A 997,518-nucleotide genomic window follows, 5' to 3' on the forward strand; every position below is an offset into this window, starting at 1 on the left:
TTCACAGCAGGGATATAAGAAACAGAGAAGATTCACTCTACCTCTAAATCAGCGCCCGACATGCAGGCATGAAATCATAAAGGCGGGACTTCCCTGCTCCTCTCAAAGTCAAACCTCAGCCCAGAAAATGGCTTGGCCACCACCCCTCCCCTGGCTCCTGGGGATGCAGTGGGGGCTGGCGGGGGGAGGCTGAGGTTAGGCCCATGACCAGGGTGGGGGCTGTGCTCTCAGGAAGCCAGCTGCTTGTGGGGTGGGGGTGCAGTGGGAGGGGAAGGTGGGGAGGGGTCAGTCCTCAGACTGCCCAGGCCCAAGACCCTGCACTGGCTCCTTTCAAAGGGGGCACAGTGGTGGTGGTGGGGGAGGGCGTGGATATGACACCCCAGGAGTGAATGGGCCAGGCGCTGGGGGTGACCTGGTCTCTCCAGCATCTGGCCTTCACTCTGGGAACAGGGTTCCATGCAGCTAGTGCCTCATCTTTCGTGTCATCCACACAGCTCACAGAGTTCCTCAGGGCCCCTCCGACCCTGGCCTCCTCCATCCCAGGGAGTCCCAGAGTCCCGCCCAGGTCAGAGCTCCTATGCCCACTCCCCTTCTGGCTCCTGCTGGGGAAGCCACTGGGCTGAGCTGAGCCTGGAGTCGGGGCCAGACGAAGGGCAGAAACACGCTGCGGCTGCAGCCCCAACAAGGACCACGTGGCGCTGAGGTCCCTGGGGGGCGGGCGTCATTCAGGAGAGTCCCCTGTCTCTGCAGTAAAGAAGGTGCTGGCAGGTTGGATAGAAACTTGTGCTTTAATATATCTCTGTGTGTGTGTGTGGGTGTGTGGGTGTGTGCGTGTGTCGAACAACCGTCTCCGGGGCCTCAGTGTTGGGCCTTTGTCCTTGTTCTCTGCTCCTCCTCACGGCCGATGCCGGCCCCCTCCTGGGCAGGCGGCCCTGCCCCTGGGCACCCCGGCTGGCATGGGGTCAGTCTTTGGTACGATGCGGACACTTTGGTGTGCCGGGGGGGCGGGGTGGGGGCAGGCCACGCAGCTCTCATCATCTCTGCAACGCCAAGAGGAAGGTGGCCACAGGCCCCCAGAGCTGTGGGAGGGGCTGGCGGGGGGCTCCACTGCCTGGCATCACCACCACTGTGATGGGAGAGAGAAGGGACACAGGCCGGGGCTCTGGTCAGCTCGGCAGGGCCAGGGAGGAGCAGGCGGGCAGGCAAGCCATGCGAGGGTCGTTCCTCTGCCCCGCTCTGTACACATAGACACACTTGCAAGATGTGAGGTGGGGTTAACTCTGCCTGCTGGGTCCAAATCCTGGCCTGTGGCTCACTAAGGAAGACACAGAGCAATTCATTCGACCTCAGGGACCTCAGCTTCCTCATCTATAAAATGAGTCTAACAGGGAACTTTCCCGGTCACCCAGCAGATCAGACTCCACGCTTCCACCGCAGGAGGCAGGGGTTCGATCCCTGGTTGGGAAACTACGGATCCTACATGCCTTGTGGTGTGGCCAAAAACAGAAAAGAAAATGGGGAATGACAAAAATAAATAAAGTAAAAATAAAATAAAAATAAAATGAGTAGAAGAGCCACCCCAGAGGACTGTGGTGAGGAATGAATGAGACCATACATATACAGGTATCTGCACCTCGCCTGGAATGTAGTAATTTCTTGGTAACCTCGAACTGATATTATTGCAAACACTTGGGCCCCAGTGTGGGAAGGGGTACAGGTTCACACTTGGACACACACATATACATACAGAGAGACGTTCCCAGACACAGATGCTGCTACCGTAAGCTTAGTTCACAGGAGGGTCTGGTCGTCTCACTGTCCACGCAGCCCACAGCCTGAACCAGGGTGGGGCCCGAGGTGGGTACCAAACACACCAGTACCTGTTTCCACAGCTACCAACACATGCACCCCATCACCCCGCCACTTGGAACCCCAATTCAGGCACCAACAACACCTCCCCTGACAAAGGCGCCCCCCCACCCACTTTCTGCCCTGCACCTTTATTGGGATCCATCTGCTTCCTGGGACACTCCCCCTTCTTCAGGGTGACGTCATCTATGGCGATATCCCCCAGGTAGCCTGAGCCTCGGACACCCTCAAAAATAATCTGGAGTGGGATCAGAGAGCAGGGAGCGTGGTGAGGGAGGTTCTGCTCCCAGCCTTTACCCTCTGTCTCCCAGGAAGGTCCCCCCATCCCTGCATGCTTCCCTCCTCAGCTCCCGGGAGCCTGCCCCAGGCCGGGAGAGCTGTAAGCAGAGGCAGGCCCGGGTGACTCACCTGGAAGGGCCCGCTCGGGTTGATGGGCACATGCGCCTGCTGCCACACGTTGCCCTTATTGCCGCTGAGGGACCAAGCATGCGTGTCCAGGGCCCCTTTGCTCCGGGACCGCACCAGGAGGTTGAGGGAGCCTGTGTTGGGCGTGAGGAGAGGTGGCAGTGAGTGGCCACTCTCTGCTTTCCCCATTCACCACCCTCGACTCCCTACCAGGGCCTGCAGCACTGCCCCCACTGGACGGGACCTTCTCCCCACTGCAGACTGGTGAGCATCCTGTCATCCCAGAGGGGACCTCAGCGTGGGACAGAGAGAGGACAGCGGCACGGCTTCCGTTCATCAAGACAATTGGCAAAGTTTCTCTCATGACTTCCCTTACTTCCTAATCAGTAATTCCCCCCCACCCTGGAACACACCCACACACACCCTTCCTCCTCTAGGCAGGAGAGTTGTCCTAGGACACTGGGGCCCAAGTCTGAACACAAAGCAAGATTCCCAAAGCACACAGTGCACACACTTGGTGGTATATGATGCTCCTGCATTGATTTCTGGAGGTAAGTGTGTGCTAAGTTGCTTCAGTTGTGTCTGATTCTTTGCAACCCCAAGGACTCCTCTGTCCATATAATGGTAGATACCAGTCATTATGCTATGCTGAGAACTGGGGAAAATTCTGAAAGAGATGGGAATACCAGACCACCTGACCTGCCTCTTGAGAAATCTGTATGCAGGTCAGGAAGCAACAGTTAGAACTGGACATGGAACAACAGACTGGTTCCAAATAGGAAAAGGAGTTCGTCAAGGCTGTATATTGTCACCCTGTTTATTTAACTTCTATGCAGAGTACATCGTGAGAAACGCTGGACTGGAAGAAACACAAGCTGGAATCAAGATTGCCGGGAGAAATATCAATAACCTCAGATATGCAGATGACACCACCCTTATGGCAGAAAGTGAAGAGGAACTCAAAAGCCTCTTGATGAAAGTGAAAGTGGAGAGTGAAAAAGTTGGCTTAAAGCTCAACATTCAGAAAACGAAGATTATGGCATCCGGTCCCACCACTTCATGGGAAATAGATGGGGAAACAGTGGAAACAGTGTCAGACTTTATTTTTCTGGGCTCCAAAATCACTACAGATGGTGACTGCAGCCATGAAATTAAAGGACGCTTACTCCTTGGAAGGAAAGTTATGACCAACCTAGATAGCATATTCAAAAGCAGAGACATTACTTTGCCAACAAAGGCTCATCTAGTCAAGGCTATGGTTTTTCCTGTGGTCATGTGTGGATGTGAGAGTTGGACTGTGAAGAAGGCTGAGCACCGAAGAATTGATGCTTTTGAACTGTGGTGTTGGAGAAGACTCTTGAGAGTCCCTTGAACCGTAAAGAGATCCAACCAGTCCATTCTGAAGGAGATCAGCCCTGGGTGTTCTTTGGAAGGAATGATGCTAAAGCTGAAACTCCAGTACTTTGGCCACCTCATGCAAAGAGTTGACTCATTGGAAAAGACTCTGATGCTGGGAGGGATTGGGGGCAGGAGGAGAAGGGGATGACAGAGGATGAGATAGCTGGATGGCATCACTGACTCGATGGATATGAGTCTGAGTGAACTCCGGGAGTTGGTGATGGATAGGGAGGCCTGGTGTGCTGCGATTCATAGGGTCGCAAAGAGTCGGACACGACTGAGCGACTGATCTGATCTGATCTGATCTGAGTTGCTTCAGTCATGTCTGACTCTCTGCAACCCCATGGACTGTAGCCCGCCAGGCTCCTCTGTCTGTGGGGATTCTCCAGGCAAGAATACTGGAATGGGTTGCCATTACCTTCTCCAGAGGATCTTCCCAACACATCAATCGAACCCACGTCTCTTATGTCTCCTGGATTGGAAGGTGGGTTCTTTACCACTAGCACCACCAGTGAATCCCCTGATGGTACAGGAACCAAGTTTAAAAATTTAACACTTGAAGGGTGGCAGGTGGGTGAAATGGGTGAAGAAACTAAAAAGGGTTGAACTTCCAATTATAAAATAAGTCCTGGGGATGTAATGTAATGGTGACTACAGTTACTAATACTGTATTGCATATTTGAAAGTTGCCAAGAGAGTAGATCTTAAAAGTTCTCATCGTAAGGAAAAAATATTCTGGTGATGGAATATTAACTAGACTTATTGTAGCAATTATTTTGCAATATACACAAATGTCAAATCATAATGTTGTACATCTGGAACTAATATAATGTCAATTATACCTCAATAAAAATGTAATACTTATGTTTTAAGAGGTGAATAAAGTGAGCGCTTCAAATCCACAACTTCTCTAATATTGATGCTTAGGACAAAGCTAAGAAAAAAGGAGGTGACTTAAAGAAAAGTATTAGTGTATGTGCTACATAGCTGTGGTAAAATGTGAAATTTTGAAGGTATTAACCTAGGGGGTGCTGAGCCCCTCTGCCCACAGACCCAGGGGCCTGGAATTGTGGAGGTGCTAACAGGCACTGGAAAAAGGAAGAGTGGATCCAGCCTTGGCAAGGAGCACCCAGACAAGGGGGTGCCCCTTCACTGGTGCTGCCAGCCTATCTCGAGCCCCCTGTGACATGAAGACCTGGCTCAGAGGGAAGGGGAATCAATCTTAGGTGGCACCTGGTGCCTGGCATTTCCATGGCACTGACCACAGACAATGCCACACCATCTGTGACACCAGATAGACAGACCCCCGGTGGGGGAGGGCCACCAAATGTTACCTGCCTGAGAGCAAAGGAGTTGGCTTGGACCAAGGAGAGTCAGCGAGACACAAGGTCTGGGGACATCTGGTGCCTGGAGCTGCCAGGTGGGGTGGGAGGGGTGGGGAAAGGAGGGACCAGGACAGCAGGAAATGCCCACCCCACCCCAGCAGCAGGTCTGGGCCTGGGGGAGGAACACCCCAAAGATCCCAGGCCTGTGGGGACCCTTGCCAGCAGACAGGGCCCTCAGAGGGCTGCAGCCAGCACCCAGAGGGCTGGGAGGAGCCACACTGGCATAGGCAGGGCCCAAGCCCCAGTGCCTTTTAGTTTTCTCACCAGCCCCCAAGGGGAACTCCCTCTCTTCCCCCTTCTTGGAGATTTTTCTCCTATCCCAATCCCCGAATCCCCAGGGTCTAGCCTCAATCTTCAAACTTTTCCTTCCTCTTTCACCACCCTGTTCCAAGGACTCAAATGGGAGAACCCCACCTTTTCACTGCTCAAACCAAAACTGAAGTTCTGCCCCCTTCCCTGGTCATTCCACCAGCTCCAAGATCTCCCCTCTTCCTGACAGCCTTTCACAGGCTCAGCCAGAGCCCTAAGGGCGCCTGCTCACTATGTTCTTCTTTGTCACCTCCGGAGCTGAACTGAGCTACAGTCTGCAGCCTGGACATAGTCCAGCTTTGCAGACCCTGGGTTTTGCCAGGGTCTGTTCCCACTGCTTGAGATGCCCTCCCCTACTATGTTCCCCTGACCAAATCCTTTTTGTGCTTCAAGGTCTTTCTGAAACACCACCTCTTCCAGGAATTCTTCCCAGGTTGGAGGTGGGAGCCCTCTGTGCTACTTGTGAATTCTGAGGCCTTAAACTGTAGCTCCCCTTGCCCAGAGCACTCCCCACTCTGTGGAGTGGTAGTTACTGGGATTCTCATCTTCTCTCATTTGATTCCACAGGGAAAGCTCCCATCAAACTGCTACCTGCTCTCAGTATTTGAATGCTCAATGAAGAACTTTCTATGACTGTCATCAGGACTGAAAAGGGACTTTCATAGCATCTCAGAGTTAGAAGTTACCTCAGGGGTCATCAAATCCAGGCTCCACTACCTCCCTTTCATTCACTCATTCACCTAATTGAGCAGGCTCTGTTCTGGACACCAGGGACACATCCATGAATAAGACAAAGAACCCTGCTTCCTGGAGCTTATGCTCGTTGGGTGGAAACCACAATAAAGAATATAATACAGGAAAGGGATGGAAAAGTGTTTTACGTGGGGCTGTCAGGGACCTCTCCAAGCAGACCTGAATGATGGGGGAAGAACATTTCAGGTCAGGGAAAACATCACAAGTAAAGGCCTCTAAGGCACGAAGGAACCTGCCTCAAATATAAAAGAAAAGCAAGGAGATCAGTGTGCTTGAGCTGAGTGGAGTCACGGGAGAGCAGCAGAAAATGAGATCAGAGAAGCAGGCAGGGGCGGACCAGGTGTGGGAGGCCTGGAGAAGACAGTGAGGGAAGAGGGCTGAGCGGGGGAGTAACATTACCTGGCACAGGGGTCCCCTCCACAGCACCCCTGCTAGACGCTCCTCCTACCCAGGGACAGAATAGCGGACTCCTTTGCTGGGCAGATCTGGTGCTTATAGCATCTTCCTCAGGTGGAATTCAGGTCTGCCTCCCAGGAGTTTTCAATGATTGGTGTTTGTCCCACCTACTGGGGGACACCTAGCAAGCTCTGGAACACAGACAGCTCCCTCAGGGCTTTCTCTGCTCCCAGGCACCCCAGCTCTTAAAGCTTAATCTCCCAGGGCCTTCCTGTATCCAACATGCTCTTCTTGCCAGCTGGGTTCCCCGTGCTTCTCCTGAGCTGAGGACAAAATGACCACCTGTCTTGGTTTGCCTGGGATGTGGGACTTCTAGTGCTAAAGGTAGGAAAGGCTGGGGCAAACCAGGATTGGTTTGAACTGGTTACTCTAGGTGGGCAATGTGGTCCCGCTCATCCCCACCCCCACCTATCTCACAGGAAGCTTCTCACAAAGTCCAGACTCAGTCACGGATGAACTGGCTTGTGCAGAGAGCCTGGAGGGCTCCAGCGGCTGCAGAAGGTCCCATCCCCCTTATTCTGGTTCATCAGTTTAGCCTGACCCATTGCTTCAGCTGTGGACACTTCACAATGAGCCTTTAGGTCTACACTTGGTTAAAGTCACTTCCCCTGCTGTGAAGCCAAGAAGAACAGTGAAGATTTCTGTGACCTCTTAGGGCATGATTGTCAAGAGGCACAGAACGCAGTATATAAAATGTGGGGAAAAAGGATACATGTGTACTGGCTTCTATACACATAAAGCATTTCTGGAAGTGTGCCGCCCCCCCTCAAATCTAGTACCTTGATTGCCTCTGGAGAGGCACTCTAGGTGGCAGGAGGACTGGGATGGGAAGGGGGCTCTCATTATGTACCTTTTGACTTGTGCAAAAGACATTACCTTTCCCGTAAATATGTAAACAAAGAAAATTAAAATTGTCACTTCCTCAGCAGTCTTCCATAATCAGGTCCCTAGAGTCAGTCAAGTCTCCCTGTTATCAGCTGCATCGACCCCCGTCCTGCTGTTGCAGACACACATCACAGTGGTCGCTAAATTCTACCCGGCGCAACGAGTTATTTCATGTCTGTCTCTCCCACTTGACTGGAGGTGCCAAGAGGATGAGGAACCTGTCCATTCTGTTCTCTGAAGTACCCGAAGCCAGGCACAGAGCAGGACACCTGGAGGTGACGGTTGAACGGACAAGTTCACTGACTAATGTGACGCTCCTACCAGAGCCGTCTCTTCCCGAAGGGCACACTTCTTGGGTTCACGGTTGTGCATAGGAAGTAGGACTTCCCCTCACTGCTCACAAATCAGCTCCCTTCCAACCCTGTGTTTAGGGCTTGGGAGAGTCAGCAGAACTGGGCTGCTGTGTGATCTTGGGCATATGCTTAACCTCTCTGGTTTATATGGTAATACCTCACTCACTCAGTGGCTGTGAGTGTTAATGAGACCACAGATGCAGAGCATCCAGAAAGTCACCTGGCAGGCACTCAATATATGCAGCCTCTTAGCTGACTTCTCCATCCCCTCTAAGACTTCCACCTCATCCTGCTGAAGCCATTTTCTCTGCAGACTCAGGAAGACTTGATTATCTCAAGTCTTATCTTGATTATCTCAGACAAGCTGGTTCTCTGGACCTTCCTCTTGCCCAGATTCTGCTCACACTCTCTACAATCACACTCCCTGTGATCTGGCCGAGTTGGGAAGCCCAGGCCTTAGGCAGACCAGTCCCCAGCTTCCGGTGGACCCCTGCCCCCTCCCAGCAGCAGCACTCACTCGGGCAGGTTCCCTGGTCCTTCAACTCACCGATGTGCTTTCCATACATGTGATAGAAGAAGGAGACACAGTAGAACTTGGCGCTGGCGTTGTACAGGGGACTCACCAACCTCGCACGGTCCCCCAGCTCCCGGGGCCTTGACGTCTCAATGAACATGTAGTAGCCTTCAGAGAAGGGGAGATGTACCAACACTCTCCTCCTCAGCCTTCCCAGTCCCCTTTCCACCTGACTCCTTTCTGCCCTTCTATCACCTATCTGAATCCCAGGTGCCTCACACCACCCCAATCTGTCCTCCCTGCCTCAGCACAGCACAGGACTCTGGGCCAGGACTTGTGAGTTCTTAGCTTTCTGGCTGCTTCTCTTCTTCCCAGTCTAGTAGGTTAGGAGCGTGTCTCCCCTCAGACTGGGGCTCCCTGAGGGCAGGGCTGTGTCTCCCCTCAGACTGGCGCTCCCTGAGGCAGGGCTGTCTCTCCCCTCAGACTGGGGCTCCCAGAGGCAGGGTTGTGTGTCCCCTCAGACTGGGGCTCCCTGAGGGCAGGGCTGTGTCTCCCCTCAGACTGGCGCTCCCTGAGGCAGGGCTGTGTCTCCCCTCAGACTGGGGCTCCCAGAGGCAGGGTTGTGTGTCCCCTCAGACTGGGGCTCCCTGAGGGCAGGGCTGTGTCTAACCTCAGACTGGCGCTCCCTGAGGCGGGCCTGTGTCTCCCCTCAGCCTGGGGTTCCCTGAGGGCAAGGCTGTGTCTCCCCTCAGAGTGGGGCTCTCAGAGGTAAGGCTGTGTCTCCCCTCCACTGGCGCTCCCTGAGGCAGGGCTGTGTCTCCCCTCAGAGTGGGGCTCCCTGAGGCAGGGCTGTGTCTCCCCTCAGAGTGGGGCTCCCTGAGGCAGGGCTGCGTCTCCCCTCAGACTGGCGCTCCCTGTGGGCAGGACTGCGTATCCCCTCAGACTGGCACTCCCTGAGGCAAGGCTGTGTCTCCCCTCAGACTGGAGCTCCTTGAGTATGGGTTGTGTCTCCCCACAGACTGCTGCTCCGTAGGCCAGGGCTGTGTCTCCCCTCAGATTGGCACTCCCTGAGGCAGGGCTGTGTCTCCCCTCAGACTGGCACTCCCTGTGGCAGGGCTGCGTCTCCCCTCAGAGTGGGGCTCCCTAAGGAGGGGCTGTGTCTCCCCTCAGAGTGGGTCTCCCTGAGGCAGGGCTGTGTCTCTCCTAAGACTGGCGCTCCCTGAGGCAGGTCTGTGTCTCCCCTCAGATTGGGGCTCCCTGAGGCAGGACTAAGTCTCCCCTCAGACTGGGGCTCCCTGAGGAGGGGCTGTGTCTCCTCCCCTCAGATTGGGGCTCCTTGAGGCAGGGCTGCGTCTCCCCTCAGACTGGCGCTCCCTGAGGCAGGGCTGTGTCTCCCCTCAGAATCGGGCTCCCTGAGTAGCGGCTGCGTCTCCCCTCAGAGTGGCGCTCTCTGAGTCAGGGCTGCGTCTCCCCTAAGACTGGTGCTCCCTGAGGCAGGGCTGCGTCTCCCCTCAGACTGGTGCTCCCTGAGGCAGGTCTGTCTCCCTTCAGACTGGGGCTCCCTGAGGCAGGTCTGTGTCTCCCCGAGGCAGGGCTGTGTCTCCCCTAAGACTGGCGCTCCCTGAGGCAGGGCTGTCTCCCCTCAGACTGGGGCTCCCTGAGGCAGGGCTGAGTCTCCCCTCAGACTGGCGCTCCCTGTGGCAGGGCTGCGTCTCCCCTCAGACTGGGGCTCCATGAGGAGGGGCTATGTCTTCCCTCAGAGTGGGGCTCCCTGAGGCGGGGCTGCATCTTCCCTAAGACTGGTGCTCCCTGAGGCAGGGCTGCGTCTCCCCTCAGACTGGGGCTTCCTGAGGAGGGGCTCTGTCTCCCCTAAGAATGGGGCTCCCTGAGTAGCGGCTGCGTCTCCCCTCAGACTGGCGCTCCCTGAGGAGGGGCTGTGTCTCCCCTCAGACTGGAGCTCCCTGAGGCAAGGCTGTGTCTCCCCTCAGACTGGAGCTCCTTGAGTATGGGCTGTGTCTCCCCTCAGACTGCTGCTCCGTAGGCCAGGGCTGTGTCTCCCCTCAGACTGGGGCTCCCTGAGGCAGGGCTGTGTCTCCCCTCAGACTGGCGCTCCCTGAGGCAGGACTGTGTCTCCCCTCAGACTGGAGCTCCTTGAGTATGGGCTGTGTCTCCCCTCAGACTGCTGCTCCGTAGGCCAGGGCTGTGTCTCCCTCAGACTGGGGCTCCCTGAGTCAGTGCTGTGTCTCCCCTCAGACTGGGGCTCCCTGAGGCAGGGCTGTGTCTCCTCTCAGACTGACGCTCCCTGAGGCAAGGCTGTGTCTCCCCTCAGACTGGAGCTCCTTGAGTATGGGCTGTGTCTCCCCTCAGACTGCTGCTCCGTAGGCCAGGGCTGTGTCTCCCCTCAGACTGGGGCTCCCTGAGGCAGGGCTGTGTTTCCCCTCAGACTGGCGCTCCCTGTGGCAGGGCTGCGTCTCCCCTCAGACTGGGGCTCCCTGAGGAGGGGCTGTGTCTCCCCTCAGACTGGCGCTCCCTGAGGCAAGGCTGTGTCTCCCCTCAGACTGGAGCTCCTTGAGTATGGGCTGTGTCTCCCCTCAGACTGCTGCTCCATAGGCCAGGGCTGTGTCTCCCTCAGACTGGGGCTCCCTGAGTCAGTGCTGTGTCTCCCCTCAGACTGGCGCTCCCTGAGGCAGGACTGTGTCTCCCTCAGACTGGGGCTCCCTGAGGAGGGGCTGTGTCTCCCCTCAGACTGGGGCTCCCTGAGGAGGGGCTGTGTCTCCCCTCAGACTGGCGCTCCCTGAGGCAGGGCTGCGTCTCCCCTCAGACTGGGGCTCCCTGAGGAGGGGCTGTGTCTCCCCTCAGACTGGCGCTCCCTGAGGCAAGGCTGTGTCTCCCCTCAGACTGGAGCTCCTTGAGTATGGGCTGTGTCTCCCCTCAGACTGCTGCTCCGTAGGCCAGGGCTGTGTCTCCCTCAGACTGGGGCTCCCTGAGGAGGGGCTGTGTCTCCCCTCAGACTGGGGCTCCCTGAGGCAGGGCTGTGTCTCCTCTCAGATTGACGCTCCCTCAGGCAAGGCTGTGTCTCCCCTCAGACTGGAGCTCCTTGAGTATGGGCTGTGTCTCCCCTCAGACTGCTGCTCCGTAGGCCAGGGCTGTGTCTCCCCTCAGACTGGGGCTCCCTGAGGAGGGGCTGTGTCTCCCCTCAGACTGGGGCTCCCTGAGGCAGGGCTGTGTCTCCTCTCAGACTGGCGCTCCCTGAGGCAAGGCTGTGTCTCCGCTCAGACTGGAGCTCCTTGAGTATGGGCTGTGTCTCCCCTCAGACTGCTGCTCCGTAGGCCAGGGCTGTGTCTCCCCTCAGACTGGCGCTCCCTGTGGCAGGGCTGCGTCTCCCCTCAGACTGGGGCTCCCTGAGGAGGGGCTGTGTCTCCCCTCAGAGTGGGGCTCCCTGAGGCAGGGCTGCGTCTCCCCTCAGACTGGCGCTCCCTGAGGCAGGGCTGAGTCTCCCCTCAGACTGGGGCTCCCTGAGGCAGGGCTGTGCCTCCCCTCAGACTGGTGCTCCCTGAGGCAGGTCTGTGTCTCCCCTCAGATTGGGGCTCCGTGAGGCAGGGCTGTGTCTCCCCTAAGACTGGGGCTCCCTGAGTAGGGGCTGTGTCTCCCCTAAGACTGGCACTCCCTGATGCAGGGCTGTGTCTCCCCTCAGACTGGGGATCCCTGAGGCAGGGCTGTGTCTCCCCTAAGACTGGCGCTCCCTGAGGCAGGGCTGTGTCTCTCCTCAGACTGGGGCTCCCCGGCGCTAGACCCCTCCCTGAAGCATCCCTCCATTTGGAGCAGCAGGCCATCTCCTCACCCTCAGGAGTACCACTTATGTCAGTGGGGGGACCAGTGTTGGGGGAGCGCTTGGGGTTCTGGGTCAGAGCATTCTGCCGGGTCCAGTCAAAATTGTCTGTCAGGTCCTGGGTGTAGCCACAGATCTTCTCATCTTCAAAGTGGCAGGTGTTGTCTGCAGTCAGGGCAGGGTGGGGAGGGAGTAAGACAAAGAAGGTCAGCCTGCTCAGGTGCCCTCATCCAGATTTAACTTCCTGGTAACCCCTAGGCAGTTCCCAAACATCCAAGTAGTGGGCCCAGGATCCCAAGGCTCCAGAAACCAGGCAACAGGGCCCCTGACACATCTGTTCCCGGAACAGGACTTCTTAACCTTTTTGGTGCCACACACCCTTCTGATGTCTAATGAAGTTAAGGACCCCATTGCAGATTATTTAGGTGCATAAAATGAAAAGCATAGGGTTACAAAGGAAATCATATTATGCTGAAATACGGTCATCAAAAAACAAATGCATGATATAATAATAAGTGGGCTTCTCTATTATCTAACTAAATCACAAGATCTAGTGTTAAGTCTAAGTACTGTAGTTTTGAAATACTAATGAATGGAAATGATGTTTACAGATAGCTGTAACAACTTTTAGGCGATGTAAAAACACTGGATTTCCACTGGTGACAAAGTCAATCAGGTAATGATTACACCATATTCCTACATGCATCATTGAAGGGGATGTTAAATTTCTGAAAGAAGTTAGGGAAAATAAAGAAGTACTTGTAGGCCCTTCCAGGTTGCAGTTTCATGGGCCCACCCTGATCATTTGGGGGGCAGTCAGTCCAGGGATCTCAGATTAAGGACCCCTGCCCCAGGGAACAGAGAAGGTGGATTAACCTGATCTTTCCATTTTTCTTCTGGGGACAGTGAATGGTGCTAAGTGAGGACAAAAGACCCTGAGTTAGAGATGTCCTCTTGACTCCACCCTCCCTTCAAGCCTTTAAGCCCCAAAATAAATCCCAGATGCAAATATCTCCAAGCCCAGCCCTGCTCCCTCCTGCTTCTCCTGCCAATGGCGGGCCTCCACGCTATTTTCTCTCTGGGTATCTCTTGGGGGTCCCTTCCCCCCTTCCAGGGGAAGCTTTGTGACCCTAAAGGTAAGGAGAAGTAGGCAGGGGTATCTCACCTGACAAATTTGGAGAGCTGATGGCTGAGAAAGCAAGCAGGAAAATCAAGTCAGAACCAAGGTGTGGGGCTGTGTAGAGGGTGCCTGGGCTTAGGACCAGGAAACAGGGTCCCCAGAGCAGGACTGGGGGCCAGAGGCACCTGGCCTGCAGTAACAGAGTAGGACACTGGAGATTGGGGAACCCCAAGCTCAGGAACCATGCGGGAAATATGAGGGGTCCCCTGAGCATGAGATGGGCCCACCTATCCCACCACCACCGCTGCCACCACCACCTACGCTCCGTGTAGTGGATGATGCGGGAGGCCATATCTCCAGCCCCAAAAGTGGTGTAGGGCGTGAGGCGGACCTCGTAGCTGTGGGGCACTCGGAGGTCGGTCAGGATGTACTCCAGGAGCTGCCCCTTCTCCACACGCCGCACCGGGATGGCCTTCACCAGGGCGTTGTGCTGATTCAACTGTAGATACAGGGAGTCCCAGATGCCCAACAGGCCATGCCCTCCACCTGAGCACCTGCCCAGACCCTGGTGTGACTGTGGGGGCAGCATTGAGGAGCAGAAAGAGCAAAGGTCTAACTAGGAAGCCGGGCCCTCAGTTTCCTCATCTGTAAGACAGAGCAGTCACCCCTTCCATGCCCCTCCTCCCAGGCTATCTTGGGGCAATGGTAAAGAATTCACCTGCCAGTGCATGAGATATAAGAGATATTCAATCCCTGGGTTGGGAGGAAGAAATGGCAACCCACTCTAGTATTCTTGCCTGGAGAATCCCATGGACAGAGGAGCCTGGTGCACTACAGTACATGGGGTCGCAAGAGTCAGACACGACTGAGCACACACACATGAACAAGTATTGAACAATTAATGTATGCTAGGCACTGCTCCAAATGCGATGTGATTATTAACTTGTTTAATCCTCAAGATAACCGCCCTATCAGGTGGAATATTATAGCTACCCCCATTTTACAAATGAAGAAACTGAGGCCAAACAGATGTAGCCTGCCCAAATTAATACAGAACTGATGTTTAGCTTAGGCAGTCTGCCCCGGGGTCACACTCTTACCCTCCACCCAACTACCCCTTAGCTGGGTGGAACCGCATGGAACGAGACTGGACACGAGACCAGCAGGGTGGCTCTGGCCCTGCATCCTAGACATCCTGTGGGTGAGACTTAAGCTCCTGCTTTAAGCTTCTGATGTAAGAGGAGACTCTGTGTTTTGTGAGCAGAAATGGCTCTGCTCCCTTCCCCCACATGAACCCAGCAGACTCCTGCCTAATTCCCAGGGCCATGCACAGAGCACTGGTTCAGCGGGGATAAGTCCCTAGAGCCTCCCAGCTCCTGCTGCTGTGTCCAGAATACTGTGGCTCTGGCTCAGAAGAGCCTTCTATAAGAGGGTCAATGTGTCTTCAACCCCTTCCCCTGGCTTGACAAGCACTCCCAGGGCCAGCCTGCACCTGGGCCCCTGTCCCCCTCGGCCCACCTGGCGGACACTGAGTCTGTAGTTGAGCACGGGGTCAACAGCGTCAGGCTCCCTCTGGGTCCACTGCAGCACGTAGGAGTAGTTCTTGGACAGCTTGTGGCTGCGGGTGGGGTTGGGGGTGTCGAAGTAAAACTCCGGGCTGTAGGCTTTGGCTGAGAGGGTGGGGAGTGGGGCACGGGGCCATGAAGGGTGGGTGGTGGGGAGAGACACAGAGAGAGGAGGTATAGGAGAGGGAGACAGAAGAGGATGGGCAGAACAGAGAGCAGGATGGAGGGAGACAAAAACAAGGAATATTGTGAGGAGAGGAGGCGGTGGGAGAAGAGGAGATTGGGGAGAATGGGGTGGGAGGGAAGGTGGAAGAAGGAGGAAAGGGAGATTGGGAATCCAAGAGGTGGCGTTGGTGAGGATGGAGTGGAAAGACCAAGGAAAGGCCAGAAAAGAGAAATATGGAGAGACACAGAGAAGAGATGTTAGAGAAGACACAGGGGAAGAGCAGTGGGGAGAAGACACCAAGAAAGGTCAAGGATTTTGAGGCAGAAGGAAGGGAAGAGAGATAGAGACCAAGAGGTGGGGAGACAAGGAAAGTGTGGGAGAACAGGAGAGAGGGGGGGAGGTGGGAAATGTCACAGGGGCCTCTGGCTGGCAGGGCTGGGTGGGGTGGGGAAGGACTGGGGAGGTGGCCAGTGACCTGTGGTCCCAGCCCCCACTGTTGGGTGAGGAGATCCAGAAAAGAGCTAAAGGGATACCAGGCCAGTCAGGGGCTGTGGGGAGAGCCAGGGTGCTGTAAAATGGGGGACAGGAACATCTGGGCTCTCTTCGGGGCGCTACTTCTGACAGGGAGCTGGCTTTCCCCATAGGAGGTGGAGATGGGGTGATTCGGCAATCCCATCAGCTCCTTTCCTTTACCCTCTGCTCTCACCATGACCTCCAGCCCTTTCTGCCCAGCTGCAGCCTCAAAGTGCCCTCTCGAATGACTTGAAGACATGGGACTGAAAGGGATTTTTGGGCGCCAAGAGGCCGGAACCTCTAGAGTGACAGTTCAGGAACTGTGTGCTGGCTGGCCTAGCGCCACCCTCCATGTTCCAGAGAAGCTGTCGAGCGGGGGCGTCTTCTCCCATCCCCCCAAGCTACGGCTCAGGCCCCTCACACCAGGCCTGCAGTCAGGAACAGATTCCCTATATGCAGCTTCGGGGGCCAAGGACAAAGGAAGAGGGGCTTGAAGAGTGATGGCTGAGATGGGGCAGTACCCAGGGCTTGAGCGGGTGAGTCTAAACCTAATTGATGACCCAGCTGGAAAGATCGCGCTGCGTACTACCCGAACAAGTGTAAGCAGAGAGCTGGAAGGGGCGAAGCCTATGCCTCATACAGGCTGGGCGTGAGCGTGGTGAGAACCGGCAAGGGCTAGTACCCAAGGGCTCTGGAGGCGCAAAGCCTAGGCCTGGTGAAGGCTTTAACAGGAGTGGGGCTGTCAGAGGCCAGGTCTGAATGGGCCTTGAAACGGGAAGGCTAGAGTGGACGTGCGGAGTGGGGAGGGCTGCGAGAAGAGGTCCGGGTTAGATCCAAGAGGCCTGCTACACCTGGCATGGCCGGGCCCTGACAAGGCAGGGGGCCTAAACCCGGTGCACACACCGGGTGCACGTGAGCGGAAGGGGCGGAGCTCCAGGCCGGGAGTGGGCGGGGATGGAAGTGGGCGGGGTCTGGGCCCGAGTGGGCGGGGTCTGGGCCCGGGTGGGCGGGGCTGCTGGGACGCTCACCGGAGACCTGGAAGAGGCAGGCGGCCGAGCCCACATCGTTGGAGACGCTGCACTCGTAGCTGCCACTGCTCTCGCGGGTGACGGCGTCGAGGCGTAGCTCGGAGTGGTCGGGGGCTTCGGCGGCGACGGGGACGGCGGGCGGCGGAGGCAGCAGCTGCCCCTTGAAGCGCCACACAGCCGAGGCGATGCGCTGGGGGCTGCCTCGAAGCAGCGAGCAGCGCAGGAGCACCGGCCGGCCCAGCGCCTGGCGCACGTCCTGGGAGCCGGGCTCCACCTCCGGCGGGACTGGGGGCGGGGGCGGCGGTCAGCGGGGCCTCTCCCCACCGGGTAGGATCTGAAGAGCTGCCCCACGGGGAGGCGACGCATTCACCCCTACGCCCGCGCCCCTCCCCAACCCCCCCAGCCTGGAAGGGTCTCAGGGCAGACACACACGGCGTACTCAACAGCCACACCTCCCGACCTGCAGATGCCTTCTCCTCCCCGCCTTAACTTCCAGCCGAGCTTCCCAGACGGGGCCTCTATTCGTGCCTCAAAGGGTCCCCTCACCCCGTGTGATGAAAAGCAACACAACGTCAGGGTTTAGAGCATGATCCCCGGAGCAAGATGGCTTAGGTTCAAAGCCCAGCTCTGCCTCTAAATAGCTGTGAGATCTTAGGAAAGTTTCTTAATGTCTGTGTGACCCAGTTTCCCTATTTGTAAAAATGGGTGAATAATAGAATCTATACACAGAGCTGTGAAAGACTAGATGAGTTAGTGCATTAAGATACTCAGAACAGTGCTTGACACATGGCAGGTTAACTCTCGGGCTTCCCTGGTGGCTCGGAGAATAAGAATCCGCCTTCAATACAGGAGACCTGGGTTCTATCCCTGGGTTGGGAAGATCCCCTGGAGGAGGGTGTGGCAACCCACTCCAGTATTCCTTCTTGGAGAATCCCTATGGACAGAGGAGCCTGGCGGGCTACAGTCCATGGGGTCGCAAAGAGTCGGACAAGACTGAGCGACTAAGCACACAGCACAGGTTAACTCATCATCACACTGAGGCAGTGTGTTCCCTTGAAGGTCCTTCTTCCTTCAAACTCTCATTTCCACTTGTCAAAATCAGTTCTTTGCTCACTGTGTCCCCGGGAATGAAGATGGGGTACAAGTGCCGCAAGGGTCATGGGCCTCCATGTCCTACAGCGCGGGAGTCAAGGAGGGGTTGGGGTACCAGCAGTTAAGTGGAGGGGTTTGGTCGGACACGGAGGGTGGGGGTGAAGGGGTGAAGGAGACCGGGAGGGACAGCTCGGCGGTAGTCTGGGTGGGGCGGTGGGACTCACACTGGACGTTCAGCTGCACCTGGGCCTCGCGCTGGCGCACGTTGAAGCCATTATAGCGAGCGGTCTGGCAGCGGTAGGTCCCACTCATGTCGCGGCTCACGCGCTCCAGCCGCAGCTTCCCGTCTGGGGTTTCCTCCAGGGGCAGCCCCGATGGCAGCAACGCGGCCTCCTTGTCCACGCGGGACCACAGCACAGGCGGCCGAGGCTTGCCCCGCACTTCGCACTGCAGCTCAGCTGGCGAGCCCTCGCGCACAGTCACCACGGCCCTGCCCTTGGGCACGCTGATCGTGGGTGGCACTGCGGAGCAGGGGAGAGATAGCCAGGTTAGAGCTTCCCCCGACCCCACCCCCTTCCCTCCCGCCGCGTTCGAACCTCCCTTTCCCATCCCAGAGCTCCCACAGATCCTGCAGTTTCTCCAAAGTAGAACTCCCCTCCCCCAAACCCTCTCCACTTCCTGGGCCTCTACCTCTCAAGGTCTCCCAACCTAGAAAGAGTACTGAAGTCGTCCAGGCCGATTCCTTTTATCCCCTAACCCCAACATTACTAAGTTTGGGGGATTCCATTTTTTATTCATTTATTTGGGGGGTGGAGGGGTTCCACTTTTTAAATAGTTCTGCTGAATAGCTTCTCCCTTAATCCCCTCTCCAGCCCATCCGCCCTGCTCTAGTGAAAGCTTCCATCTTCTCTTTCTGGAGTGTTATCACAGATTCGTAGTCGGTCCCCTAGCATCCTCACCCTTCCTTCCAAAGTGATAGACTATCTGGGCTTTTGCAGGACACACAGCCGGAATGAAGACTACTTCCCAGCCTGCCATATGGCTGGCTGTGGTCATGTGACTAAATTCTGGCCAAGGTGGTGAGGAGAGGCTGTGCCTCTCTTCCTCCTTCCTGCAGGCTGGAATGCAGACTAATGGCTGCAGCTGGCACTGCCATTGTGGACAAAGTGGCACATGCTAAGGAGAACAGAATAGCAAGATGAGATGGAGCCTGGGGCTCTGAGGACTTGATGGAGCAGAACTACTATTCCAGCCTGGACTGCTCACTTTTACAAGAAGAAGAAGAAATACATATATAGCTCATTTAAAGCCACTATTATTTAGGCTTTTTCTGTCATTCACAGCCAAACCTAATCCAACTCAACACGTTGCCCAAATGAAGAGTCTTTAAAGACTTCCCGAGAGAGGATATTTGTATACATATAGCTGTGTATATACTGTGTATTCACTTTGCTGTGCAGGAGAAACTAACACAACATTGTAAAGCAATTATACTCCAATTTAAAAAAAAAAGACTTCCATGGGTCCCATCTCATATCACATCAAAAAAGTTAAAATGTCTTCATTAAATATAAATTGTAAATAACTCTACAAGGCAAGTTGAGGTCCAGTTATCTAGTTGGCATAATTTATGCTCTGTAAGCATTTATACATCTATTGACTTTAATTCTGTAGTTTTCTTTTTGCATTTTGGAGCCAATTAATTTATTTTTCCAATTCTACTCCATTTCCATACGTTCTTTAAAAGCTTCCATGCCCTAGGCATCAAGCTTATAGCCAAACGAAGGAAATGGCCCTGTACCCTCATTGATTTCCCTGTTTCTAAAACATCCCAGCTCTCAACCCTGTTATGTCCCACAAGCTAAAGGGCTGTCCCCCCTTTTTGAGGCCATACTGCCCTCAGGTTAAAACTCAAACCCCTTGGCTCTGAAACAAGGCCCTTACCTCTGTCAACCCTCAGCTTCATCTTCCCTTTCCCATCCTGAGTCCCAGCTGTGGGATCCACTTGTAAGGAACATACTTCCTGGATACAGCAAGTCTCCTATACCTTGGGGGCTCCCTGTCCCTCCTCTCCTGGGCTTGTTGCCTACACCTAGCAAATGCTCACATGGAACTTGGCTCCTCTAAGAAGTTGTCTCCCCTGACGACCCCAGGCAGCCTGGTCCTCATCTCATGTCCCCAGGATGCAATGCAGACCCCACGTTTAGCTCCTGAGTCTTCTCTAAGGTTTGTTCTTCCTTTTCCTGCACCTTGCCTGACCCCTCCACAACAGGTCTATCTCTCTGGCTAGGCAGTGAGCTCTGAGAATGAGGCTGTGGTTCATGGCTCGGTTCCCCAGCTCCTCACCCAGGACATGGCTCAGGATTTAAGAAATGGATTTGTGGAATCCGTGGAGCCTAGTTCACTCCCTAAGCCCAGCTCAGGTCTGTCTCCTTCTGGAAGCCTTTCCTGACGCCTCCAGCCTCTGGCTCCTCCCTGTTCAAGTATCAGGATGGGAAGGGCCTCCAAGGCCACCTGGTCCAGTGTCTCATAGAGGAGAGACTGAGGCCCAGAGAGTCAAAGAGGTTTAGCCAAAGTCAGCCAGCAACTCAATGCAAGGTAGTGGGGGCTGGAGATGAGATTCCAGAGACTTTGTCCAGAGTCAGTCCCTCCAAACTCTTTTTCCAAGTGTAAACCTTTCAGGGGTGGCTGAGAGCAAGATCTGAAGTCAGGCTGCCTGGGTTTGAATCCCAGCTCCACCACCAACACTCCTCCAGTTGATGTGTTAAACTCTCTGAGCCTAAGTTTCTTCATCTCTAAAACCTGAAGATGAACCATCTACCCCACATAGTAAATCTTGAACGTGAATGAGATAAATACAAAATCATCAGAACATACAGTGAACACTCACTAAATGTTGGCTATTATTTCATTATTATTTTTTTTATTATTGGTATAAAGACCCAAATTCTCTGCAAAATCTGGCCCCTGCCAACCTCTCCACTCTCATCTGACTCCATTCTCCCAGCCACACTCTCCTTCTTTCAGGGCTCCAAATGGTTCATGGACTTTCCTGCCTCAGTGTCTTTGCACATGCTGATTCCTTGGCCTGCCTTTTTCTTCCACCCTCTTGCTCTCTTGTGCCTACTAAAATCCTGCCCCTCCCTCAGATCTAGATCAAAGCTATCTTAGGAAACTCTTTCCTGACTCTTATGCATCACAGTTTGCAGTGATATCTTTATTTGTGGGATGATCTGAAACACATTTGCTAGTAAGTCCAATGAGGGCAGAACCTGTTTTGCCTACCACTTTACTGCAGTGCCTAGCACAGTGCCTGGCATATAATGCATGTTTAATAAATGCATGCAGCATGAACAAATGGTGTCCTCCTCACTGCAGCCTCCCTTTCTCAAGCTGCTGCCCCCTCCCCTCTGTGGGGCTCTCCAGCCCCTTCCCATCCTCCCTGTTGCCCCACCTCCAGCTGCCCACCTGTCTCAGAGGAGATGTTGACCTCGACACTCAGGTCGGGCACAGGTGCCCCCGGGAAGGAAGCCACGCACAGGTAGGTGCCGTAGTCACTGAAGTGCAGGTCAATGAGCTCTAGGCTGCTGGTGACGGCAGGCAACTCGGGGTCATTGCGAGTCACCAGCAGCCTCTTGGACATGCGTGCTGGCTTGCCATTCTTGAACCACTGGTAGGTCACCTTCTCCTGGGGCACTGCGTCCACGTGGCATGACAGCTTCAGATCCTGGCCCAGCTGTATGTTCTCGCTCTCTTTGATCACATCTGGAGTGATCTGGAATGTGGCATTCTTCATGGCTATGGGTGGAAGGAGAGGAAAGGGTGGCTGGGGCTGGCCCAAAGCCAGGGTTCCCTGTCTCACCATCGCCATCCAGATGCGGCTCCTCGCCTCCAGCTGGCCTTCCTGGAGGTCGGGGTCTACAACCCCATTCCCAGGAGAAACCATCACGTTTTCTGCTTGGAAATTGTTCTGCTTGCTCAGATGTGTTTCCAAAAGTTCAAAAAAAGCTGGCTGTAGAAAAGTCAGTTTTAGTAATCAATACAGCCACAGTTGACCATACACTATGAGAGACCCTGTTCTAAACACCTAAAATGTGTTTCTTCATTTAGCCCACCCCACAGTCTGTGAGGAAGGCATTTTATTGTCCCTGCTTTACAAAGGAGAGAACTGAGGCTCAGACAGTTTAATCCACTTGCTCAAAGAAGTAAATAGCCAATTTATTTACACACACTTCAGTGTGCTCTGAATTCACACTCAGAGCCTATGTTGTTAGCTACTATGCTGCTTTATATTTATTGTTGTTTTAAACCTGGAATATACAAAATTCAAATTTTGGAAGGAAGCACTAGAATATACTACTGGTTATATGTAGAGAATGGGACTGAAGGGGACTGAGGGGAGACTTCTAACTTGCCCTTTTATGCTGTTTAGTTCTTTGCAACAGTTTGTGTCATTAAAAAAAAAAAAGACTAATACAATCATCTTATTGCAATTACATAAAAATACAGAGTTTAGAAAGAAAATGGTGTGGCCTCTTTTAGAAATCTGAATATTGTTTTATGTATGCCAAGAGACAGAATGCTTAATATTAGGTGCTCATTGGCAAGGACTCTATAACAGCCATAAATCAGGACTGGGCTGAGTGAAACAGGCTGTATGTCACCCCAAGAGGTGACCACAAGTATTTGATGTAAATCGCAATCTTATCAAGCCAGGTTAATTTTAAAGGTCAAATGGAATCAGGTGGAGAAAAACAATCTTCTGATGAGAGAAGTACCATCAAAGGGAAAAGTAGTCATTATATAACCACAGTTTGACTATTATCTTTCTCACTACTTAATCAGAATTAAGTAAAAAGTCATAGAGTGCCAGCTTCTTTTTTGTGAGGAGAATCAGGGAGAGACTGGTCAGTGAGAGATGAACAAAGAAGAGTGTTCATTTCATCAGAAGATTCTCAATTGAATTTGACAAAAGCTGTATTTTACTTTCAAATGCTAAAAAGCTGGAAACAAGCCTGGATCTTTAAAAAAAAAAAAACTTTAAAAATAAATTTAAAAACAGTAACCTAAAGCTGTACAAGCAGAAGAATTTAAAGGTTTCTCCTTATAAGAAAAGCAGTAAAATCAAGATCTTATCAAGCAGCTAATGATCATTACTGAGGCTGAAATCTAGTTAGGAAAGTATCTGTACTTCTTTAGATTGTGCTCCAAGTTTTAATCATTTTTACATTTAGTAATCATCTTCATACTTACTGAAATGCTTTGCTAATAAAGATTTACATAGGAAGCATGTGAAAATGTGTTTTATTTTCACTTTGATTCTATTAATCTTGTAGAAACAGTTGTACAGGCAGGAAGTCAGGAAATTTCTGAGACTAGAATGTCCAAATTTAGCCTTAGGCAACCTCAGTTTCCCAATCTAAAAAAATTCAAAGTGATCAACAGCAGCCCTTCCCACATCTTGGCTTGCTGAGGTTATATTTGAAAATGTAGACTGTAAGCTGTAAATAAAACTCTATATATCATATTGTTAATTGGCTATACCCCAATAAAAAGTTAAAAAAAAAAAAAACTTTATACAAATTTTAGTCCTGCCATCTGCTGGCAGACACCTGAATTACAGGGAAACTAAAGTGCCTGGAACCTTCTTCCTCAGCCTCTCCCTCCTACCAAGGAAAAGAAGACAGGCCCCTTTCCCCTTCCAGTTCCTGAGCAACAGGAACCCTGTCTGCTTCCCAAGTTCCCTCCCCCATGCCCCCCCACCCCCAAAGCCACGTACATCGCACCAGGAGGTTGACAGTCTTCTTGGCAGGGTTGCCCACATTGTTGGTAGCTGTGCAGTTGTAGTAGCCAGAGTCTCGGGCCTGCACTGAAGGGATGCTGAGGGTGCCACCCTGGGCCAGGGCACCCAGGGGCAGCGGGCCTGGCCCATGGGACCACTGCAGTTGGGGGAGGGGATCACCACCAGTCAGCAGACACTGTACCGTCACATTCTCCCCAGGGTTCACCACCAGAGTTTCGTTCACAGACAGCTTCAGGGCTGGTGGTGCTGGGAGGACAAGAATGGGGTCTCAGGGGACTGAGGCAGAGCTAGACGTGGGGGAGCAGAGGCAAGGAGAGAAGGCCTCTTGGGGGGGTGGGGGGAGGAGGAAGCAGGCAGGAGGGAGAGGGCACAGACTCGTGGTCAAGTGCCTGGAGTCCTGGCTGAGGACACAGCACAGGCGGGCAAGGGGCGGGGCAGGGAGGGGTCTGTACCCGTGGTGTTGGTGAGCTGGAAGCTGACAGCCTTGTCCGGGATGCCGCACACGTTGCGTACAGATACCTGGCAGCTGTAGCTGGCATAGTCCTGGGGCCGTAGGTTCTTCAGCTTCAGGACCTTGGTCTCCCCCTGGGCAGCGACCACTAGGGTGAGGGGCCTGCTTGGGTCTCCAGGGCTCTCACACACACTCACCAAGCACCAGAGGCTAAAGCAAATTCCTATTCACGACTGAGCCTGGAGTGGATGCCACACTCCCCATACCCTGGCCTTGCATGGGTCCGAGGGTGTCCTGGTACACAATGGCCAGGACCCAGCCTCGGTTTCCCCATTTGAGGAAATGGAAGGGTAAGGCGGGAATCCCGCTCTGTCTCACAATCCATACAAATACAGGGCTGGCCCTGCAGGCCATGGCCACATGTGGAGTCTTGACAGCTAGGAAAGCTGCCTCTGAAAGCTCTCCCCTGAAGGATGGCTTCATCACCATCTCCTGGGATGGCAGGAGACCCTTGGGGAGTGAGTCATCTTTATCCCAACCCCTCCTGTGCCTGCCATGGGTTCCCAAGACCCTGCCAGCCAGCGACAGGTGGGGATGACTTGTCTGCCCCCCAGGGATGCTTTCCTAATTGGCGATGTTCTTAAAGGGCTCTCCTGTCATCACGGCTCCCTGACCTTTCTGTCTTGGTTCTGTCTACCCCAGGCTGTCTGAAGCCCAATCAGAATGCTTGCTTCTGATGTCAGAAGAAAATTGTTGGAGTCAGGGCAGTCCCTGGAACTCCAGGTGGTGAGGCCTCAGCCCCCCTGCACCTCTCCTTTGGGAGGTACAGAAGGAAGAGTGTGGGGTAAGCCATGAGGAGAGCAAGCCAGCTGCCGCCCATTCTGACCTGGGTGTAGAGGGGCTCATAGATGTCAACCCCATTGTCCTGGCTGTGAGACAGGGTGTCGGAGCCCCGCTTCCAGATGAAGCGGGCAGGTGGGTTGGAGTTGACCGTACAGCGCAGGAACACCGTCTTCTCCTGGTAGAAGTTGCCTCTGACATCACTCACTGTCTGGTGCACCGTCAGCACGGGCTCATCCAGGTCTGCAAGGGCACAGTCCCGGTGGAGTCAGAGCTGCATGACCCCTAGGTTGGGGGGGGGGTTGCCTTGAGCCCGTGGCAGCCCTCAGGGAAAGTTAAGCCACCCTCATGGGATGCTTCCAGAGAACTACATGCTCTGCCAGCCCTGCAAGTTTGACCAACCTGTCAGAGACAGGGGACTGAACTTGTGGGTGTCTCAGCTATCCCTCCCCAGGGACCTGCACTGGGGGGCGGTGGGGGCAGGGGGGCTGTCTTCACCTCCTATCACGGGATAGAGGAATAAGCTGAGACTGGAAATCAGGCCATGCCTGCCAGCTCCTTCCCGCTGCAAAAACTTGAGAAATGACCCTTGGCCCCAAGGCTTGGCAGACTCCTGGGTGGCTGATGGGGGATAAAAGAGAGGGCCTGGGGTTTCATTGCTCACCACTCTATCAGGTCCCATCTGGGGGGCAGGGGGTGTATTTAATAGGCAGGTTGATTGTAGGTACTAAGATGGTGGCAGATAGATCGTTGGGCCTGGCCCCACAGCTTCTGGGTACCTAGGTCAGCCTGAATGGGCACAGAGGTGGGTGGTAAGCAGGCAGATAGCCTCCTGGGGTCAAAGGGAATCCATGGAGGGCAGGCAGGGATTGGAGGCTTCTCATTCAGCCAGCAGCGAGGACTGAGGGGTGCCTGGTCCTGCAAATGTTGGGTTAGGGAAGTTTTAGAGCTGCCCTGGGACAAAAGCAGAGATACGAGGTGTGGTGGGAAGGGCACTGGGCCATAGTCAAGAGACCTAGGCAGTGAGCAAGTCACAAGCCTTTGGTCTCAGTTTCTTCATCTGTGGAATGGGTATAATCCAACCTGTCCTGGCCTCCCTGACCACTTTACAGGGATGCTCTAAGGTTCATATTTGATTATGATGGGAATGGGTCTGCTGCTGCTGCTGCTGCTAAGTCACTTCAGTCGTGTCCGACTCTGTGCGACCCCATAAACGGCAGCACACCAGGATCCCCGGTCCCTGAGATTCTCCAGGCAAGAATGCTGGAGTGGGTTGCCATTTCCTTCTCCAAAGCATGAAAGTGAAAAGTGAAAGTGAAGTCGCTCAGTCGTGTCCAACTCTTAGCGACCCCATGGACTGCAGCCCACCAGGCTCCTCTGTCCATGGGATTCTCCAGGCAAGAGTACTGGAGTGGGGTGCCATTACCTTCTCTGGGAATGGGTCAGGGTAGTGCAAATCGAAAGAACATCAAAAATGCCCTTCTGTAACCCGGCAGAGAGTCTCTGCCATTGTTTTCCATGGAGGTGCCACGTCTCCACCCTCCTCCCCACTCCTTCTTCCCAGCCTGAGCCCCCAGGAGCAGGCCCCTGGCTGAGAGGGGACCCGACTCACACTGCACGTCCACCCGGATGGACTTGATGGCTGGTACGCCCACGCCGTTCTCAGCCTTGCAGTAGTAGCGGCCACCCTGCGTGCGCGCAATGCGCTCGATGCGAAGCGTCTCATTGAACACTGACGTCTCCTGGAACTTGTCCGAAGCGCTCCCAGCTGTCTTAGTCCAACGCACCTGGGCCAGCCAGGCAGGACACAATCGGACCCGGCGCGGGGGCTCCCCGCCCACTCCCATACTTTTCCACAAGTGTATGCAGGCTATACACAGGCCTGGGAAGCTAACCCAAACAGCCTCGAAGAAATGCACACTGGAGGTGGGACCTCTCAGTGAAGAGCCTGGGCAATCTAGGAGCAGATGGAGGAGGTTTTTATAAAGTTAGAATGTGCAATTGTTAAGAGAATCGATTTGTGGGCAAGTTACCCAACCTCTCCTGCCTTCCTTTCTGCATCTCTAAAATGGAAATATTACTCCTTTCCTGGGCTTATTGGGAAAACTAAACGAGTATATAGTTAGTGCCTGGAAGAGTAAGACTTTGATTAAATTTTTGTTATCCCATTTTTTTAGCTTAGTGGCATGGGTAGTTTACTTATCTCCTAGTTTCAGACTTCTCATGTATGAAAGAGGTCTATGTGGTAGCCAGCCTCTACCTTGGATGGCCCCCAGTGGTCTCCACCTCCTGATAGTCACACCTTTCTGTAGTTCTCTCCCATTTTGTACCAGGAATGGTCCATGTGACCAACAGAATTTGGCAGGGGTGATGGTGTGTCTCTGATACTCTCATCTCACCACCCTTACTCTACCCTGATAGACTCAGGGGTTACAGAACTTGGGGAAGACTACAGCAGCTTCTGAGCGCTGAAGAATTGATGCTTTTGAACTGTGGTGTTGGAGAAGACTCTTGAGAGTCCCTTGGACTGCAAGGAGATCTAACCAGTCCATTCTAAAGGAGATCAGCCCTGGGTGTTCTTTGGAAGGAATGATGCTGAAGCTGAAACTCCAGTACTTTGGCCACCTCACGCGAAGAGTTGACTCATTGGAAAAGACTCTGATGCTGGGAGGAATTGGGGGCAGGAGGAGAAGGGGACGACAGAGGATGAGATGGCTGGATGGCATCACTGACTCGATGGACGTGAGTTTGAGTGAACTCTGGGAGTTGGTTATGGACAGGGAGGCCTGGTGTGCTGCGATTCATGGGGTCGCAAAGAGTCGGACACGACTGAGCGACTGAACTGAACAGCAGCTTCAGGCCATTCAGACGTTGATCAGAGGGTGTTTTGGAGAAAGAACAAGACCATGAAAAAGATTTTTTTCTTTTTGTACTTGACATTTTGCAGTTTTACCATGATTTACCTAGATGGGGTTTGTTTACAAACTGCTTAGGGCCTGGTTTATCCATCAAAGAATTTATAGCATTCTTCAGTTCTACAAAATTCTCAGCCTTTATCTCTTTAAAGATTGCTGCCTCTAAGTTTTATCTAGTCCTTCTAGAATGCCTTGATTTATGTTATAGCTTCTCATTCTCCCAACTTCCTTTTTACACTTGGCATCCCTGTCTTCTCCAGACTGCACTGTAGCTGATTTGGATCTATTGTCCAATTCACCAGTTTCTTCTTTAGCTACTTCTATGGCTTTGAGGTCAAATTTTTCTAAAGACTGTATCATTTTTTACTTCTAGGATTTCTGTTCGCTTTTTTCCATATCCTTAACTGACCAGTTTATAATCTCCTGTCTTGTGGATCCTATTCCTTCCATTATCTCTTTAAACATTTTAAACATATTTATTTTAAGGATTCCCTCCAGACTGCTCTATGATCTCTGTTTTCTCAGATGTGAGTTGTTCAATTATTTGGGGTCTGTGGACTGGCTCTCCCAGCACTGCATTTTAAGATGTTTTAAAATTTCACCCCATGGGATTGTATTCAGGAGGAATTACTTCAAAAGTCCCACTTGGGCCCTGACATGCCTGTCTGGGGTGTAACTGTACGGCTGCCTACACTCAAGATACATGGATTTACAGGTTCAAACCATTTTTTATATGTTTCGCAGCTTAAGATTGCCTTACCACTTGGACAGTGCAAGATACAGACTGGATTAGGGTTATTCCCTCAAAGGTGACTCTGCACCCACACCCTGAAGCAAAAGTCTGCTCCCTGCTGTGACTCTGGGCTGTGGGGCAGAGATCTGGTCCCCATTCATAGGTGGTATCACTCATATTAAGCTTCCAGTTTTAGGTAGAGGGTCCAGCTCCAGCTCTAGTTATAGATGAGCCTGTGGCCTCAGCTCATACCACCCCTGTGTGTATTAATACTACTGTCTCTGAAGTGAGTATGTCCCTCCAAGGACCAGGTTCTTCAGCTTTTGCTCACTGCCGTTGCTGTAGAGTTCTTCTTCCTTTTGGCCATAGACATTCCCTCTCTCTTGCTGTTAGTTGGCATTAGGGAATTCCAGGAGCACTCATTCCCCCATGTGACCACAAAGCAGGTCATAAGATGGTACTTGCTCCACCCTGAGACTGTGGATGCTCCATGGCAATGGGAACTGCAGCTGTATCCTCAGGACCCATCATAGTACTCGGCACATAGCTGCTGCTGCTGCTGCTAAGTCGCTTCAGTCGTGTCCAACTCTGTGCAACCCCATAGATGGCAGCCCACCAGGCTCCCCTGTCCCTGGGATTCTCCAGGCAAGAATGCTGGAGTGGGTTACCATTTCCTTCTCCAAAGCATGAAAGTGAAAAGTGAAAGTGAAGTTGCTTAGTCATGTCTGACTCTTAGCGACCTCATGGACTGCAGCCTACCAGGCTCCTCCGCCCATGGGATTTTCCAAGCAAGAGTACTGGAGTGGGTTGCCATTGCCTTCTCCTGGCACATAACAGGTGCTCAATATTTATTGCAAGGAAATGAGCAAAAAAGGCACTGGAAGGCATTTCAGAAGAGGTAAAGAGCAGCGGCTAGGGGCTTCCCTGGCAGCCTAGTGGTTAAGACTCCATGCTTCCAGTACAGGGGCACAGGTTGCATCTCTGGTCAGGGAACTCAGATCCCACATGCCACACGGGGTACTCAAAAAAAGAGAGAGAGAAGGTGAGCAGTGGCTACAGCAAGAATGAACAGGGTATTTCTGGACAGGTTCACCGAAGACAGGGTGTGAGGAGGATGGTGGTGGGAGATCAGACAGGACAGGTAGGTGGGGGCTAGACTGTGGGAGGTCTTCCATTCCACCCTCAGGAGCCTGAACTGGGTCTGGTAGGTGATGTGGATCCAGGTGGGCAGGGGAGTGATGTGAGGTAACAGGTCTGAGGGTGGTGACTCTGGGAACAGGGTGCAGGAATGGGTTGGGGGAGGGGATGGGAGGCCAGTCAGTCTACCGCCATAGTCCAAGGGACAGCACAGAAGGTCTGACCTCAAGGGGTAATGAGGAATAGAAGGAGATCCACTCAAGAGACATAAAAAGATAGGCCTCAGAGCCTGGCTGCAGGTGGAGACTGATATGGGGCTGAGTCAAATATGAGCCCAAGGGATTGAACCTAGGTAGCAGGAAGAACAATGAAACTATAAACAGGAATAGAAAACGGGTGCATGGACACACCGTCACACCCATGAATGACTCTTACACGCGATGCACAAGGGGGACACCCACAGGTGGTCGGTGCAGCCTTAGGGAGAGCTTGCTGCTGCTGCTGCTAAGTCGCTTCAGTCATGTCCGACTCTGTGCGACCCCATAGACAGCAGCCCACCAGGCTCCCCCATCCCTGGGATCCTCCAGGCAAGAGCACTGGAGTGGGTTGCCATTTCCTTCTCCAATGCATGAAAGTGAAAAGTCAAAGTGAAGTCGTTCAGTTGTGCCTGACTCTTAGCGACCCCATGGGCTGCAGCCTACCAGGCTCCTCCCTCCATGGGATTTTCCAGGCAAGAGTAACTGGAGTGGGGTGCCATTGCCTTCTCTCTCTTAGGGTTAGGCTTTAGAGAGGACCACCCCTAAAGTCACACCTAGACGAGCAGCATCCTGAAGACTGGCAGCATTGCTTTCACTTCCAAACAAATCCTTAAGAAGAAGCAAGCAATGATGATAGTTTCAGACTAAAACCTTTGGGGATTTCTTGTCCATCTGATTGTCTTAAGGTCAAACCTACTAAAGCTGTCCCTGTTCCCAATATTATCCGCCCCCCGCCCCCCCGCAAAAAAGAACTTTGCAATCACTGTGCTTCCTAGGAGCCAACCAAAACCTTTTCTGCTGCTTTTAAAGGTCACAGCAGCTCACTAGCAAATTCCACCGTCCCTTCAGCCCATCCTCCTACCTCTTCCTGTCAGCTTTCAGTGATAACCAGCCAACACTTCCTGCCTGAAGCATACAGTGGGTCTGGGACAAAATTCACATCTGGCTTTTCCAGATACCCATCTTCTGTGGGGTTTGCATACTGGAAACCTCCTGAAGTAGTGGTTGTATTATGTGTTTTTTGTTTGCTTGTTGTTGTTGTTTGCTTGCAGTTGTGTTATATGTTGTTGGTAACTCCTGGGTCCCCTCAATTGAAAGAGAAAGAGTGCTAAGCCATAGAGAACACTGGTTCTGGGTTCAAATTCTGCTTCCGCCCTCACAAGTGCTGGGTGACCTTGGGAGTTTACCCAACCTCTCTGATCCTTGATTTCCTTATCTTAAAATGGAGGCCCTAATGCCTTCCTCACAGTCTGGCTGTGAGGTTTCAAGGAGGAAACACTGGAGAAAGTACCTAGCACAGTGCTTGGCACACAGTCTGACTTCACACAGTGGCTGAAGGTTTACCTGCGGGAGCATTCGCTCAGCAGGTACAGGGAATGGAGTGGGATGGAAAAGCTGACATTCAGTTGTCAGTGTTTCCAGGTGAGTAAGCCCATGGTCTAGCCCTTCCCCACAGAGTCTATTTTCCAGCCATTTCCCCAGCCCCAGGCTCCTGTCTTCTGCTGACCTGCTACCATCTGCCTCCAATCTCAGGTCCCACTGTCTCTTCTGATCCTGGAGTGGGGCAGGGAGTGAGGAGGCGAGGGCAGGGACACCCACAAGCCAGGGCGGGGGCTTACCTGGGGCCGAGGATGCCCAGTGACGAGGCACTGCAGCACGAGGGTGTCCCCCTCCCGGATGGTGTAGACGCGCTCGCTGATGTTGTCCTCTTTCACCACACACGCCTGGCCCGCGTGCATGATCTGAGCCTGGGCTGGAGCTGGTGGGAGACGGGGAGGTTTAGGTAGGAGACTCGGAGGCCAGAGGAGGTCTAAGGCTCCCTCCTGAGTGTGTCACCCAGAACTCCCCACCATATCCCTCAGAGGCCTCATCCCGTTGAGCTCCTCCTGGGGCCCCTAGGCCAGAACCAGAAGGGTCAAGGACTCAGGAAAGGGGCAATTCCTCCCCATCCCACTGCTCTTGCAAGAGATCTGTGCTCTTTGGGGCTTCCCTGGTGGTCCAGTGGCTAAGACTCTATGATCCCAATGCAGGGGACTGGGGTTTGACCCCTGGTCGGGAAACTGATCCCCCATGCCGCAGCTAAGAGTCCACGTGCTGCAACAAAGATGGAAGATCCCGTGTGCTGCAACTAAGACCCGGCGCAGTCAACAAATAAATTACAATATTTTAAAAAAGAGAGAGAGAGGTGCTTTTCAACGAGCCAAGGATTGTGAGGAGGCTGTGCAAATTGGTTATCACTCAATGAGCATCATGTCTTAGACCCCAGTCGTGGAGGCTGCTCTCCACATCTGGCAGGTGCCTCCATTCCCAGCTTTGGTGTCCGCTGCGAGGCACGCAGAGCTCACCTGCCCCAAGGAATTGCCTTCAGACAGTGAGCACTGCCTGGACCAAACATGCCTAGGAGGTCACCCCTTGCCCAACACCCCCCCCCCAACACACACACCAGTGGCCTGATGGACATGATGCAAAGGCCCAGCTGTGTTGCCTCAAGTGGGGTGACTATGGGTCCGTTCATGCTCCAGAGCCCTTCTGCCCCGACCCCTGGGGACTGGCTGAGACTAAGTCAACAAAACCTCATTGTCACCCAGCTGTTTCTCTCGTCCTCTTTCAATTTGTCCTGGGAGCACTTTCTCAGAAAATCACTTGCCTGAACTCACTCCCACCAACCACTCCAGGCTCAGGTCAGGTTTTAGTGAACCTGACCAAGATATCCCCCAGCCCCACAGACTGCACATCACACCCCTCACCCAAGGCCTGTTATCATTCCCTCATTGCTCGCGGAACCTATGCCAGCCCCCTCTCCCAGGGATAGAAGTCTTCACTGGGGGACCTGGAAGTCCTCCTAAGACTACATGTCCTCCTTGACCCTCTCACCATGCCTGGGGGCTGGGGTCTGGCCAGGGCTGGGGGATCAAAGCTAGAATATGGTTGGGGACCAAAGGGAAAATGATGGGGCCGGAGAAGTTCACAGCCCTCCTTTGGTGTCTCAACCCCACTGTCCTGAAAGCAAACCAGCCCCCAGCCCACCAGTACTTGGGCTCTGGGAAAGAGGGCAAGACCTCAAGTTCAAACATGTCTGCTCACAGACGAGGGTGGACGAGGTGGAGGTAGGAGAGCTAATCCAGGGTTCGAGGAACACAATAGGGTGAAAACTTGAGCCCTTGCCCCAAAGAGGCGCAGGGAGATAAAACCTGTTCATACAATGTGTAACGTCCTCCAGCAAGCATTCCATGATTGACCTACATCCTCCCCGCTTCTGCATCCATCACTTTTCCAGCACAGCAACAAAGCATCAATCTGTGTGACTATCAAACTCAGGATTCTCATCTTTCTGCCTGCCCCACCGTGAGCTTACATTGGTATCCCCAGCCTTGAATACAGCAGGTACTCAGTGAACACTGAATGAATGAATGTATAGGAATATTCCACGGTGAAGGTGCTAAGCATTGTAAAAGAGGTAAAGAAATCCCTAGGAGGTCAGGGGAGAAAGATATCACTGCTGGAGGAAGAATCACAGAAGACTGTGGAAGAGGTAGCTTTTGAACCAGTCCTCAAGGAATAGGGGGACTTCCTGCAGGTTGACAGGGCAGTCTAATATTCCATATTATCCAGGGAAAAACACTAGTGACCTCTGGACCTTCATTCTCTCATCTCTAAGATGAGAGAATGCTACCAACCCTGACAACTCACAAGGGTGGAAATGATGATACGTGCATGCTAAGTTGCCTCAGTCGTGTCCGACTCTTTGTGACCCTGTGGACTGCAGCCAGGCTCTTCTGCCCATGGAATTCTCCAAGCAAGAATACTGGAGCGGGTTGCCATGCCCTCCTCCAGGGGGTCTTCCTGACCCAGGGATCAAACCCACATCTCTTACATCTCCTGCACTGGCAGGTGGGTTCTTTACCACCAGCTTCACCTGGGAAGCCCTCAGGAGTGATGATAACACAGGATAAATGAGAAGTGCTTAGTAGAACTCTGATGTGTTTTTACTGTTGTCACAAGTAGTACCTTAATTAACAGAGTCTCTCCAACCAACAGTGACAGGACAGTCATGAACTAATGACAGAGATAGGTCCACAGAGGCAGCCTGGCCACAGGTCAAGTAGCTAGCAGAGGGTGGGGGCAGGGGAGGGGTGCAACCACTGGGAGTGATGTAGGTTGGGTTTAACCACGAGAGTCTCTGCAAATAGCAGCAGGTTCTGCAAACAGTGGCAGCTGCCACCAACCCAGGGTCTGAGTGTCCAGTCTGGCTGCCCCAGAGCAATGAACCTAGGCTGTGTGACCTGGGGCAAGTCAGACCTCAGGGACCTCAGTTTCCCCACCTGTAGGAGGTGCGTGTACTAGATAACTTCTGACATCTTTTTTCAATTCACACTTTCTATGAATTTTATCAATAGCACGTAGTCCCCATGTAAGGTGCCCCCTGGAATCTGGGGAACAAGTCTGAAACTGTCACCCCCTGAAATGGAAATGCATCAGAAGAGATAGCCATCTGTGGCCAAGGTCCTCAGGAAATCTCATCAGGAAACAACCCACCAATGTATGATGTGTGTGCCAGTTGCTGGTAAGACCAGAGGCTGCCTGAATGTCTGCAAACGGCTTGGGGTGCCTCTCAACAAGGAAGACATCAATTTAACAGGCTCCAGTGGAAGATAAGCTGTAATCTTGGACAACGTGGCTTGCCCATTGCCAGGCAGTGTTGTAATGACAGATGCTTTGGTGACTGATAAGGAATTCTGAAAGTGAGTTAGACAGCTGAACTTTCTCAGGGCCTGGACAGCACAAGTTGGGAAAGATGGGGCCTGACCCGCAGACCCAAGGCTTCTGACTACCTGACAGGTTCGCTTCCTCATTGGCCACGGGGCTATGAGTTGGCATCATGGATAATGACATCATTAAGATTACCCAACTTCCTTTAATGACATTAACCACTAAGACTATCCAACTCTCAAATGGTAGAACCTCTTTGGAAGAGATTTTGGCAGCACCTACACAGGCTAAAGACTGCTGCAGAAGCTGAAGCTCCAATACTTTGGCCACCTGATACAAAGAGCCAACTCATTGGAAAAGACCCTCATGCTGGGAAAGACTGAGGGTGAGAGGAGAAGGGGGTGACAGAGGATGAGATGGTTGGATGGCATCACCAACTCAGTGACATGAGTCTGAGCCAGCTTTGGGAGATAGTGAAGGACAGGGAAGCCCGGTGTGCTGCCATTCATGGTGTTGCAATGAGTCAGATACAACAGAGCAACTGAACAAACAAAACTCAGGTTAAACAAGTATATACCCCATGACACAGGAATCCCATTTCTGGGTATGTACCCAATAGAAATTGGTGCCTATGACAACCAAAAAATAGGTCCAAGAATATTCACAACAGCTTTATTTATTACAACTAAAAACAAGAAACAACCCCCATGTCCATCAAGAGCAACAAGGGTAAAGTAATTCTCACATATTCATACAATGGAATATTACACAGAAGTGAAAAAAGAATTATGGGTAGACACAACAATGCTGTTGAATCTCACAGCACAATTTGAGTGAAAAGAACTCAGACATAAAAGAGGAAACAGTGTATGGTTTCATCTATTTGAAATTCAGAACTAAAAAAAAACAATCTTAGAGTAACAGAGGTCTAAGCCATGGTTGCCCTTGGGTGGAGGTGAGGGATTATTTACTAAGAAGTTACAAGAGAAGCTTCTGGGGAGGAGATGGGATCCCATCGAATGAGACGGAAATATCCATAGTCCTAATCTGAGTGGCTATTATAAGGGTGGATGCACATGTAAAAAGGCACCAAGGTATTTGCTTAAGATTTTACTGTATCACTTTTATTAGATAAAGACAGAGCATCCACCCACCTCCCTTTGATGACATTGTCCACTGAGGTTATCCAGCTTCCTCAATCACCCTCTCCCTTTATTCTAAGCCCTTCTTGATGAGCCGCTTCCCATGACCGACTTCTTCCCAGTGTAGATGTTCCTTCTGGAGCAAGTGTTGGCTAGTTGCAAGGCACCCAGGACTCTTGGGCTTCCCAGGTGGCGTAGTGGTAAAGAACCAAATGCCAATGCAGGAGACATCAGAGACACGGGTTCCATCCCTGGGTCAGGAAGATCCCCTGGAGGAGGAAATGACAACCCCCTCCAGTATTCTTGCCTGGAGAACCCCATGGGCAGAGGAACCTGGCAGGCTGTAGTCTATGGGGTCACAAAGCACAGGACACGGCTGAAGCGACTTAGCACATGCACACACACATAGGCCCCCTTGGCCTAGGCATTCCAATTTGCCCATCACCCCCACTGTTTCATTAACATGAGTCAGCCCCCCCCAACTCCTCTTACCCCCAGGATGGCTAGAACTATGTTTCTGACCCTAAACCAACAGAGATCCCACCAAGTTATAGTCCCCCCCAAAAGGGGTTGTGTCCCACTGAGTCTCAGCCTCTCACTCCACACACCCCCAGAAGGCACTGCCAGCAAACAGCATCTTCTCATTCCAAAGGCAACCAGGCCAGGGCCTGAGTCAAGAGGCACTGTGACATAATCCCTTCATTCAGTCTATCGAACGACAAATGCTTCCAGCTAGCCGCTGCGCTGGGTGCTCAAGAGACTGTCATGAAAAGCAAACAAGGACCAGCTCTGAAAGAGCACTCTTGGGGAGACGGACGGCAAAGAAGGAAACAGAAATGAACAGGATGGTTTCAGAGTGTGGTTATTGCTAGGATGACCCTGAAGTGGGGGGCGGGGTGGGGGGGTCGTGACAAGAGAAACTGGGCGGAGGAGGGGTCTGCTGGAGAGACATGGAAAGAGCAGACAATCTGGGGCTCATTTCTGGCTCTGCTACCCTCTAGCTGGGTGACACCGGGCAAGTTACTTCACCTCTCTGAGCCTCAGTCTCAGGAGCAAGAGATGGGAACAATAATGCCTTCTCCCAGGGCTGGTGTGAGACTTAAATACAATGTATGTAAAATACCTGACCAAACAGTATGTGTTTCTTTCTTTTTTTTTTTTAGTGCAACTGGTCTTAGTTGCAGCACTCAGGATCTTCCATCCTCGCTGTGGCATCCGGGATCTTTAGTTGGAGCATGTGGACTCTTGGTAGTGGCATGTGACTTCTAGTTCCCTGACCAGGGATCAAACCTGGGGCCCCTGCACTGGGAGTGCACAGCCTTAGCCACTGGACCACCAGGGAAATCCCAAACAGTATATGTTCTGTCAAGAAGTGACAGGTCTTGAGATGATTAAACATGACCAAGAGATGGGGACAGGAGACCACCTTCTGTGGCCCACGCTACATCCCAGGGGTGGAGGGACTCGAAGCAGACACTAAACCGTTAGGGATGTCTCACAAATTTGTTCCAAATTCATGTTGAGGGCTGTGAAGGACTTTAGAGAGGTCAGAAAACCAGAGGGGAGGAATGGAGCCCTTTTATACACTCAACTTTCAGAAAGACTTTCAGCAAGTTATCCAAGCCTTAGTTTTTCTCATTTGTAAAATGGGGTTGTTGTGGAAAGGAATAAGGAAGTAAATGTAGGTGAAGTGTTTAAAACTGTTTGGTTCACAGAAGCCCCCAAGCATGCCAGCCAGTGTTATTATTCTGTATGTGATCTGCACTCCTCACAAAACGCCATCTCCCCAGGGCCTGCAAGGGCTTTGCATGAAAGGACGTTGTCTTATCTACCACAGATGGTGAGGCCTGATACATTCCTGGGGTCCATTGTATATTTGCAGGCTCCTGGCCTTATTTCTAAGAGCCAGAAAGGGCATTATTTCTAAAGTCCTATTTAGCCTCCTTTGGTAGAGAAGGAGACTGAGGCCTGGAGAAGGGAGCCCTCTTCCCACTCATGGACACAGGCACTAGCAGAGCTGGGGCTCGAACTCAGGCTTTCTGTCTGCTAGCCTGGAACTCAGTTTGCTGCCCTCCATGGACTCCCCTGCTCCCCCCTTGTATCACCCTGTGGGGGACTGGTGGGGAGCCCTTTGCAATGCAGATTCCCAGGCCCTGTGCAGAACCATCAGCCTGACTCTTCAGAGTCCATATTTGTAACAAACTCCCTGGGAATTTCAGAGGTACTGCTGGATTTGTTTTCTCTCTGAGGCCACTTTGGTAGATAGAAACTAGGACAGGATTTTGGAACCATTTCCCTGCTTTTGGTCTAGGAGACTTTTGCTACAATATTTCACTCTTCTAAGTTTTATCAGCAAATCCCCCCAGGAAAAGAAAATACCTTGTCTCCCAACCTGGGTGCCACACGAGGCTCACAGAGCCCATCGCCAGATAAGGATGCTGTACCTTCTCTCTCCCTCTGAGTCGCAGCACAAAAGAGCACATACTCTTAAAGGCTCTGAAAAGGCCTGCAGTAAACACAGTGGCTGAGTGGTATAAAGAACCTGCCTGCAACGCAGGGGCTGCAGAAGATGCGGGTTCGATTCCTGGGTCTGGAAGATCCCCCGGAGGAGGGCATAACAACCCATTCCAGTATTCTTGCCTGGAGAATCCCATGGACAGAGGAGGCTGGCAGGCTACAGTCCACAGGGTTGCCAAATCAGACCCAACTGAAGCGACTGAGCACACAGGCACACATGCAAACACATCCACATAACTTGGTTTATTCCAGTGCTTTCCATTTGACCATAAAGCCCTTTCTTCACAGAGTATAATGGCTACGGAGTCAAGGAACATGCCCCTCCCCAGGCCCTTGGCTGAGAAGAGCCAAGTAGCATGAAGGCTGTCGCCAATGGGGCCACGTGGTAAGGAGGACCGCTGAGCAGAAATGGCAAGTCCTTGGCAGGTGCTTTCAGCTCACTCCTTCCTTCCTCCAAAAGCATCACCCCAAGTCACAGGTGCGGTAGGGACTGACAGCACCAGGAGGCCCAGCGAGGAAGCCACCAATTCTCAAGGACTCATTTCACGGCAAATTCCAACTTGCCCCCTGGGCTCCTGAAGAGAATTCTCACTGCAACCTGGAAGGGGAATTTCATCAAAGATCCCCATCCCCCATGGGAGAATTTTCTCCCTGGATGTTAGCCAAGGGGGTCGGGGGTTGGGGGGGAGGTGGGCAGATGCTGGCCAAGTGCAGGAGGAGTCAACAGCAGGATGGGGGGCCAAACAAGGCTGACAGACAGCAGTGGGAATGAAACCCCTTGATTAAAAGCCCCATCCATCGCTTTCCTTCAGCTTTCCTCGCCATCCTAAGTTTTATTTATTTATTCTTCCCAAACTTTAAACTGTTTATTTTGTATTGGGGTATAGCCGATTAACTGGAGAAGGCACTGGCAACCCACTCCAGTACTCTTGCCTGGAAAATCCCATGGATGGAGGAGCCTGGTGGGCTACAGTCCATGGGGTCGTGAAGAGTTGGACACGACTGAGTGACTTCACTTTCACTTTTCACTTTCATGCATTGTAGAAGGAAATGGCAACCCACTCCAGTGTTCTTGCCTGGAGAATCCCAGGGACGGGGGAGCCTGGTGGGCTGCAGTCCATGGGGTCGCACAGAGTCGGACACGACTGAAGCGACTTAGCAGCAGCAGCAGCAGCAGCAGCACAGCCGATTAACAGTGCTGTGTTAACAGTTTCAGGTGAACAGTGAAGGGACTCAGCCATACGTACACATGTATCCATTCTCCCCCAAACCCCTCTCCCATCCAGGCTAGCACATAACGTTGAGCAGAGTTCCATGTGCTATACAATAGGTCTCTGTGTAAATAAAAAATATTTACCCATTTTAAATATAGCAGTGTGTACATGATCTTCCCAAAGTCCCTAACTATCCCTTTTCCCCCAGCAACCAGAAGTTCATTTTCTACTGAGTGGAGTAACTCAGAGAAGGAAAAATATCATATGACATCCCTTATATGTGGAATCTAAATATATATATATATATATATATGTATATACACACACACACACACATACAAATGAACTTACCCATCCTAAATTTTAAAAGGTTAATCATGACCGAGTGGGAGCTGGTGTCCTATTCCCTATTCCTGATTTTCATGGAGAGTGTGTCTGCAGGCTGAAGGAAACTTCCAAACAGAGCACAGTGAGGGGAGGACAAGGAGAGAAAAGAAGTGGGAGCCACAGACTTCCCCACCTGAAGCTGGTTCCATCCGCCCCAGTTACTGGCTGGCAGGGCAAGTACCACCACCCTAACCACCTCTCAGATGCATCACCGAGTGTTCCAGGCCAGGCGATATGGAAACAGAATCTGTGCTCTGGTCCTGCCTTCTATCAGATCGTCATTCAACAAACCCTCATAAGTGTGAGGTGCTGAGCTGGGTGCTGGCGAGAGCTCCAACACCCAAATCCTGAACTGGGGAAGTGGACAGTCAAGAAGAGCTGCGATAAAGGCCTGCTGAGAGGCAGACAGGAAGCATGGAGGGAAGGACTGCTGTGGGCTGGGGCTGTGTCTCAGGTGTCCCCCCATCACCATCAAATAACAATAACATCATAACATACACATAATAAGTTACTCTGGGCCAGCACTGTACTGAGTGTTTTATATCTAATTGTTTACTGCTCATAACAAGCCTATTATTGTTCCCATTAATCAGATGAGGAAGCTGAGCCTTAGCAAGGGTAAGTAACTTGCCCAAGGGCATCCTGCTGGTTTGGAGTCCATCGGACTCTCTGACATTTGTGCTAAGCCCTCCACATCTCCAGTTTCCAAGTGCCTGACACAGAGCTGAGGACAGAGTCTCCATGTCACTGGGTGGGCTTGTCCCAGGGCGCATCCTTAGAAACTCTTCCTCCTTCATCCTCCCAGCTCCTGGTACCCACATGTTTATCGATCCCTTTTTGTACATAATGCAAATGGACACTTAATAATTTAGCAGAGTTAACAGTGCTGAAATATTAACAGGCTTTTCCCTTTTAATTAGCTGCTCAGAGAATGGCGGCCGGGGTCTGAAATGAGACTCTCAGGGTAGGCGCTTGGCTGGCTCCGCCTGGGCCTTGTGATGCTACGTGATGCCACGCACCTCTCCCATGGACCACGGGCCATCGAACAAGGACCTCTCAGGGAAATTAACCTTTCTGTGCACTCCACACTGAGGGTTCACCCTGCCCTCTGCACAGACCTGTATGCAGAGCTGGCCAAAGCCTGGCCTCTGGGCCACAGGCCTGGGGCCAGGCCAGCTGGTTTCTCAGGAGTGCTGGGGTCTAGGGGAGGCTCCAATTCCATGCTGGGAAAACCAGTTTGAAGCAGTACCATCTCCTCTGGCCTCACCTCAGTGCCTGTCATCTTGAAGGGAAGCATCATCTCCCCGGCCCTATCCACTGCTGGTCACTCCCCCAGGGCATTAGACATCAGTCCAGGATGCTTTCCTCTCCATCTTCCTTCTTGCTCCCTGACCTCCCAACCCTTCAAACACACACACATCGCCTGTTCATCTGCACTGATTCCTGGATCCCTTCTGTAACATTTCCTGAGCACCTACTGTCCTGCCCTCAGCTCTGGGATGTAGAGCCAATCAGGCACGGCCCCCTCCCCAAAGAACCTCTGCCCCCCGCTTGCTACAGACTCTATTAAAGTCTGCTCTCAGCAACTGGGCTTTTTTGCTTATCAAAACCAAATCCACGTTCAGCCGACCTCCCCTTTGGCTACAAAAATCCCTCCCCAACCCGACTGTATGTATCTCTGACCTCCGGGTCCAAGAGCACCATCACTGAGTGAAGAAAGGCAGCCACAGCTGAAAGATCAGGGCCCAGGCTGCCAGCCTATCACTACGACGGAGCGTGAAGACAAGCGCTGCTCTCACAGTCAGAGGCAGGGCCTGGTATGGCTTGCAGAGTCCGCTATGATGCATAAGGCCTGGATCTATTTTCAAGACCTGATGCTGTCTGCAGAGCTTGCTGCTTCTGGCAGAGCCAGGCGCTCCTGACAACACTCCTCTGCTGAAAGTGGTGGGCAGTCCAGCCACACCCCCATCCCTTGGAAGGTCTGGCACCACTGCACCTACATCCTGGCTCCATCAGAAGGCACACAGGTTTTGAGAGTGTCGGGCTCTGCTCAGAGTCTTCACCAAGTATCAATGGAAGTCTAGTCTGCACAAAACTAATGAACTCTGGATGTCAGGACAGGCCTCTGGGAAAGCCCTCTAAGTGAGGGCTCTGAGATCCCCTGGGGGAACTATAAAAAGACGTTCTCTCTGTGGGCAGGGAGATCAATTCTCAACAACAAGGTGCCCTAGGGCAGTTCTGGGCTTCCCAGGTGTAAAGAACCCGCCTGCCAATGCAGGAGATGTAAGAGATGTAGGTTCGATCCCTGGATCAGGAAGATCCCCTGGAGGAGGGCATGGCAACACACTCCAGTATTGTTGCCTGGGAAGTCCCATGGACAGAAGAGCCTGGCAGGCTATAGTCCATGGGGTCGCACAGAGCTGGACACGACTGAAGAGAGTGAACATGGCACAGCACACAGGGCAATTCTACCCAGTGTAGGCAGGACACTCGGGGAAGAGAAGGCAGAAAGGCCCACACTACAAGTCAGGCGTTGCTTGAGCCAAGGCTGTAAGTGCAAGTCTGAGGGGCTGCCCACAGCCTTGGGCAAGTTATTTAACTTCTCGAAGCCTCAGTCCCTTCATCTGAAATATGGGGATAACACTATATCTCAGCTCTGGCAGAAGTAACTTCTAGGTTGTGAGGATTAAACAAGACAATGTGGATACAGAGCATAACCACCGGTATCTAGTAACTGCTCAATAAATTTCAGTTCCCTTTCCATTTGATCATAGGGCCTGGGACCCTGTTCCAAGGGCCTGCAAGAGGAAAATGTAAAACTGAATGAAGAGTGGGGGGATGCCAAGAGCCATAATCCTGACAGACCAGAATATCAATGTGGACTGAGGACTTCCCTGGTGGTGCAGGGGATAAGAATCCGCCTGCCATTGCAGAGGACACGGGTTCGATCCCTGGTCTGGGAAGATTCTACGTGCCCAGGAGAAACTAAGCCTGCACACCACAGCTACTGAGCCTGTGTGCCTAGAGCCTGTGCTTCACAACAAGAGGAGTCACTGAATGAGAAGCCCATGTACCACAACCAAGAGCAGCCCACGGTCGTCGCACCTAGAGAAGACCCATGCAAAGCAACGAAGATCAAGTGCAGCCAAAAATGAATAAAATTATATTTTAAAAACATGGACTGAAAGAGGTGATCACTGGGAGGAAGGCTCTCCCCAGGAGGATGGCGAGAAAGAGAGGCTACTACCCAACAGGGTAGAGGATGGTTTCAGGCCTCAGGACCTGAGCTTGACTAGCCCAGGGACATGGGACCAGTGGACATGGTGTTTCTTCCGGGGTCTCACTATTCAACACCACAAGGTTTGCAGTCCTGGAGACCCCATCACTGCAGTTCACTTGGCCTTGGGTCCTGGCACTGGGCCAAATTCTGGATATGACCACATTCCCACCTGACAAAACAAAGCTCTTGAACTGATTCCATGGGAGAGGCAGGGCTGGCGTAGACACAGGGGTTCTCCTTCAGGCTGTTGCAATAATTGCTGTGTGACCTGGGGCAAATCATTTAACTCTGTAGTCTCCAGCCCCAGCTTCCTGCCTGTAAAATGGGCATAAGAATCCTCCCTATTGGAAGTATTAAATACAATAAGAATGGAATCCACCAAGCACAGCACGTTGCCAGCACATGCTCTAGATGTACAGTGAGAAGGGAGCAGAATAAAACCAAACTCACACCTCTGAGTGTGTCCACCATCAGAAGGTTCCCCCTAGTCTGAGAGCTGCAGCTTCAGTCGTGGAGCCTGACAGGCCCCTGAGTGACCCTGTTCATTGGAGCCTGAGGCTCAGTCACCAGGGCTCCAGCATACCTGTGACCAGTACTAGGGACACATTCTGGACCAGCACATCCTGGGTGGGACCAGAGACGCACTGCCAGATCCAGGCTCCCAAACCAGAACGCAGAGCCTGGGCTGCCCCTGGGTCAGGGTATGGAGGGAGTGGCAGCTCTGCTAAAGCAAAGAACCCCCAAAGCCCCCTCTGACCCAAAAAGCCCAGTGGCTTCTTCCCACCCCGCGAGCTGAGACCCAAGTCTGAAGCACAGGGCATGGCCTGCAGCCTGACACAGGCCTGGCTGTGGAAGCCGAGGGAGACAAGGGGGCTTGAGGCAGTGGACGGGGGCTGAAGTTGGCATCTGAGGCCCTGGAAGCTCAGAAAGGACGGGATGGTGGCGAGTGGAAACAAGTTCTTTCCAAACAACCTGCAAGAACAGGCTGGAAGCTCCACTCCAGCACTTGGCGTGACTAAACCCCCCAATTCACCATAGAAAACAGAAGCCAATGATATTAGATGCATCGCGTCTTATTAAGTGAGATGACATATCAGAAAGTGCCAGGTAAACTGTAAAGTTCTGTGCAGATCAGGTCTTATTATTTTTAGGTGTTGAAAAGGCCCAAAGAAGCAGGCCATAAGGCACCTATGACACCAGTGAAAATAAATTAAAATGATAAAATCCACTATGGCTGGCCTCTGCACAAGCCCGGCTCAAACTTTTTGTAACACAGCCTGGCAGTGCAAAAGGAGAATCATAAAACTGTTCCTATCTTATGACCTATTAGACAATCTCACTTTGGGGAATAGGCCCCAAGGAAATAATTTAAAAGGAAAAAGTAATTCACATAAGGATATTCACGGCAGAGCTCTTTAGAAGAAGAAGAAATTGGCATCTGCCCAAACACCCAGCACTGGAGAAACAGTGACCAAACTCCAGCACATCGATGCAGGGGGTGCCCTGTGGCCATTAAGCTGACAGGTCTGAGGGCTCAGTCAATACCAGGAGACGTGTGCAGGAGATAAAGTCGTCCAAGAGTGCAGAGTGGACCACTGTTTACTGCTATGTAAAAATATATTGACAGGAATGGGCAGGGAATTTAGAATGAATGGCTCATGTTTGATAGTCATTGGATTCCTTTTCTTTTCCTATGAAGTTGTTTAAGTGGATAATAATAACAGTAACAACTCTGAACACAAAATCAATCTTGCAGCTCGAGAGCAGGTGGGGCGTTAGACCCCAGGACAGGAGGGCAAGGGAGGGAAAGACAGTGTTTCTGGACAGCTTACCATCTCCACTCTGCTGGGGGTAGCACTCTGAGCCCCACCCACCCACCCCAGGCCACTGTGGGTTCCTGGGCATCATCCTACCCGGCTTTGGGGTGAAATTATGGGTGTCACAACCTGACAGCTTGAAACCTCTTCATGCAGCCCTTGCAAAGTTCCTCTGGGCTTGATCTTCACCCCAGCTCAGGAGGAGGGAGGAGGATTAGCTCTAAAGGCTTAAAAACCACGGAGCAGAGATGTAAGGGCCTGATCAACTTTATGCCTCTCTCCACATCCGATGACATCAGGGGACAGCACTTAGTGCCCCTCAGCAACCCCAAGGCCTGGGAGCCAATCCTCACCCCCATCTTGAAAACACACCATCAGCCAGAAACCTGAGACTCAGGGCTACCGTGGTGGTCCGGTGGCAAGACTCTATGCTCCCAATGGAGGGGGCCCAGTTTGATCCCTGGTCAGGAGCTAGATCCCACATGCCACAACTAAAGATCCCACATGCCACAGTGAAGACTGAAGGTCCTGCCTGCTGCAAATAAGACCCAGCACAGCCAAATAGGTAAATTTTAAAAAATAAATAAATAAAGTTTAAAAAAAGGAAGAAACCTGGGAGTCATCCCTGACTTCTCTCCTCCCACACCCTGCATCCAAGCCACCAGCTCAGTCTTCAGAACTGATCCTGAACCCAACCCCTGAAATACCAACCTGGACTGAGCCACCACCACCATCCCCTGCCTGGATTTTTATAACAGAGAGGTTGACTCTGCTTCCTTCCTTGCCTGGTACATCTGTTCTCCACAAGCAGCCAGAGAGATCTCTTTATACTAAGTCTGATCCCATCTCTCCTCTGCTCAAACCCGACCAGGACTCCACTTCAGGTCAAAGCCACAGCATTTTCAGTAGCCTGCTATGCCCCACGTCTGCTCCCACCCACCCCTGTATCTTACTCCCCACTACTGCAGTCACACTGCTCTTTGCTGTTCTTCAAGCAGACCAAGCCCACTTGTGCCTCAGGACCTTTGCACTTGCAGCTGTTACTGGACTGCTCTTCCCTAGATTTCCAGAGCTACCCCATCACTTCCTTCCGCTCTTTTCTGAGTGAGGTCTACCCTGACCACCCTTTTTAAGACAGTATTCCTGCCCCCACCGCCATCACTCTCGGTCCCCTTCCCTGCTTTGTGGGTTCTTCATATGACCCGTCAACACTGGCAGATTAGTCACTGTTCATTCTCTTGTGTCCCTTTCAAAGGACAACACCCCTGGGAGGGAAAGCAGGTTAAATTCCTGCTTTAACAATGGGATGAATAATCTTGTTTTTTTTTTTTCAGGAGTCAATTCCAGAAGCATAAAGTTTGGGAACATATTTTCTTTACATCAGGTATATTTATAAATCAAGAAATATAATACCTCCCCCCCCACCATGCTTAAGTATTCTGATTTTTTTTTTTTCTTTCATCATGGAAGGGTTTCTCTCCTTTTTTGGCTAAAATTTTAGAAACCACATAAGTGGCATGCACCGTAGGATCTGATTATAATGCTGAGCCTCTGAACAACTTATAAATGACTTGAAACCCAGTTGGTTGTGGGGGGAAAGTGAAGGACCTGTGGATGGGGGAGGCCAATTGGCCTCAAGTTCAATCACAGCCAGGAACAGAAAAGTCATTGCCATTAGGAGGCTCCTAGGGGCTAAGGACCGGAGAAGGCAATGGCAACCCACTCCAGTACTCTTGCCTGGAAAATCCCATGGATGGAGGAGCCTGGTAGGTTGCAGTCCATGGGGTCGCAAAGAGTCGGACACTACTGAGTGATTTCACTTTCACTTTTCACTTTCTTGCATTGGAGAAGGCAATGGCAACCCACTCCAGTGTTCTTGCCTGGAGAATCCCAGGGACGGTGGAGCCTGGTGGGCTGCCGTCTATGGGGTTGCACAGAGTTGGACACGACTGAAGCGACTTAGCAGCAGCAGCAGCAGGGGCTAAGGACAGGGGGAGGGGGAAGCTGCCTTTTAGGAGGAAAGCAAGGTCTGGAATGGGCAGCCATGTGGGTGGCGGTAAAGGTACAAAACACAGCTGTCTCCCAAGGCACAGAGTAGCTCAGAGAGAACATCCTTGCTGTCAACATCCCTGAGAGGGAGATGGGAGGAGGGCTGGAATCCTGCCACTCTTTCTCTAGGGCCAGGGTCTCGCTCCCTCTTTCCCTCAGTGCTGTGTCACATGCCTGTATGTAGAACCGCACGTGTCCCCTCCCTGGTGGCAGATCCGTGACTCACCAAGCAGGCCTGAGCAGGCTGGGACGCTGCAGTCACTCACTTTGCAGGGCCTCCTCTGAACAGCCCAGGCACTGGGCTCAGAGTGGCTTTCCACACCTTTCCCCATTTCCTCTTCACCGCAGCCCCCTGAGGTGCATGCTATCATCCTCATTGGCTTGTGCATGGGGGAAACTGAGGTGCTGTGTATAACTGCTGTGCCCAAGACCACACAGCCAGTGAGTGGTTGAGGCTGGACTTGAACCCAGTTCTACTGCAGAACCCTCTGCTATAAGCCTTCATGCCACACTGCGTCCCTACACTCCTACCTGAGCGAGCGAGATGATTATTCATCGACTTTGATATATTTAGTTGCATGCTTCTGAAATTAGACCTTGGTGGTGTCAGGAAGCCTGGCGAGTCATGTGCGACAGCTGACCTCAGAGCAGCGAGTCACTGACACCTCGGTGTGAAGAACTTCTCCACTTACTCTCCTCCCTGGGGCACTGAGGAATGAGGGAAAGAGACAGTGGAGGGTAGGGGTTGCGGGGGAGGCGGGGAACTGCAGGACCACTTGGCTGACCCTTCCCAGAATCCTCCTCTCTGGTTGCCATGGAGCCACCTCTGCAGAGGCCTGGACCCTGGTGGGGATGAGAAGGCAAGGTGCAGTGAAAGAAAGTGATCCAGAAGAAAGAAAGCTAGCCTGTTTGTGGAGTCCCATGGAAAAGCTGGGCGGGGGCAGTGGGGGGGAGCGCTGCAGAGACATCAGTCCTGAGGCCCTCAGTCATTAGGGCCACCCTCAGGAGGAAAGGAGACATCGTTCCCAGGAGAAACTGAAAACGCTGAGCAGGGATGGGTGAGGGAGGCGGCAGAAGAGTCTGCAAGATTGAGGAGAATGAGGGGCAGGAGGAAGCTGGGACCCTGCAAAAACTGGGTGCTTGCCAGTGCCCAGCAAGTAGTTGGTACTTAATAAATGTCAGCCAGAGCTATTGTTATCACAGGTGCTCAAAAGAGACTTCCTAGGTTGGGAAGTAGACCAGTGAGCTCCAGTCTACTCAGTCCAGGAATGAAACGTGAACACTGCTCAGGGCTCCCACAGTGAGGGGCTCTCCGCCCTGCCAGGGAACTCTCCAAGGTGCCAGCTCCCTTCTGAGCCTGAGCAGTTCTGTTCCTAGGAGGATGGCTGGGGAGGGCTTTAGGAGAATAAGAGTCCCCACCCCACCCCACCCTCCACCATTCAACCCAGCTGGGGCCACTGGGTCCATGCGCCCAGCCCAGCCCCCACCCTGGCACAGGCACAGCGGGTGAGCGCACGCCTGGCACAGGCCCCAGTGCCTGGGAGAGAGGCTCCAAGCTGGCGGCTTTGTATTTTGTGAAAATCGAATCCACAACTGAGCTCTCCAGCCGAGCAGGGCCTGCTGGGAAGGCTGGCGGGTCTCTCTTCCCGTCCCCCTTGCTGGGCCCCACCCTCCCCTCTGCAGCCCCCACCTCCTGGCACCATGGGGAGTACCAGCTGCCACCCCAGCTGCCACAGGGGTGCCAAGGGGGATGGCCCAGGGGCCCAACTCTGGCCACCATGCCAAGGCTTGCCCCGCCCCCACCCTGACGCCCCTCCTGCTTGGAATAAATTGAAATACAAATCAGAGGGAAATGCTTCCCTGTTTGAACAAATTGCTACGGATTCCTCCCTGTCTCAGGTCAGGGCTTGCGATGGGGGATATTTTCACTGCCGACTGCTAATAGACTCAGGAGAAGCTGCTGGATCGATGGAGGCCGGGAAAATTAGCCAGGAGCTTCGGGCCAGCCTCGGCCTGTCCCTGCCCCCACTCCAGGCCTCCTAAGAAGGGATGGCAGGCAGTTATAACGCAGGCCAGACAGAGTGCTGGGCTGACGGCTCTAGGAGTCAAGGCAAGGACGAGGGGGGACAAGTCAAGGGGCTGCTGGGGGGACAGTGGGATAAAGGCAGATCCAGAGAATCCCCCAAAGAGGTCTGCAGTGCCCTCCACACACATACATACAGGACTCCCTGCACATAAACCCATGTTCTTGTGTGTATCGCCACACATACGCACACCTTCAGCACATGCATGTCCACGTATATTTATATATGCATGAAAAACACTGATGAAGTGTACATGCCCAGGGGTGAGAGGACTTGGGGAGTGCATTCCAGCTCCTGTTGAAGTTTCCAGTGAGAGCAGTTTACCTCCTGCCAATGGTTTTCCATACACAGATGGACAGACAGACAGACACACACACACACACTGATCTCTACCAGCAACCACAGCTCTCCATCAATCACTCCTTTCACCCCTCAGCCTGGCTCTATAATTCTGCAAGGGGAGCCCAAAGGAGCCACTGCCTTCACTGGTCCCAGCTCCAATGAATGAGCGGAAAGAGACTAGGGGGTGCAGCCCACCCTCGCCTGGACAGCCCCACAGCCCCTGCTCTCAGCTCCCGAGAAAATGAGGGAGGCAATGAGCCAGACAGGGTGTCGGTGCTTCCGGCACTTTAGAGCTTCCCTCAGTGCTGAGCTCTCCCAGCACCGCCCAAGGCCACTGTGCCAGTGGGCAACTCCAGGGGCCACGGCTGTACAGGAAGCTGGGGAAAGGCAGGGGCGGAGGGGAGGACTTGCTTCAGCCTCTGAATGCCCCAGAAGGAGGTGGGGAGGCTTGATCTGGGGAAAGTCTCTTGTGTCTCCTGCCTGCTGCCCTTGGCATGTGAAGCTATGATACACACATACATACTCCTCTCAGTAACCTAGAGCCCAAACCTGACTTGGGAGATAGAAGTGGGAGAAAAGGCTGCATTCACTGGCAGGGAGAACTTGGAGTGACCTTTCACCTCTGACCACTGGTTTCAGTCTCTAAAAGCTGACCAGTTCAGCTAGGTGATCTCTACATTCATTACCTCTGACTTTCCACGATTTCTCAAGCTGGGCTGCCTGTTTGCTGTGTGATTTGAGAACTTCTCTTGCCCTCTCTCAGCCTCAGGTTTCTTTCCTGACAAACGATGACATATGTTCTAAGTTTCCTCCTGGCTCTGATTCTACAGGGCTGTGATTCTAGATCATCTCTTTGTGTTGTGTGCTTAGCACCTAGAACAGTGTCTGGCACACAGGAGGTGCTCAGTAAACATCTGATTAATTAATTAGTTAATCGCAGGTCCCCACTGGCAGTGAAAGACAGAGGGAAATTCACAACAGGACAAAGGTGTTGTTCTGATCCTGCCCCACAGGCCCCAGGACATCCAGGGAAGCAGGTGAGCCTGGCCCACGGGACGAGGTGTGATGCCTGGAGAGGGGAGTAGGCAGAATGCAATCAGCCTTCTTACCCACACTGAATCCTGCCTGCAGAAAAAAGAGGCAGTCTTCTAGTCTCAGAGATCATTCCTATCTCTTTCTTAGTCTTGAATTCAGCAGATGGGAAGCTAATGGTCATGCCTCTGGTAGCATGCCCAAAGGCCCTATAGACTCTTGAGTTGCTGCCCAGTGACCCTCCACCCTGCCCTCCCCCGCTATAAGGTCCCCTCAATCCTTTAGGGAGAGTCTGGATTCTATCAGGAAGGTCTTGGGGAAATCGACGTGCTGGAGGTTCTGTTCCCAGGATCCTAGAAAGCAAATGAGCAGCTCACAGAGCTCATGGCCACAGGAGAGTGTTTTCAGACTGCAACTGGAGATGATTCATACAGAAGACAAGTTCTAAGAACAAAGAGTTCAGCAAAGCAGGCTGGATCTGAAAAAGCAAGACTGATGGCTCAGCCAGGAGGCAGTACAGGCTGTAGGTGCCCCCTGCCAACTGTTGTTGTCCAGTCTCTCAGTTGTGTCTGACACTTTGCTACCCCATGCACTGCAGCACACCATGCTTCCCTGTCCTTCACCATCTCCCAGAGTTTGCTCAAACTCACGTCCATTGAGTCGGTGATGCCATCCAAGCATCTCGTCCTCTGTCACCCATATCCCCTCTTCTGCCGTATTCCCTCCCCTGACCATTGCAGCGCACAATGGCCAGCACCTGCTCCTCTCAGTGTGAGCTTCAGAGCTCACACTGCCAGCGTGTGCATGCGCAGTGGGCCAAGTACCAGGAAATTAACACCCCCTGGGGCAGCCCTCCCAACGACAGATGGAAATTAGTGTGTTCAGGCCCCAGCTCCCACATCCCCACGGTGGGATGACTCTTAAGTGTGTTTTACACAGTGTCCCAGAGGGCGCCAAAGGGACACGGTGGTGACTGGCTTGACAACGCACCTTCCATTGGTTGCTTTATGTCCCTGTCTCTCATCCCCATTCCTCTATCAGAGATTCCTGGGCTCATCTTCCAAATAAACCACCCGCACTTGGCTCCTTGTCTCAGGATCGCTTCTGGGGAACTGAAGCTAAGACTATGAGTCCAAACCAATTATGACCATCATGGTGTCCACTATTAAACCTCTCACATGGCTGTACCTAAGGCTCTCATGTTGCTTAAGACACACACACACACGAACACACACCAAATACCCTACCACGCTCCCTTACCTCACCTGTCTCTTCCTTGGAAACCTCCTTTCCTGAATCCCAAGGCTTCAAGATTTAACTCATGTGATCAACCAACCTGGATCACTGGAAAAAGGCTTGAAAGATGCTTGGCACTCTCAGGGCAACCTTCTGGAAACAGTGAGTGTGTTTCCATCAGCTAACATGAATAATGACTTTAAGATAGAACTTAGGCCATGTGACAGAGATGTGGGGCCTGGTGGAGATTGGTAGCAACCTCCAGCTCATCTACCAAGATGACTGCCTCCTCCACCCACAAGGAGCGGGGCCTCCTAGGGCCTCCCTGACACCTCATTAAAGGACTCTAACATCCAAACAGGAGGCCTGGACTCAGAGCGAGCCCCAGATCCTATAGTCCCAAGGCAGTGAGGCCCAGGAATAAGACATGTAGTTTACAGGGATGAGGGGAGCTTTATTAGTGATGTGGGTATGAACTGGGCTTATAAATGCCATGCAGTCATGTCCTGGCTTTTCCTGAGCCTACAGAATAATAGAGAATAAGAAAGACCCAGCTGGAAAGTCCCTGGACATGACTTTTACCTTCAGTCTTGGCACCTAGTTGCTGTGTGACCTTGACCTCACCTCCTCTGGTCTCAGTCTCTTCCTGCACTGAATCTTTGACATTCCAGTGCCTCTGGGTCACTTAAGACCACTAGCTGGCAGCTGAGCTCTTGCCACACCCTCAAGCTCCATCTCCTGGCCTTCTCTGTGTCTACTGTGTGCCCTTATTCCAGGAAGGCAAGTAAAGCCAGGTCTTGCAACAGCAAAGACCTTCAGCTTGCCTTCTTTTTTTTTTTTTTTAAATTTTTTAAATTAATTTTATTTTATTTTTAAACTTTACATAATTGTATTAGTTTTGCCAAATATCAAAATGAATCCACCACAGGTATACATGTGTTCCCCATGGCTTCTGTCTTTTGCTGGAGATAAACTGGCCTCCCCAAGTGAAAGTCACTCAGTCGTGTCCAACTCTTTGCGGCCCCATGGGCTATACAGTCCGTGGAATTCTCCAGGCCAGAATACTGGAGTGGGTTGCCATTCTCTTCTCCAGGGGATCAAGGGCTCCCCGCATTTTACTGGAACACCAGAGCCAAACCCAGGTAGAGGAAGCCACCAGAATTGAACTCCCTCCTCACCTCTACCCTCCCGATGTCCCTCTCAGAGGTGGGAGAAGTACCTTCATTTAGAGTTTCTTAAGAATTACAGAGGGAAAGTCTCAGAGCCAAGGAGATATTCAAGTTCAGTTCAAAGACCTCAGCTCCTGAATCTTTCATATTTATTTATTTGACTGTGCTAGATCTTTAATTGCAGCATGTGGGATCTACTTCCCTAACCAGGGATCGAAACCAGGCCCCCTGCCTTAGAAGCATGGAATCCCAAGGGACTGGACCACCAAAGGAAGTCACCTGAAATTTTCTGATAAGATGTTATACTACAGCAAGTTGAAAGAAGGTTAGACAATCAGAAGAACTTTCCTACAAAGGACCAGGCATTGAGCAAACAGTGGTGGGGTGGCCCTGGCTCAGGTGGGTGTGGGGCCTACTGAGAGGCAGAAAGATGCGGTAGATCATAGCTTCTAGAAGAGTCCCTCCATTTCTTGCCCCCTTGAATAAGAAGGGTCCACAGAGCTCTCCTGCAGCTGGGACTGAGAGGACCCACCTGCTAGAGGAGAGAGGTACCAACCAGGGGAAATGAACACCCTCACAGAAGGATAAATGAACAGTGCGTTGGGGTGAGGAGGAGGAGATGAGCACTAGCGGATGGGCAGCTGGGCCTCATAGGAATGTCGGGTGGGGGGCGCTAGCAAGCCTCCTCCTTGCCCTGGCTTCATCTTCTCTAAGGTTCCTTTTGGGCATCCTCAGAGCAGCAAGAGCCCCCCACCCGCCCACCCACCTGAACTAGGCTGGCAGGGTCCAGGGAGGTGGGGAGAGGAACAGATGTTCACATCCATCTAAATCTGCTCATTTCAAGAAACACCAGCTGATCCCGAGGTGGGGATTTGTGGTAAAGACTGCTCATTACGTACCCAGCTTTCATTCTCCCCTTCTATCTAAATAAACCCTGACATTCTCTTAGGTGAGAATCCATCTAAAAGGCTGTATTTCTCAGCCTCCCTCCCCCTAGAAGGGCCAGTAAGATGTAAGCAGACATCATTGGGAGGGGGCTCCTGGAAAAGCTGACTCAACTTTTCTGACTGGGTAAATGACTCGCCCTTGTAAGTGTTCCTTCCTTCTTCCTGTCTGGAATGTGTCATGACGGCTGAGCCCTAGCAGCCCTTTGGTGACTTTGAGGCAAAGTGCTCTAAGGCAAGGGTTCCCGAACTTTGCTGCACATCAGAATCACCTGGGGATTTTTTTTTAAATGCTGATCCCTGGTTCTCACTCCCAGACATTCTGATTTATTTGATATATGACCTAAACGCTTTTTTTTTTTTTTTTTTAACATTTCCAGGTAATTCTAATATGCAGGAGGTTTGAGAAGCACCACTGTAAGGAGATCAGAAGAGCAGGATGAAAGGGACCTGGATCTCTAGTGAGCAAGGAGCCACCAGTACAGCCGTGCATAGCCTACTTCTAGACTTAAGAAAGTCGCTTTAATTTGTTTGAGACTCTGTAGTCAGTTCTTTGGTTCTGGCAACAAAATGTGACTCCTTTTTTTTTTTTTTGGCCTCACAGCACAGCATGTGGGATCTTAGTTCTCCAACCAGGTATCAAACCCGCTCCTCCTGTACTGGAAGGCAGAGTCTTAACCACTGGACCGCCAGGGAAGTCTTTAGAATGTGATTCCTAACTGGTATAGGACAAGAGAAGACTCTTGAGAGTCCCTTGGACTGCAAGAAGATCAAACTAGTCAATCCTAAAAGAAATCAATCCTGAATATTCATTGGAAAGACTGCTGCTGAAACTGAAGCTCCAATACTTTGGCCACTGAATAAGAAGAGCTGACTCATTGGAAAAGACCCTGATGCTGGGAAAGATTGAGGGCAGGAGGAGACGGAGATGACAGAGGATGAAATGGCTGGATGGCATCACCGACTCAATGGACATGAGTTTGAGCAAGCTCTGGGAGCTGGTATGCTGCAGTCCACGGGGCTGCAAAGAGTCAGACACAAATGAGTGACTCAACAACAACAACAACAGGACAGAGGGTCCTCATCAGCACCCCATCACCCACAGTACAATCTGGGGAACAAAACAATGGTCAGTTCTTGCCCTCAGGAAGGTCACACTCAGGCAAGCATGAGACTTGGCATTGGGCAGCCTTGAGTTCAAATCCTGACTCCACTACCTGCTAACTGCTGGGCCTTGGGCAAGTCCCTTGAGCTAAGCCTCAGCTTTTCCAACTGTAAGGTGAGGACGCTGGGAAAGACTCCATTCTCCTGCTACACTGTGAGCTCCTGAGGGCAGGTGTCCTTCACTCCTGCAGCCACAGCGCTGACCGCCCCTCCAGATACTCAGCAGATACTCATTCAATATCCGCTTGCTTTACATTGAACTGCTGCAATGTGGTCCAGCTCTGAAATTTTCATTTTCTCTAAAATGAGAAGACAATGAACAAAAAGGCCACATTTCCAAAAGGTAACATAATTTGCCTATTGAAAATCACTGAAAATGACATTCCTGGAGCAGTTTCTTAGGGTCTCTCTAGGTTTGAGACTGGAAAATCCCTGGTCAGAGAAGGGCAAGAGAGTCCAGTCTCCTAGGCTCCTGACCTGGATGCTCCAGTTAGAACCACAAAACTAGAAAGTCCCGTGGTTCATCATTTAAAAAATAGTGAGGTTTTTTTTTTTTTTTTTTTTTTTAAGACCTGAGTGTCCAGATGATCATGGTAGAAACAAAGCTTGGACGGTGACCTGGAAAGCGCAGAGATGCCCTCAGAAAACTCAAGGGAGAAGGCATCTGCTTGGGCCTGACGCATTCAGATGCGCTGTCCACACCAGCTGTGCCCAGGAATCAACTGGAGGGCTCTTCCGACCACAGCTGCCTTGATGCCACCTGCGGAGTTTCTGATTCAGGTCTGGGGGCGGAGCCAGGCATCTGTTGTTGAAAAAGCTCTCCAGGTGGTTCTGACAGGCTGCCCGGGCTGAGAACCACTTCTCTGCACAGCTTCCAACCCTCCAGATTATCAAAGTCAATCTCGTCTGAGTGTCTGGGACTGGAAAGGAACCAAGAAGAGCCTGGGGTGGAATCTCCGAGGCCAGCCCAGCAGCAACTCCAGGCCCACACATGTCACCCTTTCCCCCACAGAGGTCACCTCCCCCTTCCACTGCAGCTCCAGCTTCTCATGGGCAGAAGGCCCAGCCTGGTGAGGGAAACTGGGGTTCCAGCCCTCCCTGGCCTGTGGCCTGCACCTCCTGCTTCCATACGCCGCCCACACCCGGGGCTCCCTACCATCTGCCCACCAGCCCTCTGCTCTCGTGAAACAGAGTCCTCATAGTGCGCCTCGGAGTTTACAAAGTGCTATCCCTCTCGGCTCCTCTGCAATCCCAAGAGGTGGGTGTGCCTGAACCAGCCTTCCAGATAAGGAAGCTGAGCTCAGAAAGGCAAGACGCCTGGGTCAGGGGCCCTCAGTGAGCTGCCCCCTGACCTGCCGACCCAAGTCGTCCCACCTGAGTCCACTCCTCTCTCCTGCCTACTCGTGCTGCTCAAACAGCAACCCGTGAGCCAGCCGCACCGGCATTCCCCAGGAGTTTGTTGGAAATGCATTATCTCTGCTCAGCCTCGGACCCACCGAATCAGAAATCCCCGGGGGGCTCCCACTGGCCCTCGAACACCCCACTCTATGCTTCAGCCGCCTCCCCACCAACCTCCCAGTCCCCAGATGGCCCTTACTCCAGCTCCTCTCCCATCTCAAATGGCCCTTTCTCCCCTGGACTCCATCCCTTCCCTGGCTTTCTGATTCCCGTCCTCTCTCGAGTCTCCTCCTACCTCCCTGGGGCCACCTGGTCTGTCTCCACCTTCTCCTCCCCGGCCCTCCAGGGCACTGGTCTTAGCCCAGTCTCCTCTCTCAGTCTATCCTGTCTTCGTTGGCCATTTTTTAGAAAATGTTTACTGGAGTGTAGTTGCTTTACAGTGTTATGTTAGTTTCTGCTGGACGCTTCCTTGGCAATTTCCTCCCACCTCGTGGTCTCAGTCCACATTGTTGTGTGGACATAAATCCAGATATGCGAGTCCATCTCTCAGAACAGATGTCTCCCTCCTGAGCGAGCACCCCCCACCCACGTCCACCTGCTCCATCAACATCTCTCCCAGACATCCCAGTGCCAGAATCGCATGAAATTCAAAACTGTACCAACACCGTCATTCAAATAAAGCTGTTCCCTGAGGGGACGTCCCTGGAAATCCAGTGGTTAAGACCACCTTCCAGTGCAGGGGGTACGGGTTCCATCCCTGGTAAGGAAGCTAAGATCCCACATGCCTCGGGGCCAAAACACCAAAACATAAAACAGAAGCAATATTGTAACAAATTCAATGAAGACTTAAAAAAAAAAAAAAAAAGAAACTATTCACAGAGGATTTGCTAAGTGCCCAGCACAGTTGGGGCTTCCCAGGTATGGCTCATCACATGCTTATCACAAACCCATCTGACAAGCCGTAAAGCCACAGCTTTGAAAGCAGATGTAATTTCTCAGGCTCCCGCAGCTGGTTCAAACCCGGATTCCTTACCAGAAGTCCCGTTGTTGAACTACTTTACTCCACTGCGCCAAACCTGTCTGACTTCCTGTGGTCTTTGTTCTATCTCATTGCCATTGTGTACCAAGCTTCCCAACTCCAAACAGCTCCTATCCCTTGTCCGAGCTCTGAAACACTGTCAGGACCTAGTGATGGGCAGTCTCACTTCTCGCCTTTTGTAACAGTCTCTACCGGATCCATCCCCCACCCCCATCCCCAACCCCCTACAGTCTAGTCTCTACATGGTGGCCAGAGAGATTCTATTAAAAAGGTGTCAATTCATGTCCCTCCTCTGTTCAAAATCCTCCCAGGGCTCCCACTTCTCTCAGAATAAAACCCAAAGACCTTCTATAGCCTGCATGGCTGCAAACAGTCTGGCCCCATTAACTCTCTAATCCCACCTCCTACTCCCCATGGCTCACTCCACTGCAGCCACACTGGACTCCCCATTGTCACTAAACAGTCCAGGCATGTTTCTACCCCAGGGCCTTTGCACTGGCTATTCTCCTGCCTGGATCACACTTCCTACAGATGTCTGTGGGACTTCCTCCTTCGGGCATTTTCAGGTCTCTGCTCAGGGAGGGGAGACCCACTCCGGGAGCACCCCTACTCCTAATTAATGTATATGAACTTGAACTTGGCTGCTTTGCCCTTTTGTGTAGAATTCATCACCAGAGAATGCATTATATACTTATTCACTGACTTCTTTACTGCCTGTCTCCCTTCAACTTGAACTTCAACTCTAGGACAACAAGAGCGTGTTTCTTTCACCAAATTCACAGGTGCTCCACAAAGAGCCAAACTCAAATGTGTGTCAACTGGCAGCAGTTCTTATACTGACTCCTTCCTGTCCATTCTCACAGTCCCAACCCTGGATCAAGCTCTCATTACAACCTCGCCAGACAACTGCCAGATCTCCTGACCAGTCTTCCTCCTCTTAAGCTTAGCCTCCTCAAAACACACAGCTGCAGGGCTACCCAGCCTAATATGAGCTCCCTGGTCATATTACCCCATTCACCTGCTCAAGACCCTCCCGATACTATCTCCCAAACCCAAGAGTCCAGCCTACTGCCTCTAGGCACAGGTCTTATAATCAGCAAATCTGGGTTCAAGCCCAGCTCTGACACTTGGACAAGTAAACCCACCCTTCTGATCCCTCAGTTTACTCTTTGATAAAATGGGCTGATGAATTACTCTCTCTTAAGGGATTGTAATAAGGATTAAAGCAGACAATACATATTCCTGATCTCATCCTGGGAAGTTAATGTTAGCAATTTTTATTACTTTTCCTTTACTGCTCCAACTCTCACTGCCCTGACTCCCTTTCAACTTACGTTCCAGCCCAAATGAATGACTCACTACTCCCCTCCGCCCCCAACACATACACATCCTCCTTGCCTCTGCCATAATAAGCCGTCCACCTGGGATGCCCTTCTGGCTCCTTACTTCTATTTGTCAAAGCCAGCTCAAATGCCCCCTCCTCTAAAACGCTTTGGAAGTAATTTCCTCTCCCTTGGAATTCCCACAGCCCTTTATCTGCCCTTGCCACATGGCATTTATCAAGATCTTCCAGGAACCACCATCTTGTATGTGATTCATCTCTCCTTCTCTTTGAGGGCAGAGCCTGCATCTTATTTATCTCAGTAGCCCTATCGATGCTCAGAACAGGGCCTTAATCAGGGAGGTACTCAGTAATTTAATGGATAGTGAGAGGCACACCGGGCATTCCAGGTGGCACTAGTGGTTAAGAATCCACCTGCTGATGGATGAGAGAGAGATAGAGATGCAGGTTCGATCCCTGGGTGGGGAAGATCCCCTGGAGGAGGACATGGCAACCCACTCCAGTGTTCTTACTCGGAAACCCCATGGACAGAGAACCCTGGCAGGCTACAGTCCACAGGGTCACAAAGAGTTGGACACGACTGAGCGACTGAGCACACAGGAGATGGACACCATGTTTTCCTACTTCCAAATCAGAAGGCCCACTGGGATTGAGTCTCCAAGCCACTTCCTACCAGCTGTATGACCTTGAGCAAATCCTTACATTCCTACAACCTTGGTTCCCTCATCTACTAAATGGGGACCGTAGGACCCACTGTTCTGACCTCTCAGAATGTTATGGAACCAAAGCAGGCAGAGGTGTGAAAATGCTTGTTAATGCACGTGGCACTTACACACCTATAAGATGTTGTTGTTATAACCAACAATTCTCCCTAAAATATTCATTCCTAGGACTTCCCTGGTAGTCTAGTGGTTAAGAATCTGCCTTGCAATGCAGGGGACACAGGTTCCATCCCTGTCCAGGAAACTAAGATCCCACATGCCGTGAAGCAACTAAGCTCAAACGCTGCAACTACTGAGCACACGCACCACAACAGAAGATCCCATGTGCCACGACGAAGACCTGATGAGGCTAAATGGAAAAAAAGTGCAGTCCTCTTTGCACAAGAAGATGCCCGAAAGAATCATCATCGAATGCAGTGCAAGATGTCAAGTGAGTTTTACTTTCTTCCTTATACTTTTATGTTTTCTCTGATTGTTTTTGCAGAAAACACGTGTTACTCATAGGCATGGGGAAAGGGAGATTGCATTAAGAAAAAAAGGTTCACTCCTTTGAGTTAGGCATTGCTCTTGCCTTCCGTATCAGCATCTAAATGTAACAGGGGCCCTTTAACACCCAGTACCAGTGCCCAGCAGGGTCTTCTGACTGTGGGGAGGAAGATGCAGAAGAGGGGCCATACTCAGGTTCTCAAAGAGGCAGTTCTGCCACAGTATAAGCCCCTGCTCTGCACACAGCCCCAAGGGTCAGGAACCAACCCAGCCAAGCCCCACCAGGAAGCTCTCCTCCAACCCAGGGTGTCGGAAGTGTGGCTCTGACCAAAGGCAAATGCCCTGGATGCTAGGGTGGGAACACCGGAGCTAGTGGGGGCAGTCTGGAGCTTCAGAAGGCCCTACGGAGCCCCCATGGGCCAGAGGCTAAGTAATTAGAATAACTCTCATCCTACTGGGAGGCTTGAGGCCAAGGGAGCCCAGGAAAGGCAAGAAGCAATGTGATGGCCAAGCCCTCCCCCTGCTGGCCACATCTGGAGCGGCAGTGCCAGTGGCACAGGGCAGGGTCCCGGGGCCCCTGGGCCCTTGTCAGGCCCCAGAGTCCAGAGGCAGGCCAGAGTCGGGGAGGGCTCATCCAGGAATGAGAGACCCGAGGTCCCATCTCCCAGTTTCCATGTTTTTGCCTGATGGGGCATTCCTGGCCCAACCTCCGTGAACCCAGCCACCAGGAGATAACAGGTAAGAGTAGGGGAGAGGAAGATGGAAGGGAGCAGGGTCGGGGAGGATATGGGGGAGAGGAGGGCCTCACACTCCTGGCTGTCTCACTCCTCCCAGTCCTGCCCGTGCCTCCTGGGCAGCTGGGGAGAAGCAGTGGCTGCTACCACTGCCCGGATTTCCACTCCCGCCCCCAGGTATTGATTTCCTGCATCATTCATTTGCCGGCCTTGGCGGCTGTGATTAGCTCCCTCCATTCTCCCTGTGGAGCCCCCCGCCCCGTCCCTCCATGTTTCAGCAAAGCAGAGCTAATACCAGGCTCTAAATGAGGCTTTGCCACCCTGGCCCCAGCAGCTCACAGTCAGGTCTGGCCAATTACAAGGAGGCCCTCAGCATGTCCGCAGCCAGCCCCTCGAAGAGGTGCTTTCCCAGCTAATAAACAAACTCCTCCTCTCTAACCACCCCCATTTCCCAGAGCCCTCTTCCAGGCAGGAAGCACAGATTTGCAGCCTGCAGCATAGGGTGGGACGTCGTGTGGATCTTGACCTGAAGGGGGGACTCTCCTGCCTGAAATGAGGCCTAGGAGCCCTCAGACTAGTTGAGGGGCCAACTTAAACTTGGAGGGTGGGAGGTGGGGGTGCAGATAATGCTGACGAAGCAAACAAAACAGCCTGGATTTGTGAACACAAGGTCCTCTTTCTCCCTCATGTAGTTTCCACAATTGAGAAGGAAGAAGGGACAAGAGGCAGGGACCTTCTCAAGGATACTTAGAAAACCCCAAGCCTTCCGCTTGCCCTGGGAGGCCAGAGTTTTCATATGCTATGACTTCCTTCGCCAGCGGGCAGGCAGTTTCAAGGCATGGGGTAGAAATGTCAGTGAAAACTCCCACGGGTGCCCACACCCAGATCAACACCCAGAAGATGGCACTGGGAGACACACCTCCTCAAATTCCCTTTCCACACCCCTCAGAGGAGGGGAAAAACCTGACTTGGTGATAATTCTGTAAGCTATGTTGCTCTTGTCAAATTATTCAACATCTGTCTTCATGTTCCCACAAAAATTAGCATAGGATAGTAGTTTCTGATGACACCTTTAGTGAAATATTTTGACTTCCACCAGTAAGTTGCAAACAACCTGTCTTAAGGATAATGTCAATTCCCACTCCTGCATATTAAATAATCCAGGGGTTTGTTGTGTTTTTGAAAGGGAGAGGAGTCCCACTGACCTGCTGCTGGCTAGAAGTCCAGCAGCTATGGGAGGAAGAGAGGAAGCCAGAGTGGATGAGAGGGTGTTCTCTGATGCTAACCACACACAGGACACTTCTCCCCCATCACCTGGCTACTGTCTTTGCCCCAGAACGAGGTCTCTGTGGCCAGCCCACCTCCCCCTAGCATGCCAGAAAGCAGATTACAAGATACACCCCGGAGCACAACAAACTGGCCCAGGAGATTGGGAGGCGGGAGGGAAGAGGAGACCAGCTCCAAATGCACCATCTGCTCCAGTACTCAGCTGCCGTAGCATCTGTGCTCCCAAGAGCAAAGCCACCTGACCAGACTGAGAGCACCTCCCCAACCCTATTGTGGACAGTGGACCTCAGAGCCAACAAGTGGACACTCTGAGGGAAGCTGGGCATAGAGCTCCAGGCACCTTCTTCCTACCAGCCTCAGCAGAGAGCCACAGCCCAGGCAAGATCCTGATGGCTTTACCTTCCATGTCCTGTTCTTCCTCCCTCTTCTCAGTTCAGCTTCCATGTTAATCTGCCACTCCCTTAGCCACACAGGCTGTGAAGATGCAGGGACTCCCTTGTCCAGGCACACTTTTATCTTTTGTGCCTTGAGTAAAAGCTTCTGCCTCCCCGCTCACTGCCATGGCAGCTAAGGTGCCCTCTGGCTGCCAGCCTAGGACTCCATGACTCACCCTAAGCAGAGACTCTCAAAGAGCCCCCACTACCCCGCTAAAAACCATCCTGGACAGACTTCTAGGGGAGAAAGAATTTCAAGAAGCATTTCCTCAACTTCCTCCCAACAATGGCCCTTCATTCACACAACAAATATTTGCCCGTGCCAGGCACAATGCTGGGTGCCTACATACAGTGATGGATGGGCATGAGTGACCATCTCTCACCCCCACACTCTTACTCTTTTCTCACCTGCTTTGGAGTGGGGGGCGGGGCGCAGAAGAACTAGCTCTCCATACTGTTTCTTAACCCAGACCCAGTGATAGAGTAGTTGTCCCTTCTGCTAGAGCTGGCCAAATTTCCAGCATCGTAGCCTCTTGCCATCCTTCTCCTCACACTAGATCTTCCATTCTCTCCATCCACCCCGATTAAGGCTTTCCACCCTGCAATTCCCCAGAGGCTCCAGACTTCCTTGGAGGTAAACTTTCAAAGGGCAAGTGGAAAGAATGTCACCCAAGAGCTCCAGGTTTGCCCCAGTGCACCAAGCCCACCTTGATTTGCTCTGAGAGCAGCTAGAACCCAGGCACACGAGGGAGTGGAGAAAATACAGTGAAAGGGGGACTTATAAGGCAATGGCTAAATCCTGGCCCCAGAGTCCTATGAGTGAGGGTCCACAGAGACCACTGCCCCACCCCTTGCCCTCATGGCTGGGGTTTCCAGGCTAGGCTCACGAGAGCCTCTTCAAGATGGGTCTCATGCAGCCCTGGAGAAGGGTGAAGAAGCTAGAGGGGATGGAGGAGACGGACGGCCAGGAGATGAGCCTGCCAGATCTGCCCAAGGGCACGGAGAGGGAAGAGCAGCGCAGAGAACAGCAGCAGAGGTGGAGGGCTCCCCATCACTCTCCAGAGCCCCTGGGCGTGGTGAGAAGGCAGAGGCCTTGGCTGGTGCCTCCTGAGGTCACCTCTTAAGGAGGCAGTGAAGCTGTAGGGAAATCTCGAGGAGAAAAAAAGAAACAGGACCCGCTCAGTACACCCGGATATCTTCCCCTGCCCCGGGGAGGCCGAGGCCTCTGGAACCCGCTCAGTGGCCTCCTCTCCACAGCCCAGCCTTTCTCAGTCCCTGCTGCATTCTTCTCTCTTCTTTCCCTTTCTGGCCTATGTAAAGGGCCAGGCAGTAAGAAACACACAAACTAATTAAGAAGCAGAGTTTGGCCAGATGCCTGAGCCAGCCTCCCTGGGGAATTAAACCCAAGCTAGCTAGCTGTGTAGGGCCAGGAAGATGTCACCTCACAGATACCCGCCCCACCCCCCCAGGATACCCCTCCCTCTTGCCAGGCATCCCGAGAAAGAGCCATTTAGCATCTGCACTTGAGGATAGCAACTGAGGGGACAATACCTCAGCTACCACCCCCTCCCCAGAACAGCTCAAACCCTCTCCTGATCCACCCTAAAGAAAGAGAATCATCCCCACCCCAGCTACACCGCATTAAAAAACTGACCCACACAGACCACCCTGCAGTCAGGAGAAGGCACGGTAAGGCCACCGGGCCCCAAAGACTTTTTGTGCTGCGGGTCAAGGCATTACCGGCTGTTAGAACTCAGACGGAGGGTTCCTGAGAGGGATGAGCCCTTGGGACACTGAATGGATGATGCCGGCTCGCAGGATCTTTCCCCCGGAAAACCCATGAGAGAGAAGGGAGAAGCGGGTAACCAGAGTTCCCTTGGCGCCTGAGAGCCGGGCGTGCGGACGCGGGAGCAAAGCTGCGTGGGCAGGAGGCAGAGTTTGGACACGTCACCTGACGGGCGCGTGCAGTGTTTGCTTTCCCGGGGACCGTGGCTGAATGTCTGTGTGCGCGCAGGGAAAAGGAAGGTGGAGCTGGGGTTTTGTAGCTGAGAACCGGGGACGGGAAGAACTAACCGGCTCAGAAGAGGTCCGAGAAGGGATCTTGGCATCTTGGGAGCCGGATCTAGGGGATGCCTGCATCCGCTTGGGCTGTCAAGAAGCGAAGCCCAGCGAGAGAGCTGGGAAGGCGAGCCCGCCGCCGGGCCGCGGAGCTGGCAACCAGGCTCGCCCGCAAGCCGCGCGCAACTCCAGATCGTGCAGCGCTTGGCTTCCACTCCAGAGGCCGAGTTAGGGTGGGACAAGATTTCGGTGCAAGTCGCTTTCTCAGTCCCCAGTGTGCGGTCTGTCAGGGTCTCCGAGGCCAAGTGGATGCTCTTAAGGCTTCCGATTCATTCCCGCCCCAGGCAGGGTTTGGAAAAGTGGATACTACCTCCCCCTGGCATCCCCGGCTTAACGCCAGACCCTACGACCTGCCTCCGTGAGCTGAAGCAGCTAGCTCGATTTCCTCGCGCTCTGGAAAAGGGCGGGGACCCGGGCATCCACTCCAGAGTCCGAGCCGGGGTACCCACCAAACCCGCGCAGCGCGCACTTTGCGCCTCTTGCAAAGTTTCCGCGCGGGGCTGAACCGGCTTTCAGCCGGACGCGGGCTCTTACCGTAGACTCCTTGTCCCCGGCAGTGGAAGGGGATCAGCGCCAGAAGTAGAAGGCAGGTCACCTCCATCTTCACGGCCCGTGCTTCATCCCCGCGAGGCGGCGCAGCCCGAGAGGCAGTGGGGGGCGCATCCGCCGGGGCCCCTCGGTGCCCCTTGCGTCTTCCCCTTCCCCGAGAGGCGACGGAGGGGGCGGCGGCGGAGACCAGGAGACTGAGGAGGCGGCGGCGGCGGCGGCAGCGATCCGGGTTTCTCCTCCGGCGGGGCCGCTGCCCGCGTGGGGACGCAGGGGGCGCTGGCCTGGCCCCGGGTGCCTCGGCGCGCCCGGCGCAGCAGCCAGCGCCCCGGCCCAAGGAGCCCGGCCGCCGAGCCTCTCCGGGTCCCCAGGGCTGTCCTCTCGGGGTTCTGGGTTCCAGGGACCCCTCCGCGGAGGCGGAGGCGCTTGGATCCAACAGGCCACCGACGACTGACAAACTTGTCGTTTCCCCGCCCAGGGGACGCCCCTCCGTGGAGCGGGGGCGGGGAGGCCGGGGCTCGGCTCGGGTTAATCCGCTATCTCCAGTTATGCGGCCGGTGCTGGGGGCTCAATGGCCCGATCCAAGGGGGCCGGGCTAGGCGTCCTCTCGGAGGCGAAAAGCCCGGACTCTGGGCCTCCAGAGCCGGGGAGAAGCGCGCGGGCTGGGCTCAGCCGAGGGGCGAGAGCCACGGGTCCCCGGGTCCGCGAAGTTAGCCGAGCCGCGGAGGAACCCCGGGGAGGAATCGTGCCCCAGCGCCCCGCGGGAATGAAGAGAACAATTCCATCCAAGAGAGGCCCCAGAACGCGGGGAAAGAAGGAAAGTTTGAGTCGTTTGAAAAATATTCGCGCTCTCGCCGAGGCCGGGGCTGCGGCGCTGGAGCCGCTCGCCGCCTCTGCTCGCCGCGCTCCGCTCCCGCCGTCTGGTCGCGGCGGTGGCGCTCCCGGGCTCGGAGCTCTAGGGAGAGCGGGGCTGCGCCGCGCCCCAAGTTGGTCGTCCCCGCCCCCGCCCGGCGGCCTCTGCCGGCGGGGGCCCAAAGCAGGCGGGGCCGGGCCGGGCCGGGCTCCCGGGCGCGGCGGCCGCGGGGCTCCGGGCCGTGGGAGCTCTCGGCTAGCTCGGCAACTTGGGCTTCGCTGTACTGCTTCCCCCCACACCCCGAGCTTTTCATTCCGCGCTCCCCCCCACCCCCCGCCTCCCCCGGTCTGCCCCCACCTCCTCCTTCCTCCCCCTCCCCTCCTCCCTCCTCCTCGCGGCTCCTCGTTCGGTCTCTCGCTCTCCCACCCTTTGTCGCTCGCTCTCCTGTTTGATTCCCCTCCAGTTAAAAAAAGGAGCCAATTAAAGGCAGCCCAGCTAGCCGGGCCCAGCCTCTGTCCAATTTCCTCGCCTCCCCCAGGACCAATTAGAGAAAACAAAACAAGGCTGGGGGAAGCGGACTGCCTTTCTGCCTCTCTCCCTCTCTCTCCCCCCACCCCTTTCTGCCCTTCCCCCCTTCTCTCCCTCTCTCCGCCCCCCCATCCCCCCAGCAGGAAAATGTCAGAAAGCAGAAATGGATCCATCTATCCCGAGGACAGTGGCGAAGGGACGTGGGTTTCGGCGCGGGCTCTGCAGCGCGCTTGCACTCGCTCTCCGCCAGCTCTCGCACACCCAGACCGAGCCGGGTGCACGGATCCCAGTCCTCTCGCTGGACAAGCACGGCCGTTCGCCCCGGGGACTCTAACCTAGCCCGCGGGGCACTGCACACTTTGTAAAATGTTTTGCACTTTTGGGGGGCGGGACCGAAGCGGGGGATCGAAGGGGAAGAACCAGGGCGCCCGCGGCTTTCAGGGTCCTGCAGGCGCGCGAGCCGGTCGCCCGCTGTGTGGGTCTGCAGGGCTGTCTGCGTGGCCCTGGAGTCCCTCCGCCCCCGGCCGAGCCCCGCCCCTTTCCAGGCAGCCGCTGCCTCTCCCCGCGTCCGGCGCGGGGGCCGCCGCGGGAGCCGCTGGCTGAGCCCCGGGGCGAACAGGGCGCGATCAGAGCTCCAGCCCTCGCCGCGCGCGGCCCACAGGTTGCCAACAGGTCTGTCCGCAGGACCCCGCAGCTGAAATTCCCCCAGGCTACCCCCGTTCTCCGCAGCTCGTCCTTCTCCCCGTCCTGCCTCCGCTCAGGACCTCAGGCGCCCCCAAGCGCCCCAGGCGCGCCCTCTCTTCCGGCAGCCTAGCCAGGGGCCGGCTCCGGCTACGTGGTCCCCGCACTCCCGAACTCCACTACCTCAAACCCGCCCTCCGGGAGCAGGGGTGGGTAGAGCGCGCCTCCCAAACGCGGGCAGGGAGAGGCAAAGGCGAGCAAGCGAAGCGGGCGGCCTCCCCCGCACTCCGATCGCTTTCCCCTCCCCGGGTCTGGCTAATCTCACCTGCTCCACCTGTCGCCGTTATTTATCTCGGCGTGTGCGCAAGGGTTGTGTTAGGGCAACCCGTGGGAGCGCAGAAAACCGCAACTAGCAAGAGGTGAGATTACAAACCTTTCTCTTCCCCGACTCCCCGGACCTGTTTAACATCTTGGCTGTGATGGGGGTCCATGACTCGACGCATTTGTCAAAACTGAAAGAACATATACAAGACTTAATTTTTCAGCATGTAAATTAAAAAAAATTTTTTTTAAATAATTAAAGGATAAGTCACCCTCTTTCCCAGACCCATTTCCTGCTGGGTCTCTCCTCTCCTGCCTCTCACTGGAGTACCTGCCCCTGACTTCAGGGGTGTGACGGCAGGACTCAGGCCTCTGGGGAAATTCCAGGCAGCCTAGGAAGGGAGGGGCGGCTGTGCCCACCTCCGCGTTTCCTTCTGTCCATCTCAGGAAGTCTGAGACCACCGGAAGAATCCCCCCCCCCGGTATTTTATTGAAATACAGTTGATTTACAGTGTTGTGTTAATTTCTACTGGACAGCAAACTGGTTCAGTTACACATATATTCTTTTTCATAATCTTTCATGGGAAGAATCTTATTCTGCAGCCCACCTCCACTTGACTGAGCCTCCTTTGGCCTCTCCTTTTTTTCCTCTCCTTGCTTTCCTGTGGGTCTATGGCTGAATAAGAGAAGCCAGACCCACTTAGTGCTGGGCACCCAGCAGATGCCAGCTGAAGATCTGTTAAATGAACCAGTGAATGATTCCCATCATAGACCACAGACCACCGACCTAGGATACCCTCAATGCCGCCATCTTTTCTATTCCCCTCTATCCCCAACCAAAGAGAAAAATCCATTTTCTGCCCCCACAGACATACAGAGTTATCAGGTTCTGTATCTTGCCACCCACCTTCCCCACGAAGTCTGAAAGGAAGTGGTACCAACTGAGGGTGCGATGATAAGTACCTTCTTTTATTATCATCCTCTTCCCATTATTTGAAAATCGTCATCTCCTCCAGGAAGCTCTCAATGAGTGATCACAGTGATTCCTGCCCTCCTTGGCTTTGCCTATTTTAAATTGGATGGGCACTTGTCCATGTCATGGTAAACTGCCTTACTATTTTTCAGTTAGCCAACCCCAAATAGCAGTTAATTGCTCCTTTTTGGCTTTGGGATGCATTATTGGTGGACAAGGAACCCCACTGACTCAGCTAACCATCTCTTGAGTTTACTGTCTCTGAACACCTACCCTGGCCTGGAGGAGAGAGAAGACTCATGACGGGGGAGGGACAAAAAGGAGGGGAGAGTAGAGGACCAAATTCTACCGCGGCTGGGATTGAACATTTGCTGTAGCTAATCCATTGTGAATACTCGGCAGCTAATTGTGTGCAGTGTAAATACCTTGACAGCCTGCTTGTCTGTGCCTATAAATTCAGTCATCTCCTCCCCTAGGTGTGCCTGTCTTTGCTGCCTCTGACAAAGTCCTGGGCCTGACAATGAGAAGCAAATAGGAGAAGGAAAGGAACAGTTGGCTTGGGAGCCATGGGTCCTGAGCTCCAGTCCTAACCTCTCTGGGCCTTAGTTTCTCCAGCTGAAAAGTGAGTAGGATCCACATTTCACAGAGTGGTTGAGAGAAACGAGTAATAATAGTAATGGCTGACACCACATGCCAAGCACCGTTCTAAGCCCTTCATGTGCATTAACTGTTTAATCCTCACAACAACTACGTGAGACAGGACTGTTATTCTCGTAGAATGGCACAGAGAGATCTAGTGATTCACGCACCTGCTAAGTGGCTGAAGTGGACTCTACAGGCTTGCTCTTTCCTAGGTATTTAGTAAATATTTTCACAAGAAGTGTTCCTATTCTCTTCTGGAATAGAGAACAATCCTTCTGCGCCCCAGATCGGGCGCTTGGGGGTGGGGCATGAAAGCTAGACCACTGGACTCGAGGCAACAGTGAAGGAGGCCACTGGACACGAGTTGAGACTGAAGCCACCTGGAGGCCTGGTGGTCAACACCCACTGCCAGCCCTTGGGTTCCACTCATGACATTCTAAGAAAAACTCCATCATTTTGCCCTAGAGAAAGCCCAGCCTATGGGCTCCTGGAGGACTAAGTAGCTGCTGACTGAGGGCGTGCGTGAGAGGCTGGACAACCAGGAGCCCCAGACCTCTGTCAAGCAGCGCAACTTGGGGCTTTTGTTGTGAGAGTGCGTTACTAGAAAGTTCCTGCCTCTCGATTATTCGATCATTGGCTTCTAGCAAGTCAGAGCCTGGAAGAAAAAAGCAGGAGAGACAGCGCAAGAGTCTTTGCAGGGAGAGAGCGTCATCACCTTGCAAGGGAAACCGTCTTGGAAAATCATGCAATGGGAGGTATTGATTCAATCTTAGGGGCAAGCCACTTTCTGGTCAGGTAGGAGAGGGCTGGCTGGGAGGGGCGAGGAATGAGGAGAGTTATGACCCTGCTGAAAGACCAGTTTATTAATTCCCGCTCTAACAAATAGCCAATTAATGGTTCCAGCTGCTAATTAGTAAGCAGTTAACTCCTGTTATAAATCGTGCTGCTCGAGACTAGTACTATTGCAATCCTGCAATGACATCCTTGGAAAGGAGGGACCATAGAGACTTTGGTCACCCACCAGGTCCTGTAGACCCCTCTACTCCCCTCCCCCAGACCCCCAGCAGGCTCTCTGCTCTTGGAGTGCAGGATTCAGAGTAGGGACCCTGTCCACTGTCCACATGTTCATTCATGTAAGATATATTTAATGGTTTTTGCTATGTGGCAGGCACTACAGATTCAACGTGAACAAAACAGGCAAGAACCCCTGCTCTCCTGTAAGTAACATTCTGGTGAAGAGACAGATGATATAGTCTGTCAATAGTATTTATTCTAATTTTTAAAGATTTTTTTGATGTGGGCCATTTTTTAAGTCTTCATTGAATTTGTTACAGCATTGCTTCTGTTTTATGTTTTGCTTTCTCTGCAACCAGCGATCAAGCCCACACACCAATGGAAGGCAAAGTCTTAACCACTGGACTGCCAGAAAAGTCCCGATAGTATTTAGATAGTAAGGGAGATACTAAAGCTAGGAAGAGGAGTAGGAAATGTGAGAGCTGAAATGTTAGCGAGAGTGTCCGCAGAAGACCCCACTGACATCTGAAGACCTTAAAGGGGAGAGGGATCAAGCCGTGCCAGTGTCTGACAGAAGGGCATTGCAGGGAGGGGTGGGGGAAGACGTGCAAAGGCCATGTGGTGACAGGGAGGATTTGGTTGGAGCTGAGTATGTGAAGGGAGAGTAGCAGGAGCGAGATCAGAGAGGTTTAAGGGGACAGATCATTCTAGTTTTGCATTCATTGCGGGATGTTGGATTTTAGTCTGAGCAAGATGGGAGCTATGGCAGGGTTATTAACAAAGGAGTGGCAGGATTTGATTGTAGTGTATCAGGCTTGTTCTGGCTCTGTGTGAGGAATTGATTGAAGTGGGGAGGGTTCCACAGCATCCCTAGCACCTGGCACTGTGCCTGGCACTTAAAGTGAAAGTGAAGTGAAATTGCTCAGTCGTGTCCAACTCTTTGCGACCCGTGGACTGTAGCCCACCAAGCTCCTCCGTCCATGGGATTCTCCAGGCAAGAATATTAGAGTGGGTTGGGTGCTCAATAAGTGCTTATCATATGAACCGGTCAATGAAAATTGATGAGGCTAGACTGTGAGACTAGGAACCGTGATCACTTTTGAAAGGCTAATTTATTCAGATTCTCTTGTAAATTACTTATTTTAATAAGGGTGCCCTCATATTTTAATTGTCCAAGAAATTCTACATCCACTCTCCTTCTTGGTCCTTAAAATGTGAGGTGTGTTACGACTTGTGGCCCCCTCCATTTTACAGATGTGAAAACTGAGGCAAAGAGCCATTTACTGACTGGCTTAACAGTGTGTTACTAAAATACCAGTCCTAGAATGACGGGGTGGGGAGGTGCAAAAGAGACAGGAGTCTCTTCCCTTCTTTCTGGCCACTGTGTCATGACTGCACCCTGCCCCGCTGTGAGATGATCCCTCTCTCATTTCCATGATGAGCTGATGTGCCCTGACTCTAGAGCCTTGTGAGCTGTGTCTGAGACCTGGATGCTACCATTTCCCAAGTGAGGGTCACTTGGGTCGTCCCAAGCTCCTTATGTCCACACTAACGTTAGAACAGGGGACATTTTTGTTTAACTTTTTTGAGCTGACAGTTCAGTGGATCAAAAGTAATTTGGTTTGAAAACACATGGTCTTCCCACTCTGAGGAGGTGTAAGGAGCACTGATTTACCCAGCTCTGCTTCCCCAGCTGGCTGCTGGGTCTGGGAAGCAGGTGAATGGAGTGGAAAAGCCAGGTTCTCTTGAATATTCATTAATTCAATAAATATTTATTAAGTCAGGCATTGTGCCTACATCATACTGAGCATCCTGGTGGAGATGTCCAACAAGAAAAGACCCTCAGGGAGCCCCAGTGTGAGGGGAGACACAGCCCTGCCTCAGGGAGCCCCATCTGAGGGGAGACCCAGCCCTGACTCAGGGATCCCCAGTCTGAGGGGAGACACAGCCCTGCCCTCAGGCCCCTCACAGGCAGTGCGGAGACTGCTGCTACAGGTTCATAGATTCTGGTATAAAAAAGAAGCCAGGACATAGAAACAGCAACAGATAACTGTTGACCGCAATAAAGAACCCACACAGGGTAAGTGTGAATGGGATGGGGAACAAGGACAGCTTGGGCGTGGTTACTCTGACTTCCTGGCTCTACTGCAAGATTGTTACACGCGTCTAAGCCTGGTTGCCTGCAGCTTTCCGAGTTTAAACCTAGAGCAAAGGAAGCAGCTTGGTGCTTTATTTGGGTGTTTCTCCCAACAGAAATGTCTCTCTGGGCTCCTGGGAACCAGGCATGTTTGAAGATGAAACTGTGAAGCTGGCATGCACAAGTCAATGCCCCCTGGAAGGAAAACCCAGTCTCTCTGGGGACCAGGTCCCATCCCCACCTGACTCCGCTGGCCTCTCTAGGGAGACACACCTGGCTCAGGCAGCTGCAGAGGACCTGGAGACCAGCTCCTCCCTGGAAGGCCCCATCTGGCACTACGGTCTCATGGATGTCACCCCCCACCCCAGGCTTAGAATGGCACGTGTGCTGTGAGCTCCAGGGCAGGATGGGGTATCCTGATACTGTGTGAATCACTCACAGCACCCAGTGCAGGACTGAGCAGATGGCAGCCATTCGTCTGCTCATTAAAATGAACTGAGGACTTCCCCGGTGGTCCAGTGGTTAAGAATCCACTTGCCAATGCAGGGGACATGGGTTCGATTCCTGGTCCTGGAAGATTCCACATGCCGAGGGGCAACTAAGTCTGCATGCCAGTTACTGCTTCACAGTGTGAAGCCGGCGCACTCTAGAGCCTGTGCTCCGCAACAAGAGAAGCCACAATAAGTCCATGCACCGCAACTGGAGAGTAGCCACTGGTCGCCGCAACTAGAGAAAAGCCCACACACAGCAACGAAGGCTCAGTGCAGCCAAAACCAGATAAACACAATGAACTAGTTCTGGTTACCCTGACTGCCCAGAACAAAAGTAAGCCCTGGACAAGACCTGAATCTCCAGGATAAGGGAGACCCAAATGATCCAGACAAACAGCAAATATATAAGAAGAAATGTTTGAGTTATGGAGAGGCTGAGGGGAAGCGAATTCTTGGGGAAGGGAAGTAGGCAAGTGAGGGACAGGGCATTCTGGGAAAATCACTGTGCACACAAGTGCTGTGACCCTCCACTGCTGCCTCACTCCCGGATGCCCTCTAGGGGAGGAGGTGTGGGTCAGGTGAGTTTCCTGAAAGGGGGGTGGGGAGGTCTGCCAGGCTGGGGGTGGCTCTCCGTCCTTTGTCCCCAGGGCGCCAGTGCAAGGCGTGTCAAATTTCACTGAGCTGGTTCTTTCTCACCTTCTCCAGCACAGCTCTTTCTCGGAAGCAGGATCAAATGTTCTCAAGCTTGAAAAGACAGGCTGGGATGTGAGGGGAAAGGAGGAAAGGGAGGAGAGGGGTGAAGGGAACTTATGGGAGGAGAGGGGGCCAAGGCTGGGCCTGGGGACTGGACCCGTGATTCTCCCAGGTCCCTTGCAGTTTAAGTTCTCCAGCAAAATTCTTTGTCCTTTAACCATCACCTGTTTTTGAGCCCTGCAAAGTGGTGGGGGAGATGGGGGCGAGGGGAGCAGGAAATCTGGACTGGAACAATTGCAGGCACCCACACAGACAGGACCGCTGTGTGGCATAAACTCCAGGGGGCGCCATTCACATAGAATACGGCAGGAACGGCGCCCACCCCCGCCCCCCGCCCCCCGCCCCCGCCCCCCGCCCCCAGCGTGCGACGTAGTGGCCCCTTTGCAGCTCCATCTGCTCTGACCCGACCCCAGGACAAGCTGATGTCATCTACTCTGTACTTCATCCCCCCGTCCCCGCTCCCCGTCCTTCTCTTCCCATCCCACCCCAGCCCCCAGCCCCTCTGACCCCCAGCACGCCAGGCTTAGCCACCACCCCCCGCCCCCCACCACTCCGATGCGCTAGGGGATGGGAGGAGTCCCAGGACTGGTCCCACATGCCCCTTGTTCCAAATATACGACAAGCCCTGGGGACTCGCTGCCTCTTTGATTAACTCTGGATCTCCTCGGAGAACCGCCACGCCCACCGTCCCGGGGGACTTCAGGAGACACATCTGACCCCTGAGCGAGCGTGGAAAGAAGACCCCAAGGGGCCCTCCCACTCAGCCCTTTGAAGTCAATCTAGCCCCACCTCACACTGTTCATCCTTTAACCCAGGACTTCTCTGAAGGAGTATGTAGACAGTAGCATAGCCATGAAATGCTCAGCCTAAATGCCATTTGCCCTCACATCCGCCCAGTTTTAGGGGGATTTGAGGAACAGAGAGGTTCAGTCATTCCCCCAAGGTCACACAGCTAAAAAGTGGCAAAGCTGGTTTTTCAATCAGAGAATTTGATCCACAGACTGTAGAGTCTATACTCTTCTCCACTACTTGACCCTCCCTCTTACAGAGCTGCTAAACTGCTGCTAAGTCGCTTCAGCCGTGTGTCTGACTCTGTGCGACCCCATAGATGGCAGCCCACCAGGCTCCCCCGTCCCTGGGATTCTCCAGGCAAGAACACTGGAGTGGGTTGCCATTTCCTTCTCCAATGCATGAAAGTGAAAAGTGAAAGTGAAGTCGCTCAGTCGTGTCCGACTCTTAGCGACTCCATGGACTGCAGCCTACCAGGCTCCTCTGTCAGTGGAATTTTCCAGGCAAGAGTACTGGAGTTGGGTGCCACTGCCTTCTCCGCTCTTACAGAGAAGAGGGACCAAAAGCTGACATAATAGAGCTATGCTGGCCAAATACATAGCCAATGTATACTAGTATTTGAGTTTAAATAAAGTCAAATTTCAGATTCAGTTTCTCAGTCACACTAGCCAAGTCTCAAGTGCTCAGCAGTCACACAGAGCCAGTGGCTACCCTTCTGCCCAATGCAGATATAGAACTCTTCTATCGTGGTAGGAGTTTTGTTGACAGCAATGCTCAGGAGTCCAATTTCACCCCATATCTACTGCTTACTGTCTGAGTAAATGTGAGGAAGTTGCTTAACCTCTCTGTGTCCAAAAAATGGTGATAAGAATAGTGCCAAGTTCATAGGACTGCTAAATTAGGGGGATTAAATGAGAAAATGCATATGAAGTGCTCCATACTGTGCCTGACACATGGTGAGCATTCTAAAAATTATTAGTTTTATTTTTAGGAATCCTAGTCCAGTCCTTCATTTAACTAAGTAGGCAACTAAGAACCAGAGAAACGAAGGAATTGATTCAAAGTCACACAGAAAATGTAATGCCGAAAGCTAGAGCTCCTGGTTCTTTTATCATGGCCTAATGACACCACTATAGTAGATGGAGGACTTTCACATATGATGCTCTCCAAAATACTGGGAGGTAGTTAAATGAGGTTTCACCAACCCCATTTTACAGATTAAGAAACTGAGGCACGAGAGGGTAAGGTGGCTTCTTCAGGGTCATGATGCTGTTTAGTAGCAGACTGGGGACTTATTACTTTTCAGCATTCTGCCCCCTGCTCTACTTTGCACTGTCTGTGCAGGTTGACATGTGAGTGTGTGTTTGTGTTTCTCATTTGTTTTCCATTCAGAGCTCAGGGACCTTTGCCACCTATCTATATTCTATAGATAGAGTATAAATTATATAAATAACATTAATATGGTCTCAATTATGTAAAAGCTGTTATACAGACTGAAGATGAGAAGAACAGATAGTTCATTTTAATGATTATTGTAGGTGATGGGATTATGAGTGATTTTTATTTCTGTCTTTGTATGCTTCTATTATTCCTATATCTCTGCAAGCAGTATGTTTATTTTTATAATCAGAAATAAGCAAATGTGATTTTCATATACTTTTTAAAAAATTAAGTTCCTCCAGTGTTTCCCCCATGGTCTCCAGTGCCCTCCAAGCAGTCAGGAGGCCTGACCAGGGGTTGGCTTTGCCTGGCCAGATCCACTAGCAGACGGGAGGCTGGTGGTGTGCCTCTCAGCTCAGTCGCCTTCATCCACAGGCCCACAGGTCCCTCTGCACTGGAGTGGCTTTGAATTTACTCAGCAACATCCACACGCAATAAATGTCATATCGTTTTATTTTTTCAAGTCAAATAAATTCAGCTCCCAAGCCTCCAATTGCCAGAGTGTTGAAAAATCTGCTTTAGTTATGTTTGAGGGGAGTCTCCAAGGTCATAGAAGAATCCGGGACCCAGGGAAGAGGCCTCAGGCCTTGTGGTTGCCATGGTAATTGACTCTTGTTGCCTTGGCTCATGAACCCTAGGCCAGGCCTCAGTCAGCCAGCTGCCCTAGACGTGCTCTGAGAGGTCTCCACAGCAGCCCTCTAAGTGACCACAGAGGACCCTGGAGACCCTCAGGGCCTCCACACTTATCATCCAGCCTGCACAAATATCCCCATCTGGCACTGCAGGCCAGAGGGACACAAGGCCCCAAACAAAAGTCCCCAGATTTTTGTTCCTTCCTGGGCTGGAGAGGCCCTTCTCCCTCCTGGTCACTCACTTTTTCCTCATCCCTTATCTAGTCCACTCTCTTCGCTCCCCCTCAAGAGACTTCCACCTCCTACCCTAACTGGGTGGGGGTGTCCCTGCTGCATTGATAACAAAACCCAAAGCTCCTTGAGGCAAGAAAGCCTGGACTCAGTCTCTGACCTTGGTTCCTTTCTTGGGATGAAGGAGGTGGAAATGTCAGTCATTATTCCAAGCGAAATGGGAAAACAAAATAACATTTCAGTGTAGATCCTGGCTGACCTGTCCCTGCCAGGTCAGACTGAGAATAGAGGAGCATTCATGTGCCAGGGATGTGAAATGGAGTCCAGGAAGTCACACCTCCCCCTCACTGGGACCCAGGCTGGGAGAGGACATGACTAGGGGGAAGCCCAGAAACTGGAGTCAGAGAGACTTAAAGTGCTAGACCCAAAGTGGGTGCTCAGTAAATACTTCCTGTTGTGGACAGGTCCAGTGTGGGCACAGTCCTTCATGCCTCTGAGCCTCATCATCTTTATCAGTAAAATGGGCATCCATTTATTCGACAACTTTGTCATGATTACCAGACAGTGTTCCAGGCACAGAGGTTGTACCTGTGAACATAACAAAAGTCCCTCCCTTTCGTTTAGCTGGGAAGACAACATAACAGTGTTATGTCATATCAGGTCTAGAAGAGCCTGTGGGTGCTCAGCCCATATCCTACTGTGCTAACTTCACTGCCCTCAGGCTGACTTCTGATTGCCTTTGCCCAAGGCCTTTGTGCCTGCCTCCACAGCAGCCAGAAGAGCCAGAAACTCTCAGCTCCGTGGGAGCAGCCCTACGCCAGCGACTCACCGGGCTGTTGCATAAACACTGCGACTCCCTCCCCCTTTCGGGCAGAGTGTCTCCAAGGTGTGTGTCCTGCATTGGCTCCCAGAGTTCCCTGTCGGGGTTGGGGCACAGGTCCCCACAGCTAATAATTACTGCAGCTTTTATTGGCTGTCTTCCCTCCCCTGTGTCACTTCCCCATCCTCCCATGGGTGTTTCCTGGAGTCATTGAATACTACTTGCCCTCAGATCCTTATCTTGGGATCTGCATTCTGCCATCCAGTCCGAGACATCAGATTATGATTGATGCTAGCAAAACAAAATTCAAGTGGGACAAGGGGATGGAGAACAAGGAGAGGTGTCTCTTTGGACAGGGTAGTCAGGGACGGCCCCTCTGTGGAGGTAACATTCAGATCAAGGACCTGAGTGAACAGAGTGGGGATATCCGGCTGCAAGGGTCTTCCAGGCAGAGGGAACAGTGGGTACCAAAGCCCTTCGGTGGAAACAGCTGGGAGCATGGGGATGTTAATGACACCTGCCCATTGGCTCACAGAGGAGGATTCCTTGTGGTTGAGGTGGTTGGTCTGTGTAAAGCCCTGGACACAGATGAACCATCAGGACTTTTTAAGGCCCCTCTCAGGAGCTGGCAAGCTCTCTTCAGGGAATTGCTCGGCCTCCTGGGCTGGCCGGATCCACACCTCCCCCTCTGTGCTCACCCAGCCTCTCTGGCAGGGCTTGGTTTTTCCAATAACTCATTAGTGCGGCTTTTGTCATGACTGAAGAAACAAAAGCCCCAACAAGAAAACCATGTTCAACGGCATTATGGGTTATTTATGAGAGAAAGCAAAGCTGCTTCAGCACTGGGGGAGGCCTGGCGGGGCAGGGGGAAGGCAGGAGGTCCCTTCAGATGGGGAACTGGGGTACTTTGGATTTGCCTGGTGCTGGACACCAGCAGCCCTGCCCAGCACAGAACAACCTCTTCTCTCTTCTCACCTCCCCCTGCCAAAGCCACTGTGAGTCACTGCTGCCCGAGCAACTTGATTCCCATCCACCCACTCATCCAACTCTTCATCCATTTATTTATTTATGTATTCATCGATTCATTCATTCTTTCAAACATGCACCGAGGGCCTACTATGTGCCAGACACTAGCTGATGTCAACATCTCTGGAGCATAGTCATGAATCAGCAATCATGTCCTGGAACCAGCTCACACGAGCTCGCAGCTGAGTGTACACATCTCTTCTCAACTGCTCCTTCCCTAGTGTCATTGCTATAGCTTTGTCAGACACGGTGGGAGTATTTATATCACGAAAATTGGCGTGTAGTACAAGTCAGGGTCTTTCTCCTAGAGAGCTGGTTGTTAAACATTTACTAACCCACCACTGCAGCAGGCCTCAGTATCTTGGGCCACACAGAGCTGAACCCCAAGACCGTACAGCCTAAACCTGGGAAGGACATTGACCCAACGTCCAGTGTAACAGGCCCCCTTAGATTTGTTGGCCTCGGAGCCATACCGGACGCCTACATGGTAGTTTTTGCAACCCGGAGTACCTAGAACAGAGAATTAATTTCTATCACACGAGAGGAGAGGTAAGAAGGTATAATAAAGAAGGTGCCTTTGAGCTGAGCCTTTGGGGATAGGTGAGATGTCAGCTCGAATGAAGGTGTTCAGAATGGTGGGAGCAGTCTGAGCACAGGTTCAGAGGAAGGGCCAGGCAGAATGTGTTCACTCCACTTAAATAAAAATGCCATGGCAGGGAGTTGCTCCCACCTATTACCTTCCCAATCACATAGCAAAAGTGAACTGCTTTCCGGAAGGGAAAATTGATATTGCAAGCACTGAATTGTCAGGGAGAGGCTGCTGGTTGAACACTGGGTACTGAGGGATGAAGACACCCCTCCTCCTTCCCCCTCCATTCCTTCTTAAGGAAGGGTCTGATCTACAGGAAAAAATGTGTACAGTGTGTGGAAGCGGCAGCCAGGAGGCCCCACCAGCCCACCCTCAACACCACCGCCACGTTACCACCTGTGTTCGCCGTGGTCTATAACCCCTCGGTTGGCCTCACTTTTACCACTGGCCCCGTCAGACAGACACACGTGCACAAGGTTGGCTTATAGACATCAGCCTGGATACACAAACAAAGCCAAGTGTCCCCAGTACTCCAGCTCTCTGCATTGTGCGTAAGAGGAAGCTTCTCAAAGATTTGACATTTGCCACCTCCTTACTCTGGGAGATAGCTGAGCCTCCCCCAGGTATGTACACACACATACGTGCAGAAGTAAGTATACATTCAGGACACTGAATATACTGTGTGCTGTGTATGCTTCCTTTGTTGATGCCAAACCATTAGACAGGCATGGAGGAGGCTCCAGTCCATTAGCCTTAACAATGCCCCCTGGACCCAGAGCGCCGTTGGCGGCCCACACCTGGCCCACAAATTCCTGGCCACCCTGCTGACCTCGCCCCACTTGTCTGACAAGGAACTGAACTTCCCACCAGTCCGAGGCAGCCTCCCGCTCATCGTCCCTGGTCTGCTGCCAACTGCGTTCTGGGAGGGGAAGCAGAGCTTGACTGTGCACTGCGTTTGTAGAACACTCCACAGTCCTCAAAACACAGATTCATGTTCTCTCATTTCATCGCGGGAACCCTGGGAGGTGGGGATGAGTGTCTCCAGTCTGCAGGTGAGGAAACTGAGGCTCCAAGTGATTATCCAAAGAGAAGGTAGAAAGAGACCTGAGGTGTTCTGATTCAGGCGTTCATTCCACAGGCGCTCGCTGAGTCCTAGACGCTGTGCTAACCCATGGAGACTGAAAAATGAGTACCAGGGGCTTCCCTCATGGTTTAGTGGTAAAGAATCTGCCTGCCAGTGCAGGAGACATAGGTTCAATCCCTGATCAGGGAAGATCCCACATGCTGAGGAGCATCTAGGCCCATGTGCCACAACTATTGAGCCTGTGCTCTAGAGCCCGGGAGCCACAGCCACTGAGCCCACGTGCCTAGAGCCCGTGCTCCACAACGAGAGAAGCCACCAGTGAGAAGCCTGTGCGCGGCAACTAGAGAGTTGTCCCCATCTGCCACAATAGAGAAAAGCCCTCACAGCATGAAGACCCAGCATGACCAAAAACAAATAAATACGATTATTTTAGAAAATGAGCACCAATAACAATAACAATGGTCAATAATAATAATAACTAAACTTCCTGGAGCACATGAACTCCCTTATCTCATCTTTCACCACAGTCCTTGAGGAGGTTCCACATTTACCCACATCTTTCAGTGGAGGGCCCTCGGCATCGTTCCTGTGCTGAAGGGATTCACAGTGAGCTCTAGGTCCTCTCAAGGTCGGCCCAGGACCCTTGACTCCTCTACAATCACTGAGGCAGAGATTCTTGGGTAAGACGCAGGGATGTGTTGGGAATGCATTGTTGAAAAACATTCCCAGGGCGAGCAGTCTGAGCATTAAAGCGTGGGCACCAGAGGGGCCCCCAGAGGACGCACTTGGCAAGGGAACTTTGGGACAGGTTTGTCAGTGCTCCCTGGGCTCTTGCCCCCCCGACCCCGCCCCGTCTTTATCGCGTTTGTGTGACCGCTGTGGGACTTCATCTAGGCCCCTCCTCAACAGACAGGGTGATATGACGTCAGGGGCGCTGCCCTGGAGTCAGACTGCAGCTTCTTGCCTGTGGACCTTGGACAAGCAAGGTTGTCCTTACCCACTTCAAGTCCCAACCCCCCGTCTGTAAAACAAGGCTGGTAATAGTAATAATAATAGCAGTTTCTTCCAGAACGCTTACTTTGCAAGAGGCACTGTTCTGAACCTCTTCCATGTGTTAACTCACGTAATCTCCGAATGTCCCTGTGGCGTTGGCTGTTAGCCCCGGGCCCAGTGTGCTACATGCGATTAGTAACCGTTAGCTGTTATTAGCTGCATCTTCAGCCTCGGGCTCCCTGAGACTGCCCACCTCTCTGCTTAACTCTGCCAACCCCATTCTTCCTCCTGCATTTCTTCTTTCAGCCAATGGCTCTCCATTTCCACATCACCCAGACAGACCCCTGGGACCAAACCTTCGCACCTCCTTCCCTCTTTAAATCCACATTCAAGTCCTGCAACTTCTGCCTCCTCCACATCTCTCTATCCATCCCCTGCATCCACTTCCTCCTCCCATCACCATCACCACTGCTTCTGCAGTTTGAGCCAGCTCGCTTCTCACCTGGATTATGCCAAAGGCTTCCCTGCTTCCAGCCTACGCACCCTGCAAACCATCATCCTGCTCTGCCGGGGATTTTCGAATTGCAAATCCACTTAAAATCCCTCTGTGACTCACCACAGACCCCAGGATCAAGTGCAGACTCCTTGAGCTTAGCTCACAGCTCTCTGAGGGACCAGGGTCTGACTTCCCACCCTCTGCTCCCCCCACATGCTGCAGCATGGCCCGTCCGCTCATGCCAGTTCATTCCTCTGGCCCTTTGCACCTGCAGTTACCACAGTCTGGAGTGTCCTGCCCATCCTCCTTTGTCTAATGAGTTCCCCACATCCCTAGTGACTCAGGCAACATCTCTTCCCTGTAGTCTTCCTGGATCTCCACTAAGTTCTCCTCCATGCTCCTCAAGTAATACCTTTAATACTTGAAATTATAATGACTATATATGTGTGTTCAACAAACAGATATCACCTTGAGCAGATGGTTAAAATTAGCATTATCCCTGTGGTCAGATGGCCCCAGACTCACCACTTACTGATTAATTTCAGCTCCACCATTTATTAGCTGTGTGATTTGGACAAGTTACTTAACTTCTCTGACTCTCAGCTTTCTTGGCTCCAATATGAAGTTAACCCACCATGTAAAGTAGTTGTGGGAACTGAAATATAGAAGGAAAAGTGTTTAGCACAGGGTCTGGTACAACCCAAGTTCTCAATAAATGGTTAACTATTCTCTATACAGGATGCAAGGCATCCTGGGAAAATGAGCTCTGGTTCCTACTAAGAAGAAGGCAGACATATAAGATATGAAGTCCCAAATAAAGAAAGAAAGTTTAAAGGCAGCTCAGAAGAATAACAAATGTCTACAACAATCCACCTCTTGGCTGCATGAGGTCAACATATACTCTTCTTCTGTTCTTAAACTCATCCACGACCAGGACTACCACCAAAACCTGCTTCTAGATAACAGTATCATTATTCCTCACTAACGAAAACTTACCCTTTTATCCAACAGGGTTCAGTCCAAATTCATATCAGTAATTATATCTGGCTATCTGCGATGTCCATTCTCTTTCAAATTCCATCATTATCCCATGTTGATATTCTATAACCCATTGAACAAATTGCAAATATAACTATCAAAAAATCCCTATGTACATATAATAGGGAATGGGGATGGGAGTTAAAAAAAGAAATTTTATTGAAATAAATTGATACATTCATCACAAAGAGGTGCAGTATGGGTAAAACTATAGTTCTTGTTTCTGCATCTAATCACACGACCATAGTTGGTATTTACCACTTCATCCCATGTCCCTTTTGCCCTTCACAAACACCTCAGTTGGTCAGGGTCATTTATGTAGTGGAACAGTCTTAATTTTTCATCTGAAGAAGGCTGAGCTCTTGATGGTGTTGCCTGTTTGGGGTCACTGTGGTCTTCCATTAACTTTAACGACTTGACCCAGAATTACCAGGAGATACCCCATATACCTCCTTGCCCATTTTTCCCCAGTGGTTATTAAGGTCAAGCACCCCAGTCAACACTATAATCCCCCTTTTAGCATGAGAAACCAAAAGGGCCTGATGAAAAACACACCTTCCAGTTCAATGAAACCATTTTGTCGCCTGCTAGAAATATTCCTATTGCTTCTAAAGTAGCGAAGTCTGGGACTTCTCTCATGGTCCAGTGGATAGGAATCCACCTGTCCATGCAGGGGACATGGGTTGGATCCCTGGTCTGAGAAGATTCCACATGCCACGGGTCAGCTAAACCTGTGCCCACAACTACACAGCTCACGCACTCTTGGGCCCCAGAGCCACAACTACTGAAGCCTGCACATTCTAGAGGCCGTGCTCCACAACGAGAGAAGCCACGGCAGTGAGAAGCCCGGCCCCGTAAGAAGAGCAGTCCCCACTCGCCATATCTAGAGACAGCCGGGGCAAAGCAATGAAGACCCAGAACAGCCAAAATAAATAAATGAAGCAGTGAAGTCTGGAGACATGAGGAACTTGCCCCAGTTCAGCAGGGGAGACAGAGAACTGGGGAGCCCCAGTTCAGCAGGGGAGCCAGCGAGGTGGGGAGTTTTTTTTTACTGAGAGTCCAGCTCTGTTTTTAATGAACTTTTGGGCAACAAAATCCCATCCAAAGGCAGGCATGTCAAGAGTTCATGCTTCTTGGGTAAAGCCCACGTCCCTCAAGCCATGCTGTAGACCTAGTGTTACAGTGCAAGTGTCTTCACTGGATTTCTAGAAATTCTCTTTCTCAAATTCCAAGTCTCAAGAAAAGTCAGTCAAGAAAACTGAAAAATGGGAGAAAGTATTGTAATTCTGTTGTGAGAGTTAAAGCTTCATAATCAACATAGAGATGTGACTGCTTTGAAGGGATCAACTGAAGATGTCAAGTTGAAAGCAAAAGCTGAAAACCCTGATACATGGTGTTGAAGGTTAAGGTCAGTGTTTCTGGGAACTGGGTCAAGAGCTCATAGGTAGGAATTTTACTGTCTAAACTGTCAGTCTTGCTTGTAGCTGTGGCTATTATGTCAGTGTATGTTGGGAGCCCTGTCTGCTGCCAATGGTGAGTCATTCTTACAGATAAAATAAATATTAATAAGTTTATATGTATAGTATATCTTATACAAATCCTCTGAGTGATATTCCAAGAAATAAGCTTTGGAAGCAAAATAAGCCCTTAAATTGGCAATTTGGTATGTGTTGTCCTGTTAACTTTGCTGGCATCTGAATGTTACATTCTTCAAGTACTACCCAGTCACGATCACTGACATTTTCCAGTGCTTGAATATTCGCTGTGGGAGAAATGCAAAGAGAAGAAAATAAGAATGTTGCAGAATTCCCAGACCCCAAATCAGAAGCTGATCTAAAATCTGTATGAGCAAAGGCAATATCAATTTTGGCGGCAAAAAGAAAATCAGGGAAAGCAGACAAAGCATTTTTGTTGTTAAACAAAAAATGAGCTTAGATGAAGCAATGTGAGTCCTAACCATCAAATTGAAGGCAATTTTAGACATTTGCTTGACAATTCCAACAATGTCAGCACAAGAGTTTCTATTTTTTCCTATGTCTGGAATTTTTGTTACAAAATGAAGATCAGGTCAAGTGCTGCCTTGTGGGTTTAAATTTTTTTATTTTTATTTATTCATTTGTAAAGAGTATTAAATTTGTTACAGTATTGTTTCTGTTTTATGTTTAGGTTTTTTGGCCACAACGCATGTGGGATCTTAGCTCCCCCACCAGGGATCCAACCTGCACCCCCTGCATTGGAGGGTGAAGTTTCAACCCCTGGACTGCCAGGGAAGTCCCTAAAAAATTTTAAGAATAAAATTTTTAAAATATTAAATACCTGTATCTTTCCATTTTTAATGACTTTAGACATTAATTTTGTGTTAATGCTCCTTTATGTTAATATTTTCTCTTTCAAATATCTACATTAGGAGGCAGCAAATTTACATGTTATTGAAATACATAGTCTTGTCAAAATATGTTGTTTCAGAGTATGGGAATACCTTGGAGATATTACAGGTATTACAGGTTCCAAATCACCACAATTAAGCAAATATTGCAATAAAGCAAGTCACAAATTATTTTTGCATATGCATTCCCCAATGCATATGAAAGTAATGTTCTTACTGTGCCATAGTCTATTAAATGTGCAATAAATATTAAATGTCTAAAAACAATGTATATACCTTAAGTTAAAACACTTTATTGCTAAAAAATGCCAACATCTTCTGAGGCTTCATCAATTCATAGTAGTATCATCAAAAGATCACTGATCACAGATCCCCATAACAAGTATAATAATGATGAAAAAGCTTGAAATACTGTAAGAATTGCCAAAATGTGACAAAGAGAAAGGAAGTGAACAAATGCTGTTGTAAAAATATCACTGATAGGCTTGCTCGACACAAGCTTGCCACAGATCTTCCTTCAATTTGTAAAAAAAAAAAATCAGTATTTGTGAACAGGACAAACCAACCAAGCAAAGCACAATAAAACAAGGTGTGCAGTAACAGTGTTACAGTAACAGTGAACCACGTGTTTATTTTATGTTTTTGGCTGTGCCACATGGCATGCAGGGTCTTCCGGGACCAGGGATCAAACCTAAGCCCCCTGCAGTGGGAGTGTGGAGTCTTTTGTTTTTTACTTTTAATTTTGTGTTGGGATATAGCCGATTAACAATGTTGCGGTAGTTTCGGGTGAACAGCAGGGGACTCAACTGTACATATACATGTATCCATCCTCCCCTAGATTCCCTCACATAACATGGAACAGAGTTCCAGTAGGTCCTTGCTGGTTATCCATTTTAAGTATAGCAGTGTGTACATCCCATCCCAAACTCCCTAACTATCCCTTTCCTCTGGCAACCATAACTTCGCTTTCTAAGTCTGTGAGTCTCTTTCTGTTTTGTGAGTTCACCTGTGTCATTTCTTTTTAGCCTCCACACATAAGGGACCATACGATATTTCTCCTTCTCTGCCTGACTTACTTCACTCTGTATGGGGAGTGTAGAGTCTTAACCACTGGAGCACCATGGAAGTCCAGCGTTGTTTTTTGTTTTTCTGTTTTTAATAAAAGACCTCTGAAACTTTTAACACAACCCCATTACAGAAAAATGATTCATCATTTATTATTTATGGTCATTCACTTTTAAAAAACACACAAATATAGTATTATAGGAAGTAGAAAATACAGCATGATTTCAGGAATTTCCAAGGATTCTCAGGATTCCAATTCCAAATCCACCAAATTAGTAGCTGTCAGGAATTTGGGGATACTGCAGACCCGTGGACTCTCCCCTGGATGGGATCACTGGATTTACCCAGCCGCAGGGGTTCTGGAGCAAGACTGAGAGGGCAGTTTAACCCCACACCAGTCCCGAGTAGCCTCCAGGGCAGGATGTCAAGTCCACCAGCAGTGACCACCCCTCAGCCTGCAGTGACCTCACACCCAGCACTCCAGCGCCCTCACTAAGCTTGAAACGATGTGAACCCTGGGTCAGCCTGTCTCTTCTCTGGTCCCCAGGAGAAGAGAAAAGTAACATTTACCTTCCTCCTGATTTTGTCCTTTTTAAATGTCAACAGGGGAGGGGAGGGCCCCATTCCTATTTCAGCTCCACATCAGAAGCCCAGCAGAGTCCCTCCCCCGACATCTCTTTATATGGGGTGGGGGAGGGGTGTGAGTCAGGATGCCCCCCTAGGATCCCTGGAAGATCAGGGTGCTTCAGGCGCCAGTAGGGCTTCCCCTATTCGGTGTGGCAAGCTGGGCACCTCTCCTTTGAGCTTCCTGGGATCCAGGAAATGCAGAAGGGGATGAAAGGCACACAAAGATGAGAGTGTCTGGCCCTTTGCCTCAGGGTGGACAGCGCTTCTATCTATTGATGCATCCTGAAGTCCTGAGATTTAATGGTTTAACACAGCGCATCTTTCAAATGTTCACAGCTCTGTGGGTCAGGAATTCAGACAGGTTACATCAGGACAGCTCATCTCCGACCCATGTGATGGTGTCTCCTGGGGCTGGACTGTCCATGGCCTCTTCACTCACGGGTCAAGCAGGGCTCAGAAGACTGCGGGGTGCTTGGAGTGGCTCTACCAGGTCATTTATCTAAGTTCCTTGGTTTTCCTCAATGTAATCCCAGGGGCTCTCTCTCCCTGTGGGACTTTTCCAAGGGACAGTCTTTCCTCAAAGGTGTGCGTGCTTAGTCACTCAGCAGAGCTCGACACTTTTTGACCCTTATGGACTGTAGCCCACCAGGCTCCTCTGTCCAAGGGATTTTTCAGGCAAGAAAACTGGAGTGGGTTGCCATTTCATCCTCCAGGGGATCTTCCCAACCCAGAGATTGAACCTGCATCTCCTGTGTCTCCTGCATTGCAGGTGGATTCTTTATATACTGGCTGAACTTCGTATGTGGTGGTTTAGGTTCACGAAAGTTCAAAAGTGGAAGCTGTCAAGTAGTTGGGTGTTGGCAACTGGCCCTGCAGGAGGAAAAAGAAAAAGGAGACAAGGAAGTTGGGGGGAAGGGGCAAGAAGGATGGAGAGAGGAAGGGAAGGGGGAGGGGGAAGGAGGGGGGAGGGGGAAGGAGGGAGGAAGGGGAGGGGAAGAAGAAAAGAAGAAAGGCTCCTAATTTGTATATAGGATTTGCCAATTTCTATAGGGCAAATATTTTCATCAAGATTAATTTCAGGCTACCAACTTGATGTCAATAAGTTCATAAATTCCTGAAAATTTAACAATAAGCCTTTGCAAGCAGGTACGAGCCAGCTTCAGCACATCAGGGCCATCAGGCCTTCTTAAGGTTTAGGCCCGGAATTGACCCAAATCAGTTCTACCGTATTCTATTGATTAAAGCACATCTCTGGCCAGCCCAGAATCAAATGTGGGAGGGGAGTACACAGGCCATGATTCCTGGAGGAGTGTTTCATTGGGAGCCACCACAGTAACAGATAACAAGGGACAATAATACTGATGACAGCTATTGTTACTTTGTGGCCACGGGTAACAGACGCTCGGGCCAAGCATCTTACACATATTACCTTTTTTCAATTTGATGAGGTAAGTGTTATTAACCCCACTTTAAAGGTGAAGACCCTGAGATCAGAGAGGGTGATATGAGTATGTAACTTCAGATCCTATTTGCCTCCACAGTGAGGCATCTCCTCTGCAGGAGGGTAGAGGCATTGCAGTACTTTTGCCTGGAAAATCCCATGAACGGAGGAGCCTAGTGGGCTGCAGTCCATGGGGTTGCTAGAGTCGGACACAACTGAGCGACTTCACTTTCACTTTTCACTTTCATGCATTGGATAAGGAAATGGCAACCCACTCCAGTGTTCTTGCCTGGAGAATCCCAGGGTCGGGGAAGCCTAGTGGGCTGCCGTCTATGGGGTTGCACAGAGTCGGACACGACTGAAGTGACTTAGCAGCAGCAGCAGCAGAGGCATTGCGGTTTGGGGTTGGCAGTGTGGAGTTCAAGAGTATTGGGAGAGACTTCCCTGGTGGTCCAGTGGTTAAGACTCCACATTCTCACTACTGAGGGCCCAGGTTTGATCCCTGGTCAGGGAACTAAATCCCGAATGCCACAATGAAGATCTTGTGTGCTTCAGCTAAGACCTGGCACAGCCAAATTAAAAAAAAAAAATACTGGAGAGCACGGGAAATCAAATCTTATTAAATGAGCATTCATCAAATCTGGAAACGTGATGGGAAAGGACATGAATGAACATGAAGAGGAAGGGCGCACAGCCATCCAACACTTACAATGTGCAAGGGACACTGATAAGAATTTCATACCTGATCCCATGTGGGAACCTCCATGGTTACCCCCATTTTACCTAGGAGGAAATTGGCCCAGAGGGTTACCTGCCTGGTGTGTTAATCTGCTCAGGTTGCCTAGGAGAATTCCATAGTCCGGGTGGTTAAAACACCAAAATTTATTTTCTCACAATTCTGGAGGCTGAAGTCTAGGATCAAGGTATCAGCTGGGCTGGTTTCTGGTTAGGAGGCCTCTCTTCCTGGCTTGCAGACAGCAGCCTTCACAGTGTAGACTCCCACGGCCTTCCTTCTGTGCACTTGAGGAAAGAGGGAAAAAGAGAGAGAGAGAGACCTGGTGTCTCTTCCCCTGCTTATTAGGACACCAGTTCTATCAGATTAGGGCCCCACCCTTATGACCTCATGTAATCTTTAAAAAAATGTATCTGTTTATTTATTTGACTGGGTCTTAATTGCAGCATGTGGGATCTTTTAGCTGTTTCCATGCAGGATATTTAGTTGAGGCATAGTGGGATCTAGTTCCCTGACCAGGGATCAAACCCAGGCTCTCCTGTTTTGGGAGCTCAGAGTCTTAGCCACCGGACCACCAGGGAAGTCCCAGAACTCATTCAACCTTAAGTACCTCCTAAATGCCCTGTCTCCTAAGGATCCATGGCCCAGAAAAGGTTAAGAACTCCTGTTTAAAGGCAAATAAGTAAGAGGGACTTCTTTGGCGGTCCAATGGTTAGGACTCCATGCTTCCAATCCAGGAGACACAGGTTCAATCCCTGATTGGTGAACAAGGATTCCACATGCTACGGGGTGCAACCGAAAAATGAAAAAAGGCAAGTAAGAAGCGGCACCCTGCTGGCGTGTGGTACCCAAAGAGGGGATACTGGCTGAGAAAAGACACGAGACTGGTTATAGTGAGCACCTGGGTGACAGGTGAGGGTTGAGGACCTAGTTCTTGTCCAGTAACGCCACCCTAGTGGTCCACATCTGTGTCAGGCATCGCAAACCTGACCCAGACCAAGGATTCCGACCTGGTGGTGCCAGCCGGGGAGTGGAGGGGATTGACTCTGAAGGCGAGCCAGTCCATCCTGAATCCCGTGACTGCAGCCCCCGCCCTGTGCCGCTCTTGGCCCCCTTTCCCCACCATGTGTGGGCAGGCTGGGCATCCCGGGAGCCAGGTGCCTGTTGCACCGAGAGGCAATTTATGAACCGTGGGTATTTTGTCTGTTTACTTGAAAGCACAAAAATTTGTCACTTGTGTGGGTAATTTGCTGCTAATTACGAGCTTACAATCTGCAGATAGGAAAATCAGGGCCAACGTGCGCTTCTTGAGGAAGAGGAAAATTACCCCAAGTAGTGTGTAATTATACACTTAGCCGGCACCACGCTCCCAGCCTTCGCCCTTCCCACAGCGGGGCTGACGGTGCAGGGTGAGTTTGCACACATGCCCACTGGGGCTCCCTCCCCAGGAGGGGAGGGCCCTCCTGCTGCTACTGAGGCCCCAGGACACCCCAAGGCGGCTGGGACTCAGCCCTTCCCTCCTCCACCAAGCAAAGAAAGGTGTGGGAAAAGGAGTCAGGCGCCCCCCTCAGGAAGCATCCAGTCTGAGAGGAGAGACACAGCCTCCGTCCTCAGGGGCTCCCAAGTCCACTGGAAAAGGCAGAGGCCAAGACCTCAGGAAGACTCCAGGCTGATGGAAGAGACATAGTTCCTGCCTACAGGGACCCACTCCGATTGGGGGGCACCGAGGCCTGTCCCGCCCCCCCAGGAACTGCTGCTCTGACATCAGGGCAGACGTTGCATCAGGCCTGTTTGAGCCGCACAGCGCTGACCGTTGCACAGGGAGTGTGCTTGCCCTGGGGACTTCTCTGATGAGGAAGGCATAGGCCCTGGCCTTGGGAGCCCCCAGTTTCATGGGGAGACACAGTTGCTGCACTCAGGAAGCCCTTGGTCTGATGGGAGAGACAAGCTCCTGCACGCTGGGTACCTCTCTATTTGATGGGGACACATAGCTCCAACTTTCTGATTTCCTGCTGTCTGAGCTTCTGTCTGTCCTTCTCCATATAAGAGGAACAATTTGACAGTGAGGCTGAGGTTAGCATGCTAATCACCCTGTCCTGCTGTGGAAGTCATGCCTCAGCCCGCAAAGCCTTCCCATAGGTACATCCAGCACCCTCTCCCCCAAAACCCTCACGCTTTTCAATTCCCTCCAGCCATCCCTGATGGTGAGTTGGGTGATCCTAGAAAATCCCTCTCCCTTCCTCTCTTCCTGATCCCTTTTATTTCCTGGCCTAAATCATTCATGACTTGTAATAAAGGCCTCCACTGCCCCGCCCAGGCCCCCGCAGAAAATATTATTTAACAGAAAGGTGACAGTTATGTAATTTAGTCTCTGTCTCCATTATTGATGAATTTGACCATGAAATATTTAGGCTCCTCCGTGTTCTGCTGCTCAGGGTCTGACAGTAACAGTGACACATTCTGGTTTATCCTCATGGAAGATGTGTCAATCAGGAATGCCCTGCCTCATAGACCCAGGGCTACACTCCGCTCAGCACAAACTGCAGCTCTCCACACTCAGGGCTCCACCCAGCACTGACATTAAAGCTTCTTTTGTCCCCCAGGGATCTGCTGTATCACCCCGCCACTGGCAAAGTTATCAGTCCACAGAGGGAGCTGTGAATTCAGTCTGAGATGGAAGAGAAGAGGGACAGAGGGAGGGGGGAGGGAAGAAGGCATTGTGTGTTAGCCGGCTCTGTTTTTACTCTTTTAATTCTCCCACCAACACCATAAGGTAGGTATTATTACAGTTCATTTGCATTTGAGGAAACGGAGGCTCAGAGAGCTTAAGACATTTTCCTGAGGTCACCCAGCTAGCCTCTGGCAGAGCTGAAAGGTGACACTGATCTGCTTTGCAAGCCTCTGTTCTCTCGTCTCCACCAGGATGAAAACAGACTCTGCCAGAAGACAGATGGTGACAGAAGACACGACTTGGGCAACACAACACGTGCGTTCAGTGAGTCCCAGTCCTGGGCTCTTTCTGTTCCAGATCCTAGTTCTTGTCTGGGAATTCCAGATGGAGTGAGAAGACAGGCAAGAAGAGAGAAGAAAGGATTCTCATCCTCAGAGGATTTCCAGCCTGATGGGGGAGACAGTGTCCTTGAGGACTCAACATTATGAGCAGGAAGCCATAGTCGATTCTGCTGGCCCAGGTCGGGGTAGAGCTGCAACTGGGGAAACTGAGGCCTGGGCATCATCTTCCTGCCCTGGAAGCTGGAGAGAAGGACTTTGAGCCTTTTAACATGACACAGCCCTCCAGGCTGCCCTGTAACCCTCTGGGGATGCTGTGTCCCTGAAAATTCACTGAGAAGACCTTCTTCCTCCTGGCTCTGCAGGTTGACTGTCTGTCTGTCTGTCCCCAGATGCTGGTGATTGATGAGCAGTTCTGATGTGATGTTAAAATATGCATTAGGCTAATCGCATGCTAATTAAACAGACAAGGCCATTATGGCTGCTCAGGAGCCCATCTGTGCTCCAGGGTATCCCCGGGTGGCTGGCAGGGCTGGGGGCCTCAAGACACTGAGGATCCAGACTGCAAGGGGATGAATGAGGTGACCTTCAGAGGGAGCTGAAGGGTCATTAGGCTGAAGAGAGCTGGTGAGTGGAACTGGCAGGCGTTTCAATACAAGAGCTTTCTAACCACACGTTATTAAATAAGGGTAATGAGCTCCCTGTTGGTGGAGTTAAGCAAACAGATAAGTAAGGTTTCCTGCTGCATCTGGTGGACAGAAGAATGAGTGAATTCTGTGATTGTTTCCATTTTCAAGATTTGGGCTTCTAGAATATAGGACAAGGCCCTTACCTTCCTAGGGAGAGTCGGGGAGGGGTGCCTAAACAGACAGCAAGGAAGAGTCTGGAGATCTGCTCCTCCCCCATCAAACAAGGACTCATAGTATGTGCCCTGGGGGCCCCAGAGTTCTGGAAGGCAGGATGGGACCCATAGAGACACCCCCACTTCTTAGCCCCTTTGCTGTCCCTGCAGGAGACAGGTTTCTGCTGGGGTCTGGGGATGGGCTCAATTCATTTCATCGTCTGGCGCCTTGTGTGTAAATATTTCATATCCCCATTGAATATTTTGGGATGATTATGAATTCTTGATGTGATAAGAACCTTGGTATGTATGAGATGCAGTCAGCCGCCAGGAGGGGAGGCACAAGGGAGGGCGAATCAGATAAATCATTACACGCTCTGAGCCTAGAGTGAACCAGCAAACACACCTCACTCCCCGGCTATGTGCCAACCACACATCACCCAATTTCCCACCTAGGTACCACGCACAGGCCAACCACACCCTAACACACGTCACACATTCCACCCACATACCACCACATGCCACCACATGCCAATGGCATGTCACCCATACTGCAACCACATGCATGCCATCTACTTTCTTTTTTTTCTTTAATGTTTATTTTATTTACTTGGCTGTACTGGGTCTTAGTTGCAGCACTCATGTTCTTTTAGTTGCAACGTGTGGAATCTTTTAGTTGGGGCATGTAGAATCTAGTTCCCTGACCAGGGATGGAACCCAGGTCCCCTGCGTTGGGAGCTCGGAGTCTTGGCCATGGGCCACCAGGGAAGTCCTACCATCCACTTACTTTCCGATCCTGCTAATCCTCATTGCCATCATCACCATCTCCCATCCACCCAGTGATCATTCCCAGAAGTCCTCCATGGTTCAGCATCTTACATGAGGTCAGAAGGACAGGGATCATGACCTTGCAATAATTACAGCACAGACAGGGGAGACGTCAATTACAAGCCTGCTGCTGCTGCTGCTAAATCTCATCAGTCGTGTCCGACTCTTCTCGACCCATGGACTGCAGCCTACCAGGCTCCTCCGTCCATGAGATTTCCCAGGCAAGAGTACTGGAGTGGGTTGCCATTGCCTTCTCTGAATCACAAGCCTAAACAGTACCAAAACAATTCTTCAGTTCATTTCAATCGCTCAGTCATGTCCAACTCTTTGTAACCCCATGAACTGCAGCACGCCAGGCTTCCCTGTCCATCACCATCTCCCGGAGCTTGCTCAAACTCATGTCCATCAAGTCGTTGATACCATCCAACCATCTCATCCTCTGTCATTCCCTTCTCTTCCTGCCTTCAATCTTTCCCAGCATCAGGGTCTTTTCCAATAAGTCAGTTCTTTGCATCAGGTAGCCAAAGTATTGGAGCTTCAGCTTCAGCCTCAATCCTTCCAATGAATATTCAGGACTGATTTCCTGTGGATTGACCTGTTTGATCTCCTTGCAGAAACAACTCTTAGGCAGTGAAAAGTTCTCATTTTGCTTATGAAACAAAAAGTGTCTCATTTGGTAATTAAAACGTCCAGTCCATTAAGGGGGGAAAAAGGGGGCGGGAGTGCAGATGAAACAAAACTGGCCATGTGCTGAGAACAGCTGAAGCTGAGCAATGGACCATAGGAGTCCATTAGAGAATTTTCTCCACTTGAGGATGTGTTTAAATTTTTCCATGATAAAGTCTTTTTAAAGTCCAGTTTACCTCTTTCCAGAGAGGCACATTCATACAAACTGGAAGGCTCTTCCTAGGCGCCACCCAAGGTGGCCAGCCCCCTGCTGTGAGAAGGGATGGACATGTTTCACTTGCTTCTAGTCTCTCCCCATGAGAGCCCCACTTCCTTCCCCCAATCACCAGGCCACTCTGCCCCACCAAAGTCTGGGGATGAGGGGAGCAGAAAAGGTGTTACTTGCCTGGTACTGTCTTATACTCTAGTGGAGGTCTCCTAGGGCTCAGCTGCCTCCTCCTCACAAGGGGACCTTCATAGGTTCTTTAAAGACACCCCCCTGCTAGCTCACTGCTGGGCTTTCTCACCTGTCATTGTTCCTTGATGTGCATGTGGCACTCTCCAGCTGCCATTTCATCTGCCATCAGTCTCTGGGCATCTGCTGGTCCATTCCTCTGGAAAGACTACAGACCAATCCCAGTTGGCTCCCAGATGCCTTATGGGAAATTCTCAGCATCCTTTGCCCCTACAAATGTGGACTCATCGGCCATCAAAGCAGGTGGCCAGGCATAGCTACTAGGTTCCCCATATGGTGTTCTCTCTGTGTCTGCATCCAAATTTCCCTCTATAAGGATACCAGTTATTGGATTTAGGGACTAGTATTGATCACATCTGCAGAGACCTTACTTCTGAATAAGATCACATTCATGGGTATCCCCAGTATATCTTTTTAGGGAACACAATTCCACCTACAACAACCATCCAGGAGGAGAGGCCTAGTGAGAGTTTGAGAATGTGGGCTTGGAGCTTGGAACTGACGTCTTCCAGGCTGGGACCAAGAGGGAGGGAGGGTCTTATGTGCTGTCCTCCTAACCTCCTGCATGAAGTTCCACAAGAGGTTTTGAAGAAGGAAGTAAAAGAGACGGGAGAGACTCTGTGATAGAACAGATCCAACGGGAGAAATCCTAAGATGGGAATATTGAGGGAGAGGGGACTGAAGAAAGATAAAACTGTCTCCCCAGGGGCCAATGGGGCAGGTGTTCAGGGGGAAAAAAAATCTCATATAGCTCCCCCAACCAAAGCCTGAAAAGTCCACCATTTGGGGCTCTTTGTACCTAGAATATCATCCCCAATAGACTGTAATTTCAGAGTGGGATTGTTAAAATAGTTCCTATAACATGCCAGACACTGTTCTTTTTAAAAATTTTCTCGGAGTGTAGTTGATTTACAATATTGTGTTAGTTTCAAGATTAACAAAGTGAATCACATATATGTGTATATATATCCACTCTTTTAGATCCTTTTCCCATATAGGCCATCACTAAGTGTTGAGTAGAGTCCCCTGCGCTAGACAGTAGGTTCTTATTAGTCATCTATTGTGTAAACGTGTTCACTGTCAGACACTGTTCTAAGTGCTGGGGACGAAGTGGGAAACAAAGCAGATAATATCTCTGTCTTTGGGTACTGATATTCTAGTAGGGCCACATATTAGACTCATGTTTTAATAAAGACTCACCACTCAGTTCACTTTCTGGAGCAACAGAGAGCCCAGAGCAGAGCCCTTAGGTAATGGGACGCAGATCCAGTCGGTTTTGTTCTTGGTGACGAGGCTGTAGCTCAGAAAAGAACCAGGCTGAGATTTGGAAGACTGGCTGGAACACATGAGGAGGTCTTGAGCAAGTGACTTTCTCTCTCCAGGCCTCAGTTTCCTCACTGGTAAAGTGACAGGACTGCAGTAGATAATATGTCAGGTATATTCTAATTCTGAACTTCTCCAGATCTATGAGCCATTTAACAACTTCGGGTCCAGTTCTCTCCTCCCCATCCCTTTTCCAGCTTTTCTCTCCAGGATCACTGCAGATGCCTCCAGAGTTAGATGATCCCTTCTCCCAGATGCCAAGCTCTCTCCACCCTTTAAGAGGTGAGGCCAAGGTGTAGACGGTTCTGAGTCTCTTCTCCCTCTGAAGAAAACTCCTGGGCCTGGGCAGTGCCTCCAGGGAGAAGACAACTCCCCAGATCCTGCCAGTAGGTTCAGATGCAGGCAATCTGCTGGTGACCTGTCTCCAGCCCCTGCTTTATTTGATAAATGAATAGAATCTGTCTCCACCTTCTTGCCCACCCACTCCTCCATCTTCAGGCTGCCCTTTGGGACATCTTCCCCCTTCAAAGTCCAGCTTACTCATTCATTGAAAGATGCTGACGAGAGGAGGAAAACAATAGATCATCTTGCCCAAGCCCTTGTTTTACAGTGAGGAGACCAGAATTCAGAATGGTTGAGTGACCTGATGGAAATCGCTGTCAGTCTGTCTCCAAAGCTCTATGGGCTTGGTCTCAGTTCCAGTTTGATAAGGAAGAGTCTCCCCAGTGTCTGGGGGAACACAGGATGTCCACTTTCCCAGTCCTAGACATTCTGGCTTGTTCCCAAGTCAGGGTAAGGGCCTGGGTGAAGTGACGCTCCTCCCAGCCCAGTCTCTGTTTCATAGGTAAGCAATTCTTTTGACCTGTCTTGAGCATATCCTGGGTCTGTTTTTCAACCCATCCTTCCCCCAACTCTTTTCTATAGCAGGGACTGACCCTGCAGGCTATATTTATCAGGCTCTAGGCCAACGAGTTTCCTGCTCTTTGGGACTTATAGAAGACATTGGTGAGAGATTGGAAGGCAAGAAGAAGGGAAACGCCAGGGAATTTTTGCCCCTTCTCTCTGTGCCTCTGTTGACATCTTTAGCAGCTTTCACATCTCTTTCCAGGCAGCAAGTCCTGCTCAACAGGGCAACTGTGTTTCCCCTGAAGCCTGAGAATAACTTCCTCCCGTCATCTTTACAAACCAGGGATAATAGCAGATCTTGCTCTCACTAACCTCTAAGTCACCTCACCATCTTTTGTTCAGCTTCTCTATTCTTGCACCACTTGTAAAACCAATCCCCTGTATTGAGTTCCTACTGTTTGAAAGTGGCTTCTGCTTTCCTGTTTGGACTCTGATAGCCTTCTGGAGCCACTGACCTGGGGGAGAAGAAAGGGGCCTTTCCACTCAGAGCTCCCTGGGGTCTTCCTGGACTTCCCATCCCGTCACGGTTCATTCATTCACCCAAGCAGCCAGTTACTCAGTTAATGACTATTTGTTGAGTCCCTTCCCTGTATCAGGCTCATGGTTCCTAAACTGTGAGTTAAGGTGCCCTGGGATACCTTGGTGAATTCACAGAAGCACTGTGGGATATTTAAAAATTTCAAAGAAAACACAACATCTATTGTGTAACATACAAGCGACTAGTTTGAATAGTTCTCATTCAACTAAACACTAGATTGTGCTGCAATTCTTTTTACAATGTCATATCTTTGTGAAGCTAGGTTTTCCTCCATGTGAAAATCAGTGTGGAACAGGAACCGAGGAAGGGGCTGGCGTTGTCCAATCTGATGTCAAGGTTTGGGAGGTTGTGTGGTGCCCAACAGGTATACACATCCCACAAGTAAGAAATTGTGGTTAAGAGTAAAGTGAAATCTTTCTTTTTTCTAATGGATGTGTGTTATTTCTTCTAACAGCTGCTAAGTTGTTAGGACATGGATGCTTATTAAGTTGTTTGGATATAACTGCTTAATAAATGGAAGTGTTAACATTTCTTTTCATTTAGGGGAATTGTGAAAAAAAATTAAGACCTTAAGGATACCATGAGTCAAGAAAGTTTGGGATTCATGTCAATGTTTGACAGAAACCAACACAATTCTGTAAAGCAATTATCCTTCAATTAAAAAATGAATAAATTTTAATAAAAGAAAGTTTGGGAAACTCTATTATTAGAGAATAAGGATATCCACACTACAGGATAAGCCAAGGTCCCTTTACAGGAGGTAAAGGGAGATGTACTAACATTCTCTCTCTTGCTCTGAGTGGTGATACATCAAGACTCGAAATTATTGACTGAGACTTAAGATTAGGGCACTTATGGAATATATACCTCAATAATGGTATATAGACCTCTATATGGATATATAGGCCTCAATAAAACCCTGTTCAGATCGGATCAGATCAGATCAGTCGCTCAGTCACGTCCGACTCTTTGCAACCCCATGAATCGCAGCACTCCAGGCCTCCCTGTCCGTCACCAACTCCCGGAGTTCACTCAGACTCACGTCCATCGAGTCAGTAATTCCATCCAGCCATCTCATCCTCTGTCGTCCCCTTCTCCTCTTGCCCCCAGTCCCTCCCAGCATCAGAGTCTTTTCCAATGAGTCAACTCTTTGCATGAGGTGGCCAAAGTACTGGAGTTTCAGCTTTAGCATCATTCCTTCCAAAGAAATCCCAGGGCTGCTCTCCTTCAGAATGGACTGGTTGGATCTCCTTGCAGTCCAAGGGACTCTCAAGAGTCTTCTCCAACACCACAGTTCAAAAGCATCAATTCTTCGGTGCTCAGCCTTCTTCACAGTCCAACTCTCACATCCATACATGACCATACATGACCACAGGAAAAACCATAGCCTTGACTAGATGAGCCTTTGTTGGCAAAGTAATGTCTCTGCTTTTGAATATGCTATCTAGGTTGGTCATAACTTTCCTTCAAACCCATCACAGCCACAAGGTAGTTCCGCAAGTGCACCAGCTGTAGACAGCGATCCCAACAGTGACTAGGCACCGCCAAAGGCCTGAGTCCCCAGGGAGAAAGAACCCGAGATGCTCAAGGGCTTAATTTGGTTGAAACATACTCACCAAGCACCTTCTCTGTCCTACTTGAAACTGGCCATAAGGAGGCTCAAGGATGTAGAACACTCTGCCCCTGCCCCCAGGGGCTCACAGTCTGGGAGGGAAGATAACTCCAGAACTAACTAAGAGATGGCAGAGGGAATTTCTGGTAAGTACTATAGTCAGGGGCCCAGGGAAAAAGTGGTTAATTCCATCTGGGGCTCTGAGAAGGCACTTAAAGGGAGAGGCATTTAAATGGGCCTCTGTCTGATGGCATCAGAGACTTCTAGCTATTCTCCAATATCCTCTCTTTTTCTTCGAGACTAGATTTTTAGCCAGGCACATGATTCAAAATAAAGACTAAATTTCCTATCCTCCCTTGCAGCTGGCCAATGGGAGATGAGTGGAGATGCACTCTAGAAGCCTTCCTTAGAAGCAGTCACACATATCTTTTGCTCTCTTTGCTGCCTAGAACACAGAGGTGATGGCTGGAGCTCTAGCTGTCATCTTAGATCATGAGGATGGGGATTACAGTCTTGGGTTGGCAGTGGCTCCCAAGTTTCTGGATAAAGTGATTGAAGGAGCTGTGGTGCAGGTTGAAGGTTTAGGATCTTCAGATTTTCCTGGGCTCCAATATCATGGCATATGCTGATTGCCACCATGAAATTAAAAGATGCTTGTTCTTTGGAAGAAAGGCTATGACAAACCTTGACAGTGCATTATAAAGCAGAGACATCCCTTTGCTGATTCATATAGTCAAAGCTGTGGTTTTTCCAGTAGTCATGTTCAGATGCAAGAGTTCAACCATAAAGAAGTCTGAGTGCCGAAGGACTGATGCTTTCAAACTGTGGTGTTGGAGAAGACTCTTGAGAGTCCCCTGGACAGCAAGGAGATCAAACCAGTAAATCCTAAAGGAAATAAAGCCTGAATACTCATTGGAAGGACTGATGCTGTAGTTGAAGCTCCAATACTTTGGCCACCTGATGTGAAGTACCGACTCATTGGAAAAGATCCTGATGCTGGGAAAGATTGAGGGCAGGAGGAGAAGGGGATGACAGAGGATGAGATGGTTAAGTGGCTTCATCGACTCAATGGACATGAGTTTGAGCAAACTCTGGGAGATAGTGGAGGACAGGAAATCCTGGCGTGCTGCAGTCCATGGGATCGCAAAGAGTTGGGCATGACTGAGCAACTAAACAGCAAAAATCTAACTTGCAGACAAAGATTCTGACAAATCAGAAAACTGGAATGAGTCGGGGTCCCTGAGAACTTTATGGAGCAGAGCTCCACCTGAACTTCTGCAGGAAAGAGAAATAACACCTATCTTGTTTAAGTCTATTATTACTTCAGGAGTGACTGAACACACACCTGTAATTTGAAGCTAAGCCCAATGTTGACCAATAAAGTAAGGGGAATTCCCTGGTGGTCCAGTGATTAGGACTCAATGCTTTCACTGCTAAGGACATAGGTTCAATCCCTAGTAACGGAATTAAGATCCTACAAGAAAAGTGAATAGGAATAGAATTAGTAAAAATCGGAAATGGGCAGGGAAGGGCCTTACTGGGTGAGGGACAAATGTATGCGAGTGCCTGGTATCTTCTGAGAAAGCTGTCACACCCAGGGTGATGTTTACACGAAACATTCAGGGAAGGGAAGTGTGAGCACAGGGAGTTGAAGGGGAAGAAGTTGGTTGGGAACAACCATGGAGAGCTCACGTATGCCTTCCTGAGCCATCTTTATACTCTGGTTAGGGTTTGGAGGGTGGGTGGGAGATAGAGCAAGATAAGAGACCCTTGTGTTAGGGTTTGGAGGGTGGGTGGGAGATAGAGCAAGATAAGAGACCCTTGTGAGAGGGAGGAGGCTCAGCCCAAGGAGCGGTCAGTGGGGATGATGAGGAGAAGGTAAAAGGAAGAGATATTCAGGGTGGAACCCCCTGGATCCACATGGTTATGGTCTGGGTGTGGCTCCCAAGTTTCTGGATAAAGGGACTGAAAAGGGCTGTAGTGCCGGTTGAAGGTTTGAGATTTGCAAAGGACAAATTAATTTGCAGACGAAGATTCTGACAAATTGATACAGACAAATTGAATTTGAGGTTCCAGAATGAGCATCTAGTGGAAGTGTCCAGGACACAAGAGGAACTGCCGGCCAGGCGTCCTTGGAGAAATATCAGGACGAGGGGTAGGGATATACTGGGGAGTCTGGTTGGTGGCAATAAAAGAGTCGAAGACAAGAGGATTGACGAGATCAGAGCAGGATCCGGGGATTGTGGTGCCAGAAGCGATCTCCACTGGCGATGACATCTCAGAGCAGCAGCTTGTGCTTAAGGGGAAGACAGAGGGAGGATGAGTGGAGGAGAAGGAGTAGCCGCCTAAGAAGTAGGAGGAGAAATGAATGAGTTCAGTGTCAGCAAAATGGAGAGAGAGTTCAAAGAAGGAAATAGATGGACACCAAGCATCAATGTTGTACAAAGGGAGTAGGAAGCCCTGATGGCAGAAAGTGGGACCTACCCACGGTGACATTGTGGAATGGGAGGAAGGGGAGGGGAGCAGTCTCACCTTGAGAAATACAAACACCCCCTGCCATGTGTAATCCATCAAGCTTATTTCCTGCACTCTCTGCAGACTGGCTGAAGTCAGCCACCCTAGCATGGAAAACAGCTTGGTTCTTTAAAAAGAAAACCCGTTTTTGAATTCTTTTGTGGAGTTTAAATTGTTTTCCTAATGCAACTTATCATACAGTCTCACCAATTTGGTAGAGAAATGTTCTAAATGAACATGTTATTTCTCATACTGACAAAAGCTTCTGGGACAGGTGTGCCTTGACAGTGTGTGTGCGGGACAGGGCGTTTACGTGCCAGGAGTGTGAGTCCAGTGCGTGCACACAGGGACATCCCCGTGCTCGGGGTCAGGGCCCCAGGAGGCCAGGCCTGGGAACTGATTTGGACTATCATGCCCCACCATGTGGCAGTGTGTGTCTTGTTAGAGATCATGGCTTAACTCGCTGTGCTCCAGCCAGCCTGCAGGCTCCTAGTGGCCAGGGGCAGCGGTGTCCACCACCTCTTTCCCATTACCCAGTGGTGTGCCTGGGAGCAAATCCAAAACAGAGCATCCACAGCCCCAGCACACAGAGGTCCTCAAGGGACCCCTTGGAGTTCCCCTGACCGGATGCTACGATGCTTACCTCTGAGACAGTTAGAGCCGGTCCTCCAGAGCCTCTGGTTACCTGCCTGCCTCTTTCCCTCAGCTCTTTCAGCCACTAAAGGAGAGCTGGAGAGAGAAGTGTGTACCGGATGAGCCAAGTGGAACATGCAGGGACCTTGGCTCAGCTATAAGGCCACAGCATCCCTCACGATCTCAGTCCCCAGTCACAGCTCCATAGGGGACTCACACGGGAAATGTTTTTAATATTAATTAATTAAATTTATTTGTTTGGCTGTGCCTGGTCTTACATGCAGCATGTGGGATCTTTAGTTGTGGCATGTGAGACCAAGTTCCCTGACCAAGGATGGAACCTGGGTCCTATGCATTGGGAGCGTGGACCGCCAGGAAAGTCCCTCATGGGAAATGTTATTAACAATCACTCCAGCCTCCCCTGCCCCACACCCCCAAAACCTGTCTGAGAGACCCCTTCTCAGCACCCGAAGGCTCTCACACCCCTAGCTCTGCCTTTTGTTTCTCCTCTAGACCCTGCAGATTTAGACAAGATTTGTAATAATAAATCTCCCACTTCTGTAATAATAATTACCAATATCTCTAGAGTGATATGTGTCCTAAGACCATGATGTCCTTAAATCCTTCAACAACCCTGTGAGGATTATTCTCTTACAATCTGCATCTCATTTTGCAGGTGAAATGATACAACGTCTGGGATTGCTTCTAAGATCCTCAGACAAGTACAAGAAGGGAGGGTAGAATAGATAGAGCGAATTTAGAAAAACAGTAAGTTGTAGAACCTGGATACTGTGTACAGAAAAGTTTATTATTGCAACTCCTCTTTATGTTTGTTTGGAAATTGCCGTAATTAAAAGTAAAATTATAAAGAAGCAGAAAGGGCACGTAGTGCATGTTTATTAAAGGTGTTAAGTGTTTGTTATTATCCCATAGGATTAAGTGAGATAATGGATGTAAAGAGCCTAGTACAATTCCTGTGCTCTAGAAAAGGGCAGGCTGGCTATGGTTTGCTATTGCTACTATTATTACTATTACCTAGAGCAGGCCCCTCCTGCCGCCCTGATCCACAGCCTCCCACTTCTGGACAGGATTCCAGTCCTGGCTTCCACACACGAGCTCCATCCCAGAGAGTTCCTCAGCACTGCCGTCGCCCTTGAAACGACCGCCTGGCTGTAAATGACGTGAGTACGTGTGCCCTGTCTCCGGGTGTCCCCGGGAGCCCCGAGTAGCCGGTACATAGGAGACAGGAACCGCATCTCTCCTTCATCCATTCAGCAAACATTTGTGGAGCCAGACGCCGTGGGAACCCACAGCCGGCTCCGGAGGCCGCGGGCCGCCTGGGGGGCGGCGGAGCCCAATGCCATCCTGAGCCTGAGAAGCAGCCGTGACTGCTCAGGGTCGGGGGAGGCCAGGAGACCTGGGGGACCCCAAGTCTGCTCTACAGGCGGTCGGAGGCCCGGACACAGGGAGCGGGGTGGGAGCTCCCCTGCTGGCCCCTCCCAACATCCCAGACGCCCAAGGCTGAGGGCTGCCTCCTCTGGCTCTAATTTTAACCCCAAGGAAGGTGCCAATCGTTCATTTTCAAAGCTGTTTCAAAGTGACTCTGATAAGCAAATTGCTGGCAGCCCTGGTGGGTGATTATTCCTGCATTAATCAGGGGGAAATTATGCCAGTTACTGATTAACTAATTACAGCAATCAGATCGGCTGGGAGAACAGGGCAGAGGAGGAGGCCAAGGTAAACACAGCCTGGGAAAGGTGAAGGAGGCAGTTTGGGGAGGGGGGCAGAGGGCAGAGACACTGGGATCCGCCGGCCTCCTCTGGCCAGCCACCCCTCCCCAGCTGAGCGCCCCTGAGGCTGGGGTTCAACCTCCCCCAGCCCCCCTCCCCCGTGTGGCAGGAGGCGGGTCCTCTCCCAGCTTTTGCCAGTTCCGCATCTGCTGGAGGATGCACTTCTGGCCTTCAGGAGGCCCCTTTCTGGTAAAAGAGGCTGAGGTTTCTATACCTACCTCACCCCGCCCGTCTGAGGGAGGAGACTAGAGTACAGTCAGGAGCTGGCCCCAACACACAGTCTCAGGGAGACTTCTCTGCAGGTCCATTGGTTAGGACTTTGTGCTTCCACTGCAAGGGCCACAGGTTCAATTCCTGGTCGGGGAACTAAGATCCCACAAGACTCCCAGTGTGGCCAAAAAGAAAAAAAATAGGCAGTCTCAGAAGCAGGGAAATGAGCAGCAAAAAAAAAAAAAAAGGGGGGGGTGGTGACGCATGGCAGCAAGAGCTTTGGAACACAGAACCCTGAAGTGTCCTGGTCAGCCCGGTAAAGGGTCACTGCCCAGTGACTCCCCTCCCAAAACCCTGAGAGGAGAAGGACCCCCCTCCTGCCCTCCCAGGACTCAGCCTCAGAGCCCACTAGGCACCTGAGGAGATGCATGGAGAATCCTTCCAGAGTCCCTTTCGCTCACTCCCTGACCTCCTGCCTCCCAAACACTTCCGCTCAGGTTTAGGGTGTGGGTGTGGGCGTGGGGGGTGACCAAAGTTGGGGCCTGGTTCAACAGATTGCCAACTGCCACCTGACTCAGTCCAGAAGGTCTCACTGAATGAGACGCTGATTCTAGACACAGCAGAAGCCAGAGGACAAGGAGGGGCAGACATTTTCTCCTCAAGGCTTCTAGTTACGGGGAGGGGGTGAGAGGCTTGATGCCCTCTGATCACGGGACACTGTGGAGGAGCTGTAGGGTCCCCAGGGACATCACTGCTGAAATGTGTGTGTGTGTGTGTGTGTGTGTGTGTGTGTGTGTGTGTGAAGCTCAGTTAGGGTCATCTACAGGCTGGATTCCCAGGGTTCCCAGGAGTAGACTAGAACCTTGTTCCTCTGCATGGGAAGTGACAGAGGATGAGATGATTGGATGGCATCACTGATTCAATGGACATGAACTTGGGCAAACTCCAGGAGATGGTGAGGGACAGGGAGGCCTGGCGTGCTGCAGTCCAAGGGGTTGCAAAGAGTCAGACACGACTTGGCAACTGAACAACAACCAATGGGAAGCCTCTGTGTGTCCCTTCCCTAGAAAGTGAAAGTGAAAGTGAAAGTGAAAATGAAGTCGCTCAGTCATGTCCAACTCTTTGCAACCCCATAGATTGTAGCCTACCAGTCTCCTCTGTCCATGGGATTTTCCAGGCAACAATACTGGAATGGGTTGCCATTTCCTTCTCCAGAGGATCTTCCCAACCCAGGGATCAAACCCAGGTCTCCTGTATTGTAGGCAGACACTTTACCATCTGAGCAGCCATGGAAGTCCTTCCCTAGAGTTCAGGTGATTTCTCTTCCTGAGGTGGCAGAGCAGGGAATGGGTGCCCAAGGATGGGGGTGAGAGCAGCCAGGTCAGAGGCTATAGGGGTTAGCTGCCAAGGTGGGCATTGGCTGGCACTGGGGGTCATAGGGTAAGAGTCTTGGATATCTGTTTTCTTCAGGGTCGGGAGAACTGCAGGTGCCCCTGTGCCTCATCCCATCCCCAGGAGGGTGACTCAAGGTCCCAGAGGTGGAAGAGAACCAAAGGCAGCAGCAAAGATGCTCTGCCCAGAGAGGTGTGTTCTGAGAAGAGCTGGAGGAGGCTGAGACCACTCGAAGGACACCACACTTCTGTCCTCCTCCTTCTCCCCTTGTTCCTCCAGCTTCCACATCGGGGCTGTGGGAGATTAGGCTGGGGCTGACCTGACCTGACCTGGACCTGGTCGCAGGGCTGGGCAAAGGATGTTAGCAGCATGACTCCTCCCGACTAGAGGAGGGCTAAAGAGAGGAAGAGGGGAGGAGAGAAAGAGTGTGGCCTCAGACATCTGACAGCCAATAATCACCACCATTTGTTGAGTGCCACCAGGTATCATGAACTCCAATTTACAAATGTGGAACTGAGGCTTTAGAGAGAAATTTGTGGGAGTTTCCTGGTGGTTCAGTGGTTTCATGAACTCCAATTTACAAATGTGGAACTGAGGCTTTAGAGAGAAATTTGCAGGAGTTTCCTGGTGGTTCAGTGGTTTAGACATGGCACTCCTAAGGCAGAGATCCCAGGTTCAATCCCTGGTCAGGGAACTAGATCCCACATGCTGCAACTAAAGATCCTGTGTGCTGAAACAAAGATCAAAAATCTCATGTGCTGCAACTGAGACCCAGCACAGTCAAATAGATACATTCTTAAAAGAAAAAAAGAAATTTGCTTCAGTGTTATTACCTGCATCCAGGCAGGCTCCTGGTCTATGACCACTACACAGCATTCCACCCACTCCTGTAAAATGGGGAATGATGGTACTGACCTGACAGGGTTGTTCAGTCACTGAGTTGTATCTGACTCTTTGTGACCCCACGGACTGCAGCACGCCAGGCTTCCCTGTCCTCCACTATCTCTCAGAGTTTGCTCAAACTCATGTCCATTGAGTCAGTGATGCCATCCAACCATCTCATCCTCTGTCGTCCTCTTCTCCTCCTGCTTTCATTCTTTCCCAGCATCAAGATCTTTTCCAATGAGTCAGCTCTTTCCATCAGTTGGCCAGAGTATTGAAACTTCAGCTTCAGCATCAGCCTTTCCAGTGAATATGCAGTATTGATTTCCTTTAGCATTGACTGGTTTGATCTCCTTGCTGTCCAAGGGACTCTCAAGAATCTTCTCCAACACCACAGTTTGAAAGCGTCAATTCTTCATTGCTCAGCCTTCTTTATGGTTCAGTTCTCACATCCATACATGACTGCTGGAAAAACCATAGCTTTGACTATACAGACCTTTGTCAGCAAAGTGATATCTCCGCTTTTTAATATGCTGTCTAGGTTTGTCATAGCTTTTCTTCTAAGAAGCAAGCGTCTTCCAATTTTGTGGCTGCAGTCACCATCCGTAGTGATTTTGGAGCCCAGGAAAATAAGATCTGTCACTGTTTCCACTTTTCCCCCATCTATTCATCATAATGGGAACTGGATGTCATGATTTTAGTTTTTTGAATGTTGAGTTTTAAGCCAGCTTTTTCACTCTCCTCCTTCACCCTCATCAAGAGACTCTTTAGTTCCTCTTCGCTTTCTGCCATTAGAGTGGTATCATTTGCATATCTGAGGCTGTTGATAGGCTGATGTGAATTAAATAAGACAATGCTCATAGAGAGCATCTGGCACATTCCTACTATGTACGTACCTACCATGCAACAGGTGTTAGCATGAGTGCTGGAGGGCACGAACCAATGAGAGACAGTCCTGCCCCTGAGGAGCTCCTGGTCTAAAGGGAAAAGTGAATACAGATGAGATAAACCACCAGAGGCACAGCACCTGCTCTAAAAGAGGCCTGGAGGCAGCAAGGGCGCAGGGAGAGGGGTGACCACCCAGGGCAAGGAGGGAAGGTTTCTAGGAAATGACTTTTGAGTAGCAGCTGTAGAGATGAAACGAGGAGCAGGAAGGGCATTTAGGAAGAGGAACCAGAATGCACAAAGTCACAGATGTGGGGAGTGCTTGGGAGCAGTGGACGTTCCGTGTGGCTGTTGCAACATGCAGGGAGGAGAAAGGAATCTGCTAAGTGTGGCCCAGGCGATGTGAGAGGGCTCTGAATGCCATGCTAAAAGATTTAGAGTTTATGCTAGAATTACAAGAGCCATCAGAGAGGTTTTTAAGAAATATGGTATTGGGATTTCTTATTACAAAAGTAACAAAGTCACTTTTTTGTGTATGTCTGTACTTAATGGCTTGCAGGATCTTAGTTCGTGGCTTGTGCAATCTAATTTCCTGACCAGAGATTGAACTCACACCCCCTGCAGCGGAAGTATGGCATCCTAACCACTGGACTGCCAGGAAATTCCCTAACTCATTTTAAAATAATTCAAACAGATAAAGTAGTAAGCATAGGATGTAAAAAATTAATATTTGACTACTGCCTATGTCTCTTCCCAAACTCCCTTTCTAAAGTAATCAATTTAAAGTTTGTCTCCTTCCCCTGGTCTGAGTCAATTAGTTGTCCCCATACCTATACTCTTCTTCCTAAGAGACTTCTAGCTGGACACATGGCTGCTGCTGCTCCTGCTAAGTCGAATCAGTCGTGTCCGACTCTGTGCGACCCCATAGACCGCAGCCCACAAAGGCTCCCCCATCCCTGGGATTCTCCTGACAAGAACACTGGAGTGGGTTGCCATTTCCTTCTTCCAATGCATGAAAGTGAAAGTGAAGTCACTCAGTCATGTCTGACCCTCAGCGACCCCATGGACTGCAGCCTACCAGGCTCCTCCGTCCATGGGATTTTCCAGGCAAGAGTACTGGAGTGCGGTGCCATTGTCTTCTGACACATGGCTACCTGGGAAGAAAATACATTTCCCAGCCCCCCTTGCAGCTAGGCGTGGCTATGGAACTAGACTCTGGCAACTGGGGTGTAACCAAAATTTAAATGAGACTTTGAGGAAATGACCTTTTAAGGGAAGAGGGCATGCTACTCTGGATGCCTTCCTCCTTCCTGTCGGTTAGGACGTTGAAATAATGGCTGAAGCTAAAGCAGCCATCTTGGGACATGAGGTAACCTCGGGAATGGACACTAATCATGGTGGATAGAAGGAACCTAGATGACCTCATGGAGTAGAACCACCAAACAAGCCCTGAACCACTTGCCTCCGGGCTTTAAGTGAGACAGAAGGAAGCTATCCTGTTTAACACACTGTTGATTTGTGGTCTCTTTTTCTGTCACACGTCATTGAAGCTAATCTTAGTCTGACCCCTCAATGTGCTTTTCCTTTTCTCCCCCCAAAATATAAACATACAAAGATTTTTTTTAAATGGTACCCAAGTGCACATATCACTCTGCAACTTGATTTTCTCTTGAGCAACTTAAAAAACTTATTTTTTGATTTTTGCATTTGGCTGCATCGGGCCTTAGTTTCAGCACAGGAGATCGTCACTGAGTTGTGAGGATCTTTCCTTGCTGCACACACACTCTGTAGCTGTGGTTCCTAGGCTTAGCCGTTGCGGCACACACCGGCTCCAGAGTGTTCAGGCTTCAGTAGCTGTGGCACATGGGCCCTCTAGTTGTGGCACTCAGGCTTAGTTACTCCTTGGCATGTAGGATCTTAGTTCCCCAAACAGGGACCAAACTTGTATCCCCTGTATTGCAAGGCAGATTCTTAACCTCTGGAACACCAGGGAAGTCCCTCATGTGCAACTTTCTAAGTCAACAATTAGGTCAACCTCCTTTTTAACAGTTGTCAGTTGTGTGATATTCCAAAACTGGACCATAATGTATCCAATGATTCTCCTATTAATAGACATTCAGTGTTCCTGTTTGGTTTTTTTTTTTTTTGCTATCATCAGCAATGTCACAGTAGATATCAAGAATAAAATTCTTGTGGGCTACAATTTTGTTTTGTTTCTGTTGGATAAATTCTTCAAAAATTTAAAAAATAGGTTTGAGCCGATGAGGAAGTGTACTGAGCCAAAGATGGAGAAGCTCTATACAGTCAGCAAAAACAAGACCAGGAGCTGACTATGGCTCAGATCATGAACTCCTTATTGCCAAATTCAGACTTAAATTGAAGAAAGTAGGCAAAACCACTAGACCATTCAGGTATGACCTAAATCAAATCCCTTATGATTATACAGTGGAAGTGAGAAATAGATTTAAGGGACTAGATCTGATAGACAAAGTGCCTGATGAACTATGGACGGAGGTTTGTGACATTGTACAGGAGACAGGGATCAAGGCCATCCCCATGGAAAAGAAATGCAAAAAAGCAAAATGGCTGTCTGAGGAGGCCTTACAAATAGCTGTGAAAAGAAGAGAAGTGAAAAGCAAAGGAGAAAAGGAAAGATATAAGCATCTGAATGCAGAGTTCCAAGGAATAGCAAGGAGAGAGCCTGGTGGGCTACAGTCCATGGGGTTGCTAAGAGTGGGACACGACTGAGCGACTTCATTTTCACTTTTCACTTTCCTGCATTGAAGAAGAAAATGGCAACCCACTGCAGTATTCTTGCCTGGAGAATCCCAGGGACAGGGGAGCCTGGTGGGCTGTCATCTATGCGGTTGCACAGAGTCAGACACAACTGAGGCCACTTAGCAACAGCAGCAGCAGACATCTCTTCAAGAAAATTAGAGATACCAAGGGAACATTTCATGCAAAGATGGGCTCAATAAAGGACAGACATGGCATGGACCTAACAGAAGCAGAAGATATTAAGAAGAGGTGGCAAGAATACACAGAACTGTACAAAAAAGATCTTCATGACCCAGATAATCACAATGGTGTGATCATTCACCTACAGCCAGACATCCTGGAATGTGAGGTCAAGTGGGACGCATCACTATGAACAAAGCTAGTGGAGGTGATGGAATTCCAATTGAGCTATTTCAAATCCTGAAAGATGATGCTGTGAAAATGTTGCACTCAATATGCCAGCAAACTTGGAAAATTTAGCAGTGGCCACAGGACTGGAAAAGGTCAGTTTTCATTCCAATCCCAAAGAAAGGCAATGCCAAAGAATGCTCAAACTACCGCACAATTGCACTCACCTCACACGTTAGTAAAATAATGCTCAAAAGACTCCAAGCCAGACTTCAGCAATACGTGAACTGTGAACTTCCTGATGTTCAAGCTGGTTTTAGAAAAGGCAGAGGAACCAGAGATCAAATTGCCAACATCCGCTGGATCATCGAAAAAGCAAGAGAGTTCCAGAAAAATATCTATTTCTGCTTTATTGACTATGTCAAAGCCTTTGACTGTGTGGATCACAATAAACTGTGGAAAATTCTAAAAGAGATGGGAATACCAGACCACCTGACCTGCCTTTTGAGAAACCTATATGCAGGTCAGGAAGCAAGAGTTAGAACTGGACATGGAACAACAGAGTGGTTCTAAATAAGAAAAGGAGTACATCAAGGCTGCATATTGTCACCCTGCTTATTTAACTTATATGCAGAGTACATCATGAGGAACGCTAGGCTGGAAGAAGCACAAGCTGGAATCAAGATTGCCGGGAGAAATATCAATAACCTCAGATATGCAGATGACACCACCCTTATGGCAGGAAGTGAAGAGGAACTAAAAAGCCTCTTGATGAAAGTGAAAGTGTTGAGTGAAGAAGTTGGCTTAAAGCTCAACATTCAGAAAACTAAAATCATGGCATCTGGTCCCATCACTTCATGGGAAATAGATGGGGAAACAGTGTCAGACTTTATTTTGGGGGCTGCAAAATCACTGCAGATGGTGATTGCAGCCATGAAGTTAAAAGATACTCCTTGGAAGGAAAGTTATGACCAACCTAGATAGCATATTGAAAAGCAGAGACATTACTTTGCCAACAAAGGTCCATCTAGTCAAGGCTATGGTTTTTCCAGTGGTCATGTATGGATGTGAGAGTTGGACTGTGAAGAAAGCTGAGCACCGAAGAATTGATGCTTTTGAACTGTGGTGTTGGAGAAGACTCTTGAGAATGCCTTGGACTGCAAGGAAATCCAACCAGTCCATCCTAAAGGAGACCAGTCCTGGGTGTTCATTGGAAGGACTGATGCTGAAGCTGAAACTCCAATACTTTGACCACCTCATACGAAGAGTTGACTCATTGGAAAAGACTCTGATGCTGGGAGGGATTGGGGGCAGGAGGAGAAGGGGACGACAGAGGATGAGACGGCTGGATGGCATCACCGACTTGATGGACATGAGTTTGGGTAAACTCCCAGATAAACTCCAGGAGTTGGTGATGGACAGGGAGGCCTGGCGTGTTGCAGTCCATGGAGCTGCAAAGAGTTGAACACGACTGAGCGACTGAACTGACTGAACTGAACTAACTGAGGCCAGACCTGCTCCTGAGTGCTGAGCCTTGAAGGCAGAATGAGAGGCCTTAACTGGGTGGCTTCCCAATGTAGGAAGGATCTCTTCTTTTCCTCCCCCCTTACCCCCTCCTCCTCTCCCCAAGGTTCTCCTTTCATCAGGATATAAGTAGTTTTACACCATAGGTAGAGAGGAACCTCAGAGAGGAAACCATTTAAACTCACTCAGAAGTGCCAGCCCTTGGAAACAAGGTCATTTTCCCAGAGAAAATTCTGAAAGTGAAGGGGCCATGGTCCCCTAAAGAGGGAATGAAGAAGGCTTGAGATACAGGAAAGGGAGTTCAGGAAGGGATACTGAGGAGTCCAAAGATAAAACCTTATGCAGAAAGCCAGTATACCAAAGCCCAAGGTTTCCAGCCCCTTCCATCATAACTTGCTGTGTGGGGGACTCCCCTGGTGGTCCAGTGGCTAAGACTCCATGGTCCCAACATAGGGAACTAGATACCACACACCACAACTAAGACCCTGGGCAGCCTAATTAATTAATTAAAAAAAGATAACTTGCTGAGTGATCTTGGGCTACCCTCCCACTTCCCTTAGCCTCTGCATGGGTCTTCAGCTGAAAATGGGGCTAAAATATACTGTACACTTTGTTCAGGGTGGGCCTGGTACATGTCTTTCTAACTCAGGGCTCCCTGCCCCCTGCCACCTTCACAGCCACCACCTTATTCTTGCACTGTCTTCTCTTCCATATGGCCCAGAAGAGAGAGGGTGGTGCTCCCAGCCTCATTTTCCCTCCAGTTCAGGTTTGAGGCCATCATCTTTGTTCCCTAGACAGGTAGCAGGGGTGCAGCTCTCGAAAGAAACTTGCGCATTTAATAGCGGGGAGCCCTCTACCTTTCCCCCCGGGGAAGAGCTCTGGTGGGCTGTCAGGACACGATTTAGGACGATTGCTTTCTACCAGGCTCGTTGTTTCATTGCAGCAAATACTTCCTCAGCATTGCTGCAAGACGTCCGCTTGGCAAACCCCAGCAGGCCTCCAGGCCCTGCTCTCAGCCAGTTAAAGAGGCGGGCGGGCGCCACTGATGACCGGCGTAAATCTGAACTCACAATTAAAATCTCTTTAGAGATTGCAGCCAAGTGACTGATGGATAGGACCCCTGGCTCCATCCGTCCCCAGCCACACTCTTCCACCAATACAGATATCGACAGGGCATCATAAAGAGCTTTGCATATCCAGGGCCTTGGAGGCTGGCAGGAGGCATGGTGGGGAAATTCAGGGGAAGGGCTGAACTGAGCTCTGCTCCACAGGGTCCAAGTTGGGGGAGGGTGTTCTGTGCAAATCGCCTCAGATGGGTAGGGAAGGGATTTCCATCCCCTTTTTGTAGCTGAGGCCCAGGCGATGCAAAGCCGGGCTTCCTCAACTTGAATCTTGAAACCATCCCAAACTGTATGTGGGCTCCTGGGGTCACCCCCACCCTTTGCCACTGGTCGTATTTCCAGCTGTCTGACATGCCCTTCTCCCCTCCCTCAACGCCTACTGTAGCAGATGATGTCAGGCCCCACAGCACCTCACCACTTCAGTGCATAACAACTTGACTACCAATGGCCAAAACCTGCATTCCTTTTTTTTTTTTTTTTTTTGCTATGCTGGGTCTTAATTACAGCACTTGGGATCTTTGATCTTCCTTGTAGCATGACAAATCTTTCAGTGTGGCCTGTAGGATCTGGTTCCCAGACCAGGGATTGAACCCGGGCCCTCTGCAGTCTTAGCCATGGGACCACCAGGGAAGTCCCTAGAACCTGCATTTTTTTTTTCACTTGAAGGCTGTCTCTGGTCACCAGAGTCCACTTTGCCAACTGGGCAGGAGGCCAGAAGTGCTGAGGAATTAATGCCTCTCAGGGTGGCTCTCACCAGTGGCTGATGGGAATTGAGCCCAGTTGCCCACAGCGAAAACTTGCTCATTGATATCCCCTATATTGACTCTTCCTTCCAGGTCGCTCTTCCCCACTCCCATACTAGTGTATCTGGTTATTATTGTTTAGTCACTAAGTCATGTCCAACTCTTTGCAACCTGTGGACTGTAGTCCGCTAGGCTCCTTTGTCCGTGGAATTCTCTAGGCAAGAATACCAGAGTGGGTTTCCATTTCCTTCTCCAGAGGATCTTCCTGGACTGGGGATCAAACTTGTGGCTCCTGAATTGGCAGGCAGATTCTTTACCACTGAGCCACCAGGGAAGCCCAGTGCACCCTGGGATCCTTCCAAATTAACTCCTTTCACGCCTTTCCTAATAGCAACCCACTCCAGTATTCTTGCCTAGAGAATCCTGTGGACAGAGGAGCCTGGTGGGCTGCTTTCCATAGGGTCACCCAGAGTCAGACATGACTGAAGCGACTTAGCATGCAAGCGTGCATGCATACTCTTTTCCTTGCCTTAGGGTCTGCTTCTGGGCAAGCTCATATCAAGATATCTACTTATCCTTGGATTCTCAGCCCAACTTGCTCTCCACCCAGGAAGCCTTTCCCATTCCCTCCCTGGGCCTCATCCCACACTTTCAGCCACTGACACAGTACCTCTAACATTTTCTGCCATGTATCAGCGCCCAGATAAGTTTCTCCAGATAGATAGGAACCTCTTGAGGACAGGAACACTGCTTTGTATTATCTTTGTGTTCCCTGAGACTCACAACTGGTACACAAGTGGGACTCAATAGCTGTTTTCTGAATAATTAATTGAATGAATGAGGCAGTGAGTGAATTAAGTGGTCTTGTCAATTAAGCAAATGAGGATAAAGAACTTTCCCTTCCAATGAAAAAAGAAGCAAGAAAGAGCCACGTGAACCAAGAACAACTTAACTTAGCTCTGTTTTGTTTTAAGCAAGGAACATAAAGCATTTTATCGATCTGCCTTTTAAATTAAGAACAGGAAATGTTCGGCCATTCGATAAATAATACATAATGAAAACACTTCGGTTCCAAAATATGGCTAATTAAGGGAGACAAATAGAGAACAAAGGAGGAGGGAGGAGGAGAAATGAGAGACAGGGACGGGGTCAGAGACAGCAGGACAGAAACAGAGACAGAGATAGGGAGACAAAGGCAGACTGCAGTGGTGGTGAATTACAGACAGAGAGGAACCTGAAGCTGGAGGTCACTCAGCTGCTGGGGCCACTACAGAGCCGGGCTGCAGGGGAGATGCCGAAGCAGAGCAAAGACAATTCTTTTTTATAAGAAAATGTATTTATTTATTTGGCTGTGCCAGGTCTTAGTTGAAGCATGTGGAATCTTTTAAGTTGTGATATGGGGGATCTTAGTTCCCAAACCAAGGATTGAAACTGTGCCCCCTGCTGTGGAAGCACTGAGTCTTAACCACTGGACCGCCAGGGAAGTCCCCCTTGACTGATGTTGGGGGCTGCTACGAAGATGATGTTCAGCTGAGCACCAAAGAACTGATACTTTTGAACTGTGGTGTCAGAGAAGACTCTTGAGAGTCCCTTGGACTTCAAGGAGATCCAACTAGTCTCTCCTAAAGGAAATCAGTCCTGAGTATTCATTGGAAGGACTGATGCTGAAGTTGAAGCTCCAATACTTTGGCCACCTGATGTGAAGAACCGACTCATTGGAAAAGACTCTGAAGCTGGGAAAGATTGAAGGCGGGAGGAGAAGGGGACGATAGAGGATGAGATGGTTGGATGGCATCACCAACTCAATGGACATGAGTTTGAGCCAGCTTCTGGAGTCGGTGATGGACAGGGAAGCCTGGCGTGCTTCAGTCCATGGGTTGCAAAGAGTCAGACACAACTGAGCGACTGAACTGAACTGAACTGAACTAAACAAAGATGATGTAGATCTAGAAGGACAGCGCTCTTTCATTTGAGACTTGGAGGGAGAATTCCTCAGGCTGGTCAGAACCACAGGGGATCTGAGATTCTTTGTGATTAGGGATGAGGCCAAATTGGAATGCAGAAACTAAGTCACAGGTGGCTGGTCACCTGCGTTAGTTATTGTAATAACTCAGGCAGAAGAAGCACTTCCTGCCTGCCAGGGTGCACGGGCTATGGGCTTTATGTACCTAAGTGCATTTAAACATTATAACAACTCTGAGATAGTTGGGCTTCCCTGGTGGCTCAGATGGAAAAGAGTCTTCCTACATTGCAAGAGACCTGGGTTGGATCCCTGGGTTGGAAAGATCCCCTGGAGGAGGGCATGGCAACCCACTCCAGTATTCTTGCCTGGAGAATTCCATGGACAGAGGAGCCTGGTGGGCTATATATAGTCCATGGAGTCTTAAAGAGTTGGACATGACAGAGATTAACACATACAAGGTAAGTACTGTTAATATCCCTGTTTCACAGATGAGGAAACTGTGGTTCACCAATGTTAAGTAACTTGCCCAACACATCACAGGTCAAAGAAGTGTCATCTGACTCCAGGGCCTGCTGCCACTTTGAAGCACAGGGAAAGGGACAGGCATTATGGAGGCTCATGAAGAGAGAGGAGATCTCTTACATACTATGACCTCTGAGACACCCAGCCCTGAACTGACTTTTTTCTCTGCTTTCTCTGTGTCCATTTGGTACTTTTTTCCCCTAACTTACAATAACTTTAATTTGCCAGTTGGCCATGGAGGATCTAAAAATCAAAGCATGGTAGGGGAGGAAAGGCTTGAGACCCCTCGATTGAGGGTGTTGGGGGTAGCGGATTGGGAGTCTAGAAAGGTGTCCTCTCTGGGGGTCATCACTCTGTCCCTCCATGCAAGTCCAGCCATGAGACCAGGACTGCACCTGCCTGACCCACAGTCACTGAGACATCCGCCCTCCTCACTCCCAGAGCCTCGGACTCTGCATTCTCCACCCCATACAACTCCTCTCAGCCCTTCAGGTCCTGCTCTGGGTCCTTCAGGGTCTATAGGCTGGGGTGTCCCCCTTTCCTCTCCTCCACCTTCTATCCAGCCCAGAATTAGCTATGCTCATGCCTAGGAGATCAGGGCTCAGGTCAAAGTCCAGGAGCTCAGGACACTACTGTTCTCTTAGCAAAGAAATCAGGGGAGGGGAAAACCTCCTATATGTAGTGACCACCCCCCGCCGGGACCTCATATATCCCAGTCTAGAAAGAATAGTTATGTGGGGGAGAGGAGCGTGAAAGAGGAAGTAAGCAAGTCAGAAAGGGTTTTGTGAGTGAGTTTCTTAATTCCCAACCCCAAACCAACATCAGCCAAACATCCAGGGAAGCCCTCATCTCACAATGCCTGCTCCAGCCACTGCTACACCCATGCACTCCAACTTCAGCCTTTGCCCAGCTTGGGGCCCACACTCCTTCTGTAACCTCCAAGGACCCCAGTGACTTCCTCAAAGAATTTTAATTGCCTGACAAAAGTAATACCAATATTTATAAGGGAACAAACACAGATACCATAAATAAATACATTACTGACTCATTGAATTAATTAGTGTTTAATTACTCGAAATTACCATCAGTTACTACCAATTACTCGAACAACGAATGCATTCTTTCTCCATTACGGATGGCAATTCCCAGGGTGAGATCTAGGGAGCTCAGGCCCCATTAGATCTGACCTGGCCCTTCCCACCCTGCTTCCCTCTTTTAATCTTCCATTTGCTCCTTCATTACATATTTCAGTTCAGTTCAGTCGCTCAGTCATGTCCGACTCTTTGCTTCCCCATGGACTGCAGCACTCCAGGCCTCCCTGTCCATCACCAACTCCCGGAGCTTGCTCAAACTCATCCATTGAGTCGGTGATGCCATCCAACCATCTCATCCTCTGTCGTCCCCTTCTCCTCCCGCCTTCAATCTTTCACAGCATCAGGGTCTTTTTCAATTAGTCGGTTCTTCACATCAGGTGGCCAATGTATTGGAGCTTCAACTTCAGCATCAGTCCTTGCAATGAATATTCAGGACTGATCTCCTTTAGGATTGACTGGTTGGATCTCCTTGTAATGCAAGGGACTCTCAAGAGTCTTCTCCAGCACCACAGTTCATTACATATTCATTGAGCATTTATGACATGGCAGGATTGCATCAGGGGACAAAAAACAGACAAAATTCCTGTCCTCATGGAGCTTACAATCTGTATTTTAGAAGGTGACAAATGGCATATAGAAAAATAAGCAGGGGCAAGGTATGGAGTGCTGGGAGGGATATTTATCATATATGAAAGTATTAGTCACTAAGTCGTGTCCAACTCTTTGAGACCCCATGGACTGTAGCCCACCAGGCTCCTCTGTCCATGGGATTGTCCAGGCAAGAATACTGTAGTGGGTGGCCATTTCCTTCTCCCAACCCAGGGATTGAACCCAGGTCTCCTGCATTGCCAGCAGATTCTTTACCATCTGAACCACAGGGGAAGCCTATATGTATTTATACTTTTAAAATTCTGTTTGGCTGTACCAGGTCCACTTGCAGTGCACAGTATCTCCGTTCTTCATTTTGCCATGCGAGCTCTTAGCTGCGCCATGTGGGATCTAGTTCCCTGACCAGGGGTGGAACCCGGGCTCCCTGTATTGGGAGCATGGAGTCTTAGCCACTGGACCATCCAGGAAGTCCCTGGAAGTGATATTTAGATAGTGTAGTCATGAGTGATGACCTGATCACCTTCCCTTTGCCTCTCCAGACTCGGTCACCACACTTCTCCACTGGGTTCTGCATCCCCTGGACCCCCTGCTCTCTAGCTTCTGTTAAGTCTGGCTGATGGGGAGCCCCACAGATAAGAGGGAAGGGGAGAGTACCCAGGCTGGCTTCATCCCTCCACCAAGGATCTCAGCCCCTAGCAGGTTGCCTTTCCACTCAATCCTTTTTGCATCCTAGAATTTATCAATGTAACAGCTGCCTCCCACCAACAAGACCTCACCACCTGTTGTCTGTCCTCGGGATGTCACAGCCCCTCACTGTTAAGAGCCTAGGGATCCTGCACTATCCTTCATGGTTTCTGAACACCCTGCCCACCTCTTTGTAAACTCTCCTTAAAAGATCTGAATTTGCGTGTGCCATCTGTTTTCTTCTGGGACCTGATGGACAAAGGTGGTTTCAGTGACAAAGTGACATTTGAGCAGAGGTCTGAAGGAGACGAGGGAACACGCCATGTGGATATCTGGGAGGAGACTTTTCCAGGCACAAGAACAGCAAGTGCAACAGCCGGAGACAGGACTGTGCTTGGCATCTCCGTGGCTGGGGCAGAGTGAGCAAGGGGGAGAGCCGTAGAGACAAGTCAGAGGGGAGGCAGGGGTCCAGGTCAGCTACAGTTTGGTCAACATTTTAAGGACTTCAGCTTTTACTCTGAGCAAAACAGGGGCCTTTCCAGCATTCAGAGCTGTGAAGTGACTTGATCGGACAGATGGTTTCAAAGGGTCACTCTAGTGGCTGTCCTGAGAATAGACCATAATGGAATGCGAGACCGACCACTCAGGGGGCTGTAATGGTCAACAGCCCATAATAATGATATTAAGGCAAGAGGCCATGGTGGCTTAGAGCAGGATGGGAGCAGTGGGAGTGGTGAGAAACAGCCACAGTCTAGATGTAGATGTTAAAGTACAGCCAACAGGGTTTGCTGATGGACTGGATGCTGGAAGAATGGAAGTGTGGACCATTCCAAGGTTTTTGGCCTGAGCAAGTGGAAGGATTTACTGAGATGGGAAGACATCAGGAGAAGCAGGTTTGGGAGGGAAGATCCAAGACTCAAAGAGGAACATGACCGTCTAGAATGTGAGCACATGTGCCCCAGGTGTTGGGAGGTCAGCTTGCCACTCCCACCCCAAATCCAGACAGCTTCTCTCCTGTCTTCTTCAACCCCCTTCCCTGGGGAGCTGCTCCTTTTACTCAAACTGAAATTTCAAAGGTGTTTGGGCTTCGCTTTGTCCCTAGCCCAGGACTTCTGCTTCCCATTCCTGGGTGGAGCGCCCAGGTACGGTTGCCTTCTGGAGCAAAGGAAGAAGAAGAAATTTGGGAACCCGGGAGAAGATTCTTGCTTGGGTACCATAGAGGAGGAAGGAGGCTGTTTTCTTCTCCCCACACCTTAGGAAGCTTGTGCCTAAAGACAAATGTGGATTGAGAGTAACCCCAATCTCACTCAGGTCAGAGCAATCAAAATGTAATTGGGTTTGTGAATAACTAATGTTTACACTGATGTTGTCCTAATAGGGCGATGAGACCTGGAGATGTGACTCTGCCATCTCCGCTCAGTGAGACACTTGGGTTTTCATCGAATCTGGGTCAGGAGAGAGATGGAGAGAGAAGCCACTGTCCTGGGCCTGTTGACCAGGAAGGGGAGGTGCGAGAGATTCTCTGGGAAGATGCACAGAGGCTGTCATTTTAGGAATTTGATATCTAGGAGAGCAGTTTCACCCAGGAATAATGTGATTTTTAAAAAATATTTCTTTTCATTTATCTGGCTACACTGGGTCCTAGTTGCAGCATTTGGGATCTTCAGTTGATCAGAATCCTCAGTTGCAGCATCCGAACTCTTAGTTGTGGCATGCGGGATCTAGTTCCCTAACCCGGGAACCCTGCATTGGGAGCGTGGAGTCTTAGCCACTGGGCCACCACGAGGTCCCAGGAATAATGTAACTGTGATTATCATTTTACAGGTCACATATTGAACAACTGTGCATGCATGCTTAGTCTCTCAGTCATGTCCAACTCTTTGCAACCTCATGGACTGCAGCCCACCAGGCTCCTCTGTCCATGGGGTTTTTTTTTCAGGCAAGAATACTGGAGTGGGTTGCCATTTCTTCCTCCAGGGGATCTTTCTGACCCAGGGATCGAACCTGCGTCTTCTGCATCTCCTGCATTTACAGGCGGATTCTTTACCACTGAACCACATAGGAAGCTCCATTGAGCATTTAATATGTGCCAGACATTTCACTGTTAGCCCTACAATAACCTAGTAAGGTGAATTTTACTTTCCTCTCTATACAAACAAGGCTACTGAGGAACAGGGAAGCAAGTGGCTGACTCTATACCTCTCATTTGGTCATGTGCCACAGATGAGTTCAGGTCTGTCTAGAGACAAGTTCCCCTCACATCTACACTGTGACCATAGAACCAGAGAAGCCACACAAGAAGGACATGACTTCTAGGAGCCAGGGAGGTCCCAGAGGGGGCAGAAGTCAAAAGTGGAAATAGAAAGAGCTAAGAAATTTCTAACAACCTTGTTTTTAGAGCCAAGTTGAAGCAGGTAGTGAAGCCAAGCTGGTTATTACCTTCCTGTTGGTGATGATGGTGGTGATGTTGATGGTGGTAATGGTGATAGTGATGGTGGTGATGGTGGTGGTGGTGATGGTGATGGTGGTGATGGTGATGGCAGTGGTGATGGTGATGGTGGTGATGATGGTGATGGTGGTGGTGGTGATGGTGGTGATGGTGACGGTGGTGACGGTGACGGTGGTGATGGTGGTGATGGTGATGGTGGTGCTGGTGATGACGGTGACGGTGGTGACGGTGATGGTGGTGATGGTGGCGGTAGTGATGGTGGTGATGGTGGTGATGGTGTGATGGTGGTGATGGTGGTGATGATGGTGGTGATGGTGATGGTGATGGTGGTGGTGGTGGTGATGGTGGTGGTGGTGGTGGTGGTGATGGTGGTGATGGTGACGGTGGTGGTGGTGGTGGTGATGGTGATGGTGGTGGTGATGGTGATGGTGGTGATGATGGTGATGGTGGTGGTGATGGTGATGGTGGTGATGGTGATGGTGGTGATGATGGTGATGGTGATGGTGGTGGTGATGGTGGTGATGGTGATGGTGATGGTGGTGGTGATGGTGGTGATGGTGATGATGGTGATGATGGTGATGATGGTGGTGATGGTGGTGATGGTGGTGGTGATGGTGATGTTGATGGTGGTGATGGTGGTGATGGTGGTGATGGTGGTGATGGTGGTGATGGTGGTGGTGGTGATGGTAGTGATGGTGATGGTGGTGATGATGGTCATGATGGTGATGATGGTGGTGATAGTGATGATGATGGTGATGGTGGTGATGGTGATGGTGGTAGGGATGCTGGCTGCCTCTGCCCGACAGTGATGTCACCAGCAACAGTGTTAGTTTTACTGGTGGTGGCAGTGCCTGAGGTGGTGGGAGTAGGTGTTGGGATGCTGTTAGAGATGCTATTAGAGCCACCTTAGCTGTGGCAGGGGAAGTGATGTTCCACACTGCGGTCCTGGCCATGATGCTGGAGATGGAGCTCTCCTGGAAAATGGGTTCAGGCTGGCATTGGTGCAGGTGCCTTGCCCCACCCCCACCTCATCCTAGAGTGCCCCTCTGCTCTCCATGAAGGGGACAAGCTCAGGGCCTCCTGTAGAACTAGTTTTATTGCATTCCCTGTTCTGGACAGTGTAAGCAATGGCCCTGCCTCTCCAGAGGGACAAATGTGATAAATAAGCAGAGAGGACAAGCCGGAGGAAGCCGCCCAGCCACCAGAAGTCATCAGTCTCTGTCCAGCCATGTGGCAGGCTTATTACAGAAAGCTCCGGGGCCATCCCAGGTTGCCTGGGCTGGGGCTTGGGAGAGCCCCCATGCAGTGATCCTGTCTCCTGTGGCTCTGCAGCTCGGCTCCTGGACTCACCAATTTCACATTCTCAGCTCTTCTCAGCATACCAGTCTGAGCACACCCAAGACCCTCTTGGGGCATCCAGGGGCTCAGGCTTCTCTTATCCCCTACCCCACTGTGAAAAATCCAGGGAAGCATTTGACAAGGCTTTCCTGATGTCCCTGAAAATAGGGTAGACAAATATGAGCTGGAGGGCAGCCCAGTTAGATGCACTGGGCTGTGACATATCCACAGAGTCCTGAGTTCAAATCCCACCTCAAGTACTTACCAGTCAAGTGACTTTGGCATTTCATTTACCCTCTTCTCATCTATAACATAGAAATGATAATACACACTTTGCTTCATTGGATGAAAATGTGAGAGGACATAGGTAAGGTCCTGATTACAAATGTCATGTCAACATTTATGTGCTTTCTATGAGCGTGGTATAGGTGTTTATATAAATGATCTAATTTAATTCATGTATGGATGCTGTGTGGTTAGTACTATCCTATCCCTATTAACTCCTGGAGGAGGAAATGGCAACCCAGTCTGGTATTCTTACCTGGAAAATTCCATGGACAGAGGAGCCTGGCAGGCTACAGTCCATGGGGTTGTGAAGAGTTGGGCATGACTAAGCACACACACACATCCCCATTTACAGATAAGGAAACTGAACCACAGAGGTGCTAATCAACTTGCCTAATGACATACTGCTAGTAGTGGTGGGACTGGTTTGTGAACTAGGTAATCTGACATCAGAGCCTCTTCACTGCTAGACTGCCTACCTTGTATACATCAGGCACCCAGTAATGCATATTTATTGGGCAGCTATTTTATTAAGCCAGATTCATGAGGTCCTCCCAGCTCTAAGACATAAACAACATTTGCATAGAATATTATATTCAATAAACTGTTTTCTTATTTAACCTCAGGAAACCCTGTGAAATAGGTATTATTATCTTTATTTCCTTGAGAAGGGAATAAATGCTTAGGAAGGCTTAGTGACTTCTCCAACATCACACGTTCAGAAGTGGTAAGGCCAGTGCCCAGGTTCAGGATTTCTGACAAGGAAACTCACAGTCCCCTACTCAGGCTACTGGGCCTGCCCTCTTTTGCCCTGTTTCCTTCAACAGGTGGTCCCAGACACTTGGACCACTTTTCTAGAGCAACAGGGAACCTGATTATGAACATGACAAGTGGACTCACCAGCCCCTCTGTGATGTGGCTTCCCACTAAAGAGACACTCCTTCCCCCTTGGGATCAAATGCACTCATTTGCAAAAATAATTGGCTGAAGTTAAGAGCAGAGTCAGTGCACATCTAGAATACAAAAAAGAAACTACAGAAGATCAATAAGAAAAAGGTGGACAATCCAATAGAAAAATGAGGAAAAGATTTAAACAGAAAAAAAAAAAAAAAGATTTAGACAGGCACTTCACAAGAGGCCATCCAAGTGGCCAATAAACCCATGAAAAGGTGCTCCACACCATTAGTCATCAGGGAAATGCAAATTCAGTAAGATAGCGCTTCATCCCCAGGGAAGGGATAAAATTTAAAAGACTGACAATATCAAATGTTGGTGAGGAGGTTCATCCATTTCTAGTCCCTCAGTCATGTGTATTTCTAGTGGTACAACTACTTTCCTAAACTATTTGGCAAAATCTACAAAATGCATACATCATGACTCAGAGGTTGCACTCCTTGGGGTAGATTAAAATATGAGTACTTATGTGCACCAAATTTTAAACAGTGGAGTGTTCGTGGCAGTGCTACTCACAATAGCCTCCACTAGAGGCAACTCTGATCATCAACAGTAGGATGGATAAATCAACAGTGCTATGTTCGTATAATGGAGCGTTCAGTTCAGTTTAGTTCAGTCACTCAGTCGTGTCCGATTCTTTTCGACCCCATGAATCACAGCACACCAGGCCTCCCTGTCCACCACCAGCTCCCGGAGTTCACTCAAACTCATGTTCATCGAGTCGGTGATGCCATCCAGCCATCTCATCCTCTGTCGTCCCCTTCTCCTCCTGCCCCTAATCCCTCCCAGCATCAGTCTTTTCCAATGAGTCAACTCTTCACATGAGGTGGCCAAAGTATTGGAGTTTCAGCTTCAGCATCAGTCCTTCCAAAGAAATCCCAGGGCTGATCTCCTTCAGAATGGACTGGTTGGATCTCCTTGAAGTCCAAGGGACTCTCAAGAGTCTTCTCCAACACCACAGTTCAAAAGCATCAATTCTTTGGCACTCAGCTTTCTTCACAGTCCAACTCTCACATCCATACATGACTACTGGAAAAACCATAGCCTTGACTAGACGGACCTTTGTTAAGCATCCACAAAATTAATACAGGAAATTCCCTGGTGGTCCAGCAGTTAGGACCCTGCACTCCCACTGCTGGAGGCCCCAGTTTGATCTCTGGTCCGGGAACTAAGATCCCACAAGCTGTGAGGCAGGGGTGGCCAAAAAAAAAAAAAAGGAATAATATGAAGAATCTCACAGATAATGTTGAGCAAAGGAAACCAGGTACAGATGAAAAGATCTTATATGATTCCACTAATATGAAGTTCAAAAATGGGAGAAGCTAATCCATGGTGTTAGAAGTCACAAGATAATTACTCTTAGTAGGGGGGAAAAATGAAAGTCGCTCAGGCGTGTTTGACTCTTTGCAATGCTATGGACTGCAGCCTGCCAGGCTCCTCTGTCCATGGAATTCTCCAGGCCAGAATACTGGAGTGGGTAGCTGTTCCCTTCTCCAGGGTATCTTCCCAACTCAGGGATCGAACCCAGGTCTCCCTCATTGCAGGGGGATTCTTTACTAGCTGAGTCACCAGGGAGGCCCAGGAATACCGGAAGGGGTCGCCTAGGGGGAAGTAACTAGAAACAGAAACGGGGGCCGGGGGCTTCAGGCCTCTGGCATCCTCCCATTCCTTCATCTGGGTGCTGATGACATCATGTGCCCCTTGTGAAAACGTGTCAAACTGTACGCTTATGATTGGCGGTCTTTTCTGAATACACGCTTCAGGAAAAAGTTTTTTTTTTTAAGTGTAGCAACAGTGACTGGAGAACAGTTCCACTCTTCTTTTCTCGACAAGGTTGGCAGCCTGACAGAAAGGAAACTGTGTCAGCCGTGGTGTGTCTGGACGTCGCTGAGGCGCGTGACAAGGCATCTTGTGATGTCCTTGTGAACAAGATGGACACACACGGCTGGGTGACCATGTCGTTGGGTGGATTGAACCGCTGTCCCCAAAGGATGCTAATTAAGGAATCTATGTCCACCTGGAGGGAAACTTCTAGTGCCTCCAGGCTCTGTCCTTGTCCTCAGCGGCCCAGCACTTTTATCAGGGACTGCGATGAAGACATAACAGGCAGGCTTATCACAGTCACAGATGACACGGAGCCGGGAGGGAGACGGGGGCACAACAGAAGCAAGATCCAAAATGATTTTGGCAGCATGGCCGAGTGGAGGAGACATAATAAGATAGAATGAGTCAAGCATCTGTGGGTAGGCCCTCCTGCTATGGGGACCAAAAGCTAACTTCATGGGTACAGGGTGGGGTGGGAGTCGTAACTTTACAGCCGCAGCTCTGTAAGTGGAAGGGTTGGACTCCCCGAGGGCAGGGCCCCTCCTGCTTTCTCTCCAGATCCCCAGGCCCTACCCTGGGGCCTGGTTCAGACAAAGTGCTTAGAAAAGAGCCACCAAATGAATCCTTGAATGAAGGCTGGGGTGGCGCCTGGTTGTGACACGCTGCCCCCCAGGCCACCGGAGGGAATGAACAGTATGCCACTCAGTTCTCGATCCTTTTAAATTAATGTGGGCAAACTGCTACCAGGTCAGACAGAAACCAGAGACCTTTCTGTGAGGAACCATAGAGAGCACTGGCCATGCTGAACTCGCAAGAGAGAAATCTGGGGGTGCAACAATGGGGGTCAGGAGTGAGGATGGTCAGGGTCCTCAAACCCCTACAGGGATGCCCAGCCCCCTAGGGACTCACAGCTCACAGGTGAATTCTCAATGGAGCTGATTTAGTTTCTGCTTCAGGGCCCTTCACTTAAGCCCTTTCAGGACTTCCCCTGGTGGTCCAGTGGTTAAGAATTTGCCTGCCAATGCAGGGGACACAGGTTCAATCCCTGGTCCGGGAAGGTCCCACATGTGGTGGGGCAACTAAGCCAGTGAGCCACAACTCCTGAACCTCAAGCGCCTGAGTCTTTTCAAGAGAAACGACTGCAATGAGGAGCCTGCACATCTCAGCTAGAGAGTAGCCCTCACTCACTGCAGCTAAAGAAAGCCTGCACACAGCAGTAAAGACCCAGCACAGCCAAAAGTAAATAAATAAAATTAAAAACAGGCCCTTCCAAGATCCTCCAAGGGGAGTTCGCAAGCGTTCACATGGTCGCATGGCTTTGTAAAATTTGCAAACATAGAGATTTTAGCTCCCATCAGTTAGGAGCCTTGTCTCTTCCCTCTAAGACTTCACTCTTTATCACAGTATCCCTTGTGTTGACTGGTACTGTGGGCATTTGTGAGACCCAGCGCCGTGGAAGCTAAGTGAGGCACCCACTGTGATCGGGCTTAGTGTACAAGTTCTTTGATTCACAGTCACTCCCATGTGAGTTGCTTTACTGGTAGCTGTTCTGGGGCAAGGATGAATAGTCCTGCCACCCACTGTGTTGACTCGTTTGGCAACAACAAAGGGGCCGGGTCCATCTGAGTGTGTCCTGGATGTCTGGCCCTGGAAGTATTAGGAGAGTGGAGAAGAAATCAAGTGAGAAAGATATGGAGCCAAAAACGAACCAAAACAAAACCCTGCAGGGCGGTCCTTTGAAGCTGACAGTCACTTCCCTGGCCCTAGGACCTCAAACAGGGACCACAGGGCAGAGGGCAGGCTTCATACATGTATGTACAGACTTTGTAACGGAGTTCCAAAAAGAGGAGAGACATTCTTCTCTGTGTCTGCATCTTCTCTGTACCCAGCATTAGCTTGCATGACTTTTGTCTTAAGTGTAGGTGGAACCAACACCCTGTGCCTAGAAGCTGTTTAAGCACAGGCTGGAAACCATCTACAGGGACGCTGTGGGAGGGAGTTCAGGAATCAGATGGGAAGTCTTGCCCTCTCTGACTTCCAGACTCCCAAGTATGAGCCAATTTATTCTGGAGGCCAGTCCCTGGCCAGTACTATTCAAGGCCCGTCATTAATTCTCAAGTGGCTCTTGACCCCATAGAGCATCTCAAATTTTGAGAGCTTTATTTTTAATATTTTTGAAATGGTGATAAAATACACATAATATAAAACTTACCATCTGAGCTACTTTTAAGTGTACAGTTCAGTAGTGTTAACTATATTCACGTTATTGTACAACTGATCTCCAGAATTTCTTCATCTTTCCAAACTGAAACTCTTTTCTCCATTCGTCAACATCTTTCCTGTCCCCTCCCCTCAACACCTGGCACCCACCATCCTATTTTCCATTGCTTTGAGTTAAATTAGTCTTCTTGTTGCTCAGTCGCGCAGCCGTGTCCAACTCTTTATGACCCCATGGACTGCAGCACGCCAGGCTTCCCTGTCCTCCGCTATCTCCCACAGTTCGTTCAAACTCATGTCCATTGACTCAGTGATGCCATCCAACCATCTCATCTTCTGTTGCCCTCTTCTCTTCCTATCTTCAATCTTTTCCAGCATCAGGGTCTTTTCCAATGAGTCGACTCTTCGCATCAGGTGGCCAAAGTATTGGAGCTTCAGCTTCAGCATCAGTCCTTCCAATGAATACTCAGGACTGATCTCCTTTAGGATTGACTGGTTGGATATCCTTGCCATCCAAGGGACTTTCAAGAGTCTTCTCCAACACCACAGTTCAAAAGTACCATGAATTCTTTGGCAGTCAGCCTTCTTTGTAGTCCAACTTACATCCATACATGACCACTGGAAAAACCATAGTTTTGACTATACAGACCTTTGTCAGCAAAGTAATGTCTCTGCTTTTTAATATGCTGTCTAGGTTTGTCATAGCTTTTCTTCCAAGGAGCAAGCATCTTTTAATTTCATGGCTGCAGTCACCATCTGCAGTGATTTTGGAGCCCAAGAAAATAAAGTCTGTCACTGTTTCCATTGTTTCCCTGTCTATTTGTCATGAAGTGATGGGACCGGATGCCATGATTTTAGTTTTATGAATGCTTTTTTAATGAATTTTAAGTCAGCTTTTTCACTCTCTTCTTTTACCTTTATCAAGAGGCTCTTTAGTTCCTCTTTGCTTTCTGCCATAAGGGAGGTATCATCTGCATTCTGAGGTTATTGATACTTCTCCCAGCAATCTTGACTCCAGCTTGTGCTTCATCCAGCCTGGCATTTCACATGATGTACTCTGCATATACGTTAAATAAGTAGGGCAACAATATATAGCCTTGACCTCATATAAGTGAAATCATATAATATTTATCTTTTTGGGACTGTTCAGGACTTTTACTTTTGTATTTTTTACAATGAAGTATAATTTATATCCAACAAAATGCATAAATCTCAAGTATAAAGGTCAGTGACTTTTATCTTAGACACATGTGGGTATCACCACCGCCCAAATGAAAAATATGGCCTTTCCAGTAACACAGAAGGCCCCTGTGCATCCCATCTAATATCTAACCCCACCCCAAGGCAACCGCTCTTCTGACTTCTGCCAAAATTGTTTATAGAAGAATACACACTGAGCTTGGAATTGAAAGGGCAAGTTCTCATCCCCTTATTAATGGTATCACTTTAAGGCAAGTTATTCTGAGCCACAGTTTCCTCAGCTATAAAACAGAGATGCTAATACCTACAACACAGGATGCTGTAGGGAGGGATCAAATAAAATAGCTTATGAGAGAGAGCCCAGAAGAGACTCAGTATGTGTTGGTTGAATATGGATGCCCTCCCCTTATAGTGGTGCCGCTGTAGGGGATGAGAGAAGAGATGGAATGAGGGGAGGAGGTCCTAGGCTACAGAGGTCTGTGAGGAGTTGGTGGCAAGTGTCACCACTGTCAGGAAATTCTAGTCAAATGAGCTGAGCTCTCAGGCACAGATCTGGGGGCACACACCCACAAGCAGACCCGTGTGCAGCCTGCCGGTCTGGACACATTGGACTCTAAGTCTCTCGACACTGAGATGGTGACTGTATTGCTCCTTGTATATCCTCAGTTAAGTGTTCTCCAAAGTAAGTAGGCATCAGGATCGTCAGGAGGGCTGTTGACAACACAGCTTACTGGGCCCCATCCCCAGAGTTTCTATTTTGGGGTCTTGGAACCAGACTTGACAAGTTTTATTTCCCAGATGATGCTGAGACGCCGGCTGGTCCAGAGACCAAACGTCGAGCCCCTCTGGTGTAGTAGAACCTGCTGCACCCGGGCAGGTGCACCATCCTTCAGCTACTATCAACTTTGGCGGCTAATGCGTCTCAGCTGTCCCTTCACTGGAGGCTCATCCTAGGCTGATAGGAAACACCTTGTCCTGGAGGTTACCCAGCTCCGTGGCTAACCGCCAATGACTGTCTGAGAAGGGGCTGAAAAGGGCTGGCCCTCCTCTCAAAGCCAGAGGTAACTCTGCGGTGCCATTTATACTCCAGAGCTCCCTGCCGATCAGACCAAGGTGAGACGTAAGCTGAGACCATGTCTTTAAATCCTGTTACAGACCAAATAGCTGTGTCCCCCCTTCAAACTCATATGTTGAAGACCCAATCCCCAGTGTGAGAGTATTTGAAGGTGGGCCTTTGGGAGGTAATTAGGTATAGATTAGGTCATGAAAGTGGGACCCTCATAATGGGGTTGGTGCCCTTATAAGAAATCCTTCTCTGTCTCCATGAGCATGTACCAAGGAAAGGCTGTGAGAGCACGCAGTGAGAAGGCAGATGTCTGCAAGCCAAGAGGATGGCCCTCGCCAAAACTGAATCGAGGGACTTCCTGGCAGTCCAGTGGCTAACCCTTCACCTTCCAATGCAGGGGGCAAGGGTTTGATCCCTGGTCTGGGAGCTAAGATCCCACATGCCTTGGGGGCAAAAAACCGAAACATAAAACAAAACCAATATTGTAACAAACTCCATAAAGTCTTTTAAAGTGGTTCACATCAAAAACAAACAAACAAAAAAACTGAGGCACTTGGCACTTTGATCTTGGATTCCCAGCTTGCACAAGCATGAGAGATAAATGCCTTGTTTTTAAGCCACCCTGTCTTACTGTTATAGCAGCTCGAGCAGACTGACGGCTCCCTCCTCTACACAGGGTTCCTGACAAGCACCCTCAAAAGAACCATATGTCTCTGAATCCCTGTCTCAGGCTCTGCTTTCAGAGAGTCTGTCTGACCCAAGACACACAGCAGGCGCTTAATAACGTTTGTTGAATGAGTGAACAAGTATGAGGCGCATCGGGCTGGAGAAGATGACCCCTTGCTTCTTCTAGGCCCCTCTCAGACCCGGACACCAGGTCCACGTGGCCGAGGCTGGAGTTGCTGCTGTCTCCATTCACCGTGTTGTGTCCGGGAGATGCTGCCAAGGGCAGCCTTGGGCCTCTGGATGGGTTGATTGATTAATTACTGCCAGCCCCGGGAAGAGAACACAGCCAGCCGCCAGCTCGGAGCTGCTGGCAGGGCTCCAAGCACCCCTCCTGGCTCCTCCTGGCAGGTGAGGTCTTCATTTCCACCAGTTGGCAGGGGCAGGCTGGGGAAGGGACAGGCCTGAACTGGGGTGCAGGTGCATACTCTGGAGTGAGAGGACACAGCGGCCTTTGTTAAAGCCCGGGGATCAGCATTTATTAGCACCACCACCGCTGGAGGATCTCTTGAGGAGAATTAATCCCATTGTCCAGTTAGAGAAACTGAGGCCTAGAGAGACACAGGTTTGATGGGGGCGGGTGGCACCCCAGGCCCTCTGTCTCCTAATGTGGCTTTTGGCCTGCTTTGGAGTGTGGATGATAAGGGGAGGGGGCAGATTTCTAGTAAATTCTCTCCCTTTCTTCCCTCTTACTCTAAATCTTCCCCATCAGCAGGTGCTGTCCCAGCCTGAGACAGACCAGGAAAAAGAGAGAAGCAAATCCTAGGACATGCCCATGTCTACTCCAGAGAGGGGCTTCCCTGATAGCTCAGTTGGTAAAGAATCTGCCTGCAATGCAGGAGACCCCGGTTTGATTCCTGGGTCTGGAAGATCCCAGGGAGAAGGGATAGAGAAGGGATAGGTTACCCACTCCAGTATTCTTGGGCTTCCCTTGTGGCTCAGCTGGTAAAGAATCCGCCTGCAATGTGGGAGACCTAGGTTCGATCCCTGGGTTGGGAAGATCCCTTGGAGAAGGGAAAGGCTCCCCACTCCAGTATTCTAGCCTGGAAAATTACATGGACTGTATAGTCCATGAGGTTGCAAAGAGTCGGACATGACTGAACGACTTTCACGGGGAGGGGCAAGGAATGATAAGGTGCTGTACCTCCAGCTCTGAGTTTCTCCGTGGCTTCCCACTGCCCCCCTTAGCCCCTCACCTCCTATGGCCATTCTATCCAGACTTACCCAGAGGCCTGGACTGAGCCCATAGCTGTTGGGTTGTTAGGAATGGCAGCTGCTTCGGTGGTTGATCACTGTACCCCACACACAGGGGAGCAGGTTTGGGGGCCCTGAGAGGGGAGGGCTCCCACCCACTCTGGGTGGGAGGTTTCCAGGGAGGGCTCTGAGGTCCCTTTGTTAACCCTGCACACAGCTCTGCGGTGCTTACAAGCCTGGCCTTGGACTTTACAAGGCCGCCCACGGGGTGGGGGGTGGAGATGAAAATTCACCTCCCTGTGCTTCGGTTTTCTTATCTCTAAAATGGCAACAGAAATAATTCCTACTTCAGGGTGGTTGGGAAGCACTAACCTGTTAATACGTGTAAAGGGGTCAGAAGAGCGTCTGGCAGGGAGGAGGTACAAGCGTGACTGTCACCCAGTCTCATCAAATCTGAGCTGCCATGGTTTGAATACACCATGACTTTATGTACTGCTGAGAAAACTAAAACACTGCTGACTATAACTGTAGCTTTCACTGCTTGAAAGACGCAACCTGGTCTCAGAAACGTTAGAACTGCGAGGAAAGTGAGCTTCTTAGGAAGATGAAATACGCATTATTCTCACTCTTATTGCTCTCTAACGGAAGCACTTAGCCCCCCACCAGAGGCGCGGCGGGTGCGGAATAAACATTTGCCGAGTGAGTGAATGAGTGACAGGTCAGCCCCCCAGCACCAGCGTCTGGAGGCACGTGGCGCCCGGCGCCGCGAGGGCAGCCCCTCCCCCACCGTCTCCCCACCAGGTTCCCAACTCCCCCCCGGGTGGGGCATGCGTGGCCCAAGACGTCTTCTGTCCCCGCCTCTGCCCCTCGGTCCAAATCCAAACTAACAAACGCCTTGCGTGGCTCCCAACAGTTAACTGGGTAGACTGGCTCTAACGGGCCCTCCCTGGCCACACCCCTCCAAAGCACACACACACACACACCCGTACATGGGATGATTTACATGCTCTGGTGCCCTGGCCCAAATAAATCACAACCCTCTGCGGGACCCTCAAGAATGACCGGTCACAGGAAAGTGCAGCTGGAGGAGTTCCTGGCTCCTGGATTAAATGCTTTGGGGGGCCGGATGGAAGGGATGGAGGGCAGGGTACACTGCACGTGCACCTCTCTCTCCTTCTCTCCAACCTTCTAGAAGGAGAGTCAAATCCCAGCTGACACTAGCAGCCTGACCTTGGGCATATTACTTCTCAGGAACCTCAGTTTTCCCCATCTGTAAAACGGGGGGTGGCAGTAGCAGTTCCCTCCTCCGCGTGGGGAGAGGGTTAAATAGAACAGGCAGAGTCTGGCAGGCAGTGTCCCCTTCCCCTTCCACTCCCCCTCCCGTCACTCCTCCCCCGCCCGCTTCTTTCTCTCTCCCTCAACCCCATTCCAGCCCTGCCCTGTAACCTACTTAACACCAAGACAGATTAATTTTCCTTCCACTGCTAAAATGCACTTGAATCCTGCCTGTGGGAGGGAGGGAGATGGGGCCCAAGGCCAGGTGGAAGCCTGGGGCTGAGGGAGGCTGGACCAGTGAGGGGCCGTCCTCACACAGGGAATCTGCTTTCTGGCCATTCCCACAAAGATTTAATTTGTATCTTAATGGCCCTCAGCCTCCTCCATAAAAGCCCTAAAGTGCCTTTTTATTTAAAAAAAGAAAGAAAGAAAGAAAGTTGCTGATTGTGTCTGCTGCTTCCTAGGGGATGGCAGAGGGCAGGGCAGGGCAGGGGGAAGAAAAGGATGAGCTGGAAGGGTCTGGGGTTGTCTAGATTTTGCTTTCCAGTTCCCCTTGCCTGGACCAGAACCAGGGCACACCAGCTCTGCTGGGTAGTGAGGAGGTGGCTGCTCCTGGTTGATCTGGAGAGCACAGTTATGGTGGGAAATACTGGACACGCTTTCCCTGGGTCCTAGTCTCCTGGGAGCACAGAGCATGCAGGATGCACACATTACACTCAGTGCAACCAACGACCTCCACTGAGCAGAACTCCGGGCTGTATGAAGATCTGGCTGGAGCCCCTGGGGCTCGAGGGAGGAGGAGAAGGAGGAGAGGTTGATATTCACCAATGCTCAGTGGCTCTCACTGGAGGATGGTAATCAGTTCCACCTTCCTCTCTCCTTTTCCTACCCGTCTCCACACAGCACCTGCTCAGCATCTCCTTCAGCCCCCCAGTCATCAGTGAAGACCCTGGTCTCTACCACTTTTGCATCTCTAGCTCCTCTCAGACTCCTTCCTAAAGCTTTTCTGTCTCTCCTGTAGCTGAAAGATCCCTATACCCTCCATTACTGGAGGCAGAGGGGTATGGGAATTGCTAAGGAACCCGGAGTGCGGTATTCACGTCTTCCAGCTGGGAAACACCAATCTTTTTAAACTGTATTTATGTATTTATTTTGTGGCCACATGGCGTGTGGGGTCTTAGTTCTCTTAACAGGGATCAAACCCGCCCCTACTCCTAGCATTGGAAGTTCGGATTCTTAAACAATGGACTGCCAAGGAGGTCCCTGGGAAGCACCAGTCCTAAAAACAGGACCCCTAAGCCTTTGGCTCTTAGTATCAAGATTTCTCTTTTCAACAGTGTTCTAGGCCGATAGGGTCCAGGCAGTTAGTTCCAATGAGGAGGAACAGATGTATCTGTGCAATACAATTCAATATTGATCAAGATAACTTGTAAAGCTGCAGATAAAAAGAAAATAGCAAAGCTCCCAGCTTTCCTTCTGTTGAGGTTTTTTTTGTCTTTGTTTTTAAATTGAAGTATGGTTGATTTACAATGTTATATTAGTTTCAGGTGCACAGCATAGTGATTCCGTATTTTTACAGATTACACTCTATTAAAAGTTATTGCAAGATAATTGCTGTGATTCCCTGTGCTATGCAATACATTCTTGTTGCTTATCCATTTTATACATAGTGGCTTGTATTTCTTAATCCTTTACCCCTAATTTGCTGCTCCCCCTTCTTTTTCCCCTTGGGTAACCACTAGTTTGTTTTCCAGATCTGTGACTCTGCTTCTGTTTTTCATATACATTCGGTTGTATTATTTTTTAGATTCCACAAGTGATATCTTACAGCATTTGTCTTCCTCTGACTTATTTCACTGAGGATAATATTCTCTAGGTCTATCCATGTTGCTGCAAATGGTAGAATTTCATTCTTTTTTTTCTGGCTGTTGAGGTTTTTTTATGTCATCTCACCATGCCAACTTCATTCCACTGGGCACAGATGAATGTGGTTATTAGCCAAATTGAAAAACTGAGGCAGAGGGATAAACACCAGGCAGGAGTCAGTGGATTATTCAACCAAGGATTCAGAAATTCAACCAAACCAAGGTGAGCGAGCCAGCCTTAAGTCCTTCCTCTCTTGCCTCAAATTTTTTTGGCCACACCAGGCAGCATATGGGATCTTAGTTCCCTGCCCTGGGATTGGACCTGTGCCCCCTGCAGTGGGAAGCTCCAGGTCTTAATCACTGGACTATCAGGGAAGTCCCTCCTGCTGCAATTTTCCAACTGATTTTTTTCTACTTTTTCTGTCCAGTTTTTTTTTTTTTTTTGACTGTGTTAGTTGCAGCACGCAGGATTTTTGTTGTGTTATGCAGGATCTTTCCTTGTGGTGTACGGACTCTAGTTGCAGAGGGCAGGCTCAGTTACTCCAAGGCATGTGGGGTCTTAATTCCCAGACCAGGAATCAAACCTGTGTCCCCTACACTAGAAGGCAGATTCTTAACCATTGGACCACCAGGGAAGTCCCTCTGTCCTGTTTTTTAAGTAGAGATTTTAAGTGATTTTTCAAATGGAGAAACTTAAGCAGAGATTGTCTCATCAAATACCACCCCCTTCACCATGGTCCTCTGGAGTTCTGGTCTCTCTGGAGGTTACCTAAATCAGTGATAACAGATGTAAATGCCTACAGGAAGAAGCCAGATGGGAAATATAAACGTACCAATCAAACTAAGTGTAGCACTGCAGGGAGAGGTGAGGTCTGTGGCAAACTGGAGTGCATGAATTTCCATATAGCAATCAAACTCTAAAATAATTAAAGAATATGAATCTTCTGATCGTGTTAATTATATAAACCTTTAGATTAAACAAAGTACTTGAAGGAACACATTTTTCTCTGTTTCTTCCTAAAACACCACCAAATGACAGTTAAAGATATTTTTAAAGCCAAAACCCACACAAAGAAAAAGGAGGAAGAAGAACTGATAGCAGATGAGAGATGTCATTAAAATTTTGGAAGTTGGAAGCCTGGTAGACGGGTGGTAATGGACTTTTACTGTAAAAGCAGCATTTTAAGCCCCTAGATTGGAAGGGGTGGCACCCCACTCCAGTACTCTTACCTGGAGAATCCCATGGATGGAGGAGCCTGGTGGGCTGCACTCCATGGGTCTCGAAGGGTTGGACACGACTGAGCAACTTCACTTTCACTTTTATGCATTGGAGAAGGAAATTGCAGCCCACTCCAGTACTCTTGCCTGGGGAATCCCATGGACGGCAGAGCCTGGTGGGCTGCCGTCTATGGGGTTGCACAGAGTCGGACACGACTGAAGCGACTTAGCAGCAGCAGCATGCCAACAAGAAGCTAGATGATTCTCAAGGTATATGCCCAGTAGTGGGATTGCTGGGTCATATGGTAGTTCTATTTTTAGTTTTTTAAGGAACCTCCATATTGTTCTCCATAGTGACTATATCAATTTAGATTCCCACCCACAGTGCAAAAAGGTTGCCTTTTCTCCACACCCTTTCCAAATTTTATTGTTTGTAGACTTTTTTTATGATGGCCTTTAAGACCAGTGAGAGGAGATACCTTATTGTAGTTTTGATCTGCGTTTCTCTAATAATTAGTGATGTTACGCATCTTTTTATGTGCCTCTTAGCCATCTGTGAAGGCTTCCCTCATAGCTCAGTTGGTAAAGAATCTGCCTGCAATGCAGGTGACCCTGGTTCAATTCCTGGGTCGGGAAGATCCACTGGCAAAGGGATAGGCTACCCATTCAAGTATTCTTGGGCTTCCCTTGTGGCTCAGCAGGTAAAGAATCTGCCTGCAATGTGGGAGAACTGGGTTTGATCCCTGAGTTGGGAAGATCCCCTGGAGAAGGGGAAGGCTCCCCACTCCAGTATTCTGTCCTGGAAAGTTCCATGGACTGTATAGTCCATGAGGTTGCAAAGAGTCGCACATGACTGAGCGACTTTCACGGGGAGGGGCGAGGAACGATAAGGTGCTGTACTATATAGTCCATGGGCTCTCTAAGAGTTGGACACAACTGAGAGACTTTCACTTGTCTGTTTTTGGGCTTCCCTGGTAGGTCAGACAGTAAAGTGTCTGGCTGCAATGCGGGAGACCTGGGTCAGGAAGATTCCCTGGAGAAGGAAATGGCAACCCACTCCAGTACTCTTGCCTGGAAAATTCCATGGATGGAGGAGCCTGGTAGGCTACAGTCCATGGGATCCCAAAGAGTTGGACACGACTGAGCAACTTCACTGGTTGCAAGAAAGTGAGTGAGACTGGTTAGCCATCTGTGTGTCTTCTTTGGAGAAATGTCCATCTAGATCTTCTGCCCATTTTTTGATTGGGTTGTAAAATAGATAATTAGCAGAAACTTGTTGTATAGCACAGGGAGCTCAGTTTGGTCTCTCAGTGGTGACCTAATGGGTGGGATGGGGGGAGAGAGGTCCCAGAGGGAAGGCATATATGTATACATATAACTGATTCACTTTGTTGTACAACAGAAACTCACACAACAATGTAAAGCAACTCTGTTGTTGTGTAGTTGCTCAGTCGTGTCCAGCTCTTTGGGACCCCATGGACTGTAGCCCGCCAGGCTCCTCTATCCATGGGATTTCCCAGGCAAGAATACTGCAGTGGGTTGCCATTTCCTTCTCTAGGGGATCTTCCCAACCCAGGGATTGAACCCACATCTCCTGCATTGGCAGGCAGATAATTTACCACTGAGCCACCTGGGAAGCCCCTCAAAGCAACTATACCCCAATTAAAAAAAAAGAAACTAGATGATTCACACCACAGAACCTAAGCAAGGTTTGAGCATTAAAGATGCCAAATACCACTGAAGGTAGGGGTAAGGAGTGAGGCTGAAAACTGGAAGAGTAGTTTGAAAAGTCTCTAGTAGGAGCAATTAGATCTTCAAGTCTCCTCTCAGACCTTAGTTAATACTGATTCCACCCCAGCAGAAGACTGGCAGCATATTCCCAGGAAAGGTTGAAAGACAAGGCCTCTGGTTTTGGGGATAACAGGCCAGCTGGAAGTAAGGTGCTGGGTAAGTTTCCTAGGGCTGCCATAATGAATTCCCAGAAACAATAGAAACAGTACTTGGCGTCTTCAAACAATAGAAATTTATTCTCTCATGGCTCTGTAGGCCATAAGTATGAAATCAAGATGTTAGCAGGACTGTGTTCCCTCCCAAAGCTCTAGGGGAGAATCCTTCTTGCCTCTTTGAGCTTCTAGAGGCTCCAGGTGTTCCTTGGCTTGTGGCTGCATCAGTCCAATCTCTTCCATGGGCTTCTGGGTGTGTCTCCTTTGTATGTCACTTATACGACTCTTGTCAGTGGGTTTAGAGCCCACCTTAATAGTCCAGGATGACCTTATTTGAAGATTCTTAACTTACTTACATCTCTGAAGTCCTTCTTTCCAAACATATTCACATTAACTGTTTCCAGGAATTATAACACGGGCGTCTTTTGGGGGAGCCATCAAATAACTCACTACAGGTATTTTGCTGGAAAAGATGATAAATGAAAGTCTATATTCTGAACAAGGGGACTCTTGCTCCCCTATTCAGGTCTCAGGATCTTTCCCTCCAGAGGGAAGATTGGAAATCTTTTCTAGAGAAATTCACCAGCTCAAGAGAATATGCTGACACTGGGCTTCTATCTATGAAGCAGCTGGGTCCCCACCTGATCACCCTTCCAGGAGGCCCAGTAGTTGATAGCTTTCCCATGGACCTGTCAAATGATTTCCTGCTGCTGCTGCTGCGTCGCTTCAGTCGTGTCCGACTCTGTGCGACCCCATAGATGGCAGCCCACCAGGCTCCCCTGTCCCTGGGATTCTCCAGGCAAGAACACTGGAGTGGGTTGCCATTTCCTTCTCCAATGCATGAAAGTGAAAAGTGAAAGTGAAGTCGCTCAGTCGTGTCTGACTCTTCGAGACCCCATGGACTGCAGCCTACCAGGCTCCTCTGTCCATGGGATTTTCTAGGCAAGAGTACTGGAGTGGGGTGCCATCGCCTTCTCCGAAATGATTTCCTAGTAACCCACTATTAAATATGAACAGACCACAGGGATCAGCACATGTGTACAAAAAGTCTCTAACCCAAAAGATAGAGACCAAACAGAAAAGCAGAGAAATAGAAATCTGAGGAAACAGAAACCAGGAAACAGATGAAAACTTAATTAAAAAATATATAAAAACAATTGCAGAGAGATAAGAGTATGTTGTATCCATGAAATAAAAATAAAATGCTATAAAAAGAATCATTCAGAAAACAAGTGGTCTTAAAAATTAAAAAATAATTTTAAAGAATAACTGCTTAAATTTAATATAAAAATTTTAAATGAAGTTGTGGAAATCTCCTACAAAGTAGAGAAAAAGAGAAAGAATGAGAAAATGGGAGAGAAAATTTAAGAAAATTCATCAATCAGCTTAGAAGATCCAATGTATGACTTTTAGGAGTATTGGAAAAAGAAAAACAATGTATGGAGTGGGGAAAAGAAACCAAGATATAATGCAAGAAATTTTCTTAGAACTAAAATACATGCTTGAAATCATCCAGAGCAATGACCAGAAAAACCCCTAAAAAAACACCCCATTGTGAAATGTCAAAACATTAGTGCTTAAAAAAGAAATCCTAAAAGCTTCCAGAGAGAAAAAATAGGTCACTTGCAAAGAAAAAGGAATCAGGATGGACTCAGATTTTCAACCCTACCAGTAGAAGCTGGAAGACAATGAATTGATGCATTCTAAATTCTGAGGGACATGGTTTTCTATAAAGAATTGCATGCCCAGCAAAACTATCAACCAACGAGAGGGTAGAATAAAGACATTTTTTAGACATGCAAGATTTCAACATATATATATATATCTTTATATTCCCTAACAGGAGCCTTGAGTCTCCTGATCCTGCTTTTACTTAAAACATTGATATTTGGCTGATGGTATTAGTTTCCTCGGAGAAGGCAATGGCATCCCACTCCAGTACTCTTGCCTGGAAAATCCCATGGGTGGAGGAGCCTGATAGACTGCCTATTGCTGCTGTATCAGAATGCCACAAAACTTAGTGGCTTAAAACAGCAAATTTATTATTTTATATTTCTGTAGGACGGAGTCTGACAGTAGCCTCACTGAGCTAACACCAAGGTGTCAGCAAGACTTCATTCTTTTCTGGAGGCTCCAGGAGAGGATCTGTTTTCTTGCCTTTTCCAGGTGTTAGAGGCTGCCTGCACTCCATGGCTCATAGCCCCATTCTGTCTTCAAAGCCAGCAGAATCCTCATCACATCTCAGTACATCACAGTACATCATGTCACATCAGTCTGACCCTGCATCTGTCACTACGTTTCCTTCCCTGATTCTGGCTCTTCTGCCTCTTTTCCACTTTTAAGGACTCGTGTAACTACATCGGTCCCACCTGGACAATGCAGGATACTCTCCCTATCTTGAGGTCAGCTGATTAACAATCTTAATTCTATTTGCAACCATGTAATTTCCCTTTGCCATATAACTTGACATATTTACAGATTCTGAAAATTAGCACACAGACCTCTGTGGGGGCATGTAGGGGAGGGCAGTGTGGGGCACGTTCTTCTGCATAGCACGATGATGTTTTGTTTTGCATTAATTCTGATTTTTTCATATATTGCGTGAAAATATTTGGGGGTGCTCCTTAAATTTTATGCCTGAGCTGAGGTAGGCAACCTAATCCAACACTCTTTTTTCCTTCTTGCCCACCCCTCCCAGCCTCAGGCCCAGCCCAGCCAAGCAACCTGGGCCTCGGGTGGCCCAGAATCCAGCCAAGTTCTGCAAGTCCTTTCCCAGCGATGCATTTCTCAGCTCCAGTTTTAAGAGATGGGGGCTCAGGTTGCTGAGTCGAAGAAGGAAAGAGAAGTCCTTTGATTCCTCCTGGGCCCCAGGGAGGAGATGGGCCCTAACCACCACACACCTGATCCCCCGCTCGGGGCTGCCGAGATAGCCTTCCAGCCCGCCAGCAGGCAGGGAGGATTGAGGCTGGGGGGGAGGGGGTTGATGGCGGGGGGAGCAGACAGGAGAGCTGAAAGAGGATCTTGGTGCCACCTCAAGGTCAGGGGCGGCCAGCGGTGTCTATGTCGCTGCGGGAGTGGGGACGCTAGAAAGCTGATGCTGCTCACGTCTGGAGAGGCCCTTGGGAGGTGGGGGTCTGATTCTCAGCCTCCTAACAATGTCACAGAGGACACTTCTGGAGAAGGATGGGTTGGGAAGAGAGAAAAAGACTGAGGAAAGGGGGTCTTTGTCCCAAAGATGGGGGCGGACAGGGGAGTGGCCAACAGTGGAGGCACGTGTGTGTAAGAGAGTTCTCAGAATTGGGAGTCCAGGGTGCAGAAGGCAAAGGGCAGGTTTAACAAGCACACACTAACTTCTACAACTATGTGAGCCTGCAGAGCAGTCCTCATGGGAGACTGTGCACTGGAGACCTTACCCTTGCATAGATTTTTCAAGTCCCCAGAGCCCTTCAACATTCTCTTCTGGTTCTCACCACAACCCCAGGAGGCAGGCCAGACAATCCCCATTTAGCAGGTGAGGGAGCTCCATGCAGGGAGTCCTAGCTGCCAACGTGGCTCAGACCCCAGATCTCCCAGGTCCCCCCTCATCACCTCCCTGAGCTCTCTTCCAGGAAAGGAAGGGAGAGTGATGGAGGAAGCGGGGAACGAGAAGGGGTCCCTGGGCCAGATGAGGGACAGATACCATCACTGTCACCCCCAACAGCAACACATCTGGCTCCAGGTGTTACTGTTACAGGATGCGGGAACCCCTTCCAGGGCCCAAGAGTGGGCTCTTGTCTAACACCCAGAAATGAGTTGTCCGAGGAGACACATGCTGACAAAGCAAGAGACTTTACTGGGGAGGGCTCCTGGGCGGAGAGCAGGAGGGTAAGGGAACCCAGGAGAACTGCTCTGCCACATGGCTTGCAGTCTTGGATTTCATGGGGATAGGATTAGTTTGCAGGTTGTCTCTAGCCCATCATTAAGACTCAGGGTCCTTCCTGGTGGCACACACATTGCTCAGCCAGGACAGATGCCAGCAAGAAGGATTCCGGGTGGCGGAAGGACATGTGACATCTCCTTTTGACCTTTCCCAAACTCTTCTGGTTGATGGTGGCTTATTAGTTCCGTGCTCCTTACCACGACCTTCTGTCATAAAATACATCACGCAAATGGTTACTATGGTTCCTGGCCAGGGTGGGCGTTTTCAGTCAGTGTCCTTCCCCTAATGTTACCATGTAGGATGATGTGAACCCCAGCTCTCCTCCTGGAGTCAGCACTCAATGCAGCTGGCATAGGAGCCAGCGGAGGTTGAGGGGGAGATGCCCCGTGGAGATGTCAGGGGATGGGGGTAGACCCCCGTGGGGATGGCAGGGGGTGGGGATAGACCCCCATGGGGATGGCAGGGGGGGTTGGTCCAGCCCCTCCTGCCCTCTGCTCAGAACTGCCTGGTCCCTGCTTGCTACCTACTGAAAAGGGTCAGACTATGGGGTCGAGTGTCACTGATCTCAGGCCCCTGTAGCCCCCACCCCTGGGGTGAAGGTCGGGCTGGTTGCCCCCCCCTCTATACCCCTGGCCTCTCTCCCCACTGGATTCAGGGCCTCTCACTTTCCCAAAGAAAGACCCAGAGGTGGAGCTCCCTGCTCAGGCTGGCCAGCACAGGGGAGCAGGGGGCGGACAGGGTGCCCTCTCGGGGTTCCCCTGGGTGGCTCTCAAGGATGGCCTGACTGGCAACTGCGGGGTTTGTTTTTTCTTTTTGATGAGCTGAGATGATGGAGCAGGTCCTCCCTCCACCCCACCTCCACCCCCACCCCAGGACTGGCTGGGCCCTCTGAACCCATCAAATGAGAACCAGGGACAAATTAAGTGATTGAGGCACAAGGGCATCATAGCAGATTGTCCTTCAAGAGCACAGAGGGACGGTCACTGGGAATAAGTAACAGGTGGGCCAGGAAAGCAGGAGGTGGAGCTCTCCAGGGACCTGGCACAGAGAGGGGGCAGACAGAGACTCAGAGGCTGCAGGGGAAAGGGCAGCGCGAACTCAGAGGGGCAGGGGAGAAGAGATGTTCACACGTCACACATCTCACAGGCCTGGAAAGCGAATGGCAAGGGATGCCCTGGACTCTGAGAGAGTAGGCAGTCTGCGGGGTGAACAGGGATTTCTGAGCCTCTGGCAGCCTGAACCCCTCCCTGGCCCAGGGGGTGGCACAGGAGCGTGCCCAGGAGGGCTGGTGAACTGAGGCGTCAGGGGTCCTGGTCTGGTGGGCCCACCAAGGCCACTCTGCCTGACCCTCCCCTGGGCCCAATCAGAGGCTCAGAGCAGAGAGCTGTCAACTTCCTCAAACGACCCAAGCTGTTGACCCACGACTAATCACTAATCGTTTGCATATTTTGCATATCATTTGCATTCTCCAGGGGTCTGTCATAACCTGCAATCGCTCCCAGAGGCCCCTGGCCCTGTTTCTCGGGTCTCCATTCCCCTCATCCCTGTGTCCCCCATGTTCCCCAAGCCCAGCCCCTCAGACTCCCGGCTCCCAGCCCTGCTCTCTTGTCGGAGATCAGCTAGCACAGGCCATGAGCGGGGGCGTCTCTAAGGCCCCAGGGCACCGCAGGCGTGGCTGGGAGCAGCTGGGGGCACCTTGGAAGGGGGTGGCCGAGACCTGCCTGGTGATTAATCCTCCTGCTAATGGAGGCCTCACTGCCACCAGGGCTTTTAAGGAAACTCAGGGAAGCCCTTTAGCACCATTAGAGCCGCCTCCGAGGTCCTTAGCGGGCTCATTAGCGGCCCTCCACCCTGCAATTAGCAGCCCCTCCTCCGATTAGCTGCAGGAGGGGAAGAAAGCTCCATGGAACCTCTAAGGGCCAAGGCCCTGAGTGGACTGCGGAAGCCTCCACTACCCCACCCCCGCCCCCCACTCATTGAATTCTCTGAAATCCAGCGACACTGCCCCTCCCTCTCTTCCAGAAAACGCATTGCAGCTGAGAAAGATTTGCATTCATCCTGACCTGTCCTAGACTAGGTAAGCAAGGTCCAGAGAGGAAATGAGGCTTGCCCAAGGCCAAACAGGCCTTGGGGCAGGACCGGCTGGAGGCAGGCGTTCAGCCTCCCAGCACTGTGTCCCCAGCCTTGGGTCTCTCTCCTCTGCTTCCTCCCCCATCATCAGGAAAGGCAGCCCGTTCTCTAAGGGCTTTGGAGAGCAGGCAGATCATTGACCTCCTTAGGACCGATCCCTGGGCTGGAGGCCAAATGTGACGATCCCAGGGAGTCTCTTAGCCCAAACACTGAGTTCTTCCATATGCAGGGCAAGAGTAAATGAGGTGACCCAGTTCACTTTCAAAACAGGCTATCCAACCTGCATCCCCTGCATTGCAAGGTGGATTCTTTAACCACTGGACCACCGGCGAAGTCCTATTGCATAGTGGTGTAAGGCACAAGAAGTTTCTCTCTAGGGGAGGAACCATATGCACAGAGAGGCAGTCATGATTCCCCAGAGAATGACTGCCTGGGAGGAAGGGTTGGGCACAGGAGGGGTTTCCTTCTCAGTCTATTCCACAAACAGGAGCATCCATCCTGAGCCAGACCCTCTGCCAGTTTCGAGAGGCACAGAAAGTGAAAGAGACGTGTCTTTACTCTCAGATCAGATGGATGACTGATTTGGAGCAAGTCTTTTCAATTATTCTGAGACTCAGTTTCCCCGTCTGTAAAATGGGAATCATTCCTGGTGCTTTGAGAAGACTGAGAGGCCACAGAGAACTAGGTCTCACAGAGCAGCCAGAGATACTGGTAGAAATGACAGCAAAAGTCCTGACAGCACAGCATCAGCTGTACGAGTGCTCAGCAAATAGTCATCGGTGTTGTCATTATTTGCTGTAATGCTGGTTGCTATGGAGATAGCTTTCTGACCTCAGGATCCCAGGCTGGGAAGTATACACTGCAATCTCCCTTCCCAGATCCCAACAGATTACAAGATAGGGGAAATGGCATTTATTAAGCACCTACTGTGTGCCAGGCACTGCATTGGACACTCTGCATATATTGTTTAATCTTCATGATCTCTAATAGGATTGTTAAAATCCTTCCTCCTTCTCATTTTAGAGATGAGGAAATTGGGGCTCAGAGAAGTCAGGTAACTTGCTCAAAGATTCAGCACCCTCAATTCCAATATGTGGGTAGAGTGGTGGGCAGAGGGGGTTTCCCACGTCCCACTAGGTAGCTCTCTGTGACACCAGCCGGCGTCCTACAATCCAACTCAGTTCTGACACCACCTACTGAGAAACAGCATCAGATCCCGGGGGCTAAGGGCTCAGTCCCACAAAGCTGCCCCCAGCTTCAGATGCCAGTCACCAACCCCGGTTGTTAACTGTGCTTATGACCAACAGGCCACAGATTGGAGGTCCGACAAGTCTGCTCTAGCAGCTCACAGGACTCAGGAAACCCGTTTATCCACTAGACTACTGGCTTATTACAGAGGATATTAAAGGATACAAGCCAACAGCCAGATGAAGTGATACACAGGGTGAGGTCCGGAACCAAAGAACTCATGTCCTCATGGAGTTCGGGGCCCAGTGCAATGGCACCAAGAAGCTTTCTGTTTCCCAACCTGGAAGTTCTCTGAACCCCATTCTTCTGGGGGTTTTATGGAGGATTCATTATCAAGGCATGATTGATTAAATAACTGGCCATTGACTCAACTTCCAGCCCCTCCCCATTCTGCAGAGTTCCAACACTTTATTCACGCGGTTGGCGCCTCTGGCAACCAGCCCTGTGCTCAGGGGCTTTCCAAAGTCACTGAATTAACATAAATTCAGGTGTGGTGGGAAAGGGCTTGTTATGAATAACGCACCTATTTCACCTTGATCAACCCTGAATACTCATTGGAAGGACTGATACTGAAGCTCCAATATTTTGGCCACCTGATGTGAAGAGCTAACTCACTGGAAAAGACCCTGATGCTGAGAAAGATTGAAGGAGGGAGGAGAAGCGGGCAACAGAGGATGAGATGGTTGGATGACATCACCAACTCAGTGGACTTGAGTTTGAGCAAACTCTGGGAGATAATGCAGGACAGGGAAGCCTGGCATGCTGCAGTTCATGTGGACACAAAGAATTGGACATGACTTAGTGACTGAACAGCAACAACAGGTGTGGTGAAAAGGGGCTTGTTATGAATAAGACACCCATTTCACCTTAATGGCTCTGCAGTGATTTAAGAACTGAGGACAAGAGAGCAAATACTAAAACAAAAGATGTTCTTACGCCTCGCATCATTCAGGAAATTCCAAGGGTTTTGAGACCTGTGAGCCAGGAACTGTAGGCAAAAAATATATGTATTTCCTACAAATCACAGCATCACAATTGCCTAAGGTTACACTGCTCTCAATCTGCAGAGCACAACAGATACAAGAATGTTTTATTTTTTATAGCCCCAAATTGAAAGCAATCCAGGTATCCATCAAGAGGGAACAGTTGAGAGAACTGTGGTATATATTCATACAGTGGAGTGCTCCACACCAACAAAAAATAATGAGCTACTACTACAAAGATGACGAACCTCATGGAGGTAATGTGGAGCAAAAGAAGCCAGATACAAAAGGGTATCTACCGGGTCATTCTGTTTACATAAACTTCACTAACAAGCAAAACTAATCTGTGGTGACAGAGGTCACAATAATAGTTACTTCAAAGTGGTAGAGAGCAGAAGTGGGATTGTGGAGTGAAGGGGCTTCTGGGGTGCTGGAAATGTTTCCGATCTTTCCAGCACCCCAGAAGCCCCTTCACTCCACAATGATTGATCCACGTGATTGGTGGTTATAAGGGGATGTGTGTGCCTATATAAAAACTCATTGAGCTGCATCCTTGAAATTGTCCTCCATTTAAAAAAGGAAGAAAATGGATAAATAAGTAGATAATTCAACGTGTAATGTGTACGCCTACTCAGTCACGTCCAACTCTGAGAACCCATGGACTGTACCCGGCCAGGCTCCTCTGTCCATGGAATTTTCCAGGCAAGAATACAGGAGTGGGCTGCCATTTCCTCCTCCAGGGGGGTCTTCCCAACCCACAGCTCCTGAGTCTCCTGCATCAGCAACTGGATTCTTTACCACTGAGACACATTTAAAAAGATGCCAGGTCAAGAGTGGAGTAACCAAGTAAATTCTGGCTTTGCATCCTGCAGGGAGTGGGATGTGGAAGAAGTCCTGAGTCTTTGCATAGACGGAGGAGTGCCTTCATCCTATGTCCCCCCCCAGGACCCCCGCCCTGAGGAAGGTGCCTGACCAGTGCCCGCCCCTCCCCCGCAACTCCATCTGGGAGAGGAAGAGGGAATGAGAAGTAGGAAGAGAAGAAAGTGAGGGGAAACGGCAGGCAGGAGAAAGGGGAAGGTGGGGAAGGGCACATTTCCTCCAAGCCTCCTGTGGTTCTGACTCTCAGCAGAGGAAGTTCAGGGAGACCTTCTGAGCCACCCAGGGAGCAGGCCTGGGGCTGGCAGGAGCCTGGGAGAGAGGAGACGTTTCTGTGCATTCTGATGGGTCTCAAGACCCATCTTCAAAGAGCTTTCGCCCAGAGTGCTGGGTGATATGCCAGTGCACGTCCTAGATGGGGCCGGGAGGCCGGCTGGCTGGCAGATTCCTAGACAGGCAGACTCCGGCCACCCCCGCAGGTGCAGGGAGCCGAGCCAGGGCCCCGCCCCCGGGGCCCGGACTGCAGCCCACCCAGCCCGCCTTCCCTCAGCTCCTTCAGCCTCCTCTGCTGCTTTCCGTCCAGCCGCTGGCTTTTCTTCTGTTTCTGCATTTCCTACCCCTCCTCGGCCCCCGGCCCTGAGCTGTCTCCCCACTTCCCTGTCTCTCTACCTCCCACCTCTCGTCCCAGCGCCCCCCTGCTTCCGCCCCCTAGTCCCTAGGCATGTGGCTCCTCTCTAGCCCAATATAAATAATAGATATTAATTTGTCAGCCAGCGCACGAGCGGTCCAGCCGGCGCAGCAGCAAGCTGAGGAGGAAAGCTGGTTGAATTAATTATTCTTGACTTAAGAAATCGTTCTTTTTATTCCTGAAGGTTAATGGAGTGAGAGTAGCGCCCGGCCGGGCTGCGCTAATGGCGGGCGGCGTGGGCCTGGGGAGGGGAGCGGCCTCGTCTGGTCCTCCGGTAACAAGCAGACCGCCCACCCACTCCCCCAACCCCCAGGCCCATCCCACTCTCTATTTAAAAGGCAAATGAAGCCCTGAGCAGCACTCTCTAGCAGAACCGTCACGCATATGGTTTGGGGACAGGATTTTTCATCAGGAGCACTCCCTCCAGCCCCTAACTACCCCCTCTCTTCAATGCACAGCACCCCCGCACCCGCCCCCAACCAGGAGATGCTCTTACCTTCCCAGGTCAGCTGAAGGCGGATCTGGAAAGCAAGCCACTTTCTGAAGGGAAAAGCACGAAACACTTACCGACCCTGGCTCTGTGCTAGACCCAGGACTCGGGAATTCCCACTGAATCCTTACAACCGCCCTCGGAATGAAGTCTGACAGTCATTCCACTTACCCACCTGAAAACTACTGAGAGCTTAAGCAACTTGTCCAACATGGAAGACCCCTGCAGGAGGGTGGAGGGATAGTGATGGGGTGGGGGAGGGAAGGTATGCATCCAGCAGTACTGGCGGGAAGGCGGGCTTCCAAGGCACATAAATGGACTATTTACAGAGGTATGGGCAGCTTTAAGGTAAACTAATAAGAGGTGAGGAAGCAACCGGGCTGGTTACTATCCCAGGCTTGAAGGGGAAGAGGGAGGGGGCTGTAGCTGTTGGAGCTGGCAGCCCACCCAGCAGGTGCTGCAATCCATGGCCTTGGTGGGGAAATACAGCCGGCCCAAACTGCAACCCAGCAGGGAGAGAGAGGTGCTAAATACCCTGGCCTTTCTCTCCTGCTGCTCTCAGATCGATCACTAGTGCCTCCCATCAACCAAGCTCAACGAGAAGCCAGAGAGCCAAACAGACCAAAAGATACAGATCTGGAGGTCGGTCTTCCAGGTCATAAAAGCAAAGTGGAGAAGAGCACAAGTGGATGGAAGGAGAGAGAGGAGGGAGTTTGGGATGGGAGGTTTTTGCAGGGGCTTCCTGAGAAAGGGGCAACTGGATTCAACCGAGGCTGGGGGGACTAGAGGGGAGAGGAAGGGAGCACCCCCAGACTCGGAAACCCAATTCTGGCCTAATGGGAGCGGCACCCATTCCTGTCTAGTGGGGAGGTAACCAAGTTGGGCATCCTTTGGCTGAGACATCAGTTGGGGAGCCAGGGAAACCCAAACAGAAGTGGGAACCCAAGAAATGGTTGAAAACTCAGCCAGGAGAGAGTGACAGTTCCCTGGAGAATGGGAACCCTCCTGCAAGTTTAGAGGAGGGAAGTAGAAAAGGAGCTCTTTTTCTTTTAATTACGTAAGTTTCAGGTGTACAGCATTATAATCAACACCTGTATGTGCTGCAAAGTGCTCTCCACCACACGTCTAGTTACATCATCACCGTACTGTTGACCACCTTCACCCGCTTGAAAAGGAGCTAATTGAGTGATTCCAGGTGCCGAGCAGACATACTTGAAAAGCGGTGAGGGCCAGCAGAGTCTGGTAGCAGAGAGAGCACACAGTCTGCATTAAAGCATCCAGGTAGGAAGAGATGCTGGGAGGAGAGGGGAGCGGGGCGGAGTTAGGGGGGAACTCAGAAGTCAGTTTGCTCAGCAAGAGGCTGAAGTCATGGCAAGAGCTGGAGGCTCTTTTAATCCACTGCTGTGCCCCCTCCTACATTTGGGAGGAGAGGAAATGTGTCCAGAAAAGGCTGTGATGACCCTGCTGAGCCAGAGAGGTGTTGAGGCCTCCAGGCTGGTGGATGGAGTGCCCAGCCAGGGTCCCTGCTGCTCGGGTGGTCTCTCCTCCCATCCATCTTCCTCCACACAGCAGCCACCGGGATCTTTCCAAAACACCAGCCCGATCATGTCAGTCACGCTTGAATCCCTTCCGTGTTCCCCACTGAACCGAACAAGCCTGGAGCCCTGCCTTGCTCTGTGGCTGACAAGGCAAGCCCGCTGGGGCCCATCTGACCTCTCCAGCCTCCTTCCCCATCCCCGCCGCACCCCCCGCCCCCCACCACGCTGTACTGAATCAGTAAGTGCCCAGTATGTCTTGTGTCCACTCCTTGTACATGTTCCCTCCCCTTAAAATCCCCCTCCCCATATGCCCATCTGGTTAATGCCTGCTCTGTCATAAGATGTCACTTAAGCCTTTCCTGATAATTGTTCGCCTTTCTATTTTAAAACATATTTCTCCCATTATTAAATACACAGAAAAGGTCCTTATCTTTGTCTCCCCCTGACTGTAAACCCCATGAGGGCAGGCACTTTTTGGGGTTTCTATAACCCCACTACCTAATGCAGTTCCTGGCACTTACCAGGTGCTTTGTATATATGGTATCATCCATACACGGGAACGCAGTGCAGCTTTATAAAAGTGAGGAAAGCTTGATACGTGCTCATATAGAATCACCTCTAAGATCCCCTGTGAAATGCTGAACACTGTGTATTTCTATAAAACAGGAACACAGAATATGCATGTATTTATGGGTCTGTACATAATATTTTCAGAAGGAAACTCAAAGAAACTGACAAAGTTGGTTGTGCCTGAGAAGAACATGGGGGCTGGGGAGAGAAGTGCAGAGTTCTCGGCTTTTGGATTTGGGACCTATTCAGTAAAAAACAAAAAAATCATAATTAAAACTAAGAAGTATTAGATATTTAAATAGGTGTCCCAGAAGCCCTGGGGCGTGGGATGCATGCGTTGGTTGGAGCAGCTTGCCGCTGCCACCCACTCTTCCTGGGTTGTTCCCTGGTTGTGCCCTGGGGGTGCCCTGGGTTGTTCCCTGGGGGTGCCCAGGTTGTGCCAGGTACCACCCCAGACCCAAAGAAGGATCCAGAAAGGAAGGTGCAGAGGGCCAGCAGGTGGGTCTTCCCTGAATGAGGAGGGTCTGGGAGAGATTTCTTGGGAGCCCAGGAGCTCGAGGGAAGGGCAAGGAGGTAAGGCCTGGAGTGAGCGTCTCTTTGCCTCCCTGCTCTACTCACCTTCTTTGGCCTCTGCATTTCCACTGAAGATGGAAGAAAGAATGGGCCAGGAAGAACTCTAACAGGAGGGATGAGAGTTAGACAGCAGAGAGAACTTCCCAGAAGGAAAGGGCTGAGTTAGTTCTCTGTCATCCTTAGTCCTCGGGGCTGGCTGGAGGGCAGGCTTTGTGTCTACTCATCTTTTTCCCAGTCAGGTGTATTTTCCCTTGAACCAGGATCAACAGGCTTGATTCTGGATGGTTCTGCATCAGGGTGAGAGCAGTCCGCCCCTCTCCCTCCCCTCCTCTCTGCCTAGAGCTGCTTCACATCCCATCTCTCCGGCCTTAGCCTCCATCACGGGAAATCCTCTTAAAGCAAAAGCCACACCCTGAACTGTCCTGAAAGGGTTTGGCACCAGCCAGGGTAGGAGAGGCCCAGCAGGAGAGCAGGAGGAAAAGAAAAGCAGGGAGGCTTCAGCTCTCTTCTCCCCTGGGGTGGGGGTGAGGGTGGAGGGAAAGTCTGAACTTTTTTTCCTTCTAATTTATTTATTTATTTTTATTTGGCTGCACCAGGTCTTAATTGTGGCACATGGGATCTTTGAGCTTTGTTGCAATGTGGGGGATCTTCGTTTTCAGCTGTGGGATCTAGTTCCCTCACCAAGGGTCGAACCCAGGCCTCCTGCATTGGGAGAGTGAAGTCTTAGCCACTGGATCAGCAGGGAAGTCCCAAGACTGAGCTTTCAAAGCACCCCAGACGCGCCCATAACCAGCCCAGTCTCCACACATCTTCCTATTGGCTGGTCTCAGGCTGACCTGTGCTTTCTCACCAAGCCCCGCCCTCTCTCCGAAAGACCGCCCCCTCCCCAGGATCAAGGATCCCACCCCAACTCCCCATCCTTCTCCAACCAAAGGGAGCCCTCAGTGAGGAGAGAAGAGACGGGGCTCCCACCCAGCTCCCCGCTACTAACTCACCAGGAGACTCAACCGCAACAAGGCCCTCAGTTCTCAGGCTCCACTTCTCAGCAGTAAAATCCAGTAAACTCCAGAGGTTTGAATGAGGTAAAGTATCTGCAAGGGCTTAGGACACTGTCTCTACCTAAGAAGCAGGTCTTTACCGGGATTTACAGGTTATCGGCACTGTTCCTTTAATTTGCTTATTGGGTCAGGAGAGAACCCCAGGGAGCAACCCCACAAACCAAGGGCAAGACCTCCTCAAGTTGATTTAGGGGACAATTAAGGAAAGGCTGCTAGAACAATGGGCAGGCATCTGAGAACAGTGGGTGCCCATCTGTCTCCTCGCTTGAGAGAACTCCTCACCTGCCCAGACTCCTGCCCCTCCCTTAGGCAAAGTGTTCATGTATCCATTTGGGAATCTGGAGAAGTGGCAGGGTATGGGTAACCCCCTGGGATACGTTATTATTTTCTGTGAACTAAGTGGTTTGGGTTTTGTTTTTTCTTTGGCTGTACTGTGTGGCATGTGGGATCTTAGTTCTCCGACCAGGGATCCAACCTGCTCCCCCTGCATTGGAAGCACAGAGTCTTAACCACTGGACCGCCAGGGAAGTCCTGACATTATTTGAGTTCTAATATGTATAAAGTGCATGAACCTTAAGTGTACAGTTCAATTAATTTTTACATATGGATATACTCTTGTAGCGCTTCCCAGATGGCTCTAGTGGTAAAGAACTCGCCTGCCAATGCAGGAGACATAAAAGACGTGGGTTCGATCCCTGGGTCGGGAAGAACCCCTGGAGGAGGGCATGGCAACCCACTTCAGTATTCTTGCCTAGAGAATCCCACGGACAGAGGAGTCTGCTGGGCTACAGTCCATAGGGTCGCAAAGAGTTGGACACGATTGAAGCAACTTAGCACGTTCAGTTCAGTTCAGTTGCTCAGTCGTGTCTGACTCTTTGCGACCCCATGAATTGCAGCACACCAGGCCTCCCTGTCTATCACCAACTCCCGGAGTTCACTCAAACTCACGTGCATCGAGTCAGTGATGCCATCCAGCCATCTCATCCTCTGTCGTCCCCTTCTCCTCCTGCCCCCAATCCCTCCCAGCATCAGAGTCTTTTCCAATGAATCAACTCTTTGCATGAGGTGGCCAAAGTATAGGAGTTTCAGCTTCAGCATCATTCCTTCCAAAGAACACCCAGGACTGATCTCCTTTAGGATGGACTGGTTGGATCTCCTTGCAGTCCAAGGGACTCTCAAGAGTCTTCTCCAACACCACAGTTCAAAAGCATCAATTCTTCGGCGCTCAGCTTTCTTCACAGTCCAACTCTCACATCCATACATGACCACTGGAAAAACCATAGCCTTGACTAGACTTTGTTGGCAAAGTAATGTCTCTGCTTTTGAATATGCTGTCTGGGTTGGTCATAACTTACTCATATAACCACCATCTCCATCAAGATGCAGAACATGTCTAATTCCCAGCACCTCAGAAGGTGCAGACCTCTCCCCATCCAACACCCCTGTAAGGGGGGGTCATTATTACAGTTTCTACTGGCTTAAATTAATCCTGCCCCTTCTCACACTTCATATTAATAGAATCATACAGCATGAGATGTTTTTGGTGCCTGGCTTCCTTTTTTATTGGCTTCCCTTGTGGCTCAGCTGGTAAAGAATCTGCCTGCAATGTGGGTGACCTGGGTTTGATCCCTGGGTTGGGAAGATCCCCTGGAGAAGGGAAAGGCTTCCCACTCCAGTATTCTGGCCTGGAGAATTCCATGGACTGTAGAGTCCATGGGGTCACAAAGAGTTGGACACGACTGAGTGACTTTCACTTTCTTTCTTTTTTTATATTTATCTATTTTTAATTTGAGGATAATTGGTGGTTTAGTTGCTAAGTCATGTCTGACTTTTTGTGCTTCCATGGACTATAGCCCGCCAAGCTCCTCTCTTCGTGGGATTTCCCAGGCAAAAATACTGGAGTGGGTTGCCACTTCCTTTTCCAGGAGATCTTCCTGACCGAGGGATTGAACCTGGGTCTCTTGCATTCCAGGTGGAGTCTTTACTGACTGAGCCACCAGGGAAGCCACCAGGAGGATAACTGCTTTACAATATTTTGTTGGTTTCTGCCATACATCACGGAGAAGGCAACGGCACCCCACTCCAGTACTCTTGCCTGGAAAATCCCATGGATGGAGGAGCCTGGTGGGCTACAGTCCATGGGGTCGCTAAGAGTCGGACACGACTGAGTGACTTCACTTTCACTTTTCACTTTCATGCATTGGAGAAGGAAATGGCAATCCACTCCAGTGTTCTTGCCTGGAGAATCCCAGGGACAGGGGAGCCTGGTGGGCCGCCGTCTATGGGGTTGTACAGAGTCGGATATGACTGAAGCGACTTAGCAGCAGCAGCAGCAGCCATACATCAACGTGAATCAACCATAGGTATACATATGTCCCTTCCCTCTTGAACCTGCCTCCCACCCTATCCCATCATTCAGACCAGTTGTCACAGACACCAGTTTGAGCTCCCTGCATCATACAGCAAATTCCCACTGGTGCCTGGCTTCCTTCACTCCGCATTAGATCTGTGAGCTTCCTGCATGGTGTTGCATGTGGTTATAGCAATTTTTTCTCATTATTGAGTAGTTTCACTGTATACTATTAGCAGCATTATTCTATATATTGTGTGTAAATACATATAATGTATATATATACACATATACAATCACTATTTACTTAAGTTCTTGTTGGTTGGTATTTGTGTTGTTTCCAGTTGTTGGCTATTATGAATGAAGTTGCTCAGAACCATCTTCTGATGAATCCATTAACATTATTTTCAGACACACACTTGACTTTTAAAATAAACAACAATATAACACTTTCCGCTTCCTCCCACTGAGCTGTGCCATGCTGGGATGAGATTGCTGCAAACTCTGCAGAGTGGACGAGTCAGTAGGAGAAGAGGCAGCCTCAGGACCCCCTGGACAGACCTCAGAAACCTTTAACTACAGCCTTGGGTCTTTATGCCACTAGATGAGGCCCTGGCCAAGGTCTGTACCCAGAACCTCGAAGCAGGAAAAAACAGAACAGGTTCTAAAACATGCCTGACTGTGTTGAGCATGGACTTTATGATACATATACCGCATCACGGATGAGGAACCAGAGGTTTGGAGAAATTGAGCAACTTGGGTTCAAACTGTGGCTCTGCCAGCTGTTTGGTTTTAGTGAATTTTAAGTTCTCTGAGCCTTCATTTCCTCACCTGGCTTGGGGAAGGTGGGAATGGGGCTGTCAGGAGAATTAAATAACAGATGTAAATCACCTAACACAGTACTTGGCATCTATAATAATGATTTTTTTTATTGTTTATTTTCTTCTCAAGGTCACACAGCTAATAAACAGGAAAAAAAAATCAAAACCAAAGTTCTTAACGGGAAGGGGAAAGAGTAAAAAGGAATATTTTTTGAGTGCCAAATTAGGAACTGTGACCATCATTTGCATCTCCGCATTCTCATCATTTGCATCTCCGCATTCTCCGTATCCGGCATAATACCCCGCATACAGTGAGCACTCAATGAATGCCTACTGGATGACGGAGTGGAGGAGGGAACAAATAAACCCAGTCATCCACACCCAAATTGCTTTGAAGCCTTTTTTTGGAGGGGCGACCCACTGGGATTTATTGGGATGGAGAAAGTGGCTGGGTGGTCTGCAGGGTGGACAGGTGTCCCTGGCGAGCTCTCACCTCAGCCAGGAAGGATTTTTGGCTGAATGAGGTTGGGTTAGAGACTATGTGTCAGGGAGCAGGTAGAAGGGAAGGTAGAGAAAGAGACACTGGGAGCAGGTGCTTAAGAACAGTAGGCAAACCACATAGGCAATGAACGGGACTCTCAGGGGCCACGTTAGATATGGGGGCTCCGCACGGAGCTGGCTGGCTGGTCAAGGGGTCAGCCAAGGCCCCTGGGAGATAACACAGCCATTCTGTGCCACCCCACCCCAACCCTGTAAAGGCAGGGGCCAGGCAAGCCAGTTTTGCAAAGCATGTGCAGCAAGGCAGGGAAGCTGTACTGGGATTCCTGCTTCCACCTCAAGGAGGTGGGGCTGCTTCTCCCACTCATTTATCCTTTGGGATGACTCGTGGCTGACTTGTCATGAGGTCCGAGGGTTTCAGAGAGGAGGGGCAGCTGCCACCTCGTCCATCTGTGCACGGCCGGGGCTGGCAGCCTAGCAACGCGAGTGTTCCCAGGCTGGCCACAGGGGGGCGAGGGAGAGCCAGTCCCTGGCGTTCAGACCATCTGGGCCATTCCTGGGCCGGGAAGAGCACTGGAGTGGGAGTCTGGGTGGGGGCTGGGTGCGGGACCTCCCTGGGCCTCCTGCAGGCTGGCCATCGTGGGCAAGCCCCTTTCTCCCTCTGTGCCTGAGTAAACTCCAAAACGGGCGTGGTGGGACCTCTCGCCTGAAACCTGGATTGTCTCATTTGTCCTTTGTGTTTATGCCTCAAGTTTGATAAGTCAGGGAAGTTTTCCCAGCTGATTGATGTAGTTAATCACACTCCTAGCTTTGTTCCCCAGAAAGACTTAGAGGAACTGCTTTCCTTGAGATTATGTCTTACAAATCCATCAGGGGTGCAAATTGGGAATAAGAGAATACACAGTGCCAGGCAGACTGTGTGAAATGCTTTGCTTTCAGCCTCTCTGTGAATCCTCATAACCGCCCTTCACGCTGGACTTGAGAACGAGGGGTGTCTTCTCTGATGCTTTACTTTTGTAAAAGCGGTAACTTAACCTGCAGTAAAGCACCCTCACCTTAACTGCACATACAGCTCAACAAATCTTTAGCTGTATGTACACCTGTGGAACCGTCAGCCAGACCTAGATCCAGGCATTCGCAGTGCCCCAGAAGCCTCCTCCATCCCATCTGTCAATAATCCCTACGGGTAACCTCTATTCTGATTGCAAAATAGTATTTTGTTCCCATTACCTAGATGGGGATACTGAGGCTCAGCAATGTAAAGTGACTTGCTCAAAGTCAAGTAGCTGCAAAGAGCACTATATATGTTTTTGAAGGGAGAGTGTGTTTGGAGAGCTTGAAAGAGAATGCGAGCATGCCAGAACCCAACTTCAACACCGTTCAGCGCTGTCCAGCAGGTTCCCATCCTCCTCCCATCCTCCCCGTGAAGTGGCAGCCGGCTTCAGGAAGGGAAGAACTTCGCCTCCACTGACAGAGGCCGCATCTTCGCTCACCCCTCCTTCTCATCCCCACTGGCTCCTGAGTGCCTCACCTTCCCTGGAGGGTCTGCCTGGGAGAACAGAACCGTGTCTCATCCAAAACAGTTTTAAGACTAAACCCTCTACTTGTGAAGTGATTGAGGCTTCATTCCAGGAACAAAATCCAGCAATTTCCTATTAGAGGTTAGTAATCTCTCTCCACCTGGAAAGCTGCAGACTGTCAGTAGGAAAACCGGCCCCCTACTAGATCCTCCCTGGGGTCCTGTCTGGGCTTGAGCTGCAAACTCTGCCCCTTCAGGAAGCGACCCCAGTCCTTCTGGGAGCCTCAGCCCAGAGGAGCATCTGAGAGGATGCTCCGGCCTCTACTGTTGTTGATATTTGCAAGCCCCTCCTGTGAAAGTCCCTGTGGGGCTGACTCAGAAATTTATTTTAATGCACATATTGTTTTAACCTTGACCTCAGAATTCTCCTTATCTCTGATCCCTTACATGCTCTCAGTTCAGTTCAGTTCAGTCGCTCATTCGTGTCTGACTCTTTGCGACCCCATGAATTGCAGCACGCCAGGCCTCCCTGTCCATCACCAACTCCCGGAGTTCACCCAGACTCACGTCCATCGAGTCAGTGATGCCATCCAGCCATCTCATCCTCTGTCGTCCCCTTCTCCTCCTGCCCCCAATCCCTCCCAGCATCAGAGTCTTTTTCAATGAGTCAATTCTTTGCATGAGGTGGCCAAAGTACTGGAGTTTCAGCTTTAGCATCATTCCTTCCAAAGAAATCCCAGGGCTGATCTCCTTCAGAATGGACTGGTTGGATCTCCTTGCAGTCCAAGGGGCTCTCAAGAGCCTTCTCCAACACCACAGTTCAAAAGCATCAATTCTTCGGCGCTCAGCTTTCTTCACAGTCCAACTCTCACATCCATACATGACCACTGGAAAAACCATAGCCTTGACTAGACGGATCTTTGTTGGCAAAGTAATGTCTCTGCTTTTGAATATGCTATCTAGGTTGGTCATAACTTTTCTTCCAAGGAGTAAGCATCTTCTAATTTCATGGCTGCAGTCACCATCTGCAGTGATTTTGGAGCCCCCAAAAATAAAGTCTGTCACTGTTTCCATTGTTTTCCCATCTATTTCCCATGAAGTGATGGGACCAGATATCATGATCTTCATTTTCTGAATGTTGAGTTTTAAGCCAACTTTTTCACTCTCCACTTTCACCTTCATCAAGAGGCTTTTAGTTCCTCTTCACTTTCTGCCATAAGGGTGGTGTCATCTGCATATCTGAGGTTATTGATATTTCTCTGGGCACATGCTCTACTCCCTCCTTAAAGTTTGGTGAACACCTTGCCCTGTCCTTCTGATTGTAAGAAGCAGCACAGTTCACGAAAAGGAATCCTGCGTCTGGTGTTTCACGGAAATGGACTTGAGTTTCAGCCCTGGAAACTTCTCCACTGTGTGACACTGGGTAGATTGCTTAACCTTTGTGTTGCAAAACTGCTGGTGTTACCTCTCTTCATTCATAATCACAAAATCTCCAGCTTTTATTTTTTTATTTTGAAATATTTATTTATTTGACTGCACAGGGTTGGGTCTTAGTTTTGGCAGGCACGCAGGATCTTTTTTTAGTTGAGGCATGCAAACTCTTAGTTGCTGCATGTGGGATCTAGTTTCCTGACCAGGGATTGAACTCAGGCCCCCTGCATTGGGAATGCAGAGTCTTAGCCACTGGACCACCAGGGACGTCTCTAGAACTTCCAACTGTTAGTTCAGCACCTGGCCATCCAGATGACACTTCTCAGCCTTCTTTGTATGCACGTAGGTGACCACATGACTAAGTTATGGCCAATGAGAAATAAACAGAAGTGTCATGTGACAGCTTTGAGGAACCTTCTTTAAAGTCAAACTTTGTTTGCCCTCTTCTTCATTCTCCCTCGTCCATCTTCTAGCTGGAACAAAGAAGTGATGGCTGGAGCTCTAGCCACCATTTTGTACCCTGATAACAAGGGCCACACTAGGAGTGGTGGAGAAGCAAACCCTGAGGACTGTGTGCAGAAGAGCTGCCATTCCAGCCTGGACAGCTCACCTATGGACTTTCATATAAGCTGGAAAAAAAGCTTCTCTCTTGGGGTCTTTGTTACGTAACCTAGTCCTAACTAACATACCTGCTAAGTTTCAGTTTCCTGAGCTGTAAATGAAGATAACAGTTTCTACCTTGAAGATTACTCTGAGGAAGATCAAGGAGGGTAATACAGAAAAAGAGCCTAGTATAGCATAGAAATACTAATTTAATAAAACATACAGTATAAATAGCATATGTAGGATACATAGTATAATAGTAAAAATACACTAAAACGTCCGTCCACACCCTCCACTCTGATGTCTGTACTTACTCAGTACAGTCTGAGCATCCCCTGTGTATCCGACACTGCTCTGGACACTGGAGATTCAGAAATGAAAGCTGCAGTCCCCTCAGGGGACTCCCAGGTCATGAGAAGTCAGATGGATTAACAGACAGTGTGGCCTGTGCTCAGCTGGTAGGATTGTCACCGAGGTGCAGAGGAGAAGCATTGGATGGAGGAGGAGAGCAGACTGAGAAGGGGTGGGGCTGGTGGGGGAGGCTTTCTGGAGGAGGTGATCCTAGAGCTGAACCTCAAAACTGGAGGAGTCATCAGCCCAAAGGAAGGTCTTCTGGGAGAGGATGCCAAGTGTGCACAAACGTGGAGGCGTGGCTGCATGAGTCATATTTATGGAACTTCGGGAAGTCATTAGGACTGGAGCCTGAGTGGGAGGAAGCAGCTGCAAGAGAGGAAGGCCTTGACTGCTGTAAGCGTCTATCTTTTGGCCCCAGGGGCTCGAGTACCTGCATGACCTTGATTAATGACAGGAGACTGAAACTGGAAGTGTGTGTATGTTGGAGTGGGAGGATATCTGTAAACACACACACACGCAAAATAAGATTATACGTGTATAGGAGACTGTGTTTGTTAGCACTCTAGTTATAAGCAACAGAAACTACTTTAAGGAAGGAAGGTGGGATTTATTATTATAGAGACAGAGGCGTGTCTTGTGGAAGCCACTGTTACCATCACAGTTGGGCCCCAGCGTAATGAGGTCTCTGCCCCAAAGGAGCTTAGATTACAGCACCAGCCTCAAGTTGGTTCTGACTCAGGCTCCCTAGAGCTCTCCTTTTCTTCATTTCAAATGCCCAGACAGAGCCTCTGATTGTCAGAGCTCAGGGCAGCTACCATCCCTGATCCAATCTGAAGGGTCAGTGGACAGGGCCATAGTCAACTAACTTGGCCCCTGGAGACCTTGCCTGTGATAAGAGGGAGGAGGGGACAGCCCCACAGGAGTGGTTGAGATGAGAAGGAGGAATCTCAGAGACTAAGATGAGCTCAAGGCGTCCTCATTCTCAATTCAATGTCTTACAACAAATAATAATGGTATAATGATACTCTGTGGCATAATAATGCTGCTAATAGTAGAATAATAATGATAAGGATAGGAACCAGGATATACTGAAGACTTATTCTGTTGCTGGGTGCTATTCTAAGCATTTAAAGTATATTAATTCATTTATTCTTCAAAACAGTAGGTGCTATCATCATGCCCATTTTTTAAAGACTTTTTATTTTATATTGGAGTATAGCTGATTAACAATGTTGTGGTTGTTCCAGGTGGATAGCAAATGGACTCAGCCATACACATACATGTATCCATTCTCCCCAAAACTCCCCTCCCATCCAGGCTGCCACATAACATTGAGCAGAGTTCCCTGTACTATACAGAAGGTCTTGTTGGTAATCCATTTTAAATATAGCATCACACCCATTATACAGATGAGGACACTGAGGTGCAGAGAGCTTTTTTTAAGCCCGCACATTTATAAGCAAGGATTTGCATCCTGGCAGTATGGTGTCAGATTATGCTTTTGTAATCATGGTGGTGTACCTTCTCATCCCTATAACACAGAAGATTCTACTGTGTGTCACAAAGTGTGTGTTTGAGCCCCTTCCCCACATGTGTGTGCACACACGGCACCACTTAGGTGTGTACCATTCTCTATTTGGCTCCCATCCCACAAAGTGCCTGGAATAAAATGCCTCACTCTGGCTGCTTGTGGTCTATATCCCCCTTATACTGGGGCCAAGTGTCCCCAGGCCAAATTTTCCCAAACCTTCGTGCTTTCTCTTCTCTCTGCTATCAGAACTCTTCCCGTGAAAGCATTTGCAACTCATTCTCACAAACACATAAGTGACTGAGAAGAGCGTAAAACACCACCCTATACCGAACAGTCCTTAAAAGCCAGCCCTATGGATGCTTAGACTGGACCACACTCTCTTGCTCTAACATCATCCACAGCTCTCCATTTATTGCAGAACAACACCCAAACACTAGCATTCAAAGCACTGAATCCAAACCATCTGTTCAGCCTTATCTCCTACCGCATACAACCAATGTGTCCATTTTTAAAACATACATAGTTCAAATAAACAGAACTACTTGTCCAGTGTAGCAAGGAAGTGCAGAAGAGAGAGAACTTTGGGAGTTTTTGGAGGAAAAGTGTCCCCAGAGATGGAGAGTGGTGCTGAGAAGTGTTGGCAGAGGGTGGGCTTGGCGAGAAGAACGTGGGCTATGAGAAAGATGGGGAGGTGGAGACAAAGGAGGCTTATCTTTCTCTCCACATGTCCTGCACTCCAAGGCTGGAAACTAGACGTGATGATGATGATAATGATGATGATGAAAGTAAGAGAGCTCCTGTTTATATTCAGTGAAACATCCAGACTCTGTTCTGAGCATGTAGGTATATTGATGCATTTGATCCGCCCCATAACACTATCAAGTAAGCTGCTATTGTCATTTTACAGATGAGGAAACTGAGATCCATGTGGGTAATATATTCAACTCCTCTGGCTCCTCCGATCAGCTCTGGTCTCTGTTAGAGCCCCATTTGACTCTCCCCCTCTCCCAACTCATCTCTTTCTGTCCTTCCTCAGTCAACGATTGCTGTCTGGGCCTCTCCCTCTTCCTCCTGTCCCTGGCTTCTTTCTGTGTCTGTGTGCCGGCCCTCCCCTCATCTGTTTCGTTCGTACACACTCTTCCTGCTCCAATCATTCATCATCCATCAAAAACTAAAAGGGAAACAGGCGCTGTGACCAAGCTCTGCGCCATCGATAACGTGCTGATGCCTCACCCTGCCGGAAGCACAGAGATGCCTGGGGCTGGAAGGGTCAGGGTAGGAGGGCAGGGTCCAGGTGGGCCGAGGGGATCTTCCTTCACCCTGTTGGCCCTGAATGGGCTTTGGTGTGAAAGAGACGTGGATTTACCCTCAGCTCTCCAGGAAAGTTCTGGAAAACCATCTGGATCTGGATTCCTTACAGTCCAGCTCTGTTTCTGGATGTCTTCCTGACTGTGGCAGGGAGACACAGGGTCCGTCAAGTTCCAGGTCCAGGCCTTCTCAGGGTGAGAGCTGGGAGGTGGGGACAGCCCAGCAGGGCTGCAGCAGGAGGGAGCAGGCAGGCAGAGGCTGGAGGAGTCCTGAGTCTGATACAGAGAGAGATTCCACGGGGGAGCTGGAGGAGTCACTGAGGGCGGGCGGCTTCATTGCTTCCCACTGCACTTTAGACCCACTCCTTTCCATCCGTCTTCTGGAGGGCCGGGCATGTGTGTCTATCAATGACGGGGTGACCGAAATAGCTCTTCTATACGCCTGGAAGAGCCGAGGCCGTACTTGGAAGTCACTGCTGTGCTGATGGACCGATGTGAAGGTGTGTGGGTTGCTCACCCTTCTGTCTTGTCAGTGCATTTTTTTTATCATCTGCATTGGGGTCTCCTAGAATAGTCAAGGGCTTCCCAGGTGGTGCTAGTGGTAAAGAACCCGCCTCCCAATGCAGGAGATGTAAGAGACTCGAGTTCGATCCCTGGGTTGGGAAGATCCCCTGGAGGAGGGCATGGCAACCCACTCTAGTATTTTTGCCTGGAGAATCCCATGGACAGAGGAGCCTGGTGGGCTACAGTCCACGGAGTCACAAAGAGTTGGACCCGACGGAAGTGACTTAGTGTGCACGTACACACACACACACACACACACACACACACCATGGTCAAATTAGAGAAAAACTTCAAATCAGCCCAAAGACTTGGCACACATGCAACCAGGTCCAGATCCCCAGGCCTTGGTAAATTAGTGGGTCCAGCAGCCATGGGTGAAATAAACATCCTACAGACATGAAGCTGGCTGGTGGCCATCTTCCAGATAAGGAACGTACTTTTGAACTGTGCCTTTTACTGACTGTCAAAGATTGGAAATTCTGACAGGAACAGACTGTGGCACAAAGTAGAAATGTAGCAAACACGTATGCAGAAATCAGATTTTGATGAAATCCAAGGGTAGGGGATGGGATTTTAATTCTTTTTGTGGTAATAACTACAGTAGGAAGTGGGGAGTCTTCCAGGCTTCCAGACTTATGGGCTCAGGATTTGTCCTGTGATTCTAATTCATTTTCTTTGATTTCCTCTGTTTAAGCTGGAATGCTCTGGGAGGACTTCTTTAGGACTGCATGAAAGCTTTAAGAGATCTATAAATAGAGTTAAAAATCCCAGATTGTTTTCCCACAGCTGGCTAAGTGAGGTGGCAGGACCAGAGTAGACGGGACTTGTCCCTCCTCCCCAACCGCCCGCTCCCCACCCCAGGCATGTTCACTGCCATTGCCTTTGCTATTAGGACTTCTGAACCCTGGAGGTTAAAGCTCCTCTCCCTTCCCAGCTCCCACGGAGCATGGCATGACTTGGGGGTGTGGGGGAGGGGGTGTTGGTGGGGGTGGGAGAGCTTTCCACCAGCCCCCAAATTGCCCCCTCCTGGGCCCCTTACCCCATGGGCAGTTAAGTACTAGGAAGAAATTGAAGAATTCTAACAGTCCAGTCTTTAAAAAGTGTTGGGGGCCTACTTTTTTCTGTTTTGGTTTTTTTTTTTTAGGTTATTGGGGTATAAAGTACAATATCCTCCCCCCCACCCACATTTTACCAGCTTTATTGTGCTATTATTGACATATAACCTATACAAGTTTAAAGTGTACAATGTGATGATTTGAAATGTAAAAATATTGGGAAATGATTTCCACAATGAAAAGTGAAAGTGTTAGTCACTCAGTCGGGTCCGACTCTTTGTGACTCCATGGACTATGTAGCCCACCAGGCTCCTCTGTCTATTCTCCAGGCAAGAATGCTGGAGTGGGTTTCCATTTCCTTCTCCAGGGGATCTTCCTGATCCAGGGATCGAACCTGATCCCTGCATTGCAGGCAGATTCTTTCCTGTCTGAGCCGCCAGGGAAGTTTCCACAATAGTGTTAGTTAACACCTCTATCCCCTCAATAATGAGAATTTTTCACGGTGATAAAATTTAAGTTCTACTCTTTTACCAAATTTCAAGTATATAATACAGTATTATTAATTATTGTCACTATGCTTCACATTAGATTCCCAGAATTTGTTCATTTTATAGGTAGAAGTTTATATCCTTTGATAAATATTTCCCCATTTCTCCCACTCCCCAGCCTCTAGCAACCACATCTTGTTCTTTATTTCTATGAGTTTCTATGAGTTTGGGAATCCTGTCAGTAAGAAATTGCTTCCTTCATGGGATATCCCAAATTTATTGAGAAGTCCTTCACTTGGGGCATCTCCACCAATGGAGAAATTTTGGAGAGAAATTGGTACTCAAGGAAAACCCCTTTGTTGGTTTCTTGGTGGGTAGTCCTTGAGGCTGGGCTGGGTAAACTGGGGACTGGAGTGTGAGGCCGTGGAGAGAGGCTTCTGGATGGACGAGGTCAGGGTTCCTGGTGTTTAGTCCAAAGGTTGGAAGGTCATTTACCACTTCCAGTACAATGTTAATACGCTTTAAGAAACTGAATGGGGAAGCAGGATAGATCAACTCGGTGGAGACTGAAAAGACTCCATAGGACTTTTTTTTTTTTTTTAGGAACAAATGACTTTATTTATTTCTTTGCTTATTCAGTTCAGTTCAGTTCAGTTCAGTTGCTCAGTCGTGTCCGACTCTTTGAGACCCCGTGAATCGCAGCACGCCAGGCCTCCCTGTCCATCACCAACTCCCGGAGTTCACTCAGACTCATGTCCATAGAGTCGGTGATGCCATCCAGCCGTCTCATCCTCTGTCGTCCCCTTCTCCTCCTGCCCCCAATCCCTCCCAGCATCAGGGTCTTTTCCAATGAGTCAACTCTTCGCATGAGGTGGCCAAAGTACTGGAGTTTCAGCTTTAGCATCAGTCCTTCCAAAAAACACCCAGGACTGATCTCCTTTAGGATAGACTGGTTGGATCTCCTTGCAGTCCAAGGGACTCTCAAGAGTCTTCTCTAACACCACAGTTCAAAAGCATCAATTCTTCAGCACTCAGCTTTCTTCACAGTCCAACTCTCACATCCATACATGACCACAGGAAAAAACCATAGCCTTGACTAGACGGACCTTTGTTGGCAAAGTAATGTCTCTGCTTTTGAATATGCTATCTAGGTTGGTCATAACTTTCCTTCCAAGGAGTAAGCGTCTTTTAATTTCATGGCTGCAGTCACCATCTGCAGTGATTTTGGAGCCCCCAAAAAATAAAGTCTGACACTGTTTCCACATCCATTTCCCATAAAGTGATGGGACCAGATGTCATGATCTTCGTTTTCTGAATGTTAAGCTTTAAGCCAACTTTTTCACTCTCCTCTTTCACCTTCATCAAGAGGGTTTTTAGTTCCTCTTCACTGTCTGCCATAAGGGTGGTATCATCTGCATATCTGAGGTTATTGATATTTCTCCCAGCAATCTTGATTCCAGCTTGTGCTTCTTCCAGCCCAGCGTTTCTCATGATATACTCTGCATAGAAGTTAAATAAACAGGGTGACAATATACAGCCTTGACGTACTCCTTTTCCTATTTGGAAGCAGTCTGTTGTTCCATGTCCAGTTCTAACTGTTGCTTCCTGACCTGCATATAGGTTTCTCAAGAGGCAGATCAGGTGGTCTGGTATTCCCATCTCTTGAAGAATTTTCTGAGGTTTATTGTGATCCACACAGTCAAAGGCTTTGGTATAGTCAATAAAGCAGAAATAGATGTTCTTCTGGGACTCTCTTGCTTTTTCGATGATCCAGCGGTTGGCAATTTGATCTCTGGTTCCTCTTCCTTTTCTAAAACCAGCTTGAACATCTGGAAGTTCACGTATTGCTGAAGTCTGGCTTGGAGCATTTTGAGTATTACTTTACTAGCGTGTGAAAGTGAAGTTGCTCAGTCGTGTCCAACTCTTTGTGACCCACGGACTGTAGCCCACCAAGCTCCTCCGTCCATGGGATTCTCCAGGCAAGAATACTGGAGTGGGTTGCCATTTCCTTCTCCAGCGTGTGAGATGAGTGCAATTGTGTAGTAGTTTGAGCATTCTTGGGCATTGCCTTTCTTTGGGATTGGAATGAAAACTGACCTTTTCCAGTCCTGTGGCCACTGCTGAGTTTTCCAAATTTGCTGGCATATTGAGTTCAACGGTTTCACAGCATCATCTTTCAGGATTTGAAATAGCTCAACTGGAATTCCATCACCTCCACTAGCTTTGTTCATAGTGATGCTTCCTAAGGCCCACTTGACTTTACATTCCAGGATGTCTGGCTCTAGGTGAGTGATCACACCATCATGATTATCTGGGTCATGAAGCTCTTTTTGCTTATTAGGCTTATTATTTGCAGCACTTGGGATCTTTAATTGCAGCATTCGAACTCTTAGTGGGATCTAGTTCCCTGACCAGGGATCCAATCCAGGTCCCCGAATTCGGGAGCTAGAGGGTCTTAGCCACTGGACCACCAGGGAAGTCCCGACATCACAGAATTGTGTAGCCCCTCTCCCTCACACTTCCCCCTTCCTTTAGTCCCCCCACTCCCCTCCTTGAGACATTTTTGATTATCACAGCTGGGAGAGTGGCAGCTGCTGGCATCTGGTGGGTAGACACAGGACAAACCCCCACAAATGAATGATCGGTCTTAGAATGTCAACAGTGCTGAGGTTAAGAAACCCCAGTCTAGAGCAACAGGGCCCAGGCTGTGGAGGGGTGAGTAGACCCGGGGATCAAGTCCTGGTGAGGAGGCCATTTGTGGCTCTTAGCTTGATGGGCAAAGAAAAAGCCATTCCACTCTATTCCAAAGATCCAAAAGTTAGAGAGGGTGATGAGGGGCCTTCCAGAACAGGGAGGATGTAGGGGGGACTTGGGTAAGGGGGACACAAAGCTGGTCGCACTGCTGTTGTCTGGGCTTCTCTCCCCACGGCTGATCTCAGGGGCGGCATTACTGGAGCCCATTACAACCCTAACCAGAGACAAATACAGTAGCATTAATTTAATTTTATTTACATTTCAGAGTCATTTAGACTCTGAATACTGAACTGAAGTTGATTGAAAGTGTCCTACAGGATAAGCCCTGAGCTTCCTCAGGCTGCCAGACCTTGATGAATGATGGCAGCGGGTTCTGCCCAGAGCACGGCCCCCCTGGAAGGCTGGGCAGGAGATGGGAGCAAGCAGCGAGGGGGCAGCTCCCTCCCTGGAAGCCAGAGGACCCTGTCCCCTCCCCCTTTTCTGCCTTCAGCCAACTCCTTAAACAGTTTGCCCTTTCTCCTCTCCAGCTCTCCTACGAAGGCCTAGGGTACATTCCTCCCGCAAATCCATCCTTTAATTCAGTTCAACTACAGCAAGCGTTAATTGATCTCTGACACTTGGCTAAATTCTAGGGATCAGAGATGAACAAGTCACCTTGTGGACGTTGGAGTCAGGGCTCAATTTCCAGTTTTATTTCCATTAAGAGCTTTTTGATCAGGGCAAGTTATTTATCCTCTGCGGGTCTCAATTTCTTCATCTTTAAAATGAGACTAAAGCAGGAAAAACCAAAGCGCTATTTAAGAGAAAGCCGATACAGTCTCTTCTACTTCCTGAATAGGAGGTTCTTTCATTCAGGAAAACACTTTGATGAGTCTCCATAGGTGATTTTGGCAGGAAAGACTGGGTGCTCGGCCTGGCCTGTAGGCTAACGGAAACTGTTTTGCATAACAACATGGGGCAGGGGACAGACAATCACATGATGAAGGGACCTGGGAGAACCCACCCAATGACAGAGGGTGGCCAGTGCACTTCTAGGGCTCGTGACACCTACCAGGGAACTTCAGGTTGTTTTCTATCCTGTGTTATAGTTCTCCCAATTGACTCCAAATCTTCAGTAAAAATCAACATCATCATGATGTGTTAGTGGCACTTCGAGGGGATGAAGAAAGACAAGACGGGTGGTGTCCAGTGTGGAGCAGAGTGTTGCAATAAGAAGATAGTGGCCGAGGAGCCCAGGGTCAACATTAAGGGCCACATGAGAGTAGAAATGGAGGGTGACACCCACGGAGTGTGCACTCTAGGTGGTATTGTTCTAGGAACAGGCAACACTCCTCTACGGTGACAAGTCAGAATGGCGGTTAGGGGGTTTTGTTAGTGGTGGTGTTAGGTTTTGTGGGGGACTGGCTAGGATGGGCCTTCTGGGGTACCGGAGATGTTCACTTGATCTGGATGGTGGTTATGCCAGGGTATACATGTGTGTGAGGGGATGTCAATCAAACTGGTCATTTAGGGTTTGTGTACTTTTTTATATGTACATTACACCTCAATAAAAATGAACAAACACTAGAGGACCACCAGACTAACAAGTTACAGAGTTGTGCAATCCTCAATACAGCCTTTCTGCCCATTGGCTTTCATTCCTACCCAGTCTCTGGCAACCACAAATCTACTTTCTTCCTCTATGGATTTGCCTTTTCTGGGCATTTCATATTAATGGAATCATGAATATGTAGACTTCTGCATTTTTCCCTGACCGTAATGTTTTGGACATTCACTCACATTGTAGGAGGTATCAGTGCTTTTTTCCTTTTGCTGCTGAATCATATTCTAATAGAGAGATATATCATTAACCAATTAATGAATATTTGGGTTATTTCCACTTTTTGGCTACTGTTTGGCTATTTGAATATTTTTCTACAAGTCTGTGCAGACATATATTTTTATTTTCTTGGTGGGTAGATTCTAGGAGTAGAATTGCTGCGTTGTATAGTAAACAAATGTTTAGCCTATTAAGAAACTGCCAAACTCTTTTCCAAAGTGGCTGAGCCTTTCTACCTTCCTTTCCGCAATTTATGAGAGTCCCAGTTTTCCTGCATATGCTCCAGGACCTGTTAATGTCTGGCTTTTTGCTTATAGGCATACTAGTGGTTGTGAGTGGTATGTCATTGTGTTTTTCTAAATTATTATTATAAAATATTGGCTATATTCCTTGTGCTGTACAATATATTTTTGCATCTTATTTAATTTTTGAATTTTTTTATTGCACTATAGTTGAGTTACAATGTTGTGTTAGCTTCTGCTATACAGCAAAGTGAATCAGTTATACATAAACACATATCCAGTCTTTTTTAGATTTGCATTTTTCTAATGACTAAGAGATTCAGTGTGGGTGGCTGTGACCGGCGCATTTAGTGCGGGCAGCTACCCCATATCCAACAAGTCCATTCTGAAGGAGATCAGCCCTGGGATTTCTTTGGAAGGAATGATGCTAAAGCTGAAACTCCAGTACTTTGGCCATCTCATGCGAAGAGTTGACTCATTGGAAAAGACTCTGATGTTGGGAGGGATTGGGGGCAGGAGGAGAAGGGGACGACAGAGGATGAAATGGCTGGATGGCATCACTGACTCTATGGATGTGAGTCTGAGTGAACTCCGGGAGTTGGTGATGGACAGAGAGGCCTGGCGTGCTGCGATTCATGGGGTCACAAACAGTTGGACACAACTGAGCGACTGAACTGAACTGAATGACTAAGATGTATATCTCCGCTGGTGAAATGTCTGTTCAAATCCTTTGTCCATTTTTAAATTGGATTGTTTGTCTTTTTATTATTGAGTTTCAAGTATTCTTTATATATTCTAGATTCCAGCTCTTTATTAAATATATGATTTGCAAATATTTTCTCCCAGTCAATGGCTTGTCTTTTCATGTTTCTGATGGTATCTATTTTTTTAAAGGGTTTTTTGATATGGACCATTTAAAAAGTCTTTATTGAAATTGTGAACAGTATTGCTTCTGTTTTATGTTTTGGTTTTTGGCCACAAGGCATGTGGAATCTTAGCTCCCTGACCGGAGGTCTAACCCACACCCACTGCATTGGAAGGCGAAGCCTCAACTATTGGACTGCCAGGGAAGTCACTGATGGTACTTTTTAAAGCACAAGTTTTTCTGGACTTCTCTTAAATGAAGGTGAAATAAATTGCTGTCATGTCTAAGACTATTATTTGGGTTTTACGTTATAAGCAGAAAAATAACACAAGCCTGTTTCCCTTCTCCAGGTAGCATGGCCCATAGGCCCATAGGCAGTGTGTGGAGTATGCCTCAGGAGTATGAAAGAGAAAGTGCAGATTTCTAAGTGGGGCACCAGGCAGGAAGCCTTTTGGGGTAGCTGGCGGTTGAGTTAGGGGGTGAGTCAGAAAGTTCTTCCTTAGATACCTCATCTGTCAGCTGTGTTTTCAGAGGGTTCCTGCTGTCTCAGTGTGGCTAAACTTGGTTCCTTCATCAGCTTATTGTTTCGTTTATTTGGTGGCAGTGGGTCTCAGAATGTGGGATCTAGTCCCCTGACCAAGGACTGAGCCCGGACCCCCCGCACTGGGAATGCGGAATCGTAGCCACTGCACTACCAGGGAAGTCCTCTTTCACCAGTTTTTAGGACACATTTTACCAATCTCTGTATATTGTGGAAAAAATTTGAGGGGTAGACTCCAAACACTTTCCTAGAGGAAGAGCTTATAGCACACAGTTTCATAAACCTCCATTATATCAGATAGTTCTCCCCCAAACTTCCTCTCTGGCTAGGCTCCCAATCTAGAAACCTCTCCCTGCTGCCCTAAGCCAGGATCCTTTTCCTGGCTCTCTTTCCTGGAATCTCTGCAGCAGGACTTTCGCTGCCGAGTGGATCAGTTTGTGCTAGCTGCCACGGCTGAGATCTGACTTCTTCCCTCCCATCACAGACCAGGTCCTAACTCATGGATGATCCATTACTCTGTTCTGGCTTCAGATACCCAGAGTGAATGTGAGGCATCTTCCACCTTCCAGACCTCCTGATATTTAAGGGAGCTCTCAGATGCCAGAGCATCTTTTCCTCCACCTTCGAAACACACCTTTGCGGAATGCCTGCCAGGAACCATGCTCCGTGACAGTGTTTTAACTATATCGCATCATTTAATACTCATAGCAGGTTGTGGTCTCAGTGACCCATTGCGCAGGGGAGGTAACCAACTCCCAGAGGATGAACAGCTCTATCTAGTTCACTGGGCAGTAGAGGATAGAGCCAGGACATCCACCTAGGTCTGTTGAGCCACAGTCAAAAGGCCACAATCTTCTCTTGGCCACTACATAACAACCACCTTTGAAAGTTTCTGTTGTGTCCTGGTCTATATACTCAGAACTATCATTAATTTTCCTAGATCCTTATCATGCCTTTTTGCCAGCCCCCTGGAGCACTCAGCTTGGAGTCCACTAACCTTAACCCTCCTTCCCATTCCATAGCCTAGGGGCTTCCTAAGGCCCCCATCACAAAGGCAGGTTTTGGGGTGCTTTCTTTCTCTGAATCTCTCAAAACCCCTGGAAATATTTTTTTTCATTTTGGGCTCTTTTTTAGGTGAAACATTCACACAGAAAAGTACATAAATCATACATATGTAATTAACGAATCTGAACAAACCGAATGCATCCTTGTAACCAATACCCAAGTCAAGATATGCTATATTACCTATTCCTAGCCCCTAGAAGTCCCTTTAGTGCCTTCTTCCAATAATCACCTGCCCTCTGCAAGGGTAACCATTCTCCTAACCCTGTACAGCATAGATTAGTTATGTCTGATTTTGAGCTTTACATGAATGGAATTATGCATTTTGGAATCAAGTATTTTACGTCTGACTCCTTTTGCTCAACATTAATTTAATATGAATGGTTCCTGTTGTCATGTGTAGCAGTAATTTGTTCACTCTCATTCTGAGAAGATCTGGGAGGAGATGGAAATTAGTTATCATGCACTGTGGAATCAGAGTCACGGTCTCGAGTCCTGAAAGTGAAAGTCGCTCAGTCCTGTCCTACTCTTTGCGACCCCCATGGACTATATAGTCCATGAATCCTCTAGGCCAGAATACTGGAGTGGGTGGCCTTTTCCTTCTCCAGGGGGTCTTCCCAACCCAGAGATCGAACCCAGGTCTTCCACATTGCAGGTGGATTCTTTACCAGCTGAGCCACAAGGGAAGCCCAATAATACTGGAGTGGGTAGCCTATCTCTTGCATCTTCCCGACCAGGAATTGAACTGGGGTCTCCTGCATTGCAGGTGGATTCTTTACCAACTGAGCTATGAGGGAAGCCCTCAAATCTTTACTCTACCACTTAAAAATTAAGTCTTTGGATAGCTAATTTAGCCCCCAATACTTCAGTCTCCTCATCTGCAGGATGAAGAAAATAAAATTTCTCTTGCATGGTAGCTGTAAGGTTTATATTTACCACAATAACCAAGGTACATAAAGCACCTTCCAGAGTTACTTGTAGGTGGAAATTATCCAAAAAAAGGATCACATTATTATTCACCAATGACTTATTTGCTAAATGAACTCTGAGAAGGAAATAGAACAGCGATGGTTTTGAACTCCACACCTGGGTGCACATGCGCACATGCACACCCTACACACCCAAGTTCACACCTGTGTGCACACCTGTGCCTGTGTATATACACAACACACTCCCACTCATATTCTAGCATGAGCAGTATGCAGATTTTTCTTTCCAGCAGCTCTCTAAAGAAAGATACAGCAGATGGGACTGGGTCTGCTGCACCACTGAACAGCCCCCACATCAGAAAGTCATAATCATTGAATCCATCATGCGGTGTGGCCTTGGCTGGGCCACCGTTCCTCATCCTGCCTGATGGGCTGTGGAGGAATGGTCCTCCTCCAGAGCAGGGAGCAGACATGGGTGGGCAGTTGCCAGGCAGTGGAGCCAAGAGAACAGATGGCAGCTGCACAGCCTCCTCCTCGCCCCGTTCCCTGGCTGCAGGGGAGAAGCCCGGGCAGCATGGGTCCAGCGGGCACCTCCCCCCTTCCCTAGGCCGGCCTGCACTCTGTCCTCTTAATGGGCTTTGGAGTAACACAGACCAGGCCACAATCCTGCTCCAGCTCATCACCTGCTAGCTGGGTAACTTTGGATGGATGTGATGAGTAGCCTCTGAGTGCCCTTAACAAACCCTAATTCTCTAATCCTATTGTAACCTTATCTCTGCTCCCTAACTCCTAATCAGAAGGTAACTAGCTTTACTGGATTAATCATAACCTTAGGAAGAAACCCCTGGATAATTTTACCAAATATCAACCCCCCCCCCACAACTACACACACACACACACACACACACACACACGCACACTGTTCCAGCTATGGCAGACACTGCAGGTGTCCCATCTATATCCCTCGGGACAGACCATTTCAGAATGATCCCATTACTGCAGGCCAGGCCAGTCTCTGCACCTCTTTGCCTGAAGGCTTTCTCTGAAAGCTGTTTCTTGTGCTCTGCCAGCACAAGGCTGACTGAAGTGCTATATGTAAATACTCAGCTTCCCCTCCCTCAGATGGGATACCATTAAGGTATGATGGGATACAATTAAGGTGTGATGGGATACCATTAAGGTGTGATAGGATACCACCAAGGTGTGATTTTATCAAGTTTTTGCAGGACTAGTCACTAGTCACTGGGAGAACTCTAGCCACTCCCAGTGATAGCTGCTTGATGACACACCCTTTATTGGCCACTTCACCACCCCTATTAGTATTCTCTGTATCTCCCAATCCTTGTTTCAGGGCCAGCTTTTGTAGGGGGAAAGGAATCCAGTCTAAGACACCAACCTTTGCCTTTCAACCCCATCCTGAACATCTAAGCCTCTTCCCCAATCATAACCATTTACCTAAGCCACCAGTTCTGCTTGGTATTATTCTAAATTCCTTCTCCTGACTACCCAGCCTAGTCCTTCCAATGCTGGCTTTCTCCCTAATTTCAACCTAACAATGAATTCTAAGCCTTTTCCCTAACCACTCCACCTTCCTCAAAGACCTTTGGTTCTTCCCACTGGGTCGTGGAGCCCAGCCTGGTTGCATGTATTGGTCGTCTCTCCTAGATACTGTCTGCGAACTTGAGCGAGGGACTTGATGGGGAACTTCAGGCCAATCTCCAGGGACTGACAGAATTATGCTGCCACTACTTCTGGCTGTTTTTCCACCTCTAGACAGGAAATCAGAAAGGCTGAGGCAGATCCTGGGTGAGTCACCTCAGGGAGCTCAGGACTGGCACCTGAGCGCTAAGGAGCTAGGCTGACCCAAGGAGGCAGAGCTGAGCCTGCCTGAGATGAGCTAGATTTGGGGGCCTGGGGGGATGGGGTTTCCCTCAGTGCTTGCCCCCATCTCCTCCAATTTCCTGTATTTTTCCCTTTCATTTTTCCCTTTAATTCCTTTTCTTTTTAACCTATAAACTAGAGGCCTTAAGAAAGAAGTGTCTGTGTGTTGGCAATTCAAACATTAGCCAAAGTTCATTTGCAGAGTTCCTCTGAATTTTAGACTCCTGAAAATCAAAAGTCTAGATACAGTTAAGAAATAAATAGCAGTGAAATAATTTGTCGTACATATGATAAAAGGTTAATATTCTCAATATCAACAGTAATGTCTTTTTAAAAAAATTTGTGTTTGGATGCAGTGGGTCTTTGTTGCTTTGCTCTGACTTTTTTCTAGTTGCAGTGAGTGGGGGCTACTCTTTTGCAGTGGCTTCTCTTGTGGCGGAGCATGGGCTCTATCTAGAATGTGGGGGCAAAGTAGTTGTGGCTCACGGGCCCTAGAGGACTGGCTCAGTATTTATGGCACATGGACTAAGTTGCTCCATGGCACGTGGGATCTTCCCTGACCAGAGATAGAGCTTGTATCTCCTGCAGTGGCAGGCAGATTCTTATCCACTAGGGGAGTCCCAACATAAATGTTTTAAATAAGAAAAAAAATCCTTGTAGAAAAATTGACCAAGGCTATAAATACATGATGCACACGAAAATAAATCCAGATTCAAATTCAACTATTTTTATATCATATATGATATAAAAATATGATATTAAAAAAATCTGGTCCTCATTAATAACCCAAAAGTGCAAATTAAAACATCCATTGGGTTTTCATTTTTTACCTTTGACCTTGGCAATGATTAGAAAGAGTAATGATATCCCAGTGCTACTGAGGTGCTGGGAAATCTGTCTTCTTACTCACTGTTGGAGGGAATATAAATTGGTTCAGCCTTTCTGGAGGGAAATTGGTCTTCCCTGATGGCTCAGTGGTAAAGAATCTGCTTATCAATGCAGGGGCCATGGGTTTGATCCCTGGTCTAGGAAGATCCCCTGGAGAAGAAAATGGCAACCCACTCCAGTGTCCTTGCCTGGGAAATCCCATGGACAGAGGAGCCTGGAGGGCTACAGTCCATGGCTTTGCAAAGAGTCAGACACGACCTAGCTACTGAAAACAAACAAATGTTAAACAGTATTGCAATTCTTTTTCTAAAAAATTTATCCAAGACATTAATAGGATTATAGGGGAAGATTCCTTGTAAAATTTTTTATAAAAGTAGAAAGCTGGACCTAGCTGTCTTTCAAGATATTTTTTTTTTGTTTGTCTTGGTTTTTGGTGGCCTGGTTCCAAGCGGAGGGTCCCTATCAAGCTCTGGGCTTACATGGGCCCAAGGACACTTTCTATCAGAAGGCAAAGACTGCAAGTCAGGCCAGGGATGGCCCTGGTTCTCCATGAGCTAATCTGAATTTCTATGGCCAGAGGTTAGGGCTTCCTAACAAAGCCTAGTTTGTGTGTGCATCTCTTAAAAGGCCTGGGATCAGGAAAAGTAGGGCCATCAAAGAGAAATTAGGCATGTGAAAAGCTCTCCAGTAATAAATGAGGAAACTGAGGCACAGACAGGCTAAGGAATTCCCTTAGAGGCTCATCTTATAGTTGGTAGGAGGCTGATTCCAACTTAGTCAACTTGATTTTGGAGCCTGTCATTTTAGTGTGATGTTTAATTTTATGTGTCAACCTGACCTGGCCATGGACTGCTCAGATATCTGGTTAAACATTCTGGGTGTGTCTGTGAGGATGTTTCTGGATGAGATTAACATTTGAATCAGTAGAGTGAGTAAGGCAGATTGCCCTCCCCAATGTGGGAGGCTTCATCCAACCTGTTAAAGGCCTGAATAGATCAAAATTTGAGCAAGAGGGAATTTACTCTCTGCCTGATGGTCTCTGAACTGAGACATGAGTTTTCTGTCTTCAGGTTCAGACTGGAACTTAAGCGATTGGCTCTCCAGGTTCTCAGGTCTTTTGACTACAGATCCTGGGATTTCTCAGCCTCTGTAATTGCATGAGCCAACGCCTTATAACAAATCTCTTTTTACATACATGGTAAATATAAATAAATGAATAAATAACAATATATATGATTATACTTCATAGATATAATAAAATCTCACGTATATGGCTATCATATATATTTTTATATATGATTTCATATTATATTAACCATTAGTAGATAGAAGGTGGGTCAGGAAGATCCCTCGGAGTAGAAATGACAACCTGCTCCAGTATTCTTGACTGGAAAATTCCATGGACAGAGGACCCCAGCAGGCTACACACTTCGTGGGGCCGCAGAGTCGGACACGACTGAGTGAGCACACACTCATATATGTATGTACATGTATATACATATATATATATCACATATATCTCTGGAGAACCCTAATACATTTAGCTATAAGACAATACTGCAAAGCTATATGCGTAGATTATAGAAGACGTTCAAGACATATTTCTAAGTTAAAAATAATCAGCTAGAATATGCTATGTGTTGAATGACCCCATTTATATACTCACATATAAATGAAAAGCCTGGAGAGCTATATACCAAACTGTTAACAAAGCATATCTCTGAGGAGGCGGGTGGTATTAGGAAGAACTTTTACTTTTTCATCATTTGAATTTTTTTTCTCCACAAAGGTCAAGTATTTCTGGGAAAAACAATATTCCCATTCTTGAAATTTCAAAGTCAGTAAAAATCAAATTTCACACCAAGACGGGTGTGAGCAGCAGGGAAATCAGCAATTGCTTCATGAGCAAGAGAACAGAGGACGTGAAATGGCAGCATTTTCTCCATTCCTCCCCTCTCCTCCCCATCACACTCTTCATTTTATTTATTTTTAGTTTCCTGAGAAGAGCTGGAGACGGTATGCTTGGTTGCTCTTCTTTTCCCTTGGCTCTGAGAGTTTATCCATGCCAACTGGACCGTAAGTGACTGAAAGAATCAACTGCACATCAGAAAACTTGAGGGCCAGAAGGAAGCTCAGGGAGGGGCTGGCTTAGCAACTTAAAAAAAAAAAAAAAGAAAGAAAAAGTTTTTTTTTTTTTCCCTTTGGAAAACCAAACTCAAGTGAGGCAGGAGAGCAGAAACCAGAATTCTTGCTCTGAGAACATGGTTTGCCATCCCCCCTTCTAATCTAACCTGATCATTTTGCAGAAAGGTGTCAGATCTCCTGCTCTTGGCCAGCTGTACCACAGGCTCCTGAGTCTATACTTGGATTGCGTCCTCCCCGCCGCCCCCCCCCCTCCCCCCCGGGCTTTCAGAGGCCAAGCAGCTCCTGAATTGGGCAACAGGCCATGTTGTGACTGTGGAGGATTTCTGTGTCCTGTGCAGGTGAGAGACTCATCCACTTTCTCTTTCCTGAAAGCCCAAGGATCTTTTTTTAGGATTAATGAAACTGGTTCCCAATCTCCCCAGTGGCTCAGGATATTAAAGAGTTCTCTGTTTCTTGGAGTGGGTCAGGGCCAAGGGATACAAGCAGAAGAGCGAGGGAAAATAAGACAGTGGGAAGGCAAGGAGCCTTGTTAAGCTCTGAGTATTAGGGTTGAGATTAGGTTTACAATCTAGGATTAAATTTTACAGATAATATTAGGATGAGGATAAAGACTGAGGCTAGAATTTGGATTGAACATCAGCACTAATAAGAATGAATGATAATGATGAAAGGGAGTTAAGAGTCATGGGGTAATGATTAGAATCAGAGTTGGAGGACCATCTGTTTTGTCTCAGGTCTCTACTTGTGCCTCCTTTTAGGTTGTGACTTTCAGGGCCAAGGTCTTTGGACTCAGTGTTACCAAGAAAGCAGCTCCTCTGATATTGAAGAACAGGGAAGCATGGTATGCTGCCGTCCACGGGGTCAAAAAGAGCTGGATGTGACTTAGTGACTGAACAACAAGCCCTTCTGAGCCTCTGCCCTTGAATCACATCTTTCATATACAACCTCGGTTGGTACTTCAGGAGCAGCTGAAGCATTAATATTATCCTTTCCTAAACCCTGTGGGCCATGTAGATGGCTCCTTTTGGGCCAATGGTGATTGCAAACTACTCCAAAGAGTCACACTATAGGTTCATTTGGAATGTAATCTACAGTAGAAAATAGTCAAGACAGTTATGACGAAAGCACTTCTGCCAATTACCCCCCACACTTTGGTCCCCTAATTTGATGATGTCCTGAACTTTTAGGTTTTCTCTGAGCTTTCGGCCAATTGAGTGGGCACTTTATAGGAAATGGTTCAAGGGTTCTTCACAAAGAAACTTTGGGAACTAAAAATGAAGAGTTAGCAGCCAGCTAGGAAGATAATACAGAGAAGGCAATGGCAACCCACTCCAGTACTCTTGCCTGGAAAATCCTATGGACGGAGGAGCCCGGTGGGCTGCAGTCCATGGGGTTGCGAAGAGTCGGACACGACTGAGCGACTTCCCTTTCACTTTTCACTTTCATGCATTGGAGAAGGAAATGGCAACCCACTCCAGTGTTCTTGCCTGGAGAATCCCAGGGACGGGGGAGCCTGGTGGGCTGCCATCTATGGGGTCGCACAGAGTTGGACACGACTGAAGCAACTTAGCAGCAGCAGGAAGATAATAGGAGGAAGCAGATGAACACTGGGTCTTATTTCTTACAACTGCTGTGTAACAAAAAAGTTCACTGTGAGCTTCAGTGCCTTCAGGTGATTTGAGTGGTGATGGAGACGTTTCCCCAGGATAGCCTGATTAGGATGCCAATTCATATATGAGTCTCACATTGATAGAACAAATTATTGTGCTTTTGTATTCATTCAACAAATATTTATTGAATGCCAACCAAATATGCCCAGGGCATTATGTATATAGCAGTAAACAGACATGATCTTTGGAGAGGAGACAAATAAATATTTAATTATAAACTGTGAACAGTGCTGCAAAGGAAGAGAGTGCCACAGAAGATAAAAATGGAGTAACATAATTTTAATTGGTGCAGGGTATTAGTGAAGGCTTATTTGAGGGAGTGCCATTTAAATTTAGGCCTGAAATAGTTTAAATAGCAGTTCCTTTGTTGGAAAATTCTTGAACTTGTCCATTGTTCTATACGCTTTTCAATTTCAGGCTGCCCATTTATTCCTGTTTTGGTCTGTGGTAGACACCTTTTGGAATCTTTGCCAAGAATATCACTGATCTTCTTTGAGAACTGTAGGCTACAAGGGTGGGCCTCTAGCAGCCATGTTTGCATTACAAAGTAAAGAGCCCTGACTACATTACGCTCCACTGGCTAAAGGAGACTGTACGAGGAATAGACAATCTGTCATGATTTAGATCAATAAAGTTCTTTCTCCTGGGAAGTGAGGTTTATAGATACTAATTAATCTCTGCAAGTTCTAAATTCTTGGCTATTTCCAATTTCTTTTTTAAAAAATATTTGGCTGCATTGGGTCTTAGTTGCAGCACTTAGGATCTGTGATCTTTGAGGCATACGGATTATTTAGTTGCAGCATGCAGGATCTCGTTTCCTGACCTAGGGATCGAACCCAGGGACCCTGAATTCGGAACACAGAGTCTTAGCCTCTGGACCACCGGGGAAGTCCCAATCTCTGTTAGTTCTTGAAATGAAGATACGTAAGCTTGGACAGCCATGTTCTGGAAGCGAGGATATGTAAACGTGGACAGCCACGTTCTACTATGTTCCCAGAGAAGCAGTGAAGGCAAGTCTGCAAAGAAGCAGCAGCTCTGTAGAGAGAACAACATTTGACCAGGGAGAAAAAGAGATAATGAAGGAATACCTACTGGGCTTCATGCTGGTAAGTTAAATCATTGTTCCAGTCCTTCGTGAGATCTTGTTGCTCTCTGTGCCTTTGGGTTCTGTAAGATTATTTCCTTAATTTTTTTTTCTTTCACAAAGAAGTTTCAGTAGGTTTCTGTACTGGCAGACAAAAGAGCCTTGACTAAGAGTGACTTTTATCAGATTAGCTCTTTCATTCAACAAACACTGATTGAGTTTGCTGCAGTCCCACCGAGACTGGTGGAGCCCACAAGTCTACAGAGCATGCACTAACAGAAAGGTATATATAGAAATAAAACAACAGTATTTGGTAATAAAATTAATCTAGGTAATACCCCACTTGGTTGTCGGTACATTAACAGCAATTTCTAAGAGCTAGTCCTTTTGGAGCTAGGTTTTGTGAGAACACACAGACATATAAATTTCCTAGGCCTATAATGGGGACTATCTGCGCAGAAGAAGGAGGGACCAATTCTGCCTGATCAGAGTACGGGAGACATAGAGGTAATAAATAAATGAAGGGGCAATAGAAGTGTGCTGGGTAACAGAGGAAGGGGCAGAGGGGAGTAGGAGGGACAGAGCCTTAGGAAATGCCTGGTACATACTGGGTACTTAATAAATGCTTGTTAAATTGAATAACTGGCAAACATACAGGTAGACAAGCAGTTTGTAAGATGACAATCATGTTTTACATAAAAATTTCCTTTTGCTTTTAGGTTTTTTTTCCCCCATATACAATAGAAAGTTGTCAAGATGCTAACAGCAAGAGTCCCACTTAATCTCAGTTTGTTAAACTCAAAGGCTGTAAATCTTTCATGAATGTGGCAATTTTATGTCAGTTTAAGTGAAGATTTAAGGAAACACAAGCTCACTGATAGCTAGATGTGCCAAATGACTTCATCCACTCTATAGGCTTTTGACAGAAATATTTATTGAAGTCTTGTGAAAATCCACAAAGTCGAAACTAAATATTAAGCAAAATAAATCACCATTTCATTTGGGGAGTACTTTGGCTTTAAGTGGTTTGATTTTTGCAATAACTGTTTTTATCAGTAAGAGCCTGTTTAGGAGGAATGCTAAACCAAGTGGGATCCTTGCTATTTACGAGATAGGAGGTAGGTGGGCCCCTAAGATCTCTCTTCAGGCCCGCTCACTGATGTCTCTCCCAGATTATTAGAAGTCAGAAGACGGCAACAAGAACCTTAATAAGTCCACAGAGCATGCACAAACAAAACGGGCATTTCATACCAGTGCTGTGAGCGAGGGAGCTCAGTGCTGTCGGACACGACTGAGCAACTTCCTTTCATGCACTGGAGAAGGAAATGGCAACCCACTCCAGTTCTTGCCTGGAGAATCCCAGGGACGGGGGAGCCTGGTGGGCTGCCGTCTATGGGGTCGCACAGAGTCAGACACGACTGAAGCGACTTAGCAGCAGCAGCACTGAACTTAAAATAATTGTGACTATTTAGAAAACTTTAATTGGTGAGGGGCAGGAGGGGACAGCAAGCAACGTCTGTTTACAATAGGGTTTGTGGTTGTTAACTGGCAAGCCCTCCTCCTCTCTGTGCCAGGAAAAGGGGTTCAAGGCCCCTGTGAATGGTCTTCAAGTCCGCCTGTGAACATGCTGAACTGTGAGAAAAGAAAACAAGGGAAAAAAAAAAAAAAAAGACAGGAAGCCTCCCAGGGACTGAGAAGTTCGCCCATAAGGGCCTCAGCTTTGGGTCATTTCTCCAGATCTGGTGGAAATTTGCTCCTTGTTGAAATTAGTCATCAATAATTACCTTCTGCTCACGACTGGCTGAAACTTAGAATGGGTTCAGGATTAAGAGACAATGAGCGCTAAAGGACTCGTTTTTTTAGTGGCTCAAACTTTGTGGTCACTTCCCAAATTTCCATCACTGATTTGGCCATAGTTCCCCTCCGAAAACCAAAATGTCCACTCCAGTAAGAACAGACGCTGTCCTCGCTTCGGCAAAGGGAGTGAACTCGTGTCTCTAAGGCTGGGGACACCGATAGGCATAGAAGAGCACGGAATCTGACCCAGACACTACCCTCTTGCCCCCTCTCCATTGCTGGTGCGGAGGAGAGGAGGGACATTCCCAAAAGTTTACCGCTGCCAAAGGGAGACCAGTTCTCCAGGTGGAACAGGAAGAGTGAGCTTGGGTGTAGGAGACCTAGGAAGAGAGATTTTTTCAGGGGTTAGCAGTTCACTGAGAAATGCCCCCCGACATCTCCCAGGGGCAGGAGAGCAGGGTCCATGCACCTCTCGGCTAGCTGAAGACCCCGACGGCCCCAAGAAGACCGAGCCCCACTTCCGGGTTTGGAAACGCTCCTCCGAGCCCCTCCCCGGTCCGGCTTACGGGGTCTCCGGGCGCATGCGCGATGCTCGGCCGCCGCTCCGGGACCGGCCCAACTTACCCTTAAACAACTAGTCTGCTCCTCCCCCCCTCCGCGCTTGGGGCGTACCACTCCCGTTTCGGGGGAGGCAACGTGCCCCAGAGTACTCAGCAGCGTGCTTTCCCCTTCTTCACGGGGCGGGGGAAGGTTAAGTTTCCCTCAGACCTTAAAAGTCCCGAAGGATACGAAAGCCACCGAGGCCTGTCGTCGAGTGACAGCCCCGCGGTCTCGGCTCTGCCCACGGCCCCGTCCTCTTCCTTTGAGGAGCTGAACAAAGTGGCACGCCCGGCGCCCAGCTGATCAGCTGCCGGGCTCCGGCGGCGGCTCCCCTCACCCCCCCGGGCGAGACCATTGTGTGACTCCTCGGGAGGGGTGCTCAAGGCGGGGAGGGGGCGGAGCGGCCATTGTCCGGTCAGCGCAGCCTCCGGGGGAGGGGAGGGTGTTACGGAGCGAGCGGGGCCGCGGCTTTCACAGCGGCCGCTGCTACGCCGGAGCCGGCGGGGGGGGCCTGAGGTCCTTCCCAGCGCCGCCGCACGGGACATCGCTGTGGCTGGGAGCGGCGGTGGGAACTGCCGAGGGCGCCGGGTCTTCCCTCCTCCCCGCCCCGCGGTCCTCGGTTCACCCGCACGCCCCACCTCCTCAGCTCCCCTCCCTCTTACTCTCCGCGCCTCCTCCCCGGCCTCCCCCCACCCCCACCCCCTGTCTCCGCAGGCCGAGTGGTGCGGCCCGCCTCCAGCTGACCGGCCTGGAATCCCGGCTCGGAGCCCCGGACTCGCGCCCGCCCGCTCCCTTCCCCTCCCCCCGCCCTGAGCCCCCCGACGCCGCCGCCGCCGCCTCCTTCGAGCGGGGCCCAGGCCCAGCCGCTGCCACCGCTGCCGCCGCCGAGCTCCGCCGCCGCCGCCGCCGCCGCCGCCGCCGCCGAGCACCATGGGAGACGCTGGGAGCGAGCGCAGCAAAGCGCCCAGTCTGCCGCCTCGCTGTCCCTGCGGCTTCTGGGGGTGAGTGCCCTGCCGGGTGGGGGCGGGGGCCGGGGCGCGGGCGCCGGAGCTGCCAGGGCAGGCCTCGGGGCCCGGGGAGGCCGGAACCCTCGGGCTGGGCCCAGGCCGGGCCTGCAGGGAGGGGCTCCAGGTTCGGGAGAGCTGGGGGGTGCGGTGGGCCGAGAAGGCCCTGCCTGGGGTGCGCTGCCACCCTCGGGGACTCGCCTGCTGGAGGCTCGGGCCGAAAGGGGCCTCCCGGGCCACGGGTGAGGGGGGCAGGGCCGCGGGAAGGGTGAGGGGGCGGCATTGGCACCTTCGGCTGGAGCTGGGGGTGCCCCCTTTCCTCGGCTTTTGGAGGCCGGTCCTTCCTTCCCTCCTTGGTCTTGAGTTGGTGCCCCCAGGAACCGGGAGGGTATTTCCTCTGACTTTTTCACCTCCCCTCCTCCCTGTCCCCCAGAGACTTGCATCATCACTTCCTAAATTATATCCTAGTCCCATTTGCTTTTAGGAAGCTGTTCACACGTCACCCATTTTAAAAAGTTGAGCCCAGAACCCAGGCTTGGGTAAAGTTACAAGACTCTTGAGGTCTCTCACCTTCATTCAAAACACGTTTCAGAAGATCTGTAAGATTTCCTTGTCAAAAACAAAAAACAAAAAACAACAAACCTCAAGTCAGCTTGACTTAGGAACGTGAGAGCCTGTATGCTTAATTGGCTCAAATTCTCTTCCATTTCTTTTTTTAATGATAGAAATGTTCACCTTGGCCAGCTTATATTATTATTTGGCCATCCTGTGTTAGAGTGAAAATGTATGAGGTGGGAAGTCAACTTTACCACCTGTAATTACAGTTTAAGTTCTTGTTACACTTGGAGTTTTAAGGATTGCCACCCGTTTTACCCGACAGGTGCTTCCATTATAACTCATGACTCTAGGTCTATTGGAAAGAAACTGGAGACCTTGAAAGCCAACTTTTGTGATTTAGCTTTTTTATTTTCCAAAGATTCAGTATATTCGAAGGTGCGTAGAGGCAGTAAGGAAATGATTATTTCTTGTGAGAGCATTTTGGAAAGATGTATTGAAGATATATCTTTACTGTCTTTCAGATCCTAGGGATGATTGAAGTAGAAATTAAGGCTATGATTTTTGGGAGTGCAGAGATAAATTAGAAAGTGGATCTTAATGTAGATTACTGTGGAGTTTGTAATCAAAGGTTATGACCAAAAAAAAAAAAAAATCGATTCTCATTTCCTCATCTTTCTGCCTTTTGTTTCACAGAAATTTCCTGCTGAAAGGATATTAGCGAAAAATAAGTTATGGTATTACCAAAAGTTCTGAAGATGTGAAAATATCTTAGGTTTTGTAGTCTCCCCGTCTTTTTGACTTGAAAATAATAATGGTGTTGTCTGCTAAGTACTTTCATAGGCTGTCTAATTCCCACAAAAATCTAAGTGGGAAGCATTCTCCATATATAGCTGGGGAAACTGAGGCTTTATTTACAGATGGGAAGCTTCCTTTTGCATTCAGGGATTTCAGGGTGGAGCTGGTGAGCTCTTTAGAGTGCTTAGTACCATCACGTTTATGACATCAGTCTGCTGCCCTGGAAAAATCTGGTGTCACAAGCCTCAGATTGTAACTCATAAGAAGACATGTGGCTCAAAGAAAGTAGCTGCCAGTGGCAGCTAATGCCCAGGATGTATCAGGTCTATTTCCTGGCAACACGTTTATGTCCTTGGGACCATTATTATAAGTGGAACCCTTAATAAAAGATCTATGTCAGGACTTAGAAACTGAGCAAGGTTCTGAGTAATGCAAGGCGAGTTTGGTGGTAGAGAGGAATAGTTAGTTACACTCATACCAGACTTGTCCGAGAAGCAACCAGAGCTGCTTTTTTGGTACTTTCATTATGATACTTTTTATGAACTACAGTTTGCCTAATAGGAATTTGTTATTTGTTGTTAAGTCACTAAGTTGTGTCCAACTTTTTTGCAACCCCATGGACTGTATGTAGCCTGCCAGGCTCCTCTGTCCATGGGATTTCCCAGGCAAGAATGCTGGAGTGGGTTGCTGTTTCCTTTTCCAGGGGATCTTCCTGACCCAGGAATCAAACCCTAGTTTCCTGCTTTGCAGATGGATTCTTTATTACTGAACCACCAAGGAAGAACTAACAGGAGTTGGAAAAAAACTAATATATTTATGATGAAAGGTGTTCTTTTTAATGTATAATGTTTTAACCTTTCCTAAACGCATTTGTAGTTTGCACTTTATACGAAAGTATAAGGAAATTGCTGCCTAGATTCCATTATATCATGACTGACTTGGGATATGTTTCCCTTATTTATGGGCTGCATTCATATTAAGTTACATTCATTAAGTAAACTTAGAATGTATTTAGCAAATATTTGAGCGGCTCTGGTACAATAGACAAGAGGAGCACTGGCACTGTTCTCTGGGAGCAAGGGGCATAGAATAGTGAAACAGTAGTTACAGTGAGTGTATTCGGCTTGGTGTAGGGTGCATTAGACACATTGGAAAAGACCCTGATGCTGGGAAAGATTGAAGGCAGGAGGGGAAGGGGACTACAGAGGATGAGATGGTTGGATGGCATCACCGACTCAATGGACATGAGTTTAAGCAAGCTTCGGGAGTTGGTGATGGACAGGGAAGCCTGGCGTGCTACAGTCCATGGGGTTGCAGAGTCAGACAAGACTGAGCAACTGAACTGAGGGTGTATTGGAAGGGGCACCTACTACAGTTGAAGAAGAGATAGAGGAAGCTAGCCTGGAGGGTGTTGCCCAGCCTAGACCTGTAGGAAGATTAAGAGAGAATGGAAATAGAAGAGTGATTTCTTTTAGGTAGAGGGGATAGCATGGGTGAAGGACTGAATGTTAGGGCACTACAAATTTGAGGAGCTGAAAGTTCATTGTAGAGGATTGGTAGATTGTGAAGACAGGTCAGCCGGAAACGTGGCTGAAGTGATGAGAGCAGTTAGTGACACAGGGCTCCATAGGTGATGCTTTAGACTTTGGATTTTTGTCCTGAGTGCACTGGGGAGCTGTCGAAGAACTTTGAGTGGGTTGTGAGGTGACTTCTTTAATGTGAAAGATGATTGGATGATCTTGAGAGTTGCCTGGGTATGTGGGTATGATTGTGTGTGTGAGAGAGAGAATGCGGTGTCTGTGTGTTTGTGGCGTGTTGCCAAGTCCAGAGGTACAGAAGACTGGGGAGAAGGTGTGTCTGTGAGCCAGGGAGAGTGGAGACACGCCACTGAGGAGGCCTCTTGGCTTTTCCCTTCATGAACATGAAGGTGAGGGTGTTGTAAAAACTTTAGTCAGCATTGCACTCTTTGGAAGCCACAGGTCTATAAAGTCAGCTAGCCAGGGCCCACACCCAGCCCTTTGCAGAGGAGCCTCTTAGCAGAATGTTCTGGCATTAACTGACTAAAGCAGTTCCTTTAGGACTGCTCTTCTCTCCAGTGACTTAGGGTGTAGGATTTGCTGCCCAGCATTATCCACTCAGGACACCAGTCAGGTGGGGTTGGTTGAAATAGAGCTTTCAGGTGGGTCTTGTGGTAATGCAGTTAGGAAGGAGAATGCCAGGAGGAGCAGCAGTGCAAATATGTTAGTGCTTGGAACACATTCTGTTTCTAGTTTTGTATTGTGAAATTGTGTGGAGGTAATTAAGTTACTGTGTTACAGAGAGACTGGTGGGAAGCTTTGCTACCTTGCAAACTGTTGAAGGTTTACCTCTTTATAAAATTTGGAAGATGTTTGTGTAGCTCATAAATGTTTTCAGAGTTAATGACCATAAACAATTTTTTCCCTGAAAATTTTTAGTGAAATACAAGCATGAGCATTTTCTTGGCTTATTTTAGGCATTCAGTAATCATGCAGAAATCAGGCTAGTTTATGATTGTCAAATCTGAAATGAAATAGTCAATTGGTGCGTTTTCTTCAGTTGAAATACAGATATATGTAAAAGCACTTTTAAATTATATAGATATAAGTGGTATTTGTTGAAACAGTGTACTGAGGGATATAGAGTCTTCACAAATATTTTCAAAAGTTGTTCAAAGAGTAGACCTAGAATATTATATAAAAAAAAAAGGAAGAAAAGAAGATACTGAGTGTATTATAGGTTAATAGAAAGGATAATAAATTAGGATGGGGAAAGGTGGACTTTTTTCCCCTAATTCTACTTATTAAGTATAAATATCTAATTAAAACTATTGATATTCTGCCTTTACAATTGGAGACAGTCTGAATCACAGTGTTATTTAATGGCAGCTTTGAGAAGTATGGTTTTTTTTTTTTTGTAAGGAAATTTAAAGTATGGTAGATATAAATGATCAGTCAGATATTTAGGGAATAATGGAGTGTTTTAGATACGGGATTTATTTGGTAAGAGTCTCATTGTTTTGATAAAAAGACATTCATGATTTATTTTCTAATGAATCATGTCATAAATTACATGGGTACATTTCTTTAGGGAAATAGATTTTATTAGCGTTTCATGTTTGTGATCTATTCTGTTGAGAGGCATTTTACTTACCAACTAAATCTGCTAAATAATGATGAATTTTAAATAAAGATGGGGTTAGAGCAGAGATCAAGAGTAATCTTAAAAAATAAATTCTGTTGCTGAATTGGTTACTAGTAGAAAGTTGATTCAGCCAAGACACTGACTAGTTAGATTAAACAGAGGTTATTTATTTTTATTATTTCTTTTATGGTCTCTGAGACCAGGCTTTGGGAGTTGGTATAGAACTCTGCTTCTGTCACTCTGTGAGTTATCTGCCAAGTATGCTTGCTCCTGGCAGTGTGTGGCCCTCTCGCTCACATTCATTTTTGATTTTTCAGTTTGTCTTCCACTTGGAACATGTTGCCACGCTTCACCCAGCTTAACCTGGGCTTTTAAATTCCATGTGAACACAGCATGATTCAGTAGTTAATCAGTAGAATGTTCATTCCAGTGATGTCACTAATTATCCATTTGATTAGAAAACCCCTCTTTAAACATTCTCTTAAACACAAAGCAGCTCATTTGTGCAGTTTTATTTATTTTAAATTTTTTTAGGGCTTCTCTGGTGGCTCAGTGGTAGAGAAGCTGCCTGCCATTGCAGGAGATGCAGGTTGGATCCGTGGGTCGGGAAGATCCCCTCGAGAAGGAAATGGCAACCCACTCCAGTATTCTTGCCTGGGAAGTCTCATAGACCTGGTGGGCTATGGTCCGTGGGATTACAAAAGAGTTAGACATGACTTAGCGACTAAGAAACAACAACAGACTTCTTAAAACAAGATTTTATGTTTATAGAGCAGTTCTAGGTTCAGAGCAAAACTGAGAGTAAGGTACAGAGATTTCCCATATACCCCTTGCTCCATCCATGCACAGCCTCCCTTGTTATCAGCGTCTCCACCACAGTGGTGTGCTTATAACAGTGATGAATCTACTTCGACAAGTCTTTGTCACCAAAGTCCATGGTGTATGCTACAGTTCACTCTTGGTGGTGTACGGTTTATGGGTTTGGATGACTGTATAGTGACATGTGTCTATTATAGTGTATAGAGTAGTTTTCACTACTGTAAGGATCCTCTGTGCTCTACCTGTTCATTGCTCCCTCCTGCCATCCCCTGTCAACCACTCATCTTTTTACTTTCTCTGTAGTTTTGCCTTTTATAGATGTCATATAGTTGGAATCATGCAGTAGGTAGCCTTCTCAGGTTGGTTTCTTTCACTTAAAATATGTATTTAGGTTCTTCATGTCTTTTTGTGGCTTGATAGCTCTTTTTTTTTTTTTTTTTTTTTTACAGCACTTAAAAGGTTCGATTGTCTGGAGGTATCAGTTTATCCATTCACCTACTGAAGGACATCTTGGTTACTTTTAAGTGTTGACAATTACAGATATAGCTGCTATCAGTATCCGCGTGCAGGTTTTTGTGGACATCAGTTTTCAGCTCCTTTGGGTAAATGTCAGGGAGTCACGCAGTTTTACTCTGCATCTTTTGAATTTTGTGTGCATCTGAAGATGGAAAATGATTTAAATGAAGTATCGTGTGTGTGTGTGCGCGCTCACATGTGCTCATTTATGTCTGACTGTTTGTGATGCTGTGGACTGTGGTCCACCAGGCGGCTCTCTTCATAGGATTTTCCTGAATAATCCTGAATACTGGAGTAGGTTGCCATTTTCTCCTCTAGGAGATCTTCCCAACCCAGGGATTGAACCTTTGTCTCTTGCGTTTCCAACATTGGCAAGCAAATTCTTTACCACTGCACCACTTCGGAAGCCCGTTTACTGTCAGTATGTTTATCTATCTGTTTGCCCCATTTTCCTGAATACATTTAAGGTATCCAGAAAATACAAAATTTGCCCTTTGATGTGATAGATGGATCACAGGGAGATAATTTTTTTTTTTTTTTTTTTAATGAAACCATGGTCTTTGTTTACATTGTTTTGAGTCAATGGCTTTTTAGAGTTAGATCCAGTTAACAATATAGGACATAATGCTTTTTTTGGTATAATCCTTTTCTCCTCCCCATTCACTACTCTCACTTCGCCCGTCCCCCCCCCCCCCGCCCGCCCAAAAAGGCAGACCCAATTTTTTGTCTGGTGAAAAGTTTTGACTAAAAATCTCTTTCATAGTCCTTAATTGGGTATTAAAGTTAACATTAGCTTTCATAAATTAACCAGAAACTAGAAAAATCAGAGGGCTAAGAATTCTTTGAATATATAGAGTTCTTTAAAAAAAAAAAAAACCCTGTGTATTAAATATTTATGGAGGGCAGAGTATGAAGAGGGTGAGAGCTAATATTATTTGAATTTATTAGGTCATGAGGAGGTTGTGTCTGTGCAAACTGATGCAAAGTTTTGAGCTACCACAATAATTAATGATCAAGATTGAAGTTAAACATTCTTTTTCTTTTTGAAGAAAGGTTAAGTTCAGTATCTCAACAAACCCACATGTAGGAAGTTGGCCAGTCACAACTCAAAACTTTTATTAATATAATTTTAATGAGACACTTAAATTGTTCAGATTCAGCCTTGTTGTGGGACATTGTGCCAGAGTGGTTTGCAAAAGAAAGCCTTCATTCCACCTGGGTGGATGACTGATATCATTCTGTTCTGCTAGGGGGTTTGATAAACAGGCTGATCCTGCTTTGGGCTGGGTCCCTAGGTAACAAAATTATGTTGTTGAATGAGATAATAAGGAAGAAATTTTCTGTGTGTTTAATGCAGAAGGGAAGTTAAAGAGCTTCATTTGAAGTTTTTAATAATCAGAATCTAAGACTGTATTCTAGAATTGTGTGTCCAGGATGGTAGCCACTAGCTACATATAGCTATTAAAATTCATACTAATTAAAATTAAATAAAAATTCAATTTTCAGTTATACTAGCTGTATTTTAAGTAATATTTTTCAATAACTGGTGGTTACCCCATTGGGGAACACAAATACGGAACACTTTATCCTCCTGAAAAGTTCTGTTGGATAATGTTCTTCTAGAATGTTGGCGTGAGAGGCAGCCAGGATTTTCAAGCCTGTTGTCTTTTGTTCTAGTTTTATTAAGATAAAACTAGAACTTTATTAAGATAAACTTGACTTTCAAGTGTATTTACTTGTGAGTTCTTTAGATCCGTGTTTTCTCTCATATTCTAAGAATGTGAGGCTTGTTTAATTTAGCTCTTTTTCTTTTTCCAGCTCTAACATATTTTATTTCTAAAGGGAGAAGCACTGCTATTGTTAATTCAGATTAACAAAGGAAGTGCTCCTTTGATCATTTTTGGGAATTAAAATTTCAGTATAAGTTAGTCTATAATTTGAACTTTTTTTTCATGTTAGCTTTTGGGTCAGTCATCTTTGCCCCTTTCTTACCTTTATTAAACTGGCAACCTCAGAGGCCTATGCAGGGAGATGTTGGACTAATAGAGAATCTTTTTTTTTTCTCTTTAATGAGAATTTTTGAAGGTATGCACTTTGGACTGTGACTTTCACAAGTGTGAATCTCATATGATAGCTTTTGATATGTGATCAGAGATAAATGCATTCGATTTTCTGATAAATTCAAGCCTCTATATTCAGAGGAAGGTGGAATGTGTATTGGATTATCCAGCAGCATTGGGCAAACCCACGCAGTGGACTGAGGAAATGGCACAAGATGAATGAAAATGTCATGTCATCCCTTGAGGCCCGGGACAGAGCTGGACATCTGAAATTATGGCTGCAGCTGTTCACCAGAGGAAGGGAGAATGCAGTAGGAAGAAGATGTAGTACTAGCTAACTGCATCTGTTCATTCTACTGTACCAAGTGTCCTGTATCAGAAGACAGGTGCAGTTTTTTACTAGGGCAGAAGAATGTTCTGGGAAAGATCATGGACCGCAACTGTGACCAGTCCGGTGTGGGGAGAAGGGAAGCAGGGGCAGACCACGCCGCAGAACCTCGGCAGTGGACAGGCTCTGTGTAGCCTCACTGCTGCCTCATTGAAGTCCTGGTAAAGAGTGAGGTTGGTGGTGGTGTACTTGGGACTTTTTGGGGAATACCTGTTCTAATTTCTTGCTGCTTAAGTGGAGTGATGTGAAGTAACAGTTATTCATGTCTTATCTGTCTCCTGGACTCACACACACCGGTAAGTTGAAGTGCATTTATATAAATAATCACACTCTTTTAGCCACACTTTTGGAAGAAGTATTTTAACCATTCAAAAGTATCGCATATACTCTTCCTGCAGTCAAGTTCTTGGGCCAGACGTGGTTTTCTTACATGTTTGTGCTGGTAACATTCCTGAACACAGTGTGGGAAGGTTCCTCTAGATTAATGGATACCTAACGGGAAGAATGGGGCAGGACTTTGGAGACTATGAATTGGGTGGGGGCTTTGCATATCAGTTAAATGGCACCCCACTCCAGTACTCTCGCCTGGAAAATCCCATGGACAGAGGAGCCTGGTAGGCTACAGTCCATGGGGTTGCAAAGAGTCAGACAAGACTGAGCGACTTCACTTTCACTTTCCATACTTTGACAGTCTCTGCCTATTTCAGGTCATTTTTTTTCAATTTCAACCCTTTTTGGAATATCTTATATAGATAGATGTGCTGGCAAAGTTCTCCTGAATTTTTTTCAGCATAATGAATGAGGCAAAATAGATGGAATAATATAATCATTCTTAACTGTGCAGGTGTGTATTAACCTGCAAGAAATAATAAACTGGAGGTGGGAAAAAGTGTGGTGTATTTCAGTGTATGTTTTTAGATTTAAGATTTTTTTGGTGTCTGTCCTAGCAATGGATGGACTGTATTCCTTTTCTTCAGATGTCATTGAAATCCAGAAAACCAGGTTTTTCAAGTCATTATGTTTGCATATAAAACTTTGCATGTTATACATTTTTATCTATTTTGCCTTTCCCTTTTAGTATAACACAAAACTGCTACTCACCTCTAAAAATAAAGGTGTTTTTTTGCATGTTGATCCACACAGATCCTTGCTTAGAGGACCTTTTGGTTTATTCCTTTGTTGATTGGGGGGACATAGTCATGTACTCTCTGAGGCCTATATTCCCTGGATCTGTATAGATCACTGTTAATTAGCTTTACCTGTTGTCCATGTCGCTCCTTCTCCCACCCCGCAGTACTGTAGCACTTTCAAGATGTGTTTAAACTGTGCATTTTATTTGTAAAGCTAATCTTTGTTTTTGCCAAATGTGGGACAGGATCTAATGGAACAGTTGCTGTAACTTAAAGTGATAAAGATACAGTCTTATAAAAGTGTGGAGTGTTACATGGTGTACTCTAAGAGTCTCTTTGGGGGTTTGCAATCTGAATAATATCAGTATGTATTAATTTAGAAAATGATAGCCACAGAAAATTTTTTCTGTGGAAGTGTGTCCTTAAAGGCTGTATTTTTTTTCCTCTTTGGTTTTAAACTGTCTGGTGACTAGATATTTAGGATTCCATAGTTGAATGGTCCCCAGGTTTCCCCGAATAGTTTTCATTGTGGATAAATTACTTACATTGTATGTGTATTTGGTTGGAGTTAGGGACAGGAAGAATGGATTGTTCTGGTTTTGTGTTTAACTTTGGGATGCAGAAAACTCACTGGACAGATCTGTATCAGACACTGATTTGGAGGTGGGTTGGAAGAGTAAGGACACACAGAGTGGTCGGGGGGACTGGCTTGCAAGGGGATGAGGATGGGGAATATGTTAATCAGGAGTGAAGATGCTTTGTGGTCACCGACTTCTAGTCAAAATATGAGGTGACCACATTTGTAAGGTGTTGAGAAACTAATGTGAACAGGTGGTGTGGGTGAGATTCAAGAAAACATTCTGTTTTTTCTTCCAAGTGTAGGGTGTGAGTCCCTAGGGGTCTTACAGGAAAGTGCTAAAGATCATAGGATGAGAGCTGTAGTGCAAATTCCAAACTAAAGTTAGTGGAAGTGGCAGCCGCTTTCAGCAGGATTGGTGTTCCATCTGTTAGAACTCTATCTTCTGCGAAGCCTCACAGTACCTTCTCAAAGGCGAGTACTTCGTGGTGTCTCTGCCTCAGGCCTTCGAGAGTCTGCTTTCTCTTATTATTGGTGTTGCCACAACCAAGTTCATGCCTTGGAGGTATTTTTCTTTTTCCTTTTCAACCTCAAGCCCGATGAGGAGAGTTCGATGTTTTGCTCATCTCCTGCTTTATTTGCTGTTCTTGGGGGAAGAAAATCACAGCCCTTCTATTTGAAAAGATTTTTCAAGAATATACATGGGGGAAATTACATTAAATTTTAAAGAATTGTAGTGTTGGTTGGGAGATAACACATTTTTTATTTGCTAAGAGGCCAAGGAAGGGCTCCTCTCTCATCCAGCCTGTTTGTTGTTTTGTCACTAAGTCGTGTCTGACTTTTGCTATCCCATGGACTGTAGCCCGCCAGGCTCCTCAGTCCATGGAATTTCCTAGGCAAGAGTACTGGAGTGCATTGCCATTTCCTTCTCCAGGGGATGTTCCTGTGCCAGGGGTCAAACCAGTGTCTCCTGCATTGGCAGGCGATGTTTTACCACTTAGCCACTGGGGAAGCCTTCATCCAACCTAGGCCCTTCCAAAATGCCTCCAAAGATGAAGGGCATGCTGATCTCTTATCTTCAGAAAACATCTGAGCTCAGTGGCTGGGTATGGCTTTGAAATCAAAGACCTGGTTTGAAAATTTGAGTTTATAACTTTCTGCTTGATTTTGGGTGGTTTACCTCTTTGCCTCTTTTTGTTTAAAAAAGAATATCCCAGAGTTGCTTTGATGTTTAGTGAACTAATGCCTGTCAAGCCCTTTGGCACAGTGCCCGACCAGGGTAGTTACATTTATTAAGGGCTAACTTCTCAGCCTTGAATGAAGGAGCATTGGTGGCAGATTAATAGATGCAGAACTGTCTTGCTTCAGCTGGCAGTTTGCATTTATGGTAATCTCCAGACCAGTTCCACATCGTTAGTTGATGAGGTTTCTGACTGGGCTTAAGCTGGTTTGGCCGTTTTCCAGAGCCTTGTTCAGCAAGCATTGTTAAGTACTCTATTGTGTGTCTTGAGCTCTGCTAGGCATGTTATACCCTGTTCTGGCTTCCACTCTAAGAAAGCTCACAGTGTGGAAGGGGTGGCAGACGGTAAATGAGCAAAACACCCTGCAGAAGGTGCTGTGGAGATGGTCACAGAGCCGTGAGAACATTGACGGCATCTTTCCAGGCCTGGGAGCGGCATGGCCAGGAGGGCTTCCCTGAGGAGGTGGTGCTTCAGCTGGCAGCGGAGGATGAGCAGGGGTTAACCACAGGGAGAGGGGAGGAAGGGCTGTCCAGGCAGGGGGAGCAGCTTAGGCAAAGACAGGGAGGAGTGAGAAAGCATACTGAACTCAGAGCATTGCTGAGTCAGTTCAGGATGTTAGCTGCATCTATGGAGGAAGGCAAGATGAAGCTGAGGGGATGAGCAGGGGCCACGCGGGAACTTACTTGATTGTCGGGCTGTTCGATTTAGATTCTATCCTGAAAGCCATTGGTACCATGTTTAAGGATTTTAAGTATGGATGGCAGATGATATTTATGTTTCAAAAAATTTACCCTGACCACAGTGTGGAGGAGAATTGGAGGGTATAAGCATTGAAGCAGAATCTAGTTAGAACACTTAAGCCTTTTTGGGCTGTGGATCTCTTTGGCAATCTGGTGGAGCCTGCAGACCCCTTTTTGGGATAAAGCATAAAGTAAAACATGATGATCACAAAGGAAACCAGTCAGATCTAAATGCACTTCTACCTGTGGACTAGAGAGTCTGTGAACCCTAGATAAAGTAACTCGGAGTGGATGCTCTAGTAGCGGAGCTGCAAATGAATGTGGGCCAAAAACGGGGTATTTGGGCTGTGATAACAAAATGCCATAGACTGGGTGGCTTGTAAACAACAGTTTATTTCTTGCAGTCCTGGAAGCTGGGAGTTCAAGACCACAGCATGGGTGGATTTGGTGTCTGATGAGAGCCACCTTCCTCATTATTGCTGTCTTCTCATTATAACCTTCCATGGTGGAAGGGATGAGGGACTTCTCTCCAGCTGCTTTTAAAAGGGTATTGATCCCTGATCTAAGCAGAGCCCTCATGATCCAGTTGCTTCCCAAAGGCCTCACCTCCAGACACCATCACACTGGACATTAGGATTCAACATGTGAATGCTAGGGAGGCACAAACATTTCACTCCATAGCACTGGGGCAGTGAGGACTGAAGAGCAGGGCTTGAGTGTAAGAGCAGAGGCAGATTGGTTGGGGGGCATGGAAAGGAAAAGAGAGGCAGCAAGACTTCTGACATGGGCAGTTGGGTAAAAGATGGTCAGTCACATACAGTGGGTATAGAAGTTCTGCCTGCACACTTGTTAGCTTTTGAAAGGTCGTTTGTGAGTCCATTTGTTTGTAAGTCCAGTGTGAAATGGTAGAAGCAGCCTCTAATGTAGCTCTCAGTTGTGTGTGAAGTCTGGTTTGGTAGAAGAAAGTTTATACTTTGGAATTTCTTAAGTTGAAGTGATTCCATCTGAAAGATGATGAACAGGTTGTGGGAAAGGCATGATTAACTTTAGAAATATTGAGTATGCGTTTTGATGAATTAGCATGTCAGTATATTTTTATCACATTTTAAAAATTGAGGTATAGTTGATATATCACATTAGTTTCAGGTGTACAACATTATATTTGCTCTTTGTAGATACTGCAGAATGATCCCACAGTAGCTCTAGTTAATACCCATCACCATACATAGTTACAAAATTATTTTTCTTGTGATGAGAACTTTTAAGGTCTACCTTTTGGCAAATAAATACACAAATTTCAAATAAATACATAATACAATATTACTAACTGTAGTCACCCATGACATTCATTTTATAACTGGAAGTTTGTACCTTTTGACCCCCTCGCTCATTTCGCCACCTCTCACCTCCTGCTACCACCAACTGCCAATCTGTTCTGTACATGTTACCTTTTTTACCCCTAAAGATTCCACATGTAAGTAAGAGCATACAGTATTTATTTGTATTTTTCTATCTGACTTATTTTCATTTAGTATGATGCCCTCAGGGTCCATCCATGTTGTTGTAAGTGGCAAGATTTCATTCTTTGTATGCGTGTGCATGTATTTATTCGTCAGTGGATGAGTGAACAAAGAAAATGTGTGTGTGTGTATGACAACTTAGGTTGTTTCTGTGGCTTGGCTATTGTAAGTAATACTGCAGTGAACATGGAGTGCATATCTTTTTGAATTACTGTTTTCATTCTCTTTAGATAAATACCTAGAAGTGGGAATGCTAGATCATATGGCAGATCAATTTTTTAATTTCTTGAGGAAGCCCTGTACTGTTTTCCGTAACAGTTACACCAATTTACATTCTCACCAACAGTGTACAAGGGTTCCCTTTCCTCCGTGTCCTTGCCAGCATTTGATAGTTCTTGTCTTGGTGACAGTAGCGGTTCTGAGTGGTGTGACGCGCTACCACACTGTGGTTTTGATTTGCTTTTCCCTGATGATTAGTGATGTAGAGCGTCTTTTCATGTTCCTGTTGGCTATCTGTATGTCGTCTTTGGAAAAATGTTCACATCTTTTTAATTGGATTGTGTTTTTGGTATTGAGTCATGAGTCCTTTATATATTTTGGGTGTTAACTTCTTATCAGATATATGATTTACAAATATTTTCTCCCATTTGTAAAGTGCCTTTTCATTTTGTTACTGATTTCCTTTGCTATGTAGAAGAGGCTTTTTAGTTTGATAGTCCCACTTATTTATGTTTTCCTTTTTTTATACCTTTTTAAAGTGTAAATATTTTATTGAAGTATAACATTCATAGTGAAAAATGCATAAGTCTTAAGTGTCTAGTGAAATGAATTTTCACAAAGTGAATATTCACAGATATTCACAAAGTGAATGTAACCAGGGCTTGTATCAAGAAATAACATTCCTGCCCCTAAGAAGCCTTTCTTCTGCCCTTCCAGTCACTGCCCCTCCTCAGGGATAATCACTATCCTGACTTCTAAAGCTATAGATTAATTTTTTTATTCTTAAATCTTTTTCTACTTTTTTTTTTCTTTTTACTGAGGCCGAACTTTGTTTATGGCACACATTTTAAGTGTACACTTTGATGAATTAAAAAAGTTATTTTTTAGAGCAGCTTAGATTCAAAGCAAAGTTGAGCAGGAGATACAGAGAGCTCCTCTATTTCCTTTGTCCCCACACATGCTTGGCCTCTCTCACTGTCAGCATCCCCGTTAGTGGTCTTCTGGTCACTGTCAGTGAAGGTACGTTGACACAATCATTGTCAAAGTCCACAGCTGCTGTTAGGGTTCTCTCCTGGTGGTTTTACATTCTGTGGGTTTTGGCAGGTGTATGATGATATGTATGCATCTTTATAGTAGCGTATAGGACGGTTTCACTGTCCAGAAAATCCTCCGTGTTATGCCTGTTCATTTCTCTATCCTCTAGCAATTGTTAATCTTTTTATTGTCTCCATAGTTTGACTTTTTCCAAAATGTCATGTACTAGTTGGAATCATGCAGTTAATAGTCTTTTTAGATTGACTTCTTTCACTTAAGAATATGCTTGAAAGCTCATTTCTCTTTAGCAAAATGATATTCCATTGTTTGATGTATGAGTTTTATCCACTTATCCATTTATCCACTGAAGGACATCTTGATTGCTTCCAAGTCTTGGCATTTATAAATAAAGCTGCTAATCAACATTTGTGTGCAAGGTTTTATGTAGACATACGTTTTCTAATTGGTGAATGCCAAGGAGTGTGATTGCTGGAATGTTTGATAAGAATATGTTTAGTTTGAATGTTTAGTTTGGAAGGAACTGCCCAACTGTTTTTCCAAAGTGGTTGTACCATTTTGCTTTCCCATCAGGGGTGAATAGGAGGTTCTGTTGCTACATATCCTTCCTGGCATTTGATGTCATTGTTTTGGATTTTGGCCATTCTAAGAGGTGTATTTTGGTATCTTGTTCTAATTTGCAATTCCCTTGTGACAAATGATGTTGAGCGTCTTTTCAGATGCTTACTTTTCATCTGTAATCTTCTTTGGTGAGGTGTCTGTGTGGGTCTCATGCCTGGGTTTTGTATAACCGCTGCCTGCCCAGACTGACATAGGCTCACATGCTGGCACCCCAGCAGGAGTCTCCTTGTGTCCTACCCTAGTTGATAACTCCAACTTTGATTAGTTTTGTCTGTGTTTGAATGTTATGTAAGTGGAATCATATGGAATTTACTTTTTTGTGTTTGGCTTCTTTCCCTCAGCATTGTAACTCTGAAATTCATCTACATTTGTGTAAGAGAGGCAGTGATTTTTCACTGCTTTGTGGTGCTCGATTGTATGCTCACGTAACTTACCTGTTGTACTTTTTAGAGTTTTTTGGTGGGTGTAGGGTACTCTGGATAATGCTGCTGTGAACATTCTTGCACATATCTTTTGGTGGATATAGGCACGCGTTTCTTTGGCTTTTTCACCCAGAAGTAGAGTTGTTGGGTTACAAGATGTTTGTTTAAATTAGTAGGTACTGCCAGTTTTCTGAAGTGATTGTGTCAGTTTACACTACTGTCACCTGATGAGAATTTTGGTTATTTCACATCTTCATCAATACTTTGTTTTGATACAGTCTTCATCAATACTTGATATTGTAAAGAGACATCAATACTGTCTCTTTCTACTTAGTTGTGTAGGGTTGCAGCAATGTGATTTTAACTTGCATTTTCCTCATGACTGATGAAATTGAGTATCTTTCTTTGTTGGCCATTTGGCTAAAACTTGTTATGAAGTGTCCATTCAGACCTTTTGTTCGTTTTTTTTTTTTTTTTTAATTGTGTTGTCTAATTTTTCTTCTTCATTTATAGAGGTTCTTTATGTATTCTGGATACAAGCCCTTTTTCAGATAGCATGTAAAGATATCTATAGTTTTATAGTATCTTTTAATTGCTTTTTTTTTAATTTGAAAAAGAATGTGTACATACAGTAAAAAATTTGAACAACAGAGATGAATATGCAGTGAAAGGGCTGTCTCCTTCCTACACCATATTCTTAGTCCCACTTTCTGGCAAGAATCATGGTTAAGTTTCTTGAGTATCCTTCCAGAAGTTTCCTGTGCATACACTACATTTACCCCCTTTTTTCCCCCTACCACTAATAAGAGTAGTGAAGTGCATGCTATTCTTTACCTTGCCTTTTTTACTTAATATATCTTAGCGTTCTCCCCAAAACAGCATATGCATTTCAAATTGCTTCTTTAAATGGCAACAGAGTATTCCAGTAGATGGATAGAGTCTGTTTTTAGCCAGGCTATCTAATCACTTCTTGGTTTGTATTATTATTATTTCTGTTACTACTACTCCTACTGCTGCTGCTACTAAGTCACTTCAATCATGTCTGACTCTGTGCGACCCCATAGATGTCAGCCCACCAGGCTCCTCCGTCCATGGGATTCTCCAGGCGAGAGTACTGGAGTGGGGTGCCATTGCCTTCTCCCACTACTCCTACTGCCACTCTACAAAAATGGTATCAGGTATATTGAATTTTAGGACTTATGGACCATCCCAATGTGGAAATGCCTTAGGTGTTCAAAATTTAGGGCTGCGCCATTTAGGGTGACATGAGTGCATAGATCATAGCTAAAGCCAGTAGAGCAATTAGGATCACACAGGAAGTGCTGTTAGACCAGTGGTTCTTCAAGTACAAATGGGGTTGTCAGAATTGTTCTGGGAGTCTTTTCTAAAAATCACATCACTGCTGCTTCTCCCAGCTCCAGTTTAGTGGATCTAAGGTGGGATTTGTGCAATTCATTCTTGCCTTTTTTTCTTATCCCTTGACTGTTACCCCATCCTAAAGGAAATCAGTCCTGAATATTCATTGGAAGGACTGATGCTGAAGCTGAAACTCCCAATACTTTGGTCACCTGATGCAAAGAACTGACTCATTTGAAAAGACCCTGATGCTGGGAAAGATTGAAGGCAGGTGGAGAAGGGGACGACAGAGGATGAGACGGTTGGATGACATCACCGACTCAATGTAAACTCTGGGAGATGGTGATGGACAGGGAGGCCTGGGGTTTAGCAGACATGGGGTCGCAAAGAGTCAGACACGACTGAGCAACTGAATTGTTACCCTGTGTATCATTTTCCTTTTGAGATCCAATTGTATAGAATGAGACGACAGCTGAGGATGGAACCCTGAGATACACAAGTAGAATAGGTGGAGCTTGGGAAGGGGGATGGATGGACAGAGAAGTCAGGTCAGTATAGGTTCTCTGAAACCAAGAGACGGGATGGTGCAATGAGGAAGTGGCAGGAGAGTCATGCTGCAGAGAGTGTCCAGTAAGAGGATGATTGGGACTTCTCTGCTGCTTAAGAGTGCTAGAAGAATTTAAGTAATGCCTTTTTAGTCACATTGTTCATCTCAGCAGTATTCTTGCCCAGCGTGGTACTAAGGTACTTTTTGTGGAAAATTGCTGTAATTACGTTCCACGTGTACCCAAAATTAACAGCTTCTGTTAATGATCCAAGAAGCCTGTAATCCTGAATTAAGAAACTTTTCTTGCATCTGTTTATAATTTTGGTTTCTTTTAATTCTCTTCCAGTAATAATTTGTTTTTAGGTTATATTTAAAAAAAACAAAGCTTGAACTTCTAACGTCTTAGACTTTAAGAGGTACTTTGATTTGTCCTTGTAGTCTCTAGGTTCTGGTGGACAAGATGGCACTCATTTCATCTGTCTTGATATTTTACTTAATTTTATAGATTTTAATCCTCCTTACTCAACTTTGGTTTTTCTAGAAGATCTATTTAGTCTTCACTTTCATCCCTTTAAATACTCAGATATGTTTTCTGAAGTTGTTCCAATTATATGTTGTATTTTTGAAGTACATCTGTGTTGTTGAAGACACTGGATCCCATATGTGGGGATGGTGTAGAAAGAAACTGTGTGGGAGGTGATAAAATTTGTTTCTTAAAAATAAAGTTCAGTATATATATTTAGGAAAAATTAGGTGAGATATGAAGTAATGTGTGGGGTGTACTTCTTGGTTTATACTGATTTATACTCTTTTATTCATGGTTACGGTTGTATGGGTTGGTATGACCCAGAAGAGAGTACGTATTAGTCCATACATAGTGTGATTTAGAATTAAGGTTGAGTTGCATTTTTCAGGTATTATGAAAATCTGATTTTGCTGCATGTTATTTGGTATTAAGGCTTCTGTTTATTTAGCTATAAGACTGCTGTATTATGATTTTGAGGAATTATAAGCATTTCAGCACTTGAATTCTGTGATCAAGGACAGTTGGGTCATTGAATTTTTAGGTGAGCTCTTATAAAATTGCATACTGCCCTGTTAATTATTTACTGGAAGAGAATTAAAAGTAAATATGTTGATGTTAAATATGTGTCAATGGTAAATACACAAAGATACACTTTAAATTTATTTAAAATTATGTGAGTGAGTGAAAGTTGCTCGGTCATGTCTGACTCTTTGTGACCCCATGGACTATATAGTCCATGCAATTCTCCAGGCCAGAATACTGGAGTGTGAAGCCTTTCCCTTCTTCAGGAGATCTTCCCAACCCAGGAATCGAACCGGGGTCTTCTGCATTGCAGTCAGATTCTTAACCAGCTGAGCTACCAGGGAAGCCCTTAAAATTATGTGGATATAGTGTAATAATCTCATAAGTATATTGGCAACTTGTTGCTGCATTTTAGAATTACCAGGCTGAAGCCCTTTTGACTTCCTGCTGCTTTACATCGTGGAGACTGACAGGGAGGTCCAGTCATTGCCTGGATCTGCAGACAAGGTGGGCTTGCGCACTGTTTTAACCCAGAAAGATTAGAAAGGTGGTGCTTGATCTCTTGGCTTAGAATTTGATGCATGTATGAAGTGCTGCTGCTGCTATTTGTTTCAGCTAAAACCTCGAGATTAGCATTTTCTGGTTATGAAAGAGATTGAAAATTTTTGAATATGGCCTTAATATTACATTATTAAATGTAGAAAGTAAGTTTCAATTGCTTTATCATTTTTTTTTTGCTTAATTTTTTTATATTGAGGTAATTCACATACTGTAAAATTCATCCTACTTGGTCTTAGTGTATAATCCTTTTTATTTGTTGCTGGATTTGGTTTGCTAGAATTTTATTGAAGGTTTTTGTGACTATATGAGTTTTTGGTCTCTAGTTTTCTTTTGCTGTGATATCTTTGGTTCTGGTATCAGGATAATACTGGGCTCATAGATAGAGTTGGGATGTGGTCCCTCCTCTTCCATTTTTCTGGGAAGAGTGAAGAATTTGTGTTCATTCTTTAAATATTTGGTAAATTCATCAGTGAATGTGTTTGTGCTTGGGCTTTTCTTTGTGGAAAGTTTTAAAATTTGTCGTTGGTGTTGTTTTAGTCCTTGAGTCATGCGTAACTCTTTGTGGCCCGGTGGACTGTAGCCTGCCAGGCTCCTCTGTCCATGGGATTTCCCAGGCAAGAATACTGGAGTGGGTTGCCATTTCCTTTTCCAGGGGATCTTCCTGGCCCAGGGATCGAATCCATGTCTCCTGCATTGGCAGGTGAATTCTTTACCATTGAGCCCCTCAGGAAGCCCAATAATTTGGTTTTTCTCTGTTTTTTTTTGGTCAGTCCAGCTAAAAGTTTGTCAGTTTTGTTGATCTTTTCAAAGAACCAACTTTTGATTTCATTTATTTTCTCTATTGTTTTCTCTTTTTTAAATGGCATTATTTTCTGGTTATCTTTATTATTTTCTTCTGCTTTCTTTGGGCTTCCCTTGTGGCTCATCTGGTAAAGAATCTGCCTGCAATGTGGGAGACCTGGGTTCGATTCCTGGGTTGGGATGATCCCCTGGAGAAGGGAAAAGGTACCCATTTCAGTATTCTGGCCTGGAGAATTTCATGGACTTTGTAGTCCATGGGGTTGCAAAGAGTCGGATGTGACTTTCACTTTCTGCTTTCTTTAGATTTAGTTTGCTCTTTTTCTCATGTTTTAAAGTGGAATGTTAGTTTGATTTGAGATCTTTTTTAATACAGATATGGACAGGTATAAATTTCCCTCTTAGCACTGTCATAACTGCATTCTATAAATTTTGTATATTGTTTTCATCTCAGTATTTTCTAATTTCTTTTTATTTCAGTTTTTTTTGTTTTAGGTATTAGCTCAAATATGCATTAATACTGGAAGCAGTTAAGAATTGCTGCCATTTACAGGATAACTGTCACTCTATATGTATTATTTCCCTAATCCTCATAGGAATTGTGTCGTTGGTGAAATACTGGTGGTTTCTTGTTTTATAGACAAGGAAACTGAAGTTTAGTCAGTTAACCGAGGGTTTTTTTTTTTTTTTCCTGTTTTTAAATTTATTTTTAATTGGAGGATAATTGCTTTACAATGTTGTGTTGGTTTCTGCTGTTCAGCAGCATGAATCTGCCAAAAGTGTACCTACGTCGGCTCCCTCTTGAGCCTCCCCCGCCCCCCACCCCTCAGGCTGTCCCAGAGCACCATGCTGAGCCCCCTGTGTGACACAGCAGCCTCCCACTAGCTGTATGGTGACATGCATGTTTTATGCTCTCTCTGAGTGTGCCCCACCCTCTCCTTCCCAAGTCTGTTCTCTATTCCTGCCTTACAGATCGGTTTGTCAGTACCATTTTTCTAGATTCCATATATATGTGTTAATATACAATATTTTTTTTTTCTCTTCCTGACTTATTTAATTCTATATCACAAGCTCTAGGTTCATCCACCTCATTGGAACTGACTCAGATTTCGTTCCTTTTTATGGCTGAGTAATATTTTATTGTGTATATGTACCACAAGTTCTTAATCTATTCATCTGTCGATGGACATCTAGGTTGCTTTCTAGGTTGCTTTCATGTCCTGGCTATTGTAAATAGTACTACAGTGAACACTGTGGTACATGTCATTTTGAAATTATGGTTTTATTAGGGTATATGCCCAGTAGTGGGATTGCTGGGTTAGTTTTCCAAGATTTTGCATACCAAATCAGAGGCTTGACTCTCTTCAGAGCTTGTATTCTCATTATGCTACACTTTTACTCTAAACTGCTTGGAAATAGTGATGATTCCTGTAAAAAGAAGGTTAGATATATTTTCATAATATATAGGCAGTAGCAAGTAGCTGGACTGTATTTAGTACTTCTCATCTTCTATTCACACAGGAGTTCTCACCCTTTCTTTCATTTAAACATTTGAAATTCAGACTTCCCCTCCCACATGTTGCAAGGACTTTGGCTGGACTTGGCTTTTAAATATTTGTTTTGTGGTAGCTCTGCTGAATCAAAAAAGTAGCTTTAAATGATATTTTAAAACTATTTATCTGCTGCTTCTGGTATGAAAGATAACTTGTGTCCACAGTTTTAAGTCTTCTTTTAGGTGGGCCATTGCTGTGCTGGAGAGCAAATGTTTAAATATTTTCATCTTTTTTTTTTCTGTACAGTTGAATTGCTTCTGGGACAAAGAAGAGCCTTTGTTGACCCTTTGAAAAGTTGGCTCAAGGATTTAGTATGCATTTCGTACTTCTTCCCAGATTTCTGTTATTACATGGTTGTATAAAGGATACATTTTTGTATCTTTTGTAATTTATAATGGTGCTGAGCACATTATAACTAATCAGTAAATAACGAATGATGAAGGCCTTGGGATAAACTTTAATCAGCCCCTTTTTCTTTTTGTTTCTTTTGTCTACAGGGCATGTGGTGATTATAAACTTTGAGCCTAGAATTTTAGGCTTAAACTACTTTTAAATGAAACTTAGTTTTTTCCCTTCAATCACTATTTTAAAAAAAGAGAGAAATTATACTTTTAAGTATATCTCAGTTTTCTGCAGATGACCCTGTCTTCAAGTATGGTACTGTTTCTCATTAGAATGAGTAATCTTTTTTGTTTGTTTTTTTGCAGATTACATTCATTATGGTTTATTATTGGGTTGGCTAAAAAGTTCATTTGGGTTTTTCTGTAAGATGTTATGGAAAAACAAACCCAAACAAACTTTTTGGCCAACCCAGTATAAGATATTGTTATAATTCCCTGTACTGTCCAGTAAATCCTTAATGCTTATCTATTTCAAGTATAAAATACTTGTTAGTCCCATATCCCTAATTTGTTCTTCTCCCCGTCCCTCTCCCTGTTTGTTGTTTTCTGTGTCTTGTGAATCTCTTTTGTATATTGATTCATTTGTATTATTTTTTTAGATTCCACATGTAAGTGATATACAGCGTTTATTTGTCTTTTTCTGTCTGACTTATTTGACTTATTTCACTGAGCATTATATTCTCTAGGTTCATCCATGTTGCTGCAAATGTCAGGTTTTTTTTTATGGCCAAGTACGATTCCACCACACATCTGCATATATATATATATTTATGTATTTGTTTTTGGTTGCACTGGGTCTTCGCTGGTGCACGTGGGCTTTCTCTAGTTGTGGTGACCTGGGGCTCCTCGTTGTGGTGGTTCCTCTCGATGTAGATAGAGCACAGTCCGGGCACGTGGGCTTCAGTAGTTGCGGCATGTGGGCTTGGTGGACTTAGTATAAGCATGTGGGCCTAGCGGCCCATGGGCGCTAGCGCATCGGCTCAGGAGTTATGGCGCACAGGCTTTGTTGCTGTGCAGCCTGGAGTCCTCCCAGAGCGGGGATTGAACCCATGTCCCCTGCTTTGGCAGATGAGTTCTTACCCACTGTGCCACCAGAGAGGCCCCTATGTTGTATCTTCTTAAACTAGTCTTCTATTGATGGGCACTTGGGGTGCATCCATGTCTTGGCAACTGTAGATGGTCCTGCTGTGAACATTGGGGTGCATGTGTCTTCTAAAATTAAACTTTTCTTTTCCCCCCAAAATATACCTGGGAGTGAGATTGCTGGATCATGTGGTAGCTGTGCTTTGTAGTTTTTAAGGCACCTCTGAACTGTTTTCCACCATGACTGCACCGATCTACATTCCCACCAGCAGTGTATGAGAGTTCCCTTTTCTCCACATCCTCTCCAGCATTTATTATTTGTAGACTTTTTGATGATAGCCTGAAATGAATAATCTTAAAGTTTTGCTGAATCTGTTGAGTAACTGTAGGGATTGAGGAGAAATTTTCAAAATCACAGTGAGGTCTTGATTAAATCCTTAGGTGCTGCTGCTGGTCTTCATGGGGAATCTGTCTGCAATGGTCAAGATAATTTATTTGGTGATAACTGCTTGAATTAGGGCTTTTAAATTGCTTAGTAGTGTTGTGAACCTTGGGTTTGCCAGAGGTAGCGCTGACTGAGAGAGTGCCACTGAGCCATTTTATGACAGTGTGTCTCCCCTGTTACTTTGTGTACTTGAACGTGGGTGATACAAAAGGACCTGTCGTACGGGGGTAGTAGTTCGTAGTTCTTGACTCATACAGATATCTGTGAGTCAGCACTAATTACTGGGGGTCACGTGTTTGTGCTGGAAAGTTCTCTTAAGTGACCCTATTCCTGTTGAAGTAATCTTTCCTTATTTGTCCAACAGTAAGTGACATTGTGAAATCATAATAACTTTTTAAAATACTTTAATGTATGTTACCTCATTTATCCTCACAAGCCTGTTGTGGGCAGGACAATAACCTGAATTTTACAGCTGAGAAACCAGATGGCTGCTTCAGGCATGATTATCTTCACAGGACTGGTGTTAAAATTTTGAGATATTGCTAACTGTGGCCTGGTCCTTTGCTTCCAAAGGACGAAACTCTTATATTGAAGGTTTCCTAAGACTTTGGGGGCCATAATTATGCTAACCAAACTCATGAAGCCAGTTGATTAGAAAAATCAGAGATAAGAGGAAGATTAATTACATTAATAAAACAGAACCAGTTGACTACAATCTTTTGAGGTTATACTACATCTGTGACTATAATGCTTTTATAAGTTTGCCTCAGTTCAGAGCATTACTTTTGTGAATTCAAGGTACTTGAATTTATAGTCATTCTCCTCCCCCTCTTCTGTCCCTGGGAAAATTTTTTTCCTACTGTAGATCAGTTTTGCCTGATTTGGAGATCATATAAACGGATTTGGGTGATATGTATTCTTTTTGTAAGGCTTCCCTGACTCAGTATAGTGGTTTTGATATTCATCAGTAGTCTGTTCCTTTTATTATTGTGTGCTTTTTAATATTTTCTATTGTGTGAGTATACCACTGTTTTGTTCCTCTGTTCTCCTGTTTATAGATACCCTAATTTGCTTTTTAAATTTTAACAACAATAACACAAAAGTCGCTTATCAGCATGCCTTCTTACCTAACATCAGGTAATGGACAACAATTGATTGTGATTTTCTTAGATAGCTTTATATTTCAGCCTTGTTTTCTAGTTTCTTTGATTTGATTTTAGATATGGTACGTGAGATACCTTAGCCCTTTGAGCACCCCAGTTGCAAACCATCTCATGTGTTATGTATTGATTTCTACTTGGGGATGATTTTTTAAATCTTAATGCCTTTAGCCCACTGTGTACTGACTATTAAGGTGATTTACTTTTTAAACAAAAGTGTGCCTGTTTTCATTTATGGTCCAGTTTTGTAAAATCTTGCCTGTCTCCCCGAAGCCAAAGGCAACACTGAGAGCTAATATGAGAGTTTTGTTTTGGGAATTTTGTGGCCCACTGTATTTCTGTTCAGAGACCATGTTTGCCTAATGACTTGACATTTGAGCCTGTTTTTTCAGTTACTTGACATTTCCCTCATTAAAAAACCTTTACTATATCCAACAATCTTTGGTAAATGAGACCCCTTTTCCTTTTCTTTTCTGAATCAGACATCTCATGGTTCTTTAACATTTTCAGAACTCTAATAATTTTTCTACCATCTATGTGGAACCTTGTAGTTTTTAGGGGGAAAAAAAAAGGGATTGGAACATATCTCAGAAGTCAATAGATGTATGAGTAATGCTGGGTATAGAAGATCATTTCTTAACTTTGCATATATTATACTACTTGAAAAATAGTGCTCCATGATTCTTCTCCATCTCTTGCTCTTCCACTTGCTCTGTATTATTAATGTATTTAGTATGGGTGATCCTTGGTCATTTTTACTAAGCTTTTTTTAATATCTAAATTTGCCAAACTTGTACTTACATTTTTCTTTGTTAATCAAGTTTTTATAGAACTCTTATTTATCAGTTCATGTTATATCTTGATTTATGTATTCTGTGATTTCCTCTGAGGGATGGAAACTGACTTGTAGTATTAGGGTTTAGTAAGTGGAATAACTTGAATCTGAGATCATAGGACTCTAATAAATAATGTTTTGGAAGAAAAAGTTGGTAGCTGGAACTTGCTAAACCTTTGGTTCTGTTCTTTAAGGGAATCTGCCATAAACTGAGGGTTGGGACAGGCCCTTGGAAAGTCTTCTAGACAACAGTGAGTCTTAAACACTTAATGATACATCAGAGAAGAACCTAGCAAAACCCTGTGATAATTTAGAAAGCTTGTAGCTTTTCTTGTGTTGATTTCCTTCCCACTTTGGTTGTTTACATGACATTAATAATTGGAAGTAGAACAAAATGTTCTGAATTTCATCTTTCTTATATATGCTTCCTGATGGAGTTTCTTAGAAGCAAGGAATTGGTCTAAAGAGAATAGGTTAGAGATCTGGACAGTTTATGAAAACTTAGATATTCAAGGGAGGAATTATTTTCCTTTTTTGTTAGCCCCTCATCTCTCTGATTTGACTTTTTGCCAGTCTTTTTCACATGTGTTTAGCCATCTTGGTAATTTTCTTCAGGTGAGGAGTGTGGCAGAGGCCTCAGGAAGAGAACACTATGGAAAATGGTTTGCAAGGAAGCCTAGCACAGTTGCTGGAGGCATGGGAGGAGGTTCTGAAACAGTTGTCTTTTTACCTAGTACCCTTCAAAGCTTGAAAGAAGGAAGTCAAAACAGCCTCCAGTCTTGAGCCCTCCCTTGGCTGAGCGCTGTGTTGGCTGGTGCGTGTGTGCAGTCTTCACTTGTGTCCAGCGATGCACCTGCGTGTACTGTGGCCTGCCAGGTTCCTCTGTTCATGGGATTTTCAAGGCGAGAATACCGGAGTGGGATGCCGATTACTTCTCCAGGGGATCTTCCAGATCCAGGGATTGAACCCTTGTGTCTTGTGTCTCCTGCATTGGCAGGCAGATTCTTTACCACTGCGCCACCTGGGAAGCCCGTGCTAAATGGTAGTGCCACGCTGTTCAGAGACATGTGGCTGGTGGGATGAGAGAGAGACACAGAGAAAGCATAGGTTTCCATTTGGGGGCTGCCACAATCTTTCATTCTGTGAAAGCCTAGCTAAGAATAGTATTTGCCATCATCTTAGTGCAACAAAAAGGCATTTAAAAGTTGTTAGGGCTACAGTGGTTTCGTTTCTTCAAAGGAAATATCTTTTTAAATATTTAAAAGTATTATCTGCTTATTTGAAGCAATTCAGAATTGTATATAGCATAAAGTGAAAATGGTCTCTTACCCACCTCCTTTCTAAATCCTACTTTCGGGAGATGACTTCTTCTTGGTATCTCAACCTTCCAGACCTCCTTTCTAAATCCTACTTTCGGGAGATGACTTCTTCTTGGTATCTCAACCTTCCAGACCAGAGGGTTCTTTTTGGTGTAAAGAGTCAATGCATCACTTGGGTATACTCATGGAGTTTGATTTTTATAACCTTTTCAAGTAACTTGACTGACACTAGGTCATTCTGGTTTCTTAGGAGGAATTAGGGCACTTCGGTTGTCTTTTTTATGCTCTGAGAGTTGACAGGATATTCTTTTAGAAACCTGTCCGATAAGTTGTAACTCCTTTATTTCCTTTTATAAGTGAAGCAGTATTTTGGTTGCAGTGTGGTGAAAGCCCCAGTTATCTTAGCAAATTACTCTAAAACTTAGGGCCTTAAAAAACAATTTATGATTATTTCTAGGAGTTGACAGGCTCAGCTTGGAAAGGGGCATAGCATCACTTCTGTTACCTCTGTAATGGTCAAAGCAGTTTTACAGAGCCTGCCCAGGTTCAAGGGAGTGGGGTGGGGAATGGCCTTCTCCGTCAGAGGCCTAGCAGAAAGTTGGGCAGTCTTTAATCTTCCACTAGTGGTGTGACTGACGCAGTGGCAGTCTTGAGAGGGAGAGGTGACAATGAGAGAATATTGTTTTCATCACTCACTAGCCTTCTGGGTTAAAATTTACCATGCTCAGGCATAGCTTCAAGGTAAATTTATTTTATTGTTCTTGGTAAAGGAGAAGAAAACATCAATGAAATTAGTTTATAGGCAAGGTTTTTAATGATGTAAGAAAGAAGATGAACTCCAGAGGGAGCAGGCAAGGTTTCCCACTCCCCCCTGCTCTCAAGGAAGCACACAAAACTCTTAAGAGTTAACTTGCCTTACTGCTTTTTCTTACTGAGAACTCTGGTAGCTTGCAGAATTTAAGGAGATGGTCTTTGAAGCAGATTGATACATTGAATGTGTCATCAAGGGGGCTTCCCAGGTGGTGCTAGTAGTAAAGAACCTGCCTGTGAATACAGGAGACGTAAGCGATGTAGGTTTGATCCCTGGGTTGGGAAGATCCCCTGGAGAAGGAAATGGCAGCCCACTTCAGTATTCGCGCCTGGAGAATCCGATGGACGGGGGAGACTGGCAGGCTACAGTCCATGGGGTTGCAGAGTTGGACACGACTGAAGTGACTTAACACAAATATGCACATGTCATCAAGAGAGCCAGGTATGCCAGTCTCCACCTCCTCAGAGATTTGCTAGACGAGACATCCCTTCCCTGTAACTTGGTGCCCCATACACATATCCTCTTAGATCATGTTTGTAAAGTGCTTTGGGAAGTGATTAAGTGGGTTGAAGCTAGCTAGCATGGTTTATAATTTTCCCAACCCTTTAGCTTAAAATGAGCCCTTTGCTTATCCTTCAAGATACTTGCTTTTCAGAGATTTAATGGGAGGATTTTTGTCTTCCGATTAGATTTTAAAAATGAAACTGTCCTTTTGGAATTTTAGAACTTGAACTGTCCTGCCTTCTTGAGTGTGTGGAGTGTTGTCTTACCTCTGCGTGTGCTTTTGCAGTTCCCTCTGTACAGTCTCTCTCCCATCACCTACCTGGGGCCTTATTATATACCCGTGAAACTTTTTCTTATCTTACAGTATTCATGTTGGTTTATTTGTTCCTCTTAGAGCACTAACTGACCATGTCTTCGTGTTTGAGTTTATTCTAAACTGAGTGCCGAGACCATCTCAGTCATCTTTATTGCCCTCACAGAGCCTCTCTTGCTTAAATTTAATGTGTTGAATGAAGTACAACTAGATGCACAGTATTCCTCTAAACCTGCGGCTTGGCAGAAACTAGCACTGGAGGGTGGTTTTAAAAAAAAGTGGAAAGAGAGAATATGAAGAAAGCCATTGAGCACCTAATAATGGCAACTGGTATTTCTGTAGCACTGTGTAGTACACAAGACTCTTCGCTTAAGTGTGGTTATGTACTTTTGACTCTAGGAGGGTTGCAAATATTTCCTCTCCTTAACAGATGAGTAAAGGGAGTCTGGAACTTGCTCAGGCTCACTCCTCTAGAAAGAGGTGGAGCTAGAACTCAAGTCTAGTTATGTAAGTGTCTGAGGCAATCCTGTAGTTTTTGCTTGTGATTTTAAATCAGGTAGGTTCTGCTTTCCGAAGAAACAGTATCTGAAGATACAAAATATATTGAAAGATGATCATTGAATTCTGGGCTTTCCTATTTCTGGCAATATATTAACCAGCGATTTCTTTTTTTTTCTTTCTGGCTATGCTGTGCAGAATGTGGAATCTTAGTCCCCTGACTAGGGATTGACCCTGTGACCCCTGCAGTGGAAGCGTGGAGTCTTAACCACTGGACCTCCAAGGAAGTCCCTACTAACCAGAGATTTAATTTGTAGTAGTTTGATTTATATTATCCAGTGCAATATGGATCTTCCCTGGTGGCTCAGACGGTAAAACGTCTGCCTGCAATGCAGATAGACCCGGCTTCAATCCCTGGGTCGGGAAGATCCCCTGGAGAAGGAAATGGCAACCTACTCCAGTATTCTTGGCCTGGAGAATCCCATGGACGGAGGAGCGTGGTTGTAAAGAGTCGGACAGGACTGAGTAACTTCATATACTGGATATGAAAGTTGCTGTTTATATTTCTTGTATTTTGAGACTTTGCACAATTTAAAAGTTACTCTTCTTAAAGTTATTTGTCTAAGTTAACAACTGCTAACAAAATCTGACCAGTTAGTTTCATACTAGACAGAGTATTATTGTACTACATAGAGCACTGTAGACACATGAAAAATGATTTGAGTGGCATTTTTTCAATTCTCTGTAGTATGGTGTGTAATTAGTACCATTCTGCATGCATAAGAGAGATGTTAATCTTTTATATACAAAGGATGGTTTAGGGAATAGGTTGACAAACTGCTGCTCAGCTACATCTAGCCAAAGAACTAAAATCTTTTATAAGAATCATTTTATGTTTTATGCTTATTGCAAAGAGAATAGTATTTCTGTGAATATTACATGAAATTCAAATTCAGTGTCCATAAATAGTTTCATTGGAACAGTCACCCTCGTTCATTTACTTAACTGTTGACAGCTGCTTTCAAGCTCCACTGGCAGAATTGGGTAGTTGTGACAGAGACCATGTGGTCTGACAGACCTAAAATATTTACAGAAAAGGTTTGCCAGCCTGTGCCTTAGGGCATTAGTGCTTAATTCTGTCTTGCGGAACCTCAGTTGAGAAAGGGTGAGCTTAGGAATGAAGACACCTGTTCGACTGCTGCAGTATTTAAGAGTATTTGTATTTAAGAGGAGGAGTATGTGTATCACAGCTGTTTTGAGAATTTGATCCTTTTTTTGCACTGGAGTGATATCCTTTGTCCCTTGGCTCTGACAGTTACAGCCTGGATTGGGCACCCAGGTTTTATTTTGTTCTAACGTGCTGAGTTTGACTTATCCATTGTATTTGACACTTTGAAAAGCACTTTTTTTAATGGCTTTCATTGAGATTTGCTTTTGAGAAGCTACTAATTGGCAGTTCCAAACTGGACAGATTGAGGCCAGGTAAAGCCTGTAGGTGCCTGTCAGGCAGCAGTGAAGTTAAAAATCAGCTGCTGTCAACACTAGGGAATTTTCCTATCATTTTCATTTTTTGAGTAAATGAAGGATTGTTAGATTTCTGAAGTTGCAGCACTGAATGGGGAAACCGGGTAGTTTGCCTCTGTGGAGTTCCCTTTGTTTCTGTAGCCTAATCATGAACTACTCTCTGCTAACTTCTTTCTGGCTTTGGTTAGAAATCATTTTTCTGGTAAGTTTTTAATTAGGAAATGCAGAAATAGAACTGCTTGAGTTGTCATAACTTGAACTTGCTGTGGAACTTTTAAACTGGAGAGGGTGCCAATGAAGACTTATTTGAAAAAATAGGGGAGGGATATGTTTCCTGCTTAAATTAATACTATTGGTTTTGAATTATATGAAGCTGAAGACAGTTATAGACGGGGCTAATAAGGACTATTGAGGAGAAAGCTATCGAATTCTTCCTTTAAACTTCTATTTTGTATGGAACTTTCGTTAACTTACATCTAATTTTGACAAGTGAGGTTCTTCAACGTCATGTTTTCCTGTAGAAGTAGATCTTTAAATAAAAAATCAACACCAAAGTTTGACAGAAATCTTAAAACATATCAGTGAATACTGTTTTATTATTCAGGTGCTATGCTGCGCTTCGATGCTCAGTCGTACCTAACTCTTTGCAGCCTCATGGACTGTAGCCTTCCAGGCTTCTCTGTCCGTGGGGATTGTCCAGGCAAGAATACTGGAGGATGTTGCCATGGCCTCCTCCAGGGGATCTTCCTGACCCAAGGGAGACCCTTGGGTGTCTCAGACCCTTCCTGACCTTGGTTTCCTGCATTGTAGGCAGATTCTTGGCTGTCTGAGCTACCAGGGGAGCCCAGTCATTCTGTGACTTGAACAGGAAAGCACTGAGAAGTGCTGTGATCAGGGTTTGAACCTGCTTGGGGAGACCCCGTAGGATCTTGAGTCCAAGGCCTTAACCACTTGACCATCACAGCTCTCTGTGCACGTTGCTTAATTAAGATTACTTTGGTTATAAGAACTTTGGTTCTTACATATATATGAGTTGGTTGTATAACTTTGGTTAATACTAAACCATTAACACGATTTTAGTAAGGGGGAAGTTTATTTTAAGGCCATTCACTCAGTTCATTCAGTAAACATTTATTGAGTCAGATAGTCTGTGTCAGGCACTGTTCTAGATATTCAAGAATACAGGGAAATCTCAACATTAATCAGAGAGCAAGCACCATTGTGTACCTAATAAACCTAGATTCAAGGAGGTGCTGAGGATCTTAATGGTAGGTTGTATCAGTCACATGAAAGACTTGTTGAAATGCAGACGAAGAATTTGCATTTCTGACAAGTTCCCTGGTGACGTGCATGCTGATGTTCCTCTGGGGACCACACTTTGATAACTTTAATAAGTTCTTAGAGGGATTATCTAATTGATTCACCTCTGACAACATATGAATGTTGTCTAATTCCGTGTCTGATATCCATCCTTCATCTAAACAGGAATTTTTCTGGAGGGCAGTTACTCTTGAAGGACACGATGGCAGATACAGGCTGTGAACCGTGTCCAGTGAAATACAGGACCAACTGGCAGGTTGTGTGTTACAGTCATCTGTTCTTCTCCTTTTTCCTACCTGTCCGTTCTTAGTCTTTGTTAAACTTGTGGTTTTCTTTACAGAGTCTGAGTCAGTTTTGGAAGTTCTTTTGAAAGGGAGAGTGTATGATGTTCCAGCTTTTACCCTTTTCTCTCTTGAGGTTTAACACAAAGAGAAACACATGTTAACTTCTCCCTTTATGTCCAGAAGAGTCAGAACTTCACAGCCAGGAGGATTTTGGGGGGTGGGTAATGGTGGTAGTGGGGTGAATTTTTTTTAAACTTTTTGGAAAAAGTTGGAGACTTTCAAGCTATTGAAGTATGTAGTACAGATCTGAAGTAGGATTGGGGTAGTAGGAAGTAGATAAGATAGAGTAGAAGAAACACAAAGAGATGAAAAATGTGTTAATGGAAAAGAAACTTTAAGAATTAATGTCCTTGTAATTTTCCTGAAAAAACACATGCTATAAGGACTGTCACGGCAGAGGTGAAACACAGTGCTGAAATAAAACAGCCAGCACGATGGACCAGAACGTCCAGGAAGAAGCCATTTGTGGCCTGAATGTGAATTATTTTAGGGTGATTGGAAAGGTTTTAGATAGGGAAATAAAGGTACCCAGTGAAGATTGTACTTAGGGGTAGTTTTGCCAGGAATTTAAAAAAAAGAGAAAAAGTCATTTCTTAGACTGGTTCTTTCCAAAGTGCTACTACCGTGTTATTCAGTCTTCACAAATAAATTGGATGTGTCTTATTTCTCCCCTTTTCACTGAGGGTGAAATTTAGTAGAGATTTAACTTGCTTAAATAAAACCTAGGTTACTGAGTTCAATGAGTTTAGACTTTAAAACCCAAATCTTACTTGTTATCTTTTTCCTTGGAAATGAGGTTCTTTTACTGTTTTCCCAGTCTTAGTTATACCTATGTAGCCAGAAGCCAGAGTCATCTTTGACCTTTATACCTCCTCCATTATTCACCAAACTGATCTTCTGCCTATATCTTATATTTTTCTCTCCCTCTTTACCATCACTGCCACAGTAGGTCAGGCAGCCTCTGCCTCCTGTTTGGCCTGTTGTGTTTAAATGGAACTTCTTACTGGGTTCTGGGCTTTCTGTCATTTCATTAATTTATGATCTTTGGAAAACAGACCTGTTAATGTCATTTACGCACCAAAAGAACAGGATGAATGCTTACTCTTTGAAATGAAATTCAGAAACTCTGTAGTCTGACTTCAGACTATACTGTTTTACCTAACCACCTAATTTTATCCACATATACTTTGCATAGGAGAAGGCAATGGCACCCACTCCAGTACTCTTGCCTGGAAAATCCCATGGACAGAGGAGCCTGGTAGGCTGCAGTCCATGGGGTCACTAAGAGTCAGACACGACTGAGCGACTTCATTTTCACTTTTCACTTTCATGCTTTGGAGAAGGAAATGGCAACCCACTCCAGTGTACTTGCTTGGAGAATCCCAGGGACAGGGGAGTCTGGTGGGCTGCTGTCTATGGGGTCGCACGGAGTCGGACATGACTGAAGCGACTTAGCAGCAGCATACTTTACATAAGCCACATAAAACTAATTGTTCCTTCCTTATAATAATCTCTGATCTCAAAGCGTTGTAGTATAATTATAAATGGATTTCATAATAACCCTGAATCTTAAAATAGAGTTAAATTTTATGTGGTATTTTTATATTTTTGCTTAAGAGGGCAGGGCAGTATATAAAATAAAGATAACTGCCCAAGACAGTTAAAACTGGGGGCATGGGGAACCACAACTTGGTACTTACAAGGATAGGTTTTCAGCTGTTAGGAAAAATTGGCTTCTTAGACTCCTCAGGTACTCAGGGATCTGACCAGTTAATGTTTTACCGTAGTTGCCCGGTTCCTGCTTTGGTTCCTTTTGTAGCTTAATATATTTTTTGCTTTGTTTGGGACTTGTTGGTTAAACATGAATTCTTTAAAGCAGTACAGAAACAAGAGAAAAGATTATAGCATATATAGTATGTGTTACATCTAAAATGTCCAGTTTAGGCATCAAAAATAATTTTGTGATAATTTCTAAAGAATCATTAGAAATATTTCTAAGCATTCCTTAATAAGATTGCAAGCCCAATTTAACATGGTTCTTAAACTTATCTTCTGCTGCTGCTAAGTCGCTTCAGTCGTGTCTCACTCTGTGTGACCCCATAGATGGCAGCCCACCAGGCTCCCCCTTCCCTGGGATTCTCCAGGCAAGAACACTGGAGTGGGTTGCCATGTCCTCCTCCAATGTATGAAAGTGAAAAGAAAAGTGAAGTCACTGAGTCTTGTCTGACTCTTAGCGACCCCATGGACTGCGGCCCACCAGGCTCCTCTGTCCATGGGATTTTCCAGGCAAGAGTGCTGGAGTGGGATGCCATTGCCTTCTCCATGACTTATCTTCTAGCTCTTGACAAAACCAGAATCAGGCTATGTGATCTTAGCAAGTTATGTGACTTCCCTGAGACTCAGTTTCCTTATCTCATAAAAGGGCTTAGACTAGGTAAGTGGTTCTTCACGGGTGGTGGGGAGGTTGAATTTGTCCCCTGGAGGACATGTGACAGTGTCTGGAGATATTTTTAGTTGTTATCACTTAGTGGAGAAGAGGTGCTAATGACATCAAGTGGGTAGAAGCCAAGAATACTGCTAAACATCCTACAGTATATAGGACACTCTGCAAAGCAAAGGATTGCCTGGAAGTGGTCCCGTTTTAGTCTGTTCAGTTCTGTACTGTACTGTTTGCTTGAGATCTTCTTTTCAAATTGGTCCCATATACCTCCAGATCAAAACCACGCTCCTTTCCTTTTTTAACCCAGTGTGGTATCTTTATTACCTCACGGACCTATCTTGCTTTCCAAACTCCTTGCCTTCTCATTTTCTCTCTTCCTGGAATGTCTTACTGCCTCCTACTTGTCATATAAGGTTGATCCATGAATAACATGGGTTTGAATTGCTCAGATCTGTTTATATGTGGATTTTTTTTTTTAGTAGTAAATACTACAATATTACATAAACTCTGGTTGATTGAATCTGCAGATGCAGATGATTGACTATAAGTTATATATAGATTTTTGATGGCATGAAGAGTTAGTGCCCCTGACCCCATATTGTTCCAGGGTCAGCTGCAGGTATACCGTCTCTAAAGATATAATTTTTGTATTCCCTTAACATTTGGTGTTAATTTAAACTAAGTCATAGTTCTTTAATTTCACATGTTCTTTGTGTACTGTATTTCTAAACTTTTAAGTTTCTCAGAGGGTGTCCTCTCTCTGCTTTTAATCTTTTCTCCACTGTAGATATCTTTGATGATTTGGTTCTTTTCAAACCTTGGTGGGCTTAGAAAAAAAAAGCGTAGAAGAGTTGTGAGAAGTTGATTGTGATTGGTGCACTTCTAGGTCATAATGTCTGTTTTGGTGTGGTCTGAATATTTCACTTCATTTTATGTGATCAGAAATGCTCCAGCTTAGAATTAAGGGATTTAGTGTGAGTTGGTTCATTCATATCACTCTAAATTTAACACCTGAAAGTGAGGCTTACATTGGTAAGATCGGTGTGAAGAGGGCACTGGGTAAGGTTGCATCATGGGAGACCAGGCTTGAGGTGGAGTTCCATAACAGGTGGGCACAGGGGTCACATGAGAGCAGGGATGGGGAGGGGGCACACACTAAAGGGCCATCTGAAGATGACAAGGCAAACTGCCTGTTTAAAAAATGTGCCGAGGAGTGTTCCTGAGCTTCAAAAAAAAGCTGGATTTTTTAAAACTTCTGTTTCTTGCTATTGTATAGCTTGACCCTGGATTTTGATACCTAGGTCAGTAATCCTATCACTGCTGCTTCTGCTGCTGCTGCTAAGTCGCTTCAGTCGTGTCCGACTCTGTGCGACCCCATAGAGGGAAGCCCACCAGGCTCCCCCGTCCCTGGGATTCTCCAGGCAAGAACACTGGAGTGGGTTGCCATTTCCTTCTCCAATGCGTGAAAGTGAACTTGCTCAGTCATGTCTGACTCTTAGTGACCCCATGGACTGCAGCCTACCAGGCTCCTCCGCCCATGAGATTTTCTAGGCAAGAGTACCGGAGTGGGGTGCCATTGCCTTCTCCAATCTATTACTAGAATTCAGTAATAATATGGTTAAATAATCTTTCTGGGATAATCTAGGAGCTTTAACCATACTTACAACTTTGCTTTTAAGGGAAAGTGAGGAGTTCTGAGTTCCAAACATTAGTTTTGTACTCCGGAAGGGAACTTATGGTATATAAAATTTGCTTAAACAGTACATTTTATAAGTCTGTTCTGTTTCCAAGTTTTTGCTTGTGAGCAGTGTCATATATACAAGAAGTAGGAAGAAAATACTAAAACCTCTAAGACTCTAAACTGTACTGTTAGAAACTTGGATAAGTAAGTAGATTGCGTAAAAATTCCTGCCAAAATAAATTATTGAGGGGAAAAACAAATATTATAACGCCTATTGTATTTTTGATTACAAAAGTAATATATGTTCAGGATAGAAAATTCAAGCACACAAAAATAAGGCTTTTATCTTGCTTTGCCATTTATGGTGGCCTAACCCCACTATAAGTCCACCAGACAGGGAGAAATCAACATGCAAAATATTTTTCTGAATGTGCCATCTTTAGGGGAGACATAAGTTCAGGTAAACAGCGCATATATTGATTCAATTTAAAAATATAATGGAGGGACATATTAGGGCATGATTATATTAGATTGGTGCAAACATAATTGTGGTTTTGGACTGTGAATTTTAAATCATTATGACTAGGCTCAAACACACCTTTATTCATCAAAATAGGAATCATTGCAATCAACACATTTTTTGCCAATGAGAAATGTTTGTTTATTCTGTAGCCTAAAAATCCATGCTTTGAGATTCACCGAACTCTTGGAAAGCATTTTCTGCCTCCTGCTGGTTGTGGAAGCGTTTTACCTACAAAAGTTGTTGAAATGCTTAAAGAAGTGGTAGTCTGTTGGTCAGGTGAATATGGTGGATGAGGCAAAACTTGGTAGCCCCGTCCTTTCAGCTTTGGCAGTGTTGGTTGTATGATGTGTAGTCGAGCATTGTCATGGAGACTTGGGCCCGTTCTGTTGACCACTGCTGACTGCAGGTGTTGCAGTTTTTGGTGCATCTCATCGATTTGCTGAGCCTACTTCTCAGATGTAATGGTGGCGTCAGGATTCAGAAAGCTGTAGTGTATCAGACAGGCAGCAGACCACTAAACAGTGACCATGACCTTTTTTTGGCGGAAGTTTGGCTTTGGGAAGTGCTTTGGAGCTGCTTCTCAGTCCAACCACTGAGCTGGTTTTTGCCAGTTGTATAAAGTCAACTTTTTATCATACATCACAATCCTATCAAGAAGTGGTTCATTATTGTTGTGTAGAATTAGAGAAGATGACACTTAAGAATGATGATTTTTTTGATTTTTTGGTCAGCTCATGAGGCACCCCAGAGAAGGCGATGGCACCCCACTCCATTATTCTTGCCTCGAAAATCCAATGGGCGGAGGAGCCTGGTGGGCTGCAGTCCATGGAGTCTCGAAGAGTCGGGCACAACTGAGCGACTTCACTTTCACTTTTCACTTTCCTGCATTGGAGAAGGAAATGGCAACCCACTCCAGTGTTCTTGCCTGGAGAATCCCAGGGACGGGGGAGCCTGGTGGGCTTCTGTCTGTGGGGTCACACAGAGTCGGACACGACTGAAGTGACTTAGCAGCAGCAGTAGCATGAGGCATCCATGTACTGAGCTTTTTCATCTTTCCAATTTGCTTCAAATGCCGAATGACTGTAGAATAGTCTACGTTGAGTTCTTCAGCAGCTTCTCGTGTAGTTTTAAGAGGGTCAGCTTTGACAGTTGCTCTCAATCAGTCATTGCAAGCTTCTAATGGCCGGCCGCTACACTCCTCATCTTCAAGGCTCTCATCTCCTTGGCAGAACTTCTTGAACCACCACTGTACTGTACCTTCGTTAGCAGTTTCTGGGCCAAACATGTCTTTGTAGCGAGTTGTCTCTGCTGCTTTATGACCCATTTTGAACTTGAATTCAAAAAAAACTGCTGGAATTTGATTTTTGTCTAACATCATTTCCATAGACTAAAATAAATATAAACAGCAAGTAATAAGTCAGTAACAAAAAATAAAACAAGAAATGCTCATTAAAATGATGTATAACATAACCATATTTAAGAATGTATTCCAGTATCAAACAGCAAAGTTCAACAATTCAAAACCTCAGTTACTTTTGTACCAACCTAATATAGTAGTTAATAGAGGATTCTGGAATCAACTTTTCTGTTACAATCCTGACTGATCTTGGGCAATGTCTGTGTTCTCATGTATAAAATACAGGTATTGCTAATATTAATAATGAGACTTCATAGATTAAGATTAAATTGCAAAAAATTTTATTTCTTATTTCTCCTTTTCACTTGGGAAGAATGGGCTGGCTTAAAATTGTATTAATTATGGTGGTTTGTGCTGATCTGAAGCTTCTGCAGTTCCATATGTTTTGGTCCAAAAAAGGTAAACCAATACATTTAGGAATAAGAGCAGTTGAGAAGGCAAGCGGTTAGAAGTTTGAGGTTCACAAGAGAGATACAGTAGTTCTTTGGTGAGGCATTTAGGATCTTGATTGTGATGTGAATGCTTATTCTTTCTTCCAAGTTTTGGGTGATCCTCTCTGATATCAACTTTTTCTTATACCTGTTGTCTATATGTCTTGTTTGGAAAAATGTACTCAGTTCCTCTACTCATTTTTTAGTTGGATTGTTTGCTTTTTTGCTGTTATGAGTTCTTTATATGTTTTAGATATTAACCCTTATTAGATACATGATTTGTAAACGTTTTCTCCCATTTGTAGGTTGCCTTTTCAGTCTATTGATTTCTTTGGCTGTGCAGATGTTTTTTAATTTACTTTCTACTTGTTTAATGTTTTGCTTTTGGTGTCAGATCCAACACATCGTTGTCAAAGCTCATGTCGTGGAGCTTATCTACTGTTTTCTTCTTGGAGTTATATGGTTTCAAGTTCTGTGTTGGGAGTTGTTAATCCATCTTGAGTTGGTTTTCTGCACCTGTTGATATGATCATACGGTTTTTAATCTTTCATTTTGTTGTTTGTGTCGCACTGATTGATGAGTGGATATTGAAACATCCTTGCATCCTTGGACTAAATCCCACTTAATTGTGGTGTATGATCCTTTTAATAATAGTGTTGAATTTGATTTGCTAATTTTTTTTTTTTAAAGAATTTTTGCATCTATGTCATTAGGGATACTGGTTTATAGTTCTCTTGTACTCTTCTTGCCTGGTTTTGTTATCAGGTGATGCTGGCTTTATAAAAAGAATTTATAAGTATTCGCTCCACTTCTTTTTTTTTTGGAAGGGTTTGAGAAGGATTGGTATTAATTCTTTTGAAAATGTTTGGTAGAATTCACAAGTGAAGCCATCTGTGCCTGGACTTTTGTTTGTTGGAAAGATTTTGATTACTGATGCTGCAGTCCATGGGGTTGCAAAGAGTTGGATGCAACTGAGCAACTGAATAGTTTTTTTTTTTTTTTACCAGTAATTGGTTTGTTCAGCCTTTTCTGTCTTCATGACTCATTTTGTTAGGTTGTGTGTGTCTAAGAATTTATTTTTTCTAGTTGCCCAGTGTGTTGGCATATAATTGTTCATGTATCTATTACTAAAAAATATTTTTGTGTCTATGGAAGCAGGTTAATCACATTTCCAATACCATGTTCTAGCCCTTGCTTTAGAAAGACATCATTTTGTGATGCAAAGAGTTACGCCTTTGGAACGAGAAAGTCCTAAGTTTACATCTTTTCCCCACCACTTGTTAGCTTTGTAAGACAGACTCTCTCTACATCTTAATTTTTTTCATTGTAAAGTAAGCATGTTTCCTGCATTTCAGAAAGGTTGTGTTAGGGATCAAATATGATAACATATATGGAAGTACTTTTTAAGTAGAACAAAGAAAATTTAGGTATTACATTTTGTATACATTATTGTATTGTAATACAATATTGTATTACATTACAGTATTACATTTTGTCTGTCTCAGTCCTTTTTTAAAAATTAAAAAAATATTCTATGTTAATTTTTTTGGCTGTGTGGGGTCTTTGTTGCTGTACAGACTCCTCTCATTGCGGCGTGTGGTCTTCTCACTGTGGTGGGCTCTCTTGTCGTGTAGCATGCACCCTCGAGCGCGTGGGCTCTGTTGTTTCAGCTCCTGGGCTCTTGAACACAGGCTCAGTAGTTGTGCATGGGCTTAGTTGCGCTGGGGCATGAGGGATCCTCCCCGATCAGGGATGTCTCCTGCATTGGCAGACGGATTCTTTACCACTGAGCCACCAGGGAAGCCCTGTCTCAGCCCTTTTTAATAAAGACAATCATGACTCACTTTTGCCTAGAGCAGGTTTTATCTGAGTAGTCTGTGTTTGGCAATTTGAACTTAACTTTCAGTGTTTCCTCTTGTTGTAAGTTCTTCTCCATATCGTTTGTAACTGTGCTTGTCTAATTGTCAACAGATACTGTGATGCTCCTTAAACTGCATCTCAGAAATATATAATCTAGGGCCCTAGCTATTTTCTGATGAATTTTATGGTCACAGACTAAAGATGAGGTTTGCTTTTGGGGAGGGTCCCAAAAGATGAAGCTTTGGGATGAACAGCAGATGAAGACTAAATTGATAAATGGTCACTGAGATTATGTACAGTCCACGGGGTCGCAAAGAGTCAGACACGACTGAGCGACTTTCACTGCTGGGATTATGAGGCTGGCCTTGTACTTCAGTCAGTTTGGGTCATGTTTCAGAAAGTAGCAACTTTTCTCCACTGTCATTTGACTTTTGATTAATACTGATTTTTCTGGCTTCAAAAAGATGTGTGTTTACATTTTATTTGTTTGGAATGTACCTCTATATCCCAAAAGAAGTTGAGGTGAGTAGTGACAGTTTGATGGAGTATTTCCATTTATATGATGTGAAAATAATATTATAAAATATTATAAATACATGGGCACTGGTGACTCTTGTGATTAATATTCAGAAGTTTAATTAGATTTTCCACAGTTTAAAAATTTGTTAGCCTTATTATTTGACTAGTTAATGAGCTTCCTCTTCCCCTGCTGGCTGACTCTTTAGAAATACAATGAATTAGGGGAAAACAGAATGCTAATTCTGAGCTGAGAATATCTGTTAAATTTTATACTCTTTGTAGAAGTGGCTAATGTTAGAGGTATCATTTGGGTAAGGAATTGATTGTATTATGTCTTTCCTTGTTTGTAACTTGTTCTAGTGTTAATGCTCAGGGGGATACTCATTTAGCATTTCTTCTAAAAAGGTAGACTAGATGTTAGTTATAGCATGTGTCGTAAATTTTCTTTTTTGTGTTCTCAAAAGCCAACTCAGCTACCTTTTCTGACCAGAACGACTTGTGGTTTATGTGCCTTTAATTGGTTGTTTATTTATATGGCATTTATTTACTGAATATTGCTTTGTATCTGTTAAAGCCCCAGTAGGCGTTGAGGTGAACATAAGATGAGATGATACTCCATGAAAGCTTGGAGCTTTTTCTCTGCTTGAGATCTATACTGTATGCTTTTGAAATATTAAAATCTGGAGCAGTGTCTCATTAAATAGAATGATGAATGCTACTAGGTATTAAATACATTTGAATATTAAAGATTAGGAAGGCTGTTGTTGTGTTAAAGATAAGGCAGGCATCAGAATGACTTAAAAGATTCTGAAGAATGGATATAGTTCAGATAGCAGAAGCGGGGATGTGAAGGACAGACCTTCCATGACAAGAGGCTTGAGTAGGATGTTAGCGTGATTTATTTGGGGTACAGTGGAAGGCACCACCCCAGCATCTTTACACTTTCAGTTGATTTAATCCTTAGGTTAATCCTCTGATGTAGTATGATTCTGTATTTCACAGAAAGAAGTAAGAAAGACTTACAGGGGTTAAAACTATTGTTAACATCTCCATTTACAAGTCATGAAAGTGCTAGGTTTTTATTCTGCATATGTCTGGGTGCAGATAAAAACCTGTGCTCCTCTGGCTATAACTAAAGAGAGAGCTGGAAAAGGGTCATGGAGCCTAGGTATTATGTGTGATTTTCACATTCCAGAATTTACTTACAAATACTTCTTAGTAGGCATTAAGTATGGGTAACGAGCTTTATTTTAAAATTTCACTGTTTTTAGTGCTTGCTAAAATTTTGACCTGTTGGTAGTAGGGACAGAAAATATGTTCCGTGTGTTCTGCTCTGCACACATGGTCTTTCCCCGCCAGGGGGTTGGTAGAAATGGGAAAATTGAAACATGGCACTGCTTCCTGTATAGTCTGGATCTGGTCTCAGTATTGTTTTTTAAAAATGCACTCAAGAAGGGAATGACATAAAATTTTGTGAGTTAAATTTTATTCTTTAAGTTATACTTTGTCTTTTTAACAGTGATCTGTTTGGTGTTATTGTTGAAAAGCTTTAGTTTTCACAGCTTTTCCATCTGGTTTAACCAAATTGATTTGTCAAACATATTTTCAAATGGTTACTCATGGCTTTGATTATAAAAACTGCCTAACTCTAAGGCTAGACATCCACCTATTTTGCAAGACAAGCCAGACAGTTCCATACAAGTGGCCTTTGGACCATTTGTTGACGTCCATCAGGTCAAATCGTTTTTGTCCAAAATGGGTGGATGGATTGGGTTGATAGCATACACTAAGCTGCTTGAGTGTGGGGCATTCTCGTATCATTGAGGACTTAGAGACATTTATTCTTTCCCAAGAGGTCATTTAAGGGTAAAGGTTTTATCAAGTTTATATGGCTGATGAAGCATACCATGATTAATTAAGATTAGTGACAACTTTAAAGCTGTTTTTGAATTTAAATAAAAAATTAAATGGGACTTTTGCTTTGAGGCCTGACTCTATCTACATAAAGGGAAATTGCCTGTATGCTGCTGCTGCTGCTAAAGTGAATACAAATGGTTGCGTTCACTTATGTAGGCAATTTCTCTATGTTCTTACCAGATAACTTTCTCCATAATTGCACACTTATCTGGGGATCTAAGAGAAGCAATATGATAGTTTCTTAATTAAACATGAGAACTGTTAAATAGTTACCATGATTCTACATGGGAAGGTTTATAGATTTTCCTTCAGGATTCTTATTCCCTGTGGGATGTGATGAAGAATGGTTAGGAGAAGGGATATAGCATATTGTCAAGGGTATTATATCTGTGTGGAACAGCCTTTAAAAAAAAAAACCTGAGATATAATTGATATAATGATTTAATATATGTTTATGTTGTGAAATGATCACTGCAGTAAACTCCCCATCCATTAGCAAACATAGTTACAATAATTTTTTTCCCCTTGTGATGAGATCTTCAAGATCTATTCTCTTAGCAGCTTTTGAAGTATACAGTACAGTATAGTTATCTGTAGTCTGCATGCTGTACATTACATCCCCAGGACTTATCTTAAACTGGAAGTTTATACCTTTTAACCACCTTCACCACCTATTTCATCTGCTGCCCACCCCCTCCTCTGGCAACCACTAGTCTCTTCTTCCTATCTGAGTTTTTTTTTTTTTTTTTAAGTTTCCACATATAAGTGATGTCATAAAGTATTTATCTTTCTCTCTCTGACGTATTTCACTTAGCATAATGCCCTTAAGGCCAATACGTGGTGTGTCAAATAACAGATGTGCCTTCTTTCTCATGGCTGAATAATATTCCATTGTATTTATAAAACCCTTCCTATATCTGTTCATCCATTTATACAGATTTAGGTTGTTTCCATGTCCTGGTAATTATTAATAATGCTGCAGTGAATGTGGGGGTGCAGATACCTTTGTAAGATAGTTATTTTATTTCCTTCAGATGGATACCCAGAAGTGGAATTGCCATTTCACATGGTAGTTCAATTTTTGATTTTTTGAGTCACCTCCATACTGTTTGCACAGTGGCTGCACCAGTTCACATTAGCACCAACGATGCACACTGGTGGAACAGCCTTTTTGGTGTGAAGACCAATTCAAGAAAATTAAAAACACACATATGTACAATAAGACTTCTCAGCATTTTCATATATGTATATAATTTTTTTCTCTGTTGAAATTATGTTTTTTAAACCCAGGTAATAAAACTATATCTGTAATTGCAAATAAGGATTGTCTTAGGGTTTTTTTTTTAACTGAAGAATTTCCCTTTTTGATGAAAATTTAGAAACTTATGTGTTTGACATGAATTTTAAAATACCTGTAGTGGTTTATCTTTACAGATTTTAAGTGAAATGGAACTTTATGTCTTGGGGATGTGGTTTGAACAGTTTGAGTGAAGAAAGTAAATTGGCCTCATAATTCAGTTCAGAATTTAAAGGTTCTGAGGAGACAGGAGTTGCCATTGGGAATGGAAAGCAAGATTGAATAGGAATGGCTCACAGATAATGTGGTTTATCGTGTTTGAGGGTGGCTCAGATGGTAAAGCATCTGCCTGCAATGCGGGAGACCCAGGTTTGATCCCTAGGTCCGGAAGATTCCCTGGAGAAGGAAATGGCAACCCACTCCAGTATTTTTGCCTGGAAAATTCCATGGATGGAGGAGCCTGGTGGGCTACAGTCCATGGGGTCGCAAAGAGTCAGACACGACCGAGTGACTTCACTTAATGGGTGCAAAAATGTCTTCTCTGTGCAGACTATGAAACTGGGAGTTGGGTTTTCATCCTTAAGTCTTCCTGAATCTTTGACTGCTTTACTCAATTTCTGGTCTGTGCCTTAGTGCCAAAAATCTCTAGTGGCTGCTCCTACCTGCTCTTAACTTTCACCTTGAGACAGCAGCAGCTCTGCTAACCCCATGCTGATAGTGGGACAGTTGATTGGAATTACTCAGCTAGAGGTGAACTTTACAAAAAATGTTTGTTAGAAGGTGATTGGTTGGGGTTATCATTCTTTGAACATGTGAAATTTCTTCTTGAAATTAGACTTGGGGGTGATATTGTGAAGATAGGAATATTAGCCTGTAGTTTGCTCAGTGGTGTTACATGATGTTGTACTTGTTGTTCAGTTGCTAAGTTGTGTCCACCTCTGCAGCCCTGTGAACTGTGGCAGGTCTGGCTTCCCTGTCCTTTAGTGTCTCCCAGAGTTTGCTTACACTCATGTCTGTTGAGTTGGTGATGCCATCCAACTATTAATCCTCTTTCGCCCCTTTCTCCTCCTGCTCTCAATCTTTTCCAGTATTTAAGGTCTTTTATCAATTAGTTAGTCGGCACTTTGCATCACGTGGCCAAAGTATTGGAACTTCAGCTTCAACATCAATCCTTCCGATGAGTATTCAAGTGGTACTTGAGGGAGTTTGAAATTAATTTGATAACTTCTCCTTTCTTTTTTCTTAGATAATTAATAAGAAAAAATTATATTTTAAAAGAGCTTTTTATTTTTAAAGACAGTATTTGAACATTTCTGAATTCTTGTTGAAATTAAAGTGTGAAGTTATTGGCTTATCCATAAAGTAATCATGACAAAGCTGTTTTGTTGATTTCTTGATTAAAAATTTAGGTCACCCACTGGTTTTTATAGGACACTCCCAAAGATTGTTAAAGGAGACATTTTGAGTACAGGCGTGTCTGAGATGCTGGTGTAGTCCACTTCGTAGTGCATTTCTGGTGACCTTTGAATTTTCTGTTACTTGGAGAAGAGGGGTCTTTATTTTTATTTCAGTCACAATAAACTCAGTGAGAGATACCTCATGGTCACTGACTGTCAACAGTAGTAAGATCAGATAAGAAATTCACCTGCGCCTTTTAGGAACTTGTGTATAAAGGGCACTGTGTTACCATGAAACACTTGGGCTCTTTTATAAGGCCCTGGGGTGTTCACACAGAAGAGGACTCCTGTGGAGGAGGAGAAGGCTAATTTGTGGAGAAGGCTTATTTTATCTTAATTGTTTAATGTTTTTCCTAGACAGATGACTTGAAGTCAGATGTTCACCTTTAGGGAATACAAGAAGATACATAGCAATGACTGGTCTGTAGGCAGCGGGGTGGTAGTTCTATCTTTGCTTTGGTAGTTTTGTGGACAGGTTATTTGAAGACACTTGAGTTTCCCTGTGTACTTTGAAGTGAAGTGCATGTTGTGCAGTAAAGAAGCAAATCCAACCTCACTGTGGAACTTGCTGGCTGTGGGTGTTTCACAGATGGAAAGATGTTAAGACAGCATTCATATTTTCCTGCATGAAAAATTCATTTGAAACAGAAACTCAGAAGTAGCCATGTCACTTTGGATTCTTTGTTATGGAACTGTGGGCCTCAGCTTCCAGCTGACAGCTGTTAAGGCATGGACAAGTAGCGGATTAAAAATATAAATTCAGATAAGGCTTTGAATTAACCAGTTTATCTGTTGCATTTTAGACCTTTTAAAGAAAAATACTAGAGACAGTTCATTGGGTACTTTTCTTTTTGTGGCACAGCCATTTGAGAAAAGGGAATTTTAGGTTCTTTTTATTGTGAGCTTAACATTTTTTCGTTCCATGTTAGTGTTACTTACCCTGTTTTATCAACTAATGAACTATAATGGCTGTTTGAATAGGTTACTCTTTGCTGTAATCACCTAGACAAGATGGCATACTATAGTTGAAAAGTACTTTTAGTCAAAGACTGGATTCTAGTACTGGCTTTCTTACTTGGGTATATGATTTAACTTTTCGGATCCAGAGTTGCTATTAATACCAGTTGGGAGGATAATAGCTCCCTACTTAAAAAAGAATTTTTTTTTTTTTTAAAGTAGGGTTTTTGGAGGACCATTGAAGATAAATAAGCATATATAAATGTTGAATATTGCTACTGAGGTTAGCACTTCTTGGAAGTTAAGTATGTGAGTTTGTCTTGGATGCCTTTATTGCCATTTTCTTTAATTATTGATTTTCTGTGAGTTTTTTCTGCACACATGCGTATTGACTTTTGTCAAATGATTTTTCTGTATCTGTTGAAATGATCATATGATTTTCCTTTATTCTGTTAGTGTGGTGTAAAGATTTGGCTTCTGCTGTGATGACTGAGGTTTTCCCAGGTGGCGCTGGTGGTAAGATCCTGTCTACTAAATGCAGGAGACTTAAGAGAGATGGGTTCAGTCTCGGGGTCGGGAAGGTCCGCTGGAGGAGGGCATGGCAACCTACTCCAGTATTCTAGTCTGGAGAATCCCGTGGACAGAGGAGCCTAGTGAGCTATAGTCCATGGGGTTGCAAAGAGTCAAGACACAACTGAAGCGACTTAACCGTAGGTGATAGTTGGATAGAGAGACAGACAAAGAAATAATGGTAATATCTATGACAATTGAGGACTGCAAAGGATGCAGTGGGATTGTAGAGAGGGAAGTAATGAAAGCAACCTGATGAAGTCAGGAAGGCTTTCAGAGGAACTCCGCTAAGGTCGGAGGTTTGGCATTTGAGAGGGAAAGGAAGGAGAGGGGAGTGCCACATCCTCGCAGAGGGTGCGGCCAGTGCAGCTGGAGTGTGAGATCCCTATTCAGGTTGGTAGCCGGAGATGAGGCTCCTGTGCAGAGGCAGTGTTACGAAGCTTCCATTCTGTCACAGTTTCTGTATTGTATGTGCGTGTGGGGAGTCACCAAACAGTTTTGAGAAAATTAGAGGGGCATTGTTAGGTTTTTGTGATAAAGAGATCTCTTCTGCATTGAGTACTGTGGATGATGATGAGTTATTTGTTTAATGTTAAAAAAAAAAAAAAAACATTTCTGGGATAAACCTCATTTGGTAATGTGTCATATTTTTAATATATTGATGAATTCTGTTAGTATATTGGTAATAATTTTTGCAAATATGCTCGTGAAGAGTATTTATCCATAGTTTTCTTTATCTGGTTTTGTTGACCTTAAAATGAGTTGGTAAATGTTACTTCTGTTTTCTGAGAAGAGTTTGTGTTCATTGGCCTTACTCCTTCAGTATTAGAGAATTAGCCAGTAAAACCATCTGGGCCTGTGGTTTCTTTTGGAGAATTCATTTGATAAGGAATTCAGTTTCTTTGATAGAATGAGGGCTTTAGAATATTTTAGTCTACATTATGTCCATTTTTAAAAGTTGTATTTCTCACGGAACTTGTGCTTTTCATCTTAGTTGATTTATTGGTATAAAGTTGTTCATTGTACTTATTATTCAGTTAATATATATAAAGTCTACAGTGATATTGCCTCTTTCATTTCTGATATTGGTAAATAGGTGTTTATCAGTTTTGCTAATCTTTTTGAAAAAAATCTAATCTTCTTTTATTTTCTTTGTTTTTCAGCTATGCTGGTTTTTGCTCCTTCCTTTATTTCTTTAGGTTTTCTTTGCTGTTTTTTACTTTCTTAGGAGTGTTTCTTAAATTTGGGCGTTTAAAAGTATAACTTTTTCTCACAGTACTGCTTTAGCAAAATGCCACAAATTTTGGTATATTGTATTTTTATTTTGAGTTGGGTCAGAGTATTTTCTAATTTCATTTGTGTGTTTTTTTTAAAATCCATAGATTATTCAGAAGTGTGTTGGGATGGGTGAATATATATTTTGTAGTTGTTGAGTATAGTATTCTGTAAATGTCAGTCAGTTCAAGGGTATTGGTAGTGTTTTTGGACCTTTTGTATTATTGGTTTTGTTTATCAGTTGCTGAGAGGAGTATTAAAATCTCCAACTATGTGGATTTGTCTTTCTATTATTAAAATTCTGCAGGTTTTTACTTTATATATTTTGAAATCTTAGTATTAGGCCCATATATGTTTATTCTTGTCACTTTTTCCCTGATGAATTGACCTTTTTATCTTTATGAAATGTCCCTCTTTTCTCTGGTAATAAAGTTCACTTTCCTCTGAAAGGAATGTAGCCACTTGAGCCTTATGTTGTTTTACTTACTTGGCTTATTCTTTAGCGTCCTTTTACTTTCAACTTTTTTGATCCTTAGTATTTAAAGTATGTCTCTTGTAGACAGCATGCATTTAGTTCTTGTTTTTAAAAATGCATTTGTTCAATATCTGCCTTTTAACTAGAGTGCTTATTCCATTAACATTTAATGTAATTGCTGATATGATTGGATTTAGGTCTACTGTTTTAATATTTGTTTTGTTTGTTCCAACTCTTTTGTTCCTTCCAACTCTTTTGTTCCTTTCTTTATTTTTCCCTGTTTCTTGAACATTTTTAGAATTTTAGTTTATTGGCATGTTTGCTATGTCTTTATTTTCTGGAGGTATAATTCACATAGCAATACAATACACATCACCAATTTCAAGTATTTAGTGCACTGTTTTTTTAGTATATTCACAGGTTTGTACAGCTGTTACCACAATTTAATTCTAAGACAGTTTTGCTACCCCTGGGAGAAATGATATACTTGTTAACAGTCGCTCCCTATTTCCACCCACCCCTTGCCCTCACTCTAAGCAACTGCTAATCTTAATTCTGTCTGTAGATTTTGCCATTCCTACCTTTTCATATAAATGGAATTATAAAGTATATGGTCTTTTACATCTGGCTGCTTTCCCTTAACAGAATGTTTGCAAGGTTCAGCCATGCTATGTACTAGTACTCATTCCTTTTTGTTGAAGAATTTTGTCCATTATGTGGTTTATGCTACTTTTTATTTATCATAGATCAGTTTATTTTTTTGGCAGTTAGTAACTAATGCTTCTGTGAACGTTTGAATAGAAGTTTTGTGTGGATGTGTGTGGCTTCTTGAGGAATTGCCAAATTCCTTTCTAAACTGGCCATATCATTGTTCATTTCAGGCAGCAGTGTGTGATGGTTCCAGTTTTTCTGCATCGTTATCAGCATTTGGTATTATTTGCCTTTATGATTATAACCATCATAGCAGCTATCTCATTGTGTTTTGTTTTCTAATAGCTAATGATGTTGAACATCTTTTCACTTGTTTATTGGCCATTTGTATATCTTTTTGGAGGAATGTCTGTTCTTTACACATTTTAAAATTGGATTATTTGTCTTATTGAGTTGTAAGACTTTCTTGTATGTTCTGGATAAAAGTACCTTTGCAGATATATGATTTCCAAAAGTTTTTTTTTAATCATGTGAGTTGTCTTTTCACTATATTGATTGTATGCAACATAAAAGTCTTAAGTTTTGATGGACCTAATTTATCTTTTGCTTGTGCTTTTTGGTGTCATATTTAAGAAACCATTGCTTAATCAATGGTCATAGGATTTGTACCTAAGTTTTCTTCTGAGAGTATTATTAAATTTTTAATTCATATTTAGGTCTGTGATTAATTTTTGGGGGTTTTGTGTGTGGTGTTTTTTTTGTTCATTGAGATGATCATATGGGTTTTTGTCTTTTATTGTATTAACATGGTATATTACATTCATTGATTTTAAGTGTTAAAACTTGCTGTCCTTGGATAAATCTCAGTTTGTCCGAGTGTGAATGCTTTTTTTGTGTATTTGGTTTGCATTTTGTTGAAGATTTCAATGTTTGTAGTCATAGGAATACTGGGCTGTAGTTTTTTTTGTGTGTGTGTATGTGATGTCTTTATCTGATTTTGTCTCAGGGTAGTGCTGCCTCAGTGTAAGTTGTACTGTGTTCCCTCTTCCATTTTGGGAGAAAAGTCTGTGAAGAATTGGTCTTAATTTTCCTTTAAATGTTTTGTAGAATTCACCAGTGAGGCAGTCAGGACCTGGCTTTTCTTTTTGGGAAAGAATTGAATCTTTTCCCTGTAGATCTGTTCAGATTTTCTGTTTTTTCTTGAGATGGTTTTGGTAGTTTCTTTCTTTCTAGGAATTTGTTCATTTTACCTAAATTACCTACCTTGTTGGCATAGTTTTTTCTAAGTTACTATTCCTTTATGATTGGTTTTATTTCTGAAAGATGGGCAGTGATGTCTCCCTTTGATTCCTGATTTTAGTATTTGATTTTTCTCTCTTCTTGGTCAGTTTAGGAAAAGACATTAAAAAATATTTTCAAGGTATCACCTTTATTTCATTTTTTTTTCCTCCTGCTGTTTTTCTTCTTCATTGGTTTTTGCTCTGATCTTAACTTTTTTTCCCTTTCACTTGCTTTGGGCCTCATTTTGTTTCTTTTTCTAGAGTTTAAAATGAAAATTAGATTATAGAATTGACATTTTAAAAAAAAGTTTTAGTTAGTTACAGATACCAGTTTCCTTATGGATTTGCTCTAGCTGTATCCCAGAAGCTTTAATATGTTAGGTTTTCATTTTCATTGTTCTCAAAAATATTCTAAATTTCCTTCATTAATTCTTTGACCCATTAGTTATTAGCTGTATGCTACTTAATATTTTAAAAAGTCACATATGATTAAGGACATTAAGAGAAAATAATCTTACATTTACCCACAGAGTTACCATTTCCTGTGTTTTTCATTTCTTTTTGAAGATTAGAGATTCTGTCTTGTATCATTTGCCTTCTGCTAAGTGAACTAACTTCCTTTAGCATTTGTTCTTGGTATGCTGGTGATGCATTCTCTTTGTTTTTCCCTAATATTTTTATTTTGTCTTCATTCTGAAGGATATTTCTGCTGAATATAGAATTCTGGGTTGTCAGATATTTTATCCTTTTAGCATTTAAAAGATCCTTCCACTGTCTTTTGGCCTCCACTTTTTTTTTTTTTTGTCAGCAGTAATTCATATTTTTGTGATTTATCATTTTTCTTTGGCTATTTTAATGTTTTATTTTTGCTTACTGACAGATATATTTACATATTTTCTTTGTATTCTCTCTGCATGTGGTTCATTGAACTCCCAGAATCTATAGATTTCCATCTTATACTCCATTTGGGAAATTTTCAGCCATTATGTTTTCAGATACTTTTTTTGGTCCATTCTTTCTCTCTTCTGATTACAGAAGTCTAGTTATACCTGTGGCATAGATAACTGTTCACTTTTCTTTTTTGATTTTTCCTCTCTATTCAGATTGGGTAATTGCTATTGATTCTGAAGTGTGCTGACTATTCTGTCTTTAGTCTGTATCCAATGAATATTTTTGTTTCAGATATTTTATTTTTCATTTTAAAATTTACATTTTTTGAAATAGTTTCTACCTCTACTTAGGTTTCCTATTTGTTGTGAGCATATCTTCCTCTTTAATTCTTATTTATGGTCACAGTAGCTGCTTTTAAAATTCTTGTCTAATGTGTAGTGTTATGTTAGTCGCTCAGTCTTATCCAACTCTGCAATCCCATAGACCGAAGCCCGCCAGGCTCCTCTGTCCATGGGATTCTCCAGGCAGGAATACTGGAGTGGGTTGCCATTACCCCAGTGTTTATCACAGCACTGTTTACAATAGCTATGGCATGGAAGCAGCCTAGATTTCCATCAGCAGATGCATGGATAAGGAGGTTGTGGTACATATATACAATGGAATATTACTCAGCTATAAAGAAGAACTTACTTGAGTCAGTTTTAATGAGGTGGATGAAACTGGAGCCTATTATACAGAGTGAAGTAAGTCAGAAAGAGAAACACCAGTACAGCATATTAATGTGTATATATGGAATTTAAAAGAATGGTAATGACAATCCTATATGCAAGACAGCAAAAGAGACACAGATGTAAAGAACAGACCTTTGGACTATGGGTTGGGGAACACAGGTGCACCTGTGACTGATTCATGTCAGTGTATGGCAGAACTACCATAATATTGTAGAGAAATTGTCCTCCAATTAAATAAATTAATTAAAATAAATTCTTGTCTATAAAGGAAATGACCTCAGATTGGAGTAGACCAACGGTGCATGACAATTAAAGGCCCTGTGGGTTCTTGGGTTAGATGCTAGGTCCAAAAAAGAACATTAGTGGATTGATTGACAGAATGCACATAGGTTTGTAAATGAATAGTTTTGTGGCAGCTCAGATGGTTAAGAATATGCCTGCAATGCAGGAGGGCCGGGTTTGATCCCTGGGTCGGGCAGATCCCCTGGAGAAAGAAATGGCAATCCACTCCAGTATTCTTTCTTGGAGAATTCCATGGACAGAGGAGCCTGATGAGCTATAGTCCACAAGGTTGCAGAGAGTTGGACAGGACTAATCAACTAACACACATTAATTTACTGCTTGCTATAGTTGGATAAGGGCTTCCCTGATGGCTCAGATGGTAAAGAATCCTCCTGCAGTGTGGGAGACCTGCGTTTGGTCCCTGGGTGGGGAAGATCCCCTGGAGGAGGGCATGGCAACTCATCCCAGTGTTCTTGCCTGGAGAATCCCCATTGTCAGAGGAGCCTGGCGGGCTACAGTCCATGGGATCATGAAGAGTTGGACGTGACTGAGCGACTCAGCACAGCACAGCACATAACTGTATAACAGTTATGTAAGATGTTAACACTATAAACGTTGGTAAAGGTAGTTTAAACAATTCTTCTTTACTAATTATAGTATCCATGTTATGTTGATGTTGGTCTCCATTGGTTGTCTTCTGTGGAGTGTGTTTCCCTCTTTGAATTGTAGTAATTTGGAATTGCATCCTGGACATTACCAATTCATTGTAGAAATTCTGAATCCTTTTTGTACCTCCAAAGAATATTGCTTCTGCTTTAATAGAATGGCATTGAACTACAAATTATCCACACTTGTGGTTGACTGCTCAGTCGTGTCCGACTCCTAGCGACCCCATGGACTGCAGCCCACCAGTTTCTAGTCTTATCTGGGATGTTTGTAGTCTGTTCCATACATACATATTTCAGGGTTCAGTCAGAGATTATGTGTTTATATAATAAACATATATAACCAGGTTTATATGTAGACTCCAGACCTCTCCCTATGTGGCTTTTCTCCTTTCCTTGATTTCACCCTCAGTTTCTACCTGGTGGGGTCACTCTGAGCTCTGTCCTCTGGTTCTTCATTCCAGTGAAGGCACTGGAAGCACTTTTTATGTTTTGTCCAGAGTTTATAGTTGTCTTTGGGAGAGTTAGTCCAGTGGGAGCATGTTTACTTCCAGCAATCTTAGGAAGCAGCTTCTCAATTGGAACCTAAGTTTTTGGTTAACCATTTTCTTGAGGTATGATATATCATACAACACAGTGTACCAGTCATAACTCTATAGCCCAGTATGCCTTTACAAATCGGACATGACTTAATGGAGCGAAATAGAGCATTCCCATCACCTTTGAAGTCCCTTTCATGCCTTTCTTCCCAACCATTCCCACCTGCCTCTCCTAAGTAGCCACTCCTGGGAATTCCTGGGTTGTTCAGTAGTTAGAACTGGCACTTTCACTGCTGGAACCTGGGTTCGATCCCTTGTTGGGGAAGTTAAGATTTTGCAAGCTATATGGCACAGGCAAAAAATGTCGTTATTTGTATATCTTGCTTTTTGTCATAATGTTTGTTATTTTATTCCATATTGTGTGTAGGAGTAAATTCATTCTCACTGCTGCAAAGTATTTCAGTATGTGAATATGATAATTCATTTATCCCTTCAGCTATTAATGGGCATTTGGGGGAGGGGAGTTCAGGATGGGGAACACATGTACACCCATGGCTGATTCATGTCAATGTATGGCAAAAACCACTACAATACTGTAAAGTAATTAGCCTCCAATTAAAATTAAAAAAAAAAGGGCATTTGTATTATTTCCATTTTGGGTCTATTTCAAAAAAGTGATGCTTGAAGATTCTTTTACATGTCTTTTGGTATACATGTGTATACAGATGGTAGCAAGTAATTGAATTATCGGATCATAGGGTATGTGACCTTTTTGTTCAACTATGGTAGGTTGTTGTTCAGTTGCTTAAGTTCTGTCTGACTCTGTGACCCCATGGACTGCAGCACCCCAGGCTCCCCCTGTCCTTCACTGTCTCCCGGAATTTGCTCAGTTTCATGTCCACTGAGTCATTGATGCTATCTAATCATCTCATCCTATGCTGCCAAACAGTTGATTATAGCTGCTGCTGCTGCTAAGTCGATTCAGTCGTGTCCGACTCTGTGCGACCCCATAGACGGCAGCCCGCCAGGCTCCCCCGTCCCTGGGATTCTCCAGGCAAGAACAGTGGAGTGGGTTGCCATTTCCTTCTCCAATGCATGAAAGTGAAAAGTGAAAGTGAAGTCACTCAGTCGTGTCCGACTCCTAGCGACCCCATGGACTGCAGCCCACCAGGCTCCTCCGTCCATGGGATTTTCCAGGCAAGAGTACTGGAGTGGGGTGCCATTGCCTTCTCCGGTTGATTATAGCAGTAGTACATAATTAATTTTTTTTGAATGAATTAATATTAGGGAGTTTTAGCTTTTATGAAATTGAAACTAAACTGCAGACACAATTTATCATTCTTTCCATGTGCTAGCCCCCCTAGTATTTGAACGATAAATTGGTAGCTTGATAATAAAAGACAGATACAGCCTTAATTAATATAAAACACTTGTTTGCTTGCTCAATCTTAACTGAGTTTTAGTGGGATCATTTATGTAGTTATGCTTCTTGGGTCTGTTATTAACAGTCATATTGAGGTTATTTTATTTAGTCATATTTATCTAATCTTATTAGTTACATAAATCTGCTAACATTGATGGATTTCTCAGGTTCATGGTACAGGAATATGTAAGTTATTGCCCTTAAAATTGTTTGTTACAACTTGTGTGTGGTAAAATTTTATAACCTTTATATGTTTATTTTACAGCTTAAAGAAGTACATACACTTATCCATCACTTAATCTATGCATAGTAGCCTTGAAAAGTGGGTGTGATGTAACTAGTTTTTGGAAAAACAGGAAAGTGAAGGGCAGCTGAGAGAAAGATGGAAAATGATAACATCTTGATCTTCCTGGGTGCATCTACACTGTACGATGTGATGCTTTGTGCCACAAAAGTTATCTCAGATTGGGAAACTTCCTAGAAAGGGCTGGAGAGTATTTTAGTCCATATACTCTCTGTTGCAGATACTCAGCTCTGCCATTGCAGTGCAAAAGCAGTTGTAGGCAGTGTTTAAGTGAAGAAGTGTGACTGTGTTCCAGTGAAACACTGAAATGTGACATTGTATAATTTTCATATGTTGCAGAATAACATTCTTAGATTTCCCTCCCTCCCCAAATGCTTGAAATGAAAAAAACAAACAAACAAAAAAAAACACCAAACCATTTGTACTGGTCTGCTAGGGCTGCTGTAACAAATCACCAGAAACTGGATGGCTTAGACAACAGAACTTGGGTGTCTCAGGGAGGAGAGGATCTGTTCTGGCCTGTCTCCTTGGCTTGTAGATGGTTATCTCTCCCTGTGCCACTTCACATCCTCCCAGGTCCACTGTGTTAGGGCCTACCTTTATGACCTCATTTTAACTCCATTGCCTCTGTGAAGGCCCTATACCCAAATAAGATCACATTCTGAGATATTGGAGGTTAAGATTTCAGTGTGTCTTTTCTTGAGGAGGGGGGTGATACAATTCAGTTTATGACATCATTCTTAGTTGTGGGTCATCAAAAGATAAATGGTGGGCTGAACTTGGCCAACTGGCTGCCCTGTTGGTCCTTGGCTTATCTGCTTGGGGCAGAGTTTTACCTGTGGGATTTTCCAGCCCGTCTTTGGGTGAGATGGCTAATCTAGTGAACTCAGGCTACTAGAGGAGCAGTCATCAGTTTCATCTTTGACTATGAAGGACAGCAGTTTATAGGGATATACTGGAGTATGGGATTATATCTTCTTACACATATTTAGAGTTCAGGGTCAAATTATCATTTTAGTATTTTTAATTTTAGAAGGAATAAATCCTGTCCCTGCCCCCATCCCTGCCCCTGTCCCCTGCTTCTCCTTTGGAGATGCTCCTGTGAGGTGGTTCAGAGCTATTATGTAGTAGACTGTGGCTTAGAGCATTTGAAATAGTTGCTTAGTGTTCTGTGGAGGTACTTTTTAATGGCTTTTGTAAACATTTGGTAAGAATTTTATTTTAAACATAAACTCAGTTTTAATATGTCAGTTACCACGAATGCATTAATTGTTGCACTTACGTTGTCATTTTTGAGTGGATCTTGTCATCTGTGTTTAAAGCACATCCCTTATGGCTCAGCTGGTAGAGAATCCGCCTGCAGTGTAGGAGACCTGGGTTCGATCCTTGGGTTGGGAAGATCCCCTGGAGAAAGGAAAGGCTCCCCACTCCAGTATTCTGGCCTGGAGAATTCCATGGACTGTATAGTCCACGGGGTCGCAAAGAGTCGGACATGACTGTGCGACTTTCACTTTCAGGGCTCTGAGGTGACCTGTTTAAAATAAAAACTGATCTGTTATCATTAGCAATTTAAGTGTTTGGGTCAGTATTTTCTTGATTGCTGTCTATATAGTCTTGTTTGTATAGTATTTTAATATCAGTATATGATCCTTATAATCCTTGATTTCAGTGTATGTTCATTGTTTGTGGGTTTTTTTTTTTTTTACAGTAGTTAACTTTATAGTATATGAAGGCTTTACATTTGAATTTAGAAAATATTTTTACCTTTATAGAAGACTTTTTTTTTCAGTTTTATATTCATGTTCTTTGTAAAATGTCATTTGAAGAAGTTTTTTATTTCTTGAATATTTGGAAATTTGCCGGCTTAGCATGTGTAACCTAATGGGAAAAGGTGAGATGGAAGATAAAGGAAATTGATTATTTTAAATTGGGTTAATACAAAGATGGGGAAGGCACAGCAGAAACGAAATCAGTTCAGGTTATCAGTTATCCAGATTTTGTTTTCATTTCCCTGACAGCTTTTAGAATCCTCTGGGTGCTGATTTGTTTCTTCCTTTAACTTTAGTAGAATACCATTCTTTATTATTTCTTGGTATAAGCTATTAAGTAGAGTTGCTAGTAACTCCCGAGTAGGTGAAGGACTTCTTGTCTATGTCTTAGTGGTATGAGAAGGCATCTCTGTCAGTATTACGGCAGAACAGGTAGCTCTAGAAAGGTTTTTTTAATTATTTTTATTTTTTAAAAGATTTATTTGTTTGGCTGCTCTGGGTCTCTGTTGCTGCATGCGGGCTTCTCCAGTGGCAGCGAGCAGGGGCCACTCTTCGTTGGGGTGTGCGGGCTTCTCGTGGTGGTGGAACATGAGCTCTGGACGCGTAGTTGCCTTGAGGCATGTGGGATCTTCCCAGACTGGGGATGGAACCCATGTTTCCTGCATTGGCAGGAGGATTCTTAACCACTGGACCACCAGGGAAGCCCTAGAAAGGTTTTATTTATTTTTTAAAGTTTATGTTTAATTGAAGGATAATTGCTTTCCAATATTGCTTTGGTTTCTGCTATACATCAACATGAATCAGTCATAGGTAAACATATGTCCCCTTCCTCTTGAACCTCCCTCCCACCTCCCACCACTTCCCACCCCTCTAGGTTGTTACCTGGAAAGGTTTTAAAATAGACACTTCTCTGTTATGATAAGCTATGGAAGAAAATACAGAAAAGGAAGGGTCTTATCCCTGTTGTATGTCAAAGACTGTATTTTTAGAATATGTTCTTATTGTAACAGTTCTTATATTTGTTTAATGCACATTAAAACAGTGTGGTTCTTTTGAGGTGATAAGTAGATAGTTAATTTTATCTTTGGTCAGTCTCTCATATTAACCTTTGCTGCTGCTGCTAAGTCGCTTCAGTCGTGTCCAACTCTGTGTGACCCCACAGATGTCAGCCCACCAGGCTCCCCCGTCCCTGGGATTCTCCAGGCAAGAACACTGGAGTGGGTTGCCATTTCCTTCTCCAATGCAGGAAAGTGAAGTCGCTCAGTCGTGTCTGACCCTTAGCGACCCCATGGACTGCAGCCTACCAGGCTCCTCCATCCATGGGATTTTCTAGGCAAGAGTACTGGAGTAGGGTGCCATTTCCTTCTCCCATATTAACCTCTAAAGGTCTGTAAAAAACAGTGGTTAGTTACAATGTGTGCCTGATGTGTGCCTGTTTAAGATAGAGGCAAAGGGCATTTTGGAGTGTAGTAGAAAGAGAAATGAGCCTCTTATGCACAAATTCATGCAAAAATATTATTGTGGTAGAGTGCCATCTCCTTTGGCCTGGAATGGTTGTTGCACGATCTTTTGAACTTGTTTCTGAGATTAAAATGCACACACATATAAATTGGCTTATTGAAGTAGGTTACTGTGGATATTTAGTTATTTATGCATATTTATTAAATTCCTTTTCTTTGAAGAAATTCCTGCTTCATTGTGGGAACTCTCAAAATGTACTAATTAATTCTGTGCCTGCAGCAATCATATCCTTGAGTGACACATGGATCTTGGGTTTTAATGTTGTATATTTATACAAGCACTTCATGCATGTGGAAGGAAGGTAGAGAGTTTTGTATAGGTATTCAATGGTATATATATTTTAATGACATTCTTGACAATATGTCATCCTTTCTCCAATGGGAATAAATACAGTGATGATTTTTATTGTTTACCCTGAGCATGGACAAATCATATCACTTCTCATTTGGAAGCATTGCTTCATTGATGCTTTTCCCATGCTTGTGGAGGTAAAAATTCTTTAGTGTAATGTTCTTATTTAATATTTAATACGAGTCCCAGATTGCCACGGGAATTGATTATTTCCTTTGTTTCTAGTTGTGTAGATATTTTTTTGAAGCTGAGAGAAGTAAAGGAAGCAACTTCAAGCTGTTACGTTTGGGAGAATTAGTTGAGTTTCTCACAAGTGTTTGTACTGATCTGATTAGTCAGATTTCTTGGAGTGGCAAGGGAGAGAGACTTTATAATCAGAGGTGGAATGAGAAGTAAAAAGAGGAATTTTCTTCATTCACTGCATAAGTAGTACTTAGTCCCCATTGTTCCTGATAAGGTTCTTAAACAGCTAGGGTACTGTTTCCTTTTTGCTTCAGGACAGCTAGCTGCTCCAAATAACCGTTTCTCAGTCCATTGAAGTAATCCTACAAACAAGGTTTGATTGTATTGATTTAACATTGTGAGTGGAGCAGACATCCTTGCTGGTCACAATTGGGGTCAGGAACTTGGAAGGGAAACCCCTCACATCCAACCCTTTTGTGGTTGACTATCAGCCTAAGTAAACATGCTGTTCATCATTCAACCTCATGATGTGTGTAATTGCTGGCCTTATATTCTAGCAAACTGCGCCTTGGAGCGGGGATTGGATAGAATGACAGAGAGAATGGGTTGGGACCATCTTGCTCAGATTATCTTTATTTGAGGTAGGATGCTTCACAGATCTTTGGTCCAGCAAGAACACGTTTCTGCTCTACCTCTTAATTTTCATTTCCGGATGCAAAAGTGATTTTTTTAGGGGTTGTATGGGAGATGGAAATTTAGAAAGTGGGGAGGATTGAATGGAACCATCTTTATTTGATACCCTCATGGATTTGCATACTAGAGTTAATTATTTCTTGTAGATATTCAGGACAGCTTTTTCTGTCTGTAATTAGCAAATATGTACGTATCTCCCTGTATCAGAACACTCAACTAAATGGATTAACTGCATAATCAAAGGTAGTTAAATATGTGGGTCTGGAACTTTGTTTTGCCTGTATTTAGCAAGTATTTTAACAGCATTTAGCTGACTGAATGAAGTGGATGAATAAACATGCTTTTTGTCTAAATGCGGATAGTACTAAATTCATTATTGGTAGACGATATTGTGTATATAATAGATCCTTTTGAATCTGAGTTTGGGTATGAAAAACTAAATGACACTTGTTACCGGATATATTTGATTTAGTTCTTTGAACTAATTTTAAACTATACCTCAAAGATGTTGATTTGGAATTTTTTGAGGGTGTTGTATAACCGGCCATGCATGGGTACAGACCATTAGTGCTAGCTCCTGACTGTATTATAAGGATTAAAAGCAAACCTTTGCATGTGATGTTTTATATATTTGGCTTAAAAAAAAACCCAGAAGCTTTTAGAGGTTGTGAGATATGGGTCGTTTTTATTGGGTAAGAGTTAGGTCAATAAAGCATTTACCAACATGAAATGTTTTTTTCCTCCCCTTTCTTGGTATTAACAGAAAGGTGAATGGACAACATAGCTATTAAAGGATTTAATTTAAAAAAATGTAGCAGCAAAACCACACACTCTGGCTGTCCATGTTACTTTAAGCTTCGTATTTCAAAACTATATTCAAGCTTTGGATATAAACTTCCCAGTAGCTGAGTGGTATTAACCAGTGCTTTTCTTCTTTGCTTTATCCTATTGTGTCAGCAGGGATGCTGCAGCAGTTCTTTTTGATCTGAAAACAACTTTGTTCTGGAACTGAAAAAGAAAAATGTCCTAATCTGCTGCTAAAATTTTACCTGACAGAGAGGTCAGTCAGACAATGGACTAACTTGCTGAGGGAGTTCAGAGAGGATCTTTCACTGGAGATGTTCCAGAGTTGGCTAGAATGAGCCACTTGGAACTGAAGATCAAGCTGGAAAAATCCTCCAGGATGAGATAACTCCTCTGAACTAAAATTTTTAAAGGAATTAAAAACGTCTGTATTAAAAGTTTTGAGAAAAAATTGCTGAAAATAATTTGTTCAGAGTTTAGTTTTTCAGATACGTTTTAAGCTCTGCAAACATCTGTCATAAAAGATATATTCATTAATGGAAAGTGTTTTTAAAAAGGTATATAGTTTTAGATCATAAATTGCTGTTTCATCTTAAATGCTTTTAAAAGTTCCTTGTTAGATCCCCTACTTTTGTGCGCTAGTGTGTCATAAGAGGTAGCCTGCAGGGGTGGGCTGGGATTATGAGGGCTAAATTATTACAGAGCTGGGTGGTGGCTGGCCAGACTGTCAGAGTCATTATTAATGTCCTGTAAAGTGATGCCAGAGACCTAGATTTGGTTGCTTGTTGTATCTTTCTGCTTAGGCCAGCAACAGGTACCGGGAGGGAGGCTGTTAGCTCTGGGGCAGGCTAGATCTTTTCCTCCTCCACAGGTTCCCCCGTTCACTAATATGAAAGGAAAACAGCTGGGCTGCTGGGGTTTTGCTGTTGTCCAATCTCCTTAGCCAAAAGGTACCCACGATATAGGGTTTTGAACATAGCAATGACCCCTAAGGGGTAAAAATAAGAATTTTAAGTCTTTTGAATTTTCATTGAGATTTTGTTCCTAGTTTCTTGGGGTTTGAAAGAAGAGATTCTGTGTTGAGAGAGCAAGGACTTTAGGGCTGGGGGTTAAGACAGGAGTGGGGTTGAAGACTGTATTTAGAATTTCAACAGATGTAGTTTAAAAAAATTATTCCTCTGGATGCTGGTATATGGTTACATAAGTTCAAAAAATGTCCCTGGATAAATTACATTAACATTTCAGGTCATTGGGGTACAAGTGGTGTATGTCAGTACAGTTTTGTTCTTTTTGCTTCCTAATAGCCAATTTAATTTCACTGGTGATGGAGTAATGTGCCCAGTGTTAATTTTCCAGCTTCTCTAAAGCATGGCTAGTGCAAAGATAGTGTCCTTTTCAATGGTAAGTCAGTTGTGTGTTTAGGTCACTGAACATGGGGCTGGGAGGTGGGTATTTTGATGTAGGGCCAGTGTTAACAAAAGTGTTCCTCCTTGTGTTTCCTCTGCAATAGAAAGGAACAACCATGAACTTAGGTTAATAACACTGAATTAGTTAAAAATGTTAAAAGCTGTTTGTACTGGCAGTGGTTTCTTGTTTCCTGTTGTTATGGGATGGCCAGATTAAGCATTTAACCATAGATTATTCAGATTCTGTTCACTGAGAGACAGTGATCAAATCAGATACTTGATACAGCCCTCTTAATCTATTCCTGTCCCTTTGCCCAAGGAGGGAATACTTGTTAAGGTTCAGTTCAGTTCAGTCACTCAGTCGTGTCTGACTCTTTGCGACCCCATGAATTGCAGCACGCCAGGCCTCCCTGTCCATCACCAATTCCCGGAGTTCACCCAAACTCATGTGCATCGAGTTGGTGATGCCATCCACCCATCTCATCCTCTGTTGTCCCCTTCTCCTCCTGCCCCCAATCCCTCCCAGTGTCAGAGTCTTTTCCAGTGAGTCAACTCTTCGCATGAGGTGGCCAGAGTATTGGAGTTTCAGCCTCAGCATCAGTCCTTCCAGTGAACACCCACGACTGGTCTCCTTTAAGATGGACAGGTTGGATCTCCTTGCAGTCCAAGGGACTCTCAAGAGTCTTCTCCAACACCACAGTTCAAAAGCATCAATTCTTCGGCACTCAGGTTTCTTCACATTCCAACTCTCACATCCATACATGACCACTGGAAAACCATAGCCTTGACTAGACGGATCTTTGTTGGCAAAGTAATATCTCTGCTTTTGAATATGCTATCTAGGTTGGTCATAACTTTCCTTCCAAGGAGTAAGCGTCTTTTAACTTCATGGCTGCAGTCACCATCTGCAGTGATTTTGGAGCCCAAAAAAATAATGGGTGATTCAGCGTCACCCAACTGAATCTGTTTGTTGCAGCTGATGAACCTATGCTGACACCTCATACATACCCCAAACCCATAGTTTATGTTAGCGTTCACTCTTGGTGTGGTACTTCCTGTGGGTTTGGACAAATGTAACAACATCTGTTCATCACTATAATTTACAGAGTATTTTCATTGCCCTAAAATTGTATGTGCTCTGCCTTTTTATCCCATTCTCTACCTCAGCCCCTGGGAACTCCACATCCTTTTGCTGTCCCATAGTTTTGAGTTTTCTAGAATGTCATATAGTTGGAATCATACAAATTAGAGTCTTTTCAGGTTGGATTGAGCCACCAGGGAAGCCCCTTTCACTTCATAGTACTCCTTTAAGGTTTCTCCCTGTCTTTTCATGGTATGATAACTCATTTCTTTTTATTTCTGAACAAAATTGGATTGTTTGAGATGTTGAAAAAATGTCTTACAAGTCTAAAGAATATGCTGAAATTCAACCTTGAGTACCACAACCAAACTAGACAACAAACTGATGCTGGGTTTTAATTGAGGAGTAATATGATATTAGACAGGTCCCTTAAGCATTTCTGGGCCTCTCTTCCTTCCTTCCACAAGGAAGTCTAAGGTCAGATTTAGACTTGACCTGTTTAAGTACAAGCCTAGTTGCTTTGATAGGCTGAATCCTGAAACAATTCATATTGGGCAGGACTAGTGATTGCTGAAATTGGAGGAAACTTTTCATTATCATAGCATGGAATGAAAGTGAAAGTGTCAGTCGCCCAGTCGTGTCCGAGTCCTTGTGACCCCGTGGACTGTAGCCCGCCAGGGTTCTCTGTCTGTGGAACTTTCTAGGCAGGAATACTGGAGTGGATTGCCATTCCCTTCTCCAGGGGATCGTCCCGACTTAGGGGTTGAACCTTGTCTCGGCATTGCAGGTGGATTCTTTACTGTCTGAGCCACCAGGAACTCATAGCATGGAAAGGACCCACCATTCCACACTGATCTCTTCAGCAAACGTTTGCTCAGTTAAAGAGTTTACCTTGGCTTGGTATTTGTTTGTATGAATATCCATGTATGTGCTGCAAGTAATTCCTTGTTATAGCAGTTATAATCAAGAAGCTATTGGCCTTAGATTATGCTTCTATTCTTTTATCTGGTAATTTATTCTAACATTGAAAATTATAAAGCATAAAGAAAGTTTTAATGAAGTAGAAAGTGTGGTGATTTGGTGAAATGAACCCCTTTTATTTTTCTTTTAGGCTTCATTCTTAGTATAGATTTTGTTCTTGGATTTGAAAGCAGTGAAACTGCAGAGTAATGGGAGTAATTCTTTTGAAAAAAATGTACATCAGAGCTACTTCATAGTTTAAAAGAAAAGCATTTATTGTTATTGTCATGTGTTAATCTGTATTAAATATGTAATCATCATGACTTTCTTCTTTAAAATAAAAATCATTAGTACTTTGTACCAACTAAAGCATTTGCTGAATATCAGGATTATTAAAAGAAATAATCTATCTTTTAAACAAGTTAACCTCAGTGTATATTATGAGAAAGTCATAACCAAATTGGAATGTATGGTGTTGGGAATGAACTTGTAAAAAAAAAAAAAAAAAAACCCTTAAATTGTACTCTCTGATGAAAGAATCTTGTCTGTGGTTTAGACTCCCTCTCAATAACATTAAAAGCCTTAAATAAAACTGTGCATGCTATTCTATGTGTTTTGAAATATTAGTAAATAACTTAGATTTGCCAGTTTTATGCACAATTACAACATGTATAAAGCTGACTTTTGACAGTATTTTTGCAGTTTCTGCTTTTATAAAGTCTTCATATGTTGCTCCTAGCTGTGTGTGTTTATCTTCTCACTGCTCCTGCCATTGCTGTAATATGCTTCATATGTGCCTGATGAGTGTGAGATCTTTATTCTAACCTTTTTCTACAAGATAAATATTCACTTCTATGTGCATTCCAAAGAATAGCATGAAGAGATAAGAAAGCCTTCTTCAGCGATCAGTGCAAAGAAATAGAGGAAAACAACAGAATGGGAAAGACTAGGGATCTCTTCAAGAAAATCAGAGATACCAAAGGAATATTTCATGCAAAGATGAGCTCGACAAAGGACAGAAATGGTATGGACCTAACAGAAGCAGAAGATATTAAGAAGAGATGGCAAGAATACACAGAAGAACTGTACAAAAAAGATCTTTACGACCCAGATAATCACGATGGTATGATCACTGACCTCCTCGAATGTGACAGACATCCTGGAATGTGAAGTCAAGTGGGCCTTAGAAAGCATCACTATGAACAAAGCTAGTGGAGGTGATGGAATTCCAGTTGAGCTATTCCAAATCCTAAAAGATGATGCTGTGAAAGTGCTGCACTCAATATGCCAGCAAATTTGGAAAACTCAGCAGTGACCACAGGACTGGAAAAGGTCAGTTTTCATTCCAATCCCAAAGAAAGGCTATGCCAAAGAATGCTCAAACTACCACACAATTGCACTCATCTCACATGCTAGTAAAATAATGCTCAAAATTCTCCAAGCCAGGCTTCAGCAATATGTGAACTGTGAACTTCCTGATGTTCAGGCTGGTTTTAGAAAAGGCAGAGGAAGCAGAGATCAAATTGCCAACATATGCTGGATCGTGGAAAAAGCAAGAGAGCTCCAGAAAAACATCTATTTCTGCTTTATTGACTATGCCAAAGCCTTTGACTGTGTGGATCACAATAAACTGTGGAAAATTCTGAAAGAGATGGGAATACCAGACCACCTGATCTGCCTCTTGAGAAATGTGTATGCAGGTCAGGAAGCAACAGTTAGAACCAGACATGGAACAACAGACTGGTTCCAAATAGGAAAAGAAGTTCGTCAAGGTTGTATATTGTCACCCTGTTTATTTAACTTATATGCAGAGTACATCATGAGAAACGCTGGACTGGAAGAAACACAAGCTAGAATGAAGATTGCCGGGAGAAATATGAATAACCTCACATATGCAGATGACACCACCCTTATGGCAGAAAGTGAAGAGGAACTCAAAGCTTCTTGATGAAAGTGAAAGTGGAGAGTGAAAAAGTTGGCTTAAAGCTCAACATTCAGAAAATGAAGATCATGGCATCCGGTCCCACCACTTCATGGGAAATAGATGGGGAAACAGTGTAAACAGTGTCAGACTTTATTTTTCTGGGCTCCAAAATCACTACAGATGGTGACTGCAGCCATGAAATTAAAAGATGCTTACTCCTTGGAAGGAAAGTTATGACCAACCTAGATAGCATATTCAAAAGCAGAGACATTACTTTGCCAACAAAGGTCCATCTAGTCAAGGCTATGGTTTTTCCTGTGATCATGTATGGACGTGAGAGTTGGACTGTGAAGAAAGCTGAGCGCCGAAGAATTGATGCTTTTGAACTGTGGTGTTGGAGAAGACTCTTGAGAGTCCCTTGGACTGCAAGGAGATCCCACCAGTCCATTCTGAAGGAGATCAGCCCTGGGATTTCTTTGGAAGGAATGATGCTGAAGCTAAAACTCCAGTACTTTGGCCAACTCATGCGAAGAGTTGACTCATTGGAAAAGACTCTGATGCTGGGAGGGATTGGGGGCAGGAGGAGAAGGGGACGACAGAGGATGAGATGGCTGGATGGCATCACTGACTTGATGGACGTGAGTCTGGGTGAACTCTGGGAGTTGGTGATGGACAGAGGCCTGGTGTGCTGCGATTCATGGGGTCGCAAAGAGTCGGACACGACTGAGCTTCTGATCTGATCTGATCTGATCTGATGTGGATTACACCCCCACCCTTGGAGTGGGAAAGAGTATCTTGTTGATAGTTCAAGTCCAAGGCAGTTTGAATGTACAGTTGTTATTTAGTTTTGTTTCTGTGTAGATTGCTATCTGTTTGGTACTGGGTGCAGATTCCATGATTTTTGCCAAAAATATGGTTGCCTTGTTTAGTATTAAGCATTTAATCATTGAGTTAATCTAAGGCTGTTAAGATGTTTGTTAATGTACACATAATTTCAGGACAAGCTCTATTAGCTATTGATTACAGAATCTGGCATATTTTTTGAGAAATTAACATATAGCCTTTTGAAAAACAAATGGCCTTGACAAAGCATCGTAATGTCATACCATCTCATGTACAGTTGGGCTTTTCTTTGGGCTTAGATTTCTACTTTTATGTTCTCTTATCATTTTTGACTTTCCTAAGAGGCATTCACAGACTCTTCTTCCTGTGTGTTTTCTAATGTGTGCATTGTGTGCTCATTCACCCAGTCACGTCCAACTCTTTTGCAACCCCATGGACTGTATGTAGCTCACCAGGCTTCTCTGTCCACGGAATTTTCCAGGCAAGAATACTGGAGTCGGGTGCCATTTCCTCCTCCAGGGGATCTTCCAGAACCAGCGATCAAACTATCTCTTGTGTCTCCTGCATTGGCAGGTGGATTCTTTATCACTAGTGCCACCTGGGAAACCCGTTTTCCTGGTTTGTTTAATGGAAAAAGACTGTAGGGTGGAACCATAAGTTTTTTTTATTAATGGTGTTACATCTTCCTGGTATAAGTAGTTTCCTAAGTCTCCAGCTATAAATTTTTCATATGTGCAGCTTTTTTATCTCAGAGTATGATTAAAAATTTTTGTAGATTGTGATTTGGAAAAGTTGTAATAGGTGAGTAAAAAAAAGTTTTCCATTGTGCATTAACTTTTTTTTAAAACAAGACTGACTGGCAAGTTTGAATGTCACATAGCTCAGTCTGTGAACCTGTAATTGATCAGCTCAGCTGAGCTCTGGACTAGTTTAATGAAGTCAGATAATATTATATTCTAAAGAGAATTAACATCTGAAATGTAGCTGCATAATTATGGCATCAGGAATGCATAATGATTCAATCATTTATGCTTTATTCTTTTAGAGATTAGTTTTTTCATGTCATTTGGATTGTATGTGCATTGAATTTTCTTACATGACTTCCCTTTTGCACAGTGCTCTAGGATTCTTAGAAATGATGATTAGATGAGAGACCAAAGTGCTATTCTCCAGATCATGTTCATTTCTATTTTTGTTTAATTTCACTTGGTAAGTTTTATTTGCAGAAAGGTTGCTTTTAAAATGAAATGATGGGACCAGATGCCATGATCTTAGTTTTCTGAATGTTGAGTTTTAAGCCAACTTTTTCACTCTCCTCTTTCACTTTTATCAAGAGGCTCTTTAGTTCTTTACTTTCTGCCATGAGTGTGGTGTCATCTGCATATCTGAGGTTATTGAGATTTCTCCCAGCGATCTTGATTCCAGCTTGTGCTTCATCCAGTCCAGCATTTCTCATGATGTACTCTGCATGTAAGTTAAATAAGCAGGGTGATAATATACAGCCTTGACGTACTCCTTCATGGCATCACTTCACATCCCATCACTTCATGGCAAATAGATGGCGAAACAGTGGAAACTGTGACAGACTTTATTTTTTTGGGCTCCAAAATCACAGCAGATGGTGACTTCAGGCATGAAATTAAAAGATGCTTGCTCCTTGAAAGAAAAGTTATGACCAACCTAGACAGCATATTGAAAAGCAGAGACATTACTTTGCCAGCAAAGGTCCATCTAGTCAAAGCAAAGTTTTTTTCAAGTAGTCATGTATGGATGTGAAATTTGGACTATAAAGAAAGCTGAGCACCGAAGAGTTGATGCTTTTGAACTGTGGTGCTGGAGAAGATTCTTGAGAGTCCCTTGGACTGCAAGGAGATCCAACCAGTCCATCCTAAAGGAGATCAGTCCTGAATATTCATTGGAAGGACTGATGTTGAAGTTGAAACTCCAGTACTTTGGCCACCTGATGGCAAGAACTGACTCACTTGAAAAGACCCTGATGCTGAGAAAAATTGAAGGCGGGAGGAGAAGGGGATGATAGAGGATGAAGATAGTTGGATGGCATCACCGACTCAATGGAGATGAGTTTGAGTAAACTCTGGGAGTTGGTGATGGACAGGGAACCCTGCTGTGCTGCAGTCCATGGGTCGCAAAGAGTTGGACACAACTGAGGAACTGAACTGAACTGCTTTTAAAATGTGTGAGAATATAAGAGGACTTGTCTAGACTACTTTCTCTTGGATAATGCTAAGTCCCCCAATGTTTTTGGCCCCTAGTGACTTAAATACCCCAAAGAAATGACTTAAATGTTTTTCTACTATGTGATGGGCCAGTTTTTTTTTTTTCTTCAAAATTTCAATTTATTGCAGAGCTATATTTCATAAAATTGGGAGAATTAAAATTGCTAAAAAGTTTCTGAAAGCTTGCTCTCAACTTCTGTACTTTTCTCATTGTGGGCTAGTAACACACACTTTGTAGTCTGATGGTAATCTGTGGACCATCCTTTGAGTAGTGGGCTTAAACGCACAGACATTTGTTATTTCACTTAAGCGGTCTGGAGTCAGTGGTTCCAGGGTAGAGTCAGCAGCTCTGCAGTGTGCTTGTCCTAACCACTATGGTTATAAAATGCCTACTGTAGCCGCAAGGATCCCCCTTCACATGGAGACATTTGAAGAAGCAATGGAGGAGGAAGAGAAGGAATTTCTCCTTCTTCTCTGTCTTTTATATAATTAGAGAATAAAGCTTTGCCAAGTTAACTTCTCTGCCACCTCCCACCTCCAGAAACTTTCCTTTATGTCTCATTTGCCAGAACTGAGTTACATGGCCACATCTACACCATTTGTTGGCAGAGAGGAGCAATGGATGCCATACAGTCCTGAACCAGTCTTGATTTCTCCCCTGGTGCTATGGCTGGGGCCACAGGGAAAAAAAAGCAGATTTTGTGAGTTAGGAGGAAGGAGGTATGATTGGGTATGCTACTAGTAGTATCTGCCATTCTGAGGAGAGAGAGGTCAGCCTGAGAGTCAGGCATTGAATTTAATAGCTTACTTGTTGTGTTATAGTTAACAAAGGCATAGGAAGGTGAGAGGAAAGTAATAAATGCCCCTGAGACCCAGTGTCCTTGATACTGGGTTATGGGGCCCTCTTGGTGAGTCTGGAATTTGCTATGGGCATTGCTGCTGTAAAATACTTACCTACTGCCTAGAGTGTGTTTGATTTGAGCATGATTCAGTAACCAACAAGACTTGAAATAATAGAAAATGTATTTTTGTTTGTTGATCTAACCTTTATTGTATAATTATTTTTATTGTTTTCAAGTATATATTTCATTTTTAGAAGCTTCACAGTATATATTTTAAACAGTGATTTATTTTGATGATTTTTTTTTTCTGATTACTTATGGAGTTGTGTTAGAAAAGTGAAAAGATTTGGCATGTTAATACATGTTCCATTCATCATCTTTAGGATACCTCTCATGATACTTCATGTGAACAACCAGGCTTTGTAATTTGTTATGTTACTGCTTGCATTTAGCACTCATTCTTATTTTTAGATAAGACAGAAACAGGAATTTAAAAAAATAACATGTACCTGCTAGCTGTAGCTGCTCATAATAGCAAGAATCGCTTTAGTTCCTTCTGTATTCTATCCGAGCTAAACACATACAAGCTTTGCTTTTCTAGAGTCATAATAATTAATAATTTTGAGTGAGAAATTTATGCATATGAGTTATGCATATGTTCCCAGTTAACAGCTGTTTAATGAATATGTTCTGCCTTTGAAGACCGTGAGTCTAAGAGCCAGGAACTCTTGGTTCTCCTTCTGACTCTGTTGTTGACTACTTACATGATGTGCATCCTCTGTCGCTTCATTTGTGTCCGACTTTTTGATCCTGTGGACTGTAACCTGCCAGGCTCGTCTGTCCATGTGATCCTGCAGGCACGAATACTGGAGTGGATTGCCATGCCCTCCTTGAGGGGATTTTTCCGACTCAGGGATTGAACACGTGTCTCCTGGTCTCCTGCAGTACAGGTGGATTCTTTACCACTGAGCCACCGGGGAAGCCCACTTACATGATGTGAAGAAGGCATTTCCCTATTTGAGAGATGGTTGCCTTTTCTGTAACATCTATTCTGTTACATTCTCTCATTGGCCTGTTGTGTGGAATGGATTAGATTATGAATACTCTAATAAAAGATTTCATAAATGTAGTTGACATGTATTATTATCATTAATAGTGAATTTCATGGAGTAATCAGATAGTTAAAAGGTACCCAGAGTACCAGAAGTATGGCCGAAGGAACACTATCAGATTAATTTTTGATAATTTGCAAAGCAGTATCATTTACCAGTTTAAGATATGCATAGTCATGGTATTCTTGAGTTCTTGATAATCCGAGAATATAAGCATCACCATATAGAATAGCAGAAGTTATTCTAAATTCAGTTTTTTCTTTGAAACAGTTTAAACTATTTTGATAGTTCCTCCCACCATAGAACCTTAAAAGTAACCAGCGTAATACCTTAAATGTAAACCTAGGAGTGACTTTAGTCAAATGGCAGAGCAGGCAGCTTTGAGTGCTTGTCCCTCTGCAGAAGCACTGAAAAGCAAGCAGAAACTTGTCAGAGCTTCCTTTGTCAGCATCTGGAGAGCAGCCAGAGAGGGTACAGTAACCAAGCAGACATTTTCATCTCCGCAAAGCAGACTGCGTGTGTGTTAGCTATCACCTCCCTAGCAACCCAGCCTTCCCCCTTCCCTCCCAGCCCTCAGCAACCACTAATCTGCTTTCTGCCTCTATAGATTTTCCTCTTCTGGATAGTTCATAGAAATGAAATAAGATGAAGCAGGGGCTTTTGTGACTGGCTTCTTTCACTTAATACACTGTTCACAGAGTCTGTCCGTATAATGACATGCATTTTTGTGGCCAGCTATTCCATTTTATGGATATACTGTGTTTTGTTTATCTTCAGCTTTCATTTTTTTTGTGTGTGAAATTAAATGTACATAGCATACATGTGTAAAATTTTACACCGCTGACGGGTACATCTCAGTGAACTGTCACATAGTGAATTCCTGTGTACCCGCTGGCCAGAACACAAAATAGGATCCCTCTGCATCCTAGAGGCACTTTGTACCTCAAGTCTGACTTCTTTCGGTCAGTATTGGCAGATGTATGCACATTGCTGGGTGTAGTTTTAATTCATCCATTTTCATTACTATATTTTATTCCATTCTAGGAGTGTGCCAATATATTCATCCATTCTGCTGTTGATAGACCTTTGGGTTGTTCACTGTGAACATTTGTGTACATATCCTACAGTGTACCTGAGCATGTGTTTCTCCTGGGTATATAACTTGGAGTGTTTAAGACATAGATTTCTATACTTGTCTATTTTAATAGATGACTTTTTCAGAAGTGTACAGATGAGTTTCTGATTGTTTCACATTCTTGCCAATACTTCGTATTGTGGTTCTTTTTAATAATTATCCATGCTCTTGATATTCTCATGTTATTGTAGTTTTAACTTAAAATTCCTTGATTACTGCATTTTCATATTTTAAAAATATTTTCTTGGCCCTTGTCCCTTTTTTTTTTGGTTTGTCTTTTGCTCATTGATTTGTTGGAGTTCTTATACATTATGCATATTAGCACTAAGTTATGTGTGCTACAGATAGGTTTTCTTAATTTGTAGTTTAATTTTTTATTTGGTTGGGTCTTTCAGTGATGAGATATTCTTAACTTGGATGTATACCAGTGGAGTAATTCTGTATGGTTAGTGCTTTGGGCATTCTGAGAAATCTTCAGAGCACATGAAAACACTTTTCTTAGACTAACCATTTAGGAGCCATGCTGTTTTGCCTTTTATAGTTGAGTTGTAGTCCACCTGAATTTAATTTCTATGTATGAAGTGAGGTAGGTATTTCAAGAATCTGCCGCACTGTCTTCTAAAGTGACTGTGCCTTGTTACATTCTCACCAGCCCTGATGCTCCACAGCTTGCCAGCATTTGGTGGTGTCAGTGTTTTGGATTTTAGCCGTTGTAGTGGATATGGTAATGGGGTCTTACTGTCACTGTAATTGCATTTCCCTAATTACATATAATGTTCTTTGTGTATTTTGAATAATAGTTCTTTATCAGATATAGAAATACATATCTTAAATATCAGGTTTATTAATATGTCTTTTGCAAACATTTTCTTTCAGCCTATGGCTCATCTCATTTTTTTTTTTTGATATTTTTGCATTTTAATATGGGAGAATGCAAAAAATAAGAATAGAATTATAAATCACCTTTGTAATTGTGATGTAGGGTTTCCCAGGTGGCACAGTGTTTAAGAATCCGCCTACCAAGAGAGGAGATGAGAGAGATGTGGGTTTGATCCTTGGATCAGGAAGATCTCCTGGAGTAGGAAAATAGCAACCTGCTCTATTAGTCTTGCCTGGAGGATCCCATGGACAGAGGAGCCTGGTGGGCTACAGTCTGTGGGGTTGCAAAGAGTCAGACATGACAGCACACGCACACACTCATGATGTAGCTCCAGCAGTTACCAACTTGCATTCAATTTTATTTAACGTGTATCTCTTCAGTTCAGTCACTCAGTTGAGTCTGACTTTTTGCGACCCCATGGACTGCAACACGCCAGGCTTCCTGGTCCATCACCAACTCCCAGAGCTCGCTCAAACTCAGTGTTCATTGAGTTGGTGATGCCATCCAACGATCTCATCCTCTGTCATCCCTTTCTCCTCCTGTCTTCAGTCTTTCCCAGAAGTCTTTTCCAGTGAGTCCATTCTTCACATCAGGTGGCCAAAGGATTGGAGTTTCAGCTTCAGCATCAGTCCTTCCAATGAATATTCAGAACTGTTTCCTTTAGGAGGACTGGTTGGATCTCCTTGCAGTCCAAGGGACTCTCAAGAGTCTTCTCCAACACCACAGTTCAAAAGCTTCAATTCTTTGGCACCCAGCTTTCTTTATGGTCTAACTCTCATATCCATACATGACGACTGGAAAAACCATAGCTTTAACTAGATGGACCTTTGCTGGCAAAGAAATGTCTTTGCTTTTCAATATGCTGTCTAGGTTGGTCATAGCTTTTCTTCCAAGGAGCAAGTGTCTTTTAATTTCATGGCTGCAGTCACCATCTGCAGTGATTTTGGAGCCTAAGAAAATAAAGTCTGTCACTGTTTCTATTGTTTCCTCATCTATTTGCCATGAGTGATGGGACTGGATGCCATGATCTTATTTTTTTGAATGTTGAGTTTTAAGCCAGCTTTTTCACTCTCCTCTTTCACTTTCATGAAGAGGCTGTTTAGTTCCTCTTCACTTTCTGCCATAAGGGTGGTGTCATCTGCTTATCTGAGGTTATTGATATTTCTCCCGGCAATCTTGATTCCAGCTTGTGCTTTGTCCAACCCGGCATTTTGCATTATGTTCTCTGTGTATAAGTTAAATAAGCTGTGACATATACAGCTTTGATGTACTCCTTTTCCAATTTGGAACCAGTCTGTTGTTCTGTGTCTGGTTCTAACTGTTGCTTCCTGACCTGCATACAGATTTCTTAGGAGGCAGGTCAGGTGGTCTGGTATTCCCATCTCTTGAAGAATTTTCCACAGTTTGTTGTGATCCATACAGTGAAAGGCTTTAGCGTAGTCAGTAAAGAGAAGTAGACATTTTTCTGGAATTCTCTTGCTTTTTCGATGATCCAGTGGGTGTTGGCAATTTGATCTATGGTTCCTCTGCCTTTTCTAAATCCAGCTTGAACATCTGGAAGTTCACGTATTGTTGAAGCCTGGGTTGGAGAATTTTAAGCATTACTTTTAGCGTGTGAGATGAGTGCAATTGTGTGGTAGTTTGTGCATTCTTTGGCACTGCCTTTCTTTGGGATTGGAATGAAAACTGACCTTTTCCAGTCCTGTGGCCACTGCTGCGTTTTCCAAATTTATTGGCATATTGAGTGCAGCATTTTAACAGCATCATCTTTTAGGATTTGGAATAGCTCAACTGGAATTCCATCACCTCCACTAGCTTTGTTCGTAGTGATGCTTCCTAAGGCCCACTTGATTTCACACTCCAGGACATCTGGCTCTAGGTGAGTGATCACACCATCACGGTTATCTGGGTCATGAAGGTCTTTTTTTGTATAGTTCTGTGTATTCTTGCCACCTCTTAATATCTTCTGCTTCTCTTGGGTCCATACCATTTTTGTCCTTTATTGTGCCCATCTTTGCATGAAATGTTCCCTTGGCATCTCTAATTTTCTTGAAGAGATTTCTAGTCTTTCCCATTCTGTTGTTTTCCTCTATTTCTTTGCATTGATCACTTAGGAAGGCTATCTTGTTATTTGTTGGAATTCTCCTTTGCCTTTCGCTTGTCTTCTTTTCTCAGCTATTTTTAGACCTCCTCAGACAACCTTTTTGCCTTTCTGTTTCTTGGGGATGGTCTTGAACACTGCCTCCTGTACAATGTCATGAACCTCCATCCACAGTTCTTCAGGCACTGTATCAGATCTAATCCCTTGAATCTATTTGTCACTTCCACTGTATAGTTGTAAGGGATTTGATTTAGGTCATCCCTGAATGGTCTGGTGGTTTTCCACTAGACCAGTAGGACTTTTCCACTTTCTTCAATTTAAGCCTGAATTTGGCAATAAGGAGTTCATGATCTGAGCCACAGTCAGCTCCTGGTCTTGTTCTTGCTGACTGTATAGAGCTTCTGGTAAGAATATAATCAGTCTGATTTTGTTATCGAACATCTGGTGATGTCCATGTGTAGAGTCGTCTCTTGTGTTGTTGGAAGAGGATTTTTGCTGTGACCAGGGTATTCTCTTGGCAAAACTCTGTTAGTCTTTGCCCTGTTTCATTTTGTACTCCAAGGCCAAACTTGCCTGTTACTACAGTTAACTCTTGACTTCCTACTTCACATTCCAGTCCCCTATGATGAAAGACATTTTTGGGGTCTTAGTTCTAGAAGGTCTTGTAGGTCTTCATAGAACCATTCAACTTCAGCTTCTTCGGCATTAATGGTTGGGGCATAGACTTGGGTTACTGTGATACTGAATGGTTTGCCTTGGAAACAGAGATCATCATGTCATTTCTGAGATTCCACCCAAGCACTGCATTTTGGACTCTTCTGTTGATTGTGAGGGCTACTGCATTTCTCCTAATTTATTTTTGCCCATAGTAGAAATGTAGTGGTCATCTGAATTAAATTCGCCTATTGCAGTCCATTTTAGTTTACTGATTCCTAAAATGTCAGTGTTCACTTTTGCCATCTCCTGTTTGACCACTTCCAATTTACCTTGATTCGTGGACTGTTCTATTCCAGGTTCCTAAGCAATATTGCTGTTTACAGCATCGGACTTTACTTCCGTCACCAGTCACATCCACAGCTGGGTAGTGTTTTCACTTTGGCTGAGCCTCTTCATTCTTTCTGGAGTTTTGTCTCCACTCTTCTTCAGTAGCATATTGGGGACCTACTGACCTGTGGAGTTCATCTTTCAGTGTCATATCTTTTGCCTTTTCATACTGTTCATGGGGTTCTCAAGGCAAGCATACTGAAATGATTTGCCATTCCCTTCTCCAGGGGATCTTCCTGACCCAGGGATTGAAGCTGTGTCTCCCACATTGCAGGTGGACTCTGTATCTGGGTTTACATAATTTAAAGTATGTAAATTAATACTTGAAATAAGCGAGTCAAATGAGATTGATCTAATCTTAACCATTATGCCTGATGGACATAGAAATGCCTATTATCTTTGCATATTTTGAATAAAATTTCTTTCTAATTTTATTCTGCGGTTTCCCCCTCCGTTTGAAAAAAAGAAAACTAATATTCATGTCATAAAAATTCAGACAGTTTCAAATGATTTACGGTGAGAAGTAAATCATTTTACCCTTGTTCAGTTCCTTTATCCTATGGCAGCTTCTTATCAGCCTTTTTGGATGGTGGGTGGGCATCCTTCTGTATTGTGTAGAGCCTGACAGTGGCACATTTACACAGTACGTGTTTGGGTGTGTGCTGCTTCCTGTGGTGCATCTTATAGGTTGTTCCATGTCACTGGATAGAATTATGTCATTCTTTTGGATAGTTCCACATTAGTCTCAAGAAATACAGTACACTTTAGTTTCTTCATAGATATTCAGGTTTTTTTCCAGTCTTATTTTTATTATTATTACTATTTTTTCGGTGAACAAGGCCCGCACTTTATTTTCCAAAGTAGTTTTTATACCTTAAATTATGCATAGAGGATAATGGGGGAAGGGGTAGAGTCAGCAGTAAGCCAGGCTTTCTTCCTGCAAACTTATCATATGCAAAAGTTTAGGTGATTTACATCATCTTCTGGCCCAGAGGCCTGTCAACATTTTAAGATCCCTTTTTCAGAAAACTTATTTTTCTCTAAAGATGATTGTTCTAAAGTCAGGCGCCACCCTCCGAAAGCATTAGATAAAGTTGCATTCCTATAGGGCAAAGGTGTGGTGGGCTGTAACAAGAAAAGAATTAACTCAAGGGTCCAAGGTTACAAACATTAAAGCTACTACTTAATTCCTATACACCAATTATATTAATCAGTACACTCTCAGGGACACAGTAGGTAAGGGATATGGAAACTTAGCAGCAAACATGGCCCAACAAGTGAAAAACCCTTCACCAATACAATTTCTAATCAATCTTTTAACTGCTCAAAGGGATCTGTATTTAGACAGTTTAGAACATCTCATGCCTCTCACAGTTGGGAGGCTCTGAACAATCACATGTGGCCAGAAGAACCTATTCAGGCAGGCTAGAGGACTTCCAAAGGAGTTTGTAGGTTGAAACACCCTTGGCACGCCCAGGAACTTTATTAACTGGAGCTGTAAGTTAACTCTTTTTCAGAGAGAGGTGGTGGGGGACAACCCCCCGTAAAGTCAGAGGTATAGGTGAGAGCACAAAGCAGTAAAGTAGGCAGACTCTGGTTTTGAGGGTAGATGCTCGAGAATTTCCAGGGGGACTCCTGAGGCTCGATCCTGCCTCTGCGTATGCCGAGCCTCCTTCCTCATGACCTTTGCCATGGGCGGAGTTCTTCATGCTGGCTCCCGGCATCTCCCCCTTTTTTATTTCTTAAAACAGCCAGATGCAGCTCAGTCGCGAGCTTCTGAATGTTCTGCCGAAGAATCCTTCGAATTAGCCTGTTCCGGGTGCCACTCGCCAGGGTCCAGCCCCGGTGGATCCAGGGAATTCAAAGCGGGATCAGGAAACAATAGCTTATTTAAATGTTAATTAAAGATATAAAGAGTGATCAAATAAGGATAGCTCAGTGAGGAAATTCAGTGAAGAAAAGAGGCTGAATAACTTGGTTTACGTGGAAAGCTAATAAAATTCCAAAATAAGGAATTTGCGTCACCTACATAGGCCGCAGGCGTCCTCCCGTTCTCCCGAAGGAGAGGAGACACTAAGGCCTCCCTGGTCAGATCTTAGAAGCCCAGACATAATTAGTAGGCTTGACGAGCCTCCACACTCCAGATGGAAATTCAGCCAGAAGGTGAGAGAAAGAACAACATGGGGAGACCAAGTTTCGGTGAACAAGGCCCCTCCAGTCTTATTTTAACTATTTATTTAGTCATTTATTTACTTGAAACAATGCTGCAGAAAACCTTGTAATTCATTTCTTACTGAAAATGTGTGAAGATTTCTTCCCATGCTTATCCTTGATACTTAAAATGTATTTATACTTTGTTCTGAATAAATTGCATAGCTGACTGCCTTTTTGGTGCTTCTGAGATGCAAATTGCCATTTAAAAATTTTACTCACTTAGATAGGCTTTTAGAAGATACCTGTTTTCAGGAAAATCTCAGGGGAAAGTAATCTTCCAAGTAGAGTTTACGTAAAATCCTTTTATCTAGAAAGTCAATGTAAAATTTATAATCTCAAATAATAGGCAGTATTGAATGTTTGCAGTTTTACTCTTAAATTGATTTAACTCCCTAAGAAGAGTATATATACTATTCCTGTGCTTTTTTTTTTTTCCATTTGTGTTTTGTAGGGACTGGATAATCTGTTTGTTAGTAGTGTCTGTGATAATAGGATTATTAACTCATTGAGCAGACTTATTCCGTGCAGTATTCCATGCTTTGGAAATACAGCGGTAAACACAATTCTACATGGAACTTTTATTTTTGTTGCAAGTGGTGGTGAGAGAAGAATAAAGTAATTAAACGTACAGTAGTAAATAATGAGTATATACTGATAAACCCATTGTGATTAGTACTAGAGAGAAGAATAAAACATGTAGGCAGACTAGAGACTCCTGAGGTTTGGGGCACATGGGTTATATTGTAAAATAGGATGTGCCTCAGAGAAGGTCTGCAGGGCTGTCTTGGGTTTCTTTTACAAAAATCTGAAGCACTCACAGGTCCTTGGGTTGGTTACTGGACAGACCTACTAGCTAGGGCCTTTAACAAAATTGCAGAAGATTAAAGTGACTTTAATCTGTGATGCTATACATCAAACCAATTAACTTGTAACACTGATGCTGTTGAAGGTTTGTCTTGATTAGTTTGTTTTTTTGTCCTTGGTAAATCTGACTTTTTGACTTTAGCATTTATACTTCTAAATTTGGCAGGTAAGGTTAATCCCTGCTGAAGGTAAAAGTAGAATCAGTTTGGAATCTTAATGTGAGGTATGTTATTAAAAGAATTTAACAACATCAGTAAAAATTCTAAAGCAAAATTTTGTTTTTTAATATTTGTTGGACCCTTCTAATGTCCTTGTCTGATGCATTTGTGTTTGTATTTCCGGTAGCTATAATCATTAATTGGATCCCATTTACTAAACATGTTGTTACAGTATGAACTTACAATTTGTTCATCATAGATGGTTTTAATTACAGCTAGTTGTCTTCAGAGTAATGTAAAGTTGGAAAATTGGCAAAATATATTAACCAGTATCAGTAGTAATTTGGAATGAGTGCTTCTCTAAAAAGTGTTCATTTTTAAAAGTTGGTTTGATCACTGATCTCCAGTTTTAGAGGGTCTTTATTTGTACATAATGAGAACTTTTTAGAAAACCATTCTTAAAAGTCTGATATTTATTGAATAGAGTTGTATCAGAAATATAATTAGCTATATAGTTGAAAAACCTTGTAATTTAAAGTGTAAATATTTAAGCTTTCAAGTTAGATTCAGTAACAAGAAACCAACTGAAATACTAAAACAGTCTTTTTCCTTGTTTGAAGCATGAAGTATTCTGGCAGGCTTTCAGACTAATAAAACAGTTTCCAGAGATTGGATGAAATTGTTAGTTTCTCACTAATGTACCAATCTTCTCGATTACCAAAATTGTTTTCTGCGAACTCTCTGATTCAGGGACTGATCATCTTGTGAATTAAATTGCCTTCAGACTTCTATCTACTATACAGTGTAACATTTCTTGGTATTGATGCCTACCTCTTACTTAAAGAATTTTCCCCTTTAATTTGCAGGATCAGAGGGAGTTGAGAGTAGGTAAAATCACGTTAGGTCAGTAGTAGCTATGGTTCTTGAGTGGGAAAGATAAAAGACAGTTTAACAATTGATGAGGATTTAAAAACTATCCATTGATTTTAATATAAATGGCAGCATACTCTGGTAGCATGAATAGTATAACTAGGTAGAACTGATAAAGTTTTAAAACTTACAATTTGTTCATCAGAAATATGCTTGCTTTTTAGAAATAGTTTTCCATATAAGTTGGAATTTGTGCTCTTTACCTTCTAGCTGCTATTACCAAACAGTAATCCCTTTGTGAGGTATGTGGTTTTTGTTCTGTGGATAGTCCCAGAGGGCTTTATGAGAAAATTCTGAAATAAAGGGCCAAGTTAACTAGGAAAAAAAAAAAAAAACAAAAAAACCCAACCCCCCCCTGCCCAAACAAACCAAAAACAAACTCTTGGCCTACTTGGAAGGGAATAAACAACTATGGGCTATGGTTTTTGCTTTTCTGGAATGCCAAATTTCAGCTCAGAGCAAATTCTTCAGCAGAGCAATAAACCTTTGAAAATTGCTTTATAATGGAAATGCTGACAGACCATTAACTATAGTGGTGCGCATGCACTGCTCTGACATACATAAGGTTGTCCCAAGGTGCTCAGTACAGTAAACCATGCTGAGCAGTGTGCATCCTGTGGACACCTGTATGTGGGTGTATGTGGTTTGTTACGTTTATGCTGTCTAATTATTAATGGAGAAGCTCAAACATATCACCTTTGACATGCAGGAGAAGTACCATTTTAGAAAGAAAGTGGTTTAGGCTCTGCTCATGCTGATAGCTCATTTTATATTTGCCACACTGGAAAAGGCCCAGGGTAAATTTAACATGATGCATTTAATCACCATTCCAATTACAGTGCCACTGAAGCAGATCAATGTTTTCTTACTACCAATTCATTGGAACTTCTAGGTCATAAAGTATCATTATTTGGCGTATTGGAAAGTCTCAGCCCAATGGAAATGTGGATTCTGGAATTTTTCCAATTGCTTTGAAATAATATCGGAGGCTGCTTGGATGTACATTTTCCCCATGTAGAATGAAAATGGGAATTTAAAGGGATTGATAAGACAAAGTGAGAATCCTATAATGCCCCAGGGAAAGATGAAGCAGAATATTCACATCTAAAAGTAAAATAAGGAAAATGATGAAAAGGGATGGATACTTCCATAGCAGCCTGCTTAATGACTGATATCCCTGCTAATAATAAGTGTTACAAGAATTTGTCTTGTTCTTGGCTAGATTTGTAAGCACCTAAGCACAGTACTTGGCCTATAATGTGGGTGTCAGTAAATATTTATTAGATTTATTTGTATTTGTTTATTTGAAAGCTACTTGAGGCTAGATCGTCAGGCACCTTGCTAAATGGTATAAAGGTTAATGATATATGTATGTGTACATTTGTATACATATAAATACATAATAGACATAATGCATATACATATATGTGCAGCTAGAATTAATCCATAAAAGATTTCTTAAAGGCATTTCTGGGTACACTTTGATATGTTCAGTACCATGAATTAATGCAAAGATTCAAGTGTATTTGGACAGAATTATGTTGCCTGACATGTAAGTGTACAGTAAAGAGATCTGATATCATAGCTAGATTACAAATGTCAGGTGCTCCTGTGCTCTAAAGTCAGTGCTGATTGGACCATGCCTGTTTGCTTTGTTCTGTTTGACTAAAAATATTTTTTTTCCCCATTTGTTTGTGGCAGTTCTGAAATTTGGCTTTCTGCTGGGGTAGGCTTTTACAAAAACATAAGGATGTTAAGGTATTAGCTCAAAGATTTTTGATCCACTGGGTCTGGGTAGAGACTGGGAATATATATTATAAAGAAATTTCCTTTCCTTGTATGCTTATATATAGCTGACCTCCCACAACACTTCATGGTGAACTTCAAAATGAGTGGTGACAATTCTTGGACCATTTGAGTTCTCTGGAAACAATAACCAGCACAGTAATTAAAGTCTTGGTTCTATTCTGGTGGAAAGATGCTAGCGTATGTCATATTGAAGATCGTTTAGGATTAGTGTTGACTTTCTGTCTGTATATTTTTCCAGAAAGCTACCATCAGGACAGTTTGGGGAAGGATGTGATTTTCTTTTTTTCCTGTGGCATTATTCATAGAGATGTATTACCAGAAATACCTTACTTCTGTGCTTTAGAGATCATTTTATTCCCTTCCTTTATCTTTGAGTTAACCTTATAAATGTTAAAGTTTGAATTCCAGTTTTGTCTGTTATTCATTGTTATCTCATTCTCTGAGCCTTCATTTCTTATATATAAAATGGGGGTAATAATATTTACCTACTTTATAGGTTTTTTAGGATTAAAATATATAAAAAATACCTACTAGCATGTGTCTTGCCTTTAGTAAGCGATCAACAAATGTTAGATTTTATGGCATACCTGTTGTATGACCTATCTGTGTAACTCGCTCAGTCATGTCCAACTCTTTGCAACCCCGTGGACTGTAGCCCGCCAGGCTCCTCTGTCCATGGGATTTCCCAGACAAGATAACAAGTGGGTTGCCATTTCCTTCTCCAGGGAATCTTCCTGACCCAAAGATTGAACCTGTGTCTCCTGCATTGGAGGCAGATTCTGTACTGTCTGAGATACCAGGGAAGCCGTATGGGATCTGTGGTATACAGAAAGGCCAAAAGAAGTAGAAAAATTATGATAGTCTAAATTCAAAAATATGCTGTATACCCATAAGCACAGTTATTAAAAAATGTAAAATAATTGTAAAATATATATAACACAAACTTCATCTTTTTAACCATTTAAAAGTGTATAATTTAGTGGCATTTAGTACATTCACAGTGTTGTACAGTCATCGTTACTTTTTATTTCTAGAACATTTTCATCATCATCCCAAAAGGAAACCTGCTCCCATTAAGGGGTCACTCTCTATTTCCCCCTCTTCCCAGCCACTGGCCATCATTAATATGCTTTCTGCCTCTGTGGATTTGCCTATTTTATATAACTTCATATGAATTTGGAATCATACAATTTGTGGCACTTTGTCTCTACTTCTTTCACTTTGTATGTTTTTATTTTTATTATTTTTTAAATTTAAATTTATTTATTTTAATTGGAAGCTAATTACTTTACAATATTGTATTGGTTTTGCCATACATCAACATGAATCCACCACAGTCACTTTGTAATCTGTCTTCTAGCATGCATCTTCATTTCTTTTTATAGCTGAATAATAGTCTATTGTGTGGTTATATACCATCATTTGTGTATCCATTCATCAACCGATGGACATTTGTGTTCTGAACCTTCTAGTGGTTGTGACTACTGCTGAGACAGACATACATGTGCAAGGTTTTGTTTGAACACTTTTTCACAGTTCTTTTTGGTACTTGCTAATGAATAGAATTCCTGGTTCATATGGTAATTCCGTGTCTTAATTAAGGAACCACCAGCCTGTTTTCCACAGTGGCTGTACCAGCTTACATCTTACTAGCAGTGCTTGAGGATGAGGCTTTCAGTTTTTCCACACCCTGGTCAAAACTTTTTAGAAATTATGACCATCCTAATAGATATTAAGTGTGTCCCATTATGATTTTGTTGTTGTTGTTAGACTTTTAAAAAAATTAATTTTAGGTGCACAACAATGACTTGATTTGTATACATTGCAAAATGATCATCACAAGTCTAGTTAACATCTGTCACTTTACACAGTTGGCAAAAAAAAAAATTTTTTTTTCTTGTGGTGAGAACTTTTAAGATCTACTCAGTTGGCAACTTTGAAATATGTGATGTATTATTGTTAACTATAGTTGGCATGCGATTCATTACATCCTCATGACTTAAATGGAAGTTTTTACCTTGGGCCCCTTTCACTTATTTGTCCCTCACCTCTGGCAACCACCATTCTGTTCTCTGTGTCTATGAGCCCAAGTTTTTGGTTTTTAAAAATTCTACGTGTAAGTGAGATCATATGGTATTTATCTTTTTTTTTTTTTTTCTGACTTATTTCACTTAGCATACCCCGAAGTTCCTTCCATCCATATTGTTGCAAATGGCATGGTTTCATTCTTTTTTATGGCTGAGTAATATATTCCATTTTGTGTGTGTGTGTGTGTGTGTGTGTGTGTGTGTGTGTCACATCGTTTTTTATTCATTCATCCATTGATGGAAGCTTAGGTTGTTGACTTCTGTAAATAGCTGCAGTGAACATGGGAATGCATTTATCTTTTTGAATTAGCCTTTCTGTTTTCTTCAGATAAATACTTCAGAAATGAAATTGCTGGGTCCTATGGTAGGTCAGTTTTTTAATTTTATGAGGAAACTCCACACTGTTACCTGTAGTGGTTGCAACCAATTTATATTTCTGCCCACACTGTACAAAGTTCCTGTTTCTCCACATCCTCACAAATACTTATTTGTTGTCTCTGTGATAATAGCCATTCTAGCAAGTATAAAATAGTGACTCATTGTGGTTTAATTTGCATTTCCTTGATGTTTAGTGATGTGGAGTATTTTTTCCATGTACCCATTTCCATCTGTATGTGTTCCTTGGATAAATGTCTATTCAGATCTTTTGCCTGTTTTAAAATCAGATTTTTAATAAAATAATGAGTTATATGAATGAGCTGTTTATATAACCCATTTGTTTATTCTTCCTTTGTTGCGTTTGGTGTCAGATTGCAGAAAATCATTGCCAAGATCTATATTCCTACCTATGTTTTGTTCTAGGAATTTTAAGGTTTCAGTACTTACATGCAAGTCTTTTCTAATATATCCACTTTGCCCACTTGGTTGAGAATTTTTATCATTGGTGGCTGCTGAATTTTGTTAAGTGCTTTTTCTGCCTCTGCTGAAATGATCATATGATGTTTGTAGTTCGTGTTGTTAAAACTGTGTATCATGTTGAGTTGCAGATCTTAAACCATCCTTGCATTATAGAGTAAATCCCAATTGGTCATGGTGTATGATCCTTTTAATGTATTGTTGAATTTGGTTTGCTAGTATTTTGTTGAGCCTTTTTGCATCTGTGTTCATAAGGGAAGCTGGCCTGTAGTTCTGTTTTATTGTGGTGTGTCCTTGTTTGCTTTGGTAGTAGAGTAATGCTGGCCTTCTAAAATGAGTTTGGAAGCATTCCCTTTTCTTAATATTTTTTTGTTAAGGGTCTGAGGAGGATTGGTATTTGGTAGAACTCACTAGTGAAGCTGTTTAGTCCTGTACTTTTGTTTGTTGGGAGGGTTTTGATGACTGAGTCAACTTCATTCCTAGTAATTAATGTATTCATGTCTTCTGTTTCTCATGATTTAGTCTTGATAGGTTGTGTGTTTCTTGGAATTTATGCATTTGTTTAGGTTGTCAAATTTGTTGGTATCATGGTTTTGGTTTGCATTTTGCTAACAACTAAGTGAAATTAAGCGTCTTTTTGGTGTGATTATTGGTTATTTGTTTTATCTTCTGTGGAGAAATGTCTCTTTTTTTTTTTATTCCTCTCCCCTCTGTTTTTGGCTGTGCTCTGCATTGTAGGATTCTAGTTGCCTGACCAGGGTTTGAACCTGGGCCTTCGGCAGTGAAAGTACAGGCTCCCAACCACTGGACCACCAGGAAATTCCCTCCTTTGCCTGTATTGTAATTGGTTTATTTGTCTTTTTGTTGTTGAAGCCAGAGTCTTTTGATTATAAAATTGATTTATACACTGTCATTTGGTTGGGGACCTTATTTGGAAATGGAACAGTAAGTGGTTGGAGTTCTTTTAAACGTTTTATTGAATGTTTTATTTTTAATAGAAATGTAACTAGTTTTATTATATAGCTTAGCTTGATGTTTTGCTCCCTGCCTCCGGTCTACACTAGCAGATAACTGGATTTATTCATCTCCACATTGTTAATTGTTTTACCTTGTTTTTTTTTTTTTTGATTATAGATTGTTTCTTTCTCAACTTTTTTGTTAATATAGTAATAAAATAATAAAAATCAGGTATAATTTACCTACCATGAAATTCACCCATTGTACAGTTTGATGATTTTTAGTAAATTTACAGAGTTCTACCACCATTATTACCACAGTACAATTTTAGAACATTTCCATCACCCTGAAAAGTTTCCTTAGGATTATTGGTGGTAAATTTCTTTGCCAGCTTCCAGGCAGCTGATCGGTTTTGTGTTTCTGTAGATGTATCTTTTCTTATATTTCACATAAATGGCATCATAACATATAGAACACTAGCTTTTTTTCCACTGAGATGACTGTTTTCAAGGTTCATCCATGCTGTAGCATGTATCCATAGTGTGTTCCTCCTCCTTGTAGAATAGTAGCCCGTTCTGTGGTTAATACCACATTTGTTCATCCGTTCATTCATTGCTGGGCATTTGGCTTGGTTTAGTTTCTGGCTGTCACGGATAGCAAAGATTCATGTACAAGGCTTTGTGTAGACATCCTTCTTCAACTTTTTATTTTGAAAAATTCCAACCCCACAGAAAGGCTGAAATAAGTGGTATACTGAATGTCTATATACTCTTTGCCTAGATTCAGTAATTTTTAATATTCGCTATCATCTTTACCTCTTTCTATAAATATACCTTTTCAAACCATTTGCAGATGTTGTGACAGTTCGCCTCTTAAATATTTCAACATGGATCTTATGGGATGAGGGCACACATTCTAACTGCAGTGTCATTTTTAGACTGAAAAAAATTAGTAAGAATTTTGTAATATCAGCTATTTTATATACATGTTAAAGTTTTCCCAGTTGTTCCAGAAATGCCCTTTAGAGCGTATGTAACCCCTCCTTTTTTCTTTTTCCCCCTAATCTAGGATCCAAAAATGATTTTCTAGATGTTTTGATAGTTGTTTCTCTCTCTTTTTTTTTTAGTCTCTTAGTCTAGAATAGTTCCTCTTTCTCTCTTTGCTTTTCATGTCAGTGAGATTTAGAAGAATATAGACCAGTTATCCCACCTTTTAACTTTCTCTCATTGCTTTTTCATGATTTAAGTTAAACATTTTTGGCAAGGATTCCTAATAGGTGAGGTTGTGTACTTTTTTATATACCAGTGATTAAATAAAGTGAGTTGAAGTAGAGAATCATAAAAACACCTAATATAATCTAAAATGAAAGTGTACATTGCATCAAGAAAAACAATGTCAGGCTATCTCCTTATTTGTGTAGCTAAATTTGGTCACTTGGTTAAGGTATTGACGGTTGAGATTCTAAAGGCATGACTTTTTACATTTAGTGAGTTACTGGTAGGATGAAACTTTGAGACCATGTTCAGAGTCCTTCAACTTTCAAGACAATGTTCAACTTGTTTTTTAATAACCTTTTACCTAGTGGCTTCAGCACCCATTGCTTGAAGTAGTTACTACATTGATGAGGGGGGTGGCTATTGCATAGAATGCTTTAAAAAAATACCTTCATTAGCTGTATCATGGAAAAATATTTTGCTTTGCCTTCCTTAGATTTCTGTGCTTGGATAAACATATTCCAGATGTCTGCTTGACGTGTGATATTGTTTATACTTACAGTTTCAAAGAACAATTTTCTGTGTTAGTATCTAAGGTATGGAGGTGAATTTTATAAACATAAAATTTTGTTTTTGATATTTTATTGCAGTTTAATACTCAGTAGTATAGTAGAGAAATTAATGAAATCCAGAAAACAGATCTAAATATTTATGAATGTTCAGATTTCATTTATAGTTCATGTCTTTCTCTTCTCTTTCTCTTTTTAAGATTTTTGTAGTTCTGTCTTTTGTATTCCTGAAACTCCTTGTGTTATGGCACTGATTAATCATGGGTAAGATCTCAGAATGTTACATATAATCCTGTGAATATTTTTCTTTTCCTGGGAAAAGAAAATGTGATATGTTGATAATATCAGTAGTTAATATGAAGCCATTTACTCTGTCATTGCGTTTTGTGACTGGCTCCACAACATGGAAAATGTATACCAGAAATCCCTTATTTTAATAAAATTGATGAGTAAGTGGAGATGTTTTAAAGCACAGAATTCTGGAAAAAAAGCTTAGATGTGTTCAATTTAAAATGTGTGTATGTGTGTGTTTGGGTGGTAGGCTTAAGATACTTTCTTTGCATATCAGTCAACTAATTTGAGAGCCATACATGTTTTCTTGTGTCTGCCACACAAATAATAAATGTGCTGTCTGCGATAGCTTGGCTTATTGCTTCTGGAACTGGCCTCCTGGGCTGAAACACTCACTCTGCGTCTTTATAGCATGTGCACTTAAGCAGGTTGCTCAACTTCTCTGCGCCTCAGTTTTCTCATGTGAAAAATGCCAACGATAAAAGCAATGTGTTAATAATTGTAAAGTATATGCTAGCATAAAATGGTTAAGTCATTTAATCTTGCGGGTGACTGGCACATGAATGCCTAAATAAATGTTTGCTAGTTAATTAACATCCAGTCTTAATGTTATTAATGGGGTGAGAATCTAAAGACATTTGTGAAGCAATTTAAAAGTACCTTTTAGATTTGTATGATTTGTTCCTTAGTCTTTGAGTTGTCTTGCTAATGCCTAATCTGGCAGCATCCTTCTTTCTTTCTTTTTAAAATTAGCAACCTGTCTTTTAATCAATTTAAAGTATTCAACATAGATTTATAGAAATAATGGTTTCTTGTTGCACTTACTCATTTAGGTAGTAACTAAATAATGTGGTCACAGCAACAGGTCAAAAAGGTGTAATCAATCATAAGACATAAACAGATTTGGGGAAATAATAACTGGTTCTTCATTAACATTCAGCTCAAATGATAGGAGTGGAAATAAGCCTCTATATTGGAAAATAACTCCACTGGCTGAGAGAGCATTTGGCAACTGACATTGGGCATATTTGTTTGTCTTATGGATGGTCTTGGCTTCCCTGATAGCTCAGTTGGTAAAGAATCCACCTGCAATACAGGAGATCCTGGTTTGATTCCTGGGTCGGGAAGACCCACTGGAGAAGGGATAGGCTACCCACCAGTGTTCTTGGGCTTCCCTAGTGGCTCAGCTGGTAAAGAATTTGCCTGCAGTGTGGGAGACCTGGGTTCAATCCCTGGGTTGGGAAGATCCCCTGGAGAAGGGAAAGGCTACCTACTCCAGTATTCTGGCCTGGAGAATTCCATAGACTATAGTTCATGGGGTCGCAAAGAGTTGGACACGACTGAGCGACTTTCACGCAACTGAGTGCAGATGGTGCTGCTGCAGACTCACCGTTGTAGGGCACCCACTATAGGCCCTCTGTTACCTGTTTTCTGCCAGGTTACAGCCTTTCATCTTGGTTTTCTTGTGGTGGTTTAGGTAGCGTTTTGTTTGTGAGAAGTGGCAGAGTTGTCTGGCCAGGCAGATAGACTGACTCATGATTACAAAGTTCTTCTTGAACAGTTTAGCCCTGCCTCAGCACAGGTTCTCAGCCCTGGGAGGGAAGCTGTGTACTCTTAAGTTGAATTCTGTCAGATGGATCTTGAGCTCCATATGTTTCCAGCAGAGTCTTAGGTGGAGGTGCACAATATGCTCATTAAATTTGTGAATGGCATCAAGTTGGGTGGGATAGGTCATTCAGTAGACAACTGGATTAAAATTCAGAATATCTGGTATTTTTGAAAAGTTGATGAATATGCATAATATGGCATTTAAGAGGATTAAGGCAAGATAATTTTCTTAAGGAAAGTAAACAGCTATGGAAATACAGTATGGAAGTAGGATTGGGTTTATACCAGTGGTAGCACAAAACAGTCCCAAGGTGATAAGAAAACCAGTTAATAAATATGAGTCAATGATACCTTTGCATTTAAAACCATTGATGACAAGTCATGTAATTGGAATGGCGCTTAAAGAAATCACAGGTTCTTTCCTTCACCATATTTAGTATTTGACTGTCAGATTAGATCAGATCAGATCAGTCGCTCAGTCGTGTCCGACTCTTTGCGACCCCATGAATCGCAGCACGCCAGGCCTCCCTGTCCAACACCAACTCCCGGAGTTCACTCAGACTCATGTCCATCGAGTCAGTGATGCCATCCAGCCATCTCATCCTCTGTCGTCCCCTTCTCCTCCTGCCCCCAATCCCTCCCAGCATCAGAGTCTTTTCCAATGAGTCAACTCTTCGCATGAGGGGGCCAAAGTACTGGAGTTTCAGCTTTAGCATCAGTCCTTCCAAAGAAATCCCAGGGCTGATCTCCTTCAGAATGGGCTGGTTGGATCTCCTTGCAGTCCAAGGGACTCTCAAGAGTCTTCTCCAACACCACAGTTCAAAAGCATCAATTCTTCAGCACTCAGCCTTCTTCACAGTCCAACTCTCACATCCATACATGACCACAGGAAAAACCATAGCCTTGACTAGACGGACCTTTGTTGGCAAAGTAATGCCTCTGCTTTTGAATATGCTGTCTAGGTTGGTCATAACTTTCCTTCCAAGGGGTACACGTCTTTTAATTTCATGGCTGCAGTCACCATCTGCTGTGATTTTGGAGCCCAGAAAAATAAAGTCTGACACTGTTTCCACTGTTTCCCCATCTATTTCCCATGAAGTGATGGGACCGGATGCCATGATCTTTGTTTTCTTTTCTTTTTTTTCTAATTTTATTTTTAAACTTTACATAATTGTATTAGTTTTGCCAAATATCAAAATGAATCCATCACAGGTATACATGTGTTCCCCATCCCGAACCCTCCTCCCTCCTCCCTCCCCATACCATCCCTCTGGGCCGTCCCAGTGCACCAGCCCCAAGCATCCAGCATCGTGCATCGAACCTGGACTGGCAACTCGTTTCCTACATGATATTTTACATGTTTCAATGCCATTCTCCCAAATCTTCCCACCCTCTCCCTCTCCCACAGAGTCCATAAGACTGTTCTATACATCAGTGTCTCTTTTGCTGTCTCGTACACCGGGTTATTGTTACCATCTTTCTAAATTCCATATATATGCGTTAGTATACTGTATTTATGTTTTTCCTTCTGGCTTACTTCACTCTGTATAATAGGCTCCAGTTTCATCCACCTCATTAGAACTGATTCAAATGTATTCTTTTTAATGGTTGAGTAATACTCCATTGTGTATATGTACCACAGCTTTCTTATCCATTCATCTGCTGATGGACATCTAGGTTGCTTCCATGTCTTGGCTAGTATAAACAGTGCTGCGATGAACATTGGGGTACACGTGTCTCTTTCCCTTCTGGTTTCCTCAGTGTGTATGCCCAGCAGTGGGATAAGCCAACTTTTTCACTCTCCACTTTCACTTGCATCAAGAGGCTTTTTAGTTCCTCTTCACTTTGACTGTCATGGTGCATTAAAGAAAGATCTTAGGGAAGATGTTTCAGAGTGAGAAAACTGAAAAATTAGGAAATAGTCCCTGTCAGAAGGTTTTAGTAGGTATTTAGCTTAGAAATAGTGGAGAGTTTAGTAATTCTCTTATGAAATTATATTGTTGTTGCTGTTGTTTAGTTGCTAAGTCGTGTCTGACTCTTTTTGACTCCGTGGACTGTAGCCTGTCAGGCCCGTGTCCATGGGATTCTCCAGGCAAGAACACTGGAGTGGTTTGCCATTTTCTCCTCTGGGGATTTTCCCAACCCAGGGGTTAAATTCTAGTCCCCTGCATTGCAGGCGGAATCTTTACCAGTGAACCTCCACTAGATTATATATGGTTGTATTATTGTGTGATCATAGATTCATAAAATGGCAGAAACCAGTTTCACTTTTTTTTTTTGGCTGTGTCGGGTCTTAGTTGGAGCACAGGGAATGTCTGTTCCCTTATACAGATCTTTCTGTGTGGCACGGGGACTTTCTAGTTGTGGCGTGCTCCACATGCTCCGAGTCATGGGGTATCTTAGTTCCCTAAAGCAGGGATGGAACTCATGTCCCTTGCATTGCAAGCTGGGTTCTTAACCACTGGACCACCAGGAAAGTACGCCTGTTTTGTTTTAATGGACGAGAAAACAGAAAGCTGAGGTCGTACATTCAAGACAGGCCCTTTCCGCTCAGTCACTGCGCTTAGCACTTAGCTCTTTGGCAGCCTGTGTTTTCACCCTGATGACAAGATTATTAAGGCATTTACAATGGTGGGAAAGTTATGAAGTAAGGCATTAGATATTAATGATTTTGAGGTTTGGACCGCAGTGAAATATGACACAAAAAGTAGAAATGAAATCTCTTGTGGTCATAGAACAGGGATACTTTAAGTCTTACTAAAGCCAAGGCAGAAAAGATACACTCTTGAGTTTCCTTCTAGCTCTTTCTCTTTTTCTGCTGGAGATTATGACTGCTCAGGGTGATTAAATGGAGAATTTTCTTTTGCAGGATTTAGGCAGTCTTTGCAGTGAATGACTAAAATCGCCAAGAATGGAAATTTAAACTTTGAAATTTATTCCTTTTCCATGAGCAGTGGGCTCAGCACGAGAGCTGTTTCTCTCTTGCTGTCACCTTTCATCCATTTCTCACCTACATTCGTGGTTGGTGGGATCCCAACCTTTTCATCTACCCCGCTTCCCCACCCCACCCCGAAAATATCTTGGCAGACTGATGTAATATATGAGATGTTTAGAATTTGAACAAATCAAGTACAAATGACATTTATTTTTTAATGTCAGTGACATTAACTGGATATTAATTTTTTGTGTTTGTGTTTTGCTGGATATTACTTTCCCTTCCTCCATATTTAATAGTTTTAAACATGAGTTTTAAAGGAATGACATGAACCACAATGTTTCATCTTGTAGATGTCATTTCACCTGGATGTTTTCCAGGGTTAGAAGCACCTTAGGTTTTTGTTTCTTAACCATAGAGCTGCTGGTGCCAGCTTGTTTCACCTTGAGGCTTGGCTGGTAGCTGTCATCTCCCACGTTTATGACTCATTTTCTGACAAAGAAAGATCTAATAATGACGTGTTAGGTTTACTTTCCATCTTTTAGTAAAATTACCCTACGTTTGATCTGATTTTCCATAAATACGGATAAGTGAATATTCTGGTTAAAAGCCTAAGTTATCTTAATAATAAGAGCAGATAAGTGCACACTTAGCCAGGATGAAACAGAAGTGTTTGTTACTTGGGTAATAATTCTTTAATAGTTTTTATATAATGGTGATTGCAAAGATGAGAGAAAATGCAAGGGTCAGTTTTTTTTTTTTTTTCTAGAGGAAGTAGTTCTTTAGTAAATTTCTAACCCATTACAGAAGTTTGATAGCCAGTTAATTGTTTTAATCACTGTTCAGGTGAAGACACTGACTTCTCTAAGTGTAGTGTCTCATAATCCTCAACTATTTGCAGCAGCAGCATGGCTAGCCAGGAGAAAAGGTAAGGGCAAGGGATACCTCATTGTTCTCTCTCTTAAATTGTCTGTTTTCAGTAATTCTCAGGTATTGTTTTCTATAGCAAATGGTTGGGAAATCCCTGTATTGTTTTCCAAGCAACACAAAGAAATTCCTTATGTAATGAACCAGTTGTTGTTTCATCGCTAAATTGTATCCGACTCTTTGCAACCCCATGGACTGTAGTCCGCCAGGCTCCTCTGTCCATGGGATTTCCCAGGCAAGAATACGGGAGTGGGTTGCCATTTCCTTCTCCAGGAGATCTTCTTGACCCAGGGGATTGAACCTGTGTCTCCTGCATTGGCAGGCAGATTCTATACCACTGAGCCACCTTGAAAGCCCCAATAAACCAGCAGTAGTAATAATGTAGTGTAGAATTAAAAAATCGTCTTTTAACCAGTAATACTTTATTGAACTATAATTTATTTGTAGTAAAACTCAGTCTTATGTGTATAATCTAATGGATTTCGACCAGTGTATACACTTACATAGTCACCACCTAGATCAAGATACAGAACATTTGCATCACTCCAGAAAGTATGCTCCATTGATGTACAATTGTAAAAAACTTAAATGGGTGTAAATTACTTAAGAGAAATGTTTAATAATCAACTCGTATGCAATTTCTTTAGGTAAGTGGATAACAGTGAACTTAGTTTCCCACCCCCCCACTATTTTCTTTACTGCAAAAGTGAATTATGCACGGCATTGCTGCTGCTGCTGCTGCTGCTAAGTCACTTCAGTCGTGTCCGACTCTGTGTGACCCCATGGATGGCAGCCCACCAGGCTCCCCCGTCCCTGGGATTCTCCAGGCAAGAACACTGGAGTGGGCTGCCATTTCCTTCTCCAATGCAGGAAAGTGAAGAGTGAAAGTGAAGTTGCTCAGTCATGTCCAACTCTTCTCGATCCCATGGACTGCAGCCCACCAGGCTCCTCCATCCATGGGGTTTTCCAGGCAAGAGTACTGGAGTGGGGTGCCATTGCCTTCTCCGATGCACAGCATTAGTTTTATTCTAATACAGAGTTTGAATTTCCTAAAATAGTACATATATTTGCATATGAAGAGATCCAGATATAAGACATTCCTCCATCTTCTTAATAAGAACAATAGGAGCTTTGATCACCATAAATACTGGCATTTTTAGGAGCATAGATAAAATAATTAAAATATTAAATAATTAATATTAAAATTAATTTCACATATATAATTTAAAAATCTTTTAACTTTTTCATTTTCAGAAAATTTAGATTTACATGTAGTTTTAAAAAATAAAATAACGATCTCATATATTCTTCTCTCAGTTTATACCAGTAGTAACTGTACATGCATATTTAAGAATAGGCTATACTAACAAATTATAGGTATTTGAATATATTCCTAATACACATTTAAAATACTACTTTCCCACGCTCATGAAACATGAATGCTCCACATCTTCACAGCTATGAATGTCTTTAATATTTATTCACTAAAAACATATTTAAGGTTAATTGGCCACAGTTTCCCACTTATTTACTTCCTTACAAGTTGTTTGAGGTTGAGCATTAAAAAAACTGTAAATGTTGCTCTCTGGAAGTTGTATCTGAAGCCACAAGAATTCATCCATATAACATTAGGAGAATTGCCATCATTTTGGTGTTATTTGTGATCTTCCTAACTTTCCAAAGTTTTTTTATTGCATTACTTTCTAAATGATTTTCAGAGGCCTTTTTCAGTGATAGCTGAATGATTACCTCTTGTAATCATGACCTCACAATCCAGAAATAAGTATTTACTCTGTGTTTAAAACTATGTTTTACTTCCTTTGGAAACTTATTTGGTGCAGTAACTTTGACAAAGCATCCAGCATAGTGTTGTGTGACATTTTTCCAGACTTCAGTGTTTATACTCAGAGATGAGAACTTCACTGACTTGCCCTTTTCACAGACTCTGACTGGATGGATATTGCTGGGAGTTTGGTTCCATTGGCAGGGTCTTCCTGTTTTGAAATCCCAAATGCCGTTCCTCTGGGCATGACTAGCATGCCTAGAGTTTTCACTTCCAGGTTTTGGGGAAGCTTTTTCTTTTTTTCCCTTTCTACCCTGTTTGTATTTAATTTAAAATTATTTGTGCTAACCTCAAACGTAAGGATTTAATTTTGAAGCAATTCCTGTTTCTTGAAAGATAATTTTAGGAATGAAAACCTTTCTGTTTGTATGGGCATATATGGTAAGACAGCTATAGCCACTGTATACAGTGAGTGTTAGAATTGATAGTGTCTTGTGTGGAAAAATTATTTGGCATTTGTATTCAGTTCATTGTATCGTTTTCCTCCTGCTCGTGTACATGGGTTTGTTGTTGTTCAGTTGCTAAGTCATGTCTGACTCTCTGACCCCATGGACTACAGCACTCTAGGCTTCCCTGTCTTTCATCATGTTCTGCAGTTTGCTTAAACTCGTTGAGTCGATGATGCCATCCAACCGTCTCATCCTCTGTTGCCCTCTTCTCGTCCTGCCCTCAATCTTCCCAGCATCAGGGTCTTTTCCAGTGAGTCCACTCTTCACATCAGGTGGCCAAAGTATTGGAGCTTCAGCTTCAGCATCAGTCCTTCCAATGAATAGTTAGAGTTGATTTCATTTAGAATTGACTTGTTTGATCTCCTTGCTGTCTAAGGGACTCTCCAGAGTCTTCTCAAGAACCACAATTCAAAACCATCAATTCTTCAGCACTCAGCTTATGTCCAGCTCTTACATTCATACATGACTACTGGAAAAACCATAACGTTGACTATATGGACCTTTGTCAGCAAGGTGATGTATCTGCTTTCAAATACGCCGTCTAACTTTGTCATGGCCTTCCTTTCAAGGAGTAAGCAGCTTTTAATTTTGTGACTGCAGTCACAAGGGGTTTATTTACATGTTTTAATATTTATTCTTCTTCTTACTAGTTTATTGATAAGCATGCCTCATCTTGTTTTACCTTTTAGTAATGTGTACAGGGTTACAGATGATAATGTTACTTATTTTACATCTGTATATCTTTTTAGTGTAGGGGTTCAAACACAGAAAACAGAGACCTATGCTATATGTCCTTCTTGTCCTTGAATCTGGGTATAAAATATTAAGACACGGTTCGTTACAATACTACCTGGAATCTAAATTATTAGATTGAAATTAGCTTTTAAAGTTGTTGTTGTTTAGTTGCTCGGTTCAGTCCAACTGTTTGTGACCCCATGGACTGTAACCAGGCTCCTCTGTCCATGGGATTTCCCAGGAAAGAATACTGGAGTGTGGGTTGCCATTTCCTTCTCCAGGTAGCATGACTGATATTGCTACATTCTGGGAACGAATCCCACGTAGTAACAACTAAATTTTTTCCTTTGTAATACCCCCTTGAAAACTTTGCATGCATTGTCTGAATGATATTTAGAGTGATGTATAACAATTCAGACAGGCTGGATGCACTGTTGAAAGCCTGGTTTGTCATTCTGCTAGGATGTCATCTGATTGAACTGGCCTTTTTCTTGTTTGCCTGGGGTGAGCAAAGAGTATAGCTTTAGTAGAGCTGTTCGCTGCTTTCTAGCTGTTGTAGGAAATTACGACTTTTCTGGCTGTAAGTGTATGAGGTGGCATGCAGATTGTTACTAGTCTTCAATCATCTAATCTTACTTCTGAGGCGACTGGAATGATGTTTAGAGTGGAGAAGGCATTGTGGTTTGTTTTTTCCGTCTTTGCATGTATACACACATCCTTGCCCAACTCTCCTCCTTTCCCTGTCTTCTCCTCCTTCCTTTGGATTATTAAAGAGATTGAATTAGGAAATGTGACTAGTTGGTTTTTGCAGATTGGTTTTCTTCATTAAGAAAGAAATCCCTTTGTCGTCTAGAGTTTTTACAAATGTTATGATCCATGTCTAACCTAGAGAAATACAGAGATGTTAGGCTGGAACAGCTTGGCATATTTACGTGCTGATACTTTTGTGTTTCCTTTTGACTCGTCTCTGTTTTTATTGTGCCTCAGTTTCTTCCTCACTGACACAGCGTCAGGGTTGCTTTTATTTCCACATTTGTGTTGCAGTATTTCAGGGGGGCCTGGTGTGTGTGTGTTCCTGCTTGGTGAGAGAGGGTGTTGTATGAATGTCAAGAAAACAGTATTGTAAATAAAATGTTTTTAGAATTCTCAGTTATTAGGAATGTTCTTCTAATTCCTTGAGACAAATTAGCTAGAAGGTTCATTTATTTTTCATTAAAAAAAATTACTATCTTTCAAATTTAGGTTTTTTTATTTCAAAAGAAAACACATGATTAAAGCAAGATAACCATTTCTCCCATCAAACAAAGATTTGAAATTAATTACTTAATGTTGGTAAGAGTACATGGGAAAAAATGTACTTTCAGATGCTTTTGATGAAAGTATAAATTGGTAGAACTTATCTGGGAAGTAATTTGGCAGTATTTACCAAATCATACTTTTTCATCTCAGTAATGTCCTTCTCAGAGTCAGTTTTAAGAAAGTTATTCAGTCAAAGACTTGTGATGGAAGATTTATGTCTAAAAATGCTCATTATAGCAACATTTATAATAGAAATCTAGAAAAAAGATTAAATATTCAACAGTAAGAAAGTGACTAAATTATACTATTAGTATATAATGAACTGTTACAGAGCAGCAAGAATGTTTTTGAAGAATGGAAATAAAAAATGAAATTTGCTTATTGTATTATATATTTTTTGTGAATTATTTGATGTATGCAAGATAAAATATGCAGTGTGTATATGTTATAAAAACATATATGAGCATACCACACAACTTTACCAATACTGTTAAATATAAGTTCTTATTACATATATCTATCCATAAAGATAAGAAGGAATGATTTCAGAATGTTACTCTTATGTTTGGGGGAAGGATTATCAGTGATCTTTGGCATTTTGCTTAAATGCTTCTGTTCTCTTTCTAAATTTTGTACAAGAGATATGTATTTTCAAAACCAGAAATATCACTAAACAGTATTTATTGAAAGAAGAAAACAGTTTAAGCTGGATTCTTTGCAACTTTATCTCATGGGAAGAAAACTTCTGAAAGTGTCTGCCACCTGTTAACCTCATGAGTGACAGATCATGCCAGGTACACAGTGTGGCATTAGCTACCATTTATAGGCATTACAGTGTGACAACTCCTGAGAGACCACAGGCTGACAGCTGTAGGAATTGTGGATGCCCTGTCTTCTAGGAGGTTTTACAGACCTTCTAGGAGGTCTTCTATGACTTTTACAAAATATATTTAAAATTTTTCTTAGATTTTTTTATGGTTCATACCTTCAAGAGAGGATTCATTTTTTCCCCACTTACCAAGTATTTATTGGATGCCTGTTACGTACCAAACAAGAGTGCCCAAGAGGGTCTTTGCTCTTACGACACTTACATTCTGGTGTTGAAGGAGAGTCAGTGCACAACAGACCGGTGATGAGGTATCAAAGAAGGGTGTGTTGTGAAGAAAACAAGAAGCTGACTAATGTAAATTGGGTGGTCAGTTGAAACCTACTGAGGAGGTTCGAACTAGGACCCGAGTGAAGAAGAAAGACGCAATCTTACAGTGATTAAGGGTAGAGGGGACAGCGTGGGCAGGAGCTCTACATTGATTTCTAGGAACAGATAAAAAGGCGAGTGTAACTGAAGTGTGGTAGGTGAGACGAGCGAAATGTAAGGAAGGAAGAGGAGAGGTGGGCGGAGACAGGTCGTGAGGGGCTAAGGCTTTCGTAAGAAGTTTGAATTTTACACTAAATGCAATAGGAAATTATTGGATGGAATTAAGAAAGAAAATAGCACAACTTAGCTTTTAAATAAAAGATTGCTTTGGCTGCTGTGTAGAAAATCATCGTCAAGGGTGACGCATGGGCCTGGGGAGACCACTGGAAAGTCATTTACTGTGGCTAGGTGAGAGCGTGGTGGTCACGGTGGAAGCACTGGTGAAGGAGAGAAGTTGACAAATTTAAGTCTGTTTGGAAATAGAGCTGGTGGATCTTGCTCAGTATTGTGTATGAGAGACTGCAGAAAAGAGGGAAATCAAAGTTGATGTTTAGATTTTTGACTTGAGCAACTGGGTAGAAGATGTTGCCATTTATAAAGGTGGACAAAAAGGGACAGGCAAATTTAGGGGGAACGTTGAATGTTCTAGTTTGAAATGTTGTGTCTGAGCTACATGTAAAGATGTCACATAAGCAATTGGATGTATGACTTTGGAAGAAGGTGAAGAGGTTTGGGACAAATGTATACATTTGTGAGTCTTCAGTGTATAGCATTTAAAGCCATGGGACTATGTGAGATCACTAAGTTGGAAGTAGGACTGAGTCCTGGGACCTCCACACAAAGGCCTTGACAGTGGAGGAGCCAGTGAAGGTGGCTGAGAGGTAGCTGTTATGTGGGAGGGAAATGGGGTGGCGGGTAGTGGGTAGATTAGATCTGGGACCTGAGTGACAAGAAGACAAAAGTAGAGTTTCGAGAAGGATGGATTTGGTTAATGATGCTGAGAGAGAAGGGAGTAAGATGATGTCAGGGTCATAACCCTGTGTATCAGTTTTCTGGGGCTGCTCTAACAAATTAACCACAAATCTGATGGCTTGAAACAATAGAAATATGTTCTCCTAAGTTTCTGAAGCCTAGTAAGCCCCAAATCTGGCAGAACTGCCTGCCTTCTGGGCGGCTTTAGGGAAAAACCCATTCCTTGTCTCTTTCTACTTCCAGTGGCTGCTCCAGCATCCCTAGCTTTGTGACCACATTCCTCCAGGCTCTGCCTCCATCTTCACTTTGCCTTCTCCTCACTGTGTTTTTCCAAACTTTCTTGCCTGTCACAAAAGCATTTCTAATCCATTCATTCAGGGCCCACTGCGATAATACAGAGTAAACTCAAAATCTTTAGCTTAATTTTTGTGCAAAGACCTTTCCCCAATAAAATGAATTCCATGGATTGTAAATTTCAGGGATTAAGATTTGACATCTTCAAATTTGGTTTTAGAAACATGGTAGCCATTGGATATCTCAGTAAGAGCAGTTTCTTTGGAGCAGTGGAGACTTAAGAATCAGATTGGTACAAACATAACTGGGCCCTTTTTGTTGATCAATGCCAGCTGCAGATGTTGCAGTTTTTGGTGCATCTCATCAATTTGCTGAGCATACTTCTCAGATGTAATGGTTTCACCAAGATTCAGAAAGCTGTAGTGGATCAGATGGGCAGCAGACCATCAAACAATGACCATGACCTTTTTTGGGGTGCAAGTTTGGCTTTGGGAAGTGCTTTGAAGCTTCTTGGTTCAGCCACTGAGTAGGTTATTGCTGGTTGTCATATAGAATCCACTTATTGTTGCATATGACAATCCAACCAAGAAATGGTTTGTTATTGTTGCATAAAAAAGAGAAGAGGTCACTTCAAAACGATGATGTTTTTAATTTTTGTTCAGCTCAAGAGGCACCCACTTATTGAGCTTTTTCATCTTTCCAGTTTGCTTCAAATGCTGAATGACCATAGAATGGTCAACATTGAGTTCCTTGACAACTTCTCATGTAGTTGTAAGAGGATCAGCTTTGATGATGGCTCTCAGTTGGTCTTTGTCAACTTACGATGGCTGCCACTACACTCTTCGTCTTCAAGATTCTCATCTCCTTTGCAAAACTTCTTGAACCACCACTGCACTGTACGTTCATTAGCAGTTCCTGGGCCAGATATGCTGTTGATGTTACGGGTTGTATCCACTGCTTTACAACCCATTTTGAACTCAGGAAAATAGCTTGAATTTGCTTTTTGTCTAACATCATTTCTAAACTCTAAATATAAACAACTAATGTCATTCAGTTCAGTTCAGTCGCTCAGTCATGTCTGACTCTTTGCGACCCCATGAATCGCAGCACGCCAGGCCTCCCTGTCCATCACCAACTCCCGGAGATCACTCAGACTCACGTCCATCGAGTCAGTGATGCCATCCAGCCATCTCATCCTCTGTCGTCCCCTTCTCCTCCTGCCCCCAATCCCTCCCAGCATCAGAGTCTTTTCCAATGAGTCAACTCTTCGCATGAGGTGGCCAAAGTACTGGAGTTTCAGCTTCAGCATCATTCCTTCCAAAGAAATCCCAGGGCTGATCTCTTTTAGAACGGACTGGTTGGATCTCCTTGCAGTCCAAGGGACTCTAAAGAGTCTTTTCTAACACCACAGTTCAAAAGCATCTTCGGCGCTCAGCTTTCTTCACAGTCCAACTCTCACATCCATACATGACCACTGGAAAAACCATAGCCTTGACTAGGTGGACTTTTGTTGGCAAAGTAATGTCTCTGCTTTTGAATATGCTATCTAGGTTGGTCATAACTTTCCTTCCAAGGAGTAAGCGTCTTTTAAATTTCATGGCTGCAGTCACCATCTGCAGTGATTTTGGAGCTCCCCAAAATAAAGTCTGACACTGTTTCCACATCTATTTCCCATGAAGTGACGGGACCAGATGCCATGATCTTAGTTTTCTGAACGTTGAGCTGTAAGCCAACTTTTTCACTCTCTTCTTTCACTTTCATCAAGAGGCTTTTTAGTTCCTCTTCACTTTCTGCCTTAAGGGTGGTGTCATCTGCATGTCTGAGGTTATTGATATTTCTCCCAGCAATCTTGATTCCAGCTTGAGCTTCTTCCAGCCCAGCATTTCTCATGATGTACTCTGCATATAAGTTGAATAAGCAGGGTGACAATATGCAGCCTTGACGTACTCCTTTTCCTACTTGGAACCTGTCTGTTCCATGTCCAGTTCTAACTGTTGCTTCCTGACCTGCATATAGGTTTCTCAAGAGGCAGGTCAGATGGTCTGGTATTCCCATCTCTTTCAGAATTTTCCACAGTTTATTGTGATCCACACAGTCAAAGGCTTTGGCATAGTCAATAAAGCGGAAGTAGATGTTTTTCTGGAACTCTCTTGCTTTTTCGATGATCCAGCAGATGTTGGCAATTTGATCTCTGATTCCTCTGCCGTTTCTAAAACCAGCTTGAACATCTGGAAGTTCACGGTTCATGTACTGCTGAAGCCTGGCTTGGAGAATTTTGAGCATTATTTTACTAGCGTGTGAGATGAGTGCAATTGTGTGGTAGTTTGAGCATTCTTTGGCATTGCCTTTCTTTGGGATTGGAATGAAAACGGACCTTTTCCAGTCGTGTGGCCACTGCTGAGTTTTCCAAATTTGCTGCCATATTGAGTGCAGCACTTTCACAGCATCATGTTTCAGGATTTGGAATAGCTCAACTGGAATTCCATCACCTCCACTAGCTTTGATCGTAGTGATGCTTTCTAAGGTCCACTTGACTTAACATTCCAGGATGTCTGGCTCTAGGTGAGTGATCACACCATCATGATTATCTGGGTTGTAAAGATCTATTTTGTATAGTTCTTCTGTGTATTCTTGCTACGTCTTCTTAATATCTTCTGCTTCTGTTAGGTCCATACCATTTCTGTCCTTTTTCGAGCCCATCTTTGCATGAAATGTTCCTTTGGTATCTCTGATTTTCTTGAAGAGATCCCTAGTCTTTTCCATTCTGATGTTTTCCTCTATTTCTTTGCATTGATTGCTGAGGAAAGCTTTCTTATCTCTCCTTGCTATTCTTTGGAACTCTGCATTCAGATGCTTATATCTTTCCTTTCCCCCTTTGCTTTTCGCTTCTCTTCTTTTCACAGCTATTTGTAAGGCCTCCCCAGACAGCCATTTTGCTTTTTTGCATTTCTTTTCCATGGGAATGGTCTTGATCCCTGTCTCCTGTACAGTGTCATGAACCTCAGTCCATAGTTCATCAGGCACTCTGTCTATCAGATCTAGGCCCTTAAATGTATTTCTCACTTCCACTGTATAATCATAAGGGATTTGATTTAGGTCATACCTGAATGGTCTAGTGGTTTTCCCTACTTTCTTCAATTTGAGTCTGAATTTGGCCATAAGGAGTTCATGATCTGAGCCACAGTCAGCTCCCGGTCTTGTTTTTGCTGACTGTATAGAGCTTCTCCATCTTTGCCTGCAAAGAATATAATCAATCTGATTTCGGTGTTGACCATTTGGTGATGTCCATGTGTAGAGTCTTCTCTTGTGTTGTTGTTATTAGCAAAGAAAAAATCAAGTGAGAAATGTGCATTAAAATGATTTATGACATAACCACACTTGTTTAAGAATGTACTCCAATATCAAATGGCAAATTTCAACAATGCAAAAACTGCAGTTACCCTTGCACCGCCCAGTATCTCTCTTTCATACTTGCTGCCACATAGAGTACTTGTAGTAGTCTGTCCAAGACTGTGCAGGATGATCACACTATGTTTTTTGGTAGTTGTATATGTGTGATTTGCTTCAAGTTTAATGTGTCAACCATGAAAAAGGAGCAAGAGTCTCAGAAGCCTCTGCCAGTTTTTTCAAGTTCACTGTTGCTGACATATGGGATCCAAGTTGGCATTACCAGTAGGTATTAATTCTGTGGCCAAAATCTGGGTTTTTTTCAGATTTTAGACATCTCTGTTTTGATTAATAATATCAGTATCTGTGTTATTTCTTTCATAGCCTGATTGATAACTGTGTTGCTGAAAAGTTCCTACTTAGAAAGTAGAATGGATATAATATATGGCTATAGTGGGTATATATGCATCGGCCATCTGAAGTGGATATAATGCATCAAGTATCTGAAGAGAGATAAGGGCAAGAGGGAAAAAATGCTGCATTGCCATTTTTTCTTACCAGCTGGTGAAACACAGACGTGAAAACTGGCACCCTTGATTCCTGGTGCCCTCACTTCTTCTCTCAGGCTCTCCGTGCTTCCTGCTGGATCCTGGGGAGCAGCAGAGGATGAACAGTTACCTCTGTCTCTCTGTGGCACCGGAGGGGCAAGAGACAGTGATCACATCAGGAGGAGACCTTCCTCCTGGGGATCGTTCTGTCAACAAAGAAATTCCTTCATCCTCAGTTCTTCCTTGGGTTGGAACAGAAATGACTGGCAGCCTTGGGTTGCTTTCCTGTGTATTTTATGTGTATTTGGAGAGGAGGGCAGAAGTTTTGCTTCCTCCAGGTTAAGGGCTTTACTTTTTCCGTGTGCTGCCTTGATTACCATAGATTAAATCTTCAGGTGTAGGACCATTCTCCCCAATGTCTAGAGTATGTTCCTCTTAGCTTCTGTACTGAGGCAGGGGCCCTAGTTCAGCATGATGAAAAGAACACAGGCTTTGGAATTAGATCAGGTTCATCTACTTAAGAGTGCTGTAAACCTAGGAAAGTTATATACCCTCTTGGCACTTCAGTTTGCTCTTTGATAAAAATAAGGTTAAAGGAATTTGGTGTTATGCTTAACCATGTGGTAGACATGTAATAAATGTTAGATGTCACTGTTAACAAATCTCTTTGTCCATTTTTAAAAAATTTTTATTCATTTTATCAATACTGAAAACTTTCTTACCACCTTTGATGTCTTCATATTATTCCATGGGGTTGCAGAGAGTCGGACACACCTGAGTGCCTAACCGCTGTCTACATAGCATCTCTTCTGGGATAGAGAACTCTAGTGACCTCTTCCTGCCTCCTTTCACGCCCCGTCTCCTCATTTTATCACTCTGTGATAATTACTGACAGATCTTGGGTCTCAGTATATTAGAAGACAGTCATGATCATCAGGGAATACTTCCTGAGGGAGGCTTTCATTAATTGTAAAGTTTACTGAGGAGGGCAAAAGATGGTTGCCATATTCCATGTGTATGAGTGGCTCTGGATAAAGGCTCAGATATTGGAAGGGGAATTGCTGAGGAATGAGGCTGTAGAAGGTCAGTTTACTCAACCAAGAGTATTCTAGAAGGTTTTTGTAGTTCGTATGGCCTTTGGAGTTAGCTCAGACCCTAGGTCAGAAGCTTCCTCTGCAGTCATTTCCCCAGCGATGTGCCCGTGGGCAAGCTACTCCCCTCTTAAATGGGGATGAGACTGTATGGCTTTGATTTCTAAGACCATTCAGTTTAATAACTCCTTGGAGGACATGGTGGAAACATTTCCTCTTTAAATTATTTATCACTTGTAGCCAGTTCTGTGATGTTTCCTGGTTGTAGAAATGTTAATGGGACTTTTTAAAAAAGTGCATTTTAGAAACAAAGCAGTGTGGTAATACTCAGTCTTGGGATGCTGGGAGGATTAATAAGATCGTGTATGTTAAGTGCCCATCCCAATTTAGTATTCAGTGAAGTGTAGTTATTATTAACAGATGAAAGGACATGAAAAATAATTTGATTGGGAACATCTGTAAAAAGAATTTTAAATGACAAGGTCATAATGTGACCAGGATCTGAAATTGGACTAGAATGAGGGGAAAGAAGACAAAAGTAATATTATAGAGGTAATCAAGTGTGTACATCAGGAGCAAGTTTTACCTCTTTACAGATAAAATTTTCCCTTTTTTGATGAGTTTGTGATACGTGTTCCATTATAAACACAGGGAATGTGGCAATTGTGGGATAAATTCATTCTTTTATTATGTTATGGGCCTTTTACAGTATTCCTGAACTTGCCACCATATAAGCTGCTAGTCACAAAAAATAACATATTGGCTAACTCATAGATTACAAAGGTGTGCTTTATATTGTTATTTTATTTTTGTCTTGTTTTTGTTTTGTTGTGGGGTAGGGGTGGCTGGCTGGCTAGGGATTTCTCATTAGTTTATTAGTTTAGTTCCTTGGCCAGGAAGATCTTGGCTTAGGTTTCAAACATCTTTATGTTTTGATTAGAGTGATAACTGAAGTTTTAGCTCTTCTTTCTTTTCTTTCTTTTTTTTTGCCCCAGGTCCAGCAAGACTATGAACCTCTGTTCCAAATGCTTTGCTGGTAAGTGCAGAAAAAGGGTTTTCAATTTATTTTTATTTTTCTTCTTTCGGTTTTCAAGACGGTCTAAATTATTTTAAGGCTGTCTATCTTTTGGGTTTATGCGTGGGTTTTTATTTTCTTTGCTTGTGTGTGAAAGTAGTTTCTCTTCACCAAGTTGCTTTATATATTTGTTTAGAACTGTTGAAAAAGTCTTCCCTGAGTGAAATGGAATCTTATGTGTACTTGTCTCAAACAAACTTTCCTCAGTTTACGGTTGTTGGGCTATAGTGGGATTGTAAACACTCATGTTATAGAGGGGTTTTATATATACATATATATATATATATATGTATATATTCATCTTTGATGTTGACTTGAATGACTAATGGTGAAGGTTGCTTTTACCAATGAGAATACAAGAGAAAGAATATTTTCATGTTGGAGTCAGAAAGAGAATAATGCTGAATTGGCTTTTCAAATTCAGACCCTCATCGAAATCACCTTGGGTAAGTCACTTAACCTCTTTGGGCATTAGATTAATCATTTGTAACATGAAGGGCTTAGGCTTGATGTTTGCCAAGGGCCGTTTCCACCCCCTAAATGCTGATTGATTGACTCCTTGATTTATGACTCCTTCATGAAGTTAGTGGGCTTCCCTCTTAGCACAGTTGGTAAAGAATCTGTCTGCAATGTAGGAGACCCTGGTTTGGGAAGATCCGTTGGAGAAGGGATAGGCTACCCACTCCACTGTTCTTGGGCTTCACTGGTGACTCAACTGATAAAGAATCCACCTGCAGTGCGGGAGACCTGGGTTTGATCCCTGGGTTGGGAAGGTCCCCTGGAGAAGGGAATAGCTACCCACTTCAGTATTCTGGCCTAGAGAATTCCATGGACTAGTCAGTCCTTAGGGTCACACAGAATCGGACACGACTGAGTGACTTTCACTTTCACGAAGTTAAAACTTTAAGATTGTTTGTTTGTTTTTTAAGAACTCCACATCTAATGATCTTATGTAAGTCTTTATTAATTGGGATATGTTTACCTTTCATTATTACCTTTTTAATTACTTTTATTATTTTGTCAAAGACAAACCAGCACACAAGTTAGGTTAAGGACAGATTTTAATCAGTAACACACTGCTGTAGTAGGGAAGAGGGGACTTGTCTAGAGGGAACTGGGCATTTTAAAGGGAGAATGAGGGAGTAGGGGAGGGATTGCTAGCTTGTCTCAGGATGATCAGGGGAGTAGAAAAATCACAAAGGGCTGGTTAGTATAAATGATGATTAGCCTGGCTGTGTGTGTTAGTTGACAGTTATTGAAGTGAGGATTTTATCCTCCTACGGAGAGGAAGTGAGAGATTGAAGCCCTATTCTTCCCAGTGAGTACAGTTAGAGAAATGGCTTTCATGTCCTTGAGAAGGACACTACTGAGTGATTGAGTTTTAGTAGATGCACATACATCTCAAAGGGGGATGAAGGAAGCATTCACATTTTAAGCCATTTTAAGTAAATGCTGTAGGATAGGGTAGTCAGGGGCCTATGGTTAGCTTTTGGCTAGAACAGATCTTAAATTGTTTTGGCAGCTTTGAGCTTTCGCAGAGAGGCACTTTAATAAGAGGGACTAGGACCATCCTCGGGATGGGTCCTTGAGCTGTTAAAAACTGTATTAGTGGTTATTTACATCTATTAGCATAGGGGGATATGAGTATATGAAATCATTTGTGTTGATACTCTAGTTTTTATGGGCCAAGGTTGAAGCATGGTTGAGGAGAGGACAGACCCTGGCTGGAATTTGGTTGAGGAGAGAATCTTTGTCAGTATTCATCTTCTATTCACTGTGCTGTTGGACAAAGAAATAATCATAGTGTGATCTTTAGACCATTATGCCTAAACTAGGGGATAGGTTGGATGGAGTTGGGAAGGTTGGGAAAGTTGGCAGTTTGTTTCTGTTAAAAGTCTGGAACTTGTCAAATTCTTTAGGTTTTTAAAAGGAAAAGGTACTGGTAAGGTACCTTTTATTCAATTTTTAACGGAATCTCTGCCATGGTAAGTGAATGTGTTCTGCTTTTCTTGCTCTGCTTATCTGCAATAACAAATATGAAGAAATGCTTTCTCACTGGTGAGAGTTTATGGCTCAGATGGTAAATAATCGGCGTGCAATGCAGGAGACCCAGGTTCAGTCCTTGGGTTGGGAAGATCCCCTTCAGAAGGGAATGGCTACCCACTCCAGTCTTCTTGCCTGGGGAATTCCATGGACAGGAGCCTGACCAGCTGCAGTCCATGGGGTTACAGAGTGAGATATGACTGAGAGACCTAACACTTCCATGTTTTCATTTGTAGTAAAGATAGAGTAGCAGTGAGACAACATGTATGTTGTGTGTCTTTCTCCATGTAAAACTAGTTCCCCCATGTGATTCAGTGAAGTGTAGCTGGGGGGAAAGTCAGGTACCTTGAGTCAGGTGGTTCACGTCCAGTACTCAAAGAACTGTCTCATGCCCCTAAATAAATATAAAATTTAAAGATTATCAGTGAAAATAGTTCAGCCATGTTTCTTTGGATTTGTTACAGTTTTATTTTCTATGGTTGTCATTATTTTTTGAATCTCTGGTGGTCTGTGTCCATTTACACTTTGTACAGCTTTGTTATTTTTGCTTTTAAAAATATTGAGAATATTTTCAAGTGTGTAATGAAAATATTCTCTCTTTTCTTCTTTATCTCTACCCCTCTGCTCCTGATTTCCCCAACCTCATTTGAAAGGAATGACTCATAAACAACATCTTGCTTGCTGAAGCAGCATTTGGTGTTCTTTTTGAAATTCAGAAGAAAAAAGATCATTGAACTTTAAAGATAAAGTGGTGGATTTTGTTGGTGTATGAAGATAAAGTATAGAAATGCATTATTGCAGCAAAGGCATGAAATGTGCAAGACAGCATGAAGATTACTTTGTCCAAAAGCCTCTGTGATTTTAAGTAGTCTTTTAAAGTGTATCTTACTGGAGCCTATTATACAGAGTGAAGTAAGCCAGAAGGAAAAACACCAATACAGTATACTAACGCATATATATGGAATTTAGAAAGATGGTAACGATAACCCTGTATACGAGACAGCAAAAGAGACACTGATGTATAGAACAGTCTTATGGACTCTGTGGGAGAGGGAGAGGGTGGGAAGATTTGGGAGAATGGCATTGAAACATGAAAAAAAAAAAAAAAAAAACTTTCTCCTCAGTTTGTTGAAATACGTGAAATGATATCAAAGAATTTCATAAGATGAATTTCATAAGCCATACAAATGTTATTTTATGAATAAATGTATTCTGGTAAATTAAAAAAAAAATAAAGTGTATCTTAAAGTGTATATATACTTTAAAAGGTGGAAAAGTTGCTTTAAACATAGCTGTTGTGTACCATTAGGTTAGTTAAAGAGATTTTTCAAGATTCATTTTCAAAGCTATGGTGGGAAAGTGAGTTTGTTACAACATATTTGCATTAAATTGAATAAAATGAGTAAAAACATGTTTAAAGTCTTGTCTAGTTTTAACTTTTTCTACCCCCTTTATGTTACCTGCCATACTCTTGTTTTTCATTAAACATTTCATATTGGCTTTTTGTATGGCTTTACTTAACAAATCAGTAAATATTTATAATAGAAAGCAAAAAATTTCTTGACATGCTACTGATAGTTATATTAGGATGATATAAACATTTTATTGGTTGAAACACTACTTTTTAATGCAGTTTTTCAAACTGTATTGTGGATCATTAGTGGGTATAGAAATCAATTTAGCATTTAAAATTTGAGTACAATGGAAAACAGTCTGGGTGCATCACAGATATCAAGGGTAAGATATTATTTGTGAAATTTCTGAGATACATAAATGAAAATAATGTGCAGTGGGTTGTGATATAAATATATGTTACAATGGAGTATGGTTTAAAAAGTTTAAAGCCACTGAATTGCAGAAATTCATTGGAAAGTCATTGAGTTACTGGAGATCTCATTCTCTTTGGAAAATAGGGCATATTTCCCTTCTATCTTTAGACAAGGTGTTAACCAGCTGATTTCTTATGATCTTGGTTTGCTCTGAGCTCTTGACTAACTTGGACTATGTAATTTTCTATGTGGAAGCATGAACTGATCCCAATTTCCTTGAGCTGTGTTAGGGTATACAGAAGGTGGTCTTGCCTCTTAAAACTATAGAAATGCCTGGGGTGTTACTTCTGTTTGAGTGCAAACTCATTTTATGAATTTTTGAGTTTTAGATACCAACTGATCTAGACTTTTAGGGACATTTAGTATCAAATTCACAACGACCTCCCGTACTACTGTATTGAAGCTCAGCTATCATTAAAGCAATGCTTTTCACATAATGAGTTTGCTGAAAAAAATATGTATGTCAGAAATATCAAACAGGATGATCACAAGTGGGGGAGGCAGAGATTTTAATGACCTGACTGAAGTAACTCATCTCTACCATCCTCGGAAATGCTTGCTGTGGGGGACGGAGGAGTCTGGTAACCAGAGAGTAGCTGTGATCCATGGACCGTTATACGTTACAAGGGAGTGAGCCTGAAGATAGTTTCCAAGGGGTGGGAAATTGTTTCAGTAGATTCTTTGATGACAGATGCTTATCAGAAGACAAACTTAACAAGTGCTGAGTGTAAAAAGAACCAGTTTATTCTTAAAGACCTTTAGATTGCATATATGTGGTTTTTAATAATTTTTAGCAATTTCTTAAAAAAGAAAAAGGACCCTAATATGTCTATTTATTGACTGACAAAAGTACTTCATTGCAAAATCAAAGTAAGCGGGTTCTTCTAAACTGCAGACATGATTTTGAACATATTGTTCCATTTAAGCCTAACTTTTAAGAAACTTGCTATTCCGTGATTCACATAAAATTGGAAAAATAAGGGAGGGATGATTAATCACAGTGTGGGAAGTTGTTTTCTAACCCTTTAAGAATTGTGAGTGTATATGCTAAGTTGCTTCAGTTGTATCCGACTCTTTGCAACTGCATGGACTGTATCTGGCCAGTCTCCTCTGTCCGTGGCATTCTCCAGGCAAGAATACTTGCTTGGGTTGCCATGCCCTCCTCCAGGGGATCTTCTTGACCCAGTGATCATATCTCCTGTTCCTGCATCACAGGCAGATTCTTTACTGCTGAGCCATTAGGGAAGCCCATTTTATAGAATATTTCCTTTAAAAAGTAATACTTTTAGTGCATTACTACGTCAGTTTCCACGTGTCTTGTCAGTTGAAGATTAAAGGAGATAAATCATCTCAACTTGTAATGGTTAATTTAATTTTCTGAAAATTAGTTTCAGTGTAATTTTCAGATATATATTTCTTAGTGGAAAGATAGTTAAGCATACTTTTGCTTCGTAATTAGTTGTGTCTGTGCCTTGTTAGTGGTGAAGAACATTGTGATAAAGAAAGAAAATGATACATGTCATGTAGGAAGCATGTTCTACTATGACTCTAGAGATAACTGGACTTGATTTCAAAGGAATCTGTTTTCAGGTCCCTATTCACATGAATAAGCATAGATGTTGCGTTATGGTATTTAACATTGGAGAAAAATGTGATTATCAATGAATATATTTGTTAGTAGTCTTTGTCAGCTGGGAGAAAATTATTAACTTAGCATCGTAATATCCTATTCACTTTATTTCTTGATATTGTTTTACTTATTGTTTTAAATTTAAAGTGGACTTTGGAAAGAGGCTTTAAGGGATTGAAATAGCTAGTATTAAAGTAAGGTTCCTTTTTCCTCACTGCTGCATAAGTTGTATCCAGTCTGAAAATTACCAAGCTTGTTCATTGCTGTCTAATCTTCTGTATAAATCCAAAGTGATTAGAGTTTCATAATTTACCATGCCATTAGCTTGTGGTTTTTTTTTTCTCTTTTAAAAATAACATAGGGACATTATTTAAATGCTGATTGAAGTATGTGTTGTATACTGTTTTAAAATATATGTATTTAGTTGCATGGGATAAAGCTGAGTGGAGGTTATGTGAAAAATTTAATTTTGGTAGTCTCAAAGTAAGTATTTGCGGGAGTTTTAATTAATTTCGACTTTGTTGAGACTTTTATTATTAAGTAATTGCAAAAATTAGAAATTTTTAAAAGTTAAGTGCATTCTCCTTATGTCCGACAGACTCCAGAAGTGGTTAGTTTCTTTCTGGAATGAGCAAAATAAAGTTGGCTGTAGCTAGCAGCAGAGGGCGGAGAAGGCAATGGCACCCCACTCCAGTACTCTTGCCTGGAGAATCCACGGATGGAGGAGCCTGGTTGGCTGCAGTCCATGGGGTGGCTAAGAGTTGGACACGACTGAGTGACTTCACTTTCACTTTCTACTTTCATGCATTGGAGAAGGAAATGGCAACCTACTCCAGTATTCTTGCCTGGAGAATCCCAGGGACAGGGAAGCCTGGTGGGCTTCGGTCTATGGGGTCGCACAGAGTTGGACATGACTGAAGCAACTTAGCAGCAGCAGCAGCAGCAGAGAGAATCTCAGTGTTGACATCCAGGGTAAATGATCCAGCAGTGGTGGGCATGAGATGGGGAGTGGTAGTTAAGCCAAATGCAAGCAGTTTTCCTTGAGGTGACTTGAATTTCAAGAAACTTTTCAGAACAGGGCAATAATAAGCAAACAGTTTCCTCATGAATCTGGGACTCTTACTGCTTTGGAGTTACACTCTAAATTCTTTTCTGCTTCCATTTCCTGTTAGAAGTGTAGAGTAGAAGTGGCCTGATTCTAGTCACTTTTGAAAGGAAGAATGGTATCAGTAGGTTACAGCTGAGTTTTGAGGATGTATAGTAAGAGGAACTTAGTGAATCTGAACATTTTAAGCACTTCTTGTAATGCATGTTCCCTTTTAGAAATTGTGGGAACCCTGTATCCATCAGTAAAATAGAATAAAGAAAACACCCACTCTGAGTATTTTATAGGATGGTGGAATTTGAGGAGGATAGTAGAATCTGTATGCTTGTCATAGGTCGATTTTTCAAATCACCTTTTCCCAGAAGAGAGGCAACTGCTGCTCTTAAAATGAAGCATTTGAATAGGGTATTTATGTTTTTGTAATTCTGTTAACTTGGTTACTGTTAACTTGGTTATTCTTTGATTTCTTTAAAGCCAAAAATCCAAGAAAGATTACTCAAGTATAACACACACATTGTCATGTATTTGTTAGTTCAGTTCAGTTGCTCAGTCGTGTCTGACTCTATTTGACCCCATGGACTGCAGCACTCCAGGCCTCCCTGTCTATCACCAGCTCCCAGAGTTTACTCAAACTCATGTCCATCAAGTCAGTGATGCCATCCAGCCATCTCATCCTCTGTCGTCCCCTTCTCCTCCTGCCCCCAATCCCTCCCAGCATCAGTGTCTTTTCCAGTGAGTCAACTCTTCGCATGAGGTGGCCAAGGTACTGGAGTTTCAGCTTTAGCATCATTCCTTCCAAAGAAATCCCAGGGCTGATCTCCTTCAGAATGGACTGGATGGATCTCCTTGCAGTCCAAGGGACTCTCAAGAGTCTTCTCCAACACCACAGTTCAAAAGCATCAATTCTTTGGCACTCAGCTTTCTTCACAGCAACAATTTTAGAGCCTCCCAAAATAAAGTCTGTCACTGTTTCCCCATCTATTTGCCATGAAGTGATGGGACCAGATACCATGATCTTAGTTTTCTAAATGTTGAGCTTTAAGCCAACTTTTTCACTCTCCTCTTTCTCTTTCATCAAGAAGCTCTTTAGTTCTTCTTTGCTTTCTGCTGTAAGGGTAGTGTCATCTGCATATCTGAGGTTATTGATATTTCTCCTGGCAAACCTGATTCCAGCTTATGCTTCATCTAGTCCAGCTTTTCTGATGATTAACTCTGCATGTAAGTTAAATAAGCAGGGTGCCAGTATACAGCCTTGACGTACTCCTTTTCCTGTTTGGAACCAGTGTGTTGTTCCATGTCCAGTTCTAACTGTTGCTTCTTGACCTGCATACAGATTTCTCAGGAGGCAGGTCAGGTGGTCTGGTATTCTCATCTCTTGAAGAATTTTCCACAGTTTGTGGTGATCCACATAGTTAAAGGCTTTGGCGTAGTCAATAAAGCATAAGTAGATGTTTTTCTGGAACTCTCTTGCTTTTTCAGTGATCCAGGGGATGTTGGCAGTTTGATCTCTGGTTCCTCTGCCTTTTCTAAATCCAGCTTGAACATCTGGAAGTTCACGGTTCATGTACTGTTAAAGCCTGGCTTGAAGAATTTTGAGCATTACTTTGCTAGTCTGTGAGATGAGTGCAATTGTGTGGTAGTTTGGGCATTCTGTGGCATTGCCTTTCTTTGGGATTGGAATGAAAACTGACCTTTTCCAGTCCTATGACCACTGCGAGCTTTCCCAATTTGCTGGCATATTGAGTGCAGCACTTTCACAGCATCATCTTTCAGGATTTGAAATAGCTCAACTGGAATTCCATCACCTCCACTAGCTTTGTTTGTAGTGATGCTTCCAAGGCCCACTTGACTTCACATTCCAGGATGTCTGGCTCTAGGAGGGTGATCACACCATCATGGATATCTGGGTCATGAAGATCTTTTTGTATAGTTCTTCTTTGTATTCTTGCCACCTCTTGTTATAACATCTTCTGCTTCTGTTAGGTCCATACCATTTCTGTCCTTTATTGAGCCCATCTTTGCATGAAAAGTTCCCGTGATATCTCTGATTAATCTTGAAGAGATCTCTAGTCTTGCCCATTCTATTGTTTTCCTCTTATTTCTTTGTATTGATCGCTGAGGAAGGCTTTACCTCTCCTTGCTGTTCTTTGGAACTCTGCATTCAAGTGGGTTTATCTTTCCTTTTCTCCTTTGCCTTTTGCTTCTCTTCTCTTCATAGCTGTTTGTACGGCCTCCTCAGATAACCATTTTGCCTTTTTGCATTTCTTTTTGAGGATGGTCTTGATCACTGCCTCCTGTACAATATCATGAACCTCCGTCCGTCGTTCTTCAGGCACTCTGTCAGATCTAATCCCTTGAATGTATTTGTCACTTCCACTGTATAATCATAAGGGATTTGATTTAGGTCATGCCTGAATGGTCTAGTGGTTTTCCCTACTTTCTTCGATTTAAGCCTGAATTTGGCAATGAAGGGTTCATGATCTGAGCCACAGTCAGCTCCTGGTCTTGTTCTTGCTGACTGTATAGAACTTCTCCATCTTTGGCTGCAAAGAATATAATCAGTCTGATTTCAGTGTTGACCATCTGGTTATGTCCATGTGTAGAGTCTTCTCTTGTGTTGTTGGAAGAGGGTGTTTGCTATGACCAGTGCATTCTCCTGGCAAAAGTCTGTTAGCCTGCTTCATTTTGTATTTGTTAGAGAGAGACAGTTTAGCTCATCAGATTCTCTGAATCATTTTCTGTCCATTGGTGTGTATCTGTCTGGTATGGATGTCTGAAATTCAGAATATTGTAAAGTAGTAATAAACGTCCACAAGCTAACCTAGAATTAGTAAACATTTTGTAGGTTTTTTTTTTTTTGCTTTATAACATATCTTACAAGGGAACTAAAATCTTACAGTTTTCTTTTACCATAGTTATTCTTTATACTTTTTACTATGAATAGGTATTTATATAAACAATGTGTGATTCTGTTTTTGATATGTAAAAGTGGTTTGTTACACTACTTACCCCGCAACTTGCATTTATTATTATCCTTGGCCATGTGGAATGTGGGGTCTTAGTTCCCTGACCAGGGATTGAACCTTCACTCCTGGCTTTGGAAGCATGGTGTCTTAACTACTGGACCACCAGGGAAGTTCCTGTATTTTTCAAAACGCTTTTCCAAAGTAATCATTTTGACACATGTTGCTCTGGTTCATGTTAACTGTTACAATCTATTATCATGAAAGTCTTAGTTTCCAGGAACAGTCTTAGTTTATGATTTTTGTTTCTTAATTTCCTGGAACAGTCTTAGTTTATGATTTTTTTAATCAGTGAAATTAGTATTATCCCTTTGTACTTCACCGTGCCCCAGTTTGGTTGATAAATCATTGGTCACCTTCATTGAACTCTGCTGCAGTTTATCTAGTCCTCTGCCGATGGACAGACATGTAAGTTGATTTTCAACTACTGTTTTTATACCACGGTTGTCATGACCTCATGTTCTCGCTTTCTCTCTGTTTTAACACTTGCTTGACTGTGTAACACTGTATCTGTATTAGAAACCCTATCTTTGTGATGTGGCTTCCTTGCTCTCAATTGAAAGCAAGGCAGAGGCAGCAGATCCTTAACTGATTAGCAAGGCCAAACCCTGGCAGCCTTTTCTCACCTCTTAGTCTACAGCAGTTTGCTGTCTTACTAATAAGCATTTTAAAATTGTGTGGTTAATTATTACGCTGCTGCTGCTGCTGCTAAGTCGCTTCAGTTGTGTCCGACTCTGTGCGACCCCATAGACAGCAGCCAACCAGGCTCCCCTGTCCCTGGGATTCTTCAGGCAAGAACACTGGAGGGGGTTGCCATTTCCTTCTCCAATGCAGGAAAGTGAAAAGTGAAAGTCAGGTTGCTCAGTCGTGTCCGACTCTTAGCGACCCCATGGACTGCAGCCTACCAGGCTCCTCCGTCCATGGGATTTTCCAGGCAAGAGTACTGGAGTGGGGTAATTATTAACCTAGTCAAGATAAATTGAAGATGATCTTGTTATGGAAATTATGTCAAAAATAGTTGTTGCATTTCTAATGGGAAACAAAATGCTCAGTGCTTTAAGTAGCAGAAAGACAACTTATTTTAGGCCTATGTAGAAAAATTGTGAGCGTGTGTCATTGTTTTAGATAAAGAGGAAGAAATTTAATAGTCACCGAGTGTTTTGAGATAGTTTGGCTCCGTTTCTTGAACTTGGTTCTGCCCACGTTATCAGTCTAAAGCTGTGGTTTCTAATGGTGATATTGCACAAGGTAGTTGGAATTTCTACTAAGATTTGTTTTTATCGTTCTTTAAAAATTGCTGGTTTTTATAATGTATACACTCTTACTGGTATCAGTTTCCTAAAGTTGCTATAATTACTACACATTTGGTGGCTTAAAACAACAGAAGTTTGTTCTCTCAGAGTTTTGGAGGCCAGAAGTCTGAAATCAAGATGTCAGCCACAGGGCTGGAGCCTCTGAGAGAGAACCTCTTTCTTGCCTCTTCTAGCTTCCGGTTGCTGCCAACCCTCCTTGGCTTGTTAGATGCCTTACTCCAGTCTGCCTTTATTTACAGATGGCTTTCTCACCAGTGTGTGTCTGTCTTGTCTGAGGATGAGTGTCATTGGATTTAGGGCCCCACCCTTACTTGGGATGATCTTATATAAAAAATCCTTAATTATGTTTGCAAAGATCCTATTTCCAAATAAGATTACATTCACTGGTTCCAGGTGGACCTTTTTTTTTTGGGAGGGGGAGGGGGATTGTGAAGGGGGCACACCATTTAACTGGGGCTTCCCGTGTGGCTCAGTGGTAAAGAATCTGCCTGCAGTGCAGGAGATGCCAGAGGTGTGGGTTCGATCCCTGGGTCAAGAAGATCCCCTGGAGTAGGAAATGGCAACCTGCTCTAGTATTCTTGCCTGGGGAATTCCATGGACAGAGGAGCCTGGTAGGCTACAATCCATGGAGTTGCAAAGAGTTGGACATGATTGAGCCAACTGAGTACACATACCATTTAATCCACTGTAGGAGTATATAACTATTTTTAAAACAAAAAGACCTATAAGAGGTGTATACTTAAATTCTGTACTGATGGGCACCTTTGTGAAAGAGGCTTGGAGACCCCCCAGTTCTGAGATCTGCTTTGCTTAGATCTGGTTGACTCCTTTTCATATAATAAAGTCGGCCCTCTATGACATGAAAAGTGATGAATTCAGTGCTAATGCTTCATGGTTTCAGACAAATGCAGACTAAATAAAAATGATCACTCAGTTTTATGGGCTTCTTTTAGATTTGGTGGGCACATGGGTAACTCTCAGGTAGACTCAGAAAGCACCGTGACACTTCTGTGCTTCGCTCGTCTTAACCCCATGTGCTGCAGGCACTTGGAGTAGTTCTGAGTCTGGTTGTTTCCTTTGTGCTTGAATTAGAGGGTAATCATAAGGTTGCTTTTTGATCTTTTCTTGGTTATACTTAATTCTTAGTCCGTAGAAGGCATGGTGGGAAACAAGATAGAGCATTAGTTTCAGACCATTAATGTATAACTAAAATATGATCTTTAACGATACAAAATTTTATAGCATTAAAAATACCCCAACTGCTCAAACTGGTTCTTAGTGTATCAAGTAGAACTGACTATATGTTAATAGTCTTAAATATTAGTCGCCAAGTCATGTGTGACTCTCTTGCAACCCAGTGGACTGTAGCCCTCCAGGCTCCTCTGTCCATGGGATTTTCCAGGCAAGAATACTAGAGTGGGTTGCCATTTCTTTTTCCAGGGCATCTTCTTGACTCAGGGATTGAACCTGTGTCTCTTGCATTGCAGGTGGATTCTTTACCACTGAGCCACCTGGGAAGCAGTCTTAACTATTACCAAAGTTTTAAATTTCTTAATTTACTGTTAAACTAAATATTGGCTATAGAGGAGAAAAAAAAATACATTCAGCTAAGACTTCTGGTTTGGAGAAAACCAACAAGGGTACATAATCTTAAGAGAATGCCAGAAAAGGATACTTAAAATAGCAATGAAATAAGAATTACTGTTTGTAAAATAAGATGGAGGCAGTGCATGGACAACTTTGTCTGTTTTTAATAAGGCAGCAGAATCCCGAAAAGAAGTAATTGCAGTAGTAATAGCTAACATTTTTGCAGCCCTTTTATATTACAAAGCCGTCTTGTACAGTATTATCCCATTTGAACTTCACAGCCTTGGCGATTTTGTATCTCCATATTACAGATAAAGACACGGCAGCTCTGATGGATTAAATAATGTTCCAAAAATTAAACAAATCTTAAAGCAGAGAACTGAAATTTGATTTTAGGTGTTTACACACCAGTCCCTGTCTTGCACCACTATTTGAGTTGTCAGCAGTGAAGGCAGCTGGTGTAGACAGGGTTGTACTGTGAACACTCTGCAAGAATGTAGCTGTTGGATTGTTTTGCATTTTAGATTAAGGTTAGACACTTTTCCTGTTCTCTTTTCCTTTAGTTCAGTTGCATTTTGTCTTTCGATCTCAAGGGAAAACTGGAGAAACAGTGCTGGAAGCTTCACAGAGTAGCTGATTTGGGGAAAGATGTGCATGTGTGGTGGGGGGAGTGTTACGTCTAATCCTTTTTCTATTTTGGTGGTGAGATCTTCATTTCTTAATGTCTTTCTTCTTGTTCATATAACTTTTAGCTCATTAACCCTGCCCTCTGTACTGCATAGTGATGCACTATTTTTAATTTAGTCTCCTGTGTTTTGCTTCTCAGAAGATTTTTTTCAAAAATATTATGAGGTGTGATTTAATTGCAGGGCTGTTTTGCACATTGTCAGTGTGAAGGCAAAGATGAGTTTCATATTTAGACAGTGCAACCTGCAGGTTTCACTTGTTAAACCTTCTTGTTGGTATTCCTATTCCCTCATACACATGTATGCATAATAGTATTGGGAAAAAGTCTGGTTTTGCCGTATCCATATTTAAGCAATTTGGTTGAATTATGGAAGAACCTGTCCTCAGCCTTATGTATTTGCTCATTTGGAAACCTTGTATGGTTTATTGAGACACTAGTGATTTGTTCCCCAGCCTCCCTGTGGATTTTGTTCCATATTACAGTCTAGTTCCACCTCTCTGTCCCATACTCCTGCACTGTTAATTTGTACATTTCGATGCAGTTTGTTTCATTGTGTGTTTTTGTAATCCAAACTGAATGTAATGAGCTGTGTGCTTCAGGGACATGGCTTTGCCTTGCCAATTAGAACAAAGTGGTTACTGAGAAAGAGTATGTTTTAAATAAAACATGGCACCTCTTGAGTGGGACTGATGCTCATTTGGGAGTAAAAGAGATGGTTTTAACTCTTTGGCTCACAAAGAAGAGCCATTACTAAAGATCAGCACTTTTAAAGGGGGGAAAGAAAGGTAAATAGTTACTACCTCCATAAAATATAGTTTTGTAAGTTTCCTTATGGACTTAGTAACTTTTAAAGTTTGTCATTTCAAATCCGCTTGTTTTTTCCCATGATCAAGACATGATAGCAACATTTTAAAAATTTCTGCAGACTTTAATTCTGCTGCAGTTTCTGAATTTTGCATTATTCATGTTTAGGAAGGTGAAGGTCTATAAAACATAACTGTGTTAGCCTCTTTATTTTTCTGATATATCAAACCAAGTTTTTAATGCAATAGAGTCCCCCCCCCCAAAGATACTTGAAAATTATGAGGAAAATGTAAGATTTTTTCTTAGTTGTGAGCATGTTACTTTATTTTTACATGATAAATAGAATTTTGAGCTATCAGTGACTTAAGACTATTTGGAATTTTAGCAACACTTTCATCAAATATTTAAAACACAGATGTCTTTGAATAGGTCTTTATAGGCTGACAGTTTACTAACTCGCTCCATAGGGAGACCTCTCATAAGTTGATTCAAATATTGTATTTGTATTTATACTTAAAAATAATAGAGTTCTGTTTTTGGCTGATATACCAGATAAGCTCTCGAATCTAACCTTGGCATAAGGAAAGCAATGAAGTTGCTTTTTGTTTTTTTTTAAATATTTTCCATTGGACTTGTTTTGAAGGAAAAAACAGAACTTTATCAAAAGCTTTGAAATATAGATACCAAGGGGAAAGTTACACATATAAAGACTGGTAATGGGCTTACACAAGATTTTAACGTTTATTAACCTATACACGCAAGAGAGAACAAGAGGAATGCATTTCTATGAAATAATTAAAAAATATATAGGTATACCCTGTTGGGAGGAAAATGTTTCTGGAAAAGTGAGCTCTGAACTGGAAGAAGCTAGTTTAATAGGACTGAGCTAGACTAAACTACACCTTTCTAACAGTCATAATGTCTTGAAAGCCCTATTGATGGTTTTAAAAGAAAGTCATTATAACAATATTATTAAAGGCACTGTACTCAGTTTTTGAAGACTAACACTCAGAATGATAGTGAAAGTAAAAAGTGAAAGTGAAGTCGCTCAGTGGTGTCTGACTCTTTGCGACTCCATAGACTGTAGTCTACCAGGCTCCTCTGTCCATGGGATTTTCCAGGCAATAGTACTGGAGTGGATTGCCATTTCCTCCTCCAGGGGATCTTCCCAGCCCAGGGCTCTAACCCGGGTCTCCCGCGTCGTAGACAGACGCTTTACCGTCTGAGAGGTAGAACAGTTTTCTGAATAAAGAGAATTACCTGCCTTCTTAACATAGTTCTGTTGACTGAACTAACAGGCCAAGACAGATGACTTAAAAATATTATCAGTGTCTTCAGAAATCACTGAATTTGCTAGCTTTGCATAAGATGACAATGGTGTTTTCTTTGGCTAATATGGTTTAAGATCCAGTCGCTGTTAAATTTATTCCCATGCTTGAAGCACAGATTAGTGTGAGAAGAAATTTCTCTTAAAATACTTTTAACACAGATTCTGTACTTCTAATGGCAACAGAAACCTAGATTGTTCATTTCTTCTGTGCCCATTCGGTTACTCAGTATATGTCATAAGTGTTTTATAACATTGTTTTTAGGAAGTCTAGAAATGTTAAACCTCCATTAATCAAGAGTTATTAAGAAGTGGTGATCATGGAATATTTGATTGCAAGAAATCTTACAGTCTTTCCTACCTAAAACACTGGTTTATTCCTAATGTCTATTAAATTAATGAGTTTCAAAATAGACTGAAGTAATGGGGATAAAAACTGGCTTGTTTTTCATCTTTTATGTATCTTCCAACTTCAGTTTCTTTTCTCCTTTCATTGTGACTGTGCTGTGTTAGTAATCTTGAAGATGGAACCAGAAAGAAATCTGTAACAAAGTGGCAACAACATTTTTATTTGTGAATATTTATAAGGGATTATATGTGTTATTCTACCATTTGTTAATTCATTTGCTGATGTTTGTTACTTAAGTTTATTCTTGTTCAGTACAGTAGGTACAGTTGACAACTTTGTTTTTACATGCACATTATATCTTTTAAGACATATTTATTACAATTATTTTAATCTTAAAATTTTCCTTAAACATACTTGTGTTATAAATGAAATTTATCTCATATAGCAATTAAAGAATTACTAAGATGTCCTAAAAATGTTTTTTGTATCATTAGTGCTTTAAGCCCCTAAACTTCACAAGTCTTTATGTATATATATACACACACACACATATATATATAAATACACACACACACACACACACCCCCACCCCATCACCTCCCCCTGGCCCCCAACTTAAGATAAAGTGTTTCATGTCCTAAGATATATGTGCTCTCTGGGAATAGACCTTTTTATGATGTCCTTCTATCAGGTGGTCTGGTTTTATGAGATATCACAAAGCAGACAAAATTCTACTCTCAAAGTACTGCTGGAGAAGCAGCCTAAAAAAGAAAAGAGAAAAAAAACTTGTATGCTTCCTACTGGCCAAAATTTGTCTTCATTGAAAGGAAAGTCAAAAGCAATAAATGCAGTTTTCTTTTGGGATGAGTGAGGTGTGTTGTTTTTGACATACGGTGGGTGTCACATGGAGCTGGTGTCACTTACAGCTTTTGTAGCATTTAAGAACTTAGGTAATGACGGTGTTGTATATGTAACACTTTGTCTTTTGAGGGGTTGTGGCCAACTGCTTAGTGAATAACAATGAAGCAGGTGATTTTGGACAGTGGGAATTTTGTGTTGGAACATCATCGACATAGTCTTAGATTAGTTAGCAGTGGTAATCACTTATTTTTGTATATATCATTGACATAATCTTCGCAGTGGTATTCATTTATTTTTGTATATGCCAGATGGTATAATCTTTATAAGACAAAAATGAATGTCTTGCCTAAAACACTTTTAAAAAATGTATGGTTATCATATAAAATATCTGACTTTGTTTTAAGCGGATGTTTTACTTTTTTGATATTAATATTTTGAACCTGTGAAAAGCATAGCTCTTGCTTAAGTGCTTGTCAGACCCCTGGACACTTGAGGCACTGCTGGTTATCAGTCCTTGTTAAAATTCTGTGGGTGACTCTAGTTCCAGCATAAATCAGAATTCAGAGAACCGGCGCACCCCAATATCAGAGTAGTGTTTTTGATATCTCAAAGGGCTGGCGTCCTTTGTCTGTTTAGCGGCTGCATTGAAAGGCTGTCTGGGACCTCTGTGTGGGTTTTAGATGGAAATAAATGCAGGGTATTCAGGGTAGAGATTCTGAATAAGAGAATGGAAGGGAATGGAAAGGCACACAACAAGCCTGTTTTTTTTTTAAAAAACACTGCAGCCAAGGGAACCTTTTCAAAGTATATTGTAAAGGTCAGATTTCATGTATTTTCTGCTTGTGCTCTGTATGACTGAATGGAGGCTGTTTCGCTACTGGTTTATGTGTACCGTGACTCGGTATTTTGTGAACACCTAACATTGTCAGCACTCTTGTCTTTGTGTGGCCTCACCCTTAAGAGAGAAAACAAAGACTCAGTCTGAGTTTACAGAAGCCCTTTCTTACAGACCTTTGCTGCACAACGCACAGGTGCACAGCCTTAGAGGGAAAGTAATTGTCCTGAGTTTTCAAAAGCAGAACTGGATTTTCCCTTCCTTCATGCACATTATAAAGTACCGACAAACCTTTTCTTGGTGGTTTACTCTTCTTATTCTTTAGTGCCCACTAAAGAATCATGGTTGAGGGAGAGGGAACATTACTTTTTGTTAACTAGTATCTCTTCAATTCATTGGTGATTTAATTTCTCACAGCATTATCAAAGAAATTGATTTTTTTTTTTACTGCTTTGGAAACTAGTTTTTAAAAGTTTTGCGTGGGTGAAACTTGAGGACACAGTGCCGAGTGAGATAAGCCAGTCAGAACAGGACATAACCGATTCCGCTTACAGGAGGCACCTAGCTGGAGTGGTCAGATTGACAGGACAGGAAGTAGAATGGTGGCTGTCAGTGCAGAGGGAGGGAAGGGTGATTCTAGAGGCGATTGTACAGAATGCCACTAAACTGTCGCTTCAAATGGTTGAGATGGTAAATTTGATGTTATGTATATTTTACCACAATTAAAAATAATAATTAAAGAAGCTGTTTAGTCTTGGGTTTTAAGTATAATTTTGCTCTCCACATTTGCCAAGAATCAATCTTTGTTCCAGTTTCTTTTAAAAATCCATTATCAATAGGAAATTAATTGTCAATATTCCTTTTTATTCTATGCAACCAATAAACTAGTAATCTTCAGTAGTGAGAGTGGAAACAAAGTATTTACAGAAATGAAAATGAGAACAGAAAACTATTTTTTACCCTCCTTTAATTGTCTGTGTTTAAGTATTGTGTAAATATAATTTATCAAGAAAGTGTAGTGGCTTTGATTTTGGGCAGACTATTTGGAATATGGAGGTCATTATACCTCCCTCACTAGGAATCAAATGACATGAGGTAGATGAAATCTCTTTAGAAAGTATGTATTTTGTCAAAGTACTACATGCACATAGTTGAAATAGCCAAAATATTACATGTGGCAAAATGCCCCACCCTGCCCTACTCTCTCCAGCTTTTCCAGATGCAGCTACTTTCAGTTCTTCTTTTTCTTCTAAATTTATACTCCGTGTATTTATGATTAGTGTACATATATTGCTACATTTTGATTGATCACTTTTAGGCATTTTAAGCTTTTTGTTACAATGTATAAAATGTTTGCTTTTTCACACCATGCTCCCCTATCCCCTTCCCCTCCAGATATGTTTACAGTGCAACTTTTAGTTAAATAATTCTTCTGTATTTACATTATTAAGGGTATATAAGTATTATGAGCTATGGGGCATTTCAGTATACTATAATATTTCCCTTATGTTTTCCTTTCCTGGGTATTTATTTCCCAGATATTTTAATATTATTTTTATTTTAATTCTCTTGTATTCAGAAAATATATTTTGTGTGAATTCAGTTCTTTTAATACTTTATTGCGACTTACTTTATAGCCCAGTATGTCATGTCTTGGTAAATGTTTCATGTGTGCTTGAGAAGAAGGTACGGTCTGCTGTCGTTGAGTGGTGTGTTCTGTAAATGCCAACTAGGTTCGGTTGGTTGATAGTGTTTGTTCAAGTGTATATGTTTTTTTGTTTTTGCCTCCTTGTATTTATCAGTTATTGGGAAAGAGGTGTTGAAATATCTGATTATAAATGTGTATTTTTCTATTTTTTCCCGTTACAGTTCTGTCAAATTTTGCTTCATGTATTTTGAAACTCTATTATTAGGTTCAAAAATGTTTAGGATTTTCATATATCTTTAGGAATTGATCCATTATTATGAAATAACTTACTTTTATTCTAGGTAATATTTGTTTTAAAGTTTAGCTACTCAAGCTTTCTTTGGATTAATGTTAGCATGGTATATCTTTTCCCCTTCTTTACTTTTAACCTGTTTATGTTTATAATTATTAATACATGCAGGTAAGTGGTTTCTCTTTAGAAGCAGTGTAATAAAACCTTACTGATGAGCAGTTCTAATATCTAGATTTGTTTTTATTCAAGGAGAAAATTTGGCTCTTGTATCTAGATGCTGGTGTGGAATAATTGTGCATAGATTTAAAATAAACTGAAAACTCGAAAGACACCGATGAAAGAAATTAAAGACACAAATAAATGGAGAAGTGTCTTGTTTTGATTAGTTTGAAGAGTATTGTTAAAATATTCAACTACTTAAAGCAATTTCCATATTGATTCAGTGCATAAAATTCTTAATGGCATTTTTCACATTTTCTTCAGTTTTGTATGGAAGCACAAAAGACTCCAAATAAAACCAAGTTGATCTTGGTTAATTAAAGCTGGTTGTTACTGCTTTCAAACTGTTTACAAAGGCATAGTAATCAAAACACTGTGGTAGTGGCATAAAGGAGACACAGGCCCCTGGAGAGACATCGAGTGCCCACATATAAGCATATCTGCTTATACAGTCAGCTGGTCTTGGGGCTTCCCTGGTGGCTCAGAGGTTAAAGCGTCTACCTCCAATGCAGGAGACCTGGGTTTGATCCCTGGGTTGGGAAGATCCCCTGGAGAAGGAAATGGTAACCCACTCCAATATTCTTCCTGGAGAATCCCATGGACGGAGAAGCCTGGTAGGCTACAGTCCACGGGGTCGCAAAGAGTTGGACACAACTGAGTGACTTCACTTTCACTTTCACTTTGAATCTTTGACTAGGCTGCTGAGAATATACAATGGACAAAGAGTAGTCTTTTTATTAAATGGTGTTGAGAATACTGGACAGCCACCTTCTGTCATGTTCATGAAAATGAACTCAAAACAGATGAAACACTTAACTGTAAGACCTGAAACTGTAAAACTTCTGGAAGAAAGCATAGGGAAAGAAAAAGCTCTTTGCTATTGACCTTGGCATAAATATGACTGCATTAAATAAAAAGTTCTACACAGCAAAGGAAATCATCAACAAAATGAAAAGGCAGTATATGGAAGGGGAGAAAATACTTGCAAGGCATGTATTTGATGAGGGTCTGATATCTAAAATATATAAGGAATTCATACAACTTAGTAGCAAACCCCTCCCAAGTAACCTGATTAAAAACTGGGTGAAGGACCTGAGTAGACTTTTTTCCCCCAAAGAAGCATACACATGACTGAACAGTAAAAAGAGCTGAAATGAGCCAGGCAGAGACACAAACACTGTCATCTCAGTTATACCTGGAATCTAAAAAAAGTACAGGTCAGTACAAATCAAAATCACAGTGAGGTATTACCTCACACGAGGAAGTCTATTATCAAAAAGACAAAAGATGACAAGTGTTGGTGAGCTGCATGGAGAAAAGAGACCCTTTGTATACTGTTGATGGAAATGTAAATTCATACAGTCATTATGGAAAATATAGTAAGCTTCCTCAAAAAATTAAGATAGAATTACCATATGATCCAGCAGTCCTGCTACTGGGTATATATCCAAAGGAAATAAATCAGTATCTCAGAGATACCTGCATTCCCATTTTCATTGTTGTAGCATTACTCACACTATAGTGTCGTCAGTGTGTGAACAGATAAAATGTCACACACCCCACACCCCCACTGAAATGTTACTCACTGTGACACACACACACACACACACACACACTCTCTCTCACTCTCACTCTGAAATGTTACTCAGCCATGAAAAAGAAGGAAATTTGCCTTTTGCAACAAACTGGATGAACCTAGAGGACATTATACTAAGTGAAATAAGCCAGCAAAGAAACAAACTCTGTGTCATCTCAGTTATACCTGGAATCTGAAAGTCTGACTCTCAGGCGGAGAGTGGAAGGGTGGTTGCCAGGGGCTAAGGAATTGGTGAAATGGGAGATATTGGTCAAAGGGCACAATTTTCAGTTATAAGATGGATAAATCAAGCTTCGGTCTAGCTCTGTGACAGTAATGTGCAGCGGCAGCAAAGGCTGTTTCAGTGTTACCAGTGTAGTTTCTCCACAGTAGTGATGGTTTCCTGCAAATGCCTTTAGCCTGACTTCATCAAGATAGAAATGTTAGCATTGGACTCATAAAAATGGCTTCAAATCTGAAATCTGGCCTACTGTTGTTAACATCATGTACAGTGTTAAAAACAGATTTTTCTTTTTACTTAAATGATTACAGTTTTAAGCAGTTAACCATGTATTTTCTGTTGACTGTGGTGGTGTTTTATCTGTGTCGTTTCACCAGTCAAAGTATGTCAGTTTGAATAATATGGATGCACATTGTAGATAGAAGTGGTAATGATGTCATGTAAATCATCAAATATATAAATAACTGAATATATGAGAATCTCATGTGAACTCAATAGGACCTCACTAGAAGACCTTATTCTTGTTAACTTTTATCTTTCAGATCCAAAATTAAGTTGAGACCAAATGGAGGCAAGTTCTTCAGGCTTCCGATTTAAACTTAAACTGTTTCTTTCTTTCTGAAAACACTTGTAACCTGGACTGCTGAAACTTGAAAAAGAAGTACTATGTGGAAAGAAATTGTATTTGTTCAGAAGATAATTTTCTTGAATATCTGCTATGTTTATTGCTTACATTGAACACTGTAGGGACAAATGTATATATAGAACCTACTCTCAGAGATGTTGAATTGGGTAGTTTAGGGATGACAACTGAAGTAGCAGTATAGTATGCCCTTGAAATTTGTGGGAGATATGTTCTGAAACCTTCAAGATACCAGTGAAGCATATCATTTTCTTAGTTTTCTTAGGTATAAACGTGGGTGAAAATGCCATACCTCCCATAATTGTTCTGAAAATTACTTAAGATCCTGTGTGAAACAAAAACTGTAGAACCACAATGACCTGGTCTGCTTAGGCTTACAGATCAGTTCACTAACTCATGCCTGCACAGCTGTCCTGCAACAGAATTTAAATTCATACCTAGCAAAATGATTACATATAGTGAGCCTTGAAAACCTCAAGTGTTAAATCCTTGAAAGCCAAATGTTGAGTGTGACAAATGTTTCAGGTCTTTGTTGGCAGCACATATCCGTGTACACCTTGCACACTCTGGACAGAGCATGATGGGGATTATGTGAGTGCATGCTGGCAACAGAGACCTAATGTGTTTATAAGATTGTTATTCCACATTTCAGATAATGGAGTTGTTTTTTTTTTTTTTTTATCCCCTTTGAGCTATGCAGTTCTTCCCTAGTTGCTCTTCAGTTGAGAAAACCCTCCTTGCTGAAATCACAACAAGCATGCATTGTCTTGGACAAATTAGTTCTGCTGAGTGAGAGTAGGATACTGAGTAATGCTGCCTTGTGGGCTGAGGTGAAGCCATCACTGGCAGCGTGGCCCAGAAAATTAACTTAAAGATTTCTTAATGCATGACCTCAAACCAGACTGCAGGCTGTGGACAAATGGAGAACCATAGACAGTTTCATTTCATGTTTTCCTTCTGTACAAAGGCAGTGACAGATCATGCATCTGTGTTATAGGATTGCAAATTGCAGCTGTGGTTGACAACCAGAAGTCTGCAAGATGGTAGATGCAGCCAGGATTGGGTACTCCCTTACAAGTATTTTAGGGGAAACCAAGTGTTATCAAATTTTATCTTCAGAAGATGGTATAACTGCCAGCATAACTAAGTGCCAGGAATTGTGCTAAGGTGTTTTATAAACACATCTCACTTAATTCTCACCCCGGATCATGAGACTGATCCCCATTATTAAATGAGCAGAAAAGGTTTAGAGAGATTAAGCAGCTTCTCTAAAGCCTTGTACTTTGTAAGTGCCTGAATCTGGTTTTGAAACTAGATTTGCCACATTCCTAAATGGGTTTTCTTTCTTTTTTCACCTTAAGAAACAAATCACACATAACTTCTAGAACGATTTGAGAGTAAGTTGCTGATCTGATGGTCCATCACTTCCAAATATTTTAGTATTTTCTAAAATAAACAAAAAACATTTTCTTATGTAACACGTATAATGATTAAGATCAGGAAATTGTATTATGGGGATATATGATATCCCCAAAGAGCCTGGCGGACTACAGTTCATGGGGTTGAAGATAGTCGGACATGATGGAAGTAACTTAGCACGCACATTGCTATTCAGTTCAGTTCACTTCAGTCACTCAATCGTGTCCGACTCTTTGCGACCCCATGAATTGCAGCACGCCAGGCCTCCCCCTGTCCATCACCAACTCCCGGAGTTCACTTCACATTCATGTGCGGGTCGGTGGTGCCATCCAGCCGTCCGGCATTCCCATTTGCTAGCCATCCCAATGATGCCTTTTATATCATATGTCCCCGTGATGTGTTTGTTTCCCTCTGGAATAGTTCCTCAGTCTTTTCTTGACTTTGTGACTTTGGCACTTTTGAAGATTACAAGACAGTTATTTTGTAGACTGTCTCTTGATTTTTATCTGTTATTTCTTCATGATTCAAGTTACGTACTATTGGAATATCACTCAAGGGTCAAGTTTCAGTTTGACCCCTTGCTAATGAGGACTGCTTTGACTGCTTTGTTGAGGTATTGTCTGATAGGCTTCATTAGGTGATGCTACTCTTTTTGCTATTATTAAGTAGTAAGTGTTATGTGGAAAAATCCTTGTAAGTAGAGAGTTCCACCTCCATGACACCATTTATTTGTGTCTGTATGGACTCATGATTTCCTTGTTTATTCAGTGACTTATAATCTGTTAATACCATTATATATTTTGATGTTCAGATTGTCCCAGTGAGAGCCCTTTTCAGGCTGATATCTGTCTTTTTGACATGTCCATTGATAAAGTATACTTGAACATTTTCTTGTTTTTCAGCACAAGATGATGTTCTAGGCTCACCTTGTACTTTCCCTGCCCCAGTCCTGGAGGCACTCATTTCTCCAAGGAACTTTGGTTCCTTTTAGAGGAAAAGAGTGTTCAGAAGCAAGGATCTGGGTAATTAGTGTGCTTATTGCTATTGGTGTGGTATTGCTTTCAGGCCCTCAGTGGATACATATATATTTAACCTCTATATTTATCTATATCTTTATTCAATTATTAGAGAAGAAAATGGCAACCTACTCCAGTATTCTTGCCTGGAAAATCCCACAGATGGAGGAGCCTGGCAGGCTACAGTCCATGGGGTCGCAAAAAGTCAGACATGACTGAGTGACTTCACTTAACTTTATCTAAGTATATTGAAAATCACGAATTCATATTAACTCCAATTGCAACCTGACACCACAGAATTCATTTTAGTTTTCTTTCAAGAATTTCTTTCTTGTTTTTGTAATGCCATTCTTTCATAGTGAGGAACTTGGCTTCCACCGTCTTTAATATACTTATTAAGTGTCCTTTAGTCTATTAATACAGTTACAGTCTCCCTGCATGTTACCAGTCTCTATCTTGTCACTACTTCTCCCCTGCATGGAGGCTCTGTTTTTCTTTCTTGGTGTCTGACTCCCCATTCCAGACATTGCCACATTTTCCTAACTTGGGTTTTCATGTGAATTTTCATAGTGACTGTAATATGTTATCTCAATCCTCTTATTCTGGTGTTTTTGCTGCTGTATATAAACCACAATGTTAAGAGTTCTCAGAAACAATTGTCATGTTGGTAGGAGAGCACCAACTAAAATGTTTAAGCTGGGGAAAAAAGAGCTGAAAAATAAAACTTCCAAGGATCAGCCTGGGTCACTAATTTGTATTCTGCAGATTATCACAGAACTAGAATTGTTTCTTTGACAAAAAATGGGGGCTTAATGGACTGTCTCTAGAAGTCTCATTAGAGATTAAAAAGAAAAACAAGTTTTACTGTTGTGCAGAGGATGTAGAATGCCGTAGATCCTGGGTGGGCAAGAAGGCTTAGAATGGATGGAAAGAAAGGATCTTCTCTGTAGCTACTAATTGGGGTAAGTCTAACTATTGGCAGGATATTATGCATTCAAAAGGCCAAACAGGATGGAGACTTAGGTTGGGGCAAACTAGATGCAGAGGCTCCTCTTTGGAAGGGTGCAGGAGCAGACATCTGACAGAGGACCAGTAGGAGGCGAGAGGCTAAGTGCTCATATAGTGGGGGAGGGTGAGGGGGAGGGTGACATTTGGTCTGTGCTATTCTGCAGGGAAAATAAGCAGGAAGGATGGCTGGCAGTTACAGGGAGGTTTTCAATCTCTTAACAGTGAGAACTGGGACAGTGAATGAGCAAGATGGCACTCTGCCCTAGAGCGTACTTATTTCCAGGACTGCATGCTTGCTTTTCTGTCTTTGCTCATCAGAACAAACTGATAAGAAAATTTATTATGTTTTTCAAACACCCCAGAATGTATTCAGTAATTTGGGGATATCATGAAATTCTCTCCCAAAGTTCTTAAGGATGTAATTCAGGACAGTTAAGGAAATGTAACGCACTCCAGTATCTTTGCCTGGAAAAATCCCATGGACAAAGGAGCCTGGCGGGCTACAGTCCATAGGGTCACAAAGAGTCAGACACGACTTAGCAACTAAACAACAACAAAACAAAAAAACTCTAGACTATTTGGAGGTTTGTTTTTTTTCTTAATAAGAGAAATGTATATTGGTGAATTAAGTTCCAGTAGTGGTCAGAGTAATGAGTTACTCAGAAAAACTTAAGATATTGGAGAAAATTGGTTTAGTAGTTACTGAAATTTGTTGCAGTCAATTCATAATCTTTTTCTGTCCATCTCCTACCTGAATTCAGTAATTAGGAATTACCTACTTCCAGAATATCTTAGGGAAACTATTTCTCTGATGAGAATGAACCCTGCTTACTAAATTCTTGTTGCGTGTTTATCTCTAGGAAACAGTCAGGTTCTCTTGTGGTTACCTATTTGATTTAATATCACTAAAGTGAGAAAAATTAGAGGGTTTGTCATAATGTAAAGTCATTTCCAGAAGGGAAAAAAAATAGATCATAGATTTAAAAAAAAAACAACAAAACCTACCAGATTTTTCATGCCAAGAAGTGTGAAAACTTGATGGACCTGGCTAAAAGGTAAATGAGAGTTCTTTGTACTGTTCTTGCAGTTTTTGAAAGTTTGGAATTTTGTAAAAATTAAGTCACAAAAATTTGTACATCCTAAGGTTCCAGCCAGTTTTTTTCTGGTGTACTCAGAGGCCAGAAGAGCCCATTCCAGTAACTGAATATTGACAGAATTTGGTTATTTAGCAAGAATTACTGTAGTACCCTATCATTGAGGACCAGGATCCAGTAGGTTTAAGGGTCTTGACTCAAATAGCAGGCAGGCTAGGTGGAATAGAAGCTCTCCTAGTCATTAAAAAAAAACAAAACACAAAACCTAAATATGCCTTTATCTAGGACTCTTAATTCATTCTTCCTCAGTCTGTAATGATCCACAAGTATTCATGAAATTATTCATTAATGCAGTAGGTTTATCATGCATATAGTAGCTAAGCACTGTGTCACAGAATATGTCTAAATCAATACTGTGTCTTTAAAGTCATGGTAATGATTAAATAGTTAATTAATTTTTAATTATAAAATACTGTGTGCTAAGTGAGCAATATGGATACAGTGAATTAGGAAAAGAGAAAATTAAAAGTAATTTCCTATTTTATCAATCTGAAAGAAAAATTCAGTGACGTGGCTTGTGGTTTTGATAAAGGTGTTTTTTTTTTTTTTTTTCCCTAAGAAATCTAAATGATGTCATCCAGCCTGCCTCAGGAATATATCTTATCTTTCATTTGACTATACTTTTTAGCTCCTCTCACTATCAAATTCTTGATGCAGAGCAAAGTACTTTTGGAATTCTTGTTATTGTTGAATTTCATAGTCTAGGCCTTAGGTTACGTTGACTTTTTTCTAAGCTATCTAGTTTCCTGGTGCTTAATTGTAATAAAGTCACAGCTGTGTGCTTGTGTACATTAAAGTGTGTTTTGTAAATGAAAGAGATGCTATTCTTTGTGCGAAGGAAATGGTTTTGGATTGGCCAACTGTCTCACTAATTGAGATTAAATTTTTGCTTTTGATACTTGTTCATTTGACTACCTTTTGTCTAACAGGATGAACACATTCTAAATTTGTTACTGATTGCTGGAGAAACTTTGGGGGCACCCTTCTTCATGTTGCTAAGTTCTAAAATGACTGAGTCTATTCTTGATTCATTCTAGTCCACAGTCTCACACTTATTTCTGAGGTTTGCTTAAGCATCAACAACATTTGCTTTTCATATTTGCATTATTTCCCCTCTGGCTTAATAACGGAAACGAAGGTTTCATATTGCGTTTGTATCGAATTCCTATACTTGATATTTCTTGTCCTTACTAAATAGTGGTTTCCCCAGATTGTTTTTTGGGTACATAGGAATGAAGAAAAAAATGAAAATTAGTTGTGTGTATTGAGTTTTTCTCCTGCTTCCTTCCTTGAAGTTAAACAACGTCTCTCCTGGTTTTTAACCTGTTTGCAATTTATCAGGCTTGGAAGGACCCAGCTGTTACATCTCACTCATTGCAGTACCTGCACCCCCCCCGCTCTTTTTTTTTAAAGTTTGACTTAGGCACCAGCACCTCTTAGAGCTACACATAGAAGAGTCACATAAAACTGGTTTCAGCATGTAGCATCAGTTCATCAAACAAGTCTTTTCATTTTGTCAGCCATTCAAAGTCTATACTTGCCTCTGTAAGACTTCAGAAATAATTGATGTTTCTTCTGTTGATGAAAATACATCCCTAGATGTCTGATGCGCATCAAATATGTTGTTCGAATAACAGATGTAGCTGCCTAGCCTTTTTGGGGCCTTTGCAGGTAAATGGTATTGTGAACGTGCTCATTTTGAAGATCTGTGAAGAGTTAGGATTTAACCAAAGTATGATTTTTGAAATCATCGAAGGATAGCTCTTAGTTTCACGGTAGCTGTTATTTTATTTGAGTGGGATTATGCTCTTAGTGGATTGATAGTTGGGACAAGGTGCTATACTTTATGTTCTTCCTTTTCCTTCATGAGGTTTTTGGCCTTATTAAATTATATATGACATTGTGAAAATGTTTTATTTTGACTGAAGAGATTTAAGGGAAAGAGTTAGGTGAGTGATAGGTAACACTCACATACACTGTTGGCTTGGAGAAGGCAGTGGCACCCACTCCAGTGCTCTTGCCTGGAAAATCCCATGGGCGGAGGAGCCGGGAAGGCTGCAGTCCATGGGGTCGCTAAGAATTGACACGACCGAGCGACTTCACTTTCACTTTTCACTTTCATGCATTGGAGAAGGAAATGGCAACCCACTCCAGTGTTCTTGCCTGGAGAATCCCAGGGATGGGAGAGCCTGGTGGGCTGTCGTCTATGGGGTCGCACACAGTTGGACACGACTGAAGTGACTTAGCAACAGCAGCAGCAGCAGCACACTGTTGGGTGCAAACTGGGATTTTAGTGGTTTTCTTGGCAGTCAACTGAAAGACAGGTGCTGTGAAGTCAGTAATGTATGGTTTCAATGAAGATTCCACCTAAATGAAAATGAACCTGAATTCATGCAGTTTAGCAGTATTTATATCCATTAATAAGGTGATAGTTTATTTTGAACAACCTTTGCACTTGGTGAGCTTTGTTGGCACTTCACTCCCTTGAGTTCATTTGTCAAAGCCATTAATTAGATCTTCTGTAACTGTATCCATGGCTTTTTTTTTTTAAATTTAATTTTATACTGCTTTGTCTCAATTCCTGAGTTGCTGATTCGGTAAAGCTGTCATGATTGTCTTCTCTGTCAGCTTTCAAATGTTCCAAATGGGTAGAACAGCCTTAGTGCAAGAGATTATTGATGGCTCTTTGGAAAGTAGTTAAATACACTCAAGGTAAAGGGAACATTATAGGATTAAAAAAAAAATCTGTACTGCATTCTGTGTTGATGGTGTCTAAAGCTTGAATTTCATTCTGTGAGTGGCCTCAGTACTTGGACTTTAAAAAGCATCGATTCATAGGACTGTGTTTTTTTTTTCCATTATGGTTTATTCAGAATATTGTATATAGTTCCCTATGTTGTACAAAAGGACCTTATTGTTTATCTGTTTTATATGTAGTAATTCGTGTCGGCTGATCCCAAGTCCTAGTTTATGCCTCCCCACTCTCTTTCCCCCTTTGGTACCATAAGTTTGTTTTCTACATCTCTGAGTCTGTTTCTGTTTCATAAATGATTTCATATTTTAGATTCCACATTATAAGTGATATCATGTAGTAATTGTCTTTCTCTGAGTTCACTTTAGTATGATAATCTCTGGTCAGTCCGTGTTGCTGCAAATGGCATTATTCCATTCTTTTTTATGGCTGAGCAGCATTCCATTTGTGTATTTATACCACATCTTCATCCATCCATCTCTTGATGGCCATTTAGGTTGCTTCCAGTCTTGGCTCTTGTAAGTATTGCTGCTTTGAACATGTATCTTTTTGAAATAGTTTTCTCCAGGTATATGCCGGAAGTGGGATTGCTGGATCATATGGCAACCCTATTTTTAGTTTTTTTAAGGAACCTCCAAACTGTTTTCTATAGTGACTGTACCAGTTTACACTCCCACCAATGGTGTAGGAAGGTTCCTTTTTCTCCACACCCTCTCCAGCATTTGTTATTTGTGAACTTAATGATAGCCATTTTAATCAGTATAAGTTGGTACCTCATTATAGTTTTGATTTTCATTTCTCTAATAATTAGCAGTGTTGATGTGCCTATTGGCTATCTGTATGTTTTTTTTGGAGAACTATCTATTTAGATCTTATGCCCATTTTTGGTTGGGTCAAAACTGTCTTTTAATGCAAATGTAATTTTCATTAAAATGAAATCTCATTTATCTAAAGGACTAAGGATTTGTGAAAGAGAGCCACCATCTTACTGTAAGTTTGATCACTGGGGACGCGTGCTCTTCAATGCAGGTTTCTATGCTGGTGGGATTGGTCTACATCTGTGCTGTCCAGTATAGTAGCCACTAGTCACATGTGCTGTTGAACACTTGAAATGTGCCGAGCATGACTGAGGAACTGACTTTTCCACATTATTTAACTTAAATAGCCACATGCGACAGCACAGCTCTGTTTTGATGTACTTTGTATTAGCGCAGTTCTGGAGCACTATATTGAGAATGTCTGAGTTGGATGTTCTGAAAGAAAGTGATTCCACTGGGGTTTTTTTTGAAAATGAGAACCTGAATACTGCCTGGAGTTGTTATTTCTGACTTCTCCATAGAATAAATTAAGAACTATTTTCTACTATTCCCTATTTTTACATTGGGGGAACTTCTGAAATGTTCTTTCTCATCTGCTTAGTAAAACATTTACTATCATCTTAAGTGAGCAATAGAGTAGCTAGTATATTGTGTTATAGGCTAGATTAATTCTCTATGTCAGAGAGATGGTTTTAGTAACCTGAGATTTTGAGTACTCTCTGTAGGAAGATAATTGTTGCTTTAGTCAAAACTGTTGGGCTTAAAAATGTAAACGGCAGCTTTTTGCCTTTTGACAGCAGATAATTCTTTTGGGTACCTCTCATTCCTGTCACTCTTATCATCATGACTTACTTTCTTTGAAAAAATTTCCTCCTTAAAGTATTTTTTGCTTTCAAGATTTCATATACAGGTACATTTGGGAGTAATTTTTCATATCACAAAGGTATTCTTGCTCTTCACAGTAGTCTTTACAGTTTTCTCTAACTAGCTCCTTTAAGGTTGTCGTTAGCCTTAAGTTATTCAGTTCATCAGTTGAAAGTCAGTTGGAAGTGAAATTATGTTAACCAATGGGAAAGTAGAATTCAGTGTACAAAAAAGTAATTTTGATCACATACTGGATGAAGTGATGCATCACTGCCCTAGTATCACTGGTCAGTTAGCCATGAACTGGTGAGCTGTCTCCTTGCATTTCCATTTACAAGTTTCATTCTAAGCTGCCTCAGTTTCCTTCCTTGTACTGTAGCAGAAAGAAGTCCATTTCTGTGAAGTTAATATAAATAATGAGAAATAGCTGTTTCACTCAAGTTCATTTTCTGAATGAAAAATAATGATTCATAGGAGGCACTGTGAAGGCTGATTTGACCTTTTTACAAGTAGGGTCTCACCCAGAGCAGTCTAACTCTGTGTATGTTGTTGTTCAGTCACACAGTCGTGTCTGACTCTTTGCGACCCCATGAACTGCAGCATGCCATGTTTCCCTGTCCTTCACTATCTCCCCAAGTTTCCTTAAACTCATGTCCATTGAGTCGGTGATGCCATCCAACCATCTCATCCTCTGTCGCCACCGTCTCCTCCTCCCCTCAATCTTTCTCAGGATCAGAGTCTTTTCCAGTGAGTCAGCTCTTCACATCATACTTTATGTATAATTCAGAATAATACACTGTTGAGATAAACAGGCTGTAGGAAGATCAGTTTGGTGGAGGAACTTAAACATTTCATTAAGTATAAAAGCATTCCTTAGTTGTAATGCAGAATATCTGAGGGAAAATTTGCAGGACAGTATTCCAGTTTGAGACGTGCTTTTTACTGGTTGTGTTGTAAATGCTGAAGAAAAGAAAGGAGAAAGTATTATTAGTGGAGGCAAGATAGTGGTCTGAATTAGTTTATGTGGTTTGTATTTGAAATATTTTTATTGAACATTTACATTTTTAGTTTTGATAAATTTATTGAGATATATTTGGCATATGTATTATGCCTGTGAAACCATCACCACCGTTGAGGTAGTAAACATACTTGTCATCCACAAAAGTTTTCTCTTGCTCCTTTAGACATCTCTCCCTACTGTTCCCTCTGATCTGTTTCCTGTCAGTTTAGATTAGTTAGCACTTGTAGATTTTATATAAATAGAATCACATGGTATATATACTCTGAGGGAGAGGTGTCTGCCTTCTTTCAACCTGGTTATTTTGAGATTCATCCATACTGTTGGCTGTATCAGTAATTCATTCCTTTCAATAGTTAAGTAGTATTCTATTGCGTTGAAGGCTTCCCACGTGGTTCAGTGGTAATTTGCCACGCCGGAGACGTGGATTCGATCCCTGGGTCGGAAGATCCCCTGGAGAAAGTGATGGCAACCCAGACTAGCATTCTTTCCTGGGAAGTCCCATGGACAGAGGAGCCTGGTGGGCTATAGTCCATGGGGTCACAGAGTTGGACATGACTTAGCGACTGAGCACATGTACATTCTATTGTGTAGATACATTACAAGCTGTTTGTCCCTTTATATGTTGATGGACGTATCAGTTGCTTCCAGGTATTGGCAATGACAAATAAGGCTGCAGGAAATATTCAAGTACAAGTACAAGTCTTTTATATGGACATATATTGCTTTTCTTTTGTGAAAATTTCTAGGAATGGAATAGCTAAATCACGATAGGTTGTATGTTTAACTGTTTAGAAATTACCAACCTCACACCGTTTAACACTCCCACCAGCTGTGTATGGGCATTCTGGTCCCTCCATAGCTTCCCCAACAACTGGTCCGATCAGTCTTAATTTTCTGATAGATGTGTACTGATACCTTGTTGTGGTTGTCATTTGTATGTCTCTAATGACATTGAGCATCTCCTCAGTACTCAGTAGGCTTATTTATTGTTCTTATATCTTCTTCCATGAACTGTCAATTTTTTGTTCGGTTTGGATTGTTCATTTTATTATTACTGAGTTTTGAGAATTCTTTGTTAAGTGTGGATACAAGTCTTTTTCAGATAATGCTTTGTAACTGTTTTTCCTCCTCTGTGCCTTGCCTTTCATCTCCTTAACAGTGAGTTTTGAAGAGCAGAAGTTTTAGTTTTGATGAAGTTCAGTTCATTTATTTGTTCTCCTATAGGTACGCTTTTGAAGACTTTTTTTCTTTTTTTTTTTTTTTTCAAGTAAAAAATTGTGCTTTTGAAGGTGTTCCCATTTTCTCAAGGAGTTTTATTATTTTAGGCTTTATATTTAGATCTGTGATTTATGTTAATTTTTATATGAAGTCTGAGGCAGGGATCCATGTTAATTATTTATTTTTCCACACCAGTAGTTGGAAAAGCTACTGTTTTTCACCACTGTGTTTCCTTTGGACCTTTATCATAAATCAGTTGTCTGTTTACATGTGGATTTTCTTTTTTTTCTGGACTTGCACTGATTTATTTGTCTATCTTTATGTCAGTACCACACTTCTGATTACTGAAACTTTATAATAACTTTTTAGATCAGATGGTGTTAACCCTTCAGCCTTTTTTTCAAGAGTTGTGTTGGCTGTTGGAGGTTCTTTTTTGTTGCAGTAGGAGTTTTAGAATTAGTTTGTCAATTTCTATGAAGAAGGTATCAGTTTGTGATTGGGATTGCTGTGAATATATAGATCAACTCAGGGAGAACTGAGGTTTTAACAATCTTAAGTCCTTTGATCCATGATCCAGAATCTTTCTCTCCATTTGCTTAGGTCTTTAATTTCTCTTGGCAGTATGTTATAGTTTTTATTGTATGGGTCTTTCACATCTTTTTCAGATTTATCCTTAAGCATTTAATATTTTTGTTCTTATTATAAATATTATTTAAAAGATTTTCTATTTCTGGTCATTTGTGTATTGACTTTGTATCCTCTTTGGTAAACGACTTAACATATTAGTTCTAGTAGCTTTATTGTTGATTTCATTTGGTTTTCTACAATCATATTTTCTGTGAATAAGGGGAATTTACTTCTTTCTCTCAAGTTTGGATGCCTTTCATTTCTTTTTTCTTGCCTGAGTGTACTGGCCAGATCCTGAAGTACAATGTTGAATAGAAGTGGTGAAAGCAGACATCTTATCTAAGAGGACAAGTGTTCCATCTTTCATCATTATGAGGTTAGCTGTGGGTTTTAAAATAAATGTTCTTTAATAGGATGAGGAAGTTCTCTTTTATTCCTAATTTGCTCAGAGTTTTTGTCAAGAATGAATGTTGGGTTTTGTAAAATGCTTTTTCTGTGTCAGTTGAGATGATTATATAACTTTTCTCTCTTAGTTTGTGAATCTAGTAAATTGAGATACCAATAAGTTTTCAAATGTTAAACTAGTCCTTCAGTTTTGAAATAAGCCCCACTTTATGATGCATTGGGGGCTTCCCTGGTGGCTCAGAGGATAAAGCGTCTGCCTGCAATGCAGGAGACCCGGGTTTGATCCCTGGGTTGGGAAGATCCCTTGGAGAAGGGCATGGCAGCCCCCTCCAGTATTCTTGCCTAGAGAATCCCAAGGACAGAGGAGCCTGGCGGGCTACAGTCCACGGGGTCACAAAGAGTCGGACACGACTGAGCGAGTTCACTTTCTTTCTTTCTTTTGTGATGCATTATCCTTTTAATGGTTAATATGGATTCAATTTGATAAAATTTTATTTAGCATCTTTGTGTCTGTATTCATCATTTAGTTTATAGTTTTCTTGTAATGTCCTTATTTGATTTTGTTACCAGAGTAAGTTCTGACCTCACAGAATGAGTTGGTAAGTATCCCCTCCACTTCAGGAGTCTATAAGAGTTTGGTTTGCATTTTCATTATTTCTTCCTTTAATGTTTGGTATAATTCACCAATGAAGCTATCTGTGCATGGAGTTTTCTTTGTGGGAGGGTTTTAACTGTAAACATGATTACTTAAAAAAAAAAATTCTTACATATTTGGCTGTGCTGGATTTTAGCCATGGCATGTGGGCGTCACTTCCCTGACCAGGGATCAAATCCGGGCCCCCTATACTGGGAGCTGGAGTCTTAGCCATTGGATCACTGGGGAAGCCTTTTTTTTAAAAAAACACAATTACTTTTAAAGATACAGGCTATTCGGGTTATCTGTTTCTTTTTGAGTGAGTCTTAGTGGCTTGTGTTTCAGTGATTTTGTCTGTTTCATGCGACTTGTCATATTTGTGACATACTTGTTCATAGTACTCCATTGTGTTTTTAATATCTGTAAAACTGTAGGGATGACCCCTCTCATTTCTGATATTGGTAATTGTATCTATCTTCCCTCCCTCCTGTTCAGTCTGTCTGGAAGTTTATCAGTTTTTTGGTTGTATCAGAGAACTAGCTTTTGGTTTCATTTCTTTTCTCTCTTGTTTTTCTATTAAAAAAATTTTTTTTTTCACTCTGATCTTTTAGATTTTCTTTCTTCTGTTTACATTTAATTTGTTCTTCAGCTTCCAATTTCTTAATGTGGAAGCTGAGTTTATTGCTTTAAGATCTTCTTTTCTAATAAAAGATGGATAATGCTATACCATTCCACCTAAGTACTGCTTTAGTAGCAGCCTGCAGATTCTGCTGGTAATGTTGTTTAGTGTCCTTATATGGTGATTTGTACATCTTTGTTAGTTCTGGGTGGGTTGCTGCCTTAGTTCCTTCAGACTGCTGTAACAGAATACTGGGTAGATTATCAACAAGAGGAATTTGTTTTTCATTGTTCCGAAGGTTGGAAGTCTAAGATGAGGGTGCAGGTGAGGTTGAGTGAGGACTCTGCCGTATCACAGCCTTCTCACTGTATCCTCAGATGGTGGAAGCGCCTGTGTAGCTCTGTGGGATCTTTTTCACAAGGACACTAATACCATTCATGAGGGCTCTACACACGTGACCTAATCGCCTCCCAAAGGCTCTTCCTACTAATATTGTCACCTTTGGGGTTAGGATTTCAATATACGAATTTGAGGGGAATACACACATTCAGACTTTAGCGATTGGGAATGGTTGATTATTCTTCTTAATATGGGTTGTGTTTTCCTAACTTGTGTACCTGATAATTTCTGTTTAGAAGCCACATATGTGAGCTTTACCTACTTGGAAGCAATTTGGTCTTTCGAAGTTGTGCTTTTATGATTTTTTTTTTAAGGTGAATCCTGAGTGGGTGCTCTGCCTGGGGCTAATTCTTCACTTCTGAGGCCAAATCCTCATTTGCTTTTACTCATTGTCCCTGGATTATGAGTTTTCTCCATCTGACCTTTCGAAATAGGCAATGTTCCCAACCTAGTGTGTAAGACAGGTACCACCTAATCCTTTGGATGATTATTTCCTCAGCCTTTAGTTTGTTTGTTTTTTTTAAAGTAAGCATGTGATGATCTGTATTATTCTGTCCTGTGAACTCGAGCTGCATCAGACTTACCAGATTCATCTCATTTCTTCAGCTCAGGGCATCTGCTGGGCAGAAACTGATATACAATTTGCAGGTCCTACTGTAAAATGAACAGTGGGCCTTTGCCCAACAGTATTTAGGATTTCAAGATGGCACCAGTAGAGCATTAAGGCAAACACAGGCTCCTTGTGAGCTGCGGCCGCACAAGGTGCAGGCCCCTGAAGCCAGTGCCGCCACTGGGCTTCACCTCACTCCCCGTCTGTGGCCTGGAAACTCTCTTCAAGGAGGTAAGCTAGACGGCCTTAGGGCTTGCCTCCTTTGTTTCCTGTATCTCGGGAACCACTGTCCTTTTTTACCACTTGTCCAGAGTCTTTGAAAACTGTTCTCTCAAGTTATTATGTCCATCTTGACTGAAAGCAGAAGTTATTTTTAGTGTAAAGATGTGGCAGCTTCTTTCTGTTTGTGTTTTCTTTGAGGACCTGCTGACTTCTTTTGTGTCAAACGAGTATTCTGTCTGGCCTGTTGGCTTGGCACTTGATTTTGATAACTGTTGGGGGTAAAATCTCTCTTTTGTCATTTTGTCTGTTTTCTACTCTTAATTCCTTGGCTAGAGGATCTTGAAGTGGAAGCCAATTTCCTGGCAACCATCAACTCATATTCTGAATTGTACCACTTGCTTTCAGGCAAGCATTAGCTTCCTGCTTGAAATCATTCTGCCTTTATTCTTCTCCATGTTGCATTTAAACGCAGGCGGCAGAGGACAGTTCTGTTTTCTCCCGTCTGCTGCAAAACACATCCCCTTGCAGTGCAGTTTGATGGGCATTTGTGCAGTAAGGTATTAGCAGCCTTTCAGATATGCCCTGCCCTATTAGCAAGAATATACAGTGATACAAAAATGAATTTGTCAAGAGTTTTATGGCTCCATGATCTATCGTACAATATTAATCCTGCTGCAGTGTTATTAAGTCATTTTTCATCTCCCCTCAAATTAATGTTGACGTTCTATTACTGGATTTGTTCTTGTCCCTAGATTAAAACATAAAGGAAAAAAACCTTCCATGTTACAATATTAAAATTAATTGTAGGATAAGCAGTACTTTGCTTGGTAAAGTATAATTCTCCTGGAAAAATTATACCAGGAATTTATTTCTGTGCTTACTACTTGTTCATGTGCACAAAAAGTACAATTGGAATATATTTCTAAGGATAACATGGTGAGGGAAGTGGGTAAATGTAAACTGCATGAAGCTTTCCAAAGAGAGAATTAAGAAAATCAGGGTCCTGAGCCTGGGGGAGCCACACGCAGCGAATGCTTCCAGCCTAAAGGCTGATAGAAATGCTGGTGATGTAGATGTATAGATAGAAGAATTTGGATTGACTAAATCCTGTTATCTTATGTTCATAGGAATAACATATTTCTTCTATTCCAAGAATTTAGGGGCAGTTTAAAAAATCACACGTTGAGGTTGATACTTATAAATCAGGATAGGGCCATAGTCAGGACTCAGGAATAAACAGAAGCTGTTACCATTATTTCAAAAATAAGACTGAATGATGCTTTTCTGTGAATTTTTTTAAAGGTAACATTTACCCATATGGGAGCAGATAAGATATCAGGGGATTTTGGGCATGGGTAGGTAGATAATATGGAATGCCAGCTGTTAGTGTAGGATTATTATTTAAACCAAAAGGTAAATTTCAGTTTAGTTTAAAATATTTTTTTTTTTACTGAAAGAAGCTGAGGAATAGATATAGTATTTCACTATTGTAAACTATGTTTATTCAGTATAAACATATACAAAGATAATTAAAATTTTTTCTTTGTAGAAAGTCAACATGAATTGTATAGTAAAAATTGAACCAATTATATATATATATTTGTATTTATAAATGGTGTAAGCTGTGTAGCAACGTTCAAGAGAGTGAATATAGATGACGGAATGAGGAAAATTGATGCTGAATCTCTGGTAGGTTGTAACCATTTACCACCTAGGTATGGTGGGTATTCATAATTTTTATATTTTAAGTCATTTTTATGAATACTGTACAGAAGTAAGAATAAAGGGATGATGAAAAACTCTTAGGAATTTTAGTTAGAATTTAAACGTAGTAAACTTCTTTGTATCAAATAAGTTTTGGCATGCAGGCCTCATAAAAGGTGAAAATGCTGTCACGTTTACTTTTAACAGAATAGGAGTCTGTCTGTTTTTTGCAAAATACTGTGTGACCAGTGTCCTTTGTGATAGATGACTGTCATTTTCTTTTTATCTCTATAAATGTATTCTTAGAGTCAAGAGTGTTGCTTTCTGTTTCTTTTTGTTCATCTAATTTGTTTAATAATTGTTTAACCATCGTCTGTTAATTGTCTTGTCTTTGCTATCATGGGCAGAAAATGAGAAGTTCTGAATTCTCAACTGCATTCAGTTTATAAAGATGGTGTCTCTAGTCTTCTTTTATTTCTTCTTGAAAGATGATACGAGTATCTTGCACAATGTGGTGAGAAACTGAGGATACGATTTCCTTCTCTGTCTCATCATCCTTCAGTGTAGACAATTCCATCATTTTTCTTTTTTCTTATTATTACAGTCTTTTAAAGCATGCATGCATGCATGCTAAGTCGCTTCAGTCGTATCTGACTCTGTGCGACCACATGGACAGCAGCCCACCAGGCTCCTCTGTCCACAGGATTTTCTAGGCAAGAATACTGGAGTGGGCTACCATTGCTTTCTCCACTTTTAAAGCATAGTTTGATATAATTGATAAATAATGACGAGTAGTAGTAACATAGTTTTCCAGGATGATGAAATGGCAGAATGTTTCAATATATAGGAGAAGTAAGATCTCTAAGCTCCTATAATGTAATTATAAAATGGATCTCCTGGACTGATATGGTAATTATAAGATAGTGTGTAGGATTTCTTTCAGTGACATTAAAGGTCAATAAATACCAATCCTTACAATTAGAACTACTGAAAAGGAAACTGAAAACTACAATTGAGTATGATGAACTAAGGGTTATTAAGGTAAAGCTGTCTGGGCCTCCCCATTGTACATTTGAGAGGTGGAAGTGGGTTATAAGTAGCAGAACCATGGATTGGAATGGTGGATCAGATATATGTAATCTTAGCTGCTGTGTACCCCCAGTTGGTGTCAGAAAGCAAACTAAAAATTTGAATACCAGTCACTTCTTATAGGCTCCTCTTTAATTGATGGTAGAGTGTAGACATTTAACTTTCTGGCAACTTTTAAATTGTATTTGACTACCTAATATGAACAAAGCAGTGTTACTCCTGCTAGCACTGCTAATGGTGAGTTGGCATAAACTTTGGCTTCAAGGAAGGATGATTTGTTCAAAGCTTCTTTGGAAGCAGGATGGACTTCCACATCCCCGAATCCAGTGTTACACACTCCAGTCTATGACTGTGAGAGTGAGTTGCTCTTCCAGATGTCAGGGCAAGGTCCAGCTAAGCTGTGCAAGACAGTGAGCCAGTTACAGATGCTGTCAGCATATCTTCCTTTTGAGAATGTGAAATGCCTAGGACTTGGTCTGTTAATTTTCAGAGAGGACATTGCTGTATGTGTTATATATTCATGCGGCTGATGCAGCAGTTGTATTTTTCTTTTTAATACAGTCTCAAGTTGAATGTGGAAATTGTCTGGAAAAATTTAAAAGGAATATTTCATTTGTAATTGTTCAATTGTATAAGACTTCCAAGTATTTCGGTTCCCTCAGCTTCTCCTAGCTTGGTAAATAAAGATCCATAACGAGTATTTACTGAGCACCAGGCATTTGTGAGGCACTGGAGGAGTGGAATATTTAAGGGAGTCCTTTTGTAAAATAAAGATTTAAAAATTTCCTTGTAAGTACATTCTCTTTAGTGAAGGTCACTCAGTCGTGTCCGACTCTTTGTGACCCCATGGATTTACTTTATAGTCCATGGAATTCTCCAGACTGAAATACTGGAGTGGGTAGCCTTTCTCTTCTCCAGGGGATCTTCCTATCCCAGGGATCGAACCCAGGTCTCCCACATTGCAGGCAGATTTTTTACCAATTGAGCCATGAGGGAAAGCCCAAGAATACTGGAGTAGGTAGCCTAGCCCTTCTCCAGTGGATCTTCCTGATCCAGGAACTGAACCAGGGTTTCCTGCATCGCAGGTGGATTCTTTACCAACTGAGCTTTGAGGGAAGATGACTTTCAGTTCAACAAATAGTTAAATATTAAGATCTTAGGTGGGGCAAGGAATAGGAAAGTGGTAGTTGGAAGATGCATGACTATAATAATTTTGGCTCAAAGAAGATCTTAGAATTTAATACCTTTTTATAAACACCTAATTTCTAACATTTTAACTTTCAAAGTAAAAAATTCACTAAAGTTGAGATTGATGTTACCATTTAAGCTGTTAGTACAAAACCAGCAGAGCAAAGTATAGCAGTTGTGGAAGGAAAAAGGGGAACAGGTAAAAGAGTATTTAGGAGGGGAGGCAAACAGGAGAGGCACATCTCTGTGAAACCATGAATCAGTGTGAAATTTGCCTTTTATTCTTCTGGTTTGTTTCAACAGCTAAGTTACCTTTTAATCTTAGATCTAGCCGCCCTTCTAAAAAGTCTCTAAGACTTGTTAGTCTTCTGACAAGTCTCCACTGTGTTTGGCATTGTGCAGATATCCTTAGACTGAAATTGATAACCAGTTCTTCGTTTGTATTAATATTTTAACAGGAAGTGGAAAGTCAAGATTGTCTGCACATGTGTTTGATTTGGCCTGCAGTGTTTTAAACTAGGGCTGATTTCACAAAGTTTTGAATGTTTGGATTCTCTATACAAAATGTAGTATTTTTCTTTGCTCTTTTAATTCCCGTGTAGCTCCAGTTTCTTGGAGTTGATTAGATGTCGCCCTTTCAGACTGGCAGGCCTTCTTGAGTTTGCCACAGACTGGCACTGCCTGTAGTTTAGAATTCAGCTTACTTTACTCACTTGCATTACTTCAGGTAAAATATTTGAGTTTCTAACATGTGACCTTAAGTGACTGAGCTCTGGTGGCATTTATCAGCTACTACTTAAGAGAGGATTTAAGCAGACTTAGTGGTGGTGACAGTGGTTGAATGTCATAGTAAGCACCAAAAATTATGCTTTGTAAGCTACTACCAGTACCACCTGCACATAAATATTTCCTTTGGGAAGTGAAGAAGTTGTTCCTCAGTTGCTACGTCATGGCTGACTCTCTGTGACCCCATGGCCTGCAGCACTCCAGGCTCTTCTCTCCCCCACTCTCTGCTGGAGTTTGCTCACATTCATGTCCATTAGTTGGTGTTGCTATCTAACCATCTGATCCTCAGCTGCCACCTTCTCCTTTTGCCTTCAGTTTTTCCCAGCATCAGGGTCTTCCCAGTGAGTCAGCTCCACATCAAGTGGCCAGAGTATTGGAGCTCCGGCATTAGTCCTTCCAGTGAATATTCAGAGTTGATTTCCTCTATTTCTTTGCATTGTTCATTTAAGAAGGCCTTCTTATCGCCCCTTGCTGTTCTCTGGAACTCTGCATTCAGTTAGGTATATCTTTCCCTTTCTCCCTTGCCTTTCACTTCTCTTCTTTCCTCAGATATTTGTAAAGCCTCCTCAGACAACCACTTTGCTGTCTTGCATTTCTTTTTGTTTGGTATGGTTTTGATCACTGTCCCCTACAATGTTATGAACTTCTCTCTCTGGTTCTTCAGGTATTCTGTCTGTCAGATCTAATCCCTTGAATCTATTTGTCACCTCCACTGTATAATCATAAAGGATTTGATTTAGGTCATACCTAAATGACCTAGTGGTTTTCCCTGCTTCCTTCAATTTAAACCTGAATGTTGCAATAAGGAGCTTGTGACCTGAGCCACAGTCAGCTCCCGGTCTTGTTTTTGCTGACTGTATAGAGCTGTTCCATTTTCAACTGCAAAGAATATAATGAATCTGATTTCAGTATTGACTATGTGGTCATGTCCACGTGTATAGTTGTCTCTTGGAAAAGGGTGTTTGCTATGACCAGAACGTTCTCTTGACAGAACTGTTAGCCTTTTCCCTGCTTCATTTTGTACTCCAGTCCTCTTTGATGAAAAGGACATCTTTTTTTTTGCAGGGGGGTGGGGTGGGCCATGTTGGTTCTAGAAGATGTTTTATATCTTCATGGAACCAGTCAACTTCAGCTGCTTTTGCATCAGTGGTTAGGGCATAGACTTGGATTACTGTGATGTTGAATGGTTAGCCTTGGAAATGAACCGAGATCATTCTATTGTTTCTGAGGTTGTACCCAAGTATTGCATTTCGGACTCTCTTGTTGACTGTGAGGGCTACTCCATTTCTTCTAAGGGATTTTTCCCCACAGTAGTAGATATAATGGTCATCTGAATTAAATTCTCCCATTCCTGTCCATTTTAGTTCACTGATTCCTATGATGTCAGTGTTCAATCTCGCCATTTCCTGCTTGGCCATGTCCAGTTTACCTTGATTCATGGACCTAACATTCCAGGTTCATATGAGATATTGTTCTTTACAGCATTGGATTTTACTTTCACCACCAGACACATCCACAACTGACCATCATTTCTGCTTTGGCCCAGCCGCTTCATTCTTTCTGGAGCTATTAGTGATTGCCCTCCGCTCTTTCCATGGGGTTGCAAAGGATTGGACACAACTGAGCAACTTTCACTTCCACTTCCCCAGTAGCATATTGGACACCTTTCGACTTGGGGAGCTCATCTTCTGGTGTCATATCTTTTTGCCTTTTTATACTGTCCATGGCAAGAATACTGGAGTGGGTTGTCATTTCCTCTTCCAGTAGACCATGTTTTGTCAGAACTCTTCACTATGACCTGTCCGTCTAGGGTGGCTCTGCACGGTATGGCTCATAGCCTCATTGAGGTACATGAGCCCGTTCGCCACCATAAGGCTGTGATCCATGAAGGGAAGTTGGAAATAACCAATTTCCTTAAATGACATACAGTGGCCAGCCCCCAGTTCTAGGTTTTTATCCTTAGTTTAGTGGATAATAATAAGTGATTTAATTAGTGAAATCCCCTGAATCCTCTGTCCAGATTTACTTTTGCCTAGTTTAAAAAAAAAAGCAAAAAAGCATTTTGGCAAATCATTTACTTTTATCTTTCTATCCAGGAAAGTTTAATCATTACAGCAAGACATGAATCTCTGAAGAAAGAAGGAATGTTCTATTTAAGCATTCTTAGGTAACCAGAAAGGAGGATTTTTTTTTTGGTTATTTATTCCTTTATCATATGTTTAAAAGGGAACTTTGTTTCATACACAGCATGTTATAGGAAGCCTAAGTCAAACAGTGAAAGAAATTTCAGAAAGCTTATTAAGTGTTCCAGTTGTGGGGAATACAAAAATGATTAACATTCAGATAGCCTATGATTTATCAGTTTTAAAACTTACTTCTGAGTGTAAGTCAATGATTAATCTCAGAGACTTCATAGCCTTGGAAAAAATGAAAAGTATTTAGATTGGAGTAGTTTTACTTTGAATCGGATTATGGCAGTTGCTGGCGAAGTTTGAAATTTAACTCCCATCTAGAAGATACTGTAAACTCTCAGAACAAAGGAGGGGACTCAGGTGAGTAGCCAGAAGATCTCTGAGCATGAGAAGAATGCAGTGCTGTGATATAGGAGGAGTCTGAGGTTGCAGGGGTGATGTTCAGAGGAGTTTCTAGGTTTTGAAACAGTCATTCAGAGAATGTGCTGTCGAAGTCTTCCCGGTAACAATATCTAGCATTCCTCTAATTGGTAACTTTATTGGCAAAAGGTTAATGCTCAAATGGGAAGTCAGTAGGAAAAACAGAATTCACATTATAAAGGTTTAAAATATGATCCTGGAGTGCGTTCTTCTGAGAAAAAGAAAGATACCTGTACTAGTATGTGGCACTGGGATTGTAAATCTAAACCTATAAAACCTAAAAACATCCCAAGTGTTCTCAATGCAGTAATTGTCTGTTGTTAAACAGTAGTTCAGAGTTACCGGCCGGATTTTTGCAAGCTCTAAATACTTTGGCCCTGCCTCAGACTTAGTGAATCTAAATCTTATTCCCTGTGTAGATACCACTGTCCTGATGAGCAGAGCTTTTGAGGACCATTTGCATACATGTGTTGGATCAGGATTAAGAGGAGAGGAGAACAGTAAGAGCCAGATAGGTTAGGTGACCCTGGGACTCTTCTAAGTGACCCTAGGTCATGATTTGCTTGATTTCAAATGTACTTCCTTTAAAAGGGAGTATTATTAATGTTGGCTATACCTTCAAAATGAAACATCCTCTTTAAAATATTGGTTTCTAATAGCTTTGTTGGAGGAGGAAATGGCAACCAACTCCAGTATTCTTGCCTGGAGAATTCTATAGACGGAGCCTGGCCAGCTATAGTCCATGGGGTCAGAAAGAGTTAGTATTTTCTTGGAAGAAATTCTGAGTTTTTCAGGCAGATCTAAAAGTGTTCTAATTATTTGCATATCTTTGCTCTTATAGCACATATTTTGGAAACTGTTAAGGTTATTGGAGCTGAGAGGAAATACTGTGTGAGTTAGATTTTTTGGTAGAAGTTGTAAATGCTACATATGGAGTAAAATACCAAATTTGCAAAAAAAGGTGGCAAGATGAAGCCAAATTCCCATAGTAACGTTATCTTTGCCTTCACACAGCTGTATTGTTACCCTAGTGGACGGTGTGGTTTAATGCTTTTTCCTGATAACTGTAGAAGCACATGGGATTCTTTCTGTATCACTGGGTATGAACTTTAGTGCTGCTTTCCCAGTAAGCTGTGTAAATATGTGGTCTCAATATGTATCTCCAGTTTGACCTTTATACTTTCTATTCCTGCCAAAATTTGTCCTTGCTGTGGTATCTTGCTACATCTGTTGCAAACTCTTTCCTGTCCCCCCCACCCCCTGCCAGAAATGTCACTGCTCTGAAATTTATTTTGTCATTTTTGTCTCTCCATTCCTGACATATTTTGCATTATTTTCTCCCCATGTAATTCAAGCTGTTCAGGTTCCCTCAATTTAGTTTCTAACTATAAGCTTACTGGATTTCTTTTTGTTTTGCAAAATTAAAATAACTGCTTGCTAAATGCTTTTCTTATTAGCTCCATGTCTCCTTTGAAGCCAGCCCTTATTCTGAGATAAATATTTGACACTGACTTGTTTTCGTATTTCTTGTAACAGCTCTTCTTGTTCTTGCTCATTTAAAGGCGTGGCCTGAATGTAGGTTGTTAGCTCTTCCCTTCTCATCCTTTCTCCAACATTTACTGAGTACTCATACTCTATGTCAGGGACTCTGAACACCTAATGTATACTAGGCACTACCCCGGCACTGGAAATACAGCAGAAAATGAAGCTGGTGAAGTGTCTGCCCTTCAGGGACCTTATATTCTTATGGGAGGAGAGATCAATGTATGAATATGTAGTACGTCAGATGGTGATGAGTGCTATGGAAGAAAAGAGGAAGAGGAACAGGGACTGCTAAACAGGGGGTGCTAGGGAAAAGGGTGTGTGAATATGTAGGTTTCCTGTTTTATGTAGGGGAAGTCATTAGGTAGAGACCTAGTCATGCTGTTACATAGGGCATGGTTATCCAGGCAAAGGTGACAGCAAGTGCAAAGGCCCTGAGGCTGGAGGGAAGGTGGTCAAGATGTGTTCCAGGACCAGCAGAGACGCCACTGTTGGCTGGTGAAGAGCAAGCGACCAGTAAAAGCTGGAGCCGGAAATAGGGTTTTTACTCTTGATGAGATGAAGGTCAGTGTAGAGTAGGGTTTGGTCATATCAGAGCAGTGATGTGATCAGACTTAGTTTTTAAAGGATTACTTGGGCTGCTATACGGGCAAAGGGGGAGGCAAAAAGACTATTTAGGAGATTATTGCAGTAATTCAGCTTTGAGATAATGATAGTGTGGATCAGGGCTGTGGAGTTGGAATTGTTAGTAGCTTTGGATACACTTTGAAGATAGATCTGAGAGGGTTTTTTTGGTAGAGTTAAAGATGACTCAAGGATATTTGGCTTAAGCAACTGGAAAAATGCCTTTTACTGAAATGAAGAAGACTGCCAGAGAAGAACTTTTGATGGGAAAATGAGTTGAGTTTTGGACAGATTAAGTTTAAGGTACTATTATATTGCATAAGGGCACCAAAAGTTTTTTGATAATCATGTTTCTTTGGAATTAGCTGTTTGCTTGGTTAAAAACAACAAAAATAGTGATCTCCATATATATAACCTTAAGTTTAACTTTTTTTTTTCCTTTTGCTTGCAACTCTGTCTTCCTGCTGATGAGAAAACTTTTTTTGTTGTTGTTGAAGAGTATGCTATGGTTTTGTTATCAGAAATATCCATGTGGTAAATTTGAGAGCCATGTTAGTGTTTTGCTCTTGGTATGAATGCCATTTGACTGAGTATAAGAGTCTAAATTCAAAATTATTTTCCCTCAGAAACTTTGTCTAATAGTTCCAAAATGAGAAAGCAGAGAAAAATGGGAGGAGGGTCAAAGTAATAATAAAAGAAAATTTCCAGTGTTAAAGACTGAGGTTTTCAAACCAGATAAGTACACCAGATAGTAAGATAAATGAATTAAGTCCTGATACAAGATAAACTTTTGTTAACTCAGCATATTAAAAAAAAATGCAGCCAAAAGACATTTCACACCAGGTTCCCTACTTAAGAAGAATGAGATAGCCAGACTTTCTTAGCATCTTTGGATGCTTATGAATCAGTGAGAGGATACCTTCAAAGCAATATATGAAGTATGAGTATGTGAAGAGTGAAGTTTTAGATGGGGTGACCAGAGAATGCCATTTAAGTAAAAATCTGAAGGATGTGAGGTAGGTAGCCGTGTAGCTGTCTAGGAGATGGGCACCCTAGGCAGAGGGAACACAGGTGCAGAGATCCAGAGGCAGCAGTGTTCTTGATGTTTAAGAACAGTGGGGAGCCAGTGTGACTGCAGCAGAGGGAGCAGACGGTGAGTGGTAGGAGATGAAGTCAAGGGTGAGGGGCTCAGGTCATGTAGGGGCTTGTGTATCATGACGAAGACTAACTTTAAAGGAATGAGATGAAAACCCATTGAAGGGTTTTGAGCACAGTGGTAATGTAATCTGCTCTGCATTTTAGCAGCTAGAGTGATTCTTTTGTGTTTTGACGTGACTGGGGGACAGGAACACGAGCAGTGAGGAGGTCGCTGCAGTAATCCAGGGGAGAGTTCACTGTGGCTTGGATCAGAGTGATGACAGTAAGGATGATGAAAGGTAGTTGAATTTGGAATCTTATTTTCAAGGTGGAGTTGGCAGGATTGCTGGCCGATCAGATGTGGGTGAGGAGAGAAAGGGAAAGAGAGAGAGACCAGAGATCAAATCAAGTATGATATTAAGCTTTTGGCCTAAGTAATTCCTGAATGAAATGATCACAAACTGAATAACTGAAGGCATGGGGGTGAGGCAAGAGTATTCGAAGCTTACCTTTAGACATGACTTCAAACCTTTTGATTGTTGCCAATCTGAAAAGTGGCGGTCACTCCCATTTTAATTTTCATTTCTCTTACTTTGAGTGAAACTGAGCACTTGCATTTTATTGTGACTCATCTATTTTAATTAGCTAATTTGGAGAGGCATTGTCTCTTGGGTTGTTCTTTTTCTTTTGATTTGTTAGGATTCTTTTTATAAATAAGAAATTAGCTCTTTGTGATAGTTGTTGCAGAAATCACCCTGCCCCAGTTGTTTTTGTTTTTAAACCTTGCTCATGGTGTTCAGCATCTTTTTTGAGGGGGAGGGGGATATCATTCACTTAATCAGTCTTTTATAGTGTCAGAGTTTGGGTCATACTTAGGCTTTCACCCTAATGTCACTAGAAACGTGTATATATATATATATATATATATATATATATATATATATATATGTCTAATGACATTAACAACTATAAATATATGTATATATATTTGTAGTATTTCTGCTGTTCTGTTTGCATTTAAATCTCTAATCCATCTGGATGTTCAGTGAAATGCTGTCCTGGACGATGGGCTTGTTGAAGGGATGCTCTGGGAAGTCAGGATGTCTGTGCAGAGCCTCAGTGCTTACCAGACAGAGCAAGTCTCTAGAAGAGCTTCAGCACAGGACACAATGACAGGGACTAGCCTTTTCTCATAATTCTCATAGTTAGCAGCCTTTGGGAGGATTTGATTGGCTATTACCTGCTCAGGGAAGTAGTTCTCAGGCTTTTGGACTGAATCTGCATCATCTGGAGGGCTTGTTAAAATACAGACTACTGAGCGACACCTCCAGAGTTTGATTCTCTAGGTTTGGTGTGTGGCCTGAGAATTTTCATTTCTAACAAGTTCTCAGGTGATACTTCTTGTCCCAGGACAAAATTTTGACATAGGGGTTGTAGACTTATGGTCTGGAACCAGAAGGTTTGAGTTCAAATCCCTCTTGTGGTATTTACTAGCTCTGTGAAAGATGGAGTAGGGTTTTGTTTGTTTCTTGTCTAACCTCTCCCTCCCCCTCAAGCCAGATTTTTATTTCCTTGTACCAGGGTATGTATTTCTTAAAGCTGTGGGAGCTAAAAAAAGATACCGTATTTGAAGTAGTTAGTACCCACTTGAAACATGGTAACTGCTTCCCAGGTGGTGTTAGTGGTAAAGAACCTGCCTGCTAATGCAGGAGATGTAAGAGATCTGAGTTCGATCCCTGGCTTGGGAAGATCCCCTGGAGGCGGGCATGGCCACCCACTTCAGTATTCTTGTCTGGAGAGTCCTATGGACAGAGGAGCCTGGCTGCTACAGTTCATAGGGTCACAAGATCAGATCAGATCAGTCGCTCAGTCGTGTCCGACTCTTTGCGACCCCGTGAATCGCAGCACGCCAGGCCTCCCTGTCCATCACCAACTCCCGGAGTTCACTCAGACTCACGTCCATCGAGTCAGTGATGCCATCCAGCCATCTCATCCTCTGTCGTCCCCTTCTCCTCCTGCCCCCACTCCCTCCCAGCATCAGAGTCTTTTCCAATGAGTCAACTCTTCACATGAGGTGGCCAAAGCACTGGAGTTTCAGCATTAGCATCAGTCCTTCCAAAGAAATCCAGGGCTGGTCTCCTTCAGAATGGACTGGTTGGATCTCCGTGCAGTCCAAGGGACTCTCAAGAGTCTTCTCCAACACCACAGTTCAAAAGCATCAATTCTTCAGCGCTCAGCCTTCTTCACAGTCCAACTCTCACATCCATACATGACCACAGGAAAAACCATTTGGCAAAACCAATACAATTATGTAAAGTTTAAAAATAAAAAAAAATTTAAAAAAAAAAGGAAAAAAAAAAGAAAAACCATAGCCTTGACTAGACGAACCTTTGTTGGCAAAGTAATGTCTCTGCTTTTGAATATGCTATCTAGGTTGGTCATAACTTTCCTTCCAAGGAGTAAGCGTCTTTTAATTTCATGGCTGCAGTCACCATCTGTAGTGATTTTGGAGCCCAGAAAAATAAAGTCTGACACTGTTTCCACTGTTTCCCCATCTATTTCCCATGAAGTGATGGGACCGGATGCCATGATCTTTGTTTTCTGAATGTTGAGCTTTAAGCCAACTTTTTCACTCTCCACTTTCACCTTCATCAAGAGGCTTTTGAGTTCCTCTTCACTTTCTGCCATAAGGGTGGTGTCATCTGCATATCTGAGGTTATTGTTATATTTCTCCCAGCAATCTTGATTCCAGCTTGTGTTTCTTCCAGTCCAGCGTTTCTCATGATGTACTCTGCGTAGAAGTTAAATAAACAGGGTGACAGTTGGACATAACTCAAGTCAGTTAGCACAGCACAGCTGCCCCCTAATAAAGTTGCTCCTGCTTTCATCGAGCTCTCTTTTTGGTTATAGTGTCAGTGCTGTCCAATAAGAATATGATATGAGCAGCATGTAATGTAAACATTTCTAGTAGTCATATGTAAAACATAAATAAAATAAAGTGAAATTAACTTCTATTATTTTAATCCAGTGTATATGAAATATTTCAAAATATCATCATGAAATTATCAATAAGGTATTTATTGTACATTTATTTCTTCATAATTTGAAATTTGGTGTGTATTTTATACTTACAGCACATCTCAGTTGAGATTGAACAAATTCCAAGTGCCCAGTGACACGTGACAGGGAACAACTGTTTTAGACAGTGCCAGTATAACTCTTCACTCTGTCTTCCTGGCCTCTTCCATTATATTTAGTCTTCCTTCAAGTACTGATTCTTAGTCTAAATTAGTTACAGACTTGGAAGTGAAGCTTACTGTTTCAGTTGATGTGGAAAGAATGACTCTGGGCGTGGGAAGTGTCCTTAAGCTGGGTATAGACTTTTTAGTCTCTAAAGAGATGAACCAGGGACAAGAGTGTGTATTCCTGGGAGTCAGTTTCCACCAAGGCTATCTATCTGCATTAGAACCCAGTGTCATCTGAACGGTCTCTGTAAGTTCTGCAGGCTTGAGTATTTCTCACTGGAAGAGTGGTTCTGGAAGCCTCCAGAGATATAAGGAATAGCCTCGATTCTTAAAGCATCTCTCATCATTGGTTTCTCTTGGCTCATGGGAGAGGCGTTTTCCTTCTGTGTGTCTGTGGAGGGTTTTCTTGTGAAGGAGAATCCCCTCAGGAATTGTGATTAGTTTTTGATAGAGTAAATATACTACTTCAAACAGTCACTGTGCCAGTTTTCTTGCTAGGATTTTGCTGGGCTATGCTATATATGTCTGATAATTACAATGTTGCAATCTTAATTAAGGATTTTTTTTTTCACATGCCTCTATATTGTTGGCACAGTAGTGCATTTTAAATGCATAGATTGTACTTTTGTCTTCTGTATTTAGCAAATATTTGAGTTCCCACTGTGTGCAGCTCAGTTTTTTTATTCTTTACAGTCGCTCTTTTGGAATTTCATATTTTTCATAGATCGTTCTTAATCTAGCTTTTACATATTAAAAGCAACATAATGAAATCCTACTAGAAAAAAGATGTCTGGTTATTAAACTTCTTATATTCAGCGTTCTTTTCACACTTAACTCATTTGAAGATAAACAAATGAAATGTTAAGATTTTCTTGTCCATGGTGATAAATCATGTTTGATAAAGCTTTTTAAGTTTATAAATGGGCAATATGATTTACATTTTTTGACAATATTTTACTACTCTTGCTGACTGGCTTTCTTTAAATTGATTGGGGCTTTTCTTTTAACTTATGTAATAAGGTTTGGGAACTGTGTTGTTCCTTTGACTAGGCTTTTTAAAATTCACTCACCCTTGAAGGTCTCTTCTGAATTTTTTTTTAAGGCAGTATTTCCTGTACTTGGAAAAAGAAAGAATTTTATATCCGTACTGCTTATCACACATCAGCATTTAATTTATCATCTTTTGCTACTGAGAGAAAAGAAATGATGATTTGGGTGTTCTTTGGGGATATAAGCAAAGCACCTGGATAAAACCCCCTGCTTCCGTTCTTCCTTTTTCCCCAAAATATTCAAATCTATGGGATAGTTAAAAGACTAGAACAATGAATATTTATGTGTTTGTATATTCTTCATTTAGATCAACCAGTTATTAGTATTTTATGATATTTGCTTTTCCTCTCTCCCCCTGGGTTTGTTTGCTACCTTGCTGCTTGTAGATATCCTGACACTTTACCCCTGAATTCTTTAGCATGCACTTCCACTTCTTACCTAAGAAAAAAATCCACAATTTCATAACATTTTAAAAAAGAGTCTCTATTCAGATTTCTCTAATTGTCCCCCTGTTTTTTTTTTTCAGCTTTAAAAAAAAATTTTTGTTTTCAATCTAGTATCCAGTCAAGGTTCAAGCATTTGATTATGTCTCAATTTTATTTTAATTCACAGTGGTTTCTCTGCCATTTTTTGGTTTATTTCTTTGTTTTTCCTTAAAAAAAAAAAAAAAAGTGACTGACTTGAAAAAAGCTTTTTTTAAGATTCTAAGTCTTGATCAGATTGTAAATTTTATACATTGTTCAGCATTCCAGATTTCTCTTACTGGTTCTTCCCTCATGATTAAATTCAGCTTAAATATTGTTCTGCAAGAATTGCTTTATAGTTGACATATAAAGGTCTTTAGGTGTTCTACAAAGTCAGGTTGTGTTGCTTCTGGTACTTAGTAGCCCAGTTGGATCACTTGTTTAAGTTGGTGACCGCTAGGTTGCTTCATGATACACATATATTTTTTCATCTGTAATGACAATCTCTGGGGTCTAAGCTTACTTTTGGATTACATTTAATGTGCTCAGGAAGTGTTTTATCAATCTGGAAAAAGAATCTGGGTATTTATTATCCCAAGACACACTTTTTGTCTTTGTTATAACATCCTCAGCCTTACAATGAAACCACAGAGCTAAAAATACAGCCATTGCTCGTTTTTGTTAATCTTTAAGAAATCATTTTATTTTTAAAGAGACTTATTTTATTCAAATTATCGGCAACATGGGCTGTTTACTATTATTAGTAACAATAAAGTACTGGTACAGATTATCCATTTTCTTTAAAAGCACAAGAATCAACCCTAAAGTTTTTTTTTAAAGATGTTTTCTGAACTCAGCCTAACCAAATCCAGATTGTCCCATAGTGATGATTGGTTTAAAAATAGCAATACATACATTGTAGACCACAATATAGTGACGTTTTCTTTCCGCTCTTCCTCCCTGCTTTGTCTCTTTTCTTCTTTCTTTCTCTCTAGCATGTAATTCTGAACTCTTTTGGGGCTGCTTGTGATATTTTCTTTATTTTTTGAGGGGGGTAAAGCTTTGGAAATCCTCCTTTAAAGAATGAATGTCACCAGTAAAGACAAGTCATTATTGAACTACCACTTAAACAGGATATGCCATAGAAATCAGTGAGAGAATTTGATTTCTAACTTTTGGCATTTTACATTTACTTACTAGAACTGTGTGTTTATGTTTCAAAGAACAAGTTGATGGTATGTATGTTGGCTTCTGTTAGAAAAAATGATAGTTATGTAATGAATATGGTGTTATGATTCCAAAGACGGAGCAAAGAGGTTAAAGTCCCTGGAAGAAAAAATCCTAAAAGTGTCTTAGAGGATAGGTGGCTTACTTCCCATGGTGGACCAGGGGAATGAGAAGACACTTATTCTTTCTTTGATTTTTTCTTGCATTTTCTTCTACTAGGAATCAGTTAGATTAGGTAGACCACCTGGTGTCTGGCTCTGAGTGAACAGGAATATTTATGAGCAGGCTGAAGCAGTTCTTAAGTGTCCACTTCTTCGGTAGAGAAAGACTGCTTATTCCAAGCTCAGACATTACTTTTCCCACAGAAATTGCCTGCCATCACCTCCCTAGCAGTGGAATGACTAATTATGAGCTGGAGTCTTAGCATTTCTCACTGTTTTGACATTGTGTGCTTGGCAGGGTGTAGGGTACTTCTTTACTTCTTCAGGGTGTCTGTATTTATCAAATACAGTGTAGTTGTCATTGTAATATTAAATATATGATTTGTGACTTTTATGTTCCAATTTCCATCAGTAAAACACAGCTGCTTAGTTACAAATCAGGCTGGATTAAGCAGTTTGTTACATCTTGTGGCTCACTAGGGTAATTTGAAACAATGAAGATTTACCAAGCTGTAGGGCCAGATTTTTGCTGGTGCTCTTCTGAATGCTTGGTTAGCGTTCACCTTTAGTGGCTACGCTTCAGGCAGATTGTGCAGGCTGACTGGTGTACAATAAATAGCAGTCAGCTCTAAAATTTCCTATCTCAGAGAGGAGGGGTGATCCTAATGATAGTATTCCAGAATGTTGTCTCTAGCTGATTCAGCCTTTGTTGCTGGCAGTGGGGTGGCAGTTGAACAGTTCCTTTGAATAAATGAGAGTAAAAGACAGGGGTAGAAGTGGAAAAGTGACATAATGCTGGAGGCACCTGTGTGAGGATGTTGGCTCTGTTGATGCTGTATGCTGTGTCAAGGACAGAAAGGCAGCTTTTGACTCCTGGCAGATCCTTTTAGAGAAGGCAATGGCATCCCACTCCAGTACTCTTGCCTGGAAGATCCCATGGCTGGAGGAGCCTGGTAGGCTGCAGTGCATGGGGTCGCTGAGGGTCAGACACGACTGAGCGACTTCACTTTCACTTTTCACTTTCATGCATTGGAGAAGGAAATGGCAACCCACTCCAGTGTTCTTGCCTGGAGAATCCCAGGGATGGGGGAGCCTGGTGGGTTGCCGTCTATGGGGTCACACAGAGTCGGACACGACTGAAGTGACTTAGCAGTAGCAGCAGATCCTTTTAACCAGTTTTTTCCTCTCCTTTTTATGTGATTTACCTAGGTGAAATTTATTTCCTTCACCTTTCTTAAGGTGAGGGAAATTTCTGTCTTGGGTGTCAGTCTCATCCACAGTTGTAAGGACAAGGGTTTTAGGAGAACTTACTGCAAGCACTAAATTCTCAACCTTAGTTACCTTTAGCAACCCAAAGAACGTATGAATGCAGCTGAATTCAAAATGACTCTACCCTGTTTCTTGTGCACATTGTTCCTGGGTTTCTGTTAATAAGAAAGGAATTCCCTTTTGGAAATTGCATTAGGAATGCACAGTGATATGGCTATTCCTTAGCCGAATGTTGCATAATTTAATTTTTCAGTGGGAATAAAAATGTTTAAAGAATTCAGTTTATAAATATTTATTGAAAGTTGACAATATATGTTGGGTACTGTGCTGGGAGAAATTTTAAGATGAGTGAAGCAGAGCTCATTTTTCTTAATAAAAAAGAGATTTTATTTTTAAAAAAGCCTTTTAATGAGTACAAAAAGTAAAACAAAACTAACAAAACAAATGTGTTTGAAATATTAAAAAGTCAGTAGGTAAGTTTTTACAGGATACTATCAAATAAATAATTCTAATTAAAAGTATTTTAAACTTGTGGGCTCTTATTTTATAGAAAAAAAGTTTTAAGGCAGATTTTCAAAAGCTGCAGTCTTGCCAACACCAAATAGTCAACACAAAATACGTGCTGCTTTAAGATTGTATTGACAGTCTTCATAGTATTTCTGTTCAGCACTGTAATCTGATCAGCATGTCTATCAATGGAGTAATAACTGCTTACATTTATCATATACATGTTATACACGAATTGTTTTTTATTTATAAGACTTTAAGAGCAAATTTTATGGAGGAGTCTTGGAGATTAGTAACTGTCCCACGGTTACAGAGTTTAGCTGGCAGACCTAGATTCAAATCAGGCAAGTCCGATGTTTTAACTCCTTTTATTTCTTGGGCTTGTCATCCCCTGCACCTCCTAGCTAGATTCTATACCCCGCCCACCGCCCGCCCCCCCCACCTGATTTTTCAGTATGATTTGGAAGAACTTGCAAAATTCAATCTAAAGTAAAGGTAACTTTTTTTCTTCAAACGTCTATTGTAGAAAATTTTAAGAAAAAAACATTAATTTTATTTTCTAAGTCAATTTCTACATAAATACACATATTTTTGCGATGTGTAAATGTATTTCTCATTTTTATTCTACTATTTCTTTGTCATTATATCAGATATTTATTTCTGTTATAAAAACATTTTGAATTGTTGTGTATTATGCCATTGACTTAATTTATCCACATTTGCTGTCTGTTTCTCTACTTAGGGACTATTCTTGTTGTTTTCAGTTTTTCATCATTATATATAATGAAATAATGAACACTTTCCTACATGGAATAGTACTGTTCTATTGAATTATTTTTATAGGATAAATTCCCAAAAGTGGGTCAAAATAATACTCTTGAAGCTCATATGTTAGTTTTTGCCTAGCACTGTCTTTATTATGTTAATTAGGTAGGGAGAAGTAAATTTGCAGAATAAAATGTGTTATTTTCCTTATAAAGTTATTTTGCGTTATCCAGTCATTTTTCATATAAAAAATAGAAATTGAGTTATTTATACCATTTTCTTATTTCCATTGGGAAAAGTAAGTATTATAGAGATGTAGGCAATTTTAAGTTAGAAGAGCTTGTAGCATTTCAGCTTTAGTATTCTCTGGTGTGGTCTTTTAGTTTTTATATTTTCAGGAGTGTAACTGGTATGTGATTCCAAGCCCTGTAAAGGAGATAGGGATAAAGGGAAGAAAGGCGTTGCTTTGCCTTGGTGAGAGTAAGGCTCAGGAACACCTATTTGTCTGTGATGACAATAGTTTTACGTCCCATGTACCAGATAGCTAGGAATTTAGCCAGCTTAGATGCATAGTGGCAGAAGTAGAGAGACTTACATAAAAATGCACAGCTGGGTCATATCTTTGGGGAGCCCCAGGCTGGGTCCTATTTTGGGTGAAGACAGCCTGTGTAGGGAGAAGTAGCTGTTGGGGCTAGCTTGCATGTGCTGCGAAGCACTCTGCTTTTCATGTCAAGTGGCGTGCTTTATTTATTGAGGGCCAACATTACCGTTTCATTCATCTTTTGAATCCTAGTACAGTACAGTGTCTGGTACATAATAGGCCATTCAGTTGAATTAAATTCATGAGTGAGTTTTGAAAAGAGTGGTTAGCAGACATGTGGTGAAAATTGTACTAGATAACTTGAGGGTGCTTGGGCAGATGCACAGCGTTGGTGGGAAGAGATTTTGATGACTTCAGTGGATGATTAACAGAATTGGAAGATTGGGAAGAAGAGATGATGTTAACTTCTGTACGGAAGCCCCCTTAGAAAACTTAAAACCACACAAAAGCCTGCAAAAATGAGTATTTTTAGTAGCTTCATAATGACCTTTAAAACCTGGGATTAACCAGGATGTCCTTCAATAGATGAATGAATAAACAAACTGAGGTACATCCATTCAATGGAATATTATTCAGTAATAGAAAGAAGTGGTCTGTATGGTAATAGACTAGAGTTGGGAACATCAGCAAGAATTTATGTTTAGCTTATTATAGATATAAATGGATTGCCTACAGAAATATTTATAAATATGTGTACACACTGGTTAGTTTACATATATGTATTTCCTTGCTCTGTCAGCTAACAGGACTTAAAAGCAATGACATCCCATTAGGAATGAGCATACCTAGCACCCAAATATTGGTTTTTAATATCGTTCTTCAAACAGAAACAAGTTCTTGGAGAAACAGCCAGTTCTAAGACTGGGGCCAAAAATGTACAAGATGAGCATGGATCATATTGTAACGTCAGAAAGTAAAGGAAGTGTTTAAAAAACCCCACAATGATGGGAGCATGCCAAAGGAATGTTGGAACCAATGTTTTCATTGTCAGCTCCCAGTAGTCAGAATTGAAACAGTTGGAGCAATAAGATAAATAAAGAAGTGGATTATACCATATATGATAAATGTTCATGAGTCCATACTGATACAATTAGTGGTTGATTAAATAAATAAAAGTGTGAGACCCACTTGCTGTCCAAAAAGAATTCCAGATTGTTTGGAATGTGCAAAAATCTCTGCAAAAAGAGTTCCAGATTGTCTCCCACAAGAAGGGGGAGCCCAAGTCTCCACCCCTTAAATGTGGGCTGTAGCAGTCACTTTTCCCCAAAGAATGCAGTATAGAAAGGGGGAGAAGAGTAACTTTACCGGACAAACACCACCTCAGCCAGGTGATCAAAATTAACGTCAACAGTGATAATCCATGTTGATAGCATTATACCCTTGGTATGATGCGATGAGAAGGGTACTCACCCCTACAGTCTTCATCCTCCAGGCTCTTAAAACCTGGTCTTAGCTGTGAGAAAAACATCAGGCAAACCCATATCAATGGATGTTCTACAAAATACCTGGTGAGTACTCTTCATAACTATTAAGGTTATCAAAAACAAGGAAAGTCTGAGAAGCTGTCAGAGTTAAGAGGCAGCTTAAAGTGACATGATGACTAAATGTAGTGTGATGTCCTGGATAGGATCCTGGAATAGAAAATGGAATACATGAACCGTGAACTTCCAGATGTTTAAGCTGGTTTTAGAAAAGGCAGAGGAACCAGAGATCAAATTGCCCACATCTGCTGGATCTTCGAAAAAGCAAAAGAGTTCCAGAAAAACATCTATTTCTGCTTTATTGACTATGCCAAAGCCTTTGACTGTGTGGATCACAGTAAACTGTGGAAAATTCTGAAAGAGATGGGAATACCAGACCACCTGACCAGCCTCTTGAGAAACCTATATGCAGGTCAGGAAGCAACAGTTAGAACTGGACATGGAACAACAGACTGGTTCCAAACAGGAAAAGGAGTACATCAAGACTGTATATTGTCACTGTGCTTATTTAACTTCTATGCAGAGTACATCATGAGAAACACTGGACTGGAAGAAGCACAAGCTGGAATCAAGATTGCTGGGAGAAATATCAATAACCTCAGATATGCAGATGACACCACCCTTATGGCAGGAAGTGAAGAAGAACACAAAAGCCTCTTGATGAAAGTGAAAGTGGAGAGTGAAAAAGTTGGCTTAAAGCTCAACATTCAGAAAACGAAGATCATGGCATCCGGTCCCATCACTTCATGGGAAATAGATGGGGAAACAGTGGAAACAGTGTCAGACTTTATTTTTTTGTGCTCCAAAATCACTGCAGATGGTGATTGCAGCCATGAAATTAAAAGACACTTACTCCTTGGAAGGAAAGTTATGACCAACCTAGATAGCATATTCAAAAGCAGAGACATTACTTTGCCAACAAAGGTCCGTCTAGTCAAGGCTATGGTTTTTCCAGTGGTCATGTATGGATGTGAGAGTTGGACTGTGAAGAAAGCTGAGTGCTGAAGAATTGATGCTTTTGAACTGTGGTGTTGGAGAAGACTCTTGAGAGTCCCTTGGACTGCAAGGAGATCCAACCAGTCCATCCTAAAGAAGATCAGTCCTGGGTGTTCTTTGGAAGGAATGATGCTAAAGCTGAAACTCCAGTACTTTGGCCACCTCATGCGAAGAGTTGACTCATTGGAAAAGATTCTGATGCTGGGAGGGATTGGGGGCAGGAGGAAAAGGGGACGACAGAGGATGAGATGGCTAGATGGCATCACCAATTCGATGGACATGAGTTTGAGTGAACTCCAGTAGTTGGTGGTGGACAGGGAGGCTTGGCGTGCTGCAATTCATGGGGTTGCAGAGTCGGACACGACTGAGCTACTGAACTGAAAGGAAATATAAATGAGTTTTACACTTCACATTTAATTTAATAAAGTTAATGTATCATTATTGTACTGTATATAGAAAATGCTGAAGATGCCATCTAAAAAGTTATTAGAGCTCATCAGTGAATCTGATAAACTTACAGGAGACAAAATTAACATACAGGAGTCTGTTCCATCTCTATATACTAACAACAAACTATCAGCAAGAGGAATTAAGAAAACAGTTTGATTTATTGTCTTATCAAAAAGGATAAAATACTAAGGAAGTGTAAAAGACCTGTACTTGAAGGACCATAAGGCACTGATGGAAGAAATTAGAGAAATGATATAAACAGATGGAACAATACACTGTGTTCATGGATTGGAAGGGTTAATATTGTTAAAATGACCATGGTCTCCGTGGTAATCTACAAGTTCAACACAGTCCCAATCAAAATGCCAATGACATTTTTCACAGAACTAGAATAATATTTAAAAAATTTTATGGAAACACAAAAGTCCTTAAATAGCCAGCATAATCTTGAGAAAGAAGGATAGTATGGGAGATATTGTGCTTCCTTACTTCAGGCTTTACTGCACAGCCACAGTAATTAGAACAACATGGAACTTGAACAAAAAGCAGACACACAGATCAGCAGAGAGAATAGAATAGAGAGCCCAGAAATAAACCCATGCACTTGTGGTCAGTTAATCTATGCCAGCGGAGGCAAGAATGTGCAGTGGAGAAGCAGCAGTTTCTTCAGTAAGTGGTGATGGGAAAACTGGACAACTACATGTAAAAATAAAAAGAAACAAGCGTTTTCTCACATCATATACAAAAATAAAGGAAAAAATGGATCAAACACCTAACTGTAAGTCTGGAAACCATGAAACTCCTAGAAGAAAGCATAGGCAGAACTTTGACATGAATTGTAGCAGTATTTTTTTTTTTTTGATCTCAAAGACAAAGGAAACCAAAGCAAAAATAAAAAATGGGACATGATTTAAGTTAAAAACATTTGCACAGCAAGGAAACCATCAACAAAATAAGACAGCCTACTAAATGGGAGAAAATATCACAACTGTTAAGGGGTTGAGATTCAACATGTATAAATAGCTCATACAACTCAATATCAAAAATCTAACAACTTGATTGAAAAATGGGCAGAAAACTGGCATGGACATTTTTCCAAAGAAGATGTAAGGATGGCTAACAGGCACATGAAAAGGTGCTCAGCATTGCTAGTCATCAGAAAAATACAAATCAGAACTGCAGTGAGATGTTGCCTCACACCTGGCAGAATGTCTCTCAGTAAAAAGACCAGAAATAACAGATGTTGGCAAGGATGTAGAATAAAGGGAACCCTCAAATACGGTTGGTGGGAATGTACATTGGTGCAGCCACTGTGGAAAACAGTTTGGAGGGTCCTCAATAAAAAACTAAAAATAGAATTACCATATGATCCAGTAATTCCACTCCTGGGTATATATCTGAAGAAAATGAAAACATTAATTTGAAAAGATACCTGTACCCCAGGGTCCATAGCAACATTATTTATAATAGCCAAAATAGGGAAGCAGCATAAGTGTCCATCAACGGACAAATGGATAAAGAAGATACATATATGGATTACTGTCTGTCTGTTCGGTTGCTTAATACCACTCAGCCATAACAAAGAATGAAAATTTGCCCTTTGCAACAGCATACATGAATCTGCAGGGTATTATGCTTAGTGAAATAAGTCAGATAGAGTCAAATACTGTATGTTACTACTTATATGTGGAACCTAAAAATTACAATGAATATAACAAAGTAGAAACAGTAATGTGTCAATATTGTTTCATTAATTGTAACAAACATACAATTAACATTGTAAACATACAATATGATTGTTAATGTTAGGGGAAATTGGGTTCCAAGTATATAGGAACTCTTTATACCACCTTAGCAACTTTTCTGTAAATCTAAAACTGTCCTAAAAATAAAACTTACTATTAAGAAAACGCTTCTGAGTGGCACACAGAATTGCTAATAATTATCCTCTGATGGAGTTTAAGATTTTTTAAAATATGAAAGCAAATTCAGATAAACAAACCAAAAGGTTTCCTGTGATAAACCTAGAGGATCCAACATGAGAACTATCTTGATTCTCATGTTTATCACTTGCAAAGACCCAGTGTCTATTAATTAATTATAAACTCTAGAAACTGGCTTTCCCATCCCTCCAAACAAAATTTTGAAATAGTGAAAAGCCCATAGATCCTGATTATTGGTTTTGTGCTTACCTTCTACTTTGCTTACTAATTCTCTTATCTTTATATGTCAGTGGAAGTGTTTCCATAAATGAAAAAAGTATAGATACTGACTCTCTGGTGCACTGATAAAGCTCAGGGTTTGCTCTAATTACACACGAAGGAGACCATGTTGAAGAATGTAGGGTAATTTAGAAATGCAAGAATGCTGTGTATCCTTCTGCAAAGGAGAATTTTTAAATCCCAAAGTAAATTCTGAGCCCTCCTGTGGAAAGCACTTGGATTCATCTTTATTCATTGTGCTTAAACTTGACCTGTTGGAGAAGAAAATGACAACCCACTCCAGTGTTCTTGCCTGGAGAATCCCAGGGACGGGGGAGCCTGGTGGGCTGCCGTCTGTGGGGTCGCACAAAGTTGGACATGACTGAAGCGACTTAGCAGCAGCAGCAGACTTGACCCGTAGTGGATGGTACCAACTTCCAAGTTGTATAATAACCTTAATTCCCTAGAAACAGTGTTTATTAAGATATTTCTTAAACTGGTTCACAGTTCCCCTCTTTCACAAATCCATTTCTACTAGTGTTCGATTTTTTGGAGGGTACAGAGTGCCCCTGAAACTGCAGAGAACTAAAAGCCTGATGCAGATGTATCTTGTGGGATAGTCTGCGTTCTGTTATAAATGATCTCCATCCTGCTGCTCTTTCTGCTCAGTTTATTTTGTGTTCCTGGGATCTTTCCACAGAGAAGCACAAACTGTATTAGAATCTAATCTTTTCATTGGCTTTTGGCCAGATGTCCAGAGCTCCAGATTTTAGAGAATGTAGCATTACTTTTTATGCCACAAAATTGCAAGCTTGATGTTAGCATTTGTTCTTTTTAAAAACTGTTAATTTGGCCTGTGATCACAGATAAATATATTAAATTTGTGTGATGTAATTGGTATACTGAGATGTCTAATGTATCCAGTTTTGGAAAACCATTTTCAGAACATGTATTTGTACATTCTCAGCTCGCAGCATGGCCTGTAGAGAATTTCAGGGACGCAGAACTAAAGATAACTTCTTTGTCGCTGGGGATAAAAATGAGTTCTGCATAAAAAAAGTGAGTTGTGTTGGCTTGAGTTCTTTTCATCTCCTTTTTTTTAAGTCTAAATATTGCTCTATTAAGTGAATGCAGTGTTAATAGTCATGTGATACCTTTATGCTTGATTTATGCTTTAGTTTTCCCATTATTTGAAATAGAGACAAGAATAGCTCTCAGTCACTGAAATTTTAGGGCTCAAGATCTGTCAGTTTTGACTCTGGTTTAGATTTGGTTTCAGGTGGCTAAAATTCTACTAAACTTTTGTTATTTCTCTTTATCTATTGAAATCATTGTCATATTAAACTGCAAACAAGACTAATTCCAAGATCAAATTGCTCAGTGATCAAAAGGAGATAGTTATATTTTTATGATTAACTAGATATTTATAATCTTGAAGGTGAGATGCTGGAATAGCTGACCCAATGCCTAGCAGGTGATAAATAGTGGTTGTTCAGTAAAATTTACCCTTTTCCTCTTTTGTGTCCAAAATCTTTGATCATAATAGAATCTGAATTATAGGGTACTCGGAGAAGATGTGATTTTTCTTATTTAGAAAAAAATTTTTGGACATGTGATTTAAAAAATAACAAAATATAGTACCTTGTCTCTCTGTTATAAAAGCCTTTGTATTCATAAATTAGGTATGGTTCAATAATAAACAGTTGACAATCTCTCTGAAGACATTATGAGTACAAAGATGATACCCACAGGAAGCCTAGAGTATAGTTCTGAATTAGATTGCTGTATTTCAACTTAATTTATAATTATTAAAAATTACACAGTATTTGCTTATAAATGGAAATTAATGAAATATAAGTGAATGAACTTGTAATGTTAAAAAACCTTCTGCCTTTGGATACCCCTCAGTCACTGTTTATTCTGTGGTTCTCTATCATCTTCTGTGTTCTGAATGAAAACAACTCTATAATTTATTTTTCTTTAGGGCTCTAATACTGAGTGTCAACTCACTCTTTCTTCCTGTCAGCTTTCCTATTTAATTTTGTTGTATTTCATATCAGACTGAAGGATGATCAAAGCTTGTCATTCAGCTTCCTGGGGCCAGCTTTCTAGTTGAACAGTGTGGGTCCTTGGAGGAAATTTTGAGTACTGTATTTTTAAAACTTTGTTAGCATGGAGTTGGGTGTAGAAGATGAGAGACTATGGTAGGGGCTTCAAATTAATGTTCTAGAACTTGGATATATTCAGTTTAGAATCTTGTGGTTATAGAAAACTTTTGTTATGAAGTTGATTTCTGATAGTACATATTTAGTAGAATTTTGACAAAGGAAGAATCCTTTTCAAGACATCAGCTCTCAGCATTACAGTACTGTCCACCTTGAAGATGTGACGAGTGTTCTTTTTCTGTGGGGTTTCCTTCCCTCCCCCTCTCCATTCCTCCTCCCGTCGGTCCTTCTTTCCTTCCACTTTGGAACAGTGTCCTGAAAAAGGCAGTGAGTGTACTCTTGTAAAGACAGAAACAAAATCTGTTCTTTAAGTTGAAAGTGGCCAATACTAAATGCAACAAATTTTTCTTTTGTGCCTTTGATTCTGTAACTTCTGAATTTTTGATAATTGAGTGGGTAACATATAAATGTATAATCTTCAAACTTGATTTTTTAGCCCAACACATGTTATTGTAGAGTACGAATGGTGTGGAAAACTGAGACCCAGAGATACTTGCAAACTTTAGCCATTTAAATTTTTCATCCCTTTCATTAAATGTCTAGATGTATAGAGATCAACAGCATGTGGTGAAGGAATACCAAAGTGAAAAACGGAGTGACAGTTCTTTGGGGGTTCGTTCAGTAATCAGCAGGGCTTGAACTGGAAAATCATTATGATCCCTTTTAACTGAAAGTGGGCGATTTTCTTGGCATCACAAAATTGGTGAAAGTATATGTGGGTAGTGAAATGCTCAACCTGTAACAAGAAGAGATGGACAACCTTCAAGGAGATAATCAGCTTCTGAAAGAGCAGTGCTTTGAAGTTTTTTTATGAGCGAGATTGAAAATGAGAGCCTGCTCAGCACATTTGCAGAAAATCTGATAAATTTCTTTAGTGCCGTTTCAACTCCCTGCAACTCCATGTAGGATAGTTTTATTTTGAGCTCTGTTATGGACATATTCCATATATCTACTCTCACTGGACAGATCTGTCTACACATTTTTTGTAAAAGAGCACTGAAGTATCAAAGATAGGATTTAATATCTTTACCGGAAGATACAGACATTGATAGATGGTTTCTAAGGATAATTCCTTGCAATCAAACCTTAATTTCTTTTTAGTGCCAATATATAAAATGAGTATAGGTATGTATGTATTGTTGCATTGCCGATAAGAACTAATGTTCATTGCCAAAAATAAACTTTTAATAGCATCTAGCTTTTCTAGATCAGAATCATGCAGTGTAGTAGAAGACGTTCTTAAACAAGATTGACAAGTCTCTGTCCTTCAGTTTTGGGCTCTTGGGCAAATCATTTAACCACTCTCAGAGACAGCTTACTTACTTTTTGCAATGATAATGTTACTTACTTATTCCATCTTTATCATAGAATTCTTGTGAGAAAAAAATGATGATATATATTAGCATTTTGAAAATGATATTTAAAGAATTCATGACCACAGTACTGTCACAAGTGAATTTTCTGATTGAACAGGGACATTTTTCAATAATTAAAAATTATTTATGGAACTAGTTTTCATATACTGTCTCACATAACTAGTAAGTTGCAGATTCAGGACTGCATACCCTAGTGACTATGTTTTTTCTCCTTAGACTCAAATTTAGTTACATACTTCTCATGGTGTTTCTTTTAAAAGAGAGGAGGAGAGAGGGAGGGAGGGAGGGAAGGAGGAAGGGCAGGAGATATATAGAAAGGAGGAGAAAAAGGAGGAAAGAAGGGTTAAAAACTGGTTTTGTACCTTTATTTCCTTTTTAGATCAAAATATTTAAGATGGATTTCTGGAAGGATAATTATAACTAAGTAACTGAAGTCAAGGAGATCCAACCAGTCCATTCTGAAGGAGATTAGCCCTGGGATTTCTTTGGAAGGAATGATGCTGAAGCTGAAACTCCAGTACATTGGCTACCTCATGCAAAGGGTTGACTCATTGGAAAAGACTCTGATGCTGGGAGGGATTGGGGGCAGGAGAAGGGGACGCCAGAGGATGAGATGGCTGGATGGCATCACTGACTGGACGTGAGTCTGGGTGAACTCCAGGTGTTGGTGATGGACAGGGAGGCCTGGCGTGCTGCAATTCATGGGGTCGCAAAGAGTCGGACATGACTGAGCGACTGAACTGAAGTCAGAGTATACAGTAGTCTCCCCTTATCTGCAGGGAATATATTCCAAGATCCGCAGCAGATACCTCAAACTGCAGATAGTACTGAACCATACATATGCTATGTTTTCTCCTAAACTAAGGGACTGGTGGTTGGTTGGTGATTTAGTCACTCAGTCATGTCCGACTCTTTGTGACCCCATGGACTCTAGTCTGCCAGGCTCTGTCCATGGGATTTCCCAGGCAGGAATACTGGAGTGGGTTGCCATTTCCTTCTCCAGGGAATCCTCCTGACCCAGAGATGGGACCCAGGCCTCCTGCATTGCAGATGGATTCTTTACGGACAGAACAACCCAAGTAGGGGGATGCTGGGCAGCATAAGATTTCATCACGCTACTTGGAATGGTGTGTAGCTTAAAACTTAGAAATTGTTTATTTCTGGGATTTTGCATATAGTGTTTATGCAGACTGGGGTTGACCACAGGTAACTGGAACTGTGGAAAGTGGAGCTCTGGACAAGGTGGTACTGCTGATTCTAGGTTGTAACAGGCAAGCACCAGTTTGATTAAATCTGATCCTCCCTCTGATGAGGGAGGTTTGTTAAGGCTGGGACCATTTAACGGTTATGTAAAGAATGGAATAAGAACTGTGAGTTTTTAAACTTGATTCTTAGTAAGTCATGATCATGTATATTTTCAGCTTATGTAGTAGAATTATTTATTGTAAGAAGTAGAAAATAGTGTTGACAGAAACTTTCTCAAAACACCATCACAATCAGTAATTTTGCTTCCTGTGCTAGTTATGACAAATAGCTTTCCATTTATACAGTGTTACACAAGAATCTGAACACATTAAATCAAATAATCATTTTTCTACTATGATGGATTTTTAGAAAATCTTTTTAATTACTATACAGTTATTACATTCTGCATAGTTAATAATGTGCAACTTGCCAAGAGAATATTATAGCTGAAAAGTCTTAAATTTGATCAGGTTCCTAGAGCAGGATGGGATTCAGAATATTACTGTAGGTTTATAGTTCTTTGTTATGTATGAGGTGGACTACTTGGGTGTTATCAGTCTATACTACTAAACTGAATGTACAATTCAGGGGACATGGGCACATATATGGAGGTTTGGTGGATTTATTAAGCCTATAATTCTGGTTCTTTGAAATCCCTTTAAAAAGTTATTAATTAGGTAATCAAATCATTGACCCGGAATAGTCTTCTCGTGGTGTGTTGAGTGAACAGTTGGAAGTTAGAGCCAGCTACTTCAGCACTTCCCCCCTGCACAGTATAGTTCTGAGGCTCATATTGAAGATACATAATACAGGTTACTTTTGCATCAGTTTCCTGTGATGACAGTTCAGCTTTCATCATACCTCAGAGAAGGTCGTGGTCGTCTTCCCAGTTTGACACACAGTATATAATTATATGTAACCTTTTGTATGGGAAGGACTTGGGGAGAGAGTGAGTTTAATGGTCCTGAGGTGATATTTAATAACAGAAGATGTAAGTTAAATTGACCAGCTGTCTCTGCGTTTAATGTAATAGAATGTGGGATGGTGAGAAATTTCACACTAATTTTTATTTCACACTAAATAATTCTAATTGTTTCTTTTTTATACAGAACTTGTGAAATTTGCCTAGTTAAGAGGCTGTCTTTTCCAAATTAAATATAAATTTGGCTTTCTTCAGGAAGTCTGCAATGTATTTTAATGCAAAATAACCTTGCACCCAGCTAAAACATAGCTTCTTTACAAATAGCTCAGGGTACCAGATTCATCCACATGTTTCTCCTCAGGAGAAAACAAACTTCTGCCTGACACGGACATAAGCTCAGCCTTCAGAGCACAGGGTGAGCTGTTTTTTTTTTTTTTTAAACTGATAGTTTTGTCAGCTCTGGGTTGTACAGAGGAGAGAGGAACAAAAGGTATAGATTCCATGAAATCTTAGGCTGTCAAACTTCCAAGGGCCTTAGGAATTGCCCCACCTAGTGTGCATAATATCTTAATCCACTGTCCACACCTCCACCCCAAATTTAGACTCAGCTGCGAGAGCCAGCACCGTTCCATTAGTAAATAAAGTCACAACCTGAAGCGACCAACATAGGATTGCCAACTTTTATTTTATTTAGTTGTACATTTAAAAAGAAATCACCAACATAGAGTTGGCATAAAGTATAACAAACATAATAGGTAATGATGCAGCTTTTGAAAAACTGTGTCCTTACACTTATTCAGCTGTGAAAAATTTCATCACCAGGTCTGTGGCCCAGGATTTAGGAATTACTACTAATCAAGTGGTCATAATTAACTTGAACAATAGTGTAACAGTTTAAAATTTGAAATTATGATGTTATCCTGTAACAGCTCTAAGTTCTTGCCAAATGGTAAGCACTGCTACAGAATAGTATTTTTAATTAATTTTACGTTTAAGAACTAGAGAGACTTATAGAAAATTTGAACACAACTGAGAAAGCAACCCAAATCAATTTTAGTAGGTACTCACAGAGGTGGGTGGTATACATTGCCATACTGAATTATTCACAAATAAAATTCTCATAAGATTGTGGAATAGATACCTTGAATTCTTGAAGGAATGATTCAGGAACTTGATACTCCAAGTATAATCCAGGGACAATCTATGTTAGCATCACTGGAGAGGTGCTGGAAATGCAAATTCTCAGCCCCTACCCCCCAGACCTGCTGAATCAGAATCTGCATTCTGATAATATCCGCAGATGATTCACATGCATAGCAGGGTTAGATACTCATTTAGGGGATCTTTCTACAAGCTAGAGTTTTTAAATTAGGTCGTTTTCACATAGCCTTTGCCTCATCTCATTAACAAGTGTTCCAGAGCTAGGATTAGAAGTCATCTACTTCACCTTGTGCCCCTCTAGCCCAGCCAGTTTCACGGCTCTGTTTATAGTAAATATTTTGAATATGAGGATTCCACTCTGTGTGGACATGTGTAGCCAGCCACCAGGAGATCCTGCCTACCTCCTTGTTTTTCCATCTCCCTTTCTTTTGTTTTCTTTCTCCCTATCTATTCCACAGATAATTTCACTGTTAACCTTAAATTTAATATTCTTGAGGACAGTACTTAAACTTCTTGAGGAGTTTGTCTAGTATTTACATAATAAATAAAAAAATAAATTCAGTTGTTCTTCTGAAGGGCATAGGCTTAGTGTTGAGTGTGATATGATCTGTGAGAATCAAAATGGAATTTCTAGTAATAGCTATTTAAATCCATAATCATTTTTTTTTTTTTTAATGCTGTGTACAAGGCTCAGAGGTCCCTGTAATTAAGAATTCCCTTTAGGATCCTCCCTGCAGTGTTGTTCCAAGGTTGGTTCCCTTATTTCTTTACTAGAATTGGTTCACTTATATCTCTTATTAGTAAATAGTAAGTACCTGAATTGCCTTCTCTGGAGGAGCTGAATTACTGAAATATCTGGGCAGAAAGGGGTCATTAAACCTCTTTGTGTCTTTTGAATATTGAACCCTATACATACATGAAAAAAAGTGAAAGTGAAGTCGCTCAGTCATGTCCAACTCTTTGCGACCCCATGGACTATAGCCTATCAGGTTCCTCCATCCATGGGATTTTCTAGGCAAGAATAATGGAGTGGTTGCCATTTCCTTCTCCGGGAGATCTTCCCAACCCAGGGATTGAACCTGGGTCTCCTGCATTGTAGGCAGACGTTTTATCATCTGAGCCACCAGGGAAGTCGTAGTAGAATAACATATACATATATATTACTAATCAAATAAAAAAGTAAAATTTTAGATAAAAAATTCTTGTGTATGTGATTCTGATGCCAGACGATATTGTGTGGAAAGGGAGAAAGTATGAGGTTTAGGTGGCGTTTTGACAAAGGATAAAATGCTTTTGGCCTCACTTTCCACTCATACCCTACACATTTGGAGATGGGTTTCTTGTTTTTCTCCCTCAGCAGCAAGTAACTTCCAGAACACTGCTGAAAGTCAGGTTGTAAAAGTCAGTGTTTATCTCCCATCCTTCAATCTTCAGAAAATGGTAAATATCAGAAAATGGTTATATCAGAAGAGATAAAAGCATCTCCACATGTTAGTGGAAGAGCCTGCCATTCGTTTGCTCTCATACATCCGTGAGTTTGCAGGAGCCTGCCAAGGCTGTATTCTGAACTCTTTATGACACCCTGCCATAACCAATAATGTGTAGCCACCATCCAGATTTTGTTTTGGAAGTAGATTTGGTTTAGCTACTTTTGGAGAGGATTCCCCAAGAAATTTCTGGGCCAGACTAGGTCTTCTCTTTCCAACTGTATTCACATCCCTATTAGAGACCTCTCTTTGCTTTGATCTGGACACATTTTAAGGGAGCAGATGTTACAACTGGTAGTTAGCACTGACTTTTAAGTTGGGAATGGATATTAGTCACCAGAATAACGATAGGTTACAGTTAATATTACCTTCTTTAAAATTGAAAGTTTATATTTTCTCATTTATTTTTATCTGCCTGATGAAATGAGAATATTGAGAAGAATGTGTGGAGAAAAAATGTTTACTCTGTTTAATTTCTGTCAGATAACTCATCAGAGAGATCCAGGCTGCCTTGGAGCCTGAAGCCTCAGTATAGGATTTTAAAGTTCATATATGATAGCATCATTTGTTTAGATTAATTCAGGTTCAGTGGTATGCCTTTGACTTTCATCTACAGCTGTTAGTCTTTTCAAGCCTTTGTTAGAGCTTCAGTGGGAATGTAGTAATGACAGATTGTCAAGAGCTCTAACTTTTCTGTTTTAGTTTGTTAATTTAGCTGAACTTTTCTTTAAATACTTTGTATGCGGAATATGAAAGATACTGGTAAATGCTTAATTGCAAGGTCACATTTGAAGATAGATACTCCCATAGGGCTATGCTTTACATATCTAATAGTTTGTGATTGTCTCAGGACCCTGAAAAGAACATGAACAACTCCATTGCTGCATTCTGCTAAAATCTGCAACTTGATAGCGGAGCCTTTCTTTACCAGTTGAATTGAGTATGTGTGACACGGTATTGGGTGTACTTCTGATTATATTTAGGGCCTCCCTGGTGGCTCAGTTGGTAAAGAATCTGCCTGCAGGAGACTCAGGTTCAGTCCCTGGGTTGGAAAGATACTCTGGAGAAGGAAATGGCAACCTACTCTAATATTCTTGCCTGGAAAATCCCATGGACAGAGTAGCCTGGTGGGCTACAGTTCATGGGGGTCGCAAGAGTTGGACATGACTTAGCAATTAAACCACCACCACATGATTGTACTTGGCTCTTTTATAGTTCTTTGATAGCTCAGTTGGTAAAGAATCCACCTGCAATGCAGGAGCTGCTGCTGCTGCTAAGTCACTTCAGTCGTGTCCAACTCTGCAACCCCATAGATGGCAGTCCACCAGGCTCCCCCATCCCTGGGATTCTCCAGGCAAGAACACTGGAGTGGGTTGCCATTTCCTTTTCCAGTGCATGAAAGTGAAAAGTCAAAGTGAAGTCGCTCAGTCGTGTCTGACTCTTAGCGACCCCATGGATTGCAACCCACCAGGCTCCTCCATTCATGGGATTTTCCAGGCAAGAGTACTAGAGTGGGGTGCCATTGCCTTCTCCAGCAATGCAGGAAACCCCGGTTCAATTCCTGGGTCGGGAAGATCCTCTGGAGAAGGGATAGGCTACCCACTCCAGTATTCTTGGGCTTCCTGTGTAGCTCAGCTGGTAAAGAATCTGCCTGCAATGTGGGAGACCTGGGTTTGATCCCTGGATTGGGAAGATCCTCTGGAGAAGGGAAAGGCTACCTACTTCAGTATTCTGGCCTGGAGAATTCCATGGACTGTATAGTCCATGGGTTGCAAAGAGTCAGACATGACTGAGTGACTTTTACTGGGGTAATTAGAAAACCATTTTTCATATGCATAAGGAATTTTGTACATAGGAACATGATTATATGATTTTTAAGAAACAGTTATACCCTTTCTGAACTTCTTTTTTTAAAAAAAAATGCTTGTTTATTTATTTGGCTGCTCAGGGTCTTAGTTGTGGCACACAGGCTCTTTGTTGCAGCATGTAGGATCTAGTTCCCTGACCAGGGAACAAACCTTGGCCTCTTGCACTGAGAACAGGGAGTCTTAGCCACTGGACCACTCGGGAAGTCCTGACTTTTTGTGCACTTCTAACCTAGGTGAGGCATGCTGGTATATAAAATCAGCATTGGATTAGAAGTCTGTTTTTTCTAAGTTTTAGCTTGGTAACCTTGGGTAAGTCACTTTTTCTGTGCATAAATTTCCTCTTAATGTAGAAATAGGAAAATAGGCAATGTGTTATTTAACTTAAAAGGTCTCAATATTCTGTGATTATCCATCTAATTTTTTAGGGTGGTTGTAAAGGTGAAGAAGTAAATTAGGTAAAATACTTCAGTAGATGATTTAAAAAAGCTTGATAATCATGAATTTGGAAAGGAGAGGAGGAAAAAAAAAACCCACAACAAACCCAACATTACTGTTAAGTTTGTAGAAAAACAACAAGTTTCTATTAAGGGCGACAGATGTTCAGGGCCAGCCCTGAGTGCCTTTAGGCGTCTTTGCGCTTTCCTTCCTGAGGCTCACTGTCCCCTCGCCAAGCGGCTGCATGCGCTTTCCTCTCTGCCCATCCATGTTCCTCTCCCAGGGGATGCTGAGGCTCCCCCTCTGACACCTGTCTGTTTCCCATCATCAACCCATACCTTCATGCTGCATTAAGAATTTTCTGTTTCCAGTGTTGGATTTCTAAACTAACATGATAAACTATGTTGATTAAAAAAAAAATAACTATTGAGATATAATTCACATGCCATAAAATTCACCCATTTAGAGTTTACAGTTCAGTCATGTTTAGTATATTCATGAGAGTTGTGCAGCCATCACCACAATCTAATTTTAGGATATTTTCATCTCCCTCAAAAGAAATTCAGTACCCATAATCTATATTGATTTGATCGTACTTAATATGGATCCTTAACTGCATATTTTGTACAATGGTTGCAGACTTCTTGAACACCTTTTAGTAACTCAAAAAAAGTGTGAGTCTAGTAGTGGAGGTTTTAGGCACCATGGTAAGGATGTAGGAGCCAGGTCATTTTGGTGTTTCTCATGCTGTGCTGCTGGGCAGGCCCAAGACATGGAATGAGTGGATTGTTTGTATGTTCAGTCGCTTAGTCATCTCCGACTCTTTGCAACCCTATGGACTGCAGCATGCCAGGCTTTCCTGTCCTTCATCATCTCCCGGAGCCTGCTCAAACTCAAGTCTATCGAATTGGTGATGCCATCCAACCATCTCATCCTCTGCCATCCCCTTCTCCTCCTGCCCTCTATCTTTGCCAGCATCAGGGTCTTTTCCAGTGAGTCAGCTCTTCACTTCAGGTGGCCAAAGTACTGGAGTTTCAGCTTCAGCATCAGTCCTTCCAATGAATATTCAGGACTGATTTCCTTTAGGATGGACTGGTTGGATCTCCTTGCAGTCCAAGGGACTCTCAAGAGTCTTCTCCAACACCACAGTTCAAAAGCATCAGTTCTTTGGCCCTCAGCTTTCCTTATGGTTCAACTCTCACATCCATACATGACTACTGGAAAAACCATAGCTTTGACTAGACAGACCTTTGTTGGCAAAATGATCTCTCTGCTTTTTTATTCTGTATGTATGATGAAGTACAGCAAGCGTATGGTAACTGTGTAAGAAAGTGGTAAATTGTCTTCCAAAGTGGCTGTACCACTTTATATTCCCATTAGTAAAATGTATGACTGTTCCAGTTTCTCCACATCCATGTCAACACTTGGTATTGTCAATCATTTCAAATTTTAGCCATTCCAGTGAGTATGTGGTAATATCTCAGTCTGGTTTTAATTTGCATTTCCCCAAGGTTTGTTTTTAAAGGAGGTAGATATGTGCCTTGTGGTGCTTGTGTTTAAAGCACCAAACAGAAAGGCGTTTTGTGTGTTTTTATTTTGTCCCGATTCTCTTACCATTTTACTTTGTAATCTTTATGTTCACAGAATATAAATTAATTCTTCACAATCAGCAGCACAGTTATTTTATATTAATTAATTTTCTGGTTGTCTGGAAATCTGTTATTTTTAAAATATGATCTAATACTGTAATTCCTTGTGAGTGTACCTTATCAATTAGGATTCTGGAGAAATAAAACAGTATGTAAATCTTCAAAATGATTTTAGCCATTTGCTCAGGTAACTAAAGGATACATAGCTGTATTTCATAAATACTATTTTTTTTTTCTTGGTAAAACAGTAATACAAGAATTTAAAAAGAGATGGGTATACCCAGTTTTGACATCTGAGTTTTGACTTTGAGGGAAATTCTGTAAAGTGTTCAGAATTAAGGTTTTCAGCCTGATAATGCATTTTAAGTCGGGGTGGGGCTGGGAGAAGCAGTGGTGGAACGCTGCTGCATGCTGGGTGATGCCAGCACTCTCATCCCTGCTGGAGAAACTGTATCTTGTTCGAAGTTGGGGAGGCATTTGGTCAAATATCTGAGCAGCCAAATTTGATATCTGAACTGTTGATTGCCCTGAGGGAGTCTCTTCTTTCTGTTTGAAATGACTTTTTAATCTTTATGTAATGAGGCGATAGGGTCCAGAAATCTTAACCTGAATGTCAACTAAAGGCCTTTGAGAAAGTAGGGGAGGGTGAGATACATCAGCCTTGGCCACCCTCTAGTGGCTGCTGTGGCCATACTGCAATTTAACTGATGCTCTTTCAGTGTTCACCAGAAAGGATGATGGCTGAGGGGCTCGCTGTTTTTTGTAGAATTCTTTTCTGTATTGAAGAGTAAAATATCTGGGTCGATGAACAAGTTTAGTAAGGAGTTACTTGAAATGACATTGGTGATCTGGGTAGTATGATTATGGATGGCTTTATTTTCATAATTATACTTTCTGTATATTCTGAATTTTATTCAGTTAACTTTTTGTGTTTCAAACCAGAGAACTAAAAAGGGAGGTGCAGGGACAAGAAAACTCCTTACCGATCACTTCTTTGTGCCAGGCACTGTTAAATACATCATCCCTAACCCTTAAAATACAGATTTGAGATGCCTTGATTCCTAGGTGCAGGATTCTCAACCTCCTTTGGGGTTTTAATGGAACATTGATCATTTGCTAACATTTCTGTGGCACAGAGTTCTTGCTGATTCTGTTTCCAAAAATGTTATTCCACTTCTACTTCAGTCTTCTCAGTGAACTCCTCTCCATCCTTTAATGACCATCTCAGACATCACTTTCTTTCTGGACCAGTCACCAGGCCTGTGCACTTTTGAAGTAAATGTGGTCTGTGTTCCTGTTAGTCTTAAGGTGCGGTTAGTGTGGTGCTTGCCGCCTTCTGCTGTCTTTGTCGTGTGTGTTGCCTGTCTCCTTTGCCGTGCCTTTTTGCATCCTGCAGCTCCGAACAGCACATACAAAGCACACAATTAGAAGTGTTTGCCTAAAACCATCTGCCTGCCTCCCTTTGAAATTTGGTTATATTTTCCTTGTTTATTTCACCAGTTTCTTGGAACTGTACTGTATTTTCCTGGAACCAGTATTTCAAATAGTGTGTAGATGCCCAATCTGTAAAACTGATTTCAGAACTTTGTTGCACATTTAAAATCTCCAGGGAGTTTTAACAATCCCAGTGCCTAAGTCACTCCCCCATACCAATTAATAAGTAAAAGTGTTTGGGATGGGAGCAGGCATCAGTATTTTGTAAAGATCTCCACTAAGCAGGATTTATGAAACACTGCCCTTTTTAACCTATAATGGGTAGGTGAAGTTAAATTCATGCCATTTAAACCATTGCTTCTTACAGGAAAATCTTTTCCCGAGTCAGGTGTAAGGTGTTTTGGCTGCTTAAGTATTTATAGGTCTTAATATCCAGATATTTACTGCTAAAAGAGGATTTTGTTTTCTTTTTGTATTTTGTGTATTTTTTCAATTTACTCTCATATTGTTCCAAAAATATTCAGAGGAAAATGAATGATAAGGCAAATTGGGCAAAATGTAAACCACTGTTGAGTCTTGTAAAGGGTGTATAGGAGCTTTTGTATTAGTCTTACATGTTTTCTGTAAAAGTTTATAAAACTATTTAAAAGTTTAGTTTAAAAATTTGGTTAACAAATGAAGCACTTTAAGCATCAGAGAATATTTTGTTACCTTAAAAAAAAAATTTGGTTAAAAAAAGTCTGTTAATTTTGATCTCTAATTGGTAAAATATTGAGAGATTTTTGTTTTTAATTTAAAAAGCACAGATGGTAGAATGCATCTTAGCTTCAGTCATGTCTTCACTCACATTGTCATTTATCTGAAATTCTCTTCCTCCCGAAGCCCTTTTTCTAAAGGGAGACCTCTGTGCCCCCCCAGAAGGTGGTATTTAGTTAAGCATCAACCCACTTCTTTTTGTCTCTTTTGGCACAAAATACTGTTTCTTGTAAGGGTGCCTAAAGGTGATACAGGTACCGTTCTTCAAATTCAGAAAATAATTATTTAGGTTTTCTAAACACAAACCAATTTGCTAGTTACTGTGTTGTTGACTCATTCATTCATTCACACATGGAGGTATATGATTTTCCTGTAAAAGGCTTTGACTGTATTTTGGATTACATTTTTAATTGGAAAATACCTTTGACCATTTAATTTAGCCTTCTGCTTTTTATAAGTACAAGATGGACAGATGAAAACATTTTTTAAAGCCTCAGGGAAAGGGGAGAGTGTGTGTGTGTGTGTGTGTGTGTGTGTGTGTATGTGTGCATTTTGTGTGTGTGTTTGTAAAACTGTTTCTCTTTGTTATCTAGAATTCCAATATTGAATATCTACTTTTATGATATATCCCCCTTTACATCGCATCTTTGCCCTTGCTGCTTAATTAACTGTGCTGCTGTTTCTTTTTTAGAAAAAATTGTGGCTAGTAATTATGCAAACACGCTCAATCTCATTACTAGTCAGATTAAAATGGTAATGAGATAATTTCATACCTTTCTTATTGGCAGAAATTTAAAAGTCTAGCAACATAAAGTGTTGGCAAGGATGTGAGGTTATATCCCTTTCATGAACAGTCTGACAATATTTGGTAAAGGCAACATATTCTTTGGACTGGCAATTCTACTTCTATGTCTATAACCCGGGATACACTGTAATGCTTGTACAAAGGAGACGGTACAACAAGTGTTTGTATTAGCAGAAAAATTAGGTACAAGCTAACTGTCCAGCATCAGATGAATACACTAATTGTGGTTTGTTCACATTGTGGAACACTATGCAGCTGGCAGTCAAATAGGTCTCAAAAACATAGCTGAGTAGAAAAGGAAATTTCTGAGTGATACATACATACATACATACATACATACATACATATATATGTCACCATTACACAAAGTTTAAAAACATGCAAAAATCATGCATTTTAATGTATATTTGTTTGTAGAAATAGTATAAAAACATGCCTTAGAAAAGCAAGCTCTGAACCAAATTTCGGAGAGTGGTTACTTCTGGGAAAGAAAGAAGGGAATGAAAGTGGAGAAGGAGCAACATCAGACCTGCACCTTCAACCTGCAATGTTTTCTTTCTTGTTAAAGTCTCTGAAGCAAATACAGTGAAATGTTAAATTGGGCAAAGCTAGAAAACAGTTCATGTTATTCTCTATAACTTTCTGCATACTTGTAAAGCATAATCAGTTACATTCAGATTAGTGTGTTTATAAGATGCCACAAATTCAGTAATCAGTAGTGATATAGAACGGCAGACCCCTTTTTGCATATAACCCCGAGACTTGAAGGCAGTGGTTCAGAATTTAGGTTTTGGAGTCAAATATATCTGGATCAGAATCCCATTTTATGCACTCAGCAGTCTTGACTTTGGGCTTCAGTATGCTCGTATGAGAAGTAGCAGTCAAACTTACCCTCTAAGGGGTAGGTTGTGAGATTTGAAAAAGAATAAAAGATTTGTGACAGATAGTAAGCACGCAATGTATGACTGCTGCACTTTGTCTTTAACCCCCTAGATTAAATCATTCTGATTTCAAGGAGCAGTTCTTTAGTAGAGATTAACAGTGATGTAGAGACAAAGTGTTACATACACAGTATTGCTTGTTTTCTGTATGGTAGGTGTAATTAAGAGTTTCTAAAATACAAAATCCATGCCCAAACCTAGAGACCATGTTAAAGTTTTATTTCTACACTGAGTTCTGCCTACAAACTTAGTTGTAACGATCGTTGACGTTAACTTTGTTATTGTGCTTTCCTCTTGTGTAGCCTTGCTTTTTAAAAGAAAAACCCTTAAAAATAGGTCAATTACTTGTAATTTTTCAGCAACTGAAATCTCTATTCTTAATGGATTTCTCTAATGAGAGTTATGAATAAAAACACATATGGCTGCATTTAAAAAGCACAGCAGATGAAATGGTGTTTCATGGGCTGAAAAAAATTTGTGTGAAGATGATATTTTTGGTGATTTTTTTTTTAGTATAGGATTAATGTTAATATATTTTGCCAACAAAGGTCTGTCTACTCAAAACTATGGTTTTTCCAGTAATCATGTATGGATGTGAGAGTTGGACCATATAGAAGGCTGAGTGCTGAAGAATTGAAGCTTTTGAACTGTGGTGTTGGAGAAGACTCTTGAGAGTCCCTTGGACAGCAAGGAGATCCAACCAGTCCATCCTAAAGGAGATCAGTCCTGAACATTCATTGGAAGGACTGGTGCTGAAGCTGAAACTCCAATACTTCAGCCACCTGATGGGAAGAACTGACTCAACTGGAAAAGACCCTGATGCTGGGAAAGATTGAAGATGGGAGGAGAAGGGGACGACAGAGGATGAGATGTTTGGATGACATCACCGACTCAATGGACATGAGTTTGAGTAAACTCTGGGAATTGGTGATGGACAGGGAGGCGTGGTATGCTGCAGTCCATGGCGTCGCAAAGAGTTGGACGCGACTGAGTGACTGAACTGAATGTTAATATATGGTTTTATCTGTCTTTTGAGAATTAACTTTAGAGACTTCTAGAAACGTTTTATTCTACATTATTAACCTTGTAAACCAGACTCATTGTAACCTAGGTAGAGGATCAGTGTAGAAGTGACAGTATCCTTTTTTAAAAAAATGTCTTGAATTTTCCTAGCCTGGTTGCTTGCCTTCCTGTCAAACTCATCAAATTGAGAGGTAGGTGGGAGTGTTGTCATATCTGAGAGGATATCATCTTAAATGACCCCATAGTGAAAGGATTATAGGCATAATAAGAAATTTTAGAGTTGAGAGTGTGTGGCAGGTGCCCAAAGCCAAGGGGAGTGAGGGAATGGTTTTATGAGTCCAGCCATGTTGGGAAAATGGATCAACTTCCTCATCCAGCTTCTTCCCAATGATTGATCACTTGTAGAAACACCAACCCCAAGGGTAGCTCTCAATTCACAGAGAGGCAGGAAGGTTTGGGATATAGCACAGGAGGAGGAGACACTGTGGGATATCTGGGCAGGGACTGTTTGGCATTCAGTTAGAAGGACCGCCTTTGCATTCCACAATGACTTCAACTGGTATTGGAAGCTAGTTATTAGTGTGCCCAGTGAGCCATGCATTCCTGAGGTAGCTCAGTGTTTTTAAAATAAAGTCTGAAAGCCTGATCGGCTTAGTTCCACTCAACCACTGTTCATATTTTTTTTCTGAAGTCACTTTAGCAGAGCCTGTCTTTTCATTTTGTGAATACTAAACTGCAAAGTACACGATACTGTCATGGTAAATACGCATTTTAGAATTTCTGTGTTTGATACTTGAAAAGCTGGTGTTGGGGTGGGGCAAAGATATGGTGTTTGTGTCTTATCAGAGAGGTATAGGGGACTTCCCTGGTGGTCCCAGTGTTTAAGAATCCACCTTGAAGTGTAGGGAGCACAGGTTCAATCCCTGGTAGGGGAACTCAGATCACATGTCTCTGGGCTACTGAGCCCACATGCCACAGCTGGAGAGCCCGCATGACACGACTAAGTCCTGATGCAGCCAGATAAATGAATACACTTCCCTGTAGCTCAAACGGTAAAGAATCTGCCTGCGATGCAGGAGACCAGGGTTTCATCCCTGGGTTGGGAAACTCCTCTGGAGAAGGGAATGGCAGTCCACTCCGGTATTCCTGCCTGGAGAATTCCATGGACAGAGAAGCCTGGCAGGCTACAGTCTGTGGAGTTGAAAAGAGTTGGACATGACTGAGCGACTAACACACACACACACACACACACACACACACACACACACACACACACACACACACACACACACACACGGATGCCCCCTCTATGGAGTTGCAAAGAGTTGGACATGACTGAGCGACTAACACACACATGCACACACGCACACATGGATGCCCCATCTGTGGAGTTCCAAGGAGTTGGACATGACTGAGCGACTAATACACACACACACACACACACACACACACACACGGATGCCCCCTCTTTTATAGAAAAAGAACCAAACATTTCTAGATGTACATTCTGTCTTCTAAGTAGTTTCTTTGGTTGATTTTTTTTTTTCCAGTTTCACTCCCCGCCTGCGGGGCAACCCCCCCCCCCCGACTCCCCCCTAAATCTGTGCTGTTTCTTTTACGGAAATAGGTGTTAACTGAGTATTTTCTTAAACAACAGAAAATAATATTCATGTCCGCATTCTTGATCTTGGAGTTTGGGTTTTGGCCTGTTCTCCCATGTCTCCCTTTATTCTCAAAACTGTGCTATTCCTAGTTTTCCTGAAAAATAATTACAATTATTTTTCCCCTCTCTTACTTCCCCAGCTTTCACAGGCTTTTTAGGGTCAGCTCTCTTTTACAGTCCTTGGTGGATTTATCACAGCTGGAGAGCCAGTTATCCCAGTAGACTATGAATTTAGCATGTTTTTATGTGGCTTTCAAAATAAGGTGGGTTAGATAACGTCACTTTTAACTTGTCTCCTAAATAATTAAAACACAGTGTAACAGTCTATAACGTGGTTTTAGCCTTGTCGTCTCTAATCTTTGTTATAAAAGGGATCTATTGACATTACATATTTTTTTAATATCTTCTCATATAACTAAATGAAAATATTTTAGTTGTTTGCACTTTGAAATAAAATACAAAGCACATTAAAATACTATATTTTGCTGAGTGAAATGAGTCAGATGGAGAAAGACAAGTAATGTATGATATCACCTCTGTGTAATCTAAAAATACCAAACCCAAGAGAGACAGAGAGTTAGAGTGGTGCTTACCAGGGGCTGTGGAGTGAGAAAAATGAGAAGATATGGTCAAAGGGTACAGACTTCCAGGTAGAAGATTAGTAAGTTCTGGAGACCTGCTGGACACTGTGATGATTATAGCTAATAATACTGTGTTACATACTTGAATGTTGCCAAGAGAGAAGATCTTAAAAAATCTCATCAAACATGCACAAAAGCAGTGGTAATTATATGACAAAGAGGGAGGTGTTAGCTAATGCTGTGGGGGTATTCATTTTGCAGTTTATAAATGTACCAAGCCAACACGATGTACAGCTTGAACTTACAGTGTTGTATATCAATTCTATCTGCATAAAACTGGAAGTGGTATGTTGTAGCACATCATAAATGGTTACAATTTATCTCATAATGTTTTTCTTTTTTTCACTATCTTTTAAAATATAGTTTAAATTAAAAAAGTATAAGTGCCAATTTACTTTTGCACAGAAAATATACACAAATTCTGCAAAAAATTTTTAAGGTACAAGAGAGTCCATCACAAAAAGTAAATCTCTTGCTGTCCCGTATCCACCCAGTCTGCCTACCTGTATGTGTACTCATTTTGGTTTTCTTATCAATTGTATGTTGTTGTTTCCATTAGTTATATTCCGGAGGTCATTTCCTATCAGTAGAAATAGTGTTAAAGTTGATTCTTCTTCTTATTTTAAAATGGCCATATAGTTATACTATAAATTTAACCAGTTCTCTGTTGCTGGATATTTAGATACCCCTGTTTTTTACTAAAACAATGTCGCATTATTACCTGTGTGCATTGGACACTTTGCATAAGTTATTATATTTCTCAGGTGAACTACAAGAAATAGAATAGGTCAAAGGGTATGTGCATTTTTAATATCGATATTGCCAAATTGCTCCCCAGAGAGGTTGCAGGACATACTCGCATTAGCAGTGTTTGAGAGTACATTCAGTCCCCTCTTTTGGCAGGAGAGGACACACTTTTTGATCATGGCCAATCTGATAGATTTTAAAATATTTTAGTTTTGTTTCAATTCATATATCCTGAGGTAGAAAATTTCTCCACATGCATATAAAGTGATTTAGATTTCTGTGCATTTGTGTTTATGTCCTTTGTCCATTTTTTATTAGGTTTTCTGTCCTCCTCCTTTGTATTTGTGAGAAACCTTATCAAGGACATGAGGCCTTTTTCTGTACTGTGTGCTGGTTACTTCCCCCGGTTATTTGCCATTTTAACCATTTATGGTATGTGTTGAAAGGCAGAAAGTTTTTATTTTTAGTTTTTTTGGCCATGAGGCATGTGGGATCTTAGTTCCCTGACCAGGGATCTGACCTGCACCCCCTGCAGTGAAAGTGCCATGTCTTAACTACTGAACCACCAGGGAAGTCCAGAAAGCTTTTATTTTTATATAAAGTTATCAGGTTTTACTTTTGTGACTTCTGAGTTTTATGTCAGATTGAAAGGCTGTCCCTTCCCTGAAATTAAAACGAAAGATCCCTGTTTTATTTTACTACTTTTTTGGTTTTGCTTTTTATGCTTGAATATTTTTGTCAACAGAAGACATATCAGACATAAATATCAAAATAGCAATTTTGGTTTTATTATAATAATAGCCTTTGTTATTTAGTTGGAGGATGGCCTGTATAGCATAGAGTGTATATTCAGGCGGATTAATAGTCAAATCATAGCTCCATTACTTTACTGCTTTGTGAACTGGGCAGGTAAATGAGTCTTAAGTCTCTGTTGTCTCATATGTAAATTAAGGATGCTTATATCTACCGGCAGAATAGTTATGAAAAGTGGAAGATAATATATGTTAGTTACATTCTTACGGGAGGGCGTCACAATTTATGATTCAGTACATACTAGTTTTCTTCCTTCTTCTGACCCCAGTGTTACAGTGAAGGGGTTGGTAGTGGGGGGAGGGGATTGAAAAGATAGGATTCAGATGATGTAAAAACATCTTCTGGGTTATCTGATAAAATACTGTGCTTTAGCAACACTTTGGTGGTAACAAATCTCTGACATACTCTGTCCATTGCATAATTAAATAGTAGTGAAATGCTATTTAATAGTACTATTTGATTAAATAGCAGTTAAATACTAGTATTTGATGTCCACAGAGAAGGCAGTTGCAAGTGTGTGTGTTAAAATGAGAAAGCTACACAGTGGTGTGTGAAAAAGAAAAAATTTTAATGCTTCTTCCAGAAAGAGGAGTTTAGAAAACACATCTTCTTGTTTTGCCCCTTTCTCCATTATACAGTCCGATGTTGTCCAGATTGCTGTGGGTCTTCTCACCAAATGAGTTTTGTATCTCCGAGTTAATTTTCTGCCAGAATCACTTCAGGCTGATGACTGTGGTGTTTGTGTGTCCATTAAGCGCACTGCCAGGGTACGTCCACTACTTTCGACCTCTCCCATTAAACAGCTGTCAGCAGGTTTACAGGGCTGCTCCCTTGTCTGCATTAATTGTAGGCAGCCACAGGAGGCAATGCAAAGGGTCCAAAAAGGAGTCAGATAAAGCTGGCTTCAAGGTAAACATAAATGCTGGCTTCTGTAGGTAAACATAAACCTTGTCATCAGCTGGGTCCAGTTTACTGATGTTTATACTTACATGCATAGAGAAGGTACAGAAGGAAGTGAGTTTCATTTTTTAAACTCTGTATCTTGGTTAACCTTGCCATTGCTTCATTCAACAACCCCCACCAGTAAAAATTCAACAATTTTGAACAAGCATATATTGGAGGAGTCTTGGGTAAGAAGCTGTCATTAAAGTTGTATATAGCACCCTGCTGAGCTTTACAATTGGTTTTGAAATGAAAATCTGTTAGATTAGAGCAAACATTATCCTAGCTGCAGTGATAAGTAATGTGGAGAAGATTAATGATTTTTCTTTGAAAGCCAGTGAGCATTATGTCTGCTACTGTGCCCTTTTTTAAAAGGTGGAGGTGAGAGCAGTGGCAGGGTAGAAGGGTGAACCATACTTTTCATAGCTAAATGCTTATCTTCTTGATATACATTAGTGATTCCCTAACTCTCCATTGATTATACCAAGGAAGTTTTAAATTTCGGTTTTACCCCCAAGGACTAGAACTTTGCATTGACTGGAAAAGTAGGGTGGAACCTAGAAGGAGGAGGGGTTAGGAAAAAACCGGGTTCTTTAAATAACAGTAAAAGTTCTCACTTCTTTCTTCCTATTGGTATAGGTGTAGTTTTCTTCTTCTCGTTTTCCTGGATAAGTTGTGGTACCATATCTCTTCTCTTGGGGAGGATGTCTAAAGGTGAAGGGTGAAAAATTAGTGGTGGTAGAAATAATACCTCTTCTCTTTACCCATTACATGAGTCATTAAAGATAAAATTGAGTTGGGCTGCTGTTAAAACCTTGGAATCCCTGACTCAGAAAGGCTGCCTAGGGCAGCCCCTGCTTCCCTGTTCAGCCACAGGTGCTTCTGTTTTGTGAGGCAGAGAGAATGACATCAGCATCATTTTGAGGCAGTGTGTGCTCTGGAAGAGAAAAACTGGCTTAGGTGAATATTTAAGAAACCATCAGCACTTAAACATAGATCTTTGTGGATTTGGGATGGTATTAGCACCATTCTGATCCTGTGATTTGGAAATCCAGTATATGGTGTTCAGACCACGGTTAGGCTTTTATGGTTGTTTGAATATGGTATCCTATGAACCTGTACTGTTCACAGTGTGATCTTCAGACCAACAGCATCCTCACCACTTTAGAGCTTGTTACAAAAGTAAAATCTTAGACCCTACCCCAAATCTACCAAATCCAAATCTGCATTTTAACAAGATCCAAGTCATTTGAATGCCCATTAAAGTTTGAGAAAATGCCCATTAAAGTTAGCCTGCTTTTCCAGACTCAGCATCAGCTTATGTTTTTCCTTTTGTTCAAAGTAGTCAGAAAGGTTTTTAGGAAGAAAATGCCTTTTATTTCACCAACAGGAAGCCTGATCATGATTTTAGTGTCATTACAATGCCATGCTATTTCGTACTGTTGCTGTATCTTCCTGGAGATGCTATTTATACATGCGGTTATTTCTACCTAATCTCTGCAACAGGAGCAGATCAGTTCTTTTTTTTTTTTTTTTTTTTTATGCATCTCTTTTAATAACAACAGCTACCACTTATTAAGAGTTTGCTATGTTTCAGGCACTATACTAAGTTTACAGAGTTCTCTGATTTAATCCTTATAACCTCCCTGCCCACTCAAGAAATAGGCCCAGGGAATTCTAATGTGACTTGGTTAGGTCACAAATCACCTAAGTATTGAGGTCCAGAACTAAATTTTTGTGGCCCTTTCCCAGTGTGGTTTTCCTCTGCCATTTGGTCAAATTTTACCTTAGAGCAGGCAGTTGAATAATTTTTACTAATTCAGAATATTTGACTTGAGGATTACCATTCTTTTGATTTTTATAGCTCACAATACAGCCTGGTACAAATAGCCTTAGACTGGAATTCAAGAGATCAAGATTCTAGTACAGTTCTGCTAACATCAAGTTTTTTTGCTTTTGTTTTCCCTTATAAACTTGGAAGCCACGAATATGTGTGGGGGTAGTGGTGGTTTAAAGAATCTGTATATTCTTTGCAAATAAGTAAAATCAAATTTGCAACTGAGATCTACATCCTTTTTTAAATTTTTCAGCATCTAATTTACTAGGCGAAAAAGTGGTTAATTACCTTTCAACAAGTCTATAGTGGTAGAAGAGGCTTTCCTAGGTTAAGCTAGCCAAACACTCTGAATTGAGGAAGGTTTAGTCTTTCTGATTTACTTGATAAACCTTTCTGGCAAGGAGCTGGTTGTGTGTGTATGTGTGTATGTGTAAATGTTCTCACCTTTTCATTGAATGTTAGTTGGTCTGATTGAGGTATAATTGCTAACAATTAGATGTTTTAATCACAACATGGAAGTTTTTGTATTTTAAAAGAAAACTAATTCTTCTAAAGAAAAATCCGTAATGCACTGCCTCTAAACTGCCTATAATCTTTTTGGCACAGGCAAGGAGGAAATATTTCATTTTGGCAAGAGAGAGAGAAATCCAAATGTAAGAGCAGTTTTATACACCCACAAGAAAAATGTCATTACTTTTTGGAAAATGAGAGAATGAATCAGGAATAGCTTTTGTAGTTTGGGGGAGAATGGATACATGTATATATGTGTCTGAAACCCCTTTGCTGTCCACCTGAAACTATCACCACATTGTTAATTGGCTGTACTCCAATACAAAATAAAAGGTTTAAAAAAATAGCTTTTGAAAAGATTTCAGGTAATTTAATTGGTATTTCTATTTACTTACTCAGTTTGGTCTTAAATACTTTATATTGGTGTTTAAAGTTCTCCATTATTAGGAAGAAAATCAGGCTAGTATAAAGGCCAGTTGTAGAAATCACTAATTGTATTCAATATTCCTTTCTTCAAGGATGTATTTGTTACTCAACCCAGCAACTCTCTTACTAGATATGTATAGCCCAAAGAATTGAAACAGGTGTTGAAACAAGTACACGTAGATTCATATTTACAGCAGCACTATGTAGAAACTGCCCATATGTCTTATCATTGGATTAATAGATAAACAAATTGTGGTACATCTGTACAGAGGAATATTATCCAGCCATAGAAAGGAATGAAGTACAGATCCATGTGGAAACATGGGTTAACTTTAAAAACATTTATTGTAAGTAAAGAGATGTGAGAGTTGGGCCATTAATAAGGCTGAGCGCTGAAGGATTGATGCTTTCAAACTGTGGTGCTCGAGAATGCTCTTGAGAAAGTAGCTTGAGAGTCCCTTCGACTGCGAGGAGATCAAACCAGTCAACCCTAAAGGAAATCAACCCTGAATATTCACTGGAACAACTGATGCTGAAGCTCCAGTACTTTAGCCACGTGAAGAGCAACTCATTGGAAAAGCCCCTGATGCTGGGAAAGATTGAGGGCAGGAGGAGAAGGGGGCAACAGAGAATGAGATGGTTTGAGCAAATTCTAGGAGATAGTGAAGGACAGGGAAGCCTGACGTGCTTCATGACAGCAGTTCATGTTGTCACAAAGAATCAGACACAGCTTAGTGACTGAACAACAGAAAGAAACCAGACATGAAAGGTCACATATTGTATCATTCTATTTATATGAATTGCACAGTCTAGGTAGATCTATAGATCCAGAACTCAGATTGGTGGTTAAGGGGCAACAGGGAGGGGGAAATGGGGAGCAGCCACTTAACATGACAGTTTCCTTATGGGCTGGTGAGAATGGCTTGGACCTGAATAGAGGAGGTAGTCACACAGCATTATAAATGTGCCGCATTGAAGTGTTCATTTTAAAATGGTTAATTCTATGTTATGTGAATTTTACCTCAATAAAAAGTACACATATATTATTCACTATTTCTCCTTTGGTTTGACTCTCTCGTGTATCTGGTGATGTTCATATGTCACATACTCATCTGAGAGATGTTCTTTCCAGATTTCAGTGTTGAGGTCAGTACATTTTAATATTGGGCCCGTTTATTTCTTTTACTTTAGAAATGTTTTATTTTCTAACTTAAGGGTGTTAATTAAATTGCTGTAAGCATGGCAGCATTTAAAAGCATTTGTTTCCCCTCTTTAAGAATTCACAAGCCGCATACTTCTAGGAATGGGTATCACTTAAGAAAGGTGAAGGTCTTGCTTTGGTTGCATCAATATGTTTTTCATGATCACTTAACAATGCTTTCACTTCTTAACTAGACGTGCTGATTTATTTTTTTCCCCTTAAGTGGATAAAGTATCCAAGTCAAGGAAGAAAAGTGGCATGTTATGCATATCAAATGAGAAAGAAAATTTCTCTGAATCCTTTTGTTTTTTGAAATGGAATTAATATTGCAGTCAGATTATTTTAAAAAGTACACATGAAAATCTTGCATAATTCTTTTGAACTCATCATTCTTTCCTCATCATTCTTTTTTGTCTGTTTAATCCATGTGAAATATTTAGTACTGCCGAATTAGTGGTATTTACGACTATAAAAACATAAGCCTTTAAAGAGAAGATGAATCCAACAAAGAACTTGTTTGCTCATCTTTTAGCCAGTCACAGCCATACAGGGAATGCTGTTCAGCCATAGAAAGGAAGGTACTGATACATACTGTAAAAGGGATAAACTTTGAAAAAATAATGCAATCTGAAAGCAGTCAGTCATAATAGACCATATATTGTATGATTTTGTTTATATGAAATGTTCAGAATAGGCAAATTATAGGAACAGAAAGTAGATCGGTGGTTGCCTAGGCCTGGGAGGGGAGCTTGGAGAGAACTGGTGAGGGTGGTGTGGGGTGGGAAGGTCACTGCTAATGGGCAAGGGTTTCTTTTGGGGGATGATGAAAATTTCTGAAATTGGTTGTGGTGATGGTTGCACAACTCTGGGAATGTACTTCGAACTGTTGAATTACATACAATTGTAGTATGTGAATTACATCTTCGTAAAGCTATTGAAAAATTTAAAGTATAAATTGACATCCTTTTCCAGCTTGACGTCAAAATCCAGTTCTTAAAGGACCCCCCCCCGCCCCGCCCCCAATCTCTCTGTGCTATAAACGCTCATTCTGTTCAGCTTGTACTGGATCATTTTATACTTGACTCATTGTTACAGTTTTTCTTTATGAATCCTATTTCTCCAGTCTCAGGTCCTTGAACAACTTCTCTTGCACTGTGTTTCAGCACTGTGATCAGGGCCTTTGTTTACCCACAGATAACATTAGGAATGCTTATAGCAATATAAGTACACTTACTCAGCTTTGAAGTTCTGCATCACGTTATGCAAGCATGTAGTTTCTGTATTATTTCAGGATCTCTCTTTAGATGAACTTTGGGGCTTCCCAGGTGGTGCTGGTGGTACAGAACCTGCCTGCGAATGCAGGAGACATAAGAGACATGGGTTCAATCCCTGGGTTGGGAAGATGCGCTGAGGAGGGCACAGCAACCCACTCCAGTATTCTTGCCTGGGAAATCCCACGGACAGAGTACCCTGGCAGGCTGCGGTCCATAGCTTTGCACAGATTCGAACATGACTAAGCGACTTAGCATGCAGCACCCAAGATGGATATCTCCCATCTACATGTGTGAAAGGTATCATATCTTTTTATATTCTGTTTATGTGGACAGTATAAAGCTTAGACATCACTCTCAAAGTGTGGGTCTTCTCTTTGGGCAGCAAATTTAGTTTTAGTTCCTGCCTGCACAATGGCTTGTTTTCTTTCTGAAATTCCAGATCTCAGTTTTTAAATTGATTAGTGTTTATAATATAAGGAATGGATTTACTGGCGTTTTTCTTTTGGAACAAATTGGACTACTGCCCCATTTCATAAATATTTTCTCAAATCTCCAGTCCAGGAAGAGAGACTTTCAGGAACCTATGGGGCTGTAAGGACAGGACACTAGTGATGAAAAATGAATAATGAGCAACAGCAAAACCGTGTTCCTGGATATTAACATCTGTCAGTCCCTTAAGATAAAGGATATTTAGTGTAGATCAGAGTAATTTTCTTTCATGTTCCTCTGCCTCTTTTTTTTAAATATTACTTCTTAACTGTAAATTCAGCAAGCTTTAAAAATGCTCCATTGTTTACAAGTAGTCCATTCTCATTCAGTCCTTATCAGAAACCCCATGGACTCTTTAAGGTCCTTCTCAAAGAACAGAGGAACCTTGAGTAGCACGTGGAGATACCTTTCTTCTTAAGGTTAACTTTTCCTTTTGGGAGTATATTTTAGGCTGCAACCTGCCCTTCTAAAGGAACCTCTTCTTTTAATAGAGCATTTTTAATAGAATATATTGTTTAGCTGCCTTGGAATTAAATCTATAAAATATTAATGAATACACTAAGGCTTGAAAAACCCAGCAGTGTGTGTGTAACTTATCTGGCTTTCAGTAGCTCTGAGAGAGTAGCAAGGAATCAAAGCGAAATTTTGAAGAAAAACTGTTCTTCACGGCTGGCTGCCTTGGTAGGCATAAAATATTAATATTTGTACAAAAGGCTGATGCTCTCGGCAGAGGCTTTGAAACCAATCTGGATATCTTAGAAGGGTGGGAGGTGGGTGAGGTGAGTGGAAGACACTGACTCAGCAGAACAGAGCCCTCAGCCACAGTCTCAGGTAGGCACACAGCCATCTCCTCTGAGCCACCCCTGCTATGGAGTCTGGCTTTTGTTTTCTCTCTAATTCATGCAGACTTCTTGTAGGAACCAGGAATACGTTGCTTTTACCAAGGTTTAACCGGTTAACTAGCATTCCCCAAGGAGTTGTTCTCCCCAAGTTGTCATTCTGTTTAGGAGAGCACATTTGCTAACAAAATGTTTGAGAAATGTCTTCAGTCCTTGTTATGTAGAGTCTTGTAAGCCTCCCTTAAGCCAATATTCCAGAAATACCACCACGCCCAGGAGCAGGCTAAGTTTCTTCCTTTCCTTTTTGTTTACCTCCAAATAAAATTTAGAGTTAAGAGCGCAAAGTTAGATGGCATACTTCTTTTTTTCAAAACAAGGTAACAATGTAAATTAGAAAACATAGGACTCTAGCCTCCATTATAAATTTTGGGTGGGGTTTGTAGGACCTAAATGTCTGTGTGGTAAATTAAGAGAGTTTTAGGTAAATGTTACACCAGATTTTCTATATTATGTTACAGTTTTTGAAAAGATATTCCTGTCTTTTTATCTTATTTATTTTTCTTTTTTTGAAGAAAACTCATCTCTGGTTAGCCTTCACAAACTGCAGTCTGAATGTACAATTGTTGATATTCTATACTTGTATTTATTGTCTGGTAAAGATGTCTTTTTTCCCCCATTAGTTTCCTCAGAAAACTGCAGATCCGCTTGATTAGGTTCAGAAGGTGATGTCCCATTGCAGCTAAAGCTTGTCTGACCTAAAGTGCTTTGGTAGTAAGGAAGTCACTTACTGACCTGTCCTGTATGACAGCAAAATAAGGTAGAAGTTAATGTGCTGGTGAGTAAGTTCCAAATTGCAGCCTTTCATATTGCCTCGATGTGAGGCTGTGAGATCTTGGCCTAGCTTCTTGTTTATCATGGATAGATTTCACACATTCCATTTACAATTCCATGGTAGAGTGTAACTAGATGACTTGCCTGTCTTTAGGAAGAAAGCATGAGGCACAACAGCCTACTCTAAATGAAGCTCTGTTGTTTGCTTGTAAGGAATTGTTTTAATCACCCTTAATTAGATGTGTTTTCAGTGAGGTTGACCTTGACGCTCAACATGGACATAGCTGTTTCTCTTGACCATCTTAATTTGAGCCTTACTTAATAGATAGAGCAGGACTGGCAAGTTAGTAAGAGCCCAAATCTTTAGTCTTGGACCTGCTAGCTAGTTCAGTTCTATCTGAACTCTTACCTTGAAAAATTAAGATTTATAGAAGAAGCCATTAATGTTCTATCAGGCGTCTTTAATCATCTTAATCAATATAGTTATAAAAACTAGTTCTTGAAATATGTATCTACAAATTATTGCGGGTGGATAGCCTTCTTTCTGATAGCTGATATAAGGTTTCCCTCGCTGGCAAATTATTGCAGGTGGATAGCCTTCTTTCTGATAGCTGATATAAGGTTTCCCTGGCTAGCAGTCATCCTATAAACTGTACAAATTTTCAATCTCCTGATCTCAGGAAGGGTAGCAGTTCTGATTTTACCATTTGCCTTTACCTCTACTTTATTTGGGGTTTTTGTTGTTGCTGTTACTGAATATCAACAAGCAAAACGCTTTACATAAGAGTGTAATTAAGTCTTTTTTACCTTTCTCATTCAGATCTCTATAATACGGAAACAACACAGTACTTGTGGTTTTAATGGTTGTCGTCTCTCAGGCAGTGACTTAAGTGAAAACTCATATCCAGAATACATAAGGAATACCTATATATTAATTAAAAAAGAAGACCACCCCCCTTTAAAAAAACTCTATAGATAAATAGGCAGAAAAAACGGGCACTTTACGAAAGGGGATCTCCAACAGGCAATAAACATGAAAAGAATTCTTCGAACTTTTAATCATTAGGGAAGTACAGAGAAAGTACGATGTATTGGTGAGGATGTAAAGAATAGGAATTTTCTTGGATTTCCAGTAGGAGGGTAAATTGTCATACATTTTACCTTTTCTTCTTTTTACTTTTTATTGAAGGATAATTGCTTTACAGAATTTTGTTGTTTTCTGTCAAACCTCAACATGAATAGGTATACCTATATCCCCTCCCTTTTGAACCTCCCTCCAATCTCCCTTCCCATCCCACCCCTCTAGGTTGATACAGAGTTTGAGTTTCCTGAGCCATACAGTGAATTCCCATTGGCTATCTATTTTACATATGATAATGTAAGTTTCCATGTTACTCTTTCCATACATCTCACCCTCTCCTCCCTTCTCCCCATGTCCGTAAGCCTATTCTCTATGTCTCTTTCTCCATTGTTGCCTTGTAAATAAATTCTTCAGTACCATTCTTCTAGATTCCGTATATATGAGTTAGAATATGATATTTATCTCTTTCTTTCTGACTCACTTCACTTTGTATAATAGGTTCTAGGTTCATCCACCTCATCAGAACTGACTCAAATGCATTCCTTTTTATGGCTGAGTAATATTCCATTGTGTATATGTACCACAACTTCTTTATTTATTCATCTGTTGATGGACATCTAGGTTTCTTCCATATTCTAGCTATTGTAAATAGTGCTGCAGTGAACAATGGGATACATATGGCTTTTTCAATGTTGATTTCCTCAGGGTATATGCCTCAGAGTGGGATTTCCGGGTCCTATGGTGGTTTTATTCCTAGTTTTTAAAGGAATCTCCATACTGTCTTCCATAGTGGCTGTATCAATTTACATTCCCACCAACAGTGGAAGAGTGTTCCCTTTTCTCCACACCCATTCCAGCATTTATTATTTGTAGACTTTCTGATGAGGGCCATTCTGATCCGTGTGAGGTGATATCTCATTGTAGTTTTGATTTGTATTTCTCTAATAAAGAGCAGTGTTGAGCATCTTTTCATGTGTTTGTTAGCCATCGGTATGTCGTCTTTGGAGAAATGTCTGTTTAGGTCTTTTCCCCACTTTTTGATTGGGTTGTTTGTTTTTCTGGCATTGAGTTGTATGAGCTGCTTGTATATTTTGGAAATTAATCCTTTGTCAGTTGTTTCATTTGCTATTATTTTCTCCCATTCTGAGGGTTGTCTTTTCACCTTGCTTATAGTTTCCTTTGCTGTGCAAAAGCTTTTAAGTGTAATCAGGTCCCACTTGTTTGCTTTTGTTTTTATTTCCGTCACTCTAGGAGGTGGGTCATAGAGGATCTTGCTTTGATTTATGTCATCGAGTGTTCTGCCTCTGTTTTCCTCTAAGAGTTTTTATAGTTTCTGGTCTTAAATTTAGGTCTGTAATCCACTTTGAGTTTATCTTTGTGTATGGTGTTAGGAAGTGTTGTAATTTCATTCTTTTACATGTAGCTGTCCAGTTTTCCCAGCACCATTTATTTGAAGAGACTGTTTTGGCCCCATTATGTATTCTTGCCTCCTTTGTCAAAAATAAGGTGCCCGTAGGTGCATGGGTTTATTTCTGGGCTTTCTATCTTGTTCCATTGGTCTCTATTTCTGTTTTTTGTGCCAGTACCACACTGTCGTATTAACTAGCTTCATAGTATAATCTGAAGTCAGGAAGGTTGATTCCTCAAGCTCCATTCTTCTTTCTCAAGACTGCTGTGGCTGTTTGGGGTCTTTTGTGTTTCTGTATGAATTGTGAAATTTTTTGTTCTAGTTCTGTGAAAAATGTCTGGTAATTTGATAGGTATCGCATTGAATCTGTAGATTGCTTTTGGTAGTACAGTCATTTTCACAATACTGATTCTTCCTACCCAGGAACATGGACTATCTCTCCATTTATGTCATCTTTGATTTCTTTCATCAGTGTTTTATAATTTTCTGTGTACAGTTCTTTTGTCTCCTTAGGTTTATTCCTAGATATTTCTTTTTGTTGCAGTGGTGAATGGGATTGATTCCTTAATTTCTCTTTCTGATTTTTCATTGTTAGTATATAGAAATGCAAGTGTGATTTCTGTGTTTTGGTTTTGTATCCTGCAACTTTGCTAAATTCACTGATTAGCTCTAGTAATTTTCTGATACTATCTTCAGGGTTTTCTATGTACATTATCATGTCATCTGCAGACTGTGAGAGCTTTACTTCTTGTCCAGTCTGGATTCCTTTTATTTCTTTTTCTTCTCTGATTGCTGTAGCTAGGACTTCCAGAACTATGTTGAATAATAGTGGTGCAAGTGGACACCCTTGTCTTGTTCCTGAACTTAGGGGGATGCTTTCAGTTTTTGACCATTGAGAATAATGTTTGCTGTAGGCTTACCATATATGGCGTTTACTATGTTGAGGTAGATTCCTTCTGTGCCCCATTTTTTGAAGAGTTTTAATCATAAATGGGTGCTGAATTTTGTCAAAGGCTTTTTCTGCATCTATTGAGATTCTTACATAGTTTATATCTTTCGGTTTGTTAAAATGGTGTATTACATTGATTGATTTGTGTATATTGAAGACTCCTTGCATTCCTGGAATAAACCCAACTTGATCATGGTGTATGAGCTTTTTGATATGTTGCTGAATTCTGTTTGCTAAAATTTTGTTGAGGATTTTTGCATCTGTGTTCATCAGTGATGTTATCCTGTAGTTTTCTTTTTTTGTGTTGTCTTTGTCTGGTTTTGGGATCAGGGTGATGGCCTTGTAGAATGAGTTTGGAAGAAACAACATGAAAAAAATTCCTCTGAAAATTTTTTGAAACCGTTTTAGAAGGATAGACATTAGCTATACTCTAAATGTTTGATAGAATTCTCCTGTGAGGCCTTCTGGTCCTGGGCTTTGTTTTTTTGGGAGATTTTTGATCACAGCCTCAGTTTCAGTGCTTGTAATTGGGTTGTTCATAATTTCTATTTCTTCCTGGTTCAGTCTTGGAATATTGTACTTTTCTAAGAATCTGTCCTTTACTTCCAGGTTATCCATTTTATTGCCATATAGTTGTTCATAATAGTTTCTCATAATCTTTTGTATTTCTGCATTGTCTGTTGTAACCTCTCCTTTTTCATTTCTAATTTTGTTGGTTTGATTCTCCTTTTTTTCTTGATGAGTCTGGCTAAAGGTTTGTCAATTTTGTTTATCTTCTTAAAGAACCAGCTTTTAGTTTCATTAACCTATATTATTGTTTCTTTCATTTCTTGTTCATTTATTTCTGCTCAGATCTTATGATTTCTTTCCTTCTACTAATTCTTGGGTTTTTTTGTTCTTTTCTTTCCAGTTGTTTAGGTGTAAAGTTAGGTTGTCTATTCAATGTTTTTCTTGTTTCTTGAAGTAGGATTGTATAGCTGTAAACTTCCCTCTTTAAACGGTTTTTGCTGCATAGGTTTTGAGTTGTCGTGTTTTCATTGTCATTTGTTTCTAGAAATTTTTTGCTTTCCCTTTTGCTTTCTTCAGTAACCTGTTGGTTATTTAGAAACAGGTTGTTTAATCTCCATGAGTTTGTGTTTCTTACAGTTATTTTCTTGTAATTGATATCTAGTCTCATAGCGTTGTGGTTGGAGAACATGCTTGATATGATTTCAATTTTCTTTAATTTACTGAGGCTTGATTTATGACCCAAGATGTGGTCTATCCTGGGAAATGTTCCATGTGCACTTGAGAAGGCGGTATATTCTTCTGCATTTGGATGGAATGTCCTGAAGATATCAAGGAGATCCATCTCATCTAATGTATTAAGACTTGTGTTTCCTTATTAACTTTCTGTTCTGTTGATCTGTCCACTGGTGTGAGTGGGGTGTTAAAGTCTCCTGTTATTATTGTGTTACTGTCAGTTTCTCCTTTTAGGTCTCTTAGTGTTTGTCTTATGTATTGAGGTGCTCCTATATTGGGTGCGTGAATATTTACAATTGTTATGTCTTCCTCTTGGAATGATCCCTTAATCATTATGTAGTGTCCTTCCTTGAGAGAAGGCAATGGCACCCCACTCCAGTACTCTTGCCTGGAAAATCCCATGGATGGAGGAGCCTGGTAGGCTGCAGTCCATGGGGTCGCTGAGAGTCGGACAGGACTGAGCGACTTCACTTTCACTTTTCACTTTCATGCACTGGAGAAGGAAATGGCAACCCACTCCAGTGTTCTTGCCTGGAGAATCCCAGGGACGGGGGAGCCTGGTGGGCTGCCAGACGTCTGTGGGGTCACACAGAGTCGGACACGACTGAAGCGACTTAGCAGCAGCAGCAGCAGCAGTGTCCTTCCTTATCTCTTGTAATATTCTTTAAGGTCTGTTTTGTCTGATATGAGGATTGCTACTCCTGTTTTCTTTTGCTTCCCATTTGCATGGCATATATTTTTCCATCCTCTCACTTTCAGTCTATATATGTCTTTAGGTATGAAGTGGGTTTCTTTTAGACAGCGTATATATGGGTCTTGTTTTTGTATCCGTTCGGCCAATCTGTGTCTTTTGGTTGGGGCATTTAATCCATTTACATTTAAAGTAATTATTGATATATATCTTCCTATTGCCATTTTCTTAATTGTTTGGGGTGGATTTTGTAGATCTTTTTTCTTTTCTTGTATTTCTCGACTATATAAGTCCCTTTAATATTTGTTGTAAAGCTGGTTTGGTGGTAATCAATTGTCTTAACTTTTGCTTGTCTGAAATGCTTTTTATTTCTCTATCAATTCTGAACGAGTATCTTTGCCAAATACAGTACTCTTGGTTGTACAATACTCTTGATTGTAGAGTTTTCCCTTTTAGTACTTTAAATATATCCTGCCATTCCCTTCTGGCCTGCAGTTTCTGCTGAAAGATCAGCTGTTAAACATATGGGGTTTCCTTTGTATGTTACTTGTTGTTTCTCCCTTGCTGCTTTTAATATTCTTTCTTTGTGTTTAGTCTTTGTTAGTTTGATTAGTATGTGTCTTAGCATGTTTCTCCTTGGGTTTATCCTGTGCCTCTTGAACTTGATTGACTATTTCCTTTTCCATGTTGAGGAAATTTTCAACTGTAATCTCTTCAAAAAATTTCTCATACCCTTTCTTTTTCTCTTCCTCTTCTGGGACCCCTATAATTCAAATGTTGGTGTGTTCGGTATTGTCCCAGAGGTCTCTGAGACTATCCTCAATTCTTTTCATTCTTTTTACTTTATTCTGCTCTTCAGAAGTTATTCCACCATTCTATCTTTCAGCTTACTGATTCGTTCTTCTGCTTCAGATATTCTGCTATTGATTCCTTCTGGAGTTATTTTTAATTTCAGTAATTGTGTTGTTTGTCTGTGTATATTTATCCTTTAATTCTTCTAGGTCTTTGTTAATTGATTCTTGCATTTTCTCCATTTTGTTTTCAAGGTTTTTGGTCATCTTTACTATCATTACTGAATTCTTTTTCAGGTAGTTTGCCTAATTTCTGTTCATTTATTTGGACTTCTGTGTTTCTAGTTTGTTCCTTCATTTGTGTAGTATTTCTCTGCTTTTTCATTATTATTATTTTTTTTAACTTACTGTGTTTGAGGTCTTGTTTTCCCAGATGTCAAGGTTGAATACTTTCTTCCTTTTGGTTTCTGCCCTCCTCCTAAGGTTGGTCCAGTGGTCTGTGTAAGGTTTGTATTGGGTGAGTTTCTGTTTGTCTTTTTCCTTCTGATGGGCAAGGCTGAGTGAGGTGGTAATTCTGTCTGCTGATGTTTGGGTTTGTATTTTTGTTTTGTTTGCTGTTTAGATGAGGTGTCCTGCATAGGGTGCTACTGGTGGTTGGGTTATGCCAATGTGGTTTCCTTTGTGTGCACTATTTGATACTCCCTAGGGTTAGTTCTCTGGTGGTTTCCTTTGTGTGCACTATTTGATACTCCCTAGGGTTAGTTCTCTGGTAGTCTAGGGTCTTGGAGTCAGCACTCCCACTCCAAAGACTCAGGGTTTGATCTCTGGTCTCCACAAGTGGTTTGTTATGGCATTAAGTGAGATTAAAACAAAAACGAGAAACCCAAGATGAACCCCAGACAAATGGCAGTTACAAAATCAAGAAAATAATAATTAAAATAATGGAATATACAGATATACATATACACCTATGAGCAAAGTCAGAACAGTCCAACAAAAGTATAGTAAAGTAGATTGACCTGGTGAACAAAGGAAATCAAAAATTATATTTACCAGTTACTAACTAAAGCACAAAGTGGAAAACAAAACTAAAGCAAGGTGCCAAGTGGGGAATAAAGCGATGAGAATAAAACTAACAAATATGTTGAGAAGAAAGGAAAGAAAGAAAGAATAGATATGCAGAGTTAAATAGAGGTAGATGAAGAAGATTTATATACATTAAAGATTAATTGTAAGGGGGAAAGAACAGTAAGAGAAGCAAACAAAAGAATAAGTGTATAAAAAATACAATAGGTTTGAAGTGAAAGTCATTCAGTCGTGTTTGACTCTTTGTGACTCCATGGACTGACTATACAGCCCATGGGATTCTCCAAGCCAGAATACTGGAGTGGGTAGCTTTTCCCTTCTCCAGGGGATCTTTCCAAACCCAGGCCTCCCGCATTGCAGGTGAATTCCAATAGGTTTTAAAAAATTAATTAAAATTATAAAAAAGAGAAAATAAAAACTGAAGAAGAAAGCAAAAAGGAAAAAAAGAAAACTCGACAGAACTGCAAAAGCCCAATGTAGAGGCAGAGGTTTAGAACAATAATAAAAAGTGTGACTGCATATACACATATACTCATACACCTATAAGTAAGATCAAAACAGTCGAAGAAAAATAGAGTACAATACATTGACTCAGTAAACAAAGGAAACCAAAAATTATTATCTATCAGAACAAAACTAACTAAAGCACAAACTGGAAAACTAAAGCAAGGTGCCAGTTGGGGGATAAAGCAATGCAAATAAATCTAACAAATATGTTGAGATGAAAGGAAAGAAAGAAAGAAAAGAAGAGATATGCAAAGTTAAATAGAGGCAGATAAAGAAGATTTATATACATTAAAGATTAACTGCAAGGGGAAAAGAACAGTAGGAAAAGCAAACAAAGGAATAAATGTAGAAAAAATAATAGATTTTAAAAATTAAAATTAAAAAAGAGAGAGAAAAAAGAAAACTCTAGAGAACTGTAAAAGCCCAGCATAGAGGCAGAGGTTTATAACAACAATAAAAAATGTGACTTGAGAAAAAAATTAAAAAGCTCAAAAGCTTAATTAGATTTCATAGTGCCAATAAAATCGACCACTACAACAGAGGAGGGAAAGAAGGAAAAAAAGAAAAAAAAAATCAAAAAGAATCTACAGAACAATTGAAAGCATAATAATAAATGTTTTTCTCGAGTCATTGCTGTCAGAGTCCTTTCCCTTGCTGGTAGTCAGAATTCACCTTACCTCCGTAGGATGCCCTCCAACACTGTGCTGATCTGTGGACCTGTTGTGGGGGCAGCTCAGATTCCAATCTGGTCCTCCTGTGTGTTCTTGCCTCCAGTGTTCACAGCTATCAGAACCAGTGCATTTTCTTTTGCAGGAGCTCTCAATGTCCTTTTATATGTTCCATAGACACAGAGTCTGCCTATTTGATTGTGTGGATTTAATCTGCAGCTTGTACAGCTGGTGGGAGGTTTTGGGTCTTCTTCCTTAGCCATACTACCCCTGGGTTTCAATTATGGTTTTTTTTGCACTTCTGCATGTGGGTTGTCCACTGGGGTTTGCTCCTGAGGCTGCCCTGGAGGACTTGGGTTTGTCCCTGTGAGGGCCAGGTGTGGAGGTGGTGCAGCTGCTTGGGTTACAGGGGTTCTGGCAGCTCCGGGTACTCAGGGGAGTTGGTGGCTAGGGCCGCAGGAAATATAGTGCTGTAGAAGGGTGTGGCAACCAGCCATTGGCCAATATGCTCCAGTGTTCTTGCCTGGAGAACCCCCCTCCCTGCCAGAGAAGCCTGCCAGGCTACAGTCTACAGGGTCACAAAGAGTTGGACACTACCAAAGCAACCCTGCGTGCATAGATGCAAGACTTTTTTTGCCTGTGGCAGCTCTGCCCCAGTGAGAGTTGAGCGTGAAGGTGGCGCAGCTGCTTGGCTTGAGGGGACCCTGGCAGCACCAAGTGTGCAGGGACATGGACTGCCTCTGCTGCAGGAGTTATGGGCCTATCAGAGTCTTTTTTCGAGCCTCTTGTAGCTGGTGATCAGAAGGCCTCTTTGGCCAGTCTTTCTCTGTAGCTCTGCCCTTTCAGGCACTTAGCAAGGTCCCTTGCCTGGGGTCCTTCTCTGTTGTTCCATGTGTCAGGCACATAGAGGGGCCCCCCTGGCTGGGGTCCTATTCTGTAGATCGGCCCATCAGGCACTTAAAGGGGCACCCTGGGTGAGGTCCTACTCTGTAGTTCAGTGTGTCAGGCATTTGATGGCCCAGCCTCTCTATTGTTCAGCTGCCAGTGCTGGTGTGTAGGGGACGGGAGGCTATGGTGATGGCTTCACCCCCCACACGTGACTCAGCAGTATCATCTTGCTTCCATGGCTGCCTGGCTTTCCTCCACAGGCATTTCCCACCACAATCTCCTCCCTCACATCCCCTTGATCTGTCTCTTTGCAGTCAACAGCAGCCCTCGCCCTGGGATTGCTCCACAATCCCTAAACTCCAGCTCCCAGCTGCTGCACCTTCCAGGGGATCTACATCCCTGTCTGGGGTACGTGTGGCTGCAGCAAGGACTGTCTGATTCTCGTTCCATTTAGGCTGCCACAGTTCAGCTGTTGCAGTCTCAGCCTTAAGTGTTTCTCCTCTGCCTCAGACGATTGCCCTGCTGTGGGGATCAGTTCCCCTACCCGCTGAGGGCAGGTCCAGTCCTACAAGCACTCCTGTTTCCCCCTAGTTCCTTCGTCCTACCAAGTTTCATGTGGTTCTATGTGTTCTTTTCCGCTGGTCAGGTCCTCCTGTCCATTCTCAGCTGGTGTTCTGCATTGCACTTCCTGATGTATCCATGGAGAAAGATGTACTCCACGTCCACCTACTCCTCTGCCGTCTTGTTCCTCGTCATAGTTTACTTTTATATATGCTATATATAAACACTTATTGCATTACTGTTGTTTTTGCTTTAAGCAGTCACCTATCTCCTGGAGCAAATCCAGTTAAGGAAAGCACTGTTTATGTTTACCTTAAATTATTCTATTTTTAGTGTTCTTCATTTCTTTGTGAAGATACAGATTTCTGTCTGATGTCAGATTCCTTCTTCCCGAGGAACTTACTGAACATTTCCTGTTAGACAGGTCTGCTGGCAATACATTCTTTCACCTTTGTGTATGTGCAGGGATGAAGGTCTTTATTCATGATTATTTTTTCTAAATATATTTCCCCTGGGTATAAAATTATGGGTTGACTCTTTTCAGCAGTTTTGAACGTGTTGTTCCATTTTCTTCTGGCTTTCATTGTTGGAGTATAATATCTGCTGTAATTCTTATCTTGCTGTTAAGCGTATCTTCCTTTCCTTCAGTTATCTTTAAGATTTGATTTTTATCCTAGTTTTTTAACACTTTGAATGGAAGATGCAGTGTGTGTGTGTGTGTGCAGATGTGTGCATGCGTGCATGTGTGCATGGTGTTTATATTGATCCCTGGTTTCTGAGTGTCTTGAAATCCCTGGGATTTGGTGTCATTAATTTTGTAAAATTTCAGGTGTGATTTCTTCAACATTATATTTGCCCTGTTTTCTCTCATTCTTCTAGTATCACAGTTACACATGTGTAAGATTTTGTTTGACTGCCCTTGACACTCTGTTCTTTATTTTTCATGCTATTTTTTCCCTTGTGATTCAGTTTGGCTAATTTCTGTTGAGCTCATCAAAACACTGCATACTGAGAAATCCACAGCAGTGCTTATCATAGTAAAACTGACAGGCAGCACAGAGAATTGAGTAACTGTCCTAGTAAAGATACTAAAGTAAAAAGCATTTGGAGAAAAAGACACATTTCATTAAAAGAAGCAATACTAAGTCCATCAGCTGACTGTTCAACAGAAACAATGAAATCCGGAAGTCAGTAGGATGGCATCTTTAAAAAATCAGAAAGAAAAAAATTTTCAAATTATGATTTAAGCACAGTGAAAATACCCTTCAAAAATAAAGATGAGAAGGCACTTTCATGAAAACAAAAACCAAGGGGGTCTGTTAATCACAGATCTGCTTTCTAAGACATATATAAAAAACAGAGAAAAAGAAGGAAAGAAGGAAGGAAACCTTTAGGGAGGGAAGGGTGTGATGGCAGATGAAAAATCTGCTAGAAGAAACGAACAACAGGGGATGAAATAAATTTGTCATTTAAGTGAACGTTGGCTGTGAAAACTAATAAATCCAGTTCTTGTGCAGTTTAAAATAGACGTAGAACCAAAATGGACAACAGTAACTAAAAGGAAGAAGGGCAATAAATGGAGTAAAAACCTGCTGACGTTCTTAGTATCTGGAATAAGGTTAAAAACAATAATTTGAATAAGAATGTGATAGATTAAGGATACCACTGAAGGACAAAGCTGTCTTGCTCAAGGTCATGTCGCCATGAAAGAACTCAGGACTTTCTATATGCAAGTTGCTGCATTCTGCACTGCCTCATGTTTTTTGTTTCTTTTCCACTCTGGGTACTATGTCAGGCATTTGCTTCATGTTTGTGCCTTGTTTTTTTTCCTTAAAATCATACATAGTATCCTGTAATCCTGTGGTGGTTTTTTCCTACAACTTTCTTTCACCTCCTGACTATCTGCCTCAGTACTTAACACAGTGTCAGGTTCATCTTCGATTTAACTATTGCTCTTCAGAAGTATTTATCTCTAATTATCCCACTGTGCTGAACCTTGCCTTTTCTTGTCTTGCCCTCTGGAAACAGAAGACTACCCCTTGCTTGCTCAGTCCTGACCTCAGTTCAAGGTCTAGATACAAACCTGTCATAGTTCTAAAGGCCTTCCTTGGTGCATAGAGGAAGGTGCTCAGACTTCAGAGTCCAATAAACTTGAATCCTTGTATCCTGACTCTGCCACTGTCTAATTCTGTGTCTCTGAATAAATTTACTAGTCTCTCTGAGCCTCAGTTTCTCCAGCTGTAAGTGAAGATAATTATAACTACCTCAAAAGCTTGTTAGTTAATGGAGCTAATGCTTAACTGCCCAGTAAGGTTCCTGCCTAGACATTTTAATATATTTTAATGTGTATTAAATATGTATCTTAAAGATATATATTTTGCATAATTGGAAGCCTGCTTAGTTTTGCATCTTCCATTTTTTGCTGTATTTTGAACGTTTATCCATGTTAATGATATTGCTAATAATTCTGTTACATATTGCAGTTTAATCAATATAAAGATAATAACTGTTCCATCATGTAGCAAAGATGATAATCTTTGGCAGTGTTCTTAATGGTGGTATAATAATCCAAGCTATATGGATATGCTATACTTTAATCAGTTTTTTCATTGAGCATGTCTTCTGTGTGAAAGTTTCACCAGTAGAAAAATAGCCCTGTGCAGAATATCTTTGTCAGGTCTTTGAGACAGTTATGTTACTGTATTAGGAGTGTCACTGGAGCCCTGTGCAGTGCTCATGGAAGTATGGCAGGAAGGGCCAGAAGTGAGAGAGCAGGTTACAGGGAGACGTGGACCTCATTGTTCAAAAGAGAACAAAACTGTAAGCACCCACTTTCTATAAAATGTACTGAAGAATTGCTGGAGAAGGTGAAAGTCTGGATTGTTTTCAGAAGGTATAATTAAGGGCAACTGAGATAAGTTGCTTATCCCTGCAAGAGGCTGGTACTCAGGAGAGCCCAAAGGGGCCCTTGAACTTCGTTCAGCTCAAGTGGACCTGCATCGTTGGCCCATGTCTTATCTTACAGCTAAACATCCAGCAACTTGGATTTGACCTTTGTGGGTCCACTTAAACATGGGGTTTTTGTTGTTGTTGTTTGTTTGTTTTTTAAAAAAAAAAAACTGTCTGACTTTTTGCGACCCCATGGACTGTAGCCCGCTGGGCGCCTCTGTCCACAGGATTCTCCAGACAAGACTACAGGAGTGGGTTGCCATTTCCTTCTCCAAGGGATCTTAACCCAGGGATCAACTTGGGTCTCTCATATTGTGGACAGATTCTTTACTGTCTGCTTTAAAAACTGGGAAAATGTTACATGAAGCTTTTATTTTTAAAAAACTTTTTATTTTGTATTGGGGTACAGTCAGCAATGTTGTGCTAGTTTCAGGTGAACAGCGAAGGGACTCGGCCACACATGTATACATACATCCATTCTCCCCTCCCATCCAGGCTGCATACAACACTGAGCAGAGCTCCCTGTGCTGTACACTAGGACCTTATTGGTTATCCATTTTAAGTATAGCAGTGTGTACATGTCCATGCCAAACTCCCTAACTGTCCTTTCCCCTCATTCCCCCCCGCCCCCTGTAACCATAAGTTCTTTCTCTAAGTCTTTTTCTGTTTTGTAAGTAAACATGAGTTTTTTTAAAATAGTAAATACTATGGTACTGCACAAACCTTGGATACTGAGGTTACTGACAGCCAACTGTAAAGTTATATGGATTTTCCACTGTATAGAGGAAAACCTTAGCACTCCAAACCTCTAGTGTTGTTCAAGGGTGAGTTAGAGTTGTGCAGATTCTTTTGTTTATGATCAGCTTTTGTTTACTTGAAAGGTTTGTTCTAAATTCATTTATTATCATCTATTCAAATCTAGGAAATAGAAAGTAACAATCAGACCTGATTTTGTAACTGTGAATTTACTATACAGAGCTCATGTTGCTACTCTGTTTAAGTCCTAAGCCTTGGTTGTCTGCCCAGAATGCTAATACAAAGATTGCTAAGTTATAATAACTTAGCAAAAAAAATATATATCCTTTTTGTATAAAGCTAACGAGAAGCTTGGGCTTCCTTGGTGGCTCAGATCTACCTGCAGTGCAAGAGACCTAGGTTCGATCCCTGGGTGGAGAAGATCCCCTGGAGAAAGAAATAGCTACCCACTCCAGTATCTTGCCTGGAGAATTCCATAGACAGAAAGGAGCCTGGTGGGCTACAGTCTTTGGGGTCGCAAAGAGTCAGACACAAATGAGAGACTTAACACTTGACTTTTCAATTAGAAGCCTACTGAAAAGACATTATAGGGACCTGCTAGCTGAAAAATTTAAACACTTTAGCCAAGATGGCTGCAAGTAAAACCCTATCCAAGAGATAGGTTCCTGCGATCTTAGTTTGAAATATCTTTGCTAGTCGTCGTCTTTTTTTTTTTTAAGGTGGAACATTTGCCTTTCTGAGTGTAAATCAAATTGAAATGTTTTTCTAGCTAGAGTTGATGTCATTGAGCCAGCTGCTTGTTTGATCTAAATTAATAGAACTTGTATTTATTGCAATGTTCCCTTCCTTACCTAAGTGTGAGACCAAGCTTGTTGATTACAGGAGGCTCGCAGGAATGGTGTGCAGTCTGCTTTAACTACGTAATTAGAACAGCATGTGTGTGACAGTAGTTTAAAGTAGTAATTCAGCTCTGTCTGGAAGGATTATTTACCCTTCCATTTATTCACATTTCTCTATTTGTGCCAAATTTTACATGCCAATCCATGTCTTAGTTTTCTGTGGTAATGTACCATACACAATTAACAACTGTGCCTTGATCACAAGTCCTTTCATCTTTTTACTGATAGTCTAGAAGAAGGCATATTTTCACATTTTCCATAGAAGAAGCCTTTTAGGGATAGTTCAGTCAGTCATTCACAGGATATCTCACAGTTCTCATGATGTTCATTTAATGGTACTTGGCAAAACAATTAAAATTAATAGCTTTAGGTGTGTAAGGAAGTGAAATTAAAACTTTTGTTTAAATACTTCTAGATATATACTATTTCAAAATAAATTTTATTTTGCAAACAATTAAAATTCTGTAAATTAATTAACTTCTAATGAAAGAATATTTTCTAGCATTTACATTGATTTTCCATCCCCCTCCATCCTCTCTGGATCTGAAAAGGTGTTAATCCAAAATTGGTCTTTTTACTGAAGCTGATGCGTCCTCAGCTTTTGAAAACAAATTAGAATTTACCAGTTATATTTTATGTTCAGTTTCAGCCTTCACGTGAATTCAGATGTGCCAGATGACATGCTTGAATGTTTTTATTTAGTGAAAGATACCAGTACCTCCCCTTTCTTTCTGTGTAAGACTTTTTCCTTTTCTCTCTCCACTCCAGCCCATATGAAAAGTGGAGATTTTAAAGCACAATAATCCAGAAGAAAGGGGAAAGTCCATTGATACTAGTCTGTTGTTCAGTTGCTCAGTCGTGTCCAACTCTTTACGACCCCGTGGACTGCAGCACACCAGGCTTCCCTGTCCTTCACTGTCTCCCAGAGTTTGCTCAAATTCATGTCCATTGAGTTGGTGATACTGTCTAACCATTTCATCTTCTTTTGCCTTCTTCTCCTTTTGCCTTCAGTCTTTCCCAGCATCAAGGTCTTTTCCAGTGAGTCAGCTCTTCACATCAGGTGGCCAGAAGATTCAAGTTTCAGCATCAGTCCTTTCAGTGAATATTCAGGGTTGATTTCCTTTAGGATTGACTGGTTTGATCTCCTTGCAGACTCCCAGGAGTCTTCTCCAGCACCACGATTCAAATGCATTAATTGTTTACTGTTCAGCCTTCTTTATGGTTCAACTCTCACGTCCATACATGACTACTGGAAAAACCATAGCTTTGACTATACAGACCTTCATCTGCCAAAGTGACATCTCTGCTTTTTAATACACTGTCTAGGTTTGTCATAGCTTTTCTTCCAGGGAGCAAGTGTCTTTCAATTTTGTGGCTACAGTCACTGTCTGCAGTGATTTGGAGCTGAATAAAATCGTCAACCGTTTCCATTTATTCCCCCATTTCTTTGGCATGAAGTGATGGGACTGGATGCCACCATTGTAGTTTTTTGAATGTTGAGTTTTAAACCAGCTTTTTCATTCTCCCATTTCACCTTCATCAGGAGTCTCTCTAATTCCTTGTCCCTGTGTGCCGTTAAGGTGGTATCATCTGCGTATCTGAGGTTGTTGATATTTCTTCTGTCTTGATTCCAGCTGCAGATTCAACCAGCCTAGCATCTTGCATCATGCATTCTGCATAAAAGTTAAATAAGCAGGATAACAGCATACAGCCATGTCTTACGCCTTTCCGAATTTTGAACCAGTCAGTTGTTCCATGTGAGGGTCTCATTGTTGCTTCTTGACCTGCATACAGGTTTTTCAAGAGACAGGTAAAGTGTGGTCTGGTATTCTCATCTCTTTAAGAAATTTTCCACAGTCTTTTGTGATCCATGTAGTCAAAAGCTTTTGTGTAGTCAATGAGGCAGAAGTAGGTGTTTTTCTGTAATTCCCTTTCTGTGTGATCCAACGAATGTTGGCAATTTGATTTCTGATTCCTGTGTCTTTTCTAAATCCACCTTGTTCATCTGGATGTTCTTGGTTCACATACTGCTGAAGCCTAGCTTGAAGGATTCTGAGCTTACCTTGCTAGCAAGTGAAATGAGTGCAGTTGTCCAGTAGTTGCAACATTCTTTGGCATTGCCCTTCTTTGGGATTGGAATGAAAACTGACCTTTTCCAGTCCTGTGACCACTGCTGAGTTTTCCAAATTTGCTGACATATTGAGCGCAACACTTTAACAGCCTCATCTTTTAGGATTTTGAATAGCTTAGCTGGAATTCCATCACCTCCACTAGCTTTGTTTGCAGTAATGCACCGTAAGGCCCACTTAACTTCACACTTTAGGACATCTGGCTCTGGGTGAGTGACCATACCATCATGGTTATCTGGGTCATTAAGACCTTTTTCATACAGGTCTTCTCTGTATTCTTTCCACCTCTTCTTAATCTCTTCTGCTTCTGTTAGGTCCTTACTGTTTCTGTCCTTTATCATGCCCATCATTGCACGAAATATTACCTTGATATATCTCCAGTTCTCTAGTCTTTCCCATTCTGTTGTTTTCCTCTACTTCTTTGCATTGTTCATTGAAGAAGGCATCCTTATCCCTCCTTGTTATTTTCTGAAACTCTGCATTCAGTTGGGTATATCTTCCTGTTTCACCCTTTCTTACACTTCTCTTCTTTCCTTAGCTATTTGTAAACAGACCCTTGATCAATCTTCTTTGCCCAAAAGCCACCCAGTACATTACAATGGGATGCACCAGCCTTCTCAAGTTACTTAATTAGGGGGAAAAAAAAGTTTGTATTTCTACTTCCAGGGGTTGGTGGTGGTGTTCAGTCACCAAGTCATATCTGACTCTTCACGACCTCATGGACTAGCATGCCAGGCTCCTCTGTCCGCCACTGTCTCCCAGAGTTTGCTCAGATTCATGTCCATTGAGTCAGTGACGCTGTCTAACTTCAAGGGGCTAGACAAGTGGTAAGGGAGCATCTGTAAAGAACTACTGCAAAGCCAGCAGAGGGAGCACATCTTTTATCTGCTGAGTTGTCTTGAAAAATATGCAGCATCTTTTTAAAGATCCTTGACCAAAGTAAGTAAAAATAAATACAATTTCCAGTGTCATTTACAAAACTGAAGTTAAGTAAAATCAGTAGAAAAAAATAAAAAAGATTGTCTATTGATAGCTGATGATGGGTCTTCTACCCAAATAGAGACTTTAGGTAGTTCGTTTTATTGTTTTTTGCTTACTGTGCTTTCTGAATACTGTATGTTTTTTTTTTTTTTTTTTAACATATTGAAGGTTTGTGACAATCTTGTGTTGTCAGATGATGGTTAGCGTTTTTTAAAGCAAAAAAGTATTTTTAAATTAAGGTATGTATGTTTTTTAGACTTTAATGCTATTGCACACTTACTAGACTACAGGATAGTGCGAAGGTAACTTTTACATGCAGTGGGAAACCAGAAAATCCATATGAGTCACTCAGCTCCGACCAGATTTGCTTTATTGTGTTGATCTGGAACCAAACACCAAATATCTCCAAGGTATGCCTGTCTAAAACTGAGACCATCAGTTTTAAAGAATGATTCTCAAAATAGAGTGACTTCAGCAGACATTTAAAATGTTGACCTAGACATTATTTAAAGAGTTAAATTGAATAACCAGTGAGAAGTAAGATTTTATTTATTGAATGGTATTTTGCAGTTCAAGCATTTAATTTGATAAATACAATTATTTTAATTCTACTCACTAAAGAGTTTTTAAAAAGAATTAGGCAATAATGAATTGTATTCAACATGTAGATTTAATCTTGGAATTATATCATAGTGTAAAGATTAAATTAACAAGGCAGATTACAATTTCGAATCTGATTTCTTCAAAGAAAATAACTGCAGTAGTAGTGTTTCATATTTTTTTTCTGGGTTGATTTAAAATCACATCTCAGAGTTTAAGCATGATTGATAGAAGGTTTACCTCCTTTCACCAGCATTGCCAAATCAATTCCTCACATTGAGGAACTTCATCCCCCTGGGACCATATGAATGCTTTAAGGAAACCACTTCCTAATATTAACTTTTTCAATGCATATTTGCTTTCTGGGGGTGTGTTCTGTTTTTTTTTTGCCTAGCTCTGTGACGTAAGACAAATTATTTATTCTCTGGATCCTCAGTTTCCTCATCTCTGTAAGCCCCTATTTCCTTAAAGTAGGGTAAGGTCACTAGCTACAGTATTTGACCCTCAGTAATCAGTTACTCAGTGAACAAGTGTTAGTCATTGATTTGAGTTATTAATCCTTATTATGTAGGCAGTATCGTCTCCCAGTATTATGACTATGCATCCCACTTCTTAAGGCTAAATCAAGCCAGAATATATGTCTTGAAAATCTTAAAAAAAAAAAAAAATATATATATATAGACTTTATTATTATTTTTTAGGGTAGTTTTAAGTCCACAGCAAAATTGAGTGGACGGTATAGAGATTTCCCATATATTCCCTCCCCTCTTCCCCATGCACAGCCTCCCCCAATATCAACATCCCCCACCAGAGTGGTATGTTTGTTAGGATTGATAAACCTACGCTGATACATCATTATCACCCCAAGTCCATAGGATATTGTATAGTCTATGGGTTTAGACAAATGTATGATGATATATACTCACTGTTTTAGTATCATGCAGAGTAGTTTTTCTGCTGTAGAAATCCTCTATGCTCTACCATTTCTTCCTTCCCTCCTTGTAACCCTTGGCAACTGCTGATCTTTTTTGCTGTCTACATAGTTTTGCCTTTTCCAGTATGTTGTATAGTTGGAGTCATACATTATTTATCCTTTTCAAATTGGCATCTTTAACTTAGTAATATGCATTTCAGTTTCCTCCATGTCTTTTCATGGTTTCTTTGTTCATTTCTCTTTAGCCATGAATAATAATCCATTGTCTGGAGGTACAACAGTTTATTCATACATTCACTTATTGAAGGACATGTTGGTTGCTTTCATGTTTTAGCAGTTACGGATAGAGCTTCTGTAAACACGTTTGTAAGGTTTTGTGTGGGTATAGGTTTTCAGTTCCTTTGGGTAATACCAGTGAGCTTGATTGCTGGGTCATACGGTGAGAATATGTTTAATTTTGTAAGAAACCACCAAACTGTTTTCCACAGTGGCTGCACCATTTTGCATCCCCACTAGCAATGGATAGAGTTCCTGTTGCTACACATCCTCACCAGCATTTAGTATTGTCAGCGTTTTGGATTTTGGCCATTCTAATCAGTGTGTGATAGTATCTTGTTTTAATTTGCATTTCTCTGATGACATGTGATGTGGAACATCTTTTCATATGCTCACGTGCTTATCTGTTCATCTTTGGTGAGGCATCTGTCAAAGTCTTGGCTTGTTTTATAGTTGTATTGTGTTGGTATTCTTGAATTTTAAGAGTTCTTTGTCTGTTTTGGCTAACAATCCTTTATGTCTTTTGGGAATATTTTCTTCTGGTCCTTGGCTTATCTTCTCATCTTTTTGACAGTGTCTTTAGCAGAGCAGAGATTAATTTTAATGACATCCAGTTTATCAGTCTTTTCTTTATGAGTTGTTCTTTTGGTGTTATGGTCCCCATTAAACCTAAAATCATTAGATTTTCTATCTTGAGGGTCTTAAATAAGATACAGATTAGAGACAGTGGTTAGCTATGGGGTCAAGGATCAAAAGAGAGCCTTGCATGTCCCATAGGACCATATAATGACTAGTTTATATGCTGATGGTAAGGAACTAGCCCATAGGGAGAGCTGGAATGGCCTATTTGTTTTGAAGTGGCCCTAAGTCTGCCCCATTGCATAACTTTCTAGCAGAGTTCAGTAGTCTAGATTAGAAGACAACTGTGGGTCTGGTGGACTGATTCAGATTTGCAGGTTTGCTTTTAGAGCCTATGGAACAGAAGACAAAGGTTGCAAGGGAGTTAGGCATTGGTCACAATAGGCCAAATAATGGACCATAGGAATTGGACTGGACTAGATAAGGACTCATTGAAAAAGACCCTGATGCTGGGAAAGATTGAAGGCAGGAGGAGAAGGGGACAACAGAGGATGAGATGGTTGGATGGCATCACCAACTCAATGGATATAAGTTTGAGCAAACTCTGGGAGATGGTGAAGGACAGGGAAGCCTGGCGTGCTGCAGTCCATGGGGCTGCAAAGAGTCAGACATGACTGAGCGACTGAACAACAAGATAAGAATGAAAGAGTGACAAGACGCTGATCACTTAAGAGGAACTGGGAAAGAAAAGCAGGAAAAGTAGGAATAAAGGAGAGGAGTGCAGACCCTGGAGGTACAGTAGATTGCGGTCAGAGTATGTGATAGGGAATTTAAAATACGGGTCAGGTTATTGTCCTAAAGGTCTGAGAATGGTTAGCTGAAGCAGAATGGAAATAAATGCCATTAGATATGAGGTAAAAGCCCTCAGTGAGTTCTGTGCTGGAGAGGTTGTCTGCAGGATGAGGTTGAGGATGCAATTCCCCTTTACTGGATTTTCTATATGCTAGGTACTTTCCTGTGTGCCTTGTGTGTGTGAACTGAACAGAAAGCCAGTTTGGATACTAAATAAAACTTCTCTAGCCCTGGAATTAGGTTGAATATAAGAGGATAGGAAATAGTCCATTTTCTCAGGAGTTTCACATTGTTCATCATGTTTGAAGAAATGATCAAGAAATGTTAAGTGGAAATCAGGTTGTGTGATGACGATACTGTTAGGAAATATGAAGAAGCATACGGGTCCCCTGCTGACCTTTGGAACATACAGGGGCCCACGGCCCTTTGTGAGTGCTGAGTACTTTCCTTTTATTTGATCTCTGTACAGCCAGGAAGATGGACACCATTTGCAAATTGTGTAAGTCTCCTAAGATTTGTAGCCCACAAACAAATGAACCATAAAAGCCTGTGAGAGAGACTGTGCCCAAGGATTTTTGAATTTTATATGCTATTTCTTATTGGTTGCTAAGGTAATGTTCCTGTCTGCTACAGGAACTATAACTATTGTCAGCTTTAGAAATCATCCCACTCTTCTCTTTCTAAAAAGGAAAAAAGCAGAACATCTTATTCTTGCTTGAGATATTCTTGCTTTAGCCACTTGCTCTTGCAGTTTATTATTTTTAAAATTTTGCCTTATTTCAAAAGAAGTTGAGTATGTAACTTACAGACACATACGTCTTCTGAGAGGATAATGATCCAGAACGAGTACCAACAATTAGAATTTAAGTTCATTTAATTATTACTGATCACTTTCTGCTTAGATATAACCAACTATAAATTGTGCTGGTTATTTCCTAGAGAATATAAACTGGGATCAAGCTATGTAAACATTTCCTCTGTGTGATTAGAGGCATTGCATTCTTTACAGATCTTCTTTTATTGTTTTTAATAAAGTCAGGTTCAACATTTCTTGTTAAATGTGCAAAGTTGTTGCTGGTTGCCTTACATCTGATTCATTCTATTAATGGTCAGAATTGAGTGGAAATTACATTTTTACACCTCCTGAGCCTAGTGTATAGTTGATTTCACACTGACCTTTGGGGTTCATAAATATAGGTCAGCTTTTCTTTCTTGGTGGATTTTTGACACTTTGATGCATGGGGTTATGGAAATTTCGTGCATGTATTAAAATTGTTCTTTTCTCTTACTGTACTGCAACTGAGTTGAAGTATGTAACTCAAGAGCAGTAAGAATTAAAGTGCTTTTTTGCTTAAGAAGACATCTTTATATGTGACATCCTAAACCTTCCATTATGTTTGTTTACTTTGCAGTTTCGTTTTCAAAATACATAATTACAGCCAAGACATTTTCCTCTGAACCTCTTTTTAACAAAAGGTTTCCTTCCTTCTGCTGCTTTAATTTTGCTTATTCAGGCCATGCCTCATGGTTTCTAAGCAACCAAGATGATACATGGCTGGGCATCTATGTCCAGCATTTAAGTAATGGTGTATTTTACCTGTGGAACCCTTAAAAATAATCCTTGCAAAGGAAGAAAGTGGTACATTTTCTAATGTACTCACATTCTGAGTTTTCATTAGTATTTATATTTAGTCACCAAACAGTAAACTTACATTGCTTAATCAGTACTTGGGAATTTCTCATTAATGTAATTCTTAAAAATTTTTGCATTTTCTTTTTCTAAAATATACACTATTGTATAAGCAGTGTTGAGTCATTCAATAACAGAGCAAGCATGTATCAGTAATCTAGGAAAGGTGCAGATTCTATTATCTCATATGCATGTTTTAATTTTCTAGAAGTAGTTTCGAGTGGAAATTTCTACAATGGCTGTGTAAGAAGGTTGATGGACCCCCTCCCCTCAGTGAAACAACCATTTAATGAAAATTATTTCTAAAGAAATTTTAAAAATTCTGGGAATTGTCTCAGTGGCACACAGCAGGTAGAGAAACACTTATTCAACAAAAACCTAATCTTGGTAGGAATGGCAAGAACATTTGGCATTTGAGTCAAAACCTACTCCCATCCACTACTTCTCCCTGCTCCCTGTCACAGAAGGTCTGCTCCAAGAAGATGTGGCCAAGAATACCGAGCTGTTTCTCCCTCCTCACTCCAAGTCCAGGGATATGGTTTCACCCTGGAAGAGGCAGGCAGCCAGCACCTCATCTGCCTCCAGTATTATACTGCAGAAGGATGTTCTGGACAGGCATGACCGACAGGCTGCAGGTGCCCTCCCTGACCCAGTTTCTCTTCTCCGTGGGCAAGGACTCTGCCCCAGATGTACCTGACCCCTAACATTAACCCCTGACACAAACCCCTCATTGCCCTTCCTCAGCTTGCTCAAAGGATTCTTTAGAGGGAGGAGCAGGCCAGGAAGAGCTAGGGTGTCACTGTGAGAAGGGAACTGCTGTCCTCACCCTCGGCGTCTGTGTATTGGTAAGGCTTCTGCATTGTTGGGAATGGGGGATATGCAGACACTGACTTTATTTGGAACAAAGCCTTGACAAGAAGTCACACCTAAGGTCGTTGTTGAAAACGGTGGTGCAAGAAAGAGAGGGACTATGCTCTGTGATGTTGGTAGCAATAAGCAAAAAGGTAAATCAGCCAGAAATTTAAGAGAACCAAGGGAAACGACAGACAAAAAAGAAAAAAAACCCACTCACACTAAAACCCTCCTGGGATCACGTTAATTTGGGGGGATGTGGAAGGCTGTGAGCGTGCATTAGACTGTAGGCACTCAGAAGCAATTTGAGTTGGATGTGGGGTGGGCCTGCAAGTATTCCTCAAGCCAAACACAGATCTAGGAGCAAAATGCGGAAATCTTACCGGTTCAAAATGCTTAAGCACAACCTAAGAACAAGTATTGACTAAACAGTAAGTTTTTCTGACCCCAGGGGAATTCCCAGAATGCCACACATTGATCCCCAGTCAAGTGGAAGACTGTGTGCATGCCCAAGGATGTACTGCTCAGTAGTGACCAGAAAGAGCCCTGGCTTAATGCAGGACAGAATCATAAATTCCTTGAAAAGTGAAAGCAATCTCCAAGCCACATATGCATTCAGAGGTTGAAAACCTAACTGACTAAGGAGACTTAAGCACAACCTCTGATCAGCGTGTGCTTTATATGGACCCAGCAGTGACCCATGGGAATCTTGGCTAAAAGATAAAAACAAAGCAGAATTCTGAAGAGGGACTTTGGAAAGTTTGAGCTGCGCATTGCAGGGTCAAAAAGACTTCACAGAATTAGTACAGTCAAGTCCCTAAACAAATAACCAACTAACTAACCAAACAGGGGAAGAGTAAGTGAACAGAGTTGGTATAATATATTATCTAAAATGTCCAATTGTCAACAACAAAAAAAGTGACATGCAAAGAAAATGGTAAGTATGACCATACATGGCGGGGAGGGTGAGAAGCAGGCAATAGGGACCGGCTTTCAGTGGGCCCAGATGTTGGACTTTAGGCACAGATTTCAAATTATAATGTATTGAGTTGGCCAAAAAGTTCATTTAAGTTTTTTTATAACATCTTTGGCCAACCCAATATTTAAAAATTATGTAATTATAAATATGTTTCAAGGAAGGTATGATTTCAATGATTCATCAAATAGAGGGTAACAAATTATAACAGTGGACCAATAGATATAAACTTAGGAGCTTTGTAAGCAAATTTTAACATATAATATTAAATATCTGAGTATAGTGAGTTGGTTAAAAAAGCCCAGTGTTGGCTAAAAAACCTTATATTCGAGTTTTTCCATAAGATGTCACAGAAAAACCCAAAGGAACATTTTGGCCAACCCAATATTTTAAAAGTTAAGCTATGTAATGATGTATCTAAAAACTTATAAAATCACGATGCAGTTTCTATATAATACATACTTTTCTTACTTGAACAGACAACACTTGTCTATTTAATTCTGCTTGTTGCTTCAGAGCTTGTGTAAAACATAATGTAGTTTTTGCCTTAGGAGCAGAATCTCAACCTTAGTCTGCTAATCTGTTTTTTGTTTTTGTTTTTTCCCTCTCTGAGGTCCTGAGTCACTTAGGGAACAGAGAATAGGAACCCCATGACCGTTTCTAGTTTAGAACCTCTTACAGAGTTGGTAAGTGTTGTAGGTAGGCACACACAACATAAAATATCAGGAAATGAGTAGAGGATATTTTTAGTATTATCTGAGTGATAGCCAACCCTTGGGGTAGCCCTCCTGTTGTGGTCTTCTGATGTTTGATACAAGCTGGAGTTCAAGCCCAGGGCAGTTGAGTGCAGTTCACCTTCTGGGATAACAGTAAACCCTGTTTTTTTGCCATATACTTCATCTCAGATTTTTCAATTCATAAAGTGTAACATTCTGATCAGGATAAGCATGGTGGGGTACTCCAGCTAATTAATTAAATAAGATAGGCACGTTCATAGTGCAGGAATACATTATAAAGAAGACTTGAAAATCTTTCTCCCTCTGAGTTTTGCTTTCATGCATACATTGTGTCAAACATTTTCATCATTAGGGGCTTTCTTAGTGGCTCAGTGGTGAAGAATTAGTCTGCCAATGCAGGAGACGCAGGTTGGATCCCTGGGTCAGGAAGATCCCCTGGAGAAGGAATTGGCAACCGACTCCAATATTCTTGTTTAGGAAATCCCATAGGCAGAGGAGCCTGGCGGCTGTAGTTTATGGAGTTGCAAAAGAGTCGGACATGATTTAGCAACTAAACAACAACAACAGTTTTCATCCTTAAGTCAGTATAACATCTTACATTTTCCTTTAAGTTGACCCAGTATTCACTCGTCTCCAGGAAGAATTTAGACTATGTCACAGTTCAGACTTTTGTTTCTCAAAGTGTGATGGTGCTTATTTAACAAGCGTTATAACCACCAACCTATCACCATTTTAGAGGTAAGTGCTTAGATAACCACGTCTTGATAAAAATTTTCCCGCAATCCAGGCTGCCCATGCATTAGTTGATGTTGATAATACAATTAATTGAAAGGCATTAGCTGCTAGGTGAAAGGTGTATGTGTTTTAATGTAGATAAAGGAAACAGCTTATCTCTGCCCAGAGCAGGGGCTGTGGTGGCACCTCCCATTGGGGAGGATCCACACAAAGGTACCCAATCACTGCCAAGACTCCCTAATTAGGATGTGGGCTCTTTTTTGGGCCCTTTAAAAACTCAACTTTGCCATTCTCTTGAGGGATGTATAGGTTGTGCTCTCATGTCCTCTCCCAGCTCTTCTGGACAGTAGCCAAGTGACTGCCTGTTCACCAAATGTAAGTGACTGATGGTAAACCCAGCATATTACTAAATGTTCACCGCAAAATCGGGTGAATCAAAGATTAATTACCCAAACTACACGTCTTTGATCTTGTAGGGGCTAACTTCTCCTTCACATGGTCTTAATGTGCATAATCCCTGAGGGGGTTGTTTGGAAGGATACATGCCAATTAATGCTAAGTGCCAGAGAAGACACAGGGAGCAGAGTAAGAACAGAGTAAGGGGGACCTTCTCCGCTCCTTCAGGGGCACCCACATACAGAGCCGGGGGTTCCAGGGCTGTTCTGCAGCCCATCCGAGCAGAGCTTCAGGGATCCCTCAGCTGGCCTGAGTGCTCTGGTCTTGATGCATCTTATCCTGTCTTTTCCTCTGCCGTTGCTCCATTGAGGAAGCTGAGGGTAGATGTAGCTCTGTTAGAAAGCCGTGCCGCCCTCTTACATGTTGGTGACACACAGACGTAGTGCATACTCAGAGATTAAAAGTACTTAAACCTCGGTGGTGAGAATGCAGGTACCTGTCATGTTCTTTATGTTTTCAGTATTTAAAAATACATGGTGGTGGTTTAGTCACTGAGTCATGTCCAACTCTTGCAACCCCATGGACTGTAGCCCTCCAGGTTCCTCTGTCCATGGCATTTCCCAGGCAAACGTACTGGAGTGGTGTGCCATTTCTTTCTCCAGGGGATCGTCCTGACCCAGGGCTTGAACCCGGGTCTCCCACATATACTGACTGTTTGAAACAGCCACTTATAACATAAGTGTAGAAAATATTTTCCTTCGTAATTTTACCACCTGGATATTACTATTCCTAAACTTACGGTATATCACTGTTAAGACTTTTGGGGGAGAAAAGAACCAAAAAAACCCCAATTTAATTTTTATGCACAAATAGTGTATATATAATGCAGTATTTTTAAGCCTCCATTTTCCACCACTTTCCACTGTGTCTATACATAGAGTCCTGCCTCATCTCCTCTTAAAGGACATTTTGGTTGTTAACACTGTTATAGAAAAGGTTGTGATGACTATTTTTGTATGTATCTCTTTATAGAATTATTACATATTTTTTATATTTCTAAATTGTGATAAAATCCACATACCATAGCGTTTACCGTTTTGACCATTTTTAAGTGTACATTTCGGTAGTGTTAAGCACATTCACATCCTATGCAAACAACCTCCAGAAAGAACTCTCTTCATCGTGTAAAACTGAAACTCCATACCCGTGTAACGGCAGCTCTCCCTTCTTCCCCAGCCTCTGGTGACCACCATTCTTTTTGGTCTCTGTGAATTTAACTACTCTAGATACCTCATGTAAGTGGAACCATATGCTGCTTGTCTTTTGGTGACTGGCTTATTTCATTTAACACAGTGTCTTCAGAGTTCATCCATGTTTTGCTTGTGACAAAATTGCGTTCTTTAAGGCTGAATAATATTCCATTTCATGCACATACGGTGTTTTATTAATTCATCCACCAAGAGATACTTGGGTTGCTTCCATGTACACACCTTTTAAAAACTTAAAAAATGTGATACAATTTCAGCTTGAAAAGCTGCAAAAAAGAATACAAGAAACTTGCATATATCCTTTATGCAGGTTCAGCAGTTTTTTACCCCATTTGTTTTATCATTCTTTGTATATGTACGTGTGGATACACACACACACGTGCACGTGCACATCATCGCCTTAACCACTTGAGCATAAATTGGAGACACAGTGTCTTTTTAATCTTAGTATTTCACTGTGTAGTTCCTTTAGAACAAAGATATTCTTTTACATAATCACCACAATAAAATGATCAAAGTCAAGGAATCGATGCTGATACCATTTGGTTATCGAATCTCTTACATGCGTACACAGACTGTATTCACATTCCATCATTTGTCTCGTAATACCCCCTTTATACTAGTCTCTCTCACCCCCTGGGATCAGAGTTTAATCCATCACATTAAATTGACATATCTCGTCTGAAATTGTCCCTCGGCCTGTTTTTGTTTGTTTTTCTTGACCTTGACATCAGTGAGGAATTTGGGTCAATTATTTTGTAGAGTGTTGAGTTTGTCTGAAATTTCTTTATGATTAGATGCAAGTTACGCATTTTGGGGGGAATATTACAACACTGATGTTGTATCCTCATTGTGTTGTATCAGAAGACATGTGATTAAGGTGAAATCCCCAGGTTTCTCCACTATAAAATTGCTCTTTCCTTTCTAATTATTAAGGAGTTTGTGAGGAGATGCTTTGAGACTATAGAAATACCCTGTTCCTCAGCAAAATTTTACCCACTGGTTTTAGCATCCGTTGATGGTTTTTATTAACCATATTTCTTTTGTAATTACTAGTTTGCTTTCTACTGTAACAAAGAGCTTTCTCTTCTGATTTTTAAATTATATCGGTGTGAACTCATGAGTTCCTGTTTTGTTCAGTACATTATAATCCATTACTGTCCTTTTCATTTTTAATGCTCAAAATGTTTAGCTTTGGCCACTGTGGGTTCTTTCAAGCCGATTTTTATGTCCTTTTCCTATGTCACCATTAAAACACATGCACGCGAGCGTGCACACATCTTTTTGTACTTACTTTGTTGTCCTTAAAACAATTTTCTTAAAGTGAAAATGTTGGATTATAAAACATGCACATTTCACCCTTGTGGTTGGTTTGAGGGGAGGGAAAAGTATGCTCATTTAAACTTTTGATATGTATTTCTTGTGTTGCTTTTTAAGAAGCATTAGAACATTTTTGTCATTCCTGGCTTTCAGCTACAAAGAAAGTGAAAAGTGAAAGTCACTTGTAAACAGTCGTGTCCAACTGTTTGCAACTCCATGGACTGTATAGTCCATGGAATTCTCCAGGCCAGAATACCAGGGTGGGTAGCCTTTCTCTTCTCCAGGGAATCTTCCCAACCCAGGGATTGAACCCAGGTCTCCTGCACTGCAGACGAATTCTTTACCAGCCAAGCCACAAGGGAAGCTCAAGAATACTGGAGTGGGTAGCCTATCATCCCCTTTCCCGCGGATCTTCCCGACCCAGGAATTGAACTGGGGTCACCTGCATTGCAGGCGGATTCTTTACCAACTAAGCTACCAAGGAATCCCTTCAGCTACAAAGAAACGTCTTTAAGAAAAGTAGATCAGGAAGGGTTTATCTTTCTTTTGGAGTTGTTCAGGACTGATAGTTCACAACTGTCTGAATGCTGTACCAGACTTTTTTTTAAAGAATCAGCAGTTAACAGTACTGTATAAAAATCTTGGGAAGGTTATGGATTAGGGTTTGTAGTAGGGTACTTGGAGAATCAGGCGTTTTTGTATTTCTGATTTGAGCTCTTGGTTCCGTGATTTAAGATGACCAGAACGAGTCTACTTCTTTCCTTCCCTGTGTCTTAGTTTCCTCATTTGTGGAATGAAGGTGTATTTGATCATTGGTATTACAACTTTTTACTATGTCCTATGGTAAATACATTTTGCATTGTGAATCAATATACACATAGGTATGTGATTAATACATATGTCTGACAAACTCACAAGTTTTATAAAATAAAATGTAACCTTACTATCTGCTGTGCATTCTCATATTTCCTTTTCTATTCTCTTTCTTTAAAATGCTAGTGATGCCTTTGAAGATGTTTTTAGATCAAAAACCTTGTACTAGATTATTTCTAAAAGCTTTTCGTTTCCAAAATTACGTGAGTATATTCTTTGAAATTACTTTAAAATGACAAGGTAAATAATATAGATTTTTGTGACAAGGTCTGTCACTAGAGTAGTCACAAAGAATCACTTCTCTTATATAGATACTTGTAGCAATTCAGCAAAAACCAGTCCGATAAAAATCTAGTCCATAGTGTTTAATATGTCCCTACAATTATAGTTACTCCTAGTATAAGTCAGTTTTGCTAATTTTCTTCTTTTAAACCTGCATCCCTTTCCTTCTTCCTTCCCTTCCATCTATCCATAGCAGTACATTAAATATTACTTATGGGTTATTTATTACTGGCTATGATGAAATGGTTAATGGAAACGATTGATTTTTTTAAAAAAAGTATTGCTGGATTTTAACTTGGTTGACAGGCTCGTCAGTGCTCTTTTTAAATGATTTCTGGGGAAGCATTGTTATCTGTGCAAGTAAGGTTGTAATGTAATGTTTTCCTATCTGAAATGAATAAAACTGAAACAAAAGCTCATCCTTTAGCTATCTTTCTAGAGCCACTATTCATTCCTGACTGGGCATGCCAGCATTTCTAATATCTCAGCAAGAACGTGGCTGGAAAGAATGTAATTTTCCTTGTCATTCTCAGTTTTAGTTTTTAGAAAAAAAGATGAATGGAACTTAACATCAATCAGGTTGATAAACACAAAATTAAAAGAGGAACTCAGAACGTGGTGTAGCCTTTCTTGACATGCTGGCCTTTTCCCTTGAGTTTGCACTACAGTGTTACTCACACAGAGAGTCTAGTGGAATGGTACATCACTTTCATGAAATGGGAGCTTTGGGGTTGGTTGTATTGGTGAGATGTTTTTGCTGTTGAAAAAGTACGGGTGAAGATGCAAAAGTGATGGAGCAGATCCCTTTTAGGTTTGCATGAGTAGTGCTGAGAGAGTTGAAGTATGAGTTGCAAGGGAAAATTGTACTGCTTTGGCAAAGTTATACCTAGCCTCCTAAGCATCCTCTGTTCATTTCTGTTTGTCCATTACTTTTCAGCTCCTCACATTTTTAAATCTATCACTTAGACTTGGCATGTCTTACCTTAAAATTTGTTCAGTTATATTTAGTTGATATTTTTTCTGCATGTGTTCTTGGCCCTGAAAGGTAAAACGAAAAAAAACAAAACCAAAACCCAACAGCCATAACTGTGGTCTCATCAGTTCAGTCCCTCAGTCATGTCTGACTCTTTGCGACCCCGTGGACTGCAGCACGCCAGGCCTCCCTGTCCATCACCACCACCCAGAGCTTGCTTAAACTCATGACCATCAAGTCGGTGATGCCATCCAACCATCTCTTCCTCTTTGTCGTCCTCTTCTCCCGCCTTCAATCTTTCCCAGCATCAGGGTCTTTTCTAGTTGAGTCAGTTCTTCACATCAGGTGGCCAAAGTATTGGAGTTTCAGCTTCAGTCCTTCCAGTGAATAGTCAGGACTGATTTTCTTTAGGATTGACTGCTTTGATTTCTTTGCAGTCCAAGGGACTCTCAAGAGTCTTCTCAAACACTACAGTTCAAAAACATAACAATTCTTCAGCGCTCAGCTTTCTTTGTGATGGACGGCCTCACGACTGAGCAACTGAACTGAACAGCTTTCTTTATGGTCCAGGTCTCACATCCATACATGACTACTGGAAAAACCATAGCTTTGACTAGACGGACCTTCGTCAGTTGCTGTGGAGTAAGGGGCACTGAATACAACACTGTTTTGAAGGAGTTTGCTATTAATCACCATTACCCCTACCATAGTTTGTCCTTAGGCCAGACCAAAGGTGGGGAACACAGCCCTGCCCACCAACAGAAAATTGGATTAAAGATTTACTGAGCATGGCCCTGCATATCAGAGCAAGACCCAAATTCCCCACACCCGGTCCCTTCCACCAGGGAGCTCCCACAAGCCTCTTATCCTTATCCATCAGAGGGCAGACAGAGTGAAAATCACAATCACAGAAAACTAACCAGACTGATCACGTGGATCACAGCCTTGTCTAACTCAGTGAAACCATGAACCATGCCGTGTAGGGCCAACGAAGATGGACGGGTCATGATGCAGAGCTCTGACAAAACGTGGTCTGACAAAACTGGAGAAGGGAATGGCAAACCACTTCAGTATTCTTGCCTTGAGAACCCCATAAACAGTTTGAAAAGGTCTCCTCATACAAGGAGAAGGCACTGGTGACCCACTCCAGTACTCTTGCCTGGAAAATCCTGTGGACGGAGGAGCCTGGTAGGCTGCAGTCCATGGGGTCGCACAGAGTCCACGACTGACACGACTTAGCAGCAGCAACAGCAGCCTCATACAGAAGTTCTAATGCAGTTAATGTATAATTTTATTCCTAATTTGACATATTCATACATTTTCTAGTAAAGTAAGTCCCCTACATACAAACAAGTTCAGTTCCAAGAGTGAGTTAGTCCAATTTGTTTGTAAGTCCAACATAGTTAGCCTAGGTACTCAACTAACAAAATCAGCTATATAGTACCATACTGTAATAGGTTTATAATACTTTTTCACACAAATAATACATAAGAAATAAACACAGAAAATAAAGGAAACATTTTTAGTTTCACAGTACAGTACCTTGAAAAGTACAGTAGTACAGTACAACAGCTGGCTTCCAGGGACTGGTGTCGAGTGAACAGGCAAGAAGAGTTACTGACTGAAGGAAGGAGAGGTGGTGGGAGATGGTAGAGCTGAAGGATTGTCAGCCATGGGAGACGGAGGGCAAGCTGCAATGTCAGTCATGCCTGACGCTGATGGCACAGGTTCTGGTTCCTTGCTGGAACCAGATGCACATTCACATCTTAATTTTGTAACTTGAAGGTTTGTACATAGGGGACTTACTATAATTTTGTACCTTTTGGTTTTATTAGTAGCCTGCATTTCAGCATAGATACAGGCTTAAATATTTAGTATTTACAAGTATTTATCTTTATGAAATCCCCATGTAAAATGAGATTATGGTATTTATTTTTATTTGTCACTGTTTTCTAAACAAATGGTAGTTTAGTTAAAAAATAACATACAGAGTACAATATACTCTTTTTAAAAGAAGAAAACAAGATAAAGGGAAAATTCAGATTTATTAGTAACATGAATTTGAACACAGAAATTCATGCCATAAATCTTGTATATACATTCAAGACAGAGTGCAGATTGAGATCTGAGCTTCCTAGGAGTCAGAGAAAAAACAGAAATGCATACAGGTCAGCATCCTGTGAACTCTGAAGTGGATAGTGAGAAGAGTAGTGAACCATGGTCTCAGTTACAGCCCTTCAAAGAGTAGTGTGTTTCAGACTCACAGATACAAAAAACAAACTTGTGGTTACCAAAGGGAAGAGGGAAGCGGGGAGGAACAAATCAGGGATATAGGATTAACAAACTACTATTATGGAATAGATAAGCAATACGAGTATACTGTGTAGTATAGGGAGTTATACCCATGTTCTTGTAATAACCTATAATGGAATATTATCTTCAAAAATACTGAATCACTTGGCTGTATACCTGAAACTAACACAATATTGTAAATCAACTATACTTCAATTTGTTTTTAAAAAGTATGTTTTACATGGTTCTTTCTTACAGCATTCCTGTTAGAAGCCAAGGACAGTATCTATGAAGGCTGAGTCCTAGTGGTGACAGTTGAAATGTATCTCATGTTCTTTTCTTACTGATCAGAATTAACAGTAAGAAAATTCTCTTTAATGTAAGATCTAAGCCCAAATTTAATTAACCTAAATTAGAAGTTATAAAGGATTTGAATTACATAACCACTTACTGGGCTACCTAGAATAAAAGTAGGGGCACTCAGAGCTGTGTCTACACATAACATTGTCACTTAATTTGTTCAGTATTAATATGACCTTACAACTTGAAGAATTTGCCTATATCACATCATTAAGTATTTCAAAGATAATTTTAAAGTGGATATTAGTAACTTCCTCTTCCTCATCCCATTCAAAATGCATTTACCCATACTTGCAAGTGAAATAAAAGCATATTCCCAAATGGAAAAAGTATTTTAAGATGAGTTATATCAAATTTCACCTGTCTTAAATGAAATTTAGACAAAATCATATTGGATTATTTGGTTAGTATAAGGCAGTTGGTTCTTAAGAATTTTGTAATAACTTATTTTTCCCATTAGATAAGGACCTATAAATATTTCAGTACATTAACTTAGTAGCCTCCATCCATCTGAGACTCAGGAGCAAACCTGAGTTGCAGTCATTAAAAGAGAAACAAAATAAAGTAAACATAGCATGGCCTCATTAATTTAAAACAAATCAAATTTTGAATTGGTGTCAGAGCATCTTGCATTTTGGGCTTCCCTGGTGGCTCAGTGGTAAAGAATCTGCCTGCCAATGCAGGAACTGCAAGTTTGATCTCTGGATCAGGCAGATCCCCTGGAGAAGGAAATGACAACCCACTCCAGTATTGCCCCAAATCCCATGGGCAGAGGAGCCCGGTGGACTACAGTCCATGGGGCTGCAAAAGAGTCAGACACAGCTTAGCCACTAAACAACAACAATCTTGTATTTTATAAAGAACAGGGTTTTCAGTTGTCTGGAAAAAACAGTTTTCTCAAGTAAGGCTTTATTTTCAATAAACTGGTATCATCATATATAGGTTTACTGCAATATTCAGATTTTTCATAAGGCAATAATATAATTTAATAGAGCCTGGTAGAAACTTAAGACCGTTTCTTCAGCCCACACTGTCCAGTAATCAGCAACTTGGAAAGTCGGAATTAGGTCTATTGTATTGATCTATTGTATTGATCTAGTGTTATAAAATCACTAGTAATGGCCATATATTTGAGACAGGTCTTCTTTCGAACTCAATCTGACTTCTTTTAGACCCTTTCCATCTGTAATATCTTTCAGAATTATAGTATTTATGTTCCATTTTCTGAAGAGAAAAACAGGCCTCTGTGTATACACAGGCCCATATAATTTTGCAAGGTTAACCTACAGTTATATGCAAAATTTTCTGTGCACCTATGTTATGAACCCTAGGTTGTATTACTGTTCCCAGGTATTTCCTGGCCCTTCTGGTAAGAGGATTATATTTCCCTGTCCAAATCATCACACTTGACCATGAGACATCTTTTAACATGTCTGATGCACATTAAGACATCTAATGCATGCTGCATTAGGCCAAACTGATACAAGGAACCGTAGGGTAAGAATCTATTCCAGACCACATGACACTCATTTGTTACTCCTTCAGAAATTTATTCAGTGCCTCTGTTTCATGAGGGACACGCACATTATCTCCCATTCTCACAACAGTCTTAGAGGATAGATCTTTTTGGATAGATGTTTTTGCAGATGAGAACAATCATGAATAGGGTCAATAACTTTGTTGAGGTGATACAGCTTCTGACTAGCTTAGCCAGGATTTAAACACAGATCTGATTCTCTCTGTATATATTTTATCTCTGTATTTTCCTGTTTGCTCTGTATATCTAACCATGTATATCTGATGAATCCTTTCTTTACCAATATGTGGAATTAATAATGCAATGTACAAACCTTCTATGTCATAAATACTCTGTTTCTATTTAAATAAAGAGTCTTATCACAGAAGGCAATGGCACCCCACTCCAGTACTCTTGACTGGAAAATCCCATGGACAGAGGAGCCTGGTAGGCTGCAGTCCATGGGGTTGCCAAGAGTCGGACACGACTGAGCGACTTCACTTTCACTTTTCGCTTTCATGCATTGGAGAAGGAAATGGCAACCCACTCCAGTGTTCTTGCCTGGAGAATCCCAGGGACGGGGGAGCCTAGTGGGCCTCCGTCTGTGGGGTCGCACAGAGTCGGACACGACTGAAGCAACTTAGCAGCAGTAGCAGCAAAGAGTCTTATAAACTACAGGCTTTCAGGTCACAGATTTGTTGTTTTCAGAGGTTTTTGTTTTTAAGTTTGGAATCAGGTACCTTTAGGTGAGGCTTACAGTTGCCAGTTAGCAATAATAGCCATCACTCGCTACTATTTTTAGCCAGCTGACTTTGTACACTTATCTGCCTGGCCTCCGTAAACTTGAGTTTATAACCCCAGATTGACTTATCTCATGTACATTGTTATGAAGACAAAGTAGGTGAATAATTCCCTTCTAGTCATTCCTTGACTCCAGATAAATTATTTTTCAGTCTCAGACTAGCAAATTTTTAAATTGTGTGCAAGAAGGCAGAAGGTAATAAAAAGTCCATAGTTAATTTGAGATTTACTAGCTGGGCATTGTTCTAAAACTTTTAACGTTTAATTATCTAACATAATCCACCTAATAACCTTATGAAGTAGATAATGAGGATTATTCCCATTTTAGAGAAGGGGAAAACTGAAGCAGGAGACATTGAATAGCTTGCCCTCACACTGTGATGGAGGTCTGTAGGTATCTGCACCAGCTCTTCTCATGAGTGAAAAAAATCTCTTAGGTCATTACTTGATACCCTTATGTGAAGAACTAGTTTGCCTTCTTTCATGCTGCAACTTTTTCATAACTATCCATAGTTATGAACTCATACTCTTTCTACGATTAGACAGATGCCTTTTGGGGATTATGAATCATACAGACATTATATTCTTTTGCTACCTTGAGTTCATTGGATAAACATTAGTCGGCCCTCTGGTCTTTGGATCTAGTGAAAATCATAGTCTTCACTGAGAATCCCCTAGTATGCTTTAATAGGTGTAATAAGAAAATGTTAGCAAACCTATCACTTCATCCTTTAAAAAAATTTCTCTTAGCACTTTTAACCAACGTGTGGTCTGTAACTTTTTGAGACAGACTGCCATTCTCAAAATACACCATTTTACATTGTTTGAAAAATAATAATTTGTGCTGAACATTTACAAGTTTTATCTTGAGGGAGAGTGTGTCTCAAGAGTTAACGCTACCACCCTGAGTTGAATTTCCTGAAACTTTGAAGTATTCAGCTTGGTGATAGGACTGAAGCTTGGTAGTATGTGACCCTGTTGTGAGATGGGAAGACTGAGAACTGAATGAAAAATATGATTAACGGTACGAGCTGCCGTCACACCTGGAGGGGAGCAGAGACAGTTGAGAGGGGAACAGTGGGTAGGAGCACAAACACTGCTCTCCTTCCGCTTTCCCAAAAGGGGGTGCCCAGCAGGGGGACTTTGTCTTTTTCTCCTATCACTTCTACATGGTAAAATGAAGGGCTGGTAGCATGAAAACTATGAATATAATTGTAAAAACAATCAAGGATCTAAAAAAGGGTTTTCTTTTGCTTGTGTATTCCCAAAGCTTTTCTAATTTTCTGTTCTGTTGTCATTAAAGTCTTTCTGGGGCATTTGAAACCTTGGATCTGAACTGGGGGGGTGGGAATCTTCCAGGCTCCAGCCTCTCTAGCAATGTTCATGTCACACCTGTGCCATCAGAGTGATTCGTGAATGACAGGAAGGACTACTGATTGAGGGGAGGTCCTTAGATGGTACGAAGGATCACTTGTAAACAGGTCAGGGTTTTTTGTTTCATTGTTTTGGTTCTAATTTGCATGTTTTATTTTGTCAGCTTTGCCTAATATTTACACACTGTGCCTACTGTGTTGTTTATTTTGATGGTTGAGCTGTATAGGATGTTATATATAAGCACACACATCATCAAATGTTCATTTTGTTGAAACCAGATTAATGTCACAATATTCAGAAAACTTCTTATGCTTTTTTAAAAAAATTGACACTTTGATAGACCAAAATGAGGTAAATGTGTCTCTTGTGCACTGTGTTATGTAGTACTAATGGATTGTTAGATATCTGCCGTAGTGTTAACATGTTAATTTATGCCCTGTAAATGAATATGAGACACTATTGCTGGGAAAACTGTATAGTCTGCAGAATAAGTGCTGTATAAGAAACAAGCGTTCTTCTAAATAACTTTTTTTTTTTTGCTAGTTCACACTTGAGCAGTAGGCGCTATAGGTGTGAAGAATCTAGAGACTGTATAATTTGAGTGATAAACCAGATTATAAAATAAGCTTAATTACTGACAAGAGTTTTGCTCATAAGTTTGATGCCGTCGAGTAGTATCTATTGGCTACTTTTGCAAGAAGCATTGGAAGACATACTTTTGGGAGCGAGTCAAGTGCTGTTTCTAGTATTTTGAAATAAAAGCTTGCAGCTTTTTGGTAAGCAGACCTTTTTGAATTCTGTCAGAACCAGTTACCTGTAGTGAGTAGTAAGGAGGAAATATTTTATATGTGCAGGGATAGTTTGTAAAATACACACATCTGCTTATTGACAGGGATGCTTAATATTTCTGCTGTTTGTAGACACATTGTTGTTTCCTAGAAATAAATTTTATAGCAATTTGAAGTCTGTTAATGTCGAAGAGAACAAATGTTTTTAAACTTAGTTTGTTATCACCAGTACTAAATAAGTTAAATTCAACAAATCTATATTATGTGGTGAGCATTTTGCTAGGAACTGGCATACACAGTGAATAAGACATTCATTCATTCGTCCAAAAAGTATTTATTCAGTGTCTTCTATGGGTAATCTTAAGGGCTTCCCTGAGGAAAGAGTGCTTATGTTAAGGTTCAAAATGAGTAGGAGATACCAAGGTGTGAATAGCAAGATAAAGAAAAAGAGTCTCTCACATGCCTTGATCAAAAGACTCCAGGTTGAGAAAATGAAAAGTTAAAAGAGCCCAAGCTGTCCAGAATGGCTGAAGCCAGGGGAGGGGAGAGAGGAGCAGTGGCTTAAGATGGGACTGAAGAGATAGCCAGAAGCCAGTTTATGGAGAGATGTCTAACTTGGAAGGCAAGCTTAGGAATGTGGAGCTGATTATTAAGGCAGTGGAAGGTCAGTCAAGGGTTTAGGGAGGAAAATGACTTTTTAAAATATCACTCTGATTGCTTTGTATAGAATGGATTAGAGTGTGGGACAAGAGAGGATAGGATGTAAAGAAAGCAAGACGCTAGTGAAGGAATCTGACAGATGATGACGACTCAGGCTAGAGTGGTAATGGAGAAGTGGGTGGATTCTAGAAATCTTAGGAGTAGTAAAGAGTAGATGTGGTGATTTTTGAGATGTAGAATTAAGAGAGGGAGCACATGGAGTCTGAGATAATTCCCAGGCTTCTGACTTCAGCCTCTAGGAGAATGTTGGTCACATCCCCCTGAGAAGGGAAAAAGGACAGAAGACAAGGTCCACTTTAATTTCTGAGGTAATACCTCAAAGTGGACAGATTTGTGGACATAAATAGGGAACACAGGACAATAGTCATTTATCTTCAACAAGAGAGTATACGGTGTGTACATATATACATCTATATAAATAATTATGTATGTTTTCAAAACTTGACTGAAAGTATCAGGCAGTATCAAAACAGTATCAGTCAATGAAGACGTACAGATTTTAAAGAGAAGGAATCATCGTGAGAGAGAATCTGGTAGGCTACAGGTTTTGGTTTGGTTTTGAAAGAAAGAAGCTAGGAGAGGGTTCATGAAAGAAAGTTACAATGAACCAAGCCATGTTGCTGCTAAGTCGCATCAGTCGTGTCCGACTCTGTACGACCCCACATATGGCAGCCCACCAGGCTCCACCATCCCTGGGATTCTCCAGGCAAGAATACTGGAGTGGGTTGCCATCCACATTGAGCCGATTACAGTTTTCCCTAGAAGCTAGGATCAAAAGGAAAGTTATGACCAACCTAGATAGCATATTCAAAAGCAGAGACATTACTTTGCTAACAAAGGTCTGTCTAGTCAAGGCTATGGTTTTTCCAGTGGTCATGTACAGATGTGAGAGTTGGACTGTGAAGAAAGCTGAGCGCCGAAGAATCGATGCTTTTGAACTGGTGTTGGAGAAGACTCTTGAGAGCCCCTTGGACTGCAAGGAGATCCAACCAGTCCATTCTGAAGGAGATCAGTCCTGGGTGTTCTTTGGAAGGAATGATGCTAAAGCTGAAACTCCAGTACTTTGGCCACCTCACGCGAAGAGTTGACTCATTGGAAAAGACTCTGATGCTGGGAGGGATTGGGGGCAGGAGGAGAAGGGGACGACAGAGGATGAGATGGCTGGATGGGATCACGGACTCGATGGACGTGAGTCTGAGTGAACTCCGGGAGTTGGTGATGGACAGGGAGGCCTGGCGTGCTGCGATTCATGGGGTCGCAAAGAGTCGGACACGACTGAGTGACTGAACTGAACTGAACTGAAGGTGACTGCATTTTAAGATTTTAATGGGAGTTAGTTTGTCCTTTGCTTCTTGGTCATTCTTGATTAAACCGGTTTGTTTTTTGCTGAGGCTATTAACCCAGATTAACATTTAAATTTAATATTTTAGAGTTTAATATTTTAATTAGAAGGCTGGAATGGAATGCAGACTTGTGAATTGGTTGGCTATTGCTAATGGCTTTGTAGCTTTTTAAAATTTGATATCTAAGGTTTGTGGTTGGGGTGGGAATGTGAAGCTTTAAAAAACCTAGAGATGTGTTTATGTGAGGAAGCTGTAGCCTGTTGTGGAGATAAACTAGGAGAAGGGATGAAGAAAAGAGGAGAAAGGACCCTGTTTCATTAGAGGAGGCTTTTTATATTATACAATGCCTTGCATGAATCAGACTTTGGAAATATCAGAACTGAATTTTTATTTTCAACATTTCAATTTTGCTTTAATTGGGTACTTGAAACATGAAGCATTTTATGATGTGAAATACCAAATTAAAGCTCCCAGTGGCAACATGGAGTTGTCATCTGTGATATAGAGTCATATGGGGGGTTGGAGCCTGGGAATGGAAAGTGGAGACTGGAAAAGTCACCCTACAGGCTGGGCCAAGGTTGCTTTGATGATGCATTCTGTAGTGGCAATTTCCATGCCAGAGTTACCCGAAATTGGGTCTCACACCCTAGCTCCAGCATATTTAGGAGGGAGAAGTTTGCCTAGACTTGCCACGCTCCTCATCCTCTGCTGAAATGTGGAGATGACATCTGCCACCCAGTTTATTTTGAGAATTAAATGAGAAAATGAATGTAAGATCTCTGGCGGAGTGTCTTAGTCACAGTAGGCACTTAATTCTTAGTTCCTCTTTCACCTCCAGTTTAAGCCATATCCAGATTTAGTGGTCTCTAACAATCCTATAGAAGCAGTATTAGTGGCCAGATAGATTTAATGAATGAGTTAGAACAAATGCAGTTGAATTTCTCACCTCTCCTTATTGATTATGAAAATAGAAATTCATAGCACTTCATCTTTTAGAATTGCTAAACCAGATGATGCTTAGGACTGCCCTTAGAGGCACACACAATAGTTTTTGAAGGGTTTAAAATAACAATTGATAAAATAATTTGAAATGTAATTCAGTGATAGGCTTTCTGCTGAAAAACATTTGGCCACTTACTCATCCAGTTAACATTTATGAAGCACTGTTTTTGTCCCGGGCCTGTGTAATGTGGGAGACTGAAAAGTGAACAGATGATTCTTACACACCATAGTAAGTCTTGTGCTATGGGGAATCACAGGGAATCGTGCCAAGAAAATCTGACAGCGTGTGCCAAATGCTTTAAAAATATGCATCCTCTTTTACCTCGTTGATGTGTTTCTAGCAATATAACCTGAGGAAGTTTGATGAAATCTTGCTTATAATGTGAAAAATTGGTGATTGCAAATGTATAACACTAAAATGACATTACTTTGTCGAAGAAGGTCCGTCTCGTCAAAGCTATGGTAGTCATAGCTTTTTCCAGTAGTCGTGTATGGATGTGAGAGTTGGACTATAAAGAAAGCTGAGTGCCAAAGAATTGATGCTTTTGAACTGTGGTGTTGGAGAAGACTCTTGAGAGTCCCTTGGACTTCAAGGAGGTCCAACCAGTCTGTCCTAAAGGGAATCAGTCCTGAATATTCATTAGAAGGACTGATGCTGAAGCTGGAACTCCAATACCTTGGCCACCTGATGCGAAGAACTGGCTCATTTGAAAAGACCCTGATGCTGGGAAAGATTGATGCTGGGAAAGATTGATGCTGGGAAAGATTGAAGGTGGGAGGAGAAGGGGACGACAGAGGATGAGGTGGTTGGATGGCATCACTGACTTGATGGTCATGAGTTTGAGTAAACGCTGGGAGTTGGTGATGGACAGGAAGGCCTTGTGTGCTGCAGTCCATGGGGTCGCAAAGAGTAGGACACGACTGAGTAACTGAACTGAACAAAAATGAATTGGCTTGGTTTCTATATGATAAATGGGCATTCCTTGTGCCTATCAGTGATCACAGAGATCTATAAGTGACAAAGGAAAACTAATCAGGGTATATTATGAAGAGGAAAAAGTAGGTTACCAAGGAATGTTTTTTAAAAAATAATTAATTTTTAAAGAAAAAGTTTGGCAAAATCCTTTCCAAATCACTTGTATGTATTCTCTGCCTTGAAAAAGGGCCTCCCTGGTAGCTCAGATGGTAAAGAATCTGCTTGCAATGCAGGAGGCCTGGGTACAATCCCTGAGTCACGGAGGTCCTCTGGAGAAGAGAATGGCAAATCATTCAAAAAGACATAGGTATGATCATAATCTGGAAGCAGGGTGGGAGTTTAAGTGAGCTAATCATCTTGCCAAATCTGTGTAGTTTCATCTAAGAGATAAATTATATATATACACACACACACACACACATATATACATATATATATATATATATATATATATAGGTTTTGAGTAATGACTAGATAAGGTATAGTCCCAGTGAGACGGCCCAGGTGAATGAGCTTGTCAGCAGGAAGGACAATGTGCTTTCTTGGTGCTCCCAGTCTTTTGAGGTGCACTTTGCAGTAAGAAGATTGACCTGTGAGGAAAATCATGGAAAAAAATACGTCTAGTGAGTATGTTTGTAACCAGCCCCAGGGACTTCTTCACTGGTCATTTTGGTTCAGCTGGTAGCATTAGGTCAGTTTTTTTAGCTTGTGGAACCATCCCATTTCTGGATACCTCAGGTTCTAAGAGTACGTTTGTTGAGAAATTATTTTTCCCCTTAGTTGATAATAAGATAAGCTACCAAGATCTTGGCTTCTGTTCCCTTTTCAGCAGCAATCCCTTTAAAGTTCAAAAGTTTTAACTTAGGTTTTCCAAACAGTTTATTTTGGAGAAACTTTATTCAAGGCCAAATTTATACATTTGTATATAGGATAAACTCTACCAATTTACAAAAATAGATAATTATTCCTTTTTTTTTCCCCCCCTCAAAAAGATGGATAAGCTTGGAGAGCTCTAGTTTTCCCATTTATATGAGAACTGTAAGCCAACAAGTAACAAGTCTTTTCTGTTTCTGGATCAAATGGAGTGACTATTTCTGACCTCTCTTGCACTGCTTTCCGGAGTAGAGTAACAGGAGGCAGTGTCTGCCTATTTTGTTGTTTACTTTTTACATGGGATATATATCTGCTCCCTCTGTCCTTGGAATAGACTTCTGGAGGTTTTTTTTTTTTTTTTTTTACTTCTGTTTCTAGTCATAAATTGGATGCTGAATGATACAGAAAGAAAGGAACAAGAGGTTAAGAACTATAATGCAAACATCAGGGCTAAAAGGAAGATATAGTTCTTTATTTAAAGACTATCATTTTCTTTTCTTTTTAGACTTTTTTCTTTTTAATGACTATCATTTGTTGAGTGCCCATGTGCAGATCACTCACCTAGAGCCAGACATACTGGAATGTGAAGTCAAGTGAACCATAGGAAGCATCACTATGGACAAAGCTAGCAGAGGTGATGGGATTCCAGTTGCGCTATTTCAGATCCTCAAAGATGATGCTGTGAAAGTGCTGCACTCAATACGTCAGCAAATTGGGAAAACTCTGCAGTGGCCACAGGACTGGAAAAGGTCAGTTTTCATTCCAATCCCAAAGAAAGACATTGCCAAAGAATGCTCAAACTACCTCACAATTGCACTCATCTTACACGCTAGCAAAGTAATGCTCAAAATTCTCCAAGCCAGGCTTCAGTAATACGTGAACCGTGAACTTCCAGATGTTTAAGCTGGCTTTAGAAAAGGCAGAGGAACCAGGGATTAAATTGCCAACATCCGCTGGATCATCAAAAAAGCAAGAGAGTTCCAGAAGAACATCTGTTTCTGCTTTATTGACTATGCCAAAGCCTTTGACTGTGTGGGTCTTAATAAACTGTGGAAAATTCTGAAAGAGATGGAAATACCAGACCACCTGACCTACCTCTTGAGAAATCTGTATGCAGGTCAGGAAGCAGCAGTTAGAACTGGACATGGAACAACAGACTGGTTCCAAATAGGAAAAGGAGTACGTCAAGGCTGTATATTGTCACCCTGCTTATTTAACTTATATGCAGAGTACATCATGAGAAACTCTGGGCTGGAAGAAGCAGAAGCTGGAATCAACATTGCTGGGAGAAATATCAATAACCTCATATATGCAGATGACACTGCCCTTATGGCAGACAGTGAAGAACTAAAGAGCCTCTTGATGAAAGTGAAAGAAGAGAGTGAAAAAGTTGGCTTAAAGCTCAACATTCAGGAAACTAAGATCATGGCATCTCGTCCCATCACTTCATGGCACATATATGGGGATACAGTGGAAATAGTGGCAAACTTTATTTTTTTGGGCTCCAAAATCACTGCAGATGGTGACTGCAGCCATGGAATTAAAAAACACTTACTCCTTGAAAGGAAAGTTATGACCAACCTAGATAGCATATTCAAAAGCAGAGACAGTACTTTGCTGACAAAGGTCCATTTTGTCAAGCTATGGTTTTTCCAGTGGTCATGTATGGATGTGAGAGTTGGACTATGAAGAAAGCTGAGCACCAAAGAATTTGTGCTTTTGAACTGTGCTGTTGAGAAGACTCTTGAGAGTCCCTTGGACTGCAAGGATATCCAACCAGTCCATCCTAAAGGAGATCATTCCTGAATATTCATTGGAAGGACTGATGCTAAAGCTGAAACTCCAATACTTTGGCCCTCTGATGCACAGAGCTGACTCATTTGAAAAGATCATGATGCTGGGAAAGATTGAAGGCAGGAGGAGAAGGGGACAACAGAGGATGAGATGGTTGGCTGGTATCACTGACTCGATAGACATTAGTTTGGGTAAACTCCAGGAGTTGGTGATGGACACGGAGGCCTGGCATGCTGCAGTCCATGGGGTTGCAAAGAGTCGGACACGACTGAGCCACTGAACTGAACTGAACATGTGCGGATAGCTTATGTACATTATCTTGTTTAATCCACACTATCCTGAGAGGTAGAAATAACTCATTCCCTTCGTTTTACAGACAAGACCCCCAAAGAATAAACAGTTTGCTTTTAGTCATATGCAAAGTCCGAATTTGATTCCAGATCTGACTTTAAAGCTTTTGTATCATATAGGCTGCTAACTTTTGCCTGGGAGTTAGAAAACTCTTATAATTAACTGAATTTCATCTGGTGAGTTGCATTAACTTTCTTGGCTCTTACTTTCTTTATCTGTAAAGTTAGAGGATCGGGCTGGATCTTTAAAGTTAATTCTGATTGTAAAATTCTGTTATTTCTGATTTCTTTATTGAATTGAAATGGAGAGTGTATAAAGCTTCTACTAGTCCTCTTGTTTGCAGCCAATTTGGTTTGTGAAGAATACTGTTAGCCCTGTGATTTTTTTCACACCATCGTCCTGTGGTGGTACATAAAAGACATCAGTGAGAAGATGGGGTAAAAGAAGGTACAGCTGCAGATTCTGTCAGAATCTGTCAGCTGCAGATTCACAAAAGAAAACTTATTTAAAGAGGAGCACCTCGACATCAAGAAACGGTAAACACGGGCTGGAGATTGTGTAGGTGGGACCTGGTAATTGTCTTCGGACACCAATGTGATTTAACCTCAAAGAGTTATCGTGCCTCAGTGAGTGATTCTATGTGTGTCTGTCTTGAGGCGTTGGGGATTCTGTTAAAAGGTACAATGATGACTCAATTTCAGTTCTTCTAGGGTCTTATTTCCAATTAAGTGCTAAAGAAGTGGCTATAGGAGGGACACAGTGATTATTGACATAGAGCTAATGAGATGACATGATATAAAAAAAGCATTATCTGCAATATTTTTATTCCACTTATGTAGTACCCTTTTCTCTAAAAGTGCTGTACAACTAACATTGGGATAATAAGCCATTTTAAAATGTCAAAACACTGAAAAGTAAGAAAGTGGCTAGGAGAAATAAATACACAGAAATAGTAGAGGCTTTAAATCACTGATGGGCACAGCAGATTAGTGATTCTTTGGCTAAATCCATTGCATTCACCTTTGGTCCTATAAATGGGTGGGGGTTTGACATGGAGGTCTTTTCATCCTGTGGTTAAGACTGAAGACCATGAATTTTCATGTCAGATAAACCTATGTTTAAATCCTGATTCTACTGCTTACTAGCTATTGCAACAAATTAACCTAAAATTTCCAAACCTCAGTTTGTTCATCAACGAAGTGGTGGTAATGTATACCTCCCTTGGTAGGGTTGTTTGGAGGATTAAAGTAAATGAGTTAAATAGATAAAACATTTAGTTCAGTGCCTGGTACATGGTAAACGCAACATAAATGCTAGCAGTTCTTATGCTCAGAATATGTCCGGATAGTGACTCTGATGAGATTATTGAGCGTAACAACAGCTTCTTTGGTTCAAAAGATAAGGTGATGTGGAGTGTACAGGGTCTTGTGTTCCTTCTCTGAATTGATACAGAAAAGTATTATCTGTAGACCGTCTGAGCCACCAGGGAAGCCCCCTTCATAGTCCAGCATAAGATTTTTTAATAAGGAAGCATACAGAGACTAAACATAATACTTTAAGCAGTCACATACATACCACTGGCTTTAAGATATAAAAAAAATTACAGATAGAATTGAAGACCCTTGTTCAGTTCAGATCTAAGCTTTCAGATGCCCTGTAAAGACTTCAGTGACAACAGAAAATTAGAAAAGCTTTGGGAAAACACAGTGCAAGTTTCAGTCCCTGAGTTGGGAGGATCCCCTGGAGGTGGAAATGGCAACCCACTCCAGTATTCCTGTCTGGAGACTTCCATAGACAGAGCAGCCTGGTAGGTTGCAGTCTGTGGAGCCACAGAGTTGGACTCAACTGAGCATTCAGTTCAGTCGCTTAGCTGTGTCCAACTCTTTGCGACTGCATGGACTGCAGCATGCCAGGTCTCCCTGTTCATCACCACTCCTGGAGTTTATTGGAATTCATGTGCATTGAGTCGGTGATGCCATCCAACCATTTCATCCTCTGTTGTCCATCCCCTTCTCCTCCTGCCCTCAGTCTTTCCCAGCATCAAGGTCTTTTCCAATGAGTAAGTTCTTCACATTAGGTGGCCAAAGTATTAGAGTTTCAGCTTTAGCATCAGCCCTTCCAAAGAACACCCAGGGCTGATCTCCTTTAGAATGGACTGCTGGATCTCCCTGCAGTCCAAGGGACTCTCAAGAGTCTCTCCAACATCACAGTTCAAAAGCATCAATTCTTCGGCACTCAGCTTTCCTTATAGTTCAACTCTCACATCCATACATGAGTACTGGAAAAACCATAGCCTTGACGAGATGGACCTTTGTTGGCAAAGTAATGTCTGTACTTTTTAATGTGCTGTCTAGGTTGGTCATAAGTTTCCTTCCACGGAGTAAATGACTAAGCAAAACACACATAGCACGTTAGACATATGTATCTTTCTGTAGCTTGCTTTTCTCTCTCAACATTGTTTTGAGATTTTCTGTTGTACTTACAGCTCTGTTCATTTATAAATATTTTAACTACCATACATTATTTCATCAAATGAATGAATATACCATTTTAATCTATTCTCTGCCAGTGGACATTACCTATAATTTTGAATATTTCTGCATAGCTCTCACTTCACATCCCACTGCTCACTGCCAATCTCAGAGGTAACCGCTGTCCTGAACTGTGTTAATTTTTTAGTGACTTAGAGATACATATTCTGAAAGAATATATGATTTGTTTTGCATGTTTTTAATGTTTATGTGGTACAATCTTACTGTATTATTTTAGTGACTTTCTTTTGTTCAACATAATTTTGAGGTTTATTTATGTTAATGTGTTGTGGCAATAGTCATTGATTTTCACTGTGTACATTATTCCACTATTTAAATATATTACGATTTATGGACATTTAGGTTGCTTCTGACTTGTTAGTATTACAAACAGTATATAATCAGCATCCTTGTACTTCTGTGCTGATTTTCTCTGAGGTATATACCTACTAATAGAATGACAGGGTATAGATAATGTATGTGCATCTTTGTCTTCACTGGATATTGCTAAGGAGTAATTATATTATCATTTAATTATACATATTTTCTAATTTCTCATTTGACCCTTGAGTTTAAAATGCATTTTAAAAACTTGCAGATATATAAGATTTTTATTACCAGTTTTTAACTTAATTGCTCTCTGGTCAATTAATAATGCTTCTTTCTTACTAATTCTTTGTTATCTCTTGAGACATTTGCTTTATAACATAATGTGTGGTCAGAATTTATCCAGGTTTTAGGCAGTTTTTATAAATATTCCACGTGTGTTTGAAAATAATTCCTCATCTAATTGTTGGTTTCCCATAAATTCTAATCATCAAATCCCATAGATTCCAATGATTTCCAATTATTTTTGCTTTACATATTTTGAGGCCTTGTTTTCAGGTGCATATATATTAAATAAGAGTTGTTTTATATTTCTGGTAATTTTGTTTTTTGCTGTTGCATAATGATCTTCTTTACCTCTCATAACGCTTTTGCTTCAAAGTTTACATTTCCATACAGTGCTTATAGCTATGATTAGCTTTTTAATCAGTTGTATTTACTGGTGTTTTGTTTCTATACTTTAAAATTTTTCTCTCTTGTTAATATTTTCAGTATGTCTCTTGGAAACACCATAATTTTCCAAACAGGATTTTGTTTATTTAGTTTTAATTTTCTGTATTTTAACTACTAAGTTTAGCCTGTTTACATTTATTACCACTAGTGGTATATCTGAACTTACTCCTACCACGTTATTATTTGTTTTTTGTTTACCCTGCTTTTTTCCTCGGCTGTTTTTCACTTTCTAATCTGTCCAGTATTGGTTTGAACAGTTTTTGTTTATTCCTTTTATCCTTGTTTACCCCTAAAATTTTAACATGCATTTGGCTTTTCTGAGTCTTACATTAAAATCAGTATGTCCACCACTTACCTGAATAATACAAGGACCATGGGAATCTTTAACTCATTGACTCTCCACCAATTTTCTAAGGTTTTGACCAGTATGTTAGTTACATTTTTTAATCACTCAAATTAGTTTTAATTTTTACACTTTCATTATTTTCTAATATCCAGGGTAATTGTGAACTTCTTATTTAAATTTGTTCTTTTCACTCTTTCTCTTCAGATTTTCAAAAGAAACAACCAGACGATGATTCCACTCCAAGTACAAGTAACAGCCAATCAGATCTGTTTTCCGAAGAGACCACCAGTGACAACAAGAATACCTCGCTAACCACGCCAACTCTTAGTCCTAGCCAGCAGCCGCTTCCGACAGAGCTGAATGTAACTGCACCAAGTAAAGAGGAGTGTAAGTGCCCAGATCCTGTGAAGTGGTAGAGAAGGCCACCTAAGAATCATATCATGAGTTTCTTTGTAATGCCTCTCCCAGGAAAAGACTAGCAGCTCTTTTAATTCAAGATTAAGTGTTAACGTACAGGCCCAAGTCAGCAAGGTAGAGAATAAGTTTCAGCCTTCCATTGAGCTTAAACTTTTCTAAAAAGAGTGCCTTTTATGTTAACTGTCAGGGTACATGAGATTTTGAACCAGTCTAGGGCAGTTCTCAGCCTTGGTTGTAAATTAGAATGCACTGGGGATTTTTAGAACAATTTTAATCTTCAGTACCATTCCCTGAATCTAATTTAATTGGTCTTGAGGGAGGCTCAGTGATATGTTCTTTTTAATTCTTCAGAGACTTCTTAATATGCAGCAAGAATTGAGGAACCACTGGTCTAGGGAACTACCCTGATTTAGCAACCTTCCATTGAAGCCTTGCCTTTCTCACTAAATAGGCTTTGAATGTTTCTAGGCAGTTAACTGAGATAACACTATATCCTGTATACATAGGATATTTGAAGGGAGGAGGAAGTAATTTCCGTTACTCTTCTATAAGTCCTTAGTGATAGAATACTATTATCACATATATGATGTGGAAGTCCATTGTCCACTTAAGCTTTATAGTGCTATAGCCATTTCCTTTAGAGCACAACTGTAATTGACAGAGTTTGTTGAAAATTATAGTGATGTTAATGACAGCCATTTTTACCTTTTAAAAGCTTTAAATAACAGGTTGAAATTTGGTGTTTCAAATTTTCAGAATATCTAGAAATCCTTGGAATATGGTAGGTTAGAATATTCTGTCTTCTAACTTCAGCAGAGAACAAACATTTATCTAAACCTATCATAAACTGTCATACTAGGTAAAATTGAGAATATAAAAGTTAAAAAGGCCATAGTCCCTGTCCTCAAAGAACTTATTGTTTATCAGAGGAAATTAAATATATTTCTTATAATAAATTAGCAGTTCTCAGCTAGGAGTGATTTTGCTCTTCCCCCTCCCCCCAGTGCTGTAAACCTCTGACACTGTGCCCTCCACAGCAAGGAATTATCCAACCTGACATGTTAGTAATGCCAAAGTTGAGAAACCCCGTACACAGTTGTGTGCACCCATTTTAATGGTCCTTTTCCATGTGTTAAAGACATGGACTGTTGAAGGAGGGTGTTGATTTACTGGTTTACTTGTTTGAAGACAGACACACGGAGGAAAGTTGCATGGAGTGTGCAGTGTCAAGTGGCTCACTCCTTTAGGGCCATTTATGGAGGACAGGGCTGGACAGAGTATAGTCGTGCCGTAGCGGCTTGAGTGCTCAGTGAAGATGCTTGGGTGTTGAGACAGTAGTCATGTTTTTGAGCAAAGGAAGGAATATTGCCATAGTTATTCTGAGAAGTAACCTGGCAGTATTGGAAAAGGGAAGGATTATACTAGATAATATTGCATAGAGAGAATTTTTAAATTGTTGTAAACTGTTGAAAGAGGCCTAGGAGAAGGTGTAGAAATTACATAAGAAGAGAAGAATAGATGAAAGTGGTAGTGATGATATTAAGATAGTAGGCTTTGTTTTATATTTAAAAATCTGTTTGGGGTTATTGAGAAGCTGTGACCCCTTGTCTCAGAAAAATACACACTATCCATTTATACTCAGTTTTGAATAAAACTTTTTCTAAAGCTCACTCTGACCTTTAGGTTAAGGACTCCTTGTCTAAGGCAAGGTTGGAGCTGATCAGGATCTCATTTTATGGAACAGCATTTGATTGGATCCACACATCAGGATCAGGCCAGGATCAAAACAACTTGAGCAGCCCGAGTGCTCTGAGATAACAACAGCTTTTTTTAATTGAGCACTTTTTATGTGCAAGACTTTGTTCTATATGTTTCGTGTATTTTCTCTTTTATTCCTCATGACAGCTCGTTGAGGTGTGAATACTCATTATCCCCATTCTATAGATAAGGAAACAAGCACAAAATTATCAAGTAATTTGCTCATGGGTCCCAGTGTCTCAGCAGGTAAAGAATCTGCCTGGAGTGCAGGAGACACAGGAGACATGGGTTTGATCCTTGAGTTGGGAAGACCTCTGGAGGAGGAAATGGCGACCCACTCCAGTACTCTTGTCTGAAAAGTTCTATGGACGGAGGAGCCTGAAGGGCGACAGTCCAGAGGGTCCCAAAGAGTTGGGCATGATTGAGTGACTAAGCACACACACAAAACAAACTAGTAGAAACCAGAACAGGATCCAAAGTTAGGCATTTGTCTTCAGAACTCATGCTTTTAATCAGTTTATTCATAATATGAAATGTAACTGCCATAGAGAATAGAAATATTCATGTTGGCAAGCCTGGCGTGCTGCAGTTCATGAAGTCGCAAAGAGTCAGACATGACTTAGTGATCAAACAACAACATGTTGGTAAGATCAACTCTTTTCTCTGTAATTAAGGTTATGTGGAAACTTAATGGGGTAACCAAAAGTTACTTGATTAATTCACCATGAAAAATCCTTGTAACAGGGATTGGAAATAAAAATACTATATCCATATGACTAAAACATTTTCTCTGGAGTCAGATCTGTTTGGGAAGCAGATCCATAAAAAGGATTTACATAACAAATAGCAAAGTATGGACTCAGAGCAAGTGGGGTTAAATGAAGTGAAATTTTAATTGAGTGAGCCTAATTGTCAGGGGACTCTAAGGACATACAGGGAAGGTCTTGTGTTCAGCACAAGATTCCATCTTCATACCCTTTTCCCCCTCCTGTCCCTGGGCTTGGACCTGCCCTGAGCTTGTGAGCCCCTGGGACATAGCACCTGCTGTGTTTCTATAACTTGCCATTCTAGGTTTCTGTAGACTGCCATGTTTTTTTCTTTTGATATACATAAATACTTTAAGTCTGATTAAGGATGTGTGGCTCTGTCAGGTTGGCCAAAAAGTTCGTTTAGTTTTTTTTGTCAGATATTATGGAAAAACATGAATGAACCTTTTGGCCAACCCAAAACGAGTTTCAGATCCATTCTCTTTCTGGAGACATCACTGCTTTAACTGTTTAAGTGAAACTCTCAGAAGCTAATCTCATTTCCCAGTTCTTGTTGGGCTTATTATTATAAATCTTGGCCTTTCAAAGACCTAGAGAAAGGAGATTTGCTAATCTGAGATACAGTGATGACTTAAGTGTTCAACTAGGCAGTCTGAATTAGAGCTCAGGAGAGAGAAATCAAGGTTGGCTTCATCCCCACGCAGATGATAGGTGAAGCCTTAGGAGTTCAGTGAGATAGCCGAGAGTGAGAAGAAAGAAAAGCAGTGATGCTAGAACTTTGACAGAAACCAGAACAGAGTAAGCAACTGAAGAAGTCAGAGAGGGGGTGAATAATAGTGGGCAAGTTACCAACTCCAGTATTCTGTCCTAGAGAATTCCATGGACTGTATAGTTCATGGGGTCGCAAAGAGTCGGACATGACTAACTTTCACTTTCAAGGTCACAAAAGCCAAGGAACAAATTTCATTGTATGGTATGGGCTTTGTTAATAATAATGAAAATGTTCACTCGTATTTATGAAGTGTTTGACTATCTTCTGAGCTCTTTACATACAATTCTCACAATACCCTATAAGGTAGGTGCTTTTATTAATTAATCCTGTTTTTAAAGATGAGGCAGTTGCATAGAATGGTTCAGTAACTTCTATCTGAAGTTTAGAGCTCTTGCTTCCCGGTGTAGCTCATGCTCCAACCCACTGATTTGGCTCCAGAGCCTGTGAAACTTTCAAGGCCTCTGCCTTTGAAACCGTGCACCTCAGACTGGGACTTGAACACATGTGCTGGGACTTGAACCCAGCCAAAACCCTGATTGGGATTTGAACCCATGGTCTTTTAATTAGAATCACTCACTTGGCGTCTGGACTTCACTGAGGCTCAGGTTCTTTGTGTCTCAGTGCAGAAGGAATTCAGCAAGAGGCAAAGTGATACGTAAGAAGTAGATTTATTAATATAGGATGCTTGTGAGAGAGATGCAGGCAGACAGGTGAGGGAGCTCTGCCTCGAAGGTTAAGTGGGCTACAGTAATATAGTCAAGGGAAAGTGAGGGAGGGGGAAAAGACTGCCTTCTTTGAGTAGAGTCAGTCTTATATCGCTTGCCCCTCCATCATATTGGGCAGGAGAATGTCTGACCCTGTGAGGTCAAACTAGGATTATCATGATGCTTACTCAGATCAATAGGAGTTGTAACATTTTTCTTCTACCTCGTGACCTGGTGCATATCTCGTGCTTTTATGTTTAGCGTTATAGATAAGCAAGCCTGCTTTGTTCCATGACGTTCTTTCTGGTAACTTTCTTGAGTGATCATTAACTCACAGTGGTCTCCCTAGGTTTCCCTCTCTAGCTGTAGTCCCCTACTGGGACCCCCACAGCTACCTGTGTAACTATCCTATTCTGTCCCTCTCACTTTCAACAATCATAGCATATTGCCTCAACATTGTGAAAATGCTGCTGCTGCTAAGTTGCTTCAGTCGTGTCTGACTCTGTGCGACCCCATGGACTACAGCCCACCAGGCTTCTCTGTCCATGGGATTCTCCAGGCAAGAACACTGGAGTGGGTTGCCCTTTCCCTCTCCAATGCATGAAAGTGGAAAGTGAAAGTGAAGTCACTCAGTCATGTCCCAGTCTTAGCGACCCCATGGACTGCAGCCTACCAGGCTCCTCCATCCATGGGACTCTCCGGGCAACAGTACTGGAGTGGGGTACCATTGCCTTCTCCCGAAAATGCTGCAGGAAGCTGTAAATTGACAAGAAATACTCAGTTTGGTGATGGTATGATTGGTTATCTAATAAACTCTTTAATAAACTATTTCAGTGGTTTCATTTAACAGTCTTTGCTAAATGACACTTGGTTAAGTGCTGGGTACTGAAATGAGTAAGATTAACGTCTCTGTCCACCAGGAGGTCACTGTTTCAAATATGTACGCCTCTTCTTGAGATTCTGACTTGTTCTCCTAGACAGGTGCATAAGAATTTTAGAGTAAAAGGGAGGCAGTAGCAGAAATAGTGGTTAAGAAGCATGTCATTTGCAAAAGCTTTCACACGTGGGTCTTGCCATCTCACCTAGGTTGAAAACTATGCTAGAGTGAGGAGATGTGTTCCTGGTTTGTGGATGGGGGTTATGGGGATAAGAAAAGAAAGCTCTCAGGGCAGATGCATTTTAAGTCAACAGGAGATAATTAAAATGACTGTCAAGTACAGTGAGGACTCAGGTGAGAGGAGATAGCCTGATCCATTGACATTTTGCATAGTTCTTCAACTGTGATGTACCTAGGTGGAAGAAGAGGCATCAGGGGATTACGTATATTAATCTTTAAGTATTCTTAAGAGATCAGAATTCCATCTGTTGACCCTTAGCTTCCCCACAGAGTTATGGAGAAGTAAGGTGTGGGAGTTGTTGGAAAATGGGTTTGGAATTCCAAATCCAAGTACAGCCTAATTTGTAAGCTGTACAGTAGTTATGGATCTGTTGTTACTGTGTAGGACCAGAAGTGCCGTGTCTTCTTTCCTGATAATCAAGAGCATGAGTATTGCTTACATCTACTTTCTGCTTCTCACTGTTAAATGAACATAACACGTGGCAAGAGTCTGGGTGCGTTAATACGGTTTTAAAAAGACTGCAGATAAGATAAGAACTCTTGGTTAAGAGTGTATAAAGCAGAGAACAGGGCAGATTTTTGAATTTGTTAAAAGAATTTGTTAAAACTCCTTGACTGAAGGTCAAACAAAACAGGTGTCCAAAACCTCCAAGTGATATTTTTGTCTGAGCACACGCATCTCTTCCTCTCCCATCTTATGGTGTCTGCAGAAGATTCCACGGACCTTTAGGCACTAGGAACATTTTCAAAACACAGTGTAAACAAAATGCTAACAGTGACCAAAAGGACTTGTCATAATATTTAAACACTATAAAAATGGTAATAGGAATCACCAGAGCACTTACAAGTATTAGGCACTGTTCCAGATACTTGTTTGTATTAACCTGCCTCCTGATCATAATACCCTGTAAGATGGGTACTGTGACCGTACCTATTTTGCAAATGTGGAAATGGAGGCCCTGGATGATTCTGTATCTCTCGCCCAAGATCCCAGAGCAGCCTGGCTTGCCAGCTGCCACCGAGTAGCTGCCTGTCTGTGTGATGATTTGTAGTAGAAAGGACTGCAGAGGACAGTGTTGCACACTTGAATAAAATCACATATATTTCTTAATGCTTTTGCTACTACCTAAGTATTTTTCTGCCAATTTCCAGGTTTTCCATTGAGGTGCTGAATTGTGGTTTGTACTTTGTTTCTTGAGCCAACTTTTGAAGAAAGAGAAGATAATGTCAGGTTGTGGGGTTGAACATTGGAGCTAGTTGTTAAAGCCATCAGGGTGGTTGCATGGTAGGGAGTTCTGCTCTCTGTTAATGTCTGCAAGCCCCTGCTGCCTTTTCCTCCACTGTTCTTCTCCTAGGTGGGTCACAGTTGAAGGTGTTAATGGATCAGGCTGTCTACTCTCACCTGGGTCTTCACTGTACTTGACAGTCACTTTCACTATCTTATCTTGAGTTGCAATGCATCTGCCCTGACAGCCTTAACAAGATGGGCAGCTGACTGGTCACCTCAAGTGAGAGTCTCACAGATTGGACTTAAAAGATTTTTTAGAAGACATTTTTCTCTATTTCTCCTATAAATTAGGTTTTCTGTTGTTATGCTCTTAAATGGCCTGGACATCCCTACTCGTGACCTGTTGGGGGGCCTTACGATGTACATACCTATTTAGCTAGGGTTTGTCGGGGTTTTTGTTTGGGGGAAGGGGAGGTTGGCCAGTCCCACTGCATAGTGGATGGAAGTTCAGGTGTTGGTAGAGAGCTGGCTTGTCTGTTTCTTTCTAGGCAGGAGAGGAGGGGAACTGACCTCTGCTACTAGGGAAGGGCAATGGCAAGAAATGGACTTGTTCTTAAATATTCTGACGTTCTAATCTAACAGAGAGGGCCCTCCTCATACAGAACACTTTCTGAACTCTGTAGAGGCTCATACTAAGAGATAAACAGCAACCCATACATGCAAAAAGTGATAGTTTATAAGAGAAGTTGGCAAACTAGAACCCACAGGCCAAATTGGCCCATCCCCTGTTTTTGTATGTTCCATGAGCTACGAGTGATTTTAAATGAAAAAGATCAAGAGAACAGTAATTTTACAACGTGTGAAAATTATATGAAATTCAAATTCTGATGTTCTTAAATACATTTTTAATGGAACACAGCCACGCTCATTCATTTATGTATTGCCTGTTGCTGCTTCTGCGTTTTAACAGCAGAATTGGGTAGTTACTACAGAGACCCAGTGGTCCCTTGCAGAGAAAGTCCGTCAACCCCTGTTTTACAGAGCCCTTTGACACACATTTTTCTGGGACTGTCCTGACAGTGCAACATAGGCAGGGCACATCGTCTCTTCCTTATTCTCCAGACGAGGAAAAGGTTTGAATGGTGACCTGCCTTGAGTCACATGACAGGGCTGAAGTCAGCGCTGGGCCTTTTTAAATTATCCATAGTGCTGAAATATTTTTTCCCTGTTTTTCTCTACTACATATTAATAAACACAAGAGATGATTTTGTTGTAACCAAAAGAAAGTATACAGAAAAAGTGAGAACTGTACTAACCGGAATGTTAGTGAAGACTTCTAATGAATAAAGCCTCATTTCCGAGTGCTGGCTAGATTTTCCTTGAATGTAACAGTGATTCCCAAAATAGAAATTTGAGAGCATTCTTTATCTGTGGTTAAATTAATTTTGTTAAACAAAGAGAGTTCTGTTGTTTCCTTGGAAACTGGTTCCTGGTCATAGCCTAGCTTCCCCAGGCATTTAAAAAATAAAATGGTGGTGCGTTTTAACAGATTTCCTTGCTAAACTGCCTTTGGGTCTTTGAACGTGCATAGGGCTTCATTGGCTGCTAGTCTTGATTCCTGTCTGACAAAGCAGTCCCTTGGAAAATTAATATCACTGCCACTGAGTGGCTGAACTTTTTGTCTGTTTTTACCAATTAAATTTCTAATTATTGCTAAGTAAAGCTAGTTTTCTCTTTTCAGACTATGCCTACTTGAAGACCGGATAGTGTGCAAAACCAGCTGACTTATTCTAGTAGAACATTTAGAAAATATTACCTATTAAAAAATATTTTATGACTTCCTGCTGGGCTGGTTTTAAGTGAAATATGGTGAGGAGATTTATTTACAGTTCTCTCTGTATGTGTCTTTCCCTTCCCTTTTCTCTAATGAAGCTTGGAGCATCAGGCCATTTATCAGAGATAATTATACAACAGATGGAGCTTTTCTGATATATAATAGTCTCAAAGTGGGAAATTCTTTCCCATAATGAAGAATGCCGAAAATTTAAATGTCTCTTTTGATTTTAATTTAAAGGTATTTTTTTCCAGTGCATTTATTTATCTTGAAGCTGATTCTATAAAACATGCTGTTTTTATTAGGGCTGTGTTCTAAAAAGATTGATACTTTGCAGTACAGTCTGATAATGTACAGTTATATGCTGTATTGAATTGAATGGTTGTAATTCACTAGGAATCAATGTATGGGGTCATTAAGTGAATCCTGGTCAAAATGCAGAAAGGCTTGAGCAGTTTAGCAGTGTTTTCTTAATGGAAATTATTTCTATCCCACAATGTTAACTGGATCAGAACTTGTTCAGGCACTTTAGTGTCATCTGGCTGTTTTTGTAGTCTAAAAATAGAGTCAGAATTAAAGCAAAACCAGGACTTTTAAATTGCTTATTTGCTGGCCACTTTGTTGTCTTCTTAAGTTTTAATTTCATTTTTTTAATATACAAGTAAAGCAAAGACAGGTTTATGTAGAATAGAAGGTAAAAATACTCATTTAATACCTTCACCCCTTCTCCCCGCCTCAGATTCCCACTGTTTGAAGAGTATATTTATTTACACTGTGTATTTATTTTGGATTATATATTATTTTTATATGCAGTTGTACACATGTGTACATAAATACAAGGTTTTCTTTATACAAATGAGAACATACTATACATACTGTTCTGTAACTTGCTTTCTTACTTAACAATATAATAAGAAATCTTTCCAGGTCAGCCCAATTCTTTTCAAACTGCTATGTAGTATTCTCTATTATTATTATTATTTCCTCTTTTTTTTAAGACTATTTCTGATATTTTACTCTTATAAACCAGGTGGTGCAAGGTTTCTTGTAGATATTATTTATCAGGTTAAGAAACTTATTTGTAGTGTGCTAAGTTTTTTAACTCAGAAATATTGAATTTTATAAAATGCTTTTTCCAAATCTATTAAGATGATCATATAGATTTCTCCTTTAATATGTAATCCCTCAAATTAATAAACTTCCAGTGTTAAACCACCTTTGCATTCCTTGGATAAGCTCTCTCAGATCTTTCAGTACTGATGAATTCAAAATGCTAATTTTATTTTAGATTTTGTACCTTTTTAACAAGTGAGTTAATTTTGTGTATGCGTGTGCTTATATATGGTGGGCATGCTATTCTTGTCTAGGTATTAGTTACATTAATCTCACAGAAAGTTTTTCATCTTTTCCTGTGCCCTAACACAAGCTTTTTGTCTTATGGTCTGGCATTATGTGTCTATTCTTTGAAAACTTAAAGAACTTATTCGTAAAACTGATTGGCTTGATATGTGATATTGGACTATTTATATTTCCGACCTCATTTAAAAGTCAGTTTTGGTAGTATTATTATAAAAATACCTATTTCCTTTACATTTTAAAGTTTATTGGAAGGAAGTTATATACATTGTTTTTATTTTTAAAATTTCTGCTATTAAAGGTGCTCTTAACTTTAGGTATTCACAGTTTAAATCTTTTTCGTAATTGCACTCATGCTGTTTATATTTCCTAATGTGTCTTTGTGATCCTTTAGTGTTAGCTCAGTAGAGAAATATTAAAGATCTTGGAAATTGTCATTTCCACCATTGTGTTTTCATAGGATTACAGCCAGAGTCTTTATTTTTTTAAATATTTATTTTTTTCTTTGGTTGCACCAGGTCTTAATTGCAGCCGTGTGGGATCTAGTTTTCTGACCAGGGATTGAACACAGGGCCCCTGCTTTGGGAGCACAGAGTCTTAACCATGGGCCACCAGGGAAATCCTAGCCATAATCTTTAGACTGTTCTTGCTTCTAATCTTGTCCTAGTCCATAAACTTGTCAGATGAATCTCCCATTGATACTGTGTTAAATAAAAAAGGGCATTATTTCACTGACTCATCACTGCCTAAATTTGATCATCCAGATTCTTAATCTTTTATCAGAAATCCTTCCCCCATGTAATCTGGAACCTCATTGTATTTGACCTCCCTGCCTTTCCCAGCGCTGATACTTAGCTCTGAACTGAAACCAGATTCTTGTTGTCCCCCAAAGACACCGTGGCAGCACATATTGCCGTTTTTATCCGTGCTTGTGGAGGCCTCCCTCAGAACCCTTTCGTCCACACGTGCCTCCCCCCGGGAGTCCTGACTTCTTCCCGGAACATGTTAAAGATGCGTTGTGTTGGTCCCTCATTGACATGAGAAGTCATCTCTGTACCAGTTTAGAGGCTAAACTCAAAATTAGCAGAGACTTGATTTTATTCTGCTTTGCTCTTCCCCATAATAGCCAGCTAGGCAATATTCAGTAAATGATTTAGATATTGAGAAAAGTTCATTAGTTTTTTATACTTTTGAGAACATTCATGTGCTCATGTGTTTTGATACACTGAAGAAGGGCTTCACATTGCCTGAACTGGATTTTGAGCAGCTGTGTAATACTCTTTATTATTTTCTGTGCCATTCAGTAACCTCAAGATGAAGTTAACTCAGAAAGGCAGTTTTCCTCCCTAATTTTGAAATTTGGTTGTCTTGTTGTGGTGACAGGTCATCTCTTTTAACAGAGCTTTTAGAATAACAAGACTTGTCTTTTTTGTTATTTTAACTGTGCAAATAGCCACCTGCTTGTTGTGAAACAGCAAGTTTTGCCGATAGGTATTTCTTTTATCACCTGAATTTCCCCCTTCAAACTTCCCCTTTGCGAGAGAGACTGGCACACTTTAAGCACCCGTTTTTCAAGGATTCCTTAAGAAGCCCACAAATCTGAAAGGTTAGTTTCCCATAAAGGTTTCCTCAGGCACTTAATGAGATTATACAGTTATTGATATTCATACTAGGTTTTGAAGTAGCATCATCTCTGCCCCCTCTTTGCAAATGCAGATTTTTTAATGTTCTTATTAAATGAAATGCTCTATACTTGGCTGTGAAAGTAAAGGTCACCGTGAACAACCACACTTCACATAACTTTAGCCCTTTGCAGCTGTCATACTGTTTTTATTTTGTGTAGATACTGGTAATACGTGACACTGTGCTGATTTTAAATTAAATCTAAGTTTTATTATGACAGGCATGTTTGGCTAGGGAAAAATACCGTATTATTATAGGGGCATCTATCTGTGTGTTATTTTAAACTTAAGTGAATGTATTTTGGTGGTGTTTGTGAACTCTCTGAAAATTCAGAGTTGCCCATGCCAAAAAAAGGCTACATATAACTTTACATTTTGTGTTCATATGTTACTTCATAAAACATTTCACTTTTTGATCTGTCAAAAGGGTAATTCTTTAGATTTAATAAACAATAGGATGCCATGTTGGTAAGGAATTTTTAAAATTCCAGAATACCAGTATAAACACTTCTTTACATAATTCAAATTATGACATTTTCAACTATTGTTTGCAAAGAAAGGTCCTGTTAGTAGGCCCTGCTAGTGTTTATTTCTACAAAACAAAGAGGTTTGACTACAGTTCCTTTTGATCATTGTCACTTTGATCATTGTCACATTTGCCAGCTGTGGTACAGCTACTTATAGGAGAGACTCAGCACGAGTCAGGGAAGAGGGGTACCTATGTTCAAGATTCTTTTTACATGCCCATGGGACGATACCTGTGGCTTAAACAGACGTATTTTTCTATTTTTTCTGACGCTCTTATGGAGAACATGCACAAGTCACTTTTCTGAGGATGGCAGTGCATTCTTTGATTTGTAGACACAGGACAGGATTGATGAAAACACTCTTGGTAGCTAAATTATGTCAAAAAAATAAAAGCTCTTGTAATGCTGAGTGGTTTCTTCATTAATGTTGTTATGAGATTCATGCTCATGTTGATGGTATAATGCAAATGTAGAAATCTGAGTTGGGCCTTACTTAAGCCTGTAAATAGTCAGAACTGAAGTCTAAATTGGAGAAGTGACAGCTCCTGATTTCATATCCATATTAAGTATGCTTTGTCACAGACAGAAACAAAAGTGTCTAAAAATAGAACTGACTTCATTCACCAGGTGATATTTTGACCTCTCAAAAAAGGATTCTTTCTAGTTTTGAACCTCGAGATGGTGGTGTCTTAAGAATTTCAGTGTTCATTTCTGTTGGACATTATCACAGTTTGGAGTATTGGTGGTCAGTGTGTGTGAGTACATGGGATGCTCTTCCTTGGTTATAAGGGCTCTAGGTAAGAGATCACATTTGAAAACTGAAATCAAACAGATTTAACTGCTCAGAATCCTTTGAGTTACATGAAACATGGTTTTACTCTTCTTACATAAGTAGCAGAAATAGAATGTTCTGGGTTGAAGTTATAATTGTAGAGTTTATTCCACTATTCCTTGCCTTCATGGATTCATGGGTCAGGAGACTCAGTATTGTTAAGATGTTGTTTCAAAATAAAGATTCAGTATAAACCCAGCAGTCTACTTCCTCTCTGTGTGTGTGTGTAGGTAAATTGACAAACTGATGCTAAAATTTTTGTAGAACTGCAAAGGACCTAGAGTAGCCTCCAGGGCTGGTGGTTTTATAACTCGACAATATAGCACCAAAGTATTTAATGTTATTTAAATATTAATGCTTTGTTGAGAATAGGCAAACCTTTGACTGTTATTTGTACTAGTGCACTGATTGGTCTTTGCAAGACTAGAGTAAGTCAGTTGGCATGTGAACAAAGTGTGGAGAACTTGGAAATTATATTAACCGGTTTTATTCTATACCAGTGGTTCTCAAAGTGTGGTCCAAAGACCTGTAGAGGTACCCAGGACCCATTAATGAGGTCCACCAGGCCCTCCCCTTTCCAAGTATATATCTGTGTGAGTGCGGTGTTTCTTCATATGTTTCAGATGAGTGATGCATTGTAACAGATTGAATGCAAATGTGAAAACCTAGGTTTCTTCCTTTAAGCAAGGCTGCTTTCATTTTTTAAAAAATGTGTAGTTATTTTTCATAAAAAACATGTTTTATGTTGACATGTAATTATTTTGTGAATTTTAAATGAAAACTTACAATTTTTTTTCAGTTTTAATTTCAAATAAGGTAAGCATCAATAGCTATAACCTACATAAACAAAGGGCTTCCTTGGTAGCTCAGACGGTAAAGCGTCTGCCTACAATGCGAGAGGCCCAGGTTCGACCCCTGGGTCGGGAAGATCCCCTGGAGAAGAAAATGGCAACCCACTCCAATACTCTTGCCTGGAAAATCCCATGTACTGAGGAGCCTGGAAGGTTACAGTCCATGGGGTCGCAAAGAGTCGGACACGACTGAGTGACTTCACTTCATCACCTCATACATAAACAAAAGGTCTTTCATGTTTTAAGTGTAAAAAGATCCTAAGACGCAAATGTTTGAGAACTAACATGTTAGATTAAAGCATGTAAATATGGTGAAAGTCAACTGTTTATTAGTGGTTCAATTTCCCTTCTGAATAGCTATGTATGTGTGATAATTGATTTTGGCCTGAATCATTTGCATTCAGTAGTAAAAGACATATTGAACAGCTAATATGCTAGAGTATCAAGATGCATAAAACTTTGCCACTAAAAAAAAGCTCATGCCATTAAGGTCATTGCTGGGGTCAAGAGAGCATTCTTCCAGAACATATCCCACTGACCCCGTAGGGATGTCCATGCATGCTCCTGTACGAGTGTTTTTGAATGCTGTGCAAATGCAAAGTATTCCTGATTTCATTTTGCTTGTCGTGGTGTTCCCTGGGGAAGGTGATGTGGGAGAATTTTAAATTTTATTTCTATTGTGCAAATAGGCTAACAAGCACACTTACACACACATATATACACACAATATTTGCAGAGCAGCCCAGCAACAATTATTCAGGAGAGGGGGGGGTGGAATGATAATGAAATTTTGTTGAGAGGCCTTTTATGAACAGAACAGGGAGCTACCAATAGCAGCTTCTGTACCCACTTTGGAAATCCGTGCTCATGAATGTCTAATTCAGATCCAAATGGTATGAGAGATCATGCAGTGAGTTAGGGTTAGAACTTTTGAGAGATTAACACTTAGAATAACAAGTTTTGTAAATGTTTTAATTTGGAAATTTCATCTGGAGAAGTGGGAGGGCTATTATCTGGCTTGAGGATTTTCTGTAAACTTAGATTCCCACTTGTTATATCCTTATGTATCCTTGTTTGTAATTGATGGTGCTTTTCAAACTCAATTATGTGGACAGATTAGGTGTGTCCTTTCTGATTAAAACAGTTCGAGAATTGCTGGTTTAGAGTAAAGTGGGATCAGATCAGATCAGATCAGATCAGTCGCTCAGTCGTGTCCGACTCTTTGCGACCCCATGAATCGCAGCATGCCAGGCCTCCCTGTCCATCACCAACTCCCGGAGTTCACTTAGACTCACGTCCATCGAGTCAGTGATGCCATCCAGCCATCTCATCCTCTTTCGTCCCCTTCTCCTCCTGCCCCCAATCCCTCCCAGCATCAGGGTCTTTTCCAATGAGTCAACTCTTCGCATGAGGTGGCCAAAGTACTGGAGTTTCAGCTTTAGCATCAGTCCTTCCAAAGAAATCCCAGGGCTGATCTCCTTCAGAATGGACTGGTTGGATCTCCTTGCAGTCCAAGGGACTCTCAAGACTCTTCTCCAACACCACAGCTCAAAAGCATCAATTCTTCGGCACTCAGCCTTCTTCACAGTCCAACTCTCACATCCATACATGACCACAGGAAAAACCATAGCCTTGACTAGATGGACCTTTGTTGGCGAAGTAATGTCTCTGCTTTTGAATATGCTATCTAGGTTGGTCATTACTTTCCTTCCAAGGAGTAAGCGTCTTTTAATTTCATGGCTGCAGTCACCATCTGTAGTGATTTTGGAGCCCAGAAAAATAGAATCTGACACTGTTTCCACTGTTTCCCCATCTACTTCCCATGAAGTGATGGGACCAGATGCCATGATCTTCGTTTTCTGAATGTTGAGCTTTAAGCCAACTTTTTCACTCTCCTCTTTCACTTTCATCAAGAGGCTTTTGAGTTCCTCTTCACTTTCTGCCATAAGGGTGGTGTCATCTGCATATCTGAGGTTATTGATATTTCTCCCGGCAATCTTGATTCCAGCTTGTGTTTCTTCCAGTCCAGCGTTTCTCATGATGTACTCTGCATATAAGTTAAACAAACAGGGTGACAATATACAGCCTTGATGAACTCCTTTTCCTATTTGGAACCAGTCTGTTGTTCCATGTCCAGTTCTAACTGTTGCTTCCTGACCTGCATACAAATTTCTCAAGAGGCAGATCAGGTGGTCTGGTATTCCCATCTCTTTCAGAATTGTCCACAGTTTATTGTGATCCACACAGTCAAAGGCTTTGGCATAGTCAATAAAGCAGAAATAGATGTTTTTCTGGAACTCTCTTGCTTTTTCCATGATCCAGCGGATGTTGGCAATTTGATCTCTGGTTCCTCTGCCTTTTCTAAAACCAGCTTGAACATCAGGAAGTTCACGGTTCACATATTGCTGAAGCCTGGCTTGGAGAATTTTGAGCATTACTTTACTAGCGTGTGAGATGAGTGCAATTGTGCGGTAGTTTGAGCATTCCCTTTCTTTGGGATTGGAATGAAAACGGACCTTTTCCAGTCCTGTGGCCACTGCTGAGTTTTCCAAATTTGCTGGCATATTGAGTGCAGCACTTTCACAGCATCATCTTTCAGGATTTGGAATAGCTCAGCTGGAATTCTATCACCTCCACTAGCTTTGTTCATAGTGATGCTTTCTAAGGCCCACTTGACTTCACATTCCAGGATGTCTGGCTCTAGGTCAGTGATCACACCATCGTGATTATCTGGGTCATGAAGATCTTTTTTGTACAGTTTTGTGTATTCTTGCCATCTCTTCCTAATATCTTCTGCTTCTGTTAGGTCCATACCATTTCTGTCCTTTATTGAGCTCATCTTTGCATGAAATGTTCCTTTGGTATCTCTGATTTTCTTGACGAGAGACCTAGTCTTTCCCATTCTGTTGTTTTCCTCTATTTCTTTGCATTGATCGCTGAAGAAGGCTTTCTTATCTCTTCATGCTATTCTTTGGAACTCTGCATTCAGATGTTTATATCTTTCCTTTTCTCCTTTGCTTTTCGTTTCTCTTCTTTTCACCGCTATTTGTAAGGCCTCCCCAGACAGCCATTTTGCTTTTTTGCATTTCTTTTCTATGGGAATGGTCTCGATCCCTGTCTCCTGTACAATGTCACGAACCTCAGTCCATAGTTCATCAGGTACTCTGTCTATCAGATCTAGGCCCTTAAATCTATTTCTCACTTCCACTGTATAATCATAAGGGATTTGATTTAGGTCATACCTGAATGGTCTAGTGGTTTTCCCTACTTTCTTCAATTTAAGTCTGAATTTGGCAATAAGGAGTTCATGATCTGAGCCACAGTCAGCTCCTGGTCTTGTTTTTGCTGACTGTATAGAGCTTCTCCATCTTTGGCTGCAAAGAATATAATCAGTCTGATTTCAGTGTTCACCATCTGGTGATGTCCATGTATAGAGTCTTCTCTTGTGTTGTTGGAAGAGGGTGTTTGCTATGACCAGTGCATTTTCTTGGCAAAACTCTATTAGTCTTTGCCCTGCTTCATTCCGTATTCCAAGGCCAAATTTGCCTGTTACTCCAGGTGTTTCTTGACTTCCTACTTTTGCATTCCAGTCCTCCATAATGAAAAGGACATCTTTTTTGGATGTTAGTTCTAAAAGGTCTTGTAGGTCTTCATAGAACCGTTCAACTTCAGCTTCTTCAGCAGTACTGGTTGGGGCATAGACTTGGATTAGTGTGATATTGAATGGTTTGCCTTGGAAACAAACAGAGATCATTCTGTCATTTTTGAGATTGCATCCAAGTACTGCATTTCGGACTCTCTTGTTGACCAAAGTGGGATAGGGTCTTCTTTTCTGAAGAGATGGTTTATTTTCTTGTGCATCTTTATCTATCCCTAATATTCATGCTTTACCATTTACTCTTTTAAGTGTATTTTGAAGGCTTTTATAGAAGAAATGTTTTATTGCTGAAGGAATATACATTCTTTGTACATTTTTTAAAAGAGTTCTGCATTCTTAATATGGCCACATCAGAAGACAGTGTTGAGTTTATTTCACTATCTCCATTGCATAGATTTTTTTTTTTAAGTGGCTCATCAAAAAAACACTCCATAAGATATGACTCTCTAGAGTGAGGAGAGAATTATAGCTCTTGAAATCTGTTGTCCGAAATCACCTTTTGAACAGCAAGCCTGGGAAAGTGAGACGTTGCAAAGGTAAACAATGTCCAGATTATGACAGAGTGGAATTGACAAGCTGGTTAAAAAAGGATGATGCATTTCTAATTAGCTCACAGTGCCTTTAGTTAGAAATTAATTAGATACTGTTATGTAAATGTCATGTTAATTAAGCAGGAATATTGAAGTGTTATAAATCTACAAAAAGAATGGCTATTTTTGTGTTTTAATGTTTTGCAGTTACCATGAAAGAGCTGATAGTAGAATATTTGATTATCGAGCTTCTGGCAATTTTTAGCTGACTGACTCCTTGACAGACCATTTTTCCTAATTGATGTGGTTTAGCTGCAGCCAGTGAGGACTAGTGGAATCAGGAGCCAAAAATAACCACTCATCACAGCTGTTTTAATAAGACCTTTCTTGAAAATTGTTGATTTCTATTCAAGGTTAAGGAGAGTACTGTTTTTCTGTATTTACTCAGCCTTAGATTTTTGAGTGCCTAAGATGATGGGCCAGCATAAAAGCAGCTTGTGTTCTGGGCTTTTTCCTGAGTCATAGTCTCCATTCAGTCAGTTGGATTGACTGCTACATCGGAAGCTTAGTGTATTTTGACATGCTAAGTAACTTTACAGGAGGCTGAAAAAGAAAATTTAAGATTCCTGCCACTTCCACTTGAAATGTGAAAGTTGATAGTTGACAGGATACCTTTATGCAGTCCTTCTGGTTTTGCAGGTTACAAATGAAGTTAATATGCAGATTTGACCCATCTTTTACTTTACACCGTTGAAATCAGTACAGTCTCCTGAAGAAAATCCACTGCCCTATTGCATAGGCTATAAAGATTTCTGCTTGTTGTGAATACAGTTGAAGAATTTCATTTCATAGCTCTCATGTGGAATTGCAAATGTGATCCATGGTGCTGCATTATGTATGACACCTTTGATACAAGAATAGAAGCATCCCTAGAAGACAAGATAGAGTATTCAGACTTAAGTCACAAGCCACAAGCTACCAGACATTATTTACATGCAAATTCCAGACTCTGAATTGTGGAAACTTAGGGAAAAGTTCTGAATATAATGTCAAGTGAAAAATGATAGTATTAAGTATCTTCAGATGATGAAGAAACTTGAAAAAGTTCACATATTTAATTTTGCTTTAGCAAAAGAATTCAGAAAACACTCATGGTGATTGGCTAAAAAGTTCAACTGAGTTAATCTTGATATTGTCTGGTTCAGAATTCCCAGTGAGTGTCATATTAAGCAAGGAACCTTAACTGTGATTTTATTTTTAATATTTAACAACCCCAAACTCATTGTTCCAAACTCACTTGCTATTAATATAGGATAGAGGGTAATGGTGTGAATTGTCCTGTGCTTAGAAATGCATTAATTTTCCCAACTTTCCACTCTTGATCCCAACACACACAGCATCTCTACATTTACCTGTAGAACCCAGGCCTGAAAAGGTTTCTTCATTTTGCTCTTCAAGTATTAGCTTTGCCCATCCTGCTGCTTGGAAGGAAGAGGCCAAAAATAGGAGCATAATTTATAAGTGATTTATGAGACCATATGCCAGCCCCCCTCACAGATAGCCAGCTCCACTCCCTTATGGAACAGATGCCCTGAATTTGACCCTTACCATCAACTCTCAAAATTACTTGGTTTGTCATACCCACACGAGACTAATGCTGTATTTTTATTGTTGTGAACCAAAACCTGGAAAGGGTCCCTTTGAGTGTCCCTTAATTTCCTGAATTCAGTGTAACACAACTGACTTGCAGTTAATTGTGTAAGAGTGGATATCGTAACCTCCTGTGGTTACTCCTTTTATTTGAAAGTATAGGAATTTTAAATGACAGCACAATTAGTGTAGAATATATGTGCATTGCTCATATGCATCTGTTCTGGATTTTAAAGACTTTCATAGGTTATAGTCTGCCAGACCAAACTTAATTCCAAGCTCTGTGTTTATAATATTGTCCAATTATCAAAGCTGGGATATATTATCACTGCCGGTTACTTTTGCTGTCAATTTGTTTTGACTCAACTATGGTTCTGTTTGTGCTTTACTGTAATGTAGTGAATACATTGGATTGGGTTGTTAGTTTAACAAGCTCTCTAGAGAACACTTTCATGATGATACATGTTGAGATATGCTAGGTAGCCTTAAAGTTATTTGCGGATTTGCCAAAACCTACAGAAATTCATTCACTAGGAATTTTCAAAAGGATAAACCTTCAACCTTCAGATGAGGTAAAGATTGCATTTGTAAACATGGGAGAGTTAATTCATGAGTCCCAGCCAAATTTCTTCAGGGGATTTGATTAAACTAATTTCTCTCTGTTCTTAACAATTTTAGTAAATGAATTATTTTATGTCCTTTTAAACAAATATTCTGCTAGTTAAGCTGTTATTGACCCTTGTGTTTTGTATGGCTCACAGTATTGTATGAACTCAATGATCTTGGCCATACATCGAGCATCGAAATTTCCAGAATCAAGATCTGGGAATCTGTATTTTTAAAATTTGCCCTTGAACTTTCTGGATTCCAGAAATGTTTCTGTATTTTTATTTGGTGGTTGTTACACAAGTATATATGTTTAAAACCCTTTAAGGTATATACTTAAGATTTGTACACTTCATTCTAGTATTTCATTCTCTTTATGTTAAACTTCAATTAAAAAAAGTTTTTAAAAAATGTATATTTCTCTCCTGATTTGATCAAGTCGCTTGCAGTGGTCACTTACTGAACACTATTAAGTGCCCTTTGTCCATACAGTCATGCTGCTAAGTCACTTCAGTCGTGTCTGACTCTTTGCGGCCCCATGGATGGTAGCCCACCAGGCTCCTTTGTCCATGGGATTCTCCAGGCAAGAATACTGGAGTGGGTTACTATTTCCTTCTCTGATATAGTCATGCTGCTGCTCCTAAGTTGCTTCAGTCATGTCCGACTCTGTGCGACCCCATGGACTGCAGCCTACCAGGCTTCTCTGTCCATGGGATCTCCAGGCAAGAACACTGGAGCAGGTTGCCATTTCCTTCTCCAATGCATGTAAGTGGAAAGTGAAAGTGAAGTCGCTCAGTCGTGTCTGACTCTTAGTGACCCCATGGACTGCAGCCTACCAGCCTCCTCCATCCATGGGATTTTCCAGGCAACAGTACTGGAGTGGGGTGCCATTGCCTTCTCCCATATAGTCATGACCCAAGAATAAATGACAAAGTGAGTTTTGACCCTTGGGTTCATAAAACCTCATGGCAGAGACAGTGAAGATATATAACATAAAGCTTTATAGTTTGTGAAGTCTTTTTTTATATAGATGATCTCATTGACTTCGTGGTTTATAGGCAATTTTATTATCCCCATGTTTTTGTCAAAAAAACCCCTAAGGATCACTTATATGGGGTTACTAAGTAAAGATTAATTGTAGACAGCCCAAAACCTATGAGACACTATAAAAGCAGTGCTAAGGGGACGGTTCATAGCAATATAGGCTTTGCTCAAGAAACAAGAAAAAAGTCAAATAAATAACCTAACTCTACACCTAAAGCAACTAGAAAAGGAGGAAATGAAGAACCCCAGGGTTAGTAGAAGGAAAGAAATCTTAAAAATTAGGGCAGAAATAAGTGCAAAAGAAACAAAAGAGACCATAGCAAAAATCAACAAAACTAAAAGCTAGTTCTTTGAGAAGATAAATAAAATTGACAAACCATAAGCCAGACTCATCAAGACACAAAGGGAGAAGAATCAAATCAACAAAATTAGAAATGAAAATGGAGAAATCACAACAGACAACACAGAAATACAAAGGATCATAAGAGACTACTATCAGCAACTATATGCCAATAAAATGGACAACTTGGACAAAATGGACAAATTCTTAGAAAAGTACAACGTTCCAAAACTGAACCAGGAAGAAATAGAAAATCTTAACAGACTCATCACAAGCACGGAAATTGAAACTGTAATCAGAAATCTTCCAGCAAACAAAAGCCCAGGACCAGACGGCTTCACAGCTGAATTCTACCAAAAATTTAGAGAAGAGTTAACACATATCCTACTCAAACTCTTCCAGAAAACTACAGAGGAAGGTAAACTTCCAAATTCATTCTGTGAGGCCACCATCATCCTAATACCAAAACCAGACAAAGATGGCTCAAAAAAAGAAAACTACAGGCCAACATCACTGATGAACATAGATGCAAAAATCCTTAACAAACTTCTAGCAAACAGAATCCAACAACATATTAAAAAGATCATACATCATGACCAAGTAGGCTTTATCCCAGGGATGCAAGGATTCTTCAGTACCTGCAAATCAATCAATGTAATACACCACATTAACAGACTGAAAGATAAAACCATATGATTATCTCAGTAGATACAGAGAAAGCCTTTGACAGAATTCAAAATCCATTTATGATAAAAACCCTCCAGAAAGCAGGAATAGAAGGAACATACCTCAACATAATAAAAGCTATATATGACAAACCCACAGCAAACATTATCCTCAATGGTGAAAAATTGAAAGCATTTCCCCTAAAGTCAGGAAGAAGACAAGAGTGCCCACTCTCACCACTGTTATTCAACATAGTTTTGAGAGTTTTGGCCACAGCAATCAGAGCAGGAAAAGAAATAAAAGGAATCCAGATTGGAAAAGAAGAAGTAAAACACTCACTGTTTGCAGATGACATTATCCTCTACATAGAAAACCCTAAAGACTGCACCAGAAAATTACTAGAGCTAATCAATGAATACAGTAAAGTTGCAGGATATAAAATCAACACACAGAAATCCCTTTCATTCCTATACACTAACAATGAGAAAACAGAAAGAGAAATTAAGGAAACAATTCCATTCACCATTGCAACAAAAAGAATAAAATACTTAGGAATATATCTACCTAAAGAAACAAAAGACCTATATATAGAAAACTATAAAACACTGATAAAAGAAATCAAAGAGGACACAAATAGATGGAGAAATATACTATGTTCATGGACTGGAAGAATGAATATAGTGAAAATGAGTATACTACCCAAAGCAGTCTATAGATTCAGTGCAATCCCTATCAAGCTACCAATGGTATTTTTCACAGAACTAGAACAAGTAATTACACAATTTGTATGGAAATACAAAAACCCTCAAATAGCCAAAGCAATCTTGAGAAAGAAGAATGGAACTGGAGGAATCAACCTGTCTGACTTCAGGCTACACTACAAAGCTACAGTCATCAAGACAGTATGGTACTGGCACAAAGACAGAAATATAGATTAATGGAACAAAATAGAGAGCCCAGAGATAAATCCACGCACCTATGGACACCTTATCTTTGACAAAGGAGGCAAGAGTATACAATGGAGAAAAGACAATCTCATTAACAAGTGGTGCTGGAAAAACTGGTCAACCACTTGTAAAAGAATGAAACTAGAACACTTTCTAACACCATACACAAAAATAAGCTCAAAATGGATTAAAGATCTAAATGTAAGACCAGAAACTATAAAACTCCTAGAGGAAAACATAGGCTAAACATAAATAAATCTGACATAAATCACAGCAGGATCCTCTATGACCCACCTCCCAAAGTAATGGAAATAAAAGCAAAAATAAATAGGACCTAATTAAACTTTAAAGCTTTTGCACAATGAAGGAAACTATAAGCAAGGTGAAAAGACAGCCTTCAGAATGGGAGAAAATCACGGCAAACGAAGCAACTGACATTTAATCTATTCAATTCCAGAAAAATAAATGACCCAATCAAAAAATGGGCTAAAGAGCTAAACAGACATTTCTCCAAAGAAGACATAAAGATAGCTAACAAACACATGAAAAGATGCTCAACATCACTCATTATCAGAGAAATGCACATCAAAACCACAATGAGGTACCACTTCATGCTGGTCAGAATGGCTGCTATCCAAAAGTCCACAAACAATAAATGCTTGAGAGGGTGTGGAGAAAATCTAACCCTCTTATACTCTTGGTGCGAATGCAAACTAGTACAGCCACTGTGGAGAACAGTGTGGAGATTCCTTGAAAAACTGGAAATAGAACTGCCATTGCTGGGAATACACACTGAGGAAACCAGAATTGAAAGATACACGTGTACCCCAATGTTCATCACAGCACTGTTTATAATAGCCAGGACGTGGAAGCAACCTAGGTGTCCATCAGCAGACGAGTGGATAAGAAAGCTGTGGTACACATACACAATGGAATATTACTCAGCCATTAAAAAGAATACATTTGAATCAGTTCTAATGAGGTGGGTGAAACTGGAGCCTATTATACAGAGTGAAGTAAGCCAGAAAGGAAAATACCAATGCAGTATACTAACACATATATATGGAATTTAGAAAGATGGTAATGATAATCCTATATGCGAGATAGCAAAAGAGACACAGATGTATAGAACAGTTTTTTGGACTCTGTGGGAGAGGGCGAGGGTGGGATGATTTGGGAGAATGGCGTTGAAACATGTATAATATCATATGTGAAACGGACTTCCAGTCCAGGTTCTATGCATGAGACAGGGTGCTCGGGGCTGGTGCACTGGGATGACCCAGAGGTTGGGATGGGGAGGGAGGTGGGGGGGGGCTTCAGGATGGGGAACATGTGTACACCCATGGCGGATTCATGTCAGTGTATGACAAAACCACTACAATATTGTAAAGTAATTAGCCTCCAATTAAATTTATTTTAAAAAATAAACAGCTGACCAAAAAAAAAAGAGTAGTTGTAGGACTTAACTGCTTTTTTTCCCTGAAATAAGAATTATTCATTTAACAAAAGAACAAAAGCAAAAGCGGAAAAAATCACACATGGGAACAGAAGCTATAACATTTTATGGAGCTACAGAGCTAGTGCCCGATGGGTTTTGAGGATATGGGGTCTGTGTTAGTTTTCCTTGCAATCAGTGTCTCTCCACGTTGCTTATTTTCGTATCACTGGTGGCACCCCACTCCAGTACTCTTGCCTGGAAAATCCGATGGATGGAGGAGCCTGGTGGGCTGTAGTCCATGGGGTCGGTCGCCAAGAGTCTGAGACAACTGAGCGACTTCACTTTCACTTTTCACTTTCATGCATTGGAGAAGGAAATGGCAACCCACTCCAGTGTTCTTGCCTGGAGAATCCCAGGGATGGTGGAGCCTAGTGGGCTGCTGTCTATGCGGTCGCACAGAGTTGGACACGACTGAAGTGACTTAGCAGCAGCAGTGCTCATTTGGACCTCTGGGATTTTAGTATGTTAAGCTTTCTCTGCTGAATGTGACATTTGTAGAAAACTTGTAAGTTTTTCTTGCCCTCTTCTTTTGGTCTTTGTAACTTTTAATTTATTCTTGCCTCATTTTCAAATCCTTGAGAAGTATTTCCAGGTAATGCTGGCCAATGATGAATAATCCTTCTTCCTGATTACATTTAGCATTTATTACTTGTTCCATATTCTTTGGCACTTGATCATTTTGCATCTAGCTCTTTATGGCTGTCATGTATTATTCTTTGTATAAGTGCACAAATTTTGTCTTTCTAATAAGATTATAAGCCCTCGAGCGTGAGACTAACCTGTGGTGACACATCAAGATACTCGCTAGGTGCTCTTTGACCTTAACAACATGCTTACTTGATTTCCCCACCTTCTACTGTTTTCTCTCTGTGTCTCCTTACACCCACTACAGTTTGCTGCTGTTTTGGGCCTTGGTATAGGAAAGAGTAGAGCAATGATGAACTTCTTTGGTGGGATATCTAGGGTCCTAAATCCATGGATCTTGGTGGCACAAACTCTGAGCTCTTTCATTTCCTCCTATTTTGATGAGTAACTTCAGTGATAGGAAGTCTGGTCATAGATGACATATTGTTGTTGTTTAGTCGGTAAGTCATGTCCGATTCTTTGCAACCCCAAGAACTGTAGCCTGCCAGGCTCCTCTGTCCATGGAATTTTCCAGGCCAGAATACTGCAATGGGTTGCCATTTCCTTCTCCAGGAGATCTTCCTGACCCAGGGATTGAACCCACATCTCCTGCATTGGCAGTTGGATTCGTTACCACTGTGCCAGCAGGGAAGCCCCGTAGTGATAAACAGTTATGCTAAATAATCATGTTTTCTTCATTCTAGTCACCTGGAGAGACTTTTCAAAATATCTATGTAACATTTGCTTGTGTGTCCCATTCCTTAATGATCATCACTATTGGCCCACCCAGTGCATGTCAAAAACTTCTGGTCTTCAAGTTTATAAGGTAACTTCCTGTTTCAGAAGGTAGGGTGTTGGAGTATATATCAATATCAGCTTAAGAATTTGTTTGTGGTCCTGATTCTGTAGAATGAAATGACTGTGTTTCAAGTCTTCACCCACTGACTGACTGTGTCTCTCATACTCTTGAATTATACCTATCCATCAGCTCCCTGGGCCACGAAAATTCCATGAAGGCCCTCTTTGTGTCATATTTTTATAATGAAACTAGATATTCTTTCTTGGTTAGCAGTGCTGTCTTTAAATATTAAAATGATCCTTATTTTTTCTGATAAGTAGTTTGTTCTTTAGGGAGGTTCCCCGCCTACTGTAAATAAGGCCAGTTTTGCAGTAAATTCAAAGGTGGAGTGACCACTGAGATAAACCTAAGAAGGAAATTCCTGCTTATTGCTGTGTGGAAAATTCATCTCCCCAAACTTACGGGTAATTTACTCTTACCCAGATGAAAATTCTAGTTAAAATTTTGTTCTTTAATATCTTAATGTTATGTGAGATTCAGTTGTTTTTTTTTTTAATGAAAATGATGTTACAATATAGAAAGAATATGGGCCGTTAGACTCAATTGCTGAACTAAAAATTAACCCACCACCACCATCACCATCTTCATCTTTTCCTACTGCTCCTCTTTATGCATGCTTACAGGCTGATCCCTTCCATTTTAGGTTTCTCTTGATCCAGGACAGCCCCTCTGGATATGCAGAGGATATGAACTGACTCTTGTGCCTGCCTTTCTGTTTCTAGGTGGGCCATGCACAGATACAGCTCATGTCTCGTTAATCACACCAACCAAAAGATCCTGTGGTACAGGTACGTACATCATTCTTACCTGGATTCATTCTTACTGGAATTATTCACAGGCATTAGCTGCTGGTTTTAATGTGGTGTCCTTGCCAGGGTGCTGTCTGATTTCTTCCATCATTTGTGAAGTGATGTATTATGTGCTTAGATTTGGGAGTGGAGTGTGAGCCGAGGTCAGAGTAGTGCTCTTGGAGGTCAAATTGGCTGAGTTAATGCTGGCAGCTAGAACCAAGAAGGTGGACATCAAAATGTACCTACTTCCTAACGTCTGAAGGATGTTATTAAGGTCTAAAGCATGCAGAAAATGCAAATCAATGCCTAATATAGCTTGTGGCTAATTCGTGTAAGTCGTGGGCCCACTAAAAAAAACACTACTTAAATAATGTGACTGAAGGGTAAATGAAGTACAGGTAATCAGCTTAACTGACTAGTATAATATCCTACGTTTTAGAAAATTATTTCCTTTCATTCATGTTAAAGCCACGGTGTGTACTGAAATCATTCTTTTCAGATACATGGAATATCCCAGAGATCTTTGTGCATCTGTGACATTTTTATTAAGCATGAAGTCATGAATCTTGTAGCTCTCTAAAGAGGGCTCAAAAGGCCTGTTGCTCCCTTACCCTGTAGCTTAATTTATTTTCAACAGTATTTGCCTTTTTAAGTAATGCTGCTTGCTATTTAAAGTATCTTAAGGATTATATTTGAAAGAGTCAAAATAATCATGTTTTTATAAAGGTCGAAGTCAGAGTATTTTTCATAACTTTAAAAATCCTTTTAACTCCCTGGTGGAAATAGCACAAACCATCTCTGTGTACAGACTTACCCTGAAACCCCAGCCCCTTTAAATGCTCATGGTTTTGATGTTAAAACCTCAGGCAGGCCTGTCTGTGCTTGGTTTCAGAGGCGTTCAGCCTAGGCATTGCATGCTGAAGAACTTAATTTTATTCTCTTGTTCCCAATGACCAGTTTGCAGCAGGGCTGTGTGAGATAGTCCTGACCTGCTCCATCCCTCCTGTGTCCAGTCCCCAAGCTCCGCTGGGTAGTTCCTGATTGAGACAGAATAGAACTGCCCTGGGGTGAGAGCAACTGTCCTGCTTTGGCCAGTGGGCAGTTGAGCACCATCTTGACCCCAGCCAGAAACCTGAAAAACACACAGAGCCCTTTGATTTCAGATCCAATGTTTCACACAGTTACTCTGGTCTTGTTTTTTCCTTCCAGTCTTGTCCTCAGGCCAGGGCTTACTGTTCACACTACCAAGGTGTTCAGGTCACATCCAGGAATGAGTCTTGAGCCTGTTGGGTCTTCCTGAGGGTTTAGGAAAGGGACTGCACGCTCAGCGTAGAAATTCAAACTACTAGGAGCCCTTCCTGAAGGTCATGGACTCGTGTCCTTCATCTTCTTGGCAGATGTGTTTCATCCTTTCTGTTGTCGTACTATTTTGTGTATCTAAAAATAATACCATTAAGTGCATGCATTACCAGGCACCGTTCAATATTCTTTACATGCATGCATATTTAATCTTCATAACAATTCTACATGATAGTTATTCCTCTTTTACAGTTAACAAAGACAGGCACTCAGAAATTTAAATATATTTCCTGGGGTAATATTGCTGGTAAGTAATAGAGTTAGGACTTGACTACATCCTTTAGATCCTGAAGCCTGCTTTTTAATACAAAAATATTATTGCTTATCATATTTTATTGTAATTATGCTCTTAACTAGACAGTATAGAACATATCATTGAATGAAATGTGGAGAAAGAGAAACATAGATTTGGAACTTATAACATGTAGTGACATAGTTTTTAAAACAGAATTCTAGAGCAGATCTTGTTGCAAATCCTGGCCTGGCTCTCTCAAAATGCGATTTTCAGTAACCTCTCAAAATTTGTTTATCATTTGTAAAATGAGGTGATAAGTCTCGTAAGTTGAAGAAAGAAAAGAAATGATACACATAAAGCTTGCATAGTAGATCTTCAGTAATGGTGGCTGCTCTTGTATTTTAGTCTTAACCATTAAAGATTATGTGTATAGTGTTGATAGCAATCAATAGGTGTTTTAGGCAGAAAGGAGTTAGAAGTATCAATACCAGAATGCATTGCCATACCTAGTATCATTAATTGATTTTACACTGATCAATTCCTTATTGCCTGTCAGTATTGCAGTAGGAACTGAAGGTAATGTTTTTAGATCTCCTTACATGAAATGGAGAGTGAGACACTGAGCCCTCAATCGCACATTTCCAAAGTCTTCCTTTAGGTAAACACATCCCTGTTAACTAGAAAAAGATGGAGAATTTCTGGCTTGGAAGAAAATTAATGCAATGTGCAGGTCATCTCCTAAAAAGCCGGAAGGAAAGTTGAGATTTCTGACTGAAGACATTAACGGTCATCAAGTTCATCTTGCTGTAGTTCTTCTCAAGTAGCTGGTCTGTGCCCCCTCAGGCTCCTCAAGCTGGCCTGCTGTCTCAGCCTGAAATAATGGCTCTGACTCTAGAGGACAGGGCTTTCTGATTTTCAGAAGTAAATTAAATGATTTGCTTTGAGAACCACAGGCCAGTTGTCTTTGTTTCCATCTTTTTGTCTATCCTGGAATCAGCGGGTTGACCATAGTGGGGATTCTGAGCATTTTCTTATAAATACAATACTTGTTACTGTTACATTGCTGGAATGTTCTTGTATTCTTAATGGCTGGATTCTTCAAGAATAGGACCCATGCCTCTAACACTTGCTCTGGTGCTTCCAGCACAAGTGACTGCAGCTCCCAGAGCACAGGGCTTCAGGCACAGATGATAGTAAATAATTATTGTGGTGTCATTTCTTAGGAGCCATAGAGTAAACCCTCTGAATTAGATGTTACTGATCCCCTTCTAGCCAGGCTATCCATATAAGTTTGCCCTAAAGCAGCCTCCTTAATAATGATGTATGCTAGAAAAAGGATCCTTGGCTATGAAGTTCTTTTTGAATATATATATATATATATATTAAATATATGTATATATTGAATATATAGAATATATATTGAATATATATGTGTATCTATGTGTGTGTGTGTGTGTGTGTGTATATATATATATATATAAAACTTACATATGTAAGTTCTTTGAGGTGTGCAGGCTCAGTTGCCCTGTGGCATTTGGGATTTTAGTTCCCCAACCAGGGATGGAACCTGCATCTCCTGCATTGCATGGTGTATTCATGGATTCTTAACTACTGGATTACTGGAGAAGTCCCCTAGAATAAAGCTCTTTAAGTCAGTGGTCTCTGAAGAAGGGCAAATAAGGTACAGTATGTGGGGTGTGGGTAGAAAATCATAAAATCTCTTTATCTCAGCCTTTTAAAATTTCTGTTTTGCAGATTAGTTTCATAATTATATGTTAGCCCATATATACAGTTTAAAACCAACAGATATGCATACAAGTGTGTGTGCTAAGTTGCTTCAGTCGTGTCTGACTCTTGGTGACCCCATGGACTGTAGCCCATCAGGCTCCTCTGTCCATGGGATGCTCCAGGCTCTGAATGCTGGAGTGGGTTGCCATGCCCTCCTCCAGGGGATCTTCCCGACACAGGGATCGAACCCACGTTTCTTATGTCTCCTGTGTTGGCAGAGGGGTTCTTTACCACTAGTCCCACCTGTGAAGCCCACATACAAATATATTAGAGATACATGGCCAAGTATCTTAGATGGTGTGCATGCGTGCTCAGTCACTTCAGTCGTGTCTGACTCTCTGCAACCTTATGGACTGTAGCCCACCAGCCCACTAGGCTCCTCTGAACATGGGATTCTCCAGGCAAGAACCCACTGGAGTGGGTTGCCATTGCCTTCTCCAGGGGATCTTCCCAACCCAGGGATCAAACCCGCATGTTTTGTGTCTCCTGCATTGCAGGAGGATTCTTTACCACTGAGTCACTGGGGAAACCCCTATCTTAGATGGTAATGTGCACTTTAAAAAGGTTTGTGACTTCTTCAGTACACAGATCATTTTCTTTTTCGTACTTCAAAAATTAAGTCTAAAGATTAGCATTACACTCATTAATAAGTCAAGGCCCGAATGTAGTGTGAGTGGTTGATAAGTGTATCTCAGGTGACTACTGTTTGATCAGAGGGTGTTGCAACTTAGAGGGGTGGATGGCAGTGCAGAGTGGTGGGTTTATAGCCATCAAGTGAGAGAGGTTAGGGGACCCTTGAAGAAATTGTTCTCTGGTAACTGTGAGCCTGAGAAGCAGATTGCAAAAGGCAGCAGTTGTAGCAAGTGAAAGTTCAGTTCGTGTTTGTGAACTTGATGGGAAGGGGTTTTCTTTAGATGTTGGCTTTTAGTCACATACCGCGAGTGACAGTTCAACTCAGTAATCTTTAAGTGGAAAAGAATAGTGGCACTATGATGGTTTTGGTATTTAAGAGAGAAAAATTAATGAAGGTGTGTGCGACTTTGTAAGCACTCTGGGATGTCTGCAGTCAGCAAAGTTGAAAAGTGCTGCCAAGTCCAGGTTGCTTTTGGTTAGAATGTGAGAGTTAAAGTAGATCACACCTTCAGATTCCTAGAGAGAGCTAACATTGCTTTTAAGAGCTCAGAATGTTTTGCACATGTTCCCTTGTTAATTCTCACACCATTCCTGCCAAGAACAAGTATATTGTGAAGGAGAGTGTGCTTTTCTTAGCAACACACAACCTGAAGAGTCCCTTTGTCCTCATCTTTTCTCTCAAGTTATACCTTAAACCAAAACTTGTGATCTGAGCTATAGTCATCTCCTTGAGTCAACTTTTTGGGGACTGTATTTGGATATTTAGGTGAGTATCTTCATGAGGTCATATTTTTATGTTTAAAGTGTCTTGTGCGGAAGGAGGGCTTCCCAGGTGGCTCAGTAGTAAAGAATCCAACTGCCAGCGCAGGAGACATGGGTTTTATCCCTGGGTTGGGAAGATCCTCTGGAAGAGGAAATGGCGACCCACTCCAGTATTCTTGCTGGGAAAATTCCATGGACAGAGGAGCCTGGCAGGCTACAGTCCATGCAGTCACAGAGAGTCAGACACAGCTGAGCCACTGAGCATGCATACATGTGGGGAAGGAGGGAGGTTTGTTGCCTTTTCTTACAATCTCTTGTTTAAAGACGTGTAACTTTTTTTTTTTAACTAAGACTTAATTTGCAGAGTTATAGCAAAAGAAATGTTATTTTATATTTTATTTGTCAGTGCTCACTGTTGATTAACCTTAAAGTGTAAGCTGTAATAGGCAGCTGGAACCATGCCTTGTCTTAAATTACCTGAGAGAATTTTGTCTCTCCTCAGCAGGATCCATACCTGTGACCCACCCAAGAACTTCTGCTCCTTCCAGGTGTGGCATTAACCAGCTCTACCTCTAGGCTCTCGATTGAGTTTGTCAAGGTTGACTTTGTAGCACATAAGAAAGGGGAAATGGCTCCTTCCCTAGTTTACCACTCTTATGTGACTTTTTTCATTTTCATTTCATTTCTTTTTATGTCTGAGGTTAAAATTAGAAAAAAGTTAAAAGACAAGTTTACAGACTAGGTGGTACTGTTAACAGACTTTTGCTCCACTATATCTATATTCATTTTTCTCTTCTTCCAGCAAGTATGCTGAGTAAATAATATTCTTTCTGATAGATTTAAAAAATGATGGTTTAATTTTAAAATGCTGTGTGTATATTAAAAATGTGATTATAATTAGTAGAATAGCAAGTAAAATAACCATTTGTGGGACCATAAGGGAGCTGTATTATTGCCTGAGATGAAAGCAGATGGAACTAGAAACTGTCCTGTTAAACATCAAGGGAAGTGTTTCCAGAAAGTATCATCTTTCCACTCTGTTAAGAGGCATGCTAATTCATCTTAATGGTCTGTCCCTCGCCTGATCTCATCTCTTCTCTTCTCTCTTCTTCTCCTTTCTTTTCAAGGATGTTTATGCTTTTGGGTCATCTTCGGTGTGATGAACAGTGATGTGAACTAGATAGCATAGTATTGTTCATTGTTTCCTTTTTTCCACAAAAACCTTTTCTGACTCACTTCTCTCAGGCATGCTGCTCGTGATATTATTTTTTGTTCTTACAAAGACAAGAGTAGAAACTCCTTTTCACCTGGGTGTTAAGATTGATGTGCTCAGCACTTTCCACTTCAGTGTTCAGATGCCAGTTAAAGGGAAATGTTTGATTGTCCTTACATTACCAAGAGGTTTATGTGAGATCTTTCAGATTGGTCCAGAAGCTAAAGGGTTGTAGTGTTAAATCAGAGGCAGCCCTATAAATCTTAGAAATACCTATGGTTGTGCACTTTATCTCCTAGTAGAGTCAGTATTCATGGGAACAGTTCAGCCTGTGCATTTAATCCCAGAGAGCTGAGCCAGTGACTACAAACTGTATTGGTCAATGTCACACACTGTAGGTAACTCTTCTTGGAAGGTCTTCTCAAAGCTTTAAAGGAGGGAAGGTAGCTTTTGAGTGTGAGTTCAACTGTGTAGTTCAGTTCTTTTTGCATTCTTTCTTTCTTTTTTTGGTCCTTCAGGTATAGCTTTTCCCCTCCGGTCTGCAGTATCAGCATTTGAGATGGAAAATTAGAAATTTGACCTACTTATGTAATATGCAAGTTCCCATCAGGAGAATATTAGGGAAGATATAAACCTTTCATTTTTTATTAGCATTTAATGTAACCATTGAAGAAAGATCAAAACAGTAAATCTGTCATGGCAAGGGAAAAAGTATAAAAAAATGTTTTACCTTGTGCATGCATCATCTCGAGTCCTGAAGGAATTCATTTGACTCCTGGGGTGGGGGACAAAACGAATACCAAATATTTGGCAAGATTGCAAAAATTTCTCTAATCTGAAAGGTACCATCTTGCTATGTTTTATCATAGGAAAAAAGCCACAGGTTATTATGGCATCCATGTGACTGTTTACTGACAGTGGTTTTGGCCATTGAGTGGATAACTGGAAAGGGAAATGTCTGCTCAATGCTTTTTCTTCTGGGGATTTTTTGGGGGAGTTGGGGGTAAAATTTCGCTTGATTTGTTGCACATATTAAAGAACAGAATTCAGGTAGCAAGGCTCATTATAATGAGATGTTTGGATACTCAGTATGTAAATAAACTCAGGTGAGTTTAAAAGCACCTCACACAATGTATAGAGTTCAGAAAAGTTTAAGGGAAGCTTACTGGTTTTCACTTGTACCCTGAATGAGAGTTAGGCTCCATTGCTGCCAGTTGCTGTGTTTGTGTTACAGACCAGCTGGACAAGTGTGTTTAAGTTTGCTGAACTTGAAATCAGAGGCTTGTTTCAGAGGCCTTGTTTAGGTTTTACTTGCAAGAAGCACTGGCTCCCCCTCTGAGAAAAGGCTGATTTAAGTGAATATCAAGCCAGGGTGCCAATCTTGTCAAGAGGAATTTTTGCACTTGAAGGATAAAAATGCACTCCAGTATAAAGAGAAAAAGGAAATGTGATGAGGTTTATTGCTATTTTGTGTGTGTGTGTGTCTGTCCTAGGCTTTGGTGTGAGCTGCTTGTGGTCCACATGCTTTGTGTGAATTCAGGTTGCTTGGATCCATGAATGCAGTTACAGCTGTTTTTTGTTTTTGTTTTTTTTTTGCCATTATGGTCATTTATTTTATCACAGCTTGCACTCTTACCAAGGAGAAAAGCCCTAAACTTCCATTAATTAGCTGTTCTATTGCTCCACTGGGGCAAAATGCCTGAGCCAACACTATTTATAAAGGATACCAAGGGAATTTAAATTTAACACCCCTCTCCTCCTCTGAAACTGGACTTTCAGCCGAGTAGATTCTGCTCCATAGCACGTGTGTGCCTGCTAGAGGACAGTGTGTTGGGAACGCAGCTTTCCTGAAGCATCTTCCCAGGAGCGGGCAAGAACCACCGCAAAGCTGCACTATAAATCATCTGAGCCTCGCACTGATGCTGCCCATTAAGGAGACTTTTTTTTTTTTTTTTTTTGCCCTCCTCAGTTCCTGCCTGTGCTAATAGAACAGCGCATCAAGCAAGGCTGTAAATAAAAGTTATTACCTAATAGGTGGGTGCCGAAGTGGAACGGACAGAGCTGAGGCATGGAGCCCTTATTACTGCTCATCAGCAATTATAAACAGGAGAAAGTGTCTGGGACTTGCGCTGATGCAGCGAGGGCTAATAGAGGCTGAGAATGACACCAGGCCCTGATAGGATGATGTATGCTGATGGGTTTTTACTGCCTCATCGTGCTGCTTGCTTCCCAGACAAGTTGTGTTATCCGTTTTCCTGCTTGCTCATCTATCTGAAGAGGCAGTCCCATTGCCTCTGCTGCCAGCAGGTGGGCTGGCACTTATTCCTCATACCTGTGTCTGCTTCTGAGACACCCCCATCGCGAGGAGTTTCAGAAATATTTCATAATCATGGCCGATTAAAGCCGTGATCTTACTGTATTGCCTGCTGTCGTGGTTATAGATCACACCTTCCGAAGTGGTTGCTTACATGGGATATAGGACAAGCAGAGACCCTGTAGTCAGCCAGCCAGTCTAATACTTTATTAAAGGACTGCTGTGACAGTCCTGTAGTAGATGCTGTAGAAACATGCAAAAGAAGTGATAAGCATTCATCTTGCCCCTGGGAGCTTATACCATAAAGAGACAGAATAAGTACAGAAACATAAATAGAACTTATTCCAGCTTTAGAGAGCAAGAAATGTAACTAATGTTTATTTTTAAAAGTGAGGACAGGGAGGATAAATTATGCTAATCATTAAGAACAAATATAATACAAATGTGTTTTTTTATACTTAGAATTTAGTGCCTTAGAGTCAACACGAGTGATTAAAGGGCTACTGGAATGTGGAGAGAAAGTCTAGCAATGGGAACTGTGTTTTCTGGTGAACAGAAAACTGCAAATACGACCTGGCAATGCTTTTGAGTAGCGGATAAGCACTTAATACTTGGGATAATTGAGATATAACTGTGTTCAGCTTGGATCACTCAACTTCACTCGACCACAGGGATTAGACCTTTGAGATAGAAAAAATCTTCGCGGAGCACAGAGGAACGCTCTGAGAAGGCTGTGCCCGTTTGCGCCAAGACTTATGAGCATCTGGAGCCCAGGTACTTGTCACTTGTGCCTCTAAGTGGATATGCCTCTTTATGCAGCACCTTCAGAACTGACCTATCAGGAGGCTTCCTGCGGTTAGAGAAATTGTGGTTTTTCTATGGAGTTCTCTGATGCCTTAAGTTATTTTAAAGAAGCCTGATATGTGATCATCTCAGTGTTACAGAGTCTCCTTCAGTATGCAAAATGTCTGAGTTGTGTGGATAAGTTTTTTTTTTTCTTTTGCAAATTAATATTTGACTTAACCAAAGAACCATTCATTCAGAGTGCTGTGTGTATGGGTAGTGGCCAGCAGAATGGAGGAATAAAGATAACGCTGAGAAAAATGTTTTAAAATAACAAAAACAGGATGCAGTGGTTGATTAGAGTTGGCTGAAGAAAGCATGCAAAGTTATATACTCAGGGAACTGAAGAAAGAACAATGTCACCGATGGTAGGGAGAGAAAAACTGGTTGTAACTATTTTCAGTTCTTGATAAGTTAAAATATAGGTTATTGTAGATAGTCCTTGTAGGAAGTTATTAAATATAGACCTAGTGTGGAACTCATCGATCTTGAGGCAGTGATGAAAGGTGTGCAAGTGGGTGAGGCAAGGTGTCCAGAAGAACAGGGAGGGGCCGAGGGTTGTACTTAGGGAGCTGGGAAAGAGAAGAGGAGCCAGGCAGTTAGGAAAGCTAAAGAAGGGAGAAAACTTGATGCAGCATCATGAAAGATGCCCAAGAAGAGGGGCCAGGGTGTATGAGGACCAAGAAAAGCTGTTGCCTGTGGCTAGCAGATCATTGGAAAACCTAAAAGAAGTTAGTGTCTTATGGTAGGAAACCAGAGCCTGGTGGGGAGGTCATTAAAGAGACTTTTGATAACACGGAAATAAAAGCAGCAGACAAGTCATTCAGTTAAGGAGTTAGTTGAGCCATTAAAATAGTTGAACCAATAAAATAATGGTGGTTGGTGGGAGACATGGGATTGAGCATTTCTTGGTGCAGAGGCGGTTAAGATAGGGAAACAGTTTGCTCTTGTTAAGATACAAAAGAAAAGTATATGAGGAAGAGAAAGAAATGAAAAATATTAGAGGAGGGGTAGCTCAGACAGTAAAGAACCTGCCCGCGATGTGTGAGACCCAGGTTTGATCCCTGGGTTGGGAAGGTAATGGCACTCCACTCTGGTACTCTTGCCTGGAAAATCCCAGGGACGGAGGAGCCTGGTAGGCTGCAGTCCGTGTGGTCGCTAAGAGTAGGACACGACTGAGGGACTTCACTTTCACTTTTCACTTTCATGCGTTGGAGAAGGAAATGGCAACCCACTCCAGTGTTCTTGCTTGGAGAATCCCAGGGATGGGGGAGCCTGGTGGGCTGCCGTCTGTGGGGTTGCACAGAGTCAGACATGACTGAAGTGACTTAGCAGCAGCAGCCAGTATATTTGCCTGGAGAATCCCATGGACAGAGGAGCCTGGTGGGCTGCAGTTCATGGGGTCGCAAAGAGTCGGACATGACTGAGGACTTTCACTTTCAAGAAAAGAAACACAAGCGGGATTCTTTAGAGGCAGAAACCCAGAAGCATTAGTTCCCTCCTAGAGATAAGAAAAGAGATCTAGATAAATAAGTTTTCTCTTTTAATATATAGACAGCTGAGACAAAATGAACTAGGGAGTTCATCCTTGAAGGTCATCATTTTCTGAATAAATAATACAGCTATCAGGAGCAGCAAAGAACTGTGGACTGAGGGGGAGAATAATATTTCCAAGTAGTAGCTAATCCAAACTGTCCTTAAATAGTTTAAATTTATAGTGGGCTTTCCTGGTGGCTCAGCAATAAAGAATCCACATGCCAGTGCAGGAGACATCAGAGACAAGGGTTCAATACCTGGTTCTGGAAGATCCTCTGGAGGAGGAAATGGCAACTCACTCTAGTATTCTTGCCTGGGAAATCTCATGGACAGAGGAGCCTGGCAGGCTACAGTCCATGGGGTCACAAAGAGACGGACATGATTTAGTGACTGCACTACCACCACCACCAAAATGAGACTGTCTCTGGCTGTTATAATTAACCCAGAAGAAAAGAGCAAAGAGAGCCTAAGTGGTTCTCATTTCTTTTTTTTTAATTATGTTTTCATTTTTACAAAAGTAACACATGGTAGCACATCATAACCCAGAATAATTTATAAGAGAAAGATAATCTAGGGACAGAGCAGCATCTCTCTCTCGACAGTTTCTATTTTAGTGCTTTCAGTCTTTTTTTTTTTTTTTTATTAACTGTAGAAGAAAGAAAAAAATGTTTATATCCCTACTTTCTGAGGTGTCAGGTAGTATGAAACACAAAGATTTAGCTCAACGATTCTTCCTCCCAGCATTTGGGGTTTGTATTACTTGTTTTCATCCTTTTCTTTCTTGATCCATTAGTTTTTAGCATCATCTCTTAATGAGGAGATTAGTACCTCTGACTAGAGGTACTTCCTTATCATGCCTCCTGTCAGCTACACATGGACTCTTATATTGTCACAGCTTTAACTGTTTACTTTCAGCCTGTAACCACAGCAGGTCTTCATGTTATGTCCACGGCGTGTTCCTAAAAATTGAAAGCCAGTAAGCGACATTTCCATTACTACGGCTCTGCAAATGCTGTTCCCTGCCAGGAGGCCAAGTTATGTGCTAGGAATAGATTTGTGTTTTCTGTGAGTCTAATGTCACAGTGCCTGGACCTTTAAGGAGACTGATCTTACATCAGAGCCAAACCAGGCGGTGCTGGTGGTGGTTGTGTTCCCTCAGTTGCTCAAAAGTCATGCTACATTTTAGTTTGCTTTATATCTGGATTGTAATTTTTTGGATACGGTTGTTCTTCTTGGTGTTTATACTTTCCTTTCTCTTTTTCCAACCTGTATTTACACCTTTCACCTGAGACCTCCCTCCTGGAGTCCACTATCTTTCTACCTCAACTAGACTAGCTGTTCTTTAAGCCTCGGTTTCCCTTTACTCTTCTCTCTTTTCTTCCCTTTATTTTGGAATACAGCCCCCCAAGTAAGTTCCTAAGAGAGTGTTGAAATTCTTGCATATCTCAAAAGGTCTCTTTTTGCTTCCATCTTGATGGGAAGTTTGACTAGGTGTAGAATTCTTGGATGAGAATTATTGCTCCCTTGACTTCTAACATTTCATGTTACTGCTGAGAAGTCAGATGACACTGATACTAAGTAGTATATGTAGGATTTTTCCACCTCTGGAACTCTTTAGGATCATCTTTTCATCCTTGGTGTTCTAGAATTTATAGTAAGTACCTAGTGGTCATCCTTTTCCTTCCCCCGTTGAAGATGCTGGATACCTGCTAGGCCCTAAGATCTAAAGACTGACGTTGTCCTTCCTGGAGCTGTCTGATATTCACCTTGATAGCAGTTTTCCTGTCTGTCTTAGTCGTTTACTTCATGCTTCAGGTTCTCCTCATTTGCCTGACGAAGCCTATTTTTTTGTTAGCTTTTAAGATACAAGGCCTAGATGAGTGGGAAGGGTTTCTACCATGCCTGTTTCTTGAATGGGCATTTTTACTGGGGCTCTGTGGAATGGAGTGGGGATGAGGTGTTAATAGGCAGGATTTGTTGTGAGGAAACTGAGAGACTCATAGAGGAGGAGGACTGGATTGTGAGGAACCATGGAAAACAGGTTTGTCTGGACAGGCTGTTCAGTTCTCTAGATTAGAGCTGTCCAGATTGTTGCCAGGTGATCTGGCCTGCTCCCAGAGTCAGTACAGTTGTGTTACAAGTACACTTTCAGTGCATCCCCTGCTTTCCACCCTACTTCTCATTTTGCTTCTCTTAAGACTTCCTTTGCATGCAGTGGCTACCACCTCTGCAGTGACGAGGTTTCAGCCTTAAACTACTCCCACCCCATAGATGTCTAGAAGTCTGTTTAAAATCTCTTGCTGATTATGTTAAAACACACAGAGTTCTATTTATGACAGTGGGTTCATTCTTGTTATCTTTGTGTTTTTATTTCAGTTGGATCTGGGGGGAGGGATCAGAGGAAAATGTGTTTAATCCTCTTAAACTAAAATTACCTGGGACAAGCTAAGGATTATGCTTTCTGATTTAACTACTGGTGGAAGAACGGAAGCAAAGGGTAGTCTCAGTAGAATATTGTGGTTCTTTGGAAATCAAGGGGATAGGATTGTACCCAAGGTAAAGCCCCTAATCCTGAAAAGAAGGGAGGTACAGGTGTCGGAGGTTGATAAAGTAGGCAGGCTTCCTGGGTTCACATTCCAGTGCCCCCCTTTACCAACCATAGAACTGGAAGAATGACTGGGCCTCTCTGTGAGCCTTGATTTTCTTTCCTGTAAAATAACAGACCCAGCTGTGGAGTTGTTATGAGGGAAATGAAATAATCTGAAGTATGCAGTGCCTGGTAAATGCTTGATAGGTAAAAGAGATGTGGACAGAGGGACCTGATGGTCAGATGACAGAGTAAAGAGGAGTTGAGGCAGTGCAGAGGAAAGTGAGAAAGAACTCACATAACTCACAGCATCTGTTGGGCAAAGAGGTGGACTCAGAAACTGGAAGTGACAATCCGAGGCCAAGTCAGACTGGAGAGTGAAGACCTGGAAAGGGACAAGTGCAGGTCAGCGGAGTCAGGGGCAGTTAGCGGCCTTGTTTCAATAGGTTGGGGGCTGTGAATGACAGGGCGCCGAGAAAACCCTTTCTTAAGAAAATTGGGTATCAGAATGGGGAAATCCGACTTTTTGTTCTGTTTTGTTTCTAGGCTTTGTTTTAAAAGTAAAATTTTACTATATGTATTAGTGTAAAGTAATTCCTACAGAAATTTGACAAGTTTGCTTTCCACAAGAAACAATAAATACTCTTATTTTCTGAGCTCTTTTCTGAACTTTTAGAATTGAGAACTTCTTTCTGAGGCAAATCACCATTTAGGAGCCACAGAGGGTTGATACTTTTCTCATGGTTATAAAATCTTGATAAAAAGACTAGCTGTTGCATCCCAACCAACATGAGAGAACTTGAGCCAATAAATTTACTTCTTTATGATTAAAAATCAGACAGTTTAACCTTGGAAGCATTCTTGTCATGGGGGACTTCATATTGTGATTAGTTATCTGACTAGCCAAGTGCCTCTGTGGGCTCAGTTAACCAGCCTCCCACTACATGTGTATAATTATTTTTAGTGCATACACACACTCTGCTATAAAAGCTTGTTTGGCCTTATGCTCCCCGCCGTTCTGAATTCTCTGTTTCATTACCAGCATCCACCCACAGAGTTTCAGAAAGCCATTCCCAGATAGCAGAACCACAACTCAGAATTTTAAATAAACCACATCTCTATTAGCTCAGTGGACAGGGGAATTAGTTACAAGCTATGCATTTCCCACATCTAACTACCCTTTCAAAACTTATAAAAAATGTATACATATATAAGCAAGGAAACAGGGTCCTTTACTCACATTGTTGATTTTTCTGTTACTTCAGCAAGGGATAAAGGAAGAATACATGAGACAATCTTTAAGATTTTTATCTTGAAAAAAGGCCAAAATTTACCTGGGGGTGGGGGGTGGGGAATATGTTGGGCATTGTTTCTTTGTTTCTAGAGAAAGTTGAACAACTCTTCTCCAAAGATGATATTATGTCATAGCTTGAATTATGTGCTCAAATATGGAGGGTGACTTTTAAAAGAAAATTGGGCTGGGGGAGGGGGTTTGTGTAGTACTAATCTGAACGGGAGGTGTTAGCTGCAGCAGAACCTCTTTTCCAGCTTGGCATTAACTGATAGTTCCTGTAACACCAGGGTTCAGATTTACTTTTTTTCTTTGGCATCCTGTTGGTAAATCCATTTCTAAAGGATTAAAATCACATCTTAAGGTCTTGGGTCATCATCCTTCCTGGAACAGCCACTGCAGTAATTGATGGCAATTAAAATTGGGTCCTTATTGGGGTTGGAGGAACTATAGACTAAAAGAATGACATGTACTAGTCTGTGACTAATCGTTAGAGTGTACTTAGAAATAAGTAAGTACAAGCCTGGAGAAGGGCGAGCTTTGACCTTACTGTTGATCACCTGCTACCACTGTTTGGTCGTGCGCTTTCCATCAGTCCTGAGCAGTATCAGCATTTCTGAGAGGGATTCAGTAGACACTCCAGTCAGTCATCTCCAGGTATGGCTACTCTGGGATATAGTTGTCATTGCTTTTGTTTTTTATAAACATAGATTCAGACTTACAGAAAATTTATAAGAAGACAGTTCTCAGGAACCTCCCTGCCTCACATCACCCAAATATTAACATTTTACCTCAGTGGCTTTGTTCTCTGTTCTCTTCTCTACTGTTCCTGTGTGTGTGTGTTACATCTACATCCATAACCATTTCGGTAGTTACCTTTGTTGTACTAAAACTTCAGTGAGTAATTCTTAAAATCAAGATACTGTCTTATATAGCCACAGTACAACTTTCAAAATTGGAAAGTTAACATTGATAAAATATATACTTTTTTTAGTATGATTGTTCATAGTGTGAACATTTTCTTGATAAGTAATAATTCTTTAAAAATGAGAAGTATTGAGCAAAGTTGGTTGAAGGGGAGGGGGTTAAAATGCTAGATACTTGTTCCTCTTGTATTTCAAATATGAACTAAAGATAATCTTCATAAAAATTCCATGTAGAGTTTCTTGTCTCTGATTTTCCAGCAGCTCATTTTACAAGTGGGGGTTCTCTTTCCTTCATAAGCTATTCTCTTAAGGCAGCTTTCTCCAGCCTCCTGCAGTGTTGGTAGTACCTATATCAGCCTGATACAACCCTGAGTGATGAATGCTGAGTTTGCTCAGTCGGCGGTGGGAGTGGCCGGGGCATGGCTTTCTCTGGGCACGCTTTATCATCATGTCAGGTTCTAACTTTAGGTTCATTTAGCCTCACGTTGGAAAGAGTTAAAATGAGGCACAGATGTGTTTATTTATAAGTTTAAGGATTTACCCCGGGAGTAATGAGTCAAAAGACTAAATCTTGGGTGGAAGAAACTAAGTGATAGGTAGAGAGAGGAACTGAATTAAGTTGATGCTAAATTAGAAACAAAAATAGTTTAAAAACAAATCAGCTATTTAATTTTAGCATCTACTTAGTTATGCATTCAAGCTGTTTTTTTTTTTAAATAGCAAAATATAAGCGCTCAAACATTTTCCCTGCACATTGAACCTGGAGCAGCGAGCCCACAGGGTGACAGCCTCTCAGTGCCGAGGTTACTGTCGTTAGGAATTTGACCTCTGTTAATAGATTTTTTTTCCCCACTATTAATTATTGTTTTGTTAGTACCAGTGGAGTACTAAATTCAGCCAATTCTACATCTGCCCCTAGTGGCTTGCATTATAAGTCAGGGCAGGGAAAACAGTTGTAAGCGTTAGAGGGTACGGATGATTTGCATGGGAATATTTGACTTTTTGTCTGTATGTTTTTAACAAAAAGCTGGAAAAATTGAATTAATACCTCATTCTTCTTTACCCATGTCCTTACCCTACCCTGAAGTGTTTTTCTGTAAAGAACATCTATTTTTCAGTGTTCCTGGCAGAAGACCTGGGGTCAAGTCACATTAACCCTCGGGCAAGTCATCAGCTTTGGAGACCAAGATAAGAGGGTGCAACATTATTTGAAGATGTCTAGCCTGTCCCTTCCCACATGGCTTCTTCAAATATAAGGCATCAATAGGGACACTAAAGAACAGGGAATAAATCTACTTATTCTGTAGTTACATGAAACAAATTTTTCATATTATGCCTTATAAAATTACACAACTGTTTTGAGCAGCTGGGCAGTATGTGTGACTATAGTCACTTCTCCCTACTGGTGACTTATATTTGAAGAATGAATATTCTAAGAAACTAAATGAAAATAATATTACCTGCCTTAGACCCAGACATATGAAAATAAAAACCTGGGTATGTAGATACTTTATGGATTCTCTCAAATTTCCTTTTCCTTGGATAAATGAAAATAAACAGTGGCTGATCTTAGTTTTCTGGAAATATTGGAAAAGATAGTAGAACAGAAGTTCAAGACTTAGTCTGAGCCCTGAAAAAGTCTTAGAAACCTTGTGGTCACAGAACAGGAAGGCGTGAGGCCTATGAGAAGTACATATTTCTCTTGGGTTTCTTAATTCTTGCTTTCTCTCTCTGTCTTACCTTAATAAAGCTGAAATAGCTGAAGCTGAACCTCCAGTACTTTGGCCACCTCATGTGAAGAGTTGACTCATTGGAAAAGACCCTGATGCTGGGAGGGATTGGGGGCAGGAGGAGAAGGGGACCGCAGAGGATGAGATGGCTGGATGGCATCACCGACTCGATGGACATGAGTTTGAGTAAACTCCGGAAGTTGGTGATGAACAGGGAGGCCTGGGGTGCTGCAATTCATGGGGTCACAAAGAGTCGGACGCAACTGAACTGAACTGAATCCTGTACTCTGCTGATGCTATAAATGTAATATTTTAAAAAATCAATGCATTGTAATGTTGTTGAACTCTAAAATACCCAAGCAGGTTATAAAAAGGAAAGATTATCTATTGAGGGTAATTTGTCAGTTACAATGAGTAACTGAAAAATCTATGGGGAAAAGTAATATGGTTTAGTTGAGCAGGCCGGACAGGTCTTGCTGATGGAGAAACTAAAACAAGGAACGTTGTTACCAGGCCAGTAACAGCTGCAGAGGGTGACTATTGCTACTGAGATGTTCACGAGCCCCACCCCCCTCCCCCCATGAAACCAGCTGGAGTCAGAGAGAGGGGGAGCTATACTGATACAACAGCTTTATCTCCCTGAAAACATATCAATCAGGTGTTCTCCATGTACTTTTGCTCCTCAAACTGTGAAAGGGTCTACTGATTGAGAGGGTTTTTGGTAAAGAGAAGAGGTAGTAGTTAGATGAGCAACAGGTTTTGTACAAATGGTATTTTGAAAAGCAGGGCTAACAGAAAATGTGAGAGTGATAAATGAGAGCTGCAGATCGTCCTTCTACATATATATAATACAGTTTGTAGGTTCAAGAGGTACCTTCTTGACCTTTCCCTCTTCTGCTTCTTAATCACCCCCCTCAACAGAATTTATCATGTCCACATTTTATGTCCGTAGTCTGTTTTTACATTAATGTACTGTAAGTTTACTTGTGTCTTTTCTGGAATGTGGCTTCCTTGAAGGGAGAGATCATTGCCCCAGTGCTAGGCATGTGATAATTAATAAAGTACTGTTGTCTGGGCTTTTGGAAGACCACATAAGTTAGATCAGATAAATGGAGAATGTTATTTTACTTAATGAGATTATGATTATTATTACAAGTGAACCTTCCTGGGCTTTTGCTTTGTTTTTTATTCTGGTGAAAGTTTTCCTTCAGTTTAGAGAGTTGAATGATCAGCAATGAAGAGATGTCTTAGGAACAGCTAGCAACAGTGTGGAGTTCATCAGGAGGGGCGGGGCAATCAAAAACCATCAGGAAGCTATCGGAAAGGAGATAATGGGAGAGGCGACTTGTGGCCTTCTGGGACCAACTTTAGTCATAGGCAGTGCCATCAGACTTTAAGAAATCACGGGCTAAGACACCGACAGCTAACTCATCTCCCAGCACTCACCTAAGTACACCATTCCTTGGTAAGGCACAGGTGAACTCTAGCCTGATGTCCTATATGGCAGGTGTGCAGTGGGGCAAGTTCAAGGAAGAACACCCCCTCCTCCGACAGCCAAGGTGCAGTGGGAACTGGGCTGACAACCCAGTGCCTGCCCTTCCTCACCTGCCCTGACTTGTGCCAGCCCTCCAGCCATGTGGGTTTGGCAGGGACTTGTCAGAAGTTTTAATTTCTGGTCTCAAATATGAAACAGAGGAAGTGTTCAGTTAAAAAAAAAAAAATCTCCTTCCTTACCAGTAAATGACGCCATTAAAATAGGGAGATAGATGAAATGGAGAAACAGTCAGTCAATCCAGGATGACGGTATGTTCCACGGGAAGACCAACCAGGACTGTCCAGAAGTCCAGGTCATTTGAATAAATGAACAGGCGACCAGTTTGAGGGGCATTCTGTTCTAGACTAAAAGAGACCTAGATCCAAATGTAACGCCTGCAACTTGATTGGACATGCCTTTGAAACAATGAAGATAAACATTGAAAACAGTGGAGGCAATTCAGATATGGACCAAATATTAGGGGACACGGGGGCATTATGCTTAATTTTCTTAGCTATGATATTTTGGTCATGTAAGGAAATGCCCTTATTAGTAAATGTGTATATGTGAGGTATTTTGATGTTTGCAGGTTATTTTCAGATAGTTGGGTATTGTGTGAGCATATGGAGGAGAGAGAGAAAGCAGTGTGACAGATTATTTGTTGAATCTGAATGGAGTGTATACAGGTGTTTATTGTACTATTCTTTGAATTTTTCTATATTTTTGAAAATGTTCAAAATAAAAAGGTGAAAGCTGACTACATGCTTCTTGGGGTTGAGTTGGAGGTCTGCTTTCAGTCTTGAGGCTGTGATGGAGGAGACCACCACCCTCACGATACGGAGCAAGTGTTATCTTGAGGGAATAACCTGGAGGAAGGGGGCTGGTGATGGAAGGAGAGGGATTCATGGTCCACAGTAGCACTGTCTGGCAGTTTGAGAACACTTTTAAAATGCTTGTGGTATAAGACATGGCATTGTAGGAGTATATCAAGCTAAATTCACCTTTGTATTGTATTTCAAATGAAAATGGAGGCATTCTCCACAAAATTATAATGACCTCTTCCAAAGAGTCGAACTTCTTTGTCTGTGTAACAGCTTTTTAACACATGTGATATTCCAAAATAGTTCTAGGACCATGAGGAAGATAAGAAAGGAGGGGGCAATTCCAGTTGGATAAAATGGAAACAGAATTTTAATGGGTAATGAGGGAATTTTCTCTCCTGAAGTCTTTCATGACACACAGAGTTAAGAAGCTGGGAGAGGAGGAAGCTAATCCCTGCACACACTGAAAGCCAGCATGAGAAGAAACAGAGAAAGTGCCTTTCAGACAGATTTTTATGAAGTGTCTTTTATCCATTTTTCCAGTGAGAATGTGGTGTTTTTCATGGACAGAGGTTTTAGCAGCTTAAGCCTTCTTTTAAATGGTCGAAGGAGAGATGGCAGTGATGTGTGAGGGTTCATTAATTATTGCTCTTACCGATGTTTGCACAGGCTGTTGGGATCATAAATGTCAGTCTGTCAAGAGACTGTGATAGGTTCTAAAAAAACTGATTGAGCGCCTCAAAAGCTGTCACAGAGCCTGAGATTAAACAGATTCATCTCTCTTTCTTAGAAGTAAGGGAAGGTGTGGGTGAAGCGAATAGAAGGCGCTTCCTTTTCTCTGTGGCCACTTCGCTGCACCCACTCTCCTCTCCTCAACTCTCAGTGCAGACGTCTGGTCAGGATCCCCCGCCCGCCCGGCCCTGCCCCGAGGTGTCAGAGGGACGTGGTCAAGGTTAGCTCTGTCGGTGTGTGCGGGCTGCCAGCTGCACAGCGACGGGAGATTCAGAGAGACTGGGATTCAACTCTTGACAGGCCTGACACAATTTATTTGGAAATCTTCAGGAGAGAACATGAGTAATAAAGACAAGAACAGTGACAGTAAGGAACAAATGTGAATTTCTGTCAGAGACGAAACAGAATTTTAAAAGAGGAGGTCTGTTTGTTGTTTCCAGTCAAGTTTTCCAGTTAAACTGTGTTCCTGAATTGAAAGTCTTTCCTCCGCTATTTTCTATTGGCTGGGAAAGTACAATTAGAAGACTTCTTCTCTTCAGAGGATTGTATGTTTTAAAAATCATGGTACTTGTTTCTCTGTCACAAAGCAACGATTACCTTTAGGAAAGTAAAATACTTTAAGATTTTCCTTTCTAATTTCATCACACCGTGATTCTTGATCGAACTTTGCTTTGACTAGAAGATCTGATGTGGTATCTTCCTCAGGCGATAAATGTAGACAGCAGAAGAGGGGGTCTGCTGAATGTCAAGAACTGTGAGCCTGGCGTGGGCGTGTGGGCAGCTTTCATGTGGGTACACACAGACTAGATTACGTTCTCGAGGAAAAGCGTACTGGGGAAAATGTGCTTTGTTGGCCCTTTATGAAGGCCCTTAATTAGAAGTCACTCCTAACTCCTGGGGTGGGAACAGTTTTTGGCCTGCCGCCACACTCCTCCTGCTGCTAATGAGCATGCTCCTTGCAAGGACGAGTTTCTTCTGACAGTTAGAGCTGCGTATGAGAGTTATTTCTGTTCGCCTTTCTCTCTGCATTTAACCCTTACTGCCCATGTTCAGATTATGCAAATGGACTGGTAGGTGTTTTCCATCATAGTTGAGGAGTTGAAAATGCTTCAGGGTAACAAGAGTGATGTTTCTGAGCAAGAAGTAAATAATCAAAGTTTAATTTATTCAGATACAGACAGTAGATGAGGGTTCCTTTAGTGTTGACCATAATTGGATCTTTTCTTTCTGATGGTCCTTTTTAAATTGTCATGAAATGTATAATTGAGTAGTTGAATTATTTAGTTCATTATTATGTAATTAGAATTCCTGTCCTGGACATCTGTTTCTCTTATTTGGGCATCTCCCCCCATGGCACAGGTTTCATTAAGTAATTAGCAGAGGAGATGTAAATTTCTTATGCAGACATGATGATGATCCTGTAGACCGCTATTTATTTCATCAGCTTCTAATTAAAACACTAAGTTGACTTGTGAGGAAATGCCAAGGAATGGTTTGCTTCTCCAGGAAGTTACATATAACACAGTCACCTTCCTGGATGGCAGCTTGTGGAGGGTGGTGAACAGTCCCTTGTGGTAGGGGGCATCAGAGGGCACAAGGATTCCACTCCACTTAATAGACCACTGACTGAGTGCAGGGTACGTTGGTATATTACAGAATGCTGAGGTTGTGACTCTTTTAATGTCTAGGAGTGATTCCTTGGTTCTGAAAAATGACACATTCTGGTGAACCTTTCATCTTAGTTTAGACTCGCTGAGGACCGCTTGTTGTGACTCAGGCTTGCACCGATGCAAGCGTTGCCTCTCAGAGGACTGACTAGCGCTGAGTGCTGTTCCCTTAGGAGGGCCAGTGCAGTGCCACCAGAGGCTGTTGGCAGCATTGAAGACCTGCCTGCCTACCTGTTATTTCAGGAACATCCCCTGCACCCTGCCTTCCAGAGCAAATAGCGGTGTGGCCCTCATGTGTAAAGTGGAGCAGGTAAAGGAGAAGTTCAGGACGGGGCCATGCAGACTTACTCCTTAGTTGTTTTTTTTTTTATTAAATGTTCACTGGTCAGACAAGATGGGGAATCAGAAAAAAAGAAATCAGGCTTGGACAGGCGTATCCTAATTTGGGGGTTTCATCGACTGGGTTGTTTGGTGATGATCAATGATGATTATGATTATATAAATACGAATTCTGTTTCTCAATCTTAGAAATCATATATTAAAAAACACTATCTTCACAGATTACTCTCTTATTTGCAAATTGTCAGCCATTGATCATATTGACATATTGAAAGTAAGTTGTTTTCTTGTAGCAGAGGCTTGCTTTAGAAATGGAAATGGGTGCTATATAGGTAGACATCACATTTGACAGTTTGGAACAGACTCACTTTGGAGACAGCTTTGAATGTGAACATTGCATTTCCAGACACAAGCTCAGTTGTATCAGATCGCAGTGCAAGTGAAAGAAGATCCGAGTGTCCCTTCCTTCTTAAAGATGTGCTGGCATCATGTCATGGCCCTCTGGATTTTAAGCAGCTTAATAATGCAAAGGCTGCAGCCACTTCCCCTTCTTGTGTGGACCCTAATCTCTCTCCTCACCACCCGCCCCCGCCCAGAATTGGGGGATAATTTCTTACATAGATGCTCCAAATGTAGGACCTTCTCTCATAAAAAACTCCATTTTTCTGTTTCGATTTTTACTCTAGAATTTTCTGTTTTTGTCACCCAATGGAAAAAAGTCTAAATAGGGTTATTAATACAAATAATGCCTTGGTTGGTTGGTTGGTTGGTTTTTAAAAAGGACCCCTGGAGAGCATTGTGGCCCCTGCCTGGTATATTTCTTTTGGCAGGCTGCTTTGTAATGATTTACATTTAGATAGTTGCTTGTTGCTTTTGTAGGGGAAGAGGAGGGGTCTGGTATGTCTGGCTGCCTCAGTGCTCACACCGGCTGGGTTTGGACAGCTTTGCTCAGCAGAGCTGGGAAATAGGCTGAACTTGGCTTTCAATTGTTTTCATCAAAGGCCTTGTTTAGTTGGTTTGTATTGGGGGAAAATGTCATGTAGGACTGCAAGAACTAAATGAAATGAGAAATGAAGTTTACAATTGCTGCGAATGGTGCGTGCCTTCTGAAAGTCAGTGTGCGGTGCAGTGGGATGGCAGCCGTGAGGAACCATTACAGTTGTCCCCATCGGGGCCAGTAAGTGCTAGGGCGACATGCAGCCTCCACTCCACACAGAGCAGGGCTGGGAGAGGGGTCCAGGTGGCCTTCACTGAAACACCGCCAGAATTCCCTGCAGATCCGGTGGGTAAGACTCCGAGTGTGCTTCCGCTGCAGGGGCCACGGATTCAGTCCCTGGTTGGGGAGCTAAGATCCTGCATGCTTCATGGTACGGCCAAAAGAAAAAAGAAGTGCAGCTGACAGCCTTCTGGTTCTCACTGGAGCCACAGTATATAGAAAATCAGGACTGCCTAAGGAGAAGATTCATTCATGAAAGAAATAATGAGTTTAGGCAAAGAGGGCGCATTAGTGAATAAAGCAGGTGAAACTTGCTGCCCTCCAGGAGCTTATGTTCTCCTGGAGGATAAAGTGAAAAGATAGTGCTGTGGAGGAACAAAAGGCAGGAAGAGCGGGCAGGAGTGGTCTGCATAAGGTTTTAAGGGAAGAAGACCTCATTGAAAATATTGCTTAAAAGACTTAAGAGGTGAGATCCCCTGTGGATCTGGGCAAAGAGTATTCCAGTCAAAGGGAACAGAAGGTGCAAAGGCTCTGGGGTAGGAGACAGTTGGCAGGCCAGCGTGGATGCAGCAGAGGGCAGGAGCAGCAGGGGACAGGGCCAGAGGAGGGCCCGCCGTGCCGGGCCTTCTGAGTGCTGAAGGAAGTATCAGAACTCCTCCAAGAAAGGGAGCTGTTAGGATTTTGATCAGGAGAGTGAAGTGATTCTAACTAGATTTTTAGCAGGGTTGCTTGGCTGCCTGATGGAGAATAGACTATAGGGACAAGGGGAGGGCAGGGAGACGGGTTAAGAAGCTACTCCGCTAGGCTGGCAGAGATGGCGATGGCCTGGAGCAATGTGGTGGTCGTGGTGGGGTGAGAATGTGTGGGATCTGGGTTTGTTTTGAAGGAGATCGTTTAGGAGACTCTCTTTCAGAGGCGATTCAGCACAGGTCACTATGGAGCCTTGGCGAGAGGTGCATTGTCAGTATTTCCGTGACAGTAATTCCAGGAGCGTAGAGCCCCACAAGAGCTGGCTCTTTTTTTGTTTTGAAGGCAAGGTATTTACAGCCTGCCTGTGACATAACTTCAAACTTCATTTCATTTTACTTTTTAAAGTTATACAAAACAGTTGTTGCACCCTACACCACCAGCCCCCACCACCTCTGCCATCTCCCACCCACTAATTTGACTCCAGCCCTGGGGTTGTAGTACCAGGCGCTGTCTCTGCCCACCCCATGAAGGAGGCCATGGAACAGCTTGCTTGAGAACAGGCAAGGACACTTCTTCCCTCTCAGTAAACGGGAATAGTCTTCAATATTAGAGCCTGATTTCTTGTGCATTTAGTTGTGCATAGGAATAGAAATGTATTTTTACTAGAAAAGATATGGATCTGCCATGAAAGACTGATTTTAGGTACAGAATTGTGCTAAGTATGGTGATACAAAGAAATAGTAGGCATAGTCCCTTCTCTGGTGAATTGTAGTTTACTTGAGGACAAAGATCCCAGAAGAGATAACCGGTACAAGCAGTGAACAGTGAGGACCCAAAGGAGGGGTACAGAGAGAGGGGTCCTGTTTCCAGCTTGAACGGTCTCCTCATCAGCATGGCTGTTATAAAAAATGACATAGAACTGATGTTTGCTGAGCCACCCCACCCTCCTCGCTCAGGCCTGGCTCATGAGAGGTCAGCTTTGAAGGTGCACGCTTGTGACAGTCAGAACTGGCTCTGGCTCACACAGGTCCGGCGCTTGGATAAGGGCAGTAGCCTGGTCTGCAGCGTGCCTGGCAGGAGATTAGTCCGCTCTGGCTCGCCAGGCCAGGCACTAACCCTGACGCCCAAATATGTTGTTTTGTGCAGATTCACAGTCTGAGAATGAGGCTTCACCAGTGAAACGGCCACGACTACTGGAGAACACTGAACGATCCGAGGAGGCCAGCCGGTCCAAACAGAAAAGTCGACGTCGGTGCTTCCAGTGCCAAACCAAGCTGGAGCTGGTGCAGCAGGAACTGGGATCGTGCCGCTGCGGTAAGCGTCCAGCGGGGGGTGTTAGCTTCTGAGAGGCTGAGCTCCTGGCTTCTCCCCCTGAGTACCTCCCTGCAGGCTGTAGGTTTGGAGCTCAGGAAATCGGGAGTAGAGGAGTATTATTTCTAAACACCCCGCGTTTCCTTCAGACATAACAAAACAGGCTAAAGCCTCCGCGGCCACTCTTACACATAGCTCATTAGCGTTGCGCTGTCACTGCCCTCGGCTCCTCCCCACTGCATATTCCCGTGGTTCCTTCTCATTGATGACTTATTTGGAAGTTAACCAAACCCAGTGAAACTCTGGGATATGTACCATAAAATTCATATATTAATTTTGAATGAGCTTCTTGCTATGTGTAATAAATGGACGATTTCTCCCCCATATCCCTTATAAATTAAAGTTTGACTAGAAAATTATTTTCCTTGAACCATAATTCATTGTCATTTAACCTCTTGAGATAGCATTAAAGTAACCTTTCCTTTGGTGTTATTCAGTGTAATACCAACTCTTAGAGTTGCTGCAAAGGGGTGTCCTTGTTAAAAACTTCATGCCTGCCCACAGTGGAGCAAAACTTAGAACGTTTCTTCTCCCTCTGACCACATGCATCACGAATTGTGTAGCTGTGTTTAGGCTGACTGCAGTGTTTCTGTATTGTGAAAGTATGGTTTGGGACAGAGTTCTCATCAGGCACGCTGGCTCTGGCCTCTAAGAACCCTGTATCCTTTCCAAAGCTCAGGAGTGAGCTTGTGCCTGGGTGGCCATAGATCTCCTGTAAGCACTGCTGCCGGTACTCAGGACTAGGTGGCTCTCCCGGCAGTCAGTCACTCAAAGCCCTTCATCTTGCAAAGAGATGGTCTTGGCTGCTCCTTGTCCCTCAATTACCTGCCCTGTTGGAATTGAGGAGGACAGGAGGGCATTCCAACATCTCATGGAGACAAAGTAGGAACTCCTTTCCTGTCATGACTAGAAATCTGTTGCATACTGTGGTGTGTGGTACTCGGCAATATCAGAAACGTGCTCAGCTGTAGAACGGGGACTGGCATGTGGAGTCTGGGCGTCACCAGAGAGGTGCGGCCCTTTGGCCTGACATTGATTTGTCCTATTCAGCGTTTGTGTGAGAGTGTGGGGAGAGAGGCAGGATGAGACGTCAGTGGAGGCCATGGGCAGAATTTTCAGGCCTCGCCTGTTTTCCCTCAATGTGGCGCAGGTGAGCCCAGAACCTTACTCTTAGGTTGTATCTTGATCAGCCATGCTGTAACGTAAAATTCTTGACGAGGTGCTGAAGGAATGCTGTGGTTAGCTGAGGAAACTCTGGGATCTGCTGGCTAACCAGCTTTGCCCACAGTGGTCTGTCTGACCTTTTGTTGTCTGCACATTCTTGCTCTGGTCTTATGTGGCCCTTCGCGGGCTTCAGCAGTTCAGTCTGTTACCAGTGTTGTAAGGCTCCCCTGACCGTTTGCCTGTTGCTTTTGTAACACAGGCCTTTGGGGATTCCTAAATTAGAATCATGGGATTTTCCTGTACCTTCATTCTTCTTTCCTTCTTGAAAGTAACTGAATCCTGGGTATTACACGGGATTTGCCCTAGTGGGTCAAGCAGTTGGTCCATCCCGTGAACCGCCTCGCCTCTGGCAGTGGCTGATATCTCCTCTCCGCCTCAGGTAAGCAGTTAGAATTCACAGATTAGCGCTGAGAGACCCAGAGGTGTTGTTGCCGAGTCTCCCACTTTGTCCTTGAGCTTTGATGCAAACCGCCCATTTCCCAAGGCCGTAAGCACCCAGCTGAAAGGATCTAGAAGTGCATGTTGGATGGCTTCATGTGTCCCTGGAGTGAAGCCAGCTGGCCGGTCTGGTAAGCGTAGATTCCCCTGCCGCACTCTCCACCTCTCAGCAGGAGGCTGGCTTCTAAGTAAGTGCCGATCCGTTTGCCACAGACGTGCGTTCTTTTCAGGTGATGTAACACGTGTCCCTTGGCTTGCGCCCCGTTTTGAGGGTCTGCTTATAGAGATTCGATTTTTCTGCTGGAGACAAAGCCCTGAGCTTTCTGCAGTCTCTCCAGATGTAGCCTTCCTAGAGAGAGCTGAGCATTCAGTTGGACCCACAGAGAGCATCACACTTACGTGCCCGGAGAGATGACTGAGTCAACTGCCACACTTGAAAAGACAAAGGACAGCGATGGGAACACACACCTCTAGGACTGTCCCCGATGAGTAGCTTGTGTTCCTCCTCCTGTCTGCTTGGATCTCTCAGGGAAAGGTGAGTTGTGTAGTTACTTCCTTGAGGCTGCACAGAGTGCTGGAGAGACATTGAACTGCCCAGGAAGGTTTTAGAGGAGGGGAAAACAGTAATTTACTCCTGAAAGTGAAGACTCGGGAAGGCAGTTTAAACTCAAACAGAACACCTCTCCACTGCAGAAAGCCTTTATATATATATATATATATATATATATATATTCACAATCTTTTTTTCCATTCCCCTTCCACTCTGTACAGGTTATTAACTGCTGACAAGAAATTCACATCTCATAAATAATGCTTAAGAGCCATTGCTATATAAATTGAATGTGTTATGAATTGTGATGGGCCTTTTTGTAGCATTCGGTGCCTAGAGCAGGAAGAACAGAGGATGTCATTTTCATTAATTTCTAATGAGGTGCCAATTAAAGACAGGGAGGACGCTCCGAAGGGAAGAGTGGCCGAGCTCCCCAGAATCCTCCGCCTGGGGCTGTCATCCAAACACTGCCAGCAAGCCTCCTCTAAAAATTCCATTAAATCACAGTCTCATCGAGAGCACACAGACACATTCAGCTCCCCTTTGATCTTCAAAAGAGCAATTTGTAAGGCGAGTTCTGAGCCTTCTTACATAGGGAACAGCTAGAGGTGATAGGAATTGTTAATTGCCAAGACACTCCATGGTCTTTCAACGAAGAGGTGAATTTTGAAGATGAATTCTCATCTGCCTTGCTGTGACGAGATAACCTTTAAGTCAACAATACCAAAGTAACACCCTCTTCCTGTGAAATCTTTCTGGGTGCCAATTAGAAAAGGCATGTGGTGTGGCTGGAACGATACCCTGCATCCCAGTGTATCTTCAGCGCCTTAACTTCTCAAGATGGAAAACAACTGCATAAACATGGATTTATTTGTTTCATTTTCAGCTCAGTAGGCAGATTGATCAGCCCGTTGTCGTTACAGGGGCCTTGTCTCTCCCATTGCCACCTAGAGAGGGTTCTTCTGAAACCTGGCCATCCTCTTCAAACCTGGGCTGCATCACAGCCACGTGACTGCTGTGTGTTCTAAGCAGATCTTGCATGACGCGCACCGCATGCTGCTTACATCGCTGTGCATTGCCTCCCAAAGCCGCAGAATTCATTTTTAAATACCAGTCTAAGAGCTTGCGGACGTTGTTGCTTATTTTCAACTGACAGTGACTTTAACTGTGAGCTGATAGCCCCCCTTTTGGGACAGCAGTGCTTTTACTAACCTCTTGAGTAATCTGGACTTCGTTTACTGCTTTCAAAATAAATTTTATTTTCACTTTAGAAACTCAAAGAGTGATGCTTTAGCTGGGACCTTTAGTTTATCGACTTCAAGTGCCTCAGTGGTCATTTCTGCCTTTTCACTGTCAGGTAAATTCAGCAAGTATTTATTGAGGTATGATTTTGTATCAAGCATTTCCTAGGTTTGTGATGGCTGTAGAAGCTAGAACACAGAGTGTAGGAGCTCATAGCTTAGGCCAGTGATTTCAGAGTGGGCATCAGAGTCGCACAGCCCACTGGGCCAGCGCTCCTGCCTTGGCGGGCCTGTGCCCATCTGACAGGCCCCCGGTCACGCTGGTGCAGCTGCTCTGAGGGTCCCTGCTCTGGGCACTTCTCACTCTGGGAAGCCTCTAAAATGTAGACTGGCTGGGCCTCACACTGAACATCGAATCAGAAAGAGTAACCGGGTATTGCTTTTTAACTTTTCGAAAGTTGAAAGCTCTTTCCTAGACTCTTTGAGAGTGAGTTGAAAACACTGTAGCCCTTTATCCCTGTAAACTCCAGTGAGTGTTTCCTCAGGATAATTATTCTATATAACTGTAGCACGGTTACCAGCTTTAGCAAACTGACACTGATGCTTCTGTCAGACCTATCGTCCATATTCTAGCTTTGCTAGCTGATCCTGTAATGTACTTTGTAACAGCATTTTCCGCCCTCTGGTATGGAATCCAGTCCATGGTCAAGTATTGCATTTAGTTGTCACGTCTCTTGAAGACTCTTAAGTTGTTTTCATTGCCTTTCTTTGTTTTTAGTGATCACTGGCATTTTTAAAGAGTACATTTCTCTACCCCCTTCTCCTTACCCTTCCCACCCCCTCTTTTTTTTTTTTTTTTTAAACAGAGCACTCCCCATTTGGGGTTCATCTGATGTTTCTTCATGATTAGATTCAGATTACATATTGCTAGCCAGAATACTATGTGGACGATGATATATTCCCCTCAGGGTTCTACACTGAGAGATGTAATAGTCACTCAGTCGTGTCTGACTCTTTGCAACCCATGGACTGTAGCCCGCCAGGCTCCTCTGTCCATGGAATTCTCCAGGCAGGAATACTGGAGTGGGTAGCTATGTCCTCCTCCAGGGGATCATCCTGGCCCAGGGACTGAACCCGGGTCTCCTGCATTGCAGGCAGATTCTTTACCACCTGAGACACCAGCAAAGCCCCTACATTGGGAGGCACGGACATTTATCTGCCTCTCATTATTGATACATTAATGTTGATTCATTCACCTTGTCTGGGTGTTGTCTGATGTCTCTAAAAATAGTGTGTTTTTGCCATTCTAACTAGTTAAGCATCTGTGGGAAATCCTTTGACTATATAAATGTCCTAATCCTCCTCAAAACTGTCTCCTAGATTTAGCATCACTGATGCTTCTTGCCTGAACCCATCTCTACTGTGATGGTTGTGCAAGGATGCTCTTCTGACTCTAGTCCTCTGCATTCAGCATTTGCATCCTTCTCCCGTACTTATCTCTTGTTGATATGAATTCATGGGGTTTTATATTTTTTCAGTGGTTTATAATTCACTGCTGTACTTAATTATTTTGTTGTTCAAATTGTCTCAGGTTTGGCCAGTGAAATTCCTTTGAGCTGAATTCCATGTTTTGTGACATGCCTCCATTTCTTTGAAAAGTGTTTCCTGCTCGCTGGCACAACTTGGTGTGTTCTGGGTGACCTTGTACTTAACCTTTGCCTCGTCCCGGCATCAGCTAGTTTTCCAAGGATCCTCAAGGTGATTTAAATATACACTCAAAGTAGGAAATTTGCTGGTCCCAAGTGGAAGGCAGTCACATGCACGAAGTAACCGGCATCCAGGCCAGCCTGCCACGAGCTTTAATCATGGTGCACGCCGTATGTTACAGGGATCTGGGGAGGGAGAGGTTAATTCCAACTGGCAGACTCTGGACAGGATTCCACAGTCGGGGCATAAGAGGAAGGGTGGGACTCAGAAGCGCAGAAGGAGGGACTGCGTGGGCCAAGCTGGGCGGTGGTCTGCAGGTGACCTCTGTGCGGCCTGCTGGAGCTTTGGGGTTGAGTGAGGAGAAACTGCTCAAAAGAGAGGGAAGAGATTCCAGATTCCAGTCTGGAGAGTGTGGACATCGGTTTGCAGTGAAAATCAGCGGTTTTGAATGTGGGCAATACTATCTAATTTTTTTTTTTTTCCAGTTAAGCACACAGAAAAGCACAGGGGGCTATTGAGTTCTTTTAGAGGACTGATGTAGGGAAGATGTGAACTGGTGCACACAGTGGAAAGGAATGTGCTCGCAGCACAGCCGTCCCCATCCTGGCGGGGACGGCCTGCACGCTGAACAGATGGTGGCATCCTCGGGTCTGGGCTGGGGCGAGAAGCTGCAGTGATTGATTATGGAGCCTGTAGGTGACCTGTGTCACCAGCATCACAAACCACCACAAATAAGCCCACACTTAGGCCTTTATTTTAACTCTCTTTCAAGTGTGATTTAAAATTGTCAGGACGTTTGGCATCCTGTCCTGTGTCTCAAAAGAATCTAAGGCAGTGTGTTCTTATAAAAGGCCTTATTCTACGGACAGAGTTCTAGATGGGGTCTGTCAGAAAGCCTATCCGGGGAAACTGGATAGGTGTTGGTTTGGCTGGTTAGGTGTTTTTGTTACTGCCGTCCAGTGTCGAGTACACACTCTGTGTGGCACGTAGAGAGTGCGGTGACCAAGATCCCAGCCCTGTAGGGGCTCCTGTTTTTTATCCCCAGTCTGGCGGTGAAAGGCTGAAGTTGTCCCAGCGGTTCTGGGGCAGCAGCTGGGTGTGTGTTTACCTTATGGTTCAAGGGAAGGAGGTGCTGCCCACCCTCCCCAAAGCAGAAGCAGCGGTAATGATGATAGAAAACTGTTGATGCAGCCTGCGGTAGGCACGAGAGCAAAAAGGAGCTGACACTTTGAGGCAGATTCTAATAAAAGTCTCTCCCTTTGCTACTCTCTTCCTTTTACTCTCACTGTCCTTTTACTTAAGCAGGAGTGTGCTTGTCCATATTCCCCGTTTAATCTTTAATGTATAAGAGTTCTGGTCTAAAACCAAACAGATTAGTCCCTCTGCTGCTCTTGTAAATTGCAAGTTGAGGTGTTAGAGCAAAACAAATCAAACCTTGACTGAACACCAGCTCCATGTATTTAGCCCGTTAGTTTGCTGCGTCCCAGAGACCCAGCGCACCACATGCCCTTTAACAGGACGAGAGAGAGTGGAGACACGAAGAGGCCCTCCCCAACAAAGGGGCATCAGAGACCAGGTTCTAAAATGCAGAATGCGCAGCTCACATTTACTGAAGCCCCACTCGTGCCTTACTGACAGGTGTACCAGCGGACCGTTGTCCCCTGAAGTGAATATTTTCCATCTGGTTAGCAAATTTGCAACTATCTCTATAGTTCAGTCGTAGCAATAGCAACACAATAATAATTTTATAAAACTATTTGATAAAATTACCCTGTTGATAATATTTCTTTATGGAGAGGGAAAAAATGGCTTTATTGCAAAACCAAAGTAAATTTTTAAAATTCTACGAGTAAATCATTTCAGTTAGTTCTTTGCCAGTTAGTAAGGTGTGTGTGTTTTATAGATTTTTTGACATATAATTTATAAATCATAACATTCACCTGTTTTAAAGTTCAGTGAGTTTTAGTAACTAAGTTGTACAGCCCTCACCAAGTTCAGAATTTAGAATACTTCCGTTACCCTCCGGAGTTCCCATGTGCCCCATTTTCAGTCAGCCCCTACACCACCCCAGTTGCGTTAACCACTGATCTGCCTCTGTTGGTATAATTTTGCCTTTTTGGAATTTCAGTATCTGTGGATTCTTGCTGCGTATGTGCAGTCTTGTGTGTCCACGTAGTGTGCTGTTTCTGAGATTCATCCGTGTTGTCACACATCAGTAGGTCATTGCTCTTTGATGTTGAGTATTATTTCATTGTATCAGTAGTACCGTATTTGTTTATCCATTTGCCATTTGACATACATTTGGGTTGTTGCCAGTTTGGGGATATTATTAGAGCTGCTGTCAGTATTCACTCAGAAGGCTTTGTGTGGGCATATGTTTTAGTTTCTTGGGCAAATACGTGAAGGTGGAATTGCCAGGTGGAAAGGTCATTAACATTTTAAAAGAAAATCCCATCAACAGTGTATTAAGGTTCCAGTTCTCCATAATTTGCCAGCATTTAATCTTGTCATTCTTTTTAACTTTAGCTACTCTAATGGTTGTGTGGTACCATCCCTCTCTTGTATGTTAATTTTCATTTCTCTAGTGACATGATGTTAAGCATCCTTTTCAGATGCCTTTTGGCTACTCATATATCTTGTTTTCTGAAGAGTCTGTTTATACTTCAGATATCTTGCCCATTTGGAAAGGTTTACAGAATTACCATTTTAACAGTGGTCTAACCCATGAAGTATTTTAGTTTGTTGATGCTGTTATAAATAGATATTTTTATTTTTAGATTGTTCTTTGCTGCCACTCAGAAATGCAACCAGCTTGTGTATATCATCTTTTATCTTGCAGCCTTACTGAGTTCACTTGTTAGTTCTAAAAGTGAAAGTGGCTCAGTTGTGTCCAACTCTTAGCGACCCCATGGACTATATACAGTCCATAGAATTCACCAGGCCAGAAACTGGAGTGGGTAGCTGTTCCCCTCTTCAGGGGATCTTCCCAGTCCAGGGATCGAACCCAGGTCTCCCACATTGCAGGTGGATTCTTTACCAGCTGAGGCCACTAGGGAAGCCCAAGAATACTGTAGTGGATAGCCTACCCCTTTTCCAGCAGATCTTCCCAACCCAGGAATCGAACCAGGGTCTCCTGAGTTGCAGGCGGATTCTGTACCATCTGATCTACCAGGAAACCCAGAGTGAAGTGTTAGTCCCTCAGTCGTTTCCAGTTCTTTGTGACCCCATGAACTGTAGCCCGCCAGGCTTCTCTGTCCATGGAATTCTCCAGGCAAGAATATTGGAGTGGGTTGCCATTCTTTCCTCCAGGGGATCTTCCCCAACCCAGGGATTGAATCTGGGTCTCCTGTATAAGAGGCAGATTCTTTACCATCTGAGCCACCAGGGAAGCCCTTTCCAATCTGTATGCCTGTAACTTCTTTTCTTGTGTTACTGTACTGGCTAGAATGAACCTCCTTGCCATTTCTTTGATCTCATGTAGAAAACATTCAGTTTTGTTTTGTTTTTACCGTTCATGTGTGATTCGGCTGTAGATTTTTCATAGGTGGCCTGACAGAGTTTAAGTTGTTACCTGTGAAATACGTTTTAGGAAACCACAGGAAATGTTCAAATACATTTTCCCCAGATGGTTGCTCTAGTCCTGGTGAGCTGCCATGTGGCCTAACAAAGTTGTGTTTTAAAGAGTTTTTCTGTCCTGTGCTTAACGGTTGAAACACATGCTCTTTGTTCATGGTCATAACGTGTCTGTCTAGCTGTAGTAGGGAAACCTGTGACCTGAGGTCAGTCCTCTTTTCTGAAGGCCAAAATCATAGCAGACACCCAAGATACTGTTCTGGGTTATTCTCACTTGAGGTAATGAAAGCAAGGCACACTGAGCAGTGCTTTGAAATGCTTTGTTTGAATTAAATGCTTTTACCACAATACAAAATCACACACACAGATTGTGGGTAATAGGTAATAGGATCACATAGCACCAGGATTAGAGGGGGCCTTAGCAATCATTCATCAGTCCAACCTCCCCCACCTTGGGTAAAGGAGGAAACTAAGGCCAGAGAGATGGCCACAGCCTCATATCACACCTGTGTGCTTACGCGGGCTTTAATCTGAGACTCAAGGAGTGCTGAGGAGTTTCTGACCGAAAGACTGCTCACCACTCCCTGCCCCCAGCACGGCTTTCAGCCCCCCACTGAGTGCAGCTTCTCATTTCGTATCCTTGCCTGTCCCCCGCTGGACTTCTGTTCTTATCTCCTCTGAAGTACCCAGAAGATTTCTTGGCCTTTCTTTCCCCCAAATTAATACACATTATTCTCTTAACTTCTTAGTTCAGACTCCAGAACCTGGTTCAGGACTTGGGACTCTTATATGGATCATTTGCAGCAAAATGTCACCAAATTAGAGTAGTTGTGGTAAAAAATAGTATTTAGTCAAAATAATAGGATTGAAATACTATTTCTTTCAAAATAATAACAAATTGCTCACAAAATATTGGTGAAGAAATGTCCTCTTTAATGTCTTTTATGTGTATAGTTATAACAGATTGTGTTCGGTACATTGCACGTAGATAATCTGCTGCTGCTACTAAACACCCTCCGTCTTCCTCCTCATCTCTCTGACTCCCTCCAGAGTAGAACTTCCTAAGAAGCGCGGGCCTGAGACCAGCACTGCGGAGTGCCTGAGTAGCTGAGGGCACTTCTTCAGAAAGCACAAGTGCAGCTGCCCAGGCAGTTCTAACAGACCCCAGGGTTTCACACACTACCTACATGCTTCATAGCTCGTTTTTATAGGAATGCAAAGATAATTTAAGACAAAAGAGAGTTACTAGAAATTTCCAGTGAGGTCATCCACATCAGAGGTTTTATATCAGATCTAGGCAACTCCCTTCTCTCGCACTTGGAGGTTTGCGTCGTCTTCATGTGTGCCACACGCCCTCCTCCGCTGCTCTCCACTCTCCTGTAGACCCTAAGCTCCCCAGAGGCCAGCGCCACGTGCTGCTCTGGCTCTCACAGCCCTGGCTAATGTGGCCTGGGTGGGCACCCCACCAGTATTGGCTGATAACATGCAAGAACAAGTCAGAAGTCAGAGAAGCGTGGCGCTCTGGCGAACCTCCGGGCTCTCTTTAGGGGAAAAGTCCTTTTGTGGTTGTGTGTGAAGGCAGGCCTGAGCAGGTGCATAGGAGAACGTCGGGGCTGGTCTCCATGGAGACTCTTGATGCCAGCGTACATGTAAAACCCGAGCTTTCCCCAAGGGAATAACTAGCTTAAAGAATAAGGTTTAGATAGAAAACCGTAGCATTATTTATTTTTACATACCTTTATCTGCCTTGAATTTTTATTGGTAGAGGGGGAGAATCAGTCAAGACATACATGCTGTCAGAGGAGCATTGCTTGCTTGGTCTAATTAAAATTATGTGATACGCTTTTGGCTTAGTTAAATACTCTACTTTGCAGATGGGTGTATTTGCCTAAGTAAAACCTGTGATTCATTTCCAAATGGACAAGATGGGCTCTTTGGAGGTCACAGAGACTGGCAGGTCACAGACCTACTGTGTGTAACCACACCAGTCTCCCATTGCTGCCTATCAACCCCATCACTCTCTTTACTCAGAGTCCAAGCACTGAAATGACCTAGAAGTTACTCATCTGGTGCCTGTCCAGCTTCCTGACCCAACACTGCAGAAACGCCATCAGCAGGGCCCTGGCAGGTAGTCCAGCCCCTGTGTAGGTCCAGCCTGGAGGGGTGAGGCCTGTCTTATTGCCAGGCAGCTTAGACTGACTAGGTGCTTCCTCCACTGCACTAACAAACACTGCCCTCTCTGTATAACATGCCCTTCTTTCTCGGCTCTCTGCCCTCTGGACAGACTTGTCACAAATCACCTTCCTCTCCTGCAAGCCATCTCCTCACGGTAGCTTTGGCTTCCCAGCACCCCCGGTCCTCCAGGCCCAAGTCCGTGTATGGGGCCTGGAGAACAGTGTGGGGGTGCAGAGGCGAGGCGGGCAGGACGGCCAGGCTGGGCTCAGGGCTCGTCTCCACGGTTTGCTGCATCAGGGGCCCTCACAAAATCTGGGTGTCTCTGTGATGAAACCTTTCCCCTGCTGATCTCCTCGTGGGGCCGCTCAGAAGCCGTCTGTGGGGCCCCCGGTTAGCCCCATTGCTGGAGTTCTCAGAGCACACTCGGGCCGTCTGTCTGCCCTTCTCCACACCGTGAGCCCTGGAGGACAGGCTGATGCTGTGTTCTTCAGCCGCTCTTGGCCCTGCCATAGCACCTGGTGTGTGGTGCTGCCTCGGTGAGCGGATGGGTGAGCCCTGTACCACTGCAGCTGTGACCCTCTGGGTGCAGGAAGAGCAGCTTTATTGAGCACCTACTTTGCACTAGATGCCTGAAACCATGTTATATTGTGTGACCCTTAGCATGGGTGGACAGATGGTCCATTTTACAGAGGTGGAAAACTCAAGCTTTGAAGTCAAGCAACTCAGAAATATTAAGGAAGCAGCTGGCACAGAACCCAGGTCTGTTGAGCTCCCACCACTTTCTCGTGTTCCCACCCTGGGCCATGGGTGCCCTAGACAGCGAGTGTGTGACTGCAGGGTGCCTTGTCCCTCTTTCCAGCCGTGTGGGTCCTGGCTGCTCCTTGAGCTCTTCCCCACCTCAGTGATGCAGTCCAGTGACCGGTGACAGTTTATGTCGCCTTCTGAATGGGTTCCCTTGTCCCATGTGCCCCTTGTCACTCACTGGGATATGACGCTTCTGGAGGACAGGCCATGGCGTTGCCACCTCTGTGTCCCCCGCTGCGCCTGGGTAATGTGAGACACAGCGGCACTTAATTCTTACTGACGTGTTCATTCCATTTTCTCCTGAGTGCTAATTCATGTCCTTGTTTTCCTTGAAAATACCTCCTCCAGGACACCTTAGCCAGTGACCTCTCCTCAGTGCCCCCGATTTATTACACGGAGCTGGAGCATATTGAATTTATTTGCAGTTGATTTCTTGCTTTGCTTCTTGTGTCCTTCAGCATTTTCCTCTCTGTGCATCTTTAGCTGTCTTTAAAGGCAGGAACTAGTGACTTTTTTTTCCTTCTTCTCTTCCACCCAGCCCCTAGAATAGAGCTCTGTAAACAGTGCACAGATGACCAATAAATACTCTTGACTCCTTGAGCCTGATAGCTCCTTTCCCTTCCTGGACTGACAGCCCAACACTGGAGTTTGAATCCTTTATTTATTAGATGAGATTTCTTTAGCACCTTTCCTCTGAAGAGATCAATATCAATGAAGTTGGTTTCTGCTTCTGGAAAGTGCTTTTACCTAAGCAGACCAAGGTTCTGATATGATCACGTGAGAGTCCTTACACCTCGACTCTCGGGCCCTGGAGAGGCAGGCTCCAGGCAGAGCCTTGCCACTTGCTTCAAGTTTGGCTGCCTGTTGCCGGCAGTGAGCCCGATAAGACCGTGACCAGACAGCAACACGGGCTCTGCAGCGTCACTGAACGAGAACTTGCATTCGGGGAGTGAGGCGTTTTTGGAAGACTGATGTGAGAAGGCTGCCTTAACCGGAGCCCCAGGTGCTGTGATGGTGAGTCGCTGGCTCTCATTCATTGCCTGGTGTCACCCAAACGCTTCCGCCTTTGAGACTCCAAGTCACGCCACCAGGGAGCTGGGTCCTGGGGACAGAGCCACGAAGGGCCTGAGACCCAGAGACTCAAGTGCCGGTGAGGCGAGGAGGAAGTGCTGGGAGCTGGCGGGAGACACGCTGTCACACTGCACATGTGGGTGGTCAGGACTGACCGTGAGATCCGGGAGCAGAGTTCAGAGGCCCCAGACTGAAAGGGGAGAGGAGTCTGTCCTGTAAATTATCGAAGTGCCCAAAGTAGCTGCATCAGCTGGCTTCTCTAGAAGTTCCCACCTCTCCGTGTCTCCTTGTTGGCCAGACGTCATTCCCATCCCTGCTGGGAGCGAGGCGGAACCCAGTAGGGAATGAAGGCCTCTTCTGTGCTCTGAGAGGGACGGAGGCAGCAATGCAGAGCCCTCCTGGTGTGGAGGCTCAGTCCTCCAGACTTGACCTGCCCTCGAGCTGCCATCCAGAGAACACCCTGTGCTGTGGGTCCGGAGTTAAGGCAACCGTGGTTACCGAGGCACAAAGAAGCGGGGAGAGAGCAGCATGGAAGGGGCGGGGGCCCCGGCACGGGCTCCCGGGGTGGTGTGCACTGGGGAGGCCCTCCGCTTCCCTCCAGGGGCTTGGAGGCTGCGGTCTTCCTCTCTTGTCGCCTGTGGAGTTGTGCTAGGGCTACTCCAACCGTTCAGTGTACTCTCTGCCCCAGAACAGTGCCTGGGACCTGGCTGGATGACAAGAAACGCCCCTCTTTGCTTTGGGTGCCTCATCCACTGCTGTGCAGGTAACGCGTGCGTGCAGTGCCTGCTGCACGCCTGGGCACGGGTGCCTGGCCTGTGGGCACCTCCCCCTGGGGCTGCCTCCCATTGCAGATGGCCAGGCCCGCTCCCCTTATTCCAGCAAGTTCTCTGGGGCTGCCAGGAGGGGGGGGGGGGGGCGTTTTCGTGCATGTGTCACATGCTCTTTTCTGGCCAGAGTTTCTGCGAAGTATCTGTGAAGATGCTCCTTGTGATGCCGGAAATGGGTTGTTAGGCCAAAGGGCGGGAGGTGGCGGGCAGAGGCTGCGGCTGCTGTCCTATGGGTCTGGGAGGCTTCGTCCAGTGGCGGCCTGCTTGTCCCTCAAGGAGGGGAGCGGGGCTCTTCCTCCCTGGCCCGTGAGGACCCCCACCCTGCAGCGGCCAGCCTCTGCTCTGCAGTGGAAGATGGGAGTGCGAGTCAGCACACGATGGAGTTTGTGCATTCTTGTGATTAGTACGTTTGATGACTTGTGTTCTCTAGAGCCATGTATTACAGTGTTACAGGTTCAGAGGGGGAAAGTTCCAGACGTACAGTTAAGGCCCAGCTTTGTGTTAATTCTCCTGCATCAATTACATTGCTCTTCCCTTGAACTGGATGCTACCCCAGGATTAATTTTCCTCAGAATCTGGAGTAATTGGCCAAAATACTAGGGTAAAATGAGAAATGTCAGGGGAAACCTACATGGTTATATCCGGTTCTCCGTTGTCTGTGCTCAGCTCGTTTGTGATCATGAGTTAGTTCCAGGAGAGCATCTAATGCCATTTTGGACGTTTCTGGGTTGCCTCTCAGAGTGAGCTCAGTGAATATAGGCTCATATTAATAATGGCAACAGAGAAGCATAATTAGGAAAGCAAACTTGGTACTGGAGGGAAAAACAAGGAATCCATCGGAAGCTGAGACCAGGCAGTGATCGTCTTGAGAGTGTGCCTGCTCCAGCTGGTCCCCAGGGGACCAAGGGCCGGCCGTGCGGCCCCCGTGGGCCTCCTCCTGGTCCCCAGGGGCCGGGGGTAGGCCGCGCGGCGCTCAGGGTCCTTCTCTGGGAGAGGGGCCGAGGGGCATAGGCACCAGGGTTAAATGTTCTTTTTACTGCTGAAAGTCCTTTTCTCTGTGTAAAATGTTGACTCAGATTATTTATTCATTCTGCGAATCTTTATTGAGCTCCCGAGGAACAGAGAACAGAACTGTCACTGGCCCTGCCCTCGTGGTGCTTTCTTCTCTGGGGGAAAGATGCAGTCTGTGAGGGAGCAGGTGAACGAGAAGCTTCTGAGAGGAGTGTGTGCCGAGATGGACCGGATGTGGAGCCTGCGGGGCTGAGACACAGAAGCTGGGAGAGCCGGCCGTCCAGAGCACTGGGGAAGAGCAGCCAACCGCCCTGGAGGCTGGAGCTGCTTGGCGTCCGAATCTGAGAATCCGAGCGCACGTGTGAAGGGGTTGGGGGCTGGATGGGCCGGGAGGCCTTCGCAGGTGTCAGAATTTTATTCTAAAAGTAGTGGGCAGGCACTGAGGGGTTTACGCAGTGAATTTCATGATGGGATTTATGAGTTTAAAACAGCCCTCTGGGACCTGAACACAAACATACGTGTATGCTCAGACTCTCAAAGGTGTGTCAGAGCTGGTGGTTGCTTTGCCTCTGGGTTGGTAACTGAGAGAATGGGATGGGAGACTGACTTTTTGCTGAATATCATTTTATACAAACTGAATTTCTGTTATATTCACATATGACCTATTAGAAGAGGAATTAATTAGTGTGAAAAAAGTACATGTCAATTCAATTAGCCTTAAAAAAAAAAAGAAATCTGTCTGAGAGTGAGGGAGAAGGCTTGGAGGGCATGGAGACAGGTGGCGGGCCGCGCCGTGGGCGGTCGGCGGCCCCGAGGCCGGAGGCGGAGGCCTGGCTCCCCGCGCCCCGGGCCTGGGCCTCCTTGCTGTTCCGTCTGCGTGCTGCGCTCGCTCCTGCCACAGGAGGTTGTTTCAGTGTCTTGGTTATTATAAATAGTACTGCTGTGACCATTGGGGTGCATGAATCTTTTGAAAGCAGTGGAAACCATGGTTTGTAACTAACCTTTGGGTGAGCCGCACACCGTTGTAGCCATTGGAGGCATGTCTTGTGGTCAGTTATAGAGGCAGCCTTTTTGCTTTCATGAAATCTCGTCAGGAAAACAAGTTAAATGGAAAAAAAAAAAACCTACACAAATGACCCGAAAATTATAACTGTGACTAGTGATTGAAGGAAAAGTCCAGGAGATGAAAGCATATAATAGGTCCCTAGCCTAATCTGAGGCTCCAGGAAGATCTTCCTGAGGAAGAGCCGTTGAAGCCAAAACCTTCAGAATCAAGAACGCAGTGAGGTCCCTTTGTCTTGAACATGGAGTACAGGGGTGGGTGGTGCGAAGAGCGGGAGGCTGCCAGGAGCAGAAGTGCTGAGGCGGCTAATGACCAAGGCTAAATGAGAGTGTGCTGCACAGGTCGGGGTGTGTGGGCTCACTCTGCCTGCTGGAGGAGGCTGGGCAGTGGCCTGGGCGTGAGGTACTGGTGGTTCTGACCAGGTGGCTGCTGTGTGGATGGGAAGAAGAGAGTGGATTTGGTTTTTAGAAGCAGGATCCACAGCGCTTGCTAACTGAATGTGAACGTTGGGGAGGATGCCGTGATGGCTCCAGGGTCACGTCACAGCCATTGTCTGCGTGGTGGCCCTGTTCTCCTAGGTTGGGGGACACTGAAGGAGGAGGTGTGTGTTCCATTTTGGACATCTTACAATTGAGGTAGCCAAGATAGCAAGGAGTTAATTGGATACAGCGGCATGGAGCTCCGAAGAGTGGTCTGGGCAGAGAGACAGTTCAGAGGGGGCAGCATGTGCAGTTAGAATTTAAACCTTGGGAGAGAACAAGGGATCCAGCACTGAATACTTCTAATATTTAAAGGACAGAAGATGAGGTGCTACCAGAGAAGGAGAAGGGCAACACGGAAAACTGGGCACCACAGAGCCCATGGGGAGTCGGCTGTTCAGATCTGTCAGAACCAACTAGGGCCCTTGGGATTGAGAAATGTTCAGGTTCTGTTCATGGGGTTCTTTAATACCCAGACTGGAACTATTCGGTGAAGGAGCTGGGTATGAGGTCAGCTCCTCCCTCACATCTAGACAGGAAGTCTCCCAAATCCTGGAGTGGGCTGTCCATTCGGTGGGAGTTTCTAAGTGTATATAGTTTATAGTTGGACTTCAAATTTGAGCTCATCTCTTCAGCTAAAACATTTCTCTGCCGCAGAGTAAGCCTCTTTCCCTCCAGGAGAGGTGTGTTTAACCAACTTTAGCTCGCTTCTCTGGCCTTCTTCTCTCCACCCCGCCCTCCTGCCACACACATGCGCACAGCAGATGTTGTGGGGCCTGTGACCTTAAAGCCCAAATTTGTGAAAATAGAGAAAAGCATGCTTGTACCCTTGAGGCCCTCAGAATGACCTTTTTGAGTTGTGTGGCGACAACAAGCACGAGACTCCCTTCGAGAAGCACACAGGACGGGTGCGGCGGCGCTGGCACAGCAGAGGTGAAGCGTCGTGTCTGCAGCGTCTCCAGCCCGTTCCTTTCTCACTCATCCTTTCTCACCAGCTCCCAGCCTGGCAGTCTCGGGAAGTAGACATGGGCTTTTCTGCACGCAGTCAGTACATGACCAAACTTGGAAACACACATGGTCTGCCTCTGCTTCGGAGAGAGGCTTGCAGACTTCTCAGCCATTCCTGGGAGAAGCCTTCACAGGAGCAAAGAAGTTGTTCCCTGCTGTCCTTGGAGAGTTTCCGCATCCCTTTCATGGGGTCCCTAACCACTGACTACTTTCCAGGCTGCCCTGTGTAGTCGTCATATATTTAATCAGGTTTTTCTAAAATTTGCATATCTTCAACAAAAATCTTTATTGAGCTTGTCAGCTTATGGCAGCGCATTTATAGTATGTAGAGGGGTTTGTGCAGAGGGACAGAGGAGACGTGTGCATTGCACACTCACAGGAAGATTTCCTTGTTGTCTCTCCTTTGTCATAGGAGACAGGAGCAGAGTGTAGACTGAGCGGCAGAGGAGGTGACAGGATGAGCAAGCCTTGCAGGTGGGGGCAGAGCGGGGGGCCCAGCCTTGAAGCCCGACGGGTGAGCGGGTCTTCCTCGAGTCAGGCTTCAGCTGCTCTGGCCCTTAATGGCTGTAACAACCCCATTTATCGGAGCCACGCCTGCGGTCTGAAAGGCTAGATGGCTCAGCAGCAGCCACATGGCTGTCGGGGCCGTGCAGCTGGAACGGAATCCAGCATTTGGGCTCCTTACTGGATTCTTCAGAAAGAGAACTTGAGTTTCCCCATAAGGGACCTGCCGTAGCAAGGGGACACTAACCGGAGGGTCTGTCGTATTTGTCCTCCCCCTTGACCCCAGCCTGTGGACTGGAAGGCCGGCAGAGAAAAAGGGGCGGGCGTTCCTCTCTCGCTCCAGCGCTGTTCTGGAGAGGCACGCAGCATCTGCAGTCTCATGTCCCGACGGCCCTGCCACTCAGATGCCCTGTGACTTGATGGACTGGCTCTTGCCAGCGTAGCCTTCAGGGAGGCCTGGCAGCTGGATTGCCCACTTTGCCCTCGGCCACTCTTGGGTAGGACAGGTTCAACCCTTCTGTTGTCTCTGCTGCAGGTTTGGAGTTGGTTTTCTAGGAGCCCTCTGTTTGAGAAGGTCAACTCTACAGACAGGAGACTGTTGAAGGAGAAGGCCAACCAGTCAGGAGCCTGGGAGAGAAGGATGAGGTCTCCTCTGGAAAGCAGTTCCTCACGACTCCCCCGAGGCCCCCCAGGGTGGGGGCTGGAGGAGGGCGGGGGAGCTGGCCAGGAGTGCTGGCATCTTCTAGGGTTTTTGGATTTTGAAAACTGCTCTGGGTTCTAAGAGGGTAATGCTACGTGTTTTCAGCTACTGAAATAAAATGATATTTGAAAGAGCAAGTCATTATTCCTGTGGCATAAACTGCCTTGAGCCATTTTCTTAGTTTTTAAATACATGCTCCTCTCTAGATAACACAGCCTGGTTGTGATGTGAGCCTGCAGCCAGCCCCCTTCTCCTCCTGCTCCGGGGGGTTAAAGAGCTCACAGAGGGAAATCGGGGTGGGGGGAGGTGGCTCTCACAGGTCCAAGCTGAAGGCAAGGGTTCCTTCCTGGGGCAGGTGCCCAGCCGCAGGTCTGGCCCACTTTCTCTCCCACACACACACCGTTGAAAAACAGGCAGAAATGAGAGGTGGAAGACCTGTTCCCTGGGTGTCGGGTGATGGAAGATGTTCCTAGAAGTAGACGGGCATTCCCCATGGAGGAAAGAGGTCAGAGCTTTTGCAGGAATGAGGCTTGAAGGTTTGAAGAGACGACGATAAAGGAGACCAGGGTGGTGGGTTGTCTGTAGCTGTGCACACCGTGCCGGGAGCTCCATCACGCTGGGCTGTGATGCACGTGCCTCTCGGGGCCCGCGCCCCGGCTCTGCGCGGGCTCGTGTGCCTCGGCCTTCTGTCACGGTGCTTTGTGTTGTAGCATTTAGCTTGTGTTTAACTTGATATTTTAATTGATTTGGAGGAAAACAAACACTTGTGTCTGTTTTAGCGCTGCCTTGGTGGTGTTCACTGGTTTTCATTAAACGGGTGAGTGCACTGCTTGTGTGCCAAGTCGCTTCAGTCGTGTCCGACTCTTTGTGACCCTGCAGACTTGTAGCCTGCCAGGCTCCTCTGTCCATGGGATTCCCCAGGCAGGAGTACTGGAGTGGGTTGCCATGCCCTCCAGGGGATCTTCCCGACCCAGGGGTCGAACCCACATTTCTTACGTCTCCTGCATTGGCAGGCAGGTTCTTTACTGGCAGCGCCACCCGGGAAGCCTGGTGAGTACATTGGGCTCTTGTGAACTGCAGGTTCTTTACTGGCAGCGCCACCCGGGAAGCCTGGTGAGTACATTGGGCTCTTGTGAACTGCAGGTTCTTTACTGGCAGCGCCACCCGGGAAGCCTGGTGAGTACGTTGGGCTCGTGTGAACTGCAGGTTCTCCTTGCCCTTGGAAAACAGACAGACTGATGCCCACTTGGTGATTTACAGTGGCTTTGGTTCCAGCCCCCTGGGTGGCTGACTGCATCCACCCGTTCTCTCCCCAGCCCCGCCGAGCTCTGTGTCAGCCACTCAGGGAGCAGGGGTCCAGCTCTGTTTCTTGGAGTGTGATTGCTCTTCCCTCCACTGTGTGAAACTGGTGATGGAGGAGAGTGTGAAACAGGTGCATTCCGTTCCCGAAACACCTGCATCTGCTTTGCCTGTACCGTGCCTGATAAAATGCATTAAACTCCTGTAATGCATTTTTGTGCTACAAATTCTGCCTTGGGCACTGGGTCAGTGGAGGCGGTGTAATCCAGGGATCACTGCTGGTGAGAGTGTAAGTGGCTAATGTTTTCCAACAAGCGTTCCTATAGCTACCTGCTGTTCCCAGCGCGCGCTTTTAAACGAGCTCTGAGGTCAGTTAGCCGCCCTGCATTTTAAGAAACTTCTGTGTTGTTGGAAAAGTGTGATTCTTTATAACGAGCTTGCCCAGTCATTTCAGATGTGAGTCAGGCATAATTGTTGTTTACATTGAAATGGACAATTCACAGAGCAAATGGTCCTTACGGATGAGCTGAGATTTGGAGGGCCCGTTACCAAGGTGTCTCGGAGAGCTCTGGGAGGTCTGGGGCGGGCTGTGTTTGCTGTCTGAATAACAGGTGTCTGATTGTCCTCCTGCCGGGACACAGCTGCCTGGGGCTCGTCACTGGTGGGAAGCGTGCAGGGACGGGCGTGTCAGTGCAGCACGCTCACGCAGCACCACCCAGGGCCGCGCCCGAGACGCCCTCGCAGCGCCGCGCTCCCCCAGGCATGCCAGTGTTTCTAGGGTCTGCTGGAACCTCTGACATCTGAAATCCAAATGAGCAAGAAAGTGTGCAACATTTCTTGTGAGTGGGGTGAAAACACGGAAGCACTGGAGCCGAGGCCCACCCTGGTCTGAGGCCTCCCTAACATGGCCATCTTGGGAGAGCCCCCAAGTGGGGAAGTTTGTCAGAAAACAGATGTTTAATTAAAGTCCGTAAGTATCCAGACCTGCGCAGTTTCGCCAGCTTTATTGTCTTTTTTAGCATTTACTTGGCTGCGCCGGGCCTCCCGTTGTGGCGCGCGGGATCTTTGATCGTCACGGGGCACGCAGCCTTAGCTGTGCGTGTGGCGTCTGGTTCCCCGACCGGGGATCGAACCTGCGCTGCCTGCGCTGGGCCGCAGCCTTAGCTGTGCGTGTGGCGTCTGGTTCCCTGACCGGGGATCGAACCTGCGCTGCCTGCGTTGGACTGCAGCCTTAGCTGTGCGTGTGGCGTCTGGTTCCCCGACCGGGGATCGAACCTGCGCTGCCTGCGCTGGGCGCACAGAGGCTTAACCCCTGGACCGCGGGGAAGTCCGACTCCAGCTCTAAGTGGGGGTTTTTACTCCAAGATAAAGCCAATAAGCCACATTTCTATCTGGCAGGGTTTGAATAAAAATGTCAGGAGCTCAGACTTTGTGAATTTTGGCATCGCTTTATCTGCTTTAGGAAATCCCATGGAAGAAAAAGACAGTTCCAACCCCCCGCTCAGTTCCTGAGGTTCAGAGGGAAGAGAGGCTGGGGGTCCCGGCCTCAGTCAAGGGTGGGGGCTGTGCTGCCTGCAGGTGGGAGGCTGGCTCGGCCCTTGGTCCTCCAGCTCCTCCACCCACCGTCCCCCCAACAGCAGGAACGGGGCGGGGTGCGGGGAGGAGGGGAGGGCCGGCCGACGGGCAGGGAGGAGGGGCGGGGAGGACTGGCCGACAGGTCTGCAATCTGGCTCAGGCCCTCACCCTGCTGCCAGCAGTGCTCAGAGGGAGAGACCTGTCTCCTCTGCCTTGGGTGTTCTCTTGGGCAGTTATTGTCACTGATTTTTGTAAACAAGTGAGTGAAACAGGAAATACTGTTACAACTTTCATAGCACTTCTAGTCAGTCAGGTGTTGGTTTTGTATCATCTTTGCTTAATGGTGGCATCTGTCAAAACTGTTTCAGTCCTGGTGGGTGGTCTCACAACACCCACACCCGTCTCTCTGGGAGCAGAGGTGAGGTTTAGCTGTGAATGAAGGGGTCTGAGTGGAATGGATGACTTTCGGATGTTGGCTTTAAAAGCTGAAGTTTGGTTCCCACCAGATGAGCGCTTTTAGAAACCTGCATGTCAGACCTGTGTGAGTCCTGGAAGAATGCACCTCAGGTCCACTTTCTGCAGCTGGAGGCACCTTCACATTTATGCGGCACCCATTTCCACCCGCGAGCTGCCTCTCCATGTGTCCTTCACCCAGGATGGTGTCTGGCTGGGGCGTGGGTTGTACTTTCTGCTCTGCCCTGTCTCTTGCTGTGCACAGCCACAGTCCCTTATGAGGAGCCCATGCCCGTCAGCCGCCGTGGTGACCTGGGCAGGCCTTTTCTTTGTCAAGCCCTGAGGGTGTAGCTGCTGGACCCCTTGCAGGGCAGCTTGGGGTGGGGTGGGAGGTGGGGGCTGGGCTGACTGACCCCACCTGTGCGGGTCTGGCCTCCCCCCTCACCCAGGATGGCCTGCCCGAGCCAGGCAGCATCGAGAGAGGGGCCTGGAGTGGGGGCCATGGGACACGGGGCTTAGCTGCTTCTGCACCCTCCCCTTTTCATCAAGGGCTCGTCCCGAGTGCTCTTCAATGCTGGCAAACAAACGCTAACCCACGTTCTTGAGTGTTTTGTGCAGATTTACTAAGAACAGCTCCGGTAACAGAGGAGCCAACAGAGCCCTAACAGAGCTCTTTGGCCTCCTCCTAGGCCAGTATTTCGTGGGAAGCAGTGATCAGGGCTCCCAGGAGCCAGGCAGCTTGTGTGTATGGTACGTCGGGGGGAGCGGTTGAGGTTAAACTATGTTTAGCATTATGAACCATTTGTTTTTCAAAAACTTGGCTGTTTTCCTCTCTTTTGGAGGGTTGGCATTCTTATCATCATATTCTTTACTGCTTATGCCTCCCAAGGACTGTATATAGAGCTATCACAAGCAAAAGAGTAGAGTATTGAAGTTGTTTTTAAAACTACTTGACGCTGAACTGTGGGGCCATAAGGAGCCTATAGATGAAAATATATATGTATGTGAGTGAGAGTGATAATGATAGGTAGTATCAAAGCCCCTTTCGCAGCTGATCAGCTGTGTCCTTTCTGCTTTCTCTCCCCCTGGCCGACCCTCTCTGCAAAGGCCCCACTTGGTTTTTGATGAATGGAGTGAGGAAGCTTGAGTCTGACCAACCCAAGACAGAGGCTGTAAACACCCTGTGCTATGAAACTGCTCCTCACTGAAGTAAGAATAATCTTGTTCCCCAGTAGCCTGATTTTGCATCTTTCCATGTGCCCAGCTTGGTCTCTGGAATTCCATCAGAGAGTAATTGAACATTCATGACACTTGAGTGGAAACAGGTCTGTGGGTACCGAGAAAAGAGGATAAAGATTCAACCCACCCACCAGTCCCCTGCCCCCTTTCCTGTATCCAGCAGTCCACCCCACCCACTGACACTTCCGAGCCCATTGGCTGTTGTTGGTAGATGATAACCTACTCAGCATTTGGGAGAAGTTCTAGCATGTATCTTCCACTTGGTGGGCGATCCTGACAGGAGAGGGAATTGGGCTTAATTTATATCATCTACTAACCTCAGTGCATAACCTTGGGAAGTGAGCCTTCCAACATTGCCCCCAGACTTCTCCCCAGTGAATGCCATCTAATTTTTTTTTCTTTTTTAACCAGCTCTACTCCCACAATTACCTGTTCAGTAGTTTCCACATTTCAAAAATCAAAGCCAAGTGTCAAGGTGTGCCTGAGAGGTACACAGAACCTGCACAGAGAAATAAGGTGTTTCTGGCTGAGGAGAATCCCCAGGTGTGGGGAGAATATCCAGGGTTACTGTGGTCGTGGTACCTGGCTTCCTTTTCCAGACAGAACGCAGGCCCTCCGGTCCACCCATCGAGTTGGTGGTCGCCTGGAGTCGGCAGAAGGCGGGCTGCGGCGGAGCTGTGAGGGGGTGTGGTGAGACCTGAGCTTCTCCCCTCCTTCGCAGTCTGCCTTTGACTAATGAGGTGTTAGACTGAGCCAGGGCTGAGTTGATTTCAGGGCTAATCCATTTCCTGCTACTTTTATTCAGCCAGCACCATCCATCAGGAGGAGAGGAGAGCCCTGGGGACCCTCTTCTGCATCACCCCAATATCTTGAAGGCAGGGAAGGGCAGCAGGGGGCCTCCCGCCCTTATTAGAGATGCTGAAGGTGTAGAAACACGTTAAGCCTTGGCGACAGAAATGTCTCCACTCACTTCCGGCTGCTGTGCGGCTGGCCAGTGCCCCCACCCCCGCCTCAACCTGGCAGTCGCTTCTCCCTGCCCGGGTGGGCTTTGCTCCAAAAAGATGATTGTGCTCGTCAGACGAAGGATGCATATTGAGGCCATCCACGCTTCTGCTGCGAAATCCTTTAGGAGAAAGACAACTGGTATCCAATATCTTCAAGTAATGAACTTATCAGTAAATATAACACACGGGCTCATTAATCTTCACTTTGCTTTTGGGCCAAGTGGGAGCTCAGCTTCTCGGGAGATGCAGTTTCATCTGTTCCTTCCCTCAAACCTCGTCCTGATTTAGACTCAAACACACTGCCCTGCTCTCCCTGGGAAGCAGTTAATAGTGTTTTTTCATACAATGGATTGTTCGGGCTCGGCCTGTTTGCTCAGGCCGTGGGCATGTGTCTGCACTGGGTGTGATCAGGACATCAGAGCAGGACTGTGAGTGTCCTGAGGCATCGTCTCTGGGTAAAGCAGCTGTTGTCCTTCGTAGCCAGTCTTTGCTTCAGTTCCCACTGTCCTGAGATCACTGCCTCGGCCCTGTTTTCTCTGAAGGGAATGGAGGATGGGGAGGGCAGTGGACCCCGGGGCGCTGCCCTTCGTTCTGCCTGCGGGGGCCTGGGCTTGAGAGAGATCTGAGATGAGATGCTGTTTGCCTGGGGAACAGTATGGCGCACACTGGTGTACAGGCCCCAGGAGGAGGTTCAGGAAAGGATTCCGATTCTCTGCAGCTCAGGCCTCTGGGACCTGGAGGTGTGACCAGTTAAGAGCTGATGGGATGAGGTGATGGGGGAGCCAGCCCAGATCTCCTGCACCTTCCCTGAAAGAAAGGGCCAGACAGACCCAGGAAACTCAGATGACTGTCCACCGCCCGACGCAGCCCATGCCCCTGTGCCCTCTCCTCAGCTCTTCCTTCTGCAGCATCTCGGTTGCAGAGAGCCTGGCCCGCGGCCTGCCCACTCCCAGGAGGAGGCAGGCCCGGGGCAGTGGCGGGGGGGGCCTCACCTCCTGCCCCCCAGGTGGGGTTGAAAGTATCCGGCTCCACTGAGACACCAACTGGACTCAACATTTCTGTTCTTTACCTTTAAATACGGTACCTTCTCCAGCCCTTGAAATGACCCGTTTTTCCTGGAGAGCCCCACTCGTGTGTGTGTGTGGTTTCCCTCAACCTTTTAGAAGCAGTGGGTGTCCTGAGCTGGGTACTGAGGCTGGCTCCGGCTGGGAGCGAGCTCTGTGCTCCCTGACACCCGCGTGGGGCTGCCGGCCACGCGTGTCCGAGGGAGGCACTGCGCGGGCGACTTGGGTTCCACCCTCAGTGCAGCAGGAGCCCCTGGACTCCCGTGCACGTGCTGCCACGCTTGTTGGGGGGTCATAACAGCAGGAACCCGCGCTGTGACCACTGTCCACTCTCCAGACGTGAGCGGGAGCTGGGCCCACGGGCCACCCTAACCCTGTCTTCTCTGCTTCTCCCACTGCTGCAGGTTACGTGTTCTGTATGTTGCATCGCCTCCCTGAGCAGCATGACTGTACGTTTGACCACATGGGCCGTGGCCGAGAGGAAGCCATCATGAAAATGGTGAAACTGGACCGGAAAGTGGGGCGCTCCTGCCAGCGCATCGGGGAGGGGTGCTCCTGAAGGCCGGCTTGGCCGCCACGTGACGCTGTTCTTAGTTCACTAATGTTAGCCTTATTTAGGACAAAGTCAGCCAGACACCTTGTACTGGGCACGCGTCAGACTACAGCCAGTCTGTTTCCTTTCCTTAGCCAGCCATCCTGGTACTGTAGTTTAGGGGTTGATGGTGGTTGAAATTGATTTCTGGCTGGTTTCTAAGGTGCCTGCTAGCCATTGTATAAAATTAAAACATGAAGAATATTTTTTTTGAGCATGGCTAGTGGATTTAAAACCACACATACCTGTCACTGCTGGAGTCAAACTTAAAAAAGCCTTAAGTGGAAAGCGTTCCAGACGGAGACTCTGAGTCACTAGAGGAGAAGCTGGTGTTCAAGTCCCCACGACGCACGTGGCTTTGCCGGAAGCTCTGGTTAGCGTCCGGCCTTCACCTCTCCACTGTCCTTAGTCCCGGTAGCCAGGACCCCCTGACGGCCAGACGTGCCTGGGCCGCAGGCAGCTGCTGAGATCAGCCCGTGGCTGGGCTGGGGGTGGCCTCACTCTCCCACTGAGCAGGAAATGGGGGTGGGGGCAGGTTCTTAAATGTTTTTACCTGAATTAATATGAAAAAACTCATCACACGGGACGAGAAACAATAACCTCACTTTGAAAATTAGCTCCACTCAAGACTAGCCCACGAACAAGAACCACCTTTTCTACACAGGCCCCTCCCCGGTCACAAGAAGCGACTGGGCGCCCTGACCCCACAGCTCTGGCCTGCCATCCGCCGAGTGCAGGGATCCGGCACTGATCAAATACGGCTAATTGCAGCACAGCAGCTGTGGCCGACAGACTGGCCTCTACTGCTAGGTTCTTTTAAAGATGTTTCATAGCCACCAGGAATCGACGGCCGTGCTGGACGCTGCCCACAGCTCCGTCCTGTGCAGCAGGAGCGGCCTCGCCCCTCAGGTCCGTGTGGCCCCGCGGTCCACGGGCCGCCAGCCTGCTCTGCCACACAGAGGCTTGTTTGAGGGGGCAGCGCCCGCCGCCGGGACAGAGGTGGGTCTGTCTAGAGCATGGTTCGTGGGTGGGCAGGGAGGGCGTGTGGCTCAGCCTGCGCCTCTCCAGAGGGCAGAGGGGTGGAGTAGAGGCCAGGCGGGGACGGGCCTGTTTGGCCCGTTAGGAAGTGCTCACCAGTCAGGTGGGTGGGGGGGTAGGAGGGAAGAGGGGCGCTTGAGAGCCTGAGCAGGGGCCTGGACGCCCAGAGCCCCTTCGGACCCAGGCCGTTTGGAGCTGCCCATGCACAGGCTTCTGGGAGAGTTGAACCCAGCAACTTAACCCTTTCTTACCACAACAAATGGTCACTCAGCTCTGTCCACAAACTAACAGTAAATACCTGCAACTACAGATGTTTTGGTCCAAAAACTGAAATAAGGAATCATGCTCTTCCCCCCAACGCCCCGCCCCCAAGGCACCCCTCCCAACCAGAGTGGAATCCGCTGCAAAATCTCCAGCCTTAATTCTTGCTTCAGGACCGAGACCAGGGTCTTGCTCTTGGGCAGCCCAGGCCTGAGAGGCCAGGCCTGCCCACGTTTACCACTGTTGTCAAGCCACGGCCCTCTGGCCAGTACCTGGCCGTCCTCAGTGATGTGGCCCGCCTCGGCGCCCCGCCCAGCTCCGATCTCAGAAACGGCCACCAGGCGCCCTCCCGGCCCCGCTGCTGCCGCCGCTGCTGGTGGCCCCGGGACGCGGGCCCTGGAGAGCCGGCCGCGCACAGGGCTCGCAGCCCCTGGTCGTTTCCTGATGGCAGAGCTGGGGGGTGGGGAGGGCTTGTTCCCCTGCAGTATCTGTTCTGTGAAGTTTGTTAAATGTAAGGAAAGCTTAAATTCTTGTATCTTTAAAAGAGAAAAATCTTATTTAACCCTTTTGTGTTCTAGATTTACTTACACACATAGCCTAGAGCCCAGTTTTAGTTTTAACATTGTGAAAATATTAAAAGAATCTTGTAACTTTATTCTTTTTTCTCCTGCTGAAAAAAAAAATTAAACCAATCGTATGACAGTCTGGATTTCTCTGTTTCGCCGGTTTTCCTAAGTGCCACCTGGATGACCAGGAAAATAGTAAAAGGTCCCCCCGGGCCAGAGGGTGAACGAGGTGGAGGCTCTGTGGGGTGCTCACTCGTCCCTCAGAGTCCAGGCTCCGCAGCTGCTGCGCCGGGTTCTCTCGGGTGGCTCTGCCTCAGGTGACCCTGGGGTGGAGGTGCGTCTGCTGAGCTGGCCTTTGCTGGCACCAAGGGCACATACCTGGGGGGAGACAGGAGGAAGTGAGCGCCAGCCCCGAGGGCCCCCAGGGGTGTAGGGGTGGGTGTGCCTGGGTCCTGGCACATCTGAGACCCAAACCTCCCGTAGGGACAGCCCTGGAGACGACCAGCATCTGATCATCTGTAAGTGCTGGATCGATGATCACCTCACAGGCCTTAAGCAGGACTAGGCTGGCTCAGGGTGGAGGCTGTGACCCATGTCTGCAGCACCCAGGAGCCTGGAGGCGTTCTGGGAAGGCGCTTCAGAGCTGCGGTGGGGCCTGCACCCCTCCTCACAGTCCTTGGGGAAGTCTCACAGTGGGCTCGCTTGGCTCACAGGGGACAGGCGTGCCCAGATGCTGTCTGCCCAGAGGCGAAGACAGCACGGAGCCCTGGGGGAGGGCCCACAACCCACAGGAATCTGCATCGTTTCTGAAGAGAGCCCACGTCACGTCTCACAGCTGTGAAATCAGGACTTGTGAATGCACACTTGTATATTTGCTCACCTAGGCTGTTGTGCAAAATGAAGCTTGCATTCTGCCCACAAATGAACCGTCTGGGCTTCTGGACCAAGTCCTCCTTTACAGATGACTCAGAAAAGCAGTTCCCCACCCAGAGGCCCCAGAAGCCCTCAGCAACCTTCACAGACCCAGAAACCCAAGACAAAGGAGGGCTGAGTTCTCTGCTGAACCCCCTGCCCACACCCCAGCCCAGAGGCCAAGTCTGTGCCTCACCTCTCCCTCCACCGGCTTCTCTGCGGGGGTTGGGGGTGTAGGCTCAAGACCTCAGAGATGGGAGAGGCCAAAGGCATATTCCTGGCGCTTCCTCCCAGGTCCCTCTGGGAGCTGGCGCTGCCCTTCGCAGAAGGCAGCTGGGAAAGCCAGGCGCTGAGCCCTGGGGAGCAGCTGCCCGAGGCCCGAGCTGGTCAGCGCTCAGAGCTCCCTGCGGTCCCTGCCCACACCGTCTCCTCTTTACTGTCAGGGCCCAGGCAGGTCTTGGGAAACTCCAGTAGCTGCTGGGGGTAAACCAGGTAGCCAGGGCTAGAAGCGGCCATCGGGAAGAACAGCCTGCCACCTGAACACGGGGTAGAAAGCAGAGGCCACCGCCTGCCACGAGCAGCATGGCCACCTCCGGCTGGCCGAAACTGTCCTGTCCACCCCATTGCTGCTCAAGGAGGAGGCTCACCTGGTGACAGGCTGTAAGCGTGTCAGCAGTGTTCCTGGGCGTCCATGGGAACCCAAGCCCCAGGGTTCCGCTCCCACCTGACGGGCCTTGGCTCCTCCTGGAGCTGGCTCTCAGGCAGCAGCTTCAGCTGTCCCAGCTGCAGGGAGGCCAAGGGGAGACGGTAGTGGGGGCAGGTGGCGGCAGCCTCATCCTCTCCCCTGGGCTCAGGACTGTAAAGACGCAGGATGCAAATGGTAAGCGCTCGAGGCCCCAGTCTGGATGAGGGGGGTGAAGGGAGTCCTCAGGCCATGAGCCCTCTGGGGGGGTGTTTTTTTTTTTTTAAATTAAAAAATGCAGAAAGTCACCTGGGGTCAGGGAGCCCCTTCCAGAGTCTGCCTTCCAGCTGGCAGAGGGCAGGGACACAAGGCTGGGCCTGTCTGGATAGTTGGTCGCAGAGGACATGAGTGACCAGCCCAGCTCAGAGCCAGACCAAAGGGAGGGCACCCCACCCCTCCGCTAGGTTATTCCATGAGCATTCTTTAGTATTTTTTTTTAAATAAAAAGTACTTTAAAAAGAGTGATTTTCAGCAGTGCACACCTGTGCTCACCTCTGCAGTGGGGGCAGCTCCCAGCACCTGTACGGTTCGTCCCGTTCAACAGATCCTGACAGCAGGGCCCCGGGCTATGTGGTGGGCGCGCAGGCCCTCGGCTCTGCTGAGGTATGGCCTGTCTCACAGACACGAGCAGGATCAGCACGTCCTCTCCTCTCTCTTCACCCCTATGCAGGGCAGGGCTGGGGTGTACCAGAAGCTGGCTTACCCTCCAGCAAGTCCCCCTCACCATTCATTCATTTTCTGCAAAACGCCAGGGCCTCAGGATCCTGCCCAGTCACCCAGGTGTGACCAGGTCAGCTTCCAGGGGGAGAAACAGGTGAGTCCCGGCTGCCCTGTCCATCCTTCCCCAGCTCCTCCAGTGACTCCTGAGTGGACACCAGGCCCAGGACAACTTCTGCTACAATAAAAACCACAGACTGCATTTTACATCCCTCAGGCTGCTAATGAGCACTGGACTCCTGCTGGAGCCACTGTGAGGACAGACAACGTAGAATCCATGGCTGCAGCCACAGAAATAAACGGATCGTGGCCTGTACTGCTGCCCACGGCCACCTGCCCGGCCGCCACACCCAGAGGAGCTGGCCACCCACGTGGAAAATGGGCGTGAAATTGCACCAGGAAAAAACACAAAAAGCAAACCACTAATGAGGAAAAACTCCTAGGAGACACATTTAATTTTGTTTCCCTCCTTTGACACCTTTTCTTCTCTGTCCGAAGGGAGGTTCTTCATTGAAGCTGCACTGGGGAGTGGGAATGCTCCCTTTCTTTATTACCAGCTGGCCTCCGCACACAGGATGCTCTGCTTCTTATCACAGATAAGACCTTCCTTTCCCCGTGGCTCTAAAAGGATAAGTGATTACAATTTTGTTATCTTCTAAATTAAAAAAAAAAAGTGAAGCTGGCTGGGCCGGCAGTGTCTGCACAGTGGTTTGACAGTTGGGGTGACAGCGTAACTCCTGAGCAGTTTTTGCACAATTCAGAAGCTCTTTCTTCTTGGCCAAGGACGCCGTCTAACAAACACATCCCACTCTCGCTGAAAATAATTCTCTTTTTCCTAACTCTTCTAGGGATAACACACTTTTAATGTATTTGTCAGGAATAAACACACTTTATTTACTAAGATTTAAAAAGTGATAATTTAAAGAGCAATTGAGAAGAGTCCCATATCCATCACGGGCTCATGGCTCTAACTAAAATCAGAAGAGCATCGGAAAAAAACAGAATACGGGAAGACAAGTGTGTGTGTTTCAAGTTCTGAGTGCCTGGCACCCGGCCTTACCTGAGCTGGCCTTGAATGGGGCTCATGTGGCACGTGCCCCGCCCGCCGTGCTCAGAGCCAGCCCTCCAAGGAGCTCCAGGAGGTGACTGAACGCTTTCCCCCAAAGGAGTCTGCCTCTTACTCTGCACAGAGCTTTATCTAAAGTGAAGGGCAAAAGGCTCCGCTTGTTCTATCTCGTGACCTGGTTACAAAGGTGGTGTAAGCACCCCTCTGTCCCTCTGCCCCAACCTCCTCAACCCCCCTCCATGCAGCTGCCTCCTCACGGGGTGTGGGGAGCCACCGGCCCTCCTCTGCCGCTGCCCCCCTCCCAGCCTGGCCAAACCCGCAGCCTGGTGCCCACAGCTCCCCAGGGACTCGGCCTCTACCCGCTGCTGGGCGGAGGGGTCTGGTGGGGTTCCCTGGAGCCGGGTCTCAGCCCCTGCACTCTCTCTCGGCTCCTTTGGTTTCTCGGAGTTTGGGGGCCATTTTGGTCCATGTGGTTCCCGGCGGGGTCGGGGGTGGGGGGACTCCTCTGTAGGACTGGCCAGGGCTCTGGAGATATCAGTCCCCTACGGACTTGTTGACTGCCCCCCATTCCCCAAACCAGAAGGCTCATCAGGGAAGGCGGAGCCCCTGCCTCGTAGCAGGAGACAGACTGGAGTGGCCCTGCTGGGCTTTGTCAGCATTCAGAACAGGATTCCAGACCATCGGGCCCGGGAGGCAGCTGCCGGGGAGGGGTGGCATCACCGTCCCTTCCTTCCCTTTACGTGATAACAAGGGCGAGTGAAGTGCTGCAGAAGCAGGGAGACAGTTCTGTTCTCCAGACAGACTTCAGGGTGGAGAGAATTCACCGGGGACGAGAGAAGGGCTGAGCCGCTGGCCAGCCAGGCACGGTTCGTGCCTCCCTGTTGGCAGCTGAGTAGCCAGGTGGCATTCGTCCCCAGTGCTTGGACGCAGAGGGATGCTGCAGGGCCACGGCTTGGAAGGCTCTGGACCTTCCCCAGGTCAGCAGTGCCGGCCTCCAGGCTGGGACGCCTCTCTGGACAGGTGACTCCGTGATTAAGCCCGTGAACCGGTGCTACCTGCAAAGGATTTGAACCTTGCCCGAGCCCGAGTCCCCTGCTCCTCCTGTTTCCCTGTCAGCAGTGAATGCGCCGCCTGAGGAGGTGCTGAGTGGACAAGAATGCCAGGCTCTAATTGGCAACCGGGGGCTGGACGCTGAGGGAGGTGGTCACCCACCCACGGTGAGCAAGCAAGAGGCTCCATTTGTTACCAGAGCCCTCCTCCTACGGTGAAAAGCTGCCCCTCAACCCAGGGGTTCCACTCACCCCACACGGGGGGATACAGACAGAGATCAGAGTGAAGGGCACTGAGGGGGACCCGCAGAAAGACAACCATCTGGTTTATTCATGCAGCTTGAAGCGACACTACCCCGGGACCGATAAGCCACTCACATCTATGTAACACTGGGAGGAAAGAGCTGACCCACTGGCTCTTTGCACACCTATGACCAATGTGTGCTTAAGACAGAAAGAAAGTGCCCACCCTGCCTTAGGCAGGGTGCGCGGAGGGCCTGATGGCCGCAGCCAGCCACCGGGAGAAGCTGGGGAGGGGTTCTCAGAGGGCGGTTAGCGCTGGGCGGACATCACTCAGACACGCAGGCCAGATCAAGTGACAACTGTCAGATTAGATGGTCTCGGTGAGGATTAAGAGGAAAGCTGCTTAGAACTGTCCCCCCCCATCCCCCCAATCCCTAGCTGAGTATTATGGTCTGGGGGAAAAGCAGCAACCACTGATCACCAGCGGGCGGGAGAGGCCCCTCTTGTATTCCAGACCCTGACCAGCAGGATGGCCGTCTCCACACACCTCCACTAACCTGTGGCAAACAGGGCGGGCCCAGCCTAGCCAGAAGCTGGGGCAGGCTTATCTGTGCACACTTGTGAGCCTTACATTAGCTGGGGCGGGTTTATCTGTGCACACTTCTGAGCATTCAATTAGCTGGTGGCATAGTCACTGTTTCCTTGTCAGCCTCCCAAGCTTAAAGGTGGGATACATTTCAGGAATGACAGGTTAATAACCTGGCACTTTGAGTGATTATTAACTCCAGTGTCCGCAGATTGATTTGTTCATTGTGTATTTTGTTGAACTTCCTCAAAGGATTTTCCTTGTCAGACCACGAAGCCCTGCCTCCATCCCTCCCTAGGGAGACGTGCACGCTATTTTTCCGCTCTACCCCACACTCCACCGTTCAAAACTAAAGAAGGAAAATTACAGCATCAAAAGGGATTGAAACAAGTGATTTGTGGTTTGAGCCTTTCAAAAAGATCTGGAATACCTATGATTCAGCAAATGGAGAGTAACTAAAAGAAATAAAAAACCATTTAGTTGCCAGGGCAATGTCCATAAAAGTAAACACACTGAAGTCTCCTTTCTCAGGGCGCCTCTGGGGGAAGGCCCGACACGCCCGCGCGGCCCGTGTCTGCGTGCCGTTTCTGTATGCGGACCCGGGCCTGCCTACTACTTCCTTCTGTGCCCCTTGCAGGTTAGAGAGGTAGGGTGTTAATGGAGGACTTGATGAAGATTGAAGACCCACTCTCTCCCTCTGGAGACCAGCCTGATTTGAACAAATTGAGGAGAATAGAGCAGCCCCTTTGTGTCCTTGGGAGGAAACCCGTTCTGTGTCCCTTTCTGCAGCCAGGCCTGCTCCTCCAGGGGGAGGGTGTGGGGGGAGTCCACAGGGATCCCTGCTCGGGCGGGGGACACGGCTCCCGCGCCACCTGGCCACCCGAGTCACTCCACACGTGCGCCTCCTTTATTGGTGCTGCCGGTTGGGTGAGCGTGAGTTGGAGCCAGGGCTGGAGGGCAGGGAGCTGCCGCTGGGGGCCTGCAGGGCGTGGGGGTCGAGCTGCTGCCCGGCCGCGCTGGCGCCCCCTGTCCCAGGCTCGTCGCTGCTGTCCTTCTGGGCACTCTGCTGCTCGGGACACTCAAAGTGGACGCAGTGGAATACCTGTGAGAGAGGAGAGGCGGTGAGTGCGGGCCGGCGTCCAACCCGGGCTGTGACGAGTTGGGTCACGGTCCCCAGGGGAGTCAGAGTCCTCTGCCCCCTGCTGCGGGCGCAGACAGGAGCAACTAGAAGGCTGGGTATGTTTCAGGGTAAAAGTAAGCGGGCTGATGGTCTAAGAGTTACAGGCAGCGTGGTGTGGATTCCTATAAAACATTCCCACCGAACTTCTCTGATTTGGGTTACTTTGGTCTCACGAGCTTTTCTTTCTCTTTAAATTAACTAATTCTTACATCTGGCAGTTGGGTTAGAAGCTAGTGGGGTTGATGGTGGTGGCGATGGCTGCAAGACTCTGAAAATACTAGAAGCCAATGAATTGTATGCTTTAAATAGGTGAGTTGTATGGCATGGGAATTGTACTGCCATAAAGTCCTTTTCTAAAAAAAAGAAAAGCCAGCAGGGCACTACCCCAGGGGATCTCCAAGGGACCAAGGAGCCGGCTGACCTCATGCCGTGGCCTCAGGAAGAAACACGTTCTTGGTATGAATTCATCCTCTGGGCAGCAGTTCTGGGGAGGGAACTTCAACCTGACGGGACTTGGGCCAACCGGCAGCAGACACCCTCATGTGGAGGAGCGGGCCTCCCACAGTCCCCAGGAGGTGCTGGGTGACTCCCGTGTGACTCACTCAGGAAGCACCACTGAGCAGACAGGTGGGTACCGCACAGAGCTCGGCGAGCAAGCCTGAGCCTTGGCCCCGACCTTGAGCAAATGCAGCATGACTGGGGTGGCGGGAGCCTCACGCCCAGTGCAGGAGGGACGTCTGGGCGTGAGCCGGGGCAGTAGGGGCAGCCCCAGTCAGAGCAGGGTCTGCAGAGGAGCCCTCCCTGGCCCACATGGGAAGTCCTTGTTCCAGTGTGTAACGACATATCCTCCTGGGGTCCCTGCTCCCTGTCCTGAGCTCTCCACAGAGCTGAGTCACACCCTCTACAGTGGGGTCTGCAGTCTGAGGAACACACATCTTCTTTCCAAGAAGCACGCTGGCAGTCTTCAGGGAATCAGTTTCCAAATCCTCAAATTCTGTATTTTCCAAAACTGCCTGCGAAGTGACTGAATCCTGACACCCTCGCCCACATCCCGAGAGGAAAGCACAGCCCTGAGATGCCCTGCTGGGTGCCACTGGGGCACGCCAAGCCCAGGGTGAGCATGCGCCCTCCCATGAGTGAGGGCCCTGGCAGCTCCTGGTCCCCAAGTGGGGGAAGCGTGGCCTGGGGGAGATGTTCTGAATTCAGAACTGAACTGTATATGTGACTCACGTAATTCTTCTAAACGTAACTGGAATTTTTCCAGAATTATGAAGACATTCTCAAAATACACTGGCTAAAACCCATGAATGATTCCACAATTATTTTCAGATTTGGTGTCCCTTAGTTCAACGAGTTGGTTAAAATCTATCTTAGTAAATCATGTCATCAATTATGTATTCATAATAATTAGTCCTCAGCTTCCATCTTTTAAAATGTTTATTTTTTCCTGTATCATATTAACACAAATAATTATATTTAAACTTACGAACAAATGTTTTACTTAAAATGTTCGAAAAATTATACTTTTTTGCCCAAAGCCCTTTTAGGGGATATGCAGACAGAAGAACTGTACAAAGAAAGTCTTAATGACTGGAATAACCACGATGGTGTGGTCACTCACCTAGGGCCAGACATCCTGGAGTGTGAAGTCAAGCAGGGCTTAGGAAGCATCACTAGGAACAAAGCTAGTGGAGGTGATGGAATTCCAGCTGAGCTATTTCAAATTTTAAAGAGATGATGCTGTTAAAGTCCTGCACTCAATATGCCAGCAAATTCAGAAAACTCAGCAGTGGCCACACGACTGGAAAAGGTCAGTTTTCATTCCAATCCGAAAGAAGGGCAATGCCAAAGAATGTTCAAAGTACTGCACAATTGCACTCATTTCACAAGCTAGCAAGGTAATGCTCAAAATCCTTCAAGCCAGGCTTCAGCAATACGTGAACCAAGAACATCCAGATGTACAAGCTGGACTGAGAAAAGGCAGAGGAGCCAGAGATCAAATTGCCAACATCTGCTGGATCATGGAAAAAGCAAGGGAATTCCAGAAAACCATCTGCTTTACTGACTATGCTAAAGCCTTTGACTGTGTGGATCACAATAAACTGGGAAATTCTTCAAGAGATGGGAATACCAGACCACCTTACCTGCCTCCTGAGAAATCTGTGTGCCGATCAAGAAGCAACAGTCAGAACTGGATGTGGAACAATGAACTGATTCCAAATTGGGAAAGGAGTACATCAAGGCTGTATATTGTCACCCTGCTTATTTAACTTATATGCAGAATACATCCTACAAAATGCCGGGCTGGATGAATCACAAGCTGGAATCCAGGTTGCTGGGAGAAATATCAATAACCTCAGACATGCAAACTACACCACCCTTAGGGCAGAAAGTGAAGAACTAAAGAGCTTCTTGATGGAAGGTGAAAGAGGAAAGTGAAAAAGCTGGCTTAAAACTCAACATTAAAAACTAAGATCATGGCATCTGGTCCCATCACTTCATGGCAAACAGAAGGGGAAAAAATGGAAACAATGAGAGACTTTATTTTCTTGGACTCCAAAATCACTGTGGACAGTGATTGCCACCGTGGAATTAAAAGATGCTTGCTCCTTGTGAGAAAAGCTATAACAAACTTAGTGTATTAAAAAGCAGAGATATCACTTTGCCAATAAAGGTCCATATAGTCAAAATTATGGTTTCTCCAGTAGTCATGTATGGATGGATGTGAGAGTTGGGCCATAAAGAAGGCTGCGCACCAAAGAATTAATGCGTTCAAACTGTGGTGCTGGAGAAGACTCTTGAGGGTCCCTTGGACAGCAAGGAGATCAAACCAGTCAACTGAAAAGGAAATCAGTCCTGAACATTCACTGGAAGGACTGATGCTGATGCTCCAACACTTTGGCCACTTGATACGAAGAGCTGACTCACTGGAAAAGACCATGATGCTGGGAAAGACTGAGGGCAGGAGGAGAAGAGGGCAACAAAGGATGAGATGGTTGGATGGCATCATCACTCAATGGACAAGAGTTTGAGCAAACTCTGGGAGATAGTGAAGGATGGGGAAGCCTGACATGCTGCAGCCCATGGGGTTGCAAAGAGTGGACACAACGGAGCAACAACAATAAAAACAACTTGTTTGAAGGTCACTGCTCATAGAACTTAGGAGACTAAGCCCTCAAGAGAGTCCTTTTAAAAGTTAACAAGCAGGAATTCCCTGGCAGTCCAGTGGTTAGGACTCTACACTTTCACTGCTGAGGGTGCAAGTTTGATCCCTGGTCAAGGAACTAAGATCCTGCAAGCCATGTGGCTGCCCCCTCTCACCCCACCACAATCTATAGGCAGATCTGCAGCAACATGGATCTAGAGATTAACATCCTAAGACAAGTAAGCCAGGAAGAGAGAGATACCATGTGGTATCCCTTATATGTGGAATCCAAAATATACAAACCAACATATCTATGAAACAAAACCAGACTCAGAGAGAACAGACTGTGGCTGCCTAGGGAGGAGAGGAGAGGCAGGGGTGGGAAAGGCTGAGAGTTCTGGGTGAGCAGGTGCAAACTGCAGAGCGGTCACACAGCAAGGTGCTACTCTACAGCGCAGAGCTGTGTTCAACATCTGACAAACCACAGTGGAAAAGGATATGAGAAAATGAATATACACACACACACACACACACACACACACATAACTGGAGTCATCCTGCTGTTTATAAGAAATTAACATTGTAAATCAATTGTACCTCAATAAAATTAAAACAAAATAAAGTTAACAGACTTGGAGGGAAGGCAAGAACATCACAGGGTTAGACGTGTTCTGGGCAAGGGGAATAACATGGGTAAAGGCGCTGGGGAGGAGACAGCCAGCCAAGTGATGTCTGACAAGTTCCAAGCGGCCAACTGTGAGGAGAGGTGTCAGTGGTGGTGGGTGAGGCTCTGGAGCAGAAAGATGGAGTGGGATTTAGGGGTGAGTGCCAGTTACGGAGGGGCCTCACGGCACCAGACAGCCTTGGAGACACCAGTGCGCTGGGCCAATAACAGGACAGGAGCTGAGGCTGAGGGAGCCAGAGGTCACCATGGCTGGGGAATCAGGAGACAGAAGACCTGCTGCTAGAACCACAGCGTCCTGGACAAACGCCTGGCAGGGCCTGGTTCTCACACCACGCTACTGCACCCCACGGGTTTCCTCCCTCGGGTCTCCAGACTTCTCCTACAGCAGCCCAGGGTCCTAGATATAAGACGATGTGAGTCGTAGTAAAGCTGTCACTGATTTATAGAAGCATGTAACCAGCCTGCAGGGATTGCTTGGAAAGGACTGCCGCGTGCCTGGGCCTGTGTGGACAGCTGTGAGAGATGGCACAGCCTCCCAGCCCTGGCCACCCCGTGCTCCCAGGAGAGCTCAAGCCTCACTCTGCTTGGGTCGGGCGCACCCTTTCCTTCTGAGGGGCCTACTGGCTAGAGAGGAGCCACTGAACTTGGATCTGCCCGTTTCCTGAGTCCTGGATAAAGGCTGGACTGTGGAGGAGAAGGCACTGGAGTTCTGGGAGTGGGCGGGAAGCAGGCCAGGCTGGCCATGGGCCGCCCTCCCCGAGGAAGGACCAGGCGGAGGAGACTGCAGGGGGCTCAGGGGTGCAGAGAGCTGGGGGTGGGGCTGCCCCTTCCTCCTGGGAGCTCTATGACCTCACAGCTCAAGCACACGCACTGTGCACACTCGCACCCCGCACACCCACACCACACACACGGGCATAATCCACTATGCACGCATGCACACGCACCCTCCTTCTGCAGAATCAGGTTCACAGAGGAGAAGACAAGTGTAAAATCAACCGGGAAATCATACTTAAAATATAAACTCCGTGCTTACCTCCCTGCATCACTATTTCCCATATCCCCACTTCACTTGTCTACCACTGTTTTAAATCCTGCCTTTCAGACTAACGTGGGACTGACTGAGCCTGGCCCTCTGTGCGGCAGAGCCTGCTGCTTCTCTCCGTGAGCCCCCCCCCCCCCCCCCCCCCCGCCCTCTAAAGCTCAGGCTGGCGCTGCCTCTTGTGAACCCCCATGGCCTTAGCTGCCCGGGATCAGCGCCCAGGTCTCTCCTTCCTTTCTTTTTCTTTCTCCCCCCTTTTTTTTCCCGAGCAAATCTCCCCACTTGGGCCCATTGGCAGGTACTTACTTGTCAGCAGCCTGATAGGAGGGCCTTTTCTGGGGATTTGAAAGTTGTCTACAGGACCACTGGCTCTCACCTGAGCTACCTGGGGTCAATCTGAAAATCCTCTTCTAAGTAGCAACTATTAATCTACTCTCCATCAGCTCCACATTCTTCAAGCTTCTGAAGTGATAGAACCATCTCCTGGTGGGTAACTGACAGTCTCTTGCTTTATGAGCAAGGACATGATGGAGCCATGGAGATGACCCCCGAGAACACACCTCTGCTTCCATAACACCCTCGCCCCATCAGTGAACCAGCTTTAGAAGCCTTCCCCGCTCTGACGCGAGCCCCGCGTGCCCCAGCCCGCTCCCCCGCCGGCTGTGTCTGCCTCACGCACCCCGAGGCTGCCCGCCGTCGCCGCCCTCGCGGCCTCCCCTCCGTCTCTCGGCTCCTGGGCCGCCTCCTCCCGCCCGCGCCCTGAGCTGTCAGTTCCCCTCCGACTCAAGGACTCAGGTGTGGCTCTCCTTTCTCCCGCTCAGGGCCTCACACAGGAATAAACAAATCAGTAAAAACTCTGAAGTGAAAAGTAAAGAAGACGGCAGCGCAGGGGCCGCTGACTGACTAGCCGTCACCAGAGGAAGGGGCCCGTTGGCGGCGCTGGCCGGGGGCGGGGGTTTCTGCCCGCGCTGGGCGCGAGAAGCCTGGAGGACTGTCTAGAGCCTCTCTCTACCTGCGAGACTAAACCGTAACTGCGCGACTGGCTCTAGCCCACCCACCTACCTGTTTTGAGGGAGCAATGCAAATGGTTGTTATTCCCAAGACACCCATTGGGGCCGTTTCAGCGTCGGGTGGCGGATCCCCGGGAATCAGGCCCACTCGTCTCCCTGACCCTGCGGAGCTCAGCGTAGGCTCTGCCCCAAGTGGGGGAACTGGGAGCCCCTGAAGCCTGCCGGCGGAGCCTCCACAGTGACGGTGAGGAACCGGTCAAAGCTGCGCTTCAGGCTGTGACCCTGGAGTCCCAAGGGTGTCACCAAGGGACCGACTAACTCTGATGTGGGTTCCTGAGCATCTCCATCACCCAGCGGGCTCTGCCGACTCATAGGCAACACACAAGAAACAGCTATCCAGTCACAAGCTGCATGGGGAAGAGTCCAAGTGCAGAGGATGTTTTACAAACAGAAAGAAGGGTGCAGAGATAGAGGGTGCAGCGGGGACGGAGCGAGCGTGCTCAGGGCGGTGAGTGGGGCAGGATCGGCATCCCCAGGTGTCAGGCTGGGGGGCAGGGGGGTGCTGGACACTGGGGGTGGTTGGGACCCGAACAGGAGAGGGATCCACGGGGCTCAGGAGGTCCGAGTGCACGCACGCGGTCACCCAAAACATGAGGCACTTCCTGTACCCCTCCAGTGAGTCCTGGCCCCTGGGAGGGTGCACCACACGCTGAGTGAGGACAGGCTCTGACCATGCAGGGAGCCTGGAGGGTGTGGGGCGGGGCACGCCTCCAGAGCTGGGCCTGGAAGGATGAGGCAGGTCTGGTCAGAGGGGTCCTCTGTGGGCACCCCAGCCCCATGTGATGGCACAGGAAGGGAGCTGCAGGGACCGTGGAGCAAGAGGCTGTGCCTCAGAGGGCTTGGTTGGGGCCTGGCCTGGGCCCGGGCGGGCAGCCAGGGCCTCTGGACAGAGGAGACGCTTAAACACAAGTGTTGCTTCAATTAAAAATATCACAAAAGGAATATGTTTGTGGTGACAAGTAATACAAGGGTCTGAAGAAAGCAAGCAGATGACAGCAAACCCTTAAGCTTGAAATCCTCTGAGGTAGAACACAGCAATGTGGGACAAGCAGCAAAGAAGCATTTTAAAAGGATAAACTACACCACCTGATAACAGGCTTGCTAAGACTGACAGAGAATCCCCTTGAGAAGACAGAGCTGGGGACCCCTGGGAGGACACAGGCTAGGGTCCCCCCAGGAGGACAGAGGCTGGGGTCCCCTGGGAGGACAGAGGCTGGGGTCCCTGCTGGGAGGACAGAGGCTGGGATCCCCCCCTGGAAGGACAGAGGCTGGGGTACCCCCAGGAGGACAGAGGCTGGGGGACCATGGTGCCCCCAGGCTCCTGAGCACTGGACCTGGACTCGGCCTCTGATCCTCCTTCCATGGCTTGTTTTTCAAACCTCAGCAACCTCACTGAGCATGAACGCTGGCCAGGCACCAGGCCACGCAGGCCCCGCTGTCAGGACCCCACACAGAGGGACACAGCCCAGGAGCGGGAGGGGGTGCACCTCGGGGTGGGGCCGCTCCCGCTCCTGTGCCCTCTGGGTGCCAGGACAGCTCCTCACTCAGACGAAGGGACAGCGAGTGAGCAGGAAGACAGCCTGTGAGTGTGATCCTGCCTGAAGGTCAGGAGGAAGGTATTCGAAATCCAGCCTCATGGCCGGGGCGGGAGTGGCCTCCGGGCAGAAGGCACAGGGAGGACGTCCAGATGAAGGCCTGGGCCTCGCCGCCCCCCTCTGTACAATGTGCCAGCTCAGCGGTCTCAGTCAATAATTCAACCCACCAGCCTTGAGCCCGCACAGCAACAGTGGGAAGCCGACACCCAGGCCAGGCCTGGACGCCGCCACCGTCTGGCTCAAGGCTGGGGCTCTTCTGTCAGGACCCCAGGCCGCCGGGCACCAGCAGCAGAGGTGTGCTGGTGGGGACGTGGGGACGCCGTGCTCTCCTCATGCAGACACTGCAGGGTCACTGTTGCCCGGAGGAGTCGTCAGTGCCTCGAGGGGCCTGTCCCGCCATACCTGGGGCTTCCCTCTCGGAGGAACAGCCAGGTCCTGAGTTTCTTTTCACTCAGAAGCTTGTGTGATTCCATTTCTTTCCTCCAAATCTTCCCAAGACTGCGACCCCCGCCCTTGGAAAGGTTGTGACAAAGTGAATGAGGCGCAGAGCTGTGCTCGGATTTATGCAGAACCATTACCCCCGTCGCCGAGTCACCCTCCCTCCCCTCTTCAGCAGTCAGGCCTCCCATTAGCAGTTTGATGGCCGCTGCTCATGAAGGGGCACCTTTGCTAAACCAGCTTCGAGGATCCGTCCCCCGGGAGAAGCTGGTTAATCTGGAATGTAGTCGTGTGTATGAGGCTGACACAGCCCGAGTCACCATCTGCGTGTCCTTTTTTGTGGCTGCTGTTTATTATCCCTTTCCTTTCCTCTCTGGGAGCTGTAATGCTCGACTTGCTGGAGACAGTCTGGGGTCCTCTTTTCTCTGGGAGCCCTGGAGAGGCTGCACACGTATGTGCGGCCCCTCCTTGGTGAACCAGGGAATTCCTTTGTTGGCCACTCTTTGCGGCTTTCATTAGAGTGATTCCCCAAGCACTCTTTGTTCAACATGTCTTCAAGGTGGTTTTTTTTTTTTGAGACATTTTAATGCCATTTCCCCTGACATTTTAAAAAATTTTATTATTTATTTGGCTGTGCTGAGTCTTTGGAGCTGTGCACAGACTTTGCATAGTTGTGGCGAGCAGGGCTCCTGGCTGCAGTTGGCGGCTTCTCTTCTGTGGGGAGCGGGCTCGTGGCTGTGGCACACGTGCTTAGATGCTCTGCAGCAGGTGGAATCTTCCTGGACCAGGGATTGAACCTCTGTCCCCTAAACTGGCAGGTGGATTCTTATCCACTGTTCCCCTGGAGAGGTCCCCAAGGTTTTTAAAAGCAGAGAGAGAGGCCTCTGTTAATTTTCCCAAGTTGGCCTATGAGTCCACTTGTGAACTGTAGCAGAACCCACTGTGAACTGTAGCAGAAATCAGGAAAATTTAATAAATGTTGATCAATTACTCTACCTTGCTTTTCAGGCTTCTCGTGAGTAATTTTCACAGATTTCTTTCATACCAACCAATACAAATAGGATTTCTGAGCCAAGCTTTCAGCTTACATTTATGAGGTGACATATCTTTATAAATAGATACCTACCTCTCAATGATATCTGCCCGTAAGTCAGACACAGAGATTTGGCTTCTGAATTACACACCCTGAAGACTTCTTCTCTCCTTTCGCAACGTGTGTATGGCAGCATGGCACACACTCAGTGCTCAGCAAACCCTACTGAGCTTGGTGATGCTGACAATTACGTCTTCTTACACTTGTCTCAGGAACAGAAGTTCCAAGTCTGTCTAGACTGTATAGAGATGTTTTATCTTTGTTCCCTTAAAAATGAAGACCAAGTATTTCCAATAAAACATGGCACTTTAAAATCAGAGTATCATGTATGTACATCTGAACAGCCCAAAACATGGTTTTCAGTTAGGCCAGTTATAGCAAGATAACTCTTGCCTGGAAAATCCCATGGATGGAGGAGCCTGGTAGCCTGCAGTCCATGGGGTCGCTAAGAGTCCGGCATGACTGAGCAACTTCACTTTCACTTTCATGCATTGGAGAAGGAAATGGCAACCCACTCTAGTATTCTTGCCTGGAGAATCCCAGGGACAGAGGAGCCTAGTGGGCTGCCATCTGTGGGGTCACATAGAGTCGGACACGACTGAAGCGACTTAGCAGCAGCAGCAAGATATTTCTTGCTATATTTTTCCCATTTCATAGCAAGATATTTCCAGGTTGTGAGCAACAACTTTTTAGCATTGCTTTGGGGTGATAGGATACCCCAGTAGTTTTGCACAAGTATTTATTCCTACTAGGCATGAGAGTAAGCTTCTTGATGACACTGCAATGGCAATGTCTCTATATGGCAATGGCTTTTTTTAAACTTTCTAATGTCACTTTGCCATCTTCCCATAAGCCTGGGCACTCACAGGTATCTGAAACTCTACTGCCTGGAAGGTTCTGGAGAAAAGCCTTTCCAAAACATGTCACCTCTGGCAGCCCTGGAATCCCTGACCTCGGTTTTCCTGTGTGCATACTCCAGAGCTCCCAGAAGAGAGATTCTTTCTCTTAATTAATCTGGAAAACTAAGGCAAAAAAGGAGAAATGTTCTGGTTCCCAGGGGGAACTGGTAGACACGGCCTTACTGGCGCCCTCTACTCACCCTAGAGGCTGCTCTAGTGGCCCCACCGCCCAAGGCAGCTGTTCCCTTCATCCAGATGTGTCTGCTTGGTCTTGAAGAGCACCGGCTCCATGGAGATCTCGGCCTGACTCCTCACCACTGGCTCCGCAGCAAGACACAGCTGGACGTCACGCTCACGAGCTGGGGTCTTCGTCCATCTCGCCGCCCAGTGGCCCCCAGGCCCCACCTGCTCAGAAGCTGTGGGCACCTTCCCAGGCGGGGCGTTTGGAGCTGAACTGCTCCACTGCAACAGTCATAAGGCTCGTGGAACGTCTGGAACAGTGACGTGCTCACTGTTGTGTCACTTTCCCTTTGTTTTCCCAATAAAATCTTTCCTAAAATCATTTAAATATAAAGACGTCTATAAAAGGTCTTGTATTAATTGTACTATAAATTAAATATTTTTCTGATTTTTTTTTTCTGTCTCACTGGGAAGGAAGCTTTAAAATCTAGTCCACTCTCCCTATTTTAAAGACAAGTGTCCTGAGAGCCAGGGAGGTGTCCTGAGAGCCAGGGAGGATAAAGCTGGTTGAGGGCAAGGCTGGCACCAAGGCCGAGATCTCCTAGTTCACACTGGACAAGGCCCCCCGTTCCTTCCTTCCTATTTCTCTCTCCTCCTGGGCTCATCCCCCCTCTCTGCCCTGTGCGTTGAGGCTGTTTCTCAGACGATATCCTTTGGTGGATGCTGCCTGGGAGGGAATCCTCGAGGGAGTGACCAGAACCAGGGGGCAGGCCCTGGGAAATAATTGTCACCACTGTCACCGGCACCACTGACTCGATGGACTTGAGTTTGAGTAGGCTCCGGGAGTTCATGATGGACAGGGAAGCCTGGCATGCTGCAGTCCATGGGGTCACAAAGAGTTGGACACGACTGAGCCACTGAACTGAATTGTCACCAGGCCAGGAGGGAACCTTTTTTTTAAAAAACAAAAAAAAACAAAAAAAAACCCAGAATCTGTTTCCTTCTTTTTGTTTTTTTCTTCACTAGAGCCACATGTTGCTATGGGAACGAGGATGGCACTGGGAGCCCATAGCCACTCACGGGCCCGACAGAGCCTGTAAATAAATTCTGCCTCACTCCAGGCTCGGCGCTGACTGGTCCTGGAGGGCAGCTCAAGCAGCCACTTACAGACTCTCCACCCTGCTGGTGTCGGCAGTGCGGACCCTCCTGCAGCCGGTTCCCGGGAGCCGGGAGGAATTTGCACCCTCCACCCTCCCAAAGCCTCCACTGCACAGCCTGGGCGCTGTCTGCCCATCCAGGGCCGTGCCCACCTGCCGCCACTGCCTCCGCTCACTGCAACCTCGCTCGGGCTCCTGCGCTTCACGTCACCCCCGTCCCCAGCCAGGCTCAGGTGCTCTTCCTGTGGGTTGACTTCTGTCAGGCGCTGAAGCTACAGCCCTTCTCGGGAAGGGCCCTTGCCTGGGTTTCTCTCCTGGTTTGAGCCCAGGCTGGTGCACAAAGCCTGCCCTCAGGAACCACCTGCTCACCAACATCTGATCTGATGACCCAGCCAGGGCAGAGCTGGGCTCTTTTCTGTGGCTTTACTATTTATTGGGTTGGCCAGAAAGTTCCTTCAGGTTTTTATGTTAAAAAAAAAAAAAAAAAGACATTTTGCATTTTCACCAAGAACTTTAGTGAACAACATGTTCACTGTTTTGTTCCACAGCCTTATGCCATTTTTCAGGCAACTTCATAATTCCACCTTCCCAAAACATTTAATCTTTTTGAGCAAAGAACTGTTCCAGGTATCTTTTACAGTCTTCTAGGGAACTGAAACTTTTTCCATTGAGAGAATTTTATAAAGGCCAAAATAAATAGAAATCTGGTATGTACAGTGGATGTCCCAGCCAAGGACGCCCCAGTCAATGGTGAGTTTTTGCCTGTTCATTAAAGAAACTTGTGGTTTGTATTGTCCCGATGGAAGATAATGTGTTTCCTATTGACTAATTCTGGACGCCTTTCATCGAGTGCTGGTTTCAGTTGGTCTAACTGGGGCAGTATTTGTTGGAATTAATTGTTTAATTATGAGCTCCTTTTCCGGAAGGGGCTCATAACAGAGGACTCCCTTCCAATCCCAACATATACGTAACTCCACCTTTGGATGAAGACCGGCCTTTGGCTGGTGGTGGTTCATTTCATTTGCCCCACAAGCTCTTCTGTTCCACATTATTGTACAGTATCCATTTTTCATTGCCTGTCACAATTTGTTTTAAAAACGAAATGTTTTCATTACATTAAAGTAGAGAATCACATGCGGAAATAAGGTCAAGACAGTTTTTTCACTTAACTTGCGTGGCACCCAAACATCAAAGCGAGGAACGGAACCAAACTGGTGCAGATGATTTTAAACGCTTGACTTGGATATTTTGAGTATGCCAGCTATCTCTCGAGGTAAAACATTGATTGTTCTCCGTTAATGTCTCAGTTGCTATCAACTTCAACTGGTCTACTTGACCAGGGAGCACCATCCAGCAAGAAATCTCCAGCATGAAACTTCACAAACCACGTCTGACACATTCGATCAGTCACAGCACCTTCTCCACACTCTGCACAAATCTTTTCTCGTGTCTCAGTTGTCTTTTTACCTTTCTTGAAATAATAGAGCATAACATGCCAAAAATGTTGCTTTTTACTTCCATCTTCAATATTAAAATGCTTACACAAAAAGTGCACTGGGACGACCCAGAGGGATGGTATGGGGAGGGAGGAGGGAGGAGGGTTCATGATGGGGAACACATGTATACCTGTGGTGGATTCATTTCGATATTTGGGAAAACTAATACAATATTGTAAAGTTTAAAAATAAAATAAAATTAAAAAATAAATAAAATAAAATGCTTACACAAAAATGGTTACACAATTTTGATAAACTTTTTAAAATGCACAGTGATATGACAGCTGTCACAATAATATCTAACCAAACTGTTTCGAATGAAGTTAAAGACAAATAGGCACTACTAGAGTCATGGGGAAGCTGAATGAACTTTTTTGGCCAACCCAACATTATGCCTTTTTGGGAGATAGAGCACCCTGGATGTTAAGAGCCAAACTGCCTGAATTGAAACTCTTACAAATCACTTAACATTGCTCAGCTTTGGTTTCCTCATCAGTTTATCCCTTTTGCTTAAAACAGAACATTTTTTTATTGTGAAAACTATGCACTAAAAGGTGCATAAAATACAAATGTACAACTTGTTGAATAACTATATAGTGAACTCCAGCTACGTACACCGCATGCAGGTCAAGAACCAGAAACACTGCCAGCACCATATGGTCCCTTCCTGATCCGAGCCCCCGCCCTACTATTAAAAGCACAGCCTGCCTTTAATGATAATCACTTCTTTTCTGTGTGCACATCCTTAGATGTCATAGCTTAGTTTCTGACATTTGTATGAATGTAACCCCACTACATGGATTCTTCTGTGCTGGCTTCTATCTTTGGACACGCTGTGATGTTCATCCCCAAGGACCGCGCGGATGAGAAGTTGTTTGACTGAACCTTTTCCTTTATTTGGCTACCTGATGGGGAGAGGGAGCGATGGACGGACAGACGGAATCATTCATCCGCTCACTCAGGAAGCAGGTACTCTGTGCGCACACGTGCCGGGCCCAAGTTAGGGCCAGGACATAAGACAAAAAATTACCACACTGCCTCTTTCCTCAGCTACATAAGTTCAACACATAACTGGAGCCCTGAGAGCTGCCTACAGACTGTCCACCCCATCCTCACTCTCTGTTACTGACTCAGCAAAGGCTTTCTTTCCTGTGGGTTCTTGTGAGCAGGAACTTGGTCGTTCCATATTGCGGAAAGGAAGCTTTTCCTGTAAGTCCTTTCTAGCCCGTGGGACTGCTTGTGTCCCTGAGGTCTCTACCTCCTGAAAAATCACTCCACAACCTGCTCTCCAACCAGGCTTCATCAAAGCCAAAATAAGAAACGGGCATAAGCGAAACAGGCTTAAGAAACAGGCTGACAGACTGACACCTCCTTAAGGACGAAGCAGCGTGCCTTTGTTGCTCTTTTGCGGTGACTAGCTGAACGCGAATGAAAGGTTTGTGAGAGACACCGCATCAGAACCAGCACAGCTGCTGCGTGAGTATGAGTGGAAACTTCAGATCCGCCAGGATGTTTGTGGTCCTGTCCACAAGGCCGTTTCTAACCTCCTGCAGGCAGGAGACCCACGTCTGCCTCCCAAGTAGCTCAGAGTCAGGCAGCAGTCAAGGCAGGTGGGCTGGAAGGACCTCACGGCTGCACTGGCGACTAGACCAGTAGAAAGTGATGGAGGAAAAAGCCAGAGAGACCTTTTCGGCTCTAGGCATCAGGGAAAATCAGATGAATGAAAATAACTGAAGGAGAGCAGGTTGGGGGGAGGGACTCGCTGACAGACAAACCGACATGTGCCTGCCCTCTAGTGCTGAGCAAGAGAGGAGGATGGGAAAGCCGCCTCCCCTCCGAGTGGCAGAGGGAGGGGCGCGTCCAGGGGCAGAGCCAAGGAGGAGGGGCAGGATGACAGGCTCCCTGGTGGGCAATGAAAGGAAAAACGTTCTGAGAAGTTGAGATAGACGACAAGGAAATGCTGAGCAGACAAGGAGCAGGAGGTCACTGGAGCCAAGTGGCGCTGTCTTCGACAGGTAAACATTAAGGGAATTTATTGATAGAAGTCGTAAATGTAGCTAAAAAATTAAATGAATTCATTGCCTGGTGCTCACAGAGGAAGATGAGAGACAGATGCCAACAGCAGACACGCGCTTCCCAAAGGAGAGGCATGAAATGCAGAGGAAATCAGAAGCGTGCCCGGACAGGTGACCAAGAAATCTGAATGCCCGCAGCCTGCCTGGTGGTCATCACCCAAGAGCTGGCCCTGGTGGAGGGGTTGGGGGAGGGGGAGGGGGGCGGGGATTAGCCTGAGGCCAGATGTCGAGCCTGGTGCGGGAGGCCGGGCTGACTAGAGCAACACAGACACGTGACCACATTGGGCAAGAAATCCCCAAGGACTTTAGCTCTGGACCCTTCCTGTTGCCACATCCCCAGAGTTGCCAGCAGTTACAGCCACGTACACGCACCACCTTCCCACCTTCTGCCCGGACAGCCTGCCCTCCTGCTGAATGCTCTTCAACTCACAGGGGTGCCAAGCTGCACTTCCCCACCTGGCTCTGCTCTGACACCCTCTCCGCATGGGGCAGCGCCTGCAGCAAACAGTCTTACCTGGGAGAACTGGCACGCTTCTTTCCCTATCTGCACACACCATCTTACCTCTCATGACAGAAACCAACTCCATCTACACTTCTTGAAATTAGCACAGTCTGTGGGCTGGTAACATTCACTATCTAAAGGGAAACAGGTCCTGGCTCTGAGTCAATGCAGGGTACTGATGCCCCTTGGCAGATAAGCCAGGACAGACTGAAGAATCCTGGCCTGCCTTCCACCCCGTCCTCCACTGTAAGGAAGAGGCGTCCTGACCCATCTTCTCATGGCGTGGTTCTGGCTACATGGGACTCGGGACCAGGCTTGTCCTGGACCCCTGCCTGCTTTCCTTGCTGGCTGTGTCATCACAGTCCCCCCAGGAGTCCTGACTGACCCACCCCAGGCACCCTCCTTCCCTCACTCCTCTGACTCTGCACACATTCCTGCCCATCTCCAAGAAGGGGGATATGACGCCCAGAACTGGTATGGTGCAATAAAGAACGTTCTCTTTGAGGCTGTGCTACATCCCCGATACTCCATGAAATCAACTCTTGTGCCTTCTTGTTTGCTCTGAGAATGACACAGCTTATGGATCTTGCCTTGTGATCCCGGTCATTGTTTATTTTATGATTTGAGATGTTCCCAGGTTGGCAACACCACACTGAGGTTTTTCTTCCTGATCAATAACTCACTCGATAAAGCAGCTGAGCAAGTTGCTCATCAGCTAGATATGACGGGGTCACCAGTTAATTAGTGACCTAAGTCAACCCATTCAAACTGGGGACTCCAGTCTCCAAACTGGCAGGTCCCAAGTGGCTGGGGCTCCTTGCAGATATTTTTGTAAACTAATCGGGGAGAGATCTGGCATGCCAGCTTTTGAGTTCTGTAAGGGGAAATTATTCCTCTGGTCACTGAAGTGAGGGCCTAGGGGTCAAGACCTGGAAGAAGACCCTGACCTGACTTGCTCCAGTGCTTCTCAGCCTTCTCTGACTTAAGAATTCCTTCTACTGTTAAATGACAATTACAAAGTCCCATTCAGGAACTAAAGAAAATAAAACGGCTTTAAAAAAAAATGCATTACATAAGAAACAAGGGATTGCAAATAAAATATTTAATTTTAGCTTCATATACTATTAAGTAAAGATACGTTCGAACTGTTTTCTAATTTAGTAATATACATGTAATTTAAGTGGTTAAAAAAATTGAGACTTATTGGTAAAATTTTAAAACTATGATGTTTTGTTTGGGGCTCAAATATCTATTAAAATACAGATTCAAATTTATACTTCTGTTACATCTTCAAAGAATAAAAAAGTGTTTTTATGACCTGATGTTTAGAATTCTTTAATTTTGTGTTTTAAAAACTATCAATGGCTTATTTTATAATTTTCAGGTTTGTTTTGAAATAAAAAGGTAAGCAAAAGTTTCAGGCTTCTGTTTCTAAGCTCTTCTCTGCAAGAAATATATTGTGGGTGTGTATCATTTTTATTCTAAATAAATACAAAGGCAAAATGAATATACGTTATCACAATATTTTCACTGCTTAAAATGCTTTTCAAAGAACCAGAAGCACCTTGATGTGCCCTGGAGAACTCTCATCTGACAAATAATGCGCGATCCAGGGCCCACTGTGTAACGTGTGGGGCTCAGTGAAAAATGGAAATGTAGTGTCTCTCCTTCAAAAGGCAGAGAGAAAGCTTTTCCTTTTCTCCCAGGGTCTCTCCTGATGTGCCCCAGGGTTTTCATTTGCTCTTTGATGCTATGCTCGCTCCAGCTCGGGGGACAGCGTCAGGTCAGGGCAGACCCTCAGGGCACCCAGGGCCCCAACCTGTGATTAGCACAGGGGACCCACACCAGATCCTGGCTCTCCTCACAAATGTGTGGGGGTCCCACTGGGAGTGGCAGTGGGCACAGGGCAGGCTGAGGAGGCTGCGTGGGTCCAGGCACCAGGGGTCAGGGTGGGTGGCTGAGAACCTGTCCTAGGGAAGGAGAAGGGGTGAAGGCTGGCCTGCAGGGAGCCCCTGGTGGATGCTCTTCCCTTAAAAAGAAAATCCAAAGGTAAGATTTCCAAGAATTTGAAGAGGATGCTGGAGAGCATTAAACCCCAAGCACAGAGCCCCTTCCGGGTATGGAGCCCCACGCAGCAGCCCTGGCCACACGCCCAGCACACTGGTCCTGTACAGACCTGAGAAGTTTACGCAGGGGTGAAACTGCAGGATGGTTACTATTTTTATGCCTTTCATTTACCTCTTGAGCTTCAACCTTACTGTTTCTTACGACTGTGGTCTTTAACCAGTGGTCAGGCCTTCAGGGTGTGTGCTAAGCACATCTGACTGTGTAAAAGCAAGAGCGTGATGAGCAGATGGACCTGTGGCATGGCCACCTGCCAACTCCAACCCCTCACCGCCAGCGCTTACTCTATGCCCACCTGAGGAACAGAGGCTAAGCAATTAACTTACAGATGGATTATTTTGCACTCAAAATGGAAACAGACGTGCTTCTCACTTTAAGTGGTATGAGTGGGCCCCGGGTGGCTCTTGGAGCCCAGAGGGATGCAGGCTGTTGGGGGAGGCAGTCCCAGGGGTCTGGCATGGTCCTGGTTTGCACTCGGGTCCTGTGCTGTCGCTCACAGCGCCCTCCCTCGGGCCCTCAAGGCATTGCAGGCACTGCCCACCCCTCTCTCATCTGAAGGAACCCACTGTGTCCTCCAGAGCCATTTCCAGCCAGAGAAGACAGCACGTTTGAGGCCCAGGAACCTCACCTGCCGGCCATCCTGGCCTCAGGAGCCCAAACTTGAGAGAATAACTCACCCACTCTTCCCTCATGAATTCCACAGGTGGAGGGACACCCAGACAGTATGGCCCCAAATCACAGGTGCTGCCCAGAAACAAGGCCCAGGCCCAGGAGAGGAACAGGCCAGGGAGGAAGAGGCTCGCCCACGAACACTATGTGCAGGCCGGCATAGGACTGGGTAGACAGACAGAGAAAACCTGCAACTGTGCGTCCCGGCCGCCCCGTGGAGCTGGGGTTCCTCACACACCACACTTAGGGGCCCAGGGACACTGAGAGGGCTGGCGTCTGGGAGGGGAGAGGACTCTCCAGGTCTCTGCACAGGGGACGAAGTGAAGCTGCAGGGCCTGCCTGCTGCTCGTGGTGAACAGACACCCAGAAACGGTAACAACAGTTCCCCTGTGAGCGAGCAGGGCTCCTCCTTCCTGTACCAAGCAAGCTGTCTGAACAACAGGCCACTGATGGGCGGAACCAACAGCTGCAGTTCACTTGGGCCGAGGCATTGCCCAGAGAGCAGGAAGTGCCGCTGTGTCTTTCACCAAAGGGGGCCCTTACCTCGTTTGCTGTGTTGTGTGTTCCAACGATTCGGATGAAGGATGCTGGGCGTCTTTCAAAAGTTACCGACTGCCAGGACCTGTGAGGAGAAGCATAAGCACTGCTTGGTTACACCGTCCTGTGATCCTTTGATGGCTCGGCCCAGCGGAGCCCAGGATGTGGAGGGGGCGGGGGTCTCCACCCACTGCGTGGAGTGGGGACAGGAGTACATGGTGCCCCACAATCTCAGCAAAGGAGGTGCTGCCCTTCTGTGAAGGCTCGACACAGGCAAGCATGAGATGCAGACCCGTGCACGTAGAGACGAGTGTGGCCACACGGGGGAGGGATCAAGGCGGGCGGGGCTCATGAAGTAACAGGGTCACAATGGTGCTGCCCTCAGAGGGCTGTGGGCCTAATGGCTGCACCCAGGTGGGCACAGTGACTTCCTGGGAGGGTCCTGGAGGAGGAGCTGAAGCAGGCAGGCAGGGCAAGGGCAGGGCGGCTGGGCCCAGCACTGCAGGTTGGGAGGGGGGCATTCACTGCCGTGAGAGCCCTGGGCTCCCATGTCTGACCCCCCTCATGCAAGTGGTGGAGGCACCTGGGGAAGAAAAGGCAAGTTTCTCCACTGGCCTCCCTTCAGCCCTCTTTTTCTGGTTCCCAACGCATCCCCCAAACAGTTTAGTCTTTGGATGGGTGGGCTCAAAAGCAGCCCCAGGATTTTAAACGCCCCTCCTCATGGATCGGCAGGGGCTGGGCCAGTGGAGCAGGCCCCCAGTCTCTCCCGAGAGGAAGTGGTCTGCTCCCGATTTACCGCTCCCGGCTCGTCGGAAGGCACAAGGCGCTCGGCACCCGCGGCTGCAAACTCGGCTCATGCTTTCAGAAGCAGCGCGAGGCGCTCGCGGCTGCCGCAGCCCTCCTCCGCACACATGGCGGAGCCGCCAGCTGCTGGGACGCTGTTTCCTGTAATTGTCTAATTACCGAGTAACGCTACCAAAGAAAATACACGTATTTGTGGCTTATTGCTCCCCCTCTGCTTTCAGGTGTTCCATCTTCCCTTTCACCATGAGCCGCCCACGGAGACTGATTCACTGCTGCCTGGACACCAGGCCCCTTGAGGTCATTAAAAAGTCATTACCATCCTATGTGCAAAGTCTGTGCCTCTGGAAGCAGTTTTCTGGAAACAGCATAAGAAAAATCACTCTGTCTGTAGAAAGGCTATTCATACATGAAGGTGATGCCACCTGACCATCCCCAGGGTCTGCATTCCTGGCCCAGTTTCTCAGTGTTTTGTTCGCAGACCCACACAGCTCCCTTGGAAATCCCAAGCCCAGGGTGGGCCTGTGAGGAAGGCCCCGTGGGGCTTCAACACTGGACCTGGGCTCCGACAGGCCTGGGGGTCATTTCTGCACTAAGCACGGGGGCTGAGCACAGACTTGCGTTCTTTCTCCAGCAGGTAGGGGAAGCTAGGGGTTCACAAAGCACAGGCATCAGAACCCCATCTCACTGCCAGCGGCAGTGACAGCACACACCAGAGCTGTTCCACTGCACTTCTCAGACCCCTACTCCAGGCCAGGGCAACAGAGCTAGGGCAAGTGACTCAGCCAGTGACAACCATTCACTTCAGTCGCCCAGGCGAGTCCAACTCTTTGCGACCCCACGGACTGTAGCACGCCAGGCCTCCCTGTCCATCACTGACTCCCGGAGCTTGCTCAAACTCATGTCCATGGAGTCGGTGATGCCATTCAACTGTCTCATCCTCTGTCATTCCCTTCTCCTCCTGCCTTCAATCTTTCCCAGCATCATGGTCTTTTCCAATGAGTCAGTTCTTCGTATCAGGTGGCCAAAGTATTGGAGCTTCAGCATCAGTCCTTCCAATGAATATTCAGGACTGATTCCCTTTAGGATGGACTGGTTTGATCGCCTTGCAGTCCAAGGGACTCTCAAGAGTCTTCTCCAACACCACAGTTGAAAAGCATCAATTCTTCGGTGCTCAGCTTTCGTTATGGTCCAACTCTCACATCCATACATGACCACTGGGAAAACCATAGCTCTGATATTAGGTTCAGCCAGTTTCACAAAAGGGATTTGGATGGAGAGGGAGCTGGGAGTGGAGGAGACAGAGAAGACTCTTCTTAGCTTTTAAGTCCTGTGCTTATCCAAAAAAATTGTCCAGTGCTTCTGGACAGGCAGGTAAGACCTGACTCTCGTGAGCTCACAACCCTCAACAACATGCTCAGGGCTCTGAGAGCACAGACAGGCCTGGCATCGCGCTCCTGCCCCCTGGACGACCCCACCCCCACCCTGCCCTACGTGTGGGGTGGAGGCTGAGGCCCTGAAGGGAGTGAGGGCTCACTGTGGGGCATCCTGGGGGGAGCTGGGCCTGAACCCCACTCATTGTCCCGCTGTCGCCCCCTTGGCTCCATCTCCCGTCCCGCCTCCTGGGGGCTCAGGCCCTGGCCCCCCACCCTCTGCGGGGGGAGCTGCAGGGCGACAGTCTGAGCAGGAGGGAGCACTGCTGGAGTAACAAGATCAGAAGGCCTCAATTTAATACCAATCCTCCATTGCACTGCATTAATATCTAATCATATTAGAGTTCATTTTCACTAACACAGCCCAAGAGGTGAACAGATGATTTCATCTTCAGCAAACTGGATGACAGCCCTAAGACCAAAGCACGAACAGGAAGGGAAGCCAGTCAAGATGAGGTAAGGAGCATCTCTTCCTCCCAAGTACCGGCTTCCATTTCCCCCGAATGTCTTCGAAACGGCTCTCCGCATGCCCAGCAAGGAATGACGAGGCGGCAGGGGGACAGTCACGGTTGTGTCGGAGCCACATGCATAGTCACGGCGCCACCCCGAGGAGGCTCACACATCACAGAGCCAGGTGCCGCCACCGCCGCTTGGTCTATGCAGAAGCTCAGTGCCTTTTTTACTGAGCTAGAGAGCTGTATGAAGACCCCTACTTGTCCACGACTCTGCATCTCCTTTGTAGTAGGTGACACTCCCAGGAAGACAACAGAGCAACATCATCACTCAGTTCAGAGCCAAGGCGGGGTGCTGGGAGGACGTGTCTGAACAGGAACTACCAGTGTCAAAAAATAAGCACAGCCTTTGCTCTGAGCACTTACCCCAAACAGAAAAACCCACACAGGAGTGACGTCCCAACCCCGGCACTGGCCAGCTCTGCAGCAGACAAATCACAAGCCCTCGCTGAGCTGCAGTTTCCTCATTTGTCCAATGCTGATGGGAATAATACCACACCCTCCATCACAAAAATGCATCTAGAATGAGGTCTCGATTATGTTAAATTGTAAATATCTATACACATATGTATTCTAAGAGAGAGGTCTACAAGCATGTTTGCCAAAATATTGTTTGGGTGGAAGAACTTCAAGAGACATTAGCTGTAAACTTCTGCACTCTTTGTACTATTTAGTTTGGTAGAATGTGTATTAGAAAAAAGTTTCTAGCTTGCCTGCTATCCAAGCCTTTAACACAGATCATGTGATGTGAAGCAAGAGAAAACGCCAGTACTGGATTATTATGTAAAATATTTCCAGTTGAGAGACTCGCTGGGTGACAGTCAAGACAGCAGGTTTTAATCGTGGCCTTTCGTGACCCACAGGGAGGATGGCAAAGTGGCTGACAGCGTGGGCTGTGGAGCCAGGCTCCTGGGTTTGAACTTTTAGCCAGCTCTGTGACCTCAGACCAGCTACTTAACCCTTCTGGGCTTCAGTCTCCTCTCTGTAAAATGAGGATAACAGACATAACTATCTAACTTTTTGTGTGCGTAAAGATTAAATACATTAACAAATGTAAAACACCTAGAACAGCACTGGCATACGCTAGGTTCTAAGAGAAAGAGCTGATACTGTTATTACTACTGTAATCACCTGCCAGCCACACAAACCTGGACAAGACACAGCGTTTCCTAGGGACCCCACTGTGAGTCACCGAGTTTGCTGGTGTTGATTTAGTGACTACTGCAGAGATTCCCACCACACTCCATCAGCACCCATTATACCCATTACTTGGAGGCAGACAAGGTAGCTGGGCTTTGAAGGAATTAAGCAAGTATTTGGCGAAAGCACTCTTGGGGTTGGTGCCTGCTAGGTGTTATGGGAAACATGCAAGATGGAGCACTGCCCTGATGAAGTTTACGATCTCTCTGGGGAGATCAGCGGTCTTTCCATAATCAGAAGACAATGCAAACTGTACTATGGTCCCAACTCATAACCTGGTGGTGTTCCAAAACCTCCCTGGTAATTGGCTCTTTAAAGTTTGGAAGCAGTTTTTTCAGAGAAATAAAGCCATACATTTTGATTGAGTTCCAAGACCCACCCATAAAACTTACTTTAACCCATAATGAGGCTGAAATATTATGTATATGAAGTTTAAAAAAGGAAGGAAAAAAATGTTGTTGTTGCCATAGTAGTAATTAAACAAGCCAGAAAAACAAGTGATTTAAAACAGTCTCTTTAAAGCTGCTGCTTGAGGAATGAGGATTAAATACTACAACACATATGAAATCCTGGGGCTGTCACTGAAATATGGTAGGTGGTCTGTTAACAAGGAGAGTGAAAAAGCGGGTCAAGAGCTCTCATCCTGAAAGGCTCTTCTGACTGCAGACCACGGTGTGGTCCACAGGGGGCTTCACGATCGCTGTGCACATGTTACTCACGAAAACCGTACATGCTTGTAAAGTGTGCTCTGATTATTCTGGGGAAGGAGATACGCTGAATTCATGAGAGCGGCTGTCTCTCAGGAGAGGGTGAGGAGTGGGCTCTGCTGATGGGGAACAAAGGACACTTCAACACCAACTGCAATGTTCCATTTCTTTGATGAAAATAAAAAGACAAAGTGTATGTGAAAAACATTAACTACAGTCAATTCCAGGGGTGAGTATGTGAATGAATGTTATAATAGTTTTTATTCTTTTCTGCATTTTAAATAGTTCTTGAAATGAAAAGAAAGCAAGGAAGGAAGGAAAGAAGGGATTAAAATGGTGTCTGTGTTTAATGAGAGAAAGAATTAGCCAGAGGTGAAATTAACTAAACTGGAAATATAAAAATTAGGGGGAAAGTGGAGTCAGTCCCTCCGGGGGGTGTGCCAGGTCTCTGGATAGCTGTGTCTTTATCCAAAGCAAGCAGAGGACAGGCAGCTGGCAGGTGGGAGAGGAGGGTGTGGTTGTCAGTGGTGAGAGCGGGGTGGTACCACACAGGCCCAAAGGGCTTGGCCGAGACCGCCTTTGCATCCTCAGCCTTGTCCTGTCTTCTCTGGGGATCCTGCAGATTCTATGCCAAGGGTGCCTGGTCTTTTCAGCTCTGAAAAATTACGTGATTTTGCCACTTGTGCTCTAAGGAGAAAGAGAATGTCAGAATTTTTCTATAGCAGAACTGGTGGACACCGGGGAGAGGGCCAGGAGTGTTTGGCCAGGGCCAGAATGGCAGTTCAACACAGCAAACTGAATAAGTGGGTTAACCTTTGCTCCCTCCACTCAAAGGGCAGTTAGGAAATTCCATGTATGTTTCATATCGCATATATGTGTTCTAATACACACACACATACACACACGAGCATAAAACAAGCACAAAGAAAGCACGAAAGACGTCACCATCTTTCTTTGCCAACACCTCAGAGAGAAACACCCAGGAAACAAGTGGATTCACACTGCAGGCCCCGGAACGGCTCATGTCCTGAGTCACCAGCCACTGCTGAAGGTGGGGGCAGGCAGGAGGCTGGCTGAAAACAGGTAAAAGGAGCAGGTGGGCTCCCCAACCCCCCTTTTCTTCTTCCTGCACAGCGGAGATGAGCCCTTTTCCACCTCAGCAGGAGATAGCGATTTCACTCTAGAGTCCTTTAACAGAGCGGGTCTAGATTCTGGGACACCAGGCACAGCAGAGGGTGGGCCCTTCAGGGACTGAGCACAAGGAATACACATGAGTGAACACCTTAGACGGCACGACTTCCAGCCCCCTCCCCCTCCCCCCTCGTGGCTCTCAGGCCACCGTGACTCAGGCTTAACCACAGGCAGGGGACTGGAGGACCCCTCTGAGACTCTGACCAGCCCAAGAGGAAAGAGCTAGAGATACTCACCTACCTTGCTCCCCTCTGTCCCTCTATGCTTGCTTCCGTTAATACTTCTTGAGAGCTTAATGAGGAAGGCCCTATTTTCAACTCTGCCCTCAAGAAGCTTAGCTTCTAGTGGGGGAGAGAGAGACAAATAAAATAAATAAAGAAATAGAAGAGTTTAAAGAAGGGCTATGGAAAAAAAAAGCAGTGTAAGTAAACGGAGAGGAGCACATGGCTTTAGATAATATCTTTAAAGAAGTTCTCTGGTGAAGTCACAAGTGGGTTGAGACCCACACAATGGACCTGAAGAGCATTTCTGTGAGAAGGAACAGGCGGTGCCCAGAAGGCTAGATCAGAATGAGCGGACAGGGGTCTCTCAGTGAAACGCCTGAGCCAGGTCTGATAACCCTGAATCAAGTCCGCAAACCCCCGCACAGAAAAAGCTTTTTGACAGCTTTCTCAGTGCCTAACGCTTCACTGCAAACAACCGAAGATCACCAAAGACTCTGACATGAACGATAAGAGACCAAACACAAATGGAAAAGAAAGATAACTCAGAGGATATAGATAAAGTTTAGAAAGCAGAGTAAAACTTCAGAAAAAAAACTTATATTACCCCTAGAAAGCGAAAAGAAAACATTATCACACCCTTGAAATAAGAATAAAATAGTGTGAAAAAGAAATACCTGGAAAATAAGAAAATGATCTTGCAAATTAAAATTATGAATTGAAAGAAGTAATTCAACAAAATAGAAACTCAAGTCGAGGAAATTTCCTAGAATACCAATCAAAATGACAAAGAGAAAATGGAAGAAAAAGGATAAGAGAATGAGATGATTAAACCAAGAGGTTCACTATCCAATTAGCAAATGTTTCAGAAAAAAAGAGCAGAAAAGACACAAGTTATAAAATGTAAGAATAGCACAAGAAATTTTCCCAGATATGAAGGACATATGTTTCTAAGTTAGAGGCCACTGAGTGGCCGCTACAATGAAGGAGAAAGCAAAGCATCTTGCTGAGAAACAGAAGATCTAAATGCTTCTGGAGGGGAGGAAGGTGTGGGAACCAGAACCACATGAGATTTTTCAAAAGCTTTAACTCAGGGGTGCTCCCAGCACAGGAGTGTGGCAGGCGTAGAGCCGGCGCTGCAGTACTGTTAGCCCCACAGGAGAACAGAACCAGCTTAAACGCGCATCACTCAGGCCTGGTTAGGTAGACTGTGGTGCGTCTCTGCCCTTACCACCAGAGACCGCGCAGCAGGAGAGACGGGAAGCGAGAAATTCAAGCGATCTCCAAGGTGCAGAAAAACTGTATTTAAAAAAATGGGAAAAACACACATTTTTATATGTTTACACATAAACTGTCACCTCTGGACAAAGAGGTGGGTGGGAACGAGACATTTCACTGTTTATAGTTTTATATTTTTAAACCATATTAAATATACTTTCTTTGAACGTATTGTTTTTTCAAAATGAACAGGGTCTGGGCTGGAAAAGAGTGAAGCAGGGGATTATTGCTCTTTTGTTATAAGCCTTGTGCGCCTACTTGACTTTGAAAACTGAACATGTATATCTTTGATAAAAAATGTAAAGGTTCAAAAGTGAAAAAAAAAAAGAGCAAAGCCAAGAACAGGAGAGAAGGCTGTGGTGGTGAGGAGTGGGAAGGGTATGTGGGGAGCATTTTATTTATAACCTGCGCGAGCAGGGCTGGAAGGCAAAGGTAAACCTTCAGAAAAGATTCTCGAAAAGGAAGGAAATACTGAAGTTGCCCCCTGTCAACTGAGCATACACAGTGGCACACCCCCCGCAAGCCGCGGGCACAGGGCCGGGCGGTGCTGAAGGTGTGGGTGAGCCTCCGGGTGCTGGACGGGGCCTGAAGACCTCTGCCGGGTGGGGTGCGCCTCTCGAGCTGACCTGCCAACCCTCTTCCCCCCGAGCGTGCTGTTCTTAGTCTGCCGCCCGGCTGCCATGAGCCAAGGACCATGCTCATTTCTTTAGCCACATCTAAACACGCGCCGTGAGGGAGATGGACTGGGCACGTGAGGGTGGGCGCGTCTTCCACGACGTGGTGAGGTGGGAACCCTGGCATCGTCACCGCTTTGAGACTGGGCCCTGGAGCATTCCCCCTGGCTCCCGGCCTGGCACGGCCTGCCGCCCCCCTCTTGCCCAGATCTCCGGCGCCAGGCCACACTGAAGCCCTCCACGGTGCAGGCCTCAGTGACCCATCTGGCACCTGAGAGTACATGCTTTTGTCTAGCAGGATGTTTAACTGGATTTTATGGCCAACTTGCTGCCCCGACCTAGAGGGGATTCTGGGCTTGTGCCATTCACTCTGTCTGTCCCTCCATTTAGCACCTATTTATCCACAGCCCTCTATGTGCCAGGCTTAGGAAGAACGGCGCCAAGGCTGTCTAACCAACCAAAGCCCTGAGGGGGCAGGGACACAGCCTGTCAGGAGCCCCTGGGGACCTGTGACCCTTTGGTCATAGGCTGGTCAGGTCACAGAGGGGAGGCTCACAGACACACTTTGCTGGTTTACAGAGTAGTTTTTAAAACTTTAGTTGCCGTTTAAAAATTACAAGATGTCACACAAAAATACAAATTCCTGGAGACTTCCCTAGTGGCCCAGTGGCTGGGACTCCACACTCCCAATGCAGGGGGTACCAGGTTCAATCTCTGGTCAGGGATCTAGATCCCACATGCCTCAACTAAGACCCTGTGGGCAGTCAGATAAATAGATACTTTTAAAAAATAAAACTTCTGGTTCCTCTTGAAAACCAGATGAACTGGCGTCCTGGGGTTGTGTGGAGACAACACTGGCTGGCGCCGAGGTGGACGTGATGGCCTCGGCTGCTCCCCTGGGGTGTCACCCTCATGCCTGGGGGCTCTGCCCTGGCCAGGTCCACCTCGCTCACTCCCAACCCTGCCCCCGGCCCAGGGGGTCGCCAGCATTCTACCCCAGCCTTATATACAGCTCAGGGAGTGTTAAATAGAGGGAACTCAATTTCGAACTCTTATACAGGAATCCTAGAAACCTCAAAATTCTTGGGGAATCTAACGAAGTGATACACAAATTATGTTTCTGTTAAAAAAAAAATCTATTTATTGTCTTACACTGTTCTCTTCTTGGCCTCAACACAGTATGAGTGGCGTTCGTGGAGAGACCCTGCAGCTGACACGGTCTCCAGTGCTGGATGCCTGCCCTCTGTGGCCAGATTAACAGAAGTCAGGTTCCAGCGAGACCAATGGGTTCTCAATCCTGGCTACATGTTGGGGTAACCCATGGGGCTTCGGAGACCAGTTAAAACTCTCCGGGGATGGGCCTTGCATGAGCCTGTGTTCAACTGAGGTGGAGCCCCTCCGCGGGCTGGGGTGTCTGGTGGGGAGCAGTTTGCTGGGACGATGGCTGTCACCTGTCCCAGTTACAGTCCAGAGCAGCCTTCCCCTAGCTTCCTCCCGCCCCAGGGACTTCTGGACCAGGAGTACGCTGCAGGGGCGGGTGGGGGGGGGTAGGCGGGTGTGGGCGGGGGTGGGTGGGCGGGGGGGGGGTGGGGGCAGTGGTGCGGGGGGTGGTGGCAGGGTGGAGGGTGGGTAGGTGGGCATTTTACACTTCCTGGCCAAGGTGGGTCTTAGGTCTCTCTGGTGAATGCACTCGCATTTAATGCTTTAACCTGAGCAGGTCTTGGCTTCACTATCCCTGCTCAGAGCCTAATTTTCCCTTTAAGAGAAGTTTCCTCTCAAAGAGAAGGTCGAGATCTTCCTGTCAGCTCCTCCTAAGAGTTGAGCGGAATGCTTCTAGCCCTGTGGCAGCTACAGAAAGGTGTGTGTCCTGGGACCTCTGAGGAGTGTCTGAACCAGAGTGTGGGGGAGACAGACGAGGGGGGCTGTTTCCATGCACATCTCGCTCAGCCCCCATCCCCAAGCTCCCCGCTCCCTCTCTCTGCTATGCAGCTCTCCTTGATTCCCCTAAGGGGACGCAGTAATTGATGATTAGCATTCCAAAGCTTGCCTTACATCCTGCTAGCCCGTCATATTTAATTACATTTTAACTATATTCGTCTTCGATAATAGCACGAACATAATTTAGATAATTATCTCTCTCTCTTATTCTCTGACTCTGTCTGTCTCACTTAGAGCTCCTCGCAACAAAAATCGCTTCCTCGGCTCAAACATATAAACAGACTCTGGGGCCAAGTGCTTTTCTCTCTCTCTTGCAAAGCAGCTGTGCCAGAGACGCGGTGGTTTTGAGTCTCATGCAGAAAAAAAGAAAATGCATGTTTCCTCCTGCCTCTTTATCCATGTTTGTACACAACTGGTGGTGGGAGTTGCTGTCTGTTTCTATGCGTGTGCGCACACATACATCTGCATCTGGGCAAGAGCTTTTGTGTGGTGTAGAAACAGGGGAGGCCTCGTCAATCAAATTACTGTCTACAAAGCACCCTCTTGGTCTGGCATTTCCTTCTTACAAGGTTTAATGCTTTCCCTCGCAAATTTAAACTCTGTTGAAATTTCTAAATGTCTGGGAAGTCTTTAGAAGAGATGTGTTCTTTCTAATAGGGTTTCTGTCACACTTGGATCATATAATTAAAGACCTTTACCCCTGCCTGTTGTCTGCCTCCTCTAGGAGACCGTCAGGAGAAGAGCGAGCCAGCTGGGCTTCTCCAAGGGAGAGTGTAACTTCAGCTGACGGCTGCACAGTCAGGAGTCCCTACCGACCCTCCCGAACGCCTGAGTCACCTGCCATCGGGGTCCAGGTCTAATCGCCCCTCCCCTCCCCCTTCTCAGGGCGAAAGGTGTTCCTCAGCAGCCTTAGTTCATGAGTTTTTCTGAGGAAGCTGACCAATAGAGCTGAGCTTTTTAGGTCCAAAGATTTTATGCTGCAAGGTTCACATCTCTAAGGAGATTTATGAACAAATAAGGGAATAAGAAATTGGTTCAGAAATAGCTTACTACCCAAGATCACCTTGCTCAGAATGTAGAGATCTAGAGCCTGAAATAAGTTCAACAAACCGATTCATAAGACACGGTGTGGAGACTGGGAGGTCCTCATCCACACATTCTCCAGGTTCCATTCATTTCTCTGGAGTTCTAGAAGGCTCCAGTAATAAGAATTTTGTATTAAAAATTCACTGTGGCTTAGGTTTGTCTGATATTGAAGAATTAGCCATTAACTGAAGATCACTTATTCATCTTCTTCAGACAAAATTCATTATTCCACATTACAAACAAACATCTTTTTCTTCCCCCTCTGATGAATAAATGCCAGCAAATTGTCCCTACACTGGGGGCACTGGCAGGAGGTGGCTGAATGGGGCTGTGTTTCTGAGTTAACAAGGGGACTCTGGCTGCCACAGTGGGAGGTCACGTGTCCCTGATGTCCCTGGAAATAAACACTTGAGCAGACTCCAGAAGCCAGGCAGTGTTGAGACCAAGGTTTTGCCGTCCCTGGGCAGAGTCCACCAATGCACCTCTGGGGTGCTGAGGCCCACTGTGAGTGGCTGATGGGCAGAAGGGAAGTCAGCAAGCTGCCCACAGGCAAATGAGAAGCCAGTTGGCATGGTGAGAGGCTGCGGGGTCCTGTCCTTGGTGGGGTAAAGAGACACACCTGTGTGGCCCTGCCCTGGAGGTGAGGAGAGCAGAGGAGCAAGGGGTTCCACACGCTGTGCTGCTCCTTTCCAGAACGGACTGGACCAAGCTAGGCCGGGCCTGTGGTAGGGTGGGGAGGACTTGCCTCTCCTCCCTTGGGGCCCTGCACTGGCTCCAGTACCTTGATTTGCTCCATGCTGTTCATTAGGGATGTTCCTACTTTTGATCTCTCAGTACCCATCTCAGGTGTTTGGAAATTTTGCTGAAATTTGCCTGGAATACAATCACCACCTGGGTCTGGGTCTCCCCTGAAAGGATGGAGGAGCTGGCGGCTTGACCACACTTTCTGCCAGCAGGCAGCCCTGAGGGCTGGAGGGAAGGGCAGATCCAGCTCGCTGTTCCCCAGAGGATTCCCTGTCCCGGGCAAGCACGATGCTCAGCACAAGTATTGATTTAATGACGCCAGTGGCTCCTTCCAGCCTCTAAGGAGCTTGGAATCACTCTGAAGAGGCCTGTTGCTTCCAAGGACAGTGCTGCCTCCTCCAGGCTCTGGTTGACCACAGCCACCTCCACGTGTCCCACCACAGCACCCGCCCCTAGGTGTGCGCTGGAAACGTGAGGACCAGGCGTGGGCAGGAGCCGATTTTCAAATGTTAAGAATTTGGCAATTTCATTTCCTAGTGTTTTAAATACCAAAGGGATTTAGAATACAACGAGGGCTAAATGCCCCCTGAGTTTTAGGTTTAATAAAAAGTCTGCTTTTATGGAAATTCATGCCAAAAGCCTGTGTGTGCAGAACGAAACCTGGCCCTGACCTCAAAAACCCGCAACAGTACACAGAGCAAAGAAAGCCAGCAGCCCACCAGAAGGACCGCCAGACAGTCTCTGAATCAAACCTGACCAATTTCATACATAAAAATTACACTAAGCCCCTTAGGGCTTCCAGATCTTATGACATGCCAAATTCGTGCAGCACCTCACACTGGGAGGGAGTGAGGGGAGATTATTCAGTAAAAACTTAAAAATAGACTCTCCCTCTCCAGCCATTACGGGCTTGATATTTGTAACTGAACAGATAAGAAATTGGGAGCACTGGAAGGGAGCTTAAAAAATCTCCAGAGTATTATATATAAAGTTTCTTTTTGATGAAAACTATAGCTCCTAGCATGGAGCTGCCCAAGATTAGCCTAGAGTCATTTATCACTGGGAATCTCTGAATGTGAGTTCTATAATGAAAAGGTGACAAGTATTCGTGATTGGCCCCATAAAGGTCTCTTCTGGAACTTGCATAAGCTGCCACATTCCACACAATTAAAGCAAGACAGGGAATGACCAGAATGAATGTAAGGCAGTTTGTGCATATAACAATCTTCCTTCAGGGACATTTTCTGAGGGTAAAAAAGTTGAGTTAAAAAAAAAAAATCATCTCTTCCTCTTTTCCAACACTTTCTTGATTAAAAAATAAAAAATCACTGCCACCTTCAACTTGGTGTTAGTAACTTTTCAGGCCCAGCCTTTGCTGGCCTAGACCTCTCTTAAGACTTAGAAGAGGCGAGTGTTCCCTTGCAGGCACCCTGCTCTCCAGGGCTGGTTTTGAGTCCTTCCCAAAGGGGACTGCAAGGACATCCAACCAGTCCATTCTGAAGGAGATCAGCCCTGGGATTTCTTTGGAAGGAATGATGCTAAAGTTGAAACTCCAGTACTTTGCCCACCTCATGCGAAGAGTTGACTCACTGGAAAAGTCTCTGATGCTGGGAGGGATTGGGGGCAGGAGGAGAAGGGGATGACAGAGGATGAGATGGCTGGATGGCATCACTGACTTGATGGACGTGAGTCTCAGTGAACTCTGGGAGTTGGTGATAGACAGGGAGGCCTGGCGTGTTGCGATTCATGGAGTTGCAAAGAGTCGGACACGACTGAGCGACTGATCTGATCTGATCTGAAAGGGGTCTCTGACCCCTTCCCAAATTCCTATTGTACAGTGGCCTAGACCCAGGCAAGAATGAACTTTCCCATGACCTTGATCCACCCATCTCAGCACCTTCAGCCAGGCCACTGGGCATCATTATGCTGGTGCCATAGGAAGAGGCAGCTGCGAGCTCCAGGAAATTCAGTGTGGTAGACATGGAGACAGGACAGGAGACAAGCAGGGCATGTGATAAGTGCATACACTGAATAATTTAGAAAATTTCTGACACAACAATCAGATGCGAAGCCAGGTAGGAGGATTCAGCTCGGCAAGGAGAGAGGCTAGCTGTACAGCAGGCCAGGGGTTATAGTTAGATCCTTTCAATTAGGCTCAGGGAGAAAGAAACTGCATGGAAGGTACCTTGCTGTTTGTGGCAAATCCTGACTCCCCTTCAACCAGCAACCTCAGAGATTTCCGCCTGTTTTCTGAACCTAGGCTGTGTGTGTGTGTGTTTGCATGCCTAAGATTCGATGCAGTGTATTTCTTCACACCTGCTTTGAATTCCGTTCATGCCCCCAAGGCTAAGACATCAAACAATGACTTCTTTACAACTTCATACTAAACAGGCAGCCGTGAGACACACAAAAATATGGCTTCCTTTCAGGTTGTGTTTCAATCTACCCCTAGTTATCCACCATGCTAGTCCCCTGCCCTAAGGGTTTTGCAGAGTTGAAGGCAGATGCCAAGAAGTCAAAATGCATCCAACAAGGTTAAAAGTTATCCTTGGCACATGGAAATCTCCTGCCATAAAATACTGTAGAACTGTTGCTGAAGCTAAATCAGCTTATTTTTCTGTATTATTTCTTGGGGAAGAAGGCTGCTGGGTGAAGGAGATGGGTGAGAAAACTAACCAGTAACTCTTTCTGATTCCACTGTCAGGCTTTAAAATCAGATAGATCAGCTATTAATCTCAGAAAGCCGGCCGTGAGTGTATGTAATAAATTTGTCATCATTTTATGAATAAGCTCTTGGTCATGAGGGCTTACTGTCTGGCAGTTCACCTTTTCCATGATATTTTCTATCACTTGTATTTTGGAGCGGCTTAGAAAGAATATTATTTGTGTTCCTGGAGATCGGAACATAAAGAGCGCTCTGAGTGATGGAGATGTACAGGCAGGCTTCATGTCCGCCCCTGGGCTCGCTAGGCAAACAGTTTAGCAACGCTCGAGTGCACAGCACCCGGGGACAGGAACATGGGCCAGGCCCAGGAGCGCCCGCAGCCCCCAGCAGCTGCTAACCACGGCCCTGTTAGAGCTGGATGACGTTGCACATGCCCATTGGCTTTATGTCAAGGACTGTCGAATAGAGCTGTTGGTAATCACAGCTGGCAAGTGGTTTATTCAATATTTTTGAAAAGTTCAACCAAGTGTGTGAAAGCCCAAAGTAGATCTTCCTAAAGTTGCTAGATGATTTTTACTCATCTCCCCGCTTTGCTGTGGCTCAGCCTCCATCAGGATCACACTGGTGTCCTGCTGGGCAGTCCTGAAGGGCTGTGGTGTGTGAGATGCAGAAATGGATGAAATTTCAGCTGTTCTGTCATTCAGCTGGTTTTTTTTTTCTCCCCATCAAGTCAGCAGAACTCTAGATCCGAAACTCTGTATCGAGAAGCCTTTAAACTAGAGATGAACCACAACCACCACCACTCCCGCCCCCGCCCCACTCCAGTATCACCACCACTAATAACAATCCCAGCCCTTGCCTAGAGACGGCTCCAGGAAGAAGACCCCTTGAGGGGCATTGATTTTAAAGCTCTGGGCAGGGTATCTTTATTTTCACCCTTTGCTCCTCGTGAAGGACTGTTACTCATCTATAACTGAAGATGACAAATGTCCTTTTGGAACCATTTCTTCTGGATGTGACAAAACATCACGGGAGGGACCTGTACTAAATTAACCATGAACCTGACACTGTACCACCTGTGGACTCAGTGCTCGTGATGAGATCTGGCTGTACCTTTGGGAGATACATCTTAGCTTTTATGATTTTCTTGTCAGTTTCACAATGTTTGTTGGGAAGATCATGACTCCCAGTTTTGAATCATGTGCCATTAGCCAGTGGATCTGGGACGCAGAAGACTGGTACAGGCTCTGCAGAGTGTTTCTGAGAACCCCTGGCTGGCACCCCTTTTCATAGCAAATTATAAGTCTGGTTAGATACACTAGTGTGCATTCTACAGAAATGCAGAATTTGGGAAATGCAGGTTCCCTCTGAAGACCTGGATGTTGGGACCCCCACAAGTCTGGTAGTATTAGGTTTATGTGACATGTTCCAAAACTCTTATGATTTTCCCCCAGTATGGGAGTGCTCAGCAGTGAAATTCTCTCTGGGCCGCGTAACAGAACCAGAACACAATGACCTGTGTTGTCGCTGTCACTAGCACCGTCACAGTGAAAAACAGAGCAACTACCTTCTGGAGAGAACAGAGGCGATGTTCCAGTCCATGGAGTTGTGTGTCCAGGGTGATTCTTCCGTGTGTTGTGATGTACTCTCCCTGGGTCTCCAACTTGAGCTCCCCAGCATCGCCTGGAGGGAACGCTGGCACAGCCAGCCAGCACCGATTCCCCAAGTTTCTGATTCAGGAGGTCTGGGGTGAGACCTGAGAATTTGTATTTCTAACATGTTCCCAGGTGATGCTTACCGCCTGGGTACCACACTTCGAGACCCACCATTCTGCTCTATAACAAGGAGGATGAGCTTATGTTCTACTAGGTAGGAAGCACAAGCTGGAAAAATCTAGGAAGGTTTTAGAATAAGGGAATCAGGAAGACTTGGGAGGTAATTTTAGTGTCAGTGAGGATGGGGGGTTGAAATGGCAGGGATATTGTGAGAGGGAGGTTCCAAACACAGCTTTCAAAATGCTCCACAGATACCCTGGCTGGGTGGAGGGGTCTGCTGGCCAAGGGTTACCGAGGGAGAGGAGCTGGGGTGAGGCAGGAACCCCACCATATAGGAGCCACAGTATTTGGGTCTGGGTTCGGGTTCTGCCTTGGGCAAGTCACCTGCTCTCTGAAGTCCTTGCTGTCCCACCTGGAGAACACCTAACCTGCAGGTAGTCAGGAAAGTTAAACGAGGCAAAGGCTGGCAGAGCATTTGGTAAACTATCACTAGAAATGTCGGGTACCCTCCGCTGCCACCAGCTGTGCCCATGACCGATTTCCTGCAGCAGCCCCCCAACCCTCTCTCACCTGTGGATTCTACCTGGGCCCCAGCCCAATCTTACCCCAGTGAGGGGGAACACGGGAAATCACTCAACTGCTAGGTAAGCCATGCTCTGGATCCTGCTCTTGTGTATCTGGGCACTAGAATCTGGCCCTCAACTTTATTCCTGGTAATTCAAAAAGCATGTCATACCTCTGGTTCCAGAAATTATTCTACATTCTGGTCTATGCCTAACTCCTCCAGGGTCAGCAAACTTTTACTGTAAAAGGTCAGACAGTAAATATCAATATTTTAGACCACACAGCTCCTTGTCACATAGGCTTTATTTCTTACAATCCTTTTAAAATGTAAAAACTATTCTTAGCTTAGTGGCCATATAAAAACAGGCTATGTGCTGAATATGGCCCCAACCCCTATCCTATTAATACCCAACAACTTTCTCTCCCTAAAGCCCTAAGATCCCGCCATAACCTTTCCAGCCCTCCTAGGGCCACAGTCTGTTTCTGAATCCCAGTTTCCAAGGCTGGGTCCCTGTTGTCACCTGCCTGGGACACTCCCTAAGCTGTACTGATTGCCTTTGGTCTAGAACAAGCCCCTGGACCTGCCGATTTCCACCCAGTCCTGTTACAGAGACCTTCCCAAATAGTCTGTTCCATCAAAGTAGGCTGGGCCCATGTTCAGGTCCTAAAACTCCTGGTTTGGAATGTCTGCCAGCAATTGCCTGGGCTCTAGCCTGAGACTGAGGGTGAGTATGGACAGAAGCTCACAGAAAAGACAGCCACCTGTCTTAGCTACGACTAAGCAACTTTACAAAGGAAATCCTTGCTGTCATCTTCACACCATCCTGATTTTTTATTCTCAAATCACAATGCATATGCATTGTATGTATACAAAATGTAATTTCTCTTATAGTTCTCTATGGCATTTTGTCTGATTGGGGAAAAACCGTCCCCTTGTTGGGTCTGGCTTTCTAGACAGAACCTCTCTGTCACGGTTTTTATTTGTTTGTTTGTTTGTGAGTGCCCATCTAGACTGTGACCAGGTCTGGCAATACCAACAGTTACTGATGACTAACCAGCTGTTTGTGTAGGTCTAGTAAAAAGCAACACGCATCCAAGTGCTGGTGAGTCTATTCCTTCAGAAGGAAAAGGAGGCCATTCTTTTACTACTTTCTCTTCCTTAGACTAAATGTTTCCTCCTTACTAAATCAGCCACCCAAGACCAGCTTCTCAACATCTGTCTTTCTGATTAATTCTCTGCCTTGAAACTGTTTCAGTTTTGTCAGACCATCTAGGAGTCTGTCATGCATCTCACATGCAACTGACTGCAGAAAAACATAGCCACAAAGTCGTGTTATTCACTGAGAATAAGTAAGACCAGGTGGTTCTGAGATGGGCGAGTGTTACTAAGGGGAAAATTAACTCAGCAGTCACACAAGATGAGAAAGCAGATAATGTTGGCTGTTTCTGCCATAAGAGCTACTGTTATACACTTGTTATATTTTCCACAAACATGATAACCTAAAATACATTCATAAATACAAATAATACCCAAACCGAGGAAGGCATTCTGCTATCCCTGTCATCTCAGAGATGCTCTCCAAAGAGTAGACAATTAGACCCTCTTTGGCTAATTTATTTTTAATATGGCATGTCAATGGTATTTAATACGGTAATATGGTATGTCAGATTCACAAGTTAGCATGGCTCTTTGTGCTGGAAATACTGAAATTGATAACCACGATTGTGAATTTATTAAACATCTAGATGAAGGAAAAGCAGTCTGCGTTGAAGGCCGCAGTGTCTGGCTCTGGGCAGGTGGAGGAGGTGGGACGCCCACATGTGCTGCTGGGTGTAGTACCCAGGGGTGGGCGGCACCCACCTTGCTTGGCCCTGTGGTTCTGGGAGACTGGGCTTTTCAGCCCTGCTGAAGAGCGAGCTGTGTTGAGCGCCAAGCTGAGGAGAAAGATCCTCTGAAAGGGAGTATACTCTTGGCTTTCTTTGCTTAAGCTGCTTTGGCAGTGAGAAAAGCTCCTTACCAGCCCAAAGTAGCTTGCACTTCAAATACTGCTTCTAAGAAAGGGGTGGAACCCCATCAGCGTTCTCACTGGGGTCTGAAGCTATCCTTCTGCACGGTTTGACAATATACACTTGAACTGGCCAACAAGGGATCCTTTACTCAACTCTCATAAAGTTTTACAATGTATTATTCATTTCAGAAATGAGACTTGATAATGTAGATTTATCACAACGAGAAACCTGCCTTTAAAATGTGATTTAATGATGCCTATACTTATTCACTGACATCTTTATAAAACTGTTCGTGTGGAAATATATTTGTCTTTTCGACAAATAATTCTTCCTTTTACAAGTGTCGTGCAATACGAGAGCCATACATTAGGGTGCAGTGGGAAGAACAGCCATGGTCTAATTACGCCCAAGCTGTGTTGCATGGAGCACTGCGGCCTTCTTCAGATCCCAGGCATACCACTGGGCATAGCAGCCATCTCCCCCTTCCCTGCAACCTCCGCCCAGGCGCAAGTCCCAGCTCAGGGTTGCTACTGTAACCAGAGGGGAGAGAAAGGCTCTGCAAGGTCACGCAGATGTGATAATGCAGTAAATAAACAAGCTACTGATTATGATTTAACACCGCTTTTCTTCCTACCTTAACTTGGTTTATGAGCAGATCTTGATGATTTAACCTTTCAGCCAATTAGAACAGAAGGTTTGATTGACAGCAAATGAATAAATAACATTTTAGTGCAGGAGATAGAATCACCCTCCCCTGTTAATCAGTCCCTCTGCCCGTGTGCAGGTAACACGATATTTATCACGCCCTCTGTTACAGTCCCTTGGGGTGTCATTTCATGGCCTACCAGTAAAAACTTCACATTTACAGCAACTGCCCCTCTATTACTGTCGATAACATCTAATTGATATGTCAAACCTCCAAGGAATGCAGTAAATTGAAACGCTGCCTCCCCAAAGAAAATAAACTGGCAAACAGGTAAATCAGCACCTGCCTTCCTGTAATCACCCAGCCGCCCCCAGTCCAGAGCCTCCCCCCAGAAGGCCACTGGCGTCTTCTCCCCTTCAGTCTCAGACACCCAGGAGCTCAGTGCACAGACGTACAGGCCAGGAGCACCAGAGAGTCCTGCCCTCAGAATGCCACAGGAACCTGAGCGCAGCACCACTGCAATCTTCCCGCCGGTGGAAGCCCCAAGAGACGGTGGCGCCGCAGGTATTAGGTGGGGTGCACTCTGGGAAAGAACAGCGTTCACCTAACAACAACAGTGCAGATCTCCTCTAAGAGTAGGCAGCTGTCAGAGACGTGATCTCATTTACTGTCCAAATATCCCCACAGGGCAGGGAGGAGCTGGAATAATTACTCATTGTTCCGAAGAAATGAAGCCCTGAGAAGGCCTAAGCACTTACCATGAATCAGATACATTTGACACTGAACTGTAAGATTTGTCTGAAAAACGGGGCTGGTAGCCACTCAAATACAACACTTATTAGTATTAATAAAAGTAAATATCACACTGATGAAGGGAGAAAAGGCTAAATTAGCACGGACAATTCATTCAGTTTATTTATTTAACAAAAGAAAAAGAACTCTAATTTTAATTGTGGACAGAATGAGATCAAGTATGTAATCCTGTAGGGGTACCATGAGCTGAAAAGGCTCTGGTTGAAGAATCTCTGTCTCTCACAGGAAAAGCCCACCCAGCAAATGTGAACAGACATTAGAGCTAGACGTGTTACACATACACATATCACGAGCAGGTCATGTGGCCACAGGTGTTCTTTCTCGCTTCCCATTCTAGTTTTTCTCCCACTGCTTTATTTACATATTCTCTATTTTTTATTTTTTTTTAATAGATCTCATGTGGGCAAGCCAAAAGAAATGAGGTTCTAACCCTGAGTTTGGAGGATGATTTGTAGATTGTCATGACAATTTCCCCACCACACTACAGCGCCAAGCCATCATTCTTCTAAGCAGGGGGAGATATGCCTACACGGGAATTAGATGAATTTAGATGCTCAGTCCTCTTTCTTCCTACCCAATTCCTCACCAACCACAGGTCCGCCCTCACCTTGTCACACCCCTCCAGCTCGTTTTTACCCATTTCAGCCAAACATTCGCTTTATTCCCTTTGTTTTTCTTCTTTCTTCTTTTCCTTTTTTAAAAAATGTGTTACACTCAGCTTCAACATCTTCCCCAAATTTTCCCAATTTCTCTTCTTACTCTGGAAATCCCTGTCTTGGTCTTACTTCTTCCAATGAGACTTCTTAGCAATTCTGAGGTATGGATAATTCAGTAATAAGATTTATTTGAGTCTCATGGCTGTACAGCCTCCTTTTCTATGTTGTCATTCCTCTTCTGGAATTTATCTGTCTGCCTGGCTCAGCTGGCAGGCCCCTGGCCAAGGATTCCTAATCTTGGACAGGACCATGAGCACACTTCTGGATGCGGGCCATCTCATAAAGACGAGGGAAAAAAGGACTGTCAAAACCAGCACCACTGCCTGGGGAAAGAGGAGCTTTGGGGCGAAATCAATGTTGGATGAAACACAAAGGTTTTTAGAGACTACCAGCCAAAGTACACATGATATGTAAACAGTAGCAATGGAGAAACTCTGCACCAGAAGATGTGAACAGGGGTAAGGGGATGCCAGGAACGTAACAGAAAGAGCTTGTGTAAGACGAAGATGTGCAGGAGAGAGAATGGTCGCTACTGAGCCAGAGACCAGTGTGTAGATGGTTCAAAGAAAAACTAACATTGTTTTTTCCATTTCTGATTTTCATGATTTATATATTCAATCAGAGTTCTTCAAATATTGCCCACTAAACACTTGCAGCTTAACACGGGGCTTGTTTCAGAATAAGTGTCAGGTGGTGCTTACACTGCTTACAAGGCTTGTTCATTTAGAATGAAATTGTAATTTCAAGGTAATAATGAAATGTGATGCTGCAATCCCACAATCTAATTAGTGTAAATCCATAAATGTGGGTCGGAAAGTCACATTTAGTTTAAGGTAACTAACTTCTGATGGAATTTCCACTGTTCATGGTGACTGTCTTAATGGGCTCTCCTAAGAGACAGGCACATCACCACCAGGGACAGAAGATATGAAAGCAGGTGCTTCCTCTGCGTGCCCCCGGGGGGCCTCTGCATTTGTCCTTACACACTTGGTCAGAAGTCCACTTACCTTCTTCTCTGCATCTGGAGCCCTAAAGTCATCCATCCCTCCTTCCACAGACAAATGGGACAGGAACAAATAGCTCAGGTAGCTTCCATCTCTTGCCCAGTGCTGGGCCCCAGTGTCTCTGAGAGTCATCTGAGTCAAGTCACTAGCAGTCACATTCAGAGGTAATGGGGAGAGGCCGAATGCTCAGGGTACATTAGGAAGCTAGCCCAGCAGAACATGAAGGTGAAGGCCAAGGACGGCCCCAGCTGGTAAGATCTACGAAAACAGAGACATTCTCTGGCCCTTAACTTGATGTCCTCTTGGGGAACCATTCCTTTAGTTACTCAAAAAATATTAATATGTACCAGGCATCATATGGATGCTGCTGCTGCTAAGTTGCTTCAGTTGTGTCCGACTCCGTGCGACCCCATAGATGGCAGCCCACCAGGCTCCCCTGTCCCCGGGATTCTCCAGGCAAGAACACTGGAGTGGGTTGCCATTTCCTCCTCCAATGCATGAAAGTGAAAAGTGAAAGTGAAGTCTCTCAGTCGTGTCCAACTCTAAATGTACATATGAACAAAGCAGACATGGTCCCCTACAGTTACAGAACTTAAAGTCTACTGGAAAAGATACATAAAAAAGTTAATTACAAATAACATAGAATTATATGCTGTGACAGCTTGTTAGGAAGAAATGGAACACAGTGCTATGAGAGAATAGCAGAGAACAACTTGAGCTTGGCTGGAAATGGTCATTTAACCAGCCAGGCAAAGAGCAGAGAGGTTAGGGACTCTATGAGAATGCAACCTTGGCTTCAAGAAGTTTATGCTCTAGTTGAAGAGATCTAAGGTGCATGATCTTAGTTTCCTGACCAGAGGGCCAACCTGCACCCCCTGTAGTGGAAGCACAGAATCTTAACCACTGGACCACCAGGGAAGTTCCTAATGATATCTTATCTTTGTTTAGAGTTTTACCACCTCCCAGGACACCAATCCACCTGAGGCAGATAGGACACACAGATAACAAGAGAAGACTAACAAGATACATGCACCTGCGATCAGTGAGCACAGTCCATTGGCAACGAAGGAGCAGGAGCCTAGAGGTCAGACATGGATTAACTTCTCCACTTCCTAGGCATCCCAGATCCTAACAGCCTGTCTTGCCCGACAGAGGATGAGATGGTTGGATGGCGTCACCGACTTGATGGACATGAGTGTGAGCAAGCTTTGGGAACTGGTGAAGGACAGGGAAGCCTGGCGTGCTGCAATCCATGGGGTTGCAAAGGGTCGGACATGACTGAGTGACTGAGCTGAACTGTCTTGCCCCGAGGTATACTGAACTATCTCTGTACCCGCTGCTCCCCTTATAAAAGCATCTGCTTTAATGTGCCCTCACTGCTCTGTGCAAATAAATGTTAGGCTTGTTCAGGTTATGAGAAAGAGGTTTACCTCAGGTGTCGGAGAGGGCATGAGAGTGCAAGACCCTGTCTCTTGTGGAGAACTGATAAGATGCTGATCCCCACCTCGGTGATCAGACTGCAGGATCCAAAGAATGGCAGCCTGTGCATAAGGAACTGCCTGTGGCTGCCCTTCTCTGGATGAGCAGCAGGCAGGCCCCTGGATGCTTTCACAGCCACTGAGCAGAAAACCAGAAAGGAGCACATGGGGACCTTGTTGCTGCTGCAACCCTGCAAAAGGAAAGTCAGCAAGCGGGGGCTGGAGGAACACAGTGGCCCGCAAGACAGTGGACATGTGTAACATCCCCACGCGTGGGGATCAGACATGCTCAAGATGAGTCTGGCTGGGCTGCTTCAACTGGCCCCAGAACAACACACGCAATAAACAAGGGTGAGAGGAGAAAGGTTACAAATCTGGGGGAGATGCCATGATTTTTGAATTTGGAAAAAACAAGTATTAAAAATTCTCAAACCTGAGATGTGGGTCAAGGAACACTTAAAACTCTCATGGTGCCTGCTCAGGTGTGAGGGCACATGGGTATGCACGCATGCACACACAGTCCCAGAATTAGCCCCCCAGACACAAGAGGCTTCTAAAGCCATTTGTGGTACCATGGGGATCCAATTAACCACAGTCTCTCACAAACATTAAAACACTAGTTAGACATGAAAAACACCGCTGTGCCCCATCAAAGGCGAGCCCACAGCTGACAGAGCAGCCCCGAATAAAACAAAGACCAAGAGACGGCAGGGTTGCTTTGCAAGCAATCGACTCTCTAACCACAATCTGACACAGGATTTTACGGCTGAAACAAGCAGAGGTCGGACAGTATGAGTGTCAGCACTTAACAAGGGTGTCCTAGAGTGGCCTTCTCATCTGCGGGGTGCCCCAGGCTCGCTTCCCAAGGAGACCAAATGCTGTGTGCAAGGAGATGCAGAGCAGCGTCTAGAGAGGTGGTCAGATGCTTCCTCTCTCCAAGTTTCCAGAGTTCTGGGATTCTGATTGCTCTCCAAAGGAAGCCACTTCTGGGGCTTGTGCTTTGAAGTCCTGGCTGAAGTCATTAGTGCTGCCACTTAATGTTGTTTCAAGAGCACATATTTATTATGTGGTTCACATTTATATCCTTCAGATGTCGAATCCAAAGATCCTGGAGGCCTAAACAATGAGCCTTTCAAAAACATGAAGAATAGAGAGCCACACAATGAAGCCTGGTCGAACACTCAGATACCCGGCTCCCCACCAGTCACTGTCCTTGTTCCCTCTGCTCTGATGGGCAGGAGTGAAGGACAGCGATCCAAGGCACAAGGCAGCCAGGGCAGCGGGGCTGGCGGGCCCCAGGGGCGGCTGAGTTACTGGTTGAGGAGGCGGTAGGAGAGCTTCAGAAGAGGCCACAGACATGTCTGCAGACGCTCACAGCTCCGTGTCCATGAAAAACGAGGGCGTGATTCCTTCATGCTTGCAGTTCCTCCGGCTGACGGAGCTGGGGGTGACAGTGTAAGGGGGCAGGTGGCCTGGAGCTGGCAGTCTCCCCATGCTGAGAACCCAGGCACCTTGAGTCTGATGGGCGGACAGACTTGAGAAGAGCGAGTTCTTTTGCCACCGGTGCTTCAGGAATGATGTGTGGGACTTCTCCTAGAAGAAGTCCCTCTGCCTCACCCTCTGGCCGTCGGCTGTCCACCCTGCTGACTGGCTGCCCAGGCACCATGGCACAGAGCTACAGGGTTTTTTCTGTCTTCCCTCAAGGGGGCCACCCCACTTCAGGTTCTCAGCCGCAAGACTTCACGTCCCCACTGCAATGGCTCTGCTCAGACGCCCATGGCCTCTCTCATCTCTCACCACTGCTCCCGGGCTTTCCTGTCTTTAGTCTCTCTTACTACCAAACCACTCTACTTACTGTTGTAAGAATAAAATAGTTAAGTGCCCACCTCCAGGGGTTAATAGAATCAGGGTTTCTTTCCCACAAAAAAGCTCTGCACATATTTCAAGACACTTATCATGACCTCACAACTCCCTCAGTCTTGTCTTACCTGGTCTTACTTTACCCCTTGTTCCTTCAGTTGATTCCCCCCATGAAACAGCTTCCCGAACTCTTATCACCTGGTCCCCCTTCAGTGTACTCCTTTAAGCATTAACACACCCCGACCAGCATGGGACATGATAGGAAGGTGTGTGGGCATGTGGACGCTATGCAGTTAGGGTACATTAAGACTGCCTAAGGTCTGCAGCAGCCTCATCCTAATCATTACCTCATACTGAGTTTGTGGCCAATTAAAACCACAGCACTTTTTCACATGAACTTCTCTCAAGCTTGACTGCCCCCATACTGTACTTACACAATTGATTTTCTGAGCCTAAGTGGAGGACATCACATTTATCCCCATTAAGTCCCATCCTCTTGGTTTGGTCCCACATTAGAGGCTAGAGAGATCATTTTGAATCTCACGTTTGTCATCTATCACAGTTGTCATCCCTCCTAGCTTTAGAAACCCAGGAAGAAGGCCTTCTGTCTTCTTTCAGGGCACTGATAGGAAAAGTAAAGTGCTAAAATGTCCAGGACCAAGGACAGAGCCAGAAGTTCTGCATCAAGGCCTCTTTCTCTCCCCTCCCCCATCCCCACCCTGGTCTCCAGTCCAGTCCATCAGCAGTATGTTTTCCAAAGCCAGCCACTTTTACCATCTCCAGCATCACCATCCCAGTCCAAGACCCTGTGTTCTCTTAGCAGGGTTATAGCACCAGCCTCCTTACTGGTCTTCCCGCTCCGTTATTTACCTCCCTCCAAGTCATTCTCCATACAGCAACCAGAGTGATCTTGAAAAAGCAGAAATCAGTTCACATCATTCCCTTGTTTAAAACCCTCTAACAGCTCCCCATTACTCTTAGAATCAAATTCAGCCTCCTTAACAAAACCTAAAGATCATATACAATCTGAGATTCACGAGTCTCTCCATCTCTAATTCCTCCTCCAAGCTTCAGCAGCACAGCCATCTTTCTGTTCTGTACACACACCAAGCCCATTCCATTCTTATAGCCTTACCTCTACCTTAAATTCTCTTCCCCCCAGCTTTTGTAAAGCTGGCTTCTATATCACTAAGCTCAGATGTCACTTTTTTAGAGTGGCGGTTCTGAGCTCAAGTAGCTGCTTCTTGCAGATCACAGACTTATCACTATCCAGCTCCTACCTTGTGTCATTTTCTTCACAGCACTTATCAGTAGGGAGAACTTACTTGTTACTGCTGGTTTCCCCCAACTAGAGCGTAAACTTGACGAAACGAGAGATCTTGTCTGCCTTGTTCAGTGCCTAACACTTAGTAGGTACTCAATTTATTTTTTGGATGAATGAAAAATGGTATGAGTTATAGAATCAGGAGAGGCCAAATATATTTGCTATGACTTCACTTGCCATAATAAAAATGGTCCTTTGTTCCATTCTTTCACCATTACTATAATCAACTTTGTAATTAATATTTATGATGTCATCAAATAATCAAATTGAATTACTAGCACTGAGTCAAGTCAGACAATAATTGGTAGTAAAAATGCATTAAGTAGGATAACAGAGACATGCTATTCAAAAACCATGTACTATGAGAGACTTCTGGATGTTGGTACAGAATCAACATCTCATATGCAGCTTTGTGGTTACAGGATTAGATTGCTTTCATTATCAAAAGAGCCATTCATCAGGGTTGTGGCTCAGTCAGGTCAAGTTCATGTAAATGTCTCTAACTCCTGCATTTATATATAATTAGATATTTTCCAGTATAACATTAGGGACAAGGATCATTCTGACTTCAATATCTGAATTTTACTGACTGAGAATCCTATTACAATGCTGGTGTAAGATTTGATTTACAGTAGGGACTTCTACTGTTGACCTAGTGGCCAAAACATATAGCCAACTCTAAAAGGGGCTGAAGGCCCATCAAGGGCCACTGAAGCTGCACTGGCTCCCCCTCCCACCCTACCCCGCTCCCCACCATGTCCCCGGTGCTGCTATGGGCCAGTTACACGTGCGGAAGGTGGGATCGGTGCTTTCAGTCTGATAGCAGTGCCCTCTGGTCTGGGCTTTGCTCTTCTCACACCTCAAAACTCCACAACGAACTCTCTGGATTTGTTTGTAAATTAACAATGTGTTAAAGCAGTAAACCCTGGTCCAGCCACAGATCTGTGAGGAGAGAGCCTTGAGGAATAAGAAAGAGGTGAACACTCATTTACAGGTTTTCAAGGTGGACGTATGTTTTCATTTCTCTTGGGTAGATATATCTGCGAGTGGCGTTTCTGGGTCCTATAATTTCTTATGATTGTGCTATCCATGAGTCCCTTGAATACCGTGATTTTTAAGTTCTAGATTAGGAAACAGATGACCTTCCAGATGCATGTTAACACATTACCATGTACTGAGCTTCAACCAGGTGGCAGGAATGTAGTAGTGAACAGACGAGATTCAGTTTCTCCCTCATCCCTAAGAAGAGGTGTGCAATTAAAATGGTCTCTCTCAAATCCCCTTAAGTGGTTCTGTCATCTCACCAGGCCTGAATCCTCCCCTCCTTTGCCACGTCTGTTGAGTCCAGTTTCAGCACTGATTGAGGAAGGGCAGAGGGGCTTTCTCACATTTAGCCTGAGTTCTACATCTTCCGAGTTTAGTCTGGAGAGCTCAGGATAACATTCAGAGATGACAGTGAGCTGGACATAAAGAATGACCTAGAACTCTTCTCCAGTCAGAGAAGGGGCAGGGATTGGGGAGGGACAATAAAGACTAGCATTCCAGGGAGCAGCCCCACCATATGGAAACGTCACAAAGATGAGAAAGCACAGACCGTGTTCAGAGAAGAAGCCGTAGCCCGCAACAGTGAGAGACAAAGGCACAGCAGAGGCGCAGTCCTTCCTGTATTAGCCTTCCATACCCCTACATCTCCCACCCCATTCCCTTTTTCTCCTGAATGAAAGTTCTTCTTTTAACAATATATTTTTAATTGAATAAATGTGACATGTAACATTGTGTAAGTTTAAAGTATGTTACTTTGATGCATTTATTTATTGTAATATGACTGCCTTTATGGCAATACTTATCACATTACATAATTAAGTACAATATTATTGTTTATATTCATTATACTGCACACTGGATCTCTATGGCTTATTTACTGTTCATTAAAAGTTTATACCCTTAAGCACCATTTATCTTCTCCTCCACCCTCAATCCCCTGGTAACCACCATTTTACTGTCTGGTTTTTTGTCTGTCTGTTTTACAGGTTTGTCTTTTTTAGATTCCGTATCTGGGTGGACCACACAGAGCTTGTCTTTCTGTCTAACTTATCTCACAGCATAACGAGCTCAACATCTATCCACTGACAGAATAACCTTTCTTATGGCTGGATAATATTCCTTTATGTATATGTACACCCTTCTTTAAATCCACCCAATGACAAAGTGCTTAAGCCAGAGAACCTCTCTTACTGTTTTTGTGAAAGCTGATCTTCTCATTTGCCTGTTGAGGCTGTAGAGAGTCTTGCCTCCCACGGGCTTCCTAGGGAGGCCGATGACCTAGGAAATCCACTTTACAGGATGCAGGAAAGAGTTCAGTGAGCTCTCAACCTGAGCCTGGAAACAGGACGATGAGTAGCAATGTAACAACGACTCTGTGCCTCACTTGCAGTGGGTATTCGTTGGAAGAAGGCCCTTTTACACTTTCTAATGATTAGAGATAGATACATAAATAACTTCAGCTAGATGTATTCAGAATACACCTAGAAAAAATTCTGAGAGCCATGAGCAGTTCAAAACAAGAGGCAACCACAGTCTTGCCTGCTCGGGCTGAGGAGAGTGCTAAAGGGACAAGCAGCAAGGGGCCACGAAGAGCACGGCCTCTTGCCAATCTGAACGCTTCCAGCGGGGAAGGAGGTGGGAAACTAGACAACAGCCCCCAAAGTTTTCAGCCCATTCCCCAGGAAACCCGAGATAAATAAAGATTCTTCAATAGAACTGAGATAAAAGATACAATAAAGATGTGCTGCTGCTGTTGCTAAGCCGCTTCAGTTGTGTCCGACCCTGTGCGACCCCATAGATGGCAGCCCGCCAGGCTCCACCATCCCTGGGATTCTCCAGGCAAGAACACCGGAGTAGGGTGCCATTGCCTTCTCCGATGTAGTGCAGCACAAAACTCTTCCTAGAAGGGTCCTGGCTGCCACTGGACTCTCCTGGCTGCGGTTCCTTTAATGAGGCCTTTTAAAATAAGTCTCTCTGCAGGAACCTGGATTAGAATTCCATAAAAAGGTATGGCTTCCTCCTAAAGCTCAGGTTGAGTCCTGCCCACTCCAGCAAGCCCTTCCCAGGGGATGCTCTGCTCAGTGGGGAAACCAACCTCTCCCTTAATCTGCCCACTGCGGAGCTGGGCCAACTTGGGTTTAATGCAGATTTTTTAGCAGGGTGGTCACACTTCCACAGCTGGGAGACCTGTTCTCTCCAGATCTGCAGACCTCCATGCTGCCTGTTCAAGTTTTTGATCTTCAGGACAGACAGCAAGAATTTGGTTTGGATTATTCCAAATCTCTTTTTTCTGCTCTACCACGATGATAACCTTTATTTAATTCACTATAAGTCTTAACAATCTGTTACAATTCCATTAAGCAATAATATAACTCCCAAAGTTTAACTACTCATTCATTCGTAAACTCATTCATTCATTTATATATGGATCATTTCTAAGCTCCTGCTCCATATCAGGCTCTCCCCTGTTTTGGTGATTCAAAGACACAGTCCCTGACTCTTGAGGGGTTTCAGACAAACCTATAAATACATCAGAGATTGTCCTTGCAGCATATATTTAACTTCTATGACTGCAGCCTCCAGATTTCCCACACCAGTCATGAGGTATATTCTGGGAAGACCCCAACCCCACCTAAACCCCATTCTGTCGCATCCAGCACAGCACTAGGCAGAGAGCAGGCACACCATGAGTGGTTCAGCAGCCAGTGCACAATCAATGGGGCCTCACTCTGCCAGCCCCAGCCTTTCAAGTCTTACTTTTTGGCAGGTGGAGTTAAACATGAGGCAATAGCCTTTCTACTAAATGACAAAAAAGCACAATCTGAGGGTCGATGACCTTTGTATTCTTTTAAACAACTCAACCTTTCTCAACCAGAACAGTCATCCACCTTCACTTGTGAACCTGAATTTGGCTGCCACATTTGCATGCATAATGTACTGAAAAGCCTTCTTTATAATGTTTACTTCTATGTTTCTTCCAAATGAAATCACTGAAGGGCAAATTTGATTTTCAAATCAGTTTTAAAACATTTGCCTTCTAAAAACGTAAGAGTAAAGAGATAAGACTTTTAGATTACCGGCAAGGGCTGATTATTTTAACTGATACCACTGTATCCATGCTAAAAATACAAATATTAAGACATTTTTAATGCACACTTAACATTTAATGGATGTTAACAGTTCTCTAGGAAAAGGTTTCCAGGCAGATATGTTCTCAGTGATTTTAGGACTACAAGGTGACCCTTCTTTCAACACCAACTCATCTGACCTGGGTTTCAGCACCTCGGTTTGTTGTTCCACATGACCACAGTTCAAATATAATTTAATTATACACATTACAGTCTCCATCTCCAGGAAGCTCAAAAGTATTTAATACATTTCAACTTGTTAATATTATTTTTCCACTTCCCCATAAGACTATATGAGGTTGCAAGGTTTTCTCTAGAGATGGGGGTCCTTACGGCTGCCTGGGCCCAGGTATATGTGATAAATCCAGAGTCTAGGCCTAATGAAATGCAGAGAAGCAGTTACAGGGTTGATTCTACCTCATAAGTAAGACTCAGAAGCTCACACACATGTTTTGTGTGCACAGCACACGTGCATGTCAGTATCGCTATACCTGTCCAACCAGTAGCCATGTCTAGGAGAACTTTAGAACCACAAACATAAATATCAGAAGGAGCTTTAGAAAAGTAGGGTAGATTTTATGTTTTCCATAACTTTCACACTTTTACTGGTAATAAAACAATAACCTGTACTATTTTATTAAAAGCCACCCTGGGAATCCAGCACTGAGCCCTGTTTGAGGGATGGTGTTCCCCGGCTGTGGAGGCAGCGATACAGGGAAACTGAAGGACCTGCTGAAGGACACTCTGCCCTCGGTGACAGAACCAAGGCTGAGAGCCAGGTCTCCTGGTTTCTAGTCCAGGGGTTTTTATTTTGCTTGTTTTACTTCATTCATGTACAGTTAATGTTGCCATACTGCACACTGTTCTTTCTGGCAAGATACTGATAATAGTTTAAGAACATAATCACTAAGATAAAGGCTGAGCCTGAAACCATTTTACATTTAAAACAAACAATTCCAAAACAGACTTTCACATCCATGGCTGTGTTTTGCCCTCCATCAGGGTCAACTCTCCTTGGGGTGAGGCAGTCACCAAGGGCAGCCACACTGCAAACATCAGTCCATGCCCACAGGCTCCTGAACTTTGTGGTCTGGTAGATTTTTGTCTAGCACAGCACCAACCTCATAGTAGATACAACTGACCTTTGAACAATGTGGGGTTTAAACTACAAGAGTCCACCTATATGTGGACATTTTCCATAGTAAAATCACTGTGCTACAAGGTCTGGAGTGGGTTGAATCCATGGATGTGTAGGAACTGTGGGTACAGAAGGCTGACCATAAGTTACAACCTCCATGCTGTTTGAGGGCCAACTGCACTTCATAAAGTGAGCTGCACTTCAGAAACATAAAGGTCTGCACAGGCTTCCAGCAGGTAGATAGCCTATGAGTCCTGAAAGAAGGCAGGTGGGCCTGGAGGGTCAGAGCAAGGGCTGAAGGGAAGCCTGGGGCTGCAACCTTTCCCCAGCCTTGATATCCTAGAACAAACCTTCAGGATTTCTGTGTAAATGCTACTTCAGAGAGAGAAGTGCTGCTGAAATCTGAGCCAGGGGAGGAGGGCTAGGGTTCCACTGCAGAGAGCTTCTTTGGCTCCCAGCACCCCTGGCTGAAGCGTAACAACTGAGGTCACCACACTTCAAGGTATAAGATGAGAAGGTCAGTGACAAAAGATGAGCACTCATCTTGGCAGCAAATGGCCCCAGACCAATAGTGTGCCCCAGATGGACAAGGTCACAGGAGATCAAGTAGAAATCAGGTAAGAGAAAAATGCGGTAACAAAGATGCTTCCTGTTTTTTGAAATTCCACATCATCTGAAGGTTGTGAATATGTAAGTATTCATTTCACACTTAGACCTTTCCTTTTTGCACCATGGATCTCTCTGGCAGTCTGGTGAACTACGAATCCTTAGAATATTTTCAAATGCTAAAATAAACTACACAAGGAAACCAATGATACTGATACACAGTGCTGCCCACAGAACCCTCAAGCAAAATGACACTGAAAAACCCCTGGCTAGAGGGGGAAGGGGCAATCGCCTGGGCACTTGGCATAATGGTACTGCACAGGATAAGACTTCAGAGCCTGGAACCTCAGATTCCGGACTCCTGTAGCCAGATTCCTCATCTCTCAAGAAGAACTTAAGTTAGATATTCTTAGAGGAAAGGAACGCCTCATTTAAGAAGTAATAACTATGATGATAGCTTTTATATTCCTTCCCTACACCCTCTTCCCCATTCTCTCTCTGTCATGTGCTTTTCCCCCTCAGTGCCCTTCCCAAAGAGCATGCTGCTGCTGCTAAGTCGCTTCAGTCGTGTCCGACTCTGTGCGACCCCATAGACGGCAGCCCACCAGGCTCCCCTGCCCCTGGGATTCTCCAGGCCATTGCCTTCTCTGCCCAAACAGCATAGAAATGAGGAATTGGCAACACTGGTACAATTGCTGGGTTCCCTCCTTGAAAATTCAATCCATAGCTTTTCCCCATTACTTTACTTTTCATTGCACTAAAATTCATAAATCATGTGATGTACACATTTCTAAAGGAGAACACTGGTCTGTGACATCATTTCATACAATTTGAGAAGCTATGCCCAAACCTGAAAGCCAAAGACTCAACATCCTAACAGAAGCTAAACAATAACATTCAAGTCAAATGTAGGGCAAACCACTTTTGATTTGAAGACAAGACCCTCATTCTGATCATGACTGATTGCCAGCCCACAATGTTCGATCTGCAGTGACAGGTCTCCAAGTAAAATTCCTAAGTAGAAGTATCATAAGACTACAAATTCTAATTTAATTACACTGATTTAAGTAAACCCCAAAGACAACCTGCTGGGGTAGATATCAAATCTCAGTAAACAACTAGAGAATGTGGGCACCAGTGATACCACGGCTCCAGAGATTTCACTAGAAAATGGTTTGTTCTATTGGTGTTTGATTAAAAGTCTGCTTCCACCTGAGTCAGGGCACTTCTTGTGCAGAGTCAATTCAGTTCTACCTGCAGGACAGCCTTTCAGTGGAAGGCCCTGAGGGAGGAAGAAGGCAAAACAATAGTTCCCCAGAGTCACTGAAACAGTGGTGGCGTATCTGGACCCACATCTGAGAAACAAAGAGCTGTGAGTACAGATGTGTCAAGTGGGCAAGAAGCAACTTTTCTGAGCAGCACTGGACTTGCTGGCATCTGCAGAAAGCCTGGTCTCTGCCTGAGCACACATCACCCAAAATCCCGCTGATCTTCATTCTAACTTTGCACAAGTGTGACTTGCTTGCTGAAAGTTCTAATAAACTTTCTTCATAAATTGCACACTACTTCTGTGATTTAAATGAAGTTTTACGCAGACATGGGGAAGCAAACAGTTACTCAACCTCAGTTTGCTTTTTAGGTAACACTTGGTAGGAGTCAGCTGACAAGAGAGTCTTTTGATATGTATGTTGTTTCTGAACTAGACTTCAGGCAAGTGGTCCATCTTCTCTTTTCTTTATAACTCCACACAGAGTTCTGCACACAGAGGATCAATCTATCATTCTGATGAACAAATTCAACCTTTTGTGCCAAAAAGGCACAATCATCCTTTAAAGGTGAGGTCAGCTCAAGCAACTTCTGCATCTTACTTGCCACCATTCACTGACATCTTAGTTTTAGCCAGTCAGACACACCAAAGTCTCAGGTAAGAAATCTGCGGGAAGGCCAGCTCTGTGACAGATAAATGGCAGTGCCCAGTGATCATGGAAGTATCAAGGTTCCCATCAACATGATTCATAACACTTCCCTGATATCACAAAATCAACAGCTGCTGGTCTTGCTCAAGCCATCTGATAGGGGTAAGCAGTTACCAAGAGGCCTACAGAAATAAATGAAGGAATAGATAATGCCAGCTATATCTCAGAAAGGGAGAAGGCAGTCTGATGAAAAAGCAACCTTAATATATTACAAAAAAAAAAAAAAAGCCCACTGAATTTTACGGCATTCCGAGCATCAAGGGAAAGTCAAAGGATGATTTTAAATGGAGGTAAGAAGGCTTACAATGTAAAGCTGTGTCTGTTTCTTTTCTGGAATTATTTCCCAATGATTAAAAAAAAAAAAAAAAAAAAAAACAACAAAGCAAGAACTCCCACCAGTCTTGAGTGTGTGACTCGGGGAAGAAGAGTACACAGCATAATAGCCATCCCCCTCTCTCCAGGAAGGACACCAAAGTTATCTAGGGCAAGTTCACTTTATACTTAAGATACAATCTCTTACAGGAAATTTAAAACAATAACTTGAGACTTGGCAGTTTTATCATCCAAGCTATTGGGCTAAGCTTCAAGCTACTAATCCCCTGAGGAAGAGCACAGCCAGAAGACAGCTAAAACGAGCTTAGGAATGTATATAGCCATTTTATTATAAATGGCTACTTCAGCACCATTTTATTTGACTTTGACTTTTTTAAAGGCAAGATTAGCTATTACACATTTTGGACACACTTGGAAAACAACTTGTCAATCTATCTTGTGAAAAAAAAAGATGACCCTGGAAATTCATCATCATACCACCCACATTTTGGCTATCACTAAAAGCCAAGCAGAAAACTCCTGTTATTAAGGATAAGTGGAAAATTACTGCTTATTATATGGTATTACACAGTTTACAGAAGCTGCGAGTGCTCATTACAAACTGAACATCACACTTCCCATCAGAGAGGGCAGCCGGAGCCCTGGCACAGCCTGCAGCAACACACGCTCCCCGCGTCAGGCTGCCTGTGGCTGAGGCTGCTGTCCCAGCACAAAGGTAACAAAGGAGTGGACGGGCTGAGTGCGCAGGCTGCGATCGTGCCAGCCCCAGGAAGACCTGCTCTGCTCAAGGGCAACTCGAAGTTCCCTCTGGCATGCTGAAGGCAGGAGGAGTGATCTGTACTTATCCACCAAGGCCGAGCTCACTCCCGTCTACGTAGTACGTGTTTCCAGATTTAGCATACTGCTTGCTCCCATAAATGTCATCCCCACTGACTCACTCAGAGAAGAGTTGGTCTAGCTAAGTATGTCAGAATCCACAAATGCCTCTATTTACATTTGGATCAGGCCCCTCAGTTACTACTGGTTCTGAGCCGACTGGGAAAGCTGAGCTAACAAGCCCATGAGGGAAGGGAAGCGCCCAGCACAGTGCCTGACCTAGAGCGGTGGCAAAAATATGTCTCCTAAGTGATGGATGGATCAATCCATGTTTTTGAGTTAACACGGACGTATGCCCCATGAATTGGGGGGCATGGTTTAGCAGGGCAATGATTCAATACGAGTTGAAGGATAACTTTGGATAAGGAAGTGACTTAAGGAAATAGTGCCTGAGACTATCAGTTGTTCCATCCACAAATAGGAATGACTTAGGAGACTGTGCCCTGGCCTCCCTTCTCATCTCCTCAGAAATTTATAAAGTTAATTAATATTAATGTATGACAATGATATTAATGCAATGTGAAGGTATACATTTCAAAGCCAGACTAGAGATCCCAAATTGAAGGCATTTGCAATTGTGGAGGACACGACTGAGCGACTTCCCTTTCACTTTTCACTTTCATGCAGTGGAGAAGGAAATGGCAGCCCACTCCAGTGTTCTTGCCTGGACAGTCCCAGGGACGGGGGAGCCTGGTGGGCTGCCGTCTATGGGGTCACAGAGTCGGACACGACTGAAGCGACTTGGCGGCGGCAGCAGCAGCTGTGGACCACAGCACGCGCCACGCCTCACTGAAAACTTGGTCCCTAACTCTTACTGTGGCCCTCTGTCCCCTCAGGGCAATCCAGCCACGTGGCTGTGCACCTGAGGTCTTCAGAAGCCCCTACGAACAGGCAGAGGCTATGGCACAGGGGCCCACTGGTGCTCTGAGAACATGAGAACATGAACTTTGGGGTCATACCCTCTTGGGAGTTTAAACTTGGGGTTTTAACATTAGATTAGTATAGGTTTGGATTTTTATTTTAATTTAGGAAAAATGAAAAGATTCAGAAATGTGAAACAAATAACCAAGTTTCCACAAGCCCCTCCTTCCCCTTCCCCAGCACACCCTAGAGGAAAGACCGTACATTTCAAAGCTCCAGCAGTCTGAGTTTCTTTTAAGCCTATATATCCACTGCCAAATCCTACAGAGAATTTGGGAACTCCCTAGAGAACCAGGAAGGAAACAGGAACAATATAAACAAGTTACTTTCATCTGACAGTGGCGGCACCGACATGCGCTGCCCTCCTTTGCCTGAGCATCCCCCACGCATGAAATGTACACTGAAGGCTTTGAGAGCCAGAGGCGAGGAAGCAAGGGCTGTTATCCAGTGTTTTTCAAGAGAGGAAAATCACCAGGATTCTGGGACACGTTTACTGTGCAACCCTGCCTGGAGGTAGAAGGATGAACAAGATGACTACTCACCACACCTTCCCTTCAAAACTGCAGCCACATCACCAAGAACACAAACATTCTTTTGCTCACTTTAGGTTTTTGTTTTAATGTGGACTGTGAACCACTGCATAAATTTGGATCAAGAGGTGAAAAGTGTATGAGCAAAAAGCACTCACTAACTCCCTCCAAAACATCTGGTAAATGTGTGCAATTCCAGATGATCACCACTCTGAAACTACACTTTAAACTTTGTAAGAAATGTTTATTACTGATACTCAGTATGTAATTTACAACCACCATGGTGAAATTCACTTACATTCCATTTCAAGGGATCATGAAAAGAAAATGTCAACTGAGGGGAAAATATGCTTTATGGATCTTGGCTTAAAACAGAGGAAAAACACAAATACAAGTCTCTTTTGGTAGAAGGAAATAATCTAATAAATGGCCTAATGAACAATGTAATGATTTTTTTAAGTAGGCAATAGGAAGGAAAGGGAAGAAAAACAGAGGCTAATAACTCTAAACCTGGATAATGAAGCCCTAGGTAATCTGGTTTAGAGACTATAATTTTAAAACCAAGTTTTAAAGTATGAATTATGATACAGCTAATAGGCTGGTCAAATTAATACTGTGTGGAGGAAGTCATAGTGACAGTAAGGTAGGAAATTATGTGGAAATATAAGTGGACTTCTTTGTAATCTATAGTCTTCATCCTACCTTCTTAAAGAGTCTATTTCTGACCTGTATGTCTGATTTTAAAATCTGAAGCTCACAGGTCCCTTTGGTTGGGAAATAACCAGTTTTCCCAGCTACAATGCAGCCAATAGTAGGTGGCCAGGCTCAAATGCTTTTTTCCAGAAAAATTACCTAATCCTACGCCACATTCTGATCATGTCTATATGCTTACAGCCCTTCTCTGTTTTTTTTTTTTTTTTACTGTGGTCTTATAGGCCATGCAAAATTCCAGGGAAAAGGGGATTCAGAATCAGAAGATCCAGGTTCTAATCTGGACTCTCTCATTAGATGAGGACTTGGAAACGTACTTGTGCCTTCTGTCTCAGATCCGCATAAATAAACTGAGAGGTCTGGACTATGAATTCCAAGGTACTCTGAGTCACAATATTTTAGAACTCCAGGATCCTGTTTTGTATTTTACACTGTGTGTGTGTGTGTGTGTGTGTGTGTGTGTGTGTGTGTGTTATGATGGTTCCTAAATGTTTGGAAGTTGTTTAGAGTCTGTAAGTTCCTTCAGAGGAGAAACATCTTCCTGGTTCCTCAGCATTTTCCTTCACAATGTTGCCTCTATCTACTAGGGTCACTCAATAAGTATGACTCAATCAAAGTCAGTTGGGCTATGTATTTGATTGTAGATCTATTAAGCAGAGGCTACTCTGAAAAAAATCTGGCTTGTCCTTCCAAGGCAGCATGGGAGTGGGGGAGCATAGCACCTTGAAAAATGACTGGATTGGTAGAAAGCAAACTTCCTCCCAGCCTAGCCCCTTATTTCCTTCCTTCTCTGAAATGGATCCAAGAAAAAGTGAATGTTATTAACTTAGATGTAAACAGATTACAGTGAATATTCAGTTAATAGAGCAAATTACTTGTATTTGGGAGGAGAAAGATCAAGGAAGAACTCAGCATTTCTGGCTGGGTCTTAAGGGGAACAGAGGACGGGCAGAGACTTGAAGATTAGCCAGCAGAAATACAGATAATTAGCTGATCTAAAACATGGACTCATTTGGCAACAGTAATTGGGCCAGACTGAAAGTAAAGTAGGATACCTGTAAGGAGAGAATTAAAGTGATAAAGATTAGAAAGTTTGGTGAGAGTCAGAGAGATGTAGTATTTATATACTTGAAATCTGGATGTGAGGTCTAAAAGTAGGACAGATAGTTGAAAACAAGCAGTTTGGGGAGAGCTGGTCATGTGGAGATAGACGATGACCCAAGCAAGGACCTGAGGGTTTCTCAGTTGACCACTGGAGGTCCCTGTACGAGGAAATAAGACACCACAGCCAGGATAACCCAGCAACAGTATTCCAGACACCAGAACAGCAACAGATGCAAACAGAGTATAGACTGAGGGAACGCCACTGGAGGCCAATATAATATTCTGGGAGAGAGGTATGAGAGTCTGAATTAAGATGGAGGGAACACAGGGAATAGAAATAAAAGAAGAAATTATATAAAACAAAAGACATGGTGCCTGACTGGCTGTGGAAGGCAAAGGAGAGGAAAAGAGTCAGAGGGGTAAGAGGTGCCCAGGAGAAGTTGTATCACCACCAATTCGAGCAGGGACATCAAGAGAGGAGCTGCTTTATGGGGAAGATGAAGATGAACCTAGTTTTCGACAAACTGAGTTAGAGAAGCCATTCTAGAAAGGGCCAACATTTAATAGAAAATATGAATGGAAAAGACCCCTGAGGCAAGAGAATAAATCAGATAGTCAAGGAAGAGTGCCCTTTTAGTTCTATAAATTAATTCTATGTGCATGCTGGACCCCTGAATTAACAGGAATACTTTCTCTCTCTTTTCTTTCTTTAACCGAGGAAGAAAACATCAGCCTCTTAGCACCCTGGGACTAAGCTGAGTTAGTGTTAATCAGGGCATGATTATCATGACAGCACTTCTTATTCTGACCCAGGACAAACTGAGGCAGGTCACTCTAAGAAGATATAGTCAAAACAACACTGACTTTCCTTCCTGCTGCCTTTGTTCACTGACCAACAAACAGGCTCGGCTTTCCTTTTTAGCAGATCACATGCTGACCATTCATTTTAACGAATGGATTTCTGCAGCAACCGTTATTCTGGTGTCTCTGGGTACAGAGTTTGCTTGCCTACTCAGGGTTATGTGACTCTGACTAGAGGCCCAGGGTAGGAGGGCAGACTGCACTGCTTTATTGGCAACGCCTATCTGAGAGAATGGAGAAGGAAATGGCAACCCGCTCCAGTGTTCTTGCCTGGAGAATCCCAGGGACGGGGGAGCCTGGTGGGCTGCTGTCTATGGGGTCGCACAGAGTCGGACACGATGTGAGCGACTTAGCAGCAGCAGCAGCACCTGAGAGAAGGGGTTAATAATCTAGGGTTGCTCATGGTAAGGGGTGTATCCCAAGCACCTCTCTGGACCCTCTGCAAGCCATCCTAAAACTCTGGGAGGGATCCAGAGTACCAGGATTCCAGAGTGAGACCTGTTCTGTAGAAGACTCTACCCTGCTGGGAGAAACAAGGTCTGGCAAGTGGTTTCGAGTTCCTCCCCAGAGACAATGCCAGTTTTTTTTTTTTTCCTTCTTTTTTAACCCTTTATTCTGAAAGTCCAGAGAAACAACCGAAACATATTAACCTGACAAACTTGGGATTTTAAATCAAATCAATTTCCAAAGTGAAAGGGGCACAGCTGGCAAACGGTTTTTAAAGCACTCAACCCCTCCATAAAGAAAAACTTTACTCTAAGAGTATTTAAAAATAAACATCCAGCCAGTAACCAATCTAAAGTGATAAACTGTTACTGGGGGATATAGTGACTAACTTGAGGGGCAAGGATAGATGGTGGAGACCAGAGAAAACTAAACCTCTGGCAATGGCTGAATCTCTGGAATAAGACTATAAATGAATCAAGGATGATAGATCAATAATGGGTTAATAAAGGGAAGCTGGGAAGACACATTTCTAGTCCACAAGGATTATAGTACCAGGGCAACAAGCAACTTCTATTCTTTCCCACAAACTCCTCCTAGTTCTATGTGACAGCATTTGAGCTGGGATGGACACAGGTCCTGACTGAGCCCTATGATGACAAGAGCTCTGGACAGAAGCAGAGCAAAATAAACCAACGTGTATGCATGACTGGAGACAGAGCGGTGGCCCTCATCCATTCATCTGTTTACAGTCCGAGTGCTAGGTCCTTGTTAAGAGACCATGGCTAGAGCAAGTAAAACTGACCAAATCCCCGCTCTGCTGGAGCTTACACTCTAGTGGGGAAAGAACAACAGTAATTTAATAAGCTTGCTAAGTAGAGTTTCAGTGTAAACTGTAGTTATCACTTGTGAAGGAAAAAAGCTGGGTTCTATGAGAGGGAAGAGCAAAGCAATGGTCGTGACAGGTGGTCAGGGCAGTTTCTGAGAAAGCAGACTTGAACTGAGAACAAAAGGATAATAAGGGTTAACCAGATAAAGAGCAGGGGAGTGGGTTCCAGAGAGAAGCCATGGCACCTGCAAATGCCCTGTGGGAGGACAGAGCATGACTCGAGCTGGAATATGAGAGGAAGTGAGGATGATGTAAACAGAGGGAACACAAGGAGGGGAATGAAGACTAAGTCTGGAGAGGCAGGAGGGGGCCAGGGTGTGAAGGCCTCAAGGTCACGTGAAGAACTATGGACTCCGTCCAGAGAGCAATGGGAAGCCAATGAAGGGTTCTAAGCAGATATAGGACAAGAGTTGTGCTTGGAAAATGCCACTGTGGTTACAGTGAGTGAGGTCAACTTAAGAAAGGGTACAGAGAGACTGTCGGCGGGGGTGGGTGGGTCAGTTAACAGAGCAAAGTACAGAGGAGAGAGAGGATGCTAGTTAGCCTAGGTGGTCTTGACTGATCTTTGTCATTAGAAATTTAATATTAATATGAAAGCAATTTCCAAAAAACAAAAAATCTTTCTGATTATGTGCATTTTAAGTGTGTCCACACAGCTCACTGATAAAGTTTTACTGACTTTTTTTTTTTTTTTTTATAAAAGGCATGGAAAAATTATTATCCTCACAGAATAACATGGCTTCTGGGTAAGCAAGGGAGAGGGAAGAGAGCTCTCAGTTTCTCCCGGCTGATTACTGGTTATCTGAGGAGACTGCATTTCTTTCCAGAGCCATCACCTGTCAGATGGTCTGGGTGGGATGGAGCCTCTCCACTAGCAGTCCACAGAAGCTGCAGACAGCTCTAAACTTATAACTCAGTTCACACACTGAGCATTGAAATCTACTTTCCATATGGCTTCCAACAAAGGAATAAGTTTTTCCTTAAAAACTTTCTGCAATACACAGAGGTAAATCCCTTCTCTGGGTGTGCAGGGAGGAGTGCCTGACTCCCTTTTGATGTTCTTCATTCCAAAATACTCATCGAATCCTGCTACTCATAAACCCACAAATGAAAGGTTGATGAACAAGTGTCTCCAAGTCTGGTGTGACAGGTAGATGCCTTCTAGGGGTAGGCTCTGATATCTTATCGTGACACGGGGGTCTGCCTCGAACCAGACTTGTCCTCTGTGTTTTACCTGAATTCCATTGTTTTCTCATTTTTTTGCCATTCCTTTTACAGGTACATGTTTCTCTATCATTCAAGTTCTAAAACTCTTGACAAAAGTAACAGCAATGTTTGCCCTTTTAAAAAAAAACACAGGAAAGAACATGACTAGCTTTTCTCATTGCTGTCAAATGCTGTGTAGAAAAATGGAATTAAGTACAAAAAGAGAAAAATAAAATCTCCGTCGAACATTTAGAAGTGACAATTACACAACCAGAGCCCATTAATTGGCTCACACTTCAAGAAGGAGCAGCAAGCACAGCCCTCCAAGCTCGCAGGGAGGGGCTCTGAGGAGGGCAGTAGGCCCATTACCCCAGCAGACTCCCGAGAAATGGTAACATTTCAACACAGGATCTACGGGACAGCCAAGAGCTGCAATCCCATCCTGGAAACTAAAACTTGACACTAACCAGGAACTTCTCATCAGCAGTCTCAATGGTGAAGTTATTTCCTCTGTTAAAACCTACTTTCTTTCTATTGCATCACATTAGTGACTCCAAGCCCTTGACACTCAGCCCCCAGGTCACATGGTTAGCAGTGCCCTCCTGGAATCAACCTGAGATTTTCGTTTTGTGAAGTGTCAGCCTAAGAAACAAAGCTGGCGGCAAGGAAGCTTTTTCAGCTTTATCACTAACAATGGCAAAGAAGATGCAGGCAAGATAAATAAAGAGTCTAGGTTTAAATGTCCCGTGTTTCAATCTTGCTACACTTTGGCAGAGTTTACTGAGGCTGTAACTCTCCACCTTTAATTTATCCCGTTGTCTTCAACCACTGCAGCACTTAGAGGAAGAAACATGACTCTTGGTCCTGAGATTCCTAGTGAACAAATAGCATCAGTTACAGGAACAGACCCCAGAACAGAATGTCGGCCCTCCCCAGCACTAAATGACAGTACATTCAGTATGGGGACAGGCTGCTTGTCAGACACGAATGCGGTCAGGCTGAAATGCAGGGGGCAGAGCAGCTGTCCCCACAGAGGCCTCGGCAGGTGGCACAGTCACAGTGCTCCTCAGGGAAGGCCCAGGGAAGGAACTGCTTCAAAGTTAGGATGCTACAGAAATTGCCTGATCCCAGGCGGTGCTCCAAGCAGGCCCGGCCCCCCTGAGTGGGGAGACTCAAGTGGACATGGACTTCTAAAGTACCGAGGAAAGACAAAAGGAAGAAGTACTCTTGGAGAGCGGGGCTCTGAGAGGACCAAGGGGAGAAGCATAAGGAAGAGGGGGCTCAGGGGTCATTTTCAGGGAAACACTTGTGCTGGCGTAAGTGGCTTCAAGGTTCTGAAAGGCCAGTAGGGTATTGCTATGTGCAGCACTCGTTTAATTTCTTTAATTTACTGTCGACAGTGAATAAATCACGCTACTCTGCCAGCATATGCTACTCAAATAACGGCAAGGATACATCTCTAAAAACATTAATGGCTGTAGCTAGAAAAAATACTTGTAAAATAAAGTTTTCTTTTTTATTTTAAGAGATGTACATGTAAATTGATCAAAAACGTAGGGAACCAGAAATAATTTCTCTAAGCCTAATATACCAAGTCAATCTTATTAATGTTTTAGCATGTCTCCTTGTGGTTTTCTTCTTAGTTCATAGTTTTTTTCCTACTTGTGGTAATATTTCTATAATTTTCAGTCCTGTTTTAAAAATCTTGACTGAGTAGTTTCTTAAGTTATTAAAAACTCTTTTTTTTTTTTTTTTTTCCTTTTCGGTTGCACCATGCAGGATCTTGGTTCCCTGACTAGAGATCGAACCCAGGCCCTCAACAGTGAGAGTGCAGAGTCCTAACCACTGGACCACCAGAGAATTCCCTAAAAACTCTTCACAACATTATTTTTAATGAACACTTAAGCTGAGGAAGAAAACTTATTCAAAAGGAAATATGGGTAGTATATCTGGCAGGCACATAGACAGTTTATGAGAAAATGAGGCTAAACTCTAGAGATGCTAGGTAGTTTCAGATTAGGATGACAGAATTCTCAAGCAGAAAAGGAAAATTTTCAGTAATACTCAATTTTTTATATCTAATATTTTATATTTGCCAAAATGTTTGCCAAAGGCATAGTCTTAGATGATGGCAGAGATCACTAATATTTTGGCAGACACAATTATTAGTCAATGGGGCTATGACAAAGTGAAGAAATGGTTAAAAAATGAACACAAATGAGGTCAATATGAAAGGAGCTCAAGCTTTGCAGGAAGCAAGACAGCTGCATTAGATGAGAGAAGTGCAGCCAAGCACAAGCAAGGAAAGGAAAGGAAAGGGGTCTCTGGGGAATATCAGCAGCCCATGTGGTAGAGCTTTTGGGAATTCAAGTTCAATACAGCTGACATTATAGGCACATTTACCTTGCTTCCTTCCTGGAAACCAATGAGGGGACATCAAAGAAATACAAAGGGAATACATTCATAATAGTATTGCAAACTGAAAGAAAGGCTATTAGCAAATCAAGATTTTGTTGAATCTCTAGAAAATGGTAGGTGGATGAAATATTATTCGTAAATCTGAGGGGAATTAGGCAGACTTCCATAGAGCAGCCAACTGAGCAGGATGGAAGAAAAATGATTCACACTGGGCCATACATACCATTGTGGAATTTAAGACCTTCAAAGATAAAGAGAAGATCCTAAAGGTATCTATGGGGAAAAACAAATTACTACAAAGAATAAGAATATGATTATATCAGATTTTTCTCTTCAGTAACATTAGATGCTAGATGGCAATAAATCCAAGCTTTCAAAATTCTGAAGGAATTGAACTCTACACCCAGTCAAACTATGATTCAGGCATGCAAGCATTCTGAAAATTTGCTTTCCACATATCGTTTCTGAAAAAAGTACCTATAGATTTACTCTGTGTAATGCTCATGAGGGATCTTCTTAAATAAGACCCAATCAATTCATATTTGGCTTCAAATTCACCTAGGAGTAAGAACAGGAGTTTCCTACTCAGGGTAGCAGCAGGCATTTCTCCTCAGGGGGTCTTTGCAGCAGGCCACACAACTGTACAAGAGCCGTTCCTGCTGGCACGCAGGTGACAGCTCAGATGAGCACAGAAAACTTATATTGAGCGAGAGTGAAGCCACTCTGGTCTAGAAGCCTCATATTTCAAAATGAAATGAATCTCTCTTGAAATAGCTCCATAAACACAGATCCCAGAACTTTCACAAGGGACACGTCTAATCACAACTCATCACAGTCAGGAAACACAAAGCTATGACTTCCAATCAGATATTTTAAAGTTCTCCCAGTTTAGTTCAGTCGCTCAGTCGTGTCCGACTCTTTTTGACCCCATGAATCGCAGCACGCCAGGCCTCCCTGTCTGTCAACAACTCCCGGAGCTTGCTCAAACTCATGTTCATTGAGTCAGTGATGCCATCCAACCATCTCATCCTCTGTTGTCTCCTTCTCCTCCTGCTTTCAAGCTTTCCCAGAATCAGGGTCTTTTCCAATGAGTCAGTTCTTTGCATCAGGTGGCCAAAGTATTGGCGTTTCAGCTTCAACATCAGTCCTTTCAATGAATATTCAGGACTGATTTCCTTTAGGATGGACTGGTTGGATCTCCTTGCAGTCCAAGGGACACTCAAGAGTCTTCAACACTACAGTTCAAAAGCATCAATTCTTCGGCACTCAGCTTTCTTAATAGTCCAACTCTCACATCCATATATGACTATTGGAAAAACCATAGCTGGGAGTTCTCCCAGGCTAGAGGCAATTTACCAATCAATGGTGATTTTATTCATAAGCAATGCTGCCTGATAACACAGCCAACATTCCACTCCTCTCAGGTTTTCAGGGGAAGAGGATCTAGAAAGGTAACTGGGCCAAAGGACAGTATCTCCTACAAAGGATAAAGGGTCTTATTACTCCTTTACCTAAATTCTACAAAAAGAAAAACATATTATCACAGTTGTAGAGTAGGCCTCAGAAGCAGTCTGTTCAAAAATTAACCAATGATGGGAATGTAAATAGGTGTGGCCACTGTTGGAAACATTACAGCAGTGTCTCAAAAACCTAAAAACAGAACTACCACGCGACCCAGCAATTTCATTCCTGGGAGTATATATATAAAAAAACAAAACCACTAATGTGAAAAGACACACGCACCCCAATGTTCATAGCAGCATTATTTACTATTGTGAAGATACGGAAGCAGCCTAAGTGTCCACCAACAGACGAATAGATAAAGAAGCTGTAGTGTGTGTGTGTGTGTGTATACACATACAATATACTGGGTCATAAAAGAAAGAAATATTGCCATTTGCAACAACACAGATAGTCTTGAGGATATTATGCTAAATGAAATAAGTCAGACAGGGAAAGACAAATACTGTATGGTGTCACTTACATGTGGAATCTAAAAAATACAACAAACTAATAAAAGGGAAAAAACCAGATTCACAGATACAGAGAACTAGTCATGACAAGTGTGTGAGGAGGGTACTAAGAGGTACAAACCATCCCGTACAAGATAAGCTACAAGGATATACTGTACAATGCTCGGAGTACAGCGAATGTTTTATAATTGCAAATGGAGTATAACCTTTAAAAACTGGCAATCACTATACTATACACCTGTAACTTATGTAATATTGTACATCAACTATATTTCAATTTAAAAACAGGAAAATAATGAAATAATGAAGAAAATATGCTTCAGAAGCTTCGGTAACAGGTAAAAGAAGCAATTAGGAACTCTAGGAAAACAAAAAGCAGGCTATCATGAAGCTACTTATTTATCATTTATGGAATAATTCTGGGCACTTGTAGTAAAGCTGAATCTGTGATTTGAACATAGTATAACTCTTCCAAGAGCGACACAAGTTTAGTGACACGGAACAGCATTTCTTTTACTACAGAGCCAATGAATTACTAGGTCTATAGTGAACAATGTTTATATAATCATAATGTTACAGTGAGTTCTGAGTGGTTTTCCCTTTTCAGAATCAGTTTATGGCCAACACATGGAAGATTTAAATAAGTCAAAAACCAGAAAATCATACCATAAATCTCACAGTTTCAATGAGCTAGGACAGTTAATTGATGGGGAGAGACAGAGGGAAACATAGTCATGGTAATTTCTTCACTAAACAGTAGGGAGTCAAGAAATACTATCTACAATGGATGGGTCAAAAATAGAGGTTTAACCATTTTGTCTAATTTCAAAAGAAGTAACAGTAGTGGGGTTCTCACTTCCAATATTCATCCGAAGGACTGACACTGAAGCTGAAGCTCCAATACTTTGGCCACCTGATGCAAAGAGCCGACTCATTGGAAAAGATCCTAATGCCGGGAAAGATTGAGGTCAAGAGGACAAGGGGATGACAGAGATCAGATGGTTGGATGGCATCACTGACTCAATGGACATGAGTTTGAGCAAACTCAGGGAGATAGCGAAGGACAGGGAAGCCTGGTGTGCTGCAGTCCATGGGGTCTCAAAGAGTCAGACATGACTTAGCGACTGAACAACGACAAGAGAACAAAAAAGAAAAACGTAACTAACAAAAAATGAGGCGTGGGTAAGTAAGCTAAATTCATTTTTTTATACCAAGGAGTCAGTGAAGTAGCTAAACTAATAAGCAGAGATATAAAGCATTACTTATAATTCAGAAGTTATAAAGACTAAAAATAATAGTCAAAAGTAGCTACTCCTAAGAAATGAAACAAGATGGGAGAGTAAATATTTATTCTTCACTTATATCTTTTCGTATAGTTGAAAGTAACTTTCCATGGGCAGGTTTTACACTTATAATAGAAAAATAAAACCTGATGTTAGTATTTTACTGTACTGACACAAATTTCAGTTCAGTTCAGTTCAGTCGCTCAGTCATGTTCGACTCTTTGCGACTCCATGAGCCACAGCACGCCAGGCCTCCCTGTCCATCACCAACTGCTGGAGTCCACCCAAACCCATGTCCATTGAGTCAGTGATGCCATCCAACCATCTCATCCTCTATCGTCCCCTTCTCCTCCTGCCCTCAATCTTTCCCAGCATCAGGGTCTTTTCAAATGAGTCAGCTCTTCGCATGAGGTGGCCAAAGTATCAGAGTTTCAGCTTCAACATCAGTCCTTCCAGTGAACACCCAGGACTGATCTCCTTTAGGATAGACTGGTTGGATCCCCTTGCAGTCCAAGGGACTCTCAAGAGTCTTCTCCAACACCACAGTTCAAAAGCATTGATTCTTCTGCGCTCAGCTTTCTTTATAGTCCAACTCTCACATCCATACACGACCACTGGAAAAACCATAGCCTTGACTAGACCAACCTTTTTTGGCAAAGTTATGTCTCTGCTTTTTAATTTGCTTTTTAATATGCTGACATAAATTTAGGGTTCAGCAATTTAGAAGCCAAAAGAGAAAAGGAATCAATGATTAAAAAGTGGAGTAAGGTTAAAAGGTACAGGATTAGGTTATATGAAAAAAGAATAAAAAGTAATTTTATAAAATTAGCCAATACATTTGTGAAAACATGGATAAACCTTGAGGGTATTATGCTAAATGAAATAATTTAGACAGGGACAGACAAATATTTTATGACCTCACTTACATGTGAAATCTAAAAAAACAAATTCATAGAAACAGAACAGATTGATGGTTGCCAGTGTCTGGGTGCTGAGGGAAATGGCTGAAGATAAGTTGAACAGTACAAATGTCCAGTTATAAGATAAATTCTGGGGGTGTAACGTACAGCATGATGACTACAGTGAACACTGCTGCATTGTATATTTCAAAGTCACTATGAGAGATCTTAACAGTTCTCACCATAAGAAATGAAATTGTAACTAGGTGAGGTGATGGATGGTAATCTTATTGCAGTAACCGTTTCACAACATATACATATACCAAATCATTGTGTTGTACACCCTAACCTTATACAGTGTTATATACCAATTACCTCTCAAAAAGCTGGGAAAAACTCCACAGCAGTCAATATGAAAACAGAATTACTGGGATTTCCCTGCTGGTCCAGTAGTTAAGACTCCACACTCTCAGTGCAGGGAGGCCGGTTTCGATCCTTGGTCAGGGAACTAGATTCCGCATGCCACAACTAAAGATCCCACAGGCCTCAACAAAGATGTGGAACAGCCAAAACAAAAACAAAACAAAAAAACCCACCAGGACTATCTATGATAGAAAATAAGCCTTTATAGTGAAAGTTCCAACTGTAGCAGAAAGGACACCAAAAAAAAAAAAAAAGAAAGAAAGAAACTATCCTGCCCCAGGAGCAGGAACTTACAAGGAGACATCAGAGAATCTCATTCCCTAGTCTTTTTCAGAGGACAGCAAAAATCTGTCCCCTGATTCCCTGACTAGGCAGAATGCTATCAAGAGGCAGGGCTATGATATCTAAAGGTCCTACAGAATTTCATTTATGTTACTCATATACTTTATTTCACTAAAAAAAAAAGAAAAAGAAAAACCACCCAGGCTATAATTTTTGAAGCTAATAGGATCCTCTCTTGAGGACTGCTCTAGAGTACATTAGTTCAAAAGGAAAGGGTTTCTTCTTTTATCATCTGCATATCTTCTACTATATCTCTTAGGACCTTACTCAAAAATGGAAGGCACAACAGGCTCAGGTTATGTCTCTAAACATGAAATCATAGCCTTTGGCTCCACTGATTCCTAGAGGGTTAACAGGCACGCACCTTCCTGCTATTACTCTTGTTCTTCTAATATATTATTTATTTATTAGTCTTTAAAACACTTACTGCTATAGCATCTAAGTGCTAAAATACAAGGGAAAAAACATTAAAATTATTGAACTCCACCAACTAATGGAAACAAAAAATTAAAAGGAGGAAAAATAGATGCTCATGACTTAATGCAAGACTACTGGGAGAGAATCGAATGAGTGAGTCAAGGAAAACCCATTTAAATAAATTCAAAATCATTATGATATGTACCTTGTCAGTAGTTAGTCAACCAGTTCTTGTTGAAAACCCAACTGTATAACATCTTCAAAAGGGGGACATAAAAGAGATGAGGAATCCAATTTGTAACACATAAAATGACTGAAGAGATGGGTGACTGTAACCAGGAAGATGTGTAAAAGATGCGGAAGCAGAGGGCCTGGCCTGTGAGCTGTATACCCAACAGCAATGACTCTGGAAAGATATATTGGTGGTGGTTCATGGGCCTTGAAGGCCTTCCTGGTGTACAAAAAGGGTTCTTGGAGCTTGGAAATAAATGAATCACTTCAGTTCCCAGTTTTCATCATCTAGCTTGGTTTAGCAATGCTTTGGGTTCAAGGAGGCAACATGATCCAGGTGAAAGAGATCTTCCTTTTCTCTTTTATAAAATCAGGACAATATCCCACACAAGGTGATTTATATTCAGGACAAAATAAGGTGAAATCCATGCAGTGAAGAAATATTAGTTGCTAAATAACTGTGAGTTTTCTTATGCTACCATAGAGATGGCCACAAGATGTGTGCTCCCCTGAGAAGCGGCTGCTCAGCCAGGGGCTGACTACTTTCCCCAGTCCCACTAGCATCTAGTGTGGCAACTGACTAGCTCTCCCCGATGAAATGGACCATACCCAGGCCAAGGCTTTCAGAGCCAGGGTTACCTTCTCTCTGCTCTTTCCCCATGCCAGCCAGAAGCAGATGATGCCGATGAGGCCTTCGGTGATGGCAGAACCACAAGAAGAAGATACCTGGGTCCCTCAGTCATCTGTGAAGAGTCACTTGACAGCCAGGAACACTCCTGACTGAGAAGTACACTACTGTGTTAAGCTGCTGACATACTGAAACACTGTTTGTCACAGTAGCAAGTGTTACTCTAACCAGCACACGTGTTCTATATAATTAATATACAATAATGCTGAGGATCTCAGACATTGCAGCAAACAAGCCATCATTAATGCTATTATAAAATCTTGAAAAGATGTTCAACATCATCAGCCATTAGGAAAATGCAAATCAAAACCTCAAGGAGATACCACCCCAGAATGGCTATGAACAAAAAATAGACACTATCAAGCACTGGCAAGATTGTGGAAAAACTGAAACCTTGATACGCTGCTGGTAGGAATGCAAAATGGTGCAGCTGTTGTGGAAAAGTTTAGCAGTTCCTCAAAATCTTAAACATAGAATTACTATGTTACTGTTACTGTTAAGTCACTTTAGTCGTGTCCTGTGACTCTGTGTGACCCAAGAAGACGGCAGCCCACCAGGCTCCCCTGTCCCTGGGATTCTCCAGGCAAGAACACTGGAGTGGGTTGCCATTTCCTTCTCCAAAGCATGAAAGTGAAAAGTGAAAGTGAAGTCGCTCAGTCGTGTCCGACTCTTTGCGACCCCATGGACTGCAGCCCACCAGGCTCCTCCGCCCATGGGATTTTCCAGGCAAGAGTACTGGAGTGTAAGATCCAACAATTCTACTTGTAGGTATATTCATAAGACAGCTGAAAACACATGTCCACACAAAAACTTGTACAGGAATGTTCATAGCAGCAATATTCATAATAGCCAAAAAATAGAAACAATTCAAATGTTCACCAATTGATAAATGGATAAACAAAATGTGTTATTTATATATTCCCATGTTATGGAATACTATTCAGTCATAAAAAGGAATGAAGTACTGACACATACTATAACATGAGTGAAACCTGAAAACATTATACTAAGTGAGAGAAGCCTGGAACAAAAGGTCACACACTATATGACTCCATTTATATGAAATGTCCAGAATATACAGATCCATAGTGACAGAAAAGTACTGGGGCTGTGGGAGGTGGAGGGAAATGGGGTGACTGCTAGTGGGTAGGAGGTTTCTTTTTTGGGGTGATGAAAGTGTTTTGGAACATAAGATAGTCATAGTGATGATGGCACAACCCTGAACACTCGGAAAACCACTGAATTGCACAATTTTAAAGGGTGAAGTCTATGGTCTGTGAATCATATCGCAATTAAAATAAAAAAGAAAAAATATCAGCTGCTGGCTTTATCTTGCCTCCAAGAGCACTGGTCTCCACACAAAAAGGCACTGCGTTCTTTTCAGGTAATGACTGGGAAAAGGTATGAGGGAACCTTCTAGGATGCTGCAAATATGCTAATCTCAACCTGAGTAGTAGTTACATTTACATGGTTCTAGGCTGGTCAGAGCTCAGAACCCTTCTGCCTGGCATCCCCCGCAACCAGGTAAGGTCAGACAGAGCCCAGATGCCATACGCATGAATGTCTGTTTCCCACGGAGACCTAAGGTAACAGTGTAACTAACATGGAGATGAGATAAATATTTAAAGGTAACCCTGAGAAAGACATGAGGGTGGGGAAGAGGCGAGAGTCCCAGAATCCTACTTAATTGTATACAGCATCAGCAAAAATCTCTAAGGAAGAAAAAAGTCCCAAAGGGCTAGTGTGGGATGTGGGGGGAGGAACTGAGAGAGAATTGCATGCGGAAAGTATCTTTCTCGTCCCTGCTTAGATACGTGCCATTTAAAAAATTCAAGTTCAAACCACAAAATAAGGACCACTTCTTTGGTCGTATAAATTTTCATACAAGTATTTAATAGTCAAAACTGAAGTAAAGGATATTTAGAATGCTTTTACCTCCAAGCAAGAATATAATTTGATGATTCCAGATCTGACTTTTCATTGGAACTTCTGAGTCTAGTGGAAAGACTGTCTTTTAAATTAGCATATATTCCTGAAAGAGCGGCACTTACTTGCAGGAGACTTTGGTTCTGTCGGCCACCATGGTCCACTGCTGCTGGTTGGTGGAAACCTCAACATAGTAGCTGTAGCTCCGGTCGTCACAGTCCCACAGCAATAACCTGAGCAGAGGGAAGACACAGAAGGTGGTCAGCACTCTGCCCGGCTCTTTCCTTAGGCTGGAGGCGTGAGGGGATTCATGTCTTCTCTGTCCTTCTAATTGGTCTCTTCTGCCCACACACTTTCAGGACCAAGGAAAGAAAGTGAATCCCCAACAAAAGTATGATGAAAGGCAGAGTCAGTCTGTAGGGAGAGGCTTGTTTCTTTAGGGATTTATTTCACAAGGCACCCAACCAGGCAGCCTCTGTCCCCCATTAGGCAAAGATCTTCACATGAGCTGATCAGGGAGACGTCCCCAAATCCTCCTTCGTGCTTCTTTCAGCCCTCACCTCTAGCTGTCTTGGCTGAACAAAGGTAACATTCTTGAAATCACTGTTTATGGGGAAACCTGTGCTTTCTAATGGGTATTCTAAGCAGTACTTACTAGCATGTCCCAATGACCTTAATTATGTTTCAGATTCCTTCACATTCCAGACTTCCTGCATAGCTTTGGTAAGATTACCTGATTGGGAGATACAGGCAAACATACGTTCATCAGGAAATCTTTGTTTCTTAAAGATTATGTTGGTCCTGTTCCTATACCCCTTCTTGGCTCAGATAAGAACCAAAAGCATTGACTATGTGATTCCATTTACCAGAAACTCAAAAGAAACAAGATATATCTGCAATGACAAGAGTCAGAATGGTAGCTCCCTCTTGGGGAAGGAATGACTGTGAAAGGGTGAAGGAGCCTTCTAGGATACTGAAAATGGGGTGATTTTGATCTAGTGATAGCTACATGGGTATATACACATGCAAATATTCATATTCATCAAGCTATTTATAAAAGTTTTGTGTAATATATGTGTGTTATTCCTCAGTTTAAAACAACAGAATAAAAAAGAATCTAAATATTATAATATGGCATTAGAGTACAGTCCAACACTTTGCTTCTGACAGTGCTGCTACGGTGAGAGATCACTGTTTTCTATCATTTCAGCCTCAGAAGTCCTTCCCATACAAGATACCTATCTTACTGTTTTACAGCTGGGTATGCACACTTGTCTCCTCCACTAGGTAGAACAGAGTGAGCTCCCTAAACACAGCATCTATGTCTTACTAGTTTTCCACACTCAGGACCTGGCATAGCGTCTCAAACAGTGCCTGTACTCCAGGAATATCTGCTAGGCAAATACATTATTTGCAACAACTACAACAATGATCATTATCATTTCTTTAATGCTTACTGTGTACCAGGCCCTATATTAAATGTTTTACATAACATTACATCCTTGCAAAAATCCTCTTAGCAAGCATTATTGTTCTCATCAAATGATATATGGTGAAAGTGAGGCTTAAAGCTGATCGGGAATTTGTCTAAACTCAGTGATGGTTCCAACCTGGTGTCAGGATGAAAGCCCTCTTCTGTAATCTGTCAAATGTTTTCTTTACTCCCAGTTTGTGTGTGGGGGGCATAATTGACAACTTATAACCTATCGCTCTACAAAAGCAGTTTGTATTGCTTCCTCTTAATCCCGCAATTACCATCAATGAAAACCCTCTGCACAAGTTCAGCGTCACCTGTAGTGTCACCTATAAAGCTGTTACTGCAGATCAGAAATGCCACTGTGTTCCCCTTTCCTCTTACCCTTTGTTCCTTGCTTTCAGTTGTGATTTTGTTTGCTATCAATGATGAAATCCATATTATTTAACATGATAGAATCCATCTTTTAAGTAGAGAAAACTGTTAAAAGATTTTGGAAAGCATAAACAGATGTGTAATACTGTAAATACTACCGATTCTCTTGAACTCATCTGAGTTATTTAATCTCTCAAAATACTCTGAATCAATCAGACTTGAATCTACCCTATTGTTTTTAGGGTCCAATAATTCTACTTGTAGATTAAACCAGCATGCTTGATAAGAAAGTGAATCATTTCTCTCATTAGTCATTTCCTCAAATATTACTCTAGTGTCTCAGTACTTTCATGCAGTTAGTCTGTGTTATTATAATTTATATAGAGTAACTTTTAAAAATGTACTTTTTGCTTCTATGTTTGTCTGCTCTCAAGATGAATATGAGCCTATTAGAAAGATGGTTGATCTCTCTCTTTAAAAAAATTTTTACTCCAAACGTGGGATCTGTTTATATAGCATATGTTCCATATATGTTCTGGGCTGAAATCATTCATAACTCTGCCAGAGCAGATTAAACCAGGGGGGAAAAAAACCTTCAAAATAATTAACATTTGCTTTATTTAACAGCCCTGGTCACAAGCTTTTTGAGAGATGCTGTTGAGGCTGTTTTCCCAATGGAATTTTGGTTATTTATGGAGAGCTAGGCTTAACATAATCCACATCCTTCTGGATAATCGTGAGTTAGTGTTTCTACCAGTATATCCAAATGAAAATAATCAGTCCCTTTTGGGTTAGACTCTAACCAGATCTTGAAATATTTCACAGAAAAAGATTGACCCAAGGATATAGGATACAGAGAAGATAAAGGGAAAACCAATTATGAGTAAGTTTCATAAATGCTGTAGTAGAGATTCTTAAAGTAACAGCAGATTAAAAGAATTTTAAAGTTGTGCATATCGTGTCTTACAGTAACTTATTCTATGAAAGTGAAAGTTGTTCACTCATGTCCGACTCTTTGTGGACCCATGGACGATACAGTCTATGGAATTCTCCAGGGCAGAATACTGGAGTGGGTAGCCTTTCCCTTCTCCAGGGGATCTTCCCAACCCAGGGATTGAACCCAGGTTTCCCACATTGCAGGCAGATTCTTTACGAGCTGAGCCACAGGGAAAGCCAAAGAATACTGGAGTGGGTAACCTTTCCCTTCTCCAGGGGACCTTCCTAAACCAGGGATCGAACCCAGGTCTCCTGCATTGCAGGCGGATCCTTTACCAGCTGAGCCACTAGGGAAGTCTTCTAATTTCTCTCAAGGTAACATGAAGATCACCCATAATTCCAGTAATTTTGTAAACACACTCATGGTAAAAATTGCTTCTTTGCTTAATGATCTATTATGAATATTTTTTTTACTAACTTTTTTTTGGCATCATCAAATATTTTCCCTCATCTTTTGTACTGATTTCATAGAATTTTACTGTATGGATGCCCCAGAATTTATCTAAATAGTCCTCTTATTGTTGGACATTTAGGTAGTTGACAATATTGTACTGTTATGAAACCTCTGTGATGAACATTCTTAAACTAGATCTATGATTATTGTCTTTGAAAGTTGCTATAAGTAAAACTCCTGCAACAGGGTTTATTACACCTTGACATGTATTATAAAATAGCTGGATACCTGTCCTCTCGCCCCCAATGACAGGCTGTACCAATTTATACTCATGCTACCAGCAGTGTATAAAAATGCTTTGCTTCTGTACATCATCACCAGTATTGTATATTATCTTTTAAAATACTGCCAATTTGATAGATGAAATATATTTCATTACTTTAATTTGCAGCTTTTTACTTACCATTGAACTTGAACATTTTTACCCATTTTCTACTTATATTTATTCGTTTGTTAATGACTTACAAGATGCCCTTTATATTTAAAGGATATTAATCCAGTGCCTATCACAGTTTGCATGCTGATGATATTAATTTTTATTAGCCCACTCTATCGATCTTTACCTCAATAATTTCTCCTGGCCTAAATTCTTTTTTCTGAACAGCAGCCAAGTGCACATACTGGTTGAGACATCTCCTCACTAGTCCTCTATTAAGAGTCCCTGGAGGCTAAAAATGTGGGGTCAGGGTGACTCCTGAATGGAAAAGGAACAGTGATGGATCTCAGGTTGTCTTCACCTACACTTAGGAGTTTTAAAGAGAGATTCTTCTTTTTTTAACTGAATGAAAAGATTCTTTAAATTCTATGGGTCTATCTGCTAAGTCGCCTCCAACTCTTTGTGACCCATGGACTGTATAGCCCACCAGGCGCCTCTGTCCATGGAATTTTCCAGGCAAGAATACTGGAGTGGGTTGCCATTTCCTAATCCAGGGATCAAATCCGTGTCTCCTCAATTGGCAGGCAGATTCTTTACCACTGAGCTACCTGGAAAGCCCCTTGAATTCTATAGTGCTCTACAATTTTCAAAAAGTTCACACACACAATTTCATATAATCCCAAAATAACCCTTTTAAAAATCCTCTCCCCCTGTATTGTCCCTCCCTCTCCCCATTCTCCCACTGGCAGCCACCAGTTTGTTCTCTATATAAGAGGTATTTATTTTATGTGCCCAGATGCATATTTGCTTAGAAGGTAGGCTTAGCCAGGAACGAAAACCCCTCTGTTGATTCAACTAAGGGAGGGAAAAAAAAAAAAAAAAAAGCAAGCACAGCTTAAAGACTCTAAATGAGAAATTGGCTCCATCTCTTTTTTTTTTCCCATGGAGAGAAATTTTAGTTCTAATAAGGCACAACGGTAAACCCCACCAACTCCCTTCACTTCTTTCCCTGCCAGCAAAGTCTGTTCCTGTATCTCGGCACCTGCAACAACACAGCAGTATTCCCGACTTGTAATCTGCCAGAAAAGGTCTGCCAGGTGAGCTGGCCCAGGACAGACACACTCCCTCTGACTCTAATTGAGAGCAGCTCCTTAAACATACCCCTGACATCTGCACGCCCCCGCCCACACATCAGAAGCTGTTCTCAAAAGGAGCTGCATAAAGGCAGCTGCTGGCCAAGATCTATCGCTGCAGATCAAGTTTGTGTTTAAGCTGTGGCCACAAACCCCTCTACCTAATGAGCACAGCATGAAATGCCTGGTGATATTAAATGTTGTCTCCTCCATCTTCCTTATTCTTATTGTGGAATTTCCCTGAAAAGCAGTGAAGTGCTAGGCTTTTTTAAAAAATTGATTAGCAGGTGTGATTTCGCTTACATCTTCCATAAACGCTCTGGCTGGCTGCATACCATTGATTACTGGGGGTCAGTTTACAGCAACTAATTGCTCTCCTTGCTAGTGTTTTGATACGAAATTCAATAGCAAATATGTTTTCAAAACTCTTGTCTTTGCGGCTTGAGTCAGAAGTGACTTGAGGCAAACCCAGTGGACTGAATTTTCCCTTCTTTAAAATAATTGCTCTCTCATCAGTCTGTGAAGAAAGTTTCCAAATTATAGCATTCTAATTGGAAAGTCTGCATTATGCATGCGATGACAAACTATGTTGTGCTGAGCGGCACTTTTTTCATCCCTTTCTTAAGGGATTAATTCTGTGCCAGATTGTGAACAATGGCTGAGGTTTAACGGTGGAGATCAACAGCTTCTCCACTGAACTGGTCTTTTGGATCAGCAGCAAGAATCTGTTTTGCCTCCTTCTAACTGTCCATCATTTGTGGGAGACTCCACTGGAAGGCCAGGGGTCAAGACAGTTGTTCTTGCCGAGTTTTCCCATTTGGACGAAAACAGACAACTAAGCAAAGATCAACTGCCATGGTATTAGCCATATAACAATAATTTATCATCAGATCCATTTCCAATCTCTCAGACAAAATGAAAGGTACTTCTGACCTCAAAAATGTGTACAGACTATTCTTTGTTAAAATCTTCAGAAATAAAGTTCCTCAGAAATAACTGTCTTCCATTAACAATTCAACAAATATTTGCTGACTATTGACTAAGTGACACTAGGCAAGTCACTTAACTTGTGTTTCAGTTTCATCCCTTGTAAAATGAAAGGTCTACATCTGATGGTTTCTAAGGGCTCTTCCAGTTCTAACATTTTGTAATTTTTTGCGTCAGTCTATGCAGAACAGGGTTTGGGTTTTTGGTTTTTGGGTTGTTTTTTTTTGGCATACCTATCCATTACATAGTAACTCTTCCTTTTTTAAAAAATTGTATTTATTTATTGGCCATGCCCTGTGGGATGCAGGATCATAGTTCCCTGACCAAGGACTGAACCTGTCCCCCTTGTAATGGAAGTGCGGAGTCTTAAACAATGGACAGCCAGGGAAGTCCCAGTAACTCCCCTCTTTGAGTATGGATTCTGGCCCAACCTTAAGGTATATGTAGTGGGTTCCTGAGTTCTGTAGACACAGCTGTGTTGCAGGAAGGCATATGACCCTTGCTGAGCCGATCAGATTTCATACAAAAAATTTACAATTATGTAAGATTTTACCATAATTGGTGCTATTCATTTAAAATGATGATAAAAATGCAGACATTCTGGAGGGACCCTCTTTCATCAGAAGCTCAAAGTAGTAAAGAAAGTCATCTGCAGTGAGAAGTAAACAAGACAGGTGGTATGGCCCAGGAAGGGTTGTCTGGCCTCCTTGCAGGATGACCAACATCTGATTTTAGTCCCCAGTGCCCTAGTGGGGGCCACTGGAGTTCCTGCCTTGGTGTTCCATGAGAAATTTCCCAACCACTTTAATAAACTCACCATTTAAGGCTTAAGCCATCTTCATCTGGTTTCTGCAGCTTGGAAACAAAAGGGCCTAAGATAAGCTCCTAGCGGAGTGCACGAGGCAGAAACGAACAGACGTTCTGATGATGAGGATGACAATGACAACGTGATGGCTATGGGACCAGAGAGATGACAAGGTGAAGAACCAGGATGGTGAGGAGGCTCACTCTGGACAGCAACCTTTTCACTGAAACATGAAAACAGAGCCTCTGTTGAAGCCAAGAGGGGGAGGACTGCAGTGTGGGTGAAAAAGCAGAACGGGCTTCAGAATAGTTTCCATGAGGCCTGCCGCGCTGCAGGGAGTGGCCTTGCAAAGACAGAACAGTCAGCGTGGTTTATAACTCTCTCCAGCAGTGGCACTGAGAGGGTGGAGGGGAGAAAGCAGGGGTGTCAGTGACAAGGCAGAGACAGTGCAGGATGAGGGCAGTGAAGTGCAGTATGAGTGTTTGCCACTTGAGGCTGCTGAGGAGTTACCTGGAGTCAGAGGGGGCTGACCACCTGCCAGAATAGAGGGAGGGGGATGGGAGCTCATGACAGGCTTCCCTGGTAGCTCAGACAGTAAAGAATCGTCTGCAATGCAGGAGACCCAGGTTCGATCATGAGGCAGAAGAGAATTTGTGACGGACACAAGGGTGAAGGAGAGAGGTGTGGTGGAGTTCTGGTCACAAGAGGCAATTTCATTCAGTGCTTTCTGTCACTCTTCTGAATGAGGAGCAGAAAGATAAACATCATGTTAGAGGCTCTGTTCTAAGCTCTGCTACTGAGAGGCAGGAGAGGGCCTGTCACAGCTGCCAGAAGGAGTGAGTACAGCTTCAGAGGAACAACTTTACTGGTGGGAAATGGATTTTTCCCCAAGATGAGAGGGCTCCTATTGCCAGCTGTCAGAAAGTTCAATTGTGCAGCTTCTTCCTCAGGTGAGGAGCGAGGTCAAGCTGAGAAGAGCTGCCGGCCAAGATGAGATTCCCAGCGGGAGCCTGGAGCCAAGAGCCAGCACCCTACCAGAGCACGTGGAGCAGACCAGGTAGCTGTCCTGCAGATCCAGTCACGGAAACTCCCAGGGAGGAACCACCATGGGTCCCCGCCTCTACGTGGGCCACAACCTCGCAGGGCCAAGGGGGCATGAAAAGAAGAAAATGCAGACTGCTTGCCAGATGGAAGGGGAACTTGGGAAATACCCTAGTCAGAGGACATCAGAGCGTGCACGTACCTTCTGACATTGTTTAATCTCTCATACGTCTTAAGAGGGTGACTTCTCTAAGAGAGGAAGAAATAATGACACTGGCTCATAATCTTATCTCACAGTTGGTGTGGGAAAAGGTAAGCATAAGCCCTTGGCTGTCTGGCATGGCAGCTTCTGTGTTTAGTCACTGAAGCTCTGGGGTGAGGAAAGGTGAGGAGACACATATATACTCGGGCTCCACCATGTAAGTTAGTTCACTGAGAAAGCGGGAAATAAAAGCGGATAAACGCTATATCCTCTTCAGTATAATCCAGGGAAGTGATCTGAAATGCAGAATACACCTGCAGGATACAGCTAGACAGAAAGCTGGATGGGACACAACTTTGACACAATGCAAAACTACCAACTGTTAACAGCTAATTTAGACCATCATTTCACTCCTTGGAGGGATTAAGTTTTTAATTTCAAGTTTTAGGTGATGACATAAAAGATAACAGCAAACTACCAAACAGTATGGCTGCAGCTGCAACGTTTAATAAATACTGAGTGTGGAACGAATGGGGAACAGCTAATCATAATCTCACCTCACATTCACACAGATCTCAACGGCTTCAAAATGTTTTTGCATATATTATCACATTTTGGGAAAAAAAACAATTTATAATCAGCACACTTCCTGCTTTCAATGCAAATCTATTTTTCTAACTTACTTGGTTAATTTTTTTTAACATGGGCTAAATACTGCCCAAGCAATCTTTTACAGATTATTCAATCACTTGGCAAACCCTTTATTAATAAGTAAGTTTTAGCCAAGGCTTAGATTTCATCCTACACAGTCCAATTTGATGAAAATTCTTTCATTGTATGCTTTCAATGTGGATATATGAGAAAAATTTTTCCAGGCCAAACAGCCCTAGAGAAGAAAAGCTGTTTTCTTCTATTTTCCAAGGTGACTCTATTCAATATAGCCCCGCTTCTTCAGCAAGATGCTGGCATCAAAAATACTGGGAACCATTTCAAATGGTTTTGTTATATTTTAAAAGGTGAAGTCTCATTATGTTGCAGACCTTTTCAAGCAGTGACATGCTAAGCAGATAAGCAGCCTTTACAGATCTTTCCCTATGTTTAAATTTGGCATCATCAATTCCCCTCTCTGCAGCAAGGCCAGCTGCCTTGATCTCAGCAGCATCCTCATCATGACGTGTAGACACAGTCAGTGAGATTGGCCCAATCTGGTTCACCAGCAGGATCCAAAAAGGACGTGGGAGAGGCAGAAATGGAGAGGTCCTGTCCTGACCACAGGCTTAGCTCCCTAGGGATCGAGCCCAGCTCCATTTGCCATGAGGGGCTGTTGGGATTTCAAAAGAGAAGAATCAGTTTCTTCCCTTAACAGCTGAAGGCAGTATGCACTTGTGTGAGCTTTTCTTTCCCTACTCGCACTTCTGTGAAATTACTAGGAGGGTGAGAAGAGAAGGGTATCTTAAATTAGAGCTCCAAGCTCACTAATCTACCAGTTGAGTTGTAGGGGATTTTCCTTCTTGGATCTTTACACTTCTGACTCCAGTGTAATCAAGTGGCCCCAGTATGGCGGGAAAGCAAAGTCACTGAGTTCCAGGTGCCCCACGTACCACCACCCAATCCCCATCCCACACTCCCTTTGGCTTTCAGGACCAAGTCCAGTCAGCAGGAACTGCCCTGACTGTGCTTCTAGAGCCAGGACCACGCATGGTGCATGGTTCCCAGCACAGTGCCTTACACATCGTCAGCTCCACTGAGTTAAACTGAAGGAGGACACGGGGACAGGACAGGATGATGGAAAGGAGATGGAACTACAGATAAACCTCTTTTCTCACAGGATGAGTTACCAGCACAACATCTTTCAGGGATCTGTAGCCTGAGTTACATTTCAATCTGCACATATGCCAGCCAGTCCTCCACCCCCACACCATTTCGGAGAGTCTCGGTTGAGAGGTCATTTATGAAATGTATCAACTCTGACTATGATTTCATCTTTTGAGCTCTCTCTTCTGCCCCTCCTCTGACCACATGTTAATATGTGCCCACATGCGCACAGCCTATGAAGCCCCAAGAAGCAGAGCCAAAGAGAAATAATAAGCTCCATAGCTCCTTTTCAGTCCCTTGGGTCAGGTGTTCATAGGAATTCCTGTCTGTGGCGAACTCACAGTTTAGCTACAGGCAGATCTTTGTATTCTCTCAACCTGGTGATAAAGGGAGAGAATGGAAGGGCAAAACAAGGTGGGAAGGCTCAACTCTGAATATTACAGGCAAGAGAGTATTCCAGCAGGGGTGAATTACAAGGCAGAACTCTTCCCATCCAGTCGTGTAATCTCTACATTTGTTCTCCCCCAATCTCTTCTCTGGGCACTCTGAACACTGCCAGCACTGTCTTCCCACGCTGTCTCTCTTTCTTATCAGCCTGACCTTTCACCCAAATCAGATCTGGGTTTCAATCTTTGCCCCAGCTTTGAGTCCTCTTCTCTTTCCCACAGGGCACAATCTACAAAGTCCTGAGCTCTTGCTGAAAATGATTTTAAAACACTGTGTGTCCAATCCTTCTGCAGAAGCACCTGCATAGGTCACTCCACCTTCACATCCTCTCTCTGCTAAGTGGCTGCTTTCCTTCTGTCGTGTCCCCAAATTTCCTATTTATTGTCATATTTACACCTACACAATGAAGTGCTTGCCTGTGCTCTCCCTCATATTTACTCTATCTAAATTTCCTTCATTTAGGTCTCATCTCTAATGAACTTCCATCACAAAATTCCTCTGCAAAGGCTTTCACATGAAAAAGACCTTCTAAAACAAAAAAATAAAACTATAATAAGTTACAACTACTATAAAATTTAAACACTTAGAGTAAGCAGATTATTCTATTTGAAGTTTGAGGTATCTCACAAATCATAATCCTCTTTGGGGTACATGACATATCATTAAAATAAAGACATTAATGAGAATAATGACATCTTCTTCACAAATATGTAAGAGTGAGAATCCTAACAATGATAAGTACTTACAAACAAAAGATAATCAATTAGTTTAATAAGTAACTGTGTGAGAAATCTTTTGAAGAATGGCGAAAGGCAAGAAGAAAGGTGAGATTTTATGTAATCTTTCATAACGGCTAGAGGGAAAAAATGGATAATTATGTTTTTCAATGGAATTCTTTTGATCACTGGCCACTCAGTACAGTTTTCTTGATCCAGGTCTTCAAAGCTGAGATCTTAAGTTTTGATTCAAATGCTTTCAACTGAACGTTAATAACTCTAACTTTTCTAACTGCTAAACAGCCATAATTATATTAAACTAGTGTGGGTGTCGGGACAAAAGGCTAAATGGGCAGTTGTCATTTTCTTTTCTGGAATCACCTCTTCTGTTTCCCCAGAGTGGGGGGCCCCGGGTGAAGGCTCCAATGGGGAGGGATGTGAGGGTGCAGCTTCTGTCTCATAAACACTCACTGGAACTGTAGTGTGGCTTCCCCCTCCCTCCCATGTTTATTTGGTTGAAGGATCGTCAGACAAGAGAAAAACACTCCCTCTTTGGAATGTATTCTGCACGAGCTGCCTTTTTAGAAATAACCCTCCCAGGTGCTGACATGAATATTCACCAGAGTATGCTGGGTACAGGGGCCAGCCTCCACGCCATGTACGCTAATCCTTCAAAACGTATTCCAGGCAAGCTACCAGGGTAAAACTCCTGTACAGAAATCGGTGATGGATATTGGATGGCTGAAAGGAGAAAATCTGAGTGAAGGAGGCAGAGATGAATAAATCACTCACATCTGTCTAAGGCCCTCGGCAGCTAGACTTGTCACTTGGACTCAAGCACAGCATGAGGCTTCATTAGAATACTATGTGAATTAAACTGTTTCTTTTGTTCATCTGGCTTATCTTTCCTCATTAAGAAAAACAAACATGTACCTCCCCTGTGCCCCAAAGCCCTATCTATTGGACCCCTTGTTCCTTTCTTTCTGTACCAGGCACCCTGAGAACACAGGTACGGTACCACGCAGGCACCAATGCAGCCATACGGGCATGCGTATACACCCCTGCGCACACACACAACACCCCACTCTGCCTCACTGCCCTGACACATTCAGAAAGATAGAGGCAGAAAAGATTAAGAACCTCACAAACCAGGGAAGGAAGGAACTGTCACGGTGATGAGATCCCAGGCTTCTCAGGACCCTCCTCAGGACTCTGGGACTGAATCCCCAGGACTCAACACTGCGGTTCATGCTGAGGGCAGAGGGGACCTGGTGAGGCAGCCTGTCCAAGTCACACAGGAAACTGTTACAACTAATGCTCTTCTGACAATGTTTACGTGTCGGGGGCTGGGAGACATTCCTGGGGGTAATTTCGAAGGAGCTAGCACTGGAACTGTTCTAGCTGTAAGCACAGTTCAAACTCTAATAGTTTAGGGCATCCAGGAGGTTGGGTGATCCTATCAGGTCAAAGAGAGAAGGAATATGAGTAAGGAGGAAGGAAATGGTAGCTTCTGCGACACTCTGGATCAAGTTGTCCCTCAGCCTATTTGGACCACAAAGGGCTCCACCAGCTCTCCTGCAGCCTCTGATGGACACAAGGACGATCCGAGGCAAAATGTAGCAGTGGCACAGCAGACGGGCCCAGAGGCCAAACTCTGCGGCTATCTTGAAACCTTATCTTCTCAGATTTATAATCTGTTAAACGAGGTGTAGGGTAGGGGAAGAGAGGGAGACAGAGTCTAATTTGGATGATCTGTGGTTCCTAAAGTAACACAATGATAAATCCTTCGGTACTTCTTATAAAGTATCCATAACAAAAAGGTGTATATAAAATGTAAACCAATATTTTTTAAAATATGCTATAGTAGCAGAACCCCTTTTACAAACATCTAAGAACCTATGGTTTTTCCAGTGGTCATGTATGGATGTGAGAGTTGGACTGTGAAGAAGGCTGAGCACTGAACAATTGATGCTTTTGAACTGTGGTGTTGGAGAAGACTCTTGAGAGTCCCTTGGACTGCAAGGAGATCCAACCAGTCCATTCTGAAGGAGATCAGTTCTGGGATTTCTTTGGAAGGAATGATGCTAAAGCTGAAACTCCAGTACTTTGGCCACCTCATGCGAAGAGTTGACTCATTGGAAAAGACTCTGATGCTGGGAGTAGGAGGAGAAGGGGACGACAGAGGATGAGATGGCTGGATGGCATCACTGACTCGATGGACGTGAGTCTGAGTGAACTCCGGGATTTGGTGATGGACAGGGAGGCCTGGCGTGCTGCGATTCATGGGGTCACAAAGAGTCGGACACGACTGAGTGACTGAACTGAACTGAACTGAAGAAGAACCTCAATATTCATAACAGGTAAAAGCAGAACCACTCTACCAAGGTCCGCGGTGGGGCCTCATCTGCCAGACTTCCTCCTGCGGTCGCCAAGGCTCAGCCCCCGTAAAACACAGTAGGAAAAATCACTGGGTCATGGTGTATACTGTGACCCCAAACTAAATGCTGATATTAATGCTCATATCTTTAAATAACAGCCTTATATTAATAACTTATTATTCACACTTTTTGAAACCATGAAGGGCAAATGGCTTCCCTAATTCTTCACTTTTACCTGTATGGACTAGAGCTGTTAGTGAGAAATGGAGTTGAATAGATAAGAGCACTGGTAAACTATGGCCTGCGGCTGCCTCTTTTTGTAAATAAAGTTTTATTGGAACACAGTGTGCCCTCTCACCAGAGTGGAGCAGCTGTGACAGAGACTATAGTATACAAAGTCTAAAATTACTATCTGGTGCTTTATGAAAAAAAGTTTGCTAGTGCCAGGAATAGAAAACTAAAGCTCTTCATATGGAGCAATAAAGAGCTATGGCACCAAAGCAAGAAATAAAGGTATAGCTTAAGGCTGAGTTTAGTCCAGAAACATCTAAAATCCCTTTCTTCTGTTGAAAGTTTTCAGTAGATTTTCATGTAGCAAATTCTACATAGGGCTGTTAGATTCTGCTTAGTCCTAATCCCACCACTATTTCTGTGACAACTGTACAGACAATTGTTGGCTTGTTTTTCACCCCAAATTTCTGGTATTTCTGCTAAGAGTAAAGGAAGGAAAGAAGGAAAAGAAGGAATAGAGGGAGAGAGGGAGGGAAGGAGGGAGATTCTAATTAAAAATGAAAACCTGAAAACCATTCCCAAATCTGTTCCCTGAACTGATGAAGGGCCTAGGCGCTACATTCTCAAACTGAAGATACATGCAAGCACAACAGACACTTGACCAAGACCCTCCAGATCTCTATGCAAGAGCACGGAGGCAGCAGAGTAGGGTGAAGAAGTTATAGAGACATTTAAAGTCAATAGTTCAGTTCAGTTCAGTCGCTTAGTCGTGTCCGACTCTTTGCAACCCGTGGACTGCATGCAGCACACCAGGCCTCCCTGTCCATCACCAACTCCTGGAGCTTACTCAAACTCATGTCCACTGAGTCGGTGATGCCATCCAACCATCTCATCTTCTGTCGTCCCCTTCTCCGTCCGCCTTCAATCTTTCCCAGCATCAGGGTCTTTTCCAAGAAGTCAGTTCTTCACATCAGGTGGCCAAAGTATTGGGAGTTTCAGCTTCAGCATCAGTCCTTCCAAAGAACACCCAGGACTGATCTCCTTTTAGGATGGACTGGTTGGATCTCCTCGCAGTCCAAGGGACTCTCAAGAGTCTTCTCCAACACCACAGTTCAAAAGCATCAATTATTTGGCGCTCAGCTTTCTTTATAGCCCAACTCTCAACATCCATACACAACTACTGGAAAAACCATAGCTTTGACTAGACAGACTTTGTTGGCAAAGTAATGTCTTTGCTTTTTAATATGCTGTCTAGGTTGGCCAGAGCTTTTCTTCCAAGGAGCAAGTGTCTTTTAATTTCATGGATGCAGTCACTATCTGCAGTGATTTTGGAGCCCCCCAAAATAAAGCCTCTCACTGTTTCCATTGTTTCCCCATCTATTTGCCATGAAGTGATGGGACTGGATGCCATGATCTTAGTTTTCTGAATGTTGAGTTTTAAGCCAACTCTTTTACTCTTCACTTTCATCAAGAGGTTCTTTAGTTCTTCTTCACTTTCTGCCATAAGGGTGGTGTCAATCTGCATATATGAGGTTATTGATATTTCTCCAGGCAATCTTGATTCCAGTTTGTGCTTCATCCAGCCCTGCATTTCACATGATGTACTCTGCATATAAGTTAAATAAGCAGGGTGACAATATACAGCCTTGACGTACTCCTTTCCTTATGTGGAACCAGTTTGTTGTTCTATGTCCTGTTCTAACTGTTGCTTCTTGACCTGCATACACATTTCTCAGGAGGCAGGTCAGGTGGTCTGGTATTCCCATCTCTTGAAGAATTTTCCATAGTTTGTTGTGATCCACACAGTCAAAGGCTTTGGCGTAGTCAATAAAGCAGATGTAGATGTTTTTTTGGAACTCTCATACTTTCTTGATGATCCAACAGATATTGACAATTTGATCTCTGGTTCCTCTGCCTTTTCTAAATCTAGCTTGAACATCTGGAAGTTCATGGTTCATGTACTGTTGAAGGCTGGCTTGGAGGATTTTGAGCATCAAAGTCAATAGGTAACACACAAAAGTTATATGGTCAACGATAAGGCAGTTAGTATGACAGCAGTAAAACACTATTATCTCAGGAAGATGACACCACAGACTAAACCACACCAATTAGACAGACAGGGTTGTTTATCAGTCACCAGGAGACAATGAATCTGTAAGGTTCTATCCCCTTGCTCTCTCTCCAGTGCTGTCTACTGGGGTTATAAAAAGCATCTTACAAGATACCTGACCAGGGCAGTATGATCACAGAACAATAAAAACCTTATAGTGCTTAGTGTTTTAACACAGCTACTCATATGGAATCTTTAATGAAAATAATTTTAAATCAGTTCACTTCAGTCACTCAGTCGTGTCCGACTGTTTGAGACTCCATGGACTGCAGCACACCAGGCTTCCCTGTTCACCACAAACTCCCGGAGCTTACTCAGACATGCCATTGAATCGGTGATGCCATCCAACCATCTCATCCACTGTCATCCCCTTCTCCTCCTGCCTTCAATCTTTCCCAGCATCAGGGTCTTTTCCAATGAGTCAGTTCTTCCCATCAGGTGGCCAAAGTACTGGAGTTTCAGCTTCAGCATCAGTTCTTCCAATGAATATTCAGGACTGATTTCCTTTAGGATGGACTGGTTGGATCTCCTTATAGTCCAAGGGACTCTCTAATTTTAAATGGATGGGCTCCATTTCAATGTTCTTCCCCAAAAGTTCCAAATAATATCCATAAATTCTTTCCTTTTTCTCTGAGACTAAAATACACAGCTAAAATCCCACTACAGCAAACACAATCATGACAAAGCAATTTACCCTTCTACCAAGAATGCTATTATCAACAAGATATTATTCACTGGGTTACTGCTAATTCTCAAACAATTCTTTATAGATAATGCTTTATCTATTTCTAACAGGACTATTATGAACTTCATAATAAGTATACTATTTGGTTATAGATGCTTTATTATTCAGCTTCCCTGGTGGCTCAGATGGTAAAGAAGCTTCCTGAAATGCAGATCAAACCTGAGTTCGATCCTTGGGTCAGGAAGATCCCCTGGAGAAAGGAATGGCTACCCACTCCAATATTCTGGCTTGGGAGAATTCCATGAACACAAGAGCCTGGCGGGCTATAGTCAGAGCTGGAACACAACTTTAATCCTCACAGATGAAGTGATTACAGAAAGTTAGATATTGAGAAAAAAGTTGACAAGGGCTTGCATTAGACATCAGGGGACAATTAAATGATATATGCCTAAGGGACTTAGGAACAAAATCTATTATCTTAGACCACAGCTACCCCTTCCCACAAGGTTCTTGAGGTAAGCACCCACCAAGGAAAGTCTCAGAAAGTGGGAAGCAAAGGGACACTTTATTGCTAGTAGAATTTTGTCCCCAAACTCTAATGCAAGAGACGTAAGACACGGCACGGCATACTCAAGTTGGTTATGCTTAAATAGCTTCACCCAAAGCAAGTTAGGAGGTCTGTTCTGTCCCTTCTTCCACTCACAAAACTTGCTTCTTACCACTCCCAAATGGAGGAAGGATCAACTTAATACACCTTCTAGTACCACCGAGGCAGAGTGGGTACAGCACAGATCATGGTCCCCCCTACCTAGCCCTGAACTACCCTGGGCTGAGGTAGTAACCTTACCCTGTCCACCCTAAAAGATAAAAAAGGAAATAAGAAAGTCCAAGGAGAAGAAAGATTGTGTCTGCTTGTTGTGAAGATAGAGGAGAGGAGAGAGAGATGGGGAAGAGGTAGGAACAGAGAGGAGAGAAGAATTAGCAGAAGTAGTCCCGGCCATGCCACTTAGGACCCAGTGGAAGACAAGAGACACAAGCAGTGCTTACTGAACTGTGGCCCCTCTCACTCCTGCAGACTCACACATCCGATCAGTATCTCCCCTGGAAAAGGACTGAAGGCTCTGACCAAGACCCCCATTTGGGGGAGAAGTAAAACGGGGATGGGGAAGGCACAAGAAACCATGGTAGGGAAAGAAGAGGGTATTTTAATTTTTTCTCCCAAGACAGAATTGTAGTATTGCTACAACCACTCTCTACTTACTGTACTTCTCATTTCAAAAGTTCCAAAAACCAGAAATATTCACTGTAATCTTACAAACAGCACATTCTAAGAACTTAGGAGAAGACTGGATGTGATAAGATAGTTATTGTCCAATATTCCCTTGGAAAGTCAGAGGTCTTTTAATGTATCTTTTCACCCTAGAGCTGATGGGCATGACTGTTTAAACTCCAGATGTTAAAAACTGAAAATGTTATCTCTAGCTGGACTTTTGACATAATTAACCTACCATTACAAAATAACATGGATATGCAGTCAAGTTCTGGTATTAGAATTTTATATGTACAGAAAAAAAGTCAAGTCTCTCTAACCTGAGTTATAGGTAAACAGGTATTTTGGTTAATCAAATATGTCTGGTTAACAGATTCCATATGGACTGCCAACTTGAAAAAAAATTCAGGAATGTTTAAAATACACTTAGCTAGAATAAAACCACACCAAATAAAATGTATTTTCCTTTTGAGGGCACTTAGGATCTTGCCTGCTTCCCAAATTTTATTAGGTACATCCACTTTCACTGTGCTGGTAAAACATGAAGACCAATTGCAGTAAATTAAATGCTGGTAATAGTTTGTAACAGAAACTTAGTTTTTTCCAAGAGGTAAATTTCATGAATAAGAAATCAAATATAGATAAGCAGTAATGCTTCTCATTTTGGGTAAGAATTACCCAGTAAGCAGATATACGCTTTTTATTTACAGGACATTTCTGAAACTGAGAATAATATAAAGTAAAATGATCATATTTACTATTTTAGATACATCCAGAAGCTGTGGGCATTTTAAAAAGTAAATAGGAAAAAAAAATACCGAATTATATACTTTAAAAGGGCAAATTATACATTATATGAATATCTCAATAAAGCTGTTTTTTAAAAATAAACCGAGCATATGAAATATGGAGATTTATAAAAATCCCAAAGCAGATGTGAAAAGTCAAGCAGGAGGTAGGGTCTGCAGCAGAGTTGTTGACTGGATGAGCCAACTCCTTGCTATGACCCTCAACTTCTTTGCCAGCCGTGCTAGGGCTGATGGCATGACAGTTCTACCTAGTAACTAAGTGGAAGTTGGCTAGGTAGGGCTTCAAATAAAGCTTTGGATTTTCCTAATAAAAAGAGACAGACGTGACTGTCAGGGTTCTCCACACTTAAAAGTTTGTGTTTCCCTTTGTTCTTTTCCTTCCTGCCTAAATGCAGACGTGGTAGTTAAAGCTGTAGCAGCTGTCTTGTTTCTCTGAGGCAAAAATACAAGGGGAAAAGACCAAGATAATCAAAAAGCTCACTGAACTGCAGAACCAATACTTAGCAGCCACCCACCCATATACTTTTTATGTGAGAACCAAACAGATAAACAAAAGCAAAACAAAACCAAATAATTTTTAAAAAGCAAACATTTTTAAAAAGTCTTTCTTGGGAATTCCCTGGTGGTCCAGTGGTTAGTACTCCACACTTCCACTGCTAAGGGCCCAGGTTCAATCTGTGGTCGGGGAACAACTAAGATCCCACAAGCAGCATGGTGCAGCCATAAATAAATAAATAGTCTTTCTTAATCAGTTTCTTTGTTATTTGAAGCCAAATGCAAGCTTCTTTGGAGCACATGAGGGCTAGGAATAAAAATAAATGTTGTCAAGTCTGAGCCACAACATTTAATGAAAAAATTTCTATAATTTACCTCAGGAAATGAGGGTGGGTTGAACCAGAAGATACAATGCCTTCTCTCACCTTCTTTTTAAGGCCATAAGAGGCTCTGTAGGATTGTGAAAAAAAATTGGAATTGCCATGTTCACGGCGGAGAAAAGAAAAGGATCTCAAGTTATACTGCAGTCTCTCCACATTTTAAATGGAGACACTGAAGCAGCTAAACCTCCAGAGCTACTGAAAGACACAACAACTAAAAGGACCATTAAATTGTATGGAAAATCGAAACAGTCTTGACTGGTATTTGGTTACAGTAAAAGGATAATGCAGCAAGGCTGGTAATGTCATAATCATTGAGGGACATAGTTTCAGACATCATAAGGTAAAAGGAAGAAAAAGGAACCTTACCACTTGCTCTTAAGGGCACAGGAAAGAAAATCCAGGCAGAAGGAAAAGCACACTCTGCATTTATCTATGTAACCAATAGCCCTTATACTGAATCTGATACATTGTTGAAAGAGGTGGTTCAGTTCAGTTCAGTCTCAGTCCTGTCTGACTCTTTGCCACCCCATGAATCCTTAACACAACAGGAAAAAAAAAAAAAAAGATTTCTTAGCCCCACCTAAGGCCCTGAGTGTCCAGGCAAGTTGCTCAAAGTAGTCCTGTAAGGGCACCAACCAGCCTGTCATCATAATCACTCTTTCTAAGAGAAGGATGCACGATGGAGGTGGATGGATGGAGAAGAAGGGGAGGTGGAACAGTTGTTCTTGATCTCTGTGCTTCTGCTTGTCCTTCACCAGAGATGCAAGGATGTTATGGTCCAGTGCCTCTGTGGTTACCAGGTTACCAAGCGTAAAGTCGAGAGAGAGAGAGAGAGAGAGGCGTAGAGACAGACAGACACCAGGTGCTACCGAGATCACCCAAAGCATCTTCACAAGGTGACAAATGTGTGCTCCTGGTGGTGGCTGGGAAATCTGATTTGAGAGTACCTGAGGACTGAAGGTTTTAAAAGATAGATTACTGTGTTGTATTAATTCAAGGAGTAATTTCTTAAATGAAGGTGATCCTTCATCAGATTTCAAAACAACTTCATTTCCTTAATACTCAAAAGATAGATTTGAGCAGTTTGATGTATTAAATTTGTAGAAACTTTGGTCAGTTTGCTGAAAGCCCTGTACTTCTGCTAGCCTTCATGAGAACAGCCACATTTCTGTGACACAGCATGGCCAATCCTGTAGGAAGCAGCCTTTAAAACATCACCAGACTCAAACCACAGGAGTAGGTTGATGCTTTCCCTTCCTTTGATCTTCCAAGGTAAATGGTTCCAGTTTATTAAAATGATTGTTTAAAACACTACTGGTAAAGTATTTGTTTTAGAGGGGTCTCAAATAACAATTCTGAATAATTACTAAACATATATTTGCACATAAAATACTGGGTCCAATGGGGTTGATATCCTCTGTAAAAACGTCTTCTTGATGGGTTAATCTTTGAAAACTGAAAGGACTTTTCTTTTCATGTATTCAGCTATATTTTATGATGACTAGTTGTCAAGTTCTCTAATCGCTCAAGGGAGATAAATGGTTGACATGTGAGATAAATCAAACATAAACAAACACACACACATACACACACTTTTTTGGGGGGAGGATTTAACCTTTCCTGTTTTTCCAAAGAATATCTGAATTCTAGTCCCCTTCCTGTATTTTTAACAAGCAACTGAGTTGCCATAGTAATATTTTCTGGTCTTGAAATACCTCTAGGATGAATCTAGCTGAGACATATTTACTGTTCCCCCAAACTCTGCTATCGTTTCTAGGCTCCAGGATTTCTGGTCCCCTTAGTGTTCACACGGTTCAGACTCTAGCATCTACTGGGAACCACAGATAAAATTTTTTATTCAACAATTGTTCTGGGAACCAGAGTTCTGAGGTCTGAGGGTGATAAGAGAAGACTTTAGTGCAATGCAGATAGGCTGTGAGAGAAACTACGCTTGGTAAATAAATCATGGATCAGCAAGACAAGGAAGAATTCTCTGGTTCAAGGCTGTGACAGATGACATTCAGCATGACTGATATGGAGCAAATTGTGTAAAATATCTTTCCAATTTTGACTAGAATTATAGGCAATCTTAATCCAAGCCAGAAGAGTCATATTTTTAGATATTTGTTGTATTCTTTAGACTACAAAAAGGAAATTTTTAGCTCTCTAGGTCACAAAGAAGGTTTTCCTAATGTAAATAAAAGTATGCTTGCCTGCGTAGCACTCAGACAGAACGAAATGGAAGCAGCGTGAAACGCAAGGCAGCCGTCCTTACCTGTGCTCATGTCAGTGTCTAACACCAGAGCTTCATCTTAGTCATTTGTGGGAGATGCCAGATCTTTAGCAGTTTCCTCACATATGCTTAGAACAGACACACTGAGCAAATATGATGTCCAATTTAGTTGATAGATAGGACTCCCTTTTGTGGCACTAACATACTATGTTGTCAGCTCAGTCAATGAGTGTTTATTGAGTACTCACAGCATGGAGAACTGTACCAGGCACTTGGAAATTGCTGCGAAGACCCAAGTTCATCTCAATACTACAATCACTATCTTCAACTTGAGATTATCTGTGGGACTATGAGAACTTGAGGACAGCACACATGTAGCAAATACTCATATAACTATAAAGCATCACTTGAGTCATTGGCTCAATTTCTCTCCCCATCCTTATTGGACTAGGCGTTCATTTGGAGCTACTGAATGGGGCAAAAATGGTATGGTTTGTGGTTCTTCTTTTTTTCTGTGCCTGTCCTGTGGGAGGGAAGTGGATGAGCAATAGTTTGGTGGGGTGGTCAGCAGAGGTAAGAAGGAAAAAACTGCAGTAAAAAATTGGATTTCTAATTTATAGCCTGAATAGATAACCCGGAACGACTGCAGTCACACAACAGTGAAAGGCCAGCTGAACTGAGCACGGACTTAAAAGCTCAAAAGGAAGGAAAAATATGTTGGGATGAATAAGGACCACAGTGGCATATCTAGGTGTTTTTTTCAAGGATCAACTTGCTATTGTTTTGTTTTATCCATGCTTAATAACTGCAAGGCATAAACTAATTTGTGGTTCAGAAGTTCTGTGGCAGATTAACTTTTTCATTGGCAGAATTGTGTTTTTTTTTTCCCCTATTGCAAAGTCATCCCCACAAACTAAGTCACCCCCACAAACTTGGTGGAGACTATGAATATCCACCAAGAACATACTTTGGGATAGATTCATTTTGTTCTAACATACTATATGCATATAATATTTTCCAACTGAGGAAATGTTATTTGAGGAACTCAAAATATTTTTGTGTCATTAACTCCTTAATCCTCATAACACCCAGGAAGGCTGTGGGTTTATTTAGCTTCATCTATCTGTGCTGTTTCAATCTTTCAACAGCCTACTTACTCACAATTAGGTTAGTTAAAGCATTATGGGTATTTTACTTACAGTATTGCTCATATCAATTACAAAACCATCATTTTCAAGCTAATGTAAGAATTGTTAATTTAATTGACTATCTTATAATTAGGGTTTCAAACAAAGTGCTGTCATTTATTAGCTGAAAAAGATTGGGCGATAGGCATGCTTAATGTGCAGCATATGTGATTTCTCATACTAACCTCAAAACACTTAAAAGGACATCATGATTAGCAAGCAGAAAGATAGTAAGTTTTAACCTTAGGCAACAGAGGGACTATAAGACATCAGGTAGATTAGGTTAGTTACTATGACTCTACCTTAGTTTTTTTTATGCGGTCAGGCCTCTGAAGATTTCCTGTTATTTAAATCTTAATGTTTTTAAAATGGCATGAAAATGATATAATTACTACTCAGTTACCCACTTTTAAGGCACATTCCAGGCAATTTCTCTCATTTCCTCTCAAAATGAATAACTTCCATTGTGCCTGTAAACCTAGCAACAACAAAGACAAACGCCTTTATTTCCAAGTTAAACTGCCTGCTCTGGCTCCTGGGGATGAGAAATAAATGCCAAGGATGGGGAGAAAGTTTCATATAAACTCAAGGCGTCCTAGCCTCCTGCTTCTTTCCCGGGAGCTGGTTGGACAAAGGCGGTCAGGAACAAAGAAGGTAGCTTCCAAAGGCATGCGGGCTCCCCAGCTCCGCCCTCCCCTCCTCAGTAAAGAAGCCTCTCCTCTAACAGTGCTAACAAAACACCGCGATGGGTATACGGCGGTGGGTGGAATGGTTCTGGGAGCTGGTGACTGAACACATTAACAGAAACAGTAACAAGACATCTCAGGGCTGTCGCCCTGAACACCCCCTTCCGCCTCTCGCCTGTCGCTCTCCCTCCGTCACTGTGCTCCAGTCACCCTGGCCTCTCTGCCGCTCCTGAACTTGCCTCGCCTATTCTGCGCTCACATGCTTGTTGCAGGGCCCTGGCATTTTGCCTGTGAGGCTCATCCCCCAGGTCCCCAAGCGGCTTGCCCTTTCCAGCCTTCTGGTTCTGCAAGGTGAGGCCTCCCCGACCACCCAATCTAAAACTGCAGTATCTCCGCATCCAAGTCCTCCCTCCTGATGGTTCCATCTCTGAAATATCTGACACGTTACAAATAGTGCTGTTTACTGGATATCCACCACTGCCTGCCTCCTCCCAATAAGACTGTCAGTTCTGCGAGAGCACTGATGTTTGTTTTCTGTACTCAGTGCTGAATCCCCAGGGCTTAAACAGTGCCTGGCACTTAGTACAAGGCTCAATAAATGTTTGTTGAGTGAATGAAAGAAAATGGAGGCAGGAGGAGATGATCAGAGATCATGTTTCCAGGTCTGCCTTTTCAGGACCCACAAGGGTACTTATTGTAGCAGACGCACTAGCAGGATTAGGGTCTCACAGATGGTTGTTAGCCTTGGTCATTGTCTGCCAAGAAGCTCTGCTTGTCTACCCAGCTACAGGGGAAACTCTCAGGAAAGAAAGAAACGGCATGGGTGAAAACACACGAGCAAGAGAAATCTTACTCACGCAGTAACTCTGTCCTTTCTTAGGAATAAAGAATGCAATGATCAAGATAATCCATGTTTGAGACCTTTGCCTCCGTGTTCACCATCGACAAAGAAACCTGAAATTTTACAGTTAGCGTACCATGTGATTGGACCTCCAGAGGAAGAGGTTCCAGGACTGCTAGACTCCTCCCTCTTGGCTGGAGAAAATGCTGGTCACCCAGCTCTGGAATGCTCTCCCTTTAGGTGCTGATTCAGAATCACTGGGCTTCTGTGGACACAGTGACTAGGAGAGCAACTGAGTCATCACCAACAGCAGAAGCTGGGGGTTAAAGGTCACTGACTGATCAACCTGTTATTTGTCAATAAGCAGCTATCTGGACACATCAGCTGCTGCTAACCATGGCCTGCCACGATATCCACCGTTGCCCACAGGCATTGGCAGTGGAGAAATCCTTCGCCCTTTCCTCTTCTTGAGCATGTCACAGAAGAGGCAAATGCAGTTCCTCACAACATAATGTTAGTTTGCTAGAGACGTGTCTCTTTGAGTGTTCAGCCAGTTACTTGGGGCTTCAATTGCATGGATTTTCTCACTGCAAAAGCAATAGCCGGGCTTACGGATGATGGAGGTTTCACACAGTGCTGAGATACACAATTCTGCCTTCGGTTGTACTCACATTCACCAACCCTCTCTGAGTCAGGAAAAGAAAAATTGTTTGGGAGAACCATTTTCATTTCACTTTTAAAGAAAACCAAATGGGACTGTTCTCTCATGTCTCTCTTAAGTTCCAGTGACACCTTTTTCTGGAGTTAGATTCAACATCTGTGATTCTTTGAGTAGAGCTAGAAGCCAAGGTAGCCTTGCCACACAAAAAGCCTGTTTGTCTCTCTCTGAGTCGTCACCTTGGCAACAACCTCATGAAGTCCCTGCTGGATCTAAAATTCTAGATCTCCCACTATATCTCTGTTATATTCCCCCTTTTTTTATTGATAGACTACCTCATCTGCACATTCAATTTGTCAAGGAACGCTTATTCTGAGTTGCCACAGGCTTTATATATCAGATGAGACTGGGAGGAGGCAGTAAGTAAACAATTATAATACAAACATGACAAATGCCCTGGGAGGAATTACACACAATACACTGACTAGGGATGTCTGAATCAGCCCAGGAGATGACAGAAGGTTAGGGAAGCATTCCCAAAGGAGTTAAGTCTTAAAGGGGTCATAGAGCCAGGTCAGAAGAACTGATGAGAAGACAGTGAGATACACATGCAGTGAGAACAGCATGTTCAAAGAACTGAAGGGAAAGAGAGGGTGACGTGCAGAACTGCAAGTAGCTGGATAGGCTGAGATAGTACGTGTGGGGGTGGGAGGAGAGGCAGGAGACAGGGTGCACAGACAGAAGGGAGCCACAAGTTCTTAATGCCTTTGTCTGAACTTTCTCCTGAAGGCAAATAATAGCCATGAATCCTCTGAGGAAGGGGCAGGACCACATCAGACTTGTGTTAACGGTGTGGGAGGTGGCTGCAGGTAGGGAAAGGAGAGCTAGACAGAGAAGAGAACTTCCAAAGGTGCAGCTACAGTGATGGCAGTGGACGTGGGGAAGACAGGAGGATCTGTGAGATATATAGGAGCTGGTACTGACAGCTGATTGGTTCTGTGGGGGAGGTGAGGAAAAGGAAGGAATCCAGGAAGATGTTTTTGACTCAGTGGATGGATGGTTGGGTGGGGTATACCAAATGAGATGAGAAAATCACAGTATGAGGCAACCTGAACAGGGAAAGAGGAGAAGGGTGGGACTCCATTTCTGACATTTGTTTTCAGATGCACATGGACCAGTGTTAGGTGGCAGGGAGATGTGTGGTACCAGGTAAGCAGACAGAATACAGGAAACGTTAAAAGAGAATGGGCAGAGCTGCTAAGCAGCCAGTTTGCTTCTATCTTCGTTGGCAAGAAGACGGGTCTTCAAATTAGAAATGGCAGAACAAACATAATAAAGAGAAAATTGAAGCCCCAAACAGTGAAATGAAAGAAAGAGAGTATCCAGTCAATTTAAATGATTTCAAGTCTCCTGCTCAGATGAGTTACGCAACAACCCTGCTGAAAGAAATTGCAGCTGTAATCTCAGAGACACGATTGGTAATCTTCAAGAAATTGTGGAGACTATAAAATAAGAGAAGGACAACTGTTTTCCAGATTTTTAAAGTACAGAGTAAAAGATTGTAATGGGAAATATGCAGATAAGTTTCACACCGTTTATGACAAGGATTCTAGAATGACTTATTAAATAGGTGGCTCATGATTAGTTAATGCATGCAGCTAAGAAAAAGGAAGGAGGGGGTGTTGTTTGCCGAAAGAAGTTTATTTGTACTTCTATTTTGTCCAGACTGAATGTGGCTTGTCTCCTTCCCCTTCTGAAGCACAATGTGAGCTCTCGGGCCTGCAGGACAAATTCACAGCTTCTCTATCTGTGATTTGTTGCCCAGAGTACTCAGCCTGTACGTGACCCTTTATGTAAAGAGGTTGACAATTTAAATGAAGAAATTAACAGAATGAATTCTCCAAGAAATTCAGCATCAACTGTCAGTGTACCTCAGGAATTGATAAGCAGACTTAACTTCTGTACTATTAGCCTGAACATCACAAAACCTTTGCCTATTAGAATCCTACTACCTTATTTTTTGTGCTATTTCTTTCTTTACAAATACTAATTTTAAAATGAGAACAGGAAACAGTAAGGCACCTGGGAACGTTTCCCCCAAAGATGGGCACAATAAGGGGCAGAAACAGTAGAGACCTAGCAGACACCGAAGAGGTCAAGGAGAGACGGAAAGAATACATGGAAGAACTGTATGAAAAGGATATTAATGAAACAGATTACTGTGATGCTGTGGTCAGACATTCTGGAGTGTGAAGTCAAGTGGGCCTGAGGAAGCACTGCTGTTAATAAAGCTAGTGGATATGATGGAATTCCAGTAGAACTATTCAAAACCCTAAAGGATGATGCCATCAACGTGCTGCATTCACTATGTCAGCAAATCTGCAAGACCCAGCAGTGGACACAGGACTGAGAAAGGTCAATCCTCATCCCAATTCCCAAGAAGGGTAGTACTACAGAATGTGCTAACCATTGGACAATTGCACTCATTTCCCATGCTAGTAAGGTCATGCTTAAAATCTTGCATGCCTGGCTTCAGTATTATGCAAATCAAGAACTTCCAGATGTCCAAGCTGGGTTTAGAAAAGGAAGAAGAACCAGAGATCAAATTGCCAACATTTGCTGGATCATAGAGAAAGCAAGGGAATTCCAGGAAAACATCTTCCTCTGTTTCACTAACTAGGCTAAAGCCTCTGACCGTGTGGAACATAAGAAACTGTGGAATGCTCTTAAAGAGATGGGAATACCAGAACATCTTACCTGTCTCCTGAGAAACCTGTATGTGGGTCAAGAAGCAACAGTCGGAACCCTGTATGGAACAACTGATTGGTTCAAGGTTGAAAAAGGAATACAACAGGGGTGTCTGCTGCCAGGCTTGGATGAGTTACAAGCTGGAATCAAGATGGGCAGGAGAAATATCAAACACCTCAGATATGCAGATACAACTCTAATGGCAGGAAGCAAAGAGGAACTAAAGAGCCTCTTGATGAAGGTAAAGGTAGAGAGTGAAAGAGCTGGCTTAAAACTAAATATTAAAGGGGGGGGGCATTTAGCCCCATTACTTCATGCTAAATAGAAGGGGAAAAGGTGGAAGTAGTGACAGATTTCCTCTTCTTGGACTCTGAAATCACTGCGGATGGTGACTGCAGCCACGAAATCAGAAGGCAACTGCTTCATGGCAAGAAAGCTATGACAAACCTAGACAGTGTGTTGAAAAGCAGAGACATTACTCTGATGACAAAGATCTGTATAGTCAAGGCTATGGTCTTCCCAATGGCCACGTACAGTTGTGTGAACTGGACAGTCAAGAAGGCAGAGTGCCAAAGAATTAATCCCTTCGAACTGTGGTGATGGACAAGACTCCTGAAAGTCCCCTGGACAGCAAGGAGATCAAACCAGTCAATCTTAAGGGAAATCAACCCTGAATACTCACTGGAAGGACTGATGGTAAAGCTGAAGCTCTAGTATTTAGGTCATCTGATGTGAATGGCTGAATCATTGGAAAAATCCCTGATGCTGGGAAAGATTGAGGACAGAAGGAGAAGAGGGAGTCAGAGGGTGAGATGGCTGGATGGCAACACTGATGCAATGAACACGAGCTTGGGCAAACTTTGAGAGATGTGAGGGATAGGGAGCCTTGGCGTGCTGCAGTCCATGGGGTCACAAAGAGTCAGATACGACTGGGCGACTGAACAACAACAATACCTTATTTTTTGTGCTATTTCTTTCATTACAAATTTTAACTTTAAAATAAAATGAGAACAGTAAACCATAAGGCAACTGTGGTGGAGAACAATGTGGGGGAGGCAGTCACGGCTCACCAACACCTCCACCTGTGGAAGGTTAAGACACAGTGTAAAATATTCTTATGTTTTATATATAAATATGCATATTAATATTGTGTGTGTGCATATACATACACACACACATTAATCTTTCAGAGACCTATTAGAACTTAAAAAAAAAAACAAAACGGGAAGCCTATTCAAGATCCAGATGGCTCTTGAACTAAAGTATATCCTCTGGGGGATGTCACCAGTCTTACATTTTAAAATCACATGATCCTACAAATCAAGCAATACTGGATTCAAGTTCCCTTCTTAAGGCAAACCAAAACAAAATTAAAACAACAACCAAAAGTCCAGACATGAAGACTATTAATAAGGTCTTTTAGTACCGGGTTTCATACTCAGATATGTTTGGTTCATATATAAAGTCATCTACTAGAGTTGAAAATGAGTTTTGATTCCATATAGCCTCTTTGGACATTATCCTGTAAGTCCCTAACCAGAACAAACTGAGACATGAGTCGAAGGTTAAGCCATATCCAGGGAGAGACCTGGTCCTTTCCCTCCACAAATTGCATCTAGTCATTTTGGTGCATCTCATCATCAGAAAATCCAAACAAACACCTTGTATAACTTTGTCCCTCCCTTTCTTTCCACCCCCTCCTCTCAACATTTAGAGGCAAGAACAGAGGAGGATCTTCACTGAAGTTACTGGGATCTCCAATGTACCAAAACACAATTTGCACATGTATCTTCCATTTTAAAAGTAATAAATGACAGGGAATCTTCTTACCGTATTGACCCGATCATGTAGGGCTGTGCCAGCTGAACCACAATCGCACCACTTCCTAGCTGATGACACGTATAACCAGAATCCCAGTCATAGTTCTTAGTGTCCCCATTCAGCAAGGCATTTCGGCTCCGACTGACTCCTTCAATCACACTGGCACAATCGGCGATTGTTGCAACGTTCTCCATGGGAACTGTGAATCCAAAACAAGATTCAGCATCAAGAAGCCAAATATATCCCAGTAGTTTGCTACAAACAAAATTAATTAATTACTATCAATGATAAAACAAAAATTACAGCATATTGACTACCTCAAGATATGAACACATTTAAAACACATACCAAACAGTTTCTTAAAAAGTTGAACCTAAGGCTGAAACAAACCAAATCATATGCGACAATTAACACTAAAGAATTTTATTATAAAGAAACATGATACCCTATAAAATACAGAATGGATACAAACACTACAAAATATTAGTACAATGGGAAACCACACAGTGATTGAGATTAATAAACCACAGCCATATCCAAATGGATGAATCAAAAAGCAATGCTGAGTGAAAAAAAGCAAGGCACAGAAAAACACAGTGTAGGATTTCATTTACACAAAGTTTTTTAAAATGGCAAAACTAAAAATACAACTTGTTTAGGGGTACATATACAAATGTAAGATAAAAAGGAAATCCAGGGAATTATTACACAAAATTTATGCTCACTTGTATGTGAAAGAGGAATATGAAATCTTTGAGGGACCCCTACCAATGTGTCTAAACATTAATTGATTTCATTTCCAAAATGAAATCCTGGAAGGGCTTCAACTTTTGGTCTTATTCTATTCTCAAGTGAGGCAATAGGTACATGGGCACTTGTTTTATTAATATTCTCTAAACTACTCGTATTTATTGTTGTTGTTGTTCAGTCGCTAAGTCATGTCCAACTCTTTGCGACGCTATGGACTGCAGCACGCCAGGCTTCCCTGTCCTTCAGTATATCCCAGAGTTTGCTCAAACTCATGCCCATTGAATTGGTGATGCCATCCAACCATCGCATCCTCTGTCATCCCCTTCTCCTTCTGCCTTCAGTCTTTCCCCAAATCAGGGTCTTTTCCAGTGAGCTGGCTATTCGCATTAGGAGGCCAAAATATTGGAGCTTCAGCTTCAGCATCAGTCCTTCCAATGAATATTCAGGGTTGATTTCCTTTAGGATTGACTGGTATGACCTCCTTGCATCACAATTTGAAAGCATCAATTTTGTGTTGCTCAGCTTGGTCCAGTTCTCACATCCATATATAACTACTGGAAAAAACATAGCTTTGACTATACGGACCAAATGGTGACTACAGGCAGGAAATTAAAAGACTCTTACTCCTTGGAAGGAAAGTTATGGCCAACCTAGATAGCATATTGAAAAGCAGAGACATTACTTTGCTGACAAAGGTCTGTCTAGTCAAGGCTATGGTTTTTCCTGTGGTCATGTATGGATGTGAGAGTTGGACTATAAAGAAAGCTGAGTGCTGAAGAATTGATGCTTTTGAACTGCGGTGTTGGAGAAGACTCTTGAGGGTCCCTTGGACTGCAAGGAGATCCAACCAGTCCATCCTAAAGGCGATCAGTCCTGGGTGTTCATTGGAAGGACTGATGTTGAAGCTGAAGCTCTAATACTTTGGCCACCTATGGGAAGAGCTGACTCATTTGAAAAGACCCTGATGCTGCAAAAGATTGAGGGCAGGAAAAGAAGGGGATGACAGAGGATGAGGTGGTTGGATGGCATCACCGACTCAATGGACATGAGTTTGAGTAAACTCCAGGAGTTGGTGATGGACAGGGAGGCCTGGCGTGTTGCAGTCCACAGGGTTGCAAAGAGTTAGACACAACTGAGCGACTGAACTGAACTGAACTGATATGGACCTCTGTGGCAAAGTGATGTCTCTGCTTTTTAATATGCTGTCTAGGTTTGTCATAGCTTTTCTTTCAAGGGAGAAGCATCTTTTACTTACATGACTGCAATCACCGTCTACAGTGATTCTGGAGCCCAAGAAAATAGTCTGTCAATGTTTCCATTTTCCCCCCATCTATTTTCCATGAAGTGTTGGGACTGGATGCCATGACCTTAGTTTTTTGAATGCTGAATTTTAAGCCAGCTTCTTCACTCTCCTCTTTCACCCTTATCAAGAGGCTCTTTAGTTCCTCTTCACTTTCTGCTATTAGAGTGGTATCATCTGCATATCTGACGTTGTTGATATTTCTCCTGGCAATCCTGACTCTCATTTGTGATTCATTCAGCCTGGCATTTTGCATGATGTACTCTGCATATTAGTTAAATTAGCAGAATGACAGTATACAGCCTTGATGTACTTTGTTTCCAATTTTCCCAACCAGTTTGTTGTTCCATGTTCAGTTCTAACTGTTGCTTCTTGACCTGCATACAGGTTTCTCAGGAGACAGGTGAGGTGGTTTGGTATTCCCATTTTTTAAAGAATTTTCCACAGTTTATTGTGATCTACCCAGTCAAAGGCTGTAGCGTAATCAATGAAGCAGAAGTAGATGTTTCTCTGGAATTCCCTTGCTTTCTCTATGATCCAACAGATGTTGTGATCTCTGGTTCCTCTGCCTTTTCTGAACCCAGCTTGTACATCTGGAAGTTCTTGATTCAAGTAATCCTGAAGCCTAGCATGAAGGATTTTTAGCCTAGCATTACCTTGCTAGGATGTGAAATGAGCACAGTTGTACAGTAGTTTGAACATTGTTTGTCATTGCCTTTCTTAGGGACTGGAACGAAAACCGACCTTTTCCAGTCCTGTGACCACTGCTGAGTTTTTAAAAAATTTGCCGACACGTTGAATGCAGCACTTTAACAACACCATCTTTCAGGATTTTAAATAGCTCAGCTGGAATTCCATCACTTCCACTAGCTTTGTTCACAATAATGCTTTCTAAGGTCCACTTGACTTTACGCTCCAGTATGTCTGGCTCTAGGTAAGTGACCACAACATTGTGGTTATCTGGATTTTTTGCACAACTCTTCTGTGTATTCTTGCCATCTCTTCTTAATCTTTTCTGCTTTTGTCAGGTCCTTACCATTTCTGTTCTTTATCTTGCCCATCCTTGCATGAAATGTTCCCTTGATAACCTCCAGTTTTCTTGAAGAGATGTCTAGCCTTTGCCATTCCATTATTTTCTTTTATTTCTTTGCACTGTTCACTGAAGAAGGACTTCTTATCTCTTCTTGTTCTCTGGCACTCTGCATTCAGTCAGGTACATCTTTCCCTTTCTCCTTTGCCTTTCACTTCTCTTCTTTCCTCAGCTATTTTGTAAAGCCTCCTCAGACAACCACTTTGGCCTTCTCATATTTCTTTTACTTGGGGATGGTTTTGGTCACTGCCTCCTGTTAGGAACCTCTGTCCATAGTTCTTTAGGCACCCTATCTACCAGATGTAATCCCTTGAATCTATTCCTCACCTCCACTGTATAATCAGCAGGGATTTGATTTAGGTCATAGCTGAATGGCCTAGTGGTTTTCCCTACTTTCTTCAATTTAAGCCTGAATTTTGCAATAAGGAGCTCCTGGTCTGAGCCACAGTCAGCTCCAGGTCTTGTTTTTGCTGACTGTATAGAGCTTCTCCATCTTCAGCTGCAAAGATTATAATCAATCTGATTTTGGTATTGAACATTTGGTGATGTCCTTGTGTAGAGCGGTCTCTTGTGTTATTGAAAAAGGGTGTTTGCTATGACCAGTGTGTTGTCTTGACAAAACTCTGTTAGCCTTTGCCCTGCTTCATTTTGTACTCTAAGGCCAAACTTGCCTGTTACATGCCAGGTATGTCTTGACTTCTTACTTTTGCATTCCAATCCCCTATGATAAAAAGAACATCTGTTTTTTGGTGTTAGTTCTAGAAAAGTCTTTTAGGGCTTCATAGACCCAGTCAACTTCAGCTTCTTCAGCATCAGTGATTGGGACACAGTCTTGGATTACTCTGATGTTGAATGGCTTACCTTGGAAATGAACCAAGATCATTCTGCTGTTTTTGAGGTTGCACCCAAGTACTTTGGACTCCTTTGCTGACTATGAGAGCTACTCCATTTCTTCTAAGGGATTCTTGCCCACAGTAGATCATCTGAATTAAATTCACCCATTCTCATCCATTTTAATTCACCGATTCCTAAGATGTCTTGGAGAAGGCAATGGCAACCCACTCCAGTGTTCTTGCCTGGAGAATCCCAGGGATGGGGGAGCCTGGTGGGCTTCCGTCTATGGGGTCGCACAGAGTTGGACACGACTGAAGCAACTTAGCAGCAGCAGCAGCAAGAATCTACATTCAATCTTGCCATCTCCTGCATGACTACATCTAATTTGATTCATGATCTAACATTCCAGGTTTCTGTGCAATACTGTTGTTTACAGCACCAGACTTTCACCACCAGACACATCCACAACTGGGCATCATTTCTGTTTTGGCCAGCCCTCTTCCTGGAGCTATTTCTCTGCTTTTGCCCAGTAGCATATTGGACACATTCCGACTTAGGGGGTTCATCTACCAGTGTCGTATCTTTTTGTTTTTTCATACCGTTTATGGGATTCTTGAGGCAAGAATACTGAAGTGGTTTGCCATTCCCTTCTCCAATGGACCACATTTTTGTTACAACTCTCCACCATGACCCATCCGTGTTGGGTGGCCCTGCACAGCATGGCTTACAGCTTCACTGAGTTACACAAGCCCCTTCACTACGACAAGGCTATGATCCATGTGATCATTTTGGTTAGCTTTCTGTGATTGTGGTTTTTGTTCTGGAGGTTATGGGACTGTAGTTCTTACTTTGTCTATATGCCCTCTGATGGATGAGGATAAGAGGCTAATGCAAGCTTCCTGATGGGAGGGGCTGGCTGTGGGGAATACTGGGTCTGACTCTGGCTGGCAGAGACATGCTCAGTTCAGTTCAGTTCAGTCACTCAGTCATGTCCGACTCTTTGCGACCCCATGAATCGCAACACGCCAGGCCTCCCTGTCCATCACCAACTCCTGGAGTTCACTCAGACTCACGTCCATCGAGTCAGTGATGCCATCCAGCCATCTCATCCTCTGTCGTCCCCTTCTCCTCCTGTCCCCAATCCCTCCCAGCATCAGAGACTTTTCCAGTGAGTCAACTCTTCGCATGAGGTGGTCAAAGTACTGGAGTTTCAGCTTTAGCATCATTCCTTCCAAAGAACACCCAGGGCTGATCTCCTTCAGAATGGACTGGTTGGATCTCCTTGCAGTCCAAGGGACTCTCAAGAGTCTTCTCCAACACCACAGTTCAAAAGCATCAATTCTTCGGCACTCAGCTTTCTTCATAGTCCAACTTTCACATCCATACATGACCACAGGAAAAACCATAGCCTTGACTAGACGGACCTTTGTTGGCAAAGTAATGTCTCTGCTTTTGAATATGCTATCTAGGTTGGTCATAACTTTCCTTCCAAGGAGTAAGCGTCTTCTAATTTCATGGCTGTAGTCACCATCTGCAGTGATTTTGGAGCCCCCAAAAATAAAGTCTGACACTGTTTCCACTGTTTCCCCATCTATTTCCCATGAAGTGATGGGACCAGATGCCATGATCTTCGTTTTCTGAATGTTGAGCTTTAAGCCAACTTTTTCACTCTCCTCTTTTACTTTCATCAAGAGGCTTCTTAGTTCCTCTTCAATTTCTGCCATAAGGGTAGTGTCATCTGCATATCTGAGGTTATTGATATTTCTCCCGGCAATCTTGATTCCAGCTTGTGTTTCTTCCAGTCCAACGTTTCTCATGATGTACTCTGCATATAGGTTAAATAAGCAGGGTGACAATATACAGCCTTGACGTACTCCTTTTCCTATTTGGAACCAGTCTGTTGTTCCATGTCCAGTTCTAACTGTTGCTTCCTGACCTGCATACAGATTTCTCAAGAGGCAGGTCAGGTGGTCTGGTATTCCCATCTCTTTCAGATTTTTTCCACAGTTTATTGTGATCCACACAGTCAAAGGCTTTGGCATAGTCAATAAAGCAGAAATAGATGTTTTTCTGGAACTCTCTTGCTTTTTCCATGATCCAGCGGATATTGGCAATTTGATCTCTGGTTCCTCTGCCTTTTCTAAAACCAGCTTCAACATCAGGAAGTTCACGGTTCACGTATTGCTGAAGCCTGGCTGGGAGAATTTTGAGCATTATTTTACTAGAATGTGAGATGAGTGCAATTGTGTGGTAGTTTGAGCATTCTTTGGCACTGCCTTTCTTTGGGATTGGAATGAAAACTGACCTTTTCCAGTCCTGTGGCCACTGCTGAGTTTTCCAAATTTGCTGGCATATTGAGTGCAGCACTTTCACAGCATCATCTTTTAGGATTTGAAAGAGCTCAACTGGAATTCCATCACCTCCACTAGCTTTGTTCATAGTGATGCTTTCTAAGGCCCACTTGACTTCACATTCCAGGATGGCTGGCTCTAGGTCAGTGATCACACCATCATGATTATCTGGGTCGTGAAGATCTTTTTTGTACGGTTCTTCTGTGTATTCTTGCCATCTCTTCTTAACATCTTCTGCTTCTGTTAGGTCCATACCATTTCTGTCCTTTATCGAGCCCATCTTTGCATGAAATGTTCCCTTGGTATCTCTAATTTTCTTGAAGAGATCCCTAGTCTTTCCCATTCTGTTGTTTTCCTCTATTTCTTTGCATTGATCGCTGAGGAAGGCTTTCTTATCTCTTCTTGCTATTCTTTGGAACTCTGCATTCAGATGCTCTTATCTTTCCTTTGTTCCTTTGCTTTTCTCTCTCTTCTTTTCACAGCTATTTGTAAGCCCTCCCCGGACAGCCATTTTGCTTTTTTGCATTTCTTTTCCACAGGGATGGTCTTGATCCCTATCTCCTGTACAATGTCACGAACCTCAGTCCATAGTTCATTAGGCACTCTATCTATCAGATCTAGGCCCTTAAATCTATTTCTCACTTCCACTGTATAATCATAAGGCATTTGATTTAGGTCATACCTGAATGGTCTAGTGGTTTTCCCTACTTTCTTCAATTTAAGTCTGAATTTGGTAATAAGGAGTTCATGATCTGAGCCACAGTCAGCTCCTGGTCTTGTTTTTGTTGACTGTATAGAGCTTCTCCATCTTTGGCTGCAAAGAATATAATCAGTCTGATTTCAGTGTTGACCATCTGGTGATGTCCATGTGTAGAGTCTTCTCTTGTGTTGTTGGAAGAGGGTGTTTGCTATGACCAGTGCATTTTCTTGGCAAAACTCTATTAGTCTTTGCCCTGCTTCATTCTGTATTCCAAGGCCAAATTTGCCTGTTACTCCAGGTGTTTCTTGACTTCCTACTTTTGCATTCCAGTCCCCTATAATGAAAAGGACATCTTTTTTGGGTGTTAGTTCTAAAAGGTCTTGTAGGTCTTCATAGAACCATTCAACTTCAGCTTCTTCAACGTTACTGGTTGGGACATAGACTTGGATTAGTGCAATATTGAATGCTTTGCCTTGGAAACTAACAGAGATCATTCTGTCGTTTTTGAAATTGCATCCAAGTACTGTATTTCAGACCCTTGTTGACCATGATGGCTACTCTATTTCTTCTGAAGGATTCCCGCCCGCAGTAGTAGATATAATGGTCATCTGAGTTAAATTCATCCATTCTAGTCCATTTTAGTTCGCGGATTCCTAGAATGTTGACATTCACTCTTGCCATCTCTTGTTTGACCACTTCCAATTTGCCTTGATTCATGGACCTGTCATTCCAGGTTCCTATGCAATATTACTCTTTATAGCATCGGACCTTGCTTCTATTACCAGTCACATCCACAACTGGGTATTGTTTTTGCTTTGGCTCCATCCCTTCATTCTTTCCGGAGTTATTTCTCCACTGATCTCCAGTAGCATATTGGGCACCTACTGACCTGGGGAGTTCCTCTTTCAGAATCCTATCATTTTGCCTTTTCATACTGTTCATGGGGTTCTCAAGGCAAGAATACTGAAGTGGTTTGCCATTCCCTTCTCCAGTGGACCACATTCAGCCATGCTCAGTAAACCTTTAATCCAACTGTCTGCTGATGAGTGGGGCTGTGCTCCCTCCTTGTTAGTTGTTTGGCCTGAGACAACCCAGTCCTGGCACTGAGGCAGGGCTAATGGTGGCCTCCAAGGGGACATAGGCCAGCACGCACCTCCCAGGCCTGTGCTGCCAGTGCCCTGTCTCCACAGCAGGCCACTGTCGACCCACACCTCCATAGGAGACTTTCAAACATTCACAGGCAGGTGTGGCTCAGTCTCCTGTGGGGTCACTGCTCCTTTCCCTGGGCCCTGGTTCACACAAGGTTTTCTCTGTGCTGTCCAAGAGTCTCTGTTTCCCCCAGTTCTGTAAAAGTCCTGTAATCAAATCCCATTGGAATCTTCAACATCAGATTCCCTGGGGATTCCCAGTCCCTTTGCCGGATCCCCAGGTTGGGAAGTCTGAAGTGGGGCCTAGAACATGTATATGCTTATTTCACTTAAACGTAGCACATTTGTTTAAAGAAGCATTATATATATATTTTTTTCTTTCAGTATTTTAGAATTCATAAAGTAGGAAAACAATCCAGAACATGGAACCAATCCCTTTTCAGAATACACAGTTGTCTTCAGCCATGATGTGTTTCCCTTGTTTGTTTACTATCCTGAGCATTTCAACACATGTGCTCATCTCTTTGTTCAAGAACTGCTGCATTTTGAAACATCAGTTCTGTTTTGATTTCATGTCTCTATATATGCTTCAGGTCTACATCAACCTGTTCATTTATAAAAGTCTAGGGTTTCCACTAAATGATAGCTGTTCAAAAATGATGTAGATTCTGTAAACATTGGGAAGAGAACGGTGAAAGATGAAGGATCTTTTAAGTCCACTGGAACCTTTTTTGTGCATTTATTAGTGCTGGAATTTTCTTCATATATTTAATGTATTTAACCAAAATCTACAATTAACCTTAGCTACTTGCATTCAAGCTATGTAGCTTACTTTATGTCATTTTAAAGTAGATTGAAAAACAAGAGAATTGCTTATTAGATATACACTGTACTTTTTAGTATATTATACTCTATGCAAAGAGACAGGGTAAATAGTAGTACTATCATGCCAAAACATTTCTAACTGCATAATGATGGGGAGTAAATCATCTTCCATGTCCCTTCTAAGCAATGCATACACTTTCCAAAGTTGGGCACGCCTGTTCTCAAGCCCTCATCTCATACACCTTCACTGCTTGCTGTACTCTCTACAGATGAGGACAGCCATCCACAGATAAGGAAGAGAGAAAGGGAAGAAGGGAGTGAGAGAGGGACAGCCATCCACAGATAAGGAAGAGAGAAAGGGAAGAAGGGAGTGACAGAGGATGGGTTTTCTGGCCATGAATCCCTTGAGTATGAAGCTTAACTCTAAAGCAACAAGCAAAAACACTGGTGAAATAATCTGTGAGGATGGCTTCCTAGCAGAGAGGGGCTTAGAGAAAAGCCCCCATCTGACTTTGAAAGGAGAAGAAATAAAGGACTATATTTAGAGACTTAGTAAGGATACCTCCACCTCACAGAGAAAGAGAAGTATTCTGTGGTTTGGAAGAGAGAACTAAAGAAGTGCCACAAGATGCATAGTAAACTGAGCTGAGACATAAAATCACACTGTGGGTAGCTCAGGCTGCAGTAACAAGACAGCCTCCATTCTCCCAGTTGCTTAAACAGCATACATTTTCTTTTCACCCACAATATGCATTCAGTGATGATCAGCAAGGTGGCCCTCAGCATTGCATTACACAGGGAACCTAGTGACAGAAGCTTTGCACTGATTTTTTTTGTGTGCTTCTTCAATCACAGCAGCAGTGAGAAGAGAGTGAACTGGGCAGTGGTTCTTAAAACTCCTCCCCCAAAGCAATACACATCATTTTGTTGACTAAGGCAAGTCACTGAGCCTTACCTAACTTCAGAGCAGGTGGGAGAGAACTAACTTGCTATGTGCGCAGGAGAAGAAAGGGAATGTGTGGTCAACAATATTGACATCTACCATAAACAGTAAACCAGGATGCAGGAACATTCAATAGAGAGATAAATCCAGTTCACCGGTATAAAGTATATAAAATATTTCAATGTATAAATATACCAAAGGAACATTTAGACTGTTACCATTGTTTTCTTTGTGATTACAAACAAAGGTGTCTTCTTGTATACATAGGTAAGAGTTTCTTCAAGGAATACATAAGACATACACATGTATATATTTACACGCACACACAAATAGAATTGTGCTTGTGGCTCTGAGTCACTTCACTGGCAGGATGTCAGTCCTTTCTTGGTTAATGTATTGAGTTGAAATATTTAATCCTTTCCTCTACGTGATTTGTTCTTTCCCTTTCATGTTTATAAATTCTTTCCTACCCCAAATTTATAAAGATATCTTCCTATATTTTCTCCTAAAAGTTTTCAAATTTTGTTTTTCATGTTGGTTCTTTAATCTATTTAGGATTTATTTTTGGTATGCTATGAAATACGTATCTACTTTCATCTTTTATTCATAAGGTTAGCCGATTTCCCCAGCACCATTTAATGAACAGTTCGTCCTTTCCCCCACTAATTTATGTTACTTTAGTCATATATAAGGTTTTCATAATATCCGAATCTCTTCTTAAGGTCTGTACTCTGTTTCCTTAATTTGCCTAGCCTTGTGCCTTTACCATGCTGTTTTAATGACTAAAATTTTACAGTATCATAAAATCTGACAAAATGAATACTTCTTATTCCCCTTCTTATTTCCTTCAAAATTAACCTCAGTTAGTCTTGGTTCCTTCAGGAAAATTTTTCACTTTGTTTAAGTTTTCAAACATAGCAGCATAAAACTTTTCACAGTATGTCCAAGTATTTTATTTGTTCCTTTTCTTTCTTATTTGATCAGTTCTATACATGTTATTAGTGTTTTCAAGAAATCAGTTTTTTATTTTGTTGACTATTTCATACTTCACTAAATCAGTTCTTTTTATTATTTCCTCCTTCAGTTCCTTTGGATTTATTCTATTTTTTCCAAATATTTGAAGCAAATGTTTAACTAATTAATTTTTTTCTTTTTTTCTGATGAATGCATTTAAAGCTAATATTTTACCTCTAAATCCTGCTTTATCTTTAAATTTTGATATAGTGTTTTGAACAGTATTAGTCAGGTATGGTGTAGAATGTCCCTCCATTTGGGTGTTTTCTGATACAAAGTGTTTTAAAAGCTGATTGCATCTATGTATTTTCTAATTTCCATTAGGAGTTTTCTTTGATTTATAAATTATTCATAAGAAGGTTTTTTTTAACTTTTCAAATTAATTACATTGCAATATGGATAAAAAAAGTATATTCTGTATGATACAGAGTCATTGGAGAATTTGATGAAATGTGCTTTTTTGTGGTCCAGTACATGATTCTTATTAATATTTTACATGTGCCTGAAGAGAATGTGCTCCAAATTCTCTAATTTGGGAGATGTATGGTTCTATATAGATCTACTATATCAAACTTATTGTGCTGTTCACATCACTTATATGCTTACTAATTAATGGGAGAGGTTTATTTAAATTTTCCACTATGACTATCGATCTGTCAATTTCTCCTTGTAATTCTGTCCATCTTTGCTTTCTATATTTTGAGGCCACGTCACGTCACATATATCATTTTAGAATTATATCCAGTTGGTAGACTGAACCTTTCATCATGGTGCACTGTCATCTTTATTTCGAGTAATGCCTCTGCCCTAAAATCCACATTGTCTGATGTCAAATAAATATAGCACCTTCATTTTGGCTACTATATCCTTAGCATCACTATTCTCTCTTTCTGATCTCTTGTGAATAACATATAATTAGATTTTTGAAAAATTCAGTGTCCTTTGTCTTTTAACTGGCAGATTTATATGACTTATATTAATTGCTATTACCAAGGTGTATACTAATTCACTTTTACTTCTACTTAACAAGACTTTTCCTTTGCTGCTTCCCCAACCTCTCTGTCCACTCTGTTCCTATTTTCTAATGGATTGAAATTCCTTTATTCTATTTCTATGTGGTTTTTTTAAGACACTAAGTGACATATATATTCAAGGGCTTAGACCTGGTAGACACATTGCCTGAAGAACTATGGACAGAGCTTCCTAACACTGTACAGGAGGCAGTGACCAAAACCATCCCCAAGAAAACGAAATGGGAGAAGGCAAAGTGGTTGTCTGAAGAGGCTTTACAAACAGCTGAGAAAAGAAGAGAAGCGAAAAGCAAGGGACGAAAAGGGAAAGATATATCCAACTAAATGTGGAATTCCAGAGAACAACAAGGAGAGATAAGGCCTTCTTCAATAAACAATGCAAATAAGTAGAGGAAAACAAGAGAATGGGAAAGAGAAGAGATCTCTTCAAGAAAACTGGAAATATCAAGGGAACATTTCATACAAGGATGGGCACGATAAAGGAAAGAAACGGTAAGGACCTAACAGAAGCAGAAAAGATTAAGAAGACATGGCAAAAATACACAGAACAACTATACACAAAAGATCTTAATGACCCAGGTAACCACAATGGTGCTGTCACTCACATAGAGCCAGACACCCTGGAGTGTGAAGTCAAGTGGGTCTCAGAAAGCATTACTACAAACAAAGCTAGTGGAAGGGATGCAATTCCAGCTGAGCTATTTAAAAATCCTATAAGATGGTGCTGTTCAAGTGCTGCATTCTGTCTCTGTTCTTTTACTAAATTTTAGATATGCATGCCAGACTTAAAAATAACTAAAACTAAAAATCACATGTTCCCTTCTCCTGAACAATATAAAAGATACTAACACATTTTCATACAAATCATCTGCCTCTTAGCTTGTTATTCTTACCTAACATTTCACTTCTACCTTGTTTTATACTCTCAAAATCAGTCATTATGATCTTATATAGTCAAAACTTACTTATTCACATTCATCAATTTATTCAATCCTAACCCTCCTTTCTTCCTGGCTCAACTTCCTTCTAAAACACATCCATCAGCAAAGTCTTTGTTTGAAAGTATATTTTGCCACCACTCTTGAGAAATAGTTTAGTTGGATATAGAACCCTAAGTGAAAAGTTGTTTTTCCTCAGTACTTTGAAGATACTTTTGCACAGTCTTCCACTTCTACTGTTATGTCTGTTACAGTCTGCTATCCCTCTAACAGCTGTGATTTTTTTTCTCTACAGGTAATTTTAAGGTTTTCTTTTTGATCTTGGTGTTTTGCAATTTATGTTATGCATGCATACATGCTCTGTCGCTTCAGTTGTATCTGACTCTTTGCGACCCCATGGATTGTATCCTGCCAGACTTCTCTGTCCATGGGATTATCCTAGCAAGAATACTAGAGTGGGTTGCCATTTCCTCCTCCAGGGGGTAGTCCCAATCCAGGGATTGAACCCATGTCTCCTGAGGTTCCTGCAGGATTCTTTACCTCTCAGTCACCTGGGAAGCCCCACATTGTACCTATATGTAGACTAAATTTATCCTGCTCAGGACTGAATATAAGCATTTATGGCTTTATTAAGTCTGGAACATTTTTAACCATTGTTTCTGTGAGTACAGATTCTCCTTCATTTTCCATTTTTCCCTTTTCTAGAATTCCCATTAGACCTCTGTTGGGACTTCCCATTCTATTCTGTTTCTTAACCTTCCTTTCATTTTTTCCCTCTTGTTTTTGAAGCATTCTGGGAAATTTATTAAAATTACTATTTGTGTTCACTACATTTCTCCAGGTATGTTCCATCTACTATTCAACCTGTGCACTGTAAAATTTTACTATCAAACAAAAACTACCCAGTATTGAAAATAAGTGAACTGTAGCCCTACATATCAGAAAGGGTCAATCTTACAAAGAAAGTTGGTTAAGAAAAGCAAGTCAGAAAAACACAAAGGGTATTTATTCTACTTCTGTTGTTTAGTGATAGATATCTAGTGAATCTCACCTATGTGGTAAGATTAGAAAGGAGAGGTAGAGAGTAGTAAACACAAATTCAGATGGATGGTGACCTCTGGATAGGAAGACAGCAGGGATGCAAGTGGGGAGGAACACACAAAGGACTTTGAAAGTTTGCCACTGCTGGGACTTCCCTTGTGGCCCAGTAAGCATGGGTTCGACTCCTGCTTGGGGAGCTAAGATCCCATAAGCCTATCGGCCAAAAAACCAAAATATAAAACAGAGCAGTATTATAATGAATTCAATACTGACTTTAAAAATGGTCCACATTAAAAAAAAAAAAAAAAAAGATTTGGTAATGTTCTATTTCTCAAGCTGGTGAGCATGCAAGTGTTCTTGCTCTCCAAACTTTACAGATATATTCTTTATGTTCTTTCACAAACATGAAATACTGGTGTTTTTCTTTAATTTCATATATTTTAACACTTTTTATGAAAACCAGAAAAATGGAAAGCAATTCAGGGGGCTTGAAAGGGTAAACCTTTCAGAATGCTTTAGAATACTGATGTGCTCTATAGTATCTACTAGGTCTTAATAGCTGTCCTTGTTGATTCTCCCCGAGTCTGTCAATTTCCTCCTAAGCTATCTTACTGCTTCACAGTTTTATCCCTAGATGATCTGATTTTAACCAGTAGTCAATTAGTACAGCAGCATCAGAGATAATCATAAAATCATTAATGACATGGTTCTAGCTCTTTGGGAAACAAAACTGGGAAAAGCACTCAGAACTCCTTTTCTAAAGACATATTTATAAATATTTACTAAAGAAGATTCTTTCAGTCTTCAATATTTCTCTAAACAAAACTGCCCTAGTAATACCACCCCCTTTGACCCTCTGGAATCTTAAGGTTGTCTAATATATGCTACATTAAAGAACTTTGCCTTCTTAACAAAATATCTTACATCTGTGTGCTGGAGAAGAGTATTCTATGGTTTCCACTTTGATATATATATTTTTTAAATGTTAAACTCAGTTTACTTATTTTTGACCATAGCAGTACATGTGGGATTTTGGTCCCCTGACCAAGAAAGAATTAAATCTGCACCCCTCGCATTGGAAGCTCAGAGTCTTAACTACTGGACCACGAGGGATGTCCCTCTACTTTGATCTTGACATAATTATTCATTAATACTTCCAGTCAAAGTCTGAGTCTACAAAGGGTGCCCAACACAGAGTATGTAACATATAATACATTGAGATGAACTGTATTATGAAATCTATCCCAACTCCCATATTTACTTTCAAGAAAGTGCTTTTGCGAGAACTCTACTAGCAACTTGATGAGCAACTGTATTTACTTCACAAGGTAGAAAATCTGAAGATCACCACTTTTCTTAATTCTTATTCCTATTTTTTAAATAATCAGTCAAATTAACAATATAACGACAAAATGATGCCAACAGGTGGAAAGAAGAGAGAGTAGGGACTTGGGCACAAAGCCCATGGATAACGACTTTCTGTAAATAACCAGGATGAGACCACAGTTTCAGTGCTATGTCCATTCTTAATATCCAAATCAGTACTTCAATCTGATCTAACAGATTCAGCATCTGAGTCTAACAAGGGCAGTAACTTTTCTTTCTTTTCACTTCTGTATTCCCAACTGACAAAAAAGAGGGCCTAGCATATAGGAGGTATTAAATAAATATCTGCTGAATGAATGAATCAGAGCTGGAAAAGGATGCCTATGTAGGTTATGGCACTTAACCTTGCTTAACACAGCTCCTTACCAAAAGCTAGAAAATCTAAAAATTCCTGAATAAAGCAGAAAAAATGCTTTCTCAGGGAAAGTTTTCTTAGAAAAGTAAAGTATGATCAATCTCTGGGTCTTGACCTAACATTAAAAAGAAAACAAATATGCCCACTGCAGAGGAGCCGCTTTATTAGCACCATATATACCCCAGCTCTTTCAACTTCTCTTCCCCTGAAAGTATAACCCACATATAGAAAGTTTGGTCACTCATGGTAGACTAAATTATTTTCTGATAGGAAACGGTTTGGGGGAAAACAGGGGGAAGAGGAAAAATGTATATAATAACATGACTTTTAAAGATTACAGAAGCTCTTCTATGCCTGATGGTACTGCTGTCTGCTCTAGTCACACTACAGGAGTTCCTACAGAAGAGATATCCTAAATGTCACTGCTGGGTTTACTAATATGGGCCACTTCTTTCATTTCAGCAGGAAATAATTTGGTTATTTATTCTTCTTCCCAGAAACACAAACCTCAGCCTGCCTAGTTGGACTGCCTAATAATCACTCAATGATCTGAATAAGGTCCATGATCTATTTTCCTGGGAAAAATTAGAGAGTGATTCTAACTGACTGCAACACACAGAAGGTGCCATACTGTTTTCCCTCCCATAGGGGCCAGGCCACTCCCCATCTGAGTGTTCATTACCATCTTTCACATGCGTCTGATAAATTTATTAAAAACACCATCTGGATGGGATTCAGCTTTGTGCTGTATTTCCAGTCTTCCAGTTTCCTCCCTTGTCCCACTGGAATTTCTGCCCCAATTTGTGTCACTTTGTTTACAAAACCATACTGCCAAAATCCAGCGTCTCGCCTGTCTCTTGCCAGTTTTCCTTTGCTATCCTTCAGCTGTGTACCTCTTACAGTAGCCTGTGCTAGGAGCAAAGGCAAAAGGGAAGTGCCTAGGCAGAAATTACTTTTCCCCCTCTGTGCACACAGCAATTCTGTTCAGACAAATTTAATTTGCTGCTTCTGAATGCAAAAATTGCATGTTAACAAAGTGTATACATCCTGCAAGTGTCTGAATATTGGGATGACTCAGGCTTGGGGAAAAACTGATCTGAAAACAATTTTACTGTTCTCTGTTGTTACGCAGCACCAGGGGTGGCCAACCGCCGGCCTGTAAATTTAATTCAGGAGTAATAAATTTTTTAAAAGGCAGTATTACTTCACTAGGACATGACCTGAGGGCCACCTGTACCAGCAATATTTAAAGATAAGACTGACATGTTATTTAACTATCTCCAGGGATCACCTTTGAGAGATAGGGGGAAAAAAAACCCACTTGAAGCAGATTTTTAAAGTGAAATGGCACTTACAGAGGATTGTCAGCTTCAAAAATAGTGCTTGTGTTGAGCTTCATTCAATGTTTCCCTGGCTATTTTCATTATAAATTGTTTTCTAACAGCACAGCGGTTCATGCAGCCATCAAGGGCTTAATGGTCTTAGGCTAGGTTCTTCTCTGCTGCTAAGACTTTCAGAGATACAAAGTATTTCCTTCAAAAAGCAACTAGGACTATCAACTTAAGGTCACATCTAGAGAGTCCCCACTACAGATGTACAGTTTTATTTTTTTACAGGGACTCCCCCAACAGAGGGCCTATCTCCAAGCCTACATAGGAACTGTTGCTGACCAAGCAAGCTTTCAAGCAAACTGCAATCCAACCTTCTTTTTTTTTTTTCCCCCAACCTTCTGTCAACTTACTTTAAAGGAAAAAATATTCACAGCTGTTATGTCTGAACAGCTGTAAAAGAACAATAGCTAATTAGAGCACAAGCCCATCTTTCTTAGAAACTATCAAAAAGCTACCAAAATGTATTCACCACTGGTACTAAGTTACATTCATTCCTGGTTTTATCTATCAAGGTGAAAAAAAAATCACTTTTCTTAGTGCAGTTGACTATGGAAAACATTATGGAGGTTTCTCAAAAAACTAAAAACAAAGCTGTCATATGATCCAGCAGTCCCATTCCTGGGCATATATCTGGACAAAAATATAATTTAAAAAGATACATGCACACTATGTTCACAGCAGCACCATTCACAACAGCCAAGAATGGAAACAACCTAAACATCCACCAACAGATGAACAGATAAAGATGTGGCACCATACACACAATGGAATACTACTTCGCTATAAAAAGAAAGGAAATAATGCCATATATGCAGCAACACGGATGGAACGAGAGATTATCATACTAAGTAAAGTAGTCAGAACGAGAAAGACAAATACCATATGATATCACTTATACGTAGAATCCAAAATATGACACATGAACTTTTATAAAACAGAAACAGAGTCATAGACACAGAGAATAGACTTGTGGCTGCCAGGTGGGCGGGAGGGTGGGAGATGGAGGGAGTAGGCGTTTGCATTAGCATATGTATGCTATTATATATAGATGGATAAACAACAAGGTCCTACTGAATATACAGCACAGGGAAATATATTCAGTATCTTGTGATAACCATAATGGAAAAGAATATTTTAAAAGTGTGTGTGTGTGTGTGTGTGTGTGTGTGTGTGTATGTATGTATAACTAAATCATTTTGCTATACAGCAGAAATTCAGTTCAGTCGCTCAGTTGTGTCTGACTCTTTGCAACCCCATGAACTGCAGCATGCCAGGCCTCCCTGTCTATCACTAACTCCTGGAGTCCACCCAAACCCATGTTCAGTGAGTCAGTGATGCCATCCAACCATCTTATCCTCTGTTGTACCCTTCTCCTCCTGCCCTCAATCTTTCCCAGCATCACGGTCTTTTCAAATGAGTCAGCTCTTTGCATAGGTGGCCAAAATACTGCAGTTTCAGCTTCAACATCAGTCCTTCCAATGAACACCCAGGACTGATCTCCTTTAGGATGGACTGGTTGGATCTCCTTGCAGTCCAAGGGACTCTCAAGAGTCTTCTCCAATACTACAGTTCAAAAGCATCAATTCTTCGGCACTCAACTTTCTTTATAGTCCAACTCTCACATCCATACACGACTACTGGAAAAATCATAGCCTCAACTAGACGGATCTTTGTTGGCAAAGTAATGTCTCTGCTTTTGAATATGCTATCTAGGTTGGTCATAGCTTGCCTTCCAAGGAGTAAGCGTCTTTTAATTTCATGGCTGCAATCACCATCTGCAGTGATTTTGGAGCCCCCAAAAATAAAGTCTGACACTGTTTCCACTGTTTCCCTGACTATTTGCCATGAAGTGATGGGACTGGATGCCATGATCTTCGTTTTCTGAATGTTGAGCTTTAAGCCAACTTTTGCACTCTCCTCTTTCACTTTCATCAAGAGGCTTTTTAGTTCCTCTTCATTTTCTGCCATAAGAGTGGTGTTATCTGCATATCTGAAGTTATTGATATTTCTCCCAGTAATCTTGATTCCAGCTTATGCTTCTTCCAGCCCAGCGTTTCTCATGACGTACTCAGCATATAAGTTAAATAAGCAGGGTGACAATATACAGCTGTGACGTACTCCTTTTCCTATTTGGAACCTGTCTGTTGTTTCATGCCCAGTTCTAACTGTTGCTTCCTGACCTGCATACAGATTTCTCAAGAGGCAGGTCAGGTGGTCTGGTATTCCTGTTTCTTTCATAATTTTCCAGTTTATTGTGATCCACATAGTCAAAGGCTTTGACATAGTTAATAAAGCAGAAATAGATGTTTTCCTAGAACTCTCTTGCTTTTTCAATGATCCAGTAGATGTTGGCAATTTGATCTCTGGTTCCTCTGCCTTTTCTAAAACCAGCTTGAAGTAAATCAATTATATTTTAATCAAAAAATCATTTTTCAATCACATAGTATATTGTATCACATTGCTGAAGAAAAGCCTTTAAACTTTTCTTTTCCCAAATTATCTCCACGTTCCCAGCTCTGTGGGAAGGTTGCTTCCTAACACAGTTCCAAAGGATTCAGTCACGTCTACAGGGGGAGAGCATGGGAAGAAAACAGACCATGCCTTTTGAATGCTGGAGACCCCATTACTCACAACCTCTTTTCTTTTTTTCTTTGTTCATTTTTGTCTGTTTCAGTTAGTATAATCTCAGTGTTCTCATCATTCCTGTTACAGTTCCCATTGTGACATCACCAAAAGTTGCCCAAATAACACCGTATCTTGAGATTATAAAGACTCTGACAATCATGCTGGGTCCTATTTAGCCAGTGATAGGAAAAGGTTAACACTCTTCTAAACTTTAAGGCTCTCCTTCCTCCCAAAACATGCAAATTTTCTAACTTTAGAAAGCTATAGCTCTGAACATTTCTGAGAACATGGCAGTTTTCCAGAAAACGGAGGTGAGAAATCAGAGGTGGCTGTTCCCAGGGGCAAAGGTGAGATGCAGTGGGCTAGTGGTTCCCAATTGTGCAGGCTCACCAGGACCAGTGACTTCTTACACTGAAGCCTTTGAGGGAAAGCATGTTCCGGATCTAACTGCTTAAGAGGTTTACCCTCTTATGTGTAGTTTTCAAACTCCAGCATTCGTGCTGGAGGTTTTAGCTGTGAAAATCTTCAATTCAAAAAGACCTTAAAGGATCAAGCATCGCATGAAGCAGGGCACTCAAAGCTGGTGCTCTGGGACAACTCAGAGCGATAGGGTGGGGAGGGAAGTAGGAGGAGGGGTTCAGGATGGGGGAACACATGTGTACCTGTGGCTGATTCATGTTGATGCATGGCAAAAGCCACCACAATATCGTAAAGTAATTATCCTCCAATTAAAATAAATTATTTAATTAAAAAAAAAGAATCAAGCATTGGATGTTTAATAGAGGTAACCACTGCAGTATATCAGAGAGGGATTCATTCTGTAGGCAACACCTTTAAATTTAGGACAAAGGAATTTCCAGATGCCAGAAAAAATAGATTACAAACATCAAACTCTGTGTTTGAACTAATAGGCAATATCTCAATGGGGTGATTTTTTCCTTTTCTCTGGAAATAATCTGTCAGAGAAATAAGATTCTACATCTGTCCCCTACATCAGGACAAGTTATTCATGCTGACATGGGGAAAAATACCTAACATGCAAAGAGTCATTGGAATTGGTCTTGCAAGTTTTGGAAACTCTTTCTCAAAACAATTTAAAAGTTATAATGTGAAGGGCATCTTTTTCTATGACTAGTATCATAAGAGTTTTACATGGATTTATTTTTTCTTATGTCCTGAAAGATGTTGAAATTAACAGTTATTTTTGTTCCACACTACTGGCTGAGGTTTTATCATGCCACAACAGTTTTGTGACTCAAGATCAGAGATGTCACCACAGTTTGGGAGGAATATTTCTCATTCATGTTAAGCACAGAAAATAGGATGTGCAAATCTTTTTTTTTTTAAGGTCCTCAAAAGAAGTTGTGATTTGCAAGAAAATGTTTGTTTTTTTCAACTATCATTTTAACAAAGTAGTAGTTAACGTCTTTCTATTCTAAGCTGGAGGATGTATCTGGTTCAAACTTTAAGTCAGAATGATTCTAAAATAATGGATAACTAGTCTTAACATCTTGAATGATGGTCTTTTAAAATGTATCAATAACTATTAAAATTTCCATTTTTACTAACAATAGTTATCAGCGGTGAGGCATTTAAACATTATGGGGAACTCTGTACATTTTACAGAAAATGTCCCAATCAGATCTGTGGCAAGTACAATTCCACATTGGCAGAAACTTCCCGCCACAGATTTTGAAGGCAGAGAGAAAAATGTGGGAGACCATACCAAATTCTCATGTTTTAGTTCCCATAAACCATTCTGAATTGAGCTGTGTGAGAAGAAAGAATCTCTGAGAATCTCAAGGGAGCGAGACTGGAATTTAGAAGAGACATATGGGTAAAGGTGAATCTTAACTTGTGAATACTGAGCTTTCAGAACTGAGACTGTAATCAAACCCTACAGGATGCCTGAGGGAGACTTGCTCCCTGGGCTCCCCTACTCTTAGCCCGAGGGGCCAGCACAGGGCTGAGCAATCCCCTGGGTCAGACTGAGGCTGTGCTTCCCAAGAGGTGAACCGGGGGTCCCTGGGGAAATCTGTCTACCTTGCTTCAAAGACTGACAATCAAAGTCTTGCCAGTGACCTGGAATGACTTTATCCATACTCCTAAGTAAAGCAGTTATGAGGAAGAAAAAAAAAAAACCTCAGGAAAAAGGACAATTTATACTACCTCAGGAGACCAAAGTTAATCTAGATTGAAGAATCATGCGGTGTTTTCCAGGAAGCTCACAGTGTCTGATGAAAATACACTAAGAAAGAAAGAAAGAAAGTGAAGTTGCTCAGTCATGTCCGACTCTTTGCGACCCCATGGACTGTAGCCTACCAGGCTTCTCTGTCCATGGGATTGTCCAGACAAGGACACTGGAGTGGGTTGCCATTTCCTTCTCCAGGGGATCTTCCCAACCCAGGGATCGAACCCAAGTCTCTTGCATTGTAGGCAGATGCTTTTACCGTCTGAGCCACCAGGGAAGATAACATTAAAAGGGAAAATACACTAAAAGAAAGCTTAAAAAGCACCTCCTGCTATTACTCTCAATTAATTATTCTTTTAATGGTTTACACTTGGTGCTTCAAAAATGAAAAATGGGTATGAGCATTTTTAAATGGAATTTTATTATGAATATTCTGGGACCTGGTAGTTAGGAAGTATCTTGTTTCTGAATTCTAGCTCTCTTTGCATCATGCCTACATACTTTAATTCTGAGAGGGCAAATGTGTGCTACCCTGCCTGCCTTCAGCTTGAACCTCCAGTGGAAAGCAGGTACCTGAAGTGCTCACCTCAGTTCTGTAAACCGTCTCCCAGGCAATCTCAAGGAGGCTGTTTAACCACCCTGTAATTTGATTTCTTTACCCATAGAGAAAAGAATCCTATCTTCTCTCTGCCTTCTTATGAATAGTGAAAAAATATATTAGATCATATTCATAAAAGCATCTCAAGATTTTCAAAGAATCACAATATCCAGGCTTGGTACTTCACTAGTCATGAAGAGTCAGGCTCTTCCCAAAATGGTACAGGTAGGTGGGACAAGCATTTCAGAAATCTGGGTATTTCACAGAAGGGAGACTTTCATTCTCATGAGCTACCTTGTAATCATAAAAGGAAAGGAGGCAGGGGAGGGGAGAACCAGTAACAATTCTACTGACCAGTAAAAACCTATTAGCACCTGCTAGTGTAATATGCAGCTGGCAGTTTCAGAATAACCAAGAAAGCAGTTCCTTCTGGTCGATATTTGCTGGGGACAGCAATTCTGACCTCCTGAATCAGATCAAGATCATGGGAGCTATTAGAGCAAAGAAGAATCTTTGCGCTAACAGTACAGTGGTTAGGTGTCTCTTTCCATTAAACAAAAGGGTCTGCCCACAACCTGCCTTCTAGGATAGTCACTAATTTGAGGTTTGATGAGTTATCACAATTGAGTGAACAAATCAAAGTGCATTAAAAAAAAATGACAGACACAAATAGGTGTATAGTTTATCAGTGATATGGACAGTGATAAAAGCCTTGTGAGTGCCCTCCTCTTCTTGGGTGAAAGCAGGAGGGGAGCGGGGGGAGAGGAGAGAGAGGTTCCCTACAGTATTTAGATGGTCTTCAAATGTCCAAAATTTCCTTAGGGTGTGCTCGTTGCCAAGTTGACAGATGTTGCTGGAAAAACCTGTAGTATTCTGAAGAAAGGCTAACCTTTCAAGAGTGAGAGAGGGGGAGGGAGGCAGTGCACCAGTTCAGAGAAGAGACGACATTGAACTAGACAGCAAGCTACCCTTAGCAAGCCTGGATGTTTGAAAAGCTGTGATAATACTGCCAAAGAGAACTATCTGGGGAGAAATCTCATTTCACCATGGTTTCCCTTGCTGTGAGTTTAAATTCATTTTTAAAACTAAATATTCGGTGCCCTAGACAAATCAATAATTATTAATTATAACTTTTTTTAAACCACCAAGACTCTGTGTGCTAAGTTGTACATTCCCCCAAAATTAGTTACGGCCATGCCGTTTTATACTCTCTCCTATGCGTCTGCTAACTTTCTTCATTCACTCTTCCTTGCTGTACTTTATACAGAAAGAGAAATGGGTTCCTCAAAGCAGACTGCCAATGAGCTTGCCCCAGACTTCCCTGCTGAGTGCGTACATGCATGCTTCTGTTGCCTGATCGGCCCTTGACATTTCCTACAGACAGACTTCCAACAGAGAATTGAGAAGGCAGAGTATTCATTTAAGGAACAAAATGGCGGTTTAGCAAAGCCCCAGTGCTTTTCCTCTAAGTAAGAGGGAAAAGCACATTGGGGCTTCTTTGAGATCTTCAGCCTGTAGGTCAGCCAGGGTGGCCAAGTCAGCATTTGACATGATCAGAGCCGGGGCTGGGGAAGAAGAGGAACACCGAGCGTGGACCTTCCTTTTCAGACCTTCCTTTCCAGCGCATGTTTCACTGCCTCTGTCCTCTTCCTGAGGAGGACCGCATCTCCTTTTACCTCCAAGATAGTTCCCTTACTTTCCCAACTCTAAACCTCCCGCTCAAAATTCCATGTGCCCTTGCTCATTAATGTGACCATTAGTCATTTTTCCCTGTGACCTGATACACCCAATGTTTTTATCAGCTCTGTTAAGGAAAGACTCATCTAATGTCTGCTTCTGAAAGGTAGATTACCAACCTACCCATTTAAAGATTAACAGTAATGTGCCATAAGGAAAATTATACCTCCGGCATGAAAACCTGCAATTGGGGAACAATTTTACAGGATCACATTCATTTATATCAATTATCTTGTTTATCAAAGACAATGAAACCCAAACTGGTGGTAAAAAGGTACAGAATGCACTGTGAGGAATAATTAGGTTGTATCCTCCCAGAGGCCGATAGCCATTTACCACTTCACTTTGGGAGGTGATGTTCACAGTGTCTGTTCTATAACTCCCTTCACATTAACTTTCAAATGTTAAAAGCAGGCAATTAATTGTTTACTATACAAAATGTCACATATGTAAAATACTGAGATATAAAATTATTGTAACTGATCTACCATAAGAAACCCTGCCTTTTAGATTTAATAGCTTGTTTGTCAGTCTCGGGGTCTCAGCTTAACTGCCATTATATAGACTGTGGATGCCAGGTAGTCGCTGTCTGACAGTCTCTGCATGCGCTGCATCCTCAGCCAAATGAGAAAGAAAAATAAAATGATATGACAATTACTATTATAGTTTCAAGTAATATGTACTAAGAAGAATGGGAGACGTCTGCACAGCCATGTCACGTATTCTGATTTCATCCTAACTCTGAGAACAAGATTCAGAGAATCATGACGTAAAGCTTATCAAAGCAGTTTAAACTGACGAAGCCGCATCATCCAAGCTCTCTGAAGCCGCTGGGTGCTGACACCTGGAGCCTGTGTCTACCCAGAACCTCTCCGCCATGAAACTACACACTAGCATGGGAGTTTCTTTTCCATCACCGGCCGAATTTGCAGAGATCAAATCCCCTTTCTCTCTGCAACCCAGTATTCCCATCTTACCAAAACCAACCTTTCTGGCAATCTCTTGGTCTTTAGGCTCAAAGAATCCAATTCTCCTCTAGAGTCATAAAAATCAGACAGGAAGGAGAAGAGTACAGCTGGAAAGAAAGGAGAAGTGGAATAAAGCAGGATGTTTCTATGAGGAAGGAAAGGAAAGGCTAGAAAATCAGCTGGGGTGGGAGGGAGGCCAGGAGAGTTCCTTGAAATCCATGATAGAATTTATACACCCAAATACTTAGGGCTAAAGTTTCATAAAACAAATGAATAAAAATAGATACAGGCTGACTATGGAACTCCTGTTTCAGCTCATTTCCGTGGGCACATGATGGAAAACATACCATTCTGTGCCCATAGTAGGTTAAGCCCTTCTGACATCACTGAGGTCTTGAATAGGCATGAATTGACTTGACTAATCCATACAACCAGTGAAGCACTGGTAAAAACTCACAGCTACAACAGCTCATCAAGTCATCGAATTTATAGTTAGCAAAGAACCTTGAGGACCACTTAGTTCAAAGCATAGGTAATTTATATCTTATTACATATTGATCCAGAAAACAGAAAAAGAGAGAAAGCTTCTCAAGTCATTTTAATATAACTTTGGTTATAAAATGACTGAGAGACAAGATAAGAAATTTATAGGCTCATTTTATCTACGAAAATAGGTGTAAAACCCCTAAAATAAATATTAGCCAACAAATCCAATAATTATTTAGAAAATACATCATGTCTAAGAAGCAATTATCCTAGAAATACAAGTATGGGTCATCATCAGAACATCTGTCATTTCAGTGGGTTAAAGAGAGATTGTGAGCAAAGGAGTGGTCCAGTAAATAGCTCTGGCTGAGGCTTCCCTGGTGGCTCAGTGGTAAAGAATCTGCCTGCCTATGCAGGAGACACAAATTCAATCCCTAGTCTGGGAAGATCCCACATGCTGCCGAGTAGCTAAGCCTGGGGACTGCAACTACTGAGCCTGTGCCCTAGAACCTGGGGACTGAAACTGCTGAAAGCTGCATGCCCTCGACCCCGAGCTCCAAAATAAGAGAAGACCGTGTGCTTAATGAAGAGGAGCCCCCGTTCACTACTGGCGAGAGAGAAGCCCTTGCAGGAGTGAAGACCCAGAACAGCCATAAATAAATAAATAAAATTATTTCTAAAAATATTACTCTGGCTGGAGCATAGAAGACAAGAGAGGATGTGGGGAGACCCATGAGTAGAAAGACTAGCACAGTGGTGAGGAGGGGGGTGGTGCCTTGCACCAGGGTGGTAGCAGCAGCAATGGCCCCCCAAATCACTAGGAATTACAGAAATGCAAATTAAAATAACAGCAAGATACTACTTTGTGGCCATCATAAAGGCAAAGAGTAGAACACATGTATTAAGTGTGGGTGTGGACTTGGGGAGGAAAAGGCTCTGTGACGTGCACTCCTGGTGGTGGGAGTGTAAACTGGCATCTGCCTTGCAGGAAGGCAGCATGGCAGGATGGATCAAAGCTGAAGATGTGCGTACTTGAGTACTCAGGGATCATACACAGAATACAGGCCTCAGAAAAAAGGTTCAAAGGAGACAGACACAAGGGAACTCCCTGCAGCACTGTTTTTGAGAGCAAGAAGCTGAAGGTGACCTAGGTCACCACCACCAGGGCAATGAATGGAATGGGTGAGATAGTAACAGCACCTACTTTACAAGACTGCCATGAAGGCTAGACGATGATATGTAAAGAGCTTAGAACAGTGTCTGGCAAACAGTAAGAACTTTATAAATTCACTAATAATATATATAGTTATTATGATGAAATACTAAGTAACATTAAGAAACAATGATGTACAGCTCATAGTACTCATAATACTAGGTGATACATAGTACTTACACATAGTACTCATAATACTATAGTATACTATAGGATACATAGTACTCACAATACTAGGTGAGAAAAGTATGAAAAAGAATAAGACTTATGGCATGAAACATTATTGATGATTAAAACACATATATACTCCTCCCTCCCCCAACATTACAGATTTTTCCAAATATACATACACATTAAGGACATAATGAAACATATTAGACATGGTCATAAGGAGAGGGGAGCAGGAGTGGGATTCAACAAAGGTGAGGAAACATAAATAAAAGAGAAGGCCTTGCTTGGATCACTAAGGATGATGTATTATGACCTAAATTATATAATAACACGGTTATCTACACAAAAAGGATACCTTTTTAAAAACAAAAGAACGTATCATTAGGTTAGTTTTTCATTTTATAGGTGAGAAATTGGAAGTTCAGAGAGACTGTGACTTCTTTATTGCACAGTGAATCAGCAGCAGAGTGAGAACCAGAATCTGCATTGGTTTGGTCTTCAGAAGGCAACACATCATTTCTTCCTTCCATCGGACTGTCTATCTATCTATTCAGTAAATATTTATTGAATATCGAGATCTCACATGCTGGGAATATAGCAGCGAACAAAACAGACCCTTCTATTATGGAACCATGTGAACAAGTGAAGAATTACAAATGAAGCTAAGAACTCTGAAGAAAAAAACCCTGATTTATTAGCATTATACAAAGAACTTTAACCCAAACTGGGGTATAGGGTCAGGCAAAACTTTTCTTAAGAACTGACATTTAAACAAATTTAAAGGATCAATAGGAGGTTAAGGAGACAAAGCGGGTGGGGTGTGATGGGAGTAAGAATGAGGACAAGGTAAGAGACATTCCAGAGAGAATGGTGAATACAAAAGGCTAGGGGGGACTGGCATAGATGACAGGCACACACAGGCACCGGATTATACAGGGCCTTGAGGGCCGTGGTGGAGATCCTAAGAGCAACGGAGAGGCCGTGAGTGACTGTGAGCAAAGGAGTGTTCCGAGAGGTGTGTGGAGAGCAACGGAAAGGACTAGAGAAGACGCAGGGACGCTGCAAAGCAGGCAGGCGCGACAGACAGCAGTGCAGGAGAGGGGGTGGTGTGCATGAGAGTGGTGGCAGCAGTGGTGGCAAGAAGGGAACAGATGGGACATTTGGAATATAGTCTCAGTATAAAGTTATGTCTATAATATAAAAAATATCTCTGATGATATACATTTTAGTGAGCTTCCACAGCTCGCTGAGGTTTTACGGAAGTGTGCTTCCAATTGTCTGTAACAGGCACCTACTGAACATTAATTCATCAAAGGATCATTGGAAAAAATACGATAATGCTCCTGGGGTGACAAGTTCCTTGGTTTTGAGCAAGAAGGAAGGAAAATGGGGCTCCAAACCCTTTGTTAAATTACCATTCACCACCAAAGACCGTTTCTCTGTTATCCGGCTTCTCTGGTCGTTAGTGAAATGGAAGCCACCCAGCCAGGATGCGGGTGGGGTGCGGTACGCAGGCAAGTCCACTCCCATAGCCAGCTGCCTGACTGCTGACAGTTCAGAGCTGAGAACTCAATCAATTCATATTTAATATTTCACAGAATCATTTCCTGAAGATCCTAATTTGAACATTCTAACACCTTCTGCACTTTTACATCTCACTTGAGACCCTCACTTTTACACTCCACTTTATTACCATTTTAGTTGATTTCATCACAGCTTCATGGAAAACAACTTTACCCACAACCATTTCCTGTCATTATGAGGGCAGAATTGAAGCAATCCCCTGCTGGAGTACCAGGGAGTTTTTATGATAATTTTACCACAGGTAATGTTGTGATTTTTAAGCACATTTCTCTCTTGTAGCACTGAACCGATTCCTGTCCTTAAAAAGATAAGTATCGAATGCAGCTATAAAAGAAACATATCCATATCTTCACAATATTAATGAACCAATAAATTCAAAAAGATCACTGTGCACCAGACTGGTTCACCTACCAGGCACCTGACATCATACAATCTCTTAATTTTACTCAAATTAGTGACACATCCATACCCTGTTACACTGAATTATGGGGCAGGAATAGGCCATTGGATTTAGAGGCCCCCTCTCAAAACATTTTATACAGTAGTTTGCTTCAACAGCCTCCAAACATCAAAGATTTCATTTGATTCACAAAACCACAGCCTTCACATCACTAGTTTAACAAATAAGTAATACCATAATGTCCAAAAGGCTACTGAAATCTTTCTTTCCATTTTTAAACATCTTTCTTGGGATATAATTGACACACAATAAACTGCAATATTTGAGATATACAATATGTGTTAGACGTCTGTACACACTCATGAAACTGTTAACACAGTCAAGAGAACAAACCTTTCCCTCAATCCCAGAAGTCTCCTCATGCCACTCTGTAATTCCTCCCCAGCCCCAGAGAACTGTGGATCTGCTTCCTGTCATTATACACAAGTTTTTGAGATGTAGAATTGTTTATAAGTGGGACTATATAATATATATACATATACTTTTTGGTTTGGCATCTTTTCTCTAGATTCTCCAGGACTGTTGGTTTACTCAATAGAAGCATCAAGTGAATCACTACACTCCCTACCTACCCCAGGAACAGGACTTTGCTGAAGTTAGTGGCTACACGTGGGAGCAAGTGAGTCCTGGGGTGCGTGGAAGGCTTAGGTACTGGCTCCACCCACTCCGCCTTGTCTCTTCATATGCAGTGTGGAAATAGTCTCCTTTGAAATAGAAACATTTTCTTCTGACTACAAAAGTAACACACATTCACTGATGAAAACATGTAAATACAGAAAAATATGATTAAAAACATGAAAATTACCTGGAATCCCACCATCCAGAAAACCTCTATTAACATTTTGATAGTCTTCCTTATGTTCTTTTTTTAATGCATTGTTATAGACTGAAGTATATCCCTCCCAAATTCATATTTTGAAATGTTAACCCCCAGTACCTTAGAATTCGACTGTATTTGGAGGCAGGGCCTTTAAAGAGGTAATTAAAATTAAAGGAAGTCATAAGGATGGGGCTCTGATCCAATAAGACAGGTGTCACTACAAGACGAAGAGACATCAGGGACGAGAGTGCATGGAGAAAAAGCCCTGTGGGGCTCAGTGAGAAGACGGCCATCTGCAAGCTGAGGAGAGAGGTCTGAGGAGAAACCAAACTTGCTGACACTTTGATCTCAGACTTCCAAGTTGTAGAACTGTGACAAAATAAATTTCTGTTGTTTAAGTGACGCAGTATACAGCATTTTTTTTAAAGGCAGCCCTAGCAAATTAATATATGCACATATAAAAATACAGATATTATCTTTAATTTTAAAATACTAGCATCTATCTGGCCATAAACATGGTATCCTATTTCTATTTTACCTTATATTATGGCTATTTCCTTTTTTATGAATGCTTATACAGGAATTTTGATATGTTAATGTGCTAGAATTTATTTAATCATGCTCCTATTGTTGGACATTTGTAGTCTTTCCCATTTTTTGCTTATCATAAGTAACACCATGCTGAACATTAATGTAAAAAAAAAAATGCTCTTCCTGAAGCTTTTCTTATGATAAACTAAAGGTGGAAGTAGTAGATCAAGGGATATTTTTAAGACACTTAATGCTGCTGCTACTGCTGCTAAGTCGCTTCAGTCGTGTCCAACTCTGTGCGACCCGAGACGGCCTCCTACCAGGCTCCTCTGTCCCTGGGATTCTCCAGGCAAGAATACTGGAGTGGGTTGCCATTTCCTTCTCCAATGCATGAAAGTGAAAAGTGAAAGTGAAGTCGCTCAGTCGTGTCCGACTCTTAGTGACCTCATGGACTGCAGCCTACCAGGCTCCTCCGTCCATGGGATCTCCAGGCAAGAGTACTGGAGTGGGGTGCCATTGCCTTCTCCGAAGACACTTAATACATATCATCAAATTGCCTTCTAGAAAACTTATACAACAAATCTCAGCAGTATATGACACTGTCCATTTTGTGATAACCTCACTCATACTAAGTATTCTCTTTTAAAACATCCTTGCCAACAGGATTTTAAAATGAAACTTGACAAGCTGATTTTCAAGTTCACTGGAAAAGAAAATTTGAAAAAATAGCCCAGAAAATTGAGAAAAAGAATAGCTATGAATGTGAATTTACAGTAGTATTTTAAATGATGTGACACACAATCTAGAAGAGATTTACAGATCCATGCTACATGCTATTTTTCCCAAAGTGTGCAGAAGACCTAAACAGACATTTCTCCAAAGAAGACATACAGATGACTAACAAACACATGAAAAGATGCTCAACATCATTCATTCTTAGAGAAAAGTAAATCAAAACCACAAGGAGGTATCATCTCACACTGGTCAGAATGACCATCATCAAAAAGTCTACAAACAATAAACATTGGAGAGGGTGTCGAGACAAGGAAACCCTCTTATACTGTTGGTGGGAATGCAAACTGGTATAGTCACTGTGGAGAAGAGTGTGGAGATTTCTTAAAAAACTGGGAACAGAACTGCCATACGACCTAGCAATCCCACTGCTGGCCATACACCCTGAGGAAACCAGAATTGAAAGAGACACATGGACACGTGTACCCCAATGTTCACTGAAGCACTATTTACAATAGCTAGGACATGGAAGCAATCTAGATGTCCACCAGCAGATGAATGGATAAGGAAGTTGTGGTACATACATGAAATGAAATATTACTCAGCTATAAACAGGAACGCATCTGAATCAGTTCTAATGAGGTGGATGAACCTGGAGCATATTATACAGAGTGAAGTAACTCAGAAAGAGAAAGACAAATACTGTATATTAACACATATACATGTAATTTAAAAAGACGGTAACAACAACCCTATATGCAGGGCAGCAAAGGAGAAACAGATGTAAAGAACAGACTTTTGAACTCAGTGGGAGGAGGCAAGGGTGGGGTGATTTGAGAAAATAGCATAGAAACATGTACAATACCATATGTAAGGGCTTCCCTGGTGGCTCAGAGGGTAAAGAATCCATCTGCAATGCAGGAGATCTGAGTTCAATCCCTGGGTTGGGAAGATCCCCTGGAGAAGGGCATGGCAACCCACTCCAGTATTCTAGCCTGGAGAATCTCCCTGGACAGAGGACCCTGGTGGGCTACAGTCCATGGGGTCAAAAGAGTTGGACACAGAGTGACTAAGCACCCACCACCATATATCAAATAGATGACCAGTGCAAGTTCAATGCCTGAAGCAGGATACCCGAAGTAGGTGCCCTGGGACAACCCAGAGGGACAGGGTGAGGAGGGAGGTGAGAGGGGGGTTCAACATGGGGGGACACATGTATACCTGTGGCAAATTCATGTTGATGTATGGCAAAAACCATCACAAGACTGTGAAGTAATTATCCTCCAATTAAAATACATAAATTAAACAATGATGAAAAGAATGAAATAATCAATAAAGGATTTCAATTCAAAACAACTGTTTACATATTGTTACAGGTAAACTCCTACCTCAGACCATACACAGAATAAAAATTTACATTAATTAAAGAGCTAAATGCTAAAAACCCACATACAACAATATAAGAAAATGATGACCAACCACAGCTACAGGGGAGCATATTTTTATAATTTGGACTGAGGACGAAGATTCTAAGCAAGTCACAGAATCCAGATGATAGATAAGAAATGACTGACAGATAAGGCCAAATCAAAATTAAAAAGCTTTTGTACAACACAGACACCATAAACAAGTTTAAAAGTAACTAACAGTCTGGGAGAAGATATTTTCAAAATATATATAAAAGACAAACATGAATATACATAATCTGCAAATTAATAATAAGCAACAAAGCAACAAAAATGGTGACAAAGAGTATGAAGACGTTAATTAATTTAAAAAAAAAACACCAAATAGCCAAGAAACATAAAGATACCCATTTAGTAAAAACTTTAATGCAAGTTAAAACATAGAAATATTTTATTTTAGTTGTACTATTCATGTAAATAAAAAAATTTTAATTAGAAATATTTGCCAATAAAAATCCAAAAATGGTATCATAATTCAGTTTGCCATTTCCTTGATTATTATGAAGCCAAACTTTCTCCGGTTTATTGACTATTAGGTTTTTCTTTCTTTTAAATAAATTACTGTTTGTTACACATTTCCTATTGGGGATTCACATTTTTTCTTACTTAGTTGGGAAGTTCTTCATATATACTAAAGACAATTACTCATTGTCATATAAGTTGCAATTATTTTTTCTAGTTTGTCAAACGCCTTTGAATTCTGTTTACAGTTTCTGCCTTTGCTTTTATGCTGAAGAAGTAGTTCTTTACCTTGAGACCAGATAAATACTTATTATTAGTTCTCAACGAGTAATGTAAAATCTGAATCTTAACAGGAAACTAGTTTCATATACAGTATGAAGAAAATCTCATGTGTTTTCAATTGTCAACTGTCTCAGCACCATCTGCACATTACCTTTCCATTCTCCATGGATGTGAAATGTCACCTTTAATCTTGCACTACATTCATATGTATACGCAGATCAAATCCAGAGTTTGGATGATTGCTTAATCTACCAGTTTATTCTTGCATTAACACCATACTACCTCAGTACACAGTACAAATTTTAATATCTAGTGGTAGTAGGCTTCTCATTTCATCTTTATCCCTTCATTTTTTGGGGGGAAAGGGAATTCCATTTATTTATTCTCTTGGGAAAATTTTAAAGAGCATAATCAAAGTTGTTGTTTTTTTTTAAAGCCTAACAGATTCTAAATAATCTTGCCTTAAATTAGTAGATTAAGATGGGAAGAACCAATGTGTTCACTATATTAAAGTTTCCCATCCTGGAATATAGCTTTCCATTATTCAGTGTTTCTTAAAGATTTATAGTTTCTTTACATGAGAACTTATTCCTAGGTAGGTATATATTGTTTGTGGGAAAAAAAGTTAACAACTTCCAGCAGATTTCCCCAACGTGCTCAGCTCACACCCATCCCATTTCCGAGCTCACATCATCTTCTGCCTCTCATCTTTGTTCTTGACCCTTACCCCATCTCTAATGGCATCAGGTGGTTCAGGGACGGACGATCCCTGTTAACATGGCTAAGGATGGACTAGGTATAAAGGAAAAGTACGGCTCCTGAATTGTTACTGTGTTTATTGTTTTTATGGCTATCATGAGTAAAAATTTTCCATTAAACTAATTGGTTACTGTGGATATTTGAGAAAACTTGATTTTTGTATATACTATTATATCTGACTACATTCCTTAGAGTTCTTATGTTTTAGTAATTTTTCAGTTCATTCCCTTGGGTATGTTATCACATCACATCATAAATAATGATATTTGGTCCCTTTCCTCCAATGTCTATCATACATATTTCTTGTTCTTCTCCTACTCCTCTATCCCCTCTCCCCACCCCCAAAAGTACAGAGCAATGTTAAATAGAAATAGTAATGAGGGGCAGCTTCATGGGCATGCAACGTTTTCTTTCAGACAGGCCCTGCACTCAGAAGGGACCTAAATTTAGTTTAATGTTCCATGGCCCCCTCATAATCTTATCTTTGAACTTTTAAAATAAAGTCTAAGGGGACAATGGAGCAAGCCCGTGAACAGAGGAGATACGCAACATACATGTGTCCACAGTTTGCCACTGCCCAATTTGTGAATAGGTTTATCAAGCCCCAGAAGTACGGAATTCCAGTGGACTCACAACATGTGGAGGTTGAGCGAGACTCAAAGCAAAGCCAAGGTCAAGGTACCATGACTGTGCCTGAGCAATCTGGGCCTGAGTAAATTTACTGTGCCTGAGTAAAGTGGTCCAGAGAGGCCACTTTCTCTTCCAATCAGAACTTGCCTCAATGCAGGAAAAAAGTCAACTTTTTAATAAGCACTACCAACCAAAGAACTCTATCATATCCTTTTTTCACTCTTGTTATTTCCCTATACTAGCCAGATGCTTATGTTAAAGATTATGACATGCTGAAAAATAGGGCAACTCGTATATTCTTCGCCCTTTAGTACTTTCTTCTTTTATTTTTTAATTGAAGTATAGTTGATTTACAATATTGTATTAGTTTCCATTCTTCCTTATTAAGGAAGCTTAGTGAGTAAGTGAAAGATAGAAAGTTTTGGTAAAATGTGTGTGAATTAAGAAGTGAAACAAAAACAATATAGTTTTATGCAGAATTTCCATTGTACTGGGTAAGAAGTAATACATACACATGTATGAGCTATCAAACATGAATTGTGTAACTTTGGTCATTTGGCATAGCAGATAATGCCCTTAGATTTGCATTTAAAACCACCATTACACAATATAAAGATGAAAGATAAAATTCATCCTGACAATTTAAAAGTTATTTTTCTTAGAACATTAATCAGCAAATAAAAACAATATGCCAGGTCAGAAGATTGCAAAAGAAAGCGAAAGTCTTTTTTTTTTGTTAAAATACTTTTAAATGCACTTGTTTCCTGCACTTGGAGCAAGGGGCTCCATATTTTCATTCTGCATAGTGCCCTGCAAATTAAATAGCTGGCCCTGGGAGTAATGATGGATTTTTTTGGTCTGTTTTAGGCTTTATTGGAACCATCTCTGATTAAACCTCACTATTTATAAAATGGGTCATTACAGAATTGTTTTTGATAATAAAAGACTGGAAATACCTACATATCTATCAAAGGGGACAGGTTAAATAAATTAAATTATAGCACCTCTAGCCAATGCTGCACAAATGTAAAAAATATAAAGCATGAGAAAGTTTTTTTGTATTGGTAAGGAAAGATCTCCAAAAACATTGCTAATTTAAAAAATACATATATGAATATGTGCTATGTTTTTAACAAAACTGGGAAATAAGAATACATATTTGTATTACCTACTTAAAATGTTAAGTTAAAAAATTACCTAGCTGGTTCTGGGGTGGAGGACTAGGGTACTAAGGTAGCAACTGTAGTGAAGTCGCTCAGTCGTGTCCGACTCTTTGCGACCCCATGGACTGTTGCCCACCAGGCTCCTTGGTCCATGGTATTTTCCAGGCATGAATACTGGAGTGGGTTGCCATTTCCTTCTCCAGGGGATCTGAACCCAGGTCTCCAGCATTGTAGGCAGACGCTTTACTGTCTGAGCTACCAGGGAAGCAACTAGACCAACAAAATTAGATTTTACATCCCCTTAGCTGCTTGAACAGCTTTCACAGTCAGTAACAGAGAATGATCTGCCTATTTACAACCTGGCTATTCAAAATGCCAGTGAGGCAGAACTGTGGTTTGTGAGAAAGTGATACTGCTGCATAATATTGGATACAAACTCCATGATGTCCCATTTAAACACAAGTTGTGCATATTTACATTTCCCTGCGCACACACACACACTACTATATTCCTTCTATAACAAGTAGGACCCAAAAAATTTAATCCTATAAAAGGTACATGTAAATTCTGTAAAGTAAGAGCAATAAAGACTTTTTCAGGCAATCTTTATTCTCAAACAAACAAAAAACCAACAAAACAACAGGTATTAAAAGACAATGAAACTTAATTGTACACGAAGGACCACATACCAAATTGAGAATCCTAAGTGACTGTGAGAGGGTCATTTTCTAATCGTCCCTGACTCTTTCCCCCAGATAAAAAATGGTAGCCCATTCTTGTTTGAGAACCCGGGCTCTCTGGGTGGGAGGCAAACAAACTGTATTACATTCTTCATGCATTATTGTGGGGTGTTTATTTTATTTGAATTCTTCTAAAACTCTAAGACTCTGTGAGAAAATAATGCTTATCTTCTCCACAGAAAGGGTGAGAGACTACAAATAACTCTTATTTCTTATTCCACTACCAGATGCACAGTGGTCCACTGGAAAGGGCACTGGCTTTGAAGTGGGTCAGACATAAATAGGCCTTTGTACACAGGGGTCATTTTATGTGACTCTCCCCCGACTCTGTCTTCTTCCTTAAGAAGATTTAAGGAGCTTCATCACCTCTATAGGTAGGTCTTGATACCATCTCCAAACTCAGGTTAGGTACTCCTGTTCCAGTGTTCCTATAGCATCTGCTGAATCCTTCCCAGAGATGACTTATTTTACTGTGTGGTCACCGTCTAAGTGTCTTTCTCCTTCATTAGCTCAAACGCTCCTCCAAGGCAGAAACTGCACCTGCGCATCTTTCCCTCCCCAGTGCCTCAGATACACTTGGCAGCCTCTTAATAAACGTCTGCTTAATGCCAAGTAATTTACAGTAGATAAAGAAGTTAAGCTTCACTGACAATTAGAACCAGCCTTAGTATCTGATTAGAGAAACAGGCTGGGAAAAGCAAAGCCTCTTGGTGTAGACTAATCCAGACGCTATATAGCGCCATTTTTAGAAAACTCTCTGAATTAAGGACCCCTCTGCTATTCCAACAAGTTTGCTTCTTTGCCACATTCTAACACCTCCACCCCCTGGTGAACTCCCTCACTCCCAAATCTCTGTTTCTGCTCCAGAGGACACATTTTAAGGGCGGAAGTCAGATCCCCAGTTCAGTGGATGCAAAAGCCAGTTACAGCAGACTTCCAATTGTTTACTTTCCCAGGACCTCAGAGAATTCTAAACACACTGCGTCAGAGTATTTTGAGATGACAGTAGCAAGTACAGACCACCTACTTTCTATTTCCTGCCTCCAGCTGGGAACAAGCAGCAGCCATTTTGTTGCTGTGTAAATCAGCACATATGTATTGCTCTGCTTTATTTACTAAATTCCTCCAGGCCCAGCTCAAAATACTATTCTTCATAAAACCTTATCTTACTAGGCAAGAAAATACGTTGGGTTCCTTCACACGCCTCCTAAACCTTGAACCTTTCTCCACACTCTGCTTGTGTCTTTGTCTGGCATTCTCCGCTCCACGTCTCTATGCCATGCCAGTGGGCTTATCCAGCTACTGTGAGTCAGATGGGAAGTTTCCTGATGACTGAAGCCCCTTTCACACTTTCTGCCTTTGCACTCATCATATCTCTATCTGCTTTCAGCTCCATTCACTCCCTTGCTTTACACTGTATCTCAGAGGCTGAAGTTCCATAAACTACATTCCCCAAACTTGCCAGCCTGGTGTGGGTTTCTCCCTGTAGCTTTGTTTCTGCTGAAGCTCTACCAGTAGAAGAAGCTGGTGAGAATGGAAGATGGGAGGATGCTCCTGGTAGTACTGTAGGTAGCACAGAGGCTGATGGACACGGGCTCCAGCGCTCCTGTTCAGACCGCACAGTTCCTGGTGGCAGCAGCGGTGAGCGTTCCCAGAGCTCCAGCAACACAGACACCCTGCGCTTGTGCTGCCTGGTTTGGTTGCCCCACCTCAATTACTAACAAGAAGTCGAATAAAAAAGCCACCAGTCTTTTGAACCCATGCTGGTAGACACAAAGATACCACTTAATGGCCTAAAGTTGGTAACGGAAGCTTTTTCTTACTCCCTGAAAGGGTTAAAAAAAAAAAAAGACTTGAATTTTGAGCCTACAGCTCTATGTTCTGGTTGCCATCTCTTAAGCACAGGTAGCGCGAAGGAAAGGGACTTAGAGAGCTTATGCTTTCCAGGAGAACCAGGAGACCTTAAGAAGGGAAACCAGACTCATGCACTGCTAAACACCACACTCTAGTATCAGTGTTAAGTACTTACTATTCTCTCAAGTTTTACTAAAAAGCATATTCTCCATTCATCTGTAAGACTTATAAGAAGAGAAGAGCTATTTAAAAAGAAAAATACGCAAATGGCCCTAAAAATATAAAAAGATGCTCAATTTCTCTTGCAAGAGAAATGTAGTTAAAACTGTACTGGGATACCATTTCTCACCTATCGAACTGGCAAAAGTCCAGAAGTCTGACAATATGCTCCACTGGCAGGCTGTGAGGGAAAGACATTATCATATATCGCCAATGAGAATTTTAAAATGTTATACACCCTATGGAGGTGAATTTGGCAATATCTAACAAAGAAATACATGCATTTACCCTTTGACCATGCTGCTATTAAAAAGAAATAAATAGTATCTTTCTATACAGCTAGCTCTAGAAAAGCATTAAGTACAAAAAAGGCAAGGTAAAAAAATAAAGTATATATAGAATATAGTATGCTATCAATTATTTAAGAATGCGGGGGAGGATACAAAATACAAGTTACATATATATTTACTTATTTTCCTTTTTTTTCCCCCAAAAGGATAACCCCAGAAAAAGGGGAAAAGGAGATTACCTACAGGAGTAGAGGGGACAGAAATAGAAACTGAATTTCTCTAAATACACACAACAGCTTTGTATATTTGATTTTAGAACTATGTATGTATTTCACACAATTATAAAACAAAAAAATTTCAAGGCAATCACTGAATACTGAAAGCAAAACGGAACAAATGAATCTATATGTACACTGAAATAGCTATATGACCATCCAACGAATTATCCTAAGTGTCTTTAAAACACAATAATTTTACTGTACATCTCTCATGGGATATACCTTAAGGGCCCAAAAGGTTACTGCAAAAATCTTGAACTATTTTCAGAAATCATGTGGTTTAAGGTAGTATTATAATGTAATTCTGCAATTATTTTGTATGTACTGAAGACAAAGCAAATAAATTATATTGTGCTTTATACTAGTGGCCAAGATTTTCAGTATGGAAAAAAGGAGATGAAAGATCAAAAGGTTAAACAAAACTTTGTGTCAGTTAAGTTCAGTTCAGTTGCTCAGTTGTGTCTGACTCTTTGTGACCCATGGACTGCAGCATGCCAGGCTTCCCTGCTTAGAATTTTAATTAGAAATATCAGCATGCACTCTTGATACTATTTACCTGTTGAATATATGATAAATAAATAAACATATGTGTATTCATCTCCTACTTCTGTTTACTGAGAAAGCCTAGGAATAGTGACCAACCCAATAGGAATTGATTAGGCTGAGGTTTCCAAATGTCATTTCCCATTTCACAGAACCAGGGGGCTTCCTGCAGAAATGGCTGATTCCAGATCAGAGACAATAAATGTACAAGATGAAGCTGGTACATTGTGTCATGACAGAAATCAAGGAACTACTGCGGACTACTGAGATCATGTTAGAAAGACTCAACAGCCAATATGAGGAAGTTAAAGATACGGACAATCTGAATATCAATAAAAAATAACCCAAGGGATTAAAAGATGTCCAATTTGTTTAATCTCATAAATTCAAAATGATATTCTCCTTCCTCCCTCCTCCCCCTCAAAACCCCCAGAAACAAATCTTACTGGTTACCTTTGGAGGATGCTAGGTAACTACCTTTTTAATTTGAAAAGTGGTAAAAAAGAAGAAAGAATATGACATTTATCCTACTTTTCCTGGGCAAACTGCATTTTAGGATTATCAAATGAGTGTTCAGGAAAGTTTTTCTAGAGGAGGAACGATAGGATTAGAATAGAATCATTTTATACATCCAAATTATGAAAGAATGAATCTAGGAAATATTAATAACCATGAGTGGATGTGACTATCCAAGAGAGAGAGGCAACCAAAGATTTCTCTCTGCTTCTTGATAGACATATACCACCATCTATAGAGCATTTTATAAACAAACAAACAGAAAACAAAACAAAAAAAATCCTGAATCAGATTTAGCCTCTATCAAACTATTAAACACAAGAAATACAACAGAGGATCTATTACTATGGGGATCTAATCATCAAAATCCAGGCTGTTTAAAACTCTGCAGGACAAAAAGTTAGTTTCTTCAACAAACACATTATAATTAGAGAGGAAAACTAAAAGAAAAAGACAGGGATAGACATGTGTAAGGAAAGCTACAGATTTTAAGAGATTTATGAGTCAAAAGAGCTACCTGTTGACAGTATGGACCTTAATTGAATTCTGATTTAAACAACCTATAAAAACACATAATCTCACTCCAGACGTTGATTCAATTATGATTATCTGAACACTGACTGGGTATTTAATACTCAGAAGTAATAATGATTCAATTTCGGGGTGTTATAATGATATTGTGTTTATGGCCACAAAAAGGAAGGCTTTACTTTTAGAGATGTATACTGAAGTATTTATGGATAAGATGATAGAGTGTCTGGAATTGGCTTCAAAATAATCTTCTGGGGAGGAAGTAGGCAGCATACAGATAAGACCAGGTTGTCTATGCGTCAGTAATTCTTTAACCTTAGTGGTGTGTATCATTCCCTCTACTTGAACAACTAAGACGGTATTCAAAGAAGTGAATTTAAATACAAGATTAAATGAAAAGGAAGTTTTGGCAAGTATTATGAAAAACTAGAGGGATTTGGCATATACCACAGACATATCACAAAGTGGAGTGCCAAGGCAAGCAAATACATTCTTTGGGAGGTTTAATGTTTAAATAGCACTCATATCTATTTATAGCAGTCATATCTATTCTAACTTTCCTCTATGCACCAGCAGTAAGAGGTTAAGTTTCCTGCAAATGCCTCCTAACAAAGAGGCAAGACTCTCCCAGGCAAGAATACATCCCAGCACTACCCAGAAGCAGCCACCAAATAAGAAAGGGCTGTGGTGGCAGCAGCAGATAAGGTGGGAGAAGAGCTGTGAGTCTGATGCCCAGGTCTGGTCGGTGCACTTAAGGTGGGCCCATTCCCATGGATGCATGAACCCACAGGGTTCCAAAGCCTCCCCAAGAGTCTGTGCAAATGAAGCAGTATGAAGAGTGACATGCTATCAACAAAAATGTGAAAAAAACCCTTTGGTGGAAAAGGAAGACTAAAATCTTACAAAGCTGGTATGGTTATTTTTATTCATGTTTCTCCTAACATCATTATACATTTTAAATAATAACATTAAATCTAATTTTAAAAGACACAGTTCAGTTCAGTCGCTTAGTCATATCCGACTCTTTGCGACCCCATGAACCGCAATATACCAGGCCTCCCTGTCCATCACCAACTCCTGGAGTCCACCTAAACCCATGTCCATTGAGTCAGTGATGCCATCCAAACATCTCATCCTCTGTCGTCCCCTTCTCCTCCTGCCCTCAATCTTTCCCAGCATCAGGGTCTTTTCAAATGAGTCAGCTCTTTGCATAAGGTGGCCAAAGTGTTGGAGTTTCAGCTTCAACATCAGTCCTTCCAATGAACGCCCAGGACTGATCTCCTAAATGGACTGGTTGGATCTCCTTGCAGTCCAAGGGACTCTCAAGAGTCTTCTCCAACACCACAGTTCAAAAGCATCAATTCTTCTGCACTCAGCTTTTGTTATGGTCCAACTCTCACATCCATACATGACTACTGGAAAAACTATAGCCTTGACTAGACGGACCTTTGTTGACAAAGCAATGTCTCTGACACAAGTATTTTTTAAAGTAATTTAGGAGAATATTGGACTTCCCAGGTAGTGCTAGTTGGTAAAGAAATCTGACTGCCAGTGCAGGAGACACAAGAGACATGGGTTCTATCCCTGGGTCAGGAAAATCCCCTTGAGAAGGAAGTGGCAACCCACTCCAGTATTCTTTACTGGAAAAGTCCATGGACAGAGGAGCCTGGTGGGCTACAGTCCATGGTGTCACAAACAGTCAGACACGACTGAGCACACTCAGCAGCAGGAGAATACCACTCTAATGAGAGTAGCCTGAGCTATGAAACAAAGGCCAGGAAATATGATAGAAATTCTGAATCTCGAAATGTAAGGGTACAGCTGCTACTGCTAAGTCACTTCAGTCATGTCTGACTCTGTGCGACCCCATAGACGACAGCCCACCAGGCTCCCCTGTCCCTGGGATTCTCCAGGCAAGAACACTGAAGTGGGTTGCCATTTCCTTCTCCAATGCATGAAAGTGAAGAGTAAAGTGAAGTCGCTCAGTCGTGTCCCACTCTTAGCAACCCCATGGACTGCAGCCCACCAGGCTCCTTTGTCCATGGGATTTTCCAGGTAAGAGTACCAGAGTGGGGTGCCATTGCCTTCTCCTAGATACCACTAGTTATTCATGATGACATTATTGTAGTTTTATATTTTCCCCTATGAAAACCTGGCATTGGATCAGTGGTTCTCAAGGGAGAACAGCATATCTCATAGGATAGAAGGAGCAGTAGGCAACTACAATTTAAAAATAATTCCAGGTGATTCTTACATACACTGTGGCCTCACTAAAGGACCACTTCTTTCTTGGAGGTCCGTGTAGAATGGCTGTGGCTGAGGCCTGTGTGCAGCTAAAATGCACCTGATCACCAACATGGAAAGCTGGCCATTGCTGTTTCAAATGCCCCTGTAAATTTGGCACAGCTGCCATGCCAGAAAAAGGATAATGAAATCACCCTACATGCTCTCATGACTTAAACCAGCTCCCTGTCTGCCCAGCATGGAGGCAACTTAGAGCCATGAAGACAGTAAAAGCAGAGCCAGCGGGGACCCCACTGCAGGCCATCTGCCGACAAGCACACACACCAACCTGCCTGCCTGCACCGCTGCTCCTATTTGGAGGAGGGACGACAGGCAAGTGACTGCAGTGCTCTTGGCAGTCAATGTGAGCATCTTAGAAGAGGGCTTGAAAAAAGTGTCTGACCAGACACCAGAAATACTTGTAGCCTCTCTACAGTCTTCTTTTATCCCTTGACATGTCTGAGACTATTATGGCTTCTGATAATGCTGACTAACTCAGTTTGGACAAAACAGAGAGACCAACAGCAGCATCCCTCACTACAAATGATTCTGAGTTTCATTCCTGCAGTGGCCTTTCATGCCAGATAGGTTTGTTTCTTCGATAATTACAGTGCCTACAAACCTGTCCTTCATCCACTAAGAAGGGAAAGGGGCCTTATATACAACATGCTCAAAATGCAGTCTACCAGGCTGAAGTGAGTAGCCAGATGCTCTACACCTCCTATGGTTGCAAAGGTGGTTTGGTTCCTAATAAGATCCTTCTCAGTAAGGATGCTCTTAACTATACAATCACATGCACAGTCAGGTCTGGTCTAGAAAACAACATGGGCAGCAAGTAAAAAGGAATAGCCTTTCCAAAACACTCCATCATCACAATTCTATGCCCCCTCACAGAATTAAAAGCCTTGATAATATCAGGTAATGCCCACTGTTAACTTTCAAATGGTTTCAAAGTCACAAAGAGGCAGGATGGGGAACACATGTATACCCATGGCTGATTCATGTGAATGTATGGCAAAAACCACCACAATATTGTAAAGTAATTAGCCTCCAATTAAAATTTTTAAAAATTCCAAAAAAAAAGTCACAAGGCTTATCAACATTTATATTTAATACTAAAAACTACACCCATTGCAAAGTCAAAACCAAACTGTTTTAGTTGAGCTCTAAAACTTTTCTATACACTGGAATAATTTCTACTCTTGCTACTTTATTAGTATTACTCTCTCAAATTTCCCTAAAGGATTATGTTTAGGAAACAAAAAGTGTTATGAAAATTTAGACTTTTGACCATTCATAGAATTAGTAAACATTTCTAAGCTACCCTCATCTTTCTCATTCTAGTTTTCACCATGTTTTTAGGACATTGTCAATATGTTCTGTGTCCCAGCATGAACAGGACTTGGGTAGGAGATGAGAAATGAGTCCCTTTGTAAAGGTAAAGAACTACTTTAGGTATACCAAGGCATGGGTATCTTATCCCTTCACTTGAACATAAGAGAGCTCCTTTTCCAAGAAAGCTGCAGTAAAGGTGCAGATTCAAGGATCTAGTTAGTTACAAAACATGATCTTGGTAGGAAATGAGCAAAAACCTGTAGGCATGGATTAAAGAAGAATAATCAGCCTACACAGAAAAAGCCACTCACGGTATCATAATGTTAAGGGCTGAGACAGCCAGACTAAACATGACCTAAAACAAAAGCAAAAACAAAGCACAACAGAAAACAACCAAACAACTAAATGAAATTTAAAATGTCCTTTCCAAAGATTAGCCAGGCTGAACTGGTCACAAGATAATCTTCATTAAGGTAATTTAGTTACTTTGGTCTTATTTTAATTACATGCAGTCATTTTCTTGAGGTGAACTTGACAAAGAAGGGCAAATAGGGACTGCTGTGTCTATGAAAAGGAGATATTCTCATAGCTGAGCACACTGTTCATATCAAATCAAAGGCCAAAATACCTGCACAGCCTTGGAAAGTAGGAGCACTGGATCAATATTATACTGACTTCCTCCCTGATCTTACCCACCATTAAATATAGAAAAGCCTCTTGGTACAGGAGGCTGTGCCCGACTATCACAACCATTCCCCACGGAGCAAATCTGAATGAATCACTAGAACATTTCCAATTCTGAACTACTAGTATAATATTTACACTCTTTTAAGTTTACTAGAATTATTATTTTGACTACTTCTAAAAATATAAGCCCTTTCTATGTCACTCAGCCAGAAGGCATTTAAGTTAACCAGAGCTCTTAGTCAAAGCTGATTAACAGGTGAATTAAGATGAGTTAATGGAATAACAAAATATTTGAAGATAACATAGCTATGTGATACATAAAAATGTAATTGTAACACTTACCTATCAGCCCCTTCTCCAGAGTGAAGGTTTTGTTTGTAAACATACATTCAAAAGCCACAATGTGAAAAATCTTATTCACTGTGTTGTGAGTCCCAACTATTCGAATATACCTGGGGGTAAAAAGAGGAGAAAATCTGTTGAAGAAAATGAGCTTCCATCATAACAAATCCAAGGATAAGAGAAAAAGATATACTACGTAAACATACAGTCTACCAGAGCACGGACTGAGAGAGACTCTGAACAGGCTTCAGACCCTGTACCTGCTCCTTGGGGTTAGCTCCAACTGAGTCTAGAAAAATTACAGCAGAATTAGGGAGGTACCACTTTCCAGAGAATGAAGTAGAACTTAGACATGGTTTACCTAGAAAATCAAACCAGGGGCTGTTCAGCTCAACTCCCAAATGTCAGCACAATTATACATCCATGAGACACTGACACTGGAGAATAACAGCTTCTATCCTTACCTCGTGGTTAGGAACGTGCCTGTGCACAGGTGCACGAACACACACAAAATCAAATACTTTCCAACTCAATGAAAGGTTTCACCCATTGGATGAAATGCATGAAATCAATACTGCTTTCTCATTTAGAGTAAAAAAAAAAAAATCCATAGACACTACTGAAAACCACTCACAGTTTCTTGTATTTTAATGTTGCTCCTAAATTCTCATTAGGATGTGAACCCTATATTTTTACGCCAGTCCCCAACTTGACTGCTAGGATGCCGTCTCCGGGCCAGAGGAAGTGATGTGCGGAGGTGAGCCAGCCTGCTCTGCAGCCTCCCTCCTGGCCGCAGGGAGCTGGCATCTGCACACAGTGCAGAGTTTCATGGGGCAGGTCTTGAGCATCTCAGCCTATTCACCCTCTGGATCTCCCTGGAGGCTTCACCTTTGACAAACAAGCATTAATATTGGAGCAACTTGCCCCTTTCATTCTCCAAAGGGACCTGACAGTTCACAGGTTAACGAACAGACAAACGGACTCTTCTGAGTGTCACTCAATTCCACGGGGAACGTATTGTGCTACACACATCCTGGAATTCTAAAGAAGAGCAAGGCAAAAAATAACAGATGAACTGATAACGCTCTCCCAAATTATGAACTATGTGCTCTGAAGGATGCAGCGTATTAAGCGTATTAAACGAACAGATTTCAATTAGCAGATGACAGACTGGGCAAGGTTTTAGTAATATCTTCCCTCCGCTGTGTAAAACAACCTTCCATTTAGATGATGTAATTTTACTTCTGAGTTAATCGCTATTCACTAATTTGGTAATTTCCTTACATTTCTCATCCCTCCAAGTTAACTGTATAATGTAAATGGCAATTTAAAAAAAATTCACATTATAGAGGCTATATTTGGGGGTTCTGTATCATGAGCTATTTTCTCTCCTGTTTCTTCAAGCCTGAATCTCACCGCAATCCCTGTGCACCTCATTTAGCCATCTGCTCCTTGACATGAGCTGATCGCTCATCTTCATAACCAATAGTAATGCCCTCTCCTGGACTGGCTGCTCTGTGTTCCCATCCCCGCTGCAGGGAGACACCATTCTTCCTGTGTGGAGAGTCAGGGCAACTGCTGTGCTCACCATCGCCCTCTGGGTAAGCAGGAGGTTGGCTATGATCTGTTCTCTCCAGCCTTCAGGGCAGACAGAAGGTGTTGACTTTACTGGGTTTGGGTAGGTGGATGGGGTTCACTTAAAATAAGTCCTAAATGGTCTGAGTAGAACAGATTGTGTTGTTCTTTACTGCTGGCAGCAACAATCTCTCTGGGCTTTCTGGAATGGAAGGGGTGTGTTAAGCCTGGCACCTTGGCCTGAATCTAATTTTATCCATTTCCTTAAACCCACAGGAACTCAACAAGCATAGCATTTTCAACCGCACATGGTCGTGACAGTGAGTGCTGCTATTTGCAACCTTGGAGGGAATGTGGTTTGGTGGAATTTGATCAGATCATTTTCCTGTTCTCTAGGTCAAATCTTTCAAAGGAGAGATAGCTTTCCAAATACTGAGGAGATAGAGGAGCAAGGGAGGGACTAATAGGGCCTTCCCCCAGTGGCAGTTCTTAAGGTTAACAGTTCAGGCTGACCTAAGGGGATGCACTAATGTTCCCTCCCTCTCTTTCTTTTTAAAACATTATATGGAATCAGCCTCCAAGTTTAGGTAACAGTCATTTCCCAAATTTTACCCTGGTGTAAATATCAGGAATGGGAGAAATTAAAGAACTTTCCCCTCTCTCATCCCCTGATTATAGGAAACTGAAAATAAAAAACTGTACTGGAATATATTTTACAGCCTTAATGATAGTGTTTGTGATAACTAATAAGATAATATATATGATTGCAAAAGCATTGAGAGATGCCTCCAGATAAAAAAAGTTCTGTATAAATGAAGATAATGTTATCTCTGCTGCATAATCCTGAGGTCAAATTAGCAATTCACCACTGTACATCACACTTCTTGATTAGCCTGTTATATGTAATGCTCCTAACAAGTTTAATTATTCTAGTTCTACAATACTCTCTAAGTCTCCATAAAATTATAGCCTAATTTACAAAAGTGGCATAAAGTCCTTACTCAAATACACATTAAAAAATGGTAACAAAGTCACAGCAAAGAAGCCATGCTCCTTTTCTCCAGCAAAGAATCGTTTAGCCAAGGACTCTGTCCTTCACCGAAGATCTCGACTAGAAATAGAAAACAGGCTTAACTAATCCCCCAACTTCAGTGACTGGTAGGGCATCCTGGAGCTCTCCATTAAGAACTCAGGGGCCCTGTCCAGCTCAGGGGAAAGCGTGCCCTGATCCAGGAGCAATGTCCAGAGGGAGAAGGAGGAAGCACCATCAAGGTACCATCCTCGATCACAAGCAGATTTTCTTAGTGAGGCTCACAATGGAACATCCTGCAGGCAGCAGTAACCACTATCCAAGCTATTGAAAACCCAAGGGCTGGGGATGGGAGAGATAGAGTCCTCTCTACCTTTTTTTTTTTTTTTAAAAACAAAACTTGCTTCTGGGTCATGACACCTAACAAGAAGAAGTAGATCCTACATTTTCTTTGTCACAAAAGATTTTGAGTAAAAGGTAAAACTTAAGCTTAATTTTCTTCTTTCAACATCATCTCTCCAATGCATACTCAGACTCTGATCTAACCTGATGATAAGGGCAGTGGCAGCTAGTGACTTCATCAGTGTGCAGAAAGGAGAGCTGCTGAAAAATACGACAGCTATCCTTTGTTCTCTCTGAGGTCCTCAACAGCAGCTCAGACAGTTGGAAGATAATTAAAACTTAAACAGGGACGAGGAAGGCAGATATGCAACAGATTGGCCCTTTCTGATGGAGATGAATGCCGTCCACACGAACTCTGGTGCAACAGTCTGTTTCCAACGGTCTCCTCTCTTCCCTCTGTTAGCTGTCTTCTAGTCCTGCTCACAACGCCTGGGGCCTCAACAGTTCCAAACAGGATGTTTCAGTGCAGAAGTTTCTAGGAGCTATAATATTGTGGGTGAAAAGAGATTCTTCTTTGATAAAATTAAACCTAAACCCCCCATGGATAGCACTCTAAAACTGAGAAGCACTAGAGTTTTAAAGTACTAGCTTTAGTGTCTAACAGAACCAGGTTTGTCGCCCAGCTCCATCACTTAATTAGCTGTGTCGCTATGGGAAAAAAAGCTTTAAACCTTTTGAATCACAGTTTCCTTCTCTATAAAATGGATCAATAAACAAATCTTATATGATATTTAAATGAGATAAGTAGTTAAAGTATCTAGTGCAGGGTGTGGCAGAGTACAGTATCATTAAACAGAAATGCAAAGAGTAGATCCTTGGAAGCAGAATTTCTTTTGGACTTAGAGACTGTTGGGTGTCTGGGAGTGCATTCCTAACTACAGGTGTTAAAGTGGTGCATCCAGGCCCAAAGATGGACCTCAAGAGCACAGGCCAGGACTAGTCGTCCCTTTAGGGCCCCACAGTATAGGTGTTATGGTCCATGGCGAGAATCTGCATTCCAAATGCAGATTACCTGCCTCTATGTCACTTCCTGCTTTAAGCCCCTAGTCTTTAGAAAAGTCTCTTTTAAACGTTCTTGACCTAAGTAAGCTCTGCATAAAGAAACAAGGGAAGAATCTTTTGCCCATATTTGGTCCAGCTACCTGTGCCTACAGAAGAGTTTCTTTTTTTGTGCAAACTCTGGAAGTTTGGGGTTTTAATTTACCAAGAAAAATAGCACTTCTTACAAAGAGACACCATAATACTGTGACCTAGAAAATTTTTCCCTTGGAGATTTCATTGTATTCCCAGCCTGTTTTGGGGAGGTACTACAAACTCCTATTCTTAATCTTCTTTCCATCATTTCTTGTCAGGATGCTACAATATTTCATTTCTAAGCCACAAACAACACATCTTTAACAAACTGAATACACAAAGCAGCAACTTGCACCCCTCACTTTAAACCCATTGGAATCCTCGAGTCTTTGTTTCTTTAGTCTTTAGCCTACTTGTGGTTACAGTTTATCCTTAACCTTTGCCTCTAGTTACATGATCACCTAACTTCTGAACTGAGCAGATTCTACTACAAGATAAGATTGAATTCAGCAAAAAATATTTAAATGAGCTCTCAAGGGATAAACTAAAGCCAAAATCCATCAGAATTTTATTCTCTTGTAAACAAAACTTTCTTCTCAAATTGAACTTTATATTCTTGGGTTAAACAAAGACTCTGGAGAAAACTAGAGGTAGCCTAAGGCTGGGATCCCTAACAACACAAGAAGGAACCCCTAACATTTTGGCTCTTCCTCTGAGGTGCCCATGGAGAATTCTGCAGAAGACTGTCCTTTGCTGTGGCCAGAAAGACGACAAGAACTTTAACTACAGCATTTTCTAGGGACTCAGGACCATGTGGGTTTGGAATTCACCATTTCCACAATTTCCCATTTGACCTTTCCTTGCAAGGAGATATGAAGAATGTATATAAATAATTCTCCAGCCCAAGAAGCTGGTAACATCTGTGGGTTTCCCCAGGATGATATTTTCTTCTAGTTCTAGGTACAGTGTTAACGCTCTTCTAATCAAACCCAGATTGGAGGGGAAAGTGACTTCAGGTCTTGTTGCTAAGGCAGCAAGTGGAAAACAGTTTACTGCCAGAATGACAAAAAGCTTCTAGGAAAAGCATGTTGCAACAGAACAGATTTGCTACTGTTAGAAAACCTGCCCTCTGGCTGATCTGTGGAGCTATAGATTCTCCTCCACTGACTTCAGCAAAGGGTCCCAGCAGCATTTGCTTATATGAGAGAGGAAGACTTATTGAAAGGTTAAGCACTCTGCAGAGTTAGCCTAAGCAGAGGCTACTGTCTTGGAGAACAGCCCTGAAACTGTCTGACCATTAGCCCTGCAGAGGGAGCAGTTATGTTCTAGCAACTCCACTACTCAACCTGAAGGGCAAACAAAACAAGAAGTCATTTTGTTTCCAGAGAAAATTGATGCTTTATAGAATCTAGCATGCAGAGCGGATAAGACTGGTAAATAACTACTAACACATCATAACCCAGTGTAACCCAAAACAGAAAGTCATTTCAACATCAGAGATAAATATTTAAGCATTGTTTTTCATTTGGGGGAAATGTGCACTTTGAACAGTAGGCTTTTTCCCCATCTCTGCATATGTAGAACCTAAAACCTGCCATAATGCCTTCAATCTATGAAAACATACTTGAAATTAATATCACAAAAGAACTATAATATTTATTTACATAAATCATATGAAAATGATATAATATGTAAATTTGCTTAATTCGTTTCTACTTGCACATTTACCAGTTAATAGCCCCTGTAGGTATACTGGGTAAATCTGCTATTGATCAAGATTTAACAAACACTTACTAGATACAAGAAATTCTGCTAAACACTGTTTGAAATGGACCAGAAAGACAGGACATAAACCTTCATCGGGAGAAGTTCATAGTACAGTTTAGAAGGTAAGACTAAGACCCATCAAACTGTATGATTTTTGACAGGATTAAGCCGAAAGAATGACCTACTTGCTAGTAGGTCACTAGCTTCACAATGCATTAGAAAGAAAATCGGAGGCAAGTTCCTTAATTTCTCCCAGTCTCAGGCTCCATATTGGTAGCAATGGTAAGTAGAAAGACATAAGAGCTGCTGACCTATTCACGCATGGTAGCCTAATCTTAAAATAGCTAATTTAGCAGCATGAACTCTAAAAGTCCTCCCTGCAAACAAAACAAACATAGCTAAAAGAGAAATAATCCCTTCCCCGCAACCCACACACACAACCACTGTCTTAGCCAACAAATATCAATATTAACCGAGCATGCGTCAGCTACTCCTGCTGGGTGCTGGGATATGGGATTGGATACTACAGGTAAAATCTATTCCCCATGGAATTTACATTTCAGGTCAGGAGACAGACAACAAATTTAAAAAATCAAATAATTAGCCACTGGTTGGTAAGTGATCTATTGATATTGAGCATACAACTTCATAGACAAACTTGCTAAACTGGAAGGATAAACAGTTATATTAACAAAAACCTTTCCCTCCAGGAATAAAAGAAGAGTCAAAAGGGAAGGTGTGACTAGCTCTGCCTGAGAACATGGATATACTGTAAATGAGTGTATTGTACATATTTAGCAGGATATAGGCAAACATCTAATTAAGTAGATTTCTTAGGAACTAGAAAGAGGAACTGATTTGAATTCCATGGGAAGAAATGCCTTACTTATTTCATGGCTTAGTTTTCTTTTTATTGCTTTGTTTCCCCCCAGAGAATTAGATCTGCAAATTTTCAAGGGATTACAGAAAGACAAGATGGCAAGTGAAAGATATAAAACAAAAAGTGGATGAGAGAGAGAGGTATGGAGGGAAGAAGAAGGGAGAAAGAGAAAAGAAGGGTGAAGGGAGGAGCAAGTGGAGGGAGGGCAAGGGGAGAGAAAGATCGTGAATATGCATAAACCAACCCCTTCTCTGTCTCTGCTATGTGCCACTGTGAACAAATTCTCATATGGGAATACTGCTAACCAATTTTACTACTCAATGAAACATCTGAAACCAATACAAAGCATATTTTAAGAAATAGAACCGAATTACCAAAAGTTCAATATTTGCATTTTTTCATTAACTTTTCTCTTAGACCAAGATGCTGGGAGCAGGAGAGAGAATTTCACCAGTTTTATCTTTAAAATGGCTGCATTATCTTTTTCAGTTTATCCAGTAGGCTGTGCATTGCCATGAATGTAGACAAATGAGTCTAATGGAATTGTGCACTAGAGAAAAAGTAGAAGAAAATTAAATTTGTTAGTTTCCCTATGAATGTGCAAGAACTCATTTGGTGGCTATGACCTGTAGCAAGCCTGCTTTAGGATCATGATGGGTAAGGGAAGTTTCTCTTTTTTAAACCTAAGACTACGGTGGGGACTACACTTACTGTAACTTATAATTTGAAGGGCTGGAGGAGCCTGTTCTTTTTTTCCTTTTAGAGTAGAAGATTAAATACAGAAGGACGAGAGGCAAACAGAAAAAGAATTTACTTTTCCCAGAGGAAAAATCTAAGAATCCTTCTAAGAATGTAAACATCTGACATACTAAGAAATAAGACAGGAATTGCCTAAGACAGTCAGAATGATGGAAGTAAAAACTGAGCCCCAGGTCAAGAGAATAATTAAAGAGAGCACAGGGAGTAAGGAAGGCACAGATCTTCACTCCAGACCCCTGAGAAACCAGCACTGGAATTAGAGCAAAAGTTGCCAGCTTCAGAACTCATCCCATATGCTAGGCCTTGCATGCATTATTTCCATTCACGGAAAACTCATACCCTACACACTTACACAGTCAGGCTGGAGGTTTCAAAGCTCAACAGAACACACATGCATCAAAGCCTCTGTATTCTTTATGAGCTATGCAAAGAAACCTGTGTTCCAGGCAATAACAGGTATTAACAGAGAACTAACTGAAATGTATTTGGAGAAAACAAGCTCAACCCAGAAAAGCCACACACTTGCCACCTACTATTCCCACACTGCTTCGATGCTCACAGAAAATTTCAGGGACCCTCCTTTGCCCTTTGGGAAATTCTGGACCTTTACCTAGAGAATCAATCAGGGAAAGGAAAAAAAAAAAAGATCCACAGATTTACATAATCCAGGTATCAGTACAACTACATACAAAGCTAACAATCAGAAGCAGAGCAGTCAAAGTAAACAAAAATAATATGACAGAAAACTTTGAAAAGACCACTCACACCAACAGCACAGGAAAAGCGAATAATAGGAGACAGAGAAGCACCCTTGTCCTGGGCACCAAAACTGGTGTGGTATGTTGTCTCAGGGTTTGTTAAAGCCAGAACTGTATGGTTGATTACACTGTAGAAGCCTGTACACTCCAGCTTCCAAATAGCATGAAAGAATACTAATGGTAGCACTAAGAGATTTTTGTTGTTAAAATCTGCAACGTGTTAGAACTTTAACACAAGCAGAACAGAAAACAAAAGAGCAAGATGCTCCAAGTGGTGCTACTGGTGAACTGCAGAGCCTGCCGCCTGTCATAGGGGCTGGCAGACATGGGACACCTTCAAAGCTAATGATTTGCCCAGTCATTTTAAAAGACATTTTCCTGTACTCATCATGCCTTTTGTGTTAGGAGTCCTATCCACTGATGAAGTTTTGAAGCCTGTCCCAAACCATACTTCTACTGGATTAGCAAGCAGGTTGGGAAGCGGAGTAGTTTGGCAAGGATTTTTTTTTCTCCCTCCCCAAAGCTTCTTAAGAGTTCAACCATTCATGACCTAGAATTTACTGGTACAGCATTAGTGTTAAGTCCATGATCAGAAAGAAAATGTCAATCTTTACACTTGGCTCAGAAGTTCAAGGAAAGAAAAACTTACGAGTGAAATGCACGTAAGGTAAAAGTGCACTTTGTAAGAAAGGATTTATTTTTTAACAGACAAGAGGATTCTATTATATGACTAAAGTCACTGCTACTGCTGTGGTGTTTGGAATTCTCATTAAAATAAAACAAAACTGGCTTAACTGTTTCTTTTCAATTTTTAAAAGAAATTTTTACCCATCAGTTCAGTTCAGTCACTCAGTTGTGTCCAACTCTGCGATCCCATGGACTACAGCATGCCCAGCTTCCCTGTCAATCACCAACTCCCAGAGCTTACTCAAACTCATGTCCATTGAGTTGGTGATGTCATCCAACCATCTCATCCTCTGTCGTTTCCTTCTTCTCCTGCCTTCAACCGTTCCCAGCATCAGGGTCTTTTCAAATGATTCAGTTCTTCGCATCAGGTGGCCAAAGTATTGCAGTTTCAGCTTCAGTCCTTCCAATGAATATTCAGGACTGATTTCCTTTAGGATGGACGGGTTGGATCTCCTTACAGTCCAAGGGACTTCTCCAACACCAAGAGTCTTCTCCAACACCACAGTTCAAAAGGATCAATTCTGCGCTCAGCTTTCTTTATACTCCAACTCTCACATCCATACATGACTACTGGAAAAACCATAGCTTTGACTAGACAGACCTTTGTTGGCAGAGTAATGTCTCTGCTTTTTAATATGCTGTCTAGGTTGGTCAGAGCTTTTCTTGCAAAGAGCAAATGTCTTTTAATTTCATGGCTGCAGTCACCATCTGCAGTGATTTTGGAGCCCCCCCAGAATAAAGCATGAAGTGATGGGACCAGATGCCATGATCTTAGTTTTCTGAATGTTGAGCTTCAAGCCAACTTTTTCACTCTCCTCTTTCACTTTCATCAAGAGGCTCTTTAGTTCTTCTTTGCTTTCTGCCATAAGGATGGTGTCATCTGCGTATCTGAGGTTATTGATATTTCTCCTGGCAATCTTGATTCCAGCTTGTGCTTCTTCCAGCCCAGTGTTTCTCATGATGTATTCTGCATATAAGCTAAATAAGCAGGGTAACAATATACAGCCTTGACATACTCCTTTCCCAATTTGGAACCAGTCTGTTGTTCCATGTTCAGTTCTGTTGTTTTTTGACCTGCATACAGATTTATCAGGAGGCAGGTCAGGTGGTCTGGTATTCCCATCCCTTTAAGAATTTTCCATAGTTAGTTGTGATCCACACAGTCAAAGGCTTTGGTGTAGTCCAATAAAGCAGAAGTAGATGTTTTTCTGGAACTCTCGTGCTTTTTCAAAGATCCAGAGGATGTTGCCAAGTTGATCTCTGGTTCCTCTGCCTTTTCTAAATCCAGCTTGTACATCTGGAAGTTCACAGTTCACACACTGTTGAAGCCTGGCTTGGAGAATTTTGAGCATTACTTTGCTAGCATGTGAGATGTGTGCAATTGTGCAGTAGTTTGAACATTCTTTGGCATTGCCTTTCTTTGGGATTGGAATGAAAACTGACCTTTTCCAGTCCTGTGGCCACTGCTGAGTCTTCCAAATTTGCTGGCATACTGAGTGCAGCACTTTCACAGCATCATCTTTTAGGATTGAAATAGCTCAGCCAAAATAAAAAAATTGTAGATATTCTCTGCTTCCCTAACATGATGAAATTTCATGATGCCTTAGTATGGGTCTATCATCTTCAACTGGGTCGGGTACTCAGAAGGCCTTCACAATCTGGAAATCCATGTACTTCAGTTTCGGTAAATATTCTTAAATTATTGACTTTTTCCCCTGAATTTTTTAAAATCTCTCTTTATGAAACTCCTAGTTTTGAATATTGGACCTCCTTATCTTTACCTGTACTTTTATACTTCCTCTGTTTATCTTTTTTTTTTATTATTTTTTAATCTCCATATAAGTCTACCTTTTGTTCTAATGTAAACATTTCATTCCTGGGTATATATTTGAAAAAAGTGAAAACACTAATTTGAAAAGATACATGCACCCCAATGTTCACAGAACCATCACGTACAATTGCCAAGACACAGAAGCAACCTAAGTGTCCATCAACAGATGAGTGAATAACGAAAACATGATACATATACAGACACATCATAAAATGGAATACTACTTAGTCACAAAAAAGAATGTAAATTTCCTATTTGTGACAACATGGATGGAGTTGGAGGGTACTATGCTGAGTGAAGTCAGAGGAAGACAAATACTATATGATATCACTTACATGTAGAATCTAAAAAGCAACAATAAACTAGTCAATCTAAAGAAACAGAAAGAGACTCACAGTATCAAGAACAAACTAGTAGTTACCAGCGGGAAGAGAGAGGGAGTGAGGGGCAAGATAGAGGTAGGGAATTAAGTGGTACAAACTATGTATAAAATAAATAAGCTACAAGGATATATTGTACAACACAGGGAATACAGCCAGTGTTTTATAATAACTATAGTTGGAATATAACTTTTAAAAATTGTGAATCAATTTTTGGACACTCAAAACTTATATTCTATATCAATAACTCCCCTTCATACACAAACTATATATAAATTCCTAACTTGGAGGGCAGGAATTAATACCTCCATTTTATGGTTAAAACTGAAATTTAGAGGACTTTAGTGCATTAATCAACTGAGTTGCTTATCCCACCAAGTAACATATTAGTTTATGGTTTCTTATTGGTGCCAAAACCCAGGAATCAGGGGAAGGAGTGCAATGTATTGAAAAAGGGTGCTTTTACTGGTCTGAAAAACATTCAGGTCAAATTAGTAAAACGTGAAAGGGAAATTGCTCAGTCGTGTCCAATTCTTTGAGACCCTATGACTGTAGCCTACCAGGCTCCTCCGTCCATGGAATTTTCCAGGCAAGAGTACTGGAGTGGGTTGCCATTTCCTTCTCCAGGGGATCTTCCTGACCCAGGGATTGAACCCAGGTCTCCCATATTGCAGGCAGACACTTTACCATCTGAGCCACCCCAGGCCAAATTAAAGGAATAGCAATTCACATAGTAAGAATCAGGTTGTATCAAGAAGTCAGTCAATATTTCAGAACAGGCACAGTTAACACTGGTAGTGATGGGGTCAGCAGTTATCAATGTGCTATGATGGATGGGGAACCAAAGATCTTCCTGCCCAAAGAGGCTTCTTCGCCCATCCTTTCTGAAAAATCCTCCTAGAGTCATTTGTATTGTCATTGTCTCCAGGTGGATCGGAGGCCAAGCAGTATCCCAGGTGCTCTCTATACAGTTTGAGTTCTGCAGTCATTGAGTTTAGTAGACGTGGAGTCACTAAGAACTGGTTCCCTTGGTGCTCTTGTTGAATGCAGCCTTTCTTAGAACTGACCACGTGCACTAGCTCTGCTCTCTGTGAAGCATGAGGAGGTGACCACAGGAGGGTTTTAAATCATTTAAAGTAGGGCAGGAGGTGTCTGAAGCAAGGTCCTGGAGCAACACCCCGCTGTGTGCAGCAGAAGGTGAGCAGGACACGGTGGCTGTCTTTATCATTTTTTTTTTTTTGTAATTTTGTTCTACTTTATGGGAGAGTTCCTCAGCTTTATCATTTGTGCACTCTACCAAGCTTTCCATTTCTGCTTTAATATTTTAAATTTCCAAATGTATTTCATATTTTTCAAATGCTCCTTTTTTATGGCTTCTTCTTGGTCTAAGATTGATAGATTTACTCTAATCTCTCTGAAGATAGCAATAATTTTTTAAACGTTTTCATCTCCCTGTATAGTGCTTTTCCTATTTGTTTTAGTCTTCATGTTTCTTATTAGTTTCCTCGAATGTCTGGTTGTCAAGGAGGTTGTCAGAAAGGAACCCAGACATATAAAAGGAAATTCTGAAGATATAGTTAGTTGCCTGAATGGGTCAACAGTCAGTAAAACCTCACTTTCACTTTCAGATTCTTTAGTTCTTCTCTCTTGGACTGATCGTTATTCTAGAAAGATGTTTCTAATCGTATGCATGGAAGATATGGGCTTCACTACCAGAGTTTCAGAGTGATGAAAAAGGAAAACACACTTGTCTGTGTGTGTGGCGGGGGAGGTATCACTGAGAGGTGGAGTCTAAGCCTCAGAGCACCTCAGCCTCCGACAGTATGATCCTTCTCACTTGTGTACGGTTTCCCAGTTTAGAGACCTTCTGTTTATCTTCATCAAAGAAAAAATGTCCAAAGTCAGAAAGAGAAAGACAATACTACATGATCTCAACTTATTTAAAAACAGATTAGAATGATAGTTGCCAGGGGGTGGGAAATGAGAGAAAAGGGGAGATGTTGGTCAACTGGTACAAATTTCCAGTTATAAGTTCTGGGTATCTAATATACAGCATGGAGACTACAGCTAAAAACTGTATTATATACTTGAAAGTTGCTAATAGACTAGATCTTAAGTGTTCTCACCATTAAAAAAAAAAAAAGATACTTCTCTGAGGTGATGGAAATGTTAAATAAACATATGGTAATCCTTTCACAATATATCTATGTCAAATCACCATGTTATGACCTAAATGGGAAAAGAACTTGAAGAAGAATAGATTCCATGTATGTGTATAACTGAATCACTTTGCTGTGTACCTGAAACAAACACAACACTGTTAGCCAACTATGTTGTTGTTGTTTAGCCGCTAAGTCATGTCCAACTCTTTGCAACCCCATGGACTGTAGCCCCATCAGGCTCCCCCGTCCATGGGATTCCCCGGGCAAGAATACTGGAGTGGGTGGCCCATTTCCTTCTCAAGGGGATCTTTCCAACCCAGGGATTGAACCTGCGTCTCTTGTTTGGCAGGCGGATTCTTTACCACTAAATCACCAGGGAAGCCCTAATGTAGCCCTATACTACAATGTAAAATAAAAAGTTTTTTTTAAATCAGCATGTTATGTATCATCACGTTTAGCCTACACAATGTTATATGTCAGTTTTATCTTAACAGAATTGGAAAAAAGAGAAGAAATAAATCTTCCAGTTTTCTATCAGAGTGGGAGAGAAGCAGTCAAAGTTGAATGAAATGGGGAAGAGAAGCCAGAGCTCTTAATTGTCCCATAAGCACACAGTTAACGAATTCTCCACATTTTAGCCCCTTCCTACCTACCTCCTTCATCATAGCTTCAAAGGTGCCTGGTGCCCCTAATTTCTAAGCCTCTGAGGCTTTAGTAGTTTAGGATTCAGTTTTCTTTTTTAATTTACATTATTTATTTATGGCTGTGCGGGGTTTTCTCCAGTTGTGGTGAGTGGGGGCTACTTGCCAGTTGCGGTGCACGGGCTTCTCGTTTCAGTGGCTTCTCTTGTTGCAGACCATGGGCTCCGGATGCTGAGGCTTCAGCAGTTGTGGCTCCTTGGCTCCAGAGCACAGGCTCAATAGTTGTGGCTCATAGGCTTAGCTGCTCCACGGCACATGGACTCTTCCCAGTCTGGAGATCAAAATCCCTGACTCCTACACCGGTAGGCAGACTCTTTACTGAGCCACCAGGGAAGCCCTGGACTCAGTTTTCTTGAGCCTGTTAAATCATTAACCAATCATTTATCTGCTTTACAGCTTCTTCCATGTTTTTAATCTCCTCGTCCCATTTTTTTATCCTTGTAGATTAATACTTTAAAAATTTTCTTTACTCTCATTCTAGTAGAATCTTGTTCTGAAGGATGTGAGAATCAATGTGTGTTCATTCTGCCATCATTATCTGAAAGCTTAAGTATAATATTTTTCACCAAAGTGTGTCCATGCCTGTAATTATTCCTATAAGGATAGAGGTTTCAATCACGGATCTTTGCTGGACTTACTCACTGAGTCTGAGACCTTGGGTTTTCCAACCTGCTATGGCCACAAGGGTAAACCTTTAAATAGGTCTGGTACTTAGGACAATAACACAAGAGATAATAATCATTCTTCCTCATCTCCTTCCCTGTCTTCAGCCTGAGGGCTACAACTCTTTATTCTTATTCTTTCTTGTCTTGAAATAACATTGTCACCTTGTAGCTGCTCCTCCATCCCCTCCCCTTCCTTGTCCTATTCCTTCTACCACATCTTCAAATGGTTGCCTCAGATTATTTAGCTATTTTATCTTCTGAACTGGTTTTTCACTAATTAAATGTCCAAACAGGGATATGTCCAGACAGTCACATAAATTATCACCATTCTGCAGAAAGATTCAAATCAGTGAGTTATTGTGTTAGCCATAGTCTCCCTCTCTCAAAAAGAGGGGGGTGTTAATTCCCACTGAGTAAAAATAAAATAATTCCGTTCATCCTCACGCTGAAACAGCTGCACAGACAGTATTGGCTGCTCTGTTTATCTTAATAACTGTGGAAAAACACCATCTCCTCCCTTCCCACTCTCTCCAGAACAATCACCATGCTCCACATGCAGATGGGGTGATTAAGACTCTCTGGAGCAGAGACAGGCTTGTCTGGTGCTCTTCCTGCACATTCGTGCTGCACCCTTCCTCTGCTGCTGTCACAGGATCCAGTTGGTTCAGATAACAGCTGCTGCAGGGGACCTGATAGATTCAGCTGTGGGTCACCGGGAGGCTCCCTAAAGTCCCAGCCCAGCCAGCTGAATCGAAGCAGAGCTGTGGGACGCAAGTGCCAAAGTAAGAGAAAGTACATACTGTATATCCTCTTTAATCCTTGCAGTTACTGCAGCAGAAGCAAAAGAAGAAGGGGCGGAAGAACAAAGCAATACCTCACAGGAGTGGGGAGTGGGGCAGCCAAGAGTTCTAAACCAGACAACTGGAGCACAAGACGCAGGTGTGACAGGCGGAGAGCTTTCAACAAGGCGCCATTCAATTTACTGCTTATTACAGGGAGTTCAAGAAAATTCTCAAGGTTTGGTTTGTTTTCATTCAATGAGTTAGGATTTAAAGGTAATAGGAAATAATTTCCAACTGACTGTGAACCTTTTGTGAAGATAAGGAAAGTTAAGCACACAGGATGCCCAACCATCCCTGTTTGCCCAGGACTGTGCTGGATTTACTACTGAAAGTCTCACAGTCCAAGAAGCAGCTCAGTCTCAGGCAAACCAGGACGATGTTCACCCTCCACCACCAACAGCTATTTCCCCTTCCAGGACTTGTGTGAACCTGGGCTGCATTCATTTTCTGCTCAGCATTCTCCTTATCTTCCAGGGCCGCTTCTGCCACATACATGTTCTCCAGCCTCTATCACACACAGTCAAACAGACAAGGACATGAAAAGGCCATTGTGTGTTTGACTCTCAGTGGAAAAGAGAACCCTGTCATTCATTCAGAGTCCTCCTTTCTGGAGTCTCCATCAGAAGCACAAGTCTTCTAGCCACAGAGGTAGATCAAAATGATCATGGCAGAAACTGAAAACATGGCTCATCTCAGTGCCTGGAGAAACAGTGCATCCCTCAGTGTCTTTAAAATGCTAAACTCCAAAATGAAGGAAGCCAAAGAAAACTCAATTACACAGAGACTGATAATTCAGTGTGCAGATTACTCAGGCTTTCTTCTCTGCCCTCCCCTCCCTCTGGTCCCAGTCATTAGGCCATTTCACTGCTCATTAGCAGGGAGGAGGAGAAAGGAGCAGAGGGGGAAAGTCAAACTAGCTGATTTTTCTATTTATGAGCAGGTTTCTGAGGGAGGGTGTTCAAACTATTGGCTCCAGAGATTCTTTGGTAGGAAGAGAGGATGGGGAATTGGAGGCTATGGCACAGTCTATTGATTTTAATCATTTGGTCTCTCTTAATTTCCAAACAGAACAAATGGTTGCTCCTCTATTTTCACTGAAAAAGCTAGCAAAAGTATAAACGTTAGACAAAAAGAAAAAAAAAATACTAGTTAAGCCACTTAGGATCCCATCTTTAAAAAAAAGTCCTTTGATAAACACCAGAGACAACTGGTAATACTGCCAATTTACAAAATGAATATAATTGGATGATTATGTATTACATTTTAGAAACTTTACAGGCTACATTAAAGAAGTCCTTCAGTTCAGGTTAAACGTGAAATTCCAATTTGAGAAAGACACCAAAAAGAGCAATTCAGTTTTCAAAGTTAACTTCTCAAAGCCTCAGTTTCCTCATCCATAAAAGGCAAAGTAACATGACCTAACTTTGGGGAGTTAAATGATACATGTATTAAGCGCTTGGTCAGTACGTGACAAGGCACATACTAAGTGCTCAGTAATTGGCATAAAAGCTAGCGAATAGCAGTTACTCGCTTTTATGACTATATCTGACATCACTAATTTAGCAATGTTTTAAACTGAGGAACTATTATATGCTGAATACTGTGAACCACTAGATATGGAAATAAATATGAATAAATCAATTCCTAAAAGGCCCACTGTTTTAATGCAGATAAGTTAGTACAATATATATTAATAAATGCTATTTTACAAGTACTACACAAAATAGCATAACAGCACAAAGGAAGGCCACCTAATCCAGACTGGGAAGATCAGAGAAGGCTTCTTGGGCATGAGGGCTTCCCTGGTGGCTCAGTCAGTAAAGAATCACCTATCATGCAGGAGACCTCAGATGTGATGCTCAGTGCTGAAATATGAGTGGGGGATGTCAAGGAAAAAATGTGCATGGAAGAAAAATCCAGGGAGAAGAGTAGCATGCGCAAATGCAGGAATGCAACACCCAGGAAGTCTGGGAGGACTGTGGGCTAAGCAGTAGAACTGAGTCTAGACTGCACTTGGCTAGAACAGAAATTAAAAATGGAAGCACGGGACTTAGCTATGAAGAGTAAACAAGATGATGCTACAAGGATCTGTTTTACCCATTAGTAGGTGGAAGTTATCTGAACATGTTTAAAGACAAGTTGTAGGGTGGCACCCCACTCCGGTACTCTTGCCTGGAAAATCCCATAGACGGAGGAGCCTGGTAGGCTGCAGTCCGGGGGGTCGCTGAGGGTCGGACACGACTGAGCGACTTCACTTTCACTTTCATGCACTGGAGAAGGAAATGGCAACCCACTCCAGTGTTTTTGCCTGGAGAATCCCAGGGACGGGGGAGCCTGGTGGGCTGCCGTCTATGGGAGAATCCCAGGGACGGGGGAGCCTGGTGGGCTGCCATCTATGGGGTCGCATAGAGTCGGACACGACTGAAGCGACTTAGCAGCAGTAGCAGCAGCAGGGGAAAGAACTCTGTGGAGAGGGGTAAACGCTGCTCTTCCTACCAACCTACGGGTTGAATGGTTTCTGACTTAAGGGTATCACTTACCAGTTTCAGTAAGACAAGGTCTTCTTGGTACCTGTTTAAACACTGAGGGGGTTTGAATTGATGGTTCTCAACCCTGGCTGCCCATCAGAATCACCCAGGGAACTTAAAAATATATGGATGCCACCCTTAAAGAGTCTAATCAGAAAGAGGCAGAGATTTTAACACACACCTAAGGGTGGGAACCATTAGTCTAAATCATAACAAACACCTATAGTCATACATAAATAAAAACACATGTTTCAAGAGCAAGGGTTAATTACCTTGGGGTTAACACTGCTGCAGATTACTGCATTCCACTTCAGTGTACTGCCACTCATTTTTCTGGTTCCATCACTAGCTACTTCAACCAGATGCCCTATGTTGGACTCATGGTTTATTTCTCAATGTACATCAGGTCTCTATGCCCTGCTAGTGTGGTTTCTGCTCCTGGGCATACCTTTCTCCCCTTATTCTCTTAACTTCTCCTGGAAAGCCCAACTCAAAGGGCACATGCTTCATGTAGTCTCCCATTAGTACTGACTTATCTTAAGAAGCAGTAATTCCTCCCTCACCATTGTTCACCTAACTTCTATTAGAGCATGTCTCACATTGTATGATTCCCAGGGGGTGCACTGGTAAAGAATTTGCCTGCCAACGCAGAAGATGCAAAAGATGCAGGTTTGATCCCTGGTTGGAAGTAGGAAATGGCAACCCACTTCAGTATTCTTGCCTGGCAGGCTACAGTCCATGAGGTTCACAAAATGTCAGACACAGATGAGCACACACACACACATTAAGTGTTTGTTTAAGTAAACACTAGTTAAGTGTTTGCTTTTTGGCTTCCCCTATTGAACTCTGATATTCCTGAAAACAGAGACCTTTTCTTGCTTATTTTCTTTTTCAAACCACCCAGCATAGTGCCCAGTAGAATGCAACAGTGTCCTCAAATGTTAGCTAAATGAATGAATCAACATGGATAAACAAATGGTAATCATTGTAAGAACTGTACTTAAGAATACAAGAATTTAAAAACTATTAAAGTTCATCAAAGCAAATAATATTTATGTGCAATTACTTCTTAGAGGAGTATAAGTTACTCCCAAATAGCAAAGGACTAAGAATATTTCATGGGTGTTTTACAGAGTATGAAACTAGATGCTTATGTCTTGGTATATAAAAACCTCAATTAAACAGTGCATATTATTTTCTAACTTCTGTTTATAAGGTAGCCAAATGCTGGTGGGACAGTGCACAGACAGTGTCCAGTGGCAGGATTTGATGAGTATAGAGAAGAAAGGAAAAACACTAGTAAGGTTTCTAAGTGACAACTGTCAGCAGGTTGGAGAATTGCTTATAAATACAATAGAATTAAATAACCATGGTATGACGGCAGAGTTGCTCAAATATTATCACAGAGGAGAGATAAAAATTCCTCTCTAGAAAGATGATGATATTGAAATCTGGCTTTCACTCATGGGAGTGTCAGTAACAGGAGAGAGTGGCCCGGAAATGACAGAACTGAATGATTTAAGAGAAGATAAAGGTTAAAAAACACACATACACACACACACAACTCTCCTGTTTATTGCTATGAGAAGGTGCATATTGCTTACTTCTATGGGATTCATCAACATCTATTTTTTTAAAAGTTACTCTAACTCTGAAAAGTCTACATGTAATAATCCCCAATTCTATTATTATGATTACGCTTATCCTGAATACTCCGGGAAAAACAGAAAGGGAGAAGATAAAATTATTTATGTAATCAGAGAAGTACAAAGAGGATAAAATGGCTCGAGAGGTACATTACTAGGAGTAATGGGAAGAAATTAAGAAAATGGCAAAATTGGGTTGCACATCAGACATTCTCTCAGCATGATTTTTACTGCAGTGTGAAAGCATCTTCTAGAATAATAATGCTAATTTTAAATGCCCTCTTAATAAAATGCTCAGGTTGCTATAGCCTATTAGGCAGCAATTAAAATCATGTGAGCTCTGCCACTTCTTTCTCAGGTCTGCTGCATCATGACTGTTGCAGGGAGTAACAAGGCCATGTGAATCTTAGGCACTCTGGGGTTACACTGGCCAGGTAAAAGATGGAAGGCCCATCATTCAAATCATTTAAAATTGGACACAACATTAGAGAAGAAGCAGTGGAGCTGAGTGGGACGAACTAGAGAACTTAATGTAGCATTAAGGAAAAAAATCACATTCATTCATGCCAAGGGACGTTTGGAGGACACTGTGTTTAAATTCTGGACTCACTTTGCGGGAGGAGTGAGTGTCAACTGTCCCTGATCTTGCGGCTGACTCTACACAGGGACTCCCTCCTAAAAACACTAAGCAAAGCACTGACAGCCTGACAGGGAACAGTTTACATCTGCAGCTCACAAAGTAACTTCCTTTTCTTCCTTCTTTGGTTCAGTGATGATGATGTCATTGTGCATCTGTGGCTTGTTATTTTTATATGGACACAAAAGCAGACAGAAAATACATTAACGTGATGTGTAATTTTCCATGCAAATGCTTTCAGACTAACAAGAGTTGTGCTTTATGATTAAGTGGAAATTGGTTATTTGCTTTAAATATTTATGATAAAATACTTAGATTTAACATTTAAGGAATTCAACTCATGAGATTAAAAAAAAAAACACTGCAATATTCCTTGGCTGACCTTGGTAGCTAATGTGATATGGCACATATGGTACCTTAGCTGTGGAAGGACTTTATGTAATAAACCACATCCATGAAGAACAGTCAGAATGGTTTTTGTGACTAGTTCTGTTACCAAACCCAGGTAACCTAGACCAAATCCTTTAACCTTATTTTTTTTCCCGGTTCTCCTAACAGGATAAAATGAAAATACTGATGTACCACAGACTGGAGAAAAAGTAAGCCAAATAGGTTAATGAATAAGATAAGGCCCTGGGAATCTTGAGAGGTGATGAATTCTCTCTGCTCTATGACTTCTCCCAGAGATTCCTCAAAATCATTCAGTAAGGTACCAGCTTGGTGTAAATGAATCAAGACCTAAGAAAATGAAATCTTCTGACGATAGAAATTGAAAGACTGAGCAGTTTCCAGACTCCAAAGGTGTTTTCAGGACTGTGTCTAACACTTACAACATCAAGGCTAATGTTGAATGATACTAACATAATAATTACAGCAAGGAAAAAAAGGAAGTAGTTAACATTTATTGAACACTGAGTATATGCCAGGCGCTGTATTAAGCATTTAACCCATTTTAACTCACCAAATCCTCATGACTTATAAAGTAAAGCACTACCACTATCCCCATGTTAGAGATGAGTAAACTGAGGAACACTCATAGTGTTTAACTAACTTGCTCAAGCTCACAAACTGGGAAATAAAGAGGTATGTCACGAAGGCTATGTTTCGGTATATCATATAACTGGCTTGCCCAACCTGGGACAGGGATGGCTTGTTGAACCACAGGTTACCCTCACCTCCTTTTTTTTTTTTTTAACTTAAACTTGCATTTGTCCATAAGTCAGGCCATAGACCTGGGGGCTAATCTGCATAGCTATGAGAACTGAAGGAAAACAAGTAGCAAATATCTGACTCATTTATAATCATGGCATTCATGCTACTATTACAGGGCTCCCCAGGTGGTACCAGTGGTAAAGAATCTGCCTGCCAGTGCAAAAGACGCAAGAGACATGGGTTCAATGCCTGGGGAAGGAAGCTCTTCTGGAGTGGGAAATGGCAACTCATTCCAGTATTCTTGTTTGGAAACTTCCGTAGACACAGGAGCCTAGTGGGCTACAGTCCACAGGGATACAAAGAGTCGGACATGATTGAGCGCGCATACACACAACTGAAGAACCAATCCCTGAAGGCCAATTCAACCCATATGTAAAATTTTTGAATGCTCCTTAATGAACGATTTGTAGATAGAGTATTTTTTTAATTTTCTGTTTTAAAAAAATGGAAGAAAAGACTGCTTATAAATTAGAAAACTGCTAGTTTCCAGAAACAAGGTTCAGAAGAAACAACAGGAAAGAGAGATTTTCATCTCAATGTCAACTGGATATCTCTCACTCAAAAGAAAGCGGTTAGGGGGAACCCTGGGTCTCATCTTTGCTGCTGTAAGGCATCTGGGTCTCTAGTGGCTAAGGTTGAGAAAAATGCCAGCTTCAGTTCTTCAGAACTGAAAGAGTAGGACCTGCTTCATAAGTGGATAGACTTGACTTACCAAAATGTAAAAAAATCTGCAAGTGAAATATTTTTTAAAAACCCACTCAATTTGATTTTTCACTTGTTGAGAAGAGGCTTACAATTTAAATTTGCAAAATAAGTGTCCCCATTCCTTGCCTCCATCATGGCAATAAGTGTCTCCTTAGAATGATGTGCAGCCATTGCTTGGCAGTTTCCTCCAGCTTATTTTCAAGGAAAATGTTTTCCTGTCTACAGATTAATTTTGACAGTTATTGGGAGTCACCAAGGAACCACTTCATTTCCCTAGCACTGCGGGTGCCAGTCAGCTGACACAAAAAGCAAGGTCTGAATAGAAAAGCTGTCCCCGAAGCATATCACACAAAGCATGTATATACTGTACACTTCATTACATGGCAGAACTGAAGAGTATATGTAAAGCAGAGGCCTGGCCTCTGAATTATTTGTTTATGAACTGAAAACAAAATACGTATTTAAAATCGAGTATTAGAGTTCCAAAGAATAGCAAGAAGAGATAAGAAAGCCTTCTTCAGCAATCAATGCAAAGAAATAGAGGAAAACAACAGAATGGGAAAGACTAGGGATCTCTTCAAGAAAATCAGAGATACCAAAGGAACATTTCATGCAAAGATGGGCTCGATAAAGGACAGAAATGGTATGGACCTAACAGAAGCAGAAGATGTTAAGAAGAGATGGCAAGAATACACAGAAGAACTGTACAAAAAAGATCTTCACGACCCAGATAATCACGATGGTGTGATCACGGACCTAGAGCCAGACATCCTGGAATGTGAAGTCAAGTGGGCCTTAGAAAGCATCACTATGAACAAAGCTAGTGGAGGTGATGGAATTCCAGTTGAGCTATTCCAAATCCTGAAAGATGATGCTGTGAAGGTGCTGCACTCAATATGCCAGCAAATTTGGAAAACTCAGCAGTGGCCACAGGACTGGAAAAGGTCCGTTTTCATTCCAATCCCAAAGGCAATGCCAAAGAATGCTCAAACTACCGCACAGTTGCACTCATCTCACACGCTAGTAAAGTAATGCTCAAAATTCTCCAAGCCAAGCTTCAGCAATATGTGAACCGTGAACTTCCTGATGTTCAAACTGGTTTTAGAAAAGGCAGAGGAACCAGAGGTCAAATTGCCAACATCCGTTGGATCATGGAAAAAGCAAGAGAGTTCCAGAAAAACATCTATTTCTGCTTTATTGACTATGCCAAAGCCTTTGACTGTGTGGATCACAATCAACTGTGGACAATTCTGAAAGAGATGGGAATACCAGACCACCTGACCTGCCTCTTGAGAAACCTGTATGCAGGTCAGGAAGCAACAGTTAGAACTGGACATGGAACAACAGACTGGTTCCAAATAGGAAAAGGAGTTCGTCAAGGCTGTATATTGTCACCCTGTTTGTTTAACTTATATGCAGAGTACATCATGAGAAACGTTGGACTGGAAGAAACACAAGCTGGAATCAAGATTGCCGGGAGAAATATCAATAACCTCAGATAGGCAGATGACACCACCCTTATGGCAGAAAGTGAAGAGGAACTAAGAAGCCTCTTGATGAAAGTGAAAGTGGAGAGTGAAAAAGTTGGCTTAAAGCTCAACATTCAGAAAACGAAGATCATGGCATCCGGTCCCATCACTTCATGAGAAATAGATGGGGAAACAGTGGAAACAGTGTCAGACTTTATTTTTCTGGGTTCCAAAATCACTGCAGATGGTGACTACAGCCATGAAATTAAAAGACGCTTACTCCTTGGAAGGAAAGTTATGACCAACCTAGATAGCATATTCAAAAGCAGAGACATTACTTTGCCAACAAAGGTTCGTCTAGTCAAGGCTATGGTTTTTCCAGTGGTCATGTATGGATGTAAGAGTTGGACTGTGAAGAAGGTTGAGCGCCAAAGAATTGATGCTTTTGAACTGTGGTGTTGGAGAAGACTCTTGAGAGTCCCTTGGACTGCAAGGAGATCCAACCAGTCCATTCTGAAGGAGATCAGCCCTGGGATTTCTTTGGAAGGAATGATGCTAATGCTGAAACTCCAGTACTTTGGCTACCTCATGCGAAGAGTTGACTCATTGGAAAAGTCTCTGATGCTGGGAGGGATTGGGGGCAAGAGGAGAAGGGGACGACAGAGGATGAGATGGCTGGATGGCATCACTGACTCGATGGACGTTAGTCTGAGTGAACTCTGGGAGTTTGTGATGGACAGGGAGGCCTGGTGTGCTGTGATTCATGGGGTCGCAAAGAGTCAGACACGATTGAGCGACTGATCTGATTTGATCTGATCTGAAACATCAAAATGTTCCTAAATAGTTTAAGCACACATCTGTGATTGATTTTATGAAAAAAAATTTTAAAAAGTAGAAAAGGATGATAAATGTAATGGTGATCTATTTTATGGGCCTTTTTGAAAGAATAGAAGGAAAAAAAACAGACTTTCAGCTTTAAAACCATTCACCAGGAATGGAAAGAAGGATGATCTTTCCCTGCAGTGATATATGCTGTTTCTTCTAGTATTCCTGTGCTGTTGCTATTGCAACTTGGCTGCATTTGGTCCTTGGTTAGGTAAGCACACGTGGCATGCTTGCAATGTCCTGAGTGTAGAGGCCTGATGACAGCTCCATTTTCAGCAATAAGGCTTCCAGATGAACACAGGTTCACAGGGTCAAGTTGTTTTTCTTGAGGTGTACAAAGCAGACATTTACTCTATGAATACCTTCACCCACAGGTGTTTTAAAATGTGAACACTTTAGAACAAGAGTTAATGCAGATAAACGATTTCTGACTTGAACCACAGTGGCCAGAAACCTGCTGATCTTGCTTTCCCCTTCCAAAAGTTGCTGCTCTCAGCTCTGGCCCCAAGGGTGGCCAATAATTTACATTAAAAGAATGGGAAGATTAGTGAAAACTGGTTAATTTGACCATCTTTTTTTATAAGCAATTCATAAAAGAATTAAGACTAGAAATGTACATAATACATTACATAGTAAAGTGGCAGTCTCTTGATACTTTATAGCGACCTAGCTTTCCTTGAAAAGGAACTTAGAAAGTGATTCCTGGCATTATACTGCAGCAGTGGCTTGCCTTTGAAAGGAACTGCTGCTTTTCCTTCGTGGGGGGTGGGGGGAGGGAGACAAGCTACTCAAAGAGGGTACTGGATACTCTTTGAATTCTGCAAAGCTACTCAACACTTAGATCTGGTGTCATATACACAGTGAGGGCTCAACAGATACCTTCAGGGGAGGAAGTTATCAGCTATAGAAGAGGTGGAGAAAAGGCCCAAGGGAGAATAATTCTTGGAAGCTTCTAGCAGCCTCAGACCACAGATGGTACTTTCTTTCTCAGTCAGCCAACAGAGTAAGTAGGTACATCTATTAATGTAAAAGACTGGTTTTTAAAATGTGCCTTTAATTCTAGATATTCATAACAGTTATTATGTACATTGTCTTGAAGAAATGTTGCAGCAGATATGGCAAAAAAAAAAGACCTCTTTCTGAAAAATGTCATGTTTTCTCTTTATTCCCTGTACACTTAGTAAACATGAAAGTGAAAGTGAAGTCGCTCAGTGTCTGACTCTTTGCAACTCTTTGCAACCTCGTGGACTGCAGCCTACCAGGCTCCTCCGTCCATGGGATTTTCCAAGCAAGAGTACTGGAGTGGGTTGCTGTTTCCTTCTCCGAGTAAACGTAGCTCAGTGTAATATAATTTTTCATAAAGTATGTACTGGGTATATGCGTGGTCATGGTGATGTGATACTAGAAAGGAGGAAGAGGTGGTACAGCGATAAAAACTATAGATTCTTTTTGTCTTCGGCTTTAAACCTACAGCTCCTCTCAGGCCACACCCACTGCTCCTCTCAGGCCACACCACTGTTAGGCATCCTTTCATCCCCACCTTTTTATCACCTCCCTAAGGAGTCTTTTAAGACATTTTCTTTCTTATTGCCCCTATGATTTTTAATAACCTAGGCATACTGTGTATGCTTGTGTTGTGTATGTATATCTACATTTTATACATAAAGAGAGTAAGATTTTTTGGCCCCTAAAAACCAGCTTTCACTCCCTTGGGAGAAAGTATTGCTCCCTTCCAGAATGCATGTTAAGCTCCTTAACCACTTTATGACTCATGGACCTCTTCGAGAATCTGACGAAAGCTGTGGACCCTTTCCTCATCCCCATTCCCAATACATTTGTATAAAAGTTTATACACAATCAGAGCATTCATTAGAACCTTTGCAGCCTGTTAATGGGTCCTTGCCTAAACACCCCTTCTCTGCATGCTCTCTTGGGGTGACTGTATATATTCTCATCCTCCTAACTACATCTGAGTATTTGTGAATCCCAATTAATCCCTTGAGCCCTGATTAAACTTCAGACTCAGATGCTAGAAATATCTATTTAGATGTCCCACAGACACTTCACACTCAATTGTCCAATTCTGAATTCACTATCTTCTATTCAAGCCTGCTTCTAGATTCACTATTTTTGATTCCTTTCTTCTCCCTTCACAGCCATTCAACAACATGTCTTGCCCACTGTACCTCCTCAAGATTTCTCAAATATGTCCCCTTCCCTTTCACCACTCTGCCTGAGTTCAGACTCTCATCTCTCACCTGAGACACTCAAATGATGTCTCTGACTCTATTCTTGCCCTTCCCTATCCAATCCATTCTTCAAACTTCAGCCCAAGTAAGCTTATGAAAATACAAAATCTGTCAGTTTCTGATTAAACTTTTTGATGACCAACTAACTCTCTGGAAGGATAAAAGACAAACAAAACACACAGATGGCCATCAAGATAAAGTCCTAGAGTCCCAGCAGAGTCTCCAAATCACTGGCTCCTCAAGTTTCCTCTGTGCCATTTCCTTGATACTCGATGAGGATCGACTGGATGCATTTCCCTCAACTCACTGTGCAGCTTCTCCTTCCCGCAGCTTCCTCTGCCTGAAACATCTTTAGTATCTTCTCTTCTGCAACTCTGGAAGTAACTGCTCTAAAAAATGTGAGTACTGTAATACTCACAGAAGTAGAGAGACAGGTAAGGGAAGAGGGATGACAAGAAATATCTTAGGCAAAATTGGAACTTTCTCCCTAGTGCCCTTTCAGTGCTGAACTACCTTGTCCCCTTGGCCACAGCTCTTTGGCCACCTGAGAAAGTGAGCTAAACTGAGTCTGTTTCTGGGAATTTGAAATTAGGAATTACTGCTCCAGCTAGGTGGTTGGTATTTCTTGAAATCAGAAATAATATAAATCTGAAATGAAGGCAACCATGATTGGTGGTATATTGTCATGGAAGAAGAGAAAGTCTCTAGACAGAAGTAGTGGGGAGACAGGGGACTGTACATCCCTGGAAGGACAACAAAAATAACACCAGCTCACAACCACTTTCGAGTCCCTGTTTTGGTCTCTAGTGAGGCCTGACCACATTTCTTTCCTTCGTTCCATCAGCTACCCCTGTATCCTGATTGCAAATTCCCAGTCTGTTTTAGCCAGTCTGAGTAGATTTCTATTATTTGCAATCTAAGGGACTTGATTATGTCAGTGTTAGGAGAGAACTGACATCCAGTATGGAATCCAGGTTGCCTTTGTTTGTTTCAAAGCCAGGACTACTCACTCATCCTGCCTTTTTGAATATAATATACTGCTTTCTGTGTAAATGGGAGGACACTCATATTAAAAATCATAAATATACCTCATTTAAATAAACTATGCAAGCTTCAATGCTCCAAAAAACATAAAACAGAATTGAAAACAAACGAATCTTTGCTTTGGGCTTTAAGTCTTGTGAATTAAATCAGCTATTAATCAGACTTGGAAAAACACTGGCTTCTTTCCCATAGTCATTACTATAAAATTATTTTAAAGAATCAATAGAACTCACTAACCTACATGACTTTCTGATACTTTCACTCACTAGTTTACTCCAGAACTTATTGCTAATTACTGTAGGTCTAAGAGAATCCACATATAAGAGACAAAAGACATAAATTATTTACAGGGCTATTCATCTGCAATGGACATTCCATCAGATTCAACCTTGTAAGTGTCACAGGACCAGTTATTTTTAAATCAGATTGTATTTTATAGGAAATAATAAAGATGCTAGAGCAGCACAATAAATTCATACTAACAGCAGATCTACATTTCATTGCAACAAATGTCTCTACTCTATTAAACAAGTACTGAAATTTGCCCTTAATATGCCACAGAGTTAAGGGTTTTTCCTGAGATGTTCTGCAGACATGCAGGTGTCTGAGACTAAGGGCCTGGTGTGGGGCGTTTTTTAAATCCCCTCACACCCAAATTTCTACATGGAATATGAGACTCTCGTGGATCTGAAAGGACCTGCTCTCATCTAAAAGGACCTTGCTTCTGGCATTTATTTTTTTCATCTGAAACATTTTTTCTTCTCTGCTGTGATCCATTCTGTCTCTGAAAAAGAACCATGTTTATCATCTAGGACTTATCACATTGCTCTTGCTGACTGACTGACTGGTCAGCAGAAAAACAAGTTGATGAGTCTAGGATGTGAGTACTTGGCAGCCCCCTACTGCTTTAATGGATCTCAGCAGTATTAGTTTACTGAAAGGCGATCCAGTCCGCCTGGGACAATTTACCATTTCGTGTACTGTGCACAGATGAGATCTTTTATTTTCTAAAGTTTAACTTTGGCTTACGCTCCAAAAGACAGAAAAATTTAAGCTCTGAAGGGTGTTCCATCAGTCAGCAATGAATAAAACCAGCCCAGTGTGATTGTGAGGGATGCTGAGACCATGCAGGATCACCAGATCTTCACTGGCCAGGAGGACCAGAGAAGACCCTCCTTCCAGGGATCTCGACCAACATGTGGCAGACGTTTAGTTCTGCCCAGGGATGTTTGAGAGATGCAGACCTGTGCAAAAACACAGGGTGAATGAGATGGATGACTTCTCAAGGTCACTGCCATTGCCATGATTCATTAATGTCAGACCGGCTGCTGCTCTGAGCTGTGTGTTTTCCTAAAGCAATAGACTCTACTGTCCACCTTCTGTAAATAATAAATCTCTCGGCTTCCCAATCTTTCTGTAATCTACACACCAGCACGTTGAAAGTAATGTAAACGAGGTTAGCTCACAAAATAAGGCATGCACCCACAGTGACTCCAATAAACACGATGTGGGCTTATCTTCTTTCATGTCTCCAAACTGTCATTATCAGTATCTAACCTGTGATTACAATTGGGAAAATTAATAAAATTTAAAAATCCTTGTGCCTTCGATGGCTTCAATGTCTATTTTTAATTTTTATGAAACTGAAGGGGAGATTTGTATATTGTTTTGGACGACCTGAAAAAAAAAAGAAGACAGTTTTATCCACAGACTTAACAACAACAACAACAAATCACGACACCTCAGTGTGGAAGAAATAAGTTCAATTAGATGTTCTCCCCTGAGAATCCCACAGGAAAATGCAATGTACACAATTCAGCATCTCCTGGGCCATCCAGTCACTTGTGTCAACAAAGAGACAAGCATCTCTGAGCCTTGAGTGACAGAATCTTTAGCCATATATCTTCAGCTCACTCACAGCCCCAAATCTAAAGTGATTAAAATTTAAATATCACCAAAATCCCTAGGAAATTATATCTTTGTATAAACTGCCAGTCTATTCTCTTCCCACGTGGAGTCACACTCATTATTAAAAGACACTAAGCCTAATCACTGTATGATGAGGTACAGTAATGTGTCACTTCCTCAGGCTATTTCTGCAGTGGAGAGTTGGGGTTTTAGTGGACTGGTGTGGACTGACATAACCCGTTTTCTACAAATCAAAATAGGCAACACCAACTAGATGAAAAGCCCGCACCACCAATCTACAGATCCTTCAAGGAAAGAAAAAACACTTTAAAGTATGAAGCAGAACAGGATAAAACCCCTTTTTATCAAGAAAAACAAATTTATCATTTTCTGTGTTTATTTCCTTTTTTTTAAGAGAATACATTCTTGGCACTCTCAGAGTTGAGACCACGGATAACCATCTGGTGCCAGAAAGTCCTAGAAGGGCTGTTTAGACTCCCCTCCCCCCACCCCAGGTTTTCTCTCCATACCCTCCACTCAGGCCACAGGAGCCTCTTTCCAGTCTTCCTTCCCATAATCTTCCCAACCCTATCATGGTTTCTACCACTTTCTATCTGTGATACATCCAAACACCTTGTTCTCTAGTCAAAAGCATCTTACTCTATCATAAAACAACAACAGCAAAGGTCTGTCAGATTCTGTGAAAACCCTAAGCTGGGCTTCCTTCTCTACCTGTGTTCCTTGTTTCTCCACCACCTCCTCTAGTTTCTCTGTACGGTTTGCAATGCATGTGTATGTGTGTGCATTTCTTTATCTTTGGGGAGGGGTAGAATTAGGTCCTTCAATAAGCCTTCGGAGCCTTAGGGTCATTGGCTATCTGTGTGGAGACCATTTGACAAGGACCATGGTCCTTTGGTCCTTGCTGGCTACTCTTCTCAAGAAGCTAAATAGCCACAAGGGATTAAGAGTAAAATGTGTGATTAAACTTTGGACATTAATAGGTTTTAAGTTCACCTAATAGAGCAATCACGATTAAGTCATCATTGTGTTTGCCACATTATTAGTACATTACTTAAAAACACAATTTGTGCTGAAGGAAACTTATTGTGATTGTTTCTGTTTTAATGAGACCATAAAATATGCACTCCAGGAAAGAATTCTACTATATTTAGTGTTGAGCAGTACAAGCAAACTTTTAAATACTGGTTTAACAATCAGGCCAAAAAGTTGATATTAAAAATCAAAACTAGAAAAGAAATATATAGACATCAAAGTAAGTAGAAGTTGTGTCTTCTATGCTTCAGTGCTTAGCATCTTTCTGAAAAATAAGCTTTTTATCAACATTCAAGCTACACAAGGACAAGAGAAGAAAGCACAGAAAAGTTAAGTTCTGTAAACTTCAGAGCTAGATTTATTGATATTCAGAAGTGCATTCAGTTCAGTTCAGTTGCTCAGTCGTGTCCGACTCTTTGCGACCCCATGAATCGCAGCACACTAGGCCTCGTATAGAATATTATAAATAGCATTTGAAAATCTAATAAATTATTTAAATTTACTGTACCCTATTAAGAGAACTGTCTTACTGAGGCTTCTCGTTTTAGTATAATCACCAGAATGAATAAAGTAATTAGTGAAATGTTTCAACTTTAAACAAATTACTTTTTAATTATACATGCATGCACACAAATACCACCAATACACACACACACACACACACACACATGCACATTCACACAAACCTACAAAAAGAACCCTTCACAGAAATCAGCATGAAATCAATACCTTTTATGTGGCCCTGAAAGCACTGATAGACCTATGGATATACCTACTGAGTCTTAGAAAAGAGTCATTGGCTTTTCTCCCCTGACTATAGTGACAAGAAAAGGAATTCAGAGTTAGCAGTGACATTTTAGTGATCTTTGGAACACAATGTGCAAAAAACACAAGGCCGTCTCCAGGAGTGGCTGAGACGTGATAGTCATCACTCTGGAGATTTGAGGGGGGAAAAGAGGCTTACAGTTGTCTTTTATATGTTCTTGTCTTTAAGATAAGGCTATGGACTGAATCACATCTCAATATTCTTTCTATCTATGGGATTCTAAGTCTCTTGGCAAAAGCAGGACTGTAGGAGTAGTCAGGAGGTGAGATGTGCCAGGACTAGATAAGTAGCAGGAGAGTCAATGGAAGAAATGCTGTTGAGTTGTCCACATGAGCTCTTTCTCAGAATGCAAAGCACTGATGATATAATAATGAAACATAAATTTGATTAAAATCATGTTCAACAGAACTGTGAAAAGGCTTATCTGGACAACTAAATTGCTTGTAGCCTGCTTTTTATTAGCATCAAGTATTTACTGAGCAAAGGTAAAGATGCATGCTATCGTGCTAGGACTGGCATTAAGAAGTCTTAGGGCAATGGCACCTCACTCCAGTACTTTTGCCTGGAGGATCCCATGGACGGAGGAGCCTGGTAGGCTGCAGTCTATAGAGTCACTAGAGTCGGACACGACTGAGCGACTTCACTTTCACTTTTCACTTTCATGCATTGGAGAAGGAAATGGCAACCCACTCCAGTGTTCTCGCCTGGAGAATCCCAGGGATGGGGAAGCCTGGTGGACTGCCGTCTATGGGGTCGCACAGAGTCAGACACGACTGAAGCGACTTAGCAGCAGCAGCAGCAGTGTAAGTTAGAAAGTGTGTGCCCTGAAAGTGCTTACAATCTTCTAGGCAAGCTCAAATAGTAACACATGCTAATCACTGTATCAAGTTAACAGAGGATGGAAAGTCGGCAAGCACCTAAGTCAGAGAGCTGAGGCTGAGAACAACGTCTTCCAGAGTGTTGTCTAAGACTGCTAACCATAACATGAAGGGTTACCAGATATCGAACTCTGGCCACAATATCAGACCTTTTCTTACTCAGAGGAATTTAACCATTTGAATTATCGAACAGACTTCTTCAAGGAAGACAAGGTCTGTAGGAAAGGGCAAACTGAAAATTTCAGGCATGCCTGAGTTGCTAGGGATGGACACACACACACACACACTGAGCAATTCCAGTTCCTTTAAAACAGAAGTAGTAAGTTTTGTTTTGAACATCAGTTTATTACTCAACTAAAAATGTAAATGTGGACTTACTTTCCCAAAACAGTTAACCTTGAGCCAATAAAAAACAAACAAACAAACAAAAAACTGTGTAGGAATAACTATGACAGAAAACTAAAGTCTGCAAGGAAACTAAAACCAAGTCTGCAATCGTATATGTCTTGCTCAATACAACTAGAAAGCAGACTCAGGATGTGGGGGCAAAAGGCAAACTCCAATTATCCTCTGCTGCTTAACAAGCATGGGAATCCACAAAGCAGTAGTCCTTTTTTTGAAAAACAAAGGTAAGATGTTATGCAAAGTGAAGAAAATTTATGGGTTTCTCTGGTGGCTGAAGTAAGTAAAGAAGTGTTAGTCACTCGGTCATGTCCAACTCTTGTGATCCCATGGACTGCAGCCCTCCAGGCTTCTCTGTCTATGGAATCTCCAGGCAAGAATACTGGAGTGGGTAGTCATTCCCTTCTCCAGGGGATCTCCCCAACCCAGGGATCAAACTGCAGTCTCCTGCACTGCAGGTAGAGTCCCTGGTGACTCAGGTGGTAAAGAATCTGCTGCAATACTGGAGACCCAGGTTCAATCCCTGGGTGGGGAAGATCCCCTGGAGAAGGAAGTGGCAACCCACTGCAGTATTCTTGCCTGGAAAATTCCATAGACAGAGGAACCTCGTGGGCTACAGTCCGTGGGGTTGCAAAAGAGTCGGACAAGACTGAGCACACACACTGATGGCTAAGTGGTCAAGAATTCACCTGCCAATGCAGGAGACGTGGGTTTGATCCCTGGGTGGGAAAGATCCCCTGGAGAAGGAAATGGCAACCCACTCCAGTACTCTTTACCTGGGAAACCACAGGGACAGAGCAGCCTGTCAAGCTACAGTCCATGGGGTCACAAAGGAGTCAGACAGGACTGAGCAACTAAACAACAATGACGCATGTGAAGAAAAGCTCAGAGGGACAGTTCAAGCAGAAAGACTCAAGAGTTAAGCACATGCAGTTAGCCAGGGGCTGACTAAATAGGTACCTGTTCTCTACAAATTAATATTAAAGGGTATTCCTAGGATGAAGAATCTTTTTCTTTGGCAATATCTGTTAGTATGGTAGGAAACAAGAAATTGAGAAATACGAATTAAACTGAGAGGAGGAAATTTTATACTCAATGCCAGAATCTTCCCACAGTTTAAATAATACGACTACTATATTCAGAGGTTAATTTTTTAAATGTACACATCTAAATGATAAAGGGATATATGCAGATAGACATTTAAGTTAAATGAAAAGAAGGCTGTAACAAAATCATTGTAAATCCAGAAACAAGAACTGTGTTAACTCTCTGATAAAAAGAAAATCATTATGTAAGTCATTAACCACTAAGAAACCTAACACCCTTCAATGCAAATCAAATTTTACTGCAATTGTGTACAAAGAAAACTGGAGACAAGCTGATGTATTCTGATACCATTCATTTTATCCAGACTATGCACTCTGGGTACTTGATAGCTCTATATGCTTATTACCTTATATTTGTCCTTCCTGGAATGGTTATAATCATAAAAAGCTATCCAGTACCCTGAATGCACTGGATAATTAGAATTACAATGACTGCCATCTGAATATACTGTGTGTCATAATTTTCTTTAAGTGCATTATTCTGCTCATTGACACCCACTCCCCAACCCTGCCTCTTACTAAAGGCCACTCTCCAAGGCAGAGGATACGTTTCTTGAGGGAAGTTAGGTTTATCTAAACCAATTTCTTGGGTTGATGTATGAGGTCTCTAATATTTCATCAGGTTCGGTTATTGACTCTAATATATATATTTTTTTATAACCACCTTATTCTGTTTAGAAAGTATATACATTTTTGGTTGAACGTGTGCAACTCTGTTTTGATGTAAATAAATGTAATGTAAACACTTTACATAACAATTTCTTATTCCTTTATAGAAGACCCATTTTAGTATGTAACTATATACTGCTGCCTAATAAATTCTTTTCAGAAGAAACCATGCCAGACACAGCAAGGAAGCTACTCTGGGGTTAGTACTAGTGTTCCCATTGGAAACAATTATTCGTAACAGAATGAAAATATCCTGTCTATTTAGGGATGAAGGGACAGACATTATTTGTTATGGCACCTCTTCAGAATATCAGAAACCAGTGATAGTATGCCACTGTTATAGATGAGGCCAAATCAACCTATTATCTGTAGATGAGGAACAAATTTAACCTCCACTTTGGTTTTTTGTTTCTCAGTTTACTTTGTATTTCATTTTTGGATTCATACAAATTAAGAACATGCGCATGTACATATATACACACTTTCATTAGATTTACCCAGAACTATCTCTCACTCCCTTTAATAATTCTAGACCCTCCTGGGAATTTCTAGTTACAATATTTGAGAAGGTTGTTAAGATATTCCTCTCTTTCCTCATAATCATATTATCTAAAACATTAATTTACTACACAGTACATTTTTCATTTTAACAGAATTACTAATTTTTCTAATCTATGAATGTTATATAATCAATAGGGTGATAAAAGGAAAGTATGCAGTAAGTTCTTATTAAAAAAGAAATCTTCAGATTCTGTCTTAGAGAAGATCTTTTAAAAGATAGAGGCACGACTTCTCTTTCCAGCAACACAGCTGACTGTATGTGTGGAGAAATCCCTCCTCATGATGAATATCTAAAATAATGAATAAAACATATTTTTAATTCTTTCAGAAGTATGGTTAAGCTGGCAGTAAAGTACAGAAAATAACTGGAGGCAAGAATCTTTAAAAAAGAATCCTTTCCAGGGATGAACAAGTTGTTGTGCAGATACTTGCCCTGTGGTATGGTGACCATATAATTTATTACCCAAACCAGGACATTTTTCAAGTAGAAATAATTAAGCTATAACAAACTCATACTTTTCCAGGTATCCTGGATACATGATCACCCTACCCTGGGGTTACTTGCTGATCGCTGGGAGCAGTTTGGATTTTAGCAGGCCACACACGTACATGGGGAAAGAAGACAAAGCCTAGGGTCTGAATGGGGTGAGCTGTTGAGTCAGGGACTCCTGAACAAAAGCCCAAGCTCACAAAGGGTGACACTTTCAGTGGTTAACTTAAAAAAATAAAGAAAAGAAAAGGGAGGGAAGGGAGGAAAGGGAAAAAAAAAGAAAGAACAGAGAGAAAGAATGAAAAAAGGAAGTAAGAACTGTCTTGCAACAGGAGAAAGTCTTTTTTACCTGGAACTTGATTGGAACTTGATTCTTAGTAGAACAGAAAAACTATTCTTTCCTCTTTTTCTTTACATACATATTAAAAGAAAATAAAAAAGGAAAAAAATGCCTTTAAAAATTCATAAGCACAAGTATACTCTCATCCAGGTTTCAGGCCAGAATTCATACCATCAAGGTAACCTGAAAAATCTGAAAATAAAAGTTAACTTTTAAATGATATTTGGCTAGTACAGCCACTATGGAGAACAGTGTGGAGATTCCTTAAAAAACTGGAAATAGAACTGCCTTATGATCCAGCAATCCCACTGCTGGGCATACACACTGAGGAAACCAGAAGGGAAAGAGACACGTGTACCCCAATGTTCATCGCAGCACTGTTTATAATAGCCAGGACATGGAAGCAACCTAGATGCCCATCAGCAGATGAATGGATAAGAAAGCTGTGGTACATATACACAATGGAGTATTACTCAGCCATTAAAAAGAATACATTTGAATCAGTTCTAATGAGGTGGATGAAACTGAAACCTATTATACAGAGTGAAGTAAGCCAGAAAGAAAAACACCAATGCAGTATACTAACGCATATATATGGAATTTAGAAAGATGGTAACAATAACCCTGTGTACGAGACAGCAAAAGAGACACTGATGTATAGATCAGTCTTATGGACTCTGTGGGAGAGGGAGAGGGTGGGGAGATTTGGGAGAATGGCATGGAAACATGTATAATATCATGTATGAAACAAGTCGCCAGTCCAGGTTCGATGCACGATACTGGATGCTTGGGGCTGGTGCACTGGGACGACCCAGAGGGAGGGTATGGGGAGGGAGTAGGGAGGAGGGTTCAGGATGGGGAACACAGGTATACCTGTGGTGGATTCATTTCAATATTTGGCAAAACTAATACAACATTGTAAAGTTTAAAAATAAAATAAAATTAAAAAAATAAAAATAAATAAATAAATGATGTTTGGTTGGTAGACTGTCCTTCAGTACCAGAGAAAAGCTAACCAACTCATCCATGGAGAAACATACTTACATGCGGTTCTGAAATAATTCCCACAAAAAATTCCAAGGAACACAAGCTCTTAATAAAAAGAATCACTAAATACATGAGGAAAAAGCATCAGTGAGTCAGAGTCAGCAGAAACAACAGTCTGATGTTACTAACCTAATACTGTGGACAATATAAATGAACATGCTTAATACGTTTAAATAAAGAGGAGACTGCAAGTGTGATAAGGAAACACAAGACTATCAAAGTTGACAAAGTATATTTATGAAAACTCACAATTCTTAGAAAAACTTTAAAAAATGTAGTCTGTAAAAAAAAAAAAAAAAAATCCAAAGAATTTAAGTTAACCAGAAGATCAAAGACAGTTGGAGAAAATTAATTTTAAAAAAGGAAGATAGAGCTAAAGAAATTACACAGAAAGTTGTATAGAGACAAAAAGAAATGAAGATCAGGAAATATGAAGATCAGAGTGAAGAAGCCAAACACATCTAATCAAGACTCTAGAAAGAAGAAATATAAAGAAAGAGAGAGGGGCAATATTCACTTAGGTATAAGATAACCATTTTCCAAACTACTGAAAGACACTAATCTTCAGATAAATCCCAATGAACTCCCAAACAGGGCAAAGAGAAATCCATACCTAAATACATTGCAGTGAAACAGAAGAACATCAAAATCAAAACGTAGATCTGGAAAGTAGCCAGAGAAAAAACAGACATATTGCATGCACAGGCTTGCTAGATCACAAGACTGACAGCTGACTTCAGACAGTAACAATGGAAGATAGTGGAATAACAGCTTTGTGGAAAATAAGAATTGACCAAAAGTTCAGTCCCACTAAAATCACTTAAAACCTCAATAAAAAGATTAAAAAAAAAAAAAAAGTCAAAGCCAAAGGACAGGAAGAAAAGATAAATAAAAATTTGAAGGCTGGAAACTGTCTTAACAGATCAGTTCTCAGCTGATTCCTGATTAGCAGTGGGGAGGATAAGAATAAATCTGTTAGGCTGTAGAGTCCTGAAAAGTCTCAGAAACCTCTGAGACTTGATGCCTCTGTAACTAGAACTGAAAGATAGGTGTGGATGGGGTGAAAGCTAATAATGTTAACCAGTTAAGTATCTAGACTCCTTTCTTATCACTCAATCCAATGGATGATCCCATCTCCTGCTGCTTCTGCTGCTGCTGCTAAGTTGCTTCAGTCGTGTCTGACTCTGTGTGACCCCATAGATGGCAGCCCACTAGGCTCCTCCGTCCCTGGGATTCTCCAGGCAAAAACACTGGAGTGGGTTGCCATTTCCTCCTCAAATGCATGAAAGTGAAAAGTGAAAGTTAAGTCGCTCAGTCATGTCCGACTCTTAGTGACCCCATGGACTGCAGCCTACCAGGCTCCTCTGTCCATGGGATTTTCCAGGCAAGAGTACTGGAGTGGGGTGCCATTGCCTTCTCCGGATTCCATCTCCTACCCAACAGAAAACTTGGTTTACCTTTCAGAGAAGACAAAAGAGTCTTTGGACTAGAAGTTGACCTAGGCAGTTGAATACATAGGTATATTACTGAAATCAAGGGATTAATGGACCATATTTACTAAGGAATACTGAGGTACCCAATCCTCTTTTGCTGTTCATCAACTAGAACAATGGCAGCTAGACCTTTATTCTCTAGGCAAGTATTTCTTTTCCAAAGAATCTGACTAGACTAAGGGGAGGAAAAACACCTAAAAATACTAGCATCTGGGATTCCATAACACATGACTCACCAATGGTTCTCAAAATTGACTGCTCATTGGTATCACCTTGGAAGCTTTAAAAAATAGTGATGCCTGTGTTCCACTACTGAGAGTGTCTGACTTAACGCCTTAGGGAGGGGCACCCAGGAGTGCCCTGGGATTTTTAAAAGCTCCCTAGGAGATTCTTACATTCAGCCATGGTTAAGAACCACTGCCCTACAGTGAAACTCAAACACATATTCAAAGCTTCAATCAGATTTTAGTTTTTTACTGTTAATAGCAAGAAGAAAATCAAGGGTTACTTAGAAGATCACATGATAAAAATCTCTAAAGCAGAAGACAGAGGCAAAAACAAATAAACAGGTGTCTGGTGGAAGGCCTGGCTTGATAACTGGGAGGATAAATAGGAGCGTGGAATTTGAGTAAATGATTAAGCTGTAGCAGAGTCGATGTTTTTGTACTGGACGACTGGTGAGCAGCACAGGGACCAGCACCCTCCTTGGTCATACAATATCCCATTGGAAAAACCTCAAGTATAATTTTAATGGCAGCACAAAAGTCACAGTGACTCTGACTCAGTTGCAAAATTAGAGTATATTCTGTCCTTAAATCTCACCTTAAAATTTTCCTTTTTCTTCTAAGCTTGCAATTGAGTCTTTCTGTAAAGTGTCTTGTGATACTGTGAATTAGGTGATATAAAAATAAAGCACATTGCATTATATAAAGTTTTACTGCTTCTGTGCTATAACATCAAATGTGCTTGATTTTCCAGGTCTAATTTGTATATCTTTAGGCTCACTGAGTAGTTTTCACCTTATGAAGAATTCAATAAAATGGTATTAAAAGACACAAAGATTGCTGTCAGATATAAATTCCTTTTTATCTTTCCTCTGAGCCTAGGTCTTTGGCAAATATTCTTTTGGATTTGCAAAAAGCATCTCACCAGCAAAGGCCTGCTTAGCTCACACAGAAGTTAGACCAGTTAGCATTTACAAACTGGAATAACCATCTCCAAAAGATACATATTAGCAGGTCTTCGCAACCAGTATTTCCTAAGAGTCACATAAAGTGATAAGGAAAATCAGTGTTTTCAAGCCCCAGAAGACAGGGAAACAGTTTGACTGTGTACATTTAATAGCTCCTGAATGATTTCAAATGTCACAGGAAGATAATGCTTGAATGTGGTGGCCAATTCAATAGAAAAACAATGCTAGGATGTTTCCCAGGGCTTCCTAGGAAGGCTTCCAGGCTTCATGGGGAATTTGGTCTTATATGAAACACACTGACAAAAATATACTTGTTCCATATAAAACCTAGAAGCTTCAGGGCTTCAGTTATCTGCTATTTGGCTTCAACCTTAGGCTTGAAGGGTGTTAAAAGCCTAAGGTCTGCTTCAGTGTCATTTTTGGCATCTGAATGTATTCACAATCAGTATCACACGTCATGTAGATTCCTATAAAATCTAACAACCAAAGAAATATGAACAAGATAGGCCGTTTGGACTTACAGCTCATATCTGACTGTTTGCTCTCAAATAGAGGTAAGCATGCTGGATGGATATAATTTGGTTTGAAAAGTTCCTTCTATAGTTTTGATATTGAAATCTTAAGAGTAAAAAACTACAATAATAATGATTATTTTATTATTGATTTCATATACAAAATGAATTACTAAAAACCAGAATGGTCAAATAAATGGGAAGTAGATTAATACTGCAAATATTACGAAACGGTGTTTTTTGGATCCCTCTCCTAAAGTAAGGAAACAAAAGCAAATATAAATAAATGAGACCTAATTAAACTTAAAAGCTTTTGTACAGCAAAGGAAACCATCAACAAAATGAAAAGACAACCTTTTCATGGAAGAAAATATTTGCAAATTACATTACCAAAAAGGGATTAATATCTAACATACATAAACAGCTCATTCAACTCAACATCAAGAAGACAAGCAACCTGATTAAAAAATAGGCAGAAGACCTGAATAGACATTTTTCCAAAGAGGAAATGCAGATGGCCAACAAGCACATGAAAATGTGCTCAACATCATTAACATCAGGGAAGGCAAACCAAAGCCACAGTGAGAGATCACCACACAGCTGTCAGAATGGCTGCCATCAAAAAGTCTTACAAATAACAAATGCTGGTGAGGACATGGAGAAAAGGGAACCCTCGTACACTCTTGGTGGGAATGTAGACTGGTGCAGCTATTGTGGGAAATAGTATAGAAGTTTCTCAACAACCTGAAAATAGAACTATCATATGACCCAGCAATTCTACTCCTAGGTATACATCTGATAAAACAAAAACAATAATTTGAAAAGATACATGCTTCCCTGGTTGCTCAGAGAGTAAAACGTCTGCCTGCAATGTGGGAGACCCGGGTTCGAGTCCTGGGTCAGGAAGATCCCCTGGAGAAGGAAATGGCAATCCACTCCAGCACTCTTGCCTGGAAAATCCCATGGATGGAGGAGCCTGACAGGCTACAGTCCATGGGGTCGCAAAGAGTTGGACACGACTGAGCAACTTTACTTTCATGCAACCCCAATGTTCACAGCAGCATTAATTGCCAAGACATGGAAACAGCTTAAGTGTCCATCAACAGATGGACGGATGAAGAAACTGCAGTATATATATACACACACAACAGAATACAACAGCCATAAGAAAAGAACAAAAATTTGCTATTTACAGCAACATGGATGGAGTTGAAGGGCATCATGCTAAGTGAAATAAGTCAGAAAGAGAAAGAGAAATTCTGTATGCTAGGACTTACATGTGGAATTTAAACAAATACAATAAACTAGTGACAATAACACGTAAGCTGCAGACTCACAGATACAGAGAACAGACTAGTGGCTATGGGAGCGGGAGACAGGCGCTACAGAATAGGGAGTGGGAGGCAGAAACTGCTGGGTGTGACACAGGCTTAAACAGGTATTGTAAGACACTGGGAATATAACCAACATTTTGTAATAACTATAAATAGAAGTTAAGCTTTAAAAATTGTGTAAAAATTTTAAAGGAACAGATTTTCTAGATATCTTTAGGAAAAACATTATAAGCTTTGAATCTAAATATCCCATAAAATTTTTTTAAATAGCAGGCCAACTATTAAGAGATTAAATAATATCATAATTCTAACCTTTATAATATTATTTGATAAGCTATCATTCATAACCTTAAGCAAAAACCATCTATTTTAGTTCTGTTCCACATATGAGTTTCAAGAAACAATTCTATTTGAGAAATTTTCATGTCATGTAAGGACAAATTTAAGGTAGATGTCAACTTTGCCACCTCAAAATTTCATAAGAGGAAAGACTCCAAAATAACATATGATGACATCTGTGATAAATTATCTTCCATTTAAATGGAATAAATATCAAAGGAAGGAAGAATATAGAATTAGAGAAAAATGAGCTGTTGCAACTCAGACTGGAGTTGAAAGTGTTCCTAGTAGCATTTTTGTGCTGCTATGCACTATATCATGTGATAGATACAGTGTTCACAGGGGACATTGCTGAGAATTCTGGTTCTGATATTATTAGGTCAAATTTTAATATTCTGACTACTAAAATGTAATAAAAGTATAATATTATATATTTGGGATATATTTTCTGAGTTATTCTCATTTGCTAAAAGTCTACTCTATGTTGCTGATCATTTTGGTCTTGAGTTTCCATTTGGTCAAACTATGTATCCGATGTGCCTCTGAAGTGACATTCTATATCATGTAATAAGAAAGAATGGAATGAACAATGAGGCATTCAGGAATTTACTCTTGGAATGCACTTTACTAGGAACTTCACACTAAATAATCAAATCACATTTTTTTTCAACTACTGTAGTGTTTCGGGGTGAAAATCTTTACATATTTGTTTGTAGTAGGGAGAGATTTTATTGAACTTAGAATTCTAAAACAAAAGCTTATAATGGGATCACATATCTAACATACATTATTCAGTAGTGGATATCTGGTCAGTGTGACTGATTACATGTAAGGCCACAAGATACAACATATGGATTTGGGAGAAAACTCCTAAAAATATATCATTCATTTTGTTTTATCTGTGCCCAGAAGAGAAATCCAAATAGATAAGCTACTCCACTAAATACTTGGGAAAAGGACTTGCCTAGATGCCAAATACATTTATGCAGAACCATAAAAGAGAGAGTGAATTCACAGAGTGTCAGACATTTGTGGTAAAGAGGCCTGAAAACCAAGAGAGAAAAATAGTGGTTCGTTTCATTAGTATTCTATGCTCTCAGAACTAGGTAGCACCACTTTGATTAGAAATGCACGCGCTCACCTCACACTGATAGGATGTACCAATTCTACCTTCTAATCAGAGTCCACAGGGCCATCGTCTTAAGCGAAATGCAACCTCCAAGCGAAAAACATGAAATGATGGAAAAAGTATTTTCCTCACTCAAGTGAAATCTGGTTTTATGATGTTCTTGCTCAAGAGACATCTGTTAGCATATTTGGATTTAAATGTTCAGATGTGCACTTTGTGCCAAGAAAATGCTTCCAATAAAAATGCCCTGACAACAAGTCTTCTTTAGGAGAACAGCTTTGAGTTTCACAGCTTAATTGGCTGGAGCCCAATCATGTTGTTGGTAACTAGGGCCCCTCCTCTATTCAACTTGTACAATAGCAGTATCACCTCTCCAACATTAGGGGTTGTTTTGTTTTGCATCTTAAGAAAAGAAAAAAGGAAGATGGCATAACTTAGTACCTATATTAGCTGTTAGGACTGCAGTCTACTTATACTTTTTTAATGATGTCTTTTACAGCTTTATGTTTGTCATCAAGGAAAAGAGAACAAAGAGCTTTGGAATAGTGAGTTTTGTGTATTTTCTGCACATGATATATTAGCTTTTTCCTGTCTCTTCACAGTACTACTAGAGTTCACACTGACTGAAAAGTAACATACTAACAGAATTTAGTGTGTTTAGAGATTGGATACGGTCCTTTTCAAATGAAGTGTGTTGAAAACAGCAGTCCCCATCAATCCTTTGGCCAGTAGTTTTTTGTATATGTATGAAAACACTTATTCTGTTTCTAATCTTTACCCTTGAAATGACTCTGTTTCTAATAAATACTAATATCTAAAACCTGAGAATCATTTAAACTGAAACTTAACGTTAAACTTTCATGACTTCTAAAATATTAAAATGTCATCATAAAAGCTACATTTTTAAAAGGGTTACATAAATTGTGTTTTATGATGCATTGTCTTATCATTTCTCAAAAAGGGAATCTGAGCTATGTTAGACCGCAGGTTTGTATACTAGCTAAAAAGATTTTTAAACAAAGGGGGAAAAGACAACAGTGTAATAATAATTTTTTAGGAGTATGTAATGTACCAAATTCTCCATTTGGTCTTTTCACTGTCTTTAACTGGCAGGAAATCTGTGATAATTTATAGTATAGAGATTAATTAATAGAGGTGAGGGTTTAATAATCTTTTAAACTTATTTTCTCCACATTTAAAGACATATATCTAACCAAATTTCTTTCTGCTTATCCTCGCTGAGAAAATTTCATTTCCTTTAGCTCAATACATAAAATCTGCACCTCTGCCTGCCAGAGAAATATGCTTAAGATGTGGTCTGTTCCATGGCTTGATACACCACAATAAATTATTAATGATACATTACTGCGCCAAAAAACAAGCAAATGCAATACCATGTTCTCTGTACACTTCAAACAGAGCTAGGAAATTTCAAAATACTCTTTTTCAACTCTCTAACATCAATATCACCACCAATAAACAAGTATTAAACACCTGCACTAAACTTACAGCCCCATGTTGGATGTTGTTGGGTGTTCACATTCATTCACAACAGCCTATGCTTTACAGTATACAAAGATTTATGAAAATATGCAGTAATTATTCACCACCTTTCCCAAGAACCAATCACTCAAATACAGAAACACCCAAATTGATTGTTATCAGCTAATATATAAAGAAATGGCACAAAAGGTCAAGACTAGCTCACCTGAAAAAAGAAAACTGAAATAAAAAATTAGATGCCTTAATTTAGTATATATGATAGCTTTAAAACCCTTGCCACTATGAATATTAAACTCGACCAGAATGGCACATTTTACAGGTTCTATTTTCTCTCTGGCTTCTGGTGCTTCAACCTTCACGTTAGTGATTTATGATTTATAACGTCAGTCAAAGCTCTTAATAAAAATACAGCTTTATGTCACTCAGTTGGGAATATAATATTTTCCTTTCTCTCTCTGTAGGGTCCCACATACATATTGAATATATTTTAGGAGTAATTACAAAATATGAGGTTACAGGGCCACTACTGATTGTCATCACATGCCACTCAAAGTTCTTTCTGATGGGACAGTGAATTGATCAGAAATACCTTTCTGCTGGTGCCATCACATATTTGAGTATTCTGGGATAAAAGCACACAGAAGGCTTTCATTCTCCCTGAAAGGCAGAGACCTCCAGATACCTTCACAGTCCAATCGTGTCAGGCTCTTGGGATTTGAGAAATCCGTCCTTCCTACACAGGCTTACCTCACGCATGTTAATCTCTATTATGTGGTCAAAAAGAGTGGTTTTCAAAGTGAGCTACATTCATTCCAGGGGCTTGTAAGATGGTGATTCACTAGTTAGAAAAGAAAATAACTAGAACTTAAATTACTAATACCTTTACTGTATACTCAATTTGGGCTTCCCCTGTGGCTCAGTTGGTAAAAAATCCGCCTGCAATGTAGGAGACCTGGCTTCGATCCCTGGGTTGGGAAGATCCCCTGGAGAAGAGAAAGGCTACCCACTCCAGTATTCTGGCCTGGAGAACTCCAAGGACTCTACAGTCCATGGGGTCGTAAAGACTGAGAGACTTTCACTTTCACTTTGAATTGTCCAGGTGGTGCAAGTAGTGAAGAACCCACCTACCAACACAGGAGATGTAAGAGATGTAGGTTCAGTCTCTGGGTTGGGAAGATCCCCTGAAGGAGGGCATGGCAATCCACTCCAATATTCTTGTCTGGAGGAGGAGTCTGGTGGGTGGCAGTCCACAACACAGCAAAGAGTTGGACATAACTGACGTGACTGAGCACGCACACACACAGTGTACAGAATACTAGAGGAGTACATGTATAAAATTTATAAATACATATATCAAGAGTGCCCACTTAAAAATACTTTTTTAGCAAGATATGATTTGCCCATTTAAGGTATACAATTCCACGGTTTATAGTATATTCACAGAGGTGTACAATCATCATCACAAAAAGTATAAGAACATTTTCATCACCTGAGAGAGCAGGCTTATATATTTTAGCTATCAAACTCCCTACTTCCCCATCTCTTCAGTCCTAAGCAGTCACTATTTTCTGTCTTTACAGATTTGCCTATTCTGGACATTTCATATAAATGGAATCATATAATGTGTGATCTTTTGTGACTAGCTTCTTTCACTTAGCATAATGTTTTCAAGGTTCATCTATGTTGTAACATGCATCAGCATTTGCTTCCTTTTAATGGCTGAATAACATTCCATTGCATAGCTATACCATATTTTGTTTAGCCATTCATCAGCTGATGGACATCTGGGTTTTTTTCACCTTTTGGCTACTGTGAATAATGCTCTGAATATTTATGTTCAATTTTTCACATGCACATGTTTTCATTCCTCTTGGGTACACACCTAAAAGTGGAATTGCTGAGTATAACGTAACTCCACATTTAAGTTTTTGAGGAACTGTCAGACTCTTTTCCAAAGTGGCCGTACCATTTTTACACTGCCACCATCAGTTTATGAGGGTTCTAATTTCTCTAAATCCTTGCCAACACTTGTTGTTATCAGACTTTTTGATCCTAGCTATCCTATTGGGCATAAAGTGGTATCTCACTGTAGTTTTATTAATAGCATTACCTTGATGACTAATGATATTGATCATTTTTTGATGTGCAATTTTTTTGTTTTTTAACTAATGGTGTGCCATCAGCAAGAAGTTGCAAGGCAAGGGGTATAAAGTCCCCTGGCAATTTCAGAGGCAGTTATCCAATGAAAGCCCCAGACCACATTCTGAAGTAAAAACATGAGCTCTTATTCAAGACATTTAGCTCCCTGTGGATGACATATAAACCAAGTCCAAAAGCATGAGAAACCAGTAGGGGAATCAAAGACCAACCAGATGTGGACGACACTTAGATGCCTCCTCCAAATCAAGGTAGTTATATAACTCTGAGAAACATATGGAGAATCACCTCCAGTGATGCCACTGCTTAAGCTGATGTCCTGACGAACAGGTGGTAGCAGCAAAGCTATAGTCATTTCCTGGCACACCATCAGCTATCTATGAATGGCAACCTTTGTGACAACTCTGAGAGAGCACCACATTAGCATTAGAGGCCATGGCCTGTGTCTGTATAAACGGCTTTCCCTAGTACAGAACAAAAAGAATGACATAGAATTTTAAAAATACAGCAAAAATAAGTAATTTAAAGAATTGCCCTTTTTTGGCCAAAAGTATATCCACTCTATATTTTGGTATTATGGGACAAAGGTGACAGTCGACATTTTACTTAGCAAAATTACTTTTGGAAATTGCACACGTTGGGTGAAACCCAAAGTCTGGAAATTCTCACTTTAGTTTATGCCTTCCACTCCCTAACTCACTCTATTCATTGCTGCATTTATATGCTTATTCCTACTGTGTCCCTAACCCTAGAACACCAAGTTTTCAGATCCTATGTATTTTTTAAGACTCTACTTCCTATGCAGTGAGTTAGTCACTCTGTCAGTTTACTCAAATATTTATTGAGCATCTGAGTGGAAGGCACCATGCTTGGCTGAAAGAATGAGAGGTGTGTGTGCCAAGATGATTAGCTCATGTACCCTACTCTCAAGGGTTTTATATACTATGCTCTCCATCAAGTCTTCAAGTGTTCAGACTAATGAACAATTTCTGAATCACATCACCTAAATGGAATGGTGAGGGGCCAGACAATTTAAAATCAGAGCTGCTTTGGAAAATCTACCACATATAGGTCACAGTACCTACTACAGTAGACAGTCTCTAAGAGAAGGCTTGCTGGATGAGTTGCAGCTTTAAATAGGAAAGAGGTCAATAACAAAGGTTTGTACCTTAAGTGAGATCAGCAAAGCAGAGCTTCCTATCTTCCTAAATCTAAGAACTAATGTCAACAAACCTTCTGATTATTTTACCAATAAAGAAAATGCTCTAATGATTAATTCTTTTTAAACTAATCCTTTTTATACCTCTAACACCAGAGTGGTTGTTGCTGAATAAAAAGTCTCTTGTTTCTCTCTTTTTTATAGCCTTTCTCGCTCTAATCCTCACCCTGCTGAATTTAATTGCCTTGGCAATGCCAAAACAATGTCTGATCCAAATAGGTCAGCATTGATCGCTCTAAACCAATTGGTTCCTTCATTAGCAAGAAAATGAAGTAAAGAGAAAAGGCAGGTGGCTCTCGAACAGGCAGCTGGGCTTCTGCTCCTCTTACAGTGTCTCTCTCTCATTAAACGGTAGCTGATCGATCGGCAACTTGCTCAAAATCCACAAAAACTATTTATCACTCCTGACACAGACCTGTTTTAACAGGCCACTCAACTCAAGATTTGGACACCCCAGACTGTTTGTTTGTGTGGACACACTCCCCCCGTACAGACCTCTCTGGAGATCACATGGAGAAAAAGAAGGGCACATCATCCAAACTCCCACCACCTGGCAGGGCACCAAGTAAAACCTTGAGTGACTAATCCCACCAACGAGTTTTAGGAGCAAAGGGCTCCCAGGGGGAGGCTCTAGAGTCTATAGCATGGTAAAGGCAGACAGGAAGGAACTAGTCTTAGTGATACCAGTAAGTGTGGAAGTAGGCAGGGATCTAAAAATAACAACTGTCACCAAAGGGAAGGAGAAGAAAACAAGGTGGGAAAGGTAATGAAAAAAAACAAGAGGAAAAAACATACACAGGAAAAGCACAATACATTAATACTGTACCACTTCAGTTGGTTGGGAAGCAAACTTAAGGAAGAAAGTAGGCAGTTTTGTCAGATGGTCTAGGAAACTACTTTTCTGCCAGAATCAATGAGTCTCTTATTTCTGGGGTCATGTGACTGATTACATAACATACTGCTAAGCACTGCTTCAATCTATGAAAAACAGCCTAGGGGAGGGAGGTATTACTTGAATTTGAGCATGAAGGCCAAATTCCACACTTGGCACTTTACATAAGATATCTTACTGAACCGGATGCTAATCTTATAAAAAGTCATTTCTATCCTCATTTCACACACTAATAAAAAGAAAAAATCAGAAATATAAAGTAACTTGTCCAACGACACACAGCCAGTAATAAGTGGCAGTCAGAATCTGAATGTAGTTCTGTTCAATCACAAAGTACATGCCCTTTTAATGAACCTCCAGTAAGGAATTTGAAAATGAAAGAAGTAAATACAGAATTAACTTATGGGGCTTCCCTGTTGGCTCAGTGGTAAAGAATCCACCTGTCAATGTGGGACACGTGGATTCGATCCCTGGTCCAGGAAGATCCCACAGCCACAGAACAACCTAGCACGTGCACCACAGCTACTGAGCCTCTGCTCCAGAGCCTGGGAGCTTACCTACCGACATCTGCGTATCCTAGAGCCTGTGCTCCAAGAGAAGCAACGGCAACAAGCCTGCGCACCACAACGAGAGAGTAGCCCCTGTCTGCCACAACTAGAGGAAAAGCCCACACAGCGAGAAAGAGCCAGCACAGCCAAAATAAATAAAAATTATAAAACAGAATTAACTTATAAATTATAAAAATAAAGAAAAACATACGATATTTTTTAAAGAAAATGAAAAGAGTGAAAGGAACAAGTAACCACATGTTTGTGTACTTCCTCCCAGTGGGTTCTTGGTAACTAATCTCCGTTCTTCACATTCTTTGGGGAGGAAGCAGAGTCAGCATTGTTGGCAAGCTTCCTCTCATTTGCTGCTTTTCAATATAGCTAACAGGGTAGCTGAAGAGAACAGGCCTTAAACACAATCAAGGTCAATTTTCTCCTAAATTTCAAACCCAGAATCAATTTAGTTACACTTCAGTTCAGTTGCTCAGTCGTGTCCGACTCTTTGCGACCCCATGAATCGCAGCACACCAGGCCTCCCTGTCCATCACCAACTCCTGGAGTTCACTTAGACTCACGTCCATCGAGTCGGTGATGCCATCCAGCCATCTCATCCTCTGTCATCCCCTTCTCCTCCTGCCCTCAATCCCTCCCAGCATCAGAGCCTTTTCCAGTGAGTCAACTCTTCGCATGAGGTGGCCAAAGTATTGGAGCTTCAGCTTTAGCATCATTCCTTCCAAAGAACACCCAGGGCTGATCTCCTTTAGGATGGACTGGTTGGATCTCCTTGCAGTCCAAGGGACTCTCAAGAGTCTTCTCCAACATCACAGTTCAAAAGCATCAATTCTTTGGCGCTCAGCTTTCTTCACAGTCCAACTCTCACATTACTTGCACTTACATGTTAGTAATTCCTTTTGTTAACAGAATCAAGATCTAAGTAAAACTATTCACTTTTCATATAATCTGAAGCTTTACCGTAGTTACTCAGTAAAAAAGCACTTATCAATATATTGAATTTATTTAACATTTACAAAACACCTTCCATGTTCAAGGCACCCACTCAGCCTTAATAAACACTATTATAGTTACTAAACACAAAAATCAATTATCTGAAATGCTGCTGCATTGTTGACATAAAGAGGAATATTGGCAATATTTGAAACAGGAAGTAATCAAGAGGTAAATTTTTGTAAATAATCAGATTTATCACTAATAACAGACCTGTAGAGATGCTGAACCTCTCAAAATCTTTATTCCATCAAAAAAGAATAGGAGAAAAAAGGAAGGAAGGAGAAAAGGACATTTATTAGGGGCCTATTATCTGCTGGGCGCTCTGTCATGCCCTGGGGATTCAGAAAAGAAAAGACCAGGGCACTCCTCTGCAAGAGTTCAGAGTCTAGTAGAAGAGACAAGATGTCTGTTGTATCGTCCATCCATCATCCGCCCATCCCTTCCTTTATCTTCCCAACCAACAACTATTTACTGAGAACCTACAGTGTGTTGCCAAGCCTTGTGCTGGGCACTGGAGAGACATCAGTGGACCAGAAAGACATGGTCTCTGTCCTCATGAACTCAGAGTCTAATGCAGGAAACAAGCCAGGAAACAGGCAACTATGATGAAAATGCGCAGCTCGTGGGAGGACAAGGTGGTCTGATAGCAGGGAGCCATGGGTGGCAGGTAGGGTCGGAATATTATGGGTTAAAAAAAAAAGGACTTCTCACAGTAAGTGACAGCAGAGTTATAAAGGCAAACAAGGAAAAGAGAAACAGAAGAGGGAACTCTTTGGGGTAATACAGAATAATACGTAGGAATGCCCAGATGCAGTAGGGCACGCTAGAATGACTTAGGGAAATGCTACATATGTGTGTACCCAGCCTCCAGCATGGCCTCTGATGGCTGTCTTCTGCTATTCATGTTTTTGTGTAGATCCCTCCCATTTCAATAAGGAATCATGAAAACAATGATATATATTTCTGAGACTAGGTTAAAAAAAAGAAAACATGGTGGCTTCTGCTTTGCTCCCTCTTGGATCACTTTCTGTGGGGGAAGACGGCCACCATGCTACGAGGCCACTGCAGCAGTCCTCTAGAGAAGCCAATACGGAGAGAAACTCAGACCTCTAAGAGTCAATGTCAACATGCCGACCATGTAAATGGCCGCTTTTAAAAGTGAATCACTGAAGCCTAGTTAAGCCTTTGGATGACTACAGCCATGGCTGACATCTTGACTACAATCCTGTAACAGAACTCAAGCTTGAATCATCCAGCTAAGTTACTCTCAAATTCCTAACCCATTAAAACTGTAAGGTGATAAATGTTTATTGTTAAGTCACAACGTTTGGGTAATTTGTTATCCAGCAGGTAAGTAACACACACAGTATTTAAGACAGGAGGGAGGACCTTGAGACCAGAAGCTAGACAGGTAGGCAGGGCCAGATCAAGGAAAACTTTCAACAAGATGGGTGTTGGACTTTCTCTTGGAAACAATGAGGAGTCACTGGAGGTTTTGAAATAGGAAAATGACAGGTTTGCATTTCACAAGAACACATGGCTATAGAATGGAAAATGGACTGAAGAGAAGATAAAACCAGAGTCAAAATGCTCAGTCATATGTTGATGCAAATTTATTTATTTTTTGTCATCGTTTTACTACAATTCTGTTTTTACAAATTAATTTATTTTTTATTGAATTGATTCTAGGATTCTCTCAACGTCCTTCAACTTTCTCATTAACCCATGCTGCATTGCGCATGGGATTTGGATAAAACATCATACTGCTTTCTGAACAGTTGTCAAGGGGGTACAGGAAGCACAGAGAAACTAGCTCCCCATGGGGTGAACTCAGATTAATGGGGAACAGAAGAGGGAAGGAAACTGTTTGCTGGACAGTCTGTCGTGTGTCTCTACAGTGATGGTGAGGGAGCCAGCATGGTGGGCATCCCCGGTAGCTCAGCTGGTAAAGAATCTGCCTGCAATGAAGGAGACCCCAGTTCAATTCCTAGGTTGGGAAGATCCCCTGAAGAAGAGATAAGGCTACCCACTCCAGTATTCCTGCCTGGAGAATCCCCATGGACAAAGAAATCTGGTGGGCTACAGTCTACGGAGTCAAAAAGACGGACACCACTGAGCAACTAAGCACACACAGCACACAGCAGCCAGCATGATACACTACATCATCATTTTCCCTTATCTGGCCTTTGCGCTCACCATTCTGGGCTGGAACCGACCAAAGACAATGTCAGGACTCTAATCCTTGCTTCAGATTCTGTATTTTATAGTTATGATGCTGAATATAGTAGCCAATAGCCATAGCTGGTAGAAATGTGACTAGTCCAAATTGAGATATGCTGCAAGTATAAAATTCACACTGATCTTTGAACTTGTTATTTGATAATAATTGATATTGTTATTTGTGACAACATAGATGAACATAGAGGACACTATGCTAAGAAGGACAAATGCTGCTGCTGCTGAGTCGCTTCAGTCGTGTCCGACTCTGTGTGACCCCATAGATGGCAGCCCACTAGGCTCCTCTGTCCCTGGGATTCTCCAGGCAAGAACACTGGAGTGGGTTGCCATTTCCTTCTCCAATGCATGAAAGTGAAAAGTGAAAGTGAAGTCGCTCAGTCGTGCCCGACTCTTAGTGACCCCATGGACTGCAGCCTACCAGGCTCCTCCGTCCATGGGATTTTCCAGGCAAGAGTACTGGAGTGGGGTGCCATTGCCTTCTCCGGGACAAATACTACATCATATCAATTATATGAAGAATCTAAAACAGTCAAACTCACAAAGACAGAGAGGGTAAAACAGTAGTTGCCAGGGGAGGGGAAATGAGGCAGTATTAGTTAAGGGGTACAAAGTTTATACAAGATAAATAAAACCTAGAGATCTACTCATAGTACGGTGCCTACAGTTAACAATACTGTATTGCTATACATAAATATTTGCTAGAGAGAGTTATGTTAAGTGTTCTGATCATTATCACCATCATAACAGTTAAAAACAACAACAATAATAATAAATAAAGAGTACAGGAGAAAACTTTTGTAATGATGGATAGGTTCATAGCATAGATTTTTGGCTTCATGGGCATATATAAATTTATTTCCAAACTCATCAAGTTGTATACATTAAATGTGTAGAGTTTTTGTATGTGTGTTAAAATATAATAAATGGTTTCAAATATTGATTACATGTTGAGTTGATTATATTTTGAATATAATGGCTTAACTAAAATACACTTCTAAAATTAATTTTACTTGTTTCTTTTTGCCTTTTTTAATGTAGCTACTAGAAAATTTAAAATAATATATTTCTATTGGATAGCACTGTTCTAGAGAACCGAGAATAATACAATACATAATTTAGTCAAGAAAAGAGCAGTGAGTTATTGCAATGGATATGTAGAAAAGAGGATGGATTTAGAAAAGAATTTCATGAAGAAGAGTTGCCATAATTGAAACAGCTAGATGGGGAAGAGGGAGGAATGAAAGGTGATGCCCAGCTTTTGGGACAGGGCAACTGATAAGTCTTTTCCTAAGATGGGAATGCAGGAAGACCGCCATGGTGGAATGTAAAGTTAATCAGCTTTACGTATTTTGTTGTGAGCTGGGCTGCTACATATTACTCTGAGGAAGCTATGCAGTGGCCAGTGTGCTTGTGGGATGTGCATGAGAAAGATCTAAGCAGGAGATGAAGTCTTTTATCGAATGATGCCACTGGAGCCCATGAGATTGCCAGGGGAGAGTACACAGAGTGAGAAAAACAGAGAGCACAAATAAATACATTAAAAATATTGTTCTAGCTTGTGATTGGTGTTATACCAAAAACAAAGCAGGATCAAAGGACAGTGAGTGATGGGATAGGGTTGGGGGACTATTCAAGCCTGGGGGGTAACTGAGATGAGAGCAAAGAAGAATGCAGGACAGAGAAAGTATATCCTGTGGAGAAGAAATACCAAGTACAAATGCAGCGAGTTGTGAAACAGCCAGACAAGTTCAGGGAAACAGCAGGAGCCTGGAACACAGACGATGAGGAACGGAATGGGAGCAACCACGTGAGCATAGAGTGGGCAGATCATGAAGAGTTTTGTGTTTTACGCTAAGGACCTTGGACTTTATTCCATGGGCAAAGAGGAGTCCTGAAAATTTTTAGGTAGGGGAGTGACATTTGATTTTTATAATATTCTTTAAGGTACATGCTCTTAACTGAAAGGAGCCCTCATTCACTTGGCCCTGACATTTTCACTGGGTTCCATGGAGCACAATCTGAAAACCCCTGAACTCGATGACTTCTCTAGGCTTTAAGATCTACAGTCTATAGTAAAAGATTAGGTAAGAAAAGTTTAAAGTTGTTGAGCCAGTTTTACAAGTCTTCTCCTCCCTCTCCTTCCCCCATCCTCCTTTCTCATTCACTCACTCTCAGAAAATAATAAGCATGGTAAGACTGAATGCCAGGGATATGAGGCTATACCAAGGAACGATTACTGTTCATTTTGCAGCAGCATATCACATATTCAGACAAAATGCCAGGAAAAAGAATACTCTCTTGTTGTCATTGAACAACTCAAACTAAAAAGAGATAATGAAAGTCACAGGCTGATTATCCAGCAAAGGCCTCCTCCAGGTCCTTTCACCATCCTCCATGCACTGCTCTTCAACCCTTAATGACTCCATTGCCCATCTATCCTTCCCTCATAGGTAAACATGTCAGGAAAAGGAGGAAACCACAAAACAAGTTAGCTGTGATAATGAAGGAGAAGAAAATCAATCTAATGGTTGAAAGGCAGCTTAATAATCTGCTTATTTCAACTATACAAGTCTAAGAAATTATTATTTTTTCCTAATTTATTCTCATACCCACTTTTTAAAAAGTATTTTATTTTACAGCTAGGACAGTGACTTGCCCAGAGTCACACACTCCCTGCTCCTCTGAGTTCAGAGTCCTAGTTCTCATATTACTTTCATCCCACTGAGATCTTCTAAGATGAAATACATTTCACAATGCTAAGATGGAAGAACATTTGTTTTCACTAGGGAAAGGTTTGCTTTTCAAATAAACGGTATCTAACAACAGCCTTCACCAGTGTTCCTTATAATACAATAGCAGGCCCTAAGGTGGGAAAAACTTATAAACATTTGCGCAACACTGAGAAATGACTATGTTTCAAAAGCCAAATGAGTTTCTGAATAAAAACTAAATTAAACCCATTATAAAAAACTTTTCAATGGACCATATCTAAATCCCACTGACTTCTTAAATCTTTCTGGACTTAATGTAATACTACCCAAATACAGAATATTTAGAATATCTGGAAGTAAAGCTCTAAATCTTAAAATCGCCTATTAGTTGAACTATAAATACTATATGCATATATTAAAATGAAAAGTAGTGGTGCAACAGAAAGAATGCTGGATATGAGACTATGAAGACTTTAGTTTTGCTATGCTACCAACTCATTGTGTGGACTGTACAATTAGGTTGGTGCAAACGTAATTGCAGTTTTTGTATTGTTGAAATATGCCATTTGATTTTGGAATACATTCTTTCTTTTTTTTTTTTTTGGAATACATTCTTAATAAATGTGGTCATGTTATACATCATTTTAACGCACATTTCTTGCTTTATGTATTCTTGCTAATGACTTACTACTTGTTTATTTTATATGTATTTTGGACTGTGGAAATGATGTAAGACAAAAAGCAAATTCAAGTGATTTCCTTATTTGAGTTCAAAATGGGTCCTAAAACATGGAGACAACTCACAACATCAACAACACATTTGGCCCAGGAACTGCTAATGAATTCAGAGTGCAGCAGTGGTTCAAAAAGTTTTGCAATGAAAACGAGAGCCTTGAAGATGAAGAGCATAATAGTGGCTGGCCATCAGAAGTTGACAACAACCAACTGCGAACAATCATAGAAGCTGATCATCTTACAACTACACAAGAAGTTGCCCAAGAACTCATCATTAACCATTTTGTAGTTGTTCAGCGTTTGAAGCAAATTGGAAAGGTGAAAAAGCTTGGTAAGTGTGTGTCTCATGAGCTGACCGAAAACAAAAAAAAAAAACAGACATCATTTTCAAATTTTGTTTTCTCTTATTCTATGAAACAACAAGAAACTATTTCTCAGTTGGACTGTGATATGCAAAGAAAAGTGTATTTTATACAACAATAAGTGATGACCAGCTGAGTGGCTGGACCAAGAAGAAGCTCCAAAGCACTTCCCAAAGCCTAATTTGCACCAAAAAAAGCTCATGGTCACTTTTTGGTGGTATGGTTGCCCATCTGATGCACTACAGCTTTCTGAATCTTGGCAAAACCATTAAATCTGAGAGGTATACTCAACAAATCGATGGGATGTACCAAGAACTGCAATGCCTGCAGCTGGCACTGGATAACAGAAAGGCCCTATTCTTCTCCATGACAACGCCAGACTACACGTCGCACAATCAACGTTTCAGAAGTTAAACGAGTCTGGCTACGAAGTTTTGCCTCATCTGCCATGCTCACCTGGCCTCTTGCCAAATGACTACCACTTCTTCAAGCATCGACAACTATTTGCAAGGAACACACCTCCACAACCCTCACGATGCAGAAAATGCTTTCCAAGAGTTCATCAAATCCCAAAGCATGGATTTTTAAGCTACAGGAATAAACAAACTTATTTTTTGTTGGCAAAAATGTGTTGACTGTAATGGTTCTTATTTTGATTGATAAAAATGCGTTTGAGCCTAGTTATAATGCTTTAAAATTCAAAACCCGAAACTGCAATTACTTTTGCACCAACTTAATACTTAACCTTCCTGAGTGTCAGTTCCCCTGTTAGTAAAGTTAGGTTACTAGTGAGCTAGTAAATAACTTTAATTCCCTATTATATGCTCACCAACCACTCTGGATGGGTTTGATTACCTACAGCAAAAACTGAATTGCCCACCCCAGAGTCTATTTTTCTTTTCTTAGTAAAATAACCTTCATTTTACTTTTTAAGCTTTGCACATAGCTGCCTACCTGGGAAAAAAACAAACAAACAAACACAATTTCCAAACTCTCTTGCAGGTAGCAAGAAGTAGCCATTTGAATATGTTCTGACCAAAGAGACGTAAGGAAGGAGGATTGTGCAAGACACCCAAGAAGGTTTCTTAAAAGTTGCTGACTCAGCTAAGAAATACACTCTTTTGCACTCATTCCCTTCTTTCTTCCTGCTATCTGGAATTCTGTCATGATAGTTGGGAGTCCCATCAGCCATCTTGGATAAGGGGGCAATCTTGAAAACAGAAGCTAGTATTAATGATGGCAGAACAGAAAAAAGGAACCAATTTTCACATTTTCGTGGAATTACCATAGCAGTCCCAGGGACTATGATATAGTCCCAGTCCTATATTCAACCTGTTTTTACATGAGGATATTACTCTTGTGTGGGCTTCCCTGGTGGCTCAGTGGTAAAGAATTCATGTGCCAATAAAGGAGATACAGGTTCAATCCTCCGGATCGAGAAGATCCCCTGGAGAAGGAAATGGTAACCCATTCTAGCATTTGTGCCTATAAGATCTCATGGACAGAGAAGACTGGTGGGCTACAGTCCATGGGGTCGCAAAAGAGTCAGACATGACTCTGGTGTGCTTAAGCCCATAACATTTTTGGTTTTTTGTTATATGCAACTGAGTTCTAGCTGATACAGTACCCTTCCCATGCGATCTCATAAAACCCTACATTTCCCTCATTTTAATACTTATCATACTTGTACAGTAATTGCTTTTTACTTGTCTGCTTCCCCAACTAGACTTTAATTTTGGTGAGGGCAGCATTGCATCTGTGTCATCTACTGTTGAATCCACAGTGCCTGGCATATGGTGGATAATAAATACCCATACAATGATTGACAACTTTCTCTGCAAGAAAAAGGAGAAAGAAGAAAAGACAAAGGAAGGTGTGATAATCAATGCATTAAGGCATCTGTCTGTTTCACAGAGTTACTGGAAGACAGAATAAATCAGCATATGTAAAAGCACTGTAAATTATAAAGTATATCACATGTGGATTAATTGCATATAAGTGAGAAAAAATATATTACCATACCTCTTAGTTATACTGAGGCCATTAGAGTTATTCAGCAGTTCCTCTTCCCTCTAGGTTTTTCTCCATTATAGGGACCATTCTAACCCTTTAACCCTCTCCTAAAGCACTCTACCCAACCCTTGCCTGATTCACTCTCAGACGTGACTCTACCTCCTACTTTATGAGGAACATGGGGGCCATCAGACAGTGTGTCTTCTAATTCTCCTCCTTTGCACTGTATTTCCCCATTCCTGTCACTTTTCCTTTTCAATGACTACCTTTCCACTTCTGTTCCTGTTCCCACACTGTCCTGCTTCCTTCACCAATTCTTTTCTCCATCTGCCCTATCAGATACTACTTCTCTCTAGAATCTTTAGATCATGGCATATGGTCCCATCACTTCATGGCAAATAGATGGGGAAACAATGGAAACAGTGACAGACTTTATTTTCCTGGGCTCCAAAATCACTGAAGATGGTGACTGTAGCCGTGAAATTAAAAGACACTTGCTCCTTTGCAAGAAAAGCTATGATAAACCTAGACAGCGTATTAAAAAGCAAAGACATTACTTAGACAACAAAAGTCCGTCTAATCAAAGCTATGGCTTTTCCAGTAGTCATGTATGGATGTGAAAGTTGGACCATAAAGAATGCTGTGTGTCAAAGAATTGATGCTTTTGAATGTGGTGTTGGAGAAGACTCTCGAGAGTCCCTTGGATTGCAAGGAGATAAAACCAGTCAATCCTAAAGGAAATCAATCTTGAATATTCATTGAAAGGACTGATGCTGAAGCTTCAATATGTTGGTCACCTTATGCAAAGTGCCAACCCACTGGTAAAGACCCTGATGCTGGAAAGACTGAAGGCAGGAGAAGAAGGGGAAGATAGAGGATGAGATGGTTAGATGGCATCACTGACTCAACAGATGTGAGTTTGAGCAAGCTCCAGGAAATGGTGAAGGAAAGAGAAGCCTCGTGTGCTGCAGTCCACGGGGTTGCAAAGAGCCCGACACAAGTGACTGCACAACAACAACAGCAATCTTTAACAGCTCTCTCTCCACAAACCACTTCCTCTCAGATCAGATCCTGAAACCACACATCTCTTTTTACCCTATTCACTTTGTAAGCAATCATCCCCTCTCTCCTTATTTTTCTTGAATTCACAGTTCATACACACTCTTTCCACTTCATTTCAGACTTAGCTTCTCTAATCTACCCTTTTCCTCCCTTGCTCCACTGAAACTGATCTTAAGATTTATACACTGAAAACCACAAGATATTACCTAAAGAAATTAAAGATGATCTAAATAAATGGAAAAATATCCTGTGTTCATGAAATAGATGATTTGATATTGTTTTGATGACAATATTCTCTAAAGAGATTTACAGATTCAGTGCAAAACTTTCAAAATCCTAGCTGTATGGCAAAACCAATACAATAAAAAAAAAAAATCCTAGCTGGCTTCTTTGTAGAAACTAACAATCTCATTCTAAAATTCATATGGAAAGGATCCAAAAAAGCCAAAAGAATCTTAGGGGGTGGGTGGAGTAGAGGACTCCAACTTCCTGATTTTAAAACTTACTATAAAACCACAGTACTCAAGATAGTGTGGTTATGGCATAAGGATAGACAAATATACCAATGTAGTAGAATGCAATCCAAAAATAAACCCATACATCTACAGTCAATTGATTTTTGACATGGGCACCAAGACAATTCAGTGGAGGAAAGAATAATCTTTTCAACAAATGATGCTGGGACAACTAATATCCACATGCAGGAAAATGAATTTAGATTCCTACCTCACACCACGTAAAAAAATTAACTCAAAGTAGATCAAAAGCCTAAACATAAGAGCTATAACTATAAAAGTCTTGGAAGAAAACCAAGGTATGTATATTCGTGGCCTTGAATTAGGCAATAGTTTCTTATATATGAAATCTGAAGCACAAGCAACCAAAAAAAAATTGATAATTTGGACTTTAGCAAAATATACTTTAGTATTTCAAAGGAGATTATCAAAAAAGGGACAACCTACAGAATGGAAGAAAATATTTCTACATCATCTCTCAGATTAGGGCCTAGTATCTAGAATATGTAAACAGCTCTCATTTAATTATTTATTAAATAATAAAAGACAAATAACCCAATTAAACAATGGACAGATAAACAACAAATAACTCAATTAAAAAATTGGCAAAGGATCTAAATAACATACTTCTCCAAAGAAGATATACAAGTACCCAAGAAGCATATGAAAAGATGCTCAACATCATAACTGCAAATCAAACTACAATATACCACTTCACACCTACAAGGATATCTAAAATCAAAAATTCTAAAACCATGAATGCTGAGAAATCAGAACCAATACACACCAAAGGTAGAAATGCAAAATGGTACAGAGGTGAAACATAGTCTGGAAGGTCCTGAAAAAGTTAAACACAGAGTCAGCATATGACTGTGCAATTCATATGTCCACACAAAAAGTTGTACATAAATACTGATAGCAGCATTATTTATAATAGTTAAATGATGAAAAGAACCCAGATATCCAAAAATTGATGAATGGACAAATAAAATACTGTATATCTATACATTGGAACATTATTCAGATGTAAAAAAGAACAAAGTACTGAAACATAACACAGATAAACCCCAAACACATTACGTTAAATCAAAGAAATCAGACACAAAAGCCATATATTACATGACTGCATTTGTATGAAATGTCTAGAAAAAACAAATACATAGAGATTTAAAGTGGTCTAGTTGTTGCCAGGGATTGGGTGGAGGGGTAAAAGGGAGTGACTGCTTATGGGTGGGAGGTTTGTCTTGGGAGTGATGAAAACATTACATTAGACAGCAGTAAAGGTTGCACAACCTTATGAAAATGATGAGCTTTATGGTACGTGAATCATATCTCAACAACAAAATATTTTTTTAAAAGGTAGCTAATGTTCAAGCTGGTTTTAGAAAAGGCAGAGGAACCAGAGATCAAATTGACAACATCCGCTGGATCATCAAAAAAGCAAGAGAGTTCCAGAAAAACATCTATTTCTGCTTTATTGACTATGCCAAAGCCTTTGACTGTGTGGATCACAATAAACTGTGGAAAATTCTGAAAAAGATGGGAATACCAGACCACCTGACTTGCCTCTTGAGAAACCTTTGCTTCCTGTCTGAAATTAACTAAATGAAAGAGTGAAAAGAAATAGTCAAAGTGTTTTATTTTTTAAAGACTTTAGGATGAATTCAGCTTATTTTCTAAAGTGAACCCCACTTAAATGAAATAATAAGTTAGTTTGCCAAAGCCCAAATGAACATCAACAAGATTTATTTTCATTTCATTGATAAACATCAAATATGGACTCCCCCTAACATCAAGCAGGCCAAATCCTTCCAACAGGAAACCAATTCTAGACAGGGTTGTTTGTAGCCAAGTATGGATCCTTTAGGCAATTACATGGTCTTTTCATCAATGAGGTTCTTGCCATAAGCTACCTTGTATTACACCTTGTGAGAAGTAGCATAGTCTTACAAAGCACAGACTCTAAGGGCTAAGCTGCCTGGATGTAAATCCTGGCTCTAATATTTGCTAACTCTGTGACCATTTTGGGCACCAAAATCGCTGCAGATGGTGACTGCAGCCATGAAATTAAAAGACACTTACTCCTTGGCTACTAAGTCACTTCAGTCGTGTCCAACTCTGTGCGACCACATAGATGGCAGCCCACTAGGCTCCCCCGTCCCTGGGATTCTCCAGGCAAGAACACTGGAGTGGGTTGCCATTTCCTTCTCCAATGCATGAAAGTGAAAGTGAAGTTGCTCAGTTGTGTCCGACCCTCAGTGATCCCATGGACTACAGCCTACCAGGGTCCTTCATCCATGGGGTTTTCCAGGCAAGAGTACTGGAGTGGGGTGCCATTGCCTTCTCCGTACTCCTTGGAAGGAAAGTTATGACCAACCTAGATAGCATATTTAAAAGCAGAGACATTACTTTGCCAACAAAGGTCCATCTAGTCAAGGCTATGGTTTTTCCAGTGGTCATATATGGATGTGACAGTTGGACTGTGAAGAAAGCTGAGAGCCGAAGAATTGATGCCTTTGAACTGTGGTGTTGGAGAAGACTCTTGAGAGTCCCTTGGCCTGAAAAACGATCCAAACAGTCCATCCTAAAGGAGACCAGTCCTGGGTGTTCATTGGAAGGACTGATGCTGAAGTTGAAACTCCAGTACTTTGGCCATCTCATGCAGAGTTGACTCATTGGAAAAGACCTTGATGCTGGGAGGGATTGGGGGCAGGAGGAGAAGGGGGACAACAGGGGATGAGATGGCTGGATGGCATCACCGACTCAATGCACATGAGTTTGGGTGAACTCTGGGAGCTGGTGATGGACAGGGAGGCCTGGCGTGCTGCGATTCATGGGGTCGCAAAGAGTCGGACACGACTGAGTGACTAAACTGAACTGAATATTTCAAAGCAGCAGTAGGCCCAGTTGGGTAAACTCACTAGATAAAGAAACGGGATAGACATATTTGCATCTTCTCCGGCAGAGTTCCAAAGCAGAGGATGCATTCATTACTTACAGCACAGCTAGGACAATGGAAGAAGAGTCAGATATTTAAAAACAGAAAGCTTTAGCCCAAAGCAAGTCAAAAAAAAAAAATAAAAATCCTACACTACTAAACACACATTCCTGAGCCTGCCTGGCATGCATGGGATCTCATTCTGCCAAAAATCAAATTCAAAACAAATATCAAGATTCTGGGGAGGGCAAAGCTCAAACAAGCAAAAGCATTTCTGGTTGTTACCAGCCAATATGGGAAAATAAACAGATGTGTTTCATTCTGGGCTAGCTATTATCAAATTGGCCCTGGCCAGCAAAGCAGGGGAGAGATGGGGGATGGTTTTAAAGTCCCCCACAGAGGTGAAAAGGTAGAGCTCAGCTTCAGAGTGGCCCTCACTTGAGACACTTTCTACCTCAATCAATTCTCTCAGAAAAGAGGCAAATTCAGAAATCCCTTCAGATTAAAGCCCTGACCCTTTTCTTTTCAGTATTTTAAAATTCATACTGGGAAGCAGCTCAGGCAGGAAACATGGCTATAACCACTGAGGCTTTGAGTGCTTACTGTCCATCGTTACCAAGTGATCCTTGTCAGATTCATACCTCTAAACAATCAAGAGGAATCAAAGTCATAATGTGAGAGTTTCAGGAACAAATACAAAACTGCCTGATAGTTGAGGCTTTGGCTTGTGCAGTTCTAGGAATGTACTGTGATCTCTGGCTTTTGTCCAGAGTGCTAAAGAGAAGGTCTTTGTCAGAAGAAGGGCTTAGCCCCTCTCAACTGACCTGGGCAGGGCTGTCACTAGATGTGTATCACCCACTTTGAACCTTTTTAAGAAAACAGATGCCCTATAACTGAAGATAATTTGGAAATTGGCACAATAGTTAAAAAAATAAATCCAACTGGACAGTCGGTGTAGGGCTCCTGCCAACTTCTGGTTTCTTGCCATAGAGAGTAATGATTCCTGTCAGTCACTTAGAAAAAGAATAGCTTCTAGAAAAGCCAAATCACCATGACCTAAAAACAGCAAACCTGCATCAGCACATAAAAACTTTCCAGAAGCCAGAAGTCTGAAAAATCAGATTCAAATCCAGAAGCTTAACCTCTGATCCAATATTGAAGCTATAATGAGAAGTAAACTATAAAAACACATCAATTATGTTACTGATTCTGTTGTTAAAAAAAGAAAGAAAACACAGATAGGTTGTATTTCCAGTGTGAATGAGACATTGTTTTGACAACTTCAATTATTTTATCAAGATTTGTCTATAATTTCTAAAAGCTGAATATCTTCATATAAATAGAAGCCAATATCAGGAAAAGTAGCCATAAAGCCTACTTGTGTTTCCATTTTAATCATAAATATTTTAGTGATTTTTAACCTGCTAAGCAATTCAACATTTAGACTAATTTTACATGCCACATATGTGCAACAGTTATAAATTAAAACATTTTAAAGCCTCTTGTGGGGAGTTAAGAGCTTGGCAAAGGTTTTGGGGAGTGGGATGCAGTGTGGGTGTTTCATAGTTCAATAATAGCGGCAAGAATGCCACAGGGTTATGGGCCCAGCAGACAGAAATACTAGTAAACTACCTGTCGAGTGGGCCAAATTTTAGGCTTCTTAACCCAGAATCTGAAATTACATGCATTGGGTGTGTTCACAGGTCCTTAGGTTAAGGGCTGGGAAGATAGGGAAAGAAATTCTTTGCAGCTCTGTGGGTGAGGGATGTAGCACCCTCTTACAAATCACTGGCTTCAACACAGCTCTACCATTTTAGAGCCCCAGAAAAGAGTAACTGTAAAGAGCATCGGCACAGCCTAAAGGCAAATTCTTTGCCAAGTTGTAATTTTGATCTGCAGTCTGAGAATTGATTTTTAAAATAATCTCCAAACTCTACTGGCTACAAACAAGTGTAACCAAGTCCTACATCACACTGTACAGGAATATATATATACATTACCATTCCATTCCATTTCTTGTCAGAATTGGCACTTGGAAAGGCTGCTTAGATCAGGGAATTAAGTTTTCTTACAGTAAGGACTTGGCACACCCATTCCAGAGAATTTAGTGGTAGAAGAAGGACTGGGAAAACAATTTTCTGATATACTCACCCTCAGAAACAGTGTCAGAAGGTTAAAGGGCTGATGCTGGATGTGTGATCTCATTAAAAGAAATGACACTGGTGGAAGTTAAAGTTTCTAAATGTATTGTATCATCTGAAGATAATAATCGCCCTGGCCAGGGAGGCAGGACAGGTACTTTTATCACCTTGCCCAAGGAAGCTGAAGGACCAATCTGAGAAAGATTCACACAACTAGTTAAATGGCAGAGTCAGATCCAGAAATAAAGTCTTCAGAGTCCAAATTCTCTGTATTATTCCTGCTATCTGACTACTTTTGTAAATAACCATGAGAAGATAACCGAGGGGACAGAGATGAGAGTGAACAAAGAACAGAATAAAAACCTATATTGCCCAGATAAAACCATAATTCAGAAAGACACATCCACCCCAACGTTCCCTGCAGCACTACTGACAATAGCCAGGACATGGAAACAACCTAAATGTCCATCAACAGAGAAAGGGATAAAGACGATGTGCTCTCTCTATATATACACACACATATACATACAATGGAATATTACTTGGCCATAAAAAGAAACAAAATGCTGTCACTTGCAGAGATGTGGATAGACCTAGAGACTGTCATACAGAATGAAGTAAGCCAGAAAGAGGAAAAACGAATATTGCATAATATCACTTATATGTGGAATTTAGAGAAATGAAACAGATTAACTTATTTGCAAAACAGAAACAGAGAAACAGATGTGGAGAAAAAACTTATGGTTACCAAGGAGGGAACAAAGGGTTGGGATGAATTGAGATATTTGAATTGACATATATACACTAGTATAAAAAATAGATAACTATTAATAATGAGAACTACTATATAGCACAGGGACTCTACTCAGTGCTCTGTGGTGACCTAAATGGGAAAAAAACTAAAAAAGGAGATAAATATATATACATACATATATATATAAATATACATATCACTGATCCACTTTTCTATACAGCAGAAAATACAAATTGTAAAGCAACTATACTCCAATAAAAATTAATTTAAAAATAAAACCCATTTGATTGGAATAAAGTGAAAAAAATTTACATTGCACCTGAATATTTCTCAGATTTTAACTTTATTTTCCTACAGGTCTGGAAAATAATTTACTGACCACACTTTAACTGTTTAAACTTTTATTTTCATTTTGAATCTAACTTGCAACACATCTGTTGATCACATAATAAAATGAAATTGCTAGAGATTAGGCAATGAGTTGTTTTCAGTACATTTCCACATTTGTTCCCAGTCCAATTCAAATGGCAGCTTTCAGAATGAGCCCAAAAAATTTCTGAGCAGTAAGAGAAGAAGCCCTTTTGGTGGGGGATCAATTCTGAATTCTAGTTCTTCAAAATTTTGTGTTCAAGATCAATTAATTATCTGGTATGTTTACCCTTTCTGATGCTAGTGCACCAGCCTGGCTCTGCATGAATCAGGACAAGGAGCAGACAAGCCTCAGTTCTTTCTGTGTGCAATCTGCACTGTCCCTTGAGTCACCTGGTGGAGGTTTTGAACAATTCTGGCCATGAACTTAAAGTCATTTTCTCAATGTGCTCAACTTCAGTTCTAATTTAAACATAGGGAGGTTGGCTGGGTGGCTAAATGTGGGGAAATATGCAGGATGAAATCAGTAAAAGGAGTATTTTCAACAAAAAGCAAAATAATGTTTTATTTTCCCAGGATATCTGCACAAACAGGCTTTCCTATATTCATGGTTACAAAGATAATTAATAGGAAACCTTAAAAAACTATGTAAATAGAACAGTGAAGGACCCCAGGCAAGGGAACCCCCTCTAAGCGCCTGAACAGGCAGAGCTATGGAGAAAGACTGGCCAAAGAGGCCTTCTGATCACCAGCTACGAGAGGCTCGAAAAGACTCTGATAGGGCCATAACTCCTGAGGCGGAGGCAGTCCATGGCCCTACATACTTGGCACCACCAGGGTCCCCATAAGCCAAGGAACTGTGCCACCTTCACACTCGACTCTCACTGGGGCAGAACTGCCACAGGCAAAACAAGTCCTGCATCTATGCGCACAGGGTCCCTTCAGTCCTGTCTGACTCTTTGTTACCCTGTAGACTGTGGCCTGCCAGGCTTCTCTGGCAGGGAGCGGGGTTCTCCAGGCAAGAACACTGGAGCATACTGGCCAATGCTGGTTGCCACACCCTTCTAGAGCACTATATTTCCTGCTGCCCTAGCCGCCAACTCCCCTGAGTACCTGGTGCCGCCAGAACCCCTGTGACCCAAGCAGCTGTACCACCTCCACACCTGGCCCTCACAGGGGCAAACCCAAGTCCTCCAGGGCAGCCTCAGGAGTAAACCCCAGTGGACGACCCACACGCAGAGGTGGTAATAAAACCACAATTGAAACCCAGGGGCAGTGTGGCTAAGGAAGAAGACCCAAAACCCCCCACCAGCTGTACAAGCTGCAGATTAAATCCACACGATCAACTAGACGAACTCTGTCTGTGTAATTTATAAAAGGTCATGGAGAGTTCCCACAAAAGAAAATGCACCAGTTTTGATAGCTGTGGACACTGGAGGCAAGAACACACAGGAGTAGGACCAGATTAGAATCTGAGCTGCCCCTACAGCCGGTCCAGAGATTAGCAGTGTTGAAGGGCATCCTAGGGAGGTGAGGTGGACTGTGACTCCCATCAAGGGAAAGGACTCTGACAGCAATGACTCAAGAAAAACATTTATTATTCTTATTTTTTGATTTGTTCTGTAGAATCATCTGGATTTTTTTTTCCTTTTTTTCCCCTATGTTGTAATTGTTGATTTTATTGGCACTATGAAATCCAATTAAGCTTTTGAGCTTTTCTTTTTCCCCCTCAGTCACATTTTTTATTATTGTTATAAACCTCAGCCTCTGCGCTGGGCCTTTGCAGTTCTGTGGAGTTTTCCTTTTTTTTTTCTTTTCTCTTTTTAAATTTTATTTTTTAAATCTATTATTACTTTTTCTACATTTATTCTTTTGTTTGCTTTTCCTACTGTTCTTTTCCCCTTGCAGTTAATCTTTAGCATAATCTTCTTTATCTTCCTGTATTTAACTTTGCATAGCTATTCTTTCTTTCTTTTCTTTCTCTCATTTCCTCTCAACATATTTGTTAGTTTTATTTTCATTGCTTTAGTCCCCAGTTGGCACCTTGCTTTAGTTTTGTTTTCCAGCCTGTGCTTTAGTTTTGTTCTTAACTGGTAAAGATAATTTTTCATTTCCTTTGTTCATCGGGTCAATCCACTGTACTTTACTTTTGATGCACTGTTTTGACTTTGCTCATGGATGTATATGTATATCTGTATATTCCATTATTTTAATTATTATTTTGCTTGATTTTGTAACTGCCATTTGTCTGGAGTTCATCTTTGGATTTCTCCTTTTTGGATATTTGTTTTAATCTCACTTAGTGCCACAACAAACCACTTGTGGAACCTTTGTTCCTGACCAGAGATCAATCCCTGAGCCTTGGAGTGGGTGCACTGACTCCAAGACCCTAGACTACCAGAGAACTAACGCTAGAGAGTATCAAATAGTGAGAACTCACACAAACGAAACCACTTGAATACAAGACCCAGCATCAACCAACCACCAGGAGCACCCTGTACAGGATGCCTAAACAACAAACAAACAAACCAAAATTACAAACCCAATCATCAGCAGACAGGATTACCACCTCACTCAGCCTTGCTCATCAGAGGAAAAACAAACAAACAAACAAAAGCTCAGCACAAATCTCACCATATATGAAGCTTACACAACCCATTGGACCAACCTTAGGAGGGCACAAACCAAAAGGAAGAAAGAATGTAAAAGTATGAAAAAGTATGAAATTAGAACACTTCCTAACACCACACACAAAGATAAACTCAAAATGGATTAAAGACCTAAATGTAAGACCAGAAACTATAAAACTCTTAGAGGAAAATATAGGCAATACACTCAGTGACATAAATCAAAGCAAGATCCTCTATGACCCACCTCCTGGAGTAATGGAAATAAAAACAAAAGTAAACAAGTGGGACCTGATTAAGCTTAAAAGCTTTTGTACAGCAAAGGAAACTATAAGCAAGGTCAAAAGACAACCCTCAGAATGGGAGAAAATAACAGCAAATGAAACAATCGACAAAGGATTAATTTCCAAAATATAGAAGCAGCTCATACAACTCAATGCCAGAAAAACAAACAACCCAATCAAAAAATGGGGAAAAGACCTAAACAGACATTTCTCCAAAGAAGACATACCAATGGCTAACAAACACATGAAAAATGTTCAACATCGTTCAGTATTAGAGAAATGCAAATCAAAACTGCAATGAGATATCACTTCACACCAGTCAGAATGGCCATCATCAAAAAGTCTACAAATAATAAATGCTGGAGAAAGTGTGGAGAAAAGGGAATGCTCTTGCGCTGTTGATAGGAATGTAAATTGATACAGCCACTATAGAAGACAGTATGGAGATTCCCTAAAAAACTAGGAATAAAACCACCATATGACCCAGCAATCCCACCAACATTAAAAAAGACATATGTATCCCAATGTTCACTGCAGCATTATTTATACGAGCTAGAATATGGAAGCAACCTAGATGTACATCAACAGATGAATGGATAAAGAAATTGTGGTACATATACACAATGGAATATTATTCAGCCATAAAAGGAATGCATTTAAGTCAGTTCTGATGAGGTGGATGAACCTAGAACCTATTATACAGAGTGAAGTAAGTCAGAAGAGAAAGATAAATATTGTGTTCTAAGGCATATATACAGAATCTAGAAAAATGGTACTGAAGAATTTATTTACAGGGCAGCAATGGAGAAAGAGACATGGAAAATAGACTTACGGACATGGGGGGAGGGGAGGAGAGGGTGAGATGCATGGCAAGAGTAACATGGAAACTTACATTACCGTATGTAAAACAGATAGCCAATAAGAATTTGCCATATCTATGGCTCAGGAAACTCAAACAGGTACTCTGTATCAACCTAGAGGGGTAGGATGGGGAGAGGGATGGGAGGGAGGTTCAAAAGGGAGGGGATGTATGTATACCTATGGCTGATTCATGTATGGATGTGAGAGTTGGACTGTGAAGAAAGCTGATCGCCGAAGCACTGATGCTTTTCAACTGTGGTGTTGGAGAAGACTCTTGAGAGTCCCTTGGACTGCAAGGAGATCCAACCAGTCCATTCTAAAGGAGATCAGCTCTGGGTGTTCTTTGGAAGGAATGATGCTAAAGCTGAAACTCCAGTACTTTGGCCATCTCATGCAAAGAGTTGACTCACTGGAAAAGACTCTGATGCTGGGAGGGATTCGGGGCAGGAGGAGAAGGGGACAGAGGATGAGATGGCTGGTTGGCATCACCGACTAGATTGAGTGAACTCCAGGAGTTGGTGATGGACAGGGAGGCCTGGTGTGCTGCGATTCATGGGGTCGCAAAGAGTCGGACACGACTGAGTGACTGAACTGAACTGAACTGATGGCTGATTCATGTTGAGGTTTGAGAGAAAACAACAAAATTCTGTAAAGCAATTATCTTTCAATAAAAAATAAATTAAAAAAAACTATGCAAATAATTATCAAAACTAGATTCAATTATAAGACTAACAAATTCCATGATACTTACCTATTCATCTGTATTGATTCAAGAATCCTTGCATTCAAACACCTGAATGGGCTCACTCAGATACATAATCAAAGAAAAGCTGCTTTCTGTTTTCTTTTTGGAGACAACAGATTTTTCCCCTCCCAGGAAAGGAGTCCCAGTAAAAAAGCTAATATATAACCTAAAAGTCAGCCTTTTTTACTTATTCACACTTGAAGGCCATGATCTAAAATTCTGACATCTCAATAGTGAGTGAACCTGCTTCCCTGTGGTAGCCCATAGACAGGAGTCAACTATGTTGTTGCCAATAGGGAACATCTCTCTCTGAAGGCTGTTCCTTCTAACGCATTCTGTTTAGTCAAGGTAGTGATGTCATCTGAGTGACAATGCAACATCCTATACATTTTCAAACTTTTTTTTTTAATGTTCTAACATCCTCTTATTACTTTTGCCCACTTATTCTAATGCTCAAAGGTTCAATGCATTTAAGGTTAAAGAATCCAAAGCTTTGTAATACAGACAGGGAGATGAGCCCACCAAAGTTTTTTTTTTTTCCTTCCACTTGGATGAAATAATTCTAAGACAACTGCACTCACATTTTTGCCCTGTATTAAGAGACACAGTCATGGAGGACCATTATGTCTTCCTATTGGGTTAACAAGAAAAATTTCTGAAAAACCGTTTAACATACAAGCTATAAAAACTCCAAAGAAAACAGCTTCTGTGTAGAATCCATAAAGAGAGACATATGTGGAAACGAAGCAACAGGTTTATTTCCTAAGTGTTGCTGACAATAGGACCTCCAAATTACTTGTCTTTGTCGCTCTCTCACTGAACCACCACCCACTATCTGCAGTTCACTCTCAGCACACACAGAGCCCAAAGCAGTATAAAAAGGGAAAATGATATGAAATTCTATTCCTTCTGGTACTCTCAATACTATAGGTACTGGTACTAAAGAAAAATAGATATCTAGACAACCATACAAGAGAAGAAGAGCTGGTGGCCTAAATAGTGTAAAGTGAATTACCTTAATTCCTTAAGCAAGCTTAATGTGGAACACTATGGCATCACTTTCCTGAGACTGTCCCTAAAGGTTTTATATGAATTAACTAATTTTGAAAAAAAGACAATGCATAAGACAGTATAGTCAGCAGGCTTTTTAAAAATATATATAAAAAACATCCCTTAAATTTAGAAAAAGATGCTCATAAATCCTGCTTACTTTTTTTAAGAATGTCATGAAAAGTCTATATCTAGAATACATGACATTACAGGTGGTTACATGTATGCATGATTTCCTGAGAATAAAACTCAAAGCAAGACATAACATGTTAATTCATCTATTTATCTCCTTATAGCGAGTCCAGTTTCATAATTATTAAGTTCTTAGGCTAAACTATTATATTTTCTGGGCTATAGCACATTAGTGAGTTTTTATTAACAAACACTGTTACTTTCTTTGCTCTATGAAACTGATGAGTTAAAAAAAAACAATGGTTTTATTTTAATATTTTTGTATTCTTGATAAAGTCCAAAGCAACGATATTCTTATCTTAGAATTAAAAATAAAAATTTAATCAGTGAAACAGTCTCAAAAATGAACCACTGTATTCCATGAAAATGAAAAGTTGTGCTAGAAAGGATTTAAAAACAGATAGTCCTAAAATATTTTTTCATTGCTAAGAAAACATTAAAATGTTACCTGGTCATATATCTACTTTGAATTAAATGTTTGCAAAGTGGAAGTTCTTCAGAAAATGTCTTTGATTGACTAACTTAAAGATCCAATAGTAATCAATGATGAAAAGGTCATTTCATGAAGTCATATATGATTAATGAATATGGTTCCCAGCAGAGCTCTTCAGTTAACCTCTCTCTGCCTACATCCTAACTGTTGGCCAGCTAAGCTCTTCAAATTCAGCCTGGCCCAAATGGAGGAACAACATGTGTGAGAAAGAACATGGAATTAAAGTAGACTTTAATGTAGACAAATGTGCGTGTGCTAAGTTGCTTTAGTCGTGTCTGACTCTCTTTTGCAACCCTATGGACTGTAGCCTGCCATACTCCTCTGTCCATGTAATTTTCCAGGCAAGAATACTGGAATGGGTTGCCATTTCCTTCTCCAGGGGATATTCCCCACCCAGGGATTCAACCAGTGTCTCCTGTCTCCTGCAATGGCAGGCAGGTTCTTTACCACTAGCGCCACTTGGGAACCCCTGAACAAATGTTAAGACATACTATATTTTTGGAGATGAAGACTCAAAATTATAGGATATCACTACTCCGAATTCTTGGGCTTCCCCGATGGCTCAGCAGGTAAGGAATCCACCTGCAATGCAGGGGACACAGGAGAGATGCTGGTTTAACCCCTGGGTGGAGAAGATCCCCTGGAGAAGGAAATGGCAACCCATTCGGTATTCTTGCCTGAAAAATCCCATGGACAGAGGAGCCTGGTGGGCTACTGTCCAGAGGGTAGTAAAAAGTCTGACACAACCGAGCAACTAAGCAAACTCCTAATTCTTAACAACATCTCAACCCTTCTCACCTTCTTCCCACCCCTCAAGTTAGACAAGTTGATTATTAGGTGAATTTAGAAGGGTAATCAAGAAAATACAGCCAGGAAAATCTTGAAGTAGAAGAGCAGATATTCAAATGTATTATAAAGCCTCTCTAAAATAATATGATATGGGCACATGAATAAATAGCTCAATGGAACAGAGTAGAAAATCCAAAATGTAAAATAAATTTTGTATATGAAAGTATATGTATATTATACAGTATAGTTAACAGAAGAGGAGTTGGAAAAGACTCACTTTTTAGTAAGTGGCATTGAGTTAACATTCTTCACAACATATGCAAGTACAAATCCTAATGAATCAGATTTAAATATAAAAAAAATGAAAAGATAGGAAGACCCGGGGGAAAAAACAGATAAATGCCTCTACATTTGGGTGAGAAGAAATATAACTACAATCCAGAAGTATAAAGGAAAAATACTGGCAAATTTGACTATATAAAAAGCAAACAAAATTCTACATAATAAAAAAATTCCATAAGCAAACCAAAAGTTCAAATAACAAACTGAGAAAAAATATCTACAGCTCCTATTACACACAGATGTTAATATTCCTAATATTCAAAGAAGTTCTAAAAATAAAGACTAAAACTCATGTAGAAAACTGGGAGACAGAATTAAGCAGAGTCTGCAAAAAAAAACAATTGCCAAGCCTCCCCAGAACATGAAAAATATGTTCAATTTCCCCTCCACCACAATAAGAAAAATAAAGATCTCTCATCAGCTAAATTTCCAAAAGTTTGAAAAACATACTCAACTGGCACAGTTGTGGGGAAACAGGCTCTCATGTGTTGCAGTTAAGTATTGCATATGAAGGGTCATTTGATGGCGGGGATGAGGACTTCCTACTATGTGACAGTATATCATGGATTCAGCAGTCATGAGGACTTCCTACTATGTGACAGTATATCATGGATTCAGGAGTCATATAAAAATACATATATATATAAACCAGCTATATCAAAAATTTCTCAGTTGGGAATTCTGTGAGTTGCCTTAGAAATCACCAATCCAGCCCACTGCATATAGTTGTATATGATGGGTGTGTACAACCCCAAGCGGCAACTTTCCCATGGGCTATACAAATCAGAGCTGTTTGATGTATAGCCCTGCTGCTAATCCTAGCCCTAACAAAATGATATCTTCCTTCCAAACTCTTATTTTGATTTGAATTAAGTTTCTTCCTTCCTTCCTCAATCCTCTCTCTTTCCCTTCACCTTCCCCTTACTTTTTTTTTTCCTTAACTAAACTCACCAGGAGGACATCATCATCCCTCTTTTAGAAAGCATTTTTTCCCCCTCAAAGATAGACTCCGCTCCAGCCACATGGCTTAAAGCAGGAATGGCAAACTGAGATTTCCACGTGGGTTGCATGTATGGAGGACGAAGGCATACTGGAGACCGTGCGCTTATACCCACTAAACCAAGGGCAAATGTGGAGCTGGTGTCAATAAGGCTTCCTGTTTCTCAAGAGTAGCTGATGATTTGTACTTTTATGTGAAATTCTCCAATTTCTGAGAGCTGAAATCCAATGAAGATTTCTTTCTACTGTACAGGCAAGCAAAAATTCCACTGTTTAGACCTGTAGTTTGTAAGCTCTATTCTGGATTTTTCAGGAGGGTTGCTTTTTAAAAGAGAAAAAAAATATTTACTTGGCTGCGTTGGGTCTTAGTTGCAGCACACAGGATCTTTGCTGCATTGTAAGGGATCTTTCATTGCACTGCACAGATTCTCGTTACAGTGTGACAGCTTCGTTGCTCTGCGGCACTTTGTTCCCCAACCAGGGATCGAACCCTGTGTCCCCAGCACTACAAGGCAGATCCTTGAACCACTGGACCACCAGTGAAGTCCCCGTGGGGGTTATTTTTTTAACTAACTAATGGTCTGGTTTGTTCTTCTCTAGATCATCATTTGTCAAAATACAGCAATCCAAAGGGACATAATTTTCTGAGAATGTGATGGTGATTGGTGCATAGTGTGATATCTTAGTTTTACATGTCATTTTCCTGTATAAGCATTCTGGAGTCTCATTCTTTTTTTAAAAAAAGTAAAGAAAAAGAGTAGTACACCATCTTATTCTGGAACTTGCTCTCGAACTGGAATTTTTTATTAGAATTCAGATTAAAAGCCAGCTCCTTTGATGGCTGATTCAGTCTTTCTGTCCCACTGACTTACTATGTGACCTTTTAGAAGTTCCTCATTCATAAAATGGGAATAATGCTTCAGTATTTACTTGATGGGGCTGTTGTGAAGATTGAACAATCTGATATCTGTAGTGTTCTGCATAATGCCTGTCTCATAGACAAACTTACCAGACAAAGAAACTAATATTGTCAATGTAGCTGCTAAGAAAACCCCCAAAGTTTCACCAAGCTTTAGCTGTTACATTTATTATCTCCTCTTTTTATTCATGGCCTGTCTATCACTAAAGGAGACTTAACAACTGACAAAATTTACCGTTTGCTAAAACAGAGTCATTGCTATTCAGAGCCTAGTGTTTGTCTAGGTGCTCATTTTAAGTGGATTGTTTGATGATATGTTGTAATATCTTCCTTGCTATCTGGAATAGGAAGACATCTGTAATTACCAGGGTCATCCAGAAGCTATTCTCTAGTTTCCTACAGCTGTCTTTTGTGTGCTTCATGGCATCTCAAAAATAGTAAGTAATAGTTGCTCTATCAATATATTTTACTAATTCTTTGAATAACAAAGGATACAAGTCACAGGGCCCTGCTGATCTGAACTCATCATTTTCCCCCAACCATTTATTATTATTATTTTTTAAAAAAAAACCTTTTCTCAAGCGTATAACCTCTGTCTGGCTACTGCCCTTTCTCTTTCCTTCCCTTCACATCAATCTCCACTTCCCATCTCCCCATTTATTCCTCAGTGTGCTGCCATGGCCTGCTGCCCTCACCATGCCATTAGATCTGTTCAGATATTTTTTTTAGTCCTGCTGACTGCTGTGCATTCTTCTGTGACACCATGCTTTCCTTTTATTCTTCTTGTTTCTTCCTCCACTTTGTTGTAAGTACCTTTCCATTCTCTGTATGATCCTTTTCCTTTATCTTGTCCCTTAAACACAGGTGTTACTCAAGAGTCCCACCTGGCCTTCTCTTGCTTTTACTCTGTGTACTGATCCCAGGCAATCTTATCTGTAATCATTACTTCAGTTAGCTTCCTTAAATGAACAACATTGAAATAAGTAACTACTAAGTTTCAGACCCACACTTCCAACTGCCCACCGGATATATCTCCTGGAAGGTTCCATAGGTACTTTAAAATCCAAACATCCAAGATAGAAATGATCAATTCAATGCTCCCACTCCAAATTTTTCCTTTTTTCAACATGGCAATGGCACCACTATCTTCATAGACTCTATGGTAAGGAGAGCAGAGCCCCCCGCCCCAAAGATGTCCCTGTCCTAATCCCCAGAACCCGAAAACAGACAACGTCACTGGCAAAGGGGAATTAAGGGTGCTAAAAAAAAACTGACCTTGAGGTGAGGCGATGACTCAGGATTATCTGGGTGGGACCAATGTAATTACAAGACTTTTTTTTTTTTCATTTTTTATATTGGGTTATAACTGATTTACAATGTGTTAGTTTCAGGTGTAGAGCAAAGTGATTTAGTTATACATATATCTATTCTTTTTCGGATTCTTTTCCCACACAGGTTATTACAAAGTATTTAATAGAGTTCCTTGCTCTATACAGTAGGTCTGTTGATTACCTACTTTATATATAAGAGTAATCACAGTGTGGAAGAGGAAAGCAGAGATCTGGAGTCAGAGGGATAGATTAATAATATAAGAAAGAATCCACCAGCCATTGCTGGCATTGAACTTGAAGGAGACCATGAGTCAAGGAATGTGGGCAGTCTAGAATCTGGAAAAAGATAAAAAAAAAAAAACCCCAAAGGTTTTCTCCCGTAGAGCCTCCAGGAAGGAATGCAGTAGTGGTGACTTAGCTCAGTGAGACCCACTTCAGATTTCCAACTTCTGAAACTGTAAGACAATAAATCTGTGCTGCTTTTGAGCCACTAAATTTGTGATAACTTGCTATAGCAGCAACAGGAAACTGATCCAGCACCCAAGGCAGGAGGTGGAGAATTACACTCCACTTCTAGTCCATCATTCTCTAAGTATTACTGCATTTATCACCTAAACAACTTTCCGTTCATCTTTTTCATCCCCATTACCACAAACTCATCCCATTTCATCTAGACTATGATCACAGTGTCCACTGGTTTTTCTGCTTTTAGTTTGGTACCTTCATCAACTTCATACCTATCCATTGATACTTGCTATCTACCAGTGGAGTTCTCAAAAAATAAAAATAAAAAAAGCATACCTCTCCTGATCATATTTCTTCAAATTTCTCCTCGATGACTTCAGGAACAAGTTCAAACACCCCTAGCAAAGCCTCTAAAACACTATCAGAACAGAGATTGACTGTGTGTGTGCTGTGTTCTATCGCTCAAACGTGTCCAACTCTTTGAGACCCCATGGACTGTAGCCCCCAAGGCTCCTCTGTCCATGGAATTTTCCAGGCAAGAATACTGGAGTGGGTTGCCATTTCCTCCTCTAGGGGATCTTCCCAATCCAGGGATCAAACCCACATCTCTTGCATCTCCTGCATCGGCAGGTGGATTTTTTACCACTGTGCCACCTGGGAAGCCCCAAGATTGACTATATGAAACATTGCTGAAAGCTAAACATTGCTACAAAGATGGAAGGCAAGAGGTGAAGGGGTGACAGAGGATAAAATGGTTGGATGGCATCATTGACTCAATGGACAAGAGTTTGAGCAAACTCCGGCAGATAGCGAAGGACAGGAAAGTGTGGTGTGCTGGAGTTCATGGGGTCACAAAGAGTTGGGCACGACTTACAACTGAACCACAAAACATTGTTAGGAATGTAAAGAGATGGAGGAAACTACGCTGAACAGAATTCCAAAGTACCAAGTAATACATGAGGTTGGAAGGAAAACCCTGGGATGTGGGGAGACTGGGGAGAAATAATAGTCAAGATTCCCAAGTGGCATGGGTAGGTGTTGAACTGCCATTTAAGAAAGGTCTGTGCCTTTAACTACAGGACTTAGTACGTTGCTGGGCAGCGGGGGCGGTGCAGGGCGGAGAGGGGGGCTCTGCAACCTGGGACCTAGTCACTAGAGAGCTAAGCCCTTTTCCTCCATACCCCTCAGCATCTCTAAAGTACCATTAAACAATTTATTTCTAGAAACGGTATCAAATAACTGGTCTGCCCAAGACTTAGAAGCTATGTTCTCTCACCCCCTGTCACTCTGTAACACCTAGGTTCTGCCCTTTGATCAAGCACCTCATCTCTACATAAGGGCAGCTCCTCGAAGGCAGTGTCTGAGTCAGCCTCACCGCCCTGAGTCAGGCGTCCCCTCTGGTCTCTCACACTGCCGGGGACACTCTTGTTGCATGTATCTCATTGAAATGTAAAGACTGGTTTTTAATCTATACCCTCTGCAGAGAATGGAACCTCTTTGAGGGTAAAACTTTGTCTTTGTCCCTGAGCATCTGAAGGGTATTGACAAATAACTGGTATTCAAACATTTGTTGAATAAATAAGTATGCAAATATTAGTTTTAGTTGACTTTTTCATTTTCCCACAATATGAGTAACATTTGTTTTGGGTAACTGATCATCACAGCTTACGTTTTCCCCCACAGGGGAAGATGAAAAAAATGGAAAACCTTTTAAGTCATTTATCAGCTTTCTACCATGGGAAGAGAAAGCAGCCAAACAATGTACCCTAGAACTCTTGCCTGCTATAATTGAAGGATGTTTTTTTCTATTATCATTTATGTCTTTGCTTATGGCCCATAAAGAGTCAGATTTAACTGCACTGAAAATTTAAGGGAAAAATATAAAGGATCTTGATGAAACAAAAGTGTTGGTATGAGATGAGCCTTCCAAGGGAAATAAATTACACAAAATCACTCTTTCTGACTCTAAGTATAAGGAGAAATATGTTCAGGGTTGCACAACTACCATGTAAATGTGTTAAGGCCCAGATGCAGAAATTGGCCTAATCGTATATAAGACTATCCACTTATAAATCAGACAGTCTGGACTTATCTTCCCAAGTGTATTTTGGTCCTTTTCTTTTCTCCATCTCCATCACTCCCAACACCTCCCACTGCCACCCCTAAAGAGGAGTAGGGAAAGGAGTGAGGAAGAAGATAGACATTTATGTATTTAAAAACACTGTTAGGACTTCCCTGGTGGCTCAGTGGTAAAGAAGAATCCACCTGCCAAGCAGGACACGTGGGTTCTATTCACGGGTCGGGAAGATCCCCTGGAGAAAGAAATGGCAACCCACTCCAGTATTCTTGCCTGGAAAATCCCATGGACAGAAGAGCCTGGCGAGACAGTCCACAGGGTTGCAAAAGAGTCAGACACAACATAGTGACTAAACAACAAAATACTGTTACCTTTTAATATATGTATTTCATAATATTTTTAGGTGGTGACCCTGCCTTTTATTTAAGATCTACTGAGATTATACCTGGTTGAGTTCCAACGTGATAAAGCCCCATGTTCTCTCCTCCCCCTCCCACCATCCTGATGGACCAAGAGGGATTCTGTTTGGTGGGGGTTCTGAGTAGATTTAATTTTTACCTGCAATCTCTATTCCAAGAAGGGCTATAGAAAATGGTCAGGACACCCTTTCCATTTATTGATTACTCTTGTTGGAGGCTTGTTATGGACAAAGCTTCCCATATCCATTCTTATTACCAAGTAATTACTGGTCAATTCCAGGGATTTCAAGTTCTTGAAGAATTCCACTTTCAAATGATGAATATGTAGACAAAATGTGGCTATGTATTTAACTATATAATGGAATATTCTTTGACCATAAAAAGGAATGAAGTACTATTCGTACACGTATCATGTACAATATGGATGAACCTTGAAAACGTTATGCTAAGTGAAAGAAGTCAATCGCAAAATACCACGTATTTTATGATTCCATTTACATACAACATTCAGGATAGGCAAAGCTTTAGAGACAGAAAAATTAGTGGTGCCTAAAGCCGGAAGGGATGCAGAAATGGGGAAGACGACAGCTAAAGAACATATGGTTCTTTGGGGGACAATGAAAATGTTCTAAAATTAACTGTGGTGATGGTTGCACAACTCTGTGAATTTATTTAAATCAATGAATTGTACACTTTAAATGGGTGAGTTGTATGGTATGTGAATTACATCTCAATAAAACTGTTACCAAAAACGGAAGTGCTTATAATTGGGAAATGCTTCACATTTATGAGCCCCCCCTCCCCCGATTAGTCCCTTTTACTTGGTCTGAAATTTCAAATTAATGGTGATTAAAATAATAAAGAGAATGATCTAGTCCAGCAAAGAAGAGAAAATGCTCATTTTGGAAGACTCCAAAAAACTGGCTTAAAAAATATTAAGATAAAACATTTTAATACTTTTCAAGATGCTCAAAGCAATTTTCCTTCTCTACAAACTAAATACCCAACAATAAGGGAATATAAATAAATCACACTAGAACCAAAATAGTAAAAACTGCTTCATCCCAAGATATTCATAAGTTTACACATTCTGAAAAACCACTGACAACATCTCATTTCCCCGGCAAAATGTGGAAAAACATTTAATCTTTCTAAGTTTTTAATTATTCTATAAGTAGAAGATAACTATTTTAAGACTAATACAACCAGTTTTGCCACTAAGATGAACATGATTCCACACCAATACTACGCTGACAATATCCAGAAACTTATATGACTCTCTGAGGGCTTTTTTCTTTAATCACTTTATAAGAGCAACCCTGCACAAGACGATCAGAAGAAAACGACGGGTGGCACTCCAATGCAATGCTGGGCAGAGGACTCTGCTCACTCACCAGCTAGGAAGCTCCCTGGTCACCTGTGAAGCAACACTAGTGGTGACCCAAACTCAGTCTCAGAAAGATTCCTGGATCACAGACCTTTGTGGATGCTTCTGACTTGTTAAATCCAAAATTACCAAGAGGTCAACAGTAGGGTTTTATCAAAAAGATGGAGTATCATGCAACCATTAGAACTGGTACCAGCGACCACTACAGGAAAAGGTTTAAGGAAATGTTACACGAGAAAAGCACAAAATTTTAAAAAGATCTTATAACTGTTGAATATGGTAAAGCAGTGATAAGATCAAATGAAAGTTTTAAGATTCTTATTTCCTTTTATTATGTCATAAAGTATATTTAATAATAATGTTTTACAAAACATTTACAGTTTCAGAAGGCAGGATTATTTAGATTGCAAGATTATTTTATTCACTCAGTTTTGAACATATATCTTGTTTTTAAACTTTATTGTTATCTCTTTAACAATACACACACACACACAGACAGACAGACATATATATATATATATGTATCACCTAGGCAGCATTATAGATAGGACAGTCCATCTCAAAGATGTCTGCTTCTGTATGTTGGCCTCAGGATGGAGGCAAAGGATTCAAGTGGTTCATAGTAATATGGTCAGTTATAAAACTTCACATGTTCAACATGTGCACCCATGACCGGGTAAATAGATGACAAGTAGACTCCACTGAATTCAGAGATGACACCAAACAGTATGGCATTAGCTAGATGCTAGAAGGTCTGACTAAAGCTAAATTCCCAATGGAATAAATGACTAAGTTCATTATAGCAGGTACACGTTATGTCCATAAAGCAGAAGAAATAAAGTACAAATATTAAGATACAGAAAAGGTTGGCCCAAAATATGCATGTTTGCCTCTGAAAATAATGATCGGTTGCTCTCAGTTTCTATTAGGGATCGGCGGCAATGGTCTCAGAATGCGGTCTGAGGGACTTAGGATAACTAATTAAGAAACAACTCAATGGGTTAAAGAAAACACCAGTGCTATAAAATACAGCTGTAAAACCTCCCATCAAGTTAATTTTCTAAATCAGAGGTTTTCAGCAGGGGTTGGTACCACTCTAGGGGGCATTCTAGAAATTGGCGGGAGTACTTTTATCTTCCAGAAGACAGCTGTAAAACAACCCCTATCCAGCATCCCAGAAACCACTCATATGCCCCTTCGTGATATGACTGTTAGTAAAGCAAGTTTTTCCACCCTGATCTCCTTCATAGGTGACTTGCTTATTTTTGACCCTTCATACTTCTTTATAAACTTTAGAATCAACCTATTAAGTTCCACTAAAAAAACAGTTGGGTTTATATTAATATGGGTTAAAATTTTTTTATGTGGGTAGGTTATGTTTTCTAAAAATTTTATTTCAAGATGGTAAGGGCCATTACAAAATATTTCTTCCAAAAAGTGAATGTGCCTCTTAGTGCTAAGAACAAATGTTCTATATGAAGTAAGAATGTGGCACTACTCTCCCTTGTTGAACAGGGATTCAATATTCTAGGACTAGAGCTTCGGTTAAAAAAAAATACATTTAAGATGATCATACTCATATGCAAACCTTTCTAAGACATCATGACTTGCCCACCTAATTATTTTACACAGGGTTTTCTAGGCATAAATATGCCTTGATATCCTTTAGGGGTTTAAGTAATTTTATCAAAATCCATAATTTCTTTTGTCAATTATCAGAAGACGACCAAAGGACACACACACACTAATGCAAAACAAGTCATCATACACTAACTCCCCATGTTTATTTTGGCAATTAAAGCCAACCTGGTTAACAAGACTTGGAATACATGAAATCAAAGGATAAAAATTAGTATTTGGATTTTGTATTTAATCATATAATAAGAAATAATAAATCTGATAATAAAGGGGTTAAAAGAATGTTTTCGGAATCTTAAAAATTTAATCCAGACCTGTTGGCTTATACATCTAAGGTGAGTAAATGATTATATTTTTAAATTGTTCATGACAGAGTCTATGCCATGTTCAGCACTTTCATTTACTGGCTGCATGACCTTGGACAAGTTACTTGATCTTTCAGAAGCTTGGTTTCCTTATAGAAGAATACTGACACAACTTTTTGTATAAATTACTGACGATGAGTATGCAAAGCATCTAGGAGCTAGACACTTATGAGGAACTAAATAAGAGAGGGCCATTAGTATTATTTTTATACTCACTGATTGACTTGTGAATGAGTGAATGAATTTCAATGGATTATGTCTCAAAGGCATTTGCATTTTAAGGCTTTTATTTCTAATTGTGGAATGAAAATCTTTGTCTCCTTTAAAGGAACTTCAGGCATCAGCAAGCAGATGGCATAGTCCATTCAAAATTTATCCCACAAGGTCATACTGTTCAGTTTATAAGCAAGAAACTCTGAAGCAGTTGAGAAATTCTCTGCAATACAGGAAAAAAATGTAATATTGCCCAACAATTGGTTCAATGACAAAGTTCCAGCTTATTGTAAATTTTCTGTCAATTATGCACCACAAGTATTAGATAGGTTTCCCATCCTACTGGGCTTGAATCAGAATGAGTTACAAAAGGTTAATCCATCTTTAAGATATAGAGATATTTCTACTGGAAATATTCAAAGGAATATACTAGAAGACAGCATGATGTATAGAAAAAGCAATGAACTTGCAGCCAAGAGAAGTGGGTTTTCATTTTCATTCTAACGCAGCATTAGTATGACACTAGGCAGTACACTAAATTTCTAGAGGTTTCACTCTTTCATCTAAAAATGAGGATGACTTATCATCCCTTCAAGCTTCTTATAAGCTCTGAGATTCTACTTGAAAGGTATATCCAAGCTGGCGAATGGGAGAGGGAATTCCAGACTGCTCCTTGCAATCACATTGTATTTAATGGCAAGTCCAAACCAGAAGCTGTATCTACTATTATTCATGGTGCCTTTATAAAAGCAGGGTCAGGATGGACCTCTGGAAGGAGTTTTCTGAAGCTGCTATAAGCCTATTCCCAGGTGTAGCAGTAAATAATGAAAAAGGTCAGATGTGGTACAATGCCTGAACGAGGCAGCAGTCCCTTAATGTCACAGTTCCTGGTGTCCTCAGATTGCCCGGTGAAGTCTCTCTCCTCTTTGCCTCCTACACCCTCCAGGCTAGCATGACCTCTCTACAGGAGCCCCATGAAGTTCACAGTGACGCTCCTGGAACACTGTACCATTATGCACAGCTGATGCTCAGCTCAAGCTGCATATTAAAATTACCTGACGAACTGTGAAAAAAAATACTGATGGTGCCCCCCCCACCCTGCCAATTTAGTCAGACTCTCAGTGAGGTGGGAGGCGGTAAGACCTAGACATCAGAATTTTGTAAAAGCTCCCTAAATTATTCCAGTGTACAGTCAGAGTTGGGAAAAGTGCACATTAGGAAAGCAAGAACAGTCATACATGCACGGATTGTCCAAGCAGAGAAGGACACTCTCTGGAAGTGAGCAGAGGGAATTCTAGACTGCTAGCAGCACCAAAACTTTGTTTTTCTAACCTCTGTGTCAAAGTATTTGTGTGCGTGTTTATGAGTGTACAAAAAGGTTACACTATATTGGTCTCAAGAAAAACTGTCAACAGTAAAGATAACTGTAGGTAATAGAAGACTAACAAAAAGAAAAGAAACCCCAAAAAGATCTACTTTTATGTATAAAAGAAATGCTAATTGCATTCTCTTAGGTCAACCACTCTCTATTTGACTAATTACAATGCAATACAGTAATGATAAGGTATGTTATTATTATGAAGTGTTTTGCATTAACTAGAGTAAGTTTTATTTTATTACAAGATTAAACTGTTCCTGTTCGCTTAACCTTCATAGCTTGTTACTCCAGAAAAGTGAATGTAACTTTGAGGGAACGCTGCTTCTAGGCACTAGGAAGTGCTAATGTTCAATATTTGCATAAGTGAAGGTACTTTTCCATATTTACATTAAAAGAGGTAACTAAGTCCCTTCAAAGGTATGAGGAACAAAGCACAGTTACTCTCAAGGTTAGAGGTTCTAGGAAGGGTTGCTTTGTTGAGGGTAGTGGGGGTGAGGATGGGCAGAAAAGGAAAGATGGGGCTGCAAAAATTGCTGAGATATATTCCTGATATTTAACTATCGAGAGGTACTTCTGTAGAGGACTTTTAAAAAGGGGTGGAGGAACTTGAAGTGACAGCTCTTCTACAGAGCCTGGAACAGCCCCTTGTTGAATTGACACTCCCTTAGGCCCCAAACCTCGGTATGCTCCACTGTGTTAAAACCTGCTTTATTAACACATTTAAAGCACATTCCATGGGGTCGCAGAGTCAAGTCACTGAACTGAGCAACTGAACTGAACTGAAGCTCTTTGAAAGCTATGACTCATTTCTCTTTGCTTTCCTATGTATTTCTACCACCAAGAGAAATATTTGACACAAAGATCTCAATAATTACCAATAAATGAATGAATTTACGAATGCTTACTATATGACTTAAATAACACAAATCCCTCGTAGCTCAGTCAGGAAAGAATCTGCCTGCAATGCAGGAGATCTGGGTTTGACCCTTGGGTTGGGAAGATCCCCTGGAGAAGGAAATGGCAACGCACTCTTGCCTGGAGAACCCCATGGACAGGGGAGCCTGGCGGGCTATAGTCCATGGGGACACAAAGAGTTGGACATGACTTAGTGACTAAACATATCTAGTCATAGATGATAGAGTCCTTTGACTCTATCATCTACTGCATGAGTTCTCTCCACAAGTCCACTGTGTTTCCATCTAGGATTCTGAAGACCTTTATTAAGGATAGAGCTTAGAGCAGAATCCTGTGGTATTTCTGTCACCAGAAACCAGTGGGGGGGGTCACTGATTCAGAAGCCAGCACTCTGAACGTAATTGCACCCTTTTATCAAGTGCCTTGCACAAATACGGTCTTAAATGTTAGCTCATCCTTTGTTTTATCTAAAAAATGTCATAAAAACACCACAAAATTTTGCCGAACTCCATATACACTGTTTTTTATAACCTACCCTGATTTTCTTACAAAACTCTAAAAGAAAATCCATTTAGTTGGTAATGACTTATTTTTAGACAACTCAAACTGGCTATTAGAACTATGCATTTTTCCCTAAATGCTCATAAACCATCAGGTTAATTGCTAGTTCTAGAGTTTTGCCAGGGATAAAAATCAGGCCTATTGCCATTTGTATATAGTTGCTCCTTTTGGGAGGAAAAAGAAAAATCACCTGTAGTATTAGGCATCAAGCTAGCAATCGTGGTGAGTGAAAATTCCAAAATCAGATCTGAAAGTCCTCCGAGTTCCCAGGGATGTAGTTTAGCAAGAGCCTGACTGTACAACTATTTTAAAGCAGTAGCTATATCCTTGCTTTTCCTTTGACTCTCTTACCCACCCTGAGCTTCAATTTCTTCTCAAAAATGTTTGTTTTTTTTTCCCTTTCCTGTTTAAAGGCCAAACTCCTTACCAAAGAAGGAGTTTAAAATAAAACTAAAGATAAAAGTTTAACAATTCTGTTTTATCACTAGTAGCAAATAGTGTCATACCTTCTTTGCTATGTCACACCTTCTTTGACTATCTCTTCCTTATCTCTTCCTTATGGTTCAGAATGTGGTTCTGAATTTTTTTAAAACCGATTTGTGTTGCCTTTAGCATTTGTTTAGATCCTCTCACCTAGGTTTGATCCCTGGGTTGGGAAGATCCCCTGGAGAAGGGAACAGCTACCCACTCCAGTATTCTGGCCTGGAGAAGTCCATGAACTGTATATTTCATGGGGTCGCAAAGACTGAGCTACTTTCACTTTCACTTTTCAACTCACTATGAATAAATGCATCAAGTCCTCCTGCATATCTTATTCTCTAATGACTTCACCTTATTCTTTGTTTTACAAAGTATGCAAATTAAAAATTACCATCACCCCATCCCCAAATCTGCCATCTGACTTTTGTGTCCATACTCTGACTTGCGTCCATTTACAATGGAAGAAGTATCTCTGCTCTCTTTCAGTGTCTCTGTTGGATCATACCCTTTTTTGAATATTCAAGGACTTTGTTCTTATAATTATTCCCCTTCTCTCTTATATCATAAAATTCTCCCTCTCTACTGAATCATTCCAATTAGCATACAAATGTGTCTTAATACTCCCATATTAAAATAACCTTCCCAAGACATCCCCCACCCCCTGTCCCTCTCTGGTTACTGCCCCATTTCTTCCCTCCCCATTCTTTCTAACCACTCCAACTGGGACTTCATTCCCACCTTTCCACTGAAATGGCTTGTCAAGGTTACCATCAATTTACCTTTATCCAATCCAATGGTCATGTTTGTCCTCCTTTTCACTCCTATTTTACTTTCAGCATCATTTGGTATAGTCAACTGTTTCTCTTTTAATGTTTTCTATACTTTGCTTCCAAGATGCCACACTCTTCAGGTTTCTCTCCAGTCTCAACAGCTCCTTCTTTGTTCTCTGCAGACTCAGCCTCTTCTTGACCTCTAAATACCAGAGGGCCCATTCCTCAGTTCCTACCCTTCTTTTCCCCTCTCTCCATCAGTAGCCCCATCTAGTCCAATGGCTTTAAATATCCACCAATATGCTGGTAACTACCAAAGTTAATATCTAATCCTTGCTTCTATCCTAAGCTGCAGACTTATATATCCCATTGCCTATTCAACATCTCACTTGGATAGATACTATTACTAATATTACTGATAATAATATTAATAGCAGCTTCCCTGATGGCTCAGTGGTAAAGAATCTGCCTGCAAGACCCTGGTTCGATTTCTCGGTTGGGAAGATCCCTGGAGAAGGGAATGGCCATTCTAGTATTCTTGGCTGGAGAATCCCATGGACTGAGGAGCGTGGCGGCCTACAATCCATGGGGTCACATAGAGTTGGACATGGCTGAAGTGACTAAGCAGCAGCAGCAACAGTAGCAATAGCTAACTAACATTGACTGAGAAATTGATGTGTATCCAATCCTGAAAGTGATGGGAATACCAGACCACCTGACCTGCCTCTTGAGAAACCTGTATGCAGGTCAGGAAGCAACAGTTAGAACTGGACATGGAACAACAGACTGGTTCCAAGTAGGAAAAGGAGTACATCAAGGCTGTATATTGTCACCCTGCTTATTTAACTTCTATGCAGAGTACATCATGAGAAATGCTGGGCTGGAGGAAACACTAGCTGGAATCAAGATTGCCGGGAGAAATATCAATAACCTCAGATATGCAGATGACACCACCCTTATGGCAGAAAGTGAAGAGGAACTCAAAAGCCTCTTGATGAAGGTGAAAGTGGAGAGTGAAAAAGTTGGCTTAAAGCTCAACATTCAGAAAATGAAGATCATGGCATCCGGTCCCATCACTTCATGGCAAATAGATGGGGAAACAGTGTCAGACTTTATTTTTCTGGGCTCCAAAATCACTGCAGATGGTGACTGCAGCCGTGAAATTAAAAGACGCTTACTCCTTGGAAGGCAAGCTATGACCAACCTAGACAGCATATTCAAAAGCAGAAACATTACTTTGTTAACAAAGATCCGTCTAATCAAGGCTAAGATTTTTCCAGAGGTCATGTATGGATTTGAGAGTTAGACTATAAAGAAAGCTGAGTGCTGAAGAATTGATGCTTTTTAACTGTGGTGTTGGAGAAGACTCTTGAGAGTCCCTTGGACTTCAAGAGATCCAACCAGTCCATCCTAAAGGAGATCAGTCCTGGGTGTTCATTGGAGGGACTGATGTTGAAGCTGAAGCTCCAATACTTTGGCCACCTGATGCGAAGAGCTGACTCATTTGAAAAGACCCTGATGCTGGGAGGGATTGAGGGCAGGAGGAGAAGGGGACGATAGAGGATGAGATGGTTGGGTGGCATCACTGACACAATGGACATGGGTTTGAGTGGACTCTGGGAGTTGGTGATGGACAGGGAGGACTGGCATGCTGTGGTTCATGGGGTCAGAAAGAGTCAGACACGACTGAGTGACCGAACTGAACTGAATCCTATTTTAAGTGCCTCAGGGATATTAATTAATTAAAATTTTACATCAGTCATATGGCATAGGTTTGGTTACCATCACCATTTTACAGATGAGGACACTGAAACCATTTGTTCAATAGCCATCACAACTAGAAAGTGTCAGAACCACATATTTCAAAATTAACTTGGCTAAAACAAAACCTCCTGATTTCCATTCTTCAAACCTGCTCCTCCTCACCATCATTCATCCACATGAAACCAAACTTCTCTCCTCCAAAGAGAAGCTCAAACCAAAAACTTCTCTCCTCCCTACTCTGTATCTACTCTATTAACGGATTCTGAATATATCTTGAACCAGACAGTCATAGCATTCTATTTCCATGACTAGCACCCATGGCCCTACTGCCATCACTTCTCCTCCAGGCCATGGTCTCTCTGCTTCCACTCCTGTCTGTCTCTATGTCCACTACAACAAAAGAAAACACTTTGGTGGGGAGGGGTCTTTAAAATATTCTAATAGCAACCCATCTCACTCGGGACCCTCATGATCGGGCGGGCACCTTGCCATATCTCCAACTTCACCTACTACCACCCTCCCTCTTGCCACATGGCCTTCCTTCTGGTTCTGAACACACCAAGCTCATCCTAACACTGTGACTTTTCAAGGGTACTCCTGCCTGAAATGCCTCACCCTGAGATTTTTACTTATTGATTCCTTCCTGTCACTCAAGCCTCAGCTCAAATTTTATTTTCTCTGACTACCCAATTCAAAGTTTCCCACTTCTCTACCATGTTTTACCAATATTTTTTTGCAGTGTTCATATATGAAACTGTCATATTTACTTGTTTTTCTATTGTCCGTCTTTCCTCCACCAGAAAATATATGCTCCACAACAATGGGGACCATCTCTGTTGGTTCACTGCTGTGTATCCTCAGTGACTGGAATAGAGAGTACTTGGCACTCAAGCTCAATGAGTGCATCCAAATTCAAAGAACTCTCTCTAGTAATAGTCTGTATGGAGTCAGTGTGTGATTACACATCAAATTTCATTTCAGTTGTTTCATGGATGTATATATGCATATGTGTGTATATACAGATAGATATATAGATAAAAGATAAGGATATAGAGGCAGTGTGGGAGACCTGGGTTCAATAATTGAGTCAGAAGATCCTCTGGAGAAGGCAATGGCAACCTACTCCAGTATTCTTGTCTGGAGAATCCCATAGACAGAGGAGCCTGGTGGGCTACAGTCCATGGGGTCATACGAGTTGGACATGACTGAGCGACTAACACATAGAAACAATATCTATACATCTACATAGAAAACTCTCAGAGAATAGGAAATATGCTTTAATTCTGTGTCCCATAGGTTCTAGGAATACATATAATGCTTAATACAGGTCTGACTTGTTTTGTCACAATGCAAGAGATATGTTCCTTTGGCTCCCTATGAGCCCAGACAAACACTCAGGTTGTTCACAGTTTTCCTCTAAGCCTTTAACAAGAATGAGACACAGAAGATTGCTAAATTTTATCTTACAGAAAGAAAAAGATCTTGAACACTCTAACAAACAAAAACAACTGACCTTTAGAACAGAAGCACCCCAGAGATCTCTATCTTTCTAATAATATATTGAGGCATAAGAGTATTCTGTTAAAAATACAAATCTAAGAGAACTTTCAATATTAACATTCCAATTATAAAGTTAACAATTTGGAACAAAATCATTTAATGCCATATATCTTTTAGATATCTTAAACCTGAAAGTTATACAGAATCTCTCCCTAGTACTGACAAATAAGATTAAAAAGTAGATAAATAAGAGACACAATTTTATTAAAAGGTTAAAAAAAATGAAGCTAAGAGTTAAGGATTCCTGCTATAGCTAACAGAAGTAGCAGAGTGAGGAACATTCAAAAAGACAAACTCCAATTTTCCACCTTAAATCCAAATCTCCCACTCATCCCCCACCCCCCTAATATTTTACTGTCCAACACTTCAAGGAAAGGCTACAGAATCTTATAAATGAAACTAATGAGGCAATAGCCATCCAAATTCTAATTTGTGTATATTTTAACATCAACATTTTCATTCATGGAGTATTCACTTAAGAAAAGCGAGCAAGACAGTTTAGTATGCCTTGCTCCCTAGCCCTGTACTCTTCCCTCAGCAAGAACTAGAACCTCTCTGTGACTCTGTGACAGAGTCAGCTGTTGGCATTATTCAGGTCACAGAGTGAACCCCTTGCTGTATCTGTAAACAGGAAGTGCTATGAATTACACGTCTACAACGATAGCTGCAGTCATAGGAATACACATGTGGCACCCTCCTCAAGCATTCAGCTTTTCTCTTAACTTCCTATGATACGTAAAGCATGCCAGTTTCTTCTATCCTCCTAAAGATGCAGAATCAAACATGGTATCAAAAGCAGCTGATGCGAGCTGCCCTAGTGGCTCAGTGGTAAACAGTTCACCTGCCGATGTGGGAGACATGGGTTCGATCCCTAATCAGTGATTTGCTCCCACATGCCATGAAGCAACTAAGTCCATGTGCCACAACTATCAAGCCTGTGCCCTAGAGCCGGGGAGTTGCAACTACTGAGCCCACGTGCCACAGCTTCTGAAACCCACGTGTCCTGGAGCCCGTGCTCTGCAACGAGAGAAGCCACCACAATGAGAAGCCTACACACTTCAACAAAGAGTAAGCCATGCTCGCCACAGAGAAAAGTACAAGCAGCAACGAAGACAAAGCACAGCCCAAAATAAATTAAAATGTTAAAAAACGATAGTACATCATACAGCTGATAATGTATACCACAGTAATGTATCAGTTAAAACAAATTACAATAAATCCAAGGTCTAAGGAGTAGGAGTATATAAATGCAGAGTCTGTAATGACAAGCTGTGTATGTTTTAAGACTGAAAGGTCATGGTGACACAAAGATAAAGGGAGAACAAGGACATTAACGACAAGGTGCCCTGGATGTGCCCCACTGCCCTAGAGTAGCCATGGGAGGGTGACAGCAACTGGTCACTCCTTACAAGAGGGAAGGGGGTTCTAATCAGTTATCGTGCCCCTGGTTTCGAGACTCTGAGGTTAATCAACTGTAGTATTTGTCAGCTCCCAACAGCTTGAGGAAGAAGAAATATAGAAAGATGCAAATATCTTATTTGGATTCATGTTCTTTTCCCATTATTATTAATTTTTACTACTAGTCACTGAAAAGAAGTGTGAAAATAATATCTGTCTTTTTCTGGGTTTACTGTTATTTCTTTGAAAAAGAAAGACATTTTGAGAAGGACTATGAAAGCTGTATTACTCTTTCCACATGTTTTCTGATGCAGTCATCTTTAATCTTATATCCAAGACATATCTGTCTTACTTTGCAATGCTCGTAAACTGAAGATTCTAGGCTTTTGTTCAGTACATAGTTCACGTATAGAAGATGGTTTCATTAATAACAATTAAGGGAGAAAGATCATACTGAAATGTACAAGATTAACCCTGAATACAAATTTAAAGCATGGGAGAGTTTTCAAATAGGGATCTCTATATATAAGATTTGAAAAATCAAGCCATCGAGTCTCTTCTCTGGAGAGGGATACAAAGAAAAGAGGGAAGCAGAAAAGGCAAAGGGAAGCAACCCATGTTAAAGGGTGATATGTCAGACCCAGTCTCAGATTTTAAGAAATCTTTTCAAAGCCACACAGCTGGATGAGTGCTAGAGCTGGAATTCTAGTATAAACAAAGCCCACCAGCTCCAACGCCCAGTGGTCTCTGGGGACAGAGAAGGGAGGGTATTTTCACCTAGGTCCACAGCATTGATTCCGACGTTCTAAAACTGTAGAAAGACAGGACTTGAAGAATGCTACCACTGGGAATTCCCTGGAGGTCCGGTGTAAGGACTCGGTGTTTTCACTACCAGGGCCTAGGTTCAGTCTCTGGTGGGGGATCTAAGATTCTGCAAGCATGGCCACACACACACGAGTGCTACTGTCTCATCACTCTACAGCAAGTTAGTACATATAAAACCTGTGTTCACAGAGAAAAGGTTGAAGTAGGGAGATGATGGCCACCATCTCACTGTAAGGTACACACTGGCAGCTAACAACCTTTCAGAACTAAGAGGGCAAGTATATAACTCCAATTCTTCAGCAGGGCTATGAGAATGACAGACCACGAGTTCAGAGCAGAGCAAGTGAAAAGCACTACTCAAAACATCTCCCACAAACCACCAATAAGACAATATTTTCAAGTAGAAATACTACTAGGAAATAAGCCTTTGGGTCATTTAAGCCTCAATTAGATAAACAGATTCTTTCCTCTGAAACCTACAAAGGAATAGTCCAAATGTGTTTACTGAGCACCTACTCTGTGTCATGTAGAGTTTTAGATCTTGGGAAGCTTCATTTTAGTGGGAAACATAACAAATTTGAAAAAGACAAAATAAACTAGTAAATATACACAGTATGTGGATGAATGCTATGGAAAAAAACAAAACAGTAAAGTACACAGGCATTTGGCAATTTTCAAAATAGGGTAGTCAGAGAAGGTCTAACCGAAAAAATGGCATATGAGTGAAGACTTGGGGTAAAGAAATGAGCCATGCAGATATCTGGAGGAAAAAGCTTCTAGCAGAGGGAAGAACAAATTCAAAAGTCCTGAGGAAAGAGTACCTGTGTGTTTAAAGACAGAGGAGAGGTCAGTGTGGCTGGAGTAGAGAAAATAAGGAAAAGAGTAGGAAAAAACAAAGCACCCCACCCCAAAAAAAACAAAACAAAAACAAAGCCCAAGAGGTAATGAGCACCATATCTGTGGGGCCTTGGAGGCTACTTTACAGAGTGAGGGCTGTTTAAATAGTGAGCAAAGATCAGTTCAGGAATTACTCTGAATGTAGAACTAACAGGACTCACTAACGGACTAGATGATGTCAAGGTTTTTGGCCTGAGCCAAAGGATGGACTTGCTGTCTACTAAAACACGAAAGACTGCAGAAGGGGGATTCTAGCAGCCAGCCCAGGAGTGTGACTTTGTTTATGTTACATTTCAGATGTCTATTAGACAGTCAAGTAAAGGTGTCAGGTGAGCAGTTGAATTTATGAGTCTGGAGTTCAACAGAGAAGTCTGGGCTCAATATATAAATTTAGGAGCCTAGAAATGGTTTACAGCCCTGAAGCATGGATGAGTGTGAGTATGAAAAACAGAGAAGAACAGAGGGTCATGGACAGAGTCCAGGGCACTTCAATTTTAGAGGTCAAGGAGACAGGAGGAACTGGTGACACGGATAAGGACTCAGAACAGACTGCTGGGCTCGGCATTGTAGACATAATCGGTGATCTTGACAAGGGCAGGTTGGGGGTGCAGTATGACAGGAGGAAGAAGTTTAAAAGAGACTAGGAAAACTTCTGGACAACTTTCTTAATATTTCTGTAAAGTGACAAACTTTGTTGAACAAGCTATCTAAATTCCTCCCATCAAGTCCCTTCTAAATTATAAAAAGACAAGCACCATTAGTGTTAATGATATGTTTATTGAATATTATAGCTAACATATCACTGTTAGGTTATGTCAAATTTATGGCATAGCAGACACATGTTTAATGTGTAGAATGTCTACTTTATAGTACATCAGGGTCTCCATACCACACATACTAATCAAACATTTATGCATATTTTATAAACTTTTAAAGGATAATGTGATATAACAGAACACTGATCAGGGAGCCAGGAGATCTGGGTTTCACTCCTGGTTCTTCCCTTAACTAGCTGTATAAATTCTGAAAACCATCAGTATCTCTGGACTTCTTTATTAAATATAAAATGAGTGGGTTAGACTAGATCATTTATAAGTCCTTCTACAACCTAAAAAATCATGACTTTAAGCAATTTCAAGAGCCTAAAAATGTTTTATTTGATGTGCTTTGCTTTTTTAATTCATCAATAGCTTTGACCAAATCTAGAATTTTTTTGATGCTGGTCTAAGTTAGCAAAGTAATTTACACGTATATTTTTCCTATAGAAAACTATAATCCTTTTATCGTATGATCCCCAGAAACACCCTGTGGAGAAGTGGAGAAGCTTAGTGACTGCCTATGAAGGCAATAAAGAGAATTATAACCCTGAGGCTTAGAAACCACTATTCTACAGAACTTAGAACTAACACTACAGTAAAAGAAAAACCTCTTGGGGAGCATTACTCTCGGTGATCCAACCCTAGGCCCAAAGTGCTGTGGCACCGCCCACAGCTCTAAAGGAGTCAGGTTAGAGGTTGGTTTCCATTTTTCTTGGATGCTAATGGTTCCTTTGGATGTATCTAGCTTCTCCCCATTTCTTTACCAATTCTCACAATTTTTTTTAGGGGAAAAGGTGGTTGCAAGAGGCTTCTGAACAGAGAATCCTATCTTAGATGTTATACAGAGTTACAAAGAGGAAAACCTATCATGTCCATCCTCGGGGATACAGGGAAGAAAACAATAGGTAACATTTACTGAGTTTTTACTATATGCCAGATACTATTCAGAGTGATTTCCATGTAGTGTCTTGTTATTCCTGACAACAACCTAGGAAGTAGATGTTATCAACAGTCCAATTTTACATATGGCATGAACTAAAATAAGACATACAATCACACAGCCCAAAATTATAGCTAAGAGGTAAACCAGACACTCCCTTAAGCATGAAGCTTCATCTACAAAATTCCTCAGAGAAGGCCAAAGTTCCTATTTTAAGGGCCCAGGCGAAATCATGGCAAGAAAGAATGGCTTCTCTGTATTAGAATGTACAGATATACTTATTACAAAACCATGGCCCTTTGATAATGCCGGTTGGAGAGCAGGCTTTTTTTGTTAGACTCTATTTTTCTGTTGGGGCAGGATTTAGTCTGTAATAGACCTGAACTCATACAGTAAGAGTCTTGCTGTATGTATAAAAGAAAAACAAAAGTACTGAGTTCCTAGAGAAAAGATACCCATGCTAATATGATGCTGTCAGAATTTTCACCTTATCTGCTCTGCTCAGCAACAGACGCACCTTTCCCACGAGGAAGGAAAGGTGGAGTGAGTAACAGAACAGTCTCACCTGAGATGTGGAAACAGAAGCAGCAAGGCTTTCAAAAAAAAAAAAACATTGTAAGGAGCTCAAGCCAGACAGAATCATCTTGATTTCTGCTTTGTATGTCAAGCAAATATTTACTTAGCAGGCAAATGGATTGTGGTGATAGGACCTTGTGACACAGAGGGCGACATAAACAATTTCCCAAACAAGACTGGACAACACTTCTATACTGACTTAATCAGAGAAAAATAGATTCAAGTCTCCATGAGGAATACCAACAGAGACTGAAACCCTGACATTACAGACAAATATCGTCTATGAACCGAAAAGCAAATACATAAAACACTTTAGCTGAGTCTAGGCTCGTCTTGCATCTATGTGGAAGGAGCGAGAATGTGTCTATCTATTTAAAAAAACTTTCTTAAAATAGATATTTTAAAAAAATCTTCTTTTGGGGTTATCCACATCAATGTTTTTTTTTTTTTCTTTAAATATACACACTTGAACAGAAAAAGCACACTGAATGACTACATATTGAAATAAATTCTATCATCAGCAGATCCTGAAATGAACGCATGGAATTTATAATTCCAGAAGACATTTGTATTGAAATAGTTACTATATAATCTGGTGAGATGGATATATCAGGAGGGACAAAAGACCATGCACTGCCTTTCAGCTAATAAAATTTATTGAGTATGTATGTGTACATATATACATATATATATGTATACACACATATATATATGTGTATATATATATACACATACACACACATTTATATATGTGTATTGCTGAAGAGGAAAAAAAATTATAAAACTTTTCTAGAAGCACACATCTAGGTAGTAGTTGAAAAAGTATATTTAAATGTCAGTAATAAAATTCCTCTCCCACCTGACAGAGGACTTAGTGGTCCTCCCAACAAAGTTCTCACTGAAGCCAAGGGTAAAACATTAGAGCAAAACAAAAGCAAGCCACCTGAATGGTGAGGACCTCACCCACATGAATCAGGCACCTGGGCATCGTCTGTCCAGCAGAAGACACAACATGCTCAGTCACAGTGAACTTGTACCAGAGACTGACCACAGAAACACATCCTCCTCAAAAATGCACCCCACTCTTCACCCACACTGCTTAGGGAATCAGCAGTTCATGACTGCTCTTATAAGAATGTGCTGTCTTCTCAGCAAGTGGTGAAGTGGACTCTGTTCATGGGCCACTCTTGCTCACCTCTGACACCTGCATTCACTGAGTGCCAAGTGTACACTTGTATACATGCAAAGAGCACATCTTTCCATGTATGAATTCAGTTAATCCTGGACTCTATGAGGCAGGCCTAGTATTAGCCATTTTGTTTTAGACAAGGAAACTGAGGCTCAGAGTAGTACTCAAAGTCACACAGCTGAATATGAACCCAGATCTGTTTGATGCCATAGCAAATGTTCACTATACTAAATAGCTAGGCAGGGTAGAATCAATCTCCCCAACACATTCTGACAAGTCGTAGATCAAATCCTGCATACCGATCTACGCAAATTAAAATAGGGACGGCAAAAATTCCTGAGCACCAGGCCAATTAGAAAGCCTGAATTATCCTTAAAAAAAAAATCCTTGTTAAAAAAAGAAAACAATAACTCTTCCCCATGTAATTCATATTTTTCTTCTTTATTAATGGCAATTTTACAACTCATTAAAAGAACTGTCATTGCTCGAATTTTTGCCAAGAGAACTGCAGTTTTTTGGTTTTTTTTTTTTAAGTAAATGAAAATATATCAAGCTCTATAAAAGTCGATTAGCACTAAGAGGAAATGCTGCAGTAAAGACTCCAAAAAGGCCTGCTGCTTTGTTAGTGGAAATATATATGACCCATCAGTTAGAGACAAGGAATTTGGGTCAGTGTACATAGCCATTTGTCACGATTCAGCTGTCAATTTTGGGATCAGAAAAACAGGAGACTCAGGGGACTTTTCAATCATCTGGTATAACAAGCAACAAACAAAAGATGTTGCAAATTATTCAGCAAAGTCAAAAAGAAACTAAAACGCTCATAGTATTTGGAAAGTGGGATGGGTTCATGTAAAGCCCACTGGCATCCTTATTCTAGAAGAAAAATACCAGCAGGAGAAGAAACAAGTACTCTAATGGTCATCAACAATTCCACATGTTGTTAAACGGCAAGAAAAGTGGAAAAGTTTAAGGACATCAATGTATGGATCTTGCCCAGTCACACACTGAACTTTGACCCAAAGGAACTAATGACTAGATGTCTTTTCTGAATAAGTAAGATTACAAAACAAGAAAAATTATTACAAGACTTCCTACAGAAAAAGACAAAAACACTATCTCCGCCTCCCCTTTGCCCCACCCACCAGCCCCTTATTAGAAGGCTATATGATATACTTTGTCATATTAGGAATACGCCTTATCTTGAAAAAAATTACAGTTAAGTTTTTCTGGGGGTAAACTCAAAGAAGTTGGTGGATTTTCAAAAAAATCAAGTTAAAACTGCAGTCACTGGAGAATGAAACCCACAGGAAGATACATGAACACTCTTCAGTCCTGTTGAATAGCTTTAGGAGAGACCCAGAGACCTACATTTACACAACCCTCTAAAAGGTGATTTATGATTTAAATTCAGCTTGTTCAGCTTCAGCTCTGGTTAACTTAACCCCAGAGCCCAAGCCTAAGAATGTTCTGTAGCAACCAGAGGAGTGTCAAGGGCCCCACAAGAGGAAGACAAGGGGTGGAAACGGCTGACTTTACTCTGCCCCTCAGCCAAAGTCCCTCCTCTGCTGCCCAGATTCTCCAGGACTGTATTGCATTTGCCCTACCCAAAAAAACCCGGAGGGAATAAATGCTCAGATAAACTCTCTAACCTGACATATGCAAAATTTTTAACACACAAGGAAAGGAAAGGAAAAAAAAAAAAAAGGAAAGAGAAGGGGAGAGAGAAAAACATAAGAGAGAAGAAGATAAGAGATGCATATTTTTATAAGCCAAGGTGGAGGGTAAAACTAAGCACGGGAGTATAAAAGGGTCAAGAACAGTATTCTCCCTCACTCTATTATGCCCCCTAATTTAGAAGCTATCAACTACCAAGCACACAGCAGTTCCAGTCCCTTCCTTTTCTCAGCGGTACATAAGCTCTTCATAAAGGTTATTCCAATCAACCCTTTGTCTCCATGTTTCCATTACAATATTTATGAGGACCATATGAGGAAATAATTGATAAAACTACATGGCTCATTTGGGTACTATTCACTCACAACTCAGAGACCATGCAGTAATAATGTTTAGTTCTGGGCGCAACACTTTACAAAGGTCACAGAGAAATTGGAATGCATTCAGAGGCAAGCATCCAGGACCGAGAAAGGACTCAAAACCAAACCAATGAGGACCTGGATGTGTTCAGATTGCAGAAGAGAGTCTTCCAATGGTTGAAGGGCTCTCATTTAGGAAAATGTCTATGACTGTTTTCTGTGGCCTTATGCAGAAGGGGCTAAAAGCAACAGAACATATGAAGAAATTTCAGCTCAATAATATCAAAAGGTTAAAAAAAAAAAAAAAAAAGGCAAGAGCTTTCTTAGCTGGGCTATTCAAAGACAGAGCAGGCAGTGTGAGAAGACAGAGTCCCAATTCATGCAAAGAGTAGATAACACTTAGATGCTTAGAGAGGAGTTTAAGCAGTGATTGAATGTTCAGGACCAAGTCAGTGTTTCTCTGAGTGTATTTCAAGTATAAACAGAATTAGAACCACCTGAGATAATTATTAACCAGAAAATAATAGGATTTCAGGAAACAATGCATTCTCTAGGACCACTGTTTTGGTTTCATGACTCAGAGGGGGAAAGTGCCTGGGAATCTGCATTTTACCAAGTTCTCCAGATGACTGTGAGGTGCACTCAAGACTGAGAACTAAACTAGGTGACTGCTGAAGCTTCATCCATCACTTATTCTCTAATAACACTTGGGCCTGCAAATGGTTTCCCTGTTTTGATCATTTATTTTTGTTAATATCTCACTCAAGTTTCACTCCTTCTTTTACTTTATTGAAAAGCCTACCCACCTTTTCAAGATCCAGCTTGAATAAATGATAAATTATTTCTTTTCTGATTTTCCAACCACATGTGTGATCCCTGAAAACTCTAAACTATATGGATGCTTTGTACTATACCAAAGGAACCTGTTATAAACTGGAGTTAATATAGATCTATAGATCAGCCCTGGGATTTCTTTGGAAGGAATGATGCTAAAGCTGAAGCTCCAGTACTTCGGCCACCTCATGCGAAGAGTTAACTCATTGGAAAAGACTCTGATGCTGGGAGGGATTGAGGGCAGGAGGAGAAGGGGACGACAGAGGATGAGATGGCTGGATGGCATCACTGACTTGATGGACGTGAGTCTCAGTGAACTCCAAGAGCTGGTGATGGACAGGGAGGCCTGGCATGCTGCAATTCATGGGGTCGCAAAGAGCTGGACACGACTGAGCGACTGAACTGAACTGAAACACTATAAACACAGCCTCTGTCTCATTCCCTCTTTTATCCTCATTACCTAGCACAGAAGTTGGCACACAGTGTTATAACCATAAATTTAACAAACATCTGCTGATAGAATGTCTTGTATTGTGGGTATATTGTGTTTACTTAAGTGTAAGCTCTGTGAAGGCAGACACACGTTCCTGGAGATCATGGTCCTTCCTAGCCCAGTGCTTAACCAGACCAGAAGGTCTGGTAAACCTTGAAGTAAACTAATTGATGAGTCTCAGCCATTTTCTTTCTGTTTAAGTAACAAGGGATTATTACAAAAAAATTGTCTCATTTAGCAACTGCTACCATTTCTTTTAACTCCTACTGGCCTTAAAATGTGTTTTCCCAAATGTTTGAAAGTGGCAAGCACTGTGAGATTCCTCAAAGATGACAACAATAAAGAGATGCAGAAGAGAGGCAAAGGAAGAAGCTAGCTCCATTTGTATGATACAAGGGTGATGACCACACATGAAGTGCCCCCACGCAGCACAAGTGTCATGCAAGAAAACAACGTATTCATTAATCTTTCCAACTCATGAAGGTCCTTATTTCCACACTTATCCTCCACACTGGTTCCCTTCTCTTTTTTTTGGTGAATATATAGAGACATTATTTTTATTTACTTTTTTTATTGAAGGATCATTGCTTTACAGAATTTTGTTGTTTTCTATCAAACTTCAACATGAATCAGCCATAGCTATATATATATCCCGTCCCTTCTGAACCTCCCTCCCCATCCTATCCCTCTAGGTTGATACATTACATATGGTAATATAAGTTTCCATGTTACTCCTTCGATACATCTCACCCTCTCCTCTCCTCCCCTCCTCTCCCTATGTCCATAAGTCTATTCTCCATGTCTGTTTCTCCACTGCTGCCCTGTAGATAAATTCTTCAGTACCATTTTTCTAGATTCCATATACACGCCTTAGGACACAATATTTATCTTTCTCTTCTGACTTACTTCACTCTGTATAATAGGTTCTAGATTCATCCACCTCATTAGAACTGACTCAAATGCATTCCTTTCTATGGTTGAGTGATATTCCATTGTATATATGTACCACAACTTCTTTATCCATTCATCTGTCGATGGACATCTAGGTTGCTTCCATATTGTAGCTCTTGTAAATAGTGCTGCAATGAACACTGGGATACATGTGTCTTTTCCAATGTTGATTTCCTCAGGGTATATGCCTAGGAGTGGGATTGCTGGGTCATATGGTGGTTTTATTCCTAGTTTTTTAAGGAATGTCCCTACTATCTTCCAGAGTGGCTGTATCAATTTACATTCCCACCAACAGTGCAAGAGCGTTCTTTTTCCCCACACCCTCTCCAGCATTTACTGTTTGTAGACTTTTTAATGATGGCCATTCTGACTGGTGTGAGGTGATATCTCATTGTAGTTTTGATCTGCATTTCTTTAATAATCAGCAATGTTGAGCATCTTTTCATGTGTTTGTTAGCCATCTGTATGTTGTCTTTGAAGAACTGTCTGTTCAGGTCTTTTCTCCACTTTTTGATTGGGTTGTTTTTCTAGTAGTGAGTTGTATGAGCTGCTTGTATATTTTGAAAATTCATCCTTTGTCAGTTGTTTCATTTGCTATTATTTTCTCCCATTCTGAGGGTTGTCTTTTCACCTTGGTTATAGTTTCCTTTGCTGTTCAAAAGCTTTTAAGCTTAATCAGGTCCCACTTGTTTACTTTTGTTTTTATTTCTGTTACTCTAGGAGGTGGGTCATAGAGGATCTTGCTTTGATTTATGTCACTGAGTGTATTGCCTATATTTTCCTCTAAGAGTTTTATAGTTTCTGGTCTTACATTTAGGTCTTTAATCCATTTTGAGTTTATCTTTGTGTATGGTATTAGGAAGTGTTCTAATTGCATACTTTTCCATGTTGCTGTCCAGTTTTCCCAGCACCGTTTACTGAAGAGGCTGTCTTTGCCCCACTGTATACTCTTGTCTCCTCTGTCAAAAGTAAGGTACCCATAGGTGCATGGGTTTATTTCTGGGTCTATTGGTTCATTCCATTGGTTTATATTTCTGTTTTTGTGCCAGTACCATACTGTCTTGATGACTGTAGCTTTGTAGTATAATCTGAAGTCAGGAAGCTTGATTCCTCCAGCTCCATTCTTCTTTCTCAAGACTGCTTGTGCTATTTGGGGTCTTTTGTGTTTCCACATGAATTGTGAAATTTTTTGTTCTAATTCTGTGAAAAATGTCATTGGTAATTTGATAGGGATCACATTTAATCTGTAGACTGCGTTTGGCAGTATAGTCATTTTCACTAATTCTTCCTACCCAGGAACATGGAATCTCTCTCCATCTGTTTATGTCATCTTTGATTTCTTTCATTAATGTCTTATACTTTTCTGTGTACAGTTCTTTTGTCTCCTTAGGTAAGTTTATTCCTAGATATTTAATTCTTTTTGTTGCAATGGAGAATGGGATTGACCCTTCTATCTTCTTAACACTTCATGTCACCAGCTTGTGGTGGAAAAGCCGTCCCTTATCCCTGTTGCCAGGGACACTACGGCCAGAGTCCTATTTCATTCCTTCCTCTCAGCCTAAACTTACTAGATAAAAGGTCTACTACCCTCTGTCTCCATTTTTCTGTCACAGTTTACTCCTGACATTGGCTGTAAAGTTCTCTTGATTCATCTTTGATAATTTTCCTCACATCTATCTCTCTTTTTTTGTTCCCATTTGGCACTGATTGCTCTCTATGAAGCTGCCATCTGGAAAGAGAGCATTAAGCTTTTAATCATGAAAACCAACGGCCTTCAATCCTTGGGTTTGTAAAGTCTTAGTTCATGTATCTGAAAATTTACATTCTGTAGTCTATTTAAGGAGTGGAGATCTAAATACATCTAAGAATGTAAACATTTTAAGAAATAAAAGATTTTTAATTTTTCTTACTTTCAGAAGCATCTGCCAATGTAAAAGGGCTCTTGTCCCTTTATGCCTTCTAATCGGGAGCATCACATCTTACAAACCCTGTTCCCTTTCTCCATTTTGTCCTAAAGATAACAACAATACTACTACTAAGAATAACTATCACTAAGTGAGCCCACTAATCTAGGCACTTCACATATAACATCAATAACCATGATACTATTTTCGCTATTTTTAGTTGAAGACCTTGAGACCCAAAAAAATCTCTAAGGTCATACACTGCTAAGGAATTAATTTGAGATTCCAACCCAAGTTTGTTTGGTTCCAAAGCCAACATACCTATACTATGCCATCTCTTCATAACATTATTTCAATTATTTTTACAATCACTTCTAAACTTCCAAATTAATAAGAGTAAGAAAAGCCACATTCCAGTAAGATAAATCTACTGGTAACATGCAGGATGAATTGGAAGGGAATTAACTAGAGGTTGGGAAACCAATTAAAGATGTAATAATTTAGTCATGAGTCCATAATGGCCTGCACTAGGATGCCAGCAGTGGGAATGAAAGAGAGACAGATATGAGAGAAATTATGAAAGATGAATCAAAAGAACTTGGCCTCTGTTTAAACATGTGAAGTAAGAGAAAAAGAATCAAAGCTCATTTAAATTATAAGTCTGTCCGACCAAGAAACAACATGAACTGAAACAGGAAAAACCAGAGAAAGATCAGAGTTTGTGGGAGAGGAAATGATAAATTTCTTTTCGTAATTATTAGAAGTAAACAATGATGTGACTGAGATAGAGGAAGGTGAACACTTTACAATATACAGATCTTTAAAATAAGAGTAAAAAGGTCTTTCTGCTTTTCCTTAATGTGGCACTAAAACTAATGAAAAGGACTTCAATTAACATATTCACATAAGAACACTGATCTCTGATTGGAGTAAATACCCTTGTGTTCCTTGCTTGTAATCCCTTTCTTTTCCCAACTTGTAAAAAGTGCAATCCCTGCAAATTCCTACACCATTCATTCAAAGGAGATGGTTAATAGGTCTCATCTGTTTAGCTGGAAAGCCTATAGCAGGTCCTTCATAAGACGACCACAGACAATCATTTGAGGGAAAATTTATGCAAAGTAACAGATTAGTAATAGTTTTACACTAGCAGGGCTTCATGTCTCATTATTTTATACTGACTGCTAATAGAGTTTAGTATTAGAATTTGAAAAGGAACAGAAAATGGAAGGCTCTCCCTGCAGAATTTATTGTACCCTTTCAGCTATTATGGGTTTCATTACAGATTTCTACTCCAAGGCGTTATTCTTTGTTTTATTTTAAAAATGTGGCTCATACTTTAAAAATGGCTTTCTGGGAAACCTCTACATTTGCATGAATTAAAATGAAACTCTCTTCTCTGTCTGCTGTCATCATTCTGTTCAGCAGCTTGTTACATATTTTATAGGGTTAGGACGTGATTAACAATGGACTCCTCTACAGCATTCCATAAAACAACAAAATCAACAGTAAGGCTCAGCAAAGTAAACATCCAGAGTGCTTTTAAATATTTGGTTTTATGGGTTTTAAATGACGAGTTTTAAAAGAAATGCTATGATGTAGATGAGGATGTAGCTACAGTACCACCCTGTGATTGAGGGCAGTCAGATGAATAGGTTCTACATGAAGAATGTTCACTACTTAGCTCTTCAACATTCTCTTATGATATCCACTGGAACATCAAATGTCCCCCTGCATATTGCATATCATCCCAAATGGAGAGAGAAGATGATAGGATATTAAAATGCTACAACTGCAGTAACTGTTACATAAATAAATCAAGTTGCTTTTTGGAAAAGAGAAGACATCAGAAAATGGAATAAGTTTCAAATGGTGCAGGAATGTTGGGGATGCATTCCAAATTCAACCCTGTATTCTACAGACTCATGAAACAGGGCTATACACACTACGTCACACATCAGCAGGACAAAAAGTGGTTTCCCTTTGTTGAGGGAGATAATAGAAAAATAAATGCTGGGAAGTTTTCAAAGGAGATCAAAAGGTGCAGTGACTAATGACTCCAATGTACTTCAAAATGGAAATTCTTCAAGCAAGTAGGTCTGGGTTTCAAGTAATTAACCTAACATTTACACAATGGATTGTGACAAAATATAATGAAGTTAGCGTACAAAACATGGTCTGATAAACGTTAACTCAATGCTCTTATACTCTGGTGGACACAGCTGTTTTATTAGAGATGAGCACAGAGTGTTAAAAATTGGGGAAAACACTATATTATGTACCTTCTTAATCTATTTTTGAGGTTATAGAGTTTACAGTTCACATGCAGAATGCTGGGTTTATCATAAAGCACTGAAAACCATGCCACTCTTAGAAAAATATAAGTGTAAACAATATCTTTCCACAAGTAGTTTTAAAAAGCATCATTTCTATAAAATTAAAAATTAAATCCTGGAAATAATGCAAATTCATGGTAAGAAAATAAAAACCGCATTCATTTAACAAAAACTAATTGAAAATGAGAAAAATCAATACAGCACCACCAGCTCAAAGAATGTCACTGTCAAACAGGCTGCCTGAGGGAAACCAACACTTCCTGGAACCAGATACCTCTTTTCTGGAAAAAAAGATAAAACTGAATATTGTTGGTCTGGTAGTACAAGAACCAGCATGATGAAACAAAAAACCAAAATCAGGGTTTACCCGGTACTTACAGAGTAAAGTCCATGATCTTTTCTAAGTTTATTTTGAAGTTCACAGACAATAAAATTCAGTGGTTTTGGTGTGCTGTTCTATGAATTTAGTGAAGTAAGCCAGAAAGAAAAACATCGATACAGTATACTAACGCATATATATGGAATTTAGAAAGATGGTAACGATAACCCTGTATGCGAGACAGCAAAAGAGACACAGATGTATAGAACAGTCTTTTGGACTCTGTGGGAGAGGGCGAGAGTGGGATGATATGGGAGAATGGCATTGAAACATGTAAATTATCATATGTGAAATGAATCGCCAGTCCAGGTTTGATGCATGATACAGGGTGCTGGGGCTGGTGCACTGGGATGACCCAGAGGGATGGGATGGGGAGGGAGGTGGGACGGGGGTTCAGGATGGGGAAACACATGCACACCCATGGCAGATTCATGTCAATGTATGGCAAAACCAATACAATATTGTAAAGTAAAATAAGTAAATAAAATTGAGATAAAAATAAAATAACTGCCACCACAGCAATCACAGAATAGTTCTCTCACCCCCAACACATGCCCTTGTGCTGACTCTCTGCAGTGAAACCCTTCCCCAACCTCTAACCCTGGCAACCACTGATCTGTTTTCCATGCCGTTTAGCTTTGCTGCCTATAGAATGACATGTGAATGCAACCGCACAGTAAGTAGCCTTCTGAATCTTGTTTCTTTCACTTAGCAAAATGCATCTGAGATTTATCCAGGCTGCTGTGTCTATTTTAACCTGTTCCTTTTTCACTGCCAAATAGTAGACCGTAACATGGATGCAGCCTGATTTATCTATTCATTCACCAACTGAAGGGATATGTGGGTTATATACAGGCTTTGTAAATTAAAATAAAGTTGGCATAAAAATTCTTATTCAGATTTTTGTGTGGAATGGCAGGGTCATATGTAAGTGTATATTTAACTTTATAAGGAACTGCCAAACTCTTTTCCCAAAATGATCATGCCATTTTGCTTTCCAACTAGTAATGAATGAGAATTCCAGATGCTCCCCATCCTTTCCAGGGCTTCCTAGTGTCCAGTTTTTTCATTTGTTGCTTTAAAAAAAATCATTTTAATAGGTGTGTAGTGGTGTCTTATTTTGGTTTTTGTTAAATTGCATTTTCTTAATGACTAATGATGCTGAGCATCTTTTCATGTGCTTGTCATCAGGATATTTTCTCTGATGAAGTGCTTATTTAAATTTTAGTGTTTTTTTTTTTTAATTGGGTTGTCTGTTTTCTTATTGTTGAGCTTTTAGAATTCTTTATATATTCTGGATACAGGTCCTGTGCCACATACATGACTTGTAGATTTTTTTCTCCCCTCTGTACAGTTTTTTTTTCACACATCTTCTCAGATGTGTAAAACAATATCAGATTTTTAATTTATCATTCCCCTCATTCAGTTTGTCATAATCTTTCATTAAATTATCTGACATGGTATTATAATAATCACTTTGAAGGAAATAAAGTGATATGATAAAGAGCTGGGTTATCAGGAAAGGCTTTCTGAGAATGTGTGACATTTGACCTGAGATCCAAATAAGAAGCCAAAGCAAAGAACAGACAGGCAGAGAGAAAACCAAGGCCAACATCCTTTGGTGAGAAAGAGCTTGGCAAGTTCAAGGAAAAGAAGGTAGACCATCATGGCTAAAAACCCATTGAGGGAGGCAGAATGGAGCATAAGACGAAGATGAAGAAGCAGAGGCAGGGACCAAACCATATGAAGTCTTACAGGCCTCAGACAAGTTTTATGGTGAGATACCACTGAAAGGTTTTAAGCAAAGAAGGTAATTCAATCTTCCTCCATTTTAAGATTTGTCTGGCTACTGCATGAAGAATTAATTGGAGGGATAACGAGGAAACCAGTTAGAGGTCACTACAGTCCAGGTAAGAAATGATGTTGGCATCAACTAGGGTGGTGGCAGTGCAGAATGACCACAGTAGATAAGATTCAAGATGTATTTCAGAGTTGAAATCAACAGGATTCTCCAATGGGCTGAGATATGAAGAATAAGAATAGGGGACAAATCAAAGATGACTCCAAGGCTTAAGATCCAAGATAAGATGATAGATGGATAATAGTGCCATTTACTGGGAGAGATGCACTGATTACAGGAGTGAAAATCAGAAGTTCTATGTGGGACATACCAAGTTGAGATGTCTAAAAGATATGTATGTAGAGACTTCAAGTCAATAGCTGGTGCACAATAAAGAGACCACAGTGATAAATTTGTTAGGAGCATGTACTTGTATGAGAAAGGAAAGTGTAGGTAAAGAGGGACATTTGGAATAAAGCCCTTAAGTACTCCCACATCATACTGAAATATCAGTTTACCTGTCTCTCTCCCCTAACTGGTCTGTAAGTTCCTCAAGTACATAGGCCATGTCTTCTTCAAAACTATATTTAATAAATCCTGCTGCCTGAAACTTACCAAGTGCTTACCAAGTGTTTGTGAAACTCATAATATATGAGGGAAGATGACATCAGGATGTCTAAGGTATACTGGGGTAGGCAAGAGGAGCAACTCTAAGGAGATTGTGGAAGATTCCCCCGTGGCTCCTGCAAATGTGGGAGACCAGGGTTTAATCCCTGGGTTGGGAAGATCTCCTGGAGGAGGGCATGGCAACCCACTCTAGTACTCTTACCTAGAGAATCCCATGGACAGAAGAGCCTGGCCGGCTGCAGTCCTGAGGGTCACACAGAGAAAGACATGACTGAAGAAGCTAAGCAGCAAGGAGACTGTGGTCCCAGAGTGGAAGCTGCCAGTACCAGGTTTTGCAGTGTACATGATGGACAACCAGCATCTCAAGCAAAAAGAGGCTCTTCAGAACACCAGATTAAAATACTTGTTTTCAAGTAAAAGATATTGATTTTTAATAGGAGTTTTTGTGAGGATTCTCTTTTCTACTGTTTTTTTGGTTTCCTATCTGCAAAATAATAATGAGCTCTTTCCCTCTGAGTTAACAAGTTAATAGGTCAGGTGACTGGGCTGATACTAAGTATCTTTGGATTTGATGGCCTGAATATAAATAATCTTCTTGGCATTCCTAAGAATGCAAAGAGACTCTAATAGTACTTGTTGCTGCTACCCTAGATTCCTCCCATATTTGATTTGTCCCCTTAAAAGACTCAGGGAACAGCCTAAATAAAAGCTCAAGATAATTCTAATCAAGATAAAGATTATCTTCCTCAATGGTTTAACTTTATTGGAGGTAAAAGGCACATTCAGTTCAGTTCAGTTCAGTTGCTCAGTCGTGTCCGACTCTGCATGAATCGTAGCACCCATGAATCACAGCACGCCAGGCCTCCCTGTCCATCACCAACTCCCGGAGTTCACTCAGACTCACGTCCATCGAGTCAGTGATGCCATCCAGCCATCTCATCCTCTGTCCTCCCCTTCTCCTCCTGCCCCCAATCCCTCCCAGTATCAGAGTCTTTTCCAATGAGTCAACTCTTCGCATGAGGTGGCCAAAGTACTGGAGTTTCAGCTTTAGCATCATTCCTTCCAAAGAAATCCCAGGGCTGATCTCCTTCAGAATGGACTGGTTGGATCTCCTCGCAGTCCAAGGGACTCTCAAGAGTCTTCTCCAACACCACAGTTCAAAAGCATCAATTCTTCAGTGCTCAGCTTTCTTCACAGTCCAACTCTTGCATCCATACATGACCACTGGAAAAACCATAGCCTTGACTAGATGGACCTTTGTTGACAAAGTAATGTCTCTGCTTTTGAATATGCTGTCTAGGTTGGTCATAACTTTCCTTCCAAGGAGTAAGCGTCTTTTAATTTCACGGCTGCAGTCACCATCTGCAGTGATTTTGGAGCCCAGAAAAATAATCTGACACTGTTTCCACTGTTTCCCCATCTATTTCCCATGAAGTGATGGGACCAGATGCCATGATCTTCATTTTCTGAATGTTGAGCTTTAAGCCAACTTTTTCACTCTCCTCTTTCACTTTCATCAAGAGGCTCTTTAGTTCCTCTTCACTTTCTGCCATAAGGGTGGTGTCATCTGCGTATCTGAGGTTATTGATATTTCTCCTGGCAATCTTGATTCCAGCTTGTGCTTCTTCCAGCCCAGCATTTCTCATGATGTACTCTCCATATAAGTTAAATAAGCAGGGTGACAATACACAGCCTTGACGTACTCCTTTTCCTATTTGGAACCAGTCTGTTGTTCCATGTCCAGTTCTAACTGTTGCTTCCTGACCTGCATACAGGTTTCTCAAGAGGCAGGTCAGGTGGTCTGGTATTCCCATCTCTTTCAGAATTTTCCACAGTTTATTGTGATCCACACAGTCAAAGGCACATTACAACTCAGCAAAAACTGGGACTGAGAGATCCCTAGCAGGAGAAACTCCTAACTAAAGATACCTGAAATCACTCAGTTCAGTTCAGTTCATTTCAGTCACTCAGTCGTGTCTGACTCTTTGCGACCCCATGAATCGCAGCACACCAGGCCTCCCTGTCCATCACCAACTCCTGGAGTTCACCCAGACTCACATCTCATCCTCTGTCGTCTGTTTTCAAAATACATTCCAAGTTTTTACTGTAGCCATATATTCCCAATCTCACTTTGTGGTCCGAAGTAAGGTCATTTTGATTATTCAGAAAGTGGAAACTGGCAATTTACTATTTATATGAATAATGGTAAACGAAAGAATGTATTGATTCTCTCTCCCCCTTCCTTATTAACAAATGAGAATCTATTAAAAATTTATGTGACATAAAAAGTCTTCTTATAAGCATCTTTATCAGTTGGATACTTTAATTATTTAACATTAAATGTTCTATTAGGGTATTATTTCAAAGGTGCCAGGCCAAGTGGAACTCATGTTATGTAAAAATTTGATCATCCTTCTGAGGCAAGGACATTTGACTGAATATCCATGGACTCCCCACCAATTCTCCAACTACTGTGCAGTTAAATGGAGCCATACCCCTGCTCTGGTCAATGTACTGTGAGTGAAAGAGCATGTCACTTTTATGCTGAAAAAAGGCCAGCGTGTGTGGCTCTCCAGCTCTCCCTTCCCTCTGCAATGACCAAGGAGGCCACGTGTTCCAGCTGGTACAGTTACAACAGTGGGGCTTCCATCAGTCTCAATACTGGAGACACTAAAGTGAAAGGGAAAAGTCGCTCAGTCATGTCTGACTCTTTGCGACCCCATGGACTGTAGCCCGCCAGGCTCCTCTGTCCATGGAATTTTTCAGGCCAGAATACCGGAGCAGGTAGCCGTTCCCTTCTTCAGGGGATCTTCCCAATCCAGGGATTGAACCCACGTCACCCACATTGTGGGCAGGTTCTTGACCATCTGAGCCACCAAGGGAGACGCTATGTGAGACAGAATATCTGACCTATGGTGGATGTGTAACATCAACAAAAACCAGATATTTGTGATGCACAGTTCAGTTCAGTTCCTCAGTCATGTCCAAATCTTTGTGACCTGAAAAAAGGTCTGGACTGCAGCATGCCAGGCTTCCCCATATGTACTGTTACTGAGACTGATTTTATTGTTACCACATAGCTTAGCCTACCCTTATTAATATATCTTCATGGTTGAAAATCACATTTAAAATTATAGACAATCTGGAGGAGGTAAGTTCAGTGGCTAATTTTGGTCACAGAATCCATTTCACATTGTTCAGATGTATATTTAATTTGAAAGTATAGTTACTTGCAAAGATGAATTCTTTAAAAGTAGAGGTTCACATGTTGTCTTTGAACTTAAAAGAGCCACTTTATTTGCTATTGTTTCCTCCTGAGTTGCTTTGCCTATTGCAGCTTGAAGCACTCCATGGACAGAGTTATAGCTTTGCATGGTCTCATTTGTTTCATCATCTTTAGGAGATCATTTCAAGCTAGCTTATGATAATAGGTATCGGCTAAAAGTCCTAACTACCGAAACAGCCTATTTAATACAGTGAATGCTAACGTGATTCAGAGAGATAGTCAGAGAGATAATCTTCAGAGAGATGATCTGTTTGCTTACATTTTTAAAACATAGTTAAGAGACTTCTCATTAAAACACTCAACTTCCAAGGGTCTGCATCTAAATTTTATACAGCAAGAAAATGAAAATGATCTTATTTCTACAGGCATTACCCCATATATTTAAGTTTTGTGTTTTCTTCCTTTCCAACTTAGTAATCTCGCAGCTATCATCAAACAGTTGGATCTGAGAAATGATAAAACCTGTCTGCCCCTTATGTCATTTCTGCCCTGGAAGCTGACAACACATTGCTATTTGTTTTTTTGGTTGGTAACAACATTAGTCTGAATATCATTATGCACACTGCAGTTGCGTATTTATTTCTCCTTCCAAGAGAAAAGAAAAAGAATTTACTAGTGTAATATAAAAACAATGGGGCACTTTAAACTAATAGCTAGTGAATTTATAATAAACAAGAAGAACTGCTTCCTCATATAGACACTGAGCCAATCCTTGGAATTAGTTACTAATTATTTCATAGTTGGGGCTTTTTTTTTTTTTTTTTAAAGCTGGATATCAGTAATGAATGAAACCTTTCATTTCTGTCACCTAACTATAAAAGTAATTAAATCTGGTGCTTTCGTAAATCACTTCCCTAACCCTGACTGGGTCTTTCACTCTCTCTCTGTTCTCCTTCTGGAGTGAAGGAAATAACACAGGAAGTTTTATAGCCACATATCTCATTGTTTCCATTGGGAATACCTCAGGCAAGCTGAAGTCGCACTCAAGTCCTAAAAATCTCTTCCAGGTTGGTTAAAAACTCTGAGCTTCATAATTCCATTCCCCTTTTAAAGGAAAATAGTTTTACTTTTAACAGCTTGATTGAAGTTTAATGGAAACAAATTGCATACTTCTGCAGTGTAAAATTGATAATTTGACATATGAAACCATCACTATAATCAAGATAATGAACACTGTCCCACAAAGTTTTCTTGGACCCCTTTGTAATCCTACTGTTCATTTCTCCCCTCATAGTTCTGTTCCCAAACTATGTTTCTTTTTGATACCATCGATTATTTTGAATTTTCTAAATTTTATATAAGTGGAATCATACGATATGTACTTTTATTTGGCTTATTTTGCTTGTTAATGTCCCAAAGAACAACAACCAATTACAAAGAGCATACTAGGCTTTCCCAGAAAATATAGACACTTGAGCTGCTGCTGCTAAGTCGCTTCAGTCGTGTCCAACTCTGTGCGACCCCATAGACAGCAGCCCACCAGGCTCCCCCATCCCTGGGATTCTCCAGGTAAGAACACTGGAGTGGGTTGCCATTTCCTTCTCCAATGTAGCCACTTAAGCTAGAGCCAATCAAATCACTTCCTTGCTTTGCTTCCATGAATCCTCTAGAAAAACCTTGCCCAGTTCCTGTTGGTGGAGCAATCCTAACCACTTTCAGTTTGACACTGCTCAACTGCACCCTATGTTTGCTTAAATAACTTTTCAAATTTTAATGTACCTCAGTTTATCTTTTAACACACGCAACATAATTATTCTTAGGTCCATCCATGTTGTTGCATGTAACAACAGTTCATTCTTTTTTATCACTGAGTAGTACCCCACTGCACAGATGCATTATAATTTATTTCTCCATTTATCTGTTGATAAACATTAGGGTAGTTTCCAGGCTTTGATATTACAAATGAAGCCGCTATGAAAATTCACTTGTAAGTCTTTGTGTGGACATATGCTTTCACTTTTCTTGGGTAAATATCTATTTGTGGAATGTTTGAATCATATGGTTGGTGCATGGTTAACACTTTTAAAAGCTGCCACTTTAGGAATTGCCAAACTTTTTCATTATAGTTATACCAACTTATACTCTTACCAGCAGAGTAGGACAGTGTAAGAGTTACAGTTCCTTCACATTTTCACCAGCACTCGTTATGATCAATCTTTTCAATCTCATTTTGGTTTTAATTTGCACTTTCCTAATGATTAATGATAGTAAGCATTTTTTCCATGGGCTTATCTGCCATTCACAAATCCTGCTTGGTGAACTACCTATTGAAATCTTTTGTCTTTTTCCTCTAAGGTTTTTTGTTTGTCTCAGTTATTGAGTTACAAGCATTTTTTATATACTCTGAATGCAAATCAGATATATGATTTGCAACTTTGAGTTTATGGCTCATCTTTTCATTGTCTAAATAGTGTCTTTAGAGGAGCCAAAGTTTTTACATTTAATAAAGTCTAATTCATTAATAAAAACCTTTGCCTGAGCCAAGATCACAATGGTTATGATTTCTTCTAGAAGTTTTCTAGTTAGATCAATGATCCTTTGAGTCAATTTTTATCTGTTATACAAGGTATGAAATGAAGTGTTGGGGCTTTTTTTTTGCATATGGATATCCATTTGTTTCAACATCATTTGTTGAAAGGACCTTCCCTTCTCCACTGAATTGCTTTTGCAGCTCTGTTGAAAATAAGCTATCCATAACTACATGGGTCTACTTCCAGACTTTCTCTTTTGACAGACTTAGTCTGTCAGTTTTTACACCAATATCACACTCTCTCAATTTACAGTAAGTCTTCAAATCAGGTAGTGTTAGGTCTCCAATTTTGCACTTTTTCAAAGCTGTTTTGATTAATATAGCTTCACATTTCCATGTGAATTTTAGAATTTCTTCAAAAGTCCTGCTGGGGTTTTAACTGGGATTGTGTTTGAGTCTACTGATCAATTTGAAAACTGACATCCTAACAATATTGAATCTTCTGACCTGTAAACACAGTATATCTCTCCATTTATTTAGGTCTTTAATTTCTCTCAGCAATATTTTGTAGTTTTCAGTATCTTATACATCTTTTGTCATTTCCCCCCTAAGTATTTGAAATTTTTGATGCTATTGTAAATGGTATTGTTTTAAATTTGTCATTGCCAATTATAGAAATAGATATTATATAGAAACAGAGTTTTCTATTTGTAGATATTATATAGAAATACAGTTGACTTTTGTACAATGATATTGTATCTTATACCCTTGCTAAACTCATTTATCAGTTTTAGTGACTTCTTTTGTAGATTTCATTGGATTTTCCCACATGTTGTTGTTCAGTCGCTAAGTCTTGTCTGACTCTTTGCAACTCCATGGAATGCAGCAAGTCAGGCTTCCTTGTCCCTCACTATCTCCTGGAGTTTGCTCAAACTCATGTCCATTGAGTTGGTGGTACCAGATGACGCCAACATAGATGATGATGATGTCTGAGAATAAAAATGGTTTTACTTCTTCCTTTCCATTCTGAATGCCTTTTGTTTCTCTTTTTGCCTTATTGTACTAGGTAGAACTTCCAGTACAATGCTAAATGGGAATCATGAGAATGGATATCGCTGACTTATTCCTGATGTCAGGAGAAAGCATTCAATCTTTCACCGTTAAGTATCATGTTAGCTCTTGACTTTCCATAGAAGTCCTTTATCAGTTTGAAAAAGTTTTCTTCTATTCCCAGTAGTATTAGGAATGGATGTTAAGACTTTGCAAAATCTTTTCTGCCTCTATGGAAATGATCAGATGATTTTTCAATTTTAGTTTGTTAATATGGTGAATTATATTTAATCGATTTTTGAATATTACACTAGGCGTGCATTCCTTACTTGATTATGTTATATTATTCTTCTAATGGATTGCTGGACTGAATTTGCTAAAATGTTAAGAACTTTTTATCTGTGTTCTATATGGGAAAACTAGATATTGGTTTGTAGTTTTCTTCTTATGTTTATGCAGTATCTTCATCCATTTTGGTACTGGGCCTCACAGAATGAATTGGGAAATGTTCCTTTTTGTTCCAGTTTTTTTAGAAAAGTTTATGTAGAATCTGTATCATTTCTTCCTTAAAAAATGTGGTAGAATTCACCAGTAAAGCCATTTGGGCCTAGCATTTCTTTGTGAGAAGGATTTTTAGCTGTAAATTTTAATAGATAATGGCTATTCTGATTATTTATTTCTTCCTGAGAGATATAGGTAGATTCTGTCTTTCAACAAATTTGTCCATTTCAACTAAATTGCCTAATTTTTAGCACAAAACTGTAAATAATACCCTGCTTTTATTCTTCTAACATCTGTGGAATCTATAGCAATGTCAACCTCTTTCAAGTTGATTAAAACTCTGAGTCCACACTTGCTTTTCATTCTTGAATAAGGCTAAGTATTTTTTTACTTTTTGTTGCTTATGATCCTGAATTATAACTTCAAAATATTTTTCTATAGATATAATTCAATTATGAAAATGGATAAAGTATTTTAATTGAGGGTATATACTTCCTTCATAAATGGCTTAGTATTTTAAAACCACAAAAATCACTCTCCAAAAGCCAAAGGCAAAGGTGTGTGGTAGGGTAGTACTAAGACCGAAAAGAAAGGTCACACTGAACGAACAGAGATAGGAAGAAATTCCTGTCAATCATATTTTAAAGAAATGAAAATATCCTTGAAATCTGTAACACTCGTAATACCTAGATGAGCTGTATTATTGATAAATAAAAACACCAAAATTCAAGAACAGCAACAAATCTATGCATAATCAAACATACATACAGAATCCAGTAAATTTCAGTCAATAAATCAGGGAACACTTACATTAGAATGTGCTGATGAGAGGGCTAATTAAATCAAAATGCAAATAACAGTTTTCCTATTTGTGGTCTTGAATTAAGAAAAAAAGAAAGATTACAGAGTCAGAAAAAGTTATTAAGACAGTTTCCCAAAACCACACAAAGAAAGAAAGCTACAGAAAACAAGGATCTCATTTTATTTTTGTCTGTTTTAGCTTTGGTTTCCAGAAACCATCAGGCCCTTCTTACATCTCAAAGTTTCTCCCCCTAGACCTAGGGAAGAAAATGCCTGTCTTTTTCACAAGAACAAACATAAAACTATTTATCTGTTTCTGAATTTATGTAGCTCCAATTAGCATCTCTGTATACAAACTCCCCAGTTATAAACCCAAGGTAGAAATCACAGAAATTACCTCCACCCTATCAACAGAATATCAGGCCATAACACCAACTCAGACATTAGTCAAGAATGTTTGGGACAGTTTAACTTACACACTGTAAGGTCAGAGGAATTTGACAGGCAATCTTTTCCATCCACATCCACAGCTTGTGCAGGGTCAACTGAAAACCTAATCTACCCTATGAAATTCTACTCCACACTCTCACTTGCCTGCTGGACAAAGCCACTTTGATAGCTTGTACTTCAGCGTCAGCACATCCAAGAGATTCAGCAACTCATCAGAAAAGCCTTATTCTCTCTTCTCTTGACTTCTCTGGTGTGGCTTCACAATTTTCCTAAATTTCCCAAGCTTAACTTGATCATTTTTGACTCCTATATATCCACTCTCCATGATCTTCCATTTAGAGAGTTTCACATGGGTAGAAAAGGGCAAGTGCAGGGATAATAAGGGAAGGCTTCCTAATATTTATATTAGGCCTTTAAAGATACCCAGGACTTTTCAGACAGAGAGACCTAGTATAAATATATTTTAGGAAGCCTTCTCTGATTATCCCTACAAATACTGGGTTCCTACAGTATTCTATATTTGTTTCTCACTTAACACATACTACCTTTATTAGAGTTATTTTGTACCTATCAAATTGTAAGCCCCTTAAAGGCAGGAATCATGTTTCATTCTCCTCTGTAACTCAGTTTTCCTAGGATAGTATTTTAAATTTGTCTTAAAGAGATTGAATACTGTACCACAGGCAGTATACCACTGTACGCCCAGAGAAGTACTCAAACATTTGGAGAATGACCAATGAATGAGTAGCACCTTTGTATGTAAAATTTTAATAAAAGAGCATTTGTAAGAAGAGTTTATAGGTAGTTTCTATATACTTCTTCAAAGATTATTTGACTGTCTCTCAGAAGCAAAACTTCTCCTTGCTTTGAGTAAGTAAGTGAAAGTGTCCAGTGCTTTGTGACCCTATGGACTATATTCCACCAGGTTCCTCTATCCATGGAACTCTCCAGGCAAGAATATTGGAGTGGGTTGCCATTCCCTTGTCCAGGGGATCTTCCTGACCCAGGGACTGAACCCAGGTCTCCTGCATTTCAGGCAGATTCTTCATCTCCTAGCTTATAACCATCCAAAAGATTTAACTATGTCTTACTCTGCAGGAGAAATCCCAAGGATGATTTTGAGACTCAGAAGATTATCAAAGCAAAAAAACAAAACAAAACCAAAAAACCCATCCCTTAATAAGGAAATAAACTATCATTCTTTTTGATAAAATAAAGTATCATTTTTTACTACTATTCTTGCTTGTATACTTTTAGAAAACCAAAGTTGCATTAAAAAAAAAAAAAAAGCTTATTCAGAAATGCTTGATGAGTAGCCAGGAAGTATAAGGCAAAGGAGTGGATGGCGCAGCTCATCATGCGCCACTAACTGTCAACAGTGCTTCATGATCTCTCATCTCCAAATAAAGGGTCTGAGACCTGCTTGACCATGTATCCTGAGGATTATGGAAAAGGGTGATCAGGAGGTATCACAAAGCCCACTCTAAATATCCTGTCTGATTTGTGGCATCACAACTACCTCATCTTTTAAGAAAGACTTTGCCAGAAGACCATCACCCAGGCAACATGATCATTTCATCAGTGATTTTAATTTAGAATCGACAAATAATCACTCAGTTTTTACCTTCAACTATATCACCTGTTCGCTACAGCCACATCTTTGCCCTTTCAATAAACTCTCATACCCAGTTACATTCAATACATATGTCATCATCTTTTAGTCTTCAGACACTTGGAAATCATACAAAATAATTTAATATTTAACTCAAAACTGTCCATGTACACCAGAACTTAGCATTACCTCAAATTTTATTATTGGCAGGAAACACTGCAGTATTACCTCAGAAATCAAAAAACATTAATGTAATAGCCTGAAACCAAACTGTTTCACCCAATACCAATGATTTCGAGAGAAAGAACAGAAAGGGAAAATTTATCTAGTCAGTGGTAAATTTCAATTCCTTATTAAAGACATAAATATGTTTTGTTGCCAGTAATCTTTAAGGTCTCTATGGACTGTGTGCTTTACAGTTGTTAAATGGGCTTTGCTTTCCTTTCTATAAGAACAGAAGAAATAACCAGGGGCGGAAAGAAAATGACAAAGTGAAGAACCTGGCCATGAAATGCAGTTCAATTTTCACATTTATCAACCTGCCGAGCGCAGGCCTAAGCTTAGATGGGAGGGCAGCCATGGTCCTGGCCACAGAATCCATGTACCCAAGGATGTCTTGGTCTTGAAAATGAAAGCACAGGTTGAAGATGGGGTGGATTATAGCTCAGGGAGTTGCAGGCAATGCCTTGTCTATGGATATAAATGTTGGTTAGGGAGTGTTCATTTTATTGTGAACTCAGGAAAAGGGTCCTTTCTGAAAAACTTTTATTACTCAGATTCTATCTCATTTTTTCTTAATAACCTAGTGGTCAGTTTTTGAAAAAAGCTTTGTCATTTTAATGTGAACATTTTTGAAGTTTCTAAATAAAACACAATCAACAGGAGGGGAATGGGTGGAGTCTGCGTCCATGTAGAGACAAGTGGTGACAGCAAGGCAACCCGAGCCATCTGAAAGCATGGCGAGCAGCCGGCTGCTCACACAGCACCTCTGCTTAATAAGAGACAAGAGATGAGCTTTTGAAGACCTCCTGCCTCAGTCCAACAGGCCAAGCAAAATGCCAGTGAGTATCAATTAGTAAGTGCCACCTCAGAGGCCTTAAAAATCATATATAATTATATGATTCACTGCTTCTTCTTTAACATGCACTGAACAAGGTAGTAAATTAGAAACAGCAGTTTTCCAAGATTCATTTGCTACATTAAAACTCTTTGGGAGTTGTTTGTAAAAATTCTCCATCACAGATGATGGCTTTTGGCACTCTGGGGAGCCATGTAAGTACACGATGCTAAACTTCTCACCACACTATTTTAGAGGCAAAACCAATGGACTTAGTTTTCTGCAAATGTACTTTAAATAAGTTGTAATATTTCCCAATAATTAACCTGGTTATCAAATCTCACATACCCTTGAAAGATGATTAAAAAAAACTTCAGCTCTAGTGGCTTAGTGGGCACTTACATCAGTCTAGTTTTGAGACACAACCATCTTTTCAACTGGACACCACGTGCCAACTCTGGGTTCCCCAGATGATGCCCAGTTGCTCTGCTGCTATCAAAAGGAGGAAGATGAATGAAGACAGCGCACAGGCTGTCTCACCAGGAGAATCAGACCCATCAGGATATCAGGAACGAAACTAACTTGTTTAACTGGGACTCAGTCATAATGAACCTACCTTCTCTCCCTCAATATTTCTAGGGAAGAACTGGATTAGAGCTCAGGCTGAATTCTTTCAGGTAACCACTCTACAGGACTTGTATGAACTAAAGGTTCCTCAAAATGATCCAAATGAACTCTTCCGAAGTCTTAAACTTCTTATCCCCCAAATTATCTCCTCCAGCTCAAGGACACTTAAGAAAACAAAAATGTCATTCTTTGGAATTACATTTCTCCACTACCAGAAAGAGGATCCAACTTATATTATTTCTGATCCATTTAATAAATATTTTTGAAGGTAAAAACATGGTCATTAAAGCCTCTCTGGAACTGAATATACTTGCAGTTTCAACCCTCTATAAACCACTTAGCAATATGGAGAACACATGAAACAAACAGAGCTTCCCAGAACATTCTGCAAGATTTCACTTTATCTTTGTAGAAAAGGTAGATCTCGTGGCTGGAGATGTTTCATGAAGTTCCTGGTCAGATGTGGCGTCTGTGCGTGTGCTTCTAAGTTGCACTGTCCTGGTTCAGCCTTTGGTTATTCTTCATGAAACTAGCATTGTTTGAGCCTCTGAGAACCCCGTCCTGTGCATTTAGCTCAATAGATTTTGTTTAATTTAAAGGCTTTTACTTTAAAAAGGTGGCACTTTTCTGCAACCCCTCTAGTTCTCTGCCTTCAGCACCACTGAGACTCCAAACAAGTTGCCAACCAGAAGGGCCCTTCTCCCTCAGTTCCCTGTATTTTTGTACAGACTGAACTGTGTATCACCAGGTAAAACCATTCCGATTACTTGTTTAAATTTATAATCTTAATAAAAAAGTCAATTATATAGGATGGTGGTGCCTTATAAAAAACAAAACAAAACATAGGTAGTGTATGCAGATATTCTGCAAAGCACCCTGAAAATTCCATAAATCCCATCCTGCAGGGATTTCACTTTTCTATACTCTTTCTACTGCACTTGAGTTCCTATCCCTTCTAAATATATGCTGCAATATCAACATTTCCACAGACAAAGCTCTGCACACTAATAAAACACAACACTGTTTACATACAGTGCAAATATATAACATATTTTTAGCGTAGGTTATGAGCAATATTTTTAGATGGATGGAGCCTGCAGTGATATTAGTAACAAACTTCTACTGTAAATTAGTGGCCTAAATAGAAATTTATGTTCCATAAAACCCAGCATGAAACAATAAGTTAGAAATATTTAAATAACATTTTACAGAGTGTTAAGCAGCCAGTACAATTGTGTCAGACTGAGTCGGTTACTGAAAAGGAGAGCTGGGCACCGTCATAGAGAGGCACCCAAGCAGCAAGACAGTGCATGGTCTTTTAAACAACTTTTAAAAAATTATGTATGACCTCAAGATTGTACCTGACTATTATCTCAAGGGTAGCTTCAACCTTGAAAACAAAAAATAACCATCAAGCCCAAGAACAAGTTTTACAACCTCTATAGACACAAGACCAAAAGGCACCTATACGAGATGGGGTCTGGTTTGTGTTTTTATTTTCTAAAAATATGCTAGATCTGTAATGTGAACAAATGAGATTACATCTAGGTTTGGCTTTCCAAGATCTATAATCCTGCTCAAGTCATAATCAAACCCATTCTTGCATTACTCACATTTCACAGGGCTAAGAATATGTCTATTATTTCTTAAGAAAAAGCAGCTTCCAACTTAAATTTATCTTGCAATTCTGCAAAATACCAAGACTTTAAACACTATATTCAAAACCTAACATTACAAGCCTGATACTATGGCTGGATCCCAGTAAGTACGTGAACAATATTGAAGCTCCCCAAATTTGTAATTTAGGTTTCTTTTTTCCAAAATAACTGAGGTGGAAGTTGATAGTAATGGCTGGTGTAAGGAACAAAGAGTAAAGTTCCAACTTCTTTTTCTCCTCTAAACAGAACAGGTGAAGTGTCAGGGCTTCAGTAACAGGGATGGCACAAATAAGACAAAATTATGGCTTTAACCTATTTCTTCCTCTGCAATTTAGAAGAATTTTTTTTAAAGGCATAAATTATAAAAAGAAAAGAGTTAGCTGATTCACAAATAATATCTCAAAATAAAAAATGGGTATGGAATAGGGCGTTACTTTATTAAGACACGAGACTGGTGCTGACCTGCTGGATTTTTCCAGTGGATTACCTCACACATTCCACTTTCATCCTTAAATTACACATCCCTAACACTGGCTTCGGAGAAAGCAATGGCCACCCACTCCAGTACTCTTGCCTGGAAAATACCATTGACGGAGGAGCCTGGTAGGCTGCAGTCCATGGGGTCATGAAGAGTCGGACACGACCGAGCGACTTCACTTTCACTTTTCACTTTTTACTTTCATGCATTGGAGAAGGAAATGGCAACCCACTCCAGTGTTCTTGCCTGGAGAATCCCAGGGATGGTGGAGCCGGGTGGGCTGCCATCTATGGGGTCGCACAGAGTCGGACATGACTGAAGTGACTTAGCAGCAGCAGCAGCAATGCTGGCTTCATCATTTCTCTCCTAATTTGACTTAGCCTAGCCATTTCTGTTAATCACATCTTTATCCTACCGACCATTCAAAGTCCTCGTGCATCACTTCTGCGTCCTCCTCTTCTCTTAGCTGCAGAGCTAATACAGAAGCTTAGAAAGATTATAAGCTCTATGTCTGTCTGTCTTTTCATTCTTTCACCTCTACCACAAGACGAGGACAGTGACAGGTACTGGGGAAAAGTGAGCAAGAAAGTTGTGCTCCCTGCCCTTATGGAGCTTACAGTTCAGTGAAGTCATACATGAAATAAATACACAAATAAAGGTCTCATTACAAATTGTGACAAGTGCTTTAAAGAAAAAGACCTGGGTTCTGTGGATGACTTAGTTAAGATAAGGGTGAGTGGCTGTCTCAGTCAGTGAAAATTGAGGTGAGACTAAAGTGTAAGTCTGAGGCAGGCAAGGGAAGACCGGGGTAAGAGCGCTCTGGGAAGAGAGGCACAACGGGGGCAAAACCCTCGGACAGGACACCGCTCAGCACATTTTAGAAAATGCAAAAAATGCCGGTAAGGCTGGAGGTAATAAATGGGCAGTACAACTGCCATATTAAGATGTCGGACTTTATCTTGGGTATAATCGGAGCTGTACAGGGTTATGTACATAACCTGATTTATGGTCTTGCAAAGAACCCTGTAGCTTCTGGGTGGGGAAATAAAGAGGAACAAAAATGTAAATGGGGAAACTAGTTAGGCAACTACCTAGTTGCCTAGGTTCCAGAGAGTGGTTCCAGTGGTTCCAGAGAGAGCCAAGAGTGACTCAAACTAGTCCAAGCCGTCCGCATTCCCGGAGTCTGGCAAAGCTCCTTGTTCGTATACATGAATGAATCAATCAATCAACAGATATAAGCACCAGTTCTTATAGTCTTCTTGTATGGTATTTCTACCTGTCCCAGGACAGAGGCATCCTCCAGTCTTTTTCTAGGATATAATTACATTTCTTTTCTAGAGTCAGATTTTTCAGTCAACATCATGATAAAAAAAAAAACTGGATACTATCTAAAGTTCAAACTCCTCAACTGCCACAGAAAATTCTATGAAAGTTGAAATATAACTTTTTGAAATCTCAAATAATCAGATAATTTATACATAAGATCAAGCAAAAATTTATATAAAAGTATTCATCAAAGTACTATTTACAATATTAAAACAAAACATTCTCATGTGCCTCAGATGATGGAACATCTGTGTAATGAAATAACATGCAGCCTTGAAAATGTTTTCAAGGAATACTTAATAATGTGGGGGAAAGCAATACAACATAAAAAGCAAGCAGGATATAAAACATGTGTAATATGACCTGAAGTTTATTTTTTAAAAGAAATAACACACATGACTGGAAAGAAATAGATCAAAGATCAAAGTAGTGATCTATGGATTGGGAGGTTATGGGTAATCTTAATATGTTTTTCTAGTTTCCAAATTCTCTACAATAATAATACTTTTTTTTTTAAGATTACCAAACTTTTGTAATTTATTTTTTAAAATTTTATTTTATTTAACTTTACAATATTGTATTGGTTTTGCCATATATCAAAATGAATCTGCCACAGGTATACATGTGTTCCCCATCCTGAACCCTCCTCCCTCCCCATACCATCCCTCTGGGTCGTCCCAGTGCACCAGCCCATAATACTACTTTTATTCTCAGAAAAATCTCCTAGTAATGGCTACACTTAAAGGAAGACACTTCAGCCTAGCTCCCTGCTGCCATCCAGTCCTCACGTGCGGTCTACACACAGCACACTTATGCTCTGCAGCTGAGGCTGTGAGCACCTCCCTGACTACTTCCACTCCTGCTCTCCACACTTACCACACAAGGCACTCAACCGACATGACGTATGCTGCCTTGACTCATCAATTTATTTTCTGTGCCTTTAGCTCTCACTTACCTGTCAAATTGACTATGATTTCATTTCCTTGTCCTTCCCCCAGCACCAAGTGCAGCATCATCAACAGAGGCATTTAATATTTGCTGATTGCTCAGAATGAAGTTATTCTATACATTACTTGGCTCATTACTTGGCTCTCAGAAGACCAGTATGGCCGTGTTCTCCTGAGTCCCTGCTGCTTCTTGGCCAAAAGCTGCCACCATACTTTCTCCTGTAAATCACAGATGTCTAGGGCAGAGAAGAGACCTACAGTAAGCTCTAACTCAACCACCAAAGTTAATAAAAGATAAAAATGACTTCTAAAAGTACCAAGAGACTATCTGCAGGTCTGTGGGAGAGGCAGGGGCAGTGGCAGAGTCAGGCCTGGCAATACAATGGCTCACGTTCAGTGGCCATCTCCCCAGACCATCCTAGGGCAGTGACCATCAAGAGCCCTTTAACTCTTCAAAGAATGTAAACTGGCAAACAAGTTTGGAAATGTCCATCTGAGTTCCTGAATGTTCATTTGACTGGCTAGAGAAAATGAATTTGGGACTGCCATTGTGTTTTTCACTCTGTTTAATATAACTGTTAAATATCAAAGGTTCATTGAAAGGAAATGAAGGTAGCTTTTAAGCTTAACCATTAGGCACTTCAGAATTGTTTTCAAGGCAGCATAGCACAAAGGCCAGAATAATCTGATCATTAATTCCTCCCAGGGATATAAAATTAAAAGCATAATTCAGTGTACATCTTTCCTCCTACAATGAATGAACACAGGCCTAAATGAAACCAGGCTGTGTGATATGTGCTCATGAACCAGCATGGAGAGGATGCTTTTAACCATTCCAGAAAGAAATATTAAAGGCACTGATGAATAATTATTCTGATGAAGCACTAAGATCCTATGAGGTTAGGCTGTGATTTAAGCTGACAGCTTTGCTTATAAACACTGGTTCTAAAAAATACCAATTAGTGATTCATTTGACTCCTGCTCTGCTCTGATACTGTCCAAATTCTGGCGTTTCATGTCATACCAGCGTCTTTTACCACATAAACTTCAGTTTTATCAAGACAGAGTAAAAAATACTTTCAAGTGAAAATAATACAAATAACAAAGGATCTATTTTACTGTTGCAAACTCTGACAATTTCCTCTTTGCATTAAAAAAGATAATAAGTGTCAAACCAGTTATTACAGCTCATGACAGCTTCAGAATAGAGAGAGCATATCTAGCTCTATATTATTCAATATGGACACATGGGAAAAGAGCAAGCAGTTTTTCTAACAGATTTCTCTACCTCAATGCCAATATGGCAAATAATCATATGAAAATGTTATTACTCTACCTAATTTTCCCTTGGAGCTTTTAAGTGGGAACTTTTGTTAACTGGTTTTTAAAATATGCCCAGGGAGGGAAGGGCAGGAATAGCACTATGAAGGGTGCTGCCAACGTCCTCCAGGCTTAGGTGAGAGGACCCCTGGGACGGGTGGGATTCAGAAGAGTAGTAAGGGCTGAGGACCAGGGATAGACACAAAGACACATGTCTTTCCTAAAATGGAAGAGTTCCCGAAATGGCATGAATTCCACTGAGGCAGAAGTTGGAGGAAGGAAAAGAAAGAGAAATCTTCATCTGTGCTTTTGTCCTCTAATCACTGGGGATGACAGTCAAAACTAGAGGAGAGTACAGCAAATCAGAGGTAAAAAGGAACAGAAGCAAAATGAAGTCGTCAAAAGGTCTCTTTAGTAGAGACAGAGATGGACTCATTTCATCTAGCCTGTCTTAGCTCAGCTGCCATAACAATTTATAGACTGGGTGGCTTGAACAAGTATTTATTTCTCTCAGTTCTGGAGGCTGGGAAGTCCAAGATCAAGGTGCTAGTCAATTTGGTTCCTGGCTGGAGCCCTCTTCCTGGCTCACGGTGTCCTCAAGTTGCAGGGTAAGGAGTCAGGGGGTGCTGATCTCTTCTCTTTTTCTTTAAGGACACTGATTCCACCCTCAGGACCTCATCTAAACCTAATCACCTCCAAAGGTCCCATTTCCAAATACCAGCACATTAGGGGGCATGGCTTCAACATATGAATTTTACGAAGACACAACATTCAGTCCAAAACATAACCTTTACCTAGTACCAACTAGGTGCTAGATGTAAGGTCTAAATAAAATTGGATAGTCATGCCAAGGGCAGAATCATGCTTATAAGATGCTCAGAAGCAAGACTGTATTTTCACTTACACCTAAAAAAGCTTGTTTAGCAAACAAAGTTGTCTTTATCTGAAATGCCTTTAATCCTTTGTGCTTTGTATTTATGTCCATACTTTTTAGATAAGACCTTCTTTAACTGTTGCCAACTGTCACATTTTACTGATCTACTAAGCAGTATCTGTATTTGCTGATTTTATTTTCTGTCCCCTTAATGTTATCATAACTTAATACTATCAGGGAATAAGAAAGAATCAATGCTGATTATAGTTAAGAAAGTGAGGATGAAAGCAATACTAACTGGGGATATTTGGTTTTTTGTAAAGCCTCGACAGGAGGTCCTCATCCCAGAGTCATTTCAGAATCACTAACCTGACTCAAACCCAGCAAAGACGATATAAATGCATGGAGTAAAGACATCAGTAATTTTCCAATGAGGCAGCCTGGTTTAGCGGAAAGAGAATCCATTCACTCAAGGTCTTTGGAGTCACACAGACCTGGTTTGGAAACCTCGTCCCACAATTTCTTTTTTTTTTTTTTTTTAATGGTGTGATCTTTCTGAGCTTCAGTTTCTTCATCTTTAAAAACGAGAATACCCTTGTTGCACAGGAACACTACAGAGGATTAAATGAGAAGCGCATGCAAGTGCCTAACAGGAAGTACCACGTGTTCAATATACTGTTTCCTCTCTGTTCCCTCAAATGCTAAGTAGAGCTCAGAAGTTCAAAAAGTTTACTTACGCCCAGCCTCTGCTTGTGCCTGTGTATGTGTGAGAGAGGGGCTGTGTGCAGAGGAAGGTTATGTATCTGTAAGTGCTATGCTTTCGTGAGGCTGACCACTCTAAAATATTTTCTGTTTACTTTATTGATTTGAATATCATATTAATTTACCCACATATATCATCTGACACCTCCATTTACTGGTCTTTTAGGCATCTCTGGGCATGTGGATGCTTGATAAGTAGTCTATTAGTATGATCTGACGCTCTCTATCCTGTCTCCCATTTTTTTAAGAAAATTACATGGCTGGCAGTGAGGATGGCGCCAAGTCTCATCTTTGATTTACAACCACTTTCTCCCCTTTCTGCATCACTGAATCTGACTCTGTTTATTCCCAAACTCTGCATAGAGGACCACCTCTGGTGTCTCTTCAGAGAAGAAATGTGGACAAGCAGACAAAGCAGAAGAATAAAGGAGGGAAGAAATGTGGGTCCTTATCTTCTGGATGGGCTCAGATCTACCTTATTCACCTTCAAACTCTGTGTGAATCTATTTAGCCGCTGCAGGGAAAGGCTGATTTCCTGATTTCCCTGAAGAAGGGAATGAACAATCAACACACTAAAAATCAGAGAAAACTTTGGAAATTATGAGATGCTGCTACTGTTGACAACTAAGTTGCCTTGGTATATGTCTCGTGGGCTGAAATTCCATTTCATTTTTTCATCATACACAGAACTAGAATTATCACTGCAAGAAGAGTTACAAGTTGTGTTCCCTTTGGTCTATCTGAACATCCCAAATAGTATCACATTCCACCTGAAGTTGTGCCCCTGAAATAGACTGACAATGCTTCAAGTATCTTGGCTGCAGGCGAAGACAAAACAAGAGTCTCAGGAGTTCTCAAGAAGCTCAAAAAGTTCTCTCTAAACCATGTTATCAGATGGAAACTACAAGAACATGACCAAAACTGTAGGAGTGGAGATTTCCTTGGGCTTTGTTCTGGCTATAAGACAGTTTCCAAATGTGCAATGAAAAGTAAGCAGAGGCTGACAGGGGGCCAGTGTGCAACACATCAACAAAATCACATTTCAGACACACAACCCATTCAGTCCTACCTCACCCCACCCCCAGCCCGCCACACACTCAGGGTTACTCAAACTATGGTTAGCCTAGCATTGACTTTCCTATTTAAGCTTATCTGATAATTCACAACATAATGGGAAAAAAATCAAAAGGACAGAAAGCAGAAAACATAAAACAAATACTGTCCTTCATATTTGTAAAAACTTAAATTGTTTATGTGACAAATGTGAGGCAATGATTAAGCTGAAAGTCCAGTGGCAAAGCTATTAAAATCTGAGAGAAAAAAATCCCATTTCTTCAGCTTTCCACCATTTAAAAAATCAAGTTGAGACTTGAATCACTGCTATAAAAGGAAACACCTTTTCTGAACCACATGGGTGTAGTGGGGCCACTGATGCCACCATGACTGCTCCATCAACACAGCCCAGAAAAGAACTTTCATTTCCGAATCCACGCTTGTTCAAAATCCCGCTGGAGAAGTAAACCAGCAACTAAGCATCTTCTGCAGTGTAAAAATTCTCTTCTCTTACATCAGTAGCCTTATGTTTAGACTCAAAACTATCAGCTTCTTTCAGGTAAGAAGAAATACAGACAGAAGCCAAGGGCCCCTTGGGTAAAATCCCATTGAGTAGGGAGAGGCAAAACTGGGAAGATTTAATTCTAACATGAGATGACCCCATGATGACATGTGAAAGGGAAAGAAGACAGAATAGGAATGGCACCATTCACAGATAAATACTTTTTCAAGGTGTGCAAGAATCTAGCTTTCTTTAAGGAGACAACTATAGTGTCGTATCATTCAAATGAATTCCTTTTTGAATGAAAGCTGAGTAACAAAGACAGAACTTGGCAAGATGGCACAGCACAGTGAGGGCAGAACTGTATTCCCAGCTGATACTTGTCGAGATGTTAGGTTGTCAGCTCAACATAAAATAAAATGAGGCTGCGCCACAAAAAGCATTTTGAAAAGTAAAAATCCAGGTGAAAGATGAAGGCAGCATTTTAATGAATCTGGAGAAAATGAACTCTGTGAGGTGGGCAGCTCTGACTGTGACCTTTCTCCAGTTGACATCCTGGGAAGAGAAGAGACATGACGGAGAAGCCAGTGCCTGCCTCCTCCCCGCACAATGGAAATGGCAGCACCTGGAAGCTGAGTGAGCGAGAGCACCTGATGTGGATTCTGTCCATCCATTAAAGACAAGAGAGTGAAAAGTGGAAGAGAAAGCTCCTAATACCAACAGCGGGGACCTGGGGTCATGCAGTAAGGAGTTACGAAGGCATAAAAGCTTCTTTATTCAGATGGTTCCTTTCAGGCCAATACTTAATGCAGGCAGTGAGAAGAACAGTTGGGTTGGATATAACTTACAGTACGTCACACAAATCTGGAGCACCCACACAACATTAATTTCAGGGCACACATTGAGATTATGCTCTTACAACCAGCCTCTTTGCCAGGGGCAGCTTGTAACTCAGAAAGTCATGTTTCATTTAGGATGTGCTGTATAATGCTGAAGGGGAAAGTTAACTATTTTGTTTTGTTGTGTCTTTTTCCCCAATCCAAGTAGAAAGCATTTGGGAAAGAGGTACACATGCTAAACTGAAATTTTCTGTAAGGTTGTTCCCACTCATTTGAGCATAAATCTGCTTAGGTCACACCTCTTGCACATTTACTCTTGTTCTAAACACAAAACATCCCCTGCTACTGGCATCCCACAAGAACACTGACCATTCTGGAATTTGCCTTTCTCACATAAATGATACTGAATATCGCTTTCTCTTGAAGCTAGAACTGTGCTTTCTACCACAGCATGCCAGATACTACATCATCCCTGCTCAAAGGGGCTGTTAAAACACCACCTTCCTGATGCAGTACAATGGAATGAAACACTACTGAGCCACAGAAAAGAATGAAATAATGCCATTTGCAGCAACATGGATGGACCCAGAGACTATCATACTAAGTGAAGTCAGAAAGACAAATATCATATGAAACCATTTATATAGAGAATCTAAAGTATGACACAAATGAACTTACGTATGAAGCAGAAGGACAGACATAGAGAATGGGTCGCCAGGGGGAGGAAGGGTAGAGGGAGGAGGGGCTGGGAGTCTGGGGTTAGCAGATGCAAACAATTATATATAGGACGGATAAACAACAAGGTCCTACACTATAGCGCAGGGAACTATAACTCAACAGCTTATAATAAACCATAATGGAAACAAATACAAAAGAGAATGTGTGTGTGTGTATATACATATACATATGTACAACTGATTCACTTTGAAGTACAGCAGAAATTAACACAACATTGTAAATCAACTATACTTAAAATTTTAAAAAACATTCTAAAAAGAATTTTTTAAAATTCCTACCTTCTTCCATGTGGTAGGGAGGTGGTCTTTTTTTTACCCTTAGCTACTCCTTAGTTCTGGTAATCAGTAACTATTCAACTTAAATAAGAGAACCCATCTTAATTCTTCTAAGTAATGCAAACATCTAATTTTATTCATGCTCTCAAATTACCTTCCTTTCTACCGCATGTTTGTGTAGCTGTTACACGAGTCCTTTGTACTGATGTAGCTGTCATTCCTTCAGCTCAGTTCTTGCCAAACACTGAGCTGTGTCTGGAGATACAAAGATAACCACCCTCGTTGAAGAGATGCCAGTTTAGTGGAAGAGACAGACATGTAAACAGATCTGTATGTGAGAAACATGGCCCGGAGAGAGAGAAAAAATACATTGCACAAATAAATCAGCACAATAACACAAAAAGAACTAGAGGGCCATAATATACCACAAAGATCAAATGAAATGCAAGGACTGTGAACATGAAGGTAATATTTCCATTTTGTCTCAGTCAGTCTACATACTCTGCAGCAAGAAGAGAAGTAACCTCGTTCCTACTTAAAGCTAACCTTCCACTTGAGCCCCAGGGCCCAGCCCCTCTCTCACATCAGGAACACAGTCCTGTAACGATCCACTCTCCTGCATTATCAAATCCTCCTTTCCTGTGGAGTCATTCCAATGTGCATGCAAACATACCTTAATATCATCCTCCCTTGACCTTGAGTCCCCTCTAGCCTTTTTGCCATTTCTCTGCCTCCTTCCCCAGTGACACACTTCTCATCTTGTACGTTTACTGCCATCCGTATGAACTCACCCTCCATACTCTCCTCCCACTACTCCACCAAACTGGCTCCCAGTAAGGTCACCAGTAAGCTCCATCTTGCCAGATCTACTGGTCACTTTTCTGCTCTTATCTGTCTTGCGTAGCATCTACTGCCCAATCTCATCTCCCCTCTGCCCGTACTGAGAGGCTGTCTTCTTCAGACTTCCATGGAAACTCTCTCCTTGTTTTCTTCCTGCTATACTGGCAGCTCCTTCACAGTTTTCTTTGTTTGCTTCTCCTTGCCTGCCTCATCCCTGTCCCCCTATAGCCCATTCTCACAGAACATATATATATCCAGGTTATTTCACCCCCTGACTTAAACCCTTCAATGGCTTTCCATCATTCTTAGAATAAGTTCTGTATCACCCGGGTCTGTGGTTCTGGCTCCTATCTACCTCTCTGCCCTCATGGATAGCCATACCTTCTCCCAATACTCTCAGACTACCCATCACCAGATTTCAAACTTATATTGCCTTTTCCTCTGTTCCTCAAACAGCCAAGCTAGCTCCCACTTCATAGAATTTACTATTGCTGTTCATTAGCCTAGCGGACTCTTCTCGTAGCTCTCCACATGGTCAATTTCTGTTATGTCAAGTCTCAGCTCAACTGACTTTCTCAGAGAGACCTTCCCTGATCCTCCTACCCAAATGTCCCTTCACCAACTCAGTCACCTGCTAGCTCACCACTCCTTACCAATTTCTTCAAATACTACCAGCAAGTGTCATATTTATTTCTTTACATCTCATTTATTTACCTCTCCTGCTAGAACTTATGCTTGACAAGGACAAGGACCTGGTCTTCCTCAAGCTGCATGTCTAGCTCCAGGCACAGTGTTTAGCACATGACAGGTACTCTGTAAACATTTATTGAATGAAGGAGTGAAACGATGAGGCAGTCCTTGGTTAGGATATGGTGTCCAGCTCTTCAACTACAGAAAATCACAGCAAGGGGAAAGTTGAAACATAAAAATTACTAGTGCACAGGGAAATCAGACTTATGGCAAAAGGTTAACAGAACTAGAATTAATGAGGAAACATTCTATTTTCATCCTCCAGGGAGAATGAAAATTTTCTTTTCCCAATGCCTGTGTGTTAGTCGCTCAGTCATGTCCGACTCTTTGCGACCCAAAGGATGAAGATTAAATAAAAGAAAAGAACTTTAGGTTCATAGACTGGGTTTCTGTTCTAGAGTAGATGAGACATGGGTTATGGAAACACTTCCTGACACTGACTACTATGTAAGATTATAATGAGTTCCCCCAAAGAACACTGAATATTCTTTTAAAACAAAAAGGGGTAATAATCATCTTGTATTGGTTGAGTATCTCCCGTGTGCCAAGAGCTGTGTGCAGACTGTGCTGTAAGTGTGCTCTCCTTTGACACTGGAGCAGACCCGTGAGGAGGAACAGGCTACTACGGCCCTCCTAGCCATTAGCACACTGAGACTGAGCACAGCTAACTAACTTGAAAAGGCCACAGAGTTGATAAAGGACCAATTTGGAAACAAACACAGGTTTGATTATAAAATCTGTGCTACTGACCACCATGTTAAGAAGGGAGAGTTTAAAGTACTGGATGCAGTTCTGCTAAAAGCATGAGGATTGGTTTTCTTAAAATCTTCACCCAAATTGAGGATTGCGAAGAAATTTTCAGGAATAATATAAAGAACAATTTAAAACAGCCCTATAATGCAGATTCCATCTTAGAGCTTTTGGTTACATCAACATTTGATGAACTAGACAAAATAATGTGCTTTTGGTTACCCATCACATAAATTCACTTTTGTCATCCTGAAGGATTACTTTATTTATAGTCTGAAGAACTGTCTTAGAAATATCAAAAGAGAAAAATGTTTACAAGTATGTTTGTATGACAAAGTATGACAAAATAATTTTTTGTTCCTCTACAATTATGAACAGAGGTCAGGAGATTATGGCCTGCAAGCAAAGAATGAATTTTACATCTTTTAAAAGGTTGTTTAAAAGAAAAAAAAAGGAGAAGAAGAACATGTCACAAAGACTATGTGGCCCACAAAGCCTAAAATATGTACTCTGGTCGTTTAGCAAAATGCTTGCTGACCACTGGTCCAGAGCCTAAAAATGGATGCACAAGTGTGAAATAGCTGTAACAGACAATAAAATATCTGCTAAGAAAAACCAACTACCTAAAGGTTTTAGAAAGTATCTTTGGAGGGTTTGCTTGTTTGTTTGTTTTACCAGAGATAATAAAACTTCCCAGAGTCAGATCATAAAGTGGGTCTGGCATCTCAGCCTAGGATCAATGTAATGATACAAGAGGACTAAGAAGGAAGATCCACTGGAGAAGGAGACAGCAACTCATTCCAGTATTCTTGCCTGGGAAACCCCCATGGACAGAAGAGTCTGGCAGGCTACAGTCCATGGGGTCGCAAAGAGTTGGACATGACTTAGTGACCAAACAACAATAACAAGAAGGAAAGGAGAGTGCTAAAGAATGATCCTATTTTACAGCAGCATGGGGTCTTACAGATACCAGGAGCCAATATCTTCACCCTGTAAAAGAAGAAGCCCCCAGGGGAAGAGATGGGGCAGTGGCTTCCTCAGGCCCTGCGGTGCATACACAACACAGTGGTTTGTCCTGGTTCCGAGGCTGGGTCTATTCTTTCCATGCCACGTGGCCTTTACTTCACTCTAGACACATTCTTTGCAACGCAAGGAGCTGGAGACAGCTTTTTAAAAGGTCAGATGAGAACCAGGAGATCTGCAAAGAATGTGTGATCTGAAGGTGAGGTCCCCATTCCTCTTACAAAAAATGTTTCTTTTTTTAAATTTCTTTTTTAATTAAAAAATTTTTTTTAATTTCTTTTTTAATTAAAAAATTTTTTAATTTCAAAAATAGTACACATTAATTACAGAACATGCAAAAAACTTGAAGAATAATCATTCATAATCCAACCATTTGATGATAAATACTTTTAACATTTGGTGTATTTTCTTACAGCTTTTTAAAAAATGCATATACATATATGTCACTTAAAAATTAGAATATAGTTTATTGTAGTATTTTTGGGGGCTCCAAAATCACTGCAGATGGTGACTACAGCCATGAAATTAAAAGACGCTTACTCCTTGGAAGAAAAGTTATGACCAACCTAGATAGCATATTCAAAAGCAGAGACATTACTCTGCCAACAAAGGTCCATCTAGTCAAGGCTATGGTTTTTCCAGTGGTCATGTATGGATGTGAGAGTTGGACTGTGAAGAAAGCTAAGTGCCGAAGAACTGATGCTTTTGAACTGTGGTGTTGGAGAAGACTCTTGAGGGTCCCTTGGACTGCAAGGAGATCCAACCAGTCCATTCTGAAGGAGATCAGCCCTGGGATTTCTTTGGAAGGAATGATGCTAAAACTGAAACTCCAGTACTTTGGCCACCTCATGCGAAGAGTGGACTCATTGGAAAGGACTCTGATGCTGGGAGGGATTGGGGGCAGGAGGAGAAGGGGACGACAGAGGATGAGATGGCTGGATGGCATCACTGACTCGATGGACGTGAGTCTGAGTGAGCTCCGGGAGTTGGCGATGGACAGGGAGGCCTGGTGTGTTGAGATTCATGGGGTCGCAAAGAGTCGGACACGACTGAGCGACTGAACTGAAGTGAGTACCTTTTTTCCACTTAACTTGTTACAAGTCAACTTGTGAGCATTTTTGTGTCATATAAAATTCTCCTAAAACGGTTTTAATTATTGTACAATTCCACTATACATATGTATGTATGTATTGCTGTAACTAATTAATCCTCTCAGAACCAACATGTATGAGAGAATATTTAACCTCACCCTCCATCAACATGACCATGAGCATGATTCAAAATACCTTCCCATTTGATAAGCACAAGTAGTTTCTCTTTGCTTCACAATGAGATTGACCTTTTTTCCACCAGGATTTTTTTTTTTTTTTTTTTTTGCCAGTTTTTGTGAATCATCTATTCCCACTGTCATATATCCTATTCCCACTTTTCTTCTGGGGTGCTCATCTGATTCTTTTAAGAATCAAATAGCAAAGATTCTAAACGTTTTCCCTGATATAAATTTTGTATTTTTTCAATTTTTCCATTTACCTTTTAATTTTGTCATTTTAATTTCAGAAATATAACATTTCTATCTAATAAACCCCCCCGCTTTTCTTGTGATTTTGTAAAAGATCAGTGATAGTCCAAAGCCGGGTCATATAAGAGATGATCTCCTGGAGCTGGCTAGTGATCAATTAGTCTCTGAAAAGCAGCCAGTGTAAGCCAGCAGAGGTTCTGCCTTTTGGCGGCCAAAAGGCAGGGACATGTAGTGGAAACACTATAGGATGGACTGAGAATCAGGAGGCCAGGATGCTAGGCCTGAGTTTGCTCCACACCTGCTGTGTCCTTAGACAAAACAGTCTCTCTGAGCAGCATGCACCTCTCCCGCAAAATGAAAGGACACTACAATTTCAGAAGACCAGCTCTAAGGTTCATGCTTATTTGACACATACATTAGTGCAGAGGGCTAGTTAGGAGCCACAGCCCAGAGAGACCTGTCCATGAGGAGAGTGAAAAGGTGAAAGACATTAATAGTTGGCATGTCCTGTCGGTTACAGAAATTCTTTCAGGAATTCAGCATGATCTGCAGGGTCAAAGGTAGAGGGAACCAAAGCTGAAAATTCAGGGCTGACCACTAGTGCACAGATCTTTCCCAGAGGAGGCACCAAGTGACCTCACTGTCGCTTCCTCTGAGGTAGCTGGGGACTGTAAATGTTGGGTGTGAGCAGAAAAGCCAGAAGACAAAACCCTAAAAGGGACTTGGATGAGAAAAAGTGGTGGCAAAAGTTTCGAGGTGAAGGAGAAGGTGTTACAAAGGTCATGCTGGGAGAGCTCTTCAAGGCCAGGCATGAATGGGATCACAGAAAGGAGAAGGAACAAGAGTGTGAAACTCAAGCAATGAGAGCAGGGCTGTTGTTGTTTAGTTGCTAAGTCATCTTCAACTCTTGGTGACCCCATGGACTGTAGCCCACAAGGGTGCTCCATCCATGGGATTTCCCAGGCAAGAGTACTGGAGTGGGCTGCCACTTCCTACCTCAGGGGTTCTTCCCGATCCAGGGATCGAACCTGCATCTCTTGCACTACAGACAGATTCTTTACCACTGAGCCACCTGGGAAGCCCATGGGCAGGGCTATAGTGGATATCAACGTATTGTCTCCTGTTTCTGTGAAGTTCCTGCAAATGCAATACTGTGAAAAACAATACATGCCCTGAAATGTTGTGATGCTGGCAGGAAAGGAAGAGGATTGGTTAAATAACAGGAGAAGTATTGTGGATGCCGCCAACTAAGTCCTGAGTCCGTCATACAAGACACAATGAAGTCCTTACCTTCTTTTGGTAACTAGTATTTACTTACATGTACCTAACAGATAATTATTTTTTTCTTGCATAATATTAAGTAATAACACTGGTTCATCTTCTTTACTTTATTGCTACTTTGGTAGTTATTTATCTTTCTCATCTTAGTACTGATTAAAACATAAAATGTCTTTAGGAAATGCTATGTCCTAATTTATGGTTTAATTTAATCTTAGCAGTCAAACACTGATAACACTGCATCTCTTAAAGAAATGAGCCTATCTATTATCATATACCAATAAGTACATTAAAAAAAAAAGAAGAGTCTCATCCTCAAGTGGGAAGAGAAGAAATGGCAAAGCTAGGAGGCAGTGAAGAAGAAAAACAAATTCCAAGTCCTGAACCCAGCCCAACAAGGTTTATCAGGAATAATTAAGAAAAGCTACAGTATTTATTTGTGGGGTGGGGCGTGCAACCTAGAGCCTGTCCGGTCCATACGTGGGTGGGCTATGAGTGGTATTATAAAGGCTTTGAACCTCTCTTTTCAAGGAGAAAGAAAAAAAAAAGAAAAATAGATTCGAACTATATACCATTCTGGAAAAGGCAAAATTATGGAGACAATAAAAAGATCAACGACTTCCAGGAGTTTGTGGGGAGATGAATACACAGAGTACAGAAGTTTGTATGAGCAGTGAAGATACTTTGAATGACATTATAATTATAGATACATGTCATTATACTTTTGTCCAAACCCACCAAACATGCAACACTACTCACTTCATTCAAGTGAACCCTAAGATGAACCGGGGACCTTGGTGGTTATGGTATGTCATGCAGTTCATCCTTGGTTTAAAAAAAAAAAAAAAGGTGCACACTCTTGACAAGAGCTGTGCATGTGAGGGAAGGAGAATTTCTGTACCTCCTTGTCAATTTTGTTGTAAACTTAAAACCACTTTAAAACAAACAAACAAGGCCTCCAAAAATAAAAAAAGTTAACACTCAGGATAGATGCTTTTGGCGGTAAATAAGAAATTAAAAAGGAATAATTTAAGAGATACTTCCTTGTGTTTCAATGATGGGGGATGCCTCACCATCTGTTTCCTTTTGCTCTTCAAGCTTGTCTGTTGTCTTTCCCGTAAAGGAAAAGGGCCATTTCGCCCTTCTAAAAACACAGAAAGGTAAAAACTACACTGTAAATAGCATTTAACCCCCAGGTTCAAAATTCTCAGTAAATTAAAACTCCATTAGTCTTTAACCTGTCTTGAACAAGACTGAAAAAAGACTAATTAGATTCCATTTTGGAGATGAGAAAATAGACACACAAAAACAGCCTTAAGCCAGTCTAGAACACTCAGGGAAACAAGGCCAGCCTTCCTGCACAGGTCTCTCTGTTCAGGGTTCATAGTGACCTTCAGATGAAGGGTAGAGGAGGGAAAGAGCAAGAAACTGAGCTCGGCCCGAACTTTAGGCCATGCCACTGCAGTGATCTTGGGAAAGGAACTTTAATGTTCCGATGGCTCCACTTCCTTCAATGTAAAGTGGGGCTGATATTTACCTCCACTCCCTAATACAATGTTTGTAAGGATCAAGTAAAGAGTTCTTTATAAGGTACCGAACGTTCTAGTCCCTCATGGATTTAAGGAAAGAATGATGCAAATAAAATAATAATTCAAAAACTTACATTACTGTTATTCATTGATTTCATAAGCTTATCTCCTAAAATTGCTATATAACATATATTTAAGAATAATTTTTGTTTCAATTATTTTGTTTAGCCCAACTAAGATAACTATCATGCATGTGTATACAAATACACACACAATATTTAAAACACATATAGACATATATTGATATTTACATACATGTAATTATGATAAGGAAAATTATGGTATCTCAGAAACATATAAATTCTTTTAAAAATTGTTAGTAAACAAATAAACCAGAGCCAATGTGCACTTTGCTCATGAAATTAAATATGACTGCATTTTGTTCATGAAATTAAATTTAAGCTTTCAATTTAAGATTTTATATAGAAAATAAAATAGTGCCACTGCATATGAAGCATTACATGATGATATAAATACTATGAGAAGGAGCTGACAATTCTTTTATAGACGTGTTTTTAAAACCAAGACATTTTTCCCCCCAAGGCAACAATTCTCATCTAAAATTTAATCTAAAAAGAATGAAATACTTCTGCATTTTTAACCCTAAAAAACTGCCCAGGTTATAGACAAAACTTTCAGAGTATAGAAGTAACAACAAAGCATTCTGTGACCTAACAATTACTTTGAATAAAGGACATGTATCAACAATTACAATGGATGAAATTGTTCCTTTCTCAGGCACCCTGGAGGAGCAATGTTTAACGAGAAAGAATTATTTATGCCTACAAACAGAGAGCTGTAATGGGCTGCTTTAATATAACACATCACAGCAGTATAAGCAAGCTGCCAGAAAGGTGTTACCTGGTTTTGACTCATACTCATCTGATTTCAGAGACCAGACTAAAGCTTTGAAAACAGCAGGGGCTCTTGGTTTTGTTTTTCGTTATTACTGAGAGTCAGTGGCAACAATAGCTATGCTGATGGGGTCTTCAGGCAGGAATTCTGCGGTTCCACCATTTCCTGATAAAAATGACTTCCCACTTAATGCCAGGATTAGTGATGTCAACAATACGTACTTTCATTTTCCCCCTTCTTTTAAGAAATTTGGTGATTTTAATCATTATTATATTCATTTTGGAACAAGGAAACAATGCTCCTATCAAAATGCATGACAAGTTTTTGGAGGGAAACTAGTCTACAGTTCATCAGTTTTGCTATCAGTTTTATACCAACTGTAGCAGTCAGTATACTAACATCAGATGAACTACAGAAACAGCAGGCAGACGGTGAAGTACGCGGGCGGCCAGGAGTTGGGCTGAGGGGAGAAGAGCACTGAACCCAGATCAGCCTGGGCCAGAGGGAAGCCTCTCTACAGTCTGATCATGCAACAAAACAGGGAACTCGGTTTCAGTGTTTTTAACTTCAATTAGTCACATTAATTAATGCTAAAAACAATGTTAACAGTATATTATTTTCATCTAGTTAAATAAAGGATTATACACATTTGAGTAAATTACACAGCATTAAACATTTAAATAACTTGAAATGAAGCCATTACTGTCATTCAAACAAGTTTCTACAGCTAAAGGCTGAATGTTAAGTATGAACTGACTTGGCATTACAAGAATATAAATCCTTTATCTTTTTAGTGAGAGGAACAAATGAAGAGATTTGATGACTTTGGGTTTAAATTAAGTGGTTTGCAGTCGCACAGCGCCCTCTAGTGGTCAAGGGTTCGAATACCATTTCCAAAGGCCAAAGTTCAGTACCAAATCTTTTCATTTTGAACAATGATAATATAACCTTTGTTCTTTCTTCTTCTTTTAAACGCAACTGTTTATCTAAACATATTTTCAACACCAAGCCATTTATCCATTGACAATTCTCCTCACCTAATTTAAAGTGTTTTTTTAATCTAATTTGTTCCTACGAAACATTCTGTAGAGTTAAAAAATAAATAAATAAAGGAAAACAAAGCAAAACCTTACGTGACAGAAATGGCTGCAGTGATGAACGAAATGGTTTCCTGTAAGTCTAGAATAATGGCAGAAATGTCAGCACTAGAGTAGTATTAATTTTTATGTTACAATCTAAGCTCTGGAGTGACATTATAAACATTATAGAACTCTCTTTCTGCCTGTTACACAATACAATGAGTACATATGGAAATTTTAACTTTGAACTCGCCGATTTTGAAATGCCTTTTAACATTTCTTTTTTTCTACATGTAAACACTTTTGTTTTTAATAACAGCATAAAAGATTCTCTATATATAAACTAATTTTTTTAAATCACTACAACTCCTATTAGAATCCAAAATTAAGGGCTCCAAATACTATTCTGAAAAAGTGGGGAAAGATAACCTAAGGGTTATCAAAAAAGGCTTCCTTAGGCCAATCTATAATACTTCTATTCTTGAAAACATTGATCTCTCATATGAAATGGGTTAATTATATTTATAATAACTGAAAATATGAGTTAAATGATCATAATTTTCTTGGTTTTCTCCTCTATCAACAGCATTGCCTTAGATCCTATAGCAAATATTAATAGTTACTAGGTGGAATAAGGCAGTTATTTTAAAAAATGATAATGATTATCTAATTAAATTTTTTTCTTCTTCTGCCTACCCAAAGAACAGAAAAGTTCGAACATCTTTTTGAAAGGATCATTCATTTCATTGGAACCAAGAAAGCAACTCTGTACAATGTAAACAGAACCGACCTTGGGTTCTGGATTTTTCACTCCATCATCATGCAGCAGTGCAGGCAAACATCCCTGTGCCTTAGTTTCTTCATCTGCTAATGGGGATAATTGTTTCCATCTCACAGGGACCTTCTGAGGATTCAGTGTCATGATGCAAGTAGAATAGTCAGCCCAGTGCCAGTACTCTAAGAGATCCTCAAGGAATGCCCTTCCTACCCCGGAAAGAACACGGAAGACCTTTCTCCCTAGGTCATTTCCTTAGGTCCCGGAGGACTAGAACCAGGGTTAGGAGACGCGGAGTCACACTGATGACCATGCAGGCAGATCTGGGCGTGGTTAGGGCAGCAAAGAGGAGGAGCGATAACAGAGCCCCCACAGGGCTGGTAGCTGAGAGACGGGGATGTGCTCATGAATAAGAATATCTTACTTATCCCATCTTAATTACTTTCATCTGTTTCTCTCTTCAGAGTTAAGTACTTAAAGCAGTAAGGTGGTGGGAGATGGTATGAGAGTGATTCCAAATCTTTTCCAGGGAAGATGGGCCCATGTGTAGTCTGATCATGCACTTTCAGAATTATAATAATTAAAAAAAGAATTATAATAAAATAGACTATATTTGCAAAGAAGGCTCTCTTGCCCTTTGTGATCATGAAAACAAAGCAGTTGAACAAGCCTGATGTGAAAGTGATCTGTGCTGTGCTCTGTCACTAGCAAGAATAGGAAAAATGCTTGTGGCAAGCAAGCAGACCCCACTTTCACACTGATCTCACATGACTGCAGTAAAAAAAAAAGGCGGGGGGCATCCTTCTAAGACTGCCATTGTCCCGGATCTTTTGTTAAAATCCTTACCTTTTAATGGATATTTAAAATACCAGTAACAGAGGTGTAAGAGCTCTGAGTTTATCAAAAAGGGCATGAGTTTTTAAATGGTGAGATTTTCTTTTTAAAGATGCAAATCAGCTTCAGGGAAATGAGAGGGTGAAAGGGAGAAAGGGCCCAAGGGACAACTTTTTAAATTCAGGCTTTAGGCTACTGGTCACGCCAATTAAAATGCAAATGGATAAGGCTTCTAGCTTTTGCCAGCTTGCCAAATACCCTGATGACTTACTAGTGGCAACATCTATTACGCCTTCCACTTTCGCATCAATGTCCTAAACAATGCTTTCTAAAAGCTTAGGAGAGTTGATGCCAGATCCCAGAGTGGGCAGGGCCTGGCAATACAGATACACACACACTCCAACAACTACCCTGTGGGTGGAAACTTTCAATCACGGCAGTAAAGGTACCAGTGTGTTCTTCCCATTCACGTGGGAAATATCTTTTTCTCAAATGGGAAATCTCACAATGCAGAGCTAGGACTCTCTAACAAGCAAATGACAGATGGGTCTGGATGCTGAAGGTAAAGGACAGAATTGGTTTTGGTGACTCTCTGAATATTCATAGAATCTATAAAAGTCCAATTCTTTTAAGATGCAGTCTGTTAGAAATGAATATGCAACTGTACCAAATTAAAAACACTGTTTTTCTCAAAACGGACACAAGGAGGGAACTTTTCCCACCTTCCATTGCTGTCACAATTTCTGGATGAAATATTATCTGAACTTTATAGTGGTTTGAGATTTATATTCTCTAATGGAGGCCCCCAAAATGTTTTTTTTTCCCAAGTTACATTCCCTCTTTTATTATTTCACCCATCACAAAAGATGCTATATTCAGCAAGATAATTCCTAAGGATAGTGTTAGAACTAGCTAGCTCTTCAAAATGATTCAGATTCCTGGACGCCACACATGGCAACAGCATGGGGTTCCTTTCTTCAAGTTTCTCAGAAAAGAGGAGGGAGAGAAAAAGAGGGATGGGGAGAGGAGGGGAGGGCGGAAACAATGAGATATTCAGTAGGGCAGAACTATCGTCAATACTATGACTACTGCTTACAATCAGACCTATTACAATGAAAATCATCATGTACTAGAGGATCTCCAAACCTTGTTGCTCCAACCAACTAGCTGAGCAACCATGACAGCAAGAAAAAGCTTCAGACTTGGCTATTCTTCCAAGTCTGAGCAGGACAGGAGGTGTTTTTTCAAGTCTTAATTAAACAAGCTTGACTAGAGTCAAACTGTAAGCAACCAAGCGAGGTGGCAACAGCCAGGTTTACAGGAAGAGGCAGCCAGCGAGGATAACACGCATCAGATATGCTGGTAACAAACAGATTTAAGGCTGAGGTGTCCCTTAGTCTTAACACTGTTTTTCTCAAAATTTTGTTGGCTTTACAGAAACACCGACTATAAAGTTACTTTCAAATTAATAAAAATCTTCAGTAAGATCAACAATGGAGTAACAAAGTATTAAATATGAGAGAGCAAAATCTGGTCATCTGTATGAATCTGGCTGCCAAAGGCACCTGTCTATAATATCTAAAACCAAATTCAACCTATCCCAGTTTCTCCCACAGTGAAGTTTTCCCAGGACTCATATGAGGTATTAAGGACTGGTCAGAACACCAGAACTAGTCAGTCATCCATACTCCATATTCATGCAGAAGAGGATGCAACACATGCTTCTAAATAGCAGATCGTGCTCAACAGGTCTGTGGAACATAAGCTGAATTTCGTCACTATTTAGAAGTACACGTATATTTTTAAATGCTTTCTATTTTGCTCTGTTATCTAGCACCTGCCCCCCAAGCACCAAAAAACAACAACAGAGCAAGAAGGAAGCAGCCCACAAAAGGTTGGACCAAGTGCACTGGCCAGGAAGGGCCACGCATCCCTTCTGCTCAGAGCCAGCAGCAGAGGCCAGTACCAGGAGGGGACACAGGAAACAGCCGACGAGCACCACTGCTCCTGCACGCCACCCGATTTTCTAAATCTTTGATTCCAAAATTCAAGAGGCCCCACACCTTTCCTTCTTGTAAGCTTCACTCTCCATAATAAGGATTCGTGCCTATCGCTACTACCTTTGGTAATTTTCTCCCATTACTAGCTTGGGCCAGTTCTTGGTTCCATGTTGATTTTCTCACAAAATTACATCCAAAACGGATGGGACCCTAAGGATATAAGCTCCACAGAACAAAAACCTGTACAAGCAAGTGAAGTCCCCACACGTTTTTCTCATACCAATTACACACCATATTTTGAAACACACACACACACACACTAATGAATGACCCAGCATATCTGGAATCTAAACAATGCCTGTCAGCAACAACTCGGGGTTCATCTTTTACACTTGGCCTTCTGCCGAGCCTCTTTTCTGTCAGCTTTCTTCTCTTTCATTTTCCTAAGTGAACACTATTTTGACAAGGGGTTAAGCAATACACAAAAAGCAGAGAAAAAATATTAACAAATTAAGCACTTTTGTCTCACCCTCCTCAGAACACTGTGCCAAGTGTTGCACATTCCACGCTGCAGTCTCAGAAAACACTGCGCACAGGGACTGCCTGCTCTGCATTCAGCACACAGATCACTTGGCCTATGATCACACGCATTTATCTTTATTTTAAAATTCTCCTCATTGTTACCAATGGCACTTGAACATTATTATTACTAATCCAGCTACTCCCTAATAATAGTATTTAAGTAACTTGTCATCCTGGGAACTTTATAGACAATAGCTAATTAATTGTCGAGCATTTAATGTAACAGGATTCTAATCTCCAACCTCTGAAGCAGGGTATTTATGTTATAATGGTAAAACTTTTGTTTGAATTGATTATTTATGCAGGATATATTCTCTATCACCTCAATTCTAATTTTTATATCTGCTTTGTAAGTAAAATAAAGAATCACACACCAAAAGACACAGACAGTACACTTCACAAACAGTAATGAATCTCCTGTGACTCCTTTTATTCACACTACAATAGATTCTGTATTACCATGCAGAGAAAAGCAAAACAGAACACCATAGATTATTTCCCTTGTTTGCAAGATATGCTCACAGTATTCTGATAGGAACAAGAAGGTGCAGCAGGCAGTGTGAGTAAATACAGTATTCTGTTGACATCTTGTTCCTGCTTTCAAACAGCCAGGTATGTTACATATGAACTGTCAGGACAGCTAAGGAAGTTTTCCTGTCTTAATGTGCCCACATTCCTTTCAGAGACCTCATCTAAGGCTGAGGTCCCTATCTTAGTTGAACACTGTGGTAACAAATTTCGTAACTTGCAATATTTAAAAGGTATAAACACTGCCAGTTTTATCCGCTAACCTCCCCTTCACACATACACCATACATACTTTCCATGTGACAATGCAAATAGTCTGAATCCTGCAGAAAACAGAAAGGTGTCAAAGAGAGAGAGATAAAATCCCTTTCTCGGGCCCTTAATGAGGTCTCCAGAGCCAAAGGCAAACCAATAACAAATTGTACTTTCCACATATGAAGGGGGGCGGGGTGCAGAAAAAAGGCAAAGGGCGGGGGTAAGCTTGTCATCTGAAATTAATTGAACTTAGCCATGCCAAGAAAACACTGGCAATAAACCCTCCCCATCTAAATTAAGGGTTTTATGCCATGAACAAAAAATAAAAATTTATGGCAGTAATTTCATCTGGGTTTTTCAGGAAGTGCTTGCTGATTTTCTTGTACTCAGTAGAAAAATCCCCAAGGAGCAATGCAGACTGCAATAAGGCAGACTTCTAAAAAGATACCATTTAATTTCTCACTCCTCCCATTGCACCATTACCACTCTTCCACTTCTCTCTAACTCAGTATTAACTCTCTCAACACAATTCTCTTCCACTAGCTCCCAGCACCATCTTACAGGGCAGGGGAGATGGACTCAGACTGCCACTGCCCATCTATTGCTCTTGGCAAGAGAAGTACAGGTGAAGAGAACCGCAGGCCCCAGAAGCACACACATCTGTTTCTCTTGGCTTTTTGTTTTTGTTTTTTTAATGACACCCAGTCATCTTAACTGAAGTACCAAGTCTTAGTGGCTTCAACACAACTATCAGTCAACGTCTTTAAGACTGGTGACAAGAACTAATGAATGATTTCTCAGGGGGAAAAATACCACACAGAACCATGGTTCCCAGCCCATGGATCATATGTGGCGGGCGCAGCTACATAGGCCACGCACAGAGTTACCTGCAAGGGCTTTTTAAATCCTCATGGACCTGAGGATCAACTGTATAGGAACACAGACACAGTACTGGCTTTCAAATGTCCAGACACTGGTATGATGATGAAAACAGGAATTTCTTACTTACAAACGGTAACTAAATTCAAAGTAGCTTTTTGTCATTTTCTCAAAGGATGGATTCTATAAGTAAAATGGCTAATTTACAATCCTGAAATATTTTTTGAAGTCAAAGAGTATCTTCACATTGAAAAAGACAGGGAACAACTGATCGAAGTGTTAGAGTTTTCAGTGTTTTACAATCAGGCACATGGTAGGCACTCAACATTTGATGGTATTTTCTTAGCCCCATTTGTATGTATTTTTTTCTTTCATTCCAGTCTCTAGCAGTTTAGTTCATCGATCTGTCCCATCTCTTGGTGGACAAGACAGCACTGGTTCTCAAAGTATGGTCTGGAGACTCGTAGTGGTCCCTGAGGCCCTTTTAGGAGGTCCGTGAGGTCAAAACTTGTTAATTCTAAGCAGTTTTTGCCTCCCATGTATGTACAGAGGCTACATGACCTGTGAGATTACAACAGATTGAATGAACGATATATATGAGAACCCCAGCCGTCTTTTATTTACTGTAGCAGCTATTAGGAACATTTCCAAGGCCGCTTTCCTCATCAAATTTGTTTTGTTTTGGAAAAGAGTTATTTTTCAATAAAAATAGCATTTACATTGACATGTAAGGCATTCAATATTAAATTTTTAAATAGTAAATAATCACTGATATGTATACTATGCACATGCAAAAGCTCTTTGAGATCCTTAATACTTTTTAAGAGTATAAAGGGCTCTTGGAAAGAAAAGTTTGAGAACTACTGTTACAGAGATAGCAATGCTGTGGTGTCAATGCAGAACCTAGTTTCTGCTCTCAGGAAAACTGCTGATCCCTACAGGTATACAAGCAGACACTCAACATCTAACCATTGAGGATATTGAAGGAGGATTCAAATGTTCAGGGTGTCTGGACCATCTGCTCTCCATGTTACTGTCTAATATGAGATTCTATAATTCTATCTTAGAGGGAACCTAAGGAAGCCTCCTTCCATAAATGTGACTACTGACATGGAATATGAATAATACTTTATGTACCTTCATTTTCCTACCCACAAAACAATATGAGCACATTAATGGGCAAATTAATATTTTTCCTGGTGGCTCAGACAGTAAAGGGTCTGCCTGCAATGCAGGAGACCCGGGTTTGATCACTGGGTGGGGAAGATCCCCTGGAGAAGGAAATGGCAACCCACCCCAGTACTCTTACCCGGAAAATTCCATGGACAGAGGAGCTTTGTAGGCTATAGTCCATGGGGTCACCAAGAGTCGGACAAAACTGAGCGACTTCACTTCTTCACTTCTATGGTTGTATAGTCTTCATGTCAGTACAGTATTTCCAATATTTTGAAAGTAAGGAGACATTTTTATTTTGCTCATTGGGTTCTTTTTATAACAAAAGCTCTCTCCTCCACATCAAGCCACAGCTTTTAAGTAACACAACATAGTACCATTCACTCTGAAGGGAAAGAATGTTAGCACAGCACCACTGACTCAGAAGAATATGGCCATTCACTACATTCTCAAAGAACACCCTACCAGCCAAGTGGTCAGGTCAATAATGAGGCAAACAAAGATTCTGCTGACAGAAATTCCAAAGGCAAATAAGTTCATGCCAAATCTGTAGAGATGAGTGGGATACAATAATCTTCTGCACAAGTATTGCTCTTGCATGAAATGGAAACAGGATGGTTTACCCTTAGTGAGCACACTGTACCCACAAAAACCAGCCAGTTGTTTAGAATATTCAGTGTCATATCAATGAAAAAGAACTTTTAGAAAATAAAATAACCATACTTATGTAATTTGATTCAATTCAACGACATTAACTGAGCACCTATTATATTCCAGTGACTACTCCACGTGACATGAAGAGGAGATAAATGAGACTTAACCTAGGATACAGTCTACGAACTTACGCTCTAAAAGGTAAAACAAGTAAAGCAATGTAACACACTGTGATTAAGAGATATCAAAGTAGGCGTTTAATACTACTGAAACATAGATGACAAAGTAATGAATTCAGGCTGGTGGGAATAAAAGAAAATAGATATTGCATATGCAATGGAAGAGGCAGGAAAGGAGAAGTTTATGCCTAACGATCTCCATCTCCAGTTGAGCCCTCAAACATCTCTTGACGACCCTTCTCCGTGTCACTTCTTCTCTCCACAGCTGTTATTTGAAATCTTCTCCATTCCTCTTACATCTCCTCAGCAGCTGTTCTTGCTGCCTTCTGCAGAGGAGAGAGAGAAGGACTGGCCACCCAATTCTAGCTGGGCTGCCATCCTTCTTCCCTTTACGAGGCAGCCAAGGGTAACTCTCCACTAAGACTCTACAGCCGATCGAGTCTCCCCTGTCAGGAAGGTCTGCTAGCCAGTCTTTCCCTTCCCAACCTCTCCCTCACTCCCTTAACACCAGCATATAAACATGCTTCCCCAGCAGCCCTCTCAAGAAGTGACTATTTTTCTCTCAATTCCCCTGTCCCACAAATTCCAAGGCCAGGAGTAGTGGAGGCAGTTATGTCTGCTCCCCAGTACCCTCCCAGCAGGCCTCTTGCACTCTGCCCACGTCTCCAAATCTCTATGTTCTTGCAGACCGCTTTCAAGCCCCACCTGCTTGTTGGCTGTACCGTCATCTATCGTCTCCACCCTCATTCCACCCGAATGAAAACCTGCACTCCCGACTCTTCCCTTCCACTCCCACTCCTGTCATCATATGTCAACAAAAATGTGCACTATGCAAACATAACTTGGCCTCCCAGATCCTTGATAACTTCTTTCATGAGCCCTTCTCCACTGTATCTCAGTGATCCAAATCCATGGGCAGCTCCTTGAATTGGTCAACAGAAACCCTTACCCATGCCAAAATTCTAAATTCACACATCCCACATTCCAACACCCCACCCCATCCTTCCCGTTCATTAGTTTTAGTATCTCTGTTGTTAAAATTCTTCCTCCTCACTGAACCTTCTAACCTACTGATTCTGTCACAATCCTATAGCCTCTTTCTGTCCCTCTTTGTTCAGCTTTATTTGCAGTCTATGTATAATACAATCATTCCCTTGCAGAGTTCTCTTACTTCCTTTGCCCTCTGCCCAGTCACTCTTGCTTATTAGCAAACTCTAGCCCTAGTGATGCAAAGTATCAACTTTATCTGAGTACAAACCAACATCACAGTATACAGCTAGAGAAAAACCACACATTGTGACTGTATTTTAAATTCAACATGGCCCAGCAATCCTACACCCTTTTTGACTTTCTAGGATTGATTTCACACTTTGAGCTTTCCAAGTTCCTCCTTTCAACTGATGATTTTATATCCTATTTCACTGAGACTATAGAATATCTCATGTTATTACCACCAAAACTACAAAATTATGGACAACTAAGTAATCTTCTCCTTCCTCCCTGTTACAGTGGAAACAGTATTCCTTTCCTTATCAAAGCCCAGTCCTTCTACGTGTACTTTAGACCCCACCACCTCCTCCCTAGTCAAGGACTGTGCATCTTCCCTTTCCCTGCATTATGAGTCTCTCAGAAAGAACAGGTGAAATGTGAATTTTTACAGTCTTTTGAGAAATTAGCAATACCAGCAAAAATTACATAAAATACCAGCGTATAAAGATGGATACGGCTTCCCTGGTGGCTCAGTGGTAAAGAATTCGCCTGCCAGTGTAGGAGACATGAGTTCTATCCCTGAGTGGGGAAGATTCCCAGGAAAAGGAAATGACAACCCACTCCAATATTCTTGCCTGGGAAATCTCATGGACAGAGGAGCCTGGCAGTAGGCTACCATCTATGGAGTTGGCAAAGAGTCAGATACAACTTAGCTACTAAACAACAAAAGATGGATACACACACACACACACCATGTAGGTTGGGGAAGTATAGAATGTTCATTATAGCCTATTTTCAAAGGCAAAAGAGAAAACAAAGCAAATACTCATCAATAGTGAAAGCTTGAATAAATCATGATAGAACATACCATGGACCATCACAGAGCCCTTAAAAGAATGAATTAGAGAAATTCTAATAGATTCAGTGCAATCAGTATAGTTCTACTTCCTCACTTGCTTTCACTCACCTTCTAACCCTACCACAATACTGAACATGATCCTGCAGTGATAACCATTAATCTAGATGGTGCCAAAGCCATAGGCCTTTTTCTGACCTTATTCAAACCACTCAACAGAGTTGCTTACTCCCTTCATTCCTTGAAACACCCTTCCTAGCCTCCATGATACCACCTTCTCCCAAGTTCCTACTTCACTGGCTGTTGTCTCAATTCTCTTTGCAAGCTCTGTTTCCTCTTTTTGACTTCTAAATACTGTCATTGCTCAGAGTTTGGCTCTACATCCTCTCTCAGGTGAATATGTCCACTCTCGTGGCTTGAAACACACCTATACACCAAATAATTTTAAATGTTAGACCAAACCTCTCCTCTAACCTCCACATAATCTAATTCAGTTGCTCAGTTAAAATCTCTTATGCAAACAAACAAATTTAAGCACGTATAAAATAGGAGGTGTTGATTCTGCATGTCCTCCCAGCTCCATCCCACACTGAAAATCTGGGGACCTTTCCATTTTCCCACCTGAGTCAACTGTGTTACATTTATGCAGATATTAATCAGATACCAAAGTAGCCCCTCTTCACCATCCCTCGACCTTTTCAGCAATCATTAGCCACAACATGTTGATTCTATCTTCACACTATATTTCACTAGCTACCGGGTTCTCTCTCCCTCCTGAGCCAAGTAGCCACTAAGTTACTTCCCTGCTTCGGTTCTTGTCCCACCCTCATTAGTAACCCATTAGCTACAAAACAACCATTGTGAAGTTTTTAGAATTTAAATCAGATTGTGTTATTTTGCTTAAAATCTTCCAGTGGCTACCCGCTGTTCTTGAATAAAACACAAACTAGAACCACATATACATGGCCACACTCATGCTACTGTTGCAGCTCACCTCACTGTGGCCACAAGTCTTCTGTCCCTGATGGTTTCTAGAGCACACCAAGGTGCTTCTACCTTAGGACCTACACACATAATGCTCTCTCTGAATGAAAGACTGTTTCCTAGGCTCTTTACCCCTAGTCTCCTCATTCTTCAGATCTCAATTTTTTGTCCATGGCTGTTTAGCAGTTAGTTGTGTGATTCTAGTTGTGTGATATCATGAGGGGGGGTGAGCTCAAGTCCTTCTCCATCATCTTGTCTCTAAGGCCCAAGATTTAAATTTAAAATGACACCTCCTCAAAGAGGCCTTTCCTGACCACACTATCTTAAATAGGTCTCACTGTTACTTTCAGCCACACTATCCTGCTTATTTCCTTCATAGTGCTTCCCATTATTATTTGTTATTCAATTATTAAGTAGCTATTCCGCTAGAATTAAGAGCTATTCTCAGCATAGAGCAGAGTTCGGCTCACAGAGGGTCTTTAATAAATGATCACTCTAGGAGGGAATCAACAGGATAATTAAATTTCTCCTGTCTCAACAATTCTCCTTCAACCCCTGTGCCCCTGGTTACCACCAGTCCACCCTATCTCTATTGTCTCAAACTTCTGAAAACAACTGTCAACTCATGTTTTTTTGTTTTTTTTTTTTTTAGTTTCATTGAGATACAACTGACATACAACACTGTATTAGTTTAAGGTGTGCAGCATGGTTTTATTTTCCCCGTGATTCTTTGACCTCACACCCTTCAACCCACTTTTCTCCATGCCATGAGACTGCTCTTCCTTCTGACAGAACATCCTGTTAAAGCAAATAAAAATTTCTTATTGATCTTATGACATTAAACCTTGTTGATCACTCGTTCCTTCTTAAAAAGTTCTCTTGGCTTGTATGACAATTCACCCTCTTGCTATTCCTTCTACCTTTACCACTCCTTTTCAATATCCTTCTTCTTTTTAAATATAAATTTATTTATTTTAATTGGAGGCTAATTACTTTACAATATTGTATTGGTTTTGCCATGCATCGACATGAATCCACCACGGGTGTACATGTGTTCCCCATCCTTAACCCCTCCCCCCCACCTCCCTCCCCATCTCATCCCTCTGGGTCGTCCCAGTGCACTAGCCCTGAGCATCCCGTATCATGCATCGAACCTGGATTGGCAATTCGTTTCACATATGATAATATACATGTTTCAATGCCATTCTCCCCAATCATCCCACCCTCGCCCTCTCCCACAGAGTCCAAAAGACTGTTCTATACATGTGTCTTTTTTGCTGTCTCGCACACAGGGTTATCGTTACCGTCTTTCTAGATACCATATATACGCGTTTTCAATATCCTTCTAAGGCGTCCCTTTCCCCCCCTTTCCTAAAATGTTGCTGTCCATAAGAGTTCTAACCCAGACACCCCACCCTCTCTACAAACACTGAATCATCTCATGCACTCATATGATTTCAGTTACCTTCTTACAAATGTAAATGGCTTCCAAATCTGTATCTTTAGCCCAGATCCTACTCCCATGCTTCAGACCATTTATGCCTAAATGCCTAGATATACCCAAGTAGATATCAACTGGCACCTCAAACTCAGTATATTTAAACTAAACTGATGATCTTTCCCTGCTCTATCTGCCCATTCTCCTGAATTCCCATCTTAGTGAATGGTATCCACGACTCTAAGCCAAGAACAGAGTCTTTACACATTGATGTCTCTCACCTCACTCCCTCAACACATCTACTTTAAACTAAGGTCAGAATATTCTAACAACTGAACATTTCTTTAAATTGCCCACTTCTCTGCATCTCCATTGCCACAACCTTGATTCAAGCCGTGCCATTTCTTGCACAGACTGCTGTAAAAGTCTTCAAATTCTGTTCTTAACTCCCTCAAAGGCATTCTCCAGAGAGCAGCAGGAGTGCCTGTATAAAATAAACTCAATATGATATCCACTATTTAAAATATATCAATGGCTTCAACTGTCTTGAGGATAAAATTCAAATTTCTTAACCTGGCTGACAAAGCCCTGAATGATCTGGACCCTGCTTGCCTCTCTAGTCTCATTTCTGGATACTCTATGCCTCCTCTTCTATGCTCGGACCACAGTAAACTACCAATTTCCCATGCTTTCTCTTCCAGCAGTTCATACATGTTATTCCCCAAACCCTAAGACAGGCTTTCACCTTCCACTCTGCATCCACAACCTCCTCACTCCTCCACCAACCCTCATCTTCTTAGACTAGACTAGGTGATGCTCCCTAGTACTAACTATCCTACAGCCCCACTTCAGAGAATTGAAATTTTCTATTGATCTGTCTGGGGCTTCTCAGGTGGCTCAGTAGTAAAGAATTCACTTTCCAATGCAGGAGACATGGGAGACATGGGTTTGATTCCTGGGTCAGGAAGATCCCATGGATGAGGAAATGGCAACCCACTCCAGTATTCTTGCCTGGAGAATCCTATGGACAGAGGAGCCTGGCAGGCTCTAGAACATAGGGTCATAGAGTCGGACACGACTGAGCACACATGCTATACATATATGTATGTATGTGTGCATGTATATGTATGTATTAACCTGTCTGCAATCCTACCTACTCATTGAGAACCACTGAATCAGAATCTCCAGGGCAGGGACCCCAGCCTGGGGACCCTATACTTCAAGGCTTCCGTGTACGGCTAAAGTACAGCCAGCGTTGAGAAGGACTGCTGTCAATAGCTCTCCTTGAGGAAACAGAACACAATGTGTACTGTTGTAAACCAGTACCCAGGATACTGCTGTAAACTAGTGTGTAATTCCCGGCACACTGCTGACACAAAGAAATTACTCAAATATGCGATGAAGCAGAGAAAGGAACAGGGCAGTGGGTGGAAGGAAGAGAAGGACTGAATGAATTTAAAATAATCCTCAAGAACCTTCCCCACACTAGTAAACATGACATAACCAAGAGTGTAATCTTTAAAAACAAAGTCTCAGGAATTCCCTGCAGTCTAGTGGTTAAGACTCCGCGCTTTTTACTGCCGTAGGCCAGGTTTAACATCTGGTCAGGGAACTTTGATCCCACAAACCATACAGCCCAAGAAAAAGAAAGAGTAAAGCTCCTACTCTGCTTTCAGGTTTATTCTGTTTTACTTCGCTACAGTTAAACTATGTCGTCTTTGCATCAACTGTAAAGAATGGCAGCTAAGATACATTAGACCTAAAAAGTTCTGTACAAATCAGCTTTCACATCTGTAACACCACATGATCTGCCTTCTTGACCTTATAAATATTGGCTAGAAAGGCACAAAAATGTAGACAAATGCCAGCCATTTGAGCACCTGCACTTTCCTCAAAATGCAGAGTGAGAACTCCTGAAATATAGCAGTGGAGCAGGTTAAAATAATGCTGAACCTTCCAGAGAAAGCAATAACTACACAGTGCTTTAGTAGCAAGTATGCATAAAACATAATAAAATGGCATAGAATTAACACTTCTCAAAAGAAAAATCTAATAAAATCCTGAATTTGGAGAAGAAGCACTGCACAAACAGGGTAGAAACATCTTTATATCTCCCTTGTTGCTCTGAGTGGAGCAGCCTCAATATATATTTGTTGAATGAATGCCTGATGAATGATGAATGAATATGGCCCTTAAAGGAATTACTCACATTTTCTTCTTCCCTGATCAAAGAAAGCCAGCTACTCTGAGCCTCATGTTTCATTAGAAAAAATATTTACCAAGTGCCTAAAACAGCTTGTAATGTGCTAGTATAGCACATTCTAAAAGAACCATATGGGCTTGGCCTCTGCAGCTCAAAGCCTGTCATACAAATCCTATTAGAGATACAGCCTCCCAGCACCAGCACCTAACAAGCATGCATACAGTAGAGGCCAGCAATGTGTCCTAAACATGCCATGTTGCTTTACGAGGCCATAAATTTTTTTTCTTTTTTTAAAATTTTAGTGTAGTTGATTTACAATGTTATGTTAATTTCTGCTGTACAGCAAAGTGACTCAGTTATACATATAGACTTTTTCATATTCTTTTGCATTATGGTTTATCACAGAATATGGAATGTGGTTGCCTCTGCTATGGAGTAGGACCTTAGGACCTCGTTGTTTATCCACCATGTGTGTGACAGTTGGCTAGTCCCCAACTCTCAATCCTTCCCTCCTCAACCCTGTGGCAAGCGTAGGCTGTTCTCCATGCCCGTGAGTCTGCTTCTGTTTCATAAATACGTTCATTGCTGTTGTATTTTAGATGTCACATGTAAGTGGTACCATATGGTGTTACCTTTTTCGTTCTTACTTTGCTTAGTATGATCATCTCTGGGTCCATCCATGTTGCTGCAAATGTAAGATGTCATAACTTTTCATGTATTCTCCTCCTTCTGTCCAAAACACACCTGGAAAATTCCTACTCATCCATGAAGACCTAGATACACATTATCTTCTTTGTAAAATATTCTGTGAATTTCCCAGAATTAAGGATTTCCTTCCCTGTGTTCTTCTTCCATATTATTCTGTAAATACATTTAGTGTATTTGAATCCCATTTCAATGATGATGATTAATTACATATTCACTATGCACAATTCAAAGTATGAAGGGAAACCATTCACTTTTCACATCTGGAACATTTTCACATGGAAGAGTAAAGAGTAAAGATTTACCTGAATAGATAACAGGAAGGGCATAAGGTGCAATTCTGGAAAAAAATTAACCTAAACGTGGGCATGAAGAGGAAAGGTAAAGGAAATGGTCTAAGGTCCTTTTCAAAGCTCAGAGTGGACGTTTGGCACTTGATCCACAGGGCAATGGAAAACTACCACTAAGTTTTACAGAAGGCAAGGGATGATGTGGACCCCATCACCCTTTTCATTGCAGTGTCTGCAGAATGTGTGCATACCAAACACCACATGGCGACTCTCAGTTAGCTGCCATCAAATGAGATGGGCAGACGGAGTTCACTCTTCCAGAGCACTGTGGCCCGTTGAAGAAGAGGGATGTAGGCTCCCTGTCCACTGCCTCCAGAGCAAAGCGAAAGCTGGAGGTCTGCTTACTACACTGAAATTAATCCTTCTTTAACAGCTTCATGTAATATGCTCTGCAAAATCTTCACCAGATTCTCTATCAGAGGTGCTGTTGAGAGTTACCTGACCCTTTGCCAGAAACAAACATAACCCTTTTAGAGGCAATCATCAACCATTCAATAAATGTTAGGAAACATCTTCATTACCTTTAAGAAGTAAATTTTTAATTCTGAAGGGGTGGATTTTAACAATGAACCCACATTGTAAACTATTCTTTATACAAATACATTTAATTAACTACTATACTGATAGAATTTTTTGGTTGAGACTTTAAGTATTTCCATGTACCCTAATGCTGAAGTTTAGCATTATAATACATATAAAGATAAGATTTTAAAGTGTGCATAGTCTAAAACCCCCAAATTACAAAAATATAACAAAGAGCCAGTCAAAAAGCTACATTATTAACTGCAGTGGTTTCTGACTAGGTTGAATTGTACAGTCCAAGTATAAATTCTGAGGAAGTCATACTACCCCACCCTTAACCTAGTAGCTAACTGTGGACCCCATTAGAGCCCTGGGAACCTTAGAGTTTGTCTGGCTTATAGAATTTCTCTTATCAGGTTGATTTAATAAAAGCATGTTTTAAGCAGTGCTCCTAACTTGGTTTAAAAGTTCAATGATGCTTTCAACAACTCTGATGTAAATGGAAGAGAAAAAATGCTCCTTGGACTGATGTAAAATCAAATTAGGAGTACTGCTCATAAAAATGACCCTAAGGAATGATTCTGCTTTGGAGAAAGAGATTAATATGAAGACACACACATATATATCTATTTATAGCCATTCTCACAGTCTACTATTAATGGGACAGACAAACACAAGTACTAGACATTCAGATATTGGCTTTTTTTTAGCGGGGGTGGGGGAGTGTTGTCTGTAGCTCACCATCAGTACAATGTTCATTCAGATGATATTTTCATTTTTGAAGCCTTACTAACATATCCCAAGTTCTGAAATGCAGTATATGAGCCTTGACTGTAGAAATAAATTACCAGCTGTCTCATAAAGGACAACCTCATTTAGTGGAAGGCAAATGCTAGCACGGAACAAAAGTAAATAAAGATGGCTACATATGCTCTAGTCTGCAAGCTGGAAAGTTGACAGTGATGAAAGAAGCAGAAGAGGGAAAAGATTAAACATGAAGAACAGCTGCCACTAATAGACTATCTGACTACTCAAGCAGTTTGATAATACAGCACAGCAACAATGCTAATTAAAATTGCTGGTGTGAAGACTTAGACCCAGAGATCTTAAAGCTAAAGAAACAATGGCAGTCCAAGCAATCCACTCCTCTGCTATCATATAAGGTCATACTAAACTCAGGTCAAGAGTAAATGGCAATGTTCTACGGAAACACATGGTACTACTGTTATGCTTAATAATGAGTCTCTTCTTCTTTTACTTGTAAATTTACTTAAAAGTTCCAATTCCTTCTGCATTTGTTTCACTGCTAATAAGCAGAGATGTAGTTGTTACTATTATGATTATTGTTATTAATTTACTTTTTATTTCCTCGAGAACCTTCAAACAGTATATGCTACCTAAACTGAATATCTTGTAGGTGTAAAACATAAAAGGAATATGTAGTTCATATGAGAATGAAACATGAACAAAGTCTTCCTCATTTCCATCCATAGAATGTCACTTATATCTATCAAAATTCTCACATGTCTTGGGAGCCCACATATCTTCACAGAACAAACTACTCATTAAAGGTTAGGGCAGGAAGGGGGAAAGGATGGACTGGCCTTTTCTGACAAAGGAGGAGGGCTCAGTGATGTGTTTTCAGTGAGTAGAATAAAAGAAAGGGGTTTTAAAAGGGTCAAAGGGAGAGCGGGAAGAGAAGCTTAAATGTCTGACTTCACCACCCCTCTTAAAAGGGTTACTTCATCCAACTGAACTAAAATAGACCACCACCAGTTATTAGAGAATCACCCAAGGAAGAAAGAATTTCTACAAGTGACCTCTGGTTACCCTTCAACACTGCAGCCCTTCCAAACAAACTGGCACCAAAATAAATGTAGCCAAGAAGAATCTAACATTTATATCTTATGATTTTATTTCAATTTTTCATATAATTTTCTGTAGACCTACTTATGTGGATATAATTTGATTCTAAAGTATTTGGGAAATACATTTAGTCCAGTTGTGCCTGAAAAAGGGAAGAGAAATGTAATTTTCCAGTTTTACAGATGCTTCCAGAATTCTGTCTAAAGATGGATTAATCTACAGTTACTCAGCTGCAGAATATTACTTCTATTCCACAGACTTTGTATATGAACTATTAAATCCATTAGATCGATAGCAATTCCTCCCACCTACTCTTAAAGAGCTGATTTAATGAGAACATCATTTTCTCATTCAAGGCTTTCTTTCTTAAGGGAACACAGTCCTGTGTGAACACAGTCAACATTTCCTTTCACATCGACAACTTCATATAAACAGAGCCTGAGGCAGGGCAATGAGGCAAAATGTTCGGTGGTAAATACGCGAATTTATTTAAAAGACACTGTTACGGGATTTGAGCTTAAAACTGGACTTAACTTACAAAGGTTAAGATAAAAGAAAACCAAAATTAACCATTTTCTTCCTCAAAAACTCTTCAAATGATACAAGCACTACTAGCATCACATTATTGGAAAAGGAAGTGTTATTTTCTTACTACTAACTATTCACTATTAAATATTTCAAAATACTCTCTTTCCACTCCCCTTCTACAACAAAGAGATAATAGTGGAAAGAAATGTACCCTTTTGTCCTTTCTGGACCTGCATATTAATAGAGATGACAGGGATATTATTGTCTGTTGTCTTAGACAATAGAAGCCATGGAAGTCTCAAGATACAGTCACTAGCACTAAGTTCTCTCTTTCTCCTCTGAGCCTTTATACATTAAAGCACAGAATAAACCATAAAGTACTACTTAACACACCAAAAATTAAAAATGGAGACAGAGGGTGGATCAATGTGCATTGTCTCACAAATATAGTTTCAAAGATAATTGGTAATGTTCTCTTTTTCCAAAGAAGTGAGGGTTAAATATAGTCGCTCTGCACAGAGACTGATGATCTTCAGGATGTGTAAATTATACATTACAGTTACATAACAGACTAAATCACAGTCATCAACAAAAGAACATTTGGCACAATTCTTGAATTTTTATGACTCTAGCTCATAAGCAGAGCATCAAAAAGGAGAAAATATCCCACCTTACATCAGCCTTACAAGTAGCCTCACAACTCACAGCAAGTAAGAAGTATCCGAGGTGAATGGAAGAGAGACCATCATCTTCTCTGGACTAGAAAATGGTGGTGAGCAGGGGTGCGGAGCTTTTATTTTCAGGTTATCTTAAATAAAGCACATGGTAGTCATTTCATTAATTTTTTAAAACAGGAAGAAGAGGGTCAACTAACTAGATATATGTAGAGCTGTGTGTTTTAAGGTCACCTTATGTCCCTAGGTTAAGTCAAGACACTAAAGTCTGATGAGAGAACACAGATCCTTTCAGAACACTTTAAAAAAGGTGAATGAAAGTGTTAGTTGCTCAGTCGTGTCCAACTCTTTTCAATCCTGTGGAACCTGCCAGGCTCCTCTGTCCATGGGGTTCTCCAGGCAAGAATACGGGAGTGGATTGCCATGCCCTCCTCCAGGGTGTCTTCCCAACCCAGGGACTGAACCCACATCTACTACATCTCCTGCATTGGCAGGCAGGCTCTTTACCACTAGTGCCACCTGGGAAGCCCTCAGCACAAACCAAAGACTGGTGAAACATCCTCATGCTTTCAGTGCAGTTCAATGGGCTCTGCTGTGCCACAGTTTCATGCCAGTGCCACTCACTTTAGGCAATTCAGAATGGGTCAAGAGCACTCAGAGCCATTCACATGGCGGGAATGGCCAAATGCTTGCCTCAGTTCCTATGACGACACAGAAGCAGAACTATCCTCAGGCTTATTAGATGCATCCAATTAACATTCATCTCTGACAAACTCATCCTGTAAGCTCCCACACCAAAACAGCTACCATTACTCTATTAAGCAATCATAGTGATTTAAGTAAAGCATATTAATGGGAAAAAGCAAAGAGATCTTAACCCAAGAAAACAAAAGAAACACACGAAGAATGCAAAGACCAAAGCAACCCAGGAAAGATACTCTTTCCTTCATCCCATCAGATTGTGCCTCTTCCACCACCAATTCAACAGGATTTTTTTTCTCTGCACTCTGAACAAAAAGCAAAAATTGCTCTCTTTGAAAAGAAGCTGGCCTGGTAAGAACACCTAGAACTCAAAGCCAATACTCGGAGGATGTCCAAGTGTCTGGAGATCCAAAGAACCCATCAGTCTCTATAAACTTGGAAAGACTGGACAATCCAAGAGTGCCCAGAGCCATTCCACTCAGCCATATCATATTTTGAGATGACTACAGAGAAGTCAATGTTGACCTAGATCCACAACAACCAATACCATGTGTTCGAAGCCAAATGGTTGGCTTTGAAACATTGCCAACACTTCCTATGAGAGATTCCAAGACCAGAGAAAAGTAAAACATTTCATAAGGTGATGATCTTAAGCTTTATAGCCCCTTGAATAGTAAAAGCAGTCTCTGGCTTATTTTCTGAAACTAATGTTTCCAAATAACTAAATACCAAAGTAATGTTATGACAAAAATTTCAACCGTCTTAGGTATAATGGGACACAAACCTGTATACTTTCTCAGATACCTGCAACCACCTCTATGTGTGTCTGTCTTTTTCTTTCTCTGTTGGTATCTCATCCAAGTCACTTTGGACTTAGATGAAATACACACTGAGGGCATGGATCTAGCATCCTGAGTGGCTGCAAAGGGTCTGGATGATGCTTGGGAGTACACAGGAGTTAGCTCCCCATGGGATAAATCTCGATCAGCTAGGACAGGAGACAGGAGGAAACCAGGCAGATAAATCCCCCCCCTGCCCCACCCTTTTCTTTCTCTTTTCCAAGGACTGAGTGAGTGAGTGAGTGAAGTCGCTCAGTCGTGTCCGACTCTCTGCAACCCCATGGACTGTAGCCTATCAGGCTCCTCTGTCCACACGATTTTCCAGGCAAGAGTGCTGGAGTGGATTACCATTTCCTTCTCCAGAGGATCTTCCTGACCCAGGAATCGAACCCAGGTCTCCTGCATTGCAGGCAGACGCTTTACTGTCTGAGCCACCAGGGAAGCCAAGGACTACTCAAATGTAATTCCTCACTGCAACCATTTTCATTTCCTTTCAGAGAAATCCTGTAGGCAAGTGAACACACCTGCTGAAAGACCTGCTATTTCTTTTCACAGCTTGTTGTGAAGCAAGAGATAGTTCTGTATCAAATCAATTTCTTTGCATCATTCCTTGTTTCTTTTCCTTTTGCCCTGCAAAAGATCTGACCTGCAGCTTTCAGATTTGATCTGCACTTTAATCCTTGTCTCAGGGTCTGTATGTCAAAGAACCCAGGCTTAGATATTAGTCTTACAGAAACTAATGTCAGATGAAATTAAGATGCAACAGTTAAAACGCACGTTTTCAAAATACAGTAAGAGACAAAGACAGATAAATCCCAGGAAGAAGTGGGAAAAAAATTCAAGTGCCTAAAATGTAAAAGACTGGGGTCAATAAATAGTATAAAATGTCACCAACAGAGAAAGCATTTAGACAGCAACGAGAATCAAATACAGGTATTTTTTTCAATGTGTCCAATGACCACCAACTTCAGAGGACAAGATCAGGCATTTTCATTAAGTAATAATGCTGTGTTTCCTGTGGTCATGTATGGATGTGACAGCTGGACTGTGAAGAAGGCTGAGTGCCAAAGAATTGCTGCTTTTGAACTGTGGTGTTGGAGAAGACTCTTGAGAGTCCCTTGGACTGCAAGGAGATCCAACCAGTCCATTCTGAAGGAGATCAGCTCTGAGATTTCTTTGGAGGGAATGATGCTAAAGCTGAAACTCCAGTACTTTGGCCACCTCATGCGAAGAGTTGACTCATTGGAAAAGACTCTGATGCTGGGAGGGATTGGGGGCAGGAGGAGAAGGGGACGACAGAGGATGAGATGGCTGGATGGCATCACTGACTCAATGGACGTGAGTCTGAGTGAACTCTGGGAGTTGGTGACAGACAGGGAGGCCTGGCGTGCTGCGATTCATGGGGTCACAAAGAGTCGGACACGACTGAGCGACTGAACTGAACTGATTAATGCTATGTAATAGGTGCTACCTGTTGCCTACACAATCAATCTACCTTCTTTCTTTTCCTTCCTTCTTTCTTTCTAAGAGTCCTGATTGCATCAGTGTCCACTCCTCTCCCATGTGGAAAGGGGAGAGATGACCTATAAATGGGTAAATTTTGATCAGAAGTCACCATGATTCCATTATCTTCACAAGTGACTGATTTGAGTTTGTTAACATCAATGAGTTCTAGCCAGTAAAATACAGAGGTCAACTAGAGGGCTTTTGGGAAAGGTTTCTTGACTCTTGAGGGACAGAAGGGAAGAAATACTATTATTGCATTTAGATTTAATGCCTGGACATGGACATGTAACAGTCACCCTAGGATTGTGAAAGAATATAGTCTAAGGACAAAACTGACACAGAAATGATGCAGAGCCCAGACAGAAAAATTCTAGGTTCTTGACAATGTCATTAATCCACAAATTAACCAACCCTGAAGCTGACCTAGTTTTACATACAAAAGTATACTTCCTGATTATTTAGCCTCTTTGAGTGAAGGTTACTATTACTTGCAGCTAAAAGCACCTTCACTGGTGCACAGAGGACATAGCTGGTTGGAGAATTTGAGTATTTACCATCAATGCCACTATATAAGGAATGAAGTGAGATTTGAAAAAAAAAAAGTGGTCTTTGCCCTCAAGAGTTTACGATCTGTTTTTTTTAAGACATGCAAAACATGTGATACATCAATTAAAGAAAAAAATGATGAAGCACAAGTACATAGAACAAAAAATCATTACTGTGGGACATTAGAGCCAACATTCTAAAGGGAATAAAACCAACCTACATGCTTTTTGCCCAGCATAAAGGCATGCTGTCTAAATTCCATTAGTGTAATTCGACTTTCAGGAAGCTCTCTCCAGTAGGTATCTTTAGTTCTATCTGCCCAGCATTCTCTTATATGTTCAAAATGTTGCTCCCCTCATTTTGTGAGGTCAGAGTGTCAAACCCAAGGTGGGCTAGCCAGAGCAATTTCCTGGGATTTCTTTAAATCTTAAGATCATAAAAAGTGATAAAAGGTTGAGCATTCCAGGTGTATGGATTTATCAAAAGTCAGCAAATGTAAACTTAAAGATTTGTATATTTCTTTGAATGTAGATTTTATATCAAAAGGAAACATGTTTTTTAAAATGGTGAATTCTTAGTTAATAATAAGCATGCTGAAGCATTTAGGGGGAAGTCTACTAATGTCTGCAATTTACTTTGAAATGGATTTTTAAAAGCTGCATAGCAGGATTGATAAACAAACAGATATGTGATAAAGCAAATGTAATAACATACTTACATAGCAAAGCCTTTTGTTTGAAAAACTTTGAAAATTTTTCTGGGGGAGAAAAACCAAAGTCCCAGTGCTGGCAATGCTGTGAGCTATACCTCAGGAGGTATCTGTGGTCATATCTCCCAGGGCATGGAGGAAAACTGTTCAGAAAACAAACATGCAGGAAGAACCAGAACAAAATACAGAAATGACTTGATCATCAACAAAAGAGAAATGGTGAAAGTTATGGTATATTTGATAATATGAAATAACACTCAATAAAAATTTTAAATGAAAATCCCACAAAATTATATATATGTTAGAGTAATATACATATATAATACATACATACATACATAATATAATCTTAGAAAAAAGCTACAAGAAAATACTAAAAATCGTCAACAATGGTTATCTCTGGGTTTGGGACTATTAATGTCAAAATTATACTTTATTTTCCAAGTTTTAATTAGCATATGTTACTTTTAGAACAACCAACAAAGAAGTAATTTTTTAAAAATTCATTGCTATTAAAAAAGATTTTTTAAACTATATCTTATGGCTTGCTTCCCAGGCACCATTTCTACCATAAATGTTCTGAATCTCATGAATGTCTGAAATCTTCTATTCATTCCTCAAGGCTTGGGAAGCAGGAGCCCAATAGTTAAGATCATGACCTATGAAGTCAGGCGATCTTGGTTTAATCCCCAAATGCCCTTACAAAATGTATGTTTTTGGACAAGTTAATCTTTCTTGTCTTAATTTCTCCATCTACTAAGTGGGGAAATAGTACATACAGGTTTATCTGGAAAATAAATGAGATAACACATGCAAAACACTTAAAATGGAGCTTGAACCACAGGTAGACGTTAACCATCGTTATCATCCTCATCAACACCTTGTCTGATGATCTTGTTTCCTACCTTAATAACAGAATTTTACTCATCAGGCACTATAGACTCACCCGTTTTCACTGCCTCTGTGTTTTTATACCTAGCCTGCCTTCTTCCTTTCAGTCATACCTTTATATATATTTCCAAATACCTTCTAAGTGTCCAGCACTGCCCCAGGCACAAGATACCACTGCCCAAGAATGTGGGCCTCCTCTTTTCTGAAGTTAAGCCACAGGCTCCACCTGATCTCTCCCACTGGCTCCAGCTCCTCGCCAGCTCATTCGACCTCCCCACCAGTCCACTCCACCTTCTTCCCCCAAATCTTTAATCTTTACCTCTCCACTGGTTTCTTGCTCTGCCTGAAAATCTTCATTAGTACCTACTTGTGGTAGTGGTGCACGTTCAGTCAGGTCTGACTCTTTGCAACCCCATGGGCTATTCTGTCCATGGAATTTTCCAGGCAAGAATATTGGAGTGGGTTGCCATTTCCTTCTCCAGGGGATCTTCCCAACATGGGGACTGAATTCCCGTCTCTTGTGTCTCCTGGACTGGCAGGCAGGTTCTTTATTCTTTACCAGCTGAGCCACTGGGTAGAGTCACCATATATTTCTTCTTCCTTTAACATCCATAGTTCTCAAAGAAAAGTCCTAAAATCTGATTTCTTAAACTCCACTGAAACTTTACTTACCAAGATTCCTAATGGCCTTCTTACTGCCATATGCAATAACTGTTTTAGGCCTCCTTCTGTTTGTTCTGCTACTTCTAACACTGCTGACTATGCAGTCAGCTTGCAAACTCTCTTCTCTTCTTTAATGCAAGTTGTTAACACCATCGTGGTTTTCTCACAGTTCTTTGGCGGTTCCATCAAGTTCCCTTAAAGCAGATGTTCCTCAAGCAGGAGATTCAGCTCTTCCTATTCTCTGTCTCAAAGATCTTGACTCTCCCCATTGCTCAAACACTAGCTCTAATGAGATGACTGTTGTATTTCTAACTCCAGTTTTGACTTCTCCCCTGAGTTTCAGTCCATTTCCAACTGCCTGTTATGCATTTCCAATTGGACTTTCAATCTAAGCATGCCACCCGAAAAATGTGATATTTCACCCATAGACTACTCCCTAATCTGATTTTCCCTCTGTAGTTAAAGATAACAAATGAAGGGAGAATACATCCTAGGTAAGAGAAAACTTCTCAAAAAATAAAGGCAGGCAAAACCTTTCAATTTTCCACAATGATGTCTCTTACAAACATCTCTTTCTCACCATTTTTCTTTTTCCACCCCATTTCAGGCCTGTGCACTGGCTGCAGTGTCACCTGCCACCACTCTCACCATCTGCCTCCACCAATCCAACAAACTACTTCATAAAAAGATTTAAAAAATGCCTATTACCACTCATGTACCTACCACCTACAAAGATTAAATCCAAATTCCTGACAATAACATTGAAAGTCTCTGAGAGCCGGGCCTAAGACTGCCTCTCTTCCCAGCACTGAAATCCTTATGTTTCAGACGACTCTGAGCTCACAACCATTCTGGTCAGTGTCTGCTACACATCTCATACTTTCCCACCTTGCCTGCACAAGCCCCTCCACTCCTATAAATTATCCAAATTCCATCTCTGCCTCAAATCTTAGCTTAATCCACCACACAATCTTCCAACAGCATTTAGGTATACAGTGTTTTTCACTATTATTATTACATCATGCTTTCTATGTACCAGGCACTGTTCTAAACACTTTATATATACTAATTAATCCAAATCTTACAATAATGCTGTAAGATGGATACCATTATTATCTGTATTTAACATATGGGGAAACCGGGGCACAGGAAGACTAGGCAATTGTCTAGACTTACAGCTTGTGAGTGGCAGGCCCACAAATTACATCCAGGCTGCATGGTTTCAAAGTCTGTGTTCTGCTGCCTATCTGGAATTCTTTAGCAGTTTTGTCTGTACTGCTCATTTATTAATAAGCTACTTTGAGACATCTATTCAATTATGAGGAGAATGATAAGACATATTTAAGTCTTTTCCCTTCAGCTAGATTAATCACTTAGGTAAACCTTCACTACCGAGGTTTCTCCAGTTACTAATCACTATCAATAAATATTAGCTTATAGATTTGTTAAATAAAAATACAAGAATGGACAGAAATAAGAGTATCTAGCCGAGATGTTAAAATTCTGAGAAGTAACTTTAAACTGTTTCCAAGAATAGAAGGTTTATTTTTTTTAAAACTGGCTATTGGGGGTTTTTTCATTTTCCTATGGTAAAACAAAACCATAAAGATAGAATGTCAGGAAAAAACTTCTAAATGATTATACATCATGAAATGTTATAAGACAGGATGAAGAACTTCTCATCTTTAGGATTTCCAAGAATAAAAAATGCCTAGGAAAAATTATATAGTCTTGCCTGAAAGTAGAGAAACGGATTCTTATTAGAATAGTGAGCACATAACAATGCTTAAATCAATGTTTATTTAATAAATGCATGAGCTACCTTGATCACAAAATTATCTAAGTTGTCTTCTACAGAACATAATTTTTATGCAGAGCTACATTCCAGTAAGTCCAACATCATGAGTCTTCTGAAAAATGTACACATTTTCAGAAGTTCCACCCATTTGGAAACTAGTTTTAGTTTTGGCAAAGCTGATATTCATTTTGATAGTATTTGGGCAAATTTTTCAGCTATTTCTTAAAGCCACTTTTGCTTGATATACGATAAAATAAACCACAAAGAGGTAGTTTCTGCCCTCTAGCTAAAATTTTCAAGACTCATAATAAGACATGAATCAACAGAGATCAGAACAATTAATTCTCTTCTTCATCCCTCCTTTTCTGTCTCTATATGGAGTGGCAGTAGGTATCAAACAAGAGCAAGCCAGCTAAATCTGGCATCTTGTCACTGTCCGGGAAATCAAGTCCTTAGAAATCAACTCATCCTTAGTGAAATTAAGACTGAAGTAGTCACCAGAATGATTTTTGTGTGTTAGTCGCTCAGTCCTTTCTGAGCGACTCTTTCTGAGTCGCTCTGTCCATGGGATTCTCCAGGCCAGAACCCTGGAGTGGCTTGCTATTCCCTTCTCCAGGGGACCTTCCCAACCCAGGAACTGAACCTGGATCTCCTGCATTGTAGGCTGCCTGAGCCACCAGGGAAGCCCAGAATGATTTACTCATTTACAATAAAAGTATTTTGTCACACGGGTGAAATAACATATGCTGGCACAATAAGCACATCCCATCCCTGTAGATAAGCCACTTCAATATAAGTCAAAATCATAATCAGAAACTAATTTCCTAAAGAAGGAGGGAATATATCACTATGATTTCCAACTACTTTTTTTAATCATGAGAAATCATTTTTATAGCAATCAGAAATATCTACGGACTGCATGACTGGTGCATTTTCTCTATGTATGGAGAACTGCCTGGAAATCAAAAAGGTGTTTAATGAGTCTGTGCTCCAAAACAGAGAGGCAGGATTCAAATGAACAATAGCATCAAACTGTACCAGTCTTACTACCGGCACTAGAAACAACCACTCACCTAAAAGGGCTTAGATATGCTCACCTCAGTAAATTTCTTTTTATTATCCTTCCACAAGTGGTCAACAGGCCTTCTGATAGACATATTTTTAAAAATATATAAATATTATCAAAGACTTCTGCAAGGCAAAAAGTGATTCTATCAATATCTTCTGATTTTGCAGATCTAATGTATCAAGTTAATCTTCCATTTCAACAAAAGGGCAAGCAGATCTCTTTCTTTATTCTTTTTGAGAGGTTGGAATTGGGGAGAGACAGGGGAAAGTGCTTCACTTTGAACTGACACTGAATTTTATGTTATAAACAAAGAAAACATTAGATATAAAATGAAGTGGCAGGACTTTCCTGTTGGCCCAGTAGTTAGGAATCCACCTGCCAATTCAGGAGACATGGGTTTGATCCCTAGCCAGGAAAGAACCCAGATGCTGCAGAGCAATTAAGCCCATGTACCCCAACTACTGAGCCTGGGTGCACCTAGAGCCTGTGCTCCACAATGAGAAGCTACCACAATGAGAAGCCGTGCATCTCAACTAGAGAATAGCCCCAACTCACTACAACTAGAGAAAAGCCTGTGCAGCAATGAATACCCAGAACAGCCAGAAATCAGTCAATAAATATAATTTTTAAATAAATTTAAAAAATAAAGCAGTCGACCTTCAAAACTTGTTCTTCATCCTTCAGCAAATTTTAGCTGATACACAGCAACCTAACTGAGACTACATTTTCCAGCTTCCATTGCTGGTAGGTATGATCAGTAGCTAAGTTCTCACCAACAGAATGTGAATGAAAGCAATGAATTATACTTCAAAGCTTTGGTCTTTATGCACTGGGTGTACACTCCTCTGCTACCATGGAGTTCACCAGAGGAATCACAGAAGTCACATGCAAAGGCTGGCAGAGCCACTTTGCCAGCTTGCATCCCACGAGGTCATAAGGAAGAGTGCCTATCAGGCCTGGACTGTTAAGTGACAAAACAAATTTTATCAAAGTCATTGGGTCTCTCTGACAAAACAGCTTAATCTGTATTCTTATTGATAGAGATATGTATAAAATTAAACATCAGAACTGCATATTAGACTATATAACCACTCTATGTAAATTCATAGCACTTAGGTACACCTTTAGCAGAGAATGTCACCCAGTATGTATCTATTCCTACATATTTGATGCCGAGGAATTCATTGGTTTCTTAAGATTAAAAAAAGCAATGATTGAGTCCATAGTATTAAACTCAAAAGACAAGAAAATTATAAATACTTTGGGGAAATTAAGGGGTTTCTGAGGAGCACATGTATTGTCAACGCTAATATAAAAAGCAAATGGGAGTGGGAGGAGTGGGAGAGATGATAAAAGTATTCATTCTGATTTTAACTCTGAAATCCAAGTACATTTTAGGAGTGACAAGTATTATCTACATCATTCTTTTTAACATTTCTTATATATAAGCAGGAGTAATTTTAATATCTATAATTACTAGCTACATCGCTTTTTAATCTAAATTTACTAACTTCAGGGCCTTTTGTTTACCAACTCTCTAATCACTTGTATCACATTTAACAGATATCAACTATTAATGTCAACAACTAATGTACTTCTAACTGTTCATATCTTAACTGAATATTACCAACATCATCCTTATTTAAATATATTTATTCCTCTAGCCAAATGAACTCAGGGTTAACACTAATTTCCAAGATGGGTAGAAGTTAAGTAAAGAATCTGAGACTCTGGTGCCTAAACTCCTTTAGGACAGATGGCTGGTCTTCAAAGAATTTACAACCACATGACTGTTCCATTCAAAAATTATATTGTGCCACAGCCAACTCTGATTATTTATGTTAACTGAAGGCAGAAGCACAGATGATCAAAAACATTCTGCAAATCACTTCTAGTTGGCTTTGAAATATCTATTAATTTTTTTTAAGAGATTTATTTGATTATCTTTTTCTCAGGATAATACGAAAAATGACTTACATTCCCTGGGTATGAGCCAAATGACAGGAGCATAACGGGTGGTTGGACCAATTCAATGTGGGTATAAAAACGCACCACAAATAAAATGGAAAGCAGACCAATTATAAGAGATAAATGAGACTTGACTACAGATATTAAAAATAAGATATTTTAAAACACGATTCTGTATTAGGCTCTGTATGGAATTAGACTTATAGAGATAGAGCTAAAGAGAAAATCTGTGCTATATTAGAGTTCACAAGCTCAGGGAAATAAATATTTCTAGAAACCCCTTGGTGGTTGGACTACCAGTCTTAAAGGTTTCTCACACACTGAAGGACAGGGATGTTAATACTATTAGTGCTTTGCTCTATTTTTTTAAGTATTTCAGTACACGATATTTATCAATTAGTAAGGAAAAATAATAACTTTACAATGCAAGAAACATGGCAGACAGCGTACAATACAAGAGATCAAATTAACATCACCAGCAACGAGACATGCCAACAAGTGCTTTACTCTTAAAAGTTATTAATACCTACAATGACCAGGACACATGGACCATGTGCATTGCTAGACATGCTCCAAATTTCAAAATGGATCTGAAATCCCTCAGAAGTCACTAGTATAGCAGGGGCGTCAGCACCAAAACAGGAGGTGCACGGAAAAGAAGGACTTTTCCCTCCACTGCTTCTCTCCTGGGCCTGTGCGTCTAGAAACCTTTTGACTTGGGTCAAATTCCATCTTCTGATTTTGTTCAATGCCTAAGAAATTTCTAGCATTTAATAAGTGCTAAGTAATAAGACACACAGTGGAGGCATAATAAATTAACATGAAATGCTCCACAGTGGGGCCCACTTTATGGATTATGCTAGTAATCCAGGGGCCATATTTTTGAAAAATAGATTTGTATTACAATAAACCTTATTGTATTACAACAGATTCACTGACTTACAGCGTGTTGCACACTTTCAAATCCCAAACCTATAAAGCATTTATTTTTTATTTAAGATTTATAAAATCATGTCCATCTTAAGATGCCTCCAGGCGTTCATATGATATAAAAGCAGATACAAAATTCTAACAAGAAGAAAAGCCAGGCTCTGTTCAGATTTGCTTTTGTTCTTTTTTAAAGCACTAAACAAAAGCCATATGTCTAATACCTGAAGGTCAACCCAAAGGGCCAACTTTATAAAGATTTATAAAATAAAAAAGTCTATCTCAAGAAAACACTGCTCTCTCTGGACACCAAAGACTTGGGCCAACTAGCAAGAGATCTTTGGTGGTGCCTCACTGGAAGCAAGTTTTAAGATACCTAAAGGATTAAAGCACAAATTTTAAAAAATAAAACTCACTACTCTGAATTTAACTCCAAAGCAAAGCTGTGACGTGTCTCCTGCTGTGATCGATGATGCTGAATGCTGGAGCGGCAACACTCTGCACACAGCATCGCCCTCACCTGGTCTTTACTGAGCAGGCCCTTCTCTTTCACGTACATTCACCGCTGGATCGGAAGGACGGCAAGTCGAAGATACAATAGCTGTCTTAATGTTGGGCAAAGGTGAAATGGTGAAGAGAAACTTAATGACAATGTTTCTGGTAGCCTGTGGTGAATTATTCATATTTATTCTGATTTTTATTTTCAGACTTCCCAGACTACCCCTCCCATATAAAAAGCAGGAAAAGTCACAAAATGGATGTCAGAATAATAGAATGCTTGAACATACATTAGATAGTTTCACAGTTTTTTGGTTTGCTTTTACTATTATATTACCTATGCTTGTACAATGCTTTGCATATAGTAGGTGCTCAAATATCTGAGGAAGATGGGAGGAAGAACAGGAAAGAAGAACTCAAGAAGGAGAATTTTGTAAGTGGAGCATAGACAGAAAGGCCAACTGTAAAATTTTCATCTGGGATTGACCCCAACCCTGAAACCTCTACTTGAAACTAGCCAAAGCTCTGCTTTCTTTCTGTTTCTAGCAAGTTTAATATAAAACCAGACATTTCTTCTAGTTGTATATGAGTAATTCCTCCTTGTAAATTAGAATTCCTGAGGTTCCTAGGATCACTGTCACTAAAAAAGATAAAAGCAGAATTTATTTTCTCAAGTGGGAAACATATAAATTTAACTACATGTTTAACCCATAAGTTTATATATAGCGTATACAGAAAGGGAGCACAGCGATGGTTAACAAGAGAATAGTTATGGCTCTAAGGCTGGACACATGCCCTCTGCTCTGCTCTGTCTCAGTCCTTCACCCTAGCAGAGCTCGTTGGCTCCCATAGCTTCTGTGTGTCAGTAATTACCAATTTATCTCCAATCCAAATCTGAGTTCCATGTGCCAGTCCTCTGCATCCAGCTTTTTCTGGAAATCTCCATTTGCATGACTCACAGGCATCTCAAACCTGAAAAGACTCAATACTGAATGTTTGGTCTTAACTGCATGCACAATCTGCCTTTCCTCAGATTTCCCTACCTTGGTAAATGGACCACCACTCACCCAGCTATTCATGTAGAAATACAGTGCTAACACGAGGCCTCCCTCTTTCCTGTATCTTCCACACCCACTCTATCATCATGTTTAATGATACTACCTTCGAAACATCTCAATCTCTCCTGCTCTTCAGGATCTCCACTGTCATCATTCTAATCTAGAGACTGCCAACTGTCCTCTACAGAATCCTACCCTACCTGCAAGACTGCTCTGTTTGGCTTGCTGTATTTTCATAAGCTATTTGGATCAGCTGTTAACATTTATAAATTTAAATATTTAACAAAACAATTTGGATTCCTAGCTTCTCTTGGAAAACTAAAAAATCTGGCAACAACACTGGGTAGGTACGTAATTCCACTTGGTCTATATTAGGTGGGCTCAGGAAAGAAACAACTCTGCCTCCTGGTTTATTTGCTGGTCCCCTCTTCACGGTCTCCCAACACTGAGGCCAAAGGAAAACTGACATTTATCAACATAGCTTTAATATTATTGCTTATATGGGTCTGCTATATACTTTTATACCACCCCACTGAAGGCAAATGAGTATGTGAACCCATTCCAGTATGTTTCCTTTCAAAATGTGAATCAGATCATATCTCTTGCCTGGTTAAACTTTCTAATGACTTCCAACTGACTTAAAAACCTAAAAGCTTACCATTACCTAAAAGGCCCTGTATGGTCTAACTTGTCCAATTTCATCTCCTGCCACTCCCCTCACTTACCAGGTTTCATCTGTACAATAGTACACTCTTTCACTTTTCCTATTCCCAAGCTTGGAAGAGGCTTCTCACAGATATCTACCTGGCTGCTTCCTCCTTGTCATTCAGGTTTCAGCTCAATGTCACCTTCTAAAAAAGTCTTCTCTGATGACAGAATATAAAGCAGTGTCTCCCCATAACACACCTTCATTTTCTATAAGGCAGTCTTATTTCCTTCACAGCAACCACTGCTTTTTCTAATATTATCTTGTTCATTTACCTTATATATATATTTATATATCACCCTTCTAGAATGTAAATGCCATCACAACAGGAACCACAAATGTCTTATTTGCCACTGTAACCACACTGCTTAGCATTAGTAGTAAATATACGTCAAATAAATAATACTATAACAGCTCTTGCAACTTCAAATGGGCTCAGTCAACACCCATCCCCAACCCTCTACTAATCTAAAGGCTAGCTTCTTTTGTAGCTTGGGGTGCCATATATCATGGTTCAGTCATTCAACAAACATATACTATAATTATTCAAGGTGCTGAGATCAAACAGTGGAAAAAATCCTGCCCTCAAGGAGTTTATAATTAAGTAGGGAAAGACAGAAAATAAACAAATATGTCAGTAAATTATACATTATATTAGAAGGCGATGAAGACTAAAGAAAAATAGTGGGAAAGGGACATAAGGAATGTGGTGAACGTGTGTCAATAAGTATGTGAGTGTGTCTGTGTGTGTACAGAGAGGTGAGCTGCAATGTTAAACAAAATAGTCAGGAAAGGGCCTGCTGAAAGGGTAACATTTGAGGAAAGAGCAGAAAGAGGTGAGAAAGGAAGCATTCCAGGCAGAGAGAACAGCAAGCGCACACATCTCAAAGCAGGAGCTTGTCTGGTGTGGAAGAGCAAGAAGGCCCATGTGGGTGAGGCAGAACGACGAGGGGAGTGAGCTGTAGGGGATTAGATCTGATAAGCACAGGGACCCAGATCATGCAGGGCCTTGTAGACTGCTCAAGAACTTTTGACTTTTATCCTGAACGAGATGATCATTTATTAGAAGGTTTTGATAAGATTTTGACTTATATTTCAAAAGTAAATATTTCTTTGGGCTTACATGATGCTGTGGACTAAAAAATCACTGAATTGTATACTGTAAAAGGGTAAATTTAGGGGTATGTGAATTATGCATTTAAAAAAAAAAGGCATTCCAGGGACTGAGAACAGATTATAGAACTACAAGAGCAGAGGCAGGGAGATGAGGTATTTGACCAGTATAACAATCTAGGAGCTGGTGATAGCCTGGATCATGGTACATGCAGCAGATATGGCAAAAAGTGGTTCCAATTCTGGATATATTTTAAGGGTAGGACCAAAAGGATTTGGTGATGGATTAGATGTGGCATATAAGAAAAAGAAGTGCAGGGTGACACAAAGGCTCTAGCCAGTGCACTTTCCTGATACAGGTAATGTAGATGCTACTCCTTCCTGCTCATCCTCCTCCTCCTTCCTGCCTAGAATATAGACAAGGGCCTTGGTGTCCGGCAGAGATGAGCATGAAGATGATGCCAACATTCTAAGGATATCAGAATGGAAAGGAAGAAACAGCCTGGCTCCAGAAGACATTACTGAACTGTACACAGGACTGGCAACCTCAAGATTCACTATTTAAGGAGAATAAGCACCCCAATTATTTAAGCTGTAGTTCACAGGGTTTCCTATGATTTGCACTAAAACGCATTCTTAACTAATAGTAACCCATTCTTAACATAGTGAACCATTAAACAATAACTCCTCATACTCCACCAACTGAGACCTTCAAACCTCTATGCTGCTTTTATGTCTAAGAATTTGCCTATTCCAGGTATTCATATAAGTGAAATAATATAACATTTTCCTGTTGTATCTGGCTTATTTCACTTAACATATTGTTTTTAAAGTTCATCCATGTTGTAACATGTATCAGAATTTTATCCCTTTTTAAGGCTTAATAGTAGTCCACTGTATGTACAGACCATAGTTTGTTTATCTGTCCACCAGCAAATGAACCGATCCAGCAGAACTGCAGGATCATATGGTTTAACTTTTTGGGTTTTATGTTTAACTTTTATATATATTTTTAAACCAAATTTTTCAAATAAAAAGCTTTATATGTTTAAGTATGTTTCACTTTTTGAGGAACAGCCAGACTGTTTTCTGTGGCAGTTGCACCATTTTACATTCCCACCAGCAATGCACAAGGGTTCCAATCTCTCCATGTTCTTGTCAAGAATTGCTGTTTTCCTTTTTCATTCATTTGTTTTTATAACAGCCATCCTTTTGGATGTGAAGTGTTAACTCACTGTGATTTTCACTCAGATTCCCCTAATGACTAATGATGCTGAGCATCTCTTACTGACCATTTGTACATAACGTCTGGAAAGACGTCTATTTGAGTCCTTTGTCCAGGGTGATGATCTGAAAATGCAAACCTGCTAAAAATTCTTTAATGGTGTCTCCCTGTTCTCCAAATGAAGTTCAAAATCCACAACATGACCTACAAGGCCCTGTGAGACCTGTCCTCAGCTCACTACCCAGCCTCACTTTGTCTTCTATACTCCTCCTGTTCACTTGCTCCATCCACACCACCCAACTCTCTGCTTCTCTCAGTTCTGTGAAAGCTTCTCCCTTCCCCTATACTTGGCTTGCTGCTGCTGCTAAGTCGCTTCAGTCATGTCTGACTCTGTGCGACCCCATAGACGGCAGCCCACAAGGCTCTCCTGTCCCTGGGATTCTCCAGGCAAGAACACTGGAGTGGGTTGCCATTTCCTTCTCCAGTGCATGAAAGTGAAGAGTGAAAGTGCAGTCGCTCAGTCGTGTCCGACTCTTAGCGACCCCATGGACTGCAGCCCACCAGGCTCTTCCATCCATGTGATTTTCCAGGCAAGACCCCCTGTCATTCCTCAAGGGTCAAATTAAACATTATTTCCTCAGGTAAGATATCTTTTCCTTCACTGCCCTTACCATGTGACAACTTAAATGATACAATTATCTATGTAACTGTTTATTATCAATCTCCTTCTCCAGAATATAAGCTCCTAATGACAAGGACTTTTTGTTTTATTAATAATATTATGGGGGGGGAGTTCTAAGGAGTTTAAAAAATCATTCCTAGCCACAGGTAATTTCCAAATTTTGTAGTATAAATTATATGAAATACTATTATCCCTCTTACTTTCTGATAATTATTTAGTTACCTCTGATTCAGTATTAAGTTTCCTTGTAGCAAATCTATAAGTACACTGCTTTAGAAACACATCAAAACATGTGTTATTTTTAGTAAAGAGTGACAGAAGTGATTTCATTCATTTTCACTCCACCAAAATGGTATAGATTTGCCAGGCTGAAACAATTAATTTCCCTTTCATTTACACACTTATCTGTAAAGGCATCATGAAGTATGCCACAGGAATCATCTCTCTTCGAAGCCTATTATGTATGCTTTGTAATTTACTGGAAATTGAAATCATCAGTAATCATTTCTTCCTTTCCTCTTGTCAGGCTGGAGTCCTTTTTTAAGAGCTTTCTTTTCAGGTTTTGCCAACACATTTTTTTAAAGTATTTTCCTTCTTCTTTGAAAATGTGCCTATAAAGTTCAAAATTTTTTAAATAGTGCATTCCTAGATGACATCTTAAAAAAGAGCAATTTCAAAGCAAAATTTCTTTTTTGCCCAATTCAGGCATTTATCTTTCCCTAGAGATATGTAGATGAGAAAAGAAGCAAGGTCCACACATAAAAGGAAAACAGTCAACTAAAATGCTTACCTGAAAACCAAACCATAATTCAAATATTGTTAAGGGTCATTGTCAACATGTTTAGGCCAGGAGCACAATCTACCTTTAAATTGTTGTAATCTGATGGAAGGGATAAAAGTTTGACATAGTATTCCTCTAAAGAGAGCAGGGTAAAAAGATGAGCAATAAATCCATAAGGAATGGATATGGCCAGGCAGACGTTATAGAAAAGGCACCAGGAAAAATCAATAACTGCAGAAAAGGACAACAGAACCCATGTGTGAAAGGGATGTGTAAATTCTAAGGATTAAGATCTTTTGGAGGATTTTCATTGGATTGGGCTGTTTTTCCCAAAATCTAGCCTTTCAGTTAAGGAAAAAAAAAAAAAAAGCTATCTTCTCAACCGGAAGTTCATAATATTTTTTTAAAAGCAACCTACAATGTGACTCCTTTTAATGCCTGGTTCCATAAATGTGCCTGGCACTTCATAGTCATTCATAAAACATCCATGGATATTCCAATGAGCTATCAAAGGTGGTAAGATAAAACACAATACTAAGAGGGTTGTCACAAATCCCAGTTATTTACCTGTAAGATTTTCTTTATGAAGCTCTATCACCCCAAGTAGCTATTACAGTTAAATGGATAATGATGTAAAACACGCAGACTGTGCTGCCACAGAGGAAGCACTCAATAAATATGAGCTATCCTTCTTTGTGCACACAGCATTGCCTGCCTCAAGTCTTAGGAAATGTTGTGTCTCCAAACTCACCCTCCTGTTAACCTGCTGTGGAGGACAGTATCTGTGTTCTCAAACAGAGGCTGGCTCAATATTTTTGCATCATATTTGAGGATCAGAAAGAAAGCAAGATTTTAGTACGTCCTAACTTAGGCACTGTCAGAGCAAAGAAGGAAAGCAACTCAAAATGACAGCTGTCAGGAGGGAAAAAACCTTAATGGTAATAAGTAGGTTTCTGCAAAAGTAACTTCCCCAGACAGATACCAGAAGTGACTGTGTAGGGAAGCCTCCAGAAAGTAGGCAACCACTGCCCTACTTCTTTCTTTCACAGCTAAGCTTCTCAAAAATGTTGATATATCCTGTTTCCAATTCTTCCTTCTCTCTTGACCTAATCCAATCAGGTTTCCACCCCACCACTCATCTAAAACTGCTCCACAAGGGCATTCACGATCTCCATGTTGCTAAACTGTCAATTATCAGGCCTGATCAAACATGAACCCTTGGCAGCACCACACAATGGGTCACTCTATTCCTTGGCTTCCGAGTCACCACCTTCCCCTGACTTTGCTCCCCCATCACTGGCAGCTCCTCCTTGGTCTGGGGTACCAGACCCTTCTCCTAACCTCAGCCTCAACACTGGGCTTTCATCCAGTCTCACAGCTTTGAGACACATCTCATGCTGGTAACTCCTAATTTTATATATCTGGCCAGGATTTCTACCTTAGACTTCAGACACATATTCAACTGCCTCTTCAGCATTTCCACTCAAGACATCTAATAGGCATCTCATATCTAAAATGTTTTAGAGCTACTCTAAAACCTATCTTGCACAGTCCTCCTATCTCAGTCACTGCAATTCCATCCTTTTAGTTCTTCAGGCCAAAAACCTTGGTGCCACCTGTGACTCCTTTCTTATCCCATGCATATCTTCCAGCCAATGCCATTAGCTCTCCCTTCAAATATATCAGAACCTCCAGCATTTCCCCTCACTTCACCACTTCCACTCTCACCCAAGAGACTGCCACCACCTTTCGCCTCCATTCTGTTTTCTATGCTCATGCCTCTTCAGCCTACACTCCACCCAGCAGTTAGATCAATCAGATCACAGGACTGCTCAGCTCACCACCCTCCAATGGCTCCCCCATCTCACTCCAAGCTCACTCCAAGTAGTCTGTGGGATCAGATCCACAGACTACTTTCCATTCTGCTACAGTTCGAGGGGCCTCTTTCCCATCTGTGGAGCACACCAGGCATGTCCCCATGTCGGGGTCAGTTATCATTCCTTCAGCCATGAGCACTCCAACCACACTGGTTCGTTCCCTAATCTTCTTCAGGTCATTACTTAGCTGTCACCTGTATAATGAGGCCTCGCCTGTTTGAATTTGCAAATCCCACCCCATAAATATCCTAGTCCCTCCTCCCTGCTTTATTTATTTTATTGTCTGTCTCTCCCCATTAGAACATTATCTCCATTAAGATAGACATTTTTGTGCAATCTGCACTTTGCTGAATCCTCAATGCTTACAATGCTCAGGTTGTTCAAACTAGTCTGGAAAAGTTTCAAAGGGAAGGGCAATGCTCCAGCATCAGTCAGGCGGGGTAAAGTTCTCTTGCTTTCAGAGGACAGGTGTCCAGTAAATATTTGCTGAATGAATGAAAAAATGAATGAATAATGAAGCTGCCAGCATATAGTTTAAGAACAGTTCCCTCGATCTAAACTCAAACTGGGGCTCTATAACAACCTAGAGTGGTGGGATGAGGAGGGAGATGGGAGGGAGGTTCAAGAGGGACAGTATGTATGTATTGGTTGCATATGTTGATTGGTTGATTCATGTTGATGGTTAGCAGAAACCAACAAAATTCTGTAAAGCAATTATCCTTCAATTAAAAAAAATAAATTTTTTAAAAAAGAATAGTTCCCTTGATCTAGATAGAGGTGAAATCTTGGCAGGAACATGGAGTGTTAATGTATAAAAATTATTCCAGTTTTTAATAGGATCTGAAGATTAACAGAAGTTCTCTGCCTAAGAGAGGGAGAAGAACTTGGAAGTTCTAAGGGAAAATCCTGGAGGAGAAGACAGCCAACCAGACTGGGCTCCTAGAGACAGAAGTGACCAAAAGGAAATATAGATGGCAGCCCTGTGGAGAAGAGACTCTAGAAACTCACCTGTGCCTCTCACTCCTCACTCCTACACCCTACTTGGCCACATGATTCCTTCTAATCTTCACCCACCCCCATCCCCCCAAAGGTCAAAGCTCTCCATTAAATGTTCTCCAGGACTGTGTACCTCTTTTACATAGCACTTATCACAGTTAGAATTCTACATCAATTTGTATGCCTGCGTGATTACCTGGCACCCCTACTGATCTATGCGTGCACTCTGTTGCTCAGCTGTGTCCGACTCTTTGCAACCCCATGAACTATAGCCTGCCAGGCTCCTCTGTCCATGGAATTTTCCAGGCAAGTGGGTTGCCGCTTCCTTCTCTGGGGGATCTTCAGCCCATGAAAACAAGAACCTGTCTATTTTTCACTCACCTCTGACTACCCAGTGCCTGGCTTGTTACATATGTGTCAGTGAATAAATGAAAAATAATGTCCAATACAGATTTTTTAAGGCATTGATAATGGGATGGATAATGTTAAGCCCTTTGTTCTCTCTCCTGGAAGTCCACATTAGTCTCTAAAGCTCCTGTTGGAAAGGACTCTTCTGGAGGAACTGGAAACTGTCTTGAGTTTTATATCTGGAACACCATGATATAATACAAAATTAGCACATAAGAAGAAAAGAAATGAGAGGCACAGGAGCTATAAAGAATTAAGTCCTGGGACTCAGATTTCCCAAATAGCACAGAAGTTTTGGACTCTTCAAGACCATAGAACTGGGGCGGGGAGGGTGGGGGTGTGGTGCGGGTTGAGCACTCTTTCCTAAACTGCAAGAACCGGAAGGAACTTCAAAAGACCTCCTGGATTATACATACGTAAACTTGAAGGGTCACTTAAAAACAAAGAGATCTAGGCAGGAAGAATATCACCCATGAGCTTCACTGGAAAGAACGAAAAAAAAAAAAAAAAAGCAAAACTAATAGAAGTTTAAATAGCAAATTTTAGGGGCTTTCCTGATGGTCCAGTGGCTAAGACTCTGTGCTCCCAATGCAGAGCACCTGGGTTTGATCCCTGGTCAGGGAATACTTCCCACATGCCACAACTAAAAGTTCACATGCTGCAACTAAGACCCAGTGCAGCCAAATAAGTAAATAAATACTTAAGAATAAACAAATAGTAGTTTTTAAAATTGTGTTTAAAAATATTTCATACCCTTATAAATACTGTAAACTTACTACAAAAGAAACGTGCTTCAAATTCTGTTCTTGCAGGATTATTAAAATACATTATCATAATAAAGGTTACATGACTGTTCATAAATCTCATTTAGTCATCAGACTAAATTACCCCAAGAATCAATCAATTAATTAATGAGCTAAGTCAACAAACAGTCACTGAATGCCAACTCTGGGCCAGGCACTGGACCCGGAATGAGAAACCATCAATTATTCAGTCTGCTAAATGTAATTTCAACCAGATAATATATTTCTGTAATTTTATATTACATATAACATTGTAGTTACAGATAACTTCAACACATTTTCTGAAACATTACTATATATGTGATAGAATACGAACTATATGTGGGACGAAAAGAAGGCTAAATTCTGCTTTGAAGGAGCCAGCCTTTCAATACATAAATTTTTTTATTTTCTAAATAACTCGATCTAAGAGATTTATACTTATAAGCTAACTGGATGGAGGTTAAGAAGAAAAAAAATGAGGAGAATATATCAATGTATCTACCTGTTTTCTCTTTGTAACAGATGGTATAGTTTGATGAAAATACATTCTTAATCATACTAATAAAAAGAAACCATTTGGTATTGAACCTTTTCAGCTCTAAGAAGGTGAATCTCAGAGTAAAATCCTTGGACAAATATGAATTGAGATTTATGGGTGGCATGATATATGAGCTACATGATTTGCCATAAAAAGGAGGAGAAGGAGCCAGTCACACGTCAGACATTTCACGAAAAGCAATTTCACAACTATTAAGAGATTCATGACGTGTCTCTCACACAGGTACCATAGACAACTCCACAAATCCTGCAACGTTTTGTCCCCAGATCAAGTAACTTATCTAAACCACACAAAGACTAATTCAACCCCTCTTCAAAGGGAAGAAATTTCCCAATAAAGGAAAAATAAATTGAAATGCCAGCTACTTTAAATCAAACACTTAACTAACATGTTGCTACTTAAATTGCACAGATAAATATTCTGGCCTAAGTTCAAGGGAAGCAGGAATGTAAATGGGGGTCATAATGAATGAGCTCTATTTGAAGAATGGCTGTAAGGTATCATTACTTTATAGGTCTCAAAAAAAAAAAAAAAAAACCAACCTGATTCTGCATGTTGTTAGAGGTTACCAGAAAACCAACTATGCATTATAATTTAAACTAATACATGTTGTTTACATGTTTCAGAACCCAGAAAATACTTAATTCTCTGACACTGACACTACCTTGGGGTATTCCACAGACTCCAAGATTAAAAGGAACATCATCTCCAGAAATAATGGGCATCTAGAACCTTGGCTGTGGTGAAAGCAGCCAGAGAGGACATTAGATTCCATTCTGGCTGTTGCAGCTGAGCCTGCCAAGTTTACCAGTGGGCCAAATTAAGGCTGGTAAAGTTATTACAAGCACATTTTCCTTTTCAAATGGATTAGGAAGCTGCAAAATGTATTCATCTTCAAATCTGAGGAACATTAAAGCTATGGGCAATGTTACTGAACAGAAAAAAAAAAAAGACTTCAAAAACAATACTACTGCATTCCCCTAAACCACTCCCAACTGGAAGTTTTTATTTATGTAATGCTTTTCGATTCAATGAGTGACCTGAAATCCTTTCTCCAAGATAGAAATGTAACCTGCTTGTTGGCCATTCTGCTAGAAGAGACAACTGCTCACCTGAGTTCTGTTTCTTTGAATTACTGGTTAAAAGACAATATTACTCAGGATGAGTCAATCCCACAGCTAACTCACCACAACAGCTTTTGTAACTGCTGCTCACTAACAGCATAACTAAAAGGAACAACATACAAATACATAAAGTATATAACCATCACAGAAGGGTCTCATTATGTGAGGATAACAATTATCTGAAAAGGACTGTTAATCTATTCACTTACAATAGGGAACAAAGTCTCATAGTGAATGTGGGGGGAAAAATGTTTCCATTAAGGTAAAAAATTGAAATATCAAATATTAGTGTATTTTATCTTCAATTTAATAATATTTGAATAATAAATGCAACTATTGTAATACTAAAGCAGCAGCAGTAGCAGATGAGTAATACTGATCTGACACCAGATACACTATTTATCTAATTAGCACTAGCACAATTACAGTGAGAGATATTCTTCCAAAAATACCTGGACATCATCAAATTTCCTCTAATTTTAATAATCAGATCCTTCTTTTGAAATAACAAGTCATTATTCTGGTGGATTTTCTCTACCTCAGTTGTTCACTGGCTAATGCTGTCAGAACTGCAATGCCACCGGCTCTGCCTGCAAGTTTGGCAATAGTTCTTTGACATCACTTTTCTTGGTTTCATTAAATTTTTATCTCCAGAATTTTTGCAAAATCTGCCATTGACTTTGCAGTTGAATACAATAATTTTACATCTTTTCAACAATCGGTGACACATTATAACTAACAGGATGGGCAAGGGATAGTATTTATCCAGGATGAGTGTTTGAGTGGGAACTAAATTTACATGTGGACAATTAATCAGCAAATATTTTTACATTATGGTAACTTCTGTTTCCCTATGCAATCTTTGTGACTACACAGCATGAAATAAAAAATATTCAGATAACAAGGGCATCCCATATATGAAGGGCCACGGCCATCACAGAAATGTCTTTAGGAACTAGAAACGTTTCTCAGGGGACTAGAAGCACATCCTAACATTTTAATATTGCCTGTCTGCATACCCTGTATTTACAGCATAAACAGACTGTATAAAATGATACCAGGATGCATCTCACTCTCTGGAAATATGTTTAATCTGACACCATTCACTAACCATAGCAGCAAAATTAAAATCTTGACTTATCAATTTAAGCATCCAAATGTATATCTGGCAGCTGCCAGAATCTAGATGTACTGAGGGTACTAAGTGTTTTTATAAGATTAAAAAATATGTAACATATGAATATTTTCCTTATCCTATAAAGTGTATGTGTATGTATTTTTATCACCCTTCAGTAAGAGCTATTACTTCAGAATCCTGAAGTCCAGAATAAAACAATTTTTAAATATCTTTGAAACCTCACAAAAAAATAAAGATAATGCCACAAGATGATAAGCAGAGATGGAAAATAGAGCACTGTGTGTTTTAAAAAAAGCACAAAACTTTAGAGTCAAACAGACTTGGACTTCAATCCCAGATGTTGTGTAATTATAAGTTCATTACGCTATCCAAGTCTCACTTTCCTCATTTGTGAAATACAATAGCTGGGCAATAAATGCTTAGCTTCCAAATAAGACCAAATGAAATATTTAAAAGTGTGTGGAAAACTGTGGGTATTATCTGTGCTGTAAACCATATCTAAGCTAATAAACAGTAACTTCCCTTCTTTTTCCAGGCATTTGACAGCATGACAGTATATAGCCTCCAAAAAGTCTCTGACGAGGCTCTAGCTGTCTACAAAGACAAGGTTAGGGTATCATCATGTGGACTTTGTCAGAAACACTTGATAAAGGCAGTATGATAAATAAGGCTTCTCAGAAACAGTGAGGTCCCAGCCCCAAGCACATATTTGCTAAGCCTTACAAAGTAAGAGGGAAGACGTTATTTAGATACATGCATGAGTTCTTTCTCAGTGACATTATATGATATGATATAACTGTTTTTAAAGCTAGACATATCTAGCTAGAATTCTAGGCCTTTCTGGTTTTGAGATCTTTGGAAAAGCACGTTTTAACCTTTCTGAGGCTCTGTAAAATGAGAATAATCAAACCTATCTCCAAGAGATGTTTTAAGAATTTAATTTTTTCTTTAAGTTGTTTAAGGACATAAAAAATTTTATGTAAAAGCACTCAGTACTCAGAAGGCAGCCATCTGATCGCCAACACTTCTGAGGTAATTTTAAAAAGAAGACATCTACAATTTGTATTTGAAAAAAAAAACTACAAACCTCCAAAGATCAATATGTAAGTCAGAGTCCTTCAGACTCAGATTCTGCAGGGGATTCTTTTGTTATGATAGCCATAAAACACATTCCTGAGATCTGTTCCTAAGATGTCACATCTATTGATCATGTCTTCTCTAAAATGACAACATAAATAACAAACTGATAAAAACCAATGAGATAACAGTCAAATAAAGAGTACTGTCCAATGACAAGGTTCAAAATAATCTCTCAATTGACCAATCTATAGAAAAGTTTGCAAAAAAAACACACCATCTTTCTAGGTATGATGTGGGCATTGGCAACAGGAACCATCTGGGTCACATTCTCAGCTTCAATTAAACCTACTGCTTTTTCTTAGTTTGCTTTCTTTCCAGATTCTGGGCACACACACAGGTTTACATAAGTTTTATATTTAAAGATAAGCCCCAGGATCTGTTTTCAAGAGACATAAGAAAACTAGAAAATAGCTACATCTTGTTCATAGTTAACGTCACGGCAAAAGAGGGGTAGTGTGTGTGCGCGCGCGCATGCACATGCATGGGTATGTGCCCACTCACATGTTCAGTCACATCTGGCTCTCTTCGACCCTACAAACTACAGCCCACCAGGCAGTGGTGGTCAAGGCAGTGCAGTCAACATAAGACAAAAACAGAAAACGGTACCTGGATGTGGGCAATTATAACTAGTGTCCCAGGGGTAATTACCTGTAGACTATTCTTTTAGGTCTTTGCAAATCCTCTCCACTTTCCTGCCGCCCCTCCCATCTTCCAATGCACTGGACTAGCCAAACTCCCACCTACTCCTCGACTACTTACTTCTCTGAACCTAAGAAACTGAACTGGACCAGAGAAAACCACACAACAAGGCAGATGGAATCATGCTGCCCAATCTCAAACAAGCAGTCAAGCAGACCTCGCATGACACACTATTTCCCTATAAAGCTTACTCTACCACTGCTGAAACACCTAGTTCCCACTTTTCTCCACTCTATTCAGACTCTCAACTTCCCTCTCACTCTCAGACTCTGTTCCATTCATCCTAAAGAAAACAGAAGCCACCGCACTAGCACTCACAGTATGAAACCAGATTAGTCTTTTTTCTTTCCTCCCATCACACATAATTAAGGTGTCCCATTTCACAGACCATCTTCTTCTCTGCCTCTTCAATTTCTCTCTCCTGGATCCTTTTACTCAACATTTAAACAAGCTTTAGCACCTCTCATTCTTAAACACACCATCCTGTATCTTTATATACCTTCCCAGCAAAGTTTCTTAAGTTACTCAATATTCTTTCTCCATTTCCTCATGTCCTAGAGTTCTTCTTTAAAAAGTTCAATCCTCAATCCTCTTTTTAATTTTAAAAAAATGGCGTTACAGCAAGTATAACAAAAATAAAAATTTAACAGTATCTTTCTACTTTCCTTACTCCAACTTCATTTTCCTGAATAATCAATATTAAAGTTTGATGTGCATCCTTCCATACCATTCTCTATACTCATACAAATTCATATAAACATTTATATATTTACATATCTATGTATATACAGTAGTTTACTGACAAAAAAAAAAGCATTATCTGAATCACGTTTTCATCTAACAATTTTTATGGAAATCCTTCTAGGATAATTCATAGAAGGATTTTAATTTCTAATTTTACTGAACTCCCCTTTTGATGGACATTTTAGTAGTTTACAACTTTTAAAATTTACAGACAACTCTGCACTAAGTGTCCTATGTACACCCTTCCTCTGAATAAATTTTACCAAAAAGATGATTGCTGCTAGAACGCATATATGCATTTTCAATTTTACTATAAATTACAATACTAATCTGGTTTCTGCCCCTACTGCATCATACTATGTCAGTAAAACTGCTATCTCTAAGGTAAACACTGCACTCCATGCTGCCAAGGCCAATCAATACTTTCCATTCCTCATCCACTTGGTCTTGCAGCAACATCTGGCATTACTGACCTGTCCCCTCCTTCTTGAAACCACACTTTCCTGCTTGTCCTTCTCTTTCTGGCTGCTCCTTCCCCATTTACTTTGTTGACTTCTACTTGATCAAATTCAAGAGCACCTTGAACTCAGTTCGAGGTCCTCTTTTCTTCTTCTTCATACAACTACATTCTATCTCATTTGAATGTAAGCAACTCCACCCGCAACTTCAAATACCATCCTCTAAAACAACTCTCATGTCTCTATTTCCAATCCAGACCTCCTTTTTAGTTCCAAGCCTGCATCTATACATCACTCCTTGGAAGTCTCACAAGCTGAAGAACATATCTTAAATTCATCCACTCCTCTAATTCTCCTGGCACCATCCTTATACAAGTAACCACCTTACCTCCTGAACTATAACAAAGTCCTCCTACTCATCTCCCTGCCTTTAGTACCATCCACCTTAACCCAGAGATCAACCTCTTTAATAAGGTCCTCCAGGCCTAAACAATCTGGTCATTACCCACCTTCCCCTCTATCTCACCACTGCTCTTCAGCCATACGAACTTCTTTTCATATCCTTATTCAGACCAAGGTATTTCTCTCCTCAATGGTTTTCTATTTGTCTCTGCTCCAATTACTTTTCTCTCATCCCCCTCTAGCCTTTATCTGATTAATTCCTAGTCATCGCTCCGATCTTTACTTAAACATCACCTCCCTAAAAGATCTTCCCTGGCTATCCAGTTGAAACTGTATTATTATGCTTTGGCACTAATGCTCACTTGTATTTTTCCTTCTTTGCATTTTTTAATATTATAACCTATGGTTCTTCCTTTACTTGTAATTATTTTAATATCTGACTCTCCTATTATGCTTTAAACTCCATAAGGGAAGAGGACATGTGCTTAAAGCTTTCCACTGCAGTTCCATACCTAGCACATTGCCTACCTAGCACATAGCAGGCACTTGGTAAGTATTTTTTGAATAAATAAAGAAAAAGTATTTTTATTTCATTTGGAGAGATCAAAGAAGATTTCCTGGAGGAAATAGCACTTTAGAAAAGGACAAAATAGTAGGACAGATGAAAGAAGCACATTCCAGAAAGAAGAAATTGTTTGCAACGAAATGTTTGGTACTAGTTAGTGATTTTTTAATTCAAAAATCCAAAACAATCCTGGCACCAAGTGTAAAATAAAAATCTCACTATATGAAAGCAAAATAGATGAAATAGCAGAGTGTCACCATTTACTTCTTAAGTAACAATTCTGTAACTAGTTCAAACTGGCTCTCTCACAACTTCTCTCCACTAATGCCATCCCACATCCCAGCCATCTAGCTTCTAAACTTTGTGACTCAATTTCTTATTTTCCCTCTCTGTATCCAATCAGGCATCAATTTGACTGTTTTTCCTTTTAAATGTCTTTCACAGTGATTCTTTTTCTCCATTTTAACCAAAAACAACCTAATTCAAGCCCTCTTCACATATAAAATTACTACATCCTTCTCTTAAATCAGGGTTTCTCACCCTTGGCACTACTGACATTTTCAGCTGGATAACTCTTTGCTGTAGGAGGCTGATGTTTAGCAGCATCCTTGACTTTATCCTGGGCTTCTCTGGTGGTTCAGATGGTAAAGAATCTGCCTGCAATGCAGGAAACCCAGGTTTGATCCCTGGGTTGGGAAGATCCCCTGGGGAGGGGAATGACAACACACTCCAGTATTCTTGCCTGAAGAATACCATGGACAGAGGACCCTGACAGGCTATCAATGCCAGCAGCAGCTCAGTAACGTCCAATTCTTTGAGACCCTATGAACTGGAGTCCGCCAGGTTCCTCTGTCCACAGGATTTTCCAGGCAAGAATACTGGACAGTCAGTCAGCTCAGTCGCTCAGTTGTGTCCAACTCTTTGTGAGCCCATGGACTGCATGCAGCCCGCCAGGCTTCCCTGTCCATCATGAACCCTCAGAGCTTGCCCCAACTCATGTCCATTGAGTCAGTGACGCCATCCAACCATCTCATCCTCTGTTGTCCCCTTCTCCTCCTGCCTTCAATCTTGCCCAGCATCAGGGTCTTTTCCAATGAGTCAGTTCTTTGCATCAGGTGGCCAAAGTATTGGAGCTTCAGCTTCAGCATCAGTCCTACCAATGAATACTCAGGACTGATTTTCTTTAAGATGGACTGGATGGATCTCCTTGCAGTCCAAGGGATTCTCAAGAGTCTTCTGCAACACCACAGTTCAAAAGCATCAGTTCTTCAGTGCTCAGCTTTCTTTACGGTCCAACTCTCACAACCATACATGACCACTGGAAAAACCATAGCTTTGACTAGACAGACCTTTGTTGGCAAAGTGATGTCTCTGCTTTTTATTTAATATGCTGTCTAGGTTGGTCATAGCTTTTCTTCCAAGGAGCAAGTGTCTTTTTAATTTCATGACTGTCCTCACCATCTGCAGTGATTGTGGAGCCCAAGATCTGTTTCTGTCACTATTTCCATTTTTATTCCAGAAAAATGTCTCCAGACATCACCAAATTTTTGTTCCTCTGAGGAACAAAAATCACCCCTGACTGAGAATCACTTTCCCAGATGATGTCATGAGAAAAATCCTCTAAAAGTACCCAATCAAAACTCAACTCATGGGACTTTCTTGGCGGCAGAGTGTTTAAGAATCCACCTGCCAATGCAGGGACATAGACTCAATCCCTGGTCCAGGAAGATTCCACATGCCTCAGAGCAAGTAAGCCCATGCTCCACAACTACTGAGCCTGCATGCCTGGAGCCTGTGCTCGGCAACAAGAGACGCCACCACAATGAGAAGCCCGTGCATCACAAAAAACAGTAGACCCTGCTCACTGCAGCCAGAGGAAAAAAATTAATAAAACTCATCCTTTCAGGCTTCCCTGTGGCTCAGATGGTAAAGCATCTGCCTGCAATGCGGGAGACCCAGGTTCAATCCCTGGGTCGGGAAGATCCCCTGGAGAACAAAATGGCAACCCATTCCAGTACTCATGCCTGAAAAACTCCAGGGACTGTCGCCTGAGGAGCCTGGTAGGTGACAGTCCATGGAGTCGCAAAGAGTCAGACACGACTGAGCGACTTCACTTTCAGATCAACTCAAATCTCATCTTTTCTATGAAAATATGTATACTTGTCAAACAGATGCACAGTTGTTTAAAATAAATGTGAGACTATCATTTACTTGTCAGTTTGATAAAAAAAACTTTAAAATAATAATACTTGTTATTGACAAAGATGTAGGGAAATAGGTATTATCAAACTACTGGTCAAAATAAACTTGTATAATGCTTTGTATGGCATTTAACAGTATGTGTCATATTTTAAGATGGTAATATCTTCTGACTCTGCTTATGTGAAGACATAATCAAATATGCATGCAGAGACTATATTATTCTATAATAGTAAAACCAAAAAAATTCTTACAGTCCCTCAATAGTGTACTACTTAGGTAAACAATAGTATTTTTAGAATACTGTGCTATTGTTAAAAAGAATAAAGCAGATATTTATGTCCTGACATGGAACAATACTATGCTATGCTAAGTCACTTCAGTCGTGTCCGACTCTGTACGACTCCAGAGACGGCAGCCCACCAGGCTCCCCCGTCCTTGGGATTCTCCAGGCAAGAACACTGGAGTGGGTTGCCATTTCCTTCTCCAATGCATGGAAGTGAAAAGTCAAAGTGAAGTCGCTCAGTTGTGTCCGACTCTTAGCGACCCCATGGACTGCAGCCTACCAGGCTCCTCCGTCCATGGGATTTTCCAGGCAAGAGTACTGCAGTGGGTGCCATTGCCTTCTCTGGACATGGAACAATAGCCACAATGAATATACATATGTGCAAGGTTTCAAAATAATATGTGCTACATGATACCATTTTTATAAATAACATTTATGTATGGTTACACACAGAAGAAAGACTAGAATACATGTCAAAATACAAACAAAATTTCTGTAGTCCAATCACGTCTTAGATGTATAACAGGAACTATTAAGTTATCTTTAGGAATCTCCTGGAAAAGTCCAGTTTGTGAAGCTTTTACTTTAAATTTTTCAGTTTACTTAAAGCAGGCCTATACATTTATTTACCACCTTTATTACAGGCAAATATCCTGAGGTAGAATATTCTGTTCTGAGCCATATTTTTGCCCTAGAGAAATCAATGGTAAAAAGGAAGTTTACAGAGAAAAATATATTTTTGTGCATGACAGCTTACCAGTGTGATGCATCTATGAATCATACTGAAAATAAGTCCCTTGATATCAAAGAAAACAATGTGTTTATATAAAGAACGTGCCCCAAAATTCCCCAATAAAGAAGACTGTTCAATCAAAATATTTGTTGACAGCTGGTTAGTGCTGATTCTAAAGTAGAAAAGAAAATCAGTATCATTGTAGACTTTTGTTTTGTGTATAAGAGATGAATATGCAAATTAGCCCAAAATGGAGACTCATTATCTGTTTTACACTTCAAGTGTGATTTTAAGCACTGTAGGTATATATACACACACACATCCAGAATACACATATATCTCAACAAATCATGCACATCATCTGTTCAGAACTGGGAAACGCATGCATGCTTCTACAACATTAAATGGAAGGCAGATGGTAGGCCCTGATCAACAGAAATAAAATGAAATCCTTCTAAATCCTACTCCCTCTAACATTCCTCTAATTTTTTTCTTTAGAAAGATATCAAGCAGTTCTTCATTACAGTTGATTTGCAACTTCAAAATTACAATAGGCAATGTAAAAGAGCATTTCAAAGAGGAAAAAACTGTCTTTGGGTACAGATTCTCTTTCATAGTCCTAGGCAGGAGATAACACTAACTTTGAAACTCACAGCTTACTGTAGTTTTATCAGTATCTAATGTGTAAATTAGCTCTTTCTGTAACTGGAGGTTTAGCTTTCAAAATACATAATTACTGATCATTTTAGCCTGCATCACATTTCTTTTGCAGGGTGAAATGAACTAAAACAGCTGTTACATCCTAATAGCTTCATAATGTGCATAGAATTTCTATGACTATTAGAAGTTAAACCTACAGCTTCCTATCAGGCAGAACACATTCAATGTGTATATATGACCCATATTATTTGGAAGTACAATTATTAACTTATGAAATTATAATTTGAAACATAATGAAGTAAGGCTGCTAGAGAAAATATTGCAGCTCTTAAATGAGGTCAAAGCTGCTGGTCCACACCAATCAGTCCCCCCACCTTTCCTAGCATCAATGAAAGTACTTTGGGCCAAAGGAAGTCCAAGTATTCATGCTACCACTATTCCTTGCAGGGATCAAGCCCTCTATTTTCATACTGGGAGATGAATTTTTAAAGGTGAACCAAGTCTGGCACTCTGCCCAGAATTTCTGGCAGCCGACAAGCAATCTGGTTTCACTTCTGGTCCAGTGTCCCTTGAGCTAACCTTGTATCCACAGAAAGCACCCTGATCCAGAGAACCTGTACCATTTATGATGACGAATGAAAAAGCTCTGATGATTTTATTAACCATGGGACATGTACATACAGTTCTCTTTAAGCATATTTTCTGCAAAAAGAACAAAATATTTTCATTTCCTAGTATCTCCTTCTAATACTGGGGAAAAAATGTTAAAAGGATTTCTCCAGAAAAAAAAGGACTATTTTCCACCCACCTAAATTCAGGGATGTTAGAGGGCTAAAGGGATTCAACAAGATATCTGATAAGGAAACACTACCAAAGGAATATACAGTGAGGTCCAGGAACCATAAAAAAAAATTAGAGGGGCATATAAGATCTACTATGTAATTAATGGCAAAATTGGGTGACTCAAGCTATAAATGTTATGAAAGGTCAGAGCAATCAATGCTAGGCAATGTGGAGTAAAATTTAAATATATATAGGGCTAATTCTCCACTGAGAGAATTATTAACTACTTAACCAGTATCTTCTTTAGATTACCATTTCCAAAGTAAATAGGATTGGAAAATGACTATGTAATTCACAAATAAGCTCATGTCCATGTTTGTTTGTTTTTAACCTCTAAGGCCTAGCAGTCCTTCCTTCTTCTTGAACTTCAAAAAGAAAAGTAAGTGAAAGTTCATTATTTCCTCATTCACTCCAGACACTGGGATGGAGGTCCTAGAACCACTTTCCCCACCATTTCCATTAATTACTGGGGTTCTGCTCTCATTTCTCGGAGAAGGCAATGGCACCCCACTCCAGTACTCTTGCCTGGAAAATCCCGACAGAGGAGCCTGGTAGGCTGCAGTCCATGGGGTCGCTAAGAGTCGGACACGACTGAGCGACTTCACTTTGACTTTTCACTTTCATGCATTGGAGAAGGAAATGGCAACCCACTGCAGTGTTCTTGCCTGGAGAATCCCAGGGATGGGGGAGCCTGGTGGGCTGCCGTCTCTGGGATCGCACAGAGTCGGACACGACTGAAGCGACTTAGCAGCAGCAGCAGCTCTCATTTCTATAGCTCCCCTTTGCCTCTGTTTCCTATGCAGGAGGCACCTGGCTCATATAAAGGAGACTTAAAGTCCCAGATGACTTTGTCTTCTATTCCTTCCTTGTTTTCTCCTTGACAGACCCCCAGTCCCATGTGCAACAGTTCAATACCTGCGTTCCTGATTCAGGATTTCCTAAGTCCCATAAATAAGTGCGGGGAAAGTACAGTGCCAAAATACTGGGCTGGCCAAAAGGTTTGTTCAGGTTTTTACAAACAAACGAACTTTCTGGCCAAACCCAGTATATTCCAAAAGGAGATCTCGAATTGGAGAACTGGTATACTCATGTCAATTTCCTTATAGACAGCATATACCCAACACAAAGTACCTACAAAAGTGCCTTATTTTTCTAAGCAAAAGACACACTGACTCAAATCCTGGCTCCAAAAGAGGGATTCTTTTTCCTTTACTTCTTGGGAATTTTTACTATTCTCTGAATATTCTTTGTGAAAATTAATCTAGTTTATGGTTCTTCATAGGGAATCTTCTAGTATTGTTGAAAGAAATTAAAAACAAAACAAAACTAAATGAAAGTCCCAGATACCTGAAACAGTTATACAGGGTCACATGAGAAGAGAAGTGTCAGTCATGTATAGTCTCTGAGCTTAGGGACACAGGTAGAAGGCAGAAGCAGATGGCACATTCACATAAGGAGATGGCACATTCATAATTTTTTTTTTGGCCTTACTGCATGACTTGTGGGATATTAGTTCCCCAACCAGGGACTGAGCCCAGGCCCTCAACAGTGAAAGTTCAGAGTCCAAACCACTGGACTGCCAAGGAACTCCCATTAAATAGATGATTTTGACTGGTGAGACCAAAATCGGAATTTATACTAAGAACCAAAAAGCAGCAAGAGAAGCAGAAGGGCCCTGTGATGCAGAGCTATGGGTGAAGAGTTTAGATTTGACCAAGTCCACTGCAGACTCTGCCTTTGGCAAAAGAACAAAGAGCATCCTTTCTCCCATACTTTTTCCTGCTCAATCTCTTGATCCCTTTGTCCATATTCTCTCTTCTGTAGGACCTCCCATGACTATGTTCTAGAATAACATATATATATATACACACACACACACACACCTATTATTGTACCAATGACATTTTACTTTATCCATCATTAGAAAGTTGTCACTCTTATTATATCATGAAGTTTGTGAGAGCAGCAACTGTGTCCTGTTCATCCTTTTATGCTGGAACCTAAACTAAGTGCCTGCAATACAACAGGCATTCAATAAATATCTGTTCCTTGGATGAATGTCTGATGAGTAAGTCCTATAAGTAACAGAGTATAATTAAGGAAAGAGAATGACTTCCCTGGTGGCTCACATGGTAAAGAATCCACCTGCAATGTGGAAGACCTGAGTTCAATCCCTGGGTTGGGATGATCCCCTGGAAGAGGGCATGGCAACCCACTCAAGTACTCTTGCCTGGAGAATCCCCATGGACAGAGGAGCCTGGCGGGCTGTTATAGTCCATGGGGTCGCAGAGAGTCAGACACAACTGAGCGACTAAGCACAGTACAACAAGCAGAGGGAAAACAAGGGGAAAAAAAGATGTTTAATGATCAACTAGGGAGGTACTATCTGAACTTAATCCTGAAATTGCTTGGGAAGCAACTGTACTACTACCAAATATAGTTCTTGCCCTTCCAGAATAAAAAACAGACAATGGCTGTTTGCGGCAGTAATGACAGGTCATTGGTGTTATTAACATCATCTCACACTTATCAAAAGATGCTAATATATACTCTAAAATTATAAGATAAAATTCAAAGGAAAATTTTGTATTTTCCTGTTCTATTTTCTCATGTTTCAACTCCTCCACTATACACAAAAGCAGCTCAACATGTTATTATCCTTTAAACTAAATAAAACAAAAACAAAAAGCCTAGATTCAATTGAAAAACTTAAGCACAAATAGCCATGTCTCAAAGGTCTTACTGAATACAAAACACAGTGGAAAATATTTTTGGCCTAATAAGAGGATCCTAAGTGAAAATAACATAAAATTCATCAACTAAAAAAGAAGCAATTCAAGATGTAAAAAGATCTTGTGAAGAGAAATTCTGTAATATACAAAACTTGTTTCTAAACACAGCTGAAGCAAAACAAATCAAGAGTTAAGAACGTCAGCTGCACTCCATAATAATAAAGCCTAAAATCATCTCATGGAGAACTAAGGGGCAGGAAAATTCAAAGGTCTATTGAAAAACTGACAAAACACACATAAAGGATTGCCACACTCCCTTTGGGGCATTTTAAAAGAGGAAATTGTTCTGCCTCCTCCTCCTCCTCAGTACCCTTGTCACGACGGGGACTATGGCCGGCATGAGCAGAGTGTGGCCACCCCAGGCCCTCTATTCCAGCACTCCCGGACACTGCTCCTGCCAAAGAGGCAGCAGGAGCTTGTCCAGGGCTCCATGTTTCCCCCTACCCTTAAGCAGGGCCACTTCTTCACCTCAGTCCACAGGTAATGTTGGACTGTGATGCTAACAGTAATCCAACAGGCCTGCACCTTCTTTTGAGGCTCAGTTTCCGCATTTGTATAATTAAGGTAGTTAGTGGTGTTCCTCTCCTCGAGCTATCACGAGAATCATATAAAGGAGCAGTATGTGTCTGGCCCACAACAGACACACAATAAATGTTAGACTGTTCTCCTCCTGTCTCTCCTCTGAGGTCTTGTAACCCTCTCTCTCTTTTCTTCACTCCTCCTTTCTTGTGCTCCCTGATTCCTTATAAATATTTAATGGATCTATTTCCTTTGAGTTATTCTTCTATTTATTTCAAAATTTGAAAGGAAGATAAAAAAAGAACTTATTTGTATGAAACTGAATAGCTGTACTACAGAAGCCCACATATCTGCTATACTTGGCAGATGACAAGTCAAGGGCTGGCTAGCACCTGAACGTACCTCTGCGGACTTCAGGCATAATTAATGCTCCACATGAGTAGAAAGACTTAAACAGTACAAATAGCTTCACATGTTATTTCACAAATCACAGACTTCAGAACAATTTATATTTAAATATGGTTTTTTTAAAAAGCAATTTTAATCTCTCTTCAGCCCCAAGTAAAACTGTTATGATTTAGTGACACCATGTGGCTACATTCTGCTTTGCGCTCTTAGAACATTCCTCTGCTTACAGGTCACTCTGTATTAGTCCAACTATGATATCAAAGTTGTAGGTGGAGGTACAATTCAAACTAAAGTATTATTAAAGTATGAACTAAAATGATTACTTGTAAAAACTAAAACTGTTCCTTCTTCCTTTACATCTGGATAAGGCATTTCTTGAATTCTGAAGACATGAATCATATAAATAAAGGCTCAGCATAATTCTAGGTATGATTATAAAGCATCCTGATGAGAACCACTGATTAATGTAAATGTGTCTGCCTTTAAAAGTAAATAAATACATCAGTGGCCAGGTATGAGGTTGGGGGAGAACAAGAGAGAAAAAATGGAAGACGCACATGCTTTTGTACAATGCTAGTATGGTAGGGAAAGGATGCTTCCATAAATAGCAATGTTTATTTTCTAATTTGTTTTATGTCTTGTAGATCTATAGCACTGTTAGGTACTACAATCTAATGAAAATGGGTAGAAAAAATTACGCTGCATCTAATGATGGCAGGGATGAGAGGGGACTCGGAATGTATGGTAGCAATAAAAGAGATTAAAGTGCCCTAAACCAAGAAGCAGCACAGTTTTAGTATTCATCTAATGAGGCCTCCTACAGTAGACCAGTTACTCCTGAATAACATTCAGTGTACACCAAAGAAAGCCCAAATATCTACAACAAAGACCAGAGAATATCATCCTCTTAAATCTCTGCTTGAAACACCCAGCTCCCCTCTCGGGCTTTCAACGATCTCCTATTTTAAATAACCACTCACTTCCTCGACCCTGGTCACCATCACAGTACCATTTTAACAACACTTAAAATTACCAGATGTTTTCTTACAGTATATATCTGTTCCTCCCAAATTGTATGAGAGTAGAAACCTTGGCAGTCTTCTTCAGTGTTATGGCCTCAGTTCCTAATACAATGCATAGCCCAAAGTAGGAGGTTATTTGTGAAATGAGTAAGTAATGGTTGAATATACAGAAGAATAAATAAAGAAAAATCTATTTTTTTAGCTGGTGAAACACACCTAAATGTCTTCTTGTATGTGAAAGCAGAACCATTCTAGTGAGATGTTTTTCATCATTTGTGACCTCTACTGTGACCAGTGAGACTAAGAGACAAGGCCAGCAGATGCTCTGCGACACCCTTTTTTCCATGACACATTTGACACATTATTATCTCTAGTTCTAAGAGAAGAAGAAAAAGGAAGGAAGGGAAAACCACAATGATTAAAACACTTTCATTAGCAGTCAAAGAAATCAATGAACAGAGTAGAGTATATGTTAGAATTTAGCACATGACAAATATGGATGTTCATACCAGTGAGGTAAGAACAATTATTGAATAAATGGTCTTAGTCAGCTGACTTTCCCTATCTGAAAATACACATGAAAAATATTCTGGCTGGACTAAATATTTAGATATAAGGATAAAAATAACAAGTAGAAAAACTTCTAAAAATATAACATTCTAATGCCGGAGTGAGGAACACCCTTCTAAACATAATATCAGATTACCAGAAACCATAAAAAAGATGGGACAGATTTGATTACTTTTTTTAAACATAAAATTCCATGTGATAAAAAGTACTAATAAAATAGTAAAAAATAATAAAATATACAATACATGATGCTATGCTAAGTCACTTCAGTCGTGTCCGACTCTGTGTGACCCCACAGACGGCAGCCACCAGGCTCCCCCATCCCTGAGATTCTCCAGGCAAGAACACTGGAGTGGGTTGCCATTTCCTTCTTCAATGCATGAAAGTGAAAAGTGAAAGCGAGGTCGCTCAGTCGTGTTCGACTCTAGCGACCCCATGGACTGCAGCCCACCAGGCTCCTCCATCCATGGGACTCTCCAGGCAAGAGTACTGGAGTGGGGTGCCATACATGATAGCCAAAGTATAATCATATAAAACATACATATACAAATAAGTATAAATATATATACCACACATATACATTATATTATACATATATATCAAGATGCATATATCAACATAAAGTTCTCACAAGCCAAAAACAAAAAGATAATCACACTGGAAGAAAAATATACAGAAGACAAAAACAGGCTTCTTATAAATGAGAAATAATCAATGTCAAGTACTATAAGATATCCTACTTTACTGATGAGAAAGGTAATCCAAATTAAAATAAGGCAATTTTTTTTACAAACCTTAAATCACATTGGCAAATGTTGACAATGCCTGCATTGGTGAGGGTTCAGAGAAGGGGCATTTCTATGTGCTATTGGTAGAAACTGAGTACAGCCTTACCAGAGGGCAGGCTTTATCAGTATTTGAAATGTATACTATACTATAATTTGGGCTTCTCCAGTGGCTCAGACAGTAAAGAATCCACCTGCAAGAGATGCAGGTTCGATCCCTGGGTCGGGAAGGTCAAAGAGAAGGGGACGGCTACCCACTCCAGTATTCTTGCCTGAAGAATTCCATGGTCGAGGAGCCTAGTGGGCTACAGTCAATGGGGTTGCAAAGAATCAGACACAACTGAGCAACTAACACTATATTACAATTTAATAATTAAAATGTCATAAAATGACATTTCCATTTTGATAATTAAAAACAAAAGGAAAGGAAGAAAGAAGCCCAGTTTAGTGTTAACTGAGTTCAACCCTCCTGTGTCATGTTCTGAACTGTCAGGTTGCACCCTGTTCAATACCCTTTCTGGCTCCTCTGCATTCTCCTCTCACTTCTCTTATCAGCTCCAGCAGGAAACCTATCTGCCACCCATTCTTTCCTGTCCTCTCTCAACAGGTAAATTGTTAAGAACTTGGCTTTCAAGCCAACTATTCTTCTCCTTCAACTCTCAGGTTTTACACCAAGATGGCTCTAGTAATTCTAGCTACCAGCCATATGCAGGCTACCGCTACACACATTCACATCCATGTTTTCAAGTCTTCTCATATTTCAGCAACATTACACAGCTGCCAACATACTAGCACCATGTTGAGAAATAGCCAGAAAAAAAATTTTAAAGCATCTCCAGGGCACTCAGTATTTCCACTTTTTACTAGTGTTTTTTGTTCAGTTCCAGGCTCCACCATTTAAAAACTCTAAGCAAGGGCTTGAAGAGTTTCCTAGAAAGCCAAGAAGACAATGTGAAGGCAGGGAAATTTATGGGTATGGCAGAAATTGTCTTTTCCTGAAAAAGACAAAGCTGATAAGATAGAAGATGGTTCTGAGTACCATATAAAACAGATAAGACACAGTGCCTGAAGAACTATGGACGGAGGTTCATAACATGGTACAGGAGGGTGTGATCATAACCATCTCCAAGAAAAAAAAAAATGCAAAAAGGCAAAATGGTTGTCTGAGGAGGCCTTACAAATAGCTGAGAAAAGAAGAGAAGCAAAAGGCAAAGGAGAAAAAGAAAGATATATCCATCTGAATGGAGAGTTCCAGTGAATAGCAAGGAGAGATAAGAAAGCCTTCCTCAGCAATCAGTGCAAAGAAACAGAGGAAAACAATAGAATGGAAAAGACTAGAGATCTCTTCAAGAAAATTAGAGATATCAGGTAAAATTGCATGCAAAGGTGGGCACAATAAAAGACAGAAACGGTATGGACCTAACAGAAGCAGAAAATATTAAGAAGAGGTGGCAAAAGTACACAGAAGAACTGTATAAAAAAGACCTTCCTGACCCAGATAACCACGATGGTGTGATCACTCACCTAGAACCAGACATCCTGGAGTGAGCGGTCAAGTGGGCCTTAGGAAGCATCACTGCGAACAAAGCTAGTGGAGGTGATGGAATTCCAGCTGAGCTGGTTCAAATCCTAAAAGATGATGCTGTTACAGTGCTGCACTCAATATGCCAGCAAATTTGGAAAACTCAGCAGTGGCCACAGGACTGCAAAAGGTCAGTTTTCATTTCAATCCCAAAGAACGGCAGAGCCAAAGAATGCTCAAACTACCGCACAATTGCACTCATCTCACATGCTAGCAAAGTAATGATAGTACGTGAACCGAGAACTTCCAGATGTTCAAGCTGGATTTAGAAAAGGCAGAGGAGCCAGACACCAAATTGGCAACATCTGCTGGATCATAGAAAAAGCAAGAGAATTCCAGAAAAACATCTACTTCTGCTTTATTGACTATGCCAAAGCTTTTGACCGTGTGGATCACAACAAACTGTGGAAAATTCTTAAAGAGATGGGAATACCAGACCACCTTACCTGCCTCCTGAGAAATCTGTATGCAGGTGAAGAAGCAACAGTTAGAACCGGACAGGGAACAATGGACTGGTTCCAAATCGGTAAAGGAGTACGTCAGGGCTGTATATTGTCACCCTGCTTTTTTAACTTATATGCAGAGTACATCATGCAAAATGCTGGGCTGGATGAAGCACAAGATAGAATCAAGATTGCCGGGAAAACTATCAATAACCTCAGACAGGCAGATGATACCACCACCCTTATGGCAGAAAGTGAAGAGGAACTAAAGAGCCTCTTGATGAAAATGAAAGAGGAGAGTGAAAAAGTTGGCTTAAAATACAACATTCAGAAAACTAAGATCATGGCATCTGGCCCCATCACTTCATGGGAAATAGATGGGGAAACAATGGAAACAGTGACTGACTTTTTTGGGGCTCCAAAATCAATGCAGATGGTGACTGCAGCCATGAAATTAAAATATACTTGCTCCTAGGAAGAAAAGCTATGACAAACCTAGACAGCATATTAAAAACCAGAGACATTACTTTGCCAACAAAGGTCTGTCTAGTCAAGGCTATGGTTTTTCCAGTAGTCATGTATGGATGTGAGAGTTGGACTATAAAGAAGGCTGAGTGCCAAAGAATTAATGCTTTTGAACTGTGGTGTTGGAGAAGACTTTTTTTTTGTTGTTGTTTTTTTTGTTTTTTTTTTTTTTTTTTTGAGAGTCCCTTGGACTGCAAGAAGATCCAACCTGTTCATCCTAAAGGAGACCAGTCCTGAGTGTTCATTGGAAGGACTGATGTTGAAGCTGAAATTCCAATACTTTGGCCACCTGATGCAAAGACCTGAATCATTTGAAAAGACCCTGATGCTGGGCAAGATTGAAAGGCAGAAGGAGAAGGGGATGACAGAGGATGAGATGGTTGGATGGCATCACCGACTCGATGGACGTGAGTTTGAGCAAGCTCTGAGGGTTGGTGACAGACAGGGAGGTCTGGAGTGCTGCAGTCCATGGGGTCACAAAGAGGCAGACACAACTCAGTGACTGAACTGAACTGAACTATATGGAAAACTGTAGGAGAACTGACAAGTCACTTTTCTTCATCTCCAGCTGGGGGCTAGGGGGGCTGTGCTTAGTCTAAGCTTTTGGCTACATTGAGCAGTCCACTTAACCCAACCATGCATTCCTGAAAAGGGCCCAGAAAGAAAGAGCAGACCACTTTCTTACACTGCTGTCACAGCGTTTATCAATCCATAGTTTTCCAGCACAGATATACACTTTAACAAAGACATGGGTAAAAAACACCAATGAAAATATATACATATTAATACTGAATTAATCTCTTGTCGTTACCTGGTCAGTGCCTTGACCCTAAACTCGTGCTAGCATTTACAGAGTACCTACAGCATACAAGAGTACCTACTGCATATCTACATAGCCTGAATACCATACAAGAATACTAAAAGATTAGAATCCATACTCCTTACTCCCAAGAGCTTATAATTTGGTATCAGAAATAAGACAAACATGTAAAGGACGCTGAAGAACAAAGGTGACATACAAATGTGCAAATTAACTAACATAATGCAAACTGAACACTTACCTGCTAAAGAAATAAAGAATGTATATGTGCCCAGTAAAGTCTCTGCAAGAAGTGTATTTAGAACATTGCTTAGGTAGTCAATAAATGATTGTGAAGATAAGAAACACCAAGCACAAGGCATCTTTGGATAATCAATAGGGGCTCACTAAGTTCATTTTAAAATACTACCAAAATTCCAAACTATCACAAAAGGCAGAGCTTATGACGGAATCTAGTAATATGATAAGTAAGAGGACTTCCCTGGTAGCTCACCGGCTAAGACGCTGCATTCCCAATGCAGGGGGCCCAGGTTTGATCCCTGCTCAGGGACTTGGATCCCACATGCTGCAACTGAAGATCCCACATGCCGCAACCAAGACTCGGCACAGCCAAATGAATAAATAAATAAATATTTTAAAATATATGATAAGTTAAAGTGGTTATAAATATTAAAATATTTTTCTCACTAAAATGCATACAGGACTCCCTCCTTTTCTTGTTATCACTATCTCTAACACCACCTTTGCTCAGGTTTTCTCTACCAGCATTGGGAGCTGGCTGTAACAGGACAAAAATTAGCATCACGAATACGGCCAGGCTCTACAGCACACAAAACCAACAACAAAGGCAAGGCCACACAGAAGAGACAAAATAAGGAAAAGGGAGTATAAATAATGTCCACTAGTGAACAAGAGAATTACATTCTCTAAAAGCCGCAGATCATGACTGAGGGCACATGTCTCCCTCCACAAGGCAGGAGTTTTCAGGTGAGTAAAGCACGTGGCCTTTGTCATAGCTGGTATCACAGGCACAACAATTCATCCTGGAAGTCATGTTTCTAGGGTTTCAAATTAAATACAAACACAGTCTTTGGACCACATCAGACATTCTGGTTGTTACACTGCTTATTTTTTAACCTGATACAACCATAATAATGTGAGTTGATGCAGACTCAATTCCGTTCTCCACTTCGGGGCACCTCCGTCACTCTCAAAGTATCCCTAGGCAGTTCTGAGACACAGAATCTTCACTCAATTTCTTGTCCTTCTCATTTTAATACATTCAAAACCCCTCTGATAAAAGAGCAACTGCCAGACCTGAGACACTTTACTTCCTCTTTGGGGAAATGAAATTGATTTTCTTCATTTCCACACAAGAGGATTCCTGGGTAACAATAATGTGTCTGGTCATACCCAAAAAAAAATGTAGGCAACATTTGTTACAGTAACAGAGGCTGAAAGGTGGTGTTCCTGTGGTGGGAATAAGAATTCAGCCTGATACTGTTAGATCATGCGTTAAATAAGTATAAGGGTATCTTCTGACCAAGACAGTAAACGCTGTGGGGCCAGCCCCATCTGCCCCAACTCAGCCACACTGGATGTCAGTCAGGAACATGAGTAAGGGTGTGGAGGGGAGTTAGGGTTGGGGGTAAGGAGGCGTGCTCCACATGCTCCCTGGCTTATACCCACCATATCCCTTCCCTTCTCTTGTCACACCTAACCAAACAAACCAATCACTTTCTGCCTTTGATCTCTTGAGTTAGGGTGATATATGAAGGGCGATTTCCAAGGGGAAAAGCACAACAGAAAAAAACAACAACAGAATTTCAGGGGTCTTTAACCGCTTTTCCCAACTCCTCAATTCATCATTCATCCTGGTTTTACAGAATTTCAGAAAGAAAGCTTTAAAGATGGCTTATACCTAAAGTAAGAATATGAAACATTAGAATAGTTTATCAATACTTTTTAAAAAACAAACTTACATGGAGCTAAAATATGTAACAACAATAATACTTAAGGTGCTCTGGTTGAAGGAAGGGTGTGAGTCTAGAGCCCCACCAGCTCAGCTTCCTTTGCCCCAAACACAACCCCACTTAGAAACACCTGCTCTGTCAAATCCCACTGATATTCACTGACCTAGAAAAAGAACAAAGATATTCAGAACATACTCAATGGTGTCCAAAAATCTCCTGGCCCTGAGGACTGCCAGGGAAGCCTCCAAAAATATCTCTCCTGGCTTTTGTGGAAAGAATGCACCCACTAACAATAGCTCTGCTTTCAAGGTATAGAACGGAATTTAAAAAGCATTTCCACATCTCAGTGTCCCTTCTTATCCATTTACAGGTCTACTACATAAACATGGTACAAAACAGTTTCACAGTACACTATAAATATTAAGATGTTTAATTTTCCAGTTTCCCTAAGTGTTTTAGTTGGAATGCATTTGGTAGCTGATACCCTGAAAAACTTTTCTTCTGTGAGACAGAAAACAAAATCTGTTTCTCAACATTCGTATCTCTTTAGACAAACGTCAATATCATTTATAAGCCATGAGAACTACCTGCAGACACGGGCTGGAAAATATAACTTTTGCCAGGAACGACACAAATACTGCGAATGATCAATCACTCTGATCCAGTCAAGTTCATCCATTGACACTTCAATGAAGTATGAATAAGACCTATGAATCAAAAGGAAAAAGGCAGAAAAAAAAGGATATTAAAATAACAAGTGGTATTTTAATAAAATGTTAAAAGGTACAAAAAATACACTACTCATGAATTAGGTTTTCTGAACGACGACCAAATCCTGATGATGAAATTTGTATAGATCCCCCTAATACAGCATTTACAATATGTATTGAAGTTATCTCTTTGCATGTCTGTCTGCCTTATTAGGTCTCAAGCTGCTTAAGAACATGTTGCTTAGTCACTAAGTCATGCCCAACTCTTTTGTGACTCATGGACTGTAGCTCACCAGGCTCCTCTGTCCATAGGATTTCCCAGGCAAGAATACTGGAGTGGGTTGCCATTTCCCTCTTCAGAGGATCTTCCTGACAAAGGGACTGAACCTGAGTCTCCTGCATCGCAGGGAGATTCTCTATCGCTGAGCCACGAGGGAAAGTCTCAAGTTGCTTAAGAACATGTACCATGCCATATTTATCTGCATATATTCAGGGTCTAGCATGGAGCTTGGCATGTTATCAGGTATAGAAGACATAACAGGACCAGGATGCCCTGCACACACCATATTAGCAGATTATTAAAGCCATGACAGAGAGAGGACAGAAAATAGAGAAGGGTGTTTTCTCCTTCTGCCTTCATCGGCCTGGGTGCTCAGCCCTACTCTCTCAGGAGGAAAGGCAACTCTGAATATTTCCTCACGGAGGCCAGCTTATCTCCTGATCCCTCCCACACACAAACGCAGCCTGAAGAACAATAAATGACATGGGTGAAGAGATATTACGTGTTTCTTTTCCATACAACTTAAAATTTGGCAGCTAATAATCTGCCAGTAATGAAAACAGCCTATCATCCTCCCCTGGTCAGCTACCCTGGACCATTACATGCTGGTCCCATCCTGAACAAATCTATATTCCCCTGTCATAAGCCAAATTTAAATTTGAGATGCAGTTATTACTTGTACTGTAATATCAACAGGAACAATCTCAGAAGATTTAGGTGACCATAAATGTCAGCCTGCAACCAACAGTTGTGACCAGAAAAGGTCAGCTTATTTTGTGTCATCCCCTCATTTTCTGCTGTCCCCTCACTCCCATTCATTTTATCGCTCAGTCTCAAACTGGTTATAACCTTTTATTGAACCTCTCTGGGTTATCAGCAATGTAGGATATAATTTTACAACACATGTCAGAATCTTTTTGGCTTAAGATTCTGAATTTTTCACCTTTGCTTAGAATGATAACAACTTCTGTGAGATAACAACTGGTACATGGTAAAGTTAAGTCCCCTGTGAATGTAACGCACATAGTAAAACAAAGTCGCCTATAAATATTTAACATCTTGGAAATGATGGTAACTACTTTCAAATGTGCTAACCTTTTTCTTTTATTATTTTTATACTAATTTCATCATTAGTTAAATGAATGAATATATGTAAAACTTCTAGAACACTGCCTACTACTATTATTAATCAGAGACTCATGGAAATAATACATGAATGTGTTCCATTTTGCCAAACAAACATATTATATCCAATAAGATACATATCAGGAAATATATTCTTAATATAAAGGGAACAGACAACCAAGAGATAACCTCCAACATCCACACACATGGGAAATGCTGGCTCTCCCTTCATAAAGCTTCCCTCACACTTGGTTCAAATGGCCTGAAAGCCCAGTGTGGTGGTCAGTGGTGCTAACAAGAAAAATGAATTAACCAGCAAGATCTGCAGGGTTTCATCATCCTTACTATTAAGCCCTTCTTGCCTAGACGTAAAAAACACAAGCAGGGCCTCAGAGACTGCACACCAGTATCCAGGTATGTAGGGTGTAGGTTAAAGGTAAGCAGTAATGAGGGAGACCATTCAGTTCTTAGTCACCCTACTGCTCTGGTATTTCTGCCATCATGGCTGAACCCAGACACCACAGTGGGTGAAAATCAGAGTGGCTAGAAAGAAAGGTCAACTTTTGAAACTGGTGGGTTTCTAGGCTGGACCCCACCAAATCTTTTTCACAGTTTTGTTTTGATAATGATATTTATACACACTAAAAGACAATTTTTTTTTTATCCATAGTATAAAATAGATTTTTAAAGTTTTTATAATATCTAAAAGTAATCAGTCAAGTAAATAAATAGTGGTAACCCAAATGGTAGAAAATACCAAACAATCATTAAAAGTAACATTTTACATGGATAAACAAGGACCTACTGTATAGCACAGGGAATTATATTCAATATCCTATGATAAACCATAATGGAAAAGAATATAAAAAAACGTGTGTGTGTGTGTGTGTGTGTATATATATATAAAAAACTGAATCACTGTGCTATACAGCAGAAATTAAAAACAATATTGTAAATAAACTATACTTCAATAAAATTTTGTATTTATTTTGGCTGCGCTGGATCTTAGCTGCAGCAAACAGGGTCTTCAATCTCTGTTGCAGGATGTAGGATCTTCAGTGTGACATGTCAACTCATAGTGGCAACATGTGGGATCTAGTTCCCTGACCAGAGATTGAACCCAGGTCCCCTGCATTGGGAGCTCAGAGTCCTAGCCACTGGAAAACCAGGGAAGTCCCTAAAAAAAATTTTTTTTTAAGTAACATTTTTTTTTTCTAATAAGACTAAATTTATTCAATACCCTAGTAAAAGTTTTGATTATAAGTATCCAACAGTATAAAAAGTACAAAACAGATTTGTAGATTTCTAATATATTAATACAAAGTGCATGACTACATACAGTACATCCTACAGGCAAAGAGAGGTGGAAGGGGGAAAGAAGACTGTGGTTGAGGTCTAGTAATAAATAAATAAATACAGAAGTAGAGATGATCCATATTATAGTATATTCTACCACCTATACTGCAGCCAAAATGTACAAAACAAAATTTCAAAATAACTCAGGAGGAAGATGATAATGGCTGGGGTTCTTGTAATACACCTCAAAGTCTGCGGGAGCACTGAGCCAACTCACTGTGTAGTCTGTGCATATGGTGGCTTGTAGTTTTTTCCCAAAGGAAGAAATAGAAAACTTTAAGTTTTGATTAAGAACTATAAAACTATAGGGTGCCCATAAAAAGTGGCTCACTCTCTTGTTATGTATACTATCCAATCTTTAAAATCCAGTTTTAAAAATAAGTACTGAGTCATGTTTTACCAGGGAGGCAAACGATGCTTCCTCGTTATGAAAACAGGTGATATATTTTTCCTGTACTTTTAGAAAAGAGGCAATAGATAGTACTTTGGTTTGGGTTCAAGTAAAAGGCTTTTAATGAAGGTTTCAGAATGGAAGAGCTCCACATTTAGGATGTATCATCTAATACCTCAATGTTCAGAAAGCCTGACTAAAGGAAGCCAAACCAAAACCAACCCACTCAGCATTCACACACACCTCTTTTCTTTTAGTAGAATTTTACTTTAATATAGAATGAAAAAAAAAAACCCAAAATCCCAAAACCCTAACAGGTTAAAACAAGTCAAACAACCATTCTACATAGATAAAACCTTCACAAAGGTCAACTGAAGTAATCCAGAGCTAAAACTGAATTGTGCAGATTTTCAGTGAAGTCACCAGTCACGTAACATAAACAAATTATTTACACGCTTGCAAGCCCTCTAAGAAATGTGCCCCAAGAAGCATTAACCTTTGTTTTTCTCATGTGCCATCCAAAGACTTGCACATTGTTATTTTTCAGATAATATAACATTTTTAATAGAGAATGTTCTCTACCAAGTGGTAATGCTTTGGTACTATTCATGTAGGATTGCTTATCCTAAAGACTTGACATTTCCCCAAGAGGAACTTTGATTCTGCTTTAAGTTTTGATTCTGCTTTTTAAGTTTCATATAAATTAAAATCTGTATCAAATACCAATATGGAGGGAGGTGACACAGGATGCAACAAATACAGTCAAGTTACCTCTGCATATTAGAAATTACTCCTTCAAGATACTCACACCAGAGAGCTGTCTGTCCTGCTTAATATTCAGTAGTACAGGTTTGAATCACCAGAACCTTGGCAAGACCTTAATATTTCAGTTATTAACCACCACCTCTAGGGGCAAGTCCATGTTTACTGAGTTATGACAAATTTATTATAATGAAGGAAAACAAGTGTAGCCAGCCATCTTAAAAAATGCCCCAACCACTGCTTCTCAAAATAGAAAGACTAAAACTACATACGTTTATCATACAACAAATCCCATCTCTGTCCCCTGAAAATTCCCCTAATTTCATTCATTAGAAGGGGATTTTTAAAAAAGACTTAAAGAGCACTTTACAGCAGCATTCAGCTTTCCTATGAAATACTCAGCATCTTAAATATTATGTACACTTCTTTTTTATCTCGTAGTAAGCTTCACTGGCTTCAGAGTTTGTGGAACTGGAGGAAAAATAACCCATTCGAAACTATTCTACAAATCCATCTTTTGGCAGAATAGCAGGTATCCAAATTAAAAATAGGAGGGTCATTTTGTTGCTTTGTTTTCCAAAATTTAAATCGTTTTTGCTCCCCTTCTGCATAAAGCTTAGTCACCACTCCTGAGTGGAGATAGGCAGAGGCTCTGGCCCCTGCTCCTCCGGCTTCTCAGCAGCTGCTTTCTTATTGCTGCAGCAAGGCTTGAATAGATGTGTGTCGATGAGGACTTCCCCAAAGCGGCCTTTATAGATAATGCCACAGCATATTTTCTGTCTTTTCCAGTATGTGAGATCTAAAAAGGAAAACACTGGCGTTCTGTTGGAGCCAGAAGCCATCTCTGTATCTGAGCCATCATCTGACTGGTTACTGTAACAGGGAGACTGAGCTGGAGAGGCACTTGAGGTTGTACTGTGAGCATCAGAATTGTGGCGCTTAAATTCCTTCTGCAGTTTACTGATCTGGTTACTTTTTATCCTGTTTCCAGATAGAGTTTTCACTTTCTTTGGTTTCAGTGTAGTCTTTAGACTGGGTCCTGCCCTTGCATCTACCACATGATTCCAGTTTTTTTTTGATCCTGCTGGCAATTTCTTCCATCTTTTCACAAGCAGGACACAGGCATTACAGATATCTCCTGAATGAGTCTCATGTAACCCAAAACAGCTCTGGAAATCCTTTTCATAGCGTTTACTGTCAGTGAATCGAGAACTGGAGGATTTAGCTCTGCAAATACAGCAGCCCTCTATACTTCGGTACATCTTTGGCTTGTGAAGACCAAACATCTTTTCTTCTGGGCAATAGCCTTCCAAAAGCAGCCGTTCCACGCGCAATAACATTCCCGAGGGGCACAGTGCACGCCAAGTGAATCCTCCCTTCAATCGCTCCCTCCTCCTCAACTGCCTTGTCTAGAAGGATCTAAGTAACATTTTAAAAGCATAGAATATTCACAATGTTTTTATTAAAAAGCAAAGTTAATTTTTGTATATCTGACCTTTATTTTATAAAACTATGTGTGGTTTTACAGGTTTCTGTTTTGTCTGTGCTTATGTGTGTTTATATCACTGCATTAAAAAAATGCTAGTTAGACTAGTACAAAGATTAATAATAGGCAGTGAGATTGCTAGTAATTTTTATTTTCTTTGTGCTTTTCTGTATTTTCTATGTTTTCCACAATAAACACGTGTTCATTACTTTCATATGCAGAAAAGAAACAAAAAATGTTGTTTTAAAGAAATGTACTTAATTCTTTCCCTAAAACTGAACTTCAAGAGAAACAGTAAAATGATGACAAGGATATAAAACATCAAATTTGTAAAACCAAAGCTGATGACCACAAAATTAGGCCATCTCAGTCAAACATGTCAGTATCTCTCCAAGTCATGCTAATGACTTACCGGCTATCTCGGTCCCACAGGAGGATCCGTATATGATTGATAATGGACGGCTGACCTAGCTTAATCTCAATGCCAGAACGACAGTCATCATCAATTGGGTGCCTAGAAAATCCATGATCCAAATCATAATTCTGAGTGTCACCATCTAATAAGGCAGACTTCAGCTCCCCTTTCACAACCTGGGCTCCATACTTCATAGTTGCAATGTTTTCTTCTGGTACTAAGTGAAAAATAGAAAAAGCAAGGTTAACAGTTACTTATTAAATTTTCCTTTTTTGGGGGGAAAGATTAAAATTCTAGATGATTCGAGTATATGCATTTAATGAGAGAGAGGAGATATGGAATGTCTGTGAGGTGTAAGATACCATCACAGTTGAAATTTAATGACACCACTGTAGCCACTAAGTGCCTGGGACTAGTTATGACTAAGAAAAAGTGGTAAATACTAGGAAAAATTATGTTCTAGGACAAACAAATCAGCTCTGAATTCATTCTATTAGAAGCTTTAATATCTACTTGACAAAAATAGCATGTGAAATGACCTATACCTGCCACCTGGGCTGAGCACAAAATATAAAAGCAGATAGGTCCAATTTCTGACAAAACAGAGAAAATTTCCAATACAGCAGAGCTGTTGGTCATACAAGGACGTGCTGAATCAATTATTTAAAAAACAAGAATATGTTTAAAAGAAGATACACTTGTAAAAATAAAAATTCAGTCTGTCATCAAAATTAATATTATGATTATAACTAACCCTCCTCTTCCCCTCTCCAACACTAGATGTACTAAGAGTCAATTGTTCCTAAGACTCTGAAGTTCTCTATGCGAATTTTGCTTCACAGATCTGGAAACTTGTCTTCCAGGTACTAACATTCTAATACTGACACTCTCTCCATGGAGTCATAATAGGCAACATAAAATAGATGTTAAGATCTTGAGCTTTGAAGTCAGGGTTTAAATAATGCTGCCACCTTTAACCACATGTGTCACTTTGGGGAAGTTACATTCTCTGAACTTCGGTTTCTCAATAGGGCATCATCTATTCCACAGGTGTTCTGGTTTAAGAATTAAATGAAAAGAGCTTTGCAAAGCACAGACTAAACTTAAAAATCTGCCAATATTTTTACAAAACTGCCATTATTTTTACAAAACATGTGTAAAAAAGCACACAATAAGAGCACTGGCCAAGTTTACAGATGGTATAAATAAATGCTGAATTCTCACAGAATATACATATCTGACTAGGTAAAAGTATGAGCTATAATTAGGCTCTCAGGGAAAAGGAGCAATTTATCATTGCAGATTTCTAGGAAAATGCAGATTTAAAAACTTTTTTTTTCAAATGAAGACAGGTCAAGAGAGTGGCTCCAGCTGATAAAAAATGCAGCTGAAAAATAGGGTTTGGGTTAAATTTAGTTAACCTGCAAAAGACTAAGGCAACTCAGAAACCAAACCAAATGAAAATAAAACCTAGTCATGATCAACTTCTTACCACCAGAGGCTTATGTGCTCAGTTTCAGTTTGTTGTTGTTCAGTCGCCCAGTCGTGTCTGACTCTCTGTGACCCCATGGACTGCAGCATGCCAGGCCTCCCTGTCCCTCACCATGAGTTTGCCCAAGTTCATGTTCATTGCATCGGTGCTGCCATCCAGCCATCTCATCCTCTAATGCCCTCTTCTCCTTCTGTCCTCAATCTTTCCCAGCATCAGGGACTGTTCCAAGGAGTCATCTGTTTGCATCAGATGACCAAAATACTGGAGCTTCAGCATCAGTCTTTCCAGTGAATATTCAGGGTTGAGCTCCCTTAGTATTGACTGGTTTGATCTCCCTGTCCAAGAGACAGTTTCAGTTTATAACTTACTAAATTCTATTAGTGGAGGACAGAGGAGCCTGGTATGCTGCAATCCATGGGGTCACAAAGAGTTGGACACAACTTAATGACTGAACAACAAAAACGTTCTATTAGCTCATGGAAATCACACATAGTGTTCACATTTATTTTTTGTTATCTAACAAATGTTATCAATTCCTTTGACCTAGTTCTCATAGTAATCCTTTGAGTGTAGGACTCCTATTACATTCATTTCGCAGATGGGGAAGTGGAGACAGAGAAGGGTTAGGTGGACTTTGTTGCCCAAGGCTATACAGTTAGCAAGGAGCAGAGGTGTTATTAGAACACAGGTGGTCTGTTACCAGGGCCCCTGCCCTGCTACTACCATCGTAAAGGGTTTCTCATGGGAAGACCATATTTTCCCCCCTTACTAGCTCCTCCTTCTAAGGTTACTTAAGTCCCAAAAGAAAGAACAGTCTGATAAAACTTTGTTGTTGTTGTTGTTTTTAAGTTGGACTTAAAATGAGAAAATCTAAGTTTGAGACTCAGGCTCTACCACTTATTATCCTTGATGAGGTCTCTTAGTCTCTCTGAATCTGTTTTCTCATCTAAAACCAATAGTAATTTTACCCAACCCACCCACAGAGCTAAAAATTATACTGCAAATATATACTAAGGTACTACATAAATATAAGCATTTAATTAGTCAAAAAACATTTACTAAGGACCCATTCTGTACCATTGAGGCACTGGGGGTCCCTCAGTGAACCAAACAGAGAGAAGTTGAGGCCTCCAATCTTGAGATACAGCATTTTATAAAGCAAGCAAAAAAAGGCTTCAAATTTGTGATTTTCAGGTTATCAGTGATGTGTCATTACTTGGTAAAAACAAACTTTTGTTCCCTTACTGCTGGGTACAGAATGTGGGTGTTCAAAGTCTGCTGCGGCTGACCACTGGAAGCATATCCTCCAGCTCTGACACCACTAGTCAAGACCAAGACAAAGAAGGGTCACTCAAGCTTTCAGATGTAGAGCCTGCTGCTATCCTTCGATTTTCTCTAAACATAAGCTTTTTCACTTCTAAAATTTATCAAGCAAAGAATAACATATGAGGCACAAGAGTTTTGAGTGACCGTAGCTGAATGTCTAAAATGGAAATAAAATTTCGACCACAATTCTAAGTTCTCTTTTGAAGTTTATTTCAAGAGGACTTGAGAACTTATCTAACTTTCTTGATATAGATTCCCTGTGAGTATCTTTCCCTTCAAAATTGGGAACATTTACAAAAATGGAAATTCTCTCATGGTAACTATAATCCAAGTGTCTCACAGGATTAAAAATACAACTCCAATTATTTTTTTCCCCAGAATCCATGGTTAAATGATGAATTTAAAAGGGAAAATGATCACCAAAAAAAGTTGAAGTCATAACAAAATAATTCAAGCCACAAATACTGTCTATTATCTGTCTGTCAGTAGATAAAAGAGCTCTCAAAAAAATAGGGTGGTAGAGATTAAATAAGACAGTAGACAACAATAATTGTTACCTTTACATTTCTGATTTTTGATGCATTTTACAAATACTAAGGAAAGAAAATGAAACTCTAAAGTTCCACAGTTAGGCAGAAAAAAAGCCAATTATTAGAAAGAAAAACTAAGAAGAAATGGAGCAGGACCAGCCCCTAGCTACACAGTGCCAAAATCTGAATGGTGCTGGGTTAATTATCTTGTGTGTTTTTCTTTAACTGCTTCATGTTCTTAACTATCCTTTATTGAACTCTCTGTTGCATCTAGGCTGAGATGGCTGTTAACCCTTGATGGATCATTTGGATCCACATTTACTTCTCTTCCCCCTGCAATCTCTTTACCCAGTTCTGTCCCCTAAATCATACTCTACTCCCCAACTTGACTTCCTGGAAGAATGTATGGACCCTCCCTGCCAGCAAGCGAAGCATTACAGATGACTTTCCTGATCATTCCTTACCTTAACCTTCCTCATTATCTGCACTTCCTGCAGGCCTGTCTCCACATCTAACAGTACTTATATTCAAACACACCACAAAACAGAAACAGAAAATAACCCAGGCAGGAGCCTGTCAACGAGTACTAGCCTCATGAGTCAGATGAGCACTTTGGTTCTAGCTCAGGCATGATTTCCCTCTAACTCTAGGCAAGTTACTTACAAAGATCACAGAATGAAAACACTCAAGAACTGAAAGGAATCATAGTCCAATTAATTTAAAGGAAAAATAAATTTCTAAGCTGCTTTCTGTGTGCTATTCACTGTGCTGGACTCAGCCCCACAGCCCTCCAGCAGCGCACCATCTATTGGAGACAAGACTGCATATCAGACATGAAATGCATCTGTGGAGGAACCTCAGTAGATGACTCGTGAACCCCTAGTTTACAGACGAAGATACTGAAAACTACAATTGGGAAGGCAATACTAACAGAGTCAAAGAATTTTCAAAATATTAACGTTTCATTGTTATTACTGTCTTTATGTGATAGATGAGACAAATTTTAAATTCTAGTTTAGAAACAACTGATGGATTCAGTCATTCATTAATTTGGAAAAGTCTAGATTCAGACACTGTGCTAGGTGCTGGGAAAAGACAGGAGGAAAAATATAATTACAGTCCTCAAGAAGCTCACTCTGAGTAAGAATGTAGGTAAGAAAAGCAGCAATTAGTTTCACAGTAGCAAGCCCCCTCAGTCTAGTTATTCAAAACTATGGGAATAGGTGTGTGGTACCACGTACCTACAGCACAGATTTAAACACACACACACCCAAACATAAACCTATACTATAAATTAGCAGGCCAAGAAAGCACATCGACTTTTAGCCAATAAAAAACATCTTAAGGACAGAAGTTGTGATGTGCTATGTGTTATAAGCATGAAGAAACAAGAAATTACTGTTCTGTTTCCCAAAGCCTAAAACCTGAGATACACAAAGTATAACTCAGTCGGAAGAGAAAAAGCACTAACTTTCGAGGAAGAAACAGTTCCACAGCTAGGACAAAACTTAAGGAATGGTCTGAGCACAAGTAGTTTAAATATTCTAAGGAAAAAAATTAATTAGAAAGTTAATTTCCTTTCTGCAGATATATAGACTGATGCTCATCATTATATATGAACACAACTACATCTATAGCACATTCTCAAAAAGACAGACCCCTGGTAAGTTAAAAAAAAATCCTTTGGATCCTCTTTTTTTTTAAGGGGTGGGTGGAAATTGCTTTAATTTGATATGTAACTGTAAGCATTAAACCATGCAGTAACCAATATTAATGAACTAAAAAGGAGTTAGTATTTGTGCCCCTAGATACTAATTCCCTAGTCCCAGGATAGAACCTCTCAATGTTTCATGGGAAGTCCCCGAAGACTCCAAACCTATACCCAGGGAAGAACAAAGAAACAAACAAATCTCAACAATGATTTCAAAACAAGCAGAACTGTCTTTCTGGACCATCAGCTCAGGAACAAATCTGAATTTTTAGACCTCTTTTCACCAAACAGTGAAGAAACTGGATTTTTAAAAAATAATATGAATGTTTGAATAACATTTACTTAGAAAATAACTATCCTATATTTTAGGGTCTGAGAGGAAAGTGAAATGCTCAGTATTTCTATTATTAATTTTACTATTCATATAATGAAAAAGTCAGAAAAAAAGTCTGCTACTTAGTCATTTTTCAAGTTTATAAGTTAGAAGATTCCTAAGCCTTTGTATAATCTCCTCCTTGAGCTCCCACTGAATTATTCCAAAATGAAGAATTTAACATTTATAAGCAGTATATCATTTTGAAACTGAACGCTCCTCAACTGGTTGATCACCCCCTTTCTTGGTAATTTCATGGGCCTGTTGTAACCCAGGTCTGACACCTATATTGACCAGCTGGTCAATTCCAGGCTTCCAGAAACTACATGAAACGCCCAAAGCATCTCCTCACTTCTGCAGCCATGTCCCAAGTCTACCTGCGGCAATAATGAAACTGGGCCTGGGGTCCTATCAACACCTCAGTCAAAACTAGGACAAGAAGGGGGAAAAAGGAGCTTATGTAAGAAAGGATCCAACAACGAAGATTTACAAAGGCTAAAACTATATTACTCCACTTGTTACTTCTCCCCTCTCCCTCCTCCCACCCTTTATCAAAGGCTGACCCTTAACCAGTACCATTTTCCAGCACCTCTAATTTCTTACGCGATCTTTCCTGGCCTGTTCCCTCTAGCTACCATACTATTTCTCTACTCCCTTTACTCCAACATACACACCGGGTCCGTCATACATGGTATTTACTATATTTTCAATATAGTAAATTCTCTGTACAGTTAAGCTTCTGTCCAGACTACTACCAATTTATATCCACACAATTGATATCCAAAAATTTTCTTTCAATTCTTCTTCTTCTTGTCCTCCCAGCACCACCAGATACCACTGACCACCCTTCTCCCTAGAAACGCTCTCTGTTCTGTAACTCTACCCCAGTTTTCTTCCTACCTTTAATTCTTCCTTCTCTACCTTTGGACCCCTGGCCAAAGGTCTTCTCCAAGTCTCAGACTTTAGATTTTCACTTCTTTCTCTATACTCTAGCCCAAGTTTCAAATCTTTTATCACCAGCTTTGACTGCCTTCCATAAAGCAGTAATATGTTTCCACTGCTTCTAGTTAGTTCTTCTTGCATTAATTTATCAAGCATCTGCTACAGACTACTCAAGTGTGTTGAATGTTGAGAAATGTTTGTTTTAAATGTTGTGTTCACTGCTATTATTTTTAAGAAAAACACCATGTAAGTATTGGAAATGCTATATAAATGTTAGCCATTATTACTGTTATTAATATTTAGAATCTCCATGTTTGTGGTACCTGAAATAATAAGTATATAGCATGTATTCGGTACTGATTTGATGGAGGAAAGAAGGAAAGATCTTAACATGAGAAGAAACTTCTCACAAAAAGTATAAAATTTTTGACATTCTAGGGAGCACTAGAGAAGTTTGTCCAGAAATGGCAAGAAATACATATTTTGTGGTCTACAAAGGCTAAGCAATATTAGGAGGAGTTAGCAGGAGAAGGACAGGAAAGGCAATCCACAGGAAGCAGAGCGCTATGTTCTTAGACTGACACATGTACACCTGAACTACGATTTGGTAGCTAGAGTTTTGTCGCTGAGACTGTCATAGGATACAAACAAAACTTTTTGGTGAGATTGGCATAAACAGGTACTTACTGAGCATGCCTCTATAATTGAGGTCCATGTCCCGGCTCTCTGATCGAACTTTAATAGCATCCAGGATGGCATCAGGAGACAACAGTCCCGAAGGCCTCACGACATTCAGAAGTTCAGTGAGGCTCATCAGAGGCAAACGCACAGCCTGCATGATTTCAGCATGATTCTCATTTGAATTATGCTTACACCAATTTAACAAGGCTAGGAAAATATCTTTTTCAGGAGCTGCAAATGAATCTCTTAATACGATGTTTAAAAGTGCTGTCTGAAAAGGATAAAAAGGAAAAATTCCAGTTATTATGGAGCTCAACCATGTGTATGATCAATAAGTAAAACTTTACTGAACTGCAAGTATCACTTATATTTAAGCAATTAACTCTTCTTGGCCATCTTCTTTCCTTATTCTTTGTGCCATATACTCTTGCCCATTATGGCTGTGTGAACAGCTATAGGCATCTTGTACCTAGTCTTCTCAACACATGTGCACCTATCTTTAATAAAATAACAAGAAAAATGGCAATGTGAGAAGCTGTTGCTCTGTACACATTCTTTAGCAGAATTTACTTCTCTAAGTCAGTAAGATACATCTAACTATTTAAAATTCAAAATCTTTTGTTCCACAGTATTACTGCTCTACCATACTTTCGGTTCTCATATTCCTAAAATGACTTCCAGCAACACTGGTGTAACTCTATATGATCCTTGCCTCTAAAAACTAAGTAAAAATCATAGTTACACACAGAACAAGACGCGTAGCTTTCCAAATAGGTTTTCCCATTCAAAATATTCAGGTTCTAGGAGCGACACAGAAAGGGAAAGGAAAGACAACCACCAGGGTTCAAAGGAAGACTGGGGAAAAAGTTTTACTCTAGCTATTATATGGTATAAAACATTGCACATATATACCTGTGGCGGATTCATTTTGATATTTGGCAAAACTAATACAATTATGTAAAGTTTAAAAATAAAATAAAATTAAAAAATAAATAAATAAAACATTGCACAATAGTGAATTCTGGGCCAAAAGAGGAAAACAAACAAACAAAAAACAGTGACTTAAAGACCATAAGAAGGCTGAGCACTAAAGAATTGATGCTTTTGAACTGTGGTGCTAGAGAAGATTCTTGAGAGTCCCTTGGACTGCAAGATCAAACCAGTCAATCCTAAAGGAAACCAACCCTGAATATTCATTGGAAGGCCTGATGCTGAACCTCCAATACTTCGGCCACGTGATGCCAAGAGCCAACTCATTAGAAAAGACCCTGATACTGAGAAAGATGAAGGGAAGGAGGAAAAGGAAACAACATGGTTGGATGGCATCACTCATGTCAATGGACATGCTGCTAAGTCACTTCAGTCGTGTCCGACTCTGTGCGACCCCATAGACGGCAGCCCACCAGCCTCCCCCATCCCTGGGATTCTCCAGGCAAGAACACTGGAGTGGGTTGCGTGCGACCCCATAGACGGCGGCCCACCAGCCTCCCCCATCCCTGGGATTCTCCAGGCAAGAACACTGGAGTGGGTTGCCATTTCCTTCTCCAATGCAGGAAAGTGAAAAGTGAAAGGGAAGTCACTCAGTCGTGTCCGACTCTTAGCGATCCCATGGACTGCAGCCTACCAGGCTCCTCCGTCCATGGGATTTTCCAGGCAAGAGTACTGGAATGGGGTGCCATTGCCTTCTCCCAATGGACATGAGTCTGTGCAAATTGCAGGAGACAGTGAAGGACAGGTAAGCCTGGCGTGCTGCAGTTCATGGGGTCACAAAGAGTCAGACATGACTCAGCAACTGAACAACAATACATCATTATCTCCTTTATGAACTTCCCCCCTCATAAATAAGGAATCATCAGTTGCACTCTCTGTCAGAGAAATACTGATACAAAACCAAAAAACAGTATGCAACACCAAAAGATAGTCAATTTGACATCATTACACTGAGAACCACCACCCAGCGGCAGTCTCTTGCACACAGAACTTACCAGAAGAACCTTAAAAGAAAGCAGCAGCGATCTGCCTCCCTCTTAAGTGATCTAGAGTCTCAGCAGTCAGAAGCAGATGGCTAGACAGACCACCTCTTCCACACTAATAGCTTTTCTTTTTATTCTTAGTTCACTGCTATATTTCTTCTCTATAGATATAAATAAAACAATGCATATTGCCTGTAAATTACTTGGAGACAATGACACACCTTAGAAAGGGAGAGGAAGCCTTCGCTTGAGAGTACCTCCTGAGCATTTCTGTCCATAAACATGCAGCACATGCAAGTTAACTTGGGAAGTGAGTAGAGACTGGCAACATCAAAAGTCATACAGACGTTCTGAATGTTAAGTATGGTGCAGAGGTACTCAGAGGTGGAATCCTCCAGCTCCGGAAATCCGTATTTATGAGCCAGGCTCAAAAAGTCCAGCAGCACCTCCTCCTTCTCATCTGTCAGCGTCGCCCGCCCAGTGTAGATGTATTTAAGCAGCATTGTGAATGCTTCTGCAGTGGTGTCTTCAAGAGGGATTTCGGCTTCAGGCTGAGATTCTCGCATTCCACCATACAGTAATGCTCTGCACATCAGAGGAGAAACGCATAAGGAAAACTTCAAGTAGGATTTGCTACAAAATTATGAAATAAAGGTTATCAACATAATAAAAAAACATAAATGTGTTTAGTGACAAACATTCAGGTGAAGAAATACATAGTAATCACTTAAAATAGAGCTCTAAAGCAAGAGAAATAATTTTAAAACTATTTTGAATTAATTCTATACACAACTAATGAATAATCTTAAGAGCTCAAGAAATAAAATAAACATTTATTAATTAGAAAAATGAAAGTGCTCTTTTGAGAGGAACAGTGAAATCAATATAAACCTGTTAAAGGTCAAGAAGGTAGTTTAAAAAAGTAAAGCTCCATAGGAAAAGATATAATCAGATGAAAACAATTAAATATAATCAGGCGCTATTCTTCCCGTCAGACTGGCAGAAATTAGAAACCTGTTAATACTTTCAGTATTTTTAAGATTAAAACAAAATCCCCACATTATTGCTTATCTGTTCATCTAAATAATAAAAAAAAAACCAGACAATCCAGTCAGGTAATAAATTTGAATTTCTACCTTTATTACTCTAGGGGGGAAAGAGGTTTTCTCGTGCACTATTTTAAGAGTATAAATGAAGACCCCTTTTTGGAAAAGAATTTAAGTAATATCTATTCAAATCTAAAATGTGCATACCCTTTAGCTGAGTAATCTCACTTTTAGGATTCAATAACACAGCAAGATAAAGATAAATGTATAACAAGATATCTTGAAACAATGGAAAAAATCTTAAATGTCCATTAAGTGGAACATGGTTGGAAAAAACTATGATATATACATTCTATGCAGCCATTAGAAAGATCAAGGGAGAATAATATATACTGTCTTGGAAAGATATAGTCGGTAAGTCAGGTTGCAATCCTTATGTGTAGCATAGGAAAAAAGTGTATACCACATACTTAGATTTGTATGCACAAAGGTATATATAGATACATCTATTTATATTGAGAAGAAATACATATTAAACTGTTAACAGTGGTTGTCTCTAGGGAATGGAAAAAGATGTCTGGGAGGAAAGGGTCTTCATTTGTCAGTTTATAAATTAAAAATGAAATTCATGATGGGATTACAGATGATCTGACTTTTCTATTTTGTCTTTCAGTATTTTTCAGATTAAAACAAAATCCCCACATTATTGTTTATCTGTTCATCTAAATAATAAAAAAGCAGACAATCCAGTCAGGTAATAAATTTGAACTTCTACCTCTATTACTCTAGGGGAAATAATATGAACCAATTAAAGCTTCCAGTCCATCAGCAAAGAACAAAGAAAGAGTGCAGAAAAGGAAGAGTAATGAAATGGGTGAGAAAGAAAATGTGAAAAAGAGAGAGCAAGAGAATAAGGAGCAAAGAGAGACCCCCTCAACTCCTGTGATTCTCAGGGCAGGATTAGCATTTCAAAGTGTCCCCTCACACTTGCCTAGAACTCCTCCCACCCTCCCCCGGACAAGCAGGACAGGACATTCTTGTTTGCCTCAAAGAAACAGCTGAAACTACCCACCAAAAGATTCATGAACATTTTGAGCATACTTCTTCACTGGGTTATACTCTGCCTAAAAACACTTGTGAAGGTTTCCATTAATCCAGAGTACATCCAATCAATGACCTTAAAGTTACTATTACCAGAATGAAGAACACCTTCCTGGGGAGATCTTGCCAAGACCTATTCTCACTCCAGTGTGATCCATGGTACTTACTTGAATTCTCAATGCTTTAAAAGTGGTTTTGACAAGGACTCCTGGGAAGTCTTAAATATGAACCCCCAAATTGTGGAAGGTTCCCTCTGGTACAGTTAGCTTGTCCTTATCTGGAAATTGATAGGCTCTATGATCTGCCTCTTGAGAAATTTGTATGCAGGTCAGGAAGCAACAGTTAGAACTGGACATGGAACAACAGACTGGTTCCAAGTAGGAAAAGGAGTACGTCAAGGCTGTATATTGTCACCCTGTTTATTTAACTTATATGCAGAGTACCATCATGAGAAACGCTGGACTGGAAGAAACACAAGCTGGAATCAAGATTGCCGGGAAAAATATCAATAACCTCAGATATGCAGATGACACCACCCTTATGGCAGAAAGTGAAGAGGAACTCAAAAGCCTCTTGATGAAAGTGAAAGTGGAGAGTGAAAAAGTTGGCTTAAAGCTCAACATTCAGAAAACTAAGATCATGGCATCCGGTCCCATCACTTCATGGGAAATAGATGGGGAAACAGTGGAAACAATGTCAGACTTTATTTTTCTGGGCTCCAAAATCACTGCAGATGGTGACTGCAGCCATGAAATTAAAAGATGCTTACTCCTTGGAAGGAAAGTTATGACCAACCTAGATAGCATATTCAAAAGCAGAGACATTACTTTGCCAACAAAGGTCCGGCTAGTCAAGGCTATGGTTTTTCCTGTGGTCATGTATGGATGTGAGAGTTGGACTGTGAAGAAGGCTGAGCGCCGAAGAATTGATGCTTTTGAACTGTGGTGTTGGAGAAGACTCTTGAGAGTCCCTTGGACTGCAAGGAGATCCAACCAGTCCATTCTGAAGGAGATCAGCCCTGGGATTTCTTTGGAAGGCATGATGCTGAAGCTGAAACTCCAGTACTCTGGCCACCTCATGCGAAGAGTTGACTCATTAGAAAAGACTCTGATGCTGGGAGGGACTGGGGGCAAGAGGAGAAGGGGACGACAGAGGATGAGATGGCTAGATGGCATCACTGACTCGATGGACGTTGAGTCTGAGTGAACTCCGGGAGCTGGTGATGGACAGGGAGGCCTGGCATGCTGCGATTCATGGGGTCGCAGAGTCAGACACGACTGAGCGACTGATCTGATCTGATCTGATGACCACACTCATAAGGCCTCTCCAGACGGCTAACAGTTAACCTTCCTTTGCACAAGAACAGTATCAGCAATGAGAATCAGTCTAAACTGGCATTGGTAATGACTGAGTTTAGCCTAGTGAGCCACCAGATATTATAAAGGTCCAATACCCACAAAGAGACAGCAAGAACAAGGTCAGTAAGTGAGGGGAGTATATTCCATTCATTCAACATGCTCTTCAAATGTCTAAGGACACTTGAATTTCTTTTAAGAATATACTGATCACCTAAAAGATACCCAGATACAGTTGTCTCAAATTCTTTTGAAAGAGGAAAGATATATAATAGTAATAAATACTAAACCTAAGGCTGAAAAGTTCTAACTTAATAAAGACTGGACTCTCATAAGACACTTTAACAGTAACAAATGGAAGAAAGAAAAGGGAAAACAAAAGTATACAGAGGACAGACTGGTAAAAATAATGACCAGACCAAGGCGAGCTGCCTCACCTCAATAGGAGATGTTAGGTAGAACTCTTAACAAATTCCTCTTGTCTCTAAGCTCCTGGCTGCCTCTATGTTGGCATTTTATATGTACAAGATAGAATGTTCTAAACATGTTTATAAAGCACTATAGTAAGAGTTCTATCTAAATAGTAAATATTCCCAAGAAACATAGTCTACTACAATGTGTGTGACTCCAGGTGTAGGTTTTGCTTCTCAATTAATTATAATCATAATAATATCAGACTGTAGTTTTCACTAGAAGGTAAGTGAAATTTTCTTCATGCCTTCCACATCTCAATTTTTAGATATCAAGTTTCACAGGCAAATCCATGATTTCACGGATATGGACTCTACAGATTTTTTCAAGGATATATTATTAGTCAATAATTCAGTAATGATTCCCTATTAACTAACAGTAGGTAACACAGAGAGTAATTAGACCTGTTTAATATTTATAACCCTGGAAATTAGGGGTCTAAGTAACATACAATAGCTACGTATAAGTACAAGTATGCTTTCTACATAAATTAACATTTTGTTCAGTTTTAGCGCTAATATAACTATGAAACTTGATCTGAGTAAATATTTAAGTTTCCTTTACTTGGCGGTTGTCAAATTACATGTCTCAGAGATAGATCTGTTTGGTTACATACAGGTCCTGGACCTCAGTCATCTTAAACTAAGAGGTATACATGTTCATTGGCAAGTCCAAAGGTCATTCTGCCTATACAACAAGAGGCCTGTCGGCCAATAAATCAGTTTAAGTTCCATTAGTCATAAACTGTGAGGAGAGGGTAAGGGAAAAAAAGACTCAGCCTGAGAAATATTGTTGAGAACCTGGAAAATGGTTGATGGGGTACAGTCCAGCCTGAGAAGCCTTTCAACCCTATGATGATGACTCCTGAAAGGAAAAGGTATTTTCAAAAATATAACAAAAAGTCAACAAAGATGAAACGCTTATAGATGTTCAACTGAATGACTGCTAGAATTTGTTATGTTTTGTTACATATTTTTCATAGAGTGGAAAATACCAGTGTTTTCTACAAGTGACTTGTATCTTCAAAAAGTAATATACACTTACCGAAAATATTGGCACCTTGCTGCTAAAATTACCCTGTGGGCAGGAAAACGTTTCTTTTCCACAACGAATGTGACGTCGCCATATTCTTCCCCAATCAACAAGGCACCAATATGTTCAGACAAAATGTGCACATGGTCAATCTCCCCCACTGCAGTAAAGGGGCGAAGAGGGTGGCTGTTACTCATCTTGTAGAATAGGTGATAGTCGTTGATCTATTATATAAAGAAGGGATGAGAGTTAGTGAGAGGCGGGGAGTATACTTCAAAAACCACATACTATAAACACAGACAGGTAAAAATGTATTTCCTAAAAAAATCACAAAACAGAGCAATTTTATCATCATCATTGGTATCTCTATTAACCCATCTATTCTGGGAAGTAGTTCAGCCTATTTCCATTAACTCCACTATCCTCACCACCTTATCACACTAGAACTCAGGATCTTCAAACATTAACAGCACTTGGATCCATCACAATCTAGAAAACTGTGTTCAAACTGTGTTTAGGTCCCTTATTTCTCAGTATCTCAGGAAAAAGAAAATCAACAACCAGAAGAGTTCCTCTTTTAGCATAGCTTTATTTACTAAGGTGGTATAACTAGCTAGACCCAGTGGAAAACTCATTCAGGCATAGATCTAGACCTAAATCACAAAAAGAATAAACTAAATCCAATTTCAATTAATTACAGAAGTTTTGATCTGAAACCATCTTAAGTATTTTATTAAAAGATTGTAATCTTCTGAAGTCACAAAAATAAATGGACATTTATTAATGGAAGCTTGTAGTAAGCACCTAATCTCCCTCTAAGAAAGAAAAACTCCAGTACTTTTCTGAAGACTGTAACTTCAGTTCAAACTTTTATCCCTGATAAGCAGGTAGCCTGTGTTTATCACAACATCATTACATTTAATCTCACTTCCTTGCTTTTCTTTCCTACAAATGCAACTGAAAATCAAAAGCTTAAAACTTGATTAACAGCTTTACATATTAGAAAGGGGAGTAATTATCTTCGAAAGCTAAAAATGGTTATATTCTTAAATATCTACTGTACTTGCAGGTAGTACTTCCCAGATGTAAGTAACCCAGCAAGTGGATGAAAGCCCTCACTAGCGTGCAGGTGTCTGAGGTGACGATGTGGTTGACAGCTCAGAGGTGTTGTACCTGAAACTAGAATTGAGTCAGATATTCTGTCTCCACTAGACCCTCTCCACACCTTCTTGAATTCTCTGCTTGCACCAGGATTAAAGGTTAAGCCACTCCTAACCTTCACACGTCCACATGGAGGTTCATTGTCAACACGGTATGTGATGCTTTCCTGGTGGCTTAGAGGTAAAGAATCCACCTGCCAATGTGGGAGACGCTTATTCGATCCCTGGTCCTGGAAGATCCCACTTGCCACAGGGCAACTTGAGCCCGTGCCCACGACTACTGAGCCTGTGCTCTAGAGCCCAAGCACCACAACTCCTGAAGCACACGTGCCCTAGAGCCTGTGCCCTGCACCAAGAGAAGCCACCACAATGAGAAGCCCGAGCACAACTGGAGAGTAGCCCCACTCACTGCAGCTAGAAAAAAGCCCACACAGCATCGAAGACCCAGCACGGCCAAAAATACATAAAAATATTTTTAAAACTAAAAGATAAAACAAGCTATGTGAAAAAATTGTCTTTATCTCCAGAGACTGTAGTGGAATACCCTCACAGTCCAGTTTCCCCAGTTACCCGCTACTCCATGCCCACCCCCAACCGAGGGGACAGCAACAAGGAATGTGATGTAGAGGAATACGGAGGCTGAGTTAGGCAAGGAAACACCTTCAGAGAAGTAAAAGAAGCTCCTGGCCCCTGGTAGGACTATCAGAGGGCTAGCAGCATACTCATTCTCAGGGCAAATCCCTCTCCCTCAACCGCAACCTGCATTTGAAAGCCTTAGAGAGTGGATCATCTCCAGTCACCTCTGTTTTTAGGACCAAATTTGGCTTAAAAGGATCCATTTAGGAGTGTCCCCAGAACATGTGAAATTCAATCCCTTAATATGTGATACAACAGTCTAACATAGAAGTTGGCAAACTTTTTGCAAAGGGTCAGAGAGTACTTTAGGCTTTGCCCGCCATATAGCCTCTATCACAACCATTCAACCCTATCATGAGTAGCCATAGACAGCAAGTAAATGAATGAACATGGCTTTGCTCCAATAAAATTATTTACAGAGAAGGGCTGGATTTAACCCTCAGATTATAGTTTGCCATCCCTGCTCTAAGAAATGATCAAGGACTGACTATATTCTACATAAAGGATCATATTCTTTTTGTTCTTTGCTTTGATTTCTGGCTTGGTTATCCAAGCAATGTTCAAAATAAATAGCACGAGTATTTCCTATGTCAGTCATGACATTCTAAAACTCACTGGTACCTGATTTCAAAATTCCATTCTCCTCAACAAGAACTGTCACAACACTATCCAATAGTTCAATGATGATCAGATCAGATCAGTTGCTCAGTCGTGTCTGACTCTTTGCGACCCCATGAATCGCAGCACACCAGGCCTCCCTGTCCATCACCAACTCCTGGAGTTCACTCAGACTCACGTCCATCGAGTCAGTGATGCCATCCAGCCATCTCATCCTCTGTCGTCCCCTTCTCCTCCTGCCCCCAATCCCTCCCAGCATGAGTCTTTTCCAATGAGTCAACTCTTCGCATCAGGTGGCCAAAGTACTGGATGACAATATACAGCCTTGATGAACTCTTTTTCCTATTTGGAACCAGTCTGTTGTTCCATGTCCAGTTCTAACTGTTGCTTCCTGACCTGCATATACATTTCTCAAGAGGCAGATCAGGTGGTCTGGTATTCCCATCTCTTTCAGAATTTTCCACAGTTTATTGTGATCCAACAGTCAACATGTTGGCATAGTCAACATGACTCCAAACAAAATAGATGTTTTCTCTACCAGAAAGGATGCCATGTACATACCCAATGAATATGTTCTCTGGTATATTATCTTAAAATTTTATCTAGGTTATCCGTGAGACTCAAATGATTAACTAATGACTCCTGATGGACAATGATAGATTCTTGGTTAACTAGCTCAAAGGTCAATTTATAATTCCTCAACTGATACATAATAAACTTTAATACTACATATATAAATATCTATTTTAGTAAGTTCTCCAGATTTGTACTTAATACGCAAAATTTCCTTTTACTAAATTTACATTCTAATTATGCTTTTCCAACTGGAGGCATGAAGCAAAGATTGTCGTGTATATGAAACAGACTTAGTAAAGAAATTTTAACAAAATAATAATTTTCATTGGCATACAGAAATAATTTTAATTAGACCAGTGATTCTCAATGAAGCTTGCCACAACAGGAATCACTGAGGAGCTTAAAACACAAAGATGCTTGGGCTCCACCCACTAGAAATTCTGATGCAGCTGGCCACTATTCTGAAGTGATTCTAATGCTCAGCCTAGAAAAGTCATTTATTTAGACTCTACTGTTCTAGGTTAACATCCCTTCTCAGGTACATAAATTGCAAACAAATTTTCTGCTAAGAAAATTTATTTAGGAAATGATCCCATTTTTAATCTTACTGCAAAGAAGCAAATGATGCTAACCCAGTTACCAGTGCTATAGCTTGTATGCAGAAAATATTTTCACCCAATGCCCTAGCTTATCCATGAAGTGACAGCTTGGGGCCACCCACTTACCATTAAAAAAAAACATGTTTTAAAAGCCACATATCAATAAAGTTAGCATTTTTAAAACATCAATTTAAATTTGATAAATAAAGAAAAAAAAATTAAAGCTCATGGAGTAAAACTATTTACTGAAATATTTCTTATACTTTAATGCTAATACTTATTCTGCTACTAACAACATATGTGGTCTTTGACAAGTGTTCTAACTTCTATGAGATTATTTCCATACCTGTAAAGACAAAGTTATAGTACATTTTTTTAAAGTTGTATTTTAGAACTCTGCCACCACATTTTAATACCACTGTTTTGTCCTGTCATATGAAATGACTCTCATGACTCAGCATATGGATGGACTCATGACTGTGATTTATTACAGCAAAAAAAAAAAAGCAAAATCAGCAAAGGTTTTGAAAAAGTACATATGGCAAAGTCTGGGGGAAACTAGACGCAAACTTTCAAGGCCCCTCTCCCAATGGAGTTATACTGAATGTGCTAAATTCCCCCAGGAAGTTGTGACAGCACATTGCCCACCGAGAAGCTTCCTAGAGACTCAGTACTCAGGGCGCTAAATGAGAGATGTTGATATAGATAAGCACTGAAAATAAGGAGCCTAAAAACCTATCTGATATACTGATTTAACCTTAGATTTGGATAGGAGAGAGGGATACTAAGTAAATAACCTACCCCATCTGCCTAAATGAATCCCTAACCCCTGACCTCCATACGCTAGATCCAAACCGTTTCATGGACAGGTTTCTTCAAAACTTTAAGGATCAGATGATTACAGTGTTATTTAAACTATTCCTGTGCACATGAGTTTTCTACTTCTTCTTATAAGCCAATTTAACCCTGACATGAAGACGTGATCACATCACACACTCAGAAATTAGTAAAAATGAAAAATTCCTATGTATAATATTGGAAAACAGAATTAAGCAAAAGGAGCCAGGACAAAGTTGGCCAATTCCAAGAAAGATATGAATATTAGCAAAAATAACTGTCATCAAAAGATTAAAGGGGAAAAAATCATGTATTAGCTCAATAAAAGCTAAAATCCCTTTTTAAACAATCATTAAGAAGTTTATTTTTAAAAGTTTTCATTGAATAGGGATAAATGAATACTTTCTTAACTTTATACACACACATCCTAACTATAATAGATATGTGTGTTTAGTCATTCAGTCATGTCTGACTCTTTGTGACCCCATGGACTGTAGCCCGCCAGGCTCCTCTGTCCATGGGACTCTCCAGGTTAGAATACTGGAGTGGGTAGCCATTGCCTTCTCCAGGGATAATAGATATAAGAAACTATTAATAATAAAAACACTAAAAACATCCCTAGAAAGTTTGGAAATAAGACAAGGATATCTATTCACCATTATTAACATTTTTCAGAGGCAAAAGACAATGCAATTAAGAAAGTTAAAGGTAAATGAATTAGGAAACAAACAAGCAAAGTAATCATTATTTGCTGATAATCTCATTGCCTACATGAAAAAAATCCATGAGAATTAACTGAAAAAAAATGAGAAAATAAGCAAGGTTCACTAAGGTGATCACATAAATTATTATAGTTGACCCCTAAACATGGGTTTAAACTGCATGAGTCCATCTATACTTGGATTTTTTCAATAGCAAATGCCACAGTACTACATGAGCCACAACTGTGGATCCTCAGATGGATAGGAGCAGAGGATACAGAGGAACCTCACACATGGAAGGCTAATTACATTTGAATTTTCAACTGTGTGGAGGGTAGGCACCCCAACCATTGTATTGTTCAGTAGTTGACTGTATATGAAAATATACAGTATTCCTTTCATGTCCAAAACAACCAGATAGAAAATATGAAGGGAAAGCTCTGCAATCTATAACTGCAATATCTAGGAATAAACTCATAGAACATGTAAAGAAGTTATAAAACTCTTCTGAGGGATTTAAGAAAAATAAGTGAAAAGACATACAGTGTTTGGAGATGTTGTAAAGATACCAATCATCTCTAAATCACCCTATAGAAAAGAATATTTGATATTTTATTGTCCCTCATATTGTTAACAAAAACAAAGCTTTAGCAGCAGAAAACAAAATTCACCAAAATGTTCTTGGTAGGGATACAGTTAAAAATAATTTGACAAATGGGCATACGTATTAGTAAACTGAGAAGGAAAAATGAGAATTTTATATTTATCAAGAGATTTTTAAAGCTGAGAGAATGTTCTAATTAATACAGGAATTAAAAGTAATAATGATCAGAACCACAACTAAGTTTTTAAAGTAAATTTGGGTAAAGAAGTTTATCTGAAAGAATAAATATGTGATTTCACATATACTCTAAAAAAGAAGAGCAACAAAAGGAGGCCAGGGTACTGGATGAGAAAGCAAATCATTCATTAGAACAATTAAGCAACGTCATTAAAACATTAAACATTAAATTTAAACATAAAATTAAACATTAAAACATTAGTCCAGAAATAAACCCAAATATACACAGGTATTCCGTATGCTGGGAAAGACTGAAGGCAAAAGGAGAAGGGGGAAGCAGAGGATGAGATGGTTAAGACAGGATCACCGACTCAATGGCCATGACTTTGAGCAAACTCAGGGAGACAGCAGAAAGACAGAGGAGCCTGACACGCTACAGTCTGCGGGGTTGCAGAGTCAGACACCGCTTAGCAAGTGAACGGTAACAACAACAGACACAGTATAGTGTGCGTGCGTGCGTGCGTGCGTGTGTGTGTGTGTGTGTAAATGCACTAACTCAATTCAGTGGGAGAAAATATAAATTTTTTCAATAAAAAATGTTGGCTAGCCATTTTGAAAAAATAAGCTGGATATTCACACAAGAGCACAAAACTAATTACATAAGAATGTTAACTTCAGCACTTTCTGTAACAGTAAAAAAAAAAACCTTAAATGCCCATTTAATGGGAACTGGATAAACAATGATAAGCCTATACAATGGAATATTGTACAATGATTTTAAAAAATAAAGTTAAATACCTTATTGACATTGAAAAATCTTAAATATATGTTTACATGCAAAAAGGCAAGCTGCAAAACAATAATATAACCTTATTTTGTTAAACACATAAAAAGCACACACCAAATTGTTAACAAGGGTTAACCCAATGGATTAACCACTGGGCTATGGGAAAAAATTTACACAGCATAATATCTATTTCTGTAATGTTTAAAATTTTTATAACAAGCATGTTCTATTGTAATAAAACTATACACAAATATTTCAATAACTTTGGCCACTAAAATCACAAATTAAACTGGTTTTTGTATAAGACAGCAAGTGCTTTAATTTGCCACATCCAGTAGTACCTGACTTAGTGATTAAGACAGAATGGTAAACAGAGGGATTATATATTACACTACAAGTAAAAAATAATTAACAATTTGAAGTCAAGGACAAAAAGTTCATTTACACTAAGACAGGCAAAAAGTAATGAATATCAGATACCTGGGTAGCATAGCCTACTATAAACATCTTCACCTTAAGAGATTTTCAGTATGACTTTTCTCAATTTACAGCATATTTTCTTGGATGTAAACAAAGTGGTCTGAAATTTGCTCCAGTTGACAGTCCCAGAGTCTAAACTTGCTGACGTTCACAGGAATAGAGCAAGGGTAATCTATTCATTCAAGCTGTTCCTTCAAGGTAAGAGGAAAGAGACGAGTAGGCAGGCAAGGGGAACAGAGACTTACTCTAAGAGAGGAAATGGTACCATTCGTGATATCATAATCAGTTACTAGTTGAGAGTTCTGAGACTTCATATGAATTCATTTACCAGGGGTGGTGGTATAGAAACTATCCAATTTTGTGTGTGTGGTTGGTTAAACTTTCCTGGATTCAAACACATCAGAATTTTTTTTAAAAAACTGCTAAAGCTGCAGTATTAAAATTCTCAGGGTTATTGACCATTTATTATGCAATAAAAAACCCACATGCATTTGTTCTCACTGAAACAGGAAACAACATCCATCAATAAGGCAAGAGCACCATATGTAGTTCACAATGCTGTAATGTTATAATTGTGAAAAAACCAAACTGACCTAAATATCAACTTCGTTACTTCAAGTCACTTACAACAGAACTGTTTACAAACTTTTCTTTCACAAGGGTTTACTATAATTTTTGAACTTGAAGTTTACTCTCCAGAGTCTAATCAGGAAATAGACAAAGACCAAAGTTCCAGGTGGAGACACCAGAGTCCTTGAACCGCTGTATAAATCTCCCCTGGGAAGCCCTCTGTGCCCCATGTATTTCTTGACTGAAAGAACTTTATGAGAAAAGAGACCTGTTCTTTAATTGCAAAATATAAATGATTTTTCTCTTGAGGAAAGAGATGGTATTTACAAGCATATGGTTTAGCAATTTCTTTCTGCACTTAGTACCCATGTGGTGTATAATTTGAAGTAGTAATCCTTAAACTTTAAATTAATATCGCTTGGGGAGATAAATGATGTCCTGCTGCATCTTAAAACACTCACAAAAAATCACATTCTACTTTCTCATGGGAAGGATGCCCCACTTCTTTTGATATATACTCTACCCTTGTCATACAACAGTTTGAATAAACAGGTGTAGACTGACAATACGGTAGGTGTAACCTTGATTCTGATATTCTGCAGATCCATTTTAAAACCTTGCAGAAGAGCAGCATCATCAGGCAGTAAAGTGCTACAGTGAGAAATATGACTGGAGTTCATGGGCATTTTCTTGTCTTGGGATTCCTGAAATGTCTTTCTTTGGGAAAAATTAAATGATTTTTAACATCCAGTCCAGCTCCAAATTCTTGTCACTCTATGATTTTATATATGTGTAAATAAATATTTATAGATACTCTCAGCTTGGAACACTAAGGAACTGTATCATAAAATATTTGATGAGATCATTTTATGGAGAGTGTATGTAATTCCATTTACCAATTACCACATGTATTTACCACTTGTTTGTCAAAGGACAAACTAGTTTCCGGAGCTATATATAATTCATTCCACAAGAGATTTATTGATCTCTCACTACAAGTGCTGCTGCTAAGCCGCTTCAGTCGTGTCCGACTCTGTGTGACCCCATAGACGGCAGCCCACCAGGCTCCCCCGTCCCTGGGATTCTCCAGGCAAGAACACTGGAGTGGGTTGCCGTTTCCTCCTCCAATGCATGAAAGTGAAAAGTCAAAGTGAAGTTGCTCAGTCGTATCCGACTGCTAGCGACCAAATGTACTGCAGCCCACCAGGCTCCTCCATCCATGGGATTTTCCAGGCAAGAGTACTGGAGTGGGGTGCCATTGCCTTCTCCGCTACAAGTGCTAGGTGATACAAACACAAAGATTAATAAAAGAAAGTTGCACCTTTGAAGAACTCACTGTCCACTGAGGAAAGTAGGACTAGATGAGAAGTCAAGTCAACACTAGAACTAGCCATGAGTTTATGATTTGTAGAAAGTCAAAGACAGTTGTCTTCCATAGATACTGTACCAAAACATATACAAAAAATTGTTATACTCTTGTATCAGAATAAGAGTTAATATTCAAATAATTAGCTAATTGTTTTCAAAATGGGGTATTCACATCCTAGGAGAGTAGAATACAAATCATAGAAATTTGGGGGAAAAAATCTTAACACTTGCATGAGTGCTCAGTCACTTGAGTCATGTCCCACTCTTTGCAACCCTATGGACTGTAGTCCACCAGGCTCCTCTGTCCACGGGATTCTCCAGGGAGGAATACTAGAGTGGGTGTCATACCCTCTTCTAGGGGATCTTCCTGACCCAGGGACTGAACTCACATCTGCCTGCATCTCCTGCATTACAGATGGATTCTTTATCCACTAAGGTACCTGGGAAGCCCCTCTTAACACTTTTAACGATATATATTTTTAACCTAGAAAAATGAGCTAAAAGGAATTGTCCTCCTTTGTTCAAGGGAAATATCAGGTTTGCCTGGGCCTGCTACTTGAATTTACCAAAAATTATATAGTTTAAGTTATTGCTTACAAAATGACAAGTGAATTTTAAAAGGTTCCTACAAGGAAACCACTGGTTGAAGATAATATAACATTGCCAACACAAGCAGACAACAAGAAAACAGCCATTAGGACAACTCTACTCCTAGTAGTCAGATTTTATAAGGTGACTCGTCCCCCAGTAAGTCCCAGAGAGCTAATACACAGCATAGTGAACATAGACAGCAACGTTGTATTATAGTCAAACTTGCTAAGAAACGAAAGCTTAATTATTCTAACCACTAAAAAGAAATAATTACGTAACATGATAGAGGTCCTGATTATTGTATCATGGCAATCATATTATAATAAATAAATGTAGCAAATCAACATGTACATCTTGAATTTACAGTTAGATGTCAAATATATTTCAATAAAAGTAACCCTCAATTTTGAAATTGGTGAGATCATTTGCAACATATTCTATTATTAACAACAAATTTTCATAATAAAGGCATTAAAATGACTTCAGACTATACTACAAAGCTACAGTAACCAAAACAGTACAGTACTGGAGTAAAAACAGAAATATAGATCAATGAAACAGCATAGAAAGCCCAGAAATAAACCCATGCACCTAAGGTCAATTAATTTATGACAAAAGAGGCAAGAATATACAATGGAGAAAAGGTGGTCTCTTCAATAAGATAAGCAGTGCTTGAAAAACTGGACAGTTACACGTAAAAGAATGAAATTAGCAAATTCTCTAACATCATACACAAAAATATACTCAAAATTGATCAAAGACCTAAATGTTAAGGCTGGACACTACACAACTCTTAGAGGAAAACACAGGCAGAACACTCTTTGACATAAATGGTAGCAATATCTTTTTTGATTTACCTTTCAGAGTAATGAAAGTGAAAACAGAAATAAACAAATGGGACCTAATTAAACTTTATAGCTTTTGCAGAGCAAAGGAAATCATAAACAAAAAAAAGACAACCAACAGACTAGGAGAACATATCTGTAAACGAAGCAACCAACAAGGGATTAACCTCCAAACTATATAAGCAGCTCATGCAGCTCTTTGTCAAAAAAACAACTCAATCTAAAAAAAAGTACAGAAGATCTAAATAGGCATTTCTCCAAAGACATACAGATGGCCCAAGTATATGAACAGATGTTCAACATCATTAATTTTTAGAGAAATGCAAATGAAAACTACAGTGAGGCATAACCTCACATCAGTCAGAATGACCATCATCAAAAAGTCTACAAACAATAAATGCTAGAGAGTGGGTAGAGAAAAGAGAACCCTCCTACACTGTTGGTGGCAATGCAAATTGGTACAACCACCTGGGAGAACAGTACAGAGGTTCCTTAAAAATAAAGGAAAAACTAAAAACAGAACTACCAAATGATCCAGCAATCCCACTACTGGGCATATATCTGGAGAAAACCATACTTCAAAAAGATACATGCATCCCAAAGTTCACTGAAGCACTATTTTCAATAGTCAAGACCTGGAAGCAACCAAATGTCCACTGACAGACGAATGTATAAAGAAGATGTGGTACATATATATACAAGGGAGTATTATTCAGCCATAAAAAAGAACAAAATAATGCCATTTGCAGCAACATGGGTGGACCTAGAGATTATCATACTAAGTGAAGTAAGTCAGAGAAAGACAAATATCATCTGATATCATTCATGTGGAATTTAATTTTTAAAAATGATACAAATGAACCTATTTACAAAAAGACTCACAGATTTTGAAAACAAACTTATGGTTATCAAAGCAGAAATGTGAGGGAGAAGAGATAAATTAGGAACTTGAGATTAACATATACACACTACTATACATAAAATAGATAACCGACAAGGACCTATTGCATAGCACAGGGAACCCTACTCCATATTCTGTAATAACCTATAGGGTAAAGAATCTGAAAAATAATAAATATATGTAAATATACAGCTAAATCACTTTGCGTACACCTGAAACTAACACAACATATAGTAAATCAAGTATACTCTGATATATGTATATATTATAAAGGCAGAAACTTAAAACAAAGTAACAATCTATTAAATAGTAACAAATTTTGCAGTAGGGACACAGCAAGATCAGTTCAGTTCAGTTCAGTCACTCAGCTCAGTTCAGTCGCTCAGCCGTGTCCGACTCTTTGCGACCCCATGAACCGCAGCACGCCAGGCCTCCCTGTCCATCACCATCTCCTGGAGTTCACTCAAACTCACATCCATGGAGTCAGTGATGCCATCCAGCCATCTCATCCTCTGTCGTCCCCTTTTCCTCCTGCCCCCAATCCCTCCCAGCATCAGAGTCTTTTCCAATGAGTCAACTCTTCGCATGAGGTGGCCAAAGTACTGGAGTTTCAGCTTTAGCATCATTCCTTCCAAAGAACACCCAGGGCTGATCTCCTTTAAAATGGACTGGTTGGATCTCCCTGCAGTCCAAGGAACTCTCAAGAGTCTTCTCCAATACCACAGTTCAAAAGCATCAATTCTTCGGCGCTCAGCTTTCTTCATAGTCCAACTCTCACATCAGTACATGACCACTAGAAAAACCACAGCCTTGACTAGACGGACCTCTGTTGGCAAACTAATGTCTCTGCTTTTCAATATGCTATCTAGGTTGGTCATAACTTTTCTTCCAAGAGACACAGAAAGTACTTCTTACCTAATAATAATGGTTATCTATACCAGGTAGCTCAGTGGTTAAAAAGAAAAACATCTACCTGCAATGCAGGAGATATAGGTTCCATCCCTGGGTGGGGAAGATCCCTTAGAAAAGGAAATGGCAACCTCTCCAGTATTCTTGCTGGGGAAATCCCAAGGACAGAGGAGCCTGGCTGGTTACAGTCAATGTGGTCACAAAAAAGTAGGACAGGACTGAACAACAAGCACAATAACAAATAATAATGGTTACTATTATTGAGGACTTATGTATAAGCTAGGCAGAGTCCTTAGCATTTTACACACACCATCCTACCCAGTATTCAAACAACTGGATTAAGCACATACTGTTCTTTTATTTAACAGACAGGAAAAATTGAAGGACAAACAAGATTAGACAACAAGTCCAAGGACACAGACAATAAATCGCATTTTTAAACCAAAGTCTGTCAAAGTTCTGAACTTATTAGAGCTATGCTGTAGTAATACTGAAGAAATCAGACTACTGACTACTAGACCTGCTAATTAGCTCCTCAGACCAGCAGTTCTCAATTTTTTTTTTTTAAATACACTCTATTCAGACCAGGTAAAATATGCCATGGTGTTTAAAAAAAAAAAAAAAAAAAAAAGGCAGTGTCGTTTTTCAATCCAACTTTTTTACCTACAATGTTTTAAAACTCTACTGAAAAATTACAGATCATGAATATTATTAACACAAATATGCATCAATATACACTGTAGGTAACTAGCTAAACAACTTGTAACAAATTAAACTGATAATGACAAGATTAAACAGTAATTTATAAAGGAAGAACAGAAACAACTTGAAAAACACAACCAACTCAACATAACAGTGATATGTATGTTTACAAAAATATAAAATAATTCTAACTTATGCATGTTCACATGTGGAATAGGAGTTCTATAATGCTGCTGCTGCTGCTGCTAAGTCACTTCAGTCGTGTCCGACTCTGTGCGACCCCAGAGACGGCAGCCCACCAGGCTCCGCCGCCCCTGGGATTCTCCAGGCAAGAACACTGGAGTGGGTTGCCATTTCCTTCTCCAATGCATGAAAGTGAAAAGTGAAAGGGAAGTCGCTCAGTCGTGTCCAACTCTTCACAACCCCATGGACTGCAGCCTACCAGGCTCCTCTGTCCATGGGATTTTCCAGGCAAGAGTGCTGGAGTGGGGTGCCATTGCCTTCTCCGAATAATGCTGCTACAGACTGCTTAAGTTAGACTTCTTAGTAGAACACCAAATCAGAATCTTTTATGAACTCCTGTATTATGCTAACATGGATTTATGAATGCCACATTGTGCATATTCTTAATGCTTCCCTTGTATGGTCACTAACAAGGCGCCAAAGGATATATACATGAAAGACTATGAGATCTCCTGACATTTGCCAGTATTTTCTCATCAAGGCCTACCAGTAACCTTGGGCCATATTTTAAGAAGCATTTTCCTTGACTGGGCAATGCTCCTGGCTCAGTTTGGCAATGACATCTAATTCTGGGGTGGCTGCGAGAAGCTACTCTTTTATTCAATCACAAAATATCTGAGACTCCCAAAGCAAATATGGCCCAATATACACAGTAATTTGCAGTATTATTTTTATTTTCTACTTAGTACTTCAGTTCTCTAAATCCAGTCTCTAATTAAAACAATCTTTCCCAAATACCTTCAAACAAAAGCATTCATATCAGGTATCCTAAAACAAAATAACAAGTGACCCAAGTGAGTTTCATTCTATTAATATTATTATATTTCCCAAAATATTGAAGCTTGTTTCTTCTTTCTTCCCTACGGAGTACCTTCTTGAGTTTATGCTTCAGAAAGGGATTAAAGGTACAGAAACTCACCACCAGATTTCATTAACCTACTACCCAAAGACCTACATTATTCAGTCACCAACCTAACCCTCAGTCTCTCAGCTCTTGTCTGTGCCACTGTGTAACACCCTGTAAGACAACCCTCTGTAAGATGGAAATGACAAGTCACAGACTGCAACTGGCTATCATTTATAGATCTCAGAGTTTATATAATTATCCTTTTGGGGGTTATCAGCCTTACTGATCTCAAGTCTATTGAAAATTATATGAACTGTACACTAGGAACAGAAAAATATATGCACCAAGAGCCCAAAAAAAACAATGAAAAAGTCATGATGAGTACAGAGGTTATTAGTTGTAATAATATTTGAAAATATAGGACAGCCATTTCTCTTTAATTTCTTCAGTGGCATCTTATGGGTCTGTAATATTCTGGCCCAGATTTAAATTATATGATATTTTCCTAATTAATAAAGGTTATTATAGCATGAACTCCCATTAAAGCAGTGGAATCATCAATTGCAACAATTTAATTTCCTTGTAGTGAAGCTACTGTGAACATTTGGATTATTGTCTGGGTAAAGGAAATTGGCTTTTCATTTGTAGATGTTATAAAAATGTTCTTCTGTGCATACTTTGATGCAGTTTGTTAAACCCTGCTATCTTGGCTATCTTCTGAGAAAACTGAAATAAAAAAAAAATCAACTGAGAAATTAGTCCACTAAAAATCTTGATTTACAAATTTATTTGTTGCCATTCTAGCACATAATCTAAAGGACATGTTCACAAATTATACTAGTCTTCCTTTTGCCGCCCCGCCCCCCACCACTACATATAATCCCTTCCCTTTGGTTTTATGAGCATTGTCTTTGTTCCTCCAACATACCATTCTCTACTGCAATGAAAAGAAAGAATAAAACTCAGAGACAAATATCCTCATGTAGTCTAGTAGTTACTGTCCAAAATAAGACCCACTGACCCAAATCTATGGCTTAGGCCAAGTGAAAGTGAAAGTCACTCAGTCCCGTCCAACTCTTTGTGACCCCATGGACCATACAGTCCATGGAATTCTCCTGGCCAGAATACTGGAGTAGGTAGCCATTCCCTTCTCCAGCAGACCTTCCCAACCCAGGGATTGAACCCAGGTCTCCCACATTGCAGGCGGATTCTTTACCAGCTGGGCCACCAGGGAAGCCCTTCTACAGCCAAAGCCAAATTTATAGTGTATACACAGAATAAGGGGATGAATAGCATGTATCAAGAAAATGACTCATTTTAGGAACAAAAATTTTAGGCAAAGAGTTCAAGAAATCCACATCTCTTACAATTAGAGAAAAAATGGACTTTTCCTGTAAAACTGTCATCTTTTCATGATCCAAACTTAATCCCACCCCAGATCTTCCACAAACCCCTGTGAATATACAACCATGGGGCCTGCCTGTATGTGCACATATAAAATTCACCCGCACTGTGGAAGAATAAAGTGCATTAAAAAAGAACGCATGCTTCTCCCTTTCTGTCTTAGAACAAAAACTCTAAAGGGTAGTGGATAGGTCTTCTGTATTCTGTGCACTAATACCCCCAAGGTGCTACTGAATAATTGATGAGCTTATGATTAGACTGCTATTCTCAGTTCTGAACAATATTCACAGGCCAAATTTAATTCACATTTAATACTGAATTCTACCTCTTTTATCGTCATCAAAATATGCATCAAGGCTGTTCTCTGTTTCTTAGAATTCCATCAGTTGATTCTTTACCTAAAGTCATAATCTTGGTATGTGACCAGCTCAACCACAGTACCAACTTGGGATGTCACTGACACAAATTTTCATAGCCCATCAAGAAAAGCTACCAGGGCCATGCCTTTGCAAGAGAGCAAGCCTCCAATGCAGACATGTTTAGGAATGTAATTAGAACTAACTATATTAACACAAGAGGAAGAGATGCCAGTTATACTTTATATAAATAGACTACTTTCTTATTGGTATTTCTAAAAGAAAAAATAAACAGTAATTAATAAAACTTATGTTAAGATGCAGTTCATTCAGTTTAATGCCATCATATTATCTGACAAACATAAAATGATCAAATGTAGCAGAAATCCTGCAGTACACAAATGCCTGCAATCTATTTCCTCCTCCAAGTTTATAAAAGAAGCTTATGTTTTACTTGGCTAACAGGGTGGCGTCAGCTGCTGATAAGGAACGTTCGTAAAATACTTCCTGTGCTGTGCTATGCCTATGGGTAAATCTAAAGTAACCCATACACCCTGTGGAGGAGGAGGGATTTAAATAATGGAAGAAGGCAGCTTTTTAAGGATATTAAATACAAGATGTTCCATGTAGACAAGATGGCAAAGGCAAGAATCTCGGGGTGTTATCAGAAAATGTGACACTGAAAACGAAGTGTGCTTTGAGTACCAACAGAAAAGAAACAGAAACACACAAACAGTACGGTAGATCTCGCACTATGAAATCTATCTAAACTAGGAGGCCTTCAGGGGAACACAGATCGGAGACTGGGACACGGTTCTGCGGGGTAAGATCTGGGCAAATCATTTCAAGTCTCTGAGATTCATCTTCTATCTTAGAAAAGGCGTGGCTGGAGTTAGGCCACGTTCTGTTGTCCCTTCAAGTTCTAAATCTCTATATAACTAAATCATATATGGAGGATCAGTGACCTCATGTGACTGTTGGAAGTATAAACTGGTTCAGCTTTTTAGAGGTTAGCTTAGCACAATCTGTCAAATTTTTAAATATATATTTCCTATAATCCAGCAACTGTGCTTCTAGAATATTTAATTCAGCATTGCTTGCAATAGCAGACAGGTGAGGGGAAGGGTGATAAATTGCAATGCATTCATACAATACAGCCATTAATAAGAAGGGAAGAGATCAAAAGCTCTGACCAGAGCTCCAAAACACAGTAAGTAAAGAGGACAGGCTTTAGTTCAATAGGATTCAACTACCTAAACATATGTAAGTGTATGTATACATTTAAGAAGGCACTGAAATATCTACTGAATGAATTAAATACACATGGAAAAAAGAACTGCAAGGCCACACACCAACTATTAACAGCAGTAAGTAACCTCGCAGGAGGGGGTAGGAGTTAGGGGATGGAAGGGAATAAATGGGAAGGTTTATGTTTAAACTCAATGCACTTCTGGAGAGTAGCCTTTTTTTTATTATTGGAGTACAACAGCTTTACATTGTTGTGGTATTTCCTTCTTTTAAAATAAGAATCGATTTATCTTTTATTTAAATATTTCAAAAAGTTTTAAGAAGTGGAACCTTTAAAAAGTGATGAAATATCTGTTTATCTAAAGGAAGCCTCCCCCCCACCCTCCACCACCAAACAAAAGGATGAAAACACTGATATAGATTATCTCTGACCTGCTGTACTTTTCTGAGAGGTAATTTGAGAAGAAAAGAGCAAACATTGATGGAACAGATTTTTAGTAAATAAGAGATTTTTAATAGCTAAAATAAGCCAAAACGAAATCCTGGAGGGCAGTGACGAGGTCTTTGTCGCATCCCACAAGGACAGTATTCAACAAACAAATATCACACTGGAATGAAATGATCCAAGCACAGGTTGGAGACACAGATTTGGGACTCCATGTCGCTCTCAGGAACTGATTATAAAAATACATGTGCTCATCTTAAAAATCTCTCTCAACAGTTTACAACCAAATCTTTTCATTAAGACGTTCTGCCTCCCTCTAATATTTAGCAGGTATTTGGTTTACAAATTTCCACTTTGCTAATCAAGGCTATATTCCTGTATCACACTTTGCATGATGTTTCTCATATTTTTCAAGTATTTTAAAACTTAAAACAATTATTATGCAGCACCTTTTTTGGTGTTCTCTTCCTAAGTGTCTTGTGATTTATGGTTTTTCAGTTGTGAACTCTATAGATACTTCAAGAATGTAAACAAGCATTAACAAACAGTATAGTCTTGAGAGTTAACATTCTGGTAAAAATTCTTTGCTATATCACTATTTTATTTTTCCATCCACAAAAACATAAAACACTGGCTGACGTGCTTTTTAGTGCACAGGTCTGCATTCTCAGAACAGAGGAAGGATGCTGCTGCTGCTGCTAAGTCGCTTCAGTCGTGTCCGACTCTGTGCGATCCCGTAGACAGCAGCCCACCAGGCTCCCCCATCCCTGGGATTCTCCAAGCAAGAACACTGGAGTGGGTTGCCATTTCCTCCTCCAATGCACGAAAGTGAAAAGTGAAAGTGAAGTCGCTCAGTCGTGTCCGACTCTTCTCGACCCCATGGACTGCAGCCTACCAGGCTCCTCCGCCCATGGGATTTTCCAGGCAAGAGTACTGGAGTGGGTTGCCACTGCCTTCTCCAGAGGAAGGATAGGGCTGTTCTTTCTACATGCCAATATTATTTAGTTTGTTGGGATAAGCCTGTGTTGATTTAGATCTAAGGGGAAGGACTGAGGGAAAGCAAGTGTTTAAGAATGAAAAGTTCACAAAGGAAATGATTCACACAACTCAGTTCCAGGTATATTTGCTTCTCAGCTAATATTCAACTCAACAAGCAATTGGGCATAGCCTAGCTATGGGCGAGAAAATAACAGGTGATGAGCATTACCCATAAATACAAACTTGAAGAGCTAATTACTTTTCTCCTGTGCTGTAACACCTGTAACTTAAAGCGATCACACAGCAGTGATCACCACAGTTTGTTCTCCAATCTTACCCCTTTCACAATTAACAGAAGATGACATTCCAAAAACAAGTAATGTAAAAGTTTTAGAATTCTTAAACCTTTCCCATAGAAACAACATTCCAATATCTTGTGGCCAGTCACAAATGCATCTTTATTCCCAAAAGTGCTTAAGGATCAGACCACTATGGAAACTACCCATAACACTATACAAAAATGCTGAGTCTCAATGTGGGAAGAAAAAAAAGATACCTCATTTAGCTTCAGGGCGATAGGAGAGAAAATTCTTCTCCACTTGCCCCTGCTTGCTGGATAAGACCCAGGAATTACCACTCTGCCTTCTTCACTGGTTTCATCTGCAGATTTTTCAGCAGGCTCTCTCTCTCTCTGGCTCCACTCAGCATGACAGAATTTTCATGCACTCTCCTGCCCCCTTGGAGTTACACTGGCCAAAATGGTAGCTAATCACTGAACCCTTCCTTGAATTCATGGAGTCCAAGTTGAGACATGCTATAAAATAAACACTGTATTTCAAAGACTTATGAAAACATCTTCCTTATTTTTTCACACTGAGATGTTGAAATGACAATATTTTAGATATACTGGGCTTAATAAAAGTATCTCTAAATTAATTTGACCTGTTTTTCTTTCCTTCATCATGGCTACTAAAAAGTTTCAATTACAAACATAGCTTGCATCTGTAGCTCCCATCATGTTTCTTCTGGCAGAACTCCTTATAAATTGTATTAGAAAAGGCAGTAAAAACTAACCAGAGTCACACTGCCTGAATTCAAATCTTGGCACCACCACTTATTACTGTATAACCCTTGACACAGTGGGTTTCTAAGCCTTGTTTTTCTAAGCCTCCATGTTTTCTTCTATAAAATGTGGTGGTACCAAAGTACTGTATCTTACAGGACTGCTGGTAGAATTAAGTAAGGTAAAACAATTACTATGGTGCCTGACACATAATAAATGTTCAGTATTAACCACTATTATCACTCCACTATACTATTATTATTATTCACTAATACATGAGGGGGAAAAGGAGAGACAAGTGGATAAAAAAATGGAAAGAGGGCACAAACACAGACAGTCCAGAGAGAATTTCGCGTTTCTCTTCCAAAGACACAGCACCCATGGAGACCCACACTACTCAGAGGCAGCATCTGAGTATTTCCAGTACGCTTTCTTCCACATGAGTATGTCAGAGGACATGGAAACACACAGTTAAGAGGGCATGGCCACTACTGCAGCAGTTTGGTATCAGCAAAGTTGGTAACCTCACTCGTAAATGAGAAGAAAGGATTAAAGTTCTCTGAAGTCTGTTTCAACTATTGAACACTCTTCTCTCTTTTCAAAATGGTTGCAGAGCAAAACCAGCTACATCAGAAGTCCAGTTTAGTCACTCAGTTGTGTCCGACTCTTTGTAACCCCATGAATCGCAGCACGCCAGGCCTCCCTGTCCATCACCAACTCCCGGAGTTCACTGAGACTCACGTCCATCGAGTCAGTGATGCCATCCAGCCATCTCATCCTCTGTCGTCCCCTTCTCCTCCTGCCCCCAATCCCTCCCAGCATCAGAGTCTTTTCCAATGAGTCAACTCTTTGCATGAGGTGGCCAAAGTACTGGAGTTTCAGTTTTAGCATCATTCCTTCCAAAGAACACCCAGGGCTGATCTCCTTTAGAACTTAAGCACAGACACTGCCTTACCACCACTTGTCCAGCCTATAGTGAAAACCAGGGATCTCCTGAGATTTCATTGTCTTCTCTCATACAACCAAGCTTTTACTACTGGAAATTCTTATATTCTCCTCATCTGGCTAAATTCGCCTGCTCTTTCGAGGTTCAGAAACAGACCTCACACCCTTCAGCAACAGCCTCCACTGATACTGCCCATCTTCGTCAGGTGTCTCTTTTATGTGCTTTGATATCAGCTTGTTTTCCTCCATCACTGCCCCATCAACAGCATCCAGTGATCTCGTTAGTGATTTGTCTTATTGGTAAGCAAACTTCCAGAGAGTAATAACGTGAATTCATGCAAAAAATACTGAATTAATGTCTTAGTCCTCTTTATATTCCCAGTAGCTAATACAGTTTCTAGCATGTTTAAGCCCTCAAAATTAACCAAAAAAGGCCATATAGATATTAACAGCTCTCTCCCCTGAATTCCAGATCTCAACATCCCATTGCCTAGTTTCTCTACTTGGTTACCTCAAAAGTACTTCAAAATTCACTTTGTCCTCCCTACATCTTTCTGCCACTAAAAAACCTGCCCTACAATGTTCCCCAGCTCTGTGAACCCAATTATGGAAACCAGAATGACATCTACTTCAACCTTACCTCCCATACCTAATTTATCAGCAAGCCTTTTAATTTTACCTCCTAAATGAGCTCTCAAACTCATTTACTTCTTGGCAACTTTCATTCTAGTCCACACCACCCCTGTCTCTCACTCAGACTATCTTTCTAACCCATCTCTCTGTTTTTACTCCAAACTGTCCCCATACAGCAACCAGACTGAATGTCACATTCTAAAACTGATTATGAACTCTTTACCTCAACCCCTCCATGACTCTCATCCCCACTTAAATACCTTCAGTGGCTTCCCAAGTCTCTTAACATAAGAGAAGGAAAAACACTTAACTAGGCCTTCGAGGCTTGTGGAGTCTGGCTCCCTTCTGACTCCACAGTCATTTCCCTAATGTTCCTTGGCACATGATAAGTTCCCTCAGGCCAGAGGGCTTTGGCATAGTTATAGCCAATCCTGTAATCAGGCAACCTTATATGAGACACTCAGTCAACTGGAGAGTTCTCCTGCTGGCTTTGAAGAAGTTGTCAGGTTGTGAGAGGGCCCTGAAGTTAGACCTGAAAGTGGCCTCTAGGAGCTGAGAGGGACCCCCAGTAAGAAAATGAGGACCTCGGTCATTCTGCTAACAACCAAAGAGCCTGGTGGAGGACCCCAAATCTCAGATGAGACCACAGCCCCTGCAGTCCCCTCAAATTCAGCCTGGTAAGACCCAGAGCAGAGAACATAGCTATCCCATGCCTGGACTTCTGACCTACAGAAATTATCATGAGGGGCTGCAGTTTCAAGCTGTAAGTGTGTGACACATCAACAGAAAACGAATGCAGTGGCCATCAACCCTATCAGACTCCACACCCACTTTTTATAACAAAAATTTTGCTATATTGCCTACTGTTCTGTAATAAAATTCATAGACTGAGAACCTACTACTTATAAAAAATACATTAGCTATAAGGGAGAGATTTTTAAATAATTTATAATAAAATAATATGCATTTCAACCAAATTAGAAAACCAAACTGTCCCTATAAATTTTCATAATGCCTTCTGAGAAGAGAGTCCATAACCGTAGCCTCTGCTTGCCAGGACACTGTATCTAGAACACATTGATTCAAAATTAGAATATTTAATCTTAAAATGCTTATTGCTTGCTAATTTTGTTTCTTTACACATCATGTTGTAAAGGATGTCTCTGAAAATCACAATAGCATAATATCGTTGTTCTAACCTTTTCCCAAAATGAACTTAAGAAGGTTTGAAAGCCTCATAATTTCCTTTTATCCCTCCTCCTCCTCAATTATTTAGTACTCACTGGGCACGTGATACTGTTACTCGAAATTAATTTTCACACTTAAATAGACTTTTAAAGCTTCTAATTAATTTCCCAACTCTCGTTTTTTACATGTGAACAGATAATCACCATCATCTAGAGGCTCATTATACACACTATAAAATATTTCACCCCAGCTGTGAAGCTGGCCATAGTAAATACATTTTGTTGCCTTAATCAAGATTTATGATAACATAATAATGTAATTTTTAAAGGCCACATGCCAAAGTACTTTCTAAATTAATAAAAATACTTAGTACTTAACCTATAACACACTTTAAAATCATCACACAGTCTCGCAGGTAGCTCTGTGCCTCTGTGCCCAGGGCTAGTAACAACTGATGGAGAACCTGTCACCGAGCCCATTTACTTGATTTATTTTACAGTAGCCTTCTAAGGCCACATACATAATGGGTACACACTGTGTGATGGGAAAATAAATTATTTAGTCTGGACAACCGGACCGTGTTACCACTAAGTTATTAATTCACTGAGGGGGGAAATACCCTGAATAGCCTTTTTTCATACACAATAGCAACACTATTTAGTAACTATTTACAGAATCCCAGGAACCTAGAGCTAGAAAGGACTTAAGGATCATAACCATGGTTTTTTACAAATGAGGAAACGGAGAAACCTGTCCAAGCTTACAGCGATCAGTGGCAGAAACTAGGATAAGGTAAGGGGAGATAAGGCTATGGGTTCTAAATCTCCTCAGTCAGAAAATGGGGATAACCACAGCCCTGATAGGGTGGTTACGAAAATGCAGTGAAATAATAAAATACATGAAGGACACAGTATATGCTTGACACGTGATACCATAACTATCATTTTCTTGCCCTGGGTTTCCTCCACCAATTTCCCCTATCACATTTTTTATTTTTTTTAACCAAAACATCATTTAGGATGATATACATTTGGTGATGATCTTCTGACAGGTATACTGCATTGATATACAAATTAGAGCAAACTATTTCATTCAGGAACAGAAGTACTCACTAGGAGGCTACAGGAAGCAGCTGACTCCAAGCCTCAGGTGTTAAGCCTATACCCCTCAACGGTTTAAAATACTTTCAACTTGTTGGACTGAGCCCGTATCAGCTTAGCCAAGGTGGACAGCATATAGGCCAGTTTTTTGAAAACTGTTTATTTTTTTGGTTGCGCTGGGTCTTTGTTGCTGCACACGGGCTTTCTCTAGTTGCCGTGAGCAGAGGCTACTCTCTAGTCGTGGTGCACAGACTGCTCACTCTCTTGGGGCGGAGCACAGGCTCTGGGTATGGGCTTCAGTAGTGGTGGTGCACAGGTTTTAGCTGCCCGCAGCATGTGGAATCTCCCCAGACCAGGGATCAAACCCACGTCTACTGCACCGCCAGGTGGATTCCCATCTGCGGCACCACCAGGGACTTACGTCAGTTTTTCAATACAGTACTTTACACATAGTTTCTAATTCCTTTTTCAGTATTTACTCAAACTTTTCATAAGATTATCTTTACCCGTGGTCACCTCTTCCTAACCTGAATTTCACTCCTGAATCCACTGAAGTCTCATTAGCAGCCCACTGCTCCACTGAAACCATTCTTATCAAAGCCATTAATAACCTCTTAATTGGAAGAGATTCCAGCTATGTTAGAAATAAAGCTAATAAGATGCAAAATTTTTAAAAATATCCAACAGTGGGCAGGGGACAGTGTCCTGGTCTGGGGCACAATGGTGCCAGCTCAGTTCTGGATGATACAGATGGGTCACCTTGCTGCCTACTCCTTATGCCCATGAGGCCTGGGTCTGCCCAAGCAGCAGCCCCCAGCTTCACGTAGGGCAATTCCTAAGCTGAAAGGCCAGGAAGGGCTTCTGAAAGTCAATGGCTACTGTAGGGACTTCCTTGGTGGTCCAGTGCTAAGGCTCCACGCTCCCAATGCAGGGGGCCTGGGTTCAACCCCTGGTCAGGGAATTAGATTCCACATGCCCACAACTAAGATGCAGCACAGTCAAATAAATAAATTAACTTAAAAAAAAAGAAATTGAGGAAAAAAACAAGAAAAATCACCAACGAAACTTAATTTATAAAACCTTGCTTCACATTTCAAAAACTACTACCTTTTCTCCAAAGCATCCTTCCAGAAAATACTGTGAATACACAAGTCAGAAAGACTATAGCATGTGCTTCAACAAAGGTAATCAATTTCAGCTGAGAAAACGACTTCATATGACAGATTCATGGTTGTTTCAAAACATGTCTACAAACTTTTTGACATCCTCCCCAAAACAGTGGAGCCTAAAAGGCTTTCTTTGAATGTGGGTTGGACTCAGTGACCCACTTCAAGAGAATTTTGTGGCAGTGTGTCGTCAAGATAGGGTATATAAGGCATGTCTTTCCTCTTGTATCATCTTGCTCTGGGTAAAGTCAGCTGACATGCTGTGAGGATAATCAAGCAGCCCTACAAAGACCTGAGGCTGCAGCCATCATGGAGGCAGATCCTCCAGCCCCATTCAGGTCTTTAGATGACCTGTCACAGAATGTCTACAATTGAGTCAGAATCCACCCAGCTAAATTTCTCACCCAAAGGTACTGTTAGATAAGAAATATTTGTCCTTTTAAGCTGCTAAATTTAGAGGTAATTTGTTACAGGTCATGCCACGTTTAGTCGCTTCAGTCCTGTCCAACTCTGCAACCCCAGGCTCCTCTCTCCGTGGAATTTTTCAGGCATGAATACTTGGGATTTTTCAGGCACAAATACTGGCGTGTGTTGCCATTTCCTCCTCCTCGGGGCCTTCCAGACCCAGGGATCAAACCTGCATCTCCTGTACTGCAGGCAGATTCTTTACAGCTTAGCCACCAGGGAAGCCCCAATTTGTCACATAACAATAGATAACAAATACAGGGTTTAATATTTGTCCATTTTTATAAGTTTAATTTTATTTAAAAGTTTATTATGAAATTAGTGGAAATCAACTATGCTTTACAAAGATAATTATAGTCACGATTCCCAGGAATGTATAAAATTGGACTCAAAAGGTATCAGAGTAAGAACATCAAACCAGAAGTAGAATATATACACAAGTATCTAACTTGTAAATAGATTTAAAAAACAAACACTTGAGTGGGTGAAAGGAATAAGTGGTGTGGAAAGAAAGAGGATTAGCTGAGAAATTTCAATTTGGGGTGAAGCACCAAGACATTTTTCACTAAGTGATAAAAAAGGAGTTCTGAATTTACTTTAAATGTCATTAGCTTGGAAAAGTACAACTCTTCCTCCAGAAGACTGAACCTATGCATAGAGAATGGGAAATCTGAATGTTTATGTAAAATAACCTGTCAGTCAACCAAAAACTTTTGGGTTAAATATAGCATGTCTTCACAGGAAAATCTGCATGGGGGTCTTTAATTGTCTACCTCCTTTTCTTCTCCATTTTTAACAATATTATCAAATTGCTTCAATCATTCAGGCAGTTATTAAAAGTCTTACTTCTCAAACAACTTCTCCCAAATCAGCAGACACAAGATTGGATTTCTTCATCTAGATATTTCCATGCTAGGGCCCCACGCTGATGGTGCTGAAGAGCACGGCTGTGGAGACCAAGCATGGGGCAGCAGACTTGTCGCACCTCACTGGTCACAAACACAGGCAAACTGTTCTCCCCATTCTGAAACTCAGCTGCCTAATTAATAAAATGAGGATAATATCCAATTTACAAGGTTTTATTATGAGTAGAAAAGGCCTAGCATAATGCAGCCACTTGATAAACAGTGGCTAACTGCTTTTGCTTATATGCATTATATTTCCAACGGAGAAGGCAATGGTACCCCACTCCAGTACTCTTGCCTGGAAAATCCCATGGACAGAGGAGCCTGGTGGGCTGCAGTCCATGGGGTCACTAAGAGTCGGACACGACTGAGCAACTTCACTTTCACTTTTCAGTTTCATGCATTGGAGAAGGAAATGGCAACCCACTCCAGTGTTCTTGCCTGGAGAACCCCAGGAACGGGGGAGCCTGGTGGGCTGCTGTCTATGGGGTCGCACAGAGTCGGACACAACTGAAGTGACTTAGCAGCAGCAGCAACAGCAGCAGCAGCAACTATATTTCCAAACCAAGAAAACGAGGACACAGACTGCCAGAATATTTCCTGTATCACATAAGACCCAAAAGGCAGCCCAGGAGATTAATGAGGATTTATGACACGCTATAATTTCTGGAATATTATAAAAGCTTACAAGCTGAAATCGAAACTGAACACTCAGGTGTTCAAATATTAGAGAACCTAGACTGTGACCAATATTTATTTAACATATCATATTCTATTTTGTTGTTCAGTCGCTTAGTCGTGTCCGACTCTTTGCAACCCCATGGACTGTAGCCTACCAGGCTCTTCCATCCATGGGATTTTCCAGGCAAGAATACTGGAGTGGATTACCATTTCCTTCTCCAGATCTTCCCGACCCAGGGACTGAACCCAGGTCTCCCACATTGTAGGCAGACACTTTACCATCTGAGCCACCAGGGAGGTACAGGGAGCTTGCTTAAACTCATGTCTATTGAGTCTGTGATGCCATCCAACCATCTCGTGCTCTGTCGTCCCCTTCTCCTCCTGTCTTCAAGCTTGCCCAACATCAGGGTCTTTTCCAATGAGTCAGTTCTTCCCATCAGGTGGACAAAGTATTGGAGTTTCAGCTTCAACATCAGTCCTACCAATGAACACCCAGGACTGATCTTCTTTAGGGTGGACTGGTTGGATCTCCTTGCAGTCTAAGGGACTCTTAAGAGTCTTCTCCAACACCACAGTTCAAAAGCATCAATTCTTTGGCACTCAGCCTTCTTTATGGTCCAACTCTCACATCCATACATGACTACTGGAAAAACTGAAAAAACTAGACAGACCTTTGTTGACAAAGTAATGTCTCTGCTTTTGAATATGCTGTCTAGGTTTGTCATTGTTTTTCTTCCAATGAATGCCTTTTAATTTCATGGCCACAGTCACCATCTACAGTGATTTTGGAGTCCAAGAAAATAAAGTCTGTCAGTGTTTCCACTGTTTCCCCATCTATTTGCCATGAAGTGATAGGACCGACAACTTCCCTTGCGGCTCAACTGGTAAAGAATCCGCTCGCAATGCGGGAGACCTGAGTTCGATCCCTGGGTTGGGAAGATCCCCCGGAGAAAGGAAAGGCTACCCACTCCAGTTTTCTGACCTAGAGAATTGTATGGATTGTATAGTCCATGTGGTCGCAAAGAGTCAGACACGACTGAGCAACTTTCACTCACTTGATGGGACCGAATGCCACTAGTCATTTTTTGAATGTTGAGTTTCAAGCCAGCTTTTTCACTCTCCTCTTTCACTTTCATTAAGAATCTCTTTAGTTCCTCTTCACTTTCTGCCATTAGCATGGTGTCATCTGCATATCTGAGCTTATTGATATTTCTCCCAGCAATCTTGATTCCAGCTTGTGCTTCACCCAGCCTGGCATTTCGCATGATGTACTCTGCATATAAGTTAAATAAGCAGGGTGACAATATACAGCCTTGACATACTCCTTACCCAATTTTGAACCAGTCTGTTGTTCCATGTCTGGTTCTAACTGTTCCTTCTTGACCTGCATACAGGTTTCTCAGGAGGCAGGTAAGGTGGTCTGGTAGTCCTATCTCTAAAAATTTTTCAGTTTGTTATAATCCACACAGTCAAAGGCTTTAACATAGTCAACGAAGCAGATGTTTTTCTGGTATTCTCTTGCATTTTCAATGATCCAACAGACGTTAGCAATTTGATCTCTGGTTCTTCTGCCTTTTCTAAATCTAGCTTGAACATCTGGAAGTTCTCAGTTCATGAACCGAGAGAAATATGTTTTTCTCCTCTACCAAATTATATATTCTTTGATTGCTTAAAAAAAATTTCTGGACTTCCTGGGTGGCACAGTGGATAAGAATCTGCCTGCCAAGGCAGGGAACGCACGTTCAATCCCTGCTCTGGGAAAATTCCACATGGCGCAGAGCAACCAATCCCGAGCACCACACTACTGAGCCAGCACTCAAGAGCCCAAGAGCCACAACTAATGAGACCTTGTGCCAAAACCACTGACATCTGCATGCCCTAGAGCCTGCACGCTGCAACTACTAAGCCCGTGTGCTGGAACTACTGAAGCCCGTGCACAGAGCCCATGCTCCACAATGGGAGAGGCCACCGCAGAAAAGCCGGCGCACTACAGCAGTAGTCCCATTCACTGCAACTACAGAAAGCTCGCACAAAGCAGTGAAACCCAGTGCAGCCAAAAGTAAAAATAAATCAAATTTTAAAAAATGTTCTGTATATCTCTATACTCTCTCATGGCTCTAGTATACATACATAGGGCTGAAAAAATTTATCTTCAAGTCCTCAATGTCTACTCATATTAATATTTGCTGTTGTTCAGTCACTCAGTCACATCCAACTCTTTGCAATCCCATGGACTGCAGCTCGCCAGGCTTCCCTGTCCTTCACTATCTCCTGGAGTTTGCTCAGACTCATGTCCATTGACCCAGTGATGCCATCCAACCATCTCATCCTCTGTCAGCCCCTTCTCCTCTTGCCCTCAATCTTAGTGTTCTTGCCTGGAGAATCCCAGGGACGGGGGAGCCTGGTGGGCTGCCATCTATGGGGTCGCACAGAGTCGGACACGACTGAAGCGACTTAGCAGCAGCAGCAGCAAAAGTACTGGAGTTTCTGCTTCAGCATCAGTCCTTCCAATGAATATTCTTGATGTCTACTCATAACAATATAGTCTTAAGATTGTAAAATTCAGGCATCACAAGGTGTATATCACAAGGTGTATATCATGCCCTGACAAGTCACTTCAGTCATGTCGGACTTTTTGTGACTCTGTGGACTGTAGCCTGCCAGGCTCCTCTGTCCATGGGATTCTCCAGGCAAGAATACTGGAGTGGGTTGCCATTTCCTCCTCCAGGGGTTCTTCCCAACTAAGGGATCAAACCCAAGTCTCCCACATTGCAGGCAGATTCTTTACCGTTGAGCCACCAGATCCCTAACTAAAGCCAGTGTTGGATAACCAGAGCAATGAGCATTTCTCTATGTGTAGAAGGCAATGGCACCCCACTCCAGTACTCTTGCCTGGAAAATCTCATGGATGGAGGAGCCTGGTGGACTGCAGTCCATGGGGTTGCTAAGAGTCAGACATGACTGAGGGAGTTCACTTTCACTTTTCACTTTCATGCATTGGAGAGGGAGGTGGCAACCCACTCCAGTGTTCTTGCCTGGAGAATCCCAGGGACGGGGGAGCCTGGTGGGCTGTTGTCTATGGGGTCGCACAGAGTCGGACACGACTGAAGCGACTTAGCAGCAGCAGTAGCAGCACTCTGCACAGTTTCTGGCACATAGTATATACTTAATGAACAAATGTTAGTAGAAAGAATAAACTGAGTGAACAAGAGCCAAATGAAGCATGCTGAGTAGCTAACAGGTCTAGCTACAATTTAACTCCTGAAATCTCTTTTCAATGTGTTTATATCTTTGCACAACTATTGTCTGATTTCCTTATATAGCAGTTTTCATTCCAATCCCAAAGAAGGGCAATGTCAAAGAACGTTCAAACTACCATACAATTGCACTCATTTCACATGCTAGCAAGGTAATGCTCAAAATCCTTCAAGCTAGAGTTCAATAGTACGTGAACTGAGAACTTCCAGATGTATAGATAGATTTAGAAAACATAGAGGAACCAGAGATCAAATTGCCAACATCTGTTGGATCATAGAAGAATCAAGAGCATTCCAGAAAAACATCTACTTCTGCTTCATTGACTATGTTAAAGCCTTTGACTGTGTGGATCACAGTAAACTTTAGAAAATTATTAAAGAGATGGAAATACCAGACCGCCTTACCTGCTTCCTGAGAAACCTGTATGCAGATCAAGAAGCAACAGTTAGAACCACACATGGAACAACTGACTGGTTCGAAATTAAGAAAGTAGTATAGCAAGGCTGTATACTGTCACCCTGTATATTTAACTTCTGTGCAGAGTACACCAGGCGAAATGCTGGGCTGGATGAATCACAAGTTGCAATCAAGATTGTTAGGAGAAATATCAACAACTTCAGACATGCAGATTTGTTGTTGTTTAGTCGCTCAGTCATGTCCGACTCTTTGTGACCCCATGGACTGCAGCACGCCAGGCTTCCCTATCCTTCACTACCTCTCAGAGTTTGCTCAAATTCATGTCCATTGAGTCGGTGATGCCATTCAACCATCTCATCAAGAGGCTCTAGTTCTTCTTCACTTTCTGCCATTAGGGTGGTATCATCTGCATATCTTGGAATGCAGATGGGAACACCAGACCACCTTACCTGCCTCCTGAGAAACCGTATGCAGGTCAAGCAACAGTTAGAACCAGACGTGGGACAATGAACTGGTTCAAAATTGGGAAAGGAGTACATCAAGGCTGTATATTGTCACCCTGCTTATTTAACTTACATGCAGAGTACATCATGCGAAATGCCAAGCTGGATGAAGCACAAGCTGGAATCAAGATTGCTGGGAGAAATATCAATAAGCTCAGATATGCAGATGACACCATGCTAATGGCAGAAAGTGAAGAGGAACTAAAGAGATTCTTAATGAAAGTGAAAGAGGAGAGTGAAAAAGCTGGCTTGGAACTCAATATTAAAAAAATGAAGATCATGGTATCCGGTCCCATCACTTCATGGCAAATAGATGGGGAAACAGTGGAAACAGTGACAGACTTTATTTTCTTGGGCTCCAAAATCACTATGAATGGTGACTGCAGCCATGAAATTAAAAGACACTTGTACCCTGGAAGAAAAGCTGTAACAAACCTAGACAACATATTCAAAAGCAGAGACATCATTTTGCCAACAAAGTTCCATATAGCCAAAGCTATATTTTTTCCAGTAGTCATGTATGGATGTGAGAGTTGGACCATAAAGAAGGCTAAGCACTGAAGAATTGATGCTTTCGAATTGTGGTGTTGGAGGAGACTCTTGAGAGTCCCTTGGACAGCGAGGAGATCAAACCAGTCAATCAAAGGAAATCTACCCTGAATACTGGAAGTACTGCTGCTAAAGCTCCAATACTTTGGCCACCTGATGCGAAGAGCCGAGTCACTAGAAAAGACCATGATGCTGGAAAAGACTGCAGGCAGAAGGAGAAGGGGACAACAGAGGATGAGATGGCTAGACACCATCACCAACTCAATGGACATGAGTTTGAGCAAACTCCGGGAGATGGAGGACAGGGAAGCCTGGCACAGTATAGCTCATGGGGTCCCAAAGAATTGGACACAAGTGAGCAACTGAACGACAACAACAAATACAGACGAACTCCCTTATAACTTCCTATCATAGATGTAGGACTAACATCTATGATATTAGCACTAACATTTGTGCTATATGAGTATATGAGACATGTAAGACCCAAAGTACATCAGCAGAGAAGAAAGAAGTCCTTATGTTCCTGCTCCCCTCCATCCACATTTCTGTGATTTTATCTCATTCTGTTTCTTTCCTTTGAGTTTTGCCCATTTTTCCCATCCTCTTGTAAACATCCCAGGTACACAAAGTATATTATTTTCTTACTCTATAAACCTTCAAAGTACCTAATAAAAGATACAGATTGTAATCTTGGCATTTTTTTAAGACAGAATGTTCAGACTTTTTAAAATAAAATTTTTATTTTGTATTGGGGTATAGCTGATTAACAATGTTGTGACAGTTTCAGGTGAACAGCGATGGGAGCTCAGCCGTACATATCTTGTATCCATTCTCCCCCAAACTCCCCTCCCCTCCAGGATGCCATGTAACATTGAGCAGAGTCTTGGCACTTGTTATTGACAATTATTTTGCTAACTGGGCTCTCTGACATTTAAAAGAGGGCGGGGGCATCTAATTCAGAGTCAAAAGCACCTAGTTATGCCTCAGCTATCTGAAAGAAATTTTCTGCAGTTATTGTGTTTATGTGTGTCTATAAAATTAGAAACAGTATCTTCTCAGTGACCATGCAGAGATATAAGAGGATGAAGGAACGTTAGTACTTGCAATCACCCATAAGGACATTGTTAAGAAGCTTCAAAGGTTCGTTCAAACAATGTTATGTGCCAAGCATTATACCAAATTCTGGATGAAACAGAAATAAGAATGAGTTGAAGTTCATGGAACTGGAAAGCAGAATGGTGGTTCTCCAGGCTCTTACTTCCTTATTTTGCTCTAAACTTTCTCTGAATTCTCCATCAACCTCAATCTATTCGTTAGCCTCTCAGCTGGCCTCTCTTCCTTCACCAATCCTCTGAGTCAGTGGTTCTCAAAGTGCAGTCCTGGGAATAACAACATTAGCAACACATGAGAACTTATTCAAAATGCAAATTCAAGAGCCCCTGCCAGACTTACTGAATCAGAAACTGTGGAGGTGGGACACTAAGAAATCTGTATTTTACCAAAGCCTCCAGGTATTTCTGATGAATGCTCAAGTTTGAGAAACCATCCAGAAGTTCCACTCCATGTTCTTTCCAGTTCTCATTCTCAACTTTTCTGGGTAGGATTATCTTCTTCCACTATCTCTGCAGCTGTAACTATTACAACAACTAACAGCAACAGCTGTCATTTATTAAGCATTTATCGTCCAAGCACTGTCCTGTTGTGTACATATTATCTTAATTGCCACAACAATTCTTTTAAGTATTATTAACCCCACTTTTCAGGGGAAAAAAAACCCCATAGGTTTAGAGATGCTAAATAAATTGTCTAAGGTTACTCAATCTAACCAACAGAGGCATAAGAGATTTGACTTTGGGTTTTCCTAACTCCAAAGACTAACTATATTAAGTCCTAGAATGCTACTACATAGTAGCCTTGGAGTCCGTCAGTTACATGACAATTACTTCTAAAGTCTGATAAACTCTGGAGTAGAACTTCCAGTTAGCTAATGGACCTCTCTAAACTCCACACAGGGGCCTTAAAATTAACATGCCATCATTTCTTCCCTCCATTGTAAATCTGTTCCTCCTCCTATGTTTTCTAATCTAATGCCCTCATAATCATCAGTGCCACTTTTGACTTCTCACTCTCTCTCACTTCTAGCTGTCCATAACATTCAGAGATTTTAACATCTAAAATATCTTTACAAGCTGTCCATTCCCACTGTCCCTCTTCAAGATATGGGCACCTCTCACCTACATCCTAATTGGTTTCCCTGCCTCTCCACTCTAAAGCAACTCCGCACACGAACTGCCACTTAACTTTCTGATCTGATTGTTCTACCTTCCACCATTCTCTTATCGCCAACACAGGAGTAGTGCTGGCAGGTCTAGGCTTTTTAGAATAAAAGACTTCCTCATGATTTGGCTCCAACCATAACTTTCCTGTCTCATCACTTCTGCCATACAAGAAGCCTACAAAAAAGAACTCAAAGTTTTCCCACTTAATTTTAATCTTTGGCAATTTTGCTTATACTTTCCCCTCTGCCTGGAATGATTGTTTTTCCTTTTCCGTGTGGCAAAATACTAATTAACCTTCAGGGCTAAGTTCCATCATTTTTAAAGTTTTCCCTGACTCTATTGATTTATTTCCCCAGCCAAAGTAATCTATTCCTTCAGCATTTTATTTATTCCAAAAATAGTGAGCTCTTATCGTAACATGTCATGGTTAGTGTCTGTCTCCTCTGATGAACACTTGATATCTCAGGGATACTGTGCTTTCTTCACTGTCCCTGCACCCAACACAGTGCCCAGCCATAGCCAGTACCCAATAAATATTTGCTGAGTTGTTAAATAATGCAACATTTGGTGTTGCAACATTACACAGGTTAGCAATTCAAGTTCAGGTTTATGCAACACTCAAAAGAAAGCTCACATTACAACAAAAGATAAAGAGTGAAGGTTCAATATTTAGCAGCAGCATCTGCAATTTTCTCAAAATCTTTTTGTCAATATTTTTGAGTATCCTTCAAATAGACTCCTTTCCCAGCTAACATGATTTGTATATTTTACAGGATCAGCAGGACTACAAACATCACAGACCGCTATAAGAGATAATCCCAAGGAAAACTGTATCACGGAGAGTAGCTGGATAATTGCTTTGGGTACATCATTTCAGTACATTTCCAATACAACGGCCCCAGCACATCAGGCAGATTTTAGAAATGAGGGCATGCACTGCTGACTAAATACATAAGATAAGCGCACAGTAGTGAGGCATTTATTCAGATTAGTACTGAAATCAGAGGTATACCTGCTTTTGGTTCAACCATAATATCTTTGCATTTTAAATAAGGATAACACTTATTCTTGTCTAAGAGTCTACTCTGAGTAACACAACTCCCATCCCTCCCAGGAAGCAGGCTCTGTTTATCAGTGGGATGCTGATAAGCCTGCCTGAGTCTTAACACTTTCCCTCCTGAACCTGCTAAACCTTCTCTCTCCAATTATCCCCTATCAAGGGACATGTAAGTCGCTGCAATATATTCCCCCAGTGACCAAATTCACACTATTTTCTCAAACATATGACTTATCTCTAAAAGACAGTTTCCACTTTTTCCAAAGATGAAATCAATCTTTTCTAAGTTTGTACTGTACTTAAAGTATAGTACCTCACAGAGCACCTGTTTACAGACTGCCTCATCTAGTTTCATAATTATTTTCTATGTGCTTTATTTTCCCAGCAATACTGTTTTCACTCTTAAGGGGAAAAAGCCAGGTCTTTCAATGTCATTTGTTAATCCCACAATCCTCCTCCCACATATAGCATAATACTGGGCACAGGCAGCATATGTATTAACTACTTGAAGGACTGAGCTAAACGCTTGCTAAGCACTGATAAACGACTTATCCACAGTGTCGCATATAATAAATATCTACTGTGTCTACTCTGTGGCAAGCACTTTTGCAGGTGCTGGAGACACGGCCCTGAAGCAAACAAATGTGATTCTGTCCTAAAAGCTATTACTGTCCAGAGCACAAGAAATATTGAAGTCTCAGTACTTGAAGTGCTACAGAGCAAGGTTATCTATCCCTGGCTCCAAGATATAAGAACCTCAAGTAACAAACATTACAGATCCTCAGTTGTGAAACTGAATCATAGACTTTTCGAACTGAATGAGAAGTTACAAGTTATTGTCAATTTTCTTGCACAAATCATGATTAAATTTCAGTACAGCCTACCTTTCCACCGTTTCTAGGCACTGCCTTCATCAACGATCAGAAAAGACTGACTTCCTACCTCCAATACTTTCTCCTGAGCATGGTCACTAGGCGAGAGAGTCCAAGGCACTAAGAAAGCACTGGGCTGATGTTAAGCTGTACCCTATCAGGCTTATCCGACCATCAACATTTCCAGCCCACACGCTGAACAGAATCTGTGTTTTCTGCCTAGTAAATACCAAGCCTGTACTTCTTTTAAAGAAAATAAAAGGCAGCGCCTCCACAGTTACTTGGCCCTAATAATGACAGAAGTACAACATGGGTTAGGGAAATAAAACAGCTGATTTGAGTATTTGGAGGAAGAACTAAGGATGTCTATCCACCCCTTGGCCTCAAAATCTGTAGCAACAGCGTGATAAAATGCTAAGCGCCGACAAGGCTTTCAGCGTGCATCAAACACGTGCACACAACTCCTGAAGTTGGCAACACCAGGCAACAAGTTGCCCGCCCCCTCTCCACAGTGACAGATCTCCTGCCCCCGGTCGTGGGTGTGTCTGACGCGGCGCGCGGGCACTGATTCACACAACACTCTCCATAACAACCGGCTCCTCCTCGGAGCCCGGCCAGGGCAGGGGCGTTGAGGGGCCCCAGCAGGGCCCAACTTATCCGAGCCCCAACCACTGCGTTCCCCGTTCCTCCTCGCCTTCGGTTTCGCGCAGCCTCGTCTCAGGCAGGATGTGAGGCTGCTCAGGGAGCCGGACTTCTCGGGCTTCAGATTCCTCGGCCCGGGAGCCTGGCAGGGCCGCCCTGAGGAACTCCAGACGCCCCAGACGCTTCCAGAACTGAAGTCTCCGCCGGCCGCAGGCGGCCGGTTTCCGGAGCGCCCGCGCCCAGGAACTGACCCTCGTCAGCCCCCGTCGGCGCTCCCTCCCCGCCCCCCGGAGTAGGCGGCTGAGGAGCGCGGAGGGGCGCGCGTCCCCGCGCCCCGGGCCCGCGCAGCAGGTGCGGCCGGGCCCCACCTCCCCCGCGAGGCCCCGGCTACTCACCCCCACGATGCTCCTCTGCGACCTCACGGCCCGCACGGGCGCCTCTTCCGCCCGCTCCGCACCCTCCTCGTAACCACCGCCCCCTCGGCCGCTGCCGTCGCCGCCGTCCTCGCCGCCGCCGCCACCGCGGCGCGCGTCCGCTTTCACGCACACCGCCGTGGCCGCGCACGCGCCTCTGCGCGCTTGCGTCACGTAGCAACCGATCGGCGGCGGGCCGGCAGGTTACACCGGTTCAGGGCCGGGAGGTCGCGTCCCGCGGCTTTTGCGGTTTTCCCGCAGCCGCCCGACACGCTGCCCTCCGGATCAAAGGGCTCCAGGGTGTGGCTGCCCTGCCGGCACCTGGCTCCCGGTGAGTTACGTCACTTTACGTCACTGTATGGCGTCACCGATCGCGTCACTACACACGGGGAGGTCCCAGTCGTGATCGCCCGGGCGCCTGTAGGGGAGACGGCAGGGTCTCCAGACTGCTGTCCCGTCTGGAGCGGATCCCATCGGCTCCTTCTGCGAAGTGCAGGAAGGCTTTTCCAGGAACCGGGACCTTTGGGGCTGAGTGCAGGTTAATGTGAAAGAATGTCTAGTGACACTCGTTAACTCCACAGCAACGTGCGATGGACCCGGCCTTGAATTCCTCCGACTCTTGTTTCTTCGTTTTATAAGTGAGGATAACAATACCTGTCTTACCTACGTTGTAGAATTGTGCAGCTAAAACAAAATAATGTATGCAAAAGTGCGTTTTAAAGTATAAAGGTCACTAGACTTTAAAGTATCTTTGTTATAAGGAAGGCAGTCAAGCAAGAGCAGTTAAGAGCATAGACTGTGGAGTCAGGGAAACGTAGTGTCAAGTCTGATCAGGAATGTTGGACTGTCAGTTCTGCTTAACCCTTGGGCTTACTGGAGGTCCGGGGTGTGGGGCTTTGGAGAGAGTGACTAGAAAGGACATAATTCCAGCCAAAGGAAGCTTCCTGAGTAAAGGTATGGAACTGAAAGTAGACTTGAGGCAGGGAGATCAGTTATGAGGCCATTGCTGTACCCCAGATAAGAAGTGATCAGAGCCTTAACCAAAGCTTTGGCAGAGGGAATGTAAAGGAAGGGACAGATGTGAGCACTGTTAAGGTGGTAGCATTGACAGCACTGACTGAGGGAAAAATGACTAGGCCAAGTTTCTAGAATGTCTGGGGTAGGTAGTGGAAACATTTAACAGGAAGCGAAGAAAACTGAGTCTGGGTCATCCACCAGTTTGTAATCCAGGAAATCATATAATGCTGATGACACCGCCAGTAGGAAGATCAGATTTGTGGGATATGATGATGTATTTTGTGGGATTCTCCAGGAGCCTAGCAGGCTATGGTGTATAGGGTCACAAAGAGTCCGACACGACTGAAGTGACTTAGCATGCACGCACGCACAATGATGGTATTAAAAAATGAGCATGTTTGTTGGGGAAACATTCTACACTCATACACATATTACATATTTTATTAACAGATGTCACTGCACCTGCCTTAGCTCACTCCTCGCTGGAGCAGTGACTTCCTGATTGGTGAATTTAAAAGGAGAAACTGAATATGTGTAGCCCATCCATTTTTCACCCCCCTGTTAAAGGAAAGCATCCATCAGGGAACTATCTTTGTGTTCTACTCTGATCCATCAGGAGTAGAGCCTGGGGGTGGGTTGAGGGTGCTTGGTCCAGAGCTGCAGAGTTAATAAGCCTATGTAATTCGAGAGTTTAGCATTAGGAAGCTCTCTGTCCACAGGTAATATTCAATATCAGTTTTTTCAGTTGTAGTATACAGAATTACAGGTCCTGAAAGATTTTCATGCCCTTATCTCCAGAACCTGTGAATGTTACCTTTTGTGCCAAAAGAGACTTTGAAGGGTTTTGTTTGCTTTTTTTTTTTTTTTTAAGTTGGTTTTTGTTTGTTTTGCTATTTTGGTTTGGGTTTTTGTTTGTTTGTTTGTTTTGGCTGCACCACACATCGCACAGGATTTAGTTCCCAGGGATTAAACCTGCTCCCCCTGCACTGGGGGCTTGAAGTCTTAACCACTGGACCACCCAGGGAAGTCCTGCAGGTGGGTTAAATTAAGGATCTTGTGATGGGGAGATCATCTTGGATTATCTGGCTGGACTGGAGGCAGGAGGGTCAGAGTCAGAGATTGAGAGATGATGATGGAAGCAGAGGTCAGAGAGAAGGATGATAAGAATCTGCACTGCCGGCTTTTAAGATGGAGCCAAGGAATGCAGGCGACCTCTGGAAGCTGGAAGAGGCCAGGAAAGATTCTTCCTCAGAGCCCTCAGAGAGAACAGAGCCCTCCCAATGCCTTGATTTTTAGATTTCTGATATCCAGAACTGTAAGATAATAAATTTGTGTTGTTTTAAGCCACCAACTCTGTAGTAACTTGATACAACAGCAATAGTAAATGAATACATTCCATAATAAAGATGATAGCTGGTCCCCTGCCACATTCTCTTTCATTTAAAGAATGCAATTGATTAGGTTCTTTCAGAGATGACTGCAATGTGACTGTGACATAATGGAGGGAACCTTCACATCCAGAGGGAAATAAACATCCAATCAACAGTCAAATTACACAGATTTGTGAGTGAGGAGACAAGTTGAGTTAAAATAGATTTAGAGGACGTTAATTTATAATTTGGTAATATGAGTACGGGGTGTGGATGAGATCAATCAAAACACAGAAGAAACGATAAAGAGGACCAAGGACAGATCCCCGGGAAGCACTAAGGCTGTGGCAGATGAACGGAAGCGCACAAAGTCTGAAGAAGAATGGCCAGAGAGAGAAAAGAACTAGGTGAGTGTAGTAGTGCCTCTGAAGCCCAGGTGGGAAAGAATTGCAAGATGGTCTCAGCAGAGTCAGAGACCACAAATAGGGCAAACATGTGAAGGGCTGGAAAGCGCTGACTGGATCAGCAACACAAGAGTGATTGGTGAGCAACAACTGCAGCTGAGTGAGGTAGTAGAGATATGTACTAAATTGTTGGGGTCTGAAAGGCAGGTCAGTAGAGTGGGTTGCCATCTGGACTAGTTGATGGGAGTTTGAGATTCCAATCTTGGTTCTGGCCACTAACTAGCTAAGTAACCTTTGGCAAATCACTTAACTCTTCCACACTTTGGTTTCCCATCTACCAAAGGAGATGTCTATGATCTTCATATAGATTCCCACAGTCCCCTTAACTTTATATTAGACTCATTTCCTTATAACAGCACACTTCAAATCCTCATTTCACCACACAGTGAGAATCAGTATGTTATGTTTCAGCTTATGGCCAGAAACTATGGATATGGATATGATACGGTTACTCAAGAAACTCACAGTTTTGGAAGGAAGATAAACATAAAAGTAGGTAACTAATTGCCATAGTTCTTTTTTAAACAAATCAAGGTATAAATTGAATGAACTGTGACTCTAACACAGTATCAGTCAGTTCAGTTCAGTTGAGTCACTCAGTCGTGTCTGACTCTTTGCGACCCCATGAATCACAGCATGCCAGGCCTCCCTGTCCATCACCAACTCCCGGAGTTCACCCAAACTCAGGTGCATCAAGTCGGTGATGCCATCCAGCCATCTCCTCCTTTGTCATCCCCTTCTCCTGCCCCCAATCACTCCCAGCATCAGGGTCTTTTCCAATGAGTCAACTCTTCGCATGAGGTGGCCAAAGTATTGGAGTTTCAGCTTTAGCATCAGTCCTTCCAAAGAACACCCAGGGCTGATCTCCTTTAGAATGGACTGGTTGGATGATCTTGCAGTCCAAGGGACTGTCAAGAGTCTTCTCCAACACTACAGTTCAAAAGCATCAATTCTTGCAGTTCTCAGCTTTCTTCACAGTCCAACTCTCACATCCATACATGACCACAGGAAAAACCATAGCCTTGACTAGATGGACCTTTGTTGGCAAAGTAATGTCTCTGCTTTTCAATATGCTATCTAGGTTGGTCATAACTTTCCTTCCAAGGAGCAAGCGTCTTTTAATTTCATGGCTGCAGTCACCATCTGCAGTGATTTTGGAGCTCCCAAAATAAAGTCTGACGCTATTTCCACTGTTTCCCCATCTATTTATCATGAAGTGATGGGACCGGATGCCATGATCTTCGTTTTCTGAATGTTGAGCTTTAAGCCAACTTTTTCACTCTCCTCTTTCACTTTCATCAAGAGGCTTTTTAGTTCCTGTTTACTTTCTGCCATAAGGGTGGTGTCATCTGCATATCTGAGGTTATTGATATTTCTCCCGGCAATCTTGATTCCAGCTTGTGCTGCCTCCAGCCCAGCGTTTCTTGTGATGTACTCTTCATATAAGTTAAATAAGCAGGGTGACAATATACAGCCTTGACGTACTCCTTTTCCTATTTGGAACCAGTCTGTTGTTCCATGTCCAGTTCTAACTGTTGCTTCCTGACCTGCATATAGGTTTCTCAAGAGGCAGGTCAAGTGGTCTGGTATTCCTATCTCTTTCAGAATTTTCCACAGTTTATTGTGATCCACACAGTCAAAGGCTTTGGTATAGTCAATAAAGCAGAAATAGATGTTTTTCTGGAACTCTCTTGCTTTTTCCATGATCCAGCGGATGTTGGCAATTTGATCTCTGGTTCCTCTACCTTTTCTAAAACCAGCTTGAACATCAGGAAGTTCATGGCTCACATATTGCTGAAGCCTGGCTTGGAGAATTTTAAGCATTACTTTACTAGCGTGTGAGATGAGTGCAATTGTGAGGTAGTTCGAGCATTCTTTGGCATTGCCTTTCTTTGGGATTGGAATGAAAACTGACCTTTTCCAGTCCTGTGGCCACTGCTGAGTTTCCCAAATTTGCTGGCATATTGAGTGCAACACTTTCACAGCATCATCTTTCAGGATTTGAAATAGCTCAATTGAATTCCATCACCTCCACTAGCTTTGTTCGTAGTGATGCTTTCTAAGGCCCACTTGACTTCACATTCCAGGGTGTCTGGCTCTAGGTGAGTGATCACACCATCGTGATTATCTGGGTCATGACACAGTATACTACATACTATATTAGAATTCTGTATGAAGTGAAATGAGGGATATATAAAGTAATACAGATGAGGGAGCAATCATTTTTGCCAAATGGAAATCAAGGTGTTACATTTACCTACTCTCAGGTGGACAGTGTGCCTCAGAAATGACATAACCAGAACCATAAGACATTTCCATGGTGATTTTAAAAAAAAGAAAGAGGAATTGTGCTAATCCACCACTTATCATTTAACATTACTTCTAGATAGCTTTGTTGTGATTGGAATGAATACTTATATACAATTATTTCTGAACTTAAGTATACCATTTAATTGGAGAAACGGACATGTGTAAAAATTGAATGCAAGAGTAATTTATTTACTTTCCCACCAGATTTAAGTGAAAATATTTATCTGTTATACATGCCACACTCTGTTCCATTTGCTCATCTAATCCTCTATACTATCTCATTTATATCACAAACTTCAGCTTATTGTATCAAAACCGATATTATATCTCTGTTTTAGCAGATAAGGATACAAAGTTTAAGTAACTGGGCCAAGGTCTTGCTAACAGCAGTTATGTAATAGACCAGGCATCCTCTCTTTAGGAAACCTTCCCTCCGGCCATTATTTAGTCTAAGTGTCCTTTCTCTGTACTGTTACATCATGGTGATGTTGTTTGGTTGTTGCGTTGTGTCTGACTCTTTGTGACCGCATGGACTGTAACCCACCAGGCTCCTCTGTCCATGGGATTTCCCAGGCAAGAATACTGGAGTGGGTTGCCATTTCCTATTCCAGGGGATCTTCCTGACCCAGGGATCAAATCCACATTTCCTGCATTGGCAGGCAGATTCTTCACCACTGAGCCACCAGGAAGCACACTATTACATACTATGCACTCCTTTATTTTAGCATTTACTGTAATACTGATGACCTGGCTTCCTATGGACCAGGTACAGTTTTAGGTAGTTCTGGGCATTAATTCACTTAAGCTTCATAATAACCCTTTGAGGCAGGTGATATTATTAATCACAGTGCTTTATAATTCAGGACACTAAGGCATAGAAAGATTAAGTAATTTACTCAAGGTAACACAATGGTGATGGAGACGGATGCAAACTTAGATAGCTGGGTTCTAGAGTCCATGCTCTTAACCCCTAGATTGCTGCCTTCCTTCATACCATGCATCCTCTGCTAACATTGAGAGGTTCTAGACATACTTTAAAGAACTCTCTAGTGCAGTAATTATTGGCTTATTGTGTGTGATATTGCTGTGTATCCCTCATTAAAAGACCATAAGAGAATTTTTCACTCTCAGCCAAATGCCATGAAAGAGTTGACTACCCTTGAGTAACTGATATGTTTTCTGATTATAGGTGATGTGTGTTACATAACTGGCTGTTTCCTCATTTCACTCTGACTGCCAAGAAGCTCTGAGAAATTTGTGGCTCAGCATTAGTAACTGGAAGGACTCTTGGCTTGCATGTCTACATTCTGTTGGTTTGAAATTTTTCAAAATTAAAAGCTAGGGGAAATCTAAATTCTTCTGCATTTTCTAGATTATTGATATTATACATTTGTTTTATAATTAGAAAAAGTAAACCTTGTTTTTAAAAGAAAGGTTGCATCTTGGCATGCTTTCTCAGACTTTGAATCTGTGGACAAGAAGTAGTTTCAGATTAACTTCCATGAATTCAGTGTTGAATCCTGCTGCTGCTGCTGCTGCTGCTGCTGCTGCTGCTAAGTTGCTTTAGTCGTGTCCGACTCTGTGCGACCCCATAGACGGCAGCCCACCAGCCTCCCCCATCCCTGGGATTCTCCAGGCAAGAACACTGGAGTGGGTTGCCATTTACTTCTCCAGTGCATGAAAGTGAAAAGTGAAAGTGAAGTCGCTCAGTCGTGTCTGACCCTCAGCAACCCCATGGACTTCAGCCTTCCAGGCTCCTCTGTCCATGGGATTTTCCAGGCAAGAGTGCTGGAGTGGGGTGCCATCGCCTTCTCCATGTAGAATCCTAGTCCCTATGAAACCAGGACTTCTGTGACCTCGAAAGTCCAGATCAATAGAATTGGTGTTCAGACAAATCAGAAAGTATTTCAAGTAGCATAAAACAGGCAAGTTGTGACCCTCCTTATTTTTAACATATCTAAATAACTTGAAACCACTTTTGGATTATTTGAAAATATTCTGCCTTGCTTTAGAGATAAGAAGTCAGTCATCTTCCTTAATGCTGATATTTTATTATAATTAACTTTAATGTACAGCTGATTTTGTGGTTTAGCATTTATCAGAAATGGATGAAGATCACTTATTCTAAAACGAAAATAGGTATTTTGGTACATGTCTTGCAATTTAACTGACTTAGATCCAGTAACTCAATTCCAGATTCATTTCTTTACTTAAAGGTGTGTTTTACAAGGAATTCTTCCAGGTAGATTTACTGACCAGTTATTGATACTTTGCTAAAAGCCATACAGTTCATGGGAGTATTATTCAGATTTTTCTGTAGCCAGAGTGAGCAGCTGATAATTTCTTCTTTGAAAATTTTTCAACCCAAATCTTCATCCTCCAACAGTTCAGATGCCTAAAGAGTGGGCAAACGCTCTACCCGCAGCCAGCAGATTGTTGCTGAGTGGTATGTGAACATCTTGGGTTGCCAGGTTTTTAATTTATTCATCTCTTAATAGTGGTAACTAATGTGAACATGGGTTAAAAAACAAATGACTTGTCTGTGAGTTTGCAGACCCTCTGCCCTGTTAGATGGAACTTCACAAACTTGAATACTTCATTCTTCTTATTTTGAAGAACTGGGTTTGTATTTTTTGTGTGTTTTTTAAAGAAAATTCTAGACTGTTTTCAGGTGCTCCCTCTGTCCACCCCCATGAAGAGAGGAATGTTCCTATTTAGGTGAGAATCTCAAGGGGATGACTCACTGTTCACAAAAGGCTGTCACCCACCCACCATCTGCTGATCAGATTACTGAACAATATGTATTTGCTTTTAGTCAAATGCTGGTCCATCGGAAAACTGCATCCCTGACCATGTTGTCCTGAGCTCATACACACAGAAATATTTCTCACCCCCTTACCAGGAGTGTTTTACTGACTTATCTTTTGAATACTGTGGCTTCTACACACATTAAGGAATTCTGAAAGAAACAGGTCTACAAAGCACACTGTTGCATTTGCTGCAGAGCTATTGTGCACTCAGTCATTTATGTTCCTTATGGAAAACCCCACAGGAGAATTTTCTTTCAGAGCCAAGTGTCAGGAAATGCTGGTTACCCTTGAGTAAGTGATGTGTTTTCCTCACAGTCAAGCAGGTAATGTAACTAGATAACTAGATAACTTTCGCTGTCATGAAGCTCCAAGTCCATTCTTAGCCCAGCTTTAGTGCTTGCATAGGAACTGTGGCCTACGCATCTGTGTTCTAATTTATTCCCTGGTCCTTATCTTCTATTTAAATTTGGGTTTTCTCTTACTCAGATTTATCTGTAATTTTCTGGATTGTGTGTATAATCGCACTGGGCAACTCAGGTTGATCATGGAAAAGCTAGGGAAATGAGTGATACTTATGCTTAATAATGACTACCTTTTAGATGGTTGGATGGCATCACCGATTCAATGGACATGAGTTTGAGTAAGCTCCGGGAGTTGGTGATGGACAGGGAACTCTGGTGTACTGCAGTCCATGGGGTCACCGAGAGTCGGACATGACTGAGCGACTGAACTGAACTGAATCCTTACTTCAGACAAGAGTTAAAACTTATGGACCCAAATTTGTTCCTTTTTATGCTGAGTAATATTCCATTGTATGTATGCACTACATCTTCTTTATTCATTCATCTGTCAATGGATATCTAGGTTGCTTCCATGTCCTGGCTATTATAAACAGTGCTGCAGTGAACACGGAGGTACACGTGTCTTTTTGAATTAGGAAGAATCTAGAGCCTGTTAGGGGCTTCTCTGGTGGCTCAGAGGTTAAAGCGTCTGCCTGCAATGCGAGAAACCAGGGTTCAATCCCTGGGTCGGGAAGATCCCCTGGAGAAGGAAATGGCAACCCACTCCAGTACTCTTGCCTGGAGAATCCCATAAACAGAGGAGCCTGGTAGGCTACAGTCCACCGGTTGCAAAGAGTCGGACACAACTGAGCGACTTCACTTTCACTTTCAGAGCCTGTTATACAGAGGGAAGTCAGAAATAGAAAAACAAATATCATATATTAACGCATATATATGGCATCTAGAAAAATGGTGCTTATAAACATGTTTTCAGGGCAGGAATAGAGATGCAGACATAGAGAACGGACTTGTGGGCACAGCAGGGGGAGGAGAGGGTGGGACTAACTGAGAGAGGAGCATTGACATATGTGTACTACCATGTGTAAAACAGATAACTAGTGGGGAGCTGCTGTACAACAAAGGGAGCTCAGCCTGGTCTCTGTGATAACCTGGAGGGGTGGGATGGGGGCGGTGGGGAGCCCCCATCTAGAGAGAAGCTTAGCTTTCCTGTAGAGGGAAGGGATGTATGTATACTTATGGCTGATTCATGTTGTTGTCTAGCAGAAACCAATAGACCATTGTAAAGCAATCACCCTCCAATAAAAAATAAATAAAAACCATGAACCCTTCCATGCCGATAAGAATATTTTATTTATAACGTGTCCAGGGTTTTACACTAACTAAATAACCAGAACAATAAATTATTTTCAAAGAAGTTTTAATATTATTGTAAATCTAAAGAATGTCACTTTTAACTCTGCTTTTGTTCTTTTGAGGGAGGTATTAACAGATAGATTAATGACTGACAATCATAAATGAGATACTTCAAGTCCCAAAATCTCCAAACACTTTTCTCATAGCCTCTCTCAGTACGGTGTTCTAGTAGGCCATGAGGTAAAGAACTAGCTGCCCTATATCTAAAGCATATTCTTTGTTTTAAACCCTTTTCTATCTAATGTATTAGTGATCTGGTTTGTATACACTGGTGTTCATATTTGTACACATACACTTCAACTGAAGGTACATGGAAAGATCCTAAGCAAGATTCATCATTGTCTTAATACATCTTTTATATTTGCTAAATCAAAGGTAGAAAGGTAATTGAGTACCCCCATGACTATTAGGTATTGTTCTCAGACACCAATGTGTCTATGATTTAATATTTTAATCCTGTGTTTATCTTGAGAAAGGACAATAAAGCTGCTTTGTAAGTAAAGACTTAGAATGTCCAGAAAACACTTCTGTAATCCTGTTTTGGCATTTCTTTTCTTAATATACCAGGAACCTCAAAAAATAAATGGGAGTAGTGTAGCCGTATTTCAGTTTTTCTTTACTGGGTTATTCTGTGTCATGAACAAAGAAGATGCAGAGACTGAAGATACAGTTCCTGCTCTCAAGGGCTAACAGTCCAGAACTGTGCTGTCTAATATGGTAGCTTCTAGCTATGTGTGGCTATTTAAGTTGAATTAAAAAATCAGTTCCTCAGTCATACTAGTCACACCTGAGGAGCTGAGTGAGGCTAGTGGTTACTATATTGGACAGTACGTGGAAAGTACATTTCTCTCAATGAAGAAGGTCCTATTGGATAATGCTGCTCTAGAAGTTGTGTGGGAACCATGAGGTAGAGCAAGGTGATTTCAGCCTAAGAAAGATCATGTGTGAAGTATGCATAAGAATGACTTGGAGGGACTTCCCTGGTAGTCCAGTGGGTAAGAATCGGCCTGCCAATGCAGGGAACACTGGCTTGATCCCTGGTCCGGGAACTAACATCCTGTATACCACAGGGCAACTAAGGCCAATGCGCCCCAACTACTGAGCCCACACACCACAACTGATGAAGCCCATGTGAGCCCACGCTCGGCAACAAGAGAAGCCACCACCATGGGGAGCCCATGCACTGCAATCAGAGTGTGGCCCCCTCTTGCTGCAACTAGAGAAAGCCTGCATGCAGCAACCAAGACCCAGTGCAACCGATAAATAAAAAGAATGACTTGGGGGCACATTGAGTCCTGCCAGATTCTGGTTTGACGGGTAATGTGGGAGTCTATTTTTAACAAACAACCCAGGTGATTTGATACAGAGGGTGTATAAACTACATTGAGAAAAACCAACCTGGGTAAGTGGGAATAGCTCAACAGAGTGATTCTGAACTTCCTACCTAATTGGCATCTGGGCGCTTGAAACAATTTAAATTTGAGTTAGAGCAACAAGAGTGTTGGGACCACACTTGTACCTTGACTTACGGAGCATTTTCTACCCATTATGTATCTGAAGACTTGTATTATTTTAAATGCCTCTAATTTGTCATGTATATTTTAAATACCTAAAAAGGTATGTGGTAGTTTCAGTCAAGATACGCTATCCTATACAACAGCAAAAAATAACCCCGAAACATAAGGCTTACACTGGCAATTAAATTCTTTACCCTCACAGTGACAGTCACCACTTCTACTGACAATTCATGCCAGAATTAGTCACAGAACCAAACCTTAAGGAAGTCTGGACATGCATCCTACTATGTGACCAGAGGAGAGGAGAACCAGACACTTGTGAGCAGCACTAATGATTACCCCGTGATGGTAAAGGAAACACGGTGATCAAACTACAAGCGAGGTGTGACCTCCAGAAACACACAGCAGGGTGGTGAATGGCAAAGACATAAAGGACTAGGATGAACTTTGGGGGAAAATTCCTTGGTTTGGAGAAAGAAGCCAAGGTAAAATGACCAAGAACAGAATGCTGAGTTAGTGTTTTCTGGACGAACATCCTTAATTACTTGGATGTTTGATCCTGCAGAGAGGATTAAACATCCTTCTCTTCTTCCTGAAACAGATCTTATCCGAGGCTTAAGATTCTTTCATTAGAGGCTGATGTAGGGCATTATGACAAAGACACAGAGACACATCTGTGTATGATGTTACCATGCCAGAGAAAGACTAGGAAGCCAGTGGCCTTGAAGGAAACGTGCCTCTTTCTGAATCCGGGGAGAAGAATGTTCAGTCTGGTGGTTGCCTGAAAGCCCCCTTGTGTATCTCTCAATAAAGGCAGCTCTTGGAGAAGGCATTTATTCCACTGACACCAGGACTTGCCTGTTGTGCAGCTGCATCATTAGCTGAGGCTGAGAGAATCAGTGGATATGCAGTGTGAGGGAGAAATAAATCTTGTAAGCTACTGAGATTTGGGGGATCATTTGTTTCTGCAGTGTAACCTCACCCATACTAACTGATAGTATATTTATTCTTTCAGTGTCTATGCAGATGAAGCCGTTGAGATCCATCAGGCAGACGATAAATTTAGAATGAGAGATAAGGGAGAAATATATGTTCTAAAATGCCAGAGGAACTTACAGGTGATTTCTTGATTAAGGCATAGAGAGGAGAGTATTTTAGGTTCTCAGGCTTCTTTAGATGTGAGTGGGCAAGAATGGGGAGAATTCTCTCCCAATATCATGAAAGGGGAGTAAAAATCACAGTTCAGTCAAAAGACAAGAAATATTTCTAAAACTTATGACACATGAGTTAAGGAAAATAATCCAAAGGAAACAGAAGCAAAGGAACTAAACAAGCATTGCATAAAATAGGAAATACAAATTGCCAAAAAATATGAAAAAAACAGTCATCGTCACTTATAAAAAGGAAAATTCAAATCAGATGGGAAGTGTTACAACCTTCCTGGGAAGTAAAACTGTTGACTTCTATTAAAATTTAATACTTATCTATAGATCCTCATAGGAGTCTACTGTCCTCTCCCCTCAGCAGCACTATTTACAATGGGAAACTGGAAACTAGAAAGTCTAGAATGTTTAAATGAATTATAAAACATCTATACTATGGACTGTTGTTGTTTTTTGATCGCTAAGTTGTATGCAACCCTTTGTGACCTCACAGACTGTAGCCCACCAGGTTCCTTTGTCCATGGGATTTCCCAAGCAAAAATACTGAAGAGGATTATTATTTCCTTCTCCAGGGGATCACCCCAATCCAGGGATTGAACCTACGTCTCCTGCATTGGCAGGCAGATTCTTTACCACTGAGCATACTATGGACTATTACTTGGTTATTAAAAAGAATGGCATCTATAGATAATGACCTTTGAAGATATAATTATACATTATTTTTATATAATTGATTTATTATTAAGAGGGATAGAAAGTTCTAGAGCACCATAAGAGTATGATGTTATATTTATAAAAAATATTAAAAAGGGGGAAATTTTAAACTTACATATTAGCATTCTATTGCTACTGTGAAAACCCACTCCAGTGTTATTCCTGGAGAATCCCAGGGATGGGGGAGCCTGGTGGGCTGCCGACTATGGGGTCGCACAGAGTCAGACATGACTGAAGTGACTTAGCAGCAGCTGCTGTAAAAATTACAGCAGCAGAAAGACGGCTTAAAACAGTACACGTTTATTCAATTCTCTAGACTTCTGGAGGCCAGAAGTCCAAAATCAGTGTTGCTGAGTTAAAATCAACATCTGGGTAGAGCCACACTCACTTGAATAGTTAGAGGAAAATGTTCCTTATATTTTCCACTTCTGGTGGCAGACAGCATTCCTTGGCTTACAGTCACATCACACCAATCCCCACAGTCATTTTCACATGACCTTTCTTGCTTTTGTATTAAATCTCTATCAGTCTCCTTCTTAGGACATATATGGTTGCATTTAGGGCACATCAGATAATCCAAGATAACCTCATCTCAAGATTCCTAACTGAATCACCGGTACTGTGACCCTTTTCCCATATAAGGTGACATTCACAGGCTCCAGAGATTAGTATCTGGACATGTTGAGGGCCGTTATTTGGCCTACCACAACGTATTTATACAGATTTATGAACTCAGAGAGACTAAGGTTGAAGGATAAATATCACCAACTTTTTTTGTTGTTTTTGTTTTTTTTTGTTTGTTTGTTTGTGTTTTTTTTGGATCACCAACTTTTTAACACAAGTTTCTTTCAAATGGATGTGGCTGGGGAAAGAGATGTTTTTGTATATACTTTGTTTGACTTGCTAAAAATAATAAAATTGAAAATTTTGGGGAAAAAACAGAGAAGAGCAAAAATTTCAGGTAAATGCAAACAGAAAGGAGAGGTAGCAATATTAATTTTCCTATAATGGAATTCAGAAAGGGGGAGTAGGAGTGGGGAGAAGATGGAGAAGAAGGGGAAGAAGAGGAACAGACAACAGCTGCTATGGAGGATTTTTAGTTGAAACTCACTGAGTTTGATCACAACAGTTTTAAACAGAACTTTAAAGTTGGCTTAAAGCTCAACATTCAGAAAACTAAGATCATGGCATCCGGTCCCATCACTTCATGGCAAATAGATGTGGAAACAGTGTCAGACTTTATTTTTCTGGGCTCCAAAATCACTGCAGATGGTGACTGCAGCCATGAAATTAAAAGATGCTTACTCCTTGGAAGGAAAGTTATGACCAACCTAGATAACATATTCAAAAGCAGAGACATTACTTTGTCAACAAAAGTCCATCTAGTCAAGGCTATGGTTTTTCCTGTGGTCATGTATGGATGTGAGAGTTGGACTGTGAAGAAGGCTGAGTGCCAAAGAATTGATGCTTTTGAACTGTGGTGTTGGAGAAGACTTGAGAGTCCTTGGACTGCAAGGAGATCCAACCAGTCCATCCTAAAGGAGATCAGTCCTGGGTGTTCATTGGAAGGACTGATGTTGAAGCTGAAACTCCAATACTTTGGCCACCTGATGTGAAGAGCTGACTCATTTGAAAAGACCCTGATGCTGCGAAAGATTGAGGGCAGGAGGAGAAGGGGACGACGGAGGATAAGATGGTTGGATGGCATCACTGATTCAATGGACATTGGTTTGGGTGGACTTCGGGAGTTGGTGATGGACAGGGAGGCCTGGCATGCTGCAGTTCATGGGGTCGCAGAGTCGGACACGACTGACTGACTGAACTGAACTGAACTGAATATCCCACAACAGAAGATACTGTTCTTGTCCAAGGAATATTCACAAAATCAAGCACATGCTTTTTCACAAATTATAGTAAATTTCAAAAAGGAACAATACAGTTCACATTCACTGGACACAAAATCAACATCAAAAGATAGCAAAGTAATAACAATGAGAGCCTACATAGCAAAAACTGTGGGGCATGCTGCCAAAACAATTCTGAGGGAAAAAATAACATTTTAAAATGCACCTTTGAGCTTTAAAAATAGTTTCAATAAGCAAACCAATCATTCCAGTTAAGAAGTTAGAACAAAGAAAAAGATAAAGAAATTTAGGGAGGATAGAGAAAAGTGTGTCAATCAGCTTTTGCCACAAAATTCTGTGTAACACACATGCAGAAAGTCTCAGTCGCATACAATCAGGATTTATTTCTAGCTTACAGAGATCAGCTGAGTAAGCAGATCACTCTGCTTCAGGCTGTGGAACACCTGGGATGACACTGTCTCTGCTCTAACTGTCCCATCCTAAGATCCCTGCTGGAAGGTCAATGGTTCTCTGCAGCATGTCCTTCTCCTGGTGATGGCAGCCCAAGGGGCCCATTTTAGAGCACAGCAAGTGCGGCAGCAGGCACATGACCATGGGTCCACTGGACCTGTCACCTGCTGCACCATCTGAAGATGCTGCTCTGAGAGTGATGAAATGGTCTTCTGAAGGTGCAGCTGAGGTACCAGCTTGGAGATGATACCCTGTAATGATGAGATGCCAACTGCCAGGACACATGATATACCCTGTCAATATCATTACCAGTGCTCTATTCCCAATAGGTATCATATGGGTTCAGGAACCAAGGTGGGAAATATGAGCAGCCCCTTACCATCATTGCTCCCAGTTATTCACTTGGATAACTCCAGGTTCTGCTTGTCTAGAGGTCATTCTTCTAAAAAGTGAGACACTTTCACCAGAGCACACATTAATTTCTTTTATTGTGGTAAAATATATGAAAACAAAGTCTTTCCTTTTAACCATTTTTAAAGTATACAGTTCAATGGCTTTATGTGCATTTCCATTGTTGTAAAACCATCACCATCATCCATCTCCAAAACTTTTCCTTCTTCCCAAACTCTCCATCTATTAAACAATCACTCCCCATTTGTTCTACCCACCAGTCCTTGGAAACCACCATTCTTTCAGTCTCTGTGAATTTAACTATTCTAGGTATCTCATATCTAGGTATCTCATATGGAGAAGGCAATGGCACCCCACTCCAGTACTCTTGCCTGGAAAATCCCATGGACAGAGGAGCCTGGTAGGCTGCAGTCCATGGGGTTCCTAGAGTCGAACATGACTGAGTGACTTCACTTTCATTTTTCTCCTTCATGCACTGGAGAAGGAAATGGCAACCCACTCCAGTGCTCTTGCGTGGAGAATCCCAGGGATAGCGGAGCCTCGTGGGCTGCTGTCTATGGGGTCACACAGAGTCGGACACGACTGAAGCGACTTAGCAGCAGTAGCAGCAGCAGGTATCTCATGTAAGTGGAATCATACTGTATTTATCTTTTTGTCTGACTTAGCCCAGTGTCTTCAAGGTTCATCCATGTTGTAGCATGTTTCAGAATTTCGTTCCTTTTCAAGGCTGAATAACATTCCATTGTATGCCTATATCACATTTTACTTATTCATCCATCAGTGGACATTTGGGTTGTTTCTACCTTTTGTTGTTCAATCGCTCAGTCATGTCCAACTCTGCGACCCCATGGACTGAAGCATACCAGGCTTCCCTGTCCTTCACTGTCTCCTAGAGTCTGCTCAAACTCATCCACTTTTTGGCTACATGAATAAGGCTGCTAACAAGCCTTGGTGTACAAGTATCAGTTTGAGTCTCTGTTTTCAGATCTTTTGGGTATATATCCAAAAGTTGAATTGCTGAACATATGGTAGTTGTTTAATTTTTGGAAGAACTGCCCTACTGTTTTCCACAGCAGCTGCACTGGTTTACATTCCCGCCAGCAATACCTGGGCCGTGGCCGTGAAAGCCAGAATCCTAACCACAAGGCCACCAGGGAACTCCCAAATATCTTTAAAACTGATTTTTATTTACTCAATGACACATAAAAATCACCTGCAGAGCCTGAAAGCTCAGTGTTCATTCCTGACTCTGATTTAGTAGGGAAAAAAAGCTTCTAAATTCTTATAGGATATATTATATTGGGGCTTCCCTGATAGCTCTGTTGGTAAAGAATCCACCTACAATGCGGGAGACCTGGGTTTGATCCCCGGGTTGGGAAGATCCACTGAAGAAGGGAAAGGCCACCCACTCAGTATCCTGGCCTGGAGAATTCCATGGATTGTTTAGTCCATGGGGTTGCAAAGCATCGGACATGACTGAGCAACTTTCACCTTCATATTAATCCATAATGTTAACATTTATAGGATGTAAATATGATAACTAGTGACCTATTCGGATAAATTGCATGTACAAATGAAGTTACTTGTAATAAAAGTATTAATCCAAAATGTAAATATTCAGGCTTTCCCTAAAACATTTGTTATTTTTTGTTTTTGTTTTTACATACTTCCCTGGTGGCTCAGCGGTAAAGAATTCACCTGCCAATGCAGGAGACTCAGGTTCAATCCCTGGGTTGGGAAGATCCCTTGGAGAAAGAAATGGCAACTCACTCAGGAATTCTTGCTTGTGAAATTCCATGGACAGAGGGGCCTGGCGGGCTACAGTCCATGGCATCGAAAGAGTCAGACACAACTTAGCCAGTAAACAACAGGCATCTTATGGTATGGCTGGGTATGGATGGTATCTCACTGCCGTTTTGACTTGCAATTCTCTGCTCATTTAAAAACTGGGTTGTTTTTGTTATTGTTGCATGTAGTTCTTTATATATTCTGAATGTTATATCAGACATATGATTTGCAAGTATGTTTTCCCATTCTGTGGGTTGCCTTTACACTGTTGATAGCATCCTTTAAATTTTAAATTTAAATGTTTTAAATTTTAGTGAGGTACAATTTGTTGACTTTTTTCCTTTTGTTGCCTGTGTTTCTTGGTGTCATAGCTAAGACATTGTTGCTAAATCCAAGGTCATGCAGCCTTTTCTCATGTTTTCTTCTATGAGTTTTATACTTCCAGCTTTTACATTTAGACCTTTGATTCATTTTGAGTTAATTTTTACAGACGGTGTGAGATAAAGATCCACCTACACTACACTTCCCTCTTTTGTGTGGATACTCAGTTTTACCAGCATATTTGTTGAAAACATTTTCCTTTCCCCATTGAATGGTCTTGGTATCCTCATCAAAAATCTGAACATATGTGTGAGGCTCAGTGCCCAGGAACAAACCCATTGGTCTGTATGTCTGTCTTCATGCCAGTACCATGCTGTTTTGATTACTGAAGCTTTGTGGTAAGTTTTGAAATCACAATGTGTGAGTCCTCCAATTTTAATCTTCTTTTTCAAGACTGTTTTGGTTATTTGGGTTCCCTTGAGATTCCATGTGAATTTTAGTTTGAATTTTTCTATTTCTGAAAAAAAAAAGTCATTAAAATTTTGATAGGTTTTTCATTGAATCTATAGATTGCTTTGGGATTAATCCCATTAATTTTAAGTTGTGGCTGATGCCCTGTTACTTCGGGCAAGAATCATCATCAGCATTCTGGTGTTAGTAAGTGACCCTTATCATTACGAAGTAGGGCTGCTGCTGCACAATGGGAGCAGCCGGAGTACTGCTCCTTAGCATCCCTGTGACCCGCTTAGGTGCCTGTTGGTATCCGCATGCCCAGGTTTAAGGGTAAATGGACAAGTGCAGCAACCCTGGCTGGTCTGAAAAGGACACGTTGTCCAGGTGCCCAGACCTCTCAGAGGTGACAGTATGGGTCACTCCACCGTTTTCCACCTATACCAGCAGAAGTGCTAGCCAAGGATGGTTTTGCTTGTTCTTTTTTCTAATTCTTCTAGGTGTAAGGTTAAGACCAAGAGTTCTAGTTTCCTGAGGTGGGCTGGCTTGTATCACCATAAACTTCCCTCTTAGAACTGCTTTTGCTGTTAGATCGTTGTTTCCATTTTCACTTGTCTCCAATGTCTTCCTCTTTGATTTCTTTAGTGACTCACTGGTTATTGAGTAGCATATTGTTCAGCCTCAGTGTTTGTGTTTTCTTGCAGCTTTTTTTTTTCCTTGTTTATTTTTAGGCAGAGGCTAGATCTTAATTATTCCCATCACAAAAAAGAAGAGGTAATTATGTGACAATAGAAGTGTCAGCTAAGCCTGTGGTGGTAATACTGCAAACATAAATATCAAATCATACTACACACCTTAAACTTACACACGTCAACTAAAAAATTATAACACCTTCTTTTATCATCTGAGCCTAGAATTTCTACTTACTTGTATACCTAATCTTAATATTCACTAGAGACAAAACTATCTCATAAACAGAAGGAATATTATTCTTTTATTCAAAACTTCCACAAGAATTGATCACCATTTTGGAAAATGATGTTTCCAACAGTTACCATCACTCAATTTGAGTGACCAATAAAACATACCTGTTATCAATATGCATTTAAAAGTTGTAACAGAACTCTACAGGAGTCATGAATTCAGCCTCTAAAGTACCAGTAGAGTTACCAGTGCACTATTAAACAATTTTACTTCTTCTATACAGTAGTGGTAAAGAATCCACCTGCCAATGCAGGAGATGCAAGAGACACGGGTTCCATCCCTGGGTTGGGAAGATCCCCTGGAGTAGGAAATGGTAACCCACTCCAGTATTATCGCCTGGAAAATTTCATGGATAGAGGAGCTGGTGGGCTATAGTCCATGGGGCTGCAGAGGAGGACACGACTGAGCAACTGAGCACACACACACTTGTATACGTAAGAGAAAGCACTTGACTACTCCATTGTTTCTTAGTGTGGTAGTATATGGGCATTTACATACTGAAATGCACATTTTATCACAAATTGACTTATTTTTTATTACAATAAAGGCATTGGCTTAATCCTTTCTGAAATTGTGTATATAGGTTTACATTATATATGAATTTTGTTTCAGGATAGTGGTGTAATAGATGTTATAAATGTTCCCATGTTTTAATGAGGATCTGCTAAGTCTGATATAGTTGAGAACCGTAATCTCAGAACAAGTTCTTCGAGGGCAGAAAATGCCTTATGATTTCTATGAGCACCCTTGCACCAAGTTCTGAATATTTAATATCACCCTATTGCAGTTTCTGTTTGCCTCTTCAGAAGCCCCCATTTGCTCCTGCATTCTGAAAGTCCCAGTTTTGATGCAGTGTCCACCTTAAGGCAGGTAACTCAGATAAATATGACCAGTCCAAATCAGAATGGCCTCATTCCCTCTGCCGATCATCAGAGCCAGGCGAGTGACCTGATCCCAGTTTTGAGACATGAAGAGGATTCTGTTGATGAGCTTTGAGAAAGGTTTTACACTCGTTACAGACTCCAAGAAGAAAAGGTTATTTTCTTTCACTGAACATTGTTTATACAATGACACCTGGAATCATAGTCGGGGTTTTTTTTATCGCAAGTATTATTCTCCCCTCCCCAAATTGCTGGGAAAGATAGGAGAAAACCACGATACTTGTTATTTCTGAACCCTCTCTCAACCCATTGCAGAACCTCTAAAGTGTGTGTTACATCCAACAGAGTTGGGTCTTTTCTTATTGTCAGCAGTATGCACGTCTACTGATACAGACCTCTTCACAAGCAGTTGTGTTGCTGAGGAATAGTTATACACACAGTACCCAATCCTGGTGAGAATGCTACATGGGAAAGCTCTAAGTGATTTTCTCTCAGCCAGCAGCTCCTGTTCAGACCATCTGAGTTATAACTGAGTCCCAGGCTTAGGTGTGGAGGGTTCCTGAGAGACTGATTTATTTTACATTGACAGTGAGCTATACAGTCTTGCTGTCCAATCATGGAAAGCAACATTTCTTGTGCTCGAATTCATCCTTTCATGTCACCACTGCTCAGGTAAATTAATCTAGAAGTGAGCTGTCCTAATCCCTAGCAAAGCCTGGTGATACAACACATATTTTTCAACACATCTAAGGATGAACTTCGAGAATAAGCAAGGGCTATCTTTTTGGCAAGTTTTACTTAGCAGGCAGAGAAGGCTTCTTTCTGTGGGAATACGGTTTAAATGATTAAATTTATGAATCTAATAACCCTCCCACTAGGGGAGGCTTATTTATGAATCTAATAACCCATTAACCCAAAATGTAGTAGCATTGCTTAACCACAACTCACTTTTGACATTTCGGCTTTCTTCTCTGCACTTTTTCTATCAAAATCCTTCATCCTTATCTCCTTTCCTCTTCTCATCTTCCTCACTCTTCATTATTCATAGAAACTGTGTGCTTTGCTGGGTGTAGAGAATTACAAACTATTCCCAGTTCTTGATGAGTCTGCAAGCCCCTTCAAATCCTTGCAGTACTCCTCAAGGGCAGTTTTTCTTTTCTTTTTTTTTTTTAAGAAAGAATGTACAGAATAGAAGTGTACAAATTAAGCATAGTCTTATCTAAAATTTTATTTTATTTCAGTCTGAGTATTGCCACTTGTTCAAATAGCTCACATAAACCCATTCCATCCAAAAAGGAAATATAAAATGCTTCTAACAGCGTAAGACCTATCCAAAGGTCTTCCAATAGTGTCCGCATGCAAAAAAAAAAAATCTAAATGGAGTTAAGCCATAAACTGGATGTTCTTATTATCTGTGCCGTAAGAAATATTCAACATCAGTTTGGTTTTAAAAACCCATCAAATATCAGTCATGGCAAGGAAGATCACTGAGCTGACTTCTGATAACTAAGTTATGTTATCACTGAACGTAACATATCCTACATGATCGCTGCCATGCGGAAGACCTTGGGGTAGGGGCTTTTCATAAGTAACACAAGCACCACTTGCACAGGGATGGCCGGGCATTCCCAGAGCAGCTGTGTGCTCCTGACTTCCTCCACTGCTTCTTCCTCACCATGGTACTCAAGCCTCCAAAGCCGAGAAGGCAATGCTCAACCTCACTGAAGGCTTTTACAAAGAAGACTAATGAAGGAGATGTTGTGAGGTACAGCTAAATACTAAAAGTGATGACGATGATGAGATCTTGAGTACTTGAGCCTATTTATATTGCCTTGGATTCACTGATTTTGCATGTTAGTCTGCTTTCTATCTCACAGGACACTGTGGAGGATTAAGTGAGATAAAGTATGTGACAGTCTAGTTTGTGTCTGCATAACCAGTATATAATATTCCCATCCTCCTCCCCATCCCCAAAGAGGCTAGTCCTTGAACTTTCAGAGTACTCTGTAAAGAAGAAATTAGTATTTCTATCTGCATCTGTGTCAGCATGATTCTAAATTTCTCCCGAGAGTCACTTCTCTTTTGTAAAATAAACTTTATACTATTTGAAATATACGTGAAGCTTCATTTTTGTTCAGGGTTTTTAACTTCTCATTGTGAAAAGTTACTTCTGAGGAACTGAAACCCCAGAAGGTAACCATAACAAAAACATGTTCAGTGTTTTTTTATATTTTAAATGATGGTTCAAAGGCAGACTTGTAGACTTGTATCTCTTCAGGAGATGGAAGGCAAATGCAGCCTCTGAAGGGAACTGTTCTAATTATTGCCTAAAAAAGTAAAGTTATACAACTAGATTCAAGGACATAAGACAAGGCACTACATTAAAACTAGGATGACTGAACAACAGTTAGGGGGAAACAGCTGAAAGAGTAAAGGGAGAGAGATTTAAGAATAATCTGAGTTGGGACAAGGATCCATCAGTCCTGGATGCTTCTGTTATCTGAATATCTTGAATCACATGATTTCCTGTTTTACCTTCTACAATGTCTCCACTGAAATTTCAAATCAGCATTCTCACAGAACTAAATAATAGTTATCATTGTGTTGGGATTCAAAATTTCAATCCAGTAACCATCAGGATCTTGAATAAATGCCAGGCCTTTCATTTTACCTGTAAAACAAAATAATTTTCATTATTTGAGAGACCTAAAAAAATATATATATATATAAATTTAAAATAATGTTTATTAATTCAAATTTTATTTTACATTTTAGTTAATTACATTATTTCGTTTATAGTTTTAACTTCAAAAAATCTATTGGTGTGGCCCAAATGCACGAGTTTCAGAATGACACATTTTATCTTCTACACATAGCTGTAAACCAACTCTCCTGAAATAAACAGTGGGACTGGCTGTATCTTGTAGGTATCAGGTAACTACTGCACCTGCACAATGTAACTTCATGCAGCTAGTTGAGTAGTCACAGAAACTGCCTTATTTTAAAGAGGAAAACGACAGCAGATGCTCAAGAGAGCCGGTAGCATGGCGCATCTAGCCAGCCAAGGGACCCAGATGCTTGGTCATACACTATTCTGTGTAACCCAAGCTGTGCCAATCAGATTCTTTCTCCCAGGACCTCATGACTGGGACTGAGAGGGTAACAGGTCTAGGAGTAGAGTTGTTTGCCTAAATGGAAAAAGTGTGACCTCAGAAATTTATTTTGGTACCAAGATGCTGAATTAGTTTGACTTTTATCTCTGGCTCCTCTCCTCAAGATCAGCCTCAGAGGAACACAGATAAAAAATGGGGGGGAGAAAAGTATGATGCCTCTGATGTGACAGTTGGGGAGAGAAATGGTAGGGGTGAGGTGGTGACTATTTTAACCCACTTTGTGTGGAAGGGGTACTTGTGGCCAGACCACAAGGCAGGCCATCGTGGCTGTGGGAGAATAAACAAGGAGTTTTACTAGTTTGGCTCTTGCTTCTCCCAGTGCCTTGGGCCTCAGCACCTACTCCCACAGTGCGGGAGGTTCGAACGACTGGTTCAGATGTCCTCGGGGGTAGGTAAGGGCAGAAAAACAGGTGGGGAGCAACTCATCTCCCAGAGGTTACACGTGCCACACAACCAGAGTTAGGGAAAAACAATGCCAGGAGCGTCTCCTACAAATACTACATCAGGGACAAAGGGGGAAAAGGATATGACTACAGAATGTGAAGTATTTGTCTTAACTCTTATTTTCTCTCTCTGCCCTGCACATGTCCCTGATATCACTTGGAATTTTAAGAACCAAGGTCTGGTCTTCCCCCACTCACATTGCCTGATGGCAGGAGGAGAAGGGGATGACAGAGGATGAGATGGTTGGATGGCATCACCGACTCAATGGACATGGGTTTGGGTGGACTCCTGGAGTTGGTAATGGACAGGGAGGCCTGGCGTGCTGCGGTTCATGGGGTCACAAAGAGTCAGAAACAACTGAGCGACTGAACTGAACTGATGGTTGGAATAGCTAATAGTTTCAGTAAAAAAATAAAAACAAACCCACCCAAATCTCTGAGACCAAAATAATAAGAATTTGAGGAATATAACTATAAAACAAACAATGGATTATAAATTCTAACTGAAGAACAAATATGAGATTGATAGACCAAGAACTATTGAAATATGTAAAAACAATGAGGAATATTAAATATAACCAATATGAAATAAGAATAAGAAAATATTAAAGAAAGTCAGCAAAAATTAGAAATCAAAATTATAATGAAGTGAAGTGAAAGTTGCTCAGTCGTGTCCGACTTTTTGTGACCCCATGGACTGTAGCCTTCCAGGCTCCTCTGTCCATGGAATTCTCCAGGCAAGAATATTGGACTGGGTAGCCATTCCCTTCTCCAGGGGATCTTCCCAACTCAGGAAATGAACCCAGGTCTCCTGCACTGCAGGCATATTCTTTACTGTCTGAGCCACCAACGGAGCCCAAGAATACTGGAGCGGGTAGCCTATCTGTTCTCCATGGGATCTTCCAGACCCAGGAATTGAACTGGGGTCTCCTGCACTGCAGATGGATTCTTTACCAGCTGCGCAATATAAAAGGAAGTCAGCAAAAATTAGAAATCAAAATTATAATAGGTGAAATAATACAATAGATGAGAATACAAAAGACGAATATAAGAACAGATACATCTGAGGAAAAATTAGCTAATTAGTATGCCAGTTTGAAGAAATCCCCAGAAGGAAGTCAAGGACAAAGAAAACAAATATAAAAAGCTTCTAGGACAAAACAGAAGAAAATAAAGGAACACAAATCAGCAGATTTTTCAGCAGCAGCACTGGATGGGAAAAATAAGACAACAGAGTTGTATTTTCAAGACTGAAGGAAAATAAACCTAAGGTTTATAGACAACAAAACTGTCATTTATATATATATAAAGGTGAGGTTCTGGGGTATATGGAATGCCTCAAGAGTTCTGCCTCACAAACCCTTTGAAAGCAGTTTTGGTTGAGGTACTTAATAAAGGGACAGAAAAATCCAAAAGATGTTACAGCAAGAGATATATGGAGAAAAAAATATATACCTTTACATATTTATTATCTTAAAAAAACAAGCCAAAGAAAAAAGAAAAATAAATCAATACTATCCCAGCCTGGGTATAGTAAGATAATGGAGGTAGAAGGGAGCAAGTTCTTGTTTTACTGGGGAGGATGATTTTTGGATATCAAATCTCCTAATTGGAATTAAAAAAAAAAAAAAAAAAGATGGAAATGAAACAGTGAAATATTCCAAATTAAAAATTTTAAAAATAAAATGGGATGGCAAAAATAGATCTAAATAAAATAATTATAATACATGTAAATCCAACAAAATCCAGATACATACTATTGTCAAGAGACATACCTAAATCATAAGGACATGCCAAAGTTGTAAAAGGATGAAAAAGAAAAACCAAATAATTATGAACTGAACAGACTTGCTGTAGTTACATTAAGAGCAGAAGAAACAGACTTTAAGGAACTTAGTTTTTGGGTGGCTAGATAGACCTGAGATAGTAAAAGCTGGTGGTCACTGAGAAATGGGCAGGGTTGAGGGGTGGAGAGGCGGCCTCGGTCTTTGGCGGCTCTCCAGATCCTGCAATTAGTCCCATGTGAAGCCACCCTCGAGTTTGCCTTTCGGTTTCCTAAGGTAACTCAGTGTGCTTCCAATCATTTCTCTTTCCTTAAGCTGGTTGGAGTAGGATTCAAAGTCACTTGCAACCAAAAGGTTTAACTACAACAGGACCCTCTGTGAGTGCTTAGTAAATGTCACAGAACTAAAGAGAGGCCTGAAGAAAACAAGTAGCAGACTCACCATCATCAGGTTTCTTCACAAATTTGATTCCCAGTTCTTCAAATCTTTTACAAGCACCATGAACATCAGGAACAGCAATTCCAATGTGACCTTAGGTAAAACCGCCCCCAAAACAAGGCAGAGAGAAAGAAGGAAAAATTACAACAGGGTATCCATGTGCCACAAGTGGCTTCCAAAACTAGTTAATTTCAAAACACAAGGCATCTGTAAACAGACTGAATCAAGTTGGTTCAAAACCTATAAAATATTAAAGAACAAGAATCTAAGTGGCTGGGTATAATAATTAGTTGCTCTAAATTATAAATTATTTGACATAAGCCCAATATTTGCTCATAAAGAGTTCAATCTGTTAATAACCTACTTAAAAAAACAATATCCATTTATTCATGCTTAATAAGCTAATTGTTGATAATGACTATATACCAGTCCATTTAAACTGATAATCCTGGCATTTGATTGAGAGATTTTAGATTAAGGCAGAAGTGTATACTAGCAGAAATTAGGATTATTATTAACCATCATTTTTGGTTTTGTTCTTTAATTTAAAAGTCTACTGGAAATACAGTACTGAGACTGAAAAATGAAACCATGGTGAGAGAATAAGTGTAAAGTTTAGATTGACATGATGAAATTATATTCCTAAATAAAATTAGGATTCCCTGGTGGCTCAGATGGTAAAGAATCCACCTGTAATGCAGGAGACACAAGTTCAATCCTTGGGTTAGGAAGATGCCCTGGAGAAGGGAATGGTTACCCACTCCAGTATTCTTGCCTGGAGAATTCCACAGACAGAGGAATTAATCCTCTGTCTAATTCCACAGGGTATATAGCTTCACCAAGAGTTGGACACAACTTACATGTGGAAATAAAAATAGCCATACTAACAAAAATCTAAAAATTAATGTTTTAGATTGCTTACAATCATAAATAGGTACCCAATGCAAAATCACAAAACCATAAAAGTGTATTACACACAAATAGGCAAACATACCAAATCCTCGAGGGTCTGAATTGCCACTGTGGTAACTCTGGGTCTCATCATCTTCCGTGCCCCAATTGCTACAGATGGAGAGAAAACATAATTCTAAGTGACCTGGAGAATAGAAATTCTGAAAAGAAAGCTGCAACAATCTTTGAAATCTTTCCATGTATATATGCTACTTAATACACTTGGTCTAATCTCTGCTACTGTACACGTTAAGTTTTCAACAACAGAAAGAGCAAACAGGCAAAGAATGATGAACTAGACTAAGGAGACAATAAAACTAGGCATCTGGATAAGAATAAAAATGATAATAATAGCAACTACCATTCATTGTGCTATGGACTTTATATTTCATGAAGCCCTCAAAACAGCTGCATGGGTTAGATCTGAGCATCTCCATTTTACAAATGAGACTGCCACTTAGGGAGGTGGTATAACTTGATCACAGAGCTGTCATCAGAGGCAAGACTCAGGCCAGGTCTGTCTGACTCCAGAGCTGTTCTGATTCAGGAGACACATGAAATAGCACACCCTGAAACAAATCTGTTTTGTTTATTTTTAAAGACTGCACAAAAACAGCATACAGAATAAAACAGAAAGGAGAATGCCTATGACAATCTCAGCTGTAGTATCCAAACATTCATTAGCTACATTTTGACAAACATCTTGCCATTTCATTATTACATTCTCTGCAAATGATCTCATTTGCCCTACTTGCACCATAAGAACAATATAAAGATCCATGAAAAAATACTCAAAGATATTGTTACAAATGGAAAGTGGTTAGATAAGACCCAGTTTGAATTAAGCTGGTAAGTAAGGGGGAAAAGTTTAAAAAAAAAAAAAAAGCTTCCAAAAAATGTAGAATATATAAACAAAATAAAGACTCATACTTACTGTGTCAGTTCAAGTGTAGCTTTTCTGGAGAATACCCATGCTACTTTTTCATCTTTATCTTTTGGGATGTCATTTTTATCCTCATAAGCCAAGAAATAGAGTGAAAATTTCATAGTGGGGAAATCAAGTTTCTGGAGTAGTCTGAAATTAAATAACAAGCCTGACTCAACTTACAAGAAAAGTCGATTAATACTAAAATCAACATGACGATATTCGAGTTCTACTGAGAATAAGAACAGTACACAGTGAGGCTGTTTTAATAGAAAAAGCAAGGAAAAATCAATAAAAAAGTCTAATTAAAAAACTTATCTGTAAATATCAGTGAAATTTAAAAAAATTAAATGTAAACTTGTAATTCATCAGTTCTTCAAATACAATGAAAATTAGCTGGATTTATGATACCTGGATAAGTGTCAAAAGATATCTTCAAAAGAAAATTTTGTTTTTCAGTGGAAAATATAATGTCTCACACCTTTAGGATATATGGCATTCAGTTACTGTGCCAAAACTCCTAGGAAGATAAGGTGAGGACAGGTGTTAAGAGAGGGCAGATTAACAGCACAGAAGACATGAATGTCCATAATAAAGTGGTTGACAGTACCAAATACTGCAGAAAGGTCAGACAGGATTAAGTTTGAGGAGAAGTGAGTAGATACAGAAAGGTCCTGTGAGGGCAGTTTCACCAGCACGCACAGCAGAGGCTGGAGAATGGGAGGTGAGCAAGTGGGATCTATCTGTACAGACAGTCCTAATGATGGGATGGACCGCAAGAGAGCAGAGAGCGACAATTATCCTACAATAGAGAAGACTTAAGTTTCTTTTGTAGGTTGAAAAGAGCAGTGGAAAAGGAGAGACTGTGAGAGGAAGTGCACGAATTCCGCATCCTGAGGTTCTGAAGAAGATTCAACAAAGCTGTGGCTTCTAAAATGAACTTAGAGTGTGACGTTATTTCGCAAGGAGTAGGGTGAAATGAGGATACACACAGTATAGTTTTCTTTAGATTACGGAGGATTAAATGCTCAAAAATGACTTCATTCAACACCAATAAGAGGGAATGACTGAAGCATAGCAAATAAAAAGTTTCTAGAGTTCTGTTCCAAATCTTCTACTTATTACTGCTATGTAATATGCCTTAGCCCACTAAGATCTACCCACTGACTCATCACAAATAGCTCTTACTCAAACATGTTTATGATGAAGTGTCATACAATTCAAATACTCCAATCACAAAAAACTCGCTCTGCACCTACCAAAGCAGACTGCCTAAGCTCTTACAGACCAGTCAAATGGAGCATTTGAACGTGTTTTACACTGCTCTTCTCAGCACAGCATTATCTTTCACTAGAACATCAAGCTGTACTCTTGTGTTAGTCGCTCAGGCATGTCGGACTCTTTGCAACCCCATGGACTGTAGCCACCAGCCTCCTCTGTCCATGAAATTCTCCAGGCAAATAAAATGAAGATATACGTTTAAAAAAAAAAAAAAAAAGAATACTGGAATGGATTGCCATTTCCTTCTCCAGGGGATCTTCCCAACCCAGGGATCGAACCCAGGTCTCCTGCATTGCAGGCAGATTCTTCACCATCTGAGTACTCTATTTGGGGCTCTTTAAAAATAGTGTCAACACTGGAGTTGTTTGGACCTGGATTCAAATTCCAGCTCTGCCATGTTCCCACTGTGGGATTTGGTGCCGTAAGTTAATGCCTTTAAGCTTTGGTTTCTTCCTTTCCATGTAAAATGGAAATATAAGCTATTTCATAAGCCTTTTGTGAAGACTGAATGAAAGAACATATAAAGGGCCTGGCAAATAGCAGACGTTCAATACATTTGTTTCATTACGTCCTTTAAATATGTCATGGTGCGTTAGTAGCTAAGTCGTGTCCGACTCTTATGACCCCATGAACTGCAGACTGCCAGGCTCCTCTTTCCATGGGATTCTCCAGGCAAGTACACTGGAGTGGGTTGCCATTTCCTTCTCCAGGGGATCTTCCCAACCCAGGAATCCAACCCAGGTCTCCTGCATTGCAGGCAGAATCTTTACTGACTGAGCTATGCGCAAAACCACTTTTTCTGGAAAGAATGACAAGAAACTGTTAACAGCCGTTATCTTTGAAGAGAACTAGGAGAGGGAGGCTGTCATTTTTCACTTTGTATTTCTCGGAAGCAGTCAGATTTTCTAAATATAGACATATACTGTATTACTTGACGTTTTCTCTTAATGTCAATGAAGGTTATCTAGGCAGTAAATTAAAGATTATTTTACTCTCTATACTACCAGAAATAAATAAAAACCCTCATATTATTTAGGGAAACAAATCAAGAAAAGCAAATATGTTAAAGGTATCAAATCAGTGAATATTACTTATTTGGAAAAAGAGAACATATCCTATAAAATGGGACAGATGGTCAACTTTAGGTAAACTCACTAAATTTTCTAAATAATGTGTCTTTATAGCTATATCTTTTCTGAAGAAAACAAGAGGCTAAGAGTGGCCATAACATCAAAATGGTCTGGGCACGTTAAGGATTTAACTGGCAGCTCTCAGTGAAAAGGGAGTTAGAGAAAATGCAAGCACTGGTGTCTTGCTGCCCAGTGAACCTGGCTGGGAGCCTAGTCCCAGACTCCTGGCCAAAAGCACTTTTGTGACCTTTGAAGCAAACTTTAATCTATTTTTAAAATAGATCTGAAAACATTGCCTATATTTGCAAAGCTATGTATTTAAACATCACAGGTACCAACAGTTTACTTACGTCATTCCAAGAATTCTCGTATAAAAATCCAGTGACTTCTTAGGATCCTTAATTCGCAACATGGTCTGCTGCAAGAGAAAATCCTAAGGGGAAACAGTATGTATTCAGTTCAATTCAGTTCAGTCACTCAGTCGTGTCTGACTCTTTGCGACCCCATGAATTGCAGCACGCCAGGCCTCCCTGTCCATGTATTAAACACCTTTAATTTTTACTACTTGTTACCAACATTAGCTTTGCTTTCTGTAACAAGATACCAACAGCCCACTATGGCAATCCCTTAGTCCATCATGGCTTTATTATTGCTTCTGTTCAGTCCATAAAAGCTATGCTGAAATTTGTGTAGCTCGGTCAAAGAGTTGGGTTTAAAAAATTTTTTTTTCTATAGATTTCGTGCCAAGTTCTGTAAAACAAGTTCAACAACCCTGTTTATCCTATCCCTATTTCTATTCTATCCTAAAATCTTTTTAAGCAGCAATCTGGATCTCAAGAATCCTAAAGAGTTCATACTCATTGATCAAGATATTGCCCTTCTAAAAATCTATCTAAGGAAATAATTAGAAACTTTGACAAAGATTTATGTATAAAGACATTCATCACCGCATTTACAAAGTAACTGTGTGCCAAATACTGTTCTAAATGATTTACAGAAATTAACTTATATGATCTTCATAACAACCCTCCTTATGATATATATATTATATATATATATATATAATGTATATATTATACCATCCCCATTTTACTATTGAGAAAGTAACTGGCAGAGAAAAAAAAAACCTCAGTCCAAACAGTTTGGTTCCAAAGTCCTTGCTTTCAACCACCTTGCTAAACTGCCTCTAACAATGAAGAAATAGTTAGATAAACTAGTTGTTGTTGCTTAGTAGTGAAGTCGTGTTAGACTCTCTGCAATCCCATGGACTGTAGCCCACCAGGCTACTCTGTCCATGGGTTTTCCCAGGCAAAAATATTGGAGTGGGTTGCCATTTCCTTCTCTAGGGGATCTTCCCGACCCAGGGATTGAACCTGCATCTCCTGCTTTAACACAGGCATAATAGAATATATGAAGACATTTAAAATGCTGTTTTAGAAGTATGTGGACATACATACGATATTATGACATACATGTTATATGTCAATTTTATCTCAATAAAGATGGCAAAAACAGTTTAGAAAATGGAAAGATACACCACTTTTCTGATTGAGAAGACTTAATAAGATAAATACATTATTTCTAAGAAAACACAGAGTAATATAAATTCCAAAATCATTTAACCTTAAAAAAAAGTCTATATATGGCAAAAAGATTAACAAATACATTCAATGTTAATGGATTTATTCATAAAAGTAAAGGCATATAAATCCTTTGCTGCCAAAGTATTATTTGGATGGTATTTAAAAAAACAAGCAGTGTTTGCTTTTTATAAAATGATTTAGTTATTCTATGCTCAGGTAACAGTTTTCTTTTTATCACCAAAACATTCTGTTAACTCTCTGTAACAGAATGTTAAACCACTCTGTTACTTCTGATAAACACTCAAATGATTTTGGAAAAAAGTTTCTTTAAAAGTTACTAAAAATCACTGTTTATTACTATTGTTCTAAAATATTGTTTGAAATAAATATATCTTGTGTCTAAAAAAAGACTTGTGCCTAAAAGTTGATGTCTTATCTCATGGGACAGTTTTTAACTTTGTCTCTCCCTTTGGGTGTTCAGTTGCTAAGTCGTGTCCAACCTTTGCAGCCTCATGGACTACAGCCTGACAGGCTCCTCTGTCTTTGGGATTTCCCAGGCAAGAATACTAGAGTGGGTTGCCATCTCCTTCTCCAGGGGATCTTCCCAACTTGGGGATAGAATCCTCATTGCCTGCATTGCAGGTGGATTCTTTACAACTGAGCCCCCAGGGATGTCTTTCCCTTATTATGCTCTAAATTCAGAACAGTAAAAGATGTCTTTTATGCTCAAAAAGTTTCAGGCTTTCTCGGTTAACTGCTAAGCAACAAAGATTTGCTCCTCTGCCTTACAAAAAGAAAGAATAATAGAAATAATCAGTCTTTTGCAGGAGTGGGAGAGGCCAATTTCCAAATTTAATTAATTTAAAACTACTGTGCAAAAACGTTAAAGGTCCAATCAGGGATGTTTCTAGTACATGTATTATGTGCCTACAATATAATCCTGACAAAACTATAAAAAGCAGAGCCGGGAATGAACCAAAGGATCAAGGTATAAGATTTTTTTTTTTTTGGTATAAGACATGAACGTAGGGCTTCACTTTTTACGAATGTCCAATGGCTCCAGCACTATTTGTTCAAAAAATCTATCCTTTCTCCACTGAATTACTTTTGCATCTCTGTGAAAAATTGTTGGGTTTTTATTAGTGAGTTTATTTCTGGGTTCTACTCTTTTCCACTGATCTATATCAGTTGTAACTTACACAGCATTTGGCATCATCATAAAATGGTTTGAGTGAAGTGTAGAAACCTTATCTCTCCTTATATCCCTTTCCTCTCTCTGATTTATAACTGTCTTAAAATATTTCCACTGCTGGGCCGGGGCAGAATGCTAGGTTTTCCGTGTTTCTCCACTGATAACAGCACGAGGGGAAAGACTGTTACTGCCTGGCAAGACGAAATCATCGCTCCCTAGTCTTCTCTGATGCTACCGTAGCACAGGGAGGTTGAGCACCTTATTATAGCCAGTTGGCTGGAAGACTAAACTCCCCACTCAGCCTCTGCTGGCACAGGTGTGGCTGAGGCCACTGTTTTCTCTATGGGATTTGGTTGTAGTAGAGCACTTGTTGTCTAAAAGTTTTCTGACTTATCAGGAAATACTGTGTATTTCCTGGTCCTGTGGGTAGAGAAAGTAAGCATTCATTCGGCTTTTTTGTGTGTGCATCCATTGGCATTTCCAGATCACTAAGCCTTTAGCTCTAAGTCTGGGCTATATGAGGCAGAGAGAAAACCCAGGAAACTTACTGCCATGAGGTTCCTAGGGTTTCAAAGTCCCTACCCAGTCTGCCTTCTTCTCTCTGCTTTGCAGAGTCTTCCTATTTTTGTTTTATATAAGCATATCTTGTTTCATTGCACATCACTTTGTTGTAGTTCACAGATACTGGTTGTTTTTTTCCCCCAAATTGAAGGTCTGCAACAATCCTGTGTCCAACAAGTCTATCAGTGATACTTTTCCAACAGCATTTGCTCACTTTGTATCCCTGATCACATTTTGGTAATTCTCACAATACTTCAAACTTTTCATTACATTTGTTATGATGATCTGTGATCAATGATCTTTGATGCTATTATTGTGATTGTTTTGGGGTGCCATGAACCACATCCACATTAGATGACAAACTTAATTGAAAAACATTGTGTGTGTTCTGACTACTCCACTGACAGACCACTGCCCCATCTCTCTCCCCATCCTCAGGCTTCCCTATTCCCTGAGACACAATACTGAAATTAGATCAATTAATAACTGTGCAATGGTCTCTAAGAGTTCAAATGAAAGGAAGAATTCCATGTCTCGTATTTTAAATCAAAAGCTAGAAATGATTAAGCTGAGCGAGGAAGGTGTTTCAAAACCTAAGACAGACTGAAAGCTAGGCCTCCTGCACCAAGTTAGCCAAGTTGTGAAGACAAAGAAAAAGCTCTTTAACGAAGTTAATAGTGCACTCCGGTGAATACACAAATGATAAGAAAGTAAAACAGCCTTATTCCTGATATGGAGAAAGTTTTAGAGATCTGGATAGAAGATCAAACCAGTCAACATTCCTTCAAGCCAAAGCCTCATCCAGAGAAGGCTCTCTCTCCCATTCTAGAGGGCAGAGAGAGGTGAGGAAGCTACAGAAGCAAAGTCTGAAGCTATCAGTGGTTGGTTCATGAAGTTTAAGTAAAGAAGCTAGTTGCATAACATAAAAGTGCAAGGTAAAGTAGCAAGTGCTGATGTAGAAGCTGCAGTGAGTTATCCAGAAGATCTAACTAAGATAATGAACGAAGGTGGCTGCACTAAACAGACTTTCAATGTAGATGAAACAGCTTTCTATTGGAAGAAGATGCCATCTAGGATGTTCACAATTGGAGAAAAGTCAGTGCCTTCGAAGCTTCAAAGGATAGGCTCATTCTCTTATAGGAGCAAAAACAGCTAGTCACTTTAAGTTGAAGCCAATGCTCATTACCATTCTGAAAATCCTAGGGTTGTTAAGAATCATGCTGAATCTCCTCTGCCTGTGGTCTTTATAAATGAACAATAAAGCCTGGATGATAGCGTATCTGCTTACAACATCGTTTACTGAATATTTTAAGCCCACAGTTGAGACTTACTGCTCAGAAAAAAAATAAGATTCCTTTAATACATTCATTCAAAATGCACTTGGCCATCTAAGAGCTCTGACGGAGGTGAACAATGAGATTAATTTTGTTTCCATGCCTGCTAACACAATATCCATTCTTGCAGTCCATACATCAAGGAGTAATTCTGATTCCCAAGACTTATTCTTTAAGAAATATATTTTGTAAGGCTATAGCTGTCATAGATGATGATTCCGCTAATGAATTTGGGCAAAGTAAATTGAAAAACTTCTGGAAAGGCTTCACCATTCTAGATACCATTTGGAACATTCATGATTCATGGGAAGAGGTCACAGTATCAACATTAATAGGAGTTTGGAAGAAGCTGATTGCAACCCTCACGGATGACTTTGAGAAGTTCAAGGCTGCAGTGGAGGAAATAACTGCAGATGTGGTGGAAATAACAAGAGAACTAAAATTAGAAGTGGATCCTGAAGATGTGACTGAATAGGTGCAACCTCAGGATAAAAGTTTCAATCTTGCATTAGCTAAACTTTCAGAAATTTTTATACTTGTCTGAACTGTGTGTTCTCGTCTTAATAACAGTGAGGCCAACTCTCCATGGAGCCTATCAACTCTCTCTCCCAATGAATTTTCAAATGTGATGCATTACCCCCAGCAAAAGGTCTTCTTCAGGTTCAACTAAGCATTCAGAGTCACAAGACAACTATAGGCTAGGAGGCTATCCGTCAGAAAAACACAGTTTACCAACAGAGTGGTGTTAGGTGTCTCTCTTCAGCAAGAGTTTGGAAAAGAATCTATACAGCTCGGGTGCAGGGAGAAGATCCACGTTAGGGCAGGATCACCCTGGTGTCGAAGCCCTGTGTACCACTATCTCTAGTAGCAACTCCACAGGCACAGCTTTCAGAATTTTCACATGGGACAGTGATAAGAGTCACTGAATTCAGGCATACCCAAAGCTATATTAGATATTTATAATTCTCCCTTTGCAGATGCAACCTTCCAGTCAAGTTATTTCTACTGAAAGCAATATTGCCAAGTAGCAAATAGCATTTTCGTAGGAAAGAGAGCTGCTGCTGCTGCTGCTGCTGCTGCTGCTAAGTCGCTTCAGTCATGTCCGACTCTGTGCGACCCCATAGATGGCAGCCCACCAGGCTCCCCCGTCCCTGGGATTCTCCAGGCAAGAACACTGGAGTGGGTTGCCATTTCCTTCTCCAATGCATAAAAGTGAAAAGTCAAAGTGAAGTCGCTTAGTCATTTCCGACTCTTAGCAACCCCATGGACTGGAGCCTACCAGGCTCCTCCGTCCATATGATTTTCCAGGCAAGAGTACTGGAGTGGGGTGCCATTGCCTTCTCCGAGGAAAGAGAGCTAGAGATAACTAAAGGTCAGATTCTTATCAAGGAAAAAAAGCCTAACTTTTTAACCCCTAGGTGTCACATCTCCTATGAATTAGAAATGGATAAAGTTTTGCTTTTTCCTGACTTAAAAAAAAAATTGCAATTGCCTTCTGTGAAAGTTCATTTTGGAAAAAGAAGTGTATTTGAGGGGAAGACTATTTACTATGTGACAGCTGGAGCACATGGTTGATATACTATGCTATGATACATTTTTTTTTTTACTATCTTTTTCCTACTATTACTTCTCTGATTCAACCTATGTCAGAGAATAACAGTTGTTCCAGAAAATAATTCAGCCACTTCCTCTACACTTATTGTCCTATCTAAATCGATTTCATGTGGTTCTTTCCTTCTTCCCACTCAACAGCTAACAACATACTGCAAGTATACTTGACCTATAAATAAGGAAGACAAAAACAGGTAGGAGACACAAAGGAAATTAGTTTTATTTTAAAAATTACCTATGGTATTTGTAAACATACCTGCACCCGACTACTCTTACAACAAATAAAAGAAACAGGAATATCCTGGAAGCCCTCAGTATCATGAGGCCTTTCAAATCTCATGCAAAGGGAGAAAAACATACACAAGTAGGAAAGAAATATTAATAATTCTTCAGAGGCAATGTGATTCAAATGCTGGCTCTCTCTGTTACCCTGAGTAAATCATTACTTTTCTTGAACATCAGTTTTCACATGTTTAGAATGGAAATAATAATGGTTTTCAGCTCTTAGGGCTGAGTTGGAAAATAAATGGGAAAATGCATGTAAGTGCTTAGCAGAGTACTGTCTCAGAGTAAGTTACTCTACTTACTATTGCTCTTGTTGTTATTATTATAAAATATATCCCAGAATTTGTACTACCAACTATTGCTTTTGATTCCCAAGTCTGTATTCCCCAGCCCATACCTCTAACCTCAGCTCTGGATTTACATCTCCATCTGTCTACTCATTTCCACCTGAGTCAAATATCAAATTAATCACAGCCCAGATAAACACTCCTACTATTAATACATCCCCCTCAGGGAATGTCTCTAGAATCCCTTGTTAGCCCAAGTCAGACATATGGACAAATCTTCCTAGTTCCTAGTTTCTTTCTGCCACTCCTTCTGTAACCCAATCCAAGCGTTGGATTGGATCAACCTGACTGCTCAAGTCCCTCTGGAATCTTTGTCCTTGCCTCTCCAATGATCACTACTACCTTGCTCATGTCTTCACTACTTCCTGCCTGAGCGAGTGTCCAAACCTCCCTGGAGGGCTTCCCTGCTGGTCACGTTGGTCAGGAGCTGGCTTTCCAGTGCAGGTGGTGCGGTTTGATTCCTGGGTGGGAAGCTAGGACCCCACAAGCCTTGCCGCCAAAAGAACCAAAACATAAACACAGAAGCAACATTGTAACAAAATCAATAGACTTTGAAAGTGATCCACATTAAAAAAAAAAAAAAAAAAAAGAAGCCTCCCAGGTCTGTCTGCTTCTTGTGAGCTTCAGTTCAGTTCAGTCGCTCAGTCGTGTCCGACTCTTTGCGACCCCATGAATCGCAGCACGCCAGGCCTCCCTGTCCATCACCAACTCCCGGAGTTCACTCAGACTCACGTCCATTGAGTCAGTGATGCCATCCAGCCATCTCATCCTCTGTCGTCCCCTTCTCCTCCTGCCCCCAATCCCTCCCAGCATCAGAGTCTTTTCCAATGAGTCAACTCTTTGCATGAGGTGGCCAAAGGACTGGAGTTTCAGCTTTAGCATCAGTCCTTCCGAGGAAATCCCTGGGTTGATCGCCTTCAGAATGGACTGGTGGGATCTCCTTGCAGTCCAAGGGACTCTCAAGAGTCTTCTCCAACACCACAGTTCAAACCCAAATGCAATCCAGAGTGATGCAATCCAGAATTCTGAGAACGCTACCAGACTGAGCTTTCTATAATAAAAACCCAGTTGTGTCATTTCTGGGTTAAAGATCAGAATTTCAATGGTGCCTTACAGCTTTAAGAAGAAAATCCCCAAAGCAAGCGCATACAGTTGTTGCATACTTCTCTAACTTCATCTTTTGTCATTACTCCACTAAACTGGTCATCTTAAATGGTTCTGATTTCATACTCTTAGCAGTTTAAAAAAAAAAAGAGCATGCACCCACCATAAGTGTGTGTGTGTATATATATATATATCTTTTTAAAATTATACACAGAAATATACTAAAAAAACCAAATATATTAAAAATGTATTTGCCAAACAAAAATCTTCGCAGGATGAGAAAAACGAACCAAGTGGGAATGTTCATATTTTCTCTGAGAATCCCAGTGACTGCTTTGTGTACCTCACCATTAACTCCACTGCCTTATAACTTCAGTCTCATTGTATACTTGCAAGTCCCTGCATCGGTTCTCTATTTTCACTGTGCTTTTATATAAACTACAGTTCTCTCTGCTGAGAAAAGTCATTCATCCATCTAGCCACTGTCCTTATTCTTTCCTTTCCATTTTTCTTCCCTCAATCCCTGCACCCAATTCTACCTAGCTACCTCCTTTGTATTCGGTAAAACCCAACATAAATGTCACCAGTATGCTTGTCTAAAGAACCCCATGAACAGTAAGAAAAAGCAAAAAGTTCGGACACTGAAAGATGAACTCTCCAGGTTGGCAGGTGCCCAATATGCCACTGGAGATCAAGGGAGAAATAACTCCAGAAAGAATGAAGAGACAGAACCAAAGCAAACACAACACCCAGTTGAGGATATGACTGGTGATGGAAGTAAAGTCCAATGCTGTAAAGAACAATATCGCATAGGAACCTGGAATTTTAGGTCCATGAAACATGGTAAATTGGAAGTGGTCAAACAGGAGATTATGTGGGCAAGAATCCCTTAGAAGAAATGGAGTAGCCATCACAGTCAACAAACAGTCTGAAATGCAGTACTTGGATGCAATCTCAAAAATGACAGAATGATCTCTGTTCGTTTCCAAAGCAAACCATTTAATATCACAGTAATCCAAGTTTATGCCCCGACCAGTAATGCTGAAGAAGCTGAAGTTGAACAGTTCTATGAAGACCTACAAGACCTTCTAGAACTAACACCCAAAAAAGGTATCCTTTTCATTATAGGGGACTAGGGGACTAGAATGAAAAAGTAGGAAGTCAAGAGCTACCTGGAGTAACAGGCAAATTTGGCCTTGGAGTACAGAATGAAGCAGGGCAAAGGCTAATAAAGTTTTGCCAAGAGAAAGCACTGGTCATAGCAAACACGCTCTTCCAACAACACAAGAGAAGACTCTACACATGGACATCCCCAGACGGTCAATACCGAAATCAGATTGATTAAATTCTTTGCAGCCAAAGATGGAGAAGCTCTATACAGTCAGCAAAAACAAGACCAGGAGCTGACTGTGGCTCAGATCATGAACTCCTTATTGCAAAATTCAGACTTAAAGAAAGTAGGCAAAACCACTAGACCATTCAGGTATGACCTAAATCAAAGCCCTTAAGATTATACAGTGGAAGTGACAAATAGATTCAAGGGATTAGATCTGATAGGCAGAGTGCCTGAAGAACTATGGACGGAGGTTCATGACATTGTACAGGAGACAGGGATAAAGACCATCCCCAAGAAAAAGAAAAGCAAAAAAGGCAAAGTGGCTGTCTGAGGGTGTGTTACAAATAGCTGTGAAAAGAAGAGAAGCAAAAGGCAAAGGAGAAAAGGAAAGATATACCCATTTGAGTGCTGAGTTCTAAAGAATAGCAAGGAGACATAAGCAAGCCTTCCTCAGTGATCAATGCAAAGAAACAGAGGAAAACAATAGAGTGGGAAAGACTAGAGATCTCTTCAAGAGAATTAGAGATACAAAGGACACATTTCATGCAAAGATGGGCTCAATAAAGAACAGAAATGGTATGGACCTAACAGAAGCAGAAGATATTAAGAAGAGGTGGCAAGAATACAAACTATGCAAAAAAGATCTTCATGACTCAGATAATCATGATGGTATGATCACTCACCTAGAGCCAGACATCCTGGATTGCAAAGTCAAGTGGGCCTTAGGAAGCATCACTACAAACAAAGCTAGTGGAGGTGATGGAATTTCTTTTGAGCTATTTCAAATCCTAAAAGATGATGCTGTCAAAGTGCTGCACTCAATATGCCAGCAAATTTGGAAAACTCAGCAGTGGCCACAGGACTAGAAAAGGTCAGTTTTCATTCCAATCCAAAAGAAAGGCAATGCCAAAGAATGCTCAAACTACTGCACAATTGCACTCATCTCACATGCTAGTAAAGCAATGCTCAAAATTCTCCAAGTCAGGCTTCAACACTACATGAACCGTGAACTTCCTGATGTTCAAGTTGGATTTAGAAAAGGCAGAGGAACCAGAGATCAAATTGCCAACATCCGTTGGATCATCGAAAAAGCAACAAGAGTTCCAGAAAAACATCTACTTTTGCTTTATTGACTAGGCCAAAGTCTTTGACTGTGTGGATCACAACAAACTGGAAAACTCTTAAAGAGATAGGAATACCAGACCACCTGACCTGCCTCTTGAGAAATCTGTATGCAGGTCAGGAAGCAACAGTTAGAACTGGACATGGAACAACAGACTGGTTCCAAATCAGGAAAGGAGTACGTCAAGGCTGTATATTGTCATCCTGCTTATTTAACTTTATATGCAGAATACATCATGAGAAATGCTGGGCTGGATAAAGCACAAGCTGGAATCAAGACTGCCAGGAGAAATATCAATAACCTCAGGTATACGGATGACACCACCCTTATGGCAGAAAGTGAAGAAGAACTAAAGAGCCTCTTGGTGAAAGTGAAAGAGGAGAGTGAAAAAGTTAGCTTAAAATTCAACATTCAGGAAACCAAGATCATGGCATCCGGTCCCACCACTTCATGGCAAATAGATGGGGAAACAATGGAAACAATGAGAGACTTTATTTTGGGGGGCTCCAAAATCACTGCAGATGGTGACTGCAGCCATGAAATTAAAAGACGCTTGCTCCTTGGAAAAAAAGCTATGACCAACCTAGACAGCATAGTAAAAAGCAGAGCCATTACTTTGCCAACAAAGGTCTGTCTAGTCAAAGCTATGGTTTTTCCATTAGTCATGTATGGATTTGAGAGTTGGACTATATAGAAAGCGGAGCACCGAAGAACTGATGCTTTCTAACTGTGGTGCTGGAGTATACTCTTGAGAGTCCCTTGGACTGTAAGGAGATCCAACCAGTCCATCCTAAGGAAATCAGTCCTGAATATTCATTGGAAGGACTGATGTTGAAGCTGAAACTCCAATACTTTGGCCATCTGATAAAAAGAACTGATTCATTGGAAAAGACCCTGATGCTGGGTAAGATTGAAGGCGGGAAAACAAGGGAATGACAGAGGATGAGATGGTTGGATGGCATCACTGACTCAATGGACATGAGTTTGAGTAAACTTCGGGAGTTGGTGATGGACAGGGAGGCCTGGCATGCTGCAGTCTATGGGGTCGCAAAGAGTCGGAAATGACTGAGCGACTGAACTAAACTGAAGAGTCACCAACACTAAAAGTATTCCCTGACCTCCTCATCTACCACTCAGATGGGAAGGGACATCAAGTAACTGTATCAAAGAGGACTGACAGAGACAGTAAACAGAATGTCAGGAGATCACTATTTGGGGATAGCAGCATTGGCTTTTTGAAGCAAGTTAGTAAGTCTGCCCGGGATGTGGTGTAGCTGTATATTCTTTGATCTGCCTCTATGACAAAGATGCAAATGATCAACAAACAAGTTGACCTTCTACCACTTTCTCCTTTCCAAACCAGGTCCTCATCACTTTTCTCACCTTTTAGGTGTCCTCATCATCTCTAGGCTTAGATCTCTCCAATCTATTCTATAAAATGATTTGAATCCCTCAGTGGTTCCCCATTAACTACATGAAATCCAATTTTCTTAGAAGTGACACTCCAGGCTCTCTCCAAGATCTGGCTTCAACCTACCATTGCAGTCTTCTCTACCACTGCTTAAATAACTTGAACCAAAAACACATAACTCATTTCTCCAGAACACGTTTCACACTGCATCTTTCTGCCACCTCACCACAGTTTTGCTCAGATGTCTCCTCCACCTAGAAGCCTTCCCATGCAACCATCTCCTATGTGATGTTGGGATCCCATCTATCTTTCAAGGTCTAGGCTCACCCCCACCTTCTTCTTGACTCACTCCCTGATATCCACAGTTAAAATACAACCTTGAATTGTATTGCTTTTCATAGTTTAGAGATCATAGATACATTTTATCCTTATAGCAGCTGCTTTTACAAACTCGGCCCAAGTGTCCTGCTAAGATCATTATGGCCAATGATAGAATTAGGGATTCAAACATAGGTCTTCAGCCTCCAAATACTCTGATTACATATCATACTATAGACGCTACTGACCTGCAGCATGACATCCCAGAGTGTGAAGTCAAGTGGGCCTTAGGAGGCATATAACAAACAAAGCAGGTGGCAGCAGTGGAACTCTAGCTGAGCTATTACAAATCCGAAAAGATGATGCTGTTAAAATGATGCACTCAAAATGTCAGCAAATCTGGAAAACTCAGCAGTGGCCACAGAACTGGAAAAGGTGAGTTTTCATTCCAATCCCCAAGAAGGGCAATGCCAAAGAATGTTCAAACCACCATACAATTGCGCTCATTTCACATGCTAGCAAAGTTATGCTCAAAATCCTTCAAGATAGGATTAAGCAGTACCCCCAAGAACTCTGAGATGTACCAGCTGGGTTTAGAAAAGGCAGAGAAACCAGAGATCAAATTGCCAACAATCGTTGGATCATGGAAAAAGCAAGAGAATTCAAAAAAAAAAATCCATCCACTTCTGCTTCATTGACTATACTGAAGCCTTTCACTATGTGGATCACAAAAATCTGTGGAAAATTCTTAGAGATGGAAATACCAGACCACCTTACCTGACTCCTGGGGAACCCGTGTGTGGGTCAAGAAGCAACAGTTAGAATGGGACATGGAACAACAGACTGGTTCCAAATTGGGAAAGGAGTACAACAAGGCTGTATGTTGTCACTCTGCCTCGTTAACTTATATGCAGAACATCATGTCAAATGCCAGGATAGATGAATCCCAAGTTGGAATCAAGATTGCTGGGAGAAATATTAACAAACTCAGATATGCAGATGATACCATTCTAGTGGCAGAAAGTGAAAAAGAACTAAAGAACTTCTTGATGAGGATGAAAAAGAGGAGAGTGAAAAAGCTGGCTTGAAACTCAACGTTCAAAAACTAACATTATGGCATCTGGTCCCATCAGTTCAGTTCAGTTCAGTCACTCAGTCGTGTCCGACTCTTTGTGACCCCATGAATCACAGCACGCCAGACCTCCCTGTCCATCACCAACTCCCGGAGTTCACTCAGACTCACGTCCATCGAGTCGGTGATGCCATCCAGCCATCTCATCCTCTGTCGTCCCCTTCTCCTCCTGCCCCCAATCCCTCCCAGCATCAGAGTCTTTTCCAATGAGTCAACTCTGCATGAGGTGGCCAAAGTACTGGAGTTTCAGCTTTAGCATCATTCCTTCCAAAGAACACCCAGGGCTGATCTCCTTTAGAATGGACTGGTTGGATCTCCTTGCAGTCCAAGGGACTCTCAAGAGTCTTGTCCAATACCACAGTTCAAAAGCATCAAATCTTCGGCAATCAGCTTTCTTACTTCTCGGCAAATAGAAGGTGACAAAGTGGAAGCAGTGACAGATTTTATTTTCTTGGGCTCCAAAATCACTCTGGACAGTGACTGCAGCCATGAAATTAAGACATTTCCTTGGAAGGAAAGCTATGACAAACCTAATGCATGCTAAGTCACTTCAACATGTCCAACTCTTTACAACCCTATGGACAGTAGCCCGCCAGGCTCCTCTGTCCATGGGATTCTCCAGGCAAGAATACTGGAGTGGGATGCCATGCCCTTCTGCAGGGCACCTTCCCGACCCAGGGAATGAACCTGTGTCTTTTTATGATTCCTGCACTGGCAGGTGGGTTCTTTGCCACTAGTGCCACAAACCTAGATATCATATTAAATAGCAGAGACATCACTTTGCCAACAAAGTTCTGTATAGTCAAAGCTGTGGTTTTTCCATAGTAGTCACATAAGGCTGTGAGAGTTGGACTATAAAGAAGGCTGAGTGTTGAAGAATTGATGTTTTCAAACTGTGGTGCTGGAGAAGACATGAGAGTTCCTTGGACAGCAAGGAGATCAAATCAGTCAGTGCTAAAGGAAACCAATCCTGAATATTCATTGGAAGGATTAATGCTGAAGCTCATGCTCCAATACTTTGGCCACGTGATGGGAGGAGCTGACTCTGGAAAAGACCTTGATGCTGGGAAAGACTGAATGCAAAGGAGAAGTGTGTGGCAGAGGATAAGATAACTAGATAGCATCAACAACTTAATGGACATGAATTTGGGCAAACTCTGGGAGATAGCAGAGGATAAGGAAGCCTGGTGTGCAGTAGTCCATGGGGTCAGAAAGAGTCAGACACGACTTGGTGACTGAACAACAAGAGATGCCACCCTTTAAAATCTCTATCTTCTGTGCTCCCACAGTGCTTTATAATTCCAATATATATAATCCCAGTTCCACCTTATGTTATAGTTGGTGTATGTTTGGTGCAGGAAGGAACTTCACTTTTTTGTTTATTTCAATATCCCCCAAGGTACCTATCATGCTCTTTACATATATCAGATGATCAATGATCATTGAATTTACGCCTTCTTTGAGTCAAGTTTCAAAACACTATAGTCAGTATCTAGAAGCAGAACAGGGTGGAGACTAGAGTGTGGGCTCTCCCTAGGCAAATTACTCAGCACCACTGTGCCATTGTCTACTTATATGTAACATGGAAATGAGTATGCTTCCTCGCACAGTTGTGAGGATTAAATGAAGTAATGTACTTAACAATGGAGAAGGAATGGCAATCCACTCCAGTATTCTTGCCTTGAGAATCCCATGGACAGAGGAGTCTGGTGGGCTACAGTCCATGGGGTCTCAAAGAGTTGGACAGGACTGAGCAACTAAGCACACGCACTTAACAAACCAGGGTCTGGCACAACTCCACACATACCAGCTACTAGTACTATTACACAGTCCATTTTATGTCCCCCATATGGCACCTCAAGAGCGAAAATGACTAATTCCCAAAAATAATTCCTTCAAATCAAGAGAAATCTACTTAAATTAAGAATGCATAAATTAAGATCACAGGGATTGTATTCAATCAATTTCATCAAGCTCTCTTTGGAATCTTTTTTTTTTAATAGTCCAGTATATAAAATGTCCAATTATCTGGGAAATTAATTTACACTGAATAACTCAATCGGTATTATGTGAAATAACAAGGTATTTAACATTAAAGAGTGTAAAAATAAGATAAGTGTGAGAGGAAATGTATATATTTATTTCTTCCCCCTTAGTCTTGCAGTGACTAACATTTTTCCTAAGCTAAGTATTATCAGGTGGTAGTCAAAGGCTTTAGCAATTAGAAGTGTTTGACTCTTCACCCTGAATGTAAAAAGCAAGCAGGGAATAAAGTCAGCAACTGGTCTTAAAGGTCTGTACAAAGCACACACTCAATCTTCAAGGAATTAGAGCTTATCCAGTCAAATGAATGCATACAAAGGCATTTGCAGACAGTGTTGAGTATGCTGGAGCAAACCCCGGAGTGGCTGCCCTGTCTGAACTTGATAAGGCCTGTAGGCACCACACCTGAGTGAGTTACAACTGACTCTCAGTACAAACACGTTAAGCAAGCTGAAAAGCCTTCCTATGCAACCAGTTATTCCTCTCAATGGGTCTCAGCTGCAATAAGAGGATCAGTGAAGGAATTTCCATGATTCTCTTTGGACCTAAGCTCCAGGATTCTAACATTCCTCCCATGGGGCACTAAGCCCAAGCAGAGGAGTAAAGCTGTTAACAACTGTAAAGGCCAACCTAAAGCGAAATTCTGGGCGCGGTTAAAGTCAGGAGCCATCAGATTGGTTTGGAGGAGTTAAACCCGGGGCCAGGGCAGTTACAGAAAAATGACAGGGTCTTCCCTGGTGGTCCAGTGGCTAAGATTCTGCACTCTCAACATAAGAAGCTCCCAATGGATCCCTTGTCAGAGAACTAGATCCCACACGCCACAACTAGGAGTTCGCCTGCCACATCTAAGACACGCCGCAAATCGATAAAAATAAATAATTTTTTTAAAAGAAAAAATAAAGAAAAATCATCCAGGCTGGGAGGATCCGGCGGCACGTAGAAACTTTCGACCAAGACTTGAGTTCTGAAACTGCTCTTACCCGCCAGGGCTATTGACCTGGGGAACACTCACAACCCACAGACAAGGACTCTGATCCTGACTGAGCCAACGTTTCAGGTAACTGTCCCAAGTCAAACAAGGTAGAGCAAGCAGGGTCACAGTCTTTCAAACAACTTAAAAGAAACGGATGCTTTCTCTGATCTCCTGTTGGGACAGCCCACTCCGATCCGTCCAAGGCGGGCGGAAGGGCAGCGGTGGCCGGATGAGGTTCAAGTCCAGAGTTCGAATCATCCAGCCCAAGCCGGGCCTCGTTGAGCCCGGGAACTGCTCCCTCTGGGGGCCCCAGCCGCGCCACGCAGAGGGGGCCCCGACTCGGGAAAATTAGGTTCTGTGCCCACCTTGGTGCTGGGGTCCGGGTCGGAGCAACAGCTGAGGGCAGCCTCGTCGGTGAGGCCGCCGGACGCGGGCTGTGGTTCTGCCATGGCCGCACTGCTGTATCACGGACGACTGTCCCCGGGAATGCAAGACGTACCCACACTCCGCCGGCTCCTAAGCGCTTTTCACCAGCGCCGGCGCGACTGCGCCCAGGGGCGGGCGCCGCTGACTTCCAGCCACTCGCTTGCTGGAAAGGAAGTTGGCTTTCTGCTGATTGGGTCCCAGTTCCTCCGCCCACAGCGCTCTACGCCCAAGACTACAATTCCCAAGGTGCTTTGCGTATGGTGGAGGCCTGCGTGTGGTCTTAAAAAAAAAAAAAAAAACCAAACCCAAATCGGCCCGAAGAAAGTGCGGTTTCTCTATGTCGCTTGATAACCTAATTTTGTTTCCATTTAACTATTAAAGTTTAATAATCACCCATACCTCAAGGCTGCCACGTGGTAGGAGATAGGAATCTGATGAAAAGAGAATTGGGAGCTATAATTTTTAAATTATAAGGACCCAAAACGATTTTCTCAGTTTAACCAGCAGAGGATAATTAAAGCAACTCTGACTTAGTGAAAAACCTAGGTTTCGAGTTTTGGCTCCACTATTTATTAGTTCTAGGAGCCTGGAATAATTACTGACGTTTCTCTGAGCTTCCTTGATGGATTTTGGTGAGGATCAAATACGATTTAAGTTACGGTTTCACTACTTATCTAAATGTCCATGACTTTCATTGTCTTTTATGTTGATTTTGCTAAGGCATGTATTTTAATTATGTTCATTGGACGACTTAGTCATCACTGTGTTTTGGTGACTGGCACATAATAGATTGTTGATAAATACTTCATGTTGTTAAGACTAAATGATCATGACCAGTGTAAAAATAATTTAGAAAAGGACTTTATGTTAATAAATGAATGAGGCATGAGATTTGACAAGAGTTTCTAAGTGAAGAGCAGGGTCTTTCTAAATTAGCAAAAAGATAACAGATGGATGTCAGGAATTTGGATTGCAGGGAGTTGGGCAAAATAGAAACTAACTTACTCACCAAATCAAACAAGCAGGGCAGGGAGGCACCTAGTACCATGCACCTGGCCACCACCAAGATGTCTCCATTTCTCATCTCAGCTTCATTTTGTTCCATACACCTGCTCCACTAGTCTAGAAACCTGGAACTCTCAGCCTCTCACCAGAGAGAGAGGGAACCTCTTCCCTGAATTCTGATTTTGATAAAATCCAGAGAGGAGCCTATGATTGGCCTAGATTAGGACCTGTACTTACTCCTATGGTCAGGGCACTGTGACTGACAGCCTGGGTTAGAACCAACAGGTTGGAGTTGGGGGGTGAAGCAGTTCTCCCAAAGGAAAGAGATGCTGCTCATATAGGAAGAAAAGTGTGAAAGTGTTAGTTGCTCAGTCATGTCCACTCTCTGCAGCCCCATAGAGTGTAGCCCACCAGGCTCCTCTGTCCATGGAATTCTCCAGGCAAGAATACTGAAGTGGGTAGCCATTCCCTTCTCCAGAGGATTGTCCCAAGTCCGGGATTAAACCCAGGTCTCACACATTGCAGCCAGATTCTTTATCATCCTGTGCAAACTGAAGCATAGATGCCCACTGCAAAAAGGCGGGCAGGATAAGAATTTCAAAATAAATTTTGTGCACACCTCGTAAGGTAAAGGAATTAGAGAAGGCGAGGTTTGGAGAAAGGACGAGACCGATACTCTATAAGTCTTTTAATCACTTTTAATGAGAACAGATCACTTTTAATGAGGCGAGAAGGGGCAGCAGTCAGACCAGTGAACTGCTGCGCTAGGTCAAGAAAAGAGCAGGTATATATAGAAAACATATATATGCAGAGATACATTCTTTTGAGGGGGTGTGTTTTTCCTCAAGATTATTTTGATTAGTTACCTTTCAACAACTGGGGCAAGGAATTCCTGAGACTGGCTGGAGACTGGGATTGACTGGGAGCTGAACGTAATCAATCTTAATGTTCATTTCTTTCTTCGGGGGAGAAAGTTCTTTATTCTGTATAGAATGGTGGGGAGGACCTGGAGGGGAGTTTTAACTCCAGGCTATTTTGAGCCATGTAGCTTTCCTTCATTCCAGACCCTTAAGGAATATATAAAAAGAGAAAGAGAGATGGATGTTGTTAATGTTCAGGGCTTTTTCGTGCTCGTAAATAAGGGTCGGGGGTTTGTGGTCTGGGAGGAAGGAAGTCTAAGGCCCTGAGTGTTGATTTTCTATTCTAGCTGCCAAGGTCTCGAGCAGACAGTCAAGCAACAGTCTTGACTTGATCTTGAGAAATGACTCGGATTCGGTCCTGGAGGAATCCCTTGAAAAGATTAAGCAAATAAGATCCAAATGTGAATAGGAGCATAATGAATATGCATGGTCCAAGAAGGGGCAGAATGGTTTTAGAAAAGGCAGAGGAACCAGAGATCAAATTGCCAACATCCACTGGATCATTGAAAAAGCAAGAGAGTTCCAGAAAAACATCTATTTCTGCTTTATTGACTATACCAAAGCCTTTGACTGTGTGGATCACAATAAACTGTGGAAAATCCTGAAAGAGATGGGAATACCAGACCACCTGACCTGCCTCTTGAGAAATTTGTATGCAGGTCAGGAAGCAACAGTTAGAACTGGACATGGAACAACAGACTGGTTCCAAATAGGAAAAGGAGTACGTCAAGGCTGTATATTGTCACCCAGCTTATTTAACTTATATACAGAGTACATCTGGAGAAGGCAATGGCACCCTACTCCAGTACTCTTGCCTGGAAAATCCCATGGATGGAGGAGCCTGGTAGGCTTCAGTCCATGGGGTCGTTAAGCGTCAGACATGACTGAATGACTTCACTTTCACTTTTCATTTTCATGCATTGGAGAAGGAACCCAATCCTTCTGGCACTGGCAACCCAATCCAGTGTTCTTGCCTGGATAATCCCAGGGATGGGGGAGCCTGGTGAGCTGCCGTCTCTGGGGTGGCACAGAGTCGGACACGACTGAAGCAACTTAGCAGCAGCAGAGTACATCATGAGAAATGCTGGGCTGGAAGAAGCACAAGCTGGAATCAAGATTGCCAGGAGAAATATCAATAACCTCAGAGATGCAGATGACACCACCCTTATGGCAGAAAGTGAAGAGGAACTAAAAACCCTCTTGATGAAGGTGAAAGAGGAGAGTGAAAAAGTTGGCTTAAAGCTCAGCATTCAGAAAATGAAGATCATGGCATCTGGTCCCATCACTTCATGGGAAATAGATGGGGAAACAGTGGAAACAGTGTCAGACTTCATTTTTTTGGGCTCCAAAATCACTGCAGATGGTGACTGCAGCCATGAAATTAAAAGATGCTTACTCCTTGGAAGGAAAGTTATGAGCAACCTAGATAGCATATTCAAAAGCAGAGACATTACTTTGCCAACAAAGGTCCGTCTAGTCAAGGCTATGGTTTTTCCTGTGGTCATGTATGGATGTGAGAGTTGGACTGTGAAGAAAGCTGAGCACGGAAGAATTGCTGCTTTTGAACTGTGGTGTTGGAGAAGACTCTTGAGAGTCCCTTGGACTGCAAGGAGATCCAACCAGTCCATTCTGAAGGAGATCAGCTCTGGGTGTTCTTTGGAAGGAATGATGCTAAAGCTGAAACTCCAGTACTTTGGCCACCTCATGAGAAGAGTTGACTCATTGGAAAAGACTCTGATGCTGGGGGGGATTGGGGGCAGGAGGAGAAGGGGAGACAGAGGATGAGATGGCTGGATGGCATTACTGACTTGATGGACGTGAGTCTGAGTGAACTCCGGGAGATGGTGATGGACAGGGAGGCCTGGCGTGCTGCAATTCATGGGGTCGCAAAGAGTCAGACACGACTGAGCAACTGAACTGAACTGAACTGAACTGGATAGTTATTAGACCTTGGGCTATTTCCTGGAGGCTGTCTGATAGGTCTTTAGATAGTGCATGGTAGCTTTGGATGGAGGTGGTTAGGCCAGCAGTTCTTGTTCCAATTCTAGCTGCTATTCCTAGTCCCACTAAGAGAGGAATGAAATGATGGTTCGTTTCATTCGTTTGTGAATGAGAGGAATGGGTAGGGATTGATCATTGGGGGCTATAAAAATGTTTGGACTGGAGTATACCAGGGTGCAGGTTCCAGTCCAATTAGTAGTAAACAGAGATATGCAGACGCCCCACACAAGAAAAACGGCCAGGTGTCACAATACAACCCGAAGAAGGAAACGGCAACCCACTCCAGTACTCTTGCCTGGAAAAATCCCATAGACAGAGGAGCCTGGGAGGCTGAAGTCCATGGGGTCGCAAAGAGTTGGACCAGACTGAGCAACTTCACTTGACTTTGACAATACAACAGCAGAAGTTGATGGCGAAGAGGAGTCAGGTAGTGGGGGTTTGATCATTCGTTCAAGAACAGTCAGGGAACCCACTAAGGTGGCCCCAACAATGGGAGAAGTGGAGGAATATGCTGAGGGAAACTGTCCTGTAAAGGTTAAAGAGTGTCCTGTAGGACCAGAAACATTATATATAGCTTTTCCAGTGGCAAAGAGTAAAGTGGAGGTATGATTACACATGGATTTAGGGATTATGCCCACGGGTTGGTCATATGAGATATTTCTGGAATTTCTAGATATGCAAAAAGGAGCTGGTCATAATAGTGTTACTCTCTGGGTGATAGGGCCTCCTATTGGAGGTTTTCCATTGTAGGAGGGAAGGTCAGTGAGTAAAGATTCTAAGTTTGTCCGAATTTCAGATTTGATCATTAGTGTGAAGATATTTAAGATTTGAGACATATAAAGGCTCTCCACAGTATGAGTGGTGTAGGGATATGTTATCAGTGGTCCAGTCAAGGATGGATGTGGAGAGGGCTGAATCTCCCAGAGGAGTTATAGATAGACATATCCAGCAGTCTTTAGCCAATTGTTGGTTAGATGCATTGAGGAGAGTATGGGTTAAATTAAGGGTCTGGAATAGATAGTTGAGGTGAGGATTTTGAAAGAGTTCTTGGGTCAGAGGAAAGAGAGAAGATAAAAAGAAGATGTCAAGCAACATTTGGGGAAGTGAATATATGATAGACTACTGTGGAGAAGAATTGGATTTCAAAAGGGTAAAAGTTATAAAAGGTTTCCTGCAGCCACAGGGTGAAGATGTAATCTTCAACGTGTTTGAACGTGGATCCTTGAGGACTCGCAACCCAGATATCTGCCAGGAGGTGTTCCAGAAATAATTGTAGCTGTGAAACCGATAGGTTCATCCGTCATCAGTTGGGGCCAGTGGAAGCTGGGAGGACTTTAGAGCTGTAGGGCCTCTGTGAGGAACTTGTATTAGTATTAGTCATAAGCATTCTCATCATTGGGCTGCATAATCTTTTTTAGTCAAGTAATGTGCACCCAAAGGGTGATTTCATTTAATTTTGCAGCAGTAGGGGTCAGCAGAATTACCTTGTAGGGTCCTTGCCATTTTGGGGTTAGATCTGAGTGGAACTGAACTGTCATATAGACTTTTCTCCTATTTGGAGGGATGGGTACAGGAGATTGGGATGTGGTCAAGGGAGTAGGTTATCCATATGTTGCCAAAGGGCATCTTGTATCTGGGCAAGTAAGGGAAAAGGAAGGTGGGATGGTAGTTTGGGACCGTCATGGGAGTAGGGGAATCCTAAAGGTACTATGAGCCTCCCATACATGGCCTTGAATGGACTGATATTTAGAGGTTTTTTCGGTAAGGCCCGGACCTTTAAGAGGGCTAAAGGAAGGAGTTTAGTCCAATCTTGATGAAGTTCAATTGTTAATTTGGTTAGAGTTTCTTTTAAGATTTGATTGGCTCTCTCAACCTTACCTGAGGACCGGGGATGATGAGGAATGTGAAACCTCTAAGGAACTTGAAGGGTTTGTGCAATATTTTGGGTGATTTGGGATGTGAACTCGGGCTGTTGTCAGACAGGAGGGAGGAGGGCATTCCAAACCTAGGGAGAATTTCAGTAAGAATAAGGTGAGTCACAGTAGGGGCTTGTTTGTTAGTAGCTGGGAAAGCTTCAATCTATCCAGAAAATGTATCTACAAAGACTAGGAGGAATTTAATCCTTTTTGCGGGTGGCATGTAGGTGAAATCTACTCGCCAGTCTTGTGCAGGAAGATGCCCGCAAATTTGGTGGGTGGGGAAAGGAGGGGGGAGAGCGAATGTTAGAATCAGGGTTTGTCCTCTGACAAGTGATACAAGTTTGGGTGAGATTATTTAAATAAGCCACATTATCTTTAGTCAGCTCAATAAAGTTCTAAAGTAAAGTCTTAAGTACTTTTGCAGAGGGGTGGAAAAGGGAATGTAAATATGAAAGTAATGTGCGGATGTTAGGCTTGTCAATTTGGGCTATAGTAAAGACAGGACTAACAGAGGCGGCCTGCCTCTTTGCTTCGTGATCTGCTATATTATTATAAAAGGAGATAGGGCCATGTCACAATCCCATGTAAAGGACAGTGGTGGAAGCGATTTGTGCCTTGGAGAGACAGGCTCTGTAGCCCCAGTTGCTGGGGCATTTAATACCATCGCAGTGTGGACTAGGCAGTTATGGTGAGAGGAACTACATTACAATAAATCGTCTACATATTGAAGTAAGGTAGTAGAGCCTAGGTCTAAAGTTTGTAGGTCTCTTTGAAGGGCTTGACCCAAAAAATGAGGGCTATCTCTAAACCCTTGTGGCAAAACGGTCCAAGTTAATTGTTGAGATTGATATGTGGTTGGATCCGTCCAGGTAAAGGCAGATAGGGGCTGTGAGGAGAGGTGTAGAGGTATAGTAAAGAAAGCACCTTTGAGGTCTAACACTGTGAAATAGAGTGTGTCGGGGGAATATGTGAGAGAAGGGTGTAGGGATTGGTGACCACGGGGTGTACGGCTATTACGGCCTCATTGATCCTGCGAAGATCTTGGACTAGACACCAGGAGTGGGGTACCTTTTTGACTGCCAGTATGGGAGTATTATCGGAGAAGGCAATGGCACCCCACTCCAGTACTCTTGCCTGGAAAATCCTATGGACAGAGGAGCCTGGTAGGCTGCAGTCCATGGGGTCGCTAGGAGTCGGACACGACTGAGCGATTTCACTTTCACGCATTGGAGAAGGAAATGGCAACCCACTACAGTGTTCTTGCCTGGAGAATCCCAGGGACAGGGGAGCCTGGTGTGCTGCCGTCTATGGGGCCGCACAGAGTTGGACACAACTGAAGCGACTTAGCAGCAGCAGCAGCATGGGGGTATTATGAGGTGAAGAGATAGGCCACAAAAGGCCGGCTTTGGGCAGTCGGGAGATTATTGGTTTAAGTCCTTGTCGGGGTTCTGTAGTCAGGGTATACTGAGTTTGGGTTGTGACCTGAGAGGGATTCTTAAGAAAAACCTGTACAGGGAATGGTGCTGAGCTACTGATGGGGCTTCGGTGTCCCAAACCTGAGGATCTATTGGGGGAAGATCAGGGAGCAGGTTTTGGGAGTGAGGGCTGGCCAAAGGTTCGGGTGCCATTTGGATGCAAAGAATTGATGTGGGATCTAAGAATGGGAGATTTAAAGAAGTTTGCAGCTTAGCGAGAAGATCACATCCCATTAATGCCATTAGGCATTGAGGAACTATTATAAAAGAATGTGTTAATGTTGTTTTGCCAAAAGAACAAAGGAGAGGAGGGGTTATTTTGGGATGAAAAAGGACCTTTTCATGAGACCCCTTTGATGGCCACTTCTGAAGGTTGGAGAGGGCCCTGAGAGGAGGTTAAAAGTGAAAAGGCCGCTCCAGTGTCTATTACAGGTCTTCCCTGGTGACTCAGAGGTTAAAGCGTCTGTCTGCAATGTGGGAGACCAGGGTTCGATCCCTGGGTTGGGAAGATCCCCTGGAGAAGGAAATGGCAACCCACTCCAGTATTTTTGCCTGGAGACCATGGAGAGAGGAGCCTGGTAGGTTATAGTCCACGGGGTCGCAAAGAGTTGGACATGACTGAGTGACTTCACTTTCACTTGCAGTGTCTATTATGAACGAGACTTCGTGTCTGGTCACTATGCCAATTACCTGAAGCTCCGAGTCTGTCCACATGGGGCATACTTGGGGTCTGGAGCTTGGGCTCTGTCACTGGAATAATTTAGGCACAATTGGATCGTCTCTCAGCTCATCCGATGAACCATGGTCTGGGGTGTCAGGGCCCCCCAGAGTCTGGTTCCCGGCCCATTGTTGTTGGGCCTGAGGTGGACCCCGAGATTTGGTAGGTAGTGCCCAAGGACAATCCATTTTCCACTGGCCCCATTCTTTGCGGGTAGGGCAGGGTTTGGTGGGTGGCTGGGGGTTGGGCAGGACTTAGCCCAGTGTCCCATTTGGTTGCATCTGAAGCAGGGGCCTGGAGGGTTAGGTCCCATACAGGTGGGCCAAGGTTGATGGGCCAAAGGGATTGAATTTTTTTCTTGGATAGCTGTAGCGAATAAAGCATATTTGGCCTTTCTTTCATTTTCTTTTTCCCTTTTCGCTTCTTCCTCTCTATTATTGAAAACTTTAAAGGCTATTTCTAGGAGATCTTGCTGAGGGGGTTCAGGGTTTTTGGTGAATATCAGGGGCTGACTAACTTATGAACTGGACGTGTAAGTATAGGAGTCCGGCGGGGGTGAAAATATCCAGGTTAGTGTATTTCTGGACTGCTTCAGTAAGCTGTGAAAGAAAAAGGGCAGGGTTTTCATCCTTTTCTTGAGTAGCTTCTCTAATCTTATCATAGTTCACGTGAATGTGAGAGTTTTTAGCATTCCTTTTAGTAAACAAGTGATCATATGATGTAGGTACCAGACACCGGCATTGCCAGCTTGATATGTCCACCGTGGCTCAGTTAAAGGAACTTCATCATCAGCCACTGGATTAGTCCTATCTTGGTTATGGAGCTGATCAGCATGAGTTCCGGCTGCCTGCCATATCTGTTCCTTTTCATCAGGGGTTAAAGTGGCATTTGGGATGTAATAAAGATCATTCCAGATTAAATGATATGCTTGTGTAAGGCAGAAGAATTCCTTTCTATATCTAGTAGGATTTTCTGAAAAAGATCCCAATTTTTCTTCAGTTTGGCTCATATCGGAAATTGAGAAAGGCACATGAACCCATGTAGGCCCTCTGGTCCTGCTTCTTCTCTGAGTAGAAACATGTGTTTGCTTCGGGACCCGGTCAATGGAGGGGGAGTGGAAATCTCTTTTGGGGTTTTGGGGGGTCATTGCTTCCCAATTTGGAGGAAGAAGGGCTAGAGGGTGAGGTCTTGTCTCTGGAAGCCTCATCTCCGGGGCGGTAGGAAGGAGGCTCAACCGCTGGGTTGAAATCAGGAGCTGAGGGTTTAGGGGGCCTTTTAAGGTCTTTAGATTTGGATTCTTTTGTAGTGGAGTGGGAGAGAAAACAGGAGGTTTGATAGGTAGAACAGTCCTTGCAGAGAGAAGGACGGCTTCTAAGGTTCCAGAAGTCTTGAATACAGGGGACCTCTGAACATTTGCCATTCTGTTTGATGAAGTAATATCTGATAAAATATTAAAATAGAAAATCCCAAACTCAGGCCAGCGGTTTTGGTTATCCAATTTGTACTGAGGCCAAATTTGAGTACAAAGTGACTTGAGTTTATGACCCTTGAGATTAGTCAAGAGTAGAGGTTTGAGGTTTCATTTTACGCAGGCCAAGGGAGAGTCCCGCGGGACAGATTGGCTTGACCCCATAGCAAATGGCTAGCAACTGTCCGGTTGAGAGAAAAGTTCGTCACCTAATCCTTTGACTGGGCAAAGGAAGAGAGAGAGACTCTGAAGGAGGGAAGGGCATCCCCCAAGTCCCTCTCCAGAGGGCCTTTTGGCTGGAGGATTCCCCGGGAACTCAGAAAGGAGGATAGTCTATGGCGCCCTAGAATACCATCCGAGCTTACCTGGGCTCCTGGGTCAGGCGTGAATTCGTGGTGGATGGAGGGAGGTTGAATGGCAAAAGGCCTCTGTCCTGGAGTTGGTCAGTCTCTCAAAAAAGAGAGTGTAGAGAAAAGAGGAAGAGGGAGAGAGAGAGGCCAATATTCCTTGGGGTATGTGGAAAACCAATAAAGCCCTTACACAGGGCTTGTATGGCTCACGAAGGCACAGGGCGTCCTCTAGAGGAGATCTTGAAAGCCCAGGCGGGAAAGTGAGCTTGGCAGGTTTCCACCCTCCAAAGAGCTGGCCGTGGAGAATGAGAAGGAACCTCAACCTCCTGGGTTTTGCCACCAAAATTGTAAGGTAAAGGAACTGGAGAAGGTGAGGTTTGGAGAAAGGATGAGACCGATACTCTACAGGAACAGATCACCTTTAATGAGGCGAGAAGGGGCAGCAGTCAGACTGTGAACTGCTGCGCTAGGTCAAGAAAAGAGCAGGTATATATAGAAAACATATATATACGGAGATACATTGTTTTGAGGGGGTGTGTTTTTCCTCAAGATTATTTTGATTAGTTAGCTTTCAACAACTGGGGCAAGGAATTCCTGAGACTGGCTGGAGACTGGGATTGGCTGGGAGCTGAACATAATCAATCTTAATGTTCATTCCTTTCTTTGGGAGAGAAAGTTCTTTATTCTGTATAGAATGGTGGGGAGGACCTGGAGGGGAGTTTTAACTCCAGGCTATTTTGAGCCGTGTAGCTTTCCTTCACACTTGGTACTAACCTACCGGGGAATATTGAGTAAAAACTCATTGTACTAGAATTACAGTACTTAGACATGGAGTACTTAGACCTTAAAGCTGCTAAACCCAGGGATTGAGGCAAGACCTTCAACACACTGTGTATTACCAGTGAATTTTTGCATAGGAAATCCAGATGAAATAAATTTGTCTGAAATATTTTATTGAAAAGACATTCCAAACTGTTTTTCCTCTAACCCCTCTGGTGAATTTCCCAGAATATATGAGAGATAAACCATATAAATGGATAGGAAGACCCAATATCATTAAATGCTTTTTCCTTTATAAATTAATACATTAATGTAATTCAATTCCAATTAAAATCCTGATAGGTTTTTCAATGAATTGAATAAGCCAATTGTAGATTCTAATTTTAGAACCCCAAATAGACAAGACACATTTGAAGAATAAATAAGGGGAGTATCCTAGTGGCCTAGTGGTTACGATTCAGCGCTTTCACTGCTGTGGCCTGGGCCGAGGAACTGAGATTTCCCAAGCCATTTGGCAAGGCCAAAAAAAAAAAAAAAAAGTAGGGAAACCTACCTATCTAGATAACAAGAGTAAGGGACTTGCTTGGTGGTCCAGTGGTTAAGAATCCACCTTCCAACGCAGGGACACAGGTTTGATCCCTGTTCGAGGAACTGAGAGCCCACATGCATTGGGGCAACTAAGCCCATAGGCCACAACTACCGAGCCCAGGAGCCCTGGAGCTTGCACACCACAGCTAGAGGAGCTCTGGAGCTGCAACGGAAGACCCCACATGCCGCAGTGAAGATTCTGAGTGCTGCAACCAAGACCTGATGCAGCCAAGGAAATGAATAAATAAATAAATGTACAGGAAAACAATACGATGATGGCACTGGTATAGATCAATAAATGGAAACTCTGGCAAGCAGCTCTAAAACAACTCCAGTAATCCCCAACTCCTGGTATTTATGCTCTTGAGTTAGCCCCTCCCTTTGAATATAAGTTTGGTGACTCACTTCTAAGAAAGAGAATATGGCAGAAGTGATGGGCTGTAACTTCCGAGTTATACTATGTAACGACTGTGATTCTTGTCTTGGGATCTCTCTCTCTCTCTCTTTTTCTCCAATCTCTACTAAGAGGGTAAGTTAAGCTGCCACGTTGCGAGCAGCATTATAGAGACACCCAGGTAACAAGGAATTGATGTTCCCGTGAATAGCCAGTCAGGACCTGAGACTTGCCAACAACCATGTAAGTGAGCTTGGAAGTTCTCTCCTAGGGAACTTTGAGATGACTGCTGCCCCAGGTGACTCTTTAACTTTGATTTTGTGAGAAATCTTGAGCCAGAACTACCTGGTTAGTCCACTCCCAGATTCCTAACCTACAGAAACTATGAGATAATAAATTTTTGTTGTTTATTAGCTGCTAAAGTTTTGGAGTAATTTGTTATGCAGTGATACACAGCTAACACACACATGCATGCACATGAAAATTTGATTTAGATCAGAGCTAATACTGCAGATCAGTGGGTAAAGGATGACTTTTTCAATGAACTGTGCTGGAACACTCTCATTTATCCATATGAATAAAGTAATTTTCTCCATTTCATACCATAAAGAAAAACAGAAGTCCAACTGTATTAAAGATATAAAAATGAAAAGGCAAAACTTAAACATGTAAAGAATAAGATATCAGAGAACTGCTTTATAAATTCATGGTAGGAATTTCTTAATGAGATGTAAAAGCACAAAATATAAAAGAAAAAATATTCTCACTAAAGCACACCATTAAAAAAGGAAAAAGACAAACCACGAAGTGGGAGAAAGTAGGGGAAACACACATAGCCAACAAAGGATCAGTATCCATAACATGTAAAAACCCTTACAAATCATGAGAGAAAGGTAACTCAATAGAAAAACTGTCAAAAGAGAAAAATAAGCACCTTACAAAAGACAAAACACAAATAGCTAATAAGCATATAAAAAAATGCTCTAACTTGCTGGAAAACAGGGAAATGCAATTAAATATAAAAATGAAGTTTCTTTCCTATTCTTCTGATTGAGAAAAATTTTAAATTTTGTTGTCTATCAGTATCAAGTGTTGTGAATGAGGAGCAATGTTTGCTGGTGGAAACCAAAATTATTATAAACATTTTGGAAAACAATTTGACAGTATCTAAAGTGAACAAAACATTCAGACATTTGGGTAGTTCACAAAATTTAGAACTAGTTGAACAATCAGGTCTTGGGAGAAATAGGAATAAAGACTTTCCATGGATTCAGGATAGTTTCTCTGGATTCATCAGTAGACCGATTTGCTCAAATCCCCTTTTATCTTTGTGTGTCTCCATTCAAGATTTACAGTCTTGCCGAGAGTCTAGCTAATCTAGTTTTCACATGCATATCCCCGCAGGGCTCTGAGACCAGTGTCCTCCAGAATCACAGGACAGGAGAAATTCCCCAAACTCAAAGGAAGGAGGGCTGGGCAGACAAAAGATGTTTACGGTTTTGTGATAGCAATGTAAAACATTCTTTTATCATATTTCAAATAGGTTATGGTTGTGACTAGGAAGACTGATGATTTTTTGCATAGTAATATTGCAAGCAGCCATCTAACAGAATTCTCATATTCTTTTTTTAAAAATTGATTAATTTATTTTAATTGGAGGCTAATTACTTTACGATATTGTGGTGGCTTTTGCCATACACTGACAAGAATCAGCCATGGGTGTACATGTGTCCCTCCATCCCGAACCCCCCTCCTGAACCCCGCTCCCACCTCCCTCCCCATCTCATCCTTCTGGGTTGTCCCAGTGCATCGGCTTTGAGTGCCCTGTTTCATACATCAAACTTGGACTGGTCATCTATTTCCCGTAGAGTAATATACATGTTTCAGTGCTGTTCTCTCAAATCATCCCACCCTTGCCTTTTCCCACAGAGTCCAAAAGTCTGTTCTCTTTTGCTATCTTGCATATAGGGTCATTGATACCATCTTTAATATACTGTATTGGTGTTTTCTTCCTGACTTCACGCTGTATAATAGGCTCCAGTTTCATCCACCTCATTAGAACTGACTCAAATGTGTTCTTTTCAATAGCTGAATAACATTACATTGTGTATATATACCACAACTTCCTTATCCACTCATCTGCCGATGGATATCCAGGTTGCTTCCATGTCCTAGCTATTGTAAACAGTGTTGCAATGAACACTGGAGTACATGTGTCTCTTTCAATTCTGGTTTCCTAAGCCCAGCAGTGGGATTGCTGTGTTGTATGGCCTCTTGAGAAACCTATATGCAGGTCAGGAAGCAATAGCTAGAACTGGACATGGAACAACAGACTGGTTCCAAATAGGAAAAGGAATACATCAAGGCTGTATATTGTCACCCTGCTTATTTAACTTATATGCAGAGTACATCATGAGAAACGCTGGACTGGAAGAAACACAAGCTGGAATCAAGATTGCCGGGAGAAATATCAATAACCTCAGATATGCAGATGACACCACCCATATGGCAGAAAGTGAAAAGGAACTAAAAAGCCTCATGATGAAAGTGAAAGAGGAGAGTGAAAAAGTTGGCTTAAAGCTCAACATTCAGAAAACGAAGATCATGGCATCTGGTCCCATCACTTCATGGGAAATAGATGGGGAAACAGTGGAAACAGTGTCAGACTTTATTTTTTGGGCTCCAAAATCACTGCAGATGGTGACTGCAGCCATGAAATTAAAAGATGCTTACTCCTTGGAAGGAAAGTTATGAGCAACCTAGATAGCATATTCAAAAGCAGAGACATTACTTTACCAACAAAGGTTCGTCTAGTCAAGGCTATGGTTTTTCCTGTGGTCATGTATGGATGTGAGAGTTGGACTGTGAAGAAGGCTGAGTGCTGAAGAATTGATGCTTTTGAACTGTGGTGTTGGAGAAGACTCTTGAGAGTCCCTTGGACTGCAAGGAGATCCAACCACTCCATTCTGAAGGAGATCAGCCCTGGGTTTTCTTTGGAAGGAATGATGCTAAAGCTGAAACTCCAGTACTTTGGCCACCTCATGGGAAAAGTTGACTCATTGGAAAAGACTCTGATGTTGGGAGGGATTGGGGGCAGGAGGAGAAGGGGACGACAGAGGATGAGATGGCTGGATGGCATCACCGACTCAATGGACGTGAGTTTGAGTGAATTCCGGGAGTTGGTGATGGACAGGGAGGCCTGGCGTGCTGCAATTCATGGGGTCACAAAGAGTCGGACACGACTGAGTGACTGAACTGAACTGATGGCAGTTGTATTTCCAGTTTTTTAAGGAATCTCCACACTGTTCTCCATAGTGGCTGTACTAGTTTGCATTCCCATTAACGGTGTAAGAAGGTTCCCTTTTCTCCATATCCACTCCAGCATTTACTATTTGTAGACTTTTTGATAGCAGCCATTCTGACCAGTGTTAGATGGTACCTCACTGTGGTTTTTTTTTTTGTGTTTCTCTGATAATGAGTGATGTTGGGCATCTTTTCAAGTGTTTGTTAGCCATCTGTATGTCTTCTTTTGGAGAAGGCAATGGCAAGCCACTCCAGTACTCTTGCCTAGAAAATCCCATGGATGGAGGAGCCTGGTGGGCTACAGTCCATGGGGTCCCCATGAGTCGGTCTCGACTGAGCGACTTCACTTTCATTTTTCACTTTCACGAAATGGAGAAGGAAATGGCAACCCACTCCAGTGTTCTTGCCTGGAGAATCCCAGGGACGGCAGAGCCTGGTGGGCTGCTGTCTATGGGGTCGCACAGAGTCGGACATGACTGAAGCAACTTAGCAGCATGTCTTCTTTGGAGAAATATCTGTTTAGTTTTTTGGCCCATTTTTTGATTGGTTTGTTTATGTTTCTGGTATTGAGCTGTATGAGCTGCTTGTATATTTTGGAGATTAGTTCTTTGTCAGTTGCTTAATTTGCTATTATTTTCTCCTATCCTGAAGGCTGTCTTTTCACCTTGCTTATAGTTTCCTTCGTTGTGCAAAGGCTTTTAAGTTTAATTAGGGTCCCATTTGTTTATTTTTGGTTTTATTGAATTCTCATATTAACAGTTTTTAAACACTGAAGATAGATTTCTAATTAAATGATAAATTTTCATTGAAATTAGATCAAGGAATGATTTAATATAAATTGGGTGCTACAAAACTAGACAGCCTATTAAAGAGCAGAGACATTACTTTACTAACAAAGATCTGTCTAGTCAAAGCTATGGTTTTTCCAGTAGTCATGTATGGATGTGAGAGTTGAACCATAAAGAAAGCTGAGCACCAAAGAATTGATGCTTTTGAACTGAAGTGTTGGATAAGACTCTTGAGAGTCCCTTGGCCTGAAAAATGATACAAACAGTCCATCCTAAAGGAAATTAGTCCTCAACATTCATTGGAAGGACTGATGTTGAAGCTGAAACTCCAATACTTTGGCCGCCTGATGCAAAGAGCTGACTCATTGGAAAAGACCTTGATGGTGGGAAAGATTGAAGGCAGGAGGGGAAGGGGATGACAGAGGATGAGATGGTTGGATGACATCACTGCCTCAGTGGACATGAGTTTGAGCAAGCTCTAGGAGTTGGTGATGGATAGGGAAGCCTGGCATGCTGCAGTCAGTGGGGTCACAAAGAGTTGGACACGATTGAGTGACTGAAATGAATGAGTATATTTAGTAGAGGACAGGGTCTTCTTGAAGGAATCAGTGAAGTTTTCCCTGAGAGGTAGCATTTCCACTGAGGTATGTAAGATTAGGGGCTTTCCTGGTGGCTCATTAGTAAAGAATCTATCTGCCAAGCAGGAGACACAGGTTCTATTCCTGGATCAGGAAGATTCCCTGGAGAAGGAAATGGCAACCCCCTCCAGTATTCTTATCTGGGAAATCCCATGGACAGAGGAGCCTGGTGGGCTACAGTTCAAGGGGTCGCAAATGGATCAGACACGACTTAGCGGCTAAAAACAACAAGAAGGTAAAGACAGTGTGTCCTACTAAGTATATATGCAGAAGATCATCGTGCTTACCCTCTAAGTATAGGGACAAGATTTGAATAGAAAGAAAGATTGATAAAACCTAAATGTCCAACTGTGAGAAAATAAATTGTGTTATTTTCATACAATGGAATAATATACATAAGTGAAGATGTCTGAGGAACATATTCTAACACTGATAAATCTCACAAACAGAAGTTAAATAATTAAAAGTTGCAAAGGAATGCACATGACCAGTACAATTTTTGCCAAGTTTTAAACTCCGTGTGAATATAATGGGCCTTCCCTGGTGGCCCGGATGATAAAAAATTCTGCCTGCAATGCAGGAGACCTGGGTTCGATCCCTGAGTCAGAAAGATCCCCTGGAGGAGGGCATGGCAACCCACTCCAGTATTCTTCCTGGAGAATCCCCATGGACAGAGGAGCCTGACAGGTTACAGTGCCTAGGCTCACAAAGAGTCAGACACGACTGAAGTGACTGAGCATGCACACAAGGGTATAACGTATTCAGTTCAGTCACTTCCTCGCTTAGTTGTGTCTGATCCTTTGTGACCGTATGGACTGCAGCATGCCAAGCTTCCTTGTCCATCACCATCTCCTGGAGCTTGCTCAAACTTATGTCCATTGAGTCGGTGATGCCATCCAACCATCTCATCCTCTGATGTCCCCTTCTCCTCCTGCCTTCAATCTTTCCCACCATCAGGGTCTTTTCCAATGAGTCAGCTCTTTGCATGAGGTGGCCAAAGTATTAGAGTTTCAACTTCAGCATCAGTCCTTCCAATGAACATTAAGGACTGATCTCCTATAGGATGTACTGGTTGGATCTCCTTGCAGTCCAAGGGACTCTCAAGAGTCTTCTCCAACACCACAGTTCAAAAGCATCAATTCTTCGGCGCTCAGCTTTCTTTATGGTCCAACTTTCACATCCACATATGACTACTGGAAAAAACTCTCACATCCATACATGACTACTGGACATACTTTAGGGGGACATAATTCAACCCACTTCAAGGCACACATAACTTTTTTGTTGTTTTTGTTAGTAAAATTAAGATTAGGAAATTTACTCAGAGTATATATTTAAAATAATTTTATGGTAGAGTTAATTGTCCTTAATGAACATTGTTTTACTTGTTGCCTAAGTTCCAATTGTAATTCTTTTTTTTTGTTTTTTTATTAAATAAAATGGACAACTAAACAGAATATAGGTGTGCTGTTTCAGCCATAAACCAATAATCCTGGAAGAAATGCTCTACGAATGAACTGTGGATAATTACTTGAGATATATATATTCAAGATATTTTACTTGAATGACTGACTATCTAAATTATTATTTGATAATAAGAACAAGTGGCTGTGGTAGGACAATTATTAACAACAAATATTGATAAGCTGTGTACTTTAATTGCATGCTCCTTGCAACATCTAGATATTTCCAGTTGGTTGTCTTGATGTTTTTCTTTCTGTCAATGGTATCATCCCCTGGAGGAGGAGGAGGAGGCGTGAAAGCAAACATCATGGACTTAGGATTTTTTGGAACAGGAAGGGAACTTAGAGATCATCTCAGCTCCCACATTTCATTTTATAAATGAGGACACCCAGGACTATAGCAATTTCACAATCCAACTTTCAGAAGTAATTAGTTGAGTAATTGGGTAGCACAGTCCCAGGCCTAAAATTCAGGTCCTCAAATTTCCAGTTCAGTAATTTTTTTTCTTTACTACATATGCTAACACTAATAACTGGCACTGATGAAGCCATTACTGTGTACTACTGTGCTAAGTGTTTTTGTATACATTCCCTCTTTGTATTTTCAGGGATGTTTAATTCTCAGGGTCTTCAGCAGTCTAACCATTCAATGTTTTAATATGTACTACATGGTGTTTTCTTTCTATTAAGTCTCAAGAAAACTATGGAAACTATACTTTCCCCATATCTCAGGAGTCCTCAGGAATGTTATCATTTGGTAGTTTTCTGTGAACCTAGTTTTCTGCCAGAGTTAATGAAACTTTTGCACAGATTGCAATACTAACAAACCTAATGCTGCAATCTACATTGTTCGAACAAAAACTCTGTCCATGTTTAGTTTTATTTCTTTAGAATATATTTTCAAAAGAGGAATTTGTAGTTTAAGGCATATAGATATATTTGCTGCTGCTGCTAAGTCGCTTCAGTCGTGTCCGACTCTGTGCGACCCCATAGACGGCAGCCCGCCAGGCTCCCCCGTCCCTGGGATTCTCCAGGCAAGAACACTGGAGTGGGTTGCCATTTCCTTCTCCAATGCATGAAAGTGAAAAGTGAAAGTGAAGTCGCTCACTCGTGTCAGACTCCTAGCGACCCCATGGACTGCAGCCTACCAGGCTCCTCCATCCATGGGATTTGCCAGGCAAGAGTACTGGAGTGGGTTGCCGTTGCCTTCTCTGATAGATAATTTAAGGCTCTTTAAAGAATATGATATTCTGTAACTTATTTCTGACTATATCCAAATATAGCTATACCTCTGACTGGGAAGATGGGAAGGATTAAATCTGCCATAACTCCATAGGTGTCAAAAATAGATGATGAAGCAAGGATGGATCAGAGAGAGACCCTTTATTACGGCCCAACAAATGATAGAAGCATCACACAGAAGCCAGTGCTGGGCAACAGTATGGGCCCAGATGCAGGTGAGGTTGGAGATAGATGGGCCCCTGGGCTGGACAGCTGGTGTTTGCCAAGTGGAGTAAAATTGAAGCTCTGTTCTCACCTAGACACTCCAAGGACAAAGTTAGTTTATTCTGCTGGAATAAAGAGAGAAGACAACCACGCCTGAGGTCAAGAAAAACTTCAAAAAAAATACCTTTCATGTGTGTAGAAAGACTCCTTGGGAGTCAAAAAGGGAGAAGATGCCACTCCATAATATGTGTGGACATGCACCCAACAGGCCTCTGCAGTAGAATTTATATTAACAAAAGTTCTGCAGGCATCTTGGGGAGGATTACAGGACAGATCAGGTGTAAAAAAAGAAACAGGATAATTGGCCAAAGATAAACACAGAGCTGGACGAACTGTCCTATATAAGTGATTTAAATCACCTCCTTACTGTGCTCCTCCTCACTAGAGAGGACACCCATACTCTTTCTTTCTGGGTGTATATTTATGCCTAACTTCTGACTTCTATACTCCTCAATCAAGATGCCCACACTCCTCTCCAGGTGTTTATTTCTGTCTTGTTTCTGTCTTAAATAAACAAACTGTTTTTCTGTGTGCTCCCCCAAATGTTATGCTGTGTCTGTTAATAATAAACTTTTTACCTGTTTTTACAGATTTTACCTCCTCAAAACATTCTTGCTTTCAGTGCAGGTAAGAGCCAGGGGTACTTTGTCTCTAGCCTCTAGGCCCTGGTGGACTAGTGGCGAGGATTCCTGGTTTTCACCCCAGCTACCCAGGTCCACTTCTTGGGCAGAGAACCAAGATCTCTCTTCAGGATTGCTTACTGCATTCTCTCTGAGATCACAGGCAGTGGACTGTGAGACAGCTAAGACTCCAGGACTAAACGCTTAGCATCTTCTGTGGCAAGCAGTAAACAAGCTAGTACCCCTCCCCAGGGAAGTAAGCAGTTGCTCCTCACTCATACCATGGTTGCCGCATGGGTTGCTTAATTGCCTACACACTAGCTAAAGAAACAGCTCAGGGTCAAAGGACAGTTAGGTCTTGCAGTTTAGCTCTCTCAGCGAGGTGGGCAAGCACCCTGCGGGCCATGTGGACTGCCTGATAGTGTATGATGACCGAAGTATTCCTTTCCTTTCTTTTTTTTTTTTTTTTTTTTGTGCTAATTGTAAGTGAACTTATTGAAAAAAGTTGTGATGCAACAATTCAATAAAATACTAGACAGACTATTAAAATTATATTCTTAAGGACTGGTGTATGTTAGTCACTCAGCTGTGTCTGAGCGACTCTGCAACCCCGACTGTAGCCCGCCAGGCTCCTTTGTCCATGGAATTCTCCAGGCAAGAATACTGGAGTGGGTTGCCATTCTCTTCTCCAGGGAATCTTCCCAACCCAGGGATCGAACCCTGGTCTCCAAAATTGCAGGCAGATTCTTTACCACCTGAGCTACCAGGCAAGCCCTAAGGACTGGTAAAGGACTGTTAAAATACATGAAAATCCTTGAAAGTCAAAATTTAGAGATAAAAAGCAGGACCCAAAACTATATGGAGAACACGATCCCACAAAAATATTTTCACATAAGTAGATGAAAATAAAACTAGAAATAAATATGCCAGTCTATTAAAACTCACGCTCTCTGGGTATGAAAATTCTAGTAACTTTTATAACTCTTTTATATTTCTCCTGCAGTATTTCTTCATTTGCATAGACCATGGCTTATTTAATTTTACTTGTTTCATTTAACGGATCTTCCAGTCCTCATTTTAGTTCCATCTGCTCTACATTCAAAGATTGACTTGAACACCTAATTAAAATGGATACCCATTATGCCACTTCACCTGGAAAAGCAGAAATGAACCAGAAAAGGCGGTGGGGCGGGGAGGTGGGGTGGGTAGGAGGGGCATGGTAAACTTTGAAAACTAGTCCGTTTTCTTGTCTTCCTACTCTCTGTATTACCAGTTATAGGTGTTTGAGCAAACAAATTCAAAAGAAAACATTTAATGCTCTCAGACAATGGCACCCCACTCCAGTACTCTTGCCTGGAAAATCGCATGGACGGAGGAGCCTGGAAGGCTGCAGTCCATGGGGTCGCTGAGGGTCGGACACGACTGAGCGACTTCACTTTCACTCTTCACTTTCATGCATTGGAGAAGAAAATGGCAACCCACTCCAGTGTTCTTGCCTGGAGAATCCCAGGGACGGGGAATCCTGGTGGGCTGCCGTCCATTGGGTCGCACAGAGTTGGATACGACTGAAGCGACTTAGCAGCAGTAGCAGCAGCAGCAGCAGTGAGACACGGGGAGAAGGCAATGGCACCCCATTCCAGTACTCTTGCCTGGAAAATCCCATGGACGGAGGAGCCTGGTAGGGGCAGTCCATGGGGTCGCACAGAGTAGGACACGACTGAGCGACTTCACTTTCACTTTTCACTTTCATGCATTGGAGAAGGAAATGGCAACCCTCTCCAGTGTTCTTGCCTGGAGAATCCCAGGGACGGGGAAGCCTGGTGGGTCTATGGGGTCACACAGAGTCGGACACGACTGATGTGACTTAGCAGTAGCAGCAGCAGTGAGACACGGAGTAGCTTCAGAAAACGTAAATGTCACAGAAAAACTTTCTGTCAATCCCCTCAGAGCCCCTGGAATCCGCCCAAATATTCCACACCCTTCAAACATTCCATCTCTAGGCAACTGCTCTCAGTGGCTGGAGAGCGCCTAAACAAGGTTTTAAGTTCCGGGCTCGCGCGGTGAGTGTCCCCCGCAGCCTGTGAGCTCGTGGGGGTCGGGTGGGGAAGCCCTTCTCCCTGCGCCCGCCGCCCGGACGACCCCCCGCGCCCCGCGTGGAGCCACGCCGGCAGAACCGCGCGCGGGCGCCGGGGAGCGAGCAGGCCTCGGGCTCCCAACGGCCGAGCCTCGGTGGCCGCGGAGGCTGAGCTGGAGCAGCTCCTTGCGCAGCTGAGCTGAGCGGCGCGGCGTCCTCAGGGACGCGTGGAGACCCGGTTCCCCGCCCGGCGGAGGCCCGGCCGACTCGCCTCGCTCTGCGCCCACCTCCCAGCCTCCCCGTTTCCCACCCCGCTACAGCCCCCAGCTGAGCCCCATGCCCTGGCCGATCCCAGTTATCTTCCGCTGGACGTCTGAGAGATTCCACAGCACACTCCGGCTTTTAAGAATTCAAAAGTAAGACCAACAAAATGTCTATCCCTTCAGGCTTGTCTTCTGCTCCCGTCTCCTCCCCACTCCTCTGCACCACGAAAATCTCACCACTAAATTTGACACTTCTACCCACTCCAGTATTCTTGCATGGAGAATTCCATGGACAGAGGAGCCTGGCGGGCTACAGCCCATGGGGTCACAAAGAGTCCGACACGACTGAGAGCCTTTCACTTTCTTTCCCACCCTTTACTGACGGCTCTAGAGACCCAAGTCAAAGTCATCTCTGTCAGGTTTTTTTCCAGAAGTTTCTTTCCCTGCTAGTCTGTGTCAGTTCTCTTATTCATTCACCTTTTCCTGACGTACTGACCACCCTGTGCGTTTTTGGCAGTCTGTCATCTCCCCCACACCTCTTCCGTTGTGCACTTTTCTTTGGAGGGGCCTCTCGGTTGTGTACTTAGCCATAGGGACCAAGCACGCAGAGACCCTTGGTAATGGGGAAGGGATAGGGTTACAGAGATGCGCACAAGAGAAAGGGGTGTGGTTGAAATGGCAACTTGCTCCTGCAAATGACCAGGGATGCCTTTGTGGAGGTTCAGTGAACCTCCAGGATTGAACTTCAAGAGA

At 42.3% G+C, this 997,518-nt stretch overlaps 4 protein-coding genes, 3 long non-coding RNA genes and 1 pseudogene across 16 annotated transcripts; 2 read left to right on the forward strand and 6 right to left on the reverse strand.

Annotated features, from left to right (window-relative positions):
- Positions 1-769: 769 nt before the first annotated feature.
- Positions 770-65,881, reverse strand: MDGA1 (MAM domain containing glycosylphosphatidylinositol anchor 1). 2 transcript variants are annotated; one of them, NM_001192882.2, is made up of 17 exons: positions 64,958-65,024; positions 31,396-31,535; positions 26,347-26,521; positions 24,781-24,977; positions 23,896-24,028; positions 23,420-23,689; positions 21,109-21,438; positions 17,865-18,161; positions 16,549-16,833; positions 14,795-14,946; positions 13,598-13,775; positions 13,322-13,345; positions 12,169-12,321; positions 8,361-8,495; positions 2,278-2,408; positions 1,999-2,107; positions 770-1,126 (listed from the first exon to the last, which is right to left on the reverse strand). In NM_001192882.2, the coding sequence occupies exons 1-17, from the start codon at positions 65,022-65,024 to the stop codon at positions 1,035-1,037; spliced, it is 2,868 nt and encodes a 955-aa protein (NP_001179811.1). In that variant the 3' UTR covers positions 770-1,034. The 2 variants fall into 2 exon arrangements, with proteins under 2 accessions (NP_001179811.1, XP_024839433.1); XM_024983665.2 differs by lacking the exon at positions 13,322-13,345 and having other exon boundaries at positions 64,958-65,881.
- A 113,966-nt stretch (positions 65,882-179,847) lies between these two features.
- LOC101908014 (uncharacterized) lies at positions 179,848-183,608 on the reverse strand. The gene is made up of 2 exons (XR_814764.4): positions 180,676-183,608; positions 179,848-180,599 (listed from the first exon to the last, which is right to left on the reverse strand). It is a non-coding gene; the product is annotated as an uncharacterized lncRNA (long non-coding RNA).
- Positions 183,609-183,805: 197 nt separating this feature from the next.
- ZFAND3 (zinc finger AN1-type containing 3) lies at positions 183,806-511,826 on the forward strand. 3 transcript variants are annotated; one of them, NM_001102145.1, is made up of 6 exons: positions 183,814-184,065; positions 291,007-291,047; positions 431,784-431,966; positions 458,569-458,634; positions 484,000-484,167; positions 509,638-511,826. In NM_001102145.1, the coding sequence occupies exons 1-6, from the start codon at positions 183,995-183,997 to the stop codon at positions 509,790-509,792; spliced, it is 684 nt and encodes a 227-aa protein (NP_001095615.1). In that variant the 5' UTR covers positions 183,814-183,994; the 3' UTR covers positions 509,793-511,826. The 3 variants fall into 3 exon arrangements, with proteins under 3 accessions (XP_059736365.1, NP_001095615.1, XP_059736364.1); XM_059880382.1 differs by lacking the exon at positions 458,569-458,634 and having other exon boundaries at positions 183,806-184,065; XM_059880381.1 differs by lacking the exons at positions 291,007-291,047; positions 431,784-431,966; positions 458,569-458,634; positions 484,000-484,167; positions 509,638-511,826 and adding an exon at positions 245,372-291,000 and having other exon boundaries at positions 183,909-184,065.
- LOC132343670 (uncharacterized) lies at positions 511,758-513,811 on the reverse strand. The gene is made up of 2 exons (XR_009492625.1): positions 513,594-513,811; positions 511,758-513,458 (listed from the first exon to the last, which is right to left on the reverse strand). It is a non-coding gene; the product is annotated as an uncharacterized lncRNA (long non-coding RNA).
- Positions 513,812-514,484: 673 nt separating this feature from the next.
- On the reverse strand, positions 514,485-927,485 carry BTBD9 (BTB domain containing 9). 6 transcript variants are annotated; one of them, XM_024983455.2, is made up of 13 exons: positions 927,341-927,485; positions 890,653-890,864; positions 885,857-886,220; positions 883,669-883,933; positions 876,605-876,824; positions 870,670-870,789; positions 829,658-829,791; positions 825,378-825,480; positions 664,846-664,955; positions 619,262-619,451; positions 590,022-590,129; positions 536,896-536,974; positions 514,485-518,107 (listed from the first exon to the last, which is right to left on the reverse strand). In XM_024983455.2, exons 2-13 carry the CDS (start codon positions 890,835-890,837, stop codon positions 517,913-517,915), a joined length of 2,073 nt encoding a protein of 690 aa, XP_024839223.1. In that variant the 5' UTR covers positions 890,838-890,864; positions 927,341-927,485; the 3' UTR covers positions 514,485-517,912.
- Positions 873,861-876,119, reverse strand: LOC781915 (SIN3-HDAC complex associated factor pseudogene; annotated as a pseudogene).
- On the forward strand, positions 927,429-948,707 carry LOC112443768 (uncharacterized). 2 transcript variants are annotated; one of them, XR_009492626.1, is made up of 4 exons: positions 927,429-927,996; positions 929,837-930,152; positions 930,621-930,701; positions 933,709-941,564. It is a non-coding gene; the product is annotated as an uncharacterized lncRNA (long non-coding RNA). The 2 variants fall into 2 exon arrangements; XR_003032174.2 differs by lacking the exons at positions 929,837-930,152; positions 930,621-930,701 and adding an exon at positions 944,848-948,707 and having other exon boundaries at positions 933,709-943,787.
- An 89-nt stretch (positions 948,708-948,796) lies between these two features.
- Positions 948,797-974,559, reverse strand: GLO1 (glyoxalase I). The gene is made up of 6 exons (NM_001083496.1): positions 974,432-974,559; positions 958,064-958,146; positions 955,312-955,452; positions 954,421-954,488; positions 953,430-953,519; positions 948,797-950,259 (listed from the first exon to the last, which is right to left on the reverse strand). Exons 1-6 carry the CDS (start codon positions 974,513-974,515, stop codon positions 950,171-950,173), a joined length of 555 nt encoding a protein of 184 aa, NP_001076965.1. The 5' UTR covers positions 974,516-974,559; the 3' UTR covers positions 948,797-950,170.
- Between the last annotated feature and the right edge of the window lie 22,959 nt (positions 974,560-997,518).

The sequence above is a fragment of the Bos taurus genome, chromosome 23 (assembly GCF_002263795.3).
Source record: "Bos taurus isolate L1 Dominette 01449 registration number 42190680 breed Hereford chromosome 23, ARS-UCD2.0, whole genome shotgun sequence".
In the NCBI taxonomy this organism is placed as follows: Eukaryota; Metazoa; Chordata; class Mammalia; order Artiodactyla; family Bovidae; genus Bos; species Bos taurus.

Excerpts from the sequence above, each read along its gene's own strand:
- MDGA1 (NM_001192882.2), bottom strand. The coding sequence starts at position 65,024 with ATGGAGGTGACCTGCCTTCTACTTCTGGCGCTGATCCCCTTCCACTGC. Across the intron at positions 24,029-24,780 it reads ATGAGCCCCTCTACACCCAG|GGGGAGACCAAGGTCCTGAA; the intron begins GTCAGAATGGGC and ends GTCGCTGCCCAG. Across the intron at positions 16,834-17,864 it reads GGTGCAGCTGAACGTCCAGT|TCCCGCCGGAGGTGGAGCCC; the intron begins GTGAGTCCCACC and ends CCCCGCCCCCAG.
- GLO1 (NM_001083496.1), bottom strand. The coding sequence starts at position 974,515 with ATGGCAGAACCACAGCCCGCGTCCGGCGGCCTCACCGACGAGGCTGCC. Across the intron at positions 955,453-958,063 it reads ACGAGAATTCTTGGAATGAC|ACTACTCCAGAAACTTGATT; the intron begins GTAAGTAAACTG and ends ATTTAATTTCAG. Across the intron at positions 950,260-953,429 it reads TGTGAAGAAACCTGATGATG|GTAAAATGAAAGGCCTGGCA; the intron begins GTGAGTCTGCTA and ends TTTGTTTTACAG.
- ZFAND3 (XM_059880381.1), top strand. The coding sequence starts at position 274,901 with ATGTCCATCGAGTCAGTGATGCCATCCAGCCATCTCATCCTCTGTCGT.
- BTBD9 (XM_059880244.1), bottom strand. The coding sequence starts at position 897,842 with ATGTTTATAGTAGGCTATGCTACCCAG. Across the intron at positions 883,934-885,856 it reads GCTTCCTCTCCCTTTCTAAG|ACAGCACTTTTAAACATCGT; the intron begins GTGTGTCATTGT and ends TATCCTTTTCAG. Across the intron at positions 590,130-619,261 it reads TACATGATCGGGTCAATACG|GTTATTGCTGTGGGACTGTG; the intron begins GTAAGAAGATTC and ends CCCTCTGCTCAG.